Source organism: Mesocricetus auratus, unplaced genomic scaffold (genome assembly GCF_017639785.1).
Source record: "Mesocricetus auratus isolate SY011 unplaced genomic scaffold, BCM_Maur_2.0 Super-Scaffold_100053, whole genome shotgun sequence".
In the NCBI taxonomy this organism is placed as follows: Eukaryota; Metazoa; Chordata; class Mammalia; order Rodentia; family Cricetidae; genus Mesocricetus; species Mesocricetus auratus.
Window position 1 is genome coordinate 930,637 of NW_024429230.1, and position 1,151,693 is coordinate 2,082,329.

The window sequence follows — 1,151,693 nt, forward strand, 5'->3', positions numbered from 1 at the left end:
AGTCCCCACCCCCATCCTTCCTGACCACACCCTTCTTCCATCCTATTCTTATCATGCTTAAACTGGGGGCTAACGGTCCTCCCCACACACCGCAGCAGGTGGCCACTGCCCAGACTTTTCATCTTTGGTCCATTTCCTCCCTAGGAAACGGAAGAAAAAAACATAAATAATGAAAGGTAACTTTGCTATAACTACTACATTCCTGTCAAAAACAAAACAAAACTCGAATCCTGACCTCCTATCACCGAGCATCTGAAACAAAATATATCAAGACATGCTGTTTAACCTATGATGCCTCGGCCCTTCCTTGGAATTCTGAGACTGTACTTGGGAGCATCTGGTTATTGACACAAACATGCCCCCTTCTGGTGAGCTCCTCTCACGCCAGTCCCCAGTCTTCCATTTGGTCTCACTGCAGTCTCTCCTCTGCTCCACACCTCCTACACTGCCACTGCAGTCCCTTTGCATGTCTCCCAGAGAATGTTTAACATCGCTACTTCCTCCAGGGAGCCAGGAAATGTCCATGGCGGAGGGATCCGGGCACCTTTCCAGTTACTCTCAGTTGTGCAAACTTGAGCCTCCCCTAGAACAAATGCGCTTCCTGAAGAAGGAGAGGCTCAAGAGACGAGTGCAGGGGCAGGAAACCAAGAGGAGTAGTGAAGGCGACTTGGTCAAAGCTAGACAACTTTGCAGAAGGGCAGGATGAGGGCAGGGAGAGAGTCGCGGAGCAGGGATCAGATCAGCAAACTGGGCTAGAACAGAACAGAGACAGCAACAGAAGGTGTGGACATGCTTTATTCTTGTGCACAAACCAAGGAGTCGTGGCACCCGGCATTGCCAAGGAAAAGATCAATTTCCAGGTCAAGCAGCAAGTATGGCTGCTGTGGTCTTCATGGAAGGAGAGTCCTTACCCTTCTGGGAATAGTAATGAAACCTGAAGCTGACAGGGGCAAAAGCTGGGCTCTGCGGGTAGAATGGGACAGACAAGAGGGTTGGGCCTGGCGTCTCCCGCCTTTCCCAGGTAGTCAGGACGGCTTGATTGACAGCCGCCTAACTAACATCCCGCACACATCCTCACCTCGCTCTGACAAAAGCGTGCATCCCCCAGGCTCACGCTACCCTCTAGGCTCCCTCACACAGAGGTGCTTTCTTGTTGGCCAGCTTTCCTCTCTCCCTCTCGGTCACGGTCACTCACATCAGCCCTGATCTCCCCCATCCACTGTCTCCATTCACCATCCTTCCTGTCTTCGGCAGTTCAGAAGAAATTTTCTTTTTTTACCTTCTAGATACTGACTTGCTCAGCACAGGACCCTGGTTGCTAACTTCTTGAAATCCAAAGAAATAGAATTCTTAGTCTTATCCCGGGTCTAGCTCGTATAACTAACACCCATGAAAACCGTCAGACTCATTAATATCACAATGCTGTGTCCCTGCTACAGACAGTCCTCCTCTAGGGGCTTTTCCGCAGTTACTCTTGTCCCCTGCAGGACTCCCTGTGGAACTATCTGACCCTGCCAGCAGAAGGAAAAGAACTCCCTCTTACCTTTGTCTCAAGAGAAGCACACGTGTATTGTTATTTGATGCCTTTCCAGAGCAGATCCTAACCACACACATTCGTGAAAGCACATCTGTTCATACGCATGCGCACGCGCACACACACACACACACACACACACACACTGAGTGAGGAGTACGGAGTGTGGAGGGGTTCAGTCCCTTAGTTGCTGAGCTTTTTGCCTGAGATCTCAGTGAACATTTTACTCTTTGCTGCCCACAGAGAGAAACACAAATGTGTGGTGTGTGTGTGTGTGTGTAGAGAGAGAGAGAGAGAGAGAGAGAGAGAGAGAGAGAGAGAGAGAGAGAGAGAGAGAGAGAGAGAGAGAGAGAGAGAGAGAGGACCTCTGAGTAGAGAAGCCAGAGATCCAGGCAGTGAAATACAGAGAAGATACCGAAACAGAGAACAGATTAAAAGCAGCAGCTGGGAGTTGAGGAAACGGAAGGGAACACTGTCTCTGGCAAGAGGCGACGCGGGGAGAAAAAGTCGGTAGGACAAAGCAGAAGAAACTTCTGGGACTCTAAGTTCCATTCCTTGGTCCTGGGACTATTCCCTGCTCACTGGTGCCCTGCCCCAGGCCTCCACACATGAGCCTGCAACCCTGTTCTGGTGGCTGAGAACCGGGGCCTGGCTACTTGGAAACCACAGGAGCTGGGGGTGGCAATTAAGCTCCTGGGAGACTCTTGAGGATGGTCTGGGTTAGGGACAGGGGGTGAGGCCAGCTCTGCCCTCCAGATTGGTTCGTCCAATGTGGTAGCCGCTCTGGGGGCTAGCACAGTGGGAGCCAAGGGCTCTGCAGTGGGCTGGGGTGCCGGAGTGGAGAATCTGCGGATCTCCTGGACTCGGGCAGTTTTGGGAGGCCCTGAAGTGGGGCCAGGAGTTGAAGGAACCTCGTCAAAACAGAACATGGCAGTTTTAAGTTGGTACGGCTGGTGTCGCATGAAATCCAGGGCCTTGATGCCCTGCTTGGGGGTCGCCCGAGGCCCCTGGGATTGGGTCTTATTGGGGAGAGTTCGGGCAGCTTGGGGAAAAAAGGGAGAGAGGAGTGGGTTGTAAGCGATTGGGGGTGGGGCACGAATGTTGGGTGAGTATTTCCACGACGGGGGCAGTGAGGGTGTGGGAGAAGGACTTCTAGGGCGAAAGCCATGGTTAAGGCTAGCGCCAGGTGCAGCTTCCACCACGTACCTGTCGGCACGGCTCTGCCGCTTGGCAAATAGCTCCCCACCCCTCCCCTGCAGCCTTGGGAGCTCAGGGATTCCAGCCATAGGGGTCGACCCATTCACTAGCCCATCAAGGAGCCCTCGAGATGCAGGTTTAGGAGCCACAGGGGGTGGGGTCTTAGGAGTTGTAGGGGGTGGGGTTTTGGGAGCCATCGGAGGCGGGGTTTTTGGTGCCACTTGAGATAAGGTCTTGTAACTCCTGCCCCCTAGTGGCTGCATGAAGTTACAGGCTTCCGCTCCGAGACTTAAAGCGTCCTCTTCTGGACCAGATTCCGCACCACCGGCCCGAGGTTTTTCATCCAGGTTCTGCACCAGCGACAGCAGCTCGGGGTTGGGCGAGTTCTTCGTCTCTTCCTTTCCCGGTCGGAACATCTGCTTCCGGGTACCCCGGCGCCGGGCCTCCTGCAGGATGCCAGTGCGGGCAGCTGGCACAGAGATGCGCTGCTCCCGCGCACTAGCAGACTCGGGGACCGCGGGGCCGGGCGCCTCCGGGCGCACAGAGCTTCTTAGAGGCGCCGACAAGAAGATGGAAGCGGTGGAGGTCATAGCAGCCGCGCTAGGAGGAGCGGGAGGCTCCAGGGCGCCTCCTGGTGTAACGGGCCGGCTCGGGGCTGGGATGTACAGGGAACTGGTAGCGGTTACAGGACCGGAGGAGCGTGGGGTGATGGGGGCCCCGGGGACCGGCGTGTGACCGGGCACCACTGTGGTGAAGCTGGGCAGAGGGGTGGGCCCCTGAAGAGGGGTCACGAAGGGGGACGGGGCGGGGCTGGTGGCTCGCAGGCCTTCATTCACCTTCTTAGGGGGTAAGGGCCGGAAAATCACTGAGGTGGTACCTGACCTTTGTCCTTGTAAACCTGGGGTAAAAGGCCTCGCCGACCTGTTAAAGATACTTGGCGCTGCGCTGGGGGCTCCACCATCCGCGAAGAAGGGGCTAGGGCTGGCTGCAGGGGCCGGCAAAGGGCTGAGAGGGAGCACGGCTGCCTCTGGGGGAGCACTCTGAGCTCGAGGTGGTGACTGCAGACCCTGCCCATTTAGCATGGCTGCTGGGCCCACCTGAGTCAGCTCCTGAGCGCTGGAGGCGGCCCGCTGGCGCTGCTGTTCAAACAGCTGAACCCCTCGCCCGGACACCTCGCTCAACTGCCCGCCCAGCCCGGAGCTCTGACTCTCTGTTGTTCCTGAAGCAGCCCTGGCCAGCTCCATGTCCAGATAAGGGCTGTCCCAGTCGGACTGGTTGGTAAGGCTGCGGGCGTCCGAGAAGGCCTCGTCGTCCAACTCCGACTCACTCGTTGGGGGGATGCCGTCCTCTTCTGTTCCTGTCCCGACCGCAGCCCCGAAACTCACTAGGGTGTACTTCTTGGCTCTCTGCCGCCGTTTCTTAAACATAAGCACCCCCTTGGAGTGAGGGTTGGGGGCTGCTGTTAGCAGGGATGCAATGGTCCGGCATTTAGTCTTGGCCTCCTTCACACTCTTCTCTTGTAGGCTTTCCGCACGTTGCAGTTCTGAGGAGATCAAGAGGTAGGCAGATCAGGGGGCTTTGCCGCCTATTCTAATTCTGCTCCCCAAAGATCTTACCTCCTGTTGTTTTTCACTGAAAAGCCCCACAATGTCTTGCCTGACTTGGAGACAGGGTGGAGGGAAAAGGTGAAATCAAGGACAGCAACCCTGCCCACACAACGCTCCTCCGTCCCTCTATTTCACCGTATTTTCCAGGAGGTGAGCCGTATCCACTCCACACCCTCCTCCTATTCTTGACTGGCAGTGGAGTGGGGGAGGTGTTATTCTAAGGCTGGCAGAACCAGTCCCAGAGAGAGAAAAGATGAGCAGGGACACTTTTGTCCCACCATACTATGTAAGCGACTCCTCACCTATTCCCCCTATAACCAGACACACAGATTCTTTCTCTTTTTTTGACAGAGTCTCTGTATATAGCCCTGGCTGTCCAAGAACTCCCTATGTAGACCAGGCTGGCCTCAAACTCACGGAGATTCAGCAGCTGCAGCCCAGCCCAACACAGAGATTTTTCATTCACAATTCCACCCATCCAGTTGTTCACATCATAAACCCTGCTGGAAATAGCTCCCCCGGCCATGTTAACAAGGTCTCCTGAGAAGCGGCTATGGGCCATATTTTCTCCATTGTTCTTTTCATATTCACAGTTGTCCCAGCCCACATACTCATGGGTTCACATATACTTATACCCTCACACAAACATCTATATACCTAATACGTTCAGGTAGCTCTTCCCAGAGTTCTCCCTGTAGAGATTTTGGTATAGTGTAGACAGGATTTTAGAACTGATCTTGGCTCTCCCAATTGCTACAACACTGGTTTGTGCTACATACCGCTACTACTCACATCCAGGACAACCTTAGATCCAAGTTGCAAAAAAAGCCAGAGTGCTGCTCTCCAAGGCAACCCCCTACATCTTTAGGGGGTGTCAAGGTCACCAGGTAAATCTATTCTCCTTTCTCACAAGTTGGTGTTGGCTCTGGGGTAGACAGCTGTGGAGGCCAGAAATGTTTCAGCTCCCACTTGCCCGGCCTTTCAAGCAGAGAACTCATAAGAGCAGCTCACCATCAGGTGGGCATGAGGAAGTCTGTGTGCCTAAGAACCAGGGCTGATTTCATTGGCCTGAGTGGGTGGGGCCAGGAAGTAGCAAGGGCTGCCCTGCTTTAAGACCCCGCCCTGGACATGAATACTTTCTGGTCTGTGATCCCCAGTTCCTCCTGGAAAATTCTTGACATTCCATCTACTTTTCCTCTCAAGATACCAAGCTGCTTTCTAATTAGGGCCCTCATTCCTTTTGTCCCCACGTGTACAACACAGAATAGTACTCTGCGTGAGGGAATAGACACGGGAGTCAGACTTTAGTTCTGGGAGAATTACTTCACCTCGGCCATTTACTTTCCACGTCTGTAAATGAGGATGGTGATGGCTACCTCTGAACACAGTGAAATAGTAAACAACACTGAACACACTGCAAGGCCCCTGTGAGCAACCATTATGCTTTCCTGATGTAAGCTGCCCCTGTACAGCACGTTCTTATTCTTAGGGATCTTCTCACAGATCTGCACATGTCCCCATGCATTCTCAGTGTACCCTGCTTCTCACTCTCCTATGACACCCCACAGCTGCTCCTCATTCTCCTATGACACCCCACAGCTGCCCCTCACTCTCCCATGACACCCCACAGCTGCCCCTCACTCTCCCATGACACCCCACAGCTCGCGTGATCAGAAACCCTTGCTTGCCATGTAGTCTTAGCATCAACCCACTGTGAGAAATGGGTGGTGACCCTCTCCTGAAAGCTCGAGGGAAAAGACCTTTCCCAAAGACCACTCCCTGCACTGTTGAGACATGGCCCTCTGCTCTAGCCCCCAGAACTCCCTTGAGTGGGATAGGGTAGTACCTGCATAGAATGGGTCTTGGAGCTCAGGAGCTGGGGCTTTGTCACAGCTGGCTTGGCTGGGGGACTCTTCCATGATGGGCTCAATGGCCTCCATGCTGAGGAAGGCAGAGCTGGCTGGAGCAGGACCAGCTTGGGCCACCCCCAAGTCCTTTTAAAGCCCCTTTGTCTTGTCCCCAGAGCTGGCAGCTGAATGAGCTCACTGAGCTGTTTTTAGAATCTGTCCCCCTCCTTCTTTCCCTGTCCCACAACTCCTGGTGTGACAGACATGGGCACCTGCCTGCCCTCCCCTCACCCCACCCTCTCTGGACTGTGAGGTCGGCTTGGCTAAAAATAAGCCTGAGCCACCACATAGACTCTTGTCCAGCATGCTGGGAAGGGAGGGGCACTAAATGAGAATTAGGGACAAAAATGGGCTCTTGAGCACGCATCTGGGATTTCTTTGTAGGACATAGGACACTCAGGATTGTCAGACGATAAACTCCCACACTTTCAGCTTCTATGTAAACTCAGAGACGTAAAACTCCTTGAAGTGAGAGTCATGGTGGAGGGAGGGAAGATAACTAGAGAGAGCAAATCCTAAGGGTTCAGAAATGGCAAAAAAGCAGTCTGTGGAAGGGACGGGAGCCTGGGACAGAGCGGCCCTCACTAGATCCCATTCTGTAGCTCACATCAAAATAGCAAGAACCGCCGGGCATTGGTGGTGCACGCCTTTAATTCCAGCACTTGGGAGGCAGAGGCAGGTGGATCTCTGTGAGTTCGAGGCCAGCCTGGTCTACAGAGCGAGTCCCAGGACAGACTCCAAAACAATACAGAGAAACCCTGTCTCAAAAAAAAAAATAGCAAGAACCAGATACAAACGGGGCTCGCCTTTTCTGCCCAGGCCTACATTCTTGCCTGAGATAAACCAAAGATCCCTTCCCTACTTCTAGAAGTCTCATGATTCCTCCCGAATCTTGTTAGTCCCCGAATCCCAAATGAGCTCTCAAGTGTCAAAAGTAGCATTCACACCGCACCTACAGTTAGCACTGGAAAAAGCCCCAGCCTCTCACCCTGCTTTCTCCCCCTCCATACTGACACCTGGCAAAACCACCCCAGCTACCTCAGACTTCAGGACCCTCCCCACTGGTGTCTGTTCTCGGTTTGAACTGAGCCACTAAGCCATATAAGATAACAGTTATTATAACTTAGATAATGAGGAACCCTGAGTCAATTATTCTCTGCTCCTTCATTATTCTTCTCAATTGGTTCCAGAGACTGTCCGGGAACCATGAGGTAGATAGGCTGTGTGGATGTGAAGACACAGATTTAGGACCCCATTGAGAACAAAAGGGTTCAGGCACTCACTGGCTTGCTTGGCCTTCTGGGTGTAGGTGGTAGTAAGGTCTTCTCCCACTGGGTGGGGGACAGGGCCCACCATGGGGATGAGGTGAGGACCAGGCCTGAGTGGACCATGGGGTAACAGAAGTGCTTCCGCCGGTGGTGGCTGAAGGGCGGCGCCTTCCTCCCAAGACGGGGAGCTCACGCGGCTGTCACCCTGGCTGGGAGGGCCAGTTTTAGCAGGTGCTGGTTCTGCAGGGCTGTCAGACAGGTACACCTCATCAGGTGGGGCTCCTGGAAGGGAGGGCCTTGTGGGACCTCGGCGGCGGGTTCGGCGGGGCTTCTCTTGTGCGGCAGGGCCGTCAACATCGCTGTCTGTCTCTCCGTAGTAAGCTTCACTGTCAGGAGGCGAGCGAAGGCTGCCGGGTTGAAGAGCCTGGGGAGCAGGAGCACCTGGGGGCTCAGGACTCAGTGGCGATAGGGGTGACAGCGCCCGGAGCCCCCCTGGAGACGGAGATCTCACACACCCTTCATCGGCTACCCTGGGTGGAAAGGATGACAGAATTTGAAAGCGGGGCCAATGTCTACAGGACTAACAGCTCTGAAGGGGTGAAGGGGCAAGACTGGGGGGGGGACGGGCTGGAATAGGTGGGATGGGAAGGCAGGGATCTGGAGGCTCAGAAGAGGTGGGTCAAGGGTTGAAGTCACCAGTCACTCAAATTCCTCTCAACACCTCATCCCTCAGCAGCAGATACATTCCATCGGGAGGTATATACAGACATTCTCCAGCAGAAAAAAATAACCAGAAATAGGTCCTTTTAGTTACTAAAGCCAGGCCAGTGAGACACAGAGCTAAGACAGGTAAGAAGAGACCTAGTCTGGAGAGAGGAGGGAGGACTCCATACCTCCTCACAGTAAGGACAAGCTGATGTCCTGAAGCATCGATGAGGGTCATGGCGCTGGCATGGGAGAAGCTGGTGCAAGAAACTCCATTGATCGCCAAGAGCTGGTCCCTCTCCCGGAGTCCCGCTCTCCCAGCCTGGCTCCGTTTGCGGATCTGAGATGTTGGAGGAGAGATTGTGGATCATGGAGAACTCAGATGGGAGTGGATTGAAAGGCAGATAAGATAGGAAGATGTCTGGGGTACAACTAAGGTAGGTATTCTGGGAGATCGTGACATAGGGCTATCATTTATTGAGTTCTCACTGAAATGTTAGGCATTGTGCTGTATGAAATATTGCACTTAATTCTTCGAATGGTTTATAAACTTGGTACTGTCATTACCCATACTTTACAGCCCAGAAAACTGTCTGTCGGGTGAAGCCATAAGGCTAATGACTTTATCAGCAAGTCTGGCACCTAATCTTGCCTACTAAGAAAAGGGATATGACTTCGGAAAAGAGGAGCACTGAAGGCATTGGCAGGGCAGGGCAGGGTAGGGCAGGGCAGGGCAGGGCAGGGCTGGGAGAGACTGCCTTAGCTTGTCACATATCAGTGAGAGAGAAATTAGAACCTTCCCTACATTCCTGGAGTTTGGAGTAGAGAAGCTCACACACATAGGGGAGCAAATACTGGATGACCAGACTCAGCCTCTTCTCCCCGTGCTGAAGCAGGGCCTTCCTTTTGCTCTGCTCCCTGAAACCAGAATTGACTTTGCTAATGGTCCTCCAGGAGCTTGTGGTCACGGTCTGCTCCCTGCAGCCTTAGCAAGCCCCCTGCCCCCCGCCCCCACCTCTTCTTCACAAGCTTCCACTCTGCCCACCCCCACGGGCCCAGAAGGTCACCATGTGACTTTTCCCAAGTTCCCTTGGGTCCCTCCTCTACGAAACACCATCTTAGGGATTCTCCCTTACCTTGGATACCTGTAAAGGTTTCTTCTGTTCAGCCCCCCCCTGAAGCCGGAAGCCCCAGGGTGCTCCCCCTGCTAATGTGACCTGCACCTCCTCCTCAGCACCCATCGCTCAGCTTGACCTGTGGACCCCGAAGTTTGGACAGGGTCCCTGAGAGAGAAGTTGAGGTGCTGGTACCCCGTCCGACCTGTCTGTCCGGCTGTCCTGCTCCTGCCGACCCAGGCCTCCCCCCACCACACACCATAGGCAGGCAAGTTGGGCCTGGGATCAGTACAGTCCGGTACACATGTCCTGTCAATCACAGTTTGCTTAAAATAGTCTCCCTCCCCCAGCTATGTTACTCCCAGAACTAATTATAGTACAAGCTTCTGCCCTCCATGTCCTCCCTTCTCCTGCACAGGCCTTTCAGTCAGGACTCCATCTCTGGCTTTTAACTAAGTTCAGGCACCCCGCTTTCCCACAAAGCCCACCACAAAGTGAGAGCATCGGAGGCTTCAATCCCAGAGCTAGCAAGAAATGGCGGGGTCTGCCTAATAAAGTCCTCAGGGAAGAGGGCCGCTTCGCTGTTTGAATTTACTACTGAATCAGAACCTGTGTACTGCACAGTATGCTAGACCGGGAAAGGATGACTTTTGTGAAAGAACATGAGGTTAATCCTAGCACTTGGAGGACAGAGGCAGGTGATTCTCTGAATTCAAGGCCAGCCTGCTCTACAGAGCAAATTCCAGGACATCCAAGGCTACACGGAAAAACCTTGTCTTTAAAAACAAACAAACAAGCTGGGCGTTGGTGGCGCATGCCTTTAATCCCAGCACTCGGGAGGCAGAGGCAGGCGGATCTCTGTGAGTTCGAGACCAGCCTGGTGTACAAAGTGAGTTCCAGGACAGCCTCCAAAGCCACAGAGAAACCCTGTCTCGAAAAACCAAAAAATAAAAAATAAAAAAAATAAAAACAAACAAAAAGAAATATGAGTTTACACATCAAGTGGCCAGATAAGAGGAAATGATGGACCCAAGCCTCAAACCTTCCTCCGGAGGGGATCATAAGGAATGTGTATAAGATAAAGACACCTATTAGCTCAGCGTTTCAAACCTGATACCCGACCTCAGTTCCATCCCTGGGACCCACATGGCATGGTGGAAAGAAGAAACCAACTCCAGCCGGGCGTTGGTGGCACACGCCTTTAATCCCAGCACTCGGGAGGCAGAGGCAGGCGGATCTCTGTGAGTTCGAGACCAGCCTGGACTACCGAGCGAGTTCCAGGACAGCCTCCAAAGCCACAGAGAAACCCTGTCTCGAAAAACCAAAAAAAAAAAAAAAAAAAAAAAAAAAAAGAAGAAACCAACTCCAAAAGTTGTCCTCTGACTCCGCATGCCCCTTGGAGCATTTGAAAAGCAGCAGCAGGATGGTCTAAGGTCGGGGGAACAATCAATGCGTCTGCTGCACAAAGACAAGTTTTGCATTTCCCCCTGTGATACTAGGGACCGATCAGGCTTCCTGCATGGTAAGAGAAAGCTGGAGTTCTGAGCCACAGCCCCTGCCTTCGTAGTCTTCTGTCAGATACGCACAGATTTGGCTCTCTGACTATCAAGCATTTGCAGAGGCCCAAGAGCCAGTTCTTTCAATAAAGGCAGCCTTCAAGCCCCTGATGGGGAAGTAGCCCACAAGACTGTTATTACTGTGACCCACATATCAGAGGTTTCCACGGCAAGGCTAGTGGGAGACCAGTGACACACTGCTCAGCTGTGTGCTTTTAAAAATTAGTGATTTTAGTGCGAGTGAGATGGCTCAGTGGGCAAAAATGCTCACTGTGTAAACCTGACATCGTGAGTTCAATCCCTGGAACCAGAGTGGAAGGAGAAACTGACCTTCATACCTGTGCAGCGACAGAAGTGTGCCCACATGCTCACACACATATCACACACAGCAATATCTTTCTAAATTAGGGACATTTAAAGGCAACCAAAATCAAGTAACTTAACGTCAGTGGAAGAATTCTGATCAGGTCTGATTCAGGGTTTCTTTTTTAAGATTTATTTATTTATTATAATATTCTGCTTGTATGTATGCCTGCAAGCCAGAAGAGGGCGCCAGATCTCCTAACAAATGGTTGTGAGCCACTGTGTGGTTACTGGGATTTGATCTCAGGAGCTCTGGAAGAGCAGCCAGTGCTCTTAATCTCTGAGCCATCTCTCCAGCCTCCCTGATTCATTTGCTTTGCTACCTTTTCCTCAAAGTCTTTTCTGGCCATCTCTCAGCTTGTCCCATATAGAATCAATCCTTCCTTCCTTGGGCAACATAGGTATCTTGTGCACACTTACATTTTTTTCAGCTGAACATGTAGATATCTCAGGCTGTTCTCAGCAAATGTTTGCTGAACTAAATCACTATCACAATACAGAGGGGGCAGACATGGAGACATGGTCACAGTGATGTTTGTGCAGACAAGCAACTGTTGATATTAATGAAACCTCTACTTGTTTCTAGGTTTCCATCACACAGATGTGTCCCACATTATGAAGCCTTTCGGTTACAAAAGATAACATTATCATGCCGCTACTGATTAACAGTGGGTAGAGTTTGTGGAGTAGCTGTTCTGCTGGTGTGCTAGAAGCTATTTATCTTGGCTATGATATAGTTGTAAAAGTCGAATTTAGAACCTGACTTCTTATTACTTTATTGTTTATCAGTATACTTTTATGACGTGACTATCAGTTTAAAAAAAGCATGCAGATATCCCTTCACTGACTACTCAAATATTTATTTATTTATTTATGGTTTTTTGTTTTTGTTTTTTATGAGACAGGGTTTCTCTGTATTGTTTTGGAGGCTGTCGGTCCAGCCCAGCCTCGAACTCACAGAGATCCACCTGCCTCTGCCTCCCAAGTGCTGGGATTAAAGGCGTGCGCCACTGGCGCCCGGCTAAAATATTTATTTTTATTATATTTTGAATTATGTGTCTGTGTGTGTATGTTCATGTGAGTTCAAGTGACTAGAGTTCAGAAGGCATTAAACGCCCTACAGCTGGAGTCACAGAGTGTAAGCCTCCCAGTGTAGGTCCTAGGGACCAAACGCAGGTCTTTTGCAAGAGCAGCAAGCATTCTTAACTGCTAAACCATCTCTCCAGTCCCATTTATTTGTTTGTTTATTATTTTTACCAATTAATCTTGTTTTTTTTTCTTTTTGGCTTTTCAAGACAGGGTTTCTCTGTATTGTTTTGGAAGCTGTCCTGGAACTTGCTCTGTAGACCAGGCTGGCCTCGAACTCACAGAGATCCACCTGCCTCTGCCTCCCGAGAGTGCTGGGTACCAATTAATCTTTTACTTTTATTGTACACATCCATATTCTACAGAAATAAGAGTTAACCTAGGGGCTGGAGAGATGGTTCAGAGGTTAAGAGTACTGACTGCTCTTCCAGAGGTCCTGAGTTCAGTTCTCAGCAAGCACATGGTGGCTCACAACCATCTGTAATGAGATCTGGCACCCTCTTCTGGCATGCAGACACACATGGAAGCTGAACACTGTATAATGAATACATCTAAAGTCCCCATTACTCAGGAGACCGAGGCAAAACAATTTCCTGGGCACAGAAGATCAAAGTGAACCTGGCCTGGACAACATAATAAGAAGCCACCTAAAAAAAGGTTACATACTATCTATGTCATTCATTGTGCTACAGCAATGGCTTTAATGTCACCATCGGGCTACAGAAACGGCTTTAACTAATACTCAGGACTACCTGTATGTCATCCATCGGGCTACAGCCATGGCTTTAACTAATACTCAGTACTACCTACATGTCATCCATTGGGTTACAGCAATGGCTTTAACTAATACTCAGTACTACCTACATGTCATCTGTCGTGCTATAGCAATGGCTCAGTGCATATCGGGGTCACCCAGAAAAGACACCCACATACCCTGAAAAGACACCCAGAAAAGACTCCATTGGTCTGCTGTCAGGCAGGGTTTGAACACACACAAGCACCCTATACTGAGCTGCATCCACACCTACAGCCTCTCCTCTTTATCCATTTACTGTTTTGAGACAGTCTCACTACACAGCCCAGGCTAGCCTTGAACATTTTTTTTAAAGATTTATTTATTATGTATACCGTGTTCTGCCTGCAGGCCAGAAGAGGGCACCAGATCTCATTCCAGAAGGTTGTGAGCCATCATGTGGTTGCTGGAATTGAACTCAGTACCTCTGGAAGATCAGCCAGTGTTCTTAACCTCTGAGCCATCTCTCCAACTCCAGCAGTGACATTTCTAAAACTCAAGGGACTATTGTTTGCTGAGCCCCGTCTCCAAAACCGTGCTACATCTCGGTGGATTGGTGTTCGCATTTCTAGCCAGGTGTGGAGCTCCAGGCTATGCAGTGAGACCCCTTACTTCCCTCCCAAAAGAGAAGAAGGAAGGAAAAGAAAAGAAAAAGAGAGAAAAGCTGGGCGGTGGTGGCGCACACCTTTAATCCCAGAACTGGAGAGGCAGAGGCAGGCAGACCTCTAAGTTTAAGGCCAGCCTGGTCTATAGAGCAAGTTCCAGGACAGCCAAGGCTACACAGAGAAACCCAGTCTACAAACAAACAAAAAACCAAAAACAAGAGAAAAAGAAAAAAGAATTTACATTTCTAGCAAGTCCCAGGTGACAGTGACACCATGGCCTCCAGGATGCACTGATGTTACTTTAGAACTGGACAGACACGGGGCTAGTGACAAAGAACACTGGCCGCTCTTGCAGCTGGTCTGGCTTTGATTCCCAGCATCCACGCAAGCACCCGTAACTCCAGCGCCCTCTGCTGGCCTCTTCGGGAAGCGCACCCAGCAGGCGCACAGAAACACATTCAAAGTACCCACACATAAAGAATCAGCGTTAACACACGGGGCAGCACAGCTGCCTCGCTAGTAACTCGTGCAAACCCAAGTCCCCACTTTTTAAAGTATGCACTACTGCATAACTGTTATTACACGTAAAAGCAAAACATGTTACTCCATTCATGAGACCTAGGAGCCGAGTTGGTCCGAGCAAGCGTGTAAAGCTGTATGAATAAACTGCCCTGGAGGGCGTAAGAATAAAGACCGAGGATCCAGGGTGGCCCTTCCATTCGCGGTCCCGGCAGTCTGGCCACACACTGGGATAAAAACCCGACGGCGGGGCGGGAGGAGCAACAGTTACAATCGTTCTTTAAGGAGTCACAACCGCTGGAAGAATTGTAGCTCTTTCACCCGAGGGGCAGGAGGTCTGGCTCCAGCAGTTTCCCTCTGAGACCGTTACTAATCTATACGGAGCACGCAACAGGTCTTGGGCAGCCAGAGAGGCGCGCAGGCATCGAGCCAAGGGGCGCGGGCCAGAGGTCGGGGGTGAGGGCGAGCCGAGGGACGCCGAGCCGTGGGGTGAAAGGTTAACCGGAAGTGGCTACAGAGGTTCTCAGTGTGTCCCAGTCCGACAGAGGCGGCGTCGCTAAGACAGCCTAGTTTTCTCAACACCCTCTCAGCTGGTAGCGCCGTACAGAGTCTGGGACATCAGGAAACAAACAAACAAACAAAAAAAGAAGCACGAAAAACTCGGCGTTGCTTCTCAGCAGCCGGAACGGGAGATAGCCAAGGCGCATGCGCGGCATCCGGGCTTCCGGCTGCGTGCCTAAGGCCGACGTGGCAGAAGGCGTGGCGCCCCCTTCCCCCCTTCCTACAGCATGGGGCGGAACTTCCGGGGACGGCACGCCAGCTCCCTCGGAACCGGAAGTGGAGCCTGGGATCCTTGACGTTAGGAACGAAGTCGAACCTGGATCTGGAGCCGGGTGAGGAGTGGCATCGCGAGGTTGCGCGCTGGGGAGGAATGCCGAGGGAGGCCGGGGTGTCTGTGCTCCGGCCGTGGTGCGGTTGCGGAGGAAAGGGAGGGGCCTGGAGGCGGGGCCCGGGGAGAGACCCTCGCCCCCCGCATCCGTGACCGGCGATCGGCCCCAGACCCCTCCCTTCGCCTCCCGGGCCGGGTTCCGGCCCTCGCCTCGCCCCGCCGGCATGTTGAAGGGCGTTCGAAGCGTGGTCTTCGCTGCCTAGTGAGCCGCCCTCATCGTGGCCCTAAGGCTGGCCCGGCTCCCTGACCTCGATCCCGGAGCTCGCAAGCCTCTGCGCCTCGGGTACTTGGAGAGTTCCAGGAGGCTTGCCCCGCCCCTCTGGGTTGTCACCTTCGACCGTCTGCCTAGAGTGGAGTCAAGATTGGAGTTTGACTCCGAGCTTACTCCGTTCCCCTCTCTCCTGACTTCAGGGAGTTAAAGGGCGAGGGGCATCTCCCAAGCTTGCTGCCAGTGGCGTGTGCAAGGCACAGTCCCCAAGATGGCTTTGGCTGTACAGAGTTGTCAGTCCCGTAGCAGTTCCTCTTCTGGGCTTCGCTAGCAGACCTGAGTGAGAGTCTCACTCTTCCCGGCCCCCTTCTAAATTAGAACGATAAGGCTGTTTGGATCCGCCGGCCCCTTCTTGGAATGCCCCTTGAAAGGACCTCCAACTCATCCTTCTGTTGCTGGGCAAGACCTATCAAACAAGCATTAGAATAGAAGCCAAATTACAGACATGCTTTTGGATTTAGTATACCCATAGTCCTCTGCTTGAGGGATGGAATGAATGATCTTTGTAATGGAATATCGTTTGCTAGATGTTCAGATGTTCTCTACCTTTTTTTGCCCTCTGTGTAGCTCTGGCTGTCCTGGAACTCTCTCTGTAGACCAGGCTAGCCTCGAACTCACAGAGATCTTCCTGCTTCTGCCTCCCAAGTGCTGGGACTAGTGCGCCACCACTACCCAGCTATGTTTTTTTTTTTTTTTAATCTTTGCAGGATTAATACACTATTCTCACGGAAAGTCTGAGGTCAGAGTAACATTTGGATTATTGTAGGTCAGAGAAAGAATGCCATTTCTCCAAAACAATTCTACAGTTGTCTTTTGTGGGGGAGGGATTTTAGTTGATCCATTTTTAATTTTTTGTGTTAGTAGTTAGAAACAACCCAGCACATTTGAAGTTACTCAAGTGTTTTTGGATGAATGGATGAGTAGATGGTACACAGAATTAATGGAGAGTGGAAACATTGTTTTACTTACTTGTAACATTATGGTAATTATCAGTCAGGGGACACTGAAAATCGTAACACTGGAGAATGTCGGCTGTTCTGTTCCATTAGGTCTGTCTGAAGTGGAAACTTATACCTTCTTGGCAGTGATACAACACGGGGTTCACAGTAACAAAATCCTTGCTTTGAAGAAAGTGACTGGGTACTGGTCAGGGCAGGAAGCTACTGAGATCTTGTGGTAATGTGGAAGCGGTTTATCTGACCACTGCCTGATATGACCAATCCCTCTCTGTCTCTTCCTTCCTTCCCTGAATAGTTGCCCTCTCCTCAGAAAGTGTTATGACTGATTTCTTTCTTTTCCTTCCTCCAACAGGTAAGGTCAGATCGGGGATGCTCTCATAATGAGTGTCAATCAGTCAGCCCCACCCGTTCCACCGTTTGGGCAGAACCAGCCCGTCTACCCAGGGTATCATCCGGCCAGCTATGGTGGGCAGCCAGGCCCTGCAGTACCTGCTTCTCCCTATGGAGCCTACAATGGCCCGGTACCAGGCTATCAGCAAACACCTCCCCAAGGTATGTCTCCAGGTTCCTTCTGGAGCGGAGGAAGGGGTTGAGCGTCTTCAGGTTAGGTTGTATTGCTCTGGGGAAGCTTCTAAAGGGCTGTGATTGAAGAACACGAGTCTGGTTCACCCTGTTGTTTGCATACGTGACTGTTTCCACCTTAAGACACCTAATGGGAATAAGTTCCAGATTCAATAACAGTTCACTTCTGTGGATGTCACCCCAGACAGCCTCGCCTGCCTCCTTTTTTCTTTTCTTTTTTTCTTTTTTTTTTTTGTTTCTCTGTGTGGCTTTGGAGCCTATTCTGGCACTTGCTCTGTAGACCAGGCTGGCCTCGAACTCACAGAGATCCACCTGCCTCTGCCTCCCAAGTGCTGGGATTAAAGGTGTGCGCCACCAATGCCTGGCAGTATTCCTGGTCTTTTGCTGTCATTCATTTTCCTTTACTTGGGTTTCCTTTTGTTAGATATTCGATCGTGTCAGTGAAATAAGAAAACTTGGTGTTGCATTAGATTCTCTGCCCCCAACCCTCAGTGTTTTGTTTTATGTTACTTTTTCAAGAAGAGCAGCCCATTCTCTGCGTGCTACCAGGCAGACTTGTAAAGTTATTAATACAAGACTTTCGGCTGTCTGAAGACTTAGAGTAATGCCAAACTCTGTGTTGCTTAAGAAAGTAGATCCCACAGGCACAGGCCTGCAATTCTGTGAGGGAGGTTACAGCAGGAGGATTGTGGGTTCAAAGCTTGCCTGGGCTATGGAGTAAGTTCAAGTCCAGCTTAGGTAACAGAGTAAGAGTCAATCTAAAAATAAAAAGTGAAAAAGAAGATGTAAATCATTAACAAAATGCTTGCCTAACATGTACGAGATCCTAGGTTCATCCCCAAAACAACCAAAAAAAAAAAAACCATAAAGGCGGGTGGGGGTGGGGTTAAAGGTTTGAGGTTCAGAGGGCACGGTGCTTACCACTACACATAATGACCTAAGCTCAGTCCCTGAAACCCGCAGGTTAGGAGGAGCTTACAAGTTGTCTTCTGATCTCCACACAAAATAAATACATAAGTATAATTGTGTGAGGTTAGAGAGATGGCTTAGTGGTGAAGAGCACTAATATGTATTTTTATTACATATACAGTGTTCTGCCAGGAGAGGGCACCAGATTGAATTGTAGGTGGTTGTAAGCCACCATGTGGTTGCTGGGAATTGAACTCAGGACCTCTGGAAGAGCAGTCAGTGCTCTTAACCTCTGAGCCATCTCTCCAGCCCGAAGAGCACTTTTTACTCTTGTAGAAGACCCGAGTTCAATTCCCAGTACCCACATGGCAGCTCATAGCCATCCATAACTCCCATTCCAATGGACCCGGTGCCCTTTTCTGACCTCTGCAGGCACATGCATGTGATACATGTGAGCAAAACACTTACACATATAAAATAAAATACATAAGTCTAATACATAAGTAAATATACATACATATATATTTTTGTTTTGTTGTTGCTTGTTTTTCAAGACAGGGTTTCTCTGTTCATCCCTGGCTGTCCTGGAACTTGCTCTGTAGATCAGGCTGGCCAAGAACTCAGAAGTTTGCCTGCCTCTCTCTCCAGAATACTGGAATTAGAGGCCTAGATTACCACACCTGGCTCCAGAGTAGATTTAATACAGAGGGAAGAAGGTACCAGTCAGTCAAGGCACGAGCAGGATTTGAAAATGAATGAGATATTACTACTTTATTCACACTGTAAAAACCAGTAAAGTGCTAAAATTAGATCTTGGTTCCATAGATGAAAGAGCCTTGTTCTGGGTTGGGAGTTTGACGGGACAGAGTCCACTTCTGCTCTGTTAAGTTTGATTTCAGAATGGAGCTGTCCTTGTCTTCTGAAAGAAGTTTGTCACTGAAGGGAAATCTGTCTACTTCTGTCTGTTATTGTTAGTGATCAAGTTCGGCTTTTGAATCTGATCTCTCGGGGGGGGGGGGGGTCAGCAACATTTCAAGAGTGATTTTCCAAGTAACTCATCACTCGTTCTTTATGCTGCATGTGGCTGAGCTGAGTGGGAGTGGTTTGGATGTGAGAACGGATCCACGCAAAGGACAGAGCTCAGGTCTAGTGAGGATGTGGACAGCATTAACTGAGGTGCACGCCATCTGTCTGGATAGACCTCTTGGAGAAAAAAATACTCTGGCTTGAAAGAATGCTGCCTAACATGGAAGTGGGTCAAGAGAGCATGACAGGATATATAAGATATACCGAGAAGAGAGAGTCAGAACAGCCCCTCAGGGGAGTGAGCGCCTTTCTTGTGGTTGGTATAGCTCAGTGGAGGAGCCCTTGACTAACATGCCCGAAGCCCTTGACTCAGTCCCCAGCACTGTAAAACAAAACAAACAAACAACACCCCCCTCCAGTTTCTTGAACTTCTGATCCTCTTGACTCCCAAATGCCAGGATTATAGGGAAACACCCCATGTACTTTATCTTAGGTTTGTTTTCTTTACTGGTGAGAGTGCTTTGCCTGCGTGTATGCGTTGAGAAGTCAGAAGACGAGTCAGGTCCTCTGGAGTTGGATGACAGACAGTTGTGAGCCACCGTATGGGTGCTAGGATTGGAGTGTAGGTCCTCTGCAATTAGAACCCAGCTGTTCTAAACTATTAAGCCATCTTTCCAAGCTCCGCCAGGCAGTGGTGCTGGGGTTGGGTCCAAGGCTATGAGCTAGACAAACAACTGACCCCATCTCCAGCCCCTCAGTTTCTTTCTCATTTTTCTTTTTTCTTTTCTTTCTTCCCTCCATTCCTCCTTTCTTTCTATTAATTTTCTCTGGAGACAGCGTCCCACTATGTAGCTCTGTCTGTCCTAGAACTCAGTGTGTCGACCAGGCTGGCCTTGAAACTCAGAGATTCATCTGCCTCTGCCTTGCAAGTGCTCCAATAAAGGCGCGTGCCACCACACCTGGCCAGGTTTCTTATAGAATAATTCCCTTATTCTTACTCATCTTCTGTACCACCTTTCTCACGTTTCCTCCGAGTCTCTCTCTTCTTCCTTTTTCTTCCGTTTTACCAGGGTTTCTCTGTGTAGTCCTGGCTGTCCTGGAACTCGCTCTGTAGACCAGATTGGCCTCAAACTGCTGCTGCCTCCCCAGTGCTGGGATCAAAGTCGTGCGCCACTGCCTTCCAGCTGTCCTCCCAGTTTCTAAGCTGTGGAGTTGAAATACTTTCCTGAGAAGGGTTGAAAGCTGTCTCAGATTGAGGGGGGGCGAGTGTGTGTGAGTGTGTGTGTGAGTGTGTGCTGACCAGAGAGGAAGGTCCTCCGCTCTGTTGAGGGGGAGCGGGTGTGTGTGTGTGTGTGTGTGTGTGTGAGTGTGTGAGAGTGTGTGTGAGTGTGTGTGAGTGTGTGCTGACCAGAGAGGAAGGTCCTCCGCTGTGTTGCTCTGCCTGTCTCACCCTCGTATGTTTCGTATGTTGGAGACAGCAGCCTGTTTGCTGGATATCCACATGCCAAGTACTGCTGTAGTGAGAGGCGTATGGCGTTCTTGTTTGTTCTACAGGTAGAGTCCGTGAAGGTTTCTTTTATTGATTCTTGCTTTTCAGTCCTGCCTCAAGGCGGAGGAGAAAGTTGTTTCCCAACCATTTATTTCTGTCTTTTATCCTCAGGTGTGCCGAGAGCCCCACCCTCCTCAGGGGCGCCTCCAGCCTCAATGCAGGCCCCCTGTGGTCAGACTACATATGGCCAGTTTGGTCAAGGTGACATACAGAACGGGCCAAGCTCCACAGCTCAGATGCAGAGGTGTGTACTGGGTGAGCCTCACATCAGTGTGATGAAAGTGGGTTAGGAATGTGAGGGTCTGTTTCTTTAAACTCTATTAGATTCTTTCTTCTCCTCCCTCCATCCTGTTTATCTTCCTCTAATTGTTTGTATTATATTTATTTATTTTGTATGTATGAATGGGGTGCATGTGGAGGGCACCCCGTGGGAATCGTCCCCTCCTTCAGGGCGGGCTTTGGGGACCAAACTCACAGACGTCTGTACCACTAAGCCGTGTGGCCAGCCCTTCTTTTTCCCAGGTTACAGGTACTACTAATGTCTAGCCCTATTATGGATTCATGTTAGCGTCTGGGTTCGTTTCCAAATTATCTTTCTCTGAGCCTTTTCCAGACATACATTTTTCACAGTGGGTCTAGTCCCCATGAGCCTGTGGTAGGGAGGAAACGGAAGACAGAAGTCAGGATTGTTTGTGTCACCCTTTTCACTAGACCAGGCACTTAGTAGGACTGATTGGTTAAATGTGTACATGCCACCCAGGAAATGGAAAGACTCAGAAGGAAAGCTGCAGAATAATGAGAACCTGAGAGACCTCTGTTACAGGACAGAAGTCATGTCTGTCACTGTATTATTTGTCATAGTTTAAAACTGTAACTGGGTAGCGGAACTTAGCACATGCTTGTATTCATACATTAGCACTGAATATAAACCTTTGTTTTGTTTTGTTTTCTGTGGCTTTGGAGGCTGTCCTGGAGCTCACTCTGTAGACCAGACTGGTCTCGAGCTCACAGAGATCCGCCTGCCTCTGCCTCCCAAGTGCTGGGATTAAAGGCGTGCGCCACCACCACCTCCCGACTGAATGTAAGTCTTAGATAAGGCAAATGCGGGACACAATAGATGATAATAGACAAACAGATGTACCTAAAGATGCAAGATAGGGTGAGGATGTGGGCTGTTTGTCAGGAGGTGTCAGGTAAGCCTCTGTGAAGTATCTGAGACGTAGTGGAATGGAGGAGTCAGCCACACGAGACCTGAGGGAAGAGAGCTAGGCAGAGGGCATAGCAAATGCAGAGGCTGGCATGGGACTCACGTGGTGGACATAAAGAAGAGGAGGTCAGTGCACGGCTGGAGTGCAGTCAGCAGTGAAGCCCTGAAGGAGGCCCAGTAGTGAGGTAAGGGGTGGCCTGCAGAGGGTGTCAGGGGCCTGGAGACGTGGCTCAGCGTCAGTAGCTCTTGCAGAGGACTTGGCTTCAGTTTCCAGCACCCATATGGAGGCTCACAACCATCGTAATGCCAGTTCCAGGGTATTCAAGCCCTCTTTGGGTACCAGGCACATATATGAGACAAATACATGTAGGCAGATCTTTCTCATCTGCCATCTCCCAAATGAGCACACGGAGACTTCTTAGTGATGAAAGCTTGGCTAACAGCTTAGGCTTGTTTCTAACTAGCTCTTATAACTTAAATAGCGCATTTCTATTAATTTACATGTTGTCAAATGGCTCGTGGTTTGTTACCTCATCTCCTACATGTCATGCTTTTTCTTTGTCTGGCTGGCGACTGCCTTTTTCTTCCCACAGATGTCTTTCTGCCCTAAAGTCTTACCTGTACCTCCTGCCTAGCTAGCTACTGGCCATACAGCTTTTTATTGCACCGGTTAAAGCATTACATTTTCACACAGTGTACAAATATCCCACAACAAAAAAGCCAAGCCCTCTCATACATATTAAGTGAAATTAAATATTTAAAGTAAAGTAAAGAGAGGCCATGTAAATGAGGCACACATTTATAACTCCAGCACTCAGGAGGCAGAAGCAGGAGGATCTCTGTGAGTTCCAGCCCAGCCTAGTCTACAGAGGGAGTTCTAGGACAGCCAAGGCTGTATAGTGGAAGAGGGGAGGAGGAGAGAGACTATGTTTCAGGAAAGTTAGAGAGTGATCATCTTTGTTCATTGCTATAGGAATATGAAGGAAGAGAATTGACTGTTGGATTTGGTAAGGTCATTATCATTTTTTTATTTTTTGGTTTTTTGAGACTGTCCTAGAACTCCGTCTGTAGACCAGGCTGGCCTCAAACTCACAGACATCTACCTGCCACTGCCTCCCGAGTGCTGGGATTAAAGGCGCGCACCACCGCTGCCTGGCCTCCATCTGATTGTTTTGCTGTAGGGTTAGATTAAATAGAAAACTATAGATGCTATATGTAGGTGTGGTGGAGCAGTTGACAGAATAGCACTGGGCAGCTGATAGCTCTAATCCACACTACTAGAGCAACATAGTTAGTCTGTCAAGATTCGTTGAGCGTCTGTGTATGGTTAACAGTAAGTTCAGTATTGTGCACCACAAAATAATGCAGCCCCCAGCAAAGAGCTTGAAGTAAGGGTTACTAGCAGAAATACTAGTTGGAAGCAGCATTAGGGATGGGAGAATAGTTCACCATTATAGTACTTGCTTGCCTACTTGCAAGTCATTGGCGTCAAGTCCCAGCACAACACACACATAAAGAGATACCATTGGAAGGAAAAGTGGCTGGCTGGCTAAACTAAACAACAGATGGAGCTGATCAAACAGAAAGCACCACTTATTTAGTAGAGGAAAACGAGGCAGGGAGGGCCTGGGGGAAGGTTCAGTGCCTGACAGTTTCAGTTCGAGCCCCATAACCAATTCCAGATGCATGGTGCACATCTGTAATCCCAGCACTCTCACAGTGAGATGGGCTGTGGGGACAGGAGAATTGGGCAGAAGCTTGAGGGTCAGTTAGCCTGGAGTATGCTGTACAGCAGAAGTTAGAAAAACTTGGCTTCAGCATGGTAGAAGTTGAGAACTGATGTCTGAAAGGTATCTTCAAGCCCCCCCCACTACTCACTCATCCCGTCATGGACGTCATGGATATGGGCATGCACTCACTGAGACAGGGTGTCACTGTGTAGCCCTGGCTGTCCTGGAATTACTATGTAGACCAGCCTGGCCTCGGACTCACAGAGATCCGCCTGCCTCTGCCTCCCAGTGCTGGGATTAAAGGTGTGCGCCACTAATCTGGCTAAAAAGAAAAAAAATAATAAACTGAATTAATTTTAAAGAGTATAAGTCAATTTCAGTGTAAGAGACTACTGTTTTGATGACTTTGATCCATCCCAAGTCCCAGATGGAGCTTCTGTGTTGCAAATATCTGCAATAAGATCATCATGAGACATCAGGGCAGCCACCTACATTTGGTATCCAGTGATACTGGCATGATTACTATCATATTTGAATGTGTTGTCATGTGTGAGTGTGGTGTCCAGTGACACTGGCATGATTACTGTCATATTTGAATGTGTTGTCATGTGTGAGTGTGGTGTCCAGTGACACTGGCATGATTACTGTCATATTTGAATGTGTTGTCATGTGTGAGTGTGGTGTCCAGTGACACTGGCATGATTACTGTCATATTTGAATGTGTTGTCATGTGTGAGTGTGGTGTCCAGTGATACTGGCATGATTACTGTCATATTTGAATGTGTTGTCATGTGTGAGTGTGGTGTCCAGTGACACTGGCATGATTACTGTCATATTTGAATGTGTTGTCATGTGTGAGTGTGGTGTCCAGTGATACTGGCATGATTACTGTCATATTTGAATGTGTTGTCATGTGTGAGTGTGGTGTCCAGTGACACTGGCATGATTACTATCATATTTGAATGTGTTGTCATGTGTGAGTGTGGTGTCCAGTGACACTGGCATGATTACTATCATATTTGAATGTGTTGTCATGTGTGAGTCTAAGGTAGTGATTCGAGTGCCGAGGTCCTGCTGCTAGACCCAAAGGGCTACTTGGTGCTTCATTTCCCTAACCCTTCCTGCAACAGCAAGCATCACCCTTCCAGCTAGTGTCTAATGCCAGTCTCAGACGACCCGCTTCCTTGGCTATTGATTCTTCTCACACCATCCAAGGTGACGTCTTAGATACTCCACTTGGACAATCAAGTTACATTGTTGGTCTCAGTGTTTGTTGAGTAGGCACTTGCTGTAAGTCTGCTTGTGTGTGTGCCTTTCCTTTCAACCTCTTCAGGCGTAGATTACAGACCCGAGGCCGCTTGTCCACACAGGACTGAGACCAACGAGATGATAACCTCTCAATCAAACTAAATATTATTTGATCTGAGGGTGCTTGGTATTTGTAGAGTAAACCTATTAGAAGGTAAGCTTTGCCACAAATCTTCTTTGTGTAGACAATCAAAAATGTCATTTGGCCACAACTACACTAGTATGAAGCTATCAGAGATCTCAGGATGAACATAAAATGCCGGAACACAATGTAGCTTCCTGTAATGGTGTGGGACTGTGCCAGCCTCAACAGGCATCTCACCCTGTGGCCCCCTGCTCTCACTCTCTTTGCAGGCTCCAGGGGTCTCAGCAGTTTGGGCCCCCATTGGCTCCTGTGGTCAGCCAGCCAGCTGTGCTTCAGCCCTATGGCCCGCCCCCCACAAGTACGCAGGTGACCGCACAGCTTGCTGGGATGCAGATCAGTGGTGCTGTGTCCCATGCCCCCCCCTCTTCTGTGCTGGGCTATGGTGAGTAGTGGTGGGGCCACGGCGCACTTTACTTCCTGTGCCTCTGAGTCCCAGATGCAGGGACAGTCATAGTTGTTTCATGTGGTGGGATAGAATAATGCACCATACGAGGCAGTGACTGGGCCTCCACCTCTGCCTCTTACGTTTCTCAGGTCCACCAACATCATTGGCCTCAGCCTCAGGAAGTTTCCCTAATTCTGGTCCGTATGGCTCCTATCCTCAGAGCCAGGCTCCTCCCCTTAGCCAGGCTCAAGGTCATCCTGGAGTCCAGCCTCCCCTGCGATCTGCCCCACCACTGGCTTCCAGCTTCACATCCCCAGCTTCAGGTGGTCCTCGGATGCCTTCCATGACTGGTCCACTCCCGCCTGGACAGGGCTTTGGGAGTCTCCCAGTGAGCCAGCCCAACCACGTGTCCTCGACTCCTTCCCATGCTCTGCCCCCTGGCACGCAGATGACCGGGCCCCCTGGCACCCAGATGACGGGGCCCCCAGTGCCGCCACCATCTATGCACTCCCCTCAGCAGGCGGGCTATCAGCTGCAGCAAAATGGTGAGTCATTGCGTCGTGTCCCCCATTTGGCCGGGGGCCAAAGGCTTCAGCATGCAGGGCGTTTTATTTATTAGATATGCAGGGTTCTGTCTGCATGTATGCCTGCAGGGCAGAAGAGGGCACCAGATCTCATTACAGGTAGTTGTGAGTGGGAACTGAACTCAGGACCTCTGGAAGAGCAGTCAGTGCTCTTAACCTCTGAGCCATCTCTCCAGCTGCTATTCGGGGCTTTTTGTTTGCTTGTCTTGGTACTACTTGCTAAGTAGTAAATTAGATGGACAGCTTTGGGGTGCCATTACTAGGATGTGAGGTTTGTATGACATTTTTCTTGTCTCTTAGTTCATTCAGATAGTGTAGGCTTTCTTTGAGTGTCTTCCACAGGCACAGGGACACCCCATAATCTGCTTCAAAGAGTCCAGTTATTTTCCTGAGTCCTTAAGCAGAGAGAGATAGGAAAGAGATTTTGAGTTTGTCAACTTGTTTCTCAGGTTCCTTTGGTCCAGCCCGAGGCCCTCAGCCTAATTATGAGAGCCCATACCCTGGAGCACCTACCTTTGGCAGTCAGCCTGGGCCTCCTCAGCCCCTGCCTCCTAAGCGCCTGGACCCTGATGCCATCCCCAGCCCTGTAAGTAGGTGCTTATGTGGTCTTGGGAAAACACGTGTCTGCCAGATGAGTAGGGTAAACTAGATGAGATGTTTGCTTGGCATTTTCTGATAACATCCCCTTTTCAACCATCATCCTGAAGACTTGGAATTTAGGGCAGTTTTAACCCAGAGCTATACAGAGAGGAGAGGGGAACCGATCAGTCACGCTGGTAGAGCTCTGGTTGAGGCCTGTGTTCTGTTGTTCTCGGACATAATAATAATGTGGTCACCTTTGCCATTCTGTGCAGTAGTGGCCAGGTCTCACTCTGTAGATCTAGGAGGACTGCATTCTTGATTGCAGAGCAGATGGAGCTCTCTGGTGTTAGGCGGTCTGAGCAGGAAAGTCTCACTGGTTCCTCTCTGCTCCTCCATGGGCAGTGCTGTATGATGATGCCCCCAGTGCTGTTGGTCGGCAGGCCCCTGCTGTGTGGGTGAGGGGCAGTCATAGCGTGCAAAGGCAGTGTGCTTGTGAATTCCACTGAGGAAGCTGCTCCCAGAGCTAAAAGAGCCCTCAGCCCTTCCTGTCGGACGCAGGTGGAGCGGTTCTCCCTCTTGGGCCTCTATACCCTGTCTGTGACATCGCTGTCAGTCACCTCTTCATAGTTAGCCATTGTCACATCCATTCGTTCTCCTCCCTCTTCCTTTGGGGAACTGCCGTGCTGAGGAAGCTCGTTAGTTGAGGGGAACCCAGAGCACTGCCAGCCCCTCCTCTGTCTTCCATGGTGGGAGGAAGAAGACCCAGCTGGACGGCCAAGGCCCCTGCCAGCATGAGTTCTTGGGGTTAGGTTTGACCTGCTAGGGGACTCCCTGTTCCTCAAGGGTTTTCCTGTCAGGGCTTCCGTAAAGAGTCCTGCTTGCCTCCTGCTTGCCACACCTGACTGTCTTGCTCCATGGTAGTCTGAGTCACGGAGGCCTCCTTGTGAGAGACTTGAAATCCCAGATCTACCGGGTCCCCGCCTTCTGCAGTCCAAGCTGGGCTCTTCATGTCTGCTTCACCAGGGTTAGAGAAGTAACACTGCCTCTTGTTCTTTTCTCTCCCTCCCCGTATACCCCGCCGCCTTTATTATTAAAACACTAAAAGCAACTTAATGAGCTGCCTCCTCAGCAGAGAGCCAGGCACAGAATAGACCCTGATGCCATTCCTAGTCCAGTAAGTGCAGGGGTGGGAGAGTGCTTGTCACCCCGTGTCTGTGCCACTCATGCATGCTGTGACCTCACCTCGTCCACCATGGCCATGCCTTCATTCTCTCCCCTGAGCCCATCTACATCCTTGCCTTTACACGCTGAAGGATATGCATGCCCAGGTCACCATGTATGGAAGAGGAAGCAAGCTGTTAGCGGGGCCTTGATTGTGGGGTGGTGGATGGTCACCTCTGAGGGTGGGTCCTGCTGACTCCTCCAGGGGCTTGTGTGTGGCATGTCGTGGAACCAGACAGAGTCAAGCAGCAGGTCTGTAAAGTCTGATGTGAGGAGGCATGTTCTGGTGGGTGGCCATGAATGTACAGGTTCATGGCATTTCTTACAAGGGAAGAGATTGCTTGTTCTGGGAGAGTGTGGGCCACCTTCTCATCTGGGGAGTCAGACTCTGGCGTACCTCCGAGCTTCAGGTCTTCCTGCTGCAGGATACAGCCTTATTTGCCCTTCTTCCGCTTTTATCAAACTCCTCTTGAAGTAACTGGCCAAAGGTCGCCCGCGTGAACGAGGGTCTAGTTAGCAGCTTTGCATATCCTTTTTGTGTCTGTTTTCCTTAATGTCTTGTCACAGTAAAGGTCTGAGGGCTGGGCCATAAGGATGGGGTATTTACCCTCTCCTCTATGGACCTGCCGATGCTCACCTGAAAGGAAGGTAGCATTTGCTTCCTTACTTTTCCTGACCATTTCTGGCTGTTGAATTCTCTCCTCCCCGTGTTCCTTGTTAATTTCATTGAGTTTAGAGCCGTTCTGGGTAGATTCATTTCTACATGGGTTTCTGTTATGTGTTCTTGCTCTGACTCGGTGTGTCTCCTGGAGAGGGGAGGAGGAAAGTATGATGGGGATGGAGAGTGGAATCCAATCCTGTCTTATGCTTTGGGGTCATATTGGAAGCTTTCCTGGAGTGGGAGGAATAAAAGGTGCCCACTAGTGACTGGAGGTCGGGGCATCCCATCAGAGAGCCCATTCTCGCTGAGGCCCGCTGGGCAGTGCAGCATTTGATGTGGGCCCGAAAGGAAGCATGCCTGGTGCATGAGGTGCTCTTCGTTCTTGTGCTACAGTGCGGCCCGCCTGTATCCTGGGACTCCCTTTTCTTTCATCATATCACTCATCCCCTTTTTCCTCAGATTCAGGTTATTGAAGATGATAGGAACAACCGGGGTTCAGAGCCATTTGTTACTGGTGTACGGGGACAGGTGCCACCCTTAGTCACTACCAACTTCCTGGTGAAAGACCAAGGTGAGACACACTTTAACCTCTGTTGCCCTATGGCAGCTGATTCTTTAAGGCTGTCAGCCATGGATCATATTGGTCTTTAACCAGAGACCAGTTCCCCCACCCTACCCACTCTTCCCAAAGTCCTTCGGGGGCCAGCTCCTAACATCTGTGGACTCACCAGTGCAGAGCTGGTGTCCAAAGGCTTCTGGGACATGACTCAAATCTTCTGCCTTCTTCAGGGAATGCAAGTCCCCGGTACATTCGATGCACATCCTATAATATCCCTTGCACGTCTGACATGGCTAAGCAGGCTCAGGTGCCTCTGGCAGCTGTCATCAAGCCTCTGGCAAGGCTGCCCCCAGAGGAGGTAAGTCTCTGAAGGGCTGGGACACAACGGAACAGATGGAGGCGATGATGTCTCTTTCTAGATGGGATTCTGACTGACATGCAAGACATCTTTGTTGGGCAGGATGTGACAGTATTTTGGTATTTTTCTTTCTCAGGGTCCAAACTTGGTAGCAGTAATAAGGATGAAAGCAAAAGCCAAATAAATAACTTTGTGAGACCAGGGTTCATAGGAGGAACAAACGAAAAGAATCAGACCCAGCAGGATGTGGAGGCTCACACCTGTAATTGTAGCACTCAGGAAACTAAAACAGGAGACCATGAAGTTCCAGCCCAGCCTGGTTACACAGTAGACTCCGTCTCAAAACAAAGGAGGCAGAGTCAGGCAGATTCCTGTGACTTTAAAGCTAGTCAGGGCCCTGTCTTAAAACAAAATAAATCTAACTAATTTCTAGAGGCAAGACAGCTAGATGTAGGAATTTCTCATTGTGTGGTCAAACCTCTAGATGATGACAAGTGTATTACTCTTTTTTTAAGCCTGAGTTGGGGAGGGCTGTTAGGAAGGCATATAAAGGAGAAGGTACTATTGTATCCAGTATTCCATCTGCTAATGGGCCCCCATCTGCTAATCTAGTACCTGAAAGCAATGTTTTCTTTTTTTTCTTCCAGACAGGCCTTCTCTGTACACCTGCTCCTGGAACTGGCCCTGTTGACCAGGCTAGTCTCAAACTTAGAATCCATGTGCCACTATGACTGGCAAAAGCATTTTTTTATAAGATTTTATTTGTTTATTATGTATACAGTGTTCTGTCTGCATGTATTCCTGTAGGTCAGAAGAGAGCACCAGAAGATCTCATTACAGATGATTGTGAGCCACCATGTGGTTGCTGGGAATCGAACTCAGGACCTCCGGAAGAGCAGCGAGTGCTCTTAACCTTTGAGCCATCTGTCCAGCCCAGCAAAAGCATTTTTAAAAATTAGGTAGCTGTTTATTTAGGTCTTGAGAAATAACACTTGGCCAGGCATGGAGGCTCATACCTTTAATCCCTGTACTCAAGAGGCAGAGGCAGGGGGATCTCTGAATTCAAGACCAGCCTGGTCTACAGAGTTCTGGGATAGCCAGGGCTACACAGAGAAACCCTGTCTCCAAACAAAGTATCACTTAGGTACTTGAGAGTTCTCTAGAACTGAACCCTCAAGGCTCACAGTATGTCTGCTTTCTCACTTCCATTTTGGATGCTAGTGAGGATGGTCAGATGTTTTTTGTGTTTGTGAGATGATGTCTACCTGGGACAGCAGTAGGTGTCACAGAATTCTCTTGTGAGTGATGGGGAGAAGTATGGATGTGCAGAGAAGGAAGTGGAAATCATCTCTAGGACAGTAGAAGAAATTCTGTTTAACTTTTGTCTTCTCATACACTCATGGTAGTCCCTGACTTGCTCCCTCTTCCTTTTATGAAGAAATTCATTCTGGGATAGGAAATTAAAAGAGAGAACTGGAGGTTTTCCTGTGATTAGTACCCCTACCGTTGTCCTCACTCCCTTCTATTTGTATTCCTCCCCAGACAGAGTACCTGAGACAGGCTGCCTCTCCCTCCAGGCTGTGTCATGTGCTGCCACGTCCGACCCCACTGTAGCTAGTGTCCCTCCATCTGAGCCCATCCCCTTCTTCCTTAGGCTTCACCATATGTTGTGGACCATGGGGAGGCTGGCCCTCTGCGCTGTAACCGCTGCAAAGCGTACATGTGTCCTCTCATGACGTTCATCGAGGGAGGAAGACGCTTCCAGTGCTCGTTTTGCAGCTGTGTCAATGATGGTATGCTGTGGAGGCCGAGCTCTGTGGGGAAGGCTGGCGTCTCCATCTCTCTCTCTAGGATAGCTGAGGGGGCATTCTTAGGAGCTGGGGAGGCAGGGCAATGATGTGAAGGAGCTCAGCTAGGAGTTGGCATACTCAGATTGAGGGTGAGCCTTTGAGTAACTACTGCATCCTCCCTACAGTTCCCCCCCAGTATTTTCAACATCTGGATCATACCGGCAAACGTGTGGATGCTTATGACCGTCCTGAGCTGTCCCTGGGCTCTTATGAATTCTTGGCCACTGTAGATTACTGCAAGGTGAGGGAAGGTAGTGGGAGAGGAGAGGTAGTGGGTGGGAGATTGTGAGACAGCCCCAAATAACTGCCCTCGTCTCCCCTCACGCTGTCATGGTCCCTTTGGCTCGTCACATTGTCCTCTAGTCTCCTGGCCTGCTGCTGTTTCCCTATGCCTTCATCATTTTCTTCCTCTACAGAACAATAAGTTCCCCAGTCCTCCTGCCTTCATCTTTATGATTGATGTCTCCTACAACGCCATCAGGACTGGTCTTGTTCGGCTCCTCTGTGAGGAGCTCAAGTCGCTCTTAGACTACCTGCCTAGGTGAGAGCTAAGGAAGTTCTTCTTTCCTTTGCTTAGTGGTGGGGGTCTGCGTTGACTGAGCAAGTGGAACATGTCATGAAATCGTGGGTGGAGAAAAAGGTGTCCAGAATGGGTAACAGTGTCACCTTCCACAGGGAGGGCGGAGCAGAAGAGTCTGCCATCCGAGTTGGCTTTGTCACCTACAATAAGGTGCTCCACTTCTACAATGTGAAGAGCTCCTTGGCTCAGCCACAGATGATGGTTGTATCTGATGTGGCAGACATGTTTGTGCCACTGCTGGATGGCTTCCTGGTCAATGTCAGAGAGTCCCGGGCAGTTATCACCAGGTAAGAGCCAGACGGTGGAGATGAGAGGGAGCGGGAGGGTTCAACCATAGAAGGCCAGGGAGTTGAGCAGAAGCTTAGTGGATGGACCAGGCTGTGGTCCAGGAGTTTTCAGTCTGGCAGCCAGATTACTAGTCCAGGAATTGAGAATAGAGGCTGCTAAAATCTCGGTGGCAATTTTGGTTGTCTGCCATCATCTGTCTTTTCAGCTTATTGGATAAGATCCCAGAAATGTTTGCAGATACAAGAGAGACAGAGACAGTCTTTGCCCCAGTTATCCAGGCTGGAATGGAAGCTCTGAAGGTAAGGCTGGGGTCCCTGGCTCCCTGGCAACCTCCTCTCTCTCTCTCTTTTTTTTTTTTTTTTTTTTTTTTTGGTTTTTCGAGACAGGGTTTCTCTGTATTGTTTTGGAGGCTGTCCTGGAACTAGCTCTTGTAGACCAGGCTGGCCTCGAACTCACAGAGATCCGCCTGCCTCTGCCTCCCGAGTGCTGGGATTAAAGGTGTGTACACCAGCGCCCGGCTGCAACCTCCTCTCTTGCTTTCCTCTGGCCATGTTACTTACTGGAAAAAAGGGTTAGTGACTGATAACTGTCTAGCAAGTCAGTGCCTAATAAATGACAAAGAAAAAGACGAGTGAAGAATGGACGAGTAATTTTATCTCTTCTCCTAGGCTGCCGAGTGTGCAGGAAAGCTGTTTCTGTTCCACACATCCTTGCCCATTGCAGAGGCCCCAGGGAAGCTGAAGAATAGAGATGACAGGAAGTTGATCAACACAGACAAGGAGAAGGTGCGCGACTCGAGAGGGAGAGGGGCCTTCCATTACGGAGGAGGGTGGTCACTTTCCATTGCCGACGCTTCCGTGCTAGCCAGCTGGATTGGGTACACTCTGCCCTCCCACGTGTCCCATCTGTGACCGCTAACCCGCTCACAAAACTCTTGGTGGACTTGACCTTCTCTCTTTTTCATTTTTGCTTTTTTTGAGATTTGGTCTAGCTATGTAACCTAGGCTGGTCTGGAACTCACTATGTAGCCCAGGCTGGCCTCATACTTGTGGCGATGTTCTTATCTCTACTTCCTGTGTGCTTGAACACACGCTGCACTTTTTGTTTTTCTCTTCCCTTCCCTCTGCCTCCCTTTCCCTTCTAACTTGGGTTAGCTGCTGGGATTACAAGGTGGTGCTGGGTCTGAAGTCATGAAGGATGAGTTTCTCTTTTACATGTGGCATTCCTTCTGTTCCCCTCCAGACTCTCTTCCAGCCTCAGACAGGTACCTACCAGACTCTGGCCAAAGACTGTGTGGCCCAAGGCTGCTGTGTGGACCTCTTCCTCTTCCCTAACCAATATGTAGATGTGGCCACACTCTCTGTTGTCCCCCAGCTCACTGGAGGCTCTGTCTACAAATATGCCTGCTTTCAGGTATAGAGTTCTGGGTGTGGAGATGTTTGCCTATATGTGGAGTGGTTCTTTAGCTACTAACTTAACTAGTGGTATGTGAAGTTGAGCCCAGAGTGTAGTGGTTAGGTGCATGGGTCGTCAAGTCAGTCCTGGGTTGATAGATATTGAAGCCATCTGACTTACTGATAGGATAATCACTTAATTATTCACCTTTTGTCCTTTCATCTTCAAAGTAGAGTTTACTGATTAGGATTTGTCTTCAGAATTCAACAATTATATATAAAATATTCTGTGTGCTACCTGGTATGTCATGAATTCATAAATGCTTCGTTGTCATTGTCATCCTTTTTACTGTTACTGTGATGAAGCAGGCTTGTAGAGTGGAAGGGACACAGGGACACTGACTACAGGGGCAGCTGTGTGGTGAGTGATGTGACTCTGGGCCTGGGCTATAGGTGGAGAATGACCAGGAACGGTTCTTGAGTGACCTGCGTCGGGATGTACAGAAGGTGGTTGGCTTTGATGCTGTGATGCGGGTTCGGACAAGTACTGGTGAGTTCTGCTGGAGCTAAACCTGGTTGAGGCACATGTCCTGTCTTTAGCTCTGACTTATCCCTGTGGCCTCAGGTATCCGTGCTGTAGATTTCTTTGGAGCTTTCTACATGAGCAATACAACAGATGTGGAGTTGGCTGGACTAGATGAGGACAAGACAGTGGCTGTGGAATTCAAGCATGACGATCGGCTCAGCGAAGAGAGCGGCGCCCTGCTGCAGGTGGCAGGCGGGAGGCGGGGCAGGGGATGGGTGGCAGGCGGGAGGCGGGGCAGGGGTGGACGGAGGTGCTGGAGGGAAGATGGTAAGGGGTGGGTGGGGTTTTGAGGGAGGGGTGTGAGTTCCCCCTTTCTCCCTTCCCCTAGTGTGCCCTGCTTTATACCAGCTGTGCAGGGCAGCGTCGGCTCCGCATCCACAACCTGGCCCTAAACTGCTGCACCCAGTTGGCTGATCTGTATCGAAACTGTGAGACGGACACGCTCATCAACTACATGGCCAAGTTTGGTGAGGGTAGAAGCAGGGCAGGGTGGGACGGGTGAGAGAACTGGTCAACCATTCTGCGCTCGTGGGTAGGTGTGATGCTGGGAAGACGCATGTGAAGAGAAGCTGACAGTGACTGTGGTCTCTCCTTCCCGCGTAGCGTATCGGGGTGTTGTGAATAGCCCTGTGAAGACTGTGCGTGACACTCTCATCACCCAGTGTGCCCAGATCCTGGCCTGCTATAGAAAGAACTGCGCCAGCCCATCCTCTGCAGGACAGTTGATCCTTCCTGAGTGTATGAAGCTACTCCCAGTTTACCTAAACTGTGTGTTGAAGAGTGACGTTCTGCAGCCTGGAGCCGAGGTCACGACTGATGACCGTGCCTATGTTCGACAGCTGGTTTCTTCCATGGATGTGGCCGAGACCAATGTCTTCTTCTACCCTCGGCTTCTACCACTGGTGCGATTGAGGGCTGGAGTATGAGACACTGTACTGAGGACAGAGCCTCTAAGAAGGAGGGGATGGGATTGCTTTATTGCTTACACTGAGGAATTTGTTTCTATGCACACTTCACATTGCTATCTGGAGACTTAGCTTTCTGAGTTTGTCTGTGTAAAGGAGCATCTTGTGGTTCTTGGTGACTTTTTTTTCTTTTTGTCTAGACAAAGTCTCCCATCGACAGTACCTCTGAACCACCAGCAGTTCGAGCGTCTGAAGAACGTTTAAGCAGTGGCGATATATATTTGCTGGAAAATGGGCTCAACCTCTTTGTCTGGGTGGGAGCAAGCGTCCAACAAGGTGTCGTCCAGAGCCTTTTCAACGTCTCCTCCTTCAGCCAGATCACCAGTGGCTTGGTGAGAACAGGGTGTCAAGGATAGTATGGCTATGGAAAAACACTTTGGTGATTTGGCTGCGGGTCAATGAGGTCATTATGCTGGTCCCTTTACATAGCAGAGAACACTTGGGGGAAGGGGAGATGCTGTCAAGTTTTTTCAGGCTTCCTCATTTCAGATGATAACTAAATCCGTATTGCTCCCTCTTGATGGACTTAAAAGTACTTTATCATAGTAATGAATGAAGTTTTGTTCCAGAGTGTTCTGCCAGTTCTGGATAATCCACTGTCCAGGAAGGTTCGAGGCCTCATTGATAGCTTACGGGCACAGAGAATGCGGTACATGAAGGTAACGCAGATCTTGCTTGTTTTGTGGTGGTAGTGGTGCTGGGTATTGAACCCCAGACCTCTGTATGCCAGGCAAACACTGTCACTGAGAAACACTCCATCACAACCACACAGACTGGATTCCTAGATTGTGTTTACCTTGTCAAGTCAGCAGGAAGGAGCATGGGGAGGCAGAGGCTTAAGCATTTCCTTACCTTGGCCTTTCCTCACAACCTGTCTCCTGGCTGTAGCTAATCGTGGTGAAACAGGAAGACAAGCTGGAGATGTTGTTCAAGCACTTCCTGGTAGAAGACAAGAGCCTAAGCGGAGGTGCGTCTTACGTGGACTTTCTCTGTCACATGCACAAGGAGATTCGGCAGCTACTGAGCTGAATAAAGCCAGCGGTAAATGGTATAGGGTCCCAGGCCAACTTCCAGAAAGTACCCCAGGATGGCAGAGAAATTGGGACAGTTCCATATCTTAGGAGTCATGTAAGCTGACCTCAGTCTCTTTGGGGGGGAGGGAAAGATATAAGGAGACACCTTCTTTCTGGGCTCAAATATCCTCTACCACTGTCATGTCCTGCTGATGGAAGGTGCCCCGTCCCTTACTCTACCCTCTTTCTCCTGCTAACCCTGTTGTAATGAATGTAGTTGATCAGTTCACTGTATATGATCTAGTGTTGGGTTTGGAGGCAGTGAGGCCCTGGCAATACTGAGTCCCTTTGGACCAGCCTCCAAGAGGGAAGGGGCAGGCAGGAAGGAGTGGACACCCCAGGGTTATTGCAGGAGGTGGCAAATTCAGCTCCATGTCATCAGCAACTTCCTATATTAGGGATCAGATATACAGGTGCACAAGAGCTGGGTACAGACTGTAGGTGGTGGAGAGTAAAGCAGTTGGGGGCCTGGCGGTCAGGAGCAAAATTAGAGTTCCTGAGGATGGATGCCTAGTTGTCTCTACTTCCATTGTGCTGCTCTCTCCCCTGCTATGATGGTGAGCGCTTTGTGGACAGAAGCTCATAGCTAGAGATGAATGAGCCTGGGGACTGAATTGCAAAGCATATTAACACCTAGGGGAGGTAGCCGCCTCCTTCCCAGCTGGAGAAGCCCCACTACTGGACGGTTCTGTAGAGAGCCTGATGGTCAACTTGCAATACCTCACAGAGCCACCCACATCCCACTCAGCTCCTACCAGAAGCAGCTTAAGCCGGCGTCGTTGGGGGAGGCGGAGATGGCTGGAGCCCTCCCTGTCTTCCTGTGCCTGGACGTTCCTGGGCTTTGGTACTGACTGAGTGGCTGACAGTTATCTTCCAACTCCAATTGGCTGGGGCAGGACAAGGGCTAGGATTGATGGTGGTCAGGGTTGCCTGCTCCCAGCCCGGGATGCCCCTGCTCTGGACCTTTCATTTCTTTTCATTGGTTTATTTTTCAATGCATCTTTAATTTGTAAAGAAATAAAATAAGATGTAACCAGTATCCTTTTTTGTTCTTTTTTTAATCATTCGTGACCTCTCCCAGCCAGCCTGCGGCTGAGAGGAGCCGCGCATGCGCCGCGTGCCTCTGGTAGGACCTGGTCCCCTCCCGACTCGCCGCAGGGCGGAGTCTCGTGCTGCCCGAGCGGGTCCGCTGTGGACATGGCCGCTCGCTGCACCGAGACGGTGCTGGCCGCTCTGGGGCTGCTCAGTGTCTGTGCGGCCCCCAGCTCCGGGTCCGGGGCTTCGGCAAAGGAGGGTGGGGAAGCCGAGTGGGCGGAGCCGTGGGACGGCGCGGTTTTCCGACCGCCAGCTGCGCTAGGCGCCGTGGGGGTGGCGCGCGGGCCGGAGTCCCCGCCGCCGGGGAGCGCGGAGACGGCGGGCCTGCCGGTGCTGCTGTGGTGGAACACGGGCCTGTTTCCACACTTCCCGGGCGACTCGGAGCGCATAGAGTGTGCGCTCGGCGCCTGCGTGGCGTCCAGGGACCGACGGGCGCGCGCCGACCCGCGGACGCGCGCACTGCTCTTCTACGGCACGGACTTCCGTGCGGCCGAGGCGCCCCTGCCGCGCCTGGCTCACCAGAGCTGGGCGCTCCTGCATGAGGAATCGCCTCTCAACAACTTCCTGCTGAGCCACGGCCCTGGCATTCGCCTCTTCAACCTCACGGCCACCTTCAGCCGCCACTCGGACTACCCACTGCCGCTGCAATGGTTGCCCGGGGCCACCTATTTGCTCCAGCCTGCGCCTCCGCTCCGGGAACGCGCCGAGTGGCGTCGCCGCGGGTACGCGCCGCTGCTCTACTTGCAGTCCCACTGCGATGTGCCCGCGGACCGGGACCGCTACGTCCGAGAGCTCATGCGCTACATCCCGGTGGGTGAGGGAGCGGCGTGGCGGGAGGGGGTGGGCCGGGCGAACGCCGCACCCTGCTGACGGCCGTGCTCTGCCTCGCTTAGGTGGATTCCTACGGCAAGTGCCTTCAGAACCGCGAGCTGCCCACCGTGCGGTTACAGGACACAGCCACGGCCACCACCGAGGATCCAGAACTCTTGGCCTTTTTGTCCCGCTATAAGTTCCACCTGGCCCTGGAAAATGCCATTTGCCATGATTACATGACAGAGAAACTGTGGCGCCCCATGCATCTGGGTGCTGTGCCTGTGTATCGTGGCTCACCCTCTGTGAGGGACTGGATGCCCAATAACCACTCCATCATCCTGATTGATGACTTCGAGTCCCCTCAAAAGCTGGCAGAATTTATTGACTTCCTGGACAAGAATGATGAAGAGTATATGAAATACTTGGCGTACAAGCAACCAGGGGGCATCACCAACCAGTTTCTTCTGGATAGCCTGGAGCACAGGGAGTGGGGAGTGAACGATCCTATGTTACCTAACTACCTCAATGGCTTTGAGTGTTTCGTCTGTGACCACGAGCTGGCTCGGCTGGAAGCCGAGAAGGCACATGCATCCTCTCCTGGGGACATCCCTGTGCCCGAGCCCCACATTGCCCAGCCCTCGCACATGGACTGTCCAATGCCTACCCCTGGCTTTGGCAAAGTCGAAGAGATTCCTGAGAATGACAGGTAGGGGTTGCTGGGACGTCCTGCAGCTGTCACATGGAACTGCTTGCTCTCTTAGTGTGTGGGGACTGGGAAAGACAATCTCACTTTGCTGTAAGGTGTCAGGAGCAGTTGGGGAGCTGGGTGTGGTGGACACACCTGTAATCCGAGACGCTGTGGCGGGAGGGTATACAGTGGGCCAGGCTAGAAGCTGAGGGCTACACCTCAGCTGAGTACCTCTGACGTGGACTGGGGAAGACTAAGATGAACTCGCTGTGCTGGAGGCTGAGCCTTCTGAATGCCAGGAGAGTAGCACCCAGTCACACCTCCGCCCAGTAAGCATTTTGAAAGGGCTTTACCCTCACAGTAATCAACCCGACTTACTAGAGTCTCCCTTTGTAGCAGCCCTGGCTGACCTCAGACTTGTGGTGATCCTCCTGTCTCCGTCTCCCAAGGGTCATGAAGAACCCTTGCACCTTTTTTTGTGATGAAGTCGGGGCACTCCACCATTGAGCTACACCCCCAGTTCTCCTTGTACTTCCCCATGCCCTGGTTTGTTGACTCTAGACAGAATTGAAGGGATGCTTTCTGCAGATGTGTAGTCAGCGTTGGCAGTCAGTGTGGAGCAAAGGGCGCAGAGCGTGCCCGCGTCGGAAGATGTTGAAACCTGCCACCACAGTGACTGCAGAGAGCTCACAGAAAGTGACTTCAGCAGTGGATGGCAGCAGCAGGACCCTCATGGTGGAATCTCGCGCTAAGAATATGGTAGGGCTCACCCTACAGTATCTTATCAGTTTATGCTGAACACATTATGATTTACTGGAAGAAAAAACACTAAGGAAATAGCTAGGGATGGTAATGAGCATTGTAATTCTAATGCCAAAGAGATCTGGGACTCAAGATCACAGCTGGCCACATGCGGTGAGTTTGAGGCAACCCGAGCTATCTGAGACCCCTGCCAATCTGACAAAGGAAAATTTACATTGTACCTTTTCTTTTCTTCTTTGTTTTCTGAGACAGGGTTTCTCTGTATTATTGTTCTGGAGGCTGTCCTAGAGCTCATTCTGTAGACCACGCAGGCCTCAAACTCACAGAGATCCTCCTACCTCTTCCTCCCTAGTGCTGGGATAAAAGGCATGCACCACCACTGCCCAACTCAATTGGATTTTTAATAACAGCAAAGGTTAAAACCATCTGAAGGCCCCTCACTGCTCCCTTGCTTTCCTCTAGAACTTAAATGCTCTGAATCCTTTGTCCTGCCTCCACATTTGGGAGCTGGAGGCAAGTGAGCTCTTTGGGTGGACTTCTTTATGTCTTTATGTTTATGGCCTACTTGCTATCTCTTGGACTAGTATTAGTTTTACTCCGTAGCTCTTTCCTTCACAACAGAACCTTGTCCTGTCTAGAGGCCGCAGTACTTGATTACAGTTTTCCTGTTTTTGTTTTTCCAGACAGGGTTTCTCTGTGTAGCCCTGGCTGTCCTGGAACTCACTCTGTAGACCAGGCTGGCCTCTAGCTCAGAGATCCCCCTGCCTCTGCCTTCTAAGTGCTGGGATTAGAGGCATGCGCCACCACCCAGACCTGCTTATGATTTCTTTGCAGCCACTCAAAGGCAGAGCCCGTTACTGCTGGGGTTCCCTAATTCACTGCCCCCTGTTTTGTCTTTTCAGCTGGAAGGAAATGTGGCTACAAGATTATTGGCAAGGCCTCTATCAGGGGGAAGCTCTCACGGCTATGATCCACAACAATGAAACAGAGCAGAGGAAATTCTGGGATTATGTACATCAGATCTTCATGAAAAGGAGTAGAAGTCTCTAACTGCCCTTGCTTGGAAGACTACGGAGACTTCTTTACCATGGCACCTAAGGCATGTCCACTGTGATAACAAACTGAATATCTTCTACCTTGATGTAGTCACTGATTCTCCTGCCCTGTACTGGGGATAGAACCTGAGGTTTCGAGAATGCTAGACAAGTACCTCTAGCCCTCTTCTTAAGGAAGGGCAGAAGCCAGAGCCCCCATTTGACTCATGCATGCTTCTCCTGTCTGTAGCCATTTCATCGTTTCAAATGTGGACAGACAGGGTGGGCCAGGCCATGACCTGACAGGTCTTTACTTGGTACCTCTCAGTTGTCTGTTCTCAGCTTGCTTTCTTATCAGCTGTTAACACTGGTGGACATAAAACCGGGGGTTGGGGTTATTCCTTTTTTTTTTCAATCTCCCCGGCCCCCCCCCATACACATTTTGAGATAATCTTACTACATGGCCCAAGCTAGCTGCCAGCTCCTGGGCCTAAGTGAAATTCCTGCCTCAACCTCTAAGTAGCTGGGGCTACAGGTATACAACACTATGTCCAGCTCAAGTTACTTTAAGAAGTATTTGCACTGCCTGAATTTTTTATTTGAAGTGGCTCTTTCTTTCTGGCTTTAGGCTGTTTCCCACAAACACTGGGAAGATCAGCAAACGTTTCCATCATTCTTACTGCTTGGTTTTCTCGTTTAGGGTATATTTGGAATTCCTCCTCTCATGAATAGATTAAGTAGTTAATATGACACTGATGTCCGTTCAGTACATTGCCCTGTTACAGGACTGGAAAGATCCATTCAATCCACTGCTCCCATTCTTCCAGATTACCTTATGGTGCTGTGTCTCTGTGTTCTATGGTTCTGTGGTTCTAGGAAAGCAAGCACTCAGCTGAGTTATAGCTATAACCCTAGTACTGAGATTTCTTTCTTTTTGTTTTTTTATTTTTGTTTGTTTTTTTTCTTTTTATAAAGCCAGCCTGAGGCCTTCAATTCCAAGAGATTGAAGAAGGCAAGGGATTTAAGCTAGCATCAGTGACTAACTAAATAAAAACTTCAAGTTCGGAGCTGGAGAGATGGCTCCACTGTTAAAGAGCACTGGCTGCTCTTCCAGAGGACCCAGGTTTGATTCCCAGCACCCACACAGCAGCTCACAGCTGTCTGTCACTCCAGTTCCAGGGGGATTCAATCCTTCTTCCTGCCTCTGTGGGTATCAGGTACAGATATTCTGCTCAGACACACATGCAGACAAAATGCTCATATGTGTCCACAACAAAAAACTTTAGATTTGGAGATGCAGACCAAATGTCTATTGCTGTAGCCTGAGCAGGAGACAGGCATTTTCTGGGGTAGCAAGAAAGAATGCTTTGGACCTTAGAGCTATGTTTATTGGGTTAGTGCATTATTGCTAAAGAAGTCTCATGGCTTATCAGTAGATCTGATTGTAAACTACATATATCTGAATCCATATCTATACAGATAGATACATACCAGTTAGATGCTTCAGCAACCAGGCTTTCATGGTTAAAACAGTGACATTTGAGGATGTGACCAACAAAAGTTTTAACATAGGTTGGAATTACATTTCTGGCAGTTTTCTGTGTGTGTGTGTGTGTGTGTGTGTGTGTGTGTGTGTGTGTGTGTGTGTGTTGCTGAGATGGATCCCAAGGCCCTGTGCATGCTAAGCATGTACTCTGGCTGTCTCTGAGTCATATTCCCAGACCTTTATTGTATTTAGTTAAAAATGCCTTTATAGTAGCATGAAAATTATGTGACCTATTTGGTCTCTTACAGAGAAAAAGAGGGAGAGATGTTTTAAAATGTACATCAGAGATAGGTGGCTCTGTGAGTGCTAGACAAGCCTGGCTACAATAGCAAGATTTTGTCTCAAAGGAGGGGAAAAACTGTAGAATAATTGTAGTGTAGATGGTGAGCATGGTTGTATACACTTGTAGCTTCAGCATTCCAGTACTCTGGGAGGCAGAAGCATGTGGATGTCTGTGTTCCAGGACAGCCAGAGTTATAGAGAGAGACCTTGTCTCCATAGATAGATGACAGACACTGATTCCTATAGCAAAATATCTATTATACAAGTGCAAGTCTGGATTAGAACTCAGATGCCCTGTGTGCAACAAGGAAGGTAAGTGCAGCTCACAGAGCCCCTGTAGCACTTTTCCGCACAAGCGAGCCAACTGCTCATAAATGGTGGCTGCTGGCAACAGGCTTGCCTTGGTTCAGTGCTTCCCAGACTCTCCTTTACCGCTGTCATAATCAAGCAATCAGAAAGACCAGGGTATGTCAGGTGCTACATTTCCCAAAGGGAAAGAACTATGAGGAACCACATAGTACTTCCCAATGAAAAAGCTTTACTTTCTATGGAGAAAACAAGGAAATCTTTTTCCAGTTTGGGGCTCACTATGTTATATACAACACCAAGTATTTGCTGCAGGTGGGTACTAGAGGTGGAAGTTTCTGATAGGAGACTTTTATTTGCTACAAGAATATGGGTTAAGGCTGATGGCAAGTGTTACTATTTTTTTTATCATCTCAGGTTTCATCTTATATAATAAACTGTTTTTACATAGTGTCTTGTATCTGGTTATTTTTTTATTACATTTGCTTATTTCGTTTATGTGTGTGGTACCTTGTTCTACCCTGTACATGTGTATGTCGGAAGACAATTTACAAGAGTCAGTTTTCTTTCTTCCATGTGGTCCAAGGGATGGAAGTACATCTTCAGGCCTAGTGCCAGCACCTTTATTGACCCGCTGAGCTGTTTTTGCTGGCCTCCATTTGCTTTCTCTTGGGGGTGGGGGGATGGCAAAAAAGGATAAACATTCATTTAACATTGTCCTTTCATTTAAAAAAAAGTTGCTATGTATACAGTGTTCTGTCTGCATGTAGGCCTCCAGGCCAGAAGAGGGCACCAGATCTCTTTATAGATGGTTGTGAGCCACCATGTGGGTACCGGGAGTTAAACTCAGGACCTTAGGAAGAACAGCCGGTGCTCTAAGCCGCTGAGCTGTCTCTGCAGCCCCTCTTTTTTGTTTATTCTTTTTTTTTTAAATTATTTATTATGTATACAATGTTCTACGTGCACATTTGCCTGCAGGTCAGAAGAGGGCGCCAGATCTCATTACAGATGAGAACTGTGCTTGCTGGGAATTGAACTCGCCAGTACACTTAACCTGAAGTCACCTCTCCAGCCCATTGTCTTATTCTTTATTTTTTCTTTCCGTCTTTCTTTCCTTCCTTCTTTCTTTTTTCTTTTGAGGCAGGGTCATGTTATGTTGTGTGGCCCTGGCTTGCCTGGTACTCATTATGTAATGTAGGCTGACTTCAAACTCATAATCTGCCTCCCGCATCAACTTTCCAAGTGCTTGGATTCATGCATACACCACATTTGGCATAACATCTATTTTAGACACTGGGGAATCAGCAGTGAACAGGATACTCAAAGGCTCCCCCACTGTTTAAATGTATTTAAAAGACATTTAAAAATATTTTTAAGTGTATCTGGGTGCTGCCCATGAAGGCCAGAGAGGGTATTTCCTGGAGCTGGGGTACAGATGGATGTGAGCCCTTTCAAGTGGGTGCTGGGAATCAAACTCATGAGTCCTCAGTAAGAGCCGGAAACACTTTTTCGTTGCTGTTGTTTGTTTTGGTTTTTGGAGACGGATTCTCTGTGTAGACCAGGCTAGCCTCGGACCCACAGAGATTCGACTGCCTCTGCCACTTGAGTGCTGGGATTAAGGCGTGCGCCACCACCCGCCTGCCAAAAGCACTTTTAACAATAGAGCTACCTCTCCAAACTGCTAGCATTTCAAAGTAGATGTTGGGGTAATGAGGTCACGAACAATACATTCAGACTGTGATGGGTACTGGCTTCAGAGCAGGACAGGGAATGCCTCAGAAGAAAAGCCTTTCATGTGGTTATCCACAGAGCACTCCAAACACCGTGGCAAAATCTCACTATGCACGTACCCATGCAGGTAGATCTTGCTCTAAAGCAGACGTCATACAAACTACTGATTGTTGGCTTGCAGAGTTCATTTTGGGGATCTGTGGCACATTTTTGGAACTTGGTTTTGTAAACTGCTAAAAGTCAAACACTAAGTCTGACAAATCAACCACAACTGGAAGTAAATGTTAAGTGTTAATACAACGTTAAACATAAATCTTATACCCTCACCCTACGGTGCGGTGCCTCACTCCAAACGAAACGAATAAGCAGCATCTACACAGCAGTTAAGCTTAGTAAAACAAACACGCCGAATTTTCCTTATACTTTTAGAACGGCTCTAAGAGTTGTAAAAATCAACCATTCTTATGGGTTTGTAAAAAAACAAAAATTTTTTCCAACACAGCAACCTTAACTACAGCCTGAGGGAATCTGACGCCTTCCCTTGGCCTCCACGGAAGCAGCATTCACATGGCACCCACACACAGACGACAAACACACACAGACAGACAGACACACACACACACACACACAGAGACAGACACTCGTACGCACACAAATAAGCACGCACAGACGCGCACAGACACGCACGCGCGCGCGCACGAGTGAGTGGCAGCCAGCTCCCGGGGCCCGCAGAGGGACGGTCTGGATGGCGCCCCACCGAGGAGTGCGGCGCGGCCAAGACCTGGAGAGAGCGCACACAGCGTCCGGTTGGCCGCACAACAAGTGCGTAAGGGTCAAACGGGGTCACGCACCGCACCGCGGAGCCTACTGGGAACGCTGTGCAAAATGGCGACGCCCAGCTTGCGCTCCCGCCTGGCGAGGTTTGCGAACCCGGGGAAGCCTGTCCTGAAACCCAACAAGCCTCTTATCCTAGCCAACCGCGTCGGGAACAGGCGCCGAGAGAAGGGCGGTGAGCACTCGGAGGGCGCGGGGCCGGCGGGGGCGGCGCGGGAGAGGCGGGACTGAGATCCTGCAGTCCTTCCCTTGCAGAGGCGACCTGTATCACCGAGATGTCGATGATGATGGCCTGCTGGAAGCAGAATGAGTTCCGCGACGAGGCGTGCAGAAAAGAGATCCAGGACTTCTTCGAGTGTTCTTCCAGGGCCCAGGTGACGGGGGCTCCTAGGGTGCCTTCTTGGGAAGAGAAAGGGAAATACGAATGAATGGTTCGCACTGCGCAGTGATGGGAAGACCTGTCGTTAATGTCGCCCTCGCCAGAGTGAGAAAAGCCAAGTTTTGACGATGGTTGGTCTTAAACTAATTTGGTAGCCAGAATAATGGCTTCGGATGATGACAGCCATTTGTAGGTCCCAAATCTTTACATTCCCCTTAAACCACCCTTTTGTTTTGTTCTTTACGCTGTGTGTGTTTGTGCAAGGGCATGCATGTTCGAATATGCAGGCGCATCTGTGTGTGGTGGCCCACGGTCTGGAATTTTCCTCCATTCCTCTTCCACTGTATCCTTTGAAGCAGGGTCTCTTGGGTTTGGAGTATTGTAGAAATTATGGGTCTAGGCCATGGTAGACTGAAGAACTGTTATGATTTTTCTTTCTCTTGTGTTTTCAGAAAGCTGGGAAGATGAGATCAATCCAGGAGACTCTAGAACAGTCTGAGAGTTTACCTCCCCACAAAATGACCAAGTTGTTACAGAGATTTCCCAACAAATCTCACCTCAGCTGAAAATGGAGAAACATTTTCAATGAACTGTCATTTCTGAACGCTATATAGAGGCGTGTTAGGGATGTTTGCATTTGAACTACTATGCATTTTTGAGGGGTAAAATGAGACGAAACACTTGCTCTTGTGAATGGATCATGTTCTGGATGCTGTCTTGAAATAAAACCCTCTAAAAAAGAAATTGGCCATTTCTTCTCATGAGATACTCCCTCCTCACACCCCACCCCCATCCCGAAGATGAACCCCTTGGCCTTACACAGGCTTGCAATCACTGAGCTAGCCCCTACGGCTCCCTTTCTCAAGCCCTATACGCTCCTGTAGACGCTGGAAGTTCTTTGCTCCCTGATATTCTTCTTTCAAAAGATTTTTTGTTTGTTGTTTTTTTCTTTGTTTTTTGTTTTGTTTTTCGAGACAGGGTTTCTCTGTGAAAAAATTCTGGCTGTCCTGGAACTCACTCTGTAGACCAGGGTGACCTTGAACTCAGATCAGTCTGCCTCTGCCTCCAGAGTGCTGGGATCAATGGCAGACTTTACCATTGCCTGACCCAAATATGCTCTTGTTGAACAACTATGGATGTCTGTTGTTGCCTTTCAAGTCCTTTCCACCATTTAGTGCTTTTGCTTTTAGATACGTAAGGCGTGGCGAACTCCCTGCATATCTGGAGCTTCATGAATAGTTGCTGAAGAAAGGTAGTAAACTGATGACATGGAGGCTCTGCAGATAATGTTTTGATTTGTATAATTAAGAATAGTATCTAGGGCCGGGCGTTGGTGGCGCACGCCTTTAATCCCAGCACTCGGGAGGCAGAGGCAGGCAGATCTCTGTGAGTTCGAGGCCAGCCTGGTCTACAGAGCGAGTTCCAGGACAGCCTCCAAAACAATACAGAGAAACCCTGTCTCGAAAAAAAAAAAAAAAAAAAGAATAGAAAGAATAGTATCTAGGGGCTAGAGAAATGGCTCAACACTTAAGGGTCCCTGCTACTTTTGCAGAGGACTGGCTTTGAGTTCCACAGTAACCATGCTAGGTACCTCAACTGCTTGTACCTGGCTCCAGAGGGCCGGATATCCTTGTTCTGGTGCCTTCAAATGCACTTACAGACATATACACAGTAAGGAACTTGCATGGTGGTACATGCCTTTTATCCCAGCACTTAGGAGGCAGACAGGCAGATTTCTGAGCAAGACCATAAAAACCTGTCTCTTTTTTTAAACGTTGCTTTAAAAAATGCAGACATCAATGAATTATTCTTTCCAGTTTTGCTTAATGTATAAATAAACAGTACCATGTTATAAACTTGATATTTACCGACTATGAAATTGAAGGATAAAGTCTTTTCATACCCTAACCATCACACAACAATTTTCTTCTACTAAATAGTCAGGCAGAGCTGACTATCACCTGTCCCAATATTCCAGTGTCTTTCCACTTAATTCTCCCACATGGTAGAACTAAGATTCAATAGGCAATTTACTTCATTGTAAATTACTGTTTTGTTTTTCTTACAGCGTCTGCTGTTTGCTGGAGGCAGTAACTTTCTCCTGATAGTAGGAATAATTGTGTAGGATTTTATGTATGTTCTGCCTCTTCAGGCATAATCAAGTTAAAGTTAATTTTTTCCTTCTAGTTGATAGCATTAAATGTGGTATAGAAATGAGAGTTCTCCCTGGTCTAGTGTGATAATTACTAAGGTAAAGAGGAATCTTTCCTCTGTATCCCTCAATAACTACGTTTTCCCATAATTGTGTATTCCACTACAACTGCTTGGTTCTGCGAGCTGGGTCTTTTAGTTATATGAAGAAATTCGGGTTTTTTGTTTTTTTTGACACAGGGTTTCTCTGTTTAGCTTTGGAGCCTCTCCTGGTACTCACTCTGTAGATCAGGCTAGCCTTGAACTCACAGAGATCTGCCTGCCTCTGCCTCCCAAGTTCTGGAATTAAAGGCGTGCGCCACCAACACCCAGCCAAAATTCGGTTTTCTAATATTTTAGATTAAGGAGTCTTTACCTAGGGCCAGTAGATTCCCAGTAGTGTAATAATTTTGTGAGCTGGGTGGTGGTGGTGCACTCCTTTGATCCTAGCATTTGGGAGCCAGAGACAGGTGCATCTCTGTGAGTATAAGGCCAACCTGTTCTACAAGGAGAGTTCCAGGATAGCCAGAATTGTTACTACACAGAGAAACCCTGTCTTGAAAAACCAACGAACAAAGGAAACAACAAAACAAACATATAAATAAAGAATTCTGTGAACTGGAATGGGCAGCTGAAATTAAGCACTTCAATCAGGGTTACGGGAAACAATCCACAGCAGCAGTAGTGTCCATTGGAAATCATTTTTGGTGGTGGGTGGTGGCTGAGCATAGAAACCAGGGCCTTTGTAAATGCTAGGTAAACATTATCAATTAATTAAATATCCTGCCCGGTTTTGGCGTTTACTGTACAAATGAACATCACAAGTTTATTTTATTAAAGTCTCAGTAATTGTACTTAAACCTAATGAACGTGTAATTCATAAACAACCAGGCGAGGTGGAGGACATCCGTGAACTTCTCTAGAGTGGTAAATGGTCTACATCGCGCACGCAGGCGCGCACACACGCAGATTAAAACCCTTAGGTTCAAACACAGCACCGAGGAGAAGGCCGAGCTTCCTCCCGTGGCGCTCCCTTAGACGCTACAAAGTGGCTGGCTTCCAGGTTCTGGACTGCAACTCCCAGAAGGCAATGCGGCGCCAGGCCTATCCCGAGGCGTGACAATACCCCGTCCAGTGGTCACTTGCAGTGTCCCCGACAGCATGCGATTCTCGACCTGAACGGCGGCCTCCTCTTCCTTGGGGACTTCTCGGGCACCAAGGAGTTGCTGGAGTCTGTAGCTGTTTCGTGTTCCTTTGGGAGCTGTGCGTGGGAGTGGGCTCGAGAACACAGCCGGCGACGCACACACGTGTCCCCTACACCCGCCCGTACGCGGTCCAGTCTCGGAGCACGCGAGGGCGGAAGTGGTGATGGCCGGCGCGGCCGGAAGTTCGGATCAGCTGATGGGGGAGGCGGCGCCGCAGCCGCCTAGAGGCCCTGGCCGCCCAGCGCTTCGTCCGGGCCTCGAGTCTCGCAGACTGGCCGCGGTCCCCGCTCGCGCCTCGCTGCTGGGGGAGGCCTGGCCCGCTGTCCCTCCCAGGCCCGAGAGCCTCGCCCGGCACGGCCGCCCTGAGCGCCCCGGCCACCCCCGGCCCCGGCTCGCCCCTCAGGCCCCGGGCCTCCCCTCAGTCCCCGGCCGGCGGCCCAGGCCGCGGATCCGCGGGGGGAGACCCGGCCCCGGGGGGTGCGGGCCCCATGGAGCTGATGTTCGCGGAGTGGGAGGACGGCGAGCGCTTCTCGTTCGAGGATTCCGACCGCTTTGAGGAGGACTCGCTCTGTTCGTTCATCTCCGAGGCCGAGAGCCTTTGCCAGAACTGGCGAGGATGGCGCAAACAGTCAGCGGGGCCCAACTCCCCCACTGGAGGCGGTGGCGGAGGTGGCAGCGGCGGCTCCAGAATGCGAGGTGAGGGTGAGCGGGGAAGCCTGCCGGGGAGGGCGCGGGCGAACCCCGCCGGGGCCTCGCTGGGAGCTGTCCGCACCCGGAGCTGTCCCGGGCTGCCAGCACACTTCAGGACTCGCTTTCCGGGCCTTCAGGGCTGGCGTCTTCATGGCAGAGAGAGGGGGCGTGAGGGCAAGACAGGAGAAAGAGAAAGAGGGAGAGATGGGGAGGGAGGGAAGGAGAGAGGGAGGGGGAGGGACGGAGGGAGAGAGAGAGAGAGGAAGAGAGAGAGAGAGAGAGAGAGAGGAGAGAGAGAGAGAGAGAGAGAGAGGACCCGCGCGCGCTCATTCGCGCGCGTTCACGCAAGCTTGTGTTGTCAGAGAACATCCTGGGTTGCCCCGAAAGATCTTTTGTTATTCTTTGACGCCTTAGAGGCCGAATATGGGAGAATATCCCTTGTCTGTTTTAAGAATGTTTAACGGAATTTGGCCTTCTAGTAAACCAGGAGGCAGAAGAGAATGGGGTTAGGTGTGGATGGTGGAAAAGTTACCACTTGAGGTGTCGTTCTGTGGGACGGTGGTACATTGGTCGCTTTGCTTCTAGGCTGTTGATCTCTCCTCATGAGCTGCATCAAGAAAGGGTTCCACCAAGAGGAGAGTGGAAGAGAACTTGTCTGCGAGAGTAGATGCCATGATTCGTACGCATGTGCGGTCTGGACAGGAGAGTGAGCAGCTCAAGGAACACCTTTATGTTGCATTCATTCTTGATCTTCCATGAAGTTAGGAAATAGTGCTGTGAAGAGCTTTGCTCTGTTAGAGGGAACAGGAAGGAGAACGGAGACGGAGAGAGAAGCTTCACAGGGTTAGGGATCATCATGTCTTTCCCTTGCTCTGCCCAAGGCAATTTTTGTCCTGGGCCTCAGTGGAAGCTGGCTTTCTTAAGTAGTTGAAAGGATTAATGTATGTGACCTAGCCAGGCCATTCCAAAAGACGTGTTCTGCAAACCGTATGTGCTTTTTAGGAGCGGTAGTACTCAGCTTCACAAGCAGCTTCAGTGTGAGTCTTTTGAGAGTGTGGGTCATCTGGGAACTTTGAGTTCCCTCACTCTGGGGGAAGTAATTAATTGAAAACATGGTAGCGAAGATTTTGAGCATGTTGATACCCTCCTGCGTGGGTTAAGATGTTTCTCTTCCCCCGAGAGTCTGGGCTGGTCTTGCAGCCTGGTCTGAATGTACCATTTCTCCCCATGCCTTCCGCAGCCTCTCAGTTGTTCACTGGAAAAAGGCTTGCTGTTGGTTTCAAAAGGTTCTCTTTTTGCTAAAACTGTAGAAAACCCCCGTCCTATTCCAGGTGATTGAGGAGCAGCAGACAGGTGCCCTGGGATAACTACCTCCTCCTGGCGACCATGGTCAGAAGTCAGTCTTCAGGTGTCAAGAGGCCCTGTAGGCTCTTCTGCTTCTTGAGGTCCCTACGTAGTCATTCTGACTTCTGACTCATCTTCCTTCCTTAGATGGGGCCTGCAGTCATTAGAGAAGAGTGCTAAGTAGAAAGGCAGTCATGGTACACTTAGTGTGGATCTAAATGGGGAGTGGGGTAGATCTGGTGCTGAGGCCTGTGAGTACATTACCTGCTAGAGCCCTAGAACACACCTATCTGGCCAGGAGCTTGCCAGACTCTCCCTGGTGTCTACTGTTCTGTGCCTGAGGGCCAGCTGTGCGGCTGGAGACTGCCCGGCTCCCCGCTCTCAGACCCTGACAAGAGGGGGGGCTGGAGAGATGGCTGAGAGGCTAGGAGTGCTCGATGCTCTTCCAGAGCACTTCTTTCAACTCCCAGCACCCATGTGGGACGGCTCACAGCCACCTCTCACTCCAGCCTTGGGTTCTGACACTTTCTTCTGGTCCCCATGGGCTCCTGCATGCACACACACAAGCCCACATACAGACACACAGTAAAAAATAAAATTTAAACTTAAAAATATAGGGTATGGTGATGCATACCTTTAAGCCCAGCACTCAGGAGGCAGAGGCAGGAGGATCTCTATGAGTTCAAGGCCAGCCTAGTCCAGAGCAAGGTCCAGGACAGCCAAGGCCACACAGAGAAACCCTGTCTTAAAAAAAAAACAAAAAACAAAAACAAACAAACAAAAACAATATGCAATATGCCTTCAAAATACACATTTTTGTTTTGTTTTTGTTTTTTGTTTTTTGAGACAGGGTTTCTCTGTGTAGCTTTGGAGCCTGTCCTGGAACTTGCTCTGTAGACCAGGCTGAGGCACTGTCTGGCCAAAATATACATTCCTAAGAAGAGGTGTGTGTGTGTGTGTGTGTGTGTGTGTGTGTGTGTGTGTGTGTGTGTGTGTGTGTGTGTGTGTGTGTGTGTGTGCGCGCGCGCACTCAGGGTTAGTATGGCACCAAGTAATTGGGCAAGTTAACTGTCCCTTTGTCTTCCACCTTCCAATGTCCGTCTCTGAAGATGGATTAGTGATCCCATTGGTGGAGCTGTCGGCAAAGCAGGTGGCATTTCACATCCCATTCGAAGTGGTGGAGAAAGTTTACCCTCCGGTGCCCGAGCAACTCCAACTGCGGATTGCTTTTTGGAGCTTCCCGGAGAATGAAGAGGACATCCGGTGAGCCCAGAGGACTGACAAGGGCAGGAGGGGTCTGGTATCTCACACTGGCTGCTGGACTCTGCAGAACAGAAGAGATACTGTAGTTGGACTGCTAGGAGGAAGATAAGGGAAGGGGGCGTGCCTGGGATCCCCAAGGAGTGGTGATGGGGAGAGCCGCCTAGGCCGCGTGGTCTCGGTGTCTGAGCAAGGGTGTTTGCTGGGTTGTGACTGTGTCCTCGTCTCCCCAGTCTGTATTCATGCCTAGCTAATGGCAGCGCGGATGAGTTCCAGCGAGGGGATCAGCTGTTCCGCATGAGGGCCGTGAAAGACCCACTGCAGATAGGTAAGGGTTCCATCATGCCCTGTGGTAGCCTTGTTGCCCTCATCACTGGTGTTAAAGACTAAGAACCTTTTTGGCCAGGCGTGGTTGCTCGTGTCTTTAATCCCAGCACTCAGGAAGCAGAGGCAGGTGGATCCCTATGAATCTGAGGCCAGCCTCATCTACATAGTGAGTTCTGGGACAGCTACATAGTTCTAGGGCAGCTACGTAGATAGACCCTGTCTCAAAAAACCAACCAAACAAACAAATAGAACATGTGGGTTAAGCGTGTAATAAGTATGGGTGGGGCCAGGGCTGAGGGCAGAGGCTCTGGTCCTGGCAACTACTTCTGACCATCCCTTATTCCTCCCTAGGGTTCCATCTGAGTGCTACAGTGGTGCCACCGCAGATGGTCCCTCCCAAGGGGGCCTACAATGTGGCTGTGATGTTTGACCGCTGCCGGGTCACTTCCTGTAGCTGTACCTGTGGGGCTGGGGCCAAATGGTGCACCCATGTGGTGGCGCTCTGTCTCTTCCGCATTCACAACGTGAGGCTCTCCCAATGCACCCTGGCCCTCCCCTAGGCTCCATCCCCTCTCTGCTGCATGCCTGCCCACAACGTGAGCCCTTCTGCCAAAACCACCCTCTGCCTGCTTCTCTCCAGCCCCAGCTCCAAAACCTTTTCTCAGGTGGCCCTGTTTCTGTCCGCTCCTTCAGGCTTCTGCAGTCTGCCTGCGGGCTCCAGTCTCAGAGTCCCTGTCTCGGCTGCAAAGGGACCAGCTTCAGAAGTTCGCTCAGTACCTCATCAGTGAGCTCCCTCAGCAGGTGGGTGAGGTCGGCCCATCTCCCCACTGCTGGCTTCAGCCTTTGCACCAGTCTTCTTGTTAGGCTGGGCCTCCTTGGGTTTACCTTTGTCCCTTTCCCTCAGATACTCCCCACAGCTCAGCGTCTCCTGGATGAGCTCCTCTCCTCCCAGTCGACAGCCATCAACACAGTGTGTGGGGCCCCAGGTGAGTGGCGAGAAAGCAGGCTGCTGGTACAGAGCATCACTTGCCAAAGGCTCCTGTCAGGTGAACGAGCCCTGATGAGTAGGTGACTGTTGCCTGTCATCCCCAGACCCTACAGCAGGGCCCTCAGCTTCAGATCAGAGCACGTGGTATTTGGATGAGTCAACACTCACTGACAACATAAAGAAGACACTGCACAAGTTCTGTGGCCCCTCCCCTGTGGTCTTCAGGTAAATTGGGTCTCTGCACACGAAATCTGTGGTGAGTAGTCCTTCCTCAGGCCGCTGACAGACCTCTGCTCTAGTCGTGCGCGTGTCTCCTGCCTTCTTCTCCCTGCATTGGCATGGCACTGGCGCACAGGTGTCGGTGACGAATCATGACTGACAACGGCCTTGGCTGGAGCCAGGGCTCTTTGTCCTCCTCTGGCTGTGGTTGTCACACTGATGCTGACACAGAGAAGGGCCAAAGTTTTGTCACAAGTGTCCTTTCCCCCTCTAGTCTGCATTTTGGATTGGGGTCCTCTGTGGATCAAAGCCCTACTGTCTTAACCCTCTTCATTCAGCCCCGCCTAGTCATCGTCCTCTCTGTTCCTTTACAGTGATGTAAACTCCATGTATCTGTCTTCCACGGAACCCCCTGCTGCCGCTGAATGGGCTTGTCTGTTGCGCCCTCTGCGGGGCCGAGAGCCCGAGGGTGTGTGGAACTTGCTTAGCATTGTTCGAGAGATGTTTAAGCGGAGGGACAGCAATGCTGCCCCCTTGCTGGAGATCCTCACTGACCAGTGCCTCACCTATGAACAGGTAGCCTGCAGGGTGGGGAGCTGTGTGCACTGCCTGTCTTTCCTGCTCTCATCTTAGTCTGTTTTTCTGACGGGCATGCAGAGGGGAGGGGCTTCTCTGATTTTCTGAGCTATGGCTCACACCTCACCGTCCTCTTTGTCTGCAGATAACAGGCTGGTGGTACAGTGTGCGGACCTCGGCTTCCCACAGCAGTGCCAGCGGTCACACAGGCCGCAGCAATGGGCAGTCAGAGGTTGCAGCCCATGCGTGTGCGAGTATGTGTGATGAGATGGTCACACTGTGGAGGCTGGCCGTGCTGGACCCTGCCCTCAGCCCTCAGCGGTGAGTCTTCCCCAGGGCTACCACATTCTGACAGGACGCCTGAGTAGGGGGTTTCTCTCACCGGGGGAATGGGAAACACTGAGCACTGGTGCTGCCAGGGATTTGTTAGTCTGATTCTGACAGACTCTTCTTCCCTCCCAGCCCCTCCCACTGTGCCCCTTCTCTGCCTTTCTTTGAGGGTATCTTCCTGTTGTGTCTCCTCCTTCCCCGCCAGTGCAGACTGCTTGTCATCCCCTAGCAGCCTCCTGCCCTTTGTTTCCACAGCCGCCGGGAGCTGTGTGCACAGCTGCGCCAGTGGCAACTGAAGGTGATTGAGAGTGTCAAGCGGGGACAGCACAAGAAGACCCTGGAGAGGCTCTTCCCTGGCTTCCGGCCAGCAGTGGAGGCCTGCTACTTTAACTGGGAAGAGGCCTACCCCCTTCCTGGTGTTACCTACAGTGGCACCGACCGGAAGCTAGCCCTGTGCTGGGCCAGGGCCTTGCCTGCTAGGCCAGGAGCCTCTCGATCTGGGGGCCTGGAAGAGTCCCGACCCCGACCTCTTCCTACTGAGCCAGCTGTGAGGCCCAAGGAACCTGGGGCCAAGCGCAAAGGATTGGGTGAGGGGGTCTCCTCACAGCGGGGTCCCCGCCGCTTGTCTACAGAAGGAGGAGATAAAGCTCTGCAGAAGACGGGTCCGGGTGGGGCCAAAGCCAAGGTGCTGGGTGGGACTGGCAGTGGGGGCAAACGGCGGCTAAGCAGTGAAGACAGCTCCCTGGAGCCAGACTTGGCAGAGATGAGCCTGGATGACAGCAGCCTGGCCCTGGGTGCAGAGGCCAGCACCTTTGGTGGCTTTCCTGAGAGCCCTCCACCCTGTCCTCCTTCGGCTGGCTCCCGAGGACCTACCTTCCTTCCCGAGCCCCCAGATACTTATGAGGAAGATGCTGGTGTGTACTTCTCAGAAGGACCTGAGCCTCCCACAGCCTCTGCTGGCCACCCTAGCCTGCTGCCTGGGGAGGTCTGCACCCGAGATGACCTCCCTTCCACAGATGACAGTGGCAGTGCGCTCCATAAAACCAAAGAGGCGGCTCCTGCAGTCGGAGACGAGGATGACGACTACCAAGCATATTACCTGAACGCTCAGGATGGGGCTGGAGGCGAGGAGGAGAAGGCCGAGGGCGGGGCTGGGGAGGAGCACGACCTGTTTGCGGGGTTGAAGCCACTGGAACAGGAGAGCCGAATGGAGGTGAGGGCACTGAAGAAGAGGGGCCTGGGTCACTGAGGGAGGGGCCAGTGCTGTGCCTGTTACCCCTCTAGGGTGGCCTGGCCTGCTGCTTCCACACGGATGCTTGTCTGGGCATTTAGACTAGCGAGGCCTTGCGTGACTGTGGGCCCACTGTGCGCTCTTTGCCAGTCCCCCACTGTTGACCTTGTCTTCCACCCTTTGTGGCGTCACTACCCTGGAGCTTACCATGCTCCCTCTTGCCTACACAGGGGCAAGTCGGCCTTCCTGCCTGGGGTCTCTTCACAGCAGGCGTGGTCAGCTCTTGTTCCTTCCTCAGGTCTTGGAGACCTTAAAGCTCTGAGAGATAGGGACACAAGGTCCTCAGAATCCCTTCCCTGACAGACACGGTAGCAAATGCCTGTGATCTCAGTGCTTGGGAGGTTGAGGCAGGAGAATCTCCAGTTGGAGGCCAGCCAGCTTGAGCTACACAGTGAGACTTTAGCTCAAATAAAATAAAACAAATCTTGTCCCCTGAGACGTCTCTGGCCTCCGGCTCCCCTAGCCTACTTTACCTCGTATGGCCCCTGCCTCGGGTGAGAGTAGCAGTGCTCCTCTGTCCCAAGTCCTCGTGAGCTGTGCTGTCCATTTACCCTCTTGCTCTTTCTCCCATAATCTGAGTGTCGGTGGTGTCTAACCAGACTGAACTCCCGTGGTATGTCCAGGGTCAGCATGGCACCCAGTGCTTTAGGATTATGTGCTACACAATCAAGTGTGTGATGTTCTCCAGGTGAGGCCTTCAACCTTCCGGTCCTATGCCCTGTAGGTGTTATTTGCCTGTGCTGAGGCCTTGCATGCCCATGGCTACAGCAATGAGGCCTCCCGCCTCACTGTGGAGCTTGCCCAGGACCTGCTAGCCAACCCACCTGACCTCAAGGTAGAGCCGCCCCCTGCCAAGGTGAGAGAGACCTCCTTCCTCTACTTTCCTCACCCCACTTATCCCTGCTCCTGTTCCCCACCCCAAGTGAGAGCCGCCTCCTACCTCCACTGAGGTGAGTCAGACTCATTTGTGCAATTCTTTGCACTTCCCATTTAGGGCAAGAAAAACAAGGTATCCACAAGCCGTCAGACCTGGGTGGCTACCAACACCCTCACCAAGGCAGCTTTCCTGTTGACAGTGCTAAGTGAGCGCCCCGAGCACCACAACCTGGCTTTCCGAGTCGGCATGTTTGCCTTAGAGCTACAGCGGCCCCCTGCCTCTACCAAGGCCTTGGAGGTCGGAGGTTCCATCTGAGTCTTGTCCTGCATCTTTCCAGATTCTTACACCTTGACCTCCACTGAGGTACGGGGGTCTAAGTTCCTGCTTGTTCTCTCAGGTAAAGCTAGCATACCAGGAATCCGAGGTGGCTGCCCTGCTCAAGAAGATCCCTCTGGGCCCCAGTGAAATGAGCACCATGCGATGCCGGGCGGAAGAACTTCGGGAGGGCACGCTCTGTGACTATCGGCCTGTGTTGCCCCTCATGCTGGCCAGTTTCATCTTTGATGTTCTCTGTGCTCCAGGTAAAGTGTCTTCCTGTACAGTGAATGGAGAACTTGGGGGAGAAGGGTAGTTGTTTTTTTTTTTTAAAAGGAAAACCAAGGGCTCTAAGACTCTGGCTGAGTCATCTTTGGGACCCATCAGGCAGCAGCATGGGTAGGTCTTGGATGATGAGGTCTCAGATTTCTTTGCATTCTTTCCTGTGGTACTTTTGTTTGCCTGATTTAACCCATTTTTCATCTAGTGGTTTCTCCCACGGGTTCCCGGCCCCCAAGTCGCAACTGGAATAATGAGATGCCTGGAGATGAGGAGCTGGGATTTGAAGCAGCAGTTGCTGCCTTGGGTGAGTGTCTTGTCTTGAGTGGTTCAGGCCTTGAGTTGTAATGGGAAAGTCAAGATGACAGATGTGAACCATCTACTTAGTGCTTAGGACACAGTAATTTAGAGCAGGGGCTGGAGAGGTGAGAGGTGACTCAGTAATTGAGAGCACCTACTGCTTTTCCAGAGGACCCAGGTTCAGTTCCTAGCACCCACATGAAGGCTCACAACCATCTGTAACTCTGATTTCCAAGGGATAGAATGCCCTCTTTTCTGGCTTCCCTGGGCACTACAAGCACATGGTATACATGGGTGTAGGCAAAACACACAAATAAAATAAATAAAACTTAAATAGGTGTTCAAAGCAAAATACAAATCTAAGGAAAGGTCTCAAGGAAGTGACAGAATATGTAACGTAGGTTAAAAGATCAGGAAGCTGTAGACAGGAAATTGTCAGGAGCAGATCCAGTTCTGACAGCAGATACTATGGGCAATCCCAGTTCTTAGGAGGTGGAGGCAAGAGGGTCAGGAGTTCACTCCATCCTTGGTTGCACAGCAAGTCTGATGGAGCTACATGAGGTCTCGTGCCGCAAAAAAGCAGCGAGCAGCAGGGGTGGGGGTAGCGGATAGTGTGGTGGCGCACACCTTTGATCCCAGCACTCTGGAGGCAGAAGCAGGCAGATCTCAGTGAGTGAGTTCCAGGACAGCCAGAGCTACACAGAGAAACCCTGTCCTGAAAAAACAAACAAACAAATGAAAAAGCAATTAAACAAAAAGTTAGATGTGCCCGGGTGTGGTGGTGCACATCTTCAGTTCCAGGAGAGTAGGACAATTACAAAGGTCTTGGAAAGCAGACAGAACTAACGATGTGTATGATAAGCAGCAGGGACCTTTTTCTCATGAGCTGGTGGCTGGCTCTGGCTTCTATGCTTTTGCTGTCTTTGGAGCTCTGACCACTCCTAATCCCAAGAGGGTCTCCTCACAGGCATGAAGACAACAGTGAGTGAGGCGGAACATCCCCTCCTCTGTGAAGGCACGCGCCGGGAGAAGGGTGACCTGGCCTTAGCACTCATGATCACTTACAAGGACGACCAGGCCAAGCTCAAGAAGGTAAGGGACTGAGGGACTGAGTTTTTGCCAGGCAGGAGTGAACAAAATGTCACTATCTTTCTCAGAAGTTTCCAGTACACTGACAAAAGTACTGGCTTGCCTGTAGGAGGTAAGTAGAGGATCTTGGAGACTTCTCATGAAGAACAAGAGACAATGGTTCTTATAGGTGTGCTTGGGCATGAGGTGGAAGAAGAGAAGCAGACAGCATAAAGTCAATCATTCATTTATTTCAATGTTTATTGAATGTCAGTGTATTCAGTCCTCAGGTAAGTGTTATGGAAGATTCCGAGACATGTAAGCTGGGAGGCTATCCTGTAGTTACAACTGGGGAAGACTTCCTGAGGAGGTAGCATTAGGCTGCTTCAAGAAGAAAGGAAGGTAATAGAATTCAGGAAATAAGAGACGTCATGTTACTGCTTGTCTCTCCTCCAGATCTTAGACAAACTCTTGGACCGAGAAAGCCAGACACATAAGCCACAGACCCTGAGTTCTTTCTACTCATCTGGCCGTCCAGCCACAGCCAACCAGAGATCCCCTTCAAAGCACGGGGCCCCGTCTGCCCCCGGGGCCCTGCAACCACTGACTTCAGGCTCCGCAGGGCCTGCTCAGCCAGGGAATGTGGCAGGGACTGGGCCAGGGCCCACTGAGGGCTTCACAGAGAAGAATGTGCCTGGTGAGGTGGGGGCACTGGGGGGGTGTGGTCTATGTTGTGCCCTTTCCTGGGCTCACCCCAGTGTCCTCTATTTTCTCACTCAGAGAGCTCCCCACATTCCCCCTGTGAGGGTCTCCCACCCGAGGCAGCTTTGACTCCACGGCCCGAGGGGAAGGTTCCTAGCCGTCTAGCTCTTGGCAGTCGTGGAGGCTATAATGGTCGGGGTTGGGGCTCCCCAGGGCGGCCCAAAAAGAAGCACACAGGTAGGACAACTAAAGGGATGGTATGGCGGGAAGGTGAGTCCTGAAGGTCGGAGACTTTCAGGTGCCCCTGATTTACGAGACTGATTCTTCTTGGGGGTGTTAGGCATGGCCAGCATTGACAGCAGTGCCCCTGAAACTACATCGGACAGCTCTCCTACCTTAAGCCGAAGGCCACTTCGAGGGGGCTGGGCCCCTACTTCGTGGGGTCGAGGACAAGACAGTGACAGCATTAGCAGCTCTTCCTCAGACTCCCTGGGGTCCTCATCGTCCAGTGGAAGCCGGCGGGCTAGTGCCAGTGGCGGGGCCCGGGCAAAGACGGTTGAGGTTGGCAGGTCAGTAGGGAGACATAGTCATCTAGCCCGTTCTCAAAACCAACTCCTAGTGTGACCCAGCTGTTGTCCCCTAACAGCCTTCCTTCCCGGGTGTCTGAGACACTATTTTGAAGAATCTCCAACCCTGTCAATACCTCTTTGCTCCTTCAGGTGTTACAAGGGCCGCCGCCCTGAGAGTCACGCCCCCCATGTACCCAACCAGCCGTCAGAGGCAGCTGCACACTTCTACTTCGAGTTGGCGAAGACAGTTCTGATCAAAGCAGGGGGCAACAGCAGCACTTCCATTTTCACACATCCGTCCTCCTCCGGAGGACACCAGGGCCCTCACCGCAACCTGCATCTCTGCGCCTTTGAGATTGGGCTTTATGCCCTTGGCCTGCACAACTTTGTTTCTCCCAACTGGCTCTCTCGTACCTATTCTTCCCATGTATCCTGGATTACAGGTAATGCAACGTCCTGACTTGAATACAGGGTAGGTGAATTGGGAGGAAGGTGTTATCTTTGTGACATTGCTGATCGGATGAAAGATGCCATCCCCAGACTTCCCGTGGTACCCACTTGCTCCTTTTTGTCTCCCCTAAAGGACAGGCGATGGAGATCGGCAGTGCGGCCCTGACCATACTGGTAGAATGCTGGGACGGGCACCTGACCCCCCCTGAGGTTGCATCACTGGCCGACAGAGCATCACGGGCACGAGACTCCAACATGGTGAGGGCAGCGGCGGAGCTGGCTCTAAGCTGCCTGCCTCACGCCCACGCCCTGAACCCCAATGAAATTCAGCGCGCCTTGGTGCAGTGCAAGGAACAGGTACTTCCTGCTCTCGGCTCTCTGCACATGGGGAACTTAGTGCTCAGCATCTCTTCTCTTGAAAAGTAATTTTTGTGTGTGTATATGACGGGGTGGGTTGTGTGCCACTGTGTGTGTGTGTGTGTGTGTGTGTGTGTGTGTGTGTGTGTGTGTAGGTAAGAGGACAGCTTGTGGGAGTTCCTCTTTTCTTTCCTTGTGGGTCCTAGGAATCAAACTCATTGTCAGGCTTGGCAACATATCCTGGGACATTCTATTATTAGGGGCTTAGGGACCCTCTCCTCTTCATTTCCCCATATTTAGGAGTTTCAGAAGTATCAAAATTTTCTCTCATTGTAACATTTCATACATTATAGGTTGAGAATCTGTTAGGTTCAGGAATGTGTTTTGGATTTTAGGTTTTGGAATATTTTCCTGTCTATGAGCTATCTTGGGGATGGGACCCAAATTTAATTATGACTTTCATATTTTATGTATTAATTACATACACAGCCTAGGGATAATCTTGTGTCCCTCTTGCCTTCTTTCTTTTCAATGTATGTATTTATGGGGAACTGAATCCAGGGCCTCATACAGACTAGGCAAGCAACTGACTTACAGCCTGCAGCCCTATTTGTGCATGAAAGCATATATCATGGTATTTCCCACTTGCGGTATGTTAGTTTTCAAAAAGTTTCTGATTTTAGTATTTCCAATTTTCAAACTGGGGATGTTCAAATACATTCATCTTTTATATTCATCATACTATATTCATATACTGTGTTGCATTCTATGATATATATTTATCCTGTTATAACTCTAAAGCTAGGGTTATTACCATGACACACACAAGGAAATAGAGGCCTACATTTAGGGACCATCATGATCCCTGAGGATGACAGAGAAACGATGAACTGTGAGCACTGACCCTGGTTTCTGATGCCCTCCTCAGCTAGTCACTGTTCCTGGGTAAGCCCCTTTTCCCTAATGCTCTGTGCTCCTTTCCAGGATAACCTGATGTTGGAGAAGGCCTGCATGGCCGTGGAAGAGGCAGCCAAGGGTGGGGGCGTGTACCCTGAGGTGCTGTTTGAGGTTGCTCATCAGTGGTTCTGGCTCTATGAACAGACAGCAGGCGGCTCATCTATGGCCCGTGAAGGGGCAACTGGCTGCTCCGGCAGTGGGATGAGGGCTGCAGGGGAGGTGGGGCGGGGGCTGCCTGAGGGCAGGGGTGGCCCTGGGACTGAACCTGTCACGGTGGCTGCAGCAGCAGTGACAGCAGCAGCCACTGTGGTTCCCGTCATCTCAGTGGGATCCAGTTTATATCCAGGTCCAGGACTGGGGCATGGCCATTCCCCTGGCCTGCACCCCTACACTGCTCTACAGCCCCACCTGCCCTGCAGCCCCCAGTACCTCACCCACCCAGCTCACCCTGCCCACCCTATGCCTCACATGCCCCGGCCTGCCGTCTTCCCTGTGCCCAGCTCTGCATACCCACAGGTGAGAGTGTTTCACTGCAGTGTGGGCGTGTGGGAGACTGAGGCGCCTAGCGGTTGGAGTACAGTACTTTGGGAGCATACTGGGGCTGTCCAGGAGTCCTGGTGAGGTGGTGGGAAAACGGGAGACCAAGGCTAACAAGAAACGTAGGAATGGCCATTCGTCATGGGCGTAACTCGGCATCTGCTCTTTTCCCTATCCATATAGGGTGTGCATCCTGCATTCCTGGGGGCTCAATACCCCTACTCAGTGACTCCTCCCTCACTTGCTGCCACAGCTGTATCTTTTCCTGTCCCTTCCATGGCTCCCATCACAGTCCATCCCTACCACACAGAGCCCGGGCTCCCACTGCCAACCAGTGTGGCCTGTGAGTTCTGGGGACAGGGAGCAGGTGAATGGAGGGAGGTGCACTGGACATGGGAGGTGGGCGGGAATCATCTCTGTTCCGCCTCTCGCTCACGGCTTTCGATCTACCCGCAGTGAGCAGTGTCCATCCAGCATCCACATTTCCAGCCATCCAGGGTGCCTCACTGCCTGCTCTGACCACACAGCCCAGCCCTCTGGTCAGCGGAGGTTTTCCACCGCCCGAGGAGGAAACACACAGTCAGCCAGTCAATCCACACAGCCTGCACCACCTGCACGCTGCTTACCGTGTTGGTAAGACGCCCTTTCTGTACTCCCACCTACAGCGGGTGGATCCCCTCTGCTGCCTCTCAACTTGTTTACTGTGGGCCAGGTACCAGGCTGGGGTAGAAGGTGGAGGACATACCCTACTGTGTGCCCTACTGTGTTTCCTAGGGATGCTGGCACTTGAGATGCTCGGTCGCCGGGCACACAACGATCACCCTAACAACTTCTCCCGCTCCCCACCCTACACTGATGATGTCAAATGGCTGCTGGGGCTGGCAGCAAAGCTGGGTAACACCTCCCCTCCCCGGACCTGATTCCCTACCTTTCCATCCCAGACCTCCTTCCTAGCTCTTGCTCAGAGTTGAGGCCTTGGTCGGGTATGTGTGCAAGCGTGGGGGCGGAGATTCCCTCAGCTCCTGGGGTGGAGGGAGGCTCTCTGTCAGGCCAGAGCTGAGATACATATATATGTAAGTGGGTCCCGAGGGCAGAGGTGGCCACCCCGTCTCATGCCCCTCCCCCTGCCCCCCAGGAGTGAACTACGTGCACCAGTTCTGTGTGGGGGCAGCCAAGGGGGTGCTGAGCCCGTTTGTGCTGCAGGAGATCGTCATGGAGACGCTGCAGCGGCTGAACCCCATTCATGCCCACAACCATCTTCGAGCCCCGGCATTCCACCAGCTGGTGCAGCGCTGTCAGCAGGCATACATGCAGGTGACAACTTAGGGTTACTGGAGCGGGCTGAGCCCCGGGGAGGATGGACGAGCCCTTAGCATGCTAAGGGAGGTGGGCCCCAGCTGCGGGAGCTTTGTGCTGATGCCCTCCAACCCACCCCCAGTACATCCATCACCGCCTAATTCACCTCACCCCTGCCGACTACGACGACTTTGTGAATGCGATCCGCAGTGCCCGCAGCGCCTTCTGCCTGACGCCCATGGGCATGATGCAGTTCAACGACATCCTACAGAACCTCAAGCGCAGCAAACAGACCAAGGAGCTGTGGCAGCGGGTCTCTCTGGAGATAACCACCTTCTCCCCCTGAGTCTGGCCCCTAGAGGACTCTGTATAGGGACACAGGCCTGTGGCTATGGGGGCCCCTCACACAGAGGGAGTGACTCTTGGCTGGACAGATCATCCCCACTCAATTCCCTGGTAGCCCAGACTGGCAGCTGCTCTCGGGCTGTAGCTTGGGGCCAAGATGTCTCAGACCTTAGAAGCCCAGGGCTGGAGGAGACAGCTTTGTCTGGGAGAGGGCGTTGGGTGGCCTCTGGTATTTATTTGGCATTTATAAATATATAAACTCCTTTTTTACTCTATTTTCTGGGTCTTTTCCTTCTTGTATAGAAGAGTTGTGGAAAGGCAGTTGATAACTGCTGTATTCTAGGTTCTCACTGCAGTAAAGCAGACAAAACAGAAAAATAAGGATGTTTATTAAGGACATTTCTAGCCCACAGCTAGGGCTCCTATTCAGCTCTATGAGCAACTGTCTGACCTCATCCCCATTCAATGTGAATGACATTTGGGAGGCCAGGCCACAGGTAGAGCCCACTGTCTCACTAAAGGGCCATAGCACAGGGCCCTCTCGTGGGTAGGCATAGACAGACAGACAAACTGGCAGGGATGAAGAGGGAATCAATGAGTCAAATACATTCTTCTACCCCCTCCCTGGACCCTCTCTTCCTCACTTCCCAGGTTCATAGGTCAAAGGTACCTAGTACCATGATACAGGGTACCAAGGGAAGCCCCTTTTGTAGGCCCCAAAGCTATGGGAAAGGGATGGATGCCCTTCCCTTTTCAGCCATTCCAATCTTGGGGCCACTGAGGTAGAGGGTAAGGGGCCAGGCCACACTAACCCTTGTGGGCCCTGCTAAAAGGCTAGCCCCTCAGTGAAGCAGCAGGGGTTGTGCTGGGGCATCAGCCCACACTGGAATGCTGCAATTCTTCCCGAAGCCACAAGGGGGCTGGCTGTCCAAGCCGGCTCAGCAGCTTTGATAGTTCCAAATTATGGTTCCGGAAAAAATCCGTAAGGAAAAGGCGAGACTGATGGGAGAAAAAGTGAAAGGAGAAACAAACAGTAAAGGCTGCAGCAGGCTCAGACCCTGGAGATGGAGAGGCAGCCTGCCCCAGGTCTCACTTACCTCCATGTCCATGTCTGGGTACCTCCGGCCTTTACTCTTCCCTAGACAGCGGGTCTTGCCACCTTCAAGTCCCTGGCACCAAAATCCTTTATCTTCATCAAACCTGCTCACAGGAACAGGCCATTAGGTGTCAGGGAAAAGAGAAACTCAAGTCCCACAACTGCACCCTCCCCGTCCCAGCCCACAGGGAGAGATGGGGCGTCTGTTCCAAACAAGCTCCTGCCCCTTTCCCACACAACCTCTTGCCCTAGCCACGCACGCCCACCTGAGGGTCCTCGTGTAGTTCAGAAAGGGGGTGACACCCAGGAACTTCTGGATGCTCTCCATTGAGGCTGCTGGGTTGGTACGAAGCTCCTGCCCATCCACAATCAGCAACTGGAGGGACAGGGATGTGGTTCCCTCTAGACTCCTAAGACAGCTGACAGGAGGGGACCCTAGCGAAGGCTCATGGGAGATGTACCTGTCCAGAGGGATAGTAAGTCAGCCAGCGCTGCAGATGGGTGGAATAGTAGCCAGGTACAAGACACCGGCTCTGCAAGGAGCGAAGTAGCGGAGGGGCCTGAGAGGACGCTGAGATCACTTGGTAGAAGGTATAGTTCAAAGCAGCTGGGTCTCCGTGCGCTCGCTGGTGCTGCAGGACCAAGGGTGAGAAGGGACAGGGCCGATGACTCCACAGTATCAGTCTGGACATATTCTTGTGTGGGGACAATAGAATGCCTACCCCTCCCTAAGGGACGAGTTTAGTTTCCCTACCCTCATTCTTTTCTGTGTCTCTAGCAGTAACTACCTTCTCCATTTCTCCCTTAAGGCCTAGTGTGTCTCTAGCTGCAGGCAAACCTGGTACCAGGAGTAGGCCCTGTCAGCAGGGTTGGTGAGCACAGTGATGATCTTGGCTCTTGGCAGAAGGGCAGCCCCTCGCCGTGGTACAACCTCTGAGTCAAAGTAGGTGGCACTTTTTTCAAAGAGGAAGTCAGTGCTCGCATTGGAAGGAACAGGGAAGAAGTCCATGTACCTAGAGAGTAGCATAGAAAAGGAGCTTTTCAGGGGCAGGACCACATGTTTGTGTCCTGACAGAGGTTATTTTTGGAGAAGGCAATGTTACTCTGAGAAACGGTCAAGGGGACCCAGTCTTACCAGTCAATACCCTTGTGGTAATTAGGGCCATTGAAGAACTGAATCTCCTCAAAGGTGCTGGGGCTAGGGAAGCTGCTTGTCACAGCTGGGTGCAGACTCAGGAAGAAGTGAATAGCTGTGGTGCCTGTATGGAAGACAAGGACCAGCCTGTTCCAGGGAAGCCGCCAGCGGCACAGCATGAGCTTGAAGGAAATAAGAAAGTACTCACTTGTGGGTAGTAAAACTCCCTTCTGCCAACGTAAAGTGAGAAAGGAGGCCCTGGGAGTGGCCCAGGAAAGAGTTAAAAACCGCCTTTCTAGCTGGGCGTTGGTGGCGCACGCCTTTAATCCCAGCACTCGGGAGGCAGAGGCAGGTGGATCTCTGTGAGTTCGAGACCAGCCTGGTCTACAAAGTGAGTTCCAGGACAGCCTCCAAAGCCACAGAGAAACCCTGTCTCGAAAAACCAAAAAAAGAAGAAGAAAAAAAAAAGAAAAACCAAAAAAAACCAAAAAACCCGCCTTTCTATTTGCAGTGGTGGCGCAGGCAGACACACACAGATCTCTGTGAGTTCGAGGCCAGCCTGGTCTAGAAGGTGAGTTCCAGGACAGCCTCCAAAGCTACAGAGAAACCCTGTCTCGAAAAACCAACAACAAAAACAAACAAACAAAAAAGCTGTGCCTTTCACCCTCTGCTTTATCAGAGTCCCTTGTAGATGTCTGCCCCTCCCTGTACTCAGGACTCAATCTAGAGCTTCACACATGGGGAGTGCTCTTCCACGGAGTGGTAGCCCCAGACTTGTTACTTTTCCGTAGTTTGGGGTTAGGTCTTACTAAATTACAAACTTCCTTGATACATTGTAGCGGAGCGTGCACTGGACCTTCTCTACCTCCCAAGCAGCTGGAATTACAAGCCTGTACAGCCAACTCTGGCTATTTTTGAGACAGGGTCTTAGGTAGTCCAGCTGGCCTCAAACTTGCTTTATTGCCAAGGATGGCCTTGAACTTCTGATTCTGCCTGTTCCACCATATTGGCTTTATACTGGGGCTGACACCTAGGGCTTTGGGCATGCTCAGAAAACATCCCTACCACTATTTAATTTTCAAACTCTACAGACAGAGCCAGGTATGGTAGCTTACATATGTAACCCCAGCACTTGGTAAATTGAAGCATAGGGATCAGGGTGGCCTGGGTGACATGAGACCCTGTCTCAAAAAAACTAACCACCACAACAAAAATCCCACATACAGTGGTAGCATGTGCAAGGCCCTAGGTTCAACTCTCCAAACCCTACAAGGACAACAAGACTGTCACCCTGCAAAGTCTGCACACATGGTGGCTCTTTATTAGCAGTAGTAGTGTTTGAGACTTTGAAACAGGGTCTTCTCTCTGTATCCCAGTAGCCTGGAACTCAGTATGTAGCCCAAACTAGTTTTAAGTTCACTGTCATCCCCTGTCCTTGCTTCCCAGGCGCTAGGATTACAGGTGAGCCACTGAGCCCAATTTTCTGTAAATAATTATGTTATGTACTATGTAGCTAGGGTTAAGGGGAAAAGAAATTTCTGTCTCAGGGCTGTGGAAGTACTCTGTGGATTTAAGTACTTGCCATCAAGTATGACAACCTGAGTTTGACCCTTAGGATCCACATGGTGGAAGGAGAAAACGGAGTCCCTCAAGTTGTTCTGCACATGTACACTCACACACACACACACACACACACACACACACACACACACACACACACACACGCACACGCACACGCACACATGCACGCACACTCACACATGCACGCACACTCACACTTACACTCACACTAAATAAATTAATTTAAAAAAATACTATGGCGCACACCTTTAATCCCAGCACTGGGGAGGCAGAGGCAGGCGGATCTCTGTGCGTTTGAGGCCATCCTGATCTACGAGTGAGTTCCAGGACAGCCTCCAAAGCCACAGAGAAACCCTGTCTCGAAAAACAAAACAAAACATGGTGGGAATAACTGATTCCTCAAGTTTTCTTGCACATGCACGCAAGCACACTAGATTAAAACAAATGGCTCCTTTTCTCAATAGACTCGACTATATAAGGTAGGATGAGACGCAGCCCAGGTCAACTGGCTGCGGACAATTTACCTGTCTTCTGTGGTCCCACAATGAGGAACTTGGGGAGCCGATCACAGGTTTTCTCCTTGGACCAGATGTCTTTGTGCCTCTTGTCATCACAGGGATTCTGAAGGTTAGGCCATGAGTCTGATGAGGACTAATCCCGTAACCCTTGACCCCCATCAGATCTCTGCCAGTCTGAGCTCCATCCTTACCTGCCAAAGGGGGCTTCGCTCCTGAGGGAAAAGTTCAAAGTACTTCTGTGCAAGAGGGACAGGAGGGAGGGTCTGGAGGCGCAGTCGTGTCCAGCACTGGAGGAAGCGCACCAGGCTCTCAAAGGTGTACAGGCCCAGCCGGTCATTTCCGTAGTTTGACAGATGTGTCATAAAGACACTGATCTACAAGAGGGTGCCTACATGTGAGACTCAGACAGCCGTCCTAGCTCAGGATCAGCTGTGGTGAGCAAAGATCCTGGCTGGATAACACTCTAGGCTTCTGGCTCCCTTTCGGCACCTTACCGGATTAAGTAGCACTGTCAGAAAGAGCTCTCCACCTCGGATGCTCCGATCTAGTTCACGAGACCCTCCAGGGTACTCATTATAGAAGATAGTGTGTGTGAAGAGGCCACATGTTTGCCGGGGGAGCACCTGACAGGAAAAGAAGGCACAGAGGTAGAAGAGATGCGAATCGTAAGATGGGGAACAGATAAGGGCAAAGTCAGGGGCACTGTCCCGGGTTTGCAGAGGCCTAATCTCAAGTTATAGTAACAGAAGCTACGATCTTCATTACCCCCTATTTCGTGGATGTCTTGGGATGGCAGTTGACAAGTCACAAGTCAATGCCAGTCAGTCAAGGGCTGTCTAAATTTCAAACACTGATGTTTGTAGTAGTGGAAATCCCTCACCATGATGCCATTGTGAATGAAGCCACGGCGGTAGCGGGCGGGGCGGAGATGGGGATACTCCTCTGTGCTGGTCACCTGGATGCCCCAGACAGATTTCCAGGCCTCATAGAGCTGCGTGTGGATGGGGTACACGCCCGAGTGGTGGGGGGCCACAGCATACCCCAGATCCGTAGGAATCCCATGCTCCTGGGAACGGCATAGACTCTCACCAGGACCTGGTGAGGTTTGGGGAGTAGAGGGTAAAGAGGGTGGGGATACCCCGCAGAAAGACAACTGGACAGGGTAGGAGAGGTGTCCATTCGGGAGGAGTAAAAAGGAAATGTCATCTCTGGGAGAAAGCATGGGAAAGAGAGTCAAGGGTCTCACCAAAGCAAACTGTTTGTTGAGCCGCATCTGCTCAGCCAGCACGGAGCGGTTGTGGAACAAGTGTGGCTGCGTGTGACTCCACATGTGAGGGAACCACCAGAACTCCCGCCGGTGCCTCAGCAGCATGTCATCCCCCGCGTCCTCCTCTTCCGTCCCTACGGTCACACCTGAATGCTGACCTCAGCCAGCCCCTGCGCCCTTAGTGTAACCATCACCCATCCTTTGGACATTACTGACCCCACCCAGGGCCCAAGGCTTTCTGTTTGCCTCACTGACAATGCGTTTTCCAGCCATGCATGCTAATCCAAGTCTGTCACTAGCTCATCACTGCACTATGTCCCTGATCTTTGTCCCTCTCTCCAACTTGTGTGCCCAGAGTCAATACTAAAGGGACAGATGAAGCTAAAACTGCTAAGAACAGGCAGTGAGCTTACCGGTGTGGTAGAACTTGCCAGAGAAGCCCAGGTTGAAGGTGAAGTTGGGGACTAAGGTCCTGAGTTTGTTCTGGGTAGTCAACAGAGCCTGTAAAGAATAGCAGAGGAATGCCAAATCAGGAGAAACACACTGAGTGAGAAATATATAGGAAGCAGCTTTCTTTCCAACTATAAAAGGCCGAGAATCTCTGGCCAACTCAGAATCAAAGCAGGGAGTCTAGCACCCAGAGCTTGCAAAACTTTCTAGCAAAATAAACATAAGAAGAAAAGAAAAACTGACCTCAACATCAGCCACCTTCATACGAGTACCTTCTTTGCCCACAAAGATGTCATCAATGTCTACTAAGATGTAGCGGTCGAGGTCCAGGCAGAGGCGCTTCCCAGTGAGGTATGCAACAGCGTCAACAAAAACAAGTTTGTGGAGCCAGAAGGAAAGGCCGTGCCCAAACAGCACCCGCTGTATGCCATCGTGAAGCCCCAGGTCCTGTACCACAGTGGGGAGCCGGGCCCGCCGAAGCGCTGGCCCTGGCACAGGCGGCTCAGCTGGCCGTTGGCTGGCGAGCAGCACTGGTTCGTAGGTGCTATGGTTGGACTGGAAGATGGTCCAGTCGTCGCCAGGCAGGGGCCCTGGCTCCAAGCGGCTGGGGCGAGTGAGATGGAGTAGGGGGGCAGAAGGATTCACTTGGTAGTCCCGGAGCCCCAAATTTGAGTGTAGAAAAAGGGGAAAGCCCTTAAGTTGGGCACTCAATAGGCTATGCTCATGGGCTCGGAAAAAGCCAATGATGCCTACACCATACTCCACACAATACCGGTCAAGCAGTTCTCGACTCCAGGAATCCAAGTTGACATACTTCAGAAGGTTCTCATAGATGACCAAGACATAGCGGCCATGGGTATGATCAGTCAATGTGGGCATGTCCCCTCGGCCGGGTGCTAGTTCGGTGCTATAACGAAAACGACTAGACTCCAAAATGGCCACAATCTCCTGCCCCAATTGTGAGTATGCACTTTCCACAAATACAAGGACCACAGGTTCCGTTCGGGTTGTCTCTGGGGGCCGAGGGGGCCGAGGTGGGCCTGGTGGCCGTGCAGGGCCAGGGCCAGCTGCCCCACTGCTACTGCAGTCTCCCAGGGGCAGAGGCAAGGGCTCCTTGGCCTTGGGGCTGGTGGAAACATAGTAAGCCAGGAATCCCATGGAGACAAGACTGAAGCCAATCAGCAGCAGTATAAGGCGGTGCAGTTCCAGCTGCCGAGCAGGGCGTACTACCTTCCACAGCTGGAGCATGGCGAGGAGAATGGGAAGCAGGGGGACCACCTCGGGAGATGGGAGGCAGGAGTCCTGTGGGCTGCAATGGTCGTGGTAGGGCAGAAGAATAGAAAAATACGGGAGAGGGACTCTCTTGGGTCAGTTCCCTGATGAGACAGATACAAACTCTTTCTACACAGATGGGGGGAGGCAGAAGGAGCAACAGGTGGCACTGGACAGAATTCACTGGTCTCAGGTCACCATGGCCCCCCGGCCCATGCCTCAGGCTGAAACTTGAGCTCCTTCAGCTCTGGTGGAGGCTCTCACATCAGAGACCAGCAGAGTCCACAGGTGTGGCCCCCACAACCTGTAAAGCAGAGAAACCAGTGGGTACTTCTCCCCTTGAAAGTCTGTCACTAACCCATTCTCCTACCCCACACTCATTAGATGATCTCTTCTGTGTGCGTGCGTGTGCGCGTGTGTGTGTGCACTGTTCTCCTGTCTTTGAGACAGTCTCTCATTGAACCTGGAGCCCTCTGCTACAGTTAGAATGGCTAAGAAACCGTTTGGACCTACCTGTTTTCACTTCCCTGCGTTGGGGATGGGCACCACCACAGACCTGACTTTTCCTGGGTCCTGGGAATCTAAACCCAGGTGCTCACCTTGTGCGCCAAGTGCTTTACCCACCGAGCCTCTCCCCAGCCCAGATGCCTTGCTCTACATAGTACAAGTTGAATCCCATACCTTGGCTTCACAGCGCGTTCTCTTAGAATACCCAAATGAGCATCCAAATTCCCTTCTGCTCAAGCTGGGGCAGGAACTCAAGTTATGAAAGAGCCTATCCACAGAGACCAAACAGCCAAGAGGGGAAACAGAGGTCTACTCTGAAAGGAATTCCCATCCTGTGACTGAGCAGTTTGCCAATGAGCAGGAGCTCTGGCGGGCTCTCTATGAGGAATGGATAGCACATCTCAGGGTTAGTCTCACGATCCAATGAAGCATCAGATAGGAGAAAACTCGTGAGTCTTAATCTACATCAATCACACCCTTTATCACACCCAACGGTACTAACGAACTTTCAGTCATGTGGCCGCTGTGGTGGAGGAACCTGAGAAACGGTGAGAGCTAATACTTCTATCAACCTGAGTCCAGAACTTCCGAGACTTGACCTTGACATTACTTGTAAAAAATTACCCCATAGCCTTCACTTCATCCATGCTAAACCAGGAGAGAAGATAAAAATGTAGACCCAGGGAAGGACATGTCATCACCAGTACCTAAGAAGGGCCAGAAAGCTGACTCCAGACCCCCTTCTTACCCCTGCTTCTCCTTCCTGAATTAACCACGGTGTGTGTCACTACACCCCCACTCCAGAACAGCCCAGGAGCACCCCTGAGCTAGTTGAAGGGATGGAGGGATTGAGGGGAAGATGATCAGAAAGCAGTTTTAAGGAAACTACTTGGCAGGTACTTTTCCTCTTACAGACTGCAGGGTTCCAGTCACTTTTATCATAGGCACTCTAGGTGAAGTTAACCCCCATCCCAGTACATACTCCTCAGTGGTGACAGATGGAGACAAGGTCTTTCAGAATCCAGAGAGATGATTTATGACGATTTATTTAGACGTCAGCTTTGGCCTGGGTAAAACTGATATGAGAGCTGGGAGACAGAATAAAAACTGTGACGGGGCCTGGAGTCCGAGGTTAGCAGCAAAGTCCACGCTTACCACGTGTGAGGCTCGAAATTCAGTGGTGGAGGGAGGGAGAGAGCAGGAGGAGAGCTGGGGGTCATGGGAAGAGCTCAGTTCTTTTCTTTTCCTGCTTTTTCAGAGTATTACTGTGTAACCCTGGCTGTCCTGGAACTCACTGTGTAGACCAGGCTGGCCTCAGACTCAGAGATCCATGTGCCTGCCTTCCGAGTGCTGGGACTGAAGGCGGGTGCCACCGCCACATGGCAGGAAAGCAGAATTCTACCAGAGACACTTATGGGAGCCAGCAGTTGAGCACCCCGAGAGCCGCACTGCACACGCATCACCTGTGTTACTAATGCTGCCTATTCAGTGCTTGTTATTGGTCAGGCATTCTTCTGAGAGCTTTGCACACGCAGACAGATCCAGATTTAAAACGGCTCCACTTATTACAACGGTCAAATGATGAGCATGTAGTATAAAGTGTACTTCAAATCGGTTTGTGGTTTGCTTTTCAGTGCCAAATACCTGGCCTTGCACAGGCTAGGCAAGTGTTCTACCGGGAGTTACAGTCCCAGACCCTGGAATTTTGATCCTTTCCTGAGGTAGTGGACTTACAAACACAATGCTCTTCTGGTAACACCAGACAGTGTAAGTTCCTCCTCAGCCATGACATCACATAGCAAAGGGCATTGGTAAGCTACTGTGGTTAGTAGGTTAAGATAAGCATTTTCAATTTAGGGTATTTTAAAGGTTTATTAGGATGTAAATCAAGAAGCATTTGTAGTTAAAACCAGTTCTAGGAGGTAGGGAAAATACATATAACTATATTATTTCCACTTTACACATACACAATTGCAGGCCCGGAGAAGTTTGGTAACTCACCCAAGCTCCGTCAGGGGAGGGACTGGGATTCAAAGGTCAGGCCTGTCAAGCTCCTGCTCTAACAACCGCATTTTAGCTTCATTCCTAGAGGAAACAGTGAGATTTAGGGAGGGGGGTCATGGGAGAACTGTTGCGGGGGCAGCAGGATGACTAACAGTGGAGGAGGAACATGTGCGTGGCCGTGGAAAGTTTCCGAGGAAGGAGAAAAACCCAGGGTCGCTATCCAAAGTGGACGGCGAGCGCTTGCAGGGTCAGGCGGGCTGGGGGTGTGGGCCCTCCGCTGGGAAGACCGCAGGGCTGACGCCGAGGGAGGAAGGCATGGGGACTGGGGACCTGGGCTCGACGGCAGAGGGCCCTCCTGCAGGGACTAGCGACACGAGGAGCCCACAGGTGGGGGAGTCGCAGGAGAAGGGGCAGGGGCGCGGCCGAGAGTTGACACCCAGTCAGGCGCCGGCTCAGAGAGCCCGGCAGTGACCCGGGCAGAGTGACCGGAATGAGGCAACCGAGGGGAGGCCCGCGGCTGGGACACAGGACGGGGGCGCGCGGGGCCGGGCGAGGGGCCGCCCAGGACGACCCCGCGGGCGGGGACGGCGGCGACACTCACGGGAAGTCTGGGGAGGGAAACTGAGGGCGACCGCGGGCGGCAGGCTGCTCTCAAGGATGGCTCGCCCCGCGGAGTGGGCGGCGTCCGCGCTGTCCCCGGGCCCCGCCGCGTCCCGGGGCCGCCCGGCTTCCCTGCTCGCGGGGCCTCGGGCCGCGTCGCCGCGACTCCGCCATCTCCGAGCGAACCAACGCTCCGCCGCGGCCGGGCCCAACTACCGCTCCCACCAGGGGGAGGCGGCGCGCTGCGGCTCGGGCGCCCGCTCGGGTCCGCGCGCTCTCCGAGGGCGGCCGCCGCGCGACCGGGGTCTGGGAGAAGCGAACGGCCCCCGCGCAGCGCTCGGCAGAGCGGCAGCCTCCCAGACCTTCGGCCCGGCGCTCGGGCCGGCGCGGCGGACCCCCTCCTGCACGCCGGGTGGCACGGTCTGCGGAGCGTCGGGGCGGGCCCAGGGCCCAGGCCCGTCCACTCGGCCCCGCGGAGGGGGAGGGCGCCCGCGCGGCGAGGGCGGGGCCTCCTCCCGCGGGGGCGGGGCGAAGGCGCCGTCCACCACTTAGCGCCCACTTCCTCCCAGCCTCCCCAGACTCAGCAGCCCAGGCTGAGTTTATACCAAGTTTTCCTACTCGTGCCCCCAAGGGAACGGGAAACGATGTTCGGCTCCTTGCTAAGCCCTGTCACGCAAGCCCCTGGTCACGAACCCCCAATAGCAATGACACAATGGACTGTTTAAAGGTTATTTTATTAAATATCTTCAAGGTTTCATTGTAACAAAGCTATGAAGGGACTACCAACATTCAGAACAAACACTAATTTTTAAATTATTTCTAAGTCATCATGCAAAAGTTCTGCATCAAATGCCTTCCATTTCCTGTTTAAAAGGTGTTTTTTTTTAAATAGTCTATTAATAGTCTATAGATGCTGACATTAGCCCCAGAAGTGGAGTAAGAACGCTAAGAAGTTGGGCTGGAGCAGCCATATGAAGCTATGGGTCTCAAGCTCTAAGACCATTTGCTGTCTTCAAGCCAGCAAAACCAAACCCTGTGGTGAAGGGACCTGTGGGTTGGCGCTGCAGGCTGCAGGGCGGGGTGGGGGTGGGGAGGGCGACTAGGGTCCAGGGTCTGAGGCATGCACAAGGTGCTTGAGGGCCTGGCCAAATTCAAGCACCAGCACCCACGAGCCTGTTCTCTTCTCAGCTGGTTCCAAAGCCTGTGTTCTGCCTTCCCAGCCTCCTGATGGTCATCAGGGAGCTGACCCCCCCCCCCATGCAGATTCTATGTAGTTGTTTGATGGGGGCGGGAGGGGGACACACCAAGACCAAGCCAATTGCTCCTTCATTATCTTCCGTTATCTGCTTAGGGTACAGATCTTTTCTTCCTTGAGCACAGAGGGACAATGAATGCGGAAGCCGTGGCTCTGGACCCTTTTTTGGGCACATGCAGGTGAAGGGTGATGCCCATGCAGACTGTCCAACAGAAAGTCTGTACTTCAGGTGGTCAGTGAAGCGGCCTCTTTAGGGAGGACACTGCTCACCCGAGCAGGCGGTTCAACCTCAAACACAGGGAAGGAGGTGGATGTGCCGAGGGAGGCAGGGAGGCGGCCCAGAGGGCAGCCAGAGTGCATAGAAACCGCCACCGGCTGGCTCCTCCCACCCCACAGGAGCACTTGGCAGAGGGCCCAGGCCCAGATGAGGGTCAGCATGGGGACCACCATGAAAACGCAAGACAAAGATGGCCCACATCAGCACAGAAACAGGACTGCCAAGTGGCGAAAGGAGCCCGGGCCGAGGTTTGGATCTCTCCTTACTAAGTTGGGAAAACCAACAGGAAGCAGAGTAGCAACCCCTCCCCCTTCCCATCCGCAGCAATCAGGCCTCGGTATGGGGCCCGTGTGCATTGTACATCCTGAAGAAATGGTGAGTGAGTGCACGTCAGACTAACAGGAGGTTTCTCATGGGCTTCATGGCGGACACACCTCTGCAGCACCGATTCTTTCTGTCTACATTAACTGGAACAGCACAGCAGAGTCCAGGCCTTCAGTCCTGAGGCTACTGCTTCTCAGCTGCCTCCACAACAAGCCGGCTGGGAGCGCCGCATTCTCTCCCGAGTGGGTCTGATAGCCACGGCATTTCTTCCGTCTCGTTCTAGGTGTTGATGAACGCTCTGAAGAAGTCCACTTCTAGCCCTGGGGTAATCAGGCCACCTCTGGGGCTGCAGCCACACCATGGCTCCCAAAGCTCTTTCAAGAGTCCTTGCCTGGTCCCCTGAGTTCACGGGGGGCCTGAAGCCAAGCTCACCTCTTCAAAGCTGGTGGGTGAGCCCACTGTTCATGCCTGGATGAGCGTCACACAAACTCCTGCCTTCTTGTAAGCCCAAGGGCTATCAGTTGTTTTAAAACGCATCACGGTATGAATTCTTTTTTTTAAACAATCTTTTTTTTCTTAAATGTAAAAAACACCTCGGTACAGCAGAGACAGACACGAAGGGCGGGCGGGAGGGCTGCATGCAGGGGCGTGCATGGGCTGCTGCCGCTTTGTAATTTAATTGTTTTAAACCTCAAACGAACAGGACTGCCGCTGTCACTCAGGCCCTCCAGAGTCACTGGCTGCGAAGGTTCAACCTCCAGCTGGAATCTCCTAATGCCCCTGTTGAGACAGAACAGAAGGCGGTAACAGAACAGAGGACGCTGGGAGCACAGGCAGAGTCGCTGGGACTTTGGTACGCTACGCACATGGCTGAGTCTACTTGAACAAGCAAAAAAACGGCAGGGGCAGCTGATGTTTAAACACAGCACTGCCTCGCACCTGTCTTACATGCTAAGTGCTTCATGTAAAGTATCCTACTGGAGCCCCACAATTAATTCATCCTGGAATGGAGGCAGGTACCACTTTATCCCTCTTTTGATAACTAAAGTAACGGAGGCTTAGTAAGGGGAAGACAGCACGAGCCACGTGTGGAGTCTGTCTGGTTACAGAGCAGAGTTCATCAAAACGACTCTGCCCGGCCTTTGCCACCCGAGATGGCCCCTCTCTCCTCCCAGAGGGCCACCTCTTACCCTTCTCTTCCTCCTCTGACCCCACCTGTCCCAAGTCACCTCTCCCCTGCCCAGTCCCTTCTCCCCACCAGGTGCACCTGTGGCTGAGCTCACTGCAGTGGTGCGGCAGGGGCCCCTGAGCAGTGGTAGTGGACATTGAGCCACTTGCCATCCCGGCGGTGCCACACCCGGGTCTCCTCTGACTGGCTGGTGCGAGGCCGGCCCTGCCCATCGATGTACTGGGTGAGCCGGATATAGGCGATGCAAGCTGCGTCCTCCCCAATCACGTGGACGTGCGGGTTTAGGATGGTGGTATGGATGGGCTTGCTGTTCTTGGACAGGACTGCAGGGCAGGGCAGGGCAGGGAGGGGAGGCAGTAGTGTAAGGCTTGGGTACTCACATATTCCTGCCAGGCTGCCCCTCCTTTACTCTAGCCATGCCTACAATCCCCGCATGCCCCTGCAGGCCCCCCTCCCCACCCAGAGGCCAAGATCCCCGCTACATTAGTTTCATCCAAAAGGAAGAGAAACGTGAGTAGCAGTAACAGCAACTACTCTTTTCATTGTGCGGAGGTTTTACATGCAAGAGATGTTACTTGTTCACTGCTATTATGTTCTTCACTATAAGAAGGAAAAAGACTCAAATCAAGTAACATAGTTAAAATCAGTTCTGTGTGGCTCTAATAAAAGCCTGTGGTTTTTCTACTTGATCAGGCTGATGTTTAAAAGTTCTAAGCTTACTTTGCACCAATCTAAGGCTGAAGAGAAAAACCGTGAAAGTAATACATTCTAAATCATTTTGTGACTTAAAAAAGAAAAGGCATATCAAAGTTTAAAATCCCCAAAGCACCCAGTTCAGGATCTCCCCCACAATCCCAGGGTTCTCTGGGTTTGGAAAAGCAAAGAAAGCTGGACTGCCATAATCAGTGTATGCCGTGCAGGTGGGGACGCTTCCATTCAGACTGGCAAGGGGCCCCCCTAGAACTAACAGAAACCCTGCTTCTGGCAAGGGACCCCCCTTAGAACTAACAGAAACCCTGCTTCTGGCAAGGGGCCCCCCTAGAACTAACAGAAACCCTGCTTCTGGCTACTCAGTTACTTAGACAGCTAAGATGTGGAGAAGTCACATTTGGGAGTCAGTGAGGAAAATAGCTACAATGTAACACTTAGGGCAGGGTAAGGACGCCTTCCTTCCACCGCCCGGCTGGCCTTGGATAAAGTGGACTAGAGGAGGGAAAAATGAGGAGACAGAGATGGAGGGTGTGATGACTCAACCCTGGGACTTCCGGGAACTATTCAGACTCTACATCTCCCCCGTCCAGATGCTTGGCGAACTATTCAGACTCTACATCTCCCCCGTCCAGATGCTTGGCTCTCTCCGTGTCCAAGACAGCCTAGCCACAGTTTCCGATCCCACGAATCACCATTAGTGCTGTTACTTGCCTACACATTCTTATCCTGTTTTTAATTTCCTTTATTGTGAACCCTGCAGACACAGACCTTTCTTTATTACTTGCTGAGATCATCTCGACAGTCTGTCTTGGAGAGAGGTGATGCTTAAAGGAATACAGTGTAGGGTCAACAGTGCCTTGACACAGCTGACAAATGAATGGGCACTCGGCTTTGGAGAAGTGCCAGTTAAAAGCCAGCAGGCACAAGGAGGCGAGCATACCGAGCAGGGTGCAGCAGGGGGGTCACATAAGGTGAGGATGGGCAGCTAGGGCACAGGGTGGGTAGGGACAGAGGTAGGGTAGAGGGGCAGGCAGGAGTATATCAGCAGCACGAACCCACTCACGATTCTCAAAGTAAAACTTATGGAAATCCATCCCCTCCACGAGGTTGCCAAGGGCTTCTGGCTCAAAGGAAGTGAGGCCCGGGTCACAAATCTTCCTGCAGAAAAGAGGGTTGGGTGGGTTGGGGGCAAACACACAGCCTGTCAGGCCTCTGTGGGAATCATGTCCTTCCTCAGCAGCTGTGTCTGTCCCACAGAAGGTTATCTATTGCCTACGCCTGACAAGACAACGGCACTCTTCAGAGTTTGTCTGCAGAGCCACTCAGCAGCCCTGCTCTTTCTCCCATGCCAGGGTAACAGGGCAGGCTCGGCTGTGGAGTCTACCTGCAAGGGGTCCTAGCTACAGGCTTAGGGTTGACTCAGACAGGGCTTACAGTCCAGCTGCCCTCTCCCCAGGATCACAGACACTTTTTGGGAAATAGAGGTGGACTTGGGAGGTAATCAACATCTCAAGGCAATGGGTCTTTACTCACGTGTAGGCCTCAAAGTCCCCATTGTTGATGGCTTCGATCAGCTGTTCTGTGATCTTAATGATCTCCTGTTTTCGCACTGGTAGGAGGAAAAAAAATCCAAATGACTTGCTGGGCAACTTCCCAAGAAACAAGAGAGCCCTCCTCAGTCCTTCAGGGATCCCTTGTGAGCTCTTTGTCAAACACAACCTCCTGTCTTTCAAGGCCCTGTGCAGGAAGAGTAAGCCCACCCTTCACCTCACCCCTTTTGGCATCTGCAGAACCAAGGACTTCCTCCTTTCTAAGCCCATCCGATCAGTAGTTATGGATCTGTGGCCTTTCCACCTTCTCCACCAACAACCACAACCATGTTGCAGAAAGCATCTTGTTTGTAACAAGTGAGGACCTGTCTTGTCAGGAACCCTCTAGTCGGAGTCTGTGTATTCTACCCTTAGCAGGTTTAGACTCTCGGAGAAGCAACTCTAGGTATGGCTATTCTGTCTCTAACCACTTACTTCTCTCATCACAAGGACTCAGTCAGATCACAGTTACTACCCCACTTGTAGCCTGTATTCAGTGGTCCAGAACTTAAGCCTTGGACACCTGCCTGAGAGCAAAACCAGCCTAGAGATGAAGTTCCAAATGGATGAACAGAGATGCTTAGTCCGCTTACATCACTCCAGGGGGCTTTCCTGGGTTAAAGGATCTGGGGACTGTGAAAACCTTGACAGTCTCTCACGCAAGAGATGGCTACACTGCCCTTGATTAAGCTTCAGAAAAACTAGAAACCTACACCAGTTCCCATGTCAGGGTGTGTTCCTATGGAAAATCAAGGCAAGACTGAGAGGCAGGCAGTTTGGTGCCCTCCTTCCATACCCAAAGGACGCATGGCAACACCCTGCTCTCTGGGGTAGCTCACAGACAGAGCCACTATTAGCAGGGGATGTCTCTAGCATAAGGGCAAGCATGGACTGAGTTCAGGCTAATCCTGCCTATAAATGGAGCCCCAGGCTGGTCCAGGCCACAAGCCTTTCCTCACAGATGCAAGAGGCTGCAAGACAGACCGATTTGAGCATTAGAACAGTACCAGCATTGCATAGCTGGGCCAGCACAGCCAAGGGGAGTATCTGGGAGGGAACAGCATAGCTAAAGGTGCAGCCGGGAGGGAACTCCACGGGCCTGACAGCCCTGAGTGAACAAGCAGAGGGCTTTAGGGGGGCCAGTGAGCTCTATTCTCTCTCTGGAGAAGCAAACCGGTAAGTCCACATGGCACTTCCCCCTGAGCTCTATCAAACTTATCTGGGGGACCTGACCGGAGTCCTGCAGATAAAGACTGGCTTTAAAAACTCTGTAAGGATACAGTTGGGGCAAAGAAACTAAGAGAGGTACCAATTAACACAGACAGAACTATAGACAGAAGCGTGAATCTCAGGAGCCCTGCCGGCTACTACTGTGGTTGAGGTGGGGACCCCCTCGGCAACCCCCACTTAACAGAGAAGGAAACCGGAGCTCAGGAATCTCAGACACTTCACAGACTTTTGAAGGCAGCATAGCTGGAATTTAAGTTTCTTTTGAGACAGGGTTTCACTGTGTAGCTAGACTGGCCTTGAACTCATTGGAGTACTCAGCTTCAGCCGCAGCCTCCTGAGTGCTAGAGTTATAATTGGGTAGCACCACACTTAGGTAATATTCAAAATCACATCTGTCTCATTCAGAGTCCATGTTCTTAATATGGCTGAGCCCCAGGAAATGCTACCCCTAAGACAGTTCCTAGGCTCTTGCTCCACCCTCAGGGCCCTGACTTCTCAAGCTCTCCCGGGCTGTCGCCAAAGCGAGGCCTGCTACACATCCCAGCGGCATCCACACTTCCACCCCACCCCACCCGCTCTTCCCTTCTCTGGGCTCCAAACCGAGACCTGCAGGGGGCTAGGCTTCCAGCAGGCCCCGCCCTTGGCAGACACCATGCCCTTAACCCTGACTAACAGGTGGCTGGGCTAGGCTGACCAGCTCGTGGGGAAATCCCTGAGGGGCTTCAGGAAGAGCCAGGGAGTTGGAAGCCAGAATGTGCCTCCCTCACACTTACTGGCTGAGGAGCAGGGAGGAGGCTGGGGCTGCGTGCCTGCAGAGGGAGCTGTTCTGTCCCGGGGGCTCCGTCCTTCGGGCACCAAGCTGCCATTCCCAGTGCGGAGCGGGGCAGCTAGCCAGCCAGGGCAGGGCAGGGCAAGGCAGAGCAGCCAAAACAAACAGAATAAGGCAGGTGAGCGAGCAAGCCGGACAGGACCCAAGCCACGGGCACTGCGGAGCCGGGGCAAGGTGATGCCTGGGGCTGCTGTGGACGCTGGACCACATCCCACTCAGCCGCCTCTGCCAGAGAGGCCTCTCAGCTGGGAGCACTGCCGAGGTGCATACACCTAGGCTTGCAGCTTCCAAACGAGCCTTGAACCAGTCCACACAAGGACCCCTGCTCCCAGAGCAGACATTCAGGAGGGGCTAGGTCCTGAGGCCACGAGGCCTGTCAGCAGTGAAGATGCCTTTTACTCTCAGCAGTGAACTGATCTGACCTCGCTCCCGGCAGCGTGCTGACACACATGTATGCTTTCAGGGTTCTTGGCTCCTGAGGGCATGGTGCTGCCCTACATCCTATCTTTTCTGATGACCTGGGAGGCCACTTGTTGAAAGCAAAGGCACAAGATCCAAGAGGCCAACCCAAAGAGCGGAGGAGACTCCCCCTGGTCTGGCCTCCACGCTCCTTATAGCTCCTGGTGTTCTGACCAGTCTCAAATTTAGGGTAGTGGTCATCACAGGCCTAGAAAGACAGCCAAATGTAGCTTCAGACACCAGATCAACTCTAATTCTGTCACTCCCGGCCACAACTCAGGACCAGAGTAGCCAAGTCATCGCAGGCAGTCTGGGGCTGCCCTTGGGGGTTTTTTGTTTGTTTTTTGATGGGAGGGTTGCTGGGCCAGGCAAGTGTTCTACCACTGATTTGTACCCCAACCCTTTGTCCTCATTTTACAACTCCAAGTTCTACATCCTAAGGATTACCCTGCTCTCAGGAAAACCAGGACCTATTTCTGCAGACGCCTCTGCTCTGGGATGTTCCAGCACTATCCACAGCAGGAACAGCTCTCTAAATGCTGGCCCTATAAACAGCTAATCTGGCTATTCTAGACTTTGATAAAAAAAAAAAAAAGACACCCTTTTAGCTTGGTCACTAACACCAGATGGGGACCTCATACCTCAGCGCATGGAAAGTAGCTTTTAGCTCAAGCCCTTAGAGCAACCCCTCCTTAGAGAAAAGACAGACACCCCATCAGTGATGAAGAAGCACCCGGGTCACTGTTGGGGTCCCCTCCCCCAAGGGCAGCACCTACCTCTGAGGTCTTCATCTTCTGTGGTGGTGTTGCAGCTCTCTGAGGAGCCCTGCGGGCCAAAGAGAGCATGCGTGTGATCAGCCCTTGGACGCTTTGAGGAAGAGGTGTCCGGAGAGGCTCCCCCTCCCACCCTCGCTCCTGGGTCAGAACCCTCTTCAGATCCCAGAGTCCTTCCTCCCCAGGCTCTCCACCTGAGAGCACACCACCTAGTCGGCCGCGCTGCAGCTCGGATCAGCCTTCCTGCTCCTCTTCCTCTCATAGCCCATGAGTACACCTTAACACAAATCCAGCGTCTCACTTCCTGCAGACCACAGCTGGCTGCCAGCCGGCACTCGGGAGGCAGAGGCAGGCAGATCTCTGGCAATTTGAGGCTAGCCTGGTCTACAGAGCTGCATAGAGACCTTGTGTTGAAGCAAACGAGTAAACCGCACTGAAACCCCGCCTGCCCTGACTCTGCCACTCCTCAGGCTCTTGCTCACTAAGCTCAGCTCTGCTCGGTTGTCAGGCGTTACCCAGGCCAAGTCCTCTGCCCGGCAGCCTCCTTCCCACTGACGGTTCACTTCTGGCTCAGATACCCCTCCTGAGAGGCCGTTCCCTGGCCACTTAATTAAAGGCCCCGTTCACTCTCGTTAATTTGTGCTACTTTCTCCCACGCACTTATGACTACTGGATTTTATCTTATTTGATTATTGGTATGTTATCCACTGGGCCTGCCCCACCTTCCCAAAATGGAAATTTGTCTCGTACTCTCTCTATAGCAGAGCCATGGCATTTAGTAGTGTTAGTAAAAATGCAGGAGTGGAGGTTATACTAAGGAGAATGCAGCAAGGTCTGGTTATGTTCTTGCCCTTTTGAGGTGTGTGTGTGCGTGTATGAATGGGTGTGAGTAGACTTACGGTGTGTATGTATGAACGGGTGTGAGTAGATTTACAGTGTGTGGTGTGCGTGTATGAACGGGTATGAACAGACTTACGGTATGTGGTGTGTATGTATGAATGGGTGTGAACAGACTTATGGTGTGTGGTGTGCCTGCATGAACGGGTATGAACAGACTTACAGTGTGTGGTGTGCCTGTATGAATGTGTGTGAACAGACTTATGGTGCGTGGTGTGCCTGTATGAACAGGTGTGAACAGACTTACGGTGTGTGGTGTGCCTGCATGAACGGGTGTGAACAGACTTACGGTGTGTAGTGTGTGGTGTGCATGTATGAACGGGTGTGAACAGACTTACGGTGTGTGGTGTGTGTGTATGTATGAACGGATGTGAACAGACTTACGTTGTGTGGTGTGCCTGTATGAACGGGTGTGAACAGACTTAAGGTGTGTGGTGTGCATGTATGAACGGGTGTGAGTGCATACAGAGGCCAGAGAATGACACTGTTTTCCTCAAAACTGCTCCCCACTTCACTTATTGAGGCAAGGTCTCTGTCTGAACACAGAACTTTCTAATCTGGTTAGTCTAAGCAGCCAGACTGTCTGGGAGGTTGTGTCTACCTCCTGTGTGTTGGGACTGTAGGTACACCATCACGTGAAGCTGGTTTTATGTGCATTCTGGGGATCCGAACCCCAGTCTTCATACTCGCTCAGTAAGTACTCTGCCCACCACGTCACCTCCAAGCTTTGTCCTTTGTTCCCCCCTAACATCTTTCCTCACTAGTTTTTTGTTTTTTTGAGACAGGGTTCCATTCACTGTGTAACCTTGGTTATCCTGGAACTCACTCTGTAGACCAGGCTGGCCCTGAACTCACAGAGATCCACCTGCCTCTGTCTCCAGGGTGCTGGGATTAAAGACGTGCACCACCACCACCCAGATCTCACTAAACTTACTTTAATACTCATTAAACTTTATTATTGTTTTTTATTTATGTGCATTGGTGTTTTGTCTGCATGAGCATGTTGGGTCCCCTGGAACTGGCATTACAGACAGTTGTGAGCTGCCATGTGGGTGCTGGGAATTGAACCTAGAACCTCTGGAACAACAGCCAGTACCCTTAACTGCTGAGCCATCTCTCCAGCTCCCTTATTAAACTTCTTAACTCACAGAGTTCACTATTACTGCCCTTAGCTTGCAAACGAGAAAGCTGTGGAACAGAGTGGCTAAGTGACTTCCGCACCAGGCCACTCCAACTGTACAGCCTAGGCTCACAGTCAGTAAGCCCTGCCTTTCCTCAGGATGGAGTAACCACAGGCCCGCTATTACCTCTAAGCTGGATTCCACAGACACCTGCACCTTAGGGTGCAGTCTGCAGGTAGCATCCACAGAGCTCTCAGACCCCAGCAGCTCACCCCTGCCGAATGAGCAAGCAGAGCAGACCGGGTGCCACTCACTCACCTTGGTCCCATCTGTAGTGTTGTGTACCACGGTGGTTTGTGGTTCCTGTGAGAGAAGATTGAAAATTACCCTCCTGATTTGTGGAACTGAACTCTTCCCTGAAGGATCCCCGCACCCTTACATAATACCCTTAGAGACCCTATGATGACCACTGAGGCCTGCCCACCAGCCATCCCTAAAAGACAAAATATACTGGCTTAACTAGGGACCCAGAGCAGCAGGAAACCCAGGATTTAGCTGACATCACTGGCTGGTAAAGAAAAGCTTGGAAGAGGCGTGTTCTCAGGAAGCCGAGAGGACAGGGCCTCTGGATGTGGACCTGGCTGGGTCTGAGGGTTCTAGACTGGAGCCCCATGGGACAAATATCCAAGAGGAGCTGTGGGATTCAGAGCACAGGTCAGGCCCTGCCAACAGTGTTCATCAAGGGGTGCACAGAAGACGGGACACAGGGAAAGCAGAGAGACCTAGGATGCCCCTGTGGCAAGCTGAGCTGAGGGAAGTGTCCATTTCATCCACCTTCTGCCTTCCCCAGATGGCCCTACGCTGGACTGCGAGAGGGCCCACAGGAAGTGGAAGGCACGGCAGGCCCGACCGTTTGTCCCTCTCTTCCCAGTGTCCTCTGTGCTAGCTCATTTAGGCGCCAGCACGGCACAGAGAGCTCCGTGATATACAGTACTCCTGGAAGAACCCAGAGACAGCTGAGCAGAGGGTCTCTCCGGGAGCAGAGAAACCTAGGGGGGACCCCAGCTCTCCTTCTTAATCTTGACTACGAAAAGGAGAAGCTGAGGCAGGTTCTACAAGGAGGCCTCCAAGAGCTAATGATCAGGTGCCAACAAGACAGCTCCTACCCTCTGCTTTTGAAAACAATTTGCCTCCCGGCCCCCAAAGCAGCCCCACTGAGGGTGCCAGCTTGGGGGTGGGCGGCCTAGCGGGCAGCGCTGATGACTCTTTCCCAACAGAAAAAGGTGCAGTAGCAGCGGTGGCTCCGCCATGCAAGATGGAGCCCAGCCAAGCAGGAGAATGGAGGGGAAGGGGCCTGCGGGGCAGCACAGAGAGCAGTCTGCTCTATGGAAATACAAATGACAAAAGCTGCAGGGCCCTAGGGAGGTAAGGCACAAACAGGGAGCGGGAAAGAGCAGGACGCAGCCAGGGTCAGAGGCGGAGAAGCCGTAGTCAAAGGTACCATGGCCGTCTGCAAGGGCGCGGGCTCTTGGGCTGCGCTTACGAGACTGTTTTTGTTGTTGCTCTGTGGCTGAGACAAGAAAACAGATGATTTAGTTCCTCCAGAGTCACCAGCATTGCTCAGATTTGACTCCCAGACCTCCCTTGTCCCCTGGTCTGGCCGACAGGGGCTAGGCCTATGCAGATGGGAGCAATGGTTACAGATGGTTTGAGAAAGGGAGAATTTGGGGAGTGCCAGAGACTTGACTCTGGAGGCATCCTCACTGTAGCACTAGCCAAGGACTTGTTTAGAGGCGATGTTCCGGAAATCTCTGTTCACTCCAGGTGCCCCGTCACTCCTGTCACACCAGGCCCAAGGACATTCAGGCTTTTCTCCCCACATCACAGTGGAAAAGATGGTGACTTAAGGCAGGATAGAACTGAGAACCCCGGCTCCGCTGTGGCCCTTCCCCTTAAAATACCAGCCTGAAGCTAGATATGAAAAGAGGAGGAGGGGAATGGGCAGGAGCGCCTGGCCTAGGAGGTGGTGTCCAGGGAGCAAACGGGGGGGGATCCAACGTGGAGCACGAAACGCAGCCACAGATGTATCTCGGGGGCAGGACCATGCTCCTCATCCTTCCACCTGACAAAGTCTGGGGCTTCATCGGTTGGAAGTGAGGGCTGAGCTCCGAGGAAGAGCAGGCGAATCTCGGTGGTGGCTCTAGTCCCAGCGCTCAGTCCCAGCAGAAAACAAGCTGCCCAGCAAGCCAATATTCCTAATGGCAACCGCGACCACCAGGGATATTTCCTTGCCTCTCGAAACGCTAGAGTGGCAGTGAAGGGTGTGGGGAGGCTGGAGAGGAAGGAGGGTCAGTCTCCAGTGCAGGGAACCTCAGCAATGCTCTCTGCCTCTTCTGATTCCCTAGGCAGTTCAGCTCAGGCTCACAGGGGGACCCCATGGGGTACAGATACGAAGGAGCAGCTTGACCCCCGCCTCCCCTGCCCCCCCAAGTTCTTCAATAGGCACGGAGACAGGCGTGCCTCTGGTCAGAGCATAGTGAAGGTATGCTGATAGCCAGGACACATTTCTTCTCTCCCAGGACACACACAGAATGCATCCAGAGTCTTCTATATCTTGCCCAAAGGCCTCACGGACCAGATCTAAAGCTATGTAACTCCAGCTTGTGGCTGAGAGAGCTTCAAACTCGGGGTTAGGCATGGAACCTTGAGTCAACACCAAGTATGACAAGATGACATTGAAACCCCTAGGCCGGAGAGGAATCCCTATGATCAGGGGGTGTGTGTGGGGGATGACAGCAACTGCTCTCTGTGTTCCTACCCTGAAGAGGCAGAGGGCAGGGCCCTCCTAGCTCAGCTGAGATGTAGACTGCCTGGTTGGGGCTGACTGAAGACGGGCACCCAGCCTGCAAAGCCCAGCTGACATTAAGACAGCTGCAGTGAGGATGAGCATCCCACGTAAGAACGCCAACCCTAACCCTAACCCTAACCCTAACCCTAACCCATGTAAGAACGCCAACCCTAACCCTAACCCTAACCTTAACCCTAACCCTAAGTCTCTGCACAGGGTTGAGCTAACAGCCGAGCGGCCACACCTCTGGTTAGGGCGGACGGTGGCATAAGGACTAGGCTGCCGTGTTCCCTTGGTGTCCTGCGTCCCATGAGAAAAGATGCATTTACTGTAGTCTTTCAGTGTGGCTGTCCCACTGGGTCCACCCCCACCCCTACCCCCAGGGCCGGGTGGGCAGGCTACAACCCTGGGCCTAGCAGGAAGATGGGATGTTTCACAGAACAACGTTCAGAGCCAGGAGCCAACCATTAGCTTCTCTCATCACATGGCTGCCTACTGAACGAATGTCAGGCCCCTAGGAAGCAGCTGCTCACGCCTGCAGAACCGGCCTTGTCTCCTGAGGGACGGGGAGAGAGGGTCTCTCCCGTGCTTGCTGCCTTTCCCAAGCCCCTACTGGCTTTACTCCCTGCACTGGACTGCTGGAGGCTACCGCAGCCAGGGGTGCCATACCACACTGTGTGACCTCGGGCGATGGCCCCCGCCTGGCAGGACAGGCCACGCCTGCCCACACAGCACAGACATGCATGAGGATGAGTGACGCACGCGCACATGGCAGAATGGGTCTGCATGGCTGGCAGGCGGGCACAAGCAGCATGGAGTGGGCAGATGGGTGGGCAGGCAGGCTCACCATTAGGTGCACGCTGGAACTCGACTTCCTTTTCTGGACACCACAGCAGAAGGGAAAGAGAAGGGGAAAGAGGAGGTAAGAAGAGAGCACAGGGGCGTTGCAGGTTAGTGCACCAGCTTGGGCTCTGCGTGAGGGGGCGGAAGAGGAGGAGGAGAGGAGGAGGAGGAGGAGGAGAGGAGGAGGAGGAGGAGGAGGAGGAGGAGGAGGAGGAGGAGGAGGAGGAGGAGGAGGAGGAGGAGGAGGAGGAGAGAAGGAGGAGGAGGAGACCTGGTCCAACATCAGAGCGGTTAGAACAGTACACCGACCATAGGCACACACACTCTTCCAGCAGCTGGAGAGGAGCTCTGTCAGGTTCACAAACACAGAGAATGTACTGTGTCCTGAGACGTCTGCATTAGAATATGTGGGGGAACATCTGACTGCTGCAGAATTACAGGTCTGGGCTGACAGACAGGACCAGAACACTAACAAGGTACTCCCATTCTCCACAGCTAGGTCTGACTGAAATGTGAGGAGCTACCAGAGAAATAACAAAAGCTACTACAGGATGGCCTCAGTCTTAATAACACCTGACTTCTGAACCTCAATGATGCTGTTCAGATAAGACTCTATCTTACGTTTCAGTTTTGATGCTCTGTCCCTGGTCAGTGTAGCCACACTAGTTTAAAAGATGCCTGTTCTATTGCTTTTTGCAATTACCAGAACTAGAAGCATAGGAGAGCCGGTGGTTAAGAGTACAGTGACCAAAGATGCAGGGAGTGTGAAGAGCCGTAACTAACTCCCTAGCCTCTCTCCACTAGACGCTTGGACCTCAGGCTGTGTAAGACAATAGCATCAAATTAAGACCAAACAGCACACTGAGCACACACCAGAGCAGACTGAGAGGTTAGGGTGATTATGACTTTTATAATTAACTCACTGGGAGGCAGAAGTCCCCTTGGAATATGTCTGCTGTTTGGCTTTTGTACATTCACTTAACGACATCCAATCCCACTTACTGAGGGTTGTTCTGGGCAAAATAAACGTATCTGAGAAATGGTTTTTGTCCTCACGGGACCAACCTTCTACTCTAAGTGATGTTTTCTAGAAGGGGCTACTAATATTTAAAAGAATATTTCAGAGGATAATGGGGTTATATGGGAATATGTATACATGTATGAAAATGTCATAATGAAACCCATTACTATGCATAATTTATATGGAAAACATTAAAAATAAGTTTGTCCATAATTTGCATTTGAATTAAAGGAGAGTAAAAACCTATGGTGGGCTTCTTTTTGTCTTTGTCCTTCATTCTGCTTTGGGACAAGGTCTTGCTACACCGTCTAGGCTGACCCGAGACTTGCGATCCCTTCGCCTGAGTCTCTTATGTAGTTGAATCACAGGTATGTGTCACCACACTGGATTTTGTGAGCCTTCTCATTGTTGTTCTAGAGCAGGGCTTCAAGGAGTTCAGACTGCCTTTGACCAAGCTATGCAGTCAAGAAGAATTAGTTTGAACTCCTGATCCTCCTGCCTTCACCCTCTATGCATATACCACGCCCAGCTTGCATGTCCCTCAAAAGGAGGGAGTCACCTTACATGTGTATCTGTCACTGTCATCTATCTAGATACCCTCTCTAGTACTTATCCCCCTATTTAATTAGCTTATCCTTCTACCCAAGTAATACTCATATTCATTTTTCTTATAATTTCTGCCCCCTCCAGACAGGTTCTCACCGTGGCCCGCTGTGGCCTTGAACTGTGGCATGCCTCTAGCCTCAGATTCCCAACGACTGGGATTCCAGTGTGAGTCCCTGCACCTGTTTACTACGGATGCTCTGAAGGAAGGGCCATTATCTTTCCTGCCTCTGTAATTTGTAAGTTCAAGTGTCTTAACCGAAGCTGGACAGTTGGCATTGGATCAATAAATGTGCCTGGCCGACCAGGTTCGCTGAAGGAGGCTTTCCCCAAGCTAAAGCAGAGCACGTCTCTAATGTCAACTCAGTCCAGGCCTGATCTTGGTTCTGGTGATTTTTGGTGGCTGGTGGTAAAAAATGGCCATTGCAGCCATTTTATCTGGCTTTGCACTCAGACGGGAAGCTCTCAGTTGTTGCTTCTGCCTCCTGGGAAGTAAGTTCTTAGCGTTTCTCCTGGATGCTCTGCTGGTCCTCAACAGTCCTACAGGCAAACCAATCACCCTTTCCACTCTGAGGCTGTTTCCCAGTGCTGCGTCTATCTGCCTCTGTCCATCTTTTTCAGGGCTTTGTCCTCAGCTGCTGTTTAAATGCCAGATCCCATGAAAGGACCATGTCTGACTCTTATTTGAAAACTGTACATAAATTTAATATTTTACACAATTAAAGGGCTCAGGCCTCTTTTTCATACTCAAAACAACTGCTCAGAAAGTACTTAACTGTAACCTTTGCTTTTTCTTTTTCTTTAAAAACAACAACAACAAAAATTTGGATGGCCACTCTGGCCTGAAACCAGCAGAAGAGGGCCAAGCTGCCAGAGGCCTCAAAGAATTTGAGTGTTTGTGGCCCCATCAGTGCAGTCCTTCAGAAGTAGAACTCAGCTGGGCACTGGCGGCGCACACCTTTAATCCCAGCACCCGGGAGGCAGAGGCAGGCAGAGCTCTGTGAGTTTGGGCCAGCCTGGTCTACAGAGCGAGTTCCTGGACAGCCCAGGATACATAGAGACCCTGGGTCACTAGCATCAACCTTCAAAGAAACCTGAACAGAACCGCAAGTTCTCCAATTCAAAACCATAGGACACAGCACCAAGTCAAACTCATACTAAGTATCCTGGACACCTCGCAGAGTCATCTGAACAACGGGAAGGGGACCGTTCTGTGAACAGTTAGAGGAAACCAGGGAAAAGAGCACTGGAAAGGGAAGAGGGATTCTAGAAGAATCTGAATGCTGAAAGCTTAGGACTTTACAGGCTTCCCTCACAATTTTAGCCATCAGCTCAAATTTCAAATTTCAAGAGAGCCCACAAAGGTCACATGTTGTACATTTTGTCTTCTTGCCTTTTCTTCCAATCATGCAAGTGGCCATTTATATGTTACTGAATAAGAAGGACTATAATGACATTATAAACAATTTGAAAAACAAAGGGAAAATTGAGTGCTTTTTTCATATGCAATTAAAATAGTATTACAAACTACATGTTACAGAGAAGCTTATGTTATATTTTAAAATCAGTTTTGTTTTTTGTTGTTGTTTTTGGTTTCTTGAGACACAGTTTCTATGTAGCCTTGGCTGTCCTGAAACTTGTTCTGTAGACCAGGCTGACCTAAAAACTCAGAGGTCAGCCTGCCTCTACCTCCCGAGTGCTGGGATTAAAGGCGTACGTCATCACCGCCCAGCTAAAATTAGCATTTTGAGTTTGAAATGATTTATTTTTGAGGCTTTGAACTCACTGTGCTGCTGAGGATAACCCTGTACTTCTGACACTCCTGCCTCCAGGTATTATGAGCACAGGCATGTACCAATTTGTGCACTAGTTTTGTTTTTTTTAATTAGAGAATAATTTGATTTGCTGATTCATATTAATGCATGGTCCAGGTGAAAAGTTTGGAAAGCAGGGAAAACCCACAATAATAGAAAAATGTTTAGGAACCCCGATGTTACCAAATTTCCCATCACTTAGTGAAGCTATGATTAAATACATCACTAAGTTTTCTCCTGTTGTTGCTTTTCTGTCTCCATATTGTATGTTGAATAAGAATCTACAGTTATGTTGTATTTTAAAAGATACACCTTAGGGGCTGGAGAGATGGCTCAGCAGATGACTTTATGCTCTTGCAGAGGACCAACATGGCAGTTCACAACTAGTTACTCCAGTTCCAGACCTGCCTCAAGAGGCCAGAGAAGGGTCTCCGATCCCCTGGAGATGGAGTGATAGGCAGTTGTGAGCTACTAGAGGGTGCTGAGGACTAAACTCCAGCCTTCTGCAAGAGCAGCAATGCTCCTAACTTCTGAACCAGCTCTCCAACCCAGGGCATTCTTTCTTTCCTTTTTATTTTTTGGGTTTTTTTGACACAGGATTTCTCTGTGTAGCTTTGGAACCTGTCCTAGGACTCACACTGTAGACCAAGTTGACCTCAAACCCACAGAGATCATACTGCCTCTTTCTCCTGAGTGCTGGGATTAAAGGCATACGCCACCACCACCCAGGATGAATGACTTTCTAATGCTCTAGTAAATGGATTTCTCATTGTTATTTTTTTCTGGCTGGCTTTTGAAACAATTTATCATCTTTTCAAATAATATCATATAAAACATCTTTCTGCTTTTCCTATTTTGTATTTCTTTGGGAGAACTCCCAGAAGAAAATGCCCAGAAGCAAAGGTAGGAACATCTGTATGGCTTTGATATCGGTTTTTACCATAATCACTAACTAAGAATCAAAAATGACACATTCCCCCAGCACACCCCCCCACACACAAACACGTGTGCGTGGCTTCTCTGTGTAAGCCTGGCTGTCCTGGAACTCTCTTTAGACCAGGTTCACTGTTCCCATTTGCATTTTACTGTTAGTAATAAAGCTAAAAGTTGTCATCCTGATCTATTTCCTCTCTCCCTCTCCCTCTGCTTTTTTTCGAGACAGGGTTTCTCTGTATTGTTTTGGAGGCTGTCCTGGAACTCGCTCTGTAGACCAGGCTGGCCTTGAACTCACAGAGATCCACCTGCCTCTGCCTCCCAAGTGGTGGGATTAAAGGCTTACACCACTACCACCCAGCCATGATGATCTATTTTCATCTTCAGACGATCAATGGATCTTCTCAGATCATCTTTCTGGGGTTCTATTTGTTAAACTCTTTAATAAAGGGATTCCCATGCCACCACACCTACTGTGAAATGTTTCCCAGTCCGCCGTGTCTCCTACATCTCCTGCTACCTGCCAGGGCCAAGGACTGGGCATGGTAGGCAAGTGCTCTACACTTCACCTATATTCCCAGCAGTTGTGGGGCTGTTAACTTTGGTCATCCCTTTTTGAAACACTTGTCTCTTGGCCTCTTACCCTATCACAATAGTGAAACCCTTTTCTCGGGAAAAAAAATTAAAAAGCACAGCATTAAACTCATTTACCAAGTACATACCAGGGTCAGACATCCAACAGGGCCAGGTTCTGCACACATGCCCATTTACCCAGAATTCTGTCTGCGCAGCCCCTCAGCACTCCAGCAGGGTCTATACTGCTGCTCATCTCTTCTTCTCCAGTACTGACTCCTTTCCCATTTCCTTCGTCTTAATAACACATTTCCCCCTTTTATTATGTCTTTAAATTTTCACATGCTTTAGACTTACATGAGAGAAGGAATGCATTAAAATTCAAAAGTTGATTCTGTCTTCTACTCAAAGCCTCTAGAGTCTAAATTACACGCTTGTTGGGCAGTGGTGGTACACACTGTTAATCCTGGCACTCGGGAGGCAGAGGTAGGCGGATCTCTGTGAGTTCAAGGACAGCTAGAGCAACACAGAAAAAAACTTGTATCACTGTACCCTGAAATCAATTTTTTCTTTTTTTTTTTATAATAATTTTTAAATTTAACTTTTTACACATTACTCTCAGTTCCCTCTCCCTCCCCTCCTCTCCTGGCCCCCCAACCCTCCCAACCCCCCCTACTCCATCCCTCCTCCGCTCCCCAGGGAGGGTAAGGGCTTCCATGAGGGATTTTCAGAGTCTGTCACATCATCCTGGGCAGGGCTTAGGCCCTCCCCCATGTGTCCAGGCTGAGAGAGCATCCCTCCATGTGAAATGGGCTCCCAGAGTCTATTTGTACACCAGGAATAAATACTGCTCTGTTCTCCAAGGCCCCATAGATTGCCAAAGGCCTCTTCTCTGACACCCAGGTCCGGGGGTGAGGGGGGGAGTGGGAGGGTGTCTGGATCAGTCCCTTGCTGTGAAATTGATTTTAAAAAGATTTATTTATGGGAGCTGGAGAGATGGCTCAGAGCTTAAGACCACTGGCTGCTCTTCCAGAGCCCTGAGTTCAATTCCCAGCAACCTGTATGCTGGCTGACAACCATCTATAATGAGATCTGGTGCCTTCTTCTGGCGTGCAGGCAGAACAGTACATATATATGTATTAAACCTTAAAAAATGATTATTCTTATTAAGTGTATAGGTATTTTGCCTTCATATATGTCTGTGCACCAAGTGTGTGCAGTGCCCACAGGGGCCAGAAAAGGTCACTGGATCCTCTGGAAATAGAGCTGCAGACAACTGAGTTGCCACATGGTGCTGGGAACTGAACCCAGGTCCTCTGCAAGAATGTTCATAACCACTGAACCATCTCTCTAACCCAAATCAGTATTTTTGGTTGGTGTGTCTTTCTGTGGTATAGAAGACCAAACCTAGAACCTCATGTATGATATGCTAAGGAAGCGCTCTACCACTGAGACACACCGCAGCTCTGGAATCTGTGTATATTATAATTATCTTCTTAAGCTAATGGTTATGGTTATACTAGAGTCATCTTTAAAACTATTCTCTCAAAAGTTCTGAGTCTATCAGAAACTCAATGGACATGATGGCACACACCTTTAATCCTGGTACTTGGGAGGAAGAGGCAGGACAATCAAGAGTTCAAGGCTAAAGAGGGTTATACCACGTGGTTCCCCCGGCTATGCCCCGTCCCTCAGTCTCAACAGGATCAAAACAAACCTCTTCCCACCCGGACACATCTTATTCATAGCTACTTTGTTTGATAGTCAGGGCTGGTAGCCTTGACATTGTCTGATGAATTTTCTTTTCCCTTTTTTTGAGACAGGGTCTCTACATAGCCCTGGCTGTCTCAGAACTCACTCTGTAGACCAAGCTAGCTTTGAACTCACAGAGATCCACTTGCCTCTTCCTCTTTTATTTCAAGACAGGGCTTCTCTATGTGGCCCTGGAACTCTTGCCTCTGCCTCTTGAGTACTGAGATGATAGGCGTTACCACTATGCCCAGCTAATTCATTTCCTTCCCTCTCTCCCTCCTGAGACATTGCTGTGTTAATCAGCTCAGGCTAGACCTGAACTTTCTACCTTCCTACTATTGCTTCCACAATGCCAAGTTTACACGAATGCACCACAATGCCCAGCCCATGGACTCTTCTAGAAGCAATCACACCCAGTGGGAGTCTTTCTGGGCACAGCTCTGATCACAGCAGGTATTCCTTGTGTAGCCAGACCATGACTTCAGGTAACCGCTATGCTGATCAGTCAGTCTGTGCCATCCTACTGGTCAATAATTTTGAGTATTTTCCCTTGGTATTTCTGACCATCTTTTCTTCTGAACCTTCCCTCTATCTGCAGGTTGTAGCGTATCCTGACAGCTCTGTGTACAGCTTTCCTTCTTCCGTTCACCCTGTACACAGACAAATCTCTATATCCCTCACCACAGGGGCTGATGCCAGGGCCTCATGAATATTAAGGAAACCCTAACCCTTCAAATCTTTCTTATCATCTCTCTTACCCTATCTTTCCTATTCAGGGATACAGTGTTTTCCATAGTCAATTCTATTGCTTAGCCGGGCTAGTGTGGCCGTTTTGGTTCCTGCAGCAGCACCAAGGAATGAGACTCAGCCTTGTTTAGGTTTTACTATGTTACTTCCAGCTGGCTTCACTCTCACTAAAATTATACCTCAGCCTCCCAAGTACTAGAATAACAGCATGTAGCCGGGCGTTGGCGATGCACGCCTTTAATCCCAGCACTCGGGAGGCAGAGGCAGGAGGATCTCTGTGAGTTCGAGACCAGCCTGGTCTACCAAGTGAGTTCCAGGACAGGTTCCAAAACAATACAGAGAAACCCTGTCTCGAAAAACCAAAAAAGAAAAAAGAAGAGCAGTACGTGCCACCTTCTATCTTTCTACCATGTATCTTGTGTTCTAGTTGGATAGCAACATCAATATGTATGACAATTCATACAATGTATTTTGTTTTTAGGTTATACTGTTTCACTTTAAAGAAGATGCATTCAAGTATAAAAGTGAAAAAAATGGAAGCTGTTCTGTCTTGCCCTCGACTCCAAACCCACACCATAGCCAATCCCTAAACGGGTTCATCTTCCTCTCCCCTAAGCTTGTCCCCAAGAGCTTCTGGCAGAGGCCACCTTGCTCAAAGTCTTTCTTCCTATTTGGCTTACTCCTCTTGCTCATGCCTAGAGCCAGGGGCTACCCCAGCCGCAGCTCCACCTGAGCGGTGTGAGCTAAGTCCCTCACAAAAGCCAACAGACAGAGAGCAAGGAGAGAAAGGCGCAGGGGAGGGGAACGGGCAACGTCCAACTCAGCCGTGGACATGCGCCCCTGGGAAACGGCCCAGTTTGTGCTCCTGTTAGAGGTTATGGTTTGGAATCCTCTAATGTGTCAGTTGGTGCAGGACAAGTACTGCCTGTCTGCCATGTATCCTGCACCCTGTGAGTGTCTGCAGCCCCTTCTCATCCCAGAGAAGTCCCTGCTCCAGACCCTCTTAGTCTCTGACTCACACAGGAGAAACCCCTTTACCAGAGGAAATGAGCTGCGACAACCATTGTCCCTTCATTTATAGAAGCTTGAGACTCTTAGTCAGTGGCATCTGACCTGGGATCCGAACGTGCTTTGCAGAAAAACACCAGAGAGGTAGTAGTGGATTCAAGCTCCCAGCATGGTACCCTGCCTGAGTTACAATGGCACACTGGTTTGCTTTGATTAAAAGAAGTTGTGCAAAAAGGGACAAGATTAACCAAACGGTCCAAACAAATCAGAAACGTACAGAGTCCAGCCCTGGAGATGGGGTTGGTATACAGATGTCAGGTTCTAGGAAACCGTAACTTGGATGGAGCATTCCCCCAGGAACTTTCCCATTTGCCTAAGGTCAGGAGACCCATATCCTTTCTTCCCTCTCAGGCCAGTGAGACCTGATGTTTGGAGCGTGACGGTTTAAAACAAAACAACGAGGACTAAGTTGCTAGGGGAGAACAAGATACCCTGAGTCCCTCGGCGACTGCTGGGAGAGAAGCCAGCCTCTGCTCACAGAACACTCACCTTGACACCACCATCTGACTTCTTGTTCAGGAGGCTTTTGGCAGCTGTGAAAACAAAGAGGCAAGTCATGTCGGCATCACAGCCTCTCTCCAACCCGGCAACCACATCTGTGAGAAAGCGATGAGCTAATGAGGGGCCCGGAGCCTCCGTGGCTCCTGAAAAAAGGCCACTGCAGCAGCTCCTCTGCAGGAAGGGCATCTTGAGGGAGCCATGGATGAGGGCTCAGTAGAAGCAGACACCTGTGCTTAGGAAGAGGAAGCACACTCGGTACTAGAGCTTCCGGGGGCACCGGGAGTACTGCCTTAACAGCTCCTACCCAGGCCTGGAAACAGAGTACCAAAGTGAAATGGCTGAGGGCTCCATTTCTAGACACCACAGAAGTCCTCTCGATGGAAGGATGCAAGACATCTCCGGAGTTTTCTCAAGAAAATCGCGTCACAGATCACGAAGGAGACCAGACGTGAGGACAGACAGTCACAGACACAGAAACCAGGACCACCTACAGGAGGGTTTTGCCAAGGGGCTGAAGCCTTCACTGGGCAGGACCTCACCCAGTTTATTGGGTTCCAGCTGTTACCCTTTCCCATTTTCTGGATCCATGAGCATGGACTGGCTAGAATTGGGAGCTGCCAAACAGATTCCAGACAGCCATGGGTTACAGTCAAGGCTGACGACCTCACCAGGCAGACAGGCCCCGAAGGCCACAGGAAGGCAGTGTGGGAGAGTTCGGGGAGGCACAGGGATATAGAATGAGCCCAACTCTCTGACTCACCTGGACTGCCCTAGATTTCTATCTTGGTTCCAATCACTTGCTTGCCGTGTTTTGTGACTGACCACGAGTGGGTTACTTAACTACGTTGAGGCTCAAATTATTTGTTCATAAAATGGGATGAAATAGCCCCTAGGTCACAGGACAGTGGTGGGGTTACAATGGAACCATGCCTAAAAATAACTCAGCAGAGTGCCTGGCATGTAAGAACCATTGGTCATGACCATTGCTGTGACTGCTGCCACTATCCTGCTCCTCAGGTGGACACTCCTATCGAAGCTATGTTCTATCTTTCTCCAGCGACAGAAAGAACACAGCTTCAACACAACATAAAAAAAGTCTTCAGCCGTAACCCCAGTCATGCTGCATTTGGGCAAGCAAGTTTTTACTGTGTTTACAGTAGTAACCCTGACCACCCACTGTCACATACTGCCTCTCAACTCAGGGTGCCCACTAGAATCACCTGGAAAACTTTAAAAACACTTATACTTATCCCATCCACCTAGGATTCTGTTTTGTCTGGTGTGGAACCGTGGCATCAGGGTTTTGTTTTATGAGCTCCCTGGTGGCTGGTGGTCCTGTCTAGTCAGTTGAGAACCTACAGCATCCACGTCCCTAAGTATCTCTGTGTTACTTGCTGTTACTGTCACAGAGACCAGGGGATGAGGGGTGGGAAAGCTGACATGTTTCGTTCAGAGTATGACGGGGCTAAGAGTCAGGCCAACGGATGGCTGACCCTGAGGATTCTGTACTCCATGGCCTTTTAGGCCAGGAGGTCTGTAAACTCCAGGCTTTACAATTTTGAGGCTTTCTCTGAGTGGTCTTAAGTTGTGCTGCAAGATTCTAGTCAGCACTACACAGCTCCAGGCCATGCCCAGGGTCGTTTGCAGGTCAAGCCCTTTGGCCACGTGGAGGAAAGGCTCCTACTGCCCAACTCCAAGTCCCCAGCCTATGGCCTCCTGAGAGTTCGCAAGCGCCGGCATGCACGGCTGGTTAGGGTCCTTCATAACATCAGTGTGCTTGCAGGTGCCAAGTTAGGTGGTCCGTATGGCATGCCCATCTCAGCCCACAAGCATGGGACTCGCCTCCCTGGTGGGGGGGCCTGGCATGCTGGCCCTACTGTTGGGTGGCAGGGAGCCAAGGCAGGCGGTCAGGGAGGACTCATGCCACGTACCTTGCCCGGCCAGGCCGGCGGCGCTCGCGGCAGGCGAGGCGGGGGCGGAGCTCTGCCTGCCAACTGAGGGGATACAGTCTCTCAGTGCACAGAGCTGCCGCAAAGCCACGGGGGCCAGTCAGCAGCGAGCATGCCCCAGCACGAGGCGTAGAAACGGCTGGCCGCCCACACACAGCAAGGCCCGGGTGGCATGGCCAAGCCAGCTGAGCTGGGGTAGAGGAGGCACCAGGGGGCAGACTGAGGAGGCAGGAGCAGCCAGCCCTACAGCAGTCTGGGGGCCTGTGAGACTGAATACCGTGCCTCTACTTCATGGCAATGGCTTCACTGCTTGTCCCATGATCACTTCAAGGTAAGAGCCCAAGGGCAGAAGCCCGACCTGGTGGGAGGCAGGTTCCTTTTCTGAGGAAACCAAGCTCTGGTTTAAGTGAGCTTTTCACTGCAGTGTCTGGAGCACAGGGCAGGTCCCTCACCACGCTGCAAATAACGGAGGACTGGGCCATGGGAAGGCGCCCACACGGCCCTTGATGGGTCAGCACCCCCTTAGACACAGGGCTTCCTCCCTGTAAGGAGCCAGAAGCCAGGTGGCTTTTCTCAGTCTGCATTTCACTGGGCCCTGGGGACGAAGACGCCCACGGAGGGAGCCCCAGAAACCAAGGCTGCCAAAGTCCCGCTACTGTACCCCAGGGGTCAGGAGGGGAAACAGTCTGGTTTGTGCCCAAAGAAGTGGGTGAGCATCCTCTACACCTGTAGAAATCTCCTTCCGAATGTTTATGGCTCTGTTCTCACCGGTCCCAAGGTTAGGGCAAAAGAAGCCAACATGGAATCCTTGCAGTGCTGTTTTGTTTTTGTTGTCCCTTCTGACCCGGGATAGAGTGAACTCAAAGACCAGAAGGCTCCTGAAGGATGAGTCAAGGTTCTTTCCTAGAAGAGCCTGACCGCCTCACACCATGACACAAACTTCCTGAAACAGAGAGGGAGGCTGATGTGCCCGGCCAGGGCACTTGCTCCTGACTGGCCAGACTACACAAGAGGCAGCAGACTGTCTTCACCTCCCTGACTCAGAGGAGAGAGAAAATATCACCACTCTATGGGCAGCACAGGAATGCCCTTGAGTGTCCTCTAAGAAGCTCTTAAATCAAAAACGAAGCTGAAAGAGTTTACAGGGTAAGGAGCACTGTGGGGGTTACAATGCTATCTCTGTGGGAGGCACTCGGCATAAGAGTAAACCTCCAAACCACGGTCATCTGGTGCTGACGGCCTGGAACCCTGGTGACCAAGGGCAAGGGTGTAGGGAGCCCTAGTCCTCCTGCCTGAAGCCTCCTCTAAGCCAAAGTTCTGCAGTAACCCGGAACCAGGTTAGCAGGACCTGAAATCAAAGACAGAAGCCCTGCCCAGAGCGGCACCTTCTGTAACTGGCGGGTGGCTGGCACTCCCGCACAAGCCCCTCTCCATGGCGGTGCAGGAGGTAAGCAAGGGAAGGGTCTTTGTTAGAAGGATGAGAAAGGGGTCGTGGACCAAAACAGCACGGCTGGGGTTAGAGGAAGGGAAGACCAACGGCAACAGCAAGCTGGGGAGAGACCTCTCTGGTTCAGTGAGGTCTTGGCACTAATCTTTTCCTCACAGAAAAGCCACTGTGCTCCCAACTGAGGGGAAACAACGAAGGTGAGGTAAGAATGGGGGAGAGGGGACTGGAATGTCTTGCATCTTAAAAAGAAATGTCAAGTGTGATTTATAAATTACCTACCCAACTCTCCCAATTCCTTGTGCAAATTAAATGAGTTCCTTCACCTCCCCACCCCCCACTGGTCTCTATTTCTCCACTTTCACAGCTAGTCTCCATCATCGTGAAAGGGTTAGACACCTGGGGTAGCTTCTGTTCCGCACTGCTTCTTGGATACAATGAAGTAAGAGATGACCTTGAGTGAGTGCCCTGAGAAGATACACTGTCTCATCTTCCCTCTTCCTCCAGAGCATTCGTCAATACCCCAGGCTGCCTAAAACCTCCGAGTACTGAAGGGTCTTCGAGAATTACAAACACTTGGGGGTAAGGCACGTGGGAAGGCTATTCTTAGAATTCATGAACTGGAGCCTCAGAAAAGCCCTTCCCTGCACATCGGAGGTGAGGGAGCCCAGCAGCAGGACCCTTGTGCATCTTGCTCTAGGTGCTGCTGACACACCCGTGCTTCCTGGGGTGGCCAAATCCACCCTCGTCCCACTCACCTGGGCGGAGTTAAAGTTCGTGGCTGGGAACACGTACCTGAGAAGTTCCTGGAGACGAGCATGGTTGTGAGGATGGCACCCTGGAGAAAGAAGGGACCTATGTGAGTCCAAATGGACTTTAGAAGAAGGCGCCTGGCCTCAGGCAGAGGCAGCTCTTGGCCAGGGCCCAAGAACATGAGTTTTCTGTTGTTCCACCACGAACACTCTTAACCTTCGCCGCTCAGCTCCAACAGGAGGGGCTTCATGCTGGGGCCAGGCAGGAGCCACACTGTCACAAGGCCAGTTTCGAGGCCAGTAATCCAGAAGCAGAACTCACCTTCAGTTTTCTCCGGGCGTTGAATTTGCGCAGGCACTCCACCGTCTCTTGGCGATGCATCATGGATGCTACTGTGGACCGTTGCTGGAAGCCAAACAGACAGGCCCGTGAGACCCCCATCGCAGATCCTCAGACCTCACCTCAGTCCCCCCCATCACCTCAGCACCGACGGCTGTGCCAGCATCCGCTCACACACTCTGCTCCCACAGTGCTGACCAATGAGGTCACAGATGAGAAAAGGGTTAGAACAGCAGTGCCACCAACAACTCAAGGTTACGCTAAAGACAGTCTGAACAAGATAGCCACAGAAACTGATGCGGGACCAGGGTGCCAACAGAGCTTTCCAAAGGCAAACCAGAACATCTGGTGAGATGGACCCTGGCTCAGTGGTTTCTTCAGCAACTTTACTGAGTACCTGCTGTAGTCCATACCCTGCGTCAGGAGAGACAGGCTCCGGCTCCACAAGGTGCCTTTCCAGAATCCCTCCACACATCCCACAAGTTCTTGAAAGAAACTGTGTTCTGAAAAGCTAAGGATTACCTTGAAGCAGGAATGTTTCTGCATTTCTAAGACAGGGTCTTTTGTCGTAACCCCAGGTTGGTGACGACACTGTAGGTGAGCACCAACCACCATATCCAATTCTTTTTTCACCGTTTTGGAAGGATTTTTTTTCTTCTATGGATTGGCTATTAATGTCCTTGCCTCCTTAAACGGAGTCCACCAGACTTGGTCTGCATTTCCTTGCTGACTCAGGGTCATACTGTAAGCTTTCGTACTGCCCTACAGGAATGTCCCTGGGGCTACAGAGAGCTACAGAGCTGTCGGCGGGGTCCCACAAACTTCGGGGCTGTCAGCAGGGTCCCACTGTGGTCCTAAGAGCCTCACTTGAACTGCTCATCACTAGCTTCACTGTCTCAGTCAGCTGGTTCAATTAAATGCTAGGGGCTGGAGTGCCCACCTTCCCACAATCCTGCTTTCCGAAACTTCCTGGACCCCAAAGTAATTCTCCTCACCTCCTCCTCCTTTCCCCACCCCTTTTCTGTGTAAAACTCTCCAGAGAAGTAAGAGAGTCCATGCCCTGTTTCTGCTTCCCTCTCCACTCCCAAACTGATTTTCCTTATTCCCAACCTAACCCAAGTCTCAGATGGGCCCTTCCTTGTGTCCAGGGTGGACCTCCGGCCCAGGATCAAGACTCCCTCTCCCACTTTGCTCTCTGAACTTGTCCTTCTTCAAACAGCATTAGATTCTTTTCTGTAATCTTTACATTATATTCAAGCTTCTATTTAAAAAAAAGAATCGCTGGAATTGGTGGACATTACTTGAAATAAGCTACACACACAAACAGACATTACTTACAAGCATGGCTCATTAGTTAAGAGCACTTGCTCTTCTCGCAAAGGACCCAGACTCAGTTCCCAGTACCCACATGGTGGTTCTCAACCATCTGCTAACCCCAAATCCAAAGCATCTAATACTTTGTTCTGAGGCCCCATGAGCACTAAATATATACGCAGTCCACAGACACGCATGCAGGCAAAACACACATATACACATTAAAATAATCTTTTTTTTTAAAGTAAATCTGAGCCACACTTTTAATCCTAGCACTGGGGAGGCAGAGGCAATCAGATCTCTGTTGAGTCTGAGGTCAGCCTGGTCTACAGAGTGAGCTCCAGGAACTACACATAGAAACTCTGTCTTGAAAAAAAAAAAGTAAACCTGAAAGTAAAGACAAGTAAAAATAATGATTCCTGGAGGCTGGGAAGAAGGGGAGTATATTTAAAGGTGTGTGTGTGTGTGAACAGTGCCTGGTATTGTGAACAGAGCATGTGCTAAATTATACAATTAACAATGCACATTTATGTGACAAAGAAAACTTCCTGACCCATCTTCTGCTAAGGAATACTAGTTATTTGCTCCTTCACTGCCTGGTTTCCCAGAGGGCTCAGCCACACCTATCTGGAGACAAACAAGTATCTCCCTGTTGTTTTCCACTGTCTCTGTGAAATTACAAACCCATGGCCTCTCTTTGGCCAGAGCTGGGAATGCTTTCCCATCTTCCTCAGGGACTTTGTGTCCGGCTGCTGATGCTCTCACTGAGGCCCACTGTGTCTTAGCTTCTCTGATTTTAGATAGTCTTATTTTCAATCTCATTAAACTCTCCCTGTCCTTCAACGCTGGTATCTGATGGCCATCTCTCCTCTTTCCAAAGCAAGAGAGCGCACAGTAGGTGTCTGCTCAGTACGAGAACAATTCCATGTCTGTAAAACCCCAACGTCACCTACACAGAAACAGCAGGCCACGCTTCCAACGTCTACTCTCCACAGCCCCGTCTTCCACATTCCATGCTCTGTTTACGGAGCCCAGGGTTTCATGTGTGCCAAGAAAGCATTCCGCCACTGACCCAGGGGCCTCAGCCGGTGGCTCCTTAACACCACTGGCTGCCCACAAAACTAAGTCGTCATCTTTCCTCAGAATCTAGTTCTTCTGGGTCTATGAACTGTAAACCATCGCTCACTAACCAATTAAACGAAGCAATACCCATCGACTTGCCCTCTCCTCACTCAAGCCCAGACACTGCATCTTCTAGATTCTCTTGATGCCAATCCACTCTCCCGCATTTACCCTCAGCTAAGACCTCACCTGGCCTTGTGACAGCTGTGACAGCTTCTTGTCTCTGTCTCCAGCCTCTGGCTCATCAGTTCCATTTTCTACATAGCCAAAATGATATCAAATGCAAGTATCACACTATCTTTTTTAAGGTTTATTTATTATGTATACAGTGTTCTGCCTGCATATATCCCTGCATACCAGAAGAGGGCACCAGATCTCATTACAGATGGTTGTGAATGACCATGTGGTTACTGGGAACTGAACTCAGGACCTCTGGAGGAGCAGCCAGTGCTCTTAACCTAAGCCATCTCTCCAGCCCTTACATCACACTATCTTTAAGACCCCATAATTTAGCTGGGTGGTGGAGGAGCAAATCTTTAATCACAGTACTTATGAGGCAGAAAGGTGGATAGATAGATCTCTGTGAGTTTCAAAGCCAGCCTGGTCTACAGAGCGAGTTCCAGGACAGTCAGGGCTACACAGAGAAACCTTGTCTCAAAATAACAACAAAACCCCAATACAACAACAACAACAACAAAAAAACAACAAAGTAAAATAAAAAACAAAAAAATCTCAGCTCTCCAGGCAGAAGTGGATATGTCATGTCACGAGTCTTTCTTACCTTATTCTTTTGCATTCCTAGTCAGCGTCTCACTGAAAACCAAACTACTTAACATTCCTTACAGATGACCTTTTCCTATGGCCTCTCACTGCCTCCATGCTAACCTCTGTCTGCAGGGTAACACCTGAGGGGACCCCTAAGTCAGTTGCTAAGAACTAAGAGATGACCTTCTCCACAAAACCTCCTGTGCCCGATGCTTACCGGGGCAGTAGAAACCCTGAATTTGTTACATTTTCTGTGAATTTGTCTAATTATAAAAGCATGGTTGCTTGTCTGAGTGTCTGTTTCCCCAGATCTCTGGGGCAGAGACCATGCCCCATCCATCTCCCGGAACTGCCGGGTGACCAGCACAAAGAGGCATTAAATAAACATGGGAAATGACAACTACACAAATGCACCGTCATTCAAGATGCTTCACTGTACCGGACCGATCCCTTTGTCTGCAGGTAGGTATTTCAGCTTACCAGAACGGCGTGTGAAAACAGTGTATCAACCTACACCGACAGCCTAGGAGTTCCTAGGAGCTCAGCTCCAGAGTGTCATAGCTCCGCTTCAGGGACACACCTCAGCGGGTCAGGAGTCCCTTGTGCTTAAGCACTGGGTCCTGGCAGGAGGCAAGGCCCACGTATACCCTGAGCTTGGGACTTCACACAGGGCACCAGCTGTCTTGTATCATCAACTACCTGCTCTAATTCAAGAGCAGAACCAGGGCTGGAGAGATGGCTCAGCGGTTAAGAGCACTGACTGCTCTTCCAGAGGTCCTGAGTTCAATTCCCGGCAACCACGTGGTGGCTCACAACCACCTTAAATGAGACCTGTACCCTCTGCTTGCCTGTAGGCAGAAGGCTGCATACACAATAAATAAAATATTAAAAAAAAAAAAAGGGCAGAACCAAATCACAGCCTCACAAGTAAAGACCTATTAGCACTTTTTGCCTCCCAAACCCCAGATGACATTTATTGACCGTGGACTCCACTCAGCCCCCTTGTCCAACGAGGGTAAAGAGGTACATGAGGGTTGCCACCTCCAATCCCCAAGACTGGGGGCAACGACACTTACACAGACCCATGGGTGCTTGAGAGCCTGGTCAGCTGTGATGCGCTTTGCTGGGTTTATGGTCAGCATCTGGTTGATCAAGTTCTTAGCTTCAGGAGTCACTGTGTCCCATTCTGGTGATGGGAACTAAGGAGCAAGAACAGGGGAAAGGGAGACAGGAAATCTGTGAGCCTTCTACCCTGAAATGTAGGCTGTCTTCATTCCAACTCCTATAACTGGGACGCTCTGTGGTATCCAAGAGTTGGAGAACTCCTGGGTATACCCCAGGATCTGTGACAACTTGGAAAGGTAGACAGACCAGTAATGGTTAGAACACCAATGTATCAGATCGGTGAAGGAAGGGAACTCCGAAATTATCTGCTTCAACTTTATCTTTCTACTAAGGAGAAAACGGGCTTTGCAATGTGTCCAAGGTAGCAAAGCAGAGGAGGAAGGCTCTGGAATTCTCCCCGTGTGATCTAATATACCACTCGGCTTCTCCGCTCTTTGCGGAGATAGACCAAAGGGGCTTCAATGAGTTCTTTAATTTTATAATGAACAAGGAGGGTTTTCCTTTTAATCTATTCTCTGCACACATGGTGGTAAGAATTGAGTCCTGTATGCCCATCCTTGGGTCCTCAAAGTCCCCTGACACCCTGTTATCAAATGACAATAACACCACTCCCTTGGACAGACCCTTCGAGGCCGGGAGTCTGTCCTGGGGAGAGCTGCTCAGCTCTCAGTAAACCCATCCTTACATCGTAGGCTCCAGCTTTGATCTGCTGATACAGCTTGTGCTGATCCTCATCCCAGAAGGGAGGGTAGCCCACCAGGAGGATATACAGGATGACCCCTGCGAGACAGAACACACAGGTCACTGGGGCCAGTCACTTACCCCTGAGGAACCAAGAAAGGCCATGCAGGGCTCAGAACCACCCAGAAAGGTAAACACCAGAGTTAGAGGTGGATGCTAGCCAGCAATGCTGTCCCTCCTGCTGTGTCACGCCTCACGCATGTCAGAGACCTCTTTAGGTACAGGCTATCCTCTAGGGCGCGGGCAAATCCTTCTCCAAGAAGGATGCAACAGAACTGAGGAGTTCACTTGGTGAGCAGGGCATGATGGGAGCAGCCCTCCCAAGGGAACGAGACAGAACACAGCAGGCAGTTGTGGAACCCAGAAGGAATGGTAATGTCTCTGTCTCTGTCTCTGTGTGTGTGTGTGTGTGTGTGTGTGTGTGTGTGTGTGTGTGTGTGTGTGTGTGTGTGATCACAAGAAGCAAAGGGCCCATAACACCAAAAAGCTGAGTGTGTGGCATGGGCTTACCGCAGGCCCAGATATCCACAGGTTTTCCATAGGGATCTTTCCTCAAGACCTCAGGGGACAAGTAGCCCGGGGTGCCAGCAAAACCTGTAGCGGAAGAGAAGGCAGAGCCACACTGAACCTACTGCTCTCTCTCACTCAGTTCACATCTGCAATCCCTACAAAGCCCTTCTAACGCCTGCTGCTTTCACTACACACTCTTAGCGGCTTCTTGCAGTGCCTGGAGTCTAAGCCAGAGAGCAAGTAATGTGCCTACCAGGAACTCAAGCGCCTCCCCAGAGGCAACAAGAACGCCCTGCTGACAGCAGCCAGACTCACTGTACTGAGTCACGAGGGCCAGCAGGGACCTGGTGCCCTCCCACCCTCCTCCACTTTCTGAAAAGGCCAGGACCATTAAAGGCCTGATTTCTAGTTCTGAAAGAGGAAGGCAGGTCAGGAAAAGGAGGAAGGGTATAGGCTGCATTCCCGGAAGACAGGGTCACCCTTACCAAACCACGCCTGCTGCTCTCCCTGCACTTCGATGGCGAGGCCAAAATCAGCTAGCTTGACTGCAGCACCCTTGCATTTACTCGCCAGCAGCAAGTTCTCAGGCTGCAGAAGTAACAAGGAGAACCTTATGAGGCACACACCCTGGAGCTCGGAGGGCGCCCACTCTGGGCTCCCACAGTATCACTACCTAGCACCAGGTGGCGCCAACAAGTCACAAGCAGGAGGCAAAGGAAATCAGCCCAGTTAAGTACCTTCAGGTCCCTGTGGACAATGTCATGCTGGTGGATGTGGTTAACACTCTCCAGAATCTGATGTATACAGTGGCTGAAAAAGCAGCACAAGGAATATCAGTGCAGGGTTAAACCACCCCAAAAAAGCCACCTGTGTGGACCAGACTCTGAACAATAAGCTAGAACCCTGGGCCTTGAATATTATCTGGCTCAATCTGTTGGTATTGTAAATTAGTATGGACATTTTCTTGAAAACAGTATGGATGTTTCTCAGAAAAACTAAAAATAGTGCTGCCATATGATTGATCCATTGAAAAATAAGACAATGTGACATTCTGATACAATGTACACCATCATATACATCACCTCAAATATTAATTCTTTCAAGTGAGAACATTTAAAATCCTTTTTTTAAGACCATTTAAAACATTGCTGGGAGTAGGTGGCATGTGGCTTTAATCCCAGCACTCAGGAGATAGAGACAGGTGGATCTCTGTGAGTTTGAGGTCAGCCTGGTCTACAGAGCGAGTGCCAGGGCTACATTGAGAAACCCTGTCTTGAAAAACCAACCAACCAAACAAACAATTGCCTACAGCCACCTGCTGGAGCCCATCCCCCTTCCTGGCTAGCCACCCTCTTTCCCCGCCCACTCGGCTCCTGCTAACCGCCACTCTTCTTTTCCTCTATGAGGTCATCTTCTCTGGATCCCGCATAGCGGTGAGAGCTCGTGATACCTGGCTTCCTGTGCCTGGCTGGTTTCACCTGGCATAATGTCCCCCAGGTTCACCTGTCTTCTCACAAACAGCAGGGTTTCCTGGCCTTTTAAGGGCTCAATTGTGTCCACTGTCCTTTCTCAATCCACTCACCTTCTGATGGGCATTCGGGCTGTTTCCGTATCCAGTGGGCGTGGGCATGCAGACATCTCTTTAACATACTGATGTTAATTCGGTTGGGTGTTTACCCAGTAGCAGGACTGCTGGATCATATGGGCAGCTTATTTTTAGCTTTTCTGAGAAACATCCATACTGTTTTCCAAAAATGGCTATACTAATTTACAATACCAACAGTGTATAAAGCTTCCTTTTTCCCTTTCTTCCGTTCCTTTTCCGATTTTGCGGGAAGGCCTTCCTGCTATGTAGCTATTGTAAAGTGACCCGCACGTGACCTGCTATGGAACCCAGGCCGGCCTGACTACGGGAATATGGAAGCATGCCACCATGTAAGAGTTCAGCAACACTTACTTCACAGGAAAGGAAACTGAGGCCCACGTACAGTTATGTGGGTTTTCCAGAGACTAGAATAGAGGCCTATCATGGCTTATTTTGACTGCAAAGGTCCAAAACAACTAATTTGTTTTCTAGAGACTGAAGGATGCTAAGTATTCCTACGCAAGGTGAGACGACCATCCAACCCCCTTCCTTCACTTTCCTAAGTAAACTTTTCCTTAGGGAAGACATTTATGCTGCACCTTGGAAGAGTGCCAGGGTGGGTGCATGGTGCATGCCTGCACCTCGCCATTTACTGAGTGACTTTTGAAGGGTTTTCTAGTTCTACCTAAGACAGAAACTGCTCCGAAGTTTCTCATCCAGTAGGGAGACAAGACAAGCACAGAAATAATTTAAGAGGGACCCTGAAAAGCATTTCTGATGAGTCTGCATAGTGAAAGACAACCTGGCTCAGAGTCACATTCAGTGGCTGCTTCTCAGAGCGGACTGCCCACCTTTCTGCCAGCCCTGTAGTCAGACTCCCGGTGTGAGAACTCCAGAGCAATAGTTCCCAAGCAGGGGTGAGCGTGTGCTCCAAGGGACACCTGGCAATGTCTGGAAACAAATCGGGTTGGCACAACTTGGAAAGAGATGCTCTTTAGTTCTATGCATGCACAGGAGAGACCTTCATTACAAGAATGTTTTTCGTGCTAAAGGTCAGTACCACTGAGGCTGAAGAAGGCTGGAATAGTCTAGTCAGCCACCTCTGCCAGGTGTGGTGTGCCTGCCTGCAGAATATAGGATGTGCTTGCCCAGGGGGCCTGCACTTAGGATTTGCTTCTCTGAAATCTGGTACCGAGGCTCCTAAGAGAGCCAAGGGCTGATGGATGTTGTCAGATCTAGACGTTGAGGGTGAGGGCCTCCACGGCATAGAGCCCAACAGTGTGCCAAAGGAACCTTAAGACTGAGCTGCAGAGGCGAGTCTCCACAGAAATGTATAATTAGAACAGAGCCCGGCTAGCAGGGAGAGCCTTCTGGCCAAAAATGGCAAAAGTGCGAAGTGTCCCAGCCGAGCCAGGCCAAGCCCACTGGTACAGTCCCCCACCCCCAGCTCCCAGAGCTATCACCGCCTCCTCCCACCCACAGACTGGTCCTCCCCTGCTGGCACTGGAATTCATCTCTCCACTTGAGAATTTTTCCCCAGGCTGAGGCATCTGAAGTTGATCAGCAAACATCGGCTGTTCAGGGTTGAGAAATTCATGAGGAAGCTGCACTCCCCCACTCTCTAGAGGTGGCCTGAGCCACCACGTAAGCCAGATAGGCTGTAGGCTGGGTAACAAAACTCAGGTTGTAAAGGGGAAGCGCTAAGGGGGGCCAGACAGGCCACCTGCACCATGCTGAACTGGTCCAGGCGGTGAGGTGACAAGGTGACAAGGGCTGAAAGCCTTCCAGTTCATACCCTCCAGGGTGCTTCCTCCGTATCTGATTCCCCAGCTCCCTACATCAGGACCTCACACGCAAGAAAGAAGAGGTGCAGAGTGGCCATTGGTCATGCCTGTGAGTACATAATAATGAAGAAAAAAAAGGCATTTCTGGGGTAACAGGATAGAGGAGCCCTGGAAGAGGCTTTTAAAGAAACTAATCTGAGGGTGTTGAGGTTTTTTGTTTGTTTGTTTTTCTGATTTTTTCGAGACAGGGTTTCTCTTTATTGCTTTGGAGGCTGTTTTGTAGACCAGGCTGGCCTCAAACTCAGAGATCCACCTGCCTCTGCCTCCCGAGTGCTGGGATTAAAGGTGTGCACCACCACCAACTGGCTGGGTGTTGAGTTTTTAATTTCTAATACTGTGCACAGCCCTACTGCAGCCTTACAGACACTTGTCCAGACAAGAATCCAAATGACTATCCAAATAAGACACAATGCTGCTCCTCACCCCCCAAAAAGTAGCCAGGACTTATTTCAGTGCTAAACTCAAAGGGCAAATGTCAAAACACCACGATTTCTCTCACCTGGCATCAGCTTCACTGTAGTATTCTCTGGCCACAATGTCTTCAAACAACTCCCCTCCGGTAACACTGCAACCAACAGAAGGAAGGGTCAGAGGAGGCAGGGTCCACTGCCAACTCCAGCATCCAACAGGCAAGAGCCACACAGTAAAAAGCTTTGGTTTTTTTTGGTTTTACGAGACAGAGTTTCTCTGTATTGTTTTGGAGGCTGTCGGACCAGCCCGGCCTCGAACTTACAGAGATCCGCCTGTCTCTGCCTCCCGAGTGCTGGGATTAAAGGCGTGCGCCACCACCGCCCGGCAGTAAAAAGCTTTTAGAGCCACCCGACTCCCTGGGCACTTGGGAGCCCAGAAGACGTTCAGTCGCTTTTCCTTGGGCTAGCATGGCTCTCCCCACCTTCCTGACAGTTCTGTTTCTATGACGTAACAGAATCACCAACGCTCAGGAAGCGACACAGGGATCTAAGAAGAATAACCTAACAACCAGAAGAGTCATAGCTTTACTTAAGACCGATATGAACATTACCACATGGCAGTGTAAGGGCAGACCTCCTGCTAAAGGTGAAGAATGACGAGACCACAGACACGGAAACTCAATCGTTGCTAATACTGGATAGCGCTTTCCAGGAGCTAAAGAGCCACTCTTAAGAGGTTAAAGAGCAGCCAAAGTGGAGGAGAGACCAATGGAACGCAGTTCACAAGTCATAAAAGCTACCTCCAGCCTCCCAGGACTTTTAAGGACGGCAAAGAGTCATCATTCTATTTCTCCAATAAGGAAAACACACCAAGAAACAAGCTATGCAGAGAACAGGAGTGCGGCCACCCTGGGGCCTATGCTCTAGAGACAGCCAGCGAATGAGACCTGGGAGAGGGGAGTGGCTGTGGGCAGGCACACTCATCCCAGCCCTTTCCTCAGCAGAGGCTCAAGACCCAGCTTAGCCTCTCCCAAGCTTTCGTCTTCAGCCAGCTGGAGAGAAAGGTCCCCATACCCTCAGAAAGTGGCACTTACAGGTCAAACACGAGGTAGTGAAACCCTTCTTCAGAAATACTGTCATGGAGACGCACTGTAAGAGAGGAGATGGGAACAGAGATTAGCAGGAAGGAACTCAGAAATCCTATTCTCTGTGGCAACCCCACCCAGGCCCGTCTTGTCAGCTTCACAGGGCTTGCTTTTGAAGATGCTGCAGAGAAAAGTGGCAATGTGCCTAGTACCCTGTTTCCCCAGGCAAGGGGTGCACAGACACAGCAAGAGACTAGTGCTTGGTTTCCACTACGGACTGAGGGCAAGAGATAGAAGCCCCATGGCTCAGAAAATCAGTCAGAGGAGAAAAGCAACAGCCTCCCGAGAGGGGCTAGTCACTCAGAAGGTGGACCTAAGACGTGGTTCACAGCACAGGAAAAGATGCTGACAAGAAGGAAAAGCCCAGGAGCTCTTCCAGAGGAACAAATGGGAGCAGAGGATGAGAGGGTGTGGAACAGGCCACACACGTACTCAGGCAACCAACACAATGACTGTTTTGAGATAGGGCCTGCACATATAGCCTCAAACTCAAAATGCAGTAGAGGATGACCTCAAACTCCTGATCCTCCTGCCTCTACCTCACAAATGCTACAATTATAAAGATATATGCTACGAGACCTAATTAACGTGATGCTGGGAGTCAGGACTTTATGCATGTTGGGCAAACACTCTACCTACTAAGCCATATTTTCTCTTCCTCCCCACCCCACCCCCTTTATTTCTGATACAGAGTCTCCCTACATAGCCCTGGCTGGCCTAGAATGCAGACTAGACTGGCCTCTGACTGAGCTCTGCCTGACTTCTCAGTTTGGGGATTAAAGAAGCAATAAGCCACTATGTTCAACCCTTATTTATTTAGTTTTGAAATATGGTCTTGCTACGTAGCCCAGCTGGCCTGGAACTTGTGACACTCCTTCTATGTGTGGAATACTAGGAGCATAGGCATGTACCAACATGCTCAATCACAAATAACTATTGAATGTATATTGTGTGCCAGCCTTGGGGTGGATTTACATCATATACTACTGATTCCATATGCTTATTTTAAGCAATGCAGTGTGCCAGATCCTAGGCTAGGTGACGGCGACTGGGAGGGACAGAGTGTTCAAGGGTTTATTCCACTGTCCTGAAATGACTGCTCTTCCATTTTGCAGAAAACAACCACAGAGGATCAGACTCCAAAAGCTAGTCCACCCAACTACAGCCTGTAAGCAACGTGGGTCAGCCCACACACTAGGCGGCAAAGCAACAGAGCCAAGGAGAGCGCGCTCACAATATACCCACAGCAGTGCCACCGATGGGTTCAAGAGGACGGCAGATTCACCAAGGGCAAAGCGAGGCTGGCAAACAGTTCCTTCCTGATGCCTGCCTCTATGCTCCTCGGCTGAAGACCAACCCAATGTCTTCTGAGGTCTCTCTAGCTTCTGCCTACAAAGCGAACCCTGGATTAAATGCTAACCCCTGAGCATCACTCTACTGCAAACAGGACTTGCTTTGGTTGCCTGTGTGGATGTTCTTGTCCCTCCCCTGACCCAAACTCTTCCTATGGCGAACCTTTGGTTTCAAAGGGCTCCCTTCATGCCTTTGACCTCTGCTCCAATACTGAGACATTACAGGAATACCTTCCAGAGCATTTCAGGAATGGCCTGACACCAGAGCAACTGGTGAAGTGCTTGGGCAGAAAAAAACCATGGCTGTTGCTTCCTTGGCAGGCGCACACTGCTGCCCGCTCCGGTGCCAGAGCATCTCCTAAGGGCTGCACTTCCTATGACTGAAAAAAGATCAGCCAGAAAGCAAGACATGCGCCTCAGCCGCCACATGGTGCTGACCATCACCACAGCTCTTCTTCCTCACTTGAGGACTCAAAGGCCTGCCCAGCCTGGATCCGAGGCCTAACAACCACACTGCCCATCCTAATCAACCTGCCATGGTTTAAACCCCCCCTCACTGCCCATCCTAGTCAACCTGCCATGGTTTAAACCCCCCTCACCTCTCTAGCCTGCAGATCACAGGGGAAGGCTTTTAGGTTGGGAGGAACCACAGTTAGATTCCCCTGCTGCCCTCCCACCCACCTAACCCAGGCCCAGCCAAGCTACCCACCCCTGCCAGCCCCCCACCCCCACGATTTCACTTCTACGGCCCCAGTCCCTGCCTCGTCCTGAGTCCTGCTGCAGCTGCTCCCTTGCTTCCAAAAGGACTTTTCATTTAATTAAAAATTTGCTATTAAAGAGCATTAAAGTGTGTAATACAAATAATCCCCTGGAAATCAGATGTCCCAGAAGCCAAAGACCAGCTTCATTAGGGACCTGACAAACAGCGGCGAGCTGACAGAATAGCAGCAGGAAGCCAACAGCCACTCCCAGGGGAGCCCAGGTGTCCGTCCTGCTGGGCGTGGCCTTGAGCTGGCCTCCCCTGGACACCTCCTCCCGGTACTCCACCCCCCAGCCCCTAGCTAGCACTGCGGGCCTGAGAACAGGGCTAAACGCAGGCACCCAGGCCTGTGCCCTTCTGGAGGAAGGCCACACACAGAGTGCAGGTGGGTGGAGATTAGCAGGAGCCCAAAACTAATCCTTCCAGGCCACCCAGCCTAGCTCCAAGCAAGACACCAGGCATGCCAAGACAAGGGGGCTCTGAATGAGACTTCTTTTTTCTGTGTAAAGAGAACTAACAGGAAATCAAGGACAAGGAAGAGAAAAGTAACTACGCCAGGTTATGCACAGCTGATTCTTGAATGATTAAAATTAAAATGATTAAGATTTAATTAAGTTATTCCTGTGTGCCAACCACTGGGTCACATTTTTTTTTTGGAGACAGTGTCTCATGTAACCAAGGCAGGCCTTGAGCTCATTATGAAGATGAGGATGGCCTTGAATTTCTGCTCCTGCCTCCTCCCATTCTGAGTACTGGGACTGTAGGCATGTTTATGAGGTGCAAGTGACTGAACCCCGGGTCTCGGACATGATTAGCAAGCACTGTACCAACTGAGCTACATTCCCTGCCCATGGGAAATAATTTATGATAGTATTTTACTGAATTCTGGCTTTAATTCTGTCAGGCAACTACTTATGATATCCCTACCTGAAGGGAGAGGAAACAGGCTCCAAAAGAAAACAGTTCGAAGTCACACTACATAGCAAAACGTGAAGCAACTGACTTGGCAAATCAGCAATAAGAATGGCAAACTAACATCACTGAATGACAATGAATCATTGTGTCTATCCTCTTAGGTAAAGGAGTTCCACTCTGGCCCTGCCAGCTCTGGCCATTCTAATTGGTTTTATGTATTCATTAGGCGGCTACCTTGAAGCAAACAGTGTTGCAATATGGCTGTGAAGAGAAGGAGCCAGGTTTTAACCAGCAGTTACACAAATATGTAACTAGTCACATAAATGCTACTATGGATACATGGAACAAAGTCATCTCATGTCCAGCCCATTTCACTGTCATCACAAGAGGACCAGACCAAGTCCACTGTCAGAAAGATCTGGGAGAAGAAACACAAACCATGACTGCCCTTCAGCAGTAAACCCAAGTACTATTCTCTAAAACCAGTGGGAAAAGGGACAAACCTAAGAAAGTTCTACTCAACATTTTACACTCTCACGGACCAAGAAATCTACAACCCAAATTCTGTGAGTGGCTATTTCAGATTCTTCAAAAGCAGCCAACAATATGCTACATTTACTTTAAAAGTTTTCTCTATATGAAATGACAGACTATGCACACCCCCAGGGAGGGCCTCACCCTCCCTGGGGGAATGAGGGGATAAGGGGGGGGAGTTGGGGGAGGGCACGGGAAGAGGGGAGGGAATGGGAGAGGGACCTGGAACTGACTTGTGAAGCAACCTCGTTTCTTATCTAAATTTAAACTGGAAAATAAAATAAAATAAAAGTTTTCTCTAAACAATAACAACAAAAACTCTAAAAACATATCTTAGTTAAAAATAGCTATATCTGAGCCGGGTGGTGATGGCATACACCTTTAGTCCCAGTACTCTGGAGGCAGAGGCAGGCGGGTCTCTGTGAGTTCAAGGCCAGCCTGGTCTACAGAGCAAGTTCCAGCACAGTCAAGAGCCACACACAGAAACCCTGTCTCAAAAAACAAAACAAAACAACCAACAAACAAAAAATGTCTATAACTGGGGATAGAGAGAGGGCTCCACAGTTAAGAGTGCCTACTGCTTTTGCAGAGGACCTGGGTTTGGTTCTCACACCCGCACTGGGCAGCTCACAACTGCCTATATTACTCCATCTCCAGGGGATCCAATGCCTCAAGCCTCTGAGGACACCCGTATTCACACCCTATGCATGTGCGCACACAACTTTAAAAACAAAATGAGGTATGCTTTTAAGATATCCTTAGTAATGTCAGAGTGGGAACGGGTTGTTACTACAGGGATCTCAGACAGAACTGAGTTTGTCCCGCACAGGCCAGCTGTCGCAGGTCTGCGCCCTCCCAACATGGAGGTGAGATTTAGGACAGGTTCAGCCACAACTCAAGTTTCCTTTTTATTTGCAATTGCTCTTGCTACATTTACTATCAGCTGGATGGTTCACTGCAGCCAGGCTTGAATAATTTATCAGCTGAGCCGGGGCAGGCGAGGGGGAGCTAGGATTCAGAATCTCTACTTGCATGTTTATGCTCTCCCTCTGCCAACTTCATGAATGGACTCAAAGGACAAATCAGGCAGGCACACAGGTTAAATGATTTGTTAGGGTCACAGCTTCTAAATAGGAACTCAGAAATCCAAACCCAGTAACCCTGACTGCAAAGTCACGAACCTGGGCTTCTTCTCCAAGGACTACATGGACTACAAACCAAAGCATTAACATCACCTGGAGACCTTGAAGCCAAGAGAAACCTCGGCTCCTCTCAGTCAGACCTACTGAACCAGGATCTGAATTTTGACACCATCCCTGGCTGATTCATAAGCACATAAAAGTTTGAGAAGTGCTGCTTTAAGCCACAAACGCTAGGCTGTGATCAAAACTGCTGGAGCAGCTCAGCACGGAGAAGACAGTCTATTCATTAGAGGAATTTAGAGCGGAGAGCAGGCAGGTCACAGGTAGCACGCACTCCATTCAGACTTCAGTCAGCTCTAGCCAGCTCCTCCACTTAACTCCCTACAGCTAGCCACTCTCCCAACGCTCTCTCTCAAGTTCAACAGTGTCTCTTACACCCAACAGGCATTATGTTTGCTTGTTTTTAATTAACTGTTTTTTTTATAACAATATTGGGTTCACAGCAAAACTGAACAGAAGGTTCATATACCCCTGACTCCCATGCACAGATTCTCCACTATGGATATCCCACTTACGATGACAAGTCATTACTCAAAACCCAGATTACATTAGGGTTCACACTCGGCTAATAGATTCTTAACTCAGCACAGAATATGTACTAGGGGAAAAACTGGGATCGTCTGGCTCCTTGCACCAAATACTCATCAATTTCAATGCTACCATGTCTGGCAACAGCCAGAGGTTGAAAATCTGATCTCTGCTCTCAGCTTTTCAAATTGTGTAAGGCTATTGGGTAGTCTGCTTGTCACCCTTGGGGATGGAGTTTAAAAGGTCAGAACCAAAAGGGCCATCGCTTTAAAGGACACAGCAGAGGAGAGAGGAATAGTGAATTAAGGACACAATCTGTCTCCTCTCTAGCTACAAGCCAGGTTTGGATCCATGGCAACCCTGGCCTCCTGGACCCAGAGCTCAGCCACATCTCCAAGAGTCCTGGTTCCCACCAGAAGCCAGAGAGTCCAGCCAGACAATGCTCCGAGAATACAGTCCTGGCTTGCCCTTCTCTCTGCCTATCCGTAGCCCAGGAATTGGTCCTTAGACCAACACATCCTTCATGTTATGGAGTGTCATAACATGAAGGCACAGTTTTTGTCAATCTGATACCAAAGTGACTATACCATGCTTGCTTTTCCTGGGTTTTACAGCTTGCCAATACATGGAATGTATGGTTCCACCTTCCACCTTTATTCTAAGCTAAGTGCAGAAAGACAAGGGTACAAAACCACATAACATCTAAGAGGTCATAAACTATATATATGTATTTCTATACATAATAAAAGGAAGGCCTATTTTTATTTATTTATTTATTTATTTATTTATTTATTTATTTATTGGTTTTTCGAGACAGGGTTTCTCTGTGGCTTTGGAGGCTGTTCTGGAACTAGCTCTTGTAGACCAGGCTAGTCTTGAACTCACAGAGACCCGCCTGCCTCTATCTCCCGAGTGCTGGGATTAAAGGCGTGCACCACCACCTCCTGGTGAAATCTCATTTTTAAATATTAGCAAGTGATAAGAATACTTTTATATCACCAAAGCTGTCAAACGAAACTGCCTCTTTCTGTGAGAGGTGTTCTAGGTGTTCCTCCGTTGCCCTCTCCTGCCCGTCCAGCAGCTCTAAGACCAAGACGGCACTGGGCGGAGCAGAGCACTGGCTACTCCAGTCAGCTTCCCCGTACCCCGAGTTGCTGACTGTGGTCTAACAGCCCTGCATGCTTGGAGTTCTGGTTACCTCAGGGCTGCTCCTCTCCCAGGGGGCTGCAGCTTGACCTTAGCGCCTCCACACTAACGCTCACTCTGAGCCCTGAGATGTGGGAAGGCAGAGGCTGGGCCGCTCTGGAGGCAGCATTAAACTTCTTCACCAAGTCACCCCTCAGTCTTAGTCTCCAGGAGCTGAGAAGGCAGCCTTCAAGGCACTGTGGGAGCCCTGATATTTAGGCCATGCCTGAGGAGGACACGTGTTATCTTTTGTGATGACTCAGGGATTTCAGGAAAACCTAGGAGATGCTCCCTGCCTCAAGTCAACGCTGCAGCCAACCCAGTTTCTGTCCCTTGTGTAAGGAGCTGCAGATCACGGCCAACACTTTTGGCAAAGACGATTTCAGCTCAACAATGTAAAACTGAGCCAGAGTGGGCTATGGCAGGCGAGCCTCCTCAGGCTTTAGAACAACCAACAATGTCCTCTTGTACCCCAGGCAGGGTGGGAGCGGGGAGAGATCCTCTCAAGTTTTCTCCTTCCTCATCTGAGCAGCTCTTGCCATCCCTTCTCCAGAGAAGCCAGGCAGGCAGACAGGCAGTTTGCTTTCCTGGCTCTGGGGAACAAACAGGGGCGCCATGGAAACCCCCAGAGTGTGCAGGACACTGCAACAGGAACAAAGCTCTTTCAGGTTCAGGAACAAAATCCTGAGCTTTCTTTTTTTTTTTGTTTTTTTTTTTGTTTTGTTTTTTTTTGTTTTTGTTTTTGTTTTTCGAGACAGGGTTTCTCTGTAGCTTTGGAGGCTGTCCTGGAACTCGCTTGGTAGTCCAGGCTGGTCTCGAACTCACAGAGATCCGTCTGCCTCTGCCTCCCGAGTGCTGGGATTAAAGGCGTGCGCCACCAATGCCCGGCAAATCCTGAGCTTTCATGAAGGCTACAGATGGCCTCTGGTCAGAGACTGGCATACTGGTGAGCCCGGAACCTCACACACTGAGAACTCTGGATTTCAGCCCAAAGACAGGAGAGTCTGAAACACAATCCAAAGCCACATCCCAGCCTTGAGATGGCACCATAGCCAAGGAGACACATCTCTAAGCAAGAAAGCTGCCGTCCTACTCAGGCAAGAAAAGACACCAGGTGAAGATCCATGACCAGAGGTAACGCCACACACACAACTAGCCAGCCTCTGTTCTCGCTGCCTCCTATGGAAACACTCCAGACTCACCAATGTTTGGATGTTTCAGAAGTCGGCATATCCGGGCCTCTCGTTCTAGTTTCTGATGATCTGAAAGAGACAAAGAAAACAAAAGTCATTAGCCATCCATTCTAGCTCTGGTTACCTGACTATTATTATTCCTTTAACTCTTAAGCATCAACTAGACATTTTTGGCAACTTGCTAAATTAACACAGCAAATCATAGCAAATCTGACAGTTTTAGTGAGGAAATGGGACTGGAGAGGTTAAACACACTAAAGTGGCACACCAGAATTTATTTCTCAGTCTTTAGCTAAACCTTGGTCTCCTTCCTCTGTAACAGATATTTCATTGAACTAGGGTGTTAAGAATTTGGGGTGGGGTGGCACACACCTTTAATCTCAGGAGATAGAGCCAGCCTGGTCCACAGAGTGAGTTCTTGTTCGGAATAACAACAGACATCCCTAATCCAAGGGGGTGGGGTGGGTATTTCAAGACCCCCCAGTTGATGTACTTAAAATTCTAAACAGTACCAAATACTACCTAAAAGTCCTGCAAAGGCAGGTATGGTGGCCCATGTCTAATTCCTGTGCTCAGGAAGTAGAGGCAGGAAGGGGCTACATATTCACAGTGTCTCAAAACCCAAGGACTCAGGAAATACAGCTCATTGATACAGGAACTAGCACGCACTAGGTCCTAGGTTCAACCCTTAGCATTATAAAAAATAAACAAACAAAAATCACAACCAAGACAGGTGCTTGTGAATACATGTAATCCCAGTGCTTCAGAGGTGGGGGCAGAGTTCAAGGGACTCTGTCTCAGACAGGGAGCGGAGAGAAAGCGTTTGGGAAGTTACAACAGCTGATGAATCTGATGAGCGAGAAGGCCACTAAGTGACTAACGGACAAGTAGCTTACGCTGTGTGGATCTGTGGATGACTCATGTCCTGAGTGGGATGGAGCAGGATGGCAAGAAATTTTATCGTGTTACTCAGACAACATGCAATTTAAAATTTATTAACTGCTTATTTCTGGAATCTTCCAGAAATTTGGATCACAGTTGACCACCATCAGTAACTGCAACTGGAAAGCCAAATGGAGGACACAGGAAGGCTAAGATGCCAGATCTAATGCACAGCAGTCACTATGCTAGAGTTCTACACGACTCGCTCACGTAGTCTTTGTAACAACCTTGGAGTGCAGCGGCGCCGACAACGATGTGGGTGATCGAGGTAACGGTGAATTAAAATACCGATTATAGGGTTAGCGGAGATGGCTCAGTGGGTGAAAGCTCTTACCACCAAGCCTGTGAGCTGAGCTGCATCCCTGGAGCCCACACAGGAGGAGAGAACCAACTCCCACAGTTCTTCTCTTACCCACAATTACACACATCACATGCTATGACATATGCACATATGCACACATGTGCACGCACACACGAGTAAGTGTAATAAAAACATTTTAAAATAAGACAATAGCAGGAACAGCTGGATTTGACTAAAGGCTCACTGTGCAAGTGAGACACGGCTTCTTTACTCTAACACAACCGTAAGAACTGGCACAGCTACGGCGCTATTCTGCTTCTTTTCTTGGCTACCCACTGCCGTGGATTCGGCCTCTCTGCACTTGGACCTTGAGATTACTGTTCTGGGGAAATGGCCAGAATCGGTTGAGTCTTCAGATCCAAGTGAGCTAGGTAGGCCAATTCCTTCCACAGGAAGGCACAGCTCCAGGAAGCAGAGAGACGCTCCGAGAGAAAAGGCCTAGAAAGAAGGAGCCCTACTTGGGCTCCTATCTCCACCTGCTAGGATTTGACCAGAGCAGCCTCTTCTGAAAAGCCGTCCCCATTCTTCTTGGGCAGAGTATGACAGGTTTCTCTTCTAAACATCTCTCCATTCTGCATTTCTCAGACTTCTCACATCATACATCCCGACAGCCACCTTTTGGTCATAAGCTCTCCCCAGAGGCTCAAGATTCTAAGCTACACTTGCCGGGTCTTCATGCAAACAGGGCTCAACGAGAACCCAACAGCAACAGCAGCAGTAGTAACTGCCACTGGCTAAGCTTTGTTACATGCCAGGCAGAGTCAGGGGGTCTCAATTGCTCACCCTAACAGAAACTCTGTGAAGTAGGGATCTGTTTTGCTCTGTTACACAAATAAGGAAACCGAGGCTTAAAAAGAATAACCCACCAAAGTACCACAATCAGAAAGCTGGTGTGGCTGAGACCCATTCTCCACTACTACACCATGACAGTGAAAAAAAAAGTGAGATTGTCAACTGAAGACTCCAGGTTTGGGAACAGAATCACCCAATCCAATCCAATCCTCCGAGATAAGCGATCCCTCGGCATCTGTTTATGAGGCAGAGCCTTACGTAGCCCAGGCTAGCCTCCAACTCACTATGTAGCTGAAGATGACCACCTTGAACTCCTCATCCTCCTGCCTTTGCTTCTTGTGTACCACCATGTATGGGTTATGCATGCTGGGGACGGACTCACGGACTCACACGTGCCCATCAACAACTCAGTCTCACCCACAGCTCTCCTGCCTTTCGTGAGAGCGGTTTCTCCCGTCTTACCTCTGCTCTGGACAGGAAACTAACTCTTTAAAGTGTCCTATAACCCCCTCAATGTCCATCAGGTAGGGGATGTGATTACTCCTTTTTCATTTATTTATTTTTGGTTTTTCGAGACAGGGTTTCTCTGTGTAACAGCCCTGGCTGTCCTGGAACTCGATTCGTAGACCAGGCTGGCCTGGAACTCAAGAGACCGGCCTGCCTCTGCCCAAGTGCTGGGATTAAAGGTGCGCCCATGTCCAGCTTGATTATTCCAACTGTATACATGGTAAAACAAGCTTGGACAGGAGGAGAGGAATCAAATGCTGGTCTGTCATTCTGACCTAACGTAAAGATGCAGGAATTCCCTTGCATTGTTTTCTAGACCTCCTCAGCTCTGTCCTAACCCTTCCTCTAACAACAGCTCTGCTTTGTGAAGAGAGGTGGGGACAGGCAGAGATTAGTCCCTGCCACTCAGCTAATCCATCCCAGCTGCCCAAGATCTGGGTCAGGCCTTTCTTCCCACCTTCAGGTTCCGCACGGCCAATGACCAGGATTTAGCCAGGAGAACCCTGGATAATTCTCAATTCCCAACATTTCCCAGCATCTCTTGGTCCCAGATAGAACAACATGGCTGGAGACTTCTACCAACAGAAACACTCAGGAAGGTAACAATAACCCAGTTGAATGGGGTGGTGGGCTTGCTCCTCCCACATCTGGCTATATGATAGGGAAAACCCACATTTTCCTCCCAGCCCTGGTCTTGAGGCTAAGGCATCAAGACAGCTGCAGACCCACCCACCCCATCTCTAACCACTCACCTCACCACCCCCGACCCACAGCTCTTGGGCCAGGTGTGGGAGAATAGCATCTTGCAATGCAGAGGTGACAGCTAAGGAAAAGCCCAGGAGATTAATGTCTACCTCCCCTCGTAAGTCTCTTATGGCTAATGGTTATAGCCCCACAATAGCATCAGCACTAAAAATAAGGATGGGTGCTGGCCTTACCAGTGACTCAGAGCAGAGAGAGAAGACAAGAGTCTCTCAGATCCTTGAAGGGGCTTGCCCAAGGTCCAGAGGACTCCTCTTACTACTTAGCCTAACTCCCAGAAGCCAAGCCTCACTCTTTTGGCAAGGCTCATATCTTCTTGGAACCCCAGGGCCATGCTTTGGTCTTTGAGTCTAAGCCACAGGGTAGAGTAATTAACACACTGGTTTTGTAAGGGCTGCCACTCCAGTCATTAAGTGTACCCGACTCTCATGCAAGCCTTCTGAGAGTATTTCTTGAGGCCTTCACCCCGAGAGTCACTGCTCTGAATGCTGGAAAACAATGAAGAACAACCTGGTCAAAAATCCCTACCCTCACCATGCATTTGTGACGCATGCCTTTAATCCCAGCACTTGGGAGGCAGAGGCAGGTGGATCTCCGTGAGTTCGAGGCCAGCCTGGTCTACAGAACAAGTTCCAGGGCAGCTTCCAAAGCCACAGAGAAATCCTGTCTCAAACAAACAAACAAACAAAAACCAATAACATAAAAAAATCCATACCCTCATGGCGTTCCCATTCTATGGGTCAGGAAACGGTGGTAGGGGAAAGAAACTCAGCACATTAGTAAGTGCTGAAGTAAGTGCTATAAGGAAATTAAAGTGTGTACAGGGGTGCCTCAGCAAGTTGACACTTGCTAAAAACCTAAAGGAGGTAAAAGAGCCAGCCACTCACTTTTGGGAGGAGCCTGACCCATCCATCCATTTATTTATCTATTTATTGATTTCTTGTGTGTGTGTGTGTGTGTGTGTGTGTGGCAAGCTGCTCTTGAACTTGGTATGTAACCAATAATGGCCTTCAACTTCTGATTCCCCTGCTCCTGCCTCTTAGTTACTGGCATTATAGATATGACCTCACCTCCCTTTTGTGCCTGGGGTCTGATTTAGGATGTAGTGCATGCATTCTACCAACCAAGCCACAATCCCAGTCTGCAGCTTCACACTTCTAGAACAGAAACAGCAATGCCTGAAGTTTAAACGAAGCAATATGGGAGTACAGTAGACTACTCAGCCCTGGGTCTAGCTGCCCAGCAAGAGCCTCTCTTCAAGGCACAAGTGATAAAGGAACAAGATCTCTTACACTGGCAATGTGCCCATATTTTCACTGTCCCTTTCCCATTTTTCATGTGTGTGTGTGTGTGTGTGTGTGTGTGTGTGTGTGTGTGTGTGTGTGTGTGATTAAGTCACATTTTTGTTTGTTTTGAGACAGGATGTCTCTGTAGCTCTGGCTGTCCTAAAGCTCGCTCTGTAGACCAGGCTGGCCTGAACTCAGAGATCCGTGCCTGTCTCTGCCTCCCGAGTGCTGGGATTAAACGCATATGCCACAGCCCGCATGGCCACTCTTTCTCCTTATTTGCTAAGGTAGGATCTCTGGGTTAAATCTTCCAAAGCCTGTAGGTTTGGTTAGTCTTACTGGCCAGCTTGCCCCGGGGACCTCTTATTCCCATCTCCTGAGGCTAGAACAGCTCAGCGTCAACATGAATTCCTGAAGATACGAACTCTGAGCCTCACACTTGCTCGGCACGCACTTCAGCTCGAGCTCACACACACTGCAGAAGATAACAAAAGACCTGCTCTCCCTCCACCTGAGCACACCTGAATCTGAGCTACACTAACCGAACCCTTTGACTTGTTCTTAGGGTTCCCATGAGATCCTCCTTTGCCATCCAGAGGTGAAGCCTGTGCATGTCCTGCACAGCCTGCAGATGAAGGCAAGAGGGACACTCAGAGAGAGAGAGAGGGAGAGAGAGAGAGAGAGACAGAGACAGAGACAGAGACAGAGAGACAGAGAGAGCCTGCAAGCAAGCGCGCCACCCCAGGGAGCACTTGACCACGAGGTGCGTCCTCCTCCTCCTCCGCAGTCTTGCTGGAGAGGGCACCCTGCTATCCTAAGCTCTCTCTTAGAGAGCCATGTGGTCCCTTCATACCACACTCTTCTTACGCCAGGCACATCTGGCCTCTCCAGTGACTACGTCCCATTTCTCTCCCCATACCTCCTGTTTTAGTCTCTTCAGGGCTGGTGAGGGGGAAAAAAGGTGTTCCACACCAGCAGGAGCAGAAAATGATTTGTAGAGTACCCTTCCTGAACACAGCATCCTCAACATTAAAAGGGTTTGTGAAGCCATTGAGTTTGCTTGGCATTCCTGCCACAAAGCCAGCCTCCTTCCTCCTTTTTACCAATGTCAACTTCAGAGTAACTTGGACCCTCCCTAGCTGACCCTCCTCTCACCCACCTTTCTACAGAGCTCCTCCCACCACACAGCCCAGCCCCCCCTTCCTGTCTGACAACAGCCACTTCCCGCTTTGCCCAGGGCCACTTCCTGCCCGCCAGTGTGCTACTGCTATGGAGACCCACCCTGCAGGCCTTCAGCCTAGCTATAACCACAGACAGCCCCTCTTGCAAGGTTTTCCCCCTTAACAGCAGAGGTGGCATCAGGGTCAGAAAGCAGAAGCAGCCTTATTAGGAGCCTGCTCCCGCCCCATGGTCCTGCTTGGGCTTTCCCCCAACGGTCTACCCAGGCAGAGCCAGGCCCTGGGAAACAGAGATAACTAGAAATGCTGCCTCTCCTACCTTCTGCCCAGGTGCTTCAGGACTTGGTCTAGGACACCACAATTTCACTGGTAGGGCAGTGAGCAGACACAGCAAGAGAGGCAGAAATGAGTTGCCAGGTGGCAGGGCAACTGCAGCCGCATACAGCATGTACAGACCCCACAACTGCAGCTGCATACAGCATGCACAGACCCCACAACTGCTGCCGCATACAGCATGCACAGACCCCACAACTGCAGCCACATACAGCATGTACAGACCCCACAACTGCAGCCGCATACAGCATGTACAGACCCCACAACTGCAGCCGCATACAGCATGTACAGACCCCACAACTGCAGCCACATACAGCATGTACAGACCCCACAACTGCAGCCACATACAGCATGCACAGACCCCACAACTGCAGCCGCATACAGCATGCACAGACCCCACAACTGCAGCCGCATACAGCAAGGGGCACCCAGACCCCACAACTGCAGCCACATACAGCAAGGGGCACCCAGACCCAACTGCAGCCACATACAGCATGCACAGACCCCACAACTGCAGCCACATACAGCATGCACAGACCCCACAACTGCAGCCGCATACAGCAAGGGGCACCCAGACCCCACAACTGCAGCCACATACAGCATGCACAGACCCCACAACTGCAGCCACATACAGCATGCACAGACCCCACAACTGCAGCCGCATACAGCATGTACAGACCCCACAACTGCAGCCACATACAGCATGTACAGACCCCACAACTGCAGCCACATACAGCAAGGGGCACCCAAACCCCACAACTGCAACCGCATACAGCATGCACAGACCCCACAACTGCAGCCACATACAGCATGTACAGACCCCACAACTGCAGCCGCATACAGCATACACAAAACCCCACAACTGCCTCTTCCTTCCAGCAGAAGGGAAGCTCACTTCAAATACGTTTGCTTCACTTCTCAAGGACTGGGGGACAGGGAGCACTGGCTCCCGATTCACCATGGACCTGCAAACTGATTTGGCAACATTTCTCTAAAACCACAAAAACCAGTACTACCTTCAGATAAGAGGGCTGTTGTCATATAAACATACAACCTGCTAAATTCGAGGCCAGCCTGGTCTACAGAGTAAGTTCCAGGACAGCCAGAGCTACACAGAGAAACCCTGTCTTGGAAACAAACAAACAAAAACCATACAACCCTTTTTAATTTGGAAAGGACACATGGTTATAATGTGGCTATAAGGACTCTCCCTGAGTTCCAATCTCAATGACATCTTTCCTTTTCAAAGGGAATTCTGAAAATTTGAGTCTGTGACCTCAACATCAGTGTGAGAAGGTCCCAGCAGTTACGCTGACTCCAGACACGAGAAGGTGGTGACCCACCTTCCCTTCACAAACAGCTGAAACCCCACTCTGACTACTGGGCATCCCTCTGAGTAACAAAAACAAGGTCAGAATGGGGCTTTCGTGTCACAAGTCACCTTCCCCTGCCGCTTACAAACATCCTCAACCCTAGGGTACCTGACGAGTGAGAAACTCAAGCCACAATCCCACTGACCTCCCCCGACACCGTGACACCAGGTCCCTTCCTCTTTGAAGGTGCAAAGAATCTCCAATTATAAGCAATGTCGGTCTCCTGAGTGAGCACAGTCTCCTAATTCCCTCACAGCCAAACACCCGGAACTTGATAATGGTTATGAATACAGGGACAGGGCCTGGCATATGGCCCTGAGGTTCTGTCCCTTATACAGCACACACACAAATGCCCCGCCTTCAACTCTAACTTGAACGGTTCCAATCCGACAGCACAAATCCTGAGTCTCACCGTGGCCTCAGCTCTCAAGACAAGGAAAGGCTAACTAAGGAGGGAAAGGCAAGAGGCGCCAAGACGCGCCCTAAAGTTCAAGCTCCAAACCAGCTGTGACGAGAAAAATCCCCATGGGGTCACTGGCAAGCCCCAAGAAGGCAAGGCTCTGCCTGCGGACACTCTGGCTACTTTTAAGGGCCAAAACGGGGTCAGTTCCATGCCCACAATGGGTGCCCCTAGCCTTTGCCCACTGTTTTGGTGACATTTCCTTCATGGTAACCAGCCCCAAGTAAAACATCCCAGGAAGCAGCCCCTAAAAATAGCTCCTCCCAGGGCAGCAGCAAGGGAGGGGGAGGGGAAAGACAGGGAGGAGAAAAGAGGGGAGCAGATGGGAATCTGCCGCCGATGGTGACAGGGTCCAGGAAGTAGGAGTGATGTATGTGTGTGGGGAAATGCCCCCACCAGAGTACAAAAAAAGTGGGTAGAGAAGATTGAGGCCATAAGGAGAGGCTTGTTCTGTGGGGCTCAGAGTTATCGGGGTGCTAGCGAGCCATGGGATGACACCACGATTCGTCACAGCGAGGACTAGAACTGGTTTTTAACCAGACGTAACCCAGCACGCGGGAGGTGGAGGCAGGAAGGTCAGGAGGAGCTCAAGGTCATCCTCAGCTGCAGGGTAAATTTGAGGCCAGCCTGGGCTACATGAGACGTGTCTTAGAAAGAAAGAAGGAAGACAGAGTAAGGGGAGAGGAGAGAGAGCTCAAGGGGATTTGAAGGCCATACCGTCTGAAGACGTCTGTAGATGCTGGGGTCAGGGCATCACCAAAGTATGTAAAGGTCTAGAGCTCAGAACAAATCTTTCTTGCCTTGGTTTCCACAAAGTTAAATCTGTCTGGCTATGTGCGGTGACAAAGGGTCTCTACCGAGGCCCTCAAGAGGTGCAAAGTGCCATCTCTTCCTGTCACCGCCCTCTTGGCGCCCATAGGATCAGCACTTGTCCGTCCACCAAAGCTGTTCAGAAAGTAGCAAGCGGAGGCGGGGGGTTGGGGTCTGCTCACCCCGAGCCCTCCGCTGCCCTGTCTCCAGCCTCAGCAAAAAACAGGGCTGGTCACCTCTAGGGTTTCAGCGCAGCTCCTGACAAGGATATGGCGACAAACAGGGGGAAGAAAATCAGGATCCTCCTCTACAGCATGGGACACACTTTCACCTCCATCACCACCCAAACCAGCACCCCAGTTCCTTCCGGGAAAGTGGGTAGGATTGACAAGGTGACAGGTCGGTGTTCTGTGCCACCAAGTGCCACATCTCACATCATGACTGTGTGACGAAAGCAGCCTTGGCACAGCGGAGGGCCCTCCGCCCTGTCCCTCATGCGCGGCAGGGAGGAAGTCCGAGACCGTTCCCGTGGATGCAGGACACCATTTCTTTGGTATCTAGAAACCAGCCTGTTTTATCGTCAGGTGAGAAGTGTGCTGTCACACTGACCCTCCTTAAATCTACCCTCCCACTCTCTCCACTGCGGTCTCACCCTGTCTTCTCCTCCCCTCACTTCGCCAGGTCCTTCACAGGAGAGTCTTACTTGGAGGCAACACAGGGGACACAAATGTCACGGGGGCTACTCAGGCCAACACCAAGGGGGTGGGGACGTTCAGCTGGCACCGTTCAAAGGGATCCCATTTCAGCCCCCAGGGCCAGCTGGACCCAGAAAGGGACAGCCTTTACCCTCCTGGTGGCCAACATACCACAGCATCAGCCGCTCAGACTGCCATAGCCTCAGACACAAAGTGACACCCCAAATTGGGGATACAGAATACGATCCCTGACCATAGACCAGCGCATGCACACAGACGGCCACGTGACAGCAGAGAGCGCTTGCGATACCACCTGGCTGGGCTGAAGCGTGCCTGGTGAATCCCAGGAGACGGCAAGAATGACTACGACTGTTGCTGCTGCTTTGTCTTTTTTTCTGTTTTGAGATTACTTGTGGCAATCATCCTGCCTCAGTCTCTAGAGTACTAGGGATAATGTTGTGTGCCACCACAACCAGCATTTACTGATTTTTTTTTAAATGTGCATTGATGTTTTGCCTGGATGTTTGTATGCAACTGGAGTTAACAGACAGTTGTGAGCTGCCATGTGGGTGCTGGGAACTGAACCCAGGTCCTCTGGAAGAGCAGCCAGTGCTCTTAACCGCTGAGCCATCTCTCCAGCCCTCTACTGACTTCTTAAAAAGTGGCTCATGGATTACCTGAAGCATGCGTTAAAATGCGGATTCCGGGGCAATACCCCAGGCCTCTCAGAGCCGCATTTCTGAGGACAGAAGTCAGGGGGCTGCACTTGAACCAGGACTCAGGGTGCTTCACTGGCACTGAGGCTGAAAGTCACCACTTAGGAAGTCCCAGAAGTGGTCCTCTGAGGCCACTAATGACAAGAAAGGAGGAAGCACAAGCCACAGTGCTTTATGCCCCAAGCACAAGTCTTTGCCCTCATCAGTTTTCTCCAGAGCAGCCTGGCTCCCTGGATTAAAAAAAAAGCGGAGGCCTAAGCCGGCACCAGGGTTCAAGGGTTCCAGCAACCTGACTCTCCTGGGAGCCAAAACGAAAAAGCAACCTGGACTGGCTATCTAGCCCTCAACTCGTCTTATACATTTTGTATGTATGTGCTCAGTGTGTATCAGGGGCTCTGCTAGGACCTACCTACATAAAAGCAGAGAAAAAGAAATGGTGTTTCCTTCACCTCCCAGGTCCTCTTGAAGAGGAAGCCTTTTCCTACACATAGTTTCAACAGAAAATTTTTCTTCACCTGGAGCATACAGACAGATAAATAAATAATAAATACAGCAAACGCTGTAACTGATTTCATAACACTGCCTCCGGTAGCTTCCTCGTAAAGCCAAGGGCATTATTCCAGTATCAATTTCAGTCAAGGGATCTGGGATCCAGATAAATAACCCAAATACAGAGGTTTCTTATGATGCTCCAAGGATAAAGCCTAAGCTACATAGAAATCAGAAAGGACCATTTGCCCTTCAACTGTAGCAATATGGGGAAACTGCCTTGGATATAAGCAAAGAGAGCAGGATATAAAATGTTATGCTCCACGAGGTGAAAATCTGTATGCATATGAATAAAGATAAGAAGGGAATATGAAGATTTAAAAATAAAAAAAAGACATAAGGGCTCAGGCTCCTTGGGGGGTGCTCTTAAATCTTAAAATAACGATTTATCATTGCCATCACCTGGCCCACTAGATCCTGAATCCAAGGCTATTTTAAATGCCTCCTTCAGCCTAGTAGAGCTAAGCTTAGAACCATGGGCTCCTGTAAGAGTCCCAACTCCCAACTCCCTACCTATCACTGCACGGAAGCAAAAACATGGTGTTACATGACTTTTGGTGCCTATGTAAACAGGCCTGCAGATATAAAAAAAAAAGCTCAGCACACACCTGTATGAGCATCCTACCTGGTAACTCAGCCATCAAGGCTAGCTGCAGAGGCCACAAAGACAAGAAAGGACAGCCCACAAGAAAGCTTCCTGTTCAGATCTGACACCCAGAGGACTACGTTGTCTCTCTAGAGCCTCCTGGACCACCTCATGTAGACAACGAGGAAAAGCAGCCTTTACCCTTTCGGTTTGTGCAAAGAAAATCACAAAGGAAGCGAATCACCAAGGAACCGCGGGTAACACAGTGAGCCTCTTCAGACCTCTGCATAGGTGACCCTAGTGGGACAATGACATTCCCAAACACAGACATCCAACACCTGCGGAGCCCTAGACAGACAGACAGCAGTGAGTGAAACCCAGCCCATCTACAGCGTAAACTGGGAGGCCACAAGGAAGCCATGGTTTTCACTCCTGAACCCACGGGTTCCAGCCCAGGGTGGACACTGACCCAACCCTTCGGCAACACCCACAGACCGGCACACCCTCTCTAAGAGCGCACCCTCCCACTCTCCCACCTCCAAATAGCAATGGCACCTCTACATTCCTGACCCCTCTTTTTGGCATCTGAGCACATCCACCAGCCGCCACAGCCTCTGTCCCAAAGTTAACCTGGTACGTAAGCCAAAGACACAGTCTTGGCATAACCATCTCTCGAGTGGGGGAGCTGTTGCCTGATACACACGATCTTATTCAAGAATTCTCAAGTTGAAAAGAAAAGCAGAGAAATTAAATCTCATCCAGTGCAGGCAGGGGAAGAAGATCACCAAGATGCCAGTTTAGAAAGGCGAGATGAGGTAGGAGGGAAACGGAAGGGAAAAGGGCGCTATCCCGTAGCTGAGAAGTCTGGGAGGGAGTGAAGCAGCAGGGATCGAAAGCCTAAGTGTTGGTAGCTCCACCATCACCATAACCAGGTAGCGTCAGATCCCCGATCTCCAGCTCCCCCTCGCTCCTGGGCCAGAGGCCACTGGTGATGAGCAAAGCTAAGCACCGTACCCCTACTGGAGACACCACAAGCCAGTCCCTTCTGATACGGCAGGGCACAGGGAGATGCCCATCTTCCACCCATTCCTGCCTGCACCTCTGTTCTTAGTCAGAGCACGTCTGCCAGAGAATCCAACTACTGCTGTCCCCCCCATCCCACAGGAGGAGGGCAGCTGACCACCCACATATCTCTATGACAACCACTGCCTTGGACTCAAGGTACCCGATAGAAAGAAAATAAACACATCAACTTTACAGTCAATGTGCACAAACAGTAAGGGGTAGGGGATGGAGCCAGGTGGGAGACAACAACAAAACAAGCCTTGGTAACAGGACTGTGGAGAGACACCCAGGCCAGGAGGCAGACACAGCCCCACGGAACAGGTCGCGGAACTGCCAACACAACCAATGCAAGCCCACCGTCATCTCTGTGGAATTTCAGAGCTCTGGGTGCTTGGGTATCTATTATCCTGCCTAGTGATACCCAAGTCATTATTGGCCAAAGACCGCGTCTTCCCCAGGGCTCCTAATATATTTATGGGCATCCTATTGCCCAGCCCTAATTCCTTTCGTTGAGTCGTATAACCTTTGTCCCTGTGCTATTCCCTGAAGCTCTCCAGGACCAGTCACCTCTCCCTTCACACACTGCTGGGTCTACACCTATCAGATGAGGTAAGCTTGGCGAGCACCCAATACCAGCTCCACAGCTGTACACCCCAAGTGTTAAAGACAGGCACTGGCTTCCCAGTCCTAGTTGCTCAGTAGAGTCTCAGTAGAGGCCCCAGGGCCTTAGGCAGTAGGTTCCTCACACAGTGAGGCACTGCGGCTCTCCCAGACCAGACAGGACAGACCACCGGAGTTTCTAGACCACGAGGCATCACCACCTTCTGCTCAGGGCAGACTACATCTGGTGCTTCGCCTCCAACTTTGTAATTCGATCAAAAAAAGCAATCAAGTTCATCTGGTAGGATTTGTTCCCCAGAAGCCCTCGCCAGTAGCAGCCTCCCCTGATGTTTACGGATTGCCTTCCCTTGGGAGTCTGTTCTGCCGCCTGGTGGGCAGGGGAGGCTAGATTCATCAGAGCCGCTCATTTCCCATACCAAGTTACCACCAGGGCACAAGGGCGAGGACTAGCCTGCAGTGGCCATCACTGCCCTAAAGAGGGGGGCTCTGTGCACCCTAACTTAAGAGCTTTGCATTCCATACCACCCACCACCAATTCTCCACTGGGAACTTGAACCTCCCCAATCCTTCGGGGACCACTCCAGCCATCCGCATCACTTTTTTTCCCCTCTCCTGAGCACTTCCAATTCCCTCACACCTCCTTGTCTGGCTTCAAAATCCACCCACCCTGAAATTCCAACTAATCTCCAAGTGCTAAAACACATACTCCCCAACTCCTATGGCGTCTGCAGAGTCCTGCCTCTGGAAGGACCCTCAAGGTGAGGGCCAGAGACGGGCAGCACTCACCTCGGGCCGACAACTTCTTGGTATTGATGATTTTTGCTGCATATTCCTGCGTAGATGTTTTCTTCACACACCTTCGGACCACTGAGAAGGCACCCCTGGAGGGAGAAGGGGGAAAGCACTGGGACATGGAGCCAACCAAAGTGACACAGACTTGTTTCAGAGGGGACAGAGGTGCTCCCACCACCAACGGCTAACACAAGACTGATACGACCACCCCATGGCACTAAGAGACGGCTCCCACAATGACATCTAGTTCCTGGGCAAAGCAACAGCCCCAACCTCGCACTGTTCACATTCCTGGTGGGCGAGGCTTCAAATGCACACCTGCTGCATCTCACCGATAGCCTTGCGGTCCCAGCAAAGGCAACCAGGAGATCAAGGGAACAGAGAGGCATTGTTCTGTCTCTCAGCAGAAATATTAGGAATAGGGGAAGCGTAGATTAAACATTAGGAATGATTTCCTGAGAAATTTCCTCTTAAGCCTGGGACAGTGTGAGGCTCAAGACCCGCTAAACTGCCTTAAACCCACAGCATCGCGGCTCGGCTGACAACAGGGAAACCGAAGGACAGTTCCCAGTCTGACCGCAGTAACTCCCCTTCCCCACGCTATTTTCCTCTGCGTGACCAGCCAAATGGGCTGCGATCTCGGGCTCTGGAAATATCTGGGGGGGGTGGGCAGAGCGGGGGCTGCAGTGGCCAGGCTCCGCACCGTGGGTGGGGGTGGCGGGGACCCAGGCTGCGGCGGCGGCCGGTTCAGTGCGGAGGGGAGGGGGATGCTGCGGCTGCGGGCGCCCGGCTCCCGGGACCACTGCAGGGCTGGGGGGAGGGGCCGGGGGTGCCGCAGCACTGCCCAGCGGCAAGGCCGGGATCCTGGAAGCGGCCCCGGCGGGGGGGGGGCGGGGCCCGGCACTAACCATCTCCCCACACCCGAGCACCGCAGCGCGGCCGGCCGGAGCTGCAGAGCCGGGGAGGGTGCCGCGTACCGGGCGCGTGGGAGCCGGGGACCGGACACAGAGTGGGCTCGGGCGGGAGCCGGGTGGGGAGGGGTCGAGCGTCTGCAGGGTGCGGGAGGGGCGGGGCTGGAAGGCGCCCCGGAGCAGTCCCGGGGCTGCAGTTCCCGCGGCAGCGCCGGTGCAGCAGCCCGGCAGCTGCTGCAGGGGGCCGAGGGGGCTGCGGGACAGGGAACCGGGGGGACGCCAAGGGACCCCCCCCCGGGCAGCACGCGGGAAGAGCTGGGGGTGGGGCGGGCCGAGGGGGGCGCTGCAGCGGCCGGTGCAGGGCCGGGGGGCGGGGCGAGAAGCCGCATAGCGCCCGGGCGCCTGGGCTAGGGCGGGGGGGCCGCCGCGTGAGGCGTGTGGGCCGTACTTGCCGAGCTCCTCGAAAAGCTGGTAGTCGTCGGTGAAGCGGGTGCAGGTGGCGGTGGTGGCCATCCTGGAGGGCGGGCGTGCGGACGCGGCGGTGCAGCCCGCGCCGACGTCGGTGCACAGTCACCGCCGCCCGGCCGAGGGAGCGAGAGGAGGAGACGGGGCTGAGCCCGGCAGCACCGCGAGACTTTACCGGAGAGAGCGAGGGAGGGAGGGACACCCCCGCGCCCGCCCGCCCGCCGGCCCCGCCCCCAGCCCCGCCGGCGCCCGCCCCGCCCCCGGGGAGGGGCCTTCCGCCGCCGGCCCCGCCCCGCCCCGGGAGCCGCCCGACTGGGCCCCCTGCGGCAGCGGGCAGGGGACGCGGGGGTCCCGTCTCCGAGCCGCCCACCCGGGCCGACCGAGCTGAAAGGTTCGCGCTGTGGGGGGCTCCTTCCGGGAGGACCCGGCAGGAGCTCGGGAACGAGGGTGCGAAAGTGTTATTTTGAGTTGTGTAGGGTCTGGACCACCGAGGTCCGGGGAGAAGCCTCCCCACACACGTGGGTCCCAAGCCTGCTGCTTGAACCAAGAAAATGCCAAGGTCAAAGATCTGTGCGCTCGGGAGATGCCCCCAGACTGTGCAGGGCCAGCTGCTAGCAGCCTTCCCTCAGGGTGCCGACATTCTAGACTGGTGCCAGAATCAAGGGCATCATTAGAAAAAAACAAAACAAAATAACCTTAAGCCACTGTTACAGCAGGGAAACCAGGCCAGGGGGCGAGATGTTTTGCTTGCTTTTCTTTCTTTCCATTTATTTATTCCGAATGTGTGTGTGTGGCACTCTGGGTGCTACAGCGCACGTGTGGAGGTCAGAGAACAATCTGGGGAGTTGGTTCTCTTCACCACGGGGGACATGACTCTGGTCCGCAGGCTGAGTGCGATAGCCTTTACTCCGCAGAGCTGTCCTGCTGGCTGTGTGATGCTTTCCAATCGTAGAGATAAATGTCCTCTCCTAGGTCAGTAATGAAAGATAAAAGTGAGAATGCTTTTTTTTTTTAATATATAAAAAACAAAAAACAAAAAAGGCTTCGCTGCGTTGGTGGCTAAAAGCAGATGAAAGTATATTCATTTTCTTACTTTTATGGCTCTTTATGACATTTGGTAATAATACATTTTCAGGTGTCAGCGATAGCACACATTATCGAGAACTCTTAGACCATACTACCCAGCTCGATTTCTGGACAACTCGTTGAACTTAGGCAATTCATGTAATCTTTCTGAGCCTCAGTTACCTTATTTGAGAACTGGGAATAAAAATACAGCATACTGCTGGGCAGTGGTGGCGCACACCTTTAATCCCAGCACTCGGGAGGCAGAGGCAGGCGGATCTCTGTGAGTTCGAGACCATCCTGGTCTACAAGAGCTAGTTCCAGTATAGCCTCCAAAGCCACAGAGAAACCCTGTCTCAAAAAAACAAAAAACAAAAAAAATTTCATCATACCTCCTAAAGCTGTGAACATTTACTGGGTTAGAATAATCCTCAATACCTAATGAAAAGTGTTGGAAAGTCCAGGTTGGTGGCGCACGCTTTTAATCCCAGCACTCAGGAGGCAGAGGCAGGCCGATCTCTGTGAGTTCGAGGCCAGCCTGGTCTACAGAGCGAGTGCCAGGGCAGCCTCCAAAAACAATACAGAGAAACCCTGTCTCGAAAAACAAAACAAAACAAAAAAGTGTTGGGAGCTATTGTTTAGTATTTGTTTCCCACCAAAGTGTGCACCTCAGCGGAACCCTGAATATTCAGCTCCTTCCTGTGCTTATGGAATGGCAGGAGTTGCCACCCTCCCCTTCTGTCTCCAGCATTACAAGTTCATGGGACACAGTCAAGTGACTGTCTCTGGAGGAGAAACGGGGTTGGGCAAGTTCCCGATGTACCCTGGCAGCTGTACCCCAAGTCGGGGGCCATTCCCAACTGGGCAGAATGGAGCTCAGCCAACTGCTGCCTCTCAGACTTGATTACAGCAGGATGCCCACTGGGAATCCAGTCTCCACTGTCAGCAGGCTGGCGCGGACGGGGGAGGCAGCTGAGCAGTGCTCTGGCCTCCCAAGCTTCCCCCAGAGGGTGGGAAGAGCCAAGTGTTCAGGGAAAGCTTCCCTTCTTCCCTTACTCCAGAGCCCAGGGAGCAAGACAGACTGCCCAGAAAGCGGTGATTGGAGGGTAGGAGTAGTGGGGTCCAAGAGAAGAACACCAAGGAAAGGGTTGAGGTGACACAGTAGTGCGTGCCACTCCTCCACGTGGCAACAGGAAGTTAAGTGTAGGGGACAAGGCCACTTCCTACCTCAAAGCAGCAGGTCCCAAGTCCCAGCATGGGTTGGTAAGGTAAGAAGTTGTAAAACTAGGGTGCCAGGAAGCCTCCAGTTTTTATCGTTTACCAGGGAGGCGGAGGCGGCTGCCAGCTGTGCTCCACAAGTGGGGTATCAGTTTTTCATCAGTGTGCCCTTCCTGAGTGCTCAAGGCGACTGGGTTCCTGACCTCCAGGCGCTGACACCTGAAACTGTGTATTCACTGGTGTGAGGTGGACTGAGGATGGAGAGGTCGCGACAAGCAGAAACTAAGTGTGAGGTGGGGTCTCTTAGGGACACCCCAGGGAAAATGTGAAAGCAGAACTATAATCTGACCAGCTCTATGTGTCTGCTGCGAGCGCTTGTCCTCCCACCACCGCTGAGGGGTCTACACAGGATGCTTCAGGACAACTAAGCACTATGCATCTCTGGGTGAAATGGAAATGACGTAGGAAAATACAGGGTGAGATCTTGGAAATGACTCATATTGTCATGTAAATAGAGCTACCCGTTTTTCAAAAAATGTTCACCAACTACCTACTATGTGCTTGTCGCTGCCTTTTAGTTAAACACCCTAATAAAGTGGAGATCTATGAGATCTACAGTTAGAGGCATGCATTCTGTTCCTTTTCCTTTCTGTCTTTACCTTCCTCTCCCCTCCTTCACCATTTGTCCCAATGGAACACACTGCTGTGTTCACCGTGGCAGTTTGGAGCACACAGACACTTCTGTGCGCTCACACAAACACACCCTCGCACAGACCCTTCTGGATCCCCATCGCTGTAGCACCCACACAACCTCCAGCTACCCCACAGCAATTAGAGGGACGATACATACAAACAATAACAAGCTCACTAGCTCCCTGCACATCAGTATCTATGGCAACCTCATGGGGTCCACAGGCTGTGCTGTTCTGGTTGTAGCCAGTCCCCTGGGCAGCGCCAGCACTCAGGCAGTGCTTAGAGCTCCCGGAACGTGAAGAACACAGGAAATTGATGCCTTGATAATCACCAGAGGTGCCCCACTGAGTGGTACCCCTCCCTTGCTCTGATCTTTCATCTTGAAGCCACTGAAAATTACATATTGCCCCCCCATGACAGATACTTCCCTCCCTGATTTTGAAATGTGATTTTAGAGCATGTGCAAATACTTACACTTCCAATCTAGGGAAAACAGAGCAGTTGGAAGTGAGGTGTGTAATTGAAAGGAGAGCCAGGTGTGGTGTCATGCACCTGTAATCCCAGGATGGTAGCTAGTTTGAGAACAGCCTGGTCTACCTAGCGAGTTCTATGCCAGCCAGGACTATACAATTAGTCACTGCCTCAAAAAAAAAGGGGGGGGGAGACAAGGGAGATGATGGTATTAAAAACAAAGAATAGTTACTCACTTGTTGGGAGATGCTGAAAAATCAATGCTAGGAAAATTAATTCATCTTTGTATCTATAGCATCCGGGGAACTCAGCCTATACTACCCTAAATCCTAGGGAGTACATGGCTATGTTCCAGCTACTAACAAACAGCAAATACACTTATACACATATGCACATAGATGTGCATATGCATTAAACAGAATGGTAGTGTGTAATTCTATTTATTACTATTATTTTATTTTTGTTTTTCGAGACAGGGTTTCTCTGTGTAGCCCTGGCTGTAGACCAAACTGAGCTGCCCTTGAACTGGAAGATTCTCCTGCCTCTGCCTCCAGTGTGTGCAAAGCCCTGAGTTAATCCCCAGTCCTCTGGAAGAGCAGTCAGTGCTGTTAGCAATGGGGCTGTCTCTCAAGCCCATCTGTGTAATTCTTGGCCAAAAAGAAGTTTAAAATCTGCTGAACCAGTAGCTTCCCTGAGCCCTTCCTATTCTGTAAGAGTCTAGTATGCGTTTCAGAGAAGAAGAAGCGATAAGATCATGCATGACCCCTCTTTCAAGGAACTCTGAAAGAATTATCAGTGGTGGACCATTTGAAACTACAAACACAATGTGAGAATGCAGATTGGGAAGCATAAGTAAAAATAAAAACACTTAAAACAATCCCAGGGCTGGAGAGATGGCTCAGTAGTTAAGAGCACTGACTGTTCCTACAGAGGACCTGGGTTCAATTCCCAGCACCCACATGGCAGCTAACAGCTGTCTGTAACTCCAAGATCTGACACCCTCACACAGACATACAAGCAGGCAAAATACAAATGAAAATAAAATAAATAAATTATTTTGTTTAGCACACAATACATAATTTTAAAAAATCCCAAACACTGGATGTCAGAAAAGGTAGTGGGCTCAGCAGACAGACACAGTGAGAAGGACTCCCAACTAAGTCAGTGTTCTGGGTGAGAGGATTTCCCCGTCCCTCTACTAACAGCTGAAAGAGGACTAAGAAACACAAATAAGACTGATGACTATGGAATTTCTTTAAGGAAGAGCTGATATATTTGAGGTAAGGAGTTGGGTTCTTGAAGGTTTGGGTAAAGGAGACTAAGTTGTTGTTGTTGTTGTTTTGTTTGTTTGTTTGTTTTGTTTTGTTTGGTCCCCCCACCCCAGACAAGGTTTCTCTGTGTAGCGCTGGCTGTCCTGGAACTCCCTCTGCAGACCAGGCTGGCCTCACTCAAGGCGTGCACCTCCATGCCTGGCAGGGGCTGAGATCTTTGATAGAGAGGCTGAGGCTATTTGGGGTCGGAGCCGAAGCATGGATGTGAGGAAGTGTGGAGTAGAGTCTGAGGCACTGTGTTGAAGAGCTGAGCTCAGAAGTTTGGTGAGTTGTAAGAACATGTAATGTGAGAAGCCGTGCCTTCTGCTTTGAGGAGAGGCTGTTGCTCAGTGTCAGAGCACTTGCTCGGGGTGTGCAAAGCCCTGGGTTCATCCCCAGGAAGTAATAAGTAATAAGTTCATCTCCATTTTCTAGCCAAGGGGACGAGAGGGTAATTTACACCTGCTCTTCCCTTCCCCAAGGTCCCCTGCTTCTGGTCCCCTCTGCCATCCTCTTCTAGACTAGGTGTTCACGGAAGGCAGGAAGTGTCTAATCTTTCCCATTAAAAGCTCAGTACTTACAGTGCCTGGCATTGAGTAGGCACTCATTAAATATTCTGAAATGAATGAGTGACGGGGGTGGAGTGAGGATGAGATACTCGAGTTTAAGGGTGGAGCGCAGTGGAGAGGAAATAGAGCCTCATTAGCAGCAAAAGAAAGCAGTCAGCTACTGCCCGCGGGAGCCCGACTGCCGGGCTGGAAGAATGGCGTGTGCAGCCCCCTGGTGGTTGGATGGGAGACACACCGGGAGGTACCCGAAGAGGAGCAAACCCGTGGGAACGCTGACGAGCATTCCTCCACACCAGTGTTTCTCCCTTCTCGATGCTGCGACTCTTTAACACAGTTCCTCATGCTGTGGTCGCCCCAACCATAAAGTTATTTCCTTGCTACTTCATAAACGTAATTATGCTACTGTTATGAGTAGTAATGTAAATATCCGACGAATAGGCTTTCTGATATGTGACCCCCCCCCAAAGGGATCACAACCCACAGGTGGAGAACTGCTGCTGTGGACTCTAGAGTCTATCTAGAACGTTCAGAGAGAGGTTGTTTCTTTTTTTTTCCAGACAGGGTTTCTCTGTATTCTTTTGGAGGCTGTCCTGGAACTCACTCTGTAGACTAGGCTGGTCTTGAACTCACAGAGATCCGCCTGCCTCTGCCTCCCGAGTGCTGGGATTAAAACCGTGTGCCACCAACGCCCAGCGAGAGGTTGTTTCTTATGAGGCACATTCACTAAACATTCTACATCTGTTACGCCATTTCTGCATACCTCGCCACTACTCTGAGAACAGAAGCTGGCCTCTTCATTTCACAGAAGAGGAAGCTGAAGCCTACAAAGGTTAAATAGGTTGCCCAAGGGCAGGTAGCTACTAGGAGAGACCCCAAGATAAAACAACTGAAAACCAGCCAATAGAGAGCTTTTTGCTGTCTGTCAGCGAGTGGTGACCGCGTGGACCTGGAGAGCAGCTCAGATGAATTCAGGGGATCTAGATTGAAACATTAAACTCTATGTGGACTTAGTTTCAATGTAGGTACTTACTCAGAGGGTAAATCCACCCACCCACACACCCACCCACCCACCCACCCATCCACCCACCCACCCACCCATCCACCCACCCATCCATCCATCCACCCACCCATCCATCCACCCACCCATCCATCCACCCACCCATCCATCCAACCATCCACCCATGTGACTGGACACTTTCCTCTGCTCTTGTCACTTGGAACACGGAAAAAAAAAAGTCCAGCAAAACCCCTGCCCTTGTGGATTTTACAATTTTATAGGAAGGCAATGAACCAAGAAATGTAGTTTCAGACTCAGTTCTATTGTCAAGAAAATAAAATCAACTTACGGTGCGAGCGAGGGGGCCTGGGTTTGTTCCTAGCACCTATAGTGGTGTTCACAGATACCCCATAAAGGGGTTCAGTGTGCTTTGGCTTCCGGGGCGCTGCACGCACACGCTGCACATAAACTCATATAGGCACACACACATATATACAAATAAGAAGTATTTTTAAAGACTAGCTGGGCAGTGGTGGAGTTCACCATTACTCCCAGCACTCAAAAGACACAGGCAGATGGATTTCTGTGCATTCGCGGCCAGCCTGGTCTACAGAGAGAGTTCCAGGACAGTTAGAGCTCTTACACAGGGAAACCCTTTCTTGAAAAAAAAAAAGCGTTTTTAAAAAGCTGTCAGTCTGGGCTGGGTGGCAGTGGCGCATGCCTTTAATCCCAGCACTTGAGAGGCAGAGACAGGTGGACCTCTGTGAGTACGGAGTGAGTTCCAGGATGGCCAGGGCTACACAGAGAAACCCTGTCCGTAAAAACAAAAACAGAACAAAGCTGTCAGTCGGTTTCAGGGGTAGAGGACGACTTTGGTGCAGAGTGGGTAAGAGGGAGGAGGTGGGGTAAAGGACCCACAGGCCCTAATTAAACGTCACTACCCTCTTACCACCTGTGCGTCTCCTTCTGAGCCCCCAGTCTGAGGCGCACAGGGAGTCCACAGGGCAGACTGTTTTCATGCTCACCCACACACAAGACCTGAAACCCAGCACAACAGGAGAAGATTCCTTCACCAAGGCCTGAAGCCAGGAGTGATGCTGTTACTTGGCCACCACAAAAGAGGGTGGTGGATGTGGGTAACCGATAATACTGCTGTGCTCCGGTGGTTCTGGGGTGACACGCTAAGTTCTCTGAACTGGTACATGGATCCCCTCAGTCCGCTGACAATTGTCCCCCTGCTTTTGTCAAGCTTTAAATCTAACTACTGTAAAGCCGGGCAGCGGTGGCGCACACCTTTAATCCCAGCGCTCGGGAGGCAGAGGCAGGAGGATCTCTGTGCGTTCGAGGTCAGCCTGCTCTACAAAGCTACACAGAGAAACCCTGCCTCAACCTCCCCCCAAATCTAACTACTATAGAAGACAGAAAAATGGCTTGGAAGTAGACCCCCCCTAAAGAAAATGCACTTACCGGAAGCAGGATGAAAATTACGATAACAAACAGGATACAGGAAAAGTGGTACCACAAGCATCCTCCGGGTCTTTGGGGAACATCTGCCTACAATGGTTCTATCCACACAGCACCCTGTGCTTGTCTTCCAGGTAGAGATCCCTGCTCAAGCATTGCTTCCTTCAAGCAGCAGCTATGGTCCTGACCATTTGACGAGACCAGATCTCTGGAGTGACAGCCCCCAAAGTACCACCCAGCACTTCTTCAGAGTTCTTGTCTCAAGTACAGCCTTATACATGTTTCTGTGACTGTAAGACTCATGATGGCAGCATCTGTGTTTAACTCAACTACCTGGGGTGTAGCAAGAGCTTAGTAATAGCTAGACTAAATATAAAGGATAAGCGCTTGGGCACTTTGGGACAAACAGAGAAGACCTGAAGTGGGCAGAGGTGGAAGGAAAAGAAGGATGTTTAGCTGTTAGAGGCAGAGCTGAGGGGACATTGCCCGTAGAAAAGACAGTGTGAACCAGGTCCTGACAGACCGAGGGCTTGCAATGCTTGCAAAACTGGGTGGTCAGATGAACTACATGGCAGGGAGAACAAAGCTACACATCTGGATGTAAATGGTATCTGGTGGCCGGGCAGTGGTGGCACCCACCTTTAATCCCAGCGCTCAGGAGGTAGAGGCTGGTGGATCTCTGTGGGTTCCAGTCCAGCCTGGTCTACAGAGCGAGTTCCAGGACAGCCAGGGCTGTTACACAGAGAAACCCTGTCTTGGAAAACAAAGTTATCTGGCTTTCAGCAGGCTCATAGGTGAGTCGTCCAATTTTCTGGACTCCAAGGAAGGTCCCGAGGCACCTGGATTCCAGGCCTGGACCACCATGTTGCCCACTAGACATTTCCACTTGAATATCTTATATTCACTCAAATTCAACAAGCTCTAAATCCAAATTAATCAAATTCAGAGGCAATATACATGATGGACAAGGCCTAGTGGTGCAGACATGTGGTCCTAGCTACTCAGGAGGCAAAACAGAAGAACCTCAAGTTCAAGACTTCCCTGGGCTACATGTGTTCAAGGCCAGCCAGGGCAACTTAGTGAGACCTGTCTCATAACAAAAAGTAAACAAAAACAGAACAGGGCTATAGCACAGGCATAGACTACTAGTCTAGCAGGTATGAGGTTCTGTGTTCAATCTACACACATACACACATGCTGAAGACAATTCCAGGCTGCCTCTAGCTTTATAACTTATTTGCAGTTTTCTCATCTGCAAAATAGGGATAACAATGATACCTCATATGATTTCTTTAAGATTAATGTCTTGGTTGGGCATTGCATGGCACACTTTAGTCCCAGGACTTAAAAGAGAGAGGCAGGTGGACCTCTGTAAGTCTGAGGCCAGCTTGGTTTACAAAGTGAGTTCCATGGTACCAGGGCTATACAGGGAGACCCTATTTAGAGATGGCCCCCCAAAAAAGTAATTTATTGACAAGTAATATTACACATATTTATCTCATATGTGTTGTTTTGAAATACCTATACATTTTGAAATACCTTAATTGAGTTAGCATATATATTACTTCACATGCCTATTTGTTTCTTTTTGTCATGAGAAGACTTACAATCTACACTTTTTTAATGGTTTTTCACCAGAGGGTTTCTCTGTGTAACAGTCCTGGCTGTCTTGGAACTCACTTTGTAGACCAGGTTAGCCTCAAACTCATTGAGATTTGCCTGCCTCTGCCTTCTGAGTGCTGGTATTAAAGGTGTGCACCACCATCCCCCAGCCCAGAAATCTATTCTTGTAACAGAGTTCAAGAACATAATACATTGTTGCCAATTATAGTCAACTTGTACAATATGTTTCTTTAATTGATTTCTCCTTGCTAATCAGAGTTTTAGGAGCAGTAAATTATTAGTATTATTAGTATATATGAAGTTAAACTGATAAGGTTCAAAAATTCTTTTTAAAGATTTTTTTATTACTTTTAAACTCTCTCTCTCTGTCTCTGTGTGTGTGTGTGTGTGTGTGTGTGTGTGTGTGTGTGTGTGCCAGTGAGTACTGATACTGGAAGAAGTCAAGGATGTTTGATCCCCCTTTAACTGGAATTACAAGGGTTGCGAGCTGACTGATGTAGGTACTGAAAATGTCAATACATATTATTAGCTATTCCCCTTTGTCATTCTTTTTCTGTCAGTTACTATTAATTACTATCTGCTTTTCCATTCTTTTCCTGATTGCTCTTTTTTTTTTTTGAGACAGGATTTCTCCTATAACAGCTCTGGTTGTCTTGGAACTAGCTCTGTAGACCAGGCTGGCCTCAAACTCACTTGCCTCCCAAGTGCTGGGATTAAAGGCATGTGCCACCACCACCCAGATCTTGCTTTATTTTTCTTGAGGCAGTCTCTGGAGCCATGGCTGGCCTACAACTTGCAGTCCAGGATGGTCTTGAGCTCCAGGTGACCCTCTTACCTCCAGATGCTGGGGTTAGAGGCCTGAGCAGCACACCGGGACCCCTTGCCACTCTCAACTAGTTTTCTCCAGTTCCCCTGGGCCGGCCATTGACATGATTAGTAGTAGACTAATCATGCCAGAATTGTTGAATCAACTTTGACTCATCCGTTATCTGGATCAGGGGCAGAGGTTTTTGTTTTTGTTTTTTTTTTTAAGATTTGTTTATTATGGGCTGGAGAGATGGCTCAGTGGTTAAGAGCACTGACTGTTCTTCCAGAGGTCCTGAGTTCAATTCCCCACAACCACATGATGGCTCACAGCCATCCATAATGAAATCTGGTGCCCTCCACTGGCATGCAGGCAGAAGACTGTATATGCAATAAATAAAATAATTAAAAAAAAGATTTGTCTATTAATGTGCAGTGTTCTGTCTGCATGTGTGCCTGCACACCAGAAGAGGGCACCAGATCTCAAGATGGCTGTAAGCCACCATGTAGTTGCTGGGAATTGAACTCAGGACCTCTGAAGAGCAGCCATGTTCTTACCCTCCAAGCAACCTCTCCAGCTCAGCAGAGCTGTTTTTAATCCTGGTGCCATCACTTACAGCTGTGTTACCTCCGGCATGTCTGTTAGGCTTCCTGAGCTTTGTGTCACTATGGTTAGAGATGACTTTAAAGTTGGGGAAGGTAGCATAGGTCTGCAACCCCATCACTTGGGGTGTGGAGGTAGGAGGGGCATAAATTTAAAAATCATCTTAGGCTAAGCTGGGCAGTGGTGGCGCACACCTTTAATCCCAGGACTTGGGAGGCAGAGGCAGGTGGATCTCTGTGAGTTCGAGGCCAGCCTGATCTACAGAGCGAGTTCCAGGACAGCCTCCAAAACAATACAGAGAAACCCTGTCTCGAAAAACAAAAAACAAGCAAAAAACCCCAAGCTTTATAACCTTATGTAATGAGCACGAATTACTTAATTCTTATATTTTCTACTCACTGCCTCATCATCTATTTCAGTCCCTCTTTTTTTTTTTTTTTCTATTTTGAGACTGGAGAGATGGCTCAGTGATTAAGAGCACTGGCTGCTCTTCCAGAGGTCCTGGGTTTAATTCCCAGCAACCACATGGAAGCTCACAATTGTCTCTAATTCAAGATCCAAGGGATCCAAGACCCTCTTCAGGCATTAGGCACACATGGCACACAGCTACATGGTCAGGTAAAACACCCATACACACAAAATAAAACCTTTTTAAACTAAAAAGTATTGCTGTGTTTTAAATCACTTTCCTTTTCTTTTCTTTTTTGTTTGTTTGTCTGTTTGAGACAGGTTCTCACTCTGAAGTTCAGGCTGGCTTTGAACTTGAGGCAACTCTCCTGTTTCTGTCTTCTAAGAGCTAGGATTGCAGATGTGAGCTACCATATCCAATTAATTGTTTTTGTTGTTGTTTTGTTTTTCGAGACAGGGTTTCTCTGTATTGTTTTGGAGGCTGTCCTGAAACTCAGTCTGCAGATCAGGCTGGCCTCAAACTCACAGAGATCCGCCTGCCTCTGCCTCCCAAGAGCTGGGATTAAAGGTGAGTACCACCACTGTCCTGTCCCAGTTAGCTGTATTTTTAATGAAGTATTTTACATTTCATTATTAGTGAGGGGCATGTGTGTGCCATGGTGTGTCACAGGACAACTCTGTGGAGCGAATTCTCTCTTTCCACTTTACGTAGGTTCTAGGGATTGGACTGAGGTCATTAGGTTTGCATAGCAAGCACTTCACCATCTCGATGACCTGTAGTGGAGGTTTTTTATTTGTTTGTTTGTGATTTGTTGTTGTTAGCAGTGTTTCATTATTTTCAATGAATTTTGTTTCTGTATATATGTATTTACATTTTTCTTAAATTTTATCTTAGTCTTTGTGGCAACTTGACAAATTGAGTTTTATTATATCCATTTTGAGATGAGGAACATAAGGCATGGGTAAACTGGTCACCCTAGTCTATAGTTACAACACTTAGAAGGCTGGAGCAGGATGGTGAAGTGTTTGAGGCCAGCCCTGACTACAAAGCAATATCCAGTTTGAGGCCAGCCTATGCTACTGAGGACCCGTTTCAAAAAACCAAACCAATCAGACAAAAATGCAAACAAACAAAAACCCCAAGCCTTGAGGCACAGAAAGCATTCTTGATCTTTCTTTCTTTCTTCTTCTTCTTCTTCTTCTTCTTCTTCTTCTTCTTCTTCTTCTTCTTCTTCTTCTTCTTCTTCTTCTTCTTCTTCTTCTTTTTTTCAAGACAGGGTTTCTCTGTGTAATAGCCTTGGCTGTCCGGGAACTCATGCTGTAGACCAGGCTGACCTGGAACTCAGAGATCCACCTGCCTCTGTCTTCTCCAGTGCTGGGATTAAAGGCTTCTCAAGTGCTAAGAATACAAAAGTGACCCACTGTGTCTGGTTTGTAGGCTTACTTAAAAACTGCTGTCATGGGACTGGAGAGATGACTCAGTAGTTAAGAGTGCTGACTGCTCTTCCCGAGGACCTGGGTTCAATTCCCAGTACCTACATGGCAGCTCAAAACTGTCGTAATTTCAGCTCCAAGGGACCCAACACCCATGGCAAAACACCAATGCTCATAAAAAATAAAATAATAAAACAACAAAAACAGCTGTCATAGTGGGTCAGTGGTGGCACACACCTTTAATCCCAGCACTCGGGAGGCAGAGACAGGCGGATCTCTGAGTTCAAGACCAGCCTGGTCTACAGATCAAGTTAATGGAGTTCCAGGAAAGGCTCTAAAGCTACACTGAGAAGTCCTATCTGGAAAAAAAAACAAAACAAAAAATAAAAACTGCTCTTATTTGTTTATTTTTGTGGGTTTTTGTGTATCCTTGCTTGCTTGTTTGTTTGTTTGTTTGATGATGACCAGATGTGTTGGCTCTTCCTTTTATCCCAGCACTTGGAAGACTGAGGCAGGAGGATTTCTGGGTATTTCAAACCAGCAAGGCTTACTTAGCAAGCTCCTGCCTCAAACACAGGCAATGAAAAATCTTTTTCTCTCTCTCTCATTGTGATCACAGGGTCCCTTAGGGGCAAAGTCCTTGCCCCACTCCGCCGTCTCCCTCTCTCCTCACAGCTTTCAACAGAGCACAATGTACACGACGCAAGCCTCTGAATAACTGATCCGTCCAGTGGAGAACTATTGTTCTGATAGGGTCCCCTTGTCTTGGTATAACTGATCCGTCCAATGGAGAACTATTGTTCTGATAGGGTCCCCTTGTCTTGGTATAACTGATCCGTCCAATGGAGAACTATTGTTCTGATAGGGTCTCCTTGTCTTGGTATAACTGATCCGTCCAGTGGAGAACTATTGTTCTGATAGGGTCCCCTTGTCTTGGTATAACTGATCCGTCCAGTGGAGAACTATTGTTCTGATAGGGTCCCCTTGTCTTGGTATAACTGATCCGTCCAATGGAGGCCTATTGTTCTGATAGGGTCCTCTTGTCTTGGTATAACTGATCCGTCCAATGGAGGCCTATTGTTCTGATAGGGTCCCCTTGTCTTGGTAGTGGTGTGATTTTTTTTTCTGCTCTGTATCCTTGTCCAAGAATGGATGACACAGAGACCCCTGCCTCTCCTTTCTGAAAGCATGGTGATTCCGTCGTCCACTAGAGGTCGCCTTATGACTGAATTTAGAGAGGCCCAAAGAATTACTCAGCTGACCACCCACCCTCAAGAGTCATTGACAACGCTGAATCTCTCCTAGACTCCAACACTGGAAGAGTCTAGAGACATCTCCAGCTTCAATTTCTTCCATTCATATGCTTGAATCTGGAACAGGCTACAGAACCAAAACCACCAACGGCATCAAGAATGTACTGGCAGCTTCTAGTTGCCCCTCTGTCAATCAAAATTCACTAGTCTCTTTTGAGGATCTGCCAACACATGCATTCTAGTACCTGCAGCGTGCTAGAATGAGACTAGCTGGTGAACAATCCAAACTCTCTCTGCACCCCACATCACCAGCTCTTAGGATCTAGCAGGGAGCGCAGGCGACCGTCTAATTACTACGTTGTGCGATAAGCTGCTGACATGATTTCTGTTCCAGAGCTGGTTCTCACTGTGGATTATTTTATGGGACATCAGGCTTTAGGGACACAAAATAAAATCCAGAGACAATGAAAAGTATCTGCCTACAGTTGGAGAATTGGTGCAGCCCACGTGCTGCTCTGGAAGTGAAGGGATTCCCTGGGCCTCCTGGGGGGTTGGAAGCATCTGGGTTGTAATGGACCCTGGGCTAAGAAAGCACCAGGCCGCCTCATTGCAGCTTGGGTGACTTGCTTGGGAAAGGAAGCACACACTTTCTGGATGTTTGGGGTGTAGCCAACTCTGCCTTTCTTCTCACTGGTTTCTATGCGTTTCGATGCACTATTATTCCTTATTGCAGTGCTGGGTTTGAGCCCAGGGCCACATACATGCAGGGCAAGTGTGCTACCGCTGAGCTACATTCCTAACCCGGCTTACCCCCTGTTCCTCTCCCCCAGATCATCTGTCACTGTATTTATCAAGTGTGTGTATCTCTGGGGCATGAGGTAAATAAAGTGGTTAGGACAGAGCTAGGGAGACAGGTGGAAGAGACCAACTGCCATTTAACACAGCAATTTTCTAAGCAGAGACTGGTTGCTACAGTCATTGCTAGGGACAGATCTCTGGGATCAGAAAGGCTCCTTCATTCCTTCGTTCCTCCCTTCTCCCCTTCCCTCCTTCCCTGTGGGGACTTCCAAGACGAACCTTCAACTCCGTGGTGGTTTCTCTGCAAGGGTGTTCTCAGAGGTGACAGAGAAGGGTTACATTTCTCCCTGCTTAGCTGGTCACTCTCCTGAGCTTGGACAAGGGACTCTGAGGACCATGTGCTCACCATTCCAGAGAAGCACTTCTGAGTCAGAGCCCCAGAAACAGCTGAGGCAGCTTCGGACTGGAGTCTTGGCTCTTGTTCCTCTCTTTCTGTCCAAAAGCAACTCCCTCCCTAGCTATTTGGATGTGACCAGAAACCCAAGCAGAGCCCTGAGGTAGGAACCTGGTTCAGCCAAAGTCTATAAAATGGATTCGGTCTCTGCATCCCCTCGTGGGGTGCAGCTGTATGGTGAGGGCGTGTCTATAGCCAGGGACATCTGTAGAAGGAGGCTCAAGAGGTAGTGGAGACTAACCTAGTGCCTGCAACTCCCAATGCAGCTATTGTTGGGCTGCCTCTGGGAAGGGGGTCGTAATTAAGATTTGGCTTGAGTTGAGACGGCATCATTCCCAGGGCAATCTGCCAGCACCTCCTCACTGCCTGGGCGTGGGGCCCGGGACATGCCAGGGCAATGCCAGAGAGCTGACTCAGGGGGGAGGCATGAGGGGAAGAGAAAACCCCTTCCTACCCATCAACCCAGAGAGGAGACAGCCATGCTGTGCTGTCCCTGTACTGACCGACCAGGCCACCAATAAGCTGTGCTGGGCCCAGCCTTAAGGATGAAGTCTCATGAAACCCTGTGTCTCTTGAGCACCAGCAGACAGCCTGCCCTCATCCTCGCTTTCCTGCAAAGATCTCTAGATTTGCAGTTCTGGGTTGCTCAGAACTCGATCCAGGCCCCATTCTCACCGCTTTCTAAGACCTTCACTCACTTTGGTGAGCCTAAGGTTCTTCATTTGTCAGATGGATGAATAATAGATCCTCAGCTGCAGCAGGGATCAAATGAGATAATGTCTATGAACGCACCCTGTACAGTTACAAAGCACATCTGCAACAAGGTGTCATTATTGACATGATTAATCATGGTGCAGGACTTACAGCCTCTGCACCCTGATTCTAAATCTCCTCCTGGATTTTTTTTTATCTGACAGATGCTGTGAAGTAGGTGCTGAAATCCCAATCCAGGCCTGGGCCCAAAAGCCTTGACCCGGGCAGCTTCTCCTTGGTGCTTCCACGCAGACTCGAGGGACACCACTCCACACCCCAACTCTACTAAACTGGTTCTTTCCCTTTTAATCAGACTCCTCCAGTCCAGTTTGCCTGCAGCAATGACAAAGGAACCTAAAATAGCACAAGCTTTGCAAACGCTGTTGGAGCCTGGGCTTGGACATCATGTGTGGCCCTGTCACCCACAGGCCTGTCTGGGCATCCCAGCCAGGTGCAGCCCTGTACCCTCCAGGGTCTGGTCTGCCTTTCCTTTTGCAGGCCTCTGATGACAGTGCCTTCTGTCAGCACTTGTGTGGTGAACTGGATGACTACCTCTACAGCTTAGAAAGCTGGCTTGGCCGGAGGCGCCAGAGAAGGGGCCCTGCTGCTCCTCCTGCCATCTCCTCCGTCTTGCTCTCCAGTCCTCCTTCTATGCTGAGAGGCCAGGTAAGCTTTGCTGAGAGCATGTAGAAGAGCAGCTGCTGTGGCCTTGGTGGGGGTGCTGGCATGGGTACCAGGAAAGTCCTGAAGACCCAGCAGCCAGCTGGCCCTGGCATGTCACAGTAGCCACGGAACCAGTTTGGCATGCAACTGCTTGGGTACCTCCCTGTGGGCCTCTGTGCCTGAGATTTCCCAAGGGACTTCATACGACTTACTCAGGTAGGAAGGGTGGCTGCTGAGGCTAGGCTGAGGGTCATAGGTAGGAACTGCATTCTAGCAGACAGCTTCATGCTCAGTCCCCTCAGTCTCCTCGTCAAGCAGCCATTTCCAGGTAGCATGAGTCTCAACCGCAGAAGATGCTCATACAGCTTCAACACTTTCCTCTGGTACACAAGGTACATGTGGTACACGTGGTACACATGGAACGCATGGTACACATGGAACACATGGCACACATGGAACACATGATACACATGTATACATGGTACATATAGTACACAAGGTACATGTGGTATACATGGAACACATGGTACAAATTGTACATGTAGTACACATGTTCCTTTTCCAGAGTGGGGCCAGTGTTTTTGTTTAGATCTGAATCCCAAACTGATGACCCATGCAAACTGCTTTGCTGATGTGCAATGTGTTTGTGTTTCTGAAACAGAGTCTCACAATGTGTGTCTCAGGCTGTCACAGAGCTCACCATGTAGTCCAGTTAGCTTGAGTTCCTTTCAATCCTTGAACCTTAGCCTCCCAAATGCTGGGGTAAAAGGCATGTGAAACCATGCATGGCCAACATGAACACTTTCTAACTAGTTTTTTGTTGTTGTTGTTCTGTTTTTTTGAGACAGGGTCTCTGTGTAGTTCTGGCTGTCCTGGAACTTGCTCTGTAGACCAGGCTGGCCTCGAGCTCACAGGGATCCATGTACCTCTACCTCCCAAGTGTGTGAGCCACTGCCCATCTTAACTAGGAAATTTTGATTTAAAAAAATTTCAGGGTTTGAGCTGGTGAGGTGACTCAGTAGGTAAAGACATTTTCCACCAAGCTTGGCAATCTGAGTTTGATCCCCAGGACCCACACTGTAGAAGGCTCCAGTGAGTTGTACACACACACACACACACACACACACACACACACACACACACACACACACACACACCACCAACAACAACAACAAAAAGCCATATCAGTCTTTGGCTGGTGGTTGATTCTATGTAAGAGAAGAAGGAAGACCATTGTGTGGTGCAGCCGTAAAGTGTAGGCTCCAAAGGTCAGAGGAAGCTGGCGTTAACATCTGGTACAACACGGAAGATCCAGGCATGGTGGTGCATGCTTGTCCTGTCAGCATTTAGGAAGCTGAAGCAGGAGGGTTGCAAGCTAGGGTGCAGCATGGGCAACTTAACAAGACCCACTGATTACAAAAAAAGAAAAAAGAGTTAAAAATGGTCAGGGATGTTAGCTCAAGGTTAGAGATTTTGCCTGGCACGTTTAAGACCCTGGGCTCAATTCCACTTGACAATTAACAGGAGCTGAGAATTGCCATGTTAGACAAAATAAGAGCCCTCCATGTTGTCATGCTGTCTCCCCAGTTCCCTCTGGATTCTGTTTCATCACTCTAGTGCTCGAAGCTGTGACCGATGGCTCAAATGTATGCGTAGGTTACTTGATAAGACCATGACTCCCGCTGTCACTTTCTATCCTGCATCTTACAGGATAACATGTCCTATTATTCCAAATGATGCTGGTTGCTTCTTCTCTAGTCCTGTATTCTGAATGATTTAATCTCGGAGTCTCAGACTGCTCTGCAACCACACTGTTAAGTCTACATGCGTCACTACTAAATGCAGGTCTTGACATCCACTACTTGAGAACCATACCCAATGTATAAAGAGAAATCAGTTTTCTTTCTTTTAGTTCTGCATGGACTCACGTAGCCCAGGTTTGCCTTAAGCTCTTTATCCTCCTGGCTCAGCTGCCCTAGTGTAGGGATTACTGGTATACACCACCATGTTCAGCTGTCCTAGTGTGTTAAGGGATTTAAAAATAATCTTGAAAACAAAAGGAATAATTTTCTATTCCTTTTTTTGTGTGTTACTGTTTTTTTGTTTGTTTGTTTTGGTTTTGATTTTCCAAGACAGGGTTTCTCTGTGTAGCCCTGACTGTCCTGGAACTCACTCTGTAGACCAAGCTGGCCTCAAACTGTGATATTTACCTGCCTCTGCCTCCACCACTGCCTGGCTGCTTTGTTTGTTGTTTGTTTGTTTGTTTGTTCGTTTTTAGTCAAGGTTCCATGTAGCCAGGCTGGCTTGAAAACTCTATGTGGCCAAGGATGACCTTGAACTCCTGATTCTCCCATTTCCATCTTCCTAGTGCAAGGATTACAGGCATGTTTCACCACACATGGCTTAATTTCACAGCTTTTGTCTCTTAAACTGACTTTAAAGTTTACCATTACTCCCACAAATACATACAAAAGCAGATGGACGCGCCAGGAGGATAAACAATATTCTCTCTTTCACTGCTGAGCTCTCAGACATAACAGAGTGCGTAAATTGGATGCACATATGGATGAGTGGATGATGGTTGATGGATGATAGAGGGATGGTCAAAGCTATAAGGCCCAGGTCTGTGCAGGATGCTGACAGTAAGTTTGGCTGAGTTACTGATAGCGTAGGGACAGCGAATGAAGGAGAGGGGTAGAGGAACTGTTCTTTGAAGGCGCTGGTCTTTTAAAAATCTCTTGACATGTGTTAAATTCTATGTTCTTTTCTTCTAACCAAGAATACTGGATTAGAGCTCTAAGGGAAGAAGACAGCTGCTTCTGAGTCACTGCGTGGAAGTGCTATCCCGCCTCAAGGGCCAGATGGTACTGCATCTCAGTTTGAATTTCTACCCCAGAGCAAAGTCTGATCTCACCCCTGCGTGACCTTCCTCCCCAGAGTCCTCTGTTCTCAGGAAGAACTCCAACGCTACTCCCGACCTTGAGCTTGACCAGCGTCGCTACCTCCATCCCAGTCTTGCTTCCCATCTTGACAGCCTTGGCCTGCTTAACCCAGCCACACCCTTGTTACTGATGCCGAGCATAAGAGTTAGCCAGGGCGACACCATTTTGTAAAGTGCCTCTGTTTTGGTTGGATTGAGACAGTTACAGAAACTACAGCAATTTGATTTCCAGAATTAAAGCAACTTGTTTCTCCAGATTGTGGTCTTCCCAACCAGATTGTGTTCCAGTAATGGCCAGCCAGGGGAGACATTATCTTTCACCTGGTGGTCTTTTTTTTTTTTTTTTTAACGAGACAGGGTTTCTCTGTATTGTTTTGGAGGCTGTCGGACCAGCCCAGCCTCGAACTCACAGATATCCGCCTGCCTCTGCCCCCCCCCAAGTGCTGGGATTAAAGGCGTGTGCCACCACCGCCCGGCTATCCTGGTGGTCTTTAACTCACTACTCCCTGCTAACCTATAGCAATGACCGACCAAGGGCCCAAACCAGAAAGATTCCAACCTCTTTTCCACTCCCCACTTCCTGTGAAAGCTGTAATAACAGACTGCCATTCCATTATGTGGGCCTAGCCTCTTCCCAAAGTAACTGCCATGTGTCTGTTTGTCTGTCTGTCTGTCTGTCTTTCTTATCAGTAACTCTTCCAATAGACATCTTAACACCAAAGACAATTCTGCCCCGGTGCTGCTTTGAACTGTGAACTTGGAACATTTCACTAATTTGTGCTTGTTTCCTTCCCTCCCGTGCTTACCTAGAGACAGGACGCATGTACTCACGCTAGCTTTGCAGCCAAGGGTGCCCTTGAACTCCTGCTCTTCCTGCCCCTACCTCCTAAGTGCTGGGATTGCAGGCACGCATCATCATGGTTATTTTTTTTTAGATTTATTTATTTGTGTATATGCATGCTCTGTCTTTCTGTAGGTCTGCAGAACAGAAGATGGCTTTAGATCCCATTACAGATGAACGTTTTGAGCCACTGTGTGGGTACTGGAAATTGAACTTGGGTCCTTTGGAATAAAGAACAGCTAGTGATCCTAACCACTGAGTCATGTCTCCAGCCCCAGCCTTGATTATTTTTATGTTGAGCTGGGGACTGAGCCAGAGGGATTCATGCATGCCAGGTGAGATCTCTGCTAATTAAAGTACACCCCTTGTCCAGCTATAGAGCATTTCCACATATAATTTCACTGACCATTTAAAACCCTGTATAATCAACCCCATTCTACAAGTGATAATAAAATTTGTTGAAAAAATTGTCACACAGTTAGTAAACCAGAGAATGCAGAACAGAGTCAAAATTTCTGGTGGTAAATGGAGTGGTACAGGAGTCAGTGCCACACCCAAGACACAGGTACATTAAAAACATTGCCTAGTTTCCTCCAGACTACAGGGATAGAGTACACATGAGACATAGAAGTAGCCATGCCTTTTGTCACCGCTCCTGGGGAGCAGGCAGACAGATCTTTGTGAGCTCCAGGTTCACACCTTGTTTACACAGTGAGTTCCAGGACTAAATGAAACCCTATCTCAAAAAAATTATGTTTAGACTTGGGTCCCATTCCCAAAACATTGTGTGTGGGCACACAACCCTTATTTATTTATTTATTTATTTATTTATTTATTTATTTATTTATTTATGTTTTCCGAGACATGGTTTCTCTGTGTAGCTTTGGCTGTCCTGGAACTCACTCTGTAGACCAGGCTGGCCTTGAACTCACAGAGTTCCTTCTGTCTCTGCCTCCCGAGTGCTGGAATTAAAGGTGTGTACCACCACTGCCCAGCAGCATTTTTTTAAATTAAAAGTGTAAAAGAATCTATTTAAGATAGGTTCTTCTGTAGCCCAGGAAGGCCTTAAATGAGCTATGCACTAAGAAATGACCTCGAACTCCTGATCTTCTACCTCCTAGGGCTCTGGGATTGCGGGCACAAACTAACATGCTAGGGATTAAACTTGGCCTCATACATTCCAGGCAAGCCCTCTACCAACTAAGCTACATCTCCCAACCCCAGTCCCAAACTCTTCTGATCCCAGTCATCTCAGACGCCGGATACCCATCTGTAATAATAACAATCCTGGGGCCAGAGAGACGGGCGGCTCAGCAGCAAAGAGCTTGTACTGCGCCGGGCGGTGGTGGCGCACACCTTTAGTCCCAGCACTCGGGAGGCAGAGGCAGGCGGATCTTTGTGAGTTCGAGGCTGGGCTAGACCGATAGCCTCCAAAACAATACAGAGAAACCCTGTCTCGTAAAAACCAAAAAAAAAAAAAAAAAAAAAAAAAAAAAAGAGCTTGTACTGCTCTCCCAGAGTTCAGTTCCCAGAAGCCACACCAGGAGGCTCACAGCCACCTGTAACTCCAGCTCCAGGAGCTCTCACACCCTCTTCTGGCCTCCATGAGTATCTGGACTCATGCACACATGCCCCCATCAGACCACACGCAACACACGTAACTTCAAAATAAAACAAATATAGAAAAATTAGTGACTAGATTGTGAAGATCTCAGTAGTACAGCACTTCCCTGACAAGGTTGAGCCCAGGAGTTCAGACTGAAGCACAGCAAAATGAAATAAATAACTTCAGTCTCAGACTTTTTCTTCATGCAGGTACAATGACAAGAAGCTCTTCCTTCGTGTGCAATCAAATTCCACACAGTGCTAGGGAGTTCTGCAGCTCTGGTTTATAGAGGAGAAAACAAGAGCCAGCAGATTTAAGGATTTGACCACGGTTGCACAGCCAGCAAGAGGTGACTCAGAATTTGAAACCAAGTCTTTCTGACTTAGCTGATGGATTAGTTGACAATTAGTTAGTTTAGAGACAGGATCTCATGAGTGCTGGGTTAGCCTGGAACTTGCTGTGTAGCTGAGACTGTTCTGGAATTTGTGATCCTCCTGTCTGTACCTTCAAAGTGCTGGCATTGCGGGCATAATCACACCCGGTTTACAAGCTGTTGGGATATTTGGTGTTGGGCATCCTTGCTAGGCAACACTCTACCGTCTAAGCTACATCCCCAGTTCTCTTTCTAACTTAAGTGCAGTTCTCTTCAACTTTTACAAGGACACAGAATGAAGTGACAGGAAGAGCAGCTAGGGCCCAGATCTTTTTCCAACTGTGTTCCCAGCCAAGCGTGGTGGCACACACTTCTAATTCCAGCATGCAGGCAACAGAGGCAGGGGGATTGCTGCAAGTCTGAGACTAGTTTGGTAGCCTGGTTCCATAGTGAGATCCTGACAGACAGACATACACACACACATACACACACACATTCACAGACAGACACAAAGACAGACAGACAGACACACACACAGATACACAGACAGACACAAAGACAGACACACACAAGTTAGCTAAAGAGACAGGCAGACAACACACACACACAATAAGGGACAAGGCTGAGGGCTGGAATGTAACTTGGTTGGCAGGGTTCATGCCCAGTAACCAGGAAACCCAGACTTTAACCACCAGCATCTCCTAAACTGGATATCATGACCTATACCTACAACCCAGCACTTGGGAAATGGAGGCAGGATGGTCAGAAATTAAAAGCCCCCTCAGCTACACATAGAGTTTGACGACAGTCTGGCCAGAGTCCCTGTTTTTACAAACAAACAGAAATAAAGTGGAGTGTGGAGAAAAGGCATGGGGGTTGGCAGTCTGACTTACATGGCTATTTCTTAAGCAGGCACGTGAATGCCATGTTTGCCCCTCAAAGGCCATGTGATGGGGTATTTCTAGGATCTTCAGCCACTCCACAGAGGTCGGCCCACACTTGCGCTCTGAGGCTTCCTGTCTTCCTTTAAAGCTGACAGACACCACAGTGAGTCAGTCCTACCAATGCTTGACTCATTTTTGACCTAAATCTGATGATCAAACACAGTGCCCCAGAATTTGGTACTATGGCTCAAAAGTTATGGTGGAAACATGGTTTGAGTGTGTGTGTGTGTGTGTGTGTGTGTGTGTGTGTGTGTGTGTGTGTCTGTCTGTCTGTCTGTCTGTCTGTCTGTCTGTCTGTGTGTGGGGAGTGGGAAGTGAGGTGTTGTTTCAGGATCTCACTATGGAACCAGGCTACCAAACTAGTCTCAGACTTGCAGCAATCCCCCTGCCTCTGTTGCCTGCATGCTGGAATTAGAAGTGTGTGCCACCACGCTTGGCTGGGAACACAGCTGGAAAAAGATCTGGGCCCAGCTGCTCTTCCTGTCACTTCATTCTGTGTCCTTGTAAAAGTTGAAGAGAACTGCACTTAAGTTAGAAAGAGAACTGGGGATGTAGCTTAGACGGTAGAGTGTTGCCTAGCAAGGATGCCCAACACCAAATATCCCAACAGCTTGTAAACCGGGTGTGATTATGCCCGCAATGCCAGCACTTTGAAGGTACAGACAGGAGGATCACAAATTCCAGAACAGTCTCAGCTACACAGCAAGTTCCAGGCTAACCCAGCACTCATGAGATCCTGTCTCTAAACTAACTAATTGTCAACTAATCCATCAGCTAATTTTTGAGGGTTTTAAAACTGCTTTCCACAGTGGTGCAGAAGATTCCAGTGTCTCCATATCCTCACAAACAGTGACTTCCCTTTCATATATATGTGTGTGCGCTATGCACATGTCCCTGTGAGTCTATGCAGGTATATGTACAAGTATGTTGGGGTCCACATGAGTGGGGTGCATGTGGAGGCCAGTGTTCTATTTCAGATGTCTTCCTTCACTGCTCTCCACCTTATATTTTGAGACAGGGTCTCTCAGTGAACCTGGAACTCATCCATTGGACGAGGCTAGCTGGTGAATCTCCTGGTCTTCCACTCCCCCTCAGTGCTGGGATTAAAGACATGCACTCCAACTGGGCAGTGGGGGTGCACGCCTTTAATTCCAGCACTCAGGGGGCAGAGACAGGCAGATCTCTGTGAGTTTGAGGCCAACCTGGTCTACAGAGTGAGTTCCAGGACAGCCTCCAAAACAATACAGAGAAACCCTGTCTCAAAACAACAACAGCAAAAACAAAAGATGTGCGTTCCATGCCCTACTTTTTATGTGCATGCTAAGTATCCAAATTCAGGCCATTATGATTGCAGGTACTATACTGACTAAGCCATCTTCCTCCTCCCCACCACTTTTTTTTTTTTGGTTTTTCGAGACAGGGTTTCTCTATGGCTTTGGAAGCTGTCCTGGAACTAGCTCTTGTAGACCAGGCTGGCCTCGAACTTACAGAGATCCGCCTGCCTCTGCCTCCTGAGTGCTGGGATTAAAGGCGTGCGCCACCAACGCCCGGCTCCCCACCACTTTCTTAAAAAACAATGGTCTTTATAGAGTTAGGGATAGACTTCAGTTGGTGGAACACATAGCTAGCATATAAATGCTCTGGGTTTCTCAAAACTCCATAAATAGGTTTGAATAAGAACGGCCCCCATAAAATAGATTCTAAGGTAAACTAGGTGCAGGGGGTGGATGGAAAGAGGAGGATCAGGTAGGGAGAGAGAGAGGAAACAGGATTGAGGGAGGGAAGAAAAGGAGAAACATCTAGAATTGAAGGAAATTTGAGGGGCGCAGTGGAAACATCTTAAGATATATAAAGGTGATCCTAATGTAGTCTCCAAATAATGGGGGCAACAGAGTCCCAACTGGCCATCTCTTGTCACCAAATGAAACTTCTGGTACTGAGTTACATCCAATTGAACTAAAGAGGTCCCAAGGAAATCCCCCAACAATAGGTTGCTCTCCACAAAGTGACAGCAAGGTCCCCTTGCTGAAGACTGCGCCCACACAACTCACTGAAAATGGAGTGGGGGAGCCAGTGCCTACCTAGAACCTTCACCCCTACGTTCTAGTGTCTTTGATGTGGGAAGTTACTCTGCAGGCTACCAAGAGAGAAATGTAAGCGCCACCAAGCCAGTCACAAACCCTTTATCTATAATGGTGCACTGCCTCCAAAATACGCTAGAGCTATGGTAACAACACAAAGCTTGTGGGGTGACTCAGCAATGTCTGATGTCTGTAAGATGGAACCCAAATCAATACTACTTGGGTGACCAGAGAGAGAGACTAGATAACCCAGAGACCTAGGGTAAAAACCAAATGCTACTGGTCTAAAAATGAAATGATTCCTAATGGTGCTCTGGTCACTCAGGGATCGGTGCCTTGCTCAGCCACCATCAGAGAAGCTTCCTCCTGCAGCTGATGGGACAATACAGAGACCATGCCAGACATCACACAGAGAGTCCTTGGAACACACAGCTCTAAATGGGAAGTCTCCGTCAAATCCCTCCCCTCAGAACTTACAACCCCCCAAAAAAAAGAGGAGGCAGGAAGAAAGAGGTAAGAGCCAGAGGGGATGGAGGGCACCAGGGGAACTCTGAATCAGCTGAGCGAGGATCGTATGAGCTCACAGAGATGGCAGCGGCAAACGCAGGGCACGCCCGGGTCTGCACCAGGCCCTCTGTGTTCTTATGGGACTCCTGGACGGGTGGATAAGTGGGGTCTCTGATTCTTGTGCCTGCTCTTGGGGTTCTTTGCCTTCTGTTGGTTTGCCTTGTGCAACTTTGATGTGACGATTTCTGTTTTATCTTACTATATTTTATTTTATTATGTTTTGTGGTTATCTCTTAGAAACCTATTCTTTTCCTTCTTTCTTTCTTTTGGTTTTGTTTTTCAAGACCAGGCTGGCCTCAAACTCAGAGAGATCTGTGTGGGCCTCTACCTCTTGAGTGCCAGAATTAAAGGCATGCACCACCACCCAGCAAGCCTGTTCTTTTCTAATGAGAGACAGAAAGGAGGTAGATCTGGATGAGAGAGAAAGTGGGGAGGAACTGGGAGGAATAGAGGGAGGGGAAACCATAATCAGGATACATTACATGAAAAAAGAATCTATTTTCAATAAAAGAGAAAAAAATGCCAGGAGGCGAAACCAGAAAAGATCATGACCCCCATAGGCTCATGTATTTGAGTCCTTAGTTATAGGTAGTGACATTTGAAACAACTAGGACTAGAAGGTGTGGCCTTGTTGGAGGAAGTGTGTCATGTGGGGTGGACTTTGAGGTTTCTCTGCCTTTGGATCAGGATGTAGACCTCAGCTACTTCTCCAGCGCCATGTCTGCCTGCTTTGCCCAAAGCCGAGCTCCTCGCTGTGATGATGGCTAAGCCTCTGAAACTATGAGCAAACCCAAGAGAAGCTGTGGTCATAGTGTCTCTTCACAGCAATAACAGGGACTGATACACAGGACAAGGTGCATTGCCATCACTGTGGGGGGGGCTGAAGCAGGAAGGCCAGAAGTTCAAGGCCTTCCTCAACTACGTAGCGTGTTTGCACCAGTTACATCTCAAGAACACTGCCCTTCTAATATGTGTATGAGCTCTTTGGAACACAGTGCACTGGAAGTCCGAGGGTTTAGAGACTCTTGGGGTCTGCTTCTCCTTCCAGGAACCCCACTGGACTCTTCCAGTTCTGAGAACTCGCTGTGGTATTGAAATCGCCATGACACAGAAGCAGCCAATATGCTTTTCTACTGCATCTTTTGGCCTATTTTCCAGGCTCTGAAGAGCAGCCTACTTCTCTGTATTAGTCAGTGTTCTCTAGAGTACCAGATTTTATAAAATGAATGTGTATATATAATATATAACATATATTATATTACATATATACAATATACATGTGTGTGGTTTATTAAAATGATTTATTGCTGTGACTCAGCTAATCCAACAATGGCTGGCTATGAACAGAAAGCCCAGAAATCCAGAGGGTGCTCAGTCCATGAGGCTGGATGTCTCATCTGGTCTTCAGTAGATGATGGAACCCTGAAGAAGTAAACTCTGGTTCCCGTGAAGGGATGGACTTGCTAGAAGGCATGAGCAGGCAGAGAGCAGAAGCTTCCTTCTTCCGTGTCCTTCCCAGGCTTCCAGCAGGAGTGGCCCAGATTAAAGCTATGCCTTCCCCTCAAGATCCAGACTAGAAACGGATCTTTCTACTTCAGATTAAGCAAACTTCCCTCACTGGTGTGTCCTCCATTTTTGGATTTTAGTTAACTCCAGATTTAGTTACATTGACAACCAAGAGTAGCCACCACACTCTTCCCTTTGGTTATATATAGTAAACTATGGGAAGGATATAGTCAATTTATTTAGGTCAACAATTCTCTGAGCTTCTTTCTTTTCTTTTCTTTTTTCTTATGTTTTTTCCAGACTAGAAGCAATGGTGCTAATCCCATGGGGACCATCTCTGGCTCTGACCTACCACTGACCGCAGAACTAGAACGGCATCCACAGCCTTGGGCAAAATTATTTCTGATCCCATCAGAACCCTGGGGAACATGTTTTATTCCTCAGCACTGCCCCTGAGCTGTTTGAATCAGGCTTCTCTCTAGCCCCTTCTTTGCCAAGACTCATAGCTGGTGACTTAGGTCTTCAGGGTGGATGGACGCTGGGCGTGGTGATTCACCTCCTGCATGATCCTCATGACTCCTCAAGGGGAACTTGGAGACCTGGAATTTTGGTCAGAATTCTCCATTCATATTCCCAGAACCTAGGCTCTCTGGAGCAATCTTTGTTTATATTGTTTAGTGCTTACATATTCTCTGTGGGTTTCTGATGTCAAGGATAGGGTATGTTAAACTGGACTCCCATGGATATGTCAAACTTATGACCCCAGGGGCTTCATACATCTTGAGCTTTGCTCCAACCCAGGCTTTAGCCCTTTGCTTACTGGTGAATGGTGTGGTACATGAGGAGAGAACTTGCCCAGCCCTACCTGAGGCTCACCTCCACCACCTCAAAAAAAAGATAAAGGGCAAGGCATAAGTTACTCTTTCTCCAGTCCACCTCGGGTTTCTGCGAAAGCAGGTGGAAAGAATATCTTTCTGCATTGCACAAAAAGGAAAATGAAGGGAAGTGACTCATCTAAGTTCACAAACAGCATCATCCACCAAGCTGGGAATGGCGCTCCCTTCCTCTAGAACCACAGCTTTCACCAAGACAGTCATCCCTCCTGTAGAGAAAGCTTCGGCAACACTGGTCCTGACAGCTGATGCCGAGCTGTAGCGATGCTTTCTATCCGTAGGCATCCAGATCCACAGGAAGTTGACGTCGTGATACAGCCTCTCAAAGGAGATACTTAGGACTTAAACAAAGCATGGCATTGTAAGTCCGGAAGAAGCAAGAGTCCCGAGGTATAGGAAAGATGACTGCAAGCAAGTCCCCTCCCACCCTCCACTCTTACTTCCCCACAGACGCCCTGTTGTCTCAGTTCTCCCTTCCATCGCTACCCCGACCCTGCAGTTGTCACTGCTCCCTGTTCTTTCTGTCCCAGATCAGTCAAGCCATTCTTTCTCTTCCCAGTGTCAGCCGAGACAAGGGAGGATTTTCAGTATTGTTAGTAAACACATACATCCTTGTTCAGAAACACACAGGCCTTCCTAGAACTCCAACTTTTACCCGGCTTTCCTTATAAGGTTTCATTTCGTGGAGTAGAAGATAAACTTAGGGTCTCACACACGCTAGGCAAGTACTCCACCAGAATGGCATGCGAAGCCCCTGTCTGCGTTTTTAAGCCTGTTTTTAATCTGACCTCACCCTAACTACTTATATTTAGTTCTTGTTACTCCTCGGTATAAACCTTCCTTAATCAGGCCAGACTTCTCACTGTTTGTACACACACACACACACATACACACCAGAGTTAAACACATCCAAGTTTTATTCTCTATTTCATGTAAACTGGTTGACTATTCCTGGCACAATTCTTCCAGAAGCCCCTGGCCACTACCAATTCCAACCTGATGTAGCTTTTAAGATGTACAAGCCAGCCAGTGGTGGCACCCGACTTTAATCCCAGCCCTCGAGAGGCAGAAGCAGGTGGATTTCTGAGTTCAAAGCCAACCTGATCTACAGAGTGAGTTCCAGGACAGCCAGAGCTACACTTAGAAACCAGTCTTGAAAAACCAAAGAAAAAGAAAAACATTTTTTGTTCATGTCCAAGAAATTTCTAACTTTAGTGTCTCATTTCTTCTACTTTTACTATATCTATAGCTGATAGTGATTAATAGTTTATAAAAATTATGGCTACACACACACACACACACACACACAGAGAGAGAGAGAGAGAGAGAGAGAGAGAGAGAGAGAGAGAGAGAGAGAGAGAGAAAGAGAGAGAGAGAACTAGATGTGGTGGTTCATATTTGTAATTTCAACTCTCTAGAGGTAGGGACAGGAGGACCTCGAATCCAAGGTCAGTGTGAACCAACCCTTATTTCAAAACAAACAAACACACACACACACACACACACACACACATAGCATAACATTTCCCATCTTACTCATTTTTTGTCATCCATTCATTCTTAGGCAGTCTTGCTATGTGGCCAACCTGGTGTCAAACTCACATCCAGGTTGGCCTCAACTTTACAATCTTGCCTATTTTTTTCTTTTTTTTTGAAATAGGTATTAAAGGCATGTGCCACCACTGCCCAGCTTCATGCTAGATTTTTTTGGGGGGTTTCGAGACAGGGTCTCTCTGTGTAGCTTTGGAGTCTGTCCTGGAACATGCTCTGTAGACCAGGTTGGTCTCAAACTCACAGAGATCCACCTGCCTCTGCCTCCCGAGTGCTGGGATTGAAGGCATGTGCCGCCAAACCCGGTTCCACACTAGATTTTTAACTACTCATAAATATACAGTTTAGTGGTAGTGTTAAGTATATTTGCTTTTTTTCGGGCAACAGGTGTTATCTAAAACTTTTTCATTGTGCAAATCTGAAGCTCTATACATAGTAACTCCCCATTTCCCACTCCCTCTGGAAACCATGTCTACTTTCAGCCTCTGAACTTGACTATTGTAGGTATCATTTATAACTGGAATCTATGGTATTTGCCTTTTTTGTGACTGGCTTATTTCATTTATTATAAAATCTTCAGCATTTGTGCACTTTGCAGCACCTGTGACAGGATGAGGATTTCTTTCTGCTTTGAGATGGAGTTAAAGTTCTACCAGTCCTGACTCAGTGTATGTGTGGACCGAGCTTCTGTCCCACCTGGCCCCACAGCCATTTAGCCCCAAATAAGCACACAGAAACCTATATTAATTATAAGTGTTTGGCTGATGGCTCAGGCTTCTTATTGGCTAGCTCTCTCTTAATTATTAACCCATTTCTATTAATTTAAGTATTTCCACCTGGTCTTGGCTTACCAGAGAATGCCCAGTGTCCTATCTTCCCGGTAGCTACATGGCATCTCTTGTGGCTCCTCTCTCTGCCTTTCTCTTCCAAGCATTATCCTTGTCTGGTAGCCTCACCTATTATTCCTGCCTGGCTACTACCCAGCCAGCATTTTATTGAATCAATAAGAGAAGCCTATATTAACAGCATACAGAAGGTCCACCCGTGGGTGTGCATGTGAGATTCTGTCTACCCGTGCTTCTGTTCCTGGCCCTTCCATCAACAATTGCTTCCAGTCACGGCCATTGTGATGCTGCTATGAACATGGGTGCACATTTACCTCCTGAAGACTCTGTTTTCAGTCTTGTTGGAAGAAGGACTTTTGGATCACTTGCTAGATCTGATTTTCTGAATCGAAATAATAGCTCATGAGAGTTCCAACTTCTCCACATCCTCCAACAAAACTTGTTTTCTTTTTCAATAGTCCTCACATTCCTCAATTGCTTTTAAATTATTTCTGCAAATTTTTAAATTTGTTCGTCTTAACTAGATCTCAGCATTTTTTTTCTATTGAGATAGGGTCTCATGTATCCCAGGCTGGCCTCAAACTCAGTCAGTAGTTGGAAATGGCCTTGAACTTGGTGTCTGGTTTATGTAGTATCTGGGGTAGAACAAAAGGCTTCACCACATGAGCTACACCCCCAGGCCCAGATGTCATCCTTTTTCGGAAAAGGAATCTTGTATTGTTCTTTGGTGGGCTCCTTCTGGTTTACTAAACAATGTGGGACATTGGAGTTGAGTTTTGTTATTTTATTCTTAGAAGTTGGAGCATAGAATTTTCTTCACATGTAGAGCATGCTGACTGACATGTATGGCCTGAGCAATCCTCCAGCATACTACATCCTGGGGCAGATGATCTGCCTAGGGTTAATTTCACTGTTGCCTTCTCTTTGGCTAAAAAGAGACATTGTGCCCATTCCATAAGCTGTGAGGCTTATTTCTGCTGAAGGCAGTTTCTGGGGGCAGCCAAGGTACAATTCGTTGAAACCCCAGTGTGAGCAGCATTGGTGGGGAGTCAGATGTAGCTAGCTGGCCCGCCAATGTAGCCAACTAATGAGCTCCACATTGCACAGAGACCCTGTCCTCAAAACAAGCAAGCAAACAAACCAAAGCAACTTAGTGAGATGGCTCCCGGATTAGTAAAGGGTGTTTGCAGTCAAGCCTGACGGATGGCCCAAGATCAATCCTTGCAGAAGGAGAGAAGCGATTTCTAAAAGTTATCCTTTGACCTCCACTGTGGCGTGCACTCACTAAGACTGAATAAAGTTATTTAAAATGGTTTATTGCATTTTTAAAAATTGGAGCTGGAGAGATGACCTTAGAAGTTCAGAGCATGTACTGCTATTCCAGAGAACCTGAGGCCAGCTTCCAGCACCCACACAGGGTAGCTCAACCAACTGTAACCCCAACTCCAGGAGGATCCAACACCTCTTATTTTCTTGACACACCTATACTCACCTGTTCACATGCACACAGTTAAAAATAATAAAGACGAACATTAAGGGCCAGGTGTGGGGGTGCAGATCTTTAAGCTCAGCACTGGGGAAGTAGAGGTAGATGTATCTATGAGTTTGAGCCCCGCCTGATCTTTATAGTGAGCTCCAGGACAACCAGGGTTATATAGACAGACCCTGTCTCAGAAAAAAAAGAAGAAATTAAAAAAAAATACATGCTGGGAAGTGGTGGAGCACACCTCCCAGTGCTGGGGAGATAGAGGCAGGTGGATCTCTGTGAGTTCGAGACCAGCTTGGTCTATTAAAGCTGCAGTGAAACCCTCTCGAAAAACCAAATAAAAAAATTTAAAAAGTAAGAAAAAGAAAGAAAGAAAGAAAAGAAAACTTGGCATGATGGCATGGGCATATAATCCCAGGAGAACCAGAAACTGAAGATCCTCCTCGAGTTTGACTCGAGCCTGGGTTAGACGGCCTGTCCCAGCCAACTGCTTAACCAGCTACCAACATCAAACATCGATCCTAGAAGTTAACAAAACTGGTAAGATCTGACCTTAAGGAGCAGAGAAGAGATCTAGTACAGAGATGATGTGGAAACCGGATTCTGGTGAACACTGGGTCCCCAGCTCTGCTCTGTTCACACTCACACTGAGGTCATGGGGGAGTCAGCTTCTCATCCACGGCCGGTGCTTTTTCTTTCTTACATTTTAATGAATTAGTTTAATGGGGTGGGGCACATGAGCGTCATGGCCCGAATGTGGTGATCAGAGGGCCCCGCGGGTCCTGGGATCAATCTTGGGCCATTAGGATGGGCAGCAAGCACCTCTTCCTGTTGAGCCCCCTTGCCTGCCGCTCTGCTGTGCCTCTGAGGGTTTCTTTGATTCCAAAGGCATCTTGATTTCAGTCTTTCCATGGAAAAGTCCATTCAGCCATCCACTTGGCACATTTCACGAAATGAAACAATCACTTGGTATCTTTAAAAAAGCACAGGGTCAAAGGGCCGAAGCAATTAACTTTTTGGGGATAGGTTTTAGAAAAGCGGCCTCAGGGAGGTTTGGTTGGCACCGGTTCTCAAGCGTACGTGCCCTTCCTTGATCCATCTGTGTGGAAAGCTCTGCTCATGCGTCTGCTGGGCAGCTCTGGCCTCCCCCACTTATGTGGCCTCCCTCCATCACAAGGGTCCCGGGCTCAAGCAGAAGTGCTGCTGTATTCAAAGCTTAGGGTTTAATTAGGCATTCTAGGGATGAGAGGGGGTTGATAAACCAATAAAATAAACTAAAATCCCCTAGACAAGCATTGACATATTGGGGGAACATTATTTTCCCAAGACTTCTTTGGTCATAAGTATCCCAGAAGAAACATACTAGAAATCAAGCTATGGAGGCATCCTGCTAACAAGTTAGAATTTCTCAAGGAGGCTATCCTGAAAGTCTCTAGACTTTCAAACCAGGACGTTTTCATCAGCAGATAAGACATGTGGACATAGTATTGATGGGTATTCATTATTTTGGTTACCCAGGCACCTGCCCAAAGGGACAATTTTTTTTTGCTTGGGGGCAGGGCTAAAAAGACAATGGGGTCATAGTGATTATCAGCAAGGGCTTTGGAGGTAAGAGCTATGTATTGCTCAGTGGTACAGCTGTCTTACCTACCATCCACAAACCCTGCAAAAACAAAGCATCAGCATACTCCCAGGCTCTCTGGCAAGAAACCCGGGTCTGACCCGTGAGGCACTCGCTGTAGGACTTGGAGCAAGTTAGTTAGCCTCACAGAACCTCCCTTTCATTAACCGTAAATAGGAGATGATATCGCACCTTCTCACTGAAGACTGAGTTGCGCATATAGAACTTAGTCCGACGCCTGTTAGACAAAAAGGATACTCAGAAACAGATGCTATTGATATTTCCCTACACAGAAGCCGTCGGTGTCCTCACACATAGACATGGGCAAACAGAGCTTGTGAAAAAGGAAGATTGGTGTAGGTGGTTACAGGAATCTACACAGATAAGTACAGCCACAAGACCCAGTAATCACTCTTCTGACTAGAAGACACAAACGTGGCTGGCTATATTAGACAGAAGGAAGAGTATTTTTTTTTATCAAAGTCTGGCTCGAGCTGGATAGGCAGGAACCAAAGCAGAAAGGGTTTGGACAGCTGGAACTTTCCTGGGTGTCAATGGGCTTGGCAGGCTGGTGCATACCTGTAATTCTAGCGCTTGGGGAGGTAGACGTAGGAGAATCAGGAGTTCAAAAACCACCCTGAGTCACATAACAAATTCAAGGCTGTACTGGGCTACATAAGCCAAACAAAAGCAAGACTTCCCCCGTTCCCCATATAAGGACAAATGCCTGCTCTCACTGACTGAGCAGGATACTCAGAAAGTTCCCCAAACCATATAATCGGCCAGGCCTGGATGGGAGCACCAGCTCTACTGTTTTCCTACAGGGTGGCCTTGGGGAACTTGTCCTCACTTGTATTTCTGTTTTATTAACTATAAAATGGTCACATTGATAGTACTTTCTTTAAAGAACGTTATTAAGGTTTTTATTATTTATTTATTTTTAAATTTTATGTACATTGGTATTTTGCATGCATATATGTCTGTGTGAGGGTGTCACATCTTGGAGTTATAGACAGTTGTGAGCTGCCATGTGGGTATTGGGAGTTGAACCCAGGTCCTTTGGAAGAACAGCCAGTGCTCTTAACCACCAAGACATCTCTCCAGTTCCCATTGTTAAGGTTTTAAAAGCAAATACCATATAATAAAAGTTAGTTATTAACTACCTTTTAAATTTTATTTTTTTTTGTAAGGTTATCCAGGTAGGTACTGAATCCTCGTGGGCCACTGTACCTGACTTCGTTATTGTCCTCTAACAAGGGACAGATTATAAAATCCCCTTGAAGAAAACAGGCCTCATTTTCTTTTATTTTTTCCATAATCATTGCCCCCAGAGTAAAGAAGGAACATTCTGGGCATGCAATTATCCATATCCTGTTCCTCCATTTGTGCTACTGTCCCTCTATGTCCTTGCTGTGGTGTGTGTGTGTGTGTGTGTGTGCGTGCACGCGTGCATAGGTGTATGTGTGTGTATGTACATGTATATGTGTGTATGTGCACATGTATGTGTGTGCACGTGTGTATGTATGTGCATGTCTGTATGTGTGTATACATGTGTGTATGTGTGTGTATCCATGTGTGTATGTGTGTATATGTGTGTGCATGTGTGTATTGTGTATGTGTGTGCATGTGTGTATGTGTGTGCATGTGTGCATGTGTGTATGTGTGTGTATCCATGTGTGTATGTGTGTATATGTGTGTGTATGTGTGTATTGTGTATGTGTGTGTGCATGTGTGTGCATGTGTGTGCATGTGTATGCATGTATATGTGTGTGTGCGTGTGTGTGCACATGTACTCTTTCTCTCTGCTCACACAGGTGTCTGCATACTTCTGAACCTTCCTCCGAGGCTCATCTGATTGATCTGTTCCTGCTTGGGCACTGGAGCTGTCTCTGCAGGTGGAGAGGGCAGATGAAGGCCCTGAGGTGGAGGGGAAGGAAGGAAGGAAGGAGGTGAGGGTTCAGAACAGGAGGTGGAAATGTGTCATAAGGTTCCTCAAAGTCTGTGAGTTGTGAATCTCGTCTTCAGTGAATGACCTCCGATGATTCACTTCCTCTTATCAGCTGCTGCTTTCCATTCCGTATAGCAGAAACAAGATGCTCCCGTTTACTAAATACAAGCACACGGACTCTAGTCATATGAACTACGGATGTTACCTTGCTTTTCTTCAGAACAAGATTGCTTATCAGTTTAACCCATATCTGAAAATGTTTCTCTAAATAACATTGACTTTGTCGGGCAGTGGTGGCACATGCCTTTGATCCCAGCACTTGGGAGGCAGAGGCAGGTGGATCTCTGTGAGTTCGGAGGCCAGCCTGGTCTACAGAGTCAGTTTCAGGACAGCCAGGGCAACACAGAAAAACCCTGTCTCAAAAAACTGAAGAGACCAAAAAGAAAAAATAAAAAAGATTGACTTCCCCAGGTTTTCACAAGCCCAGCAGTTTCTCAGTCCCCCTTCCAGCCCTTTTCCAGGGAATGCCCTTAGTTTTTCCGTAAGCATCCACTGCTGACCTGAGTTCTCAGTAGAGCTTTCCCTGGAGAGAGGTTCAGAATCCAGGAGGTTTGGAGAGTCACAACCTACACCCTTTACATTTTAAAATTAGGTTTATGACTTATTTTACGTATGAGTATTTCATTCACATGTACGTAAGTGCAGCAGTGTTCCTGGTGCTCTTGGGAGTCAAAGAGGGCACTGTGTGCCCTGGAACTGGAGCTATGGATAGTTGTGAGCTACCTGTGGATGCTGGGAAGTGGAAGCCAGGTCTGCAGCGATGCTTTTGACTACTGAACCGTAACTCAGGGCCCCCAATATTCTTTCAGAGTACGACATTCCTGACTTACTGTGTTTGAATTAGGGACAAAAGAGATTTGGCCAAGGCTCAAGATGTTCATGCTGAAGTCAGAGATAATTGGCCTGGCTAAAACTAAGAATCAGATCAGAAACCCGAAGGGGCAGGGAAGTCTGGAAAGTCATAGAGTGAATATGGCCGAACCAAGTTGGCCTGCACTTCTCTGTGTTATTGACGACATTGCGTGACCTCAGGGTTCAGCCCCTGAGTGCTTTGCTTCCCATGAGTAAGGAAACAAATATGTGGCCTCCCTCCACCCCTTTCCACAGGCCGTTAGGGACTCAGTAGCTCACATTGCAGGCCCAGACACAGCTTCACCTTCACCACTAAACACACAGTAAGAAGTGGGGAGAGAGGCTCAGGCTGAAGGATGCTATCTGACCACTCAGACTGAAGGATGCTATCTGACCAGATCAGGCTGAAGGATGCTATCTGACCAGATCAGGCTGAAGGATGCTATCTGACCACTCAGACTGAAGGATGCTATCTGACCAGCTCAGACTGAAGGATGCTATCTGACCACTGGACCAGCTCAGACTGAAGGATGCTATCTGACCACTCAGACTGAAGGATGCTATCTGACCAGCTCCCTGGCCTTTCCCCGAGACTGCTGGGGAGTCCGTTTGCCAATATGTAAAGAAGGAGGTTAAAAACAGGTCCCCCATTGCAGAGTCACAGATGAGGGGGTGAGTGGGAGCCAGGGTGGGGGTGAACTGCACCCACAGCTGTCCTTCCCAGCTGCCCAGCTGCTGAGATCTGTGGGCCACGAACACGGCACCCCCACTTAACTGGACTCCTGAGATGGACTCCAACATGACCTGGTCCTCTGGGCCAAAACAGACAAGAACAGAAGGGAAGCACTCTGGGTGGGCATTACAGTTTACAAAATTTATCATTTCATTTTCAGCACCTGAAACTATACTGGCACATAGAGCCCCATCTTCAATACTGAATGAATGAAAGAATGAATAAACACTTTCACATATAGGCATGACTTCATGTAATCTGCAAAACAGGTGCAGGGGGACCCGTGCTGTTCATTTCTCAGGTGGAGGACTGCAATCAAAAGAGTTAAGAGGTTTGTTCAAAAATGACTCCCCTACAGTGCACCCTGACTGCTCTTAGTATAGCAACCAGGAATGAATCCCATGACTCAACATGAACTTCCTTCTGGACCCAGCTAGTCAGAAAATAGCCTTTAAGGGCTGGGCATGGTAGGACAGGCTTGTAATCCTAGCACTTGGGAAGTGCAGACTAGAGTGAGTTTGAGGCTACATAAGACCCTGTCTCAAAAGCCTAAACCAACAGTTAGACAGATGGTTTGGCAAACGCCTTTAATCTGATCTCTGAGTTCAAGGCCAGTCTGATACATAGTAAATTCTAGGACAGACAGCCTGGGCTACATAAAAAGATATTGTCTCAAAAAAACAGAACCCAAACAGATAAAAACTTAAAGCAAATAAACAAACAAAAAGCCCAAACCAAAACAAAAGCTTTCAGGGGCTCGTTTTCCTGTATAGGAAGCCAGGCTAAGTTTAGATACTTTGCTCAGTGTACACGGGCATCTGCCTGTCCTTTTGGAAACAGCACCTACAAAAGAGCTCCTCCGTTATCTGCGTTGCCACGTCTGACTTAGGAGATCTAGACGCCTGAGATACAAAGGCAGTGTTGGAGACTTCCCCTTTGCAGTCAAGAAAATAATGAAATCATATGCTTCTACTTCCTTATTTCTCATTCTCAACAGAAACTTCAGTTTAGATCACAAAGGAAGTTCCTGGAATTCAGGCAAGCAAGGAATTTATATTATAGTATGGGTATCATCCTAAAAAAATAAAAGTGTTTCTGGAAGGAATTCTGCAGAATACATAGAAAGGCTTGATGCAAACACCTGAGCTGGGATGGGTTACATCACCTACCTGAACATCTTAATTACCTGGCCCTTCTCGTCACAGAATCCTGCAACCTTATGCAGACTGTGCGACACAGCACAGGAACTCAGGTACTCTCTCCTGAGTACCTGGGTCGTGCTGCTGCCTTTGTCACCCATCAACTATGCGTCATCTTTTTGCCATGTTTTCCTTGTCGCAGAATGATAATGGCAATTCTAGTCTTTGTCATAGGGCAGTTCTGAACTTGGAAGAGGAATGATTTATCTGAAAATGTCTTTTTTTGTTTTGTTTTTTTTGTTTTCCGAGACAGAGTTTCTCTGTATTGTTTTGGAGGCTGTCCTGGCACTCGCTCTGTAGACCAGGCTGGCCTGGAACTCACAGAGATCCGCCTGCCTCTGCCTCCTGAGTTCTGGGATTAAAGGCGTGCACCACCAACGCCCGGCCTGAAAATGTCTTTAAGTACAAGACAAATACTAGACAAGAAAGGACATAGGCCCATACTATTTATTCTAGGGAGACAGAGAGACAGAGACAGAGACAGAGAGAGAGACAGAGAGACAGAGACAGAGAGACAGAGAGAGAGACCGTAACAATCAAATTTACTTGTCTTGGATTCCCCACAAAGTCAACTTTTACAACCTAGGCTAAGTCATAGCTGTGAGCTTAAGTTATGTACTCTTCCATGTCCTGACCCAGATAATGAATCATTTGTTGAAAGTAGTGAATACAGAAATTGAAAGCGACTTCTTAAGTCTACCATAAAGGCTGAGAGCAACTATTTGTGGATATTGACGATGAACAATGATGTTTGCTATCTGGTAGTTGGGATCAGTTGGGGCTGTGTCTTAATCGCTTGTAAAAACATGTTAAAGACTTCTGTAGAATATTCCATTTCTTCCCCATGTAACGCTTTCTATGGTGTTCAATAAATAACAAAGTCAAGTCCTTTGTTAGGAACACACAAACACCACTCATACAGAGGCACATACAGTATATACAGACAGAACAGACAGACACCAGTCACACCAGTCACACATACAGCACGCACAACAAACAGACACACATAGGGATGGACACACACAGACACAGGGACAAACATTCACAAGGTAGCCTTCCGGAAGTGCTTTTATATCTTTCCTTAATGCAACACCTGTGCTTTACTGGTGAGTTGGAGTTAGTTACAATGTGTATAATACATTGGGGGAGAGAGAGAGAGAGAGAGAGAGAGAGAGAGAGAGAGAGAGAGAGAGAGAGAGAGAGAGAGAGAGAGAACTTTCAGGACCATCCAAAGCTCTCTGTTCCTATTCTCTGTTCTGCATTCATGGACACAAAACCACCTCTGGTTAGGACATCTTAGATACTCAAAATGTGTTCTTTGCCCCCAAAGAATTGGAAGTCTAACACAGACTGCACCAAAAATAATCAGAGATGTCAGAGAATCTGACTAGCCAGTAGGACGGCAATTCTATGAGAATTGGCGCCACTGGGATTGTTCACCCAGGTGAAGACGTGGAGGGCAGAGGAAAGAGGAAGAGGGCTGTCTGTCACACTGCATAACGGTCTCTGTTTGTCCAAGAGGAAATGAGGTCACCCTGCTGTCAAAGAATCAGCATGACAGCCTCCAGCCAAGTAATTCGGAGTCATGAGAGCTGTTGGGGGAGCAACGTGAATCATGCCAGCCGGCTGGGAATTTCCTCATATAAAACTAGAGTTTCGGGGTAAGTCCTCAGGCTGTTACATCTCTGTTTACATTTTGATCATGTTTATTTACAATTAATGGCTTCTTAAACCTAAACAAAACTGGCCACAGTCTTCTAAAGGAAGCAGCAAGTTACCTCTGAGGCCTATGGGATCTCTGACTCAGTGGTTCTGTGGGCTGCTGGCAGCTGGGCTGCTCAGGAAGATGTGTTCTGAAGGATGGTCACCTGCCCACCCAAAGGGGGATAGTTAATGTGCACTTTCCCCATCGAGAGGCTGGCATCCTGGCCTCCCCCTGCCTACCTCCTGGGTCTCTTTCCCAAGGTTCAGGTGTGCAAGGTCCTCAAACCCTACAGGGCTAGGCTCAGGGAAATAAAGCAAGGCTTGGGCCCTAATGAATTATGACGACTCGTTCCCCCTCTTCCATGAAAGGACCATCAAAATGGCCACAAGTCCTTGTTTCTGACACCTTGGAATCCTTTCTGTGTACTTCCAATTATGCCTGAGGGTGTGTGTGCGTGTGTGTATGAGTGTGTGTGCACATGTGCATGTGTGTGTGCATGAGAGAGTGTGTGTGTGTGTGTGTGTGCTAAGGTGACTGAACCTTGGAATTCTTTCTGTGTACTTCCAATTATGCCCGAGGGTATGTGTGTGTGTGTGTGTGTGTGTGTGTGTGCTAAGGTGACTGAACCTTGGAATTCTTTCTGTGTACTTCCAATTATGCCCGAGGGTGTGTGTGTGTGTGTGTGTGTGTGTGTGTGTGTGTGTGTGCGCGTGCACTAAGGTGACTGAACCTTGGAATCCTTTCTGTGTCCTTCCAATTATGCCCGAGGGTGTGTGTGCGTGTGTACATGCTTGTGCTTTGTCCTCAAGATTTAAGAGTCACACACGACCTGTCTTTCTGGAAATTTATTTTATTTGGTAAACAATGGTTTTTGTCTTCATATAATAATGTCCTATGATAACACAGAATACTGAATACAAATGCATTTAAAACGTGAAATTAGCTTTTTGGAATGGCTAATGCAGGGATATGTTTAAAGCTTTAAAAACAGTATGAAACAGCATTCAGTGAAAAGTAAGCATTGCCAGATGGTGAAGGCACACGCTTTTAATCCCAGCACTGGGAGGCAGAGGCAGGTGGATCTCTTTGAGTTTGAGGTCAGCCTGGTCTACAGATCGAGTTCCAGGACAGCCAGAGCTACACACAGAAACCCTGTCTTGAAAAACAAAAGAAAAAAAGAAAGAAAGAAAAAAAAGCATTCCTTTAGTCTTATCCCTCAGACCCAGGCTCCTCTACTATAATGGGAGAGTGGTTACTCCCACTGTTGCTTGTTTTATGACCCACGTTAGCAAGGTCTGACTGTCCTGTTGTTTTCATACTGCTGCAGTTTGTCGTTCACATTAGTAAGAGTCTCCCCCCCATTGTTTGTTTTTGTGGTTCTACGACCTATATTGACTGTATTCATTTTCTTATTTAAAAAATTATTTTTCATGTTACATACCAACCCCAGTTCCCCTCCCTCCCCTTCTCCGGGCGCTCCCCGCCTCCCCTGCTTCCCCCCCCCATCCAATTGACTGCATTCTTTTCCACACAAATAAATGAACTGTTCAATATAGGTAATTTTCAAAAGACCCATTGACACTTTAACCAGAGTCATTAGCAGTTGATACCCCAAGACTTTGCTCCTACACTCCTATAATTTATCAGATCATAACCTTTATCAGATTTTTTGTTTTGGTTTTTAGAGACAGGGTTTGTTTGTCTCTAAACCAGTAACTCTAGACCAGACTGGCCTCGAACTCACAGAGATGTCTCTGCCTTCCTAGTGTTTGGATTAAAGGCACGTGCCATCGTGATTTCTAAAACTATCTTTCAAGCTGGCCGGAAACGAAGCAGAAATCTGAATAAAATCTGACCTTGCCCCCCCCCCCTCCCACTATTACAAAGACACTTTTGTCTTCTGATTCACTGATTGTGTTAGTGACATTTGGGGACCCAGCTTTTGACATATGGGAGCCTTTGTTACCAAGTATTTTTGCCGTATAAGAACTGCAAATTAAGAGCCGGGCGTTGGTGGCTCACGCCTTTAATCCCAGCACTTGGGAGGCAGAGGCAGGCGTATTTCTGTGAGTTCGAGGCCAGCCTGGTCTACAGAGCGAGTTCCAGGACAGCCTCCAAAACAATACAGAGAAACCCTGTCTCGAAAAACCAAAAAAAAAAAAAAACAAAAAACAAAAAAAAAAACCAAAAAAAAACCAAAACCAAAAACAAAAAACAAAAACAAAAAACAAAAACAAAAAAAAACCCCTGCAAATTATACCCCTCTGTCAGCTATCTAAATAAGTGTCCTAGCAGGTAAGGCTCAAAGATGGACAGGTGGGAGAACTGATTAAGCCACTAGGAAGAGGATCCGCGAGCTAGTGTCTGGCGCGCCCTCTCCACGCTGCACTGGGGCCTCTCTAGGTGAACGTAAGAAGGGGAGAATGTAGATGCTTCTGGATCCCTCAGTCCAGACCATGTTAGTTCTCTCCGCTGGAGACCCTGCGACCCCCTACAAAGTCCAGGAAGCAAGCGCGGTCAGGTGGGATGGAGGGAAAGGAAAAGGGAGAGAGCGCCGCCCTCCGCCGAGCCTGGGCGGGGCCAGGGCTCGGGCGGGCCCTAATAAAGGGCCGGCAGCGCCGAGCACAGACTGGAGCCTTAGAGCGCGGGCGGTGGGTCATCCATCCTGTCCGAGCCTGCCTGCCGGCGCCCTTCCGCTGCAGTCACCGGTGAGTGTTGTTGGTCTGAAGCAAGCGTGGCGGGATGAGGGCTCCCGCACGCCTTCCTTTCCCCTACCTTAGCGGGAGGACTGTGAGCCAGGTCACCACTCCAGCCCCTGCAGTGTGGTCCATGCTGCTGTGCGGGTCCAGAGCCAGCAGAGGGGAGAGGCGACGGGGCCTGGGTTCTTGGTCCCTACTGGCCCGCCCCGCATGGGACCTGGAGCTTCTCCCCTTGAACTGCCCTGACACCGCTCCGCTTCTTGCCCTGACTTCTTCCTTCCTTTGCAGAACCGCTCGCTGTCTAGAGCCCAGCCTTGCTACCATGAACGTCTGGCTGGCATGCCTGCTCCTCCTGGCCTTGGTGGTGAACGACTCTGAAGTGAGTGGTTTTATCAGGCAGGGGCTTGCGGAACCCCTAAGCAGCATCGCAGGAAAAGGGCTACACAGGGAGCTGGCAGTCCTTAGGCATCAATAGCAGGTCCGTTCTCTCCAGGGAAATAGGACAACGTGTCAGCAGAGGGCTAGAGCACCATCTGGAAAAGGAGGAAGAAGCTCTAGCCTGTCTTAGCCCAAGGGCACCTGATATGTGTGAAGTTTGCTTGAGTCAGTCCGTGTCTGGATGCTGGAAGCCCAGGGCCTTCATTTGGAGATCTGGCCAAAAAAACAGAAAGTGGAGAGGCAGACGGGGGTGGGGGGAGTGGGGGGTGGGGGGTGGGGATGAGAAAGAATGAGGTTGAATATCACTGGAGGAGACAATGGGTTTTGAGTTTGTGGCCTGTTTATCCCGAACATGGATTCCCTAGAGCATATCACCTCTGATGACCCCCCCCACCTTCATCTCCTGCAGGGTGGCCATGAACTTGGAGCCTCTGACCAATGTGAGTATCTACTCCCTTGCACAATAGTTGGCTGCACAGACATCTTGGAAAACCTTAGGAGGCATGGCTTCCCTGTCCCCGTGGGGAGACTGACTGCCCCTTGATCCTTATTTACCCCACGTTTGCTCTTGCCAGCAAACTGCGGCTGTCAGAATGGAGGCGTATGTGTGTCCTACAAGTACTTCTCCAGCATTCGCCGATGCAGCTGCCCAAAGAAATTCCAAGGGGAGCACTGTGAGATAGGTATGGGATTTTTGACTCTCCGTCGGGGAGGAAGGGAGGACCAGAGATTCCAAGGACAGGGAGAGATGGGCAGGATGCAGGAGTAGGCAGGAGCTGAGCCTGGTGGTGTGGGTCTGTAAGCCCGGCACTTAGGGAACGGAAGCAGAAGAATAGTAAGTTTAGGCCCAGCCTGGGCTACATGGTAAGACCTTGTCTGAAAAAGTGTGTGAGGTGCAGTTGGAGATGGCTCAGTGGTTAAGAACCCTGGCTGCTCTCCCAGATGGCCTCTGCTATGATTTTCCAGCACCCACATGGCAGGCGGGTCACAGCCAGTCCCAGGGATCCGATGCCCTCTTCTGGCCTCTTCCAGCACCAGCTATGCAGTTGGCACACAGATATACATGTAGGAAAAAAAAAACCCATACACAAAATAAACGAATAAAATAAAAAACCAGGCAGCAGAAGTTAGGAGTTAGGACACACATCGAGTCTCATGAAGTGGTGGCTGTGAAAATGTCACCTGCCCGGTCTGAACCCATGTCCCCTCTGAAATGCCTGTCCAAACTCCCCCTTTTGTCTAATACCCTGTAACCCTCGAATTATCTGTAGATACATCAAAGACCTGCTATCATGGAAACGGCCAGTCTTACCGGGGAAAGGCCAACACTGACATCAAAGGGCGGATCTGTCTGGCCTGGAACTCCCCTGCTGTCCTCCAGAAAGCCTACCATGCCCACAGACCTGATGCTCTGAACCTAGGCCTGGGGAAACACAATTTCTGCAGGTAGGTGAAGACTGGATACCAACAATCCTTCCTGTGGGAGCCGGAGACATGGCTCAGCAATTAAGAGCACAGGCACAGGACCTGGGTCTCTGCATCCACTTGGCAGCTCACCACAAACAGTTCCAGAGGACCTGATACCCTCTTCTGGCACTGATGGGCGTCCGTCATGCACAGAAATGAATAAAGGAAACACCCATACACATCAAAACAAAGCAACTCCCACCCCCACCCCATGGCCTCTTAGAAACCTATTCTCCCAGCCCTCGGTATACTGGCACAAGAATCAGATATCTGGCTGAGCATTCTCTGGCAGGGGGGTTGCGGAGGAGGCATTTTGGGTTAGGATGACATTCCCTATCCCTTCATGTTACCAGGAACCCTGACAACCAGAGGCGACCGTGGTGCTATGTGCAGATTGGCCTAAAGCAGTTTGTCCAAGAATGCATGGTGCAGGACTGCTCTGTCAGTGAGTATCACTGGCTGCTTAGGACAACAACGGGGTGATGACAGGTGGAAAGAGACAAGCTCCTATCGTCCCCTTCGTCCACTACCGGAGGGATGAACATGACGTCTGCCTCAGTGGGACTCTTCACCCTTTGCTCCTCCCCAAAATATGTATCTCTTTCTTTTTTAGGCAAAAAGCCCCCTTCTTCTCCAGATCAACAAGGGTTCCAGTGTGGCCAGAAGGCTCTAAGGCCCCGCTTTAAGATTGTTGGGGGAGAATCCACTGTCATTGAGAGCCAGCCCTGGTTTGCAGCCATCTACAAGAAGAACCAGGGAGGAATCCCTCCCACCTTTAAATGTGGCGGTAGCCTCATCAGTCCATGCTGGGTGGTCAGCGCCACACATTGCTTCATGTACGTACATCCCCTTGTCTCTTCCCTCTGACCCTTCCTCCCACCCCAGGCCTGTTTCTGTCTCCTTCCCTACAGAGGTCTCCCGCCAAGCCTCTCTTCGTGTAGCTTGTGGCCTTAAGTACAAGTAGTGCCTCGAGGCCTCTATGGCAGAGAGGAGGAAGTAACAGGGCTTCTTGCGATCATGCTGACATGCCTCATTTCTCACAGTCATGACCCCAAGAAGGAAAGCTATGTTGTCTACCTGGGCCAGTCGAGGAGGAACGACTATACTCCTGGAGAGATGCGGTTTGAGGTGGAGCAGCTCATCTTGCATGAAGGCTATAACGCTGATAGCCTGGCCCACCATAATGATATTGGTGAGCAGAAAACTTAGTTACCAGGAAGAGGAGAGCCAGCAAAAGAGGGGTCCGACAAAAGCCCAAAGTAGTGGTAGAAATTGTTGGGGGAATTGAAGTTCTGGCTTTACACAGCAGCTTGTGGAGAAGAGTTCAGAGCGAATCGCATGAGTAACTGAGGGGTGTAAGTGCTGCTCTGTAGAGTATCCCCAACAGGTAGCTGCTTCTGAGTGGGAAGGACCCTGCTGGCAGATGGCTTGGGCTGGGATGCCCTGTTTGTGCAGGGGAAGGTGGGTGCGTCTGTCCATACCCGAATATAGGGTTCATAGAGTTAAGCCGTGGCAGGTTTTCAGCTCAGCTCCCTTAGCAGGAAACAGCCTGTTCAGATGTACATGGTAACTCTGGCTGCCCGAACATCCGTCATCAGCTGAAATAAAGCATTTGGAGAATGTGGTGGGGAGGCTTCTGGGTGACAAGACACAGCAGACGCTCTTGGATACTCTGCGACTCTAGTATCACGAGTATAGATCAGTGCTGTAGCATTTGGAGGGGAGAGATTTTGACCATCTGACCTGGCAGGTGATAGTCTTTTCCCTTTGACCTGTCCCTTCGACAGCCTTGCTGAAGATACGTACCAGCACGGGTCATTGTGCTCAGCCATCCAGGTCCATACAGACCATCTGCCTGCCTCCAAGGTTTGGTGATGCTCCTTTTGGTTCAGACTGTGAGATCACTGGCTTTGGATATGAGAATGAAGGTAAGTAACAGTTGAAGCTAAAGCTGGGGGAGTGTTGGGGTCCAGAAGCAAATGTGGCAGACTATCAAAGGGACACTGAGGAGACAGAGATTGGAACACTATGGAGGTGACAAATAGGTCCAGGGACAGAGTAGGAAGCAATGGGCAACCATTCAAATGGGATGAGCCACTGTTGGTGGAGCACAGGCTCACAATGGAGCTTTAAAAAGAGGGATAAGGGGTTTCCACATGTGGGTTATGTTTTTATCTTCACCCTTACAGAAGGTCTCATGTATAGATACACCTTAATGATTACAGAAGGTCTCATGTATAGACACGTCTTAATGAAAACATTCATTTCCTCTGTCTAGGTGACTATATCAACCCAAAGAACCTGAAGATGTCTGTTGTGAAGCTTATTTCCCATGAACAGTGTATGCAGCCCCACTACTACGGCTCTGAAATCACTTATAAAATGCTGTGTGCTGCCGACCCACAGTGGAAAACAGACGCTTGCCAGGTAAGACTCCCAAGCATCGCCTTTTATCACTCCCAGACTTCCCACTGCTCTTGGATTTGATCTGACAGGTCTGAGGAGTTTCTTTCTAGCCAATAACCAAGAATCAAGGACTTAGATCTTTGGGAGCTTATGCCAGTACTTACAGCTTCAAACATTTGGCATGAGCCTGTGCTACACACTTTAGATTAAAAGGGACTGAGAACATTAAAAAAAAAAACCAGACATGGTGAAGCACATCTATAACCTCAGCACTCCTAGCACTTCAGAAGCTGAGACAGGAGGATCATAAGTTCAAGGCCAGCCCACGACACATAGTGAGAATTCAAGGTCTGTGCTACAGAGCAATAGCTTTTCTCAAATAAAATAAAACAAAACAAAAATGCAAACAAAAAAAACCCAACCAAACAAAAACAAGACAAGACAACAACAAAAAAGGGATGGGTGCCTAGCTCAGTGGCACAGCGCTTGCTTAGTATTCTCAAAGTCCTGAGTTCAACCCTCCACTCAGGAAATAGAGACCATAAGAAAAACCAACAGTCTGGGCACATAGCTTATTTGGAGTACTTAGGCAGCATGAATGAAGCCCTGGATTCAGTCCCTAGGACTATGGGTAATGAAATATGACAATTCTTCAGCTACATAGTGAGTTCAAAGCCAGCCTGGAATACATAGGACCTTGAGATGTTGCCCCAGTCTCCAAAACAGATACAAACCACAACAACAAAACACAGATACCATTCACGTCACTTCTGGGCCTTTGACAAAAAACAATATGATTGTCTAATTCACTGCTCGGATCTGTTAATTGTGAATTACAAAAGAGCAGGTATTGGAAAAGGGGGGAGAAGCCTTACCGAGAATACCACTGGTAAATAAAATGCTGGGAAGACAGAGGAGCGTGCTTCAGCTCAGAGAACCAGAACTGTGACAGGGCACTCTGTATTCCAAGGTGAGGTGTGGCAGGCTCTGGGAAAGCAGCTCAGAAACTAAGTAAAAGTTTTTGCACTCAATTGAATAGGAAATAGGGAGTTACCAAGGTCTCCTCAGGCATGGCTGAAGGGTGGTGACCCTTTCCTTACTTCTCCAAGACCTCACCTCTTTTTCTCTCTGACTTCCCAGGGAGACTCTGGAGGACCTCTGGTCTGTGACATCAACGGCCGCCCAACTCTGAGCGGGATTGTCAGCTGGGGCCGGGGATGTGCAATGAAAGACAAGCCAGGTGTCTACACGAGGGTCTCACGCTTCCTCAGCTGGATTCAAGCCCACATTGGAGAAGAAAATGGCCTAGCCTTCTGATGGCCTCCAGGTGGCCAAGGAAAGAAACAGATGGGTCACTCACCCCTCACTGCCATGCTGCCATGGCCTCGAAGCAGGGTCCTCCCTATCAAACGTAGGGAAGACGTTGAGAAGGGCAGGCTCTGCACTGTTTGCTTGTGTTGCCCAGCAGGGTGAGTGCCAGTAGCTTTACCCACAGGCACAGGCCTGGGTGCTGGCCACCCAGACCCCCTGACCAGGATGGAAAGTTGGTCCTGACTCAGGATGATATTGACCAGGAGTTGTCTCTTTCTGGACTAAAGCATCTGAAGCTGTTGAAAGGTCTCCTGAGCAAGTGTAGGAGGAGAGTTGGTTCCCCTAACGGGTCATTCATGAGGTCTGCAGTTGGGAAAGAAATGATTTCCCAATTAGGAAGTGTAACAGCTGAAGTATTTTGAGGGGGCTTGTCCAATATGAGAACAGTGGTTTGAGGAATAGGGACACTAATGGCTTGGGGGAACTGCTCTCGAATTCCACAAATGGATCGGAAAATATTACAGACGTGTATGTTTGTTCTCTGTGCACAGGCTGTGAGTGTGAGCCTGAGCAAGAACTGGTGTATTCCTGTGTCTAACTGCAAGTCTAGGCATTTCCCTAAACTCGGGACTGTGATGCTGGGGCCGCTCAGTCTTCCATGTGATGCTCCATGTGAATGTATCATTCTCGGGCATGACCCGTGACAAGCACTAAATGTCTGTTTCACTTTTTATATTGATGTCCACTTCTTGGCCAGTTATCTTTTTTACTTATTAGCCTGGTTCATCCAATCCTCACTGGGTGGGGTAAGGATCATTCCAATATACTTAATATTTAATAATTATGTTCTGCTATTTTTATTTATATCTATTTTTATAATTCTGAATAAAGGTGATCAATAAAATGTGATTTTTCTGAAGATTCCAGTTTCTCTGTGATTCTTGTATGAGAGCAAAGCGGGGAGGGGACAATAAAAGAAGGAAATATTGAGGTGATTACATCGTGGTAATGTCTGGAACATCCGTGAGCTCTTTTGTACAAGAATGCTTGCATGAGGGAAACTGCTGGCCCATGGCAGGCATGGGAGTCCACGCCATTAGTGAATACCCTGAAGGCTAAACAGAGACCGATGTAAGTTCAGGGTCAGTTTGGTGATTTCAAGGTCAGTGAGGCTAAAAACATAAAATCCCCGAGAAGGAAAAGAAAAAGCTGATTCAAACAAAACAGCAGTGTGGGCACTGAAGACATGGCTAGGCGGTTAAGATTACATGTGCTTGCTGTTGTCGCAGAGAGCTAGGGTTTGGTTCCCTGCACCCACTTCAGGTGGCTGGTGACTGCTTGTAACTCTTCTGGCCTGTGTAAGTACCAGCACCCACAGACACATGATTAAAAGTAAATCTAAAAAAAAAAAAAAAGGATGAAAACATCAGCGTGAGCCGGTATAATATCTCATGCCTGTCATCCCAGCCTGGGAGAGACTGAGTTTGAAGATAACCTGACTACAGAGTATGTTTTAGTCTTTAAAGAAAAAAAAAAAACATAAACCGGGAGATGGTGGCGCACGCCTTTAATCCCAGCACTCTGGAGGCAGAGGCAGGCGCATCTTTTGAGTTTGAGGCCAGCCTGGTCTACAAAGCGAGTTCAGGACAGCGGGGCTACATAGAGAAACTCTGTCTCAAAACAAAACAAGCACAAATAAACAAATAAAGAAAGAAAACAGCCAAACACCAAACACCAAGCCATTGTGAATCTGGTACTTCAGAGAAAGCAGACGTAATTTTCCATCGTGTGTGGGAGCTGGTGCTGAGTTTTCTCTTTGTTGGTGGAGCATATCTGACTTGATGTGGCCCGGGAAGGCAGGGATAGGAGAGGTCAGGCTGGCTGTCACAGCACCTAGGCTGTGACACAAACTGTGCCTTGGTGAGTAGCATTCAGGTTGAGTTGTGTCTCACAGTGGCTTCCTCAGCCTGGTGCTATGGTGCAGTGTACCTCTTAGATTACTTATTCACTTTTGAGATGGGGGCTGGCTTGGCACTCAGTATGTAGACCAGGCTGTCTTCACACAGAGTGAGTCCACAGTTTAAGGGCAGGTGTCTCTGCCCACCGAGTGAGTCCACAGTTTAAGGGCAGGTGTCTCTGCCCACCGAGTGAGTCCACAGGTTAAGGGCTCTTTGTTTCTTTCTTTTTGTGGTATTGAGGATTAAAATCCTACATTTTAGGATTTAATCTGTATTGTGTTTTCTTTACTTTGAAGTAAGGTCTTACAGGGCAGCCCTTAAACTCACTCTGCAGCCCAGGCAGACATTAAGGGTGTGGTCCTCCTGCTTCAGCCTCCTGTTGCAGGCCTGCTCAACGAGGCCCCACTCACAGTGAGCCTCGTGGGGATTGGCTGTGCCACACTCTCATTACTCTGCTCCCACCAAATCCTTGGGCTGACCTTAGCCATCAACATCTGCTCGAGTGAAAACTGCTGATCCACAACACCCTACATAGGTGACATTCCGGGAAAACAAAATAAACTTTCCCAGGGGTGAGTGTGGGGCAAGGGCTGTGTTCTCTCCTGTGTTAATGCCACTCATTGCCATCTGTAAGGTTTGGAACTCAGAACTAAAGCTGATGCCATCGTAGTAGGGGTGACTGCATGATTTGAATCAAGCAGCTCTGAAGAACTGAGGTATGCACAGAGTGCAGGCTGGAAGACATAATTAGACACAAAAATATTGGGATTTCCAAGTCATACTTCGAGTTTGGCAGTGTTTCTCACAAGAGTCACCTGAGAAACTTTTAAAAATATCTACACACCTATGCCCCACCTGTTAGGGGTTATGATTCAGGTCAGGGCTGGTGCCAGGTCTGTGATCTCGGGAAAACTCACGAGGTGTGTTAGATATGCACCCCTGACGAAGAACCTCAGGCGACAGGCACTTGGTCAGAATCCATGAAGGGCCCAGGGATTTCGAGACCCGGTAATCATGAGTTCACAGTCAATTTTCCCGAGTGGGGGTTCTGCGGATCCCTGAACCTTTAATTCCATAATCTGGCACCTAGCACAGTGTGTGTGTGTGTGTGTGTGTGTGTGTGTGTGTGTGTGTGTGTGTGTGTGGTTTGTTTTTTTTCCACACAGCACAGCTGTGCTAGTTTTGCAATCAGTTGACCTGAACTAGAAACCTGGCTTTTAACACTAGCTATGTGGTTTGGAAAAGACCATTAGCCTCTCTGTCCCCCTGTCCACGTTTCCTCGACCATAAATGAGATAACAGGGCTACTGAGAAAGCTCACTGGGTGAAGGGGCTTGCTGCCACACCTGAAAACCTGAGCTTGATCCCTAGAACCGACACGGTAAAAAGTGACTCCTGGAAGTTCTCCTCTGACTTCAGTTCAGTGCTGTGTGACAATCGTGCCTACACACACACACACACACACACACACACACACACACACACACACACACACACACACGGTAGGGGGTACCTAATTAAAGCACCCAACTAGTTTTTACAAAGCTAAGTAACTCAGGGTTTAATCCTTCTTGCCTCCCAACCCAGGACTGCACTAGTGTTTGTGGGCGCAGAGGACTTGCTGGGAAAGAAGGGACCTGACCAGAAGCTAAATCGCCCAGCCCAGGCTAAGCTGCCGTTCAGCTTCTTCATTTCTTCCCAGAGGCCAAGAAGGATCTTGTCCAAACTTGAGCAGCCCCAGCAGCATCAGGGCTTCCAGACACAGAAAACAGGAAGTATGAGCCCCACTGGCAGGTTGAGCAATGAGGCTGTGAAGGTCTGCACACTGTTCCTCAGCCGCCTCCTTTGCCCTCAGCTACCTTTCTGAAGATCTGCTTGCTTCCCCAGAAACTGTTCTGGAGCTCTGGATTCCCATTAGCCCTTTTCCTCATTCCAGGAAGAGGATGTTGTAGTATTTGGAGCTCTCCTTTACAGTAGAAAAACCAGAGGCATAGAGACATCGAGAAGCCTGCACAGGGCAAACGCAGCTGCGAATGCAGACTCAGGCTTTGAACTCAGGCAGCTGGCTCCAGAGGATTCTCAGGCACCGCTTTACAAAGCAGCTTCACACCGATCAAGCAACCTTAGCCTTTTCTGCTGAAATCAGGTTTCACCGAGGTGGTTTCCGTTTTCACCAGAATTCTTCCTTTTGAAATACATTGTGGCCAATTCAATTATCAGGACTCAACTTGAGTCCCAGATATGCTTTGTCTTTCCCAGGCCAGAACCCGACGACAGCCACACCCCTGCACACTCATTCCCTTAGAGGCCACCTTCCTCCCTAGCAGGAAACATCCGAGCTCCTCCTTGAATCAGACAGTGAAGAGTTGCTGACAAACGCTTAAAATAACCGCTCTACTGAGATACAGTTCATGGACTATGCAATTCATCCATTTAAAGTATATAACTTGATGATTTTTAATATATTTACAGAGTTGGGCAATGTCACCATCAATTTAGGACATTTTCATCACCTCACAAAGAAAACCTGAACCATTGAGCAATTGCTTCCTTTCTCTTCCTAGGTCCTCAGCCCAGGCAGCCTCTTACCTACTTTCTGTCTCTGTGGGTTTGCCCATTCTAGACACTTCACATAAGTAGAATTATATAAAACACAATCTCGACTCTTTCGGTTAGCATCATGCTTTCAAGTGTCATCCATCCTGCAGCCCGAGTCAATATCGCTGCTACATGTTAAATAACGAGCTGGGAGAAAAGGTGGGTTAGGCTCTTTTCTGACCCTGCAGTCATGTTGAGATCAGCACCATATTCTTTCTTCTCCCTCCTTCCCTCCTTCTCCCCCGCGTCCTGTTCTTTTTTGAGACAGAGTCTGGCTATGTGGGTGAGCTGCTGTGTAGCTCAGACTGGTTTTCTTTTTTTTTCTGTTTTTTTTTTTCTTTTGAGACAGGGTTTCTCTGTGGCTTTGGAGCCTGTCCTGGAATGCTCTTTGAAGACCAGGCTGGCCTCGAACTCACAGAGATCCACCTGCTTCTGCCTCCCGAGTGCTGGGATTAAAGGCGTGTGCCACCAATGCCCAAGATTTATTTTTAAAGAAAAATAGAAAAATATTTCCTTTTATTTTATGTGTGTGACTTTTTCCTGCATGCGTGTAAGTGCACCACGTGCGTGAAGTACCCACAGAGCCTGGAAGAGGCTGTCAGTTCCCAGGATGGTTGTGAGCTGCCATGTGAGTGCTTGAAACCAAACCTGGGTCCCTGCCAAAGCAGCTCCTAACTGAGGGCCACCTCTCCTGTCCACACCCCTCTACTTCTTTCTTTGTTTCTTTTTTTTTTTTTTTTTTTTTTTTTGGTTTTAGAGACAAGGTTTCTCTGTAGTGGAGGCTGTCGGTCCAGCCTGGCCTCGAACTCACAGAGATCCGCCTGCCTCTGCCTCTTGAGTGCTGGGATTAAAGGCGTGCGCCACCAACGCCCGGCTCCTGGTGTCATTCTTACCCTTGCCTTTCTATTTGTTTTCCTTCCCTCAACCCTGCTCCAACCTGTGTGTGTGTGTGTGTGTGTGTGTGTGTGTGTGTGTGTGTGTGTGTGCATGCATCCTTGTTCTACTTAATCATCCAGTAAGGTCTAAAATAACTCATTAACTTTAAAGCCTTACTAATCCAAGGAGTGTGCTCTGTGTCTCTCTGTCCCTGTCTCTCTGTGTTTGGCTAAAAAAGTCAGGCACAATGGTGTACCTATAACTTCAGTATTTCTGAGGCAGAGCCAAGAGAATCAAGAGTTCCAGGCCATCCTGAACTCTAAAGACCCTACGTAAAAACACAAGAACCTCTTCTCAAAGCAACACAGCCCAGGGTATGAGGTTTGGTATCTTGAAGGGGATTCAAGATTTTTTGATTCACTGATTTATCTTTTCTTTATTCACCTAACATTTACTGAGGGTTGGTCAAGAGCCTGGCACTCTGCTGTATGCTGGGTGTAGTACTGAACAGTCTCACCAAGCTAAAGGACAATGAGAGAACAGACAAGCAACCAAAGAGAAAACGTTGAGGAAGACAAGCAGGACAGGTGTGGGGGCTCAGAGAGTAAAGTGGGGGAGGTGACCTGGAGAGAACACTAAAGATGACAGAGGAAAAAGATGGCGTTCTGAGCGGGGGAACGTCACATTCAGAGACGAGGAGGAGCAAGAAGAAGAAGGAGGAGGAGGAGGAGGAGAAGGAGGAGGAGAAGGAGAGGAAGAGGAAGAAGGAGGAGGAGGAGGAGAAGGAATGGAAGAGGAAGAAGAGGAAGAAAAAGAGGAAGAGGAAGAGGAAGAAGAAGAAGAAGAAGAAGAAGAAGAAGAAGAAGAAGAAGAAGAAGAAGAAGAAGAAGAAGAAGAAGAAGAAGAAGAAGAAGAATTAGAAGCAGCATAGCATGGAAGGCCCAGTGACCTACAGGCAGTTTGGTGGCTAGGCTATGGGCTGCACTGGAGAGGTCTGGCTGAAGGAGTGATCATGTAGGGTCTAGAGGTTTGACTCTCTGCTCCATGAAGGAATTTGGACTTCATTATGACAGGGAGCCCATCAAAGAACATTGTGAAAAAGCTGATAAAGATTATTGGGCCTAAATGAGACTAAGAACCTGCAAAACCAGTTTGGGAACTATTTTAATTAGCCTCAAGGGAACTGCAGAGTTTGTGAATCACGATTGTGGGGGAGGAGGGTACAGTAGGGATAAAGGAGAATGGCAGAGATACAGCAGATGATGCTGACTCAGAGTAGGAGGAGGAGCACTATCATTTGGCTTAGAATCACAACTTTAGACAGATAAGGTCATTATATTATTTTTCAATGGAGAGACCAAGGCAGAATTGGGCGGGACCAGTATCTCAGGGAAACTCAGTTGGTTAATGACCTCTGACTGCCCACCTACTGGAGGAACTTGTCCATCCCACCATGATCACTAAACCTTGATGCTATCCAGGCCTGTTTGGTCCTTGCTTGTCTCTGCAATATCCCAGGTCTGTTCAGCCCTGTGACTGTGGTTCTAACCTCCTGTCCTGAAATGCATTGTCAGTAAATCAGTGGATGAGTCTCTGGTATGTGTAAAGAAATCAGCAGATGTTGGCTCTAGTTGCCTTGTGATTTCTTGAAACTGAGTATTTACCGTGTTTTAGGGGATCACATGCACTTACTAGATAAGCAAATTCTAGCATGCAGGCTGTGGAGATGCAGCTTTTAGGAGGACTGTGTAGCTAGTGTCTCCTCATCCCATCCTCCAGATCACTGATTTCTGTAGTCTGCCAGTTGCCTCCAATTTTTACCTCCCTTTTATTTAAATTACATGTCTCAGCAGACTCTTCCTATCCCTACATTATGTTTTTGTTTTTGTTTTTTAGTTTTTTGAGACAGGGGTTCTCTGTAGCTTTGGAGTCTGTCCTGGAACTCGCTTTGTAGAACAGGCTGACCTCAAACTCACAGAGATCTACCTGCCTCTGTGTCCCAAGTACTAGGATTAAAGGCTTTACATTATGGTTCTTTCAATGCTTTCTTTCTAGAGAAAGTAATAGCGTGGAGAACAGAACTTTGTAGCTACAACTTAATTTTTTTTCCTTAACTGTCTTGGTGCTGAGTATTGGCCCTAACCCAAGATTTCTGTCTTGTTCTCTATTCCTACACACCCCTCACCATCAAAGGCTGAGAGATCCTACCTAGAAAGGTCTAAGGTTTTGAGCCCTGCTGGGCCTGCCATGTAAAATCAACAATTATTTATTCATGTCATTTTTACTCTCCATTGGAATATGGCCGCTCTTGTCGTTACTGACCCCAGAAAGCTATCAGAAGTATCCCAGAATGCTCCTTGATAAAGGCATCAGTAATCCTTCTCTCAAAGTCTCCCTGAGACAAGACATTGACTCCTTCTCTCTCTACGGCTGACATCTCTCAAAGCTGAAAAACTACAGGAGGAACACTGTTCTAAAGCATAGTTCTAGCTATGCATGGCGGTACATGTTTACAATCCAAACTTTCAAGGCAGAGGCAAGAGGATCAGGGGCTCCAGGTCACTGGTTATATATGAAGTTCAAGGCCAGCTCGAGTTACACTGGATACTCTCAATATCAATGGCATGCCTTTAATCCCAGGACTCAAGGAGCCGAGGCAGGTGGATTTCTTTAAGTTCTTATTCCCTCTGGTCTACATACAGAGCTACAGGTTAGTCAACGCAACATAGTGAGACCCCCTCCCACACACTAAATAAACAAACAAAAATAAAAAACAAATCATTAGTTCTTCAGATATGATCTGCAAACCAGTAATTTTTGTGTCACCTGGCACTTACAAGTTATCAGACCCCACCACAGATCCCTTAAGCTACAAACTCTAGAGGCAAGGGAAATGGTGTCTCACTGTCAAGTTTGACAACTGCTATTCGAGACACTAATTCTCAGACTTTGGTATGCATCCCAACCACTTAGCAAGCTTCACTTGATCTTGTTCAAATGTACCACCTGGGAAGCTTTTTAAACATAACTCGGTTTTTTAAAAAAATGAACTGAACTCATCATCTCCTGTAATCAGGTTGGCGAATGCCCCAACTGTCATTAGAGAGCCTTCATCCAGTGACTGATGGAAACAGATGCAGAGATCTACAGCCAAGACTGGGCTAAGCTCAGGGAACCCTGTTGAAATGAGGGAGGAAGGGGAGTCAAGCCAGGGGAGTCAAGGTCATCACAAGAGAACTCACAGAAATAGCTAACCTGGCCTCATAAGAGCTCACAGACTCTGGACCACAACTAGGGAGCCTGTATGGGACCTACCTAGGTCCTCTACCTACATGTGACGGCTGTGTAGCTTGGTCTGTTTGTGGGACTCCTAATGTTGGGAGCAGGGCCTGTCCCAAATGCTTTGGCCGTCTTCCAGGAACCTTTTCCTCAGCCCGTGTTGCCTTGCCCAGGCTTAACACAAGGGGAGGAGCTCGATCCCACCATAACTTGATATGCCACTCTTTGTTGGCCCCATGGGAGGCCTCCCCCTTTCTGAACAGAGACAGAAGAGGAGTGGATTTGAGTGGTGGTGGCAGGGAGGGAATGGGAGGAGAGGAGGGAGGGGAAATGCTCCAGAATAATCATTTTGGGCACTGTGAATATGTATTACTCTCATTGGTTTAATAGAGTCAACTGGCCAATAGCGAGGCAGAAAGAGGTTAGGCAGGAGAGTCAGACTGAGAGAACACTTGAAGAAGTATGGTGGTGTCGCAAGTCAGACGCAGAGGAGGCAGGAGAAAAAGGTACCACCTCATGGTAAAGTGTAACTAAGAAATATGGGTTAATATAAATTGAAAGAGCTAGTTCATAACAAGCCTAAGCTATCACCTGAGCATTTATAATTAATAATAAGTATCTGTGTGGCTATTTGGGGGCAGGCTGGTGGAACAGAAAACTCCTACTGGGAAACTGTAGTTGGGATGTAAAATAGATGAATAAATTCAACAAAAAACAAGATTTACTTATATCCAGGTGGTGGTGGTGCACACATTTAATCCCAGTACAAGGGAGGCAGGGCAGGTGGATCTGTGAGCTTAAGGCCAGCCTAGTCTACAGAGGGAGTTCCAGGACATCCAGGACTACACAGATAAACCATGTCTCAAAAAAAGAAAAAAGAAAACCTGGACTGGTGGGCTAAAGAGAGGAATCAGTGGTTAAGAACATTGCTCCTCCAGAGGGCCCGGGTTCCAGTCCTAGCCTCTGCTGGCTAGCTGCCATCTATAACTCCAGTTCCAGGGGATCCAACACCCTTTCCTGGTCTTTTTGAGCGCTGTGCATAGTGCACTGACATGCACACAAGCAAAACACCCATACACTTAAAAATTAAAAAAAACTGGACTGGTATCTGGGCAACTATATTTTTAGTTAGCTTCCCTAGGTAATTTAGCTGCTCGTAATGAGTTGAGAATAATGTGGTGGGGGATCAGAGGGAAAGGCTGTGGAAATGTCTCTCAGTGTTCCACACGCCAATTAATCTGGAGCTATGAGGAGTTTGTTGGAAGCCGGAGCCTGTATCAAATGCACTGAATTAGACTCTTGGACCCGAGTCCTGGGCGTCTCTGTTCAGAGTATTCTAGATGACTCTCTGTCATGTTAATGTCAAGTAGCCACAGAGCAACAGGTTGGTATGTGTGCCCAATGTTGGGTGCTCATTAGAATTACGGGGGTGGGGGGCAGTAGAAATGGCTCTTGTTGCAGTTGGGTAGTAATGGCACACACCTTTAGTCCCAGCACTGTGGAGGTAGAGACAGGAGGATCTGTGTGAGTTCGAGGCCAGCCTGGTCTATAGAGTGAATGCCAGGGGTAGGCTTTAAAGCTACACAGAGAAACCCTGTCTGGAAAAACCAAAAGAAAAAAAAAAAAAGAACTCTTGATGTCCTGGCAGAGGACCCAGGTTTGATTCCCAGAACCCACATGGCAGCTCACAATCAGTTATAAACTGTTTCCAGGGGACCTGGTGCCCTCTTTTGACCTCCACAGGGCAAGCATTCAATGTAGACATACATTCCAGTAAAATACTCATACATATAAAATAAGCAAAACTGAAGACAAATAGGGGGAAGAGGAGGCAGGAAAGGGAGAAAAAAAAGGAGGGTAATTACCAGGAGAAAGCTAGCAGTCAGGTAGGCTAAGACTGGAGGAGAGTGAGTTTGAATCTAGCTCAGGCTAAATGGTAAAATCACATCGCATCAAAACCACAAAACAAAGAAGACTTACCTTGGGTGTTTTAAAATATTACCTAAATTAAGCTACATCTCAAGAAAGCAAAACTTAATTAGGTCTGAGCTGGAGCTTGAATAGTTTTCAAATTTTTTCTTATGTGATCTTGATATATAGGGTTTTAAATCATCAGCTGAAGGGAGAGACAGACATGAGTATGGTTGGGAAACAGGAGATGGTAAAGGCACCAAGGAAGCAACTGACGGGGGCTTATGGGAGAGGCAAGCTGGAGACTGTCCTTTTGGAAGCCCAGGGAGAGAGGAAGGTGCAGGGGGCAGGGAGATGCTCAGTGGGTGAACGGTAACAGCCTAAGCTTGATTCCCTGTTTAGTCCCTAGGACACACAAGGCGGAAGGAGAGAAATGACTCTCACAAGTTGTCTTCCAACCTCTGCGAATTCACACCCCCTGCTCCCACAAGGGACAAACAACAGATAAACCTTTGAAAACCTAAACATTAGGGCTGGAGAGATGGATCAGTAGTTAAGAGCATGTACGACTCTTCCAGAGGACCCAGGCCCAGACCCCACATTTCGAAGCTCCTGGGGATCTGACACCTCTTGTGGATTTCACAGGCTCCAGCACTCACGTGTCCACTTACCTACACACAGAAATGCGTAATTAAAAATAGAAATAAACTTTAAATCAGAAACCGTGAACATTAAAGTGGAAAGGATCTCCGGTATGAGTATGGTATGGATCTTTTTTGGGGGGGTGGGGTGGGGTTTTCGAGACAGGGTTTCTCTGTATTGTTTTGGAGGCTCTCCTGGAACTCGCTTTGTAGACTAGGATGGCCTCGAACTCACAGAGATCCGCCTGCCTCTGCCTCCCGAGTGCTGGGATTGAAGGTGTGCGCCACCAACGCCCGGCTGGTATAGATCTTAATAAGGGAAAAGAAGAGGTTTTTAGGCCAGGCAGTGATGATGCACGCCTTTAATCCCAGCACTCGGGAGCTAGAGTGAGTTCAAGGCTAGCCCGGTCTTCAGAGGAGAGCCAGGACTATACAGAGCAGCCCTGCCTGGAACTTCCTACCCCAAAGCATATTAATTTTCTTTTGATACTGTAACACATCACTATAAACTTAGTGACTTCAAATAATTCAAATATCTTATTTTATAATTCTCAGGGTTGAAAATTTTAACTGGGCCCTTCTATGAGTTCTTGGAGAGAGTCAATTTTACTCCCTTTTCCAGCTTCTAGAAGCAGCTCTAATTTCTTGGCCCACAACCCAACATCACAGATCTTTGTCTCTGTTATTACATCTTCTCACTCTCTTACTCTGACTTTTCCTCTCTCTCTCTCTCTCTCTCTCTCTCTCTCTCTCTCTCTCTCTCTCTCTCTCTCTCTCTCTCTCTCTCTCCCTCCCTCCTTTTCTGAGACAGGTCTCAGCATGTAGCGCTGATGTAGCCAGAGTCGAGTAGGATTCTTCATCTTCCTCTAGCGTCCTGAGGTTCTGGGCATTTGCCACCTGCCGTTTTTCCTTCCCTTTACAACCATCCACTTGCATGTTGTGACCACATTGGCTTCACCAAGTATTTCTAAAATACCTCTATCCATAAGTTCTTGGGTCTGGGGAGATGTCGGGCTGGTTAAGTGCTTGCCATTAAATGTGAGAATTGGAGTTTGTATCACTAGCTTTCATGTAAATGCCAGATGGGTGTTGTAATCCCTGCGAAAGGGTCATTCAGCCCCGAAGAGTCTCTACCCACAGGTTCAGATAACATGGGGGACAGCGCACCACGCTTTACCCTTTAACTTGCAAAGATCCGCATTTCTCTCTTAATATGTTTACCTCATCCCAACACCCTCTAAAAGCGCACCCATCTATCTATTCAAGTCCAAAATTCTCATTTAAGTCTCATTATTTCATGATATGAATAATCTAAAATAAGATGTGGCATAACTCATCCTTAGGCATACTTTCTATCTGTAAACCAGTGAAACTCAAGAAAAAAATTTGCTCTTAGGAACAGATGCAGGGTGACACTAGACATTCCCACTCATAGGGACAGAATGGAAGGTGAAAGGAAGCCGCCAGTCCTAAGCAATTTACAGATCCATCTGGGAAGTCTCCTTTAGTTCTCAGGGTTGGACTGAGAAACTCTTGGTCTCAAGCTAGAGCTGGTCTCAGCCTTGGAGTAGCTAGGAGCACAGGTGAGCACCACGGTACCCGTTGTGCAGAGTAAGTTTATCCATCAGACTGTGTCCTGCTACCAATAGGAATGCAGCAGCCTTCCTTCTCCACCAGCAATGCCCCCCTTTTCTTTAGAGAAGGGTCTCACCGTCTTTCCCAGGCTCCCCTCCAATGAACCTGTTTCTTCCCAAATGCTGAGCAACATCCTTTTGATTTTATTCCTTTTCATCCCAGCTGCTGGTGTTTCTACTGACATCAGACATTATAGTGGGTTATTCTGGAATTTGCTACGAAGACACGCAGGCCAGCACGCCGCTCGCTCACCACTGCAATGAGCAAGTACAGGGTGAGAAGGGAGTAGCTGAGCGGGGGAGAGAGGCCATGACAGCGGTGAGGACATGAATGGGCTGCACTGCCCGGGCCAGTGGTGACATCCAGAGCTGTGTTGCTGCCAAGAGCCGTCTCTGGGCCGGGGTCCTGAAGCAGCCAGAGTCTGTGTTGATGTCCGCGGTCTGGGCTGCCTCTGGGGGCCATATTGGCGTGAACGGCCTGCACTGCCACCTGGGGCCAGGTTGGTATCCGGGGCTGGGCTGTCTCCAGGGGCCTTGTCTACGTTGGTGGTCCTACTGCAGCTGGGGGCCAGGTTCGTGGGCTGTGCTCTTTGTAGAAAACAAGTGGAAGCCCACACGGTCTGTGCTTCTGGTGATTGTAGGGAAGCTCCTTCTGCAGTGACATCGGTGACGCACAGTTGAGGAAGAGGGACATGGAAGGGTTCTGTGACAACCTGACAACCTCTACCACCCACCTCCTCCCACCAAAGTAACAGCCTAAACAGGAAGTGTGGTCAGGATGCTGAAGCTAGCTCTCCACAATTGATGAGACTTATGGTGGGGTACAGGAGGGGAATGACTCAGCTCTCCTCCAGGGGCAGGCCTCTGAGAATCTGGCCATGCTCCAGTGAGTATAGATAACACAAATTAAACTTGTTTTTTTTTTTTTAAGGGTTGGGTATATTCATGGAAGGACTAGGAAATGAGTGTGATTTTTGGGGTGCATGATGTGAAATTGCCAAAGAACCAACAAAAAAAAGAATCTTATGAGACTGGGTGTGGTGGGGCATGCCTGTAATCCATCACTCAGGAGGGTTATGCAGGAGGCTCCTGCGTTTAAAGGCAGCACAGTAGGGACAGGAATATTGTTTCAGTCACTCATGTGACAAATGCATTAACTTCATTAGATAAGAGACATCATCATGGACTTCAAAAATAAAATCCCATTGTTGAGATGGGTGAGGAGATCTGTTAGACACAGTCTCATCTTTTCAAAGATCCCTTTAGGTGGTTAAACACACTGGTGCCATGATTCTTCTGAGGTACTGACAAAAGGCTGTCCAGCACACCCCAGCTCCCCCTGCCCCCCAACTCCTCATCATCACTTATAACTTCTGTTTTCCATATAACTGTAGGGCACAATTCAGCTATTTAACAGGACTCTTTATCCCCTTGTTATGGTTTCCAATAAACCGTTTCTCATTTCCTTATAAGCCCCAACCAGAACGATTTTCAGTGTCCCTATTTGCACCCACATTTGTTTGTCATGATTTAAATATTGCCCAAACAGTATAAGTCTCGCTGGTACTAGGAGGTAGCTAAGCTGGTAAAATGCTTGCCTCGTCTGAATGAAGGATTTGAGCCCTAGCACTGCATAAACTGTATCAGGTGGTGCATGTCTATAATCCCAGTACTCTAGGAGTAGAAGCAAGAGGATCAGAAGTTCAAGATCATCCTTGGCTACATATCTAATTTGAGACCAGCATGGGCTACATTGAAACTGTTTCAAACAAGAAACCAAAACAGTGTGTGTGTGTGTGTGTGTGTGTGTGTGTGTGTGTGTGTGTGAGAGAGAGAGAGAGAGAGAGAGAGAGAGAGAGAGAGAGAGAGAGAGAGAGAGAGAGAGAGAGGAGCTGGTTCAATGGGTAAAAGTACTTGCAATAAAACTCAAGCAATCTGAGTCTGATCCCTGGAACGCACATAAAAAGCTGGATATGGTGGTAGCAGTTGCTTCTGTAATCCCGGTGAGGGTTAGGTGAGAGGCAGAAGTACAAGAATGCCCTGGAAGCTAGTGCAAGCAGCACAGTAGCAGAGACAAAAGAGACCTGGCTCAGACAAGATGGGAGGAGAGACGTAGTCCCAAATGTTGTCCTCTCTGACCTCCACACATCATGTCCTTTCTCTCATAGCCAAAGAGATGCGATGCTGCTGCTGATGCTGCTGATAATAATAAGTGATACAGGTTTCTCCTTTGTAGTCATTTCTATCTCTCACCAGCAGATTTTTCACACCTTTAAGTGTTTTGTATTCCACACCTTACAAACTTCCCATTTACTGTGTATACTGCTATTTCGTTTTAAAAAGAGATTTTTTTTTGTTTTTTTGAGACAGGGTTTCTCTGTGTAGCCTTGGCTGTCTTGGAACTCACTCTGAAGACCAGGCTGGCCTCAAACTCACAGAGATCTGTCTGACTCTGCCTTCTGAGTGCTGAGGTTAAAGGCACACACCAATTAATTATGTTTGTGTGTCTATATATGTATACCATGTACATGCAGGTGTCCTCAGAAATTAGAAGGAGGACAATTGGGCATCTTAGAACCAGTACTGTCCAGTGTAGGTACTTGGAACTAAGTCTAGTCTTCTGAAGGAGTAGCTCTCTAAACTACTGAGCCATCTCTCCAGTCCCACTGTTTTTATTTTATCTTATTTTGTTTATTGATGTACACTGGAGTTTTGCCTGAATGCATGTCTGTGTGAGGGAGCCTGAACTTCTGGAACTGGATTAGACAGTTGTGAGCTGCCATGTGGGTGCTGGGAATTGAACCTGGGTCCTTTGGAAGAATGGTCAACTTATAAGCCATCTTAACCGATGAACTATTTCTCCAGCCCCCATATTCCTCTTTTTTTAAAACTTATTTTTAAAATATATTTATTTTTATGTGCATTGGTGTTTTTGCCTGCATGTATTTCTGTGTGAGGGCGTTCGATTCTGGCGTTATAGACAGCTGCGAATTGCCACGTATGTTCTGGGAATTGAACCTGGGTCCTTTGGAAGAGCAGTCAGTGCTTTTAACTGCTGAGGTCTGTTTGGCTTTTTTTTTTCTTTTGAGGTATTTATTACATGAACACCCTATTCCTGATATCAATGTCTACACTGACTTCACATTTTTGCTGTGGTAGTCGGAATGATGCTCTCTCAAGGAAATCTGTACCCTTTTAAAAAATACACAAATGTATTACTTTATATTTCTAAGTTTAAAAGTCCAAAATGTGTCAAAAGCATGAAAGAAAGGCTTTAGAGAGAATCGGTTGCTTTGCTCTTGCTAGCTTCCAGAAGTTCCCAGTATTCCCCAGCTCGCATTACTCTAATCTCTGATTTTATTATGACATCCCTTCATTCATCCTAGCCCCTCTGGTTTCCTCTTAGAAGGCCACTGGTGATTGTATTGGGTTCACTTAGATAATCTAGAATAAAGTCCTCACCCCAGTACTCCTAACTTAATATTGCAAAGTCTCATTTGCAGTGAAATGCAACGGGTTTGTGAGTTTCAGGGCTTGGGACACAGACATCTTTGAGGGGACATTAGTCAGCCTATCACAGTAGAGACAGAAGAGAAAACGGTCACTGGAAGGATCTTGAAAGTCAAGCAGAAGGGAAATCCCCAGCTTTCAGTTCAGCTCATTCCAGGGCTGGGCTGTTCAGCCAGCTCCAGGAAGGTCCTGGCATAGCTAAAAGGTTGGGTCAACAGTTGAAACTGCCCTGAGACTCAGCAGTCTCATTGGTGCTTTTCACAACCTAGATTTGATTCTTAACTAAGAAAGAGAAGATGAGAAATAACATGTGTGTCTAATAGTGCAAAACTAGCAGAGATTTTACTCTAGTTCTCCTCGGGTAACTGAGTAGGTCCATCCACTGAGGTACTCCGAGATACAAACTAAGAGGTGTCTGGTTCTCCAGGCAGGGAAGGAAGGGAGAAGAAAGGAAGAGAAACATTGGATTCTTCGTTTTTGTATTCCGAGGTTTTACTGTTGGTCTGGGACTCCAAAATCCACATAGCATGCCTTGGAATGGTCCCTGGGTCCCCCAACAGCTTACTCCTAGGGCTTAATCTTCTTCCTGGACAAGCAATGTGTCATTTTAGGCAACACCTCTCCCTCCTGGGCACCTGGGTGGTGACTAAGACTCCCAGGTGAAGCCCAACCCAGTGGGAAATGACTAAGCAGGGAAGTTCCTTCCTCTTACTGAGGAGGGCAGGGGGAGCCTAAAGCTGCCTCTATCTTCCTTTTTGATTTCTCAAGGTAGCAAGGGACAGTGTGAACATTTGCAGATCACAGTATCCCTAGGGCAGTGGTTATCAACTTGTGGGTCGTGACCCCTTTTGGGGTGTTGAATGACCCTTTTATAGGGGTGGCTTAAAACCATCAGACAACACAGATATTTATTTACAGTATAAATTATAACAGTAGCTAAATTGCACTTAGGAAGTAGCAACAAAAATAATTTTTTGTGGTGGAAGTGGAGGGGGTCACCCCAGCACGAGGAACTGCATTAAAGGGTCACAGCATTAGGAAGGCTGAGCAGCACCACCCCAGGACACTGTCCCAACCTCTGCTATCTCTCTGTGCGTACTTAGGCTGAGACTTGAAGGGGCACATGCTGGGATCTACCCGCGTCTCCTTTGCGGTCTCCCCTATTCTCTTCCACCGCCACTGTCTGAGGTATCCTTTGAGGAGGGTAAAAGTTTGTTCTCTGCACCAATGAGTCTATGGTAGTGGCTAGGGAGGAGTTAATCTGGGCAACAGGGAAGACTGTTGCTGACTGTCTGAACTGGGATCCTGATAGTGAGGTGGCGCTTTGAAAGCCCAAAAGCCAATAAGTTAGAGAGGCTCTTTTTAAATGCGTAGTTGGGGCTGGGGTTGCAGCTCAGTTGGTGGAGCATTTACAGACCATGCTGGAAGCCCAGGCTCCAGCCTGAGTACTACACAAGCCAGCTATGCTGATTCAGTCCCAGACTTGGGAAGGCGGAGGCAGGAGGATGGGTTAAAAGACATTCCGGGTTATGTATTGAGTTTGAGGCCAGTTTCAAACACGAGGCCAGCATCGTAGTGTCAAGAAGTAAAAGTTTAAGAAAAAATTAAAAATGGGCAGTTGAACAATTTCCAGAAAGTTATATGAGTGAGAACAGGTAACACAGTTACCTTCAGAAGGGAAGCTAGATAGCTGGAGGAATGAGAAAAAGCCTGTTCTTCTCTATATACTGTTTGATAAGTGAAATGTTGCATTTGCAAGCATTCTCTCTCTCTGTTCAAATGGAAAGCCTAGTAGTATATGGCTGTCTGCAGGGGAAGGGAAAAAGCAAAACCGTTTGGAAAGTCCATCATGGATCTGACAAATATTACGTAGTTTCTGATGGATGTCCGACACCGTGTTTAGTTCTGGAGACTCAAAATTGTGCAAGATCGCATCCTTTACCTCACAGACTAAAATCTGCAGTGAGTGATTCAGACATAACCAGTCAATGACCACACATGATGATGGAAAAGGCAGACACCAGGAAACTTCCAAAGTGGCCCTTTAGCCCAGACCTGGGGAGGGAAAACCCTCTTGGACCTGATGATGTCTAATCTGAGACCTAGAGGGTGTGGAAGAGTTAGTCAGGGGACAGCAAGAGAGTCCCACATGAAGGAAGGGAACAACATAATGCACTCAGAGACCACAGGAGCCATAAAATCTTGGCTGTTTCCCTGAAATTACAAGTGGCCAACAGTACTGGAGTGTCAAGTTTGGAGTAGAGAAATAATGCTTGAGTGGTGAGGTCAGGTCACAAAATACTTTATAAGCTAGTTTAAGGGCAGTTTGTAGTCATCTTCAAGGCAAGTGCAGAGCCCTAGGGGACAAGGATTAATAATAATCCACAGGTACTGGAATGTTCAGGTGCCAAGCACTATAATCTTTTCACAGGCTCCGGGACTCTTATTTTCATTCTCTCTCTGAGTGGGGAAATTGGGCCTCAGGGAAGTTAGTAACATTTAGCAGAAAATAGTTCAGGGTCATATAAAAAAATACTACAAATGTCTGAGCACAGCCGGCCCTGGACAGAGCCAGGGCTGTTGAGACACATGCTCAGTCTACACTGAGTCCTCCCTTCTTGGGGAGCCGGTGGTTTCCAACAGGGGTGGTAAATTTGAGTTGTCAGAGCTGTGACATCTAGTGGGAGGGTCACTAACCCTATAATGCGAAGCATTACTACATCCGGCGAAGAATGACTGAGCTCAAAATTAAGGTGCCAAGGCTGAGAAAGTGGGAGTCAGAGAGTAAGTTACAAAGGGCAGACTCTGTAAGGTAGCCAAAGACAGCAAAGTTTGGGATGGACGCCACCCATCCTGGCCAGTGTGTTCCTGATGCCCCTAAGTACCAGCCTTAGGAGCTCAAAGGAAACAACAAAGTACGTTAGAATCATCCAGAGCTAACTCTGAAGGGTCCCTTGCCATCTAGAAGGCCCATGGCCATCAACGGCAGTAGTCAAGCAAGTCCTCTTCACATCGTGGCCACAGAACCCAGGACTGATACTTTTGTTCATCTAATAATTTCAAATAATTGTAACATCCAGAAGCTAGGAGACCAGAGACTCAAGAGTTTCATTCAAAATCCTCAATGCTTGTCTGGTGGTGGCAGCACAGGCCTTTAATCCTAGCACTCAGAAGGAGAAGTAGGAAGATCTCTGTGAGTTCAAGGCCAGCCTGGTCTATAAAATGACCAGGGCAACACAGAGAAACCCTGTCTCTCGAAAAACAAAAAAACCTCAATGCCTCAATCAGTTGTTCTAACAAGTCCCTTCTTATTACATTGTAACATGTTACCTTGCCTAGGTCAAAAGAGAACACTAGGTCACCCCAGCACCTTGTTCTTGGTTTGACCTGCCAGAAGCTTTCACTTTGTAGAATGTGGGCCGGCCTTTATTGGGTACATAGGATGAGGCAGAGCTTGCCTTCATTTCGGGGAATCTTTGTTATTGAGCACTTGAATTTCCGACTGTTCAAATCCTGCTGATATTTGGGTTTCAGGTCTTACTCTCAATTTTGAACTGGTTTCTGTGTGGGTCTCTCATTTAACTTCCAGTTACTAGTGCATTCTGGCATTTCAACAGGCTGTGCCCGGTCCCAAATGATGAAAGCTGTAAACATCCTGACTCAGTCATCCCCAGTGAAGTTTCCCATCTTGTCCATAGTCTTAACCCTGAGGACAGAGATGAACTGAGCCTTGTACCTAAAATCTTAGCACCCTTTTCTCTACATCTGAAAACTCACTGTTAACTATATTCTCTAAAATCCTATTTCCCAAGTGCCCCCACGAGAACTGTGATGGTTAAGTTTTATTACCAACTTGACTGGAACGAGGAACACTTGTTGGTAAAGCCTGTCTCTGGGTTTGTCCAGCATGTATTTTCGGAAAGGGCTGACTAAGGCGGGCAGTGGTGGCGCACGCCTTTAATCCCAGCACTCGGGAGGCAGAGGCAGGTGGATCTCTGTGAGTTCGAGGCCGGGCTGGACTGACAGCCTCCAAAACAATACAGAGAAACCCTGTCTCGTAAAAAACAAAAAACAAAAAACAAAACAACAACAACAACAACAAAAAAACCAGAAAGGGCTGACTCCAGGAGATAAGAGTCACCTTGAGTGTGTGTGGCCCCATCTTGTAGGCTGAGGGGCTGTGTCCAATGCAAGGCAGGAAGAGAGAAATCCTGAGGCTTTCTTTCTGTTTCCTGGCTGCCACCGGTGAGTTGCTCTGCTCTGTACCATGATGGACTGAAGCTGCAAGCCCAAATAAGTTAATTCCTCCTTTTAAATGATTCCTCTCAAGAGTTTTTCACTGTGATAAAAGTCTAACAGAAAACCAGTACCAGAGAAGTAGGGTAGTTACCGAGACTAACTAACACGTAGCATTTAAGCCTTTGTGATTGGCTAGGGGGATGGATTTAGAAAAGCTTTGAGATACAGCCTAAAGAAACCTTGGAGTGCTATATCAGGGCTCAACTGACAATTCTACATTTGTGCTGTCTTCTTTTGACACATTGTCTCACTTTGTGGCCCAAACTGGTGTTCCCAGGCTGGCCTCAATCCACAGTTGTCTACCTTCTGAGTACTGGGATTATAAACATGTGACACTAGCCCTGCGACCCCCGGAGGGAACCCCTGACCCTCGGGGATAAAGTGATGAGGGTCGCTACTAATTTGGTGGGTCTTCACGAGCAGATCCGATCTTAAAGGCAAACTTCAAGAGGTTATGGCAAACAGACTCAAGACAACTTTTGCTAATCAAGAGCGTTTATTCCTGGGGGTGAAATAGCTTTTATAGTAAAGAATCTCAGGGGGGCGGTACAAGCATGTCAATCAAGTCTCAACTCAAATATACACCAAATAAGGTAAATGCGAAGCTGTAATTTTCCATCAGTTGCATTCCATATATGCTTGTCAGCGTAAGCCAGGTGCAGGAATTAGGGAGGGGTAAAAAGTATTCAAAGGAACCCATTAACCTTTTGTTAACAAAGACAATTGCTCTATAAGGGTTACTTCCGCCTATCATTATGGTAAAAGCATGCAAAGGAACACATTAACCCTTTGCCAACAAAGGCAATTGTTCTATAAGGGTTACTTTCCCCTGGCTAGGCGGGTGGGCTGCCCTGTGTAAATTTAACTTTTGTGGTTAGATATTTCCTCTGTCTCAAGGGCATGTGTGCCCACAGTCATGTAGGCAGAAGGCCAAGAAATGGCTGACAGACTCCATTTTGTTCAAGGTTCTTAGCAGTCCCCAACATCTCCCCCTTTTTATATAGTAAAAGAAAAGAGCAGTTGGGTGAAGTGCCTGGCTTAGGTTACCTGGTGGGCTTCCAGTTCTGGACATGGCGAGAGAGGATACAAATTAAGTTTTTGCTGGCAACGTTTAGAGGGCCATGTTTGCTCCCAGATTCTGGCACCAAGCTATCCCCGTCTTAAGCATCTCCACAGCCTGGAGCAGAGTGAACGCGAGCGCTTGGCCAGGTTCTCAAGCTCCTGAAAGCTCAAAGGTTGGAATGTAGGTTTGTCTACAGCCTCAGGTTCTTCGGGGTCTTGTTGAGAGAGCTGCTGATAGTGAACCTCAACTGAATTTTTGGTAGCCTCATCAACCTGATTTTTAACAAAACGGGTGAGGCGACAAAATGCCCAAGGACCAAAGGAAATAAGTAACATGAAGCCAATAAAGGGTCCTAAAAAACTAGGCAGCAAAGTTGATAGCCAGGGGGGAGGTAGAGAACCAATTTTTGTACCAAGATTCACTTTGATCCAAATTTTTTTTTGTTTGTTCCAGACTCTGTTCAACTCTTTTGATACTGTCTCTAACTAATCCTAATTTGTTTTTGAAAAAACAACATTCCTCTTTAAGGGCGGCACAAACTCCCCCCTCCCGCAAAAATGTGAGGTCGAGACCGCGACGGTTTTGTTGTACCACTTCAGCTAAGGAACCAACAGTTTGTTCTAAGTAATCTAAACCTCTTTTTAGCTCGTCTATGTCTTTAACAACAGTGCGGGTTAGAGCATTAATAGAGTCCTTTGTGTGGATTAGGGAGTGAATTCCTGTGCCAGCTCCTGCTGCACTCAGACCAACCAATATGGCTAATGTGAGGGCGGTGACCGGCTCTCTTTTTCGGCGAGAGAGAGTTACAGCTGGATCGCTTTGGGGCAATAAATCAGATTCAGGGCGAACAGTCAATTTGGGTACGAGTACAACAAGGATGCAGTAATCTCTGTGCGCAAGAAAAACATCTACAATAATATGTGGGGATAACCCTGTGGAGCAAGCAAAAAAGGTGAGGTTGGGGGCAATAAGGAAGGAAGCATGAGCAGCAACTTGCATGGTTTGATTACATGCTTCTAACAGCGGGGTAGGGGGAAGCATACGGGGTCCCAAAAGGCAGAGTCCAGATCCCACGACCTGTCCTAAGGTCATGCCGTGTGGCTGTGGCTGCGCGCCCCAGCGAAGCAGTTTGGTGTCGTTGGTGTAGATGGGTGAGCCGAAGGCTGCAATACCTTCATAGAATGGAGGGATGGGCGAATAGCAAATCCAGCAGCGCTCATAGGTGGTGTTGGCGAGTGCCTGGGCCGAGGCGTTGACCATCTGAAGGATGAGGTCCGCGGTGGAGACTGGACCGGCGGGCATGGTGGGTTGATAAACAGCGGTGGGGGCAGCGGGAGCTGGAGAATGGAGATTAGGACGAGGGCGAGGGGTGGCAGCCTTGGGTAGGAATGAGCCACCACCAGAGGGGTGTAAAAAAGGATTGGGGCCAACAGCAATAGGACGAAAGGAAGGGATTTCTTTCAAAAGTCTAATGGAAAAGGTGAGGCCTGGGTCTGTGCCAGAAACATATAGGCGTAGACCCCAGTGAGCGCCGCGGGAACCTTCCCAGAGGAACCTTTTTCCTGCAGCTGTAAACTGGATATGGAGGAGGTTGCACCAACTGCGTGAACAAAGGGGATTAAGTGGTGTTGGGCCAGAATTAAGCTGTTTGGCAGGGGGATTATATCGCTTTACAGTTATGAGGTCCCAGGAATGGGAGGGATTCCAATAGGTGTCCCCTGTGGTTTCACAGCCCCATTGTGTGTAATAAAATCTTTCCGATTGCCAGCACTTTCCTGTTAGGGATTGATCTCTATGTGGGCCAGGGCAAACGTAAATGGGTGCCATGGTTAGATAGGTATAACACCCAGGAACGGTACTATAGTGGTTATTTGTGTTCAAGGTTTGGGTTGGGACATGAAGTTATTAGGTGTGCCCCAAGTTTTTCCAGCCACGCCCATGGCAAGTGTGAACAGGTCGACAAAAAGATTAGGCCATGGGATAGAACCGGCAAGTTGTGAGGTAGCATTGGCTATGTCCCTGGCCTCACTGGTAATTATCCAAGTGTAGTTGTATACTTGGTAGGGATTGGCAGGGATGCAAGGAGGGAAACTAAAAATCAAAAGGAGAAATGGAAGAAGTAGCAGGTGATGCGGTGTCATCTTCACTGGGAGTTTTGTTATCAACAGCATCTGAAAGAGAAACAAGAGATTCCTCAGGGGCGCTTTCCCTGGGTGGGTTATAAAGCTTGACCAGCCTGTCTGGAAGCCAGCGCGTTTCTCCATTGTTGGTGTTATGAACGCAAGCGTGTCCTTTTCCCCAGATAAGGACTGGGTAAGGACCGAGCCATTGGCCCGTGTGCACATCCTTCCAGAGTACCTGTCGAAAGTTTTTACGGGTGGAAGGGTGCCAGAGCCGATCAGCTGCTGATCAGCCATTGTTGTCCAGAGAGAGAAAATTGAGCACAAAAAGTGCATGATTTAAAAGCAGGCGATGCTTGCCTTTGCGAGCATACAGGGTTTCACTTTCGGGAGCAAGCTTAAAGAGCGTATTTTTCAAGGTTTGATTAGCTCGATCTACGATTCCCTGTCCTTGAGGGTTAAGGGGAATTCCTGTTTTGTGGGTAATGCCAAATTTTGTACAAAAATCCTTAAATTTAGAACTAATGTACCCTGGGCCATTGTCAGTTTTAATGGTGGTAGGGACAGGAATAATAGTAAAACAATGTAAAATATGGGCAATAGCGTCCTTGGTGGCCTCTCCTGTTTGGAGAGAGGCACAAACAAAGCCACTAAAGGTATCCACTGTAACATGAATATATTTAAGATTGCCAAAGGCGAATAATGAGTAACATCCATTTGCCAAAGCTCACCAGGCACAAGACCACGGGGGTTGACTCCTGTATGAGGCTTAGGCAAAAGGGAGAGGCAAGCTTTGCATGATTTAACGATCTCTCGAGCCTGTTCACGAGTGATGGAATAAGTGTTTGTGCATTAAGGTGATGTAATCTATGAGCCTGTTGTGCTAACTGTAAAGAGTTAGACTGATCAAGAACAGCTAGAAGTCGTGTAGCATTATCAACTGAATCATTTCCTTCAGCCAGAGGGCCAGGAAGACCAGTGTGTGCTCTAATGTGAGCAATGAAAAATGGGTTGGTGCGAAGTAAAAGGAGTTCCTGTATCTTAGAAAAAAGGGCAGATGCAGGGGTGGAAGGCTTAATATAAGGGACTGTTTCTAAAAGAGGAAGGGACGCTGCAATGTAGCAGCTATCTGTATACAAATTAAAAGTTTGGGGAACTAACTCAAAAACTTTAACAATTGCAGCAAGTTCGACAAGCTGTGCTGAGGTGTGCTGTGTGGGCACTTGATGAATAACGCCGTCCACCTTAAGGGCGGCCATGCTGTTAGAGCTTCCATCGGTAAAAACTAAGGAGCCATTAGGAATGGGCTGAAGTTTGGTAATCTTTGGAAAAACAACAGGGTGCAAGCGCAAAAACTGAAGCAATTTGTTTGGGGGATAGTGGTTATCCATGCTGCCTGAAAACCCTGAGGCGAAAACGACCCATTCTGGATGGTTTTCCATTAGCCATTGTAGTTCCGGCTTGGTGTAAGGAACAATAACCTTAGTGGGTTGGCCACCAAAAAGCTTAACAGAGGCTTCACAGCCTTGTATAAGGAACTGAAGTACTAAATGGGGATACGTGGCTAGCACTCTGTTAGGGGATGAGGGAAGATGTATCCAAAAAAGAGGGGCTAGCTGCCGTAAGACTGCAGTGGGCGCAATGGCAGTAGGACAAACAATAAGGTGGAGGGGTTGGGTGGCGTCGTAGTAAGTGATAAACTGATTTTGAATTGCAGTATTAACTATTGCCAGGGCTTTGGCTGCTTCGGTGGTGAGCTGCCATGGGCTGTTGGGGTTGGAGTCTCCTTTAAGGATATCAAATAAAGGTTTTAAATCACTGGTAGACACCTGTAAATAGGGCCTAAGCCAGGTGATGTCACCCAAGAGGCGCTGAAAGTCATTGAGTGTTTTAAGATGATGTGTGCGAATTTGGACCTTTTGGGTTTTAACCTGATTAGGAAGTAATTCAAAACCAAGAAAAAGCTGTGGAGGGTGGATCTGTATTTTATCTTCTGAAATATTAAATCCTCTATGTTGTAAAGTGTTAATAAGGTCTCTTGCAGCCTGTTGGACAAGTAGTTTATCGGTACAGGCCAATAATATGTCATCCATATAATGAATGAGATAAATCGAAGGGTAAAGAATTCTAAATGGATCTATAATGGAGGCAACATACTTTTGACAAAGGGTAGGGCTATTGGCCATGCCTTGAGGTAAAACCTTCCATTGGTATCTAGGGTTGGGGCCAATACAATTTGTTAAGGGCACAGAGAATGTAAAACGCTTACAGTCCTCGGGGTGTAGAGGGATAGAAAAGAAGCAGTCTTTCAGGTCTAAAACAATTTTAAAGCTTCCTTTGGGAACAGCAGAGGGGCAGGGGAGCCCAGGTTGCGTGGCTCCCATGGGTATCATGGTTTTGTTAATTTCTCTTAGATCATGTAAAAGTCTCCACTTGCCTGATTTCTTTTTGATAACGAAAATAGGGGTATTCCAAGGAGATGTGGAGAGTTCTATATGGCCAGCATTGAATTGCTCCTGCACAAGCTGCTGGGCTGCTTCTAATTTTTCTTTGACTAGAGGCCACTGCCCCACCCAGACAGGATCATCATTTATCCAGGTGATTTTATCTTCCAGGGGTGCAGGGGAGGCAGTGACCACTACTGAAAATTTTGAGCAGGGGGGCTATAGCCAAGGCCAGCTCTATCTAACTTTATGGGAGGGTTAATGGGTCGTGATATGCCCTGTAAATTCTTTCCAAGACCTTTAGTTGGGGTGTATCCTTGTGCAAGCATTTGTTTCATTACTGCTGGGTTTTTACATTTTATAATGTAAACTCCCATCTGTTCCATAATATCTCGGCCCCACAAATTAATAGGCAAGTCAGGAATAATGTAAGGGCGAACAAGACCTGTGTCTCCATCTTCATCTTGCTAGACTAACCTGTTAGCACTAATGAGAACCTTTTTGACAGAGCCTGCTACTCCAGAAACATTATCAAAAGAGGAAACCGTTGCCCATTCGGGGGGCCACTGGGTAGGGGAGAAGCACGTGGTGTCAGCCCCAGAATCTAATAGGCCAGAGAAGATTTTTCCTTCAATATTAATAGACAGCGGGGGTCGGACGCGGCACATGGCGCGGACCCAAAAAATTTCAGAGGAGCCAGGGGAGGTGATACCCCGATCTTGTGACAAGGCAGGGAACTGGACATCCATGGGTAGAGGGAGAGCCTGGGCAATGCGTTGGCCAGGAACAATTTGTACGGGGTGATAGGGGGCCACCACAAGAAGCATGATTTCTCCTGTGTAATCATTATCCACTAAAGAAGGTTGGACAATAAGGCCTTTGATGGTTGCAGAGGCTCTGCCAATAACCATAAAAAAAGTATTGGAGGGTGGGGGTCCATAGACTCCAGTGGGTATAACTTGTACCCCATCTTCGGGTTTTAATATTCTTGGGGAGGAGGCACAGAGGTCCAATCCTGCGCTGCCCGTGGTGGCCCTGACAAGGGAGGTTGCTGTGGGGGCAGCATACTGCGAGGCACCAAAGGTTGGCTTGCTGGTGCATGCTGCTGGGCTTGAGAAAGGGCTGCAAACTGTGCTGGCTGGGGTGGGGTTTGTTGTGAATGCTGGTAAGGGCCAAACTGGCAGTGGGGCCGGCTGTTCCCCGAGGCCGGTTGAAAGTTGGTAAGTTGTGGGACCCGGGGCTGGTCCCACAATCCGTTTCCCTGAGCAGGGGGCAAGGGGTTGCCTTCAATGTCGTATGTGGAGCAGCAAGCCGAGACCCAATGGCGGCCACCTTGGTACCCAGGACAAGGGGAAGGGCTGGGAGCCGAATTGCCTGTCTGCAGTGCTGGGGCCTGCCGCTGGGGACAGCGGGAGGCAAAGTGGCCAGGGGCACCACACTGAAAGCAAGTTTTTCCTTTGTTCTGCCCTTGAAAAGCAACAAGGGCCTTGGTTATTTTGTGAACAAAGGGATCGGCCTCTCTACATAAGCTGATCATGTCATGTAAAGTTTTTCCTTTCAAATTTCCCCTAAGAATGCTTTTGCACGTATCATTTGCATTTTCAAAAGCCAACTGCTTCACTAAAGTATTATCAGTATCAGTGGAGGGGACACCCAAAATTCTTTCTACAGCTTCAAGGAGGCGGGAAATGAAACTGTTATAGGATTCATCGGGGCCTTGAACAATTTGGGCTAAAGGAGCCATGGAGGCGCCTGCCCCGGGTAGAGACTTCCATGCTCCCATAGCAGCTAGGGCTGAATTGGCAAGGAGGTTGCGGGGAAACTTCCGTTGCTCAGCAAGTTTATCATAAGGAGCGGAACCAGAGATGCGAGCGAATAAGTCATTGTCCCCTCCAGCTAGCTCTTTGCAACGGCTTAAAAAATCAACTTCCCATAATAAATATACCTCTCCTTTCAGTGCGGTTTTCGCTACACCCCTCCATTCAAAAGGCATGACAACTCCGCCGCCCCCCACAGATTCAAGGCATGACAAGGTGTAGGGGGCCATAAGGCCATAGGTGTTAACTGCCTTAAAAAGCTCATGTAGGTCTTTTTTGTTACTAGCCTTATACTCTAAGAGCTGTTCGTGAACAGGGCGGTCAGGGAGGTCTGGTCCTCCGGCTGTGCCTCGCTCATCAGGGGCGGGGTCTGGCTCAACGGCATCGGGGTTGGGATTTTGGCGAGCCACTTCTTCGGCTTGAGCCACCTGTCTAGTGCATGGTCGCCCCTGTGCCGCAGGAAGAGGTCTAGTAGGGGGAGGCGGTTCGGCTCCCTCCCCTTCAGGGCCAAAAAGAGGGAACTGGAGTTTAGGTGATGCTGAAGAGAGGTGCTGTGAAATCTTGTCGCTGAGAGCTTGAACGAGAGAGGAAGCAAGAGAATCAACAGTGGAGGAGTATTTGGGAGCAACAGGTCCAGGAAGATCAGGGAGCGAGGAATGATCATAGGGAGGAGGTCTCGTGGCCAGAGAGACCTCGCGCTGAAGGTAGGCGGCAGCCCCTTCCTCTAGCTCCTGGGCATCCCCAGGATCGAGAGGTTCCTCAGGAGGAGCAGAGGCGACAGCCCGTAGGGAGGGGTAGATGCCACCGGTGGCTAGAGAGCGAGCTTTAGGGGCAAATGAGGTAGGTTGATCAGAAGGAGAAGGAGGAAGCTTATCAAAGTCAGAGTTAGCAGAGGAAGAGGAACAATCTTTAGAAAGATCATCGACAGAACTTGCCCTGGAGCTGGCATGAGAGCACCCTCGGGAAGCGACCTCTAGATGTTGTTGTCCATCTTTAAGGATTTGTTTATTTCGGGGGCTTTTCTCCGCGTTAACAATGATACCTTTTAAGAGATCCCAATACTGCTGCATAATCTTTTTATCACTTTCAGAGCCTTTGGTTTCAAAATAATTAGTTAATTCGGCCCCGACCTGTTCCCAAGTACTGCAAACTATTTTTGGGCAAGTAATGACAAACCAGGGACAGACTTCATGGACAAAAAGCAGAAACTTAAGCAAATCTTTTTTCTTAACCTCAATGTTTCTATCTCTTAATTCTTCCTGAATTCCTTTAATAAATCTGGCTTCCTTGCTAATATTAGTCCCCATTTTCACGGGACGAATGGGGCGGCGGTGTTAACCTAGGTTATTAGACTGACCCTACTCCTCACCACCCGGATGGGGCTTACCTGATGCCTTATGAGTGGGCTCCGGACTCGTCGTGCCTCTGTGGTCCAATCAGTGGTCTGTAACTCGTGCCCCACGCTGGGCGCCAGCTGTGACCCCCGGAGGGGACCCCCGACCCAAGGGGATGAAGTGATGAGGGTCGATACTAATTTGGTGGGTCTTCACGAGCAGATCCGATCTTAAAGGCAAACTTCAAGAGGTTAAGGCAAACAGACTCAAGACAACTTTTGCTGATCAAGAGCGTTTATTCTTGGGGGTGAAACAGCTTTTATAGTAGAGAATCTCAGGGGGCGGTACAAGCATGTCAATCAAGTCTCAACTCAAATATACACCAAATAAGGTTAAGACGAAGCTGTAATTTTCCATCAGTTGCATTCCATATATGCTTGTCAGCGTAAGCCAGGTGCAGGAATTAGGGAAGGGTAAAAAGTATTCAAAGGAACCCATTAACCTTTTGTTAACAAAGACAATTGCTCTATAAGGGTTACTTCCGCCTATCATTATGGTAAAAGCATGCAAAGGAACACATTAACCCTTTGCCAACAAAGGCAATTGTTCTATAAGGGTTACTTTCCCCTGGCTAGGCGGGTGGGCTGCCCTGTGTAAATTTAACTTTTGTGGTTAGATATTTCCTCTGTCTCAAGGGCATGTGTGCCCACAGTCATGTAGGCAGAAGGCCAAGAAATGGCTGACAGACTCCATTTTGTTCAAGGTTCTTAGCAGTCCCCAACATAGCCCGACTTTAATGGGTGATTCTTCTGGGAGCCCAGGGGATCAAAATTATCATATTGAATGGTAAAGATTCTTCAGGAAGTTTCAAATCGGACAGAGGACTTCATTGAAATGGAAGTTGTGGCTGTCTGTGTTATTTTGTATCAAAGAACTTGGCTACATTTTATCCATGACCTAAGACTGCATAAACCTGAATTGAAAAGCAATGGGCTAATCTGTCTGATGAAGAAAATTTCTAGACAGCACAGCATTCAAGCTATGTCATGGACACTGCTGGCTGTGTCCAGCCAAGTTTACAGTGATAGTGGTGAATGAGCAGCAGAGGTGGATTTTTAAATGTGTGATATGGCCAGAAAAGGAACACTTTGAAAGGTGTGGACAAGGAGGGTGTGGTTGTTGAAGACATTAGGACCCTTAAAAAGATGTTAGTGTTTCACCCTAGAAGAACAGGAAAGAGGCCTTTCTGGAACTGACTAGACTTCACCCATCCTAGGTATATCTTATGTAGCCCAAGTTGGCCTTGAGCTCACTCTGTATTTGTGAAGACCTTGAATTTCTGGTCTTCCAAGTGCTGGGATAACAAGTATATGCCACACCCTGTCTTGTGACAGTCCTGGGGATCACATCCAGGGCTTTCCAAATGCTAGGTAGGTATTCTACCAAGTGAGCTGTACGCTCAGCCCAAGGGTGAAAAGGCTTTAGTTCATTTGAAAGACTTTACTTTGAGAACCACCTGTGGAGAACTCTGCTTACAAAGGGCTGTCTAGAGAAATCACCCTCATGTTCAACCATCCTGCCGTTCAGAGACTGCTAGAGCGATTTCCATGGTGTCAGCAGACCCTCCATCCACATGGATGGAGATGTGAAGAAGGGAAGAGTCACAGGGCCATTGAAGCTTCCACCTGATTTCAAGCTGTAAGCAGAGAGAAGAGCTGACTCCAGACAGGAGCCATGTAAGCTGTAACCAAGAGGGCCAGAGGGGTAGGGCTGTCCAAGCCCTTATGAGACCAAATCAGGCCACCAACATGCTCTGGTGGCTGCGCATGGAGCTGCAGCAGTTAATGCTTGTCCTGCCTCATTCTTGTTTTATCCCATTATTCCTTTCTATTCCCCATCCTTCCTCTTTGGAAGAGCAATGCCCACTCTGTACCACTGTGTTGTGGGAGTGCATGTGACTGTTTTACAGAAGCTCACAGCTAAGAGTCTACCAGGCCTTGGAGCAATGCTGGAACTGTTGAGACTGGGATCTTGGAAAGAAACTAAATATGTTTTTCTTGTGAGGCAAACATAAGTCTTTTGGCGGGGGCAAGAGGTAGGATGTTACGGTTTAGGGAGACATGTTTGCATGTTAATTTGACAATGAATTGACTTGTAGTGATCATTTTTGTTCATTGATTTGGTTGGATTAAAAATTTATGAGGAGCTGGGCAGTGGTGACATACACCTTAAGTGCCAGCACTTGGGAGACAGAGGCAGACAGATCTCTGTGAATTTGAGGCCAGCCTGGTCTACAGAATGAGTTCTAGGACAGTCAGAGCTGTTATAGAGAGGAAAACCTTCCTGGAAAAAAAAAACCAAAAACCAACAGCAACAACAAAAGCAATGCGGAAATCAGTAAATTCCCCCAGTGAAGTGTCCCCAGAGGACTCCCTAGGCAGGGAGGACCTCTCTGCACTTGGGCCATACCATCCTCTATGCTGGAGGCCTTGATGGGATCAAAGGGGGAGATGGGAAGCCTTGAGCACAGATCTCTGATTACCAGGAAGTGAGCTGTTGTGCTCTGTCATGCTCTTCCTGTGATGAGCTGAGACCTCTGAAGCCCAGTTAGTCTATTCCTCCCTTACGTTAGTTTGCTAAGATATTTGATTCCAGCAGCATAAAAATTTATGCAAGACTTCTGTTATATATTAACAAATGGTTAATGGAACAAAGGGCTTTGTGCTAATTACTCTGAGGGATGCCATGTGAGGTTAATTCCTTGACTACAACGAAGTTTTTCAGAGCTGTTAATGATCTGTAGACAGGTTAACTGTCCGGAAAAGGAATTTACACAATTGACAATTCAGTATCAAACGTCTCTGTAGTCAGATATATTTGGAATTTAGTTCTTTCCAGATCTTACTTAGGTAACAGTGAAAATATACTATTTATTCCATAGCACCCAGCAGAGTGGGGACAAGCCCTGTAATCAAATACATGCTCCTACAACAAACATGGATACTCAAGTAAGAAGGTTAAAGAAAGAATCTGAATACACCAGACTAAGATACCCACTTTCCTCTGTTAGACAGTTTCTTTCTGAACTTCAGCACTGGGTATAAGATGGTGAACCTGGATTGGATGTTTCTCCAGCAGCATCTAGAAAAGACCTCTTTTTGTGATGTTTCCTTGGGTACCAGGTAGAGCTAGGCAAGTGTTCTACCACTGAGTTATGCCCATATTTCACAGACCCTGAATCTAAACTTGGCTTTCCTAGGATAGTGAACACAGTTAATCCTTCAGCGTGGAGCACTACCGTGTTTCCCCAGGTTGACTAGAAGAGATAAAGATACTAATAGTTGAATAGGTGGGTAAAGGCTGAATGCCTGCCGTAGAACAGAACCTGTACATCTGCTTGGGGGGTTCCAGTACTCAGTCTTCAAGCAGCAGGTGAAAAGAAGGGAATCAAGGACAACACTGTGGAAATAGATACATGTTATTGTCATTTTCTTATGTTTTTACACTTTCTTCAGACTTATTTATTTTATTGCTATTCATGTTCAGCCTGCCCGAATGTGTGTGACACGTGTGTGTCTGCCGCCAATGAGTCTCAGAGCGTCGGACCTCCTGAGCTGAAGTGAAAGATGGCTGTGAGTCATTAGGTGGCCCATGACGAGCAAGCCGTACAGTGCTCTTAGCCCACGACCCACCCCAGCACCTTACTCTTATTTTCTTCTTTACACTCCTGCAGTTTCTCAAATACCCCTTAAAAGCGACCAGCTTGGCTGGGCAGAATGGCGCGTGCCTCACCCAGCACTGGGAAGGTTAACGCAGCTGCCCATAGCTACACAATCGAGAGCGCCTTTAAAAAACCAAAAATCGAAACAAACGAAAGCCCTGTTTCTTTCACATTGTTGTTTTCTGCTCTAAGAAGTGACTGCTCAGCGGGCGTTGGTGGCGCACGCCTTTAATCCCAGCACTCGGGAGGCAGAGGCAGGCGGATCTCTGTAAGTTCGAGACCAGCTTGGACTACCAAGCGAGTTCCAGGACAGCCTCCAAAGCCACAGAGAAACCCTGTCTCAAAAAACCAAAAAAAAAAAAAAAAAAGAAAGAAAAGAAAAGAAGTGACTGCTCTTGAGCGGAGGCAGGCCCAGGGCTGAGGCTCGCTCCACCTAAGGGCAAGACCCTGGGCTCAGGGGAAGATAACTTCCTGTTGTTTTGGCCCAAAACTGAGGTACGGTGGGTGGAGTGCATGCTTTAGGCCAGTGTCTCCCTGGAGGATTTCCAGGAAGACTTCCTGCTCTCACAAAACAAATACAAACACAGGAAAAGGCTCTGGGACCTAAAAGGAGAAGGGACACTTCTGTGATGGAGGCTTGTACAGAGAGCAGCCCCAGGGTAGGACATCATTCATCTCTTTATCCTGATGCAAACAAAAAACAAAACAAAACAACAACAACAACAAAAAACATTGTCGGCCAGGCGATGGTGGCGCATGTCTTTAATCCCAGCACTCGGGAGGCAGAGGCAGGCGGATCTCTGTGAGTTCGAGGCCAGGCTGAACTGACAGCCTCCAAAACAATACAGAGAAATCCTGTCTCATAAAACCAAAAAAACAAACAAACAAACAAACAAAAAACCACATTGTCCTTTTCTCCCCATTCTGTAGCTTTAGCTGTTCTAGAACTTGCTCTGTAGACCAGGCTGGCTTCAGACTCACAGAGATCCTCCTGCCTCTGCCTCATGAGTGCTGGGATTAAAGGTGTGCGCCACCACCACCAAGATTTCATTGTTCTTTTAATTGTGTGTGTGTGTGAGGGGGTGGTTTGTGCATGTAAGTGCTGGTGCCTCTGCAGCTGGAGTCACAAACGGTAGTGAGCCCCTGAAATAGGGGCCTCGGGAAGAGCAGCAAGTGCTATTAATCACTGAGCCATCTCTCCAGCCCTTGGTCTATATTCTTTAAGCAGGTAAGAGCATCCTCCAAGACTGGCATAATGGTGGACACCTATAGTCCCAGAGACTCTGGAGGCTGAGGTGAGAGGACCAGTGAGACCAGCCTGGACTACCAAGCGAGTTCTAGGACAGCCTCCAAAGCCACAGAGAAACCCTGTCTCGAAAAACCAAAAACAAAAAAACAAACAAACCAACAACAACAACAACAACAACAAAAAACAAATGTATCCGAAGCTTTAAACATTAAGCAGTAAGCATATTTTTTTAATTCAATGAAATTAGTCTGGCCTTCTCTCTTTATCTGCGGAGAGTAAGAGGGGCATCAAGGAGGAGACCTGGAGTGTCTGGCCTAGCTGGACGCTTGGACTGAAGTTTGGGGAGTTCGGCCTGCTCCTGGGCCTGATCTTTCTCCGCATCGCCCAGTGCTGGCTTCATCTGCGTCACTCTGGCGCCCTCTGCTGGGATGGTGGTGACATATGACAGTGGCTAGGAAGGCGCCGGCAGACCAAGCTGCTGGAAAAGGCGAGGTTGGGTGGAACGGCCCGTGGGTACTGTGAAGAGGACCCTGGGTGGGAAGAAACTTGAAGAAGAGATTGGTTTAACTGGGAGTTGTGTATGCCACACTTGGGATTTAAAAAGTGTTCTGAGAGTGGTACTGAGGGGCAAGAATATTGAGGGAAACCGCTTTACTGTTGGAAATTAAGGGCTCGTTTCTTTCCCTTCTGCTTCCCGACTCCGGGAGCTGGCCAGCCAACCTCCATGCAGCTAGGTGGCTTGTGAACCCTTGGAAGGATTAAGTCTGGGCAGGAATTCTTGCTGAGGCCACGTGGCCAAGGCTGAGTTCTCTGATCCAGCTTTTAGTAAAGAACCTCATTCCGAGGGTGCAGGAGTCTTCATCAGTCATTTAATAAAAATGTGTCTTGCACATACCTTTAATCCTAGCACTCGGGAGGCAGAGGCAGGCGGAACTCTGTGAGTTCGAGACCAGCCTGGTCTACAGAGTGAGTTTCAGGACAGGTTCCAAACAGTACAGAGAAACCCTGTCTTGAAAAACCAGTAATAATAATATTAATAATAATAATAATAAATGCATCTTCACTGTCTGTGCGGATGTATCTCCTTGGGTACACAATAGGATTCAGGCCTCCAGCCCTCCCCTTACACACTGGTGACTCAGTGAGTCCCAACGAGTCTTTGAGATAAAAATAACACACGGGAGCCCATGGCTTAGTGCAGCTGCTGCAGTAGCCAGTGCCTTAAGCAAAGCTGGTATCAAGTTGTTGGGAAAATAGACCTTTTAGGTCCGTGAAGTCCCATGTCACCGAGGCAGAGGCTCTAGTCGTTTCAAGTAAAGCAGTCTATATACAGTTGGCTCTCTAGTCATTTCAAGTAAAGCAGTCTGTATACAGTTGGCTTTACCCCTTCACCCCCTCCTCCTCCAATATTGCAAATGGATCTCTAAGTGTAGAACAAGCTGTTCTTTTTTCTCATTTCCCAGTTTGCAGAGTGAACAGGGCTTTGTTTTATGGACAGAGAGCACTAGCATGTGAAGTTTTAGGACCCCAAGGTTATCCAGTTTGGGACTAACGTGGACAGTAACTTCCCCAGACTGTCTTGTCTCCCTCCCTCCCTCCCTCCCTGTTTCCCCTTTCCTTAGTATTGCCCTGAGCCTGTCGGCAGTGGTGACACAGCCAACCTCTTAGGTCCATGAAACAGATTCCCAAGTCCTGAGACTGCGCCTCCCTTTGCTCATGCACCTAAATTAGTTCTGGAGGGTGGACAGACGCCACAGGCCCTCGTGGTGGACACCACAGGCCCTCGTAGTGGGTTTGGATCCAGCAGGAGGGTGGCCACTTTTACTGGCAATGAAAAGATGAGGCAGGGTGGGGGTAAGTAAGGGAGTGACATCGTTAGGAGGCAGTCCAGGACCAGGCTTGCTTTGACTGAGGAGCAAACTGCACTTACTTGAAAAATAAATTTTGAGCCTACTAACAGATGAGTAGTGGCAGAAAGGTGAAGGACGTGTTAATCGTTGTCCCCCGGGTTCTGGGAACCAAACTTAAGACCTCATACTTGCTGGGCAAGTATTCTACCATTGATCAAGACACCCTGCAGACCCTGCCAGGAACCAAACTGAAGACCTCATACTCCTGGGCAAGTATTCTACCATTGACCAAGACACCCTGCAGACCCTGCCGGGAACCAAACTTAAGACTTCATACTTGCTGGGCGAGTATTCTACCATTGACCAAGACACCCTGCAGACCCTGAGTACTGTTTTGTGTGTGCACATGCGTGCAGAGGCCAACCACACAGGCCACCGGCCAGCTGCAGGTGTCACTCCTCAGGGTCACTTCTGCCATGGTTTCTGAGGCAGCCTCATTAGTGCCTGGTATTACAGAGTAGGGTGGGCTGGCTAGCCAGGGAGTCCCAGGAATATTCTGTCTCTACCTACTCAGCACACGTCACCAGGCCTGGCTGACGTTTCATGTTATACCAGAGACCTGGTTCTCACACCTTGTACAACAAGCACTTTAATGACTGAATGATCTTCCCAATCCAGATGTTTGATTTGGAGAGTAAGACAGAAGACCACTTAAATCAAATGTATAGCTTAATTCACTGTTACAGGGAAAACCACCCAGATTAAGAAAAGAATCTTTGCGTTTGGGCAGGGATGGTGCATGCCTTTAATCCCAGCACTCAGGAGGCAGAGGCAGGTGGATCTCTGTGAGTTCGAGGCCAGCCTGGTCTACAGAGCGAGTTCCAGGACAGCCTCCAAAACAATACAGAGAAACCCTGTCTCAAAAAAAAAAAAAAAAACCAGATACCTTGTGCCACACCACGCCGCCTCTCCTCTGACTAAGTACCACTCTTGGTAATTTTTTTCCCCAGAGACAGGGTTTCTGTGTATAAAGGAGGAAGGAAGGGCGGGAGGGATGGAGGGAAGGAGGAAGGAAATGTTTGTCTTTGTGTCTCTACATGTTTTATATTAGCCTGTTTCTATGTATATATTTGAATATACTGAATAGACTGTAAAGATAGTATTTTGCCCCCTCCTTCTTGTCCACAATTCCAACACATTTTGATAATATCCAACCCCCACCGAATCCTTAACTTGCTCTTACTCTCCCCAGAGCCCTTATTCTTCCCCACACGACCCCAAAAACAACCCACCGAATTTCACTGAGGTGGCTCTCATACGCATGGGTGTGGTCCTATTTCCTGGACCACTGACAACTTGTTAGTGGCTACAACCCTGAAGAAAAGGGACTCCCCTCCCTCACCGGCCATTAATCATGGTAGATCCTTAGCTAGACGTAGGTGTCATGTGATTCTCTTGCATCCATTCTGAAATAAGCAGGCTTCATCTTGTGCAGCAAACCACAGCTTCTGTGGATTTGTGAATTTGTGACCAGGTGGTATGGTCCATGTAGACAAGTTCCTTGAACCTGGGGAGCAAGGTGTGATACAGATGTCATATATAAAGTTGGATTATTATTTGCCAGTTCTCAGCACGTTGGCCAGTAATGAATCTCTGCATTAACTGTTACCAAACAGACCTATTTAAATAACTGAAAATACTTCTAAGTACTTTTCCTTATTAGAATCAATGTCTCCATCACAGAGACTTTGGAAGTTGGAATAAAGGGGGAAATATTTGCTAATGAAAGAAAAATAGATCAGATTAATAAAGGAGACAAGGGTTTGACACCAGTAATTCCCAGACGATAGGTGCTTCATGACAATGTAAGAAGAGTTTCCTTGTAAAGATCACAAAGCACCCTCCTTCTCCTCTTCCTCCTCTTCCTCATCCTTCTCCTCCTTCTCTTCCTCATTTTCTTCTTCTTCTCCTTCTTCTACAGGGTCTCATTGTATAGACTTTGCTGTCCTGGAATAATATAGACCAGGCTGGCCTTAAACTCAGAGATCTGCCAGTTTGTCTGCCTCTGCCTCTCAAGTGCTGCAGGCTAAAGGTATGTGGCATCATGCCTGGATTTTTCCCCTTCTTGATCTTTAGTGTTTCTTGTTTTGTTTTTGTTTTTGTCTGTTTGTTTGAGACAGGGTCTTTCTGTGTCTCTCAGGCTGCCCTTGAACTCACAATCCTCCTGCCTTGGCCTTTTAAGTCCTGGAGGTACTGTATAGGCGTATGCCACCGGGATGGTTAATCTCAGTTGTCAACCTGATGAGACCCAGGATCACCTGAGAGAGGTGCTTCTAGCCATACTTGTGTGGCATTACCACAGTTGCGGTAGGAAGACCTACACTTGGGGTGGAACCCTTTCCTGGGATTGAATCCTGGACTGCATAAAAGGAGACAGTGAGCTGAGCATGTTTGTTCATTGTGCTCTGAGCAGTTCCCTCAACCCCTGCCGCCTTGACTCCCCCACCACGATGAACTGTATCCCGGAACTGTGAGTCAAACAAACCCTTTCTTCCTGAAGATCCTATTGTCAGAGTGTTTTAGCATGTCGGCGGCGGAAAGTAACTAAGACAGCCACCACGTGTGGCTCTTAAATCTTCCTCCTCCTCCTCCTCCTCCTCCTCCTCCTCCCCCCTCTCTCTCCCTCTCTCCCCTGTCTCTCCCCTCTCTCTCCCCCTCCCTCCCTCCCCCTCCTTCCCTCTCTCCCCCTCTCCCTCTCTCCCCCCTCCCTCTCTCTCCCCTCTCTCTCCCCCTCCCTCTCTCCCCCCTCCCTCTCTCCCCTCTCTCCCTCCCTCCCTCTCCCCCCCTCTCTCTCTACCTCCCTCACTCTCTCTCTCTCCCTCTTTCTCTCTCCCTCTCTCTCTCTCCCCCCTTGATCCTGACGACTGGACCCAGGGCATCATGCTTGATAACTGTACCCCTGAGAAATAATCCCAGTGCCCTTAGTGGTTTTTAATTATAAAAGTAACATGCACTGTAAGAAATTCAGAAAGCATATCTATAGAGAGATTTGGAGAGAGAAGCCTTTTCCTTGCAGCCTCTTTGCTTTTTCCCCATTAGTCACCTGGGCTCTGTCGCGTTGTAGTCCCCAAGTAACACACAAGACGCTGTATTAATTATGAAGCTGTTGGCCTTGCTTGTTTCTTACTGGCTAGCTCTGACTTAAGTATTTACCCCATAATTGTTAATCTAAGTATTTCTCTTACCGGAGAAAAGGTCCGGACTTTTTACCCCTATGGCGGTTACATCTTGACCCCCTGTGTTTCTCCTACCCAGAGTCCTCCTCGACTCCTAGTCCCACCTATCTTGCTTCCCTATTGGCCAGCAGTGATTTATTGACATATACACAGGACTTCCCCAACACATATCAATATAAAATAAATAATTAGAATCTTACATATGACTCACAGGCTTTTAAGAAATAGTTTTAAAACAGCTTCAAGTTCAGAATAAAATTGAGTTTCCAGTACAAGAATCTTAAACCACACCTGGTGGTACGGGCCTGTAGTTCCTGAAACAGGAGGACTGAAAGTTCAAACTCTAGGCAACTCAGTGAGACACTTTTCAAAACAAAAAAGCAGAAGGAGGGCTGTTGAGGTGGTTTCATGGGTAATGTGTTTGTCGATCAAGCCTGAGTTCAGTTCCAGGATCCCATGTAAAATGGAAAGAGAAAACCAGCTCCTCATGTGGGCCATGGCATGCGTGTCCTCCCATTAAACACTTTTTAAGTAAAAATAAGGCTGAGTGTGCAGATCATTAGTAGAACAGTTGTCTGAGTGTGTTCTTCTGTATGTTTTCAAAACCCCTACTGACTTCCCACCTACCCAAGGCATAGTTTCCTTCATTGTCAATAACCCTAACTAAAGTGATACACTTGTTATAATTGGTAACTGTTATAAATGATGCCTCATCAACATAGCATTATCACCTCAAATCCAGTCTGCATCAGGGGTCCCTGTTGGTGTTAAGCATTTCATAGATTTTGTTCTTGTTTTTAGGTTTCTTCAGATAAGGTTTCATGTAGCCAAGGGTGGCCTTGAACTCCAGCCTCAGCCTCCTGAATGCTGGGATTAGCAGCATAAGCCATCATATCTGGCATGACATTATATTTACTATTATAATATATTGTCATTTTACTGACTTAAAAATTCCTTCAAGCTCTGTCTTCTAAACTCTCCTCCCACACTTTCCTGTCACTACAATCTCATTATTATCAATGACTACACAGCATTTCATTGACTAATATGCCACACTATGAGCATTTTCTAAACTTCTGCTAATACAGACACTGCATTAATCAATATACTTGCAAGGCCATCTTAGTACAAGCCTGTACCTTTTTGTAGGACAGAGTGTTTAATCTGGATGACTGAGTCACAAAATCATGCATTTACAATTTTGACAGAGATCACCCTGTAAAAACATTTGCTTAGTAAATGTTTAATGGATATCTATTTCATGTCTGACATTCATAAGGCCTTAGGAATTGTGCCATGAAGAAGTATACATGCTTCCTAGTGGATGGCATCATCACTTCAATCATAACCACACAGATCAATGTGCTATTGTAATTACGGTAACTGCTCTAATGGCAAGCTTTTTTAAAGGCAGGGTTGTCACAGAATAGAGACAGAGGAAGTTTACACTGGCTTTTCGGGGACAGTCTCCATTGTGCTGAAGATGAAAGTGTAGAAAGAGTAGTTAAAGTAGGAACTTGGGGTGTCAGGGAGGGAGAAAACTCTGTCCAGACAAAGGCTGGTGTGTGAGCTCTGAGTGTAACCCACTGGGCCAGGCTGGAAAACACCAGGGCCAGTGGGCAGAAACCAGAAAGCCAGTCTGAAGAGGAAGGACAGACCATGCCCTTTACAATCTTCCCTCAGGATGCAAAGGGACCTGTTCCCCGCACCTTTGAGGACGGTCATATTTACGAGTACTTTCTTCCTATTCTATTACTGTGTGAACATGCTTGATTCTCACTAAAGGGCTTCCTGAGATGTGCATAATAGCTCATGTTGAGATTGTCAGATTCAATATGCACATAACTGTTACTTCACAACGTTAGCCAAATTCCCCAAATCCCTGTGCATCCAGCATATTTATTCTATTTTTGGACTTAAAATATGAGAGAAATTTCCTGTTTCTGCAAAACCAATTTGTTCGTGTAAAGCAAACTGCTCGCTCCATTCCTGGATGCTCCTTCTGGGGATCCCGGGTCCCTCTATGTCCTAGCCAATGAAATGTGAGACCTGGCGTGAGGAAGAGTTCTGGCTTTCTCTAGGGGGCATTAATGCCTTCCAATTTTGTCCTTGGAGGTACATGTGCTGTCAAACAGGCTTTCTAGTTTATGACTTTTGTGACATTCATAGCATCCTGTGATGAGCCCGTCATCTCAAGTCCCCCGCTATCATTGAATTTTTCTTTTGGGGGCTCTGTGCTTATGAAAGAATATGCTACATTAGCAGAGGCTTAGGAAACATCTACGTTATAGTGCACCATTCAATGCAATACTTTTTAATGAATGGCCATTAAAAAGAAGGGGATATATGTATACACATTATATGTAATGTATATGTAAGATGTTCATGAGCTAAGTAAAAGAACAGTCAGTGTACAGAACACAAACCACATAGCACAGTATTATTTTCCTTTTAAATAATTACATGCATATTTATGTACTCATAGGAAATATTTGCCTTTTTATTTGTGTATTTCTATACTGTCTGAATTGGTTACAGTGCACATGTGTTAAACTTTGGTAATTGAGGTGAATTATTTCCACTTAGGGACCTGAGGCAGGAGGGCTGCACAGTGAGCTCTAGGTCTATCTGGGCGACAATAGCTTCCACGTTAGTTTGAGTTATCGTGTAAGAACCTGTCTCAAATGGCAGCACTTTTGGGGCTCAGCAAGATGGCTCAGCAGGTAAAGCGCTCATGTGCAAGCCTGGGACTCGATGCTTGAAACCCACATGCAGTTGGAAGGAGAGACCCAGATCACAAGGTCGGCCCATGATTCCTGCACATGCGCACATGATTCCCGCACATGCAGTTGGAAGGAGAGACCCAGCTCACAAGGTCGGCCCATGATTCCCGCACATGAGCACATATACTCACATTAGTAATAAATTGTCTTTTCAAACAATATAATAAAACTCTGGTTGTGACATTTTATTTTGTTGAATTAATTTGAGAAAAAAGAAACTAGCTGCTTCACTTTACTGACTTTAATACTAGTATATTCTGGATTGTATAATACAGATATGTGTATAGAAACTTAAAAGAATCATACATTTCTACAAGGGAGACATCATTGATCATTGGTATGTATTTGCAAAACACCGTGAACGTTAGAAGTTTTATGATCAGGCATGGGGAAAGGTTTATACTCTACTATAGTGATGCTGGTGACCATCTACACAAGGCCTCTTAGAGACATCAACCAATTGGAGGTTGGAGTTTATCCATGAATTGCTTGACATCCATCATTTCCTGCTGACATGAGCTGTGCATCATGCCTTCATAGATTTTGAAGGTTACATTGGAAGGATTTACCAATGCTTTTAGTTTTTCAATAGTAAGAGAACCAAACATTAGGGAACTAGAGGGTCACAATCTCCATGGCACTGGAGAATAGACATATCTCTATTAGTGTTCTGGACAGGACCCTGTGGAAACGAAGGCGGAAGTGGAAGCCAGCAGCTGAGCGCAGTGACGCCGGCCAGTTTCTTGTGTGGTAAGAGCAGTGTGTAAAGACAAAGAGAAAACCCTCCCAAAATAACTCTGGTAGAGGGAAAGCCATTCTTCACCTCTTAGTCTATTATTTTCTGCCGCCTGCTTAATTCCAGATTAATCCTCCTGAGAATCTGGTGAACGTCCAATGATATCAAACCAAGAAGGCATAGCATATTCATATTTAATGTAACAGGCATAACAGGCGCATGTGGACAGATGTATTTATGTGGGAACTTCTGATTCCTGCAAAGGCTTCCGCCCATCCGTGCCCAGTATCTCGCAGTCCGTGAAGGAAAACAACCGCAGCGGTGGCCTTGCGGGCAGCGGGCACGACGGCGGGCAGCGGGGCGGACGTGTTGTAGGGGCGCATCCACCGGCAGGGGGACAGCGCGCATCGGAAGCGGAGGGGGAGCTCGGGCACCCGAACAAATAAATACTTTTTGAGTGACTGAATAAGGAACTCTTTAAGATCCAGCAATTCCACTCTTAGGCATATACCCTAAGATGCACATTTATACAATAAGGACATCTGCTCCACTATGTTCATAGCAGCATTATTTGTAATAGCCAGAATCTAGAAGCAACCTAGATGCCCCTCAACTGAAGAGTGGATAGAGAAAATGTGGTACATTTACACAATGGAGTGCTACTCAGCAGAAAACAAAACAAAACAAAACAATGGAATCCTGAGATTTGCAAGCAAATGGATGGCACTAGAAGAAACCATCCTGAGTGAGGTAACCTAGTCACAAAAAGACAAACATGGTATGTACTCTCTCATATATGGATTTTAGACATGGAGCAGGGGAGTGCCAGCCTACAATCCCACTGCCAGAGAAGCTAGGAAACAGGGAGGACCCTAAGAGATATATGCATGGTAACCCGGAGAAGGGGAATGGGAGATCTCCTAATTGGATTGGGAGCAGGGGGTGGGGAGGGGAGAAGGAGATGGAAGAAAGAAAGGGGGAGAAGAGGAGGGGGGGAGGAGGACATGGGGGAGCAGGAAGGTTGAGCCAGGGTAAGAATAGAGGAGAGAATGATGAGAGATACCATAATAGAGGGAGCCATTATATGTTGGAGGAGAGATCTGGCACTAGTAAGATTTTCAGAGATCTACAAGAATGACACCAACTGGCATTAAGGCTACCTTAAATGCTCTTCCCTGATAATGAGATTGATGACTACCTTATGTGCCATCCTAGAACTCTCATCCAGTGGCTGACGGAAGCAGAGACAGATACCCACAGCTAAACACTGAACTGAACTCTTGGAACCCAGTTGCAAAGAGGAGTGATGAGCTAAGGAATCAAGACCAGGCTGGTGAAACCCACAGAGGCAGCTGAGCTAAACAAGGGGGAACACGAGGACCCCAGACTGATGACTGAGGGGCCAGCATGGGACTGATACAGACACCCTCCCCAACCTGGGTGTCAGAGAGAAGGTCTCGGCAACCTATGAGGCCTTGGATAGTAGATCAGTATTTAGCCCTGGTTACAAATAAACTTTGGGAGCCCATCCCACATGGAGGAATGCTCTCTCAGCCTGGACACATGAGGGAGGACCTAGGCCCTGCCTGGATTATATGACACAGTCTGAAAATCCCTCATGGAGGGCCTTACCCTCCCGCAGAGGGGGATGGAATGGGGAGTAAGAGGGATGAGGGGCGGGGGAGGAGGGGAGGGAGAGGGAACTGGGAGTAACATGTGTAAAAAGTTAAATTGAAAAATTATTATATAAGAAAAAGAGTTCTCAGGAGAGACAATAGGAAGGCAAAATCCAGCCCTTAATCTTTTTCTCTCTGTTCCTTCAACTTGCATTTGTTTCGTTTTCTTTCTTTTAACCTTTTTTTTGAAACAGGGTCTCACCACGAAGAACAGGCCGTCTTTGAATTTATGATCTTCCAGTCTCAGTCTCCTGAGTATAGGGGTGACAGGTGAGGACCAGCATGCCTAGCTTCTGGTAATCCTTATTTTTACAAATTATTTATGCGGAGCTAGGGATTAAACCCAGGACCTTGCATGTGGCATATGAAACGCACTACCAGTAAACAGCTATACCCTCCCTCAGCCGACATCTGAATAGCGGTGTATAAAACGTATCTACCACCAGCACTTATGAAGCTCGAGTGGAAGCACAGCTGTGAGCCCAAGGCCGGTCTTGGCAATGTAATGAAAACTGTTTCAAGAAAAGAAAAGGAGGCACAGCCTGGCCGTTTCCTAGAACATATCCATGTAATTTTTACTTTGAGGGATGATAGCAGTTTCTTTATACTTTTTTATGTCTCTTTACTGTTTAAGATTCTGTCCTTTAATCATTCAATCACACATTCGCTCACTCAGTCAATAGCTGTTTACTGACAATCTGCTACAAGCCTGACGTGCACTCTGTAAATTCACCGTCTGGTAAGAAAGCAGTGTAGACGGAGGAGGTATACAAACAATGTGTCGGCTCGTCCGTCTCAGTGGAATCACGGAGTGCTACAGAGGGCTTCACAGCAAAGGCTGCCTGAGCTGAGTTCTGAGGGATGAGGCATCTGCCAGACCCATCTGTGAGGAGGGTCTTCCTGGGGAGAATACCACTTCTCCTAACGACATGGAGTAAAAGAGGTGACCCTGCTCCCGAGTACTGCATAGGTCAGCGTGGTAGGAAAGGAGCATGGGGAGAATCCTACCCAAGAAGCAGGCACCCTAGACACATAAGAAACAGAGAGGTGTTCAGGGACTCAGGGAGCGGGCCAAGCTGGAACATAGTCAGAAGGTTTATGCCTTTGATCACAGTGCCTCCCGGGACAGACCCATCCTTGATGGTCCTTTGATGTCTGGCCTGAACCACTTCAAGCTGTTAGGAATGAACAGGGTAGGTTCTAACCACACTGGCCACACACTTGGCATGCCTTTGTACCAGAAGCCACAAGAGAGCTTTCTCCAACAGCACTTCTCCTAGAAAATGGCATGTTGCACCCAATCAAGAAATGATAGAGGAGACAGGCTTCTTGGCACCCAGCTGTCTTAAGGAGCGCCTTTCCATTCTTTCTGCCAGGAGTGTGTCTCTGTTTTCTCATTCCTATCCATGACAGAGAGCCATGGGTATAGCAGGAGCTCTACTCCAGCAGTTTACAATGCTGCGCAGGTTTTGGAATCAGAAAGATACAATTCTCATACTTACTCTAATGACTGAGATGAATAAAATGACAATTTTAATGTTGACAAGGGTGTGGAAGGACTAGAATTCCGGTCTGGGGTTTCTGGGAGTATGAAAGGGCCCCCACTGCTTTGGCAAGGCAGTATTTAATAAAAAGTTAAATATCCCTAACTAAGAACAATGTTCATGGCAATGGTATTCAAAATAACCCAAAACTCGGGGAGGAGATTCAAATTCACTAACAAGAGGCTGGATAAATCCATAAGACAGAAAGCAACTCAGTGGTAAAAACGGAGCAACGTGCTGGTACATACAACAACATGAACACATCTACAAAGACTCTGTGGAGCAAATCAAGCCAGATACAAGAATACAGCTCTGAAGTTCAAGAATATGTAAAAACCACCAGATGCTGGTGGCCCACGCCTTTAATCCCAGCACTTGGTAAGCAGAGACACGCAGATCTCTGTGAGTCTACAGACTGAGTTCCAGGACAGGCTCCAAAAACAAACAAACAAAGAATAGGTAAAAAAAACCAGCCTTTGAGGATGGAAATAAAAATGTTGGTTATTTTGGGGATCAGGGCAGCAAATATTTTCTGGAAAGAGGTATGACAGAATTCTGAGGAATGATGGAAGCATTCCACCTTGCTCTGGATAGAGGTTACATGTGTGCAAATTGGAAAGAAAGAGAGAGGGAAATTGAAGAGGGGGAAGAAAAAAAAGAAAGGGCGAGAAGGAGGGAGGAGAAAAGTCCTGTTCTGGTTCCCAGTTCTACCTTTGTGACTGGCACAGGACATTACTTTCTCTTAAGGTGGTTTTGAGAATCAAATGAGATAATGCACGAAAAATCTCTTGGCGCAAAAATTCTGACAAATACTGTAAGCTTAGTAAAATCAATCCTTGCTATTGGTCCCTTGTCCACCACCTTGTCTATTAAGAACCAGATCCTGGGCTTGGGAATGTGGCTCTGCTGGTAGGATGTTGGCTTGAACAAGTCCTCAGCTTTATCCCTAGCATTGCAGAGACTGGGCATGGTGGTGCGCACCTGTAATTCTAGCACTCAACAGGTGGATGTAGGAGGAGCAGATGGTCAAGGTCATCCTTGGTACATAGAGAGTCTGAATCCAGCTTGACCTACATAAACCTACAGAAACAAAACAAAACAACAACAAACAAACAAGGACTCACTCCTGAAGCTTCATCCCCAAACACAATCCCCACATCTGGGCTATGTCGGATCCCCAGGCAGAACTCAGAAGCACTCATGCTCACAGAGTCCACAAGGCTCAGTGACTAGAAAGAAGCTTCATCACATTCTGAACAGGAAGCAGCAGTGGCAGCTGATAATCTGTGACCTGAATATAGCCATCCATTATCTCACTGTGGGTTCTTGTTTCCCTGACAGAGGAAACGCCCACGACTTTCTTGAAGTTATTCTAAACACTTGATTCCTTGTTCAGCTCTGGCAGGATAATGTTACCCCTGGGTGCCTCATTGCTTTGAGCTGTGGCTTCCCTGCCAGCCTGGGGCTCAAGCTCATCAGTCAACCTGTGGGCCAACTGTCCCCTTCACTAAGGGGACAGTGACAGGAGCCGACCAAAAATAGGTCATCAGTATCTGCAGCCATTGGAAGAGAAAAAAGAAAAGAAAAGAAAAGAAAAGCAAACAGCCCTTAGATACATCATCTACTTTTTGTTCCTCTTCAAGAAGGCAGCCAGGCAGAACTGGCATCTCAGGAGGGCGGGCAGCCCCGGCTTTTCATCACCACTAGTTTCTAAATGACACTGCCCTCACTTACTCCCCAGTGGTTTTTTTCTCGTAAAGGAAGTAGATCTTCTCTCCTAGTGTATGAGGATAGAGTCAAGCTCAAGACTTGGGTTAAACAGAAAAACTCAATTGTCCAACATCGGCATGACGGCACACACCTTTAATCCTGGTACTTGAGAGGATAGGGACGCACCAATCTTAGGAGTTCCATGTCAGCCAGGGCTATATACTGAGACTCTGTCTCAAAACAAATGAACAAAAGAAAACTACCCACCCCTCAGTGCCCAGGAGACTCAGCAAAGTTTGTCTCTGGCTGCTGGTCTCCTGACCCATCCTCTATCAAATCTTTCTATTTTTATTTCAAGATAGGTCGTGCTCCAAAGCTCAGGCTGGCCTCAAACTTCAAGGTCTTCCTGTCTGAGCCTCCCATCCATGTGTTGGGATCACTGCTGTGCATGATGACATCTGGTTCTACCAAAGAAAGCACTTGCCATCACTGTGTCTGGAGACCATTCTGAATCTTCCTACTCTAGAGAGTTCATATGTGCAGATATAAGAAAGAAGCCTTGAGCCAGCAGCCCTGAAATCAAAGGACTGCAGTTCTAACTCACATCTAGGAAACTGCGTTCCTGGAACATCGAGAGCCTGAGGCCTTGCTCTGGCCCCGGGGTGGTTTCCACTTTTGTGGTTAGTACTCTAAACATGATGACACAGCAGGAGTCTGGTTTACAAGATTTTTTTTAACCTGAAGAGGTGTAAGAAGGTGAAATCTCTGCAAATTAGCATAGATCAAAATAGGGAGCTGTAAAAGTGATTGGCTAGAAGGCCAGGGAAATAAATACTGAAAAGCTGTTTTGAGCCGGCTATGGTGTGGCACATCCGTAATTTCAGCACTCGGGAGGTGAAAACGTCCATTGTTGCTTGGTGAGTTTGAGGCCAGCCTGGGCTACATAAGACCCTGGAGGGAGGAAGGGAGGGAGGGAGGGAGGGAGGGAGGGAGGGAGGCAGGGAGGGAGGCAGGGAGGGAGGCAGGGAGGGAGAGAAAAGAAAGAGACAAAGCAGGAAAACAACAACAACCCAGAAGAGCTGTTTCAAGAGCTACAGAGCTGAAAGCAGGAAGGTCAGGGGAAGAAAGGCCATTTGCCGCCACACCACGTAGCCTGCCTGCGCTGTCCTGGTCCATTAAGGTGGCTTAGGCAGGAAGAGAACCCGCTGAGCGGAGATGGCTAGGCCTGTGGTTAAGAGCGCTGGCTGCTCTTCCAGAGGACCCCGGCTAGATTCCTGGCACCCACACGGTGGCTCACACCTGTCTGGAACTCCAGTTCCAGGCGATCTGATGTCCTTTTCTGGCCTGCACAGGCACCAGACGCACATGAGGCGCTGAGGCAGAAACCCATGTGTATGAAATAAAATAACTTAAAAAAGTAATACATGCTAAGAGACGGACAGTGTTCCTTGCTGGGGGTGGGGTTACAGAAAACCAATATTATCTCTCCTTTCTATCTTCTGCCCTTCCTTCTTTCTTAAAAACATTAATTTGGGGGCTGGAGAGATGGCTCAGATGTTAGGACTAGTCTTCCAGAGGTCGTGAGTTCAATTCCCAGCAACCACATGGTGGCTCACAACCATCTGTAATGAGATCTGGTGCCCTCTTCTGGCATGCAGGCATACATGCAGACAGAACACTGCATACATAATAAATAAATTAATTGTATTATTTTTAATTATTAGTACACATGTAAATCTGTGTGAATATATGCACACAAGTGTAGGTGCTCACAGAAGTTAAAGCCATCAGAACCCCATGAAGCTCCAAGTTATAGACAGTTGTAAGCCACTTCCAATGGGTGCTGGTACCGGAACTCAGTTCCTCTGTGTTTAGGTGGAAGCCCTACTGGCCTCTCTATCTATACAAAGAGGTTGGGCTTTTTGGTAGCTCCATTCTAAAACCCGCCCTCAAGATGCCAAGGGCTGGCCCTCCACTGGAGTCACCTCAGTTCAGACTCCGCCCCTAAAAGGCCCACCATTGAGGGCTCTACCTCTGGATTCACCTCGTGGTTCCCAGTTTTCCATCCCCCTGGGGCCTCTCTGGATCGCTTTACTCAGATTAACCCTGGATTTATTAATTTGATCTGATTGATTTATTGCATCAATAGCGGTGGGTTTCCATTAGCCCTTCCACTAACTGGGATTTTTAAACACAACACTCTGGAAGTGCAGAATACACTTTTAACCACTGAGCCATCTCTCTAGCCCTTTCAAGGCAAGTTGTCATTTTGTAGTACAGATTACCAAGAGGAATTCAGTTTGGCCTGCACCTCTTGGTAACCTCCTGTCTCAGTCTCCCCAGTGCTGGGTTTACTGGTGAAAGCCACCACCCCTATCTGGTTTTCTTCTTAGTGCTTGACATTAGTTGGGTTTAATCAGGACAGCAGAACTTTGGGGAGCAGTGTAGAGTTAGAGGTTCATCTGGGGTTTGATGTCAGGTGATCATGGTTGAACAGTGCGTGTGAACGGTTGCTCCCATTTCTGGTCCTGAGCCTGACTGTGAAATGTGGCAGGGCACCAGCCCCCCACTGTCTCTAAATCTCCTGCTTCGGTGACGGTGACGTGGTGGCTCAAAGACATTTCTGAGTCCCCCTTTAAGGAGTTAGACACACGCCTGGCTCAGGAGTTGAGAAATCTGAAGGGTCTGGTAGGTGCTGGAAGAACCAGGTGCAGACTACTGTTTCATGGCCAACAAAGTGAGCCAGTGGATCTGAGACACTGAGTAGCAACAGTATCTCATCTGCCAACCTCTCCCTGACTGGAGCTGCTTTCCATGAATCGTACAGATTTGGTAGCGGCTCGTCTGATTCCAGTAACACACAGAGGAAGGAGTTCTGAAAAACAAACAAAATGCAATTCTAGTTTAGCTACCTTGGCATAGTACAAACCTACTATAATGTGTTCCTCTTTGCCAAATCATTAGTGTGCATTATATTTATTTTTAAGACAGGATCTCACTATATTTTGTAAGTCGGTCTTAAACTCCTGGACTTCAGCCATTCTTCTACTTCAACCTCCTAAGGTTGATACAGGCATATATCACCATGTATTGTGTATGTATTTTGGGGGGAGGTGGAGGCATTAGACAGGGATTCATGTAGCCATAGCTGGCCTCAAAACTCTATATGTCGAGGCTGTCCTTGAACTCCTAATACTCAACCTTTTCAAATGCTGGAATTGCAGGTATATCTTACCATATCTAACTTAGTATGTATTAATTTAGCAGCAGAAGAATAATTTTTTAGCATCCTTAGAACATCCAAATGGTTAATAACTAAATGAAAGGGCACCCAGCTCATTAATAAGTAGGAACCTCGAAATGAATGCACAATAGGCTACACTTCACGCTTTCAGAAAGGCTACTGGAAAGTAACACTAGGCACTAGTGAGGATGTGGGACAGGCAGGTCGCACACATCTGTAGTGCTATTGTGAGTCGGCAGAACCACTTTGGAAAACTGGTGATATCTATCAAGACTGAACACATGCATACAATGTGATAAGCAATTACAATCTAGAATGGTCCTATTTATAATAGTTAAAAATAAAAAACAATTCAACTGTCTCCCAACCAACCGCATATATAAATTAATTGTGATGAATTCACACAATGGAGCAATCCACAACAATATTAGTAAATAACTCACATGCATCATGAATGACTATCTCAGCACACAAGGGATAAGCAGGCCAAAAGAGCACGTACTTATGAGTCGAAAACAGGCAAAATGAGTTATACTCTTAATCTGCAGATAAAGACTAGCTTCCAGAGATTGGAGACTAGAAGTGGTCAGAAGAAAAATTTGGGGGTACTCTTAATTTTCAGAGTGACCTGTCTATTCATTTATATGTGGTGTTCATGAACACAAAGCCTTTTAATTTTTGTGTTTTGTTTTTGTTTTTGGAGACAAGGTTCCTCTGAGTAACCTATATTATATAATATATGTATTGGATACATTTTGTACAGTTGTCCACCACTAAGAACAAACAAACAAATAGCCCACCACAGAATTTAGAAGTAGAACAACCGTCCGCTTTACATGTTGAAGCACAATTCCAGTGTGGATGGGATTGGTGTTTCTGTCGTGCAGTCTTCCAGGTAGCCTATGTAGTGTAGAATCACACAGTCTTTGGAGAAAGTCTCAGCTCTGCTATGCTCTCCCTATGGGACTCTGGGCAATTACTGCACTTGTATGGACTTTATTTTCCCCATCTGTAAATGGGATCAGGTGATAACAGACCTACTTCATTCCAGGGGCACTGTGAAGTTTGAACAAGCTGGTATATGTTAAGTACTGTAGAACAGTGTCATCGGCAAAGAAAAGACTTCAGAAGGGGGTTGTTGTTACAGTCCAACACTGTTTGCTTTCCAGTGAACACGTATTTTAAAAGAAATGTTTTTAAGGAAGTGTTTGAAAGGTAGAGGGCGTGTGGTGCTTGTGGGCAGGAGAGGGATTCCATACATGGAACTATGTGTCATTGGCCTTCAGCTGAGAGCAATATCCGCTGCTCTGAGATGCAGGGCTGCTATCCCAGCACAGCTCTCTCTTTCAGAGAATCCTGGGGCATACAGGGCTTCTTACCATGACCTGGGTGGCCCAGCCATCAGGACAAGGCTCATCTCCTCTCTGGCGGGCTGTGTCTATGAGCATTGCTGTGTGAGCTTTGTAGAGGCCATCTCCTTTGTAGTTTCTAATGCTGGGACTGTGCTTTGCTTTCAGTGAAAAGATCACTTGCATGACATCATCTGGGTAACTCCAGAAGAATGATGTGGTCCTCTAGACTGTCAGCCTCCCTCTCCTCTCTTGTGTTGTTTCTATTTCTCTAAGTGGCTGCTGGCTCTGGCCCTCCCTGCCTGGCACTCTGTACACACTGTGGGTTTTGTCTTTTGTCATACTGAGCATGCCTCCTACAACTGTGGCTGGGGCACACATTCTCCCATATTTGGGAGTAAGTCGGAGACTCAGCAGCATGTGGGTTTCTGTTTAAAATTCCAAAGCCAGCGGGGCGTACATTATCCATTTCCTCAAATCCAACATGCTGTAAAGAGTGAGTCAGAGTCGGATAAACTTCTTCCCAGGGGAAGTTGTGTCAGATGGTTAGTAAATGTAATTAAACACGGATAATGTTCACTGGCATTAGCTGCAGATTAATGCAGAAGAAAACCAAACTCCATCGTGGGTTTACAATATTCCTGCCAGGAGAACGCAGCGTCTTCAGGTCTTGCTGCTTAGAGGAGGCAGGCCAAGTTTTATGCAAGTTGGGGGACATGGAAAGCCTGTACTATCAACTCTACCCTTCTACTTACACGAAGAATATTAGGACCTTGAAGGGCAAGCATGTGTTCTGATTTTTTTCTTTAAGTATTTTTGAGACTGAGGATGTAGCTCACTTGGTAGAGTGCTTACCTAGCATTCGAATAGCTCTGAGTTCAGTCCCTGAAGTTCTGCATAAAATTGGGCATGGTGGCACACACCTTCCTGCGCAGCGTTCAAAAGGCATAGGCAGGAGGATCGGAAACCCAAGGGTAGTTTTGAGTACACAGAAAATTTGAGGCTAGCAAGGGCTACTTGAGACCCTGACTGAAAAACAAACACAAAGGCATTTTTTGTGTGTATGTGTGTGTGAGGATGTTTACATGAGTTGTTTAGCTGATTTAACCCATTGTTACCCAGGTAAGGATGTTAAAGGCAGAATTGGAGATAAAACAAGGCATAATTAAGATTTTAGAAAATGGCTTCAGGTATGTATAGCCCAGAGTGACTGAGACTCACTGTGTTGCCGAGGCTGGCCTATAACTCATGAGCTTCTCCTGTCTACCCTGAAACTTCAGGGGGGGGAGGGGCATGGGTTATCGAGCCGGTACACCCGACTTCTTCACATTACTACTGCATGCTGTCGCTGGAGAGTGCCAAGAGAGCGGACACACAGGCTGACCTCTCTGGCCCACTCTGCAAACACTTCCTAAATCCCATCTTTTCAAAAGCAAGGATAATTTCACACAGTCTTAGAAACAAGATTAGCTTGTATTTGAGAACATACATTCTCCTGCCACTTGGGCTCTCTCTCTCAGTTTCAATACCATCAACAGTTTTAAAATGTCAATTTTAGTCGGGCGTTGGTGGCACATGCCTTTAATCCCAGCACTCTGGAGGCAGAGGCAAGGCGGATCTTTGTGAGTTCAAGGCCAGCTTGGTCTACAAGAGCGAGTTCCAGGACAGCCCCCAAAGCCACAGAGAAACCCTGTCTTGAAAAACCAAAAAAAAAAAAAAAAAAAAGTCAAGTCCAATGTGTACAGCAGCCCAGCGCTTAGGAGCCTGAGACAGGAAGGTTGCTTTGAGTTTAAGGCCAGCATGGGGTACAGAGTGAGATTCACAAATAAAAAGTAAAAATAAATAAATAATAAGGGCTGGGGAAATGGCTCAGCAGTTAAGAGCGTTGGCTGCTGCTGTTCTAGAGGGCCTAAATTCAATTCCTAGCACCCATTTGGTGACTCACAACCACCCATAAATCCAGTTCCAGAGGATCTGACCCCTTTCTGAGCTTTGTGGGCAGCAGCAAAATACTCATATACATAAAATAAAATTGAAAACTCTAAGGATAGCCTGGGATAGTGTGCATCATGCCTTTAATCCTTGGGAGACAGAAACAGGAGGATCTCTGTGAGTTTGAGGCCAGCCTGGTCTACAGAACAAGTTCCAGGACAGTCAGAGCTACCAGTGGGACTCTGTCTTGAAAATAGCAAAAAACGCTGGGCGTTGGTGGCACATGCCTTTAATCCCAGCACTCCGGAGGCAGAGGCAGGTGGATCTCTGTGAGTTCAAGACCAGCCTGGTCTACAAGGGCTAGTTCCAGGACAGGCTCCAAAGCCACAGAGAAACCCTGTCTCAAAAAACCAAAAGAAAACAGCAAAAAACAAACAACAAAAAAAAGAGAGAGAAAGAAAAGTAAAAAGGAAAATCTAAAGACAGTCAGTCAATGAACAAAAATGTGTATTTTCTCTTCTGTGTTGCTAGGGTCTGACTTCCTACTTCTGAGCTGTTCCCAAACCTAATTTTCTTTTTTGAACAGAGGCTTGCTGTATACCTCGGAGTTCGCAGTCTACTGCCTCTGCCTGGGGAATGCCAGGGTTACAAACCTGTCCTAACTACACTTGGCTTCTACTACTCTCACTCCAGCAAAAGGTCTTAAAATTTGCTTGGACGGAGATGCAAGGTTTTCTGCTCTGTAGAACATTCTCTGTAGCTAAGGGAGAAGGGATTCATGGATGTCCTCTTACTCTCCGTCCATACCACCTTCCCATGAAGGAAAGCAGTCAGAAAGAGACTTGAGTTCTAGAATGCTTTTCTATTTTGGTGTCTTCCAGTGCCCTTTCTGATATAGGTCAAAATGTCTTGTTTTTCTTAAATGAGAGATTGTAGTCTTCCTGCTCAAATAGGATAGGAAAGAATTTCCCAAATAAGGAAGTTTTGTTGGTGTGTGTGGCCCAGCCAGCAGCAGTTGCTGGAGTCCTGAGCTAGGCCAGCACAGTGGCTCTTCTCTGAGCCAGCAGCACTGGGGAGGCAGCAGCACTTCTTCTGCACAGCCCTGTCACCTGGGGCTGGCAACCAGGAAGTGCTTGTGACAACAGTTCTGTGGGACTGTTCTGAGGAGGACAGTTGGTCTTGACAAGCAGCCTGCTCTCTCCATCCCCTCCTTCTAAAGCCAGAGTTTCACTAGTGTTGACTCTCTTGGTAAACTCCGGGCCAGTGAGAGATTACGTCTCAAAATAAGACAGTGGACCCTACCTGAGGGATGACACCCAGATAAACTTGGGTTAAAATATCAGGTGTCCACATATACTCTGTTGAGTAACCTGTAAGCTAATGGACTTTCTCCCCCCCCCAGACAGAGTTTCTCTATGTAGCTTTGACTGTCCTGGAAATCACCCTGTAGACCAGGCTGGCCTGGAACTCATGGAGATCCACTTGTCTCTGCCTCCTGAGTGCTGAGAGCTAATGGACTTTTAAAACATTTTCCTTTTTCTTAAAGAGAAAAAAATAGTGTCTATCTCATAGAGCTGCTACAAATGTAAATACCTAATGAGTTTTCTGGATGTACTATGTTCTAAATCATCTAAGACTCTAAAATCACTAATTTTTCATCCTTTTTTAGGTCTTCCGATACTATCAGAACATCAGTGTGAGCCAACCATCTTTATACCAGGGGTTTGAAGAAAACATGACTATTAAAGAAAGTCTTGCTAAGGTGTGAATGACTTTAAGAAAAAAATTCATTAGTTCCCAGGACAGCAGTAGCTTACCTCTGCTGCCGAGGCAATTATGGTCATCACCTGCCACCAGGAACATTTCCACCACCAGCTATGTGACATGTGCAACCCTTAAAAATGCCTGCCAGAGCTGGGCAGTGGTGGCGCACGCCTTTAATCCCAGCACTCGGGAGGCAGAGGCAGGCGGATCTCTGTGAGTTCGAGGCCAGCCTGGTCTACAGAGCGAGTTCCAGGACAGCCTCCAAAACAATACAAAGAAACCCTGTCTCGATAAACAAAACAACAACAACAAAAAGTGCCTGCCAGGCACAACTCCCTCTCTTTCCTCTTGATCTTCTCTTACTTCTCTTGCCTCCTCTTGCCTTTTTGCCTCTTGTCTCTCTTCTTTCTCGTATCTTTTCCCTGTTCCGTCTGCCTGCCCTCCTGCCCACCTGCCCGCCTTAGTCTCTCATGTCCCCACTCTGACACAGCCTTCACTCTCTCCCTCCCACCTCCCCTAATAAATCTCTTGCATTAACTCTATTACACGTGGCATGTTTGCTTAGTGTCATACCTTGGCAGGGCCCGAGAGATACCCATTTTGCCTTTCTTTTTTTATCATTACAATTATCCCTTATGAACTTTAAACTGCTGTGATGACTAAGATGCTGTTGTAAGTGGAATGAAAATTCCCTTTGTGACATAGAGATGATCTAGACTTTGGGGGGTGGTGAAATTTAGAGAGTGTAAAGGTATGGCTCTCAAGACAAGATTTATGTCAGAGGAGGAGGGAGAGGGAAAGGAGGAGAGAGAAGAGGAAGAACAGGAGGAGAAGAACTAAAAAAGGATGAGGAAGAGGAGGGCGAGGAGAAAGGGAGATATTTCTGCCAGTAAAGTGTTTGACTCATAGGCACAGGATCTGAGTTTGAGCCCACTGGATGCACACAGAAAAACCAAACCAGAACAAACAGACAAACACTCCCCCCAAGGCATGGTGGTACACACTTGTAATCTCAGCCCAATGATGGAAAGACATAGGTAGATTTCTGGGGTTTGCCAGCAGGTCAGCTGAGCCTACTTGAATAGTTCCAAGCTGGTGATCATTCCTGGCTCAACAAAACAAAACAAAAAAGGTGGACAGGTGTTGTGGAATAGTATTTAACCAGGCAGAAATGTGTTGCATTTGTTTATGCTATGGAACATGACTTTAATTATGTGAAGGATGTGAAGGTGTGCCACGTTTGTTTCTGCTGTTAATGAATGAAAAGATGTGTTACATTTGTTTCACCTTGCCTGCCTAAGGCATCTTATTGGTCTAGTAAAAAACTGAACAGCCAAAATCTAGGTGAGAGAGGAATAGGTGGAGCTAGTGGGCAGAGAGAATAAATAGGAGGAAGAACCTAGAGAGAGAAGAGGACAAAGAGAACAAGGGAAAAAGAGAGGAACAGGTCTGGAGCCAGAAGCCAGGAAGTCACCCATGGTGATAGCAACCAAGTAAGAGATACAGAAAGGAAGGGAGGGAGGGAGGGAGGGAGGGAGGGAGGGAGGGAGGGAAGAAGCCCCAAGGCAAAACGCAGATGAAGAGAAACAGGTTAAGTTATAAGAGCTAGTAAGAAACAAGCCTAAGCTATGGCCGAGCATTCCTAACTAATAAGTGTCTGTGTCATGATTTGGGAGCTGGTTGGTGGCTCAGAAGAAAAATCCTGGTACAGACAGTCCTGACAAATAATACCGGAAGGTGTCCTCTGCTTGGCCTTAACACATATGTGCATGTATGCCCACAAAGAAATGTACACACATTAAAAAAAAGAAGGAAAGGAAAGAGAAAAAGAGAAGAGAACAGAACTTAGTTTTATCACCCATGCCACATGTAAGGCTATAGGGAAAAGAAAGACATATGCAGTCTGGGAAGAAGACCCAGGAACAGCCTTCCATTGGGCTTCCAAGCCTTTAGAATTTCGAAAAGTAATTCCTACTAATTAAAATTTTCAACTTATTTATGTGTATGAATGCTTTGCCTTCATATACATATATGTACTATGTACATACCTCGTACTCAAAGAGGAGAGAGGATTCCCCAGGAGTTGGAGTTACAGATGGTTGTGAGCCACAATTTGGGTGCTGAGAATCAAATCCAGGTCCTCTGGAAGAGCAGTCAGTGCTTTTAACCACTGAATCATCTCTCCAGCCCCAGTACCTATTGCTTAAGATACCCAATCGATGGTGTTTTATTCTGGCAGCAGGTTGAAATGGCTGTTAGAATGCATTTAACCAGCATCTCTGCTGTTTCTTAGCAATCAAATCTCTCCTTAAGTCCTATAAATAGAGCGAGTCTTATTAGATGATTATCATTATTTAAGACGAGACCCATCAGATAAATCATATAATTATGAATTGAATAGACAAAGAATTCAAATGGATTGCCAAATCAGCTATAAGGAGAGAGGAGGAAAAAAATCTTTGGTAAAATGATTGGCTTTGGACTACAACAAGAAGAATTAAAGGTCAAGAGTTAGATTGTTTTGCTTCAAAGATCAGTGGGAAAATATAAGCAATTCTTTGTGCTGCAGGTATAGCTCAGTGACAGACCACTTGCCTCGCCTGTATAAAGCCCTGGGTCCCTACATGTGGAGAGGTCACAGTTTCTAGATTATACATTTTAATGTTACCTCAGACGTTCCTTAATTTATGATGGTGTTACATACTGATAAACTATCATAAATTAAGAATATAAAAAACCCAAAGGTACATTTAGTATACTTCACAGAGCAAGGACTATTGATGAACAACACAGTCCACTGTATCATGGTGGTGTGGCTGATTGATAGCTGTGGCTCCCTGCCACTGGCCTAACAACACAAAACAGTATCATATCTTACATGCCTAATCCAGGAAAAGATCCAAACTCCCAAGTGTGGTTTCTACTGAGTACTTACTACTGTTTCACCACTGCAAAGTGAGATAAAAAACCCATAAATCAAATTGTTATAAATCAGGGACTGTCTGTATATCCCAGAATCCATTTTAATAAGAATGGTAGCACTACTTCATGTTTTGTGTGTATGCGTGTGTATTCATGCAAGTGTGTGCACAAGTGTGTGCACGTGGAGGCCAAAGGGCGATCTCAGGTGTCTCCCTCTATCTCAGGCACTAACTTATTTATTTAGTGTGTGAATGAATGTGTCGTGCATGGGTATGCACCATATGCATGTGTGGAGGTCAGAGGACAACTTGCAGGAATCTATTCTCTCCTGTAGACAGAGTTCAGGCCATCAGGCTTGGTGGTAAGAACCTTTACCTGCTGAGCCATCCCACTGGCCCTCCACCTTATTTTCTGAGATAGCATCTCTCACTGAACTCAGAGCCCCCATTTTGGTTAGACTAACTTTCCAGTTAGTCCCAGAGATTTGCTGTTTCTGCTGCCTGAATATGGTTACAGACTTTTAGGTGGGTGCTGAGGATTCAAACCCAGGTCCTTATGATTGTGCAGCAAGCACATTGCTCCCATTTCATGAATTCATAGGCCCAATAAATGCTTCCTTTTGATTTGTAAAGTTGAAAAAAATTTCTAAAGCACAATTCAAGCCTTGAGTCAGCAATCTATTCCCGTCGATCTAAAACAGACAATCAGGAAGCAGGTTCGAATAGTATCATTCATCCTAAGCAATATTTGATAATGGAAGAATGCATTTAGCTGAACTTGGGGTACATGCCTAGAATTCCAACACTTATCAAGCTGAAGTAGAAAGATTTTTGAAAAGCAATGCACACTTATGAGAACACAACAGCATTCAAATTTAAAATAATTACTAATAATTAATGAACATTTACAATGTAGTTGACACTGAGTTTAGATCTGTTTCAATTCTTACAACAACCTCATGAGGTAATTATATTTTTCTTCATCATATATACAAGTAATCTGAAACCCAAGGGTGAATCAATTGCATAAGGCACACACGCCTTGAAGAGACAAAACCATGCAGATACACTTAAACTCTTAAATATCTTGCATTTTGAGTGTAACCATAACTCACGTCTCCAGTTCTCACCCTCATTTAATAGTTATTTATAATTTAGTATGTGCCAGAAAGATAAAATTTACTCACTAGAAAATAACCTGTGGCTCGATGGCGGTGCACACCTTTACTCCCAGCGCTCAGGAGGCAGAGGCAGTTGAATCTCTGAGTTCAAGGTCAGCCTGGTCTACAAAGCTACCCAGACAAACCCTGTCTTGAAAGACCAAAAACAAAAAAATATCTGTGACATGTTTATCCATTCATGGACTCATGAATTGAAAACATATGTGCATATAAAGAGATGTACATGAGTGTTCATAGCAACATTAGTCATAGGACCAAAGAGTTGGAAACAGACCCATGCCCACTAATGGGACTGATGGAGAAAACGTGATACATTCACACTACAGGTATTGCTTGACCACAAAACAAATAAAGTACAGGTATGTGCTGCAACATGGATGAACTCTTGGAAACATTCGCTGAGTAAAAAAAAAAATACCCACAAATAATGTGACTCTATTTATGAAGACTACCCAGAATAAGCACCCACAAATAATGTGATTCTATTTATGAAGACTGCCCAGAATAAGCAAAAAGATAAGGGCAGAAATGATAGGGCTGGGGACACGGCTCAGCTGATAGAGGCTGGTCTAGCCTGCGCTTGTCTGACTCTCAGGCCCACGTAAGTTAGACCTGGTGACTGTTATCCCGGCACTTGGTAGATGAAATCAGAAGACAGAAGCTAAAATAGTCAGATCTACAGAGGAAGAAAGAGGAGGTGATGCCTAGACCTGGGTGTGGTGGCAGCAGGATGGGAAGTGATGGCGAATGTGTAGGAGTTTTCCTTTTCAGGCTATGGAATATTCTAGAAATGAGTGTGATGATAGTAGCAAAACTTCTGCAAATGTAAGAAGAGTCTTTGACCATAAAATAGCGGAAGCACAGTATACTTCATATGTGTAATTTTATAGCATGTAAATCATATCTGAATGAGCTGCTAAGTTTTATAGTAAAGGCACACATTTTAAATCCACTTGATTATTTTTGCCAATCCTTTAAACCTAAGAACTTCAAAATATCATCAGGAACATTTTCATAAATGAGGGTAGGTAATCAGTTGTGATATTTCTCCTGTTATTCATGTTTTTGTGTAATCCCCTCCCACACAGACTCTGATCCTGTGAGTCATTTGTAAAACGACTAGTCATTGTACTTTGTATTCTCTTGAAGTGTTTGGTATCAAGTCAGGGCCTTGAGCTCGTTGTCACTGAGTCATAATGAGTTCTAAAATGCCACATATATTTCTGAAGTTAGACAATCGGGTACATGAGACCTTATATGTATTCATATGCTTAAACACTTCCATGTTCTTGCTTTGTTGTGTTCTTACCAACAGAATAGAGAGGAAGGACACTGTACTGCTTCTACAGCTGCTAGTTAAGAAATTTGGCCATGATATTTGGGAGATCACATAGAGAACTGATGTAGAGAAGCCACACAGAATGTGGGTTTCCTGAGACTGCATGGGGAAAGGAGCTCAACCACCCCAGTACCCCTGCTGAGCATGACCCTCCAGTCACGTCACCCAGGACTAGACATGCCCGTCCTCCATCATTATTAAGATCTCAGCAAACTGGATTTTTGGTAGGATTTCTGAAAGTATCAGGAAGAGATTGTGAGTTAATTTCATTTTAAACCTGGTGGAATAACTTTGATAAGTTTCCTGATTCTCTGAAATTAGTTTCCTATTCAGAAAAGCATGAATTAATAAAAGACATTATTGTTCTCAGGGTTGAAACAATGTCTGAGCAATGGGTTGTTGGGACCTTGGGTTTGTTAAAGTTGAATAAATTGACATTAAAAAGTTACAAGCAGTTCCTGCCTGCTAATAAGCAAAGTTCTGGGCAAGGGAGAGATGGTTCAGAGGTTAAGAGGCTGTGTGGCTCTTGCAGAGTTCTTTTCCTAGTATCCAGGTAATTCCAGTTCCAGAGGGTCATCTCCTGCCTCTGAGGGACCGCAGTCTTATGCACTAAACACCCCCCCCCCACCCGCCGGAAACTAACACTCGAAGACATAATTAAAACCTTAAAAGTAAAAGAAATCCTCTTTAAAAAAGAAGTGAAGTTTTGGATACATGTTAAAGGTAGACTATTCTCTATGGGAAAGCCATCATTTTTAAATTATTCAAATATATGCTTAAGTATTGACCCTTTGCTCTTGGGAGAAAATTTGAATACAAATTCAAATAAAAAAAAGTACCAAGTACAGTTTGTCTTAGGGTTTCTATTGCAGGGAAGAGATACCGTGGCCACTGTTATAAAAGAAAACATTTAATTGAGAGGGATTGGTTACAGTTTTGGAGGTTCTGTCCATTATCGTCATGTCAGGCAGATGTGGTGCTGGAGGAGGAGCTGAGAGCCCTACATCCTGCAGGCAGCCGGAAGTCAACTGAGATACTGGGCAGTGCCCTGAGAACAGAAAACCTCAAAGCCTGCCCCCATAGTGAACTAGCTAACAAGGCCACACCCACTCCAACAAAGACACTTCTCCTAATAGTGCCACTCCCTATGAGATTACGGGGCCAGTTACATTCAAACACAATCGTTTTACATTTAAAAATGTGTGGCCAGGCATGGTGGCACACACCTTAATCCCAGCACTTACAAGGCAGAGTCAGGTGGATCTCTGTGAGTTTGAGGCCAGTCTGGTGCACAGAGTGAGTTCCAGGACAGCTAGGACTGTTATGTGGAGAAACCCTATCTCAAAAAAACAAAACAAAACAGAAATGTGTTAACGTAAACTGGATATAATTTTTAGCCATCTTGAATGAGAACCTTTTCTTTTCTTTGCATTTAGGCTACTTATATCTACAAATTATAGATATTGTAGGGGTGTGTTTTGTTTTGTTTATATTTCTCATTTATGAAAGAGCTCTGAGGACTGTAGGAGGTACTACAGGTGTGGGCTTCACTTTATTTTAGGGGAGATTACAGAGTCAGCACATTGGGCTGCTGTCCTTTAAATGTGTTTTTCTTTTTTGAGAAATGGTTTCACTTTGTAGCTCAGGCTGGTCTTGAACTCCCAGCAGTCTTCCTACTTAAGCCAGCTTCAAGGTTGGAGGCATAAACAACCCTGTCTGCATCTGGCTCAAAGGTTTTGTTTTTTGTTTTTGTTTTGAGACAAGGTCTCTTTTTTTTTCTTGTTTGTTTGTTTTGATTACAGGCATATACCACCACTTCCCGGCTGAGACAAGGTCTCTTTATTGAGCCCTGGCTTTTAATCCACAGAGATCCACCAGTGCTTAGATTGGAGGTGTTTACCACCACAACTGATGCCTCCACTTTTTAAGAGCGAGTAATTTAGAATCTATTGATGCTAGATATGTTAGTCTGGATTCTCTGAAATCTGAATCAAGATAGTTTCAGGCAAATTGTATGTGCTAGACCTTCTAGCTCTTGGGAAATGGGAGCAGGGGTACCAGGAATCTGAGGACGGGCTCAGCTAAGTAGACAGTTGGTGACAAGTCTAATCTGCAAAAGAGACTCTTTATCAAAAACAACAAAACAAAAGATGGCTTCAAGCCTGGTGTGATACATGCCTGTAATTGTGGCTCTCAAGAAGGCTAAGGTTAGCTTGGCCTACACAGTGAGATCATTTCTTTTTTCCTTTTTTTTTTTTTTTAAAAAAAACAACTTATTTTATGTTTATTAGTGTGAAGTTGTCAGATCCCCTGGAACTGAAGATACAGACAGTTATGAGAGGCCATGTGGGTGCTGGGAACCAAACCCAGGTCCTCTGGAAGAGCAGTCAGTGCCCTTAACTGCTGGGCTGTCTCTGGAAGAGCAGCCAGTGCCCTTAACTGCTGATGTCTCTCCAGACCTTTTTTTTTCCTTTTTTTCTTTTCTTTTCTTGAGACAGGGTTTCTTTGTGTAGCAGTATCAGTCCTGGAACTAGCTCTAACCAGGCTGGCCTTGAACTCAGAGAGCAGTCTGACTCTGCCTCCTGAGTGCTGAGATTAAAGGTATATGCATGAGATCCTTCCAAAGGGGAAAAAATCCCCCCCCACACACACAATGAGGAAGAAACTTTGTTAGCTGGGACAGTCATGTATGAGGCTGTAAATGAAAAGGTAAATAAAACCAAATTATTGAGGAAGAATGGAACAGGTACCCAAAAGACTAAGAACCTCAGAAGATGCCAAAGCAGAAGTTATCTGCCTTATTGCTTGACTGCTTCCTATTCATTTTTGTTTTATTTCACATGTATGATTGTTTCCCTTACAAGTATGTTTGTGTGCCACGTGCATGGTTGGTGCCAGGGAGGGCCAGAAGAAGGTATCAGATCTCCTGTAACTGGAGCAACAGATGGCTGTGAGCCTAGGTGTGGGTGATGGGAATCAAACCTGGGTACTCAGGTCCTCTGCAAAAGCAGTGAGTGCTCTTAACTGTTGAGTCATATATGCAGCCCCTTGTTCTGTGTCTTACAAAGCTGAGCGGCAACTCCTACCCTTGGATTCTGTGAGATAATCTTCTCTGTGCGGTACTTGGCATTTTGTTACCATTTCACTTCTAAGACCACAGCAGGTAGGGCAGAGAAGCTAAGGGGAAAAGATCATGTTTCTTGACACTAGGCTCTCATGCTCAGAGCATTGGGTCTGTGGAAAGAGCTAGGGGAGAACACCCTGATGTCCCCTGCAGTGATCCAAGGAGGGTCTCTGAGGAGGCTACAACTGTACTACTGTGTACTTGTTTCTGCAAGGTTGTACTGAGAATGATTTTTGGCAACCAAAGGAATTAACACTGAGAATTTGTTTTAGTATTAGTGGAAATATGCTCAAAAATCGCAGTTCTAGATTGGCAGAGTTTAGGCATTTGTGTTACCCGAGTGAAATTATTATTTCACAACAGGCCTGCAGTAGCAATATCTCTCACCCACTTTCCAGGGTTGCTTTACTTGCTTTACTTTCTGAGCGGATAAAGAGTAACAAAGGGGATGGAGAGCTGCCCAGGGGTTAAGAGCACTTGCTGTTCTTGGCAGAGGACGCAGGTTCAGTTCCCAGCACCCACATGATGGCTCACAACCCTCTGAAACCCCAGTTCCAGGAACTTTGACACCCTCATCCGGCAGGCATATATGTGGTATGCAGACAAAACACCCATCTATAAAATAAAAAATAAACATTAAAAAAGAGCCTGCAAAAGGAGTTTGTTTGGAAAAATAACTTGCAGGGGCTGGAGAGATGACCTTATGGTTAAGTGCTCGTTGGTCTAGTAATGAGGACTGTCATTCAGATCCCAGCTTCAACATCCTGTCACTCCAGCTCTGGAGGGTCCTATAAAATAAAAACCTTGTAAAGCAAGGTTTGTGTAGATCATATACTGGAAAGGAAAGAAGAATGCTCTTAGAAAATACAATAATTATCCATAGTACCCCCAAATGATATAATACTGTGCCATTTTCAAAACTAGATCCCTATGTAAAACCCAGGTGTCAGCTGGGTGTGTAGCTCTGTGGTAGAGCACTTGTGTTTGAGGCCCTGGGTTCAATCCCTACCACCATATACTAACAAAAGGAAGAGCAGAGAAAAATCTAGATGGGTATTGGAGACTACAGGGTATACACCCTGGTTGTTAGTCTCAGGAAGCAGTGTGCCTCTTCTTGAGGTGGTTTTGATACCTGTATCTTTCTCCTAATCAGGTATGTACCATTTGGTATCATTCTCTTAGGCTTGAGATTAGCAATGTACATTAACTGAAGATCTTTCAATTACATATGTCAGAATACTAACTTAAAGAAATCCAAAGGGAATTTATTGGTTCCTATATCTGAGTGGTTTAGGGCAGGCTCTGGCTTTAATCACAATGGATTCAGAGGCTCAAAGTGGGTTAAATATTTTCTTCTTTCTTCTGTGCCTTGCTTCTCTCAGTGGTTTGTCTATATTTTATTTTACTTTTTTCCCTCCAGACAAACTTCTGCAGAAAATGGCTTTAACACTTCCAACTTCAAATCTTTCAAGCTTAGCCCTTTATCTCTGTTATTACCCTACATGAATTTCAAGGAAACATTCTGATTGGCTCGTTAGTGTTACTGTGTCCTCTAGTTGGCTGACTGTTACTAAGGAGGAAGGATATGGTGTTTGGCTAGTTCTGGTCATATTCTTTGCTATTTGGTAATGAAAGGGGAAGATGGTTAGAGAAAATAGATTACTGTAATTAAGAGACCCCCAGGGAGATGAATTCGCCCAAATATATCCCCAAATGGGTGTATGTGTTGACAGAAGCAATAAAAGAAACAGAAACATAGTGAGAATTGATTGCTATTGAGGTAGTGCAGAGCTCAATGTTGAATTTCTACCTTTGGTTTTTTCTTTAGTTTCTCGGCCTAATAACCACAATTTGTTTAAGTTAATGAGACTTTTTTGTTAGCCTCAAATCACATAATGGTATATTTCTTTTTCCTTCTGATGGCATTCAAATGTATCACTCCTCTTCTAAACCCATTTGCTCAGTAGTAATTACACAAATATTATATTTATGTATGGCCCTCACTGGCACATGAACAGAAATGTTTAAAGATAAGGTTTCAGCCTTGGTCTATTTTTGGTTTCTAGAACAAATACTCAAGACTGGGTACTTAAGTGACGTAAGGAGATGTATTTAGCTCACAGTTTTGGAGAATGGATATCTTGTACTCTTGTGGCAACATCTTAATAGGGCAGATAGCAATTACAGTGGAAATCACATAAGAAAGACAAAAACAGCAGGGAATCTACTTCTAGGAGACCAAATGCATTTGTCACAACTAGCATTTGTGTTTTCATAAGCAAAGTCAGGACCAGCCCCCTTCATGTCCTACTTCTTAAAGGCTCCAGGCCTTGAACTCACAGAGATACATTGGCTTTTGCCTTCTAAGTGCTGGGACTAAAGGCATACCACCCCACTACAATAGACTTTATAGTAGGCTCTTTGAGGCAACAAACATGAGGAAAAAAGCCCAGTTTAGCAGGGTAAGAACTAGAATCTTTGATGATTGAACAACTGCTGACCTCCAATCTCTCTCTCTCTCTCTCTCTCTCTCTCTCTCTCTCTCTCTCTCTCTCTCTCTCTCTCTCTCTCTCTCTGCCTGGAGAGGTCAGAAGAGGTTCAGAAGCCATGGAATTGGAATTATAGATGGGTCTGAGACATCACGTGGGTGCTGGGAACTAAACATGGGTCCTCTGCAAGAGTAGCAAGTGCTCTTAACTGCTGAGTCATCTCTAGCCTCTGTTTATGGGATTTTAAAATTTTTATTTTTATGCATGTGCGCATGCGAAATATGTGGGCATTGTGAGTGTTTTAGCTCTTAGGGGATAGGTTTACCCAATTCAAGTGTTGCAGCTCTGAGAAAGGTATCCTGGCAGTCCAGAGCCAAGGAGTACCACAAAGTCACACCACACAACAAATCTCACACAAGAGACTTATTGGGAAAGACATAGAAGGTGGCTGCCTCTCCTTGGGTGAGAAGCAGCAGAGGACTGGGTGGAATGTAGGTTTATATAACTTCTCTTGGGTGGGTGGAGCTTTCCATAGTAGAGATTTCCTGTGTGGGGATTGGTGAGATTTCAAGTCCTGAGCTTGGGGTGAGTCCAGGGACTGGTGGGTTTTGGAGCTCTGGGATTGAAGGAGTTTCAAAACCAGGAGGTGGAGGGAGGGAAGTAGGGTAGGTTGGGGTGGCACATGCCTTTAGTCCCAGCACTGGGGAGGCAGAGGCAGGAGGATCTCTGTGAGTTTAAGGCCAGCCTGGTCTACAGAGCGAGTTCTAGGACAGCCTCCAAAGCAATACAGAGACACCTTGTCTCAAAAAACCAGAAACAAAAACAAAAACAAACAAAACTGGGAAGTGAGCTCAGATTTTTTTATCCTATGCCCAGCTTTTTTGTTCATTATTAATAAACAACCAGGGGTCAGGAAAGGGGATGTGATATCGTCATTTAAACTATTTCCGGTTGTATGGGGGCACAAAGTCCACGGGGCAAGCATGTTCTTCACCATCAGGACATAAGCCTCTGGTCCCATAATTAGGGGTCGATAATCCTGTAACAGCAATTTATTAAAAGTCTGGTTAGAAATCTTTTGGATCTGCTCTTGAAGAAATCTAGAAAAGAAGTTTATAAGGCGAGATGCAATTAGTAGTATTAGGAAAAGGAGGAGAATGGGATTTAAGAAATATCCAACTCCATATTGGATTATCAACAACCCATCAACCATAGGCATTCTTTTTTTGTTTTTTTGAGATCTCTCTGGAGTTGTTAGATCTTATCTTTTACAGTACCCTACTGATTGACATAAAAGCAACATTCTTCCCGGAGTAAGAGGCAAAGGCCACCTCTCTCTGCTGTTAATAGATCTAATCTTCTCTGACTTTGCAGTACCACTTTGGCCGCGGAGTTTGTCTGGTCCTAGAGAGTGAGCCAACTGATGGAGAACTGATGGCAAAGAGCTAGGGAAGCAGCCAGTCCTGCGCCCCAGCAACGACACTAGAGGCTACCCAGACTGTACCCGGTGACGACACTAGAGACTACCCAGACTGTACCCGGTGACGACACTAGAGACTGCCCAGACTGTACCCGGTGACGACACTAGAGACTACCCAGACTGTACCCGGTGATGACAATAGAGACTGCCCAGACTGTACCCGGTGACGACACTAGAGACTGCCCAGACTGTACCCGGTGACGACACTAGAGACTGCCCAGACTGTACCCGGAGCTCCAGTGACGACACTAGAGACTGCCCAGACTGTACCCGGAGCTCCAGTGACGACACTAGAGACTACCCAGACTGTACCCAACATAGGATTTGAACAGCAGCACAGGCAGGGAAAGACATCTGAAACATGCTTTCATTACCTTAAATCACTTTATTAAACCTTCAGAACTTTCCTGAGCTTTTGTACCCTCAAACCTTTATACACTTCCTTAGACTCTCATTACAACTGGGCTCTCATTAGGAACTTCATTTCTGCCACACAGTACTAAGTCTCAACTGCTCTCCATGACCCCTTTGAGTCTTAAAAAAAAATAAAAAAGCACCTAATACCACCTAGGTGACATTTTTCTTGGGGGGGTTGGCAGACTTTTCAAGACAGAGTTTCTCTGTGTAGCCCTGGCTGTCTTTGAACTCGATATGTATATGAGGCTGTCCTTGAACTCACAATGATCTGCCTGCCTCTGCCTCTTAGGTGCTGTCGGGGACTAAAAGTATGTGCTACCTTGCATGCCCTACTGGTTTTAAATTTTTTAAACTTAATTTAATAGTCTCTCTCTCTCTCACTCTGTGTGTGTGTGTGTGTGTGTGTGTGTGTGTCTGTGTGTGTGTGTGTTATGCATGTGCCATGCAGTGGGTGTGGAGTTCAGAGGATAATTTTCAGGACTGAGTCCTCTACTTCCCCCAGACACACACACACAGACACACACACAGACACACACACACACACAGACACACACACACAGACACACACACACAGACACACACACACACACAGACACACACACAGACACACACACACAGACACACACACACAGACAAACACACACACACACAGACACACACACACACACACACACACACACGCCTGGCTTTTTAAGCAGGTACCAGTCTAAATCAGAGTCTTGTGCTTTCATGACCAACAATTTACTGAGCCATCTTCCTAGCCTGATAAATTATTCTTATGGATAAAACTAGCAACCTCTAAATTATTGTCTCCAAATTGGGTTGATTATATCAGAATTATCAAAGAATCTTTAATTATGCAAACTTTCTGGCTCCAACACAGACCTGAATTAGACTATTCTGGGAAATGTCCGGAAATTTGTAGCTGAAAAGGTTGTCTTAATTGATTCTGAGATGCGGTCAGTCTTTTGAACTACTAACCATGGCATCCAAAGATTCCATATCTCTAAGTCCCCCTCTCTTCTACTACAATGTCTGAATTTTTCATGTTACTTCTAAGATATTACAGTTTATAATTGATGTTCAGATGTTAGTAATATGTGTTAATCAGGATTCCTCAGTAGCCAAAGAATTAAAGAAACACAACCTTAGCAAACTAACATGACTAAAAACAGGAAGGGCATGGTTTCTTTCTCTTTTTTCTTTTTTTTTTTTTTCTTTTGGTTTTTCGAGACAGGGTTTCTCTGTGGCTTTGGAGGCTGTCCTGGAACTAGCTCTTGTAGACCAGGCTGGCCTCGAACTCACAGAGATCCACCTGCCTCTGCCTCCCAAGTGCTGGGATTAAAGGCGTGCGCCACCAATGCCCAGCTAGGGCATGGTTTCTTTTTTTATTTTTTATTTTATTTTTTATTTTTTTGGTTTTTCGAGACAGGGTTTCTCTGCGGCTTTGGAGACTGTCCTGGAACTAGCTCTTGTAGACCAGGCTGGTCTCGAACCCGCAAAGATCCGCCTGCCTCTGCCTCCTGAGTGCTGGGATTAAAGGCGTGCGCCACATGGTTTCTTAATCATGACTTTCCCTAATGAACCAAATATTTCTTCAGAGATTGAGCCTCTTCTACTTGTTAGAAGGCTCTTGTGGTGGTTTGAAAGAAAATGGCCCCCAAAGGGAGTAGCACTATCAGAAGGTGTGGCCTTGTTGGAGGAACTGTGTCATTACTGTTAGTTTTTTTGTTTGTTTGGTTTTGGTTTTTAACTCTTTGGGGGGCCTGTCACCCAGCTCCCAAATAAAAACACAGAGACTTATTCTTACTTTTGAATGCCTGACCTTAGCTTGGCATATTTCTTGTCGACTTTTCCTAAATTATCCTGGCTACCTTTTTCCTCTGGGCTTTTACCTTTCTTTATTTTAAATCTTTCTTTCCTTCTTACTCTGTGGCTGGTTGTGTTGCTGGTGGCTGGCTCCTGGCATCCTTCTCTCCTTCTCCTTTTCTTACTCCTCCCTCCCTTTCTCCTTCTATTTATTCTCCCTGCCTGGCAGCCCTGCCTATCTCTCTACGAAGTAAAAATAAGGGATGAGAGCTGTCTGTGGTGTGATGGGACAGGGACTTATCATTATGGATGTGGTGGCCAAAGCATAGTCTCAGTAATCCTTTGGGGCACCCTAGATACTTTTGGGGATCCACATTATTTTTATTGAAAATGTTAGTTATGCTAATATGCATTTATAATTTTCAAAGGATGTAATAAATAAATAAATATGTAAAAAGCTATATATATTCTAAAGAAGTAAATATCATTGAAGTCTCTTTTTCTTACACATGAAAAAAGAAACAAAGCAGACTGAAACCATAGGAAAGGTTTATTTGCTTGGTAAGCTGGTTAATTTTGTGTCAGTTAGGCTGTGCTATGGGGTACCTCAGACATTTGGTCAAACATTCTGGTTGTTTCTGTGAAGATGATCTTGGATTAGATTAACATACAAATTGGTAGATTCCATAAAGATTGTCTTCCCCAATTTGCATTGAACTTCAGCTAATCGGAGACCTGACTGTAACAAAAAAGGTCGTCCTTCCCTGAGTAATGAAGTATCCCCTCCTACTAGCTTCCAACGTAGCCTTTTTCCTCTGTCCAGAGACTTGAATTGGAATATCAGTTCTTCATTGACTTTGGCATGCTGGCCTTCAGATTGGAACTAGTGACTTTCTGGGTAGTCAGCTTGCCAATTTACAGTACAGATCTTGGGACTAAGCTGTCTCCATAATCCTATGTGTTAAATCCTTATTTTATGAGTCTTTTTATCTATAGGGAATGTTTTCAGATTCTCATAGGATGTTTCACACCACTGAATCTTACATATAATATGCTTTTAAAATATTAAGTATCAAAAATGTAAACTGGAAAGTAGGCACAGTTAAGAGATTAAGAATTGCTACTAGTAAAAAGGAATAGTCAACATACTGCGATAAAAGCTATGTGTAGTTTTTGTTTGTCTGTATCTGAGTATGCATGTTCTTCGCTTGTAAACATCACTCTTCACTTAATCATTTTTGGTGACACACTGCCACAAAGTACCAGAGGTTTTTTTTTTTTGCCTTTCCATGGTTTGTGACATGGTGTCTTCTTTGCACCTCAAAGTAGGCACTACTGGACATCTAGACGATCTACCTCATTACAGCTGATGTCTTGCTTTGCGTGTTATCCCTTCTTTTAATCAACTTCTTCAACTTCTAGAAATGTGGCAGCAGTTTATTGATTAGCAAGTGAAGATTTAAAAAAATATTTCCCATCCCATCTGTTCCTGAATCTTTGTAACTGTCCAACTTGTATACCATCACTACAGAGAAGAACCATTTATTTCAGGATATCTCTGGTTGAAATCTTCGTATAGGGCCCAATGCTTTCTGGTTGCCATCAATAGGAATACATGGTTCATGTTCTTCATGAACAAATGTAATGAGCTTCCCATCTTTATTAAGCACTGTGGTGGTTTGAAAGAAAATGGCCCCATAGGGAGTGGCATTATTAGGAGGTGTGGTTTTGTTAGAGTGGGTATGGCCCTTTTGGAGGAAGTGTGCCGCTATGGGGCTAGGCTTTGAGGTCTCTTATGCCCAAGCTATGACCAGTGTGATGTAGAGTTGCTGCTGCCACCTGCAGATGGAGATGGAGGGCTCTCTCTCAGCTCATTTTCCAGCACCACGTCTGCCTGCAGGCCACCATGAAGATAATGGACTAAACCTTTGAAACTGTAAGCCATCTCCAGTTAAATGTTTTCCTTTACGAGAGTTGTTGTGGTCATGGAGTAATAGAAACCCTAACTAACACAAACACTTACACACTCTGGTCTCAAAGTTTGCAGTCTAGAGTGTGACAGTAAAACTAGCATAAGTTTGTTTCTCCTTCTTCATCATTTCACCGGTCAAAGATTAGTTCTTACTGTATATTTAGCAAACTCAGTATATATTTTTTCTTTTCTTGTTAAGTCAGGGACTTTTTTCTTTTCACAGATAGTACATTACGGTTCTCTTTGGTGTATCTGAAGTACCGGTATGACTACTTTTGTGTGCTTTGAACACAAGCAATGTGATGGCTGATTTGATATGTGAGATAAGTTGATAACTAAGTGACTAATAGATGGATATCATTTACAGTGTGAATACCGTGGACAAATGGAAGAGTCATGCTGAAGACAGGGCAGGAAGATACAAGATTTTATCATACTACATAGAAGAGCACACAGCTTCAAGCTTGTAAATTATCTCTGCAATTTTCCACTTGATAGCTTTGGACTGGAATTGACTTTGAGTAACTGAAACAGCTGACAGTATAACCACTTGCCTCCCATTTCTCATCTTTAATGTATGATTCTGTGCATACATCCAGGGTTTCTTAATCCTTTTCTAATCAAGACCCTTTTCACCCAATACACACGTACATTAAGACAGGCATACAGATACAAACACTTACTGATAATAAATGTAAAGACTGTCTCAGATGTGAGGGCGATCTGGCTGTGACATCTGTCACCCCATTGATCACCAGGGTTGATTCGGCTGATCTGGCTGACTAGGCAGCTGTCCCCTTCCTCCCTCACCGCTCCATGTGTGTCCCTCCTGAAGCTGCACTGTCGGTTGAAGAGGACGACCTTCCCCAAATAGAGGAGGACCACTTCAGTCAAGGATATACGAGTAGCTGTGCTCCCCTGCTAGAACCTCCAAACAAGCTCTCAAGACTGTCTGAGTTGGACTTCCCATTGCTGTGATAAAGCACTCTGACCACTAGTAACTTGGGGAGGAAAGGGTTTATTTTGCTTACACTTCCACATCACAGTCCTCTTGTAGGAAACCAAGGCAAGAATTAAGGCGGGAACCTAGAGCAGGAACTGAAGCAGAGTTCACGGAGGAACACTGTTAGCTGCACTGAGCCTCATGGCTTGCTCATCTACTTTCTTATGGCACCAGGACAACCAGTCCAGGGGTGGCGGTGCCTACAGTGGACTGGCCCCTCACACACCAATCATCAGTCAAGAAATGCTCCAGAGGCTTGTCTACAGGCCAGCTTGGTGGGGATATTTTTTCAGTTGAGGTTCCTTTTCCCAAATGACTCTAGTTTGTGTCAAGTTTACAAAAAAACTAGTCATCACAAAATGCTTTGATACACCTACAATTTTGCCATTTATTAATGTTAAAAGCAAATTTGCATGCTAATGTGATGGATATATTATTAATTTTTACATAAATATTATATTTTGACTAAATATTTAATAATACAAGACAGGAAGGATCCATTTTTGTCAGAGTTGGTTTACATTTTTTTTAAAGATTTATTTATTTATTACAAACACAACATCCTGCCTCCATGTACATCTACACATCAGAAGAGGGCACCAGATCTCATTACAGATGGTTGTGAGCCACCATGTGGTTGCTGGGACTTGAACTCATGACCTCTGGAAGAGCAGTCAGTGCTCTTAACCTCTGAGCCATCTCTCCAGCCCCGACATTTTGATTTTGTTTGTTCATTTATTTATTAGTGTATGTGTGTGTGTGATTATAGTTTATTTTCATTTACTTACCTTTCCCATTGTCTGCCCCCATGACTTCTGCCCCAACAGATGAAAACTCTCTCCTTCCCCTCTCTCAGCCTTCAAGTTTAAGTTCCTTGTGGAGCTACTCTCCATTCTAACACCACACACTGAAGGGAAAGAAAATACCTGAAGATCTATTCCTGTGTATGAGAAAGCAGAGAGTACTTACAGTAGGAGAGCTAAAGCTTTGCCTAGCTTTGTTCTTAGCTTAATTGGGCAGAAATTGTCCCTTGGCTCCCCTGCTTGCAGAGGAACCTGAGTAACTTAGTATAGTTTGCCAGGTCCTGAAGAAGAATAAAAATTGAGTGGACATCTAGTAGCCTGTTTGGATACATTAATTCACTTACTAGAGTTAAGCAGGATCTACCCCCTTTAGCATATTTTCTTCCTTCTACAGGTTGTATTTTCAAAATATTCTTTTTATGATGTAAGCTTAGTACTTTTTTTTCTAAGAGTGGGATCTATGTTTCCTCTGCTGGAATCTCGGGCAGACCTATGTATCACTCTAGCACTCTATGTATTCTCTAGCATGTTAGTCTTTCAGTAGCTACATGGCATCTCTCTGTGTGTTCTCCCCAGAATTTTCCTCGTCTAGTTGCCTTGCCTGTACTTCCTGTCTGGCTACTGGCCAATCTGTGTTTTGTTCATCAACCTAAAGAGAAACATAGAGAAACATGTATTAACAGTATACAGAAAGACATCCCCCATCACTTGTGTATCTAGCCAGGCCAGAGCCTCTGTGGATACCAGTCTCATCCACACATACTTACACAGAATTAAAAATAATACAATAGGTTTTTTGGAGGGATGAGACAGGGCTTCTCTTGTGTAGCCCTGGCTGTCCTGGAACTTGCTTTGTAGACTAGGCTGTCCTTGAACTCAGAGATCCACCTACTTCTGCCTTCCAAATGCTGGGATTAAAGGTGTGTGCCATCACTACCTGGCTGAATATAAATCTTAAAAAGAAGAAATAGAGAAAGTTTCCATTTGTTCAAGCTTCCAGGTCTCCTAGTTTCCTAGGGCCAGGTATGAGCCATGTAAGTGGAAAATCACTGTGATTATTCTGGGCAGGGTAAAAAGAGAAGGAATTATAGAACCAAGGTGAGAAAGGCCAGGAGACAGCCTTGATCTACTTTTACTGCTGAGAAAGGCCAACCGCTTCAGACTCCACTTATAAGGCCACAGAATCAATGCATGTTTCAAAACACACCTTATCCAAGATAATAAACAAATTGTGTGTCTAGAGGGCCAAATGATGTATTCACAAAGACATCCTTAATTAAGGATGTCAAGGACAGTAATTAAGCTGTGCTTCCTTGGAATTAAAATGATATATAACTTTATGTTCCTACCACTCATCTTTCCTAAACCTAAATGATGCCCCTCATAAATGCCTCTTAGTAAAAGTGTGTTTACTAAGAAAAATTCTTTACCTTTAAACATATTTATGAATCATACCCCTTGGCAATGTTAAAAAGAGGAGCTAGAGAGATGGATCAGGGAGATGAGTGCTTGTTGCTCTTGCAGGGGCCTGGGTTCAATTGCCAGCTCCTACGTGATGGCTTTCAATCATCAGTCATTCCAGTTCTAGGGGATCCTTCTGGTCTCTAAAGGCACCGGGCATGCACATGCTGAACAACATAAATGTAGATATATACCAGGCAGTGGTGGCGCACGCCTTTAGTCCCAGTACTTGGGAGGCAGAGGCAAGTGGATCTCTGTGACTTTGAGGCCAGTTTGGTTATAGATCGAGTTCTAGGACAGTCAAGGCTACATTGAGAAATTCTGTCTTGAAACCCCCCCAAAACCATATATACATAGAATAAGAATAAATAAATATTTTGGGCCAGGTGTAGTGGTGCATTTTTGTGGAATATTAGTTTAAGATGTGTTAATTTGTTTATGCTGTGGAATATTTGTTTAATAATGTACAGATATGTTGCACTCTTTTTATGTTGCATTTGTTTAATTCTTTGAAGCTGTGTTACTTTGTCTGCCTAAAACACCCGGTTGGTCTAATAAAGAGTTGAACAGCCAATAGCCAGGCAGGAGAAAGGATAGGTGTGACTGGCAGGCAGAGAGAGTGAATAGGAGGAGAAATCTAGGTTCAAGAGAGAGGAACAAGAAAAGAAGGAGAAGAGGAGGATGCCAGGGGCTAGTCACCCAGCCCCACAGTCAGGCACAGAGTAAGAAGGAAAGCAACACATATAGAATAACGAGAGGTAAAAAGCCCAGAGGCAAAAAGTAGTTAAAGGGAAATGGGATAATTTAAGTTAGAAAAGCTGGCTAGAAACAAGCCAAGCTAAGGACAGGTATTCATAAGTAAGACTAAGTCTCTGTGTATTTTTTTGTTTGTTTGTTTGTTTTGTTTTTCCAGGCAGGGTTTCTCTGTGGCTTTGGAGTATGTCCTGGAACTTGCTTTGTAGACCAGGCTGGCCTCGAACTCACAAAGATCTGCTTGCCTCTGCCTCCCTGGTGCTGGGATTAAATGTGTGCGCCACCAATGCCCGGCTTAAGTCTCTGTGTATTGAGAGCTGGGTGGCAGGCTCCCAAAGAAAGGAAAAAACAAAAACAAAAACAAACTAATAACCAACTACAAAGTGCACCTTTAATCCCAGCACTTAGAAGGAAGAAGGAGTAAGATCTCTGTGTGTCCAAGATCAGCTTGTTCTACATAGCAAGTTCCATGCCAACTGGGGCATAGTGAGACCTTGACTCAAAAGAAAAGGTGGGGGGGGATGTCAGTGAAATGGCTCAATAGCTCTTATTACTCTTGCAAACAACCTGGGCTCCGTTGCCAACACCCACAGCATGAGACTCACAACCACCTATTACAGGGGTCTGACACTTTCCAGCTGCCAGGAACACCTGCATGCACATGATGCCCACACCACACACATACATGTAATTAAAAATCTTTTAGAAAGAAAGGAGTGGTTATTATTGACTGTTAGAGATGTAACTTGAGAGTCTAAACAACAAATCTCAGTTTTGTGTAGGTGGAGGTCTCTGAAAAGAACCCAAGCAGTTGCTGGTGTGGTGTGGTGTGGTATGGAGCAGTTTCTGTCACTGGTGATAACCCTGCTGTAGACAGATACTATCTTATGGCAATCTCATAACAGGCTCTGAGAACAACCCAGTCAATCCACTTGCAAATTCCTCAACTACAGAAGACTCTAAACAATATTGGATTCCATAAGATAAAGATCAAAAAGAGAATTTATACTGAGTTAGATAGCCAACACTGTCACTCTTTTTTTTTTTTGGTTTTACGAGACAGGCCTTCTCTGTATTGCTTTGGAGGCTGTCGGTCCAGCCCGGCTTCGAACTCATAGAGATCCGCCTGCCTCTGCCTCCCGAGTCCTGGGATTAAAGGTGTGCACCACCACTGCCTGGCCACTGTCACTCTTATAATGATAATAAATGTGTTAAATAACACTTCTAAGCCTTTAAAAATAAAAACTTATAATTGAACATTTTTAGTGTGTATAGCTATTTTGCCTGTATATATCTGTGTGCCAGATGTGGGCCTGATTCGTGTGAGATCTCCTGGAACTGGAATTACAGATAGTTGTGAGCTACCATGTGGTGCTGGGAATTGAACCCGGGTTCTTTGCAAGAGCAGCCGTGCTCTTAACTATTAAGTCATCTCTCCAGTCCAAGTTTACAAATATTTTTAAGAGTCTAATTTAGAATAGTAAAAATCTAGAGACAATCCAAATGTTCAAGCGTAGGAAGATAGCTAAACAAATTAATTTTGTATACTTTAAAACTATAAAAATAATCAAGTTTTTAAGTTAAGTGGGTTGGTGCAGTCCTGTAATTCCAGTGCTTCAGAGGTGGAGGCAGAAGTTAAGAGGTTCAAGATCACTGTCAACCTGGTTTACAAGAGACCCTGTTTCAAAAAAATCGTATTTTAAAAACCATTCAATATTATGGACACATGTTCTTTTTTATAATAATGTTAACATGAAGAGAGCATGCATGAAAACTGAACATTATAATTTAAGGGTTAGATTTTATGGTATATAAATCATCTCAGTGAAAAATATATAAGATAAAAATTTGAGCATACACATACAAATGAATAGAAAAAGCATTAAAAGCAGTTGGTTCTACTAATTGGAGTTTTACATGATGGGAATAGCCTTCTTTATAGTTTTCTCATGCAATACATAAGACTGCAGTGTAGGGAGATTACTCAGAATTTAACAGCATGCACTGCTCTTTCAGAAGATAACAGTCTGGTTCCCAACACCCAAGGTCCAGCAGTTTACAATCTCCTGTAACTTTAGCTCCAGGGGATATAACCACCTCTTCTGAAGGACATGGTCACTTATGCTCATATATACATAATCACACACAGGTACACATATGTACACATGCAATAATAAAGATAAATCTTAAAATAAGACTGAAGTACAATTAAAAGATGTGAAAACTGTAAAACACAGCAAACTGAAAATGATTTAAATGCACACGGAATTTTAAAAAAATGGTCAAGAAAAGAAAAAGCCACATTGTTTTTTTTTTTCAAAGTGATAGGGGAAGTCTGTGGTTTGAGGTGGGGATGGAGGGCGGGGCATACTGTATGTGTTAGCATTTGGGGGGAAGAAGCGCTGCTAACCAAGCCGCTGTGTGGGGACATGTGGGGAAAGAGCTGGCAAGGGGGGGTGGTCTAGACAGAGAAAGGAGGCTCATCTGAGGTAAGGTGGGAAACGCGGTCGGTACACACGCGCGCACGTGTGTGTGTGTGTGTGCGCGCGCGCGTGTGTGTGATCTTAGACACCTTGCTGACATGTAACAGTCCAAACTCTAATCACAAGCTAAGTGTAAAAACTCAGAGAGAAACTGAATCTCTCGACTAAATAGAGAACTCTAGCCTTGACCAAAGCTTCCACAAACTGTATTCACAACGGATAGCTCTGTCTCAATTTCACAACCTGTATACGAAAGTTATACTTCCTGTTTTCAACATACCTCAGAATTACTATGGACTTCAAAGAAAAGAAAATTTCTTGTGCCATCGAGCAGTACATCATTGCTGCCACCAAAAGCTTTCCTAATTATTTATAACTTAAAAAGGATAAAATTTTACATATCTCACAATGTTCCCTATCATTAGCGGTCATCAGACTAATTATATAGTAAAGGGTAAGTTGAGCTGGCCATGATTAAGAGCAGCTGCCACACAGTCCTTGACGTCTCAAGGCTATAATCTTGTGGAAGTTTTCTCTCACATCTTTATCTTGGAGTTGTATGAACATTCTCTTCAGCCTGACTTAACTTAAGCACTGGCCTGGAGTATGGCCCTCCTTCAGACTTGCTCATGCTGGAATGTCTGCTCTCAGGCCTGCCTAACCAAACATTATTCATTCCACTGCTCCACAGCTTCTTTCTTATCCACCTGGAATTTGAGCAGCATACAGTCTCTAGGACCAGCAAGGGGGAAAAAAAAGGCCTCTGCTTTATTCTTGGGGGGTAGAAAGTGAGAATTTTGCTTACCATAATTCACAACATTTATATATAAATAGAAAGCTTTAGGCGGAAAAGTTGGGACAAAACTCCTAAAGTCAAACTCCACAAGGAATTTTGGATTCTGTGAATGTGCTTATTTGTGGTTGCTCCAGTAATAATAATACTAGCTCTCATTTCCTGAAGTTTTCCTGGACCCTTTGTTGCTTGTTTTTAGAAAGGGTCTCATGTAGCCTAGGCTGGCCTTGAACTCACTCTGTTGTACAAGATGAGCTTGAACTTGTAATTCTCCTACTGCCATCTCCAGAGCTCTGGGATTGTAGGCATGGGCCACCATACTTGATTTATGCAGTACCCTAGGTCAAACTCAGGGTTTCACAATTGCCAGGTAAATGCTCTGTCAAATGACAAGCATCCTCTGCCCTCCTGGACTCTTTTTTTGTTTTGTTTTGTTTTGTTTTTTGAGACAGGGTTTCTCTGTGATTTCGGAGGCTGTTCTGGAGCTATCTCTTGTAGACCAGGCTGGCCTCGAACTCACAGAGATCCGCCTGTCTCTGCCTCCCAAGTGCTGGGGTTAAAGGTGTGCACCACCAACGCCCAGCTACATTAGTTTTTTAAAATTTATCTTTTATGTATATGCGTGTTTTGCCTGCATGTATGTCTGTGTACCACTTGCAGTGTGTGTAGAAACCAGAAGTGGGTATTGGAGCCCCTGGAACTGGAGTTACAGATGAGCTGCCAGGAGGCTGCTGGGTCCTCTCGAAGAGCAGCCAGTGCTCTTAATCATTTAGCCGTTCTCCAGCCCCTTTACATTAGTTTTGATGAATTTAAATAAGGAACGAGTGTTTCTGGGGAGCTACTGCTAACAGGTCTGACCTATTAACAGCTACGTGACTCAGCCTGATCACTGGGTATGCAAGCAGTGAGGTTGTCCAGGGCCCTGCTCTCAGAAGCACTTTGTGCTGGTGCCTGCTGTCTTTAAGTTTTATCTTCTAGTCTGTCGTATAGAAAAAAGTCCTAATGGGACAACTGAGCCTTCCGTCTGTGTCTTGGATAGGGTTTCAGCTGCTGGTTCGCCTCGGGCCCTGCCGAGCCACCCGTTCCCTGATTTGGCGGAGTCATCATTGCCATCTTTCTGCTCTACCTTGGTCAAGGTTCAGTGTGAACTCTCTCCAGTGTCTAGGGTAGCTGCTCCCTAACGGTAGCAATGCCACAGCACGCTGAAGATGGATTCAAGGGGGGTAAATTATCGAATGTGTCTCAGTATGTTTTAACACCCTTGAAGATCACTCATTTGCTGTGGGCTGAAGGAAGGAGGCCTGTGGGAAATGGGAAATGTCTGCCTTGAATTCTTCCTAGCAGCTAAGCAGAATTATAAGTTAGTGGAATACAAGGGTCCCCAAGTTCTGGGAAGGTTTGTAGTTAACCCCAAGCTATCCCTCTGTCCAGGAGAGAGATCATTAAGTAATAGGTAAAACACAACGATGAGTTGAGAGATTCTGCAGAAAGAGGTCTGAAGGTGAATGGTCTAGCGAGTTCTTATCAAAAGGCAAGTAGAATGGACTTGTGTCGGTTGGAGACAGAGCCTCTTCAAGTGTGGGTGAACCTCTGTGTGTTCTTATATATTTTCTCCAATTTCTCAGGTTATTTATTAAGATGGTTCTGTTTGTTTTGTTTTTGAGACAGGGTCTTATGTAGCTCAGGCTGGCATCAAACTCGGTGTAGGTACTGAGGAAGACCTTGAACTTCTGATCCTCTTGTTTCTGTCTCCTGGGTGCTAAGGTTACAGGTGTACACTACCATATCACACCCAGTTTATGTGACGCAAGGATTGACCCAAGCTTTGTGTCCAACACACAAGTATTCTCTCCCAACTGAGTTCATCCCTGACTCAAGAGAAAGTTCAATTCTTGGCAACATTTACAGCCTAGACAGGGGCATATACTGCTAGACAAAAATGGCTTTAAAAGCCGGTCAAGACAACATGTGACTTGGTCTTCTGCAAAACGTGAGATCCTGAGAAACAGTTTTCTTTGACTTGATCTTTTATTTGAAGGCATTAATGAAAGTGTTTCCTCTCAGAATGAGGAAGCTTAGGCAAGAGAATTTGAGGTCAGGAAGACATGGAGATGTCTTAAATGTGGTGTAGGGGTTGGGCAATTTGGCCCTATTTATCAACTTGCAAAACATACATAACTGCATTTTCTTTTTCTTTTTTTTTTCTTTTTGTTTTTTGAGACAGGGTTTCTCTGTATTGTTTTGGAGGCTGTCCTGGAACTCACTCTGTAGACCAGGCTGGCCTCGAACTCACAGAGATCCGCCTGCCTCTGCCTCCCGAGTGCTGGGATTAAAGGCGTGCGCCACCACCGCCCGACATATCTCTAGTTCTAAGAAAACGTTCTCCTTCGTTTAGAAAACACATACTATCCAGTGAACGCGTACACCTAAGTCTGGGAAGTGCCACACGTTGCGACAGTGTCACAAACGACTGTGACTGTGCGAGGGCCGTGTGACTCACCGGGCACTCACGCTTCTACGTGTGGTTTTGTGTGTGGACCTCTCACGTTCTCCTGAACCACTGGGAGGAGACAGCCGAGCGAAGGGAAAGTTGAGCCCCCTGCGGGAGAGGACAGCGGGGTCTCCTCAGACTCGGGCCAGCACGGGCGATCCCGCCCCGCCGAGGCGATCCTGCGGAGGGGCGGAGCTCCGCCGCTCGGAGGCGGGAGGCGGGCCCGGGGGCGGGGCCAGCGGGCCGCCGCCGCACGCTCCGCTCCCACCATGCCCTTATAAGGCGCGCCCCGCGAGCGGCTTCGGGAATCCGGTCGCAATCCCTGAGGCGCAGCCCGGATCCCAGGCCCCTCCCTTGGGAATGGGGGCGGGGCGGGACTCTGGCGGCGCGGCCTGGGGGTGGGGCGGGGCGGAGCTCCTTGAAGGAGAACCAATAGGAGCCGCGGCCGGGGCCCGAGCGGCGTCTCCATTGGGCGCGGTGACGCGGGGGGCGGGGCGCCCGTGGGGCTGGCTCCGCCGAGGGAAGCCCGGGCTCCAGTCGCCGCTCCGAGTCCGTCCCTCGCCGCCGGCTCCCGGCCCCGCCGATCCCAGTGTCCCGTCGCCCGCGGTTCGCCGCCCCGCCAGCCGCCGCGATGCCGGTGTTCCACACGCGCACGATCGAGAGCATCCTGGAGCCGGTGGCGCAGCAGATCTCGCACCTGGTGATTATGCACGAGGAGGGCGAGGTGGACGGCAAAGCCATCCCTGACCTCACCGCGCCCGTGGCCGCCGTGCAGGCGGCCGTCAGCAACCTCGTCCGGGTGAGCGCGCCGGGCCTGGGGCTGAGCGCGGGCGGGACACGTCCCCAGGGTCCCCGCCCGCCCGCATGCCGGCGTTCGTAGGCTACCTTGCCTGTGGCTCTGCGCGGGGTGGGCTCCAGGGCAGTGCCGTGGTCCCCAATGCCGGTTTCTCCACGCTGTGACCTTGAGCAAGTCCCTGAGCCTGTCGGGGCCTCAGTTTCCTCGTCTGTAAAATGGGACAGTCACCAGCAGCCCTGCCCCGGGGCTGTGTTGTGAAGAGTCAGCGAGGTTTTGCTTGTGAAGTGCCTAGCGTGTGTGTGCGTGTGTGCGTGTGTGTGTGCGTGCGTGTGTGCGTGTGTGTGTGCTTGTGTGTGTATGCTTGTGTGTGTGCGTGCGTGTGTGTGTGCTTGTGTGTGTGTGCTTGTGTGTGTGCGTGCGTGTGTGTGCGCGCCCCCAGTAGGGTCCCTGGAACCGATGGCTGTCTGGTTGTCTGCCCCTCCCCTGGGTCGGCTCCCGTCCCTCGAGTTGACTACCTTGCTCTCAGCTCCTTTTTAGGCCTCCCCTGTCCAGCCTGTGGGTGGTTCTCTCGCCTTCTCCCTCCGAGGATTCTCATCTGCACCCGGCCGCTCGCCTTTCTAACACCTCTGTCCCCTCGAGGCCCCCCTGCCCTGCCCTGCCCTGCCCAGGGCCGCTGGCGTCTGATGCCTCCCCCCCAGAACTGTCTTCCTGCTGTCTCTGCGGCCGCCTCCTCTCCCGCGGGGCTCACCCCTCCGGCACTCCAGCACCGCGGAGCAGTGACCGGGAGTCCTGCTCTTCCCGCTGCCCGACCCGTAGCCATTCACTGCATCCCCCGAGAAGCTTTCCAGCCCGCTGCTGTCAGATTCGGGGCCTTTCCAGATTCGGGTGTGTGTGGGGGGGGCTGTGTGTGTGTGGGGGGCTGCTCCTCTGCCTTTCCTTCTGGCAGGAAGCAAGATGGAGCTCCTGCGAGAGGCCCGTGGCATCTGGGATCTGCAGCCCCGGTCGGCCCGGGGAAGACTGGGGCGTCCTCTCCCAGCCCACGCTTTCCTGCGGGCCTCCAGCTCTTCACTCATCTTCCTAGCCCGCGGTCCTAATAACCGAGGTGCTGCCCAGTTCCCAAATGGGGGAAGAGATGTAGACAAGAGTCCCCTAACTGCTCCCTGGCTAGTGTCACACCTGCTCCAGGCTGGGGTGTGGCTCAGACTGAAGACCAACTCAGGGAAAGTTCATACTGCTTCCGAACTGAGCTGTGTAAATGGTGTGTCAGGGTAGTTGATAGGTCAACTGTCAGTCGGGTGGGGCTTGTGTTACTTATCTGATTACAGGACTTTAGTGCGTTCAACATCTTCCTGGGCCTTCAGAGGCCTGGGACTGCCTCGAGCATTCCAGGAGACTGGGTAGCTAGGAAGATGGGGGTGGGAGGATGGACCTCAGACCAAATTCCTGGTCTTCTGTACAGACTAAGTAAGGAATTACTGAGTAGGAGCACTGTATTCATTCAGACTGTCTATCTCGTTCTTGTTCTCCTTGTAACTAATTTTAATCTCAGACCCAGAGTACATTCTTATGTAGTGTTGTCTGACATGGCTGCATTCCAGGCCTCTGGTTTTTCAGCAAATGGGAAACAATGTAACGAGACAAGGTAATGGTGTCCCTCTCTGTAGTACTTGAGGGAACGGAATCTTAAAACCACATGTTGCACTTGGAACCCAGCTAGTGGAATCAAGGGGCTGATAGCTGGGTAGGCTATTTAGAGAAAAGTCATCTATGAGCTTCCATGCCATGAATTAATAAGCATTGAATGTGTGTCACATAAAGAGCATTGTAATAAATCAGTGGCTCTCAGGGTGTGCATGAGAGTAACCAGTAGGGCTTTTTACATACTCTGGTTCCCATCCCAGACGTACTGAAGGCTCTTCAGGGGTAAGGCTTTTGTATCTTTATTTTTAAAGAATCTCCATAGGTAGTTATGATGGCCATAGTCATGAGACATAAAGAATACAAGATATAAGATGAAAAAAATTACATGTAGTTAACATACTTCCCAACATCTTCAAAAGGTGTTTGAAGTTGAATTAGAAAGTGGGAAGGATTGGGCTGATAAACAGTCATAAACAAAGGTACTGCCAGGTTTCACTAAGTAGATTGCCTCCATTGTAGATCAGGAGGCAAGTTGGAGAGAAACTGGACTTGAAGCGGTACATGGCACATAGGTTGTTGAACATAAGTTCTTATCCAACGATACGCACAGATTGGGGAGGATGAGGCAGAGAATGGTGTGTGAGGAAGGACACATGGTTTTCCTTCTCTCTCAATCTCTCTCCCTCCCCCTCTCTCCCTCTGTCTCTCCCTCTCCCTCTCCGTTTCCCTCTCTCTGTCTCTCTTTCTTTTTGGTTTTTTGAGACAGGGTTTCTCTGTGTAGCCCTGGCTGTCCTGGAACTCCCTCTGTAGACCAGGCTGGCCTTGAACTCACAGAGATCCTTCTGCCTCTGCCTCCCCAGTGCTGGGATTAAAGGTGTGCGCCACCATCTCCTAGCTCAACTGTTTTTCTTAACTGTGTGGATCCTGTGCATATCTCAGGTTCCGAATTCCTCTGGAAAACACAATGTAAGTAGAAGCATTTTCTTCTTTCTGCCCAGCGCTGACACACAGGTGACTCAATAACAGAGGGTTAAAGGAGGAGGGGCCGTGAGAAGAGATGAGTTAGCAGGCTTATAAGGCTTGAAGAAATTAAAGCCGAGGTTCCAGATGCCGCTCGAGGTGGAAAAGGAATTAATTTTACAAGTAGTAGAAAAATACTAATAACTGTATCATAGAATTCTGCCCTCGCAAAACTCAGGCTGTTTCTGTAAAATAATGATCAAATGTTTTGAAATTCATATGATAAGAGTGTTTCTCAGAAATGACTTTGGGAGGTTACGTCCTTATTCTAATACTTCTCTTTGGAAATTTCTTTCAGATTATTTGCATATGTATTCTAGATTAAGTCTTGTTTGAGTGAACGGGCATTCCTGGTGCCCAGCTACTTGGCATACCCTCAGTGGTCCAAGACAGAGCTTCTTATACTTTTCCTTTTGGCCTGAGAAATTTTTATTCAACTCCAGGTATACAGATGCATAAAATAGGCATGTAAAAAAAGTATTTACTAGTAAAATAATAAGTTTATTTTAAAATATTTCTTTGGTATAGATAGAATTTTACCATTAATAAAAGATGTAAGTAAATTTGCCTAGTAATGAGATAGTTTTGCATGTAAAAAAGAATTTACATGTAAAAAAGAATTGAATCTTGACTGAATACTTGATTCTTAAGCATCTTCAGTGTTTTTCCGAGTTGATGTGTATTTTGATTTTACAATCAGCAGTTCTGAGAACTCTGCTTCTCATAAATATGTATTGCCAAGTGGCAGAATTATGTATAAGGGCCATTTCGGAAATTGTTGGAAATCCTGTCTTAGTCCCAAGCCAAAATTCCATGTAATGATTTTCTTCTTTATGCAATGTGTCAGCAACTTAGACAGCATTTAAAAAACTCAAACATCTGAATGTAATACAATCTAAAGACATACATTTGATACATGCTTAGGAATGGTGGTAAGAAAGTATTAGACTTTCTATAATTAAACCATGGTATTTCTAGAAGTGTAAAAAGCCTGTGTGTGCAGTAAAAGTACTGCATTTTATAACTAATGGTAGTTCTGAATCTGAGTGAAGGTGTTTCAGATAAGGCCAAGCACAGTACAAAATATGCATATTGTATGTTCAGAACCAAAGCTACAATGAAGTTGCTCCATGCAGCACAGTCAATCCGTGACCAGAAACCATTCCAGTTTATTTCATGTTTGATTTGAATGAACTTTCAGCCATTGTGGACTGAGGAATCTTTTACTGGTGCCACATATTTTACCCTTTCTACATTCCAGTTATGTCACCCTATGAGTTCATGACCCATAGTTTAAGAAGCTGGTGTCTAAATGACTTCTGGATATTTCTAAATTTAAATCTTATTGGAGGAAGGTGAAATTCTCGCTTGCTGAACATGGCCATTCACTTACAAAACAGAGATTTATTGGAAGCCTATATGCATGTGAAGGCAATTAAGAACAATGCTGAGTAAGTGATAATAGATTGGAAATCAGAGGTGGCATCCGGGAATTGAAACACTGGAAATTCAGAGGACGGAGAGAGAGACTACTCCATGGGAGAACCGCAGAGGCTTTGTGGAAGATGCGTTTGAGCTGATCAGTCAAGGTAGAGAGTTGGAACATTTAATAGATGTTTTATAAGTCGAAGAAACCACCCAGGCAAAGGTGCAGAATTTTCAAGCACCTGAAAAACAAGTTCCAATTTGAACTGCTTTTGGGGGAGCAGGACTCGTTTGGATTTGGAATTCCTCAATCCCCCCCCCCATATCGACTAGAATTAAAGGTGTGTGCCACCATGCCTAGCTCTAGTAGTCTGAAGCATAGCAGTTTGGTCATTGTATATCTAGCAACTGAGTTGGTTTTTTTTTTATTTTTTCAAGACAGGTTCTCTCTGTGTAGCCCTGGCTGTCCTGGAACTCCCTCTGTAGACCGGGCTGGGATTAAAAGTGTGTGCCACCACTGCCTAGCTACAGTGTGGTTGTAATAACTGTTCACAGGTCTCTGTCTCTTTTAAAGATGATTTGTTTACTTTTATTTTATGTGTGTGAGTGTTTTGCCTGCATATTTGTGTGAGGGTGCTAAATCTTCTGGGACTGGAGCTACAGACAGTCGTGAGCTGCCATGTGAGTTCTGGGACTCACATCTGGACCCTCTAGGAAAGCAGCAGTGCTCTTAATTTGCTGAGCCCTCTCTCCAACCCCTGAGTCATTTTTGTTCCACGCTTAAGGAGAAGGGAGGTCGGCTGAGGATTTTAAAAAGATGTTTTTCTTTTACTGTGTGCGCACGCGCATGCGCATGTTTCATGGTCACAATGTGTGGGTATATGTGACTTTGTACGTGGAAGTCCAAGATTGATGTTGGGAATCATCCTCAATTGTTCTTGCATCTTATTCACTGAGGCAGGGTCTCTCAATCAAACCCAGAGTTCACTGATATGGCTAGTTTCTTGCTGTTTCTCAGAGGAGCACCTGTCTCTTGCCTTCCAATGCTGGGATTACAGGAAGGCTGCCACCCATCTAGCATTTAAATGGGTTCTGTGGTGAATTAATGGATCTTCTCACTTGTACGGCAAGTGCTTTTTTAACTGTGGAGTTATCTCCAGTGGTCCACTTCATTTTTTTTTTCCTTTGAGACAGGGTTTCTTGGTAGCTTTGGAGCCTGTTCTGTAACTCGTTCTGTAGACCTCGAACTCATAGAGATCCCCCTGCCTCTACCTCCCGAGTGCTAGGACTAAAAGTGTACGCCACTGCTGCCCAGCTTAAAATTTTTTTTGTTTGATTAGTTTTGTTTTTTTAATTTTTATTTATTTATTTTTTGAGGCAGGGATTCACTGTGTGGCTTAGATGACTTAGAAGTTTCTATGTATCCCTGACTGGATTTGGACTTGTGATATTCCTGCCTTTGCCTCCTAGGTGCTGTGATTCTGGTATACACTACCATACCTGGCTATGTCTTCTTTTCTTCCAGTATCCTAAATAAGATCATGGTTTTGAACAGTTCTATTGAGATACAAGGTCCGTCCATACTATACAGTTCACCCAATTAATTGTTTTATGTAATATTGTTGTTGTGCAATTTGCTATGATCCAATTTTAGAATCATTTATTTAAGACTTTTTATTAGCATGTTACACATAATAATGGGTTTCATTGCACATTTGTTTAATTGTTTTTGTTTTTTCTCTTTTTGTTGTTGTTCTTTTGTTTTTCAAGCTAGGGTCTCTCTGTGTAGCTTTGGAGCCTATCCTGGAACTCACTCTGTAGACCAGGCTGGCCTTGAACTCACAGAGATCCGCCTGCCTCTGCCTCCTGAGTGCTGGGATTAAAGGCGTGCGACACCACTGCTTGTTATGCTGTCAAGGTGTGTATATTTTGATTATATTCACCTCTCTTATAACCTTTTCTCATCCCCCACATTCCCATTTGTCCCCTTTTAGAACAATGTGGACTGCCCAGAAAGAAACCACGCCCCCATTTGCAGCATCCACAGAAAGAAACCACGCCCCCATTTGCAGCATCCACAGAAAGAAACCACGCCCCCATTTGCAGCATCCACAGAAAGAAACCACGCCCCCATTTGCAGCATCCACAGAAAGAAACCACGCCCCCATTTGCAGCATCCACTCTCTCCTTTATCCTTTTACCTGCACGACCCCACACTCTCCCATCCCAGGCCTGCATTTGCTTCTCCTGGACACTCCTGTAATTGGAATCACACAACATGTGGCTTTTGCGTCTGGCCCCTTTTCACTTTGCTATTTTTTTTAAAGGTTTATCCATAGTGTAGTAGGTCTCAGAACTTTCTTCTTTTTTTTCTAAATGATAGTCCATTACATGGAGGCCATTTTAAACACAAAAAGCAAGTTGGGTGCCTCAGTGAGACACAGGAGAGGAGGTAGAAAAGGGAAGGATGTGAGGCTGGAGTGAAAAGGAGGGGTGTGCATTCTGAGAAGGGTGGACTTTGGTGAACCCCAGGCTGCCCGTCACACTGCACCATAGGCAATCTTTTCCTTTTCTTAAGTGGCCCGTAGCCACTGTCAGTCTCTGCTGTGACCGTTGCAGCCGTGCCAGCTTTATTGATGGGCTTATGGTGCTTCATCTCCCTTTGCGTCTGAGCTGTCACTATTCCTCGGCTCATGAGATATTTATGTTTAGGGGTTTTGTGACCTTGACTTTTATGTGCCTTACCCATACATCATAAGTTCGTGGGACCAGTGCTGGGATCAATAGTGGCATTGTCTTCACTTTAAGCTCATATATGGGAAAGTCTGCTTTGCCCTTTAAAAGAAGTCAGTAATTAATTTTGTTCTTTGTATCTGAGCTTAGTATTGTCTTAGTGTCTTTTGGTTGGTGGTAGATTTGTCTCAGTTCAAGCAGTAATGACATCCAGGTGGTAGGCTTGTGGGTGAGCCTTTTCTTAACATGTTTTTGTATTTCCTAATTTTAAAATCGAAACAGAACAGTTAATAAAGAAAATAAGGATATTTATAATCATTTAAACTTCATGAAACATGTGTGTGTGTGTGTGTCTGCATGCCTAAGCCTGTTTGCACGTGTGTTTTGCTCTTGTCTGTGTGTGCATGTGTGGAGGCCAGAGGTTGTTGGCATGCCTTTCTTAACTGCTTTTATACTCATGTATCTGAGAGAACAGAAGTTGTATGGAAGTTATGTATATTTCTGCAACTATCTTTGTAATTTTAATGGGGCCCCAACTTCAATGTTTGTTTAGATCTACAAAGTAGGAAGTTAGCTGTTATATACACAGCATTGGTACAATTCTAAACAGACACAGGAAGCTTTGGTGTGTCCCCTCCTCATCCCCGTTATTGTATGAAGAAAGGGTGGCATTAAACCCTCTCTTTATAGAGGTAGGGTTCCCTTGGGTATTAATACAACACATCTTGTCTGTTTACTGAAAAATAAAGCAGCCTAGGCCCATAGAGATGACTCAGTGGTTATGAGCACTTGTTGTGTGCAAAGAAGATCTGGGTTTGGTTCACGTGGTGGTTCACAGTCATTCATAACTCCAGTCCCAGGGGGTTTGGCACTCTCTGATATCCATGAGTAACAGGCATACATGTACCACACATGCATACTTGTAGTCAAAAACTCATACATAAACATAAACAAGTTTAAACATAAATTAAGCAGCCTGTTTATTTTATGTATTTAACCACTGTGTGTGTGTGTGTGTGTGTGTGTGTGTGTGTGTGTGTATTCATGCATGCACACATACATACATATACTGAGAGGGCAATCACTTAAAAGCAGAGAACCAGCAAGAATGGCTTAGCAAGTAAAGGTGCTTGTTGCTGAACTGGACAACCTATCACCAAACCTGACAAGTTTGATCACGGGAGCCTACATGGTAGGAGAGAGCTAACTCCTGCAAGCTATTTTCTGAGTGCCATGCTCACTCCCCACCTCAACTGTAGGAAAAATTTAAGAAGCACATGTATTTTTTTTTTAAAAGCCTCCTAATAGGCTCTTAGTGTGCTGAAGTGTAGTGGGGTCATGTGTGTGCTCCGGGGTGATGCTTATCTTAGGGGTTTGTCTTCTCCAGTAGCTTTTAGTTCTGTGTCTGTTCTGGTCATAGACTTACAACACACATTTTCAAAAATTTAAATGAATCTGTATAGTATTCATTTTAATGTATACAACATTAGGAATCAATGTATAATTGGCACTTCTGGTCTCTAGCTTTCAAACATCCGGTATAGCCAAATTTGAAGCCTCACAAATTTATAATGGCTCTGGCTAATAGAGGTCAAATATGTACTAAGGGAGGAGTGGATGACTAGCTGCCCCGTGTGTGAGATAACAGAAGTGTTCAGGCTATTTTGAGTTGTGGTTTCTCTGTTTAGGAGTCATTTTAACTATGCAGGCCACTTACTAAATTCATAGCTCAAGACTCTGCCTCCTGTCTGGAAGAGGCATGGGATTTTGCATTCTCTTTTTGGGAGTGCCTTTAAAAAATTTAACGATTGAGACCAGGTGTTCCTCTATTATTTGGAGTCCTGCTGGGTACAGTGTAGCCTCATACTATGAGTCATGAATTCCACATTAAAGAGCTGTATTTCCTTGAACCATATGGCAGGAGACAAAGATTTCAAGTTGATTGGCTGCTGCTTTGCTTCCTGGCTGATCCAAGTCCAGCCTTTGTATTAAACCTTATGTTGTCACAACTGGATCTCTCTCTGTCTCTCTCTGTCTCTGTCTCTGTCTCTCTGTGTATGTGTGTGTGTGTGTAAAACACATGACATCAACTTAAATGACTCAGCATTATGTATTTCAATATGAAATAGAAAGAGAAATGAATATAGAGGAAATATAACAGTACATGGAATATGGATGTTGTTGGTTATTTATTGTGAGAAATTACTTACATGAGAAACCGAAAACCCAGGTTAGTCTCTACAGCCTTTTGAGACCTGACCCGAACCCGGAAAGAGAGCAAGTGCCCCTCTCCTCAGCCCTTTATTCCACAGCCTACTCACCTGTGGCCACGCCCAAAATGGGTGTGGTCAGCGCCACAGGTACCTAGATCTCTCCTTACAAATGAAAGCTTGGCATTTCAGGAGCTGACACCAGCATTTGGGCTCCACCAAAAGAAGTAGTCTTCTAGGTGGGATGGATCACAGAAGCTAAGCTGATCTTGTGTCTTTAGAATAAAGCTCTGTGCAGTCAGATAATTGTTCCTTTCAGATAAATCTAACCCTATTCTAACCTTTAAACCTTTCTATAGGTGTTATGTATAGGACTAGAAAAAAACAAATTTTTCCTCCCTGTCCCCCAAACATTGTTTTGCTTTGTGGCTTAGGTTTCCTTGAGCTGGCTATGTAGCCCAGGCTGGACTTGAACTCAAGATCTCTTTTCCTGCCTCAGTCTCATAGAGCTTGGACTAGTCTAAAAATTGATTCCCCCTACTGAGTTCTGGGAGTATATTTGTGTGCTAGGACACTTAGATAAGATTTTCCTTGTTACAAATTATATATTTTTGGAGACAGGATTTTACTATGTAATGCATGCTGTCCTGGAACTCAAAATCCTCTTGACTGCCACCCTGAATACTGCACCAACATTCCCGGTTTGCAAATTAATTTTCACTATTGAAAATGTAGCTGTTCTATTCATTTCTCAGTGTTTCTGCTTTTCGGGCTTTCTGAACTTGGTTGTCCTTTTTTTTTTTTTTTTTTTTTTTTTAAGACAGGGTTTCTCTTTGTAACAGCTCTGACTGTCCTGGCCTCGACCACCTCTGCTGCCAGAGTGCTGGGATTAAAGGCATTGTGTTTTTCTAAAATTGTACCCCAATTTGGTAATTTTTTACCATTAAATGAAAAGTGTAAATGAGAACAAGAACTACCTCTAATGAACTGTCCTGCTAATAAATTTGTAGTAAAAGCTGGCTGTTACATAGGGGGCAGAGGCAGGCCTGGTCTACACAGAAGGTTCCAAATTAGCCAGAGCTGCATAGTGAGACTATGTCTTTTTTTTTTCTTCTCCCCCCTCCCCCTTGAGACAGGGTTTCTCTATGGCTTTGGAGGCTGTCTTGGAACTAGCTCCTGTAGAACCTGGCTGGCCTCGAACTCACAGAGATCCGCCTGCCTCTGCCTCCCGAATGCTGGGATTAAAGACGTGTGCCACCACCCAGGCGATGTGAGACTACGTCTTAAAAATAAAGAATACGAAGAAAAGAGTGGAGACCTGATCACTTAGAACACCCTTGATACTTTACCTTCCATAGTCTGTATAGGAAGTTATGCTATAGTTACCTGTCTGCTCTTCCAGTAAGTATACAATGTAGTAACTCCAGAATTAGCAGTGAGGTCCTGAGAGACCTGTTTCAATGTTCTTTTAAAGACAAGTTGTCAAAGACTCATGGATTAAATTTGTTTGAGTGTGTGCATTACGTGCAGAGATGGTATGTAGATGGTAGGGTACTGAGTGAAAGGGGACTTAGACAGGTCGACACAGGAAATGGAAGGCGCGCTGGCTTCTTTCCCTTGGCAAGACTGTCAGTTTTGTCCTTCATACACTGGGCCATCAGTCCTGGATGATTGATTTATTGAAGCTTTTCTTCCCTTGCTTCCCCACTGTCCTTGAATGTGGTTTCTTGAGGACAAGGACTCGTTAGTCCCTTCTTCAGTGTGGTGGTCTCTGGCATTTGGTCTTTCTGGAGTCCAGGTGGGTTATTTCGTGATGAGGTTAGCTTTCTATCTCTTGCTGCTGTAGGAAGACCTGGTAGTTCTCTTGTCCTGTCCTCACATGTCATTATATCCTGGTGCCACCACCAGGAGAAAAGGACTCATAAATAATGGGGTGTTATACTGGGTACTGCTACTTTTCTGAGAAGTCAGGCTTTCTCTAGGTTGTGAGTGTGGGCTGTGTATGTGTGCATAGAGAAGGAGAGCTAAGTATCAGGACTGTTTTGAGACTCATACTGGGTTGCAGAAAATAGAGTCATTGGCCCTTAGAGAACTTCCCACTGATAAGATTTCCAGTTGAGTGACTTTCAAGAGGAAAGCTGAATTTGCTGCAGTTCTTGGCACAGCTGGCCACCATGCAGGTTAAAGCCATTCCTTCTTTTGAACTGAGCGTAAATTATTCCCTCAAGTAAGCTTTTTGTGAGGAAAGAAAAAGGCATGCTCATTCCTAAGAGTTGAAAGTTGGTGGACCTCTATTATTTACCTTCCCAATGTTTTTAGCTTTCTTTCTGTCCCCACCCTAGAATCCTCATTGTTTACCAAGTGGAAAATATGTTTTTATTCATATAGTTAAAATAAGAGGTGGGGAGAGGCTGGGCATGGTGGTGCACATCTTTTATTCCAGTTTTCTGGTGGCATAGACAGAAGGATCCCTAAGGTCAAGGCCGTTCTGGACTACATAGAGATTTCCAGGCTACATAAGACCCTGTCTCAATAAAATAACATAAGATAAAGATGTAAAAGTGGGCTAATTATTGGATATTGTGAGCAATGCTAGGATATTAATATATATAGAGCATTGCATGCAATGCAGCCGTCTAATTCATATTGAATACATTTCAAGCACAACCCCAGTGTGCATATGGAGATAATCCTGCCTTGGCCCATCATAGATTTATAGAGAATATGTAAGTATAAATAAAAATAAGACATGGATTTGGTTGTCTCTATGAATTTTGATCCTTTCAAATGAACAGAATAGCCAACCTTGGTACAATGCATCTAGTATGAGTTAACAACTAGCAAATACCCCAATCAGACTTTAGATATAGATACCAGTGTAGAATCATAACGATAATTTTGGAGAGGGAGAATAGTAGAGTCTAATGGTTAAGAGTTAAACGACTCACCATTGGGATTGGAGAGATGACTCAGTGCTGTCTTCTGCCCTTGCCAATGGCCATAGTTTGGTTCCTAGCACCTATGTTGGCAGCTCAAAACCCGCGTGACTCCAGCTCTAGGGTACTTGCCTCTGTTGTCTGGATACTGCAGTCACCTGCACTGACCCCTCCCCCCATAATGAAGAGTAAGATAAGCCTTAATCCTCCCCACAAAACCACTATTGCTATGTGGTGTTAGGAACCAGAGTGGAAATTATTTAGTTCCTGGTTTACATGATCTTCTCTAAAATAAAGGTAAAGTACTTCACAGTATTGTATTAAATGAGTTCATAAAAATATTTAGAACTATTTTTGACACATAGTTAAGAGTGCAGTATGTATTAGATTTTATCACTAATATTCTTTTACATGGTTTTAAGTCACATTTTAAATGTTAATTCAGTGAAAAGACTGACTTAAAAAATGCCTGAGCATAGCTCTAACTTTTATTCAACAAGGCAAAATGCCAGTGAAAGCTTTCAGTAGAATTCCATATGTTGTGGGATATACAGTTTTATCAGCTGTGGGGAAAATATCACAGCTGCACCTTTGGTTTCCAGTTTTCCTATTCTTTCTTTTCCCCTCCCTCCTTATGGAGGTGGGTGGATGGGAGTTAAACCCCGGCTTTACACCCATTTGTGTTAACCATCTGTCTTCCCTTTCCCCTTTTTACTTCCCTCTCCTTTTGACGATATTGCTGTGTTACCCAGGCTGGTCTCAAACTCCTAGCTTCAAATAATCGTTTTAGTTCCCCAAGTAGCTGAAATTGTAAGAATCGGCCTTGCTTACAATTTTAATTGCTGTCTTTTGATTGGCAATAATAGGAAGGAAAAAGTGTTCCATTTCTCTCCCAATTTAAGGCAAGCGTTTAGGATTTGAGTTGTTAGTTTAAGTACTTCTTGTCCTACCTTTCTTCCCTCTTTTCTCCCTCCCTTCTCTCCTTCTCACTCATTTAAATATGATTTATTTAGTGTCTTGAGAGATGGCTCAGAGGTTAAGGGCACTGGCTGCTCTTCCAGAGGTCCTGAGTTCAATTCCCAGCAAGCACATGGTGGCTCACAACCATCTGTAATGAGATCTGGTGCCCTCTTCTGGTGTGCAGGCAGAACACGGTATACGTAAAAGGTTTATTTAATTGTGCTTGTGTGTGTGTGTATAGTGTGTGTGTTTGGTTGCACTTCAGTGCTGGTGCCCTGGAGCTGGTTGTGTGCAACTAGGTGTGAGTGCTAGGAATCAAAGTTGGGTCCTCTACAAGAGCAATGTGTGTGCTGAACCTCTGAGCCGTCTGTCCAGCCCCTTTCTGACGCATTCCTTTTTAGACAGGGCCTCCTGTGGCCCAAGCTGATTTTGAACATATCCTGTATGCTAGGATGGCTTTGTACTCCTGATCCTTCTACCTCAGTGTCTCAGGTACTAGAATTACAGGTAGGTGCCGCCATGTTCTGGGTCATCTTATTTTCTAACGAAACAAATTGTGGCTTAGCAGTTAAGAGCACTTATTGCTTTTCCAGAGGACCCAAGTTTGGTTCCCAGAACTTTCATCAGGCAGCTCATAATTACCTGTGACTCCAGCTCCAAGAGAACTAATGCCCTTTCTGGCCTCTGTGAGTACGTGCACACTATACATTCACACAGACACATACACATAAGTAAAAATAAGTAAATTTTGCCAGGCGGGTGGTGGTGTACTTCTTTAATCCCAGCACTCTGGAGGCAGAGGCAGGTGGATCTTTGGGAGTTCGAGACTAGCCTGGTCTACAAGAGCTAGTTCCAGGACAGTGTCTGAACAAACAAACAAACAAACAAACAATAAATTTTAGTAACAAACAAGAACTGAAGATGTAACCAGGCTACCCAATGAAATAATAAATGGAATCAGCCTCTAGATAGAGCTAATCTGTTCTGTCTGCAAAAAGTAGAATTCATCAGTATCTGGAACAGCCAGTGTAGTATGATAGGTAGTATGAATACCTACTATGCTGTACACCGAAGTAGCTTCATATTTCTTGTTTAAAAGAAAAAAGCAAGTATAGAATTCTTCCTTCAAAGGCCCTATCAACTTTAAGAGTAACAGACTTCTAATATGACTCAGCTACCAGCCTGGAAGTTGTATACATTATTTTCAGTCTTTTAATAGTTTTATTTTTAGACTTAAGGAAAGAAAACATAAGCAGTAACTTAAGACTTTTAAAAAATGATCTGGAGAGATGCTTTTTTAAAAAGATTTATTTATTTATTATGCATACAGTATTCTGCCTGCATGTATGTCTGCAGGCCAGAAAAGGGCACCAGATCTCATTATAGATGGTCCTGAGCCACCATGTGGTTGCTGGGAATTGAACTCAGGACCTTTGGAAGAGCAGTCAGTGCTCTTAACCTCTGAGCCATCTCTCCAGCCCAAAGGGTAGGTTTACAACCAAAAATATATTACTTTATGTATATGAGTGATTTGCCTTCATATGTTCACATACCACATGTGTGTGCCTGTGAAGGCCAGAAGAGGGTGGTGGATCACCTGGAACATAGTTACAGATGCTTATGAGCTGGCATGTGTCTTCTGGGAGCCAAACCGTAGACTCCTGCAAGAGCAGTTACGTGCTCCAGTTTTGATACTCTTTTTCCTTAATCATATTTTAATAATACTAAAACTGATAATATTGTTCTAATCAAAAGCATCTTGGAATACAGAAACTCCAGAATGTAATACTGTAGTTGAAAATACAAGGTACTTTTAGAATGTGAAACATCAGGATAATATTTTGTTTTGCGTGTAGGGATTTTTGGTTCTCCCCACTTTGTGCCATTGTGTGTTGTGTGTGTGTTTGTATGTGGTGTGTTTTGTGTGTGTGTTGTGTATGTGGTGTGTGTGAGTGGGTGTGTGTTGTGTGTGTGGGTGTGTGTGGGTGTTCTTGTGGTAGCCAACAGCTGGTGTGAGGTGACTTCTTCCGTCACCTGCCACTTTAACCTTTGGAGACACAATCTTTCAGGGAACCTGGAGCTTACTGATTCAGTTAAGACGGCTGGCCAGCAACCTCCAGGGATCCTCCTGTGTGCCTTTCCCCAGCTCTGGGAGTACAGGTGTGTGCTGCCACACCCAGCTTTTTCTTAGGGGGGTGATGGGATACACACTCAGGCTTCCATGCTTCTGTGGCAGCTACTTTACTGAGCCTTCCAGCCATGTACTTTAGCCCTATTTTTAGTCCTTAGGATTTTTGTTTGTTGTGATAAAATATGCGTAGTATGTCACCATTTTTACACACACAGTTTTGTGATATTAAGTGCATTCGCGTTGTTGTACAGGCATTACTATAACACGCCTCTCCCAACTGACCACATATCTTCTTCCCAGCTACTGGCATATTCCATTACCTTTAGTCTTAGTGAATTTGACTACTTTTGGTACCTTTGGAATCATGCAGTATTGCCTTTTTAAAATTTTTGTTTGCTGTGCTGTAGATCTAATCCAGAGTTTATTATGCATTCTTTTTGTGTGTGTGTGTGTGTCTGTTTTTGTTTTCTCTGTCCTGAACTTTCTGTAGACCAGGATGGCCTCAAACTCAGAGATCCTCCTGCCTCTGCCTCCGCAGTGCTGGGGTTAAAGGTGTGCGCCGCCACTGCTCGACTTGATGTGTATTCTAGGAAAGTACTCTACCAAACATGTATCTGTCGTTCAGTACTGACTGTTGTTTCAAGCATCCACCACAGATTTCAGAACAGACCTCTCCTGGAAGAAGAGGGAGTACTGTATTCCGTAACTGCTAAAAAGAGAAAATAGCCAGTAAGGTGTCTCAGTGGGTGAGTAAAATTGCCGGACGAGCCTGATGGCCTGAGTTCAGTCCTCAGAGCCGACGGAGATGGGAGGAGAGCACCAGTTCCACAGAGTTGTCCTCTAACTGCTACGTGCATGCACAGGCAGGCGCACACCCACAGCAACACTAAAACAAAACCAGCAATAAATATTTTTAAGGGGCTGGAAAGATGACTCAGCAGTTAAGAGCACACTGACTGCTCTTCCAGGGAACCTGGGTTCAATTCCCAGCACCCACATGGCAGCCAACAACTGTCTGTAACACCAAGATCTGACACCCTCACACAGACATGCATGCGGGCAAAGCACCAATGCACATAAAAGTAAATTTAAAAATACTTTTAAAAGAAAAGGAAGTTCTGTAGTACTAATAAGAAGTATTCTACAAAATGTGATGATAAACAATTGGACAAAGACACAGTACAAGTCATGACTTGTATAAAAGGCATAAATATCTGATGGAACACACCTGATTTCTCTAAAAGCTCTTTCCCAAGACTGCTTCCTATGCTCCTGATTTCCTAGGAGGATGGAGAGAACCCAGTGGCTGGAGCTTGGAGTGAGAGGAGCTCTGAGTGAGATTTCAACCCTAATCCTTTTACCTTTTAAGTTTTAAACTAAGTGACCATTTTACATAGTCACAAGTCAGTTTTTCTCTCCTTTGTGACAAAAACGTTCCTTCCCCAGCAGGCCTGATCTACTTCAGTAGTCTCGTTGTTAACTCTCCCCTACTCCTAACTATACATTTATACTCATCTCTTTATATTCACTCTCAATAGGTTCTCCCATTTTCGCAGGCAAATCCCCGCACAGTTCAAAAACAGCCTCTAAAGGAAAACAAACTCCCTTCTTGTCTTCCTACTACATTCTGAAAAATGGCCTTTGGCCTACTTTTGATCACATGTGTACTCTCCAGCATTAGAGGCTAGTTCACAGTCCTAGCCCAAGTCCATTAGAACCTTACATCCATCAGGGACAGAGTCCAGATTTCTTAAAGCGTTAAAATTATGATGAAATAGCAGCATTATTTCTTAATAGCTAAGACATACTACACAACCCCAAATCAAGAGATGAACATGGACAAATTACTCACATCCTATTAGCTTTAATTCCCTTCCCTGTAAAACCCACACAAGAGTTTTACTAGGACAAATAAGTTAATAATTCTTAAAGTTCATTTGTTAGTTGGGCACAGTAGCACATACAAGTTCAAGGCCAACCAGGAATAAATAGTGAATTGAGAAGAGCCTAGACTCTATGGGAATATCTTGTCTCAAAAACAGAAGAAGCCAACTTGTTTGTTTTATGAATTCCAAGTATGTGTGCTGTGTGGTGTTTAGATTTTTGGAAGCTCACTAAGTAGCCAAGGACTATGTGGTCTCAAACTCCTGATCTTCCTAACTCTGCCTCCCAAGTGCTGGAATCACAGCCATTCACCACCACATCCAGCTGGTCTGTCTGTCTGTCTAGATTTTTGAGATGAGGGCTCACATAGCCCAGGCTGACCCAGGATTCATTACGTAGCTCAGATTGACCTCAAATTCATGACAATTCTTTGCTTCTGCCTTTTCAATGCTGGAATTACAGGTGTGCACCATTGCACCTGGTTTATGGGTCTATTGTGTATTATTGCTTGTTTGTTATGTTTTTCAGTGTATGTGTATTTTTTGTTGGTTTTTTTCAAGACAGGGTTTCTCTGTGTAATAGTCTTGGCTGTCCTGGAATTCCCTTGTAGACCAGGCTGACTTCAAACTCAGAGAGATCCTCCTGCCTCTGCCTCCTGAGTGCTGGGTCAAAGGTGTGTGCCACCAGTGCCTGGCCAAAGTGCCATGTCTTCTGTGTCTTCAGACCACCATTTGGTGTTACACTTGCTGGGTTCTTCAGTGCCCATCCAAAGGCAGACTCCTCTGGCTCTTGAGTCCTGCGCCCCAGGAAGGAGAAAGAGATGCCTCTTTTCTCACACTTAGTAATGAAATAAACACACTATTTTTCCTCTTTTTCAATGACATTTGGCTGATCTTTTTTGTTGTTGTTGTTTTTCTTTTCTACCTTTAAAACCACTAGCATGTATTAGGCTGATTGGCTTTTTATCTCCCCCTCTACCCATGGTTGCTGAGTAAATCTTTCTTAACTGTAACACTAATCTCAGCATCTTCCTGCTGAGAAATCTGCTAACCTTCCTCTATCGTGTCTTCTAGCTTAAATATAAAATACTTTTTTTTTAGTTTTTAAAATTTTATTTAATGCGTATGAGTGTTTTGCCTGATGAATGTGCACCACACCTGTCTGGTGCCCAGGGAGGTCAGAAGAGGGTGTCAGATCCCCTGGAAGTGGAATTATAGTCTGTTGTGAGCTCCTCTGTTAGTGCTAGGAATTAACCCTGGTCCTCTGCAAGAACAAGGGCTGTTAGTCCCTCAGCCATCTCTCCAGCCCTAATTTCTTATTCTATCTGTTGAGGACTATCCGACCACAGTCCCTCCCTTGACTTAGCTCTCTTTTGAAAACAGGGTTCAGTGAACTGTAACCTCTACCAAATTTCTATTGTTCAGGAGCTAAGGATAATATTTACATCTTTGGCTAACTCAGCTCAGCTTCCTTGGTGCCAGTATTACAGATGTGCAACCCCAGCTCATTCTTTTCAGTTTTAACCGTTTGAGAAGAAATGCTTCATGACACATGACATGATAAGATTTTAAGTTTCAGTGTCCATAAGGAAAAAACAAATTTGGAATATAGCCATGCCTGTTAATTTACAGATTCTGTATGGCTACTTTCACATTTAAAAATGACAGTTGAAAAAATTATGACATATCATATGGCTACAAAGCCCACAATATTTACTATCTGTCCCCTTAAAAACAAAACAAAACAAAACCAAAAAAAAATCCTTACCAAACCAAAAGTAGGTTTAGAGACTTCTAAATAGACTCAGAGAGGTTCTAATGCAATAGACACATTTTAAGAACAGGAAAGTGTATTCTCAGACATAATCAACAGTGTGTATAAAGCACATTCCTCTGGCAGAGGAGAAACCAAAATCAAAATCTAGCGTTGATCCTGCTGTATCCTGTGCCCCCTCCATGACGTCTGGCCGGCATTGAGACTTTTGCGTGGATGTCTGTGCCTTATATACATGCATTGCCAGATTCCTGGGAACTGCATGGAGTCACAGATGGTTGGGAGCCACCCTCTGGACACTGGGCATTGAACCTGGGTCTTCTGAAAGAGCAGCCAGAGCTCTTAATGGCTGAGACATCTTTTTATCCTTCTAATACTTTAACAACAGTTCCCCCCAAAACAGAAAAAAAAAAAAAACTAACCAAAAAACCCAACAACAAACTAATCAATTGTTTATTCTCTCAGTTCTGCCTAATTCAGTTTTTATTTTGCTCATCAGGGAATAGTCATTTGAGATAGTAGGTTTGGAACATCCTAATGGGTTCAGTTACCTCTGACAAATGTTTAAAACCTAGATTGTAGTATTGATATTTTGTACTGCAAGCAAAAGAAACAAGCTTGATAGTCCCATAAGTCTTTCTCTTGGCTAGCCCAATGCTCTGTTAGAGCTAGGATGAAATATAATATGCAGAAGGCAAAAAACCCAAATAGTATTGTGTTGGTGGCTTGCAGTTTTTAAACTATTTTTTTAAATCAGTAATCTTGGCTAGTTTGGTCTGGAGGTGCAGTGCTATTCAGCATGGTTTTAGCCAAGTCGGTGCTCAGCCTGTATGGAGTCACGCTGAATTGTGTTTACATTTGCTGAAAAATTAAAATCACCTGTAAGAGGGTAGGAACGATGGCTCAGTGGTCAAAAGTGCTTGTTGTGCAAGCCTGATGATCTGAGTTCAATCTCCAGAACCCACATTAAGGTGGAAGGCGTGAACCAGCTCCTCAAAGTTGTCCTCTGATCACTACTTGTTGTGTGGTCCATTTAGTATGTGTGCCCCTGCCCTCCCCGCCCCCACGCCAGTTAAACAAAACAAAACACTTAGAAGAAAAGCTTTTAAAGGTGCAGCTTTGGAAGTTTGTTTAGTGTTGATGTCCTGAAAGTCTATTTTTCCAGCTTTTTAATTGGCAGCCTTGTCCTTTGGTTCCTGTATTTTACAGAATAGAATTTTGATCTCTGGCTGCTCATGAGAAATTGATGCTTGAGTGCTGTTTGTCCACTAACAAAGAAGTAGTGAAATGTTGCGTTTGGCCCTGATTTAATGGGTCAGAGTGTTTATTATGGCCTGGAGCCAGATTCAATTATTGTATTGTAAAAGGACTCTGAATGATCTCCAATTAGCAAGCAGAATGGCTCTTAGCATTAATGAAGACATTTCAAGACTTTTGCCTCTGGGTTACTATTTCAGATTTTGGCTTCAGGAGATAGAGATAGAGATGGAGAGGGAGATAGACATAGAGATGGAGATGGAGATGGGGAGGGAGATGGAGAGGGAGAGGGAGAAGGAGAGGGAGATGGAGAGGGAGATAGAGATAGATAGAGATGGAGAGGAGTGAGCGCACTGTGTTGTACACCTGCATTCAGGTGGAGGCTGGGTTGATGCTGAGTGTTTTTCTTAAGCTCAACACCTTAATTTGTTTTTGTTAAACCTGAAGCCCACTTGCTGGCTAGACTGGTTAGCTAGGGTATCCCTAGGATACCTCCTGTCTCTGAAAGACATATGCTGCTGCTACCAATTTTTCTGTGAATGCCAGGGAGCCGTAGTTTCTACTTACTTGGTATTTCCTAAGGAGACCAAACCCAAATGAACCTGATTGATCTTGCCTCTGGAAGCCTTGCCAAGACAGTTTGTCAGTCAGACTGTGTGGTAGTTTGAATGTAATTGGCCCCCATAAGCCCATGGGGAGGGGCTCTATTAGGAGGTGTGGCTTTGTTGGAGGTAGTGTGTCGCTGTGGGGGAAGGCAGCTTGAGTGAGAGGTTTTGTTAGAAAGGGGAGGGAAGGGGGAAGGAAAGAGAAAAGAGGTAAAGAGACACAGAGACAGAGAGAAAGATGACAGAAGAGAAGTGGGAGACAGGAAAAGTCCTCAGGGCAACAGCGGGAAAGAGAGAAGGAAAAGAGAGCATAAGTGGGCCGGGGTCTTTCTTTTAAAGGGGTCCTTTGCACCTGCGTGCAGACTAGTAGTTATGGAACCCTGGGCTGACCAGGGTACTGCCTGAGTGCATTCTTCCAGGTGAAAGGGGCAGGCCAGCATAATGCCTGAATCCTTACATGCGTTTATGTATAGCCACTATGAAATGGATTGAACATCTGAACTATAAGCCACCCCCATTAAATGTTTCCTTTTATAAGAGTTGCCATGGTACTGGGTGGTGGTGGCCCATGCCTTTAGTCCCAGCATTCAGGAGGCAGAGGCAGGCGAATCTCTGTGAGTTGGAGGCCAACCTGATCTAGAGTGAGTTCCAGGATAGCCAGGACTATGACACAGAGAGACCTGTCTCACCCCTCCCCCCACAAAAAAAGAGTTGCCGTGATCATAGCGTCTTTTCACGGCAATCACTGACTAAGGCAAACTGCATCCTGATCCTGCATCTTATTTATGTGTTGTCAACTTACTTTAGGAAGCATCAAGCATCATTGGAGCTCGCTTAGTCATTTTAAGAGACATAATAGACAGCAGCTTCTATTTGCTGGGGTTTCTTCCAGTTAGGGTTAGAGCGTGACCTCCTCAGATGAACAATCTGAATAACATTTTAGGCAAATCAGTCCCCCCCTCCATGAGAAAATGTGTGGTACCCACCTTCTATAGCTGTTATAGGATTTAATGAAGTAATAAGGTCCTGACTTAACAGCATGTGCTATATTAAATTTATTTATTTATATTTTATGTATACCTGTAACCCTAGCAGTAAAGAGGCTGAGAGAGAAAACTAGCCACAAATGTGATGCTAGCCTGGTCTACATAACCAGTTCTAGGTCAACCGGGAGTACATTGCAAGACCCTGTCAAGTCAGAAAACAAAACAAAAACAAATAAAACCAAGTAATCGATAAAAATAAAAGAAATTTGTGCTCTACTTGAAACATTTATTAAGGATTACATTCAGGTCTCCCAAAGATTTTTTTTCCTCATCAGTATTTATGAATATGCAATGATTACTTAATATAACCAACTGAGATGCTACTGAGTTCTCCTTTTAAGTAATCTTTTTAATACCAAAACCCAAAACAAACAAAAAAACCATTCTTTTTTTATTTTCCTATGGTTAATGCTTGATTTATTATCATTTGAGGCAGGACCAAACTTGGGAGTTGAGGGATCTAGAATTCACTTAGGTATGTTTGAAATCAACATGAAAACCACTTCAGTATTTGGTGGGCCTCTAACTATGCTAACCTCATTGCTTCCCTCCCTCCCCTCTCCCTCCCCCCTTCCCCTCCCCTTCCCCCATCCCTCCTGCCCTCCCTGGGACTGAATGCAGAGCTTTGCACATGGTAGGCAGGTATTCTGTCACCAAGCTACCTCTCCAGCCCAGAGCTTCATTTCTAAAATGAGGTGTCTGGGGTAGACTGCTGTACTCTTCCCCTGCAGTCCCCAATCCATGAAGGTGACCACCTTGCGTGTCTTTGAGGGAATTGGGAAGGAAGTGGTTAGTGAGGCAGGTACTGCCTGCCCAGAAGACAGCTGTAAGTCGTTGTAAAGCCTGTGGAAGGATTTTGAGTTGAGAGAGGATCAAGTATTTGCACTTGGAAGCCTTTGCACTTTGGGAGCCTATTCAGTGTCTTTATAAATAGGGTTCTATGCTAACATTTATCCATCCTTAATTAATGCATTCAGACTCAGTCATTGGGCTAGAATAAACAGTTGCTGCCAAGACAGCTTAACTTGAGCTCCAGGAAACTATGGTGTTGGATGAGCTTGTTTGACATTAGAGCTTGTGGTTAACATTGTTCATCTGCCATTTGACTCACATGACTGTGTTGTTTGTGCACATATACATTAGTTTACTGAAATTTGTTAGAAGTGGCAACTTTCAGCACTAACAATTTATAAATTGTTACATATAAATATGTACTAAAGAATTGGTGATAAAGTATGAGTATGAATTTATTTCCTGTTTTTTTTTTTTTAAAGACAGCATATGTGTCATGCTGGCCTTAAATGCTCAATGTAACCTTGAATTCTCTTTGCATTACAGGCTAGCCTTAGACTTAGCATCCTCTTGTCTTAACCCCAGAGCTCTGAGATTATAGGTATGTGCCGCCATGGCCAACACTTTTGAATTTCTTGATTATGAAGGCAACACATACTCACTTCTACCCCCTAAATCTGGAATGTACAGAAAAGGATTAACAAAATAAAAGTCATCTGAAATTCTATTTTCCATGATGTGCCTTTCTGCAGTCTAACTTTTTTTTTGTGTGTGTGTAGATACATACTTGGGGGACAATAGAATGCTTCATCATTAGTGCAATAGGCATTTTCAATAAAGCTCATGGTATTAGGGAACTAACCTAATGCACTGTACTGATTAAAATGGAATCTTGTTTGTTAAAGTCAGATAACGCAACAGCAGCCAAGTAATTACTAAGTAAAACAGGCTAACTGTGGGACACTAAAGAGTTTTGAGGACGGTTGTAGAACAGTATAGCCCTGGCGAGTTATTACCATCTCTAGTTTATTGTCTTGGGGAAATAGGACAACACAGTCAGATTTTCCTAATCTTTAAGGAAGCCTGGGGATCCGAATTACGTGTTAATGTGAAAATTTTCTCATAGTTCAGACTCTTGTGAGCATCTCATAGCAGGAAGGCTGGGCAGATGAAAATGTTGCTCGTCCCCTCTTTTTGAGACTGAGTCTTGCTCTGAGACTCAGACTGGCCTCACATGCAGCGGGTCTCTTGCCTTGGCCTTCTGAGTTACGGGATTACAAGTGTGAGACCCTGCACCTAACTGTACTAACTTACTCTTTAAGCAGATGTTACCTGTTAGTGTTGTTGGTTCTTAACTGCGTTTATTGTCTGACTTCTAGAGACACCTCACTGTTCAACTCAATGCCTTCCCCAGCCCCAGTAAGTGAATTGCTCATTAAACAGCTCCATCTGAACAGTCCTTTCCCCCTATGCTCTGGCTTTCCCTCTGTTCCTGTTGACTTGGACCCTTGAGCCAGGAGCAAGAAATTCATCTTAGGTTTCTTTTGCGTCTTCTGCGTGGCGTGCCATGTAGATGTCTCTTTTCATCTGACGTCTTACGTCCATCCATGTGCTGCTGTTTGCTTGTGATTGTTGTGGACTGTGGCAACATAAAGGCTTACATTAAGATCCTATTGTTTGGCTGAGTGTGGTGGTGCATGCCTTTAATCTCAGTACTCCAGAGGCAGAGTCAGGGGATCTCTGTGATACTAAGGTCCCCTGGTCTCAAGTTCATCCTAATTGTTATAGTGAGTTCTAGGCCAGCCAGAGCTACATAGTAAGGTCGTGTATTAGAAGGAAGGGAGGGAGGGAGGGAGGGAGGAAGGGAGGGAGGAAGGGAGGAAGAAAGGAAGGAAGGAAGGGAGGGAGGAAGGAAGGGAGGAAGGAAGGGAGGAAGGAGGAAAAGATCCTGTTATCTGAACATTGTCTTACCTCACAGTCCTCCTGCATCATTGGAGATTATGACGATTACAGCACTCACATGCCTGCTACCTTGCCACCTTTCGTAAAACACTATAGTTACCACTTACACTATACAAATTGGTAATCTGAATCCTCTCTGCTGTGTTCTGTCTTAACCATTTTCTTACATTTACCTTAGCTAAGGGAGGCATCTGTATCAACATACTTTTTAGTCCAGGTAGTGATTTGGCTAGCCACCCTTTTTTTTCTTCTGGAAAGAAACCAACGATTCCACATTTCTGAACTTGAGTAGGTTGTGATGAAAAGAGTAATAATAACAATGGCAGAAGACAAAAGCCTTCTTATATAGAATGTTTGAGCTGAAAGTCACATATTGAACAAAAGATTTAAATTACCTACAGAACAAAGTAAGATTCTTCATAAGAAACAAGGCTTCCTGCCAAGTTCCCTGAAGCTGCTCCCAGGCCTGTTTTTCATTCCCTACTACTATTTCAGTTCATGTGTCCAAGGATGTGTTGTTTCTTTTTCTCTTTCTGTCACCTAGGTGACACATAGTTGGCAGGGAACATCTGATTATTGGATTGAGTATAAATCAGGTCTTAAGAGCAATGACTAGCAGTGAACAAATCTGAATACTACAGAGCCATAAAATTGAAGTTTGGAAGTGAAAACAAATATTTACTATAAAGTTAGGTAATTATGAAAGTGTTATTTTAAAATAGTGATCAGACAACTTGCTCAGAACCTCGGATAACTAAGAACTATTTGCTAATATTTTCTCTGCATTTAAAATTTTGAAAATTATCTTTAGCTGGGCAGTGGTGGCGCATACCTTTAATCCCAGCACTTGGGAGGCAGAGGCAGGTGGATCTGTATGAGTTTGAGGCCAGCCTGGTCTACAAGAGCGAGTTCCAGGACAGCCTCCAAAGCCACGGAGAAACCCTATCTCGGAAAAACCAAAAAATTTTTTTTGAATTGTATGTATGTGTCTGTGAATGGATAAGTGTACAAATACAGGTGTGCAGAGAGGCCAGGGGTGTTGGAATCCCCTGGAGCTGGAGTTACAAGTAGTTGTGAGCCACCTGCTACGGGTCCTGGGATTTGAACTCAGGTTCCCAGAACACCAGATCTACACTTAACTGTTGAGCCGTCTCTCAGGCCCCTGAGTTTTTCAGTAGAAAATGTCTGTTTATTTGCCTTCATGTGTAAGAATTACAATAGTATTGATTTAATTTATCATGAACTATTTGGTTAATTTTTTTTGCAGTCCAAAAACAGTTTATTCACTTTAATATTTTCTTTGTTATTAATACATTACTAAAGAGTTCATCAAAAGTTTACCAACTTTATTGCTAAATTTTAACACTTCAATTAAAAACTCTTTATCTATTATTATTAGTGTGTGTGTGTGTGTGTGTGTGTGTGTGTGTGTGTGTGTGTGTGTGTGTCTCAGTTAGAGGCCAGAAAATTGGATCTCTGGAGCTGAAGTCACAGGTAGTTGTGAAATTGTTGACTTGGATGCTGGAATGTGAACTTAGGTCCTTTGGATGAGCAGACAGTGCTCTTAATCACTGAGCTATCTCTCCAGCCCCTAAGGGCAGTTAGGTCATAGTGGCGGAAGAAGCAGTTAAAGAAAAACTAATTAAACGACTGAGGTCACAAGTATTTACTAGCTAGTCTGGAACAATGAACGAGCTGCCACTTTCTATCGTGTATCAGCCTTTGGCTTAACAGGCCAGGTGTTTTGGTGACTTAGTGCTGTACATGTGTGAGATACATCTCCTTCTAAAACTGGACTTACAAACACAGAGCATAAATTTGCTAACCCTGAACTTGTCTCCTGACTCTTCCTAGTAGTAACTCATTCCTAAGTTACTCATGAACCAGTTTTATGTTTTCACCACATGATCTCTTGAAAAGGATTGCATAGTTCCACCAGAAAAAAGAGCCCAGGCAAGGGTTCAGTCAGATGTTTGAGTACATGGTTTACTGAATCAGAAAGAGCGGCTGGACTGGCTTCAGTGAAGGATGTGATCTAGAAAGGACAGACAGAGTTGGGCTGACTTGACCTGCAGGTTTGTTGAAGGGCTGTCATGCTGTCCTACTTCTCGACTTCAGTGTCCTATCATAAAGTCCAGGGTATCCAGAGAAGCCAGTGTCAGGGTATAGTGGGCCATAATGATATCTTGTGATTTGTGAACAAAACTGATAAAGCCTTTCTAGGCAAACTAATGACAAAACTTGAGATTTGAAGCCGTCAAGCAAGAGATGACAGGAAATACGTTTTCTCCAGTCTCTCTGTGACCATACAGACAGTTTCTATAGTACCCATGTTTTATAACTGAAAATACAGCAGAACAAAGAAGAAGGGAAGTAGGTAGACTAGGGTTGTACCTTTGACACAGGGTCTCAGTAGGGTATTCAGGGTGGCCCAGAGAGAACTTGCCGTCTTCCTACTCAGTCTCCAGAGTAGCATGGCCACTAACTCGGCCCATCCCAGGTCTTCAGGATAAAATTAGTTTCAAAGTTTCAGCTCTAATATTATTTCTTTAGAACAGACTCTTTTGTCTACTTTTATTTATTTTTAAATTTTTACTGTATGTGTGTGTGTGTTTTGCCTGTGTATGTGTATCTGTGCACCATGTATATCTGCCTCCGGAATATCCTACTACTCCTAGGTTAGGCAGTGTTGAGGATCAAATCCAGAGCTTCCGGCATGTGAGGCAGGCCTTCTGCCAACTGAGCGCCATCCCCAGCCTATTTACTTGTGGCTGTCTGTATAACCCTACTAGAATGTAGGACCCATAGTGGCAGGAAGCTTACTGTCTGCTCCATCTTTAGTTCCCGAACAGCGTCTGACATGTGGCTCAGTAACCCTGAATAGCCTTCACTTTTTAAAAGGGGATTTGAGAGGATCTCCCTCTCTTTCTCCATCCTCCTGCTCCCTATGTATATATTAAAAGAATCTTCATGTGTCTTAACTGTGAATGTTCTTTCAAGTCCGTTATACTTAGTATGAACCATTGACTTCATGCCTGAACTTTTGTCTTTTACTTCATGAAAGCATAGCCCATAGGTTTTTGAATGGCTGTTTTCAGCTGGCAAACATAGTGAACAATACATCTGGAAATATTCTGTCATATTTGATCTGAGAAACTCTTCAACCAGCTGCTGATTTGAAAGAGTTTTATTATGCTACAGACAGTCTATTGTCTGCAGAAGCCCGGCTCTTACACAGCACTGTCTGATGCATTTTCTGAGCTATTAACTTGATAGAAGAAAAAAGCTGTCTTCAGTAATTTATGCATCACTTGTATTCCCTAAGAATAGTTTATTGCAGGTTTTTCTTTAGTTGATTTATTGTGCATTTAGGGATTTTTCTTGCTCACTTTTTTCAGCTTGGTTTTTGTTTTTTTCTTTTTTGGTTTTGGTTTTGGTATTTCCAGACAGGGTTTCTCTGCGTTGTCCCTACTTTCCTGGAACTCACTCTGTAGGCCATGCTGGCCTTGAACTCACAGAGATCTGCCTGCCTCTGCCTCCCAAATGCTGGGATTAAAAGTATGCACCGTCCAATTTCACCTTTTTCTTTAAACGCAAGCTAAAAGTGGAATGGCTAAGTAGGATTAAGATGCTCCTTAACAAGGACTTAAGAAATTTTACATTTCTGTAATATAATGTGGTTTAGCTTTAGCCTGCCTAAGGTGATAAATGCTGATAAAGATGGTGAATTTCACTGGGCACATTGTTTGCCTCTTGCAGTTGGCAAACTATATTTAAAAAATGTTTAGTTTCTTTTTTTCTTAGCTGGGAATTGAACGGAAAGCCTTTTACGTGCCAGCTTAGTATGTTAACCCTGACCTCTAGCTGCAAGCTGGTTTTGTGACTTAGATTGGCCTGGAGCTCATGCCATAGCCTAGGGTGTGCCCTTGTCACCTCCTGCCTTTGCTTCCTGACTTTGAGACTGTGGGTGTGAACTACCATACCTCGCTGTAGTTCTCTTAAGTGAAATATAAGGTCAGAAGTATAACCATATTGGCCTCCCTCCAAATAAAGCTGTCATAATTGGCTTAATTGTTAAAAGGACTTTGCCTGCTAAGAATAACATCATAGTTGAATACTTTTGTGAATATTATAATCATCACTCAATATGGAGTTCTTAGTTATGGCAATTTTTAAAAAATTTATTTATTATGAGCCGGGCGGTGGTGGTGCACGCCTTTAATCCCAGCACTCGGGAGGCAGAGGCAGGTGGATCTCTGTGAGTTCGAGGCTGGGCTGGACTGACAGCCTCCAAAACAATACAGAGAAACCCTGTCTCGTAAAAACCAAAAAAAAAATTATTTATTATGTATACAGTGTTCTGTCTGCATGTATGCCTGCATGCCAGAAGAGGGCACTAGATCTCATTACAGATGGTTGTGAGCCACCATGTTGTTTGCTGGGAATTGAACTCAGGACCTCTGGAAGACTAGTCCATGCTCTTAACCTCTGAGCCATCTCTCCAGCCCCAGCTGTGACAATTTTTATGTTTCCTAAGATACAGAAGCAAATGCCAACAGAGAATGTGCATGTTTATGTTGCTACTTGTAGAGTGTGGAACTGCATTGTTGGCATTCAAAAGTATATATTATTTCTTTTCAAGTTCTTTAATTATAGAAAAGCATATAATTTTCAGGTATATATATACATATATGTGTGTGTACATATATATATATGTGTTACTATTAAAGTTGCATGTTTTCTTGTTTGATTTCTAGTATTAGAGTCAGAATTTCATCAGATATTTCTTTCAGTCTCTCTCCTTCTTTTCCTTCCCCCAAATGTATTTGTGTGCATAATATTTTGTATATTAATTTTAGCCTGCTTAAGTTGTATATTTATGTGACCTTTATGGTTTTCAGTATAGCATTTGCATGTATATTTTCAGCAGGTTTCTCTATTCTCTCACTGTTGTCAGCGATGACCCCAAGTTTCCCTAGAGATGTGGTAACAGCCCTCACTGTGTTTGGGTTTCATAATTGTTTTCTAATTATATTGTAAAACATGTTATGGGAACATATTTTTTCTCTCTCTTTGAGACAAGTTCTCATGCATCTTAGGCTGGCTTTGACCTTACTGTGTAGATAAGGATTACCCTGAATTCCTGAACCTATGGGGGTATAGCTGTGTGCCACCATGCCTGGTTTGTTGATCTTAATAATTGAAAATTCAAACATTTTCTTTCAAAACTAGATTATGAAGGGTTTTTTTGTTGTGCTGTTGTTGTTTTGACTGGTACTGTCTGTTCAGGCTGGCCTCAAACTGGTAACAATCTTCCTCAGAAAACCAAAGTGATGGGATTGCAGGTGCATGTTACCATACCTGGACTCACTGTGTCTTAAAGTATGCTTGAGACATGCTTAAGTAAAAGTTACTGACAGTCTAAGAATTTATGCTTGACTCATGCCTTCCTCTTGTAGGTTGGAAAAGAGACAGTTCAGACCACCGAGGATCAGATTTTGAAGAGAGATATGCCACCAGCATTTATTAAGTAAGTAACTAAAGCATTTGTTACTAAATAGAATAATACTTTTAGACAAAGTAAATTGTGTGTGTGTGTGTGTCTGTGTGGGTGTGTCTGTCTGTCTGTCTGTCTGTCTTCATGCACATGTGTTCATGTGTATGTGGAGATGAAAAATAAAATGAATCCTAAAGAAAAGAGCCCCTTGTTTTTGTTTTTGATAGATGACTCCCGGTGGTAACTAGGGGAGCAATCCCTTACTCTGGCAATTGGAAATGAAAAATAATGAGTCTTTTCCCTGCTCTTCTTGTATAAACTTTATTTCAGAGTAGCCTCAAAACCTTGTTTGATGAGGAGACTGTGAACCAATAGACATGGAAGGAAAAATAGAATTAGAAGGTTGTCATGGTACATATTTCAGTGAGGCAGTTACTCATGTAAGGTTAATCAAAGGTGGGAGCTCAGAGGTTGAACCTTCACTGTACCAGGAGGCAAAACCCTTGGCTTCCATGAGAACATGGGAAAATCACTGAGTATTTTATTTAAAAAGTCTATCACTTAATTAGCTACACTGAAATTTTATTGTAGCTTAAAGCCCAAACAAGATGAGTGTCTTAGTCAGCCCCGGAGACAAGTAAATACACTAACATTTAAAACATAATAGTTACACTTTCCTTGCTTTTCTTTAGAAAGTCAGGAAGCAAAAAATAGATGGTCTTGGCTTGAAGAGGAAAGGACAGAGGGAAACAGATGGGAACAATTAATTACATCCTTGGAACTGTTGAGTAGGACATTCCTTGGAGCTATTTCGTTGATGTTTGGATGTTTCCAGGGCATTACTGACCTCAGCGGCCTCTCCAGTCTATGTTCCATGGATCTGAATAGTGACTTCTTCTTAGGCAGCACAAGGAAGGAGATAAGTGTTAGAGTTTACTGTCAGCTTCACTTTCTAGAATGAGAGGGTACCAAAACCACAGAGGACAGAAGATCTTTGGCCAGGGGGTAGGGCCATACTCAAACCATCTCGTATATAAAGAGCTTTCAGGGAAGATATGCCATTTCAGGATTTGGAGTGAGTCTCAAAATCAAATCCTGGCTTATGTGACTGTCATTTCAGGGAATATTGAAAAGTGAGTTTAATATTAGTTAAAAGTGACACACAGGTTGAATATTTCTAGTGAAAAAAGATTCCCTTAAAATTCAGAACTATTTCTGATCTCAAGCATTTTAGATATGAAATATTCAACCTGAGTTTAGTTTCTAATTGGCATTGAAGGACTTTCAGTGCTCAGGATAGTTCTTCTTGTAAAAGAACCATTTAAAAACTTGATGTGGTGGCAAACATCTTTAATCTCAGCACTCAGGAGGCAGACGCAGGCAGATATTTGTGAGTTCAGGGTCAGCCTGGTCTATGTAGTGAGTTCCAGGACAGCCAGGGCTGCATAGTGAGACCCTGTTTCAGAAAAAAAACAACAAAAAAAGAACAAACAACAATAACAACAACAAAAATCAAAACCAGAGCAAACCCAAAAAACAAAGACACTTTAATACAGAATAAACTTTTCTTGTGGGTGGAACAGGTTACCTGGTCTCAGACTGCACTGGAAAGTAAGTGTTCCCCATTCACTGTTTACCCAAGATTCGAATCACAGCCACACTGTTGCACTATGGTATATAACTGCCATAGACGCTGTCTTAACTGTCATAACCTTTGGGAGAGCAGTAGCCATGATGTGCTGTGAAAATATTAGACTCACTTCTTGAGAAGTCATATGTGCTTTAGAAGCTGTCAGCAGGCATGACAGTTCTTTCATTCTGTGTTTGTATTTGTTATTTTCATCCATCATCATCAGTCAGCTGAGCATTAATTAATATTTACATAAACTGATTGATTAATGTCTAGACACACTCATCGGTTAATTGTTGATTGCCTTCTATTTGTCTAGCATGCTCTTTGCTATATAGAATAGCAGTTCTTACCAGTATACATTGGAAGAATCCCCCGTGAAAGATACATAAGTAGTTTACTAGCAGTAATAAACCACAACATTTACCAATACTGTACTTGTAAAAAACTGAGGGCTGAAGAGATGGTTAGCAGGTAAGAGCCCTGGCTGCTCTTCTAAAGGACTTTGGTTCCCAGCACCCACATGGTAGCTCACACCCATCTGTAACCCAAGTTCTGGAGCATTGGAGACCCTTCTGGCTCTCAAAGGCACCAGGCAGTGTATGCATAGAGTGCGCAGACAGCTGTGGAGACAGAACACCCATATACATAAGATCAAAGCAGATAGGAAACTCCAGGAGGTAGGAGCAGTGTGGTTGGGAAGTAAAAGTACTAGAGACTATTTAGTCACACATCCCTCTCATCACTGCTAACTGTTTTTGTTATATTCTCACTGAAGCATAGTACACTATTTGCCTTTTATTGTGACTTCTTTACTGGAAGAAGAATTTGTACATAGTTCCAGACACACATGTGGGAACATGTTGGGATCTGTCATATATATGAGATTTCTTTTTGTTTTTTACTTTTCAAACTGCAGTCTCACTTGTAGCTCATCTGGCTTCTAATTCAAGATTCTTCTGCCTCTGCTTCCTGAGCAACTAGTTGGATTACAGGTTTTTATCCCCTCCCCCGTGTATTAAAGAGAAGCAAAGAGTGGAGATATTTTGAGAACTAAATTCAGGAGCTGTGATACAAATGGGCTTCATAAACACTGTCAGTGTAGGCGTGACTAGTGGAAGGAGGCTGCATTACGGTGTCTTGGGAGAGTAGAGGATGGGAAGGCAAACCGTTCTAGTAACTGGCGGATGCAAGTCTGGAGGCCCTAGCGGAGAGGGCGGGAGACAGTGGAGGCGGCAGGAAACAGCTAGTGAGGTAGTGGGTCCAGGGGTGAAGGTCCTTGAAAGCCTGGCTGGGAAATTCAGAGCTGGCAGGAAAGAAGCTTTGCGTTTTTTGAGCCACAGGATGACAGCTTGAAAGTGGTTTTGCAGCAAGGTTCATAGCCCAATTCAGATCGGATAATAGGCCTCAGAGCTAAAATGAAGGAGAATACGTTGTGTGTCAACTGGCCAGATTCATTTTTTGTCAGTGTGGATTGCTTCACTTTGGTTCTTTACGGTGGAGAAATGTTTATGGTGAATTGTTTGAATTTGCCTTGTGTCTTAGTTATGGTTTCTGTTGCAGCCAGTAAACACCATAGCCGAAAAGCAAGTTGGGGAGGCTTGTACTTCCCCATCACAGTTCATCATCCAGAGATAGGATAACAGGACTCCAACAGGAGACAGGAGCTGGTGCAGAGGCCATGGAGGAAGGCTGCTTCCTGGCTCACTCACTCTCCATGGCTTCCTCAGCTTGCTTTTTTCCAGAACCCAGGACCACCCACCCAGGGATAGTTCCACACACAATGGGCTGCGCCCCTCCCCATCACTAATTAAGAAAATGGCTTACAGCCAGATCTTATGGAAACTTCTCAGTTGAGGCTCCCTGCTTTCAGATAACCTGTTTTGTGTGTCAGGTTGACGTAACACCCGCCAGTGTACCTGGGGAAAAGCCTTTGCAGAGTACAGTAGAACCACGTTCTTCTTTTTTTTTAGACCAGGTTTTACTAGGTAGTCCTGACTGTCCTGTTTTAACTGATTTTGTAGAGATCCCCCTGCCTGTGCCTCCCAAGTGGGAAGTTCGTTCTTATTTCTGCAGTAGAACAGAAACCAGTGAGGAAGTCAGTTCTTGGGCCTGTCTAAGGCTGCTTAGTGCCCCAGTGTTCTCAGGACAGACATCACTGTGGTCTTGTGTCTGAACTTCCTGGAAGGAGCAGAGTGAACAGGTTCTGCTGGCAGGCTGCCCTGGCCCTGGGACTGCAAAGTGTTACCCTCTGCATCACCGCTGCTCTGAGCAGCCTGCTGGTAACTGTCAAATCGGGGATTCATTTTGCAGCTTGTATTAGTCTTGAGACATATTGGGATGTCTAGGCCTGCTGAATAAATCAATGAGCTGTGTGAGAGAGTGCTCTGTGCTCCATCCATTAAACACGCTTCCTCGGGGAAGCATCCTGTTTCATCTTTATACTCCATCAGTTAACCATAATTTTGGCACTTACCTGAAAGATTTTAACTTAGTTTATATTAATGTACAAGGAATACATTTTAAAGTGATTAAAGCATACTTGGATCTAATTTAGGTCTTTTGACCTAAGGTAAGTAGTGTTTTGTTTTATATCACCAGCACTTACATTTAGCTTTTACTTTCTTTTGATCTTGAGAACCCAAACAAAATTGCCCTATAATTCTTGTTGATTAACATGCATAGAATATTTTTTTAAGAATTTTTTTCTTTTCTTAACATAGTATGTAATGCCATTTGTTTGCATGGGGCTACTGTGTACTTCTGATGTTTCAAGGTTCGTTTGTTTTTAAACTTGAGGTTTTTATGAAACATTCCATTGCTATTATGAGAAGACTTTTGTCACTTTATCTGGGTGGCCGAGTTTTGTGAGGTAATCATTCATGCCTGCCAGCTGCCTCATTGCATTTTTGACCCAGAGCAAGCACTCTCATGTTAAAGTAGCTCCCCTGTGCGCTTGCTATATTAAACATAGCTATGTATTGCTGTTTTGGTGACTTCCTTAAAAATAATTTGTGAGGCTTTCAGTCTTCTCAATAATAAGCAGAGTTTTTTTTTTCTTTAATTGGTAGACAAGCTCTAAATGGGTGGTTAGATCTTTGGTTTATTTTATATACACCAGATGATTTGAAAATGAGCAAATAAGACATTATGCCTGTGTTACTTGTGCTTCTATTGTTTATGGAGTAATCAAAAGATTGAAAAGAACTCAGAGGGCTCAGAAGCTCACGCATACTTACTGGGATGTGTATGCATACATATAATATCATGTAATTCTAAGATGTCCAATGTTAGGATTCTGCACTTTTAAAATAAGGTCTCACTTTGAGGCGGGGTTTCATGTGGAGTAGGTTGACTTTGAAGTGGATATGTAGCCAAAGCTGGCCTAAAATCCAGATCTGAGGTTGCATGTGTACACCATCAGTAATAAACCCATTTTATAGAGAAAAAGGCTAATCTTTGACAAACTGACTCACTCAAGATCACTCCGTTATTTCCTTATTGCAGATTTCATGGCTTCCAAGGGTAAATTCATTTTACTGTCCAACCTTCCAGAGGTAGTGTGGCCCACCGCTCAGCCTCAGACAGTACTAGCTTGCTTTGTTTTGAGAGACAGGTCTCACTGTGTAGCCCTGGCTGGCTTTAAATTTAAATTCACCTGTCTCTGCCTCCTGAGTTCAGGGATTAAAGTTAGACGTTTAATGATTACAATTTGTTCTTTTCCTAAGTGTTTCAAAGAAAAAGAACACATGTAATTTGTGACGTGTTTCACTGTTTCTTAATTCTTGGTTGTTTACTTATCATCTATGTGTGTAGTATATGGTGTAGTGTCGGTGCAGGCACGAGTGGGTGTGGAGTCAGAGGACAACTTTCTCTTGTTTCCTTTGCCCTATTGAGGCAGGGTCTCCTTTGTTTCTGTCCTGCTGCTGCTCTTGTGGGCTTTGGGGTGAGTCTTCAGACACATGCAAGCCGCCAACTCATCAGCTCTTCCTGGCGGGCTCCAAGGGTGTAGCTCAGGCTGTCAGGGTTGCACAGCAAGTGCTATGCTGCACTAAGCCATCTGTTTGTCCTATAATTCTCAAGCCATAAAGAGGCGAAGTACTAAGCTTTTAAGGATTTAAGGATCACAGATACTATTGACTAAGTGACTCACACATGTACTGAGACCTTTGACTGCCTCAGCTTTTTCCTGGGAATCAGGGTTGGGAGATGACTCACCGGGGAAAGTACCTGCTGTGTAAGCATGAGGAGCTGAGTTTGGATCTCCTGCACCTACCTGAAAGGTTGGGTATCCATAACCCAACACTGGGGGTCAGGGGTAGAGTGGAGACTGGAGAGTCCGGGTGGCTTACCGGCTGGGTAGCCAGTCAAGTTGAATCTGATTGAGGAAGACACTTCAGGCAATGACTTCTGGCTTTCCCAACACACACGCACGCACAATCATGAATGCACATATTCGTATGAAATAAACAAAAAATAAAAAGAAACACTAAACGCAATCAGGTACATGTATTCTTTTAATTATTATTACCTTGACTTTTCCAATATAGGTCTAGTCTCAGATTAAGAAATTCATTCTCAGAGTTTAAGTTTATATGCTTGTTTTTCCTGGAACTGTTTAAAATCTTTGTTGTTCTTACCATAGTAGAGCCAAAGGAACCCTGTGAAACAGTTTCATTTCTTAAATTCCATGTGTGAACTGGTTGTTATTTAATCTACTTCATTTTGTTTATGAGACTCAGAAGCTCAGTGCAGGAGTGGCAGGAGGTCCCAGCCCAGGGCTGTCTGTCTCACTGTAAGGCGGGTGCTAAGACGTGTTCTCTGTGTTTGTGAGGATGCTTTCTGATAGCAGATGTAAAATATCAGAAAACGTGAGGTGGGGTTTGGTGGTGGTTAGCTTCCTGCCATAGCTATTTTTCTCCTCTAGCCTATATTTTCTGTTCCTGGAAAGACTTATTTTGTTGTGCTGGGGATCAGTTCCAGGGTCTTATTGGTTATAGACAGTCATTCTTCTGCTGAATTACACCTCTAGCCTCTATGACTTTAAAACACATACACACAAACAAAAATGATAGCTCATTTTACTTAATTTTTTTCAGTATCCATTCAGACAATCCCAGTTTTTAATCCTTTATTATGATAGTCTGTAGTCTGCTACATGAATGCAAATTTTCTGATAATGAATTATCCTTGCCTATTTTTGTGGATAAATTGTATTTGCTTGAGATTTTAAAAGGCATCAATTGCCTCATGGCACACTCAGGGGCTTTGAGGCAGGGCAGTCGCTAGTTTGAAGCCATCCTGAGCTACACAGGCTACGTAGTGAGATCTGTGCTCCTGCCCCTCCATTTAAGACAGACTCTCACTGTGTAGTCCCGGCTGACCTCAGATGCCCTGCTTCAGTTTTATGAGTGCTAGGATTTCTGGTGTAAGCCATTATATCAGAATTAATTATGAGGTATTGACTGTTTTTGCTATATTTATTTCACTGTGTGTATAGGTATGGAGTTCAGAGGTTACCTTGCAAGAATCAGTTCTCTCCTTCCAGCAAGTCGTCTCCAGGCTTGGTGGCAAGCACCTGTTTTAGTTGAGCCATTTTCCTGGTCCTAAGTGGCCGATATTTTAAAGGTTCTTTGTTCATGAAAAACCTTGCTCTATAATTTTCTTGCTCTGTTTTTGTCCAGATTTATATCAAGATAATATATTTTCAAAAACCAAGCTTTTTTCCCTCATCCTTTCAGCTTTTTTTTGCTGTTGTTCAGATTATTTGCTGTTGCAAGTTCGGCAAAATATGTCTAAAGCACTTCGTGTCTACCGTCCTGTGGAGAAGTCTTGATTAATCATTCAGTTTCTTTCTATTCTTATTATTTTTTTTCTTTTTGTGTTATTGGGGATCCAACTCATAGCCTTACTTACTAGTTGTCTGTTGGAACTGTCAGTTTATGATTGAAATATGTTAAAATCACTTACACTAATTTTCTACTTAATTTTAGGTGCTAGCTTTATATATTTCTAAGTGATACTGTTGTGCTGGTGTTTAAAGTTTGTGGTTCTAGGTTCTGTTAGTGATGCATTATTTATTAAATTATTAAAATTATTTCTATGATATTAGCCTTTGACTCCAGACTCTGTTTTTTGTTTTTAATCCACATGACAGTTACTAATAGTTGTTTTTGTAAGTGAAAGTCTTCCCTCATTGTACTTATCCCATTATATTCTGTGTGTAGGCATTTGAACTTCTACATCATTGAATGTATTTTGCTGTAGAATGGTGACTATCAACTTTTTTTTAAAAGATTTTATTTATTTATTACATATACAGTGTTCTACCTACATACCAGAATAGGGTATCAGATTGAATTGTAGATGATTGTGAGCCACCATGTGGTTGCTGGGAATTGAACTCAGGACCTCTGGAAGAGCAAGTCAGTACTCTTAACCTCTGAGCCATCTCTCCAGCCCCGACTATCAACTTTTTTCCATCAAAAGGACCTTAAAATAATAATAGTGAGACTTTAACTATTAATTAAAAGAATGTATTAGAACAAAAAGAAGCCAGGTGGTGGTGGTGCACGCCTTTAATCCCAGCACTCGGGAAGCAAAGGCAGGGGGATCTCTGTGAGTTTGAGGCCAGGCTGGACCGACAGCCTCCAAAACAATACAGAGAAACCCTGTCTCGTAAAAACCAAAAAAAAAAACAGAGTTCTAATCAGGTTTCATCTGTGGGGCTGTTTCCTTCTTCCGCAAGGCTTCCCTACCGTCGTTAGAGGGCGTCCGCCGATGCTGAGCAGTTAACTTCTGCTTCTCAGGAGGCATGCTGCCTCTGATTTCCAAGTTCATCTCCACTGGGGAGCTATTAGGTCCACCTTTCTTCTTGGTGGTGCTAGGACTTGCACCCCGGGTTTCATGCGTGCTAGGCCAGTGTGGTAGACTTCTTTGCCTAGGGCTTTAGTGGTTCTAAGATACTGCTTCCTTGTCTTTTGGGTTCCTTTGTCTTCAGAGAGAAGTCCATGTTATTCTTCTGTATGTAAAAGTGCTATTTTTCCTTGGCTGGTTTCTTTAAAAAAAGTGTTATTATGGGTTTGAAGCAACTTGACTCTGATTTCCTTAGTGCAGTTTTTCTTCTTTAAATTTTAAAGTTTTAATTTATTTATTTTTAATTTTATTCTTTCCTTTTGTTTGCTTATTGCTGACATTGTAATACTATTTCTGCCCTCTCATCCATTGTGGTGAAAATGTGAGTGCATTTAACCTCTGCAGATGACATGGCATCATATTAAAATTACAGCATGCATACCTCTGCGTGAGCATCTGCCAGACACACCTACGGGGTAGAATCATGAGCTTTCCAGGTCGTTCATTGTAGTAGGCTAGTAAATTGAGAATTATTATATAGCTGTATAAAAGAATGATGGGGTTCTTTATGTATCTTTACAATTATTTTTAGATTTATTTGTTTATTTTTGTTTTTTTGAGACAGGGTTTTTCTGTGTAGCTCTGGCTATCCTGGAACTCACTCTGTAGACCAGACTGGCTCTGAACTCAGATATCTGTCTGTCTCTGCCTCCTAAATTCTGAGATTAAAAGCATGTGTCCAGCCCGGCGTTGGTGGCTCACGCCTTTAATCCCAGCACTTGGGAGGCAGAGGCAGGCGGATCTTTGTGAGTTCTAGGCCAGCTTGGTCTACAAGAGCTAGTTCCAGGACAGCCTCCAAAGCCCAAACCAAACCAAACCAAAAAAAAGCATGTGTCACCACTGCCCGGCAGATTAATTTATTTTATTTACCTGCATGTATATATGTGTACCATGTGTGTGCTTGACCTTGGAGGTCAGAAGATGGTGTGGAATTCCTTGGAGGGGAATTGTAGGCAGTTGTGAGCTACCTGTGTGGGTGCTGGGAACTGAACCTGGGTAGCAAGTGCTTTATCTGCTGAGCCATCTCTTCAGCACCAGGCCTGTGACCATTAAGACTAATCAGCAACTACGTCAGCTCAGGTGTGGTGATGTACGCCTGTAATCCCAGCACTACTTGAAAGATGGAGGCTGGAAAAGCAAACTTCAAAACCAGCCAGGGCTACACAGTGAGTTCAAGGCTAGCCTGAAGTACACAGTGAGTTCAAAGCTAGCTTGAAGTACACAGTGAGGCCCTGTCTCAAAGGAAAGAACAGAAACACTGGAGATGGGGTGGATGGGTGGGTAGGGGATTGAGGTAGCAGGCATGCACAGTAGGTCTGTGTTTCTCACTGGTATCATTGTACGGCCTAGTGGTACCAGGGTTTATGTCTTAACTTAGTAAAGTATGGTTTTTGAATTATAGTAGTACTTTATATATGTCATTTATAGCCCACTTCTTTTATATAGCTGAGATTATCTTATTAGTTTAATTCTTCCTATTAACAATGTAATATGTTGTGGAAATTTTTGTATTTCATTTGATCCACAAAACAATGCTATGAATAGGACTTTTTTTTTTGCACATAGTATTTTTTAGTTTTTTCAAATGAAAATGTATAATATTGGAATATTTCATTTTTAAGTAATTTGTTCTTTTTTTTTTTTTTTTTTTTTTGGTTTTTCAAGACAGGGTTTCTCTGTATTGTTTTGGAGGCTGTCCTGGAACTTGCTCTGTAGACCAGGCTGGCCTCGAACCCACAGAGATCCACTTGCCTCTGCCTTCAGTGTGCTGGGATTAAAGGCGTGCACCACTAACTCCCAGCGGTAATTAGTTATCTCTTTAAGTTACTCAGTGAAAACAGTGGCTCTGTTGAAATGAGATTAGATAAGATAATCCATTTATCCTTTTCTATGAATGAATAATTGAATGAATGAACATATTTTAGTTAAGTAGGGTCAACGACTAAACTTGATTTATGCATTTGAAGTTTCTTTGTTGAATTTGTTCTCCACACCTCCACTACCAAATCCTTGACTGACTTAGCGGTCTGTATTAAATTATATTAGTACTAGACTGCTAATTATTGTTTCAGTTACTAATGCCATTGATCTTTTAATTAACAACATAATTTTATAGAGTTGTTCAAACGGCCCAAATCCACTTAGCAAGACGAGTTAAAAAATTGTGTATTACTTTGTTCTTTTTTCCAATTCTTTTGTATTATCTGATTATTAAATCTCACTATACACTGGGCATGTCACATGCTTTAAAACCCAGCACTTGGAGGCAAAGACAGATGGATCTTTAAGGTCAAGGTGAATCTGGTCTGCATGGTGAGTCCCAGGCTAACTGGGGCCACATAGTGAAGAGAGAGAAGTTCACCTCATGATATACTTTTATATGTTAACTCTGACAGCACCACAATGTTTTCAGTTCTTTATGTAATGTCTGTTGTGGGATGAGGAGGAGTAGGGAACAAAAGAATTCCAACAAAGGAGTTACAGAGATGTAGCCACTTGAGTGTGCTAAACGTGCTCTCATTTTTTGTTGCCAAGAAACAACAAAGAACAATTTATTCACAAGCCTACTGCATTGAGTGAATGAACACATGTGCTGACGTTAGCTACAAATTTTAAAAGTCCATGCCCTGTTATAAATTGGCCTTGGCTATTTGCCATGAAGAAAAAAAAAACCCCATAAATTATCGTGTGTGTGTGTGTGTGTGTGTGTGTGTGTGTGTGTGTGTGTTTGTATTCGCATGTTATGGTTGTATATTTGCTTTTACTAAGGAGTAACCCTATTCTTCCCCCTAGGGTTGAGAATGCTTGCACTAAGCTTGTTCAGGCAGCCCAGATGCTTCAGGCTGACCCATACTCAGTTCCTGCTCGGGATTACCTCATTGATGGCTCTAGAGGAATCCTCTCTGGCACATCAGACTTACTTCTTACCTTTGATGAGGCTGAGGTGGGTAATCTGAGGCCCACAGAGACCTCTCTTAAACAGAAGCCTCATTTTAGGTTTGTTTTATTTTATGTGTGTGTTATGTGTATATGTGCTTATGGGTGCCCATAAAAATCAGAAGAAGGTATCACATCCCTAGGGCTAGAGTTATAGGCACTTGTGAACCGCCAGACATGGGTGCTAAGAATCAAAGCAGCGTCCTCTGGGAGAGCATCACATGTTCTTGACCACAGAGTCATCTCTAGCTCCTAAAGTCTAACTTTAAAAATAATAATAGAGGTGGGGCATGGTGGCGCATGCCTTTAATTCTAGCACTCGGGAGGCAGAGGCAGGTGTATCTCTGGGAGTTCAAGGGCAACCTGACCTACAAAGCAAGTTTCAGGATAGTGGGGGCTACACAGAGAAGCCCTGTCTCAAAAGACAATAACAGCAAAAGATAATGATACCTGGGTGATTTTCTTTAGAATGCTAAAATATCAAAAAAAAACTACATATCTCTAATGCCATTTTCTATGTACTATTCACTAATTTGACTGACCCCCTTAAATATATTTTCAGGTTCGCAAGATTATTAGAGTTTGCAAAGGAATTTTGGAATATCTTACAGTGGCAGAGGTAGTGGAGACTATGGAAGATTTGGTCACTTACACAAAGAATCTTGGGCCAGGTGAGCCAAAACCAATTTTTATATTGAAAGTCTTTATGAATTGACTGTTTTGATTCAAGAGGAAAGGCTACTCTTCTTTTTCTAGCAGAGAGAAGGGGGTGCTGCATTGAGCTTCTCTGTGGACAGAGCTGACAGTGGCTTTCGGCTGCGGGTATGTCGTAGTGGTCCCTGCCCCACAGCTCCCGAGAAGCACTGCCTCGAAAAAACAAACAAACAAAACCAAAAAAGGAAGCCAGTCCCAGCCCTGTCAGAAACATTAAACCAGATGTGTGAGCGCCGATGGGGGCTGTGGGAAAGGCTTTTCTGTTGCTGTCTCGCTGAAGGCCGTCCGTTCTCAGTCCGCAGTCCTCCCCACCCCACATTCCACAGCGTTCCTTTACTGTCTGCCAGCTGGCTCGTCCTCTTCATGGCTTCCTAGTTTGCTAATTAGCTGCCTACCGTATGGACTTGTGCCCTAGCCCAGGGCTGCAAAAATGTAACCAGACCTCAACGGAGAGAAGAGCAGTTGTGGGTAAATCTCATTTGAAATGGTTATTTAGCCATCTGAGTATTGAATATTCAAAATATCCAGATGCCAGTGTTTGATCTTATAGAAATAACATGACCTCAAGAGTCCATTAATTATGAATAAGATTAATGAAAAGGCGTAATAGGAGTTTAACTTGATGTTTATTCCTTTGTGAATTACTTTTTAATCTTTCTAAGGGTCTGGTGTAGTAGGGTTTTGAGCTTTACCACATTTTCTGAGTTGTTCTTTTTTTTTTTAATGGCTGTAGAGGTGTGCTGGGGGTGGCTGGGGTGTGTTTGGGAGTGTTAGAGATTAACTCAGGCTTAGTGCATTCTAGGCAAGTGCTCTACTGAGGTACACCTCTAGCCAAGACCTGTAGTTTCATTTTTGTAACACTGGGAAAAAGGTCTATATTTTTCTTATGTGACTTTATGTGAAACCTAACAAAAATAAAGGTACTCTGGGTCAAGCAGAAGCAACCCGCCTTTCTGCCTGTCCTTGGTCTTGATGCTCCGTGAAATTATGAAATCCTAGAGGTAATTTGAAAACCAAAGCTTAAAACAAAAGTCATTTTGCCAGCCGGTGAGATAGCATGGCTTATGAAAGCAGTTGGAGCTGAGCCTGCCCACCTGTGTTCCATTCCCAGGAACCACATGGTAAAGGAGAACTGGGCCTGCAAATTGTCCTCTGTCACATATATATTGTGGCACACGTGTGCCACTTAAATAAATGAATGTAATCTAAAAATCACTTTACTATTTTGAATAATGGCCAAAATAAACTAAGTGCTAACAGATTGATTCCAAAATACCAGGTACTTAAAAAGCTGCCACCACTATACTTTTTATAACATTTCTATTTTGTTTCAAATTTTAAGAGTAGTATTGGATCAACTTGAAAAATTAAAAAAATATTCCCAAGGTAGGAGTAAAATACCTGCCATAGGTGCACGGTGCCGGGCTTGATGACCTGAGTCCCGTCCTCAGAACCCACGTGGGAGGAGAGAAGCAACTCCTGCAAGTTAACCTCTGACCTCTCTCCATAGGTGCACCATGTCACACACATACTCTCCCAGTACACAGAATGAACGATGAATGCTAAGAAACAAAACAAGAGCACACCCTAATCCAACCTAACCTACGGTTGCTGGAGTTCTTGCCGAAATTCTTGCATAGCACAACACACTAGCCAGATATACACTATGGAACCTGTATGCATACAAATGACAATGATTACATTTAGGATTTTCCTTTAATACTTCCCTGAACAGTATAACATTGTATAAAATGCTAGTATTGTTGTAATGTCTATCTTTAAATATGTAGACAGTAGGTTTGGCTTTTTGTAGTAAGTCACAATGGATTTAGATCAGAAAGGCCAGATTCTGGTTTGTTTCACCACTCATCCTGTATAATTTCTTCTTGTGCCCCAGGGATGACTAAGATGGCAAAAATGATTGATGAGAGGCAGCAGGAACTGACTCACCAGGAGCACCGAGTGATGCTGGTGAACTCAATGAACACCGTCAAAGAACTGCTTCCTGTTCTCATTTCAGGTACTTCCTGCTTTGATTGTAGGGTGAGGGGAGTTGGATGTTCTACCTCAGCCTGCTGCCGCTCCCCTTTGCTGGGAAGCATTTCCTTTACACAAGCTGTGACTGAATGTCACTGTATCATGTGGGCCGCAGACGAAGGCTGAGAACTCTGGAGTCATCATGCTGGATGTTCTTTCCCTTCTGCTTTCTTAACTGCCAAAAAGGACTTTGCCTTTACTAAGTGTCAGTATTCATGCCTGTGTCATTTATAGGTTGTGGGTTATTTAGTTTAAGTCTCAGAAGACAGCTGTATTTAAACTTTATGAAGCATGTCACTGTCAGCCTCCAGTACCTTTAGTTCCAGGAGCTCCAGTACCCTCTTCTGGTCTCTGTGGGTACCTGTCCATACTTGGCATACAATCATACATACATATATACGCATAAATAAAAAAATCCTATTTTGTTGTTTTGAGACAGGGTTTCTCTGTGTAGCTTTGGAGTCTGTCCTGGAACTTGCTCTGTAGACCAGGTTGGCCTGGAATTCACAGAGATCTAGCTGCCTCTGCTTCCCGAGTGCTGGGATTAAAGGCGTGCACCACCACTGCCTAGCTTAATTAATTTTTTTTAATTAAAAACTTTTTTTTGGGTGTTCTTTATTTTTCTGATACAGGGTTTCTCTTTTATGTAGCCCTAGATGCCCTAGAATTTACTATGTAGACTAGGCTGGCCTTGAACTCACAGAGATCTGCTTGCCTCTGCCTCTTGAATGCTGAGATTAAAGATGTGTAACACTGTGCACTGATTTTAAAAAAAGTCTTAAACTGGGTGGTGGCGCACACCTTTAATCCCAGCGCTTGGGAGGCAGAGGCAGAGGCAGAGGCAGGTGGATCTCTGCAAGTTCGAGGTCAGCCTGGTCTGCAAAGGTACACAGAGAAACCCTGTCTCGAAAAACAATAAACAAAACAAGACAAAAATCTTAAAAAACAAGAAGGGAAGAAAGGGGGGGGGGGGGGGAGGAAGGGAGGGAGGGAGGGAGGGGAAAAGAAAGGAAAGGAAAGAAGGAAGGGAGAACGAGAAGCCGCTGGTGCACATGGAGAAAACTCCTGGAAGATATCCTGACTATTTGAGGAGTACCACGGTGTTGGGGGCGGCAGACTACTCTAAGTTTTATTGGTGTATTTTATTCTGTCCCAGTAGATTTGCAGTGACTAGAGGCCATGGTGGAATCAGGATGATAACGACTGAGAGAGATATCGAGTACTTTGTGATTGTAGTCATCTGTGAGCGTGTTAAATTAGTTCCCTAATGACATGGTGATGCTTTCTCTATATCTTGAATTTTCATTGCAGTGAAAGTTCCTGATGCTGGAACTTGACCAGAAGATTTTCTAGCGTTTGTCTTTTTTTTTGTTTGGGTGGGGGCGGGGTTTGAGACAGGGTTTCTCTCTGGTTTTGGAACTCAGGCTGCAGACCAGGCTGGTCTTGAACTCACAGAGATCCACCTGGCTCTGCCTCCATGCACCACCATTGCCCGGCATATATTCTTTTTAAGACATTACAAGACCAAAATACATATTTAAAGTATGAAACATCATCTGTGAATATCACTAAGCAACAAGTTTAAATTTCAGGCCAACGATATGACTCAGACTGTCTGAGGCCCACCCAAATAGTGGAAGAAGAGAACTGACCCCCCTCCCCCTGCCTCTGTCCTCCACATCTTTTTTTAAAAGATCAAATTCTGATCTTTTGTTCATATTTATAGCCATGAAGATTTTTGTTACAACCAAAAACTCAAAAAACCAAGGAATAGAAGAAGCTTTGAAAAATCGAAATTTTACTGTAGAAAAGATGAGTGCTGAAATTAATGAGATCATTCGTGTGTTACAACTCACTTCTTGGGATGAAGATGCCTGGGCCAGCAAGGTAAGTCTTACTAGAGGAAAAGTAATAAAAAATTTCAAATTCTGTACTCCTGGGAGATTTTGATGGTCATCTGTCTTAAGTTTTATCTTGTAACTGTATATACCTAAGAATGCACAGGTTTTATGGGACAGTTTCTTGTTCTTTTGTTATGGGTTACCTGTCACCTTTATATACTTCCTGTGTTTCAAAGTGGACTCTATAGGTGTATAGGATGACTCTTGGTAGAAGGCTGAGGAGTGTAGACTTACTTCAGGTTCAATTATAATTGTTTGAGCTGGTAGAGGAATTGGGGTATCATACTTCCCTGGTGGAATCATTGCTATTTATAGGGGTGATTGTTGCCAGGTAGCTAAGAAAAAACAGAATATGCACTTTATGGAAGACTTGTCCTTAGCCAACTTTTTATTGAGAGGAGTGTACAGAGGAAACTCTCAGGGTTTTTAGATGCTTGATCATTCTGTTAATTAAAATATTGGTCCTCATATTTTCTAGCAAGTTTACAGATCCCTTTGCCTTCTGTAGAAACTCTCCTTAGACTCCATAGGGAGTCCATTAATGTGGTTTCCTTTTAGAACCTATTGGTAGTTGTTTGGAGTTGTTGCCACTCTGGCCTGCTTATTCCTATGCAATGGCAAAGCTTCTGGGTATGAGGAAGCCAAGGCATTTTGGTTTATACTAGTCTTAGAGAAGCCCAGGATGCAGGCAGTGGGGGAGGGGGCATCTCCAGGATCTAGCTTTCCTATGTATGACCCAAATGCTGTCACCAAGGTCACCCAGCTGGTTGTTAACGGAAAAAGTGACTTCTGTTGGCTATTCATTAGGGCTGTTTTTCCTTCAGGACCACATATAAGGTAAGGTCAAATTTGGGGCCAAACATCACCAGTCTTCCCTCCTGCTGCTCAGAAAGCTAATTTAGCTGTGCATAGTCAGTTAGTTTACTTTTATCTGTAGATTTACTTCCAGAGGCGTTTCCTCATTGAAGTATGTTCTTGAACTGGCTCTAAAACTGTATTATAAGTTTTTATCATAGAAATCATCTTAAGTCTCTGATATCTGATTTAATTTTGCTTTTGCTTGATAACTTTCACTTCCCAATGACTTCTTTGTGCATCTTTTTTTTTTTGTTTTGTTGTTGTTCTCTTGTTTGTTTTACTCTTTTCTCGAGCTTAGAAGGTAAGCTTTCTCTTGCCCTTTAGTTTCGTTTTCGCTAAAAAAGAGAAAAGCATGTCTGAGGTTTCTTGTGCTGCGTGCTGTGTCTTACTTTGTGTGCCGGCGTGTAACACTGTGCTCGGATATGTGTCAGGACATGATTTAATGTGGGATTCTGGGCTGTGTTGGGCAGATTGACTTTGGCTCTTATTGAATTGGTATTTTTGGGTGGGTGGGACAAAACAGAAAAGATTGCTATGGCATATCAGGCTTTCTGTATTTTGTAGGTGCTCTTGTCTCTTTGAGCACCTTTTTTGCCTATTCTTCCCCACTGACCTCATCTGAAGGTTTCCCTAGGTAACTGGGTTGATTACCTGTGGGTCCAGCTCTTGGTAAAGAAGACATGAGGTGGTGCTGTCTCCATGCCTCTCCTAACAGTCAGCTTTGTAGGCCCTGGTATTTTGCTGTTGGAGATGTATTGTTGAGGTTTTTACCTGAAGTAAAAATGAGTAGACTAGAGAGCTGTCCTGCTTACACTACCAAAGCCAAAGAGGACAAGAAGTAAAGAATAGTGATTTTTTTTTCTTACCTTGAGTTGGTGGCTTTCTGCATGTTCTATTGCTTAGGCTGTGAACCAGCCGTAATTCAATGATTTCATGTTCCCCTAACCAAATCTCTTTCCTTTGCTTCTAGCAGCTGAGAAACTAGTAAGGAAGAACAGACGTAATGTTTCCTCATTTTGGAGGGGAAAATAATGTACCATTTAGTGGATATGTGTTATTGAGTTTATTTTGTGCAACTGCAATCAAAAAATGCTTCTTAAAAAACAAGCAAGCAAAACCCTTGAGTTTAGTGGGTTTTCAGTCTAGGATTATGGAGTTAGGCAGGGTGGACAATAGACCTGGTCCTCACCAGCTGTCTTGTACCTGTCCTGTAGTATTGTTACTCTGGAGGAAGTTTTTGTTTTGTTTTTTTTTTGTTTTTTGTTTTTTTTTTTGGTTTTTTTTTTTTGGTTTTTACGAGACAGGGTTTCTCTGTATTGTTTTGGAGGCTGTCGGTCCAGCCCGGCCTCGAACTCACAGAGATCTGCTTGCCTCTGCCTCCCGAGTGCTGGGATTAAAGGCGTGCGCCACCACCGCCCGGCCAAGAGGAATTTTTTATCTGCCTGCTTTTGTCATACACTGACTTGTTTCAGAAATTAAAATAGGATAAAAAGATGCACACGACAAGTCACTGCCAACCCTGTTGCCTTCCTGCTTTACTTAACCCTGCGCGTAAACTCTTAAAAACTCTTTGTAGCTATAAGAATATTTAGAAAAATAAATTTTACCCTGAAAATGGACAGTGGTGATTAGGATACTGGCTTTTTAATTTTTTTTAAAGTAGGGTTCTGAGTCTTTCCTAAACTGCAAGCAGTAAAGTCAGCAGATCTGGGGTGTGTCTGTTGCCACCAGGCTCCCACTCTGTCACTGCGCAGCGTCCGTCACCACCTCTCGCCCCTACTGGTAGTAATTAACTGTCTTCCCGTGCTTGTTTCATGCTTCCCCACTGCGGCAGTGCTCTTCTGGAAAGTGAAGGTTCCTCTAGAAAGGTGGGGGAAGAAAGTAAGTGGACAAATTCTTGGTTAAAAATACGTCTTCTGAATAAGTTCAGATTTCAACGAGGCAGTGCATAGCTGAATAGTGTACCTGTTATACCTCCATTCACCTTGCAGAGTCACACATTTAGTAGTAACTTCTATTGAAAGTAAAAATTATCCCTTGACTCAACAGTCATCATTAAAGCCAAGCCAGCATTTTTTCCTGGGACAACATTGTGAATCAAAGGAACATGAGTTAAATACAACTCTTATTTTACTCTGTACATTTAGACTTCTATATACTTAATTAAAAAATTTTTTCCTATATTACTTGTATCTTGATACGTGTTGGGAGTTGAGAGGAAAGTAAAAACATTTCATTGCTAAGATGTTTTGAGCCTTACAGAGAGGTAGCTTTTCAGGTTGAGTCATTAGATACTGTCATTCCTGTTTGGTTATGGTGGTGAGTCTCCTGCTGGCATCTAGACTGGCTGTGGGCAGCAGTTACTAACTAGGATGTCTTCCACATAAGATCACTCTACTTTTTACCACATCTGGAAATGTTGGTTAGATTGTGCTGTCCTGTAACATCCTCACTTCAGACCATTGGGATTTAAGGGTTGAATTTAATTTTGAATACTTTAAAAAAGATCATGCTATCTATAAGCATAAATCATTTATTTTTGAGTGTACTCAAGTTTTGTTTTAGCTTCAGTAGAGTCAGAAATTTGCTATAGGAGTTTGGCTAGCTGGTTTAACTCAGGCATTTATGGAGGAAATCCTCAAATGTTAAAGGAATTGGTGTTTCCTGTCTGATCTGGCCCATCTGTGAGTGTTGTCACAATGAGCATAGTATGCAGAGTAGTGAAGCTTTTATCAGAGGAGAGAAACCCAGGCTAGAGAAGGTAACTAAAGTCTTAGGACAAGACAGGTTTCTCATAGTCTGTTATTTCCTGAAATATCTTTGTTTAAAACATTGGAATGGTGCTTGCAGATATGTAATCTGAAAAGTAGAACAGGTAAATCAGTGTTGGCAGAAGAAAGAAAAGGAGGTTGGACAGTAGTTTCCATATTTAAAATTTTTAACTTAAAAAATACTAGCATTGTAGGACTCTGCTTTAATTTTAAATTTATTTCTTCTTCTTCTTTTTTTAGATAGGATCTCTCTATGTAGTCCTGGCTATCCTGGAACTTGCTATTTAGACCAGGCTGGCCTTGAACTCACAGAGATCCTCCTGGCTCTGCGTCTGCCTCCAGATTTCTGGACTCCACTTTCCTAACTGCAGTTACTCTGGGCTGTCTAGAGGGAGAATCTCAGTATTATTCACAGATACTCTTGAGGCCTGATCATATTCTTGGGAAGGTGCATACAGAGGGTTACTACGAACTGATTTCTAGTCATAATGCTAGACCTGATTACATCATGTCTGCTGTTAGTGCACTGAGGTGACTCATGACAGGATTTTGTTGATTTCATCATAAATACTGCCCTTTAAAAAAAATACATGTGAGAGCCGGGCGTTGGTGGCGCACGCCTTTAATCCCAGCACTCGGGAGGCAGAGGCAGGTGGATCTCTGTGAGTTCGAGACCAGCCTGGACTACCAAGCGAGTTCCAGGACAGCCTCCAAAGCCACAGAGAAACCCTGTCTCGAAAAAAAAAAATACATGTGAGATTCTTTGGAGACAAAAAAAAAAAATACATGTCCCTATAAACAGTTTTGCTTTTGATAAGATTATTAATGCTCTGCTCCAAAAAGATTTTAAGGAGGTCTTTTAGTGACTGATATAATCTTTCTGACTGTCTAAATCACATGCTTTAAAACCCAGAGGGATGGAGAGATGACTCAGGGTAAAGGCACCTGCTACCCAGTCTGATGATCTAAGTTGATCCCTGGGACCCACCTTGTCAGAGAGAAGTGACTCCAGTGAACCGTCCTCTTCACATATGCTCTGGCACTCCCACCTCCCCCAAACAAATCAACAACAGCAGCAACAAAAGGCAGCTTAGAAAGTAACTGAAATTCACAGCTTGAAAAATGCAGCTTCAGGGCTGGAGAGATGGCTCAGAGGTAAGGGTACTGACTGCTCTTCCAGAGGACCTGAGTTCAATTCCCAGCAACCACATGGCAGCAGCTGTCTGTGGCTCCAGTGCTAGAGGATCTGGTGCTCTCTTCTGGCTCCCACCGGGCACCAGGCCTGCACACAGTGCACAAACATACATGCAGGCAAAACACCCATATTCATTAAAAAGACTGCAGCTTCATTCTACGTTTGCCCTTGGTTCAGTGTAGGGAAAATGAGCATCTGCTAATTGTAACTCCCGGTGTGTCAGATCTACTCAGAAGAAAATTACTCTCTTCCTGAGAATCATAGTCTTTCTTCATAGTGAAGGGGCCATTTGGGCTTATTAGAGAAAAAGAAATGGTGTTTGAGGATGCTGAATAGAGCAAAGCTTGTCTTCCCATTGTGTTTCAAACCATTTCGGGATCTTGGGGATAAAAGCAGTCATTTGTGTTAGTGCAGCCTGTGAGTTTGATTTTGGGACTTCTGTCATGAGAGGTAGCAACAGGAGCTCATACTGACAAGGTGGAGATCTGCTGCAGAAGGTTTTTTGGCATATTTGGCAACTTTAGGAAAAACAAAAAGCAAAACAATGACAAACAAAAACCAGAAAAAATTGAGTTTCCTGTGATATAATGTAAAAGGTTGAAACCAGCAAGCTTAAGATCTAACGGTCCTGAGAGTGATTCCTTGTTTCATAATTTGTAAAACAAAATTACATTTAAACCTGAGATTCAGTGACATAATTGAAGGGAAAAAAATTGCTAAAACAGAATCTACCTGCAGGAAATTTAGTGAACGTTACCTTCCTAACCATTAGCTTTTACAGCTAGATTAGTGCTAGAATATGTCTGACTTTTTGAAAATATGTCGTTTTATTTGGAATTTAAGCTTTGAAATGTAGATGAATTGTCTATTGGCTTTGTAAAATAGACCAAAAATAAAAGTATCACAGCTTGGCAGTGGTGGTGCACACCTTTTGATCCTAGTACTCAGGAACCTGAGGCAGGTGGATCTCTGTGAATACGAGACCAGCCTGGTCTACACACAGAAACCCCGTCTTGAGAAGCAAACAAACAAACAAAAAGTATTACAGAAATGTTTATTAACGGAGATTTAAATTTTACACTTACATGATTCCTCTTTTCCAAGTAGAGAAAGCTTATTGTATAAACAAATCCACACCCAGACAACTTGTAAAACTTCCAACTAATGTTAAATACTAAAAACTGTCCAGTTAGTTCTTTGAGGTTGGGAGTTACTTGAGAGTCTTAAGAAAATAGCCATTTGGGCCTTTCTTATTTGGAATTCAGTTCTGTGTTACTTACAGGGCAAGGTTTGCTGTGTAAATTAATGAACAACAAAACGGAGGAAAGGAAACAGATTTAAGCAATATTAGCAAATCACCTAAAGATACTACTCTCCTATTTTACTAGTTATAAATGGACTTTGATCTTCATGATGCTGCCTTACATTGGTAGCTATCATAATTCCATATAATTTTTTACACCCCAACCACCTGTGTAGCTTAGCTCACCTTTTTGTTGTTGTGACTGAGAATAGAGTTGGAATGAGAGAGCTCTCTCTGCCTTTCTAGACGGGGAGAGAGGAATCCTAAAACGGGCAGTCTGTCTTTTGAGAAGGTATTTTAGAAATGATGGGGTTCAGCTGCTGCTGATTTTTAACCTTGAATGTTGCCCGTCCTTTGTGTTAGTGGTCGTTAGTTTGAATTGGAAGTAGGGATGTGCTTGGTGCCTCCTTGTGGAAGCTTGATGGTATGACACCTGTAGGATTGGAAATTGAAGAAAGCTTAGGGATAGGGGCATTGCCTAGAATTTTAGAGGTTAACATTATACTTTTTTTTTTTTTTTTGGTTTTATGAGACAGGGTTTCTCTGTATTGTTTTGAAGGCTGTCGGTCCAGCCTGGCCTCGAACTCACAGAGAGATCCACCTGCCTTTGCCTCCCGAGTGCTGGGATTAAAGGCGTGCGCCACCACAGTCCGGCTTGAGGTTAACATTATACTTTGACGGGTTGATTGATGGGGAAAGTTCTTCTGTGGATATGTTTATCTTATTGATTGATGAATAAAACACTGTTGGCTAAAAGGGCAGGACTAGGAGGTAAGGAGGATCCTGGGAAAGGTAGGAGGAAGTCTCCATGTGATCCCAGGAGGAGAGGATGCATGAGTCTGGTGTTCTCAGCAAGATAAGACCTTATAGAAATATGTATATGTATGTTAGTAGTTAGTAGTTATTGGTTAATACTTAAGACAGAGCTAGCCAACAAGAAACTTTAGCCAATGGCCAACAGCTTTATAATTAATATAGTGTCTGTGTGCTCCTTTGGGGCAGAGAAGGGCGGCAGGACCTGCTGGGCCAGAAAACCTCATGTTATAGTTGACTCTGAGTCAGTCCTCTAGTACAAAAAGCAGACAGACTGAGTTTTAAATGTTAAGTGGGGATTTAAGAGATGGCCAGTTGTAGTGGCACACACCTTTAATCCCAGAATTTGTGAGGCAGAGACAGAGGCAGGCAAATTGTAGTGATGCCAGGTCTACACAATGAGTTCCAGGGAAGCTAGGGCTACACAGTTATACCTGAGAGAAACAGACAGGGACAGACGGGTGGGGAGACAGAGCCAGAGAGAGACAGAGAGACAGTGTACCAATCTACCAATTCTAAAGATTGGTACATAGATATTTGTTATATTGTTCTTTCCATTTTTATGTCTTAAAAGTTGATTAAGCTAGGAGTGGTGGCACATACCTTTAATTGGGAAAGCTCACTGAGGTCAAGACCAGCATGGTCGACCTAGCAAGTTTTGGTCAGCCAGAGCTAAATAATGAACACTGTCCACTCTTATTCTCTTTATACATTGTTTCCTAGCTATACGTATCCTTGGAGATGCTATGTTGGTTTTATGCTTATCATCATAAATCCTGGTTACAAGCAATGCATTGAGATCCACCCATTGATCTGAGGATGAGAGGAAAGTGATAGCAGGGAAGGCCAGCAGTGTGCTTTCTTCTTGTATAACTTTCAGTGGTTTATTTTGAGAACCAAAACAAAATGGTTACATTAACACCTTCTATTTATTTTTTTCCAACAAGTAATTCCAAGTTTTTTTAATTATACATAATAAAACATGATCCTGTGTGTGTCTGTGTGTGTGAGTGTGTGTGTGTGAGTGTGAATGTGTCTGTGTGTGTTATTGTGTGTGAGTGTGTGTCTGTGTGAGTGTGTGTGAGTGTGTCTGTATGTGAGTGTGTGAGTGTGTGTCTGTGTGAGTGTGTGTGTGTGTGCACATTTCAGAACAAGAAATGCTTTGTGGCACCACATACTAATCAGCTCACCTACTGCAGAGAGGGCTCTGGCAAGGCTTCAGCTGATGGGTGTTGACTAGTGGAAAGGCTGATAAGGAAGCATGAGGCAGTGGGCCTTTTCCTGCTGAAGACATTAGACATTTCTTGGCTTGAGCAGTTTTTTAGGTTTTTGCAGTTTTAGCAACGGAGACACAGGAGGCAGGATAGAATTAACTGGAGAGTTGCATGCAAGATGTTGCATTTTGACAGTCACAGGGATTGTGGTGTGATGAGGTTACTTTAAGGCTGTTGTAGGACTGCCTTAACTGTTGTGTGTTAGTGCTGTAACTACCTCTGTAAAAATTGAGAAGGATACAAAACAGACAAAATATCTGTGGCTTTCTCTTCCAAAGGACACCGAAGCCATGAAGAGAGCCCTGGCGTCCATAGACTCCAAACTGAACCAGGCCAAAGGTTGGCTCCGTGACCCCAGTGCCTCCCCAGGTAACCCTGCAGTTCTTCTTTGTTGAGCAATAAACAGCTAAAATACAGAAAATGAAGGAAAGGAGGGGATCCTTCTATAACCTCAGTGTCCTGAGGTAACAGTCGCATCCCATCGTAGTTCCCAGTAACTGAAACATTTCTGGGTCTTAAGGGAGAAGGCACAGGTCTTATCACCTCTGTTGTGAAATAATAAACAAAGATAAGCAGCCATTCCTAGAAAGATTACTGGTTTACTCATCCCCCGAGTGAGAAAGGTGATTATTCTGAATGAAAGCTCTTTTTTGCTAGTTCTGGTTGGGCAGACAGCCCTTTATGTCAGCAAAGAACTTAGTTAAGCAGATTGTACAGTGATGTCTACAAGAATTGTAGAATGACTATATAAAGATAAGACCCAAGTAGGTTATTGAGCTTGGCTTTTCTGATTTAATATTTATTCCATTTTAGATCATTTGAACAAATGTGAAACGCCTCCTGGAAGTTGGGCTGCTAAGCCTGCTGAATGACTAGACTAGACTCTTTTTCCATCACCCACACTCTCGTCAAGCCACTTCCCATTCCCTAGCAGATAGGGTGCCAAGTGCCTTTTTCAGCAGGGCCTGTGGCTTAAACCTCACCTCATGGTTGGGAGGCACTGTGCTGCTGCTAGCTGTTAAATGGCAGGCTCTGTCACTTGTCTGTTAAAGTCATCTGTCCCTTCATGAATGAAATGACTTGTAAAGTAACCTCTCTGAATAATTGATGGACCGACAATGTAGATATTGAATATCTCACCGTTCTAGGGGATGCTGGTGAGCAGGCCATCAGGCAGATCTTAGATGAAGCTGGAAAAGTTGGTGAACTTTGTGCTGGCAAGGAACGCAGGGAGATCCTGGGAACCTGCAAAATGCTAGGGCAGATGACTGACCAAGTGGCTGACCTCCGAGCCAGGTAAGACTCCTCTGCTTTTCTCAAACCAGGACTGGAACAACTCACTCCTGATGAGGTGATTCAGGGTGCTAGACTGTGTTAGTTTTGCTGGTAATAGAACCATAAAGTATTCAGGGACTAATAAAGTTAGAGCTTATTTTGTAATTGATTTTTAGAAAAGTTTTATCTAGAGTTTTATGAAGAATAAGGGACAGAACTGAAGTCTGACAAAATTATCTACCTTTATAAACGATGGGAGGGTAGGAAGAATTATCAAAGAGTAGCAACAGGGCTGGAGATGAAGCTCACTTGGCAGAATGCTTGCTTGGTATGCATGAATCTCTGACCCTAGCACCCATCCATCAGGCAAGGAATGTATGTCTTGAACCCTAGACCTCAGGTGGAGGCAGGGGATCCTCAGCTTCTTATTGAAGTAAAGGCCAGCCTGAGCCACATGAGATACTGCTTTTTCATTTTGTGTTAACATTTATTTTTAAAGTTGTTAATATTTTATTATTTGTATACATATTTATATTCTCTGATCCCATCTCACAGGCCCTTATAATTTGTTTTTTAACCTTCCTTTTACCCTTCTCAGTCTTGGTTTTTAGAATCCCTCTATCCCCATATAAGTACACTTAGTAAAATAAATTAAAAATACATATACTCATCTTACGCATTTAATGAATATATTACAGACATCGAGAGGGTTGAATTGTGCAGAAATGCCTAGTGCAGATGAAGTTTAATTTTGCTTTGTGAATGTCCTGAAGCTTCTTTGTCATTGGGATGCACAGCATAGCATATACAAGAGCACGGAAACAAACCGAACATGCTCCATACTGTTGTTCTTGGTCCAAAGTACTCACATCTAACTGTAAATTGGAAAAGTGATTCTTTTGGGTCAACATGGCATTTCTATTCTTAGGAAACCATTTCCACCTAAAACAATGCAGATATCTGTACAATACTAGGCTTTTCTTTTCTTCCTTCCTTCCTTCCTTCCTTCCTTCCTTCCTTCCTTCCTTCCTCCCTCCCTCCCTCCCTCCCTCCCTCCCTCCCTCCCTCCCTCCCTCCCTCCCTCCCTCCCTCCCTCCCTTCCTTCCTTCCTTTCTTTCTTTTTTGTGACATTGTAGATACAGAAGTCCCAGGCCTTCAAACATGTATTTGAAGCGGGAGGGAACAGCTTAGATGTAGTCTCATGGCTCTCACTGAGCTTCTTTCCTGTAGAGAAGCAGCCTTCCTTGTCAGAAGCGTGGAAAGAGCCTTGCAGAAAGGACAAAAAGAAGTTTTGTTCCCATTTGGAAAAATACCAATGCAGTTTGACAAGATTCTTGGCTCTTTTAATTTTTCATTGCTGGCTCTTTGGTCTACAGCCCTTTCACAGTGTGGCAGGCAATTTTCACTTGGAATTCTCAAAAACACAGTTGTGAATGTAAGCAAAAGAAAGACATGGTTGTATGGGAGAGTCCACTAATCTGTCAAGATAAAAGACTGGACCAGATATCAGTAACTATGACCCTGCGTTACAGTGGAGCCTGTGTTATCCTTTCATCTCTTCCCATTGTCTTTTCTTACATGTACCCAGGCTGTTTTATCATTTTGATGGCTGAAACACAGTAACTCTTTCTTCATTGATATTCAGACATCTAGGTTTTAAGAATGCATTTTTATCTGCATAGAACTCAAAACTTCTTAGTTTGAATTTGGCCATATATATTCTTACCTTTTCACAGTTAGATTCTTATGCCAGAAATATCCCTCATGACTAATTGCTATATTTGTATGAAATAAAAGAAACCATGGGCAGTATTTCCTTAGTCTTCCATTTCTTGTCAGGTTGTGGGCAGGCCTCAAGTATGAACCTGGCAATACAGTTATGGAGCTCATTACCTACAGTGTTGGTATAGATGGAGCTTTAAGAAGAGGGCAGAGGGGTTGTTGGGGATCATTCAGTCAAACAAGTGTAAGGCTTCTTAGAAGCTATGTAAAAAAGACAGACCCCGTAGTACTCTGGATCTACAATTCCATTGCCAGTGAGGGAGACAGGCACATTCCCGGGACTTACTGTCCAGCCAGCCTAGCCTAATCAGCAAATTCTAGACCAGCGAGAGACCCTGTGTCATAAAACAAAGTGGATGACAGCTGAGAAACGCCATCCATACACTGACACGTACACATGGACTCAAACATGTGCATGTGCACTTACACACAGAAAAAGACGGATTTGGGGCTGGAGAGATGGCTCGGTGGATAAGAGCACTGGCTGACCTGGGTTCAGCTCCTAGCACTCATGTGGTAGCTCTAGTTCCAGAGGACTTGACACCCTCTTCTGGTCCTGTGTGCACATGGTGCAGGAGCAGACATTCAGATAAAACACCACACATCTTAAGTAAGAATCAACGCCATCTCAACATTTTTTTTTTTGAAGATAGATAATAGATTCATTTCACTGTTAAGGATGTAAGGATGTTTTGGAGTTTTCCTAAAGTTTTTCATATTTGGATGAATCATGTCATTCTTTAAAATGATAAAATTGTCACACCCATGATTGGTTTTGTTAGCCTAGGTAGATTAAAATATAAGTTGAACTTTGTGGCCTAGAAAGTCTGTTAAGGGAATGGTCTCTACTCAATCCCCCCCTCCCCTTTTTTTTTTTGCAGTGGTAGAATGCCATTCCTGAGAGAAGGAAATATGTCAGTCAGGTCTTTAAAGACTTCACAGGAAACAGTGTGCTCTTTTTGTTCTTCAGTGCTAACTCGTTATATAGTAATGAAAGACATACATTAATATTATCATTGGGGGCTGGAGAGATGCTCAGCAGTTAGGAGCATTTGCTGCTCTTCCATAGGATCCAGGTTCAGTTCCCAGCACCCATGTGGCAGCTTCCTGGGGATCTGGCACTCTAATTGGTTTCAGTGTGGTACATCCTCTCATACGATATACACTGTGTTCTGAAATAATTTCAATGTATGATCCTCCCTAAGTAAGACATATTACTGTAGTAACAAAGCCCTCTATGTCAGTAAGAGCTCCAGAAAATTTTCCTACTGAAGTTTATGTTTGGTTATATAGTCAAGAATAATTATCATCAAATTTCGCTATCCTGGCTTCCAAGTCATTAAATAGTTCCCTAAAACTAGTGACATGGTGGTTCATGCTTATAATTTTAGCACTTGAGAAGAAGAAACTGAAAGATGAGATGTTCAAAGATAGCTACAATTACATAAGACCTGGTCTCAAAAAGCAAAACAATAAAACCATGTGTTTTTGAAAGCAAAAGAGAAAGTAGGTATTTTGGATTTTTCATTTGTTTAGTTTTCTTATGTTGTCTGAGCTTACTGGGGAATAGAAAGACACGCATGTTAATAAAAAATGACACCTACTGGGTAAAGGAGTATTTGCTACTAAGAATCTGAGAGGGCGTATCTGTCATCCTGAGTAGAGGACAAGGAGCCTCACCGGTGGCTATGCAGAAGGCGCAGCAGGTGTCTCAGGGTCTCGACGTGCTCACTGCGAAGGTGGAAAATGCAGCCCGGAAGCTGGAAGCTATGACAAACTCAAAGCAGAGTATTGCAAAGAAGATTGATGCTGCCCAGGTAAGGACCGCTCTCAGTAGGACAGGCAGGAGGAGAGACAGAGGAGGGTTGTTAAATATCCTGCATCTCTTCTTACACTGCCCTTTGCCATCGTCTGCTGTGGGTAGATAATGGACGCTCCTTAGATGACTGACTCCCAGCAGCTTCCCATGGTGATACCTGCACCATCATAGTTGTAGACTAATGTTTGTCTACATTTTGAGTTAAAGGTCTTAATTTTCAGTACTTCAGCTAGTTAAAAGGTCTCTGAATACTGCAGTACCCTAGATTTTGAAACTGTTTCCTGTCTTAGAATTCACTAGTATATTAGGTCATAGTGGTATTGAAATTTAGCATTCTACTCTATATAAAGCACTTTTCAAAGCATTTTAGAAACACAAATGCTTGAAAACTTGAAAAGAAGTCTGGTTAATTTAAAGATGGGATAAAGCTTATGAAGATATTTTATTCCTTTTTGTTGTTTGTCTTTTTTTTTCAGTTTATGTATCAAACTCGGGGCCTCATGCATGTTAGTCAGGCACTGTGTAATTGAGCTAAAAATCACAGCCTGAGAATTATTTTAATGGAAATCACAGGGCTGGTAGCATAGCTCAGTAGTAGGAGTGTATGGCTAGGTTTGATCTCCAGTACCTGGGGTGGTGGAGGGTATGGCATGATGGTATGCAGAAAAGAGAAGATGGGGTGATTTGATCTTACCTGAGCTAAGAACCTGTATACAATTATTAGAATTAGCACTCTCAGAACTATCGCTATTATGCTGTATGACTTCATTAAAGTTTAATTAAGTGTGCTACATGATTAGAGCTATTTCTGATGGCTTTGTATGTTTAAATGTGGTTCATGAGAAGATGACGCTGTCCACTTTGGTTTGTAGAATTGGCTTGCAGATCCAAATGGTGGACCAGAAGGAGAAGAGCAAATTCGAGGGGCTCTGGCTGAAGCTCGGAAGATTGCAGAATTATGTGACGATCCGAAGGAGAGAGATGACATCCTACGCTCCCTTGGAGAGATAGCCGCCCTGACCTCAAAACTGGGAGATTTACGAAGACAGTGCGTATTTAATTTCTTAGTCCCACATTAGTATTTCTCCATTTCACCACCCACACACTTTCCCTCTCTTCTACTCTAGGAGCATGTAGAGTTGAATCCCCAAAGGTTAAATGCTTATCTAATCCCCAAAATGTAGATCCTTGGATCCTACCTTAGGCTTAATGTATGGTAATTCCATGTTGGATCCCCATAGGCTAAATAGGTTTCTGACTGGCTAGGTCAAGTGCTGCCTTCGTGTATCAGTGATGTAATTAAACTTTCATAATTTGTTGCTGATCATATAGTTTTAAATGAGCACATTAGTCTGCTGTGAACTCATTTTCAAGCTCTATTTTCATTGTAGGACTTTCCTTGCTATATTATGTTTGTTACTTGTCTGTCCTAGACATGAGGAAAATTATTGTTGTAGTTAGCTTTGAAAAGGCTCCTGCATGTGTTTGTGAGAGAGATAGGAGGCATACTTTCTCCCTTCCCCAGTAGTGTGATTTCTTGAGTAGCAATTATATAAAGAAGTCTTAAATTACATTTCCTGGATGGTTGTTCTTATAATAACATCCTTGCCACAGCTTCCTTTCTTAAAGGCTTTCATCATACCTGCTTTAATTATATGGGAAAGAGCTATTCTTTTGTTCTGACAAACATGGCTGTCTTTAAAACAACAACAAGACACACCATAGGTTGGGAAATATAGCTCATTTGGTGGAGTTCTTGTGCAGGACCCTGGGTTTGATTGCCAGCATTGCATAAAACACGGCTCGGTGGAAGAGAGCTACAATTGCAGAAACTGGGAGGTAGAGGGAGGAGGATGAGAAGTTCAAGGTCCCCTGTGGCTCCACCATGAATTTGAGGACAAATGGGTACCATATCCTAAAATGTGCTTCAGTAGGGTGTGAGGAGGGTGTTCGAGTTGGTTTGTCCTCCCTCACTGCTCCATGTGTGTCTCTCCAGAGTAATTGTGTTGTCCGAGAGGATGGTCTTCTCTGATAACTAGAGGAGGACTGATCTTGGTCAAGGTGCAGCATAGTGTCTGCACTGCCCTGCCAGAGCCTCAGCATGCTTTCAGGAATGTTAAAGAAGGGGGCGATGGAGAAGAAATGGCTCTTTTCTGCCGCTGTCCCGCAGCACCATTCTCTAAGGATAACCAAGTCACACTCTACTTCTTCCAGTTAACTTACATGTTCTATTTCTGTTGTCTGTGAGAAAATGCCTATTTTTATCTTCCAAAGTAAGAGATTCATTAGCATCCTTGGACAAAGAGGGCATTGCTGGCTAAGAAAGCAGAAAGGCAGAGGTGATGAATTCCTAGGACCCAACACAATCCATCATATAGATGGATACTCATGAATATTCTTTTGTATGACAAAGAGATAACTACTGTAGTGCCAATAACAGTAGACCTTCGTGTGTGGCTGCTAATGCTGTTATCATAGTTAAAATTGTAACATAAACAGACATGTATATAACCAGGCAGCACGACTAGTCAGGTGAAATCCGTAGTAAACATGTCTATCTTTGTAAGAGGGGAAATTAGAGAAAATTAAAATAATAATTTAAAGTTAGTCATTTTGACAGATGGGTTGATATTTCCTTCCTTCCTTCCTTCCTTCCTTCCTTCCTTCCTTCCTTCCTTTCTTCCTTCCTTCCCTCCTTCCTTCCCTCCTTCCTTCCTTCCTTCCTTCCTTCCTTCCTTCCTTCCTTCCTTCCTTCCTTCCTTCCTTCCTTCCTTCCTTCCCTCCTTCCTTCCTTCCCTCCTTCCTTCCATCCATCTTTCTTTTTTGGTTTTTTGAGACAGGGTTTCTCTGTGTAGCTTTGGCGCCTATGCTGGAACTCGCCCTGTAGACCAGGCTGGCCTCAAACTCACAGAGATCTGCCTGTCTCTGCCTCCTGAGTGCTGGGAATAAACGATATTTTCATTTTTATAGATGAGGGAGAGTCTCAAGATGTAAAATGGACCAGATTCTTTGTATTTCCTTTTTCTTTTTTAGACTGTTACGCAACTTTCTGCGCATGGGTGTTTTGTCTGTGCACGTATCTGCATCACATACATGCTTGGTGCTTAGAAGCCAGAAGAGGGTGTTGAATCTGGGACTGGGGCTGTCACAGATGGTTCTGAGCCACCACATGGTGCTGGGAATTGAACCTGGATCCTCTGAAAGAGTGACCAGTGCTTGAGCTGCTAAGCCATTTCTTCAGTCCTGCCTTTTCCTTTTCTTAATGGTTAGAATCACATCTTTGGAATTAGTTCTTTTGGGTCAGTTTCTGTTCTTGAGACATAATGTGGTTGTTTTCTTAAATTTCTGTGTGGCTGTCCTTGTTTACGTTCTTTGGCTGCAAGGAACTGGTTTAAAAATATAGAGAGACGTCTAGTGGAACCTCTGCTTGAATTGTGGCTAAGTCTATTAGTAACTGGAAGCCCCTGTGTTCTCCTTTAGTGTCTTAAGTTGCCAGATGGGTCCTGTATGCCTATTTCACTCTTGTTCACTTTATTTGGGGGTTCTCCCTTTGGTTTGACTGACCATGCCCCAAGCTTAACCATGATTTTCTAGCTCCAGAGCTCCTACTGGTTGACTTTGAAAATGCTTTTGAAGTATGGACCAAGGATTACTTGAAATTTTTTTTTTTAAAGTATGGACCTGTACTCCATCCTAGACATAATTTATCAGAGTCTCTGTTGATGATGAGTCTAACCATATGTATCTAAAAATAGAATTCCAGATAACTTTTATTTGCATTGTACTTAGAGAAACACTAGAAATGATTTAAATGTAGTTTGTGACTGCAGGTGAAATCACCCAGTTAATCAGTTATAGCACAGAATAGGAATCATATACTAACATTGATAGAACAGTGAGCATTCTTATGTCAGAGGGTCAAATTTGAACCCTGACTATCAAATTAAATAATGGGATTTTTTGTTTTCAAGACAGGGTTTCTCTGTGTAGCTTTGGAACTTGACCTAGAACTTGCTTTGTAGATCAAGTTGACCTCAAATTCACAGAGATTCACCTGCCTCAGTCTCCTGAGTGCTGGAATTAAAGGTGTGCACTACCACCCCCAGGCCAAATAATGAATTTATTTACCTTTGTGTGTCAGCTTTGTGTGTCAACTAATACTGTTCTTTACCTCATAGGGTTGCAGTGAGTATTAAATGATGTAAGGGAGAGCTTGTAGCATACTGGAAAAATTAGGGCTCATATACAGCATTATTACTATTTGTGTTATTACTAGTACTGTTTCTACTACTAACATGATTGTCCAGGCACACCTAGTTCCATAGGGAGCTTGTGTTTTGGCTGTTGTTTGTTTTTGTTTTTGAGATAGGGTATCTCTGTGTAGCCCTGGCTGTCCTGGAAGTTTGTACACCAAGCTGGCTTTTAACTTGGGGATTAAAGGTGCCAACTGCCTGGCTGGATTTTGTGTTTTCATACGTGGTAGGGTTGAGAGTACAGGCAATCTAGTGATGAGTGATTAGATTAGCATAACCTGGTAGTTGTATAATTGTATAGACTGACTCAAACTAGGACAAAATAATGTGAATTTAAATTATATTCATATTTAAAGACTAAATAAACATTTATTTCAAGTCAATTTAATAATCATTAGCAAGCTTCATTCTCATTAACATGTTATTAATAGTTAAACTATCTCAACATCATTGTGTCTACAATGTAAACTATAACTGGATGGTTATTTTTACTTCTGTAGGGGGAAAGGAGACTCCCCAGAGGCTCGAGCATTGGCTAAGCAGGTAGCCACGGCCCTGCAGAACCTGCAGAGCAAAACCAACAGGGCTGTGGCCAACAGCAGACCTGCCAAGGCAGCCGTCCACCTTGAGGGCAAGATTGAGCAAGCGCAGCGGTGGATTGATAACCCTACGGTAGACGACCGTGGAGTCGGTAAGTCCCCGGTGCAGCTGTCTGGGTCACTGCATGTGTCCTTTGTGTGGGTGATTTGGTGCTGAAAGGGTTCCTGAGCCACTGGGAAGTCACTCTTCCGTGTGGCTCAGTTTCCAAATGCAGCCAGTAAATTCTCTATATTTAAACAAGACGTATCAGAGAGTAAATGATTTTACTGTGGACAAACAGAGCTTCACAATAGAAACTTTGAACTAATTACTACCAATTTTCATTCTGTGGTATTTCTGTTTTTATAGTCCTTATCAAGTACCCAATTAAATTTATTTTTTTGGAAAATGACAATAAAAGGTATTTGATATTCTCACAGCGTCCTGTAAAAGTTGAATCTTGTTTTTGGCTTTGCTTTTTGTTTGATTTTTGAGACAGGATCTCCCTATGTAACTATAGTTGTAGTTGTCCTGGAACTGACTATGTAGACCAGGCTTTGAAGTCACAGAGATCCACCTTCCTCTGGGGTTAAAGGCATGTGCCATCATGCCTGACTGATACGATATTTAAGAAGATGGAGGAATAGATTTGTGTGATTTTGCTTCATGACTGCATCTGCTGAGACTGGATAGGATGAGTGTTTGAATTAGAGATGGCCAGTGCAGTGATGGGCTAGAGAACTGGGCAGACGCATAAGCTGTGTAGGAATGCAGTGACACACTCTGTTCTATGCTCACTCCTGCTGAGGTATTCACACCCACTGGCAGCAATCAGATTGTTAGAGGTTTGCTTTCTAGTACTTCATTTCGAAGTAGTTACTATCAGACTGTATGTAAACAATGTGAGTATTATTATAATACTTAGCAAGCAGTAAGATAGTTATGGTTAATATAATAAAATTTAACCTATATTTTTAGGTTATGTTTTTGGTTTTACTGCTTTTATAGTGCTAGGGACCAAACCCTTGTGTGTGCTGGTCAAATAGTCACACAGATATTTAGTAAGTGGAAACTGCTCACTGTAAAGAAAAGGACTGAAGACATAAAAGTTAGGTTTGGGGTGTAGGTCAGTATTAGCTATGTATGAGGTTCTGGGTCCAATCCCAGCACTTCCCCAATTCCGAAAAGTTAATACTTTGTTCTTGCTACACTTTCCTGTATTTCCAAAGGATTATGTTTTGTGGAGAACCCTGTGCCCTTAGTAGATGCTATGTAAGAGTCTGGAGTGGCGATGCAGTTGCCTGCCTTGCATCTGTGTGAACCTCAGGGTTTCCCTCTTGGTTTGTATAGGTCAAGCTGCCATCCGTGGACTTGTGGCCGAAGGGCATCGGCTGGCCAACGTCATGATGGGACCTTATCGCCAAGATCTTCTTGCCAAATGTGACCGTGTAGATCAGCTAACAGCCCAGCTGGCTGACCTGGCTGCCCGAGGGGAAGGGGAGAGTCCTCAGGCGAGAGCACTTGCATCCCAGCTCCAAGACTCCTTGAAGGTAGAGCTTGCCATACTTCTCATGTCTGTTATATAGAGAAACAACGAACAGAAGAGACTGTAGTACAGTGTGTGCATGCGTGTGGAGGTCAGGGGACCACTCAGGTGTCAGCCACCATCTATACTTACTTTTTGAGACAGGGCATCCTTGTTTTGGAATTTGCTGAGAGAGTTAGCTGGGCAGCCAGTGACTCCAGGGAGCTGCCTGTCCGCGCCTCTCCAGTGCCAGCATTTTTCAATGTGTGTTTTGGAAATCAAATGGAGGCTCTCATGTGACAAGGCAAGCACTGTGCTGACTGAGCTGCCCCCACCTCTCCCTGAGACTTGAGATTCCTGTGTTTAAGGAAAATTAAAATGACATGACCAAATACACGAGGAGATCAGAGTTTATTAGGAATAAGCCAAGTGGCGGCAACTAATGTCTCTCTAAATTTCATTTGATAAGAGATCTTTCATGATTTGCTGTGCATATATCATTTTACTATTATTTTTTTATAAATTTAATTTTTACATTCCAATCCCAGTTCCCCCTCCCTCCTCTTCTCCTGCCCCACCCCCTCCTCCCATCTGCTCCTCAGAGAGGGTAAGGCCTTCCCTTAGAAGTCTACTAAGTCTGTCCCATCATCTAGTTGAGGCAGGACCAAGGCACCTCCCCACCCCCCACACTCCTGTGTCTAGGCTGGGCAAGGTGTCTCTCCATATAGAATAATGGACTCCTGGACTCCACTAAGTCAGTTTGTGCATTAGTGTTAGATCTTGGACCCACTGCAAGTGGCCTCATATATTGTCTCAGTCACACTATTGTACTCCAGGAGCTTGGCCCATGGTTAGTTGTGGATTTCTGCATCTGTTATTTATTCAGTGTTTATTTTTTTAGATAGGGTGTCACACTCTGTAGTCCAGGCTGGCCTTGAACTCTTGGCAATCTTCATAGCATGATCTGAGTGCAAAGATTATATGCATATACTTGGAGGTTATTGAGTTTTCTGTAAACCCCCCCTTTTTTTTTGTTTTTTCGAGACAGGGTTTCTCTGTATTGTTTTGGAGGCTGTCCTGGAACTCGCTCTGTAGACCAGGCTGTCCTTGAACTCACAGAGATCCGCCTCCCTCTGCCTCCAGAGTGCTGGGATTAAAGGCATGCGCCACCAATGCCCGGCCTATAAACCTTATTTTTTTTTAAAAAATTCTTTTATGATAGTAGACTATTTAGAAATTTGGTATTGCATTTTCCAAATAGTTAATTCACTTATCACTGGGCCTGGCTAGTTCCGGGAATGGTTAGAACCTTCTTTGTGGTAGCCCTATTGTTCTATCATTTCATAGTGTCCACTGAGACACTAATGTCTTAAAGAACAGAGTTCATAACTGGGTCTGTGCTTTGTATATATTTGTTATTCAAGAAATAGTTTTGAAAATGAATGGATGAAATGCAGAATGAATGAATGAGTCAGTGAAGTTAGCAGATAGGCCTTTTGGATGTTGTTGTAAATTTCATTTGTAAACGATATTTTTAAGGATCTTAAAGCTCAGATGCAGGAAGCTATGACTCAGGAGGTGTCCGATGTTTTCAGCGATACCACAACTCCTATCAAGCTGTTGGCAGTGGCGGCCACAGCTCCTCCTGATGCACCCAGTCGGGAAGAGGTAGGTATCTGAAGCACATAGGAAATGGAAGGGCAAAGGAGGGATCTTCTCGTCCCCCAAGAGTCTGTCTTTAGCTGCTGGCCATTACATTAAAGCAAGTGGAATAGCTTTTCATCACATACCAGGAAGCATGACATGAAAGTAAGTATCTTTGGCATATTCAAAGGTAAAAACTGAACTTTCTATGGTTTTCTTGGTGTTTTTCTTAAGGGAAGGCATCATTCCAGGCAGGAAGAAATGAGGGATGAGGATCACTTCAGCCACAACTTTCTGGATAGGGCACTTTAGACTCAACACCAGTCAAGACAATTGTTTAAACTCATTTGATGTAATAATTCTGTGACTCCTCCCTGTCCCAGAGTAAATCCAGAGACATTACAATGAACAGTAGGCCAATGATGTGCTGGGAGACTCACTCTTCAGGAAAAAGACCCCCAAAGGCCTGATTTGTAAATAGGTGTTGCTTGAATTTTCACTATGTCAATACTCTGTGTTGTATTGTTTTTGTTTGGGTTTTGAGACAAGGTCTTGCTGCTGACTTTTGTAGCCATTGGTTAACTGCTGAGGAGAAAAGTTCGGAGGGGCACCCAAGTTGTAACATTTTGAGTAAACATTGTGTTCTTGGTGACTCTCTTTCTGGCCTAGGTTAGGAGGTGGTTCAGTTCATAGTACCTTACTAGGGTGATTTGCTACGTTTTTTATCCCAGGCTTCTAAATTTCACACTCTTTGATCCAACTTTCGGCTTGTCTTATCCATCCAGAATCTAAATTCCAGATGTTTCATAGGTTCCTCAGCATATGCTGTTTCTCTTCAAAATTGTTTCCAGTATCCTTTTCCTAGCCCTACACCCCAATAGGTAACTCAGGCATTTTCATTTTATATCACTAGTAATTCTGAATCCTTTCTACCGTGTTGTCATGGTTTAGATTCTGACTCTTGGTCTGGATGGTTGCTTAGCTCTATATTTTTGAATCATTCATTAAGCCACCAAATTGGGATTCGTGCAACCCCTGCTTTTCTCCTGATTAAGCCATTCAGTGGGCGTGATGATGGAACTGGAGCTTTGCCCTACAGCTTTGTTTACATGGTGGTTTGTTGTTCGAGTACCCCAGGCTGACCTTGATCTTGGTAGGAGGCTGAGGATGGCCTTGAGCTCCTGATCCTCCTCAGTGCTGCACTCAGAGATTGTGCCGTAGCTCCTGGCTTGTGGGATACTGGGGGTCTGATCCAGGATCTCATGAATGCTAGCAAGCTGTCTACCAATGAGCTATCTACCAAGCCCCAGCAGTCTGGCTTTTACTAATGTTGGTTTCATACAGGTTACTGTCTCCTATTCCATTCGCCTGCAGTAGCTGGTTGGGTGTACTGTCTTGTACACCTGGCCCTTATATGTCTTTGCTTCCTCTCTTTATCTAATTACCTCCTTTCTGCAAGGTTCCTGTTTGTCCTTTATTGCGTTCTTTTGTTTTCTAGATGGATTAAGTGCCTTACATAATATTGCTGTTTGGCTCTGCTATTTCACAGAGTGACACACCTTATTACAAATGCCTGTTTCAACCCATTCAGGGACAGATATTGAAAAGACAAATAGTAGGTAGTCAGTAAATTTTTTAAAAGATTTATTTACTTATTAAATAAGTGTTCTGCCTGCATGTATACCTACAGACCAGAAAAGGGCACCAGATCTCATTATAGATCGTTGTGAACCACCATGTGGTTGCTGGGAATTGAACTCAGGACCTCTGGAAGAGCAGTCAGTGCTCTTACCCTCTGAGCCATCTCTCTAGCCTGTTAGTCAGTAAAGTTTGACTGAGCTTAGAGAAAAACAATCTAATACAGCAGTTAAAAGAGAACGGATACAGCCTGGACTTGAAATGTCCACCAGAGCAGGCAGCAGACCTGTAAGCCTATTGTGGATACCAGCAAGGGTAGGAAACCTTTGTAAGACCAGGAGAAGAGGACTGCATTAACTCTTTGTCTGAGACTGTGAGTCCTAACTATTAACTGAGTGGAGACAAGTCAGAATCGCGAGCCTGTAGGTGGTGGTTGTAGAGCACAGGGATGAGGCTGAGCCCACAGTTGGAGTCCACTGGAGTCCACCCTTTAGAGGTCGGCTGGCCTGAATCAGAGCTGGGTACCAAGTACAGGAGAGGTACCGCGAGCACCCTCAGCAGGGTGCAAAGAGCTACTCTGCGGGCTCCTGGCAGGCTCTGGTGTGGCATTGACGTGGCCCTGTGCTGTTTGAAGTACCTTGTTTTCCAGGCGTTGGTCCTAATGTCACCCACGCAAATTCTTTGTCACTTTAAGTTAAATTGCTCCTTTGATAATGTACAGCTTCTCATGATATCATCAACGGAAGGACAGTCAGCTTTTTAAGATTCAGAGACCCAGCTGAGCAATTAAGTAGATTTGCATTTGGGACTAATAAAATCACCCATCCTTGTTTTTGTGTTAGGTCTGGTATGAGCACCAGCTGTCGTTTTCTCCACTGAGGTCACGGGCAGAGTTTTTACAACATTAATGGTAATGGGATGCATGAGAGGAGGCCGGAGTTAGGCGAGGCCTCTGGATACTCGGGGACTTGTAATGCCCACAGCTGCCTACAGGAGAGCCTGTAGTGGGTTTGCCTGTCTTCTTCAAACTAAGAGTGAAAACCTTTGGGGAATGAGATTATTTAGTCTTCACATTCTGTGAACTTGTTGCAAAGTGTGTAACTCTGTGTGTGTCCTGCTCGTTCCTGGTATAGTAAGTTTGAAAGAAGATTCAGGGATGTGTCTTTGTGTGTGTACATGATCCTTAAGGCTGAACCTCTGAGGAAATATATAGAGGGCAAGATTTTCATTTGACTATTGTTTTATTAATAAGATTTGATATTATGTCAAATTTTTGAGCAGTTACAGAATCAGATTAAAAATAATCTTTTCTCGGATTTGCTGGTGCATTATATTGAAGTAAATTTCCTTGATGTCTATTTTTTTTTCCCTCAAGGTATTTGATGAGAGGGCAGCCAACTTTGAAAACCATTCAGGAAGACTTGGCGCCACAGCGGAGAAGGCAGCTGCTGTTGGTACTGCCAATAAATCAACAGTGGAAGGCATTCAGGCATCAGTGAAGACAGCCCGAGAACTCACTCCCCAGGTTAAGTTTTGCTCACTCTTCATTTCAATATCATCATGTAGTATTTGCCAAATGAAATTAATTATAGATGCTCTGTTAAGATCACATAAGAAAGTGTGCGGAGGGGCTGGAGAGATGGCTCAGCAGTTAGGAGCCATCGTAAGGGCTCTTCCAGAGGATCCCAGTTTGCTTGCTACATCCATGTCATTTGGCTTACAGCAGCATGTGATTCCATCTCCAGGAGAGCTGATGCCTCTGACCTTTGCGAGCACCTTCAACATGTGCAATGCATACACCTACATACAGTTGGAAATAGTAAAAATAAATAAAAACGTGTATGGAGCTAGGGAAACAGCCGGGAAAGCTCTTGTCACAGAGTTATGGGGGCGAGTCTGGATCCCAGAGCTCATGTAAAAGCTAGTCATGGTCGGTAGGCTATGTCTCTAATACAGTGCTCCAAAGCGAGATGATGGGTGGAGACAAGGAGAGTCCCTGGGAACTCACGCCCAGCAAGTCTGGCCTACGCACACAGTCATGAACAACAAAGACTTGTCTTCAGCAAGTTGGAAGGTGAGGACCAACACCAAGGGTCCTCTGACCTCTGCACACATTTGTGGCACACATGTACACACATGCTTATATGTGCACGCACATCCTATATACACACGTTGCACACATACACACCCCATATCCATATTTACATATTCATTGGGTCAAAGTCCTCTAGCATTATAGAGGACTTTGGTCCTTATATATTTTTGCATTGTTTGTCTTTTGAAATAATGGTCAGTATTATTTTGAAAGCAAAAACAGGCAGTAAAGCAGCCTTCCCCCAGCACACATGTAATTAAGCTCTCTTTGAGGAGACTGAAAAAAATAGCTGTTTCCATTGCTAGTTTTCCTTTTCTTCCTAATCACGTAACTAAGGTATATAGTTAATTATGTGACCGAAGTATTAGCCAGGAGGTTTAGGAACAAAAGAAGATTGGAAATGAGATTAAACAAATTGGAAAGAATTAAAGTTTTTATAAACCCGTCTGCCTCTCCTTTCCTCCCCCCTACTCTTTTTCTGAGGTAGGCTTTTGATTTGTAGCCCAGGCTGGGCTTCAATTATCTATTGTTAGAATTATAGGTGTGCAGCACCATGTACAGCTAGCTTTCTTAAAAAGCACAGCATCATTTAGTGTGATGTTTGTGCAGGGTTGGGGTTCTTTCCTCCCTTCTCCTATTAATATAGAGAAACCCATTATATTTATTAAGTGCCTGTGATCTATTGGGGGGTTTTGCAAATCTGTGATTCTAGCTTTAGTGGGAACTTCTCTGGAGAGGGGAGGGAAATGGTCCATGTGCTTATGCTGCCTGTTAACTCATCAGAATTTCTCTGTCCCCCTGCTCTTCCTTTTCCCCCTCCTTGGGTATGGAACGCAGGGCTGTGTACGTTCCAGGTGAATAACTCACAGTACCACACAGCTACATGCCCCAGCCCATTTGGAAAAGTCACATTCATTTAACTTAAGTTAAAACAGAAAAGACTGGCTCCTGTTGATGAAGCCTAGGTTGGCCTTCAACTCACTTCAGTGCCTTGAATGATGGGGTGATAGGCATACAGCACTATGCCTAGCCTCATGCAGCCTTTTTAGAAATCCTCATAAAATATGAATATTCCTAATTAAAAACACAATAACAGAATCCTTCCATAAAACACTAAACAAAACAGGGTTTCCGTACAAAACTGAGACTGGAAAACAAACAACCCAACCCCAGAAGGCTGGAAGTGTGAGGGCTGCAGCTGTATGAGGCATACATAGTAAGTCTTCTTGCTCTTCTGAAATGTTCCAAAACTAACTTCTCCTTTACTTCTTCCTACCACTACCCTAACATGTCTTCATGAACACTTGGGGCGTCCCCCACATTTTGGGCTTCTTACCTTCCTCTAATGTGTTCCTCTCTGCCGTGTGGCCGCTTGTCTGCCACGTGTCTGGCCCCCCCCCACCAGCTTAGATGCCTTTTTCCCTTTTCTCCTACGTTCGTCTCCTTCAGGCAGCTGATGATTTTACAGCTTGCCCTCCCTATGATTTTTCTTTTAAATTCTAGTGCAATCATCCCCATGCTTCCAAAAACAAAAACCAACCCAGAACACTAAACTTAAATCTTGGAAAGACTGAAGACTTTAGAGACAGATCTAGACTAAAATGCATTCTAACTTTCTTATTCCACAGAGTTATCCCTTCATAATGTACTGTTTTGAGGACTATAAACATACATGCATGGACTGTGATTATTAATTTCTCAGTACTTCTTTCCCAAACACTGTCGCTAGCTAGCTAGGAACTTCTAGAGTGTCTTGATTTTTGCATCTTGGAAGTAAAGGTGTTGTCCCTCCTCTCATTTGATTTTTGTAAAGATGCAGTCATGTAATGAACTGAACAGGTATTTTAGTTACTATTATTCTAAATAAAGTTTGAGTAATCTTTAAAAATTGTGAACAGATATTTTGATCAGTATTATTCATAAATCAGATCTGAGTAATGTTTCTAAAAAAGAATTTATTTTATGTGCATTGGTGCTTTGCATGCATGCCTGTCTGTGTGAGGGTGTCAGATCTTAGAAGTTACAGACAGTTGTGAGCTGCCATGTGGGTGCTGGGAATTGAACCTGGGTTCTCTGGAAGAGCAGTCAGTGTGCTCTTAACTGCTGCGCTATCTCTCTGGTCCCATGTGCAATGTTTTGTTTCCTGCTACTATTTTCTTTTTATAGACATAGGCTTTACTATGAAGCCCTGCTGCCCTGGAACTCATCAGATTTGTCTTGAACTCAAAGAGATTTCCTTGCCTGTCTTCCCAGTGATAGGATTAAAGGCATGTCTACTATGCCAACCTTTTCTTTTCTTTTTGATATATGGATCCTCTATGTAGGTAGTCTAGGCTAGTATTAAATTTGAAATCTTTTTGCCTGATTTCACCTCCCAAGTGCTGAGATTATAGGCAGTATATATTCAGCTGATTTTTTATCTTATTTTATTTTTAAACAAACTATTTTGCCCAGGCTGTTTTTGAACTTGTAAACATCCTGCCTCAAGCCTATAATCCAAGAACTCAGGAGGCAGAGGCCAGATCTCTGTGAATTTGAGTTCAGCCTGTTCTATAAAGCGAGTTCCAGGACAGCCAGGGCTGTTACACAGGGAAACTCTCTCTAAAAGTAAAGCAGAGCAAAGCAAAGCCTCCTGCTTCAGGCTCCCAGGTGCTGGGATTACAGGATTGAACTATGTTGCCTAACTGAATTTTTTAGTTTCTTTTTGAATCTTTAAAAGATGAAAGTACTGATATGAAGATATCAACTCTTAAATATACATCAGCTTTATTATGTCCTTCTGAAATATTAATTGAATGTTCATTTACGTTGACATCTTATTTTTTTCTCAAACCAGGATGTGACTACAGCTTTTGTGTGAAGGGCCCCACTCTGGGTCTGTTTATGGCACCAGATTTAGTGTGTTCAGCCTGAAGAGGCTTGCCAATTTTGGTTTTCTGGTGCCATCTATAGGGGAAATGGAGAAAAGGTAAAATGGTAGAATGATTTGTATTTTGAATGTTTTGGTGCCCTGGTATTTGAAGATTGCTTTGTCATTGACAGGTCATCTCTGCAGCTCGAATCTTACTGAGGAACCCTGGAAATCAAGCTGCTTATGAACATTTTGAGACCATGAAGAACCAGTGGATCGACAATGTTGAAAAGATGACAGGTAGAATTTTACAAAATTCTTATGGTCTGATGCATGTGTTCTGGAGACCTCAAGCAGGACCGGTTGTGCCAACTGTAATTGGATGAAGGGGCAGTCAGAGGCTCAGCAGAGTGCTTGGCTCTGATCAGGCAGCTGAGCAGAGGCGGCTTCTCATTCAGGCTTTGCTACTGTGTTGGGAGAGAGACTAAGTCTTTATTTTAATACCGCCCTCCGTGTGATGTTCATTGTTACAACTCCTATCTTCTCTTTGAATGGTGTCTTTGCCCAGTCCCAGCTAGGGTTTGGTTTCAGAGGCTAGGAGACAGTGTTTGTAGATACAGTAAGGGGCCCTGTCATTTTCAGAGGGTTCACATTTCAAGGAACCACAATAGCTACCATTTAACCCAGCGTGTCTCAGAGTTTCCTCCAACTTATCAACTACATAGTCCTAAAAACAAAACAAAACAAAAGGAGACACCTGTGTCTGTGTGGCTGACGAACCCCTGAATCATCTTCCCTGGTCTCTGTGGAGGGATAGGACAGAAAGGCAGACATGAGGCTCTTGACTGTCCCTGTAGAACCTGCTGTCAGGGTCTGTAGCAGCCAAAGATGAAAGCGGAGCTCCCGAAGTATCTAAAGAGAGGTAACAGAAATAAGAAGCAGGCTGTTAGGGTTACTGGAATCCTCCGTGTGGCTCATCTTGGGCACTTTGAGCTGCCAGCAGTCAACAGACGACTGGAGAGTGAGACGAGAAGGAAGAAAATGTCGTTAGCAGACACTGTAGCGGCGTTGCGGTGAGGTTTCAGACTCAACCCTAGCTTCCCCTCCTGATGTCTTTGCGTCTCTGGTTGCCTGTGGTGGATATAAGAGGTCCAGTGACCACGGTCAGTAGAAGCCTTCTGGGCTGTGCTTGCACTTCTGTTTTTAAGCTGTTTTGTTTACTTGAAAGCTTCCACTTTTGTAGGACGAGCTTTGAACTGAGAAGAGAATTCTGAGTGTTGTACTTTCTAATGAGAAGCAAACTGACAACAACAGTGTTTCAGAGTCTTTGTTCTTCTAAAAACAAACTCATTTCCATTTCTGTTTTCTTGACAGGGCTGGTGGACGAGGCTATTGATACCAAATCTCTGTTGGATGCTTCTGAAGAAGCAATTAAAAAAGACCTGGACAAGTGTAAGGTAGCCATGGCCAATATTCAGCCTCAGATGCTGGTCGCTGGAGCAACCAGCATTGCTCGTCGGGCCAACCGGATCCTGCTGGTTGCTAAGAGGGAGGTGGAGAATTCTGAGGACCCCAAGTTCCGAGAGGCTGTGAAAGCTGCCTCTGATGAATTGAGCAAAACAATCTCCCCAATGGTGATGGATGCCAAGGCTGTGGCTGGAAACATCTCTGACCCTGGTAAGCACGGTGTCTTTCATCAAAATTGCAAGGCTACTCAGTGGAGATGGGAGGAGAGTAGTCCTCCACCACCACCACATACAAAATCTGGGAGGAAAAGTATGGACATTGCCTGGTGTGGTGCTTTTTCCTGTAACCTTAGCACCCAGGAGGCAGAGGCAGGAGGATAACTGTAAGTTTGAGGCCAGTCTGGAATATTTAGCCAGTTTAAGGGTTATAGAATGAGACCATATCTCAAAAACCCCAAAGAATAAACTGTAGACATTCAGTTTGAGAATGTTGTATTAATGTTTTCCTCTGTTCAGTTTTGTGCAGTCTTGTCAGGATCAGTATCTCTACACTTTCTCGACATTGTCTGGCTTCCTAGCCCAGTGGATAGGCATTAGTTTGGAAACTTAAAAAACAAAAAACAAAAATACTAGCTACCCATCTGCCAAGCATTTATCTTCTTACATACAATGACCTCTCTCTGCAGAGAATCTTGTTTTTGTCATATCTAGAGTGCTTAAACTAACCCTGCTTTCTTAGGCCCTACATGAAAGAATTTGAGTTTTCTTCAGCTCCATTTCAGTATCACTTCACTAATGGAGATAATAATTGCTGCCACACGTTTGGTTGCAATCATGTATGTCTCTTCCTTTTTGGAAACCTACATTTTCCATCTTGTCAGTGAGACCCTAGGCTGCCTGACTCACTTCTGGCCTAAGCAGAATCTCTGTTATTTGCAGTCCACCATTACTGTGGATGCATTTGATCTTTTCATTGGGTGTCTAAATATTTTAGCAGTTCAAGAAAAGGGTTAACACACTGGATGCCAACTAGAGCAGTGGCATAGAAAGGTGAGATGTACTCCAGGGAGTTCAAACCCAGTCCGGAGTTGACACCTCCCACGCTCTGCACTCAGCAGACCTGTCTCATGACCATGCTTCATTACAAGAGTGATGGGTACCGCCTGCGCCCAGCTCACACCCAGGGTTTGTGCTGTCAGACTGCATCCTCACTGTAGGAACAGCTGGCCTGGACCCTTCCTCACGGCCTCTGACTCGCCCTCCTTCCTTGTTACTGCCCATGACTCCTGCTGGCAGCCTCACATCCAGCCTTGTTAATGGAACCGATTCTTCTGCTGGACGGACGGGCAGTGCCTGGGGCCCTGACCTGCCCAGCTGAAAGCGAGAGTGTTTTGTCTTTAGGCCTGCAAAAGAGCTTCCTGGACTCAGGATATCGGATCCTGGGAGCCGTGGCCAAGGTCAGAGAAGCCTTCCAACCCCAGGAGCCTGACTTCCCACCTCCTCCACCAGACCTTGAACAGCTCCGAGTAAGTAAGCTGAGAGATGGGAGGGATTGAGCAGCCAGGGGTTGGGGTTGTTTGAGAGGCAGATCCGATTTGACAGTCTCCAAGTCCAGGTGGCTCGTGTGGTTCTTATGTGATTAGTTAGAGACAGGTCTTGAATTTCCTTCCTGAATTGATGGCATCATGACCCAGCACGTTATATGTACTTATGTGATATTAACCCGTTGTAACAGGGTGAGAAGGCAGCAGAGGTAAGTGCAGTTGTGATGGAATGATGAGGTACAGATTGTAAAAGAGTTTGTACATTTTGTGGAGAGGATTGCTAAGGGGGTGATTGCATTATTAGAATCTTGTTAGGTTCTTGCCTTTCTCTCTTTTTATTAACAAAATTAATACTCGTGTTAAAATTTTTGTCTTTTTTTCTAAACATATTTTTTTAATTTATTATGCACAGTTTTGCCTGCATGCATGTCTGGCATGAGATCTCATTATAGAAGGCTGTGGGCCACCGTGTGGTTGCTGGGAATTAAGCTCAGGACCTCTGGAAGAGCAACCAGTACTCTTAACCTCTGAGCTATCTCTCCAGCCTTTTAAGAAATATTTTTAAAAAGTGTGTGTGTGTGTGTGTGTGTGTGTGTGTGTGTGTGTGTGTGTGTGTGTGTGCGCGCGCTTGTGGAGGAAAGAGGTCAGCTTCAGGTACTGTCTGTCAGGAGCCATGCACCAGGACCTCTCACCTCTCTCTGGGATGTAGGGCTTGGCTGGTCAGCGAGTCCATGGGATTTGCTTGTCTCTGCTTCCTTAGGGCTGGGTTTACAAGCACATAACACAGTGCTGAGTTTGCTGTTTTGGGTTTGGTTTTGGTGTTTTGAGACAGGGTCTCTCTACATATCCCTGGCTGTCCTGGAGCTCTCTACCAGCCTCAAGCTCTCACAGAGATCTGCTTCTTAAGCTGGGGTTGACGATGAGTGCCACCACTCTGGCCTATGCTGAGTTTTTACTTGGGTGCTAGGGACCAGACTAGCGTCTTCTACATACATGCCTTGTACCCTTGGAGCCCAGAAGAGGTGTTAGATCCTCTGGATCCAGAGTTATAGGTGGATGTGAGCTGCCCTGTGGGTGCTGGGAATTTTCTGGAGGAGCAACAAGTGTTCTGACCTGCTGGGTCATCCTAGGCCCTCAAATCTTTTTGTAATTCTTTCCCACTAAGTACCATGACTATATTTTTCCATAGTTTAAGATTAAGCTAGTTGGGTAATAGCTTGTAGCAGTTACAAATCCTAGAAACAGACATAGTAATAATCATATACAGATATTTACTTCAGTTAACAGTTTAGAAATATGTTGCTTTGAGGAATATTATATCAAGGCAATAATTGTATTTACTTCCTTTAGTATGGCATTTGTTTGTTTTTTTGAGACAGGGTTTCTCTGTGTATCGCTGGCTCTCCTGGAACTCACTCTGTAGACCAGGCTAGCTTTGAACTCATAGGGTCCACCTGCTTCTGCCTCCTGAGTGCTGGTATCAAAGGCGTGTGCTACCATCACCTGGCTATGTTTTCTTATTTAATGTCAGTGAAAGATGTCAGGTTGGTTAAGGACAAAGTTGGGTTACTATAAATAGGTAAGGTTGGCAGTTTCCCAGTTTTCAGCATTTCTTTATACTTTCTAGTGAGGCTCTTGATGGTAAGAGTGGAATATCACAGGAGAGTGATATTCTTGGCAAGTGGCTCCTTTGAATCGTAACATTTAAAATTAGGGTTTAGAGATCACGTGGCAGATGCAGAACTTGAAACTTCAATGAGAAGCTATTGCCTCTCATTTGTTCCTTGACAACCAGAACCAGAACCAGGCTTAAATACTCTATGGGGATTGGCTTTGGATCTGGTAACTCGATGTATGCCTCCCAGGGGATATGACCAACACACAGCTGTTAGTTTCTTGTAGAGATTTTTTTTTTTAATAATTGAGACATACACAGATGGGCCTCATGGCTGGGTGTGGGTGGTCTTTTAGGGAGTCAATGTAGGTAGATTTTCTAGATTGTTTTTGGTAGTAGCTCTTAGGGCTTATATTGACAACCTGTTTTTTCACATTTGTAGCTAACTGATGAGCTTGCTCCTCCTAAACCACCTCTGCCTGAGGGGGAAGTCCCTCCACCCAGGCCCCCACCACCAGAAGAGAAGGATGAAGAGTTCCCTGAGCAGAAAGCTGGAGAGGTGATTAACCAGCCCATGATGATGGCTGCCAGACAGCTCCATGACGAAGCTAGGAAGTGGTCTAGCAAGGTAAGCTCTGAGATGTTCCTTGTGAAGAATGGGAGTCTTCCCAGAAGGATGGAGAATCATATCCACAGCCCAGGAAGAAGTCTATTTGGAGTCACCTTCCTTCTTGCTTACTGTCAGTATTTTAGGCAATATGTTCTTTTTACCAGTGAGAAGTCTGTAGTGTTTGATGGCTTGCCTCTCTTGGGCTAAAGGAAAAGTTGGCTGAAGAAGGGCTTCTTCCTCTTTGTCCATTAGTGACAGTCTGATTCCTGATGTTTGGGGTATTTTTATAAGCAGCATCTTTCTTGGATTATCGGATGTTTTTTGGTGCTCCATTACTAACTGGCCAAACTTGAGTATGAAAGTATCTTTTGTGGGCTTTGCTAGATGCTATCTGTGCATTTCCTTCAGTCCTCAAGAAGCAGAAAGTTGGTGTCTCAGAAGTAGTGTGTTTTTGTCCTTTCTTAGACTCCCTCTTTAGGACTCAAGACAGCTTCAGCTTAGCTAATTTGAAAGTCCAAGTATTAACGATGTGGGCGAGAGTCTTGTCTCCAGGCCCTGCTTGTTTTCCTGAGTGGTGGATATGACTGGTATCTCTTCTTGCTCAGAGTGAAATCCTGGTGTTCATTTAGCAGTGAGATGTGGTTCTTAGCTCTAAACTGTTTCTAATGCCACCCAAACTCTAGCCCATCATCCCCACTGTATTCCTTAATTTTTACATCCTTAACTGAATATACTTCCCCGGGGGAACTGATTGGTCTGACGTTAATATTGTCATAACCCCCACCCCACGCCACCCCCGGCTGAGAAATTGACCTTGGTTTTTAATCCAGTGTTAGAACTGTCACCTGGGAACCCAGGTTCCCAGGAGTTAAAACTTTGCTGGTGTTGGACCTGACCTGTGGGATTATTTCTAATGGTGTCTCTCTGACATCCCCAGGATGACGTAGCACAAATACTACTATGTATGGAGAATGGGAGTGATAATAGGGTTGATTTTCCTCTAAGAAAACTTAACTGTAATAAACCCACACACACTTTGAGGAACACAAAAATACATATGGACTTTAAAGGTGAAAGTTCATAGAGTCGGGCAGCATTTGCCCTGCTCTGTTCAGTGTGTTCTTAAGTCCTGGTCAGAAGGTTCGAGTTCATGAGTTCACTAGCTCTGAGCTGTGTAGGGGTGGCGAAGGAGTGTGTGTGTCTCTGTCCATCCATCTTTGTGCAGCTTGTCACTCTGAACTTTAGCAACAGTAAGTTGCTCTTGTCTTTCAAGGTATGGGCATGAGTCTGGGTTGAGACAGTTGAGAAACGACCTGGTTCTATGTAAGCCCTCGCCTGGCTGTCGACTGAAGTTTCTGCATCCCCATCAGTCAACTGGCCATGTTTTGGAGATGGGCATTGCATTTAGGATAAGAATTTTTATTTTTGTTCTTGTTGAGAATTATTCTTATTTTATGCCTTATGAGTATTTTGCCTTCATGTGTGTCTGTGCACCACACGTGTGCAGTGCTCATGAAAGCCAGAAGAGGGTGTCAGGTCCCCTGGAACTGTAGTTACAGATGGTGGTGAACCATCATGGGGTGCTGGGTGGGTACTGAATCCAGGTCCTGGAGAAGAGTAGTCAATATTCTTAACCACTGAGCTATCTTTCCAGCCCAATAATTTCTATTTTTAATTTTTCAAGTTTTCCTATTTCTTTGAGACAGTCTCATGACTTACTGGTCTCTAACGTGGCTTTCTTATACCAATAGGATAAGACCTTAAGGAAAATACCATATGAATTCATATTTCCTCCTGGTTACAGATTCTTGGTGTAAACAGCCTTTGTTCACCAGTCTTTTTATGAATAGCTTGGCTTCATTAAAGCAATTCTTTTTCTTTCCATTCCTGCTTGTTTCCAGCATCTGTTCTCTTTATCTCCCACCCCTACAATCCTACCTCTGGTATGAAATTCATGTTCTTCCTCTCTGGGCCCTGTTCTTTTGTACGCATCCATTTTGGGTTCATATGAGGGCTCCTCTGAGCTTAGCCTCATTTAATCGCCAAATCCATGTGTTACCTGATCTGTGAACTAGTAAGTTGAGTTTGGGGTGAGTGAGGAGTGATCGTCAACAAAGGAGAGATTTTGGTTGTATCTAGAGGCAGTGCTTTCAATTGCCACAGTAAGATATTGTGGAAGCTTTGTCTTTGAAGATCTTTTTAAGGAGAAACACATGTAGGGTCTTCACTGCTATAGGACCTAGGTGAGGTGTCTTCTCCAGGCTCCTTATAGTTAGCTGAGTGATTGTAGAGTATCTAGTAAATCCTCTTCATGCACCATTATGTTGATTTTCTTGTCTGTTTCCTGGCTTGCTGTTGCTTTTGATATACATTTTCTTATCTGGGACTTGTGGTAGCTGCAGAGCTGAGTGTTTTTCAGCATGATGGAATAGTGAATGTCTGATTTAGGAGGATGCTCAGTCTTCCTGTTCCAACAGCTTATATGACTGTGCTTACTTTTTCCCTTTGGGTTTCTTTTAAAGGCAATGGCTACTGTGTTGTTGTTTGGTTCCTTAAACATGTGATTCTAGTCAGGTTTAACTTCAGCAACAAGCATGCATTGCCTTCTCTGGAAACCTTTGGCTGGAGCAAATTTCTTCACTTATTTCCAGGTGACTTAGGCTGGAGGCTGAGTTCCTGTCTTTGAACCTACCTTGGTTCACCTGGCTGCTGGAGAGGGTGCCATTTTCTTTTCCATCCCAGGCAAGCTTTGGTTACTAAACCAGCTGAAGCTCCATTTCCCAAGTCCTGTTGATCTTACTAACACTATCCCTATTTTTCACCCTTCCTGCCATCGACAAAGCCCGGTGTCCCAGCCGCTCAGGTGGGTATAGGAGTTGTAGCTGAGGCAGATGCGGCTGATGCTGTTGGGTTCCCTTTCCCCTCTGACATGGAAGACGATTACGAACCTGAGCTGCTGTTAATGCCATCTAATCAGCCGGTCAACCAGCCCATTCTGGCCGCGGCTCAGTCCTTGCACCGGGAAGCTACCAAGTGGTGTAGTAAGGTACTGATCGGTGCCCCAGTTGGGGGCTGCTCCAAATGCATCCGGCCATGTGCAGCCTGACACCTTGCCTCACCCATTGTCTGTGCGGGTCCTGTGAGTCTGAGCCGGGCGGGCGGGCAACTGTCTGTCTGCACCTTGTTGTTAGGGATGGCTTCACAGGTTTGATAGGTTTGCTAATGCCCGAATGAACTGCATTTATGTTTAGGGAATAAAGAGAAATGGGGTCACTTTTCAAAGGATTCATTTTCTTCCCATTTTTGTGGCCATTAATCGGAACTATAAATTCCTTGGGAAGCTGCAGCTGCATCTCAGTGGCTTCTAGGTCAGGAGCCATTGGGGACCACTGAGCTTTGCTCGGCTCCCACTGATCTCTCACTGATGTTCAGGCAGAGTGGATCAGGACAAGAGCAGCTTTTATATGGCAGAGTCTCTGGGGAGGAGGACTGCTTGCTGCCCTGCACTTGGCTGTGTGACAGATGCTGGCCCTTGTGGGAGCCCACGGGAAAGGGGCTTCACTGCTTCTCCAGGTGTCTCAGAGGGCTTGGAAGTGGCCACAGGGAAAGCTCAAGGCCATCAGCTAGGTGACAGAGCCTTGGATACTGAACTAACATTTGTTTGGAGAGTTTAGGTGTAGAAGTGATCACCTTTTTTGTTTTTCCTATTTAAAGATGGCATGTTGCAAGAAAGAGTCTGAAAATGGTGGGTAATAACTAACCGTGGCACTGTGCTGTCTTCTAACCAGTCATGTAATCCTAAATTACCTCAGGTCTACACCGGAAGTTCATCCAAAAGGCTTCATCTAACACACGCCTCTCCTCATGACCTCCTCCCAAGCCCGCGTTCTCTCTACCTCAGTTTATTTGCTGTGACATGTGCCTTCTGGTACCAGTGAGCAGCCACTTGACGGCACCCGTGGGGCTCTTACAGGGCGCCCTGAGTGGCATGGTTTGTGTGCCTCACTGCACTGTGTAGAAACCGAAAAGCATGAGGGAAAATGAGTGGGGCTTGGCCATCCAGATAGCTTTAAGCACTGTAGTTGCTGTAATTTAGGTTGTTAAGGACATAAAATAAATTGCTTAAATATCTCATGATCCACAAGGGTTTTAAGTGAACCAAATCTCAGATAAACTGCCATTAATGAGGGTTCCATTTATAGCCTGGTTCAGGGTTATTTGATCCGTCCCTCGCATCCTCCTAAGCGAACACTCCTTGTTGGAGGCATTACTTAGCTGACGGACTGTCGAACTGATTTGTAGAATCAATTTTTTAAAAAATGTGGAATGACTAAAATAGTATGCTCTTTCAGGTTGACAGTCAAGAGCAGGAGAGGGAGGCCAAAGTAGTCTAGATGGCCATTTCACCCCGTTTTTCTCTCAGGCTGAGACTCCTCACCTGGGGTTTGAGTCCTAGTGAATTAGCACTTGGCTGCTATTTACAAGAGGATGCTTTCAGCATCTGGAAAGCCTCCTCAGTGCCCTTCCTTTCTGGCCAGCTCGACTGCTTTCTCCCCACGACAGAGATGACAATGCCTGTGTGACCAACTCCTTGGCTCTGGCCTGTGTTATTGACACAATTAACCTGGAGATGCTCAAGTGCTTGTTCAGTGCTGTGCCTGGGGTACCCACATCGCCCTTTCAGACTAATCTCTGGGTCTTTTTTGTTTTCATTCAGGATATTCTCTCTCACTGAGTGCTGGGGCAAGTGCCCAGTCTCTCTACTGCCTCTCCAGTGCTTTCTGCTACTCCAAACAGTACTTTCTTAGCCTCCAGAGCTGCTAGAGCAGCAGGCTTCCTCCTGTCCGTGTTCTACTGTCCTTAACCTGGCCATTGTGTGGGCAGAACTCATGCTCTATCTTTGCTTCTCTCTAGGGCAATGACATCATTGCAGCAGCCAAGCGCATGGCTCTGCTGATGGCAGAGATGTCTCGGCTGGTAAGAGGGGGTAGTGGTACCAAGCGGGCACTTATTCAGTGTGCCAAGGACATCGCTAAGGCCTCTGATGAGGTGACTCGACTGGCCAAGGAGGTTGCCAAGCAGTGCACAGATAAGCGGATTAGAACCAATCTCTTACAGGTACCTGGGGAAATAGGCTCCTCTGTGTGTGTGTGTGTTTAACCAGAGAGGCAGGGAGTGCACCTGAGTGGGAAGTGTGGCTGTGAGGGAAAAGGCAGAGAGGAAATGGATGAACAGGAAGGAAGAGGTGCTCAAGGAGGGAAAGCAGCAGCAGCAGGGGCAGTGAGTGCATGGATATTTGGAAAAAATAGACGGACAGCTTACTTCCTAACCTGGTAGAATTTGATTGCCTCCATTTATGAAAGAGTTGGGTCAGGACTGACCCTAGGGATAAAAACAAGTATATTTGTGCTGTTCATTTATTGAGTACTTCTGCATGTCAGCGACTGGGAATGGAGTTGGGTTTATCTACCTCCAGGGAACTTGTGGGTAAGATAGCCAACAAACACCAAATGAAACTTTCTCTTTAGGTATGTGAGAGAATCCCAACTATAAGCACCCAGCTCAAAATCCTGTCCACAGTGAAGGCTACCATGCTGGGCCGCACCAACATCAGCGACGAAGAGTCTGAGCAGGTGTGTGCTCTGCTCTGGGGCCCTGCCCTGGTTTCTTTGCTGTTTAATTTTAACTGTGGGACAAACTTGCCTCTGAATTAAGAATGCAGTGACCTTGTCTTTCCTTACCACCCCCAGTGGGCCCTGCACAGAGCCACTCCCCATTTTCTATGGTAGAGAGCATGTCTTAGTTGCATTGTACACAGAGGGCCCATCATTAGTTTAAAGTTAAACTGAGAGGCATACTCTCTCTCCACTAGGGAACTCACAAATAATTAGGGAGATCTTCTGACCTCTACAGAGGCTAGGGGCACCACTGAGGAACCAGGACACTCTTCTGCTGCCACCACGGCTACTTACACTATCATTATTTTAATCCGACGCTCTCACCTCTCCTACCACGGGAGCTTTATCAACATCCCCAACATGTAATACTGCAAGTAGAGTTTGGTACTGGGTTACTTTCCTTAGTGGGATATCTTCAGCCTAAATATAGAAGATGGGAAAGGAAGGGTAAGACTGCGATTCATGCTAAAGTATATTAAAAAAAAGCATGTTCAGTCTGTGTGTGTCCCATTAAATGAAAAAAGGTAGAAACAGTGTGGTAGAAGGAACCTCAGGATACAAGTGGGAAGTCTTGAGCTGGACCTGACTCTTGTGAGTTTGGCTGGCAAGATTCCAAGCCTTTCTGGGCCTAACAGCCTTCATAACCAGAAGAGCAGTGAGGAATTTGGATGCTAAGTATTTTCCCAGAGCCTTCTGAATTTTATGTACAAGTTTCACTCATGTGACACATTTTTCTGGGGAAACCCTACAGCTTTGAGTCCATAAAAGATCTATGACTTAAAGATAGAATTACTGCCCTAGAGGAATCACTGAATTGTCTGGCCGTGAGTAGACTTCCAACTAGATCTCTGTCCTCTTAAGTTTGTGTGTTTGGAAAATTAAAGTACATACACTTATAATGTAGTTGGTTGCTTGGTTTGATTATTTTCATTCATTGGCAGCAGTGAACAAAAATAACAAGTCTCTGCCCTATGGAACCTAAACTTTAGTACAGATAGACAAATCAACCCCCCACCAACAAAAACAAATGCCAGCAAATAAAACAAAACCCATCCCCAAAACAATGTAGGCAGAATATATAGCATACCAATTAGTGATGATGGATTTTATGAAGAATAGTAACTTTAATAATGCTAGGAGCTTAAGTGGTATGTGATTTAACATAAACAAAAAGGAAATGTTTCCCTATGTGACTGCTTAGCAAAGTGGGCCCTGGGCTACTTGGCAGAAAAGCATTGCAGGAGTCCCGAAACCTGAAAGCTCACCACCTTTGAAAACCAAGAGCAAGTACTTGCTGACATCCACACAAGGACACAGTGCACAGATGTTAAACCTAAACCACTAGTGATGCAAACAAGTGTTGGGTGACCGTAACGGTAGGGTTAACTGTAGTTCACACCAGACTTCACGGTCTCTTGAGGCAGCATTGCACTAGGGACTGCAGTAACAGGCTCTTGTATTCACAGGCCACAGAGATGCTGGTTCACAATGCCCAGAACCTCATGCAGTCTGTCAAGGAGACTGTGAGAGAAGCAGAAGCGGCTTCAATCAAAATTCGAACAGATGCTGGATTTACTCTGCGCTGGGTCCGAAAGACGCCCTGGTACCAGTAGGCGCCTACATAACCTGCCTGGGACATAAGCCTCTACTAGAGAAGAGAATGATGAGTTCCAGAAGCCATTCAGAGTTGCCAGGAGTAGAAATCAGTTCCTGGTCTCACACCAGAAAGGAACGGGGGCTTCTTCACATAGAAGACATTTACACTCTTGTCATGGACACTTTGAAACGTGTCTCTGTATGAACCCTGTACTCTCACAGTTACTCCTGTGCAGTCACCCAGCAAGTGGACTGGGTCGATAGCCCATGGATTTTACATAAGCTCAGAATAAGAGTGAACACTAGCTGGAAGCCTGCTCTGCCCAAGGAATATTTCCCTCTCTGTTTACGGTTCTAAACTCCCCTTTAGGCCCCCAAGACCTACAGCTGAGGCAGGTCAGTTAGTAACTGTGCTTCCAAGTTATTCTGGATTTTCCATGTTGCTGCTGACCCTGCCTACCCTCCCTGGGCTGTGCATCATTGCTCTGGGGAGGGCCAGCTTCTGTGGCCTGGATTCATTTCCTGCTTTCCCCCATGTAATCACAATGTAAAACCAAGTTACATTGTTGGGAGGAAATCACTATTCTGTCTTTACCATGCCCCGAGTAATATCTGTGCTAGGGAAACTTCCTGGCTCACATCTTGCCTTGCTTTGGTTGCCAAGGTAACCATCCAGTAAACACACTGGTGCTCTCTGCCACTAGAGGGGCAGAGTAGCTGGGGTGTGATCCTGCCTAACCTGTTTCCAGCGGGGCCACTCCCAGGTTCTCTATGCTTTGTCACTGCCAGTAGAGGTCTGTGCTGAGGCCTTAGCATTCACTCTTGGCTTTTTAAAAATTTCTCAGCTGAAATGCTACATTTATTTTTAACCAAATCATCCCAGGCTTTGGCAGTCTTCTACATGTTTCTTAAACAAGACTTTAAAGATATATAGGTATGTGTTTGTCTAATCCCCCAGCTCCCGCTTTTTTTTTTCTTCTGATTTTGAGACTGGGTCTCTTTATGCTGTCTTGAACTTCTGGGTTCAAGCAATCTGCCTGCATCAGACTAATAGCACCTACCAACCACACTTGGCTTCCTGGTAATGTTGGAAGGTTCATTCAAAATCAAGTACTAAACATTAGGGCTTGCTCTCGAAGAGACTTGAATGGGAAGGCAGTCCTGTTTAAGAGATGCTTCTTGTGTAAGGGAGAATAGCATGTGCAGATTTTGATGCTGGTGCTGCTAGGAATAAGTTAGTAGAAACTATTATAATTCCCAGTTCTAACCAATTACAACCACGTCTTTTTCATCCTCTCCCAAGTATTCAAGATTAATAAGTATGACATCTAATTATCAGAAAGGTGTGTTTCCTATATGGCAAAGTTTCTGTATCTACTCCACAAGCAAATCCTAGCATGTGAACACTACTTTCACAAGTCAAGAACCAGATGCACACAGGAGGAGACCCTTTCCTGCTAATCTCCCCACACCTAGTGTGTTCAGTCCCAGCCCTGAATGTGTTGATCCTGTATACTCAGGCCTCCTTCCCTTTCAGCCGATTATTTTCAAAGCTCTCAGTGTATCTGTATAGTTGCTTACCTGATATAAATGCATATCAATGCCTTTAAAGTATGACTCGATGCCAAAGATCACCTTTTGTTTTAAAGATTGCTTAGAGGAACTAAGAAAATCATGTTTGCTCTCCGAGCTCTTCCAGTTCTGGACACACAGGTCTGCCAGATGTGCTTTTCTTGAGTGTCAATGCTTACAGTACAAGGAAGCAAAATAAACAGTCCCCGAATGAGTAAGAGATGCCACCACCAAAAAACAAAACAAAAAAACCCAAAAAAACCTACATTTATAAGCTAGGATTTATTATATACAAATATTTTCTGCCTCTTCTTTTGTTCTGTTTAAAATAATAAAATGCATTTATACGAATAACACTCTGAATGCTGGACATGCTATTTTACCAATAACTTTAGGTCAGACTCTTATTTTTGAAGAATAGCCAATGAAACTAATACTCAGGATTTGGATTTTATTGGGAAAACAAAAAGCAACTAAAGATTTTATTCACTCCACCAAGGAATGGAAGCAGTGTATTTATGTAAGAGGGTCTATGTGATAAAGGAAGGGCTGTCTTGGCAACTATATTCTAGAAGGAGCAGAAATCACAAGTTACCAGTGGGCAAAGCAGCCAAATGTGGGCCGCCCTGGTTGACGTACTCTCATCTTAGAAGAATTTAGCCACTACTGGAGACCACAACTGTCGACCACAACTGTCCCTTAAAAACGCTGAAGGTGTGAAATGTGAGGGGCACTTTTATGTGTTCCAAACCCAGTATAGAACAGTGTTGTCAGGGTCCACTAGGGCTGGGAGGTAAAACTAGCTTTGGACACACACTCACCATCCTGCTTTAGGGAGCACCGACTAAAACAAACATTGCTGCCTAATTTTCTAGACCTGGAGGTGGAGGGAAGGTAAAACAATCCTGCTGGATGAAATTTACCATCGCATTGACTGAGAAGTGCATTGGAGAAGTGGACTGAAGCCCACGTCCAAAGCTGCGGAATTAGCGTAGCTGACACTCTTTTTTCTAACCAGTTGCTTCTAAGGACAACAAGAGCCCAGCACATTCCCAGGGTCTTCTGTGGCACATTTAAGAGATGAACCCACCATCTGAATTTCCTGTGTGGGTGGGGCTACCTCACACAGAAAATAAGCACGTTTTACTTGTTCTTAGATTACTTCCTTAAGAACAAAGTAAAGGGGGGTATGCTGGAGTAAGCAGAATTCTGTGTGCAAGAATCTTGGACCTACAGGGGAAGTAACGTGTGACTAGAAAGGGCACTGTGAAAAGATGAGTGGCTGCGAACATGCTCACTTAGGAAAGGGCCTCTTGAATGTTCTTCAAGCAACACAGAAGAAGCTGATCTGATGCAGCTGGCTCTAACATAGCCCAGATAGGAGAATGTTCCATCAACAACCAAACTTAAAAAAAAATCAGTTTGTTGCTTTCATGTTTTTATTGACATTATAGTCAGAGCTAGGACTTACTGGGCTCTATCAAATTAATAAATACAATAATTTAGCTGTAAAGGAACACAGTCTGCTTGGCTGTTTTAGCAGAAATGATTAGAGATGAGGGACTCTGGGTATATGTTCCACTTTGATAGACAAGACTGCACAGGAGGAATGTTGGACAGTCTGATGGTTTCTGAGGTAAAGACAGGATATTACAACTAGAGCTAGATAATCAATCTTAGTCAAAGGGAATACTTTGCATTTTGACTTAAAACTGTCAATCTAAGATTGGCTGCTCAAGAAATTTCTATTTGAAGTTGCAAAAACTAGCCTTTCTAATTAGATGAGGGTATAGTAACAGTGTTACTGCATCATCAGCACTCCAGCAAGGAGTGAGCATGCGTCATAAATAGCATGGTAAGGGAAAGGTGAAGAAAATAATGGGCCACAGGACAAGAGAACAGTCCAATAGTCTAAAGAAAAGGAGGGGACGGGAAGAGCAGGCACTTGCATCTTAACTTTCAGCCTCCTCCACTTTCTTCATCTTCATGTCTAATGAGGCAAGATCACCACACAAGAGTCTGCAAGCGACTGACGCAGAATGGAGGATCAGACTCACTTTCCAAGTGTAATGATTGATTGGCTGTTTGTCCCTCAGTATAATGGTCTTCTGTGTACACAGTACAGCAAAGACACTTGGGGGCTTCAGCCACATTTTGACAAGGTGGGGAGTTTTGGGAAGGTACCTATCACAGTGGCCTTGGGGTGAAAAGGAGCTCCTCCAAATACAGGGCATACAGGTAAATCCAACCATTTAAGCACACAAAGAAAAGATTAGAAAGAGAAAAATAACAGCAGTGAAGCAGATATGTTTTCCACCTTTTGCTGAACTAGGGCATGAGGCTTTCAGGCTAAGAGTGGCATTAGATAAAGTTTTAATAAGACATGAGAATGGCAAAGGTTTTGCTTAATTTTCTCTTTTACTACTTTGATTCGTTTAAAAGCACAAACACCTGTGCCTGCATTAACTTCCTAAAAGCAGAAGTAGTGTTCCCTTTTATTATCTTAATAAAGTATTTGCCCCTTTGATGCAAATGATATTGACTGTGTTATCTAGCAGCTGAACTGATGACTGATGGTATATCTACTGCAGCAAAGTCCTTGTAAATCAAAATCTGAGCTTTACATAAAAATCTTCTTCATAAAAAAATATAATACCAAATACAGTGAGTGGAGCGTGGAGCAGCAGTGCTCCCTGCCATGGCCATGTGGAGGAGGCTTTGCTACAGTGCTTGCTTAATGGCACCAGTGAAAAGCTGAGTAAGGCAAACACTTGAAGAGGCAGTTTCCTGTAAACTTCTTGGGGTCGGGGATCTCCTCCTGTGGGACAGACACTGATCTGAGATGGCTGACATCAGAAGGTGTGACACTGGCTGAACCTGACCCATCATGGCTGACACAGTTCCTGCTGGTTGATGAGACCAGTTCACTGGCTTTAGGAGGCCACCACTGTAGCCTTCTGCCTTTACTGTCACAATGTGCAGCACTCAGCTGGTAGCCCCCTTGGAAGAAATCATCTAAATCTTTTCCTAAGTGAAAAGATACAAAGTAAGCTAAGTCTTTAGAAACTTTCCTTAGCTTCAAGCTCCTTAAGAGCCCTACATTGATACTAAGCAACTTTGTTAGCAGTGTAGCCAGACACAAATGCTTTATATGTAACCCCACCCACTTGGTACCTATTAGCAATAAAGTGTAATGACACTTGAAAAGCAAACATCTTAAGGAATTCTGGTCTCTTCTCATGTCCTCACTTGAAACTTCCCGGCTTTTGTGACATATTTGACTCCTTTAAATGGCTTATACTTCTCCCCATACATGTCCAAACGGTTCACTTTTAAGCCTGTGTCAAAAAGAACGAAACAAATCATTACCATCCCAGTAATAATGCAAGATTTCTTTAACAATGAACACTGTACCCTAGATGTGACACTGTACAGCGCTCCATCCATCATTGTGGAAACTATCCTTTTCCTATCACCCATGCATTATACTCTGGGGGGTACAGTTGATGCCTATACTGTGGCCAGAAAAATGCTTGTGAAGTTGCTGGTTTCTGTGAACACAAACAACTGAGTCTGTGGTGATTAAATGAAGGTGTGAGGGTGCCTGTGGTGGAGACTGCAAAATGAGCTGTTCTCCCAAACTTGGGGCCTGGAGGCCAGCACCACAGCAGGCAACCTGGAGCAGCAGCTCTTTCTAGGGCAGGGTATCAGGACTCTTCCAAACTCCTAATTCATTTCCCGTGGACACACAGCACACCTATCTTTACCTGAGATAGCAAGCTGCTGGATCTTGAACTGTATGTTGAGGCTTGGATTTTCTTCTGGCTTGGGCGCTCCTGACTGCAAATTTACCAGTCCTTTAAGACTTGGGAGCTTCTGTGGGGTAATCTTCCCCACATCCCATGCTAGGACCTTAAAAAGACAAGAGAAGAAATCTGAACCATGTGTTAAAGACTTGTTCAGAGGTTAACAGGCACTAGAAGCGTCTACACAAAATGAAGCAGTGTCTTGTAAAGCAGAACCCTGGAATAGACAACCAATTTATATTACTATCATTAAACTTTCAGCTACAGATCCTTTGTTTCAGCAAAATCACCTCTGGAAACCGAGTAATAGATCAAAGTCTAGCTGCAGCCGGAGTGGAAGGTAAGGATATGGAACTCTCCTGCTTGGATTTACATGGTCTCTGGAAGGTTCTGGAATTCTTAAGATGTTAGAAGTTCTTATATGCACATGTGTGTCTATGTGGGGTTGTGCATGTGAACACAGAGCCCACGGAGGCCAGAAGAGGGCGTTGGATCCCCTGGAGCTGAGGTTACAGGCAGTTGTGTGCCTCCAATATGACTTGTTGGGAATCGTATTTCAGTGTTCTTAGCCACTGAGCCATCTCCCCAGCCCCAATGTTGGAAGATCTTTTAATGCTCTATGTATGGTGGCTCACACCTTTAATTTTAGCACTCAGGAGCCAGCCTGGTCTATATATCAAATTCCAGGACAGGCAGGAATTGAGAGACCCCGTCTCAAAAAACAAGACAAAACAAAAACAACAAAAACCAACCACCCAAAAAATGTTCTATGAAATTAGTCAAAATCACACCTTCTCAGGTAGGTGTGGTGACATATGCTTTTAATTTAGAACTCAGAGGTAGAGGGTTCTGAGTTCCAGGACAGCCTGAGCTACATAGTAAGACCTCCTCACCTCAAACAAAACACACCTCCTTTATCAAGCACTCAATTATTCTGCTGAAAACTCATCACATTTTCTCTTTCTTTTTTTTTTTTTTTTGGTTTTTACGAGACAGGGTTTCTCTGTATTGTTTTGGAGGCTGTCGGTCCAGCCTGACCTCGAACTGGCAGAGATCCGCCTGCCTCTGCCTCCCGAGTGCTGGGATTAAAGGTGTGCGCCACCACCGCCCGGCTTCATCACATCGAAAGGAGCTAAGCAGCTGAGAGAAAATTATCTTTTATAGTCTCTGAAAACCCTTAGCTAGAGACGTGTAAGTAATGCAAGGACACTTTTCCCAACTACTATGTCCCCACCCCCACCCACAGAAGAGATCGCACAACACTTGCTCACTCTTCATTGGTGAAGCGGCTGTACCTTGGTTACTGGATCAAATGTATAGCTGCCTTGTGTTGGTGTCAGGTTCATATTCAGTACAACTTTTGGCATGTGAACAGTCACTGTGATTCCTTCAATAGTTTTTCCCATATTCTGTTTTGGTCCAATTGTTATATCAAATCTGCCACAAGAGCTGTTTTCCTTAAAGCTGATATTGTGTTTCACATACACTGGTATTGCCACAAGACTACAAAAGACACAGAGAGAAAGATGCAAAAGTACGAATGTACATAAGGCAAGTACTGGACACCTGCAGGTGTCGTATGTGCTCCATGCTGTCTGTAACTGTGCTCAGGGCGCACACCCAGTAGGTGCAGCCTCTGCAGTGGGGTAGTTGAGGGCAGCACGGTGTTCTGTACCAGTGTGCTAGGACGGTATGGGTTGATAACAAGCGTAAGCCAAAACAGAAATCTGGTTTAAACACAGTATAAACAACTGGCGTAGAAGGCTATAGGAGGGAGGGAAAAGGAGAGGGAGGGAGGGAGAGGAAGAGAAGGGGGGGGGGAGGAGAGGCCATGAAAAGAATTCGAAGTGCTAAGAAATAATTCTGGGAAAAAAGTTTCAGTTTTGTTACCCAAATGCTTTCTGGTGTTTTAAAGGGCCAAGTTAGTTATAGCTGAAAATGTCCAAGTTGAGTGTGGTTGTACCTATCAATAATCCCAACACTCAGGAGGCTAAGGCAGGAGGATCCAGAGTTTGAGGCCAGTCTGGGTTACAAATAATGCCCTGTCTTAAAAATAAGAACCACCCCTCCCCCCTCAAACTCAATGTAGAGAACAGAAACTTCAAGCAGGTAGCTGAGGAAACATCTTAGGATGTGGCTGTCTTGTCAGGTTAGAGAACATAGTAGGACTAAGTCACCAAGTTCATGGTTTGCACAGGTCACTCATATTTCAAAGGCTTGCGTTTAGTTACAGATTTTAACCTACTCTTCCTCGTACTCTACTCTGAGGTCAGAAACACTGACTGTTTTAGGTATGTATCACCAGCTCTCACGAGTCTCCAGGTGAGCCATGGCTAAGTAAGCCATGACGAATTTAAGAATGAGACTGTGAAAATGAAGCAAGAGCAGGGGGTTCTATTCAGTTTGTTTGTGATGGCAAATTCTGGCTGATGAATCCATTTACTTCTGTGAGCTGACACGGTATGATATGAGTCGGAAATTCCCATCCGGAGGGATGAATGACAAAACCCTTTCTGATTCCCAGCGTTTGAACCGGATGCATGGGTGGAAGCTGACGTCATCTAGAAGCCTTGGGTTCTGTCAGGAAAAGAAAAAGCCATAAGCAGTGTATAAGGAGTATGACAACAGTATTTACATATTATGATAAGTTAATCGGCTCCCTAAGTCATAAAAGCAGTAATTATGAACACATCAAAATAACCTTATAGTTTCATATTTTATATACATTACTTTACTTGAAGTTTATAAACATTGTCTACATTCCAAGATGAAACCTGAGGTTGAAGAAAGTCAAGAGAAACTGGTAACAGACTTCTCTTAGCTGTTTTCAGCAGTGTGTCATGCTGAATCTAAATGGTGCAAAGTGCCAGTGTCTCTTCACACAAGCAGAGCAAATGTCTGGTGAAAATGACAGCGGAGACACAAACGCTAGATAGCGAATTCTGAGCCACTTCTAGCACACTCTAGGTAAAGACCTCCGTTCCACTTTTCAGTAAAGGCCATGCTTAATGTGTCAGTGCCTGTCTCGAAAGCTGTGCCACCAGTATTTCTGAGACAGTCCTTTGTAAGCTAATATACAAATTCCAGGGCTGGGGAGGTGCTTGCTGCCAAGCTTGAGGACCCAAGTTTGGCCCCTCGGATCCACATGGTGGAAGGAGAGAATCAATCCCTGGCAGTGGTCCTCTGACTCCACGTGTGCGCCCTGGTAAATACAAGCCAACTCAAACACACACAAATACAAAATAAATATAGTTTCAGATACAATCTTATCTCGGTAATTATCAATCATTTAGCACTTCAAATGCATGGAAGGGACTGTAGAGCAGATCAAAACTTACCATGAAAGAGAGCGAGAGATCAGGCATTCCAGAGAGCTTAATGCAAGCATCAATGACCCCCTGAATTTCTGCAAACACTGTAGATCCTAGAGAAAGAAATAAAAAGCTGATAACCTTAGTGGATCTGGGCCTTCTCTAGAGCTCTCACTGTCCCTGGAGTAATGGAAACACATCCCAGATGTCAGAATTACAAAGCTTTGAACCTTTCTAACAGATCAGTAGATGGAGTATCTATTACACTAGTTTCAACAGCATTTCTCACTGGCTACAACTAACTAGCTAGAGTATAATTCTAAGGAAGATCAAATCTTTAGAAGGCCAAACTTTTAGCAGAATTTAAAAATGAAGCAGGTTTCTCATGAAATGGACTAAGCCATAGGCTACCTTTTAAGGAGCAGGATTCATGATTTATTATTCTGAATGCCTGAAAGTTATAATGGAAAGAAGACATGGTAATAGCTGCTATTCACAGTAAGTCACTCATCCCCGCATGTCCACTAGTATTATGTTTAACATGTTAAGGAGTCCTCAGAGTCTCAGTTGCTTTATATATAAATATGAGGTTAGGATGAGATGTTTTGTGATTCTAGTATTTACCACCAACGTCTTCTCTGTTAAAAGTAACCAGAAGCTTTAACTGAAGCATTGTACACATAGCAGGTAAGCAGCATGATTACCACAGTTACATAATACCTGCAAGAGGAACTTACAAACACCTAGCACTATCTCAATCAGTGGTATGAAAATTATATGTAACTTTTGGGCAGAATAAAAAGATTTATAAATCATTAGAAAAATGAGTGATTTTCTGCTGAAAACCATGCCAAGGGATTTTAGTTTTCAATTCAACTTGTGTCAACTGAATTCCCCCCCCACCACATGCACACAATTAATTACCTGATTTATCTATAATTGCATCTATTTCTTCAACTACATCAAAATAGGCCTCATTGTTTGTGTACTTTACTCCTGCTCGACGCCATGGGATGTTGGATAGCTGCCCGGTGGGGAGTGTGTCCCCAACATTACTACTGCCTGGAAATTAGAAAAGAGACCAAAGTAGATGTGTGTAATGGTTATCAGAAAAGCTACTATAAAAGGAAACAGGAAGCCTCAGCATCTGCTTTACATCTGGATTTCCCTTCACTGTGCTTGAGGATGGGCTCTAGACTGGTGGAGACGTCTTCCATGCAAGAGGACAGAGACAGGCCATCTGCTCCTCTGTCTACCTATTAGATCAAGATAAACGCATTCACTCATCTCTTGCTTCCCGAGTGTTAGCAGTAACCTAAACTAACTCCACTGGCTCAACAACAGAATCATCTCAAACTCACAGAGATCCACCTGCCTCTGCCTCCTGAGTGCTGGGATTAAAGGTGTGCGCCACCACCGCCTGCCCACGACAGAATCTTATCCTGCTGCCAGCAATGGGAAAGAGGCCTGGCTGCTGAACAACCTAGGGGCAGAAGTGACTGTGACAGGGTTTCTCTGTGTAACAGCCCTGGCTCTCCTGCAACTCACTCTGTAGACCAGGCTGGCCTCCAACTCGGGGATCCCTGTCTGCTTCTGCCTTCCAAGCACTGACTTAAAGGTGGCACCACCACCAACTGGCCATTTTAGGATTTATCTTTGTAAACACACACACACACACACACACACACACACACACACACACCCTTTTATGATTTTGTGCTGGTTTTCTTCTTCCCCCCATCTTGTCCCCTCCTTAATATTGTGAGCTTTCTAGTGCCTCACCACAATGTCCCTGAAGTACACAATTGCTCTTTAAAATGTTTAGGTAGTTAAACTATATTCCATAAGACTCTTTCTCCAGGAGACTTCTTTTTCTTTTGGACACAGTCCCATTGTGTAACTCTGGTTGACCTGGGACTCACTTGTGTAGACCAGGCTGGCCTGGAAATCAGAGATCCATCCACCAGTCTTTATCTCCTGAATTCTGGGATTAAAAGCTTTTGTTCCCAAGCCCACTCTTTCTAGAAGACTTTTAAACCTCAAAAGATTATCTGAGCATACTCAATTTCTAGGTGTGGTCCAGAATGAAACTCAACTGGAAGCTTATAACAAAAGCAGACAGCCCACTATGCACAAAAGAGTTCTATTAACAAACTCATTTTCTACTTACTTTACTAGTTCTTCTTCTTTTCTTTCTTTTTTTTTTTTTAATATTGGGCATTGAACTTAGTAATAGGCAAATGCTCTACCACTGAGTTAAACCCCGACCCTAAAAGTCCTTTGTCATGCAAGACTGAGCCTCTTTTAATAAAATAAACATATTTCTCACTCTGTACCACAGACTGGCCTTGAACTTATCAATTCCCTGGTGAACCTCCTAAGTGCTATGATTACACACATGAGCTACACATGACCTCATATATCTGTTCTTGTTATTGTTCTTGCTCTCTTTCAAAAGAGAGCTGGCCAGATAGGTCAATGGGTAGATAAAGGTGCCACACCTGAAGACCTGATTGAATTCCTAGCTCTGATCGCCATAACTATGCTATGGCATGGATGCTGGTGTGCATTTGCACACAGGCATGTACCCATCCATCTATCCATCCACACACACAGAATCCATTTATTTTAACATTACTGATAATTTTAATTTTGGCCAAATGAGACTACCCTAATAGTCTGTCATATGAACAAAATGAGCTGTTGCTAAAGTTTCAGTGGATCACTTCCTGACAGAGTGTTTTCAGCTTTCATACCTGTAATAGAATTGACGACAGAACGTAGAATTGTTGGTGGCTTAATCAGTTCTTTCAAAATGTTAGATTCAGTGGCCAGTGGGAATCCGTTGTCTAACATTTCTTCCAAGAGCTCATACACTATGACCACATTATCCTTAATTGCAGCCTCTGAACACTCACCAAAGTAGTCCTAACAAAATATTCATAATATTGAACAACAGAAAGCATGAAGGAAGTCTTGCTTTTCTTGTTCTGAAGAATAAACAGTAGCTTAAGTCATGGTTTAAGATCTTAGAAATATATAGACATGAAAAATTATCTAAGAAGACCTAACCTACCCCCTCCCCCACTTGGTTTGTCAAGACAGGGTTTCTTTGTGTAGCTCTGGAGCCTGTCCTGGAATTTGCTAACATTTCTCTACAGTATTTTCTACTATATTTATATAGAATTATCTCCTATTGTATGTCATGCTAGAAAGTACTGAAATGTTAACTGTAAACTTCATTAGTCCTGATAAACCCACTCCCAGACATACGAAGCTTTAAGCTATTTGGTTTATTTATCAAAACAAGAGAAAACAGATAATATAAATCTAGAAGATCTTATCTTCTAAATCCAGAGAATTCTTTTTTTTTTTTTGGTTTTACGAGACAGAGTTTCTCTGTTTGGGAGGCTGTCGGTCCAGCCTGGCCTCGAACTCACAGAGATCCGCCTGCCTCTGCCTCCCGAGTGCTGGGATTAAAGGCGTGCGCCACCAATGCCCGGCTTAAATCCAGAGAATTCTAAGTGGAGGACACTCTCATTTCCTGGTGGTGTAGTTTGCTACACATATAAAAGCCAAAGAGCAGCCACATGTGCGAATGAATACTCTAGAAGTGTTCATGAGCCTACGTTAGTTGTTAAGGAAATTCACACTGTACACATCGAGAACCTAAGTAACCACACGCATGCTGGTCTCTCCTCCAACTGTCCTGAGTGATCTAGTTACAACAGTCTGATGGATACAAACCTGAAAAGTGTCAGCAACTCGGTGCAGAAACTCAATTACAAAGAGAGGCGGCACTTCCGTTTGTATGACAGACACGAAGAAGAGCTTATCCCGGTAGATACTGATGAGGTAGTGGTGAGGTGTAGAAATGACAGGTGGTACATTTTCAACATCAGCAGCTTTCTCCTGAGCTTCAAAGAAATAGTCACAGACAGACTGGCTCACAACGCTCTTCCAGTGCTTTTCTAGAAATATGTCTCCAGAGCAGTTGATGAGAAATAGACTGTGGATCATTTTCTGTGAAGGAAAAAGGGGGCTTATACTTACTCTACACTAACAATGCAGTTGCAGTAGAAGCAATAAACATAGAGACTCACAATGGACAATGTCTAGTGACAGACTTTGGAGCACTCATCCCTAAACAGGATGTCTTTATCACACCCCTTCCTCAAGACTCAGGGAACTATGGAGAGGAGGAAATAGAAAAATTCTAAGAACCAGAAATGGTGGACAATTCCAAGGAAACAGCATCTTCTAGACACAAAAGGACTGATCCACATATGAACTCATGGCGACTGTGACACCATACAAAGACCTCCACAAATCAACACCAGACAAAAGCATAGCGCAGAGAAAGGAAAGCAGATACCAAGTCCCACCCCTAAGAAGCTATTTGCAACTAATACCTGCTAGGAAAGGGAAAATCATTTTTCTCTAACAGAGTGTCACTTGGTTTATAGCTGCACTCTAGGGCAGGTGCCACGGGCAGGTCTAGCTGGCTAAACTTCGTGTGTGTACCGCTCCATCAGACTGTGCTGTGGGCATATCTGTTGGCCATTTTTTCTTGACTGATATAAGAGGACCCAGCCCACTGTGGGTGTTGCTCCCCCTAGGCAGGTGGTTCTGGGGGATAAGAAGCTGAGCAAGCCGCTCAACAGCTGTCCTCCATAGCTTTGTGTTGGGACCCATAAAAATGGCTTCACTTCATCTTGGCTTAAGGTCAGAGAGTTCAAAACTATCATTACTCTTCCAAGGTTAAAGTCATAAGACCTAAAGGTCTAAGTCGTTGTTACTGCAGGATGTTTGGTCTTAGGCAGGGTTACTCTTCACCCTTAAGACCAGATAACTGGAGATTTAGTCTAAGGCGTGGTTACCAAATGTTTGGAGAATTAAGGAAGAAAGTCTGTTTCTTTCTTGTATCTTGATAAAGAAGTCTTTTGCCATTTTCCCTTTTTGGTTGGGGTATTTAAGAATGGTGAAAGGCCGGGCGTTGGTGGCGCATGCCTTTAATCCCCAGCAGAGGCAGGCGGAGCTCTGTGAGTTCGAGGCCAGCCTGGACTACAGAGCGAGTTCCAGGACAGCCTCCAAAACAATGCAGAGAAACCCTGTCTCGAAAAACAAAACAAAACAAAACAACAAAAAAGAATGTGAAGAATAAACTTGGCGCATTCAGCATTCACTGGATTGCCCTCCTGATTCTATGCAGTGTCTCCTCCTCTGTGTCTCTTTCCTCCTTAGCATCTTTACTGCTGTTTCTCAACTCACACTCCCTCTCGGGCATGAAGACACGGTACTGCAGGGCTGTCCTGACTTCCCTCAATGAACAGCTGTCATCTGGATGTGAAAGCCAAATGATCCTGTTCCCTCAAGTTGTTTTTGGCCATGGTATTTGTTCCACAGCAAATCTGAGGTTCATATGGGACACATGACAACCTGCCTTAAAAACAAAAAGAAATAAAACCACAACAAAAAATATTTGTCAGCTATGCAATATGGGGACAACTGAAAACCGTCTGTTTCATCTTTATTTTATATTATGACAACTGTTGCAGAAAAGTTAAGTGTCAGATATAAGATCTGAACTTAACAGCTGAATTCTGAGCTCCTGCTTTTAACTTGTCTCTTATATACTAATTATCAGGCACGCATTTGAACACTGAGCTAATTAGGCTTTCAACAGCTAGGGAAACGTCCTTTATTTGTGCTGTCCAATATGGTAACCATTGAATACATGTAACTACTGAGTACTAGAAATGCAGCTAACGTGAGTTTGGGGGGTAGTGGCACACACCCGTAAATCCCAACACTTGAGAAGTAGAGGCAGGAAAATCAGGAGTTCAAGGCCAGCCTGGACCACGAACACAGCAGATTCAAGTCAGTTCATGATATATGAAACCCCATCTTAAACAAGAAACAAAACAAAAATGTAGCAAAGACAACTAAGGTACTGAAATGTTAACTATTTTCGAGACAGTCTCACTACGTAGTTTAGGTTAGCCTGGAAACTTGCAAACTTGGAATCTGTAAACTGCAAAAAGTGCCACGTTAACAGCTAATTTGATAAGTTTAAACACCCACATTTGACTATGATACTACTACATAGTATAGTCAACGTGCTGTTCTGGCTTGGTTTAAGAACAGTTGAAGGTTACACAAGGAATGCAAAATACGTTCTAGTTTTTATGCTGAGAGAGTTTAGTAGAAATAAAAGAAGTGACACAGGTGGTTTTGAACCACCAGCCCTAGGGAGCACAGCGGCACTCCACACGCACAACGCCCTCTAAGAGGCCTGCTTTCCACTACTCTCTTTTTTAGAGCTAGATTTCCACTCATGTTCTGAAGCTGGTGAAAAATTCTTTCCAGGAATGTTTCCACCAAAGTTGTTTTTATTGGCAGCAGTTCAGGTTTCAGAATACAGTGCTGTCAAACCAACCACTGGATTTACTGTTGTTATCCTTTGTGCTGAGATGAAAGCTAACATTTCAGGTACTCAACAGCGCTTGGCTTCAAAACCCATTTTAACTTTCTGTAACAGGAAAAGGGACCTTAGTTTTTCTATCCTATCATGACCAACTGCCTAGTGCACTTAACGATTAAGCAACACCACGTGGGGCAGTAAAAATGAACTCTTTACCACTTACCTGTTTAGCAGTTATTTTGTTACCCATTTTATAGAATTTTCTTAGAAAACTGCACAACCATTTGAATCCTAAAACACTCCCATTAGAATTTTGATTGTAGCTTAACTGCTTCATGAATCCTCTTTACTAAATGTGCTTTCATCCTGAGGTCTTACAAACAATACAATTACAAGAGTCAAAATATCTTTGGAAGTAAGTCGAGTGTCTAAAACACAAAGTGTGCTCTGTTTTTCCTTTTAGATATAGTCTTATGTTGCTGAACTTGTGGGGTCAAGCAATCCCTTGCCTCAGTTTCTCAAGTAACAGGAGCAAAAACCATCGCCACACTTGCGGGCCCTTCTGCAAAAAGCACAGTAGAGGCGAAGAATGGCTGATATCAGAGGGAGAGAACCGGACGGGAAGACGGCCGGGCGGGACAGTGCCTGCCATGTAAGTGTGAGAACGCTTTAGGTCCCCAGCACCCATACAAGAACAGGACATGGTTTCTTTTTGTAACCCTAACAATGGGGTAGGGCTGGGGTGAGGTGGGGGTGTTGGAGATGGGTGGATCCTTAGAGCTTTCTGGCCAGCCATTAGTCAGTCAGTGACCTACCAGCTCATTGAGACCCTGTCTCAGAAAACAAGGTGGAGGACCATAGAGAAGACACTCAACTTAAACCTCTGCTCCCACACAAACGGGGACCTCTGCCGTTGCAGGCACCTGGACAAGCACTCAAACACACACACACATGAAATAATGATACTCAAAAAGAATTTCGCTCCTCTGATTCTTAACCAGAATCTTGACCATCCCCACCCCTCTTCAACAAACGGTTCTGTTTTATTTACTAGGCATTTGGGGATATGAGGATGAACAAAAAAATTTCTAAACTTACATTATTCAGTGGCAAATACAAATATAGTAAAAAAATTCTATGAAGGGAGCAATACAGTGAGTTGCAGGAATCTTCAAGGTTTAGAGGTACAAGAGAAAGGAGTCCGAAACAAATTTTGCAACTCTTAAGGTTGAAGAAGTGAGCCGGGAGGTGGTGGCTCATGCCTTTAATCCCAGAGGCAGGAGGATCTCTGTGAGTTCGAAACCAGCCTGGTCTACAAGTTCCAGGACGGCCTCCAAAGCCACAGAGAAACAACAACCAGGCTAGCCTTGGTTGTTGTTCTCAGTGTAATGCAGCGTCACTTTCCAATTTTATTCTGTTTTTTATTTTGAGGGGAAATAGTCAAATCTGATCTACATTTCTAGAGATTAAACTAAGTATACTATGGAAACTGAGTAACAAGGCACTGAATTATGTGCCACCAGTTACGATGAGTGATAGTGTGGCTGGATGACCGGCCAGTTTAGACTGCTGGCTGCCCTTGCAGAGGATCAGCACCCTTGCAACCACTGGTTCTCAACCCTCCTAATGCTGCCACCCTTGGACACACATGCTGTAGTGACCCCAACCATAAAATTATTTTTATCGCTACTTCATAACCATAATTTTCCTACTGTTATGAATCATAATGGAAAGATGTGTTTTCCAGTGGTCTCAGACCACCTCTCCCAAAGGGGGAGAACTTACAGGTTGAGAACCATTGTCTGTTAATCTAGTCCCCAGGGGTCCAATGCCCTCTTCTGGCCTTTTCAGGCATTGCATTCACACGGTGTACTATATAAATACATATCATATATATGATACACACACACACACACACACACACACACACACGCACGCACGCACGCACACACACGAATGAGATGAGCAACAGTAGGAGAGGAGCCTGGACCAGAAGGTTAACAAGATGGAGTAAAATGAAGAGAAGAACAGGCTTTGAGTAAGAATGTATTTAAGTTTGGCTATGTTGTGTAGCCGATGTATTAAATCCTAGCCATACATAATTCTACCCAATTTGTAATATATTTTATTCAAATAAGTATATTATTCAATCACTGTATACAGGTCTGGTGTTTCAAAGATACTGGTATGTTGTTAATGGGAATTACATCCAAAGAAATTATGCACATAGTAAGAAACATACACGAGAGGAAACACAGTGTTTGAGTAGCGTGTGAGTCAAGGAAGCAGAACTTGAAGGGGAAGCCGGGAAGATTTGTGGGAGATTCTCAGTATCTAAAGTATGCCATTCCCAGAAGGGGACAAAGATGGCTCAGTTGGTTAAGAGCAGTACAGCTGGGTGTGGTGGCCCACACCTTTAATCCCGGCACTCAGGAGGCAGAGGTCAGCCTGGTCTACAAAGTGAGTTCCAGGGTTTCGCAGAGAAGTCACATCTTGGAAAAGTCTTGAACAAAACAAAAAGCCCTCGGATTCAATTGCTAGCTCCGCCTCAGTCAGGCGGATCCCAACCCCAGCTCCAGGGAGACTTTCTTCTTGATCCCCACATCACTGCACACACATGCACGCACCCACATGCAAAAGTAATAAAAGTAAACCTCAAAAAACGTTCTACCATTTTCTTTTCCCTCCCAAGGTTCTTTTAAAATTCCAGTCTCTTACCCCTCATAGTTCCCTACAAACTGAAGATGTTCTTTTTCATGAATTTAAAGGTGCATTCAAGCATGGGTCTGTGCATGTAAGCTCATTGCACAGGAAGGCCAGGAGATGGTAGATTTTCTGACGTTGGAGAAACAGTGGTATGGGATTAAAAACATTCACTGCTTTTGCAGAGGACCAGAGTTTGGTTCCCAGCACCCATTCCAGGCAGCTCACAACCCATTTATTTATTTATTTATTTATTTATTTATTTATTTATTTTAGTTTTTTATGTGCATGCATTTCTGAGTATATGCCACGAGAGTGCAGGTGTCTGCAGAATAGTACATCAGATCCCGTGTTGTTAGAGGTGGCTGTGAGACATCCAGTGTGGGTGATGGGAACTGAACTCAGGTTCTCTCCAAGTTCTCCTGAGCTACCTCTTCAGCATCATTCCTGGCCCCAGTCACACAAATTCGGAAAAAATAATATTGTAGTCTCGGTGCCTCACCAAGTAGGTTTTTAAATTTTCTTTAAGTTTTTATATGTGCAGGTGTTTTGTCTACACATAAATCTGTGCACTGTGTGTGTGCAATGCCCAAGAAGGCCAGAAGGGTTAGATCCCCTGGGAATGGGGATACAGAAGAACTGCAGGCCACTGTGTGCGCGCTGGAAACTGAACTCAGGTCCTCTGAAAGTGCAGCCAATGCTCTTAACCGGTGAGTCACCTCTCCTGATTCATGAAGTAGTTTTTTATCCACACCAAGAATATATGGTTTAAGGTCATGTGGACATTGGCAACGCTGGCTAAGGTAATTTCAGTGGTAGCTCTGTAGAATGTTGGAACGGAGACATTGCCGTGTGGTGCTTAGATAGAAGTAGCAGGTAGGTAAAGGCAAAGATGAGATTGAGACAGCTCATCAGGAAGTGTCTGCTGCCAAGCCCAAGGCCCCAGTGTGAGTCCCAGAATCTCATGAAGGATAGAAGTGTTGAGTCCCAACAGTTGTCCTCTGACTTTTCTACACGTGCATTGTGGCATGCAGCACACATACAACAAACATGTAAAACGGAAAAGAAACTGAGAGGAGGACACTCAGAAGCACCAGTAAAGTAGGTGAAAGAACTTGTCCTCTGACGAAAAGGGACACCGTCTTCTTTCAATAGGAAGGAAGGAGATTTGTATATTTGGCTGCAAGAAACCCATTTTTTCTGTGTAATGTGTTTCCAAGTCAAAATCCCAAGTGTCACAAAACAAACAAACAAAAGAAAAAACATTTCTCTTGCCTTGAGAAGGCCAGATTTTTACAGCGACCAACCCCTCAACCATGGAGTTAAAGCTTCGGGATCGAACAAACCCACGACTGCCAATCACTACGTTTCCGCACTCCAGGCCATCTTCGCAGTTTACAGCTCTGTCATCTATCTCACGAGAAGCTGCAACGAGGGTGTCTTCCCATCCCGGGCTCGCCACCCAGATGCCACCCTCTAAACAGGACGTTCTTTCAGACCTCCAAGGCCAAACCTCGGGGCTGGTGAATTCGAGTCATCGGTATTCCACCTCCGTGGAATGCCGAGACCTTTTCCCCGCGCCCGGGGTCCAGGGTTCGAGAACCCTTCGTGGCAGGTGCACCGCTCCCTTCCGGCCCAGCTGGTTAGAAAGCCCGGAAGGCCGGGCGTAGGGAGGCCCGGCCCACAGCCGCAGGGACGCGGCCGAAGCCCAGGCTCGAGCCCCGAGCCCGAGCCCTGCAGTCTGCCGCCCCGCCTTTGAGCGGTCTCCAGCCCGCAGACTCCCCGCCCTCACACTCACCCCGACACCTGGGCGAGCCAGCGACGCGGGCCCGGTCCTCTCTGGCCCGAAGCTGAAGCAGCAGAGGAAGCCGCGAGGACCCCGTGCTCGGAGTGCCCAACAGACTGCCTGACTCGCAGCCTCGGAGACGCCCAGGAGGTCAGCGGGACTAGGAAGACAGAACGGGCGGACAGGGCGTTCAGTGAGAGGAACAATGTCTCCGGAGGTGGACGATCGCAGTCTTCCGCATTGCTCGGGGTCTGGAAGAACCGGGAGGCGGGCCCTCCCGGAGCGCAGGCGCTCCCCCGCAGCCTAACTCCGGTTGGGGTCCCTTACCGTGGTAGTCGAGGCCCGGGAGGGACGGGGCTTCGGGTGTGCGCAGAGCCAATGGTTGCGGACTGGAGTCGCCGGCTGGGCGGGGCTTAGGAGAAGGGGGTGGAGACGAGACGAGGGGGCGGGGCCACCGGGCCGAGGGGCGGGGCGCGCGGTAGAACCCAGCCAGGGTGAGAGTGCGAAGATGGCAGCTGCTGAGGAGCCAAAGCCCAAGAAGCTGAAGGTGGAAGAGCCGCCGGCGCTGAGGTGAGAGCCGCCGATGTGGGGCGGGGGAGGGAGAGAGGCGGCATTTGCGGCGAGCCAAGGCCCACGTGGGCTGGCGCTGCTGCGTGGTGTTTGCGTCCGTGGGGCCAGCACGCGGGACCTGCAGCTCGGGGAGCTGCCCGCGTGGCCGCTCATCGCCCCCTGGGCTTGGACCTCGCTCAGGTGCACGCCCGGCCCTGGCAGCCATTGGCCAATCAGAGCGGCTGGCCCGGGTGCCGAGCCGTCCGCGGGCACCCGCCACGCGCGCTGGCGCGACCCCAGGGGTCCCGTCCCGTCCCGAGCTGCATCCTTTCCTGGGGGCCAGCGGGAAGGAGCCCAGGGCCCGCCGGACCCTGCTGCAAGATAAAATTCCTGGGTTTTTCGGAAGGCATCGTGGAAGAGTGTTTTGACCTTTTTTTTTTTTTTGATCACCTCTCTGAAATCTTCTTTGGAGAGCCCCCCTAGCCGGGACCGGAATCCACCTTACAGGCTTTGGCTAGAATAGCATTCGGCTAAACGGTTAGGAAAGTTTTTGCTTGTTTTCTTTGCGTATTTGGCAACGGTGGAGGGAGCGCTCTCCCAACACCTGACACACATGTAATTGATGTTGCAACTTTCACTTATTAAAAGCCGTTTGTTCAAAAGCATTTCTTCCTAATAAGTCTAGCGTGTGCAATCTTTGATGCCTTTGAACTGCTCATTGGAAGGCAGTGATTTTTTTCTATCTAAAAATAGACACATGAAGCTGATTTAAAACTGTGAGGCTATTACTGAGACAAATCCCATCTATTTCAACATATCTTCTCCATTCAAAAGAGTAATTTGTTCACAGTTGAAAAGAAAAGGTCAGGTAGGGGACCCATAGCATGCTCTCGGTGAAGTGGGTGATGACCAAATCCTTCCCAGTGGCTTTAAAGTATGGCTACTCTCAGATTCCTAGAGGGTTTTTGTGCGTAAAAACTGCGAGGGTGTTTTAGTTTAAATTTTAGATTATCTGTGCCAGTGGGATGGCTCAGCAGATAGAGGCATCGGCTGCCAAGTCCGATGACCTGAGTTCAGACTCCAGGACCCACGTGGTGGACTGAGTGAACCTTCTCTTCCCTTGTCCTCTGACCTTCACACGTGGCCCCGCCCCCACTAAGCTACTCTCTCCTTGGATTTTCTTTCGATAAAGACAGTGTTTTATAGATAATAATGATCCATTTTAACAGTGCTTGCCATCCGTAGTAAGGTTATAAAGAAGACACTATGAAAGAAAGGCAGGGGTTATTCATATTTTACAGGCGACAATATTGAAGTTCAAATAATATTGAAGGAAGGGAAATACGAACCCAGGGTATCAGGATACAAGTTTATTATTTGATTGTAGTGTTTTCAGATAACGTCTGAGACACACCTCTGTTTAATTATCTTTAAAAATGTTCCGTGGTAATGTTTAACACATAAATATGAGTATGCTAGTTTCAGTTTCCGCATTCTATATATTTTAACTCAATACCAACAACCCGATAAAATAATTTCTATTATTGTCTCAATGTAACCAAAAAGGAAACAGGCACATATCTGTTGTTTGTATCTATTTAAAACTTGTAAACAATCTAGATGAATACAATTCATTTTGCTTAATGCTAGCTCAGTGCCACCTGCAGAGGTGAAGTTAAAAGATTAGGTATTTTGACTATGGGGACAAATCTTGAAATTTTTTTTTTTTTTTTTGGTTTTTCGAGACAGGGTTTCTCTGTATTGTTTTGGAGCCTGTCCTGGAACTCGCTCTGTAGACCAGGCTTGGTCTCGAACTCACAGAGATCCACCTGCCCCTGCCTCCCGAGTGCTGGGATTAAAGGTGTGCGCCACCACCACCCGGCAAATCTTGAATTTTTTGCAGAGACCTCTGCAATTGACTTCCTACTTTCATTGTACTGTATTAGTTTACCTTTCAGGATTGCATATGGTAATGCATTTAGAGTGAATCACTCTATGATTTGTCTGGCAGTTAAGAGGTTTTGATCAATTTCGTTTAACTTTTAAGGAAAACAGCTTATGAATTATTAGCACAATTTAATGTATAGAATCAGTCAGTGGGCAGCAAGTGAATTAATGAAATGTGTTTATAGATGTCAGGGAAAGAATCTGTGAGGAATCTGCGAGAAGTTCTGTTAACTTTAGGGAAATGATTCTTTTTATTTTTAATGTGTCTGTGCGAGTGTTTGTGTGAATGTGTGTCATTTGTATGCCAGAAGAGGGCTTCGGATGTCCTGGAGCTAAGGTAAAGATTGTTGTGAGCCACCTAATGTGAATGCTGGAACCAAGCTTGACTCCTCTGGAAAAGCATATACTCTCCCTCTTTTTTTTTTTTTAAATTTTTATTTTATGTGAATTGGTGTTTTTGCCTGCATGCCTGTGTGAGAGTATCAGATCCTCTGGAACCGGAGTTACAGACAGTTGTGAGCTGCCATGTGGATGCTGGGACTTGAACCTAGGTCCTCTGGAAGGGCAGTCAGTGCTCTTAACCACTGAGCCGTCTCTCCAGCCCCTAGCATATGCTCTTAACCACTTAGCCATCCTTTCAGCCTAGGAAGTGGTGCTTAACTAGGGGGAGTAATATTCTAGAAGAAACACTTGGCAAAATCTGGTGCTACTTTTGGTGGACTGGGGGAGGGGAGTAAAGTTTACCGGTGCTGCTAGAGAGAGCTGGTGTGATGGTTCCGAGGGTTAGAGTGCTTGCTGCTAAGCCTCATGACCCATTTTAACCCAGATCCAGGGTCCATGTGGCATGCACTCATGCACGTGTACACACAATAAAGAATAAATGTAATTTAAAGCAAGTGGGAAGCTAGCATGGTGGCCCGTGCTTTTACTCCCAGCAGTCTGGAGGCAGAGGCAGGCAGATCTCTGTAAGGCTCAGGTCAGCCAGGGCCATGTAGTGAGATCCTTTGTAAACAACGACATCTGAAACCTATAGCAGAGATTTCCTTGCTTTGTCTCCCATCATGATGCGCCTACCCATGTATTAAATAATCCTCTGGCATCTTTACAGTACAGAAGACATCCCCTATGATAGAGATGGTTAGGCCACAATGGCCAGTATTGTTGAGATGGAGAGACTGTTAGGGAGACCATCTGACAAGAGTGTCATCTTCTCTTAGTCTTTATTGCTTTTTAGGCTGATTGCTTTTGAGGGTGTGACAGTTATTAAGATTTCAAGGAAAGAATCAGACCGTAACAGGTTTTCCGGTAAAAAACAGTAACTGAGTAGCAGACATTTATATAAAGACTACTTAATTTTTCTTTTCTCTCCTTTGGAAATGTTATCCAACTTCATTGCTTCAGCGGTCACCTCTAAGAAGACACCACACCTTCCAAGCAGTGTTGAACACACGCCCAGCCTGTTCTTTCGGGCTGCCTTTCAAGCACGGCTGTTTTAGGCATGGTGCTGAAAACTGGGTATTGAGAGAAAGAAGAGGGTAAGATCCAGGTGCCACTTTCCTCCCGGAAACCAAGTAGAGTAGTAAAACGACGCCAAGTTAACCAGCTGTGAAATAAAGTATCTCTCTCAATAGGCTAATTATTTTGGAGGCAGGTCTTCTGTGGGGATTAAAGATGAGACGGTTTGACCTGACTGGTGTATATGGTAATAAGTGTCTAGGCTTCATATTGGGCATCTTCATATGTGATATTTCTGTCTGTGTATTCTCACAGTCTCATGTAGCCCAGGCTGGCTGTGAACATGATTTGGAACCAAGGATGACCTTGAACTTCTGTCTTCCTGGCTCCATCTCATTGTGCTGGGATTTATAGGCTGCTACCACACTCAGTTTGCAGAAGCATGATTTGCTGATCTTTAAGGTGGATCTCTGTGAGTTCCAGGCCAGCCTGGTCTTCAAGGTGAATTCCGGAACAGCCAGGGCAGTTACACAGAGAAACCCTGTCTCAAAAAACAAAGAATACAACAAAGATTGTTCAAAGGGTGTTGGGAAAGATGGATAGTGGGTAAAGAATTTACCTTGCAAGCAGGAGGACCAGGGTTTGGTAAGAGTGTGACGTGTTGTGGTGGACTTGTACTCCCAGCACTGGGAAGGCAGAGACACAGAATGCTTAGGTTAACTGGCAAGCTCTGGGCAAATGAGAGATCTGTGTCAAAGGAGGTGGACTGAATTACCAAGGATGACACAAACGTGCACCAGCACACTCGCACATACACAAACACTTGAAAAAAGATTGTTTACGGGTGATATCTGTTAGGATTACTTAGAGGAAATAGCAATTTTCTCACCAGCAAACACCGAGCTTTTTCCAAATACTGCTTAGTAAGCATTCCACTCATAGGCCCCTATTTTTCTTTTCCTTAGTTCCTTATAGCACCTTACATCCTGCATTTTAAAACTGTATTATAAACTAAAAACTGTATTATAAACTAAAACAAGTCCATATGTATCCTGGGTGATCAGAAAAGAATTTTACTGGTATCTTTATAAAACACATGTCCCCCCCCTTTGGAAAGTTTTCTGGAAGATTAAAACAATGAACATATGCTTCCCATAGTGGTCCACTAAGAATATTAAATGAGGAGAATATATCTAGACCAAAGAAGTCTCTGGTGTATTGTACAACGTCTGGTCATAATAACCTAAAGTCTGTTGTTGCAGAGTAGGATTAGGTACCCTTCACCCCTCTAAACCCTACCAAACCCCATACTTTTATTAAGGTAGCCTAAAATCAATTTTGGCAGTTCCACCAGCTGTGGTAAGCTTTTTAGTTTCATCCTTTAAGGCTTTAACCTATGAAGGAATAGAAAACAAATTCTGGAGACAGGTTGTTAAGATCCTTTTCTGGATTCTATGTACTCGGATGCAATAAATGTTGGGTTCTGGGAGGATGGAGGGAGAAAGAGAGACAGACAGACTGTGTGACTAGCCCTGAGTATCAGGGGACAGGCTTGACGCTGCCTGAGCTCAAGGAACTTGGAAAGGACTCTAGGAAAAGACTGACACTAAAGACTGTTTCTGATTTTAAATATAGGGTCAGACTGAATAACGCTAAACTTGAGCTGACTAGCTTCCCACCATCCTGGAACATGGCTCATTTTCCTCCTTTGATTAAAATACCAACCTTATGCAAAATGCTCACAATTGGGGTGGGAGGCAAAGGAAATGATGGTCTAAAGAGCTGTCTAGTCAGGGTGAAAGGCAGTGGATAAGATTGTGGTTTCTGGAATCAAGACATGGTGTGATTCCTGCTCCTAACAGTTGATGACCTTGGGAAGACTATTTACTCGCCTCACGCATCTGTTTTCTCCTTTGCCAATGAGAAAACTGTTAGAATATCTACCTCATGAAATTGTTAACTATGAAGAAAATAGACATAAAACATAGTCAATGTTGAATAAATCTAAAACAATAAATGTTGAATAGCTGTTATCACGCTATTGCTGACCTTCTACATGCAAATTTTCAAAAAGAAAAGAAACAAATGCTTAGCAAGAGGTGGGCACAAGAGAATCTGGGGCAGGAGTACTATAAGTTCTGGGCCAGCCTATGCAATCTAGTGAGTTTGGTCAGGGGGGTCTATGCTGTGGAACCCTTAAAAAACAAACAAGCCCCCTAAAATTTTTTGAAAAGGTAAACATCTCCAAGGGATGGAGTATGCAGTTATACTGTGGGTTTGGGAACTAGTTGAAATAGCTTGGGTGAAACAAGGCCTTGGGCTTTAGTTGCCTGAGAGAAGGCTGAACTCATCTGCTCCCCACTGTGGCTTTAAGAAGCTGTGGCCCTGAAGTGAAGACAGTAGTGGCCACACTGCCAGATGGCTGGCTCAGCATCAGGAGCAGCCAGTTCTCCCATGCCACTTAGTACAAGAGCACGGGGCTTGGAGGCCATGGGCTCTGTAACAGTTGTGACCTGCCCCAGAACTACGGAGATTGCAGACAGAAGGAAGCCCCGCAGAAAATAGGTACAGCCACTTAAAACTGAAAGCAGAGAGTAGAATGATTTCAAAATAACTGTTTTAGAGATCTATAGAAACAGCTTGAGAAAGAGAAGCATGAGAGAGGGAGTAGGAGTACCAAGATTTTTAAGATCCCAGGGTATGATGGTGGATGCTTTAATCCCAGCAGTGGTGAAACCAAAACAGGTGCATCTCTGAGTTTTGGGCCAGCCTGGTCAACATAGTGAGTTCTAGGTTAACCAAGGCTACTTAGTGAGACTCTGCCCCCAAAAAACAAAACAAAACAAAGAATAGCCAAATAGAGTTTAAGGTCATCCTCAGCTATCTAGATTATCTTGGGCTAAATGAGATACTGTCTCAAACAAGATTTTTAAAAAATTAACAAAAAATAAGATTAAAAAAAATAAAGAGAAATTGCTGGGAATGGTGACATAGGCCTTTAATGGGAGGCAAAGGCAGGTGAATCTCTGTGAGTTCAAGGCCAGCACAGTCTACAAAGCCAGTCCCAGGACAGCCAGGGCTACACACAGAAAACCTGTCTCAGAAAACAAAACAGAAAAGAAAAATTAAAGAATAGAAATATAAATTGAAAGGTACCAATTTATATGTATTGGAAGTTCAAAAAAAAAAAGGTTAGGTGAATGACAGGAAACCATATTGGAAGAGATGAGTATATTAGACTTTAAGAACCTGGGTAACAGCCGGGCGGTGGTGGCGCACACCTTTAATCCCAGCACTTGGGAGGCAGAGGCAGGCGGATCTCTGTGAGTTCGAGGCCAGCCTGGTCTACAAAGTGAGTTCCAGGACAGCATCCAAAGCCACAGAGAAACCCTGTCTTGAAAAACCAAAAAAAAAAAAAAAAAAAAAAGAATCTGGGTAACATAACCTGAGCACCATCTCTTTAGAATTAATGGTGATAATAGTTACATTTATGTAGACGGATGTTTCCTGTCCCAACCTCCCGGTCCCAAATAACCAACAGCTGCTTTCCAAATTACCACACAGAGATTTAGTATTGCTTATAAATGCGTGGCCGGTAGCTCAGGCTTATTATCAGCTAGCTCTTTCTTTTTTAATTGACCCATATTCCTTATTTACCCACTGTCATGTGGCAGCAACTCTATTAACATGGCATGCTCATCTCCTGCTCCTCCATCTGCATCTGCTGGTGACTTCTAAGACTCCAGCCTTCTCATTCCCATGATCCTTAGTTTGGTTGCTCCACCTATACTCCCTGCTGGTCTGCTTGCCAGTTAGCATTTTATTATACCCGTTCCAGTGACAGTGCACCAGAGGGTTATTCCATAGCACATCCAAGGAGAAGGATTCTAGGCGTGTGGGTTTGTGTATGTGGTTTAATTTAAAGAATTTTTTCTAACCTTTTACATTGAACATAAATTATTAGTCAGGGTTGGATAAAGGAACGGAAACGAAAATGAAAAAAAATATAAAAGGGATTTATTAGAGTGGCTTACAGGCCGTGGGCCAAGCAGTCCAACCACGGATCTCTACTGGAGGCCAAGAGAGTGGCAGTTGTGCAGTCTACAAGGCCAGAGGCTGTCTCAGTAGTCCCAATCTGATGTTGGAGTCCCGGGGAAGTCCTAGAGAGCTGTCAGTCTTCAGTGCCTGTCATGGTCCTGAAAAAGTCCATTCTAACACCCGGAAGGATTGCCTATGGAGCAAGACAACTTGCCAGCAAGAGCGAGGGCAAACAGGCAAAAAGCACAGGGTTCCTTCTTCCATGTCCTTTTATATAGACTGCCACCAGAAGGTGTGGCCACCTCAAATGATCCAATCAAGAAAATCCTTTGCAAGTTGCCCAGCTCTGTGGGTTTTGGTTGATTCTAGATGCGGTCAAGTTGACAGCCAAGATCAGCCGTCAAACATGTTTATTAGGACTCTGGAGTGTAAGCTGGAGATTTTGATGTTCACTAGCCAGGTGCTGAATGGCTAGTATCACTGTTACAGTATGAATCTCTTGGGACACCAAATATATTTTAAACATAGTAAAATAATTATTATAGCTTTATTGTAGGCTGCAGTGCTTTGATCTGTATTTCTGAAATCCCAGAGCTCTGGAAACTGGCAATCTATCTATCTATCTATCTATCTATCTATCTATCTATCTATCTATCTATCATCTATCATCTATCATCCATCCATCATCCATCCATCCATCCATCCATCCATCTATCTATCTATCTATCTATCTATCTATCTATCTATCTATCTATCTATCATCTATCATCCATCTATCTATCTATCTATCTATCTATCTATCTATCATCTATCATCCATCTATCTATCTATCTATCTATCTATCTATCTTTGGATGTCTTAGTTAAGGTTACTGCTGTTGTAATAAAACATGGAGGGAAAGACTTTATCTGGTTTTCACTTCTCAGCACTCTTCGTTGAAGGGTGCCATGGCATTAATTTAACAGGGCGGGACCCTGGAGGCAGGAGCTGATGTAGAGGCCATGGAGGAGTGTTACTGACTGGCTTGCTCTTCATGGCTTGCTTAGCCTGCTTTCTTACAGTACCCAGAACCACTAGTTCAGGGATGGCACCACCCACAATGGGCTGGGACCTTTCACATCAATCACTAATTAAGAAAACTCAGTGGTTAAGAGCACCAGCTGCTCTTCCAGAGGACTTGGGTTCAATCCCAGCACCCACATGGCAGCTCACAACTGTCTGTAACTCCGAGATCTGACACCCTCACACAGACATACATGCAGATTGCCTGTATGCACATAAGGCAAAAAAATAAATAATTTTTTTATGACTTAGAGGTTTAGAGCACTGCTCTTCCAGAGGTCCTGAGTTTAATTCCCAGCAACCACATGGTGGCTCACAACCATCTATAATGGCTTATATGCAGGTAGAACACTGTATACATAATAAATAAATCTTAAAAAAAACAAAATGCCCTATAGGCTTGCCTAAATCCCGATTTTATAGAGGTATTACCTTAATTGAGATATTCCTCTTTGAGTGCTTCAAGTTGACATTAAAATAGCAAGCACATTGCAAATGAATCAATTTAACAGTGAAACAAAGTAATATGAAGCTCTGTAGTAGCTGTCTGAAGCAAATATGTATATTTTGTTTTGCGCCTGTCCAAAGTGTCTGTTAAATGGCAAATGGCATGAGTTTCCTGGGGCATTTTATAAAACATGTTAGTGTACCCTACCCACTGTGTCAGCCTTCCTGGATTCTAAGCATACCTGGTTTCCAGGATTTAAGAAAGGAAGGCTGGTCCTTTCTGAAACATTTAATTAGTCAGCCATGGAGTGTTTGGATTTCTAAGGGCTCAATAACTTTTTATAAGTCAGTTGCTAGTCTTTTGTTTCTTGTAGCCAAGGCCAGCTTGAACTTACTATGTAGCCAAGGATGACTTCCTTAAAATTTGATTTATGGGATGGCAAGATGGCCTCCTGCACATGAGTGCATGGAAGTGTACACTCCACGAAAGGAACACATAGCCAAACTAGACCTAGTGTGTGAGGAAAGAAAAGAAATACCAACAATTAGCAAAACAGAACATCACTAAACAAATTCACAGCAAATAGCAAAACCCCTTCTATAATAACTTTAAATGTAAATGGCCTCAACTTATTATTAAAAAGATGTCGACTAATGGACTGGATTAAAAAGCAAGAACCAAGTATATATTGTCTTCGAGAAATGTACTTAGCCAGCAAAGATATCAAAAAACTATTAAAGAATGAAAAAAAAAAACCTGCGAAGCAAATGGAAGCTGTGACTAAGAGACATAGCTGTCCATAGATTGGATAAAGTAAGCTTCAAGCCAAAACTAATCGGAGAGATAAAGGGGGGCATTACATATTAATAAAGGTAATGTTTCATCAGGAAGACATAACATTCTTATCTGCGTGGGTGTGAAGGAAGTGTTCTAGTGTATGTTTGTAGTGTGGGGATCAGTAAGTAGAAGTAGTGTTCATATATGTCGGGGAGCAGGAGTAAAGTCTCCAGTGAGACAACAGACCTTGTAGAGTGTAGAATGACATGGTGTAATCCTGTTAGCAAGAGAAAAAAATTATATAGCATGGCACATAGAGAAAATATTTACTAAGACAACCCTGCTGATCAGTTAATCCATATAAATAGATAAATAGATAAAAGCTTCATTCTTCAGGATCCCGTTGTCGTCATCTTTATAAAACATTACTGCCCAGCTGACACATGGCTCCTCTGGTGTCTGTACTGTGCTTTATCACTGTGAGCAGCATCTGAAGTCGCAAACCAGATGAACAGCTGCAAGCTTCCTAACTACCCCCTTCCATACAATGTAACAACATGTAGTTAACGGAGAGAGAGAGAAAGAGACAGACAGAGAGAGAGAGAGAGAGAGAGAGAGAGAGAGGGAGAGAGAGAGAGAGAGGGAGAGAGAGACAGACACAGAGACACAGACAGAGAGAGACAGAGACAGAGACAGAAAGAGAGACTGAACTCAGGATGAGTCAGGCTAAGCAAACAAACAAACAAAAATAGCATTTAAGATGTTTGTTTTTTTGCAATCAGTGGTATACAATAGATTTTGTGTTAGTTTCAAATTCTTATCTATTTGACTATAGATAGAACCTTAAAATACTTAATGGTTCTGTGACTTTTTTACCTTTTTTGCTACACTGAATGAACCCGTGTACTAAATCAATCTGATACTAGAAGGCAGTACAAGTCATTCGTTCATTCTTAGATCGAATTCCTGATTTGTTTTAATCAGTCTGATACTAGAAGGCAGTATAAGTAAGAAATTCATTCTTAGATTGAATTCCTGGTTTGTTTTGAGACTAATGAACTTTTGACTGACATAGTCCTTTCTTGCATTTGTCCATAGGGAAAATTCCCTCTAGACATTCCTCCTTCTCCTTACAGACAGTAATTTTATTAACGACCTATGATTAGTGTTTTCTTTTTTAATACTAGAGGAGTGGATCTTCTGAAAGAGTGACTTTTCACAGAATATCTTAGTTATCTGTCTAATGATGAATCTTTCCCCTGAGTTAGCAGGCCCTTAGTGTGTATGTTTGCCATGTAATGAGAGTCCCAAAGGAGCGGAGGCCAGTGACATGGTCCTAGATTCCCAGGGTGCCAGGGAATGCAGTGTACTGTGCAACCAGTGGGTAATGCCACAGTGGCCTTTTAAAGATGTTCATAACTGTATTTTAATTAAAAATATGTTTCAGGCTACTAACTCACACAGAAGAGGTCACTTGCAAACAGAATACTGTAAAGGGATTAATTCAGATATTTAAAGTTTTCTCAAATTCTTTAAGTTTGATGATATATATATATATCTCTCAAAATAAACATTTCATTCCCTGAGCCCCAGAGCTGGTCTAAACAACCATCTAATTGAAATACAATAAAATTATCTCTGACAAATAAACAGTCCTCATGTGCTGTCTTTGAAGTTAACCACATTAGAGATTTGAACATATTCTTGGCTTACAGCCATGGTTGAAGAAGTCCTTTCTTTCTAAAGTAGTTTTCAGTATTGTGTTTCCTCCACTACTGAGATGGTATCAGTTGTAGTTCTTGGTGTGGCTGAAGTTTAAGCTAATTTGTCATAAAGGTAATGCAGACGTCTTGTGACTTTAAGTCTCTGTTCTCACACACAATGAACTGGTTAGTGTATTTTTAGTGGGAGATAACATATGAAGGCACACTAAAACATACATTAGTGCTGGGCCTAATGATGAATGCCTTTAAACTCAGCACTGGTAAGGCAAAAGCAGGCAGACCTTTGTGAGTTTGAGACCAGCCTGGTCTACAGAGTTTCAGGACAGCCAGGGCTGTTACAATGAGAAACCCTGTCTCAAAAACAAAACAAAACAAAAAACAAAAACAAAACCCCCACAAACAAACAAACAAACAAGGAAGCCATACATTAACAAATTTCATTTGGACTTGTCTGTTGTATTCAACCCTTGTCTAAATGTATATAATTGGGTTGTTTAGATTTGAGCTGTTAAAATAAAGCACAGTTGTTTAGAGTAAAATACTTTAAATAACACAATGGAAAAGATTTGTCTTTTATTAATGGGTGGATAGGGGCTTTCTATATGATAAGATGGTCTTTGGATGAGTTCATCACTATGTTAAAATATCTTAAGGATATTCTTTTTCTGCTTTTGTTTTGTTTTGAGAAAGGAATTTTCTGTGTAAGATTTCAATGTCAGTGACACGGTCCTAGATTGCCAGTGGGTAATGCCACAGTTGACCTGGAATTCACTTTGTAGATCAGACTGGCCTCGAAGTCACAGAGATCCGCCTGCCTCTGTGAATTAATGCTGGGATCAAAGTCATGTGCCACCATGCCTGGGTTTCTTCCTTTTTTAAATTAATTTTTATGTCTGTCTATCTATGTATCTATCTATCTATATTATATAAGGAAGCTTGTATGCTATAGCACATGTGTGGAGGTCAGAGGATAACTTGTAGAAACAGTTCTTTCCTATATGGGTCCTTTGATTGGAATCTGGTTGTCATCTCATTAGGCTCTTTCTGTTTTTGCTTTTTTGAGACAGCATCTTTCCTTGTAGCCCAGGGTAGTCTTGAACTCCCAAAGTGGTCCAGGTTGGCTATGAATTTGCAGGCATACTTCTTCCTCAGCCTCCCAAGTGCTGGATTTGAAGGTGTGCCAGCGCACCTAGCCCAAGGATGCTCTGTAGAGAAGCGCATTTCTATGCTTACAGACAGACACTCTGTATCAGAGAGCAGGGGTTCGTGTTTGAGCATTCCTTTGCCTGCCAGTGCAGCGTTCCTGCTTTGTTTGTACTAAGTGGACGGCAGTTTGTTTTTCCACTGGTGGAATACACAAAGCACACCTGAACCCTCTGACGTAGTTCTTTGGGAAGTATGCCTGCATTCTGAAGACTTGATGGTTTCCTGTAAATGTCAAGTCAGATGTAGAGGTCTTCAACAGTTTTCTTGTTGCCCACAATCTTGTCTTTAAATTTTTTTTCTCCTTAAATAAAGGGTCTTACTGCATAGTCCTGTTTTGCCAATAACTTGTCAAGTAGAACAGTCTGGCCTTGAATTCACAGAGATCCCTCTAACACTCTCTCCTAGGTGCTGGGAAAAAGTTATGTGCCTCCTTCTGGCATGGTCTTGCTTCTTTAAATTAGATTAGTATTAATTCCATGAGCTTTACTCCCCAAGGACTGCTTGGAAAGGCTGGTGGGAATGGGAATGGGAGAGGGGTAGGGCGATGGCTGAGTGCAAATTCCAAGGGCGGGTGGAAAGTGTCCCCCTAGAGCTGATATTTCCTGTAAATCTTGGCTTTGGTTGTGAAAGTCATCACTGACCTCAGGAAGCTTGGAAATGGTGATTCAGAGTTGCATGTAGTTTTTCTGGAAACTCATCTGACATGTTTTAGACTCTAGATTGTAGTGCTTAAGAGTCGAATATTGGTTTCAAACTGTTGTGAGAATTGAAGTTCAGAGAGCTTAATTTGTTTCTCCAGGGAAAAGCTTACTCCTTTAATAGATATTAAATATCAAAGGTAAGACTTGACCCCACATCTTTTAACTTCCCCTTGTAATAGACTCTGAAGCAAACAAAGGCGTGGTTTTCTTTGGATTTTGTTTGTCGAGGTCAGAGGACAACCTGATGGGGGTGGTTCTCCCACCTTCTGAGTCCTGGGGTTTGAACTCCAGCTTTATCTGCTGGGCCATTGTGTCACTCCTCATGTGTGGTGTGTCTGACTAAGTAAATATTCCCTTGTGGGGTACACTTAATGGTATGCCATACCAATGGCTTAGCTCGCTGAGCTTGATTTTGAGCAGCTTGTAGTTTCCAATTAATAACTTGGGAAAACCAATTTTGCTTGTACTTTCCAGTTAAAGTATTGCAGGAAAGAATAATTTTTGATGAATTTGTTTGCTTTAGTGACTTTGTACTTTTCCTTGATTCTTAACAATTTAAGTGTTATCTTTTTAGTGTTTTAATTTTTAAAATAATGTAGGGTGGAGGCTGGAGAGATGATGGCCCAGCATTAAGAATGCTTGCTGCTCTTTCAGAGGACTCTGGTTTGGTTGCCAGCGCCTGTATCAGGTGCCTCTTCTAGCCTTCATGGGCACCTGTAAATCATGGTATGTACACATGTGGGTATGAACACACACTTACAAAAAGTTAAAAACGTTAAAACATGGGCTACTCAGGTTCAAAGAGTTTAGATATTGTATCTATAATCATACACTAAGCTTTGGGAATAGGATTTAAACTGTAATGTGTCTTATAACATTTTTAACATCTACAATTTTGAGATATAAAACAACAGTCAGCCGTGATGTGTAGAACACTAAACAACAGTCATTAAAACAACAGTCAGCTGTGGCGTGTAGGGTTCGAACACTAAACAACAGTCCTTAAAACAACAGTCAGCCGTGATGTGTAGGGTTAGAACATTAAACAACAATCATTAAAACATCAGGGTTCCTATCCTACACAGGGAACAGTTACTAGTAATCTTCTAAGAATTAGCTGCTAATCTGTTAATACTGTTAATCATTTAAAATCCTATCAAAACAGCAGAGATGAAAAAGTCTTTTACTTTAGAAATAGCACACAAATAGCCTTGGTCCATGGGCATTTGTAAAAACAAACTAAAAAACTTCAGGTAGCTTTTATGTGTTGGTGAATCCCTAGCACTCAGTAAGCTGAGGCAGGAGGATTCCCTGGAGCTATAGTTTCAGGCCTTTGAGAATTGCCTAACATAGGTGTGTGTTTAACCAAGGACGATTTTTTTAAATTAAAAATTATGTCGTGGTTGTTATTATTGTTATTAATGTACATGGGTGTTTTGCCTGTATGCATGTCTGTGCTTGCCTGGTCACCTTGGAGGCCGGAAGAATGTTGGATCCTGTGGGACTGAAGTTACATACTGTCGTGAGCCTCTATGTCAGTGCTGGGACATGAACATGGGTCCCCAGGTAGGCTAGCCAGTACCTTTAATTACTGAACTATATCTCTCTAGCCTCTAAAGCAAGAGGTCTTAGATGTCAGTTCTATCATTTCAAAGCCAACCAGGTAGATGTGATTATTTTTCAGAACATTTTTCATTACAAATGAATTCTGTGTTAGACACCACACTTGACTTTACTCTCCTGTGGAAAAATTTAAGTATTAGGAGCTAGACAAACGATATACCTCTACCCCAGTATTTTTAAATTTTAACAATGGAACCTTTGTGGTCACTTCTAAGTCTCTCTTTTTGGCTTTCTGTCCTGGAACTCACTCTGTAGTCAAGGGTGGCCTTGAACTCACAGAGATCCTCCTGCTTCTGCCTCCTGAGGGCTGGGACTAAAGGCGTGCACTAGCACTGCAGGGCAAGTCTCGTAAAATTTCAGTATGAAATAATTTAACTGATGTTTAAATTGATTTGCATAAGCTAAATGTCTGAGAAGTTACTAGTAATAGTAATTAATAATAGTAAATTTGTTATTCTTCCCCCCCCCCCCCCAACTGTTTAAAAACTTTGTGCCGTCTTACGTCAACTGGGAATATGTAATTTTTGGAGGGTGAGAAAGAAAATATTTTTTTTTTTGCTTTGATTCAAAAAAAAGTAATTCTGACAGAAATGAAATTATGGTAGAAATGTTAAAAACAGAGAGAGATCTAAGAAAAGCAGTTTCTGAAAGTATTTTGTACCATGCTCTAGCTGCTTAGAAAGCTGTGTGTTGTGTGACTGGGTTACTGCCTCCTGGATAAAATTGTGTGAGACTTGGGTATTTATAAAAGTCTCAGACATGTCAGAACACCTTGACTTTACTCCAGTGATACTGTTTGCTGTAGTAGTGTGTGTAATTATTCCCAGTTCTGAAGTCAGACTGTCATGGCTGGATTTCTGGTCTATGAAGTATGACATGAGGTCAGTTATTTAACCACTTTGAGCTTCAGAGTTCTTCCTCTGTAAAACATAATGTGATAGTAAAGTATCACCTGCCGGGGCTGCTGTACTCCCGGTGGGAGAGTGCTCGTGACACACACAGCCCTGTGTCTCTGGAAACCAGAAGACAGGGCTGGAGACATGACTCCATGCTTGAGAGCACTTGCTCTGTAGTAGTGTTGAGCCTGGCTTCAGGTCCCAGCGCCTGCGTGATGGCTCTCAGGGATTCTTATGTCCTCTCTGGCCTCCACAGGCACTGCATGCACGCAGTGCACTTACATATGTGTGGGCAAAAGCTCATAAAATAAAATTAAAAACAAATCTTAAAACCATAACGACAAGGTATTACGGTTCAAGGCAGAGTAGAGATTAAATTGTGCTTCCTACATCTCTCTCTACTCCTGACTCTGTGAACCGGCATCTCCCAAACTCCCAGTGTCCTTATCAGTGAGCTGCAGCTCCGTCCTCCCTATCTAGTCCCTAGCATGGTCTGCTGGCTGTCTCCCAAATGCTTCCTGATCCAGCTGCCTCCATCCACTCCTGTCTTTGCTTCATGCCATTTATATGCGACCCCTGGCTTGCTGTGCCAAGCTTCACATCTGCTCCTTTGCTTTCATGAATCTCTTCTTGATTCTACGTATAAAATCTGGGTAATCTATTAACAAAGTGAGATCACATTTTTCCTTTGTTTAAAACTAAACATCAGTGGCTTCCTGTTATGTTTCTAGGCTCATTGTGCCTCATCTATCTGTCTTGCACTGGCCAGATGATGTTCTCATCAGTTTGTTTTGTGTTTGCCTATTTTGTTTTCTTTACAGTGGTGGCCGGGTTTGTCTTTTAGGTTTGCTCTGTGTGGAAAGGCCTTCCCTACCTGTCTCTTGTAACTTAGTTCTCCTTTGGAAGAGAGAACCACCCAACGCAAAGGCGATACCTTCTTTGATGACTTGGTTGTTAGTCTCTGAATACTGCCACGGCCAGCAAAGTGACAGCCCAGGAAAGGCAAGAAAGCAGTTCAGTTCAACATAACTAAGTAGCCAGTGTTGGTTCAAGCATCAGGACTCTGACCCAGAGTGGTTTATCTTAGGCATATTTAAGCACAGCACAATTTTATAAAAGCTTTCTTGGTGATAACTCAGTCCCATGTACTACAATAAAGCTTAAGGTGTGATTACATTGAAACTCTTTGTAAAGTACAGGTGACGTCTTCCATAAAGATGGGGTCTATAGATTGATGATATGGGTCTGGGGGAGCATCTGGTGTGGTTTTGGCCACACAGGTACTGCAGAGGTCACCAGGCAATTAACCACATCAGCTCCCAGTCTTCCGGATGGAACACATTATGCATCCCTTCCTTTGAAGGACAACCCTGTCTGCTTAACATATCTGGTTCCTCTAGTGCTTATCTGTGAGCACAAGAACCTCTGTGCTTCTCATATAGCACTTTTGGTTGTTTGGTTCTTGTCTGTTATTTGGTTATTCATCTGTAACACTGCAGATTGGCTGTAAATTCCATAAAAGGAACATTGTTTATCTTTGCTGAATCTCTAAGGTCTAGCATGGAAAAGGAGATTATATATATATATAATATATATATTATATCTTGTATGTTAATGTACAAATGTATAATGTAGATGTGTATTAGACAGGGTCTCCCTGTGTAGTACTGACAGGCCTGAAACTTGCTATATAGACAAGGCTGATCTTAAACTCACAGGGATCCATATCTTTGTCTCTTAGTGCTGAGATTAAAGGCATGCACAACACTAAATATTAATGATCATTATGCTTGGGAAGCAGTGTTCTGTACTTTTAAATAGTTTTCACTGAACACCAGACATTTGTAGGTCACTGAAAATTAAACACTGTGTGTATGCCTGAGAGTTTACTCATTCAAGTGTTATTGTTTACTTTACATTCTCCAATAAATTTTCAGGTTCCATTTAAAAATTGTTTGAAAATGGGATATTAAAATTAAATACTACCTAAGAATATGTAGATAACCAGAAGGAAGCTAGATTTCTTGTAATGTCTCTTGAGATAGCTGCATATTCCAGTATTTATTTGAATGACCTGCTCTAACTAAAGCTAATATTGATTGGTTCTTTAAAGAAATGGCCCAGTTTGTAATGGACACAATACACAGTTCTTTCTCTAGTAAGAACTGAAGTGTAACTGATCTGTCATACAGCGTGAACTCCTTGTCTTTCAGATGGTCGATGATTTGTTGAAGGTTAGAAAGTTTTTGGCAAGCCCACAATTAAAATTCCTGTTTCCTTGTGGCTGGGAAGGTGGTGCAGTGGTTAAGACCATATTTTGTTCTATAGAGGTCCCTGGATGGGTACTTAGCACCAGAATCAGGTGACTCACAACTGCCTTTAACTCCAACTCTGGGGCATAGATGTCCTCTTCTGGCCTCCTCATTAAAAATAATAAAAAATAAATCATTAAACCAAACCAAACCAGAATTCCCACCCCCACATTTCTAGCCCCCCCACTTAAACATTATACTATAGTATACTGTAGTTTGCTTTGAGGCATGGTTTCCCTTTGTAGCTCTGACTGGCCTGGAATTCACTATACAGATCAGAGTAGCCTTGAACTCACAGAGATCCACTTACCTCTGCCTCCTGTGGTAAATCATTTTATCCAGGGACACAAGTTGTAAGATGTTTTCTCCTGTGAGGAAGATAAAAACTGCTTTAAAAATATGATCTTTTCAACCTACTGAGAAACCCTGTCTTGAAAACCCAAAAACCCAAAGAACCAAAGATCTTTTCAATATTTAGTGTGATGTAGGAAAGCTTCCACATCCGTGTGATGACAATTGGGCTGTTCAGGCAAAGCCCCAAGTGGTGTTTTTACTTTTAGTTATTGTGAAATTGTGACCAAGAAATTAACCAGGAAAATCATAGATATTTTATTATTATTCCTGTCTTTTAAAAGTTCATGTACATGAAAAGATTAGACATTTACAAAATAAACCCAGATCCTCTAAATATAAACATAGTTGTGTTCTTAAGAATATAGAATTTACTAGAGCAGGGGTGCTTTAAATTCTTAACCCATTTTAAGATGACAAAATACTGGGGATATATATAGCTTGGTTGTAGAATGTCAGTCTAACATTTATGAGGGTTTGCTAATCCCCATTTGCCACACACATGGACAAATACGAATATGCATACACAACTAACAACAATAATAAGTGAAATTAGTATCACAGAGCTAGGCACAGTGCCATAGGCCTGTAATCCTAGAACTTGGGATGCAGAGTCAGGAGTATTGTGAATAAAATTCAGCTTGAGATATAAAGTGAGATTCTATCTGAAATAAAAAATGATCTGCACTTCTGTATATAATGTAGCAGATGCTACATTAAAATTAAGTAAATCCTTAATAACTGAAAGTAAAATAAAAAATACCATAACAAAAAATGTTAGTGACTATAAAACCAGTATGTAAATGGACCTGGTAGCTCATGCTTACAATCTCAGGATTTGGAAAGTGCTGGCAGGATTCTGAATTTAAAGCCAGCCAGCCTGGGCTACAGAGGTGGGTTCTAGGACAGCTAGAAGTCGGTACAAAGTGGAAACTCCATCTCAGAAAACGAAACAAAACCTCTTGGGCCAGTGAGATGGTTCAGCTGGAAAGGTACTTGTTTCCAGACCTTACAACCTAAAATCAATCTCCAGGACTCATATGGTAGGAGAGAACTCACTCTTGTAAGATGTCCTTTGATCTTCATGGGCACATGATAGGATATGTGGGACAACCAATAAGTACATATAAAACAAAACAAACAAAAATAACAGTAAACACAGAAACCAGTGGGCATTAGAACATTTATAAACTATATAACATATATATTAAAATCTTTGTGTAATTTTTCTTTGCATGGAAAACCAAGGGTGACAGTTAGGTGTTTTATTCCTAGTCTTTTTCTGTGAATATATGGTATGCATTTTCAAAAACTCCTTGGATTATCTTCTGTACTTTGTTATATTTTTCATTTTATGCTATGCCTTTGAGCATTTTCTTATTTCTTTGAAAAAATTCTATGGAAACCTTTCATGATAGCTCTGTTATCTGTTATTGAAATATTTCTTTGCTACTGGCTTACAGTACACAATGCATTTTTGGTATTGTTAATGCTGAAGTTTGTATCGCTATAAAATGTTTGTTCATATTGGTCTACTTTTTAAATAAATAATTGCTTCAAAAATGAAATTTCTGATACATATTGCCAAAGACTTTCCAGAAATGTGCTCATTTGTGTTCCCACTAAAAATGTTCTGTTTTATTGTACTCCTAAAACCAAGCTGACTGCATCTTAAGAGCATCACTATTATTTCTGGGCCTGGAACATCTGGAGAAAAGATTAGATTAGTAGGTGCTCTCTAAATACATTTTTCTGAGCCTCAAGAGAAATCATAATTGCTTTATTTTTAACATTAAAATAAGTACATTATGTTTTTGTTGTTGTTATTGTTCCTTCAATTGTAGTTGCAAAAATGAGTTTTAGTCATCTCCATGTGTGTGAATGTGTGGCCCATTGTGTGCAGGATCCCTGGAGCTGAAGCGGTTGTGAGCCACCTGATATGGGTGTGGCCCTTTTCACTGAGACATCTCTTCAGCCCCCAAAGTACACAGTATCACACCCCCTCTCCCTCCCCCTTTGAGGCTCAAGGACAGTTTATTCGAGTTCAAGAGGAAAAACCTCAAGGTAGGCAAGCTGTAAATCTTTAAACTGTCTGGGAGCGGGGAGCAGAATGGAGAAGCCCAGCAGAAAGTCATGCTGCATGAGGTGAGGCCATCTGAAGGACAGCCACTTGGCAGCACGCACCCACCTAAAAATTAAATGTTGTTTGTTTGTTGGTGGGGACGTTCTCCATGGTATATATCTGGAGGCCAGAGGATGAACACCGAGTCTTGCCTCCATCATATGGGTCCTGGGACTTGAACTCAGGTCCTCTTTGTAGTGGGACTTACCTTTTTCCCTCCCCCTCCTCCCCTTCAGCAAACTCTGGCCCTGCTTATCAGGCACACATGTTACAGCCGAGCCCTCCCCCTCCCCCACAATTTATTGTGGTGTTGGAGTCGTTTCTGATACATTTCAACTGAAATTGATCACCATTGAATGTGCTCAGTAAATGAGTGCCGCTGGATGTGGTCCTCTGTTAACGTAAATATTATTACACAGAGAATAAAGAAGGAATAAACAAAAGCTATTTGGGGCATAAAACATTTACCACCCCCTCTCATTTTCGCCGTAGCTTTTGTTAGTTCATTATCGGCTTTTTAACTCACCGTAGCCCACTATAAACTTCAACATCATTTTTTCCCCCTTGTAGCTTCAAATACTTGTTTTACAGTTCCTGTATTGAGGAAAGCGAGGCAATCTGACGTGCGAGACAAATAGGGCTTTGGGTAGTTTGTTCCACAGTGTGTAAAACTTTAGTGCACACCTGGACCACCTGGGTACTCGCTAAAAACACCCGCCTAGACTCAGATTCACAGTTTGGTGAGCCCCGAATACATTTCTATTAGAGGAGCTGCCCAAGTGTTTCTGAAGTCAGGCGCGTGTGGACAGTCATCTGCAGCTGCCTCCCGAGGCTGCAGCTTGGAATCCAGCGCGCCTTGCAGCTGTTGCCACGCTTTCAGCCCCCCCTCCCCCGCCGAGGTTTTCCAGGCGGCTGCTTTTCGTCTGCAGATGAGGTTTTGCAGGCTGTTAAACCTCGTCCATGATTTGTCCTGACAGCGTCCCTTTCCCCAGAGCTGTTAAAGGGACCTGAGCTTGTCGAGGTAGAGCGTGCCCATGTGACTGCGAACCCGGGTGCCAGAGGCGCAGCCATGTTTGAGGCGGGCACTCAACCTTGTTGTCCTGAGGGTCCGGGAGGGCAATGGAGAGGTGGTTACCAGGACTCAAGATGGCCACCGTGCCCGCTAGCCAGCCCTCTGGCAGGTCAGCTAGCCCGCGTGGCGGCGAGCCCGGGCGAGCCGCGCCGGCTGCGAGCCTGGGCTCTCAGGGCCGGGGGCGGGGCTGCGGCGGCCCGGCGGGGGCGGGGCGTCCGCCCTCCTCTGCCTCCGGCCAATCAGTGCGCGGGGCCAGCTCTACCCCGGGCCGCCCGCGCGCGGGGTGTGTGAGGACGCGCTCGGTCGCTGAGTGCCAGAGCTGGGGAGCAGTTGCAGTGGTACCTGCTGCTGCTGCTGCTGTTGCTGCTGCTGCGGTGGACGCTGAGCATCGGACATCGGGCGTGGGGTGCTGCGCTGCGGGACGGGGAGGTGAAGTCATGACGTCCGCCAGGTAAGCAGAGGGCGGCCGCATCAGCTGTGCCCCGGCTGGGCGTGAGCTTACTGATCCCGGGAGAACTGTCGCCCCTTCCCTTCTCGAGTGGTCCCGAGCTACCCTTGCCGCCGGTCCCCCTCGCGTCCGGTGTTCCCACACTTCTCATCAGGCATTTCTGGGTTCCTCCGAAGTTTTCTGGGTCTGTGGCACAAGGCGCTGCCCTATTTGTCGCTGCTTGCTTGAGGTGACCCTTGTTCATATTCCAGGGTCTGAGGCTTGTGTGTGTGTGATGAACTTCTCATGAACGTGCAACTCCTTCCCGCTCCCATCGACCCACCCCGGGATGGCCCCGGCCCCAGGGGAATGTGCCATGCACAATGCGTGCCCATGCCTGTGTCATGCCTTCTGACAGAACTTCATGGTTGGCCATGAGCAGATCTGCAAAGTTGGCACTTCTCATGTAGGTTGTTCCCAAGTTGTGAAACTGTGTGTCCCTAAAATATTTGCCTATGACTGGAATTAGTACTTTGGTTCTTGAAGGTACCATATGTTTACCTACTTTGATCTGATCGTCACAAGTGAAATTATTTGTGAGATGTGGAAATATGAGGAAAGCAGGCTCCCAGTCACAGGTCCAGAATTTTGAATGTTCCTTTTTTTTTTTTAATGGTGGTACCAAATTTACCTTGACCACGTTATTTACCTTCTACTGAATGTTTATGTAAACTTGACTATTTATAAAAAAGGTAACTTTCCTTGTTTATCCGGTGTTTTGTAATGCCTTTTAAAAAGTAGATCTTGGCCTTTATCTTTCCAAAAGAAATTTGAAAAGAAGTAAAGTTGGGGATATGAGCTTTAAAGGACCTAATTCCTGGTAGTTTAATTTTAATGGCTTTTTGGTGGTAATTTTGGTACTTGCTTAGAACCTAATCCTCAGGTAAGATAGGATGCAGCCTGTCTGCTGCCTTTTCTCTTAAATTCATAATTCTGTAGTAAGATGGACAAAGAGTACTGGTCCTTATGCAGGAGAAAGGTAGGTGTTTCCAATATGGGCTTTTTGGTAAATAACATTGTGGCATATAAATGGTATTTTAAAGTTAATGGCATTTTAGGATGAATTAGGTTGTGCTATATGGCATCAGTTAATTCCCTGTCTTTCATCCCTACTTTCCTTCCCATCATCACAAAATAATTAGGTGTGCTGATCAAATGCTTTCTAAAGAGTCTTCTGTTCTTAGGGAATTCTTTTTTGTTGTTCTGGGAATTGAACTCAGGGCCTTGTGCATGACAAGTACATCCTCTGAGTGGTTTTAATTGCCACTTTTCTTCCTGGCCACTCCTTACCAGAGAAATGTTCAAATCTGAAGCTGCTGTTCTTAAGCAGGTAGCAGCAAGATATGTCTATAATGTAGGAATCCAGTAGTTGTTTTCAGCACTGATTTAAAAGCTAATACCAGCCTTGGATGCATTTTTGAAAAGATGGATAAGTGATACTGAAGTTTTTTTTTGTTTACTTTTTTTTTTTTTTTTTTTGAGACAGGGTTTCCCTGTAGCTTTGGAGGCTGTCCTGGAACTCGCTCTGTAGACCAGGCTGACTTCAAACTCACCGAAAGCCACCTGCCTCTGCCTCCCTAGCGCCGGGACTACAGGCGTGCGCCACCAACGCCCTGCTTTTGTTTGCTTCTTCAGGGTCTGTTTAAAGTCATGAGCTACAGTGACATGGCTTGAAAAAAAAATTACAATTTGTTGTAGGAACTAAAATGAAGAAAATGTGAGTGCCTTGCATAGAACTTGTTAGTAGCAAAGTTAGGAACTGAATCTAGATCTTGATGGCCTTTGTAGAAACTACACTATTTAGATTTTCTGAAAAACAAATGCGGATGTGAGACATCTGTAGGGCTCCCTTTGCTTTCCTCTTTCTGGGAATTTGGTTCAGGTATAGGCAGGGAGGATGTGGAAGGTTAAGTGACACTTTATTGTGGCAGTTTTGAAAGTTCTCCAGTGAGGACTGCAGCTAAGGCAATTATGTCGTGCATGTTAGGCATGTTCCCATTTACTGCTCAGTCTAACAGTAGCCCCAAAGCTTTTCTGGTGATCCCAAGTTATCAAAATCTGACCTCATGTCTTGTGTTCTTGCTTTTCCCCCACACTTAAAATAATTGTTGCTAAATATAGTAATGTGTGACTTTGAAGTGGCTATCAAAGAATATAGGATTAGAAACCAGACATAACTAGAATCTATTTGAGGCTCTTTTCTAGTTCTTTCTACCATGGGCATTTGTTTAATGAAATACCTCACTGCTGCAATACTAACCTGTATTCTACAGTGTTAATGCGAAAATGTACTTTAAAACTTGCTTTTGTTTTGGATATTTTGAGACAGGGTCTCACTGTGTAAAGTAGGATAGCTTACAACCTGTTACAATAGCTCAGGCTGTTCTGAAAATTGATGCTGTCTTGCTTTTATCTCCTGAGTGCTGAGATGATAAGTGTATGCTACTATTTGTTCAGTGCTTTTAAATTTTAAGACATTTCGTAAGTGGAATATAGTATTTGTCTTAAAAGCCTTTAAAATAGTTTCCCTAGGGAATAATGTCATCTGAAAAGAAAAGACACGTTTATAACTTCACTTTATAGGCAAGAAACGAACTGATCTATCTAATTGCCTCATTTTATAGTTGAAGACACCTAAGAATTAGAGATAGTTTAGTTTGTTCAAGTGTACATCTCTTGAACTAGATCCTAGATTTGTAGATATCTTACTTAAGCCTAGCTTCGTTAGTGAATGCCTCACTAAATGTTCCTTTCAGTGTATCAGTCAACTCCTAAGACTTTTTAAACAAAACCTTTTTTGATTTTGTTTTTTAAGCTTAAGGTCTTAAATGATTTGGTTGAAAGTAGCCTGACTTTCATAATTTGTATTTTATTCTATTCACTGTTAGCAATGAAGAAGCTAAATTAATCGCTTACAAAACCAATTATCTCTGGAGAAGGACTTTTATCCTGTTATGTGTATCATATTTTAACTGGTCTTCATTTGGGCCATGATAAGAGCATAGTTGATAAACTAATACTTCTGTCACTCTTAATTGTTCCAATAGGAATGTTAAAGCCTTAGTTAAGTTTAGGAGACTTAGACAGTATTTTAGGCTTTTTTTTTTTTTTTTTTTTTTTTGCTTTCCAAGTTGAAGTGATTGATCCTTGTTAGTCAGGGGTAGAGTCTAAGATAAAAATGTAGACCTTTGACTACTTTGTGTACTTTTTACTGAATAACACTTTAAAATTTTCTCTGTGAATGTTGCCTTGTCTTCATAACCTCAGTGTGTGGTCTGGCTTGGAGTTGTTTACAACTCCCAAGTAGTGCCAGGGAACCAAGTTTGTGGGGCACAGTGTGGGGGACAGTGAAGTTATGTGCTGTGTAGTCTGTATGGCCAGGGTAGGTTTGGCGGAGACTGTTTTGGGACTCTGAGTATGACTGTTCCCTCCATCATCATCATTCTGGAACTGCTACTGTGGATTAATCCCACACTGGAAAGTTTATGTGGGCTATGGGTGGGGTCCTGGGGTATTTTTCTCTTTAAGGTTCAGGACTTTTGGGGTACATCCAACAGAATTGTCCAAACCACTCAGATGGAGAACATTATATGGAGACCAAAGTAGGGCTAAGATGGAATTTTGTTGAGATGCTTTCTTTGAAGCATTTCAGCAGAATTTTCAAATTCATTTTAGGACCTGTGGACCCTCCCTCCCTCCCTCCCTCCCTCCCTCCCTCCCTCCCTCCCTCCCTCCCTCCCTCCCTCCCTTCCTGATAATTTAAAAATTAGGTTGATAATAAATTGTTATGTCATGAGATTTCTTGGTAGGTCAAATAAGACTTAAGATATACTGAAACTATTCCATTTATGAACTGTCTTGAAAAACTGAAACAGGGGCCTTTCCTGTGTTGTTAGCTGTTAATGCTCATATTTATAAATAGGTCATCTTTGAGAAAACACACAAGGTTTTCTAACTACAAATCATTCCAGCCAGAGAATTGCTACATTAAGCAGAACTGTCAAGGATAAAACTGGAACCAAATGATAGTGGACTGTCCAAATGTCACCTCTTTCTCGCTGCATTTGTCTAGCAGCTATGTCTGTATCTCTGGCTGGTTGCTCCTTTAAAAAAAATGCTGCAGTAAAACATAAATGAAGCTGTCTTATAAGCCAGGTAACTACACATTGCTCCGAGCAGTGCTGGATGGTGCCTATTATTGTGACATAATTACTGGTAGTTTTTTATTTATTCTTGAAAGCATTCCATTTGGATAGTAAATTGTCTGGTCACCTCATGTATACAGTATAATCATATTGTCATAGTAGTTCTTAGATGTTGAAATGTTATTTGAAATAGGGCCCTAGATAATGGTTGTACCCCTATTTTGGTCTACATCTGGATGTTTCTTCTTAACCAAACATTTTTATATTAAAAGAATTCTGTCTCAATGTAATATATTGAACAAGAAAGTACATTATGTGGAGTTTAGAATCATTTATTTGCTGTCTGATTTTTGGAAGGTTATGTAATTTTGTTGAATCTTTTCATAGGAATTCTTTCCTGGTCTGTTAAACAGAGATAATGATAATGCCTTCCCTATTATTGTTGAGTTGTGGGGGTTTAAAAAGGAGCTCACATGCTGGAAGGAGAGATCCTACTCCTGCAAGTTGTCCTCTGACCCCCACACAAGTAGCTTTCTCTCTCTCTCTCTCTCTCTCTCTCTCTCTCTCTCTCTCTCTCTCTCTCTCTCTCTCTCTCTCTCTCTCTCACTCACTAAATAGGTAAATGAACAAAGCCAGTTTTATAACCCTGCTGTTTAGTGGATTATTTGCTATTTCTTAGAATTCTTTTACTGTCAGAAGAGCAGTGGAAATACATGCTGGAATGAAGATTTTGGTGGCCAGGGGTTGAAATACCAACATGTTTGTGTGTTGAATGTCTCAGCAGGAAACAAAATGAAACAAAACAAAACAAGATAGATAGTGCTGGTCAGAAATGAATTATAGAATATGCAATCAGAGATAAGAATTAGGATATAAATGGAAGGATTGCATAGCCAAGGGACACATGTTACCCCTGTTAGTTTGCACTTTTTATGTCAAAGTATTCTACTATGCATTCACTGTTTTTTGTTTTTTTTTGTTTTGCTTTTCTTCTCAGTGCTGGAAATGGAACTTTGATATCACACATGCTACACAAATGTTCCACCATTTACATTCCTGGTGTAGCTGAGTATTGACAGTATAGTTACTTGTGCAAACAGCACTTGAGTTTAGATATAGGACGACTTTTGAGAAGTTTACCCCTCTTCAATTACTCCTGTTTCCTTCACCACCCAAAAAACTACTTTCATACTTCTGTTACCATTGATTAATTTTGCCTATTCTATAAATTCATAGAAGAGTCTTGTAGAGTAAGGGCTACTTGGGTTTACCTACTTCTGTTTGTAATGATAATTTTGATGTTCATTCACTTTGATGTGTCAGTAGCTTGTCTCTTTTCATTGCTGAGTAATGTCCCATCATTTGTAAGTAGCAATGCTACTGTTGCTATCTTTGGGTTGGTTCTAGTTTTTTGGCCATGATGAATGAACATCCTCCTTTCCTTTTTTTTTTTTTTCTGTCCTGCTGAGGATAGTAGCCAAACTTTAAACATTTAGGCAATGGTCTGCCACCTTTCTGAATTCCTTAGCCTGGAATATTGTTCTATGTTTTTGTGTGGATTTGGGCAGTTTATTAGTCAGGGGTCCTCAAGAGGAATAAGATTGATGATGACTGAATGAATATGTATTTATATATATATTATATTACATTGCATATATATTAGAAGGGAATTTCTTAGAGTGGCTTACAGGCTGTGTTCTGGATGGATAGTTCTGCAATCCTCCTTTGGAAAGCCCAAGAATCTGCTAGCTCAGTTTACAAAACTGTGTGTCTCAGCTGGACTTTGGTTTCTGTGGGAATTCTGAAAGTAGATTCTGATACCAGTGAAAGAATGCCTTGGGAGGAGGATGGATGAACTTGCCAGTGAGAGTCAGGGCAAATGGCAAAAAGTCCTCCTTTCATGCTCTTCTGTAGGATACCACCAGAAGGTGTGGCCCATCCTCCCAGCTCAAAAAATCCAATCAAGAAAATCCCTCACAGGTGTGCTCAGATACTTAGGTTTTAGGTGACTCCAAATAGAATAGCCATCTCAAACGAACCCCTTATTAACTTGACACATAATTGCATCTCCTTATGTCATGCTTAATTTCCAAATGAAAACAATAACCTGGTCATTGTTCCACCTAACATGTTATAACCATTCCACACATAACTGCAAATGCATTATATATTTTAGAACTGGTGGTAAATCCTTCGATGCATGCTTAGTCTTTTAGTGTCTCATAACTTAAATGGGAGAGCCACCAATATTCCAATTGATGTTATATTACTTGATAAAGAAATAGACAAACAAATATTGCTTAATGTGTATATGCATATATGTGCACAGACACATTCTTAACAAAATAGGCTAGATATATTTATGCCATTTACAATCCATGTTTCTGCAACTGGTCTCGTGACTTTAACTGGTGTTTACACTTCCTTCTTTTACTAACCATTCTGTATTTCCTCTACCTTCAGCACGCACTAAGCAAGTTTTGGTTCTTCTCCTGGAGGAATGACCCACACCTTCATTCCTGAAGGGTCTGGGTGCTTTGTCACCCTGCCTGGATTGGGTTGTAGTTTCCCGTTGACTTTAATTACAGTCCATGGTAGCACTGAGATGTCCTAAAGGCTCTTCTGCACTCCACTTACCTCACTATGGGGAAGCAATGCAATTTTCCCTTGGTAATCTCCATCAGTCACCCTCTTAGCACTTTTCCCTTTCTTACCCTTTTGGCTTAAGGGTATCAGAAGCCCAAAGCAGTCAGGAGGAAGTCTGAGCTTTCAGTTCAATGGAATGCTTTTTGTGACTTTAGGCTGGATCACTCCCCAATCGGGAACCAAAATTTCTAGGCCAGTAGAACTTAAGGTTGCAAGAACAGGAAGCAAAAATTTTCCTAGTAAGTCGCTAGGGGTGCTACTAAGTGGAACCATTCCCTTTTCACCCCTTGATTACTAGACCTGTGAGTCCTGGCTATGGGAGAAACCATACCATAGACTGAACACTGCCTTGTGGAGAACCCTGCACCAGCCCTCCACTGTACTGGTCAGTGAGCCCCCAGGATCGCCATCTCTCTGTCTCCCAGTGTTGGGAATCCAGAGATGGATCACATCACCCAGCTTTGACATGGTTTCCCCCCCTCTGCTTAAACATTTATGTGCTTGTGTGTGTGGTCTCTTTGTATAAACACATGTGCCATCATGGTGAGTGAGACTGGAGTAGTCAGAGGAAATCCCAAGGGAATTGGGGCTGTCCCTTTACCATAGGGGCTCTGGATATTGAACTCAGATATTAGGCTTAGAAGCGAGGGCCTTTACCAACTAAGTCATCCTGCCAGCTTTTTGGTTCTTTTATGAGGACTTGGGTCTTCATGCTTGTGCAAGCACTGAACTACTGAGTCATCTGTCTGGTCTCTTTCAATAATATTTTGAGTGGAAATCTCATGTTGCAGTTGGTTAACATAGAATTTTATAAATATAAATTATGTCTATTTGTTTTAATTATTTTAAAGATATGCTTCATATAGTATACAATAAATTTAAACTGGACAGATCAGTATTCTGTTATACTTACAGGGCTGAATAACTATCATTGCAGTATAATTATTTTTTTTTATCATTTTAAAACGAAGCATTGTAGCTATTAGCACTCATTTTTCACATGTCCTACATTGCCAACCATCCTTTGGCAACCGTGAAATCTACCCTTTTGCCTCTGTGAGTCTTATTCTGATGTGTCATGAGAATGGTTGTGTAATATAAGTTCATCCTTGTCACACTAGATTATCAGTATTTCATTCCTTCTTATGGTTGAATACATTTGTTTACCCAGAAATGTGGGTTATTTTCACTGTGGCTATTATGAACATCAGTACTGTAAGCATCTGTGTGTACATTTTTATTTTGCCATATGTTTGTGTCTCCTAGGAAGGGATACAGCTTCATAGGGTAATTTTATGTTACTTTCTTTGTGAACCAGAATCCCTGGAAAAAAGCTGACGACAAAGGCTGACTGACTCATTAGAACTTTAATGATGTGGAAATGATGGAATGTTTCCAAATCCAGAGCCAAATTATCTTGGGCCGTCTTTAACCCTCTTAATAACTGTTTATTACCTTCTTTTGTATGTGACCTAATATCTTTGTGACCATTAGGTAAATCTTTTGGAATGTATAGGCAGATCTGAGGCCTATAGTTGAGATTTTCCCACTTTTCTGATGTTTCTACCAGTGTATTCAGAAAGTATCTTAATTTATGATTTTCCTTATTCCATTATTGTAAAACTTCGTGGAGCTGTTACTGCATAGGAATGTGGTATTTGGGGAACGTATTCCTGGGCATAATCACTCCCAGTTGGCTTTGTTCCTTTGAGGTGAAAGCAGCACCCTCCACCCCATCCCCAGTTTTGCCACCTTCTTCCTTCGCCATTGCTTCCTCCTCTTTCAGAAACTACCAGACTGTTTCCTAGTGTGGCGCATCATTTTGCATTTCCAACAGCAGTATCTGAGGATTGTCATTTCCTCGCACTCTTGTGCACACCCCAGTCTGCTTACAGATACCACGTGCTTGTTGAGGTGCAGCCTGAGCACTCAGACGGGCTCACCCCTGTACGGAGCTTTGCTTGAGCTTGTGCAGCCTAGGCAGAGGTGTTTGAGCCCTGGCCGGTCTTCCCTGAGCATGCTCACAGGGATCTCAGGAACACTGCGGATGTTCCCAAACCCCCTGTGGCCATTCATTTCTCACACTTTCCCTTTTATGTTTTGGGTTAACTTGTTTGTCCCAACTGCTTCCAGCAGCTGGAATGTTAAACAATTGCAGCTGCATGTTTTTGACAGCTACTCTTGGGGAAAACTCTTAGCACTGGGTATGCTCAAGATAAGGTCAAATAGCTCAGGCCTTGAGATTGGAGCTTTGGAAAAACTGTCAGTAAGTTGAAATGATAACAGTACCCTGAAACCACTCTTTGAAAGAGCACCAACACATTTCTCACCTTTCCAGGGCCTGCCTGGCGCCTGGGTTTAGTGTTTGAGGGTTGTTTCTTTTTAGATTTACTGTGGAGCTGGGGAGAGGCAGATAGGAGCCGTGTCTTCTTTGATTCTGTTGCTGTGTGGTAAAGGCGGCACTGAAGCAGCATGGAGAGGAAAGGGTTCATTTCAGCCTGCAGTTCCAGATCACAGTCCACCCTCAAAGGACAACAGCACCAGAACTCAAGCAGGCCAGGGCTCTGGGGGCAGAGGCCTCTCCTCCTGGCTTGTTTAGTTTGCTTTCTTACACAACCTAGGACTACCTGCTCAGGGTGCGCTGCCTTCCAACCTCCATGAGCTAGGCCTTCCACATCAATCATTAATCAAGAACATGACCACCTTGTCTCAGTCGGGAGGGGGTTGTTTTCTCAATTGAAGTTCTTCCTAGATAACTCCAGCTGTGTCAAGTTGACAAAAATCTAAGCAGCACAGTGGATATTTCAGTCACCTCTCCATAGCTACATAATTGTTTTCTTCAGATTTGGAGGTCTGGAATCTAATTATTTAAAGATGAGTCTGTTTTGCAGTCTGAACATTTCTTATTAGAACTTTAAGCTGGGTGTGTGGTCCGTGCCTGAATCCCAGTCCCCCAGAGACCTGACCATAAGTTACAGAGCAGCCTAGCCTACACAGCAAGACCCTGTCTCAAACAAACAAATGTAGCAAACGTGTCAATGCTCCATTATTCTGTCCAAAAAAGATAATGAGATAAGTGTTCACTTATGTTGTTGCTTCCTCAGTCAGGCTAGACCCTGGGAGGAGCTCCTCCCATGGCCTCATTCACTTGCGAGGAAATAATACAGTACTTTGGATACACACACCACTCTTGTGAGCTGTGTGTCATTCTTCCACTTTGGCAACTTCTTTCTGCACCAAATGCGTATGTTTAGGGTTGGAGGGATGGCGATGGTTCAGGAGTTAAGAACCCTTACTGATCAGTTCAGTTCCCAGTCCCCAAACTGTGCCTGTAACTCCAGCTCCAGGAGATCTTTTTGCTTCTGTGGACACTTGAATATAAGGACACCCACATACACACACACACACACACACACACACACACACACACACACACACACACAGTAAATAAGAATAAAATCTTAAAAAACACTTGTATGTTTTGATTTCAGCCTCTTAGCTCATATACCAGCTGTTGGAGGAGTGCCGGCCCATCAAGATGAAGATCCTGCCCTTCTGTGGGAGGGTTTTTGATAGCCATCTTCCAATGTTCTATCTGGAAAGAGATGAGCTTCCCTAGCCTCTTCTACATTTAACTGAAACAGTTTTGATACATAAAACCACAAACTCTGATATTCTCAGGACGAAATCTGTTGTCAAAGATAATCTCCAAGGGGACTGACTAGTCTGGGCACCCATTCTTAAAAGAGCTAATTAAAACAGCTAAACTTAAAATGGAAAGCAGGAAAAGGAAATGTACTCAATATGGCTGTGTTAGGAAGGGGGACAAAGAGATTCAGCCAAGTCCCCAAGTCTGTCATAAGAATCCTGGAGTGAGATTCAAGTCTAAGCAGAAAGCAGAGTATAACAGTCAGTGTCACTCTCAACCTGGAAGGTGGTCTGTGGAGCTGTAGAGGGTGTGTGAGATCTCTTTCTTAGAGACAAAGCCTTTCTTGTCTGGAGCCTTTTCTTCTCCCAGCATGAGATTCCTCTTTCTTTGATCGATTGAGAGACACAGGTGTTCCTTTATTACTGCCTGTTACAATATTGGCCTCAAACTGCCAGTGCAGCCAAAGACGACCTAGAATTCCTTAATGTCTTGCCTTCACCTCTCAAGTGGTAGTGGTGGGATTGCAGGTGTTGGTGACCATGCCTCACTCTTCTCCGTTGTTAAGAATTGCTGCCATGCTCGGTGCCCTGTGCCTTCCACTGTATACACTGCAGAGGCAGAGGCAGGTGGAACGGCCTGGTCTACAGAGTGAGTTCCAGGACAGCCATGCTCCCTGGCCAAGGAACTAACAAACAGATAAATAAGTGAAAAGAAAAGAAAGGTGACTGCTTTTGTGGTCTTCTTTGTTCTTTTCCTATAAAAACCCCAGGAAACTTGCTTCCATGTTGGAACATGGAACTTGAAGCCTAAATCCACGTTCCTGATATGCCCTTTCATAATTTGACTTCAGAGTAAATCATTGAGGAATCAGCCTGCCTCCAGTTTAGACTTAAAAGCCATTCTATAGTAAAGACAAACTAGGTTCACTCCTGTTTATGATTAAATATCAGTTTCTTAAGGATTGGGCTGTGCCCCATCTGTAACCTAACTACCAGTAGTTCTGTACTCCCTGTTCCCAGAAATGACAGTCATTTCTTTGTTTCAAAAAGCTGTTTATAACCATCTTGCAACTCCACCTTTGTTTCAAAAGGTTATATGACCGCCCTCCACTGACTACCATGCTATGCCCACCTTAATCCTTGTCTTTGTTTCACAAGGGACTAACTTGTTATGCTTGTATTTGCTCCCATAACCCTGCCTATTTTGCTCACCAAATCCCCCAGTTGGAAACCCCTGAGGCAGCCATGTACCTGACTAAAAAAGCTCACTGCAATTAATTGCTTGCTTTAGTTAACTTGGCATGATAGTTTGGGTTGGTGGTGTTTCTCCTCCTATCTTTGGGATTAACACTTTCTCTTACTATTTTGAACTGAGAGTAGCCCTACTGTCTGTCGTCCATATATACCCCCAAAGTTGGAATGTTTGGGATCTCCAGCTTGGGGCTCCATTCCATGCTTAGGTCTCACTCCTCCCATCCCAAATCCCACCTTCAGTGCCTAAAGTGCTGGCTCCTCCCCTGGAGCTGCCCTCTTCAAAAGCCACCTCTGGGAGAGCAGCCAAAAGTCAGCACCTCCTTGGGGCTGCTCAAGACCATGCTTATAGGCTACCTAAGACCTGGTAGCCATATTTGCCGCTTGATACCTCTCCCACCCTCCTGAGGGTCACCCAGGAAGTGCTTTGCTCTGTTCATTAAACCTGGGTTTATTAATTCAGTTTGATTGGCTTTTTATATCAGTGGCAGTGGATATCCAATAACTGTGGATTAAAAACTTATCAGTTTTTGTCTACACATACAAAGGCTTTTTTGTTTTCTTTGTTTTTTGAGACAGGGTTTCTCTGGATAGACTCAGCTGTCCTGGAACTGGCTCTGTAGACCAGGCTGGCCTTGAACTCATAGAGATCTGCACAAAGCCTTTTATTATTAAATTTCATTTCCCTACACACTTTGTTTTTGTTGGTATTGTATTGGTTATTTTTCTGTTGCTGGTGTAAAACACCATGACCACAAACAACTTATGGTACAAAAAGTTTGTTTTGGCTTGTAATTTCAGAGGGAGATGTATAATGTTGGGGGAGGTATGGCGGAAGCTGAGAGGTCGCATCAGCTCTAAGTACAAAGCCTAGAGGGAACTGAAGTAAGGTGAGGCTATGCATTCTCACTTCCTGCTCTCACTGATGTGAACCTCCTGGGAGGTTCAGCCTCCTATGGATTCCATAGCTTCTCCAACAAAGCCACCAACTGGGAACCATGAGTTCAAAAGCTGGAGCCTAGGTGGGATGGGGATGGGACTGGACTGGTCGGGACAACAACGGTGAAGATGACCACGACAACACAGTTCCCATTTAAACCACCACACTTTTCCTCCACCTCCTGCTGGCCACCTCTCTACCCAGGAGCCTTTCTGTTTTCATGTCCCAAGAATTCTGTTCTCTTTATTTCCCTCCCCAAATACATATACATATATAAAAATTAAAATCTACTCTATGTGAGGGAAAAACATACAGTATTTATTGTTCTAAATCTGGGTTGGTTACTTTGCATAATATAATTTCCAGGTGTATCCACCTTCCTGTAAATGTTTTAATGTACATAATGGAACTTAAACAATGATGTGTGTTTTGCTTGCGTATATATCTGTGTACCACATTTGTGAGCCACCATCTAGGGCTGGGAGCTGAATCCAGGTACTCTGGAAGAGCAGTCAGTGCTCTTAGCTGATAAAGCCATCTCTCCATCCCTTATACAATAGAATTGTATCCTTTTAAATATTTTATGACTTGTAAATTACACACACACACACACACACACACACACACACACACACACACACACAGAGTGACCAGAGCATGAATCATTTAGTTGTTGCTGGTGATGCATTTTACATGACCATGGTGTTTTGCAAATCTAGAAAATTCGTGTTATTATAATACTAAGAATTTGACTGTAGGTCTTACAAGGACTTTACCTGTGCTTTTTTTTCTTTTAAGTTTAGGTGGTAGTGATGTACAATAATATAACTTTTTTTTTCATGTCCTGATTGTCTGTTATCACAATTTGTCCTAAACTTTAGTTCCCTACAAAGAAATATTACTATGCAATTCTTTTTGGGTCATCCGGCCCCTTAACTTAACCTTGGCACATACCAATCTGTTTTCTAACTGTAATTTGTTGTTTGCTTTTTAGTTTGTTAAGTGGAATCATTAGGTATCCTGTAAATAAGGCTTTTTAATTTTTCACCCACAATTACTTTGATAACTCTCTAAGTTGCTAGGTATATTATAGTTCATTTCTTTTGATAGGTTTTTATTATTTATTTATTTGGCTTTTTTTGTTTTTGTTTTTGTTTTTTTGTTTTTTTTTTGCTATTGCAAATAAGTTTGTTATTGTCAGTGGCGAGGGGACAAAAAACTCCTGAGGAGTCTCCATAATCTTTTAGGGACTTCAACTCAGGCCAAACTGAGATTTGTAGCTTCATTGTGGCAAAGAACTGGCTAGTTGGGACTTTATTAAGATAATTTAACATAAGCTTTAAAGTGAGGGTTAAGAGAAAGACAGCAAGACACACCCAAGTGTGAGTATCTGCTTCCTAAAGGACCGTAGGGGAAAGTGGGATACCAGCCAAGTGTAGGTGTGACTTCTAAATGGAGAGGAAAACTTACACGGAGAAGTTTACGCAGCACTAGCTAGGTAAACTGTTTTCATGGTTTCCAAGTTATACCCCAAAGGCTGTTAAGAAACCTTCCCTCCCAGTCCTCTTGATAAGTGCGGTGGATAAGTGAGAGGACTCCTCAGGTGCCTCAGATGGAATTACAGTCTGTAAGGTTAAAATACCCAGGAGCCACTAGGGTTGCACAATGAGTGTGGTGATTTTCTCCCCCTGCACATACAGTTTCTGATGAGATTCCTAAGAAATTTCAGGCTTGCAGCGGGGATGGGAGAAGAGCCTTGAAGGTCAGTGATTCAGTTAGTGATTGTGCTGTGGAATTCTTGCTTCCCTGTTTGCAGGAGGCTTTAGCTGGAATCCAAGGCGAGAGGCTCCCTATCTGCTGCACGCCCTCAATTTCTCTGCCTTTTTCTGCTGCATTATGAGCAAACATTTATGTGTAGCTTTATGTATAGTTAATGTTTCATTTCTCCAGGGCAAGTGTCTGATTGTGCAATTCTTGCTTATATTTATACCTGCGTGTTTTGTCAACTGCTGAAAGCAAGGTGTTGAAACCAAATTAAGATAGAGCCCATAGTTAGTATATGTAGTCTTGGGCTCCTTGGTACTATAGGGGTTGGAGAAATGGTGCTTTCCCCCCTGCCAAGTGTTTCAAACTGTTTTATTTGGTGCATATATGCTTTGTATTGTTATGTCTCTTGATTAAATGACCTATTAACTGTAGATCTCCATATTTTAAAATGTATTTTGTCTGATAGTAATATAGGAACTGCAAGTCATATTTGCCCAAATCATTTCACGCTTTCCATGTTCTTATATGTAAGTGTAGCATGTTTTATATATATAGTATATATTTAAAGTATATTTCTAAATGGAATAATAAACTGAACTTATGTATTAAGGTGTATCTCTACATTTGAATATTTACAATGCAACTATTTTGCCTTTATTTGGGGGCGAGAGAGAGAGAGGAGAGGGAGGGAGGGAGGGAGGGAGGGAGGGAGGCAGGCACTGTATAGCATTGGCCTTATAGAGAACTCTCTATGTAGAGGAATAGAGATCTCCCTGTTTGAGTGCTAATATATACGTTCTGCCTATCAGGATTGTTTTCCTTAATTAGGTGCTTTTATTTAAAAGTGACGTGTGTGATCCCATGATAGTTGCACACACTTTTAATTGCAGTGTTGGTCAGCTATAGTTTTTGGGTTAGGCAAGACTATTTTGCTATATATGATAGGACAAGATAAGGATAAATGCTTTTTATATAGCATTTTTATTATACAGGCTTGTCACCTGGATTAATGGTTCTATAGCTTGATAAAAGACCATGTTCACAGGCAACTTGGGAGTAAAGGGTTTATTTTGTCAAAATCACATTCATCATTGAAGGAATATGGGGCAGGAGCCAATGAGAAACCATGGAGGGATGCTGCTTACTGGCTTGGTTCCCATGACTTGCCTAACCTGCTTTCTTTCAGCACTCAGGACCACCAGCTCAGGGGTCGAACTGCCCACAGTGCGCTGGGCCCTCCCACATTAATCATTACTTAAGAAAATGCGCCACGGGCCTGCTCTCAGGCCAGTTTGATGGAACACTGACTCAGTTAAGAGTCCTTCCCAAGTGACTCTAGCTTTTATCAACTCGACATAAAAATCATTGGTGATTGACTGTTATGACAATAAAAACATGATCATTTTCCTTGTTATATTTCAATTTTCATATATCATTCTTTTTTTTCCTATGTGTATTATGTTTTGTTTTGTTTTCTGAGACAGGGTTTCTCTGTATTGTTTTGGAGTCTGTCCTGGAACTTGCTGTGTAGACCAGGCTGGCTTTGAACTCACAGAGATCTGCCTGCCTCTGCCTTCCGAGTGTTGGGATTAAAGGCGTGCGCCACCAACGCCCAGTGGTGTTTTGCTTCAATGGATATATGTACACCTTATGCATACAATGCTTATAGAGATCAGTAGAGGATGTTGGACCCCCAGGAAGTGTTACAGATGATTGGTGAGCCACCATGTGGATACTGGGAACCAAATCCAGGTCCATTGCAAGAGCAAGACAAGCTCTTCACCGAGCCATTTCACCAGCCCAAAAATCTTTTTTCTAAATAGCTTTGTACTATCTCTAAAATGTTGTCTTACATCTAATTAACACATAGTGTTTTAATTAAACTAGGATGCTAGGCTTATGTTTAAGTGAAGACATAAGTTATTTTCATATTTGCATCTTCTAACTTCTTTTTGCTTTTTTCTTTTTTAGTGAAAATGTGCTATTTGGAATGGGAAATCCTCTTCTTGACATCTCTGCTGTAGTAGACAAAGATTTCCTTGATAAGTAAGTATTAAATGCTTCATATATACAGCATCAAACATCCATTGATTAAACTGTGGAACTGGCCTGGTAGAATGGTTCAGTGGGTAAAATCATCCTTATCCAGGCTGACAACCCAAGTTTTCTCCTTCCACGTACATGGAAGGAAAAAACTTAACTCCTGCAAGCTGTACTCTGACCTCCAAACACACATGCATAGTGTGTGCACTTGCACATACACACACACACACACACACACACACACACATACACAGACACACAATAAATGAGCAAATAAATGCCAAAAGACTACCACTAACAAAAACTAGAGTATAATTTACTGTACAACATCCTAAGTTGAAGGAAAATTCAGGAAATTGAAATTTAGTAGTTTACTTTTATTTGAGTAATTCACAGTTAGCAGTTTGGTATGTGTGTGGGGGGGTATTTTGTTCATTCTGAATACTTTTTTCAGTTAAAATTCATTATATGGTATGTATGGTGGTGTATACTTGTAATCCCAGTACTCAGAAGAGAGAGTCAAGAGGATTGTTGTAAGTTTGAGGTGAAGTTGCTACATAATGGTTTGAGGCAAGCCTAAGTTACTTGAGACAATGTCTACAAAGAAAGAAAGAAAAAGAAGCCACACAAGACAACATGGTGCTGATACAGCTGCGTTTCCACGTGCTAGAGAGTAATACTGACATCTTATTTCACACTCTGCAAAAACTAACTTCGTGTGGAACAAAACTCCAAACTTAAGAACTAAAACTATAAAAAGTCTTAGAAGAAAAAAGAAGTAAATATTTGTCTTGGATTTAGCGCTACTATATTAAATTCAGTATTAGTAAAAGGACATGCAGTAAGAGAAAAAATAAGATGGACCTTATCAAGAATATGAAGCTTTTCTGCATCAGCGGACACTACCCAGAAACTGAGGATTGGGTTTGTAGCTGTATGGTCGGGTGCTTGCTTAGTGTGTATAAAGTTCTGGTTTCAATACTAGTATGCACGCATGCACGCACGCATGCACACACGCACGCACGCCCACCCATAGGATAAGAGCAAGTCTTGAAAGGGTCTGGCATCTGGTATTTAGAGCAATGGTTCTCAACCTTCCTAATGCTGTGACCCTTTAAATGTGGCTCCTTATGTTGTTGTGACCCCAACCATAATATTACTTCATTGCTACTTTATAAATGTAATACTCTTATTTTGCTACTGTATCAGTTGTAATGTTAATATCTGATATGCAGGATATCTGATATGTGACCCCAAATGGGTTGATACCCACAGGTTGAAAAGCACAGATTTATAAGATTAAAAAAGCAAAACCAGGGTCAATGAGATGGCTCATTAGGTAATGGCATTTGTCACCAAGCCTGACGTTATGAGTTCAATCCATGGCCCCTACGTGATAAAAGGAGAAAACCCACTCTCCCAAGTTGTCTTCTCCTCTGTCTCTATTTCTTGTCTCTGATGGAGGCCATTCTTTGCTAGCAGGCCCTCTTCCAGATGACATGTTTGTGTGAAGTTAGCGAAAACTAACTAGCAGATGGCTCTGTACCTTTTCATCCAAATATAAATAGAATGTAGGTTAGAAAAATGTACAATTTGCTTCAAAATGTGTTTATCCTAATTAGTGTATTAAATTGCATTTATCTGTTTTTTATTTTTTACTTTTTGGAGACAGGGTTTCTCTGTATTGTTTTGGAGGCTGTCCTGGAACTTACTCTAGACCAGGCTGGCCTCCAACTCACAGAGATCCGCCTGCCTCTGTCTCCTAAGTGCTTTGATTAAAGGTGTGTGCCACCAATGCCTGGCGATCTGTTTTTTTTTTTTTTAAAAGAAAAGCTTATTAATTTTCTTCTTGACTAGGTTTTTCAAAACATTTCAGGTGTCAAAACTATTTTGTGTGTCCATATGTGTGAGAAGGCCAGAGGTTCATGTTGGGTGCTACCTTTATTGCTCTCCAGTTACTTTAGAAAACAGGGGCTCAGTTGTTGGCCAGGAATCCCTAGAACCCTCCTCTCTACCTCCCTGTGCTGTCTTCACAGATGTGCACCTCTGTGCTCTGTGAGTGCTGGCTTCTGAATTCAGGGTTACTCGCTGAGCCCCTGCTACTTCAGTTCTTGAATTGGAAACTTGTTCGTTTGCCTAGGATTGACCTGTTTTTAGAATACAATAAGCATTGCTGCAGTTTAGAAATATGAATAGGAAAAACAGAGATGGATATTTATGTACTTCACTGAATTTTCTGAAATATCCTCAGTGTTTATTTTCTTATTATAAATGTAGTTTTTCTCTGAACTACAGAGAATAAAATAAGGCTCTGTAATTGAAAATAAAAACAGAATTAAGTTAATTAGGTTGCATGGATCCAATTTGGCAAACCATGAGAACTGAAAACTAACGGGCTCACTTGTGATGAGAAACTGGCTACTGGGAAGAGCTTTCATGGCATACCCAAGGACAGGGTGGGTGGGCATTCTTCCTAACAACGGTTTCTGTGGTGTCTATGAAGACTCATACGAAAAAACACCAGGAACAGCATCCCAAATGGTCAATGTAAGCCCACTGTCTACTGCGAGCTCTTGGATGGAACGGTAGACTTTAAGATCTGGCCCTGGCTGTTAGCAACAGCAAACAGTTTGGCTCCTGGAAACACTGTTCTCAAATGCAGCCAGGAGATGGAGGCATGTGCAGGCAGGAGAGATGCTCAGAGAATGCTGTTAGAGAATGCCCCAAGCCCCGCCCGCCCTCCCAGTTGCCATCTTCTCGCATTCCCCTACTCAGGAGCTCCCTCACTGGCCATCTCACTGAAGGGCGTTGTAGAACATGAGGTGGACCATTCTTTGACCTCACCACTTGCATGTGTCCTACTTTTTAACAGGGCATTTCTACAGATTGCTTAGTCACTCAGAATTCATACTCCTGCTTCACCTAATGCCAACTCAAGCAATTTCACACACCTTTGCTGCCTTTGGCTTCAACTGGAAATGCATCTGGATGAGCTATGGCTATGCGGCTTTGTTTCCTGTGCACTAGACCATGGACTTCTCTTGTCAATGAACAACCAGTGCAGTGCTCTTCACCTCTGAGCCATCTCTCCAGCCCCTCCCCCTTTCTTTCTTTATGATCAAGTATTGGTATATAGTCCTGGTTGATCTGAAATTTATTATATTGACTAAGTTGGCCTTGATCTTGTGGTAATATAACTTCTGTAATGCTTGGGTTTTTATTGTAACTATGCACTTCTCCCTGGTGCAGTTAATTATTTTCTTTTCTAAGGCAAGATCTTCCCAGGTTGAACTAGAAATTGCTCCATAGCTCAGGTTGACCTCAAACTTGCTTTGTAGAGTAGGTTGACCTCAAACTACTGCTGTCTTCCTATGTCAGCCCCCTGAGTGCTAGGGATACAGATGCACACCCCCATGTTTGGTTTGTTCAGGACTAGGAATCAAACCTAGGTCTTTGTGCTTGTTACCAACTAAGTCACACCCCAGATAGCAGCTCAGATTTTGTTACAAAATTTTATTCTTCTCTTCATGGGTGTATACTATCTGTGAGATTTATTCTCATAGTACTGATTGTAGTCACAAAAGACAAACCTTGAAATCCTAAAAGAGCAAAGTTCTTTTTTGAGACTTGACCTCTCTAATGTAGTCTTGGTTGGCCTGAACTCATTATGTAGATCAGGCTGGTCACAAACTCATAGATTTCTATATACGTACCTGTGCCCCCTGAATGGTAGGATTAAAGGTGAGTGACACTGTGTTTAGCGATCAAAGTTCTTTGGCTAAAATCCTTGAAGTCTAAAAGAGAGCACAGTCCTAAATGATTAAAATCTCAGAGTTTTAAATCTGGAGAGCTGAAATCTCGAAAGCTATGATTTCCATTGGGTGGTTCATGTGGGGGTATGAAAAGCTGTGTGAGCAGTAGGAATATATTTTCACTTGTTTGCATTAGAGTTGAATCATGTTAGGTGGAACAAATACATATTTGATGTGTATGTGTACAGTGCTCCCAGATGAAACATGTGTGAATCTGAATAGACCAGATAGGGAGATCTAGCTGTCATTGTGGCTCAACACTGCCAGATCACCCTAAGCTTGCAGATCTGGAAATACCATTGGTGTCTTAGATCTGGGAGGTAGTTTTCTTCTGGCTTAGTTATCAAAACTCCAGATTCCCAGGTCTTTGGATTCCAGATTTACTTTAACACCCTTTATCCCTCCCCGGTTCCTTCATCCTTTGACTTTGGACTGAGAGTTAGTTACAAGGTTGACCTCTTGTAGAACTCTTTACCTCTGTAGTCACAGACATCAACTCCTGCAGTCAATCCCCTCTTCTATATTGCTACATGTATATATGTATATGTCCTGTTGGTCTAAGTTTTCTGGAAATCTATTACTTGTATATATTAGATATTAGGAGAGCCAGATAAAATTCCTTCTTTTTTTAAAAAAAGATTTATTTATTGATTTATTGATTGATTGATTGATTGATAGAGTTTTGTCTGCATATATGCCTCCAGGCCAGACAGAAGAGGGCACCAGATCTCATTTCAGATGGTTGTGAGCCACCATGTGGTTGCTGGGAATTGAAAAATATGGAACGCTTCACGAATTTGTGTGTCATCCTTGCTCAGGGGCCATGCTAATCTTCTCTGTATCGTTCCAGTTTTAGTATATGTGCTGCCGAAGCGAGCACTAAAATTCCTTCTTACTGTGCTACTTAGCAATCTAATAGCAGAAGATGTCTATTGTCCACCTGTAAGAAAGCTGTGATAATATAATGGCATATACCTATAATTGCAGCCCTCCATGAGGCTGTGTGAATTCCTAAAACATAGTGACAAAGATGTTATTAAGACAGGATGATCATAAGTTCAAGTTCAAGGCTAGCTCATTCAAAAACAGAAAAGTCTTTGGTAAGTTATGAAGCTACTTAATGTGGTAGGCAGGGAGAAGCTAATTATTATTGGCACTTCAAAAATAAAATTTCAACTGTAATGCCAAGGCAATAGCCATCCTTTCAAATGGCTGTGGTACTTATAAAATTTGTAGATCATAGCCACATTGCAAATACAAGTGCTGGGATATAGAGATCATGGAAGTGGAAATATAAGAAGCCAGGTATGGGAGCTTATATTCAGGATTTTGGTTAGGCATATTAGGAGTCATAATTTAAAGACAGTGTGGTCTTCATTGAGAGAAACAGGAACAAGCCAGCCAAACAAACACCCCCCTCCCTTTTTGTTTTTTTTTTAAGACGGTGTTTCTCTGTGTAGCCCTGGCTGTCCTGGAACTCGCTTTGTAGACCAGGCTAGGCTTGAACTCAGAAATCTGCCTGCCTCTGCCTCCTGAGTGCTGGGATTAAAGGTGTGTGCTACCTCTGCTTGGCAATAATATTCATGTCCTGCATCTGTCCCTTTCCTCATAGTGCAGTACTTGGCTTCACAAAATAAGAATTCAACAAATTCATCACTGATGAACCAATGAAAAACACTTGCTGATACAGAGATACCTCCAGTATCATGAAACATCACATGGTAAAATTAGTAGCGATTGGACTGTTGAAGAAAATAGCCTTGTTTTTGCACTAATGGGCATTGAACCTAAAGCCTCACACATGGCAGGCGAGTGCTCTACCACGGAAACAGTCTGTAGCCCTGATTTACAAAACAAAAAACAAAAAAGCCTCTCAGGAGGCTAGCCTGGTCTACAGAGTTCCACGACAGACAGGGCTGCACATCGAAACCTGTCTCAAAAATAAAATAAAAGGCCACTTATTTATTTATTGTGTGTGTCTCTCAGCTTGCACATGCCATGGAATGCACATGGGGGTCAGAGTAGGCTCTCTTTCCTGCAAGTGTGTCTTTGGGGTTGATCCAGCCTTCCAGTTTGGTGCCAAGTGTCCTTATCCACCGAGCCATGTGCCTCCCTCTCCACATAGATTCTTCTGTTGCTATTGCTTCTCTCAGAAAAACCAGATGTTTCTCTTTGACTAAAATCTCTGCTGTTTGAATTTTAAAATGTGTGACGTTCTTGCTCCAGGTGGATCTGGAAATTGTAGAAAGTGTTTGCATGTTTATGTATTTGTGTCTTTCCAGAAAAGCCTAAGCACTGTAAATTTTTAATTGAAGATTGAGTAGACTTAATGACATTTTGAAAATGGACTTCAGTATGAGAAAATAATCTATTTTCCATAAAAGGAAAAATATGAAAAATAAAAGAAAATGGACTTTAGTTGGTCATTTTCCTTCCTGTGTGACAGCTCATCTTTCTGTTTTTCTCCGCCTTCTAATTATCTGCTTTTTCTTCCTTGGCATTTTCTTCTGGTTTAGCTTTAAAGTAGCAGGTGGTGTTTTATTCTCTGTGCTTCCTACCCACTCCCTCAGGAAGTGCCTCTCCACGGTGTGCACAGTGCACAGATCATAGACATATTTTGCTGATAGTCTGAATCTTACTCACTTTGCGGGTAATGTAGGAATTTGGGTTTCGTCCATTATCCAGAGATGGAGATGCAACTGAGCAGGACCAGGCAGGCACTAATTTCAGCATGACTACAGAGAAGTATTGCCCATTTTTTAAACTGTTAACATTATTTGTTTTAATTAAGTGTGCTATGTAGTCATTTTCATATCATTTCCTGAACTGTATTTAAATTACATAAAGCATTTTAGAAAATTATAATTTGTTATATGCAGTTTTTGGAAATGGAACTCCAGAAGTGTGATATCACAGCAGTGACTTAGGATAAAAGCATGTGCGTGAGTGTGAGACTGCTAAGATTTCCTCAGTAGAGGAGATGTCATATTTGTACATCTGCATTTCTCAAGATCTCATTTCTTTCAGTTGTTGTATATGAAATGGCAATTCATCAATATGCTGTTGTGGTCGACACTAGGTCTCATTAAATTTACAGGCTGGCCTCAATTAGTGGTCCTCCTGCCCTTAGCTTTCTGAGTGCTGACATTACAGGCATGTGCCACCATGCCTGGATCATAGATTTTAGGAAATATCTAGTGTGGGGCATGAAGGAGAGAAAGGGACAGAGGGAGACACAGATGCTCCTGGCATTGAACTCAGGCCCTCAGACTTGGTGGCAAGTGCCTTTATCTGCTGAGCTGTCTTGTGTCTATTCTCGTCCTCTCTGGAGTTTTTGATGTATCTCATCAGAGTCCTAGACTATCTTTCATAGTACCTCATATCATTAGAGTCACAATGAGCTGAGTCTATACAATTATTAACCTTAGTGATAGGTACTTATATGTCTTGTTTTTAACTATGAATGTGGTTTATCTGCTCACTGCTATCATTGTTAGTATACATGGAGTGCTTTTGCTGCAAAGACATCTATGCCATTGCCTATTTTATTGCATAAATTGGCCTGTGAAGTGTTCTATCATGTTTTGTTTTTCAAATCCACCTTCAAAAATGTAAATGTCTTCTAAAAACAAGACCCATTAAAAATAATTGCAGGAGACTCAATAAAGAGAGATACTGAGCTTATCAGCAGGAGATAGGAGTGAAATCTCTAGAGGTGTATGAGTTCCTGACAAGAGCTCCATATTTATATCACATTTATCAGAGATCTAGACAAGTACAGATGTATAGGCACCAGTGTATTGCTAGACATGTGTAAATAAATAAACAAATAAATATACACATAGGTATAGGAGGAGTAAAGTGTTTGGCCTGACGCAATAAAAATTTGTCTTTTTCCTTCTGGGGAGTCATTTACATCGTTCTATTTGACAAATGTGTCTTTGTCTTATTTAGTAAAGTGACAGGCCACACCTGTTCGTGTTAGGGAATGGGTTGGCTTAGCCCAAGAAAATCAGGTGTGTCCTTTAGTGTGGAGGATTAGGGCCTTACAGTCCAGGTGATTTAAGTCCAGTTACATCATGCCTATGTAAAGATGCCTCAATAAAACCTCTGCACTCTGAACCTCCTAACATGCCTCATTGTTACATATGGATAGTACATATGGGGAGGGGACAATGAAAGTTTCAGATTTGGAACTCTCTCGGACGTGTCCTATATTTTCTCTTGTGGCTTATTCTGACCAACAACATTTTATTTCAGAATTTGAACATAATAGCTTTCAGTGTATTTCATGAGTGCTTCTAGTAAATTATTGAGCCTAAACATGACTTAGGACCTTCCAAGTTTGGAGTTGGTGTCAGAATTGAGGACATTCTTGAGTCTTGTGTTTTCTATAAATTACAGACAGACTATATTATCAGACAGTCTTCTAGGAACTGTGTGGAAGTGTCAAGTGATAGAAACATGAAATTAAGTAAAATCAGGCAAGATAAGGAAGGAGAAAGTTTTAAGATCTGCTGGAAACATTACCAGGTCGGAGAAAGGAACACAGGAGAGGGACTGCTGTAAAGCCTGAGGCTGGGTAACAGATGCCAAGAAAGAGCATGTTCAGTGTCAGTGTTTTCCATCCATGGTGAGGACCGTGTGACTCATGAGGTACATTTTACCTTTGAGGAGTTTGATCAAAGTTTTCTGCCTGCTGCTTGCCTACTGTGGGTCCTTTCTTCTAGGCCCTTTGCTTCCTTTCAGGTTCAGTGCTATCTATGAGCAAGGAGCGAAGCGGGGAGATGAGGAGGGGAAGGAAGAGGCAGTAGAGGACCAGAGAAAAACCGCCTTTATTCTATTCTTACACGGAGGAACTGTTTCCTTTCATGCCACTACCGCTTTTATCTATCGCACTACCGAGCTTTTTTGTTTGCTTACTGAATTGTGAGGTCCTAAAAGACAAGAATTGAGTTTGTTATTTCTCTCTTATTTATCTGAGCAAACAAGGAAAGTAGCATTGGCTAAATGCCTCTTGTATAATGTGTCTAATGACTTGCCAATGTCACATGTAGCCACTTCAGATTTTTAAGTGTTCATATTCCATAAACATGATTTAAAGAACAGATGTGCTGGGCATTGGTGGCACATGACTTTCATCCCAGCACTTGGAAGGCCGGGGCAGGTGGATCTTTGTGAGTTTGAGGCCAGCCTGGTCTACATAGAGAGTTCCAGAACAGCTAGGACCGTTTCACAGAGAAACCCTGCTTCGAAAAATAACAACAACAAAAACCAAAATTAAAAAACCAGATGCTTTCATACATATTAATATTTATGATTTTATAACCTAATAAAACTGATAAATCACTTTTTAGTGAATCCTAATTACCAGTGATTTTATACATCTACATTTACAGAAATACACAAGCTCTTTTTCCTTCTTAAAACTTTGTATTTCTTTTGCTTTTAAATTGTGTTGTACTTTTCCTCATCAGATTTTATCCTTATGTAATTCATTTTATATATTAACATACTTTATGAATATTGATCACCCTGTTTCTGCAATTAAAAATATATATGTAAATTTCATCCTAAAGCATCTCCTAGTCATTATATTATAGTCCCTACCTAGTAAAACCACACAAATGTATTACAGTGTGACTAATTAGATAAAACAGGGGCCAGAAATACATCTTTTAAATGAGATGGTGAAACTCATTCTAAAACATTTGCTCAGTTGGTTTTATCTTTTGCTGCAATGAAGTAGTGCTCAGGATTGCTGTGTGGTACTCAGGGTTGAGCCCAGTATTTTGCCAACTCCAGGCAAGTGTTCAAACCTAACCTTCCCGTCAAAACTTTTTCCTAGACAGAGTCTTGCTGAGTTTGCACACTTAGACCCATTTCTGCCTCCTGAGTGCTAAGATTATGGCATATGCAGACTTTACTTTTTCCCCTTGCATTTGTACTAGCTGAGCAGTCTGGTTCCATTGTTTGTTGGATTGTAATAGAATTTTCAGCAGTTACCTGAACACCGCCATAAAAAAAAAAAACAGATCAGCTGATAATTTGATTAAGCTCTTCAGTATTGTTGAAAGCAAAACTTAGAAGCTACCGGGACAGCTGATTACAGTCATAAAGATGGGGAATTCAGAGAGGTGTACTTCAAAAAGCTCTTAAGGCTCTTGCCTCCCTCCACTGCTAGGCATCAAACCTAGGGCTTCCTGTAAGTTAGGTGTGGTCCTTTATATTCATGTGGGTTCTTAGGGATTATCTAAGTTAGATTACTTGAGATGTTCCATCCTGTGTGTGGTAGCATTCCATCGTTTGAGGACCTGTACTCATAAGAAGGAAGACGCAAGCTGAGGATAAGCATTCGTTACTCTCTGCTCCCTGTCTGAGCCTGCAATGCTACCCCACACTCCTACTGCCACATCAGCACGATGGACTCCTCAGACTTGAGCCACGTTAGCCCTTCCTTCTGAAGGTTGTTTTGGACAGGTAGTTTTACCACAGCTAACCCCCAGAGAAGGGTTTCCTAAGTAGCTGGGTCACACCCGCTTTTGGTCTTGTTCTCAGAGGAGTCATGTTTGCCTGAATAGTTCACAGAGTGCTGAGGTATTGTTGATTTCAGTGTGGCTATGTCAAATGGGTTTTTTTTTGATAATTTGTTTATAAACGGTTATGAATAAACATTCATTAAAAAATAAACGCCAAGTGCTGGTGGCCCATGCCTTTATTTAATCCCAGCACTTGGGAGGCAGAGGCAGGTGGATCACTGTGAGTTCGAGGCCATTTTGGTCTACAGAGTGAGCTCCAGGACAGCTAGAAACCCTTTCTTGAAAAACCAAAACCAACCAACCAATCAAACAAACAAAACCCTCATTTTAAGGACGTTGTCTGTTTTCCCACCCTCTCTGGCAAAGCTGGTTTTCCATGTCAGACTAATCAGATCTGCTCTTAGGATAGAAAGAGTCTGACTTCATTTTATTATTGGTATGTTTGTGTGTATCTGATTGTGCATGCAGATGTGTGTGGAGAATGCTGGAAGAGGCTGGTAGAAGAAGGCAGTGGATCCCTTGGAGCTAGAGTAAATGTATTTGTGAGCTTTCCAACATGGTTGCTGGGATCCAGGCTCAGGCCCTCAGGGCAGACCCACAAGAATTCTTAAACATTCAGCCAGACGTATGTCTCATTAAAGTACATGCGATGATATGTATGCTCCTGAGATTCCTTCCCTTGCTCCCTTTCCCTCCTGTCTCTTCCTTCCCTTCTTTCTCTTCCTGGGAGTTTCACCATGGTGCCCCGGCTGCTTTAGAGTCTTTACCTCATGCCATCCTCCTGCAGTCTCATGAGTTCCTGGGATTTAGTTTCTGGCTTACTGACACATGTCACCTCTGTCTAAACCCAGGGTCTCACACATTCCAGGCAGGTGCTCCATCACTACCCTGTGACAGCTAATACTAATCAGTCTGGCAGAGTTTAGAATTACTTAGGAGACCAGCCCCTGGGGACACCTGTGAGAGATTCTGTGGGTTAATTTCGCTGGGAAAACGTACTTTGACACTATTCCATGCTTGCTAGCTGTTGTTACAATGTGGCCAACAGCTCTGCCGCAGGACTTCCCTGACATGGTAAATGATACACTCAAATGTGAGCCCAAATGCGCCCCCCCAGGTTTGTCAGAGTATCTATCACAACAACAGGAAGAATAACTGAGAACCCCTATGGCCTGTCTTCTGATATTTAGTCCTTGTTAGATAGAAGAGAGAGCCAGGGCCCTAGTTGGAAGTTTGTTGTCTGGGTCAAATAAATCTATTTTCAAACTCTCTGAACTTTGTTTAATAGGGCTTCTCCTGAAATCTTTATTTAACACAGCACAGACATAAACCTTTTAGATGAAAATTGTCAATTTCTTTTCCACTATTGGAGGTATCTGAAAATAGAGCATTATGACCACAGTTCCACATTTCTAGCTCATAACTTCTTCTTTACAGAAATAATGTAACAGAAGGATCTGTAGTTAGCCTGTACTGCATTACATTTTAAAAAATGTATTTCATGTGTGACTACTCTGTCTACATGTATGCTTGCACAACAGAAAAGGGTTGCGAGCCACCATGTGGGTTCCTGGAAAAACAACCAGTTCTCTTAACTGCTAAGCCATGCTCCATCCCCCGTCTCCCACCTGCCCCAAGACAGGGTTTCTCTGTGCAACCTTGGGTGACCTAGAAATAGCTCCGTAAACCTGGCTGGCCTAGAACTCCCAGATACCTGCCTGCCTCTGCCTCCCAAGTGCTGGGATTAAAGGCGTGTGCCACCACTACCAAACAGAAATTCTTTATGGGCTAAATATTATGGACTATTCTTTGTTTAGAACATCAGAATTGATTTTTTTTTTTAGATCCTGGACAGTACAATACAGGTCCTTTCAAAGCAAACAGGTCCAGTACTTGTGAAAGAGATAGGGGAAAAAAAAACAGCATTACTTTTCTACTTAGACTCCTGTTCTCTTGTTGTGGGAGAGAGAGAGAGGAGAGAAAGCATAACAAGGCTTGAACAATGGAGTTGATGACCTGGAAGTTGTTGGTTTTCTGTTTCTGTGAAGACTTCAGAAGAAAAGCCTTTCCATCTTTAGCAGTACAAATAAAAGTGCCTGTTACAACATTTATAGCAACCTATAGTTTATAGATAGAAAAACGGAGATAAAGGAGTGAGATTTATATCTGTGTCCAGCAAGCTAGTGAATTGAAAATTCCTGCTTGGTGGAGTGCTTGGTGTACAAATAAGAGGACCTGATGTTTGATCCTTTTGCCCACATACCAAGCTGACTTGAGGCTCACGACCACTTGTAAAGCCAGCCCTATGGGGACCAGAGACAGGAGGATATTTGGGGCTTGCTAACCACCAGTCTAGCTGAAAAATGCCAGCTTCAGGTTCAGGGATAGTCACGCCAGAGGAATAAAATGGAGAGTAATAAAGATACCTGACACCTTCCCCTGGCCACTCATCATGTGTGTGTAGGCATGTTTACTCATATACACATATGCACATATACCAGCTCCCTACCCATATCAACTAATATCAGGAACAAAACCTTCGGCCAGCCCTCGTGGTGAAGGCTCATAATCCTGGCTTCTTGGGAGGCTGAAACAGGACGGAAAGTTCAAAGTCAACGTGAACTACACAAGAGGTCAAGGTCAGCCCGGGCAACTCAGTGAGGTCCTTTCTCATAGTGAAAGGGAGAAAAGTGGGCACTTGCTTGTTAGCATGTATGTGTATGTATGTGGGGTGCATGTGAAAACTTACAACACTCTTTCTTAGTACATAGCTTGCTACACAGTAAATGTTTATTGTGAGTGAATAATGATGTTTTGTGAACGTTTCCAATCTTTAACGATGAGTTAGTCATTGAATTTGAAACTGCTGGAAGAGAGACTGTGATTCACTGCAGAGGACTACCCAGGATACCTTGTGTTTCAGTACACTGTCAGCTTAATGCCTTCAAGCCCTGGGGTGGTGTCAGAGGAAGTGACTAATGACAGCAAAGACTGATGTTTTGTCAGTTAAGTCAGAGACATACACCAGTGTTTAAAATCAAGCTTATTTGATAGAACTCAACAGATTGCACACTCCAGTTGGATTGGAGGACATGTGATCAAACGAATCTTGGGGCAAGCATGCTTGTATGTTCATCTGACCAGTGTGTTCTTTGTGTGTTGCAGGTATTCGCTGAAACCAAATGACCAGATCTTGGCTGAAGACAAGCACAAGGAATTGTAAGTTCATTAAACCTCACTACACACACACACACACACACACACACACACACACACACACACACACACACACGTTGGCTGTAATCATGGTGGGGTTACATAATTTGTGCTATCTCAAATGAACCTCAGGGTTTGTGATACTCACTGAAATATTTCAAATTATATTTGATTTTCCAGGTAACATATATGCTTGGAAACACATTTCTTTCTCTTTCCCTGGATAAAACATAAAATGCATGGTTAATTTTGTAGTTTTATTCAGGTGCTTTTTCTAGCACTTCCTAAAGATGAAGAGATGTGATTTTTAGCTTTATATAAAAGCAAATACCTGCTTATTGTTTAGGATAAAGTATGTCAAACATGAAGCTTGAACTGTGAACACTCTTACATTTTTTAATGGACTTCTTTTAGCCTTCTATTTTTTTTAAACTTTTGAGAAATACCATGGGGAGCTGGGATGTTTTCTTTGACTTTTTTTTATACTAGAAGGTGTTATTTTTAAGATTGCCATCTGACAAGCATTGTCAGTATTTTAGTTACAAATGATCCGTTTGGAAAATTGAAACTTATGGCAGTCTTTTAAATATGGTTGTCTAAAGAGGGAAGCTTTATGTGTGTGTGTGTGTGTGTGTGTGTGTGTGTGTGTGTGTTTGTTTTTGTTTTTCGAGACAGAGTTTCTCTGTGGCTTTGGAGGCTGTCCTGGAACTCGCTTGGTAGTCCAGGCTGGTCTCGAACTTACAGAGATCCGCCTGCCTCTGCCTCCCGAGTGCTGGGATTATAGGCGTGTGCCACCAACGTCCGGCTTGTGTGTACTTTTTTAAGATTTATTTATTAAGTATACATTGTTCTGCCTCCATGTATGCCCGCAGGCCAGAAGAGGGCACCAGATCTCATTCCAGATGGCTGTGAGCCACCATGTGGTTGCTGGGAATTGAACTCAGGACCTCTGGAAGAGCAGCCAGTGCTCTTAACCTCTGAGCCATCTATATATATATATATATATATATTTTAAGATGGTCTGTTTTCCCCATTGTTCAGTAAGGAACATGCTGGTAATGTTAAGTATCATATAAACAGGCAACATCAATACTGTAAAAGAAAGATTTAATTAAATAAAGATAAAATTAAATTTAGATTTAATTTTAATTACAATTAAATTGTAATTATAATATTAATTAGGCTACACTATATTAATTACTCTGCATATTAATTGAGTTGATACCATTTATAATTATATTGACTCTTCCAAAGTTCCTTGGAAATTTTCTTAGTATAGTACATATACTTTAATGTTAAAGACATTTTACTAATTAATTAAGTTGCACTAAAGTTCTCACTTTGTAGTTCAGGCTGACAAAGTATCACTATGTATGCTGGCTGCTTTTGAATTCTGCCTGCCAGGTGCTGGGGATTACAGAAAAGAGGCACAACACCCTGTACCCATTTTATCTTCTTATCTAACTCAGATCAGCCTTGGCTTACTTGATTTAGTCTCCATTTGTATACACACTATGGACTTTAAATATCTGGTATTCAGTTTGTTTTAATGTTTATTTAGAAGTTAACATTTATTTAGAACTGTCCAAGATACAGTTCACCTTCATGTTTAGAGCTAGACTAACGATTTTTTTCTTGAAATTTATTATGAAAAAATAATTTCTAACATTTAATTTTATCTGATACATTGAACTGTACTATGGGAAAATGAAACATACACTATATATTCACCCACATATTCACCTCTGGATTTTCTCATTTATATTTTATTGTACTTATTTGTCCTTTTCATGTTTTGTCTTCAATCCATTAATCCATTCAGTTCATTAATTTGTCTTTTTATTTTTGGGGTCATTTCAAAGTAAGTTTCAGAGTACTTTCCCCTAAATTACTGGGATTTAATAGTTAAGTGGGTTTTTTTATTTTGTTTTGTTTTTTGTTCTTTTAAATTTCTTATGGTATAATTTTGAATAAATGAAATCATACGGGTGACTTTTTTTTTTTAAATAATGCCTTTTTTATTTCCCCCTCTTCTTTTCTTTCTCCTGAGCCCCTCTTTTGGCATAGACTTTGCCTCTCTCACCCTGGCTAGCTTGGAGCTGACTGTTTTTGAGTATTACCATGCTGGTCCTAACGCACAGAGATCCACTTGCTCTGCCTCTTTGAGTGCTGGCATGACAGACATGCACTACTGTGCCTGGCTGTTCAGTTTGATTGTGAGCTAGATCATTATTTGTGTATGTGTCATTTTATTCCCTTTTTATTGCTGATTAGTATGGCCTCTTTTTCTTAATGTTAGGGTTTTTTTTTGTATAGCCCTGACTGTCCTAGATAATATGGCATTTTTATCAGAGTAGTTTATTTGTTCTTTGTTAGTGCTGGCTGTTGGGTGACTTTGAATGTCTTCTGTCATGTAGTTCTTTTGAACTCTGCACTAACAAAACCTTGTAATTGGATATGAATAGAATTTTAAATTAAAATTCATCATCAGTTTGTTGTGAAAGGTATTTATAAATAATCTCATTTTTTTCTTCAAGATTCAAACAGCCAAAATTCTCACTGAGAAAGTAAAAATGCTAATCATTGTGTGCATGTGTTGAACTGTTGAACAAATACTTTATGCCTATTCAAAAGAATAGCCCAAATCTCTTTGTGCTCAAGACCAAGGTCTAAAAAATGAACTATATATATAGTGCCGGTTTTATGGCTGAGAAGACAGCCGCCCAGAGCTTGCCAGGCCGGCATCGGCATCTGAGCGTGTATTCCTGGGACACAAGGAGCACAAGCACTCTGTGCCCTTGAAGCCCCAGTGCTCCTGCAGGGAGATGTAAGATGTCGATGGTCGAATTCCCCAAAGCGTGCGGGACAGCAAGCTCAGTGTCAAACCACACGAGAGAGACCCTGCTTAAAACAGTGATGACCAATACCAGAGGTTGCCCTCTGACCTTCACATGGTTTCTGTGGTGTTCATACACTTGCACTTACACACATGTAAAGTAAATATGTACACACATAGATGTCTGTGCATACACAAAAAACCCAAAATGTAATTACCTAATTAATGATGCATGTATTATTCTCATAAAACACTATTATTAATTCTTATATTCAAAATAACTCATTATGATATTATTTAAAAAAAACTGTGGATACTATCACATTACTCACTCACCTACACTGCACCCTGATTCAATGTATACATGCAAGAGCTATTGGCATACTGGTAGTTGTTACTGCTTTATATGGAATATGTTTTTGTTAAAAGTAGGCTTAGTTCCCAAAATCTGATGAATCAGATTCCATAAACAGTTACTCATACTTCATGGACACCCTCCCCAGCCTTTTCCTGGAAAACATACTTGTCACACAGGGAATAAATTGATCAGCAGTGACATTTGTTTCTCTAAGCAGAATAATTTTCCTTGTTTCTCTACACTGAATATACTGCTCTAAGGGATGATTTTAAGTTTGGGAAATAGAACACTTAATAGTTGTGTTGTGATTAATCCAAAACTGGGGTTCATTCTTGGCTCTGGTTAATTCCATAATGAAATTGGTTATTAATTTTCTGTGGACTTTTTACTTTATTGCAATCTTAGTTTTATAAGTGTAATGTCTTAAAATAAGAAAAATGTCACAGTCAACAGTGTTTTTTCTTCGCTTACACCATTTACTGTGTATGAGCATAACACGTCCATGAAGAATTACAACACCTGAGAATCAGTAAGAGGGAGTAGTTTATTTTGACTCATAGAGTCAGACCTCCGTCTAGGGTGGCTTGGCTTCATCCCTGTGGGAGTGGGGCAAGACACAACGTGGTGTAAGTGTCGTAGAGGAGAGCTGTTCTGGGAAGCGTGCAAGACAGACATTCGGGGATATTGGTATGAGGGAAGGAGGGAGAGAAGGAGGGAGGGAGGGAGGGAGGGAGGGAGAGAGAGGGAGAAAGGACGCTTGCCAGGAATGAGATTTCATTTTAAGGCCACACCACCTCCCAAGAAGGTCCCACACCTTCCTGCTTTCTGTCACCTCTCAATAATGTCATTAAGTTTTTTTTTCTTTCTTTTTCTCCTTCTTTTGTTTCGGTTTTCAAGACAGGGTTTCTCTGTATAGCCCTGACTGGACCAGGCTGGCCTCAAACTCATAGAGAACTGCCTGCTTCTGCTTCCCTGAGCTCTGGGATTAAAGGTGTGCACCACCATCACCACCACCACCATCACCACCACCACCATCATCATCACCACCATCACCATCACCACCACCACCACCACCACCATCATCATCACCACCATCATCACCATCACCATCACCATCACCACCACCACCACCACCACCATCATCATCACCACCATCATCACCATCACCATCATCACCACCATCACCACCACCACCATCAGCATCACCACCATCATCACCATCACCACCATCATCACCACCATCATCACCACCACCATCACCATCACCATCACCACCACTGGTGCCCTTACATTCTTAGTCATCAGTAGGGTAGTCCATGGATTAAGGCAGAGCTCCTGTGATTCATTCATTATCCAAAAGTCTCACTTTTGAACATTGCATTAAGGACCAAGCAAACCTTCAGCAAAGCCAGGGGCTGGGAAGTTACATTTATGTCCATGCCATGTCATTGTACAAGCCCTATTCAAAGATACTCCATAGTTTTTTATATCTATCATATCACAGTAAAGTTATTGCAAAAGTGAAAGATGCTAACTTCTTCTGTAAATAAAGACTTAAGAATATTTTGTTTTCTCATTTTTGGACAGATTTGCAATATAGAAGATAGAACCATTTTTATTGAAATATATTTATTTCATAAATATGTAAATTTTATATTTCTTTGAGTATGAATAGTATATTGAAATATGATCATCAAGATTCATGTGAGAAAATTTAATAGTTGCTAAAATTATTAGTGAAAACTTACCCATACTACTTTATAGAGGGAGACTAAACTTAGTGGTTGATTATTTTTTTCCTATTTGCTATATTCTACAAGACAGGGAGAAATATCTTTTAAAGGGAGTTAGATACATTTGCTTGACAGATACTAAGGTAAAGCTTAATACTGAATTTTGTCATGAATAGGGTAAGAGTCATATTAACAAAGTAACCTGCTATAGTTTAATATACCCTTATAATGACAATGCTAATCAAGTAACTGGTCTATCCCCCTTTTAATTTTTACTTTTGGTTATATTAAAAAGTGCCCTAAACACAGTAATTTTATTCTGTTTGTTTGTTTATTTGTTTATTTATTTATTTGTTTATTTTTTTGAGACAGGGTTTCTCTGTATTGTTTTGGAGCCTGTCCTGGAACTCGCTCGGTAGACCAGGCTTGGTCTCGAACTCACAGAGATCCACCTGCTTCTGCCTCCCGAGGGCTGGGACTACAGCCGTGCGCCACTACTGCCTGGCACTTGTTTATATATTTTTAAAGATTACTTTATTTTGTGTTTATGAGTGTTTTGCTCATATGCATATGTATGTGCACCACATGTGTCCATGGTCCCTTTGAAGGCTAGAAGTAGGTCTCAGGTTCCCTAGACCTTGAGTTATAGATGGTTATGAACTGCCATGTGGCTGCTAGGACTCAACTTTCCATGCATTACACAGTAATTATAAAAGAAGGTAATATTAGATTTGGTCACCTGTAAGAATGAACACAGTGGCCGAGCGTTGGTGGCACACACCTTTAATCCCAGCACTCGGGAGGCAGAGGCAGGAGGATCTCTGTGAGTTCGAGGCTGGGCTGGACTGACAGCCTCCAAAACAAAGAATGAACACAGTATCTTGTTGCTTAAATTAATATGTCAGGACCTATTTGTGATTTTTAGAAATCACGTTAGACCTAGAACCAATACTGATTGGGTTGCAGAAAATCAGTCAACTACTATATATGCCTGACTTCCAAATTCAGTCAACTACTGTATATGCCTGACTTCCAAATTGAACTTAAAATTCTTCGAAGGTGAGGCAAAAACAAAGGTTTATGTCAGAACCATACAAAAAACTTTTATGCTTATTAAATGTCAGACTCTTAATTTACTTGAGTTATGTCCTACATTTTGCACCTGTATTTTATGTGAAATAATATTTGAACTCTCGTGTTTCTCATTTCCTTGAGTATCTTACATGGGATCCTCATCATTGGCATCTTTGTTTGTTCTCCTTTCTCTAGACTATATCAGGCGTCTTCCATCTCAGTTTTTTTTTTTGTTTTGTTTTGATTCTATGCATGTAACTTCCAATGGGAAATTTAACTTAAGGTACTAGTTTCCTTTATGTAAGAAACATTTATTTATATGTGTTGTTTGTTTGTACATTTGTTTCCAGTGGTCGGTACCAATCCTGGCCTTGTGGATACAGACAAGCACTCCTAACACTGAACTATATCCCAGAAGGCTCCAGAATTGTATATTAAAATTGTCTTTCTATGTGGTCTTAATTTTTGTAAGGTAACTTTGATATATTGCTTCTTAAATTAGTTTTTGAAAAGCGCCTTTGGGTGTTCACTAGTCAGTTCCACGAAGCTGCTAATCTGGGAATAAACACTTTACCCATGGTAGTTAGATTCCTTTGGTCCTTTCTTGCTGATTTCATAAGAAGCCTTCTCTTTGAATCCCAGACTAACATCAAGTGAGGTCATTTAAGTCTTAAACATATCCCCAAAATGATTCAATTTTTTTCCTTATGAATTAATGGTGGGATCTAAGAAGCTATATCTAAAGGGATTACTAAATAAGTGAAAACAGGGTAATGATAGCCAATCATTAATCTAAAGCCAAAGTGTTGAGATACAGCTTTTAAAAGAGTAGAAGTCTGTGCCAAAAGCTGTTGTTAATCAGGAGTCTGAGGCAGGACGGTTGTGTGTTCCAGGTCAGCCTGGGCTACGTAAACTTCTAAACCAAGAAAGGCGCTATGAACATTAGCATGCACACAGACCTCAACTATAGTCTTACACATTTATGGACAGTGACTTTTTAAGATTTATTTACTTTTCTGGGCTTTGGTGATTTTTCTGCATGTTTGTCTATGTGAGGGTGTCAGGTCCCTTGAAATGTAGTGACAGACAGTTGTGAGCTGTCATATGGGTGCTGGGAATCAATTGAACCTGAGTCCTGTGGAAGAGCAGCCAGTGCTCTTAGCCCCTGAGACATCTCTCCAGCCCCTGTATATTTAAATTCTTACTGTATATAATTTTTTTTTGTTTTTGTTTTTTTTGTTTTTCGAGACAGGGTTTTTCTGTATTGTTTTGGAGGCTGTCCTGGAACTTGCGCTGTAGACCAGGCTGGCCTCGAACTCTCAGAGATATGCCTGCCTCTGCCTCCCAAGTGTTGGGATTAAAGGCGTGTGCCACCACTGCCCGGCTTGTATATAATTTTTTATGTATATGAATGATTCCTCCATTTATGTGTGTATACTGCATGCATGCAATATCTGATGAGGCCAGTAGAGGGCATCAGATACCCCAGAACTGGAGTTACAGAGGGTTGTGAGCAGTCATGTGGGAACTGGGAGTTGAACCCAGGTCTTCTTACAAGTACAGCCAGTGCTCTTAACTGCTGAGCCATACCACCCCTAAGAGATAAAATGTAATTATTACAATTTTACAAAGAAGGCATTAAATGCAGAAGGCAAAACAATTCACCCAAGTTTCTCCACTGTCAGACTTTGGTGTTATCATTACATACCTCATTGAAAACTCAGAGGAGCTAGTTCTGATTGAGGACAACACACTGGCCCTCTTTATTGCTTAGGTCAGCACTTAGGCCTGTCTATGCTTCTTTCAAAGATTTGACTTTTTTTCCCCTCCTTGAGACAGGATTTCTTTGTATATCCTTGCCCATCCTGGAACTAGTTCTGTAGACCATCACGACCTTGAATTCACAGAAATCCACCTGTCACTCCCTTGTGAGTGCTGGGATTAAAGGCATATACATTAACCTACACAGGGCTGTTTAGTGCTTTTTCTGAACCTTGGACTTTTAACTTCTATTTCTCCAAATTTGAAGAAGGTGATGCAGGGAGATTCTGAGTTTACAACCAGCCTAACTAACAACATGATCTCCTTCTCAAAAAGCAAAACAAAAAATTCTCTTCCACCAAGAAGCCAACCAACTTCTCCATTTTTTTCTGACAGTAGGAATAGGTTTAACTAGTAATGGTGTTGTGTCCTGATATACCAGAGTTAAATCCTATGGCAGAATTGATGTATACTATATGTCTATATGTGTTAGCAGACCCTGTTGTGGAATATTCAACAGGCAAAAGTATGTTTCACTTGTTTATGTAGCAGAATATGACTTTAACTTTGTGAAGGTGTGTTACATTTGTTTCTGCTGCCCTTGTTAACGATGTAGAGATGGGTTACATTTGTTTGGGCTGCATTTATTTAATTATGTGCTGCTGTTTCATTTTGGCTGCCTAACCTGTTTGGTCTAATAAAAATCTGAATGGCCAATAGCTAGGCAAGGATAGGCAGAGAGAATAAATAGGAGACATCTAGAAGGGTGAAGGAGAAGAGAACGAAGAATAAAGAAAGGGAGATGTCTGGGCTAGCCAGCAGACACGGAGTAGGACAAATAAGGGTAAAAAGCCCTGAGGAAAGGAAGGAATTGGCAATAGGGTGGGAGGCTGGGGGGGGGGGAGGGGAGTGTGGGAGGAGGGGAGGGAGAGGGAACTGGGATTGACATGTAAAACAAGCTATTTAAAATTAAAATAAAAAATGATTAAAAAAAAGGTAGATGAAGAGAAACAGGTTAAGTTAAAGGAGAAAAGCTAGCCAGAGCTAGAAAGAGCATTCATAACTAACAGGAAGCCTCTGTCATAATTTGGGAGCTGGTTGGTAACCCTAAAAGAAAAACCCTGGTACTGTACCCTCTATGCAGAACGTAGTAAATTTATAAAAGTCTTCTACCCCAAATAGAAGGAGCAGGTGTTACTAGCAGTAGCACAAAATTATGGTTTTAAAAACATTTAGGTACTTCTGTGTTTTTGTCTGCATATATGTCTATATACTATGTTCATGCCTGTTGCTTATGGAGGGCGGGAGAGGGCATTGGATGTCCTGTAACTAGCGTTACAGATGGTTGTGAAGCACCATGTGGGCGCTGGGAATTGAATCTAGGTCTTTTGGAAGAGCAGGCAGTATTCTGAGCTGCTGAACCATCTCTCCAGCCTGATAAAATTAATTTTGCTTGAGTAACTTGGATTTTTCCTTATGCAGCAAGAAACCAAGAGCATTTGAGATGCAATATTGTAGCCATCCACGTATCATCAAAAGCATTATTACTGAACTAATGATCATTAATTACAATGCTAAGCTTCTAATAAAATTCAAAATGTGTATGCGCTAAAAATCTTACACGCACACTTCTTGAGATCAGTATGAGTAGATTGCTTTTGGAGCCCTTGTTTTTGAGACTGAAGCTCAGTTAGGTGGACTTCTCCAAACAATTAAGAGATTATGTCATAGTGCATAATAGTCAGGTCAGAACGAGTAATTGTGATATCACTGTGCAGGATAGTGATGTCACAATGTATAACTCTGATGTTATAGTGCAGTATAGTGATGTCACAATGTATAATTGTGATGTCATAGTGCAGTATAGTGATGTCACAAGGAGTAATTGAGATGTCCATGTGCAGTATAGTGATGTCACAATGTATAATTGTGATGTTACAGTGCAGTATAGTGATGTCACAATGTGTAATTGTGATGTCATAGTGCTCTATGGTGATGTCATAATGTATAATTGTTATGTCACAGTGCTGTATAGTGATGTCACAAGGTGTAATTGTGATTTCATAGGGCAGTATAGTGAGGTCACGAGTAATTGTGATGTCACTGCATTATAGTGATGTCACAGTGTAGTATAGTGATGTCTATGTATAATTGTGATGTCATAGTGCAGTATAGTGTTATGTCACAGTGCAGTATAGTGATGTCACAAGGAGTAATTGAGATGTCCATGTGCAGTATAGTGATGCCACAATATATAATTGTGATGTTACAGTGCAGTATAGTGATGTCACAATGTGTAATTGTGATGTCATAGTGCTCTATAGAGATATCACAATGTATAATTGTGATGTCACAGTGCAGTATAGTGATGTCACAATGTATAACTGTGATGACATAGTGCAGCATAGTGATGTCACAATGTAGAATTGTGATGTCAGTAAAATAGAGTGATGTAACAACGTATAATTGTGATGACACAGTGCAGTATAATGAAGTCACAATGTATAAATTTGATGTCATAGTGCAGTATAGTGATGTCACAATGTGTAATTGTGATGTTGCAGTGCAGTATGGTGATGTCACAATGTATAATTGTGAGGTCATAGTGCAGTATATTGATGCCACAATGTATGATTATGTCACAGTACAGTATAGTGATGTCACAATGTTTAATTGTGATGTCACAGTCCAGTACAGTGATGTCACAATGTAGAATTGTGATTTCACAGTACAGTATAGTGATGGCACAATGTAGAATTGTGATGTCATAATGCAGTATAGTGAGGTCACAATGAGTAATTGTGATGTCCATGTGCAGTATAGTGAGGTCACTATGTATAATTGTGATGTCATGGTGCAGTATAATGATGTCACAATGTAGAATTGTGATGTCACAGTGCTGTATAGTGATGTCACAAAGTATAATTGTGATGTCACAGTGCAGTATAGTGAGGTCACTATGTATAATTGTGATGTCACGGTGCTGTATAGTGATGCCACAAAGTATAATTGTGATGTCACAGTGCAGTATAATGATGTCACAATGTAGAATTGTGATGTCATAATGCAGCATAATGATGTCACAATGTATAATTGTGATGTCATAGTGCTCTATAGTGATGTCACAATGTATAATTGTGATGTCATGGTGCAGCATAGTGAAGTCACAATGTAGAATTGTGATGTTAGTACAGTATATTGATGTCACAATGTATAAATGTGTTGTCATAGTGAAGTATATTGATGTCACAATGTGTAATTGTGATGTTACAGGGCAGTATAGTGATGTCACAAGGAGTAATTGTGATGTGCATGGGCAGTATAGTGATGTCACAATGTATAATTGTGATGTTACAGAGCAGTGTAGTTATATCACAATGTATAATTGTGATGTTACAGTGCAGTATAGTGATGTCACTATGTATAATTGTGATGTTACAGTGCAGTATAGTGATGTCACAATGTGTAATTGTGATGTCATAGTGCAGCATAGTGATGTCACAATGTATAATTGTGATGTCACTGTGCAGTATAGTGATGTCACTATGTATAATTGTGATGTTACAGTGCAGTATAGTGACGTCACAATGTGTAATTGTGATGTCATAGTGCAGCATAGTGATGTCACAATGTATAATTGTGATGCCACAGTGCTGTATAGTGATGTCACAAGGTGTAATTGTGATGTCATAGGGCAGTATAGTGAGGTTACAATGAGTAATTGTGATGTCACTGTGCATTATAGTGACGTCACAGTGCAGTATAGTGATGTCTATGTATAATTGTGATGTCATAGTGCTCTATAGTGATGTTACAATGTATAATTGTTATGTCACAGTGCAGTATAGTGATGTCACAAGGAGTAATTGAGATGTCATGTGCAGTATAGTGATGTCACAATGTATAATTGTGATGTTACAGTGCAGGACAGTTATGTCACAATGTATAATTGTGATGTCCATGTGCAGTATAGTGATGTCACAAGGAGTAATTGTGATGTCCATGTGCAGTATAGTGATGTCACAATGTATAATTGTGATGTCCATGTGCAGTATAGTGATATCACAATGTATAATTGTGATGTTACAGTATAGTGATGTCACAATGTATAATTGTGATGTCATAGTGCAGTATAGTGATGCCACAAGGAGTAATTGTGAGGTCACTGTGCACTTCTAGCAGGCTGGGACTGCAAGTTGGTTTCATTATCACTTCATTCTTTGTTGCTATCTCCCTCTGTAGAACTCCATTAAGACTGCAGCATGGTTTTTCAATAATTTAATGGAACAATTAACATATTATGTAGAATAGATTGCAACCTTCCCTTGAAGTTTTGTTTATTACTTAATCAGTTCCTTGTGACATTTTGAGCATGGAGCCATCTTTCAAGTCCCTTTTGTTGTTGATTTTAATGTTTACTATTTTGAAAATACTTCCCGCAGCAAAGTTCCCTCAATACAGCATGTAATAATGCATTAATTTGTATTATTCCCGAAATTGCTTTGTGTTAGAAATTGCTTTAAGAAGAAATTTAAAATATTGCCTAATTATTCAAGTAATGTAAATCCTGAACGTTGGTATACTTAAACATTGCTCTCTTTATACTTTCTTAGCAGAGAGCAAAAATCTTTATTTTTCTACAACATTTGAATCTTATAAGTACTTCTAATTTTAGCCACCTCTTCGAATTGGTAATCAAGTTTACACAGTTACTGTAACTGCTCTTTTGGGTTTTGGCTTTTTAAAAATGAACTTTAGGTTTCTCTAATCAGAATTATTTTTAATATGTTGTTTTGGACTTTGGATGTAGCTCAGTGATTTTGAGTGCTTGCCTAGCCTATGCGCGCGCGCGAGCGCATGTGTGTGTGTGTGTGTGTGTGTGTGTGTGTGTGTGTGTGTGTGTGTAGTGGATGAGAGCATAAACCTTTTAAGTACTTAATCTCTCAATAGAGATCTCCAGCTGGTCGATGTACAGCGAGTGAGAGACCTTGGAACACTCAGTAACAAATGGTGTGCTTTCACCAAACCCCTCCCCTCAACCATCAGGAATCTGTGCTGAAGAGATGGAAAGACAGTAGGAACCACGGGTGTTGGATGACCCCAAGAGAACAGTGTCTTCCACACACGGCAGGACCGATGCACGCACACACACACACACACACACACACACACACACACACACACACACACACACACACTCAAGGGACTGGCAGCATGCACAGGCCTGCCCAGGTTCCAGCCAGACTAGGAAGCGGCCCTGAGAGGGAAGTGGACAGCCAACTGCAAGTGACACCTCTGACAAAGGGGGGTCAGTTCTCCGATGGAGCAGGTTTATCAGCCTCACTACAGGGCAGTCGGTGAACACAGAGTGAACTCAGCAGTACTTTTGTGGACTTTTCTGTTTCATTTTGTTTTGTTTTTGTACTTTTTTTTGGTTTTCTTGGGTTTTTTTTGAAAGAGAAAATTGGGTGGGCTGGGAGGTAGAAGTAGAAAGGATTTGGGAGAAATTGGGGGAGGGGAAACATGATCAAAATCTATTGTATGAAAAATGTTCTTCAATTTAAAAAATGTCATGAGATTTATATACTACTCTTAAGCATTTGCTTTTCAAGTAACTCAGAGTCCTAGGTGTGAATGGTTTTGAGTTCATCATTCCTAGGGTTATGTTAGGCTGGTAATCCTTAATGATTACAAAAAGTTATTGCAATTCTAGAGGTACTTAAGTTGGGGATATTATTGACAGTCTTTATAGTGTGATTGACCTCTGTATCACATGGGCTGGGGATTTGCCTCAGTAGGTGGAGCACTTGTGTGTCATGTTGGAATGAAGCCCTATGCTTGAACCCCAGATCCTTATACAACAGGGGGGTCACGGCATCCACTTGATGTTTACACAGGTCGTGAGCATCTAACTCATGTCCTCGTCTACAACAGCATGTATTTATCCCCTGAATCTTCTCTCAAGCCTTGAAATATTTAACAGTATAAAGTGAATGGTTTCTTTTAGTGTTATTCACCAGGTATTGTTTAACGCCTAACTTAAACTATCCCATTTTCATTATTGTAATGAAAATGTTCCTCACATTCCTGCCTATTTTCAGGTAAAGACTGTATGGAGTACCATTATTTTAACTTTACTAACAACTCTCCTAAGGCATAAGAATCATAATTACCGAGGATTCCCCCTTGGTGCTTGGGGCCTTGTCCAGTGCCTCCCACGTTCCGGGTGCACGCTTCCCCACACCGTCTCCCTGTGTTCACAGCCCTTGCCGTTTGACCTGTCTTCATTTTCTCTTCATTTGAACTCTGCGTTTTCCCTTAAGTAAGGGAGTGCTGTTCTTTATTTTCTGATCATAAAATTTTAGCTTGAGTAATAAAGTGCTTGTGAGATAGAACACCCAATGATTTAGTAGTGTGTTTCCTCTTGAGGGAGCCTCACAGGCTTGCCTTTCCAAGGACACTGCAAGCTATTCCTGCCTCAAGAGCATTCGTAAATCTCTTCCCTGCTCCTGTATCATGCTCAGCGTTGCATTCTTATCTTAAGGAAACGTGTCAGTAGTCGAACTTGTTCTTGTACTCAGTATTTGCTTTTGGCCTGGTACAGTATCTGGATGTTTCCTTTGGGGTTTGTAGTTTCCAAACTATCAAGTTTCAAGATTCAGATTTTTTTCTTGAAAATTTTGTTTTCTGAGACAGGTTCTTGTTATGTAGCTCTGGCTGACCTAGAACTCACAAAGGTATGTATGCCGCACCACACCCAACCTAGAAGGTTTCCTGACTTCACTTATCTGGTTTGTGACCTGATTTTGCTTTAGAAGAACTAGGTTGTCCTGTAATTCTGTTTCTTTCCATCTCTAGATTAGGAGCCAACCAAAGGTAGTTACTTTTGTCTTTGCAACTTAGGGTCTTAACATTTTGCCAAGTATATTATAGGAGCTCAGTATATTCTTATTTTTATGCCTATTTTATTTACTTATTGGTGACTGGATTTCACTGGCAGGCCGGGAACTTGGAAAATAGACCAGATTGTCCTTAAACTCAATGCCTCTGTCTCCCTGGAGCTGAGATTAAAGGTGTGCACCAGCATGCCTGGCTCAGTGTCTGTTTAATGAGTGAATATGCCAGACTGTCTCCAAGTCTGTCCATCCTTTCATTTTCTTTTCTAAATGTGACAGGCAGGACTAGGGTTGTCTGCCTCCAGTCTCCCGTCTTCTGTTCATCCTGCCTATTCAGTAACATTCTGTGTACCCTGAACTTTCCCACTCCTAGATGTCCACGTCCCCAAGGCATGAATTGGTCCACACGTGGCTGTAATACTATGATGCTTTAAGAGCTGGGTGTGGGGGGCGTGGTGTAAAAGTAGCCCTTGTGAGGCCAAGGCAGGAGGAGTGTCTTGAGTTTGATGCCGGCCTGAGACAGACAAACACTAGCAAGGAAAACAGTCCAGTCATTCTGTATTGTCAGTGCCAGGCATGGTTGGGAAGTTGTTGCTAGTTGGGACCTTGCCTTCTCCTCTAGTGATAGTCCTGGGTCAGCTTCCTTCTGCCCTTTGCCAACTTTTTTTCCTTTGGGTAACTGAAACATTTAGCTGTTTTTTTTTTTTAAATCTAAAAGCTCCCCATTCAGCCCTAATAAGTTTGCTTCTACTGTACTGTAATTTTTCTGTGAGTCTCCGATATTAGATGGAGTTTCTTACAACTTGTGCTGTATCCAGTTATACTTGGTACATTGCATAGTTTTGCTCGTTGGATTTTGTTGCTTGAATTTATCAATGCTTATGGATTTTTGAATAAGTATTACTTGAAATGAAAGTTATATTTTAAGAAAATTATGTTTTATAATTTGTGAGAATTTTAGAAAAAAATGACAGATTTTGAAGAATAATCTAAATGGTACTATATATAGTTTATTTGTCTTCATTTATAGCTAGATTTGTTCAGACAATATAATTCTGACATTCTTGTAGTAAAGGTGGTGGAAAATAATAAATATTCTGATGAATAATCCAACCCTGTAACTGCAGTAATTAGGGGATGGGGTGCTGCTCAGTGACATAACACTTGTTTAGCATGTGCATAGCCCTGGGTTTGATAGTGAGGCTGAGAAGAAGAGTAAATTAGAAAACATCTCTACCTCATAATTTCGTGTTTTACATAACCATACACACGTAAATGTATGGATGTGTATACATGTGTATGCTTATATTTGTAGCCCTAATGTTGATAACACATTAAGAATGAAAATAAAGCAACTTTCTTTTGAATTAGCTTGACCAGGAGCAAGCTCAAATTTGTATTCTCTGCTGTTGTCTTCTGACTGACCCCGAAAAAGGACTTTGTTCGGTGTTTAGTGAACAGCACAGAAAACATGACGTGGGAGGGAAAGAGATGAGGGATTCTTGCAGTTTTAATCAAGTGTCGCAGGGGAAGACTTAATGACCCCAGTGGACCCAGAACAGCACTCAGAAGCACACACGTTCCCAACCTGCATCTGCAGGCTGCCTTCAACAGTTACGGGTATTTGTTATTTAAGGTTGCTTTCAACCTGTTGGCTGCTTTCTGCAGTGGATTACCATGACCCACTTATGCGATTTATTATTTTCATAAGGGGTTTGGAAGAGAAGTAACTCAGATTTAAAGCATTACTGCCTGTAATTCCCTTCCAGGGGATCCTGAGCCCTCTGCTGGCCTCTTTCAGGCACCAGCTGCAGATTTACACAAACTACACATACTTATGCAGACAAACACTCATACACAGAAAATATAAGTATAAATCTTTTTTAAAAGGCAGTAAAATTGACATTATTCTTTCTGCAATAAGAGAAGAGTAAACTATAAAGCTGGGCTTAGGTCTGAATATAGCAAGGTCAAAAGGGAGCCTGTAGCTGAGGGGCAGGGTTAGAAGCAGAAAGTCACGAAGAGCAGACATCAGCAGTTAGAGAGAGGTGATGGCACCAAACTGACAGATGGTTCATTGCTGAGATCACGTGGGATGATGGTTGGCAGGGAGGAAATCTATCGGCTAATGATAAAAGGGTTTTGAAACAGGATTTCTCTGTGTAATTGCACTTTATAGACCTGGCTGGCCTGGAACTCACAGAGATCCACCTGCCTCTGCCTCCCGAGTGGCATGTTTCACCCCTGCTTGGCCCTTGCTGGGCTTTTGAGGACATGGCCCAAGGACTAGTTCAGAAAGGACTCATCAGTTAATATCTAGAGGGTTTTCAAGGAATGTCTTGAATAACTAGCTAATATCTCTGTAAAAACACAGAGCAGAGATTTTCATATTGTGGTTCTTTGAACCCTAGAATGTAATCCTACCATTCATCCCAAAGAGAAATCCTAAAAATTAAACTGAATTATGTATGTTAGTCAACCTTCTCAGTAAGATAATATCTATTCCCTGTTTATAAGACTTAAGACTTTTGCCTACTTCAGCAATGAAACCTCTTTGAAATTAATTGTACCTTCAATATTGCTTTAATATTTTGTATAACCTTTGCATATTTAAAGATGGGAAATACATTTCATACAGCGGAATCTAGGCACCTAAATGATTCATAATTAAGTTACTTTATGTGGAGATAAATTAAGTGTGGTGGAAATTACTGAGCTACCCAGGGTCACCTTGCTGAATGTAACAGTGAATGAACTAGAGGAATTTAGGTCTCTTCTTTCATAGACTGGCATGTTCTTTCCGACCCTGGGTGTGCTTGACCTATGTATCTTGTTAGTGAGTCTCTGCAAGCTTTGACCAGAACATAAAAGAGACAATCCAAAAGGCTAAACCATCTCTAAAATGCTTATTTTCATTGTGAATTGACTTTCGAATAAGCATAGAGGATAAAAACCAATTCTGCCCACCAATCTTTTGTTTTTGTTTTTGTGTTTCGAGACAGGGTTTCCCTTTATTGTTTTGGAGGCTGGCCTGGAACTCGCTCTGTAGACAGGCTGGCCTGGAACTCACAGAGATCCGCCTGCCTCTGCCTCCTGAGTACTGGGATTAAAGGCATGGCCACCAACACCCGGCTTCTGCCCACCAATCTTAAGAAGTAAAATACTATAAATCTCTAAGTAGTGTGGGGTCCTGCTTTGTAGGCTTGTTCTTATTTTGTGAGACAAGGTTTCACTTTGTAGCTCTGGCTGTCCTCAAACTCACAGAGTGCTGAGATTCAAGTTGTGTATCACCAGGCCCAGCCTTAAAAACAATTTAAATGTCATCCTACCCACGAGTTTCAACAGTTTTTTGGCATATATGCAATTTCCATTTATATCTACTACTATAAGGTTTCCTATGATTATGTCATTGTGTACTCATTCTCCTATTGAAGCTTATTCTTTTTTTTTTTTTTTTTTTTTTTTTTAGTTTTTACAAGACAGGGTTTCTCTGTATTGTTTTGGAGGCTATCGGTCCAGCCTCGAACTCACAGAGATCCGCCTACCTGTGCTTCCCGAGTGCTGGGATTAAAGGCGTGTGCCACCACCGTCCGGCTTGAAGCTTATTCTTAATATGCCATTCTTATAATTTTGCTTAAAACCAGCCGGGCGTTGGTGGCACATGCCTTTAATCCCAGCACTCAAGAGGCTGAGACAGGTGGATCTCTGTGTGTTGGAGGTCAGCCTGGTCTACACGCTCCAAAACAATACAGAGAAACCCTGTCTTAAAAAACAAAAAACAAAAAAACCAACAATTTTGCTTAAAACAAACTCTCCTCGTGTCCCTTTCTTGGCTCTGTTCCACCTGAGTTCATATTTGACTATATGTATGCATGCCCATGTGCTGTCATTTTTTTTTTTTTGAGATTTATTCAGATCCTATACCAAGACACAGAGAAACTTTTGACTGGTATAGTCACTTGTGTATGGGCAAGGTATATCATTGGCAGGGCCTCGTTGGAGAATGATTTAATTCTAATGAGTCTTCCTTTCGTAACCTCAGAAATCAGCTTCTATATGTCTTGATTGTCTGAGTTAGGATTTTTCAATACCATAACAGCAGTGGCCAAGACTTGGCTAGCAGCAGGCCTGTGGGTCCAGGAGGAAATGCCGATGAGCTAGGCTTTTACTTATTATTTTTAATTAGAAGTAGATTTCTATGTCTTTCTTCTCTCTTTCCTTGTTTTTTTTTAATATGTGTCTTTTCTCAAGTTCATAGAGCAAGTACCTTCCTTCACCTTTAAGTTTTGATCTTAGATTTGCTCTAATGTACTTAATTATCATTATTTCTTTTGCTTTAAAGTTTCAACTTACTAATGACAAGTTTTTGTAAAAAAATGTTCTCTTGAAGATATTCCCATTTTGGTAAAAGGAGAAGATAATAGAGTTTATTTTAATCTGCATTAAGGTAATAGTTATCAGATTTTTTAAAAAAACTTAAGATACAAATTTTTTTATCTTAAGAATTAAATTGAGATATTTAATTCTTTCACATTAAGGAAAAATTAAAGAAAAAGTTGCACTATCTGGAAGGTTCCCTACAGAAAATGAAACTGTAGTGTATTTGATTACACCATGGTTGCTGGAAATACGTAATTTTAGATAATTAAGAGTGTAACTATAGCGGTCTAGGGAAACGGCTCATGGGTAGAGTGCATACTGTGCAGGGTGAGAACCTGTTTGGGTCCCCAACCCATGTCACAGCCAGGCAGCCTGCACCCGTAACCCCACACGGGTGGGGGGGTGCAGATAGGATGGTTCACACTCCTGTGCACACGTGTCCACATAGAGCACACACACATTTATACAATAAGATAAGTTCAGGGAATATGTTATATGCTTACTATTAGTGTTTTGATCCTGCCAACTAAGTAACTACTTTAATTTTCATTTTATTTTTAATTCCCTTTTACTCCTTTGTATAGGTGGTTCATTTTAGTTTATGACCTCATTGTGTTCTGACTTATTCAGCACTCTGTCAGTATTTAGAAAGCTTTTCCTGTTTGTGAAGCTTGAGCTCAGCCTTAAAAAGTCCAGTGCCTTATTTAGGCATAGTTTATATGTGTAAATATAACATAAATATATATAACGCAGTGTCTAAATGTATATGTGAATACAATTTATATATATAAAACTTAAGTAATAGATACTTCTGGCTTTTGTGAAAGGGATTGCTCATATATCTTTCTCTCTATTAATTTGTATAAATTTAATTTTTAAATCACTATTGGTATTTAAATATATTGAAGACCACAGGCTAAGTTCTGAGTTGATTTTCAGTTTGAATAGCATTATAGTAGTGGTTAACTCCTGAGGAGTTAAAACAATGCCACAATCTTTATTCAATTTTCAGGTGTAGTTTTTCTTGCTAACTTGATTATGTTTCATTATTCAGTTGCAGTATTTTATTATTTCCCTCTGTTGCACAGTTTTATTTTTTTAAGAACTAGTTATAAGGTCAATGTGAAAAATTATATTAAAGGTGACAGCCACCAGATGGTGCTGTTTCACCTGTTTTATCTATAACATGATTAATGAATGTGTGTTCTTTTTTGTTTGTTTTTTTGAGACAGAGTTTCTCTGTGAAGCTTTGTAGACCAGGCTGGTACAAACTCACTGAAATCCACCTGCCTCTGCTTCCCGAGTGTTTGGGCCTACTATTTGGGGGGTATTGATGAATTCTGTAGAAGGAGGTATTTAAATATCCTAAGCTTGAATTCTTTTCTGTGTTAAACATTGAGGGCTGTAGTTAACATGTTTGAGAATCTTCTGGTTTAAAACACTGTTTCTGATATTTTGACAGTGGAAAGGAAATTTAAGCAGGGTGGGTGAGTATGTCTGTCCGCGCGTGTACATAGACATTCACGGTGTCAATGAGAAATTATTTTCTTCCTTGTGTTCTCAAGTGCTGGCCTCATGGATGAGTACTGCCAAGAGAAACTGGTTTTCAGGTGCTGGAGGTTAAACCCAAGGCCACTAGACTCTAGCACCCAATCTTGAGAAACAACTCCCCACTTTCCTCTTTTTTAAAGAAATTTTTATGTGTGTGGGTACAAATGGAGATGGAGTTCCTCTTTTGTCCTGACAGCCCAGTCCTAAATAAACACACAGAAGCTTATACTAATTACCAGTGCTCAGCCGATAGCTCAGGCTTATTTCTACCTAGCTCTCACTTTTAAATTCACCCATTTCTCCTAATCTACGTATTGCCACATAGCTTGAGGCTTTACCTGTTCTCTAGCAGCCTGTTTCCCTAGCAGCTGGCTCCCTCTCCCTGACTCTGCTCTTCTCATCCCAGGCCTCACTTGGATTGTCCCACCTAGCTGTATCCTGTATTGACCAGGTTATTGATTCTTGTTAGAAATGTTGATAAATCAAGGATTCTTGACTAGTTGGGCTACATGTCCCTTACAGTTCTATTTGTATATGTTTGAGTATAAATTCTTGAAAATAACTTTTTACTCTGAGTTTAAAAGGCAGTTTGGTTTAGCTATTTTTTTTACGATCAATGATTTTTCTGTTTTCTTCTTTTGATTTTTGTTTTCAATATCCTGGAAAGATAGTATTACTGACAATTTGGAAAGATAATGAATTGGGAGAGAAGAGAAGGAAAACATGGTCATACATTTGTGGATTTTAAAGATTTATTCATTTCATTTTTATGTATAGGAGTGCTTTTGCTTGCATGTATGTGTGTGCCTGGTCCCCATAGTCGTCAGAAGAGGGCATCAGACTGCCTGGCCCTGGATGTATAGACCATCGTATGCCACCGTATGGTGCTGGGAAATGAACCCTGACTCATAAGAGCCCGTTTTTTTCAGCCCACATTTTGTGATTCTTGTTACTGCTCTTTTCCTGTCTATTTATTTTTCATGTCTTCCAATAAAATGAACTATGCCAGAGACAACATTTTTGTGAGTTCTCCTTCATTTTTAGGTGTTTTTATTAGTAGGAGGGTCCTTTTCTATGTAATGGCTAAGATAATGACTGCATTAAAACATTTACATCTTAATTTTATCTTTTGTAGGGTAATGATTTAGCCTTTTCTTTTTACTGCCTTTAACTTTTATTTTTCCACATTAACAGAAAATATATGGGTTTGTTGGGTGGTGGTAGCACACACCTTAAAAGTCTGCACTCAGGAGGCAGAAGCAGGTAGATGTCTGAGTTTGAGGTCAGCCTGGTCTACAGAGTGGATTTCAGGACAGCCAGAGCTGCACAAAGAAACCTTGTTCTGAAACAAGAACAAGAAAAACAACAACAAAAAGACAGACAGACAGACAAGGTCTTACTCTCTGAGAGTTTAATCATTTTTAATTATCAATGTCAGGCAGACATCCCAAATGCTAGATGCATATGGGCTATGGCAACATCATGAACCTTACTTTCACTTGAGTATTTGCATGTCATTATGTTTGTATCTTTCTTCCTTCTTCCTCTTTCCCATTCCTTCAATGCTCCCCGAATTCTGTTGTGCCAGTGTCTCTTTATTTGATCATGTAATGGTTATACCAGCAGAGCAGAGGCATACATAGAAGACAGAAGACAAAAACATAACATGATTTTCAGTATCCGGTATTGTAGTTGAGCAGTAAGTGTTCATTGACTACTGCGATAGAATTAAGTATAATATTGTATAAGAGCAGTACATTTTCTTTCACTTATGAGGGATGTCAAGGAGATGCATTGAGGTAGATTCTGAAGGGTGATTAATACTTCTTGGTTGTAAGGGGACCAATATGAACCAAAGAAGAATTATTCTGGTAGCCTAAGTCGGGTGATATTTGTGAATACAGAGATGCCTGCCTTGGAGAAGAATGAGCTACTCTCTGGGCATTTAAAAGAATACATTATATTCAGTGGTGTGAGGAGTGAGAAGCTAAACATGTAGGTTGGGGTCAGAATATGACAGAATTTTACGCAGAAGCTAAAAGGTTTTTTTTTTTTTAAGAGGTGGTTGGGACTTGTAGGTTGTTATAAGCAGCAAGCATACTTGGTCTGTATTTTATGAACTGATAGTCAGTAGAATACAGATTGAAGCAGAGATGAGGGTGGAGGCAAATGAACTTATTTGAACGATTTTCACAAGATACATGAATGTAGTAATATATGTCTTATAATAAAGGTAGTATATCGGTAGTAACTAGTCTAGGGGATGGATTGATAGATAATACATGCAGGTTAGTGGGGACAGTGCACACGTGTAATCCCAGTGAGTCAGGAGGATTGCCAAGAGTTTGATGCCAACATGGCCTAAGGATAGTGAATTTTAGGCCATCTTAGGCTGTGAAGTGAAACCCGGTCTTTAAAAAAAAAAAAGAAAAACAAAAAACAAATAAACAAACAAAAAACAGCAAAACTAACTAGAAACATCAGCACCACAGCAAAGTTCAGCATCGGAATTGACAGGATACAATTACTGATGAGAGCGCTTGGAAGGGAGTTTTTGTTTGTTTGTTTTAAAGAGACAAGGTTTGCCGGCATTAGTGGTGCACACCTTTAATCCCAGCACTCGAGAGGCAGAGGCAGGTGGATCTCTGTGAGTTCGAGGCCAGCCTGGTCTACAGAGCGAGTTCCAGGACGGCCTCCAAAAGAATACAGAGAATCCCTGTCTCGAAAAACCAAAAAAAAAAAAAAAAAAAAAAAAAGAAACAAGGCTTTTATTCTAAAAAGATTTCTGTTTTATGTGCATTGGTGCTTTGCCTGCATGCCTGTCTCTGTGAGGGTGTCAGATCTTGGAGTTACAGACAGTTGTGAGTTGCCATTTGTGTGCTGAGAATTGAACCCATGTCCTCTGGAAGAGCAGTACAGCTTAACCGCTGAGCCATCTCTCCAGCCCATGATGGGTGATTTTGATATTTGTATAGATAGAAACTGATACTCCTAGCTCCAGAAGGATGGAATTTGGGTTTGTAATACTTGGTTTGCAGTTGTAAACCTAATAGAATATTGAAAACATGAAGTTGTAAATGGAAGAAAATTACATGTGAAAGAGACCAGAGAATAATTAGGGAATGACAGCTCCCTAATAATGCCTAGTCATTCTCAGTATTATTTTAAAAATAAAAGCTAGGAGGGTAGAATTAATACTTTTTTTTCATTTGAAAACCTAAATGTTACAGTTCTTACAAAATTTCAGTTTTTAGAATTTAAATGTTAGAGGCTAATAATATTATTATTTATTTTCTACTTCCTGCAAAGCTTAGGTTAAATGCCAAACATTTTGCCCTCATTGTTTCATTTACTTCTCATAACTGTGTGAGTTAAAAAAATAATATCTATAGTTTCAGGAGGGATACATTGACCAAACTTGTATAAGTAAGTGGTGAATGTGTGAACTTGGTTAATCTAACTTTAAAATCTAGGCTTTTAGCCATTATGGTATTTGCTTGTCTTGTAGAATGAAAGAATTGTAATGGATCTAAATACCTCATCTAGGCTTACTCTATAATCAAATATATGTCGTAGCTAAAAATATATAATTAATGTCAAGATTAGCTATCTTCCTTAATAAAAAGCTTAACCAAAAAAAGTGGTAGTCTTTTCTTAAAGTATGTGAGAGTGCTTATGCCATTATCATGTGACTTGAGTAGATTTTCATTATTCTAGGCCAATCATAAGTTATCCCGTTTTCCTTCCCAGTCATGTTTAGACTTGGGCTCATATCTGGCACATAAGTGATTTATGACTGGTGAGATAGAGGGGGAGTTTTGATGAAAGGTCCTGGAAAATTTTCCCTCCCGTTTCTTGATATTTCCAATTTGATGGGTTTTTATAATTAGGGGTACTGTTTTGTAACATTTTTCAGAATTGTTCCAGATAAAACCAAAACATTGATGCTAGTGACAACGAAAGGATCCACAGCTTAGTTCCTTAGTGATCTGTTCAGCTGCCTAATCACCATATCTTACAGCTGCTCTGCTTGGGACCACCTATGTCTCACATGATTTAAAGGAGATTGTGCTGGGAATTTAGCTCCGTGGAATCGGGCTTGCCCAGCATCGCCCTGGCTCTGAGGGCCACTTTCATCACTTTAATTTTCTTTGTTAATGGATCCAAGAGGGGAAATCAAGTGGTCATCTTCCTAGCTGCTGAAAATGGTCCTGACTAGAGGCCAACACCTATTCTGAGCAAAAGAATGTATGAGAGAAGAGGTAGAAGTCAAAGGGACCCTTTAGTTTTGTTTAGTTTTCAGAGCTGGCATTCTTTATGTAACCCAGGCAGTCCTAGAACTTGGTCTGTAGACCAGACTGGTCTGGAACTCACAGAGATCTGTCAGCCTCTGACTCCCAAGTGCTGGGATTAGTGGCATGTGCCACCACCTTGTGAAATACCTTTAGTTTGGGCTGAGGAGACTATTTAGTGGGTGAGCTCTTGCTTTGCAAGCGTGAGGACCTGAGTTAGAGTCCCCAGCACCCACATAAGAAGCAAGCATGGCTGCAAGCTTCAGCTTCAGTGAGGGACATCTCAGGAAAAGGACAGAGCTGTAGAGAAGAACTCTCACCTCACCGCCTGGTCTGGTCTCCACATGCGTGGGCACGGTGCTTGCATCACACTCCACAGGCATCCATTGGCTTGATTGTTTACCAGCCTGAGTCCTGAAGCCAGTGTCTCACTTAAAAAGGAAACACTCGATACATTGATAAAGTAGTTATATAGTTTGTACACGTACTTAACATTGCTAGAGGTTAAATGCAATGAGATTTGGTGAAATAAATAGAAATGAAACTGCAGGTGATATAGTCATGTGTTTGAAAACTTTACAGACTCAAAACTACAAATAACATAACAATTCATCAAAAAATACATGTACAAAGTAAGCATTTATGTATTTGATTACTTGAAAATCTTATTTAAAAAGGAAGAAGAGAAGAGAAAATACTTAGTGTAAGCTTACCAGCTACTATTTAAAAGGAAAATACCTATAAAAACATGTATAAAAGACAGACTTGAAGAAAAGAATAATGTGGTTACAGTCTCTGATCATAATATTTTAAAGTTTACTATTGAATTTCCTTTCACTTTAATCACAGGTTTTATTACATTTTTACCCATGAGGTTTTGTAGAACCGACCATTAAGCTTTATTGTATAAAGCAGTGATTCTAAGCAGTTCTTTGTTTTGGTAAAATCCTAATTTTGAAATGTTAATATTTAAATGTTTTCTGGATTTATAAAATATTGGGTTTCAGTGTGATACCTTTATATATACATAGCCTTTCTTTTTCTCTTCCAAGAGTCCCCTTAAATTATGTATGCACTCAATGTACATATTTATTAATTTAGCAGCATTAGCAAATGAAACTAACATTTTACACAGGCTAGGTGAATATTTAACTATTGATGCATATCCCTCTTTTTGCTTCCTGTTTGAGATGGCATCTCTATGTTGCTAAGACTAGGCTTAAACTCACCGTAGCAAGGCAGGATTTAAGCTTCCATTCTTCCTGCCTCAGTTTCTTATGCGGGATGCCAGGCTTGTGCCACACACCCAGTGCTAATAGTTTCCCTCTTCCTTATGTGCCACACACATATACATGCTTACTAAAGAAGAAAACAGCCCTAAATCCTATGTATAAGAGATTCTTTCTGAATCTGTCCATTTTCCTGCAAATGGTGATACTGCACCGGGCATATATCCCCGTATTTTCTATGTGCACTCCTCTGCAGATAGCCTAGGCTGATTGCCTACCTTGTCTTGTTGTGAGTGATGCTGCAGTAATCACAGGTGTGTAGTCACCTCTGTGTTATGCTGACTTGGGTCCTCTCGGCATATAACCAGTCATAGAACGGCCAGATCCTATGACTTTTTTGAGGAACCTCCGTACTGAGTTCAGTAGTGACTGTTCCTTTATAGTCTCTCCACCAGTGCATCAGCCCCACCCCTCCTTAAGTTGTTGGTGATAGCCATTCTGACTAAAGTGAGATGGAATCTCCAAGAGCTTTGGTTTGCATTTCCCCAGGGACAAAGGATGCCGAACATTTTTTATGTATTTATTGGCTGTTTTTGTTTCATTTGAGGATAATTTGTTTAGTTTGTAGGCTCATTTACTACCTGTATGGTTTCAGGTTTTTTTGTTGTTTAATTTTTTTGAATTCATTGTTATTCCAAGTATTGATCCCCTGTCTATCATATGCCATAGCATTCTATTACTAGTACAAGATCATCTGGAACTGTCTTTCCATCTGCTGTGATGACTGGCGGAATTGGAGACTGTGGTTGCACCATCATCTTGGCTCTTGAGGTGAGATGACGTGGAGTTGCGTCCTCAAATCACCTCCTGCTGAAAGCTGCAGAGTTGGAAGTTCTGACTAGATGACTGTTACTTGAAGCCTCTTCATTGATGCAACCTTTATGTGACAGCAGTTTTAGTTTGTAAACAAAATTAATTTTAAAAAGATTCTGTAGAAGTATCAAAGATTATAAACAAGTTTTAGCTATTTGATTTAGAGAACTTAAATTCAGGAACACATTAGCATAGAAATTTTCATAATTTATGTAAACTGTGAAATGAGTTATTGTAATTAAGAATTACATTTTCAAAGACATTAAAACTACCATGTCTTTTGTTTGTTAATGTAAATGTAGCAATTCTGACATTAAAATCCATTACAAAACTGGGTAAAAATTTCAATTTAGTAACCATGTGAGGAATCTGAGTGATTCTTTTGTACTTTAGTATACAAAATTCCCAACTTGTCCCTTATGTACATTTCAAAATTAGCAGAATGTTATTACTTACTTTAAAAATATCAGCTACTAAAGCAGCTTGCAATTTGACATTAATCCTGCATATTTTAAATTTTATTCAGAAACCTTTATCTTTCTACAGTTTTGCATGATAGTTTGATATTATAACTGCTAATGAATGAGCAAACTTAGATAAATATACAGACCAATGTATTCTTAAGATTATCACTTACTGGTAGTAAATTAGAGTTCTACACTAAATGATTCCTGTTTATGTAGGCAATAAAATTAAACTATTAAATTCAGTGCAACTTGTACTGTAAATAAACTATTAGCAATGAGCATAACTGTGAGAGCTGGTTATATGAATTATTCACTGCAAACTTATTATCTCTGTGTCATTAGCATGTGAGATAATGAACCTAATTACCATGGTTTTAAACTCAGGGGAGTTAACAATTTATGTGTAGAACTTTCTAGGCTGTAGTTACACCACCCATAAGAGTATCCAGGGAAGTGTAGACAAATCTTCTGTTTCTCACTTGCTTATTAGTTGATTTTTATTTTTAGGATTAGAGTTATAGTATTTTACCTCTTAAATAATAATAATAGTAATAATAATAATACTGGTATTACTAATAATAAGTGTGTGTGTGTGTGTGTGACAGACAGTTCGAGGATGACTTTGTGGAGTTGGTTCTTTTCGTCAACCTTTATTTACTAGTATATTTATAGTACAAGCTGCACTTTATTTGGTAGTTCACTTACAGTACAAGCTGCACTTATTTAGTAGGTCCAGGGATTGAACTGGAGTGGAAAGGCTGAGCCATCTCTTCCACCTGTGAATACCTTTCTAAAGGAGTTATGAGAAATATTAAAAGTTAATTTGTTCATACTTTTGGGTTATTTTATGCTGTAGGTAAACAAGCTATATACATTCTCTTTCATAAAAGTTAGTATCACATATTTCCATAAGTAGTGTAATTACTTGAAAACTCTAGGCTAAAGGTTAATAATCAATTTTCTCCTCTAAAAGAATTTAGACTAAAATGATTTACTTTCATAGTACTTGGTATTAACATTTAGTCCTTTCTAAGCTTTAATTTTATGTTTCTGATCTTAATTTGAGGTTTTGATTAACTTCTTTGTCTATTTTCTCTTATAATATAAATTATCTGTAATAAGCTCCCCTAATTAAAGTTGATAAATCTACAACTGCCTCAATTATATACTAATCAATTATACACTAATTTAATTCTACTTAGCAGGATACAGTACATCATTAATCGGTTTCAGACTTAATACAACAGATTTAGAAGTAATCAAAATTTGAAGCATATTAGCAGGGAAAAATGAAGGATCATAATATCTAGTAATTCACATATCAGCCCTTATAAACTAAGATTTCTTATTAAAAAATTGAAAGCATCAGCTGCTGCTTATTTTTGAGTGCCATGGGCAACAGTGATGATTATTCAGTCTAAGTATTAACAATACATTACAGTGTTGGGGGCTAAGAAAGTTCTTTTGTTTTTTTCCCCCAAAGTATTTTGTCTTTTTTTTTCTTAAAATTTATTTTATTATTTTGTGTGTATGAGTACTTTTTCTGCATACATATATATGTATCAAATGTGTTCCCGGTACCCACTGAGTCTGAAGAGGGCGTTAGATCACCTGGGACTATAGTTAAGGATAGTTGTGAGCCACCATGTGGGTGCTGGGAATTGAACCAGGGTCTTCTGTAAGAAGCAACAAGGGATTTAACACTTGCCAACGCGACCTTGGCAGGAAATGTATCAGATTCTGATGGGGTGTCCTGTATATGTTTCTCTCATTGGTTGTTGAATAAAACACTGAGTGACCACTAGAGGCAGGAAGATGGGCGGGGCTAGCAGAAAAGGAGGAGGCTGGGGAGAGAGGCAGAGAGTCTGCAAGGAGACACCACGTAGCCGCCAAAGGAGTAACAGGTACAGGACTCCCTGGTAAGCAAGACCACGTGGAAATACATAGAGTAGTAGCTATGGGTTAATAATTAAAACAGAGCTAGCCCATAAGCCCTAGCCATTGGCCAATAGTTTAACAATTAATATATGTCCCTGTGTGCTTATTTGGGGCTGAAGGGAAGCAGGACCTGATGGGACAGAAACCTCCATCTTCAAGATTCTGGAGCTGGAGTGACAGGCAGTTGTGATCTGTGTGATGTAGATACAGCCCTCTTGGTTTTAAAAAGATAGAGTCTTACGTGGGGTTCAGACCATCTTTCAATTCACTATGTAGTCCAGTTTGACCTCAGGTTTATGATTTTTTTGTTTCAGCTTCAGAAGGGTTATATTCAGGCTTGTGCTACCATTTCCAAACACTGCAGGAGTATATTCTACATTTTCTTTTCCTTTGTTATTTCTCCTACTTCCTCCTCCTCCTTCAGTTAAGGTCTTTAATGTGAGTGGCAAGAGACTGCTCAGGATGAAATAGTACTTTACTGCTCTTGCAGAGGACCAGGGTTTGTTTCCAGCATCCCTATCGTGAGGCTCACACCACCTGTAACTCCACTTCCAGGGAATGCCCTCCAGTCTCCCTTGGCTGCAACAATAAGGTGGTACATATAAACGCATGTAGGCATCCATACATCACATAAATAAACACCTATAGATCTTGGCTGTTTGTGGTGGTACACTGTGGTGATACATTGTTTATGATTTATTAAAGCTTGCCTGAGGATTCAGTAAGCAAAGTCAACCTCAAGCTATAGAGATCAGATAGTGGTGATGCACCTCTTTAATCTCAGCAGCTAGAAGTTGGGAAGTGTTGGTACACACCTTCAATCCTAGGACTCAGGCTTAAGGGGTAGATGAATCTCTGAGTTTCGAGGCCGCCTGTATCTACACAAGCTTGACCTAGTTCTAAAGAGGAAAGGCTCACACAAAGATGGGACCACACGCCTTTAATCCTAGCCCTAAAGGGGTATAAAAGACAGGAGCAGGGTCTTCAGTGGTCAGTATCAGGCATTCATTCTCCAGCCACACTGAGGAGAGGAAGACATTGAAGCCTCAGGATTCTCCAACCACGCTGAGGAGAGGTTACAGTCTGAGATTTGGTGGAACCAGGATCGCCTTTCATTCTGAGGTAGAGTAAGAGCTAGTGTCTGGCTGCTTTGCTTTTCTGATCTTCAGCTGAAAGCTCCAGCCCCAATGTCAGTTTCTAGGTCTTTTATTTTTCGTGTGACAGCACACACTTTCAATCCTAGTTTGCAGAGGCAGGAGAATCTTGAGTTTAAGTTGAGTTGCAGACCGGCTAGTGAGACTTTGTCTTTTACATAACGGAATAAATTTGAGACAGTGTTTTATACAGACACTGCTGGCCTTAGATTTCCTACGAAGGGTCATGGCCTTGACCCGCCACTTGTGGTTTTTATGATTCTTGACAGCATCCCCAGGGCTTCTCTCTTGTTACAAAGGACTCTCTCAATCTCCAGCCCACCCTTCCCCTTGCGTTTTCATCCTTAATTTCTTATGTTACTAAATGATTTTCTGTTCCATGCTTGGTTCATCATGCATACTATCATGTGGATGTGTTTGAAATCTTTTTTTTTTTTGTGGCAAAGTCATAAGGATTTTCAATACCAATCTGGTTTTAAAAACTTTTTTTCTTTGTCATAGCATTTAGTAATTTTGAACTGACTTCAAAATCTGGAGTTTGAATTTCAGTGTTACACATTTTGAACATGTGTGCAAATATATTTTATTTAAGAATTGGGCTAGAGAAGTGGTGATTGAATAGAATTAATTTGATAGTCTTTAGTTTACTGATCTTAATTTTTTTCTTTTTTCTCTTTTGTATGTGGTGATTTAAGTCTCCCTGAGCAGCTTGTTACAAACAAACTTGATGTGGTATTTTTATTATTCCTCTGCTCATTAAACTAATTGGTTCAACTTTAATTCATTACTCATTCTTTGTATGCACTCATATTGTTAGGAATACACCGTTCACCTTGCTTTGTTACTGATACATTATTATTTCTCTGTTAATCTAGTTTGTATGTTTTGTAAGAATGTTCTAAGTGGAACTTTTTGGCTTTGGAGACTGTTATATTTATTACACTTATTTTTTTGAGAAAATTGGTTTGGTAACAAGTTTCTGGGATGCCCATACATGTCTGATCCCTTGTATCTCAAGGCAACCCTTAAAATCATGATGGGAATATATGCCTATAGTTAAAGTCATGATGGGAATATATGCTTATAGTTAAAATCATGATGGGACTATATGCCTATCGTTAAAGTAATGATGGGAATATATGCTTATAGTTAAAGTCATTATGGGAATATATGCCTATAGTTAAAGTCATGATGGGAATATATGCCTATACTTAAAGTCATGATGGGTATATATGCCTATAGTTAAAAATCCACAAGAGATGGCTTTTTTTTTTCTGAAAAAAGAAGAGATCCTATCTATATATTTGCTTATCTCTGCTTCCCCAAAGCAGCCACTCATAAATGATTCTGTGAAGGGCTGGAGAGATGGCTCAGAGGTTAAGAGCACTGGCTGCTCTTCCAGAGGTCCTCAGTTCAATTCCTAGCAACCACATGGTGGCTCACAACCATCTGTAATGAGATCTGGTGCCCTCTTCTGGCCTGCAGGCATACATGCATGTGGAACACTATATACATAATAAATAAATCTTTTAAAAAATGATTCTGTCAAATACTTACGGGGCTGTCTCATCTATAGAATTATGTTATTTCTTGCTACTTCTGCCTTTGTTCTGTGGTTAAGTGAGTCTGACTTATCCCACTTTCTATCTCTTCTTTCCCTGGCTTTAATCACTATTGTTCTTCCTTCATAAATTGAGTACTATTTGATTTCAAATAATACAAAGAAACATATTTCATGGTTTATTGGCTATGTTTCCTGCCCCATGTTTTTCATTTTCTATTAATTTCAGTGTCATCAAATTTGATAATGCTAAGAGATCTTTTAATATAAAAATATCTTCGTGGTGCAAAAAGGTTTACAATGCAGTGAGCCTCTGCCGTTCTTGTTTTCTGAAGCTGTCACTTAGAACGCTATTAGGTTGTTGCCTTGATACAGTTTTATTGTTTAAAATATTCTGTGAGCTTTTCATCATTTTCCAAATTTAATGATTTCTCTTACTTGCCAGGTATCTACTTATACTCCTCTTTGTCTGTCAGCAAGCTTCTCAGGCACCTCACATTCGTTTATTTTCAGCTGTCCTGAAGTCCAGAACCTTAGCAATGATTTTTTGTCTAGATGCCTTTTACTCTTTTGCTCTGCTTTAACCAAAGTTTGTTTCTAGCCGAGTTCACAACTTCTTTTTGTTGAGTAATTTACTTATTTATCATTTTTCTTATTTAGTCATCCTTTGTAGTTAATTCCAACACCGGAAGTAGAAGCAGGAGGATCTAGAATAGATGTCAAGGCCAGCCTGGGCTAACCGGGACCCTGCTGCAGCCTCCTCCCAGCAATAGTCTCAATGCTGCCTTCACAGTAGATTGGTATTTCGTTTGGGCATGCACTTTGAGGTTGGAATAGTTTTCTCAACAATCTTCCTTTGGTAGCCAGGCTTTCTTGTGAGAAACATGACACCATAATGATTTCCATTCTTTCTCTGAGAACCATTTTCCTTTGAACTATTAAAAGTTTCCTTTTCCCTCTACTATTTTGTAATTTCTTTTAAATTTAATTTTAAACTTATGAATATTTTTCTTCCATGTATGTCTGTGTACGATGTGAGCCAGGTCCCTGAAAATGGAGTTAAAGATGGCTCTGAGCTGACACTTGGATGTTGGGAGTCAAACCTGGGTCCTTTGGAAAAGTAGCTAGTGCTTATCAGCACTGAGTCATCTCTTCAGTCCCTAGCATTATGTAATTTTTTTCATGTGATTTTTTTTTCCCTTCCATGAATTTCATCTCATTGTGCTGAATATGTAATGAGTCATTGCCGAGGCTTAAATGTCCTTCTTGTCATTTTTTTGTTATACAAATTTTGGTAATTTCTTTCCTCTAGAGCTATGAATTACTTTCCATTTCCTCTTAGTGAGTACTTAAACTTCTAAGAAATATATTGCCAATATTTTTGTGTGTATTTATACAAATTGTCACCTTTTTTATAAAATAGAGCTGAATGACCTCACATTTAAAATTTCAGTTGTGAGCTATCTCATGAAAGTTGTATTAACTACGTCTTATACATGGCTACAATAATACTTTTGTAGTATCTTTGAAGATTTGTTTTACATGTACACACATAACTTGAGTGTGGTGGCTGTGAGGTCAGTGGTGTTTGTTCTGGAGCTGGAGTTGCAGACTGTCCTGCTCCACCTGATGAGGGGGCTCAGCTCAGAACCCACCTAGCATCCTCTGGGCGAGCAGCAAGTGCTCATAAAGGCTGAACCATCTTGGATTCTGGCTTTTCCTGGAGTTCCAGGGGCTGATCTCAGGTCTCCAGACTTCCCACTAAGTCATCTTCCTGGCCCTCTGCCTTATTTCACTGGGTAGAAGCTCACTGTTTTAGGGAGATTGTCTGGCCAGTGAGCAGGTAGGGTCCAGTTGTCTCCACACCCCAGCACTGCTGGACTTCAGGCACTCCTCACCTAATTTTTCTTTTTCAGACAGTCTCTCGTATTGAACTGAGAACTCACCGATTTGGGTAAATAGTTGTATGGCTGCCTCCTATGGTCTCTTTAGCACTGAGATCAGTTGCAAACCGCATTTCCTGTTTTCACATGTGTGCTGGGGATCTGAATTCAGGTTACCATGCTTACACAGCAACCACTTTAACAGCGTAGTCCTCCCCTGGTCCTGTGGAGGTCAGAACTTTGAAGAAAGATTGATTTTATTTTTCTTTTGGTTGTTTTCACTGGATGCATGTATGTGTACTACGTTGTGCGTTAGTCCCCTGCTCTTGCAGAAGAGGACCAGAGTTCCTTGCTAGCACCCAAGTCAGGCAACTCACAACTGTCTGTAACTCTAGATCCTGGGTAGCCACACCCTCTCCTGACCTCCTGGGAGACCATGTACACACACATACACATAGAAAAATAAAAGAGATCTAATCAAAAATTAAAAAAAATCTTCTAAAAATTAAATAAAAGTTACTCCTAAACTCACTGAACAGTTGATGATAAAGCTCTATATGAAAGAGACCAGGGATGCTATTCATATCCCGAATTGAATTAGAATCAAATGGCTCTTGGAAAAATTATTGAAGACAAAGCAACTATGGGAGGAGACTAGCCTGTCTATTCTTCAGCAGCAAGAGGAATTTGAAGATGGAGTCAGTGGCTAGTACAGGACACTAGGTGGCGCCATTAGCTTACACTGTTTTGAAGGCAGCAAGATGAATAGCCTTAGTGTCTTAAGTGAATTGTCTTTTATTGAGTGTATTTCAAGATAATATCGTAGTTGTTGATTTTTTAATCATTCAGTGATCATTTTGAAAAATTTCACTGATATTTGTGTTTTAAAGTAGCTTGTCTCCTAAATAAGCTGTATTGTAAAAGTCACAAATCTTTTGTAATTTTTAAGGACTAAATTTTAAGGACTAAATTTTTAAGGACTCTATTTAGAGTCATGAAATGACTTGAAATGCTTGAAAAGCAGATTTTGAAAGGATTTAGTCATATGAAATTTGCCACCTTATCCTTAGTTAGTATATAATTCCATTTATCTTTTTTGAATGTAGAATGCCCCTGTTTCTATTTTTACTTCAAAATTCCCGAATTGGGATGATTAAATGTTTTAATTTCTGGAGATGGTTTGTACCATTAAATTTTTACTGATGGGTGTATTGGGCAAGTGACAAAAACCATAGCTTAATTGGAATTTAGTAAAAAGATCCTGGTGAAGCTTAACTCAGGGGTCAAATACTATTATTTAGAGTCGTTTCAATCATTAGTTTGTTTTTCCTGGTGTTGCTTCTGTTTACAAAAAGGGTGACTGCCATCAACTAATGGGTTTATATTCTTTGGTTTCTTTGCATATGTCCTAGTGGTTCCAAATTTAGTATGGCTTTATGTCACAGTTAAAGGTGGAGTTTGTGTTAGAAACTTGACTGACCAAGAGTGGTTCAGCGAACCAGACATTGTGGCGTATGCTTGTCATCCCAGCACTCCTTGTTTGAGGCAGAAGGATCTACAGTTCATGTTCTGCCTTGTTATAATAATAATAATAATAACAATAATAATAATAATAATAAAACAATAGTGTTGATACTGCCAAGCAAATTTGAATATTTTTAGGGGAATAATAGTTAGAGCAACTGGCTGGCCATTCTTGCACAGGATTTGGGTTCAAGTCCCAGCACCCACATGGTGGCCTACAGCAATTTGTAACTCCAGTTCCAGCTTATCTGATACCCACTTCTGACCTCAAAGGGAACCAGACAAGCACGTGTACACAGCCATACATGCCAGGCAAGACACCGTACACATCGAATAAGAAAGGGAGGGAGGGAGGGACAGGGGCAGGGACAGGGACAGGGAAAGAATATGGTTGGAAAATTGCACTCATGTCTTTAAGAAAGCCACCTTAAACTATTTTCATTTCTTCAGTTTCCCTACCCTGAAATTATTTTATTTTAATCTCATCTCTGTTACAAGTAATTATGCCTTTTCCCAGATCTTATTCTTATTGGCTAAATTAGGGCTATACACTGTTGATACATTCATTGTTTTGATAAAATAAGGTAATGTAGAAAAAGAGCTGATCTATATCTGGCATTTCAGATGTCTCAAAAGTGAGCTAATGAGTCAGGCACATTAGGGTTTTTATCAGCCCTTGTCTCAAAAGTGAGCTAATGAGTCAGGCACATTAGGGTTTTTATCAGCCCTTGTTATATATCTCAGATTAATTTATGTGTTCTGGATATCACAAATGTAACTTTATAGTGGCCAATTTAAAAATAGCATTTAACTTATTGATCACTGTTTTTACTGCTTAAGAAAGCAGTTGATACACATCCTGTCCTGTTCATGACTTACCTTCATTTGTATGCTGAAATGATAACTTTCTGCAGGGGTTTAGTAATTAATCTGTGTTGGGAAATATAAATTATCTTAAAAGACGAGCAATAAATATAGTTAAATTGTGATAAATGATTTTATTGTTTGGGGAAACAATATAAACTGTTTTATGCGTTTGAAGAATATAAGTTGGCAGCAAGGGAGAGAAATGAATGATTAAGTATTGCTTAAATGTGCTTTTAAATTAAAGCGTTTCATTGCTCTGTACAGTATTCAGAAATGTATTTTAATGTAACATTAATTTTTCACTTACAATTTGTCTTTATTATAATATATTGCTTATATTTATCATAATTTTTTCCCACTGACTAGAAGGCTTTTGTGATCCATTTAGGTTAGCTGGTATGTAGTATTAAGAACTTCCATGATGACCCTTAAAATGTTTCAATATTATAGATTTTGTAGCATACAATTTCAGTATCTAGCAACATACTGTGTAGCTTTGGAGCCTGTACTATCTGTAGACCAGGCTGGTCTCGAACTCACAGAGATCCGCTTGCCTCTGCCTCCAGAATGCTAGGATTAAAGGCATGTGCCACCACTGCCGACCATAATAAAACTCTTGATAATGATTAATAAAACAAAGTATTTTCCTTAAAACTGTATACTAGTACCCCATTGTTCAGCTTACAACATAGTTTAGTTGGTTATAACCTGTGTTATACTTGTATCATTCATTCAAAATCAAGAAGTGTCAGTATAAAACATTGTTATTTCACTAATTTTTACCAGATACTTTATAGACACAAATATTACCACATAAAACTAAAGGAAGTTATAAACAGACATGGATGCTCATTTTTATTGTTTATTATTGTATGTGATATGTATTCTATTTATAATTTATCTTTAAGAATGGTTGTATTACAAAGATAAGAAACTACACGTATATGAAGTGCTGATAAGGAGATATATCATTGTCTAATAATTTAGAGAAATTGTTTATATATTAAAAGTAAAAATTGATTTAGTTAGTAATAGGGACCATTTTAAAGACAAATGGTTAAATACATGAAAAGTACTGTGCCTATTTTTAGATAATGTATTGGTTACTGAGTTCTATCTATTGACCCTTACATCAGAAATTAAGAGATAGTCTCCGTATTTGTTAGCATAAGCACGTTTGTGAAAACTTATGAAAAGAGTCATATTGTTTTAATACTTGTGCAGATCTCTTTAATGTCTTACTTCACAGAAGACAGCTGGATTCTCATCTACTTCTCATTTAATCCGTGACAGGGTTTTGTTTTGTTTTGATTTTGTGGAAGTACATGAATGAAATATGGCTTCAGTGAGATACATCTTGAAAAAATCTTTCAAGAGCATGTAGAGTAGATGTACTGAGAACAACCTGCGTTCATGCATGAAAACACACATAATTATACTGCTGGTCTATTATCCTAAAACTATAAAAGGAAACAAAACCCCCTTGAGACTTAAGAGCACACAAACATCCATTGCCATTTGTCATTAGAGAGATGCCATTGTGTGTTATTTAGCCTCTGAAAAGCTTTTACTATATACTTGTAAAGAAGTCAAATTGGGAGGCTGGAGAAATGGTTCAGCAGTTAAGAGCACATTTTGTTCTTGCAGAGTTCAGTTCCCAGCATAGCATTGTGGCTCACAGCCATTCATAACCCTAGTTCCAGGGGATACAGGCCCTTTTCTGACCTCTTTGGGGATGAGGTACATACATGGTGCGCATGCATACATGCCGGCAACACACTCATGCACATGAAGTAAAGTCAGTAAAATTTCAAAATGAAAAAAAAATTGTAAACAGCAAATCATTTTAACTTTGTGAATTTCCTGAAAGAGTTCTAAGCAAACTGGTGAAATGCTGGGTGTCATTAACAGGTTGTCACTGGGCGTAATAATGATGCTTATCTTTAATACCAGCATTCTAGAGACTGAGGAGGCTCATGGATACAAAGCTTCCGGGGCCAAATAGTAAGATTCTAAAGTTAAAAGAAAGGGTTAGACGGTCACAGAGAACAGAACATGGGCCTGAGGGTCCAAAGGCTACAACAACATGTGGATTCTGATGATCGAGTTTGCCACCGCTTAAAGGCCCTTTAAATGAGGTAATCTTCATGAGAGTGCTCTTGACAGCAGTTATGTGAATATAAGTGCTCTGCCAGAAAGTTCCTAAAGGCAGAGATCTGCTCCAGGACAGTTACTTTTCAAGACCAACTTTTAGTGTAGAAAAATGGGAGTGTTTTAGGAAAACAAGGCCCCATGCCATGCATAGAACAGGAGCAGGGATAACAGTGTAGTCTTCTGTTTGGCAGCGCTGTACATGGGAACAGGGACTGCTCACATTATATTCAGGAAGAGACTGAACCAAACTTCCATAGAAATAGAGGCTTCCTTAGTGTAGCATATATTTGTCTCAATATCAGCTTGTAGGAGTTTTGATACCTCTAAATTGGCAGTTGTTTAAGGAGTCCTGGAAACAGAGGCAGTTGTTTAAGGAGACCTCTGTTAGTATTTGGCAGTAATTAAATGTTGGAAATTTTAGCTCTAACACTATTGATTAAGCTCTTAATCCATTTGTGTTTTCACACTTTGAAATTCAAGGCATGCCTGTTCCACAATTTTATTTCTATATATTTTAAGACAAGTTTTGTTTTAAATATATAATTTTTCTAGCAGTGTATCAAAATTATAATTATTTGGTATGAGAAAGCACTCTACATTTTCATATTTACTTGAACTTCCCATTGATATGTCAAGCAAATAAATACTTGTTTTCTGAATGAAAACCAACTGCACTATAAATTCATTGATACTGAATATTTGCAGGGATTTAACATGTTGAGAAACCTTAATTATTCTGAATATACTTATGATGTGTAAATGATTTGTTTACTGTCTTTAATGTGACTAAGTCAAAATATAAGTAGTTATTTGCATAAAGGGGAAATGTTGCTAATATTTTTTTGCTTTGCTGAATGTTACATGTAAAATTCCCTGTAGGAAATACAAGGATTTTTTACTCATCAGTAGCTTTGTAAACGGCTAATTTAATGATCTTTCTAGTGATATTTTACTGCTCCTTTTGAGATAGATAAGTTACAAGTCTTATGTATTTCATTCCTGTTGGTTTGGTGTAAAGTCTTCTTACATCATTTTGGGCTGTTTGATTATTTTGTTGCTTATTTTCATGTACTTTCTCATTTTTGTTACAATCTGGTTCTCAATTTACAAAAAAAAACCCAACAAAACAAAACAACGGACCCCAAAACCTTTGGTCAGTAGGCTTATTCTTTCAAGTGGATATGCTCCATCTTTCCTGTGGCCTGTAGTATACCACCTGTAGGTCTTTTACTGTGCTCATCCCCTCTGGTTTGAATGCTTGGACTTCCGCCTTAAACATGCACACTGATATACTGAAAAAAAAAATAGAAGAAAATGTAGCTGAGTCTCAGCCATAGCATGTTCCCTAGTATGTTTAAGATACTGGATTTGGTTCCCAACATTGCAAAAACAAAAGTAAAAGGAGATTAGTGTGTGTGGATGTGCGTGGTGTGGTGTGGTGTGTGTGTGTGTGTGTGTGTGTGTGTGTGTGTGTGTGTTGTGAATGCTAGGCTAAGTTTCTTTGTTTTATGCATGAAGTAGTGTTTCTTGAGTTAGTGTGTGCGGATCAACTGTGGGAAGAGCCTGGTCTTAGCTCTTTACTTATGTTTTCCAGGGCAACTCTTGTCTCACAGCTAACCCAGGTAGAGGAATTAAGTCCCTCATCAAACCTTAGATAACTACAGCAAGTGGTTCAGCCTCACACTTGTCTCCCTATCCATTTGACAGGGCTTGGTCCCTAATAAACACCTTGCACTTCAATAGACTCTGTTAGCATCTGTGCTTAGAAAATTCACTTGTAACTTGGGACTCCTGTTTTCCTTAAACTTTATGTAAAATTGTGTGCGAACTTTTATGGATAGGCATTCTTGAAGGGTTGTAGCTTTTGTCATTCTTTAAGACTTGTATGTTATAGGTCTTTCTCATCAAGTATTCAAGTAAAAGTTTTATTCATGTGTCTGTCTATCAATCTATCCATTTAGTTTTATGTCACATATCACTGTTTCAGCTATGATGGGCCCTGAATATTATGACAGACACATGAGATTGCAATGGCTCCGTGAGGACCTGATGTCTAGTGAATATATAGTTGAAGAGATGGGAAACAAGGAAACTGCAGGGGGGAGAAAGAGAAGGACCCTTACCCCCCCCCCAAAAAAAGATGTTACTGTGAAGGCTTTAGTGGTGACATTCATAAGCCTCAGTAAGGACCTTAGAGAAATAGGAAAACAGACCAGAATATTGAAAGATTTTAATTAATAGTGAGACGCGTCCTGGTACATCATTTATTACCAAATGTATGGTGACGGACAGCAAGCAAATTGCATGTGCATATTCTTAAGAGCTCCAGTTAGGGTGTTTAGCAGGTCCAGAAGTGTGCTTTGTCACCATAGGAAACAAAGCCCTTTGCCTCTTGTCCCAGATGGAGATCCCTGATGTTTGTGACTTTGGCTCTCTGTTGACCAAGGCTAACTTGCTAACCTTTTCCTTTTTCTTCCCCTCCCCCTCCCCCTCCCCCTCCCCCCCTTCCATTCCTAGGCTGGTCTTGAATTTTCTATGTGACTGGGGTGACCTTGAACTTCTGATCCTCCTGCCTCACCTTTATGAGTGCTGTCTTTACAGGCATGTGCTGCTGCATCTAGTTGATGCTCTTCTGGGGATCCAACCTTGGGTCTTCTGAAAGCACTCTGAAGACTATGCTTCATCCCTGTCTCACAATTTTAAATCAAAGTTGAAAAGAAATTTAAAATAAGAAAATGCTTATGAAATAAAGGCAAAATAAAATAAAACATTTTCTGTTGAGCAGTGCAGTTTATTTTCTGTTTTAAGTTATTGCACAGAAACAAGACAATTGAGTATAAGAGTTGGTAGTAAACTAAGTGTTATTGGAAGAATGGGCTGGAATGGTAGCTCATTGGGTAGTAAAGGCTGTTGGCACAAAACTTGATGACCCTAGTTCAATTACAGGGACACACATAGTGGAAAGGAGGGAACCATGCACCACACGTTGTCCTCTGATCTACATCTTGTGCTATGATATTTGCATGCCTACACTTGAGCAAACATATACACTTAATAATGAACGTAAAGTTCCTATGAATTTGCTGCACTGTGTTCAGTGGTTCTGAAGCACATTTATATTCACTCACCCAGAACAGCTTCCATGTTGCATGCTCCATGATGGGGAGTGTGCTATTCATTTTGCATATTCACTGTACTTTTTCTAAGAATGCCTACAGTTGTGTTATAGTTGCTACAGAACTATACATATTACATATGATTATAATTTGGGAGAAAATAGCCATGCCATGCACCTAGATTTGTAGCAGGCCATTCCTTCTGGTTTGTATACGTACACTCTAGTGTTACACAATGACAGAATCTCCTTATGCACTTTTCTGAATGCATCCCCATCATTAAGCAACACATGAGCCCTCTGAACCTCTCTAAGTTTGGTCAACATCAAAGCCAACATTTTGTTAACATGGGAACATTCTTCAATACCATAGCAATTAACACCCTGGCAAAGACTGCTTGAGCTGGTTCAAATATACCACTGCACTGTTTGTTGGAGACTTGACCCAAGTTGTTGCCCATCTTAACTGTAGAGTTGGCAGCTGTATGGCATCTAATGGAGCGAGAGTTCAAAGGGTTAGTGATGAGAATCCTTCATCCTGGAGAAGCTCTGTGGTGGCTAGTCCTGTAGGTTGGAGATGATGGCTTAGGATACTTCTATCAATCTGGTCTCTAGTAGCAGTAGCTTGAGATGTAAATACTAGGGGATGCTCTTAGCTGTTAGAGCAATGGAGGCTACTTGTTTTCTGTTGCAGCCATGGCAAATTCCCACAACAGCAGCTTCAGAGCTATATCTTTTGATCCTACTGTTTCCTAGTTCAGAAGTGTGGTGTAGCTTCTCACTTAGCAAGTTTTCTGCTCTAGTTTCTTTTTCCTCCCTAGCCCCACTCTTTGGCAAAGGGTGCTAAGTGCTGAAGCTTTCCTCAAGCTTGCCATCTCTCCCCAGCTGGGGTGGAAGGTGCATTCTACTGCACATCAGGTTTCATTGGCTGTGATGTCAGCAGGGCTGTGTTTCTTTCCTGGGGCTTCAGGGACTCCAGGCCTGTTCAGGATGATGACTGAATTGGTTTACTTTGAGTTAATGTTCTCTTGTTCTTTTTCTTGTTTTTAAACTCTTCCCTTTCTGATATCTTAATATGAACCTTTAACTCACTCTATCTTCTTCTTTTTCTCAGACTGTCCCTTTAGGCAGAATCAGCTTCTTCCTCTTCTCTTCCTCCTCCTTGTTTTTTGATTTTCTTTTTAAATTGGGTGTGGGCTGAGGGATAGAATCTCATTTTGTAGACCAGAATTTGAACTTGCTTTGCAGACCAGGTTGGCTCAAAACTTACCTTGATCTGCATGCTTCTGCCTCCCAAATCCTGGCATTAAACACCTGTGTCATCAGGCCTAGCTAAGGCTTCATGTTTGCATCAAAGCACTTTTCTGTTCTATTATCTAGGTATTGCACCCTGTTGTTTCATTCATTTTTTTTCTAAGAGTTCTAACCTCACCACTTTTTGAAGCCATGGATTATTTGGGAATTGTTTTCAGATTTTTTAAAATTTATTGTTTGTTTGTTTGTTTGATGCATATAGTTTTTGCCTGCATTTATATCTGTGTGCCATGAACTTTCTTAGAGGTCAGAGAGGGCATTGGCTCCTCTGGGACAGGAGTTAAAGATGGTTATGAAACTGCCGTGTAGGTTCTGGGAATTGAACCCAGATCCTCTAAGAATGGTCAGTTGTCTAAACTGCTGAGCAATCTCTCCAGTCAGTTTTTGTTTGTTGTTGGTGGTGGTGTTATATGTGTGTGTTTGTGTATATGTGTGTGCAAAAATATGTACATGTGAATGCAGGCCACAGACATTGGATCCCCTTGGAGCTGAAGTTATGAGCATAGGACATGAGTGCTGGAAACCAAATGCAGGTATTCTGTAGGAAAAGCAAGTCCTTTCTGTCACAGAGCTCCCCTCTATACCCTAGGAATTGGTTTCAAATACTAGCTTTTGAAAATGGGTTTTGTTCCCTGGCTCTTACTTCTTTTTCACTTTTTTTTTTAGTTAGCACTTAAAGGGTTGTGTTTCACCATGGTACCTTCATGTATTTGTTTTCATTTTAAAATGTTATTTTTCCATTGTGTTTAGAAAGCAAGTTCTGTGTGATGCTTGTTCTTTGAATTTTTTTTCTTACTCTAATAGGTGATGACTCTTATTAATGCTTTTTGTACTCAATAAAATGTCTGTTTTACAATTGTTGGAAATAGAAGTACATTTATTTGGGATGTTTCATGAGTGTATGACTAAGGTTGACAATTATTTCTTACATATGACTTGTCATAGTTCATATGCTTTGCTAGTCAACACTGGACAAAGGCAGGTAGAAATTTATGCTGCTAAATTTGTTAAATTTTTTCCATTAAAAATATTTTAGGTGTAGGTGCAATGTGTTTGGAAATAGGATACCCACTGTGTAGTAGCCCCCTAGATCACTTAAATCTGATCTCAAACAGGCAACCTCAACCTTTCAAATGATGAGAATATAACTAGAATGTACCCACATGCCTGATTGTTTTTCCTCTCTCTCTTTTTTAAAGCGATGTAATAATATGAACTATAAGTACTAGGTAATTTTTCTCCAGGTTTCCAATATTTATAGTTGTATTTCCCTCCTTTTGTTTCATAGTGTCACTAATATTCTAGTGTTACATTAAGAAGTAGTAGGCAGCTTTGTTGGATGATTGTACTCTTCAATATTTGGGCATCTCAAGTTATTTTTTTAAAATGTTAACCCCCAAATAATCTGTTATCTTTTCTCCCTTTTGAGAGATTTTTTATTACTCCTTTCATGTTACATATTCTTTATACTAAAAGTGCTTGGGCTGGGAAATGTCTCAGCAAGTAGAGAGTTCCTGCTTCTAAGTCTGGTTGCCTGAGTTGGTTCTTCAGGTAGTAGGAGAGTTTTCTCCCACAGCTTGTCTTCTGACCTCTACAATGAGCCACGGTGGGCACACACTCATGCTCTCACACAATGATGTAATAAAAGTGTTTTGAAAAGATTCAGAGAGAGAGACAGAGACAGAGACAGAGAGAGAGACAGAGAGAACAACTTATTTTTTCCTTAATTTTAAAATAGAATTGGTTATTGTCCCATGGGTGCAGTATTTATCTTCATTTTCCTCATTTGTTCTGTAGTATATTTTTATTTTTCTCTTAAGTTTCCTTTTTTTTTTTAATTTGATTTTCTCTCCTCAGTGGTTTCATTCAAGTGTATGGTGATCTTAGTTTTTCTGTTTAATAGTGGAACATTAAATGACAGTATTTTTATGGGATGGGACTTGTCAACTGAGTCACTGTTAAATGTTTTGTGGTGTTTCATGATGTTGATATTTGGTTGTTTCTTAGAAGGAGAATAAAATTGAAAGTCCCAGTTTAGTTTGCCAATTTTTATATATATATTTTTTATTTATAAATTTAAATTAGAAACAAGGTTGCATCACATGTCAATTCCAGGTGTCTCTCTGTTTCCCTCCCCTCCTTCTGTGCCCCCCCCAATATCCTCTCATTTACCCAGGGAGGGAGAGGCCCTCCATGGGGGTGTCCATAGTCTGTCATTTCATCCAGGGCAGCGCCTAGACCCTCCCCTGGGAGTCCAGGGTGAGAGTGCATTTCTCATTGTTGGATGGGAGTCCAAAGTCCATGTGTATATTCGGGATAAATACTGTTCTACTGCCCAAGGCTCAATAGATCACCTAGGCCTCCTCACTGACACCCACATTCAGGGGGTCTTGATCAGTCCCATGCTGGATTCCCAGCCATCAGTCTGGGATTCAAGAGTTAACCCTTGTCAGGTCAGCTGTTTCTGGGGGTTAAACCAGCCCAGTCTTGGTCATCAGTCCTCCCTCTCTGGATTTCATGAGTTCAGCTCAGTGCTTAGGCATGGGAGTCTGCTCTGCTTCCATCAGCCACTGAATGAAGGTTCTGTTTCCCAGACTGTCTGGCCATGGGATTGTAGGCTGGCACTCCCCAGATCTATGTCTAAAATCCATATATGAGAGAGTACATGCCATGTTTCTCTTTTTGTGACTGGGTTACCTCGCTCAGGATGGTTTTTTCTAGTGCCATCCATTTGCCTGCAAATTTTAGGATTCCATTGTTTTTTTTGTTTGTTTGTTTGTTTTTTGCTGAATAGCACCCCATTGTATAAATGTATCACATTTTCTCTATCCACTCTTGGGCTGAGGGGCATTTAGGTTGCTTCCAAGTTCTGGCTATTACAAATAATGCTGCTATGAACATAGTGGAATAAACATCCTTGCTGTATGAATGGGCATCTTTTGGATATATGCCTAAGAGTGGAGTTGCTGGTTTTTGTGGTAGGTTTATTCCCATTTTTCTGAGGAATCTCCATACTGATTTCCAAAGTGGCTGTACAAGTTGACAATCCCACCAGCAGTGAAGGAGTGTTCCCCTTTCACCACATCCTCTCCAGCATAAATTGTTGTTGGTGTTGTTGATTTTAGCCATTCTGAAAGGAGTGAGATGGTACCTCAGAGTTGTTTTGATTTGCATTTCCTGGATGGCTAAGGATGTTGAGCACTTTCTCAAGTGCCTCTCAGCCATTTTAGACTCCTCTTTTGAAAATTCTCTATTTAGTTCTGTAGCCCACTTTTTAATTGGATCCTTTGGTGATTTGGAGACTTGCTTCTTGAGTTCTTTGTAAATTTATTTTTTATTAGCCTTTCTGCTACCGTAACATTTTTCTGTTCTCTGTTTGTCCTCTGTAGGAAATGACCATGCAGTCTGCCTGGTTGAGACAGAGAGACAGACCATCACTCTTTGTTCCCAGGGTTGGAGGGAGTCTCAGAGTTCAGCCTGGTTGAGGCAGAGAAACAGACCATCACTCTGTTGTTCACAGGGTTGGAGGGAGTCTCAGAGTTCAGCCTGGTTGAGGGAGAGAAACAGACCATCACTCTGTTGTTCACAGGGTTGGAGGGAGTCTCAGAGTTCAGCTGCTTTCTAAGCTGCTATGCTGCACCTTCACTCTGTTCCCTTTGTTTGTTTGGTTTTCAAATCAGGGTCTCTAAGTAGCCTTGGTTGTTGTGGAGCTCATCTGTGTCACCCTCGCCTCCCGAGCTCTGCGATTAAAGATCCCAAAACTACCTGTGTGCTTTCGTGGGTGGGATGATGGTGTAAGTTTGTTTTCATTCCAAATTCCTCTGGACGTATGTACTCTCACTCAGAACTCAACATTTCTGAATCTCATGAATTAATCACTGCTGGTCTCTGCTTCCTTCTGTCCTGTTTTGCTGTTATTTTTAGGAGCAATCAAAAATTTCTGTGTGTTGAATTCACTGGTTTAATCTGCCCAAGTCTGACTATCAGCTTTTTTCCTTTAATCATTTGGAAATTATATTCCTATACAGATTCAGGTAATCATAATTGACATATTAAGAGGTGTGAAAAGTGTATATAATGTCCATTTCGAGCAGGTAAAGAAAGTAATGGCTGTTGAATGGTCTTCTGTAGTGTGTGAGGATTTGTTGATTGTGTGCTTTACATGTTGATTGGCTGCGTTAGTTTTCCTTCATTAGATATCCTTGTCCTTTATGAACTGCTGTGTGTTCTTTTCCTTCAGGTACTAATTCTGCATTAATACATATTTTGTTTCCCTTGTAAGCTATTGAATAATGACTGGTCAGTAAGACTTGATGAAATTTGTTGACCACATTTTAAAGGTGTGTAGGTATAATAGGTACAAGAAAGGAAAAGACGCCTTTTCTTCTAATTCTTAAACAGTCAGTAAAGTCACACTTTTAACTAACGTAGCTATTCTGAAACGGTGAGAACAAAGGCATCTCATTAAGGAAAACTTAGGTTTTTGAGATAACACTAAGCCCTCTACCCTCTAGCACTGGGCTTAATTTAGTGTGGGAAAGAAGTCTTCTGATTGACTTAGCTAACAATCAAAATGATTATTGGTACTGTTAGCCTGAAAACATCCTGAATAAACAAACATTGTAAGGTTCAACTTACATACATGTGAAGATCAAAAATGCAAGTTTTGAAACATTAGTAACTGTTGTTTTTACAAAAACAATCTAAATTGGAAAAATTTATATGTCATTCCCTTATTTCTGGTTTTGTCTGTAACTTGTGTGTACCTGACATTTTGTTTGTTTGGTAAAGTTGGTAATTTTAATCTTTGTTTTGGTTTGATTTGTGTTTTCCTGATGTTTTTTAGCAAATCTGGCTTCTTGAACCAGTTCAAAAAGCATTTTATTTGTTGAAGTGTAGTATTTTCTTCACAGAGTTGCTTTTCTTTTTTATTCATGACTTCTGTTGCCAAATCTTCTAAAGCACATGTTTTTGATACTGGTGTTAACATTTTTAATTAATATTTTAGATGCTAAAGGTGACAGTTTAAAAGATTGTTTGGTAGTGAGTGATTCTTAAAAGTAAGTGGCATTTGGTTTTATTTTACAATAGAATTTAATCTTACATGTTTTTTGTTAAAGTAATGTTACTCAAAATCTCTTATTGAACTATTTGTGGTAAGCTTTTTAAGGATGTTTAAGATTTCACATGCAGCTTAACTGCTCACAGATGAAGTTGTAAATTAATACCTCATGAGCATGCTTGACTGCAGGGCATTGTTTGTGAGTCAAACCTGCTTTGTTCCTATAAACTGTGAAAGGGGCTTAAGCATATGGATTAAAATTGCATGGTGATACCAAAGTACTTATGAAAAGACACTGTAGTTGAATCATTTAGAATGTACTAAAATATTATGAATGGCCATAAAATATAATAATTCCCTTAAGCTTTTAAGAGTCATAAGATTTAGTTTTCATTCCTTTGTTGGATGTAACCACCTTAATAAAGAAATTGTTTTTGCTCTTAAAGCTGGTCATGGCATTAAGAACCATTGACATAGTATCACGATGAGAACAGATGAAATTTCCCAGAAAATATACATGTATTTTCCCAGAAAAATAACATGTATAAATGTTATATTCATTTTTATTTCATTCATTATTTTTCAAGAGCCTTTATGGTGAAAAATTGTTCATTGCTATCTTCTAGTATAATATTATTAAATGATTTTTGGTGTAAAATCAGCTTCTATTGGCACCGTTTTTCATTTACAGTGCCTGAAAAATCACCTAGTCTACTCTTTTGGTCATGATAAATTGAGAAAACCTCAAATAACAAAACAACAAAGAAAAGTTACAAACTTTGCTCTGTGGGGTATTGATGAATTCTAATTTGCTGAGGCTTGGGTTAGCCTGTTAGTGAGGTGAACAGTAGACCAGGTTATCTTAAGTTCTCAGACAGAATTCTGGTTGGTTTTTTTTTTTTGTCTTTTTTTTTTTTTTTTGATTTTTCAAGACAGTTTCTCTGTACTGATCTGGAGGTTGTCCTGGAACTTGCTCTGTAGACCAGCCTGGCATTGAAATCACAGAGATCTGCATGCCTCTGCCTCTGGAGTGCTGTGATTAAAGGCGTGCTCTACCAATGGCCCATTTTCTTATCATTGATATCTGTTCTGAAAATACTGTGAACCAAGACAATGAGAGAAATTATTCTCAGGTTACAGCGTGATAGGTAGAGTGATTGTACCAATTGGAAATAAATTGTATTGATGATGATGAAGAAGAAGAAGAATAGAACATTATATAAGACATTAATATGCTTGACATACGATCTTATGTATATTACTTCCTAATTAGTCTCTTAGATTTTTATGGAAGTGTTTTCTTTAAAAACTCCCGCCAAGTGTGGCCATTGAAACTGTTTTAACTGTCAGAGCTTCGCTGAAAGGCCAATGCCCCTGTTACATTCTGGTTCCCAGAACTAAGCAAAATAGAGATTATAGGACTTTCCCTGTATAAACTCTTGAGTTTAAACAACTTCTCAGCTTCATGTTTCTATTTTCTCATAATCTTGCTAACTTCTATAGTGTGTCCGGAAAGGAATTCTCTATTCTGGTAGTCAGTGATGGTTAAGTTAATATAGGTAGTGCCCAGTAAACTACAGATTTCAGGTCAACCATTTAATTCATGGTAGCAGGTGATTTGCCAGTAGTGTACATTAATTAGTCATGAAAACAGTAATGTGGAGTAGTCACTGTTGTTATCATACGTGTTCCAGGTGAGGAAACTGCGGTGCAGCAACTGTTCATTGCCCTATACCAGGTAGTAAAAAGGTGAGCGTTCACTGCAGAGACTCGGCAAATGCCAGTTGGAGTTACTATGAATCATCAACATATACATGAGGGAGTGAGTGCATATGACCATTCAGAATAAATGTAGTTAGAGTTGAAGGAAATCTGCATTTAATCGATTGGCCAGAAGAACAAGAAATACAGCGAGGTGGGCGTTGTGTCTATTAACTAAGGTATGCATGTAAATGGCAAATGAATTACTGACTCAGTAGAAAAGAAAATGTATAATAGTAAATTTGCAGGTTATGTAAGTCTGTTTTGTATAAAACATAAATAAAAATTGTACCAGGTTATGGTGGCTGAGTCCACCTTAAATCCCAGCGCTCAGAAAGAAAAGCAGAGATAGGAAGATCTCTGTGAGTTCTGGGCCAGCCTAGTCTTACAAAGAGAGGTACAGGACAGGCTCCAAAGCTACAGAGAAACCTGTCTCCAAAACAAACAAAAACAAAATATGTAAATAAAAATTGTTTGCATTTACAAGTCTTATTTAGAAATACTTTGTGTCTAACGCTGATTTGTTTTTGGTTTTGGATGACTGCTTCCACTCCTATTTTTTTTCTTAGATTGTACTTTAATTTAAACATATGTATGTGTGTGTCTCTGTGTGCAAGTGTGTGCATATGTGTCCAGGTTTCCTCAGAGGTCATCATTTGGAGCTGGAGTTACAGGAGGTTGTGAGCTGCCTGACTTGGGTTCTGGTAAATCAACTCATGTCCTCTGCAAAAGCAGTAGACACAGTGTACTCACAGTGAGGCATAAACAATTCTCCTTTGCAGACAGGGAACGATGAAGGGTATGATGTCATAGTATAGCGGAAAATCCATGTCTTCCTGTAACCATAGGGGAAATCAGCTCGTTCTTCCTTAGAATAACATTTTATGTGTGTTTGGGGTTCATGGTATCAAATGACAGGAAGTCAAACTAAAGCAGTCGTGGCTGGAAAGGGAATTTAATCATGTTTCCAAACTGTTCTCACACAAGAATAGGGGCTTGATTGGGCCTTAAGGGCGCCTAGACCCAAGCAAGGACTCAGGCTGTCAGAGGTTCTTTCTGCATTCTCTTCCTGTTTCTCAGTTAGCCTCACCTTGTCAGTTGCTTCTTAATGTCATTCCTCAGTTTCTGCTCAGGTTTCATCCTAGCTTTTCTTATTGCTCTCTTGAAACACTGTCGGTACTCCCAATTGTCAATTTTGGATGCTACATTTTATATTCAAGATATGTATCTAGAAAAATAACAGTGTTCCACTATTCTTCTGAAGGGTAACTTCAAATGAGCTAGTTATGACTGCATCTTACTTGTGTAATGGTTGAAAAGTTTTAAGTTTAGGCTTTGGATGGCTTTAAGTTAATATATTGTTAAGTGCTTTTACATAGGACATTAGTATTTTCACTTAAGGGTGAGAGAAAGATCACCATCATTTTTGTTTGTTTGCGGTAATGATTTATGAGGATTTTGTGTTTTGATTTCGTGAATTGTTTCTAAAGAAACCTTCATAACGGCCCAGATTTCCCCTTGCTGTTGCCGCTTACCTCAGGCCCTGCGTGTGCTCTGTGAGGGCGACCCTTCCTGACGGCTCTTAGACTACAGAGAGACTGAGTTTTCTAATGTTGTGGGGAAAGTTATATTTAGCTGTTGGTATTTCAAGTTGGAACACTTCATTCTGCTGTGCCTTTAGTTAATGAGTCATCTGGAGAAAACGGGCTGCTCTTGCTTTTGGGAAGAGTCTGTAGCAAATAATAATAATAAGTTAAGCTCTGTGGGAGATTTTCTGCCAAATAACAAGCTTAAAATGGAAAATGTTTTGTAATACATTTTATTGCCCATATGCAAAATATATACTAGAGGCATTTTGCTCATTATTGTCTTCAGCTGATAAAAAACAAAAAATAGTAGCTCTGATGTCATGTATAACAAAAACAATGTATTCTCTACAAATCATTATATGGATATTGTAATTTTATTTGTAGACAAGTGGAAAGGCAGCATAAGCTCTATGAGATTATTTATACCATATTCAACAGTGGTCGAAACTCGATGGTAATTGTCCATGTTTTTATTATTGAAGTATAATCACATCACATGTGAAAAATACCTTTATCACTTGATATTTATTATATTTTGGTAGCTCTGTGTTAGTCAAGATTCTTTGAGGACTGGGAAGCAGGGATGTAGGAGAAGCAGATTTAATTTTGAATTACTGTATATTGTGTGTGTCACTGATTACACACTTCAGTTTTCCCTTCTGTGCAAGGTTTTGTTCCTAGTGCTGTTTCTTGCAGGAAGTGACATGGAACAAAGCAAAATATGTCATATTGGAAATTAAGAAACCTTAATGTCCTACAATTTAGATTTTCAAATCCAGACTATCTTTTCTGGAGTGAAGTTGACTTTCTCTGCGGCACAGAATGTCTACAGCACTAGAGCCGTGATTGTGACATCATTCTCCTTTCTTTCCTTCAGATTTACTAACTTAACCTGGGACTGTCTCTAGTGTTACTGGTGTACTAAGAATCCCCATCTTGTATTCACTTCATGGATGCTGAAATACTCTGTTGGAGAAATCGGGTCTTTTGTTTCTTAGAAGAGATTACGCTTTGTTTTTTTTTTTTTTTTTTAACTTGTGGCTATCAATGTATGGCCAGTTTTCTTCCAGAGAATGCTATCTTTCTTTATGTATGAAGGAAGCCTTTGTAGTAGAGTATATGCTACGGGAGGGTCCTGTGTCCTTAATCATGGCAGTAGAAAGTTGGTCATGTTTGAAGCATCGTTGGCCTATTCTTTTAGCATTCAGTGACAGTGTCTGTGCTTTTGATATCCTAAATCTACAGTATCCAAAACTGAACTCCTAATTCTTGCCCTCAAACCAATTCTTCCTGCAGGTCTTTATTTTACCTAATGCCAACCAGCCTTTCCGTCTAACTGTAGGATAAGCTCCTTAAAATCACTCTGGGCTGATGAGGTGGCTCAGTAGATGTGAATACTTGCTGTGTGAGCATGGATATCTGGGTTTGAATCCACAGCACTTGCCCTCAGATCTTTGTGGGTCCTGTGTGCTTATAGCCCTAACACTGGTGAGGGATACAGGCAGATAGATCTCAGGAGCTTGCTGACCAGCCAGCTTAAATTAAAGGGTGAGCTTTCAGTTCAGTGAGAGACTTTCTCAAGGCAATCAGGTAGAGAGCAATAGAAGAGGTCATCCCAAGATTTTGCATGCATGGGCATGGGCATCTGTATACCCACATTCATGTAGCACAGACACACAGACACTCTCTCCTAGACTATTTTTATTTCTTGCATCAGCCATCTTCAGGAAATTTTACTGGTACCACTGATAAATACATCCTAAAGTCTAGTGACTTCTACCATCTCTACCACTAAAGCCACCTGACCCACCCTACCTCCCCTTTTGTACCAGCCTAGTTACCAGAGTTTAGTCTCCAGAATCTATGAAATGATACAAGGAGAGAATCATCTCTACAAAGTTTTTCTCTGGCCTCAATGTGCAGTCCCAAAATGTATATCACACACATCATGCACATACACACAAAGAATCTACTGAGAAACAATCAGCAACAAAAATATTAGTGGTTGGTGATTGCAGGGCTAATAGCCCAAATATTTTTTTAAAGTTTCTATATACAAAGACCATAATTTAAACATTAACCACAGTGTATATGGAATACAAACATATATCAAGAGACTATAATGGTTTTATGTCAGAATGAAAGGATTGTTCAATTTAGCATATCTGCTAATATTGCACTTTCTCACATGCTTCCTGAGGGTGTCTGTCTGTGCAGGATGTCCAGAAGAGTGGAGCCAGTAAGCTTCTCTGTGCGTTTGGTGGCTGATGCATGGCTGTTCCAGCAAATTCTGCCCCTTTACAAGCCTGTATTTCAATGGGGACTCCTGTCATCCCTAGGATTCTGTATGGTCAGTCATGTGGAATAGTTATTGATGCCTTAGGTGAAATTCCCTCTGTTTAACTTATCTTGTATCTTATGTTGTTGGTTCAAGACTGATGCCCTGTATTATTAGACTACTGGAGAATTTGATTGTTTTCACAGGCGCTAGGAAAGCTCTTGGCACAATTCAGTATACATTCTTCTTCTTAACTTTTTATGAATTAAGTTCAACACATAGAAGAGGATATAATTCCTAAGTGTGCAGCTACAGGATTTCCTCAAAGTAAACATACCTGTATAACTGCCGTCCTGTCCTAGGGCAAGCAGACCGGAAACACCTGGTCCCCTCCTCTTCCACAAAGGTATCTTTTATCTTCCTTTTTAACACCAGAGATTTGCTTTGCTTTTTTAGAATTGTAATGACTAGAATGATGTAGTGTGCACTTTTGGGTCTCTGGCTTCTTGGCTTGAATGGTAATGTACTGCTGCATGGAGCAGTTTCTCTTCTGGTCCATGTCCACTGTGGGACTTCATTTCAGTTTGGTTTCAGTTTCTAGTTTTACTGTGTTAGAAATAAAGTTATTATAGAGCCTTCTTCTGTGACTCATGTGCACTCATCTTTCTTGGAATTACAGGAATGGATATGCTGGCTGGATAGGTATGCTTGTTGTAAATTTTATAGTCCCTTCTGTCTAGAAAAAAATCTTAGCCGGGTGGTAATGGCGCACACCTTTAATCCCCAGCACTTGGGAGGCAGAGGCAGGCAGATATCTGTGAGTTTGAGACAAGCCTGGTCTACAAGAGCTAGTTCCAGAACAGCCTCCAAAGCCACAGATAAACCCTGTCTCAGGGGGAAAAAAATATGTAGCCACAAGAGTACAAAAAAAAGTTTGTTGTAATAAGAGAAACAAAGCATAGATTAATTCCCTTCCAAAAATTCTAGATGAAATGTAAATATGTCTTATTAAGGATTAGCTTGTAACTCTACATTGGAAAATTAAGAATTCACTTAAAAGGAATGAACTCCATAAACCAACCCTGTGTTAGCTTGAATGAAATGTCCCTCATTAGTCTGTGATAGATAGTTGAATGGTCTCCAGTTAGTGGACTTGTTGGGAAGGATCAGAAGATGGCCTTTGCAGAAACCGTGTCAGTTGGCTTAAGGTGAGTACAGTGCACCGTGTGCCTCCTGCTTGTAATTGACACATTAGCTCTCAACTATCCCTGCTGCCTAGTTCAACACATTCTTTTACAATCCCCTCGTTCATTGTGTTTTATCACATCAGTAAAAAAGTAACTAATACAATACCTCAGGAAATTTTGCTCCCGGACTATAAGTTTTATTATATTTGTGAGGGAAGTGCCTAGTTTTATAAAAGTTTGATACTTTTTGTATTATGTTTGTGTAACTAAACTGCCATTATCCAGCAAACTATTCAGTATTAATTTTATTTTTATTATATTACCTTTACAATAATAGTCAACAGTATATACTATATTTTATTATCTGCTACACACTGACTAGAATAGTACTTTGCATGAATGTAATCATTTCCTGAATTCAAAACAGTATTTTAAATTTTTATTGACATTTTACCTGAATGTTTGTATGTGTGCTTCATGTACTCTGGGGCCTGAGTAGGTCTGGAAAGGGCATTAGAACTGCAGCTGTAACCACTATGTGTGTACTGGAGACTGAACCTAGAGCAACAACTGCTCACCTACCTCTCTAGCCCTAAAACAGAATTGATTTTTAAATATTTTTTTATTTAAATTAGAAACAAGCTTGCTTCACATGTCAATCCTATCCCCCCATCCTCAATCCCCACTGGACTCTCCAGGGAGGGTGAGGCCCTTCATCGGGGATCTCCAAAGTCTATCATGTCCTCCAGGGCAGGGCCTAGGCCCACCCCTATGTGTCCAGGCTGAGAGCATCCCTTCATGTGGAGTGGGCTCCCAAAGTCCATTCAGATCCCAGGAATAAATTCTAATGTAGTACCCGAGGACTCCTTACTGACACTTCAGTGAGGGGATCTGGATATGGATCAATCCCGTGCTGGCCTTTCGGCCATCAGTCTGGGGTCCATGAGCTCACCCCTGTTCAGGTCAGATGTTTCCGTGGGTTTCACCAACCCAGTCTTGACCCCTTTGCTTATCAGTCCTCCCTCTCTGCAACTGGGTTCCAGGAGTTCAATTCAGTGTTTAGCTGTGGGTGTCTGCCTCTGCTTCCATCAGCCAGTGGATGAAGGTTCTAGGATGGCATACAAGGTAGTCAACAATCTCATTATCGGAGGAGGGCATTTAAGGTAGCCTCTCCACTATTGCTTAGATTGCCAGCTGGTGTCATCCTTGTACATCTCTGGAAATCTCACTAGTCCCGAACTCTCCTCAAACCTATAATGACTCCCTCCATTGTGGTATCTCTCCTCTATTCTTCCCCGACTCAACTTTCCTGTTCCCCACAAAATTGATTTTTATAGGGCTTCTTTAGGTGAAAGTTTTATTGCATGTATGTATGTATCTATGTGTCCCTGTATACATGTATGTATGTGTGTATGTATGTATGTATGTATATATGTATGTGTCCCTGTATACATGTGTTTATGTATGTGTGTGTGTATGTATGTCCGTGTCCCTGCAGTTGAACTGTAAGCATCCTTATACAGTCCAAAGTAGAACTGTTCACAAGAACAATTAAAGTTGATTTTCAAACAATTTGGCTCACATGCTAGAATCTACTGATGTGTTATATTCAGTGTGTTCAATCAGTGGCCTCTTTATCAAAGAAATAAAATAAACATTCTACTTGTTCACTGCAGAAGAATTACCCAAATTGAAGTCAAAAAGCAATTTACACATTGTAGAGATTGGCAAGCAAAGACATGGGATCAAATCTGTCATTCCATTTGATCCATGTGACCTTTTTTCTATTTTTAATAGTACCATGTGAATGATATTTGGAGTCAACCTTCAGCTCTTTGTGAGATGGACCTGTTTCTTAATACTTTGTTACTACTTTCTCACCAATGTGGCCAACTGGAGTAGTTACAACAGGAAGTTCATGTGACATCCTCATGGTTTCCTCACACTATGCTTGGCACACTGCATATCTCAGTGAGGCCATTCTATTCAACAGTGTTTATGTTTCGTGTGTCTGGTTGTGTTGTAACAGTGTTTTGTTTTTTTTTACGTTTTATTGTGTATGGGGTTATTTGACCTGGATGAGTGTCTTTTCACCAACTTTGTGCAGTATCTCTGGAAGCCAGAAGGTGGAGTTGGATCCCCTAGGACTAGGGTTACAGCCATTTGTGACCTCCCCTGTGGGAAGTGGAGTTTGAGCCCATCACTTGAAAGAGCAGCTAGTGCTCTTAAAGGCTGAGCCACCACTCTAGCTAAAAGTAAAGGCTGTATGCCTACCATGTCAAAATGAGAAAAGTGAAGTTCTTGTTTTAAGGGAGAGTGAACCACGGATTAATCATGAGGTGGTTTTTCTACATTCTCCTAAAGAACAATATACATGCTGCCATGATCAGTCTAAAAGCCTCAAGCGTTCAAAATTCACAGGAAGGCATTTCTCCTACAATTTTAAAACACAATATCTCAGAATTTATGACTACATACATACAGGCTTGCACATAGACACACAAAGTGAAAATGCGGCCACACACACAGTTTGTTTGTGAATGGCTCATTAGCCAAGCAATAGCCATTTACTAATGCCAAATTAATCAAATTCTATTTCATTGTGTCAACCAAGAAATTTATTTAGAAAATTGAATTTGCTTAAGAATGCTAGTCTTTGATGACAATAGTTGACTTAAGAATTGAGGGCACTGAGCTTGGCTCAGGAGTCAGCTAAATAACGTAATTTCATGTGGTTTTCTTTGGCTGCCTTTTGACTTTTGTTTGTTTAATTCTTCCCTCCCCTGTCTCCTTCCTCTCTTTCTTCTTCCTTGTCTCTACTCCCACCCATTCCATCTCCCCTCCTTCTTTCCTGGGGCCCTCTGAATAGCCCAGGGTGTTCTTAAGCTCGTAATCCTCTTGCCTCTTCCTCCTGAGTACTCTTCCACAGGGAGTGTGCCACCACATTTACCCTTCTTAATTTCCTTATGAATCAGCACATGCTACTGTCACTGGTCACTTATTACAGGAAGGATGCTGAGTTTGAAAGGACTCAAGAATTCATTAGTTTGCACTAGAAGTCTGTGTGGACCATTATGTAGACATGACAGTTTTCAAAATAGTTGAGAAAACATTAGTTATAACCTGAGATGAAGTTTATTGAGGTAAGTTACAGTTGGTGATGATAAAAACATTAGGAGCATAAAAAGCTTGAATACCTGTAGCTTCAGGGACATTCGCAGAGCAGTAATGAGACACCTGAGTTCCAGTTTTAGTGGGAGACTCTGTCTCAAGGGAATAAAATGGAGACCGACGAAGGAGCATCTCTCGTCCGTGAGTGCCCTTAGAAAAGTGGCTTCACTCGTGAGTGTGTGGGTGCTCTCAAGAAGAAAGAATTCTGCAAGTTGCTGTTTTGAATTTGTTCTTGAAGAGTAAAAAAATTTAATCTGTTTCACATATATACTGCATATTAGTTGATTTACTGAAATATTTTGATCTGGCAGAAACTCAGATGTTTCTAAAAATTTTCAAGTTTCTTTAGTTTCTGTTATTGAACATTAGATGACTTTGAAAATTAGTTTTTGCTGCAAATTTTTATATCACTTCTTAAAATTTTAAATATTTAATTGCTTTGTTATTTTATGTGTCTGAGTGTTTAGTCTGCATGTATGTACGTGTGCCACACCAGTGCCTTTGGACCATGGTGGTCAGAAGCGAGCTCCTGATCCCCCAGAGCTAGTTACCAGCGGCCATGTAGGTGTTGGCAATCAAACCCAGGTCCTCTATAGGAGCAAGTGTTCTTAGTCACCCATTCATCTCCTCCAAGCCATCATTGGTTAGTTTGCAATTAGTTCTTAATTGTAAGCAAACAGTGTTGTGCACAAAACTTATGGTAAGGTCATTTGCCAGCAACCACTACTAATGCTGGGTGCTCAGTAAATGTTCCGGGTTTTTTTTTTCCCTCAAGTTCAAACAAGAATTGTTATTCATTCATGCACCCTGAAGTTTGTATCAGATAAGCTGTGCTCAGGTTGTAGCCTCACCAGTTTTTCTTTAGACCTCCAATCGAAGACAAAGGTAACCTCCTTCCTTTGAAGTCCATCCTCTGCTGTAGTCAGAGTTTCTGTCTAATGTTGGACTTGAAGTGTTGCTTATACTGCAGCAACATGCTACAATGCAGATTTCAAAACTTCACTCTAACGGAATTCTATAATGCCTTCTTAGATGAGTATTCTTAGTGCAAATATTATGCTGCCTGATTATGTGCTAGTATTTGGCAGTGGCCATTTGAAAAGACATTTTGAAAGCCAAAATACAGAATTTATTATAGATTGTGTTGAGTGACCAATATTTGCCATCAGTTTTACTTAAATGCACCCACTCCTGTGTGTGTCTCTGTGGAGGTCAGAGCACAGCCCTCAGGCAGGGGTCCATTCCCTCCTTACTACCTTGTGGGTTCTGGTAATCGAACTCAAGGTTTGGGATTTGGAGGCAAGCACCTTTACCTGCTGAGTCGTTTTGCTAGTCCTCATTAGCTCTGATGAACATATCTAACCTCTTTATTCCTGATAGCCACCTTCTGAGAGGGTACTATTTTCAAAAGAAGATGCATAGCTAGGAACATCTTTCACGCATGAATGTCTGTACTCCACGGCAAAGTGCTGAAACACAGTGTTCTAGCAGTGCTAAAGGGTCTTTGACCCTCCCTTCTGGTTCCTGATGTTTCTGTAAAGATGTGCATTCTCGTTCTTATCTCACACTGAGCTTTAGGCTTTGTTTTTAACGTTTCCTTTCATGGAATACTTTCCTCTAAGGCACTTTGTGTCTTAATTATAGTACCCTCCCCTATAAGGGGGAAAAAGCCTGTTTATATTCAGTGGGATTCAAAACACACTTCCCGTTTTAGAGCAGATTTATCCTCACCCTTCAGGCTGTTCTTTAACATGGAGCACTTTAGAATGAATATCTTAAGCTGCTCCCCAGATGTCTTAACTTCAGCAAACTTGTGGTTTTCTTTATTGGCATCTTTGTTTGTACTTTTCAGGAGATGAAAGAAGATATCTTCTGGGTATCTGAACACATTTCATATTGGTTTTTAAATGTCTTTTGCTGCCAGGGCATGTGTAGGATAATACTTATACTGATAAATTGTCATAGTCTTTTCTTTTAAATGGTAGTATCAGAACAATGATTCTGTTAACAGTAATGTAAAGATAGTGTTGTCTTTTGTATGTACTCTTGAGTTTACATTGTTGTGCAATTCATATTTTGTGTACCTGTTAAGATTTAGTTAATTCTTTAACAGCGTTTGTTCTCCAGTATTCATACAGTAAGGATTGAGAATGCCTTGCATCCCATATCTTATAAAATGTCCAGAAGTTTGAATTTAAAATATTAAAGATGTCAAACAGTTCTGTTTTAAAGATGGTTCTCTAATTGAGAATTCTCTGTAAAATGAGCAAACTTGCGTTTCCTCCACAAGATGGCTGATAAAATCTACTGAGTGTTTAACATAGTCAAGGTATTGAAATGCAAGAGTTAACTGGTGTGCCATAACACAGTCTTCTGTCCCGCATGCTGCTTGCTTAGTGGAAGGAATTTGAAGTTCCTATGTGATCTTAGAAGCATTAGATTTTGTTTTCTGAGGTGACTTTTTCCTTTCCTTCTCCCTTCTCTCCCGTTTTCCTTTTTGTGCTAGCTCAACTGTTCTTCACTATGTTTTCTAATTTCAACTTCTTCTTTTCACTTAGCTTACAGAGAGCACTAATTTTAGTACCTTTATTATAATATCAGAAGTTTCTATATAGCTTTAGCTTTTTCTGCGTAGGTTTCTCCAGTTCTTCCTTTGTATTTTTCCCCTCATCATAACTTTCAGGTGTTGATGAGATAATATTCATATAAAGCTATAGTGTCTTCACGCTCTAGCTTCTGTTTGATGCCCCTGTATTCTCTAAGAATCCGATATGGAGCAGGAAGGAAGGCTGAATACTGTAACAAAATACACGATTAAGCTATTTTCATAATTCAGTCTATCTTGTTTTCCTCTATTTCTGGAGCCTGAACTTCTGGAGCTTCCAAATGAGACCAGTGGATTTGGGGCCCATTAATTGTCTAGATGTAATCTGTGTTGACATTTTCTCTCCCCCTTTTCTAGACAAAAAATGTTGACCTAGCTTAATCTGTGATTTTATTAAGATGGTCAAACCCTCATACCGCCTTCCCCCACCAACCTCAGAGAAAAGGGAGAACAGTATAGCAGGACACCAATCTGAAGGATCTACAGTTAGAGATCTGATCGTCCACTTCTGCTGCTCACTCTAGCCCATTATAGTTCACTTCCTCTTTTCCTGGGCTGTCTTGTTTTGCGAAGGGTCGCCCAAGAGAACGATTTGTTTTTCAGGTGATTTTTGTTAGCTTCCTTAACTTGCCATTCAGCTAAATTCAGCAAACGTGTTACTGGACAAACCAGTTATATGAAGTTTGATAAATGTCCGATTTTTTCTCTTTGGCTCCCTGTTACTAGCTGCAAATGTGTGCAGATGAGAAAGAGCCCTGCTGGCTGAAGCATGACCTTGGAGTAGTTCTTATCTCCATGGAGATGTATCAACATGCCTCTTTGTAACTTCATTTATATGACTTCATATTTATATGGCTTTTCTGGTTGTTGTCAGCAGGAATGTTGACTATGACACATTGTTTGTTACCAAGAATCGGGAATTCAGTCTGTTATATTTTGAAGGGCATTTAAATTCCTGACTGAATGTTTCTGACGAGTGATTTATTTTTAAAGTTTGACAGAGAAAAATGATTATCTGTTACTCAACCATTTCCATATCAATCGCATGTATTCGTAGAACTTGTCTGTGGTTTGAGAAACTCTGCCCCATGTGAACTGTGGGCTTGGAAAACTAGAAGAGTAGGAAGCAAAGCAATAAAGAGAAACGAGAGTGTACAATTTGTGTTTGGAGTTACTCGTGGATAGGATGTCATTTAGGCTCACCAGCAGACTGCACATGTCATTTTGAGGATCAGTTTCCTACAGTATTTTTCTGTCCCTTGCATGGCTTAAAACTAAATGTCAAACAATTTACTGTTTAATGAAAATTGTAAATGGGTTTAGTGGATTTTAGTTGTAAGTTTTTATGATCAGTTGAAACCTAATGTACATGCCATTTATGTAAATTTAGGAGTAATCATTTTAATCATCTATACTTGGAAAGTGCTTTTCACCAGTATATTTGATTATCTTATATGCTAAAAAAACCTTCATCTTCAGAGTTATAAATGGGAATAATTAAACCTTTAAACATTATAGAATTGAATAAGGGCTTATCTAAGCTGCACGTGTTCAAAACTAACTTCTTATCAAAGAAAATGAAGGTAGGAGGCAGAGAAATACCTCTAAATTACAGTCTTCATGAACTAATGGTTTAACTTTGGCTTTGAAAGACTGTTACTTTTTCCATCTTTTTCAAATATACTTAAATATAAGCACATGTGCAGAATGTTCCTTTGGCTTTTATCAGACTGACATTTGAGTGAATTTTTTTTAACCTCACTGAACATTTGTGGTAGAAGATTTCAAAGCTTTGAATCTTACAATTTGCCTATGGATTTCCCTTCTCTGTTATTCTATTAACATTTGGTCTTAATAAGTATAACCTGTTTGGAATTACTGGCATACATTTATTATTTGTTTAGATGAGAAGTTTAGGAAAGGAAATTCCCAACTTGGCAGTAATGAATACTTTCTCAAAGTTTCTTTGAGTTTTCCTGTGAAGATTTTAATTAAGTGTCTTATCCTTCCTCATATGTCTTATCTTCCTTAATTGTTTTAAATTATTGATGTTGGCTTTTATGCTGTGGCAGTTTGCAATGTGAGGTCCTCTTTTCTTCAGATGAATGTCGAATGTGGGTGCATGCCCCTTCTCTGTTCCATACCAGAATTCTTCTTCCTCTCCTTTGGTATAACATGGCATCTTTAGTTTGGGTGAAAATGGAAAGCAATTGCTGGCTGTTAGAAGTACAGCTTGTGCAGCCTGAGCACGTATGCTTTCCTATCCATAATTCTTGTCTCATTTTTCCATAAGCATAATTGGTGGCACATTATAGGTTATAATCATTGTGCCTTGCATTTCTTTTTTTTTTTTTTTTTTTTTTGGTTTTTCGAGACAGGGTTTCTCTGTAGCTTTGGAGGCTGTCCTGGAACTCACTTTGTAGACCAGGCTGGCCTCAAACTCACAGAGATCCACCTGCCTCTGCCTCCCGAGTGCTGGGATTAAAGGCCTGCGCCACCAACGCCCGGCCGTGCCTTGCATTTCAAGTAGAGGTTTCTTCATGTCACATAAGTAGGACTTAAAGAAAGCCAGGCGTGCTGGTGTAGGCCTTTAATTCCAACACTCACAGGAGGCAAAGGCAGGTAGATCTCTGAGTTCCAGGCCAAAAAACCTAAAATCAAACAAAACATTACAGTCTTTTACAGGAAACCTCACTGCCAATTTTTCAGGCATCTTTCCTCTGTCTTGTGACTCCAACTAGCAAAAACCCCATCTTTTGCTGTTTTAATTTATAGCCTGGTGTTGAGTGAAATGGGGCAGGGGGCTGCATAGTGAGTATGAGGCTATCCTGAAAACTGTCATATTCCAGTATTCTTGCTGCTTTTAAAAGTAGACATTCAGAGAGCTTTAGAGACTGAAAATGAAGGTGATGGAAAATATCTGTCACGAATAGACACCCTCACCTGTTAAATTAATGAATCTGCTACCAGCTCCAGACCTGTGTTTTGGGCGGGGGCTGGGAGAAAGCAAAAGGCAGGCCCCCTTTCTAGTGCATCATCACTGATCCATCCTGATTAGGATCTTGTCAAATATGGGAAATCTGATGAATTTTAAGTCCCCGGTTTGGATACCTGCCACCACTGATGTAATAAGCCAGTCAAACCGAATTAGTAAGTCCAGAGCAAAGCATTCTTGGATGACCCTAAGGAGGGCAGGAGAGGAATCACTGGACAAATATCCTGGCAGACCTTAAGTAAGCCTATAGGCATGATCTTGAGCAGTCCTGAGGAGGTTCTAACTCTTGGCAGGCTTTCTGGGTGTGGGGGGGGGGCACTGTTTGACAGGCTTTCTGAGGGGGGAGGGTCTGGAAAGAGAAGGAAGGGGAAGGAAGGAGGAAAGGAGGAAGGGAGGTGGGTGGGGCTTCCACCTAATCATCCCAGACTCTTTGGGTATATGGGTACCAGGGGCTGGGGTGGAGCTTCCACCAGAACAAAACCATGTTTTGTCTTGGACCTCTGAATCAAGTTTCTCATTACTGGATTTTCTCTTTCTAGTCCATCAATGGACTTGAGTTGGCTTGGAGTTGGACATATCCCTTTGAACCAGAGCATTTAAGTGATCTCAAAGGAATACTTGTCCTCTTCTGAGGAAGTTTCCACTTTGGTGTATTATAAATGACAGACTTCCAAAAGGTCTACAGCCCAGGGTTTAGAAAAGTTTTGCATTTAATTCTCTGTTGATAAAGGGTAACATGAAAAATGTCAAGCTTTGGTGAGCTTCTGCCTATTGGTAGTATTTTTTTTTTGTTTTTGTTTTTGTATTTTTAAAGATGGAATTTCTCTATGTAGCCCAGGCTGTCTTGGGCTGTCCTCGAACTCAAGAGATCCACCTGCCTCTGCCTCCCATCTGCTGGGATTAAAGGTGTGAGCTACCATACCTGGTTACTCCTTACTCAACTTTAATTCATGGCTTCCAAAATCTCTTTCTTAGTTCTTTTAGCTACCTAGTGATGTAAAATAGCAAGGAAAATGGAAATGATACTAAGAAGCTTTAGGAACATTAATTTTCTTTTCTGATACTCCTGAATGACAACGATAAGAGAGGGAGAGCCTCTTGGCCTGACTTACCCAGTGTTACTTCCTCCAACAAGGTTACATGGAGAGCAGCAAGGCCACACCTCCTAATCCTTTCAAATAGTGACACTCCCTAAGTATTTAAATGAATGCACATTAGGGTGCACTTTTCAAACCACCAAAAGCCTTGAAAGTATTTTTTGTGAAAGAGTCTAATTACCAAAACCCATATATTATATAATTTCAATTGTATGCAGTGTCCAGAATGGGAAAAAAAGAGATAAAATATACATTAGTAGTTTTTTAAGGTGCCATGTGAGGTGGTACAGAGATTTGGTTTTGGAGAGTATTGACTTTTTGTTGTATGGTATATTTTGATCAAGTGAATTGTTTGGCTTGTGGATATATGTGTGTGTAATACACTAATAATGTGTGTGTTGTTCATTTGTCTATTTTCTTTGCAGTGGTAGCAGGTGACCTCAGGGTATCAAATATGCCTGGCAAGCTCTCTGTCACTGAACTGTATTCCCAGCCCTTGCTAGGAGAAAAGATGAAAGACCCCAGGGAGTGGAAGGGGAATAGGAAGACTGAGGGGCAGAAAGAAGTAGAGAGAACACTACGTGGTACTGGGTGGTCTAGGAGTCGTTCCGTTGTTCTTAGAAGAGCTTTTGCAAGGCAGGTCAAACTCTTACGTTTAACCCAGAGCTCAAGGTGGAAATAGCTGTACAAATCCACCTTTTAAAATCCAGTTTACTGTGTCTTCCACTACTACCTATCCACCTTCATTACATTTGATTTTTGTTAATCTAGAAAGTATTATTTTGTTGTACCTTTAAAATTCTGTTCTAATTTTCAAGAATTCTATTGTTATATAAAACATACTTTTTGAAATTCAGTAAGATGTGAAGTGACAAGTGGACACATGTTTCCTCATCTGTTTTGAATTTTAAAGCTAAAATTTTTGTGTCTTTCATAATGATTGCTTGGACTTTTTTATTTTTCTGTGAAGAATTATTGTGTGAATACGGGGAAGTCCTCATTTTTATGTTTTATATAATTCTTAAATTAAAACTCTGTTGGCATTTTTGGGTATGTTTTGTTCTGGCTTTTGAGGCAGAGCCTCCTGTAGCTCAGGCTGCCCTTGAGCTTGCTCTGTTACTGCAGTAACCTTACATTCCTGACGTCCTGCCTTTGTCTCCTGGGATAGCAGGCACACACCATCCCATCCAGCTTTCAAGAGCCACTTTGCCATATGTGACCTTCATTTGGCAAATCTATTAACTTTATTTTGCTGCCTATTTAGTAAAATGGCTTAGTTCAGACAGTATATATTTTAGATTCTTAATGTCATGTATTTACAGAAGAAATTTTATTCATTTTTTAATGAAAAAAGGTGATTTTGGATTGCACTAATTGTATTTTAATTAGAAGAATTTGTGGTCTGTGAAAACTGACATATGCTAACTTACCTTCTCCTGTGATTTCCTTGTAGGTTTGATGAACTTGTAAAAAAATTCAAAGTTGAATATCATGCTGGTGGCTCTACCCAGAATTCAATTAAAGTGGCTCAGGTTGGTTAATTATATTAAGAATTAAAAAATGATTCTAAACTTTTGATTATTTTACAAAGTTTTTTCCAATTTTTAATGTTACAAAACAGTTTTGTTCATTTTCACTTGAGTCTTTACTAATGAATCTAATAAATAATTTTAATTGTCTTTCTTTGATATGCTTAGAAAGAATTCAGCATATTTATTCATTACTATTATTCTTGCATGTTATTGGTTTGTAGAAATTATTTCACTTATAAGGGAAAATATTTTTCTTGTTTTTTAATTGTATCTAATTTTGCTTATAATGTCAGCTGCTTTGCTAAATTCGTTCCTTTATCCTTCAGTTGCTCAATTCCCCCTTCTGTTTTTGGAAGGCAGGTTTACCTGTATAGACTTGGCTGGTCTAGAACTCGCTATGTGGACTAGGTGGGCCTCAAACTTCTGGCAATCTTCTTTCTTTTGCCTGTAGAGCACTAGGATTACAAGTTTAATAATTTAGAAAATTTTAGTTTTATAAAGGTTATTGCCTGCACCTGTAATTTCAGATATTTTGCAGGCTGGTTGGGGAGGTTCATGATGAAAGTGTAACCCCATTTCCAAAGAAAACAAAACTTTATGGATTTTTCATTTCATATGGTATATAGAAAGGATATTGCTACTCTGTAATACCATTCTTCATTATATAAATATATGAATACAAATACATGTATCTTTTTGTTTTGTTTCATTTTTTGTATTATGATAGTTTACTGTGTTATCTCTGATTGGCCTAGAACTCATCATGGTGACTTCAAATTTAGAGATCACCTCCCTCAGCTTCCTGAGTGCTGAGATTAAAGGCATGAACCACTACAGCTGACCAAATATATATATCTTGCTGTTTGAATGTCAATATCTATGTATATGTACACATGTATTTACAGATGTATATTTATTTGCATGTGAATCTATATAATTTGGAACTACCTGAGGCATTCATTTAGTAGTATTGGAATAAACACATTTTGAAATATCGTCTGAGTCAACAGCTAATCTGATATTAAGAGCTAATATCAGATGGCTAAGCAGAGAAGAGCACTGGCAGCTCTCCTGAGTGCAATTCCCAGCAACCACGTGGTGGCTCACAAGTATCTATAGTGGGGTGTGATGCCCTCTTCTGGAATGAAGGTGTATATGGAGATAGAGCACTCATACATATAAATCTTTAAAGAAAAACAGAACAAAAAAGTTAATGATAACCTTCAAGCTCCAATTTTGAAGGATATGAAAAAGCTAATCATTACAATTTGAAAGTCATACTCTGTAGTCATAGTTTCGTTGTCATGCTTGTTGATGAAGCATTCTCTTTGAATTCTAATTAATTTGAAGGGCCAGAGAAATCACAAATTGAGAAAGAAAATCCCAGAGATTCCCCTCTTCATTTCCAACCTTTTTTCCTTTTTATTAACTCTTACTTGATTTAAATGTACAATTGAATTACTCTACCTACCTGCAAAATTCAAAGGTTATGATAGGTAAGGCTATAAATATTAACGATTAAGATGGTTGTTATTATGAAATGTCTTCAGAAGATTTTTGTCAGCCTCTGTTGTTTGATTCTGAATAAGCTCAGATGAATTGGGGATAAAACAACAAAAGCTGCAAAAGAAACAAAATCCAGTGTAACAGCTCAGGCCCACCATATCATCTGCTCAGGAGTCCAGGACGGAAGGATCACGTTTAAGGCATGCCTAGGCTGCATGGTGAATTTGAGGCTGGCCTGGGAAACTTAGCAAAACTCTTGTCTTAAAATTTTAAAGTATTTTGGGGTACCCCTGGTTCAGTATTCTGAGAGCATTGTTGCATGTAATGTCAGCACTCAGGAGGCAGAAGCAGGAAGGGCAGAAGTTCAAAGCTAGTTAGGGGTACAGTACAAGGGTACAGTGCAAGATTCTCCTGACTTTGGGGGTGGCAGGGGTGCAGGGAGGGCTGCATTGAGGTGGTTGAGGGGAAAAAAGCTTCCCACCAGGACTTACTATCTGAATTCTGTCCCCAGGGTTCAAACAAGAGAATGGAAGAATCTGTTCCTGAAATTTTCCATTAGCTTCCACATATACACACCGCACAGCATGCCCAAAATAAAGTGTGATTTGCCTTCACAAATTAGATACATAGGAAAAAGCCTTGGGCTATATAGCTCAGTGGTGGACTGCTTGCTTAGCACACCCAAGGCACTGAGTTCTGTTCCCAAAGTCACATATACAACAGAATGACTTACATTTTGATTTTGGATATTATATTAATTTGTTCTGGCAACCATGACAAAATACACTGATTGAATGGATTAGTTAACAGAATTTTTTTGTCTGATTTCTGAAGGTTCTATGTCCGTGGTCAGAACACCGTGAAGGTTGTTAGGTTGTTTTTGTGTAAATCCTGTCCTGCTGTCTTGTAGATCAATGCTCTCTTTGATGTCCTGTAATTGTCTTTTCCTCTGTATTTTTGGAGCAAGAAATCTCTGGTATTTGTCCTTTAATACCACTTCTATTAATTATATGCACACTTTCATGACCAAGGCTTATAGCTCCACCAATAATTTCAGTAGAGGATACAGGGGGATGCTATTCTTCTGGCCATGGCAGAGATCTTTTTCACTTCTTGGGTTCTCTTCAGGCACTCTTTTGACTTCTTAGATTTTGGAAATTGTTAACTGAATACTAGCATTAAGTTCTGTTGCTTCCTAGGACCATTTAATATTTCATATCTTCTCAAACTCTCTTGGTATCGATTCAAAGCATTTTCTTTTTGTTCTTTTAACTTTTATATTGTCTACTCTATACCCATTTAGAAGCCCACTATCAAAACAAACAAATGAAAATTTAATTCACTAGCAAGGATCTGGGTAATTGGACACCTTGTGTCCTGGGGGTGAGAATATATTGTATCACTACTGTGGAGAAGGGGAGAAAGCTAGTTCTTCAGTGAATTGGAGCTGATATTAACCACATGACCCAGTGTTCCATTTCTGCATATGTATGTAAATTTGTTTGTGAACTCCTAATACTCCATAGTTTGAAGCACAAATTATCTCGTATATGGTATGTGGAAATGACCTCTGGGAGGTAGAGCTAGATCATGTCCTGCAAGGTAGACCCTGAAGAGTGGATCAGTGTTCTTGGAGAAGGTTTCTAGAGAGATTCTATTATGTTAGTAAAATGATCTAGTAACACTATCTTATACAAACACTGTATGTCTCTACTTATATGTGGTATCTGCTATAGTCTGATTGATAGAGAAAGTAAAATGGTTACTCTCAAACAAATGGAGTTATTGTTTAATTCATACAGAGTCTCTTTTAGCAAGAGGGAAAGTATTGTGAAGATGAGTGGTGTGTCATTGACACAAAACTTAATGACCTGTATGTAGTCATGTGTTTACTAGAGTATCTAGGGCATTTAGGGCCTCATGTGCTACAGTGATGCCGTGAGATTATATTGTCTACCAGCATCTTCCCCATCTTTGTTTGTGTAGACACATGCTGTGGTACTCTTGTAACAATGAAATGCCTCATAACAAACACATTTCAGAATATAACTCATTGCTAAATTAAAGCACAGTTGCAAACTGATTAAAAGAGTAAATTCTGTTTTATGGATAATTTATCACTATTGATAAACTATCAAAGATTTCACACATTTGCTTAATAATGAAGTAATATTTGCAAGTCAAGAATGTGGGCTTGGGCTGTGGTGGTCCATGCCTTTAATCTTAGCACTCTGGAGGCAGAGGCAGGTGGATCACTGAGTTTGTAGTTAGGATAGTCTTCTATATAGTAAGTTCCAGGAAAGCCAGGTTTATACAGATAAACTCTGTTTTGCAAACTAGGGGATTGTGGTGGGAACTTGTTCTTGGGAGCTTGGAAATACAACAGAAATGGATTTAAGTTCCAAGGGCTTTGTTTGTCTGTTGTTTATACTGTCTGAATGACTTTAAAGCTGTGAGCAATTTATTCAGCTTTGGGGGTGGGGGAATAGATACCTTTATCAGTAGGTCTAATGAAGTCCTGGATTAGATAGAATTGTAAGAATGAAGCTACTGAATTAATTTTAGAATTATACTTTTTCTGGATACACCTTAGCATTTGGGAGATAGAGGCAGGCAGATCTCTGTGGGTTTGAGGCCAGCCTGGTCTACAGAGTGAGCTCCAGACTATCCAGAGATACATAGTGAGACTCTGTAACAAAACACAAACAGAAAAGAAACAAACAGTACTGTAGTAAACACATTAACCTCCATCTTTAAGAATTTTCTTAATCTGGGTTTGGGAACATAGCTCAGTAGTAAAGGTTTGATTTATAGCACCCACATGGCAGCTCACAGCCATTTCAGAGCATCTGATACCCTTCTCTGGCCTCTTCTCATTTCATGAACACAAACACACATACAGATATTTTTTGTTAATTTTTTTAATCTTACAAAACTAATTTTTTGTTCATGAAGACTGCTACCAGATTAGAAATGCTATCTTCTTTCTTGAATCTTTCAGTTAAGTTGAATATGTTTTTGTTTTGTTGTTTAACTTTTCTAGTGTTTCTGGCCACTTTTCCTTTCTTTCTGATTAGGGAGCTAAATACATTTTCATATTGCAGTTTGTGATGAGGACAGGGATAAGTTTCAAACACTGGATTTACATGAACCTTGTTATAGGAAGTTTTTGAGGTTTTCCAGCAAATACTGATAACAGGAACTTTTTCTCATATTCATAGCTATTTTAGAGTGTCTTGTTACTGTGTTAGTCATAATGTCAGGTAGGAAACAGAGACCTAAGACACCTGTGTCCTCATAACCTAGTGTCTTAAAAAATATTTAGAGTCTTAGAATATTCAATTCTGATACAGTATTGGTTGTATCCCATGGGTTGAATAAATGAGAAAACTAAGGTTGTGCTTAAATCTTTCTAGAAGTCAAGGCTACTGAAACAGAAAGTTAGTGTTTCTCATTAAAGTTAATTGGTTTTTAACGTTTTTAATACAGCGGTCATTTTATGTACAGGTTCTATTTGTAAAAATAAGCATAATAGTCTCAACAAAACTGAAGTCCAAATGTTACCAAAACGGAGCCTTAGGTGACTATGATGTTTTCAGGGTAGATCACACATAACTGGATTTGGGAGGGAAACCAACAAAACAGAGGGACAGTATAACAAAAGGAACTGCAGATTAGACAAGATACCAAAAGGGTTGGGAAAGCCAATGTGCAGAATGAATGCCAGGCACTTCTCAGTCAGTAGTGTGTTTAAAACGTACTGATAGTTGTCTAAAATAGTGAATTAGAGGCATTTAAAATAGCGAGTTACAGGCATTGACAACCTAGTATCACATTCACAAACCAGAAGTTCTTACTCTACTGGCCCATGGGAACCTAGGGAATGTTCCTTCAGGCAAGCTCTGCTCTGTAAAGACTGGTGTATGTTGGTCTTCTCTGTCAGACCCCAAAGAGATGGAACCCTTCTCGATAATGAATATGTTGACTTGCTTATAGTTCTGACATTACCAGTTGTCATACTTTTATACTTCAAGTGATGTCAGATCGTGTCAAGAAAATGTTCCTATAGCCCTGTGTACTTTGATGTATCTAACCACATTTTAATGAAGCCACAATCATATATGAAGCCATATTTGTTGATGTCCTGTTCAAATATGAATCTAGACTCATGTATATTTGACAGACTATATAGACACAAACGTGGCCAGTTTCCACACACTTCTTTGTTCCTGTACATTTGTTTTTTTTTTGACACCAGGTCTCACTGTGTAGCCCCAGCTGGCCTGGCACTCAAAAAAATCTACATGCCTCTACTTTGTAAGTACTGTTTTAAAGGTGTACACCACCACATCTGGCTAAAAGTTTATTTCACTTTAGATGAACCAAACTTTCCCGCCCCTCCTACACTTTTTATTTATCAAAAATCAACATTCTGTATCTTTAACCTCCTTGCGTAGAACATGTATGTGAAAAGGAAGTGTGATTTTTCTTACCTGTTATGTTAATGCTTCCGTAAAAAATGCTTTGATCCACCAAAATTAACCAGACTCGATTGCCCAGATCACCCGATTGCAGTATGTGATGTTTTTTTATTTGCCAGTTTTTTTAATATAATGATGATAAATCGAACATTAAATGTATATATCTCCATTCACCTTTCAGCATTTTCAAATGGCATTTACTGCAATTTTCAACTTGAAAGACACAGGAGATGGTCTTCATGGATATGACCCTAAAAGAGTGCTTTTTGTCTCACATGTGTAAGGCCCTGGGTTCAACCCCCAGCCCCCAAAAGATTAGCACCTAGAAATACCAGCTGTATAAAAAGTCTAAAGTAGAATGATTGCAAATCTAAGGCCATCCTGCATGGACTATATACACACCAAGACATTATGTCAACAGTTAATAATTTGAAACCAAAAAATGTGTCTGTTGACAATACACTAAGCATTATATTAAAAGAACCTTGTTGTATCAGAAATTTGCATACAGTTTTTCCATAAGTGTTTGATGGTATTTGAGTAGGCTATAAAGAAGCTGGCAGAAACTCATACAACAAAAATATTGGCTTCATTTCTATGTAATAAAAGTGCTTCAAACCTATAGATTAAATTTTTTTTCCAGGAAAGTACACTGAAATTCAATAGAATTTTATTAGCCCCCTTTACTAAAACTTTGTTTCAATTCTTGTTTTCACACCATAAATTCTGATTAACTTTGTGCTTTTAACAAAAGTCTTTTTTTTCCTTTTTTTTGGAGGATCTAATTTTAGTTTAGACAGGCAGTGTATTTCAGAGTGTTCTAAATTGACAGACATTTTAGTCATAGGTAATTCATTTTAAAAGTCTATTATAATACTAGATTTGATTATGGCATTTTCATACATGCTTGTAATGTAATTTGATCACTGTCCCCCTCATTACCATATTTTTCCTGCCCTCACTAATTTTGCTTTCTCTTCCATACTAATTCTTTCATGTCTCCCCCCCAACCTCCCATGGAGGGTATACCTTTCCCTCCTCCACAGTGTGATCTTGACAGGCTAGTGCATATTCATATATTCTACAGGTCAGCACAGCTATGGTAGTTCATGCATGGAACTGCTGTGTCATACCTGGGAGATAATATTCCACTTCCTCCTTCTACAGTGTTCCTGAAGAGAGCTCTGGGAGCTAGGCAAAGCACTTGTCGCATGTTGGGCATTCGGCTTTTTATGCTCAACACTGGAAACAGTCTCTACAGTAACTACTACATGCAGGCCTGAATAATTCTATATGATAGATCTGTAAATGCAAACAACATGACTGCTATACACAAGGATTAGCAAAACAAGCATTTAGCTACAAGGTATATATATTCTATGCCCTGAGTTAAAAATGTGCAGAATCTCCTTGTAGGATTTTTTTCCCTTAGCAAATATTTTTTCCCTAGAGGTACAAATTAATCTCTATCAGCTGACTAATAAATAAAAATCTTAAATTGTGCATCACCTTTTTTAATAGAGTGTATTTTGTTTATTGTCATAATAGACTGATACTAAAATCTCTAACTGCAATTACACTCTTAAAACATTTTCAATCATAATATTTTTAAGATTTATTTATTTATTATGTATACAGTGTTCTGTCTGCATGGATCTCTGCACGTCAGAAGTGGGCACCACTTATGGATGGCTGTGAACCACCATGTGATTGCTGGGAATTTAACTCAGGACCTCTGAAAGAGCAGCCAGTGCTCATAACCACTGAGCTGTCTTCTCAGGCTTCCAATCATATATTTTGAATATATAATATGGTCTATGAAATTTATGTATAAAAAGCAAGTAGCTGTATATTTTTGATAAACATTATAAACATTGTAATACTTTCTCACACATTTTTTGATTCATGCCATTTTTATTTAATTGCCACCTCTAAAACAGAGGCAAGGTGGCTTAAGCAATGGGGATTTCTTCTTCTTTTTAGGCGAGGTTATTTTATCATAGTTCTTCACACCAGCTCAGGACTCTTCTTGTCCTGCAGGTGGCCACTGTTGTTTCTACTTTCTCATTGGGCTGTCACTGTGCATGCTTATGTCCTGTGTCTCTGTAGGTACTAATGTCAGATTGGATTAGGTCTCCTTAACCTAACTACCTTGTTAGAGGCTTATCTTCATATATAGTCAGTTTCTATATTGTTGGAGATTAGTGCCCCAGCATGTGAGAACCAGGCACATGGTACTATAGGAAGAAAGACACATGTAGAAGCAGAGTGCAGAGTGCTGTCAGGCTGCTAGGGAGCCCATGGGTAAGGGAGTCAGCAAAATTCCCTGTGATGTATGTCTGCTCGGGCTCAAAGGGGTGCTAACAGGCCCAAATTTTCCTAGGGAAGTGACATTTTTTGCCATTTTGAAGATGGCTTATGGAGCAGGCAGGACAAAATCACTTCATCTGAATGGGAAAGTGTCTGGTTTATGTCAAGATAGTTTCAAAAATGTTGGCACATCCAGTCATCGAACACTACATACCATTCACATTGTTTGGTTTCTTTATAGTGTGCTGAGAAAGCATACCAGAGTTGCTCAGGGGGTAGCATCTTGGTCACTGTTCAAGATGACTACAGTCAGGTCAAGCTGGATGCCTACTTGTAATAGATGTAAATTGCCAGGGATGGAGGGGATACCAAAATTTAGTCATTAACGAGTACCACTTACTTACTTTTATCTTAAAGTAATAGTATTTCATGTTGTTGGATTTTGGTAGTATATTATTTTGGCTCCCTTCTTCCTTTTTCTTTCCTGTGTCATTTAGTTACAATTAATCTCCTAGATTTACAACAACCTAACTTGAATATGTGGTATACAAACACTTTTCTCTTACATTTCCAACATGTCCTCTTTTTAGTTAATATAGCTTTGTGATGACTAATACAGCTTTGTAACAATTATCTCCTAAGTTCCTCTTTAAGTCATTTGTAAATACAAAAGGAATTGCAGTGAAATTAAGTTGTGCTAGTAAGGTCTTTACACACTTGTGTTTTATCGTAGCACCATAAGCAGAATATAAAAAGTAAAACCCGAATATCCTTCAGAGGATGAATGGATATATTTACACAATGGAGTACAATTCATTTATACAAAGAATGAAACCCTGTCATTTTGAAGCCGCATTATGTTAAGTGAAACAGGCCAGACATTAGACAAATACCACATGTTCTCATTAATTTTTGGAAACCAAGACATCAGCCTTACAGAAATGAGTACTGGAGTGCTGTGATTACCCAGAGCCTGGGAGGGGCAGTGGGGAGCAAGGACTGAACGTCAGTAAAGGGCGCTGCTCCAGGTTCTTCTTTAGCATAGTTGGCGTAAAACAGTCTATAATGCATTCTGAAATTAGTATCAATACTCAGGGGGTTAAAGCAGATGGATCATGGGTTCACGATCAGCCTGGAATGTATACAAAGAGCCCTCCTTTTCCAACTATGCATAAAAACTTCTGTGAACTGTTGCATTCCAAATGTTTAATAATGCTGGGACTTATATTTACTAATGTAATTGCCTTTACCAGGGCATTGTATTTATTAATATGGGTTCTGGTTGCTATTTCGTGTCCTTTCATTGTAGAGACAGGGTTTCTGTATATAACTTTCCTAGCTGTCCCGGAACTTGCTCTGTAGACCAGACTGGCCTGGAACTTACAGAGATCCATCTGTTTCTGCTTTCCTGAGTGCTGGAATTAAAGGCTTGTGCCACTACTGCCTGTCAAAGGACCTCTTAATTTATATAGAACTATCCTTTTTTGGTTTCTTGTTGGATTTTTGTTTTTTTGTGTTTGTTTGTTTGTTTGTTTGAGACAAGGCCTCACAGCCCTGCATATCCTATCACTCACTTGGTATACCAGGCTGGCCTCAAATTCACAAATCTGCCAACTTCTGATTCCTGAGTGCTGTGAACCAACATACCTGGCTGGTCTGTCAGTAACAGACCTTTGTTTGATTGAGGGAGTTCCAGATATTTATTTATTTGTTAGTTTATTTTGGGGGGTGTTTCCAGACAGGATTTCTCTGTGTAACTTTATAGTCCAGACTGTCCTGGAACTCACAGAGATCCACCTGCCTCTGCCTCCTGAGTGCTGGGATTGAGGCCTTTGCCACCACTGCTCAGCAGTAACAAACTTTTTTTTAGTGTCTGTTTTTTGGAGGATGTTTACTTTCTCCTACAGTTTTCTTTGAGTGTATGTAAATACAGTTTCCTTAAATAATTATGTTAACATGAAATGATAACAAGAATTCAAAATAAAGTGTCTAACTCAGTAATATTTTGTTCCTTCTTCTGCTTACAAACATGAACAGGTGTAATTAAAATCTCCAGGCTCAGCCTCCACAGATATGTTCAAAGTGATGCAGTAGTGACTGATCTTTTGTTGTATGTCAGCCCATTCCTTCTGACCTCTGTGACTTCTAATGAGGATCTCTTTGGTTTTGCCTCTGTGGTACTGGAGAACATTTAGGAGCTCACACTGTACAGGTGTTCTACCCCCAAGTCATTCCTTTCAGTCCCTCCCTTCCTTTTCCCTTCCTTTTCCCTTCCTTTTTGAGACAGGTCTTCACCTGGTACCATAGTTGGCCTTGAGCTTGGATTGATTCCCCCAGCCCCTGCCTCCCTCATGCTATGATCACTAGCCTGCCCAGGGAGGTATATGGTTCAAGTGTCAGTGATTTTTTTCCTTTCTGCTTTGGTACCTTCTTGCCTGATTGTTGAGATTAAGGTATTTGTGTTGTCATAGTAGTTCATGTACTTTTGAGCTTCATTTGAATTGATAATTGAATTGAATTGATTTTTCCTCTCTTGATTTTTTTAAATTTAGAATAGAAACAATCTTATTTTATATATCAATCCCAGGTCCTTCTCCCTCCCATCCTCCCATGTTTCCCAACCTCTCATCCCATCCCCCTTCTGCTCCCCAGGGAGGGTGAGGTCTTCCATGGGCAATCATAAAAGTCTGTCACATCATTTGGGGCAGCGTTTAGGCCCTCCCCCATGTGTCTAGACTGAGAGAGTATCTCTATCCCTCTATGGGGAATGGGCTCCCAAAGTCCATTCATACACTACGGATAAATACCGATCTACTACCGGAGGCCCCATAGACTGCCCAGGCCTCCTAGCTGACACCCACGTGTGTGTGGGGGTTTCCCAGCTGTCAGTTTGGGGACCATGAGCTCCCTCTTGTTCAGGTCAGCTGTTTCTCTGGGTTTCCTCAGCCTAGTTTTGAGTCCTTTGCTCATCACTCCTTTCTCTCTGCAACTGGATTCCAGGAGTTTGACTCAGTGCTTACCTGTGGGTATCTGCTTTGGCTTCCATCAGTCAGTGAAGGCTCTAGAAAGGCCTATGTGTTATTTTTTAAGTATTATTTTAAGTATTATTTTTGTGTGCATTTTGGGTATTTCATGAAATGTTTTAACTGCATTTTATTCTATGTGAAGTATAATATAATCGTCATATAATCATTAAAACGGATCATTCTCTCTGTTAAGTTTCAATATGGAGGATAGGTGCATTTTTATGAGTATTCAGTAATAGGGAATAAGAATTTTTTCCAGTAACTGCCATTTTTCTAAATGTAGTAAAAGTTTCCTCCTCAATTAAGCAAAGATCTTTGTGTAAAATTATTCTTCTGTCTTTTTCTATAATGAAAATAATTTCATCAGAATTGCTAAATATGTGCAAGAGTGTTCCAAATGGCTCCCTCTCACAATTTTTCTTTAGAAATGGACACTGTGTTCTTAATTATACCTTTTACTTCATAATCCCATGTTTATAACTGCCAGTAGTGTATCTGAATTTTCTTCACATAAGATTAAACATTTAGGTTGTACACTTAAACCTGTCTTGTAATTTCTGATAAGTCCTATACACCTTAGCGAAAAGGTCGAGAAATGAGGTGACATGCCTTTATTGTTACTAAGTTTTGATCTTCCAGTTTCTAGTCTCTCAGATAAGCTTCCATGTTTATGCTTAATCGTGGTAAAAATTTTACAACTTTACTGTTAGGTCTTAATTAAATTTTGAGCAAACTGCCTATTTTGCCTATTTTTTATACCAATTATTATTCAGTGCTTCATTTTTTATAAACCCTATAAAACTATGTTTTCAAAGTTATGTTTGAATGAAATAGAAACATTGGACTAAAACTCATAGCACTGATAATTAAGCATTTCCCTTTGAATAACTGCATTCAGAAGTTAAAATATTTCTGATTGTTTACTTTTTTAAACCTATTTCACCTAGTAAAACTGTTAGAGGTTAAGAGGGTTTTTTATGAGACATGTCTCTGGGAACTGGCATCCAATCTAGACTACTTACATTTTAAACGGAGAAATGACATTGGAATGATCAAAGAGAATTCTTTGTTCTAATGCCTTACACCTGGAGCAGTTGTTTAGACGCCTCAGTAGCACAAGTGTATTTATAAATATCAGAGCAGGATGTGGCAGATGGTGATGCAACACAGTCCTGTCAGATCCTGTCAGAAGGAGGAGGTGCCTGTCAATGCCAAATCAAGGAGTAAGGGGTTTTAAGTAGCATGAGTCCTACTAAATACATAACTGACTATTCCAATTTTGAGTTCTCCTTTATTTGGAAATTGCTCAGTATGAATTAAAACTCCTTCAATGGCCTTTTCCTTGTTGAATGGGGTTGTTAAATTTTTGTTTTTAAAAGCATGAAAACTGTTGTCCTGTCTCAGATTTTTCTTTGTAAAATGTTTTTACTTTGTGTCAGAGGCAATCTAAAATAACTCTAGTAATTCATGTCCTTTTTCTCCATTTCTCCGTTTATTTAATTCCTTCTTGCCTTTTAGAGACTTCCATGCTTCTCCCGTTAGACCTTACTTTATACCCTGTTTTGAGAGACTCTTTTACCACCATTACTGAAGACCTGCTTTTGAGTCTATCTCAACAGCTGTGTTTTTACTCTAAAGCTGTCTGGTGTAAAACTAAATTCCTCAGTTATCCACTTACAGAAAGGCACACATCTGTCTTTTGTGAGCCCTAAGGTTCTAGTGCCCCAATATGTGACATTAGAGATGGATACTCTTGTCAATTTGTGTCCATGTTACCTCAGTGCAAAGCAGGAAGTGTTATTAGGCAGTACTTTTTTTTTTTTTTTTTTGGTTTTACGAGACAGGGTTTCTCTGTATTGTTTTGGAGGCTATCGGTCCAGCCTGGCCTCGAACTCACAGAGATCTGCCTGCCTCTGCCTCCCGAGTGCTGGGATTAAAGGCGTGCGCCACCACTACCCAGCTCCTGCCCAGTTTTTAAAGAAAAGCTTTTCTTTCTTCAAAGAAAAACAAACAAACAAAATACGAAAACCAAAAAACCCAAGAAAGGTCTTGCTTCAGCCAGGGAAGCACCACTAACTGAAGATCTTCTCCTCGAAATCCAATCCCCAGTCTCATCCCTATCTTTGAGGCAGACTACAGCTCATCCTCCCTTCACCAGAAACCCCTTCTCCAATGGACCACAGAGACCTTCCTTTCCTAACCTCCCTTCCCCATAACTCAATGCTTTATCCCAATTCCAGCAGTCAATCCCCAGGAATCCGCATGTCTCTACAGCCAGAAAATCAGATGGGCTAACTACAGATCTTCATGTCTCCTGGCACAAAACATCCAGGAAATCTGGGATACTATGAAAAGGCTAAAGATAAGAATAATAGGAATAGACGAAGGAGAAAGAAACCTAAGTCAAAGGTTCAGAAAATAATTTCAGTAAAATCACAGATGAAAAAGGAGGACCAAATAGACTGGGCCAGGAAAGAAAGTACCCTCGACATGTAATAATCAAAATACTAAATGTATGCGATAAAGAAAGAATATTAAGACATACAAAGGAGAAAACCAAGTAGCGCATAAAGGCAGACCATTTGGAATAACACTTGACTTCTCAATGAAGACTCGAGATAGCACAAATACCAGCCCATACTACTATACCCAACACACACCACCACAACAGAAAACAGGAATCAACCAATACTGCTCATTTATCTCTCTCAACACCAGTGTTCCAAATTCTACAATAAAAGACACAAACTAACAGAATGAACTCAAACAGTATCAATCTTTCTGTTGGTATATTGTTAGAATTGAATGACATAGTTATGAACAGCATAAGAGTTCAGTAAATTGCAGGTGGTGTCATAATTGCATTGGAAAAGTGTACCAGGCAGTTCCTTAATTGACGTGTAAGTCTGGCAATTTGATGATGATGTGTGTTTGTTAAACTGATAAGAATAGAGAGGATACTCAATTTGATCTTAGCCAAAAGGCTATGAAGCAGTTATATTGTCTGTTAAGGGACACTATAACCTAGCCTTTTTCTTTTGACTGTTCATCTCAAAAAACAAAATTCTTCCAAAAAGTCATCCCTAAAGTGTTCAACTGTTGGAATATTATTGATTAGTCACTAAGAATTATTCACTGATATTTACTATTTAAGTTAAAAATAATTTAGTCTATTCCTGCATGTGTTGGGTATTTTTCATACAAACATGTAGTTTTTGTATGTTACACATTTTATATAGTGCTTGTGTATAGATTATTTTCAATCCAATATCATCCAAATTATTAAGTTTCTTTGTAAAAACAAAACCAATAATTTTATGAGGAGGTAATGATGAATCCCTAGTAATTACATGTAAAGCAGTTCAGTGTTTATCTTCTGTAACACAGTCTTAATTCCAGAGCATGTGTTCAGTAGTTTTTTTTTGCATTTCTTATATTTTCTAATCAACAATTAAGCTAAGCAGGCATGGTAGAAAGCCCCAGGCATGTTGTCAAAAACAGAAAGCTTGCTTTTCAAGTTTAGCTTTACTCTGTTGCAGAAGCCTCTCTCAAAATCCAAACACCAGGAACAACCAAACAGGGTCTCAATAAATTGAGCTTAAAGACTTATGTTTGTCTTCTTATTTCTGTAATACACAGTCATGCCTGGTGTCCTAGCATCTTAGTTACTTTTCGGGTGCTATGATAGAACACCATAACCAAGGAAACTTACAGAAGGAAGCATTTAATTGGCTCTTCCATGTATCGCAAGACATTAGTTGGTCACCATCATGGCAGGGAGCATGGCAACAGGCAGGCATGCTGAGCTCTCCCATCCTGACCACATACAGTAAACAGAGAGCAACTCAGGATGATGGTAGGCTTTTGAAACCTCAGTGCTTCCTGGTGCCACACCACCAACTAGGCCACACCTCCTAATCCTTCCTAAATAGTTCCACCAATGGGGACCACATATTCAGATGTGCCTATGGTTACCATTCCCAATCAGACAATTACAAATGGCTATCCTGAAACCTGGACTTATCACCCAAGTAGTTGGCCCATGCTATGATTCCTTACTTAAATCTAAAGGTCTTGATAAGCTATTGTGCTAGCTAGTTTTATGTCAGCTTGTCACAAACTATAGTCAAGATAGAGGAGGAAACTTTAATTGAGGAAATGCTTCCATAAGATTGTTGTGCCTACTCTGAGAGGACCCCTGGCGCATGATCATCTGCCATGTTAGTTCAGGGAACCATGAACAGAGCATATGGACCCCATTTGACATATTTTACAGTCTGTCTGAAGACCCAACCAATCTCAATAGAGACTGTAGGCATTTTGGGCAGATCAGGTGGGACAGGTATTTTGGCACTCGGGAGTCACAGAATACTGGGTGTTACACAGCTCAGATGGAAAAGTATCCTGGAGCTCGGGAGTCACAGAATACTGATTGTTTGGGAGCCAAGAGCTACCACAGACCGCCACAGTAAGCATAGCAGCCCTGCCTCAGGCAAAGGTTTCCCCAATGTATCCGCTCTGCTCCAACAGGAGAGGGTCTTCCAGCTGGGAATGTTTGCCCAGTATAGCAGTTTTGCTCCGGCAGGAGAAGGTTTCTCAGGCAAAGTTGCTACAGTTCAGCTCTGCTCTCGGGGAAAATGGAGAGCCGAGTGTAAGGGGAAGATTTCCCAGGCAAGTGTTACAGGCCTGCTCCCTCTGCTCTGCCCCACCTCAAAAGAAGGTCATCACCCAAAGCTTATCAAAGGGAGGGAAGAATCCAGGAGAGTGACTGCCCTCTGCCAGAGTTGCAGAGGACAGCCTGGTAGCGCAAACAGCCATAAGCAGAACAGACACAGGGTTTATATAGGGCTTCCAGGGTGGTGATTGGTCAGATTTCAGTGCTGAGCTCAGATTAGCTAGAGCTCTGCTTGAGGATTGGTTAGTTTTCTGCACAGGATTAGGGTCAGATTTGGCTCTGGTTTTAGGGCCAAATTGTGTTTCTTTCTCTGGTCTTTTTTAGCCTTTTGGCTCCAATTTTAGGGCCAGGGTGCATTTCTTTCACTGACTCTGATTCCAGGGACAAAGTGTGTTCCTTTGGCACTGGTTTCAGGGTCAGGGTACATTTCTTTGGTTCTGGTTGCAGGGCCAAAGTGGGTTTCTTTGGCTCTGCTCAGGGTGTGTTTCTTTGGCTGGTCCCTTTTCCTTACAAAGACTATCTCAGTCTTTGTCCAGATTCTGCCTAAGTCCTATGAAAAGCCTCTAGACATGGAGCTGCTGACCAGTTTTTCCCTATCTTAGGATCTCTTCTACTCTGGAGTCTCTACTCTGGAGTCTCTTTCACTTTTCCAAGATGTCTTGCTTTAATTTCCCGTAGTCCTGCTTTATCTGCATCTTTATCTCTCATTCACATGAGATAAAGAACTTGGCTGTCAGTGTCTCAGGTTGGCTTTCATTCATGACTGTTGATCATCTGAAGCCTTAGTCCCTGGGTAAAGCCCATTTGGCCCAAAAGAAGGCCTCAGAGTTCTCAAAGATCCTGAATTGCTATGAACTTTGTCACCATACGCCATAACCATTTAAAGTAACATAGTATACAGAAGTATTAATTTTTGATTCTGTGGTTTGTGTTATGTTCATCAACCTTTTTTGTGTGAACATTTTCTTTATTCAGTTTTTATAATGTACACAATGATTTGTAACATGCAAAGCACTAAAGATACAGAATTCAGAAAGAATCGTCTAATTTATAGTTTTTAGTCTACTCAACGACTGCTTTTCAGTGTTATATTTGTGGACACAAGGTTTTACTGTGTTACTCAAACACTAGGTGACCCTTGCGCCTCCATTTCCGAAGTAACTGAGGCTCTAAGTCATGAACCACTTTGCCCGCCTTCACCTTAAAGTCTTGATGTAAGAGGAGTATCGTTTCTTGCTCTTGCTATTGTGACGTCATCTCACTGTGCATCCTTGACGGCTCTGGAACTCTCTCCACAGGTGAGGATGGCCTCATACTCACAGAGACCCTTTGTCTTTAGAAAAGACGGCTCTTTAAGTAGAGAAGCTGTTTTGCTATCTGGCTCCTGTAAAGTTTATTCAACATGGCATCTAAGGAGTGAAGATGACTTACAATTCACTCTCAGAATTATCTATTATTTGGCTTTGTATTGTTACATGTGAGTTTGTGATTATATAATATCTTGTATTTTTAATGTGTTTTTAAGGAAGACATTTTGCTTTATGTTTTACAGTAATTATGTGTTGTATAATTTGCCAATTCAACCTCCAGAAAATAATATAGGAGTAGTATTTCAAATCATGGAACATGAACTGAGCACAATCGTCTTCCTGGTTTTTGTGCCTAGTTCTGAAAACCATGTCTTTGGAGGTGTTTAGGAAATGCCTTACTTGCTGCGTATGACAGTGGGCTGTTTTCTTGCTCTTCTAGTACTTTAGATTTATTTTCTTTCTCTACTTTTTTTGCGTAATTCATAATGTGGAGATATAAATTCTGTGTAATTGAGGCTGCAGAGATGGCTCAGCGGTTAAGAGCACTGACTGCTCTTCTAAAGGACCCGGTTTAATTCCCAGCACCCACATGGCAACTCACAACTGTCTCTAACTCCAGTTTCAAGGGACACGACACCCATGGCAAAGCACCAATGCATTAAAAAAGGAAAAAATGCGTAATTGTAGTTTTAGTATGGCCCAGGAACACATTGTATTAACACCACCATCATTAGTTTATGTTCTCTCTCTCTCTTTCTCTCTCTAAGGAAAGATCTGCTATTCTTTAGCATATTCTGTACAAATATTGTCTTTAAAACAAGTAAAAAATAAACTAAAATTCCACTATTGTATTTATGTATTCTAAAATATAATGGGAACATTTAAACAAGTTCTCTGGTGTGTCTTTATAAGGTGAAACCTACCTTTAGTGAGTACTGAGTAGGTTTTAGAAGTCCTAGCAAGGACAGTGTGTAGCAAAGATTATGTGCTGTTGCTGGAGGCCATGGTTGCTGTCACATTATGGTTTGGGGCATGAGTAATGAAGAAGTCAGTTCATATGGCATGAGGTCTCTCATTCATCCAGGGAAGAGGTCCTTGCGTGGAAGAGCAGAACCATCCACTAGTAACCAACAACGTGACAGGGCACATGAATGAGCCAGCTCCAATTAAACTTGTAGGTGCCTGGAGTCCATGCCAAAGAAGTAGGTTAAGCCATAACCGTTCCACTAAGTCACCTGCAGGTCTTTATCCCTCAGTAACCACGTAGTGTTATGCGTCTTGTTTTCAATCCATGTGTTTTACAATGACAGGTGACCAATAACGTATGTAAAGAGAAATTCACAAGGGTAAAAGCAGAGGGTTTTTCACTCCATCCCTGTAACTTGATTTGCTGTTCATAAGATGTGAGCCCCTGTGCCAGTTACTTTTCTGTTGCTGTGATTAAACACCTTGGCACAGACAACTTAAACAAAAGTTTATTTGGGTTAAGGTTCCAAAGGAGCAGAGTACATGGTTTTGGAACTTTGGCGGACATTCTCATTTAAACTACCAGAAGCCTTTAATAAGTTTCTTATATATCTTTTCGAAAATAATATTGTAAATGATGAATTACTATTTTTTATATTTATTAGCATTACCTATTTACAGATTAGTTACTTTTCCCCGATGAATAATATATTTTACATATTGTTTCATATAAAAACAGATCTGGGGATCAGAGAGATGACTCAGCAGTTAAGATCAGTGACTGCTCTTCCAGAGAACCTGAATTCAATTCCCAGCACCCACAGGGCAGCTCACAACTGTCAGTAATTCCAGTTCCTGGGGACCTGACACCCATGAAAAAAACAGCAATGCACTTAAAATTAATAATAACAACAATGATAATAATAATAAAACAACGAAGTCTGATTCTTTTCAGTGGCTTAAAAGCCCATTCTGAGAGAGGATGATAACTTAATTTGGTTAATGTATCTCCTATTGTCATGCACTCAAATGGTTTATATAGATTGTCCAGTGAGTACCTTAGTATGTATATTATTTTTCATCTTTGAAAGTCTACCTTTATAATCTTGTAGTTTTATTTCTTAAGAGTTAAATAATCTTGTTTCTGTGAGTCTTTAGCAATTCAAAGAATATTCAGTGTGCTCTTTATCAGTGTGACCCATAAAAAATAATACTCTCTTAATCATTCATATTTTTCTAGTTGAAATGAAATGATTAAGTAGAGCAGGCTACTTTTCTAGGAGCAATAAATTACCAAACTTCACTCTAAAAACAGATTGGAATCTTAATGGACTGATGCCTCTCTGAGAATTGCAGCAGGTTATGAAAGAGTATCCTCTTTACTGCAGGACTGCTAGTCCTGTGCTTCACTGGGAACATGCACTCGGTGGTTAAGTGGATGATTCTAAACCAAGTACAAACCACCCTGTAAACCACTTTGGAGCTTTAGGACAAAGCATCTAGGGAGTGGTGTGTGTGTGTGTGTGTGTGTGTGTGTGTGTGTGTTCATGTGTGTAGCTTGTCTCACATTAGTACCATAACCCCAAAAGGAAACATGAATGCATGAATTTGAAAGAAAACTGTGAATTAATGCTTATATTTTTTCAAGTTTCAAATATTTAGAGGCAGAATATCATGCTATCATTAATCCTAATACTGGGCAATAACTCAGTTGGCTCTATTGTGAATGAACAAGGATGGTACAGTATAGGTATTTTAGATTGAAAAAAAACATCCACTTGGTAGCTTGGCATACAATTCAGTGAGGAAGTACTAAACTGTCAGGTGAGTACTATGTTTGATTCCTTGCATCTAAAAGAGAAATACTCATTTATAATAGTAGCTGTATACTTGCTTTACATGGAAGAATATCTTAACTGCCATTATCATACATTATAGATAATGTATTGGAACATTCTAATTGAAGTTAATTAGACAAACATTTTCCTTGATTTTACCAATATTAAACACTTGATAAGAGGTGCAAGTAGCTGTGAAGATGGTAACATTATTTAATCTTTTAGTTCAGGCTTCACTCAGATTCTTTTTGTCTCCAGTTTATTTTTTAATGGCACAGTACAGAGTAGACTCTAAATAGGTAAATTTATGAGCAGCTTCCTGACCTACTCAGTAATTTATTGCCATCTGTTCTCCTGAGGCTATTATAGTTATTAATGTAAGTATTTTCAACATTTAAAAAACGCATGGTTTGTGTATGGTAGAAACTAAAGAACATCAGTAGCTTAACCCTATGTAGTCTTCTTAGAGCCAGGCTAGAGAAATGAGTTGAAGATCTGATTGAAGAGACTCATCAGTAGTGATGTGATTTGTCTCTGTTTTGTTAGGACCTGTTCATAATTAGTACTATATTGCCCAGCCACAAAAGCTGAAGGTAGAGAAATTCACTGACTCATGGGACGTCATGTTTGTCTCCGTAGCAGTAGGGAATGTGATAGTGTCAGATACAAAATAAAGAATGCATGTCATTTCGAGGACTTAAAAGTAAAAATTGATCTGTTAAAGTAATTGTTTAAGTATATGTTGATGCCATGCAAATCTGCGGTTTTAAGTAATAATCAGTGCAAGATGAACCCATTTCTGTCACTCTTAAAAAGTTGAAGTAGTTACCAATGTTTCTCAAGCTCAGATTGTTTTAATAAACTATTACGAAAGCGAATTTTTTTCTCAGCTGTACATTATGAATCTGTTGGGCGATATGGTTTCTTAAAACTGAGATAATAAATCAAAAAATTGAAGTCTTCTATTTTTTTTCAGCTGTTCTAAAAGAAAAATGTCTGGAGATCTGGGAATATAAAGGAAGTTTAAATTTGTTATTGAGAGTAAGAAATCCATTTGTGTTTTTTAAAAAAGAAATACCTGCATGTCACATTAAAATTATGGTATCTTCAATTTTGTACAGTTAACAGAAAAATGTATTCTGTGAGGGGATCTGATGCACTTTAGAGAGCTAGTGTTGGGCCACGAGTGAGGAGTATAATGCCACAGAGGCATAGGCATTAATAATCTAGTCAGAGGAAGAATTTCCCTCTCTCTCATGTAACATAAACCAGATGTTCCATTCTATTAAAACTTCTTACCAAAAAGTGTGTTTAGATCCCTGGTCACTAGGAGAAAAATCAACAATAGCAATCTAAAACTTAAGTTACTGTTGGGAGTCAAAAAAAGTGAACGGTTGCCTGCTGACGTAGCTCCCACGATTGCTTATGCTGTTTTAATCTACTGTGATGTGAAATGTGATCTATTTTCTTTTAGTCTCGTGGGTAATGATTTACTGTTTGAATACTACATGAAAATATATTTTGTAGTCAAGGTGTAAAAGCCACTGTGAAGCTTCACAGCTTCAGAATGCTTACTCTAAAAGTGTGTCTAGACCTGAGTGTGGGTAATTTTGGTGTATGATGTTTTTCATTTCCATGATTTTAAATAAGAATTATTTTAAAGGGGTTTTAGTTATTTGTGTTATATCGGTTTACAGGTTATACTGGATGCATAATTCTTGCAGCCACTATAAGGATTAGATTATAAAATATGCCTATCGCTATGAAGTTTCTCCTATACTGTACCATACCTCCTTGGCTGGTAGTCCTCACTTGATTGCCAGGAGTGAAAGGTTCTAATGGCTTTCCTTTCCAGGGCATTTCTCAGGATAATGTAAGCAGGTGGTGAATGAGTTGTGAGGCTGCAACATCTCTCTTTAGAGAAGGAGAAGCTTAGTTGCTATAAAATAGGTGAATCCCCCAAGTTCCATGTTCCTCACCTGCCAGCAAAACCCACAATGCATACCTTGCATCTGAGACATGTCATGTCACCACATAGGACTTTGGCTGTGGTAAACTGGTACAAATATACTGATGTTTTTATACTTTGCCCTAAGTTATTCTTTTTTCCTTATACACAGTAGATTTTTTTTTGTCTTGTCCAGACTTTGTAAGCATCCTAAAGTTTGTAGCAGTACTTTTCTTGTTAGCTTCTGGATGAACTGTAATTTAGCCCCTCATAATTTTCCATTCATATGATTTTTGCTATTAATGTTTTAGTGTGTGCGTGCGCATGTGTGCCTGTGTGTGTGTGTGTGTGTGTCTGTCTGTCTGTCTGTCTATCTGTGTGTATTTTTGTTTGTGTCTGTTTGCATCAACATGTATACACGTGTATATGGAAGCTAGGGAACAACCTTGAATATCCTTTCTTAAGAGCTGGAACCTTTCTTTTTCGCAACCTTGATCTCTCATTGTTTTGGTCTGATTAATTCATCGAGGATGGTTAGCTGAATGGTAGGCTCCAGGCACTTGCTTATTTCTGCCTCCCCAACATTGGTATTAAAAACCCTCAGTACTATGTCCAGCATTTTTAAACAGTTCTCATACTTACACAGTATTCTGGTTGTTGGATTTGTGTTTGTGTATCAACTCAACAAAAGCTGGAATTAATCTGAGAAAAGGGTACTAATCAAAAAATGCTCCATAAGATTCGCCCCTATGCAAGCCTTTGGGCATTTTCTTAATTAGTGGTTGATGTGAGAGGAACCCTCACTCCCGGGCAGGTGGTCCCAGGGTATATAAGAAGGCAGCCTGCACAAGCCCATGTACAGCAATCCTGTAATACTAAGCCGTGTTCTGCCCCCACCAGGTTTATCCTGACTTCTTTCAGTGATAGAGCTGTAATACAAGCTTGCCTCCTTGAAGGTGTTTTTGGTCAGTGTTCGTCATCACAATAGAAACCCTAACCAAGATGCACAGCAAACACTTTGACGATTGAGGCATCACCATGGGGATGGGAGGGGTGCCAAAAGTCTATGTGATTTGTTGTTTGTTTGTTTTTTAACTTCCTTTAAGCCTCATCATAGGCATTTCAAAAGTATCGCCTGGGATGTTTCAGTGGAAAATTGCCCTCCGTAGGCCAGATTCAGTGCATAGAAAGTTATAGTGAATCCACCATGCTTTTACACACATTAAAGTTCCAAGTACTGGCAAGTTCAACGGAAAGCCTGTTTATCTGGAGCCTTTGACAATACCTTCCTCATGTTACCAGTCTTGACCTTATGCATAGACAGAGGGAGAAGGAATCTTGAAGGTACTTTTCTTCATTTTGACCTTGTATTTTTCTACTCAAAATTCTAATCTTCCCAGAGTCACCAGACTCTCAGGTCCAAACATGACAGGAGCCTTTTGTTGTGTATTCCCTTGGCAGACGCACAAGCTCTACTTCTCTTCCAGGACACCTGACCCTTGAGCAATATGCCACTGCCCGAGGGTGGCATGGAATGGAACACAGAGGAAGCAGGAACTTTCTCCAGGTTAACTTCTTTAGTGTACTATGACGGCGAGTGATTGGGCTCAGCTCCTACTTTCACTTGACTTATTGTCATTATTTCCTCCTCCAAAACCTGCCACTCTAGTTCCCTCTAGCTTGAGTTGCTGACGCACACCTAACTTGGAATCATGCATGCATAGTCTTTAAATATAGCTTCCTTCCTGTGATATAAATGTATCTAGTGTTCATTTTGTGTGTCAGTAGATGATGCTTTGATTTGTTTGGTTTTACAGCTGAGTGGTTTTCCATTATCATGATGTATAGTATACTATGCTGTGTCTCCATCCACTCTAGAGGAGTATTGGATTGTTTCCAATTTGGAGCAATTATGGATGAAGCTGCTGTGAGCATGTGTTTATGTATCTTTGTGTTAACATAAAGTTCCATTTCACTGGGAGTATGATTACTGAATCAACCTGGAAATGTGTGATTAATTTCATTAAAACAAAACCACTGTTTTTTCAAAAGTAGTCTTAGATTTGTGTCATTCAATTTTTGTTGGCATGTCTCTACCTGAGATAATCACCTTATATGAGGAAGATTTATTTTATTGCATCATTTCAGAGCATGGTAATCTCTGGATATCATGTTCCCTAAACATTAGTAGGAATGGTATAAATGGCTTATTTATCACTGAGCCCTCAACCATCATTTATTTTCAACACTCACTTTGAACAACTTAAGCCTCTGCATTCACTGCTATTCTCTAGTAAGGATTGTCTGGTTATGTTTGTGGCTATTAATATAGATGTTAGAAGGTGGTTTTCCAGTATGTCAGGTTAGCAAAGCAATCTTAATAACTTACCCCTTAGGACCTATAACTTTCCCTGATATATGTTTCCCCAATTTATTAGTGACAGAGTGCGTGCACGCGTGTATGTGCACGTGCACGCGCCACATTGCCTCAGGTGGAGGTCAAAGGACAAATTTAGAGTTCTTTCCACTGAACCTAGAAGCTCACTGATAAGCTTGGTTGGCTGTCCTGTGATGTCCAGGGATCCTTCTATCTTCCCATTCTTCCTTTTGACACATTACTGGCGTGTCAATATGGGTACAGAGAATTCACACTCAGGTCCTCATGCTTGTCCAGCAGGTATGATATTTGAATTAATTTGCTTCAAATATGGTAGAGTTCAGTTTATTTTCTCCTTTTGGTTGTTTACGACTCTTTATTAGCCTGTTTGCTCACCTAGTGTTAGTATGTATATAATAGCTTCAACAGCTTAGGAGGAGAAGTTCAACTGACTAAGACAGATCCATAGGTTCATAGGATATGAGAGGGGTACTAACAATGCTGTTTATGCCTTTGACTTTTTTTTACCTTTGGGGTTGTCATAATAAATTGCTTTGATTAAATCATCCTTATAATGGCATCTTCTTTGTAAATTAACATTTCTGGTACACAACCCTTGTCTCTATTTTTTTTTTTTTGCTTCATTACCTTCTTACAATTTACCCCATTGACTTACTATGTTACCTTAAAAAAACCAAGTGTATTCTTAGAGATATCATATATTCCATTTTTCAGATAATGTTTTTAAAGTGTTCATTGATGAAAGATATATAAGATAGCTTATGCCATTTGACACATTTCAACTATTAACAGTTACTCATGTACAAATTAAAACTACAGTGAGATACTGGTGAATACATATTAAAAGTACCCGAAATAAAAATTTACTTACAAGCAAATCCCTCTGAGGTCAGTCATGCCTATAATCCCAGTACTTGGGAGTCTGAAGCAGAAAGATTGCCATGGATATGAGATACTTAGGTTTCATAGTTAGATCCAGGTCAGTCTGGGCTCCATTGTGTTTACCTGCAATTGCTTGAGAGAATGTAGAATCCCTCTCATACATCAATGGTGTGAATGTACAATGACAGCACCCCTCTAGAAACAATGAATGTAAAATAACAGCACCCCTCTGGAAACAATGGTGTGAATGTACAATGACAGCACCCTTCTAGAAACAATGAATGTAAAATAACAGCACCCCTCTGGAAACAATGGTGTGAATATAAAATGACTGACAGCACCCATCTATATTAAGGGAAGCCTTTTCCTTGTGGAGAAGCCTTCCCGCCAGCCTGGTTCCAGAGCCGCATCAGTCCCAAATAAACTCACAGGAGGCTATATTAATTATGAAGCTGTTGGCCTTGCTTGTTTCTTACTGGCTAGCTCTGACTTAAGTAATTACCCCATATTTGTTAATCTAAGTATGTCTCTTACTGGAGAAGTTTCCGGGCTTCCTACCCCATGGCGTTACATCTCGACTCTCGTGTTTCTCCTTCCCAGAGTTCTCCTGGATTCCTAGTCCCTTCCTATCTTGGTTCCCTATTGGCTCAACAGTGCTTTATTGACATAGGACTTCCCCAACACCTCTAGAAACAATGGTGTGAATGTACAATGACAGCACCCCTCTAGAAACAATGGTGTGAGTGTACAATGACTGACAGCACCCCTCTGGAAACAATTTGTTTTATTATGAAGTTAAACATTTTCCATTTGATTTGGTAATTATGTCCCTGGATATTTACCATAGAAGTGGAAATATGTGTTCATGTAAAAACCTGTTATACAAATATTTGTCATCTTTGTTTGTAATCTCTCCACGCACTGGATACAGTCCAGAAAAACTGCAACAGGTGAATAAAAAAATGTGCTAGAGTTGTATAGTATAATACTGCTGAGCTTTATAAAGAAGAAATCTAGTGCAGACAATTTCCGTAAATCTCCAAGTAGAGTGCAGAAAAAGCAAACCTTACAAGGTTACATACTGTATGATCGCAATTGCATAATGCTTCTAAAATGTTGGGAATTTCTTTTGGTTTTTTTAAAATAATCTCCAAATAGACCAGGTTTTCCCCCAAAGAATGGGGAGAGGGAATGGATGATTCTACAGCGGATAAAATCTCATGGAACTGTACATACATACAAATAAGAATATGTATGAACTATTGTGAATTTTATATAGATCTGTAGTTTGTATTGAGGCAATTCCAATTTCCTAGATTTTTCTGGAGAACTGTAGATATGAAATATATAATCACCAGCACAAGTTGAGTAAAAGCCATTCTGGAACCTCTGCATTGTGTTTGGCATTCTTGTGAATATGAAAATATTATTTGGTGATTAAATAAAATAAGTCATATTTATTCATACATTTTGTGTTATTTTATTCTCTCCCCTTGGTGAGATAATTCCATAATACACTCTTTCAAAAAGTTAGACCTTTAAAAGCCACAAAATTAATTGGATAAAAATTCACTCTGTGAACTATTTTCCTTTGTTTTACATTTTCAACCTTTTCACAGACATCTATTCTTTTATCCCATTAATCCAGTGATCTTGTGAGTTGAACCCAGGACTTTGTATTTACCTGGAAAGTTAATCCCTAGACTGAATTCTAAGGATTACAAGCAGAAGTGAAGTTTACTTTATTCCCACAGTAACTTACTTTATGTGCTTATTTACAGATACTATTAGTTGAACCTTTGTTATTATCAATCTCATTAATAAATCTAAGTCTTGTCTGTGTGTACCATTTTCTCTCTTCCCTAACTGATTTGTATGAATTTCATTCACCTCATTTTAAACGTTGCCTTCTCACTGAGCTGTCACTTCTGACAGACCTATTCTTTCATGTCTTGTGACACCAAAGCAAGTGGACTCATTTCATAGTTGCACAAGATGACCAAATAAAGGGCAAGTTAACTGCTTATTGAAATGGTCACTCTGTGTATTAAATGTGAGTGTAAACCCTAAATCCTAAATGCACAAATATCTCACCACGTGAGACCACCCAACCTATTCCATGACATTCCAGAGATATATTTGTAGGTGGTAGAAGAAACCCATACCAGGTTCAAGTCGTTAATTTTATTCACCTAAAGAGGAGTGACTTTCACAGACTTGCAGGTGACTTCTCTTCCTGGAAAGGTGATTTATTAAAGAGGAGGCCTCTTGACTGTCTCAACACGGAGGTACTCTTCCCTTTGTAATACTTGTGCACTGAAGGAAGCCACAGGACAAAGGTAGTCTTCCTTGATCTTTCCGCTGTTATTTTTAATCAGCTGATGAAATTCTCTTCCATTTGTAGGGCCCTATTTGTTTTGATAGTAATATGGTTGGGTTTATAAATTGCTTTTGTTTTATTTTGATTTTACATATATTTGACATAAAAATCACTAAGCATGGTGGCACATGCCTAGAATCCCAGCATGTGGGTGGTGGAAGCAGGTAATCAGTTGGCAGTTATCCTCGGTTACACAGTGAGTTCCAAACCTGATCTCAAAGAATAACAGCAATCCAAAACTCTGGAATCATGTACTTGTGTCTATATTTTCCTTTGTCTCTGTTATTTTCTGTATATTGTGACTTAAATAATTATTTCCTATTGTTGGGAATGAAGCTCTCTTGCCTCACACGTGTAATGCCTGACTTTGATCCCTAGCATCAAACAAGGGTGTCATGTTACGCACCTGTAATCCCAACACTAGGAAGGTGGAGACAAGGGGAAAATAAATTTAGGGTTGGGTTGAGCCTGATTGCTCCCTGTTTAAAGGTGCTTGTTGCTAGGCTAGACAATCTGAGTCTGATCTCCCAGTACACACTTGGTAGGGGAGTTGTACAAATTGTCCTTTGACTTGAACACAGCTACCCTCGTGTGCGCGCACACACACACACACACACAGAAAGAAAGAGAGAGAGAGAGAATGTAAAAAAATAAACAATTCAAAGTCATCCTTGACTGCATAGCAAGTTTGACGGAAGCCTTGACTTCATGAAATATTTTCTCTCCCTCTTTTTGTAGACACTCACACACGACAATCTAGGTTTGATTTGATACATTCTGCTTTTACGTTTGGAAACTTGAAACTGTTAGAAAATAATAGTATAAAAAATAAGGCACATATAGTATTTGCTTTGATTAAGAGAACACAAATAATTCTGTAAGACCTAAAATGCATGCCTCTCAGTGTGTATCTATTATCTATGTGTAAAGATTGACAGATTAGGGAATCAGAATATGGTCAAAAAAGCAATAAAAGTAGTTATGGAAATTCAGTAAGAACACGTGTGAAATTGCAGGCAGTATAGGCAAGCTGAGGAGACACTGCCTGTCAGTCATGAATACCTATGTAGCATGTTTTTCATTGCTAATCTAACATGTGAGTGCTTAAAATGACTGTCAGTTTCATGCAGAGCATTCACTTTTAACCAATACTATTGTCTGCTTCCCTAGATATTGAATAGAACAATTATTCAGAACATTGAAACATAAGCTTAGAAGTACTTCTTGAAGGAAGTTCGTATGGGGGCTCAATCCTTTAATCCCAGGACTCAGGAGGCGTTCCCACTGAGTTCTCCATGAATTTGAGGTCTTCCTGTTCTACATACTGAGTCCCAGGAGCCCTCAGGGCTGCATAATCTCAAACAAGCAAGTAAGCACAATAATCCATTGATTTCATGAAGTGCTTTGTAAGAAATTTCTCAATGATTGTTGTAGCATTAACTCAGCTCATTGTACATCTAGTTATCTTTGTTTCTCTATTAGTTAAGGTTTTCATTGCTGTGGCCATAAACAAATTAGGGAAGCAATGACTTATGGCATCTCAAGCTCAGGTACTTCATTGCAGGACTTTAGGCAGGAGCTCAAGGCAGGAACCTGGGTGTGAGGACTAAAACCGACGGGTGGAGCAGTGCTGCTTCCTGGCTGGCTTTCATGGCTTGCTCAACCTTCTTTCTCATGTCACCCAGGGCCTCCAGCCCAGCGATGGCACTGTCCCCAGTGAGCCGGGACCTCCCACATCAGTCATCAATCATGAAAATGTACCACATAAATAGAGTTGGGGTCATTTTCTCAACTGAGGTTCCCTCTTCTAAGATGTCTTTAATCTGTGACTTTTAATGACAAAAATGATAAAACATGAACTGAGCACTGAGTGACATTACTTACTCCCTAGTACCTTTTGATGACTTTTCCTCATCTGAATAAAATAGTCTTTAATTTTACTTGCATCCTAAATTTAAGAAATTAGCTTAATACATACATCACTCAATACCATATGGTTATTCCATTAGAAAGTTGTAATTCCATGGCTTGTATACTATTATAGATATGAACAACCATGACAGTCGCAAACCTAACTGTGGAAGCATGGGGACCTGAGTTCAATCCTCAGCATTGACATAAAAGCATGAAAGCCAGGTGATGTAATTCCAGGATTCCTTGGCCTTTCAGTCAGTCAAGCCCAATCACCAAGCTCCAAGCTCAGTGAGTTACTCAGGTCAAAAAATAATATGGAGCATGGTTAATGCTGATCTCTAGCCTTTACAGATGTGTACAAAGACTTGCACCCAGGAGTAGACACCTACAAATGGGTATGTAGAAAATCTTGAAGTCACATACACTTTAGTTTTCACTCACCTTGTTCTTTGGCTTACTTATTATGTATGAGTCCTTTGCAATTGTAAGTGAGTTTTAGAATCACCTTGCCAAATTATACAGTGAGTATGTCTGGGATTTTGTAGGAATTGTTTTGAGTCATTTATATGACTGTGGGTAGAACTGCTATCATTTTTATTATTTCTATATGTTTGGTTTTTGTTTGTTTGTTTTGATTTGTTCTGTTTTGAGAGGGAATCTCTTTATCTTACCCTAGGGATTTTGATTCTTAGGAATTGTGTATCTGTAATTCCAGGGATATCGGGTTAAATGCACCACAACTCCCAGCTTCAAATAATGTTATTTTAACAGTATTCTGAACTGTGAATGTGGGGTATCTTTCCATTTTAGGCAAGCTTGAATTTATTCTAACAATATTGTATGATTTATGGAGTGTAACTATTCTACTTTATAGAGAATTTGTTCTTAAATACTTTCATATTGGAGCTGTTGTAAATAGGATGCTCTCTTTCTTTCCTTTGTTTTGCTATTTCCTTCTTTTGTTTTCTGTTTGGTTATTTTGTGCCCCCCCTCCCTGTGTTGTTGCTGCTGCTGCTGATAGTTCTCATTTCTATTGAATTATTGATTGTACTTTACAGTTCTTAATTTTTAGTGGATTCTTTATGTATTCCTATATGTAAAACCATATTACCAAAACTTATCAAAACTTCCCAGTATAGAAATCTTTTTTAAAAATTTTGTATTTAAATTAGAAACAAACTAGCTTCACATGTCAATCACAGGTCTCTCTCCCTCCCCTCCTCCCCTAACCCCTCTAGTCCCCCCAAAGCCCTACCCCATCCCCCCTCGCTCCCCAGGGAGTCTGAGGCCTTCCATGGGGGAATCTTCAAAGTCTGTCATATCATCCTGGGCAGGGCCCTCCCCCCATGTGTCCAGGCTGAGAGAGCATCCCTCCATGTGGAAAGTCCATTTTTTCACCAGGGATAAATACTTATCCGAGGTCCCAATAGATTGCCAAGACCTCCTCACTGACACCCACGTTCAGGAAGACTGGAGTCCCTGAGCTCTCCCTTGTTCAGGTCAGCTGCCTCTATGGGTTTCACTAGTTTGGGTATGCTGTGTCTTCATTTTCATTGAATTATAGGAAGTCTTTGATCTCTTTGGTTCTTTCTTCCTTTACCCAGGAGTGATGCAATTGAGTATTGTTCAATTTCCATGAGTTTGTGGGGTTTCTGCAATTTGTGTTGTTTTTGAATTCTAATTTTAACCCATGGTGATCCGACAAGATACTGGGGGTTATTCCATGTTTTTTGTATCTGTTGGTGTTTGCTATGTTGCCAAGTGTGTGGTCAATTTTAGAGAAGGTTCCATGTGGTGCTGAGAAGAAGGTATATTCTACTGTGTTTACATGGAATGTTCTATAGATGTCTGTTAAAGTTTCTGTCTAATGGTCCTGTCCAGTGGTGAGAGTGGGGTGTTGAAGTCTCCCACTATAAGTGTGTGGGGTTTAATGTGTGAATTGAGTTTTAGTAATGTTTCTATTACAAATGTGGGTGCCTTTGTATTTGGGCATAGATGTTCAAAATTGATGCTTAATTCTGATTAATTTTCCCTGTAATGAATATGAAATGTCCTTCATCTCTTTTGATTAATTTTTGTTAGATATACTATACACCTGCTTACTTCTTAGGTCCATTTGATTGGAAAATCTTTTCTCAACCCTTAACTCTGTTAGCCTGTTGTCTTTTTAAAAGTGAGTTAAGACCATTGATATTGAGGGATATTAATGATCATTGATAGTTGATTCTTGTTTGTTTTGGATTCATTTTTGGTGGTGGTATTACTTGTGAGTTTTCCCCTATTTCTGGCTTTTGATAAAGTGAGATTATCTACTGCCTATGTTATTGTGAGTATAGTTAACTTCCTTGGTTTGGAGTATTCCTTCCTGAACTTTCTGTAGGGCTGGATTTGTGGATATGTATTGTGTAAATTTGTTTTTGTCATGGAATGTCTTGTTTTCTCTATCTATAGTCTGGGCTGAAATCTGTGGTCTCTTAGTGTTTGTAGATTATCTATCCAGGACCTTCTGGTGTAATTCTGATAGGTCTGCCTTTATATGTTATTTGGCCTTTTTCCTTTGCTGCTCTTAATATTCTTTCTTTATTCTGTGTTTTTGGTGTTTTGAATATTATGTGGCAAGGGGACTTTTTTTTGTTTTGTTTTTTGGTCCAGTCTGTTTGATGTTTGGTAAGCTTCTTATACTTTCATAGACACGTCATTCTTCAGATTGGGAAAGCTTTCTTCTATGATTTTGTTTAATGTGCTTTCTGCACCTTTCAGCTGGGCTCCTTTGCCTTCTTCAATACCTATTATTCTTAGGTTTGGTCTTTTCATGGTGTCGAATATTTCCTGCATATTTCGTGTTAAGGGTTTGTTGGATTTAAGATTTTCTTTGATCTATGAATCCATTTCCTCTAGTTTTTATTTTCAGCTCCTGAGATTCTGTCTTCCATCTCTTGTATTCTGTTGGTTATCCTTGCATCTGTAGTCCCTGATCATTTATTCATTTTTATTTCCAATATTCCCTCTGTTTGTGTTTTCTTTATTGTCCCTATTTCAGTTTTCAGGTCTTTAACTTTTTCAATTGTTTCCTTCATCTATTTGATTGTTTTTTTCTTGACTTTCCTTGCTTTTTTTTTTAAGAGATGTGTTGCTTTCTTGCTTTGTGTGTGTGTGTGTGTGTGTGTGTGTGTGTGTGTGTGTGTGTGTGTGTGTGTGTTTTCTTCCATTTCTTTAAGGGATTTTCTCATGTCCTCTTTGAGGGCTCCTATCGCTTTCAGGAGGTTATTTTGAAGGTCGTTCTCTTCTGTTTCCTGTGTTAGGATGTTCAGGTCTTACTGGTGTAGAGTCCCTAGACTCTGGTGGTGTCATACAGTCTTTCTGCTGTTGGATGTGCTCTTACACTGTTGTCTTCCCATGTCTTCCTCCAGTGGATATGGGGTCTCTCCTCTACTCCCTGTTGGAGGGTGGAGGGGCAAGACCAGAATGGTGTCCCAAGAGGCTGCAGCTTTGTTCTGCCTCCAGGTTCCTCTGCTGGGTTTGGTGGCAGGAAGGATCTATGGGTCACAACTAGAAATCTTTTAATGTGTTTTTTTTAATTGCCCTAGAATTCAAGTATAATGTTGAATATAGGTGGGATGGACAGACTTAGTTTGTTCTTCATAAAAGCATTTAGCTCACTATTAAGTATGATGAAGATTCGGGTTTTTTATTAATGTGTTAGTAAGATTGAAGAAATTTCCTTCTGTTCTTAGTGTTTAGAGTGTTTTTATCCTGAAACAGTTTTGGATTTAACCTGAGGGTTTTCCTACACCAGATCACATGTGCTTATGTACATGTGTGACTGTATGTTTATTTTTTATTGATGTTCCTGTTGCATTAGTCCACTTACAGTAATTTTTATTTATTACTTTATGGGAATAGATTTTTGCTGGCATGTATGTCCGTATACCACCTGAGTTGCTGGTACCTGTGAGGCCAGAATAGGCAGTCAGATTCCTCAAACTAGAATTACAGAAGGTTGTGAACCACCCTGTTTGGTATGTAAATACGAAGTTTATCTTGGATGATAAGCCAGGTTCTCTAAAAGAGCAGCCAGTGCTCTTGACTGTTGAGTCATCTTCCAGGACCCTGATAGTCAGATCTCTAGCAAACATAGCATTCCTGGCATAAATTCCATTTTGGCATGCCTTAATTATTTTCATGTATTTTTGAGTTTTTGTTAATATTTTATTGATGATTTTCTCTGTTACATGTAGTTTGCTAAGTTGGTCTATTGCTCCATAATTCGTCTGATTCTTGTAGCATAGTGACACTAACTTTATAAAATGTGTCAAGATACATTCCCTTTTCTAATATTTGGAGCAGCTTCTGGACATTTGTTGTTTTTCTTTAAACATTTTTTGTAATATAATAATAAAGTCATTTGTTTCAGGATTTTCTTTGTTGATAGTTTTTTATTACAGTTTCTTCCTAGTGTTTTAGGTTACATATTTTTTCCTGACTTACTTTTGGGAGTTTATACCTAGGAATTTAACTATTTTATTTGATAACTTTAATATTTCAATACTTTTCTAATATTTATAGTCTTTTCATCTATCTTTGAGTTATTTCCATAATCTTTCGCTTTCTCTTTTTGTAGTTTTGAATCTCAAATGCATCTGTTTCATTTTGATCCCAGCACTTCTGAGACTTATAATGGAGGATTTTAGAGTTAGTTCAAGACTACCTTGTGTTAGGAATATAATATCTATATAAAATAAAAGTTAAGTAAAATATGTGTATACATAAATATCTTTTATATGTACTTACTAAAAATATTGGTATGTAAATACGAAGTTTATCTCATCTGATTTGCCAGCAAGGAATAGGGTAGTCCATGAAAACTTTTTCTTTATTTGAACCACATTTTATTTCTAACTGAGCTTTGGGGTTGTAAAAATACCTTAACAGGCACAACTTTAACTGCATTGCTGGTTTCTACTTTGTGACTGCTGACTTTCCATCCCTAACTATATTTCTATTCTCTTGCTTTATAACTATTTAAAAGTCTACTTGGGATCTTGAATTTTACATTTACTTCGTGACAGATTTTGTCTGACCCAGAACATGGTGATATCCAGTTTCATAGAACGTGTTGAGATATATCCTTTCCTTATATTTGAAACACTTTTAAGCTAATTATAAACTAACTAATTAAAAAGACTGAAGGCTATGGTTATTTAAAACAAGGAGCTGCCGCCCAATTTCTCCTACATATAGGGTAGAAAAACAGTCAGTAAAATATTAACAAAACAAATTCATCAGTTAATGCAAACAAATACATAAATAATGCCGTACTGAAATGCTATTTTCCCAGGAATGTAAGGTTGGTTCAAGATCAGAGAACTGTAAAGATAAATCAATTTCTCATCAGTTTTCAGTAAGATTCTTATATTTTGTTATGTTAATGAAATAAAATCTCCTATAACTAGAAAGACAACTATTTAATGTAAATAAGGAAAAAACAGTTAATGTAAATAAGGAATAAACAGTCTTTATTTTCAAATGTTTACCTTATTGATAATGTTTAGCATTTTGGTTTTTTTGTTGTTTTGTTTGTTTGGTTTGGTTTCCTAGATACCAACTGCAGCTTGCCTTCTCTGCACTCTCCTGACCCTTCCCTCTCCCCCAGATCTGCTTCTATTCATGTCCCTCCAGGCTAATAGCCATAGCATCATATATGCAGAGAACCCAGGGAAGACCCAGGCAGGCTCAGTGACTGCTTCTTTGTAGCCCTACTTAGTTGATATCTGTGGGCCATGTTCTCCTGCTATGCTAGATCCCTATGGCTCCCAAGTTTCTTCCTTTCCATCTTCTCTGAACTCCAAGGGGAGGGACCCAAAGAAGACCACCAATTTGTTCTCTCTCTCAACCTCGTGTTTATTTGTGGGTCTCTCCCACAACATCTGCTCCCAGAAGCTGCTGTTGGAAACTGCCAGCAGAAAGTATATTTTTCTACAAAAAGTCCTAGAGTAGATATTAGTCTTAAAAACATCTAAATCTTTTTTTTTCCATTAAGGAAGAGTTTTATGCTGGATGTTGTGGCAAAAGGCAGCTGGAGCTCTGTGAATTTAAGGCCTGTCTGATTTCCATAGCAGGCCAGTCAAGGCTAACATAGTGAGACCCTGTCAAACAACAACAACCATATAAAAGCAAGCAAACAAAGAAACAAACAAACAAAAAACACAGGGTTGTTGCTGTTGAACAGCAGTTGCATATGAAAATAGATTAAAGTTTAACATCTGGAAGAATTTCTTGACAGGTGCATAACAGCTTTTATCAGCATAATGAATCCTTCGTTGTCCTGATTTGAGTCACCTAGATTGCCTCATTGACCATTCCAGAAATTTTCCAGTATATCTATAAATGTTTGTAACAAGAAAATCGCATATTTCTGTAAACTTGCATAATAAATAACATAAATTGAGAAAGGGCTTTGGTTCAGTTGAACAGTAATTTCCTAACATACTGAAAGACCTGGTTTCTGTCTACTGCATTCCTTAAACTAAACATGGTACTGCGTGATTGTAATCATCACCCAAGGGGGGAGTGAAGAAAGGAGGATTGGGACGTTGAAGAAAACTGGGCCGCATAGGCAGACCCAGTCTTAACATCCAAATCTAAGCTGGGCGTTGTATAAATGAATGTAATCCCAGTACTGCAGAGGTGGACATTGTAGGGTGAATGTCCTCCACAAATGCAAAGCAAGTCCAAGTCCAGCCTATCAATACAGACTGACAGATAGGTAGGTAGGTAGGTAGACACATATGTAAATGGATTCATTGATCATTAGCTGTAGAAACATACCTATCTAGAAACATATCTATCACTCTTAAATTCTTTGATAATTGTGTGTGAAGTTATAGAATATATGCTAAAACATTGACTGAATAGTCTCCGTAGTTGTCTTAGAGGAACTTGTGGTAACTTCAACCCTTTCATGGTTACTTTAATGAATGTGTCTGCTGGTATACCTTCTTAAAACGTTGTGGGCTGGGTGGTGGTTCCAGCAGCACACCCCTTTAATCTCAGCACTTGGGAGGCAGAAGCAGGTGAATCACAGTAAGTTTGATATTAGCCAGGTCTACAAACCAAATCCTGTCTCAGAAAACAAAAAGAGAGAAAAACAAACAAACAAAAACTTTGTATACATGAAGACAGAAACAGTTATAGTAATTGGCTTTCCAGCATTGCGAGAACTCATGAATGTGGTCCAGAAGATCTACTCAGAGCAACTAAACAATATAGGGCAAGTGATTTAAACTTTGTATCTGTTACATGGATATTTTCGTCAGATTCATAGTTCCAAAATTTCTTGACATCTCCATTTTTACTTATGGTTATTTTATTGTCCATGTCATGAAAACATGGAATCCAAAAGAAAAAATCAGTTAGCTCTTAAATTACATCACACCTTGTATTCAGTATTTGTTGCTACTGTTCTCAGTGCCATATGCATTGTGGTGCTTTAAGTCCAAGTAAATGAGTAATTGACGTGGTTATGTTGATTTAGTGTTTTAGCTTGTTATACACCTATCAGGTTTTGGTTTTTCCTCTAGCTTGTGACTTATGTATTATGATAAGCCTAAGGGTTCAAACTTAACTTTTGGTTGTCATTGTAATCGTTGCTGCTGTGTTGTTTTGACGCAGGATCTCTGTAGATCCCAGGCTAGCGCCTATCTCAGGAACCTCTTGTCTCGGCCTCCTCACTGCTGTGACTAGAGCCTTCCCTGCCATGCCAGCTGTGATGAACTGTGTTCTTATTATGTAAGCTACCTGCTAGTGAAGGCATTTGCTTTCTCCCTAGATTGTTTCTTAGAATTCATAATTGAGAATTGTTCGTTTGCCTTTAAAAGCTTCTCTAATACCTGACGATTAGTGAAGTTATCTAAGTGGACAGAAGAAAGCCATATTAGATAAAGTAGAGAGTAAGTGTGTAACTCTATACAATCATGAGTTGACTTGATAGTGTATAGGCTGAGATTCAGTAAAAGTCCTTTGGCATTGTCTTTGGTTCAAATGCCTTTTTTCTTCTTTAATGACTAGCATATTCCTAGAAATGTAGGCTGTGCATCACATGAGTTGAGAACACTTGCTGATAGTGTTTAGGGTTTACAGAAATTGTACAGAAACATACTGATCTTGCAGAGTTGACTCAGCTGTTTAAAGATAGGTCAGTCTTGTCATCAGAGGGGTTGAAAAGTACCCATCTTTAGTTTCCTATCATTTGGGGCCACCACATATTTTAAATTGTAATTCAGTGTAACCCTATTGTCTGTGTTCAGTTGGAAATTGGGCAATTGGGTTCTTTTTGGCATCTTCTTTCATTCATTGTTTTTATATTTTGTTGTGCTGTGACCCACTGTAGAGCCTCTCTTGCATGCTAGACAATGCCACTGTGTTGTGCCCCTATTTCTTTCTAATTTTAACTATACTTAAAACTCAGATTTTGGTGGCTAGAGAGATAGCTCATTGTTAAAGCGTTGATTACTCTTCCAGAGGACCCGTGTTCAATTCCCAGTACCAATATGGCAACTCACAACTTTCTGTAACTTCAGTTCCAGGAGACCTGACACCCAAGGCAAAACACTATTGCAAATTTAAAAAACAAACAAACAAAAAAAAACCCTCAGATTTTCTCTCTATTTGTTGTCGAAGGATAGAGACATGGCTAGGTGTTCAAGAAAGTATTGTTGCTCCTGTAAGGAACCAAAGGTCAGTTCCCAGGAACCACATGATGAACCCTAATGGTCTCTAGTGACCTCCATGAACACCAAACATGCATGTTGTGCACAAATACACACAGGCAAAACACTCACACATATAAATAAAAATAATTTTTAAAATGTATTTGTTGTGAACTGCTCTGCCTCAGTGCTGGTAACCTCATTTTATGTCCTGGAGCAGCAAGTACTTGTAATTGCTGAGCCTTCTCTTGTCCAAAATAACCTCTTTTACTGCTAGGCTGCACTGCGGAACTTGAAAGAAACTATAAAGTAGTTCATCAGAATCATTGAACGGGCCATCACTCTGTTTGTATAGGCTATTCTTTAAGTTGCTTGTTTGCTAGGATGGTGGGTATGATGTGGTTACTGGAGTTTCATTTTGCCGTTTTGCATCAGGTGAATCGAAATCATTTCTGATCAATATATCTCTAATAAGACTATTCCACATACACAGTCTTTGGAGTTTTTCTCTATGTTAGTTATACTCTCAGGTACATTACACCTAACCCTTAAAATACTTCAATATGAGTCTTATTCCAATTTAGTTGTCTGTGGATAACTAATGTGTTTCTGTGCTCCTCGAAAGTCTAGAACCTCTAAACAAAGCCATTTACAGCTAGTTTTTGTGACACATGCAGGTACTGTATGCTGAAGAGGTGTCTATAGGAGGAAGATGAGTTTGAGGCCAGCCTCAGTTATCCTTTTGTCTACAGTGTTTGCCCAGGCCCCTTAGCCTCAGTTCTTCCGAGACAGAGAGGAAAGTGGTCTGTAATTTGAAATCAGCCTTTTCTTCACAGTGGGCTGAAGCCAACTAAGGCTACATCGTGAGATTCTATCTTTAAACGATAAACCTGCAAATAAAAATGCCTGGGATTTGCAATGCTTGAGTTTGTATAAGGAGAAATCCCAGGATTGTAATGCTAGTGACATCTCCCTACCTGGAGACATGCAGGATGCTACAAATATTTCACCACCTCCATCACCGCACTGAAGAAGATTCGCTTACCTGGTAGAGGAATAAGACCTTTTTTATTTTATTTTTTTAGTAGAACAGAGTGCAGCAGAAAATTGAGCTCCCTGATTTGGGGATCTGTTATGAATATTAGTTTAAGATGTGTTGCATTTGTTTACCCAGTGGAATATTTATTAAATGATTCAGTTATGTTGCATTCTTTTACATTGCATTTGTTTAACTCTGTAATGCTTCCCTAAAACACCTGATTATTCTAATAACGAGCTGAATGACAAATAGCAAGGCAGAAGAGGGATAGACAGAGCTTCCAGGCAGACAGCATAAATAGGAAAAACCTAGAGATGAAAGAGGAGAACGAAAAGAAGGAGAGGAGGATGCCAGGGACCAGCCACTCTGCCATGGAGTAAGAAGGGAAAAAAGGCCAGATGCAAAACATGGTTAAAAAGAAATGGGATTACTTAACTTAAAAAAGAAAAAGCTGGCTAGAAAAAGTCAAGCTAATTCGTCAGTGAAAATAAGTCTTCATGTATTTATTTGGGAGCTAGGTGGTGGGCCCTCAAAAAGTTTTAAAAAACAAACAACGGCAGGAATCATCCCTGTGATGTGTTCCACAGTGTATGCTGGTAACATCCATTTCGTGCTGCATTGCCCCATTGGGATTTAAGCTCAGGGAATTTCCCAAAGATAATTGCTTTTGGTTCTGGTTATGCCATGAGTAATGAATTATCTTTGTCTCTGATCTAAATTTCATATGTTCTTCTGCCAGTGGAGATAGAGGTATGAGTTAATGACAAAAACACATTATGGCAGGCTTAACTTCATTGATCACAAATAGGGTTAAATAGCAGACCCCTCATGATTTCTGACTTGAAACTGCAATTTGTTTGTAAATGTGCATTTCTTTCCACACTTCCCTCCTTATATGAAGTGACTAGAAAGCATTGGAATGACTAGCCTTTGGTACAACCCTGTAAATATTCTCCATCACATTTGATGTTCATGATTTTGACTCATGTGCACCCTTCCCATCCTGGCATGTTAAACTGAAGTCCTCATAGGCAGAGACGGGAAGTCTAGTAGTGAAACTCTTTAATTCAAACTTTGATGGTATGCAGATATATCCAATTGTAATGACTTTGATAAAATCCTCCTGTTTAAAAGAGTTCACTTAGTTGTCTTTAGTTCTTTTCCTGTTACTGCAATAAAAACTCATGGGGCAAAGGGATATTTTAGCTCAGTTCATGGCAGAAAAGGAAGGCAGTGGGAGCTCTAAGCTGTGCTACACCTCATCCACAATCGCCAAACTGAGTGACGGATGCCTGCTCCTGCCCTCCTTCCTTTCTTAACTGAAAAGACCAGGACCTGAACCAGGAAATAGTGCTGCCCAAACCGACTGGGTCTTCCCACATCAGTAATGGAGTGATGACAGTCCACCACAAGCACATACAGAGACCTATTTCCAAAATCTGGATTTTGTCAAGTTGACAATTAACTATCTATCAAGGAAATTATTGTAGGACATTTTTCTCAATATTTAACATTGTAATACAAGATAAAATATTGGGATGCCGGGTGTTGGTGGCGCATGCCTTTAATCCCAGCACTCGGTAGGCAGAGGCAGGCAAATCTCTGTGTGTTCCAGGTCAGCCTGGTCTACAGAGCGAGTTCCAGGATAGCCTCCAAAAACAATACAGAGGAACCCTGTCTTGGAGGAAAAAAAGATAAAATATTGGACTTAATTCACAATGTATTTCCCAAAAAGTTCAAAAACTAGTTCTATATCTTACCATGGGTATGAAATTAGATGATTAGATTGATTTGTGTTGTTTCTTAAGAGACAGGGTTTCTATGTGTAACAGCTTTGGCTGTCCTAAAACTCTCTTTGTAGACCAGGCTGACCTCAAACTCAGGAGATCTCAACTGCTTCTACCTCAGGAGTACTGAAATTAAACGCTTGTGCCAACATACCTGGCATAATGAGTTCTTATTGTAGGTTACTCCCTATGCGATTGTGGAACATTTATGGTAAAGTCCTTACTTGTGTATCAATATAGATTTTTAATGCTATAAAATGAAAATAGTATCTTAAAACTATCTGTACCTAGTTCAAAACTACAGTTCATTTATATCAGGGCTGTTGTCAGAGGTAATCCAGAGACTACATGAAGAAGTTTGTACTCAGAAACATGGTTGAGTGTTTAGAACACATAGGTAATACTTCATACAAAAACATGGGTTCTTTTCTCATGGATATACTTGTGTAATGGGAACCTATTTGTACACACATAGATAATTACCTAATCATATTCTCCTGGTAGGATATAGGAAACATTTAAATCCTCTACTTGCCTTCCATACTGCCGTACATGTATTACACAAGCAACATAATGTTTTCCATTCTGAACCTGCCCTCAACCTTCTTTTCAAGTTATAAAAATTCTGAGATAATCAAAAGAAGCAGTAACTAGTATACCAGTTTTACAGGTTTCTGTCTATGGTCCAGTCTCACATTGTCTCATGATCAGAGCATAGGACAAGAAAGCACAGAGGAAAGGCTGGGACATTTGGAGGCCCTCCTAGTGACCTTTCTCTAGGTTCTACATCTTGAGGGCTCTGCCACCTCACAATAGTGCCACATTCTAGAGATCCAGGTTGTGACACATGTGCCTTAAGAGTCATTTCTCAAATCTTAGGGTCAGCCTATTTTCTTCGGGCTTTCCTGATAATTTGTACCTGCTTTGATTCTATACTTCTCACCGGAGACAACCTTCCTGATTCTGAGTAAGCAATCGCTGAGTCATTAACACGTATACTTAGTATTACTACATAGTCACACTTGGTTACGTTCATGCTTCATTTTCTTGCCACTGTCCAGTGTTTCAGGATTAGATATTTTCCTTTCACTAAACTGTAACCTATAATTTTTCTCATGTTTTATGTCCTCTCAACTTATGTTCTCTCCCTCATATTCCCTACCTTACTGTAAATATGCTTCAAAATCACCACAAAACAAGAAAACACCTCTACTGCATTGACTTACCCATCTTCTTTCCCTTTTAGCTGAAGTCATCTTATCTCTTGTCTACTCCATTGCTTTCTCTCGTCTCTGAAACCTGCTGGCTGGAACTACCAGACACCAGATCTACTGCTGTTCCTCATTTGACTTATGTGTGGCATCAGTCAGTTTGGACCCCACTACTGTACTGAAGCCTCTTGTACCTTCTGTGATACTTCTCCCTCTGGGGTTTCCTCCTTTTCTGGCTCATCACCATCCGTTTCCATTGTTGGAAATCCCTGCTTCTCCAACTCTTCTAGAGTTTCTCCTTCTCCTCCTTAAATCTTTATCCAAGGCATTACAGTGTGTGTGTGTGTGTGTGTGTGTGTGTGTGTGTGTGAGTGTGTGTGTGTTCTTATAATCTCTTACCAAAAGGATCACAACTTTTCCCAGTGAGTTCGGTTATGTAGCTAGAGTGCCACAGGTGTGATTAGTGATGTCCTCTTCCCACAATCCATGTAAGAATCTCTTCCAGGCATCACCACTTCGAACAATCCTTTTTTGACATTCCTATCTCTCTTCTTCCAGTTTACTCACTTATTTTATTACAAAACACTTTTTCTTTGTATTTCCAGCAGTCAATCTGGCTATCCTACAGTCAGTGCTGAAAATCTTGTCAAAGACGATGTTTGTTGTATTACTCTCTAGATAGTTTGTAGTATGCTACCTAGGATAAAAGCAATCTTGTCTTTCTTTTTATACATTTTAATTTATATTAAAACTCATTATACATGAGGTTATCATTGTGAGCTACACATTTCAGTGACATTTATTATTTTCACAGTGTTGCTTAAACATCACTCCTTTGTCATTCCTTGACGCTTTGAACAATCCAACAGAAACCTGCATGCTTGTGAAGAGGATCTTTCCCCATTCTCTTTTCCTTTCAGACTTGACACCCACTAGTCACGTTACTGTTTCTGTGTATCTGGTTGTTATGGATGGAAGTATACAAAGTCAGGGCTCCAAGCAATCTTTGCTAGTTCATGTGTCAATGATGTATACTCCCAGCCTAATCTGACAGTTTTTAACTATGATTGGAATGGACTTCAGGAGCTGTATAAATCCACTGGAAATATAGGAGTTTTGTTGTTCTTTGTTTGCATGTTTTGTTTCCCCCCCCTTTTTTTTTGGTTTTTTTACGAGACAGGGTTTCTCTGTATTGTTTTGGGGGCTATCGGTCCAGCCTGGCCTTGAACGCACAGAGATCTGCCTGCCTCTGCCTCCCGAGGGCTGGGATTAAAGGCGTGCGCCACCACCGCCCGGCTTTTTCCCCCTTTCTGAAATGCTTACAAACCCTGACTTTGAATTTTTCAAAATTCTAAGTAAGGGTGTGTCTGTCTGTCTGTCTGTCTGTGTGTAGTTAATTCTCATTTTGAGTTCACTTACTCATTTACATTTAATTACAGATCTAATACCAATGTTTTTTATATGATTTACAAACTTTCAGAGCAAAAGAAAACTTTGTTTTACTTTTATGTTCATAAATTGATGATGCCTTCTGATTGTTTCAGCTACCATGAAGAAATGTTTTTTGTTCTTGTGTTTTGGTACTATGTTTTTGCATGTGGATTACAGAGGTCTATGTGGGATACACATACTTTGTTTGGCCATGAATTACAGTGCTGTTTTTATTTGTTGTTAAGTAGAGTTGTTTGATTGATATCAGGTAAATATTTTCATACTTTGCTGCCCTTAAGCAAATGTCTGTTTTCACTTTTTGAGACTGATAGTATGTGAGGCTCTTTCTGTTTGGCAAAATAACACGACAGATAGTAGATTTACTTTCCACCTGAACTTAGCAAAATCTTGTGTACACCATAATAGGATCAGAAGAAACATTTTACTAAATTTACCATCCAGTTCTCAAAAAATTTCTCTGCATACCTGGGGATAAAGGTGATCCTCCTAGCCTATGACTAATATCTATAAACAAGAGTATTATTATAGTTACTTCAAAAATCTCAAATGTTTACCACTAAGATTAGGACAATAAGGATATCTTTTGCCTTACTTCAGTTTAGCTTAATTATAAAATCGTGTTCATATAACATTACATGATGGGTTGGAATTCAAGTCACAGTTTTCAAGTAGTTCAGCTCATTATTTGATCAAAGAATAAATCAACTTTCATAATAACTGAACACCTGAACCGATATGTGCTGTAGAATGTTGATTTTCTAACCTAATTTCCTAGGTAATAGTTATTATTTCTTAGGAAATCGTAACTTGCTGAAGTAGTCTTCATTTTGACCAAATTATTTTCTTGTTTATGTATTTCATAATTTAATAACATTCCAAAATTTTACCAAATGACTTTTCTCTGTGTGGCTTTGGAACCTGTCCTAAAACTAGCTCTTGTAGACCAGGCTGGTCTTGAACTCACAGAGATTCGCATGCCTCTGCCTCCCAAGTGCTGGGATTAAAGGCGTGCCCACCATTGCCCGGGTCTGTAATTTCTTTTGATGTACAATTGTCCGAATATATTATGATTTGAGGTGAATTTGGAATGTGTGTGATTGGCACTTAGATGACTGAGAAATGGATTGACTTCAACATAGTCTTTTGTGATTTATTCTTTGTCATTATTATTATTATTATTTTAAATAGCTTGTTTTACATGTCAATCCCAGTTCCCTCTCCCTCCCCTCCTCCCACATCCCCCCATCATCCCCCCAAGCCTCCTACCCTATCACCATTTCCTTCCACATAGGGGATATCTAGAGTCTGTCATTTCACTCAGGGCAGGGTCCAGGCATTCTCCTAACAGTCCAGGCTGAGAGAGCATCCCTCTTTGTGTTATGGACACGCAATGTCTGTTTGTATGCCAGGGATAAACGCTGATCTACTGCTCAGGGCCCCAGGACATATCTTGTTAGCCTCAGGATACCTTTGCCAATAGTAAGCGATAAATTGTGATTGTATTGTTTCCTTTTTAAAGTACTTCTTGATGTATCAAGTTTGTTGGAAAAACCTGCCCAGTGTAGGAGAGATGGGAAGCTGAAGAGTAGCTGATAAAACATACAGACCTTCCCTTTAGAGTGAGAAATTACTGCAAATTGATTGTGGTGGGTGCACAATTATGAATCTACCTAAAATCTACTCATTCACTTTAACTTGATAAATAAAAGTTTATAGATTTGAGGAACATTCGTGCACTAAGCAAACATATCCCCATAAAATGTTAAAAGAATGAATTTGTTGTCAAGTTCATCACCAAGAATGGAAAAATCATTTGGGTCTATAATAGTATAATAGTATCAGTCAAAATATGAAATCATGAGTGAAATCCATTAAAATAGTCTCCAAAGGAAAAAAATGCTTCCTCACAAAGAAATTTAAAATTTATGTGCTATAATACTGAACATTATTGAAAGAACTTATATGAACTTGAATACAAACACATTATTTGTGTTTTAAAAGGTTAATTTTTTATTATGGCAATTCTCTCAAATCATCTTGTCAAAAATCCCAACTAACTTTGAGTAGTTTTGCATGCTGCTCTTAAAATTCATGTAGATACCAAGAGGTGCAATAACGTCTCGAAAAAAACTCCTGTTTCCTGGTTTTTCAACCAAGACTTACATATACAATATGGAATAGGCACGTGATTTAATTTGCAAGTCCAGAAATCAGTTGTCTTACTTATGGCAAACTAGCTTTTGACAAAAATTTTATATTATTTACTGCTATTTTCACTTTGACAAATTACTCTGCAGAAACAAAAGACTAAAAATTGTGAGTCACAGTTCCAGTGAATATCATGTATCATGGAGGAAAGACATTGTGGAGCAGCGTAGTTGGAGTGGTGGGGACTTGTGGCCAACACCCCTCAGAACTCTGCCAGAGTGGCTCTTACCTCAAAGACTTCGTGTGGCCTGCGTTTTCTAGTCCAGTTCTATGTAAGAAAGAGTCCACAAAAAGCAGTACCACTGGTTGAGGATAGAGTGCCCAAGCCCATGAACCTATGGGCGATTTGTTGCACTAGTCTTTTCAAGTAAAGGTCCTGGGACAACTGGATCCCTATGTCGCATGTGCAATTAACTCAAAATAGGTGATGGGTTAACTTTCAGACGGTATTTGGGATAACTTGAGTTTGGCAACAACAACAACAAATTAGATATAATGATAAGAACAATAAAGGAAAAAATGTGATGTTTTGTGCTTGAAAGGTTTGCCTCCATCCAGTACTTGTAGTTGTGTGTGAAGAGTTTGCCTAGTGTACGGGAAACCCTGAGTTCAACCACCAGTTCCACCCCCAAACCCAAGTAAAAGAACAGCTTAATTTTTAAATACTTTCTGTCCTATCTATTTTGTCTTGTATATAGAGAGACTTATTAAAACACAAAATACAGCTCAATTTTCAAACAGCCAAAGGCTCTCAATAGATTTTTCTTCTAAGAAGATACACCAGGATGGGCTGCATCACTGGCTATCAAGAGAACTGCAATCAGCCATGATTTAGCAGCTTTGTTTGCCTACTTATGGTAGCTATTATCACAATAATGGCGATTTTGAAAGCCTTTTGTAGAAATGGATACATCCATACACTGCTGCAAGAATGTTTGTTAGAAGGTGTAGTTTGAATGATTAAACATAGAGTTGCCAAGTTATCAAGGAGTCTACTATGAATATACTTACGAAAAATGAAAGTTACAAAATATACACAATTTAATTTTTTTTAGTTTTCATATAGTATATTTTGAATAAACTTTCTTCACCCAGGTACTCTTCTTTCCCTAAGCACCCAAATTTATATTCTTTGTCTCAAATCAAACAAAAAAGAAACACCAAACCTTAAGCAAACAAAAAAGCACAGACAGAATTTGGAGTCCCTTTTGAGTTGGTGGACTATTGAGCATGAGACCAGCCCAGGGATATGGTTGATATACTCAGTGACAGAGCATTGATTTTGCCTCTGCCTGCACACATCTTATATCAGTACTGTTTCTAATAGGTTACTGATGGAACCAACTCATATTTGTTTGTGTTTGCAGATGTTGCAGTAGTTGCAGCATCTACAATTGATGTGATTCTTGCACAACTCTGGCTATTTGAAGCGCTTTAAATGAGTGATTGTGTAAAACGTAGCTCAGGAAAATTTCAATTTATAAATTTATTGTATATCTAATAGGCTTTTATATATGTGTGGTTTTTTCCTTACCCTAATACATTGGTCATTTGTAGATTTATTATGCATGTCTTGGTACCATTGTAAAATATCTCACTTGTCAATACCACTACCAATCCCAAGAAAATAGTCTTTAAGTGTTGTGAATCTCATAGTGGTAGATGTGGTTTTTACGTAATTGTAATTTTCAAATGAAAGCTCAAATTTTATTATTAGCAATGAACCTTGACAGTGTTTTTTAAGTGACAGGCTTTCTTTTTTCTTTTCCAAGAAAATGTCTGCCAAATGTCTAAGTCTGAATAACTGTCATTTGCCTGCAGGCCATTATTTCAGATAGAAATAGTCTTCCATGAAAAAGCAGCTGCTTGTGTAGGGCTCCGTCTCAGGAGGGCTTTTCCTTAGGAGGGTTTTGTGCTGTGTTTGTGCTTCCCGCTCTCCACTCTGGATGTGCATTTGAGGGTCAACGTTTAATAAACCTCTACGAATTTTACTGCCTGTCGCAAAAACAGATGTCTTAATGTGAGCACATGGCTGTTAAGAATCGAATGAGTAGTCGTGGGACTTGATTCAGTAGCCTTCATTCATCTGTGCCACAAAAGTCAATGCGTCCGTATTGAGGAAATGCAAATAACATCTCAGTGTTGTGGAGGTGGACTTGCCCGTGAATCCTCCTGACAAGTCATCAGCCTGCTCTCCAGACCCCTTTTTAAGACTCACTATTGCCCTGTGGACTGGTTTTGGTCTTTTCCCCTCTGACTTTTGCCTGAGCCTACAACCTTTCCTGGGTTCTAGTGGTTGTCTGCATGAATACCCTTCTAACCTGAACTCATCCCAGCCTGCTGTGGATTCTTCACAGTGTACTGCTCTTGATCTTACATTATCTTTACCCACTGCAGAACTGTCCATGTTAGAGATCAAAGATGCATTCAACCTACATTTCCCTACATCACCTACACAGTCCCATGACTTGTCAGTGCTGCCCCATAATTTCCTGGCTTCCTGGGCTCCATTATGGTTGGGATCTTTCCTATAATACCAACTTGTCTTCCTTTTTCCTGTTGTCCTTCTCTCTCATCAACTGAAGTAGCTTGGATTTTATCCTAGGATAAAAACTAGGATTTTTTAAGTTTGGGTACAACTTCATCATCTGCCCCACTGGGTGGGTCATCTTGGCTCTGCAGGTCCCAGGAGCACCATGAAAGTGAGTCTAGTCAGAAGCTGTGCTTACAATGGAGGAATACTGATACTGGGAACACCCACCTTCAAGCCCCCTTACTAGAGTACTTTTAAAGTATCCCAACCTCTCCTCTTCTTGCTACACTTACATCTTAAGACAGTCCAGGCCAGAATGGCTTACGAGTACCACAGCACTGTGAGAGACCTGCAGAGTGATCTCCCCATGTTGTTTGAGGATTCTGTGCATTGTTACCCTTCTAAAATACAGAATTGTCAAATCCCCTGACCTGCTTCTCAGTGTCAGGCACCAGTTCTTCACAATATATGCTCTTAAGGATCATGTGTTGCTATGTAAACTGTGACCAGAGTATCAGCACATAGTTCTTCGGAGGGTTGAATAGGGGTAGGGGAAAGAGGGGAGAGAGAAGGAGCTAAGATTGAGATGTGAAGCAAGTTTGTTTCTAATTTAAATTTAAAAATTTTTAATGATTAAAAAAAATTCTGTAACTCCTTGCTGTTTCCAGAATCTTTAGTGTATGCCTCTGATGTGTCGTTGGTATTTTTATTTCATGACTCCTTCTCTAAACTGTAGTCCCATCAAGACTTTATTCATCCTCATTCGCTCACAGATATGTTTTAGATATAATGTGCTCTTAATAGACATCAATGGATCAATTGTCTGCTTCTATGTTGTATGCCTAGTAGTGTTTTGATTTTGGGTTACTATAACCAAGGTACCAACTTTTCTTTCAAATTTCTGCACATAAATCTTTTATTTTCTAGAAGAACTCTATGAACTGGTGAGGTATTTTAGCAGTTTTACACAGCTTCTGTGGAGCTTGACAACATGAGTTTGATCTCTGGGACCTACCTAGTAAAGTTCTCATTTTGCTGACCACCACACATGTGCGATGGCATGCATTAACCTCTACACATACATGTACACAATAGATAAGTAGATAAATGTGTTTAAAAACTAAGTTATCAGGACTCCATCATTACAGTATTTCTATCATTCACTTATCCCTGGGGCACACTTTTATTCCTAACCCTTGGGAAGTATAAACAGGTGGGTCTGCAATTCAATGTCATCTTTGACTACATAGTGTTCTCAGTGCCAGCATAGACTACATGTAAGTGTCTTTAAACTGTCTTGGTTAGGGTTTTATTGCTGTGAAGAGACACCAGGACCATGGCAACTCTATAAGAGTTATTTGGGGGTGACTCACTAACAGTTTCAGAGGTTCAGTCCATTATCATCATGGCACTGAGCATGGGGGCATGCAGGATGGATACATCTTGGCTTGCAAGAAGTCAACCGAGACACATTTCCTCCAACAAGGCCACACCTCTTAGTAGTGCCACTCCCAATGAGATTATGGGGGCCAATAATATTCAAAACAAACAGTAGGAAAATAAAATAAAGACCACTGGGCTATTTGTAGCTGTCTATATTTTAAAAGGCTAAGTTGCCATTCCCTGCCAATTATGTCACCATTCTGCATCTCCTCATGTGACAGTGGAGTCTTTGAGAAACATTCTACCAAAAAGGACAGCAGCTTTCCAGTCCTTTATTGTTGCCCTTCAGTTGTCACACTGTCCATGTTTTTGTGTCTTTTTCACCAAGGGTAACCCCTGAAGGCTTACTCATGCCCATTTCCTCATGATAAGAATACAGATGACTACTGCCACAGTGTTTGTACCATTTCATGTTTTTAAAAATTGTTTTGCGGGAGCCGGGCGTTGGTGGTGCATGCCTTTTATCCCAGCAGAGGGAGGCAGAGGCAGGTGGATCTCCCTGCCTTCTCAGTGTTCTAAGTGTTGGCACTTTTGTGCTCAAATTGAAAGTGTATGTATCATTGCCTGTATTTGTGAACATCATGCCACCAATAGCCACCATCCAAGTCATTTTCTTCCCTTTGAGAATGGTTCAATCCTACAGGTATGTGCACATGCACACATATCTGTAACACGAAAAATTCAAAGACCCAGTGACTGATATTGGGTTCAAAACTTCAAGCTTATCAGAAAAGCAAAGCAGCTGGCCACTAACTTCTTACCTCTACCTCATGCTGATCTTGTTTCCACAAGCTCTCACCCCGACTCAAACTGTAACCAGTGTCGCTGGAGAATGAATGCCTTCTACTTAATACTGAAGACCCTGCTTCTATCTTTCATACCCCTCTAGTGCTGGGATTAAAGGCATGTAACCTGTTATTCTTTTAGACTGATTCAATCTCATGTATCCCTAGGTGGCCTTGAACTCAGAGACATCCATCTACCTCTTAATCATATTGAGTCCTAGGATTGAAGGTGTGTACCTCCACCTCCTAGCTTCTGGCAGCTGGGATTAAAATATGTGCCTGGCTTCTATGACTTGTGGCTGACTTTGCTTTCTGAATCCTTACACTTGATAAGCTGATGTTCTTTAAAATCAGTCACTGGTGTCCTATTACAGTCTGAATAAAATTTATATATCCTTACTATACCAACAAGGTCCATATAATCTAGAACCCTTTTGTGTTTTTTTTAATTCAATTTCATCTTTCATTAGTTTTGCCACCTTTCAGTTGTTTTAATGTGAAAGTCTTATCTGACTTTGAAGAAAAGAGAGCACTGTCTCCTTTGGTTCAGTAAATTCCTTAAACTCATTCTGATTCTCTTATCTAAATATTTACATAGTTTATGTCTACTTTACCTTTCTTGACTCCTCTCCTGCATTATCCTTAGCTGTTAGTTTTCCTATTTGGTAGTCTTTACCCATTTTGGTGATGTCTTGGCACATATGTGACAGTCAGAGGATAATTTAGAGGAATGAGTTTTCTCCTTGTGGGTCTCAGGGATTAAACTCAGGTCCACAGGTTTAGCTGCTTCACCTGCAGAACCGTTTCTCAGGCCCTTTGATTATGCTGTTAGATTAAGTAAAGTTGTAGAAGCCAGACATGCATCACCAAGCCTGGCTTTTATCACTTGTTTGTTTCTTTGCTTTTTCTGGTATTTAGAAATCTCCATGACATAAGGAAGTCATTTTTTAATGTGTGTTCCTATGACAACACTATGCCTAACCTAGAACACATCCTAAGAACGTTACCAGATTGAATTGACTGACTTAAATCAATGAACAAATGAACAAACAAAAAATATTTACATTGCATGCAGAATTGCAGTCCAGGGTGTTGTCTCTAACTTGCATGTCCGTTCAACCTTGAGATTATGATATTCTCTTTTCTTCATTAGTCATTTCATATTACATTAGTCAAATGGTTGTGAGTGACACTTATCACAAGAATATTTATTCATTTAAATCCCCTTTGTTATTACTGGCTAGAGAGACAAATCCCTAAATTTTAGAAAATAGCTCTCCTTCCACTGTCATGCTGTGAGGACACCTGTCACAGGAAATGTGAAGCAGAAGCTTTGCATGTGCCCCATTCCCACCCCAGTTATCCCTTAAAGCTATAATCCCAAAAGAAGGAAAGAAAAAAGAGAAATCTGCGGTGTGAGTTCAGGTTTGCTACTCTAAGTGTTCAAGAAAGGACTGTTACCATGGCAACAAATGCATGAATTTCAAGTGGAAAATTTTCAGCATATGTGATTGATAAAATTGTGGCATTCTGGTTCTTTTTGGTATAGAATTAGTCTTTACCAACTTAAAATATTCTGAACACCCCTACTAAAATTAATTTATAAATTTTTTTCACATTTCTGTGTGGGGGCACACTTATGTCATGCTTTATGTGAAGAGGTCAGAGGACATCTTGTAGGACTTTGTCTCTCCCTGTTGTGGATCTCCAGAATTAAACTCAGATTGCCAGGCTTGGTGCTCAAGTACCTTTACACTCTGAGTCATCTCATTAGCCCTCAAATTAATTTAAATTTCTATAATACTGTTTTGATGTTATTTATTATACTTGACATTTATAGTCAAGAATACCCTCATAAATATACTCTGCCCAAATTCAAATATTTGGATGATTTCTATCACTGGGGAGATGGCTCAGTGGGTAGATGCTCGCAATGGAAGCATCAGGATCTCAGTATGGATCCCCAACACCCACATGCTTCTGTAACCCAGTGGAGATTGCAGTGGGGGACTTGAAACAAGTGAATCCCAATAGCTCACTTGCCATTTTAGCTGAAATTGCAAATTCTAGAATCAGTGAGAGAAGAGCAATAGAGGAAGACACTCCAATAAGTGCTAGCATCTGCATGTGTACACATGTGTGAAAAGCGCTAACATACATCCACGTGTGGTAATATATTATTTATGATTTAATAAAGACTGCCTGAAATATCAGAAAGAAAAGCCAGCCACACTAGTTAGCTATAGCTAGGCAGTGGTGTCACACAACTTTAATCCCAAGATTCAGGAGACAGGCGGATGTGTCTCTCTGAGTTCAACGCCACCATGACCTACACAAGAGTGAAGAGTAACAGAGCTCATGCCTTTAATCCCAGCATTAGGGAGGTTGAGACAGAGGATATGTCTGGGTGGAGAAAGGAATATAAGGAGGAGAGACAGGAATTCAGGGCTTTTTCCTGGGGATTTGTGGAGACAGGATTGCCATTTCAACTTGGTAGAGGTAAGATCTACTGGCTTGACTGTTTTGCTTCTCTGGTCTTCAGGCAATCTTTATTAAATCATAAATAATGTTCACCCATGTATATTAGACATATACAGTATTTAAAAATATTGCTTTATTAATCAGTAGTAGATATTTGCTAAAATGATAAATAGTTTAATGTATTGGGAGTTCTTGATAAGAGAAAACAACTTGGCATTCTATACATTTCCTTTGTCACAAATGCTTTCTAACTTCAGTTCAGGAAAGCCGTTAAGTTTTAAGTGCTCTGTCGTATTTACAGACTTTTATAGTAGAAGAGAGCAGCAGTCAGCAATGATGATGGAAAACGATGGCAGGTAGACTTGAAACACCATAAAGCATGGGCGATTGTGTGTAATGCCTTGAATTGAATCCTTTTTGAATGAAATGATCAGCCATATGTGCCACTCTTATGGACCCTGTAAGAAGAGGAGAAATGTGCTCTAATGCTAACTGTGCATGAAATTGCAGTGTTAGGAGATATTGACCAGATGTTTCAATCTCAACAAATAGCTTGTTATATGACTGAGTGAAAATATCTTTTGCTGCTTTGATCACATACACCTTGAAGGAAGGGGTAATTTAATAGAGGCTGTCATAGTTCATCATCGTCAATAAACTTTGGCTTGACCTTTGCCTCATGTTTCTGTTGCTGCTGATAGGCATTGGTGAGCAGATGTATTCTGCCTTGGGGGTTTTCTTTTTATAAAGTGCATGCTAGAAATAGGAGAGGGAAAGGGTGTGTCTCAGTGCTCTTCCTTCTCCTTCGTTGCTAGTCAGTCATCTGCTAGGATTTCTGGGTAGATGCATCTTAGTAACATCCTAACTTCAGAAGACCATTTATTTTTCTCTAAAGTTTTCTGTCTCCTGCCCTGTCCTTATAGTTTCAGTTTGCCATTGTCAATGTTTATGGTGATTTGTTGTTTGTAAATTATGTCTTTGTGCATTTTGTAATAGATCCCTGGAACATCATTGTAATTTCCTAGTGCATAAGTGAAGGCTAGAGAGTGAGTTACCCCAAGCCTCTTATGCACTCTAGGTCTGATAGTGCTCTTCCATGATGCTTTGCTTTTTATTTATTTTTTATTCTTCTCTCATACATTACATTTGGACTGCAATTTCCCCTCCCTCCACTCTTCCCAGTTCACCTACTCCCACCCCCCACCCCCCCAGATCCACTCCTCCTGCCTTTCCTTTCAGAAAAGAGCAGGCCTCCCAAGGATATCAACCAAACATGGCCTAACAAGATAAAATAAGACACACTCCCTCATACCCAGGCTGAATGAGGGAGGTGGTCTAGGAAGCGGAAAATTGTTTCATGTACAGACAAAGTCTGAGACATCCCCTACTCTCGTAGCTGAATCCCTCAAGAACACCAGCTACACAACCATAACAAACTTGCAGAGGACCTAACGTGGACCTGCAGTCTCTGGGAGCCTCTATGAGTCCTGCTTAGTTGACTCTGTAGACCATGTTCTCATGGTGTCCTAGACCCCTCTGGCTCCTCTAATTCTTCCTCCCCCTTATCTTCAGATCATGAAAGTCTTTCACCTTTTATTATTTTCAATTATGAGTAGGTAGGGTATGTACACATGCGTGCAGGCAGCTGTAGAGACCACTGGTGTCAGGTCCTCTGGACGTGGAGTTAAATATGGCTGTTAACTGCCTCATGTGGGTGCTGGGAACCTAACTTGTGTCCTCTGAATGAGCAGAGTGTGCTCCTGAACACGGGGTTTTCTCACCCTCTCCTCACTCTGTCAGCGATTCTCAGCCTGTGGACCTCAGCCCTTCTTTGGGTCAAACACAGGAGTCCCTTTAAACAACCGGAAATCACAGATATTTACATTACAATTCATAACAGTAGGAAAATTACAGTTATGAAGCAGCAACCAAAATAATTTTATGGTTGGGGTCACCACAACATGAGGGACTGTATCAAATGGTTGCAGCGCTAGGACGGTTGCTCTGTGTCAAAGATGATAGTCAGAGGGACACATTCTGAAGTCAGTCATACTTGCTGTCGTCCTCTCCTTTCTGAGTTCTCACTTATAAAAATAGAATAAGACTGACAAGCTTATGTTTAGTGTTGAGGTAAAATAACACATAAATCACTTGTATGACACACCACACAAACTGAGTCTTTAAACTTAGTTTATCTTATTTTTTGTGATCCTGGGTATTGATCTAGGGGCCTGATACAGACTAAGCAATGTTCTCCCATGAACACTGCTCATTAATTTAACTCACAACTATTGGTGTTCTAAGTAATCATGGGCAAAAACAACATTTTTAGGGAAGTCTCTGAAATATATGAAGGAAATTATGATTTTTAATAATTATGTTTAAATAATGAGAAATATGTAATAGAATTTAAAGTTTTAGAGCATTTATTGTTTCCCGTGATGTCCTTTCATTTGAAGTTGCTTGAGTGTACCTTTCATAGAATGTACTTTCAAACCAGAATCCATGTTTATCAACCCAGCTCTCCAAACACTGATGCAGAAGAATTCTTGTTCATTTGAGGTCAACCTGTGTTATATAGTCAGTTCAGGGCTACACTGGGCTACAGAGAAAGACCCTAGTTAAATAAAAACAAGCAGAAAAGCAAATTTTTATTTTTAAAACATCATTTAACTGTAAAGGGAGATAGCAATTTCAAGTAATTTTTAGAAACACTGTTCTGAATTCTGATTCTATAGAAAATAATATGTGTGTTAGTCGATCCCTGTTTGAGCCACTTAAACAGAAGAGAACTTCATTATGCACAAGCAAGAAACTAACATCAAGCATCATGGTAGGAATTGTTCTATACATCTTGGTAGGATAGAAAGACAGCTGTATTGCCCGTTGGGCAGGCGTCTTGACCCTTTGAAGCTTCTAGTATAAATAAGTAGGGCTCCAAATAAAACTTAAAGCCATACCAGGTGCTGTACTTAAAAAAAAAAATTAGATTTTGGAGATAAATTCTGGCTGCCTGTTTCTGTTCCTCTTGAATTTGGGGATAGTTTCAGATGATATAAGCTGGTTTTGACAGTCATAATTTGGGGGCTGGTGAGATGGCTCGTGAGTTAAGAGTGCTTATTGCTCTTGCAGAGTTCAGTTCCCAGCACCCACATTGAACTGTTCACAACTACCTTTAGTCCCTGCTCCAAGAGATCCAACGAGGTCTCCAAGAATACCTGCCCTCACTTTCATGTAATTACATACAGACACACAACTATACACATAATTAAAAATATGTAATTTATACAGCATTTTAAGTGAAATTAGATACCTTTTGTTAAATTTGTTTTCCTTGTAGTCCTGTTACCTTGTTTGTTTTGTTTGAACAGAAAAAAAAATCCTTCTTCTTGATGTTTCTATGTTTGTACATGTTCCCTCTATCCCCATACTCCTCATGCCTATGGCCTGGTTTCTGTTAATAATTTCAGGCAATCTGTAAAACCTCTTCTGAAGAATGTGCCAAAATTAAATGCCCAGTGTCTGGGTAAGAAGTAACTCAGTGGATAACAGCATTTACGATGCAAATCTAATGACATGAGTTCAGTTCTTAGATCCCACAGAAAAATAGGAGATAACTAAATGCCCAGAGTTGTCCTCTGACCTCCACACATGTACTTGTAAAAGCACAAGCACACCGTGCACATACAGAATAGTAAATAACAGTGGTGTTCATGATACCCAAAGTATAATTAAAACAGTAGTTTTTAAAATAATAATTAAAACGTATTCTATTGACTGTATTCATGGCTTCTGTACTGAACCTTAAATCTCTTAAGTAGTTATAGCACTGTATTTCCAAGTACAGCACAGTCAATACACTTCGTGGTTTGTAGAGTGTGATGGCATCTGAATGCGTTCAAGAGCACCTCTGTCTGCGAAGCCATCTCCCCACCGTGCTCTCATTTAGTGCTCGTCTCCATTTGCCTGATGCTTGTTGTTATTTCCAGGTTTTGACATTCCATTTTTCTTTTCAGCGGTGCTTTTCGGTTTTCCTGAAGTGCATCCCTGGTTTTTCTGTCATAAAATTTCCTAACTCTGGCTTATCTTTCAATTATTTTACTATCTAGGTGTCATTCCTCATCATTTAATTATGAATTAAATTAAAGTGATGACTCTCAGGCATCATTGGCAGTTATATTGTCCTAAATGTTGCAATTGGATGAAGAGAAAATCTTCTGAGAGGTGAAGTTAATATTAATAGAAATCTTTGAATATGTTGTTAAAGACTCCTAATGTATAGCTTGATATACCATTTATTCAGCAACTGTTTAAATTCAGTTGTAAATTTACTGTCTGGTTCCTTGCATTAATAAGCATCGGCTTTTATAATCTCATTCATTTGCTGAGAAACTTCCATGTCCTTTATTGTATCTGCAGACCATGCTTACATTTTGTAAAGTGACATTTAATTATCCTGCCTAGGCCTATATTTCCCGCTATATTTTTCCTTCCTATATAGTTGTTCTGTTATTACACTTCTGATATTCCTTTGGTTATCTTTTTTATTAGTTTTGGCTAACACATCTTTTGTTCCCAAGCTGTGCCCTTGTAGGCTTGCTATGACCCTGCAGCAAACCCATACCATGTCCTCTGGGTGTTTTGTGAGACTGACATAGGACTTCCTGGACTACAAAGGTCCCTTCCACAAGATGGTCTGGTTTTTCCAGTGTACTCAATGACATCTGTTAGACACAGCCAGAACCACCCCTCCAGACCCTTCCTTGTGGTGTTAGACTGATGCTTTTAGGGACCTCACAGGTACTTTTCAAAGACAAATTTATTTGCAATTTCTGTGATTAAAAGCAGTACTCTAAAGTCAAGGTCAAGTAATGAGCAAATGTGTTGATCATCAGTCTGGGTCTGAGGCTGTGGGAGTTTGCAGTGCCCACAAGATACTAACTGTTAGAAAAATTAATATTTTTGGTTGTAGCTAATTACATAATAAATGAGATTTCCTTTGTCCTGGGAACACCATAATAAGATTCATAAAACATGCTGCGTGTTGTCCTATATGCCTTTCTTTGAAGTCCATTTTTGTCAGTTCCAAAGCTTCAGACATAAATCTTTTACAGACAACTGATGATTCAGGTATCTTCAGAAACCTTTACTGATACCTTCATTACAATTGATGCCTCTCCTGGATGCTTTCTAGGAATATCTTGCTGTTTCTATTCTTATTTAAATCAAATTAAACTAATTCAGGTATTTATGTCAACAATGACTAGATTTCCTGTTGTTAGCCATTTCTGATTCTTTTAGTATCCACAGGATCATTCATTTTATAATTAAAGAATTAAGGCTTCAGCAGCATTGATGTCTCTCAGATATGCTTCTCCATCTTTTGCCTATCTAGCTCCTTTTCCATATTTAATTGATTATGGAATCAGCCTTTTAATCCCCCTATATATCCTGTTGAGGTGTTGGCTGAGATTGCATTGAAACTTTGTGTCATTATTGTGCTACCTTCCTTGGGAGACATAAACAAATAACTAGCCACCCCATATTTGACACCAATGACTGATCAAGGGAATGATTCCATCAAACTACAGCTTAATAAACCAATGAGTTTATGGGGATTGCTTGCAAGAGGGCGAGGGTTACTGTAAGAGTTTTGGACGGATCGGGATGGGTCAGGTATTCTGGAGCTCGGGAGCCACAGAATATTGAGTGTTACACAGCTAAGGTGGAAAGGTATCCTGGAGCTCGGGAGCCAAGGATGTAGTAAGCTTAGCAGTTTACAGCCTTGCCTCAGGGAAAAGCTTCCCCAGTGTATCTGCTCTGCTCTGGCAGGAGAGGGTCTTCCAGCTGGGGATGTTTGCCCAGTGTACCAGTTTTGCTTGGCAGGAGGTTTCTCAGGCAAAGTTGCTACAGTTCAGCTCTGCTCCTGGACAGCAGAGAGCAGAGTGTAACAACTCTGCTCTGCCAAGGGAAGGTTTCCCCAGCAAAAGTGTTACAGCCCTGCTCGCTCTGCTCTGCCCAGGGTCACCTCTGCTCTGTCACCATGGCAAAAGATCTTCACCCAAAGCTCATCTAAGGGGTTTATTGGAAGGAAACAGCTGGACCAGCCAAGCTGAACACTCAATTCCCTTTTTCCTGACTGTTACTTGATTATTCCTTTTGCTGTTCATTAGGTCTTGAGTTTATCTTAATCATAGACATTTACTGTTGTTTTGTTATACTTCCTTAGAAAACATTGACAAATTTAATATCTAGAAACTTTCCCAGGATAGTTTTCCTTCTGAGTTTTCTTTCTCTTAAAACTTTCCTAGCTTCACAAGATATCCTAGAAAGTAGTCTACACACTTTTTGGTTTGGGGTTCTGTCGCTATACAGGAGATCGAAACATTTGGCTTTATACAGGTCAGGCAAGTTACATCCCCAGGCCTTTATTGTTAAGACTGAGTTTCCATGTGGAATTCAGGCTGGCCTTGAGCTCATTCTGTATCCTAAGGTGGTCTCCACTCCCCAACCTCCCATGTGCTAGAGTTCTCTTAAACCTTCCTTGTTTTCATGTAGGGGTTTGCGTTTCTATCAAACAGGTTCATCCAGTTTATTCAACAAGTCTTCTATACATAGGCTTTGTTGTTTGTAACTTTATTTCATTTCAGATAAAATATAGTAAATAAATCTGTAGTGTATGTGTATTTTAAGGGTAAATCTCTAGAAATAGGACTCCTTGTCATCAGGCAGTTAGTGTATGTCATTTCTTTTCTTAATCTTTTATCTATGTCCTCATTCTTTAGTCCCTCAAATATATGCATATATTTCTATATATATACATTTTATATTCATTATTTGAAAATTCCTTTATCTATGTTGGTGCTTTTTTATTTTAAAAATTTATTTGTATTTTATCTGTATGAGTGTTTTCCTTTCATGTGTGTCTGCGTCACACGTATGTAATTACCCATGGAGGTTATAAGAAGGCATTGAGTACATTGGAACTAGAATTATAGACCATTGTGAGTTTCAGTGTTGGTGTTGAGAATTGAACCTGGTTCTTCAGCAAGCCATATCGCCAGGCCTCTATGCTGTCATTGTTTTTTGTTTTGGTTTTGTTTTTTTGTTGTTTTTTTTTTGTTGTTGTTGTTAACATACAGAGAATGTTAACAACTATATTTGAAACAAAGAGAGATGGTCTCTTTAGAATCACTAATAAAAGATGAGAAGCCTCAGGGGCTTGAGCTAATTTAAAGAGTTCAAATTGTTGAAAACTACGCATATTAAAAGAAATCCATTATGAATTATTTACAACAAAAATGAGATATTTGTAGTTAGAATTTTAACATCTTTTATATTCATACATCCCCCATTCCTCCTTAGCACTCTACCACTTTTAGCTCTTACTCCATGCTCGCTCGCTCTCTCTCTCTCTCTCTCTCTCTCTCTCTCTCTCTCTCTCTCTCTCTCTCGCATAGGTATGGGAACATCTATCTGCTAGAGCATGTCTAGCCTCTCAGAACCAGCATCCTTAAAGAAAACTGACTTTTCCACCCCCAGCAGCAGTCAGTTGCCAGTGGTCCTCAAATAGGGGTGGGGCATCACGAGCCCCTCCCTTTCTAGTACTATGATTTAGCTGACTTGAACTCCTGCTGTGATAGCCACAGTGAGTGTTTGTGTTCAGCGGCCCTCTCCTATCATGTGGATGCTGTTCCACTGCAGAGACTCACTGGTCTCTCAGTCTCAGTCACCACCAAGCATCGCGATAAGGGCCATGATATAGACGTCTCATTTAGCTGTAGATTTCACAGTACTCTATGTCCATTGACTTGATTAATTGCCATCTACTTCAAAAGTATCTTCTGTGATGAGAGCACAAAAGTCTACACTCATTCCAGTACTTAGTGTCTGTGTGGGGGGAGCGGGTTGTAAGTCAGAGAGAGTCTCATAGACCCTAAACAGTTCTCAAATTTGCAAAGTGGCCAAGACTAGATATTTAACTCCTGATTTTCCTGCCTGTCTCGCAGATGTTGGAATTTCAGGCATACACCACCATGCTCAGCCATAAATTTTAACATTTATCATTTTGATGGTATTAAACATGAGCATGTTTTAGCATAATTTATGGATTAATTATTTCAAGAAGTATAAAATATTGATTATGACATCTGACAGGTATTGCTTGATGTGTCATTATTGTTACTATGCTCAGCTTTGCATATACATTAACCTATATTACTTCAGTTAGTCTCCAGCTATTTTATGAAGCGTGTTTTTGTCATTTCCCCATTTTTCAGATGAGAGAAGTAAACTGTAAACAGGTTAATTGATGCCAAGATGGTGGTTCATGTCTATAATCCCTGAATTAAAGAGGCTGAGCCAGAAACACTTCTGTGAATTTTAGGTTACCCTGTATTCTAAAGTAAGTTCTAAGCCAGCCTGGGTTATGATGTGAGACCTGTGTAACAATAAAAATATTCCAATGGAAAAAAGTTTGAAAGAACAAGTGACATTAATTCCACATCTATTCAGGGTCAAACATGATATCAAAAAAAGTCTTCAAACTGAATTCTGTATTTTTTCATGAAAATACTATGCTAGCTCATTTTATTGTTACTGAACCTTGATTTCCCTGTAAACAGCCAGCATTTGATTTAATGTCTGCAACTTGAGTTTTAATGCACTGTTCTTATGTCTACCCACTAAACTGGTCTACTCTACATCTATTCCTAGCGTAGTAGAGTAAGTTCTGTAAGGCTGTTTTGTCAGGCTTGTTTTCCTACGCAGTAGTGCACTGTTGAAGTTCCATTCATCAGCCTCCCAAAGCTTGCCTTTCAAGCCACCACCCATGGTGAAGTCCTGAATTATCTGTACTGTTTCTGATTCATCCAGTCACTTATGTTCTTACTTTTCAGTGGATGATCCAGGAGCCACACAAAGCAGCAACATTCTTTGGATGCATTGGGATAGATAAATTTGGGGAGATCCTGAAGAGTAAAGCTGCTGAGGCCCATGTGGATGCCCATTACTATGAACAGAATGAGCAGCCAACTGGAACCTGTGCCGCATGCATCACTGGTGGCAACAGGTCAGTCATTATCAACCAGGAGCACCCCCTCAGAGCTGTGGAAACTTTCCCTAAACCCAAATTACAGTTTGAAATTGAACTTCATGCTGATAATCGTTTCTGATGTTCTTTAGACCCTTCTTCCTTATGTTATTTTTTTACCTTAATGTGTTTAATTTTTTTATTATTTAAGAATGTCATACGTGTCTACAATATGTTTGATAAAATCCACTCCACTGTTTCCACACATGCAAAATTTCTGCCTCTCAACTTCATGTGTTCTGTTTTGTGTTACAGATGCAGGTGAAACTTTATGTGTGTTTTTGTTTGTTTGGTTTGGTTTATAGTAGTTTTTTGGGACAGGGTTTCTCTGTATAAACCTGGCCAACCTGAAACTCACTCTGTAGAGCAGAATGGCCTCGAACTCACAGAGATCTACCCGCCTCTGCCTCCTGAGTGCTGGGATTAAAGGCATTTGCTACCACCACCCAGCCTTACACATGGTTTTTAAGTTTAGATTTCTTTTTAATTTTGTGTGTGTGTGTGTGTGTGTGTGTGTGTGTGTGTGTGTGTGTGGTGCTTATGTGAATGTATGTGCACCACATGTGTTCTTGATACCCATATTGGTCAGAAGAGGGCGTCAGATCCCTTGGAGCTAGAATTATAGTTGGTTGTAAACTACTACGTGTGTGACGGGAACCTGAATCCTAGGTCCTCTGTAAGTGTGACAAATGCTATTAACTGCTAAGCCTTCTGCTCAGCCCAGTGTATTCTCTTCTTAAGCCCACTAAAAACACTTGGTGCTGCTTGTATGTGCATTGTGTTGGCCTAGCTACTGCAACATGATGTCAGAGACCACATCCCTGAATAAAACTTAATTCCTCCCCCAGCAGCCATCAGTTGTCAATAGCTTCTTAGCTAAGGTTGGGGATTTATGGACCATTCTTGAATGGTGACTGGTTTGATCTTGCACAGTGCATATGCACACAGTTATAAACACTTTGAGTTCATATGTGCAACCACTCTGTTATATTTAGCAAATACTGTTTTTCTGTAGACGTCTGATACCTGACCTGGCTCTTAAAACCTTTCTGCCCCTCTTTCTTCATGATCCCTGAGCCTTTGGAAGGTTGAGGAATTCCATTTAAACTCTTTTATGTATGTACACTGTTTTGTAACTTCTAGAGAAGTGGGTTTCCATATGGCTTTTTCGAAGGTCTTTAGTATTAGTTATCATCCCTATACTTTGTCCTCCTCTAACTCTCGCGTCTTCCATTCTACTTAGCCCTTCCTGTTCCATTATTCTCCTTCCCCGCTCCCTACAACCTGTTTCCTGGGCCCTACCCCCTAGTTTGTTGACTTCTATGGGTATTTCAGTTTAAGCAGACACATATAAATATTCAGTGCTAGCATCCGCACATGAAAGATAACATGCAGTGTTTGTCTCTCTGAGCCTGGGTTATCTCACTGTGAATTTCATAGTTTGTCTTTTTCTTTACAGCTGAACGATGTAGCACATTTTTATTATCCACTCGTCAGTTGATGACACTAAGCTATCTCCATTTGCTGACTATTGTGTATTGGTCAGTAATGAACATGGATGAACAAGCATCTCTGTAGTAGGATATGGAGTCCTTTAGGAATGTAGCTATGCGTAGATCATTCTGTAGAGCTACTTTTATGTCTTTGTGGAATTTCCACACTGATCTCCATAGTAGCTGCACCACTTAGTATGCCCAACATTGATTATTCTGCTTTCCTTGCATCCATACCAGCATTTGTTGTCTTTTTATTTAATCTTAGCCATTGTCACTGGGGTAAGATGTAATTGTTTTATTTGCTTTTAGTTTCAGTTTATTTGAGACAGCATCTTATACTGTAGGCCAGGCTGTCATCAAACTCTTAGCAGTCTTTCCACCATTGCCTTCCAAGTATTGGGATTATAGACTTCAGGCCCATCTTCTTTTGCTGTTTTTTATTTTTGAATGAAATTTTAATTATTTATGTATTATGATGGTGTGTTTATGATATGTGTGCATACCATGATACACATGTGGGGGCCAGCTTTGTGAGGCTGTTTCTCTCCTACCTTTTTATGGTTTCCCAGGATTGAATTCAGATAATCAGGTTTGCATAATCAAAGAAGCTCCTTTAACTACTGGACCTTCTCACAGAAACAGCTTTTGTGGTTTATGTTTTTGTTAGATCTTCTTGTAAATTCATAAGGCATATTGCCATGAAAGCTTGAGATTATCTAATATTGTCTCCACCTAATAATTAGACTTAAAGAAAAAAGAAAATGTTGTGTTTGGAATTTTACATCTTGTAATTTGCTGAACTCGCGTTAGAAAAGAAAGAATTAGCTTATCAGCATAACCTGATAACAGAATATCAAGATCTGCTTATAGAAGCACATGTGCCACATAGCTTCCACCGTTGTTACACAACACCAGTCTTGCTAATGCACCATTCAGTCAGCAACCCAGCCCAGTGTCACAGCTCGTGCCTATACAATCGAAGCATTTAAGAGGCCATCACAAGAAAATCACACGTTTGATATCCGGGATGAGTTACACAGTGAGATCCTGCATGCAGAGGTGGGAATGGTGGTTGAGGGAAGCGTGCACACAACATGTTTTTATTACATTTCAGAAGTCTTTACTGTTTATATAGCAAAGTGGCTGTGCACTACAGTGATGTGGGCCCCTAGGGTTGCCCTACAACAGACGGTCATTGGTACTACTATTCTTGACATCAACAGAAAACAAAAGACACTTGGGGGAAAAAAGATAGGGTTCAAACAACCAGAGTAGGTCACAGGGCTGTAGAGTGACTAAATATGACATTTTCTACAGTAAAATATGCTATATTAAAACAAATCAGAGAGGCCCAGATGGTGCATGCCACGGGTTGAGGGCTGCCTGCTGTCGCTTTTCCAGTCAGACATGGAAAGGACTAAAATGAGTAGCTCTTCATTTTACATCTTGCAGTGAGCTGCTATCAAACCCTTTTCTAAATCTTGGGTATATAGCAGGAAAATCCAAACCCTCCCCCCAAGCATTTGGGCCTAGTCCCTAATGCCCCAGCCAGGGCCACAGTGCAGAAAAATTCATAGAGTTGGTGGCTGGTTTTGTTAGTCCCAGCTCTCCTGTCTACTAAGTTTACTTAGTAGAAAATTATTCCCTCTTTGAATGTTTACGATATCTCTCTGGGCCTTCCGTGCATTGGTTTTACTTATTTTGTAACTGTTCAGGTAACTCTGCAGTGTACACATATATTTCTTTATTATTAGCACCACATCAGTGGAACCTTCTTTCTCCTTTACATGGAAAAAAATCACCTTTGTTAGGGCTTTATTAGAATCCTCAAATTTTACCTACTTTAAATATTGATCCACTACAGATTTTGCATTCTTTGTATGTGGTTTGATTTGTTTGATTTTTAAGACAGGGTCTGCAGATACAGCTCTGGCTAGCCTGGAATTTGCTACATAGACCAAACCAGTGTCAAACTTGAATCTGTCCTTATAAGTCTGCCTGCCACAGTATCAAGATTATAAGTATGGCGTGCCTGGCTGTGTCCCCTGTACTTACACATTTGTCCTCTGTTTTTTGTGCTGTTTTTTATCCTGATCCGTTCCTCTGCTGGCAAAATTTTTTCAGTTTAACATAAGCTAGAGTCATTTGTTCAAAAGGGAACCTCAACTGAGAAAATGCTTCCCTCAGATGACCCTGTAGGCTTGTCCATGAGGCATTTTCTTGATCAGTGACTGATGTGGGGGAATCCAGCCTGCTGTGAACAGTACCTCCCCTGGGCAGGTAGTCCTGACTTGTAGAGAAAGCTAGCAAGCCAGTCTCTGAGGAGCAAGCTTGTAAGTAGTGCTCCTCCATAGTCTCTGCATCAGCTCCTGTCTCCCAGTTCCTGCTTGAGTTTCTGTCCTTACTTTCCCCAGAGATGGATGGTGGCCTGGAAGTGTAAGACATAAACCCTTTTCTCGCCGTGTTGTTCTTGGTCGTAGTGTTTATCAAAGCAAATAGAAAATTAAAGAAAATTCCCTTTCTCGACTTCTCTATTTTGACCTCCAGCTTGACTCCAGCAGAATCATACTAGGCCCTGAGTGCTGAGGACCAGTGTGGACCGTGGTCATAAAATACATAACATAAAGCTTTCAAGAATAATTAGGGAACAAAAGTAATTTCTAGACCTTTCCTTTATATATTCAGCTATCCATCATTAAAATATACTTCTTTAGAGCTTTTCCTCTTGCAGCTTTCCTAAAGAAAGTTTTATTCTTCAAGTGTGGTTTTCCCATTAATGATAAATGGCTCATGTTTTGCTTCTGACATCACAGAAGATGCTTCTGACATCTTTATATAGTAAATTGCAGTTTTAAAGAACAATTATTAGGTCCTGCCGAAGTCAAAACCTCAATTTGTCCCCCAGTGTTAGAGCTTTGGTGACCCATGTTACTCATGGGGATGTGGCAATGTCTGTAGAGTGCTCTGCTGATAAGCACCACCTTGGGTTCCCTCCCCAGCACTGCATAAACATGGCCGCCCATGTCTGTCATCCTAGCACTCATCATGTATTCAGACTCAGCCTGGGAGACAGACATGAGACCTACTCTGAAATTTAAGGGATGTCTCTGAAATGGGCAAAGAGAGCAGGGCACTCTCATTCATAATATGAATGCTGGAACCTGTCAGAATAAGTCCATTTTTCTTTTAGGGAGCTTCTGGTAAGTAAAACTTAGAACTCAAATATTGTTTTGTGATTTAAATAAAAGTTAACAAGAAAGTGTTATAATGAAAAATCATGTCATCTTTAGGCTGTTTTATAAATTAGGAGTGGGCTCAACCCCTGGCACCAAACAAAAGGAATGGTACTGATGACTCTTTGTGTCTGTGGTTTGTATTTGAGTGTGTTAGGAATGATATTGACTCTTTGTGTCTGTGGTTTGTACTTGAGTGTGTTAGGAATGGCACTGACTCTTTGTGTCTGTGCTTTATATTTGAGTGTGTTAAGAATGATACTGACTCTTTGTGTCTGTGGTTTGTATTTGAGTGTGTTAGGAATGATATTGACTCTTTGTGTCTGTGGTTTGTATTTGAGTGTGTTAGGAATGATATTGACTCTTTGTGTCTGTGGTTTGTACTTGAGTGTGTTAGGAATGGCACTGACTCTTTGTGTCTGTGCTTTATATTTGAGTGTGTTAAGAATGATACTGACTCTTTGTGTCTGTGGTTTGTATTTGAGTGTGTTAAGGAATGGTACTGGTCCTTTATGTTTGTGATTTGTATTTGAGTGTGTTCTTGAGATTCCTCATCTTCTTACTCTTATTATAAACGGATGTATCATTCAGGAATAAATTAATATGGATAAGTGGGAAAAAATGTTTTGGAAGAGAAATTTTGCATGTTGATAGAGGAGCTAAATATCACCAAAGTCTCAAACGATGAGGTCGTCTTTCTCTAAGCCATAATTGTTACTTTTTGAATTTTTAAGTAGAGGGAAAAATGCCAAATAATTTTATAAATCTCAGGTCCAAATGAAGAAGGATGTATATTTGTGAAGTGTAAATAATTTTTTATTTCATTAAATTTAATTGTTGGGTTAAAACTAAGCAATTTCAGTGCCACTTAATAGCCAGATTTTAAATCTAATATGCTGGTTAAATTTTCCAACTGTAAAATAACGCTGTCCAGGAGTTTTCATCTACATGACCTGGTTCTAATTGATGCCAGTCCTTAAAATGTAATACTTGCAAATTTATTCCTCAGAGTAAATATGTTCTATATTTATATGTGTGTTTTATGAAATTAATCCCATATTGGTCATATTTTTATAAAGATATTTTCCTACCATAAGAATGAAATTTTGGTTTATATAGATTTACTATTTCAGAATGATCTAGTTGCCTATTTCTTAGCTGCATTTTGAACTGTATTAATGTATAAAAATAAACCTTATTTTGGAGCTAAAAAGAAACTTACATACTAGCCTTAGAATTTTAGGTGATGCTTAGGCTGTTTTCTGTGTCTCCTGTCCTAAAGGCATGAGGCACATCTCAATCTTCACCATCTGCAATATCAGCCTTTGAAGAATTTGGTCATTTGTGTATGAAATACCTAACAAGTTGTTTAATCTTTTATAAGTAAAACATATTTCCTACTCGTTGGGTCTTTAGGTCCCTGGTTGCTAACCTTGCTGCTGCCAACTGTTACAAAAAGGAGAAGCATCTCGATCTGGAGAAGAACTGGATGCTGGTAGAGAAGGCCAGAGTGTACTACATAGCAGTAAGTGCTCTTCACATTTGGGGCCATAGTGGCCTGATAGGTGATGGCTGTCAGCTGATAGGTGCTCAAAAAGCAGCAAGACGCCTTTCCCTGACCCTGAAGATAGTGTGCCTGTGTCAGGCTTACTTCACTGCTCCATTTACAGCAGAGTAGTCTTTGTGGATGTGTAATGTGTGTTACCACCTTCAAGTCTACCGCCTTGGACATATTATAAATAACTTCTCATTTGCACAGAATTCTATGCTATTAAATCAGTTTCATGAGATCTTTTTAAATAGTTTTACAGACTTTTTTTAACAACTTATAAATGATATGAACATTGTGGAAAACAGTAGTAATATAAGTACGTACTATTAACAGTTTGAGTTTATTTGCCTCTAAAGAATTATAATTGCTATTTATTCCATAGTAATTATCATGACACCTTTTAATTTAATATTTCAGAAGCATTGATTGTGACAAATCTCTTAAATCTGGAAATAGGGCAGCGTATAATTTGAGTTATATTCTCTGACATAAAAATAATTGGTTAAGAATCAATTTCTAAGGTTTAAGTACACTAAAGTTTCTCTTGAATTAACCACCGCATGATTACCTTGCTGTAGCATGAGTTGAACATGGCCACGCAAACAGGAGTATGTGGCTCTCACTAAGTAGCAGGATCTCATGTCACGCACAGGGTTGACAAAACAGCTGCTGCCATTCAACTCTCTGAGCTCTGGAAAATAGCTGGGAGAGCGTGCATGAAATTGATTACCCTGTAGATATGTGTTTGTTGGAAATACATTTATTATTTCAGTCTAGTGTTAATGTCTCCTACAGCATGTTTAAGTGCACTGCTGTAGACTTGACAATATTGTTACTGATTTCTCTGCATAGCAGTTCCTACTCCTTTATAACTGTCACGTAAATGCTTACGTTGGGATTACATAATGGAAAGTCATAATATGTCTTCGACCAGTGAGAAAACCATCTCTAGAATTCAAGATTTTCTATCTTTATTAATTCATTTTATTCCATTTCTTAAAATAACCTAATTTTCCTCTAAGGTCTCAACAGTATGTTTTTATAATGTGGTTATTTTTATTTGTTTGCAACCGGATCTCACTAGGTAGCCCAGGCTGGCTGCAAAGTCTATGATCTCTCTAACTCAGCCCTTGGACAATAAGTGTGCATCACATCAGTGTGTCATTTAATTGCTATTTCAAGTCATTTGGTGCATAAAATTATATTTTTCAAATAGTATGCCACCTCCAATTTACATAATATCTGTGTATTAATTGACTATTAAACTGGAACTGTAGTCTGTTATAAAATATTTTAGCCTGTAAATTATAGTTCTCCGTAGTTCAGAGTCTCAGTAGATTTCTATGACTGGAATAGTATCACGTAGACTACACCTACTTGGAAGCATAATGATTTGATAAGTGTACGAGCATTGCAAAACGATTATACAGTGGACTGGATCTAGGCAACTTAGTGAATGGTGGTACTGTAGCAAAAGTATTGAAGACCTAACTTATAAAGAACTCATCACTTTTTTAAAAAAACAATCTTCTCTCCAATTATATATTTGTATGTGCACGTGCACATGACTGCCATGTAGCCTGTGTGGGGTTGGAAGACAACTTACTGGAATCAGTTAATTTTCTCCTTCCACTATTTCAGGCATCCAACTTAAGTTGTCAGATTTGGTGGCAAGCACCTTTACCTGCTGAGTCTGAGCATCTGTCTAGCTTCCCAAGTCATTTCTTTTTAGTGATTATATAGCATAGCACATCTGGGTAAACTTGGTGAATAAAATTTAGTCTGCTAGTTATACAAAAGTTTCGTTTTATATGTTATACAGGAATTAATTCTGGTCCTGAAACTCACTCTGTAGACCAGGCTGGCCTCGCCTGCCTCTGCTTCCCGATTGCTGGAACCCCCACCTGGCAAATTTTGATTACTTTTAGGCTTTGTATTATATATTTAACCAAAAGACCTATTGAAATGGATTGTTACTCAGTCTGAGTGTAGCTATTAGCTCTTAGTGTTACTCTATGTTTCCAAGTCCTTTTTTATTGCTGGGCAAACCTTTGTCTTCATAAATCGATTTATTTCAGAAAAGAGGGTATTTATTCATATTCTCTCTCTCTTCCTCTCCTTTCCTCCCTTCCACCCACCTTACTCACTTGCTTTTGATATAGTCTTACTTTGTGACACAAGGTGGCCTGAAATTCGCTATATAGGCTGGATTAGCCTTGGATTAGACCTGAACTCAAGAAGTAATAACTTCAGTCTCCTAAATCCTGGGATTACAGCTGGGAGCCACAATGCCCAGCTAATATACTTTGCACTGGGATCTATTGTCTACTGTTAATCTAGCCAGTAAGCTGTTGTTTTTTTTTAAGAGTTATTTTTGTTTTTAAATACATGTATAGATGAGTATCTGTTTGAGTATGTGCTGCGGGGCAGGGTGGGGGACTTTCGTGGAGTCCAGAAAAGATCTTCAGATTAGGCAGATGTGGTACTTGAAACAGCAAACACTCTTATCTCCTGAGACAGCTCTGGCTCCACAGCATTGGTTTGAGCCTTAGTGTCATTGTATACTGCTTCTTCCCTTTCATTTTGACTTACTTTTGAAGTGCATTTCTTGTAGAAAACTGATAGTTGGGTCTTATTTTGCCCAAACTGACATTATCTGCCTCTCAATAGGAATCTGTACATTTCTGTTGAATGTGATTATTGATATAATTGAGTTTATTTTTGTCTTTATATGTATCCTCTCTATTGTCTATTTTTTGTCCTTTTGTATTATTTTATCTTCTATGTGTTCTTTCATTTCTCTCTCTCCCCACCCCCAACTATGTGTGTTTGTATGTGTGTGTCCATTTCTCTTCCTCCTCTCCCTGCTATTTTAGATTTTTAAAGCATATGTCTTTCACTCCTCATAGCTTGTTTTCAAATTATATCATTTGACTTTTCTTACAGTGTGAGAACCTTGAAACACTGTTTCCATTTTATCTTTGCTTGTCTATACATAGCCATTGTTACATTTTAATTTTGTTGTAATTTTAATTGTTTTGTTTTTAAATATGTTTGTTAATATGTAATACACAAACATACAGCACTCTGCTTATATATTTTATAAATACTATAACATTATTATGTATATATTATGTCTTAAAATAATTAAATAATGAGTAATGAAGTATGTATTTATTTGTGTAATTGCCATTCCATTGTTCTTTGTTAGTTTTCCTTCAACTTGGCTTTCTGCCTGGCATTACTGACCTTTGGCCTCATAGGGCATTCTTTGACAATTCTTGTAATTGGACGTATTGGTCATAAATGCTTTTAGCTTTCTTTAAAAACATTTTTGTTTCATATTTAGTTGTGAGTAGTATTTTTTAGCACTCATAGTTTTGGCTTGTCTAATTTATTTTTCTTTCACTCCATGAAAGCCATTGCCCACTCTCTTCATCCTTGACTTATTCTTTTTTTTATATCATTTTTTATTTTAATTTTAAATAGCTTGTTTTACATGTCAATCCCAGTTCCCTCTCCCTCCCCTCTTACACCCCCCACAATTCCCCCAGCCTCCCACCCTATTGCCAATTCCTTCCACATAGGGGATATCTAGAGTCTGTCATTTCACTCCGGGTAGGGTCTAGGCATTCCCCTAAGAGTCCAGGCTGAGAGAGCATCCCTCTTTGTGCTATGGGCACACAATGACTGTATTCCAGGGATAGACACTGATCCACTGCTCAAGGTCCCTTAGGTTGCCCAGGCCTTCTCACTGACACTCACATTTGGGGGGGGGGCGTCCAGATCAGTCCCATGTTAGCCTCCCCGCTGTCAGTCTGGGGTCCAAGAGCTCTCCCCTGTTCAGATCATCTGTCTCTGCTGGTTTTGCCAGCCCATTCTTTGCCAATTTGCTCATCACTCCTCTCTCTCTGCCACTGGGTTCCTTGGGTTCAGTTCAGTGTTTAACTGTGTGTTTGCCTCTGCTTCCATCAGCCACTGGATGAAGGCTCCCAGATGGTTGTAGACATCTAGTTCACTATCAGGAATGGGCATTCGAGGTGGTCTCTCCACTATTACTTAGCTTGCCAATTGGTGTTATCCCTTTAGATCACTCGAGGTCGCTCTGGTGCCTGATCCGTCTTCTAACCTATGATTCCCTCTTCCCCCTATTCTACCCCCACTCCCTCAACTTCCTGTTCCCCCATGACCAACTCTCTTCCTCCTCTCCCCCTCTCTTCTTCCCAGCCCCCACTCCCCCTCACCCCTCACCGTGTTCCCCATCCATTCAGAGGATCTTGTCTCAATCCTCTTCTCTTGGGTACTATGCATATATGCATATCTTTTAGGTTCTTTCCTGTTTCCCAGACTCTCTAGAAACCATATATGAGTGAGTACATACCATGTTTGCATTTTTGTTTCTGGGTTACCTCACTCAGGATGGCTTCCTCCAGTGCCATCCATTTACCTGCGAATTTTAAGATTCCATTGTTTTTTTCTGCTGAGTAATACTCCATTGTGTAAATGTACCACATTTTCTCCACCCACTCTTCAGTTGAGGGGCATCTAGGTTGCTTCCAGGTTCTGGCTATTACAAATAATGCTGCTATGAACATAGTGGAGCAGATGCCCTTGTTGTATGAATTTGCCTCATTTGGATATATGCCCAAGAGTGCAATTGCTGGGTCTTGTGGTAGATTAATTCCCATTTTCCTGAGGAATCTCCACACTGATTTCCAAAGAGGCTGTACGAGTTGACATCTGTCATTCTTGCTATGGTAGTTCCATATTCACCATCTCCTACCTCTCACCAGCCCCTTACTTTTTATTTATTACCTGTTTTGATTGGTTTTATGATGATATCCTAGTATATCCTTCATGTGTCTTGGCTTGAAGTTTACTTAACATCCTTGAGCTTCTTGTCTGGGTTTTTTGTTTGTTTGTTTTTAGTTAGGTTAGAAACAAGCTTGTTTCACCTATCAATCCCAGCTCCCTCTCCCTCCCCTCCTCCCCTCCCCTCCCCACCATGTCTACCAGTCCCCCACCCAATCTCTACTCTGATCCCCAGGGAGGGTGAGGCGCTCCATGGTGGATCTCCAGTAACTGTCATTTCATCCAGGGCAGGCCTAGGCCCTCCCCCAAAAGTCCAGACTGAGAGAGCCTCCCATATTGTGGCATGGGCACTCAAAGTCTATTTGAATGCCAGGGATAAATACTACCCAAGGCCCTGTAGGTTACCTAGGCCTCCTCATTTGTCTGGGGTTTTTTTTTTTCAGCCGTTGATCTTCAGATTTTTTTTCCTACTTTCACACATTGAACAGTGTTTAATAGCTCACTGTCTGTTTAAATTCTTGTTTCTCTGTCTTTTATTTTAGCTGCTTTGTTGTGTGGTATCTCCCAGTTCGGTAGTTTTTTTTCCTTCTATGGTATCTAAACTGTCATTAATTTGCCTAGTATATTTTAAATCTCAGTGTTGTTTCATATCTGAAAAATGGGTTGAGATTTGTACTTATTGCCTGTCTTTGCCTTTGGTTCTCATCCTGTGGGTCCTGACCCCTTTATGAGTTGGATATCAGCTATCCTGCATATCAGTTATTTACATTACAATTTATTATAGTAGCAAACTTGCAGTTATGAAGTAGCAATGAAAGTATTTTTTTGGTTGGAGGCTCACTACAACATGTAGGACTGTATTAAAGGGTCACAGCCTTAGGAAAATTGAGAACCACTGATATAAAGTATAGTTCAAATAATTTTCATGACATTCTCTGTTAACCGTAACACATATGTCATTTCTAGGGCATGTTGAGTGTTTGTTTTACCCCTCTTTAATGCTAGTTGTATTTGTCTTTATCACATATTTGTAATAATTATTATCGTTAGTGAAATTCCCCCTCCCCTCTGGGGGGGCTGAATGTCTTTTGTGTTCTTGTAAATCTTCTCAGGGTTTATTCTGGGATACAGTTATTTGTAACAAGTACTATAATTCGGAATCTTATGGGTTTTTTTTTTTTAGTCAGTCCAGAGTAGTACTTATTTATGATATTGGTTCTTGAGCAGTGGAAATTTTGTTCCTGAGGGTCAATTGGTAACATCTGAAGACAGCTTTTTGTGTTATGATGACCATATGGTTCCTATGATGGAAACGGGACCAGGAAAGTTTCTTACCATCTTATGAGAATGAGATAAGATGCCACAGTAGAAAATATCCAATTTTAGAGTACCAGTGAATCGATTATTAAGAAAACTTGTGGGACTGGAAAGATGGCTTAGCAGTTACAAAACACTGCTTTTTCTTCCAGAGGTGATGAGTTCAATTCCCAGCAACCACACAGTGACTCATAACTATAGTCCCAAAGGATCAGATATTCACTTCTGTTATGCAGACATACATGCAGACAAAGCATTCAAATACCTAAAATACATTTAAAAATTTTTTTAATTTTAGAGGTAGAGGTAAATTGTTATAGCACATTGCTTTACATACACAGAGATGAAGGTTCACTTCCTAGAACACTTCAGGGACTGTCCACAAGGGCACTCTTCATAGTTCCAGATTTCTCTATGAAGCCCCTGATACTCTGGTTTGTCAACTATAACTTCTCTGCCCACCATTTCTTTTCAATTCTGATTTTTTTGGTTGAGATTGGGGGTTGTGATAGTTCGATTGTAATTGGACTCCATAAGCTCATAGTGGGTGGCACTATTAAGAGTTGTAGCTTTGTAGGTATGGCCTTGTTAGAGGAAGTGTGTCAATGGGGGTGGTCTTTGAAATGTCCTATGCTGAAACTACACCAGTGACACTTCCTGTTGCCTCTGAATCAAGATACAGAACTCTAGCTTCTGCCTCATCACCATGTCTGTCTGCATGCCTCCATGTCCAGCCATGATGATAATGGACTAACCCTCTGAAACTGTAAGTGAGCCACCACAATCCGATGTTTTCCTTATTAGAGTTGCCATGGTCATGCTGTCTCTTCACAGCGATAGAACCCAAACTAAAATATAAGTTCAGAGTATTTGGTTGTTCCTTGTTTTTGTTTTTTGTTTTCTTGTTGTTGTTAGTGGTGGTGGTGGTGGTGGAAATGGTGTGATTCTGTTTGACATAGTTTTCATCTATGAATGTTTTGTTTGAGACACAGAGTCCCTACATAACTGAGACCAACCTTGAACTTGTAATTATTACAATTCTTTATATGCCATGTCTACTAATTCTACTACTTCGTTGTTTTGTTTTCCTTTCAGCATGGTGGTTGTTATTGTTTTGGGCATCTCTCCTTTAGAAGTTTGCCCTAAATACTCAAAGGGAGATTCTGACAGAGCTCCAGACCAATGTGTATTATTTATCTCCAAGTCACTCTCCTTTGAATGGACATTGAATCCTTTCTCTCTTCATGCATTGCAGTCTATAGACTCTACTCACAGAGTAAATTTAAATAGTTGTGGGTTACCTTACTTTTTCTTTCATTACTGTCTAATGGCCGGTCACTGTTGTTAAACTCATTTTTCCTACTGTCATAATTGACTAACGTATGGGTATAAATCCATTCTCTTACTCTGTGTTGGCTGGAAATAGAGATTCCCTAGATTGATTTTTGTTTTCCCGCATCTTAGATGGTTTTCTTGTCCGGCAAGATTACCTAAATAATTTTTTCTTTGAATTTGACCTGTAATAACTGAATCATGGATCTCTATGATCAGTCTGTACTGACTTTTCCTGGAACACGGTGTTCATCTTCAGCTACATACTTGGTTTTCTATTGATCCTTTCATCATCCTTGTCCCCAAATTATCTTTCCTTTGTCCTTTACATGTGAGAATGTCTGAAAATTGTTAAACCACCTTTGATACATATACTAGGCAAAATCTTGGTGAAAACGGAACTCAGGATTTGTGACAAGAAAGCCTTTGGTTTGTGTTGACATTGCTTCAATCACTGAAACATTGCCAAAATATTCTAGATCACGTAAAAGTCCTTTATAATTTTTAAATAAACCTGAAAGTTCTTTACTAAGATACTATTGCTCAAATTTGCATAATTACTAATGTGGTATTTTTATTGCTTTAGTTCTACTGTCAGTACACTGTGGTTTTTATAGAAATGTATGTATTGTTTCTAGTAAATTATTTTTATGGAGAAGTTTCCAAGTTTAAGACACTATACAGAACTATTCAGAGGACTGGAGAGATGGCTCAGCCCTTAAAGACTCTTCAGATGCAGACCCACAGCCAAACAGTAGGTGGAGTTCAGAGTCCTGTAGAAGAGGGGAGAAAGGGGTGTGAGAGCCAGAGGGTTAAAGGACACAGCAAGAAATCTCACAGAATCAAATAACCTGGGCTCATAAGGGCTCACAGAGACTGGACCTGGGATTCTGCGTGGGAAACCTAGGCTCCCTGCATATGTGTGACAGTTGTATAGTTTGGTCTTCTTATGGGACTCCTAACATTGAGAACAAGGGCTGTCTCAGACTCTGTTACCGACTTTTGGGTCCCTGCTCCTCATACTGGGTTGCCTGCCCAGCCTCAATACATGGAGAGGTGCTTAGTCCTATTGCTACTTGGTATGCCATGTTTTGTTGATTACCATGGGGAAGCCTATCCTTTCTCAAACAGAATTGGAGGAGTAGTGGATTGGGGGGTGGGAACAGGGCAGCTGGGACTGCGAGGAGTGGAGGGAGGAGATACTGTGGCTGTGATGTAACAATAAATAATAAATAACTAAATAAATTCATGTTAAGGTGGGGGGAGTGAGGGCGGGCCATTTGTTCTTCTCTAGGACTCAAGTTTAATTCCCAGCACCTTACATAGTGGATCACAACTATCTTTCACTGGATTTGGTGCCTCCAAGAACATAGCATGCATTTGTACATGCAGGTAAAGCATTTTATATATACACACAAAATCAAATAAGCATTAATAAAAAACTTATCAGATCTCAAGCTTAGCTTTTTTATGTTGGGACCTTTTGGGACAGTCAAGCACAGTGTGGGTATTTATAATTCATGCATCTGAGGCTGAGACAGGAGAGTCACAAGTTTCAGACTAGACTGTACAACATAGTGGCACCTGTAAGTACATAGACTGATGTTTCTTTGCTTAGTGGGTTGGTTGATTAGTTTTTTGGTCTATGTAACCACCCTGGCTGTCCTGAACCTCCCTCAGTAAACCAGACTACCTCAAACTCAGAAGTCTGCCTGCCTCTGCTCCCGAGTGCTGTGATTAAAGGTGTACAGCCATCTCCAAACTTCTTGTTTTTTAAAGAAAATCTTTGCTTTTAAATAGATATCTATGGCCAAATGGTGGTGACTCATACCTTTGATCACAGCATTTAGGTGGCATAGGCAAGTGGATTTCTGTGAGTTCAAGGACAGCCTGGTGTTTAGAATGAGTTCCAGGATAGCCAGGGATGCACAGAGAATCCCTGACTCTAAAAAGGCGGGCGGGGTGGGGGGGGGTTTTATGGTAGTTGGAGATATGGAAGTTGGTATGATGCTTGTCTGTCAGCGCAAACATAGTTGTACTCACTTGAAGTTGAAATCAGGAGTATCAGAAATTCAAGGTCAACCTTGAATACATAGTGAGTTTGAAGCCATCCTGGGATACAAGAGACAGGGTCATCCCCCCTCCACCCTAACCCCTAAAAGAATTATTTAAGAAATTGGTTTAGTAAAAGCTTTTAGTACTATCTTATATTTAGGGTTTATATTGCTGTAATAAAACACCATGGCCAAAATCAGCTTGGGGAGAAGAGAGTTTGTTTCACCTTACAGCATATAAGTCTATCACTAAAAGAAGCCAGGGCAGGAACCTGGAGGCAGAAACTGATGCTGCTGACTGGCTTGCTCTTCACCAAGGACGGCCAGCCCACAAGAGGCAGCACCGCAGGGAGATACTCACTCCCACCCTGGCATCAATCCCAGGTCCTGGGACTTGATAAGCAAGGGGCGTACCACCAAATGTGACTAAATACCTTTATTTAGCATTAACCAAAGTCCTTAAACTGTCTGAGATAGCATGATAAATTGTAAGAAATTTAGTCTAAGAAATCACATGTTTAAAATATTGTTTGTCAGTAATTTGGTCTGTCAACATTGGATTAAAAAGTTAGAATGTGTATGTAATGAAACGAACAGCTTTTGGCTGTATGACCTGAAAGATGCATTAAACTGATGTGTGATTATAAACATAGCCATCATCCTGATTATGTTCCAGTATGGTTTAAAATGTGTTACCTGGTGTTCGTTCTGTTATAAAAGATTTGGGAGCAGTAGCTGTGAGAACAAATAGATCTGTCTTGTCATAATTAAGAGAAACTGAAAAATGAAAAAAAAATAAGACTAACATAACTATTACTTAATATGTGTTTGAGATTTGCTTCCCTTCTCTTCCAAATCTGGCAAGCTTTACTAACGTATAGAGTCTTAATTGAATTCATTACTTTAACCTTGTTAGACCATAGAAAAGCTTTTTTAATACCATCTTTTCAAAACTAAACTCATAATAATATACCTTGGCAGGGAAGGTGAACTAATGGATCTTATTTTAAAAATTTAAGATATCCTGTGATTGATAATTGATTAAATAATAGGTCATACTTCTTTATAAAATATTTAAATAGAATCCAAAGTGCCTCTTGAAATTTAGAAAAATCTTTGTAATATTCTTCTGATATTATTAAAGAGGTGGGACAGTTAAACTACACTTGACCTTATATCCCAGTGGCAGTTTTTGAACTTTTATGTGTTAAAATTTTCATTGCCTTGGTCAAATTGGTGTTTTCTGTATAGATTTATTCCTGCTTATTTCACTGTAGCTTTTTGAGGGTCCTATTCTGTGTTGCTTCCTTGACTTTATCAGGGCTTAACTGGTCATGTTAAGCCTTTACCTGAAAATGTCCTTGCCGGTAACCTTACAGTGTATTACAAATAAAAATTAGAAGTATAAATCAGGTATAGATGTGAGTGCGTGTAATCCATGGCCTCTGGAGTCTCAGATATGCTGAGACTTGACACAAGCTAGAATAATCCAGTAAGAGGGAATTCGCATCAGATTGACTTGAGCACATTCAATAGGACAGTTTTGATTGATGATTGGTTTGAGGAGGTACAGCCTACTGTGGGCAGTACTGGCCTTGAGCAGGGGGTCCTGGGTTGTCTAGAAAACAAGGTGAGTGAGCAATAGTCACTAAGTGTAAGTCAGTAAGTAGCATTTTGTCATGGTCCTGGCTTCAGTTCCTGCCTCTAGGTTTGTCCTTGGGTTCCTGTCCTGATGTCCTCAGTGGTGGATGGTGATAGGCAAGTGTAGCCCCAATAAACCCTTTCCTCCTCCTCGCTGCTTTTTTTGATTATGTTTATCACAGCAATAGAAAGCAAACTAATCGGGGTGAGGGGGTGACACACACCTTTCATTCCAGTACTAAGCAGGTGGATCTCTGAGTTCGAGGCCAACCTGAACAATAGAGCCAGACTATACAGGGACGGGGGGGGGGGGGAGAGGAGAGGGGAGAGAGAGGAGAGCGCAATTAAGACAGACACACAACAAGGTCTCACTGTGTAGTAAGGTTCTCTCAAACTTGCAGCAACTCTCTAGTTTCAGCTTCTCCAAAGCTGGGATTATATGCATATACCATCACATCCAGCTATCATTTTTTTAATCTTCATAGTTTCCATAGAATATTTTCAACCAGCAAAATCCTCCCCCCCATCCCACCCCCAGTATGACCTTGGACTTTGGGTCCTTCTGGCTCTATCTTCTACCTGCTGGCATTGCAAGCTTGACTAGTTTATGGCATGCTGGGACCCAAACCCAACGCTTCACACATGCAAGGCAAGCGCTCTACTAACTGAACTGCAGCCACAGCCCTCCACAAATGAATTCTGTCCATGTCATTTTCTTAGAGAAATACTTTGTGGCCTCCTTAATAGATAAAGATTTTCAAATTCGATAAAATTTTTATACCTGTGGTTTTTCTTAACTACTGTTTTTGACAGCTATCAAAAGTAAAACTGTCTATGGCAAAAGAAAGGAAATCTTTGCTAATATCATGTCAATATTCAATTAACAGACTAATCTTTTTACCTGTTTAAAAGTAGTAAGGTAAGTCTTGGCTGTAAAAACTTAGAATCTAAACAAGGGTTGGAAGCTTTGAGGTTGTGAGGTTATGGCATTATAATGAGGGTTTAGAATTTCATGTGAGGCTAGAAATCATGCTGTGCAGTGGTCTCATTTGTAAGAAAATAAGCATATGTGTGCACTTAGTTACACATAGGGCCCCAAAGTAATTAGTAAATCATTGACTCAAATACTTTTGCTTCTATTTTCTTTCAGTATTTCCTAGCAGCAAGCAATAGCTTGAGGAAACCAACTGTTTGCTAAGTCTCTATAGTAAATATGAGAGAAAATGTATAAACATGACAACGGAATAGTTGTCTATCTTTGAAATGTATATAAATTGAACAAAAAATTAGCACTGAATATTGGCAGGCTGTATTCTGCTATATTTACTGAGCATATTATAAAATTTTTATAGTTCAGTATGATTTAATCAATAACTTCTGTTGTCTCTGTCCTCCAGACTAATGGAATTCAATCAATTTTAACAGCTTTATTGCAGTATCTATGTACCATTGTATTCGCCCATTTAATATACACAATTCAATGGATGTTAGTGTATTTATACAATTCTACAACCATCACCATAATCTAATTTTAGAACACTTATATCATCACTAAAAGAAATATAGTGTCCATTAGCAATGCTCCTGGATTTCATCTTCTTCTTTCTTGCTTCTCTCATTATAGTTTCAGTGGTATCTGAGTGTTGTACTACAAATAATTCCATTGTTTCTAATCATTCAACTAGTGAATGTTTGTCTTTGTTGGTTGATAGGTACAAAGGGAGTGATGAGAATATTTTGGTCCTTTGTTCTTGCTTATTTCTCTACTGCAGGTCTTCCAAAGAATCTTTTATTCTAATTTATTTTTTCTGTATATAATTCATGCTTTAGAGTCAGTTAATTTTTTTTGATTTGTGTAAAAATGTGATAAATGGTAAGTATTGGTTTTATTTATTGTTCTTAATTATATTTGGTAAAGTAGGATGGAACAATGTTACCAGCCCTCTCCATTTCAGTCTTTACTGTGGAAGGTATGGTTTTACATGTGTGTATATACACACATGTTCTCTCAACTACTTGTGTTTCTCATCTGTGTTTCTCATCTGTGTAGATAGGTACCTTTTAATTCCAAGCTCTTGTGTGCACCATGGTGTTTCATTGTTTGGACTCCATACTTACAGATCCTTAAAGCTCTAGACTCTTAGAACTAATCTCCTTTTCACAAATATTATTCTCTCAATAAAAGTGCTAGCAAATTCTAAATCATTGAAGATATCTGAAAGACAATGCTACTGCTTCTCCAGCTTGTGCTCCTTCTGTCTTGGAATCGAATGCTCCTGATGTGTGGTGTGCCTTTGGGGGCTTTTCTCTAAGTCCTTTCTCTACAGCACCTCTGTCCCCTGCCCTGCACCCACCCAACCCTGCTCATCTGTGCTCTCTTCAGTGCTTTTTCACTGACTTCATGTTTTGAAATATTCACTTGTTTTCATTGGTTCTGTGAAGAATTTAGCCCAGTTTTTGTTATATTTAAATGGTAAGTCAGAAATAGCAATTAAATATGAAAGAGAATAACCCACCAATGTTTTTAGTTCAGCTTTTCCAGAATGACATACATAAAATGAAGTTAGCAAACACCATATAGTACACTACTTAAGCCCTTAAACCTATGTTTTTCACATTTGTGTGGCTACTAGGTTTAACATGTCTTTAATTTGAAATTATTAATATAATATAAATTTCAAAATATATTTTTACCTGTAAGCATCAACTAGTGTTCCTCAGGTATTTTAATATGGTTGTGTAGTAATTATCAGTAAATTCAGTTTTCTGAATTTTGAGTTTTATTTCTGATAAAACTGATGGGGGTGTATATATATATATATATATATATATATATATATATACATATATATATATATATTTCCTTTGTCATGTCATCCAATAGTAAATTTGTGTAAAAGTATATTAAAGTGTGGCATTAGACTCAATAGTGAAATGATGTGGATTATTGTCAGCAATAAACATATTTTTTAAAATCAAATGTCTTTAATCCATTTACTTTTTTCAAACCATATACGTATTTTGACTGTCTGAGTATATCAGAGTATATCAGAGACTTTTATGCTTAGTGCTCCCCTATTGAGTTTCCCTAATTTCATTTTATTTCAGTCTGTCGAGGGTAGTGATTGTGCTACCTTTAAAGGAGACTGTAGTATTTTCACTCCCCAGATGAGCTGAATTGAGACTGTGCTTTGTAGGAAGTTTGTTACACAGTATGTAGACACTGGTATGAATCAGTATGTCCACTGGCTTATTAGTTTCACAGATGCTTCCATAATACTTAGTGTACTCTTGGGTATATTAAATTATCATATCCTGACAGCAGTCCTGAAACATGCCAGTCTTATAAAGCCAGGCTTCAGTGAACCATAGCTGACATGCCATGTTAATTTCCATAAGTATCATTACTGGGGGTGGTAGTATTTCTAAGGCATGAAAAATCTTAATAAATCTACACAATAAAAAAAGAGCACATTATGTTACCTTATCATAGCGTTTCTAATCATGAGGCTTGATTTTATTCAGTCCCACTTGAATCATTTTACAAATAATGATAAGCTTCTTTTGCTATTATCATGGATTATTAAATATTTACTTATGTGTACAGTATACCTAAACTCAATATTTTGAATGTTCTGTGTTCTCACTGCGTACTACCCATGCTGTGAATGAAAACCTCTTACTATCTCGCATAGCATATTTACATATATAAATGATGTTGCCTTAACTAGAAAAGACACAGCTGACAGACCATAGGTTAATTTGCTTTCTTAAATTACAGCAAACTGTTCTATGTGTGTTCAGGACTATTTTGTAGGAAAAGAATTCATCAAGTAACATTTTAAGGATGTTGGCCTTTTGTAAGTGATCCTCAATAAATGTATATTCCTCAAAATTCTTACCTTCAGATTATTAATAATAAGAAATGCAATTTTTTAGTCCTGGAGCCTCCTCCCCCAGCACAGCTTTTAGATTGTAGATAAACTTCCCAGCGCAGTAATTAACTGAGCTCAGTCATCGCACCCTGTATCATGTGATTTTTTTCAGTGGAATACATTATTAGAGCACTTACACAGCCAGTCTAGATGCAGCAGCCCAGGCGGCAACAGCAGTGCCATTTTTCACAAAGAAAATGTTGAACAGGAGCCAAATGTTTGGTGGCAGTCTGTTGCTAGGAAATCAAGGTCCTGAGGCGATTAATGACAAAGCAAGCAATAACAAGAAGGCAGAATTACAGATTTAAAAGAGAAAAAAGTGGTTGGTGTTATAATTACCCAAAGAAATCCGTACTCATTAAATTGGCTGTTTTTATGATTGACTTTAATTGGAGGTTAGCTCAGATATTTAGCTCCTTTCCCACCCCTTTAAACACACACAGGCACATAATCTGTAGAACTGCAGACTTGTTTTTCCAAGCATTGAGAGGAGCTTGCCCTGTAATTTGATCCCCACTGACAGATGCATTTTCTATGCTGCCATTTTGAATTAACCTATTGTAGAACAATTTTCTTCAGCCCTGTTGAATAAAACATCCCGTCTGATTACCTCCGATGGATTTGATAGAGTAGAAGAATGTACTTTTCATTGAAGTAGATTGTTTGCGTGGACTCTCCTGATTTTGAACTCTGCCAATAAGCACAGTCATTTGTAATAAATTTTCAAAGAAATTTCTGGTGAAAAGTAATGAGTGTAACCCTTTTATAATTTAATGTTTTGGATCCTGTGGTCAAATAATATTATTCTTGTAAGGCAGTTTTTTTATTTCTAGTATGCTTCATGTGAGTTCATAAAAAAATTCTTTTAAATTTAATATGGAGGAATATAATATTGTATTTGCATGCTCTAAAATGACTATTCTTCCTCCCAAAAAATATTTTAATTTTTGGGTTCAACATAATTCAAAGCACTCCATAACAAGAAATAGTTTTGAAACATATTCTGCTTAACTATAGTGATTTCTTAAATTGGCACATTTCAGTCTTTGTAATGTTATACTCAAAATCCTTTATTTAAGTTTTCTAGCATTTGGTAAAGCACATGACTAAGAAATCACCGATCAGTTTTCCAGGTGCAGCAGCAAAGGAAGATTCAGACATCATTTACTGTGAGAGCCTGAAGAATAAAGTTCCACAGTAGCACTGCTCTCCAGGTTTCTATTCCAACCCTGGAACAGAAGAGCCAAGCACATTCTGTCTGACAATGCACACGCTGCTAATCAGACGCCAATGCCAAGCTGTCTGCTTTGTTAAATACTCAGCGTCCTAGAGGCAGGAAGACAGCTGCTATAAGGATGATGAAATTTGCTAGTTCAATCTATTTTTGCTACCCTTGGGCTACCAAGATATTGTTAATTTAGACCACCCCAATTGGTACACGTTAGGGAGTTTTTTAAAGAGTTTGTAATTAAAATGATAAAACATCATTATTACATTGAAGACCTTCTGTAAGTTTTACATTTGGCAGATACCTACTGAGATAACCCCAGCATGTAATTTACAATGATGTAATGGGTGTAATTGCATTGTGGAAGAAAAGGGAGGGGAGAGAACTATAGGAGGTGAATGCTTCCATTAGAAGAGTTTTGAATTTTGCTTCCCTATCATTCAGATCTACTTTATCCCCAAATTGCATACCAATAATTGAATGTAGTAGCTGTAAACCTTAAGTTACCATCCGGTTTATTTTGGTTTTGTTTTTAGATAGCCTAGATACTACCACCAGGGGGAGAAGGTAAAAACTTAAAAGTCCTCAGCTGATTATGAGATTGCAGCAAGATTATACCTCTTAGATACATGTAGTTAATCTCATCACCCAAGCGATTCTGCCTTTAGAACATGACTCTGAATTTCACAGGAAGCTCATAAACTTAGCACACTGCTAAGCGTAAATACTGTGACAGCGGTATACTTTTGTAAATTAAGGTAGGGATCTGGGAAGTAGTGTAAGTAGTCAAGATGGATGCTATTACTATTCTCTCTGTCATTCCAGCAGACAGACTACCCTTCTGATTCTGAGTGCGCTCAACCTGTGAAAGTGGGCTTCTGCGATCATGTCTGTTAAGAACTAGTGACCACAAAAGTGATAGGACCACGTTGAGCAGTTGTGTAAGGTGGCTACCTGGTTTTTGTCACCATGGTGTAGTTTTGTTTTTAATATTCCTTCTAGAAAACAATAATAATTTAATCCTTGATTTTTAAAGCAAAGTTTGTATATTTTGCCTTGGAAAAAGTAACTGCAAAAACTAGCTGCATGGTGCTGGGATCCAACATGGCTGGCTGCTCAGGAACAGCATGGAAGGCTGCATGGTGTGGAAGAGCAGTGAAGAACAGATGATTCAGGAGCTTAGACGTTGCTCCTTTGTTCTGGGACTATGCATTTATACATGATGAACCCTAAATGCTAACTGCCATTTATTTATTCATTCATTCATTCATTCATTCATTTATTTAAAGTGTGCCGTGTTCTGCCTGCATGTATGCCTGCACCCCAAGAGGGCACCAGATCTCATTACTGATGGTTGTGAGCCACCATGTGGTTGCTGGGAATTGAACTCAGGACCTCTGGCAGAGCAGCCAGTGCTCTTAACCTCTAGGCCATCTCTCCAGCCTGATAATTGACTTTTTAAAGCAGTAGCATTCCTCATCTTACTGTGTAAGATATACCTTTTTTACAGTTTTAAGTTTTACTCGTCAGAGTAGTTGTTTTTTACTTTTGTACTCATTTCAGATATTAAAGTGACAAATGATGTCAGCTGTTAGGCTGTGAAGGCCAGCTGTTGAAGTGAGTATTGTGCTGTATAGTGCTACATAAGCAGAAGCCTGCTTTACTGGAACTCTTGAACTGCAGAGCTATGGCATCACAAGGAACTCAAATTTGATGTGTGCATCTCAGGATAGCCTACCGATGGTGCTGAATATATCTAATTACATTGCAAATGTGGGACATAGCCTTACTCAAGAGTGGCAGAAAAGGAGCTGCCCTAAGTGTTTAGACTAGAAAAATGCTAACAGAAAATGAAAGAATAGTTTACAAACACTGTGTTTTAGCTAGTAAACTCATTTCTCGTTTAGTTAGGAGTTAATTGTTCTTTTTTTTTTTTTACTTGATTGTTTTGCCTGTATGTATGTCTGTGTGAGGGTGTTGGATCCTGGAGTTACAGACAGTTGTGAGCTGCTATGTGGGTGCTGAGAATTGAACCCCAGTACTTTAGAAGAGCCGTCAGTGCTCTTAACCACTGAGTTATGTCTCCAGTAGTTAGTAATTCTTAACCTATTCTTTGTGTGTACTGGGGCTAACCAATGAAGTAAATGGATGATGGGTGGTGAAAGCTAACTTTCTTGCTGTCAAAAAGGTAAGCTATATATCTCAGATAAATACAGAAGAGGGTTAGCTAGAATGAACCATATGATATGAGCCCATGTTTCAGTTAGTGTGTGAAAATCGGGAACACAGAAAAACTTACAGAAGTGCCTGGTCATGGGTTAATGTGTATACATATATTCCCTAACTATGTCTGCTTGTGAGACATAGAGACAACAAACAAACCCATACTCAGATTTAGTTTTATAAACCCTGTTATCCAATAAAAGGGTCTAGAGCTACTTGAAAGAATAATTGACTTTGGGATTCTGTTAAGAAAAATATAACAGAAGCATGCACTGCCTTTTAGTTCTAGAAGAAAGGGAATACTTGCTAAAAGTAAATGATATCAGAGCCTGCCAGAGGTGATATAGAAACTAACAGAAAATAGCTTTAATAATGTGAATAAACCATATTGCATTTAACCAATTCAAATAATAAAATAAATGTAAGTTCCCATTGATATAAACAGATAAACAAAATACCATATCGTATATCTTCCATTCCCCTTCAGAATCTGAAGGGGCTTTGACTTACATCTGTCCTCCAGTTTAATAGTAAGAAAAGTACCAACTTTACGCTTTCAAGAGAAGCCTGTTAACTGATTATGTCAGCCAATTATGAAGGTAAAAGTTACCAATGAGAAATGTTGAAGGGAAGAGGCAGAAATCTGACTACTTTGATATCCAACCTCTTGTTTGAGGAAGATGTCATAGAAGTCCGATGGACATTCTAAACATGTAAAAAGTCTTGACCATTTATTGTCCTTTGCATCCCTCCATCCCATATGTAACCATTATCCTGAATGTTATGGTTATTACACTATGCTTTTAATACATACATAGCTTACTTACTTATGTATCCCTATTTGTTTCACATTTCTTAATTTCCCTTTGCCATTTTTGTTATGTTCTGAGCAATTTATTTTTATCTACTTTCTAGTGCTCTAATTGTCTTCAGCAACTTCTCTTCATTTTTTACCTGTCCATTGAATTTTTGTAACTGTCACTTTCATTCCCATGCCATCAGTTTAGGGACATATGCTAATACAATCGGGGCATAAAGTTTTGTGGGTTTCATATGTAACAAGTTCCAGATTCATAAACTTCCATGTGGATAGACTTGTGATTAAATTTTCAGAGATTATAGTTTGCCTGTACCCAACATGAAGATTATAACTGGTTTGTTCCCTTTGTTCAGTCTGCTTGTGGGGTGGGCTTAATTCTGTTTTAATCTTACAATAAGCATGTAGCCTGCTCTTGTCCCCTGTTTTTATGGGACACACACAGAAGGTATGTTAAGTGCAGCAGCTTCATCTGCATACTCCTGGAGTTTATCTCCTTAACTTGGGCTTAGCGGTGTGATGCTAAATACCTTAACGTAGGCATGGAAATTCACCTAGTGTTCCTGCTTACATTATGGCTGATTTCAGTCTACCAGTGTGAAGTCTCTGAATTTCAAGTTGGAAAAGATACGTAAGTACAGTTAGCTTTCCCAAGCTGTCTCTAGCTCTCTGCTGTCAGTATGTGCGTGGCTGTGAAAACTAAATTCAGTTGAAAGGTATCCCCCAGAATAAAAAATGTTTGTGCATGTTTCTATTTTTACTTTGTTTGCCTTCTGTGTATATAATGTGTTACCCAGCAATGCATTTTGAAAAGTCTTTTTGTTTTCCTTTTGCTGTCCCTCTTCACTTCTTGTTTTGAGCAACAAAGCTGTGTCAGAGTACCCAGTCAGCTGCATTGCCCAAAATAGAAGTCTTCCTTACTCACAAATGTACTGTGTTTTGTTTGCTTGTTTTGTTGTTGTTATTTGAGAAACAGAAAATGCATGGAATGTTGAAATTAACCAGAATGCTTATCACACATCTTTGTTTTGTGGTAGGTATCTCTGTGTTTTCAGGAAAACGATCTCATTCTATCTAGTATTTCCTATGGTGTTATTTCTTCTATTTAATGAAATGTTTACTCATGTCATTAAGTATCCTTGTATAACATCTCTGCCCAGTTCTTTTGAGTATAAATGTAAAAATCTCTAGATGTATCTAATAGCATATATTAAAAAATTACCCTTATGACATTTGAGAATAATTCTGCCTGAGTTATTCATTGTAGCATTCATTATCATCACCACAAAATACTGGAAAGTTCTTGAAAGACCAGTCATAGAAGAATATATGGTAGAGATTTTATACAATGCAGTGCTGTATTTATGAAATCTTTTTGTAAGCAGTAGTAATTCCAGAATATATTTTTTCAGCTGAAAGAAGAATGCAGGGTCTTCCTGCGGTGTAGGAGAAGAGCAGGAGGCTGTGATGGACACAAGGGAGATAAAGCGCGAAACCAAAGGAATCGACATCAATAGAAGGGAGGTGGGGTGTTCATAATATTGGAGAATAACAGTTGGTATAGTTTAATTTTTGAATAGCCTATGTCTTTAAAAGACTAATCTAAAATAGATGTCTACTACATATGTACAGATTAGATCAGAATGATCTGTTTAAATGTTTGCTTTGCTTTGTTTGTTTTTGAGTTAATGTAGCCTGAACTAGGCTTGAACTTCTGCTGGCATCAGACTCAACTTCCATCATGTTGGTGTAACCAATATAGACTGCCTGGCCCAGCAGAAATAAAGATGAGGTCATCTTAACCATTCATGGAAAAGAAAGGTGTTTTGTACCATAGATGTCTAAAGTTGGCTGGCAAACATGGAGGATTTAGTAGGGTTGAGGGATGGGCCCACATGATGTTGCAGCCATCATGATAACAGTCAGGAAAAATCTTCAGTTCTAAAAGGACACTTTGCTGGACAACACGGTATTTGCATGATCTTACACTCAACATACTATGACAATTTCATACAGTCACGTTACAACTTTTGGCAAACTAACCCATTTTTCTAATTCTGAACACCTTTATGTGTGGAAAAGGTTCTCTTCAGACAAATACAACATTTTCTGCCACTTTACTAAGGAGGAAAGTATATTTATTCATTGGATCTTTTAATCAAGTTGGGATAACTAATGGATTTTGAGCCAAAAAGAGTTTCATGAGAAGGAAGTAAAGAAAATCAAGAATTGTATTTAATTAATCTATTCATTTAATGTACATTGGCATTTTGCCTGCATGCCTATCTGTGTGAGGGTGTCAGATCCCATGGAACTAGATTGATAGACAATTGTGATCTGCCATGAGGGTGCTGGGAAATGAATGTGGGTCCTCTGGAAGACCAACCAGTGCTCTTATCCTCTGAGTCACTCATCTTTCCAGCTCGGATCACCAAGAACTATTTAATAACAGTATGTAGAGAGTGAGAGACTTTGGAGCATTCAACCCTAAATGGGACATCTTAACACACACACCTCTTTCCTGAGGCTTGGGAATCTGCAGAAGTTGGGAGGTTAAGCAGCATTTTCCATATGTAGCAGGGTTAATGCACATATGAACTCACAGAGACTGTGACTCCATGCAGAGGACCTGCACAGAATCCCAACATGAAGAAAGGGAAGTGGATACAATGTCCCACTACTACTTAGGTAGCTATAGGAGAGGGAAAATCCATTTTCTGCAATGGAGTGACACTGGGTATATCAACCACACTGTAAAGCAAGCCCCCATACTCAGGAGTAGTTTGCCAACACAAGTAGTACTCCATTTCTCTACGTGTGTTCTTTGTTTTGTTTTTTAAGAAAGAACATGAGGTTGAGTGAGGATGGTTAACATTGCTAAATGGTTGTAGATGTTTTCCACTCTGGATAGTTTAACACTGCTATTAGTATGACTGAAATTTAGGCTAGCAATTTATCATTTGCCCAGAATTGTTGGGGGCAGAAGTGGATCCTTTAAATTTTAATTCATCAGTTGCAGTTTAAGCTATAAAGAAATACTACAAATTCATGATCTGTCTTACTGGGTTCCATTACAGTATTATAATTTAGTTTGTTTTCACAACTTGGAATTATGTACAGATCCATTAATTGGATCATTCTGTGGGACTCTTCAAGTATTTTATTTTGAATGGTTTTTAAAGTACTGTTATATTTGGGTGATTGTATACTTTTTTAAATGCTGGGAGTGGAACCTATGGTGTCACCTATGCTAAACAATTGATCTACCTGTAAACTTATACACTGAACCCCTACAATAAAATAGCTTTGCCACTTTCTGGGGCTGGTTCTGCACCATCCTTTACCACATTTTCCACAAGGGGAAAAATCAAGGGTTGAACCTAAGCTGTTTCGTATTCTAGGCCAGCCCTCTACTGCTAAGCCTAATTCCCAACCCTCATCTCCACCTTTCTTGTCATTCCCTGTGTCATAGGGTGTGAAGAGAAAAGGAGTTCAGAAATGATGTAAATTGGAGGCTGAGCATTTGACTGCTCTGGAGTTTTTTTTGTTCCTTTTATTTCTCTCTTGTGTTTGTATGGTCTCCTTTCATTGTGTGTGGTGTATTATTTCACAGAGTGGCTCAGCAGTAGCTCTGAGTATCTTTGGTTAGAAATACTTTTGGCTGTATGCAAGCAAACACTGTCCATTAATTAGCAGCCCAACATAGAATCATCTGTTGATGACAAAATTACCAAAATGTATCATCCATAAGTGTTTATACTGCAGACAGTGCATCAGAATGTCATAATCTCATTTCATTAAGAAATTTACATACACACCAGATTTTAGAGTGCTCATTCATGATGAACATCTACTTCCACACTGTTTGTGTTTGGAAACATTCAATAGCCAGTCTTGAATTTAAAAATTTAATTGAATGCTTAAAGAATTACAAGTGTTCCTTTCCCTAGCTCTAATGCTAACCAAAGTGCTTTTCTAAACTGCTAAGAATGGACTGAAGATTCTGCTGAGGGTTTTAGATACTTATCTGCCTAATTGAGCCATCATTTGTTGACATAAAGAAAACCATGTGACCTGCTTTAATGCATTTCTCAATCACAGCAGGAAGTTAGAATGTGGTTCATCTAAGAGTAAAAGCAGCAACACCAGTATCATCAGGCATGGGAAAATATCATTGGTTGTATAGTAGTTTAAGGTTAGGAATGTGAATGTAATCATAATCTAAACATCATAGATGTTTTTTCTTCAATTATGTAAGTCTAATGTTTTAATCACTTAAGTAGTTCATCTAATAGCATTTACTGATGCTTACATTTGCTGGGTATTTTAAGAGAATTGTTGACTTGTCAAATTGATTGATGCAAAAGTAGCAGACGGTGCTAAGTTAAAGTTGGTATTAATCACTAAAGTAATGAAGTACTCTTTCCTAAATGTTTTTGAGTAGACAAGGGAGCATGGTGAAAACTGTATTGGATACATTGAATTTACCTGGTTGTGTTAGACTAAAGATAAGACAGATTATTAATTACAGGGCATTGATTAGGAATTGGGTGCTACTTTAGTCTTTGCTAAGATACACATGAGACAGTAGATAAGGAGTATTTGTATGTGGCTGAGTAAAACAAATTGGAAGTTACTTTGTTGGTTGACTTGGAGTTAATTAGCTTCTGTAGTAAATCCAGAGGCAGAAATGATCATCTGTATATGCAGTTCCTATAGTCATAGGAAGAAGAATGCTAGCAGCAGCTATGTGATGCTTGACATGATGAGAGAAGAGATTGAGAGGCATAGTTCTGAAGGATGACTCATCACTGATTAAAATGGCTAATGGACTTTGATTGCAGAAAAATAAAAATACTGAAATGAAATAGTTTTCTAGATCAGCAAGTCAGAATTCATTTTTGGCAAATTTGTCTTAAAAGCAAGTTCTTCGTATTAAAATTCAGTGGCAGTAGACAGTTTTCGCACAGAATATATAACATAAAGCAAGAGTATGAATAAAGGTACTTGTGTGATTACAAAAGAATACATTTTTTCCTTAAAATCAAATTCATATAGCTGTATGTAATTGTTTTATCAGTTCTATGACTTTAGAGTTAAAACTTTGTAACAATAGCACAAAACTATGTTGGAATGAGAAAGTAATACTCGGGCTGGGGTGGTAGTCCAGTTGTAGAGCACTTCTTGACAGGTAGAAGGTTCTGGATTCAATTTATAGCACCAAAAAGAAAAAAAGAAGGGAAGCAGGAGGGGAGAGAATGATGCCATACAATAGCCTGAATGCATTGAGAAGAAATGAGAGAGCTACAATGATAAATCAAAAAGTTTATGTAACAATCTTTGTGAATGTATACATGCCTTTTTATGTAGCAATTGCTGACTTCATAACATGTATGTAAACTTTTTTGTGTATGTCATACAGAGTGGCAGGAATAGGCCATGTAAAGAATATTTCTATTCCATATAGGAATTCAGTTTGTATTACTATGAAACAGATGTAAGTCGTATATTGTAAAGCTTATGGATACAAGTAAATAAAAAGTTATAATTTCAAGTGAAGGGTATCTTTTTGAAATTTTTGTCACAGTAGTTCTCTATTAGTAGGTTTAGAAAAAAATTTTACCTAGTCCTAAATTTCAAAGCTAAAAGTCAAATGAAGCACACTTTAAAACATAAAACTAGAAAAACTATTTGGAAAACCATGGAGGAAATCATCTGTAACTGGAGCTCATCAAATCTCTGTTTAAAACGTCATTAGCTCAGTAAGCTACACACTGAGAAAAAGAACTGTTGGTTAGTGCATAATATCATTTTGCATGTAGCATTTCTTTTTTTTTTTGTTTGTTTTTTTGTTTTTTCGAGACAGGGTTTCTCTGTGGCTTTGGAGGCTGTCCTGGAACTCGCTCTGTAGACCAGGCTGGCCTTGAACTCACAGAGATCCGCCTGCCTCTGCCTCCCGAGTGCTGGGATTAAAGGCGTGTGCCACCAAGCCCGGCCGCATGTAGCATTTCTTAAGGAATCTAGTAATTTTTTTAAAGGTAGCAGTTGATAAATTTTTTAAAAAGACATAATGGAAAGCAAGAATTGTATAAACTGAAGCCTGATGAACAAGATAGGTATAGTATAGGTAAGATTAATGAAATAAAGAAATGAAAAGATAAAAAGTCAGCAACATTAACGATGAGAGGCAATCTTTACCTAGTAAACTGTTCTAGGAAAATGTTGGGCCAATGAATTTAAATTTTAGTACAGTTTGTTATTTTCTCATTTGTTCTTGTTTTATTTTGTATTTGCACATTTCTTTTTTTTATTGTCCTAGTTGCCCCAGCCAGATTTGTGGCTATAGATATCATTCACAAGGTGATGACAGATACATAGCTCTGTAGTACATACCTTTTTTTCTATGTCTGTGAAGTTAATACTGCTAACCAGATTCTATGCAAATGGAAGCCTTGGTATGGAGCAGTGGTTCTCAACCTTCCTGATGCTGTGACCCTTTAATTTCATGTTATGGTGACCCCAGCCATAACATTATTTTCATTGCTTCTTCATAACTGTAATTTTGCTACTGTTATGAATCATGACGTAAACCTCTGGTATATGAGAAAGGGTCGTTCAGTCCTCCCCCAGGGGTTGAGAACCACTGGCACAGAGGGCCGTCCTGTTCCTCTCTTGTATCTCCAGTGTGTCCATGTGAGACCACGATAGTTTTTGGCCAAAGTTCTCTGGCTAAACTCTGTCCTTTTCTTTCAGGAAGATTATATTTTTAAAGTATGTTCTGTAATCTCATGTGTTCTATCAAAAATTACTGTTACAGTCATCCTTTTCCTCGCACTGACTCGTCTCTTTATTTTTACTTTTTAGTCTTCCTTAGCCATCATCCATGGAGTACCTAGAATCATCTTTTGGGTTGTTTGTTCATTTGTTTGTTTTGTGGTGCTAGAAATTGAGCCCATATTTGTTGCTGGCATAGGCACTTGTTTCATCACTGAAGTATACCCCTGGAGTATACGTCCTCGAGTGATGTTTTACAGATGCAGTTTAACAAAATGCACTTTATATTTAAATCCCCTCCATCGCTGCCATGGGGTACGCTCTAGAATTCTTGTTGTGGTTTACAAAGTTCCTAATGCCTTATGGCTTTCTCCTGTTGTTCTAGTATCTTCTTACTGTTTCCTCTGTCTTCCTATATGCCCTTGAACAGGTTCATTTGTAGCTATTAGCTTTCAACTCTTTAATTCTCTTGATGATCTTGTTCTGACCAGACATCTAAAACTACTTGTCCTGCTTCTCATGAGCAATTGTCACTGTTCTCTTCCAAGCCCCACCCACGTCAATAGACACTGCACTAACCTCAGTACATATTGTCTCTTAGAATGCTAACCAGTGAGGGGTGAAGATTTTTAAGACACATATTACTCCTGACAGGTAGCATAGTACCTAGTGTTCAGTGTCTGCTTGGTGTGTATACATTAAATCTCTTATTTGTACCCTGTAGTGACGAGCACATTGCAAGCAATGCACATATTAAAACTGTTGTACCTCCCTTGTGTTTTCTTCGTCGTTTTCTTTTTTTTTTAATTTTCCTTTTTTTATTTAAGTTAGAAACAAGCTTGTTTCACATGTCAATCTCAGCTCCCTCGCCCTCCCCTCCTCCCTCACCCTCTCCACCAGGCCCCCCAGTCCCCCACCCACTCTCCATTCTGATCCCCAGGGAGGGCCCTCCATGGTGGATCTCCAGAGTCTGTCATTTCATCCAGAGCAGGGTCTAGGCCCTCCCACAAGAGTCCCGGCTGAGAGAACATCCCTCATTGTGAGATAAATACTACCCAAGGCCCCATAGATTACCTAGGCCTCCTCACTGACACCCACATTCAGGAGCTCTGGGTCAGTCCCATGCTTTCCACACAGCTATCAATCTGGGGTCCAAGTGCTCCCCCTTGTTCAGGTCAACTGTTCCTGTGGGTTAAACCAGCCCAGTCTTAACTCCTTTGCCCATCAGTTCTCCCTTTCTGTCACTGGATTCCAGGAGTTCAGTTCAGTGTTTGTCTGTGGGTGTCTGCCTCTGTTTCCATCAGTTGCTGGATGAAGGTTCTGTTTCCCAGACTTTCTGGCAGTAGGATTGTGTATGCTGGCACTCCGATTCATGTCTAAAATCCGTAATTGAGTGAGTACATACCATGTTTCTCTTTTTGTGACTGGGTTACCTCACTCAGGATGGCTTCTTCTAGTGCCATCCATTTGCCTGCAAATTTCAAGATTCCATTGGTTTTTTTTTTTCCACTGAATAGTACTCCATTGTGTAAATGTACCACATTTTCTCTATCCACTCTTCAGTTGAGGGGCATCTAGGTTGCTTCCAGGTTCAGGCTATTATAAATAATTCTGCTATGAACATAGTGGAACAGACATCCATGTTGTATGAATGTGTGCACCGTTTGGATATATACCTAACAGTGGAATTACTGGGTCTTGTGGTAGACTGATTCCCATTTTCCTGAGGAATCTCCATACTGCTTTCCAAAGTAGCTGTACGAGTGGGTACTCCCAGCAGCAGTGAAGGAGTGTTCCCCTTTCTCCACATTCTCTCCAGCATTGGAATTTTTTATTTTAGCCATTCTGACAGGATTAAGATGATATATCAGAGTTGCTTTGATTTGCATTTCCCAGATGGCTAGAGATGTTGAGCACTTTCTTAAGTGTTTCTCAGCCATTTTAGACTCCTCTACTGAGAATTCTCCATTTAGTTCTGTATCCCACTTTTGGGGGGGAGTTGTGGGTTTTTGTTTGTTTGTTTGGTTGGTTGGTTGGTTTTTCGAGACAGGGTTTCTCTGTATTGTTTTGGAGGCTGTCCTGGAACCCCCTCTGTAGACCAGGCTGGCCTCAAACTCACAGAGATCCCCCTGCCTGCTGGGATTAAAGGCATGCACCACCAACGCCCAGCCTGGGTTTTTTTTTGTTTGTTTGTTTGTTTGTTTGTTTGTTTTTGGTACTCCACTTTTTGATTGAATCCTTTGGTGTTTTGGAGACTTGCTTCTTGAGTTCTTTGTAAATTTTGGAGATCAGCCCTCTGTCAGATGTGGGGTTAGTGAATATCTTTTCCCAATATGTGGGTTGCCTTTTTGTCTTGCTGACTGTGTCCTTTGCCTTATGGAAGCTTATCAGTTTTTGGAGGTCCCATTTATTAATTCTTGATCTTAGTGTCTGTGCTACTGGAGTTATATTAAAGAAGCGACCTCCCACTTTCTCTTCTAACAGGTTCAGTGTGGCTGGATTTATGTTGAGGTGTTTGGTCCATTTGGATTTAAGTTTTGTGCATGGCTCTGTATATAGATCTATCTGCAGTCTTCTACATATCAGTCTCCAGTTATGCCAGCACCATATGTTGAAGATGCTTTCTTTTTTCCATTATATAATTTTAGCTTTGTCAAAGATCAGGAGTTCATACATGTATAGATTAATGTTGGAGTGTTCTATTTGATTCCATTCTTTGTCATTTTCATAGTGGGCCCTTTCTCCTGTTATCCTCTTTTAGGGTTTTGTTTTCTTGTATTTGTTTTCAATTTAACAGGACCATGTCTAAATGCATACATACAGTCGGTATTACTCCCCCACTAAGTATCTCTTTTACATATCATCTTAGTATAGAATCATGATCACTGTTTTAAACACTTTTGAAATATTCTGGATAGTTCCTCATTTCTTCATATTATATTATACTACCTAATAAGCTGTTAACGGTATTTGCTTCCTTTGATTCTTATTGTGAACGAAATTTTGATTCTGGAATATATGTTCAACATCTTTCCAACTTGTAATCTGTTAGAAAATGTCGTGTAAAATAATGGCAAATTTGTATGTACTGAGAAAGTTATTACTTCAGCTTTCACCAAGAAAGCTTAAAGTATATCAAAAGGGATTTTAGAAAGAACAGATTTATAACAGCTGTGTGATATATGCCCAGAATCCCATGTTTGGCTAAGACAGACTCGCCCTGAGCTCTCCTGAGCATAATGTCCTCCACAAGTGGCTTTCAGCAGCATCTTCAGAAAGCAATGTTGTCCTTCAGTAAAGGGGTCACTGTGCTGTTCTTCTTTTCCCTTCCCCTGTCTTATCTTTTGAGTTCAGGAAGTACTTTAAATTTACTGGCAGCTTTGAAGGCATGAAGCAGGTTCAGCCCCAGAAATATTTCCTGTTATAGCATTAATCTAATTCCATGAAAGTAGAACTGATTTTTCATCTGTAAAGTAGATAACGTGCCTGGAGCAGCCGACCATTATTCCAGGTTATCATGATAAAGAAGCTTAGTTTTGACACGAAAGAGTTTATCAGCCCAACCAGTAGAAGATTTCATCTTTTTTTGTTGAAAGATATATTAATGGATTATAATCTTTCTTGGCTTCCTTCATATTGAAAATGCCTACTTAAATCAGCAAGTCTGTGTCCGTGTTTATAGAGTTTGTTCTGTACAGTAAGCCAAGCAATACCACATGAAATTAAATCTGAAATATTATGCTGTTTTGTGTTTGTTTTAATGTTCAGATAATTGTCCCAATCTGAAATAATAACAGATTTGCTCCAGTCTGATGTAATTCTAAGATAGACATGGGTAATTTCCCATGAGCGCTTGTATTTGGTATCAGCAGTTCGTATTAATAGGTTGTATAGTACCTTAATAATCAATAGGTGAACTAGTTGGGTGCTGTTTTTGTTGGTTATTTTAAGTATATATTTGAATTCTACAAATTGATCTTTTTTCCTAGCCTCACAATTCTTATTCTTTCTCTTAGTATCCCACCCCACTAAGGCTCTTGGATTAATTCCAGTGTTATTTAAAACATTATTTTACTCGAAAGTTGAATCCACATTGGACATTGTAGATATATGCTTCCTTGAAAAATAGTAGTTGTTTTCCATCCATCCTTACCTATTATATATTTACTTCTGGCAGTACCCTTCTGAAGGTTTTTATCCATTTGAAAAATCTGGAAGCCAAAACTCTTGGGAAGGTTAAAGCAATGCTTCAACTTTATCTATTTCTTAAATAAGCCACTTGAACTGGGCCTGGGATCCTCTAACACCAGAGCTCCTTTTTATGACCCACGCTGTAGTAGATTGACAGGAATAAGGTCAGTTCTGCCTCTTATACTTGACAGCAACATAGACTTCACTATCATCGAATGCTTAATCAATCATCATTAATTGATCAGTTGTTTTGATTTTAGTAAGGTCTAGTTATTTGTATTATTTAAAGTATGCAAACTACCATGCATAGTCATAGATGATTTTTTTATTATTGGTATTTACCTTTAAAACTTAAGTCTTCAGCCAGGCAGTGATAGTGTATACTTTTAATGCCAGCACTCAGGAGCCAGAGGCAGGCGGATCTCTGTGAGTTCCAGACCAGCATGGTCTACAAGAGCTAGTTCCAGGACAGCCTCCAAAGCCATAGAGAAACTCTGTCTGGAAAACTAAAAGAAAAAAAAATGTGGGTAGTGACAAGTGTTAGTGAAAATGTGAGAAAACTGAAACCCTTGGATACTGTTTGTAGTAATACTGGCAGTTCCCAATTTGGCTGAACATACGTCTTTACATCTGACCCAAAAATTCTACTTGTAGGTGGATACCAAAGAGAAATAAAATCCTCTATTTACACAAATATATACCCGTATGTTTGTAGCAGCATTATTCATAATTGCCAAAATGTCTAAATAATCAGCTATCTATCACTTGGTGAATTGATCAGTAAATTATATTGTATCCAATCTGAATATCAACAAGCAAGGAGAAATAAAGGAGTTCTTCCTTCAGATATTGGGTATTTGTCTCTCAATATATACAAAAACCCACTCAAATGAATTACAGATTTGGACATACAACCATAAACCATAAAACTGAAATAAAACAAAGCAGAAAATCTATCAGATTGGTCTTGGCAGTGATTTTAAGAGTGAGTCAAAGCCTAAATAGACATTTTTCTAAGGAAGATGTACAGGTAGCCAAGAATACGTGAAAGATGCTGAATGCCACCAATCAGAAGACATGCTCGTCACAGTCATAGTAAGGATAGCTTTCTTGAGAGGCAGCTGTTAATAAAAATGTTAAGGCCAAGGAGATGGCTTAATCAGTAAAATGCTTGTGGTACAAACATGAAAATCTGAGTTGAGATCCCTAACACCCTCATAAGTGCTAGGCATCGCAACATTCATATGTAATCTTGGGGTGTAGCTAGTTAGCCAGTCCGTTTAGCCAAATTGGTGAACATCAGGTTCAGTGAGAAATCCTGTCTCCTAAGCCCGTGAGGCCTCAACCCTACACAGAACACTACAAGGACGAGGAGAGTTCTCCCTCCTTGGGAAGAGCACACCAATTGACTTCCAGTGCCAAATGGTCAGCCCTGAATACATACATACAAGTAACATTATAGTAACTGCGTAAGTAGTATTTGGGAATATGTAGGTATTCATATTGTATATGTGTACAATAGCAACTGACAAAAAAAAGGCCACAAATTTGAAGGAGATTAGGGAGGGATATATGGGTTTGAGGGAAGAAATAGAGGACGAAATGTAATTAAAATGCAATCTCAAAAAATAAAAAATTGTGTGTTTCATTATATGTGTGTATAGAATATATTACAGTAAATATATTGTATTTTGAATTTATTACAGCATGCTGTTTTAATTATATTATCATTAATAAGGAATGTTATAGCACATTGAAAATAAAAGGTTATTAACAGAAAAATTATAAAAGTCCAAGTATAGAACAACTGAGGATGACAGCTGACATTGAACTATAGTATATACACATTCCCCACAAACATTTATGTACATATAAAATAGACGTGTACTCACACACACAAAGTGAAAGTCATGTATAGAGAAGGAAAACTTCTGTATTGTTCATAATGTGCCTTAGTATAGTACCATGGTAAACCCAGTTCTGTATTTGAATTGGATTTGCTGGGGGGAGCAGATGATATTAGTGTATCTAGGAATGTCTCCATTCATGTTCATTAGCTCATCAGTCATAGCAGACAATATGCAAGAACAACCTAAGTCTGTATCAACAAATGAAGATCTGCTATTACATACACACAATTGAATATTATTCTTTATTTTAAAAAAGCCCTGCTGTGTTAGCCAGGCATGCTTGTTTGTAATCCGAGGACTCAGCAAGCTGGGGTAAGAAGATCAAAAACTTGAAGGCAACTTGTACTTTAGTAGCTACATAAAAATCATATTTTAAAAAATTGATGAACTAACAAATAAATAAAAACAAGCAAATCCATTTGTAGCAACCACGAATCATACGGACATGTTTCTTGAGAAAACAAGCTCACCACAGAAAGATGCTATACAGTACCCTAGAAACAGAAAATGGAAGGGTGATTACCATCGGAGGGTCTGAAGGTGCAAACTTTCAGTTGTATGATAAATAAGTTCTAGAGATCAGTCTTACTTAGAGTTTCATTGCTGTGAAGAGACACCATGACCACAGCAAACCTTATAAGGATAAACATTTCATTGGAGTGGCTCACTTCCAGTGTCAGAGGGTCAGCACATTGTCTTCATGACGGGAACATGGTGTGCAGGCAGGCAGCCATGGTGCTGGAACGGAGAGGGTACATCTTGCAGGGAACCAGAAGTCAACTGATACACTGAGGGAAGCTTGAGGAAATAGATTTCAAAGCCCACCCCCCACAGTGACACACTTCCTCCCACAACGCTATACCTGCTAATAGTGGCACTCCCTTTGGGAGTAATTTTCTTCCAAACCACCACAATGTCTAACATACGCCATGGTAATTATCATTAAAATTATGTATTTTTAACTTGAAATTTGCTGAGAAGCTCAGCTATTCTTACTACACAAGAAGACCCTGAGCCTTTGGATATGTTAATTATCTTGAATGTGGTAATCATTTCACGTTGTATATATTTATCAGGAAATTTCATTTTGTGCATGGAATATGTAAATTTCTGTCTATTATCCTTTAAAATGGGCAAAAGAAAAGTATATCCACACTGGCATATTATTTAGTAATTAAAAGTGTAACATTGATTGCTCATGCATGCTTTGGCATGTAGAAATAGTGAAACTGTTATTGCTAAATGGTAGAAGCCATTGATTAGGGCATGTATTTATGTGTCAGTCATGAGGAAAGTCCAGGATAAATAAATAATGATAGGAGGTACACTGGTGATCACCTTAGACTAGAAGCTTTTTAAGGAAATGGTTAGTGAGTATTCATTTATAGAAGAGTTCTCTGGGGTTTAGAAAAGTATTCTAAAATTATGGAGATGGCTCCATGTCTCTGTTGGCATATTAAAATTCACTCCACTTGGAAGGCAGAGGCAGGGCTACAAAATGAGATACTGTCTGGAAAAAGTTTTTATTGAATTGTATATTGTAAACATATAGTTGTGAATTTGATCATGTCAACAGGATGTTTTTTCTACCCAGTACATAACCTCTCATATGCTAGGCAAACAATTCTCTACTAAGCTACATCCCTAATCCAAAACATGTTTTTCTTTTAATTGTGGGATTTTTTTTTCCATTTGTTTGTTGTTTGCCTAAGCTGGCTCTCAAGCTCAGGGACTTATTAGTGTCATGCAAGCAAGCATTCTGCTAAGAAGCCAAGCCCCTACCCCTTCTGAACTCTTACATCACTTAGAGCAGTGGATGCTTCTAACAGCAATCTATGCAAAGAGATCGATGTTTGTGAGCATAAGTATGAAAGACAAAAATGTAGAGGATGAGAGCAGTCTTAACATCTTGAAGAAGTATATGATGTAAAAATGGTGTCATTGATCCTTTGTTTCTTCTCTTTTTTTCATCACGTGTGGCATGCCTGCATGTGTGTGCATAGGTGTGCATGTGAAGGTCAGAGGTTGATGCTAGGTGTCTTCCTCAGTCACTGTCCATGTACATAGTGAGGCCGTCTCTCACCAAATCCAGAGCTTGTTGATTTGACTAGTCTTGCTCACTAGCTTGCTGCAAGGATTCCCCCACCTTCCCTTCTGAAGGTTTGAGATTATAGGCAGGCTCCACACCTGTCTGGCATTTACGTTGTGCTGGTCTTCACTGAATCATCTCCTTAGCTTTTATTTTCTATTTTTATCTAACATTGTGGTAGAATTAGCTTACTTGCTGCATTGAGGTCCCCTTTGGCTAAACCCATTATTTTATTTAAAATGAAACTTACATGTTGATAAGCCAGTGAGGAGGAATCAATACCAGGACTTTATAGGTCACCAACTTTGTGACCTGCCTCTTCATTTCACGGATATGCAGCTGACCTGCTTGTAAGATGATTAACTCCATGGGACTTCCTGAGCCCTTTGCCACAATGTGCAATGTGTTCCCAAATGAGCGAAATGTTTAGCCTATTTGTAATTTAGTCGTTTGGCTGGAAGTGCCTTTTGCCACAGAAATTAATTCCTTGTACCAATACTACTTAATTTCCCGTGTCATTCCACGAATGCCTCATCTTAATGAAGCTAAGTACCAGCAGTCACTAGTGGAAAGCTCAGTGCCTACAGTGAATGTGAAAGCAGTCGTCTCCTTTCCTAAGTGTCCTCGGTTCGTGTTTTGAATGAGCAGTGTTGTCTATCTTATGATGAACACATACTTTGGACTTTGTAGACTCATGTATCTCCTGTTTGATCCCAGTCTTTTAACTAATTTGATCTCTGTTTCAGATTGAATATCTTTAAGTTGTTCCCTAGATTTTCTCTTGTCAGTGAAGCGTTTCTTCCTTTCTCTAGTGTTTTTGAAGTGTTCATTCAAAGAACTGACAAGGGTATGCACTATTTCGTGGTATGGCTTGGGGAGCGTGCTCTAAGGCAGCCTCTCCTTCAGCTCTCTTTCCATTGACTAGATAAACACGTTAAAAGTGGGCTTGCCTCTTAACCAAGCCATTCCTTTTTATCCGGGGATAAGGGATTTAAATTCTTCTTTTTCAGTATCCAGCAGTGAGTTCAGAGGTGATGATCATTAATATCTTGATCCATTGCTTTCTAGAAAAGATAAGGCTTTTTTTACCCCGTAATGGTTCATTTGTCTGCTTGCTTTATTTCCCACCAGGAGTCACAAAATCCATTTCCTGTGACAATATAATAATTTTCACAACATCTGATTATAGGGGCACATATATTCAGGTTAAAAAAGAAGGAAATCACAGGATAAATACACTTATAGAAACTATTTTTATAGTCATAATGACTAAGTTAGAAAAACAAATGTAAGTACTGGATTGCAAAAAGACTCTTCATTATTTTCCTAAAGAATTCATTACAGGGGCTACAGAAATGGCTTAGGGGGTAGAGAAAGGCAGCTCCCAAGAGCCTGTTGGCCAGTCAGCATAGCCGGAACAATATAGCTGCAGTCCAGTAAGAAACCCTGTCTTTAGTCAGTGAGGGAGATAGCAATAGAAGACATCCCGTGTCCTTCTCTCACCTCTGCGTGTGGGTTCACAGCTCATATTTGCATACTAACAAACACATAGGATTAAAATTTGGTTACCTAGACTATTTACCGACCTGCCTATATTGTCTATATAGGTGTTACATGCATTCTCTGCTGAACAAAACAATGGAAATGAATTCCTAAAATCAGCTGCTCCTGACACGACACATTTTGAGGTTTTAGTGATTAGTGTATTGATAACAATTATAAATGTCATTAATATACCTAAATCAGGAGCCAGCAAGCAGATACGAGTGCTTGCTACCAAGCTTGAATTTGATCTCTCAACCCAGGTAATGGTGAAAGGAGAGAACTGACTCCAGAAAAGTTGCCCTCTGACCTCTGCATGTGTTCTGTGGCACCTGTAGTCACAAAATACACACGAATGAATGAATGAATGAATGAACGACTATGTTTTTAAATTTTAAAGATATATATCTAAATTTTGAAATCAATGTGTTTATTTGTTCCTAAACTGATTCTCTAATGTAAGCTATATAGCACTTATTACATATTTTTTATTTAACGAAATTAAATTTGTGGTGTAGTAGCAGGAATTCCCACATTTTTTATAAAGCACCTTAGAGCTGCAATGTGGAGGGTGCAACTTTTAATGTCTATACTATCACGTTATAGTACGCTTACCTCTGTTTGCAGGAGAGGGTCAATTAGTTCCTGACAACCCACAGCTGTAGAGTTAGCTCCACCTCTGTTCTGCACTGAGCCATTTAACCTCTTTCAACCTTGGTTTCCTTATTCAGAGGACGTGGCTGTTGAGCCTCACCTAAATCATAAAGTGACTGCCAGTAATTGTTTACTGAGAATTCTAGGAAAGGCTAATGGAAATGGTCAAGTATAAACGAAAGAGTTGTAACTGCTTCTTCTCTCAGGAATTCCAACTCACACACTGAAACTGTCATGAATCTCCCTTTCAAAATGAGCTATTTAAATACACATATACAGGTGAGTATGTCTCTAAGATTTTGATAAAGCTGATTTCAATAGTGAATTAGACTAAATTAAATATACAGCTTAAACATTTTTATTACATTTAAATAGTTGGAAAAGAACAGTGTGTTAGCCAAAACCTAATACACAAATACAATGAATGGTGGTTCTTTAAAATGCTGATTTAAGACCAGTCATTTATCTACTGCTCACTCAAACTACTTGACCTTCTTGTTAGGGGAGGGAACTTTCTTAGGAGCCCGTCCTAGACAGTCCCACTTTTTAAAATGCTGATATTCCTTTGATTTTCCAGTAGGTCATGCCATTTTTCAATGAGAATTTATCACTCTTGCCAACAGATCCAATTGATCTACTAAGGAAGGCTGAATGTGGGAAATACTGGGGATGCAAGCAGTGAAGTATGTGGGCTCAGAGAAACCTTAGTTCCCGTGCCTTGGGATGTAAACTATATTCCAAGTGATGGAGAGCCATGAAGTCCTTGTAAGAAGTAGCAGGGGATAAGGCTGTAACTCGTGAAAGTTCTTACTCCTTATGCTAGTGATTCCAGGTCCACAGATGAGGGAAAATATTAAACAAATATTCCCAGCTAGTCTTTGGTATTTTATTATATTTGGAGTTTAGAAATTTATTGAAAGACATGTAAATTAGTGATTTCATCATTTCTATTTATTCTGTGCAATTCAGTGATTTCAGCAAGCTTTTTGGTGATTTTATTTTGTTTTTATTTTCTTTGTTGTATCTTAGTTATATTTTTCTGAGGCAGAAAGGCTGGTCTCAGTCTTGCAATCATTTCCTCAGCCTCCCAAGTAACTACAATATCTAGGCATATGTAGTTAGTATTTATAGCATCATGAAGTTCTCCCTTCCCACCCGCCCCACCTCAACCCTGTGCCAAGCAACAACTTAAATTTGCTCAAATTTTACACTTCACTAATAATTCCTGCCAAAGATTGGGTTGTATATCAATAATAAAGCACATAAGTTTCAAGGATGAGTTAGGTTGCTTGCACCAAAAATAACAACAATAGTAATGTCTATCAAACATATTTTACTGACTATATGGCTCACTGGTAGTGTTTGTTTAACAGTATCCCCAGTATCATATACACAAAAAAATTTACATGCTGTGTACACGCTGGTTGTTAAATTTGTACCTGTGCTGTTTACCATTTTTACTTAAACATCCCTTCATGACTTCATCCCACATGGGAGGGATAAAGCTACTATCACAAGGGAGGGAAACCCTCTCTATAGACCTTCTTAGGTCTATTCATTGGGATTTGTGAGTTAAACTTAGGGGGGAAAATGGGTGGATTCATATGCAGAATTGACCTCAGCAAAGAAATGTAATCCCCAAAGAGAGAGTGAGATTCAGAGGTCTTTATAGCATCTAAATAATAAGGTGTAATGCCAGGCAGTGGTGGCACACGCCTTTAATCCCAGCACTCGGGAGGCAAAGGCAGGCAGATCTCTGTGAGTTCGAGGCCAGGCTGGACCGACAACCTCCAAACAATACAGAGAAACCCTGTTTCGTAAAAAACATAAATAAATAAACAAATAAATAAATAAATAATAAGGTCTAAAGTTTGGAGGTGAGACTGAATAGGTAAACATTGGGGAAACTGTACAAAAGGGTTTGGGCTTTGGTTCGGGGTTGGTGATCACTGACTCAGTGGTTTACTGGGAGATGCTTGTGTGTGTAAGGGTTGGTTGATAAGATAGTTCTCCTCCTGGTACTGAAAGTGAGGACTTTTCTCATCTTTGCTGAGGGTGAACCAAAGTCTTGAGTCTTGAGGGTGCTGTAGAGGTGCTTCACCACCTCACTGCGTCCCTACCCAAGAGGAAGACCTCCTTAGAAGTACAAAGCTTCCTTTTTTAAAGGGAGCGTCTTCTGTTTGCTGCTCCTCAGTTCTCTTCAACTCAAAAATAACCCAGTGGCAAGATGACATGTTCTGGCTTCCTTGGTTATGGACTATCCCTGATAACTAGAGTGATAAATTGAGATGATTGTGAAATCAGGGTTGGTATGCTACTGCTGTGTGTTTCCCACCTTAGATTTCTCCTCTCTAAAGTGGAGATCATGAGAACACTTACTTCAAACGATAATTAACAAATCAATAAAAGTGTGCAGAAAGTCCTTAATTAAGTGCTCTGGCACATAGTAAATTCTCAATGAATAATTCATACACCCTTAGAGAATCATTTCCCCTAAGCGTGTGTGCTATAGGGTAGAAAGATGGCTTAGTGAAGTCCTTGCCAACCAAGTTTGAGGACCTAGATGTGTTCCTCAAATCACGTAAAATAGCAGGCCTGATGGTGTACATTTGTAATCCCAGAGCTGGGGAGACAGTGAGGTGGGTGCCTTGGGGCTTATTTGCCAGACTAGCCTTAGGACTGATAAAGAGGGCTGGGGGAGAGAAAGACAGATACATTTCAATGAACTGTCCTATATCCTTAAGGAGACTGGCTAAGCATTCCAATAACATAGGTACCTTGAGGAGGTCAGAGATACAGCACTGGCAAGCATGAACTCTGCATCTAGGCACACACTGATTGCTCTTTCTCAAGGAAAGCTCAGCTGAGTGCGTCCAGATTACCCAAATTACTCCCTTACTAGAAACAAGGTATGAGGTCCTGTAATTACATCTGAAAATACCTTCATGGTGTTGCCGGTGGTAAAGGCTGAGATCTTAGCCATAGAGAGAAAGGAGTGGGTCTACTCAGTGTTTCCAGGTTCTAACCACCACTAGGAACAATTTAGAGATGAGGCAAAGCAAGGAGAAAACTTTGTTGCAAGGTGCAAGTATTCCTTCAAGGAGTGAATGTGTACTTCTCCAGAGAAAGATGTATTTCAAAGAGTTTTAGAGTGTCTTCCAGTTTGGGGTCTTGGGTGGTGACTGTTTTGAGAGGAGGTCTTGTGTATCCCAGGCTAACCTCAAACTCGCTGTGTAGGTGAGGACATGCCCCTCGTCTCCCACCCCTTGGGTAGCTGAGGCAGAATTCAAGTGACCTTCCAGACCAGTCTGGAAACAGAATGTTCTGCTGAAGGTGATCAGACAATGTTGAAGGCTGTAATATATGCGGTGTCCTAAGTGATAGAAACGTGATAGCAACGATAGCACTCTATGGCTTCCGAACGCTTACGTTTTGATTTCTTGCTGCTTCCCCATGGCCTTGCACAATACCTCAAAGTGTCCAACAACTGTTAATAATGATCAAAAGTATAACCTGAGATCAATCCCTTTTATTCATTTGATATGACTTTACTTGCATTCCAAAGCACCATGGCTAACTTAGTGTTGCAATCAGTGCAGAACCACTTCTTCAGTGGGAGAAGAGTGTTTATACTACATCCTTTTCCCTCTGTAGGATGCCTTTCAGGGTAAGAATTTTGCCCCCTTTTGACTGCTCTTAAGTGTTTTATAATGATGCATTGTTAAGATAGTTAATAGATATTGCTTGTTGAAAGATTTAAAGCAATACACAAGGTAAATCCAAATGTCATGTTACAATGCATCTCTGCCTAGAGGAGCAAGCAAAATGTTTGAAATGTTGTTTAGTCAGATAAAGAACAGCGAACTACTTTTTCAGTGTCCTTTTATGTATTGAGGTTAAAGTTATGTTCTTTTATGTTATAACATTTCTCTGCATAGGTATCTTTCAACGAGCAAAACATCTTAATGCCTTTTCTGTGAAACATGGCAAGAAGAGTTGAGAGAAAAGGAACTGTAGTTCTATCCCACCAGGCACAAATATTTTTTATTAAAAGTGTTTTAGATTAATTGTGTTTTTTAATACAACTCTTTGACATTTATTAGGTCAGTGCTCCCTATTGATGTGTCAAAATTGCTTTATTTCTTATTCTCTTTCGCCTCTAATTGTTAGGTAAATGTCAAAGGACTTCCTTTCTCTTGTTACGCTTCTACAATTTGTCAGAATTGTGACTCTACTATTTTTTTACAGAGTTAAATGATTTTTACTTGCATTTTGTGAAAAAAGTCAATTAATAACTTTTCTGATGGTTTTCTTTTTCAGTGTTTCCTGAGTATGTAACACCTAGCCAATGAGTGATGAGCACAGATTTCATGGGGTGGCAGGGAGAGGTGGGGGGAGCACAAAGCGTATTGCGTCCTGGCGGCATTTTAGAGATTTCATTCCTAAAGAGTTAAGCGTTGCCTTTTTGTTTATTTTAGACAGTAAAATCGAACAAGATAATGGCATGCAGAGTAGCATGCTTACTTTTCCACTTTCCCCACAGAGATGGTAAAGCGTGATTTTATCTGGATAACACTGGTAGCTTCTGTCAAATGGTTATGGGCACAGTGGCAGTTACTAACAGTGAAAGATGGGTGCCATTTCTGTTCTGTGAAATATGACTAAAAAGTTATAAATGAAGCCTTTTTCAGGGGTAACATCCAGGTTTGTCACTCATTTTCATCAGATGACCTAATTCATTTTGTCAACAGCTCAGGAAGGGCTGTGGTTGGGAGGCTAATATGCAGTAGTCTACGGAAATAACTACTTATCTATTACATTCCTTTTGTCAGAAATTTATTAGAATTAAAATTCAGTAGCACTGGGCATAAATTAACATTCCTAAATTGAGTAGGGGCAGAATTCATGTAAATGGATGTAATTAATTCTTTGTAAAGAAGTGAATGTCAGGATAGTTAACTCAGTGTGAAAAATAATGGTTACAGTAATGATTATTTATTTACACTTCTAAAATATTTTAATTTTTTACTTATTTGGAGGGGACTTGTATGTGCAATGGTGCTGTTCTAGAAGTCATAAGACAGTCTGTAGGATGTGATTCTCTGCTTCCATTATGTGGGTCCAGGGATGGTCTAAGGTCCTTATCCTCAGTTATAGACATCTTTACCTAATGAATAAGCCAGCTCACCTCTGTTGCCCTCCCTCCCTTCCTTCCTCCCTCCCTTCCTTCCTCCCTTCCTTCCTTCCTCCCTCCCTCCCTTCCTCTCTTCCTTCCTTCCTTCCTCCCCTCCTTCCTCTCTTCCTTCCTTCCTTTCTCTTTTGTCTTTCTTCCTTCCTTCCTCCCCTCCTCCCTCCCTCCCTTCCTTCCTCTCTTCCTTCCTTCCTTCCTTCCTCTTTTATCTTTCTTCCTTTCTTTCTTCCTTCCCTTTTTTTCCTTTTCCTTTTTGTTTTTGGTATACATAGTTCAGAACGCAGGGGAATGGAGAGATAGCTCATGGGTTAAGAGCCGTTAGTCCTCTTGCAGAGAACCCAAATCTGGTTCCCACGGCATAACATCATTGCTCACAACTAACTGCTTGTTACTCTGGCTCCAAGGGGTACAAGGCCCTCTTCTTGTCTCTGTGAGTTCCCAACCTATTTTTTACTGTCTGCAAAGAAAGAGAAAATTCAAAAGAGCAAGATCCTTTCGTTTTCCTTTTGTGCTTGTCCTTAATGGACAAGAGTACAGAAGTGTTAGATAAGAAGAAAGATGTAGTTTACCTTGAGAAAATAATAGTTGTTTTGGTAAATTTGCAATAAATGAAATAGACGTTGTTAACAAAAAACCATGAGTGGCATATTTTAGATGAATGAGTTTTGACTTTCCTGAGTGACATCGGATTTTACCAGAACTTGGATTATGTCGTTCATTGTGGACACATGTGCTCCACTCTCGGCATCCCCAGTGTCTGCTGGCCATGTTGGTGATGGTGGTGAGTGCTTTGTCACAGAGCTTGAGTCATCGCTTCTCAGCACACATGAGTGGAAAGGGAAGAAATGAAACTAACTATGCAAGCTTTCTTTTTATTTTGATATTATAAAATCATTATTTATAAACAGACATAAAAACAATCATTCATGTATTCCAGGAAATTCATAAATGAGGAACTTCATTTAGGTTCAGAAATAATAACATTTAAGAACTGAGTTTTCAGAAATGCTTACATATTCTGCTCATGGGAATTTGGTGTTACAAGTGAAGTTATATTGTGATTTACTGTGGCATGCCTGAAAACCTGAGTTCAATCTCCCAACCCCATATATAAGTAGAGGAAACTGACACCACAAAGTTGTCCTATGACCTCCATTTATGCACTGTGGCACATTTGTATAACTAATCCTACTAATAACAATAATAAATACAAAATATTTTTAAAGTGAGTGAACTACAGACAAATCTCTGATTTACTTCTGCCCATAGACTATTGAGACTTTTCCTTTAGTGTTACATTAATCCCTAAAATTATATACTGTTATTATTGGTAATAATTTTGAAGAAAGGGAAATGAAAGGCTTTGGTTGTAATAAAAATTAGTTCAATTTCTGGATGCTTCATGTCCTACAGTCCCTCAGTAAGATGTAAGTTTTGGTTTTTTTGGTTTTTTTTTTTTTTTTTTTGGTTTTTCGAGACAGGGTTTCTCTGTGGCTTTGGAGGCTGTTCTGGAACTCACTCTGTAGACCAGGCTGGCCTCAAACTCACAGATATCCGCCTGCCTCTGCCTCCCAAGTGCTGGGATTAAAAGATGTAAGTTTTAAATTGTTCCTATTTGATATTTCATGATCTGCTTATTTGAGAAAAACCATAGTTTAACCTACAGGTATATGACAAAAGAGCTTTTCTTAAAGATCCAAGGAACACCTGCTTCCATTCAGATATTTTATTGAATTTTTTAATGGAAGTCCAGCTAGCAAATGTCTAATTTGTTCACATTTAAGATAAAAGTTGGCATTTCAGAAAGACTAAGCTGTCACGTCCCATCTCCTAACAATGTCTGCAATTGCCTCAGCTTGGACTGATCAATATTTCATCTTTTTCCCATCATGCAAACATGCTACTTTGACTCTGTCTCTTCTCCTTCCTTTTGGATAATTTGCAGCCATAAGAGAATGGTTCATTTTGTTTGTTCTCCTTGGCTTTAAGCCAGGGTTCTCTTATTAGTATAATGCAGTTCATTGATGTGAATTTGTTGATCTCCTGGGTAGCTTTTCACAAATTTAAGGCAATTAAAGCTTTTATATGACATTTCACTTAAAATTATTAGTAGTCTTTGAGTGATTTTTGCTTTTAAAAATTACTTCATCACTTTGAGATTACTTCCTTGCCTCTTTTCTTGCTTCTTCTAACATATAGTTTTATTAAAAGAAGTTTTATTAAAAGAAGAAGAGGAGGAGGAGGAGTTGCTGACACGACCATTTCACTGGTCATTTTTATAAAATGTAACAATTTATAAACTTGTAATTCACTGGCTATTTAAATTTTAGTTTACACACTTTTAAAGAACTAATTAAATTTTTGGTTTTATGTTTTGAGAGTTTTTTGTCTTAAACTTAATCTTGATAGAAGCCTTAGTGAATTTGGGTAGCAATGACAGTTTGGAGACTTGAATTTAAACATTAAGTAATTATTAAAAAAAAACTTAAAAGGTAGAATTTTCAATTTAAGAGAACTGTAGTAATCTCAGCATTTTCTTATAGCTAACATGTCATATTTTGGTTTCTTTCACAATGAGCAAACCTTTATCTAGTACATTAGAGAAGAAAATGTCTAAAAAGGTTGGGAATGTCTTTAAAACAATGCTTCCAAATTAATAAGATAAAAATCTTCTGCTCCACTGTGTTTACTGGAACTCATTGGTACATTTATTTTATTTTACGTTCATGGGTATTTTACCTACATGCTTATAAGGACACCACATCCTGCAGTGCTTGAAGAGGCCAGAAGGGGACATTGGCACCTTGGGAACTGGAGTAACAGGTGATGGAGAGTGAGCTTGCAAGTGGGTGCTCTGAACTGAACCCGGGTCCTGAAGAGCAGTCAGTTCACTTAATTGCTGAGCCGTCCCTCCAGCCTTGAAACCATTTCTGTATTCCATCTCAAAAGGTGTTTCAGTTATTGTCATAGATAGTTAGTGCCTTAGTTGGAGTTGTCCTGATTGATTCAAGTCCAGCCCCTTCCCTGCTATGAGTTTGCTTGATTCTTTATTGTTAAGTTTAATTGAGTAAAGTATCTATTATCTAATAAGTGATTTGTTAGCAGTATGATTGGAAGTAACTGATTTGAATCAGTCGTAAGTTAGTTTCATTCATGAAACTGTTAAAAAAAAAAAAGTGCCTTTTTCCCCACAAATACTAACTTGTCTAAATTAGAGGAATAGTTCTAAGATACTCTGTTATTATAAGACACAGGAAGCAGAGCAAGAGGGTCACCACAAAATCAAGGCCAGTGTAGTCAGCAGAGCAAACCCCAGGCACTCTAGACCAGTGTGGTGAGACCCTGCCTTTAAAACACCAACGAAAAAGACACGACACAGAAATCTGTTCTTTGCGCCTTCTGAAGACGGAATTCAGCTTCAATGCCCCATGTGCTCTCTAACTGCTTTTTTTTTTTTTTTGGTTTTTACGAGACAGGCTTTCTCTGTATTGTTTTGGAGGCTATCGGTCCAGCCCAGCCTTTAACTCACAGAGATCCGCCTGCCTCTGCCTCCCGAGTGCTGGGATTAAAGGCGTGCGCCGCCACCGCCTTTCGAGTTTTGGACCTGTGTGCAGTTTGCTGTTACATCAGATTTCATCTCAGTCCTCACTTCTGGGCTTAGCTAGTTCCGTGCATATGCCAGCAACAAATCATTAGGGAGCCTCGCCCTCGCCGTGTGCCTGCATACCATGGATACTGTAGGAGTGGGAGTCTCTGCTCCTCAGATGTCGCACCTGCTGTGCAGCCTGCATCTGAAAATGTAGCGAGGTGGTCGGGATAGATGGCACAGAGACCTGTCGGTTGTTTTAAGAAAACTTTATGCTTCCCAAGTCAGCTTAGGAGGAGCCCCCCAAGAAAAAACGCTTCCCTTTTTAAGGACTTCTGCCATCCATCTACATACAATTCTCCAACCAAGCTCTCACAGACTTCTCACCCTCCTGGCTGGTGCCCCAGAATCGGGGGAGACACAGCAGGGAGTAGGAAGAGCCATCTAGCCATAGGGGGGATCAAAGTCATGGTGTTTCAGTGAGGAGCCCTTATCTGAGCCCTATCAAGAGCTTTATAGCACTGAATTGTTTTCAGTAAACATTATCTCGCAGTTGCCTGCTCCCAGGCCTAAGGGGAAGTGGGTCTCTGTTCAAGGTCTGGTGTCCCCACACTCAGAACCTTCTAAGATGGCAAAGGAGCACAGTGAGGCACAGTTAGCAAACACTGGTGGGGCTGTGAGCACTCTGGAGAACGGGCACCTCTACATAGTGTCTGGAATGAAGGACCCTTGATAAAGAGGAATTCAAGCGGAAACTCACATGCATCTCGTGGGGTCTGGAATGTGGGATTGTTCTGTTTTTATTTATTAACTTATATTATGTGCATTGGTATGGAGGTATCAGATCCCCTGGAACCACAGTCACAGACTGCTGTGAGCTGCCATGTGGGGGCTGGGAATTGAAGCTGGGACCTCAGCCCCATAGGATTATTCTTAATCACATATTGGCTCTGGTCTAGCCTGTGATAAATGAGACTTTGCCTCAAAAACAAAGAAGCAAACAAAAATAATCAATAATTTTATCTGAATACATATATTCTCCCTCTCTCCCCTCCTTAACATATGTTGAGACATCATTTTTTAAAAATTATATTCCATGACAAAAAGTTTTATTTCCAAAATTGAATGTGTCTCTTTTCTTCACACTAGGACAGAACCCTTATTTATGAACTATCTTTTCTTATCTCAAGGGACTATCCCCCCCCCCCAGCTTAATTGCCTTATTAACCTTTGTTGACTTAGGTGACTTGAAAAGGGTTAACACTGGGCTGGTTTAACCCCGAAACAGCTGACCTGCCAAGGGTTAACTCTTGAATCCCAGACTGATGGCTGGGAATCCAGCATGGGACTGATCAAGACCCCCTGAACATGGGTTTCAGTGAGGAGGCCTAGGTAATCTATTGGGCCTTGGGTAATAGATCATTATTTATCCCTGGCATAAAATGGACTTTGAGTGCCCATCCAACAATGAGAGATGCACTCTCACCCTGGACTCCCAGGGGAGGGTCTAGGCCCTGCCCTGGATGAAATGACAGACTATGGACACCCCCATAGAAGGCCTCACCCACCCTGGGGAAATGAGGGGATATTGGAGGGGTTCGTGGGAGGACTGGGAGGAGGGGAGGGAAAGGGAGAGGGACCTGGAATTGACATGTGAAGCAACCTTGTTTCTAATTTAAATTTAAAAATAAAAATTAAAAAATAAACTTAAAAAATTATACAACCATTTTAACTCCTGTCTTTATATGATCACTTTTTTTTAACTTCCACTGAGAATATTTTTGACATAGTTAAACTTACTTCTTAAACAGATGCCTCTCTATTTTCTGTCTGACTGCTCTTCTGCTCCAAAAGAACCCTGCAAGAACACCTGCCTAAGCAAATCTCACTCAGCACTCTCTAAGCTCATCCCAGACAAAGTAGTTTGTAATACAAAAACAAAAATTCCTATTGTAAACTAAAGATCCTCCTACAAGCTATGCCATACTAATCCTCAGAGAGACATAGAGGCCCTCCCTCCCTTTTATTTTATGTGTTGGATGGAACTTGTTTTATTTGTTATACTTAAAAGTCTGCCATTCTCTAATTGTGAAATTTCACACATTATTAGATAATCCAATTTGTGTTTTCATTTTTTTCCTGTACAAACATAAATAATACTATTGGCTTTAAAAGTTGCAAAATACAAAATACTTAATTTTTCAGATGTTCATTTGCTTTTTTTTTTTTTTGAGTGCTGCTAGAGGGGGAATTCTGATTGAAGGACACTAAGTTCTGAAAATGTAGTTATGGTTTTATGTTCAGGTCAAATGGTTTAATGTCTCTGCCAGATTTTACCTTGTTGCTCACTGTGTACTGTTCAGAACCTGCAGAGACAAAGGAGATCATTCCCTAACAGATATGGACGCTCCAGAGTTTTTATTTCTGCTTTGTCCTTTTTGTCACTCTGAGATGACGGGACCTGATGTGGGTGTGCTAATAAAATCTTCCCTTCCATGGATTACAGACAGCTTGAGAAAATATTTGAAGGAAACCTGTAATGATCCATCCTGGTAATCTCCTTTTTACTGAGAATGCCTTTGTCAGAAATTATGTCATCACTGTGGACTCTTAGCCAGGAAGTTCTGTCTAGCAGATGAATGGATGTAAAGTACCGGGTTTCTAGTAAAAGACACTATTGTAATTCTGAAATACGACTGCCGAGGCTTGCCAGCTCTCTGTCTTTAAATTTATAGGACAGTTCTGTGATTAAGGCATACTTAAGAGTAACTCCTTAGAATAAAACAACTGGAAACTTGAGAAACCAGAAATAGAAAATGACATTTCCTTTAATGGTACCTACCGTTCAGGTTCCCAGTTTCTCATAATTTAGCAGCTAGATAATTGTTCCTTTGTTGCAAAAACATTAACAAATAAAGTGTATTTCTTTCTGTACCATTTCGCATGGGTTCTTATCTACTCACAGATTCTGTTTTCTCTTCTTACCTTCCTAGTCTGGTGGATTCCATACTCCAGTGCAGCCGTAATGGTCAGAACAAAGGCTTTGGTTACTTTTGTCAGGAAAAGGCCCTGATGGTATTAGTTATGTTTCAATTAGTTAGTTCACTGGCTTGAATGTTTTAGATGTCTGACCTTTCCCCTGTGACACTAGTTCTGTTTTTATTTCTCATGAATATCTTACATGTATTTCCTTTACAAAGAATGTAGTTTTACACCTAGTGGGTATTCAATATAACTGATTATTTAGAACTGGTATATTTCATATCCTAAGGATGGTTCTCCTGCTGTCCCATCTGCTTCCTAAATAGATTACTCTTAAATGGACACCAGACTATACAATTAATAGAAACTTCATATATAAAAACACTGAAAACTTGGAAAGACCACTTTGCAATGATACTTCCCAAATCTAACAAATAATAAAATATCTATTCTGGAGTTTTATTATACAATGACAGCTTTTTCATGTGTTGCATTATATAGCCTGTTAACTAAAAATAAATGGGTATTTAAAATGGAAAATGAAATTACACTGTTGCTTGAAATATCTTAACTCAGGTTTTATTACAGGTTACATATGGTATCTGTTAGAACTTTGAGTCTGTGTTGGTTGTTGAATTATTATGTGGATTAACTGTTGCATTTGAAAGTTCTTGACTTTAAAAGAGTATGTCTGTTTTGAATCTTACACAAATTCCTTGCAGGTTTTGTGAACAGTCTAATTCCTTTTTGTATTTCCTTTTTGTTTGTTGTTTTGTTTTTTATACCAGAGCACAAAGTCCTCACCAGCAGCAAATATAGAGAGAGCCCTGTTTTGTATAGTGTAGTAAGTGATACCATCACTAAATACAGTATTTTAATCCTGAGACTGTTGACCTACTATACATAATATAGAAACACTTAGTAACATGGAAAAAAATTAGCTCATAGAGTATCAAGAAAATATTGTCTAATCCCCTATCTTCCTAGGAAAGCTAAAGCTGGTCTTGAGAGTGTATCCTAAGAACTTCTCTTAACTGTTGTAGATCAGTCTATAGAGAAAGGAAGGCATTTAATCCATAATTACATTTTATTCTAGGACTTACTACTGAAATTTCTGGAAATGATTATGAATAAGTGATAAACATTTCCAATTTCATTTTTTAGATCTAGATATTTTTGTATTAGCGTCTTACAGTTTAGTCACAGTGAACTCATACAGCTTCAGAAAACAATGAACAAGGCAGCTTGTAGCACTCACACATTCAGCACCCACATTTCAGCTTGTATTTGCTCTGGTCTTGGGTTGTGAGTCTTGTCAACTGTCTAGGATCAAAAGTGGCATGTTTTTGTTGAGAGGTGTAGCTTATCACACATTCGGTTCCCTTTCCAGACATGAGCTTCTGTGGATGACGAAAGTAAGCTACAGAGGACATAATGTTGACTAACTTGAAGACACACATAGGAAAGAGGTGGCTCTTAGGTATAATTTAGAATAAGCCAGAAGTGTGACTTATCTTTGAGTCAGGGATTTGTGCAGGTCTCAATGCCCTCTTCTGGAATTCCCAAACAGTGACCAAGCTTGTTTAGTCAACATAGAAAAGCAAAAGTCTTGCAAAATTGCCAAGTGATTATTTTGTCTCTGAATGTGTTTTTTAAATAGCAAAGTCTATCTGCCATTGGCCAGATTGACTATGGATCTGAGTAGTCTCCACTGGTACTTCCTTTTTGCTGGCGGTTGAGGACCAAACACAAATCTGAGTTGTGGTTCTTACAGGCATTTCAGCTTACTGTTTTCTTCTTTAGTGTCTCAGTGGTAAGTCTGTCCTCTGTGGATTTCCTTCCTAGTTAGGACATGTGACTATGCATTAAGTCTATCAAGAGTGTTAGGTAAGAAGACAGTGAATTAGCTCTGCTGTTTGCTCGTTGATCCCGTACCATGAAAGATCTTCGCACAAGCTTTTAGTCCTTTTTTTTAGCTCACAATACAGGTGAGTTAAATACAGGTTTTTGAATTTCTGTCTCCGTAATTTTAAAAGTGTACTTGAATGTAAATATTTTGCATGGATAGTTCAATAAAAGGTTAATGTATGTCTAACTTCACTGGCTACTAAAAATATTCATCTAACCAAAACAAATAGAAACTGTCACCTTCAAGGTACTTTTTTTCAGAAATATTGCCTTAAGATCTTATATTATACTAGATAGTTGGAAAAACTACAGAGAAAAATTAAACAGAAAAAAACCTCAGGTCTACAGAAAGAGTTTTTCAGTTTCAGATAGAAAAATACATTGCCCAAGAAGGTAATATATGCCTAAATTAAAATTTCAAGGAACATACATACATACATACATACATACATACATACATACAAGAAGAGCAACAATCTAAACATGAGCAGGTAACATGCAATTGGGAGCGTGTTCTAACATAGAGGTTAATACGGCTAGAGCAGAATGAGCACTGGGCGGTATAGTTATAATGAGACACACAAAAGTTGAGGGAACTATTAAATAAGACTTTATAGAACATTGAAGTGTGTGTGTGTGTGTGTGTGTGTGTGTGTGTGTGTTTTACTCCCAGTGAGATTAAAAGTCATCAAGAGGAGCACGTTCCTGTGTCTTCTTTGTGGATAGACAACTGAGTAGGGCACAGATTAATAGTAGGGCTGAATTGGAGGCTGTTGCAGCAGCCCAGGGAAGGGTATGGTGAACCTGAATGATGGCAGTAGAAGTGAGGAGAAGCCGGTTCTGGGCGTCCATTACAGATACCTGCAATAGGACTGGCTGTTGGATTGGAAGAAGCTCATGAGAGAACAGAAAGGAGTGGCAGAAAGTCCGATTAACTCAGAGGGGCAAATGGTAATGACTTGGTCCGGTTTTACATAAATCGTTCTCATAGTCTGGTGTCCCATAGTTAATGCAACACTTCTTCCATAATAGATAAAAGTATTATTAGTTAATTTAATATGTTTGTCTCAGATTTTAGATTTATACTTAAGCCACATTGATAATCAATGAATTGATTACAAGTTCACTGATTTCCTTATGCGTCTATTTAATAATGCATAATGGAGCACACCGATGGAAACAAAGTTCTTTTCTTAAATAACATTTTACAAAAACATCATAGTGTTTTGTGTCCCCTCCCCCCTTCTTGGCAGGCTTGTTTGAAAGTGTAGTGTTACGAGTTATGTCATGGGTATACTGGAGCGCATGTGTTCAATACAGTTCATAAATGGAAGCAGCTGGTTTCCTGTGCAGTTAAGAGAAGGTATGCACACAGCTGAGACCCTCAAACTTTAAAACTCTCTGGCTTCCTTTTCTATCTCGTATAAAAGTATTCTGTGGTTTCAATTAATGGAAACGTGTAACAACCTACCTTAATGGCTTAAAAAAATTATTTTGTTTCAATTCTTAAACCGCCAAGCCTTGTTCATTTTCTTTGTCCCTGCCAACAGTCTCTGACTCCCCAAGCCTACCTCTAGCAAAAGAACATGACACCTTTGGTCTTAGTTTTCTACTCAGATCTGAAAAGGCCTTGGCAATGGGGAAAAAGTTATCATCTCAAAGGGGAAAGCTGAATTCATACACAGGAACTGCAGGATTACTTTGGCGTTTTACTAGTCCCTTGTAACACTAGCAAGTCCCATAAATACCTAATGGAAAAACAGCAGAAAATGAGATCTGCAGCAGCCTTTGGAGATGGAATTTATGTTGCTGAACATTTTTTTTTTTGAGGATGAGTGTAAAGGTCAGAAGAAAGTGGATAGATTAAAGTTGCTGATTTTTGCAAACTTAAGGCAGCTTTTAAAGGTTTCTCTTTTTGTAGCTTGAATGTTTCAAGATAAATGGCTTTGCTTCATTAGCTGAAATGTCATGTCTTCATTTAATATCTGTTACCTGAGATTTTTGGTGATTTCATAGTATTTACATGAATTAAGTACAATCCACAATCCACTTTAACAAATGTAGTTTAATTTATGAAATTATTAATCATTCCAAGAACATAAATCTGATGAATGAGTAAACATACAGTTGCATTACTACAATCTATGAATTTTAAATTACTTGTTTTAGAGATTATAGAATTAAATAAAATAAAAAATGTCCATTTTACAAGCATAGGTGCCTAATTTGGCAATATAATTGCAACCTTTTGCCCAGTTAACTTGTCCATTACACTTTGACACCAAAGGTGAGTCACCAAAAAAAAGAATTTGTGTGTCATGGAAACACAGTTTGTGAGTGCCTTTGCTGGTTTCTTTGCCTTCTGAACAATGTTTGAACACTCTATAATTATTGTGTGGCTATATCAATAAGCTGTGAGTTACCAGACTACTTGATACTATGGGAAACAGTGTACTTACTTATATTTTTAAGCATCTATCTTGAATTGACAGTACTGACAGCCAAGAATATATTCATCCAAATCTGTGTTCAATTTATGTCCTTAGGACATTTTTCCTGACTTTGATGTCATAGTCTAGACTGACCCCTAATACATGATAAGAAACTTTGTGACTTCCATGTTCACTGCTCTACAGTATGTTTTCTTGGAAATCCTACAGATGATTTCATAATAAAGTGAGGATATATAGAATATTGTCCTTTTTATTGTGGTTAATATTTAACATTACATCTATTAATTTTCTCTTTAGAAAGTGGGGTTATATGTGATGCATCTATAATTCATGTTTTTCTTCTTAAAATTTTTTAGGGAAACTGAATAAAATGTTAATTTTCAATTAAGCATTAAATGGCCTTTGAGTTGTGTAATCACAGTAAACAAGTGATAATTTTTATTGTAGTTGATATTTTTGGTCCATTTCTATTAATTCTGGCAACCATGCTGACAAAATTCTTTAGCGAGTTGGGGATGTGGGTAAATAATGGAGAGCTTGCTTGATGTGTGAGGCCATGGGCCCCAGCAGAACACATACATATGCTCACTTACATGCACACACGAGTGTGCACACACAGTAAAGAGATCACCTATCTCTTTAATGTCACTCTATGATCACATCAAGGAGTCCTCAATCTCACCTGTATACCACAATTCCTCATTGGTTCTCACTACAGTCTATCAGAAGTTTCCTACTCTTAGCAGTTTGTATTTTATTTCACTGTTAAAGTACAACTATACCTTTCCTTTAAAGTACGCCTTCTGATTCAGAAATGTTTGAAAATCAAGGGTCTCCTGTGGGCAGTGATCCTGACTGGGGAAGAGGAAGAAGATGTATTGTAGCTAGCACTATTAAAAGGCTCACAGGAAGGGACATGGACTGACCTTAGGTCTCTGAGAGACTCTTCCTCTGCCTTCCTCCTGAAAAGATTTACTTTTGGCTTGAGGTTTGGGTTTGGGAATTTGTTTTCTAAGATAGGCTCATGCTTTGTTAACCCAGGCTAGCCTCAAACTCATGACCAGGCAGATTCCTACCTTTGCTGTAGGTCGAATTTTGTGCTTTTGCAATTTGAGAAAATAACCCCAAAGCTCCTTTAAAGTTTTAACAAGTTTGGAACCTCCAAACACCTATTAATAGTTAAATGGAATTTTTTTAAATATTTGGCTAGCTGTAATCATTTAAATTTATTATCTATCTTATATGTCCTTAATTTGGGGGAGTGGGTATTTCTCTTGCTTTTGCTGTAGTTTCAAGTGTGTATACATTCTTTTATGTTTACATGTGCACACTTGTCAAGGTGCACATGCATATAATGTATACATGTGTGTAAAGGCCAGAGGTTGGCATCAGATAGCTTCCTCAAAAGCTGTCCACAACATTTTTTGAGCTTTCCAATTTGGTTAGAATAGCTACCCAGCATGCCCCAAGGATACTTTTTTCTCTTCCTCTGAGGCCCACACTACCACACCCAGTGTTTTTACATGGGTGCTCGGGATTGAACTTGTTTCTTCATTCTTGAGCATCCAGCTCTTGGTGGGCTGAGCCATTTCCCCAGCCCTGGTTAGTACGGGTGTCCTGTTTGTTTATTTATTTGTTTGTTTTTCTTTTTTGAAATACGGTCTCATTTTATAATCAGTCTAGGTTGTTTGGGAACATACAGTACAGACTGACCTCTAACTCACAGAGATCCTGCTGTCTCAGCCTCTCAAGGACTTGGATTATACCTATGAGAGGCCATGGTTATTTATACATATGACCAGCTCTGTTAAATCGTTTTGTGAAGGAGTGTTTTAGTTGAGTTTTGTGTGCTAGAATAAGTATTACATGACAAATACTTTTTTCATGTAAAAATGAAAAGTAAGGGACTAGAGAGATGGCTCGGCACTTAGGAACACTGGCAGTTCTTCCAGATGCCCTGAGCTCAGTTCCCGGTGCCCACATTGGACAGCCCACAGACATCTATGACTTGATCCATGGAATTTTGTGCCCTCTTCTGCCCTTGATGAGCACACATATAGCATATACACAGAGATGTATAAAATAAATAAGAAAACATTAATAGGATTGTCACTAGTATCTATTGTGTGATTAATTTTTAATATTTTATTATGAAAATATTTTAATAATACACAAAAATGGAATATGGTTGTGGAATAAAATCCTGTGATCATATTTTCATATATTATCAATATTAGTGTTGTAATTACTTATGAATTCATAATCTGGACAGGGTACAAGCATATTGTATATGCAATATATCTGTTTTAAAAATAGTAAGAAATACATAATCAAATTGCTATCTTAATCATTTTAAATAGGAAACACAGTCCAACAGACCTCTTGCAACTCAAAGGTCTTTCATATTGCTCTGTATATATTTTAATGTCTTCCCGTTCTTCACACAGCCCCTGGCAACCACTGTTCTAGTCTTTGATTGTATGAATTTGACTATTTTAGGTGCTTCTTGTAAGGAGAACCATATCATATTTGCATTTTTAGAGGCTGGTTTATTTCTTTTTTTTTTTTTTTTTTTTTTTTATAGTTTAAAAGGTTTCAATTTATTTATTGACAAACATTTACATTGGCAAATTTAGTTATATCAAACAAAAATAAAAAGAGGTCTGATATATCACAAGACAATTTATTTTTGGTTATTACAGATTTGAAATTGAGTTCCCTTTTCAAAGATCAGTGTTACTGTACCAGTTAACCCACTAAATTATTATCTTTGAAAAGAAACCAAACATAAAAGGTAACACTAGAAAGGAAAATTGTAGCTTCAAGATAAATGTGATTCTTCATTTCAAGAAACTATTTTCCTAATGTGAATTAGAAAGGCTAATTACCTAGTAAAAATGCACATCTTGACTTAAAAAAACTACACTGGAGAAAACAATAAAAATACTTCTTTAATTACATACAGGCCTCAGTTGAATACAAGCAGACTTTTATAGCTAAACATGAAAGTGGTTGAGAGATACGTGCATTAAACTGGCGCCTTAAGCCTCCTGGAATTTGAAGTTATTTCCTAGTTCAACAAAAATTGTAACATTTCCATGATACACTATATATAAAGCAAAATTGTCTTATCAATACTTTTTGTGAGTACAAGAAATTTAAGGAAAATCCTATAAAGCAAACTGTGAAACAAAGTGTGATCACAACATTCTCACAGCAGAAATGTGTGACTTAAATATGAAGTTAACAGACTACCTAAGAAACATTCCATCTTGGCTCGGTCTAGCTCAATGTCTCACCATGTATAAAGGTAGAGAGAGACTATCAACACAGAGCCAATGGAAAACTGGTCATTATGGTCTATCAACATTTTACATAAAAATTTTTTAAAAAACTGAGGAAAAACCATACTTGTATCTCAAATGATTTCAAAAAGTCAGAGCCTGGTATGGTGTTGCATGCCTTTAGTCCCAGCCCTGGGAGCAGGGAGGCAGAGATGGGTGGATCTCTGTGAGTTCATGGCCAGTCTGATCTCCATAGTGAATTCCAGGACAGCCAGAACTGGAGAGACCCTGACCCAGAAAAAAGAAAAAAAGAAAAAAAATCGTAATTTAAATTGTAGTAGTCCGAGAAAAGCAGTAGCTAATTCAATGAAGCTTTATACTCATGTAATAAAAGTCTTAGCTACCTCCTAAATACAGAAAGATTTCTTCCATTCTCCAAAATTTGTTAAAAAAAAAAAAAAGAGAGTACTCATCACAGATGAAGAACCAGGTAAAGATTAAATGATTTACAAAGTAATTACACCATTACAATATTGGGGACAGAGTTGACCCTCTTCCTCTACAAATGCACCACAGACACATTAGTAAACATCAATGAGGTGATGTACCAGGGTCTTATCATCGACATTAAGTGGGTGAAGGGAGAGGCACTTGATAAAAATAACACTTGGGGCCTGGGGACAGTTCACTGTAGAACGCTTCCCAAGCATGAGTGAGACCCTGGGTTCAATGTCCAGCACCACTGAAGGGAACAAGAAAAACAAAAAACACTTCCAACAAATCCTATTCTAGGGATTGCCCAACTTCACTTTTCAGTTTGTAATAGGTACGCTAACTTACATAAGACACACTCCCTTTATATGGAGCATAAAGTGGCCAGGTAAACTGGTCACCAGTAAATCTCGGTAACAATGAAAACATGTCAACCTGCTCAGGATAAACCAAGAAGGCAGAAGGCTGAGCCTTTTGTAACAGCTGTCCACTCAGCTTACTGGTTCTGGGAACATCTACCTCCAGACTTCCTGGTGTGAGATAAACATCTCTGATCTAAACTGTGGAAGTGGAGGGTGTAAAGGAGTAAAGGAGGGACATAAAGCTTCACAGATGATTCTGATTATTAAATAAAATATACATACATAAAGAAAATTTTGTCCTAAAAAACCCAAAAGTTTAAAACCTTGAATCCTGTAAAGACCTTCGTTTGAACATCAAGCTACAATGACGTCTGGAGACATTCTGTCGCCTGTAGTCGTCCCGTACAATCACAAAGTACTCAAAAATTCTTTGACCTTTTCGACCAGACTTTCATGCTTGTCTTTATCTTTAAAGTCTTCATTGACATCCAGTGTGAGGATAGGCACCTCTTGAAGATAATCAAAGTCAGTTTTCAGTGTTCGATGAAGGAGCCAGCTCTCGTGTTTATAGTGCAGTTTCTCTAAATATTCAAGAGGGATGCCTTGTTCTTCATTTCTTCCCCGTAAATAGATTCTATTTAAGCATTTCTCTGGAGTAGCTCGAAGATAAATTATTCCATCCAGTTCAAGGCTTTGGCCAAACTGGCTATTCATCCAGTCATGCCAGTCCTGATATATTGTCCACTCTGTCTCATTCATGCAGTCAGATTCATACAAATTAGATGCAAAAATATACCTGTCACTGTACACAGATCGTTCAAAAAATAATACGGGTTTCTCTGCATCTTTGAGCTTGCCGTTGAGAGAGGCAAGCTGAGCTCGGATACGACTGAGGCAGGCGTATGACTGGAAGGTAAAAGACCATCGCTCGGGTTTCTGGTACATCATTTGAAGAACATTCCCACCACTTTTCTGAGACGTTGTCAATTCCTCAAATTCATCTTGAGCATTTTGAACATTGCACCACCTGGCAACAGGTTCAGGAACCACTTCCCAATCCTCACAGACTTGTTTCAGGATATTCACAAACGTTGACTTCCCAGCAGCGATGTTCCCCTCGATGGAGAGCTTCTTGATGCGTGTCCCCTCGGAGCTGGTGGAAGGAGAAGGGCAGAACCTCTTGGGTGGGGTGGCCATGGCTGCTGGCGGCGGCTCGGGCGCGGGACCTGCAGGAGAACGGCGACGGCACCTGGAGCTCGGGGCTGCAGCGTCAGACTCCGAGGCTGGTTTATTTCATTCATCATAATGTAATCAGGTTTATCTGTGTTGTAGTGTATAATAAGATTCCTTTAGTTCCCCACTTTGCGGTATCAGAGAAAGAATCTACTGACTTGCTTGCTTTAGACAAGTGCCCTGCCACTGATTTATGTCCCCAGCCTGGTTTTCACTTTGAGAAAGTTGCTACCTTTTAGCTTACTCTCTGGCCCATGCAGTCCTTTGAATATAAGATCCTTCTGCTGCCTCATCCCCAAAACAACTGACAAGGGCCAGCTTCCTGCTTTTATTTTGAACTTTATGACATTTTCTTTATCCCTCTTTTGTTGGTACTACATTTATGTTGTTATTCCTCATCATAGTCATTTTGAATAATCCTGCATTGAGCAAAGCTTTTGTGTTTGGGGTTTGTTTGGTTTTGTTTTGTTTTTTGGGTTTTGTTGTTGTTGTTGTTTTCCATACAGGGTTTCTCTGTTAGCCTGGCTGCCCTGAAACTCACTTTGTAGATCAGGCTGACCTCAAACTCAGAGATTGGCCTGTGCCAACACTCCCAGTGAAGTTATCTCTTCAACGTCTTGTCTTTGGTTGTTTGGAATATGTGAGATTCCCTGGTCACATGGGAAAATGTTTAATCAAATCTTTTGTACTCCCTCCCATCTTATCATATGTTTGAGGGTCTTTTTTGTTTTTGCGTATTTGAGCTGTCTTGTTTTCTCTGTCAAGTATCTAGTTCTTCTCATGAGTTGCGTTTCACTCTGTTGATGTGTCCATTTGCATCTGTCTTATCTTTCCTTTTCATCTACGTGTGTCACCTGTCGTTACTCTCAGCAGTTTTTCAGTACACGTTTCATTATGCTCCTGTGTTAATTTATCCCAAGTACTTTATTCATTTATGTAAAGATGTATTTGGCATTTAGTTTTGTGCACACATTCCTCTGAAACCCTGAAGGAGAGGGGTCCCCTCTCCTGTAGCTGGAAGCCACCAGATAGTTGGGAACCAAACTTCTGGTCTTTCTGAACCATCTCTTCAGCCTCTGTTTTATTCCTTTTAATGCTATTATAAATGCAGTGGTTTCCTTAATTCTCCTTTGTTTCTTTTGCTGTTCTTTTTCTTGTTTTAAGAGTTTCACTGTTTTATTCAGGCCTCCAATTCATGGTTCAAATGATCGTCTTATCTCAGCCTCCTGTAGCTAGGATTGCAAGCATACACCACTATGCCTCTTTCTGTGTCAGGGCTGATTTCATATACTGTCTCTTCACTGAACTAATATATTTGTGCCAACAGGCTTTTTGTACATCCTTTAGAGTTTTCTATAACAAAATGATGTCATCATAGCTGGGCAGTGGTGGTGCACCCCTTTAATCCCAGCACTCGGAGGCAAAGACAGACGGATCTCTGTTGAGGCCAACCTGGTCTACAGAGTTCCAGGACAGCTTCCAAAGCCACAGAGAGACCCTGTCTCAAAAAACAAACAAATAAATAAATAAATGATGTCATCACTTTCCTTCTTTTTTATTTGGATGCCTTCTTTCTCTTTTTTGTGTAATTCCTCTTGCTTTCTTCTAGGCTGTGTTGAGTGCCAGTGGGAATCCTTACCTTCCTTGTTCCAGATCTTAGAAGGAACGGCTTTTCAGTTTTCATCCCTGAGCATGTTAACCATGGGCTTTTGTTATTGCAAGTGAGAGTGTAACAGCTGTGGAGCCCTGAAAGGACAGCTCTGGAGGCTGGAGATGCAATAGGATAGTTCCTGAGGGAAAGGTGGCCACACCTGGAGCTGTGAAAGTTGCTGCAATGGGCAGCTCTGCAGGCTGGATAAGGTGTTTTGACTTGTTGGGAAGTCAGGCTATCCTTGAAGCTGGGGTGTGGTGGGGGATGGTCTCCACACAGGATGTTACAATCCTACTCCTCTCCTTACAGCTAAACTCTGCTCGGTTCCCCTAAGGGAACAGACCTGTCATCATCTGCTGCTCTGCTCCAGCCCATGATGTTACCTTTTCTGTTTCACTCTGCTAAAGGGGAAGCCCCTGAAGAAATGTAGCCATCTCCTCCGCCTCAGGCAAAAAGTCACATTTCTTTTCAACTCCCAAGGGAGTTTCCTAGCAGATGTAACTGTTTCTTCTGTTTTGTTTTTTGTTTGTTTGTTTTGTTGTTGTTGTTGTTTTTGCTCAGCCCCTCTAAGGGAACAGCAAAGGTTTTTCTAGTCTGCACCCATGAAAGAAGAACTTCACCCAAAATTCTTTTAAGAAAGACGTTTATTTGAAAAGGGGGAGTCAGGGTGGGAAAGTGCAGCCTACAACTGGACAGGCTAGGGGCTTCTATAGGGCTTCATAGGGGTGGAGTTTTTTTTTTCCGCTCAGGGATTGGTTAGTTTTCCTGTGCAGGGATTGGTTCAGGGACAAACTATTTCTTTCACTGGCCTTTTTTCACATTTTGGCTCTAGTTTTGGGGTCAGGGCATATTGTTTCTCACTGGCTATGGTTCCAGGGCCAACATGTGTTTCTTTGGTTCAGAGCTAAAGTGTTTCTTTCACTGACTGATTTCAGGCCCAGGTGGGTTTCTTTCACTAGATCTGGTTTTAGGGCCACGATGGGTTACTTTGGCTGGCCCTTTTACCCTACAGTTATGATAATGAAATTTTCTTTGATGTCAAAATTTTAAGGACTGTGCTCAAGATAAAGATTCTTCAATTGGCCCAGGCTGGAATTCATATATCTATTGCCTACACCTCCCCACCAAGTTCTAGGATTACAGTTGTGTACCATCTTGCCTAAGTATTTGTGAATCTAAAATAATTCATTTAAAAATTAAATTTTTCCTCTGTGGTTTGCCGTGTAACAAGTGTTCAATAGCCACTTATGGCTAATAGCTACTATATTGAACAATAAAAGAAGCATTTCTATCATTGTCATAAGTGGTCTGGTGTCAAATGAAAAGCTCATGAGAGTTCCCTTTCAATAACATATTGAGTAGAAACATTGTATTTGGAAAGCAGGTCCTAATGTCCTTCCATTTACAGCCTGAAAAATTATTTAGTTTCCCAAAAGAACTTCAGTTCTCAAATACCTAACAACTTTCCTCTAGGCCTCACCCTTTAGATATATTCATTCCCTCCCAAGTTAAGCTCTAAACCTCTAACACATAAACCCTACGGGGATAAACCATCTACAAATTGTAGCACAGTACATACGCAAAAGTCACATTTAAGAGGATCATAAAACTAACTGAAAATCAGAATAATAGAGTTTCTAAGATACAACTTTAGAGTTGCTTCTCACCCTTTTGGATAGGATTAAGTGTATATGGCTGTGGCTAGTATTTCTTGAGTTACATACAGAAGTTATAATGGCAAAAACTAATTAATTGTAAGACAGAAAACGCCCTTCAGAGATCAGAAGACAAGCCACCAACACAAATAAGCAAGGAAGAGTTAGTGTCCATGAGACATAAAGAAGTCCCCAACCGTCACTGTGAAAAAGAGAACACAGAATATAATTAGTCCCAAGACAACACCAGAAATTATACATTAGAAGATAATATCTATTAAAGTAATGAAGAGCTGCTCTGTTCTGTCAGAAAAATGCAAATGAAGTCAGCAGAGAGATGCCACTTAGAACAGTCAGTTGATGAAATTGTAAATGCTGTCCAATATTAGAAGTGATAACTCTTACAGACTTTGGAAAACACTTTAATATTATGTATTAAAAGCAAAAATTTTCTATTCCCCACTGTCAAATTTTGTTGCTTTTGGACTTTAGATCTAATATCTAGAACTTGATCTAATAAACTATGAACAAGGCTTCTGCACAGGAAATCATAAACATAATTGAGATAAGTGGAAACTGAAATAGAGATGAATTTTTAAGATGGCTCTTGATTAGAAGCCTCAATATTATAATGACTCAAATTTGTCAGCTTTTAAATTAATCTGTAGACTCAGTGCAATTCTAATTAAAAACCTCATAAGTGGTACATTGAGAAACTATTTCTTAGATGCTCTTAGAAATTCAGAGGGTTGACAATAGCCACGACCCTTTTAAAGACATGCAAGATGTAATTCATTTACTAGACAGTGAGTGACTCTTTCTAAAATTGCAATACTTAGGTCATCATAATATCGGTACCAAATAAAGAATCTAGAAACATAACAAGCAACATCAATTTTGAATAATCCGTCAGTTAACAATACATGTTTTAAGCATGTATCCCTTTCAATAAATATTTAAATTATGAATAGAAATGTATTATATTCTTTCAGTCAACATTTATTTCCTTAAAAGCCAGAGCATCACTGTTGTAAGGATACATGTCAGCTTAGATTCTCAACATCCTAATTTGAGTTCCCAAATGTTTGTCTCACAAGGGGTCTTCAACCATTCAGGTTCTTAGTTTATGGTGAGAATTATAAATTCCAAGTGTGATCCTGCAGGTAGTGGAAATTTCTTATATGTTTTGAAAATAATTCATGTTTCACAGATCTGTGTGTACTATGTATTATGCTTGTCACTTAAAAATTGTGCTTTTTTTTTCTTATAGTTGCCACTGAATTTTTTTTAGGTTCAACTCCTTATTTAAAAAAACTTCCCAGCTATAATTTGTTTTTGTGGATTTTGAAGAATCTCTATACTCATAAAAAGATCTTCTGAACACTAATTATCATAACATTATAAAAACTAATGTCTTCAAGTCATTGATATTCTAATAAGCCTGTTATAATTAATTAAAGGAAGTGATTAGAAGATTTTGCTCTTGGGTTGATTGATGTTTCACTTTCAGAATTAATAGCTGGCAAAAATAGTCAAACACAAATCAAATTGGCTGCCTACATCCACAGATTCAACTAGCTGAGGATCAAAAGTAATTTTTTTAACTTTGTCTATACTAGCACATAAGAGACTTTTCCCTCTAAATACAGAGAAATTGCTTTCTATGTAGCAGTTGTTTTGGTTTTTTAACTAATTTTTATCTGATGTGTGTGGTGGTTTTACCTACACATCCATGCATCATATATGGGATGGCGTCTGCAGAGGCCAGAAGAGGGCATCAAATCTCCTGGTACTAGACTACAGGTGTTATGAATGGCTAAGTTCTGTCCCCAGCACCCATGTGACACAGTTCACAATGCCTATAACTTTGCCTCTAGGGGTTCAAAGTCCTCTGCTGGCATCCATGGACACTGGCAGGTATATTCACATAATCACAGACAGTCATACACACATACATGATTAAAAATAAAATGAGTCTGTTTTCAAAAAATCATTTTCATCTAAACAGTACTTATAATAGCTAATTGCAGTGTTTCCAAAGAAGACATGATTGTTCTACAATCAATAAATGACTCGGTATGAGTCCAAATGGCAAGCAATGAGAAGAAACAAGCATTGTCCATCTGCTTTCTTCCTAAAATACTTAGCATAGATATAGTCATACCGAAAGCATCAGATGAGTCCACTCTGGGGTATTCCACTAGAAAGTGGCCTAGACCGTTGGGAATGCCACTCTCGTGAAAGACAAATAAGGTGGGGCAAAGGGGCACACAAGGGTAGCACTAGTCCCGGGCTTGAATACATCCTAATAGGAGAGGCTGCTGCAAAGGACATTTTTGAGATGATTGAAAAAAACTTCAATAGAACTGTGTATCATATGCTATAGCATTACTGTAGTAATTTGTATTTGTTTGGGGAAATGTCCTTAGTTTTAGGAGATTTGCATTGAATACATGTCTGCAGGTAATTTTCTAATGTCCCAGGAGGGTAAAAAGTTCCATGTATGCTGGTGCATGCATGTTGCATACAACATTTTGCAATTTATTGGTAAATACAGGTTAACAGCTGAGGGAATTCAAATAATTAATTTTCTGTGTGGTGTTTGGTATTTTTCAAAATAAGTTATGTAGAGAAACACATTGTAAATATAGCAGTAGTAAATTAATAACATTAAATGTGCTTTTCATAACTTCTGTGGGTTTTCATAGAATCTTACTCACTTGGATAAGTATAGATTTTCCTGCTCTTAAAATAAAATTTCTAAATTTCAAATGCAGGAAATAGAGGTTTCTATTTATTCTTCCATTTCATTTCTTAATGCCAGTAAAAAAAAAAAAAAAAACTTTGGTAGCACACACCTTTAATCCCAGCACTTAGGAGTCAGAGGCAGGCAGATCTCTGTGAGTTCAAGGCCACTCTGGTCTACCAAGCAAGTTCCAGGACAGGCTCCGGAACAATACAGAGAAATCCTGTCTCGAAAAAGAAACTTAACTTTTAATTCATTAAAAACAGTTGATTGAGCCAGGCATAGCTTGTGCTTATAAATAAATTAATTAATTAATTAATTAATGAAGGAAGGAAGAGATAGACAGACAGACAGACAGACAGACAGACAGACAGACAGACAGACAGATAGAAAACAGAGAGGAGAAAAAAAGACATTTCATGTCTGTCTGCCCGGGTTGCACTGGTAGCTTTGCTCATCAGATACCTACCTGGTGCAGGGAGGGAGCGGTCTCTAGTGGACTGGCCCGGCTAAAACCCTGATGTCATCTTCCTAGCCTGTGATCTTGGAGAAGCCATTTGTGCTATCTCTGTGTCAGTGTCCTTGGTGTCCTTTCCACAGGGTTTCAGTTTTAGTTGGGTTAATATACTTGGATGGCTGAGGAAATAGCCTAGCACACGATGACACTGTCAAGATTATAGCTGATAGTGTGGTATCATTACTGTTACATTACCTGAGCAGCCATGGAGCAGTTGAAAGTGCAGCAGTCTGATTCACAGGCATGGTATCTAACACATATTTTACTCACAGAAATTTCATCTAAACCACTTCACAAATAGGCTTAATCATCTTTGCACACACTGAGATCTATAGTGTAAAAGGTTGGGTTCAGTTCAAGATACAAATGAATGTATTTAACAGAGAATTTATATGAAAGTATGAAGAGAATACTGCTCAGAGAAAGTCATCAGATTTGGATAAATACAGGAGAGCAACGTACTCTGACCAGAAAGTAGAAAAATGAGAATGGGAGTTTCATTTCCAACTGAGATAATGGCTTAAAGATTTGACCAGACTTCAGGTACATATAATACATTTATATGTGTGTTTGTATATATGAACATTTTTGATACATATTTTGATAAACATTTTGTTTATATCTAACTTAAATTTTTATTTTTAAGTATTCATCATGGTAGATATACCAGATGACTCCAAAAAGAATTCAGTTCTCAGAAGCTATTGTCCTTCATACTTATGAATGTTTTAAAAACATGCAAACATTTAACCTCATGTTTCTGAAACTGAATCCGAACATTAATCTGAATCTATATTCTTTATAACCTCTTCTCTTCGTGGAAAGGAAATATATTGGGGAGTGTCACTTATGGAATTGTCAAGGAATAAATAAAATAATTTTAAAATTCTTCCCTTCACAATTTGCAAATGGGTAATGTGGTGATATATTGTTTATGATTTAATAAAGCTTGCCTGGATATCAGAATGCAAAGCTAGCCACACTAGTTAGCCATAGATGCCAGGCAGTGGTGGCACACACCTTTAATCCCAGGACTCAGGACACAGAGGCAGATGGATGTCTATGAGTCCAAGACCACCCTGGGCTACACAAGAGTGAATCAGTCTAAAAGAGAAACAGAGCTCACGCCTTTAATTTCAGCTTTGTGCGAAGCACCAGTGGTGGTCTTTCATGTGTGTGTTTCTGCCTTATTCTAATTGTCCTACTTTGATTATAAGGTATTTTTATCTAGGCGTGGCGACACACACCTATAAGGCCAGCTTTCTAAAAGTAGAGGCATGAAGGACAGGGTTCCTCCTTATCTTGTGAAAAATAAAGGGAAATGAAAAAGAACAATGGGCTGGGAAGATGGTTCTTCCTAAGGACCCTAACCTGTCCCTGGGACCCAAGTAAAAAGCTCAGTGTCCTGGCAGGCATCTGTAATTGCACTCCTGTGGGGACATGAGGTGGAGAAGAGAGAACCTCCCCGAAGCATGTGAGTGAGCCAGCCTGGACCATGCCAACAGGTGGAAGGAAAGAACCAACCTCCTGAGGTTGACCTCTGACCTCCACACTCACTATGGTTCATGTGTATCTGCATGTCTGCAAACAAAAGTAAACAGCAAATGTAATATTTTCAACTTTCTCTACCGTAAGGTTACTACTTCTACCTTGTAGAAATGTGCTTTTAGATTATGTAAACTTACTATTTCTTATCATGTGTTCTTGTATTGGTTTCAGCTTCATTTGCGGGGAAGGGAAAATGGAGTCTATGTGCCCTTGCTGTTCTGGAACTATGTAGACCAGGCTGGTCTCAAACTCACGGAGACCTGCCTGCTTCTCAAGTGCTAGGATTAAAGGAGAATGCCACTATGCCTGGCCATTGTTAAGTCTTTCTAGAAAAATTTTTACATGGAGATAGCCAAATTGTGAGTTTTTTTATTCCTAATCTTTTCTGTGCATTCAGCTTCAGTTTGTATATCTGTAAGTATACCTAATTGATGTAATGTGTGGATAATATCCAACTAGTTTATGTAAAATATGATCTTAATTTAATGAAATTCTCAAAAATATTTGATAATTTTTATGACCAAAGCACTTAGGTAACAGGCTAAAAAACATATATTTCAAGATCTTAGAAAGGCCATAGAGATCTTGAAGTATCATTTTATGTGCCCACTGTGTTTTCCTTCCCTTCTAGTGAGGTCAGTCTTGAGAAGATCTAATAGATGCCACACACTTGTCTTTTTATTTACTGATGACAAGCTTTGGTTAATTAATTCAGCAAAAATATTTGCAATGTGGTTCATATGATATGTAGTACTTAAAATTCTTGTTATAATGTGTTCATTAAATAAGAGAGAGATGTAGCACATTAAGTTTTCATTTACTGCATTGAATTATGAAATAGAATTATTTATGGTTATTTTAATTCTTAAAAATTTATTAAGTCAAAATGTAAATTACATATGTACATAGTTAACTCATTTTGTGCTTAAGGATTTACAATGGAAAAGGGAATATATTCTGACCCATTTTCTATTGAGAACTTTGCTGGTTTTTTTAGTTACTTACTCCTATAGTTTTAAAAGTGTCCTAGCCCATCCATTCCTTCTACTTACTGCTTACTGCAAAAGATGGACAGTTAGCCCTTCTGCACACATGCATCCTGTACTCTGCCCTTCACTACTTGTCCAATAGAATATTTAAATTAAATTTATTCACAAACACTATTATACCTGTGTTTATATTCATCCTTTGGGATTTTCTTTCTCTTAGAGCTTCAAAGTTCCTCTGTTTCCTTAACTCCTCTGTGCTTGTTGCTACTAACACACACACACACACACACACACGACACACATATCTCCTAATAGGACTAAATTGTTTTGTGACTTGTAAAAATTGCCAGTCACCCATTAAGCCTGCCACTAGCATTTTTGTTGTACGTGTCATATGTTTATCTTGAAGATCTTGGTTTTTCTGCTGCAAGCATTGACCTAGGACTTTTCTTTCTCACATTCCTAAGTTCCCTTCATGTCAAATCTGTGCTAAATATTTTATTTCAGGACTCCACACATTCTCATTTAAATGCTTTTTTGGTAGTTTAAATTCCTCTTTTTTCCCCCCTCCCAGCTTTCTGAAAAAGAATCTCTGAAACTTAGTTTGTCTAATATTCCACTCTCTCATTCATGTAAAGTTTTACTTGTCTAGTATTTCCACTCATTCATGTGGAGCTCTGGGAAGAAATGGATCTCCTTTGGAGTCTTGAAACCATTGTTTTATGATATTTTAAACTTCTTTCTCCTCTGTCTTAAACCTTTAGAGTTAATCTTCTTTTTATTCTAGGATCCATGTAGTTTTCTGGAAGTTTCATAATAAATAACAATTGGTGTAGGTGTCACTGTGTTTCTTAGTTAATCGATCCCTATAAATTTATATTGTATCGCTGTACTGACCAAAACAATTAATGAAATTTAGCTTCCATTTTTCTCTCTTTTAGCAAGACAGGAAGGCCATTGGAGGCGGTGCTTTTTTCCTGTCTAGTCCTTCTTTCGGTTGGTAGTCTTTAACTTTCATCTGTTGCTTGATGGGTGGGTGATTGGCTGGATGGATATATGAATCTCCCCATACTCCTTTTCTCCCTCCTTCCTGTCTCATTCTCCATGTTTAATTTCATGATTTCCACTTTCTCTCAAAACATAGCAGGGCCTTTTGCTAATTGAAGGTTTCATGCTGTGTGAGGGTAAGAGGCTGTCTTACTCTGGGATTTACTAGAGGTTTTTACTCATTTGCTTTTGGGGATTTTGTTGTTGCGGTTGTTTTTAAAAGGTATTTTTGTACATAAAATTCATGGTCCTATTCTCTATTTTTTTAGATGATGAATGAATTAGGTGGTAGCCATTGCTCTAGTTATCTGGATTCCCTCAACTCAACCTTAATGTTTTTAACTTTTTTTCTCCCTTTTTACTCCAAAGGAGGGTGGGGCTTATTTTTAAAAGTGTGTAGTGACTGCAGGGCATTGTGGCACACTCCTTTATTCCCAACACTCAAAAGGCAGAGGCAGGCAGGTGTCTGTAAGTTCAGGGCCAACTTTGTCTATATAGAGAGTTGCAAGTCAGCAAGAGCTAAGAGCTACATTGTGAGTCCCCACCTTTAAAAAAAAATAAAAAGTAAGCCCGGCATTGGTGGCACACGCATTTAACCGCAGCACTCAGGAGGCAGAGGCAGGTTGATCTCTGAGTTCGAGGCCAGCCTGGTCTACAGAGTGAGTGCCAGGATAAGCTCCAAAGCTACACAGAGAAACCCTGTCTGGAAAAAGCAAAAGTAAAATAAAATGAAAAGTGTTCAGTGACTGTTCTCTGCTGGACCCTGAGGGCACTGCTCTCACATGTGTAGGCACACCCACAAATAGATGTAAAGGGATAGTAAATGCCATCTAGTCAGATACAATTAATGTTGGGGAGTTTTTAGTGTTGCCCACAGTTCTTTGATGATGTGCTATGTAAACAAATTTGTTATGGGACATTGATATACGGCTCCTTACTTTAGAATTATAAATCATTGGCATTTGTCGCTAATCAAAAATCCATGAGAGAGCAATCGATCAGCCTTAGAACCTGGAGTACAGTGAACAGTATGGACTACATAGCAAATCAGCAGTCTCAAAAGTGCAGCCTCAGGTTATCTGCTATTAGTAGGTGTTGCCACTAGATCATTTGAGTTTCTCCATAAATTCCATATTTAATGAACATGAAACTGGTATCTGCTTCATCTTACTGTGTCTGCATTGCTTTCAGGCTTGCTAAGTTATATATCAATGATACTTTTTTCCCTGGGTGTCTCATTGATTATGGAATAATGGGAAGGGTCTGTATGTAAACAAATGAACAGCCAGTGGATTGGCATTCCAGTACCTCTTTAAATTGTTAGTCATATGACCTAGCACAAATTAACTATTCTGAGTTTTAATTTGACATGCAAAATAGTTAGTTAGATATATCAAGTAATTTTAGCTACAGAGCACTGACTGCTTTAATGGTAAGTAGTTTGGGAACCTAAGCTATGCCCCAATGATAGAACTACTATGGTTGGGCTGATGCCACAGCTGCAAGGAAACTAAGTCCCTTTTTTTTTTTTTTTTTTTCCCGGTTTGTTGAGACAGAGTTTCTCTGTGGCTTTGGAGGCTGTCCTGGAACTCTCTCTGTAGACCAGGCTGTCCTTGAACTCACAGAGATCCACCTGACTCTACCTCCTGAGTGCTGGGATTAAAGGCATGCGCCACCAACACCCCGGCTACTTTTACCATTTTTAAACCCAGATTTTAAACAGACATAGAACCACAAAGCCAAACATGAGCTCTGTCCCCAGAACCCATAGTAGAAGTTGAGACTAACTACCATGGTTTGTAAACATGCTGAGGCATATGTGAACTCACAGGTGTGCATGTAGTCCTGCACACATACGCACCACACACACACACACACACACACACACACACACACACACACTGATTATTTTTAAATACCTAGAGAGTTGTAACTGGGGATAAGTCACTAGTTTGTGTCTTAGTGAGTAAAACTGCTTAAGATCACCTCAATAAAATAATCATTCCCCTGAGGGTGCAGGTGAGGTCATTTCTGTTCTCTGTTTGCGTCTCTTTTTCTGAGACAGGGTTTTATAGGGTAGCTTCAGATTTTCCGCATCCTCCTGAATATATATATATATATATATATTTTTTTTTTTTTTTGGTTTTTCGAGACAGGGTTTTTCTGTGGCTTTGGAGGCTGTCCTGGAACTCGCTCTGTAGACCAGGCTGGCCTCGAACTCACAGAGATCCGCCTGCCTCTGCCTCCCGAGTGCTGGGATTAAAGGCGTGCGCCACCAATGCCCGGCTCCTCCTGAATATTTTTATGACAGGCATAAGTGACCATGCCAGCCTCTGTTACATAAGAGTTTCTTATATCACATGTGGAACTTTGTGATTTGCATTTTCTATTAAAATTTCAAATTAATTATTGTTCTATGAACCAAACTTAGAACTAGCTTCACCTCTGGCTCGTTGAGATTTGTCCTTTTGTAGTTTGAAGGGACTCCCTCCTCAGAATTGCAAACCTTTTGCAAAAGTGCATCTTTTATGTTATTTATTGCTTCTAAAATTGGTTTTTTTTTCAAAATCAGCTATGAAAACATGTTCATAAGCAGAAACACATTATGATATATAGTCATACAATATATATTGTCTGTTTAAAAAAAATAGAAAAAAAGGAAGTCCTGATCCATGCAGTGTTGTGAATGGACCTCTGACTTATTTGGAGAGTGAAAGAAGACGCAGATCACAGTTGTTTCGGGCCATTTGTTGAACTATCCAGAACCGCTACATTCATTGAGGCGGAAGGGGATGAGGTAGTTGCTGAGGGCAGGGCCTTTGTTGTTGTCATTGTTTTATTGTGGTTTTGTTCTTTATGTCTTTACTGTGCTAAGTCATGCATGCTAGGCAAGTGCTCTACCATTGAGCTGTACTCTCAGTTCTTTAGGGACAGCATTTTATGAATGGGGAAGTAGGATTTCTTTGTAGGATGGTAAAGCTGGATAATGACTGGACGTGAGTTTATGTTGTCTGAGTCACTTCTACAGCATTCACCTGCATTTCTTCAAGACCTCATTTCATTTAAAACTGAAATCAACTTTAGAAAAGTTGCAGTGTAAGTTTTGGGGATCCTTCCTTTAACCCAGTGTCCTTCCTGTCTTTTAAAAATGAAAAATTTAGAACAAAAACTAGGTTTGTGAAGATCTCCTGTAGAGTAAAGTATTGAAGTTTCTAACCTGTTGGAGTATTTTGGGGGGAAGAGGACTAGGTCACATACCACTTTATTATGTATGTGTTGCTTCTTTTTTATTTTTTGTTTTGGTTGAGACAGGGTATTGCTATATGACTCTGCCTTGCCTGGAAACTGCTTTTAGACAAGGGTTATTTTGGATCTGCATCACTCCTTCTGCCTCTGCCTCCTGGGTGCTAGAATTGAACTACCTTGACCAAATATTATGTGTTTAAAAAAAGAACATTCTAGGGGGCTATACTGCAGCAAGTTTTACTTTTAAATAAAAATAAAACAAAGAGGAAGACTCAGAGAAAGCCCCATCAGTAAAGTCCTTATTGTCCAAGCATTGAGAACTTGATTGTAAGCCCCAGAGCCCACATAAAATTGCTGGATGTGGTGACAACAAGCTCATTAGACCAGCCCTGGAGAGGTAGAGACAGGTGGTTCCCTGGGGTTCTGTGACTGGTCAGCTAGTGCAGCCTACTTGGCAAGCATAAAAGGTGTTTAGTGCAGTAATTTGCCATAAAATAAGCCAGAGCTGGAACTAAAAATTATAACACGTTGGCAACCAGAGGCTATAGGGAGGCTGTGCTTGGGGGCGCAGATTGGACCTAGGGCCTTATATGTGTTAGGAGTGGCTCTGCCTCTGTGCTGTACCTCTAGTACTGGCACCCCATCTTTTAAATCTAGTTTACATTGACATGGTAAATTATACCATGTTGTTGATTCTTTCGTTTGAAAAAGTGTCTCACTCAGGCTTAAAATTATTTCCCAGCCTCATGAATGCTGGTGTTACAAGGAAGTGTCTTGATTTTTTTTTCCCAAAAGAGAAAGAATAGAAAAATTGCTAACACTTTCTGCCACCTGAAAATGTTTTTCTTATTCATTGAATGAGAAGTGGGCAGTGGCCCTGCCCCCTAAGTGGCAGCACTAGAAGGTCAGCTTTAATGTTCCTTGTTCTGCGTTTGTTTGTCCAAGACTTGCTGTGCTAAACTGAGGGTAGCCTTGAACTTCTGATCCACCTGCTTGCTCCTCGCTAGGGCCTGGATTGTGAACCTGCACCACCACATCCAGTTCAAAAGCTCTGGTGACGTTGCGTGCTGAGTCGGGTGGAAAACTAAGGTGGAGTGCAGCAGCAGCAGCAGCCTGAGCAAGCTCCGGAGACGGCGCTCAGTGCACAAAGGGTCCAGTCCCTGGCGAGCACCACAGACTGAAAGTGAAGTGCTGTCTGTGCTCAGTTGTGTAGACTTAGTACTAGCTTCAGAAAATGCAAAGGGAGGTGTTAGAGAATGGAAAACTGTCTCTCTCTGTGGCTGTCTTTCTGTCTGTGTGTGTGTAATTGTCCATTTTTTATTTTATTTTTCATTAATTTCATTTAAATGAGAAACAATCTTATTTTACATATCAATCCCAGTTCCCTCTCCCTCCCATGCCCCCCCATCTACCCCCATCCCATCCTCCATCCACTCCCCAGGGAGGGTGAGGCCTTCCATGAGGGATCATCAAAATCTATCAAGTCATTTGGGGCAAGACCTAGACCCTCCCCCATGTGTCTAGCCTAAGAGAATATCCCTCCATGGGAAATGGGCTCCCGAAGTCCATTCAAGCACTAGGCATACATCCTGGCTCCACTGCCAGAGGCCCCATAGACTGCCCAGGCCTCCTAGCTGACACCCATGTTCAGGGGGCCTGGCTTGGTCCTATGTTGGTTCCCCAACTGTCAGACTGGGGTCTATGAGTTCCCACTTGCTCAGGTCAGCTGTTTCTGTGGGTTTCCCCAGCGTGGTCTTGAACCCTTTGCTCATCGCTCCTCCCTCTCTATAACTGGATTCCAGGAGTTGGACTCAGTGCTTAGCTGTGGATCCCTGCTTCTGCTTCCATCAGCTACTGGATGAAGGCTCTAGGATGACATTTAATGTAGTCATCAATCTCATTATAGGGGAAGGGCATTTAAGGTATCCTCTCCACTATTGCTTAGTTTCCTAGTTGGGGGTCATCCTTGTGGATCTCTGTACATTTCCCTAGTGCCAGATTTCTCTTTAAACCTATAGTGGCTCCCTCTATTGATGTGTGTCTTTTCTTTGCTCTCCTCTATTCCTCCCCCCACTCAATCTTCCTGCTCCCCCCTGTTCTCCTTCCCCCTCCTCCTCCCCCCTCCTCTTTCTCTTACCTCCCTCTCATCTTCCCCCATGTTCCCAGTTTGTTGAGGGGACCTTGTCTTTTCTGCTTCTCTAGGGTGACCGTGAGTAGTACTCCGTGAGTGTAAATGCACCACATTTCCTGTATCAATTCTTCAGTTGAGGGGCATCTAAGTTGTTGCTTCTAGGTTCTGGCTATTACAAACAATGATGCTATGAACATAGTTGAACAGATGTCCTGGTTGTATGAATATGCATCCTTTGGATATATGCCTCAGACATTTTCTGGAGAAACCACCAGAAAATGGTAAGTGGTTGTACAAGTTTGCACTCCCACCAGCAGTGGAGGAGTGTTCCCCTTTCTCCACATCCTCTCCAGCATAAACTGCCTTTGGTGTTTTTGATTTTAGCCATTCTGGCAGGTGTAAGATGATATCTCAGAGTTGTTTTGATTTGCATTTCCCTGATGGCTAAGGATGTTGGGCACTTTCTTAAATGTCTTTTAGCCATTTTAGATTCCTCTATTGTTCTGTACCCCATTTTTAATGGTTGTCTGTTAAAATGTGTTTATTTTCATTTTATATGTAAGTATTTTTCCTGTGTGTATGCCTGTACATCGCATACATGCCAAATCTGCAGAAGCCAGAAATAGGCTTGACATCCTTGGAAACTGAGTTATGGTTAACGGTTGTTAAGAGGTGAACCCCCATAGTTCCTCTGCAAGGGCAACAAGACCTTTTATCCCCTGAGCCGTCTCTATAACCTTTAACTTTCTATTCATTTTCTCTCTCTCTCTCTCTCTCTCTCTCTCTCTCACTCTCTCTCTCTCTCTCTCTCTCTCTCTCTCTCTCTCTCTCTCGTTTCTCTGTGTGGCTTTGGAGGCTATTCTGGCACTCTGTAGACCTGTCTCTGCCCGCCTTCGCAGTGCTGAGACTAAAGGTGTGCACCACCACCTCCTCGGCTCAAATTTCAATTTTTCTTTACTACAAAGAAGAAGGTACATACTCCTACTTCCTTAGCCTCGTGAATTTCATATAGAATTTTGTCTTCAACATAATTTTTATCTAAATTGTTTTCAGCAAGAATGACTTGCTGTTATTGTGAGTAAAATTTTATTGTAACTCAAGCATACTCGTTATTGTAAGTATTGTAGATTGCTACCTTTCTGCTGAACTAACAGGAGAGTGGGTTCAACGGGAATCATGAAACCTGCAAAGTTAAATATTTATTGAGCCCTTTGCAAAAAGGCATCTCTTTATGTTCAAATGGAAAATGAAGAACAGACTCTAGTGTAAATGCAGCATAACCAACACATGAAAGTGTGTCAGCAGGCATAGGCTTTGCTTCTAGGTTTCCTGGAAGCCTCGTGTGATGATTCTAAGAGTTTCATCAATTTGGACCATTGGAGATTATTATATTGGAAAGTAAAAAGATGCCTACTGTCTGAATGTCATTTCCGCATTATAGGGCAATAAAGCTGTTTATGTGAAACATTTTAGTTGGTGGAGAAAGGTTTCCGTGTATGTGTGAGGCAGGCTTGTGCAGTACTGAAGTTGGTGCTCATCCCCGCTCAGGCAGGTGTTCTCATTGTTCCTCACCTTCCAGACATCTGCCTGCCACCTACCTCTCAGGGTCAGTCTCCTCACCGACGCGGCCCTGCTGCTCTCTAGAGTCCCACCCTGATGTCCACGTTTCCTTGTGCCGTTTCATACAGAAAGTCACTTCTCTTTCTTAAATGCCCTGAACTGTAACCATGAATGTCTTAGCTTTCTAAAATAAAAAATAGTTGAGGTATTTTCTTCCATTATTCCATGCTGTATCAGTTTCAACATCAGATTGTACTGCATTCCTCTGGGGTGATGTCTTCATTTGGGGAAGGTTGGTGTGGTTTCTTAAAAAGGTGGTAATTCCCGAAGTCTCTGCAGCAGAAAGGAGAATGTCAGGGTTTGGCTGGACGAAAGGCTAGAAGAGTAGAGCAAGGGCCTGCAAGCTCACATACCCCGATCACACGTACTGTGGGGATTTAGAATGATTTTCCTTCTTTTTCAATTAATATGTAATTTTTTTCTAAAACTTGCATCCAATTGTAAAGATGGTACTCATTAAGTTGTTCGGACCTACTTGCTACAAAACAGATCTGTTAGGCATTTGCTAGGATACCGTGAAAAAATAACAAACTGTAAAGATTCTGTGAGCTGAGGAAGTTTCAGATCCTATGAACTAGAAGGAATTGCCTAACTCTAAAACGAATATACTCTTCTTAATCATGTAAGAATACATCAGTCTTCAATTTTCATTGTTTCAAAAATGGCATTTCAGTGACAGAGGCATTCATGTAAGGTCTCAAAAAACTCAGTTGCCCTGTGCTTTGTGCTACAAGAAACAAAACAGATATGGTCTACCTGTAAGGGCGGTCATACAAATGTGAGTTCCCTGTGTAATTAAGTAAATACAATCAGTTATTCAACTCATATTTGCCTGTTTTGGAAGTTCAAAGAGGAATGAGTAATTCTCTTTGGGGTGAACGAAAGTTGATTTTTCTTTTTCATTTTTTTTTAATACTGACCTGGCAGTGATAGTATAATTATAACAGGTCAAAGTCATAGGCATTTCAAATGGAACAATGGAAAGACTCTGAAGATTTATTTTGGGAGAGACAAGTCATTCTGTATGATTGAAGTCCAGACATATGTTGTGGAAACATGGAGGTTACAGCTGGTTTACTGTGTAAGTTGAAATGCTATTGTGGAGGTTTTGAGTGCTGGGTGTGAGGCATTTGGATTTAATTTGCTAGGAAAAGAAGAATGATTGGGGTGATTAATCTGTCAGCAGGACACGGGATGATTAAATCAAGGAGAGAAAAGAGGCATGGAGAGCTTTTGGAAAGGGAATGATGGATTTTGTTTTATGTATTTATATTTCAAAGGATCTAAGTTAAAGAGCACATTTTTGTTTAGCATTTTAACTAAAGGCTGTAAAAAGAACTTGTCATTCCTAAGGGAGGGGCACTTTTTAATACTTGGTATTCCTGTGGTAATATAGTAATGCAGTATAAATATGTTTAAATTCATACTCTGAATACTCAGCCTTGGAGCTTTCCTATTCCAACCTAAAGATGAGAACAAGGTCTTGAGATGTTAAACTGTCCAAAGCCCCACAATTAGTAAAGACTCAGATTCTCAAAACTTAAAATAAGTATACTAGGAGGTCTGGAGGCTGCTTGCACCCACAAGTTCAAGACCAGTGAATGAGAAGAAAGGAAAGGAGGGAAAGATGCCCTCTGTTTAAGTCACAGGGAACTGAGTTATCTATCCGTCTCCTCGGGTCTCATGACGGTGTGGTCACTTGGCCTACTTACAGTTCCATTTATGTTTTTTCATACCACTCTTGATTTCTTAATACTAACTTCAAGACCACAGGCATTTAATGTGTTGATAAATAGCTTTCATTTGTGTGTATTCCTGAAACCTGTTTGAATGCTGTCGATTTCTATATAAAAATTTTAAAGATTATTTGTATGTTTGTGTGCACATAAGTGCAGGTGCCTGCAGAGAGGGGTCAGTAGCTCAATCTCCTGGAACTAATGTTTCAGGTGACTGTAAGCTGCCCAGTGTAGGTCTGGGAACTGAACTCTTGTGTCCTGCAAGAGCTGCACACATTCAGGTGCTGAGCCTTCTCCCCAGTCTCTGTGGTGTGTGTGTGTGTGTGTGTGTATGTGTGTGTGTGTGTGTGTGTGTGTTTACATTATACACAAAGTATGTTTCAGTTTGCTGTGTAGTCTCCTTATATTTCCCCCTCAAACAGACGTCTAGGACATCCCATTTCTAGGATATCTCCTACTCTCTTACTTTCTCCAGAATGAAGGTAGCATATTCATATGTTACCCTCCTATGATCCATATTTCTTTGACAACACCTTTCCCGCCTCTTGCCTTGTGTCTTTGTTTGGGTTGGTTGGTTGTATTTGAGGGACTTACATGTGATAAAAGAAAACTGGCTTCTTCATTCATGGTACATATGGTATACTTAGAGTTGCTGGTATTTTAATTCTTGAAAAGATTTAGATATATGAGGGATAGGTGGGGTGTCTGTGCTTTCTACAGGCTGCATAGGCAGGAAGATGGGGGAAATACTTTCTTCTGTTCCTTTGACATATCACATGTAGTCATGGCGGCAAACTTCACAGTATTCACTGCAGTGTTTGTTTTAACTGTCATATGAAATATTATGCATATTTGTAAATGGTTTATGTTATCTTAATGGTTGTCAAAGACAATGTTCTCCTTACAACAGCATTGAACTATGTATGGTTTGTCATAATTTGTATTTGATCTCTCCCGCTCCTACACTCTCTGGGAGATTCACAAAATATGTAGGACCTACTAAGAGGAAGAAAACGTGTTATCAGGGTGTTGTATTTGTTATTTTTTACTTCTAATTTATTCATTCTCACAACTGTGTTCTCCAACTGATGTTACTATGGCACCTTAGTTACAGCACTGAAAACAAGCTAATTGTATTCCTTAAAGCAAACAACCGTGATGCATCTAGAGACAGGCATCTGGCATCCGAGGCTTCCTGTGACTCTGATGTTCTTTTCCTTTTCTTTTTTCAGCACACTTTTTTTGTTGTTCCCTTCTGTTTCTGTAAATAGTGGCATATATTTACTAAAGTCGCTAACCATACAGTTAGCTTTTTCCTTTTTGAGCCTTAAGCAAGAAGAAATGTAGAGTTACCCTCAGCCATTTATGTGCTCTTGACTCTTGTTTCTTGAATTAATATTCTCAGTGTTTACATATATCTTCTGATTTGTATCTACTTCACTAGAACAAAATAATTCCATTTTTATGTTTGTAATCTCAAATGTAATTATCGCCACTTTTTAATATCATCAATTTGTAAAATATATTAACAATTTGCGTTTTACTATTTCTACTCTTCATGCATTCTCTTCTCATCATTTCTTTATTTTACCATTGATATAATATAGTTTCCAAGCACACTAATAGTGTGTATACTACTTTTGTCTTATGCCTTATTGAACAAGTATGTACCATAATAATGTTTCCTTTACTACTCAGTTCTCATCTTTTGTAATGTCTTCACACTACTCCCTAAAACAGCACTCTTCTGGAGATGTTATAAACTACAAATATAATTAAATATAATGGGAACATATAAAATTTTTTAAAAGGCAGGCTAATAATATATTTTAACATCAAATCACCCAGTTAAAGGTGGCTTGTTTCTTGCGGTTTTGTTTTGGTTTTGCTTGCTTTTGGTTTTTTGTTTGTTTGTGTGGTTGGTTGGTTGGTTGGTTGGTTGGTTGGTTGGTTGGTTGGTTGGTTGGTTGGTTTTGGTTTTTCGAGACAGGCTTTCTCTGTGTAACAGTCCTGAATGTCCTGACACTCGTTCTGTAGACCAGGCTGGTGAGTTGTTGGGTTCTTGCTGTTGTTGTATTTTCTTTTGTTGTATTTTTGTTTGTTTGGTTTGACTACTCACATAGACCAGCGTGCAGATAACACATGCCTATATCTGCCATTTAGGTCCTGTATGAGCCTATGAAGAGACCTCCCAAAATGGCACCAGTGCACCAAGTGGTGTTCAGACATATAAGCCTATGGGGAGTTTTTCATATCTAACCCATTAGTAGATTGTCAGAAAAGTTATTGATTCAGAGAGTATAGATTAGTATTCCTTCTGTGTATTTGCAGGTTATCCTTATGACTGTTTGCTGGACTACTGCTCAGTAATAGAATGCTGGCTTGAATTGAACCTCACCTTCACCTTGCACCATCTTGAACATTGAGTATTGTTTCTTTAGTTGTTAGAGAAGAACCTGTGTGTGTGTGTGACTTTACTATGAATTTCTTTTTTGGGAGACAGGCCTTAGACTGGCCTAGAAGTAACTGTATGGCCTACGGGAGCCTCAAGCTCACAATAATGTTCCAGTCCCTGCTGGTTTTCAGGATCTGTGCAAAGTTGATGGACCTATTATCACCTTCCCCAGCCTTCTGTTTATTTCCCTCCTCTTGGGTGAGGATTTTAATGTCTCTAAGGCAAATGATTTCCTTAGTTCTGGACTTAGAAATCATTTCATACTTCAGAAGCAGCTCTGTGTCTCTGTCTCTCTCTCTCTCTGTCTCTCTTCGTGTGTGTGTGTGTGTGTGTGTGTGTGTGGTGTGTGGTTGTTGTTCAAAACAGGATTCCTCTCTGTAGCAGCTCTGGCTATCCAGGAATTTGCTTTGTAGACCAGGCTGACTCACTGAGATCCACCTGTCTCTGCCTCCTGAGTCTTGGGATTAAGGTATGCACCACCACACCCAACCCAACAAAGATTTTGTTTGTTTGTTTGTTTGTTGTGTTGGTTTATTCTTGTTGTTTTGGTTTTTTGGCAGATTTTCTATATATTTTTAAAACTTTTTATCAACCTAGAATTCATATGGCTATGTAATTGTTGGCAATGGGGGTAGGGAGACCCTAAATTACAAGTTATTATTCAGCCTAATTCATTGTTTCTGAGCTGTTTCTGTGTGAGCTGCAGAAGGAGCTGATGACCCACTCAGCTACCTCCACATTTTATGCCGCTCGCTGTAAAATGGCACTGTTTGTTTCGCCCTGTTTGGGGGACCATAATAAGGGTATTTTATGTTAGCACAGGCAAAGGCCTCCTTGCCCACCTGCCATTTAGTTACAGTCATAGCCACTCTGTATACTTCCATGCTTCCTTTCTGAAAGCCTCTTTTACCCCAGGCTGGCCTTGAAGTTTCTGCTCCTGAACTTCCCACTTCAACCTCTCCAGTGCTGGGACTGCAGTTCTGTTTTCTTTTGAATCAGTAAAAACTTGTATGTACATGGGTATCTGTGAACGTACACACATGTTTCATATCTCTAATAAGTGTTATGGATATAATTAAAATCTTATATTCTTAGGTAAAGACATGTAATAGGAACCTCAAATATTGACTCTGAATTAAACACTAGTAAAGAGAAAAATTGTTTTCCTTTCTCTTCATATATTTCTAATTTTTACTATATTTAAAATAATCTGACAAATTCCTTAGAGTGGTTTAGATTTCCAGACATTAAATCACGTTTTGTTAAAATGGTCTTTGGCTTTACCTAGTCTTTAACTCCTATCTTCTGGTTTTTGTTTTGTTTTCCATTGTAATGAATAAAGTTCACCCTTTCATTTTCAATCTGGATTAATGTTTTTCAACCAGTATAAGAATATACTGTGTTTAGGGTTGTTTGAAGGGAGAGACATGTAGAGCTAACTGTGTAAACAGACATCCCAAACTACAGAATCCCAAGATTTTCCTGGATATATATAGTGTTTTTCTGAAACATAGACATATAGACTTTCAGCTTATTTTTATTACAAACTTGACGTGAACAAAACAATTCTTTTTGTAGCAGCACTGTTTTTATTCTGGGTCATGCTGTAGGCTGGAACACACGCCTTAGCAAAGGTTATAAATCTGAGAGAAAAGTTATGGTTGGCATGCATTTTAACAGTCTTTGCAATCTAACAGAGCACAAATCCCAACTTGTTTAAATTCTAAATACTCACTTTACAAAGTAAGAGAATATTTTTAAATAGAATTAAATTGTGCATTTCCTGCTTATTTTTGCCTTTTCTTTATAAAATTAACAGAAATCAAATATATATATACTATCTACATTATAATACTATTATGTTATGTTTTAAAGTAAAACACATACAACATACATAGATTTGGAGTCAGGCCAAATTTAGACTCTAGAGGCACACTGTTCTGTGACTTAAATTGCAATCATATGTATTTGAGTCGAGATCAAGTTTTCAGTGTGAAGTTGGTGAGAAGCCTAATTATTTGACCAGGTTACTATTTATATAGGCCATCCTGAGGCTGTCTGTAGTTAATCCACAGCTGGCAGAATACTAGCTCTGGGAGGCTTCTATTTCATGCTGTAACAGTTTGAAGAAAAGTAAGAGGGGGAAGCTTTAAACTCTCCTCATTAAATAAAAGACTAAAACAGCAAGTCCATACACACTGCCACAGAGACAGATGCTGTAGAAAGTGCTCCATTTGATTCTCTTAGTGACAGAAATAGCAAAGAACACAGCTCGGATGTTCATAGTTGTCTAGAGACATGTGCCTGAAGAAAAAAGGTTGCCATCACTTTTTAAATGGTATTTAGAACATCACCTTTTAGAATAATTGAAGAATTAGTGGCATGGAGTTTCTAATGTTTTTTGGTTGTGAGCCTGTCCTTTAATAATTTTGTTTTGTTTTGATTTTTCGAGCGGGGTTTCTGTATGTAGTTCTGGCTATCCTGGAATTCACTCTGTAGACAAGGTTGGCACAGAGATCTGCCTGCCTCTGCCTTCTGAGTGCTAGGATTAAAGCACTGCTGCCCAACTTGGCATAGAGTTTCTAAATGGGAAAACATTGTTATTATATTAAGAAACATCGTTTGTGCTAGATTGCCATTGCAAGGGTCGTGGCTGACACTCATGACACAAGAGAACAGTACAATAAGTCTACTTGACAATTTCATGTGACACAGGAACATTTAGACATGAAGTCTCACGGCGTAGGGAAAACTATTTTATATAAAATTCTGAAGAAATAATTTTTAAGACATCAAGACTGGGCAAATGGAATATGACTCATGAGGGAATAGTATCCAGTAGGCCTGGCCTTTTCAGATTTTGCTTCTTCTCCAGGAATGGGACAGGACCCTGGAATAAGAGTCCAGTGGCCTGCTTTTATGTGAAACTGGGACTCTCACACAGAAGTATATTCTGCAGTTTTCTCCTGATTCCAAAGTACCATGTCTTGGTCTGTCGTGTTCTGAACTTGAATACAATTACAACTTAAAAGTCCTTAATTTTTCAGAATGCCTAAGGGCAGTAAAACTCCTTCAAAGATAGATCTTTATATTATATTCAACTTGAAATTGAAAGTAATTGGGAAAAAGTTCTCTCTCTCTAACTTCTGTATGTTCCTATAATGTGACGAGGTCTTCAGTTACAAGTCAGTACTTTGTAACATTTTGCAGCTTTGATTTGTTTGTTGAGATAAATAGGGTCTTATTTGTATTGCCGAGGCTGACTTTGAACCCAGCAATCTTCCAGGCTCAGTCTACCAGCTGCTGGAAATACAGGTGGGCTAGATCAGCCTGGCCGTCTTCGCAGCCTTTTAAAGACATCTCTTGCATATTGCCTTATTTCTTCTTCTTTCTGTCTGGTTTAAAATGACTCCCCTTCATCGTTTTTTGTTGTTGTTCTAGTTATCCTCCCTTAGTTCTTCCTTCTGTTTCTTCCTTATTTCTTCGAAAAGCAGAAATGCTGTGCAGGGCGGTGGTGCTGGACGCCTTTGATCCCAGCCAGCACTCTGGAGGCAGAGGCAGATGCATCTCTGAGTTGAGCCAAGCCTGGTCTACAGGGCAGTCAGGGCTACACAGAGGAACCCTGTCTTGAAAAACCAAGAAAAGACAGAAATGTTCAAAATACAACTATCCTTAAGAACTGTCCTGAAACTAGATATAGTGCCTTGTGCCTGTTATCCAGCCCTTGAGAGGAGGAGACTACAGGACCAGGAGTTCAAAACTAGCCTGAGCTGTATGGCAGACCATGTCTCAAGCAAACAGACCTCCAAAAATCTTTCTCCTACTCTCTGAGGATATTCTATTAGGAATCATTTTAATCCAGACTTATCAAACATGTAAAGCTATATAGCCTAGACGATATTTCCCTGGTTTGATTTCAGAATTATTTATAAAATGAGAACGATAAGTAGTATTACTCCATAAGGTTCATAATAATTGCTAATTTGTAAATTTTTAGTTCAGTGTCTGGTACACCAGCACTGATCAGTATATTTCAGATGGTTTTATCAGCATAACTCCTGGCTTGACTTGCATTCCTTACCCCGGTCTCCCCGGTCCTTCATCCACGCTATAGTTTAGTTTACTCTAGTCCTTAGATATGTCTGCTCAGGGCCTCCAGTCTCCACCTCCCTATAACCTTGAACACATAGCGCCTTCTCGAAGTTCCCAATCGTATTTCTCTGCCACTTTCTCCTTGATAGCCTTCCTTTGTTGTATCCTTTTCTGTTTCTGTCATTTGTTCTTTTATGGATCCATATTCCCTCCCTTGGTAGTTAGAACCACAACCTTCTGCTGACACATTTCTCATGAGTTGGACTTTTTTATAGAGATTTTGAGTAGATGGCTACAACTGAATAGTCTGTTTACAATGTGACCCTGTTCTTGTTCTGGAGTTTTCTATTTAATAATAAGACCAAAGTTTTTAAATTGTTTAAATATCATTTTCGAATTCTACTCTTTGCCTTTTACATCTTAAACGATCTATAGGCCCCATCCTCAGAACTGCAGTGTGGCTTCCTTTTACATAGCCACATACGGGGTGTTATTAGTTTTTAGTAAATTGTTGCTATCAGTTTACCGTTCTTGCCTTTTCTCTTACCATAGTCCTTTCTCATGATGAAAACTCATCACACAACTCCATCTTCCCTCGGCTCCTATGTTGCCATCTAAGCATCCCCTGCCCGCCACTGGAGGCCTTCCTGTTAACTCACTTTGTATTAGCACAACTCCATCTTCTTAGGTTCTCTGTGCCTCCTTCCTTACCAGTTTCCTTCAGATCTACCCGCATCTTTAAGGAAATTTTTATCATGAGGAATATAGATAAGCACTATTTTAAAATATAGCTTTTCTGGCATGAAACTAATTGAAATAATTTTCATTTGTAGTCTTGAATTATTTTCTTATCATTTGAAAATTCTAACTAAAAATTGTTTTAAAAATCCAGATATTCTCTGGGTGATAGTGGCACGCGCCTTAAATTCTAGGCAGAGGCAGGTGGATCTCTGTGAGTTTGAGTTCCAGACAGTTAGGACTGTTACACAGAGAAACCCTGTCTTGGGGGGAAAAAATCCAAATATTATGACACCTACTTGTAATCTCTAGACTTCTAGAACTTTCCAGGCCAGCTTTGGTTAACAAAGGCTATAAAATGAAATGAAATAAATTTAGTTATGATATTTTAAGATAAAAGTTGGATATACTCTTTGTAACCATTCTTAAATTACTGACAAGATTCTGACAGTTTATAGGAAGCTAGAAGGATTTGATCTGCCTACATTTGTATTTCTCAAATTCACATGTACTTATCTTCTTGAGTATTTCTTGTTTCATAGGTTCCAAGAATTCTTTGGGAGTGCACATTTGTAATCTAATAGGAAGTAGATAACGTTTCTTCTCTTTAGTAATGGTGTGTATCAAGCATACAGCACTCACATGATAAACTTTTCTCTAGCTAAATACAGCCATTTCCAGCCTTGGACTTTTTAATTAAATTTGCATAGGCATTGATATTTTGTTTAGATCCTTTTATCCCCTCCTAGACTAACTCTGTGGCGGTGTCCATTCTAATGTTCTCCCTGTTTTCCTCTGTGCAGGGCTTTTTCCTGACAGTCTCCCCAGAGTCTGTATTGAAAGTGGCTCACTACGCTGCTGAGAACAACAGGGTCTTCACTTTGAACTTGTCTGCACCGTTCATTAGCCAGTTCTTCAAGGAATCCTTGATGAAAGTCATGCCTTACGTTGACATCCTCTTTGGAAATGAGACGGTGAGTTGCTTTTTTAAAAAACAGCAAAACAAAAAATAAACTAAAGCAAGGTGTGGTAGTACATGCCTTTAATCCCAACATTCAGGAGGCAAAGGCAGGTGGATTCTGTCTCTAAAAAACAAAACAGTCTGTTTCTGGGCTGTGTGTATGTTTTCTCTACCACTGTATTTTCTGTATTTCCTACAGAATAACTTCTTAGTAAAAAATAAATTATTGAAAGATTAACTCATTGGGATTTAATATACATATATACAATTCACCCTTCTTCCTCTAAATTCCTACACTTCTGCAAATGCATATGTGACCTATAACTAAGATCACAACCAAAATTCTTTTTAAAGAACTTTTAAAATCTTTAAAGTTAATTATTTTGAGTAAAGACTGATACTACAATTTATATTTTATTTATGACTGAGATTATTGTAGAAATATTTGTATATAGTAGAATTTCACTTGAAGTATTATTACAGTTTCTTCTTTTAACCAATGATGTATTTTCTCTAATTAAAAATCAAGGGAAACTTTAAATAGAATAGACTAGAGAAGGCTTTCACTGAGCCTTCATTTGATGTTATGAATATTGGAAGTTTTGTGTATAAGATGACATTGATCATCCTGTAAACCCATTCTGATTCTAATTCTCTGGTCCTAATATTTGAATACATTATTTTCTATATCAGTACAGTAAGTATTCAGTCTGCCTAAAGAAACTTAAAACCTGACCTGGAAATAATTTGAGATGTCACCTGAGTGAAGACTGAAGGATTGATCTGTAGAAAGAATATCAAATGTGTGAGCGTACAAAGACTAGCACTACTGAAAGGAAATGTTACCTTCCTTACACATTAACTGCATTAGTTACATTCCTATGCTGCAACCAAATACCAGACAGGAAACAACTTAAGTGTGGGAAGGTGTATTTCAACTGGGTAGTGGGTCACGTCTATCATGGCAGGGAGGCTTGGCAGAGCTTATGGCAATGAGAGCATGCGAAGAGATGTCAACTCCACATCTCAAGAGATTAAGAAACAGAACAGCAAGTGGGCCAAGTTCTAGATCTCAGGCCCACTCTGAGATCCTAAAGGTTCCAACAAAGGACTAGACATCTGAACACATGAGCTTGTGGGGGACATTTCATATTTGAACATTGATACGGTGACATGAAAGAAAAGTGAAAGACTTGAAGACTTACACAGAGTTGCTGGAGTTTGGTTTGACTAAAACCTGCCTTTTCCTTACATGGCTTGTGTGTGTGTGTGTTTATACAATGCAGTTTTAATTTCCATTCACTTTTTTTGACTGTGCACCATATGTGTGTTTGGCACCTGCAGAGACCAAAAAATCCCCTGGAATTGTAGTTACAGGTTATGAGCTGCCATGTGGGTGATGGGACCTCTGGAAGAGCAGCCACTGAGCCAACTCTCCAGCCCTCATGTTGTTTCCTAAAAAGTCAATGAAATGAGCAGGAAGTGTGCTGTTTTAGCCCTTGGAGTAGCATAAAGGAATATGTCACCATGATAGCATTCTGAGAGTCACTGTGGAGAAATTGACATTCACCCTTTAAAGTCTGGGAAGATTAGACTGGCAGTACATAAGTGCTCTAGACTCTAAGAAGACAAACTACAAGCACTGTTTAAAAGATAAGTATGATTCCAACAAATGAGGCTTGAGGAGTAGATGAGAGAATTGAATGCTGTCAGATTTACAAGTGGGACTTGATAGTTATGAGTGACCTTAATTAGGAAGAGAGTAAGGGTGGAACCTTTGAAAAAACTTAAGATCACACAAACAACTCTTTGGTTGAAGCTTGACTCGTGATACATGAAAGGAAAGAAGTGTCAGGGGAGGCTCCCTGCCTGCAGGTGCTTGCCACAAACCTAATGACCTGCGTGTGATGCCCCAAACCCTCAAGGTAGAAGGACAGGACTGAGTACTTTCATCAGCAATTGTCCTCAAGGTAGAAGGACAGGACTGAGTACTTCCAGCAATTGTCCTCTGGTCTCCCATGTGCGCAGCCTGGTGTGCGCATGCCATGAGAGAAAAAGCAACCAGATATCTAAATGAAATTTTAAAGAACTAAAGTTCCCCATGAAGGCATCGGTCATTGATTGATGCTAAGTTTGGCAGAGAAGAGACTTAGGGGAACAGAAAAAATAATCTCCACAAGTGACTATGTTTATAGAGAATGTTGGTGCTATCAAAATGGCCTCTACTTTAAAAATGAAGGAAAAAAACACATGTGTAAAGCACAGCAACAGTCAAAAAATACAAAATTAATTGGAATTAATAAAAAAAGTCAAGTACTTTTGTGGCCAAGAATGACAGAACACACCTGTAACGCATCACTGAGCACACAGTTACAAGAAGATACCGTGACCGAATGAAACTGCATTTGTATATAATACAAAGTCAAATAATACAGCACCTTAATGAGAATCAAGTAAGTTGGATGTCGGAATCAGATGTTTTCAGTGTTAATGGGCTAGAAATATCAGCTAAGGTGTTGCAGTTTAATAATGTTTTACCTTTTGATCATATTACCCATTGTTCTTGAATACTTTAGTAATATAATAAGTTATCTTCAGCTATAAAATAAAACAGGCATCTTGTTACAAAGATGCACTGCAATTTAAAATATATTTCACAAGAAATGTGTGTATATATGAACATGATTATTTTATTTACTCTTTTCCCTCCCTAACCCTAACCCCAAAATATCTGCTTACTATTTGATTTCTAAACTGTCGATACTTAGCTAACACTGAAGTTACTTGTCTTTACTACTTGGTTGTCACTTTCCTATTCTGGGGAAGTATGAGAACTAGCATTGATGATTTTCCTGTAGTCTCAGTTAAAAATAACATGCTTTGGCAAGCTGGGCATAGTAGTGCATGACTACAAGCAAGTGCTTACGAGGCAAAAGCAAGAGGACTGTTAACAGCAGACTAGCCTGGACCATGCAGCAAACTTTGTCTCAAGATGAGTAGAGAAAAACCAGGTGCCGGAGAGGTGGCTCGGTGATGAGAGACAATGGCTGCTCTTCCTGAGGACCCAGATTCAGTTCCTAGCACCCATATGGTGGCTCATATCTGTCTATAACTCCTGTTCCAGAGAATCGTACACCCTTTTAGACATACATGCAGGCAAACACCCACACATAGAATAAATAAGTAAAATTTTAAAATAGTAAGTGCAAACCAACTCATCCACCACCATTATGTCCTCACAGACAGTGGTTCCCATGAAACAAGTAAAACCAAATGTGCAGTGGCCGCCCTCTTACTGCTTACAGCATTCTCACCCTCCCCATGCAAAACCAAATGTGCAGTGGCCGCCCTCTTACTGCTTACAGCATTCTCACCCTCCCCATGCAAAACCAAATGTGCAGTGGCCGCCCTCTTACTGCTTACAGCATTCTCACCCTCCCCGTGCTGCCACCCTTTAGTACAGTGGCCGCCCCAACCGGAAAATTATTTTGTTGCTACTTCGTAACTAATTTTGCTACCTTCAAGGATTGTAGTGTAGATGGTTTCGGAGATGGAGGTTTGGCAGAGGGGTCGTGACCCACAGGTTGAGAACCCCTGATGTGGACAAAGTGAGTTACTAAGCAATGAGATTTACTTATTACAGTGAGAAACACTCATCAGGGACTCAGAATGCAACTCTGATGGTACAGGACTCAGAATGCAACTCAGATGGTACTTGGTTGGTCACAGAAACATCGCAGGCCTGTACTCCAGGTGCTTGGGAGATGGAGGCCGGATCAGCAATTCTGGGTGAGCCCAGGCTGTATGATTTCCCGTATGAAAAGGCAGACAACACAGCAGGAGAAGAGGCAGGAAGGAGCAGAGCTCGTATTCCATGTATTCCAGCTGCTTTCAAGTGTGCCACTCAGGGGTATCTGCAGTGCTGCACAGCCCGTCCCACAGGCCATTTGCAGAGTGTTTCCTTCATCCCACGCAGAAGCTCGATGCATGGTAAATAATGACTCCATCCTTTTCTGTCTTCCTGGCCCTTGGTAGTCACTTTTTACATGTCATTATGAGTACACGTCCTAAGTACCTCATAAAATTAGCTTCATTTAATAACTATCTGATGTCTCTCTTATTTCCCATGTTTTCCAAGTTTGGTCATGTTATATAGCATGTCTTAGAAATTTGTTGTTTTCTAAAGTTTCTCATTCTCTGTTACTTAGTGGTCCAGACAAGTAGTCCATACTTGTCTGTCCTGCAGCCCTTTCTTTGAGATTAAAAAAATGCACAGAGACATGTTTCTTTTTCCATTGTGATATCTCATCAGGCTGGGACAGGAGGATTGCCATGAGTTCAAGGCCAATTTAGGTTATAAATCAAGACGCTGCCTTCTAGAGTAAGCCAAAAAAAATGTGAGTGGCTCACTAAATAAACAAAATCTTTATTAACCCTGTTACATTGTATTTTCTACTTTTAAATGAAATGTCTGGGTTTCAATGTAATACAAATAATAAAAACCCAGAGACTGATATTGGGTTTCAAGCTGAAAGATCAGAGAGGCAAAGCAGCCAGCCACTAGCTCTGCCTCTATCTCAGACTGAAAGGGCTGACCTCTCTCCGGTGTGGTTGGAGAATAAATCTCCCATGAGACCCTTTGCTTCTTCTAGCGCTGGGATTAAATGTGTGTGATCCCAAGTGCTTAGGTCACCTTTGTGAGCTCTGTTTCTCTTTAGGACTGTGTCAACTTCGTGTTGTTCAGTGTGGCCTTGAACTAACAGATCATCTGCTTGTCTCTTGAGTCCTGGGATTAAAGGTGTGTACCACCACTGCCTGGCTCTATGGTTAGCTAGTGTGGCTGCTGGGATTAAAGGTGTGTATCACCATTACCTGGCTCTATGACTTTTGGCTATCTTTGCTTTCTGTACCTCAGCCATGCATTAATAAATCATAAATAATGTAACCCCATATTTCAAAACTAAAGTAGTTCTCTAGCATATAAACTGTTTAAATATTTTAAATGGATTTTAACATCTTCAAAGTTTAAAGTTTCCTTCAGCACTATCCTTTTTTCACTAAATTCCCATGCAGTCAATTTAATAAAGGAGGGCATTCTACGTGTAGATAATTATAAATTATATCTATTGATGCCAGTTCATGTTAACTGCTTTGTAGTCATTGTCTCCTTGTACATGATTAAAGAACTTGATTGTTCTTGTTTTTCTTTATTATTAAGTTAAGTTTTTGAACAGAGTCATTTTGAATGGTTCCCTAATCACTGGATAATTAACCTGCCAGGATTAAGTACACTCCACTTTGCCTTGGGATGCTTAGCTCTCAAATATGGTCAATTATCTCCTGATAATGACTACGCTATCGAGAGTTACCACTCCATTCCACAGTGAAGCATCACATCACCCATACAGTGTGCTGTAAGATATTTAAGATAGTAAAACACAGCTTGAAATTGGGCAGAAGAGCTCTGTTGAATTATTTCATATGTACTATGTATGTTTCTTATTGACCTCCCCCTTTTTGAGTCTGACAAATGATCTCATTTTATAAAGATCATCCATAACTCTGCTTAATTCAATCCTTCTCTGGTCATGTTTCTGCATTACCATTTCTTTACATAGAATCCGTGTTAAACCTACTGACTTTGTGAAGTATAGAGCCGGAAAGCTGAGATTACTTTCTCTCCTATGTGGTCATTTAACTTTTGTTATTAAGACAGAGTTTCACGTCATAGCCTGGCTGGCCTAGCTGGCCTTGAACTGGAGATGCTCCAGCCGCAGCCTTCACCACTGGCTAGTATGACAGATGTGCACCACCATGCCTAACCCCTTCTCTCTCTCTCTCTCTCTCTCTCTCTCTCTCTCTCTCTCACACACACACACACACACACACACACCCACACACACACGTCTGTGTCAATGCTTTCCTGAACATATCTTCATTCAGGTACTATATTTTGGCCAGGATTTTTCTGACCCGCTATAAAGATATAATTTCTAACTTTTCAGAAACTATCATGCCAATGCATATTTTATACTCAAATGAGTATTTTATTTATATTTTTTTGTTTAACGTCATTCCTTAAGGTATATGGTCTCCAGGCATTTGCAGGAACTCAAGACTGGTACCTCAATGCATATTCTAGCCATAGAAGAAATGTTCGCTTCTTTTATTACCAGACTGCTCTCAACGTGACTATGAAGGATGGAGGTATATCTAATGATGGATAGGAGTCATCTTGTAAGCCTGTTTATAGTAAGTTCTACACTCCTCCTGAGGGGGTGCAGCCAAAGAAAGCGGGAGTCTGTTTTAACGTGCTTGAAAGTTATGAAGACGTAAGATTTTGTCTCATTTTGCTCTTCTGATGACGAAAATGAAACTTCAGTTAGCACAGAACTATAGTCTCATACGACTGTGGCTTTGCTTCTAGTAACTCGTTCCTTCGAGTCTTCCTTGTATGTTTAACTCTTGTGAAGAAGATGGGCACTGGCAAGCATGGTGGCATGTACAGAGATTCTGGGGACAGTTCCAAATGAGGAAGGACCACTTAGCTGTAAGCCTGGCCTCTCTCCAGCCCTTCAGTTTTCATCCTTCTCCTTTTCTCTTCCCCTTCACAAACACGGCCTCTTTTCCTTCCTTTTGTTTCTCTCTTCCTAGCAACGACATTGACTCTGTAATGGTGAGCCCTTTTAAAACCCTTCCTATTCTGTCTGTTACTGGTAAAATAACAGACTCTCAAGTGGCTTGTATTGTCCTGGAAATAATATTTGTGCAGCAGTGCCTTCGTGATCTACACTAATATTCCAGTTAATCTTTTCACATATTTGATTGTTTTAACTTCTGTGTTATAAATTTGTAAGTGACCATTCTGTTATTAGTAGACTATGGCATGCTTTATTATGCGTTGATACTTGCAGTTCTTATTTAACGTGTTTACTAAATTACTCTACTAACTCAAATTATTTAACAAAATTAATAAATCCTACAAACAAAAATTTGATGTCACAATGGAAAGAACACTGGACCTCAGTTTGGCAATTCTGATTTTTTTATTTGGCTCTTCTGGGTTTTTCTGTCTTTCAACGCACAGGAAATGAGAGCAAACACCAGGAAATGAGAGCAAACACCATTAAGGCCAAGGGTTTATTCAGAGGCATCACACCCATCAGCCCTCACCTACCTCTTTCCACATTCTCTCAGTTCAAACCCGCTTTGTACTGATTGACTGCTGCTCTTGGAGCCCAAGCTGTTCTCAGATTCACCATGTAGCTGAAGACAACCTTGACCTCCTGACCCTTCTGCCTTAACCCACCAGTTGGCCTGGTCCTGGGTTGTCTCAAGGCTTCATTCTACTGAGCAGGCTTTGTGTCCACTGAGCTACACCTCAGCTCTAAACTTGTTTCTTAATCTCAGTAACTTCTAGCTCAGATTCATGGGGGTTTTTTTGGTTTTTTGTTTTTTGTTTTTTGTGTTTTGTTTTTTTTTTTGAGACAGGGTTTCTCTGTGGCTTTGGAGGCTGTCCTGGAACTAGCTTTTGTAGACCAGGCTGGCCTCGAACCCACAGAGATCCACCTGCCTCTGCCTCCCAAGTGCTGGGATTAAAGGCGTGCGCCACCAACGCCCGGCTCCAGATTCATGTTTTTATAGAAGATTGTGCACTGTACACCCTCTTTGTACTTAGTGCTTTTTCTTTTTTTCATCATGAATGTCCTGAAGATCCTTTCATAGCCAAATGGTTCCCCATCGTATGAACACACTGTAGTTGGTCCAGTTGCTTTCTGATATGTGAGCACTCAAGGTATTCCCAGAATTTCACAGCCAAAGAAAAAAAGTTTTTTACTAAACACCTGTGTTTGTCTAAATTTTGTACTATTGAAGGTGTTCGTCAGGGTAAATTCCTAGAAATGGGGGTAGTGAATCAGAGGAACAGCACATGCATGGCTTTGTTAGATAGTGCCAAATTCCTCTCCAAATGAATTGGATATATTCTCACTCTTCAGCAGCAATGCAAATAGAATGTGTTTCTGGATTTCTTTGGTTTTGGTTTTGGTTTTGCAAGGCTGGAGATCAAAGCTGGGGCCTGGGGGATCTGAGGCTAGAGCTCCGTCAAAGCTACACTCCTAGCTCCTCTTATGAGGTCATTTGAATGTTTGATTATCAACTGCTTATAAGCATAGCCATCAAATAGAATTCATTAGAATGGTAAAAGTGTCACTTCATTTCATAAATATTGGTTGCTGTTATGAAAATTAAACTGAATTAAGAGTAATTTTCTGTCCATCCCAACCAATTCATTTCTATGATACAATAAAAATAATGCCAGAGATAACAAGTAATCATTCTTTAGGGCATAAACTTTAAAGACTCATTCATCTTTTTGTTTCCTTTATTAAAACATTGCATGAATATGAAAAAGAATCACTACTCTGTTTTCTGGCTGACATTTCATGTGCCAATCTCCCTATCCTCATCCTAAGTCCTTTCAACTCTACCTGCGAAAGCCCTCCCCCTGCCTCCACACTCCACTGTTAGGTCAGTTTTGACATGATGCTGTCCTGTGTGCCGTTATAATGCTTATGCTGTTTTACAGTTGCTTTGGTTGTAATTGCTTGGTCATCTGTTCTCTGTTACACTGGACTATGATCCTCCATATCGCTGACTTTCATGCTTCACTCTATTCCCACTATCTAATAAGTAGTAAAGGGATGCAGGAATTTGCTTTTCCTTTCTCAGAATATTTTAAACATTTTCAAATTTTAAAAACACTTGTTTTTGCAAATATGCGTCATTTAGTCACTACGTTTGGACCTTAAAAGTATTTAAGACATTAAGGTTACTCTTTTTTTATACCAGTGGTATTTTGGTTTTCTATTTTGCTTTTTTTTTTTAATTTTGTGTCTGTCTGTCTGTGTGTGTGTCTGTGTTTGTGTGTGTGTGCATGTGTCTCTGTGTGTGTGTGTGTCTGTGTGTGTGTCTATGTTTGTGTCTATGTGTGTCTGTCTGTGTGTCTATGTGTGTGTGTGTGCCCAACAGCAGTTTCCTACGATTACAGTTTCATTGTGATGGGCCCAACTCAGGAACACCTAAATGAAAAGATGAGTAAGACAAGTTCAAAGAAGGTCCTGGACATACAGCAAATGTTAGCTTTTGACCCCAGGTTCTCCACCACTGAGCTACATCCAGAGCTCTCTATTTGCTTTTTTAGATAGACTCTCAACTAGGTTGCCTTTGTTGATCATGAACTCGCTCTGTAGTCCAAGCAGGCCTTGAAATCCTCCTGCCTCAGCCTCCCAAAGAACCGGGATTCTAAGTTTGTGCCAGCCACCAAGCCTCACATCAGTGCTGTTCTGATGTTTGTTCTGTTCATTTGACTCTGTAAAGGTTATATACTTTCCTTGGGAAAGGACTTTGAGAACAATATTTCTTGAGTTCTCTCATGTTGGTTACACTTTGTAACTTTATTGCTTGAAGCTCAGTTTTGCTGAATATGAAATCCTTGCTACGTCTTTTCTTTCCGTGACTGATTTAAAATTATTGCTTCATTTTCATTGCTCTCAAAATTTAATCAAAGTCTAATTCTTTTCCTTATTGGTCATTTGTAGCCATCAGAGTGTCTTTGTCTTAGTTTTTCTGAGTTTTAAGGTTTAATTTTTTAATACTTGTATGCAAGTCTGTGAATGGGTATGTACTTGTTTGTTTCTTAAGATGGGGTCCTGACACTATAGTCCAGATTGTCATAGAACTTATCATGTCTATTAATTAGTTTTTCTGTTGCTGTGATAAAACACCAGGACCAAAGCAGTTTGTAGAAGGAAGAATTTATTTGGGGCTAACAGTTCCTAAGGGTCTGAATGGATGGTGGCAAAGCAGAGGGAGTGGACAACTGGCAGCTGACACAGCTGCTGAGAGCATGCTGGGAATGAATGGTGTGAGTCTTTGGAAATCCCACCCCCAGTGACACTCTCGCTCCAAGAAGAGCACACCTCCAAATCCTTTCCAAACAGTTCCACCAACTGCTGACCAAGTATTCAAACACATGGATGCTGGGGGTCTATTCTTATTCAAACCATCTCATTGACCAGCTTGGGCTCCAGCCCACAAAAACCCTCCTACCTTCTGTTGGAATTACAAATATGAGCCACTAGTTATCTTGTACATTCATGTGTGTGTGTGTGTACACTCATGTGTTACATTATTTACTTAATGCACGTAACTCTTTTGACCCCATTTTTTAAGTTCACAGTCTGTATTATGCACAAGGCATTCAGACACACATTAGAATGTTCGCAGTGCTAGGAATACAGACATGACTGAGCAGTTAGGTGCATGCTGCTCTTTCAGAGGACCTTAGTGTACAACTTAGAGGCTCCTGCAAGTCCCACTCTAGGGGATCTGATGCCCTCTACAAGATAGTCACTTACTTGTCACTTTCCCTGTTAAATAGCAGTCTTCACTGTGATTTGAGCTTTGTATTGTAAATAACTATTGTAAACACAATACAGAGCTCAAATCAGGCTTAGTTGGAACCAGAAAATGAGAGTCTGGTCTCTACCAAAACTGTTTAGTCAGGTCTTAACCTCTCTGGTTTTAGTAACTAGAGTACTGTACCCCTAGGATGCAAATATAAGAAACAGAAGACTTCCAAATTTACCATTTGTTCCTATATTCAGTGGCCATTTGCCTCTTGTTTCGTTTTTTGTTTTATAGTGCTGAGCATGAACTCAGAGTCTCAAGCACAATGGATTCTCTTCTTTTTAATTCTTTTTCCTTAGAAGAACGTTTAAATTTTCATTCGAAAACATAACTTCCTTTGGCTATTTTCAAGGCCAAATAGATGCCATATTTCCACTGTCATTGTTTGAGCATTAAAATACTACTAGTTTTATTTGAGTTTTATTTTTTTTTTTGAGGTAGGGTCTTGTTATGCAGTCCAGGCTAATTTAGAATACATAATCCTCCTACTGAAGCCGCCTAGATACTACCAATGTTCGCCTCAATGAGTAATTCATTTTGAGAAGCAGCATATGTTTTCAGTCATTAACTTGAATAAAAGTTAATATTAATATTAAATTTCAAGTTGTTTATTAATTTGTAGGTATTAGTATTGATTTGTTATAAGTAAGAGAGTATTCTTTCTTTGGCAGAGGGAGGTTCAAGACAGGGTTTCTCTGTGTATCTCTGGCTGTCCTAGAACTCACTCTGTAGACCAGGCTGACCTCAAACTCACAGAGATCCACCTGCCTCTGCCTCCCGAGTGCTAAGGTTAAAGGTATGCACCACCACTGCTTGACTGGGTGGTCTTAATTTAATAAATAAATACAGCTTTGATCATTTGTAGAAAATAATGTCCTACCTGAGGTAAAGCAGGCTGTCTTTCTCTGAGTATGATATTAATACAAAAGTGACCCTCTATTTCCTGCTGCTTTCCAAGAGGGAAATGCTGTTGAGGCGAATTGAATTTTTCTCCTTGGTAATCAGACTTCACATCTGTTATACTTAAGTCAGAGTTCATCTCTCGTGTGGAACATAGAAATGGGCCACAAGGAATACTGCAGAATAAATTAAAGGAACCTGTATTCATGGTAAAGAACATCCAGGTGACCACAGATCCACTTTACTAAACAACATTATCACAGCTGAGCAGCAGTTAATCTTATTTTTCAACTAGCAAGTGGAAGAAGTGAGTTTTATAAGACTGGGTTGACTTTTAAAAATGTAATTTCAATGTGTTATTTACAGTTGGGACATTGCCTGGTTAGAGGCAAACCTTGTTAGAAATAGTCTCATCTCTCTTTCTATAGTTGCTCTCTAACTTGTATTAACTCAGTGTTGTTTTTTCTTTTTAAATATGTATGGGTGTCCATGTGTCACTCGTATTCCTGGTGCCCATGGAGACCAGAGGAAGTTGTCAGAACCCTTGACACTAGAATTATAGGTGGTTTGTGAGCCACTATGTGGGTACTGGGAATCCAGTCCAGGTCCTCTAGAAGAGTAGCCAGTGAATTTCCCTCTGAGCTATCTCTCCAGAATCTTTTTTGCTATGTTAAACATTGAAGAAATAATTTAAATAAATTAAGATGTCTATATTCAGCCCTACATAGTTTACAGCTGTTGGTTGGCACCAAATTATATTTTACACTATTGCATTATGTTACCGTGCCAAAGTGGTCATTGTTGTGGTTCATAGCTTTGGTAGGACTGTTGATTACTTCCCTCCCTTGGAGCTTTCATAGCAGCTTCTGGTAACATGAAAGCTAATTCTCAGGGAGGAGCCAACATATTTGTGTACTTGTGACTTCCCATGAAGTGTCATAGACTTACCAGAAGCATACTCTGAGAAAACAGTGACTTCCCTCTCCCAGCAGCCATCAGTCACCAATAACTTCCTGCCCAGAGAGAGACTTTATGCCCAGCTCCCTTCTCCATGATGGGATTTAGTCTGGCTAGACCTTGAACAAGTCTTACAGATGCTGTCTTTACTGCTGTGTGTTTATATATGCAGCTGCCCTGTTGTGTCCAAAAAGCACTTTCACTGTCTCTGGGTCTTACACTCTTCCCACTCCCTCTCCTGAAATGATCCCAGAGCCTTGGGAGGAGCAGATACGATACAGATGTCCCATTCAGGGCTGAGCACTCCACGGTCTCTTAATCTCTGCATCTTGGACAGTTGTGGGTCTCTGTTAGTCACCATCTACTGCAAATAGAAGCTTCTCTGATGAGGGTTGAGAGATGCATTAACATATGAGCGTAATGTTAAGTCATTAGAAGTAGGCTTAATACTGTGCTCACTTAGCAGAATAATAATAGTAGGTTCTTACCTAAGTCTATGATCTGTCTAGACGTAAGTCCTTGGCCCAATAATCTTGCCATGTATGTGTTTCCTCTTATGGAGCTGAACTCCATGATGTTTGAGCTATTGCTGTGCCAGTTACAGTATCTTGCCAGGCCAGTCATCATTGTTTACACATGGGTAATGTAGATTACTTTTCTCTTCCAGTAACATACATAGCACCTTTTGGCACTATGAAATGTACTCAATAGGGATGAAGCTTCCAGATCTGTACCACTTATATTTCAACATGTTCTCTGACTCAGATTTGTGGTGTCTTCAGCTTTAGGGTCTTACCATCAGGTTCTGTAGGATAACCAATGGCATTGACAATCATCTGTAGTAATTTGGGGGTTTGTGGAACCTCAGTGGCTAACAACTCCAAAAAAGATAACCAATTCCTGGCCCTGTGCTTTTCATTTGTTAGCTTATAGTGTCTGTTGGGGCACTGTCATCCTTTATAACCTAATTCTGTTCCAACTCTTCTTGTGTGTATATGTACATATATGTGTATATATATATATATATTTGGAAGCTTATACAGCAGTAGTTTCCATTTGACTTGCTTTGAAAAGTCTTCCTGTTATTTAATCACTCTCAATATTCCTTCCTCTACTCTGCTCTCTCCCTCCCAACTCCAGTTTAACCCTTCCAATTCCATTATTCCTCCTTTAACCCTTTATACTACTGTATTTTATCTCCCCACCCCATAGGCCTTGGCAAATTTTCTGGCATCCATGGATATTCTAAATGAAATACACATACACATCTGAAGATTCAGAACTAACTTTGTGATGTTTGTCTTTCCAGATCTGGGTTACATCACTCAGAATGTTTGTTTCTAGCTCTATCTATTTACCTGAGAATGGCATAATTTTGTTTTTTCTTAATAACTGATAATATTCCATTGTGTAAATTGCCACATTTTCATTATGTGTTCATTAATTGATGCACATTTCTCCAGTGTGTATTGTGGACTGTGGGAGTATGGGCATCAGTGTGCGTCCAAGTTCATACGTGTCCATCAATGAGTCTATGTTGATGTTTAACAATGTTTTTAACTGTTTCACTCAATTGTTTCAAGTCTTCTGTTGCTAAACATTTACTGTTTCTGCTTTGTAGTTTACACATACAGCTGGGTAAGAAAATCATTGTAAATAAGTCTTCATTGTAATTCTAATATTTGAATTCATCTACTAAGTATTTAAGTGCTTAAAACACAGCAGCAAAACAAAAATCCTACAGAAGAGGATAATTAAATGTTAATCTCTATGATTCTAAATATGATTAAAATGGAAATTTGGAAAAATGGGAAATTGCTGGATAATGAGGTTACCAGATTTAGCAAACAGAAGTACAGGGGTCCATTTAAATTTGAATTCCAGATAAGACACAAAAAATTTAGATATATTTGTATAACAACTGTGTTTCTGTATCTGACATTCAGATTTCACCTCACATCTTTTATGATGAATACATGTGCTGGAAATTTTACGGTACAAGGATGGGAGCGTGAAGGAGGCACCATGCACAGACAGTAGCTGGCGAGTGCAGCTGCGGCTGCGTGGATGAGTAGTTGTATGATGTACACATTGCAGAGTGAGACTGTCTCGGCCCTTCAGGTAGAAACACTTACTGGGGAAGTCTTGTCCTCTGACCGTAAGATCTCTGCCTCCTCTCAAATGGTCTTCCTCTCCTCTCTTAGCTCATGGCCTGTATACACATACACACACAGACAAACATGGGTATGTTTAAGCCTAGATTCCCCATGTGAGAGTATTCAGTATTGATATTTTGAGACTGGTTATTTTTCAGTTCACATGTTGGTAGATATTTGGAAGGTTCCATTTCTTAGCTGTTGTGAATAGTGCAGCAATATGTATGTGCACGTGTCTGTGCTGTGTTAAATTTGAGCTCCTCAGTTAGGTGCCAGGCGTAGTATAGCAGCAACATCTGAGAGTTCTGTTGCATTATGAGGAGCCTCCACCCTGGCTTCCACGGCACTTTCCCCCTTTCCGCCAGCACAGTATGCTGGCTCCTCTCTCCACATCCTTATCAGCACTGTTGTATGCTGTCTTGATGGTGGGTATTGTAACCGTGGTGAGATGGAATCCCAAAGCAGTTTTAATTCTCACTTCCCTGATGGCTAAGGATGTTAGATAATTTCTCAAATTTTTACTGGCTGCTTGTATTTTTGTTGTTGTTTTGAGACAGGGTCTCATATATCCCAGATTGACTTCAAACTTGCTTTGTTGGCTTTGGATCCTGATTTCCCTACATCTACCTCCCAAGCACTGGGATTTCAAGCAACTACTACCACACCTTAATTCATCAGCCTATTTATTGATTGAATGACTCAGGGGTTTGGATATTTCTTCGTATCTAGACATTAACACTCTGATACATAGTTGGAACATTTGTTTTTTTGTTTTGTTTTGTTTTTCCTATTCTGTAGGCTGTCTCCTCACTCTGATAATTATTTATTTTGCTGTGTGGTAGCATTTGAAAGGCTTTTTATTGCATTACTTTGTGTGTGTGTGTGTGTGTGTGTGTGTGTGTGTGTGTGTGTGTGTGTGTGTGTAGGTAGGTATATATGCACGCACCATAGCATATGTTTTGAGGTCAGAGGACAAATTGTGGGACTCAATTCTTTCCTTCCACTATATGGGTTCCAGGGTCTGAACTCAGGGTGTCAGGCATTGAGTGCTTTTACTCACTGAGCTTCTCACTGGTCTGGAAGCTTTTTATTCCATGTAATCCATTCGTCAGTTACTGAAATTATTTTCTATGCTATTGAAGTCTTTTTCAGAAATTCCATGCCTATACCTATATCTTCAAGTGTTTTGCCTATGTTTTCCTCTACCAGTGTCAGAGTTTCAGATCTTGTATTAAGGTCTTTGATCCATTTTTAATATATTTCTCTGCTGGGGGAAATCTTTAAGCATCTTGAAGTTTATGACGCCTTGCTGCACTTCCAGATGTTATATGGCAATTTTATGGCAAAGACAGGCATACAGCATTCTTACAGTCAGGGAACTCTGATAATCATTGCCATATATTAACTGAAATCAGAACAATCACCTTGACTCTCTCATAATGTTACTGCTTTACTTTTCCGAGGATGGTGCAAAGAAACACTTACCCCAGATAGGGCACTGGCAGACCAAAGAATTGATTCCATACAAGTCCAGGTTGGTGAGCCAACATGCATATTGTGTGTACTTAGAGACGGTTGCATGGTGAAAAGCTCCACCTCAGCGTGGGTGCTTCACTGTGGTCCTCTCGCTAGTCAGCCTTCCACTCTTGTGTACTCTAGCACCCACAGTGTCACTCTGGAGCTGAAGGAAGCAGAAGGGAGCGATGGCTGGAGTCTCTAGTGAGCTCCTAATGACCTTTCTCCTGCTATGGGTGATCACAGCGCTCTGATTTAAGACAGCAATTGTCATGCTGTGCCCAGAGGACAGTTCTGCCCACAAATAGGCAGGCACTGCTTACCTACACTTTGTTCAGTAGTAGTCCTCTGAGACTGGAGGGAAACTGACAGTCCTTATCATCTGGAGACCGCACAACCTTCACAATGGAATGAAACACGTTATTCACTTGCTTGTGGAGATACGTTCAAAAGTGTGGCAGTTTTCTTGTATTTAGTCCATAGCCTGATGACGATTATGTCACTGGCGTATGTTTTTATTGTACTATACCTTGATAATGACTTCAAATTGTATATCTACTTATTAAAATTTTATTATAAAACAGGACTGTGTTATGCAGCAGCAGTTTTATGTATCTTATATTTACTACATCTCTTTTTTTTTTTCTTTTGTGGTGCTGGGGATTAATCCCAGGGCCTCTTGCATGCTAGGCAAGCACTTTACCTCTGAGCTACAGCCTCAGCTTCTTACTGTGTCTGTTGGTTGCATCAAGTGATTGGCCTGTACCTTCAGGTTTGTGTAAGTACACTTCTGCAATGTCCACACCATGCCATCCTCGCCCAAGGACACATTTCTCAGCCCTTATCCCCATCATTGAGCTATGCATGATGCAATACCAAAATCGCCTCCTCGCCATCCCCACGGCTCCCCTCTAGTTGTGATGTCATTGTCACTTGCCTGTTTTCATGTCACAGCCTCTTAATTGCTTGCTTTTCCCTTGGTCTTGCAGTAGCTGGAAGATGTTGGAAAGTTTTGTTGTTTAAGATTTAATTATTATTTTACATCTTTCTAATTTTTAAACATCTGTATCTATTTTGTGTGTCTGTGTGTGCATGCACAAACATGAAGCTGTGCATGTGTAGAGGGCAGAGGAGAACTTTTTGTTGTTTTGGAGGGGTTTTGAGACAGGGTTCCTCTGTGTAGCCCTGGCTGTCCTGGACTCATGCTGTAGACCAGGTGGGCCTCAAACTCACAACGATCTGCCTGCCTCTGCCTCTGCCTCTGCCTCCCAAGTACCGGGATTAAAGGTTTGCACCACTATACCCAGCCTGAGACCTTTTTCTTAAGATTTATTTTTATTTGTAAGGGTGTATGTACAGAAACAGATGTCTGTGGAGGCAAAAAGACAGTGTCAGGTCTGGAGCCCAGCATTAATGCTACAAACTAAACTCAAGTCGTCTTCAAAAGTGGTACATGCTCTTCTCCAAACCTTCACTCTAGCCCCAGAGAAGTTTTTTGCTTCTCTCCTACTAGAGATCTAACTCGGGTTGCACCCTTGGCAGCAAAGAGTTTTACCCACTGAGCCATCTTGCTGGCTAATTTATGTCATTTTATAAGCCAAGCACAGTGTGTATGCCGGTAGGAAGACTGAGGCAAAAGGATATCTTGAAGCCCAGAAATCCAAAGCCAGGCTCATCAAAGTAGTGAAACACTTTCTAGTAAAGAAGACAGAGGCAGGGTGCTGATGGCTCAATATGGAAAGAGCTTGCCTTGTAAGTCTGAGGGTCCACATTAAACCAGAAAGAAAACCAGTGGGCTGCAGAGATAGCTCAGCGGTTAAGACCAGAGGTTGCTAGTCCACATGGAGGCTCACAACTGGGTGTGACTCTAATCCCCTGGCCTTCCTTTGCAGTAGACATACAAGCAGAGAAAATACCTGTATACATAAAACAAATAAATACAGGTTTTGGGGGTTTTTTTTGTTTGGTTTGGGTTTTTTTGTTTGTTTGTTTGGTTGGTTTTGGTTTTTACGAGACAGGGTTTCTCTGTATTATTTTGGAGGCTATCGGTCCAGCCCGGCCTCAAACTCACAGAGATCCGCCTGCCTCTGCCTCCCGAGTGCTGGGATTAAAGGCGTGCGCCACCACCGCCCGGCTATAAATACAGTTTTAAGAGAAGAAGAAGAGGCCAAGTGTGACATTTTTGCCTGATTGCCTGCAATTCCGTTCTGTTCTAACAAATTTCCTAGAGATAGCACATGTCACAGGCTAAGTCCCCAAGACCACCCTTATCCTAGTCCCAAAATTGCTTCTAATCCCTCTTTAATCACAAAGCCAGGGTTATTTTACCTTTGCCTCCAAACTACTAACCATAGTTTGGGTTCCCACAGCTTCCCACCTTGGTTTCAGTTAATTTTCTGAGCAGCTCACAGGACACATGCTTAGCAGCTTATTAGGAAGACTGTGGGTAAAGAAATACAGAGGTCATAGCACCCTCTAGGAATCACCTTATGTTCAGCCACTGATCACTCTAGGAGCCCTGTCTTTACTTTTTAATGTAACTTCCTTGTATAGAAATAATTTGTGTTTATATCTACATAGAAATGTGACTGGACACAAAGAATAGGCTTTGATGGTAATAAACTAGGTGGAGGAAACCAGCAATGTCTGGTCGGCTTCTTCTGGGTGTCTGTATGCAATGTTTTTCCCAGGCATAGGGCAGGGTCCTCTGATCTGTGAGATATTTTTTTATTGCTAGTTCTGACAGAAGCAGAAAATATTGGAGCATCTGTTTCCTGCCTTGAGGAAGGAGTTTGGAGCCAGCTACTGGAGACCAAAATGTGTATAGCCTCTCACATAAACCCACCCATGGAATCACATTGTAAAGAGGAAGGAACACTGCTCAAGCCAATTGGGCATTCAGATGGGAAAACTTCACCCTTACCTTACATAATATACAAACCTTACATCAGTGAAATAATAAAGTCTTGTGAAATCATGGGGAGATATCAATATGATCATAATAGGCCAATAAAGCCTATTAGAAAAAAATGTTAACAATCAAAAATACTAAAATTAAGGGCTTCATTTTTTAAAATTGTATTGTTATTTGTTTGTGTGCATGCACAAACACTTGAACACCCCGGCATTCATGTGGAGGTCAGAGGACAGCTTTTGGGAGTCAATTTTCTCCATTGGAGTTCCAGGAATCAAACTCAGGTCACCAGGCTTGCCTTTACTTAACTAACACACCTTTACTAGCTGAGCTGTCTCATCAGCCCCTAAAATTAAAGCCTTCTTTCCATCAACAGATATCATTATGGAAGTAAAACAGATAAAGAAAAATGAGATTAAGTGTTATATGACAACCTACACTGTGTAAAGAAATATGGTTATACATAATTTTCCTCCTACATCATAACCAATACTAAACAGAGATCCCTACATTTAAACTACAGACAGAAACATTTTCAGATCATATTCATTCTGATTTTATGCCATTTACTCTGTAAATGTACATACTTCAGACTTACAGATTCATGCATAAAACATACACATATTTCTGAGTTCATTTAGTGGATAGGAAGCCTTGTTTTTCTGCAGATGATCCTGTTAATTCCCAGTTAACTGTGAAATATTCAACATACTTCTTGATTAAATTATCAGCAGGGATTCTCACCTGGGGGTCCATGTGTCTCCAGTCACCAATGCTAAAATTACAAGTGAGCATGGCCACAGCCAACTTTTTACATGGGTGATGAGAATGAACCAAGGACATCAAGCTTACAGCCAGCACTTCACAATCTATCTTCCCCGGTACTTTCCAGTGGAGGAAGGGGGTTAATTGAAAGTTGGGTTACAATAATGGGCAAATCCAACCAAAAGATGTTTTTGTAAGCCACCACAATCAGTGTTTCATTGAGATTTGAAAACACCTGGTTTCTTTTTTCTTTCTTTTTTTTTTTTTTTTTACATTGGGATTTTGCTTTTAGGAAGGAGTTCATTAAATCACAAGGCTTCACATACTTGTCACATTTGAAATAGTATACTAGGAGCAAAGGAGGACCTGATTGTCAATAGGGTCATGGAAGTATTCTAAGACAGATTGTGGTGCGGTTTGGACAGTGTTCCCACAAAAACTGCACACTAAAGGAAGGTGAATCTTTCATGTAAATCAGTATGTCAGTACAGTTGTTTTGTTTGCTAAAGACATGGGTCAGGCTAGCCACAAAATAACAAAAGCATGCATTCACAAAGACTGTAACTAGAAGATTTATGACAGGAAACAATGTCTATCACTAGAATAATTTTTCTGAATATTATGGGGTGCATACATACCTATGATCCTAGCACTGAGGCAGGGGGTTGAGAATTTTAAGATAACCTGTGCTATATAGTGAGGGCAGGCCAGCCAGGGCTGCATAACAAGACCTTGTGTCCAAAACAATAAACAAAACATAAAGTCCACTACTGAACAATAAAAGATGGACTCCTGGGACTGGAGAGATGACTCAACAATTTTGAATACACACTGCCCTTACAGAGGACCCAAATTCTGTTCCCAGCACCCATATCAGGAGGATCACAGCCACCTATAGCTCCAGCTGTAATTCCAGCTCCAGGAAACTCACCACCTTCTTCTGGCCCCATTGAGCTCCTACACTCATGGGCACATACCTACACAGAGGCTCACATATAGTCATGATTTTAAAATAAAATTTTAAAACATACTTTAAAGAACTCCTAATACCTATACTTGGCAGTGGTGGTGCACGCCTTTAATCCCAGCACTTGGGAGGCAGAGGCCAGCCTTGTCTGGAGAGCAAGTTCCAGGACTGGCTCTATGGCTACTGAGAAACACTGTTTTGAAAAACCATAAATAAATAGATCGATGGATGGATGGAATAATAATGATGATGATGATGATGATGATGATAAGTCTTAATACTCCGGCTACATAGGTTAAACTCAGGAGTACAACAAGAGTCAGACTTAATCAAATGTTTATATTCTAATGTATGCTATTTTTGGGAGTGGGACAAGTTCTCAGCATATGACACTAGCTGGTGTAGAACTCACAGACATCCCCCTGCCTCTGGCCTCACCATTTTCTTGCCAAACAAATCCTATCTCTGTTTCTAGAATTAAAAGTTATTAGAATTGCAGTTGATGGTATTTAACATGTGCATATATTTGATATACTAGCTAAAAAACATCATCTACACAAATTGTCTAAAGAACTTCAATAGGAAAGGTGGCTCCTTTGCTTTTTTTTGCTTATGGTTTTTCTTGTCTTGTCTTTGTTATTGAGAGTAGGTATCATATATTTCAGGCTGGCCTCAAACTCACTGTGAAGCCAAGGATGACCTTGAACACAGGGGTGTGCCATCAGTCCGGGTTTTTGCAATGTTGGAGATACAACCCAGGGCTTCATGCTTACTAGGGAAAGGCTGCCAGCTGAGCCATCTCCCAGTCCTGCATATGCTTTTATATCAAAAACAAAGGCAGGCTCCCTTGATAGCTGCTTGCACTGTGTTGTTTCTTGTTTCTTGTGGTAAAACGGGGTCTGTGATGTTCTGACCATGAAAGGGGATTGTATTATGTATTGATGTCCTTCCTTCCTTTTTTCCTCTTTTCCTTTTTCTTTTATTCTGAAATATTTAATATATTTCAGAGAATATGTGTAGCATATGTACATTACAAAGCACATATTTCTGCCTCTGTTATTTAAAGCTCTTGCCAGTTTTCTGCTGAACTGAAGCCATTCTGATTTCTGTGTTTTCATTTCCTTTGCAAGTATGTGCATGCACACACACACGTATGCACACACACGTATGCACACACACAAGACTTCCTTAAGACATAAATATATATATATATATGCATGTTTGTGGGTGTGTGTGTGTGTTTTCTGCTGTCCTCTTTCCATTCCTTTCCTTAACACTAAAGCAGGAGTTAAATTTGAAAAGAGATTAATGGACTGGGTGTGGTGATACATGCCTTTAATCCCATCCCTTGGGAAACAGCAGCAAGAGAATCTCTGAGTTTGAGGGCAGTCTGGGCTATGTAATGAGATCTTGGAGGGAGTGGAGAAGCTTCCCTTGTATGGGACAGTTATAACAAGAGTTGAAATGACTCATAAATATAGACGCCATTAGAAATCACATTTGTGTCTAAAGGCAGAGCAAGCTATATGATTTTCAGTTTCATATTAGGGCATGAATTATATAGTTATAATGACAGCTGCAGGGGAGAAAGTTTTAACACACTAGAGTGAAATGTATCTTGGATACATTCTTGGTATCTGAAGATCAGCAAGCTCCATATGGTCCCACTGAACCAATGAGTTTGAAGAAAAGATCCTGTTGCTGAAACATCCAAGTGTATAAGTTTCTTTCTAGTTCACAAATACAAATTTATAGTCTTTTCATGTTACTTTCTCCATGAATAGTTAAATGTATAAGGTATGAATATTGTCAATATAGCCTCCATTGGTTGATTATAATTCTTTACATTCCAATAAGATGATAGCATATTTTCTAAACTAGTAAGTTACTACAATGAAAAACTTTTCATGTCAATGATACTAGTGGTACACACCTTGGGAAGCAAAAACAGGTGGATCTATGTGACTTCAAGGCCAGCGGCCTGGCCTACGAAAAGAGTTTCAGGACAGCCAGGGCTACCCAGAGAAACCCTGTCTCAATAATAAAAACAAAAAAACTCATAGTATTTATAATACAAAATATTTTTGTGTATATACTGATGTAACGTATTTGAAATGTAACCACTGTGCAATTTGTGGGTGGCCACAAGTTCGAGATGGTATGAAATTTGGTATAAAATTTAAATTTTTAGAGATTTCATTATTATTTCCTAACTGTGTATATGTGTGTGTGTGTGTCAGTAAGTATATATGAGTGTAGGTGTCCTTGGAGGATGTGTGGTTGTATCCCCATGGAGCAGGACTTAAAATTGTGAGCCACCTCACATAGGTGCTGAGAACCAAACTCAGATCTTCCTGATGAATGCTATGTGCTCATAACCTCTGAGCCATCTCTCCGTCCCCTGAGTTTTAACTTATAAAAAAACAATTTATGTTCACCACACAATATGGTGTACACATGTACTGCCAGCATTCTGAGAACACTGTCAGGTTCCTCACAAAGGTGAGTTCCAGGCCAGCCTGGGCTCTGTGGAAGATGCTGTAGCAAACTTCAAAAGTGAAAGTTCATCATCCCTGCCCATATGTCATCGAGGTCAGATATGACAGCCATTCATTGGCCAGACAGGGAATGAAAAGAGAGTGAGCAAGAAAGCAGGAGGAAGCTGTCCCAAGCAACATCACATGGAAGATGTAAAGTTAAGTCGGCACTGATAGAGGTATGTCAGTAAGATGCTGGATGGCCAGAGCTTAACTGGAAAGGAATTCAGAACAATAAAGTCTTAGTAGGATCTTGGTTGGCCTTTTGTTTGGTTGTCTTTTGGTTCTTCCCAGCAGAACACATAACCATTGAGATAACTCTAGTGTGGAACCATAGGCTCCCCTTCCTGTAACATCACGGCAACCACCTGTGACTCAGGTGGTTCTGCACAGTTGTCTCAAGCCTTTACGGAAGACAACATAGGGTGTATTTCCTACTGACCAGGGCTGAGGCTCTCTTTATACTTATGGCCAGTAGCAATAGTAAGTCTTTCTAAGAAGCCACCACTGAAGTAATGGAGTTTTTGAATGGGGAAAGCATTACAAGGAGTAGAGGCTTATTAACATCATTCAAAAAAATAAAAGGTGTATTTTTATTCTAAGAAGCCATGCATCAATGGAATTTAAGTTACTGCAGCTCCAGGGCAGCAATTACTTACATATTGACAACTTATACATGTTTTACATGCCTGTTTGCTCTCCTGCTCCCTACTGAAATGTAGTTCCCATAGCAATGAACACATCACGTGGTTCCCTGCTAGTTCTAAAATAGAGAGGAGAAATACACCATATGAGCTCCACTTGCTTTCTACAAGGACTGCATATACAAGCTTCCATTCCATACCCTTCAGATAGCTTATCATTGATCTGAAAGCTTTCAAAGCAAGAAAAAAAGACAGTTGGCAGGAGTGTATTCCAAGCCTCTCTTGTACTAGATTATGTGTAGCTCTTTGCCACTGAGCTAAAAGAATAACTCCAATAAAGCTGACTGGCCAGGATACTGCCGTTATATACTAAACTATTTTCTAGGGAATATCAGTGCTACTTCAAAGATTTGGTGGGAGCAGCATATATAGTATTTATGGAAACATTTTCTCAGTCTTAACTGTTTGATCTTTATTCAGGGTTAGTTTTTTGTTTTGTTTCCTATTCTCTCTTTAAAAAAAAAAGACTTCTTTCGTATTACACTGTCTCTAAAGAGAAGATGAACCTAAAAAAATACAAGAGTTTGTTTTAGAATTTGGGGAGAGAAGGTGCTAAGCACAGCTGAAAGCATGCTATTAGTTTCCTTGTTGGACCATCATGTCTCTGCCCAGTTAAAGCATAGTTTACACACTTGGTGTCTATAGAAGGGACTTCACATTCCTATGGTCAGAGCTGTCAGTCAGGGCCTCACTTTGTCCTACTGCTGAATTCTTATCTGGCTAGGATGTCAGATCTCAGGGATATGCAGCAGCATAACCCATGGGCTGCGGTGTCACTTGCCTCTCATAGTCCTAGTGCTATGGCATATTAGGGAAATGTTGTTACTGTGTGACTTTTCTGGCTATGTATAACCCTATTTGAATTTGAGATCCTGGCCATTCTACCCCTATTGTTTCGATAACTACTAATTAACAATTTTAAATACCATTTTTGGTAGTGACTGGGGTTTTGAGATTGAGACAGTCTCATGGAGTAGCACAGACTGACCTTGAACCTGTGTCCTCCTCCTGCCTCAGCCTGCTTTGTTTCCATGCAATTCCTACAGCATCTAGCCCCCAAAAATGTTTTTTTAATTCTTTATTAAAAATACTAAGAATAATTATGCTGTACTTTATTCTTTCATTTTGTTATTCTCTTGACTGAAACTTGGAATGGGAAACTTGAGACCTCCCATTCAGATAATAAATTTATGAAACTAAATAGGATATTGTTTGTTTTTTGTTTTGGCTACTATTGACAGGACATAGGCTGATTGTTTAATACATGTGGTTATCCTTTCATTTCAGTTGTAATTGAAAACCCACATAACTGTATTACATAAACCGTATGGCTACTTCTAGATCAATACAGCACCAAAACAGAACAAATTATCAATGTTATTGTAATAACAATATCATTGAAAAATTTTTATGAGAGTTACATTATTAGCAAGGTGCATTAGCAATCTCAGTAGTGAAGTACTTTTTTGTTTGTTTGTTTGTTTGTTTTTCGAGACTGGGTTTCTCTGTATTTTGGGAGGCTGTCCTGGAACTTGCTCTGTAGACCAGTCTGGCCTCGAAATCACAGAGATCTGCCTGCTTCTGCCTCCCAAGTGCTAGGATTAAAGGCGATAAAATACTTTTATGAATCCACTATAGTTTGTTGGATGGTTTCCTTATTGTAAATAGCACTATAGTTATGTATGTCTTTTGTGCTTCTATATAAATATTTCCGTATACTGTCAATCTCTAGACTTGAACTGCCCGTTCTCAGGAAATAGAAGTTTTAACTTGTAGAGTTTTAGAAAAGTGCCTCCCAGAAACATTTTAACAAAATACTCCTGGGGCCATGGAGATGGCTCATTCAGAAAAATCCCCACTACACAAGAATGAAGAGATCCTTTCTCAGAAAGACAAGGTGGGGGCAAAGAGAAGACTCAGTTGATAGAGGCGCTTGGCTCCAGATCTCATAGCCCAACTTAGACTTGAGATCCCTGAGGACCCAGTGATGGAAGGAAGAGCCAAGTCATGTAAGTTGTTCTCTGACCTGCACAGATATACCATGGATTATATACACATGCATTCACACGTCCATACATAAATCAATAAATGTCATAAAGTGAGAGCAGTGAGGGAGACACCCGAGACTGACCTCTGCAACCATGAACCATGTGCACACATGAACTTGTACACATGCACCACACACAAAATTGTGCTCCTGGCTAAGCACCTGTAAATTTTTTTTTTTTTTTTTTTGGTTTTTGGTTTTTCGAGACAGGGTTTCTCTGTGGCTTTGGAGGCTGTCCTGGAACTCGCTTGGTAGTCCAGGCTGGCCTCGAACTCACAGAGATCCGCCTGCCTCTGCCTCCCGAGTGCTGGGATTAAAGGCGTGCGCCACCAACGCCCGGCGCACCTGTAAAATTTTGCAAATTATTTATCATTTTTGTTGTTTTGTTTTTCAAGACAGGGTTTCTCTGTGTAGCTTTGTAGCCTGTCCTGAAACTAGCTAGCTCTTGTAGACCAAGCTGGTCTCAAACTCAGAGATCTGCCTGCCTCTGCCTCCTGAGTGCCGGGTTAAAGACATGCACCACCACTGCCTTTCAAAGTTCAGCAAATTTTTAAAATAAATCATTTTAAAAATCTGTATTTCTATATTCAATGTTTTAATTTCTTCAAGTGTGTTTGGGTTTTTAATTATTTTTCTAATTAAAAACAATCTTATTTTACATACCAGTCCTACTTCTCTATCCCTCCCATTCCCCCGACATCTCCCCATCCCATCCCCATCCACTCCTCAGGGAGGATGAAGCCTCCCATGAGGAATCATCAAAGTCTGTCACATCATTTGCGGTAAGACTGAGGCCCTCCCCGCTTTATCTAGACTGACAGCTTAGCCCTCCGTAGGGAATGGGCTCCAAAAAGCCAGTTCATGCACTAGGGATGAATATTGGTTCTACTGCCAGTGACCCCATGGACTGCCCAACCCCCCCACTGATATTCATGTTCATGGGGCCTAGTTCAGCCTTGATACAGGTTCCCCAGCTATCAATCTGGAGTCCATGAAACCCTGATAGTAATCCATACACCTATGAACACCTGATTTTTTACAAAGAAGCTAAAATAATACAATGGTATGTACTCACTCATAAGTGGGTATTAGACATAGAGCAAAAGATAGCCAGCCTACAAGGCACAACACCAGAGAAGCTAGGAAACAAGAAGGACCCTAAGAGAGACATACATGGACACACACACACACACCCAGAAGGGGAAAGGACAGAGCTCCTGAGAACATTTGGAGCATTGGGAGAGAAGGAAAAGTGGGGAGGAAGGGGGAGGGGAGAAGAACATGAGGGATCAGGAAGGTCCAGCTGGGGGAAGAACAGAGCAGGAGAGCAAGAAAACAGATACCTTAATAGAGGGAGCCGTTATGGGCTTAATGAGAAACCTGTTTAGGTTTTGTTTGTTTGGTTGTTTGTTCGTTGGGGAGGGGCGTCAATTTCTGTCAATTTCTTCTTTGTCCATGCCTATTTTTGTTTTTAATTGTTCCAAGGTTTTTTTACCCTTCTATTTTGTTATTTCACTTTATTTAAAAAATCAATCCCTAGTTGATTTGTAAGAAATTTATCTCTCAGTTTGTCCTTTAACCTTATTTTTGTACTTTCTTGTATCATTAGTTAATTTCCTATTCTTGTGATAGCACAATGGCCAAGGCAACTTATAAAGTGAACGATTTATTTGGTCTTATGGTTCCAGAGGAATAAGAGTCCCTCCACCTCACTGCAGAGAAGTGTGTCAGCTAGAACAGTAGGGAGCTCACATCCAGAACCAAAAAGAGGAAGCAGAGAAGAAAGTGGTAATAGTATGTGGCCTTGGAACCTCAAACCTGACCCCAGTGGCTTACTTCTTCCAGCAAAACCACACTGAGCCTTACTGACAGCCCCACCGCCTGGGAATAGTAATCCAGTGCCAGAGCCGATGGGCATACTCTCATCCAAACCACCATACTGGATATGGAACCTTGTAAATTCATATAGCTGTGATCATTTTGAATGTTATAGCTTGTGGCCACTATGTTATTTACTAATCACTAATTGTGGCTTTCATTGGGGGTTCTAATGTAGCCATTTGTTTATTTGCAAAAATTAGTCATTTGAGTCATAGTTTGCAGATATCCTAGGTTATGGAACTCTATTTCCTGTTCATTCTCAAGAAGGCTCTAATCATACTGGCAGCAGTGTTTCTCCTTAGCAGCAGGTGGAATTCTCTGTAGCTGTCAGCAGCCACCTCAGAATGTTACTGTAAAGTGACATGTAATATGGGGGAAAAGCTGACGACACTAGCTAGCATTTTGCCCTTTTGAAACTTATTTAATAGTAACTTACATATGCATTTATATGTATAACATTTAGTGTTGTTGCTTGAATATATACATCTTTCCAAGTTACAGTATTAGTACAAAAAGCATAGCAACCAGTATTTCACACATAGTGGAAATCTTCCCTTAGGTAGAAGCCAAACTACAGTTAGTTAGTTATTCTGTTCTGCAGATTACCAAAGACAAAAACCATTTGTTGGCGTGCTTGCTTGATTACTAGTCTCTTACAAAAGAAAAGGGAGAGTAGCAGGCTGTGTTTGAGGCATGGACTATACTATCTTCAAAGAGCTCATGATCCTTTTTAGGGTATCCATTGTCATCACATTCCAAGATAAACAATAAAACCAGTCGTTATTACCCAACAGTTTACAAAGAAGATTCTTTGCACTAAAACAAAGCCCAGAAACTATCCATGTCTTTTATAGCAGTACTGTTCATTAGAGGAAAGTATTATTGGTTGGAAAACTTTGGCTGAAGTCATTATAGAATGTAAAACTGAAGAAATCATAAAAATTTCTGCATGTGCCCAGATTTACAAGTAGAATAAGTAGCTAACTGTAAGTTTGTCAATTCAGGTCTACCAGAAGATGCTTCTTCTCTTAATACCCCAGCAATACTTGGGATGTAAAACTAAAAATATATTGAATTAGCTTTTAGAGATGACTTTAGGAGAGTAAGTTTAACTCTCTGGAGGATTTAAAATATGTTGGAAGGTATTACATAGGAACCTATTGAGGGCAGGTTGGTGGTGGTGCACGACTTTAATCCCAACACTTGGGATGCAGAGGCAGGTGGATCTCTGAGTCTGAGGCCAGTCTGGTCTTCAAAGAGAGTTCCAGGACAGGTTCCAAAGCTACCCAGAGAAACCCTGTCTCGGGAAAAAAATAAAAACAATAATAATAACATAATGAGGAGCTGGAAACATGGTTCCATGCTTAAGAGCCCTGCTGCTCTCCAGAGGATTCCAGTTCAGTTCCCAGCACCCACACAGTGGCTCACAACCACCTGTAACTCCATTTCCAGGGCATCTGGCACTCTTCTGTCTTCCCCACCCCCATGCACCACATACATGCATGCAAACACCCAGGCACAGAAAATAAATAAGCCCTTTAGAAGAAAAGTAGATTGGGACAGATTTGGGGACTCGGGACTGTCATCCCAGTACCTGGGAGGCTAGAGCAAGAGGACTGCTGTGCCGTGAGCCCTACATTGACTTAAGCTGTATAATAAGTTCTAGGTCAGAATAAGAGGAGGGAGAAAAGGATTCGGGATGGAGGGATGATTTTGATCCTGGTAGTGTAGTGTATCAAAATTCTCAGAACATTTGGATTTTTTTTTTTGCGTTAGTGAATATTCACAATTTACAGGAAAGCACGATACATATTATGCCATCTCAATTACCTAGAGTGGAGGATGTGTGCACATGGGACTCAGAAGACCATGTCCCACCGAGTTCGTAAATACATGACTTTGTTCTTTGCCTTTTGTGATTTTGTTTCCTGTAATCCACATAAAATTGCTTTTAAAAGCCTAAATGAAAAAAAGAGATCACCTAAGGATTAGTGACAAATTGTTATTATTTCCCTCTTGTCTGACTCCTGAATTTCTTGTGGAATTCATTCCCTTGGAACCTTCAGTGATGTTCTAGCTTGAAGAAACATGCATATGAGGATGTAATGTGCTTACCTATTTCTGCCTGTTGCTTTTGTCAATACCCCCGCTTTCCTTAGGTTCTCCCAAAACATTTCTTAGGTAGTTGAATATTTAAATCCTGCTGTGAGCCTGGCACACTCAATGCAGTGATAAGCAACCTAGCAGAAAAGTGAGATAGACAAACTCCAACGCTAATGGTTTGAAGTATTGTTACAGGGAAGCATAAGGGAATGCTGCATGTTCTTTCTTTATGGTCCATTGCCCAATGCATTAATGCTTAGTAAGTGCTTTTCAGATAAATACCGCTACAACATTTTTAAAAGACTAAGAGCCTCCTTTTGTCTCCTTCCTTAATATATACATAGAGCAGGTAATACAGAAGTAGGGCATTAACAACACTTACTAGAAAACATTGACAGTTCTGATTTAAGTGTGGGTTCAAGGGCTTGAGTACAACACGGTGCTTACAAACACTCATTGATTAACAGTTTGTCTGGTTCCCTTTAGTTGATGGTCCCCTTGTCCTTGACCTCTAACCTTTTTTATTTTACATTAGGGGACCAGCTTGTGCTAGTTGGGCTTCTTAATGTTCATGTAGATGTGACTTACCTAGCAAAGAACAGGGAAAATCAAGTTCTTATTGTATTACTGCATCACAAATCTAGGCTTCCAGCTAAATGCCAGAATATAAATTAGATCTCTTATCAAATCTGGCACATAAAACTTTAGGATCCTTTTTAATATAGTGCATATGCTTTCAATAAATGCCTGCTTTGGCAAGAAATCGAGTGGTGTCTTTTGTGTCAAGTGCACTTGTTTTATGTTTTCTCCTCTGTGACTTTAAAATGGCCCTTGTAAACTAGGTCAAAGGCAAAGTAAATGTGGTTTCTGTCTTGCTTTACACTCATTGAGTACTTTTTCTTTGGCTGTGTTGTATTATGGGTATTTATTTTTCTTTAGTTTTTTGTCTTGTTTTAAATGTGGAACAAAATTCAGTGTCTGTAGCCCTCTTTTCCCGTCTTCTCCAGCGCGCCTTCTCATGCCTCCTCCGGCCTTTGCACACGCTCCCCTCTGCCCTGCTCTTGGTTTTACTCACCTAACATTTATTCTTTAGATTCCACTTAACCACCATTCTCAGATATTCTTTGTCCATCCATCATCCATACCACCAAGCCTGCTTGGTCTGCCTTAATCTCTACTGGATTACTGCTCTACTGCGCACTGTCAGTGCTTGGTCAGCAAAAGGACGGGTTACCTTTTGGTATGCTATGTTCTAGCCACTGTAAGATGCCCTCAAAGAGTTCTCTTGAGTCTGAGTTCCGAATTGCTATTTTGTAAATATTCTTAGTTTTATTTCAGGACATAAGGCATTTTTAAAGAAACTAAGAAATGTGCTGTTGGGCACACACACGGAATAAAGTGACCATTTACTGTAGTTGCTGTTGTAATCCTAGAAGCATACCACACTACTTTGGTTAGTACTATTGTATAATTTGCCAAGAAGTGTGTCGACAAAAAAATAAATGATTGACTTACCACCTTTCCCGGCTCTCCCTTTGCTGCCCACATGCATGCCTTCTAGCAGTTTTTCCTAGAGTCAAACCCAGCATCTTAGACATCTCCCAGGAAGACCATCAAGAATTGGAAGACTGCGCTCTAAGAAAAGACAGCACTGTTCCATGTTCTGCCTAATGTTTTCAGACCTGAAAACCTTCTCAGGCTGAGGAAAACCACCAGTGTTTCTTTTTGATGACCCATGAACTCTAATCCTATGATTCTCTTAGCATCCTCTAATATATCTTGCTTTATGCTTTCACTATTTTTCTTCCCAACACAGAAATCTTTGTTTTCAATACGCTATTCCTAACTGCCTTTCCATATATATATTTCTTAATTCCATATTTGTCATAAAGTTACTTTAATCTTATTTTCCTCAAATGAAACATGATTTTAAATTCTTCCTGCTAAATTAATTAAGAAACTGCCCTATTGGGGGGTACTTTCTTCCTCTCCCCCGTGTTCTAGTCACACTAGGCTTCCACTATTAAGCCATGTCAGCTCTTAACGTTCAGGGGACCAACTACTTCCTAAGACAAGAGCATCTTGGTCACAGCTAGACACTTCAGTATCTTCTGTTTTAGATATTTCCTGTTAGCCCCTCTGAATAGAGTTCTCCTGTTCTTCCCTGTATGTATCCAGGAGCATAGTAAAAAAAAATTAATGCTAATTATTAGTAACATGGAGAAAAAAAATGGACATTGATCTGTGGGACTCTAAATTATTTAAAGGATAGTTCTAAAGTCCTGAGGGCCAGGATGCTGGCTGGAAGTAAAACAATGACGTGGGGAACCAAATCCCAGTCTGAGAATGTAGCCTGTTTGGTGCCCTAGCATACCCATGGTTCTCCTGGAAGAATACCATATCCTTAGCATTTGCCTGTAGAGTCCAACAGTGTTTGCATGACTGTCCCCCTAACAGCTAAGTAAGCAACATGATCCTGGTGATTTTTAAAGAGTTCCTATCAGGAAAAATGCATGAGCCTGGCTTTTAGGGCATATAACAGTGTGTGCAGTATGACTCTACTTGCAGTTCTATTTCTTAGATTAATGGATGTGATTAAAATTGAGATGGAATAAAACTTTTAAAAGACAGTTAAATAAAACCCAAGTTGATTGTAGAATAAAGGGCAAATTGTAACTTGCAGTCATGTGGTGCCAAGTTCCATATGTTCTAAAATTCCTTGAGAACTGGCACAAAGTTCTCCTGAAATAATTTCTGCCTCTTAAATGACAGGTGCCTCATCGTTTATTGTAGCATTAGTTGGAACGCGTCAAATAAGAAATGCATGATTTAAATTTATGAGCACTTGACTCCTGCCTTTCGCCACGGACGCTGCCATGGCGTCCTCACTCAGCCTGTTCCTGGGCCCCTCCTCCGTTGCCCCCTGGCCTCCTTACGTCTGTGGTTTCTCCTCCATTTCTCCTCACCTGCAGCCACCCCTCCACCACATGGCTCTCTCTCCTTTCTACTTCTGACTGCATCTAAACACCATCTGTAAAGTCAAAAATTCTTATTGAACTTGTGTTGAAACCCATGGAACTCAGCATATCGTTTGAAACTGCAACCTAATTATTAAATGCATGTTTGAAGACCAGGGGTGATTCATGTTTTCCAACATCTATACTTTATAGTTTACGTTTCTTGGCAAGAGCTTATTTCAAGTATCCATGAATGAAAAGAAAGATTTCTTGTATTTTGATTTCTAGAAAGAAGTAACAAGTCTTTTCCTGCCATCTTTTAAAATATTACTTTACCTTTTACAGATACCAGGGTTTAAAACTGTTCATTGATTTAGGCCAGTCATTTCTTAATCTCTAGGCCTCTCCTTGGGGGATCCTCCTTAACTGTCTATGACTATTAAAGCCCCTCCAAAAATATCCATTTTAGGGTCACTGAGTTTTAGAGTTAGAAAAGACTTTCACCTGAGAGTCATTGTTTATGTCTGAAATTTGGTATATTTATGCTTCATCATTTAAAATGGTTTGTGTTTATCATGTTTTCTCTCTTCCCTTTCCTGTGGAACCAACACACTACATATCTTACATATTTAGACATCAGTCTTTCTACAATGTACTTGTAACTTTACTGACTTTTCTAGACTGAAATCAAATTCACTTTCTTCCTTTTGTTCTTTATTTTATTTAAATCACAAACTACTATACCTATACCTCTATTTTCCATCTTTATTTCTTTGCCTTGTTTTTACGTAATCAAAGTTACCTATCAGTGTCATATAACCAAAAGTAAAAGTTATCTTATGTTTGTCCATTACTAAAATTCTTGAAGATGGAAGGTAGTTATTGCTACTTTAATTTATTCTTACCACACATAACAACAATAAGATAATCCACCTGATCATCATAACCAAGAGATATTTTACATAATACTTCCCATGCCTAAGGTCTGACACTGCCACAGTGGTCACATAGAGATTAAGGGTACTCATCAAATGTTCAACACTAGCTCTAAGTGTAACACATTCATTAAATCTTACAAGTGCGATGTATTTAGCTTTGAGGGTGGTTGATGAGAATTCATATTTCACTCCACAACTGCACAGGAAATTTTCTTTAGGAACACTCCGTAATTTGGAATGCTTCTGAAAGCCGAAACAGAACAGATCTTGAGGCTTGGTGCACACTTACCTCCATTGTTTATCGTTTTCTAGTCTAGTGTCTTACTGCTAAGCTGCATTATTGGCCTTGCTTTATCATTTTCATTTCAATAATATATCTTTATTTTGTGACTCCTTGTTTTGCCATCTTTTCAAAATAAAAAATGTAGGTTAATATCTTCTCTTGGCTAGCAGTGGGTAATATAAAGGTCATCATTCAGAAACAGACGTTATGGATAACTCAGTCTTCACAATAGTGCTGGGAAGATGTCTGTCAGTCAAGTGCTTGCTGCATATGCATGAGGAGCTGAGTTCAAATTCCCATTTAAAAGGCCAAGCATAACAGCAAATTCTCATGCCAATGCTGGGGAGGCAGAATAAGGAGGACCCCTGGAGCTTGCTGGCCAGCCAGTCTAGCTGAATTTGAGGGTCAAGTACATTGAAAGACTGCATCTCAGAAATAAGGAGTAGAATAAGAGAAGAAATGTGATGTTGACCTCTGTCCTCCACACATGCACTCACACATATACAACGTAAAATGCTTTTGCAAAAAACTCTTGTCTTTGTCTCTGCTCTTATTACTGTGAAGAGACACCGTGACCAAGGCAGACCATAAAGGCAGGCATTTAACTGGGTGCTTACTTGCAGTTTTAGAGGGTGAGTCCATGATGATCATGTCAGGGAGTATAGTTGCAGGCCAGCAGGCTGGAGCACTAGCTGAGAGTTTAAGTCTTATCCACGAGCAGAAGGTAGAGAGAACTGACTGGTGGCCTAGATGGAGCTAATTAAGCCTCAAAGCCAACCTCCAATAACACAGCTTCTCCAACAAAGGCACACCTTCAACCCTTCCAAAACAGTTTCACCACCTAGGAACCAAGCATCCAGACATGAGCCTGTGGGGACCATTCGCATTCAAACTACTAGAGGAAGCTCAGTTTTTTTGTTATGTTTTGCTACTTCTGTTAGCAAGCCTTTATCCTTACTCTGCTATGCTGTTCTCCTTGGTGTTCACTGTCTGCCAAAAAATGCCTCACCTGCATTCAACCTTGAAAATGTAATTATAATAATGAAAATTCAGAATTCAACATTCTTAGGGGAAAATCTATTTCCCTGATTTGATACTTGGAAGGAAAACAGGTATCAAATGCCTTAGGGTGGTTTGCCAGAGCGGGCAACCTGTAGGTATGGCAGGAAATAAAGATTATAGAAATACCCTCACAAAACATATCAACACAGCAATTCCACGAGTTTCCAAGTCACAGTTATAGAAATTGGGTGACCATTTTACTTTTTTAGCAAAGGCATTAGATTTGTCAGCTTAATTCATTCTAATGCACATTTTCCTGTTTAGTTCTGTATGTTCTCAAGAAACTTATTTATTTAGAAAGAAATAAAACTATAAGCTTATGACCTTGAATCAAAGACAGGAATAAGATCAGTTCTAGGTTAGCCAGAGCTATATAGTGAGATCCTGTCTTTAAATAGTAATAATAATAATAAAGTATGAGCCACAAAAAAATGTCAATGTCATGCAGGCAGTATTTAGAGGTTTGTCTTTTCTTCTTTTCTTTTTGCTTATCATTTGGAAAGTCAACAGGGGTTTATTATCTATTTTATGCAAACAGGAAAAAAAGGCTTCTGCATGAAGAATTTATAGTCCAATAAGAAAGATAAGCTATCTGTTCAAATAACTATGTTTCTATAATTGCCAGTTCAAGAAGGCTTTTACAACTCTAGCAAAAATCCTTGTGCATTGCAGGAAGCCACTCATGAACAATTCAGGAAGGCTTCTGTTAAGAGAAAGATGGCTGAACTAACCCTGGAGGGATTGGATAGGAGTGGTTGAAGGTATTCTAATTCAGTTAGTCCCTACATATTGTGCAAGTAGCATGGAGGAAAAAAAAAGGCCTGGGGCATGTTCAGAGACTAGCAAGCATCCTAGTTTGACTGGCACATGCTACATACCATACATACATATAAAAATCTGAGTAGAGATTTTTATGCAAAGGCCAACCTTATGGTGTGTATAAAAATGCATTCTGACTGGGTGAGACTAGCACTAGTGACTAGGAGGTAGACTATAACCCTCCTACTTGCAAGCATGACGTAATTGTGAGCATGGGTCTTACGGGAAAAGATTGGATATGGCAGAATGTGGACCTTGTCAGCAGGACTCTGAAAGTACAGCAGGATATCGGGTCATGACATCACATAAAGAGAATATGAAAAGTCCACACCTGGGCCCACCTCACTCAGTGGAATCAGGGAAAAGATTGAAAGGTTGAGAGCTGAGTTACTTTTCATTAGGACATTAAGCAAATGCAGAAAAGCACAGAGGCAGGAAAAGGAGAACAGAAGATATACAATGGAAAGCCAAGGAGGAGGTTTTCTAGGAGAAATTCTCAGACATCAGTAAAGTTCCATTTTCACCCATCATATTGTCTCAGAAGCTACATCTGACTTCTACACACACCTACACTATGGCATGCACGCCCACACTCACACCCACACATTCTGCACACACGTGTCCACCTGCATACACACTGATGATTTTTTTCAGTCACAGATCTAGATGCCATCTTTAATACTCGGGCATACTTGAATCTTTTCAACCTTTAAATTTCTGTCTACAGAATGACAGTCACTCTTTTTAGGACTTGAGACAAAGGAAAAGGCTGGCATTTGTTGAGTAAACAAATAGCTTAAGCATTTATACTAAAGCCTACACTGGCCTATTAGAAGAAATGAAAAACCTCATACTTCCATGAGGGTTTCCTTAGGTTGTCCTCTCATTCTTTTTAAAAATGTGTTTATCTTTATTTTATGCTTGTGAATGTTTGCCTGCATCTATATAAGAGCACTGTGTGAGCCTGCTTCCTGAGATGCCAGAAGAGAGCATCCAGAACCCAGGCATGGAGTTGCAGATGGTTGTGAGCCACCTTGTATGTGCTAGAAGCGGGACCCAGGACCTCTGCTTCATCATCTTAGCCAAATCAGTGAGTTTCACATCTAGTGAGAGACTGCCTATGTCTCAGAAAAAAATTAATGGGGAGAGTGACCAAGAAAAGACACCCAGCCTCAAACTATGCACATGTGCACATACCCATGCTGACGAATGCATTTCCCATGCACACACTGCACCACTTCCATGAGTAAAATGTATATTGTTCTAAAAAGTCACTCTGTGTGGATCATCAGTCTTAAATGTGGCAAAGCTCCTACTTACGTCATTTTTCCTTTAGTTGCCACCATTAAGTGTGTTTAAAGTTAAAAGCTCACTATTCTATCTCCTAAAACACTGCTCTCAGCTAGTTAGTAAACCACTTTGAGGAAAGGTTAACGCTCGCAAACTGAGCCTCATTTTTTGGCTTGTGTTCTTTCTGTCTCTTAAATATTTTTTTAGTTTCATTAATAGAGGTATAATTTATATACTGACTATCTAATTTTTATTATATATACCTATTGGACAGAGGCCATGTCTGTCTTTATAGTTATACATTGGCCCACAGAGTTTCTGGCACTCAATAAATGTTAAATAATATTTCTATTCAGCATTCTACAGACAGGAAGCATATGGCAATAAATGTCAGAGCACAGGTTGGAAATCTCCAAAAGTTATACATTATATTCCTTGGAAAAGCCAGTTCATACATTTTTGTGAATGAAATTTCTTTTTAAGAGCAGTTCCTAGGCTCAAATGTTACTTAACAGTTTTCCAGCCTTTGTTTTCTTATAAATTGAAACTTTTCCTCATTGGTAATAATAAAATTTCTAAAGTGTTAGCACTAATGCAATCTCATATGAAAATGCATAAATGATTTTATAGATTGCATGAAGAAAAGGTCGTTAATAGTTTGAAGAACAGCACAAGAAAGCATTTACAAGTTTAAACAACATGTCTTTATATTCTGGCATGTAATGTGAAAAAGAAGGAAACAACAGTTATTTCTTTATCATTAAATTTCAGTATGACTTGGAGCTACATCACTTCCACAGCTGTTGCAAACCTCACAGTGTTATTAGACTTTAACTCAATATTTGCCTCACCTGGGTATTACAACACTACTTAAAAATCTAACTTTAGTCTCAGTAAGAGTACCATAGCCTAGAATAACATATGACATAGATTTTTTTAAATTATACAGGGTATTTCTCTGTTATAAAGAAATGGTTAACCGTACTAAGCTATCCAGAAGTGTTTTTGAAAACAGGCATCTAAAGTTTCTTACTCTATGATTGATCTTCTGACCACACTGCTTTGAAGTCTTGGTACCTCTGATTAAGGGTCTCTCATAGGTCTAACTGAATTGTAACCCAGGTTATGGACACCTTGCTGAAATGCCTGCTGTCGAGATTCTGATGCACACTGACTGCATGTTGGCCATTCTCTTCTCCATAAGGGTACTTCAAATATGGCAACCAGTGAGTTAGTGGAGTAAGGTCCAGAGAGAAATAATGGGCTAAAGACGGTGAACAAAATACTCATCTCTTTGGTTGTTTACTAGAAGCAGGTTACTAGCTATAGTCATACTCTCAAGAAAATTGTCCATGGGTCTGAGCACCAGTCAGAGATCACAAAGCCATTGTAGAGGTTGCTGCAACACATGATTTTTCAGGTAAGATAGGTCATCAGTGTATTCCAGGTCTTCTGCTTTTTTTAAACTGTCCAAGAGCTTGCATTCAATAGGCAAAATGACTTCATGGTTTTATGTGAAATGTATCCGTTTTATTATCATAAAATAAAATTGGTTTTAACCCCAAATGAACAAATGTAATTAATAAATACAGAAACATATACACTGAGTGACTTGCTGCACAGCAAATGAGCTATGAAACTGGGACTGCACGCCTTTTCCTTTAAGCCCCATAATCTTCCCATGTACGCTCTTCCTGCAATGAAGCCATTCAGAAAGAACCCCACACCTTATATAGAGAAGTCTGAGTTTCCTGTTGTATAGAGGGAAAAATATATGTATAGGTTCTGGTTAGAGAAAAAATGGACAGGAGATGTTAACATGCCTTAGATTCATCCGTTTCAAACTGTTTAGGCCTAGAGTGTTATTTTTCATCTCATCATTTCAAGATCTGCAACAGCTGGAGACCTCTGTCCTAACAGATGCTCTTAGTCTACAGCAGTGTTTGGGAGTAAATTTTTTTCTGATAGGTGGACAGTGTGAAATGCAGCGTTGGTCTGGTGCCCTATTTTCCCCTGGTATCCTCCTGCGATCTGAACTCCAGGACTACCAAACCCTTGAATCTTCTGCTGTCTCCTCACTTGGAACAACAATGCAGGGTGTGTCAGATGAGTGGGCTGTGTTCTATGGTTCTTTCCTGAATCTCCCCCTTTTTGGTTCAGCCTATACTCGGGAGCCCTCATGTCTGAGATGCAACTACAGGTGTTAACAAGCAGACAATAGCTTTAACTTAGGCTGATTGTCTTGAAGTATAACACAGAAAACAGGAGGGTCAGAGTTATGGGATATGATAATAGTGCGAGTTTAGAGTCATACCCACCTATGCAGGAAGTCCTAAGCAACTCCAAGAGAAGAAAACTTCCTACAATTAATAACAGAGTTTGAAAATTCTAATGGTTCTAGGCCAATATTTAGAATATGTATTTCTAGAATAACTAGTTACAAATGATTAAAATGTGCTTAACCATTGTAGTTTTAGTTAAATACCAATTTCACTAATTCTGCTTCATTTAAGAAGAACTTGAATACATTAGACAAGAAGAAATTTTTTTCATTGACTGATTATAAAGGAAGCAGTTGTCTTTTCTGCACACAAACATCCACTGCTTTTCTCTTTTTCTGGGTAATCTGAGGATTGTACTTTTTAAGTAATAGCTTGCTAATCCCTTTTAAAAGGCTCTTAATGTAAGAATTCCAGCCTCATTAAGTATAAATTTCTGCTTTGTTTTTAAAACCTCACTTCATAATCCATACACCTTTAGCCTGGGTGGTGAAGCAACAAGCCTACTGTGATACCTTAGTGGGCGTGGTATAGACAAGAGTAAGACTTTAAATTATGTATTATTTCATTGACAACACTCATTCCAGGAAGAAGATAAAGATGACTGGGTTATTGCAAAAGACACATCATATGAGTTTCATTGGTTGTAAAGGTTATGCTATAGTACAGCAGATTCAACAATGGGAGGGTCCTGAAAATGTGACGTGTCTCTGGACTGGCATAATGGTGAAAGTTACCAAAATGGAAAGAAGTGTCAGTGTGAAGTGCAGGCTGATCAGAAATCGCCCTCCCAGCCCTGCTTAGTGTCGCTTGCCATGCATGAATGGAAGTGCTGCACTCTCACGGGAGCAGGGAACCCTCCTGTGTCAGTTGTTTATCTCCTTAATCCCTCCTCCTTGGTGATTTTTTATGTCAGATCTAAAATGGAAAGCCTGTAAATATAATGATTATCAACATGGATAATCACCTGCAGTAGGAACTGCCCTGCTCCTCTGTTCTAACCCTAGCTATTCTCCACATGTCACAGCCACTCTGTGGTTGGATTTTAACCTGACTGCTTCATTAGATTTGTGAAACTCAGTACGAGGCGCCCTGGGGCAGCACAGATGGGGACTTGCTTGTTTGCTTTTCTCGCTTTTACTGCAATGGCACACTAACAAGTCCTTTTCAATTTGGTGTGATCAGTTCACTTGGAATTACTCCTGATTCTTGGAACCCGCCTTGCTTTTCTGCCCACCCTCTAAGCTCATTCTTTCTTCACTGTTTTCTGACCTACTGCCTTTTCTTTCCTCTCTTCCATGCAGTGAATCCGAGAGCAAAAATTCTACTTAAAATTCTTGCTGGGTCAAACTGTTCCCCTCTGCTGTTTTGTTTGTTTTGCTAAGGGGGAAAAATAAACGCTGTCCCATCATTTCTACAAACACCTTCAGAGCAGAGGTTAGTGGTGACACAGTCTACAATGATGTGAGACAGCTGCCCTCTCTAATGGTGTGACTTGGGGCTCCTGTCCAAGATCAAAGCAAGGTGAGAGGAAGCCAGATGACAAGATCGGTTTAAGGCATATAACAAGGCCTTCGCTGTTCTAGCGATAGGGCACAGCTCAGCAAACCTGTGTGACAGACCCTAAGATAGAAGATTGAATTGGCTTTTCTTAAGTATGTCCTTCCTCAGCCGGAAATGTGTTGGTGCTTGAAACTGTTTACGTGTGTGAAAATGTCCTAAGGCATGCCTTCCTTTGAAAGTAATGATTTGAAGCTAAGCATGATGTCACAAGACTAAAATCTTAGCATTTGAGAGATGAAAACAGGAAGAGAGACATTTCAAAGTAAGATTCAGGCCAACTTAGGTTACATAGTGAGCCCCTGTCTAAAAGAAAAAAATACACATATGTAAATATATTTTCATTTATTCTTGCCATTGTTCTATAATATATCAAGTTGCAGTTAATTTATTAATACTTGAGCAAAGTTGGCATTGTAAAGCAGTGTAGCCAGGGATGGTGACACATATCTATAATCTCAGCACTCAGAGACAGGAGGATTAGAGAGTTCAGGTCCAGCCTGAGCTGCCTAAGAGCCTATTCCACACCAATAATATGAGGGGCTTGGGGTTTACTCACCTGGCAGCGTGGGGCCCTCAGTTCAGTCTCTAGCACAGCTCCTCCTCCCCTTGGTTTAACTACATGTGAACTCAGTCCTTCTGTCACACTTCTACAGATTTGTTTTAATGACCCTGAAGCTCCCTCACCCCCACCCTCCGTCCTGGAACTCACTGTTGCCCAGGCTGGGCTTGAAAAGTAGTTCTTGGGGGCTGGGGAACACCAGTTGCTCTTTTAAAGGATTCTGGTACATATGGTTCCTAACACCCACACAATAGCTCCACTTCCAGGGCCCTCTCTGGGCCTCTGCAGGCATCAGCCATGCACATGGTACACATACTTACATGCAGGCCAAACACTTACATACATAAAACAAATAAAACTAAAATAATAAGTATAGTTACTACTCAGCAGAGCTATTCAGTTGCATTATTCATCTAAGAATCCATTTAGTTAACTATGACAGCTTAGAAAACGCTACATTGATGTCTTTTCAACCTTACCCTTTGCCTTGATATCTCAGACAGCAAATATTATTAACTATATGAAGTATAAACGTTCTGTTGTTCATAAGTTGAAAAGAGGGTAGTCAAGGGTTTGTGTGCATGTATGTCATGTCATCATCAACATCAGCTGTGTCTCACTGGTCATCCTGATATTTCTCTAATGAATGAACTCAAGAGTTGTGTTCGGCTTAAAGGTTCCTGTTAACTTCACTGCTCAACCATAATCGTGCATTCTGACCTTTCACTCCCTCAAAATTATAGGTTCTCTAAATCTGTTTTTAGTATAGTGGTCATAAGTACATGCATGTATTTCTTCATTAGTATTTCCCTCATCATGGGGGAACTATTCACATTTATTTTAAAGGCACTGACTGTACTTTCTGCCTTACATGGTTTGGTGCAGCAGTCGTTCTAGTTGAGTTGGATGTGTTCACTACTTGGGCTCAAATCCCATCCTTCTATTAATATCTCTTGGCAAAGATAATTTTGGAGGAATGTAAGTTAAGATGTAGAGACTCTTGACAGTTGTCTGCATTTTTTTTTCACTTTCAGGAGGGAAGTAGAAATGAAAAGTAACATTGCCTCCATTTTCTATCATTCCTAAAATTAAAATGTATGCACAAGCTAAACAGTAAAAGCGTAAGGATTTGGTTCCGTTGATGTGGGTGTGTTTTTGGTTTTCAGGGGTTTGCTATGTTTGGTCTTTCAGTAGCCTGCTAGAAAAGCATTAGAGTGTATCATTTATCTTCACTAAAATATACTCATAAAATATTTAAAAGCTAGAAGAATTTTGTGTATTAAAATTTTTAAACATTTTTAAGTGTTAATTTTATAGCCTCTTCCTCTTAGACAAAAGCCAGGTGTGGTGGCTCAAACCTTTAATCCCAGCACTTGGGAGGCAGAAGCAGGTGGGTCTGTATGAGTTTTTGTCAAGTCTTTCTTGAATTACATTTCCTGGCCAACCAATGCTATGTAGCAAGACCTTGTCTTGAAACAGAGGATGGGTTTACATAGAGTGGAAGTATTGAGCCCACATATCACATACATCTAGATTACACAGTTGTCAGTATTTTGTCAAATTTGCTTTCCTTCGTTCCTTACCATGCTGATCATCCCTAGTATCAAACTAATGCTTCCTCATATTTTCTTACTCTCAAATTACATTTGTTCATGTGTCTTTCAGAGCTAGTTTAATAAAGAGTCAGTTAAAGTCCATGCCTTGGTTCTGTTCATTTCCCCTTAACAATTTATCTGGAGGTTAATTTTAGTTAAAGAAACCAAACTAGTTGCCCTATAAATGTTCCATCTTGCAGATTTGTTCATTTTCCTTATCACTGACTCCTTTAATTTGTTTCTTTCTTTTTCTTGTTAGGACAAATTATTGGACTAAAGTTTTGATTAATTGGTGTTAAGATCTTTGGGGCAAAATACTTCCTGGGTGACACCATGAGCTCCATTCTGCATAACAGAAGGAACAGAATGTTTGGTGATCCCACTACAAGTGATGTTAACAGAAGCATTATTACAGGGTTAAAAGGATGACAACTTGATCCCTTCCATCACAAAGTTACACTTTGCTCGCTGTGACCAGCATGTAACCTGTGCTGCTTGGGTTCTGTGGGAAGAACCTGTCCCCTGTCATCCTTCTGCTTAAAGACTTTAGCAACCACTTGTGGCCCCCCCGTCTCTATAAATTTCATCATGGGGTTGCAAAATAATATTTTATTCCATATCTGTGCCTCTAGAAGCAGGCATTCTTGTCTCCAGAGCAGCTTTCTGAGAGCTGCTGTTTTCATTAGAAATGTAACCACCAGCGTGGTCCTTGGGTTTCAAGTGATTGTCTTTCTTTGCTGAGGTCAGAACACCTGAACTCATTGTGGCAGCTTATGTAGAAAATGCACACCGCATCTTCTGTGTTCCAACTTGTGAAGTGTGTTGACATTATGTGGCCCATTGTTTTTCATGACAAGACAAAAAAGGAAATATTTTTAGAGTAAAAATAAAAATTAATCTATGTGAGTATATTGAGATAATTGTGTAAAAAGAGACTGAATGAGTTTCAAAATGAATTATTTCTTCATTATCTAGCACTTTATAATTAACTGTTCTTTTTCCCCCCCCAGGAAGCTGCCACTTTTGCTAGAGAGCAAGGCTTTGAGGTGAGTTAACCCACAATTGCACACTAAACAGATCCTAGAGGTTTTTTCTAGCTGATAATGAAGTTCTTTTGGACAGTGATTGATGTGCTATTATACTCTCAGAGCCTCACTGCAGTTGCCATGGAAACTTGGCAGTCGTCATGGTTTCTTTGTTCTGCCAGCACAGTGTTATGACGCACTCTGCTAGGTCTGCACCCAACATCGCCTACAGATGTTATTTATTGAATTTTGAAAAGCCTCTTGGGAAGCCAAGAGGTTGGGCACAGTTTCAAGCTGCCTCTGCAGATATGGGGCCTGTCAGTTTGTTCAGTTAAAAAGCTACCTCATTAGCTGCATTACATTTCCTAAGATTCAGTGCTGAAGCAGTAGTGGAGCAAGACAGAATTGTGAGCTATAATGTCACTGAAATAAGTTCAACCCTATCACATGTAGATTATCATTATGCAAATTAGTTTTCAAAGGCTGTACTTAACAGTCGTTAGGGACTGATTAATTTAAACCCTGCTTATGAACTTCCTGTTGAAACTTGTCTCCCTCTCATCTTTTTTAAAAAACATAGAGTATGTTTTATTTTTCTGAAAAAATATTGATAATTGGCCTTAATTTTCTGGTCTTGATTCTGTTTTCCTAATAGAAGTATAATCTTGTCAAGATTCAAAACTCCATGTGGTTGTTATTGGCAAAATTATGATACAGTCAAGACCATGTTTTTGTCTGCATAATATCTATCTTCTAATTGACTGTTAGAAAACACTAACTTTAGTATGAACCCGGGTTAATTGACAGATAATTAACTTGAATTTATGAGTCTGATGGCTGATATTGAGCCTGAACTGTCAGATGCTGTTTTCTACATCAATTTGCAATATTATATATCTATGGTAACATTTCAGAATTATGCTTATTTATTTAATAGTAGGGCACATGCCTGCCACAGCATACGTGTGAAACTCTAAGGAGAACTTGCTAGAGTCAGCTCTGTCCTTTCACCATGTGGGCCTGGGATTGAACTCTGGTCATCCCTTTTGGCAGCAAGCACCTTGACTGGCTGAGCCATCTCATTCATCTGACGAGAAATGTAATGTGACTGGAGCTGAGATTTAGGAACTCTGTCCTTATTTGCATACTCAGTACTGTCTACCATGCTGAGAGCATTGAGCAATACTAGTAAGCTTTAAGCTCCTTAAAGAAAGTTGAATTTGTGATACAACTACTATTTAAATTACTAAAAGCAGATTGTCATTAAGGATCAAAATAACACACATCCGTAGTATCTGTGTCATACAGTGTAATAAACCAGAAACCCTCCTCTTCATAGAGGAAAATGAGCATGCTTCTAAGAATTCTCTCAAGATCATTTGAAAGCATAAGGAAATTATATAATAGTTGACTTTGTAGAAGTTTGAATTGTTATTTTACCATTTGGGGGGGTTCAAGACAGGGTTTCTCTGTGACTTTGGAGGCTGTCCTGGAACTAGCTCTTGTAGACCACACTGGTCTCAAACTCACAGAGATCTGCCTGCCTCTGCCTCCCGAGTGCTGGGACTAAAGGCGTGTGCCACCACTGCCCAGCACTATTTTTCCATATTTTAATCATTGTAGAGGTAAGTTGTGTAGAAAAGGATTTCCAGGTCACTCGTTTTGTCTAATTTTTTTATTATTTAATTTTCCAAGCTGACAGCTGTTGTAGAAGACCAGATATAGTCAGGAGAGTTTGCAGCTTACAAAGTGGGGCCACCAAAATGCCTCGGTGGATAAAGGCACCTGGTGCCAAGTCAAAGTCTTCAATTCAATCACCATGACCTCTGAACTCCACACTAGAGCCATGAGACATATATGGACACATACACTAAATTAATATAATCTTTTATGTGGAGCTAGAGAGATACACACAAATGGACACACACACAAATTTAAAACAAATGTTTGATTGTGAGAATATATATAAATGCTTTCAGTCATTTTTAAAGTTTTACTGCCAGGCATGGTTGTGTGCAGTCCTTTAATCCCTGTACTCCAGAGGCAGAGGCAAGCAGATCTCTGTGAGTTTGAGTCAGTCAGGGCTACATATTCTCAAGTACTACAAATCAAAATGTTTCATAGATAAGAGGTTTTAAAATATAAATGTGTACCTGTCAGTTACCTGTGTTATCATTAAACAGAAATATTTGGGTTCTGTGATCAGTTTTGAAGATACTTAGACATTTAACATGTGTCTAGCAAACTACCTCAGTTCCCTAGTGCTAGTGTGATATTTGTTTGCTTCAGTAAGCCTGGTACAGATTTTATTCTTGCCTTGAGCTCTTTGCTCTGCATATACCTGGTTTACATTCAATCTTAGCAACAAACTGCATTTTCTATTCCTGCTAACCAGCACTATATTAACCTTTCATTAGTTCCTATTTACTGATTTAGAAATTGTTTCCTTTTGTCATAAGTCTGCCATAATGGATTAGCGCATATAAGCAAAGTGATGATTATCATAATCACATACCCTATTACCTCCTGACATACCATAACAGCTCTGCAGTTATGTTGAAAGTGGTGTGTTAGATTCAATAAAGTCTTGCTATGCCCCTGTCTGGATTCCCAAAAACACATTAGAAGCATTGCGGAATATATAGAAGTCATGACTAGAATAGCCTCAAGCCAGCGTTGTTAATAAAAATACAGTCCATATGTGGAATGCTATCTGAGAAATCCATTGATTTTGTAATGTCACTAAAGTTTTCTTTGTTCATTAGAGAAAAATATGAAAGCATAGGTGTGGAGTGTGGTATTCTTGAATAAAACAAGAGTAAATCACTTTATCTTTTCAGTTTTCTGTCTGTGGAAGTGCTCTGAAGTCTCAAGTCTAGTGTAACAAGCTAAACAAAAATCTGTATTTTATTACTTTCAACCTTATTGTTGACTCTGAGTTTGTACCACATCTAAAAGGGGGGAAAGCAGAGTAATTGAAAGAAAGGAATAGTGAGCATCCTTCCTCCCCACCAGCACCACTGCCCTCCCTGATTTCTGTTATTAACCCCAGTCCTTTCCCAAAACCACTGAGTGTGCCAGCCCGACACCTCTAAAAAAATCTGTTTATTCATCAGGAAAGGCCCTCTGCAGCATTGTTTATGATGCCCTGGTGAGTTTCTCTGCAAATTCAAGATAATCTTTTTTTAAAACATCTTTAATCTTTAAAATGACTTGGGCTTTTTTTTAGTGAGAAGCAGCAGCTCGGGAGGGCACTGGAGAAAGAGATAAAAGCTGGGGCTAGGCATTGCACAAGGTAGGCTCTTTCTATATCCGTGATGGAAAATTGCATAGTGCCCGATTTAAGTGACAGACCTGCTAAGAATTTAAAATGACAATTCTTGGTAAAGAGTTCTGTGAGGCCTTTTATTATTCTGAAAAAACAGCTCAGAGTACAGTGTATTGTTAAATCTTCCTTACCTTGAGGTGAATTAGTTAAAGGCTTGCATTTTTAGAACCTAAATAAAAACAAGGTATTTAAATGCATGCTTCATTATGATGCCTTTTAAAAACTGTTATAAATTGATATAAATTAAATAAAATGAAGAATATACCTTTAAAATCTAAATTTAGCTGTTCTCTATATAGGTGCCAAACTCTGAAAGGAATCCAAACCTATTGAGTCATTTATTCAACACTATTCCAAGCAAAAAATTTCCTTTTCTTGTAGATGTCTAAAATAGAATGCTCTGGTCATTGAGGGAACAAGGTGATCTCATCCCCTTTCCTTCTTCCCTGAGCCTCTGTCAACTCAGAACATTTTGGAATTACAGCCTTTCTCTGACCAGTGAGGACTCAACCATCTTGTAACACTAAATGACCAAGTCTAGAATTGTGTGATCCAGTGGCTATACTTGGCTACTCAAGTTAAGGTTGTTTAATACTAAATAAAATTTAATTTAAATTTAAATTTTAAAAATTTAGGTAGTACTAGCCACCCTGAATGTTGAGGCAAGAGGATTGCTTGAGTCCATGGGCATGAGACTAGTCTATACAATATAGTGAAATTCTGTCTCAAAGAGTAAAATAAAATGCAGTCTCTGTTGGCCTACTGCACATTTCTAGACCTCCATAGCCTGTGTGCATGGTGACTGCTTCACTAGACAGTACAGATATTGAACATATACAGCATCTCACATAGTTCCATTAATCAGCACTGAGAAGAAATCTACAAAACATTCCGAAAGCGTTGGTTCCCAAAGAATTCTCTAAGGTGATTCTTAGGTTCCTATGTTCTTTACAAATTTTAAGGTTACAGTGAACTGTCACAGTTTCTAAAAGTAAAGTGTAAGTTAGGTCCTGCTGGCTAGGACAGTATGCCTGAGGTTTCTGTGCCCCAAAGAGGACAATTTTAAAAACAAATTAGGAAAAGCAGATCATGTAGTTTTCTAATGCCGTTCGTTCAACATTTTGTTAAAAGTATTTACTACACTTCCAATATGCTCAATGCCACCAACAAACAAGAAAAAGAAAAAGAAATGACCAGAGTTTGATTTCTCAGAACCAGGAAAAGTGGAAGGAAAGAACCAGTGCTGCAGAGCTGCCCTCTGAGTCTCCATTCATGTGCTGTAGCAGTCATGCGCCCTCCCAATAATAATACATCTTTTAAAAAAGGAAAAGAAAGTTAAAATCTTACAAACAGAACTATCTGCCTGGCGGTGGTGGCACACTACTTTAATCCCAGCACTCAGGAGGCAGAGGCAGGCCGATCTCTGTGAGTTCGAGGCCAGCCTGATCTACTGAGCCAGTTTCAGGACAACCTCCAATGCCACAGAGAAACCCTGTCTCAAAAAAACCCAAACAAACAAAAAACAAATAGAGCTATCTAACAATTTGTGGAGGGTAGGCTATTAAGTAGTCAAACAAAGAGAAACATTTCAAACAGAGGATACAAGAATAGAAAGGCCTCCCAACAGTAAGACTATGATGGACTACTCACTCCACAAGCCATTGTCTCTGCATTGGGTTGCTTGTCTCTGCATTGGGTTGAGTGAGGACAGTATCCTGAGACCCACCTGGCAATTGAAAACCATAATGTTACAAAGTTTCTGTTGAGAAGACAAAACAGAAAACAGTATAGTCAAATAAGCGGTGTGTGGGAATGCCACAGTTGGGACACAATATTTGAATATTTGTACCACCTATTTGGTAAAAGTGGAATGAAGAAATGTGTTTCCAAAGAAAAAAAAGCATTGTTCACTCATTTCTTAGGTGGAACATGCTGAAGTGCAAGCATGAATTCCAGAGGACAACTGTGGAGGTCTGTTCTCTCCTTGGATCAAACCCAGGTCATCAGACTTGGTAGCAAGCATCTTTACCCACCAAACCATTTTGCTGGTCCAAGAATATATAGACTTTAATTTAGAAGATAGTACTGCACTAACTAGTGATGATAAAACCAAAAGTTTACATTTAAAAAAATGCTTCTGTTTGTAGGATCTTTTCCAATATGTCACTGATGCATTTAATACTTGCAGAAACCTTGAGATTTAGATGCTTTGTTCACAGATGAAACCCAGGCCACATGACCTGTTCCAGTTCACACAGCTCACTCGTACACCAGCATAATCAGAGCTTAACTCTCCGAGTCTGGTATTCTTTATTACAAACCACATTTTTTTTCTCTGTCATGTTCTAGCATATTGGAAGAAAAGTTGAAGTTCAGAATGGCCTTGAAGAATGGGGAATGTCTAGACATTTAAACATTGGAATTTATAGTGTAAAACACAACTAAGAAATGCACATTTAAAGAAAGATCAGGATAAATTTATGAATGTGTAGAAAAATGACTGAGGAGGAACAGTCTATACTTTTGTGAACCACAGGGTGTAATCTGTGGGTAGCCTGGAAGCAGTGGTTGCGAACACTGATTCCCAAAGGCATATTTGGGGGTGGTCATCCTGTGAGTCAGTTTCTTCATCTGCAAGATGAGATGTACTAATAGACCTACTGCCTGGGGGAGGAAAGGCCCAGGGAATATTTTAGAGATGTGTGCATGGCCAGTAAGTTAGAGGAAATTATTGTATCTGCTGCGTAGAGAAATTAAATTTAGGGACCACTCTAGAACCCTGTAACGAATGCCTCACGGCTCAACTCTGAATTTTCATCTCTTGCCCCCACTCCCTTGTTAGATTTTTCCTCATTATTAGTACTATACTTGAGTTTTCAGTACTCCGATATTTTCAAGTCCCTTTCTAGGGATTATTGGAGCATCTTATGGAATTGAAAGTTTCAGGCAGAATTAAACTAAGAGTCATTAAGAGGGATAAAATTAGCTTTGCATTAGCATACAGTAAATATACGAAGCTCTTTCAGCTTTATCTGCTTTCATCTCCACAACTTTTCTCTTTGTTTCTTGTTTATTTTTATCTTAAGTATGTAGTGCTTTGTCTGTATCTATCTTTGTGCACCACGTATGCGCCTACTGCCTGCAGAGGTCAAGAGGACTTTGAATCTCCTAGAAATGGAAGTACAGGCAGTTGTGAGCAATTCCATGCTACTGCTGGAAATCAAACCTGAGTCCTCTGTGAGACCCCTGGGCTAACAGGGGCACATTCCTGGTAGCACAGGCTAGCTTTAAATTTACTATGGATCCCAACTGACCTAGAATTCATGATGGTCCATCTTGCTCAACCTCCTGTGTCCTGAGATTACAGGAGTGATCAAGGGGCAGCAGCTATTTTTAATTCTTTTAAGATAAGGTCTGGCTGTCCTCAAACTCAGAGCCCTTCTGCCTTATTTTTCCCTGGTGCTGGAATTAAGACATATACCACCATGCCTAGCTTCACCTTTTCCTGATAAAATGGTTTTACAAAATTGCAAAACCAGAACAAAATCCCCACATACCTTTCATCTGTCTTCCCCTATTGTTAACATCTTTTTTCTTTTTTAATTTATGTGCGTTGGGTGTCGCGGTACTCTGGAACTAGAGCTATAGACAGTTGTGAGCTGCTGTGTGAGTGCTGAGAATTGAACCCAGGTCCTCTGGAAGAGTAGCCAGTGCTTTCAACTGCTGAACCATCTCACTATCCCTACTGTGAACATCTTAAATAACCAACGTTTAGTAGTGAAAATCATAAAATTAATATATATCCAGTGCAAACAAAAACAGGATATATTCTGATCTTGCTAGTGATTCCTCTTGTTTTCCTTTGTTTTGTGTGGGGGTATTCACACATGTATATAGAAGTCAGAATGCTTTGGCGAGTCCTTTCTTTCTGTCTTGTGGGTCCTGAAGACTGAGCTCACTAGACTTGGCAACAAGCACCCTTAGCTTTTGAGCTAGCTGTCCAGTTGGTTCTTCTTTTTTATATCCAGAATCTAACGTCGGATCCCACGTTACATTTGTATCATGGGTTGTCACAGCTTCCAGTCTGTGACAGTTTTTCAGTCTTTCCTCATTGTCTGTGACCTTGATATTTAGGAAGTCTTGGTCACTCATTCTGTAGGATGTCTCTCTCTGTGTATTTGAGTGTGTCTGGTGTTTTCTTGTGAGTAGATTGACGTACATTTTTAACAGGAAAACCACAAAAGTGATGTGCCCTTCTCAGAGTATCATATGAGGGAGGTTAAATGATGTCACAAAATCTTATTGCTGGTGATGTTAACCTTGGTCACTGGGCTAAGGTGGTATCGATTGGTTTACCTCTGTAACTTACTCCTTTCTATTGCAGTGGATAAATAGTCTAGAGGAAATTCTTTGGGACCACAGAGATATCCTCTTTTGTCCAGGAAATTTAGTATCAACTGATTATTAGTTCGGGTGATGTTTGTCAATTCTCTCCACTATAAAATTGCTGACTTTTCCTTTTTGTTAAGTATCATAAAGGGAGATTGGTGCTGGGGATTGAGCCCAGGACTTTGCATATGCCCAACCTGAACTCTACCACTGAGTTTTATCTCCAGCCCCGGTATCTGTTACTTGAGTATTTTCTTAGTCTTGTCAGTAAACGGAGTCTTGGAGATGCTTACAAAGCTAAGTCTAGGTTTGCTGTATTCTAAAGCTCTTTGTAATTGCATCTTTCAGTTAAGATACATGATCTTATGTGTGAGGGAGAAGGGCTGAAGGAAATGAAGAAGGAGAATACCGTGGATTTACAATCTATAGTGTTCTGAAGATAAAAATTGGTTTGAGGAAGGATTTACACTACATGAAAAGCATTTCTTGCTCCTGAGTACGTAGTAGATACTCCGAATACTAACAGTGATCCTAGAGTGAGCAATAAAAAAGGTTTGGTGTAAACTGTGGATGTGAGTACAATAAGAATAAAGGTTACATGAATCCAGGAAAATTTCTGGCTTGTATTTGAAAAGTTTATTTCAATCTTGAATTGTCACTTTTATAACATTAAATTTGGTATGTAATTTTTTTCATTGAATTGCCAAACTCCGACAGTAAACTGTCTTCCCAAGGAGTTGGTAAAAAGAAATCTTGGAATCTTACCATTAATTTATTCTTCACAGGGCTGGAGAGACAGCTCAGTGGTTAAGAACGCTGGCTTCTCTCCAAGGGGATTTGGGTTCTATTCCCAGCACCCACATGGCAGTTCACAACTGTCTGTAACTCTGAGATCTGACATGCCTTATACAAACATACATGCAGACAAAACACCAATGCACATAAAATAAAAATGAATAAAATTTAAAAAAATTATTCTTTACAGCATTTTGAAAACTTGATTTGTTTAAAAAAAAAAAAAAAGGCCAGTCAGTGGTGATGCCCGCCTTTAATCCCAGCACTCAGGAGGCAGAGGTAGGCAGATCTCTGAGGTTGAGGTCAGTCTGGTCTACAGAGTGAGTTCCAAGACAGGCTTGAAAGCTACACAGAGAAACCCTGTCTTTAAAAAAAACTAAAAATAATAGTAATAATAATAATAACAGCAATAATAAATAAAACTTAAAATTTACTTGTGTTCAGTAGCATGTACTTACTCTGGAGGCTGAAATAGATGACAACTGAAATCTGAGAGTTTGGGACCCTCCCCCCTTTGGTAGTGTAGGAAGAAATCCCACTCAGAAAATGGAAAAAGATGAGGCAAGGTGACTGAGTGGGCATACTGCCAGCCTGAGCCTGATGTCCAGAGTCTACATGGTACGAAAGAACTGATCCCTCAAGGTGTCCCCGACCCCACATTCACACAAGTAAACACATCCAGTGCATAAGACTCTGCTCTCAGTTTACTAGGTTCTACCTTTTATTCAATATGAGCTATGAGTGTTCATAAAAATCTTTTACTGGGAAAATATATTTGTACTATGGAGATTGGCTTAATACACATGAGTCATTCAAGTTAAATATGCACTATTTATCAGTGAAAACACTGTTATTATATGGCATTTTGGGTCTTTTCAGATGTTATTATTTCTGATAGTCTATCTCCAAAATTTTAAGTAATTTCTTTTTTTGTTAAATGGGGGTCTGGAAATGAGAATAAGAACTAGTATAGTCAAAGGGTAGAGATGGATGGAAAGTGTAGGTATAGCAGGCAGTCACTGCTCTGATTGGCATCGTATGCCCATTCTGGTGGCTGTGAATGAGCCACCAGTGCTGCCATTCTGAATCACGGTTTTCCCAGTGCCACCCATCAACACTTATTTTCTTGTCAGAGATCAGGCTTGTTCTTTAAAATAAGCGCCAAGAGTGAGCTAGCCCAGGCTGGTGTCAGAAAAGCGAACAAACCCAGGTCAGTGGCAAAGTGAGCTATCCCAGGCCAATGTCAAACTCGTTACTTTCCTGCTTTCACTCCCCAAGTGCTACGATTACAGGCTTATGCCACCATGCCTGGCTGTCAGGCTTTCTTAAATATCAGTGTCTTTGTGCTGTTTGTAACAATTATAAGCTGTGATGACTCCTGCTTTGCTTACCCAAACCTCCCTCTTTGTGTCTGACTTTTTTTCCATCCTATATATTCTTCATTTAGAGAGTAAAACATTTCTTCTTTGGCTTGTGTCTCTTTCTCCGTAAACGAGTGAAGTTTTGCACAGTGATAAGGCAAACTGCCTAAACTGTCCAGTCCATGGCCAGCATTAGGAGTGCTTTGAATGCAACCCTGAATTTCCTCTAAGATAGCTGACAGGTGAACAGGGGTGTAGTCCAGCCAGTATAGAGCTTGCTTAGAGTGAGTGAGGCCATCCCAGCACCACATACACTGGGCACAGCAGTACAGACCTGCCATCCAGGCAGTCGCCTGAGAGGTGAAGGCAGAATAGGAGTTCAAAGCCCACTTTGGCTATATAGAGAACCCTGCCTCAAAAAAAAATGCATAAAATGGTTGAAAGCATGACTTTTAAAACTAATGCCTCCCTGTTTTTATTTCATCTTTCCTTCTCTGCTTTGTTTTCCTTCCTCTCCTCTCTCCTTCCTCTCTGTCTGCCTCTCTTAGGTAGTCCAAGCTGTCCTTGAACTGGCTGTCATGCCTCAACTTCCAGAGTGGTAGTATTACAAGTATGGGTCTCTACACCTGACTCTGTCATTTGTCTTTCAAGTTAAAATGTTTAGCATGTAAAGTTTCATATCTGCAGATATGAAAAACAGCGTCAGGGCCAGGCATGACTTGAATCCCAGCACTTTGGATGCAGAGACAGGTGGATCTCTGTGAGTTGGAGGCCAGCTTGGTCTACGTACGTAAGTTACAGGACATCCATGGCTGCATGGAGGGACCCTGTCTTGGGAGAGAGGAGGAGAGGGAGCAAGAGTAGAGGAAGGAACACGAGAAGGGTCAAGGTTTTGAGAAATAGCTTGTTTGGGGTTGGTGGGTTGGGTGGTGGTGGTGGTGGCGGTGATGGTGGCAGCAGTGGTTTGTTTTTGTGTGTGTGTAGTTTTGTTGTTGTTGTTGTTTGGGTGTTTTTGTTTTTTGTTTGTTTGTTTGATACAGGGTTTCTCTTTGTGGCCTCAAACTCAGATACGTCTGCCTCTGCCTCCCAAGTACTTAGATTAAAGGCAATGCACTGGCTAGCTTGTAATTTTGTGACTCTTTCTTTTCTTTTTGTTGCTTTTTTGTTTCGTTTTGTTTGTATGGCTGTCCTGGAACTCACCGTGTAGCTTTGCCCCACCAATCCTCTTGCCCTTGCCTCCCCCATGCGAGAATCACAGGCATGTACTACCATGCAGGCTTAACTGCCTTTTCTTTGTTTTTTAAATACAAAAATTACTTTATTGTAATAAACTCATAAAATATCATGAATCTACATTAATGTAGCCTTTCAAACAAACACTTTCCAGGACGGAAACTCTATCTCAGGGGACCCTTGTGCTGTTAGAAGAGCAATTCTGAAACTGTGGTGCTTCTCTTGGGGATTTTTGCACTTAGCCACTAAAAAAGAAAAAGAAAAACAAAAGACCTGTTCAACAAAGGGTACTGGGAAAACTGGATATTCACCTACACAAGAATGAAATTAGATTCATATCTTTCTCCTTGGACAAACATTGATTCAAAATAGATCATAGACTTGTGAAAACTGAAATTTCTAGATGGAAATACAGAAAGTGTATAGACAGTTTTCAACAGAAGAAACACAAATAGCAAGTAATTATTTTTAAAGGTGTTCAGCACCCCTACTCTACTTCACTCCAGAATGGCTTTCATCAAGAAATCTGAGAGCAAATATTGGCAGTGCTATAGAGAAAGAACCCTCATTCACTGCTGATCGGGGTGGAACTTAGTATACACATGTTTATCAACTTGGAGATTCCTCAAAAAAAAAAATAAAACTACCATATGACCCAGCTATTCTACTCTTGGGCATATACTCAGGAAACTCCATACCTTACCATAGAGATAGTTGCACCTCCATGGCTACTGTTGCTTGATTTGCAAGGAAAAGAACCAGGCTTCATGCCTATCAACAGATTGATGGATAATGAAAATCTGGTATATATTTAAAATATTTTTCAGCTCTAAATGAAAAAGTAGAGCATTTAGAAGAAAAAGCACACGAAGAATGTAAAGCTAATCAGTTTTCTACTTTAATTCTGTCATATTTTTAAATGCCCTTTCTTATGAAAAATTAAGTCTTTAGAGTTAAGTAACATTACCATTTCTTTTTTCTCAATCGTATCTTTGAAAAATTGGCATTATGTCAACTTTATTTCCCAAGTCACCATAATTATATTCTGTAAATATCTAACATAGCAAAGAAAAGTTTAGAAAAGAAAGACTCCCTTCACTTGGGCGTAGTGGCTCACACTTATATTTCTATCCTGTGTTGATAGATACAGGAGAATCACAAGCTTCAGGCCAGTCTGGGCTACACAGGAGGCTTTTGCCTCAAACGTGATGAATAATTCTTTAAAACTCCATATAATTTGAAATTTGACTCCATATTTATATGCTAGTGGTGAGGACTTCTTCTGGTGGTGGGGACTTCCTGGGGCTTTGTGCTGGCCAAGCAGTTGCTCTACCAACTGGCAGCAACTCCACCCAAGACACTCTACTGAGGAATAGAAGATTTAAAATAGTTTAGGTTTGTTTTTGTGCTGGGAACTGAACCTGGGTCCTTTCATAAGTCAGACAAAATGTTTTAAAGTATATCATGATTATGTATGTGGTGTGTTAGTCATTATCTTTCAGTGATAATGTTTACCCATTTGTAGATTAAATTATAAAGCACCCGAGGTTTACTTTGAAATAAAATGCATGTCAGGTATTGAAAGTAAATATGAAATAAGGTCCATCATAAATGTGAAGTTTGGGCAGACTCGTGATAGGAGCTTGTGTGCTGTTCACTGTATGGTTAAAAATTTCTTCTCAAATGTTCCCTGGTAGATATTCAGGTCCCATCAGAAGCAAAAGTATTAACATGTTAATAAAATTTTCCCTTACTCTACTGATTATGGTTTTTTTTTTCCTCTATACTAGACTAAAGACATTAAAGAAATAGCCAAAAAGGCACAGGCTCTTCCAAAGGTGAACTCAAAGAGGCAGAGGACCGTGATCTTCACCCAAGGGAGAGAAGACACTGTAGTGGCTACAGGTACTGTGGGAACTGTGTGATAAATCCAGGGTTAAAGAGATTAATCATGACAGACTGCATTCTTTCTGTCATGGACCTTCTACAGTTGGACTATATTCATCTCCTCTGCCCCTGTGAATATGATTTTCCTTTCAAGAGTACTATTTATGAAACGTTTATTGATGTAGCTTATTTACTTTCAGAGTTTGGGGGGGTTCAATTATGAGCAAGTAAAATCCAAAAATGTTTCTTCTGATTTTCTTTCCTGTCATTGTTAACTTGTTTTGTTTTTGCAATACAAGAATTTATTTTTTATTTTTTGAAGCAGGCTCTGTATTCCTGGCTGTCCTGCAACTCACTATGTACAGGAAGCTGGCCTCCAGCTCACAGAGATTCACCCACCCCTGACTCATACCCAGCCTAATGATGAGAAGTTTATTAGGGTCTTATGCATCTTAAGCAAGTGCTCTACTGTTGAGTTATATCTCCAGCCATTTATTTTATATAACCTTTTAAGCTTAAGAAAATGTCTCAGTACATACCTTATACTGGCCTTCAATTCCTTGTGTATCCCAGACTGACCTTGAATTTGCAATCCTCCTGCCTCAGCTTCCCAAAGGGCCAGGTTACTGATGATGACCTCAGATTCTCTTTCTAGAAGGAAAATCTGGCTGGGCAGTGTTATCACACACCTTTAATACCACCACTCTGGAGGCAGAGGCAGGAGGATCTCTGTGAGTTCGAGGCCAGCCTGGTCTACAGAGTGAGTTCCAGGACAGGCTCCAAAGCTACAGAGAAACCCTGTCTCAAAAAAACAAAAAAGAAAGGAAGAGGAAGTCTCATGTCTTTTTTTATAGTAATCATAGACATTAAATAGGAATTTTACCTAATAAGCAAACATTATTGGCCAAAATAATTAATATTTTCAATATGAGGCTACTTTATTTTATATTTTAGCTACTATTCAAGCTAAATATAAGTGTTTTAATTGTGTCTGAATGGTTCATCTTAATCCAAGTGGTTAGTTAATGATTTTTATAAACAGTAATGTAACTATTACCAATGTGTTTTTTCAGTACTCAGCTAAACACTAAATGTAGCATTATCTTTAAAGACCTGTAAAATAAAATTAGTATACATAAAGTATACTCATTTGTGGGTAATATTGACTTAAGAAATCAACAAAGCTTGAAGAAAGTCATTCTACTGAAAATAAATTTTTTTTCATTAAGTTTTGATACAGGTTCTCATTCTCTAGGCTCTTCTTGTAATCTCTACATACCCAGGCTGGGTTCAAACTTTGGAGCAGTTCTGTTGTCTCAGCCTTCCAAGTGTTGAGATTACAATTGTGTATCACCACATCTACTAAAGTAACTTTTTAAAATAGTTTATTTACTTTTGTGTGCATGTATGTCTGTGTGAGTGTGTTAGATCTTAGAATTACAAACAGTTGTCAGCTGCCATGTGGGTGCTGGGAATTGAACCCGGGTCCTCTGGAATAGTAGTCAGTGTTATTAACTGCTGAGCTATCTCTCCAACCCCTGTAGTAACAAAGTGGCTATATAAAACCTGGAAAGGGTCACTGATGAAATTATTGACCGATTTGGGTAGAGAGAGACATAAGAAGTAGCTGACTTAACATTCTTGTTGTAGACTTGTCAAAAGATATACAAGATTTGCTTCAAAAGAAGTCAGTGGATGGAAGAGTTTAGTGAAATCCATGATTACTGAAGTAAGGCATTGGATACAAGGGGAATTATGGTGCCATTAAAACTATTCATGTATATATCTGAAATATTCAATGATGAAAACTACTGAAAAACTAAAGAATGTTATGTGACTTTCCCAAATAGATAAATATCATTACTAAACCTGGAATTTAAGAGAGATTTAAAATAAGGGGGCAGTCCAGTCAAGGAGGATCGTGTAAGCAAAGACACCATGTAATGTGCAGTCCTTCATTGCTGTGACAGGAAAAGGCATGCTGTTAGTTTTCATGAGAGAAAGGAACCCCTGACACAGGCAAGATCACTACCTTGTTGTAGTGTATGGACCATTCCTGTCTTAAGCCTTCTTATTAGGAAATGTAACACTGCCTCCAGATTCATAAAAAGCTGTTGGCTTACTCTTTGTGGAGGCATTCTTTTTAAGTCTTCCTATATCCAGAAGCATGTATCATACAAGTGTCTTCCTCACTGTCACTTTTAATAATTTTCTCCAGACTCTTATTTAGCCCCCTATCTTGTAACTGAATTTTTTCTGAACTTACTTTATGCTTTATTAAATCTATTATACCACTCTTTTTTTATTTTTTTATCATTTTTTATTTTAATTTTAAATAGCTTGTTTTACATGTCAATCCCAGTTCCCTCTCCCTCCCCTCTTCCCGCGCTTATAATCAGGAATTTATTTGAGGCAAGACACTGGCTAATCTTGCTGTTCCTACCATATGAAAATGAACTTAGAGGATGCAGTATATCGGGATGCATGATAAATTCAAGATGGATAGAGAATCTGTTCTGTGGTGTCAGCTACAAAAGCAAACATGATAAATGTTAATGCAATTTTGAGCCCTGGGATAAGCTATTCAGTGCACAAGCGTAGCCGAATCTCTGTGCTGTGTTGTTATTCATGGCAGCCAAATAAATGTCAATAATAAAAGAGAATTAAAGATTTTCATTTCCCAGAGGCAGTCCTCTAATACAGCTTGATCTTTCATTTCATTTGTAATTCGTTCTCATGTCAGGATGCAATCATTCGCCAGGCTCTGGGTGTCATGTTAAGTCATTTAATAATGATTAAGAACATAAAAATGCTTGGCCTGTGGGGCAATTCACAGAAGAGATGCCAATTTGTTATTGTTTCCCTCCTTTCCTGGTGAATGTGGATCAGCCTTTTCCCGCCTCCTAGCATTAAAATCCTAACAGAAGATAGGAAGGAAAGTGTCCCTTAATTTACCGTAAATGACATTCCAGAATGGTACAAGACAGTGCTAACACACTTATTAGAACACTAATTAGGACTCATTGTGCCTTAAACCTCACTCTGCAGAGTATTTTCAAATGATTACATTGTTAAGTTTAAGGCATTTAGCAATAATGTTAACAAAAATCAGTTCCCTTGGCATCTTATTCTAGAGACCTATCTCCTTTTGAGATACGATCTTTGAAAGCCACTTTTTCATGAAAGTCCCATGCTGTTGTATGCAAATCATCCTGTGGATTGTGAGTAAATGAAGACCTCCCTTTTTAACGTGTCTTTCCTCATCTGACACTCACACTATGAGCAGCGTTAGGATAGGCATCCTCAGGGAGGTGTATGAGGGAGCCAGCAGAAGCATGCGCAGGAAAGCTGTATTTCTAGAAAGTGTTCCCTTAGGTGATAGAGTGATTGTCTGTTCTCATATCTCACTTTGAAAAATCATTCACTTAAGTAAATGACCAAATGGCCAGGTTTTATGATCCTGTGGAATGATGGAAACAGAATAGCCAAACATCTTCTTCAGTAAGTCAGTCCTTAATACATGCCTCTTTTTCCTTACTCAATCAAAAAATACCAAGGACTGGGGACTGGAGAAATAGCTCAATGGTTAAGAGTATGTGCTGCTCTTCCAGAGGATCCAAGTTCAATTTCTAGCATCCACATTGAATAGTCACATGTAACCCTGGCTCCAAAGAATCCAATGACCTCTTCTGGCCTCTATAAGTACCCAGTAGCATGTAGCATACATTCACATAGGCACATAAATAAAAATAAAATGCCAAGTATCAGGGGCCTGGAGAGGTGGCTCTGCCCTTAAGAACATAAACTACTGCCAGGCGGTGGTGGCGCACGCCTTTAATCCCAGCACTCGGGAGGCAGAGGCAGGCGGATCTCTGTGAGTTCGAGGCCGGGCTGGCCCGACAGCCTCCAAAACAATACAGGGAAACCCTGTCTCGTAAAACAAAAAACAAAACAAAAAAAAAGCTACTCTATCAGAAGATGTGGGTTCAATTCCCAGCACCCACAAGGCAGCTCACCAGGGTCTCTAACTCCAATTCTAGGGAATCTGATTCCCTCTGCTGGCCTCTTGGATACCTGGCATGCATGTGGTGCACAGACATACCTGTAAGCAACACCTGTATACATAAAATATTGTAAAAACATATGAATTTATACAATTCATTAACCCTAAGGGACGAACTACAGATTAAATTATTTCCACCTTTGAGATATGTCTAAGACTGTCCTATGCTATTGTTTCATTACAGGTAAAGGGAGTTGTTAAAATTACCTGTCATCCTCCTGAATCCTTAAGTAAGCTTGTTACTTTGTCCCTGAGTTTCCATGTGCTACGAAAACACTAAGTGCTCTCCATCACTATAATGAAGACTCTGTATGACTTGCAGTCCTAGTGAGCTTAAAACTCATGAAGTGCACAATTAAAAAAATGCAGATTCTAGGGGTTAGAATGATGGTTCAACAGTTACAAACACCTGCCATAGGAAATCCTATCCCGATGCTCATCTAACCAGGAGGTGCCCCGTCATCACCAGTAGCCCCAGTTCCAAAAATGGTAGGAAACAGGATGGCTGGGGTTTACTGCCTTCCATCTAGTCAAGAAAACATGGAACATATGCTTTATAATAAGTTGTGCATGTGTGCAAGGCTCATTTCAGCCTTTGCCCTTTTCTTGTCTGTATCTTTCCCTCTTGCCTTGAATTCTGAAATGTGTTGCCTACTTGTCCCATCGTTAAGTCGTTTGCCCATACCCTTGTGAGAACCAGTAGCACATGTTCAGTGTCTGTCGTCTGGAGTCACTGACACTGCTTCTTTGGTCCGTCCTGTAATACAAGTATTGTCATTGGCTACAATGTATGTTCTATCTTGGTTTCCTTGTATATCCTGGTTAGTTTTTTTCAATTAATAAAAATACATAGGGTCTTATAACCATTATGAAGATTTGTATTGTCCAGTCTCAAACTTGCAAAGGATGGTACCAGTCTCTGCTGTCACAAGTATATGGCACTCTAAGGATCCCACGTCTTTGCCAGCATTTGTTACTGTTTATCCTTTTAATTTTAGCCATTCTGGTGAGAGCATGATGGTATCTCTATGATTTGGCTGGGATTTTCCTGGTACATAATCAGTGTGGCAGAGCAATTTTCATCTGCTTGTTGGCACTTGGGTAACGTCTGAGACATTTCCATTGAAGTCTCTCTCCCATATTAGGTTGTCTTTTCAATTTATAATTTTTTTAGATTACATTTGATAGCATTTGTTTGTGACATGCCAATACTAGCCTCAAACTTGTAATCCTCCTGCTGCACACCCAACCAAGTGGTGTTATAGTCATTAATGCTTCTTCAGTCTACTTGGATGTTCAGCCACCCGACCCTACCCTTACCCCATTTAGGAATTTTTCTGTATTTCACCGAATAGTTTTTTGTGCCTCTGTTCTGTATCTTGGACATCTCTTTGTTGTTTTAGTTCTGTGATAAAACACTCAGACAGCTTAGGGGAGGAGAGGGTTTATTTCAGTATACAGGTGCATCATTGATGGAAGTCAGGGTAGGAACTTGAAGCAGAAACCATGGCAAAGCCTGGCTGCTGGCTTGCTGTCAGGTTCACTCTCAGCTAACTTCCCTGTACAGCCAGGACCATCTGCCTAGGTGGGTCAGACCCTATGACATCAATTAGCAATTGAGAAAATCCCCCACAGACATGCCCACAAGCCAGTCTCTTCTGGCAACACATCAACTGAGTTTCCCTTCTCAGATGACTCGAGGCTGCATCATGTTAACAGTTAAAACTAACTAGGGCACTCGTATAGACCACAGTCATAGGTCTGATCTCTTTCAATTAATCATGTTCCAGGGGATTTTGTTTGGTTTTGTTTGTTTTAGGGGGGTTGTGTTTCAACCATCCCATCTTTGTGTTTGTTTTCTGGAGTGTTGGCAACTTTTGAAATTTGCCTGCGCTGTAGTGGGGAAAGCTTCCTGTCTGATGTGCGTCTCTTTGAGCAGCCTTTTCTTGAGGCTCAGTCCCCATTACTGCTCACAGGAGAAAACAAATAATGGTAACAGAAACAGCACCCAAAAACTGAAAAGTAGAAGGATAACAAGTGGTTAGGGACAGCTGTTACCAATAGTCATAAAAGAGAAAGTGGCAAAAATTATGTAAACTGAGAAGTGAGAATTAAGAAAGGTAAAAGTGATAGCTAAAAGTTAAGTAAAGGAGTAGGCAAGGAAAAATGAAACCAAAGGGGATAGAGGGAAAAGAGCAAAGGATAAAATAAATCCAATTATAAAATAAGTTTTGAGATGTGATGTGCAAACAAAATTAGGTAAATGAGAATAAAATTGAAAAACATAAAGGTTTTTGGGGGGTGTTTTGTTTGTTTTTGGGAGGGGGTTTTGGTTTTTTGTTTTGATTTGTTTTGGTTTTGTTTTTTGTTTTATTTTATTTATTTATTTATTTTTGGCTTTTTGAGGGTTTCTCTGTGGCTTTGGACTCTGTCCTGGAACTAGCTCTTGTAGACCAGGCTGGCCTCGAACTCACAGAGATCCGCCTGCCTCTGCCTCCTGAGTGCTGGGATTAAAGGTATGCGCCACCACCACCCAGCACATAAAGAGTTTTAACAGTAAAATTATTACCAAAAGATAATAATTTTAAAAATGGTAAGAAGGAATGAAGAAAGTCAGTCTTTATAAAATAAGGTGAGGGAACGGTGAGACTGGCCCGGGATAAGAGCACTCGCTGTCAACAGCCAACATCCTGAGTTTACCCGAAAAATCCACTGGGGAGTTGTTGGTGGCTGTTGTTTGCTTGCTTGCTTGTTTTAAGAAGACAATAAAAGCTAGACAGTGGGTGCACATCTTTAATTCCAGTACTCAAGCGGCAGAGGCAGGTGGATGTCTGAGTTCAAGGTCAGCCTGGTCTACACAGCTAATTCCAGGACAGCCAGGGATGCACAAGCGCGCGCGTGCACACACACACACAAACACACACACATGCACATACATGCGCGCGCGCACACACACACACAAACACACACACACAAGCGCGCGCACACACACGCATGCACACACGCACATGCACATACACGCACGCGCGCACACACACACACACACACACACACACACACGAGTAGGAGACAACCACCGTGAAGAATTAGAGGGTGTCTGTTGGAATTGGTCTGAGATGGGGCTGTTTGCTGGGTTGTATTGTACCTCCTCTGTGTCCCAGTTGTTTCTGCTGCTGTCCTGTGCTGGCTGAAGACTGGTTTTCAGTGTTATTGCTGAAACTTACCTTCTTTTCTTTCTGTGCCTGATGTCTGTGCTAGCCTATAAACCTTATTACCCATAAATCAGGCAGGTTCCCAGTCTCTCCAGAGCAGCCTCACCCCATTTTGTTCATCCAGGGGCATCAAATTTCCTGGGCAAGAGTGACAGCCCTTAATCTGTGAAGTCTTGATACTGCAAATGGCCTTAAAGAGGAACAAGGGTAATGGACACTCAGTTTTCAGGCCATTCTGGTCATCCCCTCATCCCTGCTCAGCCAATACTAAAGATGGAGACTGTTTCCTACTTCCTTCTTCACCGTCTGCCTTTTCCTCCCTGCTTTTAACTCTCCTGTTACCTGCTGCGTGATCACTTGTTTCTGTCTTCAGAAGTCTTCTCCACTACCTGCCTCTCCTCACTCAAGTGCATGGAGGACAGGACACCTCACCATGGGACATAGCTGGAGTCAACATTAAAGAAATGGTCCCATCTTCCCCATTGAATTCTCTATGGAACACTGTTCCCTCTGTGGCCCTCATTTTCATAAAGGAATTATTTTAAAGTCTATTATTTCCTCTGGATGCTCTTTAAACTTACTCATTTTAAGGAAGAACAAATGGCTAGAAACTTAGAGAACAAAGGCCCTGGAAGTTGCATGGACCCTTCCCAGGGTTTCTATATCTGCCTGTGCTGCTGTTGCTTCTCAATGCCCAGTGATTTCTGAAACATAAACTGTGGCCTTGACTTTCTGTGGTATGAGATTGGATTTGCCATTTTATTTCTACCATAAATTAGAGATCATCACAAGGATGCTGTGGAGGATCAACTTTGCTGTTTGTTATGACCAAATCAGCAGTGTTTGCAGTCAGCTAGTCTGGGGTCTGTTAAGCATTTAAACCCTAAGCCTTCATAACAAATCCCTAAATACTGAAGAACTTCAACCTTAACTCTAGAAACTTTTGGAACTCAACACATGGGGAAATCAAGATAGGTTTGGAAATGGACTCCTGTTTCTCAGTTTCTGTCATAACATTACGTTGTATATTCAAATTTATAGTATTACATTTTTAAAGTACAATAATCTTTTGGGGAAAACAGGGAAATTATGTTTTTTATTTAATTTTTTGAGATCTTACTTATTTCTATTTAATGTGCATGAGTTTTTGTCTGAATTTATATCTGTGCACCACATGCTTGCAATGTTGGCAGAGGCCAAAAGATAATGTTGGATCCTCTGGGACTAGAATTACAGATATCCTAAGCCTCCACATGGGTGCTGACAATCACACCTAGGTCTTTTGGAAAAGCAGCCAGTGCTCTTAATTGCTAGTCCTTTCTCTAGCTCCAAACCGTGTATTTTTTTTTTATTGAACAGTTGATTGTAGTAAGCCTTTAGGTGTCTGCTTGTTGGTATTTGAGCATATGAAACTGACCATGATGGCGGCCATTAGATTTCTTTGTCAGGTGACAGTAAAAGCCCAACTCAGCTTGCTACTTGTTAACTACAATGCATGGCCACATTTGTCACCATTGCCAATATTGAGATATTTGGTCTGAGATTCATCTGCAACTGAGTCTAATGTATGTTACTGTGTTTTAGGGATATTAGGGAGCATCAATTCACCTTTTGGTTTGGTTTGGTTTGGTTTGGTTTTGGTATTTCAAAACAGGGTTTCTCTGTATTGCTTTGGAGACTATTCTGGAACTCGGTCTGTAGACCAGGCTGGCCTAGAACTCACAGAGATCCACCTCTACTGGGATTAAAGGCATGTGCCACTACCACCTCGCTCAATTCAGTTTATAAATGTAGTCAGCTTTTCTTCGAGGTTATTCTGTGTTTACCTAATAGGAAAATAGAAATGCCTATTTACTGTTGGTGATAATTTATCTCTTGGAAATTTGTACTAATCATAATTTTTAGTGTTTGTCTCTTGGTTTAGTGGTTCAACTCCCCCCTCCAAAAAGAGTTATTTAAGTTAGAGGTTCATTAAGAAGGCATAGTAGTTCCGTTAAATAAAGAAGAAATATACACATAAAAATATATATCCTTTTCTCCAAGAGTTTTTATTTATATACACAGATAAAATATTCAGTGGTATTTTTATAAATATGGGTATTTTACCCAAAACTATGCTATAGAAATAATACAAGTATGAATTTGTGTCACACTAGTGATTAGAGACAATATATTAGTACTTTCCAAGTAACATTTGGGGCCAGGATGTAGCTCAGCTAGTAAAATACCTAGGTAGCGCAAAGCCGTGGGGGGGTGTGGGTGTGGGTGGGTGTGTGTGTGTGTACACGTACATGTAATACTGGTACTGGGAAGGTAAGCGCAGGTAGATCAGTTGTCCCAGCCAGCCCTAGCTACCAAGTGAGTTTGAGGCCAATGTGGGTTACAGATGACACTGTAGAAAAACAAACAAAAAAAGTAACATTTACACTGGAATATAATGATATAAGTAAGAACTAGAAACAGTGGATGCTTACCTGACATGCATGAAGTCCTAGGTTCAATACCCAGCAAAGCCAAGAAAGAAAACACAAACTGGAAACAGCCTTATTATCATCTTAGAAATTTGGAAAAAACAGAACTTGGAAAATACATGTCACAATCTTTAAAATAGGCATCTTGTTTGACTTAGGAACTTTGCTTATAAGAATTAACCCTATAAAGTAATTTAAGCTGAGTTACTATTTGTTGGTTTTAGTGAGGGAAATAGAATTGGAACTTATCACTTCCTCTACAGTGATCAAGGGCCTTCTACGTTGCAGGAGCTGGGTAAGACGTTCTGTTCTGTACATTCTGATCTCTTAGATGGGAACTTAGATATAGGTGAAAAAATAATTTGTAGCAAATGAGTGTTTACGATGTTAAAGACCCAAAAGCGGGGGCAACTAACAGTAGGAAGGACCTGAAGAAGTGTATGGTTTGATGTGGACTAACAGTTGATGTTTGCCAGAGACACAGCACACAAAGTACACAGCCCAAGGAGAGCAGAGCAATGCTCTGGGCACAGTTCAGTGTGGGAACCAGAAGCCGGCAAGGCAAAGAGGGATCTCATCACTAACGGCAGGAAGGATCAGCTTTTAGTGGCACTCAATGCCTAGGAGGTGTGTGTGAACAGGAGCACTGAATGTGATTCAAGAATGGAATTCTGAGTGTGAGGCGCTTGCCATATGTTCTTAAAGCCAACCAAAAACCTACATTGATCTTCGACCATTGGGAACCACACTTTCAAAATTGTAAATTGTAAAAAAAAGAAAATCTGGCCAGTGAGATGGCTCGGCTGGTAAAGGCCCTTGCTGGGCAAGCCTGGGGGTCTGGGCAAGCCTGGGGGTCTGGGCAAGCCTGGGGGTCTGGGCAAGCCTGGGGGTCTGGGCAAGCCTGGGGGTCTGGGCAAGCCTGGGGATCTGGGCAAGCCTGGGGGTCTGAGTTCAGACCCTGCATAAAGATAGGAGTTGTTCCCTGACTTCTGTCACCAACACTGTGGCACACATACCCACATACAAACATCATGCACATATATAACAATAGTAAATATAATTTTTAAAAGGAGAAAATTACCTGAGTGTTCTTTTCTAGCAAGAAGAAAAGCCTTCAAATATGTATAGCATTACAAAAAGACCCTGAATTGCTGTAAATATTCCAAAGACCTGAATCTAGATTCTAATTAATTCCTCTTTCATTTGTTTTAAAATACTGCTGTTTGAAGAATGACCAGCCATTGAGAAATACATGAAGTCTATAATTATGCATTCGTACATGACGGGCCTGTCAGCCTTCCCAGAAGACAGCCCTTACCAGAATTCTTAAAACTGCTGCTGTTAGCCGGGCGTTGGTGGCGCACGCCTTTAATCCCAGCACTCGGGAGGCAGAGGCAGGCGGATCTCTGTGAGTTCAAGGCCAGCCTGGTCTACAGAGTGAGTTCCAGGACAGCCTCTAAAGCCACAGAGAAACCCTGTCTCAAAAAACAAAAACAAAAACAAAAAAAACAAAAACAAAAAACTGCTGCTGTTTGTCCAGTGATTCTGTAACTCAGAAAGTGTCCTAGAAAGTAACCTCTGTTGTCAAGTTAATGTCTATTTGTGGGGACAAAGCCTCCTGGGTACAGAAGTTTTGCCTAAATTATTAGTGGGTGAATGATTACAGATCCAAGTCAAGTGTTGATGCTGCAGATCTGAGTGACTCTCTTGGGAGAAGACCTTGCTTAGTACCGAGAACATTCTCTTAGTAAGAAGCACATGGAGTCAGATACAGTAGACACACCTATAATCTCCATACACAGGAGATGGGGTCTGCAGGATCAGGAGGTCAAGGTAATCCTGGGGTACATACTGAATGTAAGGCCAGCTACATGGACTACATGAAACCTTTTCCCCAAAACTGAAGCACTTGGAAGCTTCTAGAAGTAATGACTTCATACCAAACTGCACACTTTAGTTATATACAGCTTATTGTAAGCCCAGTCATGCCTTGGTATAGATATTAGTAAAAGAAATAACTTTTATCTTAAAATAGATATATTAATAGATATATTTCCTATACCACTATCCATATAAAAGAAAGTGTTCGTTGCTAGGTCTGCTGACATACCCACAGACCCACCTGCTCAGGAGGCTGAGGTAGCAAATCACTTAGGCCCAGGAATTTGTGGCCACACTAGGCAATATAGCAAAACTGTGTCTCAAAGAAATGGGGGTGTTCAGGCAGAACCATTTTTAAATAAATGTTTACAATTTGAAGAAATCTAGGTAGCCTGAGTTACTAAGAATTGGGTGTCATTATTTTTAACTAGAGTAGTATACTCCATTAAGATAATTGCATTTGTAAGTTTGTGCTAATTTGACATGACTTTTTCTTATTGATTACCATGGGCTGGATATTAAACTGGCTTTGTATATCAATAATATTAATTTGATGCTTTTGTTTCTGAGAGATGCAGAAAGATCAATGTCCCAGGTACCCATTATCATAATAGATACCCTAATAAAACAGTTTTAGCTTTTGTCCATTTTTACTTTTATTAATAAGCTTTCTTTTTAGAGACTGTTAATGACTTTTTGGCAATGTCATCCTGGCTGTAGTTGAGACCAGTGTGAACTCTTGTTATTGAAGATTTATTCTGTAGGTTGAGCATAAATATATTAGAATGTTTAGAGACCTAAGGAAATTGAAGCTGGGATGTGTGAGCTAAGACTTTCTGTCTGGTACCATACACCTTTAATCCCGGTACTTGGAAGGCAGAGGCAGGCTCTCTCTGGGGGTTTGAGGCCAGCTTGGTCTATAGAGTGAATTCCAGGACAGAGTCTGAAATTGATTGTTTTTAAAAGATCTTTTTGTTTAAAGATATAGCAGCATCTACATGTGGAAGCACTCATGGCATTTTTTGTGTAACAGGAAAAATGACCAGAAGTAAAACATTATTAATGTGACCCCATGCTATGGAGACTAGAGATGCCGCTCAACAGTAGAAAGTTTGCTAGCATGCTTGATGCCCTGCGTTCCAATGCAGAGGCTGGAGGTTTGTGCAGCAACTTCATAGTTCTTTATGTAGTGTTTTAGATGGAACAAAACCAACACAGTGGGCTCATTTGCTTTGTGAGACTGCTTCACTTAGGATTTGAGGACTTTTCAATAAATATAAATGAGCCAGAGCATAAAAAAAATGCCTGCCATTACAATCAAGTAGCAAGAATGATTGTGTCAGGGGGTAAGATTATAAATACAATGTATTTTCCATATCTTATTTTCATGTTTTTTAAGCACTTGACAGTTGCCTCTAAAAGAACCTCCTTTTAATGTAATTGTACAAATTTAGCTACACCAAAGTAACATGGACTAGAACTGGCTGAAGCTCTGGGGTTTCATTATACAGTGATGACTTAATTAGCAAATCCTCCATGCACAAACCCTTTTTACCCAAGGCTGGCCATGGTACAGCAGGCATGGGGGAAGGATCAATTTTCTGCGAGCTAGATTGGTGGCAGCAGGGACTAATGAGGCAGGGCCTTGAAAGTGGTTCTTTCTCAGATCTCACTCCTCAGGGGTTGGCTAGAGCTGGCGCTGAGGGCGCTGCTGCCCTCCTGGGACCGCCACAGCCTGGTTACCCAGGTGTGCCAAGACCATATGTGACTTTTAAGAGACTCGGCAGGACTCTTGCTTTAGGCAGAGTGTTCCTTGTCTGTGATGAGTGCGCTAGGAAACAGCAAAGAGAATCTTGTGTGCTAGGAGGCTTCCTCCTGTCTTCTCTGCACTCCATGTACCGCTTTTTCAATTTTGTGAGTCTCCTTTTACTCAACTATAAAATGAACAACCTGCCAGGAAAGCCTCTGATGTATCTTACAATTCTAATAGATGTTATGTCTGTATTAAAACAGCAAACTTTTTGTAAAGAGTTGGGTAGTAAATATTTTCTGTTTTGTAGGACTCATGATCTCTGCACAAAGGTTTATCTGTGCCTCTGTGATGTACAAATAACCATATTTAACAACGTGTAAACAAACAGATATGGCTATGTTCCAGTAAAACTACAAAACTGGCAGCTAGTCAGGTTTGGCCCACAGACTGTAACTTACCCCATCATATTAATAGACATATTAGGAGAATAGGGTATAAATCTTATGGTCTGTCTTTAGAATGTTTGCCATTGTGTGAATTCTCCTCCAGTGTCTTCTCTTGGAGTTGTATCTGATTTTGTTACCAGTTTTTATACGAATTCATTGAGGAGTAGGACAATTTTCCTTTTGTTTCTTGGCCAGGAGTCACATGGTTATGAAAGTCTTTTGAGAAAACATGGCAAGAAGCTGAATCAGAGTGTGGTGCGCAATGTCAGAGTAAAGAAGAAGAGGCCAAGAGCCTGTCTTTAAAACAAAAAACCTGCCAGGAGGTGCTGGCGGCGCACGCCTTAATCCCAGCACTCGGGAGGCAGAGGCAGGCGGGTGGATCTCTATGAGTTCCAGGACAGCCTCCAAAACAATACAGAGAAACCCTGTCTCGAAAAAACAAAAAACTAAGCTTGTAGCACAAACAAACTATTCCACCATTTTGAGAGGATGAGGTAAAAGGATCACAAGGAAAAGTCCAACCTGGGTAACTTGGAACTAGAGTCTGCCTAAAGGCTTGGCAGGTGTGGCCTGTAATCTAAACACTCAGGAGACAGATGGGAGTCTCCAAAACAAGCTAGACTAACTGGAATTAGAGCACTTTGTGTTCAGTAAGCGACCCTGCCTCAATAAACAAAATGGGGAGCCACCAAGGAAGGTACCCAGTCAACCTCTGCCTTCCTTGTGCATGTGCACTCATGCATATGCTTACATCACATCCATGCTTGTGCAACACACACACACACACACACACACACACGTTCTTCATAGCTGGGTTGTTTGTACATTATAGGAACACGAGTTTCCTCCTGGCCTATTCTACTAACAGCAGCTGAAGCATCTCAAATCTAATACTTTTCTGGGAATTACATCTTGTCCAGATAAACAGGACCTCCATCCTAGCATGTGCCTTGGATATCCCTAAAGAAACAGGTGTGTGTGTCTGTCTGTCTGTATGTGTGTGTCTGTGTGTGTGTGTGTGTCTGTCTCTGTGTCTGTGTGTGTGTGTATAAATGCAGTAACATTTTCCAGAGAGTACATAATGAATGACACTGCAGGAATGTGGATTGAGGAGAGAATTAGGCAAGAGATAGAGTTGTGAGGGCACGTGATGAATCAGCCCCAAGTTTATTACTCAAAGCTCTTATATACCCCATTCAAAGGGGAAAAGCAAAAGACTTCCTTACCCAGATATAAAGAACAAGCAAGCTCAGTTACCTTCTCAATACCCAAAACATCAAGTAACCACACCCTAAACCAAATATCCTGTTGTCAAGGTAAGACATCCATTAGCTACACATTGGTCCAAATAGTCGTTGTCAAGGCAAGACACACAATAACCACATGTTAGGCCAGTCATACTGTGTATTTATCCTTGAACGAGCAATAATAGGCTTGAACTCTCTGACCTTAAGTCGAGATGAATCAGAGCCACTTCTTGTGGGTTAGGGAAATGACTCAGTCAGTAAAGTTCTTGCCATTACAGTATGAAGATCTTAGTTAGATGTTCATCGCCCATATAAAAAAGTAGACCCAGCATTAACATCTGTAATCCTAGCAGTAGATGAAGAGTCCAGAGGATACCTGGGCTTGCTGGCCAGCTAGTCTAGCCAAACTGGCAAGGTTTAATGAGGGACCCAGTCTTAAAATAATAAAATGGAAAGCAATTATAGTTTTACATTATCTAGTTGAGTTTCTAATATAGTAAGACTTTATGCAGTTGGTTTAATTATTGGTGGTAGTTGTAGTGTGGTGTTTGAGACAATGCCTTCCCTATAGCTCAGACTGGCTTCAATTCCCTGAACTTCTCTCTTGGGCCTCTCAACTGTTGGAGTTATAGTTGTGAACCACCACGCCTAGCTAAATTCTAGTATGACAAGTATTAATAATTATAGCTCATACAAACAAAGTTTTTTAGGTCTCCAATAATAACTTTTGTAAAGTATTACAGCAACTGGGGCCAAAAAGTTTGAGCAGCCCTACTCTAACGCAATAGCTGCCATTATTCTGTGTTGATCTCATGGTTACTGCTCTCCTCAGCGTTGTTCCTTATATAAAATACCTCACATCCCTCCAGAGAAAACAAGGGTTAACAGTTTAGTGATTATCCTTCCAGACATCTTTCTTACATTCATGCATATTACATAATTTTATAAATCTAGGATCACTCCATGTTCTTCCAGACTTTTTCTCCTGAGACACTTCAGTTTAACTTTTTTCCCTGTTCACTGTATGGGCCCAAATAAAACCCTAGCACTTTAAAGTTGGAGAGCCTCTAGGGACCACCTAAGCTCATCCCTAGCTCAACCCAGGAATCTTCTCTAAGACACTGAGGACCTTGTAATCACTCATTTCAGTTTGGGGGTGTTTTGTTATTTTGGTTTTGGTTTTGTTTGTTTGTTTGTTTGTTTTTTAAGACAGGGTTTCTCGTGGCTTTGGAGGCTGTCCTGGAACTAGCTGTTGTAGACTAGGCTGGTCTCGAACTCACAGAGATCTGCCTGCCTCTGCCTCCCGAGTGCTGGGATTAAAGGCGTGCGCCACCACCGCCCGGCTCATTTCAGCTTTTAAAGCCTAGTTAGAAGTTTCTGCTGGGCAGAAACTGTCCTTCATCAGATGTATCGGCTAACTGATCTCAGCCTCCTCGGGGGACCCCTGGCATCCGTCTTAGGCGTCTGCGGTCACGTGTGCTTCATTGTCCTCGTCCCTCTGTCTCCTGTCTTCCAGCTCCCTCACTTTCTAAGTTTGCTCTAACCCTCTGTTAAGGTCATCTGATGCGTTCCCTACTTCAGTTTTCATTCTATTTTTAATATATATTTTATTTTGTGTGTATGTGTGTCTCTGCATATATGTCTATGTACCGTGTGCTCACGGTGCCCACTGAGACCAGAAGAGGGCACCGTATCTCTAGGAACTGGAGTTACAGGCAAGTGTGACTCGCCATGTGGGTGCTGAGAACCATCCCTGACCCATCCGCATAGAGGAGTATGTGCTCTTGAGCACTGAGCCGTCTCTCTGACTGTTGTTTCTCATTCTTGGCCAGTAAGTGTGTGCTTTCAAGTTTGTTTGGTGGATTCCATTACCTGCAGCAGCTTTAGGTTAATTTTTCTTGTGCACTCTCTGTTGGTTTTAGCTGTCTACTTGCCTCCCCTTATCACTGTATTTTTTTTTTGTCATGAGTGAGATGTTTGATTTGCATAGTTGTTTGGAAAAATAACTTGAAACCTAGGACAATTCATGTTTGCATGGGAGCACTGGCGCATTGAAGTCATCTTAATCTGAGTTTAGGAATTATAATGTTGGAAAGTTAGCAAAAGTCGTTTGCCATGACTCTACAGAAAATTATCTTAAGCTTCTGATCTTTCTGCCTTTGCCTCCCAAGGGCTGGGATTATAACTGTATTAACACATCCAGTTTTCTGCAGTGCTGGGACTGAACTGAGAGCTTCAGTATGGCAGACAAGCACTCCACCAGAGGGACAACATCCTCAACACTAAAAAATATATCATCTGCAAGTACTCTTGATAAAGCAGTTGTTCTGATTCCTATACACCACCGCTGTTATAAAAGTTTCTAAAGTCTAGTTAAAATTATCTCAGTTTTTTTGTTTGTTTATTTATTTATTTATTTATTTGTCTTTCTGGGGTGCTTTGAGATATAGGTTAAAGATACTTAGTCAAGAGTAACTTTGAACTCCTAATCCTTTGGCATCCGTTTCACACATGCTAGCATACATGACCATCACCTCACCTGGCTTCACCCTAATACTCTTTAAGGGTTTCTCTTAGATATTTGGTGTGATTTTGTGTTTCAGATCAGATAAGTTAAAGACATCTTCAAATTCAAATATACAGTTACTCCATGCTTTCTGCTCAGAATTATGAATTATTTTAGGATTGAAAAAACTTTTTGGGGGGCTGGAAAGATGACTCAGAGGTTAAGAGCACTGGCTGCTTTTCCAGAGGTCCTGGGTTCAGTCTCAGCAACCACATGGTGACTCACAACCATCTATAATGAGATCCAGTGCCCTCTTCTGGCCTGCAGGCATACATGCAGATAGAACACTATATACATAATAAATAAGTAAATCTTTTTTAAAAAAATTTTTTTCAGGCCAGAGATGCCTCAGCAGGTAAAACACTTGTTGTGCAAGCCTGGTATCTAAGTTCCTTTTCTGCTGTTGTGATAAAACACCATGACCAAAGCAGCTAATAAAGCATTTAATTTGGGGCCTATGGCTTCAGAGGGTTAGTGTCCTTGATGGTAAAGCAAAGGTATGGCAACAGGAATAGTGATAGCTCACATCTTGACCCACAAGTAGAAGGCAGAGAAAGAGGCTGAGAATGGCCAGTCTTTTGAAACCCCAGTGACATACCTCCTTAGCTACACCTCCTAATCCTTCCCAAACAGTTCCACTCACTGAGGGCCCTTCTTGTTCCAACCACCATACCTGGTGACCTGAGTTTGACCTTTAGAACCCATATAAAGGTGAATGGAGAGAACCAACTCTACAAAGATGCCCTCTAGACCCAACTCCTTTTAAAGGATCTCCAAGGTCACATCAAAGGCAAGAAGTTCCTTTAACTATTTTAGAGGATTACAAACCATGGAAAACTAAGTCCCTGATCATGCCATGGAAGAGGATTTCAGGATAAACTAGTTATGAAGCAGAGTTATTGTATATTAAAAAGAAATTTTTAACATAGGTCTTAGCCACAGGGTCAAGAGAGAGGCTCTGGGGAAGAAAGGAAGACCCACCTCAAACCATAGGTGTGGTCTCCTCAAAGACAGACAAGTTGTGCCTAAGTGTCCTGGTGGTGAGTAGATACAGGGTTTTAAATGCTGATAAGTTTCTAAGTTATCCTCTGCTTCTCTGTTTCTACCCCTCTTTTTTTTATAATTAACACTATTTGGACAAAGTGGCAGGCTACAGAATTAAAAGGTCTTTGCCAATTATATATCCAATAGAAGGTCAATATCTAAAATATGAAAAGAACTAAAAAAAAAACACAAAAGTTGCCCTCTAGGCTATGCATGTAAGCTATTGTACATGTCCCCCAACACATACACACATACAATCAATAATAATAAAATAAATTTTTATTCAGTGCTATCTTTGTTGATCAACTAGGTTGCCTAACATCCCTTAAAAACTTCATCACTTACCATAGATGCTTCTCTCTTCCATTCTTGTCTGAGGAACTGAACCATCATCTCTTCCTTCTGAGACTGACATGGCAGGGCAGCTCTTATTAGGAATTTGCTTATGTGTATCATAGTTAAACAGTCTTCAGTAATAGTCCCTGCCACTCACATTTCATTAGCTGAAGGAAGTCATGCAGCCCAACCCAGTAGTGTTTGGGTAGAAAATAGTATATATGCACAGATTACATCTCTCCCACAGGGACAATGAATATAATATACAATGGCCCCATTTTCCTTCAGGTTTTGATTCTGCTCTTCCTATAATAAAACTGATCTTTAAAAATGAAAATCCTTTCAAATCAACTAAAAACAACAAGCCAAAGAGCTAAAGAAACGTTTTAAAAACCAATCATAAATCTAACATGATGGTTCACACGTTTAATCCCAGCGCTCTAGAGGCAAACACTAGTGAGTCTATGTGAGTTCAGACCAGCCTGGTCTACAAAGAGAGACCCTGTCAAAACAGCGACAACAAAGGACTGTGGTGCCTTTGAACACATTAACGGTATGGTTGCACAGTTTCTTTCACCTGACACTTCTCTAAATTATTTTATATTCTCATTCAACAGCTCCTCACCCCACCTCTGAGACGTGACATCACAATTTATAGCTCAGGCTGGTCTCAAAGTCTCTTTAGCCAAGTCTAACCATGAACTTGCAGCAATCCTTCTGCCTTAAATTCCTGAGTATTGCTATCATAGCCATGCACTACCACAAGCAGCATAGCCTGTGTGTTAACCAACTAGTCATATGGGGACTTCACTCTTCAAGGAGTTAAATATTTAAATATTGGTCTCCAGGTGGTACAGGGCATCTCACTTGTTTTGTATCGTATCTTCATTAGGATGAACATTTCTCTATCAGCTTTTCTAGAATTTTTTATTCAAAATTGTTAGTCCTATCTAATTATTCTACTTAACTTTTTAATTGCTCCCTCCCCTCTCGGTACATGTTCTACCACTTTTTGTTTTGTTTTTGTTTTTCGAGACAGGGTTTCTCTGTGGCTTTGGAGCCTGTCCTGGAACTCACTCTGTAGAACAGGCTGAACTAGAAATCACTGAGATCCAGCTGCCTCTGCCTCCCAAGGGCTGGGATTAAAGGTGTGGGCCTCAACTACCGAATTTACTGCTTTTTTTCCCATCATCCATGCCTATAATCTCTAAACCCCAGTATTTCTAGTTTTCCTTTATTTATGGTATTTTTCTCACAGTTCTCCTATTACTGTTAAGTGAATTTTTGCAGTTTCTCTGCAGTGTTGATGAGACCCCCATTTTGACAAGCATCAGAGCAATTCCTACCGTTCTTGTCTGGGCTTTCTTTTTTATTTATTTTTATTACGGTTTTTGTATGTGGTTGGAGGGATTGCGTATGTACCTGGTAGGAGGATAGAGACTACACATTGCTGTTGGTGTCTTCTTGGATCTCCTTCTGTTTTACCCTTTGAGATAGGATCTTGATAAACCTAGACTCACTGATTGTCTAGCCTAGCTGGACAGGGAGCTCGGGCAATCTGCCTATCTCTGTTTCCCTTCCCCACCCCCACCCCACTCCCAAGCTGGGACTATAGCCATACCCAGCTTTTTATGTGGGTTATGGAGAATCCAAACTCAGGCCCTCACGCTTGCACAGCAAGTATTTTACTCACTGAGCCATGAATAAGATAGCATTAATGATTGTATTAGTTCTTAGCCTAAAATATGATAGCATTTAATAAGAGATGGGAATGCAAGTTTTGTGAAAGAGAGGTGTTCTCTGTCAAAGCTGCTAGTGCTGCATCTCTGTAACTTCTGAATAATTGCTGCTCTCTTTATATTTGTTCTAATAGTGATTGAACCTCAAAGAAATCACAAAATTCCCAGTTGTTAGCTTTATAAATGTACTGATAAGAACCTTGTTTGATAGGATAAAAGCTTCAGTAAGTGATGTTCCCACCTGTGTGGTTCATTTCTAAATACTGTTTGTCTAACACATTGTTGTCAGTGACAACTGAACAAGAACTTCTAGGAACACTTGGCTATCCAATAATGGCAGATTCCAAGGCTATGCAAATTGTGCCAGTCCGGCCCCACTCTTTCCTCTATTATCATATCAATTGAGTCAGTTCACAGCAGACAAAGCAAGGGTATGGGAACCACCTAGAGTGTCATGCACCATTTAACATCAATGCCACATACACGAACATCTGCAACTCCAGGCTTATTAAGAGGATGGGATGGAAGGCAATAAACAGCTTTCTTCACCATTTAATTGCAAAATAGTATTTCCTAATGTTTGCATTGTTTATCAACAGGAACTTCATCAATAATTGTATAATTACGGTTGCCTGGATTACAGTGCTCTCATGCATCTTGTCATTTACTGCAGAGTAGTCTGAGTTTATCTGAATTTGAGCACATTATTCAAGGCTAATAATATAAACCCTTCAAATGGGAGTTGCACAATGCTTGTGTAGTAGAAGAATGACGTTTTATGATTCTTCAGCTGCTTTGAGGGTTAAGCTAGCCAGGGAAAAGGAAGGCTGAAAGGCAGGGAACGCTGAAGGAAGCCACTAGTTAGGTTCAGGCATAAAACTACTAAGCATGAGCATAGGTTATGCTCTTCAGGATTAATCACAAGTAATTAGATGTTTGCTTTAAGCCAAAATTGGGCTGAATTAAAACAGGTTTATTATACTGCGGTCTCCCCTTCAGGCAGTATTTAAAGGGAGAAAATGGCAGAAAGTTACAGATATGAAGGGGAAAGCTATGGTGGTCAGTTAGAAATGCCAGTTGTAGAAGAAAGCCTTGCTCTGTCTGTTCAAACTTCTCTGTTGCTCCTAAGCAGCCATGCATGTGTTGAGTCCTCAGCCTCCATGAACAAGCCAAGAAGATGCAGGAAACTATGGACTCAATCCAGTGTGGCCAGTGGGCGTTGTCTTCTAAGAAAGGGAAGGAAGCCTGGGGCTTATCTGAACTTTATGTGTTTTAAGTATGTAAACCTCGTTTTTCCTTAAATCTATTTTATACCTAAGGAAGAAGTGTAAGGTTTGCTCACAAAGTTTCGTTTTAAATATTTTAATTATTTTGCTTACAGCTCCCCTCCCTCCCTTCACCAGGTATATTAAATTGTATGTTGGATGAACCTGGATTGAACTAGGCTGTTCCCAACTGATGAACAATCTTGATTTTTATTTTAATTTGTTTGTTTTGAAACAGCATGTCATGTATCCTAGGCTGACCTCCAGCTCACTGTGTAGTTGACCTGAACTCCTGCCCCTCCTGCCTTGCCTCCTGGGGTTGGTTGCAAGTGTGCACTCCACATAGGCATGTGGAGTGCTGGGGACTAAGCATACCAACGAAACTACATTGACAACCCAAGGTTTTCTTTCTTCCTTTCTTTCTCTTTTTGGATGAAGGAATAGAGCTATCACAGTTAATTATCCACAGAATAAAAAGTGTAGGGGTCTGCCCCCGTTCCTATTTTTCTTGGCTATAATAAACATAGCACATTTTACTAATGTGATAATCTATCTCTTCCCTCTTCCTAACAATGCTAAGAACCGGCTTAGTAGACCTATGGTCACTTAACCTTATTCTAAAGAATCTTTTTAAAATATAATCACAGCTTCTACCATGAACTCAAAGTTCTTAGCTATATAAAGAAAGGTGACATACATGACATTATATACATATCTCTGCATATGCACTTGTTTTTTTTTTTGTTTTGTTTTGTTTTTTTGTTTTTGGTTTTTCAAGACAGGGTTTCTCTGTGGCTTTGGAGGCTGTCCTGGAACTAGCTCTTGTAGACCAGCCCGGCCTCGAACTCACAGAGATCTGCCTGCCTCTGCCTCCCAAGTGCTGGGATTAAAGGCGTGCGCCACCACCATCCGGCTTGCATATGCACTTGTATACATAAACATTTCCATGCCTCTAACTGAATGCTCAGCAAGAATATTTTTCTGTCCTGGACTTTGTAATAAATGAATGTACTCCACCAACTAAGACTCAAGTATATACCTCTCCTTTGAAGACCTTCTGTGCAGGCATTATTCAGGAATTTTTTCTGGAGATATTTGTCAAATCTGCTATGATAATAGCTTTGTCCTAATGAGCCCATGTCTCTGTTTAGGGAATAATCGATAGAGTTCAAATTAATGTTCCATAATTCACATTACAATGCGCATGTAATTATTTTGAGATGAGGCAAACCCTATGCATTTAATTTACAGCTGTAATTAAGTAAACTCGTTTAATACTAATTAGGTGAGCCTAAAAGGATCATAGGTTTGTGTATTTAATTATCAAAGTACAATTAGCAACTGATTTCCACAAAGCTTTCTTATCTTGAGTGCAACACTGGTCTCTCCCCACATTACTGTTTTATCTTCATAGACCATCACTAAATTAAAATGCATTACACGCTGTAAAGAATCTACCAGGTGATTTGCCATCTGAAAGAACGGTCTTAAGAATATAGAAATTAGCTGGGCATGGTGGCACACATCTTTAGTCCTAGCACTGGAGAGACAGAGGCAGGCAGACCTCTGAGAATGAGGCCAGATGGGGCTACACAGTGAGACCTTGTCCTACCCTGCCCACCTCCTCCCACAAGGCTACACACAAAATAAACAAAATATACACACACCGTCTGGAGAGATGGCTCAGCAGTCATAAGCACATACTGCTCTTGTAGAGGACTCCAATTAAGTTTTAAGCCCTCATGTTGGGCAGTTCACAACCATTTCTAACCAGCTCCAAGACTTCCTTTGCTCTCTTCTCTCCCCACTAATTTTGTTTTGTTTCTTTTTCAAGATATAGTTTCTCTGTAGCTTTGGAACCTTTCCTGTAACTCACTCTGTAGACCAGGCTGGTTTCAAACTCACAGAGATCCACCTGCCTCTGCTTCCTGTGTGCTGGGATTAAAGGTGTGCACCACCACACCCGGTTACATAAAACTCTTTAAGGATATGGATATTACGTTATCAGGAAAATAAACTTGATTCCTATTTTTTAAATCTCTTAAATTCTGTCAGTCAACACTTATTAGGTGCCTAGTGTACTAGGTCTCTTGCTATGTTTAAACTATCATTTCCATCTTGTTCTGCTAAGTTTTAAGTATATAACCAAAACAGAGTTATCTAATATCTACAGGGATGCCTTTAATGATCTTAGAATGTGCTAGATTAAGGTACACAAGTTCCACTTTCTCAGCCCAACATATGCTTTAAAAGGTATAAAGGCTGATACCCTGAAGTTCCAACAATGTCTCTGTCTTAACCTTTGGAGCAGAAAGCCCCTACTGTACAGCACATGCTCCCTTCACCTCCACAGTATGTAGGGTGTTCCACTGCTATCTACAAAGGTGAGCCTCCCCTTGAGACACAGATTCAACTAACCAGCCTCCTTCCTGGTCAGCAGCTACTGTGGGTAAGTAGAATATAATGGCTAACGCTTATAGAGCATTTACTCATATTGCCTACAATTGTTAAAACAGACGAACAAAGCAGGGCCAGATAGTATATGCCTGTATGTACATATTCAAGAGACTGTGGCCAGTGTGGGCTGCATAGTGACACCTGTCCCCAAAAAGGGGAGAGAGAAGGAATCAAAGAAGAACAAACTGATACCCATGCTGGGAAGCTGTCCCTTTGTTATTTGGGGATAGTCCTGACAGAGCTCATCAGTATATCAAAAATTATTTTTTTCTTTTTTTTTTCATTACTTAGTTTTTCCTAAAAATTCGCTAGCATGACACATTTTTCTTCTGTCTAGATATAAGCAGTGACAAGACTCACACCACACAAGAGCTGTACAGTGGTAACTGGTAATCCAACCAGGTTGTGTATGGTTCTTGGGTCATCTAAGGAAGTGTAAATAGTGTTGCAGTTTGTGAGCAGGCCACATCTAGCAGTGCCATTTGCCTAGACTAGAATGTAAACAGTGTCATCTAAAGCTAGATGACAGCTCCTAAACTGTCTCCCATCTTCTTCCAGCCTCAGAAATAGGGATACCGATTCTTGTATCATTTGATAGAGAACTAATGATCTGGTATAACTAGCAAACTAAAGGATTGGTTCCTAATGGCTTCTGTTTTCTTGAAGACGTAACTGTAACTTAGGAAGAGCAGTAGGAATTTAAAATTTGTCATAGGACGATTTGCAGGAGTCACTTCCCTCCTTTTTGAGGATCCTGAAGATCAAACTTAGGTCTTCAGTCCTGGTGGCAAGGTCCTCTACCCACTGAGCCATCTCACCGGCCCAAGAGGAGTTGACATTGATGTTCAAGGAGGGAGACAGAAGCACCAAGCTGGAGTAATCCAGTTCTTGGAGGAATTGCCAGCAATTGGAACAGCACTTGATGACAAATACCAGCTAGCTTCTATGCAGGGTCATCATATTTTTAATGTGGTTCTGTTGTTCTTCTTAAGCCTCCTGGTAGGCACTGATAAGCCTGAATTGTGGAGGACTTTGTTTTCATTGTTTTTTGGTTTGTGGGACAAGCTCTCACTCTGTAGCCCAGACTGGCCCTGAAGTCACCAGGGAGTCCAAGTTCTCATATTCATGTCAGTCCTCCTGCCTCAGTCCCCATATACTGAATAATAGGTGTGCACCTCAACACTGGCTTAGTGGAGGACCTTTTGTCCAGGAGTACCCCTGCTCTCACAGAGGAGGACGACCCTATTCTTTAACATTTCTTGATTATTTAGTGATTGAGATGAAGAAATATCACATGAGAAATTCCAAAAAAGATATCCTACTCAGGCTAGGAAAATTGACTCTTTCAGTTAAGTCTTATACCAAGAGGAAAAATAGACATTACACAGCTAGATTTTTTTTCCTAGTGAATAATAACTATATTTTGCTGCCCTTTCTTACAAATGAATTCTAGTGCTACAAATCCAATTTTCTCTCTGCTTCTGACACTGTGGATGAAGGTACTTCTTTGACAGGATCAATGGTGTTTTGGTAAATGTTTCATGACCGCATAGCCAGGGTTCCTAGATCTGTAATGTAGCCCTTGTGGTGTCATTGGTACAAATAGTCCCACCATACCTGATTCATGCTGCCAAGAGTGGCATCATTTAGTTTGGTGGAATCAGGAGTGCTGTTATTATTATTGTTATTGTTATTTAACATAGGGTCTTTTTCAGTAACGTAGGCTGGCCTCAATCGCAGTCTATATCTCCCAGCAATCCTCCTTCTCTAGCATCTTGAGTCCCAGGATTACAGGCATGAGCTGCTACACCTGCACCTCACTTAGATTTGGGGAATGTTTTATATGTGTAAAGTCAGTCATATGAGAAGGCTACAGCAGACCACTGCACAGTTAATAGAAGTGGGTGAATGGTATTCTTAGCAGCATGAAGGAATTTCAAAAATGTGCTAAAATTGAGCCTGAGTCAGAAGCCAGATGGAAAGAAAAATGAGTACATGTACGCAAATGTAGGCCAAGCACTGGTTTGTCACGTGTTGCAGGGTTAGTTTCAATCTCTTGTGTGCATGTATGTTGATCCTGACCTTCTACTGGTTTAAGGCGGGTGTCTAGTCCACTGAGACCTCTGCCAGGCTAACTGGCCCTCAACATCCACAGAGTCTGCTCTTTCAGACCAGCTCATGCTACTGGGCCATGGAGATGATGCGTGTAAAGGCCACTGATGCCTGTAAAGGTGGACAGAAGGACCACTCTACACGTGTGTATCCGACTTCCATATGAGCGCCGTGGTTACATGTCAAGCTATGTTCACAGGAAGGAAGGAGACATGTGCTACTGTGTCCAACCTCACATTGATTCTGGAGATCCAAACTCAGCCCCTCAGACTTGTGCACCAAGTGATTTACCCCCAGAGCCATCCTCCTGGCCCAAAGTATTGATGTACAGTGACAGAGCCTGGAGTTTGGAATTTTCTGAGAGGCAGAAATATTTATAACATTGGCCATAGATCTTTCTGCAGTGAGAGTATATTCCATACCTGCCAGTGTGACAGCCAAGGGGGCCCCTGTGACTCCTGAGCACTTGTGGCCCTAATGCACCCAAATAATTTAGTAGTTAGCAGCTGTTGCATTAGGCAGTGTGGTTCTAGATCTTGATGTGCAAGTAGACTACACTAGTGTATGTATTTGACAAGACCTAGAGTATTCATTTACAATGTCTATATATTTTAGTCCATTGTCCTAGAACATGACTACAATTCTAGCTCTTAGGAAGCTGAGGCAGAAGGATTTCTGTGAATTCAAGACCAACCTGGGCTACATAGTGAGTTTCAAACTAACTGTGGTACATAGCAAGATACTACCTAAAAAAGAAAGAGAAAGAGATTTATGCATTTTGCAGCATATAAATTAAGCCTTGGTTGCCGTAGTCCCAGCACTTCGGAGGCAGAGACAGGCGAATCTCTGTGAGTTCGAGACCAGCCTGGTCTACAGGAGAGCCTCCAAAGCCACAGAGAAACCCTGCCTCAAAAAATTTAATTAATTAAATAAATAAACAGATTCAGCCTTGGTATAAAAAGATGTTGAAATCATTTTTAAAAAGCAGCAAGAGACAGACATTGTGAAATACATATGTAATCATAGCGTTCAGAAAACTGAGGCAGGAAGACCACGTATTTGAGGCAGTGTGAACTACATACCTACCAAGGCTCTGTCCAAAGAAATATTTTTTTAAGCATTAGGCCTGGAGAGATGACTCAGTGCTTCAGAGTACTTGCTGCTCTTGCAGAGGACCCAGATTTGTCCTAGTACCTCCAACTCCTAAAGGGTGCTTTTAATTTTATTTGTTTGTTTGTTTGTTTATTCAGTGTGCAATGGTGTGTTGCCTACATGTATGTCTGTATGAGGGTGTTAGGTCCCATGGAACCAGAGTTACCCACAGTTGTGAACTGCCATGTGGGTGCTGGGAATTGAACCTGGGTCCGCAGCAGCCAGTGCACTCTTAACTGCTAAACAATTTCTCCAGCCCTCCATAAGGATTTTTTGATACCTCTGATTTACACAGATATCTAAGCTCACATACACATGTTCACACACAAGCACACATACACAATTAAAAAATAATTTTTTTAATTTGAAAATTAGGTGATTATGATGGTCTGTAATCCCAGCAGTTCATAGGTATAGGAAAGAGAATCAAAAACTTGGGGTCATTCTTGACTACATAGCATGTTCAAGACTATACTGGACCATCAGAGATCCTATCTCAAAAAATTTGCTTTAAGAAAATGAAAATTTTTGTTGAATACATGCTTGTAATCCTAGCTTTTGAGAGGCAGAGGCAGGAGGATCTGGAGTTCAAGGTCATTTTCAGGTATATTATCTAGTTCTACTCTAAACTTGAGCTCAAAAACAATTTTTTAAATTAAAAATGAGCAACACTTTCAGTGACAGGCACAAAGAAGCGGTTTCTGTATCCCTTGCTCCCTTAAACTCTACGCACATGTGGAGTAGCTTGTCAGCACTCATAAACAGAAATAAGAAAGGTGGGCCTAGTTTCTCGGAGCAGCAGGCCTCATCTCTGGCTGGTGTGGCAGCTGCTTTAAGAGTGTCTAGACTGACTTTCCTTTCTTCGAAGCATCTTCTGTTTGAAAAATTCCAAAATAAGTATCGCTCATTTGTGAGAACTGGTTGGAGGACAAATAGGGAATGGTGATTTAGTTTCCAGCAGACATTGCAAAGCAGTCATTACTGCTCATTTGTGGGACAGAAATATCAAGGCAGCATCATTGTGACAATTACGTCTTTCAGTCACTCCTCAATACAGATAAAAAATAACAATTTAAAGGGCTGAGACATAGCTCAGCATGGGTGCTTGCCTAGCATGCACGACTCCCAGCCCTGCATACATCCAGACCTGATGGTGCACATCTGTAATCTGTGCACTTGGGAGTTGGAGTCAGAGTCATCCTCGGCTACAAGAGACCCTACATGAGTCTCAAAAAAAAAAAAAGATTTAAGCTAGCATAACACTTTAGTTTACTAAATTTGCTAAACTAAGCTAGAGCAGTGTACTGTCATAATGTACCTCATAATCAAAATCAGTAAGAAAACCATTCACAGTGTACTAGATCTAAGAGATAATAGATATGAAACATAGACTGCAGGCTCTGAGAACTAAATTCTAAGAGAACACACATTCTAATAAATGTAAATTGGGAATCTATTTAATCTACTTGGTAGTAAATACAGAACTAAGGGTCGGGAATAAGTTTAAGTCCTGATCCCCCCTACCCACAGTAGCTTAGATTTTACTCAGAGAAAAAAATACTTGGAAATAAAAACTATGAATACAATCGTGCTTTTGTAGATGTATCTGAAGGTTACAAGTGATTGCGTAAAACAAAAGAATCAGAGATCAGAGACTTACAGGCAAAAGACTATGTACCACCTGGAATTTGGAAAGAGGAAAAGAGACTGTCCAAACAATGCATTTGATGTACATGTAGGGCGTGTTTGGGGGAAATCCAGCCACCCGGCTAGGGAGAGGCAAGAGATGAAGTTTGAGCAGTAGCTGGGTTCACATCCTGAGTTAGTGCCTCCCTTGAAAGAATGCCTCTGCTTGCAGTCATCCTAGCATGAGACCCTTGCAGGAAGATCGTGAGTGGGAGACCAGCAAGGCCACATAACAAGACCCATCTAACACAGAGACAAAAAGAGACAAGCAGCAACAACAGAAAACCTGTAGAGAACCATTAAAGGGGAATAAAGCAGTCAGATTTGTGTTCAAGAAAAAGCCCTGTGTTCATTCGGCAAATACCTACTAAGCATCTATAATCTCACAATACATACACCAAGCAGAGCTCTGGATGCTGGCAATCAGCTGGGAGACTCTTACCTTTCTCCTCTTTGACAGCCAAATTTTGTGCCATACAGCCTGTTCCCTCCGATGACTAAATGAAGATTGGGAACATCAAAGTTAAGCAATCTATAGATTGCCAGTGACTCACATGAGCTAAGCTAGTAGAAGAAACAGTTTTCTTATGGATAAGACTATGCAGTTGAATTCATATAAAAAAGAAGAGAAGTCAGGCAGTGGTAGCACACACCTTTAATCCCAGCACTCAGGAGGCAGAGACAGGTGGATCGATGTGAGTTCAAGACCAGCCTGGTCTACAAAGTGAGTTCCAGGACAGCCAGGACTATAACACAGAGAAACCCTGTCTTGAAAGAAAAAAAAATTTAGAAATTCTCTCTCTCATTGTTTTTCGTGTTTTAATCACTTCTACTGTAAACTTCTTTCTTAAGTAGGGTTAAGATCCAGGACCCCAGAGGCTGGGCGTTGGTGGCGCACGCCTTTAATCCCAGCACTCAGGAGGCAGAGGCAGGAGGATCTCTGTGAGTTCGAGGTGGGCTGGACCGACAGCCTCGAAAACAATACAGAGAAACCCTGTCTCGTAAAATCCAAAAAAAAAAAAAAAAAAAAAAAAAAAAGATCCAGGACCCTAGCTGAGTGTGGTGGCACACGCCCTTAGTCCCAGCACTTGGGAGGAAGAGGCAGGTAGATGGATCTATGTGAGTTAGAGGCTAGCCTGGTCTACAGAGTTCCAGGGCTACACAGATAAGCCCTGTCCTGGGAAACAAACAAAGAACCAGTGTTCCCCACATGCCCGACCGCTGGACTACATCCCTAGCCCTTGCAAAAAATATCTTATATGCCAAGTAACCAATTTGCTTTCTTTTGTGTCTACACCCAGCACTGATAATCCACATTAACTAGAAGAAAACGTGAACAGAGAATTTGCTACCTAACAGTAACACATAGTTAAATGATCTTGGAGGTAAAGCCCGAATTTACTATGTTCGTTCCTTAGTTCTTTGAGAAAGAGCCCCTCGATGTAACCTTAAACTTGGAATCCTCTGGCTCCAGTCTCCTGAGTGCCAGGATTATGGCTGTGCACCTCCATGTCTGGTTTAGAAACAGCAGTCTCTGTGTCTCAATTAAAGATAAGTGGTTTTTTTCATGTATCTCAGAGGGACTTTGTGTGCCTAGTGTGTGCCCGTTTTTCCTCTCAGTGCTTTATATATATTGTTTTTCAGTGTGTGAGCGCGCGCGCACACACACACACACACACACCAATAAAAAAAACTTGAAATATTTTCTTTTTACAAATAAAAAACATTTATTTACTATTTTTTGTGTATACACGGTATGTGTGGAGATCAGACAGCAACTGAGAACACCTTGTGGTAATTTGTTCTCTGCTTCTACCATCTTCTACCATAAGGATTTAGAGGATAGATTTCAGGTCATCAGGCTTGGCATCAGCACCTTTATCCGCTGAGCCGTCCTGCCACCCCAGTTGTCTTGTTCCTGAGCCTGAAGACTCTGAAGAGCAGAGAGTAAAGACAAAGCCGGATGGCTTGTGGTCCAGCACAGCCTGGCTCATCCTCTCAGCCATGATACACCACCTTCCTTATCTGTAGAGTTTTAGCAAGAGTGGTGACCTGCAAGTAGTGCCTCCTACTTTTGTCCCAACGACCTGCCCTTCCTGTGAGCCCCCAGGCAGTTGACAACCTGGGAGTGTGTTTACAAAGTCAGCTCGAGGGCCAGCTTGTGGACCTCTGTGAGCCTGGGGTGAGGTGGTGTATACAGCACCTAGGGAGACTTCACTCAGGAGACTTAGCTGCCTCCTTATCTTTCCATGCATCAAACCCAAATCTTTGAAAGTCTCTAGAAATTGCTAGACTCTAAACCATTCTACAGGACAGAAATCCTCTTCTCTATGCATTCCCTTTAAACTTCAGGACTTTCTCTCTCCATTATCCACATCTTCACAAGTTTGTCTTTTCTCCATGGAACCATCTGAATTAGTTGAACTTGTCTTATTCCCTCTGAGCTCCGTAGCAGTTACTGGGGTGCCAGGCAGTGTAGTGGTTCAGGGATTCTCACTTATCCCTTGCATGCTTTTAAGCACTCCAAGTAGACGGACCATATCTGAGTATTTCTCCTGTGTCTCATCTCATTCCAGGGGCCTTGTACAGTAATAAAAAGCTTTCAGCTGAAGTATTTATTGCCTGGTTGAAGAAAGTACGCTCCTACCTTCTAAAATTACATATTAGATTTTATTCTTGGGTACAGTGTTTCATAACATAAATGTGTAATACATGTAATGACTATAGAAAATAGATATCTTCTACCAAACTTCCACAGTTTTGAGCTGGGGATGGTAGGCAGTCCCTGCAAATTCGAGGCCAGCCTGGGCTATATAGCAAGAACCTACCTCAAGGAAGACAGAGAGAAACAGCTTCCATTCACAGCCGTGTAGTTTCATAAGTCTGCCCACTTCTCCGAATTATTGAGGAAAAAATGTAATTTATTCTTTTCTACGTATATTTTCACAAACAGTTTGGGTTTCCCCAAGATTTTTTTTTCTTTCTGTAGCCTTGGCTGTTCTGAAACTCACTCAATAGACCAGGCTGACCTTGAACTAAGAGATCCTCCTGTCTCTGCCTCCAAGTGCTGGGATTAAAGTCTTGCTTCACCACACCTGGCTGGTTTTCCCAAGATTTGGGGCATCCGTGTTCTTACCGTGGATTGCTTGTCAGCCATGTGTATGACCTCCATATCAGCTGAAGATGGCATGGTTCTTTTCCCCTCTCTGATCTCCGGGTGCTTTTAAGACCTACAGGTTGCCTACCATGGGATTTATCTTTCAGATTCTAGTAAAATTATCCTTGAGTTTCAAAAACAAATTAAAAAAAAAACAAAACCAACAATAAAAACAACTTTTCGGACAGGCTCTGCTGGCGAATGCCTTTAATCACGGCACTCAGGAGGCAGAGACTGGTAGATCTCCTAGTTCGAGGCCAGCCTAGTGTGTGAACCTACTTTGTGTTTAACACAGCTAGTCCATCCAGCTTGCTGCTAGCCCACAGCCTCTGCACTTTATCCCTAGGTTGTCACTCAAGTATCACCTTATCAGCTAATCTTGAACATCTCATCTTAACTCTCCTGCTCTGTCACACTTGGTCTTGGTGTACTGTTTCACCTTTTCTGAGACATCTACTGATAACTCAGTCAGCTATTTGAATAGCTAGCACCTGCCCTGACAGAATGTAGGCCTCGTGAAAGCCAGAGCTCAGTCTTCACCATTGGCATGCCCATGTGTCTCTATTACAGCCCTGATAGGAGACAGTCTTTTAATAAACATCTTTTAGTAAACTTACACCTTGAGAACTACGGAAGAACTCATGTTCAAGATAATGATATTCAGATTGCTGTAAGATTCTCTATTCTCAAAGACAATTTTCTTTGAGTTCCATAAATTAATTAAAGCAGAGATGTCATGCTATATTAATATATTATGTTAATATATTTAGAAAAATTTCCAACTAAAAAGACTTTCTGCTTTTTTCTTTAGTTAACGAGAAAATTAAATTAACTCAGAGCTCCTCATTCCCCAAAGTCCTTGTTAATTAGGATTGTTCTATAAATCTCTATTATTGGGAGAGTTTGTCATCTGTTTCATTACCCTGTTTATTAGGGCAGTCTGAGCAGGGCGTCTTTGCTCATACCCTGATGTGTGTCCTAGTGAGAAGACGCATTTCCTGCACTCTCATTTCTAACCCACTCGTTAAGGCATTTCATGCTACTAGTATAACAACTTGGTTTATTTGTGTCAGTTCCCTGGGTAAAGGAGGAATGATATCATTGACGTGGCTATTAAATATAATGATTAAATTCAAATGGTGTTAAAGATAAAAGCTTGCCCTCCTCGAAGCATTGTGTGTGGTAAAGAACGATTGAGGATAGCCTGCCAGTCCATCAGGGAGGCCTGGGGAATAAACAGCAGCGCGTCATAAGAGGACTGCAACGCAGCAGTAAAGTAGAAAGGTATTCTCTGCGTTAGTTTAGAAAGAGCTTCGTGTGTTCCGAACAGCCTGGATATTATGATATCTCTTTTAATACCTTTAATGAGATATCACAGTACTCACTCATTTCAAGTGTATATTCTAAGAGTTGTTCTTATGTTGACAGTTGTGGAATCATTATATTACCCAATTGTGAACATTTTTTATTACTAAAAAAAATGATACCCACTAGGTGGTGGTGGCTCACGCCTTCAGTCCCTGCACTTGTGAGGCAGAGGCATGCAGATCTCTGAGTTCAAGGTCAGCCTGGTCTACAGAGTCAGTTCCAGGACAGGCTCCAAAGCTACACAGAGAAACCCTGTCTCAAAATATAAATAAATAAATATTTTAAAAAGCTACTCTATAAACATTTGTAGTCATTGCCAACTTCTCAGCCTCACACCACATATGGCTATCCTCTCAGCCAATCCTTGTAAGCTTCTTTGTTTGTTTGTTTGTTTGTTTGTTTGTTTGTGACTATCTCAGGAGGTAACCTTGACTGTCCTGGAGATAGCTATGTGCACTAGGCTGGCCCTTTAACACACAGTGGTCCACCTGCCTCTGCCCCACAAGTACTGGGATCAAAGACATGCGCCACCATGCCTGGCCTTGTAAGCTACTAAAAAGAAGTATTTGGTCAGAACATAGAGCATGGCTCATGTGTGGAGTTCAGTGAACAACTTGTAGAAGTCAGCCTTCTCCTTCCATTCTGCAAGACAAAGGGAACTCATGTCATCTGGCGTGGTGGCAAGCTCCTTTATCTCTAAAACATCTTGATGGTCCACTCTTTGTTTGGGGGGTAGTATTTTATTGTGTTTGTGTGTCTGTGTGTGTTTTATCCATATGTGGACTCACATGTGTGTGCCTGTGGAAGCCAGGAATCCACCTTAGGCCGTTTTCATCACAACCATCTACATTGTGCATGTAACTAATGTATCAACCCTGTGCCAGCCTACAATAAAATAACAAACAGTATTTCTTATCTCCTGTCCTGCTACACACAAATCTTGGGGTTTGAAGGCAGAGGCAGGAGGATCAAAGCTAGCCAGGTCTGCATAGTGAGTTCCAGGACAGCCAAGGCTACATAGTGAGACCCTTGGGATGAGGGGAGGGGGATTGTTTGCTTTATCTTGTTTGGTTGTGTTGTATTTCTGGTTGGGTTTAATTAGGGTTTCTTACACTAACATAGGGAGTGCATGAGTGACTTACTAGCAGCTATAACCACTGAAGAAAATGAGTTTCCCACCTAGCCAGTAACCACCATAGCTCTTCAGAGATGGGGTGGAGCCCCTGACCCTTCTCCACCCCTACTCTGCTTATGCGTGAGTCTGTTGTTTGTGTGGGGAGGATTAAGACTGGATTTCAATGTTGTATTCATGTTTGGGCTGGAACCCAAAGAGATCTGCCTGCCTCTGCCTCCAGGTGCTTGGATTACAGGTGTGTGCCTACAACCAGCTTTGTTTTGTCTTTTAGGTTTTGTGTTTTCTGTGTGTGTGTGTGTGTGTGTGTGTGTGTGTGTGTGTGTGTGTGTGTGTGTGTGTGTCTGTGTGTCTGTGTGTCTGTGTGTCTGTGTGTGTCTGTGTACATACATGTGTCTGAGGACAACGTTAAGGAATCTCTCTGGCCTTCCATCTTGTTTTTGCTCCCTAGCCCGTCAGCCTTTTCCCAGCAGGAATGTTGGATTTTTATGGGTTCCAGAGATAAAACTCAGTCACCTTGTTTGCCAGACAAGCACTTTACTAACTGAGCCATCGCTCTAGTGCTCATTTTTCCAGTTAATTATTACTCAAAGTGTCTTATGGACGCGCCTGATTATTGTGCAATGCAACCCCTTTGTTAATGGTAACTATCATTACTTCACTCACTCTCCTTATTCAGTGCCCAGTTGTTCTGGGTTTATACTTCGTTCCCTGCATAGCATGTCTTATGCTTGAAAGTAATAAAGCCAGATTTCTCTGTAAATATTTATGATGTAGACCTTTTCTTAAATCAGACTGCAGCCTTCCCCAATTATTTCTAATAAAGTCTGCTTGCATCTCTTATTTTTTCTCCCTGTGTAACCATATGTACTATACGCTCCCTAGAAACTCTAATCCTCTATATTTATACCATAACAGCCAATTAATTACAGTCCTGCTAACTGCCATGTAGGCTCTAGAGTTACAAAGTGTGGAAAGTTGAGTTGCTTCAGATTTTTTGGTTTTTGAAGCAAGGTTTTACTGTGTAGCCCAAGGTGACCTTACACTCACTGTGTAGCTCAGGCTGGCCTCTGTGATCCTGCTGACTCAGAATCCCAGGTGCTTAGGTTATACACATGAATCATCTTACCAGTGTTAACTGGAATTGAATAGATAAATTTGGATTTTTAGCATCCAGGGTTGTACAACCTTTTGACACTGCAAATACGACTTTCATCTGCAAATGTGCTGGGCCACTATCCTAGCTGTCCTGGGACCTATGAAGCCCGTGTGGCCACAGGCTGGAGCCATTTGACAACGTGCTCACTGACTTGCTAAGTACACGAGTCTTCTTGAATACCAGCATTTCTGAGAACAATTTAATTGGTTTTTGTTTGGCTTTATGAGATAAAGCTTTACTTCGTAGTCTGGACTGGCCTTCGCCCCAGGATCATCCCCTTTTAACCTCTGCAGTGCTAAAAGTGCAGCTTACTTTACCACACTCGATCAGTAGGACCATTTGTTTCTTTAACACATCTGTGTCTCTTGTGTTGATCTCTCTTTGAGCTGGAATGGTAATGAACCCCTGTAATCCCAGACCTCAGAGGATGGGATATTCAGAAAGGAGGCACGGCTGCTAGTTGTTGGCCCAAGAGTACGGCCCTGCCCTGAGAAAACAAAAGTTTCTGCTGGGAATTTTTTTTTTTAAAGAAAGGATCTCATTATAGGCCAGACTGGCCTCAAACTAATAATACTAACTTCCTCCTTTCTCCTCGAGTGCTGGGATTGCAGTCATATGGTACACACCTGGACGCGTGTGCAAGCACACACCTTACTTCTAAAGACCTTTCCTCAGTAAGAGCGTTCTTAAGTTTTAAGATCTCCTACTTCCTCTTTGGAAGTCATTAGCCAAGTCTGTCTCCATAGGATGCAAATTTGTCACTTCAGAAGTCCAATAAGAAAACACTGTGCAATCATTTGCAGATGTCTGCTAGGCCAGATTTCATCAATGTACTCCACAGCTGTCATGGGCTTAGCGTCCTGGACGAGGCTCCTCTGTCCGGTGAAGGGAAGCCCTGCACCAGATCACACTGTCTATGCTGCCCAGCCCATGCATTCTGTGGTGGCTGTGCCTTATGCTAGCGGCTTGGGCAGTGACAAAAGATAACCAGATTAAGTTATCTATAACAAACCAACTGAAATCAATAATCCTTGGCATGGACATGAAGTACACCATTGTGATTTTTCTGTAGAACAGCACTCAAGGCTGATTATTTACATTTTAAAATTTGAAGCTCTTTCATTGCTCCAAGATTTCGCTGCCAGCAACCCAGCCCGGCTTGAAGATAATTAGGGCCCATGACCCAGTCCACAGGAGCACTTCCTTCAGCTCATGGTTTGCTCAGTCACTTAAACTGCCCAAAAACCAGTGCTGCTGCCATTTCCAGTCACTCCCAGGAACATGAACTCTGTGTGTGGCTCTCATAGACACACACACCATCCTAATGTAGAAAGTTCCATGAAATGTTGCCTTGCACCTTGGTTCCCAAGCCCTCCAGTACAGACTGCAGGCTACTAACTCTGACAATCCAGGAGTGTCAAGCTTTGCTGGGTGATCTTACGTACTAAGCATTGAAAAGAGAAGTTAATCTGCCTTTCTTTTGCTTTTGTTACAGAAAATGAAGTCATGGCTTTTGCTGTCTTGGATCAAAACCAGAAAGAAATCATTGACACCAATGGAGCTGGAGATGCATTTGTGGGAGGTACAGACTCACTTACTTCATGTTTACTCATAAGTCAAGCGTTTTAACCCTGGTCTCTAGCCAGAAGCCAAGACTTATTAACAACCTTTCATTTCTTTTTAAAGTAATTAACTTCCAGTGCTCCTTCCATCTGCTGCTATCTTTGTATTACAAGGAGATTTTACTACAGGAATCAGATGTGTTTGGCAAAGATCATTTGCTACTATGCTCTACCCCAGTTATTTTCACAAGGGTAATTATGTCAGAGTATTGCATGAACAAGTCACAGCAAGAATAGTAGATAGCCGGGCGTTGGTGGCGCACGCCTTTAATCCCAGCACGCGGAGGCAGAGGCAGGTGGATCTCTGTGAGTTCGAAGCCAGCCTGGTCTACAGAGTGAGTTCCAGGACAGCCTCCAAAAAATACAGAGAAACCCTATCTGGAGAAACCAAAAAAAAAAAAAAGAATAGTAGATAGTCCATGAGGCCTCTGTGCCTGATAGTGGGCTTGTGTGATATTAGAAAGGGTTGTTTTTTTTATAAATTCAGGCTCAATAAGAAAGAACAAATTTGATCCGGGTGTGGTAGCACACACCTTTAATCCCAGCACTCAGGAGGCAGAGGCAAGTGGATCTCTGAGTTCCAGGCCAGCCAGGTCTACAAAATGAATTCCAAGACAGCCAGGTCTATACAGAGAAACTCTGTCTCAAAAAAAATAAAATAAAATAAAAAATAAACAAAGAGCAAATTTGACACAGATGAAATCATTTAGGGAGTAAATACTCAAAAATGAGATCAGGACAGGCAGGCTTTTAACTCTAAATTACTCCAAGTTCAGTGTAGTTAAGCCAGGCTATGTTTCTAGAAAGCTTTAGAGTCCTAAGTGCCAACCCACAGGAGTCTCTCCTGGTAAACGACACAGACTGAAAACCGTTTTCAGGACCAATGGGGTCTGTTGCCACCTTCTGCTGTGGATGGTTGTGACATAGTATTTCTTTGAAGGTATTATTTCATTTTAATGATCTTTTACCAATGAAAATGCTTCATTCTCTGAAACACTGTTTCCTTCTATGAACTTTCTTATATCCCGTCTTAAGGGTATAAAACTGGTATCCCATACCTCTTTTCTGTTTTCCTTTATCCAGTGAGCTTTTATTATTCTTCCTTATTACATTATTACATTCATTATATGTGTACATATGTTTCACATGCCACTGTGTGAAGGTTAGAGGACAACCTTTGGAAGTCAGTTCTGCTTTCCAAGTGAAGTGCCAAGGGCCCAGCCAGGATCACAGGCTTAGCAGGAAGCTAAGTGAGCTATCTCACAGCCCCAAATTCTTTACAACAGTGCAAACAATATAGAGCATTGCATTTCATGCTTGGTTTGGGTTTCCTTGCACTGAAAGGCTTCATCAGTGATAATATTAGAGCCATCTACTGCTAATTTTCTTATTCCATATTCCTCAGAGCTGTGAATCTCTGTAAGCTAAAAATACTGTATTCAGAATTAAACCATACTGCATAATACATTAAGGAAACCGTAGTGATTTTCTGATTGGAAATTAGTTAAACCAGGAATTTTAGTCCAGAAGCCTGTGTGGTTGTATCCTGTGTGCATATTTTCAAGTACTTTAACTCTTCAAAGTAGCACATATTCTATTTATTTGACATTTAGTAGGAAGTATAATGAGGCTATCACGGTTACAGGGATGACCTAATTACTACCTCTGTCCCTGATGCTCTGGGCTCCCTAGCCCTGCAACAACAGGATACTCCACAGATGGCCTGCTGCCTGCAGGGCCACCAATGAGAATGGAGAGACTGAGGGCAGGGCTTTCTTAGGAGCCAGCCTGGAACATTCAGACCGTGGTGAGAGTGACAGGATGAACCATACCAGGAAGTCAGCACTTTGCTAGATTTAAACCCTGGTGTTTTGTTGTGGGCCTTTTTTTTTCTTTTTATGATTTGTTTTTGTGACTTTTGTTTTGTTTTTGAGGCAGGGTTTCTCTATGGAGCCCTGGCTGACCTGGAACTCACTCTGTTGACTAGACTGGCCTAAAACTCAGAGATCTGCTGCCTCTGCCTCTGCCTCTGCCTCTGCCTCTGCCTCTGTCTCCCAAGGATTAAAGGTGTGTGCCACCACCACCTACTTGATGTCTATTTTTTAACATTTTTGTTTGTTTGTCTATCATGGGAAGTGGGCATACCTGTGCCACAGAGTACGTATTTTGTGGGAATTGATTCTTTTGTCCCAGCGTATTTTACAGAGTTAGGGGATTGAACTCAGATCTTCTGGCTCAGGGACAAGCACTTTACCCACTGAGTCATCTCTCTAGACCTCACACCTCTCTTCATGCCCCTGTCATATCTAGGATATTGCTAGGAAATATAAAGGAAAGTAGTCTTTAAGGGTTCTGGTTTGTTTGTTCTGAAATGGTCTCAAGCATCCCAGACAAGCCTTGACCTTATTTTGTAGTCTGAGTACTGAGATTACACCAGTGTGCCACCACACCTGTTTCATGTATTGCCAGGGGTCAAACACAGGCCGTGTACAAGCTATGCGAGCCTCATACACAGACATTTTTAATGACAGGCCAGTGACTGGGTAGGTTGGGTTTTATACATTATATACAGGCTTTGCTTTTTTTCAGAAAGTAACACTAAAATTATATAATAATAATAATAATAATACTGTTCTATAGTTCTCCAGCAAAACTGAAAACAGATCATCTCCCCAGTTCTCTTCTCGGAACTGGAAAGATAGCTCAGCAATTAAGAGCACTGACTGCTCTTCCAGAGGTCCTGAGTTCAATTCCCAGCAACCACATAATGGCTCACAGCCACCTTGAATGAGACCTGGTGCCCTCTGCTGGCATGTAGCTAGAAGATTGTATACATAATAAAAAAAATTAAAAAAAAAGAATAGTATTTTCAACATATTTCATCTCTAGCTGAACCAGGCTCCAAGCACTGGATCTCACAACACACTGCTAAAATAAAAGTTAAGAAACTACAGTGGGCATGGAGTCGCACACATGTAAGCTCAGAACTCAGGGGGCTCAGGCTGGAGCTTTGCAAGTCCAGGGCCAACCTGAGCTACATAGTGAAGTCTTATATAAAAGAAACCAAGATAAGGAGCTGAAGAGATGGTCCAACAATCAAGTCTACTTGCTGCTCTTCCGGGGCCTGAGTTCAATTCTCATCACCCAGGTTCCTCTGCTCACAAGTGTCTGGTCTAGAACTCTTACTCATTCAACTTCCCCTTACGTCAAAAGACATCTCCACACATGTGGTGCACACACATACAAATAAAATACATCCTGGGGAAGGGGCTAGAAGGCAGGCTGAAATTCAACAATGCCATTGATAACTCTGGATTGGTAACCATTTTTCTTATTATAACCCTACTCCGGGGCTCGGGATAGCGTCCACTTGGTAGAGCACTCACTTTGCATGCGTTGTCCTTAGTTGGATCCTTAACACCACATAAAACAGAGACTGTGCATGCCTGCAGTACCAACACGCAGGAAGTGGGAGGAAGTATGAGGCCCGGGAGTTCCAGAGATCAAGGTCTCTTTCCTACTTAGTGAGTTCAGGGCCAACTGGGCTGCTTGCTACTCTGTGTCTAAAAAAAAGTCCTACTCCAGTGAGTTCCCAGTGTCAAACACTAGGTCTTAAAATAAGGTAACACCCTAATGTCAGTTATCAGTGGAATATTCATATTGGCATAGTTAGCACATTCTGTGTGTGAGTCACACTTTATAACCGTAGCAGTAGATAACCTTTATGTTGTACCTTAACTTAGCTTGTGGGGGGCGGTATTGTATGAAGGCTGGGAATCCAACTCCCAGGCCTTGTGTCAACTAAATAGCATTCTACCAGTCCACCACTGAGCTCCGTCCCAAGACCTTATTTTTGGTTCTTTTGTTTGTATGTTTGGTTGGTTTGGTTTGGTTTGGTTTTTTTGTTTTTGTTTTTTAAGACAGTGTTTCTCTGTGGCTGTCCTGGAACTAGCTCTTGTAGACCTCTGTGGCTGTCTGACTGAAGAGACCCTCACAGGAATTGTGCATCATGTCTTTGTATAAACTGTGAAGCAAACACTGAGGAGGGGGAGGAAGGCTGACAAGGTGGTCCCTCGGGCTAAGGTTCGGCATCCAAGCCTAGAGAGCTGAGTCCAGTCCCCACGGAAAGTTGCCCTGAGCTATCTCACTGGGACTGGAAACAATTAAAAAAAATCAAAGTTATTTTCTAAATATGAATTAGACAATGGAACTTTAATAGATGAAAACCTGTGGCCTTAAGAGTCTTTTACATATTATAGGCACTCTTTTAGGCAACACATTCCCTCAGTTATTAACTCTCAAAATACAATGTTCTAATCCTGGTAGTGGTGGCACACGTCTTTAATCCCAGCACTTGGGAGGCAGAGGCAGGTGGATCTCTGTGAGTTCGAGGCCAGCCTGGTCTACAGAGTGAGTTCCAGGACAGCCTCCAAAACAATAGAGAGAAACCCTGTCTCAAAAAACCAAAAACCAAAACAAATAAAAAACAAACAAAGAAAACAATCTTACAGTCTATAGATGGCTCTTAATCATTGTCAAGTCATTTTGTACCCCAGAGAATGTTTGTTCTTGAGAGAGGCCCCCAGTCTTTTATCTGAGGGGTATCCAGACATCATCTGTCACAGGTGTATTTTTCTGTCTAAAGATGATTTGTAGATTTGGTCCACACACAGTTCCCGCAAAACATATGACTAAATCCTCTTATATTAACACAGGCTGGTATTGATGCCCAGTGGGAACATATTGGTTAGATCCCCTTTCTTATCATTTGTTATGATTTTTCTTCTCAGTTTCATTTACTGGGAAGAGACTTTCACTGGGAACAATGACAGTGCCTGTCACAAAGTGTTCTCAATGTTTCCATTTGTTACTATGGCAGTGACAAAGAGGTTCCAAATGAAAAGGCAGACCGCTGTGACAAAGCACAGCAGGACAACAAGAAAATTTCTTCTGACCTGGGAAATTAGGAAATCATAGTTAGAGATTATAGAATTTCTCTATTTCAAAACGTACAATCCTGACACTTGGGCTTTTGAGGGAGAATGTGAAAGGGGCAGTTTTATCTTTGAGAAATGAAAGTGCAAAGGTTACAGAGCGTTTAAGACCTCCAAACAGAACAAGGAGGTGTGTTTGTCAAGCCAAAGGGATCTGAGACACACACTAAACCCTGAGATGAAGCTGTGGTTTTAATTGGTGCACACGGGGTACTCATTTACAAATTATAGATGAGATTCCATGACGTACGTGTGTATCTTCTAACTGGCTAAATGAAACACTGAGTTATCTAATTAGCACAGGGTAGCTAGACTGATGCTTTAGCAAAAACCTTGAAATTTATGAGAAGAAAATTATTGTACTTCAGAGAGTTTAATCACCACCACTTTGTAGACTGTAATATAGATATGCAAAGTCACAGAAGACAAAAATGCTCTTAGGCCAGCAAAACTTGAAAGTAACAGGATGAATATATTATCTGTCTAAAGATAGAACATGTCAATCAGAAAGAGATATGTTAATCAGGCAATAAAGCAAAGAAAAAGAAACTATTTAGTAATGTAAAAGTTGTCACTGCCTCTCCATTTATGTTGAAGATAGGAGTTTAACAGCTGGGTTACTTCTAATCCCAAGAGGAAGGCTCTTGCTGATATGGAGATGGGAACCTGTGGTTTCAACCAATAGGTTTATTTATTTATTTTCAAGATGTAAAACCATTTCTATTTAAGACAGATTTGTCAGGTAGCTTATCTTGGTGCAATTAAACAGCTGCTTCATACAGTCCCTGTTTGGGCTTCATGATTACCCAGGAGGTTTATGATCTGGTTTTGCCTGTCTCCTACTGCATTCATTCCATTTCTCAGTAAGACACTACTGGCTCAGACTCACCAGGCAGCCCTTCCATTCCGTATCAGTTTCTTGTTCTGATGCAACAAACTTACCTGGAGTCTTCAGCATCCTATCAGATAACAAAAGGCCCTCTTCAGCAAATGAAGTCATTTTATTCGGATTCTCTTTAGCAAGGCATTGCTTGTTAGGAAGGCTGGCTTGTGGCTCTTAGCTTTAATGAGATCTCTCTCATGTCACATTTCCAGAAGTATCCAGTGCAGTGGTTGCACTGACACAGCACTGACTCTACACACAAACTGCAGAGGTTTGGAAGCTGACCCTGCAACTGAGCAGCACTAGACAGTGGGTGTGCTCCTCACTTCCTCCTTGCCTTACTTTTCTTTGTAGTGAAACGGGGTTAAAAAGAACCTGTTTTGGAGGACTGCACGTTTGAATCCAGCTTGAGTTAGTTACACAGTGAATTCAAGCCCAGCCTGAATTTCAAAAACAAAAGGTCTGGGGGCCAGTGGATGGGTCAGTGGGTAAAAGCATTTGGTGCTACGTCCAATAACTTGAGTTTGAACTCTAAAACTCACATGGTGGAAGAAAATCCCAGCTCCTACAAGCTACCCTCTGACTTCCACATGTGGGCCATGACACGTGGCCGCCCTTACACATACATACAAACAGAAAATAAGTAAATGTAAAAGCCAAAGCTAGCCAAGTTGCTCCTGCTCTGTATGTACCTTGAGCCTTACTCGTGTAAGCAGCCCTAATTAAACTTAGTGGGCCGTGCCCACCCTACCCCCAAAGAAAAGAAAAGCCATGGAAGTAGAAGGGAGGCTAGCTGGAAAAGATAAAGGGCTAGCAAGGGAGGGAAGGGCATAAGAGTGAGTAGGAGGGGAGGACATGATCAGAGTGCATTGTATACCTGTATGGAATTGTCACGAAATTCCCCAGAGGGAAAGCTGAATCCCTGAAATTGTTTGTGTGCGCCACCCTCCTTTGCATTTCTGCACATACAGCTAGAAAGTGACATGGTGGGTGTTCGGGACACGTTCCCCACTTTGTACTCAGAAATGAAACCTTTATATGATTACTGCTTCCTAGGGACTCACTCGAAGGTGGCTTACATGACAGCTACTCACTGCAGAGCACCCCACTGCAGTGACGGAAACTTCCCTGTCTTTCTACTCTAATAGGATATTGTTTTTGATTGATTTATTAAGGGAAAAAATTTAAAAACCATCCACTGAAGTATAGAATTGACTTTAGACCTACTTTATGCAGGGAAGCAGAGATATTCACACCTTGCAATCATCACATGCCCAGAGAACAAAAGAAGAACCTTGAACTAGAGTACCAAACTTCAAGAACCTGCTTTGTGACTCCTTGAGCATTACTTGGGTCTTTAGTAATCTAAAGAAGTCAAGATTACCCTGTCCCAGCATTGAAGAATGAGGCAGAATGAGAGGAGAGAAAATGACTATTAACTTCAGTTCAAACAAAGTGCAGAGTAATTTTAGAATGAGGTTTGAAATTTTCCATAGACAAAATTTTTTTCTCAAAGATGTAATACCCTACATGGTTTCTATCTAGAAGCAACTGTAAATTTAAAATGGAATTCAAAGGACTTGATCTGGTAGAAAAAATTTTAAGAGTAAAATGGTATGAGCCATTATCAAAGGGTATCATACACTGTCTTAGGGTTTTCTTGCTTTTGAAGAAATGCCATAACCACAGCAGTTCTTCTAAAGGAAGCCATTTAATAGGGTTGGCTTATAGTTTCAGAGGTTAGTCCATTGGTGGGAAACATGGAGGCCTGCAGGCAAACATGGTGTCCAAAAAGTAGCAGAGACCTCTACATCCGGATCCACAGACAGCACGAAGAGAGACACTGGGTCTGGCTTGCCCAGAGTCCGTGCCCAGGGACACACTTCCTCCTACAAGGCCACTCCTCTAGTCCCTCTCAAGTAGTGCCACTCCCTGATGACCAAGCATTCAAACCTGTGAGCCTCTGGGGGCCGTTCTTACGCAAACTACCACATACACCAAAGCTCACATTTTGTGATCCTTAGTTTTCCTGGATTTGAAGACAATGAAAAGATATTTATTCCACAAAAATGATGATGCTATGAAAAGGCTTTATTTAGTGCCATAGGACCAGAGATAACTCCATCATTCAACTGACCAAGGTTCCTTTTCTTACAGTTATGGCGTAACAAAATGTTTCTCTGTTAGTGTCCTGACCTGGAGTGTCAGTTAAGCCAGTGGAACTAGTTTGAATCTTGAAGTGGACATGCCAGCTGCTGTCACATGGATCTGATCACATTTGCATAATCTGCCTGGTCCACAGTTAGTTTCTGATGCATAACTACCTCCACAACTTAGTGAGCTGAAACAAGAGATGCCCTTATTCAGATAAACTTTAGCTGGGAACTGGGCCTAACTTTGCTGCACAGTTCCCTCAGCTGTAGGGTGTGATGACATTAAGTCACCTGTCCAGCATCACTGCCAAGGCCAACGTCTAAACCCCACATGTGACTCACAAGCTACTCCACTTCCTCCTACAGATCACACCACACCTTCCTTTCTGAGTGAGGAGAAATAGCCCACATGGTTTTCTAAACACTGCCCTGAAGACTACCAACAGTCTCTGATATAAAAGTGTTTTTGTTGTTTTTCTTGTTTTAAAACCAGAGCCTCGGGCCGGGCGTTGGTGGCGCACACCTTTAATCCCAGCACTCGGGAGGCAGAGGCAGGCGGATCTCTGTGAGTTCGAGGCCAGCCTGGTCTACCGAGCGAGTTCCAGGACAGCCTCCAAAGCCACAGGGAAACCCTGTCTCGAAAAACCAAAAAAAAAAAAAAAAAAAACCAGAGCCTCGTGGCCTAGAGAGGCGGCTTAGCATGTAAGAGCACTGGCTGTTCTTCAAAGGATCTGGCTTCAGTTCACAAGAGCACATGGCATTTTAGCTGTCTATAACTCCAGTTCCAGGAGCTTTGACACCCTCACATAGACATACATACAGGCAAACACCAATGCACACAAAATAAAAATAAATCATTAAAAAATAGATCCGCATGCAGTATAAGCTCTCCTCAGATTCCCTGTGAAGCTGAGGGTGACTTGGAGCTTTGTCTTCCTCCAGCCACCCAGATGCTGTGCCAAGATTACAGGCGTGCGCTCACACACCCACTTCATGATGCTAGGGACCAAGCCCAGAGTTTTCTGCATTCCCAGCCCACAACAGAGGGGTTGTATTGTCTTTTGTTTGATTGGTTTGAGGTTGAGTTGTGTTGTGGTCAATAGGGAGTTAAAACAGAACAAAATTTTACTGAGTAGACTGCATAGAAAATAGGAAAGTTCACATCTGAGTTCAAGGAAACCATTACTTTCACATCTGGATGGTCTGAGCTAGCCAAATGGAAGTAGGAATTTCCTGCCAGATGTTAGTTCCTTAAGCAACCCATGGACATCTCTGTGAGATGATCTGAGTCTTGGTTTGCTAAAGCTGTACCCACTGTGCAAGCTCGCTCCAGTAGGTAGCAGACATTGCACATAGCTCTCCACTAAAGCCAGTGGTGTTTGCTATTATGAAGCGCCAGAACCCCCAAAGCCTAATTCTGAAGGCACAGCATCAGTCTCACAGAAACGATTTCAAGAATGGCCATTACATTCTATTGAAATGCAAAATGTAGATGATGACAGTTTAGCTTCATTAATAAAAAGGTGAGACTATTGCCACAGTATTCCAAATGACTTAAGGTCATTTAACAAAGCCAGTTTAAGACTAAAGTATTTCTCTGAAGAAAGAATCTGAATATGAAAAATTGTGGGTATTTATGTCAACTTCCTGCTCCAAATCCATAGGGAAATTGGTAAAAATTTCGTTCAGAGAAGCTGCACACAGAAGTGGAAATGCTTTGTCCAGTTGAAGTAAGAAGCATCGTTAAGGGAGGAAAAGGACTTTGCACATGATCTCACTGTTGCTGTCCTCCTCTGTGAGGGGAAATATTGACATTTACCAGGCTGTTTGCTCCAGCTTCTGATCTCCTGCAGTTTATTTTTATAACAACCTTATCGATGGGCCTCTTACCCAGCTCTCTAGGTTTAACTGAGTTGAGTCGATTTGTTACCACAGCTTCAAGTAGCTGTTACAGAACAAGCAAGACACCCTAATAAAGCTGTAACATGTTTACTCAAACAGAGTATTGATTTTACTTGGAGAGGGGGAAGCTGACGCTTAGCACAGTGTCAGGGTGGGTGGATTTCAGTGCAGTTTTCCACTGTCATCTGTCGTGGTTCTGAGACACCACAGAAAGCCATCAGAGGATAATTAGAAGTAGCAGAAATTTAGCCCCTAAAATCAGTTAACCACTGGGGGGTTCTGTAGCTAATTAGCTTTTATTAAAAGTTTCTCCTAGTAATAATACCTAGGAACTTTGAATGGTATTTCAGGTAGAATAGGACTCCAAGGTTGTGACTTGTTAAATGTCTGAATGTAATGGTTTCAAGTTCTTAGGCTTTTTCTTGCTATGGCAATTGGGCCCATCAGTGCCAAAGCCAGTGCAAAGACAGAGAACTGGACATCTTTTTCCTGAATAGTCACTGTTAAGGGATTACTATTCAGACATAATTTACAACCTATCTTTGAGGAAGAAAAAAATACACTAGTATCTTCAGGATGCTCATATGTTTTGTCCTGCACCATAATCAGGTGTGTAAAAATACCATGTTCTGTTCTTTTTTTGTTTTTGTGGGGGCATTGGGGGCATTGTTGTTGTTTTGACGTAGTCTCATTGTAAAGCCCAGGCTGACCTGAAACTACCATACTTGGCTCAATACTGTTATTAAAGAAGATTCTAAGATACTTCTATTTTCTTTTCACTGCAGGTGTCTGTGTGTGTGCGTGTCTGTCTGTCTGTCTGTGTGTGTGTGTGTGTCTGGGTCTGTCTGTGTGTCTTTGTGTGTGCATGCACACCACAGCATGCATGTAGAGGTCATAGGACAGCTTTGTAGAGTCCGTTTTCTCCTTCCATTTTGATGTGGGGTCCCAGGGATTAAACTCAGGTCATCAGGCTTGAGTGCAGGCAGGTGCTTTTACCCTCTGAGCCATCTCTGGGGCCCCTCAAACCACGATGAGCCACAGTAAAGGATCTGCATTAGTCTCAAGCTTCATGAAAGATCTCTGTGTAGACACTTCACCTGCCATCTCCACACAGCTAGAAAAACATCACAGTGGGCGTGGGGCAGGGAAGACGATTAATCACTTAGAACAATGAGCATGAAATGAAAACTAAGTCTGACATTTAGTGTGTCCCATGTCTACAGTAGTGTAGTTGGTGTTTAGAGTAAGCTTCTCATGCTCTCTTATACTGCCTCCTCCTGTCTAAGTGACTGGTGATGGCTATGACATCTAGGGATGGCCAGTTCTAAAGCCTGGAGTAACAGGCTGTCTGTCAAAAAGACAACAAAAAAGATGTGGGCTCTTTGACTTTGAACTGGTGCCATGTTTGTGTTTATTTGTACATGTAGTTCCAAGCCAGATACTGACCTAGGTTGAATCTTTAAGCTGTGAAGTTGCATGTTGTAAGATTTTGTTATATTAAAGGGGGCCACTAGGGCTCATATTCTTTATATGTCAGAAGGTAGAGGAGGAAATTGGCTTTTGACGTTGTATTTTGATCTCTTCCTCTATATTAAAGTGTTTAGTGACAGAGGAGAAAGGAATGACATGGATCTATGATTCAGAATATGCCATTTTTACATGTGTATTTCAGAACCCCTGTAATACAGTAATGTACTCTGCTTTGTAGAGCATGCAGAGGGACACAGTGCAGTAGGGGCGTCCATGGTGGCTTCAGGGTAACAGACGTCCATTTCAAGTCACGAAATTGTGAGGAGGGGAAGGAGCTCATAATATAAAGACTCTGTAACCCAGAGATTAAAACAGTAGCTAGAGACTGGAGGGATGGCTCAGTGGTTAGGAGCACATGCCCCTCTTCCAGAGAACCCAGATTCAATTGCCAGCACCCACATGGTGTTCACAACTGTCTATAACCCTAGGTCCAGAGGGTGCTACAACCTGCTGTGGCCTCCATAGAGACCATGCATTCATGTGGTGCAGACATACATATGTACGTACATACATACATACAGGCAGGCAGGCAGGCAAAACACCCTTCCATGTTTAAAAAATAAAATGAATTAATATAGTTTAAAAACCAATAACTCATTAATGTTTGATTTTCAGCCCCATCATTAACTTGGGAAATATTTCAATTTGAAATCTCCCCTCCAAAATTCAAGTGTTGCCAGTTGATGGTATTAAGAGGTAGGGCTTTAATGGACTGATTAGACCATTAACAAGATTAAAGAGGCTTTAGGGGCTGTAGTTGTAGCTCAATAGTACAGTGCTTGCCAAGCCTACCTCGGGTCCTATGTTCAATCCCCAGGGCCTAATAATAATACTAATAATGTTTGTAAAAAGGGCTCCAACCAAGCTGTGATTCTCCCTTCTCCTTCCCACCTTCCTGCTTGTGAGGTAGGAAAAGGTCCTTACCCAACCGGATGGCAGCAGCTGAATCTGGATTCCACATTCCTTGGGTTAAACAAATCGGCTATTCTTTAGCAATAATCCTATGTCAGGTATTCAATTATCATAGTACAAACAGGCAAAAGTCTGTGGACAAATAGTTTAACATCATTAAGCCCCATTTTCCTCAATTTTAGAAATAAAGATGCATATCTACCTTGATTGTATTTTTCTGAAAGTCAAATGAAATGATGTTTACAAAGCACGGTGCCTGTCCCACAGAGAGCATTATCTGTCACCTCTTACAAGAACCAGAACTGGAGGTGTCCACTGGGTAGAGCCAGATGGTTGACTGTAGATCTGGGTCAGCAGCGGGTAGTTGTGAGTATGTCTTCATCAGAAGAGGTATGGGCTGCTTACATGTCTGCCTCCAGCCTCAGCCCGCCTCCTGGATCACTTTGCATCCATTCTGGCTTCTGGAAGAGCACTAAGTCATCCTTCTGGTTCCTAGAGACTGCTCTCATGAGATATTGGAAGGACCATAAGTTTTTGGCCTTCCTTGGTAGCTCAGATGCCATTCCTTAGTGAAGTAGATAATTAAGTTGACTGGCATGTACAGAACATTTTGGGTGACCTCCGTCAGTTTCCCTAAAATCAGTGGGTGGGCAGGCTCTATAACAAATATATTTGCATGCTTATGTGTAACTCTCTCCTGGTCTGTTTGGTTTTCAAGTGTTCACTCCAATGTGACCCATGTTTACTACTCACTACAGCTTCCTCACTGACCACTGACCTCCATGTTTACTGTCTTACACTCCATTCCGTTTTCCCATAGTCACAAAATCATTTTAGGAAGTTATGTCTTTCTCGTGGTTCTATCGGCAGGAGCTTCATATCGGATTGACACAAGTCCATGCTCCTACAGTGATCTAAAAGAACTCTGTGACCTTCTCTCCTGCCCCTTCCCTTTTCCTTGGCTGTGAGCTTCATGTACGTTTCTCTTCTTCCTCCAGGTCTTAAATTGAAGCGCACAACTGAAACTCACAGTAGGTGCGGGGCTTATATGATAGGAGCCCTACTCCAAGCACAGTGCTCGGAGCAGCATCCTGGAGTGCTGCAGGGGCCTCCTGCTGAATCTTGATGGTCATATCCCCCCCCTAATAAGTTCACACTCTCCTTCTGTCTGCCAGAGTTACCTGACAGACTGCTGTACCCGAAGTCCAACCGTCCGGCTCTCTGAGATCTTTATCATTTGCTCTCCATGCTGCTTTTCTTGTCATGTCCTCAATACAACTGGCCTCCACTCTTCTCCAAAGTGTACTTTGCTCACCACGCACTTCTATTTCTTCTGTGTTTAGGGTTCATCTCTTTGAGTACCAACCAAGACCCTGCTCGTGACACCTTCTCCGGGAAGCATCTCTTGATGTCTCCAAATACATAGATGTCTTTTTCTTCTAAAGAAGAAAATCTAAGACAAACACTATATTATCCCTCTTTGAATTCTTTGGTGTTCAGCTAGTGAGTCCAAGATAGTCTGGGCTACTGAGAGTCTGTAAAGACAGACTATCTATCTATCTATCTATCTATCTATCTATCTATCTATCTATCCATCCATCCATCCATCCATCCATCCATCCATCCATCTATCTATCTATCTATCTATCTATGAATGACAGGCTCTGTCTATGTCCTGGAACTTGCTATGTGTAGCAGGCTGGCCTTGAACTCACAGAGATCCGCCTGCCTCTGCCTCCCGAGTGCTGGGGTTAAAAGTATTCGCCACCACCCGGCCAGGTGTCTTCTTAAAAAGGAAAATAAAGAACTGGAAAACTTAATTGACCCAGAAATGACAGAGAGCAATGTGTGTGCACACACATGCAAACGAGAAAGGAGTTGGGTACTATTGCTTGCTAAAATATCATATCAGGTTTGCTTTAATTGCATGGTAATGCCTTTAAGAACAAAGGTAATTACATGATAACTTGTGTTACTACTCCCACATTATCTCTTAATAACTATGTAATTAACTTGTCACTACTGTACAGTGTGAAGTTTGATATTACTTAGGCATAAAGAACATCGATAACTTCCGTGAACAAGCTGGAGTAAGGCCAAGGACAAAGGCAGTCAGTCTAGAAATCACCACACTAGTGCAGTCAGAAAGCGAATGATTAATTAGATCCTTGTACCTGTCCTGAGAACTGAAACCAAAGCCACAGCAAAGAACTGCAGAATTGTGTGGCTTTCTGAAGATACAAGCGTGCGCTGCAGAGAGACTGCTGAGAACACTGAGGAATAGCTGGGTTTGCGTATAATACAGAAGCCCTGTACAGTCGCTTCTGTTTTGGGAGGGCTCCTTTTTAAGTAAAGGTGGGGAGGGGGTGTTTGTTCATGGTTGTTGAAACAGGGTCTCACTATGTCCTCTAAGCTATCCTGGAACTGAACTTTCTCCCTGCCTCAGCCACCTAGGGACTAGAATCACAAACATGCACCACTATACCTGTATCATAATACAAATAATAAAAATGATGGAAAAACCAGCTAGAGGAGGTGACTGGCACCTATAATCCAAGCTCCTGGAAGGTAGACAGGAGGATCAGGAATCCAAGGCTATCTCAGCTATATATAGAGCTTGGGGCCATCCTGGGCTACTTGAGATACTGTTTCAAAACAGAGAGGAAATCCTTTCTCATCTCCTTTCACCAACATCTTGATATGTATGTGTGGCGTTCACGCCAAAGATGTGCAGCACCAGAAACTCTGACTCACTGCTGGCGAAATGAAAACTAGGGTGGCCACTTGGGAATAGAGTCTGGCAGTTTCCTACATGCTAGACATATGCTTGCCCTATGATCCAGCAATTGTGTTCCTTGGCTGCCCAAATGAGTGGAAAACGTATGTCTGCACAAAAACCTGTACACAAATGTTTATAGCAGTTTTACTTATAAATGACTAGACTAAGAAGCAACCAAGATGGTCTTCAGCGGTAGGTGAATGAGGAAGCAAGCTGTGATGCATGCAGTGAACCCTGACCAAACCCTGAGAGGAGAGGACTGGGGTGCAGGGACCAAGTGTGGTTCCCAGCACCGACAACCGTCCGAGACTCCAGCGTCAGGGATCTGACTCCCTTTTCTGGCCTCCAAAGGACACCAGGCACATGGTACACAGACATACATACAGGCCAAACACCCATGCACATAAAAATGAGAAATCTTAAAAAAATAAAAAGAGCCTTTAATCCCAGCACTCGGGAGGAAGAAGCAGGTGGATCTCTGTGAGTTCGAGGTCAGCCTGTTCTACAGAGCAAGTGCCAGGACAGACTCCAAAGCCACAGAGAAACCCTGTCTTGAAAAACAAAAAACAAAAAAAAATTAAATAAATAAAATAAAAAGAAGGGGTCTGGAGAGATGTCTCAGTAGTTAAGAGCACTGGCAGAGGACCCTGGTTCAATTCCCAGCACCCACATGGCAGCTTACAGCTGTCTGTAATTCTGGTTTCAGGGGATCTAACACCATACCAATGCAAATAAAATAAAGTTAAATGAGTTATAAAAAACCAAAAAGAAGAAGAGATGGGCTAGTAGGGCTGGCAGGGTGGGCTAATATGCAAAGGTGCCTGGCATGGAAACTGAAGAGCTGATCTCAACAGTTCTGCTTGGTGGCAGGAGGGAGCCAGGCTCCGGCAAGTGTCCTCTAACTGCACAGGCTTGCCATGGCGCAGCACGCCTGCCCTGCCTCCACTACAGAGATAAACGTGAAAAGTGTACATCCTTAAGTAGTCCATTAATGTTGCCTTTATTGTTCACAGAGCGTAAGTACCTTAGAAGCTACGAGTTGAGGCACATGTCTTTAGTCCCAGCACCGGGGAGGCAGAGGCAGGTGGATCTCTGAGAGGGGAGTTCAAACCAGCCAGAGCTAGCTGCACAGTAAGACCCTGTCTTGAGGTTGGGGGAACTTAGGCTGTTAGTTCATTCACATTATGAGGAATTCTTTATCATTCTTTAAATATTAGCATGCACATTAAATGTGCGGTCTTTAAGACTAATCAAGACTACTTTTTGAAAGTCCCACTTATAATTGATTATGTAATATCTGTAATTCATCTTTGCTGGTTTTTAAAAATAGATTATTGAAAAACTGACACTCTCCTGGGCCAAAGGTCTTGGCTTTTGTCAGCATGAGGTTTTCCTTGTCAAATCAAGTGAGTCTTTAGAGCGCTCCACTGAGTTCATCAGCCAGTTCTCTTAGAAGGAGGGTGCCTGCCGGCACTTAGCTCCACAGAACGTTCCACAACACAAGCTTTTCTCACAAAGATCATAGCAGGGAGAATGAGGAAAACAGATGTTGCTTGTAAGGCTTCTAATAGACGTGTTTCCATTGTAAGCCGATCCCACTCTGGGTCTGGCGTCTGCCCCATTTGCTGTGTGGGCTGAACATTTCGGTCTCATAGTTTGGCAGAAAGTTTACACTAACCTTTGCCTGTTACCTGAAGACTCTGTGATTAAAAAATACTCTTGAGAGAATGAGTTCACATTCTTCCAAAGACACCATGCTATTAACCAAATTAACTCTCCTCTGTAATCGGGCAAACCTTTTTTATTTAATAGAGAGCATCTCCTGGAAGGACACAAATATGGTATGACAGGCTCTACAGGTCATTGTTTCACAGCTTCAAATTCACCTTCAACTCCACCTTGCTCCTGGGCTGCCCAGGACCTCAGGGAAGGCCCGGAAGTGGTGCGGAACATTTTCTCCTTCTCAGCCCTGAGCACTTGAACACAGCAACTGCTCAAGTGTCCCTGAGGGGAGCAGCACAGGTTTTTCTGGTTTTGCCCTATCTTATTTGTAACTACACTTTTTTCCTTCCTTTTCTTCTTTCCCTCCTTCCTTCCTCTGTTTTATGTGTTTATGGTTTTATTGTAGTACAGCCGACATACAGTAAAGCACATTCTTAAAGTGCATTTTATAAACTTTGAAGTGTGACATGAGTCCCCACGAGCGGCTCCGCCATCCCATGAGCTTCCTTGGCCCTTCATTCCTGCCCCAGCTCATCCATTTGGATTGCCTCCGTGTGAGAACTGCCACAGTAGGGCTGCTGGGAAGGTTCGTCTACAAGTCTATACTTGTCTGCATTTATTTACCTTGGGTAAACAGCAAGAAGTAAAATGACTGAGTCGTATAGTAGGTTAATTTAACTTTTCATCACAAGGTTTAATTTTATTTTATGTGTATGAGTGCTTGCCTGCATGTATGTCTGTGCACAGGTGTGCCTGGTGCCCTCGGAGACCAGAAGAGGGATGTTGTAAGACCACATGTGGGTGCTGGGAATGGAACTCAGGTCTTCTGCCAGAGTAGCCTGTGTTTTTAACTACTAAATGTAACTTTTTAAAGCACTGACAAATGGTTATCCAAAGTGGTCTTACCATTGTTTGTTTTTGTTTTTTGTTTTCCATGCCCAGTGGCAGTCAGACGCTCACTCAGTAATGGCTCATGGTGAGCAAACCTAACCACCTGAATTCTGTTCCTGAAGCTCTCCTAGGGGGAAGAGAAAAACACAAAGTTGTCCTCTGCCTGTCACACACCTACTGTGGCACACATTCCCTCACACACATATATTCATGCAATAACAATTAAATAAAGTTGTCTTTACATTCCTTAAGTCAATGTACTTAGTGTTTGGAAGGAGGCAAGCCCTCACTCGCCAAGGCTTCATACAGACTGCTTGATCCTTTGTCATTTTAGTGATTGAGTGGCATTGCCACACTGTATGTGTATTTGGCATGTGTTTCTCTTTGTTTTTGTTTTTGTTTTTAATTGAGTTGTTTCTTGTTACTGAGGTATAAAGTGAGTTTGATCAAAATTATTGTATCTTCTGTAAAAGTTTGTACTTGGGGCTGGGGTTTGTCACTATGGCAGAGCACTGAGTTATCTTCAGCAGACCTGAGCCCACAAAGACTTTTCTCCTGTGATTTCTTGGATGCCGTAGTCTTATTTTTTTGTTTTGCTTTAGGGTTGGTTGGTTGGTTGGTGGTTGGTTGGTGGTTGGTTGGTTGGTGGTTGGTTGGTTGGGTGGTTGGTGGTGGGTGGTTGGTGGTTGGGTGGTTGGTTGGTGGTTGGGTGGTTGGTTGGTGGTTGGTTGGTTGGTTGGTGGTTGGGTGGTTGGTTGGTGGTTGGTGGTTGGTTGGTGGGTGGTTGGTTGGTTGGGTGGTTGGTTGGTGGTTGGTGGTTGGTTGGTGGGTGGTTGGTTGGTTGGTGGTTGGTGGTTGGTTGGTGGTTGGTTGGGTGGTTGGTTGGTTGGTGGTTGGTGGTGGTTGGTTGGTGGTTGGGTGGTTGGTGGTTGGTTGGTGGGTGGTTGGTGGTTGGGTGGTGGGTGGTTGGTTTTTGCAGTACTGGGGATTGAGCAGAGGGCCTCTCACAGGCTGGCCAAGTGCTCTACAATTGAGCTTCATCCCCAGCTCTTCACCCCCAGTTCCTTTATTTCTCTTTTCTGTTCTTTTTTATTCTATTTCTGATTTTTGAGGGAGGGTCTTCTAATGGTACCCAGACAGGCCTCCTGCCTTAGCCTCCTTATGAGCTAGGCTTACATAAAGCCACGTTTTAATGGCTTCCTGTCAGCTCTTAATTGATTGGTACTGCATGAGTTGGTGGAGGGTTCTGCAGAGCTGATGGCAACATGGAGTCTCTGCCTGCTGGCACTTAATCTCCCCATTGCCTGAGTTTATTTTCTTTTCTTTCATGCGGCCTTGTCGTTTTCAGTGACTGCTCAAACATATTCCTAGGTATTTCACAAGTTTAATACTATGAGTAAGTAGCATTTTAATTGTTCACTATTAGATATAATTGCCCCTGTGCACACGTGTGCATGCTAGTGTAGCTCTTGAGTTGCATTTTAATTGTTCACTATTAGATATAATTGCCCCGTGCGCACGTGTGTATGCTAGTGTAGCTCTTGAGTTGCATTTTAATTGTTCACTATTAGATATAATTGCCCCGTGCACACGTGTGTGTGCTGGTGTAGCTCTTGAGTTGGTATCTTCCCACTTTACTAAACTCAGCAGTACTCACAACAGTCTTCTAGATTCCATGGGATTCTTACAGAGATCCACTTTTACATATGTGCAGGTTTCTTATTTGTGTTGTTGTTTGGTTTTTGAGGCAGAGTCTCCTATTACCCAAGCTCTCCTCAAACTTCCCTGAGAGGCTGAGGATGACCTTGAACGCCTAACCCCAGCTCCCAAGTGCTGGAATTAAAGGAAGTGCTGCTCTGCCAGGCCACCATAGACTAGGAATTACCTTTGTCACTATTGACACCATAGAGTGCTTAGCAGTGTCCCTGCCTCAGCCCACCAGGTGGACACTCCCAACTCTTTTTTTGAGGAAAGAGGTAGGACAGGGTCTCACTTGTAGCTCTGGTTGTCTGGAACACTCTATGTAGCCCAGGCTGCCCGCAAACTTACACAGAAGCACCTGCCTCCACTTGCCCCATGCCTAGCAGAGCTTGTTGTTTTTAACTACAGGGTTAGACAATCCTGCCTTTTCTCAAACACTGAAAATGACTTCCTTTTCCATCTTGGTGGCTCACTTTGCTCCACTAAAGTCTCCATGATAGTGTTGAAGAACACTTGGGCTGGGCAGATGGTGCAAACCTGTGACCCAAGCATTCACAATGGGGCAGGAAGATGCCAGCTCAAGGCAAGTGAGTGTGAGGCCACCCTGAGTTACATCATGAAACACTACCACAGAGAGAGAGAGAGAGAGAGAGAGAGAGAGAGAGAGAGAGAGAGAGAGAGAGAGAGAGGAGTGAGAGAGAAACAGAGAGAGAGGGGAGAGACAGGAGAGTGAGAAACAGAGACAGAGAGGAGAGAGAGAGAAACAGAGACGGAGAGAGAGAAACAGACAGAGAGGAGAGAGAGAGAAACAGACGGAGAGAGAGAAACAGAGACAGAGAGGAGAGAGAGAGACAGAGAGAGAAACAGAGACAGAGAGAGAGAGAGAGAGAGAGAGAAATAGAGACACAGAGAGAGTATGTAGGGGGCAAACATTCTTGCTAAATTTTTAGTCTTTTTTTTTTTGTTTTTTGTTTTTTGTTTTTCAAGACAGGGTTTCTCTGTATTGTTTTGGAGGCTGTCCTGGAACTCACTCTGTAGACCAGGCTGGCCTCGAGTTCCCAGAGATCCGCCTGCCTCTGCCTCCTGAGTGCTGGGATTAAAGGCATGCACCACCAACGCCTGGCTGAAATATTCATCTTTTACCTTAAAAATGTCAGCGGTAAATTTTTATAAATTTCTTCTGAGGTGAAGTTCCTTTCTGTTCCTGTTTTCTGAATTTTGAAAAGTAGAGATAGGTATTAGATGTTGTCAATTTCTTTCTGTATGTATTCAGTGACCTAAAGTCTTCACACTTGGTTGGTCACATAACATTGGTATTTTAAATTTTAACCCAATACTGACCGTTTACGGTAGCTTTATCGTAATTTTTCTTATCTTTTTCATAAGTTTTTAGGTACTGTTGTTCATGTGGACATGCACACTCCCTGCCTCCTGTATGGAAGTTAGAGAATGGTTGGGAGCCTGTTCTCACCTTCCATAACTAGCTTGGTGTGCATGGCAAGCGCTTTCACACGGCACGCCGTCTCATTGGTCCTTGTTAATTTGTTAGGGGACCAGGGGTTGAGACAGGATCTCACTAAGTAGCCATGGTTAGCCTGGAGCTCACTATGTAGCCCAGGCTGTCATCAGACTCACAAAGTTCCATCTGCGTGCCCCCCCCCATGCCCAGACACTGCGTTTCGTGTGTGACTGCTTCCCTGCGTGCATGCAAGTGCACCACACAGAGACCGGATCCCCTGGAACTGGAGCTAAAGCGTTTGTGAGTCCATGTGGGTGCTGGGAACTGAACTCAGGACCTGTGCGAGAGCAGCCGGTGCTCTAGACTGCAGAGCCATCTCCAGCCCCTTAGTGTCTTGTTAATGTGCTGTTTGCTTTCGATTTACTCCAACTCACTTCATAATGTTTGCATCTTGTCTTAGTACTATGTGTGTTCATAAGGAATGTTGTTCGTAAGCTTGTGTCAAGGTTAAAGTAGAAAGCATTCCCTTCTTTTCCTTTTTCTAAAGACTTCTTTCTACAGCATTGGTGTTGTTTTTCTTAAATATTCAAATTCACCAGTGACACCATCTGGATGTGGACATAGCGTTTGATAAGAAACAGTTTCTTTATGAATCTGAGCACTGCCGGTAAGAGCAGGGAGTTGAGGACTGTGCACACCTCATCCAGACAAGAGTGGTCCGGGGTCTTCTCTAGAAGATGTTCTTTCTTTCTGACATGGGGTGGAGCCCTAGCTCAGAGGTGCCTGCCTCTCCTTGGATCACAGGTGCCCCAGCCCCACTGTGACTTTCACTAGTAGTCCCTAGGCTAAGAGACCTCTGACAACCTGTGTCTCTCAAGGAAGTATCCAGTTGGCCTGACGTGGCAGATCTGTAGCTTAAGTTGTTCATGGTGCTTTTAAATTATCCCTTAATTTCACTGTACTAAGTCCACAGTGATGTCACACTCCTGCCTGAGTTATACTGTCCAGGTGTCTTGTCAGTGTGTCTAGATGTGCTTTGACCTCCCCATACCCCCCAAGGCACTTTGGACAGTCCTGGGTTGTCTACCTAGTTGTGACCTGATAACCATGCCTAGTAAACTAATGTCATTTTTGTCTCCTCCTCTGTTCCTCCCCTTTTGTTCGTTTGTTTTTCCAGACAGGGTTTCTCTGTGTAACAGCCCTGGCTGTCCCGGAACTCACTCTGTAGACCAGGCTAGGCTTGAACTCACAGACATCCTCCTGCCTCTGCCCCTCGAGTGCTGGGATTAAAGACCACAGCAGGCTTCTATGTTATCTTTATGTAACTATGTAGCTGTCAGGCCCATGCCCCATGCCGTGCTCAGCTAGGGGAGTTAGTGGGTTTCATTCCTGCCTCTAGAAAGAACTCTCATTCATAGCTGTCTCTCTCTCTCTCTCTCTCTCTCTCTCATTTTATTGGTTTTTGAAACAGACTTTCACATAGCTGAGGCAGGCCTTGAATTCACTCTGGAGCCTAGGATGACTTTGGACCCTGGCTCGCCTGCCTCTGTCTCCAAGCCGGAGACTGCAGGCGTACAGTACAGAAGGAATCACTCCACAAGGAAGGGGAGAGCTAAACTATAATGTGACCATTTCAGCGGAGCTTGCTTTGAGCTTCCTTCCCTCTAAGCGAGGCGCACTGCGATGGCGTGGGTTAGACCTCCTCACTCTGACAAAGCGCCTGGCTTTGCAAAGCTTCAAGGAGGAAGGGCTTCTGGCACTTTCAGAAGCTGCAGTAAAGCAGGGTGGTTCACAGATGCTGGCCGGACGCAGAGCCCCTGTCCACACACAGGCGTCCTCTTCCCCTTCCCCTTCTCCTCGTCATACAAGCAGGGCCCCAAGCCTCACTCCTGTAGCGACCAGCTTGCTTATTCGTACTCTGCTAGTCCGCAGGAGCATCTCCGTTCATCAAGTTGACAGTCAAGATTAACCTTCACAGTGAACCTCAGGAGCCCCGGGTGGTAGTTGAGCTCTCGATAATTCTAATGCTGTTACGCAACACTCACGTTCTCGCTTTTGTCTGTTGTAGGTTTTCTCTCTCAGCTGGTCTATAGCAAGCCTCTGACTGAATGCATCCGCGCTGGCCACTATGCAGCAAGTGTCATCATTAGGCGAACTGGCTGTACCTTTCCTGAGAAGCCAGACTTCCACTGATGGCAGAAAGAAAACTCAGGCTGGGAGGTGCAAGCTGCGGTGACCACGTCCTGAGTGTCCCTACCATAAGAAAGAATAAACGTATCTGCTGTCTTTGCCAGCCGTAATTCTTATTAACTTACAGGGCTCACTACTGCTCCTAGAACCTTTAGTCTTCAAAATCTGGGGGAATGTCTATTTCCATAGTTTGTTAGTACCTCTTAAATGTCAGAAAAGGAACACAACATTTCAATAGAAACATTTCATTTTCCATTGTTTATAAATTCATCTTTATTTAGTAAATTGATTGTTTTTTTTTAACATTTCTGCTTTAAATACAGGTGCAATTTAATATAATAGACTTTTTAAAGAAATTAACGCTAACATCATTCTTGAGCTTTTATATGAATATATTTAATTTGGAAGTGTGTATGCACACTCATCATATATACATATACATATATGTATGTTTGTATATATATATGTATATATATATATCTGATAACTTGTCAAATAAGGTACAGAAATATTTATCACACCAAATGATTCCACATAAGCTCATCAGTGTGCTTCAGACATGTGACAGACCTGGGACAACTGATTCCCCCAATATTTGCATCATGCTATTCAAATCATAACCTGTGCTTACTGATGGTACTCTGTAATTTGATACAAATAAATTACCATATAGGAATCTTTTCTGTCTTGGCTTATGCTCAATAAAACTAAGGAAGAAATGGTTATTTAGTACTGGGCCCTGTATGTTTTTATTGGTGGGGTGAGAGGAAGGAATTATATATAAATATGTGCACACACACTGTAAGAGATCAGGAAGCCTCTGTGTGTGTGTGTGTGTGTGTGTGTGTGTGTGTGTGTGTGTGTGTGTGTGTGTGTGTTTTCATTTCTCTTGGTGACGTGTAGGAGTGGAATTACTAGATCATATGTAAACTTTTTTCATGAGACAGGGACTCACTATGTAGTTCTATCTGGCCTGGAGCTCACTATGTAGACCAGGCTAGTCTCCAGCTCACAGAGATCACCTGTCTCTGCCACCTCACTCCTGGTCATGTGCAGTCTCTTTTAAGGAACCATGAAAACGTTCCAAAGCAACTGCAGAGCTCCCCGTTCCTCCTGGCTGTGGTAGCTGTAGTCTTAGCACTCGAAAGTTGAGGCAGGTGATCACAAGCTCAGGGCCAGCCTGGGCTACTCACTTACAGCTTCTCCACACACTTACTCCAACACTCATTCCCGCTTGTCCTCCAGCCTACCCAGGAGCCGTGTGTGAGCATGTGCATGCGTGTTCAGGGAGCCGTGTGTGAGGGTGTGCATGCGTGTTCCGGGAGCCGTGTGTGAGGGTGTGCATGCGTGTTCGGGTGCAGTGTCCGCCTTGTGTTTTGAGGCAGAGTTTCCTCTTGGTCTGGAACTTGACTAGCTGGCTCCAGGGACCCACCCATCTCTCCCGCAGCCCTGGGGTCCCAGGCACAAGCGCTCTGCTATTCTATGAGATTCCACATCTGTGCTGCCTCTCTGGGGACCCAGCAGGTGCAGTGTGGTTCCAGGGCTGGGGGAACTGAGGACATGTGGAGGACCCCAGAACTGTTTTCTGTAGTGGCTGCACCCCTTGAGATTCCTAATAGCAACACAAGGTTCCCGCTTTGCCCACACCCTCCCCCGCCGACACTTGTCACCCCACGTCCTAACACGCATCGCAGTGCAATGAAGCGGCCTCGCGGTGCCCTTGACGCGATTCCTGATGGCCCTGGACTTGGGTCTCTTCACATGCTGTCAGCTCTATTTACTCATTCGTCTCCATGTGTTTTCACATGCTTTTCTGATCCTGAAAATGAGTAATTTACTAGTTAAGTTGCATTTTCAGTATGCTACATACGATGACTAAAACATTTTCTTCTATCATGTAGGCTGTCCTTTCTGTTTCTAGAGGTATTGTGTCCAGCATGAGTTTGAATTTCAAAGTAGCCCAGTGTGACTATAGCGTTCATTTCTTCTTTTTTAAATATATATAGCCAGTCTGGGCGGTGGTGGCACATGCCTTTAATCCCAGTACTCGGGAGGCAGAGGCAGGAGGATCTCTGTGAGTTCCAGACCAGCCTGGTCTACAAGAGCTAGTTCCAGGACAGCCTTCAAAGCCACAGAGAAACCCTGTCTTGAAAAACCAAAAAAAATTAAAAAAATAAAAAGACTCAACTGAACTTCTAGGGAGCCTTAGTCTAGTCACAAGAGCCTATAAAAGCAGACCTTTGTCTAGCTGGAAGTGTCAGAGGAGGGCAGGAGAAATGAGAGGGGTTGGAAGCTGGAGATTTAGTCTCACTGACGGCATTAAAGTTGGAGGGCTGAGAGGAGGTCAGGCCAACAGTCTAAACTGCTGAGGCATGTACCCCCAACACTCACATATGTGATTAAAAGTAGAGAACAAAACAGGCCACACTCCACCACACATACCGATAGATAACCCTAACACCGGGGCAGGGACACAGAGAGGAGGAGAGTGTTGGGGCTTTTTGTCACCAGCCTAGATCCAGTGAGAGACCCTGCCTCCAGGAAATACGGTGGAGAACGGTGGAGCAGGCCACTGGCCTCCTCTGGCCTCAGCACACAGGCACTCACACACATAGAAGATGCTGGTAGGGGTGCCAGCTCAAAAACCCCACTGCCCACTGAAGCCAAATAAATGTCAGTACTGAGAAACCCTGTGATCTGGTTGTTATTCCTAATGCCATGCACGGCTCTGTAGTGCAGGTTTAGACAGCAGACTGCTAGTCAGTAACTGCTTCCGCAGGGCCAGGCCTTAGGGACCAGAGGAATAAACACAATCCTCCACGTGCACAAAACGCAAGGGCTGTGTACAGCTGAGACCCTGAGAGTTTACTGTGGGCAGCACAGTCAGGGGACTTTCCCTCCGGAGTGTGAAAGCCTGGCTAAAACAGTGTTCACAGCTCTGCAGGGCCAGACAATCGCGCCATTGAAAGGCAAGGTTGTGAGTGCTGCCGATTCCCAGGGAAGTAGGGGGCTCTGCCCCCCTCCCTTATGTTAGTGAGTCCCTTTTCCTCTGGAAGCCCTTGCTCCTGCATCGGACTCTTGCTGCTTTGCCCTAGCAGCAGCCAGGAAGACCAGGAGATGGCTACAGAGGGCCCCATCCCACTGCCAGGAGGATGTGTCCTCTTGTAGAAGATGCTATTTGCTCCCAAGACCCTCACTCCCAGTAAACTCAGGATAATTGAGGCTACAGTTTCTGGGGAAAGCAATACACCATCCCAAATGCCACCCCACGTCTAGGGCTTGGCTCATTTGGTAGTGTTTCCTAACGCACACAAAGCCCTCTTTCTGATCAACCTGTAACTGAATTCCTCACCGGGAAATGGAAGCAGAGGGTCAGAAATTCTAAATTATCCTTGGAAACATAGTGAGTTCAAGGCCAGCCTAAGACACGTGTGACCTTTCCTCAGGGAAAGAGGATTTGGAAAGAAAAGGTGTCTGCAGGATTTCTGTTGATCACCGTCTGTCTTATTTTCCAGTCATGGGGAGCACATGGGTTACCTTTAGTTCACAGCTGCAGGTTAAAGTCCATGATTGAGGGCTGGAGAGATGGCTCAGAGGTTAAGAGCACTGCATGTTCTTCCAGAGGTCCTGAGTTCAACTCCCAGCATCCACATGGTGGCTCACAACCATCTATAATGAGGTCTGATGCCTTCTCCTGGGGTGCATGCATGTACACAGATAAAAAAAACTGTATGCATAATAAATAAATAATTTTAAAAAAAGTTCATGATTGAGAGGAGGTCAAGGCAGCAGGGACTTAGAGCCACTGTCCACCACAGTCAGAGAGAGAAGAACGCATGCATGCCCATGCTCAGCTTTCTCCACTCTTCCACAAAGCCAGGGGATAGCGCCCCCCGTGGTGGGAGGGGTTTCCTCCCTCAATTAACACCAACAAGAAAGTCCAGGAAAGATTGGCCAACCCAACCTGGACAGTCCCTCAGTGAGACTGTCTTCTTAGGGGAGAACTAAATCTAACCGTCACAGCTACTCAGTTACACACACTTCATGTGCACTCTCTCCAACATAAGTGTGGTTATCCTCAACTTACACAAGGGTCACATGAGCTCCAGCAAGAGTAAGCAAAGTGCTTTAATCCACACAGCTCTGGGAAGCAGGGCTCAGGCAGCAGAGTCCAGCAGTCTTTCCTGTCCCGCTGGGGAACATGGCCTCCTGTGTGCCTTGATTGCAGCCTTCAAGACTAGGGAAACCTTGCTAACCCTGGGTGGAAGAGCCCTGCAGGCACAGACTCCAAGGCTGCTCGCAAGTCCTTCAGCTGACAGACTGTTTGCCTGCACTGACCAGTAGGCATCCTCAAAGCTCAGAGTGCAAGGCCAGCCACACCCCTGACCTCCTGTGAGTCCCAGTGGCCCTCTGATGAGGCAGAAAGGTCCTCTGGGCTCAGAGATGGTGCCCGTGCTGTCTCACACTAATCAATGCTTTCTCTAAGGCTTCTAGAGCTAGAATCAGGAGATGTAAGTGCCCAAAGAGGCCTGAAGTCCCTCCTGTTTGCCAAGATCCTGTCCAGGCTTGCTCACCTGGTGTTCCTATACTCACCAGTCACCTCCCCGGCAGCTGTTCTTTTGGGAAAACTCTGGTTGCAATCTGTCTTCTCGAGGTCTCTTGCCTGCAACATTAGGCAGTCTGCTTCCCGGAAGGCTACACAGCACACTTGCAGCCCCTCAACACGGGGGCCATTAAGACATCTATTGGTGTAGCCTACAGCCACAGCAGGTTGGGCTTGGGGTTTGTATGTTGGTTGCTTGGTTTGTTTTATGAGCCTTACCATGTAGCCCAGGCTGTCCCTGAACTGACCGTGTAAACCCAGATTGCCTCACCTCAGAGCAATCCCCCATCTCAACCTCCTCAGTGCTGGGATTACAAGAACGTTTTTGTTGGTTCTTTTCAGTACTAGAGAACCCAACGCACAGGGCCTTGTCTTTAAACTAAAACTCAATCATTTGATTTTACCAATAAGGACTCAGGAGTCAGATGCTGGGGTGAGAACCTGCTAGCTCAGAGTCAGAGAAAGCAGCCAGCTGAGCTTCCTCATCTGCCGAGGTCCCAAAAGGAGCCTCCCTCTAACGCCATCTCAGAAAGAAGCCCGTCCAGCTGGATGTCCTCCCTTCTACTTCCAGCGTCTCTCCATTTTCCCGACTTCCTCTTACACTCAGTGGTTTTCCTGTCAACTGGACCTATGGGTGGTTTGAATCCTGCTTACAACAGTCAAGCAGAGATCTCTTGGATTAAAGATGTGTGCCAGGGCTGAGGCACACCACAGCTAGAAGGAGGTTTCTCTGGTAAATAAGTCTCTGGTTCACAGTGGGATCAAATGTCCTCCAAGAGGGCCTCCTGTATGTTAGGCAGGCTCTCTCCCTCTGAACTGTAGCCTCAACCTGCCACAGGTTTGTTAGGGTTTTTTTATTTGTTCATACAAGCATTATTGAAGTCCAGCATGGTAGTGTATGCCTACCAGCACTCAGAAGCTGAATCGGGGATTGCTACTGGTTTGTGGGAAAACAAGACCCAACAAAAAGCTGTATTAAAATTCATGCCTGTAACATTACAGATTCATGTCAAGTTTGGAGCCTGTCCTGGGACTCGTTTTGTAGACCAGGCTGGTCTTGAGCTCACAGGGATCTGGCTGCCTCTCCCTCCCAAGTGCTGGGAGTAAAGGTGTGCGCCACCAACGCCCCACTCCCTATTCTTTTTTTTTTAAGATTTATTTATTATGTATACAGTGTTCTGCCTGCATGTACTCCTGCAGGTCAGAAGAGGGCACCAGATCTCATTTCAGGTGGTTGTGAGCCACCATGAGGTTGCTGGGAATTGAACTCAGGACCTCTGGAAGAGCAGCCAGTGCTCTTAACCCCCGAGCCATCTCTCCAGTCCCTCCCTATTATTTTTAAATTCAGTCTTTTTATGGTGTCCCAGATTTCCTGGATAGTTTGTGTTAAGTATTTCTTGGATTTAGTATTTTCTTTGAGTGATGGGTCTGTTTCCTCTGTCATATCTCCAGCAACTGAGGCTCTCTCTCTTGTAGTCTTGCGTTTATTCTCGCATCTGTAGTTCCCAACCATTTACCCAGAGTTCCCTCAGTTTGTGTTTTCTCTACTGCCTCCATTTCAGTTTTTAAGTCTGGAACTCTTCCCTTCACCTGTTTGCTTGCTTTTTCTTTGGTTTCTTTAAGGGATTTGTTGATTTCTTCCAATTTTTTGTTTGTCTTTTCCTCCACTTAAGGGAATTTTTCATTTCCTTTTAAGGCCCTCAATCATCTTCATAAAAAAATTTTTTTTTTTGGTTTTTCGAGACAGGGATGCTCTGTAGCTTTGGAGGCTGTCCTGGAACTCACTTTGTAGACCAGGCTGACCTCGAACTCACAGAGATCCGCCCGCCTCTGCCTCCCGAGTGCTGGGATTAAAGGCGTGCGCCACCAACGCCCGGCTCATAAAATTATTTTTAATGTCACTTTCTTCTGCTTCATCTGCATTGGCTATTTAGGTCTGGTTGCTGTAGAACCACTGGTCCCTGGTGCTGCTGTATGGCTCTTTGTTGAGTGTGTTCCTGTGCTCTCTTCCTCTGACAGGTAAGGTGAAGCCTGTGCTTCACGGGGTCCATCCCCCTGCAGTCGGTGTGGTGGGGCTGTGGCTTCCCGGACAGCTCCTTCAGGTGCAGGCAGGCTGGGCTGCCTTGATGGTGGTTTCTGGTGGCCACTGTCACACTGTGGCCTGTGGCAGCACTGACGCTATCTCCCGGCACGCCCAGAGGCACTTCTTCAGATGGCTTCTGGAAACCACTGCTGTGGGTGCTTGCTTCCGGGTCTCTTGCCTGGCCACTGACAAACCAAAGTGGACCCTGACAGCCAGCTTCTCCCAGCATCCCTGAGTCTCCACCTGTCACAGGGTATGCCCTCTCTCTACCCTGGGCTGCCCTCCCCAGAGGCTCTTCCCTATAGAACGAGGACATCTGGCGACACTGGCCCCTTTCCCTTTCTCCCTTTTCCCTCCCGCCTCCTGGTCTTCTGGTTTCCCCTCCCCAGCATGGCCCAGCTCAGTCTGCTGTCTGCTGGCCATGTCCATTTTGGACTCTCCAGATGTCTCTGCCTCTGGCTGTGCTTTCCCGTTCATCCCTAATAAACCATACCTAGGAGCAGTCATGTCCTCTTCTATCTTTTTGTCACTCATCTGGTACTGAAACCAAGGGATCGACGTATATGAGTCCCTTCCTCTGTGAACCAAGCTGCTGACCTAACTCTCCTGAGGTCCGCATGGAGAATTTGTTTCTGTCATCCATCAGATTTGACCCTAAATTCTAGAGTCCACCTTCTCAGCTACTCTCTTCCGACCCACGCGCTCTCCCATCCCTCTCCTGTCCTAAGAGTCTCTCTGGCGTCAGAGCCATCTACACCCTCCCAAGGCATGTCTTCACAGCTTTTCCTTCGGCTTGGGGACCTCCCCCCCCCCCGGGAATTCTCGTCCTGGTGACACTTTCTTCACCTCAGCCATTCTCGTCTCCCCCAAGGGGTCTGCAGCCCCACTGCTCTCTGCCCCAGCCCTCAGTCCGGCAGTGTCTACCCTCAGCCCCTCCTGAAGTGTCTCCCCATTCAGAGAGACCTGGTCTCTTCCTTCAACCCTCCTAGGCCTCTCCTCCCTTGGGCGGGGCAGGGGCGGCTCCTCCTGCAGCTTCTCTAAGCCATCTGGGCCACTACCTGCTCTTTCCCAACTCCCTCAGATCACATAGAAACTCCCTCCAGTAGAGTTTTCAACCCTCTCTCTCAGAATACAAACCATTCAGCCTCAGCACAGATCACTGGCCAAAGACCGGCAAGCTCAGCTTTCAGATGTTCTCATACGGTAAATTTCTCCACTGCACACATAATCCCCAAACCTCTCCTGTCTAAGCTTGCCCTGCTCTCCACTTCCAAAATCTCTATCGCTCAGCTCTCTCTACTTCCCAGTCTTCTAAATCTCTATCTCCAGTTTCTCTTCACTCTGCTCTGGAGAATCTAAGACAGGGCTGTAAACCCTGCCTCGTAATTTGTAAATTCATTGGGTATGTTTAAAAAAAAAAGTCTATAAAATCTGTAGTAAAATTTAGTTTAAAACTTGTAACAAAGTCAGGCGTGATTCATGCCTTTATTCCCCCGCACTTGGGAGGCAGAGGCAGACAGATCTCTGTGAGTTTGAGACCAGCCTGGTCTACAGAGTGAGTTCTAGGACAGCCAACAGGACAGCCAAGGCTGTTTCACACAATTAAAAAAAAGAAAACCAGAATTGCCAGGTGGTGGTGGCGCACACCTTTAATCCCAGCACTCGGGAGGCAGAGGCAGGCAGATCTCTGTGAGTTCGAGGCCAGCCTGGGCTACAGAGCGAGTGCCAGGATAGGCTCCAAAGCTACACAGAGAAACCCTGTCTCAAAAAAAGAAAAAAAGAAAGAAGGAGAGAAAGAAAGAAAGAAAAAAAGATGTGCATCTACTTATGTCCGCACCAGGCATACACACACACACACACACACACACACACACACACACACACACACACACACACACACGATTTTAGAGACAGAGTTTCACTTTAGCTTTGGAGGCTGTCCTAAAACTAACTCTTGTAGACCAGGCTGGTCTCAAACTCACAGAGATCCGCCCGCCTACCTCTGCCTCCCAAGTGCTGGGACTAAAGGCGTGCACCACGATGGCCCAGCTTTCTAGATATATTTGATAAGATTTATAAGTTCCTGAGATCTAGTCGGGTCCACAGTAATAGACATCTCACTTATTTATCTGCTTGACTTGTTTGGTTTGTTTTTTTGGTTTTTCGAGACAGAGTCTCTCTGTATTGCTTTGGAGGTTGTCCAGGAACATCTTGTGTAGACCAGGCTGGCCTCAAACTCACAGAGATCCACCTGCTCTGCCTCCTGAGTGCTGGGATTAAAGGTGTGTGCCACCACTGCCCAGCAGTCTGCTGGATTTGTTAAGCTTTAACTATTTGGATAAATTAAGTCATATAAAAAAACTGTAATATTCTATAATGGTAAGCTATAAAAATTAAGTCATATAAAAAAACTGTAATATTCTAATGGTAAGCTATAAAAAGACCAGGAAAGTTCCCAGTCAGTCTCTGTATGGACTGCATTTATGGTTTAAAGTTTACCATATTTATGGTTTAATGTTTTATTTTTATGCTAAAGGACCTTCAACTCCAATTTTTAAGTCTCAAACTTAACAGGGATAAATCTGTAAGATCTTAATCTTATAAAAGCCACTAACTTATCAACTGTTATGCAATTCATTTAGCAACAAACTTTATTTAGGTTCCTGTATGAGTTTTCAGGGTTAAGCCTAAAGCAAGTAACCAATTTAAGTACACTTAATAGATGCTGATACAGCATTTAAAGTGTTTACTGACAAAGCTTCCCTTGACAGACAGAGATCCCAGATGCTTTCAGGAGCCCTAAGGTCTCGGGAGAAGACAGATGGGTCACAGTGACTGAGGTAGCACTAGCCTCTGGGAAAAAATGCCCCATGTCTCACGGGCTGCCAGGGCTCTGCCCGAGCTATGGACACTCTTGGGGTGACTGCCCTGCTCAACCTGGTCACAGAGAGGCCAGTCCCCAAGGTCCTCATCCACAGGAGCACCTCTCAAAACTTGGTCTGGCAGCTGAAGTCGGATGCTGCTCTGTGTGGCAGCCAGAAGACCTCGAATCGCTGCCCCCAGTGAGGTCATAGAGACCAAGGGCACCCAGGACAACGGTCTCTTGTCGTTTTATTGATCCATAGGCCATCTGGATTACACTTCCTACAATAGTTTACCCTTCTCCGGTCTCTGATGCTATTGACTGACTAACTGTAGTTTTGTCAGCTTAACAGCAGCAAGCAGACGAGCTCCCTGCCCCCCCCCAGGCTGCGGCTGCCTTCTCTTCACAGATAAAAATCAAGCCTCCGGTCTCACTTCCTAGAGATACTAGATCGCCAGCTGAGGAAGACAGTTTACCTACCCTGCCGCCAGACTCTGAGAGGAGACACACTCACGGGTGCTTTTAACCCAGAGTCGTTTCTGGTTTCCCAAGCTTGAAAGGCCTGACTTGAAAGACTGTGACTCAAACACATGAGTCTGCTATCTTTTCTACAGACACTTTTATCTCTCTTTATAGACTTAAAAAATTCATATAAGCATCAGGGCGTTGACTTGGATCCACTTCTTGCGGGTCGAATGGACTCCAGATAAGTACTGTCAATCCACAGTCTGTTTTCCCACCTGCCTATTCCTGAGGGTGGGATTCCTCCCCTCCCCTCCCCTCCCCTCCCCTCCCTCGTCCCCTCCCCCTCCTCTCCCCCTCCCCTCCCCTCCCTGAGACTCCTCTCTCCCAGGAACGTGGGCTTGAAAGTTTCAAGTGTACACCCCAGATACAAGTTTTCTGATAAGTTCCTTAACTTTACCTTCTGTCCCTAGTCTGTCTGTCCCAGGAGGTTTCAAATCACCTGCAGACAGCTCCAGACACTGGCCAGCCCCTTGTCCCCTCAGAATCTGCACCCATTCAGCTCCAGAGTGGCTAGCCCCAGGTGGTCCAGCCTGTATTTCCCTGGCCCCTCCCACAGGGCCTGCACTCCACCCCTCTCTCTCCCAGGCCTTGGTCAGCATCCCAGCTTTCCTGAGTCCCCAACAACACCCCCATGTCATCAGGAAGTAGTTACAGAAAAGATTATATAGCCCCTTATCATTTATTATCAACGAAAAGGCTGGGATGTTAGGTCTCAAACCTGGGACAAATGGCTAACTGAGGTGCCTATTTATCAAAGCAGACCTGGCTGCCAGGTTCTCCCAGCATCCCTCAGTCCCTACCTGTTACAGGGAATGGCTGGCATACCCCGCCCTCTATCCGGAACTCTCCAGCCCAGGGCCTGGGCTGCCCTTTCCTATATAATCCAGCCATTTTGGCTACACTGGCCTTCCCCGTTTTTCCCTTTGCCTCCCTGTCTCCTGGTCTTCAGGCTCTCCTGTGTCCCCTCCCCGCTGCTCACATGGCCCAGCTGAGTCTGCTCTCGTCCACTCAGGACTCTCCCAGATGTCCCTGCCTCTGCCTCCGCTCTCCCTTTTATCTGCAGTAAAATTGCTCCTCCACCATACCTAGGAGCGGTCACGTCCTTCTTTTTATTTACTTATTCTTCCTTCACTAAGTTGTCCTCTGGCCGCCATTCACATACATACACGTATACACATGTGTACATGCACACACAAACATGAATGCACACCGACACACACACACACAGGGTCTTGCTATGTATCCTGGCTAGCCTCAAACTCACACCAATTCTGCTGCCTCCGCCACCTAAGTGCTAGGATTTCAGGCATGTACCACTATGCCAGCTAATTCTGGATTTTAAAATAAAATTACCCGATTTTAAACATTGGTTCCATTCTTTCTGTTTATAACTATTATTGTTGTTATGGCTTTTTGAAACAGGGTGTTGTGGAGCCCAAGCTGGTCTCAAGTTCACTTCTATTTCTGAGGCTAACCCCCTGCCTCCACCTCCCAAGTGCTGGGATTACAGGCATGCACCAGCACACCTGGATTCCTTTCGTATCTCCAGGTTGAGTGCATTCTGCTTTCTGTTGTGCTTAGCTCACAAGCTGTGGGAGAATCAGGCCTGGGTCTTTTTCCTGCAGCACTAGGCTCAGAACATTGGAAATGCCCAATAAAGAAGCATGTTGGCATGAATGAATAGTCTAAAGGACTGTTCCTTTCAACAATTATGACCCAATAAATTATACTGGCCTCGCCTCCTGAAGGGAAAGGCCACACCAAGGCCCCCACAGATGGGGAAGCTGCCAAAGCGCAGATGCAGGGCAACCTTGGCCCTCCTTGGCTGTCTACCTGATCTGGGTTAACAACTTGGCCTGGAGTTTTATAGCCTGAACCACCAGGCTCAGCCAACAGTGTGAGTTCTCTGTCCACACTCTAGCGAGAAAACTGGCTGTGAGGACTCACCCAGCTCTGGGAGCCCTGCAAACAGGGAGGGTGTCTGTACCCCAGACTGTGAGGCCAGGAGCTTGTCTGCAGAAGGAATCCTGTCTAGACTCTGAACAAGGAGATCCAGGTAACCAGGTATAGTGGTGCCTGCCGGTAGTCTCAGCCACTTGAGGCTAAAGCAGGGATTCACGTAAACTACGGCAGGAGGCCAGGGTGGGAACACAGCAACACTACATCGTAAAGAAAACATAAATAAACACTCCATATGTGTGTGTACAGATGAAAGAAGAAGTGAAAAGAGGAGCTAAACATGCGGCTCATTGATAGTGTTTGCCTGGCAGGCATGAAGTCCTGAGTCTGATCTCCAGGACAACATATCCATCCCTTGAATGCCTTTACACACCTGTAGCCCAACACTTGGGAAACTATGCAGGAATATCAGAAGTTCAAGGTTACCTTCAGCTACAGAGTGAGTCCCTGAGACCCTGCAGAAAAAGGAAGTTAGTTAACTAGTTAGTTAGTTAGTTAGTTAGTTAGTGGTATAAAGCCCCAGGGCTAGACGCAGCAGGGAGATGTACTAGGGTGGAGAGAGGGTAGAAATCGGGTCATAGGGTGACGTTTCGGGTTGTGACTGAGCTGGACAAAGCTAGGAGAGGACCTCCACTCAGTCGGATTTGCTTTCCCTGGCTCTGAGTGCTGTGAGGTCCTAGAAAGAATGCAGGAATCCATCAAGTTTAAGATTTCAGAGTTGTGACGACATATCTTAATAGCCTAAGAAGTGTTCAAACAAGGGACAGAGGGCTGGAGGCTTCTGGGAGTGGGGTTAGCAGGCCCTGGCTTGCTGAGTGTTCACTCCCTTTTTGGGTTACGAAGTCACTGGTGCAGCAACTATAAATAGAGTTCATGGCAGTGGTGTTGGCTGAGGGTTACAAACCCGTTCTGGGGGGATCACTGCTAGTAGCATCTGTAAATTTCTGTGTTGTAAATATGCCAGTGATAGCTGGTTTCGAACTGCCCAGAATATAGTCCCTCAGGGCACCACTGGAAGGCAGTGCCATCGGGCACGAGTCTGCCGTGCTCTCTGCACTCTGGGTTTCTCTTTGTCGTGTGTGTGGTGCTGGTGAGTGAAGCCAGGCTTGCACATGCTGGGCTAGCATCAACCCACGGAGCTACCTATCTATGCCTAGGGTTCCAGGGTTGTCTGCTATGCTGTCTAGGCTGGTGTTTGTGTTCTCTGCGTGTATGTGTGCTCATGAGTGATTGTAGAGACCAGAGGTCGACATCAGGTGTATTCTGCACTCCACACTCTTGTATGTTTTTGACATTTTTTTGTTTGTTAATTTGTGTGTGACTGTCTTTATTCTCTTGTGCTCACATCCATGCCATATCGTACATGCGGAAGTCGGAAGGCGTCTCCCGTGTTCTCTCCTGCCGTGTATGTCCCGGGCTCAAACTTAGGCTGACAGGCCTGGCGGCAGGCACTTCTTCCGCTGAGCCATCTGGCTGTCCTTCCTCCTCTGTTGCTTTGGAGACATGGTCTCTCACTGAATCTAGGGGCCAACCGGCTGGAGTGGCTGGCCAGTGGGTCCACAGCGTCTTCTTGTCTCCACCTGCCTGCACTGGGACGGCATCTACACATATTGACATAGCAGCTTTTTCTACAGCTACCGGAGAGTCTCGATGCAGGTGGTTAGGCTTGCACCAGAAGCCGTCTCCCCAGGACCTAGTCTGTCTGGTCTGAGCGAATGTACTCACGTGACTTTTATGCTTATCTCCTGAGGAGCTAGAACTACATGTTTGCACGAGTTCTGTACCCACTGAGTTTCTGAAGACAGCTATGCTCATTAGCAGGAATTCCATACCATGTCTCTAGTTATCGTCAGGAAGGCAGTGACGGGCACTCGGGAGGCTGACGTAGAGAGACAGAGTTTTAGGCCAGCTCTCAAAACAACATGAAAAATAATTCCAAAAAGTAGTGAAATATTATATATATCCCCTAATGAATAAGTACACTGTATACATGGTAAGGGTCTGTTATGATTATGGTGACTTTTGAGACAATGTCTCATGTATCACAGGCTAGCTTCTCTCTATACAGCTAAGGAGACCATAACTCCTGATCACAAGTGTTGGGATTACAGGTGTGCACCACCATCTTTGTTACTTTTCTATTGCTGAGGAGACACCACCGTGACCAAGGCAACTTATGAGTCCATGGCTGTCATGGCAGGAAGCATGGCAGCAGGTGACAGCTGTGGCCCTGGAGTAGTAGCTGAGAGCTCACATCTGATCCACAAGCAGGAGAACTAACTGGGAATGGTGACGTGGGCTTTTCTTTTCTTTTTCTTTTTTTCGAGACAGGGTTTCTCTGTGGCTTTGGAGGCTGTCCTGGAACTTGCTCTATAGACCAGGATGGTTTCAAACTCATAGAGATCCGCCTGCCTCTGCCTCCCAAGTGCTGGGATTAAAGGTGTGCACCTCCAACAAACACCCAGCAAGATTTATTTTTAATGTGTGTATGTGTGCCATGTGTGTGGGTGCGTGTGGATGTTAGAAGAGGGTATTGAATTTCCTGGAGCTATAGTTAAGAACAATTGTGAGTTGTCTGACGTGTGGTAAGAACTGGACCCGGGACCTCTGGAAGAGCAACAAGCACAGAAATACTTAAAAGGAGATCCAAGTTTGGCTTGGTGAGACAACCTTTAATCCCAGCACTCAGAAGGCATAGTCAGGAGGTTCTCTGTGAGTTCAAAGTCAGCCTGGATTACATAAAGAAACCCTGTCTCAAGAAAGAAGTAAAAAGGAAAAAAGCAAGTAAGCATTGATTTTTTTTTCTTTCTTTGCTTTTTAAATGTGCATTGGTGTTTTCCTGCATGTATATCTGTGTGAGGGTGTCAGATCCCCACCCCACCCCCAACTGCAGTTACAGGCCATTGTGAGCTGTGGATACCAGGACTTGAACCAAGGTTTCCTGGAAGAATAGCCAGTGCTTCCAACCACTGAGCCATCTCTCCAGCCCCCACACTAATGTTTTTTCATGTCTTTGTTGAGCTATTTGTATGTACTTGGTATGTTAAGTATTTACCAATTTTTTTTAATCTTTGGCATAGTGGCTGTGCCTTAATCTACTGCTATTTCAGTCAGCAACTGGGACTGCACACTTACTTACTGGCCTGCTTCTCTGGCAGTGGTCTGGCTGCTCAAACTGCAACCTAATCTAAATTCTGTTCCTACAGGCACCAGCCCTGTCACTGCCACTAAAGGTAGCTTTAACTAAATCTCCATCATTCTGTTTATAACTAAGACTTGAGAGTCAAAGGATGGGGTGAAAACCTGCTAGCTCAGAGAGGTTGAGTAGAAACTAGCTGACCTTCTTTCCTTGTTGGCCTCTCCCAAAAAGTCCATCCTTCCATGCCGTGCCACTCAAAACCACTCCCTATTGCTGGGCAGTGGTGGTGCTCACCTTAATGGCAGCACTCAGGAGGCAGAGGCAGGTGGGTCTCTGTGAGGTCAAGGCCAGCCTGGGCTACTGTGTGAGTTCCAGGACTACTGTGTGAGTTCCAAAGCTACAGAGAAACCCTGTCTCGGAAAAAGAAATCCCTCGCTTCTACTTCTGGTGCATCTATCTCTTCCAAGTATCCTCTGATGCTCTATGATTTCTTTTTGTCAACTAGTTGCTAGCTCAGCCTCCTGGCACAAGGTTAGTTTTACTTAATTAATGAAAATGCTAACTTGGAGTTCATAGTGTGATCAAATATCCCTCAAAATATGATACTTCAAAGAGTCTGCCTGCTGTGTACATCTCAAGAAGCCTGTGACTTCTCTCAAACACGCAGTCAGGTTCGTCCTCCATCTCTCCCTTTCTCTTTCCTCACCTGTCACCCTGCCCTGGTTTGGGAGTGTCCTCCAAAGAGCCTTGAGCTGAAGGCTCAGCAGCGCTGTGCAGCAGTGGACACTTTTAAAGGGGCGGGGCCTAGTGAAAGGACATTCTGTCATTGGTGGATGTGCCCTTAGGGGGGCACTGTGACCCTGCTTTCTTTGTCTCTCTGGTTCCCAGCTGGCATGCAGTGAGTTTACCTTCTCTGTCTTGTGCTCCAGTCCTGGTGCACTGGGCCACCACAGGCCCAAAACCACAGGGCCAAGTGACCATAGACTGGAACCACGAGCCAGAAGAACATGCCTTCCTCTTTGTTGCTTCTCCCCAGTAGTGACCAAAGGGAGAAAATCGAAACAAAACCAATAGTATGAAGAGAAGCAACAGTACCAATTCTGTATCTTGCTGAGATGCATAACTTGTGTAAACATAAAGGAATATGCTCCAAAATAATAGATTGTAAACTATTAATTAACATTTCAAAAATATCAAGGGCATGGGGCTGAAGAATATTCCATATGGAGAATAAAGGAACGCTGACAATGGATGCAGCTTGTGACCTTGAACTAGATGTATATGCTACAAGGAACACTGTTAGGCCCATGGCACATTGTGGACAGGGCTTGGGGACCAGATGGCATCAACACAGTCAGTGTGTCCTCAGGTCTGAAAGGCTGTGTTGTGTAGATAATGTCCCTGTGTCTAAGGAAAACACAGAGAAAGACCCAGAGGTGAACGCACATTGGTCAGCAACTATTGTCAGATAAAAACATCTTTGTATTGCACTTTTCCCTTTATTGGAGACAGGACCTCATGTAGCCTAGGCTAGCCTCAAACACTTTTTGTAACCAAACATGACCTTGAAAATCTGATCCTTCTGCTTCTACATCTCTTTGGGATTAAGGGAATGCTACACTGTATCCAGTTCATTTGTTTGTTGGGCACCGAATCCAAGGCATCACACACGCTAGGCAAGCACTGAGCTAAGATCAGCGAATGGACAGTACTTGCAATTTTTTCTTTGGCTTATGCATCAAAACCCAGAATCAAGTAATTGATTTAGATTTTACAGTAAATATCTTTCTAAGTTTACAGACACTTGAAACATGTAAATTGGGTCCAGCATGTCTGCATGTTAACTTGTTAGATTTAAAAAGGTGCTTAGGCGCTTGGGAGAGTCTGGGCACAACTGGAGTGGTCTGGAAGGCAGCAGACTTCCATAGTTAGAAACCAGACTGCCAGGCTGGACATATTTAACCAACATATAGATGGGGCCAAATTATTATTTTAAAACTTACAAGTAATTGCAAAAATGATCTAGACTTGGAAATGGCATAATTTTCAATTGAATTTAAGACTCTACTGACTGCTGACTTTTTAATACTAAGGAGAAACAGTTTTCTGTGTAACAGATTCAACAAATGTCTAGCATTACTGGAGCATGAATTCTGAGCTTAGAGAGAACAAGAATTAAAATATAAAACACAATCTCTGACTAGTTAATCAATAGCAGAACATAACACACAGGAAACAATAACAAAACAGAGCAGATGCCCAGCACTGAGACTGTGTGTGTAGGAGCCCAATCCAGAGGGAAATGTAGGAGGCACAGCAGTAGTTGACTTTAATGGGATAGAATAATCATCTGACCATGCAGTTCAGTGGTAGAATGTTAACCTGGCATACATGAGGCCCAAGCCAACATCTGTGCACAGGTAAGATGTCTCAGCAGGGAAAGGCACTTGCAGGCAAGCCTATAACCTGAGTTCAATTCCCAGGAACCGAAAGGTAGAAGAGAACTGACTCCCAGAAATTGTCCTCTGACCTCTCCATGCTTGCTGTGATGCACACATATACATGAGCACACATACACACTCCTGTACACACACACACACACACACACACACACACACACACACACACACACACATTCTTAAAAATATCTATGTGCCGGCCAGGCGTTGGTGGCACACACCTTTAATCCCAGCACTCGGGAGGCAGAGGCAGGCAGATCTCTGTGAGTCTGAGGCCAGCCTGGTCTACAGAGTGAGTTCCAGGATAGCCTCCAAAACAATACAGAGAAACCCTGTCTCAAAAAAAAAAAAAAAAAAAAGAACAACAAGGGGCTGGAGAGATGGCTCAGTGGTTAAGAGCACTAACTGGCTGCTCTTCCAGAGGTCCTGAGTTCCATTCCCAGCAACCACATGGTGGCTCACAACCATCTGAGATAAGACCTGGTGCCCTCTTCTGGTATGGATGAAAACAAAGCATTCATATACATAAAATAAACAAATAAATATTTTTTAAAAAAGAACAACAACAAAACAAACAAAAATCTATGTGCCAGGACAGGCATAATGATAAATGCCTTTAATCCCAGGACTCTGGAGACAGATACAGGCAAAGCTCTGTGAGTTCTAGGCCAGTCTAGTCTACATGGTGAGTTCTAGGCCAGTCTAGTCTACATGGTGAGTTCTAGGCCAGTCTAGTCTACATGGTGAGTCATGGTGAGTTCTAGGCCAGTCTGTGTGCTTGCCAACTCTGATGTGTGCTCTCTGTAAAAGGCAAATGGATACCTTGTCTCCTTGTTTGTTTCCACCATTGAGAACAAGACCAGAGCCACCAGAGACTATCAGAAACTCTCATGACTGTCATGAGGGTCCATGGCTCTGGAATCTTCATGGAGGGTAGAAAGTATCCTTGTCCCCTCCCAAATGCAGTGGGCATCAAGCACTGCTCTGCTCTTCATCACCATAGCAAGTTCCTTTCTGGCCTCTGTACAGTAGAACCTGAGCAGGAAGCACTCATTGTGAGCTCATTTCTGAGCTTGCCGAGGCAGAGGGAGGGAAGCTGCCCTGACAGATGAGCAGCAGAAGGGCCATGCTCCACACAGGGCATCCAGGAAAGTGAGGCAGTGGCCACAAACACCTGAGCCTGCCCCGTCCACCAAGCAGATATTTCATAAGTCTTCCTTTTCAGACCAGACTCTGTCACAATCACTTGGGACACAGACATTTCCTGGGTTTGTCCTGTTCTTGTTCTAAGAGCTGGCAGCCTGACTCAGTTGGAAGAGTGCTCTCCTAACAAGCACAAAGCCCCGGGTTAGGCCAGCAGCACCACGTAGCTCACTGCTGCAATGTGTGGCGGGAGCAAGGGAACCAAGGTCATTCTTGGTTATATCAGGAATTTGAGGCTAGCCTGGGCTATCAGAAAACCCCTGTACAAAAAAAAAAGGCAAGAAAACTAAAAGTGAAATTAATTAATAAACAGTATGGCTCATTCTAAGGAGATTGGCATGCTGAAGGAAAGATGCAGGTGACAGGAGAAGACAGAGAACATTCTAGAATATGAAGGGGGCTGGCTGCAATGTTGAATCTTGGAGTAAGAACAGGCCCCACGTGGAGAGGGAGAGACACTTGGGCAAGCCTTGAAGGTGTGGGCACTGGCACAGGCAGGGAGAGGGCACGAGTCCAGGTCTCCCCCGAATCTACAAGGAACAGGCCGAGAGGTACCCGCACGCGTGTGAGGGGTGGCACCGTGTTCTCTTCCTGACCTGAAGCTGGAGAGGCAGGGCTATGACCACTAGAGGCATTCTCACTTGAAACTCAGGTGACAGGTTGGCAGAGAGATGAAAACAAATGAAAGATCAGAGGGGGTAACATCAACAAATCACCAGCCCCAGAGACAAAGAGCCCGAGAGACAACCGAAGCATGTCCATGTGCCGCTGACACTGTCGTAGCGTGAGCAGCTGGCAGGGAAAGCAAGCTGACAGGAAATATGACTCCTTAAATAAGCCAAGCGTACTGACTCGGTCAGTGTGACCACACAGGTTAGGTCTGCACGGGGCAGGGGGAAGAGATGGAACTATGAGCACTTATTTTCATCCATTGTTACGAGAGAAATCTACTGCTTCCGGGCACATCGTTTACAAAGTGCTGGAAACAGCTATCCAGTGCAGTCTCCCCATGGGAACTTGAATGTAAAAGGCTCTAAAGAGAGCCTCACTGCAGGAGGGGTCAGGCGAGGCGAGGCTGCAGCAGTCCAACCCCAGTGATTTCTGACAACAGGGGTTGATTTCCCATTTAGACTCTGTGTATCAGGGTTGGCTGGGGCTGCTGTGACACGTCTCGTCGTTATGGGGCCCAGACTGGGGAAGCAGCTGTCATCTCAAACACAGCCAGTCGCATGACAAAGGGAAGGAGACCTTGGAAGCTTCTTGCTAGCACACTGAAATGCTTCAGCACAGACACATACACTACAGTTGTCCCTAGGTGACAGTCGTGACTGACTCCAGGACTCCCATGGATACCAAAATCCTCATGTAAAATCGTCACTGAATAGAATCCATGCATCTTCCCATATGCTTCAGATCACTACAAATATAATTACCTTTATTTCTTTGCTTATTTATGGGCTCGTATGTGGGGAGGTCAGATGATGACTTACAGGCGTTGGCTCTCTCCTTGACCTTTGTGGATCCTGGGAGTCAAACTCAGGTTGTCAGCTTGGGAACAAGTTCCTTGACCAGCTGAGGCATTGCTCCAACTCTAGGTCATTTTTCAGACTACTTCTGTGTAAATAGCTGTACTACATTGTTTAGGTAATAGCAACAAAAAGATAAATCTAAACATGGTTAGTAAGGTGCAATTTTGGCTTCAGTTTTTTTTCTCTAAAGCTAGTTGAATCTTGAGGTGTAGACGTCTGTGGATACAGAGGGCTACCTGCCACTTTGAACTCATTGGCAAGCAGGAGTGACACAATTCTGCCTACACCCAAGAGGACCAAACCCAGATCTCTACTACTGAGCAGGAAGGCTGAAAGAATACTACAGACAACACCCCAAGCTTCCAGAGCTCACTGCATGCAGATACCTGCAAACAAACCAACCAATCAGAGCTCAGCACACAGCACGTCCATGTCATTGTCACGCTGTCCCTGAGAAGCAATGTACTTTCTGGTACAGCATGGCTACCTGTGAACGGAGAAACACAATAAAGCGGTATGGCGAGCCTGTCACAAAGACGCCTAAGTGGGAGAGGACATGACGAGGCCAGGCGATCCAGTTGTGAAAAAAGACAAAAGCTACCGGCTGCTTTCCAGCTTATTCAGCAGACAGTCCCTGGCACACAACAAATCCTCGAGACTCCCCTGCTGCCGGGATGAGCCGGAGGGCAGGCAATCAAAGGCTGGGAGGTAGCGTCTCTGGGAGGGCACAGGCCTGGAGGCTCCACAGTAGATTTGGTCCTGGAGCAACAGGCTGTCTGTCCAAGCAGACAGTGTGCCCAGCTGAGGGTCACCTGCCTAGAAAGCCTCCCAACCCGAAACACACCAGCAGCCCCTTAGCGGTCACGTGGACCCAGCTTACCCACCCCAACCGCTGCCAACTGTGGCCTTCTTGGTGTCCGAGGCAGGGTCCCGTCCACCTTCTGGTCCCCAGTCCAGGACTAAGGCGTGAGAAGTACTCCAAAACTGCTTGTTCAGTGATCGAACAGAGGGGGAGGGGCTGGAGGTGTAAGCTATCGGCAGTGCGTGCTCGCGTGCTTGAGGTGGCCCTGGGAAGGCGGCCGTGCAGGTCCGCCATCACAGCACTGCAGGGTGGGATCGGGCCAGAAGTTCAAGGTCATCCTCATCCATGCAGCGAGTTCCAGCAAGTCTGAGACATCAGACTCCCCACCCCCAGCACACGCAGAAGAGTCACAAGGAAGCGATAAGAAAGCAAAGCCATCCAGATGTGGTGGCACATGCTTTGCTTCCCAGCACTAGGGTGGCAGAGACAGGAGAATGTGGGAGTTAGAGGATACTCTGGTCTACATAGAGCTCCAAACCGTCTACATAGTGAAAATATGTCAAAAAAAAAAAAGATAGAAAGGGAAGAGACGATGACAGGAAGTGGAAAGAGGAAGGGAGGGGAAAAAAATCAAGTGAAGATGGATATAATTTCTCGGACACCAAAAACCTACTTAGCACCCTCAAGGATCCAGGATGGAAGACAACAAAAGTCCTTGATTCAAGGTTCCTGAAGCCTACAAATGGATATGCCAAGTCACCTAGGCCACTCCCGTCACTATATGAGGGTGACTCTTGCACAAAGGCTCAAAAAGTGCTGTGTCCGAGGGCAGAGGCAAGCCAGTGTGGGAGGGGAGCTTCCAGGCATCCGCAGCCTGTGTGTCATTCCAGGGGGGCGAGCTGGCTCCCCCCCCACCCACCCCAGGCACCTGAGCCACCCGGCACCTGAACTTGAATGTCTGCAGTATGTGGAAAGCAGAGGTCGCCCTGGGCCAACAACAGGTGATCGCTCCCTCTCCATCAGATTACAGCATTGTGGACACGTGGGAATGACTCAGACACACGGCCGAGCCACTGCCATCCCCCATGCCATCACTGAAATGCTGTCAACAAGCAACAAAAGAAGTTCCAAAGGACAAATGTAAGCCAAAGCTGTCAAGAGGGTCTTCCTTCTCTTCCCAACATCAGAGACCCAGAGAGATGGGTCAACACCTTATCACTGACCTATGTAGCTAGAGAGAAACTGTTCACTAGTATTCTTTCAAGGAGTCTGGAAGGAGTTGTCACACTTCAACCTCCAAAACAGTGACTGATAATCCAGGCCCTGGTGACACCCAGCACTAGAGAGGTAGAAGCAGGTGGATCTCTGTGAGTTCAAGGCCAGCCTGATCTATGTAGTGAGACCCTGTTTCAAAAACCAAAACTAAGCAAAACTGGTGACTGGTAGAGCTGGAGACGCGACTCAGTGACTAAGAGCACGTACTGTTCTTGTAGACGCACCCTTATCCGGTGGCTGACAACCACTGTAATCCCAGTGCCAGGGACACACATCCTCTTCTGACCTCCTAGGGCAGGGCACATATGTGGTGCATATACAGACAAGCAGGCACACATACATGTACATAAAAATACAAACACACACACACATATACATATACATATATATATGTCAGGCGGTGGTGGCGCACGCCTTTAATCTCAGCACTCGGGAGGCAGAGGCAGGTGGATCTCTGTGAGTTTGAGGCCAGCCTGGTCTACAGAGAGAGTTCCAGGACAGGCTCCAAAGCTATACAGAGAAACCCTGTCTTGAAAAAAACAAAAAACAAAGCAAACAAACAAAAAACACATATACAGACAAGCAGACACACATACATACACACAAATGTAAATTTAAAACCAGGTAGGTTTTAAATGAAAAGACTGGTAGGATTAAAAAAACAAAAACTAACAGGGTCTTTTATATCCCAGGCTGATCTAGAACTCACTATGTAGCCAAGCTTCTGGTTTTCAGGCCTCCAACTTCAGAATGATGGAATTACAGATGTGCACGTACACATCTGGTTAGACAGTCCTGGGAATCAAATCCAGGACGTCGTCCCTGTTAGGCAATCATTCCACCAACTGGGCCTCATATTCAGCCTGAATTTTAAACGTGTGTGTGGTATTAGAATCCACACACAGGTCCTTATGACTGTGCTCTTCAAAATTATTTATGTATTTCTTTAATGTCATGTGTATGGGTGTTGTCTTAGTCACTTTTTTGATGTCATGACAAGATACCATGAGAAAGGCAATGTGTGAAAGAAGACATTTAGTCTGGGGCCTTGCAGTTCCAGACAGGTAAAGTCCATGGTCACCACAGCAGGGGGGCGTGGTCATCACAGCAGGGGGCATGGTCACCACAGCAGGGGGCATGGTGGCAAGTAAGCAAGCATGGCTCTGAGCAGCAACACGAGCTTTACATCCTGATAAAAAAAGTTGGAGGCGCACGCCTTTAATCCCAGCACTCGGGAGGCAGAGGCAGGCGGATCTCTGTGAGTTCGAGACCAGCCTGGACTACCAAGTGAGTTCCAGGACAGCCTCTAAAGCCACAGAGAAACCCTGTCTCGAAAAACCAAAAAAAAAAAAAAAGTTGGAGGCAGGGCTGGAGAGATGGCTCAGAGGTTAAGAGCACTGGCTGCTCTTCCAGAGGTCCTCAGTTCAATTCCCAGCAACCACATGGTGGCTCATAACCATCTACAATTCAATCTGGTGCCCTCTTCTGGCATGTAGACAGAACACTATATATGTAATAAATAAATAAATCTTTTAAAAAAAAGTTGGAGGCAGCAAGAGCTAACTAGCAATAGTGTAGTGTAGGCTTTTGAAACTTCAAAACCCACCCCAGTGACACATCTCCTCCAATAAGGCCACACCTCCTAATCCTTACCAAACAATTCCACCAACTGAGGACAGCATTCAAATACATGAGCCTATGGAGACCATTCTCACTCACACCACAGGTGCTTTGCCTGCAAGTATGTCTGTACACCACATGTATGCAGTACCCATAGAGTCCAGAAGAGGGTGCTGGATGCCCTAGAACTGGAGGTACAGATGGTTGTGAGCTGCCATGTGGGTGCTGGGAACTGAACTTGGGATCTCTGGAAGAGCAGCTCACGCCATTAACCACATAGCCATCTCTTCAGCCCCCCAAGACTATTTTGTTTGCTACAATAACTTGTCAGTTTGGGGAATACTGGTAAGGTTACCAGCTGCTTGGATTGGCCAGACGATGTTATCTTAGACAAGGGTCTCAAATATTCATCTATTCAAATTTTACAAAACCACAAATGTGGGGACTGAGGATATTTGGCCCTGATACCCAGTCTGTTGGCACTGGGCCAACTCTTATTGTGAGAGTTCAGGGAGCTGGGAGGAAATGGCACAGGCCTTGACTCCTAAGGCACATTGACGGTGAGCATGTCAGCCTCTGTGGCCTGTCCTTTCTGGCCTCAGTGTTCCAGGGGAGAAGTAATTCCCAGCTTTCAACAGTGCTTTTCCATGGGATTGAAGGCCCACTTCCCTGTGTCTCCTCACAGACCAGCCATCTACACCTATGGAAGTAGCTGGACCTGAAAGTGTGTGGACCCTCTCAAAAACCCCAAGTCCTTCCTCCATCCAAATAAAGTGACTCAGTAAGCTTCTGTTGAGCTGTTGAGTGAAGCCTTCTCCTTGCCAGCTGCTTTGGTTTTTTCCCACCAGTCGCCTGGGCTCTGCCGCATTGTAGTCCCCAAATAACACACAAGACGCTGTATTAATTATGAAGCTGTTGGCCTTGCTTGTTTCTTATTGGCTAGCTCTGACTTAAGTAATTACCCCATAATTGTTAATCTAAGTATTTCTATTATTGGAGAAAAGGTCTGGACTTCTTATCCCTATGGTGGTTACATCTTGACTCCCTGTGTTTCTCCTCCCCAGAATCCTCCTGGACTCCAAGTCCCACCTATCTTGCTTCCCTATTGGCCAACAGTGCTTTATTGACATATACACAGGACTTCCCCATCAAGCTTCCCTTCCTTTTTTTTTTTTTTTTTTTTTTTTTTTTTTTGGTTTTTCGAGACAGGGTTTCTCTGTGGCTTTGGAGGCTGTCCTGGAACTCCCTTGGTAGTCCAGGCTGGTCTCGAACTCACAGAGATCCGCCTGCCTCTGCCTCCCGAGTGCTGGGATTAAAGGCGTGCGCCACCAACGCCCGGCCCCTTCCTTTTTTTGAGGGTTCTCTTATAGCTCAGCTGCTTACCTGCTGAAAGGATGCTGTACGGCAGCTAAGCAAAGGCGTGAGGCTCTCCACAAACATGTGCATAATGGGAATTAAGAAGCAGCAGTGATGTAATTAGAAGTACATTTTACAGAAAGGTTTCTGCTAGCATATGTAGACATACTTCGGGCTCCATAGCATAAAACACTAATCCTGGGCTAATTGGAAACAGTTATATGACACAGAATAATCCTGTTTCCTATTCACTGGGCTCTCGTCCTCATCTTTTTGGGTAATTAGATTCATAAATTATAATTCCTAATGTCTTAACTTCACAGGTAGATGGCCTCCCCCTGGGGTGGGAACCAAAGGGATTCAATTATATAGGAGCAACTTGAGGCCAGGCCCTGAACAGAGCAGAGGGCATACCTGGACACCAGAGCCTCAGACTGGGCCACCTTGAGCTAGCCCCAAAGACCTAAGTGAAAACCAGGAATGTCATTTCAGCCTTAGGAAGAGGACATGGGAGAGCAGCGTCCAGGGTGCTGGACAGGAAGGATGCTGGACAGGAAGCATCTCAGGGGAGCGCCATGAAGCTGTCTTCTGTCTACTTGAATAGTGATGTCTCTTTATATACTGAGACAGAGTTCTCGGTGACCCCGGCTGGCTCACTCATGGTGATCTCCTGCCACAGCTTCCCAAGTGCCAGATTACAGGCACAACACAAGCATGTCACTACACCTGCTTCTGTGGATCAAGACACAAGTGAGAGCGGCCTCTCCTGTGAGAATAATGATAGCCAGGGCGGTGGTGGTGCACACCTTTAATCCCAGCACTCGGGAGGCAGAGGCAGGCGGGTCTCTGTGAGCTCTGGTCTACAGAGCAAGTCTGAAGACAGCCAGGGTATAAAACAGTGATATAAAGTTTTACTTTTGATTGCACTCAAGTAAAATAGCAAATCCATTTCAGTAAACTTTTTCCAATGTTATTCACATTATCCTCTTACATTTCCTCTTTCTTTCTTTTTTGTTTTGGGTGTTTCTTAAATTTTTTAAATAAAGTTCATTTTAATTTGTATTTTGTGTGTCTGTGAGGCCTCACGCCTGAGGCCAAGAGAGTAACACATGGTTGTAGACTGCCACGTGGGCTAGCGGCAGAACCCAGGTCCCCGGAAGAGTGCTCCTAACCCCGGAGTCATCTCTCCAGACCTTTTGTGTTGTTTGTGAGAGATCTTGCTTTGTGACTCTGGCTGGCTCAGAACTCACTATGTAGCCCAGGTTAGCCTAGAACTCACAGCAGTCCTGCCTCAGTTACCCACATTCCAAAATTACAGGCATGGCATCCATTTTTTTGGTTGTTTTTGTTTTGTTTTATTTTTGATTTTGCTTATTTTTTCTTTAAATTTTTTACTCATTTATTACTTACCTTATGTGTATGAATGTTTTGCCTGCATGTGTATGTGTAATACATGTGTGCTAGCAGAGGTCAGAAGAGGGGTCAGATCCCCTGGGACTGGAGTTGCGGGTGGTTATGAGCCACCACGTGGGTGCTGAGGACTGCATTCGGGGCCTCTGCAAGAGCAGCCCTTGCTCTTAACCGCTGAGGCATTCTCTAGCCCTTGCCTCACTATCTGGTGCCAGGGTTACGGGCATGAAACATTGCATCTGGATTATGTGGTGTTCAGGGTCAATCAAACCTAGGGCTTTCTGAATTCTAGGCAATCAATCTGCAAGCTGAGTTACATCTCCAACCTTGTTCTCTTTTGTTTCAGGTATGTCTTATTCTAAGCCAAATTGGCCTCAGATTTGCAGTAATACTGCTGCCTCAGCCTACTGAGTTCTTGGGTTGAATGTGTGATGTCACACATAGTTTACTATTCATTTTTGACTGTGTGTTGACAGGTGTGGTAGCACACACTTGTAATCTCAGTACCTGAGAGGTAGAGACAGAAAGACCAGAAGTCAAATATCACCCTTGGCTACATAACAAGTCTAGGCTATATTTCAAAACAAAACAAAATAAAATCCATTTTACAGGTAAACAAACTGCCAAACTCAGGTATTCTTGGTACCACTAGGTCATGCTGACTCACTAGAGCAGGTGTAGGAAGAGGAAGGGAGGGAGAGGGAAGACGAGGGGGAAGGAAGAAGAGGGAAAACTAAAGGGATAGAGAAGAGAATTGGGAAGTGGGTGGCAGGAAGCAGAGGCCAGTGTCTGAGACGGGTCCTGTGGAGAGACCGCATGCTCTGTGGAAGCATAGATGGGCTGGTGCAAAACCCACACCTGAACACACAGAAAATTCTCGGTAGGAAAATATGGAGGGAAAAGAACTGTGGTCTCCTGCTGCTCCAGAGTTTCAGTAAACAAAGAGGTACAGGTTTGTTTTTCAACAGTGAAGGCATTCTAGAGCTGGGCATGGTGTTGCCTTCCCATAATCCAGCACTTGGACACCTGCAGCAGGAGAATCAGGAGTACAAGACCAGCATTTGGTAGAGAGGAAGTTCAAGGCCAGCCTAGACAACACCAGATCCTATCTTACCACCCCGATAAACACAAACGCAACCACATGTATACATATATAATACATAACTAAATACATATATAATACATAACTAAATACATATATAATAAATAACTAAATACATATATAATACATAACTAAATGGAACTATATGATAGTTATACAAGAGCCAAAGGCACAAATAGGCAAAAAGATATATCATATAAACAGTAACCAAAAGAGCAGAAATGGCCAGGCAGTGGTGGCGCACGCCTTCAATCCCAGCACTCAGGAGGCAGAGACAGGCAGATCTCTGTGAGTTCAAGACCAGCCTGGTCTACAGAGAGAGTTCCAGGACAGCCAGGGCTACACAGAGAAACCCTGTCTTGGAAAATGAGACAAATGGACGGATGGACGGAAGGACGGAAGAAATGCCTACCTACACACCAGACAATGTAGACTTCATAAGTGAAAGTACTACTAGAAGGAATGAAGGTTGTATAAGTAGTGTTCAGTATATCCAGAAAGCTAATAATTATGAATACTGTCAACCCTTCATATCTGTAGATTCTGCATCTATGGATTCAACCAACATGGACTGAATATCTGAGGGAAACTGCCTCTGTACTGAACAACTGCAGATTTTTAAAAATCATTATTTCAGCATGGACCGTGATGGAGCAAGCCTTTGATACCAGCACTTGGGAGGCAGAAGCAATCAGATCTATATGAGTTCGAGACCAGCCAGATCTACAGAGCGAGTGCCAGGACAGGCACCAAAGCTACAGAGAAACCCTGCTCAGAAAAAAAAAATTATTACTTGTGGAGCATGGAGAGATGGCACAGTGGTTAAGAGCAGGGACTATTCTTGCAGAGGACCTGAGTCTGTTTCTAGCACTCAAATCAGGTGACTCACAACTTCCTCTAACTCCAGCTCCAGGGGATCCAACACCTTCTGGACTCCACAGACACCTACACATGTGCAATTCCCTAAACACAAACACACAATTTAAAAAATCATTATTCCCTAAGTATTACAGCATAGCTACAATCATACAGTTTCTATTCTGTCTTGTGTTAGAAGTGGTAAAGTAACCTATGGTGTACAGCAGAGCCTGGGGATGGCGGCTAATGCCTTTTACCTTGGCACTAGGCTGAGGCAGGAAAACGTCCCAAGTTTGAGGTTCGTCTGGAATAGAGTGAAACAATGTCTAAAAGAAACAAATACAGCCGGGAGTTGGACTTTAATCCCAGCACTTGGGAGGCAGAGGCAGCAGATCTCTGTGAGTTCCAAGCCAGCATGGTCTACGGAGCAAGTTTCAGGACAGCCTCCAAAACCAGAGAAACCCTGTCTCGATAAACAACAAGCAAACAAACAAACAAAAAAGAAACAAATACATACACTCCACTCCACTCTGCCCCGCTGTCCCTGGCTGCCTGTTGCCTTGTGGTTGACCCCAAACTAATAAACATTGCAGCTTACTTCTCTCTCACTTCTCATCTTCCAGGCAGATGCTGAGACTTACAGCAATGTGTGGCTTTTGTTGTTCTCTGTCTGTCTGTCTGTCTGTCTGTCTGTCTGTCTCTCTCTCTCTCTCTCTCTCATTTTTTTTTTGGCTTTCTTGAGACGGTTTCTCTGTGTGTCACCCTGGCTGTTCTGCAACTTGCTTTGTAGACCAGGCTGCCTCCAACTCACAGAGATCCATCTGCCTCTGCCTCCCCAATGCTTCAATTAAAGGCACAAGGCACCACTGACTGGCTTAGAATTTCTGAATAGATAAATAAAGGAAGTAAAGAAAGAAAAGTTGTGTGCAGCTCAGTTTAAGGCTGCTTTCACAGCATGAAGCACTGGGCTGGGTCCCCATCACCTCTGTAATCTCTGCACTCAGAAGTAGAGGTGGAAGGATCAGAGGTTTGAGGTCATCCTAGATTTTATAGTGAGTTTAAGAACAGTTGGGACTACATGAGACTCTCTCTCAAGAAAAGATAGAGTGAAGCAAGGGATGGGGAGGAGACAGAAGCTGGATGACATAGCACCCTTTAATCCCAGCATTCATGAGGCAGAGGCAGGTGGAGTTTGAAGTCAACCAGAGCTACACAGTGAGACCCTGTTTGGAAAAGCAGGGAGGAAAGGAAGAATGCAGGTTTATACATATACAATACCATCCTGTGTGAAGGGTTCAAGCATCTTGGGTTTGAGAATGAGAAGGGTACCAGAACCAGTCTCCCATGGCTACCCAGGAACAACTGTAGTAATATGAATTAAGACAAAGAAAGCCCCATAGTACATGAAGTGGAAATGGAGTAAATGGAGAAATAGAGCCAAAGAGGTGCAAATCCTCTGCTTTCTTAGAGGGGGAGGTTTCTCTGTGCCCTGGCTGTCCTGGAACTCTCTCTCTGTAGACCAGGATTGCCTTGAACACGGAGATCTGTAGTAACCATCTGGTAGCTGGTCTTGTGGTGCCAGTCTGTATTAACCCATGTTTGTGCCTGAGGGGAAGTGTACTGAGAGATAGTGGGTGGGGACACTAAGGAAAAGACAGAGACACTGCATAGAGTCAGGAGGGCGACCCAGTGAATGCTGCACGCGCCCAGTGTATTCTTCACCATTCTTAAGTACCCCGCCCACAAAGGGAAAATGGCAAAAGACTTCTTTATCAAGATACAAGGAAGAAACAGACTTTCTTCCTTAATTCTCCAAACATTTGGTAACCATGCCGTAGACTAAATCTCCAGTTATCTGGCCTTGAGGGTTACCAAGTCTTTTGTTATTTAGATGAGACATCAATACCTAAAACCAAACATCCTACAGTAGTCACACCTTAAGCCTTTAAGTTTTATGACTTTAACCTTGGAAGAGTAAGGATAGTTTTGAACTCTCTGACCTTAAACCAAGATGAAGTGAATCCATTTTATGCTCCCACACACACACAGAGATCCACTTGCCTCTGTCTTCCCAGTGCTGGGATTAAAGGCGTGTTCCAGCCCACAGTGGCCCAGCCAATTCAGGGAAGGTCCAGCGATGCTAGTGTGCCAGAAACCAGATGCCATGAACCAGACCAATGACTCACTGCAGCGAACATTTGGGAGTAAAGCTGATTGGACAAAAGGGTGCACTGTGTGACATGTCACAGCTCCCAATGCCACCAGGACAGATGAAGAGGTGTTGGAGATGTGGGAAAGATGGAGGACTGAAGAGGGGTTTGTTTGCTTGCTTGTTTTGCTGTGAATTTTTTATTTTCTTTGGGGGCTACGCAGGGGTGAGGGGCAGATCTGTGGGACTGAGAGGTGAGCCAAACTGGGTACATGATTTAAAATTCCCAGAGCATCAATAAAGAAATTACATTAAAAAAAAAAGTGTGTGCCACCACCACCTGGATAGTCCTCTGCTCTTCATGACAAGAATGATGACGAGGAAAATCCACAAGAGGCTAGAATTCAGCAACACTCAGAGCAGCTGGGGTGTTGAGCATCTGATGAAACCTTGGCATGAGGGACACTGAGGCAGGAGGATTGGGAATTTGAGGACACCTTTGGCTAGTGAGACCCTCTGTCTGTCTGTCTCTATTGTTTACTCTCTAAAAAATTATATAAGGCAACTAATAGGCACCTACTGGATACTCTCACAAAACAGGACACTCTTACCTCTCCAATCTACGTGGGACACTCTGCAGGATACATCCTACACTGGGTCACAAAAAGGTTTCAATACATTTAAAGGGACTGAGATCATACGTTCTGCCTCTGATCACAATGAGATGCATGTTGTGCTCTATAGTGGAAGAAAATCAGAAATATGTGGGAATTATACAGCCAGAGGGTCAAGGATGTCACCAGGGAAATTGGAAACCACTTTAAGATGAATAAAGTAAAAATCCAACAAAAGCCAAGAATGCAATAAGAGTGGTGTTCACGGGAAAATGCATGCTGTAAAGGCCTAGAAAAGAAAGATGAAAGATTTCTAGTTAGTAACCCAGTTAAGGGGCTGAAGAGATGGGGTTAAGAGCACTCACTGCTCTTGAGAACTTGAATCTGGGTTCAGTAAAGCAGAAGACAGGTTTCCAGCACATGGTGGTTCACAGGTACTCACCGGCTTAACTCCAGATCTACCGCATCTGGTGCCCTCTTGTGGCCTCTGTGGGTGCCAAGCACACATGTATAGTGCACATATACAAAGACAGGCCGACCACTCAGAGACGCGAAAATGAACAGATCTTTAGAAAAAGTGAAGCCAGTAAGGGGGTGGGAAAGATGGCTCAGTACTTAAGAGCACATACTGCTTTTCACGGAACCCAAGGTCAGCCTCCAGCACCAACACTGGAAGCTCACCACTGCTGTTAACTCCGGTTCTGGGTGCAGTCCTCCCTTCTGGTCTCAGAGGGCGCTGCATTCATGAGCGCATGCCCAGACATACATGCACACGTAAGATTTTTTTTTTTTTTTTTTGGTTTTTCGAGACAGGGTTTCTCTGTGGCTTTGGAGGCTGTCCTGGAACTCGCTTGGTAGTCCAGGCTGGTCTCGAATTTACAGAGATCCGCCTGCCTCTGCCTCCCGAGTGCTGGGATTAAAGGCGTGCGCCACCAACGCCCGGCTGTAAAACAAGATTAAGAAAAGAAAACAGCTGGGCGGTGGTGGCGCAAACCTTTAGTCCCAGCACTTGGGAGGCAGAGGCAGGATCACTGTAAATTCAAAGACATCCTGTTCTATAAATGGAGTTCCAGGACAGTCAGAGCAGTTACACAGAGAAACCCTGTCTTAAAAAAAAAAAAAGAAAAGAAAAAGAAAAAAGAGGAGCTGGAGAGATGGCTCAGTGGTTAAGAGCACTGACTGCTCTTCCAGAGGTCCTGAGTTCAACTCCCAGCAACCACATGGTGGCTCACAACCATCTGTAATGAGATCTGGTGCCCTCTTCTGATGTGCAGGCATATATGGAGGCAGGATGTTGCACACATAATAAATAAAGCTTTAAAGGAAAAGAAAAAAGAAAGAAAGAAAATGAATAAATGTGATTTTTAAAACATTTTTAAAAATGTTTTCCCTGCATGGATACCAGTGCACAGGTGCTGCTCACAGGCCGGAAGAGGGTGTGAACTTGAAGTTACTGACCCCTGTGAGCCATCTCCATGTGGCTGCTCTTCCTCTGCAAGAGCAACCAGTAGTATTTGCTGCTGAGCCATCTCTCTAGCCCCTAAAACAATATTTTAAGGTAAGTAAGCCAGGTGTGATGGTGTATGGTCTTTAATCCTAGAACTGAGGAGGCAGAGACAAGTAGATTTTTGTGAGTTCAAGGCCACCCTGGGCTGTACAGTGAGAGACAGAGACATCCAGTTTAACTAAAACAAAACTAATTTTAAATAGGAATGTGGTAGTTAGAAAGAAAATGACTGCCGAGCATTGGTGGCGCACCCCTTTAATCCCAGCACTCGGGAGGCAGAGGCAGGTGGATCTCTGTGAGTTCGAGGCCAGCCTGGTCTACAGAGTGAGTTCCAGGACAGGCTCCAAAACAACACAGAGAAACCCTGTCTCGGAAAAAAAAGAAAAGAAAAGAAAAAGAAAAAAAAGAATGAAAATGGCCCCCAAAGGGAGTGTCACTATGAGGAGGTGTGGCCTTGTTGCGATAGGTGTGGTCTTGTTAGAGGAAGTGTGTCACTGTGGAGGTGAGTTTTGAGGGCTCATATATGCTCACGCCTCAACCCACTGAAACAGACCACTTCCTATTGCCTGTGAGTCTCAGCTCCTTCTCCAGCACCATGTCTGCCTGCATGATACCCTACTTCCTGCCAAGATGATAACGGACTGAACCTCTGAACTGTACGTCAGGTGACACACACCTTTAATTCCAGCACTCGGGAGGCAGAGGCAAGGGAATTGTTTTACGTTTCAGGGCAGCCTGATCTATAGACCTGTAGTGAACTCCAAGAGTATCCAAGGCTACACAGTGAAACTCTGGCTACAAACAAAACAAAACAAAACAAAACAAAACAAAACAAAACAAAACAGGGCTCAGTGGTTAAGAGCACTGGCTGCTCTTCCAAAGGAACCAGGTTCAATTCCAAGCACCCACATGGCAGCTCACAACTGTCTGTAACTCCAGCTCCAGAGGATCTGACACCTGCATACTAATGCACATAAAATAAAGGTAAATAAATTATAAAAAAAAATCAAAGCAATGCACCTTATTGTGCTGTGTTTTTTTTTAAACAGTCTGTTTTCTTGTTTGCTAGTTTTTAAGTAGGAAAGAGAGCAAAAGTGGGCACAGAGTGCATCCTCCAGGCTGGACACAGCTGCAGCACCCCCTGTTTATTTATTTCAACATCTACCGGAGGCATTCTATGTAGTATAATTAGTTCATCTTCATAGCTAAATAGTACTCCACCAAGATTCCATTGCATTTGTCTATATGTGCTTCTCTTGGTGAACACCTGGAATCTGTTTCCTTTGGGACTTTGCTAATAGTGCTGTCCTGTGTGACATGGTTCCTGGGGAGGTATGCACAAGTGTCTCCTCACCACAGATGGAGAATGGATAACAGACCAAAGTAAGTCCAAGTGAACCAGTGAGTTTCATTGGGGTTATTTACTGGAGGGTAGAGGCTCCTCACAGGAGCAGAAACGACTCAAAGACAGCTGCATCAGCACAGCCCATCCCAGCATGGTGAAACACAGGGAAGTTAGGAACCTGCAGCACACTGCACAGCCTGCAGGCAGCTCAACAGTTTGGAGAACATCCTTTCCAGATGGCTCAGCTTGTCCAGATGACTGTCAGGGGGCCTGCTGATTATATACGCTTGGGGAGGGAGGGACCTAGTGACTGGTCAGTTTCCGGGACTTCCTGAAGCCTTTGAGTTGTTCATTCCCTAAGGATGTTCCCCTCTCCTTAGAGAAGTCCTAAAGAGCTTCCCTCCAAGACTGATGGCTTTATCACGGAGGAACTTGCTTAGGGAAATCTTTTGAGGTCTTATGGGTGTGTTTCTGCTACTTAAATCCCCAATGATGAAACTGCATTATCATGAAACATAGTCTGTCCTGCTCAGTACACAACACAGACACTGCTTTCCAGCAGGGTGATGGGTTGCATGTAGCCAGCCCCCATAGGCTCTTGGGAGTGGCACTATTAGGAGGCGTGGCTTTATTGGGCTGGCTTTGAGGTTTCAAAAGCTCAGGCCATGCCCAGTGTCTCTCCCTACTGCCTGCTGATTCAGAGAGAGAGCTCCTGACTCCTTCTCGAGAACCAGGGCTGCCTGTAAGCCAGCCCCACTTAAATGCTTTCCTTTATAAGAGCGGCTCCTGGTGTCTTCACAGTAACAGAAACCCTAACCGAGATAGCATGTGTGTACCAGGGCCCTGCCTCCCACTGGCACTCAGCAGCCTGTACTGACGCACGAGTGAGCAGACACCTTTCTCAGCTCAAGATGATTTTTATTTTATTTTATTTTTATTTTTTTGGTTTTATGAGACAGGGTTTCTCTGTATTATTTTGGAGGCTGTCGGTCCAGCCTAGCCTCGAACTCACAGAGATCCTCCTGCCTCTGCCTCCCGAGTGCTGCGATTAAAGGCGTGCGCCACCACTGCCCGGCCCTGATTTTTATTTTATAAAGCAACTTCAATCAAATTAATCAAACATTTCAAGGTAACTCACACAGTAGAATACTAGACTGACTTCATGCTGCTACTTCGCCCTCCACAGCTCTTTCTTTATATTTGTTTTAAGATTTTTTGTTTTGTTTTGTTTTGTTTGAGAGAGGGTCTCACTCTGTAGCTCTGGCTATCTTGGAACTCCCTGTGTAGACTAGACTGGCTTGATTTTCCTGCCTCTACCTCCTGAGTGCTGGGATTAAAGGCGTGTACCACTCCACCAGACTAATTTTTGTTGTTAAGACGGGGACTTATGTATCTTAGACTGGCCTGGAACTTGCTATGTAGCTGACAATAACCTTGGCTTTGACAATGACAGTGACCAAGTTGGACTTTGGTAGTGTCTTTACTTTGGTCACACCTATCTGGGGTAAGGAGACATCTGTGCACATCTCCCCAGGAACTGCTACCACACAACATTGTTAGGGCAGCACTATTCACAATAGCCCCAAAGGATGGCCTTAAACTCAGAGATCCACCTGCCTCTGCCTCTGCCTTCTGAGAGCTGGGATTAGAGGTGTGCACCACCACCACCCGGCTTGTTGGTTCTCTCTTTTGTGTGCCTGTTCTGTTTTAATTTTTAGTTAAAAGAGCAATACATCCTGTTCACTGACGTTTTTGCATGTATATAATGCATTCTGATTACTCTCTCCTCATGCCCCCCCCACCTGTTTCAAGCTCTTCTTCAAGTTCTCGTTCCCACATTTCTTAGCTCTGTCTTTTTGATGTCCCACAGAATTTAACTATGACTGTCTATGTGACCTTGAATTTAGAACTGACCATCAGTGCTACAAGGGCTCATCATCAGGGGACAAGTGAATTCTATGCCCTCCCTGTCCCAGAATCTGTGAGTAGCCAATAGATCAGGAGCTACCATGCTTGACATCTGCTCTCTCGATACGTCTCTCTTGCCCCTCTCTCTTCCTTCTCCTCCCTTCCTCCCTTCCTTCCCTCCTTTTCCTTTGTGTTTCTCTTTTTTCTTTCCTACAGTTCTGGGGACTGAACTAGGGCCTCACACACAGTAGGCAAGTGCGTTCGGAGGTACAGCCCAGCCCTCTAGTCATGTTTGGGACACAGGAGCAAACACAGCTGACAAACTTGAATTAATTTAAGTTGTAAGAGTTTGTTAGTGCTAACCCTGAGCAATTAGTCGGACAGTTTATAATCAATATAAGCCTCTGTGTGTTTATTTTGGACCAAACAAGACTGGGCAGGGGCAAAGCTTCTGTCTACACAGAAGGACACACATGTAAAAATTATAGCACATGCTTGAAAGTCAGTAATGTTAGGAAGCAGCACGGGAATGCTGGGGCATCGACCTGTGGGAGAGAACTTGCCTAGAATATACAAAGTCCTAGGCTCAGTTCCCAGTGGAAACTTCAGAACCAACTAATGGTGGATGGTGGTGGTGCACACCTTTAATCCCAGCACCCAGAAGGCAGAGGCAGGTGAACCTCTGTGAGTTCAATGACAGCCTGGTCTATAGAGTGAGGTCCAGGACATCTAGAGCTACACAAAGGAACCCTATCTTGAAAAACAAACCATAAAACAAAAACAAACAAAATACCATACCAAGCTCTGTTACAGGAGCTGGCATAACTACAGCAGTAAACCCAGTCCTTTCAAATCACCTGTGTTCCAGGCACTCCAAGAAAAACAACTGGGTATGTTGGGGTTAGTCAAGGGGTGCTGTACAAGGGCTTCACTGGGCACTGAGGGAGTTTGCTCTTATCCAAATAAGACAATGATTGAAGGGTTCTGAGCAGAGCAGAAAATCACGTTTTGAAATGTTGATGCTATGTGGAACTCTAGATTATTAGCTCTAACTTTCACAGTGTTCTAGTGTAGTTCCCTCCTCTTTCTCCTTTATTTTGTGGTGTTTTTTAGATGGAATCTTGACATATATAATCTTTAGTAGCTTGGAGCCTGGGATCACTAATACTTTTTTTTTTTCTGGCCCCACCCCATAATAGGTTTCTCAGCCAACACAGTAAGCCAGATCAAGCTGAATTGAAAAAATATAACAACAGGTTTATTTGAGCAAAGCAACTCCTGGTTCTCCAGTTCTAGAGATCAAGGCTAGAGAAGCTGCCCCCATAAACAAAAATAGGGAGACTTTATAGGCTGTAGGGGAGGGGTGATGATGAATCTGCCACCAGCTGGGTTTGTGCCCAACTATGGTCAAAAGCTGGAGCACTTTAGGCAGGAACGTGGCCAGCTGTCAACTTAGGGGAGGAGCTGCAGTGGCCACCAAAAATGTGGAACTGGGCTTTTTAACATTTTGGCATTTTTCCTTTGTTCAGAGACTCTGAGCCAGTGGTATTTGGAGAGAGAAACAGGAATGGGACTTTCCTCATCGTGCAGGGGAGGCAAACTGGAGGTTCCAACCAAACAACCACTGTTTAGCCTAGGCTAGCCTTCAACTTGCAGCAATCACCTTGCTTCTGCCTTTCAGCAGATGAGACCACAGACATTAGTCACCATGTCACCATGCCTAGATTCCACTCTTCTTATTAGTAGTATTATTTTGGCAAGCGTGTGGCTCATACCTGTGATCGCAGCTTTCAGGAGGCTGAGGCAGCAGGATCCTCATAAGTTTGAAGCTTGCCTGAGCTACATAGTACTAAACCAGTTTGAGCTATCAAAGAAAACTTAGAAAAATGAAAATGCTGCTGGGTGTGGTAGCACTTGCTTTTAATCACAGCTTGGAGAGGCAGAAGCTAGTGGATCTCTGAATCTGAAGTCAACTTGGTTTTCATAGTTCCAGGCCAGCTAGAGCTACATGCTAAGACCCTGTCCCAAAAGACAAAATGAAACAACACCCAAATGCTGAAATGTAGTTCCTTAGAAGAATGAAGGCAACGCCGGGCATTGGTGGCACAGTCTTTAATCCCAGCACTCGGGAGGCAGAGGCAGGCGGATCTCTGTGAGTTCGAGGCCAGCCTGGTCTATAGAGCGAGTTCCAGGACAGCAATTCATTGTGTCCAGAGAGGTTTCCCTTGTTTTTGCTTGCTTGTTTGTTTGTTTTTTTGCATGTGTAAATTCACATGTTGAAGTAGTCGTTATCTTGTCTGGAAAGCAGTTATGCTCCCACCAGTCTTATTCTTTGTTCTATGGATATAGCATCTTGTAAATCCAATTTAATACAGCATTCCATAAACAGCCTTCTGACTGTCAGACAATTGCCTGGTTTCAATATAATAAAAAGAAGAACTAGACAAAGGTTATTTTTCCCAGCTGGGGATCAAACCCAGGCTGAGCATACTCTGTAAGCAGCACTGCAGCCCCTGGGAAGTTTTGTATTTGCTCCTTGGAAATGTCCCTGATTTGAGACATTCCTGGATTGCAGGACATTTGCATCTTCAGAGGTCACCCAACTGTGCGAAGAGGAAGCCTGCTCGCACTGGCATCAGCTTGTATAGAGGCTCTGCTGCCCAACTTCCCCATCAGCCCTGAAATGTCTCTGTGGTTTGGATCTGCATTTTCCATTCCTAAATGAGTTGAGCACCTTTTCTCATATTTATTTGTGGCTTGGACATTTCTTCCTATTATTTGTTCACACATTTTGTCTTGTTTTGAAGCAGGGTCTCGTTGTGTATAGCACTGGCTGACAAGGATCTCACTATGAAGATGACTCTGGCCTTGAACTCAGAGATCTGCCTACTTCTGCATCTCAAGTGCTGGGATCAAAGGCCTGGCCCTAATGCCTGATTTGTTTGTGGCCTTTGATGATTATTCTAGGAGATTATTTTTCCTTTGAAATTTTTCTTTTTAAAAATCAGGTAAAGAGAAAAAGAGGCAGAAAGATCAGGAGTTCAAGACCAGCCTTGGCTACTTCATGAATTATAGGCCAGTCTGGGCTACAGTGTGAGGCTTATTTCAAAAGTCAAAATCAATAAATAAAAAATAAAATGGTGCAGGCCTTTAATTCCAGCACTCTGGAGGCAGGGGTGGAAAGAGGACCTATGTGAGTTCAAGGTCAGCCTGGTCTACAAATTGAGTTCAGGACAGTCAGGGCAAAGAAACCATGTCTTGAAAAAAGCAAAAAATAAATAAAATAAAGGGGGCTGAGGATATAGCAGATTGCTCAGTGGGAGATTTGACTGCTTGGCTAGCATGCTCAAGGCTCTAGACTAAAGCTCCAGTGATGAAAACTGACCCACCAACTACCCCCATGAGACCTGGGTGTGACCCAGGGGTAAACATGTACTTAGCATGTGCTTAGCATGTGCAAATCCTGGGTCTAGTCCTAATTTTAACAGACCACTAGATGGTATATCATCTGTCTTCTTTAGGTAAGTGACAGTTTTAGAAAGAAGCAGCAACCTGCAGGCCACCAACTTAGCCTGCCTCTGCCTCAGTTCTCTTTGATAACGGGGACAATAAAAGTGCTTCCTGTGAAGTAATTCTACGAATACTGATTGGTTGAAGTTTAGCTGGCCTGGCACAAGGCAGGTACTCTGGAGCAAATGTCAATCTTTGTTAACCTGAAAAGCCCAGGATCTGGACTGAGCTGCTCCTGTGTTTCTCTGGGACTTATCTCCTACCATGTTCCCCACCAAGGGCTGGCCATGAACTCCCTGAGCCTCAGTAGCATCACCTGAAGACTGGTATTAATACCAAGGTTTTGTTTTTGTTTTCTGGACAGGATTTCTCTGTAGCTTTGGAGCCTGTCCTGGAACTCTATAGAGCAGTCTGGATCCACCTGTCTCTGCCTCCCAAGTGCTGGGATTAAAGGTGGGTCCCACCACCGCCCAGCCAATACCAAGTTTTATATAACCTTTGAGTTTATTCAGTTGTTTGGAAGGAAGGAAAACAGCATAGAAATGTCCGGTGCTCAGCATGTGGGGTAGCTACCGGATCTGTCTGTCCAAAAGAAGCTGCACTTTCTATATTCTGAAGGAGGAAACAGCAATCAGTTCTCCCTAGGGAGCCATAGCTCCAGGGACAACCCTGGGCCACCAACTATGTCCCCTCCCTAGGCTGATCCTGAACTGTAGGCTTTTATCAAACCTTCAATAAACTAATGTTTCCTTTCCCTGTAGTGCAGGGCTCTCATGTTCCGTGAATGCTCCCAACAAAGTCTTGGTGGGGAACCTTTCCTCCATGCCCCCCCCCCTTGAGACTGGGTTTTTCTGTGTAGCTTTGGCTGTCCCGGCACTCCATCTGTAGACCAGGCTGGCCTTGAACTCACAGAGATCTGCCTGCCTCTGCCTCCCGAGTGCTGGGACTAAAGGCACGCACCACCGCCCGGCCCTCCCCTGCCTCATATGATTATTATTATTGATGGCATGGACACTCAATGCTCATGTGGAGATCAGAGGACAAGTTTATGGAATTGGTTCTCTCCCACCTTTAAGTGAGTTTGGGGAGTAGAGCACAGGTCACCAGTCTTGTGTGGCAAGTACCTTCTCCTATTCTAATTAATTCGTGTTCTGGGGGCTGAGGAGACTGCTTAGTCTGTACAGTGCTTGCTTTGGAAGCTTAGGGACCTGAGTTTGATGCCCAGAACTCAACCTCAGTGACTTATAATGGGAGTGCTGCCCAGGAGATAGCAGGTCCTAGCAGAGCCTTTGGAGTGAGAGCCATGCCAATAAGATGCCCTATCTCAAACACAAAATCCAGGACACAGGAGGTTAGCCTCATACACATGCTCTAGAACATACAGTGCACCCACATCCACAAGTAGCCACTTGTGGACATACATATACTAACACTGTAAGGCTAGAGATGTCTCCAAACAAAACAAAACAAAACAAAAAAACAACAAAAAAGACCAATGGAAGTCTTGTTAAGTAGGTTAGATGTATAGGTGTCTGTTTAGCAACTGCCCTACATCCTACATATCACAAGTGTTCTTCTGATAGAAAGTTAAATAGGTCTCTCTCTCTTTTTTTTAGTCAGTGTCTCCAGCAGCCTAAAACTCATAAAGTGTCTGAAAATGACCTTGATGGAGTGACAGGTTAGTGACTCACCCCTCAGACTCTGGGGAAGGGCTGGTCATGCAGAAAGGCAGTAGTCATTGTTTGAATATAGCCCTCCTTCCTATACCTGTTCCCTTGCTCTTGGAAATCCTGAGTGACAGACACATTAATGTTCTTAGCTTTTAGAATGTGCATCTTCGATGATGACACTTATGGCCAAGCGCCAAAATGAAATCAGTCTGAGGTAACAAGGTTCACTTTGTACTTCTGCCCAATTTGCCCATGGCCACTGAGCAGTCTATGTGCCCAGGCAGCGTGCGAGGCGGGTAGAGGTAGGGAAGGACAGCATAGGAAGGAGCCGCATGGGGGGTGGGGGGCAGCATTGGGGCTCTGCACAGTGTTGAAGAAGCAGATGACCCTGGGGTTCCTCTCCACCCTTTCTTTCTTTACTTGGTTCCTCCAGGGGCTCCACCAGGGTCCTTGGACTAGTCATTTGCATAACACAGCTGGGCGGCCCTGTTCTTCCCTGTCAGAAAAAAGAACCTTCATTTTCCTCTCTAGTCCCTTGGAAGACAGGAGGCTTGGAGCTGCTCTGGACAGTGGACGCTGGAACTCAGTGAGTGTGACCCTGCAGGGACAGCATTGGGTCTGGGACTGGGAAGTGGATTTGTGGGCAGAGGCTGGCATGAATCTGTTTGTCTCTGTCCTTGACTGCCAAGACTTCTACCTGAGGTGGGGTAATGCCTTGAAGCTTATCTCCATTTTGTCCTAGTTGGACAAAGCTGGTAGAGTCCTAGCAAGCTTTCTCTGTATGCACACTGCAGCTTTCTGAGGAGCCCTGACAGGGATCTCTTCATGCCTACAGAGGGTTGAGGTGGAACTGGATAATCATGGCCCTGGCCCTTCCAGAAGCTCTGGAAATGATGAGTCAATGGACTTCAACAGTGCAGTGTGTCATAGCAAAAGGAGTGCAATTGCAGAGCACCCAGGCAGTATGTATTTTTATTTTAAGTTTTTATTTTCTTTCTTACTTTTTGGGGGAGGACAAGGTCTTATGCTGCCCAGGCTGGCTTCAAACTTGCTAGCCAACTTGACCTGAGCTTGAATTTATTTGTATCTTTATAGTTTGTATGTGTCTCTGTGTGTGGATGAGTATGTACATGTGTATGCAGGTGCCCAGGAGGTCAGTGGTGTCAGATGGCCTGGAGCTCCAGGTGGTGGGGTGTTCTCTGGGAACTAAGCTCTTGGTCCTCTGCAGGAGCAATACTAATATTATCTCTGAGCCATTTCTCCAGTCTCTGACCTTGCTCTTTTTTTTTTTTTTTTTTTTTTTTTGGTTTTTCGAGACAGGGTTTCTCTGTATTGTTTTGGAGGCTGTCCGGGAACTCGCTCTGTAGACCAGGCTGCCCTCGAACTCACAGAGATCTGCCTGTCTCTGCCTCCCAAGTGCTGGGATTAAAGGCGTGCGCCACCAATGCCCGGCTGACCTTGCTCTTTTGACCTTCCTACTTATACTGTGTAAGTGCTGTTACTACAGGCATGAACATTACCATACTTGACCTAAAATTTTCCTTGATTGGAAAAGCCTAATGGCAGTTGGGGGCGGGGCTGGGTGTGGTGGGGCACGTCTTTAATCCTAGCACTGAGGAGGCAGAGGCTGGTAGATCTCTGAATTTGAGGCCAGCCTGGTCTACAGAGTACCAGGACAGCCAGGGCTACGCAGTGAAATCCTGTCTCAAACAAACAGACAGACAGACAAACATTAGTGGCAAGTGAAAAAATAAAGTCAGAAGACCAATGATAAACAGGGAAAACATCTTCGTATTTGTTCACCAAAGAACTCAATTAAAACAAAACCATTAGGAGTAAAGGCCAAGGGTACATAAGTACAGAGTTCAATGAAAAGGAAACACAAAAGGCTTTAAACATATGCAAAGAAACTCTTAGTCAAAAAAATGTAAATTGAATTTTGATGGGACATCTCTTTCCTGGTGGCCAAGAACAAAAGACTGATTGATTGCACTGAGAAAGCCCTGGAAACTGGCTGGCCTCCACCTCTGAGGGAAGTATTGGAACTACCTCCCCTCAGGATGAATTGACCACTACTTTAAAATGTAGAAATGTTAGCCAGGTCAGTAGTGCAGGTTTATTGTAGGTTGTGGCAGAAGAGTGGTGAGATCAATTACAGCAAAGGCTTTATAGCTAGCCTCTACCAAACTGTCCCCTCCCCTGCCCCCACCCAGCCTACCCAGGGCTTGCTTTGGAGCCTGTCCTGGAACTCGCTCTGTAGACCAGGCTGACCTCACAGAGATCCACCTGCCTCTGCTTCCAGAGTGCTGGGATTAAAGGTATGCACCACCACCACCCCAGCTCAAAATACATTTTTAAGTACAAAATTTATTTTTATTTTATGTTCATGATGTTTTGCCTTCAAGTATGTCTGTAGGAGGGTGTCATAAGCCCTGGAACTTGTGTTGCCCTGGGACCCAGCTGCCTGCCATGTGGGTGTTGGGAATGGAATGAGGTGCTGAGGAGGAAAGAGTAGCCCATGCGATCAGTCACTGAGCCATCTCTCCAGGCCCCATCAAAAGATTGTTTTTTTTTGTTTTTGTTTTTGTTTTGGTTTTGGTTTTCAAGACTGGGTTTCTCTGTATAGCTTTGGCTGTCCTAAGACTCTATAGATAGGCTGGCCCAAAGACATTTTTAAAAGACAGTATGTACTGATATAGTATTTGTAATTCATTATACTAATTTCTGAAGATATTTAAAAAATAATTGACAATATTTTTATTTTATTAATCTAGTAAGGAAAAGACAGTTTATGATTGCCATGTATTCAGTACCTCGTGATTCCAAAAACGTATTCATATTAGCTTTGAGAACTGTTCACCTTGTACTGTGTGTTCAGCTGAATGCTGAGAGGGAACAGGGTCTCACTGGCCTTGAACTTCTGTCCTCAAGTGATCATATCTCCTCAGCCTCCCAGCAGCTGTAACTTCAGGTGTGCTCAACCATACCTGGGCTATCTATGAAAAATCAAAAAACAAACTACTGCTAAAAAAAATGTAACAAGGGCTAGCTAGATGGCTCATCGAGTAAAGATGCTTGCCACCCTCCAAGCTTGATGGTCCCAACTGGATCCTTAGGACCCGAATAGTAAGCAAAAATCAAGCCCCGTGTTGTCCCTGACCTCTACATGCCACAGTGGTATGCATGAGCAAGTACTCTTTTTTTTTTTTTTTTTTTTGAGACAGGGTTTCTCTGTGGCTTTGGAGACTGTCCTGGAACTCACTCTGTAGACCAGCCTGGCCTCGAACTCACAGAGATCAGCCTGCCTCTGCCTCCCGAGTGCTGAGATTAAAGGCGTGTGCCACCAATGCCGGGCAAGCAAGTACTCTTGAGTCCCTACACACACACACACACACACACACACACACACACACACACACACACACACACACTGGCAGATACCCGTAATCCCAGCACTTGCAAGATTGAGTAGGAGGAGATCATGGTTATCCTAAGTAGCATATCAAGTTCAAGGCTTGTCTGGGCTATATGAAAGCCGGTCTCAAAAGCAAACGTTTGTCAGTTCTTCAGCTCATAGCTTATCTCACAAAGGCACAGCTCCTGTGCACAGTAGCAGTAGAGCACGGGTGGGTGCGGAAGCTCCCCGGGGCTAGGATAAAATCAGTGACCCAGCCCCGGCATCCGTAACCCTGAGAGTCTGGGATGTCATGGTGGAATTTCCACCCAAGCCCCCTCTCCCATCTCCCTCCAAACCCTGCTGCATCTCAGCCCGCCAAATGATGGCCCCTCCCCAGAGATACTCAAGACCACTCCCACTGGGTATTTCAAGTGCCCCCCAGAAACCAGACTCATGGTTTTTCCGACCTTCCTTTCCCATCTCCCCTCTGGGGGGCTGGAAGGCCATCCGGGAGCGCTGTATTCATTAAACGCGGGCTTTTTCTAATTTGGTTTGATTTGGCCTGATTTGGATTGCTGCATCGGCGGGGAGGCTTATGGGGTGTAGAAACTTTTCACCGGGTTTTCCCTGGCACACTGCCGTTGAGAGCCCTGGGTGCATTGTATGAAGAAGCATCAAGGAGGGCTGAAAGTGCTGTTTAAACAAAAGTCACACTTATGCACCACCTCTTTGTAACAAAGCTCTAGGGTCACCATTCTTGGAGTGACCCTTTGCTCCACAGTCCGTTTTCTGAACGAGGCTGGTGACAATGTTGCCTGCCAGCCAGGACCCTGCCAGCAGCAAGCCTTATCAGTCTGAAGAACCTTTGGCCTTACTTCCCCGCCTCCTCTTGCAGGCCCTTGCTCGGTGAGCGATCCTGGGAAGCAAGGCTGAATGCTGCCTGGGAGGCTGAGCAAGAGGTTGGAGCAAAGCCGCTTCACTTGGCAGTTTTGTGTGCCTGACAGCACCCTTTAGCTAGGTGAATTCTTTCAGTACGGGTCTTATTCATATGCTGCCAAGACATCCGCCACCTATTCTTGAATTCACACAAAAATTAAAAGAAAAACAACAGTCCTGCTAATTTAGCAACTTGGGAGATGCAGCTGGTGCTCTCTGGGCACCAGAAAGACTGGCCTTCAGCCTTCCGGTCTCTGGCCTCGGGAGGTCTCCCAGGAGTTACTTTGTATCCTGCAGCTCAAGGCCTCATTGTGACAGCTGAGTGACTTAGCTGGCACTGTGGGATAGAGAACGACAAAGGCACAGAGCATGGGCTGCTTGGTGGCTGGGGATGGCAATGGATGGCGGGGTGGGGGGAGGTGGGGGGTACATGGCAGGCAAGGTACTTTGCTTACTGAAGGCTCTTCAGCTGCCACTGCCCAGGGCACAATAGTGTCATTGCTCACTCCACCCTCTCTGTGAAATGGTTATTTTAATTAAGTGCAAGGCTTTTGTTGGCCAGAGAAAGCCCTTGCACTTGGGGTATGGGCGTGCGGTTTCACTAGTCTGACTCCAGGCCTATCCATGGCCTGGCCCATGACAGCTCTCTTCTTGGTCACAGCCAGTAACACATGCATTGTCCCCAGTGTCACCTCACCCTCCCTGACCTCCCATCTTCATGTTTCCCTGGTGCCAGCTAGCTTCCTCTTCCACTGATGGCCTGTGGTGTAGTGAGATCATGTGTCTGTCAATAATGCTGCTCTAGCAATGCAGGCCTGGACTCCAAAACGCCCTGAGAAGGCGCCCTATGGAGGAATGGCTTCAGGCCTGGTCTTGTAGCTCAGCCTCCTGGGGGACGGACGGAGGACAGCAGAATGTAACAGTAAATGGCCTGGCTGGGAATACTGACCTCCCACCAAGTGCTCAGCATCCTAGGGTCACAGTTTCCTTGTCTGTAAAACAGGGGCTAATAGCAGTATTTAAACTCGACTGTTGTGAGGATCAAATGCGCCAATTCAGGGAAATCACTTAGCTTTGTAAGTACTCCGTGAGTGTTAGCTATTATTAACAACATTGTTACACCAGACACTTTAAAGCCATGGGCAGGCAGCAAGTGTGCTCCTGGAGCCCACTTCAGCAGCCCACGCTCTCACACTGTTTATCCTCAGAGCTTGTGAGTGCAACTACAGAATTGCACAACACCATGCCAACGTCATTCCCCCAACTCCTTTAATTGATGAGAATAAATTGTACTTCTCTTAGCCATCGTGTGAATCAGCTCCTAGGTCATTAGCCATTTCTTAGAGCTTCAAGACTAGACTGAGAAGCTGCCAAGAGAGTTTTGAACAGATCAAGACAGACTTTCTTTCCCTTTCCCTTGAGATGCAGTACTATTCCCAAGCAACATCCACAATTCCAAAAGCTCCATTTGCAATGATGAGAAAACACATTATTTTGAAGTTAGTAAGCCAGTTTCTGTGGTAGTTCATCTTGTGGTACTATGACATGACAAAGTGGCTGGGACTAAGCTGGATGTATTGTTCTATCTAGGAGGCTGAGGCTGGCTTGAGACCAGCCTGCCATATGGAGCAAGAAATATATGGCTGTCAAAACAAAAATAAAAACTGGTACTGTGGTTGTTAAAACCCAAAAATTTAGGTCCTTTGATTTCCAGGTGATGGGAAGTCTGAGATCAAGATGATGTCACATGCAGTTTCCTCACATGCAGGAGGACAAAAAGTGACTAAGCACATGCAGGAGGACAAAAAGTGACCTGGGAGGTGGTGCACACCTTTAATCCCAGCCCAGGAGGCAGAGGCGGGCAGATGTCTGTGAGTAGGAGGCCAGCCTGATCTACAAGTGGGTTCTAGGACAGCCAGGGTCCTCTATTTACACAGAGAAACCCTGTATCAAAAAGAATCAAAAGGAAAGTATTTGTTTTGTAAAGTACTGCATTTAGAGGCATGTTTGAACACTACCTGTTATATTAGATAAACTTCATTGTTTAGTTTAGCAGCAAAGTTTATTCTCCTCTTAGCTGGTCAGAGCTGTAGGAGTCATCTGTATTCATTTCATTACTCAGGCGTCCAATCTAAACAGGGTAACTTGGGGCTCATCCTGTGGAGTCCATGACTTCTGAGATATTACTGAAGGTAAAGACTCTAGTTTTTCTTTTTTTGTGTGAGTCTGTGGTGTGTGTGTGTGTGTGTGTGTGTGAGTCTGTGATGTGTGTGTGTGTGTGTGTGTGTGTGTGAGTCTGTGATGTGTGTGTGTGTGTGTGAGTCTGTGATGTGTGTGTGTGTGTGTGCGTGCGTGCGTGTGTGTGTGTGTGTGTGTGTGTGTGTGTGTGTGTGTGTGCGCGCGTGCCCTCGGAGGCCAGAGGAGAGTGCCTTTTCTCATCTAGGCTGGCCAGCAAGCCCAGGGATTCTCCTGTCTCCACAGGACAGTGCTGTGGGTCAGGTGCTTACTGACATCCGATTGTTTTTCACAAGGGTGTTGGATTCTTATGCTTGCATAGAAAGTACTCTTATCCATGGAGCTATCTCCAGTCCCACTTTTTCTCACTGTGTAATCAGCCTGAGAATTTAAGACCCTCCTGTTTCAGCCTTCTCAATGCTGGGGTTATAGGTATGTGCTGCCACACTCTGGTTTTTCAACTCTAGACTCCAGAAATAAAATGCATCACTTCTGATTTTCATCACCCAGTGCGCATTGGCCCCACATCCTGATCTCATGAAAAGGACAGCTTTGACAAGAGGGAGCGCAGAGAATAAGTGGGGACATGACACTACAGACTAGAGTTAATTTGGGTTTGGTGTTGTTAGTTAAAGTCATCAGTGCTGATTCAGGAAACAAACTAGGAATTATTACAGACCCTTTCCTAAGGGCAATCACTGTATATGCGGCATAAGAATGGAGGAACAAAATGTCAGTCCCAATTACTAGACTCACAAAGTCCTATCAACCACCGAAGTGAAACAGATCAATAGGCCGCAAATTCTAGAAGGGGCAATTGGAGTAACTGTGGAGTAGACTAGAGCTATTCAAGATGTGTTGCTTTGGCTCTCACAGTATACATTTATACCATAGGAGAAAAACAGCAATAAGCATATAATATATATTATATACATTGTTTAGATATTTTTGTCCTTTTGGCTATGAGCTTTAGCTTTTAGTGGCTGAGCCATATTTTCAGGCCCAACCTATACATTTGAGACAGGGTCTTGCTGAGCAGCCCTAGCTGTCCAGGAACTGACTGTGTAGACTAGGCTGGTCTCAAATTCAGACATGTGCTGCCTCTTGAATGCTGAGATGCCCTCTCCTGGCCTTCACAAGCACCTGTATGCTCATGCACACACTCACCCACATCTTTCAAAAACAGTAATAGCCAGGTGATGATGGCACACTCCTTTGATCCCAGGACTCAGGAGGCAGAGGCAGGAAGATTTTTATGAGTTTGAGGCTAGCCTGGCATATAGAACAAGATCCAAGACAGCCAAGGCTACACAGAGAAATGTGTCTCAAAAAAACAAAAAACAAAAACCAAAGTAATAGCACTAATCTAGGCTCTTAGAGCTGGAGCAGTGGTTAAGAGCACTTGCTGATTTTGCAGAGGATCTGGGTTTGGTTCCTAGTGCCCACATGATGGCTCACAACCACCTGTAGTTCCAGTTCCAGGGAAGTCTGTGCCTCAGCAGGTCCCAGAAATGAATTCAGTACAATACTCAAATTTAGACAAAACATGCATGCATATAAAATAAAAATAAATCTTTTAAAAACAAAACAACCAACCTTCATTTTCTGTGAGGCAGTTAAGTCTTATGTGGACAACAACACACCCTCAAATAAATGAATACATTAAATCAAGAAAGTTCTTTAAAGTGGGGTTGGACCAGGCAGTGGTGGCACGCGCTTTTAATCCCAGCAGAGGCAAGCAGATCTCTGTGAGTTCGAGACCAGCCTGGTCTACAAGAGCTAGCTCCAGGACAGCCTCCAAAGCCACAGAGAAACCCTGTCTCGAAAAACCAACCAACCAACCAACCAACAAACAAATAAATAAATAAAGTGGGGTTGGTAGCTCATGCTCATAACCCCCAAATTGGGGGTCATACTTTGCTATAACTGCCAAAGCTTAAGGCAAGAAGAGTGCCTTGTGTTGGGGGCCAGACCGGGCTACAGTATAAGCACCAATCTAAAAGCAAAACCAAAAATAATTCATTTTCACAAGTTCTTTACATATAAAATCTGTTGTCTACACACGGTTGTTGAGTTAGAGGCCAGCTTTCTCAGACAATTTGCATGTATTGTAATCATTATATATCTGGAAGTATCCCATTTTCTCAACAGAATTGCTGACATGGGCTCTAAGTTTTCCTTCCCAGCCATGCAACACGCATGTAGCCAAGCAAGCATCATTTAATCAGCAAGTTCAGCACTGAACTTCATGTTGGAAGCTCACCTTTCAAGTTCATCCCAAGGAAGGCCAATAAGTAGAATGAGATTGCTGAGCCATGCTGCTAACTTGACAACTCTTTTGATACTAGAAGCAAGAGACTACTTGTAGGAAGACATACAGTAGCTTCGTATCACTAGTTCAGACAAGGAATTGTGCAGGGATGGGTATATTTAGCTCAGCTGACAGTGGTCACCTATCGTAAGGTCCTGGATTCAATCCCCACTACCACACAAAAAGAAAGAGTAGATAAAACTCCTTCAAGGATCTCTTTCATTAGTTTAAGTTGGCCTGAACTCACTCAGATTGTCCTTGAACTGTCATTACTTTTGCCTGATATAATTTCAGCCTTGTGAGAACCACCACAACCAGCCAGCTTGATTTGTAAAATAAAAATCAGTTACCTGATTATCTGTAAGCTGTTTTTAAAATAAAAATTAGACAACAAACCTCATAAACTCGAAGATTTCCTGTACAGTGTTTTTTGTAAGTATTCATTTAATAGATGAATGCTTGATGAATGTATTTTTCTTTTCTTTCTTTCTTTTTTTTTTTTGATTTTTTTTTCTAGACAGGGTTTCTCTGTGTAGCTTTGTAGACCAGGCTAACCTCTAACTTACATAGATCCACCAATCTCTGCCACCACACTGCCTGGCTAATGAATGTATTTTTTAACTACTGTAAAAGTAATACTTCTAAAACTACTTTTTCTAAGTTGTGTCTTTATTAGTCTTTGTTTTTTTGTTTTCTTGTTTTTTTCAAGACAGGTTTCTCTGCATAGCCCTGGCTGTCAAATGGTAAAAAATAAAAATATTTTTATTTGTGTGTGTAAATATGCATATGTGCATACAGGTACCCTCAAAGGCACACTTATATTGATTGTCCTGCCTCTGCCTCCCAAGTATTGATGTTACAGGCATGTGCCTTGCATATATGACTAGACCATAACCATCGGTCACATGTAAGGTGTTTAAAAACATTGATTAGCTGGGCAGTGGTGGTGCACACCTTTAATTCCGGCATTTGGGAGGTGGAGCCAGGAGGCCAGCCTGGTCTACAGAGTGAGTTCTAGCACAGCTAGGGCTACACAGAGAAACTCTGCCTTGGAAAAGAAAGGAGGGAAGGAAGGGAAGAAGAAAGGAGAGAGGGAGGGAGGGAGAGGGAGGACTTTAAAAAATTAAATTAGAGGCTGGGGAGACTGTTGAGCATTTGAGAGTACCTCTTGCTCTTGCAGAGGGCTTGGAACCAGTTCCTAGCACACCCACAGGCTCACAACCATTCAAAACTTCAGTTGCAGGGATTCAGTGGTTTCTTCTGATCTCCACATGGTGCAGGCAAAACACTTATACACATAAAAATAAATACATCTAAAAGGTTTTAAATTAAAAGTAATAAAAATTTAAAAGTGAACACATACACACACACACACAAAAGTAAAAACCAAAGTTACTCAACAGTTTGTTGATGGCAGAGAGGGTTAAAAATGAAACAGGGTCTCATGTAGTCCTGGCTGTCCTGGAGCTCACTATGTGGACCAGGATGGATCCATTTGCTTCTGCCTTCAGACTGCTGGGATTAAAGGCATACTCTACCTGCCTAGTTTATGTTATACTCTTAGTGTTCTTCGCATTCTCTTGCTCCTGACCCCCTGATGTATGTTCCCTCTATGTTGACATTTTCAACTTGACAAGCACACTGGATTGTAGAATATTGGGTAATTGTTAATGGTTAGACTGAGGTTGATATATACTTCCTGAAGAGCCCAGTTATTCCTAAATAGATTGATTATGTAGCCTGACTCTTTAAGAGATGATTCGCTGACTTGAAATGAAACACCAACTAAATAAGAAAAAGAGGGGAAGGAGGGAGGGAGGGAGGGAGCTGGGATATAGTTCAGTTAGCAATAGGGTGCTTTACCAGCATGCATGGAGCCCTGGGAGGAGGGGTGGCACATGTCTGTAACCCACCAATCACAGGACTCTGTGACAGACTGTCAGAAGTTCAAGATCATCCTTGGCTATGTTGCAGAATTAGAGTCTAGTCTCAGCTACACGAAACCTTTCCTCCTGATGGGACGTGGCAGGCAGACAACAAACACAGTGGCTGACTCTAACTACGTGGGAAGCTGAGGCAACAGTGAAGCGCAAGTCCTGCCTGGACAACTGTGTAAACCCCAGTCTCAAAATAAAACGCAGGCTGGAAAGATGGGCGAGCCCTGAAAGGCTAAGGCTCACAGTCAAAACAGAAAGCAGAGAGGGTGGAGGCTTTGTTCAGCAGTAAAGTACAGTCAGCCTCCAGGAAGCCCTTTAATCCCAGCAGAGGCAGAGGCAGGTGGATCTCTGAGTTCGAGGCCAGCCTGGTCTACAGAGCCAGTTCCAGGACAGGCTCCAAAACTACAGAGAAATCCTGCCTGGAAAAACCAAACAAAAAAACCAAAAGAAACAAAAACATACACACATAAAAAACTAAGCTGGGAATAATGGCACAAGCCTCGAATCCCAGAATTTAGGAGGCTGAGGCAGACCTGAGTGACACAGAAAGATCCTCTCTCAAATATACAAAATCCAAAGCCAGCAGATATCAGTTTGTTCACATTCTGTTTGAATTTTGCTAGCATACAACATCCCAAAAGCTAGCCTTTGCGGGGGGGAGGGTGGTAGGTCATGAGTTCAAGGCCAGCCTGAGGTACATAGTTTGGATACTCTCTTAAACAGATGTAACACTGGGAAGACTACATATCACTAAAATCAGTGTCTTGGTAGATGTCTTTGGTAGTGTCTTCTAGGTTCTGGAAACTGGGATACTTTTATGATGGCTAAAGGCCTTCTCACCTTTGAGTCTTAATGAAAACAAAAGTATCCCTGACAACTGTTCTCTTCAGCAACCATCAGTCAGTTCCACAGTCTCTCAGCACCCTTCTCCCCTCAGAATCTCACTAGAGGCTGAGACAGCTTCCTGGCTTGCAGAGTCAGTATTTTAGAACCTGACTGAACTGTGTGCTTTGAAGAGATATTGATGGGGACGGGGGCTTAGTTTGGTAGAGTACTTGCCTAGCAAGTCTGAAACCTTGGGTTCATTCCCCCAGCACTAAAGAAACGTGGCCTGCAAGCTCAGCACTTAGGCTCAGAAGGTAGATTGAGTGCAGCAAGCTTGAGCCCAGTCTGGGTTATGTGAGACTCAGTCTTATTTACACTAAAAATTTTTTCATGTGGTATATATATATGTACATCAAGTACATCACATGAACACAGGTACCCACAGAAGCCACAAGAAAGAACTAGATTCTTTGGAACTGGAGTTCAAGGTGGTTATGCCCGGTGGGGATGCTAGGAACTGAACCTAGGTCTTTGGCAAGAACAGCAAACTTTTCTAACTGCTGAGCCACTTTCCAGGCCCACCTCCCAAACCTCCTTCCTCCTGCCAGTGGTGGTAGTGCACACCTTTAATCCTAGCACTTGGGAGGCAGAAGCAAGAGGCTCTCTTGAGTTTGAGGCCAGCATAGTCTACAGAGCTGGTTCACACAGAGAAACTGTCCCCCAAAACAAACAAGAACTGATACCTGACCCTACCCTATTTTAATTAGCCTCAGGTGAGACCTAGGGAAAAGGTTAGGCCTAGCACGCCTCAGATGAATCCCAGATGGGAATGGTGCTTCAGAAGGACAACGGTAGGTAGGGTGAGGTAGTTATCACATGGGCAGGCTGGTGGTCCATACAGCAGAATATGAAAAACTGTGCACCCCGAATTGGGTGAGTGCTTTTATTTATTCGGTCCTTCAACAAACACCAGGGTTAGGCCAGGAAATCTTGAGGAGGAAGCAGCCAGCAGCTTAGCCTAGATGTGGAAGAGTCCTTCAAGGTCTCTGTCAGATAAAGTAGGGGGTGAGGACACTGCTTGCAGAGAACAATGGAGCTGGTCACAAGTCCTCAGGAGTGTTGGGTGTAGTCCTCCACTGTCCAGTTGGCAGGCTTTGGTTTCAGACTTGAGCCAGAGTGCATCTAAAAGATGTGAAAGCTTTTGTAGGCGTGGTAAGGCAAGCTTATGACACTAGAACCTGGAGATGCAGTGAGTCTAGGGTAGTCTGTCTCAAGAAAACTAAAACTAATAAACCAGTCAATCAAAGAGCAGGAAGGCACATGATATCATTTGAAGTAACTTGGGCTGTTCCTTTACAGAGCTGGAGTTTACTAAATAACTTAATGATCGACTGATCTTTATTAAATAGTTTAATGATTGACTGATGGCCTCTTCCGCCTGTGACTACTGAAATCAGACATTGTAACCATGTGGGCACTTGGCAGATGGAAGGGGGTGCTATAGGCTAATGCTTTCTGAGGGCCTAACTGGAGGTACACAGAATTCATCATGGGCTAGGCCTAGACCACTAAAGTCAGGGCTTCTACCTGCAGCTTCTTCACCCAGTTTTCTCCACTTCAGGGTGACTCTATGTGGCACTTCTTATTTAGCTGTCTGACTTGTCTCAGAGCAAGTAAAAAATGTCCCGAAGATGAAAAACCTTGTGGTTCCCTTAGGCTCCCTCCCTACCTACTCTGTACTTTGTTACCACTCAAGGACACACGGGTCACACCATGAAATCATCCTGGTCCTAATTCTGACCAAGACATTCATGGAATTATTTCTGTTGAGGGGGAAAAATTCAGCCTTGCCTAGCAGTTCTCAAAGATTGAGAATTTCAAGACAAGTCTTGAGCTAACAATGTAGATTTGGGAGCCCATTCCAGAGCTACTGAATCAGAACCTGGATTGGGCCAAGGATGCTATCTGGGAAGCATCCCAGATCATTTGATTCCAGTGATCTGCAGACTGCTCTGAGCAGCACAAACAGCTGTTGGTGGTTTTCTACAGTCAATACACTTCTGGCAGAGGTTGGCTGTTTCAGGGTGCTGGGGGCCAGGTGGATAAGAGCCGTGGTCCATAATCTTGCAGTTCCATGTCCTGCAGAATCTGTACTATGCTTGTTTTCAGTTCTAGCTGTTCCTAGGTTAACTTCTTAATTGAGCTATTCACTCAGCAGAAACTTGAGATACCACAGATAAGAAAGAGCTTTAAGAGTAAGCATTAAGTATCTCTGGCTGCGTCTGTTATTCTCAGTCCCACTTATCTGAAGAGGCAGATTTGTCAAAGGACAAGTATCCCTCCAGGGGAGTATCAGTGGGAAAGCTGTATTCCCTTTCCTTGCCACACCCGCTGGAGAATTTTGTTAGGAACAGAAATTAAAAACTATTATTTCTGTTTTCTGAGTTTGATAGCTCCTGGCACTACAGCAGCACAAATCTAGGCAAACATCGATTTTTCACCCTGTCTCTTCTGCTCTGGGAGTGGCTGTGAGGCTTGAACCCAGAGCTTTAAGCAAGTTCTCTACTGATGGAGAGGCCTAGCCATTACTTTTTTAAGACAGGGTTTCTCTATGTAGTCCTACCTGTCCTAGGACTTGCTCTGTAGATCAGGCTGTCCTCTAACTCACAGAGACCTGCCTGCCTCTGCCTCCCCCCCCACCCATTTCTTTAAATAGCTTATTTGCTGTGATGCTCTGGAGATCCTTGTGCACAGTGAGCCGAAGGTTCTGGGTTCCATCCCAGCACTGAGCCTTAGGGCTTCTTTGGTGGGAATGAAGGCTTCTCCAATGTAGATTTTTACTGGTTTTACTTGCATCTTTTAACATATTTGGTTTGAGTATAGAGTTCTGGAATTTTAAACCTTGTTTTTAAGACATGGCTTATTTTATTGCTTCAGATAAAATGCAGTCAGAGGGTTGGGCTGGTGGTTCACTATCTGTAATTCTATCACTTGGGAGACCGGGTAGGACCGCTGTGAGTTTGAGGCCAACTGATCTATAGAGCAAGACCTTGTCTTGTCTCAAAAAGTAAATAAATGTCACCCCAAGGGACCAAGATGTAACTTAAAAAATAAAGTGCATCTGGGCAGAAAAGCAACAAAGCAAAACAGAAAGACTAAGAACTCCACCAACATCCTTAAATTTACTTTGTAGCTTCTTAGAAAATAAAGTTCTCAGCGGTTCACCATAAAACAATACACACCTTATAAAACCCCTCTTTGAAATAATCTAAATGAACTAGACTGAGTTATGAACTAATGTCTTGTAAAAATTCTCCTTCAGCAAATTATTGAAGATCTTCAATGAAACAGACAGGAAGTGATTTACTAAACCCAACCTAGGGTTTGCTTTATCAGTGATGTAACTCAAAAACAACCAAGCCAATCAGTGGTTGAGACTACCTTGTGTTTGTTTCCCTGGGCTGAGCCTGAGAGTGCCCAGATTTAATCTCAAGAGGTTTGTGTTTTTAAAACTAACAGCCAAGTAATAAAACACCTATAAAAGAGGTTTATAATGGGACTGGTGACAGTTCTGAGTGTAGTGTTACAACTCTCCTGCTCCCCCTCTCCCTTTTAAAAAATCTTGTATTCAACTCTGCGCCCTTTGTCTGGGCTTCTTTCTCACCTTGCTGAGGGCAGCACACTAGCAGGGAAGCTCACCCACCAGATTAGCCTTTGTGCATTAAGGCCTGCCTGTGACAGGGCTGCAGCCGCCTGCCCTGTCTGAGAGAAGAATCGAGATAAAGCTGTTCTAACAAAGTGCCTACATAGTTGCTCATTAGTAGTTTCTAATGAGTTGAAGACACTGCTGCTGTGTTGTCAGTGCATGAAGATGTGAGTCAGTTAGGGCAGAGAAACTGGGATTCCTACTCCTTGACATCCCACATCTCCTCACCGGGCCCCCAAGAACATCCCGACTCAAGGACAGAACTTCAGGCAACAGGTGGTTTTTCCACCCAGGCCACCATGCGGGAAACTTGGCTTTCTGAGGGCCATAGGTTTCTCTTTTCCCTAGTGGCCTGGGAAGGGGAACAGCGTTCAAATTCTGTAGAACCCTTTTCTCAAGCCTACCACCTTGCCAGCATCCCACCAAACTCTGGGAAGAGTCAGGGATGTCTTTTTCAGAGTCCGGAGGGCGCTGCAAGGCATGTGGGCAGTTTTAGAGTAGCCTTGCCTGGGCGGCCAGAGGATTCCCCCATCCTCCCTCGTATGGGCCTCAGGAACTCCGGGGGCCCAGGGGAAGCCTGGAAAACCGAAGTTCGCCATCAGCCTTCCTTGCAGCGCAGGGCAGAGACGGGGGTGGGGTGGGGGGCAGCGGTCTCCCCCCGCCCAGCCCCCTGCCATCCAGCTGCACAGTCCAGGAAGCACCCAGAAAGCAGCTCCGAGCTCGCCAGCCCCTCGCAGGCCGGGAGAGGGCATCCTGAGGGGCAGCTTCCCTCTCCAGCCGGAGTCTGACATCCCCACTCCCACCCGAGGATGCCTGTCCGCAGTCGCTGAATGTCACTGCTCCCTCTTCCTCCCTATCAGGGTAGTCACAGCTACTGAGGCATCCCCCACCCCAAAACTGCCGCGGTCGCCCGAGGGTACGAAGCTCGGGAGAAGGACGAAGTTTGGGGCCCACGGCGGCGGGAGGGGGGCGCGTTTGAGAAGACCGCACCTCAGTCCCAGACCTGGTGGACACACTCCCCGCCCCAAAACGGCCCAGGCGTCCCCATCCTCTCGAGGACACCGGCATCCCCGCCCTCCCCCGAGGGCGGTGAGCGGAGCCCCCCGGGGCGGAGGCAGGTACCCCCGGGGCGGAGACTGGGGCGGGCGGGGTCCGGGCTGCGCCCCCGGCCGGGCCAGGCGGGCTAGCGGGCGGCGCGGGGGGAGCGGGGCTGGGCGGCGCTGCCTCGGGCTCTGTGCGCTGCAGCCCGGAGCCGAGGAGGAGGAGGCGGAGGAGGAGAAGGAGGCGGCGGCGGTGGGTCCCGGGCGGGGGGAGCGCGGCGCTGCGGACCCGGGCGGCTGGCAAAGGACGAGGCGGAGGCTGAGGAAGGCAGCGGGGAGACCCGGGCTGCAGCAACAAAGGGCAGCAAGCGATTGGCCGGGCTGCGGGCGAGGTTAGCCGGGGACCCGGGTGGCCGGAGGCAGCGGCGAATGGTGCACGTGCTTGCAGACACGGGCGAGTGCGGAGCCGGGGGTGCACGCCCGGCGGGGAAGGGGGCTTGGACCCCCTCCTCATGGGATGACGAGGAGGCTGCAGTGAGATCGTTCCGCCTGCACCCGGCCCGGGGCTGGTAGGGTAGGGGGTCTGTGGGGGGGGGTAGGATGCGAGCCAGGGGGCGGGCGAGTAGTCGCCCGGGACGGGACAGGGACAGGAGAGAGGGTGGAGGAGGGGGGCGGGATGGAACGCTCCGGGCGGCGCGCCCGTCCGCGCGTTCCTCGGCGGGAGCTGGCGACTGAGAACCTCGAATTTTAACTTCGCGTGCCCGCCCGCGCGCGCCCGCCTGCGCCCACCCCTAAATCCTGCGGCCGCCGCCAGCGATCAGCTCTCACACAAACTTTAGCTGCGGGCTAGGGGGCTCTGGGGCCGGGTGGGGGAGGGGAGGCGAGGCCAGGCTCCTGATTGGCGTCGCGAGCGGCCAATGAGGCCGGGCGCCTCTGCTGCGCGCGATCCAATCCAGTCCCAGAGGCGGAGGGGCGGGTCGGCGGAGGGAGAGGTGGCGCGGCGTCCGTGCGGGAGGAAAAGGGCTGGACCAATCGGTGCCCGGAAGGGGCGGGCCCCGCGGGGTGTTGATTGGTACTGGCAGGCGACCCTCCCTCGGGGTGGTGCCGGCGGGGGGACGGCGGGTCGAGAGGTGTGTCTATGTGGAGGCGAGATGACCGGCAGGAAGCTGCCCCAATGGGGGGCGGCGTGTCCAGCGAGCGCGTGAGTGACAGGCCTGCGGGCCAACGGCTGGCCCGGAGCCTTGGCGGTCTCGTCCAATGGGGCGGCGCCGGGGCGGGGCCGCGGCTCGGGTTTAATGAGACTCCATTGGGCTGTAATCAGTGTCATGTCGGATTCATGTCAACGACAACAACAGGGGGACACAAAATGGCGGCGGCTTAGCTCCTACCCCTGGCGGCGGCGGCGGCAGCGGCGGCGGGGGCGGCGGCACCTCCTCCTCCAGGCGTCAGCCGCGCTTTCGCTCCCCGGCAGCGGCAGCGCCCCCGGCAGGCGCGGTGGTGGCGGCGCGCGGCCAGGTCTGTCACCCACCCGGCGCGTCCCCAGGGGGAGGAGACTGGGCGGGCGGGGGACTGACGGGGGGCTTGCCGGGGACCCGCGACGCCCCTCCCACAGGCCTCTGCGCGAGGGTCACCGCGGGGCCGCCCGGGGTCAGGCTGCCCCTCAGCGTGACGGTCGGGGGCGGGGGAGAGAGGGGCGGGGGGACAGGCTCCGCCCCTGGCCGAGCCTCCGGGGCAGGGGGCGGGGCTCGCGAGCGGGAGGCGGGGCAGAGCCGGGGTGGGCGGGGCTGAGGAGTCGGAAGGAGGGGGCCGGGAGGGGATTTCTGTGCGGGAGTGAGCTGGCAGGATGGGTGCCAGGGTCGGACGAGGGCGTAGCGGGGCCGGAGGATGGAAGGTGGCATGGGCAGCTGGAGGTGTAGGAGCAGGTGTAGGAGGGGCAGCAGGGGGCACGAGGTTTTGGTGTGGGGAAGGGACCCAGGGTTGTGTGAGGCTGGTGAAGTGCTGCAGACGGCGAGATCGCGGTTAATTGGGAACGCACTAAGGATGAGTTTGGGTGTGGTGAATGTGGAGTCGGGAGAGCATTGGTGAGTGGGTGTTGCCCTGGGGGGGGCGGGTCTTGGCTTCTGAGGTAGATACAACTGCTGTGATCAGAAAGAAAGAATCGGGCTGAATTCCCATGTTGGGATAGGATAGAGGTTTTCTGTCTCGATGGTAAATTAAAACGGAGGATGGGATAGTTAAGTTTGGAGACTTTCTAAGAGGTGATGTCAAGGTAGAAGAAAAGACTTTAATGGGGAGGCTGTGGGAAGAGGCTGCTTTTAGTTTGCCAAAATATATTGGTAGTAGATCAACTTATCAGTCAGGTGATTCAGAGGACTAGGGGAGTCTGCCGCTGTAAAGAAATCGGGCAGGACTGAGCAGAAGGTCTGGGTGGGTGTAATTTGATGGACTGTATACTCAGTCTTCATTGAGCCAAGAAAATGTTTGGAAACTCATTTGATAGGCTGGGTTGCCTTGAGTAAACGTGAGCCAAGTCTGGAAGGGGCGGCAGGAACAGGGAGAGCACAGAGTGTCCTGCGAAGAGACCCGGAAGCTTGCTACTTTGGGCGAGAACGTTTGGTGGTTTTGGACTTGGTAGCACTTTGATTTGGGCAGGGTTTAGGGAGCGATGGGAACCGGCAGGGTGAATGCAGAAGTAATGACCTTCTATGCACCGTGGAGGGGTTTTAACACCTGCAGTTTCCAGAGACAGAGTGTTGATATGTGAGAAGAGTAGAGTTATAATGAGGCAGTGATAAGAATTACAAATGTCAGAAAAAGGAAAAGAGCGTGTGAACCACGTAAACACTTTGGGGTGGAGGTACCAGGAAATTCAAGGTAAAGAGAGGTTACAAGTAGAAGTGTATGGCCAAGAGGTAGAAATAGTAAATGGAGCTTACTTGTTCTGGCATAATGTTGGTTCTTTGTATTCCAATAAAGAGTACACGCACGTACACGCACCCGCATGTACATACGTACGTATGCACACACAGTTTGCATGTGGTGTGTACAAGTGTGCACTGTTCCCCACTACCCCTTCCTGTAGCCCTTGCCGTGATATAGGGTCTCCTACTGAATTGGAAGCTGGCCATTTTTGCTAGGCTGGCTGATCTGCCATTGAGCATCTGGAGGCTCCTGGTCTCCACCCTCCATTGCAGGGATTGCAGGCAATCTAAACCGTGCTCAGTGTTTTACATTGGTGCTGGGGATTTGAACTCTGGTCCGAATGGTTTCAGAGCTATGCACTCTGAGCCATCTCCACTCCAGTAAATTATAGTTTTAGGAAGTACATCTTTCCTTTCACACTAATAGACCATAAGTTTTGTGGTGTAACTCTGAAATAAAACATTTGATTGCTTCCTTATTATAAATTGATTACACATGTATCACAGTCAATTTGAGGTGTTTAGTTTTTAAGAAGGAGTGGGTCAGGTACCTGTAACCTCAAGTTCAATTTTGGCTTTTGAGGTAAGTCTGGGTAGGTAACTCTGTGTTTAAATATGCGAATCAATAAATAAGGAAGGAAGTTTTAACTTGAGGGAAGGATTTAGATGACATGGTCAGCTGCACTTTAGCCTTTTGGCTGCATCTGGGCCTCTGGGTGGATGCTCCATGATTATGTTTTGTCTTATGGGCTAATGGACTACCTGTGAACTCAGGCGGGAGCTGTCAGTGGTAAGACTTGTGGATGAAAAGTAAATAGGGTGTGGAGGAAGTTTGACAAGTTATTATTTGGTTTTTGAGACAGGGCTTTTCTGTGTAACAGTTCTGATTGCCCAGGAACTGGCTCTGTAGATCAGGCTGGCCTCAAATTTACAGAGATCCTCCTGCCTCTACCTCCTGAGTGCTGGGATTAAAGGCATGCACCACCACTGCCTAGGTTGAAAAGTTATTTTAATGTGCTTCAGAAACTTTACTTTTTTTTTTTTTTTTTTTTACGAGACAGGGTTTCTCTGTATTGTTTTGGAGGCTATCGGTCCAGCCCGGCATTGAACTCACAGAGATCCGCCTGCCTCTGCCTCCCGAGTGCTGGAAACTTTACTTTTTTGTGTGTCTAGGAGTGTGTGTGTATATGTGGATGTGTGTGTGCTCACACACTCTTGTATTGCTGCAACTTTTGGGGAGGTTGATTTTCTTCACCTCCTGAGTCCCAGGGCATTCAAACCCGGGTCATCAGCTATGCAAACAAGTACCTTTACCTGCTGAGCCTTTCCTCCACCCATGGACGTTTCATTTCCCTCACTGAGGCTCTGACTTGTAGTTTTTAAAGGTAGTTCTGTGAGTAATAACCCTTGGCTTTCCGCATGCACAGGTACAGCGGCATTTGTGTCTAGAGAAGGCAATTGGTTAGGGAAAGTAGGAACGCTTGGTCATAGTGATTTGGATTGTAGAATAGTAAAAGCATGCATAGAAATAGGGCAGAGGAACATAATTTTCATATCCTCTATTCCATTGTTGCTGAATGTTGTAGCTGTTTCTAGCTTGGGGCAATAGTGAACAGAGTTGCTTAGAGCATCCCTACACATGGCACATACGTATATAAGTTTAAGTTTACTCCTAAGAGTGGAGTAGTGCTCTATAGGCAGGGAATATATATAAACATATGAACATTCTGTTGTTCTCTGTCCTTTCTGACACCCAGTCTTGTTAGCTTTTATTTTATTTTGGTTTTCGAGACAGGGTTTCTCTGTATAGCTTTAGCTGTCCTGGGACTCACTTTGTAGATCAGGTTGGCTTCAAACTCACCGAGATGTGCCTGTGTCTGCCTCCTGAGTGCTGGGATTAAAGGTGTGCACCACCACTGCCCAATTTAGCTTAAAATTTTTTTTTTTCCGAGACAGGGTTTCTCTGTGGCTTTGGAGGTTGTCGTGGAACTCACTCTGTAGACCAGGCTGGTCTTGAACTCACAGAGATCCTCCTGCCTCTGCCTCCCGAGTGCTGGGATTAAAGGCGTGCGCCACCAACGCCGGGCATGCTTTTTAAAAATTTATTGAGTCTAAATTTTGAGTAGTAAGCAGATTGATCAGCCTTTCATGTATTAGTGTTTGGCTTTCCTCACTTGTAAAGTTCCCATTCCATCCCCTCTTTTCTTTTGGAACTAAGTCTTTTATTACGGCTTAGAAGTTCTTTTTTTAATGTTGTTCTTTAATAGTTTGTTTGCATTTGTTTTTTGTGTGCATATGGGTGTGTGTGCATGCCTGAGGGTCATGCACTGATGCATGTGTGGAGGTCAAAGGACAACTTTTGGTAGTCAGTTCTTTCCTTCCGCAATATAGGGATGGAACTCAAGTCAAGCCTTTACCCTTCACCACTGTGTTGACCTGGCAGTTCTTTATTTACGGTGAACACAAGTCCTGTGTGCAAGTCACAGATACCTTTTCTATCGTGTGGCTTTCCTTTTCACTATGTTGTATCTCAGTGAACCGAAGCTCCTAATTTTAGTGGAGTCAGCTTTATTGGTCTTTATGGGTAGTGCCTTTTATATCTTGTGTTAAGGACTGTTCTGTGGAGTGTTATGTCCTGAAAGCTCTACGGGCTTTGTAAGATGTGTAACTGAGTAAAACACTCTTGCTGACCCCAGCCTTGCCACCCACCGCAGGTCTTCACTTGCTCTTCTTCACATTCTCTGTCCTCTGTCTTGAATTTTTACTTGTTTGCGGCCACAGCTAAGGGCCAGCGCTGCCTTCTCTAGTCTTTTAGGAGAAGTGGTCATATAGACAGAAGTGCAGCCAGATTAGATTTTACAGGCCTCCAGCTGACTGTATTACCCTTTCCCCTTTTACGAGCTAGCGTTTTATTGTGCTCCTGGTATGGGTTTGCCACCGGCCTTGCTTCTTTCATATCTGTTATCTCAGTGATTCCTCTTAACAGTTCTGTAAAACAGGCTTGTACTCTCATTTTTACACATGAGAGCCCCAGACATAAATTGATTTACTAAAATCCCACAGTTTAGGTAACTAGCAAAGTAGAAACTGAATTGCAAACTCTCTAACACTTTTTTAAAAACTTTTGTTTTTGGGTTTTTGGGACAGGGTTTCTCTGTGTAGTCCTTGTTGTCCTGGAACTCACTCTGTAGACCAGACTGGCAGTCTGCCTGCCTATGTTCCCGCCTGTCTGTGCTCGGAGTGGATCTAAAGGTGTGTGCCACCATATCCCACTTCTAATACACTTCTTATTAAGTCACACTAACCTGTTGAATAAGATTTCTGAAGCCTATTTGTAAAAACTTTATAACCACAGAGAAGTCCTTCCTCTTCTTGTTCTGGATTTATTTGATTTGGGTGTTGGTGAGCATCTGGTCTCTGTGTTGTACACCCTCAGTCTCAAGCAACTTAGATAATTGTACCATCGTGCCTGATTCCCAACTTCCATGCTCTTAGTGTAAGGTCCTAGTTAAGACACACAGAGCTGTAAATTGTGAACTTGGATAAAGTGCCTCTTTTTTGTTTTGTTTTGTTTTGTTTTTCGAGACAGGGTTTCTCTGTGGCTTTGGAGGCTGTCCTAGAGCTAGCTCTTGTAGACCAGCCTGGTCTCACACTCCCAGAGATCCACCTGCCTCTGCCTCCCGAGTGCTGGGATTAAAGGTGTGCACCTTGCCTGGATAAAGTGCATCTTTATATATCCGAGTAACCAGTAGTCTTTATATGTGATTCAGACAGGCATAGTGATCCCAGCTTCAGACGCTGAGGCAGGAGGATCCACAGATGTTCCAGGAGGGTATATACCACCATGCCTGGCACGTATTCACTTTCTTTCTTTTTTTTATGTATTCACTTTCAAAAGTAGATTTATAGTTCTCTTGACATTTGTTTCTTGTTTTATTTATTTAATATTTTGAGACATGATCTCACAGTATACCCTCTACTGGCCTGGGATTCAGAGAGATGTCTGCCTCTGCTGCCTAAGTTCTGGATGTATGTGTATTACCATGGCCAGGTATTTATTTTACTTATAAAAATTTATTTCTGCCAGGCAGTGGTGGCACACACATTTAATCCCAGTATGTAGGAGGCAGAGGCAGGCAGATCTCAGTGAGTTTAAGTCAGCCTGGTCTACAAATCGAGTTGCAGAACAGCTAGGGCTACATAGAGAAATCCTGTCTTGGAAAAACAAACAAATTTATTTCTCTGTCTGTCTGTCTGTTTGTCTGTCTGTCTGTCTCTCTCTCTCTCTCTGTGTGTGTGAGTGTGTGTGTGTGTGAGAGAATCTGTTCTAAACATGCTTGTGGGAATCTGTTCTCCCCCCATATGGATCAAATTTTGGTGACAAGCACCCTTACCTATTGAGTTGTTTTGCAGATCTAATATTTTTGAGTTTAAAAGGGACTCATTTGTTATCTAGGTATGGGGTGTCTGTCCTGAAGGAACTAGCTCAGTGTCCTGGAAGTGACCTGCCTTTTCAGAACAACCCTTTTCTTTTATTGTGTGTTTGCATGTGTGGGTGCATATGTGTTTATAATTGGGGAGACCTGGAGTTGACAGTAGGTGTGGTGTTCTCAGATATCACCCTCTATATTATATATTGGGACTTGGTCTCTTATCTGAATGCAGAGAGCTCATTGATTTGGCTAGTCTCCCTGCCGGCTGGACTACCACTTCTACCTATCTTATTTATTTATTTATTTTTCTGGTTTTTTCGAGACAGGGTTTCTCTGTGGTCTACCTATCTTTTATGTAGGTTCTGGGGCGTGGGACAAGTGATATACCTGATCTCCTCAGCCTTAAGAACTCCCTTTAAAATCCAGATTAGTTCCTTTTTTAGATGTAGGATCTCATGTATCCCAGGGTGGCCTTGATGATCCTCCTGTCTTCCACCTCCCCAGAGCTGGGATTACAGCCTTGTGTAACACCCAGAAAATTATTTCTTAATACTTTGTTCCCTGTCATTAAAAACTGAATAAAGCTGACTTGCAATTAGAGAGAAACTTTGGATTGAATAGAAAAATGTAAATGCTAGAAACACTCTAAATGTAGTTGATTATTTTTTAAGTGGGATGCTTAGTTATCATAATTACTAATCAGTGCTGGCTTCAAAGGCCTGCTCGACTTGTGATGACTTTTCATCTTGCCTCACTCAAATCCTCCCTTTTACAAGGGATCAGATTTCCTGTGATGTTCCTAACAGTGTGATTAAATTTTAGAGACTGAAACTATTGAACCCTTAAATGCAGGAATGACTGTGCAAACCTAATTCATGGCTTAAACCAGGAGATTTGGGACCTGTCCCTTCTAATTTATGATGATGATGTTGAAACTAATCTTTGCTAGGGATTATGGAAGCTGTAATAGTTTATTGATGGTTCAGTTATTGTTTGTTGAAGCAGATTTACACAATTATAGTTTAATGACATAACAAGGGTATTGTCAACTAGGAGAGCATGACATGAAAACTTAAACTTACAATTCATATAATATGTATTAGTGAAATGATAATTTTCATGGTGATTTAGCTTCTTAGAAATCCTTGTAAAACATTATTAGCTTATGAATTGGAAACTCTATGTTAATTAGTAGTGGGGAAGAAGTTAGTATTCCTCTAGAAGATTGGGAATTAGAACTCAGCTGACTAGCATGCATTGAATGTCTGCTTTGGACTTGCAGTTGCCTTAGACTCTTAAATTTCATCTAAACTAGACGGATATTTGGAGGGATGAAACCATTGCTTGTTTGGTTTCTTTGTCACTCCTCCATTTTACTGGTTGGATGTTGCCAAAATGATTCAGGTGTTTAAAATATTTGTGTATGTGTGTTGTTCCTACTTATGATATGTACTTTGTGGTGTCATGTGTTCCTGCATTACCTATTTGATAGGTCACATTCAGATGTCACTGTCATACTTAGGCACAGCTAAGTTTCTCTTTCTCCTCTTCTGTGTCTCTCTCTGTCTCTGTCTCTCCCTCTACACACACACACACACACACACACACACACACACACACACACTTTTGTTTTTGCTGTGTGGTTCAACTGGATTCAACTTCTTGACTACCTACATAAGGATCCCAGTTCCTTATGTGGTCCAAGCTGGCCTGGAACTTGAGATACTCTTGTCTCAGCCTCCCAAATTCTGGGATCATAGGTGTCAGCCACCACACCATGAATTCAGGGTCAGCCTGGGCTTCATAGGGAGTACCTGTCTCAAAAAAAAACAAAAACAAAAAACAAACAAAAAAACCAAACAAACCTCAAACATGCATTACGTCCCTCTTTTGATCCAGTTGTATCCCCAGAAAGTACAACATGTGAGGATGAATCAAGCAGGAGTCCTGGTCCTGTGTTAGTCTGAATGAGAATGGATCCCCTAGGCTCATGTTGGAACTTGTGGTTCCCAGTTGGTGGAACTATTTGGGAAGGATTAGGAGGTGTGGCCTTATTGGAGGCAGAGTGTCACTGGGGGTGGGCTTAAAAAGCTAACCTTTTGTTAGTGCTCTGCCTACTGTTGGCTGGTAAGGTTGCAGACTTTCAGTGACTGCTTCAGTGCCATGCTCACCATCCTCTATCTAGAACCATGAGCCCCAAATTAAATGCTTTCTTTCTTTCTCCCCCCATCCCCTAGCTTTTTTTGTTGGGAGGACAAGATTTCACTATGTAGCTGTGGTTGTCCTGGAACTTCTATGTAGACCTGACTGCCTTCAAACTTACAGAGTTTGCTTCTGCCTCCCAAGTCCTGGGATTAAAGTCATGTACCACTATGACTGGCTTAAGTGCTTTTTTTTTTTTTGGTTTTTTTCGAGACAGGGTTTCTCGTGGCTTTGGAGGCTGTCCTGGAACTCCCTTGGTAGTCCAGGCTGGTCTCGAACTCACAGAGATCCGCCTGCCTCTGCCTCCCGAGTGCTGGGATTAAAGGCGTGCGCCACCAACGCCCGGCTTTAAGTGCTTTCTTATATAAATTGTCTAGGTCATGGTGTTTTAATCATAACAATTAAAAAGTAGCTAAGATAGCTCCTAAGAATTGTATAATTAATTGGTCAGTGCCAAATGAGCATAATACAAAGTGGACATGAATTTCAAAATGGTTGGAAAGCTGGAAGTGTGGGATTTGTTGGGTGTTGATTGCACTCATCCAGGAAGGATTTGACTTGACTGGTGTCTAAGTTTTGTATTGTTTATTTTATACTTACTTACTTTCCTTTTGAGACAGGCAGGCTTGGAATTTTCAGTCTTTCTGGTTCCCTGGTCCCTGGGGTTGATTGAGTACAGGCATGCAGTACTGAGTCAGGCTCTCAGCATCATCTTTCTAAGTCTAACTGAAGCACCCTGCATGGGAGGGTGCTCCACCTTGGGACCCAGCAAGTTGACTTCAAACTCATGTAGCCAAGGATGATTTTGAGCTTTTGATTTTCCTGTCTCTGGGTGCCAGGGTTACAGGTTTGTGCTATCAAGGCTGACTTTATGTAGGGCTTTGTGCATGCTAGGCACAACTCTACCAATGGAACTACATTTCCCAGTCCCTAGTTCTTTTTAGAGGTTTTTTTTTTTTTTTTTGAGACAGTGTGTCATTATTAGAATTCAGTGTTGACTGGGCCGGCCTCGAACTCACAGAGATCCTCCTGCCTCTGCCTCTCAAGTGCTGGAATTAATAGTATGCATCACTATGCCTGCCTTCATTTTAGTTTTTAAAAACATTCTTTAATAATTTATGGTGTCAAAATCCATATAATTTCTATTGCTATTTTTGAGGTAAGGTCTCAGTCTGTATCTCTGGCTAGCATAAAACTCATTGTGTAGCCCAGGCTGGCATTGAACTCTTGTCAAGTGCTAGGATTATGGATGTGAGCTACCATTCTGGTGATAAATATTTTATTTTTAGTTTTTGTTTTTTTGAGACAGGGTTTCTCTTTGTGTGGCTGGCTATCCTGAAACTTGTTCTGTATACCAGGCTGGCCTGGCAACTCTGCCTCCTAAAATTAAAGGCATACACTAACTAACTGCCCATCTAATATAAGTGTTTTGTAAGAATGTAGTTATAGGCTATCTGATCCTTTGTGTCTAGTTTCTTTTACAGTATAATGTGTTTCAGTGTTATCCATATTATAGTAGTGTATATATCTGTCCTTAATTTGTCTATTTTGTGGTTGAATAATCATTGAACTATTTTACCACATTTTATCCATTCTGCTCTAGAAGGATGTTTGGGCTCTTTGTACCTTTGGGTATTGTGAACAGTGCTGTTAAGAACATGTTTTGTTTGTATTTGTTGGAGACGCTCTTCTCAGTGTTTTCAGGGATCTGACTTGAAGTGGACGTGGAGGGTCATGGCAGTTCTGTTTAGGTTTTGAGGACTTCCCAAGCAGTAGTTTGTTACTTCTTAGTAATCCACTTGGTTGATTCTCGCGTGCTCTGTTCTGGCTCTACTCTGCCATAAGACTGAGCGTAGGGCAGGAATGTGGCGTCACTAGTATTCATTGCTCTTTGACTAGTGCCATAACCGCATCTCCCAGTTTACATGTATGGGACTCAGTTTTCAGGGAGGTGGATGGAGTCAGGGCTTGCAAGGTGCCAGTCATCTCCATGTGTGAGACAGTGAGTATATGGTTGCAAACCAAGGTTACTATTTTAAGCCATTGTGTCACTTAGGTGTGGTGGGTGGCAATGGAGGGAAGAAGTCAAGGTTTCTTCCTTTAGCGGCTTGTGTTGTTTTGTCAAAGATACCGTTAGTATTTGATGGTGCTCACTCAGTTTATACAACAGTCTTTGAGAGAAAAAAAATCATGGGGCTTATAAAAGTAAGAGCTAAAAATAGCAAGTCAAACCCAGGATGATAAAAGAGTAAACTCTGTTATTAACCTTTGTTTTTCTACCACTGTTTTTGGCACATCTGTAATCTCATGGCTTGAATGTTGTGACACTACTTTTCAAACAGCACAGGCTTTACTGCTAGCTTGGAAGAGGCCTCTCAAGATACTTCTTTTTTTTTTTTTTTTTTTGGTTTTTCGAGACAGGGTTTCTTTGTGGCTTTGGAGGCTGTCCTGGAACTCACTTTGTAGACCAGGCTGGCCTCGAACTCACAGAGATCCACCTGTCTCTGCCTTACAAGTGCTGGGATTAAAGGCGTGGACCACCAACGCCCGGCTCAAGATACTTCTGATAGAGATATTTAGACTTTCCTTATGCTGCCTCGGATACTTCTGAATAGTGTTGATATTTACATAATGCCAATGAGACTTAGAGCTCAGTGTAGGGCCAAACATTTCCTGAGATCTCTGTAGAATGGCTTGTAATGAATGCTGTAAATAGGGTTATAAACTGCAAAATACAACCATGTAATTTGCTGATTTTTTTTAAAGCTAAAGATAAAATGTTTTATAACTGTAGAAAATAGAAGGATTTAATTTGATGTGGCATGAATCTTCTGAATTTAGGATTACTTGCTACCTTTTGGTAGCTTTTTTTTAAACTTTAAGTTTTTAAATAGAAAAAAAAAGGGAAGAGAATAATGATTTTAGGGTTTTAGTTGTGACTGAATGTCCTGTCCATGTTCAGCAAGTCCTAGGACTCTGCAAAAGAGAAGTGGTGTGGATAATTTTGAGTTGGGGGTAGGGGTGTGGAATTTTTATGTGACTTTTTAATAAATTATGCATTTTTCCTATAGATTTGTCTATCTAGTTAGATACTACTTAGGCCAAAATGAAATTGATTTTCAGTGTATTCTCTTAGTTGTACCAATTTAGGGTGGGACCAATGGGATGTCAGAAACAAATCAACCCCAGATTAAAAACTTTGCTGAGGATAATGTACACAGTAAAAGATATGTGCATATTTAGTGGAGGATTGGTGGCAGGTAAGAGGTTTCTGATTTGATTTCTTTCCTTTTCCTAGCTTGTGTGTGCGTGCTTTCTCTCTCTCTCTCCTTGTAGCAGAGAGCTGCTGAGTAATTAACTTTGTTGGTTGATGTCAGATGAGAGCTAATTCTGAGATTAAATTTAGGAGAGGATGCCCTAAGGTCATCTGATTATTTTGTGGAAGACTAGGATACAGGTACTTAGGATTTCTTTTTCTCTGTTGTTTTGAAGTGAGAATGATCACCTTGCCCTGAACTGAGGCTTTGTGGAACTGATGTGTCTTTCTCTTCAGTAAAGCTGTCAGTCATATCTTGGTAGCCCATAACCACAGTAACTTACAAGTGTGTAAGTGCTAGGTGGCCTTTGGGACAAATAGTGACTGCTGCCTGGGAAAAGCTAGTGCTGACATTCAGAGGAAGAGGGATCACTTGTTGAATTGTGTGTACCCTAGTGCTCTCCCCTCTAAAGTGCTACACTTGCTGGTCATGTATATTGTTTCATGATAGGATTCTTTTTTTTATTTTTTCTTCTCTTTTGGTTTTTCGAGACAGTGTTTCTCTGTATAGCCTTGGCTCTTCTGGAACTGTCTCTGTAGACCAGGCTGGCTTGGACTCAGAGATCCGCCTGCCTCTCCTCCAGAGTGCTGGTAGGATTCTTTTTTTTAAGAGACTGTCACAAACCTACCTAGTTTTAGATTGGAGACTGCTCACTGGGACAGAACATCTATTACTACTGTAAGTGACTTGGAGGTGAGCAGGCCTCTGAGCATTCACCATTCCATACTTAAAACTTTGTTTCCTTTGCTCTTGTTTGTGTGGTGTGGGTCAGAGGACAACCTTCAAGGTCCAGCTAGTTTAGTTCTCTCAGTCTGTGTGGCCTCCAGGATGGAACTCAGGTCTAGTGGCCAGCGCCTGCTGTCTGCCGAGCCCTCTCACCTGCCCACAGGGTGATCATAGGGTTAATGCAGATAATCTGTGAAAAAAAATTGGATAAGAGTCAGTTAAAAAAAAAAGTGAAATGTGGTGGCGCAGGCCTTTAGCCCCAGACTTGGGATGCAGAGGCAAGTGATCTCAGTGAGTTCCAGGCCAGCCTGGTCTACAGAGTGAGATCTAGGACAGCCAGGACTGCCACACAGAGAAACCCTGTCTCGAAAACCAAAAACAGCAGCAAAAAATCTAAATGTACTTCTTTAAGCACTTTCCCAGGGCTTTTATTTCCTACCTTGGATTGGCTATTTATAAGTATCCCTCAGTGGTTTGAATCAAGTGACTATGTCACCAGATGCTCACTGATATCTCACTGCAGCTGTTGTTGGAGAGGGGTTTTGTGTGAGTATTGAGAGCTGGCTTAAGGGATATCCTTATGCCCAAATAAACATTTCCTTCCTTTCTTCTTTTTTCTTTGTGCATGCATGTGTATGTGTGCAGATTTGCCTGAAGACCTGGTTAATCTTTTTTTTTTTTTTTGTCATGGACTGTTAAAACATTTGGAATTGCAATTCTGGTATTTTCCCCCATTTGATTTTATTTTTTAGATATAAAATGTCAGTCTTGCTGAGATGTGTTGGTAATTGAAATGGATATGGATGGTTATTTTGGTTGTGGACACTGATTATGGTAAAAGCTTGTCGGGAATGTGTATTACACAAGAAATAGATTTTGCTTTACTGAATGCTCTTTTGCTTATGTACATAATCTGCCTAAAAGCAACTTTGTGTTGTTGGACATTCTGGGACGTCAGGTGTGTTTGTGATTCCTCCTGAAAAAAATGATGGAACATGAAATCATCACTTCTAATGACATTCTTCTCCAAACCATTTTACTTTGGGAAGGTGCGTTTCTTGTTGTACACATTCTGACAAGGGATGCTTCTTGCTTTCCTTGTGGCTGTGCATGGAGAATACGCCATTTATTCCCGAGCACAGCGCTCCAGGTCTAATGTGGAACACTTGGATTTATGTAACACAAAAGCAGATGACAGAGTCAAGATTCAGGCAGATCAGAAGATAGCCCAGATCAATTTTGGATTCCAGCATTTAAAAAGCCCAGAGTGGTGTGCATGCCTGTAGACTCAGCATGTGGAAAGCTGAGGCAGCAGGTTTGTGGTGAGTCCCAGGTTAGCTTGGACTACATAGTGAGAGTATCAAGCTAGTCAGCTAGCAAGATCAAAAAGAAATAAACAAGAATAACAGCAAAAAGTCAGCCCTTCAGCTTCTGTAAGGAAGGCTGAAAAGGTTTGGCTTGACAACATCTATGAAAAAAGATCTGGGCATTTGTTTGGTCTTCTGCTCAGCACGGCCATCATGTTAAGGGAGGAGTTCCTGTCATTTTGGGTTGCATTTTTAATTGAATAACCCTGGACTGTGGATTTTTAAGGTAGACATTAGCAGAAGTAGTAAGCAGCCATCAGGCAGCTGTGCTTAGGGATCTAGGTAAAGGAGGGCTTGTAAGTAGAAGGGGGAGTTGGAAGGGGGTTGGGTTGGTAGTATTTTTTTTAAATTTTAAATTAACTCTTATTTTCAATGTACACTGGTGTTTTGCCTGCATGTCTGTGTGAGGGTGTAGGATCCCCTGGAATTACAGTTAACAGTTGTGATCTGCCATGTGGGTGCTGGGAATTGAACCCAAGTCCTTTAGAAGAGCAACCAGTGCTCTTAACTGCTGACCCATCTTTCCAGCCTCATGTTGGTAGTGTTTTTTAGAAGATACTTATTTTCAAATATTTGAAGGCCAGTCATATTGAAGAGATAGTAAAATGTCTTGGGATTGTTCCTGAGGAACTCCGACTAATGTGTAGAAATCCCAGGGAGGTGGAGGCTTGCTCCTGTGGACAAGAAATTCTTATGTCTGCTGTTGCCTCCAAAGGTGAAGGATCTTCAACCACAGTGAGTATTTTAAGTGAAGATTTGTGGCCTGTTAGGGATACTGAATAAGGACTTTTTACCGGGCAACTGAAAGTTGGTCTGGATGACCTAAGGTCTCATCAACTCCACGTTTCTAAGAAGGGAAACAGAGGGATCTGACCACGGATGTACAGAGAAGCTTTTCAGGCCATGGGCCAGCTCTGCAGTAACACCAGGGTTTTTGTGTATGGGTGTTGTACTCTCCAGTATCTGTCTAAGGAATTTGGAGTTTCTCTTGTTTGGTGTATACATCCAAATCAACAATAAAACTTTAATTTTGTGTTTCATAAGACTCTGTTCAAAGTCTGTAGATGTTGAATTTAGTAGACAGGTATTAAACAGATAGTTCTCTGTCCAGAATGTTAAGTGCCATACATAGGCAGTGGACCCTGAGCAGTCAATCCTGGAGGCGATGTTTAATTATCCCCCTTATCTATGGCTTCTGTTAGCAGCAGTTAAAAGTATTGTGTGGAAAACTGGAGAAATGAACAGTAGTTTTTCTTTGTAACTTTAAAAATAACCTTTATTATAGTACATTGTTGTTTTTTATTTAATAGTTGTTAATGTATATTGTAACTGATTTGTAATTAGAGCGTATTGTTAGTTTGTGGGTACAGGGTAGGGAAAACCCCTACATAGTAATAGTATATATCAGGTGCAGTATCGCTGTTCTAGACCTTCATTTGTGAACTTGGAACTTTTCCCCATGGGCCAGTGGGACACTGTACATGTGCAGCCTATAGTGTACTTCTCTAGATGGTAATAGAGCTGGGTGCAGAGCCCTATCGGTGTCTGCAAAGGCAGAACTAGCTGAAGCACTGGGCTGTGCCACATGGACCAGGGATGCCTGGGACTCTGAAATAATAATAATAATAATAATAATAATAATAATAATAATAATGTCCCCTGAGCTATAATGAGCTGTTGATTGGTGTAGCCTTGAGCCTTTTACATTTAGAATTGAGCTGACAATCACATGACAGTTTTTTTGGTGGTGGTTTTTTTGGACAAGAAGACAGTCTTACGTAACCGAGACTGACCTTCTTGCCACCTCTTCTCAAATGCGAGGGTCCCAGGCTTGTGTGTCACATCACACCTAGCAAAACGATGTTATGGTGGGCACGCTGTCATCTGGATAGAACGGGTGACAATGGGTGTTACCTGAGAGCAGTAGGTGTACCCCAGTTCCTAAGCCAGCGTTGTACTCAGTACCAGATCGGATAGCAGACGTCTATGGGGGCTGACACCCTGGCAAGATGGAGCCAGAGTTGTAGGGATTTTCTTGCTGTTGAGGAGGGGAATGAGTTGGAACGGGTGTTAAGATACCTAGAGCACTGCATGATTGAAAGGTGAAGGGTCACACTACTGCATTAGTTTGATTTGCTAGCCTGTGCAATAGAGGTCTTACTCACACACAGATGCTGTGCAGAGCAGAGCACCACAGCATCTTGATTCTATCCAAATGGCTAGGCTGGACATTTTCTTATGTGTGAGTCTTGGGAAATACCTTACCTAGCTCAAATCAAGATTATTGTACTTCTTAAGCTTTTGTTTCTTTTGAGACAGTTTCTCTATGTGGCTGGCTCTTGGCTGCCTTGCGACGTCTGTGTAGATTGGGCGGGCTATCTTTAGACTCAGTGATTTGCCTGCCTTTGCTTTCCTGGTGCTGGAGTCAAAGGCATGCACTATCATTCCTGGCTTGTATCCAGCTTTTTTGATACTTATATCTATGATTTACCTTAGACTACATTCACATTAATTTATTAATTTTATTAATTTATTATTAATTAATATTATTAATTTTGGTAACAGGAATACATTTGTTTTGTGCTTTGGGGGATGAGGGACAACACATACCACAGCTTTGGATAGTAAGGTCCTTCCTTTCACCTTGTGGGTTCCAGGGATTGAACTCGGGTGTCAGCAGTGCTGGGGCAGGTGGCTTTACCTGCTGAGCCACCTCCTGGTGCATGGAATCCATTATTCATATAACTTAGATGGGGTCTCTTAATGCTCCTTAAATTATTGCATGTAAACAAAGAAAATTCATTTTAAAATTCCTTTGTAGATTGTGTCTAGAATCTGGTTGGATGGTATCATTGCTGTGGCTGTGTTGCACAGTACCTGCCTGCCACTGTGTTCATTTTGCACCTGAAAAAAAAATCTTATTTTTAGAAGTTCCATTATTAAGAGCCTTTTGTCTCCTTTTTTATCCTTTAAGGTCTTGATTTCCTAAAGATGTCTTTCACTTGAAGAGTGCAGTCTTTCCCGTTGGTGAACTCAGACTGTCAACATTACCTGACTGTCCTCTTCATCTTTTAAGGATGGTTGTCCCTAAGATGTTGCTTGACATGGGCTGGGATCCTCTGCCTGTCTGTTGAATTGTGACTTTCAAATGTGCAGTTGTGTCAAGTACAAGAAGAACCTCTATGGGTAACGTCTGTGTTGGAGAAGCCATTTGTCAACCATGGTAAAACTTGCAAACCCACTTTACACAGAGTGGATTCTTGAAGCGGTGCAGAAAATCAAAAAGCAAAAGCAGCGGCCTTCTGAAGAGAGAATCTGCCATGCGGTCAGCACATCCCACGGCTTGGATAAGAAGACAGTCTCTGAACAGCTGGAACTCAGTGTTCAGGATGGCTCAGTTCTCAAAGTCACCAACAAAGGCCTTGCTTCATATAAGGACCCAGACAATCCTGGGCGTTTTTCATCAGTTAAACCAGGCACTTTCCCCAAGTCAACCAAGGGGTCTAAAGGACCATGTAACGATCTACGCAATGTGGATTGGAACAGACTTTTAAAGAGAGCAATCGAAGGCCTTGAGGAGTCCAATGGCTCCTCCTTGAAGAACATCGAGAAGTATCTTAGAAGTCAAAGTGATCTCACAGGCACCACCAACCACCCCTCCTTTCAGCAGAGGCTGCGGCTAGGGGCCAAGCGCGCCGTGAACAATGGGAGGTTACTGAAGGACGGACCACAGTACAGGGTCAATTATGGGAGCTCAGATGGCAAAGGGGTGCCCCAGTACCCCAGTGCGTTTCCATCCTCACTGCCACCTGTCAGCCTCCTGCCCCATGAGAAAGACCAGGTGAGCTGCATTGGGAATACTGCTGTTGTAGCTTACACTTCCATTAGGTTGTTCCATGCATGTACACTTCATGTGGACAAGTGTTCTCTACCCCCGTCTATCTCCAGAAATGTTTATGTTACAGTTCATAACATCAGCACAACTAAAGTTGTGAAGCAGCAGCAAAAATAACTACCGGTGTGTGTGTGTGTGTGTCTGTGTGTCTGTGTGTGTCTGTGTGTGTCTGTGTGTGTGTCTGTGTGTGTGTCTGTGTGTGTGTGTGTGTGTGTGTGTGTGTGTGTGTGTGTTGGCCACCTAAACATAAGGAATTGTGTTAAAGGGTCACAGTGTTAGGAACATTGAGAACCACTGCTGTAGAGGAGATTAATTTTTTTTTTTGCCTCAAAACTGGCTTTTATATTTTGTGTTAGGATGTTCATAGCATAATTTTTTACAAGTAATTTTATGACATATTGAGGGCTTCCTCAGTAATTTAGAGTTAACATAATACTTATGTGACTTGTTTTATGTTGTAATTGCTAAATAAACTTCTAATTCACCTTCCTCAAGCCTAAGAAAGGAAATTGGGGGTTTCCTTCCCTTGTTTGTAGAGAATAAAAGCCTCCATACTCATTTTAATATTGATAGTCTTTGGATTTTGAGAGTTTTATTATGTGACCTAAATCCCTGTTGTTTCAGTCTAAAGCCATTTATTGTCAGGTGGTCATTGGGTGTAGGTGAATGTTTGGTGTCTTTGTTAAACTTTTGAAAATTGCATTTATTGACCTATTTGTTTGTATATGTATGCACGCATGCCTGCGAGCCACAGTGCACATGTGTAGGTCTGGGGACAATTGCAGGAGCAAATTTTCTGCTTCCATTGTGGAGATCCTGGAGATCAAACTCAGGTTGGTAGGGGGTGGTAGCAAGCACCTTACTCACTGAGACATCTGGCCAGCACAAGACTTTGTGTTATTTTTATAGCATTATAAGTACATGGCCGAGTGTTGTAATTGCTGAGATTTTTAGCCTCCCGTTGGATATGATTTTCTTGGTTTTATTTCAAATATACTGAATTAATCTCCAAAGTCAAACTAAAGTAGAATGGCAGATTGTTTGTAAATTAAGCCTTTCAGTTTTTGCATTGCTCTACTGTCTTTAGGTTAGGTACAGTCATTGATAACAGTTAATTTTATGTTTAAAAACAACATTAACCACTGTTAATAGGAGGTAATGGTGCCTGTAAACTTCATATTGAGAAAGGGTTGAAACCCAGGTGTTAGGGCTCTGTGGGAGGATAGCTGCCTGTCTGGATTCTGTCTCGGCTCCTAGGGACTCAAGTATTTGCTTCTGTTCTCTGGGTACAAAGAACCCATGGCATGGCCCCTATTCCCCTTTGTGTTTAGCTGGTAAGGGGGCCTAGCTCTGGAAGCTGAGCAAGACAAGGTCTTTGCATAGGTGCCTGAAGTCTAGAATGGATTTCTTAACTGTACTTTTACCTTCTTGGTCTTCCACAACGGTTACTTATCCATTGATGATGGTTGTACTAGTATCAAGACATGAAATAAACTATGAAATGTTCTTTCCGTAACTTTCTTTTAAAAAAATTACAGAAAATTGACTAAATTCCTGAACACAGCCTTAAAACATTTAAAAACTTTCTGTTTCTCCTTAAAACAATTAAAAAATTTATTGTTGTTTCTATTTATTTAGAGATAGTACTATTTAGAGACTCTATGTAGCTTTGGCTGTTCTGGAACTGTATATGTAGATCAGACTGGCCTGGAACAGAGACCTGCCTGGTTTTGTTTCTGAGTGCTGAGGTTAAGATGTGAGTCACTGTTGGGTGTGAGTCACAATGCCTAGCTCCTTAAATATTTTAATAAAAGTATGTGTGTGTGTGTGTGTGTGTGTGTGTGTGTGTGAACATGTCTTATAAACGTTCCCTAGAACCATTTCTTCATAAGATTGGTTGTCTCTGTTTTTTATCCTCAGCCAAGGCAAAGTTTTATAATTATCAGGCACATGGGTCTAAGTTCAGGCACCATGGCCATTGTAGTATCTCCGTGAATAGTTGTATCCTGGAGGCATTTTTCCTTGTGCCGGAGGACTTGGGACAGATTTTCCATAGCACCTCTCCTCCTTTGCAACCTTGCTCACCATTTCTTGCTAACCTTATCATTTTTTTAGGCATCATCTGTACAGAGCTATTTTTAGTCTAAAGGAAAATTTCATGTTTGAAAGTGTCTAGGATTGAGAACAGAGTAGTTTATTGCTTAGCATGCAATTGCAGCTGCTCTTTCTATGATGTGCATCTTTAAATTGTCCAGTTAGCATCATTGTTTAAGCTGGAGCTGAGAAAATGTGCTCCAGGTATTTTTTAGGTAGGAGCTCATTATGTGTATAGCTCAGACTGTCTTGGAACTCCCTGGCTAGCACAGAGAGGCTTCCAAGTCCTTGTGTGTGTGTGTCTGTGTGTCTGTGGCTTTGGAGCCTGTCCTGGAACTAGCTCTTGTAGACTAGGCTGGTCTCGAACTCACTGAGATCCACCTGCCTCTGCCTCCCAAGTGCTGGGATTAAAGGCGTGCACCACCACCGCCAGGCAATTTCTGGCCTTCTTTTTTAATATTGAATGCCTTTCTCTGTTGCTCTCCATTGTAATTTCTGAGACAGAATCTCTCCATGGACCTAGAGCTCGCTGATTTGGCTACATGGGTTGCCAAGAGAGCTTCAGGGATCCTCCTTTCTTCTCTGTCTCAGAGCGAGGACTACAGAAGTCCACCCACTGCTCCCAGCCTTTTGTACATGAGTGCTGGGGATCTAAACTCAGATCCTTGTGTTAATGTGGTGTGAGCACTTTACCCACTAAACCATCTTCCTCCCTATCCCCAATTTTGTAAAATAATGCCGAGACATTGTTTCATTCAGTTGCCCTGGCTGGCTTTGAATTTTTGATCCTCCTGTCTTAGTCTCCCTCCCTAGTAGCTGGAATTTCAGGTATGTCATCATGCTTGGCAGAATTCAGGATACCAATGGAAACTGTTCCAAGATGATACAATCTATACTATAGTTTGGTGAAATAATGTCTTTCAAAGAAGCTGCTATTGAGTTTTCTTTTGAGTAGTTGAATGTCATTGTAAGAGAGAATGAACAACAGCTGGTATTTTATAGGTGTAAATGCTGGCCTCTTCCAAGTAGTTCACCCTTACCTCTTGTCTCATAGTTAGACATAGAGGGAGGTAGATTGTTGTCCTACTTTTGCAGATGAAAAACTGAGGTGCAAAGCTTAAGCAATTTGTCCAAGGTCATTAGAGCAGGTCAAGCTGTGATTCCATCTAGATAACTTTAGTCCAGAGCTCATTTGTTCTGGGCAGTGTCCTGGCCAGCACTGCAGAAGTCTCTCTTACAGCTCTGCAGTCCATCAGAAGCAGTTTCCTCCCAACAAGTAGACTTGCAGGGTTAGAATTTTGGTAGTTGTGATGAGCTTATTTTTTCCTAAGCAGGTACAATTTATAATATTATTAGCAAACTTGAAATGCAGGGGGAGTAGTAGATCTGTGCCTTATCAGATGGACCCTCAGCATCGCTCCTATGCACTACTGCTGGGAGGGAAACAGCAGAAGCTACGGTAGAAGCTCCGCCCTGGAATGTCATTGCTGGGCTTCTGATAGTCCGCAATTCAAATTGGGTATTACCATTCTCATTTCTTAACACGAAATGCTTTGTATTTACTTAAGAAGCTTTCTCGGGTGAGGTGATATGGAAATGAATTAAACCACTTCAGATAAAACTTTATCTTTGATTCAGCCAGGGAACTCCTAAAGGATAGTATTAATGTTTCTCATTAAAAGTGGTAAAGCTCAATTAGGTCAGATTATGAGGACTTTAGAAAGTCAAATATTCCAAGACAGTCTTCAGTTATCACACTTTGTAGCAGTAAGATTCCATTTGCACATATGGTCTGTAGAATTTTTATAAGATCAGTTTAGTCCAATTTTAAATGGACTCCTTAGTACTTCACTTGATTGAGACTACCATCCTAAAATGTATTAAATGTCAAATTGTGGTATGTTTCTGGTGCATTGTAAAGTAGGGGTGCTCCAAATAATGCTTTTGAATTTTTTTCTTTAGGAGAAATGAAAGAATTATTAGAAGAGTTTTAGAAAAACTGAAGGTAGTTACATGAACATTGAGATTGTCGATAGGAAAAGTTTTTATAAAGGAGCACAGGGTTGTAGAGACAAACATTATTGTGATGGTCTTGGTAGTTCAGCTCATTTGTTCCTGCCTTCTCTTTATTTCATTATTTTAAGACAGAGTTTCCTGTTCTGGTATAGGCTAGTCTCAACTAGGTAGCCCAGGATGGGCAAATTTCCTGTCTCAGCCTCCCAAGTGCTAAGATTATACTCATGTACTGTCATTGCTCCCAGCCCCATCCCCACAGATTGGGGAGCTCTGGGCAGAGTAATGTTTATCATTGTGAAGGATTACTATGCAGAGACAGATTTGCATACCATAAATGAGAGAATTTTATTTTAGATTTCCCCTTTGTAGATTTTCTTTGCTGTCTTCTCTTCCCTAGTCTCCTTATCCCTGTCTTACAGTAAGTAGACCCTCCTCATGTTTCTCTGGGACTTTTCCAGTTGTTGGTACTTTGTGAAGGATCTTTCACTAGTTTATATTGGTTCATGATGCAGCAGTCTTCCAGAAGCATCTGAGCCCTGGGGGAAATGTTTGTAGTGTAGAGTAGGTCTGTGTCCTTTTTTTTTTTTAAAACTTGCCTAGTTACAGAGTCCCAGTGTCCTTTTTGTTGACTTTAGAGTTGCTGTCCTTTGTAGGGAAGACTTCTTATTCTCAAAGGTTATTTAGCGATATGTATTTAACTGAATGAATGTTACATGGTCTTCAAAATTCTCTCAGTTTTAGCGTTGGCATGGGTAAGAGTCAGTTTTAGAATGACGAAAGCTGTTACAGCGTGAAAGATCAGGTGGTTCAAATGCTCACAGTTCCAAGGTCAGGGAAGGAAGCTTGTGGTTCATGTTGTTCCTGTAATTAAGCTTCAGACGTCCTTCAGAAGAGCACAGTGCTCCAGGGCTGCCTTTGTGAGCAGGTAGTACCAGTCCGGTCTCTGTGGAGAGAGCTCTTGGCCTGTCTCCAACTAGTCAGTCAGGTCAAGTGGAAGATGAAATGAGTGACTGGCTCGTTCTGTTGCACTTGAAGCATGACAGAGTATTCTACTCTCAGGCTGTTATCAAGATAGAACTTGTCTAGGCTTCTCATGAAGTAGGCTTCAGTAGAGGAGCAGCATCATGGCTGACGATTGGATTGTTAAGGGTGTGCTAAACATTCTTTGTAACTCTTTAGATCTTAGGTGTATTTGATGCTTTTGATACCTTTCCCACAACACTAATCTCATCCTGAATGAGCACCAGCCTTAGGGAATTTATGCATGTATTCCCTGTACCTACATGACTTATAACAGCTGGTGTGTGTGTGTTTGTGTGTGTGTGTGTGTGTGTGTGTGTGTGTGTGTGTGTGTTGCTGGGAATAGAATGCAAGACCTTATGCTCATTAGGCAAATACTCCACTATTAAGCCATGTTCTTACTCTGTGATACTTTTAGTACCAAGAAAGTCAATATTTTTAGCTTTGACATTATTTAACAGTTATGTGTTGTTTGCTGGTTTATTCTGATTTTATCTTGAATGGCAAAGATTGTATTTTTGTTTTCTTTTCAGACTTTAACAGATGATATAGTTTAAATGTTCTCAAAATGGAAGTCTGTTCTTTTTTTATCCTTGTATGTCATCCCCAACACAGAGGAGATGTGATTATTCTGTCATTGAAGTGACGATTTTGATTGTAACGTTCAGGATTTCATTGTGTTTCCATACTTCATTTTCTTGGCCTTGGACATTAAAATACAGTAGATTTTGGTAAATTGTTTTTCAAGTCACACCAAGATTTACAATCTGTATCTTTTCAGTACTTTCATCGCTCCTGTCTATTAATGTTTCACATAAACAGCAATTAGCTTACCAAATTAGAGTTAGCAAATGAGTCAGCCATGTAATTTGCTGATGACATTTTGTTAGCAGGGCCATGAGGAAAGCGTGTTTTTATTTGCATGTGGAGGCTCTTGCTGCTTTCAGGTGGTGACAGGAAGTTAGTACACATGTGTTAGAGGAAGAGACTTCAGTGCAGTGCATTGATACTTGTGCTCAGGTTTGGACCACTTTGCTGACAAGTTGCCAGAAGTGGAAAACTGCATATTATTATTGTTTTTTTAAATAAAACATCATAATTAGTAGACTATGTGGTGCACAATGTACATTCTTATTTTGTTTATGAAAGATTATGTTTTTAAAAATCTGTGGAACGAGACAGACAGAAGTAGTAGAATAAATGATGCTAAATTAAACTGAGGCTGGTCTCCACAAAGGTACAGAGTAAACCCTAATCAGTGCTCGGAGGGAATCCAGGAAGGGTTTGTGTTAATTTGACAAGTGGGTTTAAAATTCTTCAGCCACTATTTTTCAGAAACCGGCTTTGTTCATACATCCTTTTTCTAATTTGCTCCACTTTTGATCTTTGATAAACCAGCTGCAATATTGTTTCATTAACAAACTTGACTGGCTAACAGATGTTTGTTTTGGCTTGATTGTGTCCTCGCTATTAAAAACAGCACAAGCACTTGTAGAAACCATGCTGGGTCTTTTCCTGTCTAGCTAGACTGGCAGTTCAAAACAGCAACTTAATTTCATTTACAAGTTCAGTTTTTATTCCTTGGTGTTATTCTGGTAGGCCTGCAACATTGTAGCTCATCAGGGAACATTGCAGACCTCATCAGGGAGGTCTGTTGTTTATCCTCCTTGCTTCCCTTCTGTTAAGCATTGTTCAGGTTTAGAATGCAGGAAAAAAGGGATTGCAGAAGAGATGATTGAGACATCATAGACTTCCACATTTCAGGGGAAGGAGTGGGTTCAGTCTGGCGAATGGAGATAATTTCTTCCACCTTCTTTGATGTCAGAAAGCTGCCATATGGAGTGCAGCGAGGCCTATGAGAAGGAGGTGAACCTGAGTCTGGGCTGCCTGTGACGTCCTCAGTGATGTGGACTGGCAGCAGAGTCACTATAGTTTCTGTGGTGGTTTCTCCTGTGACCAGCCCTGCTTTTTGTCCAGTTTCCTGCCATGCTTGTGACCCTCTCCAGTCCTAAATAGGAAGAATGAAGTTCAAATCAAGAGCACAAAGATTACATGGAACAAGAGAAGCAACAGAGAATAATATGCAAACTAAACCCAGTAACAATGTCATCAAAGATGATTCTTTCTTGATGTTTGACCATTTCTATGCTGTCTTAATGTTTCATATTCTCTTATAACAAAACCTAGATTCTAGCTGTTGAGTTTGAATCGTGAGTGAAGCTGCAGCCTGTGAAATGTGGAGCTGTCTGAAGAACAGCAGCTGCTCATTGCTTCCTGTGTGTATGTGAGGGGCCTGGGGAAGGAGGACAGGGGAGGGAGCAGGGCATTTCCCCTTACCTTTGTAATTTAAAAAATTGTGCTATCTGATTAAAATTGAAGGAGCGATATAGTAAATGCCACATTTTTCATGTGGATTCATCAGCTGTTAATATGATACCCTAGAAAGAGAATTGATAAATGAATGTATATATGTATAATCTTGAGCCCAGCTTGGTAGCTCAAGCCTTTAATCCCAGCACTTGGGAGGCAGAGGCCAGCCTGGTTGGTCTATATGCAGATTTCAGGACAGCTGGGGTTGCATAGAGAGAGACCCTGTTTCAAAACAACAACAGCAACAACAACAACAAATCCAAACAGGTTAAGTTTGAATGAACTATTGGAAAATAAATGGCAGACATTATTTTGTTACATCCTTAATTTTAGTTAGGAATAAAATCATCCTCCTGGATAGCTCAGTGCTGTCATTCAGGTAAAAAATTTAACAGTGAAGCCAGAGTGTTTACCCAATAATCCAAATTTTCCCCAAATGAGCATTAATGTTATTTGTAAGTTGATTTAGGACCCAGGAGTCGGCAAAGTTCACAAGTTGCATTTGGTCATTATGACTCTTTCAGTAGAGGACAACTGTTCCGCTATTTCAGGAGATACTGCCAGTTTTGAAGAGTTGTCTTGTAGGATAGCTTGAGTTGATAATTTCATTGGGATTTGAACCCAGGGCCTCCTGAATGCTATAGAAGCACTCTACCACAGAGGTTTATTTTCAGCTTCTAGATCTTTCTTTGTAGGAGCACCCCTTCCCTTTTGCTATTAGTAAGTTCTCAGTGCAGGCTTGAGACCATGTGAATACCCTTTCACTCAGTGTGTATTAATTTTCCATCCCTGCTTTGATCACATAAACTTAGCATTTAAAGCATTGCAGCCTATCATCTGTGGTTAGGAAGTCTAACCTGGTTCTCATTATGTTAGAGGGTGACAGCCGCAGAGTGCTTTAGCAGCCTGTTCCCAGCTGCTAGGCTGTGCACTTGGTTTGACTCATGGTTGCCTTCCTCTGTCATCAAGGCCAGCCAGGCTACTTCTCTGATAGGCGCTTGGCTTTAAAGGGTGCATGGCATTGCAGTGGGCTCACCTGGCTAATACTGGCTAACCTTTTCCCACCAGTGTCCTTAGCTGGGAGTGCTGGGGCATGACTAATCCCTGCCAAGGCGGGAGGATTGCTTTGGATGTAGGGTCAGCTTGGATTCTGCACTGAGACCCTGTCTCAACGCAAAACAAAACAATAAATAAGGGCACCCCACTTTAAAGTTAAAAACTCCAAGTATTAAGACTTTATTCCTGTCTGCAAGGTTACCATGTTGACAATGACAACAGAAGTTCTGGGCATTAGGAAGCATGGAATGGATGTCGGGGCAGTCATGGTGCTGCCGGCTTGCTGCACATGCTGGCTAACTCAGATTCTCTAGTGCGGTCAGAGTCTGTGTAAGACACGTGATGTGTAGCGAGGAGTGATGATGGTGCAGGTCAGAGCCGGGTGTCTTGTTCTGGATCTAGCTGTGCTCCCGAATGGTCTGTAAGGGGGGCAGGGGTTGTCTTCTGCCCCTGCTTGGTGGTATCTCTCTACTAACAACAGATGGGTTTACCAGTGAACTTTAGAAAAATTTGGGGGCTGGAGTAGGATTTGAGACCGAGTCTGACTCTGCAACTTGGGGTGTCCAGGGACCTGCAGTGTGGCTCAGGATGGCCTTGAATTCATCTTAGGTTTTGGCGTACTGAGAAAACCCTTGTGCAGTGTCCTCCTTCAGAGTGCAGATCCTCATGCTTGCTAGCTTAGCATCTACCTGACTGAGCTACTCTTCACCCAGCAGAGCTCTGAAGAATATGAGTTTGGGTATTTCAGACAGGGTTTGTTTTTATAGGTTCTGTAGCCCACACTGGCCTTGAACTTGTAATCTCTGTGCCTACGTGTCCTGAGTGCTCATGTTAAAGGCATGGGATGGGAAATCTGATTCAAGTGTTGTTTGAGAGATACATTTTTAGTTGTAAGACAAAGTGTTTCATCTAATGCCCACAGAGCACATTAAAGTAAACTAGATAACAGAGCGCAGCAGCGGCACACACCTTTAGTCGCAGCACTGTGGAGGCTGATCTGTGAGTGACAGGTCTCAAGAGGCAGAGGCACTTGCCCACAAGCGTCAGGACTGGAGCTCAGGCATTCCCAGGAGTTCCCAGGTAGGAAGGTTGTCCTCTTGACTCACACACATGCTTCACTTTCCCCAATAAACACATACATGTAAAAACTTTTTATTACTGTGCGAGTGTATAGGTGTGCCATGCACAGAAATCCATGAGCAGCTTGGTTCTCTCCATGGTGGAATCCAGGGATCAAACTCAGGTTTCCACAGAAGCGCTTTACCACCTGAGCTGTCTCAGCAGGTAAGCAGTTTAGTAAGACTGGCTTTTCAGAAACTTCAGTTTTGAGACAGTGTCTCACTGTTGGCTCTGACTGGCCTGGGTCTGTGTAGATCAGGTGTGTAGATCAGGCTGGCCTCTGCCCCCAGAGCACTGGCCTGGGTCTGTATAGACCAGGTGTGTAGATCAGGCTGGCCTCTGCCCCCAGAGCACTGGCCTGGGTCTGTGTAGACCAGGTGTGTAGATCAGGCTGGCCTCTGCCCCCCAGAGCACTGGCCTGGGTCTGTGTAGACCAGGTGTGTAGATCAGGCTGGCCTCTGCCCCCAGAGCACTGGCCTGGGTCTGTATAGACCAGGTGTGTAGATCAGGCTGGCCTCTGCCCCCAGAGCACTGGCCTGGGTCTGTGTAGACCAGGTGTGTAGATCAGGCTGGCCTCTGCCCCCAGAGCACTGGAATCAAAGGTGTGCACTACACCACTGTGCGAAGCTTTTGGTGCCATTTTAGAGACTAAGCAATACCCGAAGCGTTTTATGTGTGTTATGTGTTTTATGCGTGTTAGGTCAACCTTAAGTAAAGGACCCTGAACAGTCGGAAAAGAAACCACAGGTGTCTGTTTCTTTTTATGTTCTTGGGAAGAATTCAGAGAAATAAATAGCAAATAAAGGGGTTGGGGTGGGGGTGGGGTGGGGGTGGGGCTATAGTCCCCTTTCCTTCACAAGGTGGCTGCATCTCCAGTTGTCTCTTTTCCAGTTGGAAATCATAGGTTCAGCCAGTTGAAGACTAACAACTGTTTAGTTATCGGCCTATCCGTGTGCTTTCTAGAGCTGATAGAAGCTGTGATCTTTCCATCTAATGAGCTCTGACCTCCTGAAACCTTCCAGCTTATCTCATTTTCCACCAGCTACTGAAATACAACACGATACCAATAATTACATCCCCCAAAAGCATTTATGCCAACTTATAAAATCACCTCTGTATTGGAAAATTGTGTAGTATCTTGATTTCAATTTAGTATGGTATGTTGGTTAGCAATAAATCTTGCTAATGTATGAATATAAGCCTGCAGGCAGCTTGGAGAACACTGATCAGGTGCAAATTGGATGTATTTGCAAGCATTTCGAAAATTTAGAGCAAAATGAAATAAATAGTTATGACTGGATGCATGACTTTTTAGGCCTTTCTTTCTTTCCTTTTTCCTTTCTTTCTTTTTAAATATTCGTGTATATCCTGTGAAAAAAATTCCCAGTCCTGTTGAAGTCCTTTATTTGTGTATAGGACCATATAAAATTCCCTACCTAGTCTATCACATTTAATGAAAGGAAATAGTCGTGGTTGAAAACACTTTTTTTGTGGCTTTCAAGTGTGTTTGCTTAGTAATTCACATTATACTTGACAATTATGGAAACCTTTCAAGAAGATATTCATTTAAACTCATCTAATAATTTTAGCATTGCAAATAGAGCCTAGTGTGGTGTCATATGCCTTTAATCTCAGCAGTAGGGAGGCAAAGGCAGGTGGATTTCTAAATTCCAGTCCAGCCTGGTCTATATGGAGGGAGTTCCAGAATAGCCAGGGCTATCCAGAGAAACCCTGTCTCAAAAAACAAGTAAACAAGAAAATTTACAGAAAAATTTTACATGAACCCTGAGTGGCCATGAGAGCTGCTAGTAGGTAAATTTTACATGAACCCTGAGTGGCCATGAGAGCTGCTAGTAGGAAAATTTTACATGAACCCTGAGTGGCCATGAGAGCTGCTAGTAGGTAAATTTTAAGGAGGAACAAACAGACCAAAGGGAGGACGACTCTACGTGGGCAGGGCTGGGTCAGCCCCTGAGTCTTGGTGCTCAGGCTGTCTGCGGTGCCTTTGCTCACTTGAATTCTGCCTCTGCCTCTTCATTTGAGTCAGATCAACACAAGTCTGTTCACATAATGTGCAAAGCACTGTGCTGGGCCTGCTGGGAGTTACAAAAAGAAACCATGTTCCAATGGTAATTTAAAGAGCCAGTTGAAACATGTCAAGATGCACAGCTGTGATTTCTTCTCAAATGACTAGAATGGTGATCTTCATCTTCAGAGTGACTGAAATAATTTAAAGTTTTCATTTTAATTTATTAGTATTGTGTATGTGGATGATATATACGTGCAGGTGTAGATACACGTGTGCTACAGCACATATGGAGGGGTCAGTACAAGTTCTTAGGGGTCAGTCCTCTCAAATGTGGATTCTGGGGATCAAACAGGTCATCAGGCTTATATGGCAAGCACTTTTTATTGGCTTGGCCATCTTTAACTTATTTTGTGAATATGAAGCTTTTGTTTGCATATGTAAGTATATAACATGCATACCCATTCAGGCCAAAAGAGAGTATCAGATCAATGGAACTGGGATTATAGATGTTTGTGATCCACCTGGTGAGTGCTAGGCACTGAGCCCAGTACCTCTGCAAGAGCATCACGTGTTTGCAACTGCTCAACCATCTTCTTATCAGATCCCTTGAGCTGAGTTACAAGCAGGTGATGGGATCTGAGCTTGAGTTTTCTGCAAGAGCAGCAAGTGCTTTTAAGTGCTGAGTCATCTCTCCTGTCTGTGTTTAGGGTAGTTACCATGTAGGGATATCTTCTTTCAAACCAACATAGACTTCCCCATCAGGGCATCTGTGGATTGGTGGGCACACTAAACAAGGATGTAGAGGCTGAGTATCACTCTAAGTCACTATCTGCTGTAAAATGGTTTAAGACTATTCTGGGCTAAATGAAACCTTGTTAAAATAAAATAAAAGACCTAATAAGCTGGGCCTTATTGGCTTCAAAATCCTCTTTTAAAAATCTGAGTCCTAGCTGGGCGGTGGTGGTGCACGCCTTTAATCCCAGCACTCAGGAGGCAGAGGCAGGCGGATCTCTGTGAATTCAAGGCCGGGCTGGTCCGACAGCCTCCAAAACAATACAGAGAAACCCTGTCTCGAAAAACAAAACAAAACAACAACAACAAAAATCGGAGTTCCAGTGGGGTAGAGAGATGGCTCAGAGGTTAAGAGTACTTGTTGATCCTGTGGAGGTCTGAGGTTTGGCTGCTAACACCTACTGGGTGGCTTATAGCCATCTGTAACTCCAGTTTCAGGGGATCTGGCCCTCTGTTCTGACCCTCATGGGTACCAGGCACACATGTGATACAAACACATTCAGGCAGAGCACTAATATATTACACACAAAATAAATCTTTTTGGGGATGGGAGCAGGGTTTCTCTGCAACTTTGGAGGCTGTCCTGGAACTAGCTCTTATAGACAGGCTGTTCTCGAACTCACAGAGATCCTCCTGCCTCTGCCTCCCAAGTACTGGGACTAAAGGCATGTGCCACCAACACCTGACCAAAATAAATCTTTAAAAGACAATCTGAATTATAGTTGGGCCATGTGGTATAGGCCTAGAGTCTCAGCTACTTAGGGGCCCAAGGCAGGGGATGTCAAGTTCAAGGCCAATTTGGGAAACTAATGAGTGCCCCCCACAAAGATTTATTTTAGTTATTTGTGTGCGTGCGTGCGTGTGTGCATGCACTCACGGACGTGGTTGTGCATGCATGCAGGTGCGCATAGGAACCAGAGGTGTTGGATTCCCATGTAGATCTATAGTTAGAGGTGATTATGAGATGACTGGGACTTGAACTCTGAAAGAGTGCTCTTAAACAGTAAACTATCCGTCTAGCTTGAGGATATAGATAGCTCAGGGATTGAGCACTTCCAACATGCACACACCCCTGGGTCCACCCCACAACACACACAAAAGGAAAGAAATCTGAATTTAGAAAGTTAATAATTCAGTGCTTATAATTCAAAACAATTTGTTACAATTGGTATGTTTAACAAAGTTCAACATTTACATTGTTTTTTTCATTATTATTATTGTTATTATTATTATTATTATTATTATTATTAGTAGTAGTAGTAGTAGCAGCAGCAGCAGCAGCAGCACAGCAGCAGCAGCAGCAGCAGCAGCAGCAGCAGCAGCAGCAGCAGAGACTGACCTTGAATTCCTGGTCCTCCTGTACCTCCTAAATTCTGGGATCACAGGTGCACCACACCATACTCAGATCTTTTTAATTTTTTTTAAAAGAAATTGGTGCTTCAAATTTTCCTTTTGAGGGGCTGAGTATAAATAGGTGAGAGGTAGCACTTCCTAGCATGAAACCTTGGGTTTTGTTCCTTCCTTTCGTGATACACATATGTGCTTATCAAATGATGCATTTTCAGGACATTAACGGGAGCCGGGTGTCAGTGGTGGTGCACACCTTTAATCCAAGCACTTGTGAGGCACAGGCTGATGGAGCTTTGGGAGTTCGAGGCCAGCCTGGTCTACAGAACTAGTTCCAGAACAACCAAGGCAATACAAAGGAAAAACAAAAATCAAAGCAAAATACCCCACTATTAGTACTAATGGATAGATGGATACTAAGAAGTAAGTCATCTTTGTCTTAAAGACAGCCAGTCATTCTTCACAGAGACAAACAATATTAACATTCTCTTATTTTATCTGATTTCACAAAGATTCTCTGTACACCATGCTTTTCCTTAAAAAAAAAAAAAAGATAGCTTTTCATGTGTGTTTAATGGAGCTTGTGATATCAGAGGTCAGACAAATCATATAGAGCAGTGTACGTTCTTTTTAATCAATAGTATACTCTAGTGGGTTGATGCCTTTTTCTGTCCTTTATGTGAATATTAATGAATACTTCACACATCTGTAGGCTGCATCCCGGAGTTCAGTGGCCAGGTTAGAGGGCATATACAGTTTAAATTTAATTTTATTTCTCTGCTGAAAAAGAATCACATCTCTTTTATGGCTTCCAAGCTTCATTTTGTGCATTGGCCTGCTCTGCAAGATAACAAGAAAAACAAATTCCACTTATTTCCTTCCAATGTTTTTCTGTTTTCACTTTTTATTATTGAGCTTTTGATCCATCTGGAGTTTATTTTACTCAAAGGAATGAGGTAGGAATCCAATTTTACTTTATTATCTTTTCAGATGGCAGCCCAGCTGTCCCATTACCATTCGTTGAATAATCTCTTTATTCTTCTGCATATGAAATTCCATCTTATCATAAACTAAACATGTATGTTTGAGTTTATCTTTAGACTTTCTGTTTTAGTTCCTTGAGTTGTCAGTACATGTACCTGTACCATAGGGTTTTAGCTACTGTAGCTTCAGAGTATGTTTTATTACCTGGTAGGCCATGTTCCTTTATTATTGTTTTCACGGACAACTGTACATGTTTATTTTTCTCCATAGCCTCAAAAGATCTTAATGATGATTTCAGTGTTTCAAAGGCCTCTTTTATAAGAATGAGTCTGATGTGGGATAGAGTAGAGCTTTCCATTTTATGTTTTCACTTATAATGTCTTCCTGTAAGAATTTTTATTCTTGAGTAAGCACCAAGAGCAGTGCTGCCCACTTCAAGGATTAAAAACCAGCTCCTGAGCACCATGGCGTCACTTTCTGCTTTTACTGAATTATTTTGAAGCAAACCCCACACAGGGTGTCATCTTGCCTGTATATTTTAAGCAGATAAGCATTGCCATCATCCTTGTGGTTTGAATCTGAGAATGTAGCTATGTGGGTGGTGTGTGCTGACATGCTTTAACAAGTGCTACTAAATAATTCCTAGGTTTGTTTTTTCTTATTGTAAGTCAGACATTCCATTTCCTGTTCTCCCACTTTTTCTAATGGCTTTAAATTTTTACATTTTATTTTAATTATTTAAGTTTTTGGTCTTACTGTGTAGCCCTGGATGACCTGGAACTCTTATGTAGACCAGTCTAGCCTTGCTCCAGGAGATGTGTCTCTGCTGGGATTAAAGGCATGTGCCAGCCTGCAGGGCTAAATTTATTTGATTTTAATTGAGTGTATTGTGTGGGGATATGCATTATTTGAATATAGGGGCCCACGAAGGCAAAGGCATAGGATCCTGGTGAGCTGGACTACAGGTATTTGTCAGCTACTCCTCATGTGCACTGGTGACTGAACCGGGGTGGTTTACAAATGCATTCGTAACCACTGAGCTATGTGTATAAAAAAAAATCATAAACAATGCTGGGTGATAATTGTGTCCTTGTGACCTTGGACAAGATACTAAGGGAAGTTGATGGCATTAATAGTAATTCTTTTCAGTGTGGTGATGGCATTTTAGGAGATGCCTCCTAAAGTGATTCATGCTGAAGCATTGGGGTGTCTGAAGTGTACTTTCAGGAGGCTTGCAAACATTGCAATATGAATAAGTAACCTCTGTGACTATAAGAAGTAAAGGGTTAATGATAAGAGGCGGAAATGTGAATAACCAGTGAGCCTAGGTATAGGAGTCTTCGCTATATTACAAATGTTCCATAAGATTGACAGTTTTTCTACAAATTGGAAAGTAGATGTAACTAGAATATGCATTTAAAAAATTAAACTGGGCTAGTGATATCTTCCTGCTCAGCAGGTAACAAGGCACTTGCTGCCAAGCTTGAGGAAGGATTTAGTACCTAGAATACAAATTATATGAGGACAGAACTAACCCCTGCAAGTTATCTTCTGTCCTCCACACACGTAGAGAGTACACATACACACGCGCACGCACACACACACATGCACACACACACATGCATGTGCACACACGCAATTAAAAATTCAATTGCCTCACTGTCTTTACCTACAGAAAAATGAGTCTATATTGTTTTTATTAATATTCTTTGCCATAAATAGAAGGTAATTGTAAATGTTATTATTTAAAATAGTTTATTGAGCTATAATTGAGCATTGTCTGCCAAGATTCTGAGCCTAAAGCCTGCTTTCAAAGATTAGCAAGCAGTAAAGAGGCGTTCAAGACATATTAATACCAGACAGACTTTCTCCTTGACTTAATTGAACAGTATGACAGAGAACCGAAAAGGAAGTAACCTTTTCACTCAATGACGAAATCCCACACTTGGGGACACACTGCATCAGGTCTAAGTGTAGCTAGGAGGAGAAGCTACTGTACTGAACTCAGTTTGTAGTGCTGCTTCATCAGGTTTGTTCTGCAATGAATTGTTTGGTGACTTTGGTAACTATGGATAGACTGTGTTTGGCTGAGTAGTGTCTGGGTGTAGAGATGCCATGTTGCAATCTCCGTTGTTGCTAGCTTCTTGCTTTGGAGTTATTCTTGTGGATTCACTTACACTTGCACATGCGCGTGTGTGCACATGCGCTGAGTTCTTGCTGTTACTTGGAAGGCTCTTGAACAATGACAAGATCCAGATCGTGTCTGCCTTGAGTTTTGTTATCCCCGTACAAGACTCAGTTGAATAAAACATATCTCCCATCTGGCCTGTAAACCTCAGTTGCACTCAAAATAACTTACTAACAAGTTCTTGGATCATGATATCTTGAGATTAAAAAAAATTTTTTTTAAGTTCAACTTCTTTTTAGCTGTTGCTAAGGGAAGTTTGGTTGACACAAGGGACATGAGGACATGTCTGCATACTGCCAGTTGTTTTGTAGGCATTTGGCTCTGCCACCTTGCAGATGGTAAGACTCTGGGTGGTGGGGAAATGTGTGCTGATTATCTTATTGAATTAAGGTAACCTTTTGTTGTCCACTGAATTAATTCTACAGAGCAGTTGGTCAGTGAGCAGCTGCCGGGGTGGCTTGGTTTGGGGGTTTGGGGAACACAGACTGTCTTAAAGGGTGGTTGGTCATTTTAATCCAGGTATCAACAAAGCAATGCTGAAAGTGTTCTTCCTCTTCTGACACTGTTTTGTGTTCTCATGGAAGGCAATGAACAGCAAAAAATTTTTTTAAAACTTTTGCTCAATTATAGTATATAATTAAGACTGATTTATTATTTTGCCAAGTTCTAGAAAATTACTCTTTTACCTAATATAATGAGGTAATATAATAGACAATATGCTTTCATAATATTTGCGCCAGAAGCATCCTAATTTTATGGCAGTCTGTGTTGAAGATCATGGTGGAATAATGGAATTGTTTTTATTTTGAGTTTATTATCAACTATTCTAGAACTCAAGGCTTGCCTTACTGTTACCATCTGTTGGCAAATTCCAGCAGTAGAACCTTGGGCCTTCGGGTTGTTTTGCTTGCAGTCTGTCACTTTTATACGGGTTCTGCTCAGTCTGAAACTATTTTAGGAGGCTGCTGCTGCTTCTCTTCCTCTTCCTTTTCCTCCTCTTCCTTCTTCCTTTTTAGAACAAGGTCTTGCCTTATAGACCACACTGGCCGTGAGCTAGAGATACTCCTGTCTCAGCCTCCTAATGGCTGGGAAACCTCACTTTTAAAGTAAAGGGGTAATTATTATTTATTATTATTACTAATGCTGAAATTGTATGACTTATTTCCCTTCTAGGAGAGTTTTTTTTCTGGAATTGATCCGTTTGGTTCTTTCGAGCCTAGCATAGGTGACCACATGGGTGACCTGGTTGTTGTTAGAGAGAAACCACTCCATGGTATTTGAAGAGGAGCATTCATCTATCTAGTTTGGTCATTTCTTGTGCCCTAGGATTGTCCCTAGGATCAGAAGTGCATCTTTTCCTTCGGATGTCTCTGCAAGTTATGGCCCTTTTTTATTGTATTCTCCTAACTTTGAGGTAGGTCTTAGTAACTCTGCCTTAAAGGCAAGAAAAGATCCTTTGTAGGGTGGCTCAGTAGCTGTCCAGTATCACATGCTAATTAGGACTGGGCATATGGAATCCAGGGCTCTCAGAATTCAAGGCTTATGTGTCTTACTGCCCTGCTGTTGTGTGAGGGCAGCTTTCCTTCTAGACCACACCGTTGGAATCAAGCTACGGTCTCCTGTAGGACTTCAGAATCTACGTCCATTCTAATCGTATGGTGAAAACAATATAACAGAGAAGAAGTGAGTGCAATTGTGTGTGCACGCATGTGTGTGCATGTATGTGTGTGTGTGCGCACATGTATGCCATTGTAGCCATGCAGAGGTGAGAGACGATCTCAGGTGTTGGACCTTACCCTCCACTTTGCTTGAGATGTAGTCTCTTGTTCTAATGCCTTGTATACCAGGCTCACTAGCCAGCAAGCTTCTGGGTAGTCTCTCATGTCTCCCTTCCTCCTTATTGTAGGAGTCTTCAGATGATTGCCACACACTAACTGCCATGCCTGGCTTTATTTACATGGGATTTGGAGGTCCAAACTCATATCTTTCTGCTTGTATAACAGGTACTTTTACCCACTGAGCCATTCCCGAAAGCCCGGAAGTGTCAAACACTGTCTAGAATCTCATCAACTGTTTTTCTTACCACCACATATTTTATTTTTGCTTATTTCCTTCCAGATTTATCTAGACTCATATTCTTTGCATAACTACAAAGAGTATGTAGCCGATGAGTGTCTGTGCTTTATATAAAAATTAGTGTGGCATTTTCTAATGATTTTCTATTTTAAATGTAATTTTTCCTGTTTTGGAGGTAAGTTCTCAGTAGCCCATGCTGACCTTGAACTCTTGAAACTCCTGGTCCTTTTACCCCCACCTGAGACTATGGAGGCATCCCCACACCTGCTATGTTAGGTCCTGTTAGTATGGCTAGTAGCATACCATGTATATTTTTAGTTCCTTTGACAGCCTGCCCTTACATTCTCACATGTCTTGATTATTTTGCCACTTAAGCCCCCTCCCCCATGAATAAAAGGACTTTTTTGGCCAGCTCTCTTGTATGAATACAAGTTGTTGTGCTATTTGCTGGCTTATTTAGAAACAGCTAGACACGTTTTTGTCAAACTTGGATGGTTTTCGGAGGTTGTATTTAGGGTGATCAAGAGACATATGTCATGTTTTCTGATATGCTGTCAGAGTGAATGTACAGAGATCTTTAACGTGAAGCCTGAAATGGAAATTCCCAAGAGCAGAGCAGGCTTTGGTTTGCAAGTTAGAGTTGGTTAGTGTTTCAGTTTGTCTTCCCCATGTCTTAATCAGGATGAGTGGCAACAGGGTCTTCTGAGACATGGTGGTGTGTCTCCCCATCTGATAACAGCCACTCGTGGATCCACTTAATAGTTTTCATTTTGTTTAAGATCAGCGTTTATTGAAAAAGGCAATTTTGGTTGCCATTTCTCTTCTGTGAATTTCTTTTTCTGTTTTGCCAAGAGTGGAACTAAGACCCTGTACGTGCTAGGCAGCCATTCACCCTGAGTTACTATGTTATGGTCCCCAGCCCTCAGAGCCATTGGTTTGAACTTGAGGGTAAAGGCTCAGCTTTTGAGTTTCAGAACAAGTGGACTTCAGGCATGACCGTCTCCCACTAGCGCAGGCTCTGTCTGTGCCCATTCCTCACTTTGCCCTCTCTAAGGACTGCCTTTCCCTTCACCCAAAGAAGCTGGAACCTGGGCTGTGTGCATTAAGCTATTCTGCAGGTGCCCATACATGGCCTGCACCAAACTCACTGTTCTGGAGAAACTGACACCAAAGTTAGTTAAGGGCCACAGTATCAGGCAGGCCTTCATGTTCTAGCAAAACTTTGTACTCCATGTTTGGGAGTCTCGGAGCTTCCAGGAGTGTCTGCTCCTCTGAGCTGCTGTAGCATCCTGTTTTTATTGTGTGTCTTGCTCATTGGTCCTCTTTGTGACTCCAGTTTAGTGGACCTTGACATTCTAGGGTACTTGGTGCCCAGGGAGGTCAGAAGAGGGTGTCCAAGTGACTGATCTCCTGAAGCTGGTATTACAGGCAATTATTAGCATTCAGGTGGGTGCTGGAAACAAAACTCGGGTCTCTTAACCACTGAGCCATCTCTCCAACCCCAGTTTAATTCAGTTTTTACAAGTAACGGCAGATCTCAGGGTTGAAAGGGCCTGCTAGGTCATCCAGCCTGTGTTGCACCTGCCGCAGAGGTGGAGTGCCTGTGCCCGCCCCTCAAAGTAGCACTTGTCATCTTTAAAGACTAGTGTGCCACTTGCTATTGCGAGCCGCTAATGGAAAATTGGAAGGGAGCACAATCTGGGTTTGTCACTTGGGTTAGTGACATAGAGGAGTAGTTCCTGATGTTTATCAGTTTACATGATTCACTTCCTCCTTACATATCAGAGCCTGTTGTCCCTTCTGTCTAAAATAGCTGCCACCCACTGACTTTGTTAGGACATCCTGTCCTCTCAGATGAGCCAAAGGGGGTGGGTGGGTGGCCATTATCCCTATGACAGAAGAGGAGACTGAGTCCTGGAGGCAGTCAAGGCCACAAAGGTCAGAGTCAAATTGTGTTTTCTGACGCCAGGTCTGGCCTTTCTGTGTGACTCTAGGTTTTCTCTTTAGGATTGAGGATCTGTCTTTCCCAGCATTCTGAAACTCTTTATTGTAGCATGCTAATAAAGCTGTTCTTATTAATCTTGCCATCTCACTTGGGGGTGACTGTTAAACTGGATGCCATACTGTCCTGTCTTGTGAAGAAGGGAGCTTCTTGTCAGCGCGGATACTTCATAGTGAAGCCATTTGAATGGCCGTTCCCACTCCCTGCCCCACCTGTAATCCTCCCTCACCCGTGTAAGCATGCTAGCCTCCACTCTGAGCCATGTGACTTCATAGACCTCACATTCAGGATGTGACAGGTGACATGAAGGAAGTCGATAGCAGTGAGAATGTTGTGTGCCTTTCTTCATGTGCTGGAAAGCCCCAGGGTGAGTCCTTGAGGAGGATTTGGGAGGTTTCCAGGGTTCAAGGGGGGAATGGCTTAGTCATGTGGCCATACCAGAGTGGAAGAGGGGATTGGGGGCCTAGATGACTGGGTTTGTGTTTTTAAATTCACAGAGAGGCGTGACAGACAGCTAAATAAGAGTGGGGTTGGGGTGGGGCTATGTATTTATAGTAGTACAAATTGAGCATACCTGATCTGAAGAGTCCAAAACTGAACCTGTGGGATCTACACAAATAGTCCACCCCCACCCCCAACAAAATGAACTAGTGATCTAAACACTCCTGGGCCTATGCATTTCACATACAGCAAGTATTCACTCACTCTGTATGGGGGAAATTGTAAAGTTGGAAAATTAGATAGTGTATCATCCATTCATGGAATGGATATTTAATGCCCACACTTGATGACAAATTTTTGGGTATGAAGACTTTTTTCTGAGACAGGGTTTCTCTGTATTGTTTTGGAGGCTGTCCTGGAACTCACTATGTAGACCATGCTGGTCTTGAACTTACAGAGATCCCCCTGCCTCTGCCTCCCAAGTGCTGAGATTAAAGGCGTGCGCCACCAACACCCTGGCATAAAGACTTTTTTAAAAATTTTCTTTTTTGTTTGTTAGTTCTTGAGATTATATTTTAATTACAGCTTTTATTCCATCCCTTTCCCCCCTCTGGCCCTTCTCATATACCCCTCTCTGCTCTCTTTCAAATCCCTCTTTCCTTTTTCATCAGTTGTTATTACATGCATGCATGTATACACACACACATAAATATAATCTTTCAAGTCCATGAAATGTTACTTTATGCAAGCCTTGTTTATGGAGTACTGAGTGTGAAACAAACCCAAGGTTTCATACATGGTAGGCAGACTCTACCAAGTGAGTCACATCCCAGGACCTAAAATGTGTTTCTTTAAATTGTCTTCAAAAATTAGAAAGCCACATTCAGGGGTCATTGTGGAAGAAATGTCTGTTGTCATGATACCCTGCAGTCCTAAGGAAGCAAACGACAAGCTTAGCTGGGTGACTGCTGTTGGCTGTTCTGCATTGTCCTCGCTGATTTTTCTCAGTCATCTTCACAGTTACCCTCTACATCAGTTTTGTAATCAGCAAGTACCAAGTTTCTGGTAGGGTAGAGTTAGCCAAGTTGCTTGTCTTGGATCGACTCTCTGCTCAGGATGTTTGTGTAGGGTAGTTTTCAGGTTCCTTACAGATTTATAAGAAGGGACAGAGATTTCCCACATATACCACCTGCATGTCAAATGTACACAGCCTCTCCTGTTACCAGCACTTCCACCACAGTGATTGGTTTGTTACCGACGAACCAATTTGGAGGCATCATTAGTGGCTGAAAGTACATAGTTGCCATTAGTCTTCATTTTTGGTGCTGTACATCCTGTAGATGTGAGTCAAGTTTTTTGCAGTTATTTAAAATTTTGTATGTTAAATTGGAAATGGCAGTATTTTTTTCAGAGGAAAATGTTGGATAAATAAATATAACACAAGCCAGATATGGTGACACACATCTGCAATCTGATCTTTCAGGAGGCTGAGGTAGTAGGATTGAGAGTTAACCATCCTGACCATCCTGGCATACACAGTGAGATCTTGTTTAAAGTAAAGGGCCACCAAGGAACCCTGCACTTGGAATGTCCTTAGGGCATAGCAAATGCATGGTGCTGCTGTTGTAAGAAATCACTTCAGACCTGTGCTGTGGATCCCAGGTCAGTACAGAAGGAAGGAACTCAGCTGGTTGGTCATCAGTTTTGTTGGGCTAGTTCCAAGGGTGGCATATCAAACAGCCCGGAGCAATGAGAGGGGCTTCATGAGCTGTAAAGTGAAACACTCCTGAGACACTCGACTTGCTGCTTCTTGGTCATGTATCTTCCTTTCCCTCTGGGGTCAGAGCATGGTCAATTTTCCTGCACGGCCGCTGCTTCACACAGATGGTTCTCTGAACGGCCTCACGGAGATTCGACGAATGAAGTCTTTTCATTCCCAAGAAGAACTTGTTAAACCAAACCCACCAAGCTCAAATCTCTGATTCCTATTCCTTTCTTGTGTGTACCATTTTATTCATGTAGAATAAACACGAACCCTCAAACAGCTCATAAGGCAAATAGACTCGTTTTTAATTAGCAGCTTTATATACAGAATTTTACCATCATGACATTTATAAACCAAAAAAGGAACAAATATTTACCCTGGTAGTTTCATGTCAGCATTGCCCACTATTAGAAAAGCTCAGGAAATGTAAGTGAGCCATGCTTCCCCCTTAAGTCATGGGTGTAGGCTTTAATTTCATGTTTTTAGCACGTGTGCTCTGTCACATGGGAATGGGGACTGAACGTGTGTGTCGCCTTTCTTGTGAGCAGATACATTTCCATGTAGACTTGCTTCCAAATCTAATACTAATTTTTCTTCTTATTTTTTAAAAAGTGTTTTTTAGGTAAATGCGTACTGCTGGCATGTCTGGCACCCTGTGCATGTCTGGTAACTGCAGAGGCCGGAAGAGGGTGCTGGGTATCAAACCTGGGTCCTCTGGAAGAGCGGCCTGTGTGCCCCTTATTAGAAGTTCTTAAATAGCATGCATCAATTATGCATAGTAATGGACTGCCTTTTGACATTTTCATTGTGTGTGTGTGTGTATACACGTGTGCACACACTCACACGCACACACATACACTCACATCCTATTTGCCCCTCTTACTCTTTCTTGTACTCTCCCCACTCTCACTCCCCTTTCTCTCCTTAACTAATCCCTCTTCTACTTTCATGTTTTTTTTTTTTTTTCGTGAACCAGTGGTTTCAGTTAGGGTTACTTACAGGAGCTGAAATAACTTACTAGTTGATACACTACTGGGAAAGATGTTTTTCTTCTCCTTGCAATCATTAAATACCTATAGGTCTTCAGAGAAGGGTGGGCCCTGCTGAGTTCCTCTCCCTTCACTGTTATTTCCCTGTTGCCTTTGTTTGTTTTTTGAGGTCTTAGATACTCTGTGGATGTCTTGAAATCCTTATGCCTCCAAGGATAACTTTGAACTTCTGATCCTTCTGTCTCCACCTCCTGAGTGCTAGGTTTATTAGGTTTGTGCTACCACACCCAACTAATAAGGCACTGGGGAATCCAACCCTGGGCTTCAGGCATGTTAAGTAATTACAAATGAGCTACATCCCCAGATGCTTTTGTTAGTTTTTGCAGTATTCTTCATGTATTAAGGGAAATAATTTTAAAAAATGCTTTTTAAAATACGTGAATGTGTGTATCTATGTGTGGTTATTTAAGTGCAGGTATCCATGGAGACCAGTGTTGTCAGATCTTCCTGGAGCTGGAGTTGCATACAGGTGGTTGTGAACTACCAGGTGTCTGTGCTGGGAACTGAACATGAGAGCTGTGTGCTTTTAATTGCTGATCTGTATCTGCAGCCCTGGCAAACGTTTGTTTTTAGGGGTTAGCTGCTGTAGTAATTATCATACAGAATAGTTCTCCATTTAGGTAGACCTTTGATTCCAAGGCAAATAAAACTAATAAAGCACGAGGGTTTCCGGAAACAAAATAGCAAAGAAATGAAATTTTTGTATCAGCGAGGGCAATGTGTGACAAAAGATGACATTAAAAACAAAATGTTTAACAAAATGTTTGAGCTTTTTGGGAGTTATGAGATGATTCAGTGGGTAAAGCACTTTCAAGAGAGGATTTAGAGGATTTGAGTTTGGATTCTAGCACCCTTGTAACAAGCTGGACTGCTTGCAGGCCTGCCTGCAACCTCAGATGAGGGAAGACTTGGCTGACTGCCAGCTCAGCAGAAAAAAATGTGATCTGGGGAGAAACATTGCCTCAAAGAAATAAGCCAGAGATTTAGTGCTCACGCCAATCTCTGGCTTGAGATTTAGTGCTCACACCCATCTCTGGCTTCAATGTTTATGAAGAGGTGTGCACACCCAAATGGACACAGTGCACATAACACACACACACACACTCACACTCACACACACACACACTCCTTCAAGTCCAAGGCCAATCTGGTCTACTTCCAGGTCACCTAAGGCTATTCCACTAGGACCAAACAAAAATCTGGGTGTGGCTATACACGTCTGTCATCTGGAGGTTTGGGAGATAGAGGCAGGAGGACCAGGAGTTCATTTCCAGCCTCAACTTTGTATGAGAGAGTATGAGAGGCCAGCTTAGCCCATGTGAAACCCTGTTTTAATACCCCCCACTACCCACCCCCCCAAAGAAAGACTGAAAAATAAAAATATCAGAAAATCTGTGTAAACATATTGGAATAACATAGAGGGAAGAGCCTCACGGTTTTGTCAAGGCGTCCTGTCATTCCCAGGACTTAGGAAGGCACCTCTGCTTATTTTCAGCTGCTGTAGATGGTGACTGTGCTGTTTGTGCATGCATCTTCAAAATGGCTTTAGGTTGCTGGGGTTATTAAAATATGTTTAATAAGCTAATCTTTTTCAAAGCCTCAAAATAATTAAGATGCAAGAACAGATAAGCCCTATGTCTAGGATGAATAATTAATTTGTAAACATTCTGGATGCTGAGGAAGAAGGAAGATGGTAACTTCTACAGTTCCTATTGTCAGGTCAGGAAGCACAGAAGCTGAAGCAGAGAGAGTTGTTTCCTTCTTTTCTCAGAGCGTAGGGGCAATTTATTTTTGATCCTAATCCTGCATGATTACCAGCAAGTGGTAATATCAGTGGTGTTTTCCTCCTACTCTGCTCTTTATTTCCTGTTAAAGTACTGTACCAATTAGAAAAATAAAACATGGTGGTACTGTAAAAAGAAAAATGTAAGCACGTCAGAAAAACATGATATTGAAATCAAGTCTTAAATGCTAATAAAACCCTCCTAATAGATGCTTCTCATGTTTTGTCCTTTAGAAAGGGGTGACATCAAGTCACTGCTCAGTAGATAATTTTTTGTTTGTTTTTTGAGATAGGGTTTCTCTGTGTAACCCCGACTGTCATAGAACTCACTCTGTAGACCACGCTGGCCTTGAATTCAGATCTGCCTGCCTCTGCCTCCCAAGTACTGGGACTAATGGCATGCACCACTACTGTCTGGCAGAGACATTTTTGTAAGAAACTACAATGATTATCGGGTATCTCAGATTTGTGTGTGATAGGTGATATACAAGAACATTCCTTTTTACGAACCTAGAGACTAATGGGGTTATCTTATTCACTCAGTGACTCATCGAGTAGCTCATTTCTATTCATTTAGTATTAAGATGAAGACGTAGCTCCATGGAGTGGTAGAATGCTTGCTTCGTGCGTGTGAAACTCTTGATCACACGCAACAGGTTTCCTGAATACCTGCATAGGTTATATTACACAGTGGTCAACTATTGAGACTCTCCAAGTATACAGCTGATGTTAATGTTTACAGAACCCCTTGGAGTGCAAAGGAAGGAGGATTTGTGTTTTGGAAGTTTTATAGAGAAAGGTAACATAGATAAGGCATTCTGGATAGAGGAAATAGGAAGGTCAGAGGATGGGAGACACAGTCCAGGATGCATGTTTGGATGATGGTAAGTAGCATTTGACCAGAGTGCGTATGACTTGGTGCGGAGAACTGTGATGGGAAATGAAACTGCACCACTCAGAGTAGTGACCCCAGTGTGGTACATGCCTGTAGTCTCAGCCCTCGGGGATGGACGCAGAAAGATGGGGGGTTTGAGATTAGGCTGAGCTATACAGTGATGTTTTTTCTCAAAAATAAAGTGTGAGTTATGTCCATTAAGGAAATGTGTGCAGTGTTGTAGGGCAGGCTTTGGGCAGGAGAGTGAAGATCTGGTTTTGAGTCTTGTCACCAGAATGCTGACCTTGGGAGAGAGATAGAAGTCAGTGTGCTATTTGAGGTAAGAGAGCCTGGGTCTGTGGTACTCAATAGTGTGGATATGTTGAGGATATACTAAAGTATAGACATGGATGCAGAGGAGAAGGGAGGAGAGGGGAGTCTTAGCAAAGGACTTAAAATGCATTTAAAAAATTATTTTTGTTTGGTGTTCGAGACAGGGTTTCTCTGTGGCTTTGGAGGCTGTCCTGGAACTAGCTCTTGTAGACCAGACTGGCCTCAAACTCACAGAGATCCACCTGCTTCTGCCTCCCAAGGACTGGGATTAAAGGTGTGTGCCACCACCACCCAGCATTTAAAATGCATTTTTATATGCAAACTACCTTACTGTTTTAAGATTAAAAGTCTTTTTTGGGGGGTTGGTAATTTCCTTCACATGTATCTGTTTATCTATCTATCTATCTATCTATCTATCTATCTATCTATCTATCAATCAATCATCTATCCATCCATCCATCCATCCATCCATCCATCCATCCATCCATGTATCTATGTATCTATGTATCTATCTATCCATCCATCCATCCATCCATCCATCCATCCATCCATCCATCCATCCATCCATGTATGTATCTATCTATCTTCTGTGTGCTCACACTAAGTGCCTCAGCACAGGTGTGCAGTCAGATTTGGAGACTGAGCTCAGGTCATCAGACTTGGCAGCGAGTACCTTTACCTGGGTGGGTTGTAGGTGTGTGCCACCATGCCTGGCTTTTGTTTCCTGAAGACACGTGTGTGTCACTGTGTGAATCCTCCCTTGTCCTTACTAGTTTTTCAGAGGTGTTTGTCCACCCCCCCTCATCCCCGAGGCGGAGGCAGGGCTTCACCTGGGTTTGGACCTGGCTCTTTCCTTCTGACTTTGCTCATCTGGTGACTTCACCTCATTCTAGGCCTCAGCTTCCTTATATTGTGCAAAGTCAAATGTCTGTGAAAACCTGGAGGGGAAGCGTTTGTTTGATTGAAAATACAGTATCTCTCAAAGAAATATGACATTCTAATGAAGCTTTTGAGGTTTTTAATTATTTAAAAAAAAAAACCCTGAAACAAACATATACCTGCTGGTGTAAAAAGTATGAGACTAGTGTACCATTTAAGCTGTTTGCATGGTCAGTTTTAAGCTTGAGTGACCTGCTGTCTCTTTCTTAGGAAACCGTTCAGATGTTTTAGTTAGGGATGTGTTCAACTCCTATAGAGTCCTTTAAGTGGGATATTCGCCCAGTAGGGAGTATGCGTCTCTGGGAGGCAGCAGTTGCAGGTAGGAGCCCACTGCCGTTAGAACCAGCTGCCCGTGGTGTCACACTTCTGAGGTCTCTGCACCTTCCCGCTTCACCGTCCTTAGCGTAGAAGCCTTCGTCGGGCTCCTCTCACAGAGAGGCCTCTGCATGTGCAGACCTTGCCTTTCTCTTCCCGTGGGGAAAGTGGGAAGGTCCGAGGGTAGCCGCACAAGCTGTGTAGCCAGAAAATGAGCCTGCCCCCAGAGGCTCTGCCTCTGCATTTGGTTGGCCTGAGTGGCAGCACGTGGCATGAGGGTGGAGTTGGCCAATGTATCTGTGTCAAGAATCTGGCTTTTCAGTCTTTGCTTTCAATGGGTATAGGTGGTGGGAATGAGTTGCACCATAGGAACTAGACAGCATTACTGTGGTGTAGTTACCGAGTTCTAGCCTTATCCAAGGGGACCCTGTTTGCCTAAGGCTGTGGGGTTTGTGTAACTGAACAGTTTTAGGAAAACCAGCATGGTTTAGCTTCTGGTCTGTCACTTGGTTGTCCGTGTCCTTAAAACATGGATGGAGTTATTTTTAAAGGTTGATCCAACTCCAATGTGATTAGCAAAAAAGATGGAAGAGTAGATAAAGCTTTTGCTGTGAGAAGCAGATACACAGGGGAGACCAGGGCAGGACTCGGTGAGCCGCCCAGTGTGGGTGACACTCTGACGAGACCCAAGGACTGCTGGGCTCCCATAGTCTGTGCCTCCGTCTCCTTGCCAGCAGCCTGACGTGCATGCTGCCCACAAGAATCTTCTAATGGGATCACACTTGAGCTCTAGTCCTCAAGGAAGTACTGGTGTCCTCGGGACACTGTGTGCAAGCCCCAACCCACCCTCACCCTGCAAGGCTTCCTACACTTCTGTGGATGTGCTACTATATATATATTGTCATTGTTGTTACTGCAGTATGATTCACATCATGAATGTATGCCTTTAGTGTTCAATTCAGTGGTTTAGTGTACCCACAAAGTCATGTAGCCATCACCATTATCTAATCCCAGAACACTTTGATCACCCCGAGTGAAACCCCATACTCATTAGCAGTCACTGCCCATTTGCTGCCTCCCTCAGCCCCTGGCAACCACGAATCTATTTTGTGTCTCTATGGCTTTGCTTATTATAGACATTTAACATAAAGAGAGTCATGTAGTAACTGGCCTTTTGTGGCTGACTTCTTTCACTAAGCATAGTGTTTTCAAGTTCATCTGGGTTGTAGCATGGACCGTACTTCATTCCCTTTCATTGAATAGCTATCCCACATTTTATTTATTCACTCCCTGCTTGAGAGGTTCTTAGCTATTATGAACAGTGCTGCTGTGAACATTGTGTACAACTAGGGGCTTCCACCTAGGCCTCCCGAGTGTTAATGGCAGATGTGTGCTGCTGCTCCTTATGCACAAACCTCTGTGTGAACACAAGCTTTCCTTTCTCCTGGATGCGCACCAAGGGTAGATTGCTAGAGCTTCAAGCACCTCATACCCTGTGCCTCGAGTAGTTAGGGAGGCTAGGGATAGCCCTAAGCTAATGGTGATTGTGTAGCGTTGATATTCCCTGGTAGCTTTATAGTTTGAGTCTCGCAAGAGTCAATTATTTTTCCAGGATTTGAGGCTTATAAGCATCAGAGTTGCTCCTAGTTGACTCCCCCTCTGCTGTGGGGCTGTTGTGGGGCCCCACTGAGATGATTATGTAGTGAGCTTATGCCCAGAGCCTGCACACCCCGTGCCTTCTCGGCACCACCGTCTAATCCTTACCCTGTCAAAATACAGGAATCTAATCTCATTCAGGGATACCTTTTTGTTTGTTTGGACTTTTTAAAGGTGGTTTAGCTACGTAGCCCACGGGCTTCGGACCAGACACACAATCCTCCTGAGTGCTAGAGCTACAGCCATGGGCTCACTACACTGAAAACAGTTGTGTATTATCCCCTGTAAAATTGACATGTTAAACCCTGTTGCAAAGATGCTACCAGGTAACGTGCAGCTGTGGCAGTTCAGACAAGAGAGGCTCTTTCACATTGAGCTTAAGGACAGCCATGCTCTTGGTCTTTGGATGACACAGGATGGGGAGATCGGAGACAAAGGAAACGTCTCCCTCTGCTTCTCTACCTGAAGCTGAGACCTGTGCTGGCTGTGTCTGCCCGGGCGACAGGAGTCCCATCTTTTCTACCTTCTTGCCACTTCTTCAGGTCACTGCTGTGTTCCCCACCTTCCTTTTCTTTTTTCCTCTCGGTGCTGTTAAATTTAGTCTGCTCTACTACTTCTTCTGCTACCCTCATCCCAAAGTCTCCAGTGCATGTTTGCCTTTTTGGCTAATGTTTCACATGAATTTCATTCGTTGTTCTCTTAGCTGATAACTCTGGACCTCAGGTCTGTGCCTCAACTCTAGCCTTTAGTAATTAAGTTTTGTGAAAAAGAAGTGTGACATTCAGATATATTCTCCTATTAGCAAAGGTTTTACTTGGTATGAGACCAGAACTGTGCATCTGTAATGAGTTGTTCCTCTGTGAATACTAATGCAATGTAGAAGAAACCTTTCTTTGTTAGAGACTTTTCCTACATGAGCCACATATTTCCAGGGCTATTTCATAGTTAGTCATTTGTGGGTTATGAGGTATGTCAGGGGAGATGCTCTGACCAGCACACCCGGATCCTGTTAGATAAACATGTGAGATTGCTTACTTCTAAAAATTGTCTTTGTTTAAAAGTTTAATTTTGTTCCTAATGCTAGAGTAAAGAAATTCTTTAGTATTTAAGAGACATGGTAAATACTAGCTAAAACATTTCATTTTGCCTTCTAGGCATCTTTTCTAAGGGCTGACATTCACGCTTGCCTGGTTCACATTTTTCTGAATTTTAAGAACTCCCTATAGTGTACTCTTGGTGACCATATGGGTTTTCTTTCTTAAGACCAGCTAAAGAAAATATAATGGAATGATGGTGTGCATGTGAGAACTTCGTTTTCATATTGTGTTTTCTATTGAGGAGTTCCTGTGAGTTTACAAAGAAATTACTGCTAGTTAGAAGTGGAATAAAATGATGCACGTGTAAAATGGAAGGCAGGGGATGTTCCTCCATCTGTCCTCTGTAATCAAGGTCAGGATCTGAGCTCCCTGGTAAAGTTCTGGGCTACATCGTCATGGATTCTGCCTTGTCATGGCCCTAAGCCCCTGATGGTGAGGGATGAAGCAGCCCTAAGTACCCTGTTACATTATTTCTTGTTTTGTTGTAGAGCATAGTTGCTCTTGAAGTAAAAAGTAGTTTCATTTCAGGATGACAAACAGCTGTTCAAAGACAATAGTGTTAAGTAAAAAAAACGGTTATCAGCTTTAGGACTGAGATGGTGTGGAGTGATAAAGACATCACCAAGATCCCAAGTCCTGACTGCCCAAGATCTGCCTGCTCTCCTGGATGTATTTCCTCTGACCTCTCTCTCTCTCTCTCTCTCTCTTTTTTTTTTTTTTTGGTTTGGTTTTTTGAGACAGGGTTTCTCTGTGGCTTTGGAGGCTGTCCTGGAACTAGCTCTTGTAGACCAGGCTGGCCTCGAACTCACAGAGATCCACCTGCCTCTGCCTCCCAAGTGCTGGGATTAAAGGCGTGTGCCACCAACGCCCGGCCCCTCTGACCTCTCCTTAACAGGAAGTCAGTGGTCTCGGAATCCAGCAGAGGGACATTGTATGTCGCACCTGCTGAGCAGCCTGCATCCGAGAATGTAGCGAGGTGGTTGGGATAGATGACACAGAGACCGGTCGGTTGTGTTAAGAAAACTTTATGCTCCCCAAGTTGGCTTAGGAGAACTCCCCAAGAAAAAAACGCTTCCCTTTTTAAGGACTTCTGCCATCCATCTACATACAATTCTCCAACCAAGCTCTCACACACCTCTCACAGCTCTCCCAGACTTCTCACCCTCCTGGCTGGTGGTTTAATCTCCGGCCCCAGAATTGGGGAGAAACCGCAGGGAGCAGGAAGAAGCATCTAGCCGTAGGGGGGATCAAAGTCATGGTGTTTCAGTGAGCTTTATGGCACTGAATTGTTTTCAGTAAACATGTTTTCAGTAAACATTGTCTTACAGCTGCCTACTCCCAGGCCGAAGGGGAAGTGGGTCTCTGTTCAAAGTCTGGTGTCCCCACAATTGTAAGCCCTTGTGATAGGCCTTCAGGTAGAGCGCATAGCAGTAAGAATCCGTGTATGTTCTTGGGGTGTTGTGGTCTCACAAATGCCTCCATGAACTGTAGAATGAGACTTGGGCAATATTTTATTTCTTGAAACTATTCAAAGATTATTATTTTTCTATGCCCAGGGTTACCCATCTGTCTGTGATTACCCAACCTTTTTTTTTTGTAAAAATTATCCTCTGTTACTTCCTAGCTCTCTTAATACGTCACTGTGAAGAAGGAAGGTTTTATATGGAGGTGCTGAAGCTTCTTGCCTGGGACCTTTATGGCCTATTTTAGTGTTTCTAGAAGTCTGTAAAAGGAGTGTATGATTCCTTTGAGTGTTTGTTTGGTTTATCAGACAGGGTCTCCCTTTATAACTCTGGCTGGCCTGGAATTCACTATGTAGATCGGACTGGTCTCGAATTTGCATGTATCCTCCTGCCTCTGCCTCCTGAGTGCTGGGGTTGAAGTCAAGTGCCACCACAGCCAACCAGTCTTCCTTCTTTAAACAGGAAATTGTGTGTGTGCGTGCGTGCGTGTGTGTGCGTGTGTGCGCGTGTGTGCGTGTGTGCGTGCGTGCGTGTGTGTGTGTTGTGTGTGCGTGCGTGTGTGTGCGCGCGTGTGTGTGTGTGCGTGTGTGCGTGTGTGTGTGCGTGCGTGTGTGCGTGCGTGCGTGTGTGTTGTGTGTGCGTGCGTGCGTGCGTGTGTGTGTGCGTGCGTGCGTGCGTGTGTGTGTGCGCGTGCGTGCGTGTGTGCGCGCGCGTGTGTGTGTGCGTGTGTGTGTGCGTGCGTGTGTGTGTGCGTGTGTGTGTGCGTGCGTGCGTGCGCGTGTGTGTGTGCTGTGTGTGTGTGCGTGTGTGTGTGTGCGTGCGTGCGTGCGTGTGTGTCTGTCTGTCTGTCTGTCTGTCTGTCTGTGTGTACACACACGGAGGCTGGAGGACAACCAACATGAGGGGTAGCTCTTTCCTTCCTCTTTTCTTCCTTCCACCATGGTAGTCAGGTACCAAGCTCAGGTTAGTCACGCTTGACAGGCACCTTGACCTGCTGAGCCATCTTGTCAGCACCTAATCTCTTTCTCATTTATGTATTTTATCGGTTCAAGAATTTGCTATTTGATGAATAAAAGAGACAGAGACAACATCCCTCACAGAATTTCTTTTGCTTTATTTCGCTTTATATTAACTTTAAAATATTATTTATTTTATGTGAGTGTTTTGCCTTTATGTCTGTGTACCACACGCACGCCTGACATCAAAGGAAGTCAGAAGAGGGCATCAGATCCCTGTACTTGGAGTTAGCAGGTGGTTGTGAACTGCCGTTCAGGCACTGGGAATCAAGCTGCCAACAAACAAGCCATCTTTCCAGCCCCGACACTCTACATAATATATCTTGGCCTTTTTACTTAGCATCAGATTCTCTAATCTTAAAAGAGTTACATATTTTGGCATATATGCACACTAAAACCCAGAGGTTGACATTTTCCTACAAGTTTGCATATTATGCTTAGTTCAATACAGTAAGAATTATATAAAGATTAGTTTCCTAAATGACCATTAGCTAGACATTTTATCTGTCAGAAGAAGAGAGGACTCATGCAACTCCAGGAATGCAGTGCCCTCTGTGTAGCATATTAATTGTGGCAGCCCAGAGATAAATGAACTTACTCTGTGCTCAAATTTTTCATTGTGAGGAGACATTTAATTCTAAAAGCTCTTCTCATCAGCAAGAGTGTTTCGTTCTGTTGCTTTAATTAAACGAACAATTGAAAAATTAATTATGACACTTTGATCTGATAGTGGCTTGGAGTAAGAATTCTTAAGATTTATTTATGCGCCGGGCATTGATGGCGAATGCCTTTAATCCTAGCACTCGGGAGGCAGAGGCAGGCGGATCTCTGTGAGTTCGAGACCACCCTGGTCTACAGAGGGGTTTCCAGGACAGCCTCCAAAACAACACAGAGAAACCCTGTTTCGAAAAACAAAAAACAAAAAACAAAAAAAAAAAAAAGAGAAATTTATTTTTGATGCATCTATACTAGCGCAGCTCAAAGGAACCCTGATGATGCTGATGTTCTCTCTGCAGTGCCAGATTTAGTAACCACCAAAGCATAATGACTTAGGAAGCCAAGAAACTGATGTTTCCGTTTTCTTTAAAAATAATGTGTTAATTTCATGGTTAGTGGACAGCACAGATCTAGAATAATGATGTCCTGAGGCTCTCAGGTTTGTTTGTTTTGTTTTTGAGGGGGAGTTGAGGCTGTTTAAATATAAATATAAATAGTACTAATATTGCTGGAAGTTACAGGATATATATATATTTTTTGAGACAGGGTTTCTCTGTGTAGCTTTAGAGCCTGTCCTAGAACTGGCTCTGTAGACTAGGCTAGCCTCAAATTCACAGAGATCCACCTGCTTCTGCCTCTTGGAGTGCTGGGATTAAAGGTGTGCCCCACCACTGCACAGCAAGAACTTCTTTTAAAAAGATGCAAGTTTAACTGGGGAGATAGTTTATTTGCTAAAGTGCTTACCTGGCAAACATGAGGACCCAAATTTGTTTGATCCCCAGAACCCACTAAAAAAGCTAGTCTGGTGCACACACTTGTCAACCAGCTTAGCCTAAGGTTGAGTTTCCGTTCAATTGAGAAACTGTATCTCAACAAAACAATGTGAATTTCACTTACAAAATTATATCTGAGGTTGACATCTAGCCTCCATGTGAACTGCACGTGCACACACCCACACACGCACACACCCACACCCACACACACCCAATGGTCCAAGTTTATCAAATGTAAATGTTGAAGTGAACCTTGAGAAGGCAGGAGCTGGTTCCAAAGATGATATTTAAATGATCTCTTCTAAATTTTCCAAATGTAATATAAATTAGTCCACTAGCATGCTGGTGTGTATCTGTAATCCATCTACTTGGGAGACTGAGGCAGGGGGACTTCGAATTTGAAACTACCCGGGATATATAGCAAGACCTATTTTCCTCACCACCAATAAAAACAGACTGAATGTTGTGAGAGCCTCTGAGGTGAGCATAATTTAGACGGAACTACATGTTTCGGATCTTGATTGGAATTCTTGAGAGGGGGCCCTTAGTGGGGTACTGGTATGTGATCTAGAGCACAGAATGCCAAGTAGCTTCCTAGCAAGACCCCCCCATCCCCCACACAAGGTTTCACTGTGTAGCTTCGGAGCCTGTCCTGGGAACTGACTCTGTAGACCAGGATGGCCTTGAACTCAGAGATCCACCTGCCTGTGAGTGCTGGGATTAAAAACATGTGGCACCACCACCCAGCCTTATCAAGATTCTCACTAGGATTTGGCTTCAGTGCCTTGCAGGGTGATAGGCTGTGGCAACACAGGGAAGGGCTGTTTGTGTCAGAGCACTAAGTTTTGTGCCCGCTCTGACATCAAGAACTGATGACTTTATGTCAAGCTGAAGTGGGGGTGGGATTTTACTAGACATGCGAGAAGCTCTGTTGAGTCCTGCATCTTTCTGAGCAGGCCTCTTAGTCATCGCTGTTCCCAGGAAAGATGTTCCCAAAACCCTGGGAACCTAGAAACAGAAATACATAGACACGGAACCTTCACCACTCCATTAGATAAGTAGGAGTACTTGAAAATGCTATTTGGCTTAACAGTCAGGTTTATTTAAGTATAAATGTATGTGTGTATATAAATATAAATATGCATGTGTATGTATAAATATACATATACACTCCATAACTGGATAGGAATTAAGTACACCAGAATATTAAAAAGTTAAAGCAAGAATTTAACTTCTGGGGATTTTGTCTTACATTTTTTCCTTTCTAAATCTGACAGAAACCTCCCTCCCATCCCCCCAAAAGATCCTAAACTCACTGTACACTGGGATCCCAGGGTCAAGGGAAAGGCACAGAACAATGGCCTCACTTAGCCCTTCCTGCTCTGGTCTGCTGGTTTGCTTGTGCGTTAAGAGTTCTCTTTGCTAAATCTTAAGTGTATACCAGAGGGACTGGTCTACCAGTTTCAGACCCATCCTTACCAGACAGACAGACTGAGAGGGCACGATTGTGTATCCGCCAACCTGAGTTGGTTCTTAGTGGGAGAATAGTATAAAAAGGTCACATTTATGCAAAGTAAATTTCTTAAAACTAGCTTTAGTTCGAAATGTAGCATGTCTTATAGATGACATATGTATTATGTATGTATACATAGAATACATTCGTTCAGATTCTATTAGATCATGTTGGAAAAGAACATTCCCAGTCTCCACACAGCAAGGCACACAAAGTGGATGCCTTGCAGAGTGAGTTTCCTTTGCAGAAGATGCAGGGGGCCGTGAGCAGGCACAGAGGGGCCAGAAGCCCTAATGGAGGTGGAGCCTGGACCTCACCTCATTGGTGGGCTGCTGCAGTCAGTGATAGAGAGAAGTCTCAGGAATGTCTGGAAAGGGAGCCACAGGTCGTTGGGCAAACATCAGATACTAGAGTTTCACAAGGAGGAAGAGATGTACGCAATATGTTTCTCACGGTCACATTTCATGGACTCTAAAACAAGCTTTAGAAATCACAGTACCTAACAATTGGTGGCGTATAGTTGAAGCTCTTGTTTTGGTTTGGGTGAAGCATAATATACATGATAAGTGATGAGATCTTGACTTGAAAGTTGAAATGTAAATATACTGGTAAAAGGGGAAGGAGGAAATGCGAAGACTGAGGGGGTTGTCAGTGGAGGCTCGACTTCATCTGCATTATCTGTATTTAAAATTTCTTTAGTGAGAATATATTCAATAATTACATAATGAAAAATGTGACAATATATTTCTGTGTAAGAGTTGCCTGGGTGCCCATGTCGTCTGAGCCATTTGCCTGCCCTGGCAGTTAGACTCAGTATTTAGCTAACCCTCAGAACTTTTAAGGCCTGGATGTCAGGCTCGGCCAAGAGAACTCTCAGCTCCAGTAAGAAGTGAAGCAAGTGAGGATTTAGGTGATAGAGAGCTGAGCACTGACTTCCAAGACTAGGGAGGAGCAGACCTGAGAGCCAGGGCTAATGGCGGTATGGAGCCTTCTTTCCCTGGGGCGTAACTGGTCAGGTGGCCTTCCACTGTATGGCGGGGCAGAAAACAGGGGAATCAAGGAACATTAATTACCCAGTGCCATTGTTTGGGCTGAGAGCTGAGCCCTAATGGGGAAGAAACATCTGAGCCAATGGGCTTTTAACTCTGAGGACCTCATCAAAGTGTAGGTTAGAGGCAGGGATGGCCAGGACCCGGGTCTTGGTGGTCTGTACGGGAGGCGAATCTAGCATCGAAGCTGCTGTGGAGGGCAAGGGAAGGACTGAGTCCCAGGGAAGTGAGAAGCTTCTGGCCAAGGTTCCGTTTATGTGGCCGCTGGAGGGAAGGAGGAGAGACTGAACTGTGCTTTCTAAGGGAGGAAGGTGGACTCACTGCTGTGCGCATGCCCAAAGGAGGTATGAGAGCAGTGTGGGTACGGGTACTGTTGAGGACGTGTGTACGCAGTCAGATGGCGAAGAGGTGAGAATGCAGGTGCCCACTCATTTGTCCATGTGTAATCTTTGGTTATCACATATTTTTGTACTGCCATTTGAAACATGCAGTCACACCACACGCACGGTGTAAGAGTTTGGTGCGTGTTTCGGCCCAGTATTAAAGCTACGCGGTACATGTGGGTGCTTGCTCTGTGCTTCTGCGTAGAAATACTTGGATTTCAAATGTGCCACAAACTTTCTTTGTTTTCAGTCTGCCTTGCCGCCTCTGCAAACAGCCACCTTCTTTCAAAGGTCATCCTTGTCTTTATGCCATTCAGTAAACGCGTAGAGTGAGCCGATTGTGAAGGCGTGAAGTTGAGCGTGCAGGTTTCCTGAGTGGCTCGTGGAGAAGGATGTGGATGAGCTCTGTGTGGGCAGTTGTGAGCCTTTCCCCAGGCTGTAGTACAGTTTGGAACCGCTGATCTTTCTCTGGTCCATTTGTCCCCGGTCTAGCTGGTGTTACCGGTTCGGTGCTGCGCTTGGCAAGAGGACTGTATTTTCTGGTTTGGGCTCTGCAGGTGCCTTGCAGAGCTGCGCTGGCCTGAGGAATCTGAAACAAATCCGAGTCAGTTAGGGGCAGGGAAATGTAGTGGCTCTCATGTGTCTTGTTTTATTTTGCCATTACTGTAAATTACCAGATCTTTTTTTCCCCCCTAAATAGTGCAAGGGGTTATTTGTTTATGTCTGTGATGCTTTAAAAATAACAATTTCATAAGTGTCACAGCATGTATTTGTCATTTTAGTAAATGGATATTTTAATAGGCAGCAATTTGCAAATTCAAATATAGACAGCATGATTTGACATTAAAAAATTAAAGAATTTCCTGCCATCTTTGTCATCAGCCTTGCATGGATGATTTTCGCCCTCTGGAGCTTTCCTCTCTGTTGCCTGTGACTGATAGTCACACACTATTGGCATATAGTGTGAGCTGACAGAATAGCCTTGTTTATCGTTGCCAGTGGTATTGGGTGCGTGCTTTGAGTTCTTTAAGAAGGAAGTGAGGGACTGTCTGGATCTTTACTGCTCATCTTGCGTGCTCGCTGTGAGTTGTAGCGGCATCTATCTGCCTTCTGTTGAGGAAGCTGGGGCAGCTCACATGGCACTCCTAGGTGGCAAGCGGTGGGTGGGCTGTAACCCAAAACAAAACCAGAGGCAGATATTGGGGTTCAAGCTGAGGATCAGAAAAGCAAAGCAGCCAAGGCTCAGACCAAAGGGGGAGGGGGCACCCTGTCCTCAGAGTGACTGTAGACTGTACTGCTGCCCACCAAAGCCTCAACTGCTCTCTGAGACTGCACTGGGCTTCTATTCCTCTCTAGCGCTGGGATTAAAGGTGTCATCCCAAGTGCTGGGACCAAAGGTGTGAGCTCCGTTTCTCTTTTAGACTGATTCACTCTCATGTATCCCAAGGTGGCCTTGAACACACAGAGATCCATCTGCCTCTGTCCCTAGAGTGCTGGCATTAAAGGTGTGGCCACCACTGCCTATCCTCTATGTCTGACCTAGTGGCTTACGTGTGTGGCTAACTAATGGTTTAGCTCTGCACTCTGATTTTCAGGCAAGCTTTATTTATTTGTTAGATTACAAACAAAATAATCACTACAGTGGGCTTAGGCTATGGAGGTTTACCCTGGAGTCTGAATGTGGACAGTATTAGGATAGCTTATAGTGTCAGTAGAATTACTGAAATGGTCAAGATTTCTTTCCCGATAGCATGCACAAATGTGAATTCAGATACACTTGGCTTTCTTTGAACTGTCATTTGTGCTCATACTGAACACTGATGGACTGTGCAAACTATTGCATGATGACACTGCTTGCCAACCAGCAGTTGGGCCAACAGGATCCATACTGTTTCTGTGCATCAGAGCTCGACTGTAAGATGACACAGACATTAAGTGGAGTTGGTTTTCATTTAGATTAAAGGCATTTTCCTGTTGTATCAAATCTTGGCCCAGGTCCCTCCCAAAGATGCAGATAGTAGGCACTACATAGCCATACAATTTGAAAAGACATTCTAGAAAAACTTGTTTGTTGCAGGACTTCCCAAGAAGTGGCCAGTGCAGGCAGAAACTATTCTTCTGCTCACTCTAGCCCAGCCTGTGTAAGAGAAGCCTAGAAGTGGATCCCTGTAACTCTAGGACATTATTATTCCTTGGGGGGGGGTCTCCCCTCTCTACCCTACCCCATTCAGAGGGGCATTAAAAAAAGAGTGTGGATGCAAGAGGGTAGACTACATCTTGCTGAGCTGTAAAGTTAATTACCAGTTAGGTGATGCCTTGAGATTAGGATGGAATTTCCAGAAAGTTTTCTGAGAGTAAAGTGCGTCTGGGGATGTGACTTCCAAGACTGGCGTCTTCCTCTTCCCTACAAGCAGCAGTGTGGATAGGCAGTGTGTAAAGGGGGCAGTGATAATGCGTGACATTTGCCGTGGGCTGGGTAGTCTGCACAGAGGGCGACTGGCTGCCCGTTAGGGATAGGCCCCTACCAGGAGGAGGTTGTGGGCATAGGAACTGAAGGGAAGGCCAAGAACTCAGAAGAACATGCCTGTGTCAGACAGCTTGGCGGTCCAGCCAAGGGTGTCCTCATTAGATAGAACCTTGCGGGGCTGGGCTATAAGAAGTGGATCAGTGTTCTTTTCCTTATTGCTGGTTTCAGAAAAGGGATTCCACATTGAATAATACCAAAATTAGTTTAGATATAGACTAGATTGAACTTTTTAATATCCAAAAGTTTGGCTTTATTTACACAGGATAATATTTTCTTTCTAAAAGCCTGACTAGAAATTGGCAGTTCTGCTAAGTTACTGAACCCTGAAATGATGGCAGAGTCAGTCTCAGCACTAGTACATGGGAGCTGGCTTTTGTAATTTACTTTGCTTTCACCTATTTTATGCCCTGCAGATTTTAAGCTTACAGCTTACTAGCAATTACTGTGTTAGCTGTGAAATTTGGAATTTCACTATAACCTGAACACAGTGAATTTGCTACCTTGGTAGACAACTAATGATAAAGATTGTGTCCTCATGTTGGCATTAGGGACCCCTTAGGAATTAATTGGAAATTCACTGTCTTAAATTGTAGTTCTTTTGACATTGTTAGTTTTTTGTTTGTTTGTTGTGATAGACTTGTAAAATAAAATCTACTGTGCTGGAAATGTGGCTTGCTGGTCAAGTGCTTGTGCAGTATTGACAGAGCTCTGGATTTAGTCTGCAGTGCTGCAGTTGAATTTCACAGTGGCTACACATTTACTCCACTAATAATGCATGGCGCAGCGTAATTGCTGTGCATACTGGTCGCCTCTTACTACTCCCTGATTATATATGCATACAGAGATAAGATGAGCAAAAGCTAGCCTTGAGCTTTTACCCTTCTTGCCTCAGCTTCTCTAGTGCTTGGATTCCAGGCTTGTGTTATTGCACCCAGTTGTATTTATTTCACACTTAGAGTTTGTATTTTGTTTGCAGTTCTTATTTGCATTTTCCAATGGCTAATGATAGTGTACTCTATCCATACATGCTTAAGTAATTCTGGAGAAATGTCTATTCAGTGTTTTCCTAATAAAGATTTACTTTCTGTGTGTTTTACCTGTGTGCAACCGCACTACATACTTGCAGTGCCCATGGATGCCAGAAGAAGGCATAGCAGCCAGTGTAGTTAACAGGTGCCTGTGAACTGCTATATGGGTGCTGTGGACTAAATCTGGGTCCTCTGCAAGAACAGCAGCAATTTCTCCATTCATGTCTATTCAGTTTGTACCTCTAACTTGTTTTGACATTATGTTGTAGATTGTAGATCTTTCTGTATCCTTGATAGATAGATAGATAGTAACTTCCCTCTTCATACCCACTTCTGTGTGTGTGTGTGTGAGAGAGAGAGAGAGAGAGAGAGAGAGAGAGAGAGAGAGAGAGAGAGAGAGAGAGAGAGAGAGAGGGAGGGAGGGAGGGAGGGAGGGAGGGAGGGAGGGAGGGAGGGAGGGAGGGAGGAAAAGTTCTGTCACTGTACCTTGGGTGAGTTCAAACTCACTGTTTTCTTGCTTCTGCCTCCACTGCTGTGATTACAAGTTAGTGCTACCAAATGTGGCATCATGGGTTACCTTTTTGCTTTAATTGTTTTTGTAGTTGGAATAGTAATTCAGTTATGAATATTGAAAAGTTCACCAGGTCTTAGCTCTCCTTCTGGTATATGCATAAGGCAGAAATCTTTTAAGATGGAGTCATTTGACCAAGCCAAAGTCTTTCTTCCGTAGACTTCGGTCTTAGCAACTTTCCAGCTTTAAAGTCCTCTGACATCACCCCTCTTTAGTCCTCCCTCTCCTCTGCTCAAGGGTTTGTGAAAGTATTCAAGCTGCTCCTGTATTCAAGCTGCTCCTTTTTGGTCCCTCAGCACACAGTTGCACTTGTGAGATGGAATGTTGTCCTTTTTTTTTCCTTTTAATGTTTCTTCTCTTCCTCTAAAGACAGCTCAGACATGCAGATTTTCCCAGCCAGCTGCCTTCTTTTCCCACTGTGTCATACACACAGCTCTGGCTAGAACCCTGATCTGGAAGCATTGCAAGGCATTTTGTAGCCCTCCCTCACCACACCCCAGTGCTGTGAGCTCCTAGAGTTCCTAGCTTCCTGTTGCCTTTCCTTTTCCTTCCTTTCTCAGCTCAGCCCTGTCCTAAGATCTAGCCCATACTTGTCTACTTCCAGTGTCTGTGGGAGGGAGAAAGAGTAGAGCCCTTTAGAAAGAGCTTTTCACCCGCCCCACTTCCAAAAACACTTCTCCTCTAATCTTATCTGGCAAGATACTGGCAGCTAACCGTAGGTTTTTCCAGACCTACATTGGGCTGTCTTTGTCTTGGGTTACAAAAGCAATAGTTAGAGGAAACGCTGCATTTGAGGGTTGTTCAGTGAATTCCACTTCTTTTAACTGTGCAGCTCCAGCTCTCCTTTCAAGTAAACTGTGCTGATGCCCAGATGATTTCACTGTAGATCAGGGTTGAGCCACAGTGTCATCATGATTAATTTCCTCCTGGTCTTTTCTGTTGGGTGTGTATGCGTGGGGTCAACAATCTAAAAGGGATTTATTGACTTTACATTTAGTATGGTTTACTCTACTTGATTATATCATTCAACTCTGTGTGTGTGTGTGTGTGTGTGTGTGGTAGCAGACTGCTATATTGGAATTCTGTTTTCTGTTAAACAAACTGCTTGCTATTTTATTAACTACTGGTATTTAGATTTAATGCTTTAAAGTTTCACAGTGCCTCATTCTTAAGTGTACTCCAAAGTGTTTCTTACAGCCTTGAGCCTACACTACCTTCCCAAATCCTTTTTTGCCCAGACAAGCATAGGCAGAACCCTGGGAAGTGCTGGTTTCTGTCTGGGGAAGAATTACTGATTGTCTAGAGTAGTGGTCCAGGTCCAGAGGTCTTTTTGTTGTGACTGCACTTACCCTCAGTGCGGGCTCTGCCCTGCCTCTGCCTCTCAATCCCATTCTGGGTTAGTTGTTTTTTACCTGCATCATTTCTACCAGAAGACCCTTTCCCCCCCCCCCACCCCTTTTCACCATCTTCCTGCAACACACGTCTTCTTTGTGTTCTATAAAGTAAAAATGGGGTCAGCATCTATTTTGAGTGTTACCATATATTTTATTTATTTTTACTGTATATGCATTCGTGTTTTGTCTGCATGTATATCTTTGTGAGGCTGTCAGTAATGAGTCACCATGTGGGTGCTGGGAATTGAACCTGTGACCTCTGGAAGAACAGTCAGTGCCCTTAACCACTGAGCCACCTCTCCAGGGTGGCTTCATCCCAGATGGACTTGATTTAAATATTTTCAGTTTGTATCATGCTTTCAAATTCTAGTCAGTAAATTTTAGCTTTTCTTAAACACACACATCCTATTACAAATGTAGACATGAGAATGTAAGTACTGCGAATCTGACATAGGGACCTGCTGGGTTTTGCTCTAACAATTCAAGTATGGAGACAAAAACCCCACAGGAAATTAACAGAAATTCAGTTGTACTCATTTTTGTCATGTTAATTTAAGGGTTTTTAATCATAGTAAAAATAACAAATGTCCAACCTGCCCTTTTCTCTGGCTGATTTTGTATGAGTGGGGTTTGGCTTCTTGGAGCCTGAGTGTTTCTGTGTGTGTGTGTGCGTGCAGGAGCCCACAGAGTTCTGAAGACAGTGTCAGGCGGTTGTGCCCCTCCTGACATGGATGCTGGGACACAAACTCTGGTCCTCTGCCAGAGAAATGAGGTACTGAGCTACTGGGCCATCTTTTTAGGTTCTCTATTCCTGTTGATTTCTGGAGATAGGTTTTCAGCATGTTGCCTTGGCTGGCTTGGATCTTGCTGTGTAGAGCAGGCTAGTTTGGCTCACAGGCTTGGATCTTGCTATGTAGAGCAGGCTAGTTTGGAGCTCACAGGTCTAGAAGCCTGCCTGAGTCACCACGCCTGAACCTTTTTGTTTTTTTAAACCACCGCCCCTCCTCCCTTTACTGTCACCTCAGTGAGTCTCCACTTGTCTGTGGTGGATAGGTGGGCAGTGCTGTGTGCACGGGCCTTGTCTGTCTTGTCGTCACAGGGTCAGTGGTGGGGAAGAACTGAGGCGTGGTTCTCCTGGACCCACGCCTCCACAGCAGTGTTGTTGAGTACCGCGCTGTGGCAAGAGGAAAACAAGGCACAGGGCTGCTTTCTGCTCCCAGTCGCCATCGTTAAATATGGGTGCTTTCCAAAAGGCCTTATGTGATTAGTCAGTCCAGAGAAAGAAGCGCATTCTGTGTATTTATGGGAACAGCCGCTCTTTCTATGAAAATGATATCTTTATCCTAAATGAGTGTTTGTAAGTCTATTACCCAACAATTGGTTTTGTGGTACACGAGTTACACAGTGTAGGCCAACCTTAAAACTTGCTGTGTATCTGGGAACGATCTTGGATTTTTCAGCCTCCTGCCTCTCACTCCCAGGTGCTGGCTGGACAGCATGCATGTGCTTCCGTGTGCAGCAACAGATGATTCGTGATGGCATGTATGTGCTTCCGTGTGCAGCAACAGATGATTCGTGATGGCATGTATGTGCTTCCGTGTGCAGCAACAGATGATTCGTGATGGCATGTATGTGCTTCCGTGTGCAGCAACAGATGATTCGTGATGGCATGTATGTGCTTCCGTGTGCAGCAACAGATGATTCGTGATGGCATGTATGTGCTTCCGTGTGTAGCAACAGATGTTTCGTGATGGCATGTATGTGCTTCCGTGTGCAGCAACAGATGATTCGTGATGGCATGTATGTGCTTCCGTGTGCAGCAACAGATGTTTCGTGATGGCATGCATGTGCTTCCGTGTGCAGCAACAGATGATTCGTGATGGCATGTATGTGCTTCCGTGTGCAGCAACAGATGATTCGTGGATGTTTTTCACTTTAGTCTGGGAGTGCTTAAGTTAAGGTGTGAAGGTTTTACCACTTTGGGTCTGGGAGTGAAATCACTCTTATTTTGGGTGTGAGGTGTAATCCTAAATAAATGACCATCTCTTTTCTTGAAAAGTAGTATTGCATGGCCTGGAGAGAGTCCCAGCTCAGTCCCTAGCACCTATGTCAGGCTGCTCACAAACCCTAACTTCAAGGGACATGGCATATATTTACTACATACACATATTCATACAAATAAAAATACTTTTTTAGGGTAAAGGAAAACATCCAGGCATGGTGGCTACAACTTTCTTTAATCCCAGCATATAAGAGTCAGGAAGATCTTGGTAAGTTTGAGGCTAGCCTGGTCTACATGGAGATTTTAAGGCCCGCCACAGCAATACAGTGAGACTGTATTTAATATGAGAGAGAGAGAGAGAGAGAGAGAGAGAGAGAGAGAGAGAGAGAGAGAGAACTACACTGAAGCAAATTCTACAATTGTCAGTGCTAGCATTATTATATTTGGTTGCATGTTAGAGCTATAATTTGTCATCCTTATCCTAGCCTATACTGAAGTAATTTAAAATGTTTTATCCTTATGTAGCTTGATTTACTTTAATATGCAGCAATCAGATTATGAAAACTAAGTCATTCAGGTACACAAAACAGAGAAAACAGTGAAAGATCTAAATCTACCAGTTGTGCTGTGTAGTGTTAGTTTTGATGAAATTGAGACAAGAGAGAGACTAGTGAGGTTCTTTCAGTGTTTTTTTTAGACAGGGTTTCTCTGTGTATCCCTGGCTGTCCTGGAACTCACTCTGTAGAGCAGGCTGGCCTCGAACTTAGAGATCTGCCTCCTCTGCCTCCCAAGTGCTGGGATTGAAGACATGTGCCCCCACTGCTTGGTGTGACCAGTGGGCTTCATAAGAAAGTGTGGATGAAGGTCTACTTTGGGTCAGAGTAGGTGTTCTACTGCTAATATTTAAGTGCAGACAATTCACACATTAACTATCTATCTAAAGACACTAAGTTTCCAAACACAATGGAGCTGGCTTTGCTCTGGCAACTCTTCGCTCAGGGATAAGGGCACAGGCTGCCTCTGTCCCTTGTGCTTTGCCCCCTCTGCACAGCAGCACCTTTTTACACTTTAGTTCTGCCTTGAGAATGAGAAACCGACTGCCGTTTGTTCTGCCAGGAGAGCCGCGCCAGCCCCAAAGACCCTTCTCCCGCAATAGGCCTACAGAAGGAGCTTGCTCTGGCAGGTATACCCTGACACCAGCCACCCTCAATAGAGGCCTGAGGACTGTGGTTTGAAGGATGCATTCACCCAAGTGGCAAGAGTGTGAAGGCTGGACAGCTGTCTACAACCAATGGATTCCCCAGATGAAAGTGGGGTAGATGTACCAGAAGAGGAAAGGAAAAGGAAGTATGGCAGCTACCATAATCACCAGCACACAGCATTAGGAAGTTGTTTCAGATTGTCACCTTGCAGTGTAAGGATGAGTGGCAGGCACTGAGCATGGGGAAACGTGCTGAGTGTGTTGCCATGGTTGTTAGACACGGTAATCTTGATATGGGGTTTATAAAGGCAACAGACCCTGAGCTGACTAACCCTAGTATAGTTGCAGGGGACATGCTGAGTGTTGTAAGTGCTTTTCCCATTTGTTTGCTTTTGTAATTTTGAGACAGGATCTTATTTTGCTGTAGGTCTGGAACTCACTGTGCAGACTAGACTGGCCTTGAATTTACAGGGAACTGCCTGTCTGCTCCTGGGTGCCAGAATTAAAGGCGTGTATCCCCTACCTCCCATCATGCCTAATTTGTTCTTTTCCATTGAAGAATGATATTTCTGTGAATGCGACAACCACCCTCCATTTTATAAAGTAATTATATTGAATCACAATGTTTGCTCAATGTGTGTGCTACCAAGTTACCCATCAAAGTCAACTGAGTGAGTGATTAGAAGGTTCAGATCAAAAGCAATTGGTTTATCTTCATGGAGGTTTTCATTCTAATTTAAAATGTGTCTGTGTCTAACTGATTATCTCTCACTTTTTTGTAAAGAAATATTGACGTCCAATCAAGTATGCAGTGACCTCACTCTGGCTGTGTGGGCAGTCTCCCTGCAGGCCTCTGAAGTGTTGATATTCCTGTAACCTTTGAGACAAGATGTGTGTGTGGTGTATTAATGAGCTGGTTGAAGTGATGTACAGTAATTTTATCCTTGGGTAGAAACAGATGTGAAAGATTCTGTTTTAATATTTAATCATGCTTTAAGCCTCTGTTGGCTTGTTTAAGTTGACCTGACAGCATTATACCTGGAAACACTTTGAATTAAACTCTAAGGGCTTGACCTTGTTCAAACAGTTGTAATTTAATAAGGCTGCTGTCTTGGTGGAGATAGTGTAGCTAATGGGCAAATTCTTTCTGCCTGGGATTGTTATATGAGTGCTGGGATGGGGTGGCTCACAGAGTCCTACCAGCTTTGGTTGGGTGCTGGGCTTGAAGTTGGGGTGAGGGAAGACTACAGTAAGAAATTATGTTTTAGAAATTTTTTTAAAAAACTTGTTTTTATTTTTGGAAGTATTTAATGTTTTAAGCTTTAAATACAACTTCAGATGGGCTCATTTGGTTGAAAAGAGTAGAAAAATCACTGGCTTTAAATCAAGACTGTAACCTTCTTGGATATCAGGGTTCCAGAGAAAGCACGGGACGGCCAGATGCTCTAGTTCCCATGTCCTTCTGTCTGTCCTTCCTCCACCCGTCTGCCCACTGCCTCCCCTCTGGTCTCTGCGTGTCATCTCTGTGCACAGCCTGCCCTGCCACCCTCCTCCCGTAGCTGTATTTGTTTGAACTCTGTCTTCCAGCCGTAGTCATTGCTGTTAGCAAGTTTGCTTCCTTTTTTGGGTTCTTCAAGAGGCGCTTTGTTTTTTTTTTTTTAAAGAAAATTTTTATTTATTTAATGTATGTGAGTGACCTGTCTTGTCTTCTTCAAACACACCAGAAGAGGTGATCAGATTCCATTACAGATGGTTTTGAGCCACCATTAGGTGCTGGGAATTGAACTTAGAACCTCTAGAAGAGCATCCAGTGCTCTTATCCAATGAGCCATCTCTAATTTTTTTTAATGCCAGGTCCAAATTCTCTGTGCTTTAAAACAGTCTGTGTTTTCTAGAGCATGAGACCATGGATAGGAGATTTGGGCTTAAAGAAAAATTGGTTGGGTCAAGTACCATGAGTCGCCCAAAGTTTTTTGAGGAAATGATGTACTAGTTGGTTTTTGTCAACAACACAAATGGAGACCTATCTGGGGGAGAGATTTCCTTCCTTCCTTCCTTCCTTCCTTCCTTCCTTCCTTCCTTCCTTCCTTCCTTCTTTCCTTCCTTCTGTCCTGCCTTCCTTCCTTTCCTTTTTATTTTTATTTTTTTGAGACAGGATTTCTCTGTACGTCTTAGGCTTCCCTGGCTTTTGCTCAGTAGACCAGGTTGGCCTTGAACTCACAGAGATCTGCCTTCTCTGCCTCCTGAGTGCTGGGATTAAAGGTGTGCCCCACCACCCAGTTGGGAACCTTTCTTGAGAAAATGCCTCTATGAAATAAGTCTGTAGGCTAGTCTGTTGGGTATTGTCTTGATTAATGATTGGTTAATCAACTGTGGGTGCCACCCCTAGGTTATTGGTCTTGGTTGTGTAAAGTAAGTAGGCTGAACAAGTTATGAGGAGTAGGCCAGAAATCAGTTCCTCCATGACTTCTGCTTTGCTTCCTGCCCTGACTTTCCTCCGTGGTGTTACCTAGAAGTACAAGATGTAATAAGCTCTCTCCTCCTCAAGTTACTTGTGGTCACGGTGTTTATCACCGCAAAGAAACCCTAACTAAGACAAATGAGAAGATGTGAAAATTAATAAACAAGTTGAAAATCTCCTGTAATGCCACAGACAGACAACCACCTTCATGTGTTTCTTGTATGTTTTTCCCTTTTTATACATCAGAACTACATGTACCTCACAGACACCCCGAGAGCTTATAAGCAGAAGCAATAGTCTGGAGTTCTGCTTTTAGCTGTGCTTCTCTGTGGGACTGTTCCTGCTATGAGACCTGTTTTTAAAACCTGTATAGTGGAGTATGAGTGTTCTGTTAATTATTTGCTTTTTAAACAAACACTGTGTGGCATTAATAATTATATTCTTTGTTTTGTCTTGCACTATTTATCAGCCCTTTTGAAAGGAGTGAAGTATTTCTATCATTCATGGTTCTTAACATAATGTCTCATGTTAAGTAGGTAATTTTGTGCCTTTTGCTAGTTTTGAAGAGACCTGGTTTCTAAGACTATGAGAAATGCATTACCAAGGCTCAGGAGAAGGAATTAGGGAAAACTGTAGCTCTGGGATGTGGGGAAGGGTTAAGGAACCAGTGACCTCGAATGCTGTAAAACAGCCACAGCGATGGTGCATGTGGTACATGAGGGCTTCGGCAGCTCTTCCAGGCAGGGTAGCAGTCACCATATAGCTGGGTTTGCCATGGTTCGGTGTGCTCGGCAGAAGTCTCAGACCAAGCCCTAAAGAGCTTTCATTTGTATAATGTCTCTTCCTTGAGTATAGGTAGCAGCTATGGATGTGTTCTTACCATGCTTGTGATTATATGGCTTTGCTTGGCAAAGGGGAGATTTTCCTGGGGGACTGAGGTAAATACACAGGAACCCCATAGTCTACCCATAGCCCATTTGCTTTTATGACAGTCTAGTCTGGGATCCAGACTGGCCTTGAACTTGCAGCAATAGAATTGCCCAAGTAGAATACAGCTGAATAAATTGTTGCTGTCTGTGAAGGTGGAACAGGAGCAGCTTCTAGAAACTGCGTTTGGCTCCCGCTAACAGCCAGTGAAGAAATGAAGTCCCCAGTACTGCAACTACCAATAACCTAAATGAACACAGAAGTGTGCATTCTTTGTAGGAGACTAGCTGGCCCTCACCTTGTCTATGGCTGAGACACTAGGCAGAGAGACAGCAGAAGCTGCCTGGATTTCTGCCCCGTTGATCTGCAAGCTGAGGAGTGAGTGTTTTTATTTTTTTTCCTCATTTTATGTGTACAAGTGTTTTGCTTGCATATACGTATATGTACCATATACATCGTACATGTACTGCTTGCAGAGGGCAGAAGAGGGTGTTGGGATTCCTACAACTGAAGTTACTGGTGGTTGATAGCCACCATAGGGAATTGAACATGGGACCTCTGGAAGAGCAGTGAGTGCTCTTAACAACTGAGCCACCTCTCCAGCTCCAGCAGGTGTTTGTTTCGTTTTTTTTAAACCCACAGTCGGCCAGTAGAAAACCAATACAGCATAAAGATTTGCTAAGTCTTAGCTTTGTGAGATTTCAGTCTGTAAGGTACAGACACATGCTGGCACTTGGGTCAGGAGGTCGGTGAATTTTTGCTTTAATACTGGGGAAGTCTTTGTTCCAGGCACAGGGACACTTAATTTGGATGGTTAGCACATGCGCAAAGGGTAGACTTGTGTGGAAATCAGCTGTTAGTGATCCTGGCATCCAAGGAAGTGAGGCGAGTGTACAGCTTTTAATGGTGCACTTTGTACTAGAGAGTGTGAAAGGGGCCCACTGCCAGCTCATCTGGGGGCTCACTATGTTAGCTTTAATGGCTGTGTAGGAAATAACCATCACTTAGTGGCTTAAAACAATGCGCATGCGTTTCTATGAGACTGTTTCTGTTGAACGAAGAGCATCCATTAGGAGGCAGTCTCATTGGGAGCTCCAGGTCCGCAGCCATGCTCACCGACTGTTGGTGCAGTTCAGTGGCTTATTGTGGAACACTGTGGGTCTCTCTGCTCCTGGGCATTTTGCCTGTTCAAGAACTGCACACTCAAAGCCTTGTCAATCTCTGACCCCCTTTAAGAACTTTTCGAAATTACATTTCATTATTCTTTAAAGACAGGGTCTTACTGTGTAACTCTGGCTGACATGGAGCTCACAGAGATCTGCCTGCCTTTGCTTCCCACACGCTACTTCTTAAGGTCTATACCACATCTGCCCAGGCTCTGTCTGTCTTCGGGTGGATCCCTGGGCTTGTTGGCAGGTACCTTCACCCACGGAGCCAGAGCCTTTGACCCCTAACCCTGCTCCTGCTCCTACTAAGGTGTGGGGGCTGTTAATCAAGATCTGCATACTAGGGTCTGTACTTCTGGGTTCCCCGCCTTACTCTGGGCATCCATTGCTGTCTCTGCCTCTTTATGCCCGCACATCCAGTCTTGGAATGCCCAGGCCTAGATACGTTCACATCTCAAAGGGAACAAAGCTATCTGTCTATGTAGCACTGGGCCTGTTCTACTCCTTCCTACTCAGTATATGTGCATTTCAGACTTTAACTTTGTGGAGGTAGTTTTATTCTGTCATTTTTTCTTCTTTTTGTAGGTAGGGATTTGATAAAAGGAAATGTCTTCACTCTAATCCCCAAGCACCTCGTGGCCAGGCTTTCTATTTGGACTTTTGTAGTCTGAGAGTTTCATATTATTAGAGGATTTCTGTCCTCACTGGAGTTTGAGGTTGTGACTTAAAATTCTGTTTACTACATGGAAACACTGGGGAGAGGAAATGAGATTTGTACAGTTAAAGTATTAGCAAATGAAGGAATGTATTATTTCCCAGTTACATTCTGTATTTTTTCAATTTGATGGCTTCCAGTAAAAAAGCATATCTAGCCTGAAATTAAAGCAATTAAGAAAAATAAATGTTCCATTGTGGGAATTTTAATAGTACACAATGACAAAGATGTCCTTACCATTAAAATGAACACCAAGGAATCCAAACTGTTTTCATGAGCTGCATTTCACAGTTCCTGTCTGCTGTGAGAGATGATGGCCTCGGGCCACCATGACTGTCTGTGTGACATAGTTAACCTGCCTGCACTCTAGGGAAACTGTCAAGAAATAGGCCTTAAATTAGTAATGTAAAAGAGTGTTCTCAGAGCTGTAGGCAGTCAGGTGTTGATTGACTGATGGAGAAGCTAAGAAAGTAGGCTAATGGAAGATGACACCCCAGCTCGGCTGGTGACTTTGGCTCAGCTGACCCTGGGCTGCTCCTGCCTTCTGCTTATTTTCCTTGAGAGGTTGTAACTTGCAGGATAAACATGCGGACTTGGGAATCAGGCTGTCACGAGTAGACCCTGTTTCTCTATTTAACTCAGTCTCCCCAAGCCTCTGCTTCCTGTTGTAGTGTTAAGAGTTTAATAAGACCCTGAGCACTAATGGTGGACCAGGACACACTCTCCTACTTGAGCTGTCAGCCCCAGCAGGCAGGAGTCATAATTGTTTAGGATTGCAGGTGCAGGGTAATAAAAAGCAGGCTCTTTCTTGTTGCTATTTTTAAGTCCTTCCAGACAATCCTCCCATACTGCCTGTACCCTGGGTGGATCACTTCTCCCCACTCTGAAATGCCACAGTCCCACACCTAAGCTCTTTTTACACGTACTCTGCTGTTGCCCTTCTCACATGGGAGCTGAGGGTGGTTCCATTACAGACAGAATGCCATGGTGATGTTATCTAACAGTGTGAGGTAGAGGACTATGGTGAAAGGTTGGTTTTAATAAACCAACTTTTTTTTTGTGGGCTATAATCCATTAAGAGTGAAATATAGCAAAACCTTGTCTAAGAAACAGAAAAGCTGAAGCAACAACAGCTTAAACTCAGATTTTATTTATTTGTTTTTGCCTGGATATGCTGTTTCAAACATGTTCCCATTTAGTCTAATCCAAATGGTAGTTCTCATTGGCTCTCCCTCTAGTGAGAGTGGAGAAGACCAGCACACGGGGAGAGACTGGAGGGTGTGAAAGGCCACGGAAGTGCCCGCCCGCCCTCCTGCTGCCCCCTCACTTCCTTGCCATCCCAAGTCTCCTGAGGTTGGCCGTCCACCCCATCTTTCAGCTGATGTTAAATCTGTGAGCAATTCCAGGGAAGCCTGAACTCCCCAGTCTTCATGGCCCCTTTCCTCACTGCCCGCATCACCCAGCCTCTCCTAGCTGAGCTCATTGCCTCCAGCCCTGGAGTTCCTATGCACTGCTGCCCCAGACTGCCTACCAGTGCCCGTCAGTCCCAGCCGGTGTCAGCCCCTTCTCTCCCGGAGGCTTCTCCAGGAGCCTGTCAGCCGTGCTGTAAATGCTTCTGCCACACAGCACGTGGCGCTGCACAGTTGCTTACAGGGCTCATTATTCCTGCTTGCAGGCGTTTGTTGGGATCTGCTGTGACCAAGGCACATTTCTGGGTTCTGCAGAGGGTGGACTGAAGATCTTTCTTTGCCTTCTAAATTTGCCTTGTCCTGTCCTCTTTCGGGGCAGACCCTGTTCATATCTCCCCTGCCTTCTCTATTATGACAGATGAAACCAACCACTAGAACACACTTGTGGTAAGCAAGATCTTACAAGATATTTGAAACGGTCTTTAGGACCATCCTGTATGGAAATCTCTCTGGAGGGTGTCCCCCTTCTCTGTGCACATCTCCACTTCCTACTCCGTATCCGGTGTGACACAGTTTGTCCTTGGAATTGAGTCTCAGACTTGTTTCTTCTGCTACTCTCCAGTGGAGTCACACTGAGTCATTTGCTTCATGATGGCGTCCTCGATATGAAATGCTGCCCTAGTTATTCATCTGAACTTGGAAAACTTAAGGGTATTTGACTATTTTTGGCCCATAAAGATGGCAGTTTGATACAGACATCATGTTCTTTCCTGATTCTCTGCTTTTCTAGCTTAGATACTCTTGTGGTTTATCACTTAAATCTAAGTTCTCAGTTTTCTTTTTCATATACATAAACATATGCATGTATGTATGTATGTATGTATGTATGTATGTATGTATGTATGTATAACTTCATGTTTGCCTTTACACCCACAGCTTTGCTGTGATGGCCACCAGGGCCTTGACTGACTACAGCTTAAATTTTGTGAATGCTCAAACTGTGACTCATCCCCAACACCAAAGCCAACCAGCTCCCTCCCTCCCTCCCTCCCTCCCTCCCTCCCTCCCTCCCTCCCTCCCTCCCTCCCTCCCTCCCTCCCTCCCTCCCTTGTTGTGGTTTTGGTTTTTCGAGACAGGGTTTCTCTCTATAGCTCTGGCTGTCTTGGAACACACTATGTTCACCAGACTGACCTTGAACTCGGAGATCTTCCTGCTGCCTCCCAAGTGCTGGGAGTAAAGGTGTATGCACACCCCCATCTCCAGCGTCAAAGTCTCTTAATCACAGTGTGTGCAAGTCTTTATGTCTGGGAGGACATGGTTGGCGATGGCACCTTGGCTCTATGATCATGTAGCTATCACCAGGGCCATTTTTCTACCAACTTTCCCCTGCTGACATAAAAGCCACAGCTCTCATCTTAAAGCGAATAAAAGATAGTTTATTCTGGGGCCATTTTGAGTAACCATAGCCCGGGAACACAGGCATAGATACCCCAAATTCCATGTTCTAACATGGAAACAGTTTCATGGAGTTTCAGTTTTATAGAACAAAGAAAGTAAAAAATCAAGGCAAGTTTAAAATACATTGGTGGGCACATCAGAAGGGTGGTCACAGCAGGTGGGGAGGTTCCCTATATGACAAGATGCTATCTGGGGAAGCTAGTGGTTTGTTAAGTCTATAGGTTTTTATCTGTTAGTCACAAGATGTTAGTGCAGACACAAGGGCAGGCAAGGAATGACTGTTCTGGAGGGCTAGAACTAGCCTAAGAAAGTAATTAGTCTCTGGACCTGCAACATTCCAGTCTCTCCACAGTACTGTAGTTCTTATCAGCCAGCCTTTGCAGACACAGCTCCTTTCCAGGAGCTCTCACTCAACCCCTCGGTTACTTAGATTTGCTCCTCCCAGCTCCTCCCGGACCCAGACTTGGGCTAGCATTGTGATAACTAGACTCAGACCTCTATAATCTTCCTAGTTGGTGCTCTAGCTCCCGCTGGCCTCCAGTTGTGTGAACCTTTGTCTCCACTCTTGGTTCCACCGGCGTGCTGGCCTTCCAGATGAGAATCAGGTGCTGTGGTGAAGGATGTTTTGGCTTGCTTGCTTTGATTCTACAGCAGGTCAGTTTCCTGCGCTGGTTCTAACCCTCGTCTCACAGGATGTTTTGTAGAGAGTCGTGTTTCAAGGCTCCAGTGTCCAGCGTCTGAGCACCGTGTCATTCACTCCTAGAGCTTTTGAAGGTTCTCTTCCAGTGCTGGCCGTCTTGCTTCTGCGTCACTGAGGCCGTGCGTGTGCTGAGTAGGAAGCCACACTGTGTTAATCAGTCTGCTCTGATGTGCTGTGCTTTTCCAGCCAGTCTGTCTGTCCATCTAAAAGTAGAGTGTCCTTGCTGCTATAGCTTAGGTTGTTCAGTCACTTGGGGGAAATGACTCCGAAGTGGTAGTTAAGATAATCTTGGAGATAAATAAGTGTCAAGTGAAGTAGTATTACTTGAATTTGGGGATTGAAAAGTGGGAGGGGTTTAGTGTAATGAGTTGGTCAGTATAGCTAATGTGTAGTTAGGTAACTATGTGCATGTCTTTCCTTAAAGAAATTTATGAGGATTGACTTAGATTTGGACCTTGTGGAAGCTCCTTGATCTAACTCTCCAGCAACAACTGTTTAGAGATTAGCCTTCCGGGGAGAGTGCACGTGACGTAAAGCGTGCATGCCCTAGACCCGTGTGCCAGTGTGTTTTTCTTACTGAAACGAAATGCTGTGACTTAGAAACCTGTAAAGAAAAGGTCAGTTAGCTCACAGTTTGGAGGCTGAGAGTTAAAGATCAAGCAGGGTAGTGTTTAGCCTCAGGTGAGAGCCTCTAATATCTGGAACTTGCTCAAGAGAGAGCTGCCATATGGTGGCAGAAACCCAGAGAGAACTGGGGTTCTGTAGAACAATGCGTCTGTCTCACAGTCAGCACGCCCAGTATGGCCTACCTCTTAAAGCTTATGACTTTGGAGCATCACCAGGCTAGGGAGCAGTCTTCTAACACAGGAGGCTCTGAAGGACATTCTTAAAAACCACATCAAGATCACATTGGCTTCTAGAAAGTAGGAACTAGTGCTTAGCAACAAGATAGCCCCCGTACCCTACACATCCCAGCCATAGCCAGGACATTGCACCTGTCTGTCCTCAAGCCTAGAATGAGCATTATTTGTCCACACAGCATGATATTGTTTATTGCTGTTTCAAAGTGTAATTAGTTAATTGAGAAATTAAAAGTCCTGTGACAAAAACAGATGCTGTTCTCATGAAATGAGAAATAAAGTTTGACCTTATTTATTATTTAAATGAATTCTTTTTAAATTGCAGAATTATGTGGGTAGCTTTCAACATAATTTTTCAATATGAGATGCTTAGAGCTAATTTAGGTTTAGTTAGCTTAGTATTTATCACATTAGATCCTTATTTATTGTATAGGTTAAAAGCAATTAACTTCTCATGGAGTGGGGACTTCAGCCAAAATGGGTGACTTTCTAATGCAGCTGGTTCGAGAATTTAGGGGCTTTTGTATTAATGAGCATTTTCACTTCACGCTTATTTAATTTAACAGTTTAAAAGGCCTGCATAGTTAGAATAGGATTCCAGAGTGTACACTGTACAGGTGGTTTTGGGAATTTTGGTAGGGGGCACACACGGCTTTGTTTTCAAAGGTGACTTCTATGTTTCCTTAGAAGCGAAGAAAATATCTTTAAAAACTCGGGTTTTCATTGCTACATGCTCTTACTTTGGGAAAAGCATATGTTTATTTATGGAGTGATCTTCACGACAGTATGGATGTACATAGCTCAAGAGAACTGTGTCAGCGCACCCAGGGAAGTAGGCAGCCGTGTTTCCCGCCATGGTGTCTGTGCTTCTTCCTGCCCTCGCTCTGTCTCTGAGTTTACTTCACTGCCTTGAATCTGTCCTCGCCCAGGTTCCTGGAAGCAATCTGTTATGAAAATCGCTCCTCCACACTGCACCTCCATCCTCCCATCTAGCTAACACTGTTGTCCGTCCATCTCACTGGGAGTGCAACTGATGAGTTCAGGGTCTGTTGGCTTCTCCATTGTCCTGTTTCATTGCAATCCCCAGTAAGGCAAGGAATAGCTATAGAATTAAAACTTATGTCCATCCTTCCTTTATAACTAGTATTTAGATAAATACTTGCCTGGTCTGTCTTAAATTAAAACATGTTCAAAAGATTGCCTGTACTAGAGAATCTGCTTGGGGCACAGGTCTTATAATGTTACTTACTGACACTGTGCCAGTGTTCCTAAAGTGCTGTAAAATTCACCTGAATTATTAAAAACCTACATTTTTTATGAATGTTACCATTGAAATGACTTTGAGATATCGAAGTGTCCATGATAACTTTGTTTTGATCTGAACCTTACAGAGTGAGGAAAGGCTTCCTCTGGAGAAGTGGGAAGGAAGAGAGGGGCATTGTGGGTAGAAGCAACAGTGTGCCATGACCATGAAGATTGGTGTGTTTGCAAACTGGCGGTCCTTACTTACCTTCCATACAAGCTACTTGTATTATTCATTGCTATTACAATAAACATGTCTTCATACCTGTGGAATATGTTTTGGGGAGCTTCTTAATTCCCAGTTAGCTTTGCTTATGAGCATTTAATTTGTGATTACTGCCTCTAGTTGTAGAGAAACTGTTGATCATGAATTCACTGAATTCATTTCATGTTCTGTCTTAGGCCTCCACATAAGATAGTCACTGTTTAAGTGCAGGAGATTGAACAGCAAAATAAAAACAAAAGCAAAAGCAAAACTCAAGCTTCTGCTCTTGTTCTAATGTCTTTTGGTAGTTCTGGCTAAAATATATTATCTTACCATTGTAGTGTCCTGCCGGCATTTGTTGACTGCCTAGCACATGACATTTGTGTTATCAGTCAAGGTGGCTGGAGGATGCTTGAAGGAGGATGAAAGTATTTTTGCCAGGCATGGTGGCAAACACCTTTAATCCTAGTAGAGATGGGCAGATCTTTGTGAGTTTAAGGCCAGCCTGGTCTACAAAGAGTTCTAAGACAGCCAGGGCTATTACACAGGGAAACCTTGTCTTGAAAAACCAAAAAGAGGGCTGGAGAGGTGGCTCAGAGGTTAAGAGCACTGACTGCTCTTCCAGGGGTCCTGAGTTCAATTCCCAGCAACCACTTGGTGGCTCACAACCATCTACAAGTCAATCTGGTGCTCTCTTATGGCAGAACACTGTATATGTAATAAGTAAATTAATTAAAAAAAGAAAAGAAAAACCAAAAAAAGAAAACAATTTTTGTTTATTCCACATTCTGGTATGTTAGGGGGCATAGAACACGGGACCCAGGGCCTAGTGCATGCCATGCACGTGTTCCGCTGGGTCCCTAGCCCACCTTTGGAGTCAGCCTCTGCCACTGCTGTGCTTTGGCTGGGGACCTCCTACCTCTGCTCGCCGTGTAGCTGTGATGCCGAGGGTTTCCCACCACCCATGACCCCTCACCCTCATTCTTGAAGGTTAATTTGCCAGATCCTGAACTCTTGGTGGTTATTTTCTTTGAACACATTGAAGATACTCCTCCATTGTCCTGACTTCAGTTGCCAGTCTCAGATAACCGCCTGTTTTCTGAATACTTTAAAAAAATAAATTTTTGGCCGGGCGGTGGTGGCGCACGCCTTTAATCCCAGCACTCGGGAGCCAGAGGCAGGAGAATCTCTGGTCTACAGAGCAAGTTCCAGGACAACCTCCAAAGCAATACAGAGAAACCCTGTCTGGAAAAACCAAACCAAACCAAAACAAATATATTTTTTGAAAATTTTCTACAATATGTCCCTTATGGATTTCTTATTATTTTACTTATTAATCTTAATTAATTTTATTTTCATTCTGTTGAAGCTCTGAGTGAAAATTGACTTATTTCCTCGACTATTATTTTTTCTTTTATTGTTCTTTGCCTAGCTCTTCCTTTTTGGATGTCCGGTTTAAAATGTGGTAGAGTTTCACACTCTGTATTCTCTTAACTGTCTTCTCCAAACTGTCCTTGAAGCAGTCCTTCTCCACTGTAGTCTGCTAAAACTTTGTTATCTTCCAGGAAACTAAGACAAAGCCCTGACGTAAGCTGTTGTAGAATTTGGATTTTTCAGATTTGTTGCAGTCTGCTGCCTTGTTGTTGTCTTTTGTGGTCCTTGGCATCAAACCCAAGGACTTGAGTGTGCAGCCTCAGCCCATGTCCATATACAGGGTTATCTTTGAATATAGTGCATGGTTTCTGTCTGTCCGGTTCAGTAGCTGTTCTCTCAGTTAATTCTAACCCTTTGCTGCTTAATTCATGACTTAATCTCTTCTTGTCCTTGATTATTTGCAGGATGCTGTGTTTTAAGTAGTGTTTGTAGAATTAACTTGAAGTCTAGATAGTGTTTCTGTCTTCTGCTTAGATCAGGCTTCAGAAAGCCAGGCTCATGAGTTGGGCTGTGGCTCCCTGGGAGGCAGAACAGATACTTCCTTAGGGATGGGCATATTGGTGACCCCATCGTCTTGGACCCCAGAGGGCCAGTGGAATTTACTTAACTTTTTCCTCCTGGATCAAAATAACTAAACCAGAGCGATCAAATGAATGTTAGGCATGTCATTTTGACATCCTGTCCTTTGAAGTGTTTGATGGGGATTCACCTGTCTCATTGGCCCTCTGGTACTTTTATGAACATATGCTTAAGTGTATTTTTAACTTTTGAAATGGTTAACAACAGGAGGACATAAATACTCCAATATTTTCAGCACCCACAACCTGGAGAGTTGAGTATCATAGTTGGATAGATTGATATTATTATTATTATTATTATGACTCAGGTCTTGTTTTGCTCTCTACGCTGACTTGAAACTCACTATGTATGTCAAGCTGCTATCAAGCTTGATATTCTTCTGCTTCCATAGATATTCCCTACTAAGCCTGTTTATTTTATTTTTGTATTAAAACATTCGCTGATCTTATATTTTAAACAGCTCATGAGCTCATAATGGGCTAGATGTTAGCTCTTCTCCATGGTAAGAAGATGATGTACTCTCTACAACAGTTGGTAGTTGATCAATGGTGCTTTCTCCTCTCTCTTCTCTACGTTGCTTTTGTCCCTCAAAGAGTGATTTGACATAATTTGAAACATGGTCATGTCAGTTTTTCTCCATTTTCCTTTTCTGTTCCACTCTGAGCTGGGTTAATCCAAATTAACCTCAAACCCTGGGCATGAAAGGATATTTAGGGGGCTGGAGAGATGTTCTGCCCAGGCTTCTGAGGACCCAGGTTTGGTTCTCAGCACCCACACAGCAACCCCACTGACCTAATCCTGTCCAGGGGATCTCACGCCACTCCTGGCCTGTATGGGTACCAGTCTTATGCATGATACACAGATATACACATAGACAAAACACCCATAAGCATTTTAGTTTTAAAAGGAGACATTCAGGGGGCTTTGCTTATTGTTGTGTATTCTAAAGTGAAAGGTTATTTTGGATTGTTTGAAATACCTAATTCTGGTAATGACATTATTCATACAAGCCAGATATAGACGTATATACCTCTACTTAGACAGTAGAGCCAAAAGGAGTCCAAAGCAATCATGATGTACATGAAATGTTGTTTATAAAAAGAAAGGATTCATATAAAAATTTTAACTTGTTTTACTTGGATTTTTAATTTCCTTCATTACGCCTTTGTACCAAATGGATTCCTAATGTACATGGGTCTCTGGAGTAAATATTTTTTGGAGTATAGGATTTCTAGCCTTGCAGTTTCTGAGAACAAATTGTCCCTTCTTCCTTTTTATGCATATATGGAGGATAGTCTAACTCTGGAATAATGGGGGTGTCACGAGGGGACTGCTTGCTCCTCTAAATTGTCCTTGCCGTCAGTGGACATGCATTAAATACCTCATTTGTTAAGAGGTGGGTGTCCTCATTTTCTCAGCTCTCAATTTGCCCCTGCTTTGTTTGAGTGGACACTCCAGACCTGTCCAGCAGGTTCTCCATCCTTACTGCCAGCTCCTGGGTGCTGTTGGCAATTCTCCAGGAGCTTTTGAATGGCAGTTGTCAGACTGCCCTGGTTTGCTTCACTTGTAAACAAAACGCTTAAGCCAGAGTTGATTTGTGTGGGAAGCCTGTTACTTAGAAGTGAGGTGCTAATGAGGTTCCGGTCATAGGTCAGACCTCTAAGTGTCTTGGTTTAGCTTTCCACTGGCCCACAGCCCCAGAGCCTGGTTCCCCTCTCCAGCTGTCTTGAACACATGTGCTGTGATGGGCACTGAGTGGGGGGACCAAGATCAGAGCAGGCAGCAACGACCTGCTGTCAGTGTCTGGGGCTGTGCCCGACTGAGCCCTCCTTAAAGTGACTTGTGATTGTATCGGTTGTCTGAAGCAAGTTTAGAATACAGCTCATCTTATAAGGCTTGTTTCAATGTAAAAAATGGCTTTTGGTTTGTAACAGAGCATTGTATCAGACCATATATTTATATACCCCCCTCTCTAACAGAAATATGAGCATTAGAAGTCTACATTTAAAAAATTAATTCATTCCTTATTTTATTTATATGTATGCATGTGCGTGAACGTATGCCCCCTTGACTGCAGATGTCCACAGAGGCCAGACATCAGACCTCTAGGAGCTGAACTGACAGTTTTGAGCCATGAGGGTGCTAGGAACCAAACCCGTGTCCTCTGGAAGAGAAGTACCTGATCTTAACCACTCACCGAGACACCTCCCCGCTCCTAGAGGGTAAAATTGATAGGGGTAAGTGGGCGGCACCTGCAGGATTGCCCTTCTGAAGAACTCTGCAAGTTTAGGGCGCGCCTTCTGGCCCCTTTATCCTACCAGTCTCAGCCACCTCCTCTGGGGGGGGGGCGCTGACTTTTTTTTTTAAAAGAAAAGTAGACAAGCATTTTTTTTATGAAAGCATTTAACAGATCACAATTTACAAATGACTCAACAGATTTTACTAAATGTATTTCCCTTTTAACATTTCAGTTTTGGTGACCAGGAATTGAGACATCTCTTCATGAGCCTTTCAAGCTAGTAAATACTCCGATTCTGTTGTGACTTGGCGTAGTGGTGGGTGAGTCTAGGTAGAACTCACAGCAGTCCTCCTGTCTCACCCTCTCAAGTGCTGAGATTACAGGTAGAGACAGCATGTCTGACATGACTTTTGTTCTAATTTACATGGCTAAAACAGACCAGGGAGCCAGGCAGTGGTGGCACATGCCTTTAATCCCAGCACTTGGGAGGCAGAGGCAGATGGATCTCAGTGAGTTCAAGGCCAACCTGAGCTACAAAGCAAGTTCCAGGACAGCCAGTACTGTTAAGCAGAGAAACCCTGCCAGGAAAAACAAACAAACAGAAAACAGAGGCAAAAGAGAGTGAGTGCGTGTAACTTCTTAAAGATATTTCATGTCTTCATGGGAATCCTTTTTGGCTAATAGTGACCCTCAGGATGTTGTATATGCAGCACTGGGGGAGGACCATCAACAGATTCTATTTTCATAGCCATGCTTTCATTTGATGTATTGTAGGAGGGAAATCTCGCTGTCTTAAACTTCTGCTTTCTAGCATAGTATACTTTTCTAAAAAGATTCATTTGATGTGTGTGAGTGTTTTGCCAGCATGTGTATTTGTCCTGTACATGTGTGTGGCATCCATGGAGGCCAGAAGAGGAGGTATCAGATCCCCTGGAACCAGACTTAGAGATGCTGTGAGCTGTTGTGTGGGGTGGGGGAATCCAACCCGGGTCCTCGGAATCGCAGCCAGTGTTCTCACCTGCTGAGCATCTCCCAGTCTAGCCATATCATTGCTTTTTTGTTGTTTTGTTTTTTGAGACAGGGGTTCTTTGTGTAGTCCTAGAACTCACTCTGTAGACCAGGCTAGCTTGGAACTCAATAGTGATCCTCCTGTCTCTGCCTCCTGAGTGAGTGCTGGGATTAATTAATAGCATGGGCCAGCACTTCCCGGCATTTTTTTTTAGGAGTAAAAACTGAACCGATTTAAAGTTATTTGTTTTAAGTAGTAACACAGATGTGTTAGTTACTTTTCTATTACGGAGAGCACACACCAAGGAAACTTGCAGAAGGTTGATCTGGAGTAGCAGCAGAGAGCTTGCATCTTATATACAAACAGGAAGCATGGCAGGCACACTTAAATGGCCTGAGTTCTGAAACCGCAAAGCCCACAGCCGTCTAGGAAGGCTACACGTCCTAATCCTCTCACAAAGCCACCAAATGGGGAACAAGTATTCAAGTGTCTGAGACTCACAGGGACATCTCATTTAAACTGCTACACAAAGAAAGGTACCACCGTGCGGAAGAAAAAAAGTCTCTGGGAATGACTTAGAGTTAGGAAATCCTGAGCTTGGTGTGCTGACACAAGAATTCAATGACCTAAAAATCCAGGTAATTGGAAAGATTTAAATTATCTAATGTTTAACTAGAAGTTAAATTCTTTTTTAAAAAATGTTTTTCTCCTTTTGGTGCTGGGAATGAAACTAATATTTATAATTGGTCTTTGAGAAATAAGTGCAAAGCAACTTTATCAGTAGTCTTGAGCAAATACTTCTATTGAAAGTAGGGATGCCAGTATGGATGCATGATACCTGCCTTAAAACCAGCCAAAGAGACAGACAGATAGACGGACAACTAAAACAATGGCTCAAAGCAGTGGGAAGAAGTAGAAAGAAGGAGGTCTGGCATTCGTTTTTACCGCCCGCCCGCCCGCCCACCTGCCTCCCTGCCCGCCTCCCTGCCTGCCCGCCCGTGGCCTGCCTACCTTCCTACCAGCCACTATTTCCTGGGTGCCTCTTGTGTGTCAGGCACTGTTCCAGACACTGGGGAACTGATCAAAGAGCAAAACACACAAATCTTTCCCTCATGAAATGCACTTATTTAAATGAGAAGGGGCTGGACGGATAATAACAGGTAATTATATCATATACCATCTAGCAACAAGTGCTGTGGAAAAGCAGTGGAAGAAAGGTATGGAGTGATGGGGCAGAAAGACAGCATTTCTGTTTTAAGTAGTTTGATTAAATGTCATTTAATCCAACTTCTAAAGGAAGTGGGTGTGTCATTCTGGATGTTGGGAGTAGCAAATGCAAGGACCCTGATGGAGAGTGTTCTGTGATCCTTTTCGAAATATAGGAGCCTGGGATTGTGGCTTGTAGTGAGAGCAGGGAGGAGGAGATGATGGCAGAGCCTCGGGCACCAGTGTCAGGAGCCACCAAGGGTGGTGGGTGGAGGGGGAGGAGTCTCCTACAGGGTTTTGAGCAGAGGAAACCCATGATTGCTGTAAATCAGGTATAGCAGCACATCGTTGGGGGCCCTGAGTAAAGACCAGGTCTGGATCTATTTGGAAGGGCAGATGGCTAGTCCTTTGCTACAAATGTTAAGAAACTTACAAGTCCCAAGGTTGTTGGCTTGAGTAACTAGAAGGGTGGAGTTATTTACCCAGATGAACAAAAATTAGTATGAGAGTGAAAGGGAGGCAGAGTCCATGGTAGGAGATGCGCTGCTTCTTAAACTTAGAGTACACTCTTCTCTGGCTCTGTGTGCACAGGACCTGGTACTTTATTACTATAGATTGCTATACATAGATTTCCGGAATACTTCCGTTAAAACTATGATTGAAAGGTCATAATATAGCTCATTTGGTTCAGGTTTGTTTTTTTCTTCTTTTCTTCCCCCATTTTGTTTTGTTTTTAACTTCCTTCTAAGCCATTGGCTTCTAGATGTCAGTATAGGCTGCCAGTTTGATGACTAATTGGGTTAGAGGTTAATAGCAAGGCATCCTTATAAATATACATGGGAGTGGTGTGTCCAAATGAGAGCTGTATTAGGCAGATTCAAGGAATGAAATGACTAACAGCCATATTACAAGTCGTGTGGATGTCGAAGAGTTTGGCCTGTGAGAGGGGGCCTCACCCCTACAAAGAGCTATCTTGGCTGAATGTTCCTTTAACATTCACGGTTGGGCTTTTAAAATGTTAGCTTTGTCATCAAAGCATCTCTGGTTGTTTTTTGTTTTTGTCATATTGAGGATGCTGTATAGGGCCTATATATCCTAGGTAAATGCTCCACCACTGAGCTACCCGTTAAGTTTTTGCTAAAGATCTTGCTAAACTGCCCAGGTTGGCCTTATTCTTCAGTCTGGCCTCAGCCTCATAATAGCTTGGGTTTGGGGCCTTGGGCACCTGGCCCAGCTCAAAACATTATTTACTTAAAATAATATTTTTTCCTTTTCAAGTAAGTTTCTTTGTTTGTTTATGAGACAGGGTTTCTCTGTATTGTTTTGGAGGCTGTCGGAGCAGCCCAGCCTCGAACTCACAGAGATCTGCCTGCCTCTGCCTCCCGAGTGCTGGGATTAAAGGCGTGTGCCACCACCGCCTGGCTTAAGTAAGTTTTTTGAAAATGTATTTTTATTCTTGGGAATTATTTCATTTTTATTATTTTTATGATTATTTATGGGGGTAGAATGTAGAAGCAATTGCAATGCAATAGCATGCATATAGAGGTCATATGCACTAATGAGAGTTGGTTCTCTCCTACAGTGAGAGCAAATTCTGCTTGTCAGGCTCGGTGGCAAGTGCCTTTACCCACTGAACTAGCGTTCTAAGCCCATGTGTTGCTTTAGGACAGAGTTTTAAGTAGCCCAGACAGACCAAGGATAACCTTGAACTTCTGAATCTCTTCTCACTTCTGGGTGATAGAGTGTGCGGCGCGGGGATCAAGCCCAGGGCCCCGTGCACGCTACGCAAGCACTCTGCCAAACAAGACTGCGTGAAGCTTCTAAGATTGGAAAGCTTTGTGACTTGCTTTCTAACATGTTGACCAGGCATTCTTTGTTCAAAGAAAAAGGAACACTTGATATTGTGCCTTCCAGCCAAGAAAGCCCTTTTATCTCTCCATAGGCCAGTTACAGACTGCTTACTGCTCTGTGATGAGCTCACATGGTGGAGTCGGCCAGTTTGCTCTATTGAATTTTTTCTTTTTTCAACTTCTTTCTAATTGCCCTTTGGGGAATAAACTATTTCTTAACATCTGAAAGCTCAAAGGTCTAATATTGGAATTTATGGGATGGTTGAAGAGATCTTTTAGACTCCATAGCCAAACTAAAATGAAGGCTGTTTTTGACTCTAAGAGTAGTACACACATGCCTTCCCTCTGCTGTATCCCTCAGTCTCTACCCAGCTTCATTAAAGAAGCTTAGTCTTCTAGTATTTATTGATGGTAGCATTTCTTTTCCCTAAGCCCAAAAGGACAGTGGTGATCAGAGTGGCTGGTAGATAATAAGGCATTTTGTGAAGCATGTACCTGGAAATGGAGTCACTTCTATTCAGGTTTTGCTCACAGACAAACACAACTTCTGTCAGAGGAATATTTGTTTTAAAAGTGAATTAATAGAGGTAGAAACTGCCTGTACAGGCTGATGTGTTAGAAGATTCTGAACAAGATCATTTCCTTTCCCTGTGTTTTCTGCCCTTTTTAAGAAAATCAATAGGCTATTCATTACAGGGTACCAGTGTTAACTTTGAGGCATGATTCTGCCTAGCACAGTGCCTTGAAAAGATGACTCAGAGACTCTGTATGTTGCATGTAGAGTGGGCAGGAGTCTGAGCAGTAGGCAGAACAGGTGCAGTTCTTATGGAGGGGAAGGGAACCAGGAAGCAAGTATAAGCAGATAATCACAGCCACGATTTCTTTAACTTTCTGTCTTCTACGTCATGCATCTCAATCCCTTCTACCTGCTCTCTGCCTTTGCAACTCTCCCTGCCCCCCAGTAAAATAAAATCAAGAGGAAAAAAAAGAAAGGAAAGGGGGAAATCTCGTCATGGAATCTAGTATGACACAGGGAGTCATGCAATAAACCCTTTTGTCCATATCTTTACCTGCAAGTGTTCATTGCAAAGAGTGATTGGTCTGGTTTGAGGCCTGTGGTTTCTGCTGTGCTGTCGATGCTGGGCGCTCACAGGAACTTCTCTTATTCTGTTGTTGCCCTGTGTTGTGAAAATCCTGTAGCTTTAGGTCTGCAGGACCAGCCCCTTCTTGTGCTCCAGCAGATCATAGATGGGGTGGGCCAATTCATAAGCCTGGTTTTGGGCTTGACAACCACAAGTTTGATAGGTGGGAGAGTGCTGAATGATCTGTGAGTCACAAAGAAGGACCTACTATACCATGTGTGTTGATGTGTCTGTTAAGATGGTCAATGAGTAATTGCTGAATTGGACTTTGAAATTAGATAGGCATTCGATTTTAGACTAGTAAAGTAAAACCCAGCTCTTATACCTACATTGCCTACAGCAGGAAATGCAAACTGCTTATTTGAAGAATACAATTTGCCAGTGATAGGGAGCAGACCTACAAACCTTACATGTACCAGAGAAACAACCCTTCTTCCCCCTCCCAAGTGCTAGAATTACTGGCATATATCAACATGCCTGATGTACTGACTGACTTTTAAAGATTTATTTACTTTCACTTTATATGTATCACTGTTTTGCCTGCATGTATGTAAGTGTACCTTGCAATGCCCATGGAAGCCAGAAGAGGGTGTTAGATTCCTAAGAACTGGAGTTACAGATTGTCATTAGCTGTCCAATTGGTTCTGGGAACCAAACACAGGTCCTGTCCAAGAGAAGCAAGTGTCTTAACTGCTGAGCCATCTCTCTAGCACATGGCTGATTTTTAGTAACTCAACCCAGGCTCTGTCTTGGTTCTGTTTCTCGGCTGGTTTTGTTTATGCATGCCCGCCCTTTGAGACCAGTCCAAAGTGCCTCATGTCATGATGATGATCTCACTGGGGCATGGAACCTGCTATGTACTCAGAGCTTGTGGAATTGGACAGGGTTTCTTTACGGAATGAATGTATCATTTAGTTTTCCTCCTTAGTATACACCAGAGGCTCTCCCAAGAAATTTTAGTCAAGTTAATTTTGTATCTAGTTTCTTTATTTTGCAGGACTTATCCTTGGGGTTAGCTGAGGCCAGCGTGAAGCATATTCAGTAAGTACAAGGCAGCGGAATCGAGATGATCAACACTATGCAGTAATACTGTTACTGCACTTTTCAGACTACCTGCCCCTACAATGGAAGTACAGAGGCTATGGAGAATGCCCGGGCTCTAGGTTTGGCCTCCATGCTGATGCAACCAACAGTTCTCTGGTCATTATTAGCATGTTGACCCAAGAACGGAGTGTGGTTGGACAAACCCTGTCTAGGCTTCTTCACTCTCTCCACTCCATAGAAAAGGCTGTCGACTGGAGAAGGGCCACCTTGAGCAGGTCCCTTTATCTGTGTCCTTTGCCTTCAGCGTAGCACCATTGGGGTGTGGCCAGAACTCTGGCAGCCTCCACAGTGTTTGCCCCTGATTCCAGGCCTGTTCTGTCATGTGCTCCTTTCCTGCTTTTCTGGTTGGTAAAGACTGAGTTGTTTCAGTCATGAGGGAGCTCTCTGCAGTTAAGCTGAATCATGAGGTCAACTATCTGAGTTATCAGCCATCTCTTGGTATGGGGTGTCTTGACTCTTTTTAATTCAGTAATTCCTCTGATTTGGAAGTCCACTGCTTCATCAAGAATAACACTAATCAGTGTGTAATGTAAAATGCAACAATATGTCATTTTGTATAGGTGAGTTTTCAGTTTTCTTACCTTGCTCTTAAATTGATAATCAGACCTATAAACAATAAGGCAGTATAGGACAAATGGAGGGTTTATTGCTTTCTTTCTCCATATAAATGGTCATTTACAGAACAGTCTTATTTTTTATTTTACTTTACTTTTGGTTTTGGTTTTTTGAGACAGGGTTTCTCTGTGTAGCCTTGGCTATCCTGGAACTCACTTTGTAGACCAGGCTGATCTCGAACTCACAGAGACCCACCTGCCTCTACTTCCCAAGTGCTGGGATTAAAGGCGTGTACCACCAATGCTTAGCCAGAACAATTAATTAAAAAAAAAAAAGACTGTTCTAATCTGATGCTGCATTAGCCCCTGGAAAGACTATAAATGTGTATGATACACAGGCCCTTCTCTTAAGGAGTGAGCCCTGTGATTGACAGGTATGCACATAGGACTGGAATCTCAGTGAGAGAGTGGGAATTACATGTGTAAAACAATGCTGGATGGCGTGTGTGTGTGTGTGTGTGTGTGTGTGTGTGTGTGTGTGTGTGTGTGTGTTCACACCAAGGAGTTCAGAGCACAACTTTTGGTAGTCGCCCCCCTCCCCCATGTGGGTCCCAGAAATCAAACTCCAGTCCCCAGGCATGGTGTTTAAGTGCCATCTTGCTGCCCAATAGGTATTTTGGATGGTAATAAAGGTGAAAGCGTAATTTAAGGGGTTTTGGTTAGTTGTTCTTGAGGTGTTTCCGCGAGATGTGTAGCTCAGGCTGTCTTGAATGTAACATGGAGCTGGGCTGACCTCAAACCCACAGCAGTCCTTCTGCTTTAGCCTGCTAAGTGCAGTCACAGGTGTGACCCGCCACACCTGGCTCTGATTGCAGCTGTAACTGTGACGAGTACAGGAAAAGAGAGTTAACAATATAAATAAGTAAAATCTACTGAAAATTACGAAAACCACTGTTCTTCTGTAAGTCATGGTCTCTTCATGAGATCAGCTTGGCCTTGAACTCAGGGCACTCTTGTATAGTTTGTTCATGTGCAGATTGCAGGCATGTGCCCCGGTGTACTAACTGGTTTTGTTTGTTTTTTAGTCTGTACCCTAAAGCTAAATTTTTAAATAGCCTTTGTGTTGTATTTTGGAGACAGTCTCTCTATGTATACCTGACTGTCCTGGAGCGCACTATGTGTGTCAAGCTTGTCTGGAACTCACAGATATCCTCCCGCCTCTGCCTCCTGGGTGCTAGGATGACAGATGTGTGCTACCACACCCAGTCCTGAATCTTAGCTCATTTGCATCATTTGCTGTATGACTGTACTTTTTCAGAAAAGAGATTTAGTTTTTATGTGGCTGTTAAAATGTTAGAGGTTTTATAATGCTTTCCTGAAAAATTTAGATATGAAGCCAATAAGTATTTATGACATGTACATTCTTCAGCTTTTAGACAATAGTAAAACAACCTGGATTAATGCCTGTTCAGATGACTTTGATGAGTCCAAGATGGTGAGTTGAGCTTGTAGCCAAGAACTTTGGTTTCTCCCACTTAACTATGTCTTACTGTTGTTATGAGCTAGAACGCAGAGCTGACACTCAGACATTTCTTGTCTGGGGTTGTTTAGTGGTTTGCAAAGCTCTCTGCACTCTAGCATGGGGATGCTACAGATACTTGCTGGTAGTGGTTTGGGTCCCAGCACTTACAAATCTTTCATGACATTACGCTGTGATTTACCCAAGATTGTTTTAATAAGGGAGAAAGTAGCCATTTAAATGAATTAGTTTCTTCTACCTATGCTGGGACTCTAGTTTTCTAACCAAAATATCTGATCTATTTTATTTATATATACCGGCTGCCTGTGTTCTGGCTCATGTCCCAGGCACTCTGTTTTGAAAACATCCCGTTCCTACCCTGGGTTGCATATGCTTTTCCATACAGTGAAATCCTCTGATAAATATTTTTCAGTTAACATGAAGTATTTTAAAAATACGTGAGTGGCAGTATTATATGTCTCCTGAATGCTGCCAGGGTATGTGTCATCATGTATAGGATACAGTCCAGTGCAATCCAGATTGATTCTCCAGTCTAACTATCTGTGAAGTGATTATACCAAAACAAAACCAAGGAACTATCAGTGGAGCAAATTGTTTGCAATTGTGATTAATAACCCCCTATAGTGGTTGGGCATGGCATCACATCCCAGCACTCCAGAGAGAAGCCAGCCTGGTTTCCATTGTAAGTTCTAGGGCAGCTTGGGCTATGTAGAGAGACCCCCATCTCAAACAACAGCATTAATAGATAATTGATAGGAAATATGTTTGCCTCATGGTAAGGTGCTGTTTTATACACACATTCTTTAAGCGGTATGTGCAAAAGAACTCACAGTAAATAAAATCTGATTATTAACATATTCTTGGCTTAATTCTCACCTTCATTTTAACATATTTAGACAAAGAGATGAGCACAAATAAGTGGTAATACTATTATTATTTATGATAATACTAGTATTTGAGTCTTTAAAAACTCAGTGTTGGTAAGTGCTCAGTGCTAAATGGGATAGATTCATCCTCCTTCAGGGTCCAGGGAACATCTCTGAAGAGGGCGTGGAAGCTCTAAGAACTGGAGGCTGGGAAGCAGTGATGTGAGGTGTTGCCTTCCAGACATGACTTGGACAATTCTGGACCCGTCCACATCCCACTGCAGGGGGAAAAGAGAAGGGCAGCCACTGAGAGATTACCTTCACTAAAACAGATAACCCTCCACCTAGCTCCTTTTGAAGACCCAAGTAAATGCAGTGGAGATGCTCAGGCCGTGAAAGTTGGAGGGACTTGGGAAGGAGAAATGTGTGGCATAGGAAGGGATAAGGTATATGTCCAGGAAAAATTTTAAATCAAAAAACATTTCAATAATCAGTCAGTGACAGGTTATATTATTTCTAAAAATATCTGCATTTCACTGACTAAGTATTCCTTAAATGTTGTTACCTTTTCTTAATTATTTTAAGATACTTTGAAAACAATGCCAGTTCAGCTGGCTGGCTGGTGGTGGTGCTCACGATGAATCCTAACACTTGGGAGGCAGAGTCAGGCAGATCTCTGAGTTCGAGGCCAGTCTGGTCTACAGAGTGAGTTCTAGGACACAGACCTCGTCTAGTAAAACAAAACAACCTCCCCCCAAGGGGGAAACAAGAAAACTACAGAGGACAAAATACATGTAAGTTCATTGTGTAGATTAGAATTATGGCCAAATGTTTAACAGATTTGTATTTAATTTACCTCAGTTTTCACTTAAATGGAGTTAGTTGAAATGAGATATAGTAAGTATATATTTAAATTTTAAATATTTTTAAAAAATGGTTTTCTACCTACATGCTAGTACAGGTTTTTGTGTGTGTAGTGGGGAGGGTCTTTGGGTTTTGGCTCCTCCTCCTCCTCCTCCTCCTCCTGTTGTTGTTGTTTTTCAATACTTTTTTAGGAGAGAGGTTGTGTGGCAGGTGTAACCCAGGCTTGCATTAGGCTTACTCTGGAGCAGAGACTGGTCTCAAACTGCCAAGCATCTTGCTGGCCCTTTTATTTTATTTTATTTTATTTTATTTTATTTTATTTTTGAGACAAGATCTCGGTTACTCTAGGCTGGTGTTACAGTCAATGTAACCAAGCATGACCTTCAACTCTGACCCTTAGCCTCTGCCTCCCCAATACTGGGATTATACAGATGTGCCACCTTGCCCAATTTTGTGGCGGTTTTATGGCGCTGTAAGGATAGAACTCTGAACTTGGTGCATGCTTGGCGAGCACTCCCAGCTGAGCCCCGTAACTAGTTTCTAAGGAGTATAGGAACTAATCGTTTCCTGTGTAACTTGCCAACTTTCCACAGCCTGTTATGTTGAAAAAGAAAAAAAACCAAGAAATATGATTGTGGGACTGTGTTGTCTTTTGTTTTTAATTCTGTGTATGGTTTCTTTGTGTGTAATTTGTGAACGCTGCAAAGCATAGGTCATATGTTCTTACTCTTGGACTCGCCTGTGCCGTAGCCTCACACATTCTGAGCAGTTGCTGAAAGCTATGCATGTCTTAGGCATTTTTGCGTGTGTGGGACTGTGTTTGGGTGTACGGTGTGGGAAAGTGTACATACATGTGGGGCGTGGGGGAGTATGTCATTCAGGTCTCATCTCAGTGGTTGTTACATTTGACACAGCTAAGAAGTGATAGAGTTCAGAATCTAACCCGATTCTACAGTCTGCGTCTTTTAATCCCTTTACCATGCTGCGGGCCAAATGATCTTTTAGAGTCTTTCAATAAGTTCTGTTACATAGAAGAAATAAGAACTTTTTATAACCAAGGTAAGCGTGGTTTTAAAAACATAGGCCTCGTGGGGTGGGAGGGTATGGGAACAAGAGAATAGGAACATCAAAGCATGGCATTGTCTGCTGTAGTCTGCTGCCCAGTAAGAAAAATAATCTCCTGTACTGTGAACCTTTCTGTTTCTTACATGTGCTACCTGAGTGACGGTGATGTATTCATTGAGCCCTCATGTCTCATCGCTGGTGACATCAGGGAGCCCTTTTTTGGAATGGCTGCCCATCTGTTCTCCTCCAGGACCGCTGGATCCATGCCACTGCCACTCGGCTGCCGGCTCCAGGGCCTGAGTCAGAGAGTTGCTCATACGAGGGAGAACAAACAGACTCTTATTCTCAGTGTCTGTAATCACAATCTTGTGACCATAACTAGAAATACAGCTTTCTTAAATAGTTTGTGGCTCAAATGGACAGCCCTTTGCTTACCCGCCATTTTTTCCTGAGGATGTGGTCACTAGGCTTAATCCTTAACCGTTGTGTAGATGTTGAATAGCCACATTCTCCTCCCCGTACTCCCAAGTTTGACGTGGCTTGTGCTAACCTCCATCCTTAGTTTATAGCATTACATGATGAGGCTAGCCCAGTCATACAGGGCCCTAGGTGGTAAACTGTTTCAGTGGGTTTACAGTGATTTTTTTTTTTTTTTTGCTGGATGGTTTGAGTTTGAGCAGATGTTGATTAATTCATGAGCCCCAACTGCAAGGTGGATGTTCAGTATCGATTAGACACGTGCTCCTGGTTGTATGCAGTTTAAAAGGACTCAGTTGTGAAGTTCTCCTAAAGCTAAATCAATAAACTGTGGAAGTTGGCTTTCCCTATAAAATCTTGGTATTTTACTCCTTTTTCTAAATGAGAAAAGCTGTTAGGAAAATCTGTGATCTGGCCTGTTAAGAAAACTAGCTGTGTGTGTCTTCAGGACAATCCATGTGCTAACCATTTCAGGTGAGTATAATTTATTCATGTGTGCATCCTAAGGAGATAACTGTGACTTAATGGTGGTGATGTTAAGTTTTCTTTGGAAAATTAGTATCCTTCTTCTGACGACATGAGTAGAGAGCTTTGCTTAGAGTCTATCTAAATACTAATAAAAGTTTCAAGACCTAGATCCCCACAGTGTAAAAATCTCTGCAGTCTCTATGATGAACATAACCAGTAATTGCTAAGCAACTATCTGCATTGGCAGAGTGGGTCACAGCACTTTTTCTGAACACTGTTGAATTTAGAATGCTTTTCTCAGTGCCTATTCCCCTCAACAAACAAACTTCCATGGATAATACCAGAACCCTCAAGAAGTTCTCCAAGCAAGCTCTGTCGCTTCTGGGTCCAGGCATCCTATTTCCTCCCTGTCTTGCCTATTCTTCAATGCCTAGAGCTGCCTGTATGAATTCTTCTTTCGCCCTTCCTCAGCTCTTCCAAGTGGCTTCTACTCCTTTCTTCAGCAGATCTCCCTGTCTGCCTGTGCACGGTGGCTGCCACTAGCAGCAGGCCATGGACCTCCTGGTTCCTGTCAGCTGCTCAGACCCCGTCCTCTCTCCACAGCTTGTGGAGCCTTCCCAACACACCATCGTTTTCTTAAGCCCTCGACAGTGGCCTCCACATCTTCTGGCAGTCAAAGACTCCACGCCCTTTGGCTCCTTCCCCCGATATACTTCTTTCCCCTTGAGAATGTTCCTTGTGGTCAGTTAATGTGACGCGTAGCCCAAGCCTCTCCCGCTCCCGGTCTTTGTTGCTTGCTGTCAGCCTGCTCGCCCATCACTTAACCTTCCTGCGCCTCATAGTAGCCTCAGAAAGACTGAGGCTGTAGCAACATCCACCGTTGGAGTTTTGAAATAGTTTAAGCTTCTAATGCAATAACTGCTATGTGGTGGATGAACAATAAACATTAAGTATTATTATTATTTGGGGAGGTGAGAACAAAGCATGCCCCCCACATTATACTTAATGTGTATGCATATATTTACATATACATTTATACACAAGCCTCCATGTTATATAATGTAATAAAGACACCCAAAATTATAATTACCTTTTATAGAAAATGAGAGAACGTATACATTCAAATGCAAAATACAAAATAAATTTGGACAAAGCACTGGTCTTTGAGGCTAGGTTTTGCCCAAACGTAGGGAAGCCCTATGCCACTTGTTCCTCCCCTATGACACTCCAGGCTGCCATCAGTGGTTTGGTCTTTGGAGAAGCACAAGACTGCCATGTGCATGCACAGGCACTTGCATACTTTTGGAGGATGGTGACGATGGTGGTGGTGAAGGTAGTATATTTTCCTTGGGAAAAATCCAAAAGCAGACATTCATGCAGCCAATTTTAAGTAAGTGGAAGATAAATTTATTTTGTTTTCAAAAGGATAGTGTAAAGGAGGTAACCCTAAAAATAACTGGAATGGGACTGCAAACAAATACGCTGTGAGTTTTGAAATTTCATGTACTGTCAGCCATTATTTCCAATGGCATATTGCATTTGTTTTCTTGTTTTTATTGCTTATGAATACTCTGTTGCCCATTCTGACTGAAGGCAATCTAGGCTGATTAGTTCATTATTAAAATACTGTAACAGGTTTGTGTTGGTTATTTGTATTTGAAAATGCTAAATGTATATATTGGTGAATTAATTTCAAGCCAGTTGCTTTTTTTTTTTTTTTTTTTATTTATTTATTTATTTATTTATTTATTTATTTATTTGCTTTGTTTTCTACACAGGGCTTGGAGCCTGTCCTGGAACTCCCTCTGTAGACTAAGCTGGCCTCAAACTTACAGATGTCTACCTGCCTCTAGCTCCTGAGTGTTGGGATTAAAGGTGTGTGCCACTACTTCCCAGCTAAATAAAACATTTAACTGATATATCCCTGGTAAATAAAATAATTGATTTGAGCTTGGTGGTGGTGCATGCTTTTAATCCCAGTACTCGTGAGGCAGAGATAGGTGGGTCTCTCTGAGCTTGAGGCCGGCCTGGTCTACAGAGTGAGTTCCAGGACAGCCAGGACTGTTTCACATAGAAACCTTGTCTCAAAAAACAAAACAAAAAAATTTATTTTTAAAATGAATTATTTCTAAGATTTATTTTTGTATGTATGTATATAAATAAACGTGTGTGTAAGTGCAAGCCTACATGTGTTTCTCAATACGCACAGTGGCCAGAAGAGAGCAACAGATTTCCCTACAGTTGTAGTTATAGGCAATTGTGCACCAACCAGCCTGAGTCCTGGGAACCAAACTTAGTCCCAATGAACGATGTTTAGATAATAAAATGGAATCTTTAAGAAATAGTAATAAACTGGGCATGAAGGCATATATCCTGATTCCGGCTCTCAGGAGGTAGAGACAGGAGGAGGTAGATCCAGGAGTCAACAACAGTTGTAGCTACAGTTTGAGGCCAGCCTGATATACATGAGACCCTGCCTCAAATCCAAAAAATTAAAAATATACTTAAGAATATAGGAATATGATTTAGTCCATCAGTGCTGGGGGGGGAGAGACAGACAGACAGCGAGAGAGTGAGCACCAGCCCAGGTGTCCTCTGCGCTTGTCATCCCTCATATCTTTAAGGCTGCCACTCTTTTTGTGGACATAAAAATTATTTGAATTTTCCTCATTTTCACTTGTTCTTGTGATTTAACAGATGTGATTCTAGGCTGTTTCATTAATGTTGGTTTTTAAAAAATAAAATTATTAGTGACATCCTACAGGAGGGTGGCATGAAAAAGGTGGCCAGAGTTTCGCTGTTTCATGTTTTTAACTTTCCTTTCTCGTCAAGTGTAGATTTATTCCTAGTGATACAAATTGCTGTTTTCTTTGGCAGGCCCTAGAAGCAAGTCTATGTGAAATTATGTAATGTCTGAAAAGTTATACTCATGATTAATTGGCCTAAACCTAGAATGGTATTTGTGTGTGGAACAAGGCAATCATGCTTTTTATTTGGCCGTGGGTTAAAGTGCCCCTGCTCAGATTGGATTACTCTACAGGGCTTTTTGACTGCGAAATGTGTGTTTAGCTTGATCTCTAAAAAGCATAAATCGTTGCTTCCAAGCCAAGTGTGCTGGAATTCATATTGTAACCAAGGTCAGTCTTAGAATAACTTCAAAAGCAATCAGTTCCACTCTGTCACACCTTAGTTAACAAATTCAGCCAAGAGGTTTGAAACATCATGATCATTTTATAGCCTCTGCAAGCACAGTCAGTCTAGATTATGCAAGAGTAGATTGTCTAAAGTGTTAAATACTAGTTTAAAATTCCTCCCAACCCTGACCTTAACCAATCGGTTATACTGCTTTATTTATTTGTCTAAGCTGGACTTTACAGGAGCTAGCAAAGAAGGCCTTTAAATAACAGTGCCTCCTGGTATGTCAACTTGAGAAATGATGACATTCATCACTAACAATGCAGTTGGTTCTTTGTATTTGTAGATTCCACATCTCCAATCTAACCAACTACAGACAGAAAAGTTGGGGTTGGGAGAGATGTTGTGTCTGAACTGAATATGTACATATCCAGACACCCCCTTTCCAGTCACATACAATTTTTACTGTTAAGTATTGGAAGTAAGTAGAGATAACTTACATCATGCGCTAGCGTGCACAGTGTGCTAAAAATGAACTTGAAACCTCCAGACGGTATGGTAACTCAGTTGGTTAGAGCCTGACTGTCTTGGGAAGGTTAGTTGCAGTCTCTTCTTATGGAGATTGGAAACCACAGTACCCACCTCTGGCCTGTGCCCCACACTATGTGGCCTACTGATTCAGTTGGAGTTCCTTGCCCTGCGCTGAGTTGGAGATGATTTACTGAAGAAAATGACACTCCCTCCTCTGACAACTGTTAGGGCCCAATGTCTCCATCTCATCTGTGATATGTTACTGAGGGAGCCATTCTTGTGCAGATAACCACAGCAGCAATGAATGCAATGGCTGTGTGATGCCTAGAAGCCACATTTTGGTGCATGTCTGCCAATGCTCTGGCTCATACATTCTTTGTACCTCATCTCTTCTTGATGTCCCCTGAGCATTGGGGGTTTTATAACTGAAATTGTAAAGCATGTCTCAAAGTTGAGTATTGCTTATTTGGGACATGTAGATTTAGTCTTTGAGAGGGGTTGAGACTGTCTCATTGTGGCCTAGACCTTAATTGTTTTGTTCTTCCCCCAGCCCTCCCTCCCTCCCATGCGTGAGAGTTGCAGGTATTCTAGGCTGACTCCAAAGTTTCTATATAGCTGAGGATGACCTTGAACTCCTGATGCTCCTTCTGCCTCTACCTGCCAAAATGCTGGAGCTACGGGGATGTGAACCTCTACGTGGCACGCACGCCTGCGTGCACATGTGTGAAGACGAGGAATCAACTTTGGGGTCTTTCTTAATCGCTGTCTTATTTTCGTGTGTCACAGAAGCCGGGACCTGCCAGGCAAGAGCTGCCTTTCTACCTGCAGTCCTGGCATTGCCGCCGTGTGCTTCCAAATCCAGCTTCTTATGTGGGCACTGAGGATCAGACTTGGGTCCTCATAGTTGTGTGACAAGCACTTTACTGACTAAAGTGTCTTCCCAACTTTCTTTTCTTTTCTTTTTTTTTTTTTTTTGGAGACAGAATGTCTTTGTGTACCAGTTCTGCCTGTCTTCGGAACTCACTTTGTAGACCAGGCTGCCTCAAACTCACAAAGGTACGCCTGCCTCCGCCTCCCAAGTGCTGGGATTTAAGGTGTGCACCGCCACTGCCTGGCCCCATCCTATTTTAAACTATATATACTATATATACTAAGAATCTATATTCTTAGTATTCAGATGTGTGGGCATCAGACCAACTGTACTGATATTACCTGGGGACTTGTTTAGAAATTCAGGTTTTCAGGCTTTACCTTAGAAACACCAAGCCACAGTCTATAGTTTACACACCCAGGTTCATATAGTAAAATCTGAGAAACATTATTGTGTGTCCCCAACTATCCCCAAAGTTATCTTAATAATCTGAAGATGGTAGTCTAAGTTCTGCAGGTAATTAGAAGGAAAGAGGGAGTGGGGAATAAAAACGCCACGTGTGTCACTTCCTGTCGCTGTGATGAAACACCATGACCAAAAACAAGCTGGGGAGGAAAGGGTGCATTTGGCTTATGCTTCCACAGTGCAGTCTAGGGAGAAAGGACTGAAACTACAAGACTACTCATAGAGAAAGTCTTAGGTAGTGTTCAAGAAAGGTACTAAAACTAGAGACGAATTAGCAAGTTGATGGGAAACAAAAACCGCGTGAAACATGATATTTCTATATAGTAGCGACGATCACTCACAAACCAGGACTCTAGGCTGGCATGGTAGCTCGATAGGGAAAAGTATTTGCCACTTGAAGATGATCTGAGTTCAGTCCCAGGAGACCATCAAAAACTTGTCATCTAACTTCCATAGGCACCCCAAGTCAATGTACATAATAATTTTAATAATTTTTATTTGGGGGACTCTCATATATTTCTCCCCTCAGCAATCAAAAGAATCTGCTATTTACAGTAGCATCAAGTATCAGAAAGCATAAAATGTGTGGGGTAATAGGGCAGGGAATGTAGCTTAGCGGAAGAGCATGCACTTATTATAATCATGTACGAGGTCTTGAGTTCAGTTCCTAGAGTTTCCATAAATCTTGCATTCATACTTTCACACACATTAATAAATTTGGGAAATGTGAGCAAAATGTGCATTATGTTAAAACAATAAATGGTTGGTATAATCTAAAGACCTAGATACGTAATATACATCTATACTCATGCATTGGAAGACTTCAATGCTGTCATAATACAGTCGTCCCTACATGATGGATACTATTAAAAAATCATCCTTGAGCAATTTTACTAGGCTTTTTTTCTTATAAATTGGTAAGCTCATTAATGCAGTTCTATGAACCTTACCCCAAACACAAAAATAAGTTAAAATGGTCCTTAGACTTTCCACAAAAAGCACTACCACAAACTGGAAGACAGTACAGTATAAAACCTTGCAATCTTTGTGTAAGAAGTAGAAAATCTGATCAATGGGACTACTTCAAAAATTCAGATTCAATAAATTATTAAGAAAATATGTCCTGTATGCTTTATACTCTGTCTGTCTGTCTGTCTGTCTGTCTGTCTGTCTGTCTGTCTATCTATCTATCTATCTATCTATCTATCTATCTATCTATCTATCTGTATGCGCACACACACAGGGAAGATGTAGCCCATAATGAAGTCTACCAGTAAGGCATACATGCCAGGAAAGATAGATGTTGTAGGTTTGACTTCTCGGTTGGAAGCATTGGAAACACTTGAACTTGGGACCCCCTGCTTCTGCCTCATGAGTCCCGGGATTACAGGGTGCCCACACACCTGCCTTGCTCTTTGTGCATGCCAGGCCAGAGTTCTACCTACTGAGCTAGAGCCCCAGACAGACAGTTGGATTTTCTTTTACTTAATTAATTTTGGTCTATGATGCAATTACCCATTTCACCTAAGCTTTTTATTTCTTGGCTTTTTGAGATAGTTTCTCCTGGCAGTTCTGTAGACCGGGAGATTAACCTGACTCGGCCTCCCAAGTATTGAGATTAAAGGCATTCTCTACCACTGCCTCTGGTCTAAGCTCATTTAAAACATAAAGCTGTCTGTAGTTTTTGTTTCTTTTTGGGGGGGGGTTACAGTGTTTTCAAGCTCTGTGGTAAAATCTCCTCCTACTATGTATTTTCTATTTCCCCCCTTTCTCTTTTGGTTTTTACAAAACAGGGTTTCTCTGTATTGTTTTGGAGGCTGTCGGACCAGCCCAGCCTCGAACTCACAGAGATCCGCCTGCCTCTGCCTCCCGAGTGCTGGGATTAAAGGTGTGCGCCACCACCGCCCGGCTTACCCCTTTCTCAATTAGTCTGGCGAGTCATTTCTGGTGTGTTTAAACATTTATCTACCCTGTAACCCAACAGTTCCAGTTTGATGTATTAATTTGCAGAAATGAAAGTGTATTTTCATATGGCTACAAAAATGCTTGTATAAAAATGCACATGTCTATAATCCCAGCACTCAGGAGACTAAAGCAAGAGGATTTTGGCATCTAGGTTAGTCAAATGATAAGTTTTTTAAAAGATAATTTAAAAGAAGAATGCTCTTAACAGTTTTGTTTTATCTGTAAACTAAAAATAAACACCAATCAGCTGTAGTGGGAATAAGTAGCCTGTGTGGAACTGACACACTGCCTTTGTCCTGAAGCAGATTTAGTAACCCTTTACAGGAAGCACTACCTAATAACGGAATAGTGACTGATAAAAACAATAGTTTATGAGAATCTCAAAAACATGGAACATGAAAGGAACTCTAAACATGGTAATTCATACTGCCAGGCTCCATCATATAAAATAGTGTGTTTTGTATCAAAATACTGTACCAAATTAATTTATTGTAATAGAAATGAAAAGTAGTGGCTTCTAGGGGCTAGGGAGATAGTTCAATGGTTAAGAGTACTGGCTGCTCTTCCAGAGGACCCGGCTCACAACTGTCTATAACTCCAGTTCCAGGGGATCTGACAACTTCATACCAATGCACATAAAAGAAATATAAGTAAATTATTAAAATAATAAAAGTAGTGACTGTTAGCAAAGAGTACAAAAGTAGGGTGAGAAGCAGGACATCTACAAGTTTCAGAGTTCTGTATTTTGATAGGGATGGGTTATGAACCTTCATTGACGCAAAATTTGCTTTGCATTTCATTATATGTGAAATATAACTCTGTGTGTGTGATTATGTGGCCTCCTGTAATCCATGGGTAGGCAGAGTATACTAAGCATTGATTTCAAATATCAGAAATTTTGCCTATTTCTTTTTCCTACTGTGTTGTTTTAGTGACTTCTTAGAAGACTCTCTTCTAAAGCTTCCAGGAAATCTAGCTTGGAAAATCCCTGACCTGGTGGGGGAAGCTTTTCCTGTGTGGTCTGTTTCTTCCTAGCCCTGCTGTAGCTTCATGGGGGAGTGTGGGGGGCTTGTATGGCTTTCCACCCCTGGCAGTGATGCTATGGTCCCAGAATAATGCCTGGCCCAAAGAATTAGTGGATCTGGAACTTCCACCATATCAGAGACCTAGGGATGAAGTTGTTGCACACACAAGGTCAAAGCTCTTGACATTTGGGTAGTAATTATCCAAGCAGCTCTCTTGCCTCCCTGCTTATGAATACTGCAATTGAAAGGGCAGAGGAAAACCAAAGCAGAACAGGCAGTGGCTTGGAAATACTGTATTTGGATAGTTTGTGTGCCCAGAGGACAATTGAGAATTAAGTGTGGTAATAGAATTACACTACTCTTACTGCTTCTGTTAGGACAAGCCCTTAGAGTACCAATTACACTCTAGCAAGTATACTTTGGATGCTAAGTAATAGTAAAACACTGAGTTGTGCAGTGTCTCACTGGCCTCCCAGATCTCTGACCGTGAAGTACTGTTAAGGATGGTGTTACAGAAAAAATGTCTAAAACCATGCCTTTAGTCTAGTACTGGTCTACAGAGTGAGTTGTAGGACAGCCAGGGCTACACAGAGAAACCCTGTCTCAAAAAAGGAAAAGAAGAAGAAAAATGTCTAATGGGTGACTTTTCTAAATTCTTAGTGGCCTTCCTGCCTTCCTCTGCATTCTGTTTCCAGCTTTGTGTGTTTTTTATTGGGTACAACTGCATTGCCAGTGTCTTGTAGCAGTTGGTGCACGTTTCTCCTTGGTATAGAGAATGTTTATATTTAGTTCCCATCATGACTAGGCTAGGCTGAGGACCACATCTAGATTAAAGTGGAGGTTTAGAGCAGTTGTAGAAGCGTCTTTTTCTCTGGCAGATAGGCATCTGCATCTGATGCCTTTCTTACATGCGGTGTTATGACTATCCTTTAATTTATCCATTGCTACTGTGTTCTAGTTTTACTTAGGAATAATTTTCAAAAGTTAGTGCACGTGTTCACTGTGTCATATTTTAGTGTTTTGATGTGTGTGTGTTTTGTATGTGATGTGTGCAAACAAGTGTGCTTGTGAATGCCAGAGGATAGTCCACAGAAATGCTGTCTACTTCCTTTGAGACTGTCTTTCTTTGGTTTGGTGCTCACCAATTAGGCTAGACTGTCTGAGTAGCACACTCCAAGCATTGACCCCATTTCCCCAGCCCTAGGGTTCCAAGCAAATGCCACCATTTTTATATGGTGCTGGGAATCAACATTGTGCATGTACAGTGCTTTACTGACAACCCCCCAATCTTGTGCCATCTTTAAGACAGGATTTCTCTAGAACTTTGTCTTCTTGTTTGCTGTTTTGTTTGTTTTGAGATTGACTCTCACTCTGCAGCCCCAACAATACTCAAACTCTTGGAGGTATTCCTAATTCTGGGAGTGAAGGTGGGAGTCGACAGCTCCCACCTCCTGTCAGCTTTCTTACTCTTAAAGAAATCATAGTTTCAGTCTGGCGAGATGGCTCAGAGGTTAAGAGTACTGACTGCTCTTCCAGAGGCCCTGAGTTCAATTCCCAGCAACCACATGGTGACTCACAGCCATCTACAGTTCAATCTGGTGCCCTTTTCTGGTGTGTAGGTAGAACACTGTATATATAATAAAATAAATCTTAAAAAAAAGAAAGAAATCATAGTTTCATAACCTGAACTTGCTTTTGCCAACACTCTTTAAATACTGAAGCTGAGATTCACTTGGGAGGTACTCAATTTTAAACAAACAAAAACTAAAATTAAAGATTTGTGATACTTGAATTTAAGTTGATTTGAAAATTCTATTTTTATAAATCTCAAGTTTATAGTGCTAATATAATATAAAGTAGGGTTTATATTTCTAATACTGTGCCGTGCTTGCCAACACGAACAGTTTGTAAATCCTCAATAGTCTTCTTGGAACTGTATGTCATATTTCCAGCTGTGTTGAATCAGACTTTGATCCCTCTTAGGAAGATAAATGAAATATCTGCAGTTTCTAATGGCAGGGGTGGAAGAGAGCTGTTCAGATGCAATCTTAAAAGCCAAGGTCCTGTCCAGATAAGAAATTGAAGGCCCCAGGGAAACTAATTATTTCGTTGTCATTTTTTCCAAATGTGTCGGCTTCATCTAGCAGGAAGGGTTTTGTTAAGCTCAGTGTGCAGGATTAGATTTGTTTTCTTCCCGTAGAATCACTCTCCTTAATCAGCATGCTTATAAATGGTACACCTGCCTAATTAGAACGAGTTCTAGACTACAGGATAGTGTGAGCATTTCAATTAGCTCCACACAATGGGTAAGCAGGCTGATGCTCTTAGAAGTTTTTATTGTTTCTTACTCCTGAAGCCTCCTTTGATCATGAGCATTTCCCTGTAGTTTGTGGTCATTGATATAGGCTTACTTTTCAATGAACAGAAAAAATGGTAATATTTTATGCATATGTACAAAAATACTTTAAATATTTGTTTTTATTAGGCTTTTTTAACTGTCACTTTTAAATATGGAGAATGTTCATCATTGTGACAAGGAGCTAAAATACAACCATCATATTCAAAATCTCCACACATTACCAACAATAAATCCTGGCACGCAGAGCTGGTGGGGATGATACACTGCTCCCTCACAGAACCTAGAAGCATAATGAGCAGGAGAGGTGGGGTGGTGAAGATCCATAGAGCAAGAGTAAAATTAAGATAAAATTGTTGCCTGTGTAACGTCTTGTGTAGTAAGTGTATCTCCAATTACCTTCTGGAAAAAAATTACTTAATATCTACTCAGGTCCAAACTCATGAATTGCAAGGAAAGACTTAAGACTTATATGAACACAGAGAAAAGCTTGCTGAGAATATTGTAACTAGAGTTCTGCTCTGCCGGAAGGATTTGAAGTAGACCCCGCTGCTTTGATGGGTGCTGGGTTCCAAACAGTGTGCTGAGCGGTGGCTGCACTGACCACATTTACTGACCCATGGCAGATAAACTCAGAAGGAAGATGATGCTTTAGATCATCACAAGAAGCCCCAACTTTCAGACTTCGTGTGCTTCCAACAACAACATTAAGCGGGTTGCTGTAAAGGAAAATCTCGAGTGTGCATGATCTGTGCCCTAATTAGGACTGGGCTTGATCTATTATAGCAGACATCAGTTGAGTAAGTGACTAAGTGGTAAGAAATGAATGAAGTTTAGTTCTTTATTAGATAAATATCACATTGAGTACTAGAGTGGCAGAAAAGAATGTGAATAAGTTACTCTAAACCACAGGAGCATTTTCAACCTGTGTTGTCACTGTAGTGTCTATTGTAAAGTTCTGGACAATAACACATTATCAGTCATAAAGCACCAATGTGTATAAAGAACTTTTAAAAGAGATCGAGCTTGTCATGGTTGGGTACACCTTTAATTCTGGTACTTGGGAGGCAGAGGCTGCCATACATATCTCTCTGTGAGCTCCAAGCCAGCTAGGGCTACACAGTGAGACCTTGTCTGAGAGAGAGAGAGAGAGAGAGAGAGAGAGAGAGAGAGGGAGGGAGGGAGGGAGGGAGGGAGGGAGGGAGGGAGGGAGGGAGGGAGGGAGGGAGGGAGGGAGAGAGAGAGAGAGAGAGAGAGAGAGAGAGAGAGAGAGAGAGAGAGAGAGATCCTAGCTCTCAGAGGCAGTCTCAACTACGTAGGGAGATTAAGACACCAGCCTAAGACATGAGATAGGACCTCAACAGAAAAAGATGACCAGATTACACTCTTCTTAATTTACTGCTTTCACTATGGTGGATAGAGGAATGGTTCACCTTTTGCTGGATACGAGCAATCAGCCCTGGCTTCATGAATGTGTGTGTATTATGTTTAATAATTTCATGCATGTATGCAATGTGTCTTGATCATATTCAACTTAGGTTCCCCTTCCCACCTCTCCTTCATATCCAAATCGATATTATATAAAACTGTAGTAGATACTTGTGGATGAGCCTTAAAAGTTAATGTTTATGATAGTTTTCCTCTGATGGTTTTACAGCCTTTGGTCTTGTCAGATTATACACAGGGAAGCCGTGTATAATCATAACTCCTAAAGCTGTGAACTGGGTAGAATAATCCTCAATACCTAATGAAAAGTGTTGGAGAGCCAGGGTTGGTGGCGCACGCCTTTAATCCCAGCACTCAGGAGGCGGAGGCGGGTGGATCTCTGTGAGTTCGAGGCCAGCCTGGTCTACAGAGCAAGTTCCAGGAGAGCTTCCAAAACAATACAGAGAAACCCTGTCTTCAAAAAAAACCAAAAACCAAAACCAGATTATGCACAGGGAAGTATATGTGTCAGAGTCGGACGATAACTAAATAGTGTTCAAGAAATGGTGAACTCACTCACCTCACCATTGATGGCTGTCTCACTTGAAGTGTTAGCCTATAAACACACACACACACACACACACACACACACGAAAATAAACAATTGTGGTCAGTATTTTGAGACCTGTAGAATTAAAGGAACAGTTCCCAGTCTCACAGAATGTACTCTGTGGCTGGGGCTTCATCAATGAGTGTCATTCCTCTCATGAAGACGTTTAAGGTTGAGCAATAGAAGCAAAATAAATCAGCCCGATGATCCATCAATGCATAGAGGGCAGTGCAAACAAGGTGTGGATGGTTCTAGACCAGGCCAGTCAATCATTTTAGAGATGATGGCTAGGCAGCCCCTCTGATAATGTGATACCTAAACTAAACTCCATATGATATACAGGACATGTCAGGAACAGTTTGGAGTCGTCTGGCCAGATTCCTTGTGTAATAATTTTCCATGTGACTGGCCGGGGAGGTGGGAGGGTGGCATTAACTAACAGACTGGGATTTACAGGCCTGCTGGTTAGTACCAACGATACACTTGGGCAAAGCAGTGGTAAACAGAAACAGGACCCATATAATATAGCACAAATAATAAAAACCCAGAGACAGATTTTGGAGTTAAAACTAAAGATCAGAGAAACAAAGCAGCCAGCCGCTGGAGAGTTCTCACCTCTACCAATGCTCAGACCAAAGGGGCAATCCACTGAACCACAGACTGTTCCCAGCTGTACTGCTCTCCACCAAACCTCAGATTCCTTCCCCTCCTGCCTCCTCCCACTTTATATTCCTCTTGTCCTGGGATTAAAGGCATGGGATCCCAAGTGCTCAGATCACCTTTGTGTGAGCTCTGTTTCTCTTTTAGACTGGATCAGTTTTGTGTAGCCCAGGGTGGCCTTGAGCTAACAGATCCGTCTGACTCTGTCTCCTGGGATTAAAGGTGTGTGCCACCACTGCCTGGCCTCTATGGCTAGCTTTGCACTCTGATCTTCAGGCAAGCTTTATTTGTTATATCATAAGCAAAATATGACCACAGATCCAAACTTCAGATTTCAGCAGAGGGCACAGATAAATGTACTACAGAAAAGTAGAAAATTTGAATGCTCTACTCAAGTACATTGAATCATCTGGGCTTAGGTGCAGACATTTTCCACAATTAATTGTTCTCCACATAGTGGTAATGAATTTAAGTTATGCTTGGTATAAGGTTTTTTTTTCTTTTTCCAGATTAAGATTTAAATTTTTTATATTCCTTGTGTTTGTTTTCTTCTGCTGACATCTTTTTTCCCCTTTACTTTGAATTTTCCTTTATTAAATCACTAAGAACCACTTGACTTTTGGTTGAGGTGTCCTTTACCTTGTTTCCATATGACGGCTGGTCAGGTGATTCTTTTAAAAGAAATCCTGTAAAATTTAATATTCATCACAAGGACTGAGAGAATCAGATTCTTGAATAGAATAATTTAAAATTCCTTAACAACTTATTTGTGCTGACATTTACTAAGGACTTAAAGCTGTTAAGTCTTTATAACCATAGTGAATCGGGCACTAATTAAGACAATATTTGAGTCAGATTTAAGCAGTACTTACCACACTCAGTGTCATTTGAACTGTCAGCTATCCTAGAGCTGGCCAACATGAATATGCTGTGTACTTTCACAAGTGGGGAAAACTCTAGGCTCGAGGAACACTTGGAAGCCTCAGTCTTTTCTATCGTACAAGTCTGAACATATACACACAGATCGTGGGACTGTTCCATTTGTAAGACTGGGATCAACAAGATTGGGTTCCAGTAGTTTCAAGGACACCAGAGAAGTCTCAGATCCATAGAGGTTACAGAAAGAGTGCCCTGCTGTATATCCCTGATTGTGTACATAACACTCCCCCCATGTGCACACACACATACACTCTCTTGTTTGTCATTGTCAGAAAGAAGATGTGAGCCTGGATATGCTGGCTTTACTCTAGTGTATAAACTTGCATTTATTTTTGTCTAATACCTTAGACTAACAAGAGTAACAAGCATGTAATTTCCATCAGGGCAGAACAAAGTAATCATGACTGAAAATAAAGCTTCTCGCATACATGGCTACATGTATTGAAAGAGTGTTTCCTCAGAAAGAGCTATTTTATTTTTAGGTCAGAAGTTCCAAAGACTCTCAAATGCCTTTGATACAATATTCTCAATAAAAAATTAGAACAGAGAAAGGTCATAGCAGTTATCCATAGTGCCATGGAGACACTGGATCTGCAAAGAACCATGAGGAACTTTCTAGATGCTCAACTTGAGTGTGGTGACTCTGTTCACTATTATGTCCTGGCATGGACGTCTAGCCTCTTCTCACTACAGGCAACTTTTGTCCAAAAAAGTCCACCACATCTGTATGATCCCATTTGCATGAGGTACCAAGAGCATGGAGCTGTGCCCAGGAGAGAGCAACAGGGAGTTCATGTTCACTTGTGCATAGAAAGCAGTTTGGGAAGGTGAAACGTATTATACAAGCAGATGGTAATGATGTTTCTCACAATTATGAGTGTTGCCACTGAAGGCACCTTTATGGTTGTGTATATATTTATCTTTGTGTATGTTTATGTACGTGTGTGTATAGTGAACTCATGCCACAGGCTGCATGTGACAGGACAGTCTTGGATGTGAGTCATTAACTTCCACTCTGTGCATACCCGCGTGCACATGCTGTGCTGTGTGTGTATGGAGGCCAGAGAACAACTTCTAGGAGTCACTTCTGTCTACCATGTGGCCCTCTAGGATTGAACTCGGCTTGACAAGCTTGGCATGGAATGCTGTTTACCTGCTGAACCATCTCACTGACCCACACAGGCTTTGTTAGCTGTGGACGTCAGACTGGCTGGCCCGAGAGCTTTTGAGAGTTCTGTTTCCATCTCCCATCTTACCATAGGGCCAACTGGCAGCGTTGTGGTTTTACATGAGTTCTAGTTTACACTGAAGCCTCACAATTGCAGGCAGGCAGTTTACCCATTGAGCTGTCTCCCCAGCTTATGTGTTACATGTATTGTTCCATAATTTTAAGAAGAATGTTAGTGACAGGGACAACATTTGTAGGTCTTTTTGCTAGACAGCACTGTTGTAACATTTTTCTATTCTGCTTCTGTGTGTGTGTGTGTGTGTGTGTGCGCGCGCGCATGCTGAAAGTACTGAAATAAAATCTAACCCTTCCATCCACTTGAAAATACCCGGCTTTCCACCTCTCAGTGTTTAAGAATACACAGACTCAATTCCTTTATAATTGTTGTTTGTTTATGAGACAGGTTCTCTTTGTGTAGGCCTGGCTATCCAGAAATTTAGTATGTAGAACAGGCTGGCCCCAAACTCACAGAGATTTGACTGCCTCTGCTTCCCTAGTGCTGGAATTAAAGTCTTGCACTACCATGCCCACATTATTTAATTTTTTTTCTTTGTCAGGAGAAAGGCATCCTAAGGTCAGACATAGTGGCACATTCCTGCACCTTTAACAATCAGGAAGCTAAGTCAGGAGGGCCTTGAGCTTGGTGCCAGTCTGGGCTACCTAAAAACATGAAGGACACTGGCTTCGTTTTCCTTTTAGCCTCCTGAGCTCCTTGTCTATCTCATCTGTTTGTTCCCTCTGCCTCCCTTTTAATTTAGTTTTGAAGAAAGTGGGTCATTTGTGCACTCCTACGAGCCCAGGTTAGTTGTTTCTGTGGGTTCCCTCATGATGTACAAATTTTCCTCCCTCGTTTCAACAGGATTCTCTGAGCTCAACCCAGTGATTGGCTGTAGATCTATGCATCTGCTTCCATGAGTCACTAGGTGAAGGCTCTTTGATGGCAATTGGGATAGTTACTAATCTGATTACAGGAGATGGCCAGTTCAGGCTACTGTCATGAAAGAGACATCTTGATGGGGAGAGGCACATTTTGGGGTCAGGTAGAAACCTGGTGTAAGGGAAACTCCAATCTACAAGGATGACCCCAGCTAAGACACCACATCACTCCTCGAAGTATTTGCTTACATCTCCCTAGAACTGTCATTGTTGGCGATGGTGCAACATGATCATATGTCCAACTTAGGAAATTAGTGTGTGAGTTATGTATTACCTGATATTTAGTGTATATTCCCCTAATCATACCAGTAAAATAATTTATGGTGAGTCAAGAATTCAGGGTGCTGGATAAATGATGGCCCACCCTGAAGAGCACTTGTAGAGGACTCAGGTTTGTTACCCAACTGCCATGTGGTGGCTCACACCCTTCTGTAACTATAGTTGCAGGAGACTTAGCACCTTCTTCCGGCCTCTGAAAACATTAGTCACATACATGCATGCAGGCAAACACTTACACACATAATTAAATCTTTTTAAAAATCAATTCAACTAATGATCATGGATTATATTTAATTTCCATGAACTTTATATATCACATGACTGATGTTCTTTGAAGAGTCCAGTTAAGTTGTTTCCTAAAGAATTCTTTCATTTTCATTTGCCTGATTGTGTTTCTCTTCTTGGTAGACTCACCAACAATGGGCAGTGGTCCGCACGTTGTGGTAACACTTGGAAGCATGTGATGCTAGTCCCATATTTGTTAAAGACGTGTCTGCCAGGTTTTTTCTTGTACCTTTTTGTAATTAGTAACAACCTAGCATTATAGTACTTTTAAAGCATGCTATTGGTGCTGGAAAGATGATGAACACCTTTAAGAATGTGTTGCTCCTGGTGAAAAGATTATCTTTTAACCATTATTTCTGAGAGGAGAGTGGAGGTAGGTAGTGAAAAGGGTTCCCGGGACACAACACAGACTGTGTTTCAGTCCAGATCTCCACTTGAACGTGTGCAAGTTTAGGGAAGTCGCCTACCTTCAGATCCTCAGTTTCCTCCCTGAAGAGGTTTCCTCCCTGAAGTAGGTCTGTCTAGTCAAGGTGGGTACGTGAGGTAGCAGTGGAGGGAGGCCCCGATTCCCCACTGCCTCAGCCGCTGCTTGGCTGGAAAGTTGTTTGCAGGGCAGAGTGGGCTCATTAGTGTCTATCTCGGCATCTCTCCCCAGTGTTGTCCTCCATTACTGTTAGTTTAGCATTACCAGACATCATAAAGAATGTGACCAGCAAGTTAGATGCCTTTATGAGGCTTCTTTTGCTTTTTTCTATCAAATATTTATTTCTTTTATTTCTGTATTTATTGTGTGTACATGCACACACACATGCTAGATGTCAGAAGACAACAATTCTTGAGCCGTTCCCCCCCCCCCAATCTATTAATGTGGGTTCCCAGGATTGAACTCAGGCCATTAGGCTTCTGTAGCAAACCCTTTACCCGCGAAGATGGCTGTGTGGCTCCTGTGTCAAAGAAAGGAATTAAGAATTTCCAAATAAGGTTGGGTGTTTTGTTTTTCTTTTGTGATGGGAAGTGTCACAAGTGGTTTACAGTGTAGCACAGGCTGGCCTTGAAACTCAGGCTGTCCTTGAAATTATTTCAATCCTCCAAGTCCAGTGTGCTAGGGTTACAGGTGTATGCCACCATGATCAACTTGGACTAATGTTTTCAAACTTCTTAAATCCCACTTGTCTTTAGTAGATCTGTATGGAATCAAATTGCTATTTAACTAGACCTTTTCCTGACTTCAATCAATTTTACTTTAAGGGATTATTTAAAAAAATACAGTTTATATGTAGTCTGAGAATAGTGAATAAAAATAATTCTGTGACCCATTTACATGCATTACTGTAAAAGTTTCATTTCATACAAGTGACAATTTTTTAAAGTTAATTAGACTCGGCTACACTGAGGTTAGCAAAAAGTGCTTTGAATTATCAATAATTCAGCAGGGCAGACATTTCTGTATAATGCAGTAGTTTTATAGAGTATTGTGAGATAGTTATCTGTAAAATAAATGGCTGTGAGCATACATAGCATGTTGGGGTTCACTTGAATGTGGCGTAAAGTGAGCATCTCTGCTTCTATTACTGGGCATGGTGCATCAGTCTTTCTGGCCATGAACTACTAGCAACCTTTGTCCTTTGTGTTACCTTTAGTTAAAAACGAAAAACTGCTGGCTGATGGCCATGTCTCCCTTTCAGCTAAAAATTCTTCTGGGAAAGAAAAATGGAGCTGCAGATTTGGATTTATTTCATTGCATGAATGATATGTGACATTTTGTAAATTATTTATCACTGCAAGGGTGGCGGCAGTGGCTTGAACATTGTTCTATCAAATGAAAGCAAGAATCCCATTAGTACAAAGACTATGCTTTAGCCAGAATGTATCAGGGGAATGTTGTCACTTTAAAACCAGATTGTTCTTTTAATTGCTATTTAAAGGAACAAAAGTGTTCCCTAGGTACTGCAGCCGAGCAGTTGCAAGTAATAACTATGGATCCATAATTATGCAGTGCTGATTATCTGGCATTTCAAACACTGTGGCTAGAGTCAGTGACCAATTTGTTGTAGCTTGTCTTTTTTTTTTTTTTTTTTTTGGTTTTTCTTGTACAGAATGTTTCACACTGTGCCTTTTTAACAGAGCTACAAAAATACATTTGTAAAAGCCACCTCAGAAAGTAAAGCATGTGTATATTCGTAGAACACATTAAGCTGAAAATAAGGGCAGGATAATGAACACTTGTAAGACGAGAGTCACAGTCATATTAAATAAGTTTGTGAATGCTTGGTCATAAGATGAGTTCTTGATTTTCATGGCATGTTTTTAGAGGGAAGCCAGACATTTGTTGAATCATTATAACCATTCAATATATTATCTTAAAGAAGTGGTTGATTTTTCTTTTTAACTGGCGGTTGCTTATTTATGCAACCAGCAAACATATTTTGAGTGCCTGCTGTGAACCAGGCTATGTATTAGGCATTTGGGATTGAATAGTTGCCCAAATGAGCTTCATTCTGTGCTGCCATAGACCTAGAGAATTAGATCTAACACAATCTTGTTTGCGATTTACATATAAAACATTTGTGATTATGTCGAGTTTTCTTGTCCTGAATTTTTGATTCATGAGATTCAGTATAAAGACTTCATAGTAACATTCAGAGAGCTAGCAGACAACATGTGTGAAGGCTTGGAATGTACAATAAAATGTTAGTTTTTTATACAGTTTTGGCTGTTGAAGATAATATACCAGATCTGTAGGCACAGTCAACTCCTTTCCTATGGGTGGAAATGCTTGCCCTGCTGGCAGCAGCAACAGCAGCGGGACACAGAATGTATGTAAATTTACACACTGCTAGAAGCCATTGCCATAGAGAGTTAAAGGGTGCCGGGGGCAGACAAATGTTTTGTTGTTTCTTTTATAAAGTGTGAATGTCAGAGATTGAGGGTTTATCTCCTTTGTGTGCCCTGCTTTCCCTTTGAAGCCCTTGGTGCCAGAGAGGCCATGTTAATAGCCTTTTGATCTTCTCAAGTCCAACAGAATTTTAACTCCTGCTTATTCTCTGTTCGTGTGCCATCTAAAACATACATTTCATGTCTAGTGTGTAATAGGTGAATAATTAGGACACTTGATAACGTTTAGTTAAGTAACTCACTTAATTAACTGGATGATAGCCATGGTCTTTAATGCTGAATAGATGAATCAGTTTATTATAGGCATACAGATTATGGGAACACTTGGGATCCAAGATGAATCCTTAATGTTCATTCTGAGGGCTCTATGATATTTGGAAATATTAGGCGTCACTGACTTCATAAAAGTTACTTGTGGATCTAATGGCTACATTTAATTGTATTTGGGTACTACTTTGCTAACAAATAATTTATGATGATTTTTATTAGAAGGTGCTGATTTGAATACTTAATTTATCAGGGTTTCCTTAAGTAATATTGTAAGACACTTTGAATTTTAATAATTGTTTTAAATTTTGAGAGGAAAGCTAACGATATGTATATATATATATTTTTTTTTTCTTTTAATTTTTTGTAGCCCCGTGCGGATCCCATTCCAATATGTAGCTTTTGTTTGGGGACTAAGGAATCCAACCGAGAGAAGAAAGCAGAAGAGCTCCTGTCTTGTGCAGACTGTGGCAGCAGTGGTGAGTCGGGGTTTCATGCAAAATCACCCACTGTTTGTTGTTTAAATCAACCATTCGCTGATGGAGTAGTCTTGGACATATCGGTACCAACATATCTTACGTTTATATGGTATGTTCAGTAATATTTGTAACCAAGCTCCAGTTTCAAACCTATATGGATAATTCACTTTGGAGATAATCAGTGCAATAAGTAAAATCATAGTAGAGATTTTGACTTTTGTTTGTTTCTCAAGATGTCTTTCCATGTAGCTCAGGCTGGCCTCAAACTCACTGTACTTTTTGAGGTTACAGGGGTGGTATGTGCTACAACTGAGCTTTTGGAAATGCTGTAGTCTCTGTATGTTGCCTGCACCACACTCCTAATCCTGATCTCAGTCATTTTCAGAGCTCACCTTCCCAAGGAACCACTGCCACATTGCCACGCCTAGCTCTCAGCAGAGAGTTTAAGCTCTACAATTACTGTCAGTAGTGTTTCAAGTCATGACACCTACTGGTGAATTGTAGTACTTCAGCTCAACTTTGTGTGACTGAAAAGGGACAGGGAACATGAAATTATAAGATGCAAGCAAGAATAGGGTTGCCTGGACCATGGTAGATGAAGGGTTGGTGTGGGAGGGGGTGGGGGACCGCTGGAGAAGAGCCTTGGGCAGCTACTGAACCAGTTAAAGTGTCCCAGATGCCCCTGAGGGAGATGTGTTCCTGCCATAAGATTTAAAGATTATGCCTCCAGTTTCATTCAGAGATATAAAGGTAAATTGTATGTTTTAAAAGTTTTGTTTTTACCTGATAGTCTTTTTGATTTAGTACATAAAAGTCATCCAGGTTATATAAAAGGGTAATATTAGGTCCATACTCCCCCATACACACTTTTTTTTTTTTTTTTTTTGGTGGTGGTGTTCTGCTGGGAGTTGAACTGCTAAGCAAACACTACTACTGAGTTGCACCCTTGTCCAAGGTTTTAAAAAGTCTGTGCTGGTTTTTGATCTCCCAGGTATTGAAACAGTTTTCCCTCAAAATTTTATTTTAAAATTCATGACTATCAGCTGAAGTTTTATTTCCATGACAAAGCACTTGCCTGAGATCCTAGGTTCAATCCCTTGAACTGATAGCGAACACAGCCCTGTAGAGCCTGTAGTAGGCTCTCCTGCAGAGCTATCCCCAGCCCAGACCCTTTACTTCCAACTCGTCACTAGAAATGATGGCACTTACCTCTAGACTTCAAGGAACTAAACAGCCAGGTATGTAGTCCACATGAACTATGGGAAGAGTTGTTACGATTACCCACACTTCATGTTGTCACCACTTCCGACAGCTGCTTGATGGCTAGATAGAGGAAGTATTCCATACCGAGGAGTGATAATGTTGTGAAATGACTCTTACTCATTGCGCAGAGGCTTAGCTTGATAGGCCATTTGTGGTTCAGCAGCTTCCAGGACCTGACTCGGTGGAGACAGCCTTCAAAATAAGACATTTCAAACCTCACCTGAAAAGTGTTTTCTGACAGTCTTTTTGCTGGGCTCCACAGATTCACTAGCATTCTCTGACTTGGCCATGGTGTCATGGGTAATGACAAGGGCACAGAAGCATTATCTGTGTTCCCCTTAATACATTTCAACCCAGTGATCTCCCTGCTGTGTTGGTGAGCAAGTGCCTCACTCATAGGTCCTCAGTAGGCTCATTTAAATGAATTATTCTTTTTGTCACTGCCTAATGAATTCTATGGAATTCACCTATCTGGTGTTATCTGTAGATGTTAAGCCGTACTTTAAAGATGCCCTCCATCGTTTAATGTCTTTAGTGTCACTGTATCTGGTACCTAGACAGACTGTGGAGGCCCTGAAGTGTGGAAAGAGAAGCTCTCTTCATGTACTCTTTGCCGCTGGTGACATGCTCAGCCCTGCTGAGTTGCTAAGGAATCCGGGATTTTATCATAACTTCAAGTCCCTCCTTACAAGGTATCAAGGTGTAATTCTACCCAGGTCAATCTCAGACTTTCTGATAAAATTAAGTTCCCCTCATTTTCCTGCCAGAGGGAGGCCTGACTCCCCCCCACCCCGCACTGAAGCTGTTTAAATACCTTTTTCTCTAAAGCTTCTTCCTTTCCATTCCCACTTCCTAGGGGCAGTTAGGGGCTGTTTGGGGCATTGGTCCCTTCCCTTCCTCAAAAGTACTCTTAGTTTTCTAGAAGGTGCAATGAGTTGAGGGGTTCTGTCCCAGGATCGTGTCTACCCGTGTCACCAGCAGAATCTAAGCCCTAGGGCGTTGTGTCTCTCTGTGGAGCACACAGGGTGCCCGAAGGGGCCTCTCCGGACTCTAAAGGGACCACTGCTGCGCTGTGGTAGTTCATATTGAGTCTGCGAGTGTGTCCGCTCGCATTCAACTACTTTAGTGACTGGGAGAAGATCCCTGTTGTGAAATACTGTGTAGACATGTACTTCCTCCGGTCCATTAGGCAAGCAGCCTGTGTTCCTTTTCCTCTTAAAATTAAAGCATCAAAATAAAATGTGACTAATTTTAGGGGGTGCTAGGGTCCTTGTGGTTTTAAGCTATGTTTTAACATCTTGGTATTTATGAGGAGAACAGAAGATGAAGGTCCTCATGCTTCTTCAGGGACCTGTCCTGGTGGTAACCATGTTGGCACGGTCCAGTCCAGTGGGACTAGTGCTTGGTCCTCCAGTTGACCTTGTAGAGATGACTGCCTTCTCATACTCAGAAGGACCTGTTGGTTCCAGGATGGAGTTGGGACTGATTGTAAGGATCAAAGGGACTCTGAACATGAGATATTTTTATTAAAAAGGAAAAATGTCCATGAGCAGTATAAAACCAGAAAAAGGAAGTCCAGATGCAGCCATAAGGAAGATGATTATTCAATGTGTTTCCCATATGTGCTCAATGCTTTTAGTCACCTCTCTCTGAAGCACCATTTGTATGATGACGATTGCACTGTGCTGAGCTTTCATAGACATGAGTGTAACTGTTTCCTTCTGCTCCTACCATGAAGTGAGCTCATTGGACTTTCCCCCATTTTTAAGATGATTGTATTATAAATGGTCAGAACTATTTTTTCCTGCCAAAAGTCCTTTTTAAAAATGCTCAAGTTCTTTTGTAGTAAAAATGTGAGGGGGGTACGTAAAGATGCCCCATATGTGCCGTCCCCAGCCCTGGGCCCTGCTTCTCTTTTCCTGCTGACTGTGACCAGATGAAGACTAACAGGGCTACCGTGAGAATGGTCAGCGAGGTGACACAATCTGGGGATTATCCTAGCCACTCATGAATTTGGGAACTGTGAGGCAGTCCTTAGGTCTGAGGAAATGCTGAGGCTGGGGAGTGATTTTACTTGACTTTCATGGATCAGCCTACTTTGAAATTAACACTGTTATATTCTCCTTGCCTCATTAAGGCCAAATTATCTTTAATTAGCTTCACATAAGTATTAGATATTATACCAAATGAAATTTTGTGTCTGCTGCTCCGATTGCCGGGTGGTTAAATCTTACTTACAGATGAGTTGTGTGCATGTGTGTTTTCAAATTAGCAAATCTAAGATAAGTGTACAGTTCAAAATTACAGCATCGTACTAAGTGGAAGCTCATTGAAACAGGCAGAAGGCAGGCTGCTGTGGCACAGCTGGAGAGGATGAGAGCCCTCTGCAGGACAGGGGCGAGAGCTGTGGGTGCTGTCCTGTCCGCCCACATGCAGGAGTCCTGCCACTCACCCTGAGTTCCTCTTTATCCCATTGTCAAGCCCGAGACAATGGTGCTGGGGGAGCTGGGGAGGTGTAGTCCTTGGCTCTCCAGACTTACTTTTTCAAAGTGCTGGTTTCTTAGTGTTGTTACGTATAAATGCCTCAGGGAACAGTTTGTTAGTCATCTAGTTTCACACTGACTAGGCAGCACAGATTGGATCACTAGATTGAAAAGGAGTATCTTGACTAGAAGGAATTCCAAGAGAAATACATAGAAAGAAGAGGAATGAGAGCCTCACCTCAAAGGAGTAAAAGAAAGAGGAGGAAGAAGGGTTGTCCTACCCCCAGAAGATACTGCAACAGTGAGTCATCCACTGTGAGAGGCAAGAAGCAGAAATCTTGCTTTTTGGGTGCATGCTTTTAGAATTTTCTTTACTGTCATCAAAAACCTGAATAAGTCACAAAGTTCATTTTGGATCATCGTTTGGGAGGTTTTGGTCCATGGTCAGCTGGCTCCATTGCTTTGGACCTGAGGTGAGGCTGAACATCAGAACATCAGAAGCCTGATTACCTGCTGATGATGCCAAGAACAGATACACAGTATGGCTCATGGATAATCAAGGCGTCACTGGGAGAAAAGAGAAGGGTCTCCTTAACAGGAGTGGAGATAGGCGTAGGTGGGGTCAGAGGAGGGCAGGCTGGAAGAAGAGGAATGCACTGAGGTGTAGAAGAGTTCCATGTGCTCGGGAGAGAAAAGCCGATGAGTATTAGTGCAGTATACAAAGCATTCAGTGATAATGGGATAGCATTAACAGAGGTTCAGTTTTGAAGGGTTGTGTGACCTATATGAAAGAATGTGCATTTTTCCAAGACTTTTTGGTGGACAGAGAAAAATTCTGTGATCAGATTTAGACTCTACACAGGTCATTTAGACTGCAATAGAACACTTGATGAAAGTTAGGTCAAGATAACTTAAGGATATCACATCACAGCAGCAATCTGTATGCCTGATGGGAACGGAGTTTCAGTTACTTATTTGGTGGGTAACACCTTTCTGGCACGTGCATCCCCTTGCCAGTTGCCAGAGGTCAACCCCAGTATTTGGTTTCTGGCTTTCCTTCCTCCATCTTTAAAGCCTGCTGTGACAAGTGGAGACTGTTACATGCCCCCAACATCTCTTCCTTTCCTTTCACGAACTCTGTCCCTCAGTTGTGCCCACACCTGAGGGTTGGTTTCTCTACATGGCATGAGAAATTGGGATATAAACATCTTTTAGGGTCATTATTATATTTATTATACATGAGTTTTCTCAAGCATTTCCTCCTGGTTTGTAGCTCCTAATTTTAAACCTACAGTTTTACTAGATACAATTATTATAAACTATGAACACCGATGTGCTTGTGTGACAACGAATAAATGGATGAAGACTTAGCATGGCTCTGAAAATCTGGCACTACGAACCACAGTAGTAAAGCATTGCTGGAAAGACAAATCCTCGTGGGCTCTCTCAGCAGAGAGCCCAAGGATTTTAGAGAAATGAGCGAGTTTGTGGAGTGGCTCAGTAGTAAGTAAGGGATTACATTGTCGGTACCATCAATTGCTGGTATCTCGTTGCTATAACCTGTACAGCAGTGCATCAAGACTCAGTTACAATCTTTTGTTTAAAGTTAATGTGAGGAAGGGAAATGGAAATGTCTCTTCATTGCTCAGCATCTTTTACAGAACCATAGAAATGTAGAGCTGGAAGGATCTATACCCCATTCTCTTAAGCTAAATAAAGGGAAGATTACTTCCTAAAAGAAAGATGGGCTGAAGGTTTTGGAATTTGATAGGGCAGCTTAAATAGTAGTAGTTTGAGATACTATTGCTTAAAGTGGAAGAGAGCATTAAGAGGAAAAATGTTCTGTGCTTTTGATTGAAAATGGTCAGAATCTATTACTTTTGCAAATGCAAAATTATTAAAGTCTCTATTGTAGGATATCTATAAGAATAAATAGTAAGCTGTAATATTCTGTGAATTGCCTTAGTTACTGAAGACTAAGCTACAAAGCACAAAAGGAGATTCTAACGTAGAGAAAAATTCAGTGCATGAAATTGAAGTCACATGTGCCAGTGATGTATGACTTACAGGAAGTAATAAAAGGGGGGAAGGAGTAAACGGCATATTTTTAAGCTGATAGGATCCATTTTAAGGGTGGAATTTAAATTGCTGTTGTTTAAAAGTTGAGTTTTTATCCCCTCAGCATGAGGAGGGGTGAGCTGGTCAGTGGAGCCTCCTGCTTCTCCATCCCAGACACACTCTTCAGGGTAAACGAGTGAGCTGTGTTTGTTAGCTGGTCCCAAGCAGGGAGAGGTGATCGTGTCATTTTTATATATTTAAACCCTCTTCTCCCATTCATCTGACTGAGGAGCCCTTAGGGAAGACCATGTCACAGGTTAAATGTACCTGCCTGGGTGTCTCTCCAGACTGAGGTTGTGATCATTCGGCAACATTTGACTTTTCTCGACATCTTAAATACAGATGTTTTGGGTTTTGTTTTGTTTTTAGAATAGGGAATTGTGAACTTTTATTAATGGAATTGATGATTGATATTGAATGTTTTTACTTCAAAAGGCCAAATCTCCTGGTGAGTGGAATTTTACGAAAGCACCTGTTAAGCTTTAGGGAGGAGAACCTTTTTGGCAGGAACCCAAAATACATATTTGAACAATGAAGCTGCCAAAGTCAGGAAATTATAAAACAGTTTGGAAATTACAGAATCTGCTTTTTTATTACCCCTCAGATTTCCTTTTGCAGCTTGGTTATAAGTTCTCTCACATGGGATTTACTAATGTTCTTACTATTTAAAGACCAGATTTTTTAAAAAAGAAATAATAATCAAGTTTGGAGATCTCCCTGGGGTTGTGATAAAAAGCCATTAGTTTTTAAGTGGAACCGTTTTCCAGAGCCTCAGCTCACAATCTCCTCTCTCACTCATGGAACCCCAGAGGTCTCTTTCCTCTAGGGCTTTCTGCAGACGGGCCATGTAGAACGCTGCTGGGTAAAAAGCGCCCAGAGTTGTGGAAAGGCATGATGCTCTGGGAAAATGAGGGAAGCCTGCTGAGGGTGGCTTTTCTCACTCTGTCGTCTTAAATTCACAAATTCCATGCTTGTTCAACTTTCAGAACTGGAACTGAGTCCCCGGAACTGGGTGGCAGTAGGATGCTCTTGGCACGCCTGCTCCAGTAGTAGGCGTTCTTTGTGACTGTTTGATGGGTGAATTAGCCACTTGGAGCTGTAGCTTTTCAAACAGCTCTGTACAAGCCAGACTCCCGAGTCATGTTTTCACAGGTGTGCACCACCACCATGTTAAGCTCAAGTAGCATTTTTGTTTAGCAATTTTTTTTTATTTTGTACGATTTCAATACTCAGGTTGTTTGAGCTTGGTACCACTATAGAGTGTAGCATACTCAAGAGCTGTGGGCACATGGTGGCTGGTGAAGATGGCAGGGTTAGGGCTCTGACAGAGCACATACACACTGCCCTGTAAGTCCTGTAAGGACTGATAGTTGGAATAGGGATACATTTTCAGATTTATCTCAGGGAAAGTATTCACGAAATCATTCCAGACACTCAGGGAAAGAAGACAAAGACAAAAGAGAGAAAGGAAGTCTCTCGTAAAGCTCAGCGTCTCTGGCCTAATATTCTCAAGTTCCTAGGGCTCACTGGTTAGCACCAGTGACCATCCATTGAATAAAGGGAATTTTTTAAAATAAAAATAATTTTTTAAATAATTTTTTTAAAAAACTACAGCAACAACAGAAACCCTAACACTGTTGACATAGAGCAATTGCTTCTTATTGCAGGACACCCATCCTGTTTGAAATTTTGTCCTGAATTAACCGCAAATGTGAAGGCCTTGAGGTGGCAATGCATCGAGTGCAAGACGTGCAGCGCATGTCGGGTCCAGGGCAGAAATGCAGTGAGTATGCTTCCCGCCCCGGAAGAAATGCAGTGAGTGAGTATGCTTCCCGTCCCAGCAGCCAGGGAGCAGTGCTGGTGCTCAGGCTTTCCTCTGCCCGAGCGCCAAGGGTTTAAATCCTGGTAATGGCACTCCACACCTGGGAAGGTCTTTAGTATGTTTGACTGGTGACCTGGTAACTTGAGGGTGTTGGAGTTCTGCAGTTGGTCTCAGTCTCAATTAGTCTCTAATATGTTGTGTTACAGGATAACATGCTTTTTTGTGACTCCTGTGATAGAGGATTCCATATGGAGTGCTGTGACCCACCACTTTCCAGAATGCCAAAAGGTGAACTTTTAAACCATACTAAAAATGTAGGGCTGGGAAGTAACTCAGTGGTAGAGCACTTGCCTAGCATGTATGAGGTCCTAATTCAATTCCCAGCACTGTCTGGGAGTCTCTCCCCCCCCCCATCCCCATGTTCTTGCAGGTTGTGAAGAATTTTATAAAAATCGCTTGGTTTGGGGTGCATGTAGCCCGCTCTAATTCAGACCTAGGCAGGAAAAAGACTCATGCCCTCCAGCAAGCAGCTCCCTAGTTAGTAAGCGATTGTAAGACTGTCTACTGTATAATCCAGTAAAGGAAATGAGTTTTATATTCCTAAAATTCATGATGACTTCAGAGTTCTTCAACAGGAAGCCATCACCAGATTTCAGCTGTTGGCTGATGTTTAAAAGCATGAACATCTGAATTCTCTTTTGTGTCTGGTGTAATATGGAGTTTTCTTCTCCGTTTATTTGTTAAGTCAGCCATGCTCAGCCTTCCCTACCTTCCTCACATTTGCAATGTGTTAAGCATTTAAAAATGACCTTGCCTTTTTATTATGCTATATATACAGTGACACTGTTGAAGGTATAGAAAATACAAACATAGGAGAAACAAAGAAAAACATGGCCAGTACTTCCCCTGCGTCTGCACTCCTTTTACAAAGGAGTGTTCTGCACATGTGAATGTAACTTTTGAGACTCCCCCTCTCAGGAATTGACCCTAAGCATTCTCATAGCACGGCTTGCTCTCCTGACATGATTTTAAAAGTCATGTTGAGCACCATGGTGTAGAGCAGAGTTCCAAACCCGCGTGTGGGCCATACGCAAGCTTTGTTGGCAGAGTCTTTCCAAGCTTTGGATCTTGAGTTGTCTCCGTGGGGCATGCATGCTTTGATTTGCCACCTCTTGTCACGTGTTCTAATTCGCTTTAGTCATCTGCTGTGGAGGTGCTTCCTGAAGGTACTTGATTTCGCAACCTCATGTATAAATGAACCATAATTGATTTAATTAACCAATTCTCTACGGTAGATACTTCAAATGTTGCAAGTGTTTCCCTCATTCCTGAAGATAAATTCATAGAGAGGAGTTGTCTAATTAGAGGCCACTAACTAACGGAAAGGCTGTCAGTTTTTACCCTGACCACCAATATGTGAGGAGTTATACTCCACTCAAAACCAGTAGATTCACTGAAGCATAGACAATCTTTTTCACATTCTAGCATCTTTAAAGTAATTTTCATCTTAGATTTGATAAAACTAGTCTTTTTAATATTTTAAATCATTTTGATAGTGAGGAAAAATCATGATAGTTTTTCCCTTTTCATTAAGTAGACACTGAACTTTTGAATTTGATTATTGACTCTATCATCACATGTGAAGTACCTGTTTTATACTTTAATCACCTTTTTCTGTTGAGGTTCAAATGCTTACAGCTTTGGTTTTATATAAATATGAATCAGATTTAGATTCCTGATATTTTGTTTTTTCACCTAGTATTCTTTGCCTAGGTTTTTATGATTATCCTTCCCCTCCCCTCATGGAAATTATAATTTCCCCTAGGGAGCTATGTGTGCATTGGATTTTTTTTTAACATTTTATAATTAATTTACCAACTTTTTGCAACTGCTTGAGGTGTGTTATCCCAGCACTTGGGAAACAGAGGCAGGAGGATCTAGAGTTTGAGGCCAGCCTGGGTTGCTTATTTAATGAAGAGGGAAAGAGAAAGGGGTGAAACATTCTTCTCAAGACTAGGAAAGTAGTTCTTCTCCTTCCATGAAGTTTATTAAATAAATCCTCCTCATTTCCCCGCTGATCTGAATCGGGGAAATGATGGGATAGACTAAACTTGTCTATGATAGTCATATCTTCTGTTGTTTTAATTGACCGATTTCATATGCCAGACATATAATTTCAGTTATTGTAATGCCAGAGTACTTAAAATTGTGAAGTTTTCATTTTAAAACATTTAAACTCATCATCATTTTCAGTTTTGGAAATTTCCAAAAACAATTGACAAAACTTTTTTCCCTAGAGAAGTTCAAAAGTCTTATTGACTTGAAAATTTTTCTTCCCGTCCGAAAAGAAAGGAATATAAGATTACTAGTTTTTGATTTGGACTGGAGAGATGGCTCCATGGTTAAGAAGCTTACTACTTTTCCAGAGAACCAGGCAGCTCACAACTGCCTGTAACTCTAGCCCAGGGGATCCAGTGCTTCTTCGGCCTTCTTGGGCGTGTACGAATGGCACACATTCACACACACAGTTTCCAGGGGTGATTACGGTGTGGTGGGAGGCTTAACGCCACAGTGCCATGGGCCATGGGGAACAACTAGGGCCAGCCTCCGCTCTCACCACCTTGACCTGGGGCCTTTGACCTTTAGCAACAGCTTTCAGTAGAGAATAGAGAATGACCCGCTTTCCTAGTGAAAGTTCTACATACAGGCACCCCCGGTCAGCTTACTACAGCTACAGTTTATATTTAATACCTTCTCCTTAAGTAAAACATTAAAATTTCTTTTCATATATATATTAATTCAGGGATGTGGATTTGCCAAGTCTGCAGACCAAAGAAAAAGGGAAGAAAACTACTCCATGAGAAAGCTGCACAAATAAAACGACGATATGCAAAACCCATTGGACGACCGAAAAATAAATTAAAGCAACGATTGTTGTAGGTTGAGATCTTATTAAAAGAAATCTTATATGTTGTGCTTTAAAAAATGTAGGTAATTGTAATCCCCTCGGATTTTGTTAGATTTTTCTAGTACCATTTTTCTAAACTCAATGAGGAATATTTTCCTTTTGCGTGGGATTCTCCCCCCAAAATAACATTTTTAATTGCAGTTGGTATTTTGGGGTCTTCTCTTGGCAGTAGCTATGACACCGAGTGGCATATTCCAAGCAGCAAAATGGAAGTGTTGTAAGAACAGCAAACTTCCTCCTCCTCCTCCTGTTGGTTGAGCAGTAAAACAGCTTAACTTTGCAAACATTTTCACAGGGGCTTTTTAAAACAGAGTAATAGATAAATAACAATCCCTTCTGATGTCAATGTAATATTACCACTTTTTAATATTTCTCTTCCAAAATAGTAGCTTCTGAGAAACCTATAAATGACAGTTTGCCCCTAAAGAGTTAGACAGGTACATTTGGAAGGTGCAGATGTGTGCAGAATCACAGTTAAAATGTTCTGCAGTAAACCACGGGTCTGCTATGATAACCCCATTCCCAGTTTCCTTCTGTGTGTAATTGCCACTAAAGCCTAGCTGAAAAAAGGGAAATGAATGTGTTTTAACAGAGAGTACAGATTTGACTACCTATAGTGTTAAGAAACATATACAGGGCTGAGCTTGGTGTCGCACGCCTTTAATCCCAGCACTCAGGAGGCATAGACAGGCAGATCTCTGTGAGCTTAAGGCCAGCCTGGTCTATGGAGAGTTCCAGGACAGTCAGGTCTATGTAGAGCTTAAGGAAAGGAAGGGTACCCTGCCTGAACCTTACTTGATGTTTTTTTTCCCTACTCCACCCGAAGTAGCTCACTGAACTGTGTACTCTCAGAAGGGCTTCTATACTGTATCCACCAAAAGAAACAATTTAATGAAAGCCCTTTAGCTGATAGGGTAAACATTTTTTAATGGATTTTTGGTTGTTAATTTCTAGAAACAAATATAAAATATTTATGAATAAAATCTTTCATTTTAGTATTATTTTAAAGTAGAAATTATGTTTTTTTTTCATTTGCCCTATATAGACATTGTTCTTGAAATGGGACTGTATCCTCAGGGTCCAATTATAAAATCCAAATTAGGGTATAAACTTTCTAAACAAAGGACACAGCTGAAAATTGTACCTGGCACAAATCCTAACTTTTTGTTTGTCCAAAATTGTCCTTTGAGCTCAGAACTTTTAAGATAGTGCAGGGAGACTTCTTTTACGTGCTTCCTAAGCATGTTGTCCTTTCCAGGCGGTGTGTTCTAGGTCCTGTCCAGATGCAGCATTCCAGTGCAAGCATTTGGATATGTTGTTTGTTGGTGCCCTCACTGTGTCCTTAGTGATACCAGAGATCTCCCATGTTCATCTGATTTGGCTGAAATAATGGTACCGGGCAAAGATCCTGGCAATTAAGCCACCTCCGATGAACCTTACAGAAATTGGTTCATTAAATCTTTGTGTACAAGATAGGCACAAAAATGTGTTCTATTTGTAATTATTTAAAGTACTTTGGTAATTTGTTATCATACCATTTTCAGGCTTCCATTTCTCCATTAGCTTTCAGCTAAATTGATAACTTTGAGTCTCAGCATTGTCATAATCATATGCAAATGTTCCTGTTGTATAAATTTCTCCTGCACCATGGGTAGCTTCCCAAGTCTTGGCCTGAGGTGCTTCATGTAGCAAACTATATTTGTGGAGTGACCTCCTACAGCAATATGGCCAGAAGCCACCATCCCAGGAAGTGAAACATAAAGTAGGAGGCAGAGGTCTTGACGCCAAGTGTCTGATAGTGACCATGGTAAATGTGCTGCCTCTCCACCAGACCCTGTCATGTCCGACCTGCCGCGGCTTCTCCTTCAGTTTTCTTTTCTTCTTTCTTTTTTCTTTTTGCGATTGTCCTTTTTTCCAGCAATATTTTATGCTGTAATTGTCTTCTCTCCTAGGAGAGTATTATTGGCTGTTTTATCATCCTAAGCATGAACTGGCAGAAGAGGATTCCTTTATTTTTATTTTTTAGTGCAAATTTATAGACACACCCAAATTGTACTTCTGTGAGTTTCCAGACTAAGTGAAAATTTGCTTATAATTAGAAACAAGGATATTCTTTTACTCTGGACCACACATCTGACCTACTTCCTCTAATACTTCTCAGAGGACATTCCAGGGAATCATAATTGCAACAACAGTGGGGATGACTTGTTTTTTGTCTAGTTATAATGAAAGCATTGGGTGTTTTTAGTATCTACAAAATTTTTCTTCCTTGTACTATGCTTGGGTCCACACGGATTCTCCCCATACCTGTTGAATGAGCCCTGGGGGAATCATCACACGAAGTAGGTTCTGTTATCTTTTCCAGCCAAGAAACACAGAGGTGGTGGCACAGACAAAACAAAACAGCATTCCTAAGGTTGCAGTTAATCTTCTTAAGTTCAAGTACATTGACTATGCATCTAGTTTCTATAGATTTGTTATTAGATGCTTTTACAATTCTGTTACTTAATGCTGATACTCTTCTCTAAATTTCTGCCTAGGTCTGTAACCAGTGATGAAGGATCCGTGAATGCATTCACAGGAAGGGGGTCACCTGGTAGGGGTCAAAAGACTAAAGTCTGTAGCACACCTCCATCTGGTCATGCTGCGTCTGGGAAGGACTCAAGCAGCAGAGTGGCTGTTACAGACCCCACTCGGCCTGGTGCCACCACCAAAACCACCTCCTCCATTTCTGCCTCTACACTTAAAGTTAACAAGAAAACCAAAGGGCTCATTGATGGCCTTACTAAGTTTTTTACACCATCACCTGATGGTCGCAGATCACGAGGTGAAATAATAGACTTTTCAAAGCACTATCGTCCAAGGAGAAAGGTCTCTCAGAAACAGTCATGCACTTCTCGTGTGTTGGCTACAGGTACCACACAACAGTTAAAGCCTCCGCCTTCTTCACTCCCACCCCCAGCCCCCAGCTCTGGTCAGAGTCCCAGGTCACAAAAGTCCAGCACCTCCATTTCTCCCAGCCAGTCCAGTGAGTCCTCCGTTAGCAGTCTGACTAGCAGCAGCCAGCTGAAGGCTCTCTTTGATGGACTTTCTCATATCTACACCACTCAGGGACAGTCCCGAAAAAAGGGACACCCAAGTTATGCAGCACCCAAACGCATGCGTCGTAAAACTGAATTCTCTTCCACGGCCAAAGCTAAAGCCCGATTCTTTGGAAAAAGAGGCGTTAGGAGCAGGCTTCTTTCTCGCCCCTCCTCTAGCTGGGGGATGACGGGAGGACATATTTTCAAAGCCATTGCTCACTTCAAGCGAACAACTTTTCTTAAAAAGCACAGGATGCTAGGCAGATTAAAATATAAAGTGACCCCTCAGATGGGGACCCCGTCACCAGGGAAGGGGAGCTTGGCAGACGGAAGGATTAACCCTGATCAGGATGATGGTAAGCAAAAGGTGAAGGCTCCAGCCAAACCTGCGCCCCGCCCTTCCCCCAACCCGAGAGAACCAAGAAAGCAACTTCCGCCCTGACGTAGCTGTCTCTCTGTTCTCTTCACTCACACACATGCAGTGAGACTAAACCTCCAAAATGTTGTTCTTCCAACTAATACTCTCCGGCCTACTATTATACATTTCCATTCGTAGTGGCACTAGGCACTCCTCCCCCAGACGCCTTCATAGCGTCGCTTCTGGCTTTGTAGTCCGCATGAATAGTCACTGTTGTGCTCCATGCTCCCGTGCTGCCTGAACCAGTGCCACCTTTGCGTGTGCTGGCCGAGCTTCCAGCAGGCGTCTCAGCCCCGCCTCTCTCTCTGCTCCATTGCTTTCTCATGACGAAGTCCATCCTGCTTCCGTCTCCACAGAGCCTGATCTGTGATTCTGTGAAGTGTGCATTGGGTTTGAGTGCGTTTGTGTGTGTAACCGTCCACCTTAGGGAGGAGACTGATTTCAAAATTTCATTGAACCAATTGGCCCATTACATTTGTTGCCCTTATACAACAAAAAAACCAAAATATGTTGTTTGGAAAAATTGGTAGATTGTATGGGAATGCTATAACTAGACATAACTTTTAATTTTGGTTGAAAAATATGTTTTGCTTTGTATCGTTCTGACTTTCCCTTGTATGTGTTAGAAAAAGATGACAGTGACTTATGTGAAACTGAACGTTTAGTTGTAGTAGGGGAGAATTACTGTTGGATCTGTAAGCCAAGATTGGATGTACAAGATTATACTGCTCAATGGAAAAAGATCCCTCTGACTGCCCACTGTGCCAGATTGGTACCATTTTGATAATATATGCTGGTCACCCTTGCTTCAAATCAGTGAATACACTTTCTGCTGGTTTTAAATGACAGATACTGAAATTAAAATAAGCATCAAACAAGAAAGTACAGATGTAACTGTGATTGGAGACAAGGAGGTGGTGACTGAAGAGGACCTGGACATTTTTAAGCAGGCCCAGGAGCTGTCTTGGGAGGTAAGGCCTAGACCTCAGAGTAGTAGCCAGTGTCTAACAGCTTCCAGTCGTTACTTTTAGACCCCAGAGCAGTAGCCAGTGCCTTCCAGCTTCCAGTCGTTACTTTTAGACCCCAGAGCAGTAGCCAGTGCCTTCCAGCTTCCAGTCGTTACTTTGAGGCTACAGAGTATCCCCTCAGTATCCTTCATGACTCTTTATGTCAATGCCCATCTTTTTAACTGTGGCAGTAGCTAGAATTACCTGTTCTTTCCAAAATAGGAAAAAGACTCAACTGGTCTCACAAAGCAGACCAGAGCAGTACTAGTTATACAGATAGAATAATAATTAGCTGGACATGGAGGTACATGCCTTTAATCCCAGCATTTGGGAAGCAGAAACAGACAGAGCTCTGTGAGTTCTAGGCCAGCCTGGTTTACAAAGCAAGTTCCAGAACAACTAGATTTACACAGATGACCAAGTCTCAAAAATAATAGTAATAATAGTAGTTGTAGTGGTAGCCAGTAAGATGACTCAGTGGGCAAAAGCACTTGACCCTGCAAGCCTGGCAACCCAAATTCAGTCTCCAAACCCATGGTGGGAGGATAGAGAGCCAGGTCCCAAAAGTTGTCCTCTTACCTACACAGAAACATAGCATATATACACACACATGCACTCAATCACAAAATAAAGCATAAGAATTTTTAAAAATTCATAATAATTTCTGATAATTTTCTTCCCATAGTTGTAAACTAATTTCAAATTGTAACCAAAAAGCACATCACTTTCAAATTCACCGATACTTCTTCTGATACAGATGGCCAACCATATGAAAATGTGTCAGTTTTTAACTTTTTGGCATTGATGAGCAAAGTGTTGTGTTTTATAATCAATTGAAGTCATCTTTATTTTTACTGTCTAGTAATTTCTCTAAATGGTTCCACTTAACATGTGAGCTCCACTCCAGTTACTGCCAGCAGACATGGAGACATTTCTACAAGTGATTACAATGTTTTACTGTCAGCAGACAGTGGTGTGTGGCCATTATTGTTGAGTCCCTGCCCTGTCTCTTCCCTTTTTTTTTTTTTTTTTTTCCTGTCTCTTCCCTTTAAGGAGACCGTGTTGTCCACAGTGGGCTTCTAGCTTGTTTTTTGGAGTATCCTGTCAGGCTGAAGACTAGTTGTGGGTTTGGTTTGAGGAACCAGTTTGTTCATCATCTGAAACAAATGCCAGATTTCCCTCTTTGTTATCTGTGTGTGGGGTGGGTACGATAGTCACTCTCAGAAAGACCATTCTAACTCTAAAGCCCTTTCTTTACAACATGAGTTGGGGGAGACACGTACCAGTGCCATGGTGCAAGTGTGGTGGTCAGAGGACAGTTTGCAGGAATTAAATCTCTTTCCTCCTTCATGTGGCTTCTAGAAGTGAGATTCAGCTTATCAACTTGGCAGCAGATTCCTTCTCTGCTAAGCCATCTCACCAGCCCCAGAGCTAGGGGTTTTTATTGAAGAAATATTTCTTTTTGTACATCAGGTACTCTCCTACGCACTGAGGCTAGTACAGTGATTGTGCAGGCTTGTGTAGCTTTACTTCATGGGAGGAGGGGGAGTTACAGGACCACACCACTTCACACGGCACAGATGAGAACTCACAGGTACTTAAACATAGCTTCCTATAGGAGCAGGGAACTGCAAGTATCTGTATTAGTAACTGCACCTTCTTCTAATGTCAGTTCAAATGCTTTGCAATCTGTTGTTATACCCAGTTGTATAAACTTTGGGATGTACTTGCATCACATTTATCACCCACGTTTGGCATATTTGTTAGGGTGTTATTTTGTATACCTATGAATTATGTATGAAAATACTTAATATTTCCTGTTTTAACAACACGAGAATGAAAAATTAAGATCAATGATATGATTGGATAGCCTGAAAAAAATAGAGAAAACAATTTAAGTGAGATATGCTCTCTTCTTTGTATTTTACCATGATTTGTTATTGTTGTCGTTTATCAGAAAATAGAGTGTGAAAGTGGAGTAGAAGACTGTGGTCGGTACCCTTCAGTAATAGAGTTTGGAAAGTACGAAATCCAAACCTGGTACTCCTCGCCTTACCCACAGGAATATGCAAGGTACGGACCGAGCCCAGAAGCTGTGTGAAACTGAAGGGAGACCATGAATTCTAAAGCAGGGAGATGATTCTAAGAGTAAGCCTGAGATCTGAGGATGTCACTCAGTGGGTAGAGTGCTTACCAGGTTCCACATAAAACAGGTCATGCTGTGCACCCCTGTAACTCCAGCACCTGGGAGGTAGAGGCAGAAAGATGAGAAGTTGAAGGTCATCTTTGGCGTTGCATATTGAGTTGATGGCAGTGAGCACTTGTCTCCAAAAAAGGACGGATAAATATAACAAGCATTAATTTTGGTAGTCAGTTAAAAGTGTTTGCCATGTACTTACTTTTGCTGGCTTGTTTTTATATTATTCATATATATTCTTTTACCTTTAGAAACCACAAGTATTATAAATTTCTCTTTGAATTTCTAGGCCATGCTCTTTTTGTTTGGTTAGTAGGACAAATGCTGGTTTTTTTTTTTTTTTTTTTTTTTTTTTTGGTTTTTCGAGACATGGTTTCTCTGTATTGTTTTGGAGGCTGTCCTGGAACTCACTCTGTAGACCAGGCTGTCCTGGAACTCACAGAGATCCGCCTGCCTCTGCCTCCCGAGTGCTGGGATTAAAGGCGTGCGCCACCAATGCCTGGCCAAATGCAGTTTTTTTATGAAACCAAATCAGATAAAACAATAGTCATTTAAAAGTAAAACAACAGTCATTTAAAGGTCTAAACAAAAACAAAAAAATTAATAAAAAAAAGAAAATTGTAATTCTTAATGGAAGACCAGCTCGACTGAGATTTAATGAAGTGATGACAAAGTCAACAGGGAACCAGAGTGGGGACTTTGTCTGCCTCATGTACAGATATTGACACCATATACACACGCAAATATGTGTGTACACAATCTGCATATCTGCATAATATGTGCATACAACTGTAAGTGACCTGACTTAGAGGCTGTCTTCATTTGTTTTTGTCTGAAAAGATTTAATACCAGGTCATGGAAGTGAATATCTAATATGTGAGTGAGCATATTATCCCTTTGTTGTTTCTGTTTAACCAGTACCATTAGTTTCAGAAGGTTAAAGAATGCATGGTTTGGGTTGGAGAGATGGCTCAGAGGTTAAGAGCACGGGCTGCTCTTCCAGAGGTCCTGAGTTCAATTCCCAGCAACCATATGGAGGCACACAGCCATCTGTAATGAGATCTGGTGCCTTCTTCTGGTGTGCAGACATACATCAGGCAGAACACTGTATATATAGTAAATAAATAAATCCTTTTTTTAAAAAAAAGAATGCACCGGCATTGGTGGCCCATGCCTTTAATCCCAGCACTCAGGAGGCAGAGACAGGCGGATCTCTGTGAGTTCGAGGCCAGCCTGGTCTACAGACCTAGTCCAGGACAACCTCCAAAGCAATACAGAGAAACCCTGTCTTGAAAAACAAAAAAAATAAATAAAAATTAAAAAAGGAATGCATGGCTTGTAATTCCTGCGTTATTGAGTGCAGATAACCAGGTTGACTGCAAATGAAAAGAAAAAACCCACAATGCTTTCTAATTTAAAAATTAAAACAGCAGTGGAATTGGTAGAAAACAAATGGGGTGTTTTGACTGTCAGCCCTGATAAATTGTAGTACATTACACATACATATGTGTGTACATGCTTTAGATCATGTATGATAAATTGTAGTACATTACACATACATATGTGGATACATACTTTAGATCATGTATGATAAATTGTAGTACATTACACATACATATGTGGGTACATACTTTAGATCATATATGATAAATTGTAATACATTACACATACATATGTGTGTACATGCTTTAGATCATGTATGATAAATTGTAGTACATTACACATACATATGTGGATACATACTTTAGATCATGTATGATAAATTGTAGTACATTACACATACATATGTGGATACATACTTTAGATCATGTATGATAAATTGTAATACATTACACATACATATGTGGATACATGCTTTAGATCATGTATGATAAATTGTAATACATTACACATACATATGTGTATACATCTGTGCGCGCGCACACTCACACTCTCTCTCTCTCTCTCTCACACACACACACACACACACACACACACACACACACACACACACACGGTAAACTTCAGCTCTCTCATCCAGAAGCAAACATAGAAGCCACATTTTAGGACTTCTGCATCGTGGGTATCCAGATGCTTTTAAAAATAGTAAGTTCACTCATATATAAAAGATTGTTATAGATATAATACTGTGCATTAATACTATTGGAAACATGACATTAAATCTGATAAACAGCATTTTGAATTACTGATTTTTTTTTTTAAGGGTGGTGTCTCCAGGTCTGAAAACCCTTTTTTCCATAGGACTGGTCTAAGTAAATAGATGATTGATCACAAAGTAAAATCAGAGTACGTTTCTCTTTAGAGACAGCGTCCCACTATGTAGCTCAGGCTGGCCTAGAACTAGATATGTAGACCAGGCTGGCCTCAAGCTCCTAGAGATCCCTCCTGCCTCTGACTTCCCACTGCTGGGTCAACAGTGTGCGTGCTACACTCAGCTCTTCAGCCTTCTTGGAAATGGTTTCAAAGATTTTATAGCCTTTTATGCCTTAGAGAAAACTGAATAATGGTATAATCATTCTGATAGTCTTTGATTTTTTTTTAACTTTAACAGATTACCAAAGCTTTACCTGTGTGAATTCTGTCTTAAATATATGAAGAGTAAAAATATTTTGCTAAGACACTCAAAAAAGTGTGGATGGTTTCACCCTCCAGCGAATGAAATTTACCGAAGGAAAGACCTTTCAGTATTTGAGGTAAGCTTGTCTAAACAAAAACTCATCTCTTTGAACCCTGATATTCCTAATTATTGACTGTGTACTTGGATGGTTTGTGTGTAGATAGTGCAGTGTATTCAGTCTTGGCATTGAAATTCACTGTTTTTTAAAATAGCTCCAAGTTTTGGAATACTAACTCACGTTAAGCCACCATTTAGACTGATGAAGAATTCCTGCTTCATCACATTGACTTTTTTGTGTTTTCTCAATCCCTGTCTACAACAAATATATTCACCAGTGAATTTATGATATCCTTGGCTCTTTGAAATTCCACATTCTTTGGCAGGAGAAAATAGCTTTGTTTAGCAGCTCCAGCCAATGTCTGGCAGGTACTCACTCTTCCAGGGAATTGAGCAGCTGCACATACATGCTTAGTACACAGACACCTGTGTTTCCATCCAGTGCTCGCCAGGGTAGATAAATCCTTTTGGTGAGATCCCGCCAGATGTGGGCCTTCTTCCCAATCTGGATGGATGGCCACCCCGATGGAACTCTGCTGTTCTTCACAGGAATCCCTTGTGGTCACATGTCTGTCATTGTAGGGTTCTTGAAGACACTGTTTTCAGAATTGACTTAGCTGAAAGTCTCTGCTTTATTTTCATTGTTTAGCCAGGCTTCTGTTGTCTGTGTTGGGGATCTAGTTTAGCTCAGTCAGCCATATGTTGAGGGCAGGAAGTTCTTTGCTTGGGACTGTCTCTTCACAGGATGCTCTGAACTCTGGGCACTCACTCGTGTTGCTTTTCTTTGTTGCCCATCCTGGTGTACGTTTTCCATTTCAGGGTCTCAGATCAAGCCTTCCTTCTACAGCTGACATGATGTCCTCTTTTTCTGAAAACCAGTGTACTTTAGGGGTCCCATCCTCTGAATGCTCCAGTGTACCATTCTGGTCCACAGTTGCTTTTCCCTCTGGCCTCCAGTGTTTCTCAGCCATGGGTAATCTCATGTGAATTAAGAACCCTCACAGATCTGTTTAGGTCACAGTTTTTGTTTTCGCTTTTTTCCTCAAGACTGGTCAGGAAACTCTGGCTTTTGTACATAATTTTTTGAAGCCCTTCCTGCTCTTTCTACCGAGTTTGAAGGGCAGAGGGGATTGTTTGTGAGGTTACCCTATTAGTTCTCATGAAAGGCCAAGCAGGCTCCTCAGCCTGAGTATCACTCACACTGGAGCTGAATGACACATTTTATAGGGACTGTAGTTTACATTGTAAGGTGTTTAGCAACATCCTGCCATCTGCCCCCGAGTTGCCAGTGGTGCCCACCCCATCCATTTGTGACAGCCAAAATGCCTCCAGTTATAGCCATGTATCCCTGAGCAGAAGGCCAATTGCTCTTAATGAGTGTCCCTGATTTGAGGGAGAGCCAAGCAGAGGTTATCATTCTTAGCAATGTTAATGTTAGGGTGCCGCTCGAGCCAGCCCCAGTAACGCGTGTCAACTGTTTTCTTCCTTCCTTTCCTGATGTGTTGGGTGTCTTTCTTCTAACCAAAAGAAAATGGAAATGACTGTTCATTTTTTCCCCATCGGCAAAATGCATTGTTTGCCTTAAGTAATTATTGAGTAAGTCAGCCTGAGTAAGTGCTAATACATCAGGAAGTCTTCCGGGACAAGATAATCCATCTTGTCAGGCCTGTGTTTGCACAGCACAGAGATGGACGTGGGTTTGTAGTTTTTTTATACACTAAGGGTGTGGCTTAGGTCCTAAAGCCCTATTTTAGCATCTTGATTAAATATATCACTTACAGAAAAAAAAACTTTTAGATATTTTCTGTGACTTAAAACCAAATAATTATAGCCAAGGATTACTGGGGATTTTGTGAGTCCTTTCTGCATCTGTTTCTTTTATTTATTTTCACAGTTGATCAGAGTTTGTTTCATCAGCATTTTTGTTTCTGTTTTTGATACACAGATATACATCTCCATCTTTTTTATATATAATACAGCACCGTTTCCAAAAGGACCATACTCCCAAATACATCAAAACTTCCTTTAATTAAAGAGAGAATTGTATCCTCAGTGCCCGTTGCCTATATTTGATTATGTTGCTATGTGTGGGACTGAGATTCTATCCAAGGGAAATAGTTATATGAAATCTAAAAATAATTTGTGCAGTATGAGAACCTGTATGGTCCACAGGAGACTCAAGAATGGTCAAGTTCGTTGTTAAGGAGCTCGGCATAGGAAAGACCCATCTCCCCTAAGAAGAATGTGGGGTCTAGTTGGCTCTCTGTTTCAGCAAGTCACTACATTTGATCAAAGAAATTGGCATCTGTGTATAGCTCCTGTTGGGAGTCGTCAGTGTCACAGCTTGAGTCTTTTATTTTGAAGAGAAGTAGACTGTAATCATGGTACTTACTGTAGGTTGAAATTCATCTCACTCTCTCTGTAAGTATTCCCAACACAGAGATTTTATCTTCTCCAGTTATATTTAAAATGATAGTTGGGATAAAACCAAAATGGAGGCCTCTGCTGTTAATCCACACTTTTGAAGGATCAGAATAATGTGGTTTATTTATTTTATTTTTATTTGAAAATAACAGAAGTTTAGCTTACATGATAAAATTTTTATTTGTTTCTTAATTCAGATTTATTTGATTCCACTTTAAAAATAAAAGGGCATGGCTGACAACTTTTAACTCAATAAATTGCAAGTAGAAATGAATTTTTTTGCTAGCATTGCTATTTTTTGAACAAGCTTAAGGAGACCTCAGCTATCTTGAATTTACCTTAACAAGAAGAAACGTGGAATTCTGATTTTCCAAGTAACAGCTCTTTTCCGTTTAACACTTTCTTTGTTTGATGGAGTATTTTTCAATCTTATAGTTTATCCTTTTTTAAATGATATACAGAAGAAAAAAGTTTATATTCTGGTGGTATTTTTATGTTAAATAATGTTGTCTGTTTTTCTTTTGCTAGGTTGATGGGAATATGAGCAAAATTTATTGCCAAAACCTTTGCTTGTTAGCCAAGCTCTTCCTGGACCACAAAACATTGTATTATGATGTCGAGCCATTCCTTTTTTACGTCCTTACAAAAAATGATGAAAAAGGCTGTCATCTGGTTGGATACTTCTCTAAGGTAAAATGCGAGCCCGCATGACCTTCATTTTCTTTCCCAGTGTTTTCAGTGGAGCCCAGTTCTTTGAACAGGGCTTTTTATGACGATAATTTGAGTAAGTGGCCCATGTTTCTGAAACCCTCGGCTTTTTGTTTAGAGCTCCTTTGCAAAGACAAAAACAAAACTAAACATCGCCTAGGAAGTGTGTTAAAGGACCCCAGCACATGTTCAGCGCTGACAGTATCCATGTGACAGACGTTTAATTGCCACCTTGTAGACTGACTAGCATCTTTGATTTCCAAATGTTAAGCTTTTTTCTCCTTGTAAGTGGTGTCAACAAGAGGGTTTCTGTGCTGTAACATCTGCGATCTCATCTCTTTGACTCCTCTCCTTTTCTCAGTGGTCAGCAGTGTCCACTGTTAGAGCATTGGTGTTTATGGGACTGCGGAGATGGCTCAGGGGGAAAGGCCAGGCCCCACGTGGTAGGAGAGAACTGACGCCCAGAAGTTGTTCACATGCACCAAGGCACACACATACAGGAACACAACAAATAAATGTAATTTAAAAATAAAACAACACTGGTCATCGATCGTCAAGCGATAGATGATGGTGCATGCTGTAGTCTTAACTACTAAAGAAGCCTTGCCATTAGGAAACCTACCTCTCTTTAGGTAGGTTGAGTTCTAAGGACCAGTGGCTTGCTTGTCTTTTCACTCCTTCAGATTCTTCTGCTCAGAAGCTGCTCTTGACAACTCATGTGAATTAAAAGAGAACTGTTTTTGAAACTGTTTGCCAGGTGTTCAACTTTTCATTAGGTATGCACCTAAGAAAACGGTTACGTAACCAGAGATGGTAATTATCCAAAGCAGATGAGTGACTTTTATTGGATCTGCTTTTCTTTAATGTTCATTAAACACTCCATAGAAGTGATGTTTTCACAGACTGTAAGAAGATAAAATATCTGCCCAGTATGGTGGCACATTCCTCTAATCATAACACTCAGGAGGATCACCAGTTGTGGTCAGCCTGGACTGTGTGGTCAGACTCTGTTCCCATTCTCTATCCCTCAGTGCCCTTAGCACCACCATCCCCCAAAAGAAGAAAGAAATGAGAGGGATGTACAATATGTCCTTTGCAACCTGGTTACTTCAGATCTGTGAAACAACCCTAAGACTATGAACAGAGGCCAGCGCTAACCAGTGAAAGCTTGCTTCAGTGTTCCTGTGTGCCCATTGGTTGACACTCTACAGCCAAATGAGTCAGAAAGCTAACTCAGAGTACTACAGTAGGGAATCTACATAACTTTTTTTTAAAGACAATGCTTTTTAGAGGCTTGTGATATTTTTCTCCAAAATTCCTTTTAATAGTATTGCTCATACTGCCCCTCCTAATAGAAATTAGTGTTTTTAAATGTGTATGAATTCAAGCATGAGGTTTATTGACACCTTTGTTGTGGTTGTCTTTTAATGATTCTCATTGTGAAGCAGCTTTGGCCCCTGGAGATTAACACAAACAATCGGTGGGTACTCTTACAGTCTTGATTCCCTGCCTCACTTCCGCCTAGGTGCCCAGACATTTTACCAGAACAAGTTCAACCTTTTCTCTCTACTGTGGTAGTCACTCTTGCCATTTCTTACAGTTATGAAATACAAATGTTTTTGACAGAAAAGTGAAACAAAAAGCAATTTAAGAAGTAACCACATTGCCGGGCGTTGGTGGCGCACGCCTTTAATCCCAGCACTCGGGAGGCAGAGGCAGGCAGATCTCTGTGAGTTTGAGGCCAGCCTGGTCTACAAAGTGAGTTCCAGGACAGCCTCCAAAGCTACAGAGAAACCCTGTCTCGAAAAACCAAAAAAAAAAAAAAAAAAAAAAGTAACCACATTAGTGCTAGAAATACAAATTAAACTACATTCTAACATAAATTGCAATGTGGGAACCTTTGGCCCTTTAGGGTATATACCCAACAGAGTTTCAGAGGTTGTTATCAAGACCGTTCAAGTACAGCCACAGTGTCCAAGATGACCATGACAGGTTTTCTGCAGATTAATGCATCTGGCCTTCAGACTGGGGCAAAGAAGGCACACTTGTAGTATCGATTAGAGTTTAGTAGCAATCACATAATTTGTGTGTGCACTCCTGTGTGATTTTCAGCAGTGTCAAGAAAGGGTCATTGACCTGGGGCTACTCAGTAAGCTAGTGTGGCTCGCCAGCAAGCTCCAGAGGTCTTCCTGTCTGTCATCCCTGGGATTCTACATGCGAACCACTTTGCCTGACCTTTTCTTCCTTCCTTCCTTCCTTCCTTCCTTCCTTCCTTCCTTCCTTCCTTCCTTCCTTCCTTCCCTCCCTCCTTTTCTTCCTTCCTTCCTTCCTTCTTTTGTCTGTCTGTTTGTTTTGAGACATCCTCAACAAGGTTTTTCTATGTAGCCCTGGAACTCGACAGAGACTCACCTGTCTCTGCCTCCTAGATGCTGGGGTTAAAAGATGCTCCACCACACCCAGCTTTCTTCTTTTCATGTGGTTCCAAAGCTCCTCCGTGGAGGGCCCGTGTTAGCACAGCAGCCACTTACTTCCTGGGCTATCTCCCCGGCCCAGGAACATCTATTAAGAAAGGGTCAGAGGATTGCTGCTGGATTACATTTCAATAAGCTCCCCAAGCTGGGAACAATTCTGGACAGAAAAAGGAATGGCATCAAGGATATAAATCCTCTTTACCCAGAGTTCATCTCTTTTTAGATAGAGTGACCCATTTATCTTACTTTGCACAGTAAAATTAATTATTTGAGCCTTTGCCACTGGCATACACGTTCAGTGATAGGCAATTTATCTTCTAGAGAAAAGGCGCTCACATTGTTACTTCCTCTTCATATTTTAGGATGCCATAGACAGCTACAAATACACAAAAGTTGGGGGCTCATCTTCTTTCACAACGAGATCTTTAATTCTGCCCTGTAGACTTTCTTCCACAGTCGTTTCCTGTGGTCTTTGAAACTGGTTCATTAAAGATCTGGGTGTTCTAAAGTAATTCTCTGATGTTGTTCTATTTGTGGTCAGCCTCATTTATGGTTTATATTTGGTCACAGCACGCACAGCTTTAGAAGCCTCTTCCAGATCTTCTCTGTGTAGGTTTTGGTGGCATCTGTGTACTGTGAATAAAATATTACTGCCCTGATGCTGCAGTCCATGAAATGTCGAATTCTTTACTTCTTAGAGCTGTCTCTACCCAGTGTCCTCCTGGCTTTAGACTGTTGGTAGTATTTTGGTCTCACTATTGTCGAGAGGCTTTGGGGTTTCCGGTTGTCTTTGTTGTTGTTTGCTTTTCCTGGTTTGAGATGCAGATTAATTATTTCTCTAGCTTTTTACTTTGCCTTCTTATTCACAGGAGAAATGCATTTGTGCACACCTACTCACACGTCTACTATTGCAGTCTCCCTGGGGCGTTTGCTCAGAGGCAGAAGACAGATTGTTGTTGCAGAGTTGTAGATTATCATTTAGCAGGGCTGCCCGCCAAATCCTAGCTTACTCCACGGGTGACTCCGCATGGTATTTTCTCCATCTCTCAGGCCGTGTGACTGTTGGTATTGTTTTACTCTGTTCACCTTTCCTAGATTTGTTATCTGTATCATATGGTCCTGACTTTGTAGAATAAAGACATGGTTGAGAAGCACATCCAGAGTGGATGGTTTGTTGTCGCTTGATAGTTTGATTAGCACAGGCCACTGTTTCACCTCGGTGGACAGTTTTACAAGGATGGCAGCAGGTGCAGAGAAGTGCCCACTACAGCAGAGCTCTGACACACTTGATCTGTTTCTCTTTCCCTCAGGAAAAGCTTTGCCAGCAGAAGTATAATGTCTCCTGCATAATGATCATGCCCCAGCACCAAAGGCAAGGGTTTGGACGGTTTCTCATTGATTTCAGTAAGTGAAGTACTTTTATTTTCATAGTAGCTGATGGTTGTTACAGGAAATAGTACCACATAAAGCTTTATTTAACCTGCTGTGTTTTTTATCAATAGATAATGAGTCTTCTATTTATATTTACATGAGTTTTAGAAGATCTTCCTCAAGTGAAAAATTTCCTGCCACCCAGTTGTTACACTCTAGGAAACTGAGGATAGATCTCGGCACAGTGCCACTGGCTCAGAAAGCCACTCTCTGAAATGCACTGGTAGACTCAAATTCCAAGTGTGTCCAAGTGCTTGTGCTCATTAGTAACAATAGGCAATCATTTATGATTAAAGCACGTGGGATCGTTAGTTACAAGGCATATTAGCTTTCTAAAATTTTGTCAAATAATTGGTGTGGAGCAGAGGAGACCAGGGGTATCGCCATTAGAGAAACAGCCTCCCCACCTGAAAGAAGGTTGGTACTCTGTTCTTTTCCCTTTTGCTGTTACAAAAGTTATTAGTGTTTGTATCAAGAAGTCCTTGGTGCTGGAGAGATGACTCAGAGGTTAAGAGCACTGGTTGCTCTTCCAGAGGTCCTGAGTTCAATTCCCAGCAACCACATGGTGGCTCACAGCCATCTGCAATGAGATCCAGTGCCCTCTTCTGGCCTGCAGGCATACATGCAGGCAAAACGTGGTGTATGTACGTGGATCTTCTGAGCTTCTTTGGTTAAGAGTGGGTGCTCGCGATAATGCAGTGGCTGTCCTTGCTTATACTATATTTGATGAGTAGATGTGAGGTTGAGAGCACATTTGGAGAGTTGATTCCAGTTATCTAGGGACAGTAGCGTGCGAGTCAGGTATCCTATGATGATGGTAGTCTCTGGCTGTATGTCACTCAGAGCCCTGTGCATGTTGATACATAGATTGTAGTTCCTCTCCTTGTTGGCTGGATAAAGAAAAATTGACTGTGTACAGAAAATACAAGACCCTCAATGTAAATATGCTATGAGGATCCATAAGGAAGTATGTTGACTCTAAATCTATATCATTAGATACTGAAATGTTGAAGTCTGTAGATAAAATAATCTAACAATTTGGGACTGATTTGTATAGTTTACTGACACAGAAAGAAAAAAATTTTTTAATTTGAGTTTGATTATTTTTATCCTTTCAGATAACATTTCCAGTCATTAATTTGTTTTCCTAAAGTCTTACAGTTCTTCTGGCCTAGCCATCCAGTAGACTAATTATGCCAAGGAGCACTGCCTTGCTAGCTCACTAATTTTATGCTACAGAGTTCTAGCTATAATCAACGTTTTTCTTCTTCTTTTTTTAGTCAAACTTTGATGCTTTCATGCATATATATAATGTACTCTGATTATTCCTTCTTCCTCCATCTTTTAACTCTCCCTTTCCCTTGTCTATCCCTCGCCTGCTGCTTCTGAATTCATGTCATGTTTTTGTGTCCCTCTGGATTGGAACGTGTGTGTGGCTTTGGCGCCTGGTAGTGGTATACCAGTGGGCACGCAGCTGAAGCCAGTGGCTCCCTGCTGCGAGTATCTCTAAAGGAGAACCGTCTTCTTGTGCTGCTGGAGTGTTACAGTCACCATCCATGAGGTGCTCTTCTGTAACTAGGCTCTCTGGTGTGCATCACAACTGCAGGGCTAAAACTTGTGACAATTATTTGTGTGCCGCTAGAATACAGGGACTTCAGTTGTCGATTTCCTCCCCCTGGGGTACCTTGAACATGCCCCCATTTCTCCAGCCTTTGCCTGCGCACCCCCTTTCCTGATGTGACCATTCTCTTTCATGCTTGCTTGGTAAGAACTCGAGAGCCTTCTTTTGATGCTGTCTTCTTGAGGTCTGCCTCATGCCTTCTCAGCTCCGTTCTGCACAGCCATACTGTCTGCCCTTCGTGGTAGTCATCAATGCCGTGCTTCAGAGTTACCTCCTGGGGTACTTCCTTTGTATCAAGTAGCATAGTTCCCATAGCAGTCTGTATTAGTATTGGACGTGGGTCTGTTGACATGATTGAAACCCCAAAGTGATATGAAGATCTCTAAAGTGAGACCTGGATTGTAAAGGAACTGGAGCCATTGGGTTAAAAAGTCAAGCTCAATATAGCATCATGCGTTTAGCACGGTACAGAATAATCTGGCCTCGTGGCCTTCTATGCAAATGAGCAACCAGACCTTCCCTTCTAGTACTAAATCTTCATTTTAAACTATTTTAAAAGTTCAGTGCAAGACATGAAAAAACAAGGTGACTTGAACTTTTCTTTCCTTTCAGACAGGGTCTCACATTATAATTCTGGCTGGCCTGGAATTCACTATGCCTTCCAGGCTGACCTTGAACTCCCAAAGATGCCTGCCTCTGCCTCCCAAGTGCTAATATAAGAGTTGTGCACCGCCGGGCGGTGGTGGCGCACGCCTTTAATCCCAGCACTCGGGAGGCAGAGGCAGGCGGATCTCTGTGAGTTCGAGGCCGGGCTGGACCGATAGCCTCCAAAACAATACAGAGAAACCCTGTCTCGTAAAAACCCAAAAAAAAAAAAAAGTTGTGCATCACCATCCCCCAGCCACCACACTGTAATTTCAGACGTGAAATACAGAACACAATAGGACATTTTCTCGGATATGTAGGGTGATGTGATGAATACCACCCACCTGGATGTGACTTGAATCAGTTTCCCTGACAGTCCCGTTGTAGAACCATTGGCATTGTTTCTCCACTGGAGTGACTAAGCCGTGTGATGAAAGATCCCAGTATGGTTGGAAGAGAGGATGGGATGTGGCTCAGTGTAGAGCTTGTGCCTAACAAGCATAGGCCCTTGAATCAATCCCTGTTGACACTGAAAGGGGTGGGTGGGAAGTAGTTCAAAGGGATTGGTGTTCTTCTCTTGGAGTTTTACAGTACCCAAAAGAAAATGGGAACTTGTGTAAGTGAGCCCAATAAAAATTCAATTTAAAACCAGAAGAATTCCTTGGCTGACCATTTTAAAGAAGACAGAGAATACTGTTGAAAATAAATGATAGCATCTCCTTGGGAGTCACTTAAAATAACCGTAGATAAATATCTTTCAGAACTATTTCAATCCAGTCTTTTACAGGAGAAGGGAGGGGACGGAGCACATGACCTCTCGTCAATTTTCCTCATAATTCAATGCTCTGGGTAAGAAAGATAAATGGGTTGGAAGGTTTCTAAAGTACGTTCTGTTCAGTTAAAAGGAACTCTTGTTGGTTTGGGTTCCATTGTCTAAACCTGGGATCTTTTGTCCAAAGTTGCATCTTTATTAAGTCAGATGAATTATAAAGTAAAGAAGTCCTTGTCAATAACGATTGCTACTTAGGCAACTGAGACAACATGCGGGCAGAGGGAAGCATGGCTGCCCAGCTGCACTTGGGCTGTAGCTGTGGTCCAGTCCAGGCTGCGTGTGCATGAAGAACTGAAGGCACAAAGCTTTGGCCTGTTAACTAGTACAGTAAGAAAAGTTGTTCCCAAGACCAAATGCTGCCCTTAGAAGTTGTCTCTGTCTGTCTTCTTGGACCACCTACCTGAGGTTTTTGAAAGTGACATTTCCCAGGAGGCAGTTTGCACAACTCAGCCATAGTGACTAAAGATCCCATGCCCAATCTGCTCATAAACTAACTCATGGGCTTTATGGCAGCCCCAAAGTTAACTTTTTCAGGAGAGCATAATAGACTGAGGCTGAGGAAGATACCATATCCTTTTCTCCTGGATTCTGAGATTTCTTCCCCTTTAGTCACAAAAACTTTATAGCCCTCCTACACACACACACACACACACACACACACAGACAACTCTCCACCCTCACCAGACATGTCAAGACTTCAAAGAAGACCACGTCCCACAAAACTTCTGTTACTCTTTGCCGCCCACAGACAAGGAAAATAGCTGTTCTTCCCACGGAGTGCAGCTAGGCACTGGCGTGCTAGAATGTTCCTTCCCGAGCCCAAGCCTGCTCCTGCTGTTCCTGCTGCCCATCAATGCCTAATATTGTTTCCCTCTTCATTTTGAAAGAAATGTCAGCCTTGAGAGACAAGTTACAAAATTGTGCCTAGAATTTCTTTATAGTCTTTCCTGGATCCCCTAGGCTTTTGCATTTATTGTGTATGATCTTTCGTTCTCTCTCCTCTCTCCCACATTTGTTTCCTGAGTTGTGGTGAGGGTGAACCACATGGGTTTGAAGATGCTCTTCTCCGTGCCCCCCACAAACTGTCAGTCAAGAAACTCCTTACTGATGCAGTTTCTCCTGCTGTCCTTGCTAACTGGGAAGATCCCCAGTGCAGGTTCCTACGTTACATATGCTTCTTCTCTCAGCACATTTAGTCATTGGGTCTCCTGAATTTCCTGAGATCTGGAGTGTGTCTGCCTGTCCATTTTAAAGTTACTTCCTTGGATACCATCAATTGCACGAGTCTGTTCTGGACAGCACCTGCCTTTCCTTTGGGGCTTCTCTGATGTTTCATCATTATTAGATTTGGGTGGTAAGCTTGGGACTGTAAAAGTACTTAACCTGAGCCAGGCGGCGGCGGCGGCGGCGGCGGCGGTGGTGGTGGTGGTGGTGGTGGTGGCGCATGCCTTTAATCCCAGAGCTCAGGAGGCAGAGGTAGGTGGATCTGTGTGAGTTCAAGGCCAGCCTGGTCTCCAAAACTACACAAAGAAACCTTGTCTTTAAAAAAAAAAAAAGGTGCTTTCCTGGTTACAAGGCTTTGATGGTACCTGCCACATATACCGCTGTGTAATTAGTGTCTGGTAAGAAGACACCTTGAGGGTGTGTACATACCTGTGTCTTAGTTTCATTTATGAGGTTTTTGTTTTGTTTTTTAGTTTGGTGTTCCCATTGACTTTCCAGCCAGCAGTGGCTATATATGCAGCATGTTTGTGTATGTAGTGTGCGTTCAGAGCTAACAAGCCAGGCAATACGTTGTCAGTCCATGCTCAGGACTGACATACTCCAGAGCGGGAACACATCAGGAAGCATGCTAGATGCTTGGGCCACTACAGACATACTAAAACTCACAGAGTCCAGCGCCCAGCAAGGGGTCGCATTAGAGAAAAGGCTAGTGAAGGTCACTGGGCATGCAGTCAGGGTGGTGTGTAGGGAGAGGAGCCTTTGGAGCTCCAGTGTCCACAGGGCTGATAGAGAATCAAGAGTCCAGAAAAACAAAGGAGACCAGCATTTCAGAGCTACCAGTGATCCTAACACAGCTGGCATTTCTAAACTACACCTTAGTTACACACGTGAAACTATGAGGAAAGTGATTTGGGGAGCACGGAGACATCAAGAAACCTGTCATGGATCTTCAGTCCTTAAGTAAAACGTATAAGAGGTCTACTCGGAGGACTGTAGCTTAAATAGAACTAAAAGAAGGCAGGGCTGGCAAGGGGCCTGGTGGGTAAAAGTGCGAGAGCTTGATAACCTGAGATTGACCCCCGCGATGGGGAAAGGAAAGACCTGAGTCCAGAGAGGTCCCACCCCCTGCCCTATGGTAGTGTGTGTGTGTGTGTGTGTGTGTGTGTGTGTGTGTGTGTGTGTGTTAGACAATGCTGATGAGAAAAATTGAAGTGAAAACAAAAAAATCCAAATGCAGTTTTTAATACAAAGTAATAAAAGACACTCAGTGAAATTAATTTTACTTTCCTTGCTAGCACTGAAAACCTACTAAAATTGTAAATTCTTTTTTTTTAATTTTTAAAAGATTTATTTATTATGTATACATTGTTCTGTTTGCATGTATCCCTATAGGCCAGAAGAGGGCACCAGATCTTATTATAGACAGTTGTGAGCCATCATGCGGTTACTGGGAATTGAACTCAGGACCTCTGGAAGAGCAGCCAGTGCTCTTAACCACTGAGCTATCTATCTCTCCAGCCCCAGGAGTTGTAGATTCTAGGGTCAACAAGATAACTAGGTAAAAGTGCTTGCTTTGGACCCTGATGGCCTGACTCCTGACAGTTATCTTTATATGTACTCTGGTGCCTATGTGGGCTCACATCCACGCAGTGATGAGGGTGATGAAGTTATTAGGTGGTGGGGTGTCTTTCAACACAGCTGGACTACACAGTGAGACCCTGTCTCAAACACCCAAGTGAAAAAGAGTGGGCTGCTGCTTTTCTTTTTTAAGAGCTTCCACACAATTTAAGTAAAACTTAAAAATACTCTTAAGCAGAAATTTCAATCTTATAAAGACTGATTTTATTTTTCAAATAAAGTTTAGTGCTGACTTGTCTCTTGTAAGAAGTAGGGTTTGAGTTCCCCTGGCAGCTTTGTCTGTTGCTACCAGGGCTGTGCGGAGCCACTAGCCTGTCTCATAGGACAAGTGAGGGGAGCATGTGGCACACATCCCCTCAGAAACTGTTCCTAGCCATGCTAGGTCATGCTCAGACCCCACACTTCTCTAGGGAGGGGTTCTGGGCATCTTGCATATGTGGGTGACTTGGGGCTACACATTTCCATAGGTGACCCAAGAATGGGCCCAGGTCACTAAAAATAGTTGAGGTGACCAGAATTCTAATGCCTGTCCTCCTGTCCTGGAAGCCAGGTAAATTTGGTCCCATGCACAGTGGGCCATGGTCTTAAAGTTCCTACTAGGGACATATTCTTTCTTGAGTGGACTTCCAAGAAGATGAGTCGCCCCACCATTCTGAGCCTGATAGGCCATATATTACAGGGTGTGTTTAAGAAGGGAGAATGGCCAACTCTAAGGATGTTTTGTGGCTGAAAACCTCCTCTGTGGAGTGTTGCAAATTGAATGAATGGTGATACTACAGAATTCACATATGCAGTTTTACTTTAATACTTAGCTCTTAAAGTGGCACCAACCATTTTAAAAAACAAAACACAGCTTTCCTCTGAGCAGATAGAAAGGCTTTGTAAAGTTCCATAGATATTATATATCCATGCTGGGTTTTGTCATTGTCTTTCACCAAAAGAAAGCTTTCTGGATCAACAAGTGAACACCAAATTACCACAAGAACTTGATGAGCTCACTGTCTTGTAGCACATGTGGTTCTTAGGAAGCAGGAAAGGAGCCTACTACACCAGTATGTGGCACATCCCTTCCCAGTGATGCTGGCCACCTCCCCTCTGAGACCTGGTCACCTGTTGGAAGGCAGGCTCTCTTCAGAGAGAGAAAGGATTGCCATTCTCCACTGCCGGGCTTGGGCAGAGAGGAGAGAGGGGTGACGAAAGCCACATTTGCACTCAGTCGGTTGAATGTCCGTTACTTTTCCCTGATCAGATAGTCTGTCTCTTGTCGAATTTATTTTGGAAGGAAAATGCCAATGTTAGTCCTCAGAAACTGCCAAGCAAGCTCTCACTGCTCATTTTCCTGGCAGCTGTCCTCCCAGGCCAGTGCGGTCAAGGCAATCGCGGAGAAAAATAAAATATCCTTGTGAAGTGGTGCCCTGGTCCTTCCCAGCTCTAAGACAGGGACATCTCCCTTGACATTTGGAAGGTCCTAGGCCCTCAGGTATCATTGGGTTTTTGTGGGTTCCTGAAAGACTTCTTTTGATCTGTGTAATCAAATGTGATGATAACATTTTAATAGATGCTAGTCTGTAATATAATAAGGAAAATGACTGTTTTCCTTATTTTCTCATTGTAATATGTTTCACTAAAAGCCTTTGCCACTACTGTTTTAGTACATGAGCTGGTGTATGATGTATTTTAATATGATAAAGATAATATCAAGGCTGAAAATTGAGTTTGTGGTGATTTATTCAACGGCTGACTGTTACCAAATGCATTGAAATGCATTGCATGAGGCAATGCAGCCAGTGGTTTATTTATGTAGCTTTTTCCAAAGAAACTAAGTTTGTCATAAATATGAACAAATAAATAGTTTGTATAGAATAGTTTGTATTCATTGCTTCTATGAAAACATTGTAAATATGAAACATACGGTCTGCATTCTCATTTTCTTCTGAGAGCTACTTTTTGCTTTATAGAGCTCAGAATTTTTCAGGTTTTGGCATGCAGGTGGGTTTTGTTGTCAAGTCTTTGTTCAGATTGCTAAGCAGTAGGCATTTTCAGTGAGTCATGTTGGAACCCACAACTGGACAAATTCCATTCAGATAACCAGTGAGCAACAGCCGGGTCAGCCGCAGTTAAGTGGAGTCTCGGCAGTGGGGACCAGAATTGGTTCGGTGTTGACAGGGCTCGCCACACAGCAGGCATGCAGTAAAGATCTGGTAAGGAAATGAAAGAATGCCTGACTCTTTCCTCTGGCCCGCTGGTAGCACCTCCCAAGTACACCCGGTTAGCTTCTGACACAATCAGTTCTTGCCACACGAAGATCTTTGTTCGCCCTTCTACAGACATGTTTCACCTGGAGTTGCAGGGCTGTCCCCGGGGATGCTGACAGGAAACTATGTGATGCAGTCCTTGCCGTTTGGGTGGGGTGTCAGACGCAAGGGTCTTTCCTCCTCCCTGAAGTGCTGGGTGTGAGGGTGTGCGTGTGCACGAGGCTCCTCAGTGAGAAAGGCTTCCAGCTCCCTTTCACTGGCACAGCTAAGGTAGCTTATTTGTAAGGCAATTTCCCCACTGTTAGAGCAAGATCACACACGCTTTGTTCTTTTGAGGTGGGGGCGGTTCAAGACAGGGTTTCTCTGTGTAGCCCTGGCTGTCCTGGAACTCGCTCTGTAGACCAGGTCTCAAACTCAGAGATCTGAGATTAAAGGTCTGCACCACCACCAGCAAGATTTTGTTCTTATTGGTTGGAGTTAGTGCTCTGCCTGGTTTTGGTTCCAAGATGACCCTTAGATGTATTTTCCAACTTAAAAGAGAATCAATCAGTTTGATTTAAAAATAAGTAAATAAATAAGAACAAAGCCATTCTACTATAAAAGGTTGCCTACCCCTTCAGGACAGTTCTGATAACAAAGATAACTCAGATGGTCAGAAGATTTTGTTTTCTCGCTTGCCCCTTCAAAAAATTTTTATTTTGGAAAAATAGTTTTTCTTTATTTGCTTAGAATTGTGTTAGAGAGGCCGGGCGTTGGTGGCACACGCCTTTAATCCCAGCACTCGGGAAGCAGAGGCAGGCGGATCTCTGTGAGTTCGAGGCCAGCCTGGTCTACCGAGCTAGTTCCAGGACAGCCTCCAAAACAATACAGAGAAACCCTGTCTCGAAAAACCAAAAAAAAAAAAAAAAAAAAAAAAAAAAGGAATTGTGTTAGAGAAATGCAGTTAGGGATCAGATTGCCCTACCAGATTTGTGTTTAACATAGTTTTATGCTAATATCATACTACTACTGTCAAGTCTAACCATATAAAAGTGTATTTTTAATAATTATGTTGAATCTTGTTTTGGATTAACAATAAAGAGGAACCTTTTTCAAAAAAGTGTTTTATTGTTTTTAAAATACATAAGAGTAACTGAGTGTTTTCAAAATTGCATTATTTATATAACCATTTGTCCATGTTAAAACAAGTACACAGCACAGCTATGCTGTCAAAGCAGCCAAAAATAATGTTGCTAACCCTGTGAGAAAATGTAGTGCACGTGGTTCTAGGAAGTAGGTAGAACTCTTTGTGTGGGAAGGGTGCTCTGCACTGAGGAGATGGCCCACTTGCTGACAGTGCCTGATGTAAAAGTGTGAGGACCTGAGTTTATTTAGATTTCTAGCGTCCCATGCTAGCGCAGTGCCGGGTGAAGTGAGGAGCAAGGAGAAAGGGCTAGATAGATGCCTGGTGAGCCCCAGGTTCAGTGAGTCCCTGGCTCAAAACATGAGGCAGAAAAGAGCTCAAGGAAGACATCTAGAGTTGACCAAGGTTCAAGAACGTGTCTCTGTCATTCTGGGAAGTAAGGAAGTAAAATTTATTAGGGTGCTATCAGAAGAACTCAGGAGTTCTTGTTAATAAAGATGACTATAATTGACTGAAACATATTAAATTCAGAAGTTACAATGAAGACTAATCTGAACAATGAGAAGGACCAGGTCATTGTCTTGAAACTGGTAAATGAATGCCTTTCTTATATGAGCTGTAGCACTAGGTGACCAAGTGGTGTACAAGGAAAGCGTCTATTCATGTACGCAATCTCCTCCCATGAATTAGCGGGTCCACACATTGAATGTCAGTAGCTTCTGCTGTTTTTTAGAGGAAATGACGCAGAAAAACACACCGAGCAGTAACAAGCATGCCACTAGGGGAGCCCCAATATCAAGAAAAAATAGAGTAGGAGAAATCCACACATTAAAATAACATTCTTTTTTTAATGGACAAAACTGTATTAGTACCTGAATATTTTGGTGGTAAAAGTCTAACAATAATAATAATAGGGGCTGGAAAGATGCCTCAGTGGCTAATAGCACTGGCTCCTTTTCCAGATGACACAGGTTCAATTCCCAGCTCTCACGTGGTAGCTCACAAGCATTTATAACTCCAGTTCCAGAGAATCCATGCCTTCCTCTGGCCTCTGTGGGCACCAGGCATGCATGTGGTGCACAGACTTCCATACAAGTAAACCCTTCATAAAATAAATAAATATGAAATAGTAGGAATAATAAAGACCTATTGAGGATTGCCAGAAACAAAACTTCCTGATAATGATTGCTGATGAGAGAGAAGAGGGGAGATTGCCTGGGACAAGCAAGGTTCCCTGGTACAATCAGCAAATTCTATGTCATGGACCTAGGTGACAGTTACACAGGCAGTAGCCACTAAGTAGCCAATCCACTAAGCTGTACATTGTGTATATTTTCTGTATTTGTGGGGGCATGTTTTGTTTTAAGCCATCGTTTTAATGTGGGAGGTCACACACCTGTAGCATCCGTTTTATGATGTAACTCTTAAGACTGGACAGCCTTTTATATTTATTGGTGGCATTCCATCGGGGGTGTTGTAAAGAGAGAGAGTTTTTCACCTTTACTGCTTTACACAAGAAACGTTGGTGCTTGGCGCCAGCTTCCTGTCAGCCTTTGCCGCAAATATCACTAGACTCAGATGGTCAAGTGTGAGTCTCTTAGACAGTGGCCTTCCTATGAAGACATGTGACCCCAGCTCCAGGGCACCATTCCCTTCTGTTGGCCTCCATAGGCACCAGGCACTCACAGGGTGCACAGACATTGCGTGTGGACAAACATAAGAGTAATAAAAATGACTTTAAAGATTCTGTTTATGAAGATCCAAGTGAACAAATACAGCCCTGGCAGACACTGCAAGAGTAGAAAGAAATTCTCTTACCTCCTTCAAGGATTCTGGGTTCAATGCACTGGAGAAATTAGGACAGATGTCTGGGTGTTTACAAAATGGTGCTCGCAGAAGAGAAAATGGAGGGGGAAAATGAAGCTGAGCTGGGTGGGAGGACACCCGGAGTTGGTCTGTGGCGTGTATTGTGTGTACACTCACACTCACACTCTCACACACACTCTCACACACGCTCACACACACTCACACACTCACACACAGCCACACACTCACACACTCTCACACACAGACATACACTCACACACTCACACACACTCTCACACACAGACATACACTCACACACACTCTCACACACTCACACACAGACATACACTCACACACTCACACATAGGCACACACTCACACACACTCACACAGGCACACACTCAAACACACACTCACACTCTCACACACACTCACACACAGGCACACACTCACACACACTCTCACACAAGCACACACACACACTCATAGACACACACACACACACACACACACACACGATGGCTTTCTGTTCTGTCCAAAGTCCTGCCCTGTGCTATGCCCCAATGCTAGATATTGTCCGTGAAATCAGGGACATTAATGATGCTTTTTCCTGCCATAGCAAAAGGTTCATCCGAGGCCCTGCCAGCCTGCCTTCCGCTCTGCAGCTTTTCACTTGTCCCGGTTAGAAGCCTGCAGACCATAGCAAGGATTTTTAGCGAAGAGATAAAATGAATGGTGCTTGTGAGTTTGTTTTAAACATCATTTAGATAACTTCCCTGAAGAGGAGTTGCCAGGTTTCAGTATGACTGGAGCTTTTCAGAGGATTTTCTTTGAAATACCTTTCTGCCAGGTTTTCATAAATTAACTTTCTTTGACTTCATCAGACATAATTAAATAGCTGCTAACGGGTTAAAACCAAGGGAGGAGTGATTGTGTATCTCAGTCTCCCTTTCTCTACAGATTGTGCAGGAAGTTTGTTTCTGTTCTTAACCACTGAGCCAACTCTCCAGGCCCCTGTTTCTGTTCTTAAGCAGGCTAATTACATGAAACAGTTATATAATTTCCAGTTCAGTGTGCTCACCCATAATCACACACTCCCACCTTGGTGTATATAGCCTCCTGAGTATGGGCACTGTCCTTTGACTGGTAAATGATGATTGCTATGTGATCATTTGCAGTATAGCATTGAATTGAGTTCTCCATAATGAAACTTTAGCTATTGCCATGTGTTTGAGTTCCTGTTATTTACATGGTTTGTGGCTCTTGGATTTAACAGTTGCCTGGTAGTGAACAAATTAAACTCCCTGAGCTTTGTCTCTAGCTAAATATGGAGAGCAGCGTCTTGGGCAGCCTGGTCAGAACAGTACCTACAGTGCATGCAGATACCCAACCACAGAAACCTTCACTGTGTGTTCCAGTTCTCTGAAAGTTGGAGAGTTGGTAATTAACAGTGACCACACAGTATAAAGACAAGTAGAATGATAACATGATATTACGGCCGATGCTGTGTTCATAGTAATATTCCATTACTGATGCTGCTGTTACTCCACTCTGGCAGCTTCCAGTGTTAGCCTCAATCTGAACAGCAGACAGAATGTGTCTCATTCAAGGGACTCAGAAATGTACTGTCTGCAGGCTCAAAGATGAGTCATTGATGTCTTCTAATGCTGGACACAGAGGTACACACCTATAATGGCAATGCACTGCAGGCTGAAGCCATTCCCTGGCAAGATCCTGTCTTTACAAAATAAATCCTTAGACAGGTGGTGGTGCTTGGAGATCTCTGTGAAATGGAGCCCAGTCTGGTCTATAGAGCAAGTTCCAGACCAACTCTAGGGTTATGTAGTGATACCTTGTCTCAAGAAATAATAAGTCCTTGTTAGTGCTTCAACAATACATATAACTAAAAACCCTGCTAGTGTGATATTGCATATATTCTTGTTTCTCCCACTGATGCATGTAACACAGCCAGACTAAGCTTTGAAGTCCCTCCATGACCACCCTGGTCCCTCACATAGCGTGCACTCTCACGTTGGCAGTGGGCTGAGCTGTAACCCTGACACAGCTGTGGGCTGCCAGTGACTGTGCCTCAGATGTGTTCAGAGCATTTAAGAGGTGAGGAAGGAGGAGTACAAGCATGTGTCTCCATAATCTGGCAACACTGACGGTGATTCCGAGCCTTCCGTTTAAACAGTCCATCAGTCAGGTCAGAGAAGGGGCTGGGCTTTGATCTTAGAAAGTTGTCTCAAAGGCTGACAGCTGCTCCTTGAGAAGTACTTTGTTTGAAGACAAAGGGAAAATGGAAAGAGATTTGTTCTCCCACTTTTTCCAAAGCTGTGCTGTTTACAGTCTGTGTTTGCCTTGTGAAAGCTCAGTTTCTAGGCCTGGGTGCTGGTGTGTATACACACTCACATGCCGGGGTCCGGTCTGTATCAGTCCTACGCCATAGGGGTCATCTATCCTGCACTAATACCTTTGGGACTGTATTTGGAACCAGCCGACAGCCCCGGTTCTACCCTGAGATGGGGAGTGTGGATCAGGGAAGTCCAAGCTACCCAGGGTTAAGAAGGACAAGACAGAGACATCTTGTCATTTCAGGAGGGCTCTCAGTCCATACTGGAGACACTGGTTTAGTCAAGCATCCTCTTAAATGGCTTTCTAAAAGCAGAAGACAGATTTATCATGTATATAGGGCTGACTAGGAAACACTTTGTTTAACCCTAGAGATGGTCCTAGAATGCACATACACAAACCCTCAGACCTCCACAAGGCATGTCTCAAGAGTCTTCAGGTAAATCTCACTGGCCCCCAGGCACATCTCACCAACCCCCCATGATGGGTGTAGGGCCTATGTCTATTGATACTCCAGGCCATCTGGAGGTAACCATCCGATACCTAAAAGACAATATGAAATTGAGCTAAGGCGTAATACAGAAATATCATATTTGGGCTGACACTCACACGCATGCACACTCTCACACGTGCACACACAGTGTATTTGGAGGGTCATGAAGGAGAAAAGTAAATAGAGTTACACTTCTAACTTCCCAACCTGTCTTCTGGAGCCTGGTTTTATTTTTGTAGTGTTGGGCTCTGGGCCTCACCTTGCACATTCTAGTAAGCCCTCTCCACAGAACTACATCCCTACCCAATGTCCCCCTTTGAACTGCTGCTGCCAGTAAGTTGCCCATGCTGGCCTTGAATTTTAAATCCTCCTTCCATAAACTCCTGAATAGCTGGGATGTAAAGGCTAAGCCGCCAGGCTGGCTCATGAGTCTGATTCGGAAACAAGGGCACAATCCACACTAGCGTAAGCAAACCCAGCCACACCCAGTTGGGTTGGACACTCCGAGATGTTTAGGTATTGGTCTCAACTAGATCCGCTGCCCCTGTAGAGCTTCGGGCCTATAAAAGTGGCTAAAAGGAAGCCCAGCTTTCTTACAGTGGTGGTACTTACCGATCACTTTGGGTGTGGTATCTCAGCACCAGCCATTTGCTGAAAGTATGCTTTACAACAAGTGTGAGTCTTAGTGCTTTTCAGTAGGAAAGTCTTGTCAGAAGTTTGTGCTTATGTGAAGTTGTTCAGGTGACAATCCAAGGAGGGTAGAGAATAGCAATTTAGGGTGCTGTTTTGCTGATATATTAATTTTTAGAATGTTTTTTAGCCTATAGTGTGGTTAAAAACTTAATTTTTTTTCTAAGAAAAGAAGTTTAAAATGCCAGATTACTTCTTATCTTTTCCTTTCTATAAACTTTTGCTCTTCCTAAAATATTCTAGAATTTAAAATAATGTTATTACATTTAATGTGTGGGGTGTGTGCATCCCTGTGCAACAGGAGCACATGTTGAGGTCAGAGAGCAACTTGTGGAAGGGAGCTCTCTCCTGCCATGGGGGCCAGGGTTCGATTCAACTTCTCAGCAAGAACTTTTCCCTGTAGGGCATCTACCTCCCAGAATTTAAACCCAGTGTTTCCTGTTTCTGTCAAAAGCAGTGACCTCTAATCCTCTGTCATCTCCCAAAAAAAAAAAAAAAAAACTGGCTCTGAGGGACAAATCAGAGCCTGACTGATACTTGGGAAAGGCGGTTGACTTTGTGAGCATGTTTGTGAAAACACTTTTAGAGCTTTTTTTACAATTTTAAAAATCCTGAAATGATTTTAGTTTGGTCATATGTGATATTGCAGAGTATTCATCTCTCATTCTACACCATTTTATCCTGTATCCCAAGGCTTTATTTCCCTAACAAGAAAATTATGGATTGAATTCATTTTATGATTGATCATCTCAGGAAAATAAAAATTCTCTGATAACCTGAACCAGGATCTATCTGGTAGTGACATAACTTACACTAACAACTGTCCTAGTTAGCTTCAGCTGTCACCTTGACACAGCCCAAGTCATCTAAGGAAGTCGTAATAGAAGGATTGCCCAGTTAGCTTTGCCTGTGGTGATGTCTGTGAGCAACTGTCTTAATGAATGACTGCCCAGTGTGGCAGCACCACCCCTACACAGGTTTTATTAGGAAGATAGCTTAGAGCCGGTGCTGGTGGCGCACGCTTTTAATCCCTGCACTCGGGAGGCAGAGGCAGGCGGATCTCTGTGAGTTCGAGGCCAGCCTGGTCTACAGAGTGAGTTCCAGGACAGCCTCCAAAGCCACAGAGAAACCCTGTCTGGAAAAAAAAACAAAAAGAAAGAAAGAAAGATAGCTTAGAAACCAGATGTGGTGGCACACACCTTTAATCCCTGCACCTGGGAGGAAAAGGCAGGAGGATCTCTGTGAATTCCTGGCATATATACATAGTGACCTCTAAGATAGCCAGGACTGCTTGAAGAAATCCTGTCTCAAAAAATTTAGAAAAGAAAGCTATCTGAGCATGACCCAGAGTGAGCCAGTAAGCAGCATTTCACCAATGGTTTCAGCTTCAGTTCCTGCCCTGACCTGTCCCCAGTAAACCTCTTCCTAGAAGGCAAGCCAAATAAACCCTTGTTCCCTAAGTTACTTTTGTTAGAGTGTTTTCTCACAGCCACAGAAAAGGGAAGTAGGATGAAATCAATCCTCAGTTGGGTTTAGCTGAAAGAGACTTGAAACGCATCCATCCCACGAGCCCGCTTACTGACTGATGCTTTACCTTGTTCAAGTCTCTCACTAGACCACTGGGCACCACCTTTGACATGGAGTTGATGCTGTACCCCTTTAAGATCCTGGTTTAAGGGCAGTCCTCAAGACTTTTACTTAGTAATATATATATATATCTGAAATCAAACTGTCCTAAGATAACAACAGTTGAGATTGACATGAAGTTTTGTTTGTTTGTTTGTTTGTTTGTATAATCCTGGAAGTGACTTTACTGTGTGGATGAGACCCGTAGCTAGACCAAGGCCAGGGAAGGAAGCCGAAGAGACCCCCCATTACATTGGGTGATCAGGTGACTTGTTGTAGGGATTTGTGTCTGACCCTCAGGCTGCTTCATGCAGCAGATGCTGCCTGGCCATGAAGCTCAGGTGTATATCACATGTGTAGCATCCTCCATGACAGGTACTATAGCGGGAGAGGAGTCCCCTTTCCTGCCGTCTACCCTGTGAGTTGGGTAGCTAAACGTAACCTCTTCTTTTGGTGACTGATGCAGATTGGCAACACCTTCAAGAGCCTCCACAGCCATTTGAGAACCACAGAACCTTTTGACAAACCCCAGCATGGTCTGTAGGCTTGAACACATGTACTAACTACATGGTACCAGTGGGTCCGTCGCCAGTATAAGCCTCCTTTAGGGAGGGACTTGAAGAAGACCATTCCTCTCTGGAATAGTTGTTGGGCAGTAATTCAGTAGTGGCCTCATTCCACATAACTTAGGAAGGGCTTAACACTGGAGTGGTCTTCCCGGAAGCTAGTGCATCTTTGAGACTTAGAGACCCAGGACAGCCAATAGACATTTCCCAAAGACATGCTGTCTCTACTCCCTTGTTTTCCCTGGCTCAGCCATTTTCCCAGGACACACTTGAGTCTTCTAGAATATGTGAGTCTTTGTTATATTTGTCTGGGGACAGCTCATTCTGCTAAAGCCCAAGGCAATCATTGTGTTTGTGGTTTCATGGGCTAGTTGTTTCTTCAGGGTAGTCATTGAAGTTAAGTACTTGACAGCCAAAAGGAATTTGGGAGCAAACTATCTTTGCTGGGAATTTTCAGTAGCTAATTTCTTGAGATTATTCCTGAGGTCATAGAAGAAGGGCCTCTGTCGTTAATTAAATTTGCATTTGGGTGGTGGGAAACCTAAGACAGTAGGGTGGTCTTCGGGTAGCTCAAGCAAATGTAGGAATAGGAAGGAGTCTCCTCTCACTGAGGCTCCAAAGAACAGTTTGACTTTTTTCTGTCCGCGTTCTCTTTACTTCCCCTATGTTAGGGGTCTTTAGTCATCTAAATGATTATCTCTAGATTATATTCACTTAATAGCTAATCTTTTAAGCCCAGCACTATCCTATGTGCTTCTTATTAACCTATGTAATGCTTCCAGTAGCTGGAAGAGATAAATGTGACTATTGACTGCCTAGTCTGAGTGAGAATTTGGACATACACAGAGACTAAATAACTGCCCGTGGGACCACACACAGCTGTTACGTGGGGGGTCCTGCATCCCACTGTAGTGTTGTAGCTGCAGAGTCTGTGCTCCTGACTTCTTGTGAGCTGGCACTGTGTCGTCCATAGGTGACAGTTGTGAAGCTCTCATGGTCCTGGCCCAGCTTGTAAAAAGCTCCCCTTTTTCATAGAGTACAGCTGGTCTCAAAGTTCAGTCCAGGCAGTCCACAGTGCCAGAAGTGTTTCAAAGTAACTCCACTTTCCCTTTAACTCTTCCTCTTTCATGACTATAAAGTGGCACTTGCCAGAAATACCATGACCTGTGATAAATACAGCAGATTAAGAAACAAAGCAGACATTAACTAAAATGTAAAAATGTAAAGCAAGCTTTCTCCTCAGTTTTTTGTTTATATTTTAGAAAATACAAGGAAGGACTTTTTATTATCTAAAATTATAGTAACATCTTAAGGTTTATTGCTGTTTTAAAATTAATAAATGTCACTTCTCAGTAAAACCAACAGATCTAGTCTTTATAAACAAAAGCTCTTGGGAGTCTCAAATAAGGGTTTAAAATACATAGTCCTGAAGCCAAGATAGATGTCTTAGAACCCCTGATTTAATATGATACCCCCCTCAGTATCTTCTAAGTTGGAATTCCTGTTGTAGCCAGAGTTGCTTGCCTGCAGTAACACCCAGGCATGGAACAGAGCAGTCAGCCACTCAGTGACTCTAGCTAAACTGAGCCTGGTAGGGCTCCATATATCCCATCATGAGCCTGGTAGGGCTCCATATATCCCATCATGAGCCTGGTAGGGCTCCATATATCCCATCATGAGCCTGGTAGGGCTCCATATATCCCATCATGAGCCTGGTAGGGCTCCATATATCCCATCATGAGCCTGGTAGGGCTCCATATATCCCATCATGAGCCTGGTAGGGCTCCATATATCCCATCATGAGCCTGGTAGGGCTCCATATATCCCATCATGAGCCTGGTAGGGCTCCATATATCCCATCATGAGCCTGGTAGGGCTCCATATATCCCATCATGAGCCTGGTAGGGCTCCATATATCCCATCATGAGCCTGGTAGGGCTCCATATATCCCATCATGAGCCTGGTAGGGCTCCATATATCCCATCATGAGCCTGGTAGGGCTCCATATATCCCATCATGAGCCTGGTAGGGCTCCATATATCCCATCAGGCATCCAGTGTTTTTCCCACTTCACAAGCCTTTGTAACCAGCAGCTCCAGAGTGGTCCTCGAGGACACAGACCTTAAGTCACCTTTGGGGCCTAGTGAGAGCACACGTGCTGCTGCCCCAGAGATTCTGATTAATAGCTTGTGGGGTGCAGAGGGCCTAAGAAGCCGCTCTTCTAGTAGTCACTGGGTGTTTAGTCTAGTTGTTATGTAATTACATAGGCCCATGGATTCATGCACTGAATTTAAACAAAAGTATAGACAAGTCCCTCTTATCCATCCCAGTGATTAAACTGCCATTCACCCTCATGGTGACAGTGCTCTAGCCCAGGAAACAAATGACAGACAGCATGGCCCAGTGAACTGCCACCTCCAAGGAGCTATGTGACTAAGGCATCCGGTTTCCTGCTCTCTAAGCTGCCATAAGTCCATGGCCTGGTGTCACTTCCCAAGCCTGCAAAGCCCAGGCTGTCTTCTGACGTGGGTCTTCCGGTGCAGCCTGCTAAGCTAAACGGGTGTTTGGTGGAATGCAACCCTTGGAGATCACCTTCCCCTGAAAGCAGCCAAAGACTGAATTCACATAATCCAGACAGATGGGACTGGGCTGCAGTAGCTAGCCCACGCTTATACTTTGGTGTCTGGGGACGTTCATGTGGTTTGGAATCAGATGATGACATGTGGAAGTTTGCAAAGATGACAGGTGACACTTTTGAGGAGGGAGACCTTTATCTCTGCCACACCCTTGCCTGAGAACATTTTTTCTCTCGCTCTACTAGATCATCTTGAATAGGGCTTGTTCAAAAGGAGGGGATTTTCATATAAATGAGCTTTGCATGCTGATTTTCATTTATACATGTCTGCAAAAACTTCATCTAAATTACTTACTTCCTTAAAAGTAGATTTGTCCTGCTTTCCTGGAGGTAGTTAATCGTTTCGATCTCAAGGCCTCCTAAACAGAGGTGGAGGGTGCTGGGCCCTGGGCTTGCCAACACTACAGCACTCACTTCCCCTTCAAGAGGATCATCTCTTGAACTAACACGTAAGACTCAACACTGACTCGCAGACACTGTGCTGTGTAGAGATAGCTAATGTACGTAAGGGTCACTCAGGTTTCAATTACAAAGCTCCACTCATGAGTGAGTGCCACTCACCAGCACCTTTGGCTCACAGGCAATTGAGAGGAATAATTTCACCAGCGGTTAATTCTGCTGCAGCTACTGGGATTTGCCTTCCACACTTTGTTTCCATCTGAAACAGTAGGTTTCCCAGGGGTAGTTGACGTTTTCTGATTGAAAAGTACCCTGCATTAAGGAGAGGTGTTAGCACGCCGTGGGAATCTATTCACCAGGGGTGTATTGTACTTGTTTCAGATGCTTCAGGACAATACACCGGCTTCCAAGATAAGTGCTTTTTATTTCCCTGCATCTTAGATCAATTATTTGGAATCTTTTTGGTAAGTTAAATTTAAGAGCTTAAACCATCACATCTCTGTAATTACTTAATAAGTGAAATGTTCTTACCAAAAATTACTGTGTCTGCTCTATATTGTAACTGTGCTTTGAAGAGCCAGGAGGAAGTAGGAAGGAACAAAAGGTGGCGATAGGCCCCTTACCTGACATGCATGCTGTGAAGGTCAGCATAACTCAGTGTCAGCAGCTCAGCTCCTTCCAGGCAAGCGCCTGCTGCAGGGGATGACGCGTATAGTCTGTCTCCTGTCCATTAGTACACACCCGGTAGGCATGACACCTTTCTGAACTGCACAGATTATCGTTCTGCATGTGATTTCACTCAACTATAAGAAATAAGAAATTTATTCGTGGTCATTTTTATTGCTCCTGGTGGATTCTGTTTAACATCAGAGCACCCTCCTCCAGGGGGAGCCCTTATAGACTTCCAAATGGCTCTTTGCAGAGGTCCGTTTTCTTCCCACTGACTGTCAGTTCCTTGAGGGCTCTAGATTCCTAGAGAAGGAGATGTTTACTGCCGGCAGTCAAGTATCTTGGGGCATTGGCTTTGTGTGGTGTGTGGTGTTGGTACATGTCATCCCTGAAATGCGAGCAGTAGGTTCTGACTGAAGCTGGGGTTTCCAATTGTTTGTTCTCAGCACCCTGAAAAGTGTCCCTCCCAAAAAGAGCTTGCACGTTCTTTACCTCCTCTCAGCTCTTGCTTGCACAGCAAGAGGGCGTTTGTTGAGAAAGACCGGAGGGCTCGGTGCCTATGACACATTAGAGCTCGTTACCCTGGACTTGGGAAGGAGCGTCAATCATAGCCTACCGTCAAGGGTTTACAGAAGTGTCCTTCGAGACAGCCTTTTAACATAGGAGGAGTTGCTGGGAGGGTTATGCTCCTATGCTTCCCAAGGATCCAAGTCACCTGCTTGCTTGAGTGCCCTCACCCTTGTAGACTCAGGGGCAAGAACAGGAACAGCTAGGTAGGATGGGAGGGCGTTGGGAATTCTGGCTGCTTCCCTCTTAGTTCAGAGTAGGGAGTGTGGGAACATAGAGACAGGCCAAAGCACGTGCTTCCTGGGTGTGGCACCCTGTGCAGTGGGGAGCATAGGTGGAGAGAGGATGGGCTGCGCCACAGCCTTCTGCTTGTGCACAAACCTTTCTCATGGGCCATGCTACACCTCTGCCTCCAACAACGGGGTTCACATGAACCAGTGAGGGCTGGGAACCCCATAGTTACTGCAGGGAACTTTTAATTGTGGGATGTCATGGGCAAGGAGGACAGCTCTTCATCGTTCTATGGTGTCGCCCTCCTCCCCACACACAGGAGCACAGAGCTGGCCCCAGCTGACTGAATGCATTCTCAGACTGTGGCAAGCACTCGGAAAACCCGACATCAGTGTGCCAACTCTGTGCTCTGAGATCGGGGCTTCCTCCACTGTTCTGGCAACAGCACTCCCCATGTTGACAGCCTCCCTGTGGGCTGGCGTCAGCGCAGCAGCCACCTGTGTTAGCGTTCCGACACTGCTGTGAAAGCAGCAGTCTGAGCAGAGTGACGCGCCGACAGTGGTCTGACTCTAGAACCCTCGTGCTTGTTTGCATTCAGTCGGATACTTAGACACGACCAGACGAGTTAAGTCAAATCCTAAGCAAAGCCCGATGTCTATTTTATTTCTGTTCTGTATGTCAACACTCAGGTTAAAGCCATCAAGATGTAGGATGCTGTTGAGGTAGTATAATATCTTGTTCTAGATTTCTGCATTGTTTGCAGTGGTTTTTGAGAAACAGGAAAAATGGATCAGAGGTATTGGTTTCTCTTTGTAACGACAGCAAAAAAACCTACAACAAAATTCTTGCAAGTGCAGCCATTTTGGGAATGTAGATAAAGAAGAGAAAGATTTGGGTGGCTATAGAGCAGCCTGGCTTGGTAATTGCTGCCACCTACTGTATGTGGTTGATGTTTGTTTAAATCCAGGAAGTGCACGAAGGTGAGGCTGTTGAAATAATTAGAGCAAAGAAGACATCATTACCTGACAGGCAGCGTTTCTTCTCTACCCCATAAGTGGCTCTTAATTACCAAGACAGCCGCCAGCTTCCATTCATTTCCTCCAAGTGGGCTTGAAGTTTTCTCATTTCAGAGTCCTTTGCCAGAGAGCCGTATCAGTCAAGCTCCGTGTGCTTGGGGTTTTCAATATGCACATGGAATAGTGCACTTTAAAGTTTTGATTTTCTTTTCCATGTATTTTATTTGTAATTTGTAGGAGCAACATTCTGGGGTTGGTTTGTAAGTTAATTTTCATGAAAAGGATAAAAATAGACTAGCAAAACAGATGTGAGTTGCTACCATTGACTTCAAAAACGTTTTATTAGCCCTAAAACAGCTTCAGATCAGTCGTCTGGTTAGATGGAACAAGCAAGACAGACTGTGTCAGCCGAAGCCCTTCTCTTTTATTAAGCCTTAGCTGTCAGGGGTCATCAGGTCCACCTGTGGAAAGCAGCCCTGCACATTAATGCTGGGGCGGTCCCTCTGCAGGACTCCTGAAGGCCTGACGTTGAGTGTCTGGAAGAATTTCAAGCTTGCAGGAGATTTATGTGTTGAGACTCACCTGAAGTCGTGTCTTTAGTCTTAGCTTTCAGTCTCTGTGACATACACCACCATGTATGTTTGCTGTCACCAGCTGTGTACTGGCTTACAGTGCCACCACAAAAGACTGAGAAGAAGAAATTTGATGAGGGGACATCACAGTAATTGGAAGAGGTGACATGCATGACAGGATGCAATTCACCTGTGTGATGCTCTCCTCTTGACACTGATGGCATTGTTTCTAGTGGCTCCTGGACCTAGCTCTGGAAACACCCAAAATGAGTGGAACTTTGCTTTTTCTGCCCTAGGCTATTTGCTTTCTAGAAGAGAAGGCCAAGCAGGGTCTCCCGAAAAGCCGCTTTCTGATTTAGGCCGCCTCTCCTACCTGGCCTACTGGAAAAGTGTCATCTTGGAGTATCTCTACCGCCATCACGAGAGACACATCAGCATCAAGGCCATTAGCAGGGCCACAGGCATGTGCCCCCATGACATCGCCACCACTCTGCAACACCTCCACATGGTCGACAGGAGGGACGGCAGGTGAGCGCTGTGGTCCCTGGAAAGTTTTACTTTGTGTTTTAAGACAGGCTCTCAAGATGTAGCCTAGGCAGGCTTCAAACTCATGGTGATCCTCCTGCCTCCGCCTCCTGAGTGCTGGGATTACAGGTGTGCATCAGCACACCCACCTAACCCTGAGTTGTTTGTTCTTGTTTTCACGTATCTCTGTGGCTGGTCTAAAACTCACTCTGTAGACCGGGCTGGCCTTGGGCTCATAGAAACCCTCCTGCCTCTGTCTCTCAAGTGCAGGGATTAAAGTGTGTGTAGCCCTGGCTGTCCTGAAACTCACACTGTAGACCAAACTGACCTTGAACTCAGAGATCCACCTGCCTCTGCCTCCCGAGTGCTGGGATTCAAGGCGTGTGACACCGGTGCCCGGCTCGATCTGGACTTTTGAATTCATTTTGTCTTGCCTTGCTGTGTTACAGGTTTGTTATCATTAGAAGGGAAAAGTTGATATTGGGCCATATGGAAAAGCTGAAGAACTGTTCCCGACCCAATGAACTTGATCCAGAGAGTCTAAGGTGGACCCCAATTTTAATTTCTAATGCTGTGGTTTCTGAAGAAGAGCGGGAAGCTGAAAAGGAGGTAATGATGTGCTCTGTCGTCCTGAGTCACACTCTAGGCTTGTAGCTTGCTTAAGCTGAGTCTTCAGCATCATCATAAAAGATCCGTTATATAGACAGAGCTTATGATAAAGCACTAATTTATCCTAACTGAGTAAGACAAGATAATTCTATTGAGTTGAGTATGAAAAATGAGACATTTATCATTGATCACAAAGCAGCATTTTCACCACTGACAGCGTGTAATCAGATCAGCTTTGGTGCTGAGCTGCAGTGCCGCTGTGTCAATCGATTCCTTGTGTTTATGAACTTGCTCTGAGTGCTCCGTGCCAGTGAGCATGTAATGTAGTGATAAAGCTCTCGCATCAATTCGCTGCATCACTAGTACTGCTAAATACCCCGTGCAACCCAGCCATCTTAGATTTGTTATCCTGACTGATGCAGAGGGTCCTCAGATGATACGGCTGAATTTGCTTGGCCAGCTGACTATCCCCTTCAGAACTCACTTAGAGACCCTTTTCCATTGATCCTGGAGGCTCCCGCTGTGCAACTGCCCTCTCACCAATCACCGTTTTGCCCCCACCCCGCCCCAGGCTGAGCGACTGATGGAACAAGCCAGCTGCTGGGAAAAGGAGGAGCAAGAGACCCTGGCATCCAGAGTCAGCAGTAGGCAATCGCCTGCAAAAGTGCAGTCGAAAAACAGATACCCGCACTCACCAGAGAGGCGGCCAGCAGCCGGGGAGCGAGGACAGTTGCTGGAGCTGTCCAAAGACAGTAGTGAGGAGGAGGAGGAGGACGAGGAGGACGAGGAGGAAGACGACGAGGAGGAGGAGGAGGAGGAAGAGAACGTTCAGACGTCTCCCCCACGGTTGACTAAACCACAGTCGGTTTCCATTAAGAGAAAGGTGTGTGTGTGTGTGTTGAGCTGTTTTCCGCCCTCTGACTCCTCTGTGCCGTGGCCTCTAGCTTTTGTGTCGTGCTCTGAAGATGTAGTTGGTGTGTTGCCGTCCCACTGACCCAGGGTCCTAATCATTTATCTGACAGTTGCAATTGTGGTTCCTGGTGTCAGCCCTGGTCTGGTGGTCGCTGCCACCTGCTAGTCTGCAGGACAAGAGTAAATCCAGAAATGATAAGCAGGAGGCCACCTCAGAGAGTACATACATAACCACCCTTCAAGGCCTGGGGAGGTCAGACTCTGACAAGGTCACATGACTCACTAGAGGGCCATCCCCACCTCAGAACTCCAAGCCAGTGCTCCTGCCTTTAGTGTCCCTTATTCTCGCAGAGTCCTTAGGTATTCCATGCCCTGGATTTTGTCCCTTATTCTCACAGAGTCCTTAGGTATTCCATGCTCTGGATTTTGTCCCTTATTCTCGCAGAGTTGTTAGGTATTCCATGCCCTGGATTTTGTCCCTTATTCTCGCAGGGTTGTTAGGTATTCCATGCCCTGGATTTTGCTGCTGGTGCTTTGCAGGTGGCCAACGGCACATTAGTAGTTTTTCCAGGTTACATCAGCTTGCCCAGCGGCACAGAAAGGGGAGCACTGACTTTGTCTGTAGGCAATTCTTGTCTCCCGCGTGCTGTCTTTGTCTGCATTTTCGGTCTGTGACATACAGCAGGGCCAGATATATACTTAGGACAGCCATGACGAGTAGTTATAGTGCGGTACACTGAGGACTCCCCCCCGCAGCTGTCCTGAGAGGTAGTTTGCTGGTCTGACTTCCCTAGGTTCTTTCTTCTGACCCCTCCCCCCCCCCCCCCAGTATGAGGTGGCAGAGGGGAGCATCCCATGAAGTGCACTTCTGGCTACTCTGACTTCCTGTACAGAGAATGTGTTCATGTATTGTGAGTATAGTGAAAGGAACTCTGTAAAAATATGAAAAGCCAGACTCATCCAAGGCATGGCATGGGCCACTGCTGCTCATATGGATCCAACTGAAGGGAATCCGCTCTTTCTATCGGCTGCACTTGTGTCTGGGAAGTCTGGTTGCTTGGGGGAGGATAAGTGTGTGGAGGGGACTAAACAACAACAAATGTGACGTCACTAATGTGGTTAAATTTTAGAGCTAGTAATAGGCCTAGCTGTGTTCTTTAAGAACATTGAAAGCATTAAAAATGTAAGTTACAAGCCGGGCGTTGGTGGCGCACGCCTTTAATCCCAGCACTCTGGAGGCAGAGGCAGGCGGATCTCTGTGAGTTCGAGGCCAGCCTGGTCTACAGAGCGAGTTCCAGGACAGCCTCCAGAGCAATACAGAGAAACCCTGTCTCGAAAAACCAAAAAAAAAAAAAAAAAAAAAAAAAATGTAAGTTACAGGGCAGGAGAGATGGTTCAGTGGTTAAGAGCACTGGCTGCTCTTCCAGAGAACCCCGGTTCAATTCCCAGCACCTACATGGTGGCTCACAACTGTCTATAACTCCAGTTTCAAGGTATCTGACATCCTCACACCAATGCACATAAAGAAAAAGCTAAATGATTTTTTTTAATGTAAGATACATTAATTCTTTGGTAGCATTCATCCGGAGGTAGTGCCGGAACCCCTCACTGTACTGGGTATGGAACCTAGTGCCTTGTGCATGAGAGGTAAGTGCTCTGCCAGTGAGCTACAGCCTGGACCTAGAGGCTAGCATTGATGGAAACCTACTGACCCCTCACAGAGTAGTGCCAGCAGTTTCATGGCTCATGATACATATCTTGGCTATCTATTTTGTTTTGTTTTTTGACAGGGTTTCTCTGTGTAACGGTCCTGGCTGTCCTGGGAAAGACCAGGCTGGCCTCAGACTCACAGAGATCTGCCTGTCTCTGCCTCCCAAGTGCTGAGATTAAAGGCGTGCACCACCACTACCTGGCTGTTCCATTATCTTTTACAGACAGATTTTAATTAATTTTTTTAGGTTTCTTCCATATCAAAACAGTTTATAAAAGTATTAATTGTTCACATCCCAGCAGCCCCCAATCTCTAACTCTGTTGTTTTTTAACCAGTAGACTAATTGTTTCTTTAAATGCCCTTTCATTTCTGGGACAAGATTAGTCTTTTTTGTTTGTTTGTTTTGTTTGGTTTTTCGAGGCAGGGTTTCTCTGTATTGTTTTGGAGCCTGTCCTGGAATTAGCTCTTGTAGACCAGGCTGGTCTCAAACTCACAGAGATCCACCTGCCTCTGCCTCCTGAGTGCTGGGATTAAAGATGTGCGCCACCACCATCTGGCACAAGATTAGTCTTAACCACACCATATTTCCCATAGTGCCTGTCAAGCAGTGGGCATTTCCATAGTAGTTAGCAGGTAATGGGTAATTGATCTGAGAGTTGGTTATTGCAACATTTATAAAAGCACTGTTCATAGAAACAGACTGCGATGTGCCGCATATTGAAGCTAGCGCCACTTAGAAAATGGAGGCTAGAAAAGCCGTGCTCAGCTTTTCAAATCCGCAGTCAAGTTGCTAGGGTGCTCGCTCTCCCTCTCTCCCTCTCTCCCTCTCTCCCTCTCTCTCTCTCTCCCTCTCTCTCTCTCTCCTCTCTCTCCCTCCCTCCCTCCCTCCCTCTCTCTCTATGTCTCGCTCTCTCTCCTCTCTCTCCCTCCCTCCCTCCCTCCCACCCTCCCTCCCTCCCTCCCTCCCTCCCTCTCTCTCCCTCTCTCTCTCTCTCCCTCCCTCTCTCTCCCTCCCTCCCTCCCTCTCTCTCCCTTCCTCCCTCTCTCCCTCTCTCTCCCTCCCTCCCTCCCTCCCTCCCTCCCTCTCTCTCTCTCTCTCTCTCTCTCTCTCTCTCTCTCAGAGCCTCTGCTTGAGTAAACAAGTGTTTTATTTGGAAAACACTTGCCTGTGTTCTTGGTGCCCAAGACATCAGATGGAAGGTTAAGTACAAAGGCATCTCAGAGCTGACACGTAAGGTTCTCAGGCTCACATTCAGGACACATTTGCTGCATGTCGCCTCAGCCGCTTAATTTCTCAGGAGCACTTACGTATTATGTTTGGAATTAATTTCAGAGGCCTTTTGTAGTTAAGAAGAAAAGGGGCCGTAAACGCAGGAGGATCAACAGCAGCGTAACAACTGAGACCATTTCCGAGACAACGGAAGTGCTGAATGAGCCCTTTGACAACTCGGATGAAGAGAGGCCCATGCCGCAGCTGGAGCCTACCTGTGAGGTGGAGGCAGGGGCAGGGGTCAGAAAGCCGGTTCTGAGAAAAGCATTCCAACATCAGCCGGGGAAGAAAAGGCAGACGGAGGAAGAGGAGGGAAAAGACAATCATTTCTTCAAGAATGCTGTCCTCTGTCGAGGTGAGTGATGTTATTGGCATGCCAGCCAGCACATCTGGAAAATGCCCACCATCTTTGCTCCTTCGCAGGGGCCGAACCCTGTTTCCCTTGTAATGGGCTTTGTGTTAGCGCTTGTTGCTCTTACTCACTCTGTAGAAAGTGGCTCATCCTCAGACACTGAAGATTAGTAAGGAACACAATGCAGGTCCCTTGATGCTGCTGTGCTGCCTTCTGCCTGGTTAGTATTTTTGAACATCAGGGTACATGTTGCCATAGGAGCGGTGAGTGTGCCCTTCTGTTTTCCTTGAAAACAGCTTCTAGTACACCAGAGTGCATCCTCCCTAGCACTGTGCAATGTTTGAGACCTACTATGATCCAGAGCCATCTGACCTGACCCACACTGTCAGCATCAGCTTTGGTAACACGGGGTGATCCAGAAACCCAAAGACCCTCTTCCCCGTCTTTTACAAATTGTCTCTGATGCCCCGTTTAAAGCATCCCTTGCCCTGTTAGCACAGGGACTCCAAGATGAACGATGAGGATTTGTGGGACAGTCTCTCCATAGCGGGAAAGCTGAAATGCCTGTGTCCAACCAAACCTTGCTGCAGCCTGGGGAACAGCCCATCTCCTTTCTCTGGGAACCACAGGAGTTGCTCTCTGTTGCTGGTTTTAAGAACATAAACCAGCACTTCCTTGACTTCCTTAGTGAGTGTCTATTGTTCCCTTTTTCGTTCCTTTTCAATTTCTTCCTTTTCTTTTTTAGACAGTCTCTCACTATGTAAACTCACTATGTAGACACATTGGCTTCAAACTCATAAGTGAGCCTTCGTCTGCCTCCCAGGTGCTGGGATCCAAGGTGTACACCACCACACCTAGCCCCCCCCCCAGAGTGGCTTACTTTTACTTGGAACTTGACCTGTCTCAGCTAGCCTTTTATTCAGTGAGCCCCCAGGATTTGTCTGTCTTTGCCACCTCAATACGCACCTGGCCTTTGTGTGGGTTCAAGGGATCTGAACTCAGTCTTTATGACTGTGTGGGTGCAGTTTACCACTGGGCCATCTCCCAAGCTTCTTTCTTGTGTCCGTGTGAGACAAGCTGCAGGGAGAGATCATCCCCAGGTGTGGAAACCGCCCCGCCTCAGTCTCGGCTGTCTGCTTAGAAGCCTGTCCATGAGCTGTCACTGTCCCTCTTTGCTTGGTGTTCTTAGCTTTGGTGGTGGCTCAACACAGCTTCTTTCAGGATCCTCTCCTTTCTTGAAGGTCATTGTCAGAAACTCCTCTTCTCATTTGGGGATGTATCCCTGTAGAAGCGGGTAGGATCAGTGGCACATAGGATGAAACATGGATAAAGGTACTGCTACCAACCCTAACAACCTGATTTTCAATCCCCCAAACTCATATGGTAGAAGGAGAAAACCAGTTCCTGCGAATTGTCCTCAAACTTAGACACACATGTTCACATATAACTAAAATAAAATACAATAATATAAAACATTTTGAAGATTTAGTCTGGGGACACTGGCAGGGCTGATACCTGCTGTGTGAAGAGAAGTGGTCTGAGCATCCTAAGAGAGCTGGCTAAGGCCTGGAGCTTGACTCTTCTGCAGAAGCATCCTGTCCCACACACATGCTCTCAGTCAGTCCGTGAGTGTGATGCTAGCAGGGAAGGTCATGTCAATCATTTCATTATGTAAATGACCTTACCTGGCTAGACTTGTTCCATTCTGGCATCTACTCCACAGCTGTTATTTTTATTCTCTAACCCTGAAGCTCACTGTGTAGACCAGGTACCACCATACCCAACTGAAGCAGTGTTTCTAATAAGTATGTCATTCTTCATAAAGCTTTCCCTTTAAATTGACCATTGATTTGATTCTTAATTTCCTAAAGGTGTTAAGTTCTGAGTATTTTATGTGTGCGTACTTATCATGTGCATATAGAATACGTTTTAGAATTGCAATGAAATGTTCAATTGTGCTGTTTGTAATTTTCTAGTTCAAACTTTACATTTGTTTTCTTTTTTTGTAACAAAACTGTTTATTGATTGCTGTTATAGCTGCAGTAGCTTTGCTCTGCTCCAGGACACAGCACAGCTAGACAACGGAAGGACCCAGGTAGTCCACAGGCACAACAATCAGATGGCCAATGAAATGAGGGAACAGTCACGGGAGGGCAGCTGGTGACTCAGAGGTCACTTAGGGGGCAGGGATGCAGCAGCCATTGCAGCCCCTCAGTCACTCTTACGTTTGAGCAGAAAACTGATCCCAAAAGCAAACACAAAAAAAGTCTTTTAAATGCTACAGTAATTATATTGTAGATTGTGTCATTCATAAGTCATGAAAGACGCACTCATTTGTCTCATTCACAAGTAATAAGTAATGTCTGGGCCTAGAGATGGCTCAGTGGTTAAGGGCACTGCTCCTCCAAAGGCCCCAGGTTCCATCCCCAGCACCCCCATGGCAGCTCACAGCCCTGTATAACTCCAGTTCCAGGGGACAGCAGGCATGCACATGGTCCATAGCCAAATGCCCACACATAAAATAAAAATAAATAATTCACAAAACAAAAAGTAAGGTCATCTGAGGTCATTTAACTCCAGCAGGTAGGGAGTGAATTAATCCTCTTCATTTTTCCACAGCAGTGATGGTTTGGATAATATAAGATGGCATTACTCCCATCCCGCTGTCTTTCCAGATTTGCTGGTGTTGAAATTAGGTTTTGGTTTGGTTTGGTTGGTTGGTTTTGTTTTTCAGGATTTGTTTGTTTGTTTTAGTATTGTGGAACTCGATACTAAAGCTTTACACCATAGACTATCATTTACTCTTATGCCTAGGTCACTCAGCTTGGTTTATGCCACCATATTCTCTATTATCTTTCCCATCAACTCCTAAACTGCTAAGTTGAAAGCTTGCTAATGAATTTAGAGATGGGTGTCAAGCTGTGTGCGTGGGTATACTTTGTAAAGCCGGTGCTTTTCTCTCTGTCCATTAAGGCGGTATGGATGACGATGCAGAAAACTTGAAAGAAGACAGCAGAGACAATCCCGAAGCTCTGAAGTGCAGGCCAGTGTGGCCAAAGGGAGCGAAGCGAGGACTCTCCAAGTGGAAACAAAGCAAGGAGAGGAAGCCGGGCTTCAAACTGAACCTCTACACCCCGCCAGAGACGCCCATGGAGCCAGAAGACCCGGTGACCGCACCAGAGCCCAAGGAGGGCTCAGAAGACAAGTGCAGCCCTGTGGGGACCGAGCGGGAGGGGACAGCGGCCACGGAGACCCTGCTGCCACAGGACGGGAAGAGAAGGGAAGAGACAGGCACACCTGGAAGTCCCCATCAATTGCCAGGTGAAAAGGTAGATGAGGAGGGCCTCATCAAAGGCGAGGAGGAGGAGGAGGAGGAGCAGGAGGAGCAGGAGGAAGAGGAGGAGGAAGGAACTGCAGGAAAAGACCAAGATGGCGCTGAAAGTACAGAAAAGGAGGAGCCAGAAATCTCCATGGAAAAAGAAGGTCCTGTGCATTCGGATGACCGCGAGGAAGAGGAGGAGGAGGAGGAGCCTTCTCACAATGAGGACCACGATGCAGATGATGAAGATGACAGTCACACGGAGTCTGCTGACATGGAGAGGGGTGACCTCCCGAAAGAAGCCTTCAAGGATTCGCTCGAGAGCCAGGAAGCTTTTTTAGACCTTCATGTTCAGCCTAGTCATTCAAACCCTGAGGTCCTCATGGACTGTGGCGTTGGGCTTGCAGTTTCGTGTGCCAGCGAGCCAAAGGAACTTGCTGGGGACACTGGAACTGCTCCCGAGTCTGGTGGGGAGCCCCCAGAAGAACAGGCACAGAAGCAGGACCAGAAGAACAGTGATGACAGCCGTGCCGAGCTCAAAGAGGGAGGCACAGCCGCTGTGGAAATTGACTCGGAGACTGCCCAGGCTGTTCAGTCTTTGACCCAGGAAAACAGGGAACACGATGACACCTTCCAGGACTGTGCCGAGACTCAAGAGGCCTGTAGAAGCCTGCAGAACTATACGCATACAGACCAAAGTCCTCAAATCGCCACCACTCTGGACGAATGCCAACAGTCAGACCACAGCCCTGTTTCATCCGTCCATTCCCATCCTGGACAGTCAGTTCGTTCTGTCAACAGCCCCAGTGTCCCTGCCCTAGAGAATAGCTATGCCCAAATCAGCCCCGATCAGACTGCCATCACAGTGCCACCTCTGCAGAGCATGGAGACCAGTCCCATGATGGACGTTCCGTCAGTCTCAGACCACTCACAGCAGGTTGTTGACAGTGGCTTCAGTGACCTGGGCAGTATCGAGAGCACAACCGAGAACTATGAGAACCCGAGCAGCTACGACTCAACCATGGGGGGCAGCATCTGTGCAAACGGCTCTTCCCAGAACAGCTGCTCCTACAGCAGTCTCACCTCTAGCAATCTGACGCAGAGCAGCTGTGCCGTCACCCAGCAGATGTCCAACATGAGCGGGAGCTGTAGCATGCTGCAGCAGGCCAGCATCAGCTCCCCTCCAACCTGCAGCGTCAAGTCTCCCCAAGGCTGTGTGGTGGAGAGGCCTCCCAGCAGCAGCCAGCTAGCTCAGTGCAGCATGGCCGCCAACTTCACCCCACCCATGCAGCTGGCTGACATCCCTGAGACCAGCAACGCCAACCTTGGCTTATATGAACGAATGGGTCAAAGTGATTTTGGGGCTGGGCACTACCCACAGCCATCTGCCACCTTCAGCCTTGCCAAACTGCAGCAGCTAACGAATACACTTATTGACCATTCATTGCCTTACAGCCATTCCGCTGCTGTGACTTCCTATGCAAACAGTGCCTCTTTGTCCACACCATTAAGTAACACAGGGCTTGTTCAGCTTTCTCAGTCTCCACACTCCGTCCCTGGGGGACCCCAAGCACAAGCTACCATGACCCCACCCCCTAACCTGACTCCTCCTCCCATGAATCTGCCGCCACCTCTCTTGCAGCGGAACATGGCTGCTTCAAATATTGGCATCTCCCACAGCCAAAGACTGCAAACTCAGATAGCCAGCAAGGGCCACGTCTCCATGAGAACCAAGTCGGCATCTCTGTCACCAGCCGCTGCCACCCACCAGTCACAAATCTATGGGCGTTCCCAGACTGTAGCCATGCAAGGTCCTGCACGGACTTTAACGATGCAGAGAGGCATGAACATGAGTGTAAACTTGATGCCAGCTCCGGCCTACAATGTCAACTCTGTGAACATGAACATGAATACTCTGAATGCCATGAATGGGTACAGCATGTCCCAGCCTATGATGAACAGTGGTTACCACAGCAACCATGGCTACATGAGTCAAACACCCCAGTACCCTATGCAGATGCAGGTGGGTATGATGGGCACCCAGCCATATGCCCAGCAGCCAATGCAGACCCCACCCCACAGTAACATGATGTACACGGCCCCCGGACACCATGGCTACATGAACACAGGCATGTCCAAACAGTCGCTCAATGGGTCCTACATGAGAAGGTAGGCAGCCCACGGAGCCCACCGGGCCCCACTTGGATTGATCTGCACAAATACCTTTGAAGAGTACGATTTCAAAACCAGCATTGGTGTGAATGCAAAAACATTGTTGGCACCATTTATTTAAAAAAAAAAAGCTGTATGCAGCAGAAAGCCTTATACAAGTTGTTTTTCCTTTTTCCTTGTTTGGTACTTTGTTTCTGTTGCTTTTATATAAAATTCTCTGCAAAGGAAGGCCTCCCTTAGGACTACAGTTTGGCAGCAGCCACTCATTGTGCCTGCTTCCGGTAAACAGTGTGGATACAAGCCCCTCCCCAAATCACCTGTTTTAATATTGAACCTGGAGCTTTTTCCTTCCTTGTCTACTCCATGTAAATGCCTTTAGCATTTCAATTACTGTATATTTTGTTTAAGGTGACACTCCAGCATGCCGCTAATGTCTTTGTTAGTGACAGTGCATTTTGTAGTACTGTACAAGTGTTGTGCTAACGGTAAGCCATTTCTTAAGTTTTTTGCCTTGATTAGGGTACCCTAATTTGAGGGTTAAAAAAAAAAACTCTATTTTTGTTAATTATAAAACTGTAAAGAGCTATCAGAGCTGTCCCCGTCTGGTTAGCCAAGGGGGTTTATTGCTAAGTGTTTGGTGTGAAGTCCAGACCCTTTTCCATTTCGGTGGCAGGTTCCTTTGGGGAAAGGCAGCTTTCTGTTTTACAAATGCACACTTCTGTTTATTGAATGAAGCATATCTCAGTGTTTAGCTGTCAGGGTTTGAAGCATTTCATATATGTCCAAATACTTGGCAGGATTTAAAAAAATAGTGAATTTGGTGTAAAGTTGCTATTTTATGGAAATGCCTCTAACTTTACATTTTCATTCCATCTGTAGATTTTTCTATCTTTATAAAATATTGGAGTTATTTTTTAAGGAAAAATAGAAAAGTAGCTTGTGAATAGCTCAAACTAAGCTTACAAATCGCATGTAAAAAAGCAGAAAAGTTATTTGTGTCTGTTTATATTGCTTCTTTTTGTAGCCTTTGTACCTACACAGGTGACAGTGAGGCCCAGGCGGAGGCACGACCTTGTATAAAATAGGAGCCAGCAGCACTCTCGTATTTATCTGTTCTCTTTTCAGTCAGTTACTTCAAAAAAGAAAGGAAAAGAACAAAAAAAGCTGTACGTTTTAACATAAAATAAATTATGATGAGCCATTTAGCCTCTTGTGTCCTGTCATATTACGACTGATGGAGAATGGCCAGCTGAACTGTTATCGTGTGTCATCTCAGAACACGTACACATCTGGGGAAGTAAATTATTTAGTGTACATTGGAGTTATGAGATTTTTCTGATTTGTTTTGACTTTGGGGGGGAAGGGGTTGGCAATAAATAAGAGTAATATCTAATAAATCCATCACATATACCAAATACCTATTTAATAAATTAATTTATAATGGATTTTAATGCTTTTCATGAAAGTTTTCTTTATGCTGGTGCATACCTTCTGTATGCCAATCATTGTCTTTACAATAAAGTGAGTTTGGTTTTTTCTTTTGACTTTGATCTTCATTTGCCCAAAGCTCCCACAAGGATATCCAGTTGCCTCTTTTGTACCATCTGTAGAAACCCCTGAGGGCCTGGTACCACACTAGTGATCTTTTTTTTTTTTTAATTGCTATCACAAACACCCAATTGGAGGCGGTGTATTTCAAGATTCATTTCTTTAAAAAGAAAAAAAAGTGTGAAAGTTTCACTTAATTGTGAATGGCTGTATGTTTCCTTTAGTGTTTATAGTTTATCACACACACCCCAAAGTAAATGTTTATAGACGTTTCATGGCATTTGGACAAAGTTTTGACTGTGAGTTAAAATATTTGATTGCTTAAGCAACAAATTTAAAATGAATGCTGGGCTTGGCACCAGTGTGTGACTCAAGGTATCTGCTGCACAGGAACTCACAACTCTTCAGGTCACTGACACAAACCATAATTTGCCAGGTGCAGGTCGTCCATAGTGCCAGAACAAAGGCCACCTGCTGGCGGCTGGCTTCCGGCTCACCGGTGCTTGCTTCCAGTGTTCCTGTGGTGGAGTTAGCCTTTGAGTCTTCTGCCCTTGTGATGATGTCAGAGTAGATGGGGGTTCCAAGGCCGCCCCTCAAGGCTGGTGTAGCAAAGGGACAGCAGAATGTAATTTGTGGGAAAGAAAACATGCTGTCTGTATTCTGATTGTGTGTAGTTTATTTGAACCAATCACTGGAGCCGGTTGGGAGTGGCTGGGGGTCCCAGCAGGGCAGTGGACCACACATCTGGCAGGAAGCTGTTGTCACTGTCTAGGAACTCCACAGAGACTCCCTCCTTGACTTTCATGTGCTAATTTAGTGCCTGGGGGCTGAGACACCCCGCCCCCTTTCCCTATGACCTTTGCCTGTTAATCACACCTTTGGGCTGTGGGGAGTCTGGGTCCTAGTGCTCCACCCCTTGCATCACAGCCACAGTCCAAGGGAGCTTTGTGGATCAGCTCCTGATTGTTGTTCCACACCCATGAGTTCCACGTGTCAGAACAGCGGGGGGGGCGCATCACTGGTCCAGAGTCCAAATATCCTAAGGCTGTGTCGGAAAAGAACTGTCCGGCCAAGTCCACTTAGAGCACCAGGCCTTACTGGAAATGTAACCCCATGGATCCTGGGATATGGCTTAGATCCATAGCTCTTAGGCTGTATCTGCTCGTAGCTCACATCTAACGGTCTGTTCTCTCCCTTGTAAAAGTGGTCATCTGATGCCAACTTCACTGAACTGATTCAGATGGTGTCTGCCCAGCTATACAGGCCCTGCCTGCCAACACATTGTTAGAAATATGACTCAAAAACTTTTATCAACAGTCCGTCCACATAACCCACATCCATAGATCAGGAGGTAAAAGAAACAAAAAGTAAATTGCCCCCAAATCAGCATTTTAAGTGACAGTATACCCAGATGGCTCAATCAGTTCTCAGCAATAGTCTGAAATGTCATCTCTCTTGATTGGAAGGCTCAGCTAGCTAATGAGCTGTGAAGTCTGCTCTGTCCATGCAGGTTCCTTTATAGGAAGCAAGCCTTGCCTAGCCCTAAGCTTCGGGCCAAGGAGCAGGTTCCTGCCATTGCTTTCTGAGGTGCTCTCCTGCCTCTAACTCCCAACCGGAACTGTCTGCAGGCCCTGGACCAGGCTGCGTCTTCTCTTCCTCTTCATCTCATTCGGTGTGGTGACCAAGCTCTACTGCCTTACAGAAGACTCCCAGAATTTTATTTTCCCTCCAGTCATCATTCCAGGTCAAAATTCTAGAATCTTCTGCTTTGGAACATTCACTCCAGGGGCAAGCTCCCCTGGTCCTCCGTGAGATTCCAAATCCTTCTGTTTTTTCCTGCACTGTATGTATGTGCAGAAGGAGGCCAGAAGAGACATCAGATGCCCTGGAACTGGAGTTACAGTTGTGAACTACCATGTGTGTGCTGGGAATCAAACTTGGGTGCTCTTAACCACTGAACCAACTACCACCTTAGGTTATGAATTCAAAACCAGCCTGGACTACACAGTGAGCTGCTGTCTTAAGATCCTCCATCCAACCAAGGTTTCTATGAGTTTTTTCTATCAAAGGTGGCTAGCCCACCAGCAGCCAATATTCCCTAGGTTACCCCCACCTTGTAAAACCTTTACTCAAATCTTCTCATCTCGCCTGCCCTGTAAAACTTGGAAGCCCAGCTACATTCCATCGACCATTTTCCGCTGCCCTACATTTCCTTCCCACCGCCAGTGCAGGGTAGACTGAGGTTGAGCCTCGGCCAACGAGAAAGACAAGCTCTCCCTTGCATTAAGGATAAAAGGTGGAGTCCATCCTGGCCATCTGTGCTGCTTGTGACACTGCCTGGGTTCAGGCACACCTTTTTTTTTGTGATAAGAAATAGCCCTGCCTGGTTACTTTCTGTTTGTTTCAAATTGCACAATTGGAAGCATATTCTTCCCCAACACCACACTAACTTGTCTAGAGCAGGCTTCTCCCCCCCCCCCCCTTACCTCAGCTCCTGTGTCTCACATTGCATGTTAGTACGGTCTGCATTTTTAACTTGCCTTTGGCCTCTTAAGCTAGTTTTGGGGATGTGCTAAGTGAAAGCATTGCTTATGAAGTCTTTGAGCACTGTTGGTAACATTTCTGTTCCTCCTTTCTCTTACCTCTAAGTTCCAGGAGTCACCAGGAAGAGACCAGGCACGGAACATTAGGTCCTCTGCTTCAACAGGATTCCACTCCACGAAGAGGTGGGGTGTGGAGGGAGGTGCAGGGTCAGTGGCTCCAGAAAACCTCCTCAGTGGAATCTGTGTTCTACCTGTCCTACATGTGAGTTCACTTAGTGCAAGTACATCATGAAAATGGAAACACTGTCTTGTCCGGACACTGAATAGAAAAGTCTAACAGAGAGAACTGAGTTCAGAGGGGCTATCAGGATGCTCAGATGAAAAGCCCAAGTAGGGAACTACTCTGACCCCAGCTCTCCCGTGGCTCCCAGAACAGCAAATCTGTGTCCATCCTCCACAGTTGCGCCATCCAGTGTTTTTCCCCTTGCAACCACGGTTGTGTCCCGTCAATCATCTCAGCTTCACAGTCTCCACTTTGATCTCGCTGCCTGACGAGACCAGATGACTACGCGTGTGTGGTTGGTTTCAACTTCTCAGCAGTGTTTTGGTTTTTCATTATGAGAACAATATTGTAACAGCAAAGGAGTCTCCAGGGAATCTCCTCCCATGCATAAGTTGAGGACCCAGCCTCCTCCTGGACAAAGGTGATGTCCAGAATATTCTTAGGAAAGGCCCAGGAGACCAGTCTAAGCACAAGATCCCAAACTACAAGTGGCATAAAAGCGAAACAGCTCCCCGAGATGTCACAGTGACTTGGTATTACCCTTGGACTCCAGCACTCCTGCAAGATCCTCCTGGAGTTTCTAGATCACACTGGAAGCATGAGTCCCTTCCCCTCCTTCCCCAGTGGGCTCTCTAGGCTCTCTGTAGAGCTGGCCTCCTACTCTAGCCTCACTCTAGCTTCCATTTTTCAGGGCTCCTGGTTCTGGAAGCCACCACTCTGTCAAGCTGCTGCTGTTTTCTTGAATGAAGAATGACCATCATGGTGGTAACTTAAGAGAGACCAGCTCTTGGGGGAGGGCACGGGAGGAGGGGAGGGAAACGGAGCGGGATCTGGAACTGACTTGTGAAGCAACCTTGTTTCTAATTTAAATTTAAATTTAAAAATAGAGAGAGAGAGAGAGAGGCAGAGAGAGAGAGAGAGAGAGAGAGAGAGAGAGAGAGAGAGAGAGAGAGAGAGAGAGAGAGAGAGAGAGACCAGCTCACACCTGAGCTCACCTGGCTGCCCTGTCCTCCGGTCCTTCAGGGTGTGACTAAAAACCCAGCCATCAGTCTGCCCTTTCTAGACTAAAAGGAAAGAGGCATTCTGGCCCCCTAAAATTGTCTCCTGCCTCTCTTTCTCCCATATTGTGAAGTTACATTCTTCCTTGCCCAAATTTGCCACAACTCATTTGGGTGGTGACAGCTCTGGCTGTGATATAAGGAAGTGACTCCATGCCACCCCTTTTACACACACACACACACACACACACACACACACACCACCATGGATAAAGAGACATGGTTACTCTGAGGCTTCCTCCAAAGTGGTAAAGCCTGTCTTGTAATACAGCTTGTCAGGCAATTTTCTGTGGTTAAAAAAATCAAGTTCTATTTTAAGTTTTTTATTTTTTTATAAGAATGTGATTTCTTTTTCTTTCAGAGCCAGACATTTAATCACAACACAGTGCCCACACATTAAAAAAAAAACCAACAACAACAAAAACACCCTCTCCATTTCCAACTTAAAGGACAGGAGACCACAGAGTGGTCCTCATCTGAACCCAGCTCCCCCTACAACTGACCTGGCCCAGTCCCCCGTGAGGTGGGGAACTAGACTTGGAGGACCCACTTGGGCATCCTCCCGGTGCCCAGCCTCTAGTTCACTGTCCCGTCTCCAGGACCAACAAAACCTTAACCTCCATGCAGACACCCATCAGCCAGGACCTCTCATCCTCCCTGCCCTGGGGAGGCTCCCTTACCGCCCCGGCCCCGGCTCGCAGTCCCCCGGCCCAGCCTGTCGCCGCAGCTTCACCAGCTGTTTGTCCAGCTCTCGGAGCTGCTTCAGGAAGCCCCGGTTGGGCAGGACGCAGCGGTTCTTAGCCACTTGTTGGATGGCGTCCACCAAGGTCATGTTCTTGTGAATCATCAGATAGGCCAGGACCAGGGTTGCTGACCGGCTTCGGCCCATGGCGCAGTGAACCAGGATCTTGCCTGCGGGTGAAGGGGAAACAGCCAACGCTGAAGGCTCCTTAACCCACATTCCCCCTCTCTGTTGTCGGGCCACAGCTCCCCATCTGCAAAGCGGGGACACAGTCCCTCAGTCTCTTGCATAGGGATGTTGGGAAGGCAGTGTGTACGACAGGCAGACCTGTTCGCTGACTGGCTTTTGATAGGACTGGTGAAAGTTACAACCCTTGCTGAGCAGGAGGAGAGGGCACCACACCTGCTGGAAGCTTTTGCGTGTTCAGTCCTGTTTAGCAGGGTTCAACCGTCAAAGCACACCCCAGGGACTGAGAAAACCCCTCCCACGGGGCTCCTGGGCTCATGCAGAGCAGCAGGAGCCCCCATCGCCTGTGTGTTCTTCCAAAGAAGAGTCTGCCCTGCAGAACTGATCCCCTCCCCAAATCTTGGTTCTTGACTCCCAAACCCACAAGCTTTAGATTCTCCTCCTTCCCTCCTTCCCGTCTATTCCCTTCTGTGGATGGAAACCAGGGCCTTATGTCTGCCAGACAAGCACTGAACCACACTCGCAGCCTTTCAAAGACCTTTCTCTATCATGCTTATTTCAGCTGACAGTTTACCCTGGAGATCTCCATATATATGAACAGTTCTATTTTCTTTTTTTCTTAAGCGCCCTCCCCCACCATGCTGGAAATAAAACCCAAGACCTTACATGTCCTCAAGCTACATCCCAGCAAGAAATGATCTTCAGAGCATGTGGCTTCTTTCTTTTGTGATGCTAGGGATCAGATGCAGGACCTTGTATGTGCTCAGCACCAATTATTCCACTGAGCTGAACCCTTGGCCCTTGCAAGTAAAAATTCCCAAACTACTATTTTAACTCTTTTATTTTTTGGACAAGGTTTCCCTGTGTAACCCAGGATGGTTTCAAACTCAACATTCTCCTGCCTCCAGTCCCTCGAGTGACAGGATTAAGCAATTTAAGTAGCTTGCACTCCACCAGAGACCCCAGGAAGACCCTGGAATGCCCATCCCGTCTTTAGAACGGTGGTGCAGGGAGGAGGTGTGCCTGCCATTTTCACCTATGCGACACTGCTGGCTTAGACTGAGTATGCCAGAACTCCCGCAGCCCCCAGAGGCTTCCTGAGGTCTGGACTCAGGACACAAGGGAACCCGCTGACTTGCAGATATAAGATCCAGACTCCTGCTACTAACTGCCAAGTGGGTGACAAATGACAGAGCCACTCAGCCTCATAAGTAAGCCTTCATTTCCTTAACTGTCGAGTGGAGGTGTAGAATCAGATCAGTAGTGAATAAAACCAATTCAGGAAAAAGTCACGTGGCCCAGCAGGCTTTCAATAGTGAAAGTCACGTGGCCCAGCAGGCTTTCAATAGTGAAAGCAGTTTGGTTTTTTGTTCATTTGCTTATGTTGTTGTTTTTTGGTTTTTCGAGGCAGGGTTTCTCTGTGGCTTTGGAGGCTGTCCTGGAACTCGCTTGGTAGTCCAGGCTGGTCTCAAACTCCCAGAGATCCGCCTGCCTCTGCCTCCCGAGTGCTGGATTAAAGGCGTGCGCCACCAACGCCCGGCTGCTTATGCTTTTTTGCTTTTTTTTTTTTTTTTTTTCAGAGACAGGGTTTCTCTGTGTAACTATGTAGACCAGGCTGGCCTCAAACTTACAGAGATCCGCCTGGCCGAGTGCTGGGATTAAAGGCGTGCACCACCACCACCTAGCTAAACAAAGAAGTAGCTTTACTGTGTGCTGTCAGGATGAATGTCCCAACAACTAAAACTAATTAAACCCTGTCTCCACACCAGTTCTGGATGATTTACTAAACCCTGTCTCCACACTAGTTCTGGAGGGTTTTTGTAGCAAGGTTTGCTTTTGTTTTAGATGGGTCTTATGCATCCAAGGCTGGCCTTGAGTCCACCATGTACCGCAGGATATTTTCAACCTCCCGGTCCTCCTGCCCTGCCTCCAGGGTTCTGAGATTACAGGCATGCACCACCATACTCTGCTATACAATTGACTCTTTTGACTGTGCTAACATTGTCCTTGTGATATTCACAAAGGCACTGGTGCCTTAGTATGAAGGATGTCACGGGTAATAGCTAAGCCAATGGTTACTGCTATGTCCACCGCATCACACTCTAGAGTATCCCTAATGCAACAGTAAAAATTAAGGTTTATCAGATTTCAGCCCTGGAGCACACCTCTTGCTGAATGCATGCAGTGAACATTGACTTGCTCAAGGAGAAGCACATGAGGGTTATGGAGGACAGTGGACCTAGCTTCTGTCTCTTGCAACACATTTATCTCTGAAGGAAAAGCAGTATTGTCAGTGGGCATTCACACTTAAGTGTTTGGTAGGACTCTTCTTAGAAGTGGATGAGCAAGGCCCGGTCATGGTGGTGGTCTGTAGTGGCCCAGCACTCAGAAGGCAGAGACAGGGGGACTTCTACGAATTGGGGGACAGCTTGGTTATCTAGGCTACCTAAGGCTACCTCTCCAGCCCCCTATGTGGAAGTTCTTAAAAAGTGAACAAAGGCAGCCATTTCAATGAAAACATGGTGCGTTTGTTGCCAAGGATAAAAACACAGGCACTCAGGCAAGAGCTAGACTTCTAAATCTCTCTATATACTGTAATACTGGGTTTCCTAATATTTGAAGAGTCTCCCATTCGAGTGGGTGTTGTAGGGTGTTGTATACCTCTAATTCCAGCACACAGGAGGCAGAGGCAGGAGGATTATTGCAAGTTCAGGGCCAACCTATGATGGCGAATGTTCTCCTGTATATATGTTTCTCTTATTGGTTAATGAATAAAACTGTTCAGCCAATGAGGCAGGAGGATAGGAAGGTCTGGGACAGAAGGAGAATTCTGGGGAAGTCAGGCAGAGTAAGCCTACCACACGGAGTCTCGATGCTGCCACAGGAGTAACACCATGCCCGGGCATTACTGGGTAAGCCACAGCCTCGTAGCAATACACAGATTGATACTAATGGGTTAATAATGAAGACAGAGCTAGCTAATAAGAAGCCCTAGTCATTGGCCAACATTTAATAATTAATATAGCTTCTGTGTGTTTATTTGGGTTTGAGGTGGCTGCAGGACCTGACAGGACAAAGAACCTCACATTACAAACCTGGGCTATGGGGGCTGGAGACATGGCTCAGAGGTTAAGAGCACTGGGTTGCTCTTCCAGAGGTTCTGAGTTCAATTCCCAGCAACCACATGGTGGCTCACAACCATCTGTAATGAGATCTAGTGCCCTCTTCTGGCTTGCATGAATACATGCAGGCAGAAAGCTGTATACACAGTAATAAATAAATCTTTAAAAACAAAAAACCAACCCTTTCTCAATAACCAACCAAACCAAGAAAAATAAAAGAGATGGGGCTGCGTGAGATGAACAAACTTGCCTTTCAAGGGTCAATAATGTACACTGGAAGGCAGGGCATTTAAAAGGCCCATGTAATTTGATGAACCGCAATTTTCAAATGCCAAATATAGAACTTGTGACCTGTAGAGTTACAGAATTATGGCAAAGGAACCATCAAAGTACAAGGCTCGCCAGGTGGTGGTGGCGCACGCCTTTAATCCCAGCACTCGGGAGGCAGAGGCAGGCGGATCTCTGTGAGTTCGAGGCCAGGCTGGACCGACAGCCTCCTAAACAATACAGAGAAACCCTGTCTCGGAAAAAAAAAAAAACAAAAACAAAACAAAAAAAATGTACAAGGCTCACCAGTGGGTTTGTTTTTGTTTCTAAGACAGGGTTTCATGTACCCCAGGCTGGCCTTGTACTCCCTACATAGCTGAGAGTGGCCTTGAACTTCTGATCCTCCTGCTTCTTTCTACCTTCAGTACTGGGATCACAAGTATGAGCTATGATGCTCAGGTTACAGGGTGCCAGAGGACTCCAGTCCATACTTTTCATTAATATTTGAAATGTTTCAGTTCTTATTTTCAGTGGAGTAAGCTTTGATTATTACTTACACACAGAAAATCTTTGAAGTCTTCGCTGATTTTTAAGAGTATAAAAATGTTCTGAAACCTAAAACTGTGAGACCAGTGGTCCTGATGCTATTCAGGCCAACACCACCCATATCCACAACCATGATGCACAAGAGGCCAAGTCCTGCAGGTCTCCACTTGGTGGCGCTCTAGAGCCCACCCGGTCCACCCACTGACCGGGTCTCATTCCAGCTTTGACTTACAGCTCATTATCCTTGTCCCTGCTTTGCAGACGGAGAACAGGTTCAGAAAGCGAAATGTCTAGCCAGATGTCTAGCCACAAGGCCAATGCCACAAGAAGCAGCTTAATGCAAAATGTGTTTGAGGCCCTCACTGCCCCTAGGCTCTGAGGTTTGGCCCTCTGCTCTCCCTCGGTGGTGGCTGTTTCCTATGGCTGTGGGACTCTCTACTGAGGTTCAGCTCTCTGGAGCTCCATAAGCACAGAGCTGTCTGTCTTCCTGCCCCTCATCCTGGAGAGATAAAACAGCAAGTTGCCTGTGGACAGTTTCTGCACTTTTTACCTCTCCCTTCCTCAAGGGACCCAACCCAGGACAACGACAAAGGCCAGAAGCCAAGACGACATAAGAAAGGCAAGCCTCCCCCACCCCCAGCAGAGTGGGCACCTCAGTTTTCCTATTCTCACTCCATGTGGGACGGACAGACCTGGGCCCCATGAACAGTTGCAAGGACCACAGGGGGGGCGGGCAGAGAGGTGTCCTCCAGTTAGTGCCTTTCTGTCTGCTCGTTCAGGAGGAGGGCGGGAGGCAGCCCCCTTTGTTACTGTGTCGTTTAGGAGGCCCCACGCCTCATTCTCATCCAGTGTGAGCACAAGAGCAGATGAGCATCTATCGACCTCCTCAGACGGAGCGTTCCATCTACCCAATGGAGAGTTCCAGAAAGAGGCTGCCTGGTCGCCGGCCAGCTCTGCTGATGACTAGTGTGGTCCTTCCTCTCCTGTCATAACAGATGAAAGCTGAAGCCCATACACGTTTGTTTGAGGAGCCCCACGTCTGTAGGGAGAAGGCAGAGAGGAAGCAGACCGGGGAGGAAGACGGACAGGCTTGGGAAGGAAGAAGGGGAGGCTCAGCTCTGGCTGGAGCTCGCGGAGCCAAAGGTGGTTCTCATTAATGCTGTCAGCCCAGAGAAAGAGACAGCCCCCCTAGGGCAAGACCACAGTGTTCTCTGGAGGTCTCAGGTGCCCCTGGGCTCCACCACCTTCCTGTCCCCAGAACCTCAGGGTCCTGTTCTCTCTCTGGGCTCTGGGGCTCTGTACCACGGCTGAGGCCCACTGTTGGTGAAGGAAACTGGGGTAGCCCGGGAGGCCTGTTCCCAGTCCTTGCCTGAACTTCAAGAAACCAGGAGGCCCTGTGACAGTGCCACCAGCCCGAGCAGGGTGCCGAGGTAGGGAGTGCTTTGGTGCCAGTATTTTCTAGTTCAAAGTTGACTCGTAGGTGACCTGCTTGGGAGGCAGAGACAGGCGGATCTCTGTGAGTTCGAGGCCAGCCTGGACTACAGAGTGAGTTTCAGGACAGCCTCCAGAGCAATACAGAGAAACCCTGTCTCCAAAAAACAAAAACAAAAAACAGGTTCAAAATAGCAAGAAGTGTGAACATAACTGGCAGTGAGGGTTGGGTATGGGTGGTGTGTATTCTGGGTTGGGACTCACCAGCAAACCACAAGAAAGACGAGAGGAAAGAGAAAGACTGACTGACCTTTGGGCCAGACTGTCCATCAACACCTCTTACATCAAGAGTGTAACAGGAAACCTGCGACCAGGCTTGGCTTGGAAACGCCACAGCAGCGTCCCTCTGTTTTTCCAGAGCGTGACTAGACATTATCAGGCCACCCCCTGCGTGTGGCAGACAGGCCACACACCTGCCATGCTCTTCTAGAGTCCGAGGCAAGGCTGGAGCTGAGCTAACAGGCATTCTCTTTTGTTATTCGGACCACTCAGGACACAGGTGACAAGCAGAAAGACAGGTGATTGAGACACTTTGACCTCTGCTGGCACTTGAAATGTGAGCAGTGCCACAGTAAGACCCACACTGGACGTTTTCCCTGAAAACTCGGAAGTTCCGCCACACTGGCTTCGATTCTCACCAGAAACACGGGTGGGGGCTGAAGAGCAGCTGTCCCGTGTCCCGTGTGGTGTTCCCCCCCTCCCACCCACCCCACCCCACCCCTGTCAAGGAGACACACCATCTTCTTCACCCTGTACCTCCTCTGGCATTTCAGGCCCCGGCCTGGGGAAGTATTTAGACATGCAAAGTCAGCCCCGCCCCCATGGTCAGTGATGTCCTCTGCTCTCTAACACCCATGGGCTTGTTAGCAGTCACACGTCGCAGGGCGTTGGTGGCACATGCCTTTAATCCCAGCACTTGGGAGGCAGAGGCAGGCGGATCTCTTGGGAGTTCAAGGCCAGCCTGGTCTACCAAGGGGAGTTCCAGGACAGCCTCCAAAACAATACAGAGAAACCCTGTCTCGAAAAACCAAAAAAAAAAAAAAAAAAAAACCAAAAACAAAAAAAAACCAGTCACACGTCACCCATCCTTGTCCCCTGTGAGCTCTCTGACTTCTGTGTAGCCTCTTCCTCTAGACCCTTCCTTTCACTGGGTGTTTTCATGCACCCGGTCTAACACCAGCCTTTGCTCTCTGGCTCATGTGATCTGGCCAGCAGCCCTAGGACATCTCACTCCAGAGGCCAAATCTTTTCCCAGTTTGGCAGCAAGGCAGCTTCTCAAACGGTGTGCTGGGATCCTAAAACAAGCTTTCACGTCAGTGTGTCGTCTAAGTTCCAAGTCGGGATGTCTTTTTCCCTCTCTCCTCCTTTTTCTTTTAGGCTGGGAACTTTACGATGCTGGTGCACGCGCTGGCAGAGTTTCGCGCTTGGTGGCGCACAGCCTCTCTATCTAGTGAATCGGCTGACCTCCTGCGCTCCGGGTTCCAAGTGGTCTGCGTATGCCGCTGCTGCGCCTCGTCAGGACTGTTCAGGGTAAGCGTTCTCATCACTGGAGGAATTACTCCATTACTGAGTTTGGTGATGAGAAGCTGAGCCTGGCCTTGTCTTCGCCAAAGCCTGGCAGGCCCCTTCCATTACCACTACCAATATGTTTCCAGTTACCTTCGAGTACCATGAGGTGAACTTTACCTCATGGTGACGAATCAGAGTCCCGTTGCTTTTTTGATCCTGTGTGGGAACTCAGAATGTGCAGAATACAAAAGACATCCATAAACAGAATCATAAGAGGGCAGGTCAGGAATGGTACACCCCTCTAATTCATGCACCTTGGCTCTTCCAGTGTTTTTCATCTTCTGATCCAAGATGATGTCAAATTTTGTGGGAGGCCATGGCTGGCTGTGGAGTCACTGCTGCCGCCAAGGCTCCCTGTCTGGCAGGCTTGGCCTAGGCCTAGCCCCAGGTTGCAAGTTCCTGAAGCAGGTCAGTCGGTCAGCGAGCCTTGTGGCAAGCAAGGCTTCTTTTCGGTAACTGGAGCCCCGAGTTTTGTGATGACTCACACAGGGGTGCGGCATGCCAGGCTGGAGTCAGAGCACCCACTAAGGAGGTGATGTCCCTTTGGCCTCTGGAGAATGTGCTGAAGGTTGTAACCAGCAGCGGTAACTACATATCGTCTTACTTAGTGTGCAAATCCAAACTGTGCCCTTGTCTCCAGAATAGTCTGGCAGCTTTCCTTGCAGCCAGAACCGCATTTAAAGGACAAGTACTTTGCCTTAAAAGATGGGTAAGTGACACTGGGAAACTGGGACACTGTTGTTGCAACTCCCAGCCCCCTACTCCAGTTTACACAGAGTCCTCAGCTTCTGAAGGGTGTGTGTGTCTGGGGGCAGACCGTGGGTTTGCGTGGTTAGCACAAGTTTTTCAAGCCTGCTCATGGGCTCCTGAGCAAGCCAGCTCCTTAAAAGTTTTCTGGCATTGAAGCCTTTGGCTCTAGTAAAGTTTGGGCCCACGCGTGATTAGCATTTTGGCTACAGCTCCAGGTGTGAGGACTCCTAGACCACCCAGGCCTTTTTAAAAGATGGCCGTTCCTTCGGAGACAAAGACACACCAAAAGCCCTGCAGTGTAAACCGCCCCCTTTCCTTTCAACCCCACAAGCAACCTAAGTGGTAGGGCAGTTAGCCCAGCCAATCCCTGCCAACAATCCCCAGCCCCAGGGCACCAGGTTTGAAAACCACTTGTAGATCCTGCTTCCCACGCTGGGGGCAGGACCGGGCTTGGCAGGAGTGAGGCTGCTTCCTAGCAGGAGCTGCTCCTGGGAGGCAGGGGTGCGGGTATGCCTTCCGGCTGGCTGGGCGGGGGCGGGGCCTCGGGCTTGGGGCGGAGCCTCAGCCTGGGAGGGGCGGGGCGTGAGGCCTGGCCGGAGCCGGGGAGGGGGGTGTCTCTTACTGTGGTCGTCTCGGAGCGCCGAGTGGATGAAGGCGGCCGCCGAGTGGAAGAAGACGCTGAGGTCGAAGGTGGGCACGTCGTCAGCCTCGACGCCGTGGTACTCGATGGCCATGTCGCGGTAGTAGTCGGGCCCGGTGTCCACATTCCAGCGGCCGTGTGCGGCGTTCAGCACGTGCGTGAATCCCGCCTTCTGCAGCCCGTAGCGGTCCAGCGCTGTGGCCCTGCGGACAGGGAGAAGCGTCAGGCGGTGCACGCCACGTGCTTCGAGTGGTGCCTTCTTCGGAGCACCCGGTGCAAGCGTCTCTCTTCCTGAGCCTCAGGCCAGGCCACTGGGCACCGTTTGCTCGTTGACCTATGAGAACGCAATTCCCAGGAGCCGCTGCGGGCTGGGCGTTTGCCCCTTTCACTTTGGATCATTCACCTAATCCTGCAGGCCCTGGGGCTGGATCTGCCAGATCTCCCCCAGAGGCAACTGGAATAAATAAATAAATAAATGAGGCCTCTACTCTGAAGCCTCCAAACATTTATGGGTTGGGGGGGTGCAGCTGGGAAGAGTGACTTCAATCCAACTTCAACCCTGTGGGAGGATTTCGTTGGGTCGGGATAAAGTTCTTGAATTGATGCTGACAGGGTTGGAGGACACCATTTGGATGGGGACAGAATGCTTTGTTGAACCTTTTGCCTAGCTGGGTTTGCACTGTTTTGAAGACCTACTTTCTCCAGGTTGGAGTCTTGGTTTTCAGCCACAAAACTAAGTCACTTAGAGGAAGTCAGCCTGAGAACAGAGCTAGGCAGAGTGTCAGAGCAAGCAACGAGTGTTGGGGGGCTGTGGGGGGCTGCCTACAAGGGTGAGCGCGTGTTTGCTACAAGGGTCAACAGTTAATGAGGAGAGGAAGAGGGCAGCGAGACAGGCGTGTCAAACTAAGGCGTGGAGACAATCATCCCCAAGTAATGACGGAGACTCTTTGAAGTGCTGATGGTAAGGAAGGGAACAGGCTGACCAAGCCAGGGTCTCCCGGAAACTTCGGCTCTAATAGGAATAGCAGATAACAAGTGACCAACAGAGCGGTTGAGATGGAGCCGTGGAGATGCTGCGGCCGCCTGGCACCACACAGCATGGCCTTGAGACTGCATTCGGAAGGGTACTTGGCAGACACCTCTTGGAGTAAGGCGGGAAACAGACTGGGCAAGAGGAACCAGTGGGACTAGGAAGAGATGGGGGCAGGGTGGGGGCAGGGCGGGCCGTGAAGGACACAGAGAAGAGGCGTTGATGACTGTGGCCACAGGTGGTTTAAGAAAGGGCGTGGCCTTGCTTAACGATCAGTGTGGGTGCTGTGTGTGGACGGGCGAAGACAGGAGGAAGGAAGGCCTGCTGGTCTGTAAGAGGAGGGTGCGGCCTGCCGCGATGTCTCAGCAACTCACTGGGAATGGCGAGAGGAAGAGGGAGGGACCAGAGACAGAGGAGAGGAGGGGGAACCCGAGTGGATGGTGGAGGTGGAGGGAGGAGGAGAGGAAGATTTGGAGGGAGCTTAGGCTTTTTAGGCTTCGGTCTTAGAAGTGCTTGGGTGTCAGGATCAGTTTTGGGGTCACAGAGAGCTTCAGTCAGTGTTTGAAGGGAGTGGTAGAGTCTCGCTTAAGAAGACACGCCCTTCAATAGCACAGAGCCCAGCCTGCTGCTCAGAGAAGGGGGACAAGAGGTCCGACACTGACTCCACAGCCCCAGAGTGGCGTTATGCTTCCTCGGAAGACCCAGGCTGTTCTAAGTTGATCTGTTGCCATTATCAGAATACCATTATCACAAGCAACCTGGTGAAGAAAGGGTTTATTTGAGTTTACAGGTTACAACCCATTGTCAAGGGATGCCGGAGCCTAGACAGGAATCTGAGACAAGAACTAAGGCAGAGACGGTGGAGGAGTCCCAGGCTCACCGGAAGCTGCTTTCCTTATGTACAGGGATGCTTTCCTTATATATGGGGATGCTTTCCTTATGTATGGGGATGCTTTCCTTATGTATGGGGATGCTTTCCTTATATATGGGGATGCTTTCCTTATGTACAGGGATGCTTTCCTTATGTACAGGGATGCTTTCCTTATGTATGGGGATGCTTTCCTTATGTATGGGGATACTTATATATGGGGATGCTTTCCTTATGTACAGGGATGCTTTCCTTATGTACAGGGATGCTTTCCTTATGTACAGGGATGCTTTCCTTATGTACAGGGATGCTTTCCTTATATATGGGGATGCTTTCCTTATGTATGGGGATGCTTTCCTTATGTATGGGGATACTTATATATGGGGATGCTTTCCTTATGTACAGGGATGCTTTCCTTATGTACAGGGATGCTTTCCTTATGTACAGGGATGCTTTCCTTATGTACAGGGATGCTTTCCTTATGTATGGGGATACTTATATATGGGGATGCTTTCCTTATGTACAGGGATGCTTTTCTTATGTACAGGGATGCTTTTCTTATGTACAGGGATGCTTTTCTTATACATAGGGATACTTTCCTTATATATAGGGATACTTTCCTATCAATTGGAAATCAGGAAAATACTCCCACAGGCCAGGCTAATGGAGGCAATGTTTCAATTGAGAGTCCTCTTCCCAGGTGTGTCAAGGTCACATAGTAAGTCATTACCCATGGTAAGGCCACGGACAAAACGATATGAACAGAAGCAAGGACCAACAGTCTAGGCCAGGGGGAGCCTCACAACAGAAACACATGCCCAGTCCTCTGCCAGGGTGCCTGCACCCTCCTTAGTGTCCTTGTCCCCATTACAGGACACTAGTAGGCTTTTATACAGGCATTGGGCTTATGGAGAGATTTTCCGAAGAGCCTATTAGAGCTGCTGTCTGTGTGTACTGTCGGGTATGATAGCTCACGTCTTTAATCCCAGCACTTGGGTGACTGAGGCAGGGGGAGCATTATAAGTTCCAGGCCAGCCTGGACTAGAGTGAGGCCCTGTCTGAAAGAAACAAAAGAACGGGGACTCAGTTTGGTGGCACATGCCTTTAGTGCTAATTTGGGAGGAAGAGGCAGGTGATTTTGTGGCCAGCCTGGTCTAAATAGTGAGTTTCAGATCAGCTAGGACTACATAGTGAGATTCTGTCTCAGAAATTGTGTGTGTGTGTGTGTGTGTGTGTGTGTGTAGGGGGGGAGGTGCTGTGTGGGAAGTTGGGGTTCCATGGAGCTCCCCCAGCTGGCCCTTGGTGCTGGCATCCTGGATGTAGAACAAATTCTGCTTTCATCATTTGCCTTCAAAAGGCCTGGTTTTCATTTTCTTTCTTGTCCCAAAATATGTATACAACAAAGGTTAGCTTTTGGGACACAGATCTGTACTCAATTAAAGCCTCCACTAACACAGCCTGTCTCGCTGAGTAGCAATCAGCCTCACTTTGAGGTTGAGCTCGGAGGAAAAATTAAAATTAACTGTCCTTGACAGGAAGCTCTAACCTCCCCCACCCCACCCCCACCCTGCCCCTCAGAAACACTGCTCACTCTGGGTTCAGTCACAAAGCCTCCACAGAATCCAATGGCAGCTTGAATAGTGCACACGCATGAACATACACACACACACACAATAATTTAGATGATAAAGGGCCTTTAATATCTAGATATTTGTAAAAATCCTAGTTCTAAGTAATGTGTTAAAAAACATGTGCCATTTTCCAGAAGTAACATGCCCAGCAAGAATGTGGAAAATAAAACCCCACAAAAATTTGTCAGTCTTTACCCCACTAAAGATAAAGATGTAAGATCTTCCAGTTGTTTTTGTTTCTTTTTTTAAGATTTATTTATTTTTATTTTTGCGTATGAGTTCCAGGACAGCAAGGGTTGTACTCCCTCAAAACAAACGAACAAACAAAAAGGACTCAACATACCTAATATAGTATGATGTGCTGGAAGACCAAAGAATTCAAACAAAAGCAGAAGGAGAGAATTAACTCTACAACATTGTCCTCTGTACATGTGGGCTGCCCACATGCCCGACATGCCCTACACACACACACACACACATACACACATACGCGTGCATGCATGCACACTAATAATAATTAGGAAAGCTGCATCTGATGTTCATTCCTAAGTGTCCATTAAGAAAACCTGGCTCAAGCCAATGGTGGTGGTGGTGCACACCTTTAATCTCAGCACTTGGGAGGCAGAGGCAGGCAGATCTGTGAATTCGAGGCCAGCCTGGTCTATAGAGTGAGTTCCAGGACAGGCTCCAAAACTACAGAGAAACCCTGTTTTGAAAAGCAAAAAACAAACAAACATACAAAAAAAAAGACCTGCCGCAGATGAACATTTCAATTAATTAAAGGAAAAATGTTTTAAATTATATGGATTCTTTTGTATGTGTATGGATGTTTCATGTGCACAAATGTCAGTACACTAAATGCACACTTGGTGCCTGCAGAGGCCAGAGAAGGGCTTTGGATCACCTTAAGTGGAATTAAAGGCAGTTCTGAGATACTCGGTGGGTGCTGGGACTCAAACTTGGGCCCTGTGGAAGAGCAACAGATGCTCTGAACCCCTGAGTCATCTCAACTGTCCTCCGTGTTCTAATCTTTATTCTTCATGAATATCGTAGGCATGGTGGTTTGGATAGGAATGGCCCCCGCAGATAGACTGTTGTGTTAGAATGTTTGGCCCACAGGGAGTGGCACTATTAGAAGGTGTGGTCTTGTTGGAGGAAGTGTGTCACTGGAGGGTGGGTTTTGAGGTCTCAGATGCCTTTGGCCCGGGCTCAGTGGCACATGCTCTTTTCCTGCTGCCTGCAGATCAAGTCGTACAACTCTCAGCTCCTTCTCCAGCACCATGTCTGCCTGCACGCCTCCATGCTCCCCAGTTTGATAATGGACTGAATCTCTGAAACTGTAAGCCAGCCCCAACTGAATGTTTTCCTTTGTAAGAGTTGCCATGGTTGTAATGTGTCTTCACAGCAATGTTTTATTCCTAACTAGGAAAATGGGCAAATACGGGGTGTCTCCTTTTCATTAACTTGCCTTGGGAATGGGGTGGGACATTCTGTCACACATGAGCCTGTTAGAATCATGGGGTTTGCTCCATTTTGGTTGTTACTGACAGGGTCTCTCCATATGCAGCTCAGGTTGGGTTTGAACCTGTGATCTTCCTGCCTTCGCCTCCTGAGTGCTGGATTTACTGGCAAGCAACACTATCCCTGCCCTGTGCATTTTATTCTGAGAACATCATCAATCCCTTGTTTGACAAAAGTCTCCTTAATTCCCTACCTGCAAACCCATGGCCAAGTTCTGGGTTCTAACGGCAGTAGAGAGACTGAAGAAGCAAAATCTTCCTCACATGGCCTGGTTTCCTCAGTCAGAGCCCTCCCTTTCCTTGTTTTCATCCCTGGTCCACACCCTGCCAGTCCCTAGAGTTGCCCCTGAAAGCCTGCTTCAGACTCCGTCAGTCATAGTCAGCTTCATTTGTCAACATGACACAAACCTAGAATCACTGGGAAGAAAGAACTTCAAATAGAGAATTGACCAGATCACATTGGCCTGTGGCCATGTCTGTGAAATGTTTTCTTAAGTGATGAAGGAGGGCCTACCCTCTGTGAGAGGTGCTAACCCTCATCAGATGGGCCTGGGTGGCGCAATAAGAAAAGTCATTGAGCTGGGCGGTGGTGGGGCAAATCTTTAATCCTAGCACTCTGGAGACAGAGGCAGGCAGATCTCTGCGAATTTGAGGCCAGCCTGGTCTACAGAGTGAGCTATAGGACAGGGATACACAGAAAAACTGTGAGAACCAAAGTTACACTTTAAGTTATAATTACTATGCCTAAGAGATCCAAGAGACAAAAATGTCTCTGATCTGCAAGCCCCTTGCCCAAGGACAGGTAAGTTCCTGAAATGTTGGAGGGTGTTATCTATGGGAGATAAGTCACGTTTTCATAGCAAGTTCCTAGACAGACAGAGCTACAGAACAGAGAGAGTCTTAAAGACAAAACAAAACAAAACCAGAAAGAAACAAAGAAAGCAAGCACACTATAACATCTCCTTGGATCACATTCTTAGACCATTTCCCCATGAACTCTTGTGCAGAGGCAAGGGGTGTGCATGGCCTAGATACGCAGTTCCTTGTAACCTCTGTCTGTCACCTTCTTTCAGGTAGGAAAGGAGCCACTCCCATGTTGCAGGATTCTGTACTGGACATCAGGGACAGTCCTCTCTAGGCGAGGCTGCTTCCCATTCTGACATCTACAGAGGTCAGCCCGTGTGTGGTTGTGCCTGTTGGCTTATATCTGTGTTGTGCAATCTGCCAAATTTTTTATCTGTTGTCTGTAACACTGTAGTGGTTGTTGTGTCATTTCCTGGGTGTGGCCTTGACGTCACTGTCCTCCATGGAGTCAGGGCTGTGTGCACTCTGTAGCTGGCCTGTGGGGCAGCAGGTATTTTTCCTGGCTTCTTGCTCCCTTGAGACACCGGATGCCAAAGAGCGTGGAATTCACTGACTCACTGGGCTGCTGGGTCTTGGGCACACTGAGGCCATTCAGCAATAGCTGAAACTACTGCCTGAACTAAAACCTCTAAACCATTCATTCTCAACCTGTGCGTCGTGACCCCTTTGGGAGTTGGCCAAACGACCCTTTCACAGGGTCGCCTGAGACACAGATGTTTAAGTTACAATTCAAAACAATGGCAAAATGACAGAAAGTAGCAACGAGGCCGGGGCGGTGGTGGCGCACGCCTTTAATCCCAGCACTCGGGAGGCAGAGGCAGGCGGATCTCTGTGAGTTCGAGGCCGGGCTGGACCGATAGCCTCCAAAACAATACAGAGAAACCCTGTCTTGTAAAAACCAAAAAAGAAAAAAGAAAAAAAAAAGTAGCAACGAAGTAATTTTATGGTTGGGGTCAGCACAGCCTGAGGAACTGTAGTGGAGGGTCACGGCATTAGGAAGGCTGAGAACCACTGCTCTACACTAAAGCCTTGGGAGCCTCACTTTTCTCTCTTGCTGAACAGACCCGATTACACAGAGAGTGCTTTCTTTACAGGGTCTCTGACACTGAGCAGTGCCGTGCTCCAGTTTCTTTGCCAGATTAAAGAAATTCAGTGGGGGAGCAATGGGAAATTGTACATCAAAATGTTTATCCTTGGATAATGGGGTAACGGGGAATTCTGATTTGTGTGTGTGTGTTGTAAATTCAGTAATGAGCACTTTATGATCATTTACTATGTAAATGTGTACTATGACTTTATTGATATTATTTCCTCAGTACTTAGGAGAGACTGATTATTAGAGACATGCGGTGGGTTTTTATTTCCTCCCACTGGCCATGGTGAGGCAGGCCTGTCATTTCCTAGCGCTCAGGATAGTGAGACAAGAGGAAAGGCCCCATACCAAGACCCTGTGTTAAAAATCGCAGCTGCCGCCGGGGGCTCCCTCGCCTTTAATCCCAGATCTCGGGAGGCAGAGGCGGGCGGATCTCTGTGAGTTCGAGACCAGCCTGGTCTACAAGAGCGAGTTCCAGGACAGCCTCCAAAGCCACAGAGAAACCTTGTCTCGAAAAACCAAACAAACAAAATTAAAAAGCCAAAGTGGAAACCTTTTTCATACTGCTTCCCCACAGTTCACCCCCAACAATGGAGCCCAAGGAAGGACAGAAAATACGTGCTGGACGCCATGTTTGGACACAGTGCATCAGCGATTAAACGAGGCACTTGGCTCATTGTGCTGTCAAAGTCTTTCACATTGCTCGAACCTTGCCTGAGAAAGTTTTGTCTAGCCTGAGAGGGCCATCTTTCTCTGGCTGCCTTATACATGAGTAGTGTTCACTTGCAATAGTTGAAGGCTCAAAGTCCAGGTTTTCTGGTTCTGGGAAACATCCATCATGCAAAATTGTTAACGCTGGCACACACATTTTTGCTGCATCCTCCTCTAGCCATGCCCGCCCTTGGAGTAGCAGGCCAAGTGTCAGCTTCACTTGGTGCTTCGAGGCCACAGTGATTGTGTGTGTGTGTGTGTGTGTCCAGATACATCGATGGGAGACCCCCCTCATCCCATTCCAGTCTCCCCATCTGCAGGCCCACGAGATAGATGCCTCTGGCTTTTGAGACTGCTAGCTGTCTGGGAGCAAAGGTATCAGAAAGGACAAGATGGAGATCCTGGGCTGCCAAGTTGGGCTGCTGTGGGGTGGGGAGCTGGGTACAGGCATTTGCCTGTGAGGGACCTGGCTCTTTGGGAAGGGTTTCAGGTTGCTGGTGACCCTCTGAAACGAAGCCGTGGTGGCAGCTACAGTTAATAAAGGTAGGGAGTTGCCTTGGGGCCCCAGACATCTGAAAGGCAGCATAGTTGGAGAGTGTATGGATGTCATTGTGGAAAGGGAAATTTCTCAATTACTCTGTGTCAGCCCAGTGTTATCAAAGGCTACTCTGCCTAGGAATGTTCAGTCCCTTCACAGTAGTAAGATAGTGCCCTTTTCGCTGACTTTGTGGAGAGATAAAGAAAGAAAGGTTTTGCTAAGCAAATGAAAGATGTGAAGGAGATTAAAGTGAGGATATTCAAATTACAGCCGAGTGGTGCTTTTCAAGCATGATCAAGCAGTTCTTAAAGCACCCATTCAGGGACTGCTGATTGATAAGAGGCTATGAATTATTCTTATCTCCTAGTCCCTGGCTCTCTGGAGGGCAACACTTGGTTAACCTAATTTGAATCTAATTTAAATGACTTAAGAGTAATAACACAAGTATGTGCTTGAACCTAATAAAGCCTAATTTATTAAATAGGACATTTTAGAAGAACTGTATGTTACAGCCAGACAGGGACCTTTGAAATCATCCTTTATTTAATAAATAAACAAAGTCCCAGAACAATAAAATGTTTTGTTAAAGGCCAGGCAGTTAGTGGCCACACACAATGGGGACTTTTGCTCTACTCTCTGGGAGTCCGTACTTCCCTCTGAGACAGACTCAGTTCCCTACCAAGGATGAGAAGTAGACAGTGGATGAGAAAGAGTCCCCCGCGGAGACATCCACAAGGTGGCCTGTTGGCCCTTGCCCCAATCCCCTGCTAACCCGGCAGGCCTTCTGTGGGGCTCGTATATCATGGGGACTTGGGGACTTTAGGCATCCCAATGGAGCTGAACCCCTTGGGACAGCCTGGGATTGAGCACATGTTTAGAAATCCTGAACTCACATGTTCACAGGCACTCCTCCTCATGCCTTAGGCTAGAAACAGGTTGGTTTCTCCAGGCTGTCCTCAGGGCAAGAGGACCCCTCGCAACAAAAACTAGTGCTTAGCCTGTACTTACTTCAAATACTGTGAAATTTCTAGAACCAACTTCATCTGTAATAGTTCACACTTAAGCATAGTAGGCACTGAAATAAGCTCTGATATGTCAACATATTAAATTATAAATCATATCAATGAAGTAACTGAAGCTCAGCCGGTTAATCCCAGCACTCGGGAGGCAGAGGCAGGTGGATCTCTGTGAGTTCGAGGCCAGTTTGGTCTACAGAGCGAGGACAGCCTCAAAAGCTATACAGAGAAACCCTGTCTCAAATAAATGAATGAATGAATGAATGAATGAATGAATGAATGAATGAATAAAAATAAAAAGAAAAAAGAAGAAACTGAAGCTCAGAGAGCTGGATAGCCAGATGAAAGTCCTACAGAAACCAGACATTGTGACCCAAGAGCTCAGATACCTGCTGGTTTCCCTAAAGAGGGCCTAGAGGAGAAAGAATGGAGGTCATCTTGGGGATAACTCTGGCCACAACCAAGTCCCAAGAGTCACTGACCTAGGCTCCAGCAATAGATAATGGGTGGTGTTAGTGACCCAGAACATCCATTCGTCCTTACTCCTGAGTCTGGATTGCCTTCCAAACTGTCTTCCAGAGACTTTCAGAAATTTTAGGTGCTTTATGGATAAGAGAAAATTCATCCTCAATAGAAATATTGAACAAAAGTTAGGCTTTATGCCTCTGGAGCGAGTCTCACTAACGGTGGGAGCAAGAAGCTCAGGTATTCCTGTCACCTGTCACCAGGAGTTATAGTCTCGCCTGGTTATACTGCCATGAAATCCATGGCCCTTTGAAGTCTGTGACCCTTGATAAAAACCCGGAACCAGGACTGGAGTCAAGTATGAGGTTGAGTTAACTCCGGTCCCTGCTGTGTTTAGGTCACACGACTGACCTTGGAGCTGCCTGACTTCTGAGTGTGTAAGGTTGTGTATGTGTGTCTGTGTGCATGTGTCTGTGTATGTGTGTGTGTCTGTGTGTGCATGTCTGTGTCTTTTTGTGTGTATCTGTCTGTCTGTGTCTGTGTGTATATATCTGTGTGTGCATGTCTGTGTGTGTATGTGTGTGTGTGTATATCTGTGTGTGTATGTGTGTGCATATCTGTGTGTGTGCATGTCTGTGTGTGTATGTGTGTGTGTGTATATCTGTGTGTGTATGTGTGTGCATATCTGTGTGTGTGCATGTCTGCGTGTATGCGTGTGCATGTCTGTGTATGTGTGTGTATATCTGTGTGCATGTCTGTGTGTGTGCATATCTGTGTATGTGTGTGTATATCTGTGTGTGTTTATGTATGTATATCTGTGTGTGTGTATGTCTGTGTGTGTGCATATCTGTGTGTGTGTGTGTGTGTGTGCATGTCTGTGTGTGTGTATGTGTGTGTGTGTTGGCGCCTGATTGAGTGGGGTTTCATTGAATTGGAAGGGCAGTAACGTTTCTTGGTTGAAAGAAGCAGGGTTATGCTGAAAGGTCAAGGGAGCTTGGGGCACTTGGCACTGTCAGGCACCCTCTTGAGCAGAGTGCCCAGACGCTCACAGTGCTTCCATGAGAGCAGCCCTCTCCTGTCCTTCAGCCTCCCACAGTCTGGCTTCACCTACGTTTCTGGACATTCCACTAATAACAGTGACAATGACATTTGCATTTGTCTGTCTCTTTACCTTTCCAAAACACGTTCTTTTAGCTTTGCAACTTCCCAGCAACTGTCGTAGAAGTGAGGAATAGATCCAGAAAGGTAGAAAGCCCTGTCCACAAAACACTACACCTTTTCAGAGGCCATGGTAGGTTGTACTCTTGCTTAGGATGTTCGCCGTCCCTCCTTAGGAGTGGCCTCAGCTTTCCTGACACTGTCACCAGGAGGCTGGGACTCACACTTGCTTGGTTCCGTGAAATATGGATAAAAGTGGCGTGTGTCAGCTGGCCTGGGGGTGCACACTCTGGAGGTAGCTCCAGGAAGATTAGGAGGTGGGAGGCCAGCCTCAGTCATATGAGAGTTCCCTATAAGCAAACAAACAAACAAAAGACATGGCATCCATTTTGTGTAAGTCAGGTCATGATTTAACCATGCCTTTCTTTTCTCTCTGCTGCAAGAGAGAAAAATATCCCAGCCGTCCCCCAGATGGGGGCTGCCCGGTCAGTCTGGAGCCCAGACCCCAGTGAGTATGGCGTGTGGAGTCAGAGTGGACTGTGACATTGAGAAATAAGCTGCTGTGTTGAAGGTCACTGAGATGTGGGAGTGGCTTGTTTCACGGGATCTAAGATGACCGCATAGAGGTAGAGTTTCGCTTAGTCCCAGACCTGAAGGTGTCCACAGTGTTCCCTTGTTGTCTATGTCAGCCTTAGTATAAACAGTATTGGGCTCACATCCTTATGGACTCCTGTGTCTGTGAACTATTTTTTCCTAAAGTGATATCTGAGGTCAACGTGTATGCTCACCTCTTTGACAACTGCTAAATTTGGCTTGTGGGGAATTTACAAGTATAACACAGAGGTTGTTCGGTATTAAAAGTGAATGCAGCATCCATGCGTTCCATGGCGTAGGTGAACGGTGAAGAGGATGCAGAGGAAAGCACGTACCAGGTCATGCGTTGCCACACAAAGCCCAGATTAGGCCGGCGCATACCCAGAAGGCAGACTGGGTCTGCAGGGGCCTGAGGAGGTGGGGAGGAAGGAGTGACTGCTTGGTGGATCCTGGTTTCCTCCTGAGATAATAAAACGTTCTGCATTGAGACAGTGGAGATGGCTGCCCAACTCTGCAAATATCATACAATCGCTGAATTGTACCATTTAAGAGGATGGGTTTTATGGGGTATGAATTATATCCCAGTAGAGCTGAATGGTAGGAGAGACAGTACATTGAGTTCTGCACAGCCCTCGCCCGAGTTCCCCTAATGTTCTCAACTGGGAAACGACCGGACAAATCATACCGCAGTTGTACTGTGGAATATTAAAAATGCAGAGCAGCAGACATGGTGGGATTTGTTTTCTAAGAAGAAATTGTTTAAGCCAGATGTGGCAGTGCATGCCTCTGATCCCAGTGCTTGAGGGGGTGAGGCAGGAAAACCAGGAGTTGACGAAACACACATTGTGAAGCTGAAGAGACGGCTCAGCAGGCTCTGCTCTGGAAGAGGACCCCAGTGGTTCCCAGCACCCTCCGTGGCCGTCTTACAACTACAGTTCCAGGGGTGATGCCTCTGACACCACGGCCTCCACTGGTACCTGCACTCCTAGTTCCCCTCTGCCCCCAGGCATGCATATGTATATATAATGAAAATAAATTCTTTAGAAAAAAATCTGTTTAAAGGAAATCAAAATGCCTCGTATGTGGGTGTGTTTGTTTTCATGTGTTTGAAATAGTACACAGAAAGTAGATCTAGCACATGAACTTGATATTTGGGGCCTAGCAACATGTTCAGTGTGCTCCTCTTTCTCCTATGGTTCTCTTTGTTTCCTAGCTTCTCTGGGGTTGTGGATTGCTGGCTGGTTATCCTTTGCTCTATGTCTAAAATCCATATATGAGTGAGTACATACCATGTTTTTCTTTCTGTGACTGGATTACTTCACTCAGGATGGTTTTTCTAGTTCTATCCATTTGCCTGCAAATTTCAAGATGTCATTGTTTTTTTCCTCTGAGTAGTACTCCATTGTGTAAATGTACCACATTTTCTTTATCCATTCTTTGGTTGAGGGGCATCTAGGTTGCTTCCAGGTTCTGGCTATCACAAATAATGCTGCTGTGAACATAGTGGAACAGATGTCCTTGTGGTATGAATGTGCATCCTTAGGGTATATGCCTAAGAGTGGAATTGCTGGCTCTTGAGTAGGAGAGGAGAAGGGGAAGGGGAAGAGAACATGGAGGATCAGGAGAATTGAGTTGTGGGAAGAACAGAGGAGGAGAGCAAGGAAAGAGACACCTTAATAGAGGGAGCCATTATGGGCTTAACAAGAAACCAGGCACTAGGGGGATCTCCAGAAATCCACAAGGATAACCCCAACAAAGAATCTAAGCAATAGTGGAGAGGGTACCTTAAATGTCCTTCCCATATAATGAGATTGATGACTACCTTAAATGCCTTCGTAGAGCCTTCATCCAGTAGCTGATGGAAGCAGAAGCAGAGATCCACAGCTAAGCACTGAGCCAAACTCCTGGAATCCAGTTGCAGAGAGGGAGGAGCGATGCTGGGGAAACCCACAGAAACAGCTGACCTGAGCAAGTGGGAGCTCACGGACCCCAGCCTGACAGCTGGGGAACCAGCATAAGACCAAACCAGCCCCCCTGAACTTTGTTGTCAGTTGGGGGGACTTGGGTAGTCCATGGGACCTCTGGCAGTGGAACCAGTATTTATCCTTAATGCACAAATGGGCTTTGGGAGCCCATTCCCTATGGAGGGATACTCTCAGTTTAGATAGATGGAGGAGGGCCTAAGTCCTGTCCAAAATGATGTGACACACTTTGGTGATCCCCATGGGAGGCCTCATCCTCCCTGAGGAGTGGATGGGGAGAGGGATGGGGGGATGGGGGAGGAATGGAGGACTGGAGGGAAAGGGAACTGGAATGCAAAATAAGATCGTTTTTAATTTAAATAAAAATTAATTTTTAAAAAGATGTTCGGTATGTAAGGGTGCTTGCTTGGCCTGAGTTCAATCCCTGGTTCCCACATGGTAGAGAGAGAACCAACCTCAGCTAATTTGTCCTGTGACCTCCTGGCATACATTGTGGCTTGCACACACATATGCAATAAAAATGCTTTTAAAGGGGGTTTGGAGAGGTGGCTGCTCTTCCAGGAGTTGATGTCCCAGCAACCACATGGTGGCTCACGACCATCTATAAATGGATCTGATGCACTGGCCTGGCCTGCAGGCAGAGTGCTTAAACATTACAAAATTATTTTTTTAAACCACAAAAAATGCTTAAAAAGCAAAACACCCAAAACTTAATGCTTGTTACTGGAAAAGTTGAGTGGAAAAAGAGAGACTGTATATTTTTTTGTGTTTTGTTTGAGACAGAGTCTCATGAGCCCAAGCTAGCCTTGAACTTACTATATAACCAGGATTAGCCTTGAACTCCTAATCTTCCAGTCTCTAACTCAAAAGTGTTAGGATTACAGACATGATGCACCACGTTTGATTTGCAGTTTGTTTTTATAACCCCTCCCTATTTAGTTTAACTTAGTAGGTAATAGCATGCAATTTTTCTAATTTCTCATAGCTTAAAAAAAGATTAAAGGAGCCGGGCGTTGGTGGCGCATGCCTTTAATCCCAGCACTCGGGAGGCAGAGGCAGGTGGATCTCTGTGAGTTCGAAGCCAGCCTGGTCTACAAAGTGAGTTCCAGGACAGCCTCCAAAGCCACAGAGAAACCCTGTCTCGAAAAACCAAAAAAAAAAAAAAAAAAAAAAAAAAAAAGATTAAAGGAAACATAAGACAAGAGCCCATGTGTAAAGGGAAGCCTTCCCGCCAGCCTGGTTCCAGAGCCACATCAGTCCCAAATAAACACACAGGAGGCTATATTAATTATGAAGCTGTTGGCCTCGCTTGTTTCTTACTGGCTAGCTCTGATTTAAGTAATTACCCCATAATTGTTAATCTAAGTATGTCTCTTACTGGAGAAGTTTCCGGGCTTCCTACCCCATGGCGTTACATCTTGACTCCTGAGTTTCTCCTTCCCAGAGTCCTCCTGGACTCCTAGTCCCACCTATCTTGATTCCCTATTGGCCAGCAGTGCTTTATTAACATATACACAGGACTTCCCCAACATCCATGCTAGATAACTTACCTCTGGTTTGTAGATAGCTAGCTGTTTTGTGTGTGTGTGTGTGTGTGTGTGTGTGTGTGTGTGTGTGTGTGTATGTGTGTGTGTGTGTATTTAAGATTTATTATGTATACAGTGTTCTGCCTACATGTATGCCTGCATGCCAGAAGAGGGTGCCAGATCTCATTACAGGTGGTTGTGAGCCACCTTGTGGTTGCTGGGAATTGAACTCATGATTTCTGAAAGAACACCCAGTGCTTTTAACCACTAAGCTATCTCTCCAGCCCCTAATAAATCTTTTGCTGTTGTTTTTTGTTTTCCAAGACATGGTTTCTCTGTATGGCTTTGGAGCCTATCCTGGAACTCACTCTGTAGACCAGGTTGGCCTCCTGAGTGCTGGGATTAAAGGTGGGCACCACCACCGCCAGCTGGGCATTAAGAGCAACATGCTCTGGGTTCTGCGCATGTGCTCTAAGGACAGGCAGGGCATGACGCTCAGAAAGATGGTGGTGGGAGTGATGGGGGTGCAGTAGAAGTCATGGATCCTGGCTCTCTGTCTTCAAGATTTTAGGATATAGGTACTTCCTAAACAGCTCTGTGATTCAGTTTCCTTACCTTGAGATAGTCTCTTTCATTGGGTTGTCGTGAGGGCCAATGAGGTCATGTTTGTGGGGCCCTTAATGTAGCGCTATCATACAGTGGCTCCTAAATTATGGCCATCATCGTCATCATTGTCATCACCATCATCACCATCACCTATCATAGATATTTCTCAGTTGCTTGTGACATGTGGAAACTGACTATAAGGCCTATAAAGGGGCAGTGATCTCAATTTTGACTACTGTTTTTTTCAGACACATAGTTTGGGGTACTCCTATGCCAAACTTGTACTACTGCAGTTAATAGTCAGCTAAAATAGAAGATTATTTCCCCACCTCCCTTGCAGCTAGATGCAGCAGAAGTCTTAGGCTAGACTTCCCCTCGAAAGCTGCCCTCATTGACTTCTTTCTCCTGACTTTCCTACTATCTGGGTCCCATGATTCATAGCAGAGCCCTGTGAAGATTCTGGATCCTGAGCAGCCTTGAAGGAGGATGCTAGACCCTCATGATGGTGAAGCAATGCACAGAAGCCCTCATCTCGGTACCCCTGAAGTCACCATGGTCACCCCAGATAGCCCTCCTTTGGACTTACACACAAGAGAAAAATAAGCCTGTCTTGCTTAAGGGTCTTTTCTGGGTTTTCTGTAAAGTGAAGATGAGCCCTAACTAATATACTTCTCATAGGACAGTTGACCTGGGAGGCAATGCCTGTGACTAGGAGTTAGGACGGAATGATCGAGGAAGTACTTGTGCCTTTCCCAGGGCGACGTAAGGGCAGTAAGGGCAGCGTGAGGCCGGGCTTGGAACTTACTCGTCACCGATGTGGAGCCTGGGCCAGACCTCGTTGACGTGAGTGTATTGGGGGCTGCCCTTCCAGAAGAGGCGCTCCAGCTCGAAGGCTCCAGGGGTGCAGTAGTCCTCAGCCTCTCCCTCCTCCTCCTCCTGCAGGGACAGCCTCTTGGCAGAGGGGTAGGCATTCTTGAGGCTTGTCTTTGTATCTCCTGATGCCATTTTGGAGCCAAGGGATTTTCTTTCCTTTCTGCATGAAAGAAGGTCAGAATGGAACAGTGGTCACTATAGAAGGAGGTAAGGGTGGGGTTAGCAGGGGATGGGGGGCATTATAGGAGGTGAGGGTGGGGTTAGCAGGGGATGGGGGGGTATTATAGGAGGTGATAAGCAGCAGAGCTTAATTTGGTGAGAGTGCCCCCCTTGCTCACCCCAGGCCATACAGGTAAATGAGGAAGGCCATGATGACAGTTAAACGACACTCCCCAACATTCCAGTGCTAACACAGTAAAAGGCCTGGGGCCTGAGGTGAATTACAGCACACCCAAGAGCAGCACTGAGCCTCAGAAACTCCCCTAGGAAGCCAGCCCCCCCCTTTTGGTATGTATGTATGTATGTATGTATGTATGTATGTATGTATGTATGTATGGTTTTTCTGAGATAGGGTTTCTCTGTGTAACCCTAGGTGGCTGTCCTGGAACTCGCTCTGTAGACCAGGCTGGCCTTGAACTCAGAGATCTGCCTGCCTTTCCTCATGAGCATTGGGATCAAAGGTAAGTGCCACTCCCTCCCAGTCACCTGCTTCTTTTTTAAATTTTTTTAAAAATATTTCTTCTATTTATTGTGTATACAGCCTTCTGCCTACAGACAAGCAGAGGGCACCAGATCTCATTACAGATGGTTGTGAGCCACCATGTGGTTGCCGGGAATTGAACTCAGGACCTCTGGAAGAGCAGTCAGTGCTCTTAACCGCTGAGCCATCTCTCCAGCCCCTTTTTAAAATTTTTTTTATTAACTTATTTTTTACATTCCAATCCCAGTTACCCCTCTGCTCTTTCCGTTTCCCCAACAACCTCCCATCTGCTCTGAACTAGACTCCCTTAATATAGGTGACAATGGTGCGACTGGGACAATGTATGAGGCCACTGGCAGTGGGTCCAAAGTGCGTCCAAGATCTAACTCTAATGCACAAACTGACTTAGTGGAGCCCATTCTATGTGGAGAGACACCTTGCTCAGCCTAGACACAGTGGGGGTGGGGGAGCTGGTGCCTTGGTGTCCTCCCTCAGTGACGTGATGGGACAGACTTAGTAGACTTCCTAGGGGAGGCCTTATCCTCTCCTGCTTCTTTCCTTATTTGACTGGAAAGTGCTGGTTTGGGGCTTTTTGAACCTGATTAGGGAGGCGTTTCTGCAGGAAGAGACTGTCCAGCAGAAAGTGCATGTGGCTGAGTCTAGATCCGTGAGGCTTTGGTTTTGGACAACCATTCCCAGAAGCGGGACGGGGGAACCCTGGGCGGAAGACAGTTGTCTATGTGAGCATCAGTCATCTTAGTTGGTTTCCCAACTGTCAGACTGGGGGTCCATGAGTTCCCACTTGCTCAGGTCAGCTGTTTCTGCAGGTTTTCCCACTGTGGTCTTGACTCCTTTGTTGGTCACTCCTCCCTCTCTGAAACTGGATTCCAGGAGTTTGGCCCAGTGCTTAGCTGTGGATTCCTGCTTCTGCTTCCATCAGCTACTGGATGAAGGCTCTAGGATGACATTTAATGTAGTCATCAATCTCATTATAGGGGAAGGGCATTTAAGGTATCCTCTCCACTATTGCTTAGTTTCCTAGTTGGGGGTCATCCTTGTGGATCTCTGTACATTTCCCTAGTGCCAGATTTCTCTTTAAACCTATAGTGGCTCCCTCTATTGATGTGTGTCTTTTCTTGCTCTCCTCTATTCCTCCCCCCACTCAATCTTCCTGCTCCCCCCTGTTCTCCTTCCCCCTCCTCTTCTCCCCTCCTCTTTCTCCTATCTTCTTCCCCCTCCCCCATGCTCCCAATTTGTTCAGGAGCTCTTGTCCCTTTCCACTTCACTGGGGGACCGTGTATGTCTCTCTCTCTCTTTTTTTTTTTTTTTTGGTTTTTGAGACAGGGTTTCTCTGTATTGTTTTGGAGGCTGTCCTGCAACTCGATTTGTAGACCAGGATGGCCTCGAACTCACAGAGATCCGCCTGCCTCTGCGTCCCGAGTGCTGGGATTAAAGGCGTGCGCCACCAACGCCCGGCCAGAGATCTGGCGCCCTCTTCTGTCATGTAGGCATTCGTGCAGGCTAGCTTCTCTGGAGGTGTGGATTGTAGGCTGGTAATCCTTTTCTCTATGTCTAATATCCATATATAAGTGAGTACAAACCACGTCTGTCTTCTGTGACTTCACTTAGGAGGGTTTCTAGTTCCATCCATTTGCCTGAAAATTTCAAGATTCCATTGTTTGTTTGTTTTTCCCATTGTGTAAATGTACCACATTTTCTCTATCCATTCTTCAGTTGAGGGGCATCTAGGTTGTTTCCAGGTTCTGGCTATTACAAATAATGCTGCTATGAATATAGTTGAACAGATGTCCTTGTTGTATGAATGTGCATCCTTAGGGTATATGCCTAAGAGTGGAATTGCTGGATCTTGAAGCACACCGGTTCCCATTTTCTGGATTTCCAAAGTGACTGTACAAGTTTGCACTCCCACCAGCAATGGAGGAGTGTTCTCCTTTCTCTACATCCTCTCCAGCATAAACTGTCATTGGTGTTTTTGATTTTAGCCATTCTGACAAGTGTAAGATGATATCTCAGAGTTGTTTTGATTTGCATTTCCCTGATGGCTAAGGATGTTGAGCAATTTCTTGAGTGCCTTTCAGCCGTTTTAGGTTCCTTTATTGAGAATTCTGTTTAGTCTGATCAGTATAGTTTAACCACCGTTCACACACACTGCATATACTGTGTCAGGTATCACAAGTAACTCAGAGATGATTTAAACTCTCCATATGCAAACATTGAACCCTGCCCACTTTTGAAACAGGGTCTCCTATAACCCAACCTGGTCTCAAATTTACTATGTATGGTGGAGTGATCCTGAACTTCTCATCTTTTCCCTCCACCTCCATAGTATTGACGTTATAGGCCTGGACCACCACGCCCAGTTTATAGGGGACTTAGGATCAAACCCAGGACTCTGTGCTTGGTAGGCAAGTTCTCTCCCAAGCCAACTGTGCCATTTTACAGGAGGGACTTGAACATCTATGGATTTGGTGACTCCAAGGGTCTGGAACCATTCCTCCATGGGTTCTGAGGGAGGGCTGTGCTTACAGGACACTTTTTTTGTGACAGGTGCTGTCGTTCTAATTCTTTAGAATCACCTTAAATGCCCTTCCCCTATAATGAGACTGATGACTACCTTAAATAGAGCCTTCACTCAGCAGCTGATGGAAGCAGAAGCAGGGATCCACAGCTAAGCACTGGGCCGAACTCCGGCAATCCAGTTGTAGAGAGGGAAGAGTGATGAGCAAAGGGGCCAATGCTGGGGAAACCCACAGAAACAGCTGATCTGAGCAAGTGGGAGCTCAGGGACTCCAGTCTGACAGCTGGGGAACCAACATAGGATCCCAGGCCCCCTGAACGCGGGTGTCAGTTGGGAGGCCTGAGCAGTCTGTGGGGCCTCTGGCAGTGGAACCAGTATTTATCCCTAGTGCACGAATGGGCTTTGGGAGCCCATTCCCTATGGAGGGATATTCTCTTAGCCTAGATGTGTCAGACTTTGATGATCCCCCATGGGTGGCCTCACCCTCCCTGAGGAGTGGATGGGGAGTAGGATGGGAGCTTGGTGGGGGAATGGGAGGACAGGAGAGAGAGGGAACTGAGATTGGTGTGTAAACAAGATTGTTTTTTTAAAAAAAACTTAAAAAAGAATATGACACAGCCTGGGGGCGGGGCTTTGATGAAGGGGGTGGGGAGAATCACTAACCCAGTCTTAAGCTCTCTGAAAGGTGCTATTATGCCCACTTTACATTTGAAAGAAATGGCTCGTTGAAGATGCCTGGCAAAAGCAGCTTTAGCAGCTGAGAGGGAGGGTGGTGGGGGCCACAGCTCGATAGAAGAAATCAAAGACTATTAGAAAGGCCAGAGCTTCAGAGAACATCAGATGGAAAACTACGTAGAATGCAACTTGAAAGGTCCCTGCCTCTTGGAAAAGGACATTTTGGACTTACATACTAAAAATAACTCCAGGCGACTCAAACACATGAAACACTTAAATGGTAAGGAAACTTAAACCAGGTTCACAGTCTGGAGAGATGGCTCAGCAGTTTAGAGCCCATACTACTCCTTCCCAGGGCCTGAGTTCAGTTCCCAGCACTCCTGTGTCATGGCTCACAACCGCCCGGGGCCTTGAGTTCCCAGGGGTCCACTGCCCTCTTCTAGGCATTGCCAGAACCTGCTCTCCTGTGTGCATTCTACACACACACACACATAATTCAAAATAAATCTTTAAGCTGGGTATGATGGCAGTTTAATCCCAGCACTGGGGAGGCAGAGGCAGGTGGATCTCTGAGTTCAAGGCAGCCTGGTCTACAGAGTAAGTTCCAGGACAGCCAGGGCTACACAGAGAAACACTGCCTCACAAAAAAAAAAAAAAAAAAAGTAAACTATTCACAGGTGAAATGATATGACATCTAGAATTTGCATCAAAACAATATAGTTGGAGGGCCAGGGAGATGGCCCAGCAGGTAAAATGCTTGCCAAATAAGCCTAGAGGCCTGAGTTCAATTCCTAGGAGCCACATGAAGGAGGAATGAAATGGACATCAGAGAGTTGTCCTCTGACTTTGACGCATGTGCTGTGTATGTGCATACATAAAATAAAAATATTGAATAATGCAAAAATACAGTGTTGGAGGGAAGGGTATTGATGGAGGTGTGTGAAGCAGGATTGGCTAGGGATGGTGACTCGGTGTGGATGTTGGCTGCAAAGTAGCTACTTCTGGCAGTTCAAATGCAATTGGCCCCCATAGTCTCATAAGGAGTGGTGCTATTAGAAGGTGTGGCCTTGTTGATAGTTCAAATGTTATTGATCCCCATAATCTCATAAGGAGTGGTGCTATTAGAAGGTGTGGCCTTGTTGGAGTAGGTGTGGTCTTGTTAGAGGAAGTGTGTCACCATGGAGGCGGGCTTTGAGTTCTCATATATGCCCAAGATACTGTCCAGTAACTCAAACAATCACTTCCTGTTGCCTACAAGTCAAGATGTAGGACAACTGGCTGCTTCTCCAGCACCACATCTGCCTGCACGCTACCATGTCCTGCCATGATGATAATGGACTAAACATATGAAAATGTAAGCAAGCCATGACAATGAAATGTTTTCCTTATAAGAGTTACCACGGGCCGGGCATTGGTGGCACACGCCTTTAATCCCAGCACTCAGGAGGCAGAGGCAAATGGATCTCTGTGAGTTCGAGACCAGCCTGGTCTACAAGAGCTAGTTCCAGGACAGCCTCCAAAGCCACAGAGAAACCCTGTCTCTAAAAAAAGCAAAAAAAAAAAAGAAAGAAAGAAAGAAAAAGAGTTGTCATGGTCACGGTGTTTCTTCACAGCAATAGAAACCCTAATTAAGACACTACTGTTCTCTTTGTATGTGTTTGGGATTCCCTGTGATTAATAGTGATGCATACCTATGGTCCAAAATATTCTGGGAGGAAGTTTCAGACTAGGAATCTAAGAGTTGAGAATGAGACCCCGGTCTCTTAAAACAAGTAAATATTTTAAGCCGGGCGGTGGTGGCGCACGCCTTTAATCCCAGCGCTCGGGAGGCAGAGGTAGGCGGATCTCTGTGAGTTCGAGGCTGGGCTGGACCAACAGCCTCCAAAACAATACAGAGAAACCCTGTCTCGTAAAACCAAAAAAAAAAAAAAAAAAAAAAAAAAAAAAACCAAACAAACAAAACAAGTAAATATTTTAAAGGACAATGAAGAGCCTGAAACCATTGCACCAGTGATTCAATTCTCCCAGGTGCACAGCATATGCGATCAGTAGCTAACAATGTCTGCCCATAGGGATGGGCGAGGCCAGGCTTTGTGATCTCTTCCTTATAACAGCCTGCTTCCTACAGTAGGGTGTGGTGATATATTGCTTATTATTTATTAAAGCCTCTGGAGATCAATATTGCAAAGCAGCCCATACTGGTTAGCCGTAGAAGCCAGGACTCAGGAGACAATGGATCTCTCTGAGTTCAAGACCACCCAGTGCTACACAAGATTGAATCAGTCTAAAAGAGTAACAGAGCTCATGCCTTTAATCCAAGCACTGGAGAGGTATAAAAGATAGGAACAGGGTCTTCTGTATTCAGTCTCGGGGTTCTCCAGCCATGTTAAAGGTGAGCATAGCAGTCTGGGATTGAAGTCTGAGGTTTGGTGGAGCCGGCATTGCCTTTCAGTCTGAAGTAGAGGTAAGAACTAGTGGTTGGCTGCTTTGCTTTTCCAATCTTTAGCTTGAGGCTTGAACCCCAACATCTGTCTCTGGGTCTTTTATTTATCATGTTATAGTAGGGACCACATGGAGCAGGGGGGACCCTGCTTTGGACCTGCCAGTGCCATTGTAAAGGCCATCTCCACAAGAGTCATTGGCACCAGCTGGAAATACAGACTCTGGGATTGTATACAGGTGGCAGGGGCCTGAGAGTCCATATTTGAACAAGATCCTAGGAGCATCTATGCTGGCTGGCAGGCTGTAATCACTGACTGACATGTGGCTTAAGTGTCGAGAGGACTGGAGAGGTGCCCCAAATCCCTTCTGTCTTCTCACTGAAATGGGACCAGGTCATTGGCTCCCAGTGTAGATTCAGGCCTGGGAAGAGAAGGGCTTGGGCCACCCAGAGGCAGGGTTCCTTGGTGTCCTGTGTCTCTAAAGTCAATCGATGGACTGAGAGGTAAGGAAGTGAATGGATGAACGGACAAATGAGAGGGATGGATGGCAGAGGCCTTTGCAGGCTGGCTGAGGACCCTGTCAGAGCTTTGGAAGCAGGACTGAGTCTCCAGTGACCCAACTGGGTTCAGGAGAGGGGAGTGCAGAGCACAGGGTGGACTGTGCCTCCTCCCAGGGGTAGTTGATGAGGCCTGAACTTGACTCTTGGGTCTGCCTGATGGGGCTTCGGGGGCAGGGGACAGTATTGCAAGGCATGGCTGAAGCTTCTCTTACAGGAAGCAGCCCAGAGTCCTGGTCTCCTAGGTGCATGTAGTTAGTTACAACTTTCCGCAGCCCTAATCACAAAGATGTACTGCTGAGTGCGTCCATGACTCACACTCATCTTATTCCTAAGTTAGGCATCATATTCCCAAACACTGTAGTTTTAGGTCCCTTTGAGTCCTGCTTGTCACTAAGGAGACTTGGAAAGATGCGATTTCAGGGAGATGCTAGGGTCCATTCCATTGTGCAACCTCCATCTGCCTCCTTTGATCACTGAAGCTGACCTCACCCTTGCCGAGGCCTCTTCTCATTCGACTGTGGAGGGAGCCATCCCTGGCTCGGGCCCTGCGTTTAAAACCTTGGCTGCATTTCCAGACAGAAGAGGAAGTGGTGTGGTCTACCCAGAGCAGCTTGGCACTTGGAAGGGGCTCTGGGATCTATTATCCTCCAGCACAGCGCAGGGGATAGAACAAAGCGTGGAGCCGTCCAGAAACCACAAACCTGTCATCTTTCCAAATCCTGAAGACGGCTGTGCACCCCCAAACCCTACCCACACAGCTCCCAAATCTCTCATTCTTCTAGACGCAGGGAGAGTCTGTTTCCCAGATCACAGCCAAATGGGTAGGGGAAAGCAACCTCTTCTGTTTGGTCTCCATAGATTCGACCAACCGAGAGATTAACTGCCAAGGTCTCCATGACACACTGTATCAATCACAGGCTAAATGTCATAATGAGAGCTGGGCAGGCTGTCAGGGCAGGCTTCCAGATTCCGGTTACAGCTTCATACTTAAAGATGTGGACCTGAGGAGTCACATGCAGGCTCTGGAGGCTGCTTGGCCTGTGTGAGCATCCTCCTCAGAGGAGCAGAAGCCAGCCCGGGCTCCTTCACAAAGGGGACAGGTGGATGACATAAGGAACACAATGGAAGGAAGCAGCTGGATACTGCAGAACAAACAATGACATTAGGGTATAGCGGGGACTGTGTCACACTGAAGAACGATTGCCCCTTCTGCCGTGAGACATCGACCTGTCGTTCCATATAGGAATGAAATCCAGATTTGTCTGACAGTGTTTAAAGATTGTATTTGTCTATCCCGCTGGGTGTCAGCGCATGTGTAGAGACAGATAGCAGAAGTTGGTTCCCTTCTTCCACCATTTGGGTTTTGGTGACTGTACTCAGTCTTGGCTGCAAGTGTCTTTACCTACTGAGCCATCTTGCCAATTCCTGATTTATTTTTTAAAAATATTTTTAGCGTGTGTGTGTGTGTGTGTGTGTGTGTGTGTGTGTGTGTGTACACATGTGTGTTCATGTATTTGCATGTGTTGTCAGAGGGCAGCATGTGGGGATCTGTTTTCTTCTTCTACCATGTGGGTCCTGGGGAACCAAACTCGGGCTGTTAGACTTGCCGGCCAGTGCTTCTACGACACTGGGTTATCCAGTCAGTCCATTTTCTGATGGTTTTATAGGAAGCCAGAGAGCCACCAGAGTTTTATAAAGTATTTTGCTTTGTTTTGCTTTTGAGACGGGACATCAATATGTAGGCCCTGGTTGGCCTAGAAATCACTACATAGACCAGGCATGCCTGGAATTTGGAGCAGTCCTCCCAGTGGTGGAGCACGCCTTCAGTCCCAGCACTCGGGAGGCAGAGGCAGACGGATCTCTGTGAGTTTGAGGTCAGCCTGATCTACAGAATGAACTCTAGGACAGTCAGAGAAACTACACAGAGAAACCCTGTCTGGAAAAACAAAAACAAAAGACTTTTTCTTCTGCAGCAAAGGAAGCCAATTGCAGGTACCCCTCCTGAAAATGAGAAGCAGAGAGCCAACGTGCTCTTAACCAAAGGAGTTTTGAGTTTCCTTGCTGATGGGTAAGTAGCTGAAATGGCTTGGGGTCAGAAACTAGCAGGTAAGGAGTTGCCAGGCTAGAGACATCCATGCACCTATTGAAATTGGGGGTCCCCGCTGGGCAGTGGTGGCACACGCCTTTAATCCCAGCACTCGGGAGGCAGAGGCAGAGGCAGGAGGATCTCTGTGAGTTTGAGACCAACCTGGTCTACAGAGCTAGTTCCAGGACAGCCTCCAAAGCCACAGAGAAACCCAGTCTCAAAAAACCAAAAAAAGAAAGAAAGAAAGAAAGAAATTGGGGGTCCCTGATGTCAGCTTGGAGAACCCTGCGGCTATGTCAGCCCTTTCCTTACCCATCCCTACAGCTATGTTTGTGGTGGTGATAGGAATTAAAGAAAACAGGAGGCGATCCACATATCATGGTGCATGCTAATCTCAGCACTTGGGAGGCTGAGACAGGAAGACCTCTGAGTTTGAGACCGGCCTGGTCTACAGAGCGAGTCCCAGGCTACCTAGGGGTGTAGAGTAAGACCCCAAATTGAGGAGGAAGAGGTCATGGAGGTGGGAAGGTGTGTGTTTATTTGGGACTCATGCGGATCTAGAACCAGGCTGGCGCGGCAGAGCCCAGGCGACTGGCGGGGGATAAACCAAAGCGGCTAGCAAAAGAAAAAGCTTCTCTTAACAGAATGGTGTCAGGAGTGGGATCATGAATTTCCACGCAAAATAACAAAAGCTTTAAAGGAATTTTAGAAACAGAAGAACGGAGAGAAGCACAGATTTTGGTAGCAGCATTTTTCTCAGGTGTGCTCTGTTTTGCTATCGACAAGCCGAGATTCACGTGGCTCGTTTACCGGAGTCTTCCTGACTCAGCATAAAAAGAAAAAAAAAACAGCAAGGTTGTTTTAAGAGACTCTGCTACCGATTGAAAGGGGTGTACGTACAGCTGGAAGTGGCAGCTTTTGCTGGAGGTCAGCATGGACTGAGGCGGTAAACTGGAGTCACGCTTACGCCCGCCATCTTGAAACGGCAGTTTAAAACAGCCACGGTTTTAACAGATAAGACACGTGGCCAGAAAAACATAAAGATTTACAGTAAAGTCAGACTTGGATAAAGAAAACCTCTAAAGGTTTACAGTGTGTTTAAAAATATACGTGAGATTGAGAGAGAAAAATGAAACGACAAAGTGGTAAATAAATACAAAAGCTGGCTGTGGTGGCGCACGCCAGTAGGAACTGCTCCAGAGGCAGAGGCAGGCAGATTTCCAAAGAGAAACCCTGTCTCAGAGAAAAATAAATAAAAGTGAAAGAAATTGAGTAATAATAATAATAGATTAATAAATAAGCCACATAAAGATGGAAACTACACAGAGAGTCTGGACACTGTACGCTATTGTGTTTTTCAGTTTTTTCATTGCTAAGGAAGGAACAGCTACTGAAGTACACTTGATTATAAATACTGCTGAATTAATTCAACTTATATCTTTTGAAAATGCCTTGACCTCAAAATTTAAGTATAAGGATATGTTACTCGGAAAAGGAGTTTTAATTTATGTTTCCACAGAACATAAAAAGCTGAGGATTTCTTCCAGACTTCTGTGGTTTGACGAACCAAGACCCCCGGAAGCAGTGAACCAGGTGTTCCAACTATTGAGACAGCTAAGATGATGCAGCTTTACAGACCCCGAAAATACGGACTTATACAGGTTTCTGAGTTTTGTCATGATCCCCATGGTATGAACAGCGCCCCCTTCCAGCAGGAAGCAGTTTGGAATGAGCGACGTCCTAATTCCCATTTGTTTATAAATTTTTGTTTTCATTTAAATGGGATTGTTTATAATTGGCTAGTGATCACAGCCAATCTTTTTTAATGGTAAAAAGGGGAATTATGGTATGGGTATTGTTTTTCATTTATTGATACAAATTCAAGGTCAATTTTGTGATATGTATATTTCTCCTCTTGATTAAGTACTGTGCTTATACTGATCTTTTAAAACGTAATGCATAATTGAATACAGACTATAGATAGTTACTTTTAATAGTCAGAACTTATAGTTAGGTTAGTTAGGTTTTCTAGATATACAGAAATATATTTGAGATAGATAGACAGTCTTCAAACCTTTCAAAGACCTTCAGAAAGTGGCATTTAAAATGGTTTACGGTTTTTCTTGACAATGAGAAATGTCTGCTCCTGGCAGCACCAATTATGTCTGAGAGGAAAATGGGCATCGAAGAAACTTGTTATGGAGTTTGCTTTCAACATGGCAAGATTAGCCATTTGGGCAAGAAACTGCTCTTGCCTAGACTGTTTGACTGTTGCTGTATAAACTGCACATGCAGGACCCACAGGAAAGTGAATGCTGAACTCAGTCTTACAGGGTTCCTGCTTCATGGAAGAGTCTACGAGACTTTCTGCAGGACAAAGAAAAATGACTGACAGACTGCCAACGCAGATGGACAGTTTGAAATTTCCTGCTTTGCTGAGAAGTGTTCCAGACACATTGTGGCCTATGAGCTGAAGATGGATGCCCCAACGTTACAGAGGAACTTCGGGTGACTGTCCAGGCAGTAAGATACCTCTGTCAATCCTAGTGTTTATATATTATCCTTCTGTGGTCTTTGATGGAGTTGAAGACAGATAGTTATAGTTTTCCTTAGTTATGATAAGAGATAAGCTACATATAGAACTTTAGACTCACAAGGATGGGATGGATGATATTTTCTTTAGATCTTGCTAAATGTTAATAGACAAAATGTTGTAACTGTGTTCTTACTTGATAACTGTTCTGTCATATACAATTTGACTATGTTAAAGTTAAGACCTTTCTTTTTGTTTAAACAGAAAAGAGGAGATGTTGGGGAAGTCTTATGCTAATAAAGCACTGTCTGGCCAATAGGAATCTAGATAGGTGGGGCTAGGAATCCAGGAGGATTCTGGGTAGGAGAAACACAGGAGAGTCGACATGTAACCGGCATGGGGTAGGAAACCCGGAACTATTCTCCGGTAAGAGACATACTTAGATTAACAATTATGGGGTAATTACTTAAAGCAGAGCTAGCCAGTAAGAGACAAGCAAGGCCAACAGCTTCATAATTAATATAGCCTCCTGTGTGTTTATTTGGGACTCATGCGGATCTAGAACCAGGCTGGCGCGGCAGAGCCCAGGCGACTGGCGGGGGATAAACCAAAGCGGCTAGCAAAAGAAAAAGCTTCTCTTAACAGGAAGGTGGTCATCGGTGAGAAGAGATCAGAAGATTAGGAAGCAACACAGTCTACATTCTGACTGCTTTTATACAAATTTACCAGATTAACGCTGGCTGAGTGCGTGCTGTAGGGCAGTGAAACTATGTCTGACTTTGTTTTCTTCTTACGTAACCATATTCTCTACAGTGTCTGTGAAACCAGTGTGCATTACATCAGCATATGGAAGAAACCTCACCCCAGATCCCACACAAGTTGTGTTTTAGGGTGGTTATGTATGTAGAAGGGATTACCCTTCTGATGGCTGCCTTCCTGGGGGCCCTAGAGCAGTGGTGTGTCTCTCTCCAGGCCTTAGGGTGGCAGTCAGGCCTAGCTTCTATCATTCTAGTCCCCTGTGCTTCCCGGGACACCGTGGGGATTCCAGTCTGCAGAGGCCCCAAGGCTGGCACAGTGTCTTTAAGAAAAGGAAAGCCTGGTAAGCAAGCCCAGGACCTCAGAAGAGGCAGTGTGTGGATGTATCTCAGATGCTTCAGGGAAAAGGTCCCCTGACCCCCGGGGAAACTCCTCCCTCTTCTGCCTGCTGAAGAGGGCAGTCTCGCCCACTTCTAATGGCAGAGACAGGGCCTAGGACTTCCCTGCAGCCAGGTCTGGTGTTAGCAGCCAGTGTCCTCAGGGACACTCTGGGGTCATCGGTGTATCTGGGAAGCAGCTTTATTTTCTCTGTGACTGGACCTTCCACGGTAGGCCAGAGCTTTCTCTCTACGTGCCCTTTATCACACACGAGACAAGCCTGGCCAGCTCAGTGTGAGAGAGGACTGGGCAGGAGTTGGATAGGCTGAGCCATAAAGATCTCTAGCTTCAGAATTGTTTATGATTTATTTTTGTCTGCCCTGGTGGAGACAGGAGGATTGCTGGGGCTAGCTGCCTGCAGGCCCAGCTCTAGGTTCAGTAAGAGAACCTATTTCTCAAAGGACTATGGGAAAGATCAAGAAAGCAGGACACCCAGCATGGCCTCTGGCAATGTGCACATCACACACACACACACACACACACACACACACACACACACACACACACCACATACATGCACTTTTTAAAGAAGTTTGCCCTCTCTTCAGAGGTGCCCATGGATATTTGTGTTCCGGGGGAAAGCTAGTTTAAATTTAAATGCGATGTAAACCGCATTGCTTCGTCAACACCCGAGTTGGATCTGGAATGTTCTCTAAAGGAGGGAGTGAGATTGCTGTTGCTCTGTTAGTGGAGCAATGCCTGCTGCTGGGTTTTGGATTTGGCGGGAGTGTCCAGATATAAGTATATACATATTTTCAATTTGCCTCAAGTCTTTATGCATCTTAAACCTACCAAAAATGAGCCCAACCAGAACATAAAGTCTGTGTTTTTTTTTTTTTTAATTAAAACTTGGACGAGAAAACCCAGGAATTCTTGTTGTTGTTGTTGCCTATAATTTAATTCTTAATGTATCAGACATAATCCAAGTTTAACAGATTTTTTTTCTTTTGGATTCTGGCAAGTATGTTAACAAGAGGTAATTATGTGAAATAATATAAAATCCTTTTATTAAAAAAAACAGAGAAGCCTTCATTTAAGCGGAAATTTAATATTACTTCTCCAATGGTGTCGATGTCATGAACTCGTTTGATTAACTCTTCAAATGGTTCAAAGTGCTTTGGGTGGTAATTTATGAGCTCCTAATTGATTTTCCCAATCTTGGTTTGGCAGAGGTGGACCTCCTGGAGATGTGAGGGGCTGGAGGCCCACACTTAGCTTCATTCTCAGACAAAAGAGCCAGTCCAGATGGACATTGCCCAATGGCAGGGGGGAGCTCTGTCAAGGGAGATGAGGCCCATGATGTGCGTGATGACTGACCAGGCCAGCTGTGGTTCCTGACTCCTCTTGAGATGTGTGGGAATGCCGCAGGCAGTTTCCCAGAATCATTGTCCTCAGAACAAGCCTAGCGAGGAGAAGGGTGAAGGATAGTTCATATGGGGGCGGGGGGCTTGTAGCCTCTACTGTGAGACCCTCTATTTCCTTTTCAGCCCACTGTTCCTCACTAGATCTGCCTTTCAAATGCCACACTGGGAAGGCTAAGGGCCTTGGCAAGGCTTGGAGCCAAGGCTGCTGTCCTCAGAGAAATCCCAGGCCTGGCCAGACGCTGTGGAATGAGCACTGGGGTGGCCTCACTGATGTATTCCCAGGGAATGTCGTCTGTTCTCGAAACCTCCTAGATGGGGCAAGAGTGCACCACATTAAAACACGAAGGAAAATGGGGCCAGTGAGGCTGAGGACAATGACATCAGCCAGACATGGTGACGCTCACCTTTAATCCTTTAATCCCAGCTCTCGGGGCAGAGGCAGGTGGATCTGTGGGTTTGAGACCAGCCTGGTCTACAGAGTGATTTCCAGACAGCCAAGAGCTACACAAAGAAACCCTGCCTCACAAAACCAAAAGGGGTGGGAGAGGAAGAGAATGAAAAGGAAGAAAATGACTCCAAGCTAGTAACTGGGGTTCTCAACTCAGTGGGGTACAGGGGCATCAGCTCAGTCTTGCATCCTAACTATGTCGTCAGAGAGCTCACCACATTCCTAGTCAGAGCATGAGCTCCCGTGGATGAGCCAGTGCTTCTTGAGTTTTCTAAAGACGTGTATGTACTTAAGTGTGTGGGCACACGTGTGTTCGAGTACGGGCACACGTGTGTTCGAGTACAGGCACATGTGCATCCGTGCAGCAGCCCAGATGGGATGTCTTTGCTCACTCTGTTTGGTATTCTGAGTCGGGGTCTCTTGCTGTCCTCAGAGTTCGTGGATCCCAGCTGGTTGAGCTAGCCAGCCTGCCCAGGGATCTCCCGGGGACCACAAGTTGAGATCTGATTCTGAGCAAGAATTTTAGCCACAGACTCATCTCCCCAGCCCTGCCTCCCTCCTGACGCTGGGAAGAACTGTGCCGTGTGCTCTCTTGGGCCTGGGAACCTTATACACCTCGTGTCCAGCTTCCTCGTGTGTAAATGGGCATAACAAAATGCCCGGGAATGAAATGAGATGTCTTAGCCCCGCCACACCAGCTTGAAGAGCATTACATGGAGCAGACTCGGATGAAGAAGGAAGGTGAATGATGTTCTGAAGCAAGGGAAGAGAGAGAGAGAGAGGAGAGAGTCATGTGGCCAGGGCAGAAGAAAGTACAGGGAGCTGGAGGGATGGCTTAGTGGTTAAGAGCACTGTCTGCTCTTCCAGAGGACCCCGGTTCGATTCCCAGCACCCACACAGCAGCTCACAACTGTAACTCCAGTTCCAGGGGGATCTGACACCTTCACACTGATGCACAAAAAATACATTTTAAAACAAAGCGAATGTGGCCACAAGGAGTGGTGGGATTCAATGGCTCCTGTGTGAATTACAATGGAGGCTTTTCTGAGATTGTTACTGAGGAAATGGAGGGCACAGAACCATCCAGGCCCTCCAGAACAGAAATCAAACCTCATCTGCTGTAGAGGCAAGCCCGGGACAAACGCAGTTGCATCCTTTAGCCCAGCCCCTGGTGTTGCTCTTCCCAGGCACACACACTACCCTGGGTAGGGCCCAGGACAGAGCAGCCGAGTGAGAGGCCCCCAGCGCTGCCTAAGTATCAACGGCGCCAGGCCCAAGGCAGGTACACGTCAGCCTCCGAGGCACATTGGGGTCCAGTGTCTCCCGCTGCCCAAGCTGCGCTGCGTGACCCGGGGAAAACCACCTCATTCACTGTACCTGTTTCCTCATCTGAAAATGGGGACACCTTGGAATAGAGGGACTGTATTAACACTTAGGGGAAGTTCCCAAAACGGTGTGGGAGCCGGGTACACGCCTATAATCCCAGTACTAGGGACGCTGAGGCAGGAAGATCGTGTGTTTGAGGCCAGCCTGGATCACTCAGCGAGTCCCAGGTCAGGTTCGGCTGCAGCATGAGACACACTGTCTCTAAAACCCATACCAAAAGCAGACAGCAGCAGTCACGGGGCACATGGGAACACACCAGGGAGCTGTGTGGTTAAGTACTCAGCCACAGGAGTCACAGGAAGTCTACCCTCACTCACACCCTGATGCTCCTCCTCAGCCGCTGTGTCTGGTCACCGCCGAAGAGGGGCTATTGCCACCCCTCTCTTCCTTAGCACAGGCCTGCCTTTGCCCCTGAGGCGGCTTCGGAGCAGCCTGGCCTTCCCCGGTTCTCCTCTGATCCCTCACTTCCCACTTCCGTGCCCAGAGCACTTCCTCCGTGGCCCCTCAAGTCCTGCTGCTGGTAAGTAAACGTCAGAGTCCTCCAGCTTGCCCATAGGCTCCACTCAGTGAGCACAAGGAGGGGCCGCAGCAGGGAAACTGTCAACGCAGCAGAAAGAACGTGACCTATGGAGGGTTCCCCCAGGGGCTTCTGGAGTATTTTCAGCTGCTTAACAGTCAGTTGAGGGTGGTCCCAACAGTTCTTAAGCTTCACGCCCACCAGTGATGACTGGGCCCACAAGACAAAGGCAGCGTTGTCTGAGAAGCGGGGTACCCTCTCCCTCCTACCTCACGTGCATGCGATCCAAGCTGAGTGGCTCTGTCCATCAGCCTGCCCCCCATCTCTATTGGGGTGTTTCCACACCCAACCCTGTGCTCCCCTCAAGAATGGGAGCTCTTTTGGACTGTTATTTTGAGGGTGGCTTACACTCACCAGGGCACGGGAGGCTTGCTTGCTAGATTGTAATCTGCACTGCCCTACACATGATCCAAGGGAATCCGGCGCCTCTATTTCCCATGCTCCCTGACTCTAACCAGCTAGATAGACACAGGTAAAACCTTGCTAGAATATGAAATATAATACAGAGCATCCAACAACGCCTTAGACAGGGCCTAAGAACATTAGCCCCATGAGTTGTCCCCTAGAAATAGTCACAGAACCGTAAATTAAGATTTAAAGGTAAGGAAAGAGAGAGTAATTCAGTGGTGTCTCTAGAGAATGCTGGGATAGTGAAAGGCCTTTCATACTAAAAGGACGTTCTTCACAGCTCCAGAAACTGTGGAAGTGAGGGTTCCAATCCCCACAACCATTTTCTCAAAGAACACTTGGCTAAACCCCAGAGACAAGAACCTTCCCATTCAAGGGCCTTACCTGGGTGCCTGGCTGGGTGAAGAGGTACCGGAGGTACTGGAGGTTTTGTGACAGCCTTACACGAAACCTCCAGACTGGCTCAGAGGGTCTATTTTTAGGGTCAGATCTGCTGACACTGACCTTGCATGCTGTCCAGTCTGAGAGGAGACCTGTGGCATTTGTTTGCAAAATGATTCTCCAGTGTGACCTGAAACCCTTGGCTTAGGCTTTCCTGTACCTGGAGGCCCACATGTTTGTCTCTGGCCCAGCCACAGATACAGGACACGTGGCCGCCAGGGTGGCGACAGATGGGGAATTCCCCAGCTTTGTGCTCTTGGGCAGGATAAGGCCAGGTGTCGGTCTGTCTCAGAACGGCTGGGACGGGGAGCCTTGCCAGCTGACAGGGAACCCATAGGAGGCCTCAGGGCCCACAGCATGAAGAACTCTACTGCAGTCTTCTCTGAGAGTTTGAAGAGCTGTCTTGGGGAGTGGATGAGATGGATACCACATCATGAACAGTGATCCGTGAGACCCTGTGGGTAACAAACACTGTTATACTATTTTCTGCAAACCTCCCACCAAGTCCTCAACAGTGGTCATAAGCTTACCCTCTCACATGAACATCTAAGGAGAGACAGTATAGAAAGCACTTAGCAAGGGTCTCGCATGTGATGACCTGTAGAACATTCTAGATGCCATTTCTGTTCCAAAGTTCTTCCCAACCCAACATTTCCCAGTCTTTTTTCTTATCTGTCTCTTTCCCACCCTCCTGCTTCTGTTGGCTCCAGCCTATTTTGTTCCAATATTCCCCCACCTCATCAGGTTCCACACCTTCAGGCCTCCTCTTTAACATCAAGGGGCAGAGTCCCATGCAGTACCCTTTCATCTTCTAGTAGAATTAGGGTTTGCTACAGCTTCTCATATGCGGTTTTTCTATTCTTGCTCACCCTGGTCACCCATTTTGGCTGTGCAGAGAGATGGGGAGAAGGCCACCAGTCTCCTCCCAATGATGAGGTCCTTAATTTGCCTTCAGCAAACCTTCCTTTCACCTAGCAGGGTTATTTTTTTATAAATATTTCATACATTTTTTAAAAGATTTTATTTATTATGTATACAGCACTTCATGTAGGCCAGAGGAGGGCACCAGATCTCATTGTAGATGGTTGTGAGCCACAATATGGTTGCTGGGAATTGAACTCAGGACCTCTGGAAGAGCAGCCAGTGCTCTTAACCTCTGAGCCATCTCTTCAGCCCCCTAGCAGGGTTATTAACCAATGCTGTGGTTAATAACACACCGTGATTGTTAATGCTAGTCATACCCATTGTGAAGCTGCTTAGCAATGTAGCTCTTATTGATTTCTTGGTAAAAAGAAGAGTCACAAAGGAAAGGAAATCTGAAAGTTCAGCAAGGTCTGAATGTTCCCTGGAGTCAAATCAACAGGGTGTAGCACAGGCCCTGCTGCAATTACCCTAAGAAATAAGGAAGTCTGAGATGGTAGGATTGAAAGGATCTAGACAAAAGACTTCTTTGCAGGGAGTGGAGGGGGAAGCTCAAGGTCCTGGCCTAACATGACTGAATTGGCAAGGGAGACCTCTGAAAAAGTGGGGTCAGCAGTGTGCGAGGGTTCAAATAGCTAAGCCAGGTATGGCGGTGAGCACCTGTAATCCCAGGAGGCAGGAGAACAGTCCTAAATTCAATACCAGCTTGGTCTATCTTGTGATCAAGTCAACCAGAGCTTAGCCAGTGCTGTGTCTCAAACCAAGCAGGAGGCCATCAAGAGATGACTCAGTGTTAAGGTGCTTATCACCCCTGATGACCTGATCCCTGGAACTCACATGGTGGAAAGAAAATGGACTCCTACGAGTCGTTCTTTGAGCTATTCACACACACACACACACACACACACACACACACACACACACACACAGTAAATACATAAATGTAAAATAAGCTATGAATTCCTCGGCCAATAAATGCAAGATAGCTAGATGACATATAGATGGATGGATGATAGATCAATGAAAGAAAGATTTCTTACCATCTAAGATGTAGTGAAGTTAAATGAAGCCAAGAGAAGAATGTGAAGGGTGTTACGATTTGAATGGCAGACACTCCTCACAGGCTGGTTGAACTGCTTGAGAGACTGTGGAATGTTTAAGAGGTAGGCCTAGCTGGATATGGGGGTACACACTAATCCCAGCACTCAGGAAGCAGAAGCAGGTGGATCTCTGTGAGTTCAAGGCCAACAGAGTTCCAGGACAGCCAGGACGGTTACACAGAGGAACCTTATCTCAAACAAACAAAAAAGAGGCAGGGCCTGGCTGGAGAAAGTGGGTCCCTGGGCAGGAAGGGATAGGGTATGGTGATGTCCTGGGGGGACAGCCATGTCTGTCTCAGACGGAGGGCTCTGCTTCCTATCTACCACAGAGCTGCCTACAGCCTTAACTTCTCCACCCTGAGGGACCATCTCTCCCCCAGCTGTGAGCCTCAATAAACCCTTTAAGTTGATTCTTCTCAGGAATTTGTTTGCAGTCATGAGAAAAGTAATACTGAGGGACTGTTGATTCGCACCTCCACTAGATGGACCCTAAGAGATAAGCTAGAGAAATGGTTCTCACCTCCCCTAGGTGGACCCTAAGTGATGAGCTAGAGAAATGGTTCTCACCTCCAATAGATGGACCCTAAGTGATGAGCTAGAGAAATGGTTCTCACCTCCACTAGATGGTCCCTAAGAGATGAGCCTCTCCACTTTCTCTCAGTCCTTTATATGTTAAACTATGCTCTGTGCAAACACCTTGAATCCCAGCACTTGAGAGGCAGAGGCAGAGGATCTCTGTGAATTTGAGGCCAGCCTGGTCTACAATAGGGTTGCCCAGAAACAAAAGGTCTTATTCTGAGTGTGCATTTTTTAGAGGATCTCCAAAACACAGAGAGAGAGAGAGAGAGAGAGAGAGAGAGAGAGAGAGAGAGAGAGAGAGAGAGAGAGAGAGAGAGCGCTATAGGGGGAGGGGAGATGTTTGCAGGTTTTTTAGAATAACGAAAAGAAAAGAAAAGAAAAAAACCACAACATTGAATGGTAAGAATTTCATGTCTATTCCATGTCTTAGTCATAGGAATGGGTACATAGCACCCATTGTCAATAAAGTTCTATGAAGGAGGGTGCATTTTGTATAAGCCACTGGGACTTGTAGGTGCTTTTGGTCATTGGGATCAGCTGTAAGCGCTGGCCGAGTATGACCTGTAATTCTATCTAGCTTTGTGACACACACCACCCAAGCCAGGGAAGCTTGTTCTTCTCTTGTTCTGTGTCCTCAGAACAAAAGGGAACAGTCTGAGTTCCAGGAAGGTGGGCAAGCTGCCTTGCCACTGGCTCTGGAGGCAGATGCCGCTTTGGAGTGTGGGAAGGATTTGTGCTGTGGAGGCACCTCAGAGAAAGACTGATTCTCCCTGTCAAGCCTGGGTACCATGATGGCATGCCTTACCTGACAGTGCTGGTTTATTAATTCTGCCTAACGGTACTGGAATGCCCTAGAATGAGCCTGGGATTCCAACAAATAATATTATATGTATGCAAAAATACATATATATTTGCTTTTTGAGATAAAACTTCATGATGTAGCCCAGCATAGCCTTGAACTTCTGACCCTCTTACCTCAGCCTCCCAGATGCTGCTGTTACATGCATACACTACACCTGTCCTCATAATATTTTTGTGTGGTTTTATTTATTTTAATCTCTCTCTCTCTCTCTCTCTCTCTCTCTCTGTGTGTGTGTGGGGGGGGGCGGTTGCCTGCAGTGGTCAGAAGAGGGTATCAGATGCCCTGGAGCTAGAGTTACCTGTGGTTGTGAGCCATCAGGTGTAGGTGCTGGGAACTGAACTCAGGTCCTCCAGAAAGCAGTTAGTGCACTTAACCACTGAGCCACCTGTCCACACCTGTCTTTTGAGACAGAGTTTTGGAATATACCCCACACTAGCCTTGAACTCTCAATTATCCTGTCCTGGCTCCAGAGTGTGGGATTATAAGGCGTGCACCAGGACGCTCAGCCTCATACTTTTTACATGAATGTATATTTACTTGTGTTAGTGCATATGGAGGTTAGAGGGTGGCCTCCCGTGCCATCCTCAGGAACACCATGTTTCTTTTGCAACAGGGTTTCTCATTGGCTTGGAGCCGGGGAATCCCCCTGTCTCCACCTTCTCAGGGCTGTGATTACAGATGTGTTGTTCCTTGCCTGGCATTTTTATGTGCATTCTGGGGATGAACTCAGGTCCTTATTATTTTGAAGTAAGCACTTTTGATTTGTTTTTTTTTTTTTTTCGAGACAATTAGTAGGTCTGTCGTGATTGGGTGTGTGCACTGTGTCTTTGGAAGCTGTCCTGGAACTAGCTCTTGTAGACCAGGTTGGTCTCGAACTCACAGAGATCTGCTTGCCTCTGGCTCCCGAGTGCTGGGATTAAAGGCGTGCACCACCATGCCCTGTTAAATCATTTAATTTTTACGATAATATTTTATGCCTTAACATCTTCATTTAAATTTTCAGGTTCATTTTAGTCATTTTGGTCAACTTTACTATCCAATAGCCATTTCATTTTGTTCATGGAAACTATTTTAGAAGCAAAGGTTCTCTGGAGGATCAGTGAGTGGGTAAAAGTGCTCACTCAAGTGCTAGCCTGTCTGAGTTTGATGCCTAAGTGGAATGAGAGAGCAAATTACACACATTTGTCCTCTGCCTTCCTCCTGTATATCTGGCACTCACGTGCATGCGAACACACACACACACACACACACACACACACACACACACAATAATATCATAAATGTAAGATTTTCAAAAGAACCCTTTTGAAAATGCATAGGGAACCAGGTGTGGTGGTGTATGCCTCTAATTCCAGCACTCAGGAGGCAGAGTTGGGCAGATCTCACAGTTGGAGGCCAGCCTCATCTACAGAGTGAGTTCCAGAACAAAGAAACCCTGTCTCAAAGAAAGAAAGAAAGAAAGAAGGAAGGAAGGAAGGAAGGAAGGAAAATATGAAATATCTTACCTCTTTATTGTTTTTATTTATTTGTATTTTGATAAGAGATGTGTTCACATCTTTTCCACTTGGAATTCTGTGGATCATTTTGCTTCAGATCTATTAGAGCAGCATTGTCCAAAAGAAACATAAAGCAAGCCATGTTTTTCATTCTTCAATTTTTAGGAGCCACATTAAAAAACAATATAAAAGAAGCAGGTGAAATTAATTTGGATATTTTATTTAACAGGTATATCCCAGATATTATCATTTCAACATGTAATCAGGATGGAAACTTATTAGAGAAATTATTTGGCACCACTGTTTTGTTTTCCCATAGTAAGCCTTTGAAGTGTATTTTAAAAGTCTGAGTACCATGGCCCACCTCAGGTTAGAACAGTAATGTTTCATGAGCTCCAGAGCCCCATGGGGCTGGTCTAGATTTGTGAGAACAGAGCACAACAGCATGGTGACAGGAACCTAGGCCTGGAGTTTCCATTTGTCCCTCTGTCCAAGCCCAAGACCTCCTCCCTTTCATTCCACCCCCTCCAAGAAGGCCACTACCCACATAATAACAGCCTTCCCTTCTCCCCAAGCCCTGTAGATCCCAGTTCCTAAAGCCCACAGGGTGAGTGCCTCCAGAGGAGTCTGTGGCCCGCCTGGGAGCCAGCTGGCTGGCTGGCCACCGGCCAGCACTCGTCCGCTGTAGAGCTGTCACTCTTGACTTTGGTGGGTGAGCTATGTGAGGACATGTGTTTGGAGAGAAGGCCTAAGGACCAGGGATGGTTCTCTGAAATCGATACCACTGTTTATCGCCCTGGCTGTCAAAACACTGGGAATGCCTGCTGTGAGCTCTCTGTTGAGGGGTGCTCGCTCGAGCCCTTGGGGTCCAGCTCCCGGGCTGTCTACACAGGGGCCTTTCTAAACTACCCTCATCTCCCAAAGGACCAATGCCTTTTGATCCCCTCTGCAGCCTGTCAGTGATCTCAAGCAAATCGGTCAATTGTGTCTCCATTAGCAGCCTCTGCCTTCCTGCCAGGGCCTGTTTATTTTACAGATAGATGGCTGTCCCTCTTCACAGCCTGTTAGTGCACCACGGTGACGTTGACGAGGCTTGACAGGGCAACTTGCTTGCGTGAGGCACAGACTGCACACAGGAGTAAAGGGCATGTGCTCTCCAAACACAGGGAAATGAGTTCAATTCCTGCATCTGCCACTTAGCTCTAAGCTTGTATGGGTGCCCTGACTTCAAGACATCCCCTCATCTGTAGGTTGGGAATAATAATGGGAGGCACCTGTTGTGGATTAAATAGCATAATTCATTCAGAACTCTTAGCTTGAAGACATACTGGCCACTGCTATTCTATTTCCTCTTTAGATCCTAGTTCATTGCCTTTAGCTTGTTGGACAGATTAAGAAATCTCTCTATCGGAAATTAACAGTCCATTGAGGCTGGACTCCTCCTGGGAATACCTCTGACTTTCCCACATATGAGGCCCCTGCCAGTGTGCAGTCCCTGCTCCAGCACGAAGTAAGACAGGATGTTGGGGGTCGTCCTCAGGTGAATTCACTGTCCAGTGGAGAAATGGCCTCTGCATGAGTGAGGGCTGTGAGGGCTGCTCAGAAAAGCCAGGAGACTCAAAGGAAGGCTTCTGGACAAGGCCAACTTTGACACCAAGAGAAGTCTAAATGAAACTGTCATCTAATATGCCACTTGCCCTCGGGCCCTGCAGGACAAAGCAAACACAGGCAGTGGTACTATTCCAAATTGCTATGGATATTTTGGTTCTGGGATAAGAATTAGCCAACCCATAATAGTTGAGTTGTGCCCAGGACCTTGAATCAACCCCAGTCAAATCTCAGGGGCTTTGTTCTGGAAATGCAGGTTGGCAGTCAAGCCTTTACCTGGCAAGTCATAAGGTATGAGTTCTATCTGCAACACCATGTAGACAAACAAGCAAATAAATGTAAGATTTGCCTGGGAAGGGGGAAGATAAAAGACCTGAGGCTAGTTTTCAGGAGGGAATGGACATCCATACAGTGCGCAATGAATCTCGTCTTAGTCAGAGATCAGCAAGGGCAGAGCTCAGCAGGGTAGGTAGGGTAAGCTGCACCAGTAAGCAGGGTCACAGGGCAGACACTCTGCCGAGGACAAAGAGGACGCTGACGTGCCTAGGACACAGGAGAGCCATGTGATACAAGTGAGGCTGTTGTCCCGGAAACGAAGGCTGTCATGCTAGGAATGGCAGAGCAAGATGACCCCACCCACCCACCCCCATGAGCCCATGGACCCTTGTCTCCTCACCTGTCCAGACTGCCTATCTATTCTGTTCCGTGACTGAGAGAGAAATAGGCAACCGCTTAAACTGTGCTCTGAAGTTCCCTACTGTACCACAATGTGTCCACAGGCCAACTCAGCTGATGGAATAGAGCAGGTGAGGGCTGTAACTCATAGGCCACGGGAAAGAGTTGGGATTTTATTGTGGGGAGGATGGTTTGCATGACCTGAATTGCATTTTATGTTGGTTTGTTTGCTTGAGGCAAGGTCTCACTAGGGAGCCGAGGCTGGTCTGGAGCCCACCATGTGGACCAGGCTGGCCTCTGAGATCCACCTGCCTTGCGTGAGTGAGCCACCACAGCCAGCTGGTTTGCATTCTTAAGAAAACAACTTTGGCAGGGCATTGGTGGCGCACGCCTTTACTTCCAGCACTCGGGAGGCAGAGGCAGGTGGATCTCTGTGAGTTTGAGGACAGCCTAGTCTACAGAGCGAGTTCCAGGACAACTTCCAAAGCCACAGAGAAACCTTGTCTTGAAAAAACAACAACAAAAACCAAAACAAAACAAAAAACCCAAACAAAAAAACCAGCTTTGTAGGAAGAGAGTGGAATGTAGCCGAATTAAAGCCAGGGCCTAGGAGACCTGTGAGGAGGATGCTCTAAATGTCCAGGTAAGAGGCACTGGTCACCTTCGTCAAGGATGATAGCAGCAAGGGTTAGATGAGAGAGATGGGTTAGAGCTAGACATGATTTTGATGGTGGCTTATAAAGGATTGCTTGATTAATTTGATTTTGCAGGGTTCTTGAATAATGAAAAATACAAAGAATTTCCAGGCCCAAGGGGATCACTATTATGTACTGAAGGCTCCCTGGTTCTGATGGTGTGGCTAATCTGCCATAAATTGCCTGTGAATTGGATTAAGGAAACCGCTCACTACTCTGGTGGCTTTTAACATGCTCTCACTGTCCCTGAGGCTAGTCTCAGGAGGGAGGGAGGTCAGCAAGCCTGGCCTAGGACCTGGAGAGCCCCTCACTGCGATACCCAACAGGTGGGAGTGCTCTGCCTGTCCCAGCACCACAAGTAATGGCTGAGTGCCTCATGCAAGTTACACGATATTGTAGAAAAGGAGGGAGAATGGCAGAAAGATACATTGTGTCATTGTCTACAAGTTCCGTGGTTGTCTGTACCGAGATATACAAAAAAAGCTAGTAAATTTTGTTTTGCTTCTTTCGAGACAGGGTTTCTCTGTGCAACACTCCTGGCTGACCGTCATCAAACTAGTTCTTTAGACCAGGCTGGCCTTGTCTCTGCTGCCAGATTGCTGGAATTAGTCATCAATTTTTATCTCTTAGCTTTTCTCAAAGGCCCTACATCACCCTCCTGGAATTGAGGACACTTAATTACTAATTGTAACACCGAAGCCCCTTCTTGGTTAAAAGGTCAAGCTCCCAGAATCCCCTGCTCTTGTCCAGGATAGTTGCTGGTATACCTCAGAGCAGAGTGACATTACTGCTGCTCCTGGATGCGGCTCATCCGTGTCCGCTGCGTAATTGCCTCCTCCAGAAACATAAACAGGTAAAGAATGAAGCCTCCCTGCTGCACCCCCCCCCAGTCTATACGACACCCCTGCCTGTATCTGGAAGACTGTCTTTTTTGTTTTTGGGGGGTTTGGGGGAGTTCGAGGCAGGGTTTCTCTGTGGCTCTGGAGGCTGTCCTGAAACTCACTCTTGTAGACCAGGCTGGTCTCTAACTCACAGAGATCCGCCTGCCTCTGCCTCCCGAGTGCTGGGATTAAAGGTGTGCACCGCCACCGCCCGGCTAGAAGACTGTCTTAGAGAAGAGTAGACACTACCGTGAGCCTCTTTTCTGGCTGTGCTCTTCCCTAGCCCAGCTTTCTTCAATCTCTGTTAAAGTTTAGAACAATAATGACTACCAAAGGACTATGTGTTGAAATCTTGGTCTCTTACCTGTGGTACTGTTTGCTGGCACAGCCTGTGGTTCTGTCTCATGTAGCTGAGGCTGGCCTTGAATTCCTAATACTACTGTTGAGATTACAGGCGTATGCTACAACACCTGGATGGGAAATACAGTTTTCATGTAACTATGTCCCATGCAATTTTTGGGGCAAATTTGTGTTTTAAGATATTTGTTTCTGAAATGTAATGAAATGTCCTATATAAATAAGAGAAGAAAAAAAGAAGAGAAAATCCTTAGTAATTTCTAAATATTGTGCCTCCGGTTTTCGGCTGGACAGACTCAGGCTTTAGAATAAAGGAGGCCACTCCTGCTCCCTGGAGGGAAGGAGGGAGACCACCTTCACCTGCTCCCTGGAGGGAAGGAGACCACCTTCACTGCTCCCTGGAGGGAAGAAGGGAGACCACCTTCACCTGCTCCCTGGAGGGAAGGAGACCACCTTCACCTGCTCCCTGGAGGGAAGGAGGGAGACCACCTTCACTGCTCCCTGGAGGGAAGGAGGGAGACCACCTTCACCTGCTCCCTGGAGGGAAGGAGGGAGACCACCTTCACCTGCTCCCTGGAGGGAAGGAGGGAGACCACCTTCACCTGCTCCCTGGAGGGAAGGAGGGAGACCACCTTCACCTGCTCCCTGGAGGGAAGGAGGGAGACCACCTTCACTGCTCCCTGGAGGGAAGGAGGGAGACCACCTTCACTGCTCCCTGGAGGGAAGGAGGGAGACCACCTTCACCTGCTCCCTGGAGGGAAGGAGGGAGACCACCTTCACCTGCTCCCTGGAGGGAAGGAGGGAGACCACCTTCACCTGCTCCCTGGAGGGAAGGAGGGAGACCACCTTCACCTGCTCCCTGGAGGGAAGGAGGGAGACCACCTTCACCTGCTCCCTGGAGGGAAGGAGGGAGACCACCTTCACCTGCTCCCTGGAGGGAAGGAGGGAGACCACCTTCACTGCTCCCTGGAGGGAAGGAGGGAGACCACCTTCACCTGCTCCCTGGAGGGAAGGAGACCACCTTCACCTGCTCCCTGGAGGGAAGGAGACCACCTTCACCTGCTCCCTGGAGGGAAGGAGGGAGACCACCTTCACTGCTCCCTGGAGGGAAGGAGGGAGACCACCTTCACCTGCTCCCTGGAGGGAAGGAGGGAGACCACCTTCACTGCTCCCTGGAGGGAAGGAGGGAGACCACCTTCACTGCTCCCTGGAGGGAAGGAGGGAGACCACCTTCACTGCTCCCTGGAGGGAAGGAGGCAGACCACCTTCACCTGCTCCCTGGAGGGAAGGAGACCACCTTCACCTGCTCCCTGGAGGGAAGGAGGAGACCACCTTCACTGCTCCCTGGAGGGAAGGAGGGAGACCACCTTCACTGCTCCCTGGAGGGAAGGAGGGAGACCACCTTCACCTGCTCCCTGGAGGGAAGGAGGGAGACCACCTTCACCTGCTCCCTGGAGGGAAGGAGGGAGACCACCTTCACCTGCTCCCTGGAGGGAAGGAGGGAGACCACCTTCACCTGCTCCCTGGAGGGAAGGAGGGAGACCACCTTCACCTGCTCCCTGGAGGGAAGGAGGGAGACCACCTTCACCTGCTCCCTGGAGGGAAGGAGGGAGACCACCTTCACCTGCTCCCTGGAGGGAAGGAGGAGACCACCTTCACCTGCTCCCTGGAGGGAAGGAGACTACCTTCACCTGCTCCCTGGAGGGAAGGAGGGAGACCACCTTCACTGCTCCCTGGAGGGAAGGAGGGAGACCACCTTCACTGCTCCCTGGAGGAAGGAGGGAGACCACCTTCACCTGCTCCCTGGAGGGAAGGAGGAGACCACCTTCACCTGCTCCCTGGAGGGAAGGAGGGAGACCACCTTCACCTGCTCCCTGGAGGGAAGGAGGGAGACCACCTTCACCTGCTCCCTGGAGGGAAGGAGGGAGACCACCTTCACCTGCTCCCTGGAGGGAAGGAGGAGACCACCTTCACTTGCTCCCTGGAGGGAAGGAGGGAGACCACCTTCACCTGCTCCCTGGAGGGAAGGAGGGAGACCACCTTCACTGCTCCCTGGAGGGAAGGAGGGAGACCACCTTCACTGCTCCCTGGAGGGAAGGAGGGAGACCACCTTCACCTGCTCCCTGGAGGGAAGGAGGAGACCACCTTCACCTGCTCCCTGGAGGGAAGGAGGGAGACCACCTTCACCTGCTCCCTGGAGGGAAGGAGGGAGACCACCTTCACTGCTCCCTGGAGGGAAGGAGGGAGACCACCTTCACTGCTCCCTGGAGGGAAGGAGGGAGACCACCTTCACCTGCTCCCTGGAGGGAAGGAGACCACCTTCACTGCTCCCTGGAGGGAAGGAGGGAGACCACCTTCACTGCTCCCTGGAGGGAAGGAGGGAGACCACCTTCACTGCTCCCTGGAGGGAAGGAGGGAGACCACCTTCACTGCTCCCTGGAGGGAAGGAGGGAGACCACCTTCACCTGCTCCCTGGAGGGAAGGAGGGAGACCAACTTCACTGCTCCCTGGAGGGAAGGAGGGAGACCACCTTCACTGCTCCCTGGAGGGAAGGAGGGAGACCACCTTCACTGCTCCCTGGAGGGAAGGAGGGAGACCACCTTCACACCTCCCTGGAGGGAAGGAGACCACCTTCACTGCTCCCTGGAGGGAAGGAGGGAGACCACCTTCACCTGCTCCCTGGAGGGAAGGAGGGAGACCACCTTCACCTGCTCCCTGGAGGGAAGGAGGAGACCACCTTCACCTGCTCCCTGGAGGGAAGGAGGGAGACCACCTTCACCTGCTCCCTGGAGGGAAGGAGGGAGACCACCTTCACTGCTCCCTGGAGGGAAGGAGGGAGACCACCTTCACCTGCTCCCTGGAGGGAAGGAGGGAGACCTACTTCACCTGCTCCCTGGAGGGAAGGAGGCAGACCACCTTCACCTGCTCCCTGGAGGGAAGGAGGAGACCACCTTCACCTGCTCCCTGGAGGGAAGGAGGGAGACCACCTTCACCTGCTCCCTGGAGGGAAGGAGGGAGACCACCTTCACCTGCTCCCTGGAGGGAAGGAGGGAGACCACCTTCACTGCTCCCTGGAGGGAAGGAGGGAGACCACCTTCACCTGCTCCCTGGAGGGAAGGAGACCACCTTCACCTGCTCCCTGGAGGGAAGGAGGGAGACCACCTTCACTGCTCCCTGGAGGGAAGGAGGGAGACCACCTTCACTGCTCCCTGGAGGGAAGGAGGGAGACCACCTTCACCTGCTCCCTGGAGGGAAGGAGGCAGACCATCTTCACCTGCTCCCTGGAGGGAAGGAGGGAGACCACCTTCACCTGCTCCCTGGAGGGAAGGAGGGAGACCACCTTCACCTGCTCCCTGGAGGGAAGGAGGGAGACCACCTTCACCTGCTCCCTGGAGGGAAGGAGGGAGACCACCTTCACCTGCTCCCTGGAGGGAAGGAGGGAGACCACCTTCACCTGCTCCCTGGAGGGAAGGAGGGAGACCACCTTCACCTGCTCCCTGGAGGGAAGGAGGGAGACCACCTTCACTGCTCCCTGGAGGGAAGGAGACCACCTTCACCTGCTCCCTGGAGGGAAGGAGGAGACCACCTTCACCTGCTCCCTGGAGGGAAGGAGACCACCTTCACCTGCTCCCTGGAGGGAAGGAGGAGACCACCTTCACTGCTCCCTGGAGGGAAGGAGGGAGACCACCTTCACTGCTCCCTGGAGGGAAGGAGGAGACCACCTTCACCTGCTCCCTGGAGGGAAGGAGGAGACCACCTTCACCTGCTCCCTGGAGGGAAGGAGGAGACCACCTTCACCTGCTCCCTGGAGGGAAGGAGGGAGACCACCTTCACTGCTCCCTGGAGGGAAGGAGGAGACCACCTTCACTGCTCCCTGGAGGGAAGGAGGAGACCACCTTCACTGCTCCCTGGAGGGAAGGAGACCACCTTCACTGCTCCCTGGAGGGAAGGAGGGAGACCACCTTCACCTGCTCCCTGGAGGGAAGGAGGGAGACCACCTTCACCTGCTCCCTGGAGGGAAGGAGGGAGACCACCTTCACCTGCTCCCTGGAGGGAAGGAGGAGACCACCTTCACCTGCTCCCTGGAGGGAAGGAGGGAGACCACCTTCACCTGCTCCCTGGAGGGAAGGAGGGAGACCACCTTCACCTGCTCCCTGGAGGAAGGAGGAGACCACCTTCACCTGCTCCCTGGAGGGAAGGAGGGAGACCACCTTCACCTGCTCCCTGGAGGGAAGGAGGAGACCACCTTCACTGCTCCCTGGAGGGAAGGAGGGAGACCACCTTCACTGCTCCCTGGAGGGAAGGAGGAGACCACCTTCACCTGCTCCCTGGAGGGAAGGAGACCACCTTCACTGCTCCCTGGAGGGAAGGAGGGAGACCACCTTCACTGCTCCCTGGAGGGAAGGAGGAGACCACCTTCACCTGCTCCCTGGAGGGAAGGAGGGAGACCACCTTCACTGCCCCCTGGAGGGAAGGAGACCACCTTCACCTGCTCCCTGGAGGGAAGGAGGGAGACCAACTTCACTGCTCCCTGGAGGGAAGGAGGGAGACCACCTTCACTGCTCCCTGGAGGGAAGGAGGGAGACCACCTTCACTGCTCCCTGGAGGGAAGGAGGGAGACCACCTTCACACCTCCCTGGAGGGAAGGAGACCACCTTCACTGCTCCCTGGAGGGAAGGAGGGAGACCACCTTCACCTGCTCCCTGGAGGGAAGGAGGGAGACCACCTTCACCTGCTCCCTGGAGGGAAGGAGGGAGACCACCTTCACCTGCTCCCTGGAGGGAAGGAGGAGACCACCTTCACCTGCTCCCTGGAGGGAAGGAGGAGACCACCTTCACCTGCTCCCTGGAGGGAAGGAGGAGACCACCTTCACTGCTCCCTGGAGGAAGGAGGAGACCACCTTCACCTGCTCCCTGGAGGAAGGAGGGAGACCACCTTCACCTGCTCCCTGGAGGAAGGAGGGAGACCACCTTCACCTGCTCCCTGGAGGAAGGAGGAGACCACCTTCACCTGCTCCCTGGAGGGAAGGAGGAGACCACCTTCACCTGCTCCCTGGAGGGAAGGAGGGAGACCACCTTCACCTGCTCCCTGGAGGGAAGGAGGGAGACCACCTTCACTGCTCCCTGGAGGGAAGGAGGGAGACCACCTTCACTGCTCCCTGGAGGGAAGGAGGGAGACCACCTTCACCTGCTCCCTGGAGGGAAGGAGGGAGACCACCTTCACTGCTCCCTGGAGGGAAGGAGGAGACCACCTTCACCTGCTCCCTGGAGGGAAGGAGGAGACCACCTTCACCTGCTCCCTGGAGGGAAGGAGGAGACCACCTTCACTGCTCCCTGGAGGAAGGAGGAGACCACCTTCACCTGCTCCCTGGAGGGAAGGAGGGAGACCACCTTCACCTGCTCCCTGGAGGGAAGGAGGGAGACCACCTTCACCTGCTCCCTGGAGGGAAGGAGGGAGACCACCTTCACCTGCTCCCTGGAGGGAAGGAGGGAGACCACCTTCACCTGCTCCCTGGAGGAAGGAGGGAGACCACCTTCACCTGCTCCCTGGAGGGAAGGAGGGAGACCACCTTCACCTGCTCCCTGGAGGGAAGGAGGAGACCACCTTCACCTGCTCCCTGGAGGGAAGGAGGGAGACCACCTTCACCTGCTCCCTGGAGGAAGGAGGAGACCACCTTCACCTGCTCCCTGGAGGGAAGGAGGGAGACCACCTTCACTGCTCCCTGGAGGGAAGGAGGGAGACCACCTTCACTGCTCCCTGGAGGAAGGAGGGAGACCACCTTCACCTGCTCCCTGGAGGGAAGGAGGAGACCACCTTCACTGCTCCCTGGAGGAAGGAGGGAGACCACCTTCACCTGCTCCCTGGAGGGAAGGAGACCACCTTCACCTGCTCCCTGGAGGGAAGGAGGAGACCACCTTCACCTGCTCCCTGGAGGGAAGGAGGGAGACCACCTTCACCTGCTCCCTGGAGGGAAGGAGGAGACCACCTTCACCTGCTCCCTGGAGGGAAGGAGGGAGACCACCTTCACCTGCTCCCTGGAGGGAAGGAGGGAGACCACCTTCACCTGCTCCCTGGAGGGAAGGAGGGAGACCACCTTCACCTGCTCCCTGGAGGGAAGGAGGGAGACCACCTTCACCTGCTCCCTGGAGGGAAGGAGGGAGACCACCTTCACCTGCTCCCTGGAGGGAAGGAGGGAGACCACCTTCACCTGCTCCCTGGAGGGAAGGAGACCACCTTCACCTGCTCCCTGGAGGGAAGGAGACCACCTTCACCTGCTCCCTGGAGGGAAGGAGGGAGACCACCTTCACCTGCTCCCTGGAGGGAAGGAGGGAGACCACCTTCACCTGCTCCCTGGAGGGAAGGAGGAGACCACCTTCACCTGCTCCCTGGAGGAAGGAGGAGACCACCTTCACCTGCTCCCTGGAGGAAGGAGGAGACCACCTTCACCTGCTCCCTGGAGGGAAGGAGGGAGACCACCTTCACCTGCTCCCTGGAGGGAAGGAGACCACCTTCACCTGCTCCCTGGAGGGAAGGAGGGAGACCACCTTCACCTGCTCCCTGGAGGGAAGGAGACCACCTTCACCTGCTCCCTGGAGGGAAGGAGGGAGACCACCTTCACTGCTCCCTGGAGGGAAGGAGGGAGACCACCTTCACTGCTCCCTGGAGGGAAGGAGGGAGACCACCTTCACCTGCTCCCTGGAGGGAAGGAGGGAGACCACCTTCACCTGCTCCCTGGAGGGAAGGAGGGAGACCACCTTCACCTGCTCCCTGGAGGGAAGGAGGGAGACCACCTTCACCTGCTCCCTGGAGGGAAGGAGGGAGACCACCTTCACCTGCTCCCTGGAGGGAAGGAGGGAGACCACCTTCACCTGCTCCCTGGAGGGAAGGAGGGAGACCACCTTCACTGCTCCCTGGAGGGAAGGAGGGAGACCACCTTCACCTGCTCCCTGGAGGGAAGGAGACCACCTTCACTGCTCCCTGGAGGGAAGGAGGAGACCACCTTCACTGCTCCCTGGAGGGAAGGAGGGAGACCACCTTCACCTGCTCCCTGGAGGGAAGGAGGGAGACCACCTTCACTGCCCCCTGGAGGGAAGGAGACCACCTTCACCTGCTCCCTGGAGGGAAGGAGGGAGACCAACTTCACTGCTCCCTGGAGGGAAGGAGGGAGACCACCTTCACTGCTCCCTGGAGGGAAGGAGGGAGACCACCTTCACTGCTCCCTGGAGGGAAGGAGGGAGACCACCTTCACACCTCCCTGGAGGGAAGGAGACCACCTTCACTGCTCCCTGGAGGGAAGGAGGGAGACCACCTTCACCTGCTCCCTGGAGGGAAGGAGGAGACCACCTTCACCTGCTCCCTGGAGGAAGGAGGGAGACCACCTTCACCTGCTCCCTGGAGGGAAGGAGGGAGACCACCTTCACCTGCTCCCTGGAGGGAAGGAGGGAGACCACCTTCACCTGCTCCCTGGAGGGAAGGAGGAGACCACCTTCACCTGCTCCCTGGAGGGAAGGAGGAGACCACCTTCACCTGCTCCCTGGAGGGAAGGAGGGAGACCACCTTCACCTGCTCCCTGGAGGGAAGGAGGGAGACCACCTTCACCTGCTCCCTGGAGGGAAGGAGGGAGACCACCTTCACCTGCTCCCTGGAGGGAAGGAGGAGACCACCTTCACCTGCTCCCTGGAGGGAAGGAGGGAGACCACCTTCACCTGCTCCCTGGAGGGAAGGAGGGAGACCACCTTCACCTGCTCCCTGGAGGGAAGGAGGGAGACCACCTTCACCTGCTCCCTGGAGGGAAGGAGGGAGACCACCTTCACCTGCTCCCTGGAGGGAAGGAGGGAGACCACCTTCACCTGCTCCCTGGAGGGAAGGAGGAGACCACCTTCACTGCTCCCTGGAGGAAGGAGGGAGACCACCTTCACTGCTCCCTGGAGGGAAGGAGGGAGACCACCTTCACCTGCTCCCTGGAGGGAAGGAGGGAGACCACCTTCACTGCTCCCTGGAGGGAAGGAGGGAGACCACCTTCACCTGCTCCCTGGAGGGAAGGAGACCACCTTCACCTGCTCCCTGGAGGGAAGGAGGGAGACCACCTTCACTGCTCCCTGGAGGGAAGGAGGGAGACCACCTTCACCTGCTCCCTGGAGGGAAGGAGGGAGACCACCTTCACCTGCTCCCTGGAGGGAAGGAGGGAGACCACCTTCACCTGCTCCCTGGAGGGAAGGAGGGAGACCACCTTCACCTGCTCCCTGGAGGGAAGGAGGGAGACCACCTTCACCTGCTCCCTGGAGGGAAGGAGGGAGACCACCTTCACCTGCTCCCTGGAGGGAAGGAGACCACCTTCACCTGCTCCCTGGAGGGAAGGAGGGAGACCACCTTCACCTGCTCCCTGGAGGGAAGGAGACCACCTTCACCTGCTCCCTGGAGGGAAGGAGGGAGACCACCTTCACTGCTCCCTGGAGGGAAGGAGGGAGACCACCTTCACCTGCTCCCTGGAGGGAAGGAGACCACCTTCACTGCTCCCTGGAGGGAAGGAGGGAGACCACCTTCACTGCTCCCTGGAGGGAAGGAGGGAGACCACCTTCACCTGCTTCCTGGAGGGAAGGAGGGAGACCACCTTCACTGCCCCCTGGAGGGAAGGAGACCACCTTCACCTGCTCCCTGGAGGGAAGGAGGGAGACCAACTTCACTGCTCCCTGGAGGGAAGGAGGGAGACCACCTTCACTGCTCCCTGGAGGGAAGGAGGGAGACCACCTTCACTGCTCCCTGGAGGGAAGGAGGGAGACCACCTTCACACCTCCCTGGAGGGAAGGAGACCACCTTCACTGCTCCCTGGAGGGAAGGAGGGAGACCACCTTCACCTGCTCCCTGGAGGGAAGGAGGGAGACCACCTTCACCTGCTCCCTGGAGGGAAGGAGGGAGACCAGCTTCACCTGCTCCCTGGAGGGAAGGAGGGAGACCACCTTCACCTGCTCCCTGGAGGGAAGGAGGGAGACCACCTTCACCTGCTCCCTGGAGGGAAGGAGGGAGACCACCTTCACTGCTCCCTGGAGGGAAGGAGGGAGACCACCTTCACCTGCTCCCTGGAGGGAAGGAGGGAGACCACCTTCACCTGCTCCCTGGAGGGAAGGAGGAGACCACCTTCACCTGCTCCCTGGAGGGAAGGAGGGAGACCACCTTCACCTGCTCCCTGGAGGGAAGGAGGGAGACCACCTTCACCTGCTCCCTGGAGGGAAGGAGGGAGACCACCTTCACCTGCTCCCTGGAGGAAGGAGGGAGACCACCTTCACCTGCTCCCTGGAGGGAAGGAGGGAGACCACCTTCACCTGCTCCCTGGAGGGAAGGAGGAGACCACCTTCACCTGCTCCCTGGAGGGAAGGAGGGAGACCACCTTCACCTGCTCCCTGGAGGGAAGGAGGGAGACCACCTTCACCTGCTCCCTGGAGGGAAGGAGGGAGACCACCTTCACCTGCTCCCTGGAGGGAAGGAGGGAGACCACCTTCACTGCTCCCTGGAGGGAAGGAGACCACCTTCACCTGCTCCCTGGAGGGAAGGAGGGAGACCACCTTCACTGCTCCCTGGAGGGAAGGAGGGAGACCACCTTCACTGCTCCCTGGAGGGAAGGAGGGAGACCACCTTCACTGCTCCCTGGAGGGAAGGAGGGAGACCACCTTCACCTGCTCCCTGGAGGGAAGGAGGGAGACCACCTTCACCTCCTCCCTGGAGGGAAGGAGGGAGACCACCTTCACCTGCTCCCTGGAGGGAAGGAGGGAGACCACCTTCACCTGCTCCCTGGAGGGAAGGAGGGAGACCACCTTCACCTGCTCCCTGGAGGGAAGGAGGGAGACCACCTTCACCTGCTCCCTGGAGGGAAGGAGGGAGACCACCTTCACCTGCTCCCTGGTGGGAACTGATCCATTGTGCATGAGGGGAGAAGGTGGCAGGGAGGGGGTTGCAGAAGGAGCTGACTTTGTCCTTCTGCCCGAGTTTGCACCAAGTGGCTCTCTGGGAGTGCAGAGCCTCATCCTGCCAGCAGGTAATTGCTTACCCAGGGCTTTTATGAGGAGATTTTATTGAGGTGTAATTGAAAAGGGGGAAAAAGACCTTTTTTTTGTTTTGTTTTTCGAGACAGGGTTTCTCTGTATTGTTTTGGAGGCTGTCCTGGAACTAGCTCTATAGACCAGGCTGGTCTCGAACTCACAGAGATCCACCTGCCTCTGCCTCCTGAGTGCTGGGATTAAAGGGGTGCACCACCAACACCCGGTGAAAAAAAGACTCTTACACATTCCAGGTTTTTTTTTTACTCATAAGTCTGCTTCAGGAGGATGTGTGTCTCTGTGAGTCTGTGTGGGTGAGTCTGTGTATGTGTGTGAGTCTGTGTGTATGTGTGTGTGTGTGTGTGTGTGTGTGTGTGTGTCTGTGTGAATACTCACATACTATTGGCAGACCATACCAAAGTTAAGGAAAACATTAAGAGGTTTTTGTAAAGGACATTAACTCTTCTGTAAATTAAAGACATGGTTCAGCCATGTCTGCAGTGACTATAAGCCCTTTCCATTAAATAAAATATTCTCTCGTCTTTGGAGGACCAAGAATTTGTATTGGAGGCATTTGGCATTACAAATTAGAATCCTAATGTTAGTTTATAACCCTATATAAGAAAACTGTAAGAGAATACAGTCAGCTTTGTATTTAAAACTCTTGGCAAAAAGTTTAAATCTCATAAAAATAATGAAAACAACAGGAAAATGAGTTCATGGTTCTGGAGAGATGGCTTAGTGGTTAAGGCTGTGCTTCCAGAGGGCAGAAGCTCTGCTCTCAGCTCACAAACTCCAGCTCCAGGGGACTGGTGGCCACTTTGGGTGTCTTTGGGCACCATAAAAATATTCATAGGCCCACAGGCAGACACACAAATACACATAATGTAAAACAGAAATAACTGGGCTGCAGGGCTAGCTCAGCAGCTGAGAACACTGGCCGCTCTCCCAATGAACTGGGGTTCAAGTCCCAGTACCCACACGACGGCTCACGACTGTTTGTAATCCAGTCCCAGGAAATCTGACCCACTCTTTTGGCCTGTGAGCACCAGGCTTGCTTGTGGTCCACAGACAGACACGCATGCAAAACATCCACACTCGTAACTTTAAAATCATAAGAAAATACTTTTTGTTAATTTTTTTTCTTTTTTTATTTGAAGACAGGGTTTCTCTGTAGCTTTGGAGCCTGTCCTGGAACTTGCTCTGTAGACCAGGCTGGCCTCGAACTCACGGAGCTCCACCTGCCTCTGCCTCCCAGGTGCTGGGATTAAAGATGGGCACCACCACCACCCAGCTTTTAATTAAAAATTTTAAGTCAGGCGTGGTGGCATGTGCCTCTAATCCCAGCACTTGGTAGGCAGAGGCAGGTGGATTTCTGTGAGTTCTAGACCAGCCTGGTTTATAGAGTGAGTTCCAGGACAACCAAAGCCACACAGAAAAACCCTGTATCAAAAAACATTTTTTTAACAACTTAAGAAATCCAGGCAGTGATTCTTCTGAAACAGGCTAACCTCGATCATCCTGGTGTGCCCCAGTGTTCTGAGAAGTGACAGGAAAAGACTGTGAGTTCTGTGTGGCCAGCCCTCCCATCCCCACAAGGAAAGACAGAGATATAGGTGTTTTTCTAAGTCCTGATTGTCTCAGAAAGAAGGGAAGAAACCCACACTCTTATTCCACACATACTGTGTGTTAGACTCTGCGCTACTTTTTTATTTGTTTTGGGTTTTTGTTTTTATGGATTGTTTTAAGATTTAATTTATGGATGAGTGTTCTATCTGCATATACACCTCAGGCCAGAAGAGGGCATCAGATCCCAATATACAAGATTGTGAGCCACCAGATGGGTGCTGGGAATTGAACTCAGGGCCTCTGGAACAGTAGCAGCTGGTGTTCTTAACTGCTGAGCCATCTCTCCAGCCCCTTGTTGAGAGCACACCTTCAATTAAAGCACTTGGGAGATGGAGGCAGGAGTATCAAAAGTTCAAGGTTAGCCAGGTGGTAATGATGCACACCTTTAATGCCAGCTGGGGAGGCAGAGGCAGGGGGCTCTCTGAGTTCCAGACCAGCCTGGTCTGCAGAGTGAGTTCCAGGACAACCTCCAAAGCAATACAGAGAAACCCTGTCTCTGAAAACCAAAAAAAGAAAAAAGGAAAAGAATAACAAAACCAAAAGCCTAAGAGAGGAGCTGGGCATCATGGTTCTACCATTCAGGCTTTTTGGTTTTTTTTTTGTTTTTGTTTTTGTTTTGGTGGCGGTTTTTTTTTCTTGTTTTGTTTTGTGTGGGTTTTTTTTGTTTGTTTGTTTTTTGAGTTCTGGGATTAAAGTGTATACCACTACTGCCCAGCCAAGAGGTTCTTAAGAGTCTAAGTGAAGATCTTGAGTTTGAGGACAGCCTGGACTACATAGTAAGATCCCATCTCATAAAAAGGGCTTGGCTCTGGTCTGAATGTGCTGGCCAATTATCTCTCAGGGGCATTATTCAGCCTCGTCTGGGCACCCTGTGCAGTCTGACGTTTGTACATGGATGAGGTCTATTCAGGTGACCTCAGAGATGCACTTGGAGAATCTCTGGGAAATGCAGTGTTAGAGCTGAGGATGTGGCGCAGTTAATAGAGTTCTTGTCTAGCATTCCAGAAGCCCTGGAACATGGTCTGTAAACCAGGCATGGTCTTGCATACTTGTGGCCCCAGCAGTTGGGGGGCAGAGGTAGGAAGACCAGAAGCTCAAGGTCATCTTGGACTACATGAGTGAGGTCAAAACCAGTCTGGGGTACTTGAGATCCTGTTTCAAAATAAACCAGTAAAAATAACCCAGGAAAGAATAATGCTCTTATGGAGGATGGGACTGTCTCCTGGGAAGCTTCCTTGACTTAAAAGATACCGCTAAGGTCCCTGGCTATGGCTGCAGCATTTTCCCAGGCTCTGGCTGAATGGGGACTCAACTCTTCTGCGCTTTGCCTCTGATGGTGCTGTTGTCAACCTTCTGGTTCTGCACTCCTGACTCCTGCTGCCTCATGGCCCCTGCTTCCCACTCCTCTCCACCCACCCATATATGTCCTATGGCCTTCCCACAACCCCCCACCCAGAAAGTCTCACCAGACTGGCATTCCCCACTCAGCACAGAGCCCCCACCGATGACGTTTCTTATAAGAGTGTCTCAAAGCCCTCTGGGCAACTTGTGGATCAGAACATACAGTAATTAAGACCAAAGATGATGAGAAGTAACCAAAGGTTTCAAAAATGGTGGCATCAGCAAGAGAGGGAATTCTGGGACTGGAAAGGTGGCTCAGTAGTTAAGATTAATCGCTGATCTTGCAGAGGACCCAGGGTTTGTTCCCAGATAACAAGTCTGCAAGTCTGTAACTACAGTTACAGATGATCTAATGCCCCCTCCTGGCATATGCAGGTACTGCACAAATGTGTTGGCTAGCCATACACAGGCAAAACACATTTTGAAAAAACGATGGATGTGGGTGGGATTCCAGAGGTCCTGAGTTCAGTTCCTAGCAACCATATGGTAGCTCTCACAACCATCTGTAAAAAGATCTGGTGCCCTTCTTTTTTGTTTTGTTTTGTTTTGTTTTTCAAGACAGGATTTCTCTGCGTAGCTTTGAAGCCTATCCTGGCACTCACTCTGTAGACCAGTCTGGCCTCGAACGTACAGAGATCCGCCTGTCTCTGCCTCCCTAGTGCTGTGATTAAAGGCATATGCCACCACCGCCCAGCCAGAGATCTGGTGCCCTCTTCTGTCATGTAGGCATTCCTGCAGGCAGAACACTGTACATAATAAATAAACCTTAACAAATAGATGTAAGGGGAAACGGGCGTGGATCTGGGGGAGAGGAGTGGATGGAAGGGAAACCGGTCAGGATATAACAGATGAGGGAAGGAAAAAAGGATACATGTCTCCTTCTCATTCTTGTAACAGACATGTGGAGGCAGAGGTCGGACTGAGGGGAGGCCCACAATCCCATTCACCCCAGATAGCACCAGGGAGGTGGGAACCAAACATTTCCGTGTGTTTATGTGTGGTGTACAGTGTGTGTGTGGCACATGTCGGTGACAGAGCCTTTCTCCACTCTTCTCCCTCAGGGACTCTCGCTGGACTTGGAGCTCACTGTTTTAGGTAGGCGTGGTGGCCGGTGAGTCCCCAGGAAGGACCTGACTGTCTCTGCTGCTCCAGTGCTGTGGTTACAGATGTGGTCCCCAGACCTGACTTTTATAAGAGTGTTGGGGATATCAACTCAAGTCGTCATGTCTTCAAAACGAGTTCTGTACCCACTGAGCCACCCCCCCATACAATCCTTTTTCTTTCTTTTCCTTTTGAGATAGTATCTCTGTGTGTGCTTGACTGACCTGGAACTCACTCTGTAGACCAGGCTGGTCTTAAAATCACAGAGATCAACCTGCCTCTGCCTTCCAAGTGCTAGGATTAAAGGTGTGCACAGGAGCTGGGCGTTGGTGGCGCACGCCTTTAATCCCAGCACTTGGGAGGCAGAGGCAGGCGGATCTCTGTGAGTTCGAGGCCAGCCTGGTCTACAAGAGCTAGTTCCAGGACAGCCTCCAAAGCCACAGAAGAAACCCTGTCTTGAAAAACCAAAAAAAAAAAAAAAAAAAAACCAAAAAAATAAATAAATAAAAATAAAGGTGTGTACAGCCACACGTGACTAATACACCATTTCCTGTGAAAGAAACTTCTACGGGGTGCTATGCAGTAATTCCTCTTCTGATTGGCTGAAGTGTAGTCACATGGTTATACTCACCTGACACACTTTAGCTGGCTTCCATTACCTTTCCCAGGCCCATTTCCTTGGGGGGACTGGGAAACGGTTGCCCTCCCTGCCACCTGGGTCCTCATGACTCCCTACCTTTTCCCAGCGCAGCCCCAGATTCTGAACTCCATCTACAGAGTCCCAAGAATGTGCCCTGCCGAAACTGAGCTCCAGGCCACGGGGAAGGCTCTGTCCCAGCCTCCAGGCACCCCAGGTGGCAGGGGCAGGCTACCAGGTGCACAGGCCAGAGTAACTTAGACACTGGCCTCTGGAACCACTATTTTGGGTTTTGCTGACAGTGTATGAGCAAGAAATAGCAACAAGGGCAGAGTTGTTAGGACCTCTGAGCATTGGGGGTAAATAGTTTGGGCTGCTAGCCAGGGCTGTGTCCCATCTGGATAATTCCAGGCCCACCAACTCCAGGTTGAACTGAAAACAGCTCTTTCTGAGTTAGAGCAGCCATACATGGTCCCACCTAGACTCTGGGATGAAGCTTGACACAGCAGAGCCTTCTGCCATCTTCCAGCTAGGACATAGAGGGCAGCCAACAGCTATCTGGAACTGGGACCAAGTGCCCCAGAGATGAGACAGAGTCACCTGGAAACACTTGTCCTAGAGCCTGAACCCACATCTCATTCTGATTTCTTTCTCGGAGCCTCAGTTTGCTCATCTATAAAATGGGGGCGTGAATTCATACCTACCTAATTTTATATAGATTACGAATTGCAAATGAAGTAAAGAGAAGCTAAGGTCCAGTCCAGTGGTCAACCATCCTGCCAGGTATCCCGACTTAGGGCACTGTCCACTTAGGAGAAAGGACACATTTTCTTTCATGCAGTTGGCTGCTCAAGAGTGCATTTGTGCATGCCTGCTGTTTGCTTGGACAGGGTACCTTATTTCCACAGAGAAGCACTCACCCTTCAGGAATAGAACAGAGAAATGTTCCTTAAGTCCCGCCCCCAAAAGAAGTCAGAGCTGGTGGGGGACTCTGAGGAATCAAGGGGGTCTATGAGTTATATGTGGGGGGAGGGTGCCGGGTTAACTGGATAGGAGACACTGCACGCAGGTGCAGCTAGAGCAGAGATCACCCAGCCCCATGGCATGTCAGGATTCAGGGTGCTTCATGGTCAGGTAACTGTCATGGTCAGGTAGCTGTGGGCCGCAGCCACAGCTGATGGCCCATGGACTCATGGGGCTGTACCTGAAGGGGTTGCAGGAGCCTTGGCCAGGACCACAGCTCTTAGGGTTTGAGTCTGAAATGTCTCCTCCAGGGTCATCTGTCTGAAGGTTTGCCCCCCAGTTGGCGGTGCTCTCTGGGGACGTTTTGGGGCCTTTGGGACATAGAGATGGGTTATGAGTGATAGACATCTGAAGGTTCTACCTTCTTCTGATTCCAGTCTGAGATCTCTGCATCTGGCCTGATGTTGTAGTCACTGCTCTATTGCTCTGGAAAAAAAACACCGTGACTGGAGGCTTGCTTGCTTATAGTTTTAAAGGTTCATCATAGAAAGCAGACAGGCATGGTGCTTCACATCCTGATCTTCAGGCAGCAGGCAGAAGAGAGAGAGAGAGAGAGAGAGAGAGAGAGAGAGAGAGAGAGAGAGAGAGAGAGAGAGAGAGAGAGAGAGAGAGAGAGAGAGCCTGAACCAAGGTGTAGACTTTTGAAACATTAAAGCCCCATCGCCAATGACACACCTCCTCCAAACAAGGCCACACCTCCTAATCCTTCCCAAACAGTTCCACTAAATGGGGACCAAGCTTTCAAACATGTGAGCCTTTGTGGGCCGCTCTCATTCAGATCTACACTCTGAGTTCTCTGACTCCTGCTCATACAGTGTGAGCAGCCTTACACTCCTGCTGCTGCAGATGGAGCTACCACCAGTCTCCTCAGAAATTGTGAAGCATAATAACATCTTCCTAGCCAGTGGTGGCCGCGGCACATGTCTTCATTTCCCAGCACTGAGGAGGCAGAGACAGGCATATCTCTCTAAGTTCCAGGCCAGCCTGGACTATAAAGTGAGTTCCAGAACAGTCAGGGCTGTTACACAGAGAAATCTTGTCTTAAAAAACCAAACAAAAAGACGTCTTCCTTTAAGTGGCCTCTAGCAGGTGTTTTGCACAGCGTTGGGAAAACTAATAACACGGGCATGGGACACTCTGCTACAACCAGGGACCAGCAAGACGAGGGCGGGGGTGGGGCGGTGCAGAGGTTTGGAGCACTGGACCGAGAGCTCACCTGTAAAGACCCATCTCTGTCTGCATCTTTAGCCTGGAGATGTTCCTCAAGCTGTGGGAGCTGAGATGCACCCAGAAAAGTAAGAGCACCGGGGAGGCACGAAGACAGCACCCAGAGAAACCTTCACGCTCTAAGGAAGCCGCCAGAGAGGAGTGGGGAGCATGGATCATTTCCCCCTCACAGGCAGGGCAGGGCCGCGCTGTTTCCCAGTGAGGAACCCAAGAAGAACTGCCTGCCTGTCTTCCTCCTTTTCTCACGGAGCCCGGGCTGGCCTCACACCCTCTGTGTGCTGGGATGACCCGGAACTTCGGATCCTTCTGCCTCTGCCTCCCCAAATGCTGGGATTCTGGGTCTGCGACTCGAGGGCACACACATGGCTTATGTCATGCTGGGTGTGACGGTTTGAATGAAAATGGCCCCCACAGGTGCATAGGAAGTGACACTGTCAGTCACAGCCTTGGTGGGGGAAGTGTGTCACTGGGGGCAGGCTTTGAGGCTTCAAATGCTCAAGCCAGGCCCAGTGTGCTTTCTCTTCCCGCTGCCTGCCAATCCAGACACAGCGTCTCCGCGGTCATGGTGTCTCTATACAGCAACAGAAGCCCTAACTAAGACATTGAGCCTCACGCACACTAGGCGAGCACTCTACCCACTGAGCTACCCCCCGGCCCGAAACTTACCTATGTAGTCTAGGCTGGCTCTAGATGCAGAGGGTTAGATCCGTAGACATACTGTGCCTTGCTGCTTTGCTCTCTGTAGTGCCATGGACCAAACCCAGGGTTACATTTCCTCAGCAAGTGCCTCACCCCTGCAATACACCCCAGCTCCAACAGTGAGTCTTATTTTTAACACTGCTCTTTTTTTGCTGCTATTCTTGTGTTTTGGGGGTGGTGCGTTCATGTCTCAGCGTGCGGAGGTAAGTGGACAATTTGTGGAAAATGGTTCTTTCTTTCCGACATGTGGGACCCAGGGACTGAACTCAATCAGGTTGGCAGCAAGCACCTTTACCTGCCCAGCTGTGTCGCAAGACCTTCATTTTTTTTTTTTTTTTTTTTTTTTGGTTTTACAAGACAGGGTTTCTCTGTATTGTTTTGGAAGTTGTCAGTCCAGCCCGGCCTCGAACTCAGAGATCCATCTGTCTCTGCCTCCCGAGTGCTGGGATTAAAGGCGTGTGCCACCCCCGCCCGGCCCCATTTGCTTTATTTTAAAATAAACATTTTACTGTTTCTGTGTGCAGGCATGATGAGTTAGGGTGTGATGTGTGCCGTAGCATGGTCATGGAGGTCAGGGGACACCTTCATGGAGTCCATTCTCTCTTTACCTTTCTAAGGTGGAAGACTGACGCCAGGTCATCAGGGCTTGTGCTAAATCTTTGGCTTGATGAGCCGTCTTGCTGGCCCCCCAAAGTGAATTTTGACTACGGCGGGGAGAGTATACGACACTTGGAACTTTCTGTTTTCCTTTTTTAACAGACAACTTCAGCCTTGGGTGAGGGTGTGAGGGGGACAGGTGAGGGAGAGGTCACCTGGTCTTCAGTATGTCATCAGACCTCCTCTTGAACCCAGGACATCATCACTAACCGATCCCCACCTGCACCCTCTCCTCATTGGGCCTTGCCATGTCCTCGGGCTCCTCCCTCCTCCAGGCTGCTGATCAGGGCTGGCAAGACATCCTGAGGCTTGTGGCCTTCGTGACAATAAAGCCATGGTCTCACAACATCTTTATTATGATGAACCTTTTATTATAGAGACAGACTGAATTTTCTTCTGCATAAAGAATTTCTGGATTGGGTCAGGGGACTCCGCCTGCTGAAGGGTACTACCCAGCCTGCCCTGCCTCAGTGAGGCCCGACTTGCTGGAAAAAATCTCAGGATCTCTGCAAACAGGGGAGACTACCGTCCCCAGGGCCAGGCAGGTCAGTTTGGGCCACGCTGGATGGAGGGGGTCAGGGCTTCAGGCGCTCCTTAAATCAGAGTCGTCCTGATTCCCGCCTCAGCCTGTTGTCCAAAACCTGGAGCTGTCGGAGAAAGCCTGAGTTGGGGCAGATATCTCGGTGGGCCTGCACCGTCTGGATGGCATCTACCAGAGTCATGTTCTCGAAGATCATGAGGAAGGCCAGGACAACTGTGGCAGAGCGGCTTACCCCCATGGCGCAGTGAACCAGCACGCGGCCTGTAGGAAAACCCAAACTACCATCAGCCGCCTGCACCCGCCTCGCCTTTGAGAAGAAGGGACAGCTCTGGTCATCCCTTCTGTCCACCTGTCTCAACACCCTGGAAAACTAACCCTGTCCTCATTGTCAGATGGGACAAGGGAGGCTTGAGGCCACACAGCAATTTAGTAGAGACAAGTGAGCAGCTAGGCTCCTCCCCCTAGCCCAGAGGGGCCGCCTCTGATGGCCATGCAATTCTGGGAAGGGATCATCAGACTTCTAGAGCCCCTTACAGGGATTTACATCACAGGGAGTGAGCACCCTCTCCATCTCCCCTCAATCCTGCTCTCTCCTGCCCGTGAAGCCTTGAATGTTTCCTCTCTGAGCTCTGCCTAGTGAATGGATACTTTCTTTTTTCTTTTTTTCTTTTTTTTTTTTTTGGTTTTTACGAGACAGGGTTTCTCTGTATTGTTTTGGAGGCTGTCGGTCCAGCCCGGAACTCACAGAGATCCGCCTGCCTCTGCCTCCCGAGTGCTGGGATTAAAGGCGTGTGCCACCACCGTCCAGCGACTGGACACTTTCTAAGGATATGTTATACTAGTGTCCATAATGGATTGTGTGTGTGTGTGTGTGTGTGTGTGTGTTCTTTGATGTGGTGGTACACATGAGTGTTCAGGTGTGTATCCAAATGTGTGCACGGACATATAAAGGTCAGAAATCTGGAGGTTACTCCTCAGGCACCTCCTGCCTTTGTATTTTGAGACGGGGTCTCTCACTGGCTCGGCTGCTCTGATGTGAGCCTCAGATAGCCTCCTATTTTTGTCCACCTGGTGCTGGGAGAACAGGCACACATTACCATGGCTGCCTCTTCCAGGCAGGCTCCAGGGACTGACCACAGATCTGTGTCCATCTCTCCAGCCCCCTTGGTCATATCTGCAGTTGTTGATTTCCACGACACACTCACTAAGTGGTAACAGCCACCCGCTCCTTAGAACGGGGGGATTGATGATGGGGTTGGTGCCGTGGGCTCCCTACCCATCAGTGCTACTGTAGAAACGGACAGCACCGCATCCCACCCTGCCCCCACCCTGCCCAGGCCCTTCCCCAGAAGCTCACTTTGGGGAGTATTGAGGGCATCTCTGATGTATCGAGCAACAGGCAGAAAGTAAACACTGAGGTCAAAGAAGGGATTATCATCAGCCTCAATGCCATAGTACTCCACAGGTGTTCCACGGTAAAACTTGGCACCTGTGTCCACTTGAAACTTGCCTGCAGCGACATTCACAACATGGGTGATGCCCAGTTGGAGCAATCGACTCTTGTCTCGGGCAGCATACCTAAGGGAAAGGCACATGGGAAGTGGGCGGGGGTTGGTCTCACAGGGTCAGAACTTAACCTCACCCCTCTGTTCTCCTCCAAGGGTAGAGACTGAACAGCGGACTTCCTTCCCTAGCAAACGCAATCCTCTAGAGTAGGGCTTCTCAACTGTCCTAACGCTGTGACCTCTAACACAGTTCCTCATGCTGTGCTGACCACCCCCACCATAAAATTATTTCATTGCTACTTCATAACTGTAATTTTGATGCTTTTACTAATCATAATGTAAATACCTGAGATGCAGGTTATCTTGTATGCAACCCTTGTGAAAGGGTCATTCAACCCCCAATGTAGCCATGGCACCACAGGCTGAGAAACACCTTTCATCCTGGGAAACTTCCTGAAGGGATGTCTAGCTGTGTGCCAGGCACTGGTGGCACATGCTTTTAATCCCAGCACTCAGGACGCAGAGGCAGGTGGATTTTTGTGAGTTCGAGGCCAGCCTGGTCTACAGAGCGAGTTCCAGGACAGCCTTCAAAACAATACAGAGAAACCCTGTCTTGAAACCCCCCCCAAAAAAAAGAGAGAGAGAAAGAAAACCTTATAAATATGTGTATACTTTTCTGTAAACACTTCTTCTAGGAACATCCTAAAAGGAAGAATTCAAAATGTGCCAACAGACATTATATAAGCTGAACTTAGTGATATTTGGAAGAGAAGGTTTTTTTTTTTGTTGTTCTTGTTTTTGTTTTGTTTGCTCATTTGTTTTGTTTTTTTGAGACAGGATTTCTTTGTGTGTAGCTCTGGCTGTTCTGGAACTCATTCTGTAGGTCAGGCTGGTCTCAAGCTCAGGGAGGTCCTCTTGCCTCTGCCTCCCAAGTGCTTGGATTAAAGGTATGTGATATCACTGGCCGACTGAAAACTTATTTTTTTTTTACAGAAAAAACAACTTTATTCTGTAATAGGTTATGAAGTATGGTATACTAGCTGGGCATTGGTGGCACACACACCTTTAATCCCAGCCTCGGGAGGCAGAGACAGGCGGATCTCAAAAGTGTGGTATATTAATCCACTTTTATCTGTAGTTTTACATTTCAGAGTTTCATTTATACCCAGTCAAGTATGGATTCAAAATAGTGAAAAAAATAATTACAAGTAAACAATAGATTAAGCTTTGCACTGTCCTGCTGTGATGTGCCCTAGGCTGTCATAGCCAGCAGTAGTTGTCAGCTTTACAGATCTGTGTAGAGAAAGCCTCAGTTGAGGAGCTGTGACCCTGCCTGGCCTGTGGGCGTGTCTCGGGGCATGCTTCAGTTGCTAACTGACTTAAGAGGACACAGCCCACTATGGGCGGTGCCATCCCTAGCAGGGCCCGGCTGTGTCAGAAAGTTTAGCAAGTCAGAGGGACTGAGTCAGAAGCCGCCACCCTCCATGGTTTCTGCTTCCAGCCCCTGCCTTAGCTGCTATTGATGGCCAACTCTTCTGTCATCCAAATAAACTCTCTCCTCCCTAAGCTGGTTTTGGTCAATGTTTTATCACAGTAACAGCAAGCTAGAACGAGGACAAGCATTGCCCTTTAGGCCAGTGTATTCGCATTGCAGGCTTCATTAACCATTAATTGTTGATTGGCTGTCTCAGTTATACGATTGGCTGTCATGGTATCACAGGCCTGTGTTCAATTAGCTTTTATTTAATATAGTAATTACTGTTTTGTTATTACTAGTGTCACTTTCTTTTTTAAGATTTATTTATTATAGCCGGGCGTTGGTGGCGCACACCTTTAATCCCAGCACTCGGGAGGCAAAGGCAGGTGGATCTCTGTAAGTTCGAGACTAGCCTGGTCTACAAGAGCTAGTTCCAGGACAGCCTCCAAAGCTACAGAGCCACCATGTGGTTGCTGGGAATTGAACTCATGATCTCTGGAAGATCAGCTAGTGCTCTTAACCACTGAGTCACCTCTCCGACCCCTACTAGCATTACTTTCTTAATCTAATTTACTAAACTTTACAAAGGTCTGTGTTAGTAGGAAAAAAACAGCATATTTTATGAGCATTTGATATAGTCTTCAGTTTTAGATATCCACTGGGGACTGTAGAACACATCCCTCAGATGAAGCAAATTCCTGTGTGCGTAAATGATGTAACACCATGACTCGCTAAAATGTGGTGAATGCAGGTAAACAAGGGAAGATGTTTATATTCTACTAAGAACCTGTGAAAATACTGGCTATAAAACAGAATGTTTAAGAATTTTTAAATATATAGTAGAATTCATTGAAAAAGCTTTCTATATAAAGCATATCTCAAAACAGTATTACAAAGTGATGGCATTTTAGCCAGGCAGTGGTGGCACACACTTTTAGTCCCAGCACTCGGGAGGCAGAGGCAGGAGGATCTCTGTGAGTTTGAGGCCAGCCTGGTCTGCAAGAGCTGTCTCTGTCTCTCTGTCTCTCTGCCTCTCTCTCTCCCTCTCTCTTTCTCTCTCTCCTTCTCTCTTGTAGAAACCTTAGAAAACTCATGTTTTCCCAGGATACCTGTTACTAGGATTACTGTAGTAGTTTAATGTGGAATCAGTACAAATGAAGAATTTACTGTATAGTCACACGATGGAATACTATATAATAATATCTGCAGCTATTCAGAAAAACATTGTGTCACACAGTTTTAACCAAATGATTCTGTCCATGAAATACATGCAATTTGGGCAGCTTGAGGACCTGAGTTCAAGTCCCTGGCACCCATATAAAAACCAGTTGCAAGTGTTGCGTGTCTGTGATGTATCATCGCTCCTGTAGTGGAAACAGGAAAATTCCCAGAATCTCCTGGGCCTGCTAGCCTGGCATGTGCAGCAGAGGACAATCAGGCAGAAAATGTGTCTCTGACCGCCACAGATGCCCTGCAGCAGGTATGCAGCTGTGTTTACACACACACGGACACAAACAGATATGTATGTATATGTATACATATGCACACATGGAAGCAGTTTATTTTAAATTTATGTACATGTGTGCGCTGCTGTGAGTTTATGTGCACCATGTGCATGAAGGAGCCTACGGAAGTCAGAAGAGGTCGTTGGATCCCCTGAAACTGGAGTTACAGGCTGTTGTGAGCTGTCATGTGGGTGCTGGGAACCAAATTCAGAGCCTTTGCAAGAGCAGTAAGTGATCTTAACTGCTGAGTCATTTCTTTAGCCCCACAAGATAAAAAAACAAAAAACAATTTACATATTATTTACTCTAACTTTTGAAGACAGGCAAATGGCCCATCTATGTTGCTTAGGTAGTGGAACTTGAAAGAAAAATAATGCTTTTGAAATGGGCATAAAGCCAGGCAGTGGTGGCACATGCCTTTTGTCCCAGCAGTTGGGAGGCAGAGGCAGGAGGATCCCTGTAAGTTCAAGCTCAGCCTGATCTACAAATCGAGTTCCAGGACACCCACGGCTACAGAGAAACTCTGTCTCAAAAGAACAAAAAAGACATGAGTGTAAATGGAGGTACTAAAGAGTAAAATTACACAGACCCAGAGAGTATCTTATGTGTTCACTAGTTTGTGGTTCCTAGGTTCTACGCAGCTACATAAAATCATGTATGTATTGCATACATGTGGCCCTAAAACAGAAGCAGCGTTCTCTGGTGGAAAGGACCAGACTGATGTGAGGGAGAGAACGCGGTGGAGCACAGCGGCACACGCTTGAATCCCAGCACTGGGGAGGCAGAGGCAGGCGGATCTCTGTGAGTTCAAGACCAGCCTGGTCTACCTAGACAATTCTAGGTTAGCCAGGACTATAGTGAGACCCTGTCTCAAATGCAAACAAAATGGGGGCGAGCATAGGAAGGTGAGTAGGATGTGAGAACTTGAAAAACCTCTGCCAAACCCATCAGCATGAACAATGAAGACATACCAATTTTAAAAAAATAATGAGACAGGCATGGTAACATGTGTCTTAATCCCAGCTCTGGAGAGGTGGGTCTTTGAGTTTGAGGCCAGCCTGCTCTACCCAGTGAGTTCTAAGATAGCCAGCCAGAGCTGCATAGTGAGATGGCGGCTATGATGATGATGATTATTTTAGGCAGGGAAGGCACAGCTCAGTTTGGAGGTGCTCGCCCAGCACACACTAGGTTTGCCTAGCGTACACCCTGAGTTTGATACCCAGCACAAAACAGTCATGGTGATGTACACTTGTAATCTCAGTGCTTTGGAGGTGGGGGCTGGAGGATCAGAAATTCAAGGTATCCTCAGGTATTATAGGGAGTTAAGCCAACCTGGGGTATTTGACACGTTATCTTTAAAAAAAATTTTTTAAAGGTCACTTAAAGTGTAGTTATCCATGGATAAATGGGACTCGCACAAGTAATCCCCTGTTTCTGAAATGTGAAACTGTATGTGTTTTGTATATTTTTCTTGCCTGTGTTCTGTTTCTATGACAAGCACAGCAAGGAAGACAAATGTGAGCAGTGAGAAGCAGCGGATACCTCTGAAGGAGGCCCGTCCTGCTACTCACACCCTCCTGCCACCCCCAGCTCCCGCGTGGGTCTTACTTACGCATCTCCCAAGAAAAGGTTGGGCCAGACCTCATTGATGTGGGTCAGTGTGGTGGTCCGACGGACCCACAGCAATCGCTGCAGCGAGGCCAGAGTGGGGGGCTGGTAGCGGGACACCTCGACTGCCCCATGAATCTTTGGCCTCCGAAGGTCCTGCTTCTGCAGGGAGTCCATCCTGGAACAGAGCGGACACAGCCACAGCTGGGGCAGGCTCCCCAAGGATGGGTCCAGTGGACAGGGAGGCCTGGGATGCAGCACCAGGAGCCCCTGGGATGCTGTGGGGCCAGCCTCAGCTATGCTGACTGAGGCTAGAACCTAGAACCTTTTCCCTGGGAACAAGGAGAACTAGAATCCCCATGTCAGTGCCATGGCGCTAAGCAGACCTTCCCTGAGGCTCTGGATGTTAGAAACATTGGCCTTAGGAACTTTGGGGATCTCTGTAGAACAAATCAGTGCAGACCCTACCCCTTAAGTCTCTGGAAACTCCAGCTGGCTCAGGCTCTCAGAAAGCACCCGGGATGTCCATCAACCCCAGGCAGCTCTTCTCTACCCCACCCCTGCTGTTTCTAGGGCTGGTCCTCAAACCCCCACTTTCAGAGCGCTGTCCAGGGTCAGAGCCCAGCTACTATTTGGCACTGATCGGCTCTTTCACACCAGGTGAGCTGGGGCCTCTCTTATGCAGAATGTATCCCTTGTTAACGTATGTCCCTCGTTTTCCACTAAGGGACACTGAAGCTCAGGGGGTCAGTTCGGAGACATACAAAGACAAGTGGCTGATGACAGCCCTGGGGTTGATATCCACTTCTGAGTGACTTCGGTTCCTTCCCCAAACCTTCCAGTTGCCAGGGGGGCGGTCACCAACTCTGTCTCCTGTAGGAACCTGTCAGGGCTGAGCTGCATCTGCCTGCAGGCCCCGGGCTTTCCCTCCTTACCCCCGGGACTCAGGCCATTGCAGCTGCGCAGGCCTCACCCGGATGGGGTGGGCTGTGTCTGGAGTCAGCTGGCTCAGGCCATCCGGGACCCTGCAGAGCTGGGATGTCAGAGGCACCAGAACCCGGGCCTGCTGCCTTAGTGGGAAGGGAGACCTATCTTGGTAAACTTCCCCTGGTCCCTTCAAGGAGTAGCTAGAGAAGGTACAGACTGGGTAGAGCATCTTTTCCTTCTGGCAGGCAGAGCCAGGACCAGAAAAAGAAACGGGCACCCAGGAGGCCACCGGCTTGGCCAGGCTCACCCAGCGGGTTGATGGTGAGTTGGGAGGAAGTGAGGACCGGGCTTTCTCCCTCATGCCCACTGTGACCTCTCAGGACAGGCTGAGCGGCCTGCCACCTACCTAGGGCATGGTCTGGGGCCAGGAATGGGGGACTGGGTGCAGGGGCAGGACTCTGCCTGTGAGTGGAACAGTCCTAAGGCAGATTCCGTCCAGAACACAAATGCTGTGAAGCGCCTAGAATTCTAGGTCACCCATTTTGAGCCAGTGGGGGTGGGGGGGTGGGGGTGAGAGCAAGTCTAGGCTGCTTGGAAGCAGTTTCTCCCTAGTGTTTCTTCATCTTTCCCTGGTGTTTCTGGTACTGAAAACACTTGTCCTTATAATCCTCCTGAAGATGGGGACCAGCTGAAGGGAGAACGCACTTCCCTTAAAAATTGGCCAGGATACATTCTGTGGCCTAAGCCAAGTTTTCACTCCTGTCTCTACCTGAGTTCCTCAAGTTAAAGATTGCTGAGGTTGCCTGACTTCAATAGATTTTCTGGTATTCTGCAGGCTGCAAGAGGTAACTCCAGACCAAGGGACATTGGGTTGGAAGGGACCTCTGAGGCCAGGGAACTCCAACAGCCACGCTGGCCTGGAGCCACGGGGTAGACTGCTCCAGCTCTGAAAGGAACCAGACAGGGATTTGGGAAAACTCTGGGCCCTCACAGGCCTGCTAAACTTGGTATGGGGTAAGTCTGCCCCCTGGTGGCCATGGCTACCAGGCAGCACAGCTGGCCCAGAGGAACTATGTCAGGGATTTAGGGCAGTTTTCAGTCTTCCAGGTCTAACCTAGATCTGCAGGAAAGGGTTTTCTTGGAGTTAGGGCCTCATGGTCAGGTCCTACCTAGGGCTTTGCTTCAGGCGCTCAGGGATTATGTAGCCGGGTTATCTGCTCAGGTCCCCTGAGGGCTCCCACCTATCAGCCAAAGCCAGGCGCACTCACTCAGTGACCCATTTTTAAAAAGTTTTAGCCCCGCCCCCATCCCAAAGGCAGCCCAGGGACACAGTTCCCTTGATTCTTGCTGCCTTTTGGAGGGCCCTGCTTGACACGGACGTGTCCACTTCAGCGTGTGAGAATGTGACATGAGTGTCGTGTAGGAACAGGCCTGTCTCTTCACACTCGTAACAGCCCTAACGCTGCCCCTGGCGACACCTGGCCTCCACTAGCTCTGCGGGCCTTCTGCACACTGCCACTGTTTTCAGGCTACACGCTTGCTCTCTGTTGGCTTCACAGCCGCTCAGCTCTAGCTTGCGCTGTTGTCTGTCTCCCACAGCCTTCTAGAATACTACCGTGCATGCCCACAGCCCGGGCCCTGCCCAGCCACCTGGGGGCAGGACAGCTGCTTGCTGCCTACCTCTTTAGCTGTGACCCCAGGGCACATTCCTCCTGGTCTTCCCCGATGCCCCCTCTCTCTGCCTCCCCTCTTCTCCAGGGGAGCATAGGCCAAGTGGGACTGGAGTTCTCACAGGAGAACATTGAGGAGTCTGGGAAAGGGGCCTCGGGAACCATGGCAGACAGATGCCAAGGGTGGGCCTGTGGTGGTCTCTGCCCAGTGTGCTTCTCTGCACCCTGGAAGGAGATGGGCCTGAGTGAGAGTCTCTGAGCACAGATTTTCACTAAGGGCTGCTGGGAGACCCCCATGACATCACAAATGATATGTGCCTCCTAGAGTTCCTGCATCACAGGAGATGCCCAGTCAATGGGCATCACGTTATCTCATTGCTGTAATCTCTCTCTTCATCTTAGGACTCAGCAGTGCCCTCAGAGGATAGGCCTCTACAGTCTGCCGAGGCCTCCCCTGGGTCTCTGTTTCTTGAGTGTAGTCACAGCTTAAGGAAACACATTACAGACCAGACCGAGCCCAGCACTCACATCTTCCCACTAAGTCCACACAGTCCTCCGTTGCGGCAGGCCGTAACCACACCCCCACTTATCTGATGAGAGAACTGAGCTCACAGAGATAGAGCAATAGGCCCAAAGTCATACAGCAGTGAAAGGCAGAGTTCTGTGCCTCTACCTCTGACCAGTTGGGCCACCCCAACACAATCCTCACAGTTGCCCAACACAGCCTAGGTGGGGGTGCTATGGGTACCACTACCCAGCATTCTCAGGGGTCCCTGAGTTGAGGCCGCTCACCCACCTGTAAGGAGATCCTGCCCAGGCTGTAGTCTTCTCTGACAGGCAGGGTGTACTGCCAGCTTCCAGCCGCCCGTCTCTGCACACTTGATGCTGCTTCTATTTTTTGATTTGAGTTTAATTATAAAGCATGTTGTCCTCTCCCTTCTGTCTCCCCTCGCCACTCCCCACTTGCCCATTGGTCCCAGGGCATGGTCAGCCCCAAGCTCAGCCAGGCCTCAGTCTTAACGTTATGCTCAGCCCCAGGCCTCAGTCTCAACGTTAGGATACAGGAAACTCTGAGGGTCTGCCGGTGCTGGGAAGCCTGAGTGTATTTGGCTAGCTGGGCAGGGAAAAGGAAAAAAAGTCAAGCAAGCAATCTTAAAAATTCCCTTCAGAGCTGGGTGGTGTTGGTGCACGCCTTTAATCCCAGCAGTCGGGAGGTAGAGGCAGGAAGAGCTAGCTCTGTGAGTTCAAGGACAGCCTGGTCTGCAGAATGTTCTAGGCCAGCCAGGACTACAGAGTGAGACCTGAGACCCTGTCCAAAAAAAAAAAAAAAAAAAAAAAGCAAACCATACATATGTATGTATATATATATATGTATACACACACACACACACAAAACAAAAAACACCTCCCCCTCCAAAAAATACAGAGAAACCCTGTCTCGTAAAACCAAAAAAAAAAAAAAAAACTCCCTTCAGGGCTGGGAGGCGTTGCTCAGTGCTAAAGCACTTATTTAGTATGCCTGAAGCCCCCAGTTCCGTTGCAGCACTGGTCAAAACAGCCAGCCAGCCAGACACATAGCCCTGTCCCTCCCCCAAACTCCCTCCCCCAAACTCCCTCCCCCAAACTCCCTCGGTTTTCAAAGGTTGCTCAGAGCAAGGGCAGAAGGCAGAGAGCTGAAAGGATTTATGCAGGAGGACGGAGAAGAAATGGCTCAAGGCACAGGCACACTGATGGCGTGCGAACATCTGCTCATGGCCTGGAAGCCTCTGTTGGGTGTGACTAGCTCAGGAGTAAGATCCAGATTCAGCTGAGGTATCACAGACAGGCAAAGGTGTAAGGGGATTACAGAGCAGGTGTGTGTGGTTAGGGGCTTTATCCAGGAGCAGCTCTCCTCTCCACTGCCCTCTCCCTCCCTCAAAGACAGGGATGCCCAAGGGTAATGCTAGTGAGAATCCTTTAGATTTGACATTAAAAACCTCTCTTTTTGGGACCGGAGAGATGGCTCAATGGTTAGGAGCACTGACTGCTCTTCCAGAGGACCCAGCACCCACATGACAGCTCACAACTGTCTGTAACTCCTGCTCCAGTGGATCTGATAGTTTCATACCAATGCACATAAAATAAAGTTAAATACATTATTTAAAAAACCTCTCCTTTTAATCCAGATGCTCTAGCCATACCATAATACTCTCCAGCCCTACCCCGTCCCCACCCACCCACACAGGAGCTAAGACTCAGCCACGGAACTCTCCTTGAGGCTCAGGGAGAGCATTGAGAGTCAGCCTCACTAGCCCATCAGGGAACTTGGGGAACCCTGACCTCAGCTGACAGACAGCCCTTTCCCACCTGTGGAGACTGAAGACCGCGGCTGGGAGGGTGCGGGGAACGCTGGAGGGAGCAGATGAAGCGGCAGGCTCTCAGGTGAGCCCCACACCGGGCCCCTTCCGTCATCGGTGCATCCAAAGGTGCTACGGCTGTCATCAGGGCCAGGGCCAGAGTAGCAAGCTGGCAGAGCCTGGTGGCGGAGAGTAAGGACTGGTTCTGGAGAGGAGAGAACCTCATGTTACAGGTAAACAAAGGTCTAGGTTGGCTGCAGCATGTCAGGACAGGAGCTAGAGCTATTACCTAGCCTGCTTCAAGATCAGCTGGATACAGGAGAAACGACGAGGGTAGGTTTGACATCAAGGGCTAATGGAGACATGGTCTCTCTGCACAGCCACCTCACCACAGGGCCTCAGCTGTGGGCTTGCTGGGCACGGTTGTACAGCCTGTGTGCTGCAAACCTCTGGAGCCTCTCATGACACAGACAACTTGGTAGATGTCATTTCCACAAGTTGGGCAATGGGGCAGTCCTGCTTAACCAACTTCCCCCAGACCAGCTGTCTGATGGGCAAGGTGCTGAGGTCGGAGGCCAGGGTGTCTGAGACTCCAGGCTAAGCAAGAGATGGACTGGGCATGATGCAGAGCCCGCTGCTCTGCCTCGTTTCCCACTCCTGTCTGGAGGGAAAGAACTGGCCACCTACACAGGTTACTAACGCCAGCGCGTCAGAGGAAGTGTGTGCCGGCTGGCTCTGCTGCTGGCTGGGAACGTGTGAGTCCTGCAGGCCTTTAGGAGAGCCTGGGCAGCACTCAAGCAGGCAGGAAGGCCTTACCTACTGCACGTACGGCTTCCTAACCCCAACCTTTCCTCATCTCTTATTCTCCGCGTTTGAAAGAGGGTGTCATATGCCGGGTCCAGTAACTTCCAGGGGCTCCTTTGTCTCTGTCTCCTATCTCCCCACAGAGTATGAGGTTCAGCCTAATGTGGGTTCTAGAGATTCAAATTTAGGTCCTCGTGTGGCAAGTGCTTTTACCCACTGAGCCGTCTTCCACCTTTCTCTGTTCTCTGGAGAGTTAAAGAATCCAGGAGGGGGGCTGAAGGGATGGCTCAGTGGTTGAGAGCACCGGCTGCTCTTCCAGAGGAGCCGGGTTCAGGTTCCAGCACCCACGTGACAGCTCACCCCTGTTTGTAACTCCGGTTCCAGGGGATCTGGCGCCCTCCCACGGGTGCACACAGACTAGAGGGGGCTGGGAGAGAGAGGATGGCCTGTCGGGCGCTGGATGGAGAACACAGCAGTTTGGGAAAGGGAGCGAGTCCTCTCTTTCAGCCACACACAGCCCTGCCCAACAGCTCCGTCTCGGGCTCCACTGCCCATGCCCTCAGTCACACGCAGCTCCGCCTCCTTGCCCTTCCTTACCTGACTCCTTAGCTCTGGCCTGCACCCCGCAGCTGCTGGTCCAGCTGGCAGAGCTGGCGGAGGAAGCCACGGTTGGGGAATATCCATCGGCGCTCCTTCACTGTGCCCACTGCCTGCTGTAGGGTCAGCTGCTGGTGCAGCATGAGGTAAGCCAGGACCAGCGTGGCCGAGCGGCTCACTCCTACCACACAGTGCACTAGCACCTTAGCTGAAGAAGACATTCGGGTGATTGACCCCTACCCACCAGTCAGCCCACCCAAAGCATGGGGCCCAAACCTAAATTCCATTCCTGAACCTGTCTTGGGTGTAGTATGGGACCCTGTGCAAGTCCCTCAGCCTTTATGGGCCTCCGTTTCCTGGTTTCCTGGTCTTTCAAATGCGTAGACTAACATCTGTCTTGAAACACAGTCCAAACCCTCAACACGACTTACAAAAGCCTTTGAGGTTAGACGGTGCTGGTGCAAACCTTTAGTCCCTGAACCTGGAAAGCAGAGGCAGGCTGATCTCTGAGTTTGAGGCCAGCCTGCTCTACAGAGGTAATTCCAGGACAGCCAGGGCTACACAGGAAAACAAAACAAAACAAACAAAAAACGGGTCTGGAGAAACTAAAAAAATAAAAACAAGCCTCTGAGGACTTGAGATCCTAACCATGCACCTCACCTCAATCAGAACCTACTCCAAGCCTCAGCTTTGCAAACACAGGCAGACTTTCAGTGCCCCGGGGCTGCCATAGCCTCTGACCTTTCTTCTCATCTTGGTCTGACTGGCCTTTGCTCATCCACGAAGTCACATCAACTTTCCTCACCACTCGAGGCATCACTTGAGTCACCAAGCAATTAGTCCTTGTTGCGCATGACCTAGGGAAACGGCTGCAGAGGGAAACCCTGACACAGCTGTCCTCCGGATTGGGTGTTTACGTAGCTCTGCACATTTGCCCTCTTGTATCAGTGACATATCAGGATATGTCACTGTTTGATTAGCAGGTTCTACAAGAGTAGGGGCCTTGGCTTCTGAGTGTTTAGTTCCTTCCCTGACATGGGGTGAATAATGACTAGGTGATGGATGAATAGATGCAGAAAAAAAAAATGTCAAAGTGCTTTGGCAATTACAAAGCAACATGAACCTTGCCAAAACCCTCATCACAAAAAAATGAGGAAGCGGAAACCCAGAAGGCACTGGCTTGCCCAGGGTCACAGAGAAAAAGAGCATGACTGTTTTCCCAAGATGAACACACAGTAAGGACCCCAAGGCCTTTCAAGGCCTGTTGTACCCTGGGTGTTTTGTTTCGCTCATTTGGAGGTACTTTAGGGCAGACTTCTGCCTGTTGCAGAGTAAGACTTGTTCTGATGTTTGTGAGGCCTGGATTCCAGCTGCATGGCTGCTCCTAACTCATTATGGCCTCACTTTCTCCATCTGTTTGTTGGGTTGGTTTTGTTTGTTTTTGTTTTTGTTTTGAGATAGGGTTTTCTGTGTAGCCCTGGCTGTTCTGAAACTCTCTCTCTGCAGATCAGGCTGGCCCCAAACTCACAGAGATCCACCTGCCTCTGCCTCCCGAGAGCTGGGATTAAAAGCATGAACCACCAACGCCCAGCTGACTTTCTGCATCTGCGAAGCAGACAGATAAGATGCTGAGGCATAGAGCAGAAAATTGTTAGAACAGCAACAACAAAAAGAGGAAAACAAAGAAACACAACACACACACACACACACATACACACACACACACACACAAAAACAAAACCAGGCATGGGAGGATGCTGAGGGGAAATTGGATACGCCCCCGAAAAGTGAGCAGAATGGAATATGGACTCAGCCCCAACTCCTACCCCCAGGTGTGCTGAGGGCACGGTGAATGAAGTCAGCTGCTGAGGAGAAGTAGGTGCTGATATTGAAATCTGGGAGGTCGTGGGCTGGCACCCCCAGGTAGCTCACGCTGCTGCCGTAGAAGTCAGGGCCTCCCTGACAGTAGAGTCCCCCGTGGGCCGCATTCAGCACATGGGTGATCCCCAACTTCCACAGTTCAAAGCGGTTATTTGCTGTGGCCCTGGGAAGGGCAAAAAGGGGCCTGAGTATGGGCTGAGCCTCTGAGTCAGAGGGAAGCTTTGTTGGACCAGATTTGGGGAGGGTAAAGCTATACGGGTAGAAAGGGAGCTAGAACCATCTATGGCGAGCTGGGCCTGCAGCCCTCTGTCCCAGTCTCTGAGCTCGAGGGCTGTGTTTCCGTCTCTTGCTGTCTCCGGCAGCCTTCCCCCACCAAAGGCAGGAAGAGATTGCTTCAGCCCTGACAACTATCTGCCCCTCCCTTCTTGTCACATGTCCTCTTACTCACACATCATCTAGAATCACTTGGTCACCACGTCATACTTGCTCCTAATCTACAAATATTTAGAAGTGACACCTTTCCTGATTCATCCTAGGTCAGGCTTCTCCACCCGCTCAGTGTCCACAAAAGGCAAGCTGAAACCAGACTGTGTGCTCCGTCTACATCGTTTCATATTCCAAACGTTATTGCTTCCCAGACTGGCCAGCTGTCTAAGGTGTGCCTGAAGACCGCAGGGATGTTCCAGCCAGGAACTCCCTTAGATCTTCCCAAGAAACAAAACCAAAAGACTCCCCCTGCTGCTAGAAACTGGTCATTGAACCGCTCCTGGCGCTTAGGAGTCCGGAGAAAATTGCTGACGGGGCGAGCTAGAAGCAAATAGTTCTCCTCGTTCCCTCTCTGCCTCCTCCTCTGGTAAAGAGTTGGGGGTTGTTTGTTTCTCCTTGACCCACTCGTACAACCCTGTCAGCAGCCACTTACGCATCTCCTATGAAAAGGTTGGGCCAGACTTCGTCTACGTGGCTGCAAGAGGCTCTCCCGGACCTCAGGAGCTCTTCCAGCTGCAGGACACTAGGGCAAGGTGTGGCTTCCGTTCCTTCGCCCAGTTTTGGGATGACAGCCTCAGCCATGGGCCAGCCTGCTCCGCCGCTGCCTTCAGCGCATTTTTCTCTGCCACCCCTCCCCCCCCCCGTGTCATTTCTTCTTCCCAAAGATTGGCAGTGACAGGTGGGACCAAGTGACTCAGCAAGTCCCAGAGGCCTCCAAAGAAGGCAAGACCTATCCCTCTTGTGCCGACTCTCATCCCTAAAGTCTCCGAGAACACGGAAATGGACCCTGCAAGTCATTTCTCCACCTCCATCAGTTTCTTCTGTAAACCTAAGCACACACCTGCCCCGGAGACTTGTTTCTCTCTCTCTCTCTCTCTCTCTCTCTCTCTCTCTCTCTCTCTCTCTCTCTCTCTCTCTCTCTCTCTTCTTCTTCTTCTTCTTCTTCTTCTTCTTCTTCTTCTTCTTCTTCTTCTTCTTCTTCTTCTTCTTCTTCTTTTTTCCAGACAGGGTTTCTCTGTGGCTTTGGAGGCTGTGTAGACCAGGCTGGCCTCGAACTCACAGAGATCCGCCTGCCTCTGCCTCCCGAGTGCTGGGATTAAAGGTGTGCACCACCAATGCCTGGCCTGGAGAATTGTTTCAAGGGTTGAACAAAACAAAAGATTCACTATGCCTAGCATACAGTAAGTGTTTTGAAATAGTTTAATAATAGGTGTCCAGCCCTTGCATAGAGATTATTAGGTTCTGAGGACAGAGTTAAAGCACTGAGTGATGAGTGTTAGAAAAGGACTTTGTGAGAGACCAAAGGCTATGATGGATTGGATCCTTTTAACTGTGGAACACGGGGGAAATTTCCTGAGTTGTGGGGTCAGAAAAACTTAGGGAGACATGGAGGAACATCTGGTGTGCCCAGAAAGTTCACATGGAAGATCTGCATGATGGTCCTATAATGAAGATAGCCAATTTCTTTTTTTAAAGATTTATTTATCATGTTTGCCTGCACGATAGAAGGGGGTACCATATCCCATTATAGATGGTTGTGGGCCACCATGTGACTACTTGGAATTGAACTCATGACCTCTGGAAGAGCCGCCAGTGCTCTTAACCTCCGAGCCATCTCTCAAGGCAATAGCTGATTTCTTAAAGAGAAAGCTGATGGGTCCCTGTATGTCAAAGAGAGGTGAACAAAAAATTGCCCTGAGTTCTGAGAGTCAAAGAACCTGGCAGTAGAAACATTTTTAAAAGATTTGTTATGATTATTTTTCCCCCAGACAGGATTTCTCTGTGTAACAGGCCTGCTGTTCTGGAACTCACTTTGTAAGCCAGTCTGGCATTGAACTCACAGAGATTCACCTGCCTCTGCCTCCCAAATGCTGGGACTAAAGGTGTGCAACACTACTGCCTAAGATTTGTTATTTTTATAAGCAAAAATATTTTATTGGAACAGGGCAGTGATGACACATGCATTTAACCACAGCACTCAGGAGGCAGAGGTAAGCAGACCTCTGTGATTTCAAGGCCAGCCTGGTAGGTACACAGAGGGAGTTCCAGGACAGGCTCCAAAGCCTTTGGGAGGCAGAGGCAGGTGGATCTCTGTGAATTTGAGGCCAGACTGGCCTACAAAGTGAATTCTAGGACATCCAGGCCTGTTACACAGAGAAATCCTGTCTATAAAAAAAAAAAACAATTTTTATTGGTACTGGAGAGATGACTCAGTGGTTAAGGGTCCAGACATGCATGCAGGCAAACAATTACAAATATAAAATACGTTTAAAAAGTATTTTGGCAGAGGCAGGTGGATCTTTGAGTTCGCAGCCAGCCTGGTCTACAGAGCGAGTTCCAAGACAGACTCCAAAGCTACACAGAGAAACCCTGTCTCCAAAAACATAAAACAAAACAAAAACAATCATCTTGAGTGCTCGCACATGTGTGTGTCACATGCATTCAGTGCCAGCTGTGCCCAGGATACCGAATCCCCTCCAATTAGAGTTCTAGGTAGGTGTAAGTGCTCTAACCCTGATCTACAATTCTACCCTCATCCGAAACATTCCGAGGGTGGGAGAGGCCCCTGCCTGCAAGGCAGGGCTGTGGGAGATGAGATGTCTTTCACTGTCTCATGTGGCTTCATGGAGGCCCTGGCGGTGTGTGGGCACTGAGCAGACTCCTGGCTACCCCTCCTCTTTGTGTCAGTTTGAAGGGAAAGGCCACACCAAGGCACCGATGTCTGCCCTTCTATCATCGCCTCAGAACTTGTCCCCAACCCCTTCAGAAACACCCAAGCTGCTCCTGCGTCGTTCAGGAAAGCAGAGGCGAGGAGGACCCAGGACGGCAGCTGCAGAGGGCCTTGGGCGCGGTTTCTGTCGGTCCTAGGCTTGGGTTGGCGGGGGCATTCCGCTGGGCGGGGCACAGCAGTGCCAGGAGAGCCGTTTGGGGCTGGCGTGCCAGCTGGGGTCCAGGCTGACTGTCAGCGCTGTGTCAGGCTGCGACGCTTCTTGGCGTGTGTGAGGTCGACTTTGCAGAGTGGACAACAAGGATTGCGATTACAGTCTCTAACACGGACAGGGAATAAAGGAGCAACAGACCATGTCACCTCGGAACTGGCTGAAGAGGAGCTAGCCCCTGAAAAGGACTCCAGCCGGGTCGGCAACTCCACGGGAAGGCTCTCTCCCATTTCCATTAGGACCCCTCGGCTGCCTAGCCTTGGGCCTGACGCATGCGCTCTCACCCTCGCCTCCGGTTTCCCCCACCCCCCCCCGCCTCGGCTCCCTTCCGGTCTTGGCCCCGCCCCTCCTCCGATAGCGCCCCGCCCCCTGAAGCAGTTCCGGTTCGGCGGGCCGCTGCTGGCGGCGCGGCGCCGACGGGGCCGGAGCGATGCCCGCGCGTAGCCGAGCCGGCTCCCGCCTGCGCTCCGGCTCCCCTGCCCGGGCCCTGCGTCTGCCGCTCGAGACGCTGCTCTCCGCCGACGCGCCGAGGACTCCGGACTCCGACGGCGCCCCGGACGCCGGCTCCGAGCCGGGTCCCGGCAGCTCGGCTCCCACCGCGGAGGTGAGCGGGCTCCGAGGCTGAGGAGAGGGGAGAGATTGGGGGGCGCCCGCCGCCAAGGGTGAGTGGAGAGCCGGGGGCTCTGACGACCGCGGGGAGACGGTTGGGGGGCCCGGGGGAGGCCGCTCCGGAATGGAATCCGGAGGGAAGCGGGGGGTTGAGTTGACCTGCGGGCAGCGAGGGGCGCGGAGCGGGGACCGGGCCTTTGCAGCCCAGCCTGGCGGGGGAGGCCCCTGTGTGTGGGGGGGGTCCCCGGAATCCCAGCCCGGAGGAGGGGGCGCCCTGGGCTGTGGCGGGGAGACGGGGAGAGCTGGCCCCGGGCCGCCCGAAGCCGGCGCGAGGGCCAGGCAGCCGGGTGGGGACTGACAGCACCTGACCCGGGGGGAATGGTGGCTTTGAAGTTAGGCTTGGCCGGGGAGAGGGAGGGGTCGGGTGGGAAGTCTTTTAGCCTCAAGGTTAGGGAGAAAAAGTCCTAGAAGAAAAAGGAGCCCTTGGGGGATCTAATTTAGGGCCTTGGCTCTTTTACAGGTAAGTGTCTGTCAAGGCGTCCAAGATCCCTGGGTGGTGGGTGTGGGCTATAGGGCTTTCTTGTTTGGGATCCTTTTAAGAATCTGGAGTGCGAGGAGCCGAAGGGGTATGCCTCAGAGATTCGCGTCCAGGGACCGGGGGAGGCGAACCGAGAGGAAGTGATGTTTGAAGAGGGTAGTGATTTCTGAAAATAAAGATGCCACTCAGATTTCTTCTGAGGCGAGTGATTTATTCTTTTCCTTTGTGCTTCGTTCTTAAGGTTTAGATGTCCGGCAAGTTTAAATCTTAAGACAGGATTTTAACACGTTACCTTTCAGTTTTGAAAAACATACAAGAGGTTTTTGTTTTCGGACGCTTGGAGTTTACGGATAACTCAGTGAGAATTGTTAACACTTGTGTGTGGCTTGAGTTGACCCGCATATTGGTAGAAGTATGGTCCGTGGGAATTCCTGGGTTAAGAGGGCATACACCCAACAGTCCAGGAACCTACAGGATCTTTCCATTGGTAACTCTAGGATTGGGGTTACCTCGTTAAAAAAAAATGAGGGATAATTTTGACAGCTTTCCAGGACTGGTATTCTGCTGCTCTTTTGCAGATTTTTGCATGAATGATGTTTTTTTTTTTCTATAGTGCTTCTGAAAATTAAGGATAGTAAGGGGAGGTTGCAGTTGGCAGCTAACAAAAGGAACAGTGAGCACAGCACACAGGTGCTTTTTCTAGAAGACATGGTACCAGAGCCGTAATTCTGCCAGAAAAGTATCGATCCCCAAGTTTGTCCACTTTAATAGAAATGAGAAATGGTAACATGATTCCATGGAACCTTTGACTTTTAACAGAGGCTCATGTTTTACTTTGGTGGCATATCACACAGGTTTTGCTAAGCTGTTGGACTTTTCCAACCAATTTTAAATTATTTTCCACTCCAAACAAGTATCTACTGCTTAATCTTCATGAGTCGATCATTTGCTGATTGCAACAAGCTTTTAAATTGGTTTGTGTAAATGGACCATATATCATACTGTTGAATGTTTGGTGGAATAATAATGACCTCAAATAGGTGAATTCTTAATTTTGCTCTTTCAAGGCTGTCAGAGGGTAGACTAGTAAGAATGATCTTTAGATGAAGGGTTTTATGTAGCCTTAATGTTTGTGTTTCTGCTTTTTCTCACAGCTTGGGAACCTTCAAAGAACTTGTTTTCATATTAGCTCTGGTCTTTTTTTGGAAGCCTTCTCAGTGTGTAACACAGGCTAGCCTTTAACTGATTCTCCCATGTCAGCCTCCTGAGTGTTTGGGTTACAGATATGCACTACCTCACCCAGCCAAATTTAGCTGAGTAAAATTTTTGATGTATGAAAATTTGCTGAACTCAACTGAAATAAAAGAGTTCTCTGTTAACACATCCTAACATAATTGTGAAATTAAAGAGACAAACTGTTAGATGGAGTTAGAAAATTAATAGGTTAGTATGCTTAGTGATGATCGTGATTGTATTTTCATTTCCCTTTGTCAGTTCTCAAAGTCACTTATTTATAAAGAAAACTCAATTTTATGGTTAAGTAAATAGTGCAAGGCAGAAGGAGCTTTCACTACCGCAGTGGCAGAGTTGGCAGGTGCAATCAGAGAAATTATTTCAGTAGCATCCTCATTCTGCAAAGCTACTTCTCATGCTACACTGTTGCCTGTAAATATGTTGGTTTTATTGTAAGTCTTCAGTACTTTAACACTTAGCTGTAACTGATTGAGACATTGTCATGACTTTTCTTAGAGCTAGGATTGAACAGTTATTGAGAAACTGTTAAGTCCAGATGTTCTAATGGATGCTGTTATTATTTTGTTTTAGAAAAATGCCACATTAAGCTATAACTTAGCGGCAGAGCATTCGCCTACCATCCAGGAGGCTCTGGGTTCAATCAAGTAGTTGGAGGGAGAGAGCCCCATTAGCTATCTTGTTGAAAATCTTTGAAGATTTTTGCTTCCTAGCCTGATGTAATTGTAACTAGCATGGCCATTAACTTTAAAAGGTGTCTTTTAGTCTTCTAATTCTATTTTTTAAGGTTTACTAGTACATTTTCATAGTATGTAGTAGATTGTTATGTCTTGGTCCAGATTATTATTTTCTGTTACATTAACTAGGTTTGGGATATACCATACAAAAATAAAGATTTTAATCTGGGCAAGATGGTTTAAACAGGTAATCCTGTCACTCAGAACAAACTAAGAGGATCAGGAGTCAAGGCCAGCCTCATCCCTCTCTTAAAAGGGTATGTGTGTGTCTGTGTGTCTCAAATTGTAGTCCAGTTGATAAGAGTTTTTGCCTAGTTGATAAGAGTTTTGTTCAAACCTTGAATTCAGTTGCCAGTACAAAAAATAAAAATAAGGCTTTGCAGATGCCACTGTCCCCTGTCTCCTCTTCTTACAACCATGGTCAACCCTACCGTGTACTTTGACATCATGTCTCCTTCAAGCTATTTGCAAACAAAGTTCCAAAGACAGCAGAAAACTGAGCGTTCTCAGCACTGGAGAGAAAGAATTTGGATATGAGTTCCTCCTTTCACAGAATTATCCGAAGATTCATGTGCCAGGGTGGTGACTTCACATGCCACAATGCCACAATGGCTCTGGTGGCAGGTCCATCTACATCCACGTCCTGGCATCTTGTCCATGGCAAATGCTGGACAAACACAAAGGGTTCCCAGTTTTTTATCTGCACCGCCAAGACCGAGTGGCTGGGTGGCAGGTGTGGTCTTTCGGAAGGTGAAAGAAGGGGTGAACATTGTGGATGCCATGGAGCGTTTGGGTCCAGGAACAGCAAGACCAGCAAGAAGATCACCATTTCCAACTGTGGGCAACTCTAATTCTTTTGACTCGAGGGCTTCTTACCCACCAGACCATTCCTCTGTAGCCCAGGAGAGCATCCCCCCCATTTGCTTGCAATGCCCTGTAATCTCTGCCCTCACTGAAGTTCTTTGGGTTCCATATTTTCCTCATTCCCCTCCAAGTCTAGCTGGATTGCAGAGTTAAGTTTATGATTATGAATGAAAACTAAGTAAAAAATGAATAAATTAAAGGCTTTACCTGCCAATATGTCAAACTGTCAATTCATCTATACTTCTTAGACTAAGAATTAGGGTTTTACAGACTTTACTAGTGTGCTGTGGCATAGTGCCAGGTGAGGAACCTTTCACTAATTTTCCCACTAAATTTTGATTGCTATGTAAACACTTTTGGAATAGCCTACACTGTAAACTAGCCATTGTTGTCTGTTACATTTTTACTCAATTGAGCTCAGTTCCCTATGTGGGTAGAATTAGGTTCAACTCAGTAGTGGGAACTTTGATTTGAAGGTCTGATGAGTCCAGACAAGAATTGTGTTCCTTTGATACACACGAGAACTCTGGAGTATGAAGGGCATGCTTAGGACAGCAAATACAAACATGTCTCAGAACAGGGGTGCAGCCGAGAAGATGCTGATGAAGCCGGAGGAGTCGATGCACTTCCCTGTTTTCTGCTGCTCAGAGGAGTGTATGCAGGCATCCTAGAAAGGCCACTGCAGGAGACTGGAGTATGCAGGGTAGGAATTGCTCCTGCATCCCCGCAACTGTTTTGCAATGCAGAGTTCCTATAAAATGTTTTAGAAAAAAAGAAACATCCTGTGCTTGCCAAGAAAAAGTAAAGTATCCTTGGATAAATTTAGAGAAAAGTTTTAATTGCTCACTGCAAATGTTGCTATTTAGAATTTTCATTTTTCAAATGGAATAGAAAAAAAAAACTGGAGAGTCAAATTACTGTTACAGAATTGTTAATCATGAAATTTAGATAGAAATGCCCAAAGTATGGTATACTTTATGCTTTTGTAAGCTTTCTTTAGACTTTTGTTTATGGATATGCCAATTGGTATAATTTGGGTCTGTTGAATGCATAGTTTATAATCTGTATTAAATTAAATTGGAGTTGGGCTTATTTTAGCCTGAGTGTAGTTTTTAGGAAACATTATTTATTTATCTGTGGGAGTGTCAGCTAAACCATGGCACCTGTGTGGAGGTCAAAAGGTGACTTGAATGAGTCAGTTGTCTCCTATCATGTGGTCCCAAGGCTCATCAGATCTGGCAGCCTGCACCTTTGTCCACAGCTACCCCACCAGTCCGCAGTGGTTGTGTTTGTTTTGGGTAATACATACTATAAATTAATTTTTCCTGAATAATTTGCAACAGCTCAAAGAGTAGAAATAAAAGCAAAATTTCTAACAAGCAGTTCCTGTGTGAGATTCAGCACTCTTATATTCTGTTTGTAATATTTTGAAAATTATCACGTTACAAATGACATCGCTGTCGCTATAAGAATAGCACACTGTCAGCCGGGCGTTGGTGGCACATGCCGTTAGTCCCAGCACTCGGGAGGCAGAGGCAGGCAGATTTCTGTGATTTGGAGACCAGCCTGATCTACAAGAGCTAGTTCTGGGACAACCTCCAAAGTCACAGAGAAACCCTGTCTCAGAAACAAAAAAAAACACACACACTGTTTATGAGAGAACAGTACTCTCATTATTTTGTTGTTCCAAAGAAAACTAGCCATGTCAGCTTTAGCTTTCAGTCTTTTAATTATATCTCTGTCATGTGTGTAAACAGCCAAGAAAGATTTAAAAAATAAACCAAGGGGTACCAGAAAAGTGGACACTGTAAGAGGACTACTATAAGAGGGGGAAATTATGCATATTTTCCCAATGAATGTATGTAGAACTAAACATATGAATTGCAAAGCTATGAGGCACTGGGCATGGTGGTGCACACCTTTAATACCCACACAGCGGAGGCAGGCAGGTGAGAGGCCAGCCTGGTCTACAAAATGAGATCCAGGACAGCCAGGACTGTTACACAAACACCCTGTCTCAAAAAACCAAAACAAAACAAAAAGGAAAAGAAAGCTATATGGCCATTTTCCTTTCTAAATGCTTTAAAATTATTGTTACTAAATTTGTCATTTGACAACTTCACACGTATGTGTAGCACGTTCTGTCAATTAACCATCACCTTGTCTTTTCTTACTCACACCCTTGATAATTGTTCTCCCCGTTTCCTTGGGCTGCACTTCTAATATGTAACTTCCCTAGGGAGAGTTTTCTTCAGTGCTAGGGATCTGGTTCAGGCCTTCTTCAAGGAAAGTGGAACTTTTCCAGCCCTGGAAATGTTTTAGCCTTCTTTATAATTTAGTTTCTCAGTTTAAGACCCCCAACCCCTTTCCCCTCCCTTTTGAAACAAGGTCTCACTACATAGACCACAACTCTCAGGTATTGGGATTAAAGGCATGCTCTGCCACACCCAACGTGTCTTGTTTATACTTTGTTTTGGTTTTGGTATTCTCTGTAGCCCTGGCTGTCCTGGAACTCACCCTCAGACCCACAGAGATCCTCTTGCCTCTGCCTCTGCTGGGATTAAAGGCATGTGCCACTACCTCCTGGCACCTGTTTTTGCTTGTTTTTTGTTTTTCAAGACAAGGTTTCTCTGTGTTGCTTTTGGAGCCTGTCCTGGAACTCGCTGGAATGTTGACTGGGTTGATTTTGTGAAGGTAACCACAGCTCTGTGAGTATAGCAGTTCTGGCATGTGCAGGAGGCAGTTTTGCTCTGGTCCTGGACCTCTGTCTCTGCTTGACCCTGAGCCTGTGGGGAGCTCAGTTAGCTGCCATTTACTACACAAAGAAACTTCTCTGGTGAAGTCTTGAGAGCTAGGTATTTTATCAGCGCATCATCTTAGGCTTTCTAAACTCACCAGAGAGATCCCTGAGCTCAAGTCTTCTAACCTCAGCTTCACAGCATTCGTCGTTGTTTGAATTACATTTGTCTGTGGTTCTCCTGTTCACCTGTTTGGTCATCTAGGTGGATGATGTGTCTTAGCAGCTATTGCAATAAACATGAGTGTGAAAGTCTTTCATATGCTGATATCATTTCCACTGACTGGAATGTTAGTTTGTTACTTTAACAAAGTATCTAAGGCGTGTGTCACTTACAGAGATGGTTTATTTGACTTGCGTTTCAGGGGTTCTGGTTGGTGGACAGTTGGCCCTGTTGCTTTTAATGGGTACAGAGGAAGCATCTCATGACAGTGAGGATGGCAAAGCAAGGCTTGTTTACTATACGAATGGCAAGGGTGGAGCAGGGCAAGGGAGAGACGGGCTCCACGGTCCCTTTGAGGACATCCCCCACTGAGGCTTTGGGGGGTACAAACTATAGCAGCTAGCTACTTTTTTGAGGTACTTTTGTATAGTTGTTTGGTTTTTTTGTTTTTGGTTTTTTCCCTTTTTTGTTTGTTCTTTCTTTTCTTTGGTTGGGGTGGTGGTGGTTCGAGACAGGGTTTCTCTGTGAGTTTGGAGGCTGTCCTGGACCTAGCTCTTGTAGACCAGGCTGGTCTCGAACTCACAGAAAACCACCTGCCTCTGCCTCCCGAGTGCTGGGACTAAAGGTGTGCACCACCACCACCCGACTTTTTTATTTTTGGTTTTTCAAGACAGGATTTCTCTGTGTAGCCCTGACAGTCCTGAATTTACTCTGTAGACCAGGCTGACCTTGAACTCACAGAGATCCACCTACCTCTGCTGGGATTAAAGACATGCACTGCCACTGCCCAGCTCAGAGGCAGCACTTTTAACCATTGTTCTTTCCGAGTTTTCTATCAGATTCTCTTGGTGACAAGCTCTCTCAAATTTAACTTCCTACCCTTAGTTATTCAGCCATAATTGAACAGTTTGGCTCTCTTAGATCACTGCCAGTGTTAACATTGTAAGGATTCTGTCTTACTGATTAACAAAGTGGTATATTCAAAGCCTCAGATAGCTGTCTGTTTAAAGCCTCTTAGTTCCTCCTGGTATAAAGATGAAAGCATTCTTGAGTTGCAGTTACAGTTTATGGGGGATGGAGCTGGATCTGTAGCATGTCTTGGTTTTGGATATTGTGGTTTTGCTGGTTAAGTCAGTATTTACCTTTTATTAGCGTTTGTAGACATATTACTAGTTTGTGTTTTTTTTGTTTTTGTCTATTTAAGTGTATTGTACTTCACTGAAGAATAGTTTCAATTTTTTTTAAATTCTTTTTTCTTACATGCTCAATGTATAAAACAAACTTTGGAGTAAACACATTTAGAGTGAAGAGCCCACTCTAGGAATAGCTATTAAATCGGGAAGGGGGGCACCCCCAAGACAGGTGTCTCACAGAGATCCGCCTGCCTCTGCCTCCCCAGTGCTGCCTTCACTACCTGGCTAATAGTCTTTTGTTCTTTTTTTCAATGATTTTTTTTTAATCGCACAAGTGGGTGTATATGCATATGCATATGACTAAAGGTGCCTGTGAAGGCCAGAGGTGTCAGATTTCCCCCTGGAGCTGTAGTTAGGGGTGATTTTGAGCCCCCTACCCCCGCACACATCGAATGTTCTTACCATCAGCTCCTCTTAAAACAAAAAAACCAAAAGCCTAAAAAGGACATGCCATTTTCATTATTTAGGATAGTTTTCCTTTTTATAAAAAAAGACCCTTTTTGGTTTTGGTTTTTCAAGACAGGTTTCTCTGTTGTAGCCTTGGTAGTTCTGGACTCTCTCTCTATTTCAGACTAGCCTTGAACCCAGAGATCCACCTGCCTCTGCCTCCCAGGTGCTGCGATTAAAGGCATGCCCTACTACCCAGCCAAAAAAAGGGAACTTTTAAACTTTCAATTTTTTTTTTGTTTTTGTTTTTACGAGACAGGGTTTCTCTGTATTGTTTCGGAGGCTATGGGTCCAGCCTGGCCTCGAACGCACAAAGATCCGCCTGCCTCTGCCTCCCGAGTGCTGGGATTAAAGGCGTGCGCCACCACCGCCCGGCTAAACTTTCATTTTTGAAATGTAGATTTATAGGGAGTAGCACAGAAGGCCCAGAGAACCCATGCACTGTCACTTTATCATGAATAGATTCTTATAACCATCTTTCCAATCCAAATAAAGAACTATTTCTTCATTACAAAGATCATTCTCTGTGCTATTATCTCTAACCCTTGACAACCACTAATCGATTTCATTTATATAATCATGTCAGGTTAACATGTTGTGTAAGTAGAACCACACAATGTATGACCTTTTGAGACTGGCGTTTTCCTCAAGTCTGATGCCCCTGAGACTCATCCAAGGTATTAAATAGACATTTATTTATTTATTTATTTATTTTTGGTTTTTCGAGACAGGGTTTCTCTGTATTGTTTTGGAGCCTGTCCTGGAACTCGCTTGGTAGACCAGGCTTGGTCTCTAACTCACAGAGATCCACCTGCCTCTGCCTCCGAGTGCTGGGATTAAAGGCGTGCGCCACCACTGCCCAGCTTAATTTATTTATTTTTATTGTTGAGTTTTAGTTTGTAGTGTTGTTTTACCACGGTTTTAACTGTTGACTTATTTGTAAGGTCTTTTTGGTTTCTTGAACATTTCAACTATTACAAGTAGTGTTGTCGTTTGTGTCAGCACAAGTTTTCATTTCTTTGGAGGCGAATTCAAGAGTCTCATTGGATTATATGGTAGGTATAGGTGTAGCTGTTCTTCCCCATGGCTCCAACTTTCTGACATGTTCTACACTGATTTTTATTTGATGTGTGGGTGCTTTGCCTATGTGTTATCTGTACTATGTGTGCAGTACCCAGAGAGGCCAGAAGAGGGGGTTGAATCTCCTGGAACAAGTTGCAGATGGTTTCTGATGTGCCATATAGATCTAGGAATTGAACCTGTGTTATCTGGAGGAGCAGCTGGTGTCATGTCCCACCCCCCACTCTCACAGGGTTTCTCTGAGTTGCTTTGGCTGTCCTGGAACCCTATATATTGAGCTGGCCTTGAATTCAGAGATCCAACTGCCTCTGCCTTCTAAATTGTGGGATTAAAGGTGTGCACCACTATGCCTAGTGAAAAATACTGTTTTTAAAGCACCCTCATTATGTTATCTTACTCAAAATGTCCTGTGAGTCTCACGGTCCTTAATGATAGCATTTTCTGTTGACACCAGTTTATAATTTATATGCTCCATGTTTTTGAGACACAGTCTCACTGTGCAGCCTTAGTTAGCCTGAAACTCACTGTGTTGACCCGGCTGACCTCAAACTCATAGACATCCACCCACTTCTGTCCCTAGAGTGTTGGGTTAAAGATGAGCGCCACCAGTCCCTGTGGCGTTGGCCTGTGTAGTCCCGTACTCGTTTGTGCTTTTTGTCGTCGTTGGTTCCACGGTTTCCTACCTTCCTGTCGTTGCTCATGCAGTTTCCTTGGTGTCCCTTTACTGCTCCATCTCCACAGGCTCTGCTCAGATGACGCTTTAGTGACCTCTTTTATCTCACAACTGGGAATAACCTAGGTTTTTTTCCAACTCCCTAATGTTTCTGGTTTTTAACAAATTATGTAAGTCACTGCTTTCTTGTATTGCTTTGAAAATTGAGGTACTTTTGTAAGGATTCCTATCACATTTATTTGTTTATTGCTCTTCCATAATCCTTTCTGGACTGTAAAATTAAGGACAGGATCATTTTGATTTATTTAGGCATATGACTCATTGTCTAGAATAATGCTTTGCACATACTATATGCAGAGAAAAATTTCACAGATGAATAAATTTGGCCTGTTAGGGTATTGCATCTCTGCCTTGTTTTCTAGCACCTGTGTGAAGCAGGCCCTTGATGAGTACAAGACTCTACAGTCCTTACTCTACTGATAAGTAGAGAATTTTGAACTGAAGCCTAGGTGCTCAAGGCTAAGCAGTGTAGTGAGTAAGACCATGCTGGGCCCAAACCTTTATTTGTATTGTTTACTGGTGTAAATGGCCTTGGGTAAGCTGGTGACCCATTTATATCGGTTGTCTCATCTATAAAATGGAGGCATCGGCAACATCTGCTTTCTGGGACTGCTGAGAGGTGCCGTACCTGCCATGCTGTCTGTGCTGTGCTCCATGTGCCGTGCCTGGATGCTCTGTTATCCACGGGTCCCTGCCCTCCTTTATTGCCTTTGATAAGAGAGGTCACAGTTCTCATCCTATCACTGAGTTTTAAAAGGTTGAATAAGAGCTGGGCTGTGGTGACACACTCCTTTAATCCCAGCACTCAGGAGGCAGAGACAGGTGGATCTCTGTGAGTTCGAGGCCAGCCTGGTCTACAGAGCGAGTTCCAGGACAGGCTCCAAAGCTACACAGAAAAACCCTGTCTCAAAAAACAAAAAACAAACAAACAAAAAGGTTGAATAAGTACTCTTCAGACTTTTTAACTCAGAAAGGATTATGTGGTGACACCAAGGCTCAACATAGACTTTTGTCACTTTCATCAACATGAAAAGGATTTCATTTGCTCTTCTGCATTCACTTTTATGCTGGCTCTTTGGAGCTAGGACCCCAACTGTTACAAAAAATGATTAAGCCAGGCAGTGGTGGTGCACACCTTTAATCCCAGCTCTTGGGAGGCAGAGGAGATGGATCTCTGTGAGTTCAAGACCAGCCTGGTCTACAGAGTAAGTTCCAGGACAGACTCCAAAACCACAGAGAAATCCTGTCTCAAAGAAAGAATGATTAATAATAGTAAAATATGAGTTCTTCACAAAGAAGGTGAAGCCTGAAAACAATATGCTTTATACATTTTAGGCAAATAATGGTAAAGTTGTGAAGGAATGACAGAACAGTAGATACCTGTACTGGGGTAGTGATTTTGGCTTCACTAAGAGGTAATGAGTGTGGTGTACAAGCTAGTGGAGGATAAGGATGACTTTGTAGTTTTGAATTCTTTACAGTCTCCTTACCATTTTTGGTAACCAAGACTGTCTTCTAGCTTTAGTACACGAAAACTGGCCCTCTCACAAGAATCTTGGGACTAGTTGCATGTAGAAAAAGAAAAATCTGAAAGGACAGGACAGGTTAATGGCCCCTTTTGCTGTTTAGTTCCTCAGGGGATTTCTACTGGAAATAATAAATAACATACCAATTTGGCATATTTTGAGATGGCACCTCCTTAACTCTTGAGTTCCATTTGTATCAAATATGAAAATGGGCAGCTTAGCTGTATTGTTTATAACATGTACTTACGTGTTTGCAAAGCTGTAAAGAAAGGGATACGGCAAAGATGGGTTTGTGGTTACTCTAGGAGACAAGAGAAAAGTATGGCTTCTGTATTATGAAAGTTACAACGTTCATTGTGACTTTTGCAAATAAGCAATAATATATTCTCCTCCACATCTCTCTGAAATCTTTGCTTTTGGGCTTTTAAACCAGGTTATACATGTATTGATAATGCAGTACAAACAGCATTTCAGACATACAACTATTTCACGTCTCTGAAACTTTGTATCCACTGTCAAGTGGTTACAAAGTGATGCCTGGGCACCACTCCTAATCAGCTATTCCTACTACTGTTTTCCTCCTGTAACAACCACAGACTCATCTTTGTAGTGTTTTCTTTTCCTTATCCTTTTACCACCCAAGCACATGTCAGCAGCAACAGTTCCTTTCTGTATTACAAATTACTTAAAACCTTCCTGCATCTGCATTCTCTTACAGTTCTGAAGATACTAATTTTAACTTTTGGACTTCTTTGGTGTTAAAATCATTGGTCTGATTTGAATCTTCTGGTTTGAATTTGTTTCCATCTATGTAGAGAATGTTTTATGGTTTTACAGATAGTAGAAAATGGCTATTTTATACCACCTGCTGTAAGTAAATAAAGGTCAAAATAAAGCCATTTATGTCTGTAACCTTACCTCTCAGTAGACAGATTCAGGGATATCAGGAGTTCAGTGTTATCCAGAGCTATGTTAGACCCTGCCTCAAAAAGAAAGAAAAAGACAGATGTTTTAAACATGTATTTTATTATTTTTGACTGTGTATGTGTGCACATGCATATATACACATGTATGCAGTGACTGGGGAGCCAGAGGCGTCAGAACACCTGGAGCTGGAGTTACAGGGATTTATGAGCTGCCCAGTATGGGTGCTGGGAAATGAACTTGGGCCCTTTTGAAAAACAGCATGTTCTCTTAACTACTGAGCTGTCTCTCTAGTCCAAAGCTATTCCTGGGTAGTTATACAAATCTTTACCTTATTGTCAAAGGTGTGTATTTGTGACCAACCACTGGCCATCACAGCACAGTGGACAACTAGGCAAATCAAGATTGTAGGTCATTCTATAGAATTGTGCCAAACACTGTTTGTCCCCTGCCCTTTCAAAAAAGAGATGAATTTTCTGTATTAAGATATGTGCTAACATAATGTAATTCATAGCTCTAACCTCTATCGTACATGAAATAGTTTTCTTAGGTACAATGATAGATATTATACAGCTATAAGTGGTTGTTTTTGTTTGTTTGTTTGTTTGTTTTGGTTTTACGAGACAGGGTTTCTCTGTATTGTTTTGGAGGCTGTCGGTGGAGCCTGGCCTCGAACTCACAGAGATCCGCCTGCCTCTGCCTCCCGAGTGCTGGGATTAAAGGCGTGCGCCACCACCGCCCGGCCTTTGTTTGGTTTTTTTTTTTTTCTTTTTCTTTAACCCTACTTAGAGTCTTGCTGTATAGTACAGTGTAGCTTGTCTCAAATTTATAGTCTCCGACTTCTACCTCCCAAATGCTGGCTTACAGCAATATGCCAGCCTCCATGCCCAGAGGAAGTTGTCATATTGTGATATGCATGCTGAAATAATTATATTTAATGTCATAAGATATTCATGTTAAATAGTTTGCCCTCATTCCATCTTACTGTGTAAAATGCATATGGAAAAAAATGTTTGACTCTTGAATTTGAATTCTTGCCCTGCCAGTTTAAGTAGGGAGCTCAGTTACTTTAATTATACTTTTCTGATCCTTGTTATCTCATCTATAAAATGAAGTTAATTTGCCTCATAAAGCTGCTGAATAGTAGAAAAACTCACGTAGCCTCAGAATAATGTTTGCAAAATAATAAATGTAGCTGTTGGTATTGTCATCATTTTTATATTTATTTTGTGATCTTTGCTTGGGAGGTGAAAGAGTACAAATTGTAAAATGAGAAAATTTTATGGTTGGGGTCACCATGATGTGAGGAACTGTATTAAAGGGTCACAGCATCAGGAAGGTTGAGAAGCCCTGCTGTACACTGAAAGTAAGTGCTGTGTTGGAGAAGTTGTTCGTGTAGGTTATTGAAACAAAACATGCCATGAATTGAAAGAATGCAGAAGTTTGTATATTTGCTGTGGTGGAAGGAAAGACATCCCTTAGTTTCTCCCAGGTACTAAAAAGAAACAACATAAACTTCACTTTACTTAGTTTTGAATCAGCATCATATATGGACGCAGTCTAAGAATTCAGAAGTCCAAAAGGCTTGTGTGGAGTTGATGAGATGGCTCAGTGGGTAAAGGTGCTTGCCTCTGAGCCTGTGAGCTGTGTTCATCCCAGCGCTCTGCAAGCTGTCCTCTGACCGCTACAGGAATGCTGTGATACTTGTGTGCAGGGGCAGGGGGGTGCTTGCTGTCTTTCTCATACTTTCCCGCTTTCTCTCTCACACAAATAAGTTGATTTTAAAAAGAACAAGACATAAAGGCTCTTTATATTCCATCACAGTACTGTTGCATGGGATGGAAATCACTTTAAATTTTGAGCTAGGCTGCTAGGAATTACTTCTAGAATATGATTTGGACTGTCCTGAAAAGGACTGATACCTTTGTCACCGAACGTTGGTATTAGAACAGCATGGAATTGTTTTGCTTAAAACAAAACAAAAACACCATCCCAACAGTAGAAAAACAGTTCAATTAGAGAACGAGAAAAAATCTTGGTTGCTTTTCTATTGCTGCAATAAGACCCATTGTCAAGGCAATTTGTAGAAGAAAGAGTTTATTGGGATTACAGTTTCAAAGGTTGAGTCCATGATCATCATTGCTAGGAGCTTGGCAGCAGGCAGGCCTAACACTGGGAGCTTGCATCCTATCTTTAAGTAGGAATTAGAGAAAGAGATAACTAGGAATGGTGTGGACTTTAGGACCCTCAAAGCCCACCCCAGGTGTCACTCCTCCTCCATCAAGGCCACACCTCCTAATCCTTCCCAACTGTCGAGCCAAGTGTGTAAATTTATGAGTCTATGGGGGCCATTCTCATTCAGTAAGGGCTTCTCTCCCCCCCCCCATTTTTCAAGACACAGTTTCTTTGTGTAGTCCTGGCTGTCCTGGAACTTACTCTGGCCTCAAACTCAGGGTGTGTGTGTGGAGGGGTGAGGTCTGTCTGTCTGCCCCTACTGTGATGGGAGTGCTGGGATTAAAGGTGTGAGCAGCCACCATCCAGCCTACCACAGCTCTTAACTAGACATTTCTCCTGAGAGAGACAAAGATACACTAAAAACTCAGTGATTTAGAGTAGCTCTGCTGATATTAATTCTAAGCTGTTCTCACTTCATCAAGGATGTATATAAGAACATCATAGAAAATTAGTTGAGCTCAAGCTTGTGTGTACTCCTAGCAGGGGGGTCACAGATTAGAGGCTGCCCTAAACTGTACAGTATAACCTTGTCTCAACAACATTCACAAAAAAAGTGTATCTGAGCAGGGCCAGCCTGGTCTACAGAGTGAGTTCCAGAACAGCCAGGACTGTCTCAAAAAAACAAAAACAAAAAAGTGTATCTGTTTTGTTGCATAAAATGGTGAATACCTAGCATTTGGGTGGCAGGAGGATCAGCTATTCAATTCAAGGCCATCCTTAGCTACATATTGAGTTAAAGAAGATCCTGTCTCAAAAACAAATTATATCTGTTTTGAGTTCTACGAATAATTTAGATAACAATAATGTTTACAAATGTTAACAAAACCCTACCCTCGGCTTCAAATTAAATGAAATTACCTTTAAAAAATAAACAGACTTCAAGTTAGGTTTATTCTACCCTTTTTTCATTTCGCAAAGAGATAAAGATATATCATCCCAGAGATGGGGACGTGTCTCTACAGGTGAGGGTGCTCACTACAAGTGGAGGGCCTGAGTTCAGATCCTCATCTCCCACGCGAAAGCCACACATGGTGGAAGGCACCTGTAACTCCGTCCTCACACTGTTGCCTGCCAGTGCAGATGGATTGGCTTACTGGGGCTTGCTGGCCAACAGCTTAGCAGCAGTGGAAAACCCCGTCTCAAAGGCGTAAGGTGGAAAGGACACCCAGTGTCATTGTCTGGCCTCTGCATACACAGGTGCTTGCACCCACATACATAATAAATAAATAAATGCATTGTGGAAAATATATTGGACTCAAACTAAAGTTCACAGTGATATTCACTAGTAACCTTCAAGATGGAGATCACCCTGGGATACCCAGAAAGGCCTTGTCTCAAACAACGCTGAGCTCTCTAATTAGCAGGAACTGAACTAGTCTGGTCAGAAAATAAAAACACACTTAAGGAGCTGCTATGTTCTGAATGCATAACCAGTGTCTGAGGAAAAGATGACGTGCTGCTTGTTTCATGCTGTACAGAATGGTCAGCTGCTTTTGTTTATCTGTTATCTGTAAATTGGCATGAAATTTAACTGAGACCCACTGATAGTCACAGGCTGAATGCAGAAGTGGGCTGTGTTTTGATAAGATGATGTTAACCTTTGATGCTTCAGGACTTTCTTAACTGCTCATGACTTCAGAATGTACTTTTAGTTTTCATACAAATTGAAATGCTTCCTTTATATGTATCAATTAACATTTCAGAGCTGGGGATTTATCTTAGGGGTAGAGCCCTTGGCTAGCATACACTTTGGGTAAAGGAACAGGTACCAAGCTTTACATGCAATGCTTTTAAATGTAGATCAAGATGGGCATGGTGGTTATGTCTGTGATCCCAGCACTGTGGGAAGCAAAGGCAGAAAGCTCACAGTGATTTTTCGTAGCAATAGCCAGGCCAGCCAAGGCCACATAGTGAGACCAGGAAAGTGAATCAAGATTAATAATGTAACTGAGTTAGTGTTTAGGTAACATCTTGTATTCTTTGTCATATTTACTCTATTTATGGAAATCTGACCTATGGTGATGTGGTAATAGTAATAACATTGTGAACAACTGCTAACAACGAGGAATTGGACGTAACAGTGTGTAGTGAATAATGCAGTGTGGCATCACCATGTCTCAGCACTGAACAGTGCTCATATTATGCTAAGGTTTTTAAAGAAAATTTATAGCTGGGCAGTGGTGACGCATACCCTTAATGCCAGGACTTAGGAGGCAGAGGCAGTCAGATTTCTATGAGTTTGAGGTCAGCTTGGTCTACAGAGTGAGTCCCAGGACAGACTCAAAGCTATACAGAGAAACCCTGTCTCAAAAAAGAAAGAAAGGAAAGAAAGATTTATAGGTAAGAAATATAATTAATAATTTTATAGGTTGTAATTTTTATAGTTTTAAAATGCTCTTTGAGTATGTATTACTCATGTATATAAACATACAAATACATATGTGTGCATATATACACATGTTTGTTTTTGAGATGATGTCTCTCACTGAACATGGGAACTTGGAACTTACTAATTTGGGTAGGCTGGTTGACCAGTGAGCTCTAGGGATCCAGCTGTCTGCATCCCCAGCACTGGTTACAGACAAATTACTATATTCTCTTTCCACCCTCCTACCCTACCCTTTTCAAGTAGTTTTTTTTTTTTAATATTTTATTTATTGTGTATACAGTCTTCTGCCCGCATGCCAGCAGAGGGCACCAGTTCTCATTCAAGGTGGTTGTGAGCTACAATGTGGTTGCCAGGAATTGAACTCAGGACCTCTGGTAGAACAGTCAGTGCTCTTTAACCTCTGAACCATCTCTCCAGCCCTCAAGTAGTTCTTACATGGATGTTGGGGATCCAATTCAAGTCCTCATGGTTGTCTGGCAAGCACTTTACCATCTGAGCCAGCCCTACATTTGATTGTGTGTGTTGTACCTATATGTAACAGTCATGCTAACCTGACATTAATACTAGAAACCTTTTTTTTTTTGTTTGCTTTTTTGAGACAAGGTCTACTGTGTAGGTTAGGCTAGCCTGGAACTCACAGAGATCCTCCTGCCTCTGCCTCTGGATTCCACTTGGTTATTTTATGTCTTAAATTTGTTTTGAATTTTTGTATCTTTGCACATCAGGGATAGCAATAACAGTTCATGGTTTTATTTTCTTGTCATCTCCTTGATTTTGTTGTCAGGAATGAATTCCGAAACATCTTTTCCTTGAAGGGCGTGTAGAGAATTGGTGTTTGGTTTTTGTCGTTTGTTTGTCTTAAGTAGAGTTTCTCAGTGGAGCCCTGGCCACCCTGCAACTTGCTCTGTTTATCAAGCTGACCTTGATTTGCCTGCCTCTGCCTCCTGAGTCCACCACTGCCTGACTGGTGCCATTTCTCTTCTCTTCTCTTTCTTTCTTTCTTTCTTTCTTTCTTTCTTTCTTTCTTTCTTTCTTTCTTTCCTTCTTTCTTTCTTCCTTCCTTCCTTCCTTTCTTTCTTTTTCTGGACCTGAAATCTTGGTAAGAATATATTACATACCCAGTTTCTTTAAAACTTGAAAGGTTTTGTTTTCTTTTTGGCATTTACTATGGCAGGGAGTGGGGACTGTCATGGCATTCATGTGGATGGAGGCCAGCAGACAACTGCTCTGTCTTTCCAGGCATCAAACTCAGGTCGTCTGGCTTGGCCGCAAGTGCCTTCACCCCCAGAGCCTTCTTGCTGCCTTTTGGTTAATAATGTCTGTTCTCATCTCTATTGCTTCCTTTTACTTTGGGCCTAATCTCTCTGTCTCTGTCTCTCTGTCTCTCTGTCTCTCTGTCTCTCTGTCTCTCTCTCTCTCTCTCTCTCTCTCTCTCTCCCTCTCCCTCCTCCCCTCCCCTCCCTCCCCTCCCCTCCTTTCCCCTCTTTAAAGCAGCGTGGGAGTTTGTGTTAGGTTAAATGAGGTTTATAGATGGTAATTAAGCAGGAGGGCTAGGAGCTCAGGAAGAAAGCAAGGCTGTGGGTGTAGTCTCTCTGAAAGCTGCTTCTTTGTCCCTACAACACTCATGGATGGGATTTTGGTGAATTTGAAGCAGTTATCAAAGAGGGTTGCAAAAAAACCGAAAGAGATCACAGTGTTTTTCCTGAAGGACAGTAGACAAGATTCTAATTGATAAGGTAGGAGTCTAGATCATAGGATGCCTTTCCTGAAAACTCTCTAGGGAAAGGAATGAGACTCTACCAGGGCTCAGACACATTCACGCTTTATGCCTGGTCATTTGTGACTTTAACATAAAACATCTGTATGTGAAAGGGATGTTGTCTGTTGAGTAGCTTTTATAGCCAGTGGCAATTGTACCAGATTCGTACTTATCAGTGAGTAGGAGGCTTCAACAAGACTTCAGTGTAAGGGATTTCTTTTCTTCCCCACATAATTTCCCTGTCTTTCTATTCTGCCTTACCTTTCCCCTCCCCCTTTCTTCAGACAGGCTCTCACTGTGTGGCTGTGGCTGGCTTGGAACTCAATGAGAACCAGGCTGGCCGGGTGTCACAGAGGTGTACCTGTCTCCTGAGCATTGAGATTAAAGCCATACCTGGCTGGTCCTTTTGATATTTTGTTTTCTGTAATTCCATACATAAAGATTGGAGGGAGTTGTTGTTTGAAGGGAGTCACCAGTGCTTCAGGGGGATTGTGGATGAGGCCGGGTGGTGGTGGAGCACACACCTTTAATCTCAGCAGAGGCAGGTGGATCTCTGTGAGGTAGAGGCCAGCCTGGTCTACAGAGTAAGATCCGAGATAACCAAGGCTGCACAGAGAGCCCTGTCTTGAAAAAAAGGGGGAGGGTGTCAGAGAAGGGGGCCCAGTTCCAGTTTGTCACTTACAGCAAGCAGTCCAAGGAGTTCCCCAAATCTTTTAGAAAGTTCAACTCAGGCCAGACTGGGATTAGTGGTGTTTGTGCAGAAAAGCATCTCAGAGTGAGGCCCTCTGAAGCAGATCTGATGCTTTTAAGGCTTGTTTTATTTTAATTTTATGTGTGCACATATATGCATCTGTCTGGGGTATGCACATGAGGTCAGGTGCTGGTGGAGAGCATCAGATCCCAGGAGCTGGAGCTACGGGCAATTGTGAGCCACCTGATATGGAATCCCAGGTCCTTTATAAGGGCATTGTGTACCCTAACCACTGAGCCCTCTCTGCAGCCTCCACATTTGGGGATTAAATTTTGGTTTTTCGAGACAGGGTTTCTCTGTATTGTTTTGGAGGCTGTCCTGGAACTCGTTCTGTAGACCAGGGGGATTAAATTTTTTTAAAAAGTTATTTTTAGGTGAATGGGTATTGTAATTGCAAGCATATGTGTGCCTGGTGCCCATGGGAACCAGAAGAGGATGTCAGAGTCTCCTGGAACTAGAGTTACAGATGCTTATGAGAGGCCACGTGAGTGCAGAGATCCAACCGTTAGTCCTTTAGAGGAGCTGTAAGTGTTCTTAACTGTGGTGCCTTCTCTCCAGCCTCAGAGTTGGGGATTTTATTAAAATATTTTCCACATAGATTTTAAATAAGGTAGTTAAGAGAAAGAAGGAGGATAGGCTCGGGAATAAAGTAGGACACACCAGAGACCCGGGTTCTGGCTTCTCTCAGGGAGTGGCCTCATTTTTTCCTTATCTAGTTTCTGAGGGAAAAGACACAGCCTCACGATACAGTTCTATACATCACAGAAAACGATCACTGTTTTCCAAAAAAATTCTTTAATGCTTCCACAATGATTCTTTAAGGTCAAAGTACTTCTAGAAAACTGTTCATTCTAATGTTTATCTTAGATACAGTGAAAACTATTCATTCTAATATCTACCCCAGATACAAAGACTCTACTAAATTCCTACAAGAACTTGCTATATGGACCAAGCTGGCCTTGATTTCCCTGAGATCCACTTGCCTCTGTCCTGTAAGTGCTAAGTTTAAAGCATATGCTACCACCATTCCTGGCAGATTTTGTTTTGTTTTGTTTTTTCAGATAGGGTTTTTTTTTCTGTAGCTTTGGGACCTGAAACTGTAGACCACCTGGCTAGATGTGATTTTTTTTTTTTTTTGAGGGAGGGTGTCTTACAGTTATCACTGACCAAAGTACCTTTGGGAGGGAGATGAAGGGTTTATTTGACTTATTTTTTTCACATCACTGTTCATCGCTAAAGGAGTCAGGACAGGAACTGGAGGCAAGAGATGATAGAGGAAGGAAGGTGCTCTGCAGGTTTGCACACAGCTCAGTCAGGGTTCCCTCCTCTCAGATGACCTTAGCTTCTGTCAAGTTAGATAAAATTAGACAGCACAGAGGGTCTCACTCATTATGTAGTCCCTGATAAACTCTCTGTGTGTAGTTCACTCTGGCCTTGAACTCACTATCATCTTGGCTTGGCCTCCAGAGTGCTGAGTTATAGGTATGTATAGCCTCAGCTGAGAGCATTATAGGATTTTTGCCAGAATCCCTGGTGTCTACTTCCTATGCGTTTGTAATCCCCTCTCTGAGTGGTGACAATGACATACTGCTGACTATCCCTGGAAAGTGAGGGGAATTAGCCTTAGTTGAGAACTATGGTTTTGCTCCACTGCTGTTGTGTGTTCTTCTAAAGTCACATGAATTGTGAACTGTTGGTCGATCTGATTGGAATTGACCTTTTTTTTGCCCGTGTGTGAGGTTGGGGACCCTTTGGATGGTGGTCTCTTCTCCATCTTGATGCATGCATGTTCTGATGAGCATTCCAGGGAGACCCCTTATCTCTGCAGTTCTCCATCGAGTGTCTCTGTAGCATTCAGCACCACAACCCAGCCACCTTGATCAGCTCAGATCAGCGTGTCTGCCAAGCCCCAACTCACCTTGGTTTCTTGTCTTATACCTCTCCTAGCCAAAAAGCTTTCAAGGCCCACCTCCTTTGCTTACTGTCTCTCAGGAATTTGGCTGATGTCCATCATTTTGAATCCTTTTCATGTATTTAATTGATCTTTTGATTACTTCAAATCAAAGAGCAAAATTTACTCTATTTTTATATCTTAGCCAGAAGCTGCAGTTCTACTGATAATTCATATGAATCAATTACTCACCAAAATTCATTTTATTGATTTGTATAAAACCAGTGTCGGTCATATTCGTTGTTCAAAGTTTTATGTGTTCCCTGGAATTACTGTAGTACAACATGACTATTAAATGAACCCTGACGCTTACTGTCACTTTTGATATTCCTCTTTAATATAAGTTCTCACAGTTGGAGCTAAGTACTGGTTACTGTGGCCCTGTAACTATTATGTAGTACCACACAATTAAAGGACGTGTATAACCTGATGAGACAGAGCAGTGAAATGTGTCATGCTTTCAAGGCATTCCCACAGCAAGCTCAAAGGCTTCTAGGAGGCTTCTGCATTATAACTCCTGTTGCCTAGTGGCTAGGCAGGCGTCAAAGCCAGTCAGTCAGCTTGATTGAAGTGAAAAGAACTGGTGAGTTAATGTGGGGGAAGAAATGTGAAAGAGAAGGATTGTTTTGCTCAGAGATTGAGATAAAACTGTGCTAAAGAATAATGCTCCAAGGATGGGAGTGACTTGGAACCCAGCGGTGGTAAGCTCTTAGGGAAGGGGAATGTAGAAGAATCGATAAAGTGACATGATCGTTGTTGACATGCTGTGGAAATGTAAATACTACATTTGTAAATACCTTTCTCTAAAGTGTTAAAGTTGCCTTATCCTATGTGAGTCCTGGGTTCAACGATGTCCTCCATAAAACCAAACAGCTGCCATCAGCCTCTTAAAATTATTAGGATGTTAATCTGTTGAAATCACTTATTACTGAATAACTTTTGCTTCTTTAACTGTGGAAGCCACTGGGGGCAGTAAGGTACTTTATTGTTTTGGGTATGTGTATTTGTATTTGGTCTTTAATGACAATGTTGAAATACATTACAGTTTTTGTTTTGTTTTCCTGTTTTCCCTTGGCAGGCAGTGGCAGAAGAGATGGCAGGCCCTAGTCAGCTCTGCATCCGCCGCTGGACCACCAAACATGTGGCAGTGTGGCTGAAGGATGAAGGCTTCTTTGAGTATGTGGACATTCTGTGCAACAAGCACCGACTCGATGGAGTCACACTGCTCACACTGACCGAGTATGACCTTCGATCTCCTCCTCTGGAAATCAAAGTCCTAGGAGACATTAAAAGGTTAATGCTCTCAGTCAGAAAGTTGCAGAAAATCCATATTGATGTTTTGGAGGAGATGGGCTACAACAGTGACAGTCCTATGAGTCCCATGACCCCATTCATCAGTGCTCTTCAGAGTGCAGACTGGCTCTGTAACGGAGAGCCCACACACGGCTGTGATGGACCCATCACTGACTTGAGTTCTGATCAGTATCAGTACATGAACGGCAAAAACAAACACTCTGTTCGAAGACTGGACCCAGAGTACTGGAAGACCATACTGAGTTGCGTATATGTTTTTATAGTATTCGGGTTTACATCTTTCATTATGGTCATTGTTCACGAGCGAGTGCCTGACATGCAGACCTATCCACCACTCCCGGATATATTCTTAGACAGGTAGGTTTTATTTCTCGATGTGGATAGCTGACATGTATATTCCATTTGCCTTGTCTGGTGCCATCAAAGGATGTGCTTTGCCAAGCATGGTGACACATACCTGTACTCTGGAAACTGAGGTAGGTGGACCACAGGTTCAACTCTGGGCGATTTGTAAAGGATGTTATGTTAGGAGGATGTTTGTAATAGGCTTAGATGCCTTTCTTTCTTTTTTAAAAAATTGTATTTTAAATGATGGAAAGGGTTCTACTTTTCTAAAAGTAGCACTAGATGAATCAAATTTATTCTCAGTAGTACAAACTAATTCAGGGATTGATTTTATTTTTATTACATACTGAATAAAACTTAGTAAGTATAAAAAATGCAGGGATGGTTCAACATACGAAAATCCATCAACGTAATCCACCATATAAACAAGCTGAAAAACAAAAATCACATGATCATCTCACTAGATGCTGAAAAAGCCTTTGATAAAATCCAACACCTCTTCATGATAAAGGTCTTGGAGAGATGTGGGATAACAGGGACATACTTAAACATAATAAAATCTATATACAGTAAACCAACAGCCAACATCAAACTAAATGGAAAGAAACTCAATGCAATTCCTCTAAAATCAGGAACAAAACAAGGCTGTCCACTCTCTCCATACCTTTTCAACATGGTACTTGAAGTTCTAGCTATTGCCATACGACAACAAAGGGGGACCAAGGGGATACAAATTGGGAAGGAAGAGGTCAAACTTTCACTGTTTGCAGACGATACGATAGTTTACATCAGTGACCCAAAGAACTCTACCAGGGAACTCTTACAGCTGATTAACACCTTCAGCAAAGTGGCGGGCTACAAGATCAACTCAAGAAAATCAGTAGCCCTAGTATATACAGATGATAAAAGGGCTGAGAAAGAAATCAGAGAAACATCACCCTTTACAATTGCCACAAACAACATAAAATACCTTGGGGTAATGCTAACCAATCAAGTGAAAGACCTGTATCACAAGAACTTTGAATCTTTAAAAAAAGAAATTAAAGAAGCCCTCAGAAAATGGAAAGATCTCCCATGCTCTTGGATAGGTAGGATCAATGTAGTAAAAATGGCAATCCTGCCAAAAGCAATCTACAGATTCAATGCAATCCCCATTAAAATCCCAGCACAAATTCTTCACAGACCTTGAAAGAACAATAATCAATTTTGTATGGAAAAACAAAAGACCCAGGATAGCCAAAACAACCCTGTTCAACAAGGCAACGTCCGGAGGCATCACCATCCCTGACCTCAAGCTCTATTATAGAGCTATAGTCCTGAAAACAGCTTGGTATTGGCACAAAAACAGACAGGTAGACCAATGGAATCGAATTGAAAACCCGGATATTAACCCACACATGTACAAACATCTGATCTTTGACAAAGAAGCTAAAAATATACAATGGAATAAAGAAAGCATCTTCAACAAATGGTGCTTGCATAACTGGAGGCTGGCATGTAGAAGAATGTGGATCGATCCATGTTTATCGCCATGCACAAAACTTAAGTCCAAATGGATCAAAGACCTCAACATAAATCCAGCCACACTGAACCTCTTAGAAGAGAAAGTGGGCGGTACCCTTGAACGAATTGGTACAGGAGACAGCTTCCTGAACATAACACCAGTAGCACAGACAGTGAGATCAACAATTAATAAATGGGACCTCCTGAAACTGAGAAGCTTCTGTAAGGCAAAGGACACAGTCAGCAAGACAAAAAGGCAGCCCACAGAATGGGAAAAAATATTCACTAATCCCACATCTGACAGAGGGTTGATCTCCAAAATTTGCAAAGAATTCAAGAAGCAAGTCTCCAAAACATCAAAGGACCCAATTAAAAGGTGGGCTGCAGAACTAAATAGAGAGTTTTCAATAGAGGAGTCTAAAATGGCTGAGAGGCACTTGAGAAAGTGCTCAACATCCTTAGCCATCTGGGAAATGCAAATCAAAACAACTCTGAGATACCATCTCACTCCTGTCAGAATGGCTAAAATCAAAAACACCAACGACAATTTATGCTGGAGAGGATGTGGTGAAAGGGGGACACTCCTCCATTGCTGGTGGGAGTGCCAACTGGTTCAGCCACTTTGGAAATCAGTATGGAGATTCCTCAGAACAATGGGAATAAACCTACCACAAGACCCAGCAACTCCACTCTTAGGCATATATCCAAAAGATGCCCATTCATACAACAAAGATGTCTGTTCCACTATGTTCATAGCAGCATTATTTGTAATAGCCCGAACTTGGAAGCAACCTAGATGTCCCTCAACCGAAGAGTGGATAGAGAAAATGTGGTACATTTACACAATGGAGTACTATTCAGCAGAAAAAAAAAAAACAATGGAATCCTGAGATTCGCAGGCAAATGGATGACACTAGAAGAAACCATCCTGAGTGAGGTAACCCAGTCACAAAAAGAGAAACATGGCATGTACTCTCTCATATATGGATTTTAGACATAGATGTGGGGAGTGCCAGCCTACAATCCCATGGCCAGAGAGTCTGGGAAACAGAAACTTCATTTAGTGGCTGATTGAAGAAGAGGCAGACTCCCTCGGTTAAGTACTGAGCTGAACTCAAGAAAGCCAGTAACAGAGAGGGAGGACTGATGACCAAAGGGATTATGACTGGGCTGGTTTAACCCCCAGAAACAGTTGACCTGACAAAGGTTAACTCTTGAATCCCAGGCATCAGCCTGGGAATCCAGCATGGGACTGATCAAGACTCCCTGAATGTGAGTGTCAGTGAGGAGGCCTAGGTAATCTATTGAGCCTTGGGCAGCAGATCAGTACCCATCCCGAGTATACACACGGACTTTGGACTCCCATCCAACAATGTGAGGTGCACTCTCACCCTGAACTCTTGGGGAAGGGTCTAGGCCCTGCCCTATATGAAATGACAGACTATGGACACCCCCATGGAGGGCCTCACCCTCCCTGGGGAAATGAGGGGATAGTTGGGGGGTGGGCACGGGAGGAAGGGAGGGAAAGGAAGAGAGACCTGGAACTGACTTGTGAAGCAACCTTGTTTCTTATCTAAATTTAAACTGAAAAATAAATTAAAAAAAAAAGAAATAGTCAGAGGCTGAAGGTTCAGCATAGTTGGATGGTGGCGGCGGCATATGCCTTTACTCCCAATACTCGGGCGGCAGAGGCAAGCAGATCTCTATGAGTGTGAGGCCAGTCTGGTCTATAAATCAAGTTCCAGAACAGCCAGGGCTATAAAGAGAAGCCCTATCTTGAAAAACCAGAAATAAATAGTCTATGGTATGAAAAACAAGAAAAGAACAATAAGCAACAACTTTTTGTTAGCTAAGTATGACCTTGTTTCCATTGCTGGTTATTGAGCCCAGGGCCGATTTCATATTGGGTAAGTGCTCTACCACCAAGCTGTATCTGTAAGCGATCTTGTACGGATGCAACCTATTACAGGTAATAGTATTCTGGTTGCTACTCAGCCTGCTCACCTCCTACAGTATACCCAATACACTATTTATTCCTCCTGTTTATAAGGGGGGGATAGGAATGGACTGTAATACACAGACAAGAAATAGATGTGAAGTGAAGCTGCCTCTGTGTCCATCAGTGTGCAATTGACTCAGGCAAGTTGTTAGTGTATGCTGAAACCCACTTGATGGAAAGCCGTTGAGCAGCAGCATATTTGCATGATTGAGGTTTCGTCTTTCACATTACTTAATTGCAGAGGAAACAGGTACTTTTACAGTGCTGGGACTGACAAAGATCATCTTAACCATCACAGTGCAAGCTGGCAGTCTACACTAGATATAATGTTCAAAGCATCACCTCAGTAATAATCTTGCCCTCAGAAAATTTGAACCTAAGTCTGATTATGAGGAAATAGACACACAAAAAAGAGCTTTCTACATGATAGCTCATCTAGAGTCTCCAGAGATGTCAGTGTCATAGTAAACAAAACCCAGGGGATTGTGAGGGCCGGTGAAGGGATACACCAAGGTCTCTCTCTCTCTTTTTTTTTTTTTTTTTTTGGTTTTTCGAAACAGGGTTTCTCTGTGGCTTTGGAGACTGTCCTGGATCTAGCTCTTGTAGACCAGGCTGGCCTCGAACTCACAGAGATCCGCCTGCCTCTGCCTCCCGAGTGCTGGGATTAAAGGCGTGCGCCACCACCACCCAGCTCACCAAGGTCAATACATGGCAACTAGATCCTAATCAAGAAATTTAGTTTTAAAGGATGTGTTGAGGATAGTTACAAAGTGTGAATGTGGATTGCATATTAAATGATGATGCCAAGTCAATGCAGCAGTTCTCAGGGTCTGAATCTGAAGGTCCATCCCTATTCTCTGAGATACATGTGGTTAGGGAGGAGGTGTATCTGTAACTTACTTCAGGGGGCTCTAAAATATGAGAAATTAAGTGAAAATGGCAAAAGCATTCAATATAAATAATCGAATGATTTAAGTGATGAGTATTAAGTACTTTTTTGTAAGTTTTTTCAGAAGGATCAGGGTTTTCTCAAATTCATTGGTGATGGGAGGAAATGGGAATTGGAGACAAACAGATCTTTGCTGTAAGGTCATTAAAAGATTACAAAGAAGTGGACTTAGCACTTGATCACAGGGCTTTGGCGTATTTGGATGAGGCTGTACTGCAGGATGTTGTACTAATTGTAGGGTTGACCTGGGATTTATTTTATGTGTGTGTGTGTGTGTGTGTGTGTGTGTGTGTGTGTGTGTGTGTGTGTGTGTAATACCTAAAGCATAAGATTCTTGAAATTGGAGGTATGAGGAGAAATATTAGTAACAGCAAGGTTGAGGTTACAACAGCAAAGGCTGGTTGCTGTGATGGGGCAAAGGGCAAGCTCATAGGAAGAGAAATAAAAGTAATGGGGGGGATCTAGATCTAGTTCTAGAAAATTATAAGTTTTACAGGAAGGAGTTTCATCATGATTTTTGTATGACTGTAAGCTTATATTAATTTTGCTGTTCTTAAGCAAAATTATGAAATAGAGGCTTGTACAAAGGAAATAGGGGCATGTGTGTGCTAGGTGAATGTATGTGTTAGGTAAGTGTGCATGCACATGTGTGTTGAGCGTGTATGTGTTAGAGGAGTGTGGGTGTTACTAAAAGATGTAATGTGGAGTGAAATAGCGTAAAACTGGGAAGCAGTAATCCGGTTTAGTTTTGGGAAGAAGTAGAAGACTTGCTTTGATCTAAGTATGTGTAAAATTCAACTTTTGTTTGTACGTATGTATTTCTTGTTGACGGTAGGGTCTCACTATGTATCCCTGGTTGTCCTTGAACTCTCTCTATAGACAAGGCTGGTCTCCAACTTGGAAGTCTACCTGCCTTTGCCTCCTGAGTACTGGGAACAAAGGTGTTTGCTGCCATGCCTGGCTTATATGTATATTATTTTCAAAGCTTTTTTTTAAGGGTGTCATGGCATATGCCTTTGGTGCTAGCAAATCATACATTTGCTGATAATATATCATAAATTTATTTTTAGAAAATTCCTTTGACATGCATATAATTTTACTATTATTAAAGTTGAGAAGACGGATGTGCGTAATAAAATATTGTTTATTTTTACATTAAAATTAATTATTTGATACTTGAGGATATAGCATCTTCTGTGTTTTTCAGAGTTAATCAGTATTTAGATTTTTTTAATATGGTCCTCAGTTCTGAGAATACCACTTCACATAAATTTGTAATGCAAAATGGCAGTTGTTCAGGGCCATTTAGAACTTGTTGGAAATGTTATTCTAATCCTGAGCCAAAATCCGTGTAGCAATTTTTGTTTGTTTGTTTGTTTGTTTTGAGACAGGGCTTCTCTGTACCCCTGGCTATTCTGGAACTCACTCTGTAAACCAGGCTGGCCTCAAGCTCACAGATCCACCTACTCCTGCCTTCCCAGTGTTGAGACAACTCAAGTGTCTGATAACTTGTTGTTTACGTGATGAGGAGCAGCAAATATGAAAGTTGATAATTACATGTTTTTATAATGAAGGCAGTGTTTTTTCTCGGAGCAGAAGAGTTTATACAGTAAAGACACTGGTTCATAACAGCTATCTTTGGATCTGAGGTGTGACAGGCAGCATTCATTGGCGTGGTATGGAGTGATGACACGGACACGCAGTGTGAAGTGCGTGTGTTGTGTTCAGAACCAAGAGAACCAAGACTGCAGGAAATTTGTGCAGTGCCGTGAGCGGGAAGTGGGCACTGCCAGAAACACCTCAGACTCAACGTGTTGGATGATGAGTTGGTTTCTGTTTGTTCCAAGTTCACAAACCTTTTGCTGTAGCCATTTTTTCTTTCTTTCTTTACTTAATTTTGTGCAGATTCCCTTCCTCATTCAGTCCTATAACCCACAGTTTAAGAAATTGGGTGCTGGGCTGAAGAGAGGGCTCAGAGGCTTCAGAGTGTGTCCTGCTTTTGCCGAAGACCTACACCCATGCCAAGTTAACTCCAGCTTCCTTGACCACCTGTATTCACGTGTGCGGGCACAAATACACACACACACCTAAAAATAAAATAATTTCAGAAATTGAATACTGCCAGGAGGCAGTAGTGCACACCTGTAATCCCAACACTCGGGAGGCAGAGGCAGGCGGATCTCTGTGAGTTTGAGACCAGCCTGGTCTACAGAGTGAGTTCTAGCACAGGCTCCAAAGCTACAGAGAAACCCATTGGGGGCGGGTAGGGGTTGAGATTGAATGCTATAGTCTGGGAGAGATGGGTTGTTGTTTCTTTACTGAGAATCATTACTGGAAGTCAGTGACAGTAGATTCTGATAAGTAGCTGATTTAACCCCAGGCATTCATCTCCTGAGAGAGGTAAAGTTCTATTGAGCAGTTCTGAGGGTAAAGCATTGCACTGAAAAGGAGTGCATCTGCTTGCCTTCAGCTCCAGAAAGAACTGTTTTTCTGTTGCAGTGTTCCCAGGATCCCGTGGGCCTTCTCCATGACTGAAGTGTGTGGCATGATTCTGTGCTACATTTGGATCCTGGTTCTTCTTCTTCACAAGCACAGGTATCCCTGTTCCTAAAGACTGAAAATGTCTGACTCAAGTTGGTTGTCAAGCCTGGTCCTTCCTCTGCATTGCCCTGGGGGACATAGCATTTTACAGAGGAAAATTGGGGTTAAGGAAGATTGTAAGACCAGTATATTTAGTATATTGTGAATTTATTTTATAGGGAAAAGGATAGTAAGCCTTGAGCCAATTCTTACTAGTCTAGCTTTCTCCTCCTCCTCCTCCTCCTCTGACACAAAGTAGAAATGGCACTTCTGTAGGAAGATAGAAGTGCTTGCAAGGACAGTGTTTGGTTAAGTGTGTGATTGAAGGAGGGATGCCTGTTAAACAAGGCTTTCTTGCATTCTCTGCACATCTGAGATGGTGAAGTTGCTAAATGGGGAGACTGCTTCTTGTCACTTTCACCAAAGAATACCAACGGAAGACTTTTAAAATTTATTATTATAAATAAACACAGCAGCTAGATGTTGGTGGCGCATGCCTTTAATCCCAGCACTAGGGAGGCAGAGACAGGTGGATCTCTGTGAGTTTGAGGCCAGCCTGTCTACAGAGCAAGTTCCAAGACAGCCAGGGCTATTATACAGAGGCACCTGTCTAGAAAAATCAATCAATAAATAAACAAATAAATGAGCAAGCAAATAATAAAGAATGAACAAATAAATAGACAGACAGACAGATAGAGCAAGGAAGGCAGAAGGGTAGGAAGACTCCTTTTCTATATTAACAGTCTTGCTTGATGTCAAAAAAAAAAGGAAAGAAAATAAGGCTTAGTGATGAAGAAAACATTAAACACTGTCTGTGGTTAGCTGCTGCCCATTGTTTTTAGAACTCTAAGGAGGAATGACTGGGTATTGTCTTGCAATTAGGGACCTCTCTCCTCACCAGGAAGTTCTGTGGTAGCCACATACATCCTGAGCTGTGTTTATTTTTGTACTTTGAAGGTGAAAAGAAAGGTTGATAACTGCTATTTTTGTCACATTTTAAGGCCATATTTTTTAGGCCATTTTGCCACATTTCTCAGTGTGTCTTGTATGCACTCCTATTTTAAGATGAAATGGTTTAAAAGCATGTATATCACTGCTTTCTGACTAACTTTGACTCACAAGTTCCTATGGACTTAACCTATTCACTCATGAAAATAAGAACAGATGTCACCTTAGAAGAAACCTTGGTAGACTCGGTGAAGCATAGTAGTGACCAGGTAAATCCAAGTAGTGGTGTTTACTTAAAGTAGATAAATCCAGGAGGCAATGCTTCCTTAGTCCAAGCAGGAGTTTTTCAAGCGTCATCTTTGTATTACTTGTGATTGGAACCCTCTGAAAGTCTGTTGAGCTGCGCTTCCTAAGCTCCATCCAGATGTGCACACTGAAGACTCATACCTTGTCTTGTGTTCAGTGCCACTTTTGAGAGAAAGTACCCCAAACTCTTAGTCTGTTTCTATTTAGGGCACAAATGATATCACAGTTTATTACTCAAATTATGCTTCCTCAAAGTTTCTGTTTAAGATATACTTAATATAAAACAGTTTCGTTTTCTGTGTGTGTGTTTTTTGGTTTTTCGAGACAGGGTTTCTCTGTGACTTTGGAGGCTGTCCTGAACTAGCTCTTGTAGACCAGACTGGTCTCAAACTCACAGAGATCTACCTGCCTCTGCCTCCCAAGTGCTGGGATTAAAGGCGTGCATCACCAACGTCTGGCCATCATATAGGTATTCTTGTGAACCATTTTAGTGCTCTTAATGAGCAAAAGTAGAATCTCAAGTGATTAACTTTGCCCTCCTATAAACAACTTAAGGCACTCTCAAAAGTGGTAAAAAGCACTTGGTGCTCTTCATAGCGCTGGGGTTCAGTACCCAGTGCCCACATTGAATGCCTCTCAACTGTCTGTAACTCCGATTCAAGGCAATCCTACACCTTTGGCCTCCAAGGATACCTGCTTGCATTCACGCACCCACAGGCAAGCATGGATACCTACACATAATTAAAAAAACAATTTAAAAAACCCTTAATTTTCTTTGAGTAAATTATGAGTAATAGTACTAATATTAAGCTTCCCAGGATTACTTAAAGCTTCCAGGCTTTACTTTTGTCTTGAAAACTTTACTTTCAGATGGGTGGTGGTGGTGGTGGTGGTGAACACCTTTAATCTCAGCACTCAGGAGGCAGCTCTCAGAGGCCAGCCTGGTTTACAAATCAAGTTCCAGGACAGCCAAGCCTACATAGAGAAGTCTGGCTTGAAAAATAAATAAACAAGAGGCAGGCAGGATCTCTGTGAATTCAAGACCAGCCTGGTCTACAGATCGAGTTCCAGGACAGCTTCCAAAACAATACAGAGAAACCCTGTCTCAAAAAACAGAAAAAAAGAAAGAGAAAAAGAAAAAGAAAAACCCTCCACTTTGTATGGTACTATTTTACCACCAAAAGAGTGCTCTTTCAGATCTGTACTGGCTGTATGTGGCTTTTATAATTTCAATTAATTAGTATTAGATACAGATCTTATTAATGTAAGCCTCCTTCCAGGTGCTCAAGTGCCAATTGTAGCTAGCTGGCTCCACGGTATGTAGACCATCTCCATCACTCCAGAACCCTAATGGATGATTCCATGTTAGATGGTTTCCTAAGATCCTCTCCTCCAAATTAAAATAAAATATTATGACACATATATAATGAAACCCACTGCTTTGTATATAGTGTGATAAAACCACATACATGCTTTACAAAGATATATTTAAATATGTTTTCTACCTTTAAGCTTACAGATCTACATGTAGTAAACAACGTGTGAGCAAATACTGCCACAGTCTAGATTTTAGAACACCCTCTTGTCTTTTCATTATTAATTCCAATCCCGGCCAGGCAAACACTGACCCATTTTGTTTCCCTTTCAACACAGAGCTTGTGAGTGAGGGAATATTTCTGTTGGTTTCCCCTTGCTGTCTGTGTGTCTAGAGAGCTGGAGCGTTGTCTGACCCCTGCTCTGCTGTCTGCTCACAGGTCGATCCTTCTGCGCAGGCTCTGCAGTCTGATGGGCACTGTGTTCCTGCTCCGCTGCTTCACCATGTTCGTGACCTCCCTCTCCGTGCCAGGACAGCACCTGCAGTGCACTGGGAAGGTAGCCTGCGACCTTCTGTATATTCTCTGATGTTCCTTTGGCTTAGTGACACGTGTGCAGTAAGGCAAAGTTATGCTTTTTGTCTTACAGTGTACTTTTTGTATTTGCAATATCAGTAGTAAACTTAGCAGAAATGACTGGGTTAAGTAACCTTAAGTTAGACTTACCTCTCTGTGATTCCATCATGTTATGGGACTATGGGAAAAATTATTTTGACTATCTTTCTGCTACATTTTCCCTTTCTCACTACACTCAGCATCTTTGTTACAGTGTTTTTATGAGTATATATTAATTATGTATGTACCACAATAGTTTCATTATCACACCCTCATACACACACATTCACAATGCATTTGGTTCCCATTCACCCTTGATACACTGTAGGTCTCCGTATGGTGTGCTCTGGACCCTTACTGCCTTCATCATTCCTTCTCTTTAAACACTTTAAGCATTTTCCAGTTAAAACTAACCCAGGGCTCTGTAAACGTTCTAGGATATGGGAAATATTTATATGGATTTTTTCCTTCAGTTTTGGGGTGTGTTTTATAACTCCCTGTTTTGTATTGTTTATCCTTTTCTGCTAAATAGAGAGGACAAATTATGCTGATAGGGAACAAAAATGAGGGTTATAAATGACTATCTTTATTCTAAGATCCAGGGTAAAATGTGTTTTTAAAATCTAAACTTGGTGGTAGAGTGATTGCCCATGTGCAAAGGGTACTGGGGTTCAGTCCCCAGCACTCACTCCCACTAATTAATCTTTTTGGAAAATCAGTAAAATAATCTTAAAAGTTGAGGGTCTAAGCTGGGTGTGGTTACACATGCCTTTAATCCCAGCACTTGGGAGGCAAAAGCAGGTAAGTCTCTTGTGAGTTTGAAACCACCTGGTATACAAACTGAGCTCCAGGACAGCCAGGGCTATGTAGAAAGACCCTGTCTCAAAGAAACAAAAACAAAAGTTGAAGGTATCATATGTCCTTGATGTACAAAATTGTGAATGATTAGGTTTGGGCAGAAAAAAATTATTAACCTACTTTTCAGACAGGGGTCTTGGTGTCTAACAACTTTGTTATTATTTGGATGTTGTTTGTAAAACAAAATTAAGTGCCATTGCCTATACTGCAGTAGTAGAAATAGCTGACACGCCAGTTAGGGAAGGAAGATTAAGCGGGGAAGGAGATGAAGAGCTAAAGATGCTGCCCTTGAGGTGAAGGGCAGCAAAGTTCTCCAGGCACTGGGTGTGTGTGGCTGAGCACTCAGGAGGGCCCAGGGCAGTTCCAGACTTCTCTAAAGCAGACATTTCTAAGGTTAAAAACTGTTGGGGAGTTGTGTGTTTTTCAGTATAGAAAAACATTTCTTTTCCTCTCTCTTTTTTTTTGAGAGAGGGTGTCTCTGTGTAGCCCTGGCTGTCCTGGAACTCCCTCTGTAGACCAGGCTGGCCTCACTCACCCATCCACCTGACTCTGCCTTATTAAAGTGCTCTTATTAAAGACTCGCACCACCACCTGGCAGAAAACCATCTTTTTTTTTTTTACGAGACAGGGTTTCTCTGTATTGTTTTGGAGGCTGTCGGTCCAGCCCAGCCTCGAACTCACAGCGATCCACCTGCCTCTGCCTCCCGAGTGCTGGGATTAAAGGCTTGCGCCACCACCGCCCGGCTAGCACATATTCTTAACCAAAGAGCAGTCTGCTCCCCAAGTTCCAGCAGACTAAACTGAGTAGCAATTCAGTGAAGCAGTTAAAGAGATTAGCAGTGGTGGAAGACAGAGAGATTCAGTCATTGTGGCTGCTTTGGAGAGAGGAGCATATAGAGGAGTCGAGTGGTCCCCGAAATCAGTCTTAGGGCACTGATATGAACTGTAGGTTTAAACAGAGGGACAATTGAGGTAAAAGTAAGAAGTACACATAGTAAGGCCTCACTGTCTTAAGTGTGGTCTGGTTTGTACCTCAGTTCTTGCTACTGCTTGAGGGAATAAGCCAGTTTCCATGAGGTGACTGTTCTTACTTAATGGGGTGACACCTGTGTCAGTTCTGTCTGGTCTGGAGGTATCAGGCCCCCAGTCTCTGCTTCCTGCTAAAGGTCTTTCCTACAAAGATCTGGAGATTTCAAAGAATGCCTTTGCATTTGTGTCTTTTGCTTAATTGGCTAATGTAGATAAATATTTCTTTTTATACAAGGAGGGATTTTTAAAGCTATTACTAAGTGTAGTTTTCTGAATAACCAGATCCAAAGATATCAAAGGAATATATTTGAGGTGGAACGTTTTGCTTTCCTGTGAAACTTGTTAGCAGACAAGAGACTGTCCTGCCCTTGAAGGGATTTATCAGGGACAGCCACGGAAGACAAGGCTGAGTCTTTGTGCACACAGCTGCCTTGTGTGCTGCAAGAACAACCAGATGTCTCTCTCCAGTGTGAACAGCCCACTTTCTGTCTCCGATGACTTTTCTCTATTAATTAGTTATGTGTGGATATTTCCATCTAAATCTGCCCTAAATAGCGCTAATTGCTTTGAAGTATAATGTAGCCTGTCTATTGACCTATAGTGTATATATAGCAATCTTAAAAGTAGGAGCGTTATGGGGGTAACAACCAGCCAAATCCCTTACAGGGAGATCCATAGTCATTTCACCCTGATAAATTAATGGCTTTAAATCATGGAACCAAGACAACTGAGCACATTCCTGTTTTTGGAATTTAGCAACCCAGAGTTAATTTGCATATCTTGTCTAGACAGCTTCCTTCTATTCATTCTTCTCTGCTTCAGTTTATTTCTAGAAGGATGTATGAGAGATGTAGAATGGTAAAAGATGAAAAGACTTTAGTCTGGGTGATCATTGTTTGAGACTAGCACTACTTGTTCCCTGTCCTCAATTAAGATATTATCCAGCGGGGGCAGTAACCTTTGATCCTAGCACTTGGGAGGCAGAGGCAGGAGGACCTGAGTTCAATGCCAGTCTGATCTACAGAGTGAGTTCTAGGACAGCTAAGGTTATAAAAAGAAACCCTGTCTCAAAAAACAAAAGAAAATGGAAAAAAATATCTCCTATGATTGGCTCATCAAACCCCATGGTCTTTTGTCTTTCTCTTCTACTGTCCTGAGACTTGCATCGCAAGGCCACATTGTGGTCCTTGGTGGCTGCTGGAGATTCAGTTACCATGTCTGAATTGTAGGTAGAAGGCAAGTGGGGTGGTGCAGACGACCTTCTCTTGTGTCTCTGCACCCTTCCTAGAAATCTTCCACGCTCTGCTTACAGCTTTCTGTGAGGACATGACCCTGGCTGAGTTCATGGCCTCCTCAATGTATGTATTTCTGTAACCAGTGAAAATAGGGAGAACAGATACTAAATGGTAGGCTGGGAGTTACAATATGGTTTATTTCCTTACTAATTTTTTTTCGTTTTGAAGAAAGTTGGCACTTACTTATTTTTGCTTTTTTTGGAGACAGTGTTTCTCTGTGTAACAACCCTGGCTGTCCTGGAACTCACTTTGTAGACCAGCCTGGCCTTGAACTCACTGAAATCCGCCTGCCTCTATCTCTTAAGTGTTGGGATTAAAGACGTGTACCACCATGTCTGGCCTGAAAGTTGAAGCTTATTAAAAGATTTTAATATAAGGCTGGGTGGTGGTGGCGGATGCCTTTAATCCCAGCACTCGGAAAGCAAAGGCAGGTGGGTTCAAGGCCAGCATGGTCTACAAATCGAGTTCCAGGACAGCCAAAGCTGTTGTTACACAGAGAAACCCTGTCTTGAAGGGGAAAGAAAAAGATTTTAATATAGATTTAAACATGGGCATTATTGCAAGAAAAATGAGTAAATAAATGAAACCTAGAGATGTCCTTGTTTTACAGTTGGTGTTTGTTTTAAGATGAAATCTCATGTAACCTTGGCTGGCCTATGTCACCAAGAATATAACCTTGGACTCTTGATCCTCCTGTTTCTGACTATGAAGTGCTGGAATTATGAACATGTGACATCATCCTTGGCTTTGACATTTTCACGGTTTACTTTTGTTGTTGTCTTGAGATGAGGTCTCTCTGTGCAGCCCTGGTTGTCCTGGAACTCAGACTGGCCTCAGGCTCACAGGGAGATATCTGCCTCTGCCTGTTGAGCATATGTTACATGCCCAGCTTGGCATTTTCACTTTAAAGAAATTCTACTATACCTTTAATCCCAGCACTCGGGAGGCAGAGGCAGGCGGATCTCTGTGAGTTCGAGGCCAGCCTGGTCTACAGAGCGAGTTCCAGGACAGCCTCCAAAGCCACAGAGAAACCCTGTCTCAAAAAAAAGAAAAAAAGAAAAAGAAATTCTACTATAAAGGAGTTTGAAATATTATGATTTCATTTAATTAGCATTTTCTGAGTGTAGTCAAGCTTTGGTCAGTCTCTGGGCCCACTTGGAATTAATTGGGTCAGATTTTGTTTTCCTTTGCCCGAATGCTCTTATTTCTGAATCATTCCTCACAAATTCCCCGAAATGGATTTGGGGAAGCTCTGAACCTCTTTAAGCATTTGAAAAACTAATTCACAGCTTTCTTTATAGATATATGGAAGTGTGTGGGAGAAACTACACCGAGCGTTTGCCATTTGGAGTGGCTTTGGTATGACCCTGACTGGTGTCCACACTTGCGGAGATTACATGTTCAGTGGCCACACAGTTGTTCTAACCATGCTGAATTTCTTTGTCACAGAGTGTAAGTATGTCTTTAATGCTTCTGTGCATATCAGACAACTGCAGAGGAGTGGTGGTGCGGATGGAAAGTGCTAGGGAGAATAGGAGCTGGGCTGGGGTTGGGACTCGGTGGAGTGCTTGCCTGCCATGCAGGAAGACAGACACGCATAGAAACATGTGTGATGGGGTTGGAGAGATGGCACAGCAGTTAAAAGTATTGACTGCTCTTCCACAGAACCTGGGTTCAAATTCCAGCACACACATGGTGACTTTCAACTTCAGTTCTGGAGGATCTGACACCCTCACACAGACATGCAGATATGCATGCAGGAAAAAAACACCAATGTACACAAAATAAAGATTTTTTAAATAGTATAAAAAAGTAAACACATGTAACGACATATGCCTGTAATCCCAGAAGTCCGGGTTCATCTACATATCCAGTTTAAGGCAGCCTGGACTGCATGAGACAGAGTTGCAAAACAACAGGGAAGGACAGGTTGGGGAGCAACAGCCTACGCCATACCCTGAGAAGCATGCGACTAGGATGCATGGGAATAAGTGTGGTTTTAAATGACCCTTCTGTCCTTTTCCTAGACACGCCGAGAAGCTGGAATTTCTTGCACACGCTCTCCTGGGTTCTCAACCTCTTTGGGATCTTCTTCATCTTGGCTGCCCATGAGCATTACTCCATTGATGTCTTTATTGCCTTTTATATCACAACGAGACTCTTTTTGTACTACCATACTCTGGCCAATACCAGAGCCTATCACCAGAGCAGGAGAGCGAGAATCTGGTTTCCTATGTTCTCTTTCTTTGAATGCAATGTTAATGGCACAGTACCTAATGAATATTGTTGGCCATTTTCTAAACCAGCAATAATGAAAAGACTAATTGGTTGAAGATTATCATTGTAATGAGTTTGTTAAATATACAGTAGTTACGGAATGAAAATGAATAACTTTGCTTTGTCCCCAGGTTGTTCCTGGATATGTTGCATTTTGACATATATGTTGACAGGTTTTCTGTTCTGAGCAAGGCTGTGACTATAAAACTCAAGAAAGAGCAACCAAGACTCCTTGCCTGGCAGCTTGAACAGAGCTCCAGGAGAGATTTCCTTCACTGTAGGTGTGATGGGTGATGTCCAGCCATTTCCTGTGCATGTTGAGTGTTTGCTTTCTGAACTCAAGCACATTGGCTTGGGCTGGTTGATGGATTTCCAGTAGGACTCAAGTCAAGAGATCTTTTTTGAAGCTGTTTTTCCCCCCTACCGAGTGAGCTGTTCTCACTTGTTCATTGAACTAACCTGTGTCTGTGTGGGAAGTGACTGTCTTACTGGTAAACCTTTGAACCATTTCTAAGAAAAACATATTGAACACAGCAGCTTTCATCAAACAAGTAGAGACTGGGAGGACCACCTGTCAGGTGTCACTGACCTTCCCACTAAAGCATTTCACCATAGGTGCAGTTCCTGTTTTGTTTTGAAGCTTCAGTGTGAATAATAGTAAGGATTTTTGAGGGAAAACGGCTGTGTTCATAATAACAGTGTCGTCTGAGTGCTGTAAGTATTGGAATAAATTTGTGTTGCAACAGTTAGTTAGGCAGATGATAGCCAATATAATGTTTTTTATTGATGTGATTTAGTGAGACAAATAAGAGCGTTTTACCAGATGTTAAAGTTCTCATGTCAGTAAATAAGTAAATGTGCATGCAATGAAAAAACAAATCTACAGATTGTAGACATAGTGTTAACTCTTTGGGGTGTTTGTTTTGTTTTTTCTTGAAAGTTCTCATTCTTGGCCATTGAAAGTAAGCAGTCAGACATACTTGGACACAAAAAGCTTGTTGCTGTTTTTAAAAAAATAATTGTGTATATACATTCTTTCTGTAGTCTTAATTTGGCCGTCAAGAACTAAAATAAATTAGCTGCTGTTTACATAGAAAATTACCATCAGTAATTAATTTCACCTGTCGGATAATTTGTTACTTATTCTTTACCTTAGCCTGGTTATAGAATTGGAAATTGACCTTCAGCTTAAACAAGTAGAATGCTAATTGTGTAGTTTTTACATTCCATTTTAAAACAAGGACTTGGAAGAGAGGTTCTGGCATACTGAGGTCACAGTTCAACCACAGCAGAAACTTGGTCTTCTCAGTTTGGGTGAAATGCTCATTATTGCAGTTGGAGTCATAGTCCCACCCTCCCTGACGCTACCCCAGTGAAATTAGGAAAGGGAGATTAGGCAAGCAGGTTTCAGCCCATGCTTTAAACCTGAGTCTGCTGGAAACATCACTTGTTTATCACCTGAGAGATGATGTGAGCAACTCAAGTTTGATCGTGTCTTTAAATCTTATACTTCAGAATCTTATAGCATTTTAAATTGTTGGTTCTGTTACAAACCAGGATCAAAAATGCCAATATCTCATGTAAAGAAATTGCATAATCATGGAGGCCATGACCACCCCTCCTCTTACACCCCCACCCCTGACATAGCAGGACCCAATTTACCTAGGGGGAAACTAGTGTTGACTTTTGGGAGACTGTTCCAAAACCATGTGTCAACATTAACTTTAAAATGTTCACTACATTAATGGTAAATGTATTAACATCAGGCTTCTCTCCTCCATGTGGATTCTATCGTAGATCAAAACAGGAAAGTAAATGCCGCTAGCTTTTTGGCACTGTTGGTGGCAAGTGCCTAGCAGCAGCCTGCAGTGGGGATTGTGAGTGGGAATTGTGAGTGGCCTTGAAGTTACTCCCATTTTTTTTAGAGGAAAAGGTAAGCTAGATTATAATGTATTACCTATTGTGGGACCTCGTTTACATGAGTTAATCATCATCAGAGACAAAATTATTTTTCAGGTTTTGACACTGTACCTTTCCTCTTGTTGAAATCTTAACTTTGGTGAAGATAGAATTTATGTTTACATTTTGGGCTTGATGTGGATGGGGGGAGAGGCAGGCCCATGCTTTTGAACCTTGTATTTGATTCTGCAGTTGTACAAGGCTTTCACCCTTGACAGCTTACTACAGGAAGGAAGGAAGGAAGGAAGGAAGGAAGGAAGGAAGGAAGGAAGGAAGGAAGGAAGGAAGGAAGGAAGGAAGGAAGAAGGAAGGGCTCGAGTTATGGGATGCAGAGCAGGGTTCTGTGTGAAGTCCTGGTTTCTGAATGGCCTGTGTTCTAGGAACAGGGTTGTTCCCCTCCCTGTGGTGCTCGACCTGGGGCTGTGTGTGTGCCAGGCGAGTGAGTGCTCTGCTCTTGAAGCTGGTAGGACAGGAAGGAGGTTTTAAGGAAGATTAGCTTGCACATGTCACCACATACTCTGGCAGAGACCTTTTTTTGTCTGTTGCAGTTCCCAGTGAGGCTATCCTCCAGTTCCCTCTGAGCAGAATTGCTGTGGCAAAAGTACTCTATGCTTTTAAAGTCTTCCAAGCCAAGAAAAACCACTGCCAGGAGCATGGCATTGACACTGTGAGGGGTGATGGCCCTGCCCTAGCTGCCTGTGTTGTGACTGAGAATTCGCAAAAATCTGTGGTGTATACGTGGAGAACAGAGGAGTGAAATAAATCCCTTTATAACAGAGAAGAAGCTGTCTGTTTTAGGAACATTTGTGCAAAACCCTTTGTTGTTGTTGTTTTTGTTTGTTTGTCTGTTTTTTTGTTTTTGTTTTTTGTTTTCAGGAAGGGTTTCTCTGTGTAGCCTGGGCTGTCCTGGAATTCAGTCTGTAGATCAGGGTAGCCTTGAACTCAGGGATCCACCTGTCTTTGCCTCCCATACTGGGATTAAATTCAAATTCATGACAAAAACCTGTTTTGTTTTTATTCAGCAAGAAGCAGTTTTATCACTTAAAGATTCTAGACCCACAATGCCTAAGGATGCATTCTTAGACTCTCTGATTTAATACACTTGCTGATTTGATAGTCTTGTAGACAGAGAGAGAGCCTATAATGAAAACAGTGATGGTCTAGTCAGCCACCTGTCAGTTCTTTATGGTCTCAGACTTTGGAGACAGAAAATTCTTTAGAATAGTTTACTTGCTTTTCTTCATACAGTGAAAGCCACCAAAGCATGTCAGTTTTAATGACAACTTTACATGACAGTTTTGACAGTTGATGTTTATTCAGAAGAGAGCTTGGCCTCATTCGCCCCTATGCCTCCACAGCTGGGGACTGTTAGATCCCTTTGAAGCTCAGACAGCTTCGGCTGACCCATGGGAAGAGAGGGATCTGTTTGTTTCTTCTCTTTGTGAATAGCTTTACATGAATAAACTCCTGTAGAAGGAAGTGTCGGTTTGTCAAGTCAGTGGCACTAATTTCTCAAAACAATGTGATGATTATTGTATCAAACTCAGTACAAATGTCCATGAACTCTAAACTGTTTCTCCAGCTACATTAAGTAGTTTTTGAGACACATTTACTGTATGTTAATCAAAGGACTCTTTATTCTGTGTATTTCTTGTCTTGGCATAAGGAAGCTTTGTGCTTTGACAGGAGAAGGAATGTTATGGAGTTGTTGTTTTTTTTGTTTTTCATTGTTATTTCACATCTCTTTTAATCTGAACTACTGGATTTTCTGAAAAACTAAACAGCCTGCTATTAACATCTTTAAAATGTTTAATTTTAATAGTTTTTCATTTGAAGAATTCATGGGTTAGGGTTAGAACAATGAAATGTTTCTGATACGAACAAAGGAACTTTGGTACTCAGAAGAGAAGCAGTTTGCTGGGCTAAGCCAGGCCTGTTTAGTTTGGGGATTCTACCTAAAGGTCTCCCTGTCCACAGAGAAACTAGTGTTACTTGAAGATATGAAAGTTCCTGTGGTAGCCATACCTTGAAGCACAGTGTTGTATATAAGTAAATACCTGATTCTAAATTAAATCCAGATTTAACTAATATATTATTTTGTATCTTTGTTGTATTAAAATGTTTTAAAACACTAAAAATAAAACATTTGAAAGTTGACTTGTGCCTTATTTAAATATCCTTGCACTGATAATATACTGTGTCTTTGTTGTTTCAGACAGAGTCTGGCTGTGTAGTGTGGTCTGGTCTCTGACTCTGTGCGCTTCCTGGCTTTGACTGGTGCTCTTCTGCATCAGTCTCCTACTTGCTAGCACTGTCACATTCGATGGGATTCCAGTCATCATCCTCCCGCACCCATGCAGCTTAAAAAGGAAGTTAAATTACATTTCACAGCACACATGTGGAGGACTTGGTCACTGTTGACTCAGGAGTTGAACTGGGGTTGTCAGCCAGCACTCGGGAGGCAGAGGCGGGTGGATCTCTGAGTTCGAGGCCATCATAGTCTACAGAGCGAGTTCCAGGACAGCCTGGTCTACAGAGTGAGTTCCAGGACAGCCTCCAAAACAATACAGAGAAACCCTGTCTTGAAAACCCAAAACAAAAACTATATAGGAGATCCAATGAGAGAAGAGGAAAGCTCTAGAAGCTTTACTCTTTGGTAGTTCTAGGAGCTGGGAATGCGTGTGCACAGCTTGTAGGAAGCCTTTGACCCATAAGGAGGCAGGCACCAAAGGAAAGCTGCCGGCTGGTGTAACAAGATCTAGGATATCCTGGATCTCAGCCACTCCCAGAAGTGCGAGGCTCCCAAGCAGGAAGTTGCAGGGTCCTCCCTGCAGGTGGGGGTGGGGGGATTGCCGATCCAGCTGGCCTCTTGGGGGGGGTTGAGTGGGATGGTGAGTGTCGACGACTCAGACCCTTCCCCCATTAGTTACCAGGGAGAAAAAACCACACAGGAGGAGACAGTCAGGAGTCTGTCAAAGCAGGATCTCGATTTATTCCAACACAGGAACTTATATAGGACTGAGGTAGGGGATGGGAAACTTGGGATAGGGTAAGGTGAGGAGTTAAGGGTCAATAGTATTCCACCAAGCAGGCAGGTAGCTAGGCAGGGGGCAATCTTGCATCAGATCTGCCTGAGTGACCCCCACGTGGAGGTTACAGGTTAGAGACAGGTTGCTAAACTCTAGCCAGGCTCAGAAAGTTACACTGGGCCTCACATCTGAGTCCAAAACTCAAGTCAGGCTCAGGAGCTTACACTGGGCCTCGCATCCAAGCCTTTCTTAGGCCCAACAGGAAGTGGAATTGTAGCTAGCCCTAGGAGAAAAGGAAGTGACGAAGGAAACCCAGTTAGGTCCCTCAGCTGTAACTTGGACAGAACTAAACGACAGCTTTAAGACCCTTTGCTACAATAGTATGATATAAATGCCACATTCCCAGCTCAGGGTACTCCCTCCATGAACCAGAATAGAGAGTCACTTTGATCTGCTCATATTCTAGCCTTAGGAGTCCTGGATCAAAATCTGCAGATAATATCTAAACAAAATGGTTGTGAGATGCAGATTGGGCAGGTTTCATTAAGGAAAGGGCAAAGTGCATGAACTTTGAACCTATTCTTCATGGGGCTTGACTGGCAGAGACCCAGCTAAAGAGAGTTTGTGTAGCAGTGATGCAGTTTGAAGCATTCCAGCTCAGATGTTTGGTTTTTTTTTTTTTTTTTTTTTTTTTAGGGCAGGGTTTCTCTGTGGCTTTGGAGGCTGCCCTGGAAGTAGCTCTTGTAGACCAGGCTGATGTCTGTACCTCCCCGAGGGCTGGGTGCTGGGATTAAAGGCATGTGCCACCACCGCCCGACTTCTGTAGGAATTTGATAAGCAGCTGTCTAGGCAAGAGTCTAACTGGTCTTTATGATCACTTCACAGTGTGCCTGTGATTTTTTTAAAGATTTTATTTATTATGTATATAGTGTCCTGCCTGCATGTGTGCCTGCATGCCAAAAGAGGGCACCAGATCCCATTATAGACGGTTGTGAGCTACCGTGTGGTTGCTGGGAATTGAACTCATGACCTCTGGAAGAGCAGCCAGTGCACTTAACCTCTGAGCCATCTCATGCCTGTGATTCTTACTGTCTTTTAGGGAAGTTGCTGGTTTTACATGAATAAGTCATGAACATGAACGCCAGCTGAGCCCAGTGCTTGACTGGGCACAGTGTGGCCAATGTCCTTATACTAGTGCCTGACCTGCCCTGTCATTATGGATGGTATCCACCGGGCCTGTAACTGTAAGTCCTTCCTGCAGGTACTTGGGTGAGCAACAAGACCAGCAGTTGCTACAAGATGCTTTTAGGAAGGATTTTAAAGATACATGGATTTACTCTGGGTTAGATGCCTTCAGAATATTCAGGCATTTCTGATTATTTTTATAATTTTTTGTTTGTTTTTGTTTTGTTTTTTGAGACAGACTTTCTGGGCAATAGCCCTGGCTGTCTTAGAACTCACTCTTTAGATCAGGCTGCCCTCCAACTCAGAGATCTGCCTTCCTCTGCCTCATAAGTGGCCTGGCTCTGTATAATTATTAGAGCAATGAGTTGAGAACAGAGCTGTAATTAATATTCCATTGCTAAAGCTGGGCGGTGGTGGTGCACGCCTTTAGTCCCAGCCCTCGGGAGACAAAAGCAGGCAGATCTCTGTGAGTTCCAGGACAGCCTCCAAAACAATACAGAGAAACCCTGTCTCGAAAAACCCAAAAAAAAAAAAAAAATCCATTACTAGGAACTTGGTGTAGGTGGTGTGTTCCTCTGCATGTATAAGGTTTATTTATAGCCTAAGCTTCTAAAAAGTAAGTTGTTGGGCCAATGGCTTTCTATTTTTTGTTGTTGTTGTTTTGGGTTTTTTGTTTTGTTTTGTTTTGTTTTTGGTTTTTTGAGACAGGGTTTCTCTGTGGCTTTGGAGGCTGTCCTGGAACTAGCTCTTGTAGACCAGGCTGGCCTCGAACTCACAGAGATCCGCCTGCCTCTGCCTCTCAAGTGCGGGCCAATGGCTTTCTATGTTTTTTGTTTTTGTCTGTTTTTCTTTGAGACAGGGTCTCACTTTGTAATTTCCTGGGACTCTGTAGACCAGGCTGGCCTTGAACTCACAAGGTTGCTCCCTTCTAACTACGAAGTGCTGGGATTAAGAGGTGTGGCTGCCGTGTGCAACTTGGCTTTGTGAGTTTTAAAATTTGAATTTCAAGCCATCTTTAAAAGAGGTTGTACTGTCTAGCATACAGACTCAAACATCTAGTCCCAGTATTAGAAGGTGGAGACAAGAAGATCAGGGTCCTGTTCAGGGTCATTCTTGGCTACATAGGGCGTTCCATGCCAGCCTAGACTTCATGAAATCCTGTCTCAAAAAAATAAAGTATAACTTAGAATAAAATAAAACAGGCTATAATCTATTTTGCTGGGCAGTGGTGATGGACACCTTTAATCCCAGCACTCAGAAGCCAGAGACAAGCAGATCTCTGTGAATTCTAAGACAGCCAGAGCTATTCCACAGAGAAAACCAGAAAAACAAACAAAATAGAAAACTCAACCTATTTCTTCAGTAGCAATGTGTGAGCTTGCCAAACTAATGTGTTAGTGAGCCTTCTCGGTCTTGCCCATGTGATGGGCCGGCCACAGGCTGTTTGTGCGCTTGGAAGTGTTGTTCTTTGTTTTGAAGTGCTGGGTACATGAAAGGCTCTGCATGCACTGAAGCAGTAAGTCACACTCCCAGCCCAAGAATGACTGACTTCAGTTCCCAGCACACGCATGTTTTTTTGTTTTATTTTCTGGGACAGGGCTTCTCTGTGTAACCACTCTGGCTGTCATGGAACTCACTTTGTTGACCAGGTTGGCCTTTAACTCACAAGAGATCCACCTGCCTCTGCCTTCTGAGTTCTGGGACCAAAGGTATATGCCAGTACTGCCCAGCAATTTATAGCATAATCGTTAACTTAGCCATCCATTGAAAACTTTTTCTTCCCAGCCAGAGAGATGGCTCAGAGGTTAAAAGTACTGGCTGCTCTTCATGAGGTCCTGAGTTCAATTCCCAGCAACCACATGGTGGCTCACAACCATCTGTAATGATCTGGCGCCCTCTTATGGTGTGCAGGCACACATACAGGCAGAACACTATACATAATAGTTTTTGTTTTGTTTGTTTAGTTTTTCAAGACAGGATTCTCTGTGTAGCTTTGGCAGGCCTGGAACTTGCTCTTGTAGACCAGGCTGTTCTCGAACTCAAAGAGATCCACCTGCCTCTGCCTCCTGAGTGCTGGGATTAAAGGTGTGCACCACCACCACACTGGAAATAAATCTTTTTTTTTTTTTTTTTTTTTGGTTTTTCGAGACAGCGTTTCTCTGTGGTTTTGGAGGCTGTCCTGGAACTCACTTGGTAGTCCAGGCTGGTCTCGAACTCACAGAGATCCGCCTGCCTCTGCCTCCCGAGTGCAGGGATTAAAGGCGTCGCCACCAACGCCCGGCATGGAAATAAATCTTTAAAAAAAAATTCTTAAAAAAAAATAAAAAGGCCAGGCGTTGGTGGCACACGCCTTTAATCCCAGCACTTGGGAGGCAGAGGCAGGTGGATCTCTGTGAGTTCGAGACCAGCCTGGTCTACCAAGTGAGTTCCAGGACAGCCTCCAAAGCCACAGAGAAACCCTGTCTCAAAAATAAATAAATAAATAAATAAAAATAAAAATAAAACATTGTTTTCCCTGACCACCTGGGAAAGGCCAACTCCTATCTAGTCCTAGGGAGAGTTAAAAAGATACACTTGCATGGTGTGTTTTCAAGTTCTGTGAGGATAATGTTGCCCATCTAACTGCCAGCATCGTTGACTGGCCTTACTGTCTTCTGTTAGCTATTCCAAGGACTCAGACTTGTCTGTCGTGGGAGGAGGACTGACTCCGTTGTAGCTATGTAGGGTCAGAGATGGAAGATAAATAAATGGTGGGTACCTTGAAGCTGGTGCTTCAGTTATAAAAGTTACATCCTTGTCCTCAGGAATCTTCCTTCTAGATACAGCTGTGTGAAAGATAAGAGCATCACTGTGGGTCTCTCCTGGACACAAGGGAGTTAATAGAGTAGCAACAGAGGCCAAGGACTGGGTGTGACTGCTGCCTCCTCTTGCCAACATGCCTCAGAGCCGTAAAGACGTTACGTAATAGCAGACATGGTCGGACACTCCTCATTTTGCCGCTTCATAAAAAATCAGTCACCCCCACCTTTCTGGAAGAGTCTGATCTAGAATAGCATACTGCTTCCTTGCTTTCGAGACTTCTCTGTAAGATCACATCACACATATATAAGTCCTGTACAATGGACCCTCTTGGTTTCTGCCCTCTGTTCCTCGGTGTTTGGTTTCTCTTTCCTGGAAATTTATGAGCACCTAACATGTTTGGCTAAGGTGCGCCCTGGTGATCTTGACAAGTACTGACATTTTAGGTAGCCAGAGTGCTAGATCAAAAAACAAAATAGAAGCCAGGCATGGTGGTACACACTGTCAGAGAGGTAACAAGTGAGATGGGCCTGGGCCACATCAACCCTGTTTCAAAACTTCCAGGAAGCAGAGTCAAAAAACTATAGACCGGAGATGGCTCCACAGCAGCCCTGGGGAGATAGGCAGGCAGATCCGTGCAGCCTGCTGAGCAGCCAGACTAGTGATTCAGTGATTCCCACACAGTGAGAGGCTCCATCTTTGAAAAGCAAGAGCCCACCGTGGTGGCACACCCCTGTAATCCCAGCACTCAGGATGCAGAGGCAGGGGGATCCGAGTTCAAGGCCAGCCTGGTCTACTGAGTGAGTTCCAGGACAGCCAGGGCTACACACAGAAACTGTCCTGGAAACCAAAAAAAAAAAAAAAAAAAAAGAAAGGAAGGAAGGAAAAAGTTGCAGACACCCAGTGAGTGGCCTCTGGCTTACACACACACACACACACACACACACAAGTGCGCCAGCATGGACACGAGCACAACTGCATGAATAACATATGCACCACACACAATTTTAAATAGAAAACAGAAAAAAGGGTAGAAAATTGGAAGATGCTCCTGTTATTTAATGTATCTGAAAAGGATGCTGCATTTAAACAGAGGCTTGAAATGGCAACAGGTGCACTCTTCTCCGTTGTAGCTAGAACTGTTCTGGGTGGTTTTTATGTCAATTTGACACAAACTAAAGTCATCTGAGAGGAGGGAGCCTCGATTGAGAAAATGCTTTCGTAAGATCCGGCCATAAGCAAGCCCCTAGGGCATTTTCTTAATTGGCGATTGATGGGGGGCCCAGCCTGTTGCAGGTGGTGCCATCCTGGGTTCTGTAAGAAAGCAGGCTGAGCAAGCCACAGCCTCAGCCTGGGCTCCTGGCTCCTGACTCCAGGTCCCTGCCCTGCTTGACTTCCTATCCTGCCTTCCTCTGGTGATGAGCTGTGATGGAAGCATAAGCTGGATGACCTTTCCCCCCCAGTTGGCTCTTTGTGATGGACATGGAAACCTAAGCTGGATGACCTTCCCCCCCAGTTGGCTCATTGGTCATACTGTCTCATCGAAGCAACAGTAACCCTAAGACAAGCTGGTACCAGTGGGCCTTGTTGTGACAGACCTGACCATGTTTTTAGAAGGATTGTGGAAGGGCTTTAGAACTTTGGGCTAGAAAAAGTCATTGAGTGTCGAGAGTTCCGTGGGCTGTGCTGTGGGAGCTTGGGAGATAAGTGTTGAGGGCTGGGCAGAAGATGGAGATCTGGCTTCTGCAGTTTCAAGGGAAGTAAAGTTTCTTTTTGTTTTGTTTTGTTTTTTCGAGACAAGGTTTCTCTGTGGCTTTGGAGGCTGTCCTGGAACTAACTCTTTTAAATCAGGCTGGTCTCTGAACTCACAGAGATTCACCTGCCTCTGCCTCCCGAGTGCTGGGATTAAAAGCTTGTGCCACCAACGCCCAGCTGAGAAGTAAAGATTCTCCTGGATTTTTTCTGTGAAGAATCTATGGTTCCAGGGGCTGGAGAGATGGCTCAGAGGTTAAGAGCACTGGTTGCTTGCTCTTCCTGAGGTCCTGAGTTCAATTCTCAGGAACCACATGGTGGCTCACAACCATCTACAGTGAGATCTGGTGCCCTCTTCTGACCTGCAGGCATACATGCAGATAGAACACTATATGCTTAACAAAATCTTTTTTAAAAAATCTATTGTTCCAGTCAGCTGGGACTGAAGAGTCAGACGTGATTAACAAGAGACCAGAACCGTTGAAGTGAAACCTTGCGTGACTGGCACAATAGATGCTGGTTGTTGGGAGCTAAGAAATTAGCAGTGATTAGGAAGAGACCAGCAGGGCTGGAGAGATGGCTCAGCAGTTAAGAGCACAGACTGCTCTTCCAGAGGTCCTGAGTTCAATTCCCAGCAACCACATGGTGGCTCACAACCATCTGTAGTGAGATCTGATTCCCTCTTGGGGTGCAGGCATACATGCAGGCAGAACACTGCATCACTGAGTCAGCATACAGAGCTATGTTCCAGAGGCAGCCAGGTTGTACCTCACTGTGACAGCTGAACTTGGCAGTGTGAGCCTCACCCGGATGGTACTGGCTTTGAAGGCATGAAGGGTCAAGAAGAGTAGCTGAGACTCAGCACAGAGAGGCCATTGGTGAAGGTGCAGCCTCTGTGGCAGCTGACGGTGCAGGACTGGAGAGTCGTTCAGAGAAGTTGAGGCCTGGCAGCATGAGAAGAGCCTATGAGATGCTATTGGGGAAAGTGCAGCCCAGTTGCAGCACAAGACCCCAGCGCAAGAACAGCAGCATGGAAGACAGGCTGTGTGTGCTCAGGACACAGATGGGGAAGACAGGCTGTGTGTGATCAGGACACAGATGGGGAAGACAGGCTGTGTGATCAGGACACAGATGATGGGAAGACAGGCTGTGTGTGCTCAGGACACAGATGGGGAAGACAGGCTGTGTGATCAGGACACAGATGGGGAAGACAGGCTGTGTGTGCTCAGGACACAGATGGGGAAGACAGGCTGTGTGATCAGGACACAGATGGGGAAGACAGGCTGTGTGATCAGGACACAGATGATGGGAAGACAGGCTGTGTGATCAGGACACAGATGATGGGAAGACAGGCTGTGTGATCAGGACACAGATGATGGGAAGACAGGCTGTGTGATCAGGACACAGATGATGGGAAGACAGGCTGTGTGATCAGGACACAGATGGGGAAGACAGGCTGTGTGATCAGGACACAGATGATGGGAAGACAGGCTGTGTGATCAGGACACAGATGATGGGAAGACAGGCTGTGTGATCAGGACACAGATGATGGGAAGACAGGCTGTGTGATCAGGACACAGATGATGGGAAGACAGGCTGTGTGATCAGGACACAGATGGGGAAGACAGGCTGTGTGTGCTCAGGACACAGATGATAGGGAAGACAGGCTGTGTGATCAGGACACAGATGATGGGGAAGACAGGCTGTGTGATCAGGACACAGATGATGGGGAAGACAGGCTGTGTGATCAGGACACAGATGATGGGGAAGACAGGCTGTGTGATCAGGACACAGATGATGGGGAAGACAGGCTGTGTGATCAGGACACAGATGATGGGGAAGACAGGCTGTGTGATCAGGACACAGATGATAGGGAAGACAGGCTGTGTGATCAGGACACAGATGATGGGAAGACAGGCTGTGTGTGATCAGGACACAGATGGGGAAGCAACCCAGGCCCCTTGGAGGGCCCCAGAAGATTATGAGTGAGTCCCAGTATTGAACATTGAATTATTTACACTGTTGGAGTATGGTTTTGCTTTGTTTAGATTTTGACTGTGCCCTGTTTTTTCCCTCTTGGAAGAAAGGAAATTTATTTTTTATTTTACAAGATCCCATAGGTGAGAGACTGAATTCTTAAAGTGGCTTTAGGTTTTAAGAGACTGAATTTTACACCAGGTGTTGGTGGTGCACGCCTTTAATCTCAGCATTCGGGAGGCAGAGGCAGGAGGATCTCTGTGAGTTTGAGGCCAGCCTGGTCTACAGAGCGAGTTCCAGGACAGCCTCCAAAACAATACAGAGAGAAACCCTGTATCGAAAAACCAGAGAGAGAGAGAGAAGAGAGAAGAGAGAGAGAGAGACTGAATTTTAAAGCATTTTGGGGTTTTGGGGTTTGCAAAGACTGGTGCTTTTTAAGTTTGTAAAAAAAAATTTGCACATCTTTAATCCCAGCATTTGGGAGCAGAGGCAGGAGGATCTCTGTGATCTACAGAATGAGTTCCAGGACAGCCAGAGTTGTTATACAGAGAAACCCTGTCTCCAAAAAAAAAAGTTTTTAAAAAAATTATGGCACTGATATTTGTGCGTCATCTTAGGGAAGAACAAGAAAGGATAGGTTGTGGCTTAACAGGGGTCAGTTATGATGAACAGTTTTGTGTCAGTTTGACGCAAGCTAAGCTTCTGCATATGAAAACCAGCAGAGGGTGCCCCAGACCTCCAGTCATTGTGTCCCTTTGTCACTCAGCCGCAGCTGCCATTAGCAACAGTACCAGTATGGTGTGCACACCAGAGTTGCCTACCTCTTAACTCAGCAGGTGGTAGGAATTTTCATTTCTTCCAGGTTCCTGGGTGATGCTGAGCCTCCAGTAAATTGTTTCCTGTTTTCTTGGGAGGCATTAATCAGAAGAAACACATTCGAGCATAGGCATATCTTTAAAAAATATTATGTTTTGAGTGTATGTCATTATGTCCATGCGGAGGCCAGAGAACAACTTGTAGGAATTGATTCTCTTCACCATTTATCAGCTAAGCATCTCACTGGCATCTCTCCATACTCACATCCTGAGGCCCCCGAGGGCGTTTCAGCAAGGGTTGGGTGTTGCCAAAGCCTCCCATTTCCTGCTTCCTGTTACGTGATGGTGAAGGCACTGTAAACTACAAGGCTCTGCACAGACAGTTGCTACAGATGTCTCACTTGACAGTTTTAGCCCCATGTCCTCTTTAAGTTTCACTTGTGTAATCTTAGTCTACACAAATCTCCTTCATTTGGAGTACCGACCTTACATCCTGTGATACTGGCAAGTAGTGAGAGTTCTTTTGTAGATTACTGATGTGCGTGTGTGTGTGTGTGTGTGTGTGTGTGTGTGTGTGTGTGTGTGTGTGTGTGCTTGCTCCTGTGTGTGCAGAGGCCTGTGCATGTGGAGGCCAGAGAAAAGCTGTGAGTGTCATACCTTAGAAATGCTGTGCCGTGTAACTTATCTTCCAGACAAGGTCGGCCTTGAAATTGCTGTGGAGACTAGACAGCCTCTGCCCACCACTCCAGCATTGGAGGTATAATCACACAACCCCTTGCATGCCTTTTTATATAGGCTCTCGGGACCACACTCTGGCCTTTGTGCTAACACAGCAAGCACTTACTGGGTCATCTCCACTCCCTTTTGTAAGTTCTTTACAATTTGCATACGTAGTTCTAGGCAACCACATCCTCTGCAAACTGCTTTATACTTCCTTGTGTGCTAACTGGAGTTGTTGAGCCCATTCTGTCATGATACTAAGGAACACAGCAGCCCACAGGCTATCTGAAATCTGCTGTTCAGGACACTTGGGCAGAAATCATTAGAAATGGGGCTAACCCTTACTGTTCTGAGCAGAAGCCTTAATTAATAGCCTGAGATGGGGAGGATAAACCTTGCCCCCGGACTGAGCTCGACACTGGTCCCAGTGCTGTACTGTGAGGACTTCTGTGTGGTCCTGGTCTCTGACTTGTGACTTCCCTGACCTTGGGTAGGACAGGAGTCAGCAAAGGCAGAGGGAGCTCTGAGTCCTTTTGATAGGTGGTGGGAATCTGAATCCTCTGCAACATTCCAGAGGGGAACCAGTTGGCTTCTTGTCTGCACAGCAGGGGGACGGTCTGCCCTTTCCTGGGCAGTAGTGGAATTGGGTGATGTGTCCTATCCCCTACCCACCGCTAGCACCTTCATAGATAGACACTGTGACCATGACCTCCTTTGGGTATCTCATGAAAAAAAAAAGCCCTTGTCTGTGGGGCCTGGCTTGTGGACCCATTCACTAAGCAGTTCCTATTTGCATAGCTTCGTCCTTCTGGTACTTTCTGAATTTAAAGATAGTGTGACGGTTAATCTTAATTATCAACTTGACACAATCTGTAATCACTTGGGAAAGGAGTCACAGTGAGGGACTGTCTAGATCAGGTTGGCCTGTGAGCATGCCTGGGAGGGGTTGTCTTGATTAATGGGCATTTTATCTCAGAGCCAGCAAAGGAAACTAAGGCAGGCAGCTGTTGTTGTCTTGGGGGAAATAAGGAAGTGTCTGAAAGTCACCCTGTTTCTATTCCCTATCTTGGGGAGAGTAGTGTTTGAGTTGATTCAAAATTTGTTCGGCATTTGGCCTCCTACTCTGGACTCCACGGCTGTGTCCTCCATCATACCCACAATCCTTCCTGTTACTCCACTTTGAGTAAGAATGGTTGGTAACCTCAACCACCACACTGCAGTAGGTGAGGCTCACCGCTCACAGCAGGGAGACCTGGCTTCTGTGGAAGTCTTGAGTAAGTAACCGACCATTGTCTGAGTTCATCCAAGTCACCAAGCCACCATCTTTCTGTGTTCCCACTGCTATGGCGGATGCTAGTCCCCAGGCATCAGCATGACTGTGGTTCAGGACAGACGCTGAAGCCAAGTGCTCAGACTGAAATACTGCTCCTTGGTTCACTGTTGTAACAGGTGCGGGGTGGGACCGTGGGGAAAGGCAAGGGAGGGGGAGAAGAGAGACAGAGGAACGTCTCCGCATCTCTGTCTGTCTCCCTCTTTCTCTTCTCTCCGCCCTCTCCTTTTCTCAAGAACTCTGATGCAGTTTGGCGGCTGGTAGGTTTGTCACTTTAAAAGGGACAAACTCACAAAACAGATTTCAGTATAACTTCTTACCATCCCTTTGTCTAAAAAGGTGTTTTAAGGCCGGGCGTTGGTGGCACACGCACGCCTTTAATCCCAGCACTCGGAAGGCAGAGGCAGGCAGATCTCTGTGAGTTCGAGGCCAGCCTGGTCTACAGAGCAAGTTCCAGGACAGGCTCCAAAACAATACAGAGAAATCCTGTCTCAGAAAACCAAAAAAAAAAGAGCAAAACTCCTAAAAGGATTTACTTATTACTTTAAATTATAGTGTACGTGTGTATGGTATGTATGTATGTTATATATCATGCATGCATTTGAGAATGTGCATGTGAGTGCCTGTACTTACTAAAACCAGAGGGTTTCAGTCTCCTTGAATCTGGTGTGACAGCAGTTGTGAGTTTCAGGTCCAGAGGAAACTCCAACTCCCCAAACTCCAAAAGGCAGTCCGTATTTCCAGAAATGGGCTCAGGCTGGGCTGTGGGAGGGTGTCTGGTGATTAGATAAAGCCAGCATTCGTCAGGAACTTGTGAAACTGGTTCCTGTCTGCCAAAAGGGGTCATTTCCTGTACCTCTGGTGGAGGGCCATCAGTGTTCTGAAGCCCATGTTGGGCTCCAGGCTCCTGCAGTATCACAAATACCTGTTATACATCTCAAAGCCCCCACCCTGGCATGCTGGCTCTAACCTCCCCAGGCCACTCTCCTCCCAGCTGCCCATTGTTTTGTTTTGTTTTTTGTTTTTTATCGAGACCAGGCTGGTCTCGAACTCACAGAGATCCACCTGCCTCTGCTCCCGAGTGCTGGGATTAAAGGCGTGCGCCACCACCGCCCGGCTGCAGCTACCCATTGTTGTTTATATAATGCAAGATGTCCTGTGTGTCATCACTTGTCTGTAAAGCACACCAAGAGCACAGCTCCAACCAGCTAACTTCTGATTGGTTCCTTGCCACAAGGAGGTCATCTGACCTCCTAGTAACCAGGACAGGAGCCGCAAGGTCATGCAAGCACATGTTAGCCTGTCATGGCTGCTAAAATGGGGGCTGGTTACTACATCAGGTTTATTTGAGCAAAGCAACTCAAATTGGGTTCTCCAGAGATGTAGGCTGGAGAAGTCACGCCCACAAAGGGAAGCAGGGAGACTCTATAGGCTGTAGGTGAGCTGTAGGTGAGGTGCCGATGGGTTCAGGCTCAAGTATGGTCAAAAGCTGATCACTTTAGGCAAGGACTTGGATGACCAGCAGTTTAGGGGAGGAAGCTGCAATAGCCTTCAAGAATTCAAAACTGGGCTTTTTGGTGTCTTTCCTTTGTTTGGAGACTGAGTGGGGAGGACTGAGGGGAATGGGGCTGTCAGGGTCATGCAGGGGTCAGCAGCTAAGCATCTGGCACTTCACCCCCAAGAGCACCTAAAGATGTAGCTTGCCACAGTTAGTCACAGGTTAGAGTGCATTTGTCTTGGTTTTTGGCATCACCTTCCCAAGTCCTTGCCTGGGCCATGGCTTTGCTTGCAAAGTGTCCCTCACATGCTTACCTAGAGATGGCGAGGCGCAGACAACACCATCTGGTCGGGGAGTGATGTGACCACCTCTGCCAAAAGGAACCGAGAAGGGAGCTTCAACAGGCAGAGGGATGGGGACAGTTCCTGGCATGAGCCAGAGACCTAGGAATTTTGAAAAGCCTGGCTCTTGTGCCAGTCTTGCAAGCAAATGGGGAACGGTCTGCAGGCTCCTATTTCCTCTCTCTAAGGAGACAGTCCTCGTTCTGCCCACCACACAAGGGTTTGAAGGAAGACGGTGAGTTTTCAGAGCCCAGGTAGCAGAAGAGGTATCAGTGTCGTACGGTTACGCCACCACTTGGTGAGTTTCTGTAGCTCAGCTCCTGAGAGTGCTTTCTGCTGGAGGGTCCCTCCTCTGCTGCAGGGCTCTCTTACTGCCTTCTGTTTGACTAGCTAGCCTTCTCTTTAAAAAAAATCTTTTTAAAAGCTAGGTGTGGCCGGGCATTGATGGCGCACGCCTTTAATCCCAGCACTCGGGAGGCAGAGGCAGGTGGATCTCTGTGAGTTCGAGGCCAGCCTGGTCTACAAGAGCTAGTTCCAGGACAGCCTCCAAAGCCACAGAGAAACCCTGTCTCGAAAAACCAAAAAAAAAAAAAAAAAAAAAAAAAGCTAGGTGTGGTGTCTCACCTTTAATACCAGCACTCCAAGGCAGAGGCAGGTAGATCTCTTGAGTTCAAGGCCAGCCTGGTCATCGTTCCAGGACAGCCAGGGAAACCCTGTCTTGAAAAAGCAACCAAACAACCAACCGTATAAGCAAAAACTTCTTTTTTTTTTAAAGATTTACTTATTTTTTTATGTATAGTGTTCTGCTTACACGTATGCCTGCAGGCCATAAGAGGGAGCTAGATCTCATTACTGATGGTTGCTGGGAATTGAATTCTGGAAGAGCAGCCAGTGCTCTTAGCCTCTGAGACATCTTTCCAGCCCCAAACAAAAACTTTTTTTTTTTTTTTGGTTTTACGAGACAGGGTTTCTCTGTTTTGGAGGCTGTCGGTCCAGCCTGGCCTCGAACTCACAGAGATCCCCCTGCCTCTGCCTCCCGAGTGCTGGGATTAAAGGCGTGCTCCACCAACGCCTGGCTCCAAACAAAAACTTTTTTTTTTTGGTTTTTCAAGACAGGGTTTCTCTGTGGCTTTGGAGGCTGTCCTGGAACTCGCTCAGCAGACCAGGCTGATCTCGAACTCACAGTGATCCGCCTGCCTCTGCCTCCCGAGTGCTGGGATTAAAGGCGTGCGCCATCAATGCCCGGCCCTTAACTTTTTTTTTTTTCCAAACAAAAACTTTTAAAAGCAGGGTTTCTAGCCTAGGCAGGCCTTGAACTTGTTACAAAGTTGAAGATGACCTTGATTTTTCTTTGTTTGCTTTTCGAGACAGGGTTTCTTTGTTTAACAGTCCTAGGTGTTCTGGAATGGGGATTAAATGTGTGCCCCACCATGTCCCGGCCAACCTTGAATTTTTATCCTACTGCCTCCACCTCCAGACTACCGGAATCACAGACTTGTGCTATCACACTTAGCTGGCACTGTTAAACATCCAAGCACTCTACCAACTGAGCCTCAGGAGATTGCCTTCTGATAACGATTGGGGTGGGGGGCACAGAATTGTCTCCTTGTCGCCAGCCCTTCACTCAGTCCAATGTTCTGTGCCCAGCACGGTCAGGAGCCTGGGAAAGACGTTTTCCTGCCCCGGCTTCTGTGTGCGCCCCACGTCGAGACTGCCTCCACTACCCACAATGGCGCTGTCCTCAAGGTTTGCTCTAGAGAAATCTGTTGAAAGTAAACCCACATACCTTCTAGCATCAAGGGGCCTTGCAAGCTTTCACTGTCATTTTGAGGCCTGACAACCACAGAATGAGCCCAGTGGGGACGAGCTGTTGTTATGTTGTTTAAGATTAGAAGTTAGAAGGGCTAAAGTTGAAACACCAGTGCGAGCACGGAACCGACCGCCCAATACAGCACAAGCCACGGAGAGCACGTCAACCATAGTTTATTACAGCGAGACGGAAAGGGGGAGACAGACACGACACAGAGAGAGAAAGAGTAAGTGATAATCAGAGAAGAGGAAGGTAAGAGGAGTGAGAGAGATAGAGAGACAAAGTGGGCAGGGGGTGTCTCTTAAAGGGGTCCTTTACACCTGCATGCAGACTGGTTCTCATGGAACTCCGGGCTGGCCAGAGGGCCGCCTGACTGCTAATGGGCAGGCCAGTGTGGTGCCCGAACCTGTCACCAGCAGCCTTCCCACTGCGGTTTTCAGCATCATAGGCAACAGCTCTCAGGTGTGGTCAGGTAGTGACAATGGATCTAGCTACCTTTTCACTCCTAGTTTCTTGCACCTTTAAGTGCCAGCCTGGGCCCCATTAAAAGGTAAGCAGGTTGCGGGGCGGTGGTGGCGCACGCCTTTAATCCCAGTTCTCAGGAGGCAGAGGCAGGCGGATCTCTGAGTTTGAGGCCAGCCTCGTCTACAGAGCGAGTTCCAAGACAGCCTCCAAAACAATTCAGAGTAACCCTGTCTCGAAAAACAAAAACAGGGGCCTGGAGAGATGGCTCAGAGATTAAGAGTACTGACTGCTCCTCCAAAGGTCCTGAGTTCGATTCCCAGCAACCACATGGTGGCTTACAACTATCTGTAATGAGGTCTGGTGCCTCATACATGTAGGCAGAACACTGTATACATAATAAATAAATAAATAAATCTTTAAGAAAAAAGAAAAACAAAACAACAACAACGAAAAGCCGGCTTTGGGTTTGGCACCCAGTTCCCCGCCCTCCAGGGCTCTCAATTGTTATTTTGTTATCCCTTCCCATCTATACTTGCTACTTACTTGCTTTCCTCTATTGGAACAGAAGACATAGAATGCACAACTAACGTCCCTCTAAGCACCTGTTAAAAGAAAACATCAGCTTTCAACTGGCAACATAGTTTTATTACAGCGAAACAAGTCACAGCACAAGACTCGTTAGTCTCTGTGTTCTCCTGGAGACCAGCTGAGCCGCACCTGGCTTCATGCTTAGATCCTCATGAAAGGTAGACATAAGTGGCTGTATTGTTTTAGCAGCTTCCGGTCTGACCTTAGCTGATTTCACCTGCATAATTTCTCCAGGTACCCAGTTTTCTTTCTACCTCTTGGCCTGCCATGTATTCATTATAATTCCCATCTTTGTTGTATTGGGGTTCTCTGGTGGAGCAGAACCAACAGAGTGAATATACATTATAAAAGTGGGCCTCGCCAGGCATGGTGGTGCCCATCTTTATCCCAGAACTCAGAGGCAGAGGCAGTAGACTCTGA

At 43.8% G+C, this 1,151,693-nt stretch overlaps 18 protein-coding genes, 1 long non-coding RNA gene, 1 other non-coding gene and 1 pseudogene across 70 annotated transcripts; 10 read left to right on the forward strand and 11 right to left on the reverse strand.

Annotated features, from left to right (window-relative positions):
• Nucleotides 1-777: 777 nt before the first annotated feature.
• Nucleotides 778-14,952, reverse strand: Synpo2l (synaptopodin 2 like). Of its 4 annotated transcripts, none has more exons than XM_040735974.1 (4): nt 13,978-14,952; nt 8,407-8,558; nt 7,529-8,043; nt 778-4,274 (listed from the first exon to the last, which is right to left on the reverse strand). In XM_040735974.1, the coding sequence occupies exons 2-4, from the start codon at nt 8,454-8,456 to the stop codon at nt 2,113-2,115; spliced, it is 2,727 nt and encodes a 908-aa protein (XP_040591908.1). In that variant the 5' UTR covers nt 8,457-8,558; nt 13,978-14,952; the 3' UTR covers nt 778-2,112. The 4 variants fall into 4 exon arrangements, with proteins under 4 accessions (XP_040591908.1, XP_040591906.1, XP_040591907.1 ...); XM_040735972.1 differs by lacking the exon at nt 13,978-14,952 and adding an exon at nt 9,355-10,084; XM_040735973.1 differs by lacking the exon at nt 13,978-14,952 and having other exon boundaries at nt 7,529-7,937; nt 8,407-9,196.
• Nucleotides 14,953-15,049: 97 nt separating this feature from the next.
• Sec24c (SEC24 homolog C, COPII coat complex component) lies at nt 15,050-37,012 on the forward strand. 5 transcript variants are annotated; one of them, XM_040735967.1, is made up of 24 exons: nt 15,050-15,148; nt 16,784-16,983; nt 20,609-20,741; nt 25,097-25,269; nt 25,422-25,817; nt 26,306-26,442; nt 27,544-27,612; nt 28,780-28,891; nt 29,110-29,237; nt 29,885-29,932; nt 30,892-31,030; nt 31,213-31,328; nt 31,504-31,628; nt 31,763-31,954; nt 32,161-32,254; nt 32,624-32,740; nt 33,198-33,368; nt 33,803-33,899; nt 33,975-34,120; nt 34,264-34,402; nt 34,539-34,837; nt 35,041-35,232; nt 35,470-35,559; nt 35,789-37,012. In XM_040735967.1, the coding sequence occupies exons 2-24, from the start codon at nt 16,812-16,814 to the stop codon at nt 35,927-35,929; spliced, it is 3,426 nt and encodes a 1,141-aa protein (XP_040591901.1). In that variant the 5' UTR covers nt 15,050-15,148; nt 16,784-16,811; the 3' UTR covers nt 35,930-37,012. The 5 variants fall into 5 exon arrangements, with proteins under 5 accessions (XP_040591901.1, XP_040591903.1, XP_040591904.1 ...); XM_040735968.1 differs by lacking the exon at nt 15,050-15,148 and adding an exon at nt 15,465-15,487; XM_040735969.1 differs by lacking the exon at nt 29,885-29,932.
• Nucleotides 37,013-37,116: 104 nt separating this feature from the next.
• On the forward strand, nt 37,117-42,950 carry Fut11 (fucosyltransferase 11). Its single transcript, XM_005083560.4, has 3 exons — nt 37,117-37,878; nt 37,962-38,587; nt 40,234-42,950. The coding sequence occupies exons 1-3, from the start codon at nt 37,171-37,173 to the stop codon at nt 40,379-40,381; spliced, it is 1,482 nt and encodes a 493-aa protein (XP_005083617.1). The 5' UTR covers nt 37,117-37,170; the 3' UTR covers nt 40,382-42,950.
• Nucleotides 42,951-44,958: 2,008 nt separating this feature from the next.
• Nucleotides 44,959-46,187, forward strand: Chchd1 (coiled-coil-helix-coiled-coil-helix domain containing 1). The gene is made up of 3 exons (XM_005083559.4): nt 44,959-45,239; nt 45,320-45,438; nt 45,896-46,187. Exons 1-3 carry the CDS (start codon nt 45,116-45,118, stop codon nt 46,007-46,009), a joined length of 357 nt encoding a protein of 118 aa, XP_005083616.1. The 5' UTR covers nt 44,959-45,115; the 3' UTR covers nt 46,010-46,187.
• Nucleotides 46,188-48,668: 2,481 nt separating this feature from the next.
• Zswim8 (zinc finger SWIM-type containing 8) lies at nt 48,669-64,190 on the forward strand. Of its 6 annotated transcripts, none has more exons than XM_021234942.2 (26): nt 48,669-49,534; nt 51,982-52,135; nt 52,366-52,460; nt 52,811-52,983; nt 53,153-53,260; nt 53,364-53,445; nt 53,552-53,672; nt 54,041-54,242; nt 54,388-54,563; nt 54,828-55,785; nt 56,588-56,698; nt 56,858-57,037; nt 57,138-57,321; nt 57,543-57,641; nt 58,602-58,726; nt 59,159-59,399; nt 59,483-59,641; nt 59,745-59,973; nt 60,124-60,416; nt 60,557-60,780; nt 61,765-62,253; nt 62,458-62,641; nt 62,731-62,907; nt 63,049-63,168; nt 63,478-63,588; nt 63,713-64,190. In XM_021234942.2, exons 1-26 carry the CDS (start codon nt 49,327-49,329, stop codon nt 64,171-64,173), a joined length of 5,664 nt encoding a protein of 1,887 aa, XP_021090601.1. In that variant the 5' UTR covers nt 48,669-49,326; the 3' UTR covers nt 64,174-64,190. The 6 variants fall into 6 exon arrangements, with proteins under 6 accessions (XP_021090601.1, XP_021090600.1, XP_005083612.1 ...); XM_021234941.2 differs by having other exon boundaries at nt 48,670-49,534; nt 56,588-56,719; XM_005083555.4 differs by having other exon boundaries at nt 48,670-49,534; nt 56,588-56,719; nt 63,410-63,588; nt 63,713-64,061.
• On the reverse strand, nt 64,131-74,491 carry Ndst2 (N-deacetylase and N-sulfotransferase 2). Of its 5 annotated transcripts, XR_005873274.1 has the most exons (16): nt 74,347-74,491; nt 73,743-73,826; nt 70,206-71,538; nt 69,926-70,013; nt 69,492-69,658; nt 69,126-69,311; nt 68,740-68,868; nt 68,437-68,619; nt 68,252-68,348; nt 66,147-66,270; nt 65,850-66,024; nt 65,473-65,643; nt 65,278-65,387; nt 65,013-65,115; nt 64,728-64,914; nt 64,131-64,265 (listed from the first exon to the last, which is right to left on the reverse strand). XR_005873274.1 is itself a non-coding variant. In XM_040735894.1 (15 exons), the coding sequence occupies exons 3-15, from the start codon at nt 71,208-71,210 to the stop codon at nt 64,789-64,791; spliced, it is 2,664 nt and encodes an 887-aa protein (XP_040591828.1). In that variant the 5' UTR covers nt 71,211-71,538; nt 73,743-73,826; nt 74,347-74,490; the 3' UTR covers nt 64,288-64,788. The 5 variants fall into 5 exon arrangements, 4 of the variants coding, with proteins under 4 accessions (XP_040591828.1, XP_040591829.1, XP_040591830.1 ...); XM_040735894.1 differs by lacking the exon at nt 64,131-64,265 and having other exon boundaries at nt 64,288-64,914; nt 74,347-74,490; XM_040735895.1 differs by lacking the exon at nt 64,131-64,265 and having other exon boundaries at nt 64,288-64,914; nt 69,492-69,646; nt 74,347-74,489.
• A 569-nt stretch (nt 74,492-75,060) lies between these two features.
• On the reverse strand, nt 75,061-135,787 carry Camk2g (calcium/calmodulin dependent protein kinase II gamma). Of its 18 annotated transcripts, XM_013123145.3 has the most exons (23): nt 135,605-135,784; nt 134,240-134,334; nt 120,427-120,486; nt 112,698-112,752; nt 111,693-111,758; nt 108,502-108,574; nt 108,250-108,352; nt 107,765-107,848; nt 107,199-107,293; nt 106,465-106,587; nt 102,170-102,253; nt 101,891-101,933; nt 99,634-99,696; nt 97,691-97,734; nt 88,695-88,727; nt 86,501-86,569; nt 85,318-85,362; nt 82,985-83,033; nt 81,694-81,807; nt 79,635-79,710; nt 79,165-79,259; nt 77,469-77,713; nt 75,061-76,981 (listed from the first exon to the last, which is right to left on the reverse strand). In XM_013123145.3, exons 1-22 carry the CDS (start codon nt 135,667-135,669, stop codon nt 77,481-77,483), a joined length of 1,767 nt encoding a protein of 588 aa, XP_012978599.1. In that variant the 5' UTR covers nt 135,670-135,784; the 3' UTR covers nt 75,061-76,981; nt 77,469-77,480. The 18 variants fall into 18 exon arrangements, with proteins under 18 accessions (XP_012978599.1, XP_012978600.1, XP_012978602.1 ...); XM_013123146.3 differs by lacking the exon at nt 88,695-88,727; XM_013123148.3 differs by lacking the exon at nt 86,501-86,569.
• Nucleotides 135,788-151,945: 16,158 nt separating this feature from the next.
• On the forward strand, nt 151,946-161,493 carry LOC121136181. Its single transcript, XR_005873296.1, has 3 exons — nt 151,946-152,205; nt 156,120-156,319; nt 161,314-161,493. It is a non-coding gene; the product is annotated as an uncharacterized LOC121136181 (long non-coding RNA).
• A 14,379-nt stretch (nt 161,494-175,872) lies between these two features.
• Nucleotides 175,873-185,194, forward strand: Plau (plasminogen activator, urokinase). Of its 2 annotated transcripts, none has more exons than XM_040735958.1 (11): nt 175,873-175,910; nt 178,942-179,032; nt 179,501-179,531; nt 179,667-179,774; nt 180,363-180,537; nt 180,912-181,003; nt 181,172-181,394; nt 181,602-181,750; nt 182,346-182,486; nt 182,837-182,985; nt 184,105-185,194. In XM_040735958.1, exons 2-11 carry the CDS (start codon nt 178,976-178,978, stop codon nt 184,279-184,281), a joined length of 1,302 nt encoding a protein of 433 aa, XP_040591892.1. In that variant the 5' UTR covers nt 175,873-175,910; nt 178,942-178,975; the 3' UTR covers nt 184,282-185,194. The 2 variants fall into 2 exon arrangements, with proteins under 2 accessions (XP_040591892.1, XP_005083594.1); XM_005083537.4 differs by lacking the exon at nt 175,873-175,910 and adding an exon at nt 178,516-178,662.
• Nucleotides 185,195-227,050: 41,856 nt separating this feature from the next.
• LOC101837935 lies at nt 227,051-227,717 on the reverse strand (annotated as a pseudogene).
• Nucleotides 227,718-267,595: 39,878 nt separating this feature from the next.
• On the forward strand, nt 267,596-355,984 carry Vcl (vinculin). Of its 2 annotated transcripts, XM_005083535.4 has the most exons (22): nt 267,596-267,871; nt 297,703-297,773; nt 309,079-309,229; nt 309,785-309,893; nt 311,834-311,956; nt 313,700-313,860; nt 322,367-322,457; nt 323,237-323,384; nt 326,809-326,962; nt 327,837-328,012; nt 331,718-331,908; nt 333,147-333,346; nt 334,861-334,989; nt 337,979-338,128; nt 341,741-341,849; nt 342,924-343,226; nt 344,417-344,541; nt 346,617-346,802; nt 349,627-349,830; nt 351,699-351,902; nt 352,313-352,417; nt 353,929-355,984. In XM_005083535.4, the coding sequence occupies exons 1-22, from the start codon at nt 267,704-267,706 to the stop codon at nt 354,073-354,075; spliced, it is 3,405 nt and encodes a 1,134-aa protein (XP_005083592.1). In that variant the 5' UTR covers nt 267,596-267,703; the 3' UTR covers nt 354,076-355,984. The 2 variants fall into 2 exon arrangements, with proteins under 2 accessions (XP_005083592.1, XP_005083593.1); XM_005083536.4 differs by lacking the exon at nt 349,627-349,830 and having other exon boundaries at nt 267,597-267,871.
• Nucleotides 355,985-357,051: 1,067 nt separating this feature from the next.
• Nucleotides 357,052-374,108, reverse strand: Ap3m1 (adaptor related protein complex 3 subunit mu 1). The gene is made up of 10 exons (XM_005083533.4): nt 373,988-374,108; nt 373,673-373,820; nt 366,495-366,770; nt 365,504-365,675; nt 363,672-363,809; nt 362,775-362,860; nt 361,880-362,013; nt 360,732-360,939; nt 359,398-359,542; nt 357,052-358,968 (listed from the first exon to the last, which is right to left on the reverse strand). Exons 3-10 carry the CDS (start codon nt 366,765-366,767, stop codon nt 358,868-358,870), a joined length of 1,257 nt encoding a protein of 418 aa, XP_005083590.1. The 5' UTR covers nt 366,768-366,770; nt 373,673-373,820; nt 373,988-374,108; the 3' UTR covers nt 357,052-358,867.
• Nucleotides 374,109-374,115: 7 nt separating this feature from the next.
• Adk (adenosine kinase) lies at nt 374,116-765,461 on the forward strand. Of its 4 annotated transcripts, XM_040735976.1 has the most exons (12): nt 396,003-396,394; nt 412,799-412,873; nt 426,387-426,440; nt 492,596-492,674; nt 554,853-555,025; nt 561,192-561,300; nt 646,312-646,482; nt 690,741-690,776; nt 703,652-703,766; nt 741,490-741,576; nt 760,731-760,778; nt 764,611-764,830. In XM_040735976.1, exons 1-11 carry the CDS (start codon nt 396,018-396,020, stop codon nt 760,751-760,753), a joined length of 1,299 nt encoding a protein of 432 aa, XP_040591910.1. In that variant the 5' UTR covers nt 396,003-396,017; the 3' UTR covers nt 760,754-760,778; nt 764,611-764,830. The 4 variants fall into 4 exon arrangements, with proteins under 4 accessions (XP_005083587.1, XP_040591910.1, XP_005083588.2 ...); XM_005083530.4 differs by lacking the exons at nt 396,003-396,394; nt 760,731-760,778 and adding an exon at nt 374,116-374,230 and having other exon boundaries at nt 764,611-765,461; XM_005083531.4 differs by lacking the exon at nt 760,731-760,778 and having other exon boundaries at nt 764,611-765,461.
• On the reverse strand, nt 417,456-417,562 carry LOC121136182. The gene has a single exon (XR_005873297.1). It is a non-coding gene; the product is annotated as a U6 spliceosomal RNA (small nuclear RNA).
• Nucleotides 616,551-619,376, reverse strand: LOC121136173 (deoxycytidine kinase). The gene has a single exon (XM_040735978.1). The coding sequence runs from the start codon at nt 619,299-619,301 to the stop codon at nt 618,513-618,515; it is 789 nt and encodes a 262-aa protein (XP_040591912.1). The 5' UTR covers nt 619,302-619,376; the 3' UTR covers nt 616,551-618,512.
• A 53,330-nt stretch (nt 765,462-818,791) lies between the features above and the next one.
• LOC121136166 (vegetative cell wall protein gp1-like) lies at nt 818,792-826,867 on the reverse strand. Its single transcript, XM_040735910.1, has 3 exons — nt 826,844-826,867; nt 823,997-824,606; nt 818,792-819,044 (listed from the first exon to the last, which is right to left on the reverse strand). Exons 1-3 carry the CDS (start codon nt 826,865-826,867, stop codon nt 818,881-818,883), a joined length of 798 nt encoding a protein of 265 aa, XP_040591844.1. The 3' UTR covers nt 818,792-818,880.
• Nucleotides 822,863-998,505, forward strand: Kat6b (lysine acetyltransferase 6B). 6 transcript variants are annotated; one of them, XM_013123169.3, is made up of 17 exons: nt 822,863-823,000; nt 840,549-841,415; nt 936,294-936,402; nt 943,934-944,049; nt 944,295-944,376; nt 946,892-947,024; nt 949,597-950,495; nt 951,407-951,528; nt 953,522-953,637; nt 956,313-956,454; nt 959,388-959,549; nt 963,349-963,442; nt 986,726-986,957; nt 987,404-987,563; nt 988,135-988,446; nt 991,521-991,812; nt 994,783-998,505. In XM_013123169.3, the coding sequence occupies exons 2-17, from the start codon at nt 840,795-840,797 to the stop codon at nt 997,299-997,301; spliced, it is 6,111 nt and encodes a 2,036-aa protein (XP_012978623.1). In that variant the 5' UTR covers nt 822,863-823,000; nt 840,549-840,794; the 3' UTR covers nt 997,302-998,505. The 6 variants fall into 6 exon arrangements, with proteins under 6 accessions (XP_012978623.1, XP_040591918.1, XP_040591919.1 ...); XM_040735984.1 differs by having other exon boundaries at nt 949,597-949,970; XM_040735985.1 differs by having other exon boundaries at nt 949,597-949,652.
• A 4,534-nt stretch (nt 998,506-1,003,039) lies between these two features.
• On the reverse strand, nt 1,003,040-1,045,989 carry Dusp29 (dual specificity phosphatase 29). Of its 2 annotated transcripts, none has more exons than XM_040735988.1 (4): nt 1,045,816-1,045,989; nt 1,028,453-1,028,680; nt 1,012,028-1,012,248; nt 1,003,040-1,003,644 (listed from the first exon to the last, which is right to left on the reverse strand). In XM_040735988.1, the coding sequence occupies exons 2-4, from the start codon at nt 1,028,650-1,028,652 to the stop codon at nt 1,003,409-1,003,411; spliced, it is 657 nt and encodes a 218-aa protein (XP_040591922.1). In that variant the 5' UTR covers nt 1,028,653-1,028,680; nt 1,045,816-1,045,989; the 3' UTR covers nt 1,003,040-1,003,408. The 2 variants fall into 2 exon arrangements, with proteins under 2 accessions (XP_040591922.1, XP_040591921.1); XM_040735987.1 differs by lacking the exon at nt 1,045,816-1,045,989 and adding an exon at nt 1,028,859-1,028,906.
• A 27,812-nt stretch (nt 1,045,990-1,073,801) lies between these two features.
• Nucleotides 1,073,802-1,088,383, reverse strand: Dusp13 (dual specificity phosphatase 13). Of its 5 annotated transcripts, none has more exons than XM_040735961.1 (7): nt 1,088,248-1,088,383; nt 1,086,422-1,086,629; nt 1,085,031-1,085,225; nt 1,083,481-1,083,575; nt 1,080,092-1,080,265; nt 1,075,350-1,075,570; nt 1,073,802-1,074,253 (listed from the first exon to the last, which is right to left on the reverse strand). In XM_040735961.1, the coding sequence occupies exons 2-7, from the start codon at nt 1,086,506-1,086,508 to the stop codon at nt 1,074,051-1,074,053; spliced, it is 975 nt and encodes a 324-aa protein (XP_040591895.1). In that variant the 5' UTR covers nt 1,086,509-1,086,629; nt 1,088,248-1,088,383; the 3' UTR covers nt 1,073,802-1,074,050. The 5 variants fall into 5 exon arrangements, with proteins under 5 accessions (XP_040591895.1, XP_040591898.1, XP_040591897.1 ...); XM_040735964.1 differs by lacking the exon at nt 1,088,248-1,088,383 and adding an exon at nt 1,087,082-1,087,186 and having other exon boundaries at nt 1,075,503-1,075,570; XM_040735963.1 differs by lacking the exons at nt 1,083,481-1,083,575; nt 1,085,031-1,085,225; nt 1,086,422-1,086,629; nt 1,088,248-1,088,383 and adding an exon at nt 1,082,695-1,082,888.
• On the reverse strand, nt 1,088,049-1,089,679 carry LOC121136172 (dual specificity protein phosphatase 13-like). Its single transcript, XM_040735966.1, has 2 exons — nt 1,089,222-1,089,679; nt 1,088,049-1,088,465 (listed from the first exon to the last, which is right to left on the reverse strand). Exons 1-2 carry the CDS (start codon nt 1,089,584-1,089,586, stop codon nt 1,088,231-1,088,233), a joined length of 600 nt encoding a protein of 199 aa, XP_040591900.1. The 5' UTR covers nt 1,089,587-1,089,679; the 3' UTR covers nt 1,088,049-1,088,230.
• A 2,425-nt stretch (nt 1,089,680-1,092,104) lies between these two features.
• Nucleotides 1,092,105-1,135,121, forward strand: Samd8 (sterile alpha motif domain containing 8). Of its 3 annotated transcripts, none has more exons than XM_005083524.4 (6): nt 1,092,105-1,092,331; nt 1,114,753-1,115,345; nt 1,122,284-1,122,379; nt 1,125,373-1,125,490; nt 1,130,030-1,130,180; nt 1,130,756-1,135,121. In XM_005083524.4, the coding sequence occupies exons 1-6, from the start codon at nt 1,092,158-1,092,160 to the stop codon at nt 1,131,058-1,131,060; spliced, it is 1,437 nt and encodes a 478-aa protein (XP_005083581.1). In that variant the 5' UTR covers nt 1,092,105-1,092,157; the 3' UTR covers nt 1,131,061-1,135,121. The 3 variants fall into 3 exon arrangements, with proteins under 3 accessions (XP_005083581.1, XP_012978628.1, XP_040591836.1); XM_013123174.3 differs by having other exon boundaries at nt 1,092,197-1,092,389; XM_040735902.1 differs by lacking the exons at nt 1,092,105-1,092,331; nt 1,122,284-1,122,379.
• The last annotated feature ends 16,572 nt before the right edge of the window (nt 1,135,122-1,151,693 follow it).

What these genes read in the sequence shown, in the direction of transcription:
- Samd8 (XM_005083524.4), top strand. Translation starts at nt 1,092,158, where the DNA reads ATGCCCGCGCGTAGCCGAGCCGGCTCCCGCCTGCGCTCCGGCTCCCCT. An exon ending in GCTCGGCTCCCACCGCGGAG is followed by an intron (nt 1,092,332 to 1,114,752) that starts GTGAGCGGGCTC and finishes TTCCCTTGGCAG; the next exon opens with GCAGTGGCAGAAGAGATGGC. An exon ending in GAATTTCTTTGTCACAGAGT is followed by an intron (nt 1,130,181 to 1,130,755) that starts GTAAGTATGTCT and finishes TCCTTTTCCTAG; the next exon opens with ACACGCCGAGAAGCTGGAAT.
- Dusp29 (XM_040735987.1), bottom strand. Translation starts at nt 1,028,890, where the DNA reads ATGGCCTTCCTCATTTACCTGTATGGCCTGGG. An exon ending in ATTTACCTGTATGGCCTGGG is followed by an intron (nt 1,028,681 to 1,028,858) that starts GTGAGCAAGGGG and finishes TCTTTCATGCAG; the next exon opens with AAAGGAAAGAAAATCCCTTG. An exon ending in AGGCTCCACATCGGTGACGA is followed by an intron (nt 1,012,249 to 1,028,452) that starts GTAAGTTCCAAG and finishes CCCTGTCCGCAG; the next exon opens with GGCCACAGCGCTGGACCGCT.
- Vcl (XM_005083535.4), top strand. Translation starts at nt 267,704, where the DNA reads ATGCCGGTGTTCCACACGCGCACGATCGAGAGCATCCTGGAGCCGGTG. An exon ending in CTACCAAGTGGTGTAGTAAG is followed by an intron (nt 349,831 to 351,698) that starts GTACTGATCGGT and finishes GCTTCTCTCTAG; the next exon opens with GGCAATGACATCATTGCAGC. An exon ending in GCGACGAAGAGTCTGAGCAG is followed by an intron (nt 352,418 to 353,928) that starts GTGTGTGCTCTG and finishes TTGTATTCACAG; the next exon opens with GCCACAGAGATGCTGGTTCA.
- LOC121136172 (XM_040735966.1), bottom strand. Translation starts at nt 1,089,586, where the DNA reads ATGACTTGCAGGGTCCATTTCCGTGTTCTCGGAGACTTTAGGGATGAG. An exon ending in AACCTTTTCATAGGAGATGC is followed by an intron (nt 1,088,466 to 1,089,221) that starts GTAAGTGGCTGC and finishes TGCCCTTCCCAG; the next exon opens with GGCCACAGCAAATAACCGCT.
- Kat6b (XM_013123169.3), top strand. Translation starts at nt 840,795, where the DNA reads ATGGTAAAACTTGCAAACCCACTTTACACAGAGTGGATTCTTGAAGCG. An exon ending in TGCAGACTGTGGCAGCAGTG is followed by an intron (nt 936,403 to 943,933) that starts GTGAGTCGGGGT and finishes TTCTTATTGCAG; the next exon opens with GACACCCATCCTGTTTGAAA. An exon ending in GTCGACAGGAGGGACGGCAG is followed by an intron (nt 986,958 to 987,403) that starts GTGAGCGCTGTG and finishes GCTGTGTTACAG; the next exon opens with GTTTGTTATCATTAGAAGGG.
- LOC121136166 (XM_040735910.1), bottom strand. Translation starts at nt 826,867, where the DNA reads ATGGGTGGAGGAAAGGCTCAGCAG. An exon ending in GTGGAGGAAAGGCTCAGCAG is followed by an intron (nt 824,607 to 826,843) that starts GTAAAGGTACTT and finishes CGCCGTCTGCAG; the next exon opens with CACTTCACCAGCCTCACACA. An exon ending in TGCCGCCGCCGCCGCCAGGG is followed by an intron (nt 819,045 to 823,996) that starts GTAGGAGCTAAG and finishes CACATCTTTTAG; the next exon opens with ATGCACTCTGGCTCAAGTCT.
- Zswim8 (XM_021234941.2), top strand. Translation starts at nt 49,327, where the DNA reads ATGGAGCTGATGTTCGCGGAGTGGGAGGACGGCGAGCGCTTCTCGTTC. An exon ending in CACAGTGTGTGGGGCCCCAG is followed by an intron (nt 53,446 to 53,551) that starts GTGAGTGGCGAG and finishes TGTCATCCCCAG; the next exon opens with ACCCTACAGCAGGGCCCTCA. An exon ending in CCATGTATCCTGGATTACAG is followed by an intron (nt 60,417 to 60,556) that starts GTAATGCAACGT and finishes TCTCCCCTAAAG; the next exon opens with GACAGGCGATGGAGATCGGC.
- Ap3m1 (XM_005083533.4), bottom strand. Translation starts at nt 366,767, where the DNA reads ATGATCCACAGTCTATTTCTCATCAACTGCTCTGGAGACATATTTCTA. An exon ending in TGCAATTATAGATAAATCAG is followed by an intron (nt 362,861 to 363,671) that starts GTAATTAATTGT and finishes TTCTTTCTCTAG; the next exon opens with GATCTACAGTGTTTGCAGAA. An exon ending in ATCTCTCGCTCTCTTTCATG is followed by an intron (nt 362,014 to 362,774) that starts GTAAGTTTTGAT and finishes TTTTCCTGACAG; the next exon opens with AACCCAAGGCTTCTAGATGA.
- Dusp13 (XM_040735961.1), bottom strand. Translation starts at nt 1,086,508, where the DNA reads ATGGATATTCCCCAACCGTGGCTTCCTCCGCCAGCTCTGCCAGCTGGA. An exon ending in GCGGTCTTCAGTCTCCACAG is followed by an intron (nt 1,083,576 to 1,085,030) that starts GTGGGAAAGGGC and finishes ATCAAAAAATAG; the next exon opens with AAGCAGCATCAAGTGTGCAG. An exon ending in AACCTTTTCTTGGGAGATGC is followed by an intron (nt 1,075,571 to 1,080,091) that starts GTAAGTAAGACC and finishes CCTTTCCCTTAG; the next exon opens with GTATGCTGCCCGAGACAAGA.
- Camk2g (XM_013123145.3), bottom strand. Translation starts at nt 135,669, where the DNA reads ATGGCCACCACCGCCACCTGCACCCGCTTCACCGACGACTACCAGCTT. An exon ending in CGCCCTTGCAGACGGCCATG is followed by an intron (nt 85,363 to 86,500) that starts GTACCTTTGACT and finishes CTTCTCTCACAG; the next exon opens with GAACCACAAACCACCGTGGT. An exon ending in GGGGACTTTGAGGCCTACAC is followed by an intron (nt 79,260 to 79,634) that starts GTGAGTAAAGAC and finishes TCTTTTCTGCAG; the next exon opens with GAAGATTTGTGACCCGGGCC.
- Chchd1 (XM_005083559.4), top strand. Translation starts at nt 45,116, where the DNA reads ATGGCGACGCCCAGCTTGCGCTCCCGCCTGGCGAGGTTTGCGAACCCG. An exon ending in CAGGCGCCGAGAGAAGGGCG is followed by an intron (nt 45,240 to 45,319) that starts GTGAGCACTCGG and finishes CTTCCCTTGCAG; the next exon opens with AGGCGACCTGTATCACCGAG. An exon ending in AGTGTTCTTCCAGGGCCCAG is followed by an intron (nt 45,439 to 45,895) that starts GTGACGGGGGCT and finishes TTGTGTTTTCAG; the next exon opens with AAAGCTGGGAAGATGAGATC.
- Plau (XM_040735958.1), top strand. Translation starts at nt 178,976, where the DNA reads ATGAACGTCTGGCTGGCATGCCTGCTCCTCCTGGCCTTGGTGGTGAAC. An exon ending in GGGAAACACAATTTCTGCAG is followed by an intron (nt 180,538 to 180,911) that starts GTAGGTGAAGAC and finishes TCATGTTACCAG; the next exon opens with GAACCCTGACAACCAGAGGC. An exon ending in GGCCCACCATAATGATATTG is followed by an intron (nt 181,751 to 182,345) that starts GTGAGCAGAAAA and finishes TCCCTTCGACAG; the next exon opens with CCTTGCTGAAGATACGTACC.
- Fut11 (XM_005083560.4), top strand. Translation starts at nt 37,171, where the DNA reads ATGGCCGCTCGCTGCACCGAGACGGTGCTGGCCGCTCTGGGGCTGCTC. An exon ending in AGCTCATGCGCTACATCCCG is followed by an intron (nt 37,879 to 37,961) that starts GTGGGTGAGGGA and finishes TGCCTCGCTTAG; the next exon opens with GTGGATTCCTACGGCAAGTG. An exon ending in GAGATTCCTGAGAATGACAG is followed by an intron (nt 38,588 to 40,233) that starts GTAGGGGTTGCT and finishes TTGTCTTTTCAG; the next exon opens with CTGGAAGGAAATGTGGCTAC.
- Adk (XM_005083531.4), top strand. Translation starts at nt 396,018, where the DNA reads ATGGCCACCGTGCCCGCTAGCCAGCCCTCTGGCAGGTCAGCTAGCCCG. An exon ending in ATTCAATTAAAGTGGCTCAG is followed by an intron (nt 492,675 to 554,852) that starts GTTGGTTAATTA and finishes CTTACTTTTCAG; the next exon opens with TGGATGATCCAGGAGCCACA. An exon ending in CTAGAGAGCAAGGCTTTGAG is followed by an intron (nt 690,777 to 703,651) that starts GTGAGTTAACCC and finishes CCTCTATACTAG; the next exon opens with ACTAAAGACATTAAAGAAAT.
- Synpo2l (XM_040735972.1), bottom strand. Translation starts at nt 9,459, where the DNA reads ATGGGTGCTGAGGAGGAGGTGCAGGTCACATTAGCAGGGGGAGCACCC. An exon ending in AACCTTTACAGGTATCCAAG is followed by an intron (nt 8,559 to 9,354) that starts GTAAGGGAGAAT and finishes CCAACATCTCAG; the next exon opens with ATCCGCAAACGGAGCCAGGC. An exon ending in CTTGTCCTTACTGTGAGGAG is followed by an intron (nt 8,044 to 8,406) that starts GTATGGAGTCCT and finishes CTTTCCACCCAG; the next exon opens with GGTAGCCGATGAAGGGTGTG.
- Ndst2 (XM_040735894.1), bottom strand. Translation starts at nt 71,210, where the DNA reads ATGCTCCAGCTGTGGAAGGTAGTACGCCCTGCTCGGCAGCTGGAACTG. An exon ending in TGAAGGTGGCTGATGTTGAG is followed by an intron (nt 70,014 to 70,205) that starts GTCAGTTTTTCT and finishes TATTCTTTACAG; the next exon opens with GCTCTGTTGACTACCCAGAA. An exon ending in TGGCAAGTTCTACCACACCG is followed by an intron (nt 69,659 to 69,925) that starts GTAAGCTCACTG and finishes GTCAGCATTCAG; the next exon opens with GTGTGACCGTAGGGACGGAA.
- Sec24c (XM_040735967.1), top strand. Translation starts at nt 16,812, where the DNA reads ATGAGTGTCAATCAGTCAGCCCCACCCGTTCCACCGTTTGGGCAGAAC. An exon ending in TCAGCAAACACCTCCCCAAG is followed by an intron (nt 16,984 to 20,608) that starts GTATGTCTCCAG and finishes TTTTATCCTCAG; the next exon opens with GTGTGCCGAGAGCCCCACCC. An exon ending in TTGCAGCTGTGTCAATGATG is followed by an intron (nt 31,031 to 31,212) that starts GTATGCTGTGGA and finishes TCCTCCCTACAG; the next exon opens with TTCCCCCCCAGTATTTTCAA.
- LOC121136173 (XM_040735978.1), bottom strand. Translation starts at nt 619,301, where the DNA reads ATGGCCACCCCACCCAAGAGGTTCTGCCCTTCTCCTTCCACCAGCTCC.